The sequence below is a fragment of the Arvicanthis niloticus genome, chromosome 19 (assembly GCF_011762505.2).
Source record: "Arvicanthis niloticus isolate mArvNil1 chromosome 19, mArvNil1.pat.X, whole genome shotgun sequence".
NCBI classification, from domain to species: domain Eukaryota; kingdom Metazoa; phylum Chordata; class Mammalia; order Rodentia; family Muridae; genus Arvicanthis; species Arvicanthis niloticus.
Window position 1 is genome coordinate 15,529,935 of NC_047676.1, and position 1,088,915 is coordinate 16,618,849.

The 1,088,915-nt window shown below is 34.6% G+C and overlaps 1 protein-coding gene and 2 pseudogenes across 6 annotated transcripts; 1 reads left to right on the top strand and 2 right to left on the bottom strand.

Annotated features, from left to right (window-relative positions):
• The first annotated feature begins 39,830 nt into the window (after positions 1–39,830).
• LOC117723718 (G2/mitotic-specific cyclin-B1 pseudogene) lies at positions 39,831–40,839 on the top strand (annotated as a pseudogene).
• A 131,454-nt stretch (positions 40,840–172,293) lies between these two features.
• Positions 172,294–968,832, bottom strand: Cdh18 (cadherin 18). 6 transcript variants are annotated; one of them, XM_076916405.1, is made up of 13 exons: positions 968,460–968,832; positions 752,079–752,163; positions 424,386–424,864; positions 377,722–378,016; positions 356,206–356,325; positions 271,850–272,017; positions 256,805–256,992; positions 237,973–238,226; positions 226,322–226,458; positions 202,783–202,904; positions 194,326–194,443; positions 179,236–179,487; positions 172,294–172,906 (listed from the first exon to the last, which is right to left on the bottom strand). In XM_076916405.1, the coding sequence occupies exons 3-13, from the start codon at positions 424,611–424,613 to the stop codon at positions 172,416–172,418; spliced, it is 2,373 nt and encodes a 790-aa protein (XP_076772520.1). In that variant the 5' UTR covers positions 424,614–424,864; positions 752,079–752,163; positions 968,460–968,832; the 3' UTR covers positions 172,294–172,415. The 6 variants fall into 6 exon arrangements, with proteins under 6 accessions (XP_076772520.1, XP_034379459.1, XP_034379460.1 ...); XM_034523568.2 differs by lacking the exon at positions 968,460–968,832 and adding an exon at positions 775,373–775,451; XM_034523569.2 differs by lacking the exon at positions 968,460–968,832 and having other exon boundaries at positions 752,084–752,163.
• Positions 444,780–444,903, bottom strand: LOC117724087 (small nucleolar RNA SNORA17; annotated as a pseudogene).
• Positions 968,833–1,088,915: the final 120,083 nt, after the last annotated feature.

A 1,088,915-nucleotide genomic window follows, 5' to 3' on the forward strand; every position in this document is an offset into this window, starting at 1 on the left:
GTCTCATCTTCTATGGCATTAGAATTTCCTCATTTCAGATTGCATGTACATGAATAAAAAGTTCAACACAAAAATGATTAGGTAACTATTACAACATGGAGATTACAAGGCAGTAATAAAAGAAGGATTATTGGTGTTTTTAGTGAAGGTTATTGGAAACCATTCAGTTTCTTACAGTAACACATGGACTAAAAGAAGAGACAGGTCAAGCAGGAGCTTCAGAAAAGAAGTATTCAACAAAGGAGTACTTTAAATTAAATACAACTCTATATAGCACATGTATGGGCTAAACTGAGTTTGGTCTATTCCAAAGGAATGGTACCAATTTTTACCTTGTAAGAAAAAAATATTGCATATTGAGATATTCTTATTATGATATTTAAGAATAGAGAAACATTTATAAGAATCTATCACTGAGAAATTATGTGTAGAAGTATACATATTAAAACCTCTTGTAGATTAAAGAATAATGAATACATATATATTTCTTTTAAAAACATGTCCTCCCAACATGAACATAAGTTCTACTAAGGAGCACAGAAGAAAAAAATGAACAAATCAGGTACATTGGCTAATTAAAAAGTAAAAATAACTAAAAATATGCAATGTTTACAAACAATATATTAAAAATGAAGTATTCTAGAAAAAAATAAATGTAATTACTTTCATTTTTATTGAGATAAACTAAATGAGTTTAATCATTTTTATATAATAGATTAAATTAGATCTTAAGAACCAGGTGACTAATTGTGTTTAATCAGAATAAAATATTAATTAATTGTGTTGAACTTTTTATTCATATACATGCAATCTGAAACGAGAAAATTCTAATGCCATAGAGGATGAGACTCTGAAAAAGAGTCATGGAAATCAATCAATTCTTGTGGTGGTGTGTAAATATGATTTTCACTCATGTTTTCCATTTCTATACAAAGACTTTTTTTTTTTTTTTTTTACTATAAAGCCTTCTACACTTTCCCAAACTATTTTTGTGATGAAGTCTAGTCAAGTGACATAAAGCCATCAAGCCAGCAATTCACATTGATTTCATCAACAATGCTGAATGTAGACTACCATTATTGATCAAAAACACTTCATATTTTGAACTTTTATGTCCATTGTGTGATCATGTATTATTCTACCTACTTTTCTCACTGGTTAACCAGAGTTATGTGGGAATTATAGGAATATGACTTTATTATTACTTGGGAAAGTAAAAACATCAGAAAAAGCATAGTAAGTAGATGATTTAATAAAAATATTTACATAGCATTCTATGTGTTAGCAAGTTCAGCAGAATTTTCACACATTAGCCCCACGTCATGTTAGGAATCTATAAAACACAACCGATTCATTTGCCTACAAAATAAAAGCATTAGATGGTACCTTTAAAATAATATGAAACATTAATATGTTCTGTTAAATAAGACTATTATACTCCAGCTACTGGCAGTGCAAGATCCTACTCAGATATTATTTGATATTTTATTCCACTGCTATTCATTCTACATCATTGGATCATCTGCGTCTCTACCTTTATTGCTCTCTTATTGCTTTAGGCTGTATATTCCAATCTCTACCATTTCTCTGCCCCATCTCTGTTACAATTATTTCATTACTAACTCTATCTTCAACAGTCTCAATCTATTTCTATCCATCTTTATACCAGTCACAAGAAAGTTTTGTACTGGACGTTTTGTAGGTGAGGGTGGAACAGAGATCTGCATTTAGAAGAGACTGCTAGTGTAATTTGAATGCATTATTTGAAATAAGTTCTTATATATTAAACATTAATTCTTGTGGTGGTGCCTAAATATATTTTTCACTCATGTTTTCCATTTCTATACGGAGATTTTTTTTTTAACTATAAAGCCTTCTATGCATTCCCAAACTATTTTTGTGAAGTCCAGTCAAGTGACATAAAAGCCATCAAGCCAGCAATTCACATTGATTTCATCAACAATGCTGAATGTAGACCTACCAACATTCTAGTTTAAAATTTCATTAGTGAAAGATCAAAACAATAAATAAATTCAATCTGAGGGAAAAAGATTTTGTAGAAGGAATCACTAGGGAAGCTGTTAACTGAGTCTGTAAGAAAGCATGAAGAAAGAAACAAAGCATGAAAAAAATAAGTCATTTTCTCTCTTTCCTCTAAGTGTTAATATTTCCTTCTTATGTGATAATAGTGTTGGATTTCCCTCATCATATCCTGTTACACATGTCATTCCTTCTGAAACCACATGACAGAAGAAGCCTATTAACTACTTTTCTGAGTGCTCATTACTTTCTCAGCATGATATGGCAAGTACAAAACCTCCCTACCACTTTGACCAATTTTGTACCATTTCCCATATATTTCTGTCTTTCTATATCCTGGGCTTGACCACAGAGCCTCAAATTTTTTCTTACACTAGTGCACATGGTATGAGTATTTTATGGGAAATGTCACATCTCCTTGTCACCTAAGTCTTTGAATGTTCTTTCCCAAAGTACAAGGACCTTGTGAGGAAAACAAGCCTTTGTGTTGGATTGTTGCTCGCCCCCCCCCCCATTCCTTGGATATGAAGGAATGTATATGATTCTCTCTAGAATAAATTCTGGTGAATTTTAATTAGAAGCATTCCAACTTGGACGGTTATGGATTCTGACAGTTTATTTATTTATTTTTTTCCAACAGGAAGGTAGAACTTGCAAAAATAAAAAAACAGCTGTGTAAAGGAGCAAGTGGAATTCAACAGGGTACAGGCTGAAACTCCGCTAATGTGTGGCTATGTAAGACACTGAGCATGTGTTGTTTCACGGGAAAGGTAGTGTCTCAAGCCCATAAATTGTTTGTATGTATGTACTCAATAACTCTGACCAAGCTGACCTTTTTTAAATGCGTTAAGGAAGAAAATATGTGAATGAAAAGACCAGAAAGCAGGAGCAAGACAATACAAGATGTATGGGGTTCTCAGAAATATTTATCTTTTATTTAGCCCATGAACAGCTAAGAAATTATTATCAATGGCATTGCAAGTCCATGCTAATTATATGCTATTGCTTCATAGGAGCTGTGAGTTGAATATTTTCCGTAGGCTCAATTGATTTTCCTATGTTAACAAATTATAAAATATCCCAATATATGTTTGGAAAAGGATAGTTGAACTAAACTTACTTTATAATGTTGGCTATTGCTCAATTATGTTGGTTAGCAATTTTGAAGAAATAATCAGGATGAGTTCATAGGTTCTTTCTTCATATATTATACTTTACATTATTAATGCATCCCTTTATACTACTAATAAATACTTTATAGAAATAGTCATGTATCAATTTACTGAACCTTTCTAATACTAATATTCAAAATGCCTAGAAAATATGTTTTCACATGGAAAGATATAAGTAAATAGCAACTTATATTTCTTTATAATATTTTTGTAATTTATCTGTATAAGTGTTTGCCTGAGGTATACATTTATAGAATGTAAATACCTGTTGCCTGCCGAGGCTAGAAGAGAGTGTCAGATCCCTGCAATTGATGTTTTAGGTAGCTGTAAACTTACATGAAGAGGATTACTTAAACCCAGTTATTTGCAAGAGCATCCACTCATCCTAACTGTTGCACCAACTTTCCACCCTTTTGTCTCTTTCTAAAACATAACAATCACTCCTATTATCATTCAGTTATCATTAATTGAAAAAAATTAATGTTTTGGTTATTAGTAATGTGCTACCATTTTATGAAAGAAGTGTGATATCTAATTATAATCTCCTTAATAAATATTTTTATTCTAACTAGATAAATGAACTGCACCTTAATAATTATATACTAACTTATGATCTTCATTACAGGAGAGTCAATTAGTATATCATCATATATCCTATTATTAAGTACATGAAAGTATAAATACATCATATTTTTCTATTTAAAACTATATTAGTACCTCTACTTTGAGAATATATAGTGTGAACAACTTATGGCAAAGCACAAACAATTAAATGCTGCATTTGTAGAATAACTTACACAACACTGGCATTGGCTGTATGCAGAATTTATAGGGAACTATGTTTGACAACCAGGCATAGATTCTTGGGCTTCCTCAAGTGGCTTGAATCATTTCATTCCTGAGCCAATAACCATCACTAGCTTTACCTAGAACCATCATTAATAACAGAAATATCAGAGCATCACAAAAGTAAAGTATATATTAAAATTAGAAGATATATTTCCTAGAGATGAAGTACTTCTGGCCAAATAAACACAACATGTAAATATTCAGGCATAGACATTTCTCTTTAATATCAAGAAAAACTGACTTTAAAATTAGTAGCCATATGAAGGTGGAAGAAGAGAACATTACAGGAATAACTTACAGTGAAACCACTGTTCCAAAGAAGCATAGACTAAGCACTCCTGACTCTGAATGTAAATGAGTATGTATTTAGCTATTTTATGGGAGAATAACAGGTCAGCTTTACCTCTAAGAAGTGTAACTTAAATAGGACAATAAAATACTTACACATTTTCTCTGCTACTTAAGGTTTCAGTGTCACCTGGCAGCACTGCACTTTGTATTTTCTATTGACAGAATGTACACTTGACAATGGATGTCTGACTTATGAAGCAGCAGACAAAGTAAATATTGTTGCTTCAGAAAGAGAATATTTGGAAATAACCTAACAAACTTAATGGAAAGCTGGGACTACCATCTCAGGAGCTCATTAACTCATATTTGATTCAATGTTAATATAATGATGTTTTCTTTTCCACATTAGATGAGAATAAGTAGTTGAGAACAAAACTCTATTGAGACCAACACACAATACTGTACATAAAAAGATAATACACTTTCAATGTCATGTTCTTAAGGTTTTTCTATTTCATATTTCTCTCCTTGGCTCCATGAGACCTTATATCTCATAGCTACAACAATGTCATGACCAGTAAATGGTCCTTTTTATTGCTATAATAATTGTGAGTATGCCACATGCTTTCTAAAGGATAATATGAAAAAAGTAAAACTAATCATTTAAATTAGTTTCAGTAATACTGTTCTTGGCATAGAATAGACTCCATGAATCTTTTGTAGCTATTTTAACTCAGAGCACACCAGCTTTTGTAGATTTAACTCCAAACCTACCCTATATTTTCTTGACCTTGGACACTTATTAACATTTTATGATTCTGGAACAGTACTTACTCTATAATGACCACACTCTTTTATGATCTATTATAATAACAGATTACACAATTATTTTATGGGATAATATATTAAAATCCTCTGAGCAAAATGTGAATAGGTCTAACGAGGTAAAAGAAATGACCTAATTCTGTTTGCTTAAACTTTGTCTTTTTATATCAAAAGAGATGCCTCGCTTAGCGAAGTCCATGACCATTGGGAGGAATCATCTTCAGCAAGAAAAACGTACATTCTCATCCTACAGTGACACACTAGGAATTAGTATTTCTCTTCACACGCACACACAAATCTGTATTATCATTATCCTTATAGTTAACTACCTAATGTGATTATGTGATTAAATATTAAATTTTCATTTTCTTTACCTGTAAAATTCATCTTATAACAAAAAACAAGATGTCATATATAACTCTAGATAGCCAAATTATAATAGAAAAATAAGCCAATATTGGCATTCAGTAATTCCCAAGAATAAACACAAACAATAGAAGGCATGTATTGTGTGACTGCATTATTTATTTATTTATTTGTTTTCTGAGCTCACAGTTTGGTTTTCAGAACATGAAATGAAGGATTCTCAGAACTATATCTGGAAGACTTGCAACAGTGTGCATCTTAGTCATGCTTGCAGCAAACAGAAATGTAACGCCTCTAAAATTACCGGAAGACTGCCATCGAAATGAGCATAAAGATAAAATAGCCAGAGATGAGCAAAAGATCTCAAGGACATTATCCTCTTATGTGTTCAGTAGGGTTTCAGCTTAATGCATTCTTTATTGCCCAGGAATTCATTTCATTTGCATTTTAACAGGGTTTTAGTCAAGTTAATCCTCTTTCTTCCTTTGATAAGAACTTATTCTGCAGTTAGTGAAAAAATATTTAAAGAAGAGGAAAGAAAAACAAACAACAAACAAACAAACAAAACGAATTTGTCATTTTATAGTTAAAAACTAAATTGGTGGGTCATGGCCCTGTCTCAGAGGATACACAATTGCAGGAGAGAATGAGGATGAGGGTTTGTGTTTTAGAAATTCAAATAAGAGCAAGGTAAATTGGAATGGTGGCAGCTTGGCATCCCAGAACTCTCCAGCCAGAGGCAGAGCATCTGGTAGCACAAGATCCCTAACAAAACAAGAAATAACTGGCAAGCCCAGGTTTCACTAAGAAACACTGACCCAATTACTATGGAGTGGAACACAACTGAGGAAGACACTCACACTTTGAACTTCCTCGCTCATACAAATGGCCATGTGCCCAAAACCACATACACATATATGGGCACAGAAGCACATGCATCCTTAGATTTGTTGCAGCTTATTAAAATGATGCATGTCTTTTCATAGCTCTTTTTAATTCATTTTTATTGCATATTTTATTTACATTTCAGATGTACTTCCCTTTCCCCATTCCCCCCACCCAGGAATCCCTTATCACATCCCCTGACTTCCTGGTTCTATGCGAATGTGCCCCCACCCACCCACCAACTCCCACCTCTCCACCCACGAATTTACCAACACTGGAGAGTCCAGCCTTCACTGGACCAAGGATCTCCTCTCCCACGTATGCCCTGCAAGGCCATCCTCCCCTACATATACAGCTGGAGCCATGGGTCCCTCCCTATCTGCTCCCATGCTGGTGGTTTAGACCCTGAGAGTTCTGGTTGTTTGCTATTGTGGCTCTCCCTATGAGGCCATAAAGGCTTTCAGCTCCTTTTGTCTTCTCTCTTACTCCTCCATTGGGAACCCCATGATCAGTTCAATGGTTAGCTGTGAGCATCCACCTTTGCATATTTCAGATTCTGGAAGACCTCTAAGGAGACAGCTATATCAGGATCCTGTCAGAATGTACTTCCTGGCATCCACATCAGCTTCTACCTTTGGTGACCTCACCTGGGATGGATAGCCTGTTCGAAAAGTCCCCAGACAACCCCTCCTTCAGTTTATGTCCCACAGTTTATCTCCATATTTGATCCCATGAGTATTTTGTTACTCCTTTTAAGAACGACCAAAGTATCCACACTTTGGTCTTTCTTCTTCATGAGCTTCATGTGGTCTGTGAGTTGCATCTTGGATATTGCAAGCTTTGGGGCTAATATCCAATTATCAGTGAGTGTTCTTTTATGATGGGGTTACCTCATTCGGGATGATATTTTCTAGTCCCATCCATTTACCTGATAATTTCTCGAATTCATTGTTTTTAATAGCTGAGTAATACTCCATTGTGTAAATTTACCATATTTTCTGTATCTATTCCTCTGTTGAAGGACATATGAGTTCTTTCTAGCTTCTGGGTATTATTAATAAGGCTGTTATGAACATAGTGAAGCATATGTCCTTGTTATATGTTGGAGCATCTTCTGGGTATATGCCCAGGAGTGGTATAGCTGGGTTCTCAGGTAATGCTATATCCAATTTTCTGAGGAACATCCAGACAGATTTCCAGAGTGGTTGTACCAGTTTGCAATCCCACCAACAATGAAGGAGTGTTCCTTTTTCTCCATATCCTCACCAGTATCTGTTATCACCTGAGTTTTTGATCTTAGCTATTTTGACTGGTGTGAGGTGGAATCTCAGGGTTGTTTTAATTTGCATTTCCCTGATGACCAAAGATACTGAATAATTCTTTATGTGCTTCTTGTCCATTTGAGTTTCCTCAGTTGAGTATTCTTTGCTTCGCTCTCTACCCCATTTTTTAATATGGTTATTTGGTAGTATGTAGTCTACTTTCTTGAGTTCTTTGTATATATTGGATATTAGCTCTCTATCAAATGTAGGGATGGTAAAGATCTTTTCCCAATCTGTTGGTTGCAGTTTTGTCCTATTGACAGTGTCCTTTGCTTTACAGAAGCTTTGCAATTTTATGAGGTCCCATTTGTCAATTCTTGATCTTCGAGCATAAGCCATTGGTGTTCTGTTCAGGAACTTTTCTTCTGTGCCCATATATTAGAGGGTCTTCCCCACTTTTATTAGTTTCAGTGTGTCCGGTTTTATGTGGCTGTTCTTTATCCACTTGGGCTTGAGCTTTGTACAAGAAGATAAGAATGGATCAGTTTGCATTCTTCTACATGCTGACTTCCATCGCTATATAAACAAACTCAAAGAAAAAAAAACCCACATGATCATCTCACTAGATGCTGAGAAAACATTTGACAAAATTCAATATCCCTTCATGGTAAAAGTCTTAGAAAGATCAGGAATTCAAGGCCCATACCTAAACATAGTAAAAGCAATATACAGCAAGCCATTAGCCAAATCAAACTTATTGAAGAGAAACTTGAAGCAATCCCACTAATATCAGGAACTAGCCAAAGCTGTCCACTCTTACCCTACCCATTCAATACAGTACTGGAAGTCCTTGCCAGAGCAATTAGACAACAAAAGGAAGTCAAAGGGATATACATAGGAAAGGAAGAAGTCAAAATTTCACTATTTACAGATGATATGATAGTATAATTAAGTGACCCTAAAATTTCCACAAGAGAACTCCTAAACCTGATAAACAACTTCAGCAAAGTGGCTAGATATAAAATCAATTCAAACAAATCAGTAGCCTTCCTTTCCTCAAAGGATAAATAGGCTGAGAAACAAATTAGGAAAATGACACCCTTCACAATAGTCCCAAATAATATAAAATACCTTGGTATGCATCTAACCAAGCAAGTGAAAAATATGTGCGACAACAACTTCAAGTCTCTGAGAAAAGAAATCAAAGAAGATCTCAGAAGATGGGAAGATCTCCCATGCTCATGGATTGCCAAGTTTAATATAGTAAACATGGCCATCTTGCCAAAAGTAATCTACAGATTTAATGTTATCCTCATCAAAATTCCAAATCAATTTTTCATTGAGATAGAAAGAGCAATTTGCAAATTCATCTGGAATAACAAAAAAAAAAAAAAAAAAAAAAAAAAAAAACCAGGATAGCGATAACTATTCTCAACAATAAAAGAACTTCTGGGGGAATCATAATCCCTGCCTTCAAGTTGTACTACAGAGCAGTAGTGATAAAAACTGCATGGTATTGGTACAGAGACAGACAAGGAGATCAATGGAATAGAACTGAAGACCAAGAAATGAACCCACACACCTACGGCCACTTGATCTTTGACAAAGGACCTAGAACCATCCAGTTGAAAAAGGACAGCATTTTCAGCAAATGGTGCTGGTTCATAGCTCTTTATATCATTTCTCTTTAACAGCAAAAATGTGGTCTATAGTACGCTCTATAACAAGACAAGCACTTTTAGTCACTTAGGCTAAATATTACTTAGGGAAGATGTAGTAAATAATACAAACTAATTTTTGTGACTGTAAACAATGAGTAAATTAGACACTTTTAAGAACAGAATAACTTTTGTTACATACTTAAGCACATAATCATCAGCCTTACATCAACAACAAACCTTTGCACACGCACACACACACTAATGTTAGGAAAGTTTGAAATTTAAAAACTCACATCAGTAGCATGTTAATAAAATAGAAAAATAACATGGTTAATTGAAAGAGACACATTCTTGGTTTTGACTTTAATAGTTGTATTAGTTAGGGTTTTACTGCTGTGAACAGAATCCATGACCAAGGCAACTCTTATAAGGGCAACATTTAATTGGGACTGGCTTATATGTTTAGAGGTTCAGTTCAAAGTCATCAAGGCAGGAATATGGCAGCAACCAGGCAGGCAGGGTGCAGGTGGAGTTTAGAGTTCTACATCTTCATCTGAAGGCTGCTAGTGGAAGACTGACTTCCAAGCAGCTAGTATGACAGTGTGTAAGCCCATGCCCACAGTGACACACCTACTCCAACAAGGCCACAACTTCTAATGGTGCCACTCCCTGGATCAAGTATGTACAAACCATCAAAACAGTTTTAAGAATATTACATCAAGATACAGTAATATAGAATTATGGTGAAGACAATTAGATAGCAGGAGCGAAGCAACAATTCCACTCAGGACCACAAATCCTCAAACAAAAGAAAGGGAGAATGAGGGGATCTGGGAGGAATTCAGAAACAGAGGTGAATATAAAAAATATGTGGTATAAAATTTGTAATGAATTAACAAAAATAATTTAATTAAATGTTTTATATAAAACCCAACACCACATACCATGCATTTATAACAATAAATGAAAAATAAATATCAAGCTAAGAATCTTCACTGTTGGAATATTTTATATGTGATCACAACTTGTTCACATTAAAGACTTGGATGCAATGTAAAATTGTAGACTCCTTGTGTGAAAACCAATGACAGAGCCACTCAGAGTATGAGAGACACACACATGAGGAGCATGAAGTGTTATAAAGGTTGTCAAATGCATGACAACAGAGCAGGAGGGAGAAGTGGAAATTAGGAAAGAAATTCAAAAAAATCCTTTACCCTGTAGTTTCTGGTGATTGATTCCTCAAGAGCAGAAAGATAACTGAGAACATCATCACCAATCCAGTATCCAAGCCAAAATATGAAATACTTACAATACATAAAAATATGAGAAATATGAACCCGAACACCTAAACATACACACATACAAACACACACACGTGTGTCTGTATATGTACATATATATACACATATACATGTACATACATATATATTTATGTATATATACATATATACATATATACATGCATACTTATATATATACATATATAATCGTATATGCAGCAGTAAATGGTCACAGTAGCACAGAAGGTTGCATTTATATATTGTTATATACGTGTGTGTGCGTGTGTGTGTGTTTTGAGAGAGAAAGAAAGAGAAAGCGAAGAACAGTGGGACAGATAGGAGGAAGGAGAGTATTCCAGAAATGTGATTCTTTTTTAATTAAAATATTTCAATAATTTAGAATAATACACCTTAAACTTCTACCCATAGCATTAACCACTATTCTACAACATAATTCAAGTAGATGCATTTATCACATATTTAGTTAATTTCTGATTATGGCACTTTGGGTAGTTAAAATTTTTTTGAAGTACAGTGTGTCACAGAAAGGTCTGTACATTGTGTAGGGAAATCTTTCTGGCTTTTGAACATCTGTAATTTTTTTTTTTTGTGGTTGTAAAAGAGAAACTATTTCAGGGAAGAGCACAAATACAGTATTCACCATCACAGGGTGCAAGCCAATGTTCCTATCTTTGAAGAACTTACAGGGATAAACATACCTAGAACACAGTGGATAAGACTGACCCTGGGAAAAAACACATTCATGATCATGTGATCTCCCTCATGGGGTAAGTGTTCCTCCAGGATCTTTAAAACTAAGGTCTTACTATTGAAGCTCTCTTTACATGTGTGTGCATGAGTGTGTGTGTGTGTGTGTGTGTGTGTGTGTGTGTTCAGGGCTGTCCACCTGGTGTTGAATAAACAATTAGGTAGCTCTTTGAAGTTTAACTGTAAATAAGTTTGAAATTTTTCTGAAATAATAACAATAAAAAGAAAGATAGAAATGATCTATCATATCCAACACAGTAATCAAGACTTTACACGAAATGGAGAAAAAACAAGAGTATTTCAAGTAAACCCTGGAGGAAAGCATTTGTATGCAATATAGTGCTATTCTAAGGCAGGAGGCAGAGACAGCTGAATGACTGAGGTTCAAGGAAAGTTAACAAACTCAGATATGAACAAGAAATACATGGTGATGAATTAGGCCACTGACATTTGATTTTGCATTATAATTTGATCTCTCTAAAGTAATCAAATCAGTCAATGACATGATTTACTTTGCTCTCATAGTTTTCTTGCACAGTTGTGGAGATTCATTTTGTTGAGATTTAATATACTGCAACAGCATTAATTTTCTTGCTTGATACCATATTGTCCAGGCAGAGCTGCCAGGAAGGTCAGTCCTTGTAAAGGACGATGTTTATGACAGAAGCTCCTGAACAAATTACAGTCTAACACAAAGTTGTTTTCAGGTCTGTTGCCGTTCCTTAACTTACTAAACTGTAATATATGCTGAATCCTTGAAAAGAATATCCCTCTCCATTTGTAAATTTGCCATGAGGGTTTCTGATCATTAATCATGAAAGACAGCTAAGAGAACATCAGCTAATATTGGGATTTTAGTGATGTGGAGCTACAATCACCACAGAATATATAACGGTAAACTATTTAAAAGATCCATGTGATACAGGATTTATATAGGTCTGTCTTCTCTCTACCTAATTTGTTCATTTCTTGAAATGTTGCTATGCAACATTTATACCACACTGGACACACGGTTAGGGATTTTTAGCCATTAGTAGAAAAGCACAGAGATCATAATTAAGCCTAAGAAATCAGACTCTACTGTGCCTATTGTTTTAGAAAAATATCAGTAAGTCTTAAACTGGGCTTACAAAATGTCTCAGATAAGGAATATTTATTTCGTAGTGAACACACTTTTAAATTTCTTGGGATTCTACAGGAGATCTCTCTTTTAAAACATGCATATTTAATGAGGACATGAATTAAAACAAATGGGAATGAGGGTACAATAAGCAGGTGTTGGCTCTCTGAAGAATGGATTCTTTATGAAATATCATCCAATCTGGTAAATGTTTCTCTGCATTTTTCCCATACAGACTTATTTGTCATAATTTACATTTCCTGGGGAAAAAGATGTAGAAAGTTGCAGTGTTCTAAATCTCTGGGCTGGCTATCCCCTCAACCATTGCTCAGTAAAGAAGAGAAGCAACAGACTACATTATTCCTAGTAACTCTACCCTGTTTTTAGTATATTTTCAACTTGGGTCTTAACAAGAAAAAGACCATTTTTATTTATTTATTTAATTTTTAGAGATCGTAATATAATTGCCTAATCTTTCCTTTTCCCCTTCCCCCTTCTATCATTCATCATTCCTACATATTTGTCTTTGCTCCCTTTTGAATTCATGACCTCTATTTCCATAAATGATTATTGCAGACATTATATATGTGTTTATATACACATATATAACGTGTGCAATAATCATTGCATATATATATATATATATATATATATATATATATATAAAATGGGGGAGAGAGAGAGAGAGAGAGAGAGAGAGAGAGAGAGAGAGAACCATATTCACATAGGGCAATCAACATTTTCTAATAGGAATCTCTTAAAAGAGCACATGTACTGTAGAATATAGTTCTTTTGTTAAAGGCTTATTATCTAAGCTTTGAAAATATAGATGCAACTCAGAGTGAGTTGCAAGGCAAGTGATGTCAAATGGGATGCAGTAGGGGGCATTTTCACATTCTACTAAAATTGATGAGATTGAATGTTATGTAAAATGTTTATAAACAAACATACAATGTTCATCATAAAACATTAGATATGTTCACAGAACACTGAAATAAATTTAAATCGATATATTCCACAAGTTTGGAGACAGCAGAGTTTGTCTTTTGATAGATACATTAGTAGTTCTGCAATGATTAACATTCAGTGTATAATAAGGAATCCATAATGATTGAAAGGTATCTATAAATTAAGAGTTTTGAAAGTCCATTCAACAGGAAATGGCATACATAATCATGATAATTATGTATTGCAAGTATGATTAAAATTATAAATGTAAAATTTCAACAAGAATCAGAAAAACTGTAAAAACAAAACAGTGGAAAACAAAAGCAAACAGTCACTTTTCAACCTCAAATCTGTGGGAGAAAACAGGTCAAAGTCACTCAAAAAGTAATTATGTCAACTTCAATTTTAAGTGTACTCCTTATTTGTTAATATTTTAATTATCTTATACTTTATTATAAAATATCTTTTACTGTAATAAAATATATAGAGTGTGTATCCTTTTTGCTGTGGTTTCTAATGTTGCTAAAAGATATGATCTCAGAACACATTCCCTGATCATCTCTAAGAGTCAAAGAAATCTGAAAGGGCTGTGTTTAGTTCACTAGTAAACCAGTAGAATGAGGTTGTGAGTTCCAGACATAAATTATTAAAATGAGAAAGGAAGAACAAAAGAAATGAAGAAACACAAAATAAAGTAGGGAAAGAGGAAAAGATAGCTGCAATCATGTCTAGGAAGGCTCAGTAAATAAATATATCTTAGGCCTGGCCGTTCTTGGAAAAATACCAAAAGCTTTATAGTTTGTGCAATTTAGTATATTTGTATAAAATAATAAAATCATTTGCCCTGGGACACTGTGTTATTTAAAACAAAGATTTAGAGGAAATGTCTCACAAGCCTTCAAGTAAACATGCATAATGTAAAAAGTCTGCTAAAAAGATAAATTTTATGATGCATATTAAAAATAAAGTTGCTTTCCTATTTGGGATATTGTAATACTCAGAAGGAATCATACTTCTCAAACAGATCCTGGCTGACCTTAAACATATGGGGTGCTTTTGGTTTGTCCTGAAATCATTTTATGGCATTTTATTTTATTTGCTGAGGCCCTCACAGTTTCCAAAAAGGTAAATTAATGAATGAAAAATAATATATTCTTATCATTCTTGAACAAGAATTAAACAATGAATTATACTCATTGTTAACAGTTAAAATGCACTCATTTGAAAAAAAAAACAAAAACAAACATTGAAATATTGCCAACTTCAGTGACAGACCTTCCTCATGTGATTCTCCCTCAGTGCAATTGATCATAGAATAATCAACTACCTTTAACACACACACACACACACACACACACACACACACACACATGTATATATGTTTTATTGTGAATGCATGTATGATTGCAAGTGTCCATAGAAGCCAGATTCTTCAGATCCCTCTGATCCTGGGGTTACAGTTGATTGTGAGCTGCCCAGTTTGCTCTTTGATAGGCGAACACTGGTCCCCAACAAGAGCAGCATGTTCTATTATCCAATTAGCCACCTCTCCAGCTCCAAAGTTTTCGATTTTGTGTGTGTGTGTGTGTGTGTCCTGTATATTGATATCACAGTCTTCCAAATACTTTTCTTGTCTTCTTCCAAATCCTTTCAGTTATTCTGTCTCAGCCACGAGGAAAGCAACTAATGAAGGTGATAAATTTTCTGAATGTATTTTCCAAAAGGAAGTGTAGTGGTTTGTTTGATGAATGCCCCCTATCCCCACTCTTGGGAACTTTAACACATGGTCCCCAGTTGTTTGTAGTATTTGGAGAGGTTTAGGAAGTAGATTATTGGGGGTTGATTGATGACGATAATGATCAAAAAGTATCCGCTACTTCCAGTTCCCTATCTCTGCTTCATCTTTGCAGTTTAAGATAAAAGCTTTCAGCTTGCTACTCTAGACACCATGCCTGCTGCTTGCTGTCGGGCTTCTCTGTTATCATAGACGCTAACCCTCTGGAACAGTAAATTGAAATCATCTCTGTATTGCACATTGCTTTGGCCCCAATGTTTTATTGCAGCAACGAAGTAGTATATAATGCAAATAGAATACAAAAAGACAAGAAAGTGTATGAAAAGGTGTGATTTCACATCAGCTGGGATAGAGTATAGCAGTTCTACAATAAGATACCACTCCATGAGATCATAATAACAGGTGATAGGTAAATCTGCATCCTGGTCCAGTTCCAATGGTGCCGTAAATTAGAAAACATTCATACCATAAATTAGAAAATCCACATGACTTGTAAACACAAACAATTCTTTTCTGTTTCATTTATTTCCCCATAAAAAGTATATATAATAATAATACATATATATATATATATATATATATATATATATATATATATATACATATATATGATTATATTTGAATAGCAGCATTAATTGATTAATATTTAACAATACTTATCAACATTCAATAATAATTACAGAATAGGTTGTGAATTTGAGTGGAGAGGACAAGAAAAGGTCCAGAAGTAGGAAATAAAGAATAAAGAGGTAGAAATGACGTAAATATAGTACTCATACAGAATTCTCAATTTTTAATTTAAAATCTTATATTATTTCCATATAAACATAATTTTCAAAACTAGTATTTTTATTGGATATTTTATTTACATTTCAGACGCCATCCACTTCCCCATTTCCCCTCCCTGGAAAACCCTTATCCCATACCCCCTTCTCCTTTTTGCTTTTATACAATTTTTTAAATGTTAACCAATGGCTTTATAAATTTGGTAATGCTCAATATCAATCAGAAGTTTAACCTAATACCCAATCTAGATATATCAACTATCTTTGACTGGTGGAGACATGTGAACATCTGCCTCATTGTCTGGCCCCCCTCTCTCTTTCTCTCTCATCACCTAGCTCCTCCTCTCCTTCTCTTCCTCCTCTACTTACTCCTCCTCTCCTTACTCCTCCCACCTGAGCTCCTCCTACATATCACCCTTCCTGTTAAAATAAAACTTTTCTCTCAAAATACATAGTATATATTATACTTAGAGTACATATTATAGTTAGAGCATAACTGTACCAATTTATGTCAGTAAGGTGCAAGATAGACCTAATACCAAGTCCATCATTTTGTTGACTAAGCAGAACCTCTGTCATCTCTCCTAAATAAAAGACTTAGTTCTGAACCTGTTTTTTTTTTTTTTTTTTCTTGGCTTTAGAATGAATGTCAGCTGAAAACCATCCTCTCAAATCTTTTCTCTCAAAGTAAATAGCAAGGATTGGCTATGAGACTATTAGTTTTCAACCACATCAGAAATCCAGAATGACTGAGTTAACTGAAATTATGAGAAGCACAAAGCATAGCTTCTAAGAGGAGTTAACAGACAACAGTCCAGATTGCCTTACATAAATAGTTGGTTTTCAAAACATCAGAAATCCACAGAATTGACATTACAAACATTTCTGTATTAATGTTCATTTTGATTAGAGACCTGTCTGCTCCTGACAGCTTCCTGTCTTGGATTCTAAGAAGAAATTGAACATCTTTGGAGTTATTCCAAAACTAGTATTTTAAAATTAGATCTTTTAGTACAGTCCATAAAAAATATTGTATTTGAACAATGTTAAAACATTTTGTCAGTTATAATACATCTGTAGCATCATATTTATTTTTCAAAATGTTTTAATTAGGAGCATTCCAACAAACATATTTTTGATCTGTTGAATACATAACATTTCAGGCTACTTTAAATTTTAATATAAAATGATTAATGTATATATCACCAATGGCTTTTTAAAAATTATTCTATTTAAAGTGGAATTTTATTAATTTGTTCTTCTTACATTGATGGGAAACAAATATTAAATATCACCATATCCATTACAACATGGTTATTTTTATGAAAAATTTATTAACAAAATACACATTATATATTAATTCTTCTTGAAACTTATATCTTATACCCCAGGAGTTATAAAAATTAATATAACTTGAAATTTCAGGAACAGTTTGACTTATAAAATGAAAATATTGTCCATCAGATTCATCCCTTAAAGCTAGCACTTCGAATTCACATTACATTAATCTACAACCTTAACTTTTCTCAGCCCTTTTATAAGCAACTCTCATTCCAATGAAAATTCTCCTTAAACGTTCACGAATCCCTCCTTGAATTTATCTTCTTAGTAAATATTATAAAATGCCTTTAAAACTACAGTTGAATGACTCATTTCAGAGCATACATATTTTGATACACTCTGCTACTATATTTATGCTTGATTACTAGTTTTGAGGTTTGCAAATATAGTTTAAAATGCTGAAAGTGGTTTTGACTCATATTGCCAACATATGAACAGCTACATAGTGAGCAAATTTCCCTGAGAAGTTGGCAGTGAGCTCAATTTGAAATAAGAAAATATTTTTTAAAAAGCAATTGTAGATATATCTAGTTAAAGTAAAGGTAGCTTTTACTTTGATTATTTTAAGGGTGTGAACTGTATAATCACATGTGGTGTGAATCTTCATTCAGAGTCACAGATCCTTGCTTGTCAGAAGTCTATGGCATATGAGTATTTCTGGAAGCTTCCAGCATCAAAAAGTTTGGAAACAACTAAAAAAAAAATCTTAGAAGTTACCCTGATCACCAACATGACATGTGAGATTTAAACTAAATGCACTCCAGGAATGTTCAGCATCTCAGATGAAGCCTGGGAACCTCCTTAGTCTCAGGTTATAAAAACAGGGTCAGGGGGTAGTTTGCTGCTATGTCAGATAAGTTGTTTTCTTTCTTTTGTTTTTTTGTTTTTTGTTTTTTGTTGTTGTTGTTGTTGTTGTTGTTGTTTTTCGAGATAGGGTTTCTCTGTGTAGTCCTGGCTGTCCTGGAGCTCACTCTGTAGACCAGGCTGGCCTTGAACTCAGAAATCCACCTGCCTCTGCCTCCCAAGTCCTGGGATTAAAGGTGTGCGCCACCACCGCCCGGCTAGTTGTTTGATTCATCACCCCCAACTCCCTTTATTTTCCTCTTCTTCCACTAAACCCTGTTTATCCAAGTCCTCTCCTTACTTTTATTTTTTTTTTTTTTTTTTTTTTTTTTTTTTTTTTTTTTTTCATGATATTACCGTGCTAGAGTTCTTGCAGAAGAGAGCAGCAGTAGTGTGGTGGTTTGTATGTGCTCGTCCCAGGGAGTAGCACTATTAGGAGGTGTGGCTTTGTTGGAGGAAGTGTGTCCCTGTTGGAGGAAGTGTGTCACTATAGGGCTGGGCTTTTAGACCCTCCTAGCCTTGTGGGAGCCAGTCTTCTACTATTCTAGGCTTCATACACAGCTAGCAGCTTTGTGAGTCATTTGCTAAATAGGCCTGAATAACACACCTAAGTGAGGAACGTGCTGTCTCTGGAGTCCAAATAGACCCACTAAATGTGGTGCATCTTTCTTGGTGGTAGGAGGGTCCAAGTATATAACTTATCTCTCACTTTAGAAGGAATATCTCTGCATGCCCCACACCATTGGACTCCTAAGTTTTTCACTGAGGTTGAAGATCTTTGAATTTGAGTTAGATTTATTTCCCATCCTCTGGTAATGCATGTTTTACCAATGACTCCAAAGTGGTTACTATCTGCTGCTCACTTTGTTCAATCAGTGTAATGCCTTCAATATAGTGCAACATTGTGATATTTTATGGAAGGGACAGAGGATTAAGATCACTTCTAAGTAAAGTACGACACAGGGCATAAGACTTAATATATCACGGAGGCACAACTGAAAAAGTATACTGCTGGCCTTGCCAAGTCTAAGCAAATTGCTTCTGGTAGTCCTTATGGACAGGTACTGAGAAAAAGGCATTTGCTACATCAATAGCTGCATTCCAGGTACTAGGAGATGGGACAATTTGCTCAAGTAAGCAACTGGTACAGCAGCTGCAATGGTAGTTATTGCCTGATTTAGTTGTTTATAGTCAACTGCCATTCTCCACAATCCATCTATCTTCTGTACTGGCCAGATAGGAGACTTAAAGTAGTATCTTTCATATTGCTTCTAAGATGGCACATTAATCCCCACTTAAAGCATTCCACCACTTTCCAAATCTTTTATTGATTGTCAAAAGCAGTGTGATAAGGCCTGAAACCTAATATATACAAGTAACAAAAGCAAGAATCATAAGGTTGTATTTATATATTCATTCACTCACAATTGTATGTGTGTGTGTGTAAAGATAATAATCAACACAAAGCCTAGACTTGAGAGAGAGAAGTATTGAGGAAAAGAAAATTATTACATGGAAACACACAATACTATCTCCATATTCATTAGGTTTTCTATGTCCAGCAAATCACTTGGAGGCAATACTATGGGCCTAGAACACAGGTGATTAGCTGCATAGCTGTAGGATCCTAAATTCAGGAAACACTGGGTTTTTATATTAAGATGTTGAAAAAGCTGCTTATCTCTGCCTAGAAAGAATGCTTACTTTATTTAATGAACACATGTGCACTCTGCTTTTGAAAAATCACACTTTTATGATCTTACAAGGTTGATTGTTATACAGAAATACATAAAAAGACAGTCCAGAAAGAGCTATGGCTGTCTCTCCTTACTCAATCTGGAGAAATGCATGAGGCTTATGGTGAATTTCTCACAAATAAAATAATAATACTTTCGCTGTTCACTTTTTATTATGATATGTGTGCCCGTGCATTTATGTTCACGAATCAAACTCAAAAATGATTATTTAATTTAAAAGCAATATAAGTATAGCATAAAGTTGAATGCAACACTAGCAATAAAATGTTTGAAATGATACAGTCATGTCAGAAAAATTATAGTATCAATGTGGTTTTAAAATACATGGTTGTACTAGTTCCCTGGTATGTTTCTAACACATTTCTTATTAGTAGAAAGCTTTTAAAAATTGTGGAGTTTGTATTGTGGCTATGAGCCTAGGCATTAAGGATACATATGAGGATATTAGATTGAAATTTTTGAAGAAATTAAAAAATAATTTTTAGATAGTTATCAAAGCGTACTTGCTGAGACCATTATCAAAAGTGAGTGCTTTTGTTTATTTGCAGAAGTAAAATAATCCTTGCTTTACATTTTGATCTTTAACTTACTTTCTGTTAGATAATCATGTAAAGCTAATATATAGTTTTGAAGACTGTTCTCGAACTTTCTCTCATATATATAGACACGCAAATTTACAACACTTTCTTTTACAGCTTGTCTTTGAACCATTGTTTTCCTGTCAACATATAGACTTAATTCTGGCCTATCTTACAGTCCCTTGCTCTGTGTGCCTGATATTCTATGAAAGTCTTGATGCTTTTCTTACCATGACTTTACAGTAAATTTTAAATAGTGCAATATTTCTGTCTCTACTATTATTCAATATTGCTCCATCCACACAGATCACCTGAGGTGCTCGTTGCTGTATTTATGGATATTTTAGTTAGTTTATATTTGTTCATGAAAATAACCATTTGCAAAAAAGAAAAGACCATATATATGTATGTATATATATATACACATATATATTAATAGCTTGCATTAAATCTCAAATATGTACAATACAATTTAGTTTTTGAAAAACTTTGTCAAAGTGTACACACACTCAAAATTAAATATGATAAAAATAGTTGAAATATTTGAGTGTTTCTACCTAAACTTGATTCTTGTATATACTAGTCTCCAAGTTAGTATGACCATATCATCTGGTGGTAATGTAAAAACAATTTTTTAGATATTCAATGAAGCTGTTAATTATTACATCTTGGCATCTCCAAAATTCAATCCAGTTGAACAAGCAATTGTTGCCCTTCTTACAACTTCAAGTTGTATCATCATTCATACTATGGAATTTTGTTTTCAATGAGCCCACCTTTTTCTGAGCTCTTATTTGAAATATTTAAAAGTATTTTCCTATATTTTATAAAACTTTCAGTGGATACTTGCCAGTATATATTAGACAATTAGGCAGATCCTCTATTTCTTATTTCTTTCTATCCAATGTCACCACAATTACATTCTAATACTCATAATATAAGTCATAAAGTTCTATAATCTGTGCAGTTTTCTGTAACGAGCACTATTCTGTGAGCATATCACCCACTGACTAATATGTCATCACTCCTTACTGTGGTGGATGGTTTATTTATTAACCTTAGTACTTTATAGGTATGAGACAAGGTTAAGGAGGTTGGATGTTATGTACAATGTTTCACAGCCAATACAGAGTGGAGATATGTATTTACTCCAGTCAGTCCCTTCCTATGATATATTTTCAGAAACCACACACTTTTAACTCCTATATGGATGTATTGTTTCACAGTCAGTCTTGATTGTCATTGATGTGGTATAGTTTGGATAGATGATCCATAGACGAGGCACTAATACTATCAGTTTGTTCTCAAAGGACAATTGAAAATTAGTGAGACTCTATTTTCACAAAACTCTTACTGATTAATACAATTCCAAATGATAGATCAGGATGAGCCATGAAGATCTGGAACTATTAATGTTTGACTCCAGTACTTCACACCATTTTCCCCAAGTTCTGTGTTATCATTCTCAGTAAAAGAAAAAAAAATCGCATTTGAACAGTAAGTGTAGAAAATGTAGCCTGCTATAAATGAATACATACTACCCTGGGGAAGGATAAAAGTAGTATCCATCTGAAATCACCCATCAGCTCTCTGCTCCTTCAGTTATACTGATTTATACTTTAATTGCTGGATACCATAAAGCAAAACTGTGAACTCACACAACTGAGTCAGCAAGAGAAGCATTTAATGTATCTGTCTCCTGATAATTAAGGAAGCATCTAAAATGTTAGGGTTTTTTTTTTTTTTTCAGCTTTCAAACACTTGAAAAGAAATTACCAGATCCCAGTCCAGATGTGCTAATGGTCTATGTTTAGAATATCAACATAGGCCTTAATGGGAAAAAATAAGTCTTTAATTTTAAAATCACCCAAAGAGTTGGATTAACTGGCAAGAAGAATAATCATGTTTATGTTCTCAAATTAATGTCTGTTCAAAGTAGGTTCAAAAGAAGATGTGTTTCTTAATCATTTGCCAAAGAGTAATGTAGGTTCAGAAAATTTGCAGACGACATGCTAAAAAAATTCTCCAGAGTATTAGGAATCCTGCTGTGAAACTGTCTCTCCTGGAAATGTCTGTGTGAAAAAGACAAGGGTTATGGCAATATCAATTGCCATGTTAATGTGGAAGTAGACAAAAAATTTCAGACTCTCAACTTCAGGTGAAGAACTAGAGGCAACTAAAGACAACTAAGATGTGAATTATCATCTCTCAGGAATGAGATCCTTTATTGATTGTCAAAAGAAGTGTGATAAGGCCTTATATACACAAGTGACGAAAGCAAGAATCATTGGGTTATATTTATATATATATTCACTTGCAATTGTGTGTGTGTGTGTGTGTGTGTGTATAAAGATAATCAACTCAAAAGCCTATCAACTTGAGAATGGGTCAACAACAATGGAAAGAGTAGAGACAGTATCTGGGATGGACTTGAGTGAGAGAAGGGTTTTGGAAAAGTGATGTAATTCTATTTCAGTTAAATACATTATTTTTTAAGATTAAGCACATTCTATCTTAAATTTTATCAGCTCTATAAAGATAAGAAAGGTGATACAAAGTATCCTTTCTCCAGAAAGTTCATGCTATACTCAGCTCTACATTTGTCTATTTTTAATGTGTGTGTGTGTGTGTGTGTGTGTGTGTGTGTGTGTAGGGGAAGTAAATGGAAATCTGCATGGGTTAATTTTTAAATTTATTATTATTATTATTATTATTATTATTATTATTATTATTAAATCTTTTATTACAGTCCAGTCATTATCCCCCTCTCAGTCCACCCTCTGACCATTCCTCATTCCATTGCTTCTCACCTGTATTTAAGAAGATGTCCCCACCGAGCCCCACACAAAAGACCTTCCTTGGAGGGTCCTTTGAGGGTTAGGTGCTTTTCTCTCACTAAGGCCAGACCAGGCAGTCCTCTGCTGTATATGTGTCAGGGACCTTATATCAGCTGATGTTTACTGCCTGGTTGATGTCTCAGTGTCTAAGGGATCTTGGGCATCCAGGTTAGTTGAAACTACTCGTCTTCTTATAAGGTTGATATCCTACTCAGGTTCTTCCAGCCTTTTCCTAAATCAACCACACGTGTCCCTGGTTTTTGTCTATTGGTTGGGTGTAACTATTTGCATCAAGCTCTTTCAGCTGCTTTCTGTGCCTCTAGGAGAGCCACCATGCTAGACTCCTGTCTGTAAGCACACCATAACATCAGTAATAGTGTCAGGCCTTGGAAAACCCCCTTGAGATGAACCCAATTTGGTCTGTCACTGGACCTCCTTTGTTTCAGTCTTTTCTCCATTTTTATTTCTACAGTTTTTTTTAGACTGGAACAATTCTGGGTCAGAGCAATGGACTGTGGGATGGCAACCCCATCCCTCCACTTGATACCCTGTCTTTCTACTGAAGATTGATTCTACAAGTTTCCCAACTGTTGGGCATTTCATCTTTAGGTTCCTCCCTCTGAGTCCTGACCATCTCTCTTTTTTCCAGATCTCTGGTCCCACCTCATACCTCCTGAGCTTGCTTGTTTCCATTCTTTCTGCTGGCCCTCAGGGCTTCACTACTGATTCTCCAGCCCCAAGAATACCTGTTCATGTTGCCCTTTTCTTCTCCCTGTCCCCTCCTCCTTCTGTACCCCATGATAGCTTTCTTCTTCCTCCCATGTAGGATTGAAGTGTCCTCACTTGGGCCCTTCAGCCTGAGAAAAAATCTTCACTAACCCCTCATCCTATAGAAGGCTAATATCCAAAATATCTGAAGAATTCAAGAAGCTATCCTCCACAAAACCAAGCAACCTAGTCAAAAATGGGGTATAGAACTAAACAGAGAATTCAAAAAAGAGTAATTTCCAATGGCTGAGAAGCACTTAAAGAAATGTTCAAAGTCCTTAGTGATCAGAGAAATGCAAATGAAACTGAAAACAACGTTGAGATTCCACCTCACCCCAGTCAGAATGGCTAAGATCAAAAACTCAGGATCAGCCCATGTTGGCAAGCTTGTGGAGAATGAGGAACACTCTGCCATTGCTGGTGGAGTTTCAAACTGGTAAAACCACTCTGGAAATCAATCTGGAGGTTCCTCAGAAAAATGGTAATAGATCTACCTGAAGACCCAGCTATAACACTCTTGGGCATATACCTAGAATACTCCCCACATGCCACAGTGGCACATGTTCTACGATGTTCATAGTGGCCTTGTTTGTGATAGCCAGAAGCTGGAAACAACCCAGATGTCTCACAACAGAAGAATAGATAAAAAAAATGGGGTTCATTTACACAATGGAATACTATTCAGCTATTAACCATGAGGACATCATGGGTTTTGCAGGAAATGGCTGAAATTAGAAAATATCATCACTGAAGTAACTCAGGCCCCAAAAGACATGCATGGTATGTATTCACTAATAAGTGCACTGGCTAATTTATATTGTCTACTTTACTAGATTTCAAAGTGTTATAGAAAATTTGATTGAGTCTTTAAAGTAGGATCTAGACAGGTTTAACTCAGAAGGGAAGAGACCTACATTTAAAGTGCCATCCCATGAATGGGATCCTAAATTGAAGAAAAACTGAAAGCCAACACAAAGGTGTTGAGTGTGTGTATGAATGAGACCAATACATTAATGTGCCTGATATCTTACCTCAGTCACCATGACAGAATATAGTCTCAAATTGTGAGCCTTCAGAAACTTCTCATTTGTTAGGGTGATTTTAACACCTTATATCACAACCATGAAAAGGTAATTAATAGTGAATCCAAGTTTACAACAGTTTATATAATATGTAACTGTGATTATTTGGTTTATAATAGTGTATAATAATAACTATAGCAGGAGTGAACAAAAAAAATGAGTGAAAAACTATTAGTCTAACCAAAAGAACAATGCATCAAGTGGGACAGACACCTCTTCACTGAGGTACATGTGTTAAGGCAATCACATGTGTAGCCATCAGATAGCTAGAGCAGGCATGTTAGAAGCACTGAATCCAATGATATCAAAAACATGTCAATTACTGTTATTCTTTTAGATGGCCACATAATTTTAATACTTCTTTAGATCACAGCAAGTGCAGATGTATCATTTCCATTTATCCATGACTTTTATCAAGTAAAAGTACAGTTTGAAAATAATTATTCAGTAGTGTCCTTTATACCAAAAAAAAAAAAAAATCATCTCACCTAGTCATAGAATCCTGTGTACACATAAGGTGATAGTCTCTATATTGAAGGCAACAAAATGATTAGACAAAAAGTTGCACAATGATCTCAGTTTTGTTTATTTTAAGATGTCTTAATGCAGATTTCCCTATGGTGGAATAAATAGGAAGATTTGACTTTACAGAAGAGATATAATTTACAAAGCAGTATTTTTTTTAATATATAGAAATGATGTAGGGTTGGTATTTTCCTAACAGATAATATTTTATATAATACATAAAAACAAACAATTTAATAAAAGCTTTACTTATCCATTTTTAATTTTATATTATCTACTATGGGATGTGGTGTGTTTGAAGTGGCAGGGTATATGAATCCCGTGTCAGGGGTGAGCCAGCCTATGAGTATCAGAGGGAAATACCATTTTCTTTCTTTGTCACCTTCTTTCTGTGAGAGAAATAATCAGTCAGGCAAAATTTTACCAATTTTAGTGGGCAGTTGTCCAGAAAGATTTAAAATCAACCTATTTCAACCTCTCTATCCATGGTATCTTAGAACTATCCTGTGTTGCTTAACTTTTGGGATCCAATAATCTAAACTCAGGTTCTCATGTTTGCCCAGGAAGCCTTCTGTACACTGAGCCTGTCCTCCCACTCACTGCAGTCCTTGGTAAGTTTTACAATACTAACAGAGATATTTCTTACTTACTATAATATCTCAGTAAAGAAAATTGTCTGTAATATAATAATTCTTCCAGTAATATATGTAGAATTAATGATATAGTATGATGAGTATCATCAGTTGCAATTAACCTGGTAATTTAAAAGAACCTTGAAAGGACTCTGCTGTGCCCAAGACGCTATAAATTAGTAGGATTTAGATACAGGACAGGTACTTATCTAGAGCTGTAAGTAAATGTGGTTTGGCTGTTTCTTTCTATATCAGTAAATGGACTTTGTTCTGTAGTGAATAAAGAAAGAAAAAAGATACAGAACAAAGAAATTCCACTGCTTTATAATTTCTCAAGCATAGGCAATTTTCAAAATCCTCAATGCCCTAGAAATTGTTTGAATTTGCTGTAATTGATTAAATGGTTTAAGGAACAGAATTGCAACCGCGATTTCATATTTAAAGACAGTAAATCTTTTAGCAAAGAAAAATTGAAAGAATCAATTAAGAAAAAATAGCAAGCTCATTCAGCCATATATCAACTCATTCTTGAATAAAGATATAACAATCACTGGCTGTACTTGAGAAGATATAACTTCAGAGAGACAGATATGAATAAGAGAGCACTTAATCTCTGTCTTTGTGGCAACAGTTGTCTGAAAAGGCAGAGCAATGGTGAGCTAGTGAGATTGAGTCTGGGTGAAAATTATTAAAATTACAGCAAAATGACTTAAGCCTCTCTGAAGATGGAAGAGAGCTAGGCACAGGGATAGAACTCTAGAGAGAAGTCAGCTAGACAAGAGGAAATAAAGGTCTACAAAACACCAACAGTAGCATGGGTGGGACACTTAGGAAGCAAGGTAAGTTAAAAGTGACAAAATCTGTGTGAAAAAAACAAACAGTAAGGGGTAGATTAGAGAAAGTGGCTGATAAAAATTTGGGTATTTTAATAAAATGAAATAAATAATGTTGAAGGACTATGAAATTGGAAGGAAATGAATAATTATAAAGGCAATTGTTAAATCTTATATTAGACACAATATTTTTGAAGCAGGTTCTTTCTAGGTAGTTGAGATTGTCAGAATTCTTCATGGTGAAATAAACAAATTAATGATAGCAAGTTTAGTATAAAAAAGCCAAGATAAAATGCTAAGTAGTAAACTATAACTATTCTGAAAATGATATTAATTTTAAAATGGTAAATGTTTAAGTAGAAAAAAAATTTCCAAACTACCTAGGAAACTGAACGTTAGACCCAACCTGAAAGTTCAAATTATCTTAAATATTTAATATGAAAAATTTTAGAAATAATCATCACCAACTATTCTCCAAAATAAAGAAACAATAGGAATGGAATGAGAAGAGAGAGAGAGGGAGAGAGAGAGAGAGAGAGAGGTAGATGCTGGTCAGTCTCTAAAATTACTTGAAGGAATTAATTGAAATGATGGTCAATAAGTGTTCATGTTGCAATGTTAAACTCAAAGGTTGCAAATTCAGAATTTATTTGCTCCATTTCAGAGACAATGGCAGAATTTATTTTTCTCTCTTCTCTTAAAACTCCCAAGTGAATCAGATTAGTTAGGCATGCCTAAGTTACAGACCTAATATGTTTCCTTAAAACCAGTTTTTAAGAATTTAGTTACAGGACCATCTGAATATGTGTTTGAGCAAATGAGTGTTCCCCATCATCTAGCTTAGTGGATGTTCGAAATTAAGCAGCCCCAAACCATAGGATGATAGATGGCAACAGTATCCTGGCCCATGTCATCCCAAATGATTATCAGAAAAGGAACTAAATAAAACCCTTCAGGTCAAATACTCCAAATAGGAAAAAAGCAATATGTCCTTGACTGAGATGATAATGAACTGGGAACATGAAGATTTACTGCATTTATATTTTGTTATTGGGTTCTGTTGATTAATGCCATTCAAATGAAAAAAAAAAAAAAAAAACATAGCAGGCAGCTAAATGTGGGCCAGCTTGAAATATACAAACATCATCTCTTTTAAGATATCTAGAAGGAATTTTGAAATTAATTAATTCAGACAGAATCATTTTCCAGGGGAAAAATAAAGTTTTTAAAAAGGATAATTAAAACACATTGTGTACATTTAATTAAAATGTGAAAATTAAATTTAATTAAAATGTAACTTGATCATTTTTCTTTCCTTTCCCTTCCCCATCATCACTCAGGTCTCCTCTCTCCAACTGCTTACAGTTTCACTGTCCTCACTCTGAAATTGTTAGTTTTTAAAATTTTATTATTATTGTCATATAATGAGTTATATATGTGTATGCGTAAAGGTAAACAAATCAATAAATGCAACCTGCTGAGTTCATTGCTGTTTTTTGAGTAAGTGGGTTCACAGTGAACCATTTTATATTGGAAAACCACTAAGAGGGCTTATCTTTGCAATAAACAAAACATCTCTTTCCAACAATCATCAGTTGCCTATAACCCCTTATCTAGAGGTGAGACCCTTCAAATACTCTTGTGCTCTGTGTTGATAGGTCTACTGATTTTACCTTTGTTCTCGTGTCTTTTAGGAAGCCATTTATAGACTATTTCTCAGCTGATTTCCTGATATTTCCTCTTATTCAGAGTCTCACACTCTTTCAACAGCCTCTTCCATGATATTCCACAATGCATAGATGGAGATATGGGTGCAGATATAAATTTAGATGTATATCTTGGAGCTGAACATCCCACCATCCATTCATCTCTGGTTTGTGGTTTTCTGTGATGGTATCCATTTTCAGAAAAAAAAAAAATCTCTAACAAAGGGTTTGTGGGGTGAGAAATGAAGGAGTCCAGTAAAGAAAAAGAAAGAGGTATGAGGAATATACAAAACAAAGTTTCTATGATAAAACCTTGAGAAATCATATTATTTTATTTTTACTCAAAATAAATGTAATACATGTAGAAATACACATCAATTTATGGTATACATAGTAAACAAAGATTTGCCACTAGGACTGACAAACTTCCCACAAAGAAAAAATAAACTAAACATAGACTATCAACAATCTCAGTATCAAACATGAGAAAACAACTTTTGAATGATTGATAAGGGTAGTCCAGGTGACGGTTACATCTTAGAAATTGAAGATAATCCACTATTGCTGAAGACAAAAGGAGAGAAGAGTGTAAGATAAAAGAAACTCTGTCTGAGAAATCATAAGGGATATTATTAACTATGTTAAAAACTATAATATATATAATTCTGTCTAAAAAATGTATGTATAGGTTAAATGAAGTGCTCTGATCTGTGCTGACAATACCTCCTTCAGGATACAAATATTTCACAAAAATCTCAACACTGATCATTAGAAGACCTCTTTTTAGTTGTTGGTAGGGCTGTCCAAGTGATAGTCAAAATATAGGCTATTGTTATTGTCCTTGCTTGTCCTTAAAGATAGAAGATAAGTTTTTTATTACTGAACATACCATGTTTTTCAGACAAAAGGCCCAGAGTCCCATGTGCTGGAACCGATTTGAATGCTTTCTCAATGGGAATTAGTTTTCATGGTACCAGAAGTTGTTATGTAAGCTTCCAAAGAAGGGAAGCAACCAACAAAATCCTACCCAGTTATGATACCTATGAATCATAACACACCATTGATACCAAGGGTGCATTAGTGGCATACATACCTTGGCAGCAACCAACATGTTTCTAATTGGTGTTAAGACCAACTCACTCAACAAGAGGAAAAACAATCCTGCACTGTAGACCTAGCCAACTGTCTCAAGATACAGAAATTATGCTTGTTTGAGGAGAACATGGAACTGCCACTTTACTAAGCCAGGATGATTCCTAATGACATTCTAATACATGTCTTTATAACCATAGGGACATGTTATCCTCATCTTTTATCAATACAATCTGATCAGACTGTATCTATGAATTCAGAAATATATGTTTATTCATATACATATATGGTGTACTGGCTGGTTTTGTGTGTCAAACTGACACAAGCTAGAGTTATCACAGAAAAGAGCCTCCCTTGAGGAAATGCCTCCATGAGATCCAACTGTAAGGCATTTTCTCAATTAGTGAACAATGGGGGAGGGACCAGCCCATTGTGGGTGGTGCCATCCCTGGGTTGGTAGTCCTGGGTTCTATAACAAAGCAAGCTGAGCAAGCCAGGGAAACATTCCAGTAAGCAGCACCCTTCCACGGCCTCTGCCTCAGCTCCTGCCTCCAAGTTCCTGCCCTGTGTATGTTCCTGTCCTGACTCCTTTTGGTGATAAACAGCAATGTGGAAGTGTAAGCTGAATAAACCCTTTCCTCCCAAACTTGCTTCTTGGTCATGATATTTTGTGCAGGAATACAAACCCTGACTAATACATATGGATACAAAAGTTACAGAAAAAAAGACACTGTGAATATAAAAGACAGTAAAGAGTGACATACTTGAGGCCTTACATAAAGTAAACAGAAGGCGAGAATGAGTACATTATGATCTTAATAAAATAAATATTTTTAAAAGTTATAAGGAAAAGTATCAATAGAAACCAAAATCTATCTTTTTTTTCAAAGCCTATCTGATAATGCTTGGATTTTGAAAGTTTTGCAAACTGTAAAATCTATGTTCAATAGAAACTCACAGGTTACAATGGCAGTAAATAAAACTTCTAATGTCTTTGAGAAAAGAAGAATGTCAGCAGGTATGGTGGCAAACATCTCTAATCCCCTCTAGAAATTAATGTGGGAGACAGTAAAGAAGCTGAATTGGGCTTGAACTAAATGTGGAGACCATTTATAGCCTACATTTCCTACCAAAAGGCCAGGAAGAACATTTTCTTATTCCACTGGCCCTATAAAAGGATTTAGTATTCTAAAATATTTTAGATATCATTAAATTATTAAATTTACTTAAAATAGGCAATCATTTTGAGAAATGTAAGTAGGAATAAGAGATCATTGCATAGTCTAGTTAAACATGAAAGAGGAATATATGTTCTAGTGAGAGGACCAGGGTAGAGAAAGTAGAGAGACCAGAAGCTTAAAAAGAATGTTCCTCATTGCTTTTCATGAATATGAGAATGGGACCGTTAAGCAAAACAAAAATGGCCTTAAAAAGCTGAGTGTCCTTTGCCTGGGATTATTGAAAATAAATGATACTTAGGAGTCAGACAGATGACCAGGTTTCTGAGTTCTCATTGAGAAACTTGAGGAAGGAAGGTGCCAAGGTCCAATTTTAATTCAGCTAAATGGCTCTCTGACAATACTGTGAGATGTGGAAAACAGATCACTTTGAAGTGTGCAATCTCAGCTGATCAGTTATGTTAGCAATATAAGTTTAATACGTTCATTCTTAGTTTATTTATGTGAAGAGGTATTTATGCATATAATTTTCTTGATGAAAGGCACAGGGAAGTGATATGAACATATTCAATAAATGGAAACAATTTTAAATGTTTTTGACATAACTGTTTTTGCAAAGCAAAAATCCATAGAAATCAAATAAAATCTGCTTTGAGCCCGTACAGTCACCGCTGGGCTATAGAAGAAATTATACTGAAGAATGCGTGTTTGTGTTTGCTATAAAAATCTGAAGAACAACCCAAACTGTTGTCCTGATAGTCAAGATGGCACAATTGTTTATAGTGTCTACTTTATCGTGTCTAACAAACTCTCACTAAAATGAAATAGTGCAGCCAATTCTATTTTCTAGCAATAATAAGTTTTTGTTTTATCCCCGGGGTTCTTGGGCCAATTCACTCAACTGGAGATTGAAATGAACTCTGGGCCCTAAGTTTTTCAGTCTATGCTACTGGAGTCATTTCCTGTGTCTAATATGGTGGGTCTTGTTTCTTTTCTTTTCTCATTTTCTGTACTTCATATTATTTATGCCGTACCTTTTCAAAATATAAAAGGCTGGCTATTTATCTTAGGGACATAAATCATTGCTGGGAAAAAAAACAAGGTGATATCTAGCATGCTTCCTTCATTTTGGATCATTTGTGTGGAATTGTACTGTGAAAAGGAACTGGGAGGAGGTAGATTAGTGGGAGCTGGTCTTCATCACAATAGGCATAGCAGGAGAAAAGGAACCAAATGCTCATCATATTCAAGGCTCAATGTCTTTTGACTGCAGGCTATAAAGCCAAGGTGATTTAGCTTTCACTTCATTTTTAAAGCCTCTAAAAATGTCACAACATTTAAAAGAAATGTGTTTTTCTGAAGTTTATAGAAACAATGATCCTGATATTTCTGTTTTTATAAATTCTATGTTCAGTGCTTTTCTTTCTCATCTCATACTTTCGATGATTTATCTATTTGGACAAGAAAAAGGAGCAGTGTCATTTACCCGTGTTTTATGTTTAGCTTGTGTGAATAGTCTTTGTATAAAATCAGAGGAAGGGAGGAGTGGATACGACCAAAGTGTTGTAGAGGAGTATTAAACTTATCAAGAATAAATAAAAATATATTTTTTTAAGGATGTGTGTGCATACATGTGTGTGTGTATGTGTGTGTATCATAAAAATACCAGAATATTAAGTGTATTTCTGGGATTACAGAGCAAGCATAAAAAGTTTACTTCTTATTTTTGCCCATAATTTCATCAACAATGCAGAGCATTTATTGAGTTCTTTACATAGGAAGTTTTAAAAATAGCTTAATGAATTGAATTGTATTTTAGAATATAAGCTTTATGTATCATGGTGCTTCAAAATGGAAGAAATCATGTTTTGTTTCTTTGAACAAATGTTTACAGTTGATTTTAGTTTAAAAGTATACTGGTAATAAATGTCCTGGCCACAGATCGTGGTCAGTGACTTTAAATGCTAAGAAGCTTTAATTCACTGTTTTATTTGTATGTTACCTTTTAATGTTTTTAACTTTAGAATTAGATATAACTTTGTGTTTCATCTTCTACATTTATTTTTTGAGAGAACAGGAAACCCACATTGTAATTTGCAGCAAGATTGTCATTTGCACATAATTTTATATCTATTTAAGTCAAATGTTATTCTCAGGGAATTCTGATAATGATACTTGGGATTTATGGCACAATTTTACATTAAAACCCAAAAGGAAAAGGAGTAATAATGTCCTGAGCAAAGTATCTCTACTCAAAATACCCACATAGCCCAAAAATATAAAAATTATATAATATTAATTGTTTTAAATTTATAGTATTTATAGATTTTAATGAAAAATTTAATAAAATGAAGTGCATAAGGAATAAATTAAAGAAATGTATTGGTATAAGAATAGACATAATGGTATTATACTGTAACTGTTCACAAAAGACGTGTATAAATGAAATGTGAAAAGATAAATACTCAAGATCCAAGATGTTATAGTAACTAAAGTATATATTTTAATATACTTCTTTCAGAATTGTGCAAATTATGCAAGAAATAACATAAGTAACTATTTCAAAAATCAGATGACATAATTAATCTGATATAATAAAAGTAAACATGAACTTATTAATAAATTCATGGTGATATGTATTTTGCTGATCAAATTATCAACATCATCAAATTAATTCAGTGATTAATTAATAAAATTAATTCAATAGCTCATAAACAATTGCTAATTGTTAAATTTCATCATTAACTGTAAAATAACTACTGAATAATAAAACATACAGGAGAAACTTCTCGAATTTAATGAGTGGGTGTGCATTAACCAACTTTTCTAGATAAATAATGTTTGAGCACCCACAAATCAAATGTTAGTGAATTCACTATATAAATGTAAATTATATAGCTTTCATTTTTATTTTTGACTTGCTCTGTGGACTTTTAATCCTGTTAAGTACCCCAGGCTAGCCATATTCATGATCTTTCTACTCAGGTTCTCAATTGCTAAAATTCCAGTTGTGCACAAAACTGCATCTAACTGTACAAGAATTTTACATATGAAAACCACTTTTGTGAGGACTTTGTTTGCATGATTTTAGAGGATCACAACACCAGAGTCTTCCTTTTGCAATCTCTAAACTCAAGAAAGCAGTGTCATCTAGTTATAGTTCACTCTAGAGAATAAAACGAGCCACTGCTCCAAATGTAACCAAAGGAATAAAAGATTAGTTTTCTAGTTTGCAAACCAGAAAGCTAATTGGCCAGTTCCTTTGTCTGCTGGCTTTTGCTCAATTTTTGTCCAGCTATCTATTCTTTGGTCATGCTAATGTTCCCTGGTGAGTAAAATCAACTCTCTGCAATTCAGTGATTAAAGTTATGACACCACCTGAAAATGTCCTAACAGAAAAAAGTGTTAAAGCTACGTTTGGCTGAGTCAAATTTACATGTAAAATTAAATATCATAATTAGCAGTGGACTTATAATGGACATATAAAATGGTTATAGATCATAAAGGACATAAAAATGACGGTTTTAGCTTGTAATAAAGAATATAAATTATTTCAACAATGAATAGTTGATAGCTTCAAATAGTATTATGATGTATCTATAAAAGGAAAAATCTAAAAGATTACAAGATTTCGTATATAATTTAATATGCAACTTTTAATAAATAGAGATAAAAGCTTACATCATTTACTATCTAAGTTACTACTGTAACTTTATCAAAGACAATCTGACAAGGGAACATTCTCAAGGTTAAATATTGGATATTAATTTTGGCACAGCCATTGTCTCATAAGTCAAAAAAAAAACCAAACCTTTCCTCTATTACTGTTGCTCTTTCTGTTTACTGCTGGAGATCATTGACACTCATTGGCTACTAATCACATTAGATAGTCATGGGGTCTTAAAATTCACCAAGACTTCTCTTTTTGTATTTATCTGTGATTCTCATTTTAATTTATTCACCATATTTGCCTTTTCACTGGTGGCTTCAGAGAAAAAGCAGTTACATGAGGAAAACCATTCATTTTCCAGAACCAAGCAGGTCAAATTCTATCTCTATAGTATTTTGATTTATAATTTTACTGAATTTAGACAGTTTCTGTAAAAGAGAAGCCATGAAGGGAGATAATTTAAGGGGATTATATTTTTTCAAGTGCCAGAGACCAAATTAAAATCAAGTTTTCATACATTTAGTTAATTAACATTTGAAAATAAGCTTAATTTATGTGGAATTTAAAGAGCTCTTAATAGGTTAGATACATGTAATTGCCTTTAGTACCTGTAATCATCTTGGTACATAATTTACATGGATAAGGATGAAGATAAACAATCTTGAAAGTGAAAAGAACTATGATAAAAATTCTTTTTAAATGTTCAACCCTGTGTTTAAGTCATATGAAGAACCTCCAGTCAGTTCCTTCATTTTTAATAAGCATGTAGCTCTTTATCAATAAGACAAAATAAATATCTTTATTTTAACTGATGTCAACACCATATTGAAAAGCAGTAATCTACTTCTAATTCATATAACAAATTATAGAGGTAAAAAATAAATTGCCTTTCAGAAGGTTTAACAGGGTCTTTTTGTGCTCAATAAATCCATAGAGGGGAAAACACAGTTTTTGACTTTAAAAGGTATATATTTAAGATTAATGCCACCTATCTTATCAATACTTGGTTTTTAAAATTTTTTTTGTTTTTTATTGGATATTTTATTTACATTTCAGATGCCATCCCCTTTCCCCATCCCCCCCCCCAGAAAACCCTGATCCCATGCCCCCTTTTCCTTTTTGCTTTTATACACTTTTTAAAAATGGTAATCAAAGGCTTTATAAGTTTGGTAATGCTCAATCAGAAGTGTAACCTAATACCCAGCCTAGATATCAAACTATCTTTGACTGGTGGAAACATATGAACAACTGTCTCCATATCCCACCCCCCCTCTTTCTCTTTCTTTCTCTCATCATCTAGCTTCTCTTCTCCTTCTTCTCCTCTTCTCCTTACTTCTCTTCCTCTCAATATTCCTCCCACCTTGGCTCCTCCTACACATCATCCTTCCTGTTTTAAAAAAATAAAAACTTTTCTCTCAAAATACAATTAGAGCATAATTATGCCAATTTGTACCAGTGAGGTACAAGATAGTCCTAATACCCAGTCCATCATTTTGTTGACTAACCAGAACCTCTGTCATCTCTAACTAAAACACTTAGTTCTGAACCTGGCTTTTTCCTTGGCTTTAGAATGAATGTCAGCTGAAAACCATCCACTCAAGTCTTTTCTCTCAAGCCAGGATTGGCTATGAGACTATAAGTTTTCAACCCTGTCAGAAATCCAGAATGGTTGGGCTAACTAAAATTATGGGAAGCACAAAGCAAATCAATTCTTCATAGAGATAGAGCAATTTGCAAATTCATTTGGAATAACAAAAAACCCAGGATAGCAAGAACCATTCTCAACAATAAAAGAACTTCTGGGGGAATCACCATCCCTGACCTCAAATTGTACTACAGAGAAGTAGTGATAAAAACTGCATGGTATTGGTACAGAGACAGGCAGGAAGATAAATGGAATAGAATTGATGACCCAGAAATGAACCCACACACCTATGGTCACTTGATCTTTGACAAGGGAGCTAAAACCATCCAGTGGAAAAAGGTCAGCATTTTCAACAAATGGTGCTGGCTCAACTGGAGGTCAGCATGTAGAAGAATGCAAATTAATCCATTCTTATCCCCTTGTACAAAGCTCAAGTCCAAGTAGATAAAGGACCGTCACTTAAAACCAGATACACTGAAACTAATAGAAGAGAAAGTGGGGAAGACCCTCGAATACCTAGGCACAGGGGAAAAGTTCCTGAACAGAACACCAATGGCTTATGCGCTAAGATCAAGAATTGACAAATGGGACCTCATAAAATTGCAAAGCTTCTGTAAGGCAAAGAACACTGTCAATAAGACAAAATGGCAACCAACAGATTGGGAAAAGATCATTACCAATTCTAGATCCAATAGCTGGCTAATATCGAATATATACAAAGAACTCAAGAAATTAGATGCCAGACAACAAAATAACCCCATTAAAAATGGGGTACAGAGCTAAACAAAGAATTCTCAACTGAGGAAACTCAAATGGGTGAGAAGCACCTTAAGAAATGCTCAACATCCTTAGTTATCAGAGAAATGCAAATCACAACAACACTGAGATACCACCTCACACCAGTCAGAATGGCTAAGGTCAAAAATTCAGGTGATAGTAGATGCTGGCAAGGATGTGGAGAAAGAGGAATACTCCTCCATTGTTGGTAGGGTTGCAAGCTGCTACAACCACTCTGGAAGTCTGTCTGGCGGTTCCTCAGAAAATTGGACATAGCACTACCTGAGGACCCATCTATACCACTCCTGGGCATATACCCAGAAAATGCTCCAACATATAACAAAGACACATGCTCCTCTATGTTCATAGAAGCCTTATTTATAAGAGCCAGAAGCTGGAAAGAACCCAGATGCCCTTCAACAGAGGAATGAATACAAAAAATGTGGTACATTTACACAATGGAAGCTTCTGTCTTCAGTTGTATACCTCACTCCAGTGGATAGCTATAGGCCCACCACAGCAACAGTGACAGCCCTGGTCAAACCCAACAGGGATACAAATAGAACAAAAAACTAGGATGTGGGAGAAAGATTACTAGTAAAGAGATGAGTGGATAGAAACTAGAGGGAGATCAGAGAAGAGGAACTGAGAGCACACAGACTGTATATATAATATATGCAGACAAAATTGTCAAGGAACAAATGTAATTACACAAAAGAAATCCCGAAAAACAAAAACAGAGTCCTGTTAATGTCATTCTGTATTAATCACATGATCTGTTAAACTCAAACACTTAAATCCCATGTGCACTCTATTGTCTACGATTATGTAGATTTCTGTTCCGCCTCTTTGGGTTTCTCTTTCAGAGATGAGCATACATTTCTTCTTCCAACAAGCAGTCTAAAGTTGAATTGATATTTATTTGGACCCTGATTCTTCACATCTCAAAGTATTCTGCTATACTTGCCACACCATTTAATTTTACCAGGATTAAACTCTTCTTCCACTATGATTTTACAATAAAACTCAACAAACAAATTTTGTATGGCCCCTGATCTATGTAAATGAGCAGAAATGGAAAAATAAAGAGCAGCAATGACATTTTTTTTCTGCAGAAATCATAATACATTTGATTCTTATCTGCATAAAATATTCCAGGAAAAAAAATGCAGTTTACATTCAATGTGATTGGGGTTGAGTTTTCAATCATATTCCTGGTCAGTATTATTGAGCCAACCAGTTTGGTCTAAATAAAACATTCCAGGTCAACCAGAGCTACTTTGTTGCTCGCGCCTCCTGTGTCCTCTTTTCACCTGTGGAAGAGAAACATGAGAGGCAGAATTCGGGTATCACCACAGCGAGGCTTTAATCTGTATCAGCAGACATGAAAGACGCAGCGGAAGGGCCAAAGACAGCTAGAGGCACAGCTTAAATACACCCTAGAGTGACGTGTTCACTTCTGATTGGCTGTTCACTCATCACCCCATATTATGCCCCGGGATGGGCAGTGACTTTTGGAGCGCTTTTGCCTTTTTACACCTGCGCAGTTAATTGTTTACTAGTGGAGAAGACACGATGTCTGCGCCATCTTGGAATGGCGAATATATCACCGCTTACCACGGCTTCCTACACTACTTCAAAAGAACCTGTGTCAAACAAACCTGACAATTAAAATGGAAGAATGGAGAAAGGAGGCTGCAAAGCAGTCTCGAGCAGAATATGGGCTGCTATTTTTGACCTACAATTTGACTTTATATCTTTTGTTTTCACTGAGTCCAGCCATCCCTTCTCTTAGAACACCTCTCCAAGTCCTTGGCAAACCTGCAAAAAAGAAAAAGCTATTGTGCAAGCAACATATATCTTAGGCCATCTATAATATGAGTAGTTTCAAGAACTCTCAGCTCAAGACCAGCTATAATTCTCCTTTTTTTCCTTTCAATTTGAAAAGTTTAAAGTTTATATAATGAAAGATATAATCAGCTATTCTCTTCACTACTATGCTTTGGTTTAATTCACTCTAGCTAACATCCATGCAAAATTGGATTTATGATTTTGATCCTGGAAGTCATTTGTTAATGCAATACATCACTAGATGGCTTTTTAATAACTTGACTATTAGCTCAATAATGCTCATGCTATCAGTTGTTTCCATATAATACATTTACCAATTGGTGGCTGAAATCAAAGATTGGCAAACAATTATGATACAACTTAAGATGAATCAATGACTCATTCATTGATATGTAGAAAATTATTATGGAATCTTGCATTAGGGATTTTATGATTTATGAAAATCAACCATAGAAGTAATAGGGGTGAACATATATATTTGTACACATTAGATTTCTAGATAATTTTTGTTGCTTGTTTTAGGTATTTGTTCAATATTTTGATAAATATTTGAGTTTGTAAATATAAAAGGAATTTTCTGAAAAGTTGAAGAAATTGGACACTAACAGCTCAAACCTATATGACACCAGACATATTTTGGGGGGAGTTTCCTATAACTCCCAGAGATGGAACTTGCTGAGCCTGAGCCTGAACATGTTACAGAAGAGAAGCTTTCTCCTGAACCTATTTTGGTTGATAATCCCTCTCCAAGCCCAATGGAAACATCTGGATGTGCACCTGCAGAAGAATATCTGTGTCAGGCTTTCTCTGACGTAATTCTTGCAATGAGTGATGTAGATGCAGATGATGGAGGTGACCCAAACCTCTGTAGTGAATATGTGAAAGATATCTATGCTTACCTCAGACAACTGGAGGAAGAGCAGTCAGTTAGACCAAAATACCTACTAGGTCGTGAAGTCACTGGAAACATGAGAGCCATCCTAATTGACTGGCTAATACAGGTTCAAATGAAATTTTAGCTGCTGCAGGAGACCATGTACATGACTGTGTCCATTATTGATAGGTTCATGCAGAACAGTTGTGTGCCCAAGAAGATGCTACAGCTGGTCGGTGTGACTGCCATGTTTATTGCAAGCAAATATGAGGAGATGTACCCTCCAGAAGTAGGTGACTTTGCTTTTGTGACTAACAACACTTACACTAAGCACCAGATCAGACATATGGAGATGAAGATTCTGAGAGTTCTAAACTTCAATCTGGGTCGCCCTCTGCCTCTGCACTTCCTCTGTAGAGCATCTAAAATTGGAGAGATTGATGTCTAGCAGCATACTTTGGCCAAATACCTCATGGATCTCTCTGTGCTGGACTATGACATGGTGCACTTTGCTCCTTCTCAAATTGCAGCTGGGGCTTTTTGCTTAGCACTGAAAATTCTTGACAATGGTGAATGCACACCAACTCTGCAGCACACACTCCCTGTCCTACACTGAAGAATCCCTGCTTCCTGTTATGCAGCACCTGGCTAAGAATATAGTCATGGTGAACCGTGGCCTTACAAAGCACATGACTATCAAGAACAAGTATGCAACATCTAAACATGCTAAGATCAGCATGCTGGCACAGCTGAACTGTATGCTAGCTCAGAATTTGTCTAAGGCCGTGACAAAAGCTTAATTCCAATGGACTACTACATCTGCAAATGCAGTGGGCACCATGTGCTGCCTGTACATAGGATACCGTGTTTACTTGCTCTTCAATAAAGGCTGTGACTTTTTACTTTGCATAGCTTAACTCATTTGAATATGATTGCTTCTGACTTTAAGATAACAAACATTGTCAAAGAATTTAGGAGTATATTAAGAACTGCTTCTAGTTTAACAGCTACCAACTAATGTATATATTTGTATCCTATATGTTTATATACTTCCTTCACTGTGTGTCCTTATATCATCATGCAAAGTCTTCTGTCTGGCTCTGGTTTAAACTCTGAGTCTACCAGCTAGTCCTTTGTTCCATTTTCTTAGAGGTGGTTGCCACCTTTAACCATTGTCTCTTGAGCTGCCAACTTTCAGATCTGAAACCAAGTATTTTTGTTATGTAAAATAGGATGTTCAAAATTAAAGGTGTCTTTTAAAAGAATTTGCCCCCAAATCTCAATACCAACAGATAAGGGTATATTCTTGTATATCCTGTGTAGATATGATTATGCATATATTGTCAAGGAGATACTTTTATATGGGTTCATTTTATTAACAGTATTCATTTCAGCATTCCTTTCAATGCCTATACTGATGCATTTCCTAGTGTGAACAAACTGTATGTAATATATTCAATCATTCCCTTAGTGATATTCAAGTGCATTCTCTTGTTGCCCTCCATATAGTGCTTCCTAAATGCTTTTTGATGTCTTGCTGGGCTTCATGTATAGTAGCTTTCCCAGGGGGCGTGTGCATTCAATTCTGACAGCCAGATGAGTGTGGCTGGCACCATACCAAGGTGCCACTTCTCTCTCCTGTCTTGTAACACCAACTGGAAAAGAAATCCTGTCTCATTTGCTGTTTTAGTTTATATAACTGATATCAAGTTGAATAAAATTGTATTGATGGCAGAAAAGAGAGATATAGTTGGAAATCAAAGGACACCTCAGGAGATTCAGGCCTTTCTATCACGTGGGACACAGGAATCAAACTCAGCTTATCGGTCTTCATGGTTGGCAACTTTGTCTACTAACCCATCATGCCTACTGAAAACATCAAGGGATTTCAAAGAAACAGGACTTAATATTTTCTAAACAATAGTTAGATGTCCATAGACAGAAATTACCTAGCACTGCTGTCAGTAATTTATAGTTTTCAGAGTTGCAAAGTATCCCCAAACATGTGAAAGTATAGAATTTGATAATTTGCAGATGTCTGGACAAAATTCCAAATTTGCATTACTTGTTTTTGTTTCTGTCTAAAATTTTAGTGTGAAATTAGAAAATAACCTTTAAAATTCATGAGTTTACCAGGCTGAAGGAGATCTACAAAACAGGTGGACATATGCTCATAAATGTGAAATTCTCATCAACTTAAGATGTCTTCCAAATGAGAGGTCCAATATACTTCCATATCTTAGTCCAATTTAAAATGCAATCAGTAATTTCCATGGAGATAACTGGGAGATTCTGAGGATAGATATGTTTGTAATAACAGAACTTTGAGATCTAGGAGTTAGATTATTGCAGTGCATTTAGTGAGGAACATACACCTATATGTACAGATATGTATTTATAGAGTATAGAAAAAGTTGAATTCTTACTGTAGGAGTTTTGTGACTAACTCAAAATCTATACTCATATAAGTAAATCAAATGTGGCTTAATGTCCTAAGTAGCTTATTTCCACAACAATGGACACATATTTTAAAAAATATTAAAATTAGAAAATTGTACAATATGAAGCTTTTATCTCCATTGTCTATAAAAATATAAAAATATATTTTATAAAAGTCTCTTAGAAGTCATTGTTCAAACTGCTGCAAATCCATATACCAAGAATGAAAATTATTTTCAAGCTGAGTTCAAAATCCAAAAAGGAATGCTTTTCAACCTCTACCCCCCGCCCCCTCATGAGGTTCCAGTTGTGCAAAAGAAAGGATTATAATATTGAATCCAAATCAGACTGAGTGTAAACTAAAATAGGAATCTGTAATACCTATAGAGGAAGACATACACAGAATAATTTTGAGCTTTTTGTATAGACTGAGAATCCACTGAGAAAGTACCTCCCTTAAGATTCTCACAAGCTTTTCTCATAGTTTTTTGTAATTGCATTTTGTTTGACTGGGCAAGCATTTTTTTCTCCTTCTGACATACCACCTCTACCTCCCATGACTCTCTGTTAATAAGGCCCTTGATGGGTGCTATCTTTTTATTCCCCTTTCATGGAGAAGTCAGCTACAGGGGCCATCAGCCCCATGATCACCTTGGTAGACTTGAGGTCTTATCAAGGTTCACCAAGTTTTACGAATCATTCAGAAAGCCTTTCCAAACAGAAAAAGATTCCTACTCATACCCTATCATATATTTCTATTTATTCCTGGGGCTTTAAGTGTGTCTGTCTGTAATTGAAGGTGTCCTGTGGGGTAATGGCAATTGACCACAGAAAGAGTCCCTGATGGCTTGTTCAAATCATCCCATTAGCTCTCCTCATATCACAAAATAACCCTTCCCATAATTCTTGCCTGCCACAAAAATATCCCAATTTAATAGCAACAGAAAAAAAATTTCACAGAAAAAAAGCCCCCAAGAATATTCTGACCCTCTAAGCTAGTTCTGCATGCTTGCTCAGTGCCAAGGTGTGTAAACAATTGTAAGGAAAAGAGAAGAATGCAGAATATTTAGAATATCGGTGTATTTTCTCTTATGTAGAATATACCAAGAAAGAAGTAGCTTTAATATTTCTATATATGACATTTATTTCCTTGTTATAAACAATTGATAAATCTTTGAAGTATATTTTACTTCTTGTTGGAGGAGTGAAAGAGGAATCTTGTTGCTGTTCAGGGTGGTATTGACCTCAAGAGTTCAAGGATCCTTCTGAGTCTCCAGAGTAGGTGAAAGAACTACATTTAGCCATTTCAGTTTTTTTACAATATTTTTTTCCAAAGGCGTATAATTGATATAATAAATCTCTCTATGAAACAGTACATATTACACAGAATGGTAGCATGCTTTTAAAAAGCTGGGATACTCTGCTTCAAAGTAAATTGCAAACACTATTTTTATATATAAAAAAGTTTAGCTTTGTAGCAACTTGATTTTCTGAAAATTCATTGTGGTTCTAACAAAAGTTACTCTAAAATAACAACGAGTTCTTTATTTTTCCAATAATATCATTGGCAGTAAAAATTTATTTATCTTGTGGTGTCTATGTTGAAAGACAAGTAGTTCATCTGTTATTCTGTAAAACTCTGATTAATGAGATGATACCTTGTTTACTCATGGTTGTTGCTTAAGTCTTTGATCTTTGGCTTCCAAAAGAAAGTCATGAATCCGTGCTTCCATGGCATTTTTTTACTTCCTTCATTCCAATATACACAAAAGTATTTTTTCGTAAGTCATTATTGCTAATTTAATTAGGAGATATTTATTTAATCTGTTTTATTACTTTTACAACTCCATTTATATTTTTATTTAATTTTGAAAATGGCTATGAAACATACACAGAAATAGAATCAATAGGACATGAAGAACAACTATATTATGTATCCAGCTAGATGCATAAGTATGTGAAGTAAATGGTTATTCCTCATTTGCTTTTAACAACCATGTTTCACTGTAAGGTCATTCTGTGTTATATGTTTAAAACATAGTAAGTCACTTCATGGGAAACTGTTTAAGTCAGCATCATCTAATGAACATGCTAATGTTCAAGACATAAGCTATATAAAAATAGCCACTGAAAACTTCATTAAAATAAAATTAATCAAACGTGCTTTACACACAGAAATATCAAATATGTGCTATCCCAGATTGTAAAGGTGACTGTCAGGAACTATGTTATTTGGAGGCGGCTTGCCTTCTGAGGCTTTCCAGATAAACAGAAAATACTTGAGAGCAAGGAAAATGAAGATGCTACAAGAGAAGCATGCCCCTAACAAGGAAAACCCAAGCTGCCAGAAAGTCAAGGGAATATAGAAAACAAAGCTCTATTTGCAGCTATACATGTAAACATAAGAAAACAACTGTTTCCTTAAACCTAAAAAAGTGCATACATCACAGACTGCAGCAAATCACCATTGTCTTACTACCAATTTCCCCCTCTATGCTCCAGCATTTGAAGCATGGTGCTCCACTTGACATTTCTACAAGAACCACTTTGTTCTGGCTAGTATAATAAAAAGACTGCTGAACCAGTAAGTGTCAAATGAACAAGAAAAACATCCACTTAAATTGATATCCATACAACTCAATCTGTTTAGCCTAAAGGCCAGCAATATCCATGTTAAAAATAAATGTTATGTTTTCACTTAAGTGGTTGTCTTTGGGGAAAGGAGATTGTTGCTTTCTTTTCACTGGTGACTATTCTCAATGAATAGAAAAAAAAAAAAAAAAAAAAAAAAAAAAAAACCCATGGGGAAGACTGACATAATGGCCTCTGCTGTTTCCTGTACTCTTTGCTCATGGTTGTTGCTTAAGTCTTTGATCTTTGGCTTCCAAAAGAAAGTCATGTATCCATGCTTCCATGGCGTTTTTAGATAGACTCATAATCTGAGAATGTTAGTAATGGATTATTAACCTTCTCTACTACATACAATGTCATTTTAACAATCTATCTATACTGTGACTAAATCAATTATAGGATATTTCTGATATTATTGGTTTTAGGACAGAAATAGGAGTTTGACAATGTACATGCAGTACATAAAAGTTAAAGTAATACTAAAACTGTGTTATTCAGAAAAGATTTATTCTGAATTTCTGCAACTGTGAAGTTTTTCTTCTAGTCTTTATTTTTATGCTTTTCATTACATTGTTTGTAAATTAAGTTAGAAATATTCATAAGCACATAGTTGCTAAGACATCTTAATATTCATTAAATGCTCAAATATTAAAGGTATGTAATTTATATCAAAATAATTTCATGTTTTTATTTTTGCTAACAAAAATATTCTGAAATAGTCCACATTTTTACCTAAAAGACTCTACAAACATATGTTGTTTTAATTTCTAATATTTTCTACAAAATAATGTGAAAGTAACTTAACCAGATTCTTTTACACACACACACACACACACACACATATATATATAATTATATATAAAATGAAGTAATACATATATATAAATATAGATATTATATTATGTTAAGTATATAATATATTATATGTATATATAAAACCATCCTATATATATATACAGTATAGAGAAAGTACTATGTTTTCAAGTTCAAAGATGGAATGATTTTAAATAGTTCAAAATGATCAGAGTTTAATAAAATGACTTTAGTTTGTGGTAAAAAAAACAAAGCTAATATTTTATGCAGACAGTTTTTCTGATTTTTAAAGTACATGGATATTACTTTTAATATGCCAAAAGTTCCATAGACAAAATCAACCAAAATTATATAACATTATTCATAATATTAAGTGCAAGAATGTTATATTGTCCAGTGATGCAAAAACTGAAAGATAAAGAGGAGATAAAATGTTGTTGAATGAACAGTAGAGAATGGGACATTGTCCCATTGATGCTTCATATTTTGGTTCCAGAGTCCACCAATTTTTAGAAGTACAAGCAGAAATAAACTGGCCTTTGGTTATTTATGGTAATAAGGTAAAGTACCCAGCCGGTGATAAACACTTAACACATAACAAAAGGTGTGGTTGATTATAAAATTATAGGTACTGCCTACTGATTGCATGAAATGATGGTTGTGTGGATTTATTCCAATATTGTATTATTTTAACACCTGTATTGTAATAGGATGGCATACTTCATTAACAGATAAAACAATATTTATTTTCATAAAAGTAAATCAGTCGGTCATATGCATATACTTTGTTTTTTTCAGGATGAATTTAAGATATGATTTATATATAATATGTATTATTATCACAACTCTTCAATTTTAAGCGAGTTTATGTAAATAAGTATTTATAAAATAAATGTTATTCCCGCTCTGCCAGAGTCTGACCAATAAAGATGTGGATGCGTGCAGCCAACCATCAGACTCAGCACGAGGACCTCAGTGGAGTAGTTAGGGGAAGGACTGAAAGAGCTGAAGGGGTTTTCAACCTCATAGGAAGAACAACAATACTAACCAACCAGACACCCCAGATCTCTCAATGACTAAACCACCAACCAAAGAGTACACATGGAGGGACGCATGGATCCAGCTGCATATGTGGCAGAGGATGGCTTTATTTGGCATCAATGGGAGGGGAGGTCCTTGGTCTAGTAAAGGCTAGATGCCCCAGTGTAGGGAAATACTAGGGTGGTGAGGAGGTAGTGGGTGGTGGGTTTGGGAGCACCTTCATAGAAACAGGGGGAGAGGGAGATGAATAGTGAGCTTGCTGAGGGGAAACCAGAAAGGGGGAATAACACTTGAAGTGTAAATAAATAAAATAACCAATAATAAATAAAATAAATGTTATCAAGTGAAACATTTTAAATGAGGTCACCAGGAAAATGGATATGACTATGCCACTGTTTCATATTTTATGTGTATGGTGTATTGATAATCTGCCTCTATGCCTGTCTATATACATTATATTCATGACTGGTGTCCATGAGTGCTGGAATAGTGCAGAGATTCCCTGAAACTGGAGTTAACGATGGTGATGAGTTGCCCATGGATGATGAAAAACAGATTCAAGTCTTTTGCAAAGTCATTATCTGCTGTTAAGCACTAAACATTGCCCCAATCCCCAAACACAGTTATCTCTTATGTACAGATCTCATCCTCAACCCTCATATCATGAGCATCAAATTCGAAGGTGAAACTTCTAATGACATAATGTATCATACTGAGTACATAAAGATACTGTTCTTGGTGCAGAATTCAGAATGAAATACACTTCTGGGACCTTCATGTTCTTTTCAGGAATGTTTTAGAATTGACACTATCAATTTTCCCGGCTTATTCACCCATGAAGCCAAGGCATTATTTTAATCATGCATGATTCAAGAGACACTGTACCAGCACTCATTACCAGAGGGAACAGGAACTACAAATGTCCTTGTCTATAGAATCTAAACTCAATTTAGCAGATGCAAGAGGTGAAAAGGAATTATAAAGAAGATTTATACTTAAAGAATGAATCAGGTAACACTGTTGAAGGGCTATTAGATTAGCTGAGACGAAATAGAAATTGTCTCAAAATAAATAAGCTATAATTTGAAATCTAAAACAATCTCTTAGTGAAAGGGCCCAGGAGCTTTCTTATTGTTCTTACACTGAAGATAGTCAAAAGTTAAAGAAACATTGCCTAGGGAAGGAGTCTGAAGCTGGGTGATTGCTGTTATCTTTTCCAATTCCATGACACAATCATGCAAACAAAATTATCTTTGAGAGAAGCTATGATAACTTAGAAATTAGACATTGTTCAAAAGAATGCTACTCTTCTCAACACACCTGTTCAGTTTATAACTGTCATCACGATAGATGTGCTTGGAGTGTTCCCCAGATACGAATGTAAGGACTGTTGTAATCAGGAAATCCCAAGTGGAGATACAAGATGGGAATTACGCTTTTGAGACTGAATATGAGAACCATGCTGTGACAAACTTGTCAATAGTGTCACATTTCTCTAGTGTGTAAAGCTCCCCTCTAAGCCCAAAACCCAGAGGGAAAGAAGAATTTTGAAAATGTCCCATGGATTGAGACCGTGTTTACATTTGCTTTAATCCTTAATTGAGCTCATTTTCAACCCCCATGTCTTTGGCCATAAAAAAAAAAATATGAGATTATCTGGTATCCAACCAGCTACTAGTTTCAATCCCTGGCTTACAAACATTATACTCACATTCAGTGGCATGATCCTACCAATCTATTTCATAAATCTGTAGTGTTTTAACAATTATTATTCATCAAAAGTTTGAATCTTATTTAAATTATACCTTCATAGCTACTGCCCAAACCTTGAAAAATCTGCATAGCACAGCAAAAGTCTGCATATTTATTCACCTTCTTTGATTATGGAGAAATATTATGTAAAATTCATATGTAGAGCATTATGTGTTTAAACACAAGGAGAGCATTTGATACACAAACTGCTGTTTTGATATTTTTAAATATACACTTCGGTAGAGCAAGAGGGAAGTGAGATAAGGCACAAAGATGCAGTCCTCTTTCTACAAGACTGGGGCAAAACAGTCAACACATGGACTAATAAAGATACCTTCCTTTATTGGGTGCATGCTTCTGTATATTTACTGCATGTTTATACACAAAAAATAAAAAACGACACCTTCATTAACTAAAGTGATCATCAAATAAGATGTATAGACATTATTACTTCTTTTTATATTACAAGATTTTTCAAATTAACAGACTATATTCTAAAATATTATGTGTATGCACACACACAAATGCATTCATGCATGTACCCACATGTGCACATATGAGTACCCATGCATGCACATGTGTTCACAAGCACATGTATGTGTACTATAGTCAATAAGGATTAAAATTAATTTTTAATTGATACATAAAAGTGACATTATCCTTTTACATATATAAATATTCTGATGTGAATACACTTAGGGTATTAAAGAGTGTCTTTTCACAGCTAATAGTATATTGAGAAACTTTAAGATTTATTTTTTAGCTCTTCATGGAGGATTACATTTTGGTTTCTGGAACTGTATCCAGTGACTCACAAATGTATCTTCAATTCTAGGAGGATCTGATGATCTCTTCATGACTTAAGTGATTGTGTGTGCCAATTTACAAGCCCACACTCAACTACATGTATATATGCATAACTAAAACAATTAAAAACAATAATGCAGTGGATCACTAGTTCTAGTCACTGTATAAAGCAGTATAAATCCTGAATCGTTCTTGCTACCCATATGAAATGTACAGTCCTTAGCAGCATCCTCCCACTCAATAAATACATGAGTATTGTGTTGCTGTGCCTTATTTATCTTTGTTAACATAAATCTTTCAATTTTAACCATATTGCTTCAAATATAATGGAGATTTGTTTCCCACTATAAGTGGACAAAATGAAACTGTGTAGACATATGAATTGTTTTTATTCTTGGCTGTGGTATATAAAGCAGTCCTCCCTTCAACATATTAACTTTATTTCTTTGGAACATATAAACTTATTAGTCATAGTTCAACCCAGTTACAGGTACAGATTTATATTGAGTGTATGCTGAGCTATGTTCTAAGCACAAGAAAAACAAAATTAAAGGTTAGTATAAACTAACAACCAAACTAATCAGATGAGGAACCATGTGCTAGTGGTGAATATATGACAATTCTGATAAAAGGTCTGATATCACATTTATTCTGAGTAAGGTACTTCTTGTTCCCATCCTTCTCCAAGACCCCTGAGGTCCTCTTTCTTTCACACTCTCACTCTGTGTGAGTGGGAGGGTGTATATGATGTGTGCACTTTTATGTATAAACATGAAATGATCAGAATTTAAAATCAGGTGTCCTTCTCTATCTCTTTTCATATCATTTTCCAGATAAATGTCCTCTTTAAACCTCTTTTCTCTGTTTCCCCCAGCCCTGGTGCTTACATGCATGTGATACTCCACCCAGCTTCTACACATATCTAGGGAATCTGAACTCAGGACATCATGCTTGCAAGAGCAGCAGGTTACTGATAGATCTATCCCTGTAGCGTAGTATGTGTCTCTTTTTGCTATTCAACTTCAGAGGAATTGTAGTCATGTAAATATGCAATCAATAAGATAGAACTAATCACAATGGCTATATAATAACTGCAAAAGAAGGGCAAAAGACAAAGACTGTATATACACATTTAGTTTAGGAACCATACTAAAGTAATTTGCTTAATTATGAAAGTTCATAATATACTACTACACCTTAACACACTGTAAAACAGAACTAAACCTTAAAGGTCTGTTTATTCATCTCTTTATATTTCTACAACAAGGTACCATGATATCATGAAGAATAACCAAAAGAATGTATTTTTAAGTTTTCTTGTGTGGGATACCCAAGCAAAAGTCACTCACTGGAAGGGTCTGTTAAGACTTGCTGCAATGCACATAGATGGTCATTATGTTCAGATGGTCATATATCCAAAGGGACAAGGAAATGTTACACATCTTTTAAGCAGCTGTATCCAGGGCTCTGTTCTCATGACCTAGTCATCTCTCAAAAAGTTCTACCCTTTAATGTCCTCATTTGATGAAAATATGTCTTCATGGTAGGTTTCAAAAAGCAGAAAGTGTTAGTGTAAAGCTATTTCCAAAGAAATTGAAAGCAGGGTTTATATGGAAAACCTAACACAGAAAAGGAATTATAGTAAAAAAAAAAGTGCTATTTGTTAGAGGTTTAATACTGACATATTGTACTTGATTTTTACATTATTTCATAACAGTATTTATTTTTTGCATGGAGCAATAATCACTCAGGAGTCATGACTATGAGTGAGGAATGCCCCCCAAAGTATATATTTTTAAATTAAAGTTTTGGTGCAAAGGTAATGACACTGAGTGGCATACACTGTATAAATTTTTCTATCATTCCTGGAGGCTAGAAGTTTGAGATCAAAGGGACAGCAAAGCTTTATTCTGTGTTATGTTTCTGGTTTGTAGATGGTTGTCTTTTCCCTTTATCTTTGTGTGATCTTTTCTCTGTGTCTCTGTGTGTCTTTGGATAATATAACTCTTGTTGGAAAAAACATCAGTAATATTGTATTATGTCATCATTTTAATTTTAATTGGTCCGTTAATGATGTGATATCCAAATACAATCACATCCTAGGGCTTTGGTATCAAGCTACAGCTGTGGCTATCTTTGTGAAAGATCTTTTACCATGAGGAGAACATGAAATATCATGGCAGTGTCTTTTCATCTCAAGCCAAAAAAAATGGAAATGTTTTGGATATTCCTCAAGATTTGTGGATGTAGAGATTAGTGAACAAATAAAACTTGTTCAGATAAAGTTGACATAGCAGAATCAAAATCCATGGTGAACATTGATGTAAACACCAGCTACTAATATTCAGAGAAGGTTCAGATGACCCTCTTGCACTGTAATTGAGAACCTATTTCTGTCCCACAGGTTTGACAGTAGCATTGAGCTTGGCAGGTGCCTTATTGTTTACAAAGGTTGAGCAAGACAGCAAAAAGAACAAAACTAGAGAACAACAACAAAATGCTACATATCAGATACGATACAAATAAGATACTTGCATTGCTAGCGGATATGGCCAGTTCACTTGTGAAGGCTCTTGATTGCAATTTCCTAGGCATGCCTCACAGAGAATATTGTCATACAATATTCATATATTATTCACTGTAAATTCACTGCCAATCCAATATATGAATATTTTATGGTGGTAAATAACTCAGCCCATAACATATAGCAATATTATATTATATTAGGAATTACCAAATTTTCTCCCCACTGCATACCATGCTGATGCCTATGGAAATGTGATAAGCCACATAGTAAATCATAGACTTTTGGTGCTACTCAGTAAGGTGCCTCAATTTTGAAATTTGCCATAGATTTTTATCGGTGTGTTCCACATCAGGGGCTGTACTACAGGCATTTCAGCAAGAAGTGATGTAAGAAACTGATTGGTAACAACAGAACAACAAAGTAAAACCTAATTGGTTGCCATCACTTAATAAGAATATTAGTAACTTACCTGTTTCCCTAAGTCTTGATGTTAATTGGAGTTATTTCCAGAGCAAGTACTTTTAAAATCCACCTTTGTATAAATAATGGAGACAACACACAGAAAAGAGCTAAGATAAACATCTTGGATTTTGAATGGCAAGTATCGCAAATTAGAGGTTAAAATATTATTTCATTATGTTTTATAAAAACTATAAGTACATGATGTTTCATAAGTTACTGATCATGTAGCTATGTAATCTCAAAAAAGTTTATAAATTTTAGGAATATACACATTTTAATGACTGCCTTCTCAATTATGAAGATAGGACATGTGGAAAAATTCATTGATATAGTCCCCATAACCCTGTTGAAATATGTGATTGGAATGGTACTCAATTAAGTCCTGCAGGATGAAAGAGCACATATGCACACACACATATATATACACACACACATATATATGTATGCATACACACACATCCATATATATATGTATACATACACACATACACATATATATGTGTATACACACACACACACACACACACACACACATATATATATAGTTTTTCACTACCACCAAAGCCTCCAGTCCTTAATTTTTAGGTGATATATCATAATTGTTGCATTTATGTAGCTTTCTCAGCTAAAAAGAAGAGGATAAACATTTCCTGTTCCATCATGATCTACTGTTCTCAGACATTTATGCCTCCAGTTTTATAAAAATTGTTGAAAAATCTGCTCCAACTGCATTGCATCTTTTTTCACTTTTTTATTGGATATTTTATTTATTTACATTTCAAATGTTATCCCCTTTCCCAGTTTACCCTCTGCAAACCCCCATCCTATTCCCCCTCCCTGCTTTTATGAGGGTGCTCCTCCACCCACCCACTCAATCCCACCTCACTACCCTGGCATTTCTCTACACTGAGGCATTGAGCTTCACAGGACCAAGGGCCTCTCCTCCCATTGATGCCAGATAAGGCAATCCTCTGACACATATGCAGCTGGAGCCACAGGTGTTTCCATATAGACCTTGGTGGGTTAATAGTCCCTGAGAACTCTGGGGGTTTTGTTTGGTTGATATTGTTGTTATTTCTATGGGTTTGAAAACCCCTTCAGCTCCTTCAGTCATTTTCCTAACTCCTCCATTGGGGTTGCTGTGCTCAGACAAATGCTGGCTGTGAGCATCTACATCTGTATTGGTCAGGCTCTGGCAGATAGCCTCTCAGGAGACAGCTATATCTGGCTCCCGTCAGCAAGCACTTCTTGGCATCTGCAATAGTGTCTGGGTTTGGTGTAATATATCAGCCCATGTGGTGTGAAAATGTGTAAGGAGTTTTGTCAAAAGGTATTCCTAAATCAGCTTCCACTACTTGTTTAGAATTTCCAGGGAAATCACTTTTGTTTGAATTTGTACAAAGACAATTAGATGCCAAATTTCTTATGAAATGCTTTGGTTGTAAAAACTTGGAAGAACTTTGATACAGATAGCATATCTAAAGGTAAGCCAACCTTGTGCAATTTATGGTAGAAACACTTATATAATGTATTTTTAACTCAGTAGGTAAACATTGGTGATAATTAATACACTCTGTTAGGGGATATGGGTTTGAGATATGCATTGCAAGAATGGACAAAGCAACATGGTTGAGACACAAGAAGAGAATAGAGGAGTGTGGGGTTAATGGAAGACATTGGGTTGACTGCCTGCCACTAAGGGTGTTTTGGAGATATGCCTATATGAGATTACAGACAGATTACAGTTGATGAGGTAATGATATTGAAATTGAGCATCTTTTGGTTTGTTAGCATGTAGAAATCTGCATATCCAAAAGCATTGAACTCATGGGAAATAACAAGATATTACAGTATCTGATAGAAATGATTCTGATATCTTAACCTGAAGCTAAATAGAGCAATACAAACAAGCCATGTATGCCTGATGCAGACTTAAGTATTGCAATTGGAATGAGCTATTTGGCCATAGAATAAAACAAAATAAGAAGTCATAGTACATACATTTCTTTAAAAGTTTGTGAATGTTAGGGTGCCTAACTAGTATGTACAAACAGAAGATACCTTTCCTAGTCTATTATACATGTCTGTTTTTATTAGTTAATATCAATAAATTATATGTTGAAGCATACTATAGGAGTTTTATCTGTCAAAAGAAATTTTAGAAACTCAATTATGTTATCAGAAGATTTCAAAATATTTGTTGTATTGAAACATGGCGATGATCAAACTAGTCACTAGTTTTTATGTATTAAGGCTGCATTTTAATATTCCTAAGAGAGTACCATGAAAATAATAAAACATGAATAATTTAAAATAAAAAATGCCTTTGAATGAGACTTCCTGTAATAAGAAGTTAATATTATTTTTGATATTTTTTGTTAAAATATTTTGCTATCCAGTAGAACTATTAAGCAGCGTTAATCTTTGTAATATGTACAGGCACAGTTGAAATATATATTTTAACTGGATTTATTAAGATATAATTTACATAACACTCACCTGCTAGAAGTTGATAATTTAATGTGTTAAAATTATTTACAGTGTTCTATAATCATTGACATAATCTAATTTAAAACATTTTCTTTAAGCAAAGTGTAGCCGCATATTTATTAATAACTACTTCTTTCTCAACCTACACCAAACCCCTTACAGCTATGAATTTAAATTCAAACTATATAAATTTTCACTTTTGAAATTTTGATTATCTAGAATTAAATAGGGTACAGGGTTTGGTAATTATGCCTTTCATATATATAAAATTTTATAGTTGGAGTATATGCATGTTTTAATTTTTTTATTTTAAAATAGTATGCTAATATATAACATTTATTTTTATGTCTGAAAACATTAAAATTATTTTCACTTAATGAAAATTGAGAATACTGTTGTAAACATTTATGAAAAAAATTAATTAAATATTTGCTTTGTTTATTTTAGACATGCAGAGAGAAATATTTTGCATCTATTTTATTTGAGAAATTATTTTTTATCAAAATAACAGAAAAATAAATCTATGCTTGTCACACTTTGCAGATGAATGCACACACTATAATGTAAACTTTTTAACTTTAGCTAGTAGGAGCTACTTTTGAAATTCAAACACTAAAATACAAAAAGAAATGAACTTGGAGGCTCTGTGATTCAAATTTTAGATGGTAGTTTCTGCCAAGCTCATATTTTTTTGTCAAAATAGGATTTGTACTTACTGCAGGTTCTCTGAAAACCTCTATGACAAAAATGATCACGTAGGTAGTAATTTTGTAATTTTTTGGCTGAGTGGCCTGGAGTCTATTGGCACCCAACAGTGAGGAAAATGATTTCTAAACAGCTACATCATCTGATGTTCTGAAGCTCCTGAGCTCTCAGACTTTAGAAGTACTGCAAAAGTTATCATAGCAAAGATTTTACATATTTGATTGACTCTTACCAAATCATTTTCCAATGACATTTTTAAATCAAAATTATCACTTAATTATGTTAAATTGTTTCATGTGCTCTGCATTTATTTTTTAAGATGTCCATTTCTTAAGAAGTCCAAACTGTCTATCAAAAGTTTATAAATTTAAAGAAAAATATCATTGTTGGAAATTTAAATTATATATACATATGTTATTCTAATTTCTAATAGATTATAGCAGCTCTATTTTCAGTGTCAATAATCTAAAACGTGAGAGATTGACTCTGACTACTTTATTTAGTCTATACTGTTTAATTAATTATTACCTTATTTAATTTATATTAATATTAGAAGGGTCAGAACCAATCTTCAATATATATATATTTTTAAGTTCCAGTAACTGCTGGGGCTCAATGGTCAAATGCTAGCTGGCCCTACTTTCACAGGATTCATATTCATTCCTTGGAAATTGTATTTGCAAAACAGATTTTGTAAATGGTCAAGACACTGATATTAGAAGCACAAGAACATGTTATTCATTTATTTTCACTACAATTTAAATATTATTGATAGCCTAAAATGTGTTGTCCTGATTAGCAATAGTAATTCCATGCAATTATATTTAAGGTTACTTATTTTTTTTTCAAGTCTTGAAAAGATAGTCTCTCTTTCATAGAATGCTCACAGGACTGCTCCATGATGAGTTGAAATTTGAGCCCAAGAATTTGCCAACTCAAAGCACTCATGCGCTTCTGACAAAGGAATTTCTCTTCTTCCAACACATTTATGTGGTCAGTTTGGAATTACCAAGACTACAGTAGGAGAAGTTTACAAATAGAGTACCCTAGAACATCTTCTATGAACAGATTGTAGACAATTTGAGAGGTGGAGACACTTACTTCATTTAATGAGAAGGAAAGTGGTAAAGTAAGGACTTACACATACTATCCTAGTTTGAGTTACTATTACAGTGATGAAACTACTTTGCCCAAATAATTGTTGTAGATAAAGATGAGCTTGGATACCAAAGTGAGGCATCAGTTAAATATTTGATTATGTACAAGTAGGGTCATTTGTGTCTTAGTTTGAGTTTTTAAAGCTGCAACAAAACAGCATGACCCAAAAGCAAGTCCAAGAGGAAAGGTTTTATTTGGTTTATACTTCCTCAAGATTGAAGGCAGTCAGGACAAGAACCCAAACCGGGCATATGACTGGAGACAGGAGCTGATGCAGAGGCTATAGGATGTGTTGGGGCAAGGGTTACTATTTACTAGCTTTGTTTCCATGACTTGTTCATCCTGATTTCTTAAAGAATCCAGGACCATCAGACCATAGATGGCATCAACAAATGAGCTGAATTCTTCCCTATCAGTCACTAAAGTATCCCAGAATCTGATTTTATGGAGGCATTTTATCAACTGAGATCATCACCTTAAGATGACTCAAACTTGCATCAAGGTGTCATATATTGTATGTCATAACACACACACACACACACACACACATACACACACACAGACTAAATACCTATACTCAGAAAAATAAATTAAACAAATAAATAATAAAGTAAGATAAAGAATTCTATGTGTATTGCATAATATCATTAGGAATCAGTTCATTGACATTTTTTTTGTTAGTATTATTTAGTTCTACATGAGGGCTCTGAGCTATCCACCACCCAGATCCTGGCCATCTTGTCATTGCCAGGCATGCGCTGTCTCTCATGATGTAGGATGCAAGTTAGACTAGTCATAGGTCAGTTCCTAGCCTAATTTTCATCAGAGAGGCTGCTTTCAATGAGAGCAGATAGAGAGACCTACATCTATAGAGGGAATCCTGTGGAAGAGAGTGAGGGAGAATTGTAGGAGTCAGGGGTTTTTGAGGACACTAGAAGAACAAGACCCACAGAATCAACTAATCTGGGCTCATAGGGGTGCATAGAGACTGAAGCAGGAACCACAGAGTTTGCATGGGTCTGCACTATGCCCTCTGGCCCTCTGCATACATACTGTAGTTGTTTAGCTTAGGGATTTTTTTGTAACAATGAGGGTTGTTTTGTCCCTGACTCATTGCTGGCTCCTTGAGACTTCTTCCTCCTATTGGATTGCCTTTTCCAGTCTGATATCAGGGTTTATATCTAGTCTTATATCCTATTATGCCAATGTTCAGTTGATATCACTAGAAGGCCTGCTTTTTATTTATTTATTTTTTTTGAAACTAAACGGAGAGTCTGTGGATTTTGGGATGTTGTACTGAAAGAAGGAAAGAGAAGGAATCTTCTAGTCAGGATATATTGTATGACAGAAAAATTAAAAAGTGGAGAATTATATTTTTCAAATAGCAGAAGTAAGTTTAAGTGATTTAAAAAGTGTATGTTTAATGTTGGATGGAAGACAAAAATCCAGTTGGAATGTAGCCAGGGAAGGGCCATGGCAAAGATGGCACTAGTTACTAAGGTGGAGGAGCTAAGGAAAGAAAATTCAATGAGGACTACAGATAAATGTGAAAGGAGTCTTCATGAATCACAAGCATGAGAATAAAATCATCATAGTCACCAATAAAACAGTCTTAAGTGTTCTGTCTAAAGCAATATCTAGTGAGCCTAAAACTCTTCATCTTAAGTATGTGCTTTCCTTCCCTCTGACATGCAAATTACTTAAATTGTGTTGTAGACACAGTTGAATCTTTATCTCTTTCCTTGTTGAATTTTATTTGTATCAAGCATCAAACTTTCAGTGGCATTGATTTGATGAGGTATTATTCAAAGTAATCATGAATCACAAGTCATTTAACATATGCTATAGACTTGACTATGTACAGAATTTTGCTTTCTCCAGGAGCTGAAAAATGAGAATTTCCTATCTGTCTCAAAGCTATTTATCAGCTCAAATTTTTATAATTAGGTAATTTCAACAAAATAGAAATATCAATTTCTATTGCACTATATTTGATTTTTTTTCATTCCTATTTCTTTAAAGTTACATAATAAAAATAAGACCTTGGTCCAAAAAGATAGATTACTTGATAAACTGCTTGCCACGTAAGCTTGACCTCCCCAAGCCTATGCCAAAATGCCAGTTTTGAAGGTACCAATTGTACAGTTGAGAAGTGCAAAGTTGCTCATGAAAACCTGCAGTTTGGAGGCAGAGAGTGGCAGGATCATCCCTGTAGCTCCCAGGGAAGCTAGCCTAGCTGAGCTGAAGAGCTGCAAGTCTAAGAGTGATATTATTTCAAGGGATTTGGCATCAACCATTCTAGTAATATATAACATTGGTCTAGCATTCACATATTTGTGTACACATGTGTACACCAAGCTGATACATTCGTATGCATGCATCAACATAAACATTAAAATAGATGAATTCTTAGGCAAATGGATGGAACTGGAAAATATCCTGAGTGAGGTAACACAATCACAAAAGAACACACATGGTATGCACTCACTGATAAGTGGATATTAGCCTAAATGCTCAGAATAACCAAGGTACAACTCAGACCACATGAAGCTCAAGAAGAAGGAAGACCAAAGTGTGGGTGCTTCAGTCCTTCTTAAAAAGGAGAACAAAATACTCACGGGAGCAAATACAGAGACAGAGAGTAGAGCAGAGACTGAAGGAAAGGCCATCCAAAGATTGCCCCACCTGGGGACCCTTCTCATATACAGTCACCAAACCCAGATACTACTATGGATGCCAAGAAGTTCATGCTGATAGGAACCTTAAATATTTGTCTCCTGAGAAGTTCTGCCAGAGCCTGACAAATACAGAGGTGGATGCTTGCAGCCAATCATTTGACTGAGCATGGGGTCCCCAGTAGGGTCTGCAATGGAGGAGTTAAAGAAAGGACTGAAGGAGCTGAAGAGGTTTACAACACTATAGGAAGAATAATAATATCAACCAACCAGAGCCCTCAGGGCTCTCAGAGACTAAACCACCAACCAAGGAGTATACATGGTACATGGAGTGACCCACAGATCCAGCTGCCTATGTAGCAGAGGATGGCCTTGTTGAGTGAGCATCAATGAGAGGAGAGGCTCTTAGTCCTATGAAGGCTCGATGCCCCAGTGTACGGGAATTTGAGGGTGAGGAGGCAAAGGGGGTGGGTGGGTGGGGGAACAGCCTCATAGAGCAGGTGGAGGAGGGATGAGATAGAGGGTTTTAGGGGAGAACAAGGAAAAGGGTTAACATTTGAAATGTAAATAAAGAAAATATCTAATAAACAAGAATTAGTTCAAAAATATTCTGGCCATATATTTAGATATCCAAATCAAAAATATGATTCCTGGTAGGTTTCTAAAAGCATAGATCAATCTAGAAAATCAATCAGTAAAATTTCAATGATCAAGATTAAGTTCACCCAGCCTTGTTAATGAGATTAATGGAAGAAAATAAGTCCACCCTTGAGTTATTATGGAGTGAGGATATATGGAGTCCCTCGTAGGCTAACTATTTCATAAACATCAGTTTTAGATTTGATGTCAATAGCAAGACTAACTGAAAATGCACTTTAATGGCAAACCATTTTATTTATTTATTTATTTTATTTTTTTATTGGATATTTTATTTACATTTCAGACGTTATTTTTTTACCCCATTCCCCCCCCCACCTAGGTACCCCCTATCCCATCCCCTCTCCTCATGCTTCTATGAGGATGTGCCCCCACCTACCCCACCACTCCCACCTCCCCACCCTCGAATTCCCTCACACTCAGCATCCAGTACAGCCTTCATGGAACCAAGAATCTCTTCTCCCACCTATGCCTGACAAGGCCATCCTCCTCTACATATAAAGCTGGAGCCATGTATCTCTCCCTATGTGCTTCTAGGGTGGTAGCTTAGACCCTGGGGGCTCTGGTTGGTTGGTATTGTTGCTCTCCTTCAGTGCTCTCACTGCTGCAGCCCGGTTCAATTTTGGGTCAGTGAAGCCTTTCTTCTTCTTTTCTGCACCTTCACTTCCCATCTTGCTCCTCTCACCAGTGATCCCATTGATATATTTTGGCTTCCTTTTTTAAAGCAAGCTATAATTAATTATTTTTTTCTTGAGATATTATTGCTCAGCTTAACCCAATTTTTGTTGTACTCTAGTAAACAGCCATGTTTTATATATTCATATCACTTTATCAGACTCTGGCAGACCTCCAAGGAGACAGCCATATCAGGCTTCTGTCAGCATGCACTTCCTGACATTCATAACAGCGTCTATCTTTGGTGACATACCCAGAGGCAGATGCTCACAGCTAACCATTGATCTGATCAAGGGTTGCCAATGGAGAGTTAGAGAGAAGATGGAAGGAGCTGAAAGGGTTGGTGACGACATGAGGAGAGCAACAATACCAACCAACCAGAGCTCCTCAGGGTCTAAACCACCAGCCTGGAAGCACATAGGAAGGGACCCATGACTCCAGCTGTATATGTAGGGGAGGATGGCCTTGTTGGACATAGGTGGAAGAGGAGATCTTTGGTCACATGAAGGCTGAACACTGAGTGGGGGGGAATTCGAGGGTGGGGAAGTGGGAGGAGGGGATAGGTGGGGGCACATCCTCATAGAAGCATGAGGAGGGGGGATGGGATAAGGGGTTCCTGGGTGGTGGGGGGAATGGGGTAAGGGGATAAAATCTGAAATGTAAATATAATATCCAATACAAAAAGAAAAAAATTCATATCAATAGTTATCTATTTGAAATGTTTCATATAAACAGGTTAATAAAAAGGATTCAGTTCTAAAGGTGCTGTTAATTGCTTTGCTATTTTTCTAGCTTCCACAGGGCTAAGTATATTCACAGGATATATTATTCATAGAAATTATTTTCTTATAGTATATAGTAATAAAAATAAAATTAAAAAATCTTCAAAAATGATAAACACTATAATAAATACAAAATATGCATAAATGAGAAGAAATCAAGATGAGTTAATGAGTTCTATCAACTTTCTCCATACAGACAGCATTTACTCAGGAAATGGTGCTTACAAATTATAAGAGAGCTTGTGATACCGACTCAGAGTTGATTTTAAGAAATTCTTAAAGCTGTTTTGGAACATTTATTCATCCACTCAGTTGCATTTCTATGTATTTAGATGACAAATTCCATAAACTGTTTTAAATATAAAAATTGTGTTTTTATTCACAAGTTTTAGTGGTTAATGTTTGCTATTGAGTTGAATGGCTATGAGATCAACTAATGGAACCCCACATGGCATACCTATGAGGAATTTTCTTTTCTCCCTTTTTTCTTTATCGTTTTAAATTCACTTTCCATCCTAATCACAGTCTCTCTCCCTGCTATCTTCCCAGTCCCAAATTTACAAGTCCATTGCTCTTACCCTTACTTTTCAGAGATGAACCCCCCATCCCCTTGGGTAGATTTTGGTTCAATATGGTCTAACGGATTAAAATGTCTCATTGCAGGATTTAAATAATATCTGAATATGTTTAAATATGTTTATAAATAGTTCATATAAATCTTGCTTTTTTAAAATAATAGAGAATTTACTTTATTGGTCACTAAACTTGTTCAGCTTGTCTTTTCTTTCCTTTTCTATTGGAACCTGGAACTTCCACTCCCACGTCATGGACATTACTGCAGGTATTCTTCCTTTATTATAGACCAGCTTTTCTAGGTGACCAGCTCCTTTGACAAGAGTTGAGATTGCAACATCACAGCTGTTGCCATAGAAATTCAGTTATGTCAAAAGGCTCCATTATTATTGGTTTTGATTCTACAAAACATAATAAACTCTGCAAATATTTCTAGTTAGTTTTCCCCTCTTCTCAGAATCTCTCACTGTCATACAGTAGTATGGTTGCAGTTTGACAACGTGCTATTCATTCTTACAACACTAATCCTACGGATTTTATGTGTATACAAAGAATCATTGCTGATTGATTTCATTAGGATTGAGAGCACAGCTGATTGAACACCACAGGCAAAGTTCCCACATTGTTGTCATTGGCAGAGGACATGTTCTCTGAGAACCGTTCTTCATTACCAATTCTCTAATTATTCTCTTGTAACCTATAAACAAATTAGCATAAAATTTCTAAAATCCTATACCTTTTCAAAACCAACCTAGTTTCCAAATTAGCTGTTAGTTTTTGCTTTGTTTTGTTTTGTTTTGTTTTCAGTGCTTAGGATGAAAGCGAACTGGTAAATTGGAGCTATTTTTATGAAGAGGCTCACAAATGACTATCTCTAAACAAAAATACTAGTGGCTGCTTCAAAGCAGATCAGGCCAAACCTACACCAGCTAATGAAGCCAGATTTTGTCATTAGGATTGCTAAATTAATTGAATTGACTTTGTAATTTTCTGGTTATATCCTTCTTAACCACTGACTCAAAACCAATCTATACAGCCTCATTCAATTTCTGACAAGTAGCTATTACTATAGCTAAAGGAACAATTCTGAGTCTATTAAGGAGAGAGTACTTTTAATGTTCTAAATATAGCTTTAACAGAGTATAGTTCCAGAGTAGTATAATGTCAAGTACTGCCAACCCACAATGATATTTCAGTTGACCGTGGACAGTGTAGTCTTCCTGGATCAGGATTGTATTGGGCTATGTTGTGCTTTTGTAAATATATTCTATGGTGTTAGGACAATGACAAAAATGCCTAATGCACATCTTAGGGTGCCTCATCCATTAAGCTACATGTGGCTATATTAGTTTATGTATTAAAAGGAGAGAGTGAAATTACAATGATCTCCTCTTGAAGTGAAAATAGGAGACACAAATAAGTGACACATATTGTTTCCTAGTCCAATTACATTTGAATATAAATCATTTTGACATTAAGAATAAGTACACTTTTAACTCAAGCATTGGGTGATTTTGTGAGGCAATCTTCTCAAATACACTAAGTTCTCCAGGCATGAAAATGAAGGAACATTAGCATTGCCTGAAAGCTTTCTGTAATCTTAGCCCCATTTCTTACTACATATTTGGAATATGTTCTGTTGGGTACAGGAGTCACCCCACAAACCACATAAACACCAATCTCAGACAGTGATGGCCACCCTAATACTAATCAAAAAAGACCGTAGGTTGAGTTGTGGCATTGAACATTTTTCTCTTTCAGCTTATAAATAAAAAAAAAAATACAAGAATCATGAATCACAGTAAGTTCATATGCAGGTGCAGGAACTACAGCTTGGTGCTCATTTCTGACTCCAGTCATTTTAGATGTAACAGTTCATATTGACCTTTAATTTAATGGGTCCTACAAAAGGCTTTGTGGAATTTCATAAAATTAACAAACCTCAGAACATACACAACATAATGTGATATGTGATTAGCATGACCTTGCTCTGAGTCAAGTTATTTTTCTGTGCCAATACCTGGTAGAAAAATTACAGCAACAGTAGAAATTCGTTAGTGGGCATGGAATTTAGGCTAGGGGAGCAGACTTTAACATATATTATTTGCATTATTTCCTTGAACAGTAATAGTTTTATTTACTTGAGATATATATATATATATTCCAATTTCAGCTTAGTTACTTTAAGTCACCTGCATGTTTAAGGGGAGGCTCTTGTATAATACCTCTTTGATTATAGTGGTGGTAGTCAGGAAACTGCAATAAATGGGAAACTTTTTAATGCATATATGGGTGAACTCAAATTACTGGAGTCACAACCTTGACTGGCTTACCAACAGTCCTCATATTACTATTATTGCCCACACCACTATGAATACCATCATTGCCACCAACATGTGTTATGTACACATCTTTTGATAATTGCACTCAATGTTTGAGAACATTTTGGATCTTCTAGTTTTTATTTATACTATTAGTTTTTAAAATCACTTTTATAAAGCTTAAATCTATTTACATAGTAAATTCTTTACTACCTCAAATTGGTAAACTGTGTAACATTACTAAAAGTTAAAATATGTTACATGAAAGTTTAAAAACTTCTCCTTAGAAATTTTGTCCTTGGAATAAAGATTCTAGAATTATCTTGAATTATCTTGTTGGAACAAATGTTATCATAGAGTACTTGACTAGTCTTCAAAAGGCAAAGCTGCAACACTCCTATTGTTGAATACCGCTACCTGAGAACAATAGCCATGTCTGTCTTCATCAGAGTGATTACAATGACCTGAAAGTTGCTCTGATCCCTATCTAAAAGTGTGAAAGTCATAATTAGACCATTACCTGAGATCTACACACTCCTCCCTACTCCTCCCTCCAGACCTATGTAATTATGACTAAGATGCATTAGAGTATCCTGGATTTGAGAGGTGCTAACTTAGATGTTTAATGAAGTTGTCATCAATACTGAAGTGACACGCTATCATGAAAGAGGTTACTTTTGGTGTTATGATACTAAGTATTATCCCAATAATATCATCAGTTTGCAAAGATGTATGTGGATGGCATTATTATTTTGGTTTCTGTTTTGGGTAGTATCCAAGGTGAAACGATGTTTGCATACAACTTACAGGGATCCGTACAGCAATAGCCTCACAAGTAGAAAAATAGCATTTTACAAAGGGAGATGCCATTCTTTAGGACTGGAACATTCTTTAAATTAGAGAGCTATGGACCTTGTTAAAACAGGGTCCATATCCAGCAAACACACTTGAAATCTCATTTCTGCTCATTATACCAGACTACACTACATTCTATACAAGTCATTCCACAACATCCCAGAGGTACAAAGAATATTTATTAAAATTTATTTCAGTTTTTTTTTTGAGAAACTAAAATGAAAGAGAGGATGTTGAGATACTAGGAAACTAACTCTTAACCACTGACTCAAAACCAATCTATACTGCCTCATTCAATTTCTGACAAGTAGCTATTACTATAGCTAAAGGAACAATTCTAAGTCTATTAAGGAGAGAGTACTTTTAATGTTCTAAATATAGCTTTAACAGAGTATAGTTCCAGAGTAGTATAATGTCAAGTACTGCCAACCCACAATGATATTTCAGTTGACCGTGGACAGTGTAGTCTTCCTAGGAGGGGGCCTGGGCTGGCATTGCTCCTGTCTCAGTTGTCATCTGTGAAAGGACTCAGAGAATACAAGTGACATTGAGGGAATGCAGGATCGGATCAGCAGAGCTCAGCAACCATGCACTTGCTCAGCTGACTTTTGTTGTCGTTGTTTATTTTGTGTTAAGAACTTTTTGCATTTTGCATTTTCTTTGACAGTCATGTCAATATTTTCTATGGTATTTTTTGCACCTGAGATTCTCTCTTCTATCTCTTGTATTCTGTTGGTGATGCTTGCATCTATGACTCCTGATTTCTTTCTTAGGTTTTCTATCTCTGGGGTAGTTTACCTTTGTGATTTCTTAATTGTTTCTTCTTCCATTTTTATGTAATTCAGGACTTTCTAGGGTGGGAGAACTAGGTTCTAATGATGCAAAGTATCCTGGGTTGCTGATGCCTATGTTCTTGCACTTGCCTTTCGCCCTCTGGATCTCCTTAGTGCTACCTGCCCTGTCTCTGACTGGAGCCTGTCCTTCCTATTATCTTGGTTGTATCAGAGCTGTGTAGAGTTGGTGTTACTACTAGAGTTAGTTAAAGCTGAGGCCCAAGATCTGCTCAGTGCTCAGGCGCAGACAGGAAGAAACCAGTGCTCCAGGCCAGGAGTGAATTCCTGGGTCTTAGTGGGTCCAAGTTTCTCCCGGTTTGGGGCAGGTGCTGCTGTCTCCTTACCTGAGATACTGCCCAGGTTAGAGCTCCTGGGACGCCTGCTTCCTCTGGGTTTTGTGAGATTGGGGGCAGAGCTGCAGCCCAGGATCTGCTCAGTGCTCGGTTGGGCCCAGACCAGAAAGAGTGTTGTTTATTTTGTAATTGGAGGCCTATTCACCACAAACTAAATGCAGCCTCTGTTCTTACATTGTTTCCTTTGGTAGTTTTGCTTCTTGCTATAATCCATCAAAAGTAGCCCTCTTCTTCTCTTTCTGCTTTTCACCTATACAATATCATCAAAGAGTCATATAGAATCAATTATTATAATACTGATGATGATGAAAAAACAATCACCATTGACATTGATTTAAATCATATGCCTTTTTTCTTTGCTTTCATTATTTATGTATTTCTCAAGAAAGTTACCACCCACACACCATTTGAACTTGTGAATCTGCCATTGATCTTTCTGTCTATCCCTGCCAGAATTCATTTCCTGTCATGTATGTCTTGCTAAATGTGTCATTGAAAGATCAATTACCAGTTCCTCTCACTTCATTTTGTTAAAAGCTAAACAACAATCAATATATTCAAACATTCATGCTTTGTGCAGTAATAATGTACAGTATTCTCCTTCTTTCTCTCTCCTCCTCTCTCCCTCTCTCTCCCTATCTCTCTCCCTTTCCCTCTGCTCCTCCCTTTCTGTTCTCCCTCTTCTTCCCTCTCCCCTCTTTCCCTTCCCCTCTCTCTCTCCCTATCTGTCTCTCTCTCTCCTTCTCACTCCCCGTTTCCCTTTCCCTCTGTCCCTCCCACCCTCTCCTCTTTTGTTTCTTTAATTTCCTTCTGAGTTCCAATCCCATTTAGCTCAATTCCTCCTTGATAACTATGTGTAGATGTTTCTCACGTGTTGTAACATATTCATTTCTAACCTATTCATTTCTCCCCAAATCTGTTCCTCCCTTAAATTACCATGTATCAGGAGAAAAACAAGTGATATTTTATTAACTTTTGAATCAAGAGGATTTGGAGTCACTTTTCAGTCTATATATAAACCAACTGACATATTCATGATTTTCTCCTTACTTATATATTATTTTTTTCACAAGCACCTATTTTGTCTGCTTCCCAAAATTACCATGCTGATTGTTATGTCATATGAGAAGTAATATCTTAATTTCTCCTCTTTTAATTCTCTTGCAAATTTCAATGCATTCATCATAAAATAGTCATGACAATAATATATACAAAATATAACAATCATAATGTCATTTTTAATTTAAGATTTCTATTGTACTCAGACAAAAAATATGAGCTTTTTTCCTTAGGCTGTTAAGTTTTCTGGCCTGTCTTAGATTTTTACTTTTTAGAAATCTTCAATACTCTGCTACCAAGGGTTCTCAGTTTCACTCAAGTGCTAAATATCTTTACATTATTTCATAAATTTCCTTGTTTCTTTTCATAGTCTTTCCAAATATATTGCTTATGATGATTTACTAAATTTAATCTAACATTTGGGATTTCTCTCTCTCCCTGGAAATGAACCTTGGATAAATACTAGTTAAACACTTCAAATAAAGTATTCCATTCTCTAGTAACCGAAAGAGTTGCAAAGTCATCAGACCTCTTAAAAAATAGTTTTTTTTTTTTTTACAAAGGTTTCTCTGTCTTATAATTTAATTCTTTACACAGTTTCCTTCCCACAAATATTTGCACTTTCTTTTAAATTTCATGAAGCCGAAATCTAGCTTGATGGCCAGGATTTCTTTTATATAATTCTAAGAAAGTAACTATTTTAATCAATGACAAAAACTTCTTTTTGTTACCAATCATGTTTTTTTATTTTGGATAAAAAATACTTTAAATATTTTACTTTCCTCTAACATCTATTTACATATGTATGTATATTTTTCCTACTCACTGATCATCTATCATTCCTTTATTATTTATCTAGAAAACCTACACATAGCTATATATTTTTCACAAAGAATTGAATATCTTGAATTTTTTGCATCCAGAGACTCCGTTTTAATGTTTTGTTATGATATTGCTAGTCATCATCCATACATGATTTGTTCTGCATGCTTTTAAGGAAATTGGTAAATACAGAGAAAGCCTGCTCTGAAACCCTTTCCCACACATTGAAGCAAGCATTTGGCACGTATTTTGCAACTTTTGGTATTATCACTTTTCTAATCTCAAAAGATTTGAGACTTCTTTCTACAATCACTGCCAAATGCACTTTATCCTGAAACACCAATGTGTGAGCTTTCTAGGTCGAAACCTAGGAAGAACAGTCAGAGTACCACTTGAGCATGCTGTTTAATTATTCACAATTATTCTGTGCCAAGTACTACTGCATCCTCACTTCTGCAACTTGTAAGACTGAACTATTTGCCTTAAAAAAAAAAAAAAAACTTCAGCTCCTCTTGGTATCTCTTTTTCTTGTATGTAAGTTGAACTAGAATAACTTTTCCCTTACTATGTGTATTTTATTTACATGAGTAGATGCTGATGTGACTGTGAATATTTTTTCCCAAAGGACCAATATGTATTGTCTAAAGAAATGAGTAATTCAACTGCTCTGATGGCCAGTAAACAGCCTCAACCACATGTACGCAGGCAAACAATAATAATTATTTCTACAACAACAAGAAAGATAAAGCCTGGGTTATGACAATAGAAATTTGTGTTAATAATAGGGCAATGTTTAGTGAGGGGAGGTGGGGAGATTGGGAGGAGGTGAATCAGGGAAGGCCATGAATGGCATAAATTGTATGAGAGAAAAATTAATAATAATAATAATAATAATAATAATAATAATAATAATAATAGCAGTTCCAGATTTTCTATCCACAAAAACATAAGCCTCATCTACATCTTATCTATGTCAGATACATGTAAGTTTTGAGCTACAATTATTTCTAGAGCAATGTCTGTTCTAAATTTAAAGTAGTAGCATCAATATTGCTTCTAAAGTAATTGGTGAGACAGCAATAGGATATGGTTCATTCTGAAAACAGATAAGCTTAGAAGAAGGAAGGTTGAGGACTCCAGACTCAGCAACATCTCTGAGATTTTTAATATTAAAGACAATGGTCAGTTGGTCCATGGTTTGCCTTTCAAGGTTTCTAGTGTACAGCTTTCCAGTCCTGTCTGAGAAGCAGCCTTGTCCTGAAGCTCTGATGAGCGGGGTTCCTCCCTGAAGAGATCTGCCAAACAGGGATCAAACATTGTATCTTTGGGTAACGCTGTCACACAGAGACTCATGGCAAAGATATCCATGCTATATAAAGTTCAGTGGTTGGCCCCTCATGGTTATCTCCCTGGCTTTACATTTTATTTATTTATTTATTTGTGTCAGAACTATTTCAAGAGACAGTCTTTCAAATATAAGAATTCTGAGAAGCTTTCTTGACTTCTTACCCTTTGCTTTCTACTGGGGGCAATTGTTGTCATGAGTTTTCCATTTAACTCTACAATTGAATTTATTTGGACACACATACACAATGATCTAATCCTATAATGTATTCTCAATTTTACAGTAACAGATGGGCTTTTTAAAAATTATTTTGCTTTAGTTACATCTTTTTAAATTAAAATTTATAATTGTATGTGCATTCATATAATAAATTATGAGAAGATGTGTCCACAGAGTGTGTGTAGTGTTCAGGGAAAATTTTTGTTGAGTTGCTTCACTCCTATCTTTCCTTGTGGGTTCTGTGGAATAAATTCTGGCTTCAGAATTTGTATGACATTGCAGAAATTGGAGCCTGGAAGTAGAATGTAGTAAGCTGCCATGTGGGTAGAGAGAACGAAAGCTTTATACTTTGTAAAGTCAGCCAATGCTGTTAACTGTGGATCCATTTATTCATCCCATCCTCATGATCAAGCTTACTTCTTATGTGCCCTCACATGTAGGAAAGAAGACAGCTCACTCCTATGGTCTCCTATGAATACAGTAATCTCTGACCATTGTCATGGGCTATATCACTTTGAATATAAAGTTTCAATACATGCATTTTTAAAGAGGGTGACATATTCATTTCATTACAACCATCCAACAAAAATCTGAAACACAATTTAAAATAATATATATTATATTTCTCTCTTCTTGTGTGTGTGAGCATGTGCACATACACATGAGAGAGAGAGAACACATTTGTGAGTAGAATTCAGAGTATTACTTGGAGGATGGGTTTTCTCATGTTAGGCTTAGCACCAAGGGTCTCTATCCACTGAGCCATCTTGCTGACCCTTGACATAGGGGAGTAATCAACTCCTTTCTGACTGGATCTAAAATCCATTCCACAGGATGAGACATATACCTGGCACCAATATCTGGCTAATAACCTGTGGCTAGACAAGTTTGAGGCCATAAAGGAGCAGCTACTAGTATTATGCTTCTAAATGTACATACTATAAACAGACTCATAATAATCATTATATTTACAGGTCAATGTATCTCTCACCTGAGAAATTCCTGATGCTGTAGATCATTATAAAACAGTGACACAAAAATGGTCAAGTTGCAGAGATTAAGACACTATGGAACAATTAGCCCTAAAGGGAACATATACACTACACAAAGCACCCAAGGCCCAAAAATAAATTGAGATGACAGAAAAGTAAAAACATAAAGCTAACTTGAAGGGAAAATATCTTCTGTACACATTAGAGAAGCCATATGCATGAACCCACAGCCATCTTAATAGCATGTGTAAAACCAGTGTAAACCCAAGCCAGAGCAAATATAAGCAAGCAGAGATGGTCTGGGTACACAGTCCCAATCCAAATGCTGATCTATTGACAATTGTTACCTACCAGGAAGATAGATCATTTAAATGTGTAGCAGTAGCACTTTGAAGTTGACTACTTTCCAGTTAATGACCACACATTCAGGAATATTTATTTGTACAGTATCAAACCAAATTCATTTGTACAGTACATTTTTGTGTACACACACACACATATATGTGTGTGTATGAATATATATATACATAAATTATATCACTATATATGTATATATAATCTATCTATATATAATCTATATCTATATATCTATATCTATCTATCTATCAGTAGAAAGACAGATAGATAGATAGATAGATAGATAGATAGATAGATAGATAGATAAGTAAAAATGGGACATGGCTTAGAAAAGATTTGGATGAGGGAAAAATATACTCAAATCATCTCTGAATGTCTAAAACTAATACAAAACAGGAATTCTCATAGTATAGGTAATCTATAGTATTTATAGTGTATTTCTACCTTTCTGATCTTATAAAATATAATCCTCAATTCTACTCTTTAGCATCTGTACTTGAAGAGTTTAGTCAAATTCTATAAGCAAACAAAGATATGTGAAGGTGTATTTTTTTTACTTGGTTTTTTTTTTTTTTTTTTTTAGACAGGGTTTCTCTGTGTAGCTCTGGTTATCCTGGAACTCATTCTGTAGACCAGGGTGGCCTCGAACTCAGAAATCCACCTGCCTCTGCCTCCCAGTGCTGCGATTAAAGGTGTGTGCCACCACTGCCCGCCCATAAAGGTGTATTTTTAAGAAAAGTTTTGTCACTGCTATATTTTTCTTTCTACTTAAAATTCCAGAAGTTTGTAGGCTTTGTTTAAAAAAAAATTGGCAGTTCTAGTTTTACAACCTATGAGGGCTGGTGAATGCTCACATAAGGATGCGTTTTGTTGTGTGCTTAATGATACATCTCTCACCTCACATAAGAGAAACGGCAGGGTTTTACCCTGACAATGTCACAGCTGTTTCAAATTCTCTTCCTTAGTCATTTCCCAGCTTTTATAGCCTATGCAGCTGTCAGCAGCAATGACTCTTTCTTTGTGAGGCAGGGAATATCTAAACTTATAATTAGACCTCAGTTATGAAAATGTAACTAGTTAATCATAGCCTTCATTAGTGCTTTTTGCATTCCAAAGGGATCTGCACACAGCCAGGAATGGTGGAACAAATCAAACAAAAGGGTTCGATTACTTCAGTACAGATTTTCTACTTCACATACAAATACTCGTCTTCAACACATCACCTACAATTATCGTTTGAACTGTAATTTGGCATCCTTAATCATTTAAAATGTTTACAGCACCTGTTACACCTTTATTCAAGTGACATGCCCTCTTCATTCCTGAAATTATTTTTGTTACAAAACTGAAAAATTACATAAACAAAATGATAATAAAGTCCATCAGATCCTTAAAACATTAATGTGCACAAATAAATAGGAATAAAAGCATGAAATGTATAATTTATTTAATGTTTTAACTATTTTTAATTTTTGAGATTAAGTTTAATTACATCATTTTTCCCTTTCTTCTTTCTAACTCCTCACTCTCTTTAAAATTCATGGATACTCTTTTTCCTTAATTATTAGTAGATACTTCTGTGTGAATATATGCATACAAACATATCCCAGTAATTATCCCAAATATATATGAGCAATCTCATCAGTCTAAATAATGTTACAGGCTGTTTGGTTTATGGTGACCAATTGGTATTCGCTTCTCTGTTGAAGACTATTTCTCCTCTTATTGTCATGGATTATTTTCCAGTGATTCTAGTAAAGAGAAGAAACTTTTGAGGCTTTCTCACACTCATTAGTATGTCTATTGTTTGTGGCCTTGTAAAGATCATCATTGAAGTTACTATATGTCATATATTAAAAATAGGTCATTAATAAGTCCTCATTAGATTGAAATTATTGAGCCTGGTCTTAACTGCTCGTCTTAATTTTTGTATGCTTTAACTGTAAAAAGTTTTAAGCTTCAATTACTGTAACAGAACATTGTATAATTTTTAAATTATCATGTCTTTATTTTGAAGAATTTCATATGTGTATTCAATGAAGACTCCACATTTCCTCTTTCTAGTGCAAGTATAACTTCTTCAAAATTTTAGGTCATTTTTTCAAAACAATTTATTAAGTTCAATTAGTGGTGCCATGCATGTACGAATATGGGACAATCCACTGAATCTTGAGCCCCTTTCCCCCAGTGTCCACACATTTTTAAATAAATACTTATCTAGCATGTAGCAACTGCCAATAACCATGCCTCTAACAAGAAACTAAACCCACTCACAAGAAAAAAAAAAGTCTGACCTATGAGCTCTGCTATTTCACAGTATCAACACAAGCTGTATCCTCTTAGCTCTCCTAGAAACTTTAAGTCCATTGACATTCTACTCTCCCTAATGGAACAGGCAGTATTCTCTGTTTTTTTTCCATTTCTAAATTAGATTTTACAGATCATGAACATGCTAATCGTATTGAAGATGCTGTATACTCCCTTGTTATCTCAACTTTTAAAATACTTATTGATAGTTTCCTAACTCTACATTCTATTGTTGCCAACTAAAAGCCTCTTGAGTTTAACAGAGCATTTTTTTTAAAGGGACTAAAAATCCTTGCATGGCTTTTAGTCACACCAAAAGATTCTATTAACTTTATAAAATCTAAATATAGTTTGAAATTTTAAAATTATGCTATCAACCTCAAATAATTCCTCCAAACGTACATTTTAAACAAAGTTAGACAGATCTCCTTAATTATAGATAGCATAGTAACAGTCAAAAGACACAATTAATGTCATGTCTGTCTCACAATATGGAAGCACAAACATAGACCAGTGACTGCAAAAGTGTCAGTCTTAGCTGAGTTGATGCACCTTCACAAAAGCAAGAGTTTAAAACTACAATCCTTGACCTACACAGAGATGGCAGATGCTTATTCCAAACAAAAGCAGAGAGGAAGGGAATGCAGAATAAAGGGAAAAAAGGAATAGAAAGAACACTATTTTTCCATATTTTATTGGTTATTTATTTATTTACACTTCAAATGTTATCCTCCTTCCCAGTTTCCCCTCTGCAAACCCCCTATCTTCTCCCCCTGCCTCCATGATGGTGCTCCCCAACCTGCCCAGCTACTCCAGCCTCAGCTCCCTAGCATTTCTCTTCACTAGGTCATGGAGTCTTCACAGGACCAAGGGGTTCCTCCTCCATTGATGCCAGATAAGGCAATCCTCTGCTACATACCCAGTTAGAGCTATGCATACTTTGATAGTCTCTAGGAGCTTGGGGGGGGGTCGGTTGGTTTGCTCATAGTCTCATAGCAAACTCCTAGATCATTTGTCTCTTAATATCTTTCTGACTTCTCTTTCTCAAAGATTTCTCATCCTTAGATGTGGGAGTATTTTGTGAATATATCCAATAGGACTGGAGTCTGAAACTCTGCATTTTGATTGGCTGTGGTTTTCTGCAGTTGTCTTAGTCTGTTGCAAAGAGAAGTTAACCTTGAATGGTAGACATTACATTTATCTCTCTGTATAAGGGCTAATGTTCATAAAGTATAGTTAGATGTTATGCTGTTGCTGAGTTTCTAAATTGTAGGTCCCTTCTCCCAAAATGATGACTTTATTAACAGTTTTTAGCTAGGTTTCTAGTACCAGAAATAGCTTCTCACCCATTGAACAGAATATCAGTCCAATTGGAGCATTATTGTTTAGCACTAAAGTACGTGTGCTCATAATGCACCATTCAGGTGTCCTACAATGCTCATTGTTGATGTAATTGAGATGCATAATAGCTGGGTAGGATTCTGGATAAAATTTGGCCAACATGATAAAATCATTTACTTATGAATATGCCGATACATAACTAGATTCTGTAGCAAATTCATGTCATAGAATTTTATACTGAATAGTGAACAGAAATCAAAAGCTTGAAGTAGCTAATAATGTATTTCAATTTAATGTGAGAAAATAAAGAATTGCTTTCAATAATATCAATGTATATATTGATGTACGTACTTAATATTCCAGAAGGAGTAAGGATATTTACACAACTATTTTATGCCTATATCTTATTATTGTTATATGCTCATAACCTTAAAAATGCATACATTTTTCTTGTTTTTAATATTTGGTATATGAAGTTTGTATCTGTCATTGTAAGGTTATGACAACTGTATTAATTGACCTGTTATACTTTTCATGTGGACTTTCAAATGGGAGGGCTCTGGTTTTATGTGTCAGTGGCTTCACTAAGTTTTTCAAAGAAATACAGTAGATGTTTCAGTTTCACCATCTATAGATAAAAATTTTTCTTCTATTTTCCATAAAATTAAAGTAGTAGATTTCTAATCTCCACTTATAGTTTTTCTTGCCACTAGTGGACTTCCCAGGTTTAGTTCCTTTTCATTTACATGACAAAGTCTGAAGAGCAGACCTCATTTATAAAGAAATTTAGTGGGCTATCTTTTCAGTAGACACAAAGGCATAGAACTAATAATTCCACAAATATGGATCTCTAGCTACACCACATCATGGTGAATTGCAAAGTGTAACAGGTGATCATGCCATAAAGCATGATCCCAGAGAATGTATGACTTAATAGTCAGACTCACTTTCACAAGTACTTGATCCTGTAGGCACTTGGGAATAATATGAGAACAACATAAAATTCTTCTAACTCTTTTAATGGTACCTTCTTTAAAGATGTAGTTGTGGAACCTGATAATACTTCTTAAATGTATATCCTTAACACATTGGCAATCCAAGAAACATGTCCCTAAAGCAAGATGCTAAAAGGGAGTGCAGGAATCCTGGAAACCACATATAAGCTAGATTTTCTGTTAGTTAACTTATAACCAGCTTGATAGAAAATGAAGCTATCTGTGAAGAAGTATCTCCATCGAGAAATTGCCTTTTCAGACTGCCTCTAGGTGAATCTTGGGACATTTTCTTGTATAATAGTTGATATGGGAAGGCCCATACCAATGTGGGTGGGTCCAGGCTGTAAAGCTGATTCTGAATTGTATAAGAAAACAGGTTGGGAAACCATAGGAATGAAGAAGCTGGTAAGCAGTAGTTATCCATGGTCAATGGTTCAGTTCCTGCCTCCCCATTTCTGGCTTGAATTCTTACCCTGATTTCTTTCAATTATGGACTATGATATAGAAACATAAACAAACAAATATGATCCTTCCCAATGTGCTTTGTTTTATCACAGCAATAGAAATCCTAACTCAGATACAACTCAATCTAACTGTTTGAATTCTGAGAAGTAACAATCAACATATTATTTATAAAAGTAATAGTCCTTTTGCTACACAATCGTGAACTCATGCATTCTACTTATATCAATATTGTTATTCATGTTTATTTGAAACTGGTCCCAAACAGATCTTTCATTGAGGAAAATAACATTCTGCTATATTTGAATTCCATGATACCATGCAGGTAGAAAAAAAAAAAGGCAAAAATTCTTCTTAATCATCTTTAAATTCTTCACTTGCTTTATACTGTGATACTATTGTAAAATTTAAATATGTACTGCAAAGAAAGTTTATTGTTTCCAGCAGCATCTATGATGATAAGTGGACATAACTATGCTGTTTTATTCTCTATGAAGTTAACCATATTTAATTGCTTTTTATTGATCTTTTATTTTTCTGTAGTAAATGTATGTTATACTATTATACCCAAACTAAAATCCATGTTCAGGATGAAACTATTATGTGGTGCTTTGTCAAGTTCTCACTGAGTAGTAGTGAATTGTCATATTATATGATATCTGCATTCCTCCACCCCCAACTTTTCATCATCCTCTTATAAGTTCTAAAAACGTAAGACCTTTGTGTAGTTTTATTCAGAAGGAGAGATGGAATGAACACTTAAGGGAAAAGAACACTCTGTGTCCAAGAACTGTATTTTCCATGTGGCTATGTGGGAAAAATTTAACAATCTTATTTTGAGAAATTCATACATTCATCATATATCTAGAGAAATTTGGTTCCTCCCTTTTGTGCTCAGTTCATCTTGTGCCCCATGTTCATTCCAAACTCATGACCTGTTCTTTCACTTTTACTGTCTCTGTCTTTGTCTCTCTCTGACACTGTCTCTGTCTGTCTCTCTCTGTGTGTGTGTGTATGTGTGTGTATGCACTCATGTGTGTAGATGGATATACAATCAACATAGTCTGTGTAGCATTGATGGTGTACACGTATTCCAGGATGATCACTTAATACCTGAGAACCTATGTAGGAGTTCCTCCCTGAAGAAAATTGATTCTCCCCATATCATCAATCATTGTCCACATATAAAAGTCAATGAAATCCAGTAGGCAGAGGAATCAAGATTCTATCTGGGTTTTTTTCTTCTGGGAATTCTATAAAGACTCAATCTTTCTAATGCCAATGTCTCAGTGTTAGAACTTAAATAGATGAATTTAAATAATATATTTATTCAGATAATGATATGGCAAATATCAGCCTCGACTCGGAGAGGGTTCTAAGAGAAGGAGATCTGGGAGCAGGTAAAACAAACAACTGGAAGCCACATCATTGGTCCAAGCTGATAACCTATGTTCTTCTTGAAACAGCTTTGCATACAGTTTTTTCTCTGTTCTACTTTTTCCGGAGATCTCCAGACTGCTCTCTCTAAATTTTCTTCTCAAGACAGTTCTCCAATCAGTTTTCGGCTGCTATTCTAAAATTTTCTCTGGATAGCTCATCTCTTGCAGATCCTAAGCCCAGCCTTTTATTTTACACATCAGTCCACTCATTTAATCCAGGTTCCTTTTTGATTATCCTGTAAATCAGCATCCTGTGACCCCCAATTCCTTGATTCTTAAGAGACAGTATAGATAACAGGCTAGCTGGTGGAAAGATGGCCTGAAATTACTGGGTGTGACCCCACCCTGAAATTAACCATTCCACCATGCCTGGGCCTAGAAATAAATGCCTGCTGTCTCAGGCTGACCTTAAACTCAGGAATGTGTCTGCTATTGTAAGCAGGAACAAAAAACTTAGCTGGGTGGGTTCTCCTGCAATCACCCCTCCCAAAACGTTTTTACTCTTTCCTTATTATTATTTTTTGCAAGTTGACTAACAGTGCAGCTGCTTTTCTTCTTCTGAATTTACGAAGCACCTCACATAATTCATATTGCATCCTTATATTTTGCATAGTTGAGAAATTATATATTTTTGCACTCATGATTTTAGAGTTTTTTTCTACAGCCTTGATTGTTGTCTTGAAGGTCCCAGTATTTACCATTCTGCTGAGACATTAGCCATACCTTTGCCTCCATGATGACAGCTGTCTCTGATTATCATGGAGTTATTAATGGTCACAGAATGGACATACCTAGTCCTGTTTCAGGGGCTGAAACCATGTCACTTCACCCCCACTATTATTGTGTGGGGTGCAATGTGTGCTTTGAGCTTTAGTAAAGTGTCTTTTGTATATGTGGATGCTCTTGCATTTGGAAAATAGATGTTCAGAATTGAGAGTTCATCTTGGTAGATTTTTTCTTTGATAAGTATGAAGTGTCCTTCCTTATCTTTTTTAATTACTTTTTATTGAAGTCGATTTTATTAGATATTAGAATGGCTACTCTAGCTTGTTTCTTGGGACCTTTTGCTTAGAAAATTGTTTTCTAGCCTTTTACTCTGCGGTAGTTGTTTGTCTTTGTCACTGAAGTGAGTTTCCTGTATGCAGCAAAATTCTGGACCCTCTTTATGTATCCATTCTATTAGTCTATGTCTTTTTCTGGGGAATTGAGTCCATTGATATTAAGAGATAGTAAGGAAAAGTGATTGTTGCTTCTTATTATTTTTGTTATTAGTGGTGAAATTATGTTTGTGTAGCTATCTTCTTTTGGGTTTGTTGGAAGATTACTTTCTTCCTTTTTCTAGGTTGTCGTTTCCTTCTTTGCATTGGACTTTTCATCTATGATCCTTTGTAGGGCTGGATTTTTGGGAAGATATTATGTAAATTTAGTTTGTCATGAAATATCTTTCTTTCTCCATCTATAGTGATTGAGAATTTTACTGGGTATAGTAGTCTGGGCTGGCATTTATTCCTATAGGTCTGCCTTTATATGTTACTTTACCTTTTCCCTTACTGCTTTTAGTATTTTTTCTTTGTTTTGTGCATTTGATGTTTTGATTATTATGTGATGGGAGGAATTTCTTTTCTGGTCTAGTCTATCTTGAGTTCTGTAGGCTTCTTGTATGGACATGGGCATCTCTTTCTTTAGGTTAGGATCATTTTCCTCTATAATTTTGTTGAAGATATGTACTGGCCCTTTAAGTTTTGAATTTTCACATTCATCTATACCTATTATCCTTAGGTTTAGTCTTCTCATTGTGTCCTGGATTTCCTGGATATTTTGGGTTAGGAGCTTTTTGCATTTAGCATTTTCTTTGACAGTTGTGTCAATGTTTTCCATGGTATCTTCTGCACATGAGATTCTCTCTTCTAGCTTTCGTATTCTGTTGTTGATGCTTGCATATATGGCTTCTGATCTCTTTCCTAGGTTTTCCACTAGTCTTCCTTTGAGATTTCCTTATTGTTTCTACTTCCAATTTTAAGTCCTGGATAGTTTTGTTTAATTCCTTCACCTGTTTGGCTGTGTTTTCTTACAATTCTTTAAAGGATTTTTGAGTTTCCTCTTTAAGGGCTTCTATCTGTTTACCTGTGTTCTCCTGTATTTCTTTAAGTCATTTATGTCCTTCTTAAAGTCTTCTATCATCATCATGGGAAGTGATTTTAATTCTGAATCCTGCTTTTCTGGTGTGCTGGGGTGTCCAGGATTTGCTATGATGGGAGAACTGGGTTCTGATGATGCCAGGTAACATTGGTTTCTGTTGCTTATATTCTTGTACTTGCCTTTTGCCATCTGGTTATCTCTAGTGCTACCTACAGTCACTGTCTCTGACTGAAGCCTGTCTTTCCAGTTATCTTGCTTGTGTCAGAACTCCTCAGAGTCCAGTTGTCTCTGTGATCCTGTGATCCTGAGCTCCTGAGTAGAAGAGCTCCTGTGACCCAGACTGCCTCTGGGATTTTATAATCCTGCTGCTATGAGTGCAGTGGTTCCACTGCTGCTGCAACTGCAATGGTTCTTCAGCTGCTGTGAGTGCACTGGTTACACCACTGTTCTAAGATGATTTCAGGAGATGGTGTCTTTCACAGTAGCAGACCAGTCAGGTTTCTGCACCAGCCTAAAGTACCAAAAGAGAGGTGGAAGGGGAGTGGTATTCTGGAGGGACTAAATTTGGGTGTGTTGTAGCTCTGGGACTTTGGTTTGTAGGGGAGGGTTCTTACCTGATGCTCTAGTAAGGTTCAGGATAAGGTGTCTTCATGGGAGCAGACCAGTCAGGTGTCTGCCCCAGCCAAATAGCTATACCCTCTTTTTAAATGCCCGAATGACAGCCTGAATGATAAATCCCCTTCAAGACAGCCATTAAGCCTGTGGAAATGAACTCTAAAAACATGAGTACAAATCTATATAATTTCTCTATGTAAAATATATAGATGCTATATGAATGTTTTCAAAGGCATCTCTACTTATCAAAGGTCTCATGATTTCACTTTGGTCCATTTCATCTATAATCTTCAATTTGAAGATCCTTAAAAAAGATGTAAAAAATATTTAATTTACAATATATCCTAGGATTTTCTTTCAAATATTTTGATCTAGTCATCTCTTATTGTTTAATTTGGAAAATGATTCCATGGATATGTTTGTTTACTACCCATTTTTGTTTATCCAATTATTTCATGTTTCCTGAGCTATCTATATGTCAATGCATACTTCTTCAAGGAAAGGGATTGTTTATGCGGTCTCCTGCCATGAAGCAACTTTCACTTTATATGATACTCTTTTGGTGCTATAAATGTTGTATGTTTTGTCAGAGAGCCTTCACCCTCTCCTCTATTTGGCCAAGAACTATAGAAAATTACTAATGCTGATTAGGAATCAAGCCAGAACATGAAGGGATTGAGTCATTATAATCACTCAAGGACCCCTTAGATTCATTATTCTTATTCATTCAAGGATTCCAGCAGAAATATCAGATGTTTATTTGTGTTAAGCAATATTAAGTTTGTCTCTTCCACATTCTAGACATCATAAAATGTTGCTGTTTTAAGACTTTGTCCTCTTTTGGCCTTTTTTTTTTCACTCAGATGAATAAATTTTCAAAAAACAAAACAAAACAAAACAAAACAAAACCCAATGGTGAGCTTTCATATCTATTTAAAATGTCTTTCTTCTTACTGAAAACTTGACCATCTGGTGCCTTCCCAGACCTGGCACTTGGTGTTGTCTTCCATCCAAGCTGTATCTATCCTTGCTGCTTTTATGCCTCATAGCAGTGGATGTTGGCCCTCACTGTTGATCCTCTTCTTTATGCCAAATCCCACAGATGTCCAGGGAGAATATGAATCTGTAAGAGAATCTCTTTCTGCCATTTCCCTTTTTCTCCAGTCTTTGGTCTCTCATTTGCTGTTTGCCTTGTTAATTTGTGATTTTCATCATTTTTAATTCTTTATTGTTTGTTTTGTTTTATTAATTTTTCTATTGGTACTTAATATAAGCATTGGTTTTCAATCAAACTCACCAACCAAAACTTGTGTGTATATGCATTTCTTAGGGTACCTTTTCCCTGAGGTGAATCTATCAGGAAGAACTTACTTCAAGAAAATAATAATGTATATCAATACATTAAACATTAAATAATAAAGTTCACTGATATACAATTTGTTTAATTCTTGTTAACAAAGATTTTACATAGAGTTATTGACTACCTAAAATATTCTACCTTTTCTGGCATTTTGATGAAAGATTGAAGGTGAACTCCATACTTGAGGAGCTTTCTTTTATAGAAACAAAAGATAAGTAAACAGAAAAATAAGTAATTTGTGTATCTTTGTAGGCGTGGAATAAACTGCATTAGTATTAGAACAAGGTAACATCTGTAGATATTTGTATTACACGTAATTAATCCTGGATATCCATGCCTGAGGTTAAAAGAGCTATTTGTGTTTCAGATATGACTAGGTTAGGGAGTACTGTTGGAGGAAAGCCAGAATTCATACTCTTAGGTCATGCACACTAATGATTGATTCAAGAGTTTGAATGTCTCAGTTCACATTCCTTTAACTGCACTAGCTAAAAGGCTTAGCTCAACATGAAGATGGATCTGGCTGCTTTGCATTCTCTTGGCTTTTCACCTCTTCCTCCTGACATTCTTGTCTTTTAATAGTATTTTTTAATTTCCTCAAAAATACTTCCCTAATTTCATTAAGGAAGCAACATCATTATAGTGAGTCTAGTAAGCCCTGTAAGTATAGTGAGTCTAGTAAGTTTAATATAACTATAATTTAATAATTATATTAAATTATACTAAATTAAAGTATATATTAAATTAGAACATTCTAATGAATCGACCATATTATTATTGCATAATAATACATGTAATTGTGTGTATACACACATATAGATAAGAGATAGATATGATATAGATATAGATGTTATAAAGACAAATTTAGATAGATATAGCGAGAGGGAGAGATAATGATAACCAGGGTAGAAATAAAATAGAGATGGAGGTGGAGGTGGCATTGTATGAGTTGGAGCTGAAGCTGGAGTTGAAGATAGAGATGGAGATTGAGAAGTGAAAACACTTGGGTTTAAAATGTTCCCAATAAGAATCATAGACCAAGAAAACCCCCTTTTAAATGATTGGTCAATATGTTGAAAGTAAACCTCCAAACATTTTACACTATGCATTTTATACATAGGTCACAGTTAACTCTTTGGGCTTGACAAACCCATACTGATGAATTCATAGCAAACTTATGGCACAAGTCTCAGATAATTCATGGTAGATATGATTTGAAAACCAAGACCGGGAAGCACTTAAACCATCTGAACAATTACAAATTCCAGAATAATCATATATCCGCAAATGTGCCAGAAAAGATGTCCTCATGGCAGTGGTAACCAACAACAATTTAATTTATTAAAGATCCACCCAACAGGAAGTAAATCATGATTTGTACTGACAACTTGGAGAGCTTTTGGGGGCTAGTGAGGTCATTACTATCGTCACTGTGCTAAACCAGTACATTTTATAACTTAATATCACAGATACATGTACCTGGCAGCCTTCATCAAAGAAGCACGTCTTTACAACAAATGGAGACCATCACAGAAAAACCCAATGGACAGAAAAAAAAGATATCATGAATAGTGTGTTACTCAACCCCTATGGATATATTTATATCACAGTTTTTATATCTATGCCTCAGGGAATGTCAGGGAAGCAGGAGCAGAAAATTGAAACAATGTCAATTTGAAAAAGTCTGGAAAAAACTCAAATTCTTTAAACAGGTTATCTTCCCCTCATATTTTTACTCTCTGTATCATAAAATATCTCATTCTGGCTATCTCTGGATTGACCTTCAATATTGTTTCCCATTCTTCACTTCAGGTTGGAAGGTAAATTGTTTATTCTTCTCCTTGCCAGTTCTTTTAAGATACCGTGGAGTGATGGAAAAGACTGTCACTGACTTTATGGCTTACTAGCAACAGATGTTCATTTCTCACAGTTTTTAAGACTGGAGGTTTGAAGTCAGAGTGTTATGTTCCTGTGACTACTTCTGAGCAGCAGAATAGAGGAAACTTGTTATGTTCTCACAGATCAAAATGAGAATAAGAAAAGTATTGAATCTTTTGTGAGACTAGGAATCAGCTGTACAAGGATTTGATTCTGTTGTCTAAGAAACTGTCAGAGACAAAAATTCACAATATCAAACAACATCTCGTTCAACTTAAGAATACTTCATATTAATTTCACAGAGAGGTAAACATCAAGGGTACTGATCCTATGCTCAGCAATACACATCTCTATGCAAATCATTGGATTGTCTATTTGATTTACTTTATTCAGTCAAGATTTGGTACAGTCTGTGTATTATGAACCTATACTTGATTTACTTTATTAATTTACTCAATGGAGTGTGTTTGGCATTGGCAGATTTATTTTTTAAGTATAAGGATCTTGATTCAACTCTTTTTGTCATAAACCAATGTTGAACCAATCCATCAGCCTTAATGAAAACACATGCATATAGAACAACAATGTCTATTAAAGCTGAACACAGCCACACATGATACTTAGAACCCAGTATATATAGGCCAAATATTTCAGCCAAATATTTCAAGTTTTATTTTGATTGTAGAGAAACAGCCCTGTGTAATTTATAAAACCAAGACCTGACTAAACAAAAATATTTTTTAGTAGTAGAATTTGGTGGAAATACCAAAATTCCTATATTTATCAAAATGGGACATTAAAAAGCTAATTGATTTGCTACATGATAGGATGCTACCAAAAAACAAGGGTCGAGACTCAAAGAAAATGTCAGACTCGATAGTAAAAAAAGATAAAAACAAAGGCCAGGTACCAGAGATTATGGTGCCATATTAGGAGGAAAAAGGCCAGTTCTCATAAATAATATTTAAAACATTTCAAAACTATGGTTATCTACAAGACCACATTAAGAATTAGAACAATACAGACTCAAGCCAATGAGAAATTTAAAAGAATACATACTGTTCCCCTTGTTTTATACATACTCTGTTAAATTGTTTATCACATTAATGTGGTTTCTCATAATTGATGTAGCAGTATAAAATAATAAGTCCAAAGTTTCATTAAATCAGACACGCAGACTAAACACACATGAAATTATAAGCTAAGCATAGAGTAGTGGGTAAAATTTTACAAAAACAAACAGACAAACAAATGTATTTGATTATTGATATGGAGAAGTGAAAGGAAGAAAAGTTATGGATTACATTTTGTTAATTTTAAAAGACATTGTAAGTCTAAGCAATGCTTTTTCTTTCTCTCTGCAATTAACTGTGTCATTAAATTTACTGTGTGAGCAAAAGTAAAATGCTTATTTTAAATAATATAATTTCTCCACTTTCTAGAGATTATGTCATATCCAAACATCAGTTGTGGCTAGGAAACTGATGGAGAACAGAATCCCTCATCCAAGAGAGGGCCATGAGTCAAAAAGAATGCTCTGCAGAGCTTATGATCTCAGGAAGAATGATGACCTAATAAACAGAAAATTGTTGTCCACATTGGGAACATTGCTAAATGTGCTCAAATTCTCCAATTCCTAATAACCAGTACCTCTTTACTGAACATGTTGTGCTGTGTTGCTGTGCATGTTGTGCTTGATAAGGACTAAGTACCTTGTATCTTTATCTACCTTTGTTAAAAGTGCCTGTGTCTACAGCTAAAAATTACTAAAAGTGTTCATATATTGAGCCTCTATTTATGACAGGATAAAATGGGGATACATTTACTTAGAAGAACAAAATATATTTTTCAGTGATGAAGAAATAGATATGCACATCAAAATATGGTTTCACCGAATTCTCTCTTTTTTCACTAAGAACCATTTCTCTAAGATTCTCTAATCCACTCAAAACTGCTCCAATAATTCTCTTCAAGGACCATTTCTATTCCACCTTTGCTATATTTCATTATGGACTTGACAGTGTCTCCCTTCCCCCTCCCCCAAGAGGATTAGCTGTATATTTCAAGCTTTGATGCACTTCTGTGAATAGAGTGATCCATATATTTCTTTTCTTTTCTTTTCTTTTCTTTTCTTTTCTTTTCTTTTCTTTCTTTTCTTTTCTTTCCTTTTTTTGGCTCTGTCATCAGAACACCATGTACTAGCTTGGGAGGGGGTGCTTCATCTATTGGTACTCAGGATATGAAGACATAATGAGCACAGCCAAATCCATCCACTGCCAAATTGTAAACTCCTGAGTGAGATATAAGTGACTGTGACTAAATCCATAAAATCTCTTGGTTGCAAGAAAAAGGAGTTTTATTAAAGACTCCTGTTGCTTATCTTATTGTGCTGTCATATTTATTACCTTGAATCTTCTTGTTCAGTTGGGGTGTAGTTCTATTTTCATATTTAAAATTGTTTTCTTTCTCTCCTTTCTTTTAGTTCAGCTAACTATAGCATCCATCAGCCTGAATGTGCAAGGTTCCATGCCCAATTTTCTCATTGTATTTCTAAAGCCTATTATACCAAAAACCAATGCACAAAATATGTGCAAATTATTTTTTGAAGGAATAGTTATTTAGAGTACCATTTTTATGTGGATATAACTAATATATAAGCACAGAAGTTGTGCATTCAAACAAATGTAGAGTTTAACAATTTATTAAAAAATACTCATCGAGGTTTAAATTCTATTTGATTTAAAACTGGGCATATTTCCTTCAAAGTATCCAGTGCCAATTTTTTACCAGAAGTGTCTGCATTTCAACTTTTATAAATTAACTTCATATACCCACAAAACATTCTAAAAGTTTAAACGTTTTTTTCATTGCATTTATTCTGGCTGTAAAGATAGTGAACGGCTCCTTTTTCTGTGTGTCTCCAAGTGCTTTCTCAGGATTTATTGTTTTTCGGTTATCAACCCACGAATTTCTGCTGCTATGGAAGGGATGCATCTCACTGAGGTTATTATCCCTTGACATGAAGAAATATTGCATCTATTCTATGCAGTTCTTTCTTCAATGCTCCAAGTGTTTCCTTGTCCTATATCACTCAGTGTCTGTCTCAGTCATTTGGGCTTCCAATCACTCCACTCTGGAATCAGGAGTATTTCTCTCACTCCTATTCTTTATCCTCTGTAGGTTACAAGCTGCAAGGGTGAGAACTGGCTAAACTGTCTTATAACATAAAGAAATCTCGCTTATGGACTGCATGATCTATACCTTGTACATTTCTGCTACAAGAAGACATGTAATTTTTTTTCATAGAATTCAATTCACTATCCCCATATAGTTCAAATTAGCCTTGAGATTTACATATAGATTAATCAATAAATAATTATCTGAATAGTAAAATGTACTACTTAAAAATTATACACACACACACACACCACACACACACACATTCTATCTTCACAGACATTTTTCTCGGGTTATCTTTCTGTCAACTCTCTGAAATGGATCCAAAAACCATAGTTTTAAGAGTAAGAATATCTAAGACCCGAGCTGAAGAGATGGTTCAGTGCATAAAGACTCCAGTCTTACCAGGCTGCTTACCTTAGTTTTATTTCTAAAACCCATTTACAAATCCATATTCAGTGGGGTATGTGTGCAATTCTTGAAAATCTAATGAGAGAAAAAGCCAGTGCATAAATGCTGAGAGGCTCACTAGTCACCTGGCCTATAACAAATAGCATAGAATCAAAACCAAGAAAGGAAAGAACACACCTCAACAATGTGTAAGGCAAGAAACGATTCATAAAATCTTTCCTCTGCAGAATAAACACACACACACACACACACAAATAAATATATAAATAAATGTTATTAATAACACTGACTGTAGAAATATAAATTGAAGAAACATATATGTAAAACCATATTATGTCTTCTGCTATGCATGTATATTCATATTCATCTCATCAATAAATAGTCTTCAAAGTTATTATTTTGGTATCTGTGCGGAAAGGGGAGCTATTTTTTAGAATTAAGTATATGAAATTGAATATTTCTTCAACTGATTTGTCTTTCAGACTCTGCTTCTATTTAAGGTCCGAAAACACTTCTATAAATTCCTCCATAAAGATGTGCATTCTTCCTCATCCCTTAACCATATGTCTTGATTTAGTCAATAACACATGTGTGGTGCTAGATGATACTGCTTTGGTGAAGAAATCTTAACTACCAGCTGTGATTTCCTGTGTCTTCCTCCCACTCGCTGTTACTGGAAGCAGGGTCTACATGCACTCTTCCTGTTCAAATGCTTCACAGGAGTTAGTCATCTGAGTCCTCAGTTGGTCTGCAAGAGATATTACATAAACTTTGGGGATCATCAAGCATTAAGCTAATAGATTTCTTTGTTTTCACACCATAAATGAAAATAACAATGAGCAACGAATATAGTATTTCAACAGGTAGAGTTAAATATATGTGTTAAACTTACAGTCTTCAAAATAAATCTCATTCTTTTAAAATAAAATCTTCATTACATAGCTAGATTTATGGTAGATTTGTTTGAATTTTATATTTCTGGCTCCTTTCTAGAAAGATCAATGGTACTCAAGTGAGGTACTATAGTTTCTTTTTCACATGTTTATATTATCTACATGTGTACAATGTGAAGTAAAGCATTCATGAGAGGTACTATATTTTAGGTATTCAGTTTTTATCTTAATGATTTTGAAATTGTGCCAATTACTAAAAGAGAGAAATTACATTTTTCACACGCATGATACATTTCTGTGAAGACTTTTTAATCATTTGTAAGTTTAGAAAAAATGTATTAATGAAATTAAATACTAATGTATATTAATAAAGTTATTCAATTAATTTCACTTCAAAAAAACATTGGCAGTTATGAAATTTTTGAGAAAAGTTTATATAACCACAAAAAGTGTCCCTACTTAAGCTTGCAACATGAATAGGTGTGCTATTAATTTTAATGAATTAATTAATTTTTATGTCTTCAATAACTATTAATTATGTAGGTTTTTAATTAAAATAAATTAGCACTATTTCAAAAAAAAGCAAAAGATTTCCTTAAACCACAAATCTGCTCTATAAAATATGTATAACTTCTGTTTGTTAAATGTAGTCACATATCTTGCATGCGTATGGGTATAATCAATCACTTTGCCACCTTTTATCTTTGTGAATATTCCAAAATGAGCTTTCCCTATTGAAAACTAATGAGCTGTGTATTTATAAGTGACTCAAATTGACAAAAATCTGTACTGCTTAACAATCTTCAATGAAAATAATTACAAGAGAAGAAACTGAGCTCAAATCAACTACTATACCTCAGTCATTAATATGTAGCTACTAGAAGGAATTCACCACGATTAACATGAGCTATTGACATGAAACTAGAGAAATTTGAAAATGTAAAATTCCTTATTAAGTTGAACTTTAAGTCTAAATATCGGGGCAAATGTTAAATGAGCTTGTGTAAAATGATACTAATTTACCTTTAGTCTCTACATAATTAGAAAGGTAAACTCAGAAAATAAATCTATATTTTAGGCAGTGGTTTTTATAACTATAAAGCACCATTAATAATGGTCATGACCACATTGATTTTAAAGAGATTTAATAACTCAAGTTATCTATTAATTAATTGAGAAATTCTTTGTTAATTTCTATTTTGATCCTTTTTTTATACAAGAATGTAATTTCTCTCCTGGTTGAATCCTTTGTACTTGTGAATGACTACATCTCATTTTGCTCTCTGAGAATCCATTGGGACCTTTATGTCTTTTTTTCCTGTTCTAAATGTAGAAATCTGTATGGTGTTTGTGTGTGCGTGTGTGTGTGTGTGAGGGGGTGTCATTGCGGTGTGTGTGTTTATGTGCATCATTGTGGTGTGTGTATATGTGTGTGTATGTGTATATATATGTGTCTATGTGTGTGTTGTGTGTATGTGCGTGTGCACATATTCTTTTTATAGTATATCAGTTTGAAAAACTCCTGGGAGTTGTAGTACTCAGAAATATCAACCCTTTCCTATAAACATATGCAATCAATTTCAGTGACAACAACATAGGTTTGGATGAAACTTAGATGCAGAGGTTTCTGCTGTTCTGTAGATCTAAGACAGTACATGTATGATATCTAGTCTGAAATTGTATCCAGGTGCAGGGATTCTTGTGATGCCACTAAATGTTTGTGTTTATGATATTTATACAGAAAATTGAGTGAATCAAATGAAAGATGCAATGAAAACTGTCAGGATCATATATTTACCTAATATTCAAAAGTGTTAGGAAAATTGATCATCAGAGATGGAAAGTGCATTCAAGGTAATATTGACAATGACTGTAATGTAGATATTGGTAAACTAAAAATTGAGGAAAACTAAATATGGATTTCCAAAGTGATACAAGGATATGATCTGTACCTTTTGTCAACATGTCTCTCTCTTTATAAATTATTAATGAGATTTTCAAACATCAGAAGGCCATCTAATATACTCCCACCTCTCAATCCATCTGTCTCACTTTCCCTTTCTTTGTTTTTCAGTTTTTCTTTCTCTGTTTCTCTCTACATAAACATACATATGTGTGTGGGGGGTGGGTATTCAAATGCACATAGAAAAAAATGCAGAATGCACTGATTGACCAAGATTGACAATTTACTATCATACATACAACCTATGTGGACGATAATTCCAAAAAAAAATGCCTTTCTCTTTCAGAAGTTATTGATCACTTCTAGATCTTCACTGAGGGGTCTGTGTATAGAGAATTTCCCCCGGCACACGATGGCCTGTCAGCTGATTTCATTGTTTAGATATAATGGATAAATTTTTTTTGTAATGTATACAGGATCCTGTAGAAAACATCAATGACACAGACTCTAATGTCAACAATTGATAAATGGAACCTCTAAAAACTGCATGGCTTCTGGAAAGCAAAGGACACTGCCAATAGGACAAAATGGCAACCTAAATATTGGGAACATATCTTTACTAACTCTGCATCCAATAGAGAGCTAATGTCTAAAATATATAAAGAACTCAAGAAGTTAGACTTCAAAAACCAAGTAACCCAATTTAAAAATGAGGTACAGAGCTAAACAAGAACTCTTACAATTGAAGTTTTCCTTCAGGTTCAGGGATTTAATTCATTGTCATCAGGCTGGGAAGCACTGCATCTCAAAGGAAGTCATCTTACTGTAGATGTACTTAAAAGTTCTACATTTAGATCAGCAGGCAGCAAGACTTGAGAGACACTGGACCAGAGTTGAGCGTTTGAAACCACAAATTGCACTTCTAGAAACACATTTCCTCTAATAAGGTCATATCTAATCCCCCAAGGCCACACCTCCTAATCTCTGTCAAATAATACCACTCTCAAATAACCAAGTGTTCACATCCATGACACTCTGGAACTATTGCTATTCAAATCACCACACATATCATATCATTCTACTTAATGTTATATTTGGTAATTATAGTACATACATACATAATATCATTTATTCAAATCTCATTAATCCGAAAGTCTCCTGTATTATTGAAAGAGATAGGATTGTTTTGATGTAGAAAAATTAAATAAGACTATATTCTTGAAATGTTATCTATGAGTGACAGAGAGTATTTACTACTAGTGATGGATCAAATAAATTTATCTTGGAAGCTAACAAGTGGCACATGATCAAGGTATCTTTAGGCCATCCTTGAAAAGAAATGCAAACTGTAACTGAGTTGGAAATTTAATGAGTAGGCAGGTAGGTTAGGGTATAGAGATTAACATCCATGTTAACAGTCACATCTCAATCTCTTGAGCAAAAAATTTAAAGAAACAAAAATGAGTACTCAGATCTTTTCCTTCTGTTCTTTTGCATTGCTTTAAAATTTTGCTCTGTATCAACAGAGCAAATACTTATTGAAAGGCTTTAAAAAAAAAAAAAAAAACTCAGTGCTGCCCAAGTCAGTGATTAAAATTAAATGAAGCAAATGCAAAAAAATAAAGTCATTTTATTAAGCATTCTCTGGGTTTTCTTGGCTTCTTGGAATCCAAAACTGAGCCCTCAAGATGCCTCTCATATTTTTTTTATCACATTGTTCAGGGATTACTTTGTAACATAATGTGGGAAGACTGTAAGAGCCAGAGCCAGGGCACTTATATATATGAACTCACACAGAGGTAGTGACAGCACACACAAAATATGTGCAAATTAAAAAAAAAGTTTAGTGGGCACAAATTTCCTGCCTTAGCTGAAGCTCTTTTGGCAACTGATAGCTGCTTTGATATGAAGAGTCATATTTCTTTTAGGGTATGGTCTCCAGTAGGTGAACCATGCTCCAGTGGAAGGCCACATTCTGTAAAGTCTGAGCAAAACAAATGCTACTTGACAGATTTTAGGAGAACAAAAAGTACACAATTTTGAGTGAGTATGAAGAGGGAAGAGATGAGTAGGGTAGCCAATAGGATCAAAGCATAATATATGAAATTCTCAAAGAACTAACTAAAAGTTTTATATCAAAGTTTGTCTGTCTTTAACAGTATATCAAAGGAAGCAGTCTGCTATATACCTGAGTGGGAAACCACATGACAGTTTTTAAAAATCTCTAAAAAGTTTGGTTTGGTTTGGTTTGGTTTGGTTTGGTTTGGTTTGGTTTGGTTTGGTTTGGTTAGGCTTTGTTTTCAAAAGACAATGCTTTGGATGAAGAACAGTGTCTTCTTCTTTCAAGGTTCATCTCATTGCACTCGTATCCTTTTGCTTGGCCTTAAGGTGGGAACATGTGTTGTTATTGTTACTGCATTCTGTATTATACTTTCTTTCTATCTTTAATTTAAAGAACGGATGTAATACGTTTTAAATGCCTTACACTCTTTACTGGATGTTTTTGATGCCGTAAGGGACCTACTTATAATAGGTAACATTGTTTATTTTATAAATTTTACACATGAATCTACATGTTTCTTTAGTACTGAGGTAGGGAAATATCTCTTCAGACATTTTCTATAGAGACTTTACAGGGTTTGTGTTCATTTTTAATATGTCTGACAGGTTGCCTGATAATTCATATTATTATTTTTACCTTCTTACAGATCACTTGAAGTGTATTATTTTTGTTTGATAAGTAAAAGATAATTGTATCTTTGGAAAAAATTACATAGAGCACTGTGTACTGTAGCATCCTAGCTAGGTAATTTTCTCTTAGTTTACCCTCATGGACACCAAGTTGCATAGATTACTAACATGTGGATACATAGCAGAGTCGTCCAATCATCAGTTTTTGTAAGGTGTGGCTAGTGGTTAGAATGTATTTACAGGCTCATATGTTTGCATGTGTATTTCCTGAAGAGCTTCAGGAAGGTTTAAGAGGTGTCACCCTGTTGGAGTACATGTTTTCTTTATGGAATTTTGGTGTTATTGGGAGGGTGCTGTGAGGTTTCAATAGCCACTCTCTCTAACTGGGAAACAGAATGTAGCTATTGTTACTTCTCCAGCAAAATGTACCTAGCTGTGATAATACAAGATTAACCCTCTGAAACCATAAGCAAGCCCCCAATTAATTAATTTCTTTATAATAGTTTATATACTCAACATGTCTATTCATAGCAATATAACAGTGACCAAGACAATGTTATTCCAAAATCACCCTTTCTAAAGGTGGATTTTTTGCAGTGAGTCCTTAGTCTATATATGTTACTAAAGTGTTCCAAATATGTATACATTTTTCAGTCTAACTAACCCTCTAGTTAACTCAGCTTTGATAACATGAAGAAATAGAGTAGTCTCACTGCTCTTAGATTCTTGTCCCACAAGTCAGTTTTTATAACATTGATTCTTTTATAAGAACACAAATGATGTCAATACTTACACTGTATAACATCCATCCATGTCCATATGAAGGCAATCAGGTTAGACTCTTGGTCAAAGTAAATACAAGAGACTGCTTCAGAAAATGGCTTGGGCACAGCTTTTTATTTTTTTAATTCTCAACTAAAAGACTAAGACATACTCAAGAAAAGGAAGCCAAGAAGAAAAGAGAAAGCATTTGATGTCTGAGAAATAAAAATGGACATGAACAATCATTCAGTAAGCTCCAAGAGATTGAAATCTTGTCTTTCTTATAGTTTTAATTCACCAGATATGTTTGAAAATATGTTGCATATTTCTGACATCTGATTGTAGTGATCCAATAAGATCAAATGATGATGACATTACAGGCTTTGTTCTTGTCCCTGCTGTACTGGCTAAAGCTCAATTAGAGGTCTAGTTTTCAAGACACATGACTCGTTAGGATGCAATGATATTCTTCCTGTTCCCCTGTGACATCTGTATATTTCTATGACCATTGCCCTTTTTTATATTACTAATAATATTTTGAGAAATCTCATATATATATGAATATATATGAGATTTCTCTAAATAAATAAAATACTCTAATGTTCATTAAACCATTCATATACATAATGTAGTTTCTACTTCATTATTTTCAAAAGCCTATATTACCTGTTTTGTAATTAAACATAAGAAATAGAAACCAAATATCTGTGTAAAAAGGAGAATTTAACATTAATGGCACTAAGAAATATTTATTCTTAATTTGTCCTATTTCCATTTTTCTATAATTCTTGAGAAATTTAGCTTAATATAATGTATATCATTCTAAAAATATATATCTTTCTCATATCTCTAGATAAGATAGCTATATAGAATATAGATGTTACTAACATATTTGATAATAATTTATACAATATGGGTACATACTTACTAAGCCACATTGCTCTTTTTACATAAGAAGACATTAATATGCTGAGACCGTTTAACAATAGTCACCTAGAAATTTCTGGATCTTGTGTTAATACAATGTTCATATGCATGATAAAGAGTTGTTGGATTGACATGGTGTAGTAAGCGAACCTTAGGATGAATAAATGTATCAGTCTCAATTCTGGAGAAAAAGTGCATTTTTCAGCTTAGATATTTGGAAAGCATCTTTAGTTTTATGAAAAGGTGCCAACTTTTCTGAATTTTACTCCAAGCTCTCAAGCTACAGTTTTAAAATCTTTTTTCCTGACATTTGTCACTTTATAAATATATATTATGTGTACAATTTCTGGAGTGAAGTAGGCTAGCAGGAAGATTTTATGTGTTCTGTATCCATGGCCTATCCTAAAATATCAAAAAGACTTTTTTCCCCATGTAAACTGTTTTAGGAACTAAAATTCTTATTCAGGATAAAATGCCTCTGGCTCTAAGTTTTTCTAAATTTAGACTTAGGAGTTTTCAACACACTGTCTTCATTACTTGGAAAACTATAGTGTATTCATTGTCACATTCTGTCACTCTTTACTCCACTTTACCTTTTAGAAACTGAGTCTATTTCCATTGACAAAGGCAAGTTCACATCTAATGTGAATAGGAATATAGGGTGCTTTCTGGTTTTATGGGAATAAGAAACTGTATTATTAAAACCTTTCTGTTCTTACAATGACATAACTGGAACAATAAATGTATGAAGATGATTGGCTTGGTTTTGATCATGTTCTCACAGGCTCCACTCTCTAACCAATCTCCCTAACTACTGGGAACACACAATAAGGCAGCGTATAATAGTAATGGGAACATTGCAGTGCCTGCTGAACTCCTGTGTGGTGGCATGAGCTGTAAGATAAAGAAAGGCAATACCCTGGTCTTAATATGGCTTCAAGATATGGTCTGGATTTATCATTTGTATTATAGTTCAAAGTTACAGATTTCCAGATATAGAATCAATATCCGTTCTCATAGAAACTGGGTATTCATTGGGTTGACCAATGAGAAATCAACAAGCTCACAAGTGGATGTTTTCAAGGCTGCTGAATATTAGATATCCAATTTGTTTTCTTTCAAATATTTTTCTTCAGGATCTGAAAACTGAATTAGTCTGAGAGATTGTAAACATGACCCTTTCTAATAGAATTACTTGACTTCAGGTTCTAGCAGGATTATTTGGAGGATAAAAAGAATGATGCTCTTCTAGCGACTCTTGTGGAAATCTTAACCACCATAAAGTGGACCAGAACTGTCTATAAGTCTAATTTCAAGGGATCCAATATCTTCTTATGTCCTAATCTAGTACCCATATATACATTATATACATATACATGTGTATATATATATATATATATATATATATATATATATATACATGTGCACACATACATATGTGTGTGAGTGTGTGTGTGTGTGTGTGTGTGTGTGTGTGTATGTGTGTGTAAGTGTATGGTCAACACAATGTGTCTAATTTACTAATAGAATTTTGGAAGAAGTATGTTGGGCAGAAATTAGCTCTCAGTCTCAGAACTAGAAAGTATGAATGATGAGAAGGGCAATCCTCACTCAATCATTACTTCATTGAAGGTAAAGGAGGGATAGGTATCTCTTTAGGGTAAGGGAATGGAAAAGATATGATAAGGAACTATGGAGTAGAGGTATTTGTTTAAAATAGGAAAAACCAAGATTTACACTGGGAAGAGTATCTGTGATGTGCCTTGCCTGTGCTATCTTGGACAAGGTCCTAGTAATAGGACAAAACCAGCACTGACTGGCTCATACTTCTCCTTTCCTATGAATATTACACTACTCAGATGAATAGTTTATTCAGGCACAGAAACTTGAATAGTTCTGGAATGATTAACAAGTATCATTCAACGACAAACAACAACAAAAACAAACACAAATGTACAATTATTCACCATTTTGATCATGTGCCATAATATCAGTCAAAATCTCCTATTTAAAAAGGTAATAGTCATCAAGAGGTAATCAAAAAATACAGAAGCAGGATTCTAGCTCATGGATCACAACTTTTGAAATTGTATGACATGCAAAACTCTGATTCCTTCCTGTGCCACAAAATTATATGGAATGTGTACAATGAAAGTTTGCACCTGTAATTATCACACATAGTTTTGAAAATAATTATTATTTAGCAGACTATATTAGAAGTTGAATGTTTTCAAATATATATATATACATACATATATATGTGTGTGTGTATATATAAACTCTATTTAACTATGTCATGAAAAATTGGGATACATTTTTTATACTTTCAAACCACAAATAGAAGAATGTTTTCATTTTTTTTTCTCTGCCCCAGGAATTGAGACAACAGACTGAATTTACAAAGGTGAGCAAAGTAGGCATAGATTTTTGGGGGAATCGCGGTCTAAGAAAGTGGAGTAATATCAAAATGGAGTTATGAATATAGTTAAGTATTGTACATAATGTGAAAGACATCACAATGAATCACACTTCATTTCAATTATTTCCTGAAACCTTCTAGTACAAAATGATCAATGTTAACACATTCATTGTGAAGTAGTAAATATACCTCACATAAAGTCACTAACTATCTGCTAGGAGGCAGGATAAAGCTGGCATTGATTCATAGTCCTCCTGGATCTTTTCAAATAATGGAGAACTTTGAGGTTATATCTGGCTTCCTCAGCATGCAAAGTACAGGATGTGTTCTAAGGACAATAAATGATTAAGCCTACCTCCCTAAACTGAGTTCAGAGACACACTGAGAAGAGACTAGGAGTAATTTATAACTTGTTCTGTACTGCATAGCTGTGAAAAAAAGGTTTGGAAATAAAGTAAGAGAGTCAAGAAAAATATGTGAACAAATAAGAGCAGTAATGTGTATTTCTTTTCAAATTTTTTAATTATTAGCAGGAAAGTAGGATGATTTTACACAAATGATTATCCTTTTAATTGTTGACTAAGTAAATAATGTTAAGAGTGGAAATGAGAACATATTTCAAAAAAGAAAAAATAAGAAACAGAAGAAAACGTTTTTCTGACCAGGAAGTATGTGAATATAATTCATGTTGGATTTCATTTATATTTTGTTAACTTTGCATTTATTATATCTTATGTTAAAATATACAAAAAAGATTTAAATATACTTTAAATAAAATGTTTTAGAAGATTCTTTTTGTTTACATTAGTATAAGCCACTCATTTTTCCAAGTCATTCAACTTCACTGTGATTTTCTAATTAAAATCTTTGTAGTTTTAGAAAAAGCTCCATTTATATAATAGATATAATGCTTAAATTTGAAACTCAATTATTAAAGGTCATGGGAAAAATAATAGAGTGCATAAAATCAACTATATAACCAATATAATGCCTGTATTCCAGCCGATTTGTGTGGGGTGGGGAGAGTTTAATCTCAGTCAATGTGTGAGTTTTCTTTCCATCTCCATGCAGTGCAAATATCACAGGGCTCAAGCATAAAATGTGAATGAAAACACAATAATAACAATCTTGAGGCAGACACGACCTTTGCTGAAAACCCCAATGGTCACCTTTAAGGTTGTCGATGAATTTCAGCTCTCTGTTCCATGGCATGCTTTCCCTTTTACCTTCAAGAGAATTTGCTACAACCCCTTTCCTCAGCTTTATTAATCAACATTCAAGATAATTTAATCTTCAGATTATTGTGCATGTTCTGTTTGCATTTTCTCTGATAGGAAGACATAAATGTGAAATTCTTTCTCTTCCCTCAAAAGAGTTAGCTTGTGATCGTTCATAGATACCAGCAGTTAATTGAGACAGTTTTATCCACTTTGTTTTGAAGTTTTCCTTGAGAAGAAAGACATGGTTGGGGAGCTCACAAACACAATTTAAATCAATATCTAAACAAATTATTCTGCCACAACTGAAAGGCATGGTATCATGTGGAGATAATCAAATACATTTAGCAATGCAAGTATGCCTTGGTGGATACCTGATATTTGTCAAGAAAAATAAATTCCTTCAAACTTGAGAGATTAGATCTATTAAAAACAAATACAAGCGTGGGCTGGAATACATTATGGAGCAGTGTTTACTTGTTAACTGTAAAATCTTTTGGTAGAAATTGTAATACCATGTCTTACTGTTATAAAACACTAGAAACTTTATGCGATAAAATCTATACATTATACATTTCATTACATAACAAAATGTAAATAGGTGAATTTTAATGATGAATTAAGTTTATCTGATACTTTAATTATTGTAATGGAATTATTTAAAATGACTGCCATGTTATTTGTGTCCTGAAGTTCCTCCATTGTGACATAGTCACAGCTTGAGTATAGACAGAAATAATTCAGCTCATATTTGGAGTCTATCTCAAGAAAAAATGATAATTTGATATTAAGGAAATAATTCTTTTTCTTTTTAAACTCTCTCATTTATCTATCAATGGAGAACAGAGAAGAGCAAGAACAAACATATAAAGACATAGGAGCAATTACCTCTAAATTTCAAAAAAGAGAAATGTTTTGGGAAATACACAAATATATTTCACATAAAGACAAGCTTTAACAAAATTTCCACTATATATATGTATATGTGTGTGTGTGTGTGTGTGTGTGTGTGTATGTGTGTGTGTGTGTGTGTTTGTATAGTAACAATTGTAACAATTATGGAATAAGTCACCCACACATATATATTTTATATAATACCATATATATATATGTATGTATGTATGTATATATATATATATGTATATATATGTAAAATGAATACATATATTCCTACAATAAAATCTCTCAGGGAGCATCATAGAAGTGACTAAAGATTTTAAGAGCCAGAGAACCAAGAGAATTGCTATAAGATACTCTTTTCCACGCATGGCCACAATACTACCAGCGTAAATATCACCAATATGGATGACTTAACAAGGCTTGTAATGACCACACAATTCAGTGTACTAAAGAGTGAGGTGGAAATTTCACAAAGCCTTAACCTCACTCAAAGAACCATAGGCAACCTGTGTGTTATGAAACACTTCTCGGATGGGCTATTTGATAGTTTATATAGTCCCAAGTAGTCATCCTTAAACAGATAAGTACAACACTAAATTCACTCAGTAGTGTGCGTGTATATTTATGTATGTATGCAATATATATGTGACCATACATAGTAATGATATCTATAGAAGAGGTCATGAATCTGAAAGGAAGTAAATGTAAACATAGGAAAGAGGGGGAGAGGATATAATAGAAATGATGTAAATGAAGTATAATCATAAAATACTCAAAAAGTTAAAAAGAAAAATAGTTTCTATAAATTATAAAACAATCTAAGATAAGAGTTGACCATGTTAGACAATTATAGGAATTTCTTTTAAATGCCTTTGCTAGGTTTGAGATGAAGCCAACAGATTATATTTAGAAATCCATCATGAATTATTATAGGTACCTGTTTAAGTCTTGTTGAATTAAATTTCTATTCTAAATTCAGTGTTCTTAATTAGATTTTAATCTATCTGTGAACCTGCTGAAAATTTATGTAAGCTTTTGCTTATGTGTATAATTTTATGAGAGACAGATTACATCATTGAATTGACAGTGAGGACTTAATTGCACAAAATATAGGAAAGTACTCCAGTAACATGATAAATATATCAGTGAATTAAATTGGTATAACTGTTTAAAAGGAACTATTGTGTTGAGGAGAGATAAGATGCTGCTCAGGAAAGATAAGATAAATTTAGATCTCTACATGTATGCAAAAGTCTGGGTTTGGTGACACACATCTGTAACTCTAACTGTGAAAGATTAGTCAGAAAATATCTGGGTTTCTTGGCCAGTCTATTTTAATTGGTTAACCAACGTTCAGGTGAAAGTCTGAGTTTGTAAGACAAAATTGATAAAACTGATAAGCAGGAACTATGATCAACCTCTTTACTCTGTAGAAAATGCATGGGCAAGAGGATTCAAACACACACACACACACACACACACACACAAACAGAGAGAGAGAGAGAGAGAGAGAGAGAGAGAGAGAGAGAATTATATATAATATTATATATGTTATATATATATAATATTTAATGTTGCATAGTTATATGCCATCATATGGAAAGAACATAGTATATACAGCCATAATTAAGCAGAAGAATATACTCTATTAACAATGCATAGGATTACACTCTCTTTTTTGTTTTTTAGATTAATTTATTATTAGATATTTTATTTACATTTCAGATGTTATCCCTTTTCCCCATTTCTCCCCAACCCAGAAAGGACCAATTCCATCCTCTCTCCTCCTGCTTCTATGAGGATGTATATATATGTGAATATATCCTACATATTCAGCTAGAGCCATGGGTCCCTCCCTATGTGCTCCCAGGCTCAGTGGTTTAGACCCTGGGAGCTCTGGTTGGTTGGTATTGTTGCTCTCCCCATAGGACCGCAAACCCCTTCAGCTCCTTCAGTCTTCTCTCTCACTCCTCCATTGGGAACCCCATGATCAGTTCAATGGGTAACTCTAAGCATCCATCTCTGTATATGTCAGGCTCTGGCAAACCTCTAAGTTTTTGTCCAACATTTTGTCAACATATTTGCTCCCTTGAGTATTCTGTTACTTCTTCTAAGAAGGACCGAAGCACCCATACTTTGGTCTTCCTTCTTCATGAGCTTCATGTGGTCTGTGAGTTGTACCTTGGGTATTGTGAGCTTTTGGGCTAATAGCCAATTATCAGTGAGTGTATACCATTTGTGTTCTTTTGTGATTGGGTTACCTCACTCAGGATGATATTTTCTAGTTCCTTCCATTTGCCTAAGAATTCCTTGAGTTCATTGTTTTAATAGCTGAGTAATATTCCATTGTGTAAATATACCACATTTTCTATATCTATTCCTCTGTTGAAGGACATCTGGGTTCTTTCCAGCTTCTAGCTTTTATAAATAAGGCTGCTATGAACATAGTAGAGCATGTGTTCTTTTTATATGTTAGAGCATCTTTTGGGTATATGCTCAGGAGTGGTATAGCAGGCTCCTCAGGTAATGCTATGTCCAGTTTTCTAAGGAACCACCAGACTGATTTCCAGAGTCATTGTATCAGCTTGCAACCCCACCAACAATGAAGGAGTGTTCCTCTTTCTCCCCATCCTTGCCAACATCTGCTATCACCTGAATTTTTGATCTTAGCCATTCTGACTGGTGTGAGGTGGAATCTCAGGGTTGTTTTGATTTGCATTCCCCGGATAACTAAGGATGTTGAACATTTCTTTAGGTGCTTCTCGGCCATTCGAGTTTTCTCAGTTGAGAATTCTTTGTTTAGCTCTGTACCCCATTTTAAATAGGGTTATTTGGTTGTCTGAAGTCTAATTTCTTGAGTTCTTTGCATATATTGGATATTAGCTCTCTATCAGATGTAGGATTGGTAAAGATCTTTTCCCAATCTCTTGGTAACCATTTTGTCCTATTGACAATGTCCTTAGCTTTACAGTTTTGCAATTTTATGAGGTCCCATTTGTCAATTCTTGATCTTAGAGCATAAGCCACGGGAGCACTCTCTTATGGACTATTTGAGGATTAGAATGGAGATCTAATATGGTAGGGAATCTTAAAATACATATGTATTGGAAAGAAAGAAATGTAAATTAAATTTCAAATAATGGGAGACACAGAATCTCAACTAGACATCTCTGTCAGCAAATGAATCTTCCAGTTAAAGAATCGTCATTGAATTGTTGGCCATATTCATTCCATTGGAACTCTGAAATACCCCCAAGGTGTTGTCACAACTCTGAGTTGTTCATCACAACCTGATATCAAACTCTGCTGTGAAAAGAACATCTATGCAACTCATTATATTTGGAAAAGTCAACCTGGTGCCTATAGAGAGATTTTGTTCCTATATTCTAGTATCCTTGCTACAGGCAGTGACTCTGCATGCTACCAAAGAATAAAAGTAAAACCAAGCCATTTCAAACTCTTTCAGGTACAATATTGGCTTTCCTGCAAAATATACTACTGCAATGGTGGCATAAAATTTCTGGGAGTAAACAATTAATGTCTGATTTTATTTAAAGCCCAGTCCACAAGATGAACCCTATGCCCAACCCTGCTAGGGAAACCAAAAATAAAACAGAGACTAGATAAGCCAAATACTAATGGGGAAATACACTAATTTTTAGGGTAGGCTGCATACAGAACAGTAGATAGACAAGAGGAAAATGAACTCAATGGAATCTTTAGAGGTTCCTTGTCCCAAAAATTATGTCAGTGCTTTCCTCTTTTTTTATTTCATTCTTTCTTTAAAAGTACTCTATTAGAATTGGAGGAATGGAAGGAGGTGGAGGGAGAAGATTTGAGAATTTTCAGTGAAAAAGAAAAGTGAAAAGTGATATAATTATATTTAAAATAAAAATATATAAACTACAAAAATCTAATATATTAGAATATTTAATATAACACAATAATAACTGAAGAACCAAATACGATGTGTGTGTGTACATGTGTGTGGTACGTGTGTGTTTAGTTATTTATGTGCACATAGTATAACGGTAAGCTAGAGGCTTGTGTGTGAGAGAAAACACAAAGAAAAAGAGGAAGATCAAATTAAAAAATAGTTCTGGTATTAAAAATTTTAAAACTGTACAGAAAGGAAACTTCAGAAAATAATACATAAAAGAGAAAACTAGGAAAGACAATGAGAGTGGAGAGTTACTATGCATGAACAAAATCCCTATAATGTTTAGAAGCTAAGCAAGAAAACACAGTTGAGTCAAGATATTCTGACATTTGGGATGTACAATTGTTCTAAGGATCCACTGAGCTTTTCAATACCATGTGCTGTTGGACTTTATTAGATAACAAATGTAACTTGGAAAGTTTGTTGGATTTCTTAAACTCTATACTTTTTAAAATGGCAGTGATTGAAGGACATAATTAGATTTATATTACACATCTGTAACAGGATATTAAATCGTAGTCACCTTTTTACAATGCAATGTCTACTTTAACAACCATTCTCAGATCTCTTGCAAGCATTTTTACACTACTTACATAATTAGCTTACAAAGGATGCAGTGGTAGAAATAAATTTGCTCAGGTGAGCTTTTTCCTCCAGAATTGAAGCATAATTTACCAGAATTCTAATACATACTGTCTTAGTCAGGGTTTCTATTCCTGCACAAAGATCATGACCAAGATGCAAGTTGGGGAGGAAAGGGTTTATTCAGATTACATTTCCACATTGCTGTTCATCACCAAAAGAATTCAGGACTGGAATTCAAGCAGGTCTGGAAGCAGGAGCTGATGCAGAGGCCATGGAGGGATGTTACTTACTGGCTTGCTTCCCCTGGCTTACTCAGCTTGCTTTCTTACAGAACCCAAGACCAGAAGTACAGAGATGGTGCTGCCCACAATGGGCCCTCCCCCCTTGATCACTAATTGAGAAAATGCCTTACAGATGGATCTCACAATCTCCTTTCTCAGTGATAACTCCAGGTTGGGTCAAGTTGACGCACAAAACCAGCCAGTACACATAACATACACATGGCTTCTCATGTACATACAGCATTTCAGAAACACATACACATGGCTTTTCATGTATAGAATCAATTTCAGTTTGTATATAACTAATCTTTAGATAAATGTTTGTCTTCATATAAATATTATATGTAATGTAATACGTTTTTTACTGTCATTTAGTACTTCTTAGGACAACGTCATTCTTCAGTAGGTTCATCTACTGTTGTTTTTAAATAGAACCTATGCATGCTATTTGTCACTAAGTTTCAAACACTTGGACTGTTTGAATGTTCATTCTTAAATGCTGTAGAGGACACGACATCCTTTCTTCCCACATTCATATGTTGCAGAAATGGTAAAAAAAAAAAAAATAATAAAAACCAATGTCGCTTTACTATATACATTGATGAGTTATACACTTTATAAATTAATTCTAAATTCCAAACAGTAAGATCATCTTTGACAGACTGATTTATTTTAATTCCAAAGATGTTGAAATACTGTCATCTATTTGCCTTTCGAAGCATTCAAAAGGTTGATGCCTGAGCACAGAACCCTCATGAGGACATCTGAGAAGGGAGGACATGAACTTGACCCTACCCATCATGCTTCAGTACATTTCCAGAGTTAACCGGTTTAAATGAGTTATGTAATTCGTTCTCATAATTAAATCTACTTTACTCTCTTCATAAGAAATAAAACAACATCAAAACTTTTGATAAAGCAAAAGAGATATATGTTGGTGCTGACCCCTGTCAGGAGCTGTACCTGTAGATTCTTACCACCATCACTAACTACCCAGGAGCTGAACAAGTAAAAAACAAACAAACAAACAAAAGAACACTTACATAGAAATGGTTTCCATTTAAAATACAAAAAAGTAAACTATACAAAATGAAAGTTAAATATGGCTGTAAAAATTACAGAACACTACACTGCATTGTTAAGCTGAAACAAGCTCTTGCCCTTGCTTAATACCTCCAAGCTTGTTCAATTTTAAATCTGTATTTTAGCATACATGTTGGAGCTTCAGATTCTTTGAAAGCTGGAAGCTCTGCAGATTAACTGTGGTGAAAATGAATTCTTTCCCTTCTTTCAATTGTAGTTCCTTTGGAGCGATTGTTACAGAGAAAAGGTGACAAGAACCTTGAGTGTAGGCTTGAGGAACCACAACAACGTGAGGTGGGAGGTGGGAGCGGGGTTAGAACTGAAAGAACAGAGTGCCACAACACTCTCGCAGTGTGCTACCCCTGAGGTAAACCTTGCTCTAATTTCATTTTTGGCAAAGAAAAAATAAAGCAACGTGTTTTACATAAGGACCCCAGGGTTTTACTATCTATTGTTAAAATAGGAAACAAATCATTATCCATTATTTGAAGTGATAAAGGCAAGTTTAAATCCTCTCTTAAAGAAACAGTACGTTCTGTATATTAACTTTTCCTGGAAAGGAAAATAAAGGGGGGGGGGTGAGGAAATATTTTAAATGTAAAGTAAGTGTCAAAGAACGGAACTCATGAGACAATGCAAGAATAGCGGTTCTTGATACAAACCCGAACAATCTGACTTCTATCCCTTGACATAGCAGAGAGGGAACATAAGTTTTCCTCTGACCTTCATATTATTGCTGTGTTATAGGCACAGGCTGGTGCTCACACAAACACATACAAACATGCAAACACGCACATGCATATTGAACAATTTTTTAAAAATTAAGATCCAAGTAAACATGGTCTTCTTGTAATGAAGACAAGAAAAGACGTAGTGGAATAGATGATGTGATAAATGTATTTATCCAAAAGTAAAGTGTGATACAGGTAGAAAGGCAGAACAATACATACCTAAAAATAAAAATAAAAAACCACCGTATGACCTTCTTCTGTGTCTTTATTTTTAATGAATCTGTGGATGTAGTTGAGATGGGGCACAGAAGTAACAGATGGGGGCTACTGGCAAATGACGTTTCTAGGCAGTACATTCAATAAACTGAACACTGTTAACAATAGTCCTAACTTTTCCCTCCGAAACAACATCATCTTTTTTACTTTCAGGTAATTGCTGTGGGAAATCCATTGGACTTGCGATTGTTAAAGACACTGTGTACTGATTCTCCTTTCTCATCAGTACAACGGGGACTGTGAATAATCACTTCTGACAGTCATCTCTTGATCCTCTAAACTAAAGTCTCAGTCTACCTTCTCAGTACAAGCATTAAGATGGCTACAAAATTAAATTGAGGGAATTAGTATTTAACTAGTAATCCCTAGGGACACATTGAGTCTCCTTTCTAGTACCAATCTCCCGAGCCTGTGTTAGCATTTATGTCTAGCTAATGATACTGCTGAGTTCTGATTATTGGCTTCATTTACTCAAAACTGTTAGTTGGCACTTGCATGCAAGCTAATTAAGTTCTGACATTTACTGCCCATTTTACCTTGCCTTAAATATGATTAGTTTTTAAGAACACATCAAGCCCATGATCCTACTGGTTTCCTTCACACAAGGGTCAGAAACCAAACAGATTATTGAGTACAAAAGTCCTCAAATTTAGCTAGAAAAATAATTTTATTAGCTAATGTGAATAGATCTAATCCTTTTTGTATCTTGAAATTATTGATTTATTTTGATGCCATTCATTGTGTTGACTGTTTTTTGACATTATAATTACAACATGTCCTTATTCCCTTTGCTTTTTCCAAACGCTCCTATATACCACTCCTGACTCTCTTTGAAATGTATGCCTCCCTGTTTTTACTAATTGTTACTGTATGAATATATGTATATGTGTATATATGTATGTATATATTCATAAATATAACCTGCTCAGTTTATATAACGTTACTTGTATATATGTTTTTAGATCTATTAGAGTTTCTTATCTATAATATCTGTGAAACCTCTGGACTTCTTTTTCTTGAGTTTCTCTTTGTAACATCTTAACTTACTCTTTTATAAGTGCCAATCAGCATCACATATCATCTCCATTTTTACCCAGCATCATGACCTTCACACTGATGCTGTGAGGCAAGCAAGACCATGGCCTAAAATTATCTTATTTTTTGACAACTGTCTAAAATAATTCCATCATGAGATTCGATAGTGGACATAAACATAATCTTCCTATTAACTTATTGGTTTTTGACATGTAACAGTTCTGAATTACAACTTTTAGATTACTAGAAGTAAAGGAATAAACAACATACACTAAATATGTGCTTGCCTTTCCATTGTCAAATAAAAACTAACAACTCGGGCAATGCCTGGATATTACTATATATTATTAAAAATGAGAATAGCAATTTTCTGAAACCCTATGCATGGTGTTTATATCTGTGCCCTTATATCAAGATGAATTAAACCAAAGGTAGCTATTTATGTACTCTAGGAAAAACAAACATACAGTACATACTTGGAGATATACTTCTATAGAAACCATTAGGTAAATAAATAATTAATGATTTCCATACACTCATGACAAATGACAAGAAAAGAAAATCCTATAACTTATGCTTTCCTAGGTGTCATATTTTTAAGAATGGCAATATTGGAAAAACAGAGATTTGATAATTTCTGAGTACTTACTTTAATAAAGACTCCTTGAAAAAATAAAACAAACTATGTAAACAAATGACTTGCCAGATCAAAAGTAGAATTAGCTAGGAATGTCTTTAGTTCATGTGATTTTTCTATATCTTCATGATATTTTCTTTATAGCAGGACCAAATGTCCTAAATTTTTCAAGTTAACTTAATTTCTTGTCTTGGCAATTTTATGAGCAATACATACAACATGAAACCAGAGTATATTCAGTTGGATTCTTTTTATGAAAGGTTAATAAATGGCATATAACTAAAACACAATTTTACTAGTTTACTCAAAAGTTAAAGGAAAATTATTTCCCTTCTTAGAAAGGAAGAATTATGCTTTAACTTATTTTTCTCTTTTAAAAAAATTATTTTATTTTTAAATTATTCACTATATATTCTCACTACCTCCATCCCAGTCACCCCCTCACACAATCCTTACCCCATCCCCCATCCCCCATCCCTTTTTCCTCTGAGTGAGCGTGGGGGCCCCTCTGGGTATCCCACTACCCTGGCACTTCAAGTCTCTGAGAGTCTAGGTGCTTCATCTCCCAATGATGCCAGACACAGTAGCCTGCTAGTAGCCTCCCACATACAGGCAACAGCTTTTGGGATAGACCTTGCTCCACTTGTACAGAACCCATATAAAGGTCAAGCTGTACATCTGCTATATATGTGCAGGGAAGTGTAATTTCAGCCCATGTATGTTCTTTGAATGGTGGTTCAGACTTGAGAACCCCAAGGGTCCAGGTTGCTTGATTCTTATTCTCCTGTGGAGTTTCTTTCTCCTTCCGGACCAGCAATTCTTCCTCCTATTTTTCCATAAGAGTCCTAAAGCTCTAGCTACTATTAGGCAATGAGTGTTTCTGTTTGTAGGTGTTTCATAATGTCCTGATTTTTAAAAGCTGAATAGTATTTCATTGTGCAAATGTACCACATTTTCTTTATTCATTCTTAAGTTGAGGGACCAGTTTCTGGCTATTCTGATAAAGCTACTAAGAACATGCATTATTAACAAAGTGTCTTTGTAAGATGTTGAAGCATCTTTTGAGTATATGCCCAGGAGTGGTATAGCTGGGTCATAGGTAGAAGTATTCCCATTTTTTTGAAAAAATGCCAAATTGATTTTTAAAGTTGTCCAAGTTTATATCCCCCTACTAGCAATGAAGGAGTGTTGCCCTTGCTCTAGATCCTTGCCAGCATGTGCTGTCTTGAGTGTTTTATCTTAGCTGTTCTGATAGGTGTAAGATGGAAAATCCTTGTTGTTTTGATATACATTTCCCCGATGATTAAGGACTTTGCACATTTCTGTTAGTGCTTCCTGGCCATTCAAGATTCCTCTGCTGACAATTCTCTGTTTTGCTCTGAACCCCATTTTTTTAAATTGGGCCATCTGGGTTGCTTGTGTCTAACTTACTGAGTTCTTTGTAAATTTTGGATATTAGCCCTCTGACAGATGTAGGATTGCTGAAGATCCTTACCCAATCTGAGGGCTCCTAATCTGCCCTATTGAGAGTGTTCTCTGTGTTACAAAAGCTTTGCAGTTTCTTTAGGTCCCATTCATCAATTATTGACATTAGAGACTGCTTCTCTCTGTGTAGAAGATGGGGAAATGATTATTGAATGGCTGTGGTTAAGATGAGCACAGCTCAGAATATATATTCCTGTACATTCACTATCCATCACAAGATATAATAATGTGATATATGACTAATATAGGAAGTATACAAAAAGCATAAAAATATTAAAAGATGCATATATGTCAAAAGAATTTTTGTCCTTGGACACTAACATTATAATATCAAAATGAGTATTGTAGAACCACAGAAACTAGATTCTAGAGGAGAGATTTTTATACATGAAAAAAATGTCCCCCCACACTGCAAATAATAAATCCTTTTTAATTAAAGACAAGTAACTTTGTCATTATATGTATATTTGTAAATCTATGAGTAAGAATAGACTACATATTTTTAACTATAATAAACATAATAAATATATATTTTTAAATATAAAAATAATGTTACTCTTAAGGGTTTTTTTCTGTGCTGATTCCATTATATTGGTTTACTTATTTTAAATCAAGTTCATTTGATTGACATGTCATAAAATTCCAACTTTACTTAGTAGTGAGCACAGCAACAAGATGCCTACAGTACTCACAATACTGATCCTGTCCAGGCATCATTTACATGGTCTAAAGCTGTCACCAATTCTTGACAAGGCTTTATATGGAAATACCCGGATTCAGAAGTTTCAGAAATTAGTGAGTTTCTTATTCTGGATTCTTCCTTTTGATGCTCATGAAAATCTTGGCAGTTGATCTCTGTTGAACCATTTCCTCTTTGGGGATTCAACAACACAATTCTGGATATGTGAGAGTATGGCAATTTGTTTTCAGTTTCATATGGTGATGTTATTTTATTTCCCCAGTGAATATGGGGAAATATGTTCCTGATAAAGTTGAAATATGATGTGTTAAAGATAGCATTTTTTCACATTAGAGATCATGTTGGTCAGACCTCTTTGATTTTTTTTTTTGTGTTGATCTTTTCTAGTGAAATACTAATTTCACTGTCTGTGAAGCATAGTCGTTTCTTTATTGATGCTTTTGGGGGTAAGGCATGTGTTCTTTTGCATTAAGAAAGGTCTTGTAAACATATCCTTATTATCAAATGAAGAACACACACCTTGTATATAACATTCTCTGTTGTTATTCTGGTGGTTTAATATACACCAAGATGATCAAAGAAAAAATGGATTGGAGTATTTAATAAAATTGAGGTGTTATTTAGTATGAGAATATGAGAATATGATATTCTACTGAAATATGAGTCATTATCAATAAAAATTCTTATGCATCAATATCTCATTGAAATCATTCATCCTTGACATTTCCCAGCAAATTTTCTACATAATAGGTAAGTCACCTGGAGGAAGAATATAAAGAATCATGCAGTCTGATTTTAAGAAGTATTAGCCGGGCAGTGGTGGCGCATGCCTTTACTCCCAGCACTTGGGAGGCAGAGGCAGGCGGATTTCTGAGTTCGAGGCCAGCCTGGTCTACAGAGTGAGTTCCAGGATAGCCAGGACTACACAGAGAAACCCTGTCTTGAAAAACCAAAAAAAAAAAAAAAAAGTATTTATATCCTAACATGAAATTATTGCCTTCTTTTTCATTTTTGTCCATCTCTACTCAGTCATGGCTTGGAATATATTGAAAGTCCTCACCTTATGTTGCTTCTTATGGGTCATGTTTCATAAGGTGATATCAAACCCCAGAAGTAATTTGTCTGTATATTCCAGTATTCTCTTACTTTATCAGAATATATTATTCTAGTTTGCAAGTGGCATGTCTACATCAATAGAGAATAGTACATTTTGAATATTAAAGTTTCTTAAAATTACAACTAAATCCTGGGACCCCCTTCATCACACACCTCATAGGATAATTAAATATATTGTTGATACTATTGGGTACAGCTATGTGATTGGAAGGATACAATGCATCATTGTAGAATACCTGATCTGAAACTTGTGTATTCTTACAATGATGGGGTAGATTATGTTCACAAAGAATAAAAGAGAAAGGCATGTGGAAAATCAGAAAGAGACTAAGAGAGAAGGAGCCCCCTTCATGGTATGCTGAGAAGAACTGAAGACCTGGAGGAAAAATTGACTTTCGGTATTTATTAAATGTTGTCACAATCACCCCTAATTTAAATAAAATAATTATTTTGAAAAAAAGAAAAGAAAACGAATCTGGAAACTTATGTCCTCTGAGAGGCTACCTATGCATTTGCAACAAGTTTCACTCAGTGATACCCTGGAACTGGAACTGAATAAATTTCTGCACTTTTAGAATGTCAAGCTTGTGCTCATTGATTTAATTGACCAGAGCAAGTTACAGACTTTGATATGGCACAAGACATAGAAACTCAGAAAAAAAAGAAATCCATGAAGAGTGTATTTTCATGGAAACCTGGCATAATTATAATAGTTTCATAAAATTAAAATTATATGTTCCATGTTACTAACATCACCAGAGTAGTTGAATAGATCCCACCACTTGCAAAAATTTTGTTTCCAAACCTGAAAATATTGGAAAGGGAAATATATTTACTCCCATGCATGCAATTTAAAGTGGTACTCAAGCATGATGTCACATTTGAGATTAAGGCAATTCCATAACGGAAGGAATCTACTAGTGCTTCTCAGATATCTAAGACCACAGGTCCAGGCTAAAATGGCTGGAATGATTCTGTACTCTGGTCTTGTAAGTGCCATAGAAATATTGAATTAGAGAAGAATTCCCTATAGAAAAACAAACAAACACACAAAGAAACAGCACAGTACAGTGTCTTTCAACTCTATATTTTAATAAACAAGAATAAACAAAAATAAGGCTACCCAAAAAAGAGTTTAATGTTATTGAATGTTTATTTGAAGGTTGACATATTGAATAAGAAACTCAGATTCAGGTGATTTCAAGGAGACGCATGTTACACATTGAACAAAGATTGGGGAAGGATGTGACAACAGTGAGATCAGGTGGCCATGACTTTTCATTGTGACAGACTATGTATCTAGCCAGGATACATGAGCATTGTTCATACAATATATCCCAGTATTCAGCATTTGGGTAAGCAATGTTTTCCACTGTACACTCTCAAAGTATGCTTCATAATATATTATTTTTGGACACTTAGATGCTTAAATTACTACCCTAATAATTCCTTGATGTCTTCAACTCATTTTTGAATCTCATTTTTCCTTTGAATGCTAAGATTGTACTTTCTATTTTTCTTTAAAATTAAATATGAACCTGTGATTTCCCCTATATATAGTGAATTATGAAGACTGAGTATTTGTTATACATGTAAAACTTAGCACATGACTAGCAAATTTTCGTGTGTTTATTTCCTCATATAACATGAAAATTATATATTTATATAACCCAGGCTAACCATGGACACAGAGATTAAAGAGTGGATCCAGACTAGTACATATGAGTATATAAAGAAAACTTGCAACACACAAAAGCACACAGAAATGCACAAATGTAATCTACTGATGATGAGAACATTTACTATAGCCAAAATTAAACACTTTAAACTACTTTTTAAAATACCTTTATCCTATGATTCCTGATATATGAACTATTGTAACTATTGTAACAAAAAATAGTCAAGTAGTTGGTTACAAACAATTCATACTTCATGAAAACTTTTCTTGTAATCACATTATTTTTAACAAAAGTACATTAAAAAGTGCCTCATTTTACAATGTAAAACATCCACTATAAATATGTCAGAGGCACATTTTCAATGTTTACAGAAAATGGAAGGAGAAACTTAGCATCACACCTAGATGAACTCATTTTGACTCACTTCCTATAATAGAAAAAATATTAACTTCATTCAATGCAGTCTGCTTTTATTTGGAGATAAGGGTTTGCTGAAATTACTTTTTATATTATGTGTGATATCATACAAAAAGAAAATCAAAGTCAAAAGTCAATAATCTCTTATCTTCAAATCCCCCCTTCTCTATATTAGTCTCTTCATAAGTAGACTTGACTTCACATGTACAGAAAGACAAGGGTATGTGTTTTTATATGTATCACGGTACCTATACAATTTGTTTAAAAAAAACAGTCATATAGATGAGGTTGACTGTAACCATTATTTATTTTTGCTGTATGGGTTAGTGTTTATAACTGACAGAAAAAAGGGGGGGTGGAAAATGAGAAGACAAAGAAAAGGGAGAAATGCTGGAAGGCCCTAGTTTTTCTAAAAAAAAAAAAAAAATAGTTTGAGTTTCAATAAAGCAGATTCAATTCAGGCAGAGAAGGAAGTCTGGAAATGCTTGCTCTCATGACTTTGTTAGACACACAGACATATTTTTCCCAGAACATCTTAGTACTTTCTTCAAGGTTATTCTGCACTGCTTGGATGCAAATTATTCAGCCTCTTTACTGACATTGAAGTCTCTGAACGGCTGTTTCTGGGGGCCTTTAAATTGGGTTTTATGAATAACTTAATCCTTTCAGATTCTGTCACATTAACACGAGTTTTGAATGAAGAGATATTACTTCTGGAAGGCCACTCTATCAATTTTACCCATGTATCAGTTCAAGTACTAAATCCAAAAGAAACAAAAGAATACATACTGACCAAACACTAAAGAGACTGTTTCAGGACGCTTTGAATCCTTTTGGTCTTCATCATTTTAATGAACAAATAAACATATTAGCAATCTTGGCTTCTTGCTACCATGAATTATAATAAAGAAGTACAAAGATGAACTGTGATAAAATACATACATTTGTATCATTACTTATGCAAGTGTCACATTAAATACCATAATCATTTAAAGAAAGATTTAGGTGGGAGAGAGGAAGAGGAGGGAAATAGCTCTCAGGATCAGGTATGGAGGGAGATAGAAGAGGGCCTGGAGAATTAATGGGGATATATAGTTGCTGGGAGTAGAAAATTGGGGGTAACATCTTAAAATGTTCAGAGACCTGGCATGGGAGAGGTTCTCAGGATTCAATGTGGGTAACCTTAGGTGAAAGACCAACACAGGGTCTATGGAATCTGAAGAAACCATTTACAGTAGCCAGACAAGACCCCCAGTGGAGGGATGGAGACGCCAACCTACCTATAAAACTTTTGACCCAAAATTGGTCCTATCTAAAAGAAATGCAGGGACAAAAATGATGGAGCAGAGGCTGAAGAAGTAACTGGCCTATTTGAGACCCATCCTATGGGCAGGCACCAATCCCTCACACTATTAATGATGCTACATTGTGTATGCAAACAGGAGCCTAGCATAGTATCCCTCTAAGAGGCTCTACCTAGCAGCTGGCTGAGATACATGCAGACACTCATAGAAAAACATTGGACAGAATTCTATTTTCATGTCTTGTTCAAGTTTCTTATTTCATTTAGATATTTCATTTTGTTGTCATTGTGTATATTCATATTCTTGTTGCATTGTTTGGACAGAATTACTTTAGTTATTTTAAATTATTTCTTCATCAGGTTTTCAAGTGATTATCTTGAGGCACTTAATAGAGAATTGGTAGGGGACTTTGTAGGGGACATGTTGCCATGGTTTCTCTTGTGCCTTTTGTTATTGTTCTTTGTCTTGGATGTCTGGAGCCTTTTCTTGGTTTTATTTTTTTCTCCTTTTTTTAAAAAAAAGAATCTTTCCCTTTTCAGTGCAGATTATAGATAGATAGATAGATAAATAGATAGATAGATAGATAGATAGATAATAAACTTATAAATAAATATTATATTATACATAATGTAATATATATTATTCAGGATAGGACTAGCATGTTTGATGGCTGAGCTATTGCTTTCTTTTGTTTTCGTTTTGTTTAAGATTTTCTCATTGTGTTGACATATGTCCTTTGTATTACTAGATTCTCTGGGACTTACGAATGTTGGATTTTGTCAAAGGCTATTCCTGCATCCAATGGGATACATATTCTGCTGATCCACATACAATATCATTAAAACATAAGTTACTATACTGAGTGGTATATGTGCCATGGGAAATCAGAATTATATTATTTTTGCTATTCATTTCATCTAAGGACCACTCAACTTTGAGTCATCCATCATTTTTTATATACTCTCTAAAATAATATAAACATGAAATCAAGAATAAACACACACTCATGCATGTGCGTATACACATACACATGCACATGCAAACACACGAATTTCCTATCACCATAGAAACACACAATAGGTACTGCCTATAGAAACAGAATATAGAAACAGACATAATAAATAAAATTAATGACCACTAAATAGTACTTAGTAACTTAGTAATTTGAGCTCTAACTACATTTTAAATGGGGCTAGCTTGTGAATTGTAGGAGTAGCTGTCAAAAAAAAAAGATGGTATAAGTTTGTTTACTGTTTAAAATAGGGAGGAAAGAAAGATAGATTTCATGCAATTGCTCTGCCTGAAGAAAATGTCAGGGAACTACTTAAACTCAGATCTCTACTTGAAATGGGCAATTAGCAACATTATGCTGACTGGAGACATGCTTTAATCACTGATTTAGACAGTAGCAAGGATTAAGCATTTATAACCAAAATGTCTAATATGATCTTATTACACTATCAATCTGGTTGTGAAATGTGTAATTCATATTATCTGCTACTCCCTATGAGATTTTACAAGTACAAGAAATCCATTCACTTTTGCAATCATCTCTAAGAGGTGAAATGTCGAACGATGACATCCTATTTGAAGATGAAAAGGTAGAGATAAATCGTGAAGGCCATTTTATTTGTAAATTACAGATAAGTGTCATCCTTTGTGGTAAATCATGGGATTATTCCTTCATACTGGAAACATTTGCTTCACAGAAAAGATTCTCATACTTTCAGAAAGATGTACATCAAAATCTAAGTATTGATTCCAAAATATTTATTATACAATCCATACTACAGTCATGTGTTTTACAGAAAATGAACATGTTAAATGAGGAATAAAATAATTTTTATAAATGGAGATGTCTATTCACTGCTGCTGTTGGGAGATAATTCGGGAGTTTCTCTCATGACGAAACATGAGAAACCTCCATTCCAAACATGGAGTGTGCTTCTGAAACAATCAAGATTGAGCACAGATCTGGCCTTCTCAAAAGTACAGATACTTTCAAACTTGGTCAGGTTACTAAGAAAAAAGCCACCTTTCATCCAAGTGAATATTGAAAGATTTGTCATAGCCTCAGAAACTGATTTTTCTCAATTCCAGCATATGAGGTATGATATCACTGTTTGCTTACTACTCAACTGACTACTCCCAAGAGTATTGTATGATACGGCCTGCAATTAATTGTCTTTTGAATATCTAAATGTTTAATACAGAAAATTTACATTTATTTATCAGCATCAAAAGTTTATCAGGTATATCATCCTGTGAATATTCAGGATTTCATGAATTATTATATGCTAAACCAGATTATAATAAATAAAAATCTATTTAATACATTATCACTAAAAGCAAGGGAAATACTCCATATTATTTCCAAGAGTTTTTTGGATTTTTTTAACCAAGTACTTAGAAGTGTTCCATGCCTAGCACTGAGCTTTTGTTAGTTAGTCTAGAGTCTTGGTGGAGTACTCTTACCTCAAGTACCATATACAATTAAACATATATGTACATATATATTATTTATCTCATTTAAGTAAACATAAAATGATATGCTTCTCTGTGACTAGCACAAGGATACCTGATGCAAGAATCTTTTGTGACACAGAGCTACACTAACCAAAAAGATACTGTGTTGCCTAAGTAACATTTGCACAATGACAACTCCAGTTGGTATGCAATCTTTTGTTGTTGTTGTTATTTTTGTTTCTGTTGTTGTGACTATTATGCCCAAAGCAATGTAGGCATAAAAGGTTTATTTCATGCTACAACTCTTAAGTTCCACAACCACTGATATGATCAAGGGTTTCCCAATGGAGGAGTTAGAAAGAAGACTGAAGGAGCTGAAAGGGTTGGTGGCCCCAAGAGGAGAGCTACAATACCAACTAACCAGAGCTCTCCAGGGTCTAAAATACCAGCCTGGGAGCACATAGGGAGGGATCCATGACTTCATCTGTACATGTAGTAAAGGATGGCCTTGTCAGGCATAGGTGGGAGAGGAGATCCTTAGTCCCATGAAGGCTGAACACCAAGTTGGGGGGGGGATTCAAGGGTGAGGATGTGTAGTGGGGGTTAGGTAGAGGCACATCCTCATAAAAGCATGAGGAGGGGGAATGAGATAGGAGGTTCCTGGGTGGTGAGGGGAATGGTGTAAGGGGATAAAATCTGAAATGTAAATACAATATCCAATTAAAATAAATAATAAATAAATACATACATAAATAAATAAAAAGATATGGGGAAGTAATGCTGCTACATGAGAACGAGTCATTTTCCCCCCATGTGTGAACCCTCTGGTATGCTGTCTTTTTCCAGCCTTTCAGCTTTAAATCATTATACATACAAACAGCACTAAATAAATAAGCAAATTATATACACATACATATATACAATGGTGTGTGTGTATGTCTAGCAATTATCATTAATCAAAGTAAGACATGAATTTGAGATGAAGCAGAATAATATGGAAAGAGTTGGAGGGGGTTATGCAAAACATGACTCATGTATGGAACTCTTCAAAAGTCTGTATATATCAAGTACATTCTAAACCTTCATTTTGTACTTTTTAATTCCTTACTTTATTTATTTACATCTCAGACTTTGCCCCTCTCCCAGTGCCCTCTCCAACAGTTCCTCATGCCATTGTGTTGTCACCCTCCTTTTGCCACCATGATGGTCCTCCCCTACCAACCCCCCTTCCCTGGGGCCTCAAATCTCTACAGGATTAGGTGCATCCTCTCCCAATGAGGCCAGACATCCTATGGGGTTAATCCTGCTAAAGATACTTTTTGCAGATTCTTGCATTAGCTATTTTTAACTACTACAGGGATCACATGATTTAAAGGCTAATTGTCAGTATTCTAATTTTTGTCTGACAATTATTTGGAAAATTTGGAAACCTGTATTCAGAAGCAAATATAAAATATTTTAACATTGTCACAACACTATTCTCTCTCTCTCTCTCTCTCTCTCTCTCTCTCTGTACTCTTATGCCTATGTATATGACTATGAACGTACATGTGTGTGGGTGCATGCATGTGAGTTTGTGTCTATTTGTTATGTGTGTATATGTATGTATATGTGGTGTGTGTGTGTGTATGCTCATGCCTGTGTATGTGAGTGTGCTTGTACATGTGCATGGGTACATGCATGTGTGTTTGTGTGTATTTGTCATGTGTGTGTATGTATGTATGTATGGATATGTGTGTGTTGTATGTGTGTATATGCTTATGCCTGTTTATGTGAATGTACTCGTACATGTGCATGGGTATATGCATGTGTGTTTGTGTGTGTGTGTGTGTGTCTCTGTGTGTGTTGTATCGTGCCTGCGCATGTTAGTGTACCTGTACATGTGCATGGGTGCATGCATGTGTGTTTGTGTGTGTGTGTGTGATTTTGCATGTGTGTGCGTGTCTCTGTGTGTGTTGTATCGTGCCTGTGCATGTTAGTGTACCTGTACATGTGCATGGGTGCATGCATGTGTGTTTGTGTGTATTTGTGTGTGTGAGTGTGTGCATATGTGTGTGCATGTGTAGAATACACACATGTGTTGGCAGTTATGAGCCATAGGGGGGATACTCAATTTAGAAATGGGCAAATAAAAGTCAAGCCTCACATCTTTCCTAAGTCCTTCCACCATGGTGCTGCTGATATGACCATTCAAGCAACCTGAAGAGGCTTTTCTCGCAACTCAAATCCTCCCACTTTTCAGAAAGCTTCCTCACAAACTGACATATCTCTCAAGGGCATGGAAACTGTTTTGATTGACTAATAGAATAACTTAGTTATATCTAACTTGGGCCACTTGATATTCATCACCACCATTCCAACTCTAGTAATGCAACTTATTAAAATTGATTAATTAAAAAAATCCTGGGGTAACTACAGAAACTAGGAAATAGAGATAATTTTCAAATGGAGGTTGGAGAGACATAGAGAAAGGACAATAAGAATATTAATGAGATGATCTGGGGAATAAAAAGTAAGAGTGTGGCGTATGATCTGGTTGGGGGAGATAACTATAGAAGTAAAAGGGGAAACTATCTACCTAAATATACCAATAGCTGCTAATAATGTACATAGCTTACATAAAAGTTTTGGAGTTTTGCAAAGGAAAGTTCCACAGAGCCAGCAGAAACATTCCCTCAAACAACTGAAAATGTGAAAACACTATATGAAAGAGAGGAATAGTTTTCTTTCTGTTTGACATAGAGTCACAATCAAGCATTATCTTACCAGTACTTCAGGGTTTCCTTCTAAGTCTGCAACCATATGTAAGATTGGCCACACATATACACTCTGCATTTTGCTTACCATATCTAAGATACAAATGTAGAAATCAAATGTATGTTTTGCTTTTCCTCTGCCATATCTAGAAAATAAGCTATAATGTACCTGAATTTCCCTTAGAAAACAATAGCTGTTTCAAAATTGCCAGGTTGTGAAATCTGGTCATTTTGCACATTCTATAGAAACAGACTGTATAATGTGTGTCTTTTGGCATCTTCTAAAAGATTTAGCAATGGTACTTGTGGTAACTTTCCAAACTGGCCCTCTTTGGTGGCATTTATTTTTCAGAAATTCTTTTTATGTCACAGTTCAATTATCACAAATTACATGTAGAAGTAACAAATGGTTCAGTTATTCTTTTTAATGTGCGAATATAGAGGTATAATTTAGTACAATTCCCTGTGGAGCTGACCCACAATTATTTGCTGAGAAAACCTTTTGAATCTGCTGATAAGCAATCCGTTGGCCCATGTCTGTGATACGGTTGAATAGCAGTCTACTCAGGGAGAAGTGATGGTTAGACCCTCCAGCTCTCCAAAGAGGATTCAATCATTCAGGCAACAAATTTTTATTGAGTGCCAGCCATATGCCAAAAACACAGTCCAGGTCACTTGGATTGTGAATAAAAAATAAACAAAATAATATTTGTCCTTGAGAGGCAGATCAGTATGACCAGAAAACAAACAAAATAAATCAAATCAAAATAAGAACAACAACAAAAAACAGGCCTCACTGGTGCACAATTGTCTTGTAATGCAGAGTTTTCATCTTCAAATATTCCTGAAAGCCAATATTCTCAAAAGCTCAACAACACATATATCAAAATAACGGTGAAGAGAAATCATGTTTGCTTTGATTTGTGCTGGCTGCCTGCACAAATGCCACAATATGAGTGCTTTAACCTGAAGATGTTTATGGCTTCATTCTTCTAAAGCTTTCCATTATATGACTAAAGTACTTGCAAGTTGCAGTATTTCTCGACCTTTATCCTCACTTGGCATTTTCCCTATGTCTTGTCTGAAATTCTTTTTTTCCAATCATATCAAAACCAGTGATAGCATACTATTGCAAACCCTGTGATATTTTAATTTGACTCCCTCTGGAACCACTTTGTTTTGGATAAGAAGTTAGTATTCTGAGAAGGTGAGGATTAGTATACCAATATATTAATGTAGGATGGTCACAAGTAAACCTGTCACAAAGCTTACAGAAAGATGCAGGAATAAAAAGAACATCAGAATGGCTGGTCAATGTACCAGAACCATCTAGATTGTCACTGTCAATCACTTTCTCTGCAACCACAGAGAATATTTTTTAGGAAATGTTTCTAATCTGTAACAATGAGATTCATTGGGCTATAAAACACTCTATCAATCTTTGTCCTATTCACTGTAATAAATTATACATGAGATTGTAATTATAAAATGGTATTTATTGAGTGTCCTTTAGTATCTATTCAAGAAAAGGTTTGAAGTCTTAGCATTAAGAATGTTATGGATTGAGCCATACACAGAGGACTGGACTTAGGTCCCAGCACATATGTATCAGATAGTCATCTCCTTCTTCATGTGGGTCCCCCAGAAATTGGAGTGTGAGCTGTCCCTAAAGCTGTTTCTTGTCTGTGGAATCAGTTCCCCTGGCTGTACTGCTTTGTCTGGCCTCAGTGGGAGAGGATGTACCTAGTCTTGCAGTGACTTGATGTGACAAGGTGGGGGTACACCCAGGGGGTACCTTCACCCTCCCAGAAGAGAAGGGAGGGAGGATTGGGAAGTTACCATGTGAGGGGAGGACTGGGAAGGGATACAGCAATCAGGATGTAAAGTGATGAGTGAGTGAATGAATGAATGGAAAAATAAAATAAAAAGTGATCTTTAAAAAAAAAAAAAACCCAACAACAACAAAAGAATATTACGGACTTAAATTGGGTGTCTAATTAACATTTTCATTTTAAAATATTTACATACTCACCAATAGTGTGATTCTTTAAAGTTTTGTCATTTGGAACCTATAGCCATATAGTGAACTTGATTGTCAATACTTATAAAATATTATAATTTTATACTAAATGTTCTAGAGGTTATTCACATTTTTACTGATGATTACCTCCCTTGAAAACAAATATTGTGGTATACTTGTTTAACCTGTGATGCAGTATTTTTTAAAAAGTGGGCTTTATAAATCCATATTATATGGACACGGTATACTTTATTACAATAAACATGAACATTAGCTTAATGTTCATGTCAAAACCTTCATGGCTGTTAGCCTCTGCAGTGCGTCTTGTCTCCTTTAAGTGTATTTTCACTTGTGTCTAGAAAAAGCTTCAATAAAGTTCTAAATGTGTTCACACTGCAGCTCAAACATTAAGTGAAACTACCAAAATATATATGGGGAAAACACTTTGTAGGGATGTATCAGAACTCCTCAGGCACGTTGTTTAATAGTCTTCACTACATTTGATTCAGTTGAAACCAAGCAACTGCATATAAACTGATTTTCCATATGAATAGTTGATATATATGTAAAAGTGTTCTTGGAAGTACCCTTTTTTGTACCTTTGGTAATAATTCATCAAACACCAGCAAGGACCTAGAATATCACAGAGGGATTCTACTTATGTTCCAACCGAACAGATATCATTACATACCATAGGCATCTGATATTAGATAAAATATACATATCTTAAAATTTTCTAGTTTATCACTTTAAAATTAAAATCTGCCACCCATATGCACATTCAATTTTAATATTAAAAGAGATGCCAATATATGTAAAGCAAAGGAAAACACTATTTCTAGTGTGAGTTTGTATAACTCAGGTTATGGAGCTTCAGTCTTGTATCTATTGATTCAATTAAAGGCTATGATGTTAATTGAAAGTTCAGATGTGAGAATTTCTGTACATGTTTTTGTGACTAATGCTCATAACAAAAAACTGTTTGTTTAAAGTAATAATATAGCATTTTATTTCATTTAAAAATAACTGTTAATCATTTCACAGCTTAATGTACTCATATACTCACCGTCTTCTTGTTTAACAAAGTTTGATTTAAAATACATCTCCTGTGTGTGTCAATTTGTGTGTGTCTGTGTGTGTGCATGTGTGTGTATGTGTGTGTATGTGTGTGTTGTATTGTTCATTACTCTTTGCATATACACTCATGAAGGTGTTTGTAAATAAATGTTAAATGTAATATCAAGTTGAGTCCGTTTTTCTTGAATTTTAATATTTTGGGTGTTTAACAATGACTTTTGAACTTAGAAATCGCCTGCTCTGGTTGAAAGAAAAACCCGTGGAACTCATCTGCTTCTTTATCTCCAGCACTGACATTTCAGACACAGCACCTCCATGCCTAACTTCCATGTAAGTGCTGCACATCAGAGCAAGGTGCTCATGCTTGTACAGAAAGAACTTTACTCACCGAGCCTTCTGTACTGCTTCAACATCTACCTTGATTCTGACTCCTTGTGTTCTTTTACTGTAGTCTAAATAAATCAAAATTCTGTTGTCAGTATCATGGATCTCTCTCTCCCAGTGAATTTCAGACTTAATATTTAATGTATGACTACTACATAATATTCATTAATTACACTTAGTACTCTACATTATTTGTATAATTGATGTCAAATATGTTGTTATTCTACAGTTTCTCCGCTTTTATATAGAAACTTTTTATATATTGTATATTATAATCAAATGTCAAATCATTTCCTAGTTATTTCATTAAAGACAAGACTTTCACCAACTCTTGTTTCATTTCTTCCAAGTTACTTTCTTATATATTTAGGTAGAATAATTAGGTATTTTGTTTCTAAAGTAATGTTTTAATTTGTCTTATTTGTTCTGTTTAGTTAATTTTTAACTTTCAACAAAAATTTGCTTTAATTAATGACTTAAAATTATGAGTCATTTTTATTTTTTTTCCGTTTTTATGCTCTTTTTATGATATTTTCCTGATTTGTTATTAGAAAATTAGACTTTCCCTCATATTTGTGGTTTACTCTAACAAAGTTGCTTATTCATTCTGTTTCAAACATGTTTTTAAATTTCTTTTTTCATTTATCACAAATGGCACTTCTATGCACTGTTTTCCTTAGAAAAATTAAAAGGACAGCTTTTTGAAAGAAATACACTGAATAAAAGGCAGGAAATTATCCATTTGAAAAAACAGGAATTTCCATTAATTAATAGAGCATGCAGAATAGACTGGAAAGTGACCAAAAATGCTTTCACAGCGAATTGATAAGAAAAACAGTACAGAAAAGCATAAAACGACAGGAAATACAGAAGACATGGGCATACTTGATTCCAGCTTTGTACTCTGGCCCACTTCTCTCCCATTTTCAGAGCTGATTAGGAAGTTAAGACTCAGCAATTTTCAGATGAAAACATGTGGGCACTCCGTGTGATTTGATTTCCCATTAATAGAATACCCTCATTTATTCAAATGCATTTTGTACACACTGAAACAAACTGCAGGTGGTCAGTTACTCCAGCTTCAGATATGAAGTGTAGAAATTCAGGAATATTTAACAATGTCTGCAACTACCACACATGAGAGGCAACACAGCTATGCAAAACCACCCTATTTGTAGAAAACTGTTATTCATTATAGTACTGAGCTCTACAATGTCAAATAATGCTGTTTCGAATATCCATTGACTTTCAGTCTATTAGGTAGAACAAAGTTCACATATGAAGGACATTCTCTCATGTCACCCAGTGGCAACATTAACTTTCTTAGGAGCTGGTATTTTTAGAGAAATATTCCAGCTAAGGGCTGTGTATATATATTCTATGTGCCATCAAATAACAGGTAAAGGAGCGAATGAAACAACTCACTTCAAAATGCTGTCACCCAGTGGCAGCATTAACTTTCTCAGGAGCTGGTATTTTTAGAGAAATATTCCAGCTAAGGGCTGTGTATATATATTCTATGTGCCATCAAATAACAGGTAAAGGAGCGAATGAAACAACTCACTTCAAAATGTGAGAGGTCTGTGTGACTAGCCTCTGGATGGAGAACTGCTTGAGGTGACGTGTAATGAACACAGCTATGTTCTCAGCTCCCTTGGTTCCTTACTAAAAGAAAGACTCAACACACTCAAATAGAACGAAAGCTATTAAAGCACAGTTTTCTATCAGAAATTATGGATGCACTTAGATATAGTCCTCTATGCTCATCATCTATTTGCACTCAATGTTGTAGTGTGTGTGTGTGTGTGTGTGTGTGTGTGTGCGTGCACGCACACACACACACACACACATGCATGCATGCACATGTGTGTAACTGACATCATCTTTTGAGGAATGAAGGCTGGGCGTATGACAGAAAAAAGGATTCACATGCCAAGACATTCCTTATTCTAAGATGCTGACCACATCTTACCAGCTCAGTACAATGTAGCATAGGCTCAGGAGTGAGTAAATAAGTCATGTTCATGTCCACATACTCTTTCCTCTTGATCAGCAAGTCTATAGATGCCATCAGTATTAATATTTGACTGTTTTAATTACAAATGTTTTAGTTTCAAATTCTTCTGTAGCTCCATGATATTATGGAAAAGCCAGACACTAAAATTGTGAATTAAGTGACAAGGAATTTGAGTGAAGATTGCTGGAGGAGCGGATCTCACTGTTTCTTTCACCTTTCTTTTAATTGGGTCAGTCCCATCAAGACAATGTATCCATTTCTGCAATGAAAAGAAATAACTCCTTCACTAAAGTTATGAGAATACTGAGTTAAAAAATAATGAGGAATGAAACTTTACAGGAATCACCACAGAAGTAAAATTTTAATTTATTTATTTATTTTCACAAAAGAGCTCTCTGGTTTACAGAACAAGGTATCTTAAATGTCAGGACTCCGATATATAAATCATAAAAAGGCAGTGCTTATACAAACATGTATTGGAAATTTTTAGTGAATGAGGCCTGTGATCCTGACATTAAATTGAAGTGGCCTTTCTACAGGATATCACAACTAGCCAAGAATATTAGAGCCATAAGCTGGTCAAGGTACAAAGGCAGAAAATGGGGGAAAAACATAAATTCATATCAAATTGAATTTGTAGAATGATTTTTTTCTTAGATCTCTGTATTAAGAATTATAAAGTAAAACAAAACAATTTTTATGTGGATAATATATGACTCCTCATGAGTGGGGTGAAGGGGGTGCTTGCATTTACATGCATTATTCCTCTCTGTATTACTCTATAATTTGTCATAATGTTATATTATTAATACAAAGTATTTTTACTTCTTCATTTTATAAGCAATTACTGAACATTTATCCAGAGTCAAAAGTAATGGTAAGTGGCATACAAATTTTCAAACTTATTTCTCACTTTTGTTGAGATCCCAGCTCACAGAGCTGAGAGAGAAAATTCCCAATGTCCTGAGGGGGCTGTGGCTTAAAACAGCATACAATCGTCACCCTTTTAATACAAAAACAAAACAAAACAAAACAAACAAACAAAAACAAAAAAACCTTATAGAGGAGTTTTTCTCTCAAATTAAAGTGTTAAGAATTTAACTAAATTCCAATACCATTCCCCTAGGAGTAGCAATGAATAAACTCTTAATATGCTCTAAATCCCCCTAAATAAGTGCTTGCAAGAAGAGGCTGCCCCATAGTCATCTGAATGAGGCAGTGTCCTCATGGCACTATTTCTTTCTCTTCTAAAATCTTGCATAGGAGAAAATTGTTGCCAAAAGCATAAGAGGAGAAAAATGGTGCTTTATCAACATGTGCTGAGGTTTTAAGCTGAGAAAAACACATTAATCTCTAATATGCAATTTCTCATATTTTCCCCATTAGCGCTCCACAGCCTAAGCTCTAACTAATCTTGTGATAAAAAGCGCATGCGTTTCACCAGGATCAAACAATGTGTTTAAGAATGAACACTATTTTTAAAAATTACTAACCATTTGAATTAGAAGATTCAGAGCAAACAAGTTATTGAAGTGTAAGCCCTGCACATTTAAACTCAAATCAGATGAATTTAAAGTAATAAGGAGCCAAACTCAAGAGTAATAAGGTTGGAATTATTGTTAGAATAGCTTCATGCAAATATAGCTGAGAGAAATGGGTAGCTTCTAAGAATAAAGTTCTGTAGAGGAAGGAAAGAAATGGAGAGTAGATGACAACTGAGATACAAAAGAAGCTATGATTATGGACTTAAGAGAACATTCTGGACTCATAATCCTGATTTTGATTGACATCATTCTTTCCTTGTGGATTAAAGCTTTTCCTCTGAAAGAGGTGAAGTTATGAAAAATATTGATCATTACTGAGTATGCAACACATTAATCTATAGAAGAACAACTATATATATATATTCTGCAGCTAAAATATCTAATAAAAAAGTTGCTGCCATGGATCAGATAAAATCACATCTATCTGCCACTCAACAGTCTGATTGACCCCTAAACATTCTAGGAAATGAGTAGTTCTAAGTAACCTTGGTAAAAATTTACTACATTAACTTAGAAACCTTGATCTCCTCCCATAAGTACCAATTCTAATTGATTTGTTTGTTATACTGAAATGGCAAAAATTTATGCTGGTTTAAGGCTGAGATTGTGTTTAGGTAGGCAAAGGCATTTGCTTCTCAGGCATGAGGATCTCATAGCCTGAGTTTGAATAAACAAGACTCCTGTAAAAATCCGGGAAGAGATGTGTGTAAGTCTAACCACATCACTAGAGGGTGGAGATGGGTGGTATCTCAAGATTTTCGTGGTTTGTGAGATTACCCCAAATTGCAAGATGCTCATTCAGTAAGAGATAGTGTTTTAAGTCAATCAGACAAAGCGATATGCTCAAGTCACTGCATTTACACAGATGGGTGTTTACATTCAAAAAGTCAAGAGCATGCAACACAAACACACATACACACACACATGGACACACACAAACACACATACACAAATGCATACATACACATACACAAACATACTTCATAATAAGACTCCTAAATGTAGTATCTCACTTGTTTATTGTCTTATCAGCTCTACTAGAATACAAGTCATTTTGTAGCAATGGCACCTTGCAGATATGACTACTAAACTCAACACATTTTCTGGAACATATTACCAATTTTTTAAAAGAAAAATTGGTGCAACAATTAGAACTCAGCATTGTAAATATGAATCATTTATGATTCGTGCTAGAATTCTTCTCCCATTAACTTTGTGCAATTGAATATCTTAGATTTTAAGACACCAGGAAACTGCAGATGACTTGAATATAAATTTTTCTTTCCTTATAAATTTTGGAGTCATATATTAAGTATTGTTTCAAATAAAATTGAAATAAGTCTTCATATGCCCACTTGTGGCTGTTTGTTTCAAATCAGTTGCCTATATAAGCTGATTCTTAAATATTACAATATTTAATATACATTCTTTTATAAAAGATAAGATACTCAATGTAAAGTAAGTGTGTGGTTTTATGGAGTTTAAACAGTATCAATGCAGTGAGCATCGAAATGCCTTGGAATACCAATTAAATAATTAGTAACATAATTTTTCCTAATTAAAATATACAACAATATATGGAAATTAATCATATTTATATTATATTTACATATTTATTAGTTTACTTTTTTATCCACAGTCTTCTCACAGACTCCTTGTAACTATATATAGCCAGTTATTGTAGGTTTTACACTACAGTGTGAATTCACTGAAGTCAATAAAACATGACATGTGACTCACTCATTATGACACTACTCTTACGTATGTGTGTTGCCTATAAAATAGTTAACCATAACTTTCTCCTTTCTGGAATGAAAGGAACAGCTGTATTAACAATATAAAGATGAAATCATTTTTTTCAAGATTTTAATCTAAATTTGATTTTTTCATTGTCAAAATAGTTTCTTACTTTTGTAAACTCTTATAGCCCCATGTAATTCTGATAGAAAATGAGAATGATGTGGCTAGTCATGGCAGATGGGCAAAGCAAAGTATACACATGGTTTTATGGAGTTTAAAATGTATCAATGTAGTGAGCATCAAACTGCTTTGAAAATATCAATTAAATAATTAGTAACAAATTTTCCTAATTAAACTATACAGCAAGATATGGAAATTAATCATATTAGTTTTAATTACTCTAAAACTCTAGCACAAAGAACAGGAAAATATGTATACATTGAATATTATGACTCAAAACAAAGTAGAAAATACTTTTAATGTTACTAACAAAACCGGGTTCAGTGACAAAATATGAATGTGCAGTTGATGCAGTACACTAATAAATGTCTATGGTAGTTATGATAACTTTGTAACATACAAATACTCATATTAATAGATTACTTATATTCACTGCTATTAAAAGGCAAATTGAAATGTAGTTAGGATCAGGTAAACACAAACATTTTAAATATATATATATTTTTTTCACCATCTTTCCACTACATATGTTCTTTTAGACATGTGTGTGGGTAAGATGATGATCAAATTACTACTGTTTTGTAGATACACCAGGATCAACAAAAGAATTCAAACCCTTAAATGTTCTTAACATATAAAGTATTTGTTATTCCACATGTACTACTTATAGCAAAATTTTATCTTACTGTAAGTAAAATATGCATCATATTCCATCCATTTTGTTAGGTTTACATTAATCTCTCTTTTGTTAAACTTGATCAAATAAAAATAATAAAGAAAAAATATATATCATTAGACATTGGTCAGTCTATAAAATTGTTATTTAATAACCAAGAGTATATTTCTAAGCCAAGTATTAGTTAAATATATTTAATGGATTAATTATAAAAGATTAATTTATACTGTTAGATATGTGCATTATTAATTTCTCATATTGCATTATCATATAAATAATGGTATAATAAAGTTTGTAAGCAGCATGATTGCAATCAGATGTGATTTTGTCACTAAAACCATTTCAGAGGTAATGAACTCCATATTCAGAAATGGATTAATATTTTATAAATTAGGGCTTAAATAGCTTGAGGGTCAATTTCATAAAAACAAAAACTTTATAGAGGGGGACTTTATTGAGAATTCTTTTCCTAATTTTCAAAAATGAATTTATTTCAAACTATGATATGGGTTGTCATGTCATACATGATGGAAGGCCATTACAAAAACAAGCATTTTGATAGTGGACATTCTATCTTCTGGCTTTCTGATAAGACACTTTATTTACCATGAATACCCTGTGGCATTCTGTTATAGCAGTAGAAAGAATGACACTGACAGAAGTTATAAACAGAGATATGACAAGGTAACTGGAGTACTTAATTATCTCTTTCTTCTTTAAAAAAATCAATTATCTGAACGTCAGCAGAGAACAAGTAATGAGAAAATCATACAGTGAAAATATAATTGGGTTGTATCTTACTTTGGGAGACTTATCCAATTTAATGGCAGCTAGAAGGACAAAAATAAACAAAAAATTGTAACGATAACTCTTACCAATGCTTTCTGAATGCTAATATATTATATCAGAAGTTACTTAAAAAGCCTAAGCCCATCCCATGTAATTTCTATTTTTATTGTTATTGGAAAAATAGAGATTGAGATCATTTAGATAAGACTATAAGTTGACACCTAATTTACTTTTTAGGTATAACAAATTATATATTTTATAAAATATTGCCATATACTTGTTGAATTTCTGTTTGTGGAAGCTTTGCGATCGATAAAATATTCCTCGTGTAAAGAAGCCAAAGTTGTTAGGTCTGGAATCCAATAGGCATTTATATCAACTATGTTTTCTTTTGAGACAATGTGTACACATTTACACTAAAATGGGCACATGGTAAATGTCGATTCCATTTTATAATTATTGATATCCTACTTTGAAAATTATGTATACGACAAAAGGTACAGTTACTTTTGTGATGTCTAAATATTTCTGCAATATCTAATAATGTAATATTAAACAAAACTCTATGGAGAATATCTCTGGAATTCTACATAAATATTGAAATTTTTCTTTTTCCTTTACATGTGTAAACCAAGCAGAACAAATAAATCACATGGAATTTTCATCTTTTTATCCTTTTTCTCGGCCTACAAAGCTGTACCTTTGTGTGTGCAATCTTTTAATACTACTCAAAAATGCTTAATAAATCAACATATCTTTCTATTTCATGTAATATACACTTGAACCATGAACATTCAGGTTCATTTGATAGAACGCATTCTACTTTATCTTCTTTTAGTGGAATTATACAGGGCAACTTTTCTCCCTTCTTTCATTAACTTCTGAATACTCAGTCACAGTAATAATACATTTCTATTATGTTCTATGTTTTACAGATGTATGTTTCAGCAAACTATTCCATTCTTTCTAAAATGGAAAATAATGTATCCACTGCATTGAATATTAAAGTAAAGTCTTCTCAAACCTCCCAGTGCTCCTTGGAGAACTGTTCTGTAAGCTTTTATTAAAATACAAGACCAGTGGAAATTTTCTATCGGCCTGCCCCAAATGCATGGTTGGAGATAACTATCTTTTGGTTTCCTTCTGACCTATTCTGTGTTTTGTACCTATAAAACACTGTAGGTTTACCAGAACTTTTTTATATATATAAAGACCTCTCTATCTAGAAGTTCAAATTGTGTATTGATTCAATTCAGTCAAGGTATGGAGGCCAATGTATCCCTGATTAATAAAGGTATATCTTGCTCTTCTTTAAAGGGCAACATCCATCACTGAGACGTGTATGTCCCAACTACAATGCTCACAAATTAGAATGGGAGCTGTTCATGAGGTACTTGTTCATTTTTTTTATAACCAAAAACCAGGGATTTTAGAAGTACATATTTAGAAAAAGCAAAAGTGGAATACACATACCAAAGACTTTGAGCTCTATGTCTGTTCTTCATCAAGAATTCAAGGAGCTGCTCAAAACCTTTTATTCAAATCTTCCCCATCACTCAAGTAAGGGTTTCTTTTTTATCATTGACTTTCTTATCTAAAACCAAGTAACAAATAGTTTTATTATATCAAATAAACAGTAAAAAAAAAAAAACCACTTTGTTTTACATTGGTGATATACAAAGCTTTGAAAGGAATGAAAATCAATTGTGCTTGAGTGAATTACATCAGATCATATTTTTTTAGTTTAAAATGGAATAAAAAAACTTTTAACTAGCACAATACAGTGCAACAAACAGTATAAAATACTGCTGAACTAGCTATAAAATAACTTGAATTAGAAAATTAATGTTCTCCAATTATTTTAAGATGTACATGAGTGTTTTAATGCAATGCTTTCCATAAAAAGTCTATGCACATTTATGTATGTTTGTGAGTGTGCTGTTACCATCACGTAAAACATCACATGTGTTGTTTTAACACAGAAAACATCACTGAATTGTATTCATTTGCATATATTCTAAAATACATGGTCATCATTGTATAAAAGTATACAATAAATTTAGAAAGGAATATTGAATCTTTGAAACTGGGATTTTAGAGAGTTCGAGTCATCACATGTGTGTTAGTGATCAAACCTGCGTTCTCTGGAAAAGCAGGCAGCTCTAATTACTCAACCTTCTGATTAGTGATCTTAAATGTACTCACTGCACTTCAGTAATATATGGAAAAACACAGCCTAATCTTCAGAGTTCAAAAACAAAGATATATTATACTTTTTTCTTTATGTGAAAACAGCTGTCTACCACTGTATCAAATATTCACTCCTATACTGTAAACAATATATTACTATGATTCTTTTTCAGATGAGAGCACAAGAATTCCTTTAGTTCCATGCATTTTACAGCAGATTGTCTTGCATCAGATCAATGTGCTAGACACTTTTGCTTTTTCTAGATATTGTAGTCCTTTTTTGAAATTCTTTATTAAATACTATTTCAGTTTCAGCACTATTTAGAAGTTAGTATTATCTGATTTCCTACATTTCTAAAGCAAAACATTCTACTAAAGAATTCAACAACATTTGGAAAATCATTCAAAATTATGATCAGTAAATTTATATCTAAAATAAGAAAAAAGAGAAAAATGGAAAGTTAGAGGTAGAAAAAGAATGTAACTGTGATATAGATGTGGGCATTTTTAGATAACTTACACAAAAATGTCAACAGTATATTAATTCATTCTTCATCAGAATTTTCATGAACTATTTAATTTATTTACAATTTACAATTACAATTATTAACTATTGAGGAAATATGTCAATTATTTCTAGTAAGACATAATAGTTAATTCATAAAAGATTGGTAATATTCTCTTTTTATAACAATGTTCTCCCTCATGTCAGTGCAATATACCTATGTATCTCTAAGTCATAGATACATGGGTTTCTAGTGTTTAAACATAATTGTACAAAGCAACATTTAGAAAAAAGTGTCATTCTTGGTAATCAATACTAATTTTGTGTGAGTGTAATAAGTGAATTATCTTTTAAATTGCTTCCTGACTGCATACTGTAGAAGTATTCTGTTGACTTATCAACATAAAATTTTCAGACTAGGTTAGGAATAATTTGTCTTCAGGAATCCTATTTTATTTTATATTTTTTAAAATTTTATAATGAGAGTTCATATACCTAGTTTTCTCTCTGAAACGTTGAGGAATATTCATTCGTATATTTTTCCAATTGATATATGACCACTAACAGAAGATTAAATTGTCTACTTCCTAATGTTATAAAGAAAATTTTATATCCAATTAAATAATTTGTTAAATCCCACTGAAAGAAACATCAAAGAAGTTGAAAATTTCTTTATCAAATATAATTACCTACAGTTTTTGCACAATAACTTCCATAAGTATTTTCAGACAAGTAACATGAAATTAAAAGAAGATATTGGATAAAATGTGTACAATTATCCAGGTATGTATGAAGAAGCATAATTCAGATTAATGTAAAAGACAGTATTACTTTGTCACATTTCCTTCATAAATTCAATTCTGAAACCCTCCTATCATTCTGCTTGGTTAACGTGGATACTCAGAATAGATAGTGTTGACAGAGCATAGATCAAATGAAGACCTTGACCTATCAGTAGTTCATGTTTTGATTCCACGTGAGTAAGCATTGGTTGTTTGGCATTGTGTGAAGCAGGTTACCAGTATGTATCACAGAATTTTATGAAATACAAAATCTATGTTTTATCTAAATTTGTTGTGATGGTGAGAGTGACAATGACCCCTATAGGCACACAAGTCTGTGGTACTCAGAGATTGTTACTGTTTGACCAATTTAAGTGGGTGTAGCCTTGTTGGAGGGCATCTGTTGGTTGAAGTTTTAAAAATACATATGTATGCCCATGCTCTTCTTATTTAGCTTGGTGTTTCTATGGGACTCCTACTGTGGGAGTTGGGGTATCTCTGCTTTCTTTACCAGCTCTTGGGTTGATTTTCTTCCTCCTGGACTGCCTCATTCAGCCCCGATATGAGGGTTTGTTGCTAGTCTTATTGCATCTTATTATACTGTTTTCAGTTGATATCTCCTGGAGGCCAGCTCTTTTTGAAGGGAAACAGAAGAGCAATGGATCTAAGGGAAGTAGAGGACTGGGAGGAGTGGAAGAGGGGATACTGCAGTCAGGATATATTGTATGAGAAAAGGATAAATTTTAAAAAATAAAAAGAGAAAAATCTACGTGTTAATCTCCATGTGCTGTCTGCATCATTCTTATAGACCAAGATATAGGCGTCAAATGCTTCTCTGGCTGCCTATTTTCCTTTCTTTCCTTTGCCATCATCATAAACCGTAACCCTCCATAACTGAAAGACCAGTAAAACACTCTTTCTCTTATAATTTCTATTGGTTATGGAGATTTTTACAGTAGTAGAAAAAATATTTGTACTTGTATAATAAATGTCAGCAATCTTGCTCAATTATTTTTACATCTCTATAAATCCATGTAGAAATCATTAATATAGAATTTATTGTTATCTTGGGACTAAACTGAAAAAAATCTGTAGTGCCCAGGTCTTCATTTTCCCAACTGGAGAACATGCAGATCCCTTGTAACACACTGCATAAAAAACTAATTATTGAAGGTAACAATCTAGTCTAACAACCTTACTCAGTCCATGTATTTTTCCCTTTTTATTCCCTGAAATAACATAGCTTCTTCTGGCCTAAGTAGCCAGAACTGAGCTCCATGGTACAATTTCATTGACTTTATCATTTTTACTTTTAGGTATGACTTATATCTATGTTATTTGACTACTTTCTTATTTAAATGTAGCTATGTAAGACTATCAGTAAGATAAAACAAATAAAATTTAGTATAAAAATACTAGTTATATAAAACTTGTAATATTTTATTATATATATATATATATATATATATATATATATATATATATTGAATTTAACAAATTGAAATGTCCCTTGGAATTAATATTTAAAGATTGTGACTCATGTATATGACAGATGAACTTTAAATGATTTACCCAATAGCTGAATGAAAACTTCCTTAAAAGTCTATATATTTGCCATAATGGTCTAGGGCATGTGGAACTACGCTACCAGACAGGCATTAGAATTGGTAAGGGTGGGTGAACTCAAATCCTGGGAATATCATAATTTTGAGAAGAACAGGAGTAGATCTGCTTCCTGTTCCTGCTCTTTACACCCCACTGAGAGGACCAAGGAGAGTCATTCAGGTAGCATAGCACCCGGAGTTCTTTTAATGAGATATCTATACAGCCTTGATCTTCAGGCCATGATCTTCTCTTCCTGAGTATTTCTTCACCCAAGAGATATGTAAGCCGTCATTCATTCAGAACAATGTGTATGTGTTCACATCTAACCTTCATGAAGCAATATGAATAAGTAAGGATCATCTCAGAGTGCTGCTTCATTATCACCATGGAGAAGGCTTTGTCCTTAAAGAGCCACACCTAAGACTCCAGAACAAAGCCTTTTCTCTCCTCCTGCTCCTATGCTACTTGGCACTTCCTCCCAATCTGACTGGACCCTGCTCCTTTCAAGTTCTGCCTTTCCCTTCTTGCCTTGAATGCAAATGATCTGAAGGGAAATATGGACCTAAGACCATCAATCATGACTTCCTCTCCAGGTAGTACAAGGAGGCACCTGGGTACCCAAGAACCACAGCATTTAATCCAGACCTTGATTCCCTTTCCAGTCTAGCATGTAGCACATCCTAAGCCATCATGGGAAATGTTAGATGAGCTGGTACCATCCAGAGAGCCCCAGCAGAGAGGCAGAATGCAGTACAACACAAATGTAACAAAATAGGTGTGGACATTTCAGGGAACTCCAGGTAACATTTATACCCAAAGATATTCTAGTTGTAGAATACTGAGTGCCTCATTAGTGGAATAATGACAAAGGTAAGCTGATAAAATTTCCAGCTATCTGTGTCTCCTTCATTCAAATTTGTGTCCTGTATTATAATCAATAATTTAGCCTGATGTCATCTTGGAATCATTTTTTATTTTAAGATACAGTATATAGTCATGGTTTTTTTAAATTAATTTTATTGAATATTTTATTTACATTTCAGGTGTTATCCCTCTTCCCCTTTTCATCCAACCCAGACACTTCCTCTCCCATCCTCCCTATTCCTGCTTCTATGAGGATGTGCCTACATCCATCCACCCACTCCCACTTCCCCGCCCTTGAATTCCCCCATACTGCAGCATCCAGCTTTCACAGGACCAAAGATCTCCTCTCCCACCTATGCCCAACAAGGCCATCCTCCCCTACATATAGAGATGGAGCCATGGGTCCCTCCCTATGTGCTCCCAGGCTGGTGGTTTTGACCCTGAGAGCTCTAGTTGGTTGTTATTGTTGCTCTCCCCATGGGGCCGCAAACCCCTTCCGCTTCTTCAGTCTTCTTTCTAATTGCTCCTTTGGAAACCCCATGATCAATGCAATGGTTAGCTGTGAGCAACAGCCTCTGTATATGTCAGGCTCTGGCAGACCTCTAAGAAAACAGCTGTATTAGGCTCCTGTCAGGATGCACTTCCTGGCATCCACATTAGTGTCTGTCTTTGGTGACTGCCCCGGGATGGATACTCAGGTGAAGTAGTCTCTGGACAGCCCCTCCTTCAGTTTCTGTCCCACACTTTGTCACCATATTTGCTCCCATGGGTATTTTGTTACTCCTTCTAAGAAGGACAGAAACACCCACACTTTGGTCTTTCTTCTTCACAAGCTTCATGTGGTCTATTGTCAGGAGCCATAATGGGAAAAGCTAATAATGAGCAGATGATCATCCTGAAATGCTTGACTCGGATTATTATATAATCTGCGACAAGTGTGCCCCATTAGCAAGGCTGTGGTGGACATGATTTTAGGAAAGATTCCTGCTATTAATACGCTTTTCCCATTATTATTATTAGACATATGCAACCCTCACTAAGCAATAGCACATTCCAAATAGCAAATGCTATAAGGGGCATACCTTTTCCTCCATTCTTTGAAAACCAGTTTTTAATATCTAACCCTACTTTCTCCCATGTATCCACATTTACGCTTCCCCTTTCTGGGAACCAGGGGCTGACTGTTTGTACAAACTGAAAAAAGTCAGTCAGCTGGCTAGTGTTAACCTTAATGCCCTTTTTCTTAAGAGTATGTTTAATAACATCTGTAAAGAACTCTCTGTCTGTAGATTCACTTTGTACCATCCTGAAAGATATCCACAAAACTCATACAACCCAGAACTGATGGCTCCTGACCTAAGATGGGTGCTGATAGCTTCTAACAAAACAGCTAGTCACTGATGGCACATAGTATCTGCCTCTGCTGATAACAGTAGGCAACTGAAAGCCAGAGCTGATGGCTCCTGGCCTAATCCAGTTACTGATGGTACCCAACCAGGTGCTGATGGCACCTACTATCCGCCTCTGCTGATGGCAGTAAGCAATTAAACTATTTCTCCCCCTCCATAATCGTGCACTCCCTTCTTTCAGCCTGGAGGAGGGGGTTTACTTTCCTGGTACTCTCTTTCAAATGTGTGGGCACTCTCTCTCAAGTGCAGGGGCACTCTCTTTCAAGTGCGGGGATGCTTTTAAAGCACGCTGGCATTCTCTTTCAAATGTGGGGGCACTTTTCAGTGTGGGGGCACTCTCTTTCAAGTGCAACTTGCCCTCTCTCAGGCCACTCAGATTACTCTCTTGTCCTGAACTAACTTTCACAAATCATCAGGCTAGCTAGGCCCTAGGTGAGACTCCTAGCTCTTCCAAGATACACACAGAATAATTGGGGGGGGGGGGGGTTACCTCAAGAGGTCCCTGTTCCCAGCACCAGAAAGATGTCAGGGGCCAGCCCAGCCCTGGCATGGGGGTGAGAGGGGGAGAGAGAGATGCAGATGCTTCTTCTTTCTTCTCCTCCTCCCACTGTCCAGTTCTCAAGGCAGCCCCTATGCTACTGTAGCTGACCTGCAGTCAGTGAACCTGTGGCCAGAAACTGGCACTTGCATCCCAGCAAGGAGTTAAGTAAGACCAGCAAGGAGTTAAGTAAATAGCCTTGTACTATCCTAAAAACTTCTGAGGGTAAGAGACTGCAGGCTAGGGTGATTAACACCTGTAGCCTAACAGCAAAGGATTAGGCAATGTGGCCTTTGTTCTATCTCAGCAGGAACTGCTGGGCTCTAACTTGCGGCTGGGTCACAGGAAGAAAAGACACTTAGAAAAGTTGCTATAGAGTTTATTAAGTGTAAAAAGTATCCTATGAAAGCTATCTGAGGGTAAATGTGGAAAGGTCTTGAGTGGGGAAGAAGAAAAGATTCTAACAAAGTAAAAATTCTAAGGCAGGGGGAAAGGAAAGGGTAACGGGGTCTTAACTAACTAACTAACTAACTAACTAACTAATTCCTAACTCGCTCCCCCCCACCTCCCCCCCCCTGTCAACTCTTTGTCTTCAGTATTTATATGCCATTCAGAGTACATGATCACATATTACAAAGTTCATCACAAGTTCACACCAAAATTCAAATCAAAAATTGAAATAGAAGTTTACAACACAGAATGTTTACATGAATATCCATTAGGAGTAATTGTCTAACTAGACATTCATCACCTGTCTAGCTCCACAGGTTCGCAGAAAGTTTGAAACTATAAATTAGTGAAGTTTTGAATAGATAACCCCAGCCAATATTTTCTCTTCTGTCCTGGTACCTATAATAAATTGTGAATTCCCTTGGTTAATTGTTTTATGACCTCTTAGAATGTGCTCTAAGCAGGAGAAGGTCTAAGGGCAATTAACTGATAACACTGGGATACTGGCAGAGGTTTTTTTTTTTGTTTTTTTTTTTTTTTTTTTTTTTTTTTTCAGTTTCCACTATGCCTGAGGGACTTAATAGCAGTCCCGATATAAAAGAGCTTAGTAATCACTGATATAATTTTAGGAATTCTTATAGGATCATCATTAAGACTTAAGAAGTCATCTATTTGCCTATATAGTATCATTACAAGACAGTACATCTTCGTGGATCTGCAGAGATCTGCTACAAAGTGGTGTGCTATTGCTTAGTGATAGTTGCATATAATCTAATAATAACGGGAAAAGCATATTAATAGCAGGAATCTTTCCTAAAATCATGTCCACCACAGCCTTGCTAATGGGGCACACTCATCGCAGATTATATAATAATCTGAGACAAGCATTTCAGGATGATCATCTGCTCATTATTAGCTTGTCCCATTATGGCTCCTGACAGTCTATGGGTTGTATGTTGGGTATTTTGAGCTTTTGGGCTAATATCCACATATCAGTGAGGACATACCATGTGTGTTCTTTTGTGATTAGGTTACCTCACTCAGGATATTTTCTAGTTCCATTCATTTGCCTAAGAATTTCATGAATTCGTTGTTTTTAATAGCTGAGTAGTACTCCATTGTGTAAATGTACCACATTTTCTATATCCAATCCTCTATTGAAGGACATCTGGGTTCCTTCCAGTTTTGGGGTATTATAACTAAGGCTGCTATGAACATAGTAGAGGATGCATCCTTGTTATATGTTGTAGCATCTTCTAAATATATGCCCAGGAGTGGTATAGCTGGGTCCTCAGGTAATGCTACGCCCAGTTTTCTGAGGAACCTCCAGACTGATTTCCAGAGTGGTTGATCAGCTTGCAATCACACCAACAATGGAGGAGTGTTCCTCTTTCTCCCCATTCTTGCCAACATCTGCTATCACCTGAGTTTTTTTATCTTAGCCATTCTGACTGATGTTGAACATTTCCTTAGATGCTTTTTTTTTCTTTGTTTAGCTCTGTACCCCATTTTATATTATAAGCCTTTGTTTTTTTTTTTTACTAAGAATTAGAATGTTTTTGACTAACTGTTTTTATTCTGAATAAAAGGTATGTTCTATAGACACCAATACTTGATACTTATAAACAGAATGTATCAACAAATAAGAAGTTATTGACCAATAAAAACTATCAGATGAATTTACAGGTTTACTTCAATTTTAAATGCATCATAGACTGCATCTCAATTCCAATTTTCCTCCCTCCACTCCTCCCATTCCCTCCCATAACCTCCATTCTCCCACAGATCAACTCCTTTTCTGTTTGGCTTCAGAGAAAGAACTCCAAAGGTTGTCAACCTAACATGGGCTACAAAGATTTAATAAGACTGGGTACAAACTCTTATAACACAGCTGGTTGTACCAACCAGTAGGAGGAAAGGTGTCCCAAGCTTAGACAAAGAGAGCCCCTACTCCCTTTGTTGGTAATATCTCAAGAACACCTTGTTGTACAACAAGGTATATGCAGATTCCTACTCCAGACCTAAACATGTTCTGGGATTTTGTTGTTTTTAGATTTGGGGAGTATATTAGCTACTTTTCTTTTTTTTCTTTTTCTTTTTTTAATGGATATTCTATTTATTTACATTTCAGATACCATCCTCTTTCCCCATTTCCCCTCTCTAGAACGCCTTAACCCAAACCCCCTCTTCCTTTTTGCTTTTATACCATTTTAATTTCATGCAAGTATTAAGGTCAGTTCCAGGTTGAGTAGCTAGCAATACAATAGATGCAAATAGTCAAGGAACAAGCAAGTTCTGTTTTTGTCACTTCCTATTCTATGAGACCCTATGAACCCTGTTTCGACTTGCAATCTATCCTGCCCTCAAGTAGTCATGCTGGGAGAGTGGTGGCACAGACCTATTGGGAGTGGCCAACAGATGACAGATCCAACTGAAGCTCATGCCAAGAGAAATAGCCCACACATGACACTGCTTGGAGCACCAGAAACTATAGGCTACACATCCCAGAGACCCATAATTAAACCAAACATACTGTAAAATACTCAGTAAAATGATTTCTAATTCTATTCTGCTAGACTCACAAATTGGTGTGTGAATGTAACTTTTATCTGCAAATGTAATTATCATCTAGGAGGCTTACTGTTAAATAAACTCACCCATTCTAACTCTTTCTCAACTCTGCCTGGTAGGTTTAATTCAGGTATTCCCAGGCTCAAACTCCTCTCAAAGCTCACTGAATCAAATTAGCTTATCTCTGATTCTGACTGAATTGCTGTTTGGCCTCAATGAAACTCTGGCAACTTGTTCTAATCTTCAAGCTTTCTCCTTATCTGGCTCATTCTGTCTTCAGCTGAAACCTGTCTCTGTAAAACTGCCCCAGTTAATATCTCTCTCTCTCTCTCTCTCTCTCTCTCTCTCTCTCTCTCTCTCTCTCTCTCTCTCTCTCTCTCTCTGTCTCTCTCTGTCTCTCTCTCTCTCTGTCTCTCTCTCTGTCTCTCTGTCTCTCTGTCTCTCTCTCTCTCTCTCTCTCTCTCTCTCTCTCTCTCTGTGTGTGTGTCTCTCTGCATCTGCACTGTTCTCTTGTTCTTTTTACTTCTCTCTTTCCTGTACTGTTCTGTTAAATAGCCCCTCTTTCTTTTACTGTTCTTGTGAGAATTGGGCATATCCTATCTCTGACTCATTCTGACAAATCATTTCTCTGATTTGTCACTTTCTCTGCCTCTCAATTAAATATTGCATTCAAACAAGGCTGTTTCCTTCAAAAACCAACTTTACCTTCATTCCTTGGCATTAAAGGTGTGTGCTAGAAGTACTGAAAATTTGTTGGTAATCTAGCCAGAGTGATTGAATGTGTGTGATGTGTTTACATTCCAGCTGAATCACACAGACCTAGAAGGTCTTTGGGTGTGATTGATCCCTTGCCAGAACATCTATGTTGCTGGATTATAATTTCTCTACCTTGATGCCTAGTCCATTCATTATCAGAGGGCACCAACCAACAACGAACAGGAGCAGATGCACAGACAAACACTAGGAGAAACCAGAGAATCCCACAGAAAAGAAGAAGAAAGGATTGTAGGACTCAAAGGGAGGAAGGATAAGGAGCCAGAGGTTTTAAAGATACCATTTGAACACAGCCTACAGAATCAATTACATTTTAAAATGTCCCCCTCCAGGAAAATTATTTTTGTTTCTCTCATTTTGTATAACCTTATCCAAATGCTTATAAACCCCCATCTGTAAAACTTTTCTTTACACAAATAATTTGTCTCATTCTTTGAACTTAAAATGACCAACCCTTTTCTCCCTTTCCTTCATTTGAGACCATTTTTTTTTAAACCAAAAAATTGAACAACTGTGTGGTCAGACCTTAACCAATTGGAAGAAGATACATTCACCACCTGGGTTAAAATAAAAATACATTCACCACCTGGGTTAAAATTTTTAAAAATGTACATTTTTTGTCTCTATGGATTGCCAGTCATACTTCAGTGCAGGAGTTGTCTTACTGGAATATATTTCTGAATTTTTTCTTCTGTGCTTCTACTATTATTGCTAATTTTATTCATTCATTCATTCATTCATTCATTCACTTTTTTCCCTTCATTTTCCACCCACTCACTGGTTAGATAGCCATAGCATAAAAAATCTGTGAAAGAAGTTGGAATTAAGATCTGAGAAAAAAAGAAAGAGGGGGCATGGGATAGGGGTTTTTAAGGGGGGGAATGGGAAAGGGGATGGCATCTGAAGTGTAAATAAAATATCTAATTAAAAAAAAGAAGATCTGAGAAAACTTATGTATTCTCACTGGCACTTAAGGTTTATTTCCCTAAGATCTTCTAATCCATCTAAGATGTTAGATTTGAAACATTTGGCTTATTACTTATTCCTTCAAGACATTCAAGTTTTAAAACTTAGACCTGTGAGTTTATTACAAATCAAAATATAAAGGTAATTACTTTTATCTTAATTAGAGATATTTAAGGGGCCTAGACAATGGAAAATCTCATGAGTTTTCAGGAAAGCTTCATTGATGTCAGGATATATGAATCATACATGAAATGTGATGGATATCAAACACTAAGTTTTAAGCATTACATTTAGAAATAAAATTTGGAGATTTAATAAATATGGGTGTTAATAAAAAATGCTGGCTTCATATAGTGACCAGGAGATCACAAGCTCAAGGAGACTCTGGAATACATGGTCTCACTCCAAGCTGAAGAGCTCTTGTCATTTGGTAGATACTAGAATACTACGTTTTCTTTAGGGTGTGACCCTTGGTAAGTTGAACAATCTCAAGGGCAGGCCCCACATCCAACAAATTTGAGTAATACAAACTAGATACCAGGTACGTGAAAAATATAAAGAAGGAATAAAAACATAGCTATATGGGAAGATGAGGATAGATCTGGGAAGAGTTGGGGAACAGGGATATTTTAATCAAAATATTTTACATGAAATTCTCAAGGAAATAATACAAATGCATAAAAGAAGGAGGTCAGAGTGACACTTTGATCCCAGTACTCTGAACATAGAGATAGGAGCATCCAATTCAAGGCCATTTTCAACTATGTAACAAGTTGTAGACCCTGTCTCTTAATTAATTTTTAAAAAAAGGACTAGAGACTTGCCAAACAGAAAAATAAAAACTGAAAGAGTAGAGAATCAGAAACAAAAACAAAACCTGCCAGGAACTCACCAGAAGCACTTTAATACTCTCAAAATTTGAATACATAAATTTTAAGTGATAATGTACTGTTCAAACCAGATGTGATCCAGTAATTGGCAGGTGGAGATAGATATTCAATATCATCAATCTAAGACCATGTCTCAAACAAAAGAGAAAAAGAAAACCAACTAACCCATTCACTGGTACACACCTGTAACTCCAGCACTCAGGAAACTGAGCAAAAGCTCAAGGTGGAGAGCAACCGAAGTTCTCATAGGTAGCTCGAAACTCAGGAAGGGTCAGGGAGAGGACATGGGAGACAGTTCAATAGTTAAAGCACTTACCACACAAGCCTTGCAAACTAAGTTTAGTTACACAATGGTAAAAGGAGAGAAATGAATCCATAAAGTTGTCCTCTGAATTCCATACATGCCTGTGACATGTGTTTATCCAGACAAGCAAGAATAAATACTTTCAACTGAAAGAAAAATCTAGTCATATTTGAGCACATACAAGAGTAGGGACTTTTTGTAAGCACAAGATTATTAGATTTTGTCTTTTTTTACCTTTGCAACATACCATGATACTTAGATATTATAATATATTGTTATTTAACATGGTATATATGTATATATCTAATTATATATTCAAATATATTTGAAAGAGAAATTATTTTAGTTTAATGCAGTGATACTACAATCAGTATTATATTAAATGAACAATGTACATTTATAATGTATTGTAAGCAAAAAATTTTTCACTCTTTAAAAAATACAGAGCATGTGGACTGTGCCCCCAGAGGACTGGGGCTTGGGACTGGTGAGGTGGATCAAGCTCAAACCCCAGAAATCTCAGTGTGAGAAAGCACTAGTATAGCTAACTCCCTCCTTGCCTCTATGCAAGCTTTGGGGGCACTTAACCATGACACCATACTAGGTGAACACAGGAGGTAAATCATGTTACACAGCACCTGTAATTCTTTCCCATGCAAATAGAACACCATCAGCATCTTAGTCTCAACTAATAATATAACATATTTACCCTCTAAATTCCATCCCACTTCCCAAGGTTCACATAGACTCTGTCCACATGGGATGAAGTGCAAATGTCATTTCACCAAGGAGTACCTGAAACTGGCTGTTTTGACTGAACTATAACATTTGGATGAAGGCTGTCTCCCACCCACTCCCAGGTACCCTATTCTTGGACCTTGGACACACCTGCCTGGCCATCAATGAAGCTGGCATCAGAGTGGTAGCTTCCAATATTGCTGTCATCACAGCTGCTGAAGTATACAGGACTCTGACCACCTGACCCACATTGACCACTCAAGTCTCTTTATTCCTTTTCTAAGAGCTGGGACCCTGTAGACCCTACTGCTTCACCCTCCTCAGTCTGGCATGCAGTAACTTTTGACACTTTTGAAGGAAGAAATGACTGTGAACCCCACCTGTTCAGGACTTTGCTCTGCCTTCTCTGAGCCAGTGTATCTGTAGTGCATATACATCCCACCAGGAGAAGCAGGAAGCAAAAAAGAAAATTCCTGAAAATCTGTAACCTATTAACATAAAAGGTATTTTCAGGTTTTAAGGAGCTAGATTAATGTTAAATGACAGCAGTTGTGTCATTGTAATGATTACAGAATACTACATAAAAATAGATATAATCTAATATATAATAAAGTAGCAGACAGTAGAATCAAATTCAATAATACAAATGAAATAAAAAATAATAAGAATAATTGCAAATATAACATATGCATATATAAATCATATATCTATACAGTATCATCTATGTGAGTCAACATACACCTATTAAAAGTTTGTTGAAGGGAGAACTAAAAGATTTATGCAAATATCACAGGTACTTCTATTATTATTATTTATTATTATTATTATTATTATTATTATTATTATTATTTTATTAATTCCCTTTCACTTACTTTCCTTCCAGTCACGCCCTCCCACAATTCTTCCAGTTTCCTCTACTCTTCTACTCTGAGAGGATGAAGACCCCCCTAGAAATCCCCCCACTCTGGCACATAAAGTCTCTGTGGGGCTAGGTGCATCTTCTCCCACTGAGGCTAGAAAAGGCAGCCCAACTAGAATAGTATATTCCACAGACAAGCAATAGCTTTTCAGCTAGACCTTGCTCCAGTTGTTTAGGAACTACATCAAGACCAAGCTGCACATCTGCTACATGGGGTCAGGGGCTATGTCCCTTTTGGGTTAGTGGCTCAGTCTCTGAGAGCCTCAAGCATCCAAGTTAGTTAACTCAGTTGTTCTTCCTGTGGAGTTCCGATCTTTATCAGGCTCAAATGCTCCTTCCAACTTTTCCATAAGGGCTTCCCAAAGTTTCATTCACTGTTTGACTGTGGGTTTCTGTATCCCTCTGAGTCAGCTACTTCACAAAGCCTCTCAAATGACAGCCATGCTAGACTCCTGTCTACAATCACAATAGAATAGAATATCATTAATAGTGTCAAGGATTGGTGCTTGCACATAGAATGGGTCTCAAGTTGGGCTGGTTATTGGTTTATCATTCCATCTGCTCTATCCCTGTCCTTGCTTTTATTTATTTATTTTTTGGACAGGTTAAATTTTAACTTAAAAGTTTTATGGGTGGTTTGGTATCCCTGTAACTCCACTGGGGTTCCTGCCTGGATACAGGTGGTGGCCTCTTCAGGTTGCATATTCCCAATGGTGGGAGTCACAGCTACGGTTACACCATTGATTCTTGGACATCTTCCCTATCCTATGTCTCTGTCATGTCCTCAAGTTGCCCCTCCCACTGCCCCATCCCAATCTGTTGTAGATTTCCATTTATTTCAAGGCCTTCTGGCTATCTCCCCTGTCTCTTCATACCTGATCCGGAACCACCTATGCCCTTCCCTACTTTATCCCCTTTCTCACTCAGTATTTTTCCTCCATCTGCCCACTATGACTATTTTATTCTCCCTTCTAAGTGAGATTCAAGTACCCTCAAGGCTGTCCTTGTATAGTTTCAATGGGGCTGTGGAGTATGAAATGGTTAACCTGTGTTTTATACCTATTATCCACTTATAAGTGAGTATATACCATGCATATCCTTTTGGCTCTGGGTTACCTCACTCAGGATGATATTCTCATGTTCCATCTGTTTGCCTGCAAAGTTCATTTTGTCTTTATTTCTAATAGCTGAATAGTATCCTATTGTGTATAAGTACCACATTTTTTTATCCATTGTTCAATTGAGGGACATTTATGTTCTTTCCAGTTTTTAGCTATTATTAATAACATATGAATATAGATGAGCAAGTATCTTGGTGGATGTTGGAGCATCTTTTGAGTATATGCCCAGAGTGGTATAGCAGAATCTTGAGGTAGATATTCCCAGTTTTCTGAGAAATTGCCAAATTGATTTCCAAAGCGTTTACATAAGTCTGTACTTCCACTAGCAATGGAAGAGTGTACCTCTTGCTCCACATCCTCACCAGCATGTGCTATCACTTGAGCCATTCTGAGGACACTGCCTTTATTTTGTCCCATAAATTTGGGTACATTGTGCCTTCATTTTCATTGAATTCTAGAAAGTCTTTAAATTCTTTATTTCTTCCCTGACCCATAGACCATTTGTTCAATTTCCATATGTTTGTTGGCTTTCAGATGTTGCTCTTCTGGTAAAGTCTAGCTTTAATCCATGGGTTATGTTAAGACACAAGGTATTATTTCAAATTTTTGTATCTGTGGAGACTTGCTTTGTTAGGGGCTACATGTTCAGTTTTGGAGAATGATTAGTGAGGTGCTACAAAGAACTTATATTCTTTTGTATTTGAGTGAAACATTGTTTGGAATATTTTAATTACATTTCACATGCCATCCCCTTTCCCCATTTCCCCTCCTTAGAAAACCCCTATCCCATGCCCACTTTTCCTTTTTGCTTTCTTAAAATTTTTTAAAAATGTTAATCAAAGGCTTTATAAGTTTGGTAATGCTCAATCAGAAGTGTAACCCAATACCCAACCTAGATATATCAACTATCTTTGACTGATGGAGACACATGAACATCTGCCTCCATGTCCCGCCCTCTCTTTCTTTCTCTTTCTCTCTCTCATCACCTAGCTTCTCCTCTTCTTCTTCTTCTCCTCTCCTTGCTCCTTCTCTTCCTCTCAGTACTCCTCCCACCTTAGCTCCTCCTACATATCACCCTTCCTGTTAAAATAAAACTTTTCTCTCAAAATAAAATTAGAGCATAATTATGCCAATTTGTACCAGTGAAGTACAAGATAGTCCTAATACCCAGTCCATCATTTTGTTGACTAACCAGAACCTCTGTCATCTCTAACTAAAACACTTAGTTCTAAACCTGGCTTTTTTCTTGGCTTTAGAATGAATGTCAGCTGAAAACCATCCACTCAGATCTTTTCTCTCAAAGTAAATAGCCAGGATTGGCTATGAGACTATAAGTTTTCAACCCTGTCAGAAATCCAGAATGACTGAGTTAACTGAAATTATGGGAAGCACAAAGCATAGCTTCTAAAACTTAGCCAATTTATAGAGACCGCTGAACACCTGGACAGTCCCTATACTACAGAACGTTGGAGCATCAAATCTTCAGCCTTCTGGCCCAGGATCATCTGACAAACCTTAGTGATGCAGAATTATTAAGGACTGATTACTTTGTCTAGGCAGATATAATCAGTTAACTATTCTGTAAGTGTGTACTTTTCTGGACAGTAATTTTTCTGTAAATGGAAAGAGGCAATTCTTGCCTAGTGGCTTTCACCACACAACTGGAGTAACTCCAAGGATCCTCAATTTCTTCTTAGAATCCATGACAGGAAGCTGTTAGGAGCAGACAGGTCTCTAATCAAAATTAACATTAATATAAAAATATTTGTAATGTCAATTCTATGGACTTCTGACGTTTTGAAAACCAACTATTCATGTAAGGTAACCTGGACTGTTGTCTGTTAACTCCACTCAGCTATTTCTAAATAAAGTATAGAAAACTCCCTAACAATAAACTCAAAGCCATGAATTTGCTATAGCCCCTTAGCTCACAATCTAACCATCTCAAATCAGTTAAAAAAGTTAAAGAAGGACTGGGTGTAAGCCTTGTATTCCTAAATGTGTTATACAGGCACAATGCCCATGAGAATATCAATATTCATCTCACTTTTATATCAATAAGAAGCTCATACCAATGAAAACCTTAAATTTGAAATCAAAGTAAATTTTGTACCATTTAAGAAATTATAACTTCATCTTGATAATAGTTATACAGATTTCTACCAATAGGTTATGGCTATGCAATAAATCCTAGCTAATCCTCCCTGTTCTAACAAAAACCACTACTTTTCCTTAGAAAGATAGCCCAATATTAACTACCGTAGTCCCCAAGCCCAGGGAATAGGAGCACTGACTCTTCATTAACTTCTTCAAGCTGATTACGTGTGTTGAGATATTAGAAGAGGAGTAGGGGAAGAGTAAATTGATAAGCCCAGACAATGCTGTGTCTTCACTGAATTCAGACTGAATTCCAGGACATCAGAGGTTTGAGCAGGTCTGCTCAGCTTGCTTGATGAGTAGACATAGCAAGGCTGTGTATTCTGCAATATACAATTCTCAGAACAAGTTTTAGTATCAAGAGAATTTTTTTAGAGGGTTGATATTTTATTAAAGATGTTGGCTCTAACAAGTTTTCTTTTCTGAAATGTAAATATAATACCCAATTTAAAAAAAAGAAACAGAAAAATCACACCCTCATGAAAGCACAGGGAGGGGGGATAATATAGGGGGTTCCTGGGTTGTGGGGGAAATGGAGTGAGGGCATAAAGTTTGGAATGTGAATATTATATCTAATTTAAAAAGGGAAAAATGAGTGAAACATTCTATAATTATCCCTCTTAGGTTCATTTCAGCCATAACGTCTGTTACTTTCAATATTTTTCTGTTTAGTCTTTGTCAGGATGATCTGTCAATTGGTTAGAGTGGGGTGTTAAAGTCTCCCACTATTAATATGTGGGGATCAATGTGCATTGTAAACTTTAACAATGCTTCTTTTACAAATATGGGGACCTTTGTGTTTAGGGCATAGATGTTCATAATTAAGATATTGTTGGGAGCCGACTTTAGTAGAAAGCGGCTAGATCAACTTTGCAGCCATCTGGAACCATATACCCTGATGAAAGACTTGGTTTTCAAAAGCCTATAACAGCTGAAGCACACTCTGATAAATATATTGTTTATCCCACATAGCTTGTTTTGCTGTTTAGTGACCTCAGCTGTATGGTGCACGTGGCATGAGTTCATGGGCTCCTGGCAGGGTTTATAAGCTGCACCCGGGAAGGGATCGCGGGCTCGCCATCTTGACTACCAACTGCTAAGCATCCTGAGTAAACTGCTGTGAGAAGGAACCGGTTGTTCCATGTCTTAACTCCTGCTGGTCAGGGTTGGTGCGGTACATTTGGTGGCCCATATGGGGACGTTAAAGTCCAGGGGTTCCAGAACTCTCAGCAGACAGGGCGGTTGACTGGTAAGTGCCCAGTGACTGGGGCCAAAATTCTAAAAAGGTTTTCGGAAGGAGACAAGAGTGAAACCGCTGTAAAGCACAGTAAAGGACAGGAAGCGGGCATCCTCACTCCTGCGCTGGAGAACCAGTCAACTGACTGAGCTGGCTGAATTCAGAAGTGAAACAAAGGTGATTGCATAGTAACAAAAATGGGGCAAGAAATAAGTGAGTAAAAACAGATGAAAAAGACTTTAAAGACGTGAGGAATAAATAGAAGGCTGCTCTTGGCAGAGAGCTAAGCAGAATGAAAATGTTAATTGATTTAACTTTTAAAATGGGTGTGATTCTGAGTTGTATAGTTATATTTTTTCTGGATAAAAACTCAGTGTAAAGGTTTTTCTGGTTACTGGCTTAAGGAAAGGCTGATTTGGAAAAAAAGGTTTTCTATGAGTTTTCTGATGAGATCATTAAGGTAGTAGTTATGTCTTCCAGAATTATATGGATCAGACATGACATAGGTAATCCTCCAGAAGACTAGATTCCAGAGAATCAAACAAAATAATTAATACTAAAATTTGTTTTTGAGATTCGTATATTACAGAATACGCAGCTTTGGTGAATGAATCTTATCACCTGCATGTTCACTGATGCCCTGAACTTCCAGCTGGATGCAGTTAAGACAGACGTCAGAGGCTTATCAATTTACCTTTCCCCTCATCCCTCTTCTAATATCTCAAAGCCCATGTTCAGCTTGAAGAAGTTAATGAAGAGTCGGCATCCCAACTCCTTGGACTTGGGGACTGAGGTGGTTAATATTAGGCTGTCTTAATCTGTACAATTGTTACTAAGCTGATGCAAAATTCAAGGATTTCGTTGGTATAATTTCTTCTATTCAAAATTTGTGGGTACAAGGCTTAGACCTTTTACTTCTCCAACAGGGGAAGTTGTGTGTTGCCTTAAAGAGTGTTGCTTTTATATCAACAATTTAGATATTAAGTCTCTTGTCTCTTGGGTTCATGCTGTTCAACAAACTGATGGCTTTGGTACGGCAACAGATAACAAATGAAACCCATACAGGTCCGCTATTACAGGCAGGGAACTCTGAAACCTCTGTCATCAAGACTGATGAGGATTAACCCCCAACTTACGTGTTAAGCGTGATAGCCAATGATGGGTAAGAGAGCATGTCGAGACCCTTGCCCCTAAAATAAGGGAGGCCTCACCATCTTAAGTGAGGCTGGGGTCCTTTGTTCCAACCTAGGACAGGCACGGTTTCCGTAAGTTTTTCCAGCCTTCCCTTTTGAAAAAATTTAAAAAGGGGGACCTGTTGGGAGCCGACTTTAGTAGAAAGTGGCTAGATCAACTTTGCAGCCATCTGGAACCATATACCCTGATGAAAGACTTGTTTTTCAAAAGCTTATAACAGCTGAAGCACACTCTGATAAATATATTGTTTATCCCACATAGCTTGTTTTGCTGTTTAGTGACCTCAGCTGTATGGTGCACGTGGCGTGAGTTCATGGGCTCCTGGCAGGGTTTATAAGCTGCACCCGGGAAGGGATCGCGGGCTCGCCATCTTGACTACCAACTGCTAAGCATCCTGAGTAAACTGCTGTGAGAAGGAACCGGTTGTTCCGTGTCTTAACTCCTGCTGGTCAGGGTTGGCGCGGCACAAGATATCATCTTCATTGATTTTCTTTCGATGAGTAGGATGTGTCATTCCCTGTCTCTCTTGATTAAGTTTGGATGAAATCCTATTTTATTAGACATTAAAATGAGTACTCCAGCTTGTTTCTTGTATGTATTTTCTTAGAAAACAATTTTCTAGCCCTTTACTCTGAGGTAATGTTGTGGGATCATAAGCAAATCTCATTTCCTTACAGATCCCCTAGAGTGAGAAGGAGTAAGTCCCCTGCGTTGGAGACAGTATCATGGAGTAGGACCAGCTTGATGTTCTGAAAGAACTTAAATTCTATAATTATGATGTCCACATAATAAGGGGGTCTTCAATTCATTGGACATGGATAATAATCTCCTAGCTGCCCCCAAAGGTATTTGATTTGTAAACACATTGGATCTAAAATCTTGTGTGTCTATCAGTGATTTCGCTAATGAACAAAGTCCAGACTTATACCTACTAGTGCATGTAGTTCCTCAAGTCTCATACTATGGGGGAATTCAGGCAAGATCCCTATGCTCCTGTAAGTACAACTCTGGCCCAAAGGGCAGCCCCCATTATAGTGCCCATGCTGGTGGGGATAGAAATGGCTGGGACAGCTGCCACCTTGGTCTCAGGTGAACAAAATTTCAAATATGTGAGCAGAGAAGTTGACAAGGAATGGCCCGGTTTTACTCTACCATCTCATTCTGGGAAAGCCAGGTTGACTCTCTGGCTGAAGTGGTCTTGCATAACCAGAGAAGCCTAGACTTACTCTTCCTTAAAGAAGGCAGCCTGTGTATGGCTTTAGGAGAACAGTGCTGTTTTTATGCTAATACTCTGGGGTCTTTAGAGACTTTAGCAGAAGTCAAGCAAAACATCTTGGATAGGGACAAAGAAAACAATCTATGGATTAATAGGAAAGCTCCGTCCCCTGGTTGACTTTGTTAATAACACTACTTTGCCCCTTAAGCTTCTTCTTGCTGGCTCTCACTTGTGAACCTTGTATAATCAAGGTTCCTTCATTAAAAGGCAGATTTCATCTGTTAACTCATTGGCCCCCGACAATTGCCTAGCTTCAAAACAAGCTTTAGAGCCAATGATTTGACTTTCAGGAACAAAGTGGACACAAGGACTAAAAGGGCAATGTCGTCCCTGCCTTTGTGACCCTACCTTAGCCATTTTGTTTTATGCCTATAACCAGCCATCTTACATTGTTACAGAAGACTGTTCTCATGCCTGATTTAACCATTATCTCTATATCTTGCTCAATTCTATGCTTTGGAATTCTTTGAAATTCCCCAGACCCTCACTCTTACTTAGAGCCCATCACAATAAAGATCAGTTAGAACTCCTTTGTATGGTTAGGTACAATAATCTAGAACCCGAACCAACTGCTTTAACTGCCTGGCCGAACTTCCTACACCTGTAGATTTTTTATGTTCGCTATGAGCTTTTGTGAAATTTGCTCTTATAAGCTGCCTCTGAAGAAACGAGTTGCAGTCTCAGATTCTGAGTCTGAACTGCATCACTAGTGATCAGTCTGGGGTGGGTGCATTCAGTAAATTATCCCTGTTTGAGATTAGTGTCTTAGTTGTTTATGAGGTGATTCCTGGACCCAAAAACACTGCACTCAGGGCAGTCCTTTTCTATGCATCCATGTATTTGTCTATCTTTCTTCAGGAAAGCATATAGTGACACAGGAGATGTTTAATTTTTGTAAAAGTAACTTTTATTTGCCTGATATAATTGTCAATTTGGAGCCTTACTGCTGAACAAGCTCACCCTTTTTATTTTTTTTAGACTCTGGTTAGCTGGCTAAACTCATCTGTTCTGGCCCAAACCTCCTTTCTAAGCTGACTGATTTCAATCTAACTTCTCTTAGTTTCTCAATGAATTGCTCTACTTAGCCTCAAACTAACTGTAGAAACCTGTTCTAATCTCTGGCTCCTTCTCATTCTCTGGCTTGTTCTGTCTTCACCTGCGTCTAGCTTGTTCTCTCCACAACCTGTCTCTATAAAATTGTCACTATTAAAAACTGCTTCAGAACTCCACAAAATGAACTGCCATGAACTAGGCTCCACTTCACTGCCTCTCAACTGAACTCAGTGACTAGAACTCAGAGATCTGCCTGCCTTTCTCTCCTGAGTGCTTGGCTTAAAGGTGTGTACCACCATGCCTGGACCTAAGCTTTTTCTTTATCTTAAACTTGCTCTATCTTAAGCTGGCCTAGATTTATTTGCCTCTTTCTCCTGCTATTAAAGGCTTGTCTGTATTCCAACTGGATCACATAGATCTAGAAGGTAATTAGATGTGGTCCCTTGCAAGAGAAACCATGTTATAGGATTAAAAATTTTCTACAACTTTTTAGGTCAGTAGCCATATTTCTTATTCTTCCAAATTTTTATGCATTATCTTCTATTTTCCACATGCTTTGTAGAGCTGCTTACTGTGGAAGATAAGTAGCCAAATGAACATAATATTGCTATGTGACAGATACGTTACATCTTACAACAACATGTGAAAATTTTGCAGTGATTCTGACTTGAATTGTTAATACTTTATTGGTTGTATTATTTATTGACATTATTTTCAGATAATGATTGACATATATTATTGTACAATATCTTACAATTTAGTTCAATACATTTTTTCGGTAAAACGAATAAAAATGTTGATAGATATTTTGGTTGCTGTCTTTAAGAAGTGGTTTGAAGATATATGCATATCAAAACCTGTCATCCAGAATGGGAGAGATTTAACAGCTCTGTGTATAATGAAGAAATAATATGCACCTAGGTAGAAGGTAAATTTCTATTGATGAAGGAATCTTGAACTTCAGAAAATGAAAAAAATATAAACAAACAAACAAAAAATCCAGAGGTCTTCAAATCGGAGCTGATTGAAATTCGTCCTCTATGCAGAGAAATTTTAGGGTAGCAGAAGGTGCCACAAAAGCATCCAAAGGAGGAGGCAACTAACAGTCCCACCAGCTATAATGTCTATGAACTGCATCCAAAACTAGCATGGTAGGAAAATGAGTAGTAACATGCCTGCCTTGGTGGCATCTAACAGCTCTCTATTTGGACTTCGGACCAGCTTGAAAAAAGAAAAATTATAAACCAAAAACCTAGCTAGCAACTTAGGGATAGTGAATCCTGGACCTTATGGGAGAACATAGAATCATCTCTTTGTTAAACCATAATTAAGTATACCTCGATTCTAAGAATCCTCTACTATACCAATAGATACATAGTCAGCCAAATTCATCAAGGAAACTTTACTTTGCATAGATTGGGGTCATTACAGAACACCACAACAATCCAAAGGCAACTGCTGTGGAGCCCAGATGTAAGGCTGAGGGTATTGCAGAAATTTGGATGGAAGGACTGTGAGAGCCACAGGATCAGTAAAACAATGGTGGACCTGTGTCTTCTACTGATGTCAGAAGCTACACCCACATAGTCTAACCAACATTACTTCTAAGCATGAGCTGGAAAAGGACAATAATAATGAACATGCCAAAGTGTTTGGGGTAACCAATGAGACACCAACATGATACAAGAACCACAAGCCATCCAGGATGCTATAAGTCAAGAACAAGTCTTATCCATGGTAGTGCACATCAATTGGTAACCTACTACAAAATATTCATCCTTGAAAAACATAATCAGTAATATTCTATAGATTGAGCAAGGTATTTTACTTTTTATTAAGTAAATTGCAGATACACTTGTTCCTAGCAAAATTACTAAGCATTTTTATATTAATTGTTTCAAAATTCTCAGATAAGCTAATTGTAAAATAAATTGAATATAACACAGACATTGTTCCAGTTGTGCTATATTTGTCTTTACCTTTGATATTTCAATTTACTAATGACACTATCTACAAGTTGAATTTAAGAATCAGTTGCTAGCATTTAAACTCTTATCCTAATATGTAGAGAAAATTTTGATTCAGTAACATGGCTCCTCTGAGAAAGGATCACATCAAAAGATATAATCTGGCTAAAATGCAGATGTGCCCATAGTACACCACTTAATCCCTAACAATGAAGGTAAGGTTATTTTGTATATGAAAGCAGCCATGTTTGAACATGATATATATTTGAGGGTCAGACAATATGACAGACTCAGAGAAAGATTTGACAAAATGAGTAAGAAGTAGGATATACCCAAATCACATGAAAACAACAGTGAGAAAGAGTCTATTTAAAAAGCAACAAGACAAAAAAAAATGGTGGTATGATACATGGTGGATGGTGTATGCATATAGAAAGTTTTTTTGGCATAGTTTCACAGAAACAGGTTGAAGAGAGAAGAAACTAGACACAAGTGAAGACAGAATGAGCCAGGGAATGAGAAGGAGCCTGAAGATTTAACAATATGACCAAAGTTAATGTGAGACCAGGCAGAGCATTTCAGTCAGATGCTGAGAGAAGGAAGATTGAATCAGTCAGCTTGGAAGATTAGATTGTATGGAAGCTAGAAGCACCCAGGCCCAGGCCTGAGGACAGATAGCACAGAGAAGGTAAATGCTCTGGACTCAGCCTAAGCCATTTACTTGCATAGCTTGGGCAAGACCCTTATCTCAACAGTTTATCTGGAGAAGTAAAAGTGATTCATTATTAAAATATGATTTCACACAGTGATTGTAGGTATGCATACATATGAGGATCTACACTCTCATACTTTGGTTCTATGGTATATTTCCTACATTTCATAATCACTTTATTATTGCATCTAAAATGCTGAAGAGGTAGAAATACAGCGACCATCTGAGTATTTGTTCTAATAACAAAAGGTTGGAAAGACATCCTTATTCTACTCTATTTTCTAAAAACCAAGAATGAGATTTTAAAAAATCAGGAATGCAAAGATATTATCTTTAAAATTACCAATAATTATCATGAAAGAAAAATAAAGCAACATTAAGTGGGGAAAGAGAAAATTCTTCATGCCCGTTTGTAAACTTTTAGCTACATGTACAGAAAATGCTTAAAAAACAACTAAACTGTCAAATGCATGTTTAATGGTATATAGAACAAGATAGAAAACAATAAAAAATCAATTGTATTTCAGTTGGTCAACATTAAGCTAAATAAAGAAATGAAGATGCCATCTGGTTTACAATAACTAAAAATGGTTTAATAAAATTTCTAAGAACAAATTTAACTTAGAAGGTGAGTTAACACAAAACAAAGCAACTTAAAATGCAAATCTATCCCTATTTGACTAGTCACAGTAAATTATTAAGCTAAATGTCCTTTTTATAATCTGTGTACATGTCATTTTGTGGAGAGCTAGCCTCAACGCCCCTAGTTTACTTTCTGCTTTTGCTATTCATTTTAATCATTTGCTGTAGCAAATAAGTTTAGTGTTTGACTGTAGCTTCAATTCACATGCACTGTTAGAAAATATTAAGCTTACACATTCTAGTCCATTCAGAAAAGCAGGCAAAGTATATTGATGTAAAGAAGAAAGAAAATTAACATTGATGAAATTGTTACAGATAATTATAAATTGTTTTATAACTAATAAATGATTATAACAAGCAAAAATAATTTAAGTTTATGATTAATTATTTATTTTTTCTAAATATTAGCAAAATATGGATCCTGAAATTAAATTAATAATGTAAATAAATAAACAACACAGAAACAGGTAGAAATACAATGACATATACGTCATAATATAGTCTCCTTAATATGCTAGAGCAAACTACTTGGAACCATGGTATGCAAGACAGAATGGGCAAAACAGGAATCACACAGATCTGTTTCTCCCACTTATAGGAGAGGTCTGGGCATTATAAGCTCCCACATCTACTGAGGTCTGTGTTCTGGGCATTATAAGACTGCACATCTACTGAGGGCCCATTTCCTAGGTAACAGATAATGTCTTATTGTGTTTTGATGTAGTGGACAACATAGTCCTTTGAGAACTTGTTTCTATTAAATAAAGTTATATTCCATTCATGATAGCTGTCATCATTATGATCTTATTTTTTGTCTATATTTTTATTGAAAATAGATTCTGCTCTCATACATTATATCCCAATCACTGTTTCCCCTCTTTCCTATCCTCCTCAGTTCCCACCAGTACCTGCCCTATCACCCAGATCCAATCCCCTAGAAAAGAGCAGGCTTCCAAGAAATAATAGCCAAACTGAAGAAATCAAGGCACAGTAAGACAAGGCAAAAGTCTCACAAGACTGGACAAAGCAACCCACAGGAAGAAAAGAATCCAAAGAGCTGGCAGAAGAGTAAAAGGCAGACTCACTCCCACTGTTATGGGTCCCTGCCTCCTCAAAAATAAAAGCAAGCATCTATAACATATACACAGAAGATCTTGTGGAGAGCCTTCCAAGCCCTTTCCTTGCTACTTCAGTCTCTGTAAGCTGATAAGACCATATGTCCTGCTTAGTGAATTCAGTAGGCCATGTTTTCCTGGTAGTCTTCCTCCATTCTGACTCCTACAAGCTTTCATCCCCCTTCTCCTCAGACTTCCCCAATCTCCTATGGGAGAGACCGGTAAGAATTCCAATTTAGACTCTCTTTCAGCAAAATGTTTGTCTGTCACTCTGTGTGTCCCCTCCCATCTGCTGCCAGAGGAAGCATATCTGATGATGTCTGGACAAGGGACTGATCAATCAGTAGAACAGAACATCATAAGGAAGCATTTCTCTGATTTTGTCTATTTTAGTTTCTGGTTTGGGTTTTCTTTTGTTTGAAAGTAGTATGTATTACTATTATTATTATTTAATCCTTTTTTAAATCCATTTTTTTACAGTCCAGTCTTCAGCCCAGTTTTGGTTTGTCCCCTTACTGCTCCTCATACCATACCTCCTCCCCCCACGTCTCCAAGAGGATGTCCCTACCCCCCACACCCACTCCACCAGACACCCAACTCCCTGAGGTCTCACGTCTAACAACGGTTAGGTGCATCTTCTCTCACTGAAGCCAAAACAGGCAGTCCTCTGCTGTATGTGTCGGGTGCCTCATATAAGCTGGTGTATGCTGCCAGGTTGGTGGCTCAGTGTCTGAGAGAGCTCAGAGGAGCCAGGGCAGTTGAGACTGCTGGTCTTAAAAGTAGTATTTAATTTTGCTCTAGGTCTCTGGACTATTGAGTCTGGTTCCTGGCCATCCAGACAGTGTAGGGAGTGGGCTCCCTCTAGTGGAGGGGGTCTGAAGTAAAACCAAACTTTGTCAGTCACTCATACATATTATGCCCACCCCCCATTGCTCCAACACATTTTGTGGGTGTCCAGGTTTCTCTTATAAAGTGTATAGAGTATATTCTCATCAGAAAGAGACTAGAATATAGGGATGAAAGCCCCAAGCCCACACTAGCTCAATCTCTATATGTTCAGTAGGGGTGTGTGGATGTTATCCTTAGCAAAGGAACCACACTGTCAGTTATAAGATTTGTATACATAATATATAATATGTAATGTATAATGTATAATGCATAATGCATGATGTATAATTAATATATAACATGTAATATGTAATATATAACATGTAACATATAACATGTAACGTAACTTGTAGCATGTAACATGGGACATGTAATATATAACATGTAATGTGTGACATGTAATATGCAACATATCTAACATATAACATATAATTAATATATAGTCTACATTATATATGATATGTATAATACAATTATATCTAATATAAAAATATATAATATAATATATAATTATCTCAAAAATGTATAGGTATAAATAATATGCATATAATATACACATATACACAATTGAAAGCCAGTCCTTGCTACAAAAGATGGCCAGCTTAGATCGCAGATCCTTTATTACAAAGGTTCCTCCACATTGGATACCCTCGTAGATACCAGCAAGTTTCCACTGCTCCAGTTCCCACACCCTGTTCCAATATTCCCCAATTTCAGCTGACTCTTGAGTACTTTCTTGTTCAGACTGATCTGATCCTTCCCACTCCCACCTGCCCACAGCCCATCCATAAAACGTATTCTATTTGCCTTCTCAGGAAGGTTCATGTAAACCCCATCTACAGTTCTTTCTTTACCTAATCTCTGTATTTTTCAGCTTCTAAAACAAATGACATCATGACAATTTTAGGCAAATAGGTTCAACTAGAAAAAAAAAATAATTCTGAGTGAGGTAACCCAAACCCAGAAAGACAAATATGATATATATTCTTTTATAAAGAGATGTTGGATGTTAATTAAAGGACTGAAGATGCTGAAGGGGATTGCAACCCCACAGGAAGAATAACAATATTAACAAACCAGACCACCCAGAGACCCCAGGGACTAAACCACCAACCAAAGAATATACATGGATGGGTCCATGGCTCCAGTTACATATGTAGCAGAAAATAGCCTTATATGACATCAATGGGAGTGGAGGCCCTTGATCCTGTGGAGGCTCAAACACGCAGCATAGGGGGATGCTAGAGTAGTGAGGGAGAGTGTGTGAGTGGGTGAAGAAGCATCCTCTTAGAGCAAAGGGGAGGGAGGATAGGATGGGGGTTTGCAGAGGGGAGACTGGGAAGGGGGCAAAGATTTGAATTGTTAATAAATAAAATAACCAATAAAAGTGATAAACATGAAAACTCTTTTTTTTGGATACTATTATTCGACTATGTAGTTTATCAAAAAACCTTCTTCACTCTATAGGCTGAGGCTTTGTCTGAATCACTGTGATTTTGCCATGAAAAAGATATTTGAATTTATAAAATTTCATTTACTGATTGTTGATCTTAATTCCTATCCTAACAATATTTTGTTCTGGAGTGCTTTTCTGTAGCAAGGAATTGAAGGCTATTTCTAATTTTCCCTTCAACCAGCTTCAGTGTGTTTGGTTTGGGGTTGAGGTCTTTGATCCATTTCTAGTTCAGTTTTGTTGAGGTTGATAAATATGGGTCTATTTGGAGTGAAATTTATATCTTGAAGAAATATGTATGTAGTTATTTATGTGTATAGCAGTAATGAATTTTTATTACATCAAGAAAATTAATTAAGAAGAACAGACACAGAATAGGATCATTTTAAGATGGTTTTCTATTTATGAACAGCAATAAAGATGATATGATCAAATATATGATAAAACCTGTGATTCTGAATTATATTCCCTTTCATGCACTTCATTTTTCTTAAACAAAATTACATTTTAATATATACTGTATAAATATAAGTAAATGTCTTATAGGAAGACACTTCCTTTGTCTTAAATTTATTTTTTCCTATATACTTTAAAAATTTAAATCATTTTGATGGGTCAATTGTATTTCTTTCTTTGTGAAAAAATCAGTAGAATGTAGGAGGGAAAAGAATATGATAAAAAAAAAAAACATTGTATTACTTTCCCAATGAGCAAATTAAAAAAAAAAATACACAGTCAAATTCATCAGAAATTAAGAAATATGTAATGTCTTTTTATGTTTTTATATTTTGACATGTATCTTCCCTGTTTTACAATGATGACAGATGTTAACATCCCAGTGTCAATAGGCCTCAGCCTTAGATAAAAAATTTACAATAGGCAATTATTTGCTGGGCAGGGAGATTAAATATTCTCCAAGGAAAATACCCCTGATATACAGATTCCCAAATGTTGGGCTCATATGCTTATGAACAAAACCAAGTTGATTCAGCAGGTAGGATATACTCCTATACGTTGAAATGTATTATGATATATCTGTTTATATATATATATATATATATATATATATATATATATATGGAAAGGGTCATTAAGTTGAGACATGCTAATAGAATGAGTTGCAGGCATATAGAGTGTAAGGAGGAAATGATTTAAATATAATACCCATATATAAAACTTTAAAAATATATTAAATATTTTAAAATGTTTATGTAGAGAAGAAGCTTTGGATTTTTTAGATGAAATGTTGATGGTTTCTCACCAAACACAATGACAGGAAATAACTAAGAACAAGGAGTCTGCCTGGTCAGGCTGAGGTATCAATCCTTCTACACAGACCTTCAATAAATACTTCTCTCTACTTAGCCTTGGTGCTCCATCTCAAAAATAGTATACTTTTAGAACTTTATCAAAGGAATATATAAGAATTAAATGAAGTGACATCTGAAAACATTTTATGTAATTATATATACAACACTTTAGATAAGTACATAGCACATTTATATTTTAAATCAACAAATATTCAAATAAAAATCTAACACTTTTCATTGCTAAATTGTTATTCTTTCCTAATCAATATACAAAAGAAACTAAATCAGACTAGGAAGCAAGAAAGAGATAGTTTGATAGATGATAGACATAGATAGATAGATAGATAGATAGATAGATAGATAGATAGACAGACAGACAGGTAGATGATAGATGATAGATGATAGCTATATAGCTCTCTAAATGCATGTATTTTACCAATATTAGTTCACCTCTCAGCCCCTATTCAAGAAGTTTCCATGTGTAATGAATGGTGGACAACAGAGAAACTCAGAACTGGTCATAGTTCAAATAAAAAGTATCTGTGAAGTACTTGGCCATAAATGGGTCATTTTTATCACATATCTTATCGGTATGTTCCAGAAAACATTGCAGAATAAGGGCTGAAAAGATTGTAAAAGACAGAGGTCTATGATAACTGGGGTTAAGAAAATGACATGTGTAGGCATCCAGCACCCATGGGAGAAACTGGGTTTGCCTGAAGGGGGGGCTGGAAATGAAAAGGGTAGAGGGCTAGAGAAGAATGAAGCCAAGACAAAGTTCTGATCAAGGCTCAAAGTTTAGTCATAAGCATATAAAGTATAAGTATATAAAGGGAAAAAACACAAACCCACTCCCTGCTTCAGGTTGGAGTATGTTGTAGAACAAGGTCAGCACAGGAAGACAAAACTACCACATTCTCCTGGGAACCTGCAACTGCAGCCAAGGCAGATGTCTCTGTCGAGGTTGATAAGACCTGGCATGGCAAGTGTTCAGGGTCTGCTTAGCCTGATCAAGGCTGGGAAGGGCCTGCTAGGAAGGCCACAGACATGACCATGAACTCCTAAATTGACAGCAGCTGTGGTTATGTGCAAAAGACTAAGGAGATCAAGGCAATCCATCTTCCAGCTTGTAGATTAGAGGGAATAACTAGGGTTTTATCCACAGAGTTATAACAGTTATAACAGGAGTTACAACAGTTGATAGCTGCTGGGGTAAGAAGCTTCAAGTTTCCTAAGTGGTATTTTTCCTGATGGGTCCATGATACTCTACTGAGTGGTCTCACCAAATGTGCACATGTGCAAAAGTTTTTGGATTAAATGAAATATTAATTTGGCAAAGAGGTGATGAAGTTGAGAGTGGAAATTGGGGCAATCAGTGGGCAGAGTGGGAAGTAAGTATGATCAAAATACATTGCAGGAACTCCTGAAATTATCAAAGAATTAATACATATATCACCTTTAAAAAGAAAGACCTTTGTATGGTAAAAAACATAGAGAAAACAGAATTCCTCATAACATACTTTTATCTCCCCAAATACCTTATTTGGTGCTGTCAAAATCACTGTATATGAAAAAATTCTTGTTAAGTTCTTCAAGGTGTAGCTGTGCTACATGAAAACAAATTGTCTTTTCCTCCATATTAATAAAATATATTACTAAGTAGCAAAAAACATCCACTGAACAGTGACAAATCATTTGTGTTCTGTTCTGTGCTGAGCAAAATGAAGCATTGTTCTTTGATTAAGTTTATGGAATAGACTCTGGTAAAAGCTCACAAGTATACTTCTTATTTATTTATTTATTTAGATCCAGATTTTACCCCACCCATCCACCCTCTGATTGTTCTACATCCCATACCTCCAACCCACCCCTGTCTCCATGAGGATGTCCCCCCTTCTCCTCACTCCACCTGTCCTCTATCCTCCCTGAAGTCTCCTATCTCTTGATAGTTATGTGCATCATCTTGGATTGAGCACAGACCCGGCAGTCCTCTGCTGTATATGTGTTGGGGGCCTCATATCAGTTGGTGTATGCTGAGTTTTTGGTGGTCCAGAGTTTAAGAGATCTCAGGGTTCCAGATTAATTGAGACTGCTGGTTTTCCTACAGGATCACCCTCCTTCTCAGCCTCTTTCAGCCTTTACCTAATTCAACCACAGAGGTTGGCAGCTTCTGTCCATTGGGTGCGAATAATTCCCTCTGTCTCTTCAGATGCTTGATGGTCTTCTGGAGGGCAGTCATGGTAGGTCCCTGTTTGTGAGTGCTCCATAGCTTCAGTAATATTGTCGGACCTTGGGACCTCGGGCCTTGAGCTGGATACCACTCTGGACCTGTTGCTGGACCTTCTTTTCCTCAGGCTCCTCTCCATTTCTGTCCCTGTAGTTCTTTCAGACAGGAACAATTATGGGCCAGAGTTTTGACTGTGGGATGGCAATCCCCTCCCTCATTTGATGCCCTGTTTTTCTGCTGGAGGTGGGCTCTATAATTTCCCTTTCCCTACTGTCAGGTATCGAAACTATTTTATGACTATTCAAATTAACTTTGTTTCTATTGAAGTCAAATATCATTTCTACAGTTTTACTTTTTCCTAGAGAAATGAAAGCATGGAGTTTGTTTTGAAATTATGACATTGGTTACTTAAGGCGATTTTTATATAAAAAAATAAGTTCCAAATAGAGTACAAATGTGAGACGGGTAAGTGTAATTTAAAATACAGTTCTGTGAATGTTAGTCTAATTACATTCAGTTTATGTACTAAAGAAAATCCAACAAATATGTTGTACTAGTGTTCTATAGTAGTAGTCACTTCTCAGGATGATGAAAGAAAAGAATTAAATGAGCCCACTGGAATCTCTCTTGGTCATTTTATTTTATGTTGCAACAGAATATGTTTAGTTTGTGTAGAAATTTTGCAAAGCCTTTGTTACTTACATAGGCTCTAGGTTACAATTTCCTCATATCAGCAACTGGAAACATTAAGAGACATAAAAAATTTATATGAGTAAAACTCTTCAGTATCAAGGAATATTGTCTGTTTTACTAAAGAAAATGTTTTATTTTCCTGTTGGTAATAAATCTGAAAGAGAGAGAAGGGGATACATTGTTTCTATTTAATGAGCTTTACATTGTCATATAAACAAATTATTTCACCCATACAATTCTAGACTTCAAGCTCTGAAGAGGATTCAAACCATCCAATATAATAATTCAAAGATAAATTACTTTTATTAATTTTGTTCAAGATCCATATTCTTATTTGATGTCAATAATTGAGAAACAATGAAATGTGTGCTTTAAGCTGGCATTTTAAAATTGCTTGATGTAGGGAATGACTTTTACATCCATAAATTCACATGTTGTCTCACACTGAAGTTCAGACACACTTGGCTAATTTCAGCTACTCCAGTTGGAAGGAAAGCATTATGTACAGGTGCCTAAGGGGCAAAGTTGAGTGCATATGTCTTTACTTCCCTCAGAAACCATATGCTGAGGGTAATTCTACTAAACTAAGAATACTATTTTGAAAAGATGTATCAAATGTCTCCTCTTAAATTAGAAGATATAGTTAAAACTAGTTCTCAAACTGTTCTATTTTTAAACTAGTTGACATTTATTTTAATGGTGTATCCAAAGTTGTGAAATTATGTTCATTTGGAAACAGATAAAATCACTTAGATGCTGTTTCTTGGATATTTATGCATGTTATCATATCTTCCTGGATAAACAATCTTCTCTGTTACCTTCTTCATATAGAGAATAACATATATAATATTAGGCTTATTTTGAAAATTACAACCATTGATTTAGCTTTTAAAATATAATATTGAAAAATTCTAAGTCAGCTGAAAAGTTCACCCCCTCCTCCCATGGTAAAGCAAGAACACATTAGTGTCTTAATTTAATCTGAGTTATAATTTCAGTGCTATGTGAAATTGATCAACTAAGGCATTTGAAATGAAAAATAAAAGCATCCTTGTAGCTATCATTATAGGAATGAAAAGAAGACATATTCTAGAAGATTGAATATGTACACTATGGACTTGCAAAGAATCAAACCCATCATGATTAGCATAATTGGTGAACTCTAGGCCAGTGAATGACCTTATCTTCATAAACAACCTGTATGACACCAAAAAGACCTACATGCAACGTTGACCTCTGATCTCTGTACATACACATGAACACATGTCTATGCACACAAAAGCATGTATATAAAGTAATAAATGTAGTTATGATAAGGCACAACTTAGGTTATGATGATTTCAGTTAAAATTACGTTTCTTTGCAAAACAGTCATTGTAAAATCATTGTCAGTGAAAAAATAACTTATGCAAATAGTTGTGTTTTTAAAATTATCTCTGCATTTATTGTCACTATAGTAACTATAGTAAATTGTGAAATTATCTGTCCTTCATGATGGGTAATGTTTCATATGTATGATATTTAATGAATATCTTGGGTTTTTATTCATAATACATGTATTTTCCTTTTACAAATAATTAACATAATCTAACAATTTATTTGTATGTATATACATACTGTATTTTCCAGCTGATGGCTCATTAAAAAAAGGCAGGTTTCTAAAAGTTAAGCCCAGCTATGTCCACTCTCTGGGAGTGGGCATAGAGAAAAAAATCAACTAAGAACAAGGTTACAGAAGGAGTTTCATCCAATCATCTGGGGCAGGTTTGGTCCTCTCTTGGTCATTTATAAGGTCTTTATTTCTCTGTCTGTCTCCTCTAGTCCATGTGGAACACTCTACTTTTGGATAATTTCTCCATTGTTCCCTCTTCTTTCTCCTTTTTCTGCAGTCCTCATCGCCACCTGTGTTAATACCCTGCTCCCACAAATCCCAATGTCATAGATCAAACACAGTTTTCCTTTCTTCCTAAGATGCTTCCTAGCTACCCTTGTTTCTCACCCCCAGCACCCCCCCCCAGAGCACCTGTAAAACCTCTTTTGATTTTCAGTTGAAATTACTTTATACATATATACATGTGTGTTTGTGTGTTCTTGAAAGACGCTTTGATAATATTGATGGTAACACATGCCACCAGGATGTAAGTTTTTGAAACATGTTTTTGGTGTTCACAGTGTGACAGTTTATACAATATGAGTGCTAATTATAATAGATTCAATTTTCTCTTTAATTATGATTACATGATCGCTCATGTCTCTTCCCCTCCATATAAAACTTTCTGTGTTCCCCATTGCTCTTTAGTAATTCCATTGCCCTTTTATTTTTAATATTTGCAACATATACAAATATATGATATATCATATTATAATATATGAGATATATATATTATGTATAATAGGTGTAACATATGATGTATAATACAACCTTCTCAGTCCACATGTTACTTGCTAATTAATATATGTTCAGATATATGAATTTCTCTTTGAATTTATTCATTTCATGTAACGCCTTAAAATTCAAATTGATGAATTGGAATTAGAACTTGATTTGTTTGTTGTTTGTTTGTTCAATCTGACCCTAAACTCATAATTTCCTACTTGAGCCTTTTGCTGTTGGGAGTCTAAGAATGAGGGACCATTATCAAGACCATGCTTATGTGTATAATTTCTTCAAAGTATGACTACTAGTATGTCTTATTTTCATTGTTATTACTGTGTATATTTTCTACTTTCCATTGTAATATGTTTTATATTATGGAGTCTTTACAAGTACTCTGGCAAGTTTCCAAATATTTACATTTGAATATTTAATTCTATAGCTTTCTTTTTTTAAATTTATCCTTTGTTATTTATTTCTTATTTAATTCCACTATGGTCAATGGTCTGTAGAATTTAAATCATTTTTTAAAACTTTAATTTTTCTACATCGCATAGCTTCTCATCAGTTTTAGAAAAGTTTCATGAGAATTTCGAGAAAATGAGGTATGGTAATAGAAGAGAATATTGTCCTATTGTGCTCTTTAATTGTTTGTTTTGGTCTTGGTCCCCCCCCCCCCTTGTGCCCTTAAGCACCCAAGTCAGTATTTCTCTGTGTAGTCTTGGCTGTTCTGAAATATTCTTTATAGATCAGGCTGGCCTTGAACCCACAGAGATCTTTTTGATTCTGCCTCCTGAGTCCTCTTATTTAAATAGGGACAGAGCAGGGCAGAAATGATGTAACTGCAGAACTTGCATATAAGAATCTTTAATTCAATTTTAAAATAGGAAGATGAGAAAAAATAAGTTGTGGTGTCTTTGCCATGCTGAAGAACAAAATTTCATCATTTCTCTGAACTCACAGAAGTAGTAGTCATTCTTCAGGATAATACAGTTTTTGTTATTATTTTTCTTCACTAATCATTCAAAAGAACTCTTCTATTCGCCGATTTATTACCCTCTGATTTATTTATTATCAAAAGTAACTGTCCAACATATTCTACTATTCAATAGCTCACGGATGTTTTGAGATAGTAGACTGCATCTGATTTTATATTTTCATCTTAAAATTATATATTTAGAAGATTTGAGTAAAGCTATTGCCTTCTCTGTTCGTCATTTTGAAGTGCTGATGGTCTTCCTTATATATGAAATTTCTAATCTTTTGTTTCAGACAAGATACATTTTTTAACGTGTGGTGGAAAATAAGTGTTAAAATAATATAGTTTCTTTAAGATATTTTTTTTTTTAGATAGGGAGAGTTAATTTGAATCTAAGCCATCATCTTCTCAGCACATATTTTAGTATATTTGTTCTGTTCTTGAAATTGAAATAGAAGTAAGAATAGAACATCAAACCATAATGTTAAGCACAGTTGATCTTAGATCATGGGTCTCTCAACGGTTCAAGAGTGTGAGCACAGGACTTCCAAAGCTGTTCAATTGTACTCTGAAGTACCTGACAAAGCCTGTTCTCATTCACAGATAATAACTTACCCCAGTGTGCAGGATTCAGCATGGCCTTTTCTCTTGATTATTTAACAGATGATTTTTATTGAGTCTGATATAAGTTATGTGAATCTTGGTTTCTTTTTTCTATATTCAGCTGAACTGAGAACCAGACAGCAAATAAATCTATTGGGGTGATGTCTGTAGGAAACAGCCGCAAGTATTTTAGAGTAAGTGTATTATTATTTTCTTTTTTGTGAAAATGGCTGGCTCACTATAAAACTGTCTTGTAAATATATTTCTAGTTAAGGGCCAGTGTACTGGCTATCAAAGCCCTCATTAGAATTCAGTAGCTAGGTTCTGTCCATGAAAACATCAGTGCTAAAATTCTGATTAATACCTATGTGATAATTTATCCACTTTTCTACATGCACAGATTTGCTTTACCATACCTGTAGTCTATCTTCAAACTGACAACAATGAAAGTTGTGTATTGAGCTAGATGAAACCAAATGATTTCATTTTGAATCATCTATCCATAGTGAAGCCTCCACTATGGACTTATATTGGAAACACATTTAGAAGTTAACTTCAAGTGTTTGTTCTTGAGTTATATCTTCAACTCCAAATACTCATCAACAAGATATGAGCGCATGTGTGTGTCGGCAATTGATTTCACAGTCATTTCCTTCTCATGCTATATTGTTGGCAATCACAATTACCTCTGTACGGGGCTTTACCTTGAGCCACAATTTCATCTTTAATCCCGTTGAAATTCATTCAGTGTTCCAACAGATTCATCACAGCATGCATTTCTGACATACCCTTTTTAGTGCTTTCTACAAAAAGAAAAATAGTTTCTCAATCTCTGCCCACTACTAATAAATGCTAAGAAAAACCTAAGGTAAAGAAAAATATTTTCAGTTAGTATTTTCTTTAGTTTTATAAACCTCCATTTGAATAGAATATGTCCACATAGTAAGTGGTACATTGATAGTAAATTGACGCTGTATTAATGTTAATGTATTAATGTTAAGTATCAACTCTGATTTGAAAAACATACTGCAAGGCATCAGTGGTGTGTGAATCAGTAGCTCTTTCTTGCAGTTAAAGAAAGCAAAAAGTACCTGCGTAAAAAGCTATCTTCACTCTGTGGGAGCCTTCCTTTCATATTTATTAAACTACAGGTTTAGAAAAATAACCTATTGAGGGATAAGTGAGTGACCAATTTACAGAGCATAATTTTTAATTGCTATTTTTTTGATTCAGAGAATAGAAATAGAACCACGAAATCTGGTTTGTACTTAAAATAATTAAACAACTTTTTTTACTTTCAGAGATCATATCAAATATAGGACCTGCATTGGCCTTATTAACAAAATTTATGGGAAATAAAAGATAAAAGTACTTCCAAACTAGAAAAGGACCATATTTATCTTTATACTTAGATTTACATCAGAGAGTTAAAAATAATATATCAGTATAATTAATACATATTTAGAATTAGATAGCAGTATAACCCCTAATTCCTAGAAACTATGGAAAGATTTTAATACTCATAACCACATAGTAGACTTTGACTTTGACACAGAGTTGAAAGGATGCACATAGTTTCATCCTGTAAGCACTCATTTGTTAAATAACCTGGTGAATATATTTATATATTTAAAATATTAGTAAATTTTGCAAAATCTCAATTCAAAACTTGAATGGAATGTTAAAACCAGACTCTCCTGGTCCTCTCGGAGTAAAGAATAACATCTAGATGCACTGCACTGGACAAGGAGTACAGTCTCCTCAGGTAAAAGATGCTTCCTTGTTAGCAGAATCAGACCATGAGTAGCCTTAGGCTGTTCCCCCAGCCTCTCTGTGCTTTTTGATTTAGGCATACACAAAACTGCATCCTGTCCTGTTATGGTTTCTAAAGGATAAAGCAGCATTCAGGAAGCTAAGATGTTGTAAAAGGCTTGAATTCCACTTTATTCCTCAGGCTTAGAACACAAACTGAGAGTTATTCAAATTAAACTCAGTTCGCAAACCTCAAAAACTGGAATATGACAGCACAAGGCAGTTTCAAACAGAGGCACAGTCCCAAAATTTGCACAAAGGTGGAATCAGAAAACACCATAGAATGTTTGGGGACATTATGTTATAATAAATTTAAAGATTAAATGAAAAACATATAGTCCTTCAAATAGTTTATATCTTATGTGTTTAAAAATTCCAATTTATGAGGAATACATAGACGAGGTAATTTCAAAGTTTAGTACCTTAATGTTCTATTTCCTTTTTACATAAAGCCCCCAGAACACAGGAACAAAATATTCCTTAAATAAAAGTCTAAAAAGCCCCAAGAGGTTATAAAGAAAATGAGATTTTGGAAAATATTAAAATTATTAATATTTTATATTACATATTCATGTTAACAGTAGCTTCATTGTTGAAGGTTTCATAAAATTTTCTCATCCAATGATCGTTGTCTAGTGAAATGTATATGTCTATATGTTGAAGCTAATAGTATTGGTCATTTAGGTATGTGCAAACCTTCAGGTAGCTGAACACTTTGCGCTTGTCAAAACAGTTCTAAAGTGCCTGCTTTGTCCTCACAACAGCCCTGTGAGGTAGGCAGGGAAACCATTGCTATTTCTATACTGCAGTTGGGGACCCTGAAATACAGAGACCCTTGGGATCTGTTCGGGTGTCATCTGAGTGATTCCTCATTTCTTTGGCCTGCTCCTATGTGTTCTCTTGTAAATACCACACGTGCAAGGACTAATGAGGGTAACTGAGAAGGAGGGAAGATGCTAAAGAGTAAGAGATGCTACAACCTGATCAGGCTATGTGACGTACACATTACAGAAGACTACCTAAGGTGGGGATAGTGAACCATGGCGAAGTATAAACGAGTCAGAGGGGGAAAAAAGTCAACCAGTTTAAGGTATAAATGTACTAACAATGAAAGGGAATAAAAATAGATTGAAAAGGATGTTCTAAACAGGATGAGGTTTATATTTTAAATCGAAACTTCCCTGACTTATCTGATGACCAGAGTCCTTTCATTCTATCAATTTTAAAACTGTGTCTCCTGTTAACATAAGGTATGATGGGTAGGACAGAGAACTTGGTCTCCACGCTGAGAACAGTGCATGTCCGGCGCACTGAAGTTGCATATGTCATAGTGTGGGCAGCAAATCCCCCTGCTCCATCAGCTCTGTGTGGAGAACAGACATGGGGAGGGCTGAGGAAAACGGGATATTCAAGTCCATGTCAGAGTTGCCTAGAATGTAGGGGATACCTTATGGAATTTCAGCAAAGGAACAGGATAGTGAGATCTGTCACAATAACTGACTAGAGGTCTCAAAGTTCCACCCAGAAAATTGTAAAGGAGGCTATGACTACCTCTGTGTGTTTCCATGTCCAGTGTAAGGATCTGACAGTGATTTTTTTAAACCTCCTTTGTTTAATTTTGCTTTGGGAAAAATAAGTCACAACATCATGAAATAAATATTCACTGTTTGGCTTTGTTCTGATATTCTTAATTAAACAGTACCATAGACTTTATTGAGCATTTGAAAATATACACAAGGAACAATAGCTTTTTCTCTGTTATTATTATTTTTTAATATTTTACTTTCTTCCAATTAAATAACCCATTATTTTATCATAAAAAGGGCACTTGTTTCTACAGGAGCCGTGTACAGCTTGCTCAGTTCCAAGTACTGTTTCCGCTCGACTTCCTTGTCATATTGAGGTCATATCTCCACTTGGTCAGGAAGCAAATCCTACATAGCTCCAAAAAAATTAACCCCCTAAGTTGTTCTTTCAGATTCTATTTCTCCATAGAGTTCAGCTAACTTTTTAAACTCGGGCCCCCAGTCTCCAAGGTACTGATAATCCTGGTCCGATTGCGTGGTTGCGGAATCCAGTGAGCTGATAGACCCAGCTTCTGACCTCTGACCCTCGTAGGCATAAGTCTGAAGAGAGTCATAAGGGGGCACGCTGGGGTCCAGGTCTGCTTCTGCGAGTCTTTGCTTAATAAACTCCTGAACGTCTATACTCTCCAGGGTGGACAATGTCTGATGTCTAGGCGTGAGCTTCACTTCGGGCCGAATGTCTCTGCGGTACTTAAACTCCTCCGCAGCAGAAGGATTTCTCAAAGCTGAGATGTCGAAAGCTTCTGTGTCTTCCTCCCCTCCTCCCTCATCATCATAGGTCACCACATTCTCTCGCACATCCTCCTCTGAAATGATCAAGGGCTCTTTTTTGCCGCGTCTCAGGGTGATAAAAAGGACCACAATGGCTGAAGGAAAATGGAAATAGGATGAAGTTAACAGAGAGAAGGACATCGGTTTGGCTATCAGTAGTTTCCAGTTCCTATTTTCTACACCCTGTAGGGTTAGGATCACATAGCAACACCACCTTGCTCTGCACACTACTGAATAATGCTACAAACATTTGGCTATTTCATAGACTGTCTAAACTGATAGCCTCAATGTATCATTGTAGATTTGCTGATCTCTGAAAATTTAATATTCTCATTTGCTAAGTGTTGTGTCTTGACTCTCACTGCATTATAAACAATAACCTTCCATTTCCTACTGTGATGGAAAGAAAACAATGCAAACTTTTGACTGGACAAGAAAATCTGTGTTAATAATCCACACATAATCATTTTATGGAGATTCGCAGAAATCAGGAAATAGTTCTATAAAGTTTTCTAACCTGTTAAGGTTTGGCCCTTTTGTAGAAAATCAGTGCAACGCAGCTTTATTATATATGGTTTCTCTTGTATTTTACGTCTTTGAATTACATTATCAGGCCCTAATATCTGACCCTTTTCTGTAAAGCTGCAGGATACTTTCACTTTATTTATACATAATTTATACTATATAGAAACTGTTCACTTTGTGATAGTCCTCTTATAACTTAGGTCTTCCTCACAGAAGGGCTTAGAGTCTACTCAACTATAAAGGGAAGAATCAGAGACTAACTGGAGGGGACAATAGTCCAACAAGCTCCAGTCTTACTGAAAAGAATACTAGATAGAACTGAGAGCATAAATAACAATGTCAACCCCAGGCTAAAGATATGTGTAGTAGGATTTCCCACTCTATGATGACAACATTGTGTGCATATGCTAGTTCATACACACACACTTTTAAACACATGATCAATGAGACTGTGTTTTAGGATCTTTCACCAACAGTAGTTACTAATGTTGCAATCACTGGATAAAGTCATAGAAATAATTCCTGGTCACTTGGCTTCAGTCATTTCCCAGTGATTTATGCCTTTATACTCAGTCAAATAAAAAAGGATTTTGGTTAAGCTTTGTTATAGAAACGTATGCACATTTTTAAAAGCAAAAATATAAACACAATTACAGACTTAAGAAGATCATTTGTATTCTTTTCTTTGTAAATGCCTAAATACATGGGCGTATCACATTTATATGATTAAATGTGGAGGATAATACTGTGTTTCTTAGGTTGTGACTTATTATGTGTATTTATTATGCAAAAGTTAAGAAAATATTCAAGATGAGTGTGTTTTTTAGATTTACTTAATGTATTTTATGCACACATTTTCTATTCATGCATTATGTAAGTGAATTGCATGCATATCTGGGTCCATGGACACTAGAAAACAGAGCTGGAGCCAATTTATGCTTTAATATGGATACTGGAAAGCACAGGTGTCCTCTTCAAGAAGAACAAGTACTTTTAAGTGCTGGGCCAACTTCTATCTCCTCAAGATAATGTGTTGTTTTAAAATATAAAAGGAGATATTAAACCTTGAATCTAAGGTTTTTCATATAGATATAGGCGTTAATTATTGACAACCAGTGACTCCCATATCTGATACACACATACTATTACTAAAAATACAGATAATTATCCCATTGCATAGTTTTCAGAGTGACATTATATTCATTATGTTCACATGCCATTTATATTCATATGATATATATTGTCTTTCTAAATACAGGCTTATTCAAGTTATAACAGAGAAGAAAATTGAAACAAACAGACTAGATCAGGCCCTAGCTGTTCTGACTCATATTTGACAAACCCATATTCTTGGAGCAGATGACATTAAGTAGATACTCTACACAGAACCTTGATTGATTGTTGAACAAAGACATTTCCATGAAAACAGCATTATGCTAGGTGATTAGTGACTCCTTATGGTACAAATAACATTTCTAAGAACATTATTGTTAAGTGTTTCTAAAAAATAATTTCAGGTTTAGTATTAGTACTATACCTAATTTTTCTTGAGAACATTTTGAGCATTTGAAACTGAAACAGTTATATCCAACCCTATAAACAAAAGCACATCATTTTAAGATCATGAGTAAAGATATTACTTATATGGAACTTTGAAAGAGACAAATAATTTTTTGAAACCCTGGAAATCAAATTAAGGTATTTAAATAATAAACAACTCTTTGAAATTATGAATATAATATGGGTATGGAATTTAATAATATGTCCTTGTGAAATACAATATCAAAGAGTCATGTTTTTATAAAATAAATAAAAGGAGTGAATTTGCCTTCTTTGTTTAGTATTATAAATCATCCTGGGATATTCGAAAGTAGATTTTAGTTGTACAACCTAGCATGGAAACCCAATAATTTGTTGTACTTTTGACATGTTTTAGTTCTTTTTTACTTTTCCTTAGTTGGTGAATTACTTTTATTCTCTTAGCTTGAAAAGTTACAAAGACTTTGAGATTATTTTTGCTATTGTTAACTAAGCAATTTTGAGGTGTATTCTCATGTATTTCAAGCCTCTTCAGCCTTGCTTTATAAAGCAGGATGATCTTGAATTCCTGATTCTCCCCCCTGCTTCTCATGAGTGCTTTGATTCAGATGTGTTCTCCCATGCCTGGTTTGTATTATTCTGAGGATTGAACACCAGACATCCATCCTACACATGCTGTTACATTTTGAAACTAATATTATATATTTTTAAATTACTTATTTAGTATAACTTTGGGTGTATGGATGTTTTCACAGCATGCAAACCTGTGCATCACTTGCACACAGTACCTACAGATGCCACTAGATGATGCTGTATCCTCCAGAATTGGAATTGGCATCACAGATGGAGACAGCAGTAGTGCTGGGAATTGAAGACAGGTTTGATTTTTATTTTTATTTTTGAAAGCAACTACTACTACATGTTAAGATAATTTTCCAGCCACCCTGATTCGATATTTTTATCAACAAAAATTATGTAAATTTGTTCTGCTTCATTTATTAATTTTACTGTCAAGAAAATGCAAATTTGGGTAACTAGACTTTGCACAGGCTTTTTACATTAAATTTCCTATGAATTTTTTTTTTATCATGCTCAAATTTGGACTGTTTGGGGGTTTCCAGATTTATCCATAACCCTTTTGTGGATTGCATTTGTTTTTATTGTATGCTGAATCACAACATACTCTCTGTCAATGGATATGAACACAGATGTGTTTATCGCTAAATGTCTGTTGATTCTTTTATATGCCAAAATATCTTGGTATTAAATGTGGTAGAAATGAAGTAGCAATCACAGTGATTATTTTGATTAGCTCCACAAATGCTATTGGCAGCCTCTGGTCATGGCAGTTTTCACTGAAAAGTTTCCAAGTCAGATACTGAGAGTCTCTTGGGATTATTCAATTGAAAACAGATTGGCAGTAACTGCTCAGACTTCTACTCTCTCACATTCTTCTCTTCCCTTCCCCCTACTTCTGCCTCCCTCTCTATAGCACTCTCAGTTCATTCTCATACCACCTAATCTATGCTAATCTGATTGATTAATATTTATCAATTACATATTAATAATTTATATTTCATAATTATTTATTAATATTTATCAATATTCAAGATTACTGAACAGTATGAGAATGAGTACGCCAAATCCATGTGCTCTTAAGTGATCTTGGAGACACTAATAGTGTGTCAGAATATTTGTCATCTCCTGAATTGGTCACTGTTTGTGAGAAGCTGCTGTCTGTAAGAACTATTTTGGTGCCTCTGGCCAATAAATGAATAATGTTGAAAATCAATGCGAGGCTCCTCAGTGAGAATGGGGATCTCCTAATTTAAGTACTTAACTTTAGTTCTATCACAGAATACAACTCCAAATGGTCCCCCATTCATTACATAAGTTATATCACTTAAAACTGCACCCAATGTGTTTGTATGTGAGGGGGGTTGTATATGGGTGAGAGAAAGACAGAGACAGAGAGAGGATATGAAGTTGCATAGGAAGTGGAGAGCATCTAGGATAAACTTAGAGATAGAAAAGAATGTGATCAACTATATTATATGAAAAATAATGATATTATTTATTTAAAATAATTAAGATTTTTAATCTGCTTGCAACAAAATGACACGACCCACAACCTGAATGTGCATCCTTTAAAGTTGGGCTCTGTGGATATCAAACACAACTGTCTGGTGAACAGTATATATGTAAATAAAATATAAGATGACAAAATATAGATGACAAAACAAGTTTCTTTATAACCCCATAGAAATAAGCATTATGAAATATAAGTGATGTCATTAATATTCTTTTAGTCGATATTTGTGTGTGTGTGTGTGTTTAGGTATAAAGAGAAGAACATCTGAAAGAAAAGCCTTGAGCTCGCAATTAATTGTTGATAAAAAGCAAAACTAGTTTTACATAGCTGCTTATATGTTTGTAATTATAAATGACATAATTTTCCATTTCAGCATATTAATTTTACAATTTGTTTAGGTTTAAAGATTGAATATTAGAATTTCAGGTTGTTGGATGAAATTTCACTTTACTCCAATTTATCTGGAGAATTCAGTGTAATTAGAAATTGTTGTAAATAATAGATGACAAAATTGTGTCTAGTGACTTGTGTTTTCTAAATAGTAACAAATCAATAAAAGATATAAATTAAAACTCATGATTATTTAAATGAAGGCATAAATGATAATTCTATAATATTTTCCAAAATCATTGAAAACATTTTATTTTAAATACAAACATATCAAATAGCTTTATTTCATTCTTTCTGCATTACATGTAATATTTGCAAATGTACAAGTTATCCTAGAGAATAAAATATGTTAATAGAGAGTGATTAAATTTTTTATGAAATGAAAGCTGATACAGAAAAATAAAAATGTAAAAACATAATTTACTTCAAAATTACCTGAATATCAAAATTTTTCAACCACTATAAAGACATTTTTCTTTTTTTTTTTTTCTGTTTTTTTTTGTTGTTGTTGTTTTTTTTTGTTGTTGTTGTTGTTTTTGTTTTTTTTTTGTTTTTTTTGAGACAGGGTTTCTCTGTGTAGTCCTGGCTGTCCTGGAACTTACTCTGTAGACCAGGCTGGCCTCGAACTCAGAAATCCGCCTGCCTCTGCCTCCCAAGTGCTGGGACTAAAGGTGTGCGCCACCATCGCCCAGCAACATTTTTCTTAAAATATAAACAGAGTTAGTTATATGATAATAAAAATGAAAGTAAAAGAACACGTCTCTCCCAGATGAACTTTTTAAACAACAAAATTTTGGAAAACATCAAGATTGCTCATTGGATTCTCTGACATCCTCTAGAGTACTAAATGTTCCATAGCTTCTGTTGCTGCCACTATTGTGTTGGTGTTTGTTTGTTTGGTATTGTTTCACTCCTGTGCATGTGTGTGCATCTGTTTCTCTGTGTGTTTGTGTGTGTATCTGTGTGATTTTTTTTATTTTTTAAAGACAAAAAAATACATTTTTGATGCCTAAAGACATTAGCAAATTTTCAATGAATATACATAGGAAGACAATTTCAAAGGTCTAACTCCTGCTTTCTTCTATTCTATGTCTTACTATAAAAGTCTAAATGAAAACTCTTAATTCAGTGATGAATCAGGTCTTGGTATAATGCAGTAAAACACCAGGTGCCTTGTGGCCGAATGTCACAAATAATTGCTAATAAAGCAATTTAACTTCTAAGTTGCTCCTGGCAGTATCTGTAGATCTGTTGTATAACTCATTTTTTTTTTTTTTTTGTCCTTTGGCCCCATTTTGGTTTTTGATTTTCATACACTCTATATTACTCATTTCCTTCCCTTCCCCTTTTCCCTTCCCCTTTCCCTTTCCCTTCCCCTTTTCCTTCCCCTTCCACTTTTTCCCTTTCCCTTTCCCTTCCTTTTTCTGGATTGTTTTACTGTTCTATGCCTTTATCTACTTGTATTTTTAAAAACAATCTCAATATACCTGCACCCAGGACTGTTCTTGTCTTTCATTTCTGCACATGTTCTCTTGCTATGTCGCTTGTACAAAGTGGTTCTCTGGTATTAACCGCACAAATATTCCGGGTATACTGTACAAGATACAGTATTCCATAGTACGACTGAAACTCACACACACACACACATATAAGCATCAATAGCTATGTGATTTTAACACAACGTATCATGAATTTTTTTGTGGCTCATCTCAAAGTATGCTGATATATACACACCTTACCAAAATATTTATAGCTTCAGCATTGTGAAAGTTCACCACCAGAAAATCTGTGCTGCCATCTTTCTTATCCACATATGCATTGCGTACTCTTCAACTCTCTCATAGACTTGCTATACTTATCACAGTTGTAGTCGCTTACCAAGAAGAATGACAACACAGAGAAGAATAGCGATTAGGGCTCCTGTGCTCAAACCAGCGGAGGACAGGAAGGCTTCTGCATGGCAGGTCCGCACTCGCCCATCTCTCTCGCATGCACAAACCCTGATGGTGAGGGTGCTGCTGCTGCTGAGAGAGGGGATTCCACCATCAGAGATCATAATGGGCAGATAATACACATCCTGCATAGTTCGACTAAATCTCCTCCGCCTTGTCAGAATGTTGGCTGTGTTATCTATGACAGACATAAGCAAAACAAAATATACTTAGTAAATCTGCCATTAAAGATTTACATTTCCTTTCACGGACACAATAGATATAAGTAAATTGTTTAGTTATAAAACGGACAATACAACACAAAGGGGCATTTATTAACAGAATTAGCAAATACTCTCAAATTGAGGGACAGATTTGAAGAGTTAATAGATCCAACTTCAGGAATAGAGTGGAATGAAAGAGCAGAAGCTAAGACAGTAAATGTTTTGGACACGGACATAGTAGCTGAAACAGTTAAAGGGCACAAGGCATGAAGCCAGTAGAGAGCCATGGAAACTTCTGAGACAGAAAGACTCTGGTGAGGAGAGATTGGGGGAGGCATTTCTACTATTTTAGCAGGTTTCTAAGGTCACCTTCTTTCCATTGATCTTGAATACAAAACACAACTAGACAGTAAGACTCTCACTGAACATTGTTTAGAGAGAACACAGAAACCAAGCTGAAATTAAGCTGCAAGCTTCTTTCCCACTCTCCACCACAGCAATGGAAGGGGCTAGGCAGGCTGTAGAGAAAATGTCAGTGATCTTACCTCATTGTGAACCCTGTGTAGCATAACACTGAACCTCCTGATTACAGTTAAATGTGATTAGCAACAAAAGCAGTCAAAACTAGTTTATGGTACTTTGAGTTTTCAAGAAAACTTTTATGAAATGGGGACATAAAGCTGTCTCACTTTTTTTTCAGCTAAAATTCTTACTTTTGGAAAGAAAAGAGAATTTAAAAAACAGTAGCCTTTCACCTTGAGAGGCTTAGAATAGCAGAATAATGAGCCCTGACAATGGATAGCCTTGTTTCACTGGAATCAGAAAAAATATACTTGATGGAACACTCACTAAACTTGAACAAGAAACTTTAGAAAAGAACATTGGAAAATAAACATATAATCTCTCCAACATAAGACAGAAGTAAATGGATATATATATATATATATATATATATATATATGATAGGATGGATAAACTATATGAATAGAGAAATATTGATATAGGCAATATAGAGCTATCACATAAGCTAAAATGATCATAGAAGTATTCTCTCTCTGCATATATATATATCGCAAACATTACATCTACTGTAATAAATCTAGCATTTTAATCCAATAATTGAGTGTAGAGTAATTCCCATGATATGATGATAAAACTAAAGAATATGACTAAGAATTTTAAAATAAGGATACTATCTGTCAAGTACAAAATTTAGATAAGCAAAATGTCTTTAAGTAAATCTGGAAACTGCTAAATTTCTTCCAGAATATATTAAAGTAATTGTGTTTGCAGCAGATGCACTATGATTTAGTGCAGAAATGCCAACAAATCTCTTTTTCTCCTTTAAAAGATGTCTTTATTCATTGTACAAACACATTTCTTATTCGGAAAAGAACATGAAAGCCTATTGGCTGAATAAGTTGGAAGGCCGAGCATGCATTTATTATTTTATGTGGAAATGTTATAATAATACCATGATGTCTTAGCATCAGTGAAATTTAAAGCCTTTTATAAGCAATAATATCAACTATAAAAGTTGATTTATGGAGCTTTGGAGTGAAGAAATATTTTGTAATCAATAATTTTGTCTTATTTTCTAATGAATATATTTATAGTAAAATATATTATGGAATGGGTGTCTATCTTTCAATTTATGTTTCAGTGATGACAGAATGCTATAGAATAAAAGTAGTACAATGGAAAATATTATTGGCCATAGAGTTTGGATATAATTTCTTGAATTAATTTTATGAATACTATGTGTTCATATTTTTTGTAAATCCCACATAGTAGATTCTAATATCTGGTCTTCTTTTAGTAAACTAAATAGAATTAAAATTGAAATAAGACATCCTTTAAATTCATTTTCAATAGGTAATGAGATTCATTTTAAAATTTAACATATCTTAGAATGTACTAAAAGAATTTCTTGAAGAGAAAAGGAATGTATACATATTCCTAGTCATTTTATTGGATTCCTTTTTTTATAATGAAGTCTTAAACGTAAATTTTATATGGAACATAGGCAAACAGACTACAGAGACAATCTTTCCAAACCCAACACAGCAGTAGAAAGATTTGAGATTCTCTGCTGTGTATCTCTAATTAGAACAGAGGCTTATGTTTCGTTTGTTATTTATCTGATGATATCTGAGTATAGCCCAATCCAGATACATGAATAGGCAGAATTTTATGTTCTCAATATTCCCTGGTTCTCAGAGGCAGCTGTAAGAATCATTCTTAAGTTAACAATTAAAGCCTAGACATGACACACATTTATCTCAGTTTCCTGTAAAGCTTTGCTTACATAATAAGTTTTGATATAGACATCAGTAACTTAACTTCTGTTAGTTTCTTATTACATTACCTTGTTTTACAAAATTAAAACTAAAACGAACTAACCAAAAGCAATCCTTCCACAGCACAATCTACTGGGCCCTTTGGAAGAGTCATTCCCTCTTTGTCTCTTGACTTCCCCTTCATAAAACCCAAGAATGACTCTAATTTCAGTGCACCAGCTCTGGACTCTGTTGCTTCATTTAGGTTTGCAAACATCCCGTGGCCTCACTTGTCTGTCTGCCAAAACTCCAACCTACCATCCAACATATCAGAGTGTTCTCATTTGCACCCTGTAAGGACATCCTTTGACCATCTGTCAGTCTTTCCCTTCATAAACCTTTAAATTCCAAATAAACACAACAATCTAATGATTCTTCTTTTAGATACATAATACCTTTGCAAAATTATATACAAGTTACAATACTTAACACACACGTTTTATAGACAGACAAAACTTTCAAATGAGACTAGAAATCTATCAATTAAAATTCATTTTTATCAAATATAGTAAAGTAGCATTTCTGAGTTTCTTTTTTCCCTGTTTGTCACTCTCGTTAAGAAAACATCTATTACTCTCGTTAAGAAAATATCTCTTCTTACAGTGCAGTTAAAGATTTTATCAACATTTAGATAACGATAGTCAAAATATCTTTAGTCTGTTTGACCATTAATTATATAAAAGAGCTATATGCCTGTACAACAATGCACACAAGACACTCAGAAAAAAATACAAATACACATGAACCAAAAATGAATATCATGATATCAAGATATGTTCTCATGAAGAATGTGAGTGTTAATGTAAGAGAAGAATAAAATAAGAAAACATTAGCCAGGTAGGGGAGTCAGGTCAGTTTATAACAGCACTTGAGAGCAGAGGAAGGAATATCACCTCTCACACATGACAAACAAGTTCAGTCAGCTCACAGTCTCCATGATTTTTATTGACAGAATCTCAAAAGAAAAGAAGGAGAATGAAAAGGTGGTGATCAATAAGGAGGCAGTTGGGTCCTAAAACGTAAAACACAAAAATCTAAATACCAATTCATAAATATAGCATAGTGATACAATCTTAGTATAGGGGTTAAAGTAACTCTGTTAAAATTCATGGAATCCCCAATAGAGGAGTTAGAAAAAGAACTGAAGGAACTGAAGGGGGTTGCAACCCCATAGGAAAAACAAAAATATCAAACAACCAAACCCCAGAGCTCCCAGGGACTACACCACCAACCAAAGAGTATACACATGGAGGGACCCATGGCCTCCACTGCATATGTTGCAGAGGATGGCCTTGTAGGGCATCAATAGGAGGAGAGGCCCTTGGTCCTGTGAAAGTTCAATGCCCCAGTGTAGGGGAATGCCAGGGCAGGGAGGCAAGAGTGGGTGGGGCTGGGAGAGCATTTTCATAGAAGCAGAAGGAGGTAGAAGGGGATAAGGGGTTTGAAAAAAAAAGAAGAAAGAAAATAGCTGAAGCAGTGAAAGAAGAAAATACATCTTCAGTCCCTGAAGAAAGTCTTTAGTCATTTGTGGTGAACACGTATTTCTACTCTTTAAATTTGTTCAAATGCTCAACTCTCCTCTATGTAAATGTTGGGCAGGTTACTCCTGCCTTGTTGTGGTTCTTTGCAATGAATATAACAAGGTAAAATAGGGCTGACTGACTATGTCTCCAGGAGCAGAAAGCAAAGACACATGTATGGAATGGTTTTTATATGACTTTTTATAATTTTTTTTCCAGAGAATGAACCAGCTTTCTTTTTGTTCTCATTGTGAGCAGAAGAATAAAAGGTGAGAGACTGTGGGCTGGTAAATCCAGGATTGGAAAGTGGATTAAAACTACTGCACAAAAACAACGCCACATATCACCAATGTCTAAAACATTCCGAGAGAACAAAAGGGTATTTTTCTATTTATACTGAAAGATCTACTAAATCTCCTTGCTGTGGTAGAAATTCACACTTTCCTACTTCAGGGTCAGATGGCCCGCGCAGTGTTTAACTTTGCAGGATTCACGCTCTGAAAGTGTACAGCCAGAGAGCAGCACGATTCTGTCAGGTGAAGCCAGATAAATGTCAGTAGCTGGTGACCCTGAGATTTGACTGGTAGGGGAAAGGAGAGCCTCCGTAGAATAAAAACATGTCCCAGCTCCTCCTTGACAGGAGTTAAGTGACTCAGCAGGGCACTGTAGCTACAGCATCCATTAGAGGATGTTGGATGCTTGGTTTGTAACTTAGGGGCGATTATGTGTGCACTATTTTGTTTAGGAATGGGAGAAATCACTAAATGTTTTCTTGAAACCCTGTGGATAAAAACAGAATTTTAAATGTTTACGCTCGATGGCGAAATTAAGCACATTACAGCACCAGCTGCGAGTTCTTATTTGAAGGCCAAAAATAAAACTATGGGGATATTGACTGCTATGCAGCTGACAATGCTAAAGAAATGAAATAAAAAAAAAAAAAAAAAAAAAAAACCACTAAAAAGCTCCCTAGGGCTTCTAATGTGTCTCAAACAAAATGACTATATTGCAATGCCAATGCTCTGTGAAATTTGAAAGAGCATCAGAAGATACATTAAAAGCTACATAGTCATGATCGAATCAATCCATATGCAATTTCTCCTTACAGTCTTCAATTAATACCATACCAAATATGTCCCCTAAAACCATTATATATATATATATATATATATATATATATATATATATATATATGCAATTCATTATACATTTTGGAAGGAAAAATTGTTACAAAAACAATTTAAAATAATACAATGAAGGCAAAAATAAAAATTTTAAAATAGTAATAAAAAAATTAAAACACAGAAATAGAGCATAATTCTTTAATGACTTCTGAAGCAAGTGTAGTAAAATCTTGGTCACCAGCCTGTGGACACAAGGTATGCAAGACCTATACAAGAGGATGCTGCTGAGAGGAATTTAGGTATGACAGCTGTACCTTTCTTTTCTGCGTTCTTGCTTTCCACCTTGCTTTCCACAGGGTGAGTACTTTTTCTCACCAAGCTTGTCCATGATGCTTTGTCTCACCACAGACTTAGAGCAGCTTGACCAAGTGACCCAAGGCTGAAGCTTCTGAAGCCTTGAATTACTGAATTTTTCTCCCTTTTCTTTAATTACTTCAAGAGTTTTGTGATAGTAGGATTGGGTAAATATGATTAAATAATAATTTTCAATATGTTTATTTTAAAATAATTCATATTCTTTTTAATTTTTGAGATTAAAATATAAATACATTATTTACCCATTCCATTGCTTTTATACTAATTCTCTTACATACTATGTATCAGCTCTCTTACCCTTTCTTTCTGTCAAATTCATGGTTCCTTCTTTTTTAAATTGTTATATATATATATATATATATATATATATATATATATTATGTGTATGGTTTCGTGTGTATGTGTGTATGAGTGTATATATATGCATATATATTACATATATCACAAATATATCTATATTTTAGTATATCTATATGCATCTATATCTAAATACATGAATATACCTGCTCTGTTTGTATAATGCTACTTAAATATATATGTTTTCAGAGCTTACTGTTTGATACTAAAAATCAAATCAGTGTACTCTTTCCTGGTGAAAGATTTATTTTTTAAAATATGATTAAATATATAATGAAGATGTATATCAAATAAAGGCCTGTCACAATATTTACTACCAGGAATCATAAATGGACTAGGAAGCATGCATGTTCTAATCTAAACATTTTTATTACACTAATGAAAGTGAAAATGCAGTGAAAACAATAAAAATTTATACAATGTATCACGGAATATCTATGCACATATACATAAAATGGAATGTTATTTAAATCTTAAAGTGACAATGGATTTTAGTATCCTACAAACTGTGTAGATATCACTGTGCAATGTTATTGAACTATTTCATTGCTAAAATCTGTAGGATTTACAAATACACTTTACAGTTAGAATTAAGCCTAGGATTTAGTCTGTCAAATCTGTTTTCATTATCTAAAGCCTCATCTCTAAAGTCCCAGCAGGAAGTTCCTGAAACGGATCAGACCCACCACAGCTGTAATGCACATGAAGCTGTACATTAGAATGTTAAGTTATTCTGACATATTAGCAAACCCATGTACAATGCTGTCCATAAAAACAGAGCCCTGACCTAATCTATTAATGATGTGCTGGCTGATATTTTGGCTACAGCTCATTTACTAGAGCTCCCAAACTACTAAGCTAAAGTTATTTGGTGGATGAATAATCTTAGTGTTAAAATTAAAATTTTACCAGTTGGCAGTGAAGGTCCTAGAAGGAAAACTTGGATATCAATCAACAAGCATTTCATTTACTTTTTGCCACAGTTTTACACTTACTTTTTTAAAGATGGTTTCGAATTACTTTTTGGATTACTTTCTGTATGTATTTTCACATATATATATATATATATATATATATATATATATATATATATACACCTTAGGCATAACTATGTGCAGAGATATGAAAAGAGGGCATCATATACCATGACCAAGTTTATATATAATTTATATATATCAAAAGAATTATATATGTATATATATATGTATATATATATCAAAAGAATTATCCATTTTATTATCTTAATATATGTGATACATATTTATTTATTGAACTAGGGAAAACAACTTTTTAGATTAATATAGTGAATTTCTGTTTAGAGTAACTCAAATTTTTCTGAGGATAACAAATTGATTATGTCTGCCGAAGTGATGAATGGCAGATTCATTTAGTTATGTCTAAGAATATACAAGTTTATCATATTTATGAATTATGTTTCAAGAAGTAAAATGTGACCAAGGTCATGTAATATTTCACCTCATAGGTTTTTCTAAGCATTGCTTTACATTGATTCATCTGTCACCTGTATAAACCTCCTTGCTCAAAACTGTTCTCTGTCATTCTATCTGGCCAAATCACACTCCTAATACTTTACAAGCTCAATGTTAATGCTCTCTCCGCAGTCAGTTCACTGGCTTGCATTGCAAATCACATCTCATGAGATTCTCGTTTCTTGAACCACACAACAAGGGCTCAGGAAGCAGGAGTGGCAGGCGATTCAACGTTGTGAATTCTAGACAGCTAACACTGCTGTCTGACACACTGCAGAGTACATGCCACTTCAAAGATTAAGTAGCGGGAGCAAAGAGCTGACAGCAGATTTTCTCTTAGGGAACACACACACACACACACACACACACACACACACACACACACACAAACAACAACAACAAAAACCATTCTTTCCAAGCTGGGAAAAGAAGACGGGTGCAGACTAGTGGTGCATTGCAAACTTGATCTGCGCCTGCTGAAGAGCAGTGTGAAATATAAGTCGGAGAGAAAAATAGATGTCTGTGTACACCACCTTACGTTTGAAGACAAGTCGGTGTGGCTTTGAGTCTTTCATTATTGCATGCTCACTGAAAATGTCCTAAGCATACTTATTATTTCACAGATTTTCTATCTTCTGCTATATTATTCTTTATTTGCAGGTGATTATATTCTGTGTGCTCAATCCATTGTTTCTGGGAGTTGAATAATTACATATTGAGTATTTCTTACTTTGCTTTTAAATAAATGAAAGCTTATTTATCTTGTTTGTCTTGATGACACAATATACTTTCTCATAACATAATTTTATGAGAGCTCATAGTAATTGTTGCATTTTCTGAGCATTCAGAGGGTATAAATGGCTTCTTACCATGTAAGAGAGTGACATTTTAGATAGGAAGTTTGTTGTTTTTTTTTCGGGGGGGTGTTGTTTTGTTTTGTTTGAGTCTTACCTCTAAAACTAATACAGATTATTTGCAAAAGACTCTTTTAACACCATGCACTTTTTTAACAATTTAAATTTGTTATCTTTAAATTTGTAAAGTTCTTCTTTATCTGTAAAGTTGGAGGATTTCTCAGCTTATATGGCAATATTTTTATAATCTTACTTCTTTTATATTTTGAAGATATGCATATATACATATATAATGACTTTTTAAATCTGTTTAATTATATATATATGTATATACATATATATATGACATATATACATATATACATATATACATATACACATATACACATATACACATATACACATATACACATATGCATATATATATATATATATATATATTCTCCTTCTCCAGCGATGGCCATTTGGTATTGTTGATATTCTATTCCTTAGGGGAAGATTATTTTTCCTTTTCTTGGCATTTTTTACTTACCCGTGGTTCATTATGTAACATTGAGGCCACTTGGTTTTTCTCTGTCCTCATCTGTCTGTCTATTTTTGTTTTCATTGTCTAAGCTTTTTTTTTTAAAATTTCTAATAGAATATACTCTGTAGTACATACTATTAACTTTAGTGTTTCAACTTACTTGACCCATAGTACACTGGTTACTTTACTGTTACTATGATAAAATATCAAGACCAACAGCAGCTTACGGAAAAAAGAATTTATTTTAGCTTGCATATCTAGAAGCTTAGAGTTCCTCATTGATGGGAGATGAAAGCATGGAAGCAATAGCTAGAAGCCAGATGATTAAAGTATCATCCATTCAAGAGCAGATCAACAGACCCTGAAGCAGGCAGGACATTACACTCTCAAATCCATCTCTAATGAAGTACTGCCTCCCACATGTTCTACAACCTGCTGAAGAGCATTACCAGCTGAGGGCTCTGTTTTCAAATATATGAGCCTATGGAGGAAAATTTCTCATTCAAACTACAAAGCCTATCATGTCCTGTTACAGTCTTCTTAAAGAGATGGATCAGATTCCCAAGAATATTCCTAGCATAATTATGAACCCTAGAGTTGATCCGACACCTAAATATCTTCTTGGAAACTTCCATGAAGGTTTGGATACATCCAAAAGACATTTTTATCTAACCACCCATATTTTCAAGGAATGTTTTTTTAGATGAAATGAGATTGGTATGAAGTTGTGAACTACTATTGCAATTATCTCCAGAACTTTCAGGTACGTACTTCCCTCAAGAAAGTTAGTCTTTGAGTGTAGCCTGTCCATATTTACCTTTGGTTTCAGTATGCCTATTGAGCACATTGTATGATGTAGAGCAGAGAATTTTAGCAGCTTTATAAATGTGACAATAGTAACTGAGCCTTAGAAGCAGAGAACTTTGGGTTTACATTACTGAATGTAGCACAAATGACAAACCACCATAAACTAAAGGTTCTAGAATGAATCTCAAAACTTATAGAATGTTCTACAGTGAAGAAGGTGGAATGTTTTAGGTCCTGAGTCAACCAACTTAAGTTATTTTTAGCACTGTAAAGAACCATTTACTGCTTACCTCTGCATGTGAATTAAAAGCACTCTGATGATGAAGTAATTTCCTTTAGAATGCATGTTGCCTTCACCAAGATGAAAAAGGCTAAATGTATATGAAAGACTCTGAGGCTTTTTGCCCTGAAATTCTGACAGTTCTGTAATACCACAATGTATGTTTACACTAATGTATTTTTAGATATTTATAATCATTTATGTTCTGTTATTCTAAAATGTTCATGACACTGTTACCATACAGGAACATGATTCTTGGGTTAATATAAAACTGTGTTCCTAGACATGGACATTTATATTGGCTCAGTAATGAACTCTTATTTCCATTGATGTGTGTTTAAAAGGACTGTGGCCCATCCTAATTTTCAGATGTTTTGGAGATCTGCATGTTGCTCCAAATTTGTGATAAATTTTGGAGTCAATTATAATTATATTCTAAATATAAAAGATTTTAGTATAGTAGGAGCATACTATAGTTATCATTATAAAGGCAGGTAGGTAATCATTGAATAATGTCTTATTTTTCAAGCTGAGTTAATATCCAGTCTATTTGATAAAACTATACACAAATTTCTTTGGGCTTTTAAAATAAAGCATCACAGAGAGAATCAGAAATGTGTGTTTAAGCCAAACTGTATTTCACTGATTAAAAATGGGAACCTTGGAAATTGGAAAGCAAGTGACTGTTAGTGGGGAAAGAACCAGTACAGCAAGATAATTAGGAAGATTAAGATTCCAGAGAAGAGGAAATCTGAACAGTTGACAGGTAGCAAATAGTGATTTATTTGTTCTACCTCCTGTGGCTTTTCTTAGAGCCTCTAAGGAATCCAGATTACACACTGGAGATGGAGCAACCTTCAGAGCTCTTGAAAGTTTCCAGGGATGGTATTCAACCTGGAAATGGAGGATCTCAGATGGGTGTGACTGATTTTCTCTGAAGAGTTTTTGCTCAAGTGGAAGGATCAATTGAAAATTACTTCTGGGCATCTAACAGAGAGCTGAAGCCCTAAACTAACATTCCTTGAAGATAAGAGAATAGCAAAAAGAGCTCACTATGTCTGTGACGAACAGCCAATGAATCTAGGAGCACAGTCATGGCACAAGTAAACTCTCAGTAAAATTCTCCAGTCTTCTAAGAAACAGAGGGAACAGATACCAATAGAATCTACTCAGCTTGCCTTCTGACTGGATTCTTTGGATGGTTTTTAGAGAAGCAGTGAATCTTGCATGTGGAAAGTAGTCTGGTGTAAGCATCCCTAAGTTCTGCAGTTTGGATGTTTCAATCCTTTCCATGGTGAAGGGAAGAAATTTAATCAACTCTATATTACTGTTGAAAGATAGGGTCCTAATAAGTAGTGAATAGATCTGTTTATCTTGGATGGATTTACGCCACACTGCAAGAGCTCCTATGATTAGATTAGACTGATATCCACAATAGAACTCTTAATATGGACATGTTCAAGAAAATACATGAAAAAATGTCAAGATTCACCAGTGTATAATGTCTATTATAAAAAATGGCCACCAACCAAAGCAGTGAATGTTTGGAACGCATTTTCTCTGACAGACCTCCTGCTTCCCTACCAGATCATTAGCTCCATGCTGGGGTTTTCTTTCAGAGTATTCCCAGCATATGTCACTGTGAGTAATGAGAACCAAGTAAGCCCAGATAACTTTTAGTAATGAAATGAAGCGTTCGTGACAATTTCAGTCCTTCAACTTCCTGATAAATTAGTAGATTCCAAATTAATAAGGAACTAAAATGAGTTATAACACATGGGAAGAAAACATGAGTGCTGTATTAAATCATGTTATTCAGAACGAAGTTCATAAGAAACAGGGGAATCTTATTATGATACAGACAGAAGAAGATCTTTTTATCCTGTACAAGGAGCCTAGTTACTTCTTATTAACTAATCTAAAACCCCAGAGACTATCTGTCTCAGATGATTACACACACACACACACACACACACACACTCACACACATATATACATATATATACATATAAATATAAAATTCTTTATATTAAAGAGTCACAAGTGACTTATATGTTCTTATAGGATTTAGATAAATGACAAACCAGCTACTGTAGAGGAAACTATCTTCATGCTCTTACCCCATGTTAACATGCCATCATGTATAAATGCACAAAGTGCTTCTGAATGAAGACAAACATATATTTTATGTATGTTCCACTAAGCCTTATAAATTCTGATTCACATCATTTCTCCAGGTATTATACCGATAAATAGGAATGATATGAAAGAGATTGGGTAAATGAAGACTATATAGTGCAAAAAGTCCATGAAAGATCATCTTCTGAGACATATATCTTGGGAAGGAGGTAGTATTTAAAGAGTATAGACCTAGTATACGTGATAAAAAATAATATATTATCCCTGAACTTTAAAGTTTTACCTAGTTATTACAAATAAATATATTTTTTCCTTCTCACTCTCCATTTTCTATGGAAAATTTTAAAGCACTCATTCCTAAATCTTACTATGTTACTTGTTTTAAGTTGTTGATTTCTATATCTTCCTTTTTAAGACCAGAAATGAAAATCTAGTTCTGGTACTGTATGAAGATTAAGTCACTTCAATTTACTTTCACGGCTTTTTAAAATATAATTTCTACCTATCTATAGATGCTTACATCATAGGGTTCTTACCCACTTGATTGTCCTCTTTCAGGTTCAGTTGTACCCTTAGGAATATAAGACTCACTTGACTTCCTGTCCAAACCATTTAACCATTCTTCTCTTCTGACACTACACTTTCATCATCTTTAAGTTGGTTTAAATATGTTGAAGACTTGATTCTAACTCCTAACTATGGGACAATAAATATACCTAAGCACATCAACTACTGTCTTTATTCTTACTACCATTTCAGTGATGTTAGCTGTACTGGCTAGTTTTGTGTATCAAGCTGGAGTTATCACAGAGAAAGGAGCCTCCCTTGAGGAAAGCCTCCATGAGATCCAGCTGCATTTTCTTAATTAGTGATCAAGGGGGGAGGGACCATTGTGGGTGGTGTCATACTGGATTGGTTGTCCTGAGTTCTATAAGAAACCAAGCTGAACAAGCCAGGGGAAGCAAGCCTGTAAGTAACATTCCTCCATGGCCTCTGCATCAGCTCCTGCCTCCAGGTTCCTAACCTGTGTGAGTTCCTTTCCTGACTTCCTTTGATGATGAACAGCAATGTTAAAGTGTAAGCTGAATAAACCCTTTCCTCCCCAACTTGCTGCTTGGTCATGATGTTTTGTGCAGGAATAGCAACCCTGACTAAGACAGTAGTGGTAGGTGTTAAAAGGAGCAGGAAATGGATCTTGGATGCACTACTGAAACAAAAACAAAAACAAAAACAAACAAACAAAAAACACCAGACACTGTAGAAACTGTCATGGAACTTTCCCAATTGGCAATTATTGAATATGTTAGATGATTTTCTATATACACTGAAAAACTCTTTAGACTTATATGACATGCTACATCATTAATATGGAATTTAAAAGAAAATATCACTGATGTTCTTTGATGATACTGTTATGTCATTTTGTATATGTATTTATTTTAATTAAGTAAACAGACTATATACGCACTTTCCCGTGCTACTCATCCTATTTCTCAGTTCTGCCTAGAGTTAATTATGTGTTTTATGTTTGTTCCAAGTATGCAGAGAAAGGAATATATGCTCCCTATAAGACTGATGTACTACGGTCAGATATAAGGACTCTGCCAAGTGGTAAATTGTAGACCATGGCACACTCAATCCATAAAAAGATTTGTAGGGGACATTGGTGCTAATTAGAAAATTACATCTACCAATTAATAGTCCCCACAAAGAGCAAATTAGGGCCTTGTGAACAAAGAGAAATCAATGGGCAGAACATGTAAACAAACATTTTCCATAGTTACTAACTTTGCTAGAATTTGTTTCTCCATATAAGACAGAAGATTAAACAAAAATAATTATAAAATAATTCTACAGTTATGTGTATTTTCTGTCCATTTCTTAGAAAATATGTACACTAAGAAGAGGGAGTACAATTTGCACATCACTTCTTTTTTTTAGTGAATATTTTTTATTTTTTAAATACAATAGCTCCCTTAACAAAGTCACGTATGCCATATGGCGAGTATGTGTGATAATATTCTAAGCTTACAAATAGATTTCTGCAGCATGTGATCAACCCCAAACTTAGTACATTCCAATTGAATCCCATTCTACTCCTGCTCAGAGTTTCCAAAGCAATCAGATGCCAACACATTAGACGCTGCAAACACAGAACACTGGCTTATCTTTTTTTCCTGTGACTGTAATAAAATATCCTGTTTGAAACAACTTAAGGGAGAAAAGTCTTATTTTGGAATATAATTTTAGAGAGATACACTCTGTTAAACAGAGAAAACATGGTAGCAATTGGGTGTTAATAATAACCCATCCTCAGGGAGCAGTGAGTGAACAAGAAATGGGACTAGGCTATGAAACCTCAAGGCCACACTAGTGGCCTATTTTCTCAATAAAGTTTTCACATTCTAAAATTTCCATAATCTTCCCAAACAGAGCCAAGTACTATTGACCACATATGCAAATATATGAGCCTATACATGATATTTCACATTCAAGCCGCAAGAAATTACTTGGAATTTAACTTAGGCTCGTAGACAATAATGATTCTTAGGACAGATGTTGCTAGTACAGCATGATTTCACACATGACATCTGGCTTTCTGACCCTCTCTGGGACATATTTTTTTTTTTCACTTTTTCTTATTTATTTATTTATTTATTTATTTATTTATTTATTTTTGCCTTTTAGCAGTTGCAGGGATGATCATAAACAAATTTGTCAGCTATGATTTCTCTTAAAATTTGCCCACGAGCACACTGCATGTGTATCTCTTGTTTTAAGGAATGCTGCTCTGAGCAAATTCAATCACTGTTATTTGTACATATGGCTCAATTTTAAATACAAGATATTCGCAGATCATAACAGATTAACACCACATTGAGCTTGAATGCCAATTTGCAAGCTGTTCCTATGTGTAGAAGACTGAAGCAAAACTAATCATGCTTGTGCTCTCTCAGTCAAAACAAGAAACACATAGATCAAGAAGACATATTGATGTTCACCTTCATTGTCCTTAAGTGTGAAATTTGGGTTCATGGGCAGGCGTTCATCAAGAAAAAAATTAAATCTTGGTCCATTGGCGAAGTCATCTTTATCAGTGGCAGTGATGGTGTGGATAACCTAAAGAAAAGACACACACTAACAGTAAGTTTAATTTGTTTATTCCCTTGATTTTAATTATACTGTCATTTTAGTTGTTGTAATTAACAGATTTTAAAGATCTATTTGGCAAGTCAAGTATTTAAAATTAAACACATCAAAGAACCAATTAACTTGCTTTTTCGTCCAACTGATTTTGGGAAAGACATTTAGTTTAATTTATAAATACCCACGCTTTGTTACATCATGGAACAACATCTATTTTCTTTGTGATACATCGTACCTTGGGGCTTATTTTTATTGTGACTCACAATAGCATGGGGATAATCAGTTATAAAGTTTTGCTCGAACTTTCTTTTTTTGAAAATAGGAAGCATTTTTTACATAAGTATAATATTCCAGTGTCTGGGAAATAGTATCCAGATAGAAGAGTGTTGCTGTAGAGGTTGGGTCTCTGTACATTAAAGTAGGAACAATAGAGTCTCTCATTTTAAGGATCCAAGAGAAGCAAGAAAAAACAGTACAGGCATTAAATTTTATATGAGAGAAGATTGGATAGAATGAACTGCAAAATGTACAGTCTTTCTAACAGTGGTGCAGGCCACCAAAAAACTGTCAGTGATTTGTTGATGCAATTTGTCCTCTGTGGTGCTCAGACACAGGAAGGACACTCAGTTGATATGAATACATGTTCAACAACAAAGTAAGGTAAACTCCATAAAAAAATTCTGGTGGCAAAAGACAGAAGACAAATTCTAATTACTTTGTCTAATAATGCCTTAAAAATAAATACCCAAAATAACAAGAATATATGATTTAAAATATTAGTGTTGAAATCATTCAGGTAGTTCATTTATATCTGTTTTTAAATAAGAAAAAAGCACTAGAATAGCTTCATTTGACAGACTAGTTTATGCAAAATTCAAAAATAATAGGATTTTTCAAATATCAATATGTTTCACAAGAGAGAAAACCATAAAATGAAAAATAATGTTGTCTCTCCTTTATCAAGATGTTTTACAAAACAAAATAACACATTTAAAGTATAACACAGTAAAACTCAAATCTCTCTCTATGTACTGAGACCATTGGCTGGTAAATAAGATAACTTAGAAAAAATGGGAAAAAAATTAAAAAAAAAAAAAACTAAACAAAAACAATAGCAAGCTTTTATGTCCTGAGGCAGTATATAATAGTCCTGAAGTGGCAGATGTCTTCTGGACATACTTAGGCCTGAATACACATCTCTGTCATCAATCACCAACCTCTGCAATCTCTATGGGAAACTATTCCTCAGGCCCCATTCCTGATTTGTAGAGGAAGAAATCTCTATCTTGCTTTCCTAATTTATTTCACTCTAAAGTATTTACTTTAGAGCTGAAAGTTAACTCTGTTGTTTTGCCTTTCCATTCCAAATACAACTACTTCTCCAAATAGATCTCTTCTTCCCTTTTGACATTTGACACCAAGTAGACAAATGTGCTGATAGAGAATCAAAGCAATCTCACCATTTTTCTCAAATGTGCAAAAAGCTTCAAATAGAGTTCAAAATGTTTTGTCAACTGAGTGATATACTTGCATTCTCTGCACATCAGTTCTTAATATAATTTAAGTGAAAATCATGTCTGATTTTCTATTTAAGTTTCAGAGTTAAATATACTCAAATGCTACACCTCATGTATCAATGTCCAACACACACACACACACACACACACACACACACACACACACACACAGAGGGATGCATGCCCCCCACATTTGTACAAACAGGGATAAACATGCACAAATATATTTTGTTCATTATTTTTTCTCAAAACTAAACTTACGATATTCATTTATTATGAATCTTTAGTTTTTAATTGTACTGTCCCTGCAATATTTTTATACCATTATGAGTTATATGCGAATTGCTTCCTAATTCAGAACTTTTGAAGAATTGTTAAAGAACAATTCATCTAGACCAAATCAGAAGTTTATCTTAAGTTTATAGGGAGTATAATAATTTTTTTTACTCATATTAAACTTATAAAAAATAGTTTAATTGTTTGTACATCATACAAACCTGAGCTTCTGTGAGGTAAGTCTGGGGTAATTAATTGTATTATATATTCTGTTGGTTTTTTTGGCTTTATATTTTTAAAGAAACCTTTCCACTTTTGTGAAAGAAATCTCAGAGATCTCATTAACTGCATCTGTTTGCTTCAAACTACCTCCAGTGTCATTCATAGGGCAAATGACAGCTGAATATGACAACATGCTTGTAAGTGTCCTTTGTACCTTGTATTCTAACAATTAAGATGTTCAAGTGCAAGCATATTTAAATTTTTATTACCTTAAATTTATCTTCATGCTTTTCTCTCCTTTGTATTTATTACTCTTATTTTTTTTAATTCTCTGTGTATGTGTTACTTCATCATATCTTTCTTAAAATATATGAATAGTCCTTGGGAGGTATCTTAGAAAATACAAACCTAACACATAACAAGAAAAATGACAGTTCTCCACAGTCAAATTTTTTAAGGTCATTTTATTTGCTGTGTTAGGGACACTTCTGTTTCTGTGACTGTGAGGTGCAGTCTCTAACAACTTTAATTTGATTCTCATTATTTCCTAGTTTCACACAAAGTCATAAAACACAAATACAGACTAATCATAATATGTTTGACAATTCAGATTGATGTGACAGACAGAAAGACAAAAAGATAGTCCACCTTTTAAAAGTGAAGTAGAAATCAACTTGATATTTGCTAGTTACAAGTTAATAAACACTGAGAAAATTTGACAATATCTAAAAATAAATGTTAGTGGTTTTAAAAAATTTATTGAGCATAGTGTATTGATATGAGAGTAGATTATTAGGAATAAATCAACGTAACAAGTTTATGTTAACATGAATTTTCTACTTGGAAACATATCTTTATTTTTATTTCTTTGTTAACTTCATCATTGGTGACAGAACTTTGAATCTGGTCCTTGGTGCAATGCTTATCACAGTCTCCTACTGCAATCTACTACTTAGCAACATGACTGACTGAGCAACATGACTGCCTGCTGTCTTAGCACTTTGACAAGCACACTCTCCTCGGCACTCATATTAAAGCTGAAGTGTTTAGAAACACTCCATATGTTGTTTGAAATAATCAACAATTTTATTCTATTATCAAACCCTATATATGATCACATAAACTTGTTTTATAATAGTACAAACTGTTGTAAGTTAAATGGATTGAATTATGATAGACTATAAACCTATAAAATAAAATGTGTTAGAGTTTTCATACAAAGTTATATAATTGATAAAAATGTATGTGATGTGACAGAGCCTATGTTAAGTAATAAAATAATTATGTTTTGAGATACAGTCTTTTATATAGATTAGTTCATCCTGAAATTCTGCCCTTGGATGTAAAATGACCTGGCATTTCTGATCCTCCTGTCTCCTCCCCTGTAGTCTTGAAGGGATCCTAAGCTTTGACATCATGCCTAATTAATGCTAACCTGTAGATAGAACTCAGGGTTCCACTGATGCTGGACAAGCACTCTACCAACAGATCCATATTCTTAGCTAAGAAATAACCCTTAATTTTATCTGAGTTTACCTTTAATGAATAGTAAAAAGGCCCCGGAATATTTGATATGAATGAAAGAAAACTTTCATGTTTAGACAAATATAAATTCTTATGGATTCACTGTAGTTTAGGAATTGACTCTAAATTTCATGCATACCTGACTTTCTGTTTAATGTGATTTTCAATAAAATTATATACAATATATTTTCAGAAGTATAAATCATATTAACTCGGAGAACCTCTATGCTGCTATTTATAACTGTATTTATTCTTTCTTAACTGCTGCTGTACATGTTTAGAACTTTAAAAAGTGCCATTATATACCATAGCAACATCCTAATATGTTTAGGTGATCAAAACATCAATAGGATTATATTCATCCTTATAAACAAACTATGAATGTAGGTGTTATTTCCTGCAAGGGAAACCTAAACAGACTTCATTAAATTTACATTTTTACAGAACCCAAAGTTTAAATATTATTGTATTTTATTGGATATTTTCTACATTTACATTTCAAATGTTATCCCCGCTCCCAATTTCCCTAGCCCCCAGAAACCCCCTATCCTATTCCCCAACCGCTGCTTCTATGAGGGTGCTCCCTAACCACCAGCCCACTCCTGCGTGCCTGCCCTCAAATTCCCCTACACTGGGGCATCCAGTCTTCACAGGACCAAGGACCTCCTCTCCTCCCACTGATGTCCAACATGGCCATCCTCTGCTACAGATGCTGCTGAAGCCATGGGTCCCTCACAGAATTCGTGAAATTATATCAGAAATCCTACTAGCTTGAGTTCCAGAATGCAACAGGAGAAACAGAAAGATCAAGAAGAGTTTCTTCTGTTAAGAGACAATCACGAAGATCAAAATTGTCAGTGATGCTTTGTTACATAGGTTGGAAATTATACTTAAAGATATTTTTTCTCCAGAATATTAAATTCACTGGAGACTGGAGTAACAGAGTTGAAAACATATTAAACATCTATCTATCTATCTATCTATCTATCTATCTATCTATCTATCTATCTATCTATCTATCTATAATTCCCCAGAAAGTTATGCATCTGGAGAAAATCACATTAAGTGAAGAAAGTCTGTGTCAAAAAGACAAATGCTACATGTGTTTTCTCATTTTGAATTTTACATTATTAAAGATGCTTTAAACGTAGTTTTATTAGTTGGAAATTTGATTTTTGTCATATCCTTCCTTCACCCAGCTCTTCATGAGTTCCAGGTTTAAACAGATGTAAGGAAGTAAACAGTGTACGGTTAACAGTCAAATGGAAGCCATATAGCAGAATTAAGGGAACTTAAGGGTAACAAGAAAAAGAAACAGATTAGTAGCAGCATGTGGAGCATTAAATAAAGCATGTTTCATACTGGTATGAAATTGGCCTTATCAAAGCAATAAGTAAGATAAAGTAAAATACAAGACACAACATCATTACCAAAAGCTAACAGTGTTCCTGGGCTACCTTCGAAAAATCAAAGCAACACAAAACAAAACAAAACAAAACAAAACACACAAAAAAAATCCTCTAAATTTTCAAAGTCTTCCATAAAAGGATTTCCGTTTACTACTAGAATTACATAAAAATATAAGCTATTGATTATTTATCTTCTTCTATTCTTGGTATCATAATTTATTACTTTCTTTTATATTTCCTATCATCTTCTCTTTCTGAATGCCTTTTTTTGTTTTGTTTTGTGGGAGAAGGCCTAGCTCAATTTCATTTATTATTGCTCATTAATAAATTGTTCTTTTCTATCTCACATAGATTAAAACATTCTTTTCTGTTGAATCAAAAACGAATGCTTACTCTACTTTTTACTGTTATATTTTTCTATAATACAAATTTGAAATTAATTTTTTGCATTTATTGTGGAATAATTTCTACATATTTTATATGGTATTTATGCATTCCCATTCTTATTTAATATTATTATTAGTTTTTAGTATTTTTTTTTTTTTTGGTTTTTTGAGACAGGGTTTCTCTGTGTAGCCCTGACTGTCCTGGAACTCACTCTGTAGACCAGGCTGGCCTCGAACTCAAAAATCTGCCTGCCTCTGCCTCCCAAGTGCTGGGATTAAAGGCGTGCGCCACCACTGCCCGGCCTAGTATTATGTTTTGTGAGGAAAAAGAACATTTAATAATATATACTAGATGGTATTTTTGAAACATAATTTTTAGTTTCATAAGAAATTTTATGATGATAATTATGAGAACTATGTTTTCTAATATTTTTCTTTAGTTTAGCCAGTACAAAAATTTAATAAGCATTTTGCAAATAGTTGAAAACATGTATTAATATGACATGACAGTGGATTATTACCCATTACATAAAACATAACAATCGTGATACTTTATTTTCCATATCATTGCCAAATCTGCATATGAATATAGTATCCATTGTTGAGATTTATGCCTTGACTACCATGTGATTTGATTTTTTCTGTTTACAATTTCGTATATATTTCTTATCACATTTAAAACAATGTTTATGGAAATGTAACATTGAGTTCCACTATGTGTAGAAATTTTATAGTGATAAGGAAATAGGCCTCTGTAGATCAAATTTTTTGATAGAGTTTTTTGTGATTTGATATATATATATATTTGTATATATATATATGTATAATATATATATGTACATATATTTGTATGTGTATGTGTAGACATATATACATACTTGTCTATGTTTTGAATTTTTTATAATTTTGCATAATTATTTTAAGGTGGCTTTACGAATCTGTTATATAACAGCTTATTCACTTATTTCAATGGAATTTCTTAGACCACAAAACTCTGTACTTACTGAGCCTAAAATAGATCCTGACATTGAATATTCTATTACTAATAACTTAGTTGGCTTTATATATATGCTAACTATCTCATATTTTTAGAATAGTATGGTTGTTTTTTATTTTATTTTAAACAATTTTGTTTTTTATTTATAATAACAACTTGCATTATATGATGTTATGGAATATACAATTTATGGCTGTTTTCATCGTGTTGTTGATTTGAAAGTTACCTTTTTATTCTTAGTTTTGTATTTTCTCATGAAGCATCAGCTCATAGTATGATTCTTCCGTTGATTCTGTTATGTATACATTGCTACATTTATCTTTAAGAGACTTAGGATCATTTGTAGTCATACAGATTTACACATGAATACTTCATGTATTTCCCTTAGAAGTGACATCTTAGATAACAATGTCACCACACGTTTTAGGATTGATGAAAACCTGACCCGGAACATTTGTACCATCTTAAATGTATTACACAATGCTGCCATGTTTGGATATTTGTCACAAGACTACTGTTCTTACCTCAGTTCTTTATCCTCCAACAAACATTAATATTTTTTCTGGTGCTGTATTCCTGTAGGTCTAAAACTTGTCTGTTTTAGACTAAACACATATCTATACATCCTCTTTTCATTTAAAAATGCATAAACAATATTTAAGTTCAAAAATTACTATTGATCTTCCCTTATATCCACATGGAAGAACAAGTAGCCTGTCTTTATAAGCATCAAAAATGTTAATTAAATATGAGTGATGAACTCTTCTATGAACCCATGTTTGTTTGATGCAGGATCTTGACAAGTTCTCCCTTCCTGTATTTACCTGTGGCAAGCCCCAAGATAGCATATTATTCTCTAATCATTTCTCTTTAAGAGAATGCCTATTATCTGTAACTACCAGCCAAATCTCCTGAAAGTACTGATTTGTCTCAGCTAATTACATTGTGAGATAGCTGTGTTGCTATATGCAGGAGAAGTTCATTTCATCCAATAGATAAAAGTAAGCAGTTGGCTTTGTAGGGAAGTGCCATGTAGTAGGAAGTTAGGTATCTCATCTTATAAGCTCAGGAGGCCATAGTAGATACAAAACTCCTGGAATTCCCCAGTGTAATGCTAACGTGAAATGGAGGCTGTGAATAATTCTGTGAGACTCAGTTGATTTCCATGCTTTGGCTGAGAACAAGAATGCTACCCTATTGACAGTCTTGTAGTCTCTAAGAAGACTCTACTAATCCATACATTAGTTTGGATGAGTCTCAGCAACCAAGGTAATCTCTGCATTTTGGTTTGGCTGTGAGTTACATCTATTTTGTCATAGTGCACTTAAGATGAATGCTCATTCCCCATGCGTTTTGTTGCTTCAGTGACTCCAGGTATCTTTCACTTGTATTTCTAATGAAGGCTACAGTTTATTCAGCCTCTGTCCCTGTCTGTCCTTTACTTACTCTCCCCATCCTGTATTGCATAGAGGTTTTTCACAGTGTAAACACATAGTTTCTCTCTCTCTCTCTCTCTCTCTCTCTCTCTCTCTCTCTCTCTCACACACACACACACACACACACACAAATGCATGCACCTTTCATAACCAATATTTCATCATATGCGTCACTTCTTTAGAGCCCCAAACGTGATAGGATCTGGCTTCTCCTCTCAGATATGATCTCTAAGCTTCCTCAGACCATGAGAGGACCCTGCTTCTTACTGAATGTAGGACTGTACCTAGACTATTCAATACAATTGATGAATGGGTCATATCTAAATAAGCTCATTGTTCTGAATTACACTGTGATTTGGGGGAAAATTCATTTTATAGAATGCTCAAAAGGTATCTATTTTTACTTAAAACCTTATAAAATTAGTGCCACTGAGCATAAAAAAAAATGACCCCGAGGGATTTGGGGGATAACAGCTAACAATAATAGAGGTAAAGCTGCTTATTTTTCTTCTATTCAGATGGTAGGAAGAAAAGAATTAACTTACCTCACCAGGCTTAGCATTCTCACAGACAACAATATCATATTCCCTGGCAAGTTCAGGTGGATTGTCATTGACATCCAGAACTCTAATACCCACGGAGACATGGCTCAGCAAATCAGGATTGTCTGCAAAACACACAGGGATGTATTTAGTATTTCAACACACACTTTAGAGACTTGGCTTACAATAAATCTCCTTAATGCTGTGGCTTGCCTCTAGCACTGAGTGCTATGCAGTAGCAAGACGGTTGGCAAAAGACAACTTTATGAACATTGTCCCTGTTAGAAGTCATTAACTTACAGGAAAAATGAAAAATGAACATCAGGGCTTGACATGAATACCAAAATGATAATTTTTATATCAAGGAAATTACATATTATTCAGAAACTGGAGTGGGAGAAAGCTATCAAATCTCTTGGTAACCTTTCAGAGCCTAAGGGATGAACAATTGGTTTCAACGATACCCCAAGAGCACAACTGCTATCAAACAAAAACAAACAAAAATCCACAAACAAACATAAAACAATCTGGAAAATATTCATGGTCTAAATTATAAGTAAACTCAAATAAAATAGTAGGGGAGTTGTTCTTTGTGGTTATTGTTGTTATATGGGACTCTGTAGTTTGTAATAAATATGTTTAATTTCAATAAAAATTTAGCATGGAATTTTCATGTAACAAATATATTTAAAAACATTCAATTTTATAATTTTTTTAAAGTTAGTCTTTACATTTTTCAAAAAGCTCATTAACCATATGTTGGAGGGTAAAAGAAATTTATTTATTTGCTTTTTTTTTTTCTTTTTCAACTCAAAGCTAAAGTTTCGGAAATCCTTGCAGAAAAGTAAAACCTCACTGTCTTTAGCTGTCTTGTTCTTGATCTGTCTGTATTTCTCATTTTCTGGTTACTACTATGTCTTTATGAGTCCATCAAGAAAATTATACATCAAGAGTTAACTTGTAGGGCTGGAAAGATGGTACAGTGGTTAAGAGCACTGACTGCTCTTCCAAAGATCCTGAGTTCTATTCCCAGCAACCACATGGTGGCTCACTACCATCTGTAATGGGATCCGATGCCCTATTCTGGAGTGTCAGAAGACATCTACAGTGTACTCATACACATAAAATAAATAAAATAAAATAAAAAAAGAGTTTACTTGTTAGAGTATATAAATTTAGGGAAATCTGATGATACATACCATGCAATAGCAGAAAACAAAACAACTCATAACAACAATATATTCTTGTTGTCCGTTTCCTAAGGGGCTAAGATCATGGAATGCTGATTCGTGGAATGATGGAAAAGTAACATAGAGTAAATGACTGTATAAATAAAAGAATGGACTTTTAATCTCCATGAAATGAGCTAACAGAGAGCTACAGCCCTATAGCAGCTATCATCATCATTATTGTAGTTGTTGTTGTTGTTTTAATTTTTGCTGTCAAGAGATCTCTGGAAATCAAGCATAGCTATTTAATAAAATTTTCTAACAGGATTTCTGATGTGGTCAGAATATTCATGGAGAGAAAACTATACTCTTTTAGATTTTTTTCCAACAAAACAAAACAAACTACTCATATTTTACAAATTGTTTGAATGCTTATAAAAGGACCCTAATAATTCTGAAACTTTCAAAGGCAAATCTTGATGTCCAATACCCAACCTTTTTACATTGCCACATGATAAATCATTTTCGATGTCCATGCTCAAGAGAATCGATGCCTTACTACTAAGTAACCAAACAATATTTGTATTGTGTGTTAAGTAAGTTAACAATGCTATGTTGGGTTGCATTTATTGGTCCCATGGCCACATGCAGCTCTCAAGCTGAGCATGTACAAAGAAATGGACAACTTCTATATAAGTATACTATAAACCAAATATATTTTAGGAAAATTTTCAGGATGAGAAAATATTTGGTATACTGTTATCTGTACTTAATGAAACAAGTAAATTCACTCATGTATTAGTCAATGAAAGTCAGGGAAAGAACAGAAGATGGGAACTGAAGCAGAGGCTGTGGATGGTTGCTGCTGCCTATCTTTTTTCCTGATGCTTGCTCAGTCTGTTTTTCATATGCAACCCAGGAACACATTCCCAATGCTGGCACAGTCATGGATGGCTAAGTCCTTTCAAATTAGTCAAAAAAAAAGGTCCTACAAATTTGCCTCCACACCAATCTGAGGGGAACATTTTTTTGTTATGATTTCTCTTTTAAGATAACTGGAGCTTGTTTCATGTTGACAAATCAATAACCAGAACAGTGATGAATATTTACAAAATAAATGGAAGTTTTATCAACATAGAAAATTAATTAAAGAACACATGTAACCACTCAACATAGGAACAGAAACAAGAAATAAATGAATTTTAGTGATATTCTAGTGACAAACTAAATGGAAAAAATTTTCAATGTAAAATATTCTTAATGATGAAAATTAACAAAACCAATTAACCAGAGATAAAGGAGCCAAAGAGTAAGTCTAATAAAGCACTTGGGAGCTCTATATTCAGAAGATTTTATTAAATTTTATTGAAGAAGAACTAACACAATTAATATTAGTATTATGTCTGTGCTTAAGGAGAGAAAACTAACAAAAGCAAAACTTTCCATATTGATGTGTGGATTCTCTCTAATTAAATATAAACCCCTGAAAGCTTCTCATAAAACTAATATTTACTCTAAAATTTTTAAACACAATGGCTATTCATACACGTAGGGGAAAATACCACAAAAGAGACTTGAGGTCTGACTTATTGAAGCTTTTGTATAATATTAAATTAGGTATAATGGCGGTGTCCTGGACACAGACAAAGAGAAACAAACAACAGAGCACAGGGTGACTGAGGACCCTGACAGTTTCTGTAGGAATTCCCCAGGGAGGGGGAAATAGGCATCAAGAAAAGATTTCATTCTAGTTGGTGTCCACATAACAATGAGAAAAATGTGTTAAGTCTGGTATGTATTACAATAAGAAATTAATAATTATTTATGCTGACGAGTTTTACACTGAACCTTAATACATCTTTTGAGGGACAGAAATGTGTAGCCTCAAAGTACACATAAATTTTGAAAAGAATATTAATATGAATATATGACTAAGGTGAAAAATTTCAAAACCAGGAATATAATAGTCATGAATGTAACAATGACAAGCTTGAAGTCTGGGGACTGTATCACCATATCACTTCTTCTTATGTGTGACAAAAGACCTGTTTTTCAAAATCCTCCTGTGGAAAAGGCATTTGCACTACAGAGAGGAACATAACACCAGCACAATACAGAAATGTATTTAACAGTTAAAAAAAATGTGAAAAATCCAAAATCGTTAACTGAATGGAGGTTTGTCAATATACATTAGTATTCTATGCAGACTCCATTGACATACTATCCTACCGTTGACAAGACTTATGCAAGAATAAAGTTGGCCCACACACAATTTTTTTGGTTCTACATTTTTGTAACAAACATCTAGCAATTTTTTTTATGGATTTATGTGGAGAACATTTCTTTTATACAGACACCACCAGGACAACTAATGACCATTTCAAAAGAAAACAACAGGATTCAAACAACAGATGAGTGGAGGTGGTAATGTGTACAGTGTGTTTATATCATAGGAAATGTAACTGAATAGCAACATGTCTGTTTTGTGCAAACCAATATAGAGGTAAGTCATAGACTGAGTCATTTTCTCACAAATGTCAGAACACTATTTCTGCATACAATAAAATTATATAATACAGAAAGCTCAAATAATACAAGGTAAGTAACGGGAAAACCTGAAATATTTTTTTAGGACAATGCCCTTAACTGTAACACTACTCTTTGCTTAAAAAAAAAAAAAAAAAAATTAAAAATACCTAGTGTGTTAAAATATATGTTTCTGTGGTTTCTGTGGATGTGTTCATGTTCACACAAATGTGTTCCACATGTGCTACAGGATATGTGGGGAAGTCAGAGTATACTTAGAGTGGTCGATTCTCTCACTCTGCCATGAAGTTCAAAGTTTGACAGTAGGCATATTTGCCGCTCAAACCTTCAGGTTGATCCTGTCTAATTCTTAAATGAAGATATTTATTTAAAACTTTCTAAAACCTCCGGTCCTTCTCAGAAAGGGGAACAGAATACTCACAGGAGCAAATACGGAGCCAAAGTGTGGAGCAGAGACTGTAGGAAAGGCCATCCAAAGATGGCCCCACCTGGGGATCCTTCCCATATACACTCGCCAAACTCAGACACTATCGTGAATGCCAAGAAGTGCTTGCTGACAGGAGCCTGCTATAGCTGTCTCCTGAAAGGCTCTTCCAGAGCCCGACAAATACAGAGGCGATACTAGCAGTCAACCATTGGACTGAGCACGTGGTCTCCCATGGGATCCCCAATGGAAGAGTTAGAGAAAGGACTGAAGGAGCTGAAGGGGTTTGCAGCAGTAAATATCAACCAACCAGACACCCCAGAGCTCCCAGGGACTAAACCACCAACCAAGGAGTACACATGGAGTGAACCATCATTGCTCTAACTGCATATGTGGCAGAGGATGGCCTTGTTGGGCATCAATGGGAGGAGAGGCCCTAGGTCCTGTGAAGACTCAATGCCCCAGTGTAGGGGAATTCGAGGTCTGGAAGGCAGGAGTACGTGGGTGGGTGAGTGGGTGAGTGAGTGAGTAGGTGGGTGGGTGGGCGAACACCCTTACAGAAACACGGGATGGGGGATGGGTGGGTGGGTGAACACCTTCACAGAAACAAGGGATGGGAGATGAGATATGGGGTTGGGGGGTTGACTGGAAGATAAAAGACATATTCAATAAAAATAAAATAAAATAAATCTATTTGTCATTATTCTATGTAATGTCCTTTTGAAAAATTTGAGATCACAATAAATTTATTAGAACAATATAAAACATATTAAATGCATAGAGCTAATAGTTTCCTACAATTCATGTAATTACCAAGAAGAAATATTTTATTCTCTTTACATAGTGAAAGATAAGTTGATATGTGTATATTATTCTGATAATAAAGATGAAATAAATACATATTTGATTATGTTATTTAAAGGCTGGCTTAATTTTGTATGTTTTTTTGTCTTTGTGCATGTGTGTGTGTGTATGTGTGTGTGTGTGTGTGTGTGTGTTTGGGTGGGATGGAGTCAGGATTTTGTCCTCTAGCCACGCTACCCTGATACTTGTCTTGGAAGCTAGTTTGGCTTTGTACTTAATATTTTTCCTTTTGCCTTCCAAGAATACTCCAGACATGTGCCGTGCCTATTTCATATACTAAATTCTGACACTCAAAGTAAAATGAGGTTACAGCCTTTGTTTGAAACAGATTTGTAGTTTTGCTCTGTGCTGTATTATTTTATTCATGTTTTAAAAATAGTATTTTAATCCTTCTTTTAATATTTTATGTAAAGTGCATCATCATCAGAGATACTTAAACACTAATTCAGGCATTCTACAATGGTGAGAAATTTGCAAATTTGCTATCTTTAGGTTTTAATTGGGTTTTCTTATAAGATGCATTTAGGGCATCATTCATATATTATAGCAATAACCATGGGATAAGACAGAATGGACAGGTTATTCCTGTCAATGCAGAAATTAAAAAAGCATGTCATGCTGCAAATTCTGTGGTTGATCCTATAATATGCACTTATTATATGCAAATGATTCACATTATCAGTGACACCGTTACTCACATACACATCTTCTTAGTATCATACTTTTAGAGATTGTCTAGAACTCACTTTGTGGATCTGAAGAGTCTTGTATTCACAGACATACCTATCACTGCTTCCAAAACTATAGAATTAATGGTTTATGTTACCTTCGCTGGCTTATAGTATAAACTTTAAACTTTAGTAGTTTAGTACAAAGTCTGCATTTTTAGTAAAAAAAAAAAAAAGATAGCATTGCCTATTATGCAAAAACAAATTCAATACATGAATACTTTAAAAATCACAGTCATATTGATCTAATTTCCATAAATGCAATGAGCAGAGAGATGGGCTTATATATTTAAGTTTAGGGTTACGGTTCACAGTTTGTTAATTTATTGACACAGGGTCTCAAGTACTTCAGGTTGGCCTCTGGCATGTAGTAGAGGGTTACTGTGAATTTCTGATAGCCCTGCGACCACCTGCAGATTGTTAATATTACAGGCCAATGCAAACACACTGTGTTTTCCTGTCCTGGAGAATCAAACATAAATCTGAATATGATGGGATGGTCCTACTTGATCTAATTTCCCAGCCTCCAGCTGCATATTGTTTAATTTTTTTTTTCATCAGAGGTAGCCTGGAGTTCAAGGTGTCAAGGTGTAGTCATGCTGATCTGGTAGGCTTTGTGCTTTTGTTGGTACCCTTTCTTATTTTTCTAAGTGTTGGAATAATAATATTATAATAACGGGCATTAGCCAACATGTCTGGCCCCAAAGATTCCATTGTAGATACTAAAGTGTAGGTTGATGGTAGAATATTTTTGAAATACTACAATAATCTTTTAAAGTCCTTTTCAAATAGTCACTGCTTACTAATGGACTCATTACAAAAATATCATGGTGGATAACTGAGTTTACCCTTCAAACAAGACTCCTTTCTACTCTTCTTGGTTGCCAGGACCTTCTCACTCTTCAAAAAATAAAACAAAACAAAAACAAACCCTGTCATTTTCTTCACACTATCTTGCAGAAAAGATAAATTCAGTAGCCTTCAGAGACTTGATGTCTTTTGTAGCAGTGTAGAAGTTTTGAATCTGATCCTCTAATGAGACGATGTCATACTTACTAAGAGATTGAGCAATCAAGAAGTGATGCGTCATAGCAATTTCTGTCTCATTAATTTTGCCAAAGCAATCTTTAGATTTCAGTTTGGGGAATCGCCATGCAATTTATGCTATCATAGTCCTCAGGCAGATAACTGCAGATTCATTGAGCTTAGTGAAGATTCCACTGGATAGCTGACATAGGCAGGGAAGTCAATACTTTCCAGATTCTTGGGCTTAAACCATTGTTAACTTGGATTCTGATGACAAATGCTAATTTGACTTCCGCAGGTCCACAAAAATTTACAGCTTTTCTTTTTTTCCCAGCATCTGAATCCCTGTCCTGATTCCCTGTGACAAGGTTTAGCTTTTTATGAGCTTCCTCCTTGCATTTAGAAACCTATTTGGGCAAACCGTTGCAGGTGTTTTGATTTCAAGTCTGTAAAATTCATTCACTTTTCTTACAGGATCCTGACAGAGCAGGAGCATTCTTTGACTTCTCTGGATTACCCTATAATTCCAGCTTCTTAGAGGAACAGCACTAACTTTTTTTATTAAAAATATTTTCCAAATTTTCCCTTTATTGTATCATTAAAAAATCATTAGGCAGGCAGAATATTCAAACTTTATTTTCTCTGTCACCATTTTGCTTGTTTGGAAATGAAGATAGTTTGGGTGTTTTTAGTTGTAGATTTTTAAAATTAATGTTATGAAAACCACATAATATCACAGCAAAAATTGTGATGTGATGACTAGTAACATGATTCAAATGATCTACAGTATTTTATTTCTACCTACTCTGTGTGTCTGTGTGCATGTGTGTGTGTGTGCGCATGCACGCATGTGCATGTGTGTGTATGTGCATGTGTGTTTATGTGTGTACATGCATGTGTGTGTGGTGTGTGTGGTTGGTGGGTGTATGTGCATGTGTGTGTATGTGTGTGTGTGTCTGTGTTTAAGAATGAAGGCACATGAATGCCATGTGCACTACTGAAAGTCAAGGGACAATTTCTGTCAGTTCTCTCTTCCTGTCTGGTACTCTGGAATTTGAACTCAGGTCTCAGGTCTTTTGGCAAGCTTTTCATCTGCTGACCAGTCCTGTAGACTTGTTTGATTAATGAAACTACCTTTATATTTAGGAGAAGCCAGTTTATGTATATTCCCTCCTTTATTTATTCAGATTTTTGCTAACTTTCATTTTATTTTATCTTGCTTTTATATCAAAAAATAAAATCTCATTTTAAATAATGTATCACTACAGATAATTCATATGATTTTCCTATGTCTGAGAATCCCTTCAAGCTTTGTTTTATAACAGACAAAATTGTTTATAATAAATTATTGAAGCAACTTTAAACGATTGAAAATTAAACTAACTTCACATGTGTAAAATATTGCTATCAAAAAAGGGAAGATAATATTTCACAAACTAAAATATGTGTTGTTTAAAAGTGTAAAAAGGGGGAACGTGGAATTAAACCATCTAAAATACATCTCAAGATTTTTCCAATTTTTGTTCTCAGTGAGGATAATTTCTGTTTATTTATTTTATAGTTATTCTCCAAGTTCCTGGCTGAAATGAATTACTTAAAAGGAACCCATTTTCTTGAAGACATGGATTTGTCCAATTTACACACAAATCCAGCAATTCCCTGTAGGTCTTCAGTTGCTTGACATTAACACCAGTCAGAGGCTGCAAATTTAAGCTGAGCCTTTGATCTTAGAGAAATGAACACTGTCTTTGTTCTGTAAATCATAAGTCTAGAGTCAAAATAATTCACTCTCATGTGAAATTAGAAACTGTAACTCTTCACATTGATTATAAAACAAATTAGAAACTATCCTTTAATGATGCAAAACTGATTCAATAGATCAATCCAGTTAGATCAAGAAAACCTAGCTGAAATGTGTCTCTTGATATTTTTAATATTTATTTTAATCATTTATTTCCTGCAATAGTATTCTTACTCATAATAACTGTGAACAGTTTTTTTAGCTTTCATCATTATAGAACATATAAATTTATGACATGATCAATTCTTATACTGTCATTTCAATTTGCATTTATAATTATGGCTCTGTGCAACCTAAAACATCACCCACAATGGAAGTATATATTTCTGAAAAAGAAAACCAAATACATCAATAACAGGGGGAATTAAATCTTTTCCCTATTTTCATTTTTCTGATGAAAAAATGTAAATATAATACCGTTTTCTTATAACATCATGAATAACAGAAAATTGTTCAGCTAAATTCAAAAAATGAAAATCATAAGAAATGATTTAGGAAACAATGATACCATGCTTAAAATATTTCCAAATTAACTATTTGTAGTGTTTGTCAGTGTGATCATTTCCCAAAAACCAATTTCTCCATGAACTGACAAAGGTTTATATTTTAGAATGCATTTAATTTTTTAGGCTTATGCCAGAAAGCTTATAAAAAAGCCACAAACCGAGTCGTCCTAGAAGCCTACAAGCAACTTAAGAGAAAGAATGGATTGAAAAATATTTAAAGACTTCTAAATATGGCAATGTTTCTGCTTGGTCTAAAATTCTCTGAGATTTTATAATTGCCTCACCTTCTTTTGAATTGTGTCACTAAAAAAAAAAAAAACAAATTTCATTATTAAGCAAACTTTAAACCACACACTACAGGAGTCTACAGACCTTGATTCCACTTTTGTGTGCATCTTACTATTGTAGTATTTAATTTAATTGCCTAAGTACAATAAATTATCTGACTAAGTAGTAGTAGAGCTCAAGAAAACAGCTTTCTGATTCAGGGGAAAAGAACAAGTGTGAATTTTTTATGATGTCTTACTGTGCATCATAAATTATCCTGAAAGTAAGCAAACTCTGAAGATTATCTGGTATATTAGACAGCTGATGATAGAGAAGAAATCTATTTCTTTTTCTTGAGAGAAAAAGACATATTGAGTAGTGGGTTATAACTTAGCAAATAGAGGCTGGTTGTTTAACAATTAAATGAGTTAATTCCAAAGAATCCATGATAAATTTAACAATCTATTATTTTAATTTTTTATGAGCATGTATTTGTGTGTGTGTGTGTGTGTGTGTGTGTGTGTGTGTGTGTGTGTGTGAACTTATTGGCCATGAGAGAGAATGTCTTTCACTAGGTAGAATTTGTGTCAGATCTCATAGGGTTCTCATATGTGAACCCTATGAGAAAAAGTGGTTGTTTGCAGCCAAGTTGGGTGTTCAGAACTGAACCCAGATTCTCTGATATAACAAAAAGGCTTCCCTACGGCTAAGCCATCTTCTAGACCAAAACCTGTGGTGAAAATTTTTTAAAATTACTTTATCTATACAACATCACATCACAAAACAGTTGAGGACAGACCAATTACTGTGGTTGATTTAGACTTCAAGCTGTCTGCTGTGACCTACCACAGCAAGATCAGAACTCAAACTAGATTTTCTCCTAAACATATGACTTTCATCATTACATGGTAAAAAACCTGAGAACTAAATCACTGTACATTTTGGCTACTCTCTACTTTTTCACATGCGCATCTACTCATACAGATGTTTTCATAAACCAAATTAATAAAAAGATCAATTGAATTTAAACAGAAAAAATATACCACAGAAAGAATTGAAAGGAAACTCTGCCCTTGAAAAAAATGTGTGTACCCCAAATGACTGTCAAAATGAGTTGTCATAGAAGCACCACCTATGCTAGATACCAAGGTCTGGCTAATGAAAATGGAAGGGAGAATTGCCAGTCAAGAAACTTAAAATAATCTATAGCATAGCCAGTTGTTGGAGCTATAATTAGTGTTATTGTAAGTTAGTTATCAAATAATATCATGATAAATATTTGATGGAATAAATATATTAGTTTATATGAGATGATGATATTATGTCTACAGTTTATGTTCATATCCTTAAATGTCCATAAGTGCATACAATTATTTTGTGTGAACTGTGAGTAACTCAAAATAAATCTAGGAAACACTTAAGTCTAGCTTGAAACACACACACACACACACACACACACACACACACACACACATTATATATCAAGTAACAACAGTAAAGGTTTCTTTTGTTTAATTTTGTTTTTTGTTTCATGTAATTTTTATCATTATTTATTGCAATAAAGTCTATGTACTTTAATATATTAGAAATCATTTTCTTTCCAGTGAAGTCTTTAAATTACCTTAAAAGGACAGGCATAAATAATATTTAAATTTACAAAATTTGAATAATACTGTTTCCATGTAAATTTGGTCATTACAAGATTTTGGAATTTGAAGAGGTTATGTAACAAAGATATAATGTATTTTCTCATTTTCAACAAACTATTACACTATGGATCACCAATGAATCTTAACATAATACTTTTCACATAGTAAGATAATAAATGTATATGTATATATACTTTATACAGACGGTCTTATGAGCTTTATGTTTCTGTGTATTTGGAGTTTTGAAAGTGTCAAAGATTGAAATAAATGACAAATGGGCAATATGTAGAGAGGATTAGTATTAAAGGGAAAGTGTCTTTGAATTTCTATGGCTGTCATTGTTAATTCCAAAGTGATTGCAAATGGGTGTTAATTTTTTTTTTTTTTTTTTTTTTTTTTTTTTTTGGTTATTCAAGACAAGGTTTCTCTGTGTAGCCCTGGCTGTCTTGGAACTCACTCTGTAGACCAGGCTGGCCTTGAACTCAGAAATCCACCTGCCTCTGCCTCCCAAGTGCTGGGATTAAAGGTGTGTGCCGCCACCGCCTGGCCTGGTGTTAATTTTTAAATCATGGAAATATAGAAACATCTGTCCATTTCATTACATGACATTATCATGTAATTGAAAAAAACTTTAGAAAACTAAAACCAAATCAATATGCCTTCTGATTAAGATCCTAATAGTCACTCTCCAAATTAATACAAGGATTTTTATAGAAAACAAACGTTAAAAGAGTAAGTGTACAATACATATTACATGCGAATTGCTTCAACTATCAAATCATGTCCCTATTTGAGTTTAACTTTTTATTATATATGCACATATATGTACATATATAAGTATATATAAAAATATGCATATATATTGATCTAAAAATTCAGTTCCAATTTTCTATATATATTATATTCTAATTTATTCCAATATGTAATAATATTTTCATTGCATATCTAACAATCATTATTATTAATTTATCATGATTTCCAAGTATGCTTATGGTAGTAATAGGCACTTATATTTATTATGTAACTATGTGCAAAGTATTACATTAAGATTCTTTAGTGATCCTCACAGCAATAATTTCTTGCAGATGAGAAAATTCATCATGTCTTTTGTTATATAACCTCTCCAAATTGCAAAACTTCATAATGACTAGTAGCAAAACTTATATTGAAAAAATATTATTCCAGATTCTGTAAACCACAATTATACATAACTATCTTATTAAGGTAGTTTAAAGAGTTTATTGCAAGATATAAATAGGTAGGTAGATAGATAGACAGATAGAAACAGATATAGATATAGATATAGATGATATAGATAGAGATAGAGATTAGATAGAGAGAGAGATAGATATAGATATAGACATAGATGATATAGAAGATAGAGATAGAGATGAATAACTACATGCATCTCTACAAGAGACCCTGCAATTATGGATACATGCTAGATATTAAATAAGGTTTTAAAGGCAGCAAATATGAATTACCCTAGTAAATAACTCAAAGCAGCAGGATTGCCTACAACAACAAGAAGTGCTTTGTCTTTCTGAGAATGATGATGATATGAATAATGATGCATTTTCTCCATTATGTAATGATACTGTAATGATATTCATGTTACTGTAAATGCATGTAGCAAAGAAATTGGTACAGGTTATTGACTATAAGGCAACAGAACTCAAGGCAATAAACAATACAAAAATGACACGGACTGAAGAAACATTTAAAAACGTGGAAATAGACAAGATCAAATAAAATTTGAAACCTATTTCTCTGAATGCTTTCTAAATTAATAGATTTCTTCTAAATCTAGAGAAAACAGATTCATTTTTAACAAATCAAAATATTCTAAAGAGTTTTGTTAAATACCTCCAAGATGTTACAAACCCTCCAACCCAAAACTCATATTTTACAAAATGCCTTCCTCCATGTGTAAGTCAATCTTTATCATCATCTTCACTGAATTTCAAATTACTAAGAACACACTAATGTATGTATGCCAGAGAGCATTCCTAGAAAGATTCAACTGAGCAGAAAGACAGAAAGACATAGCCCTGTATCTTGTGGTACAGTCTTATGGCCTGAAGTCCTCAACTGAATAAAAAGACATAGCCAAAATACATATAGTCACTTACATCCTGGACTGCTTTGAATCTGAACCACTCACTAAAACTGATCTTGTTTTAGTCATCTAACAAGATGTGTGAATAATATTCCTAACAAGTATTTTAAGTTCTTATTTGGAGTATAAATTTTGCCTGTCACTCCTCAGCATAGACATTGACATATATATGCATGCACAGATTTCCAGATAAGTGTTTTATTTCTCTTGACTATTGGTGAAAGCAATACCAATTTCATTGCTGATATTCCCTTTGTGTGCCAAGGGAAGAAACTGTGCCAATCAGGATCTCTGTGTGTGCTAAGTAAAATTGATAATATGAACACATTTATAAAAGACAGATGACATACATCAAAATATCAGAGTGACAGTAACCAAATGATATGTAGAAGCTCTGGGAACATGAAACCACTCATTCTCTGCTAATAGATTTTTGAATTATTATATGCACCTGCTTAAAAAATAATTTCAGATTAACGGCAACTGGGACTACATTCATAACTTCTAAATTTAATTTGTACCACCTGAAGTTACTAGTCGAGCCGTTGAATTAAATTTAAAACTTGTGGCCTTGGTCTTTAAATATATTTGCATGAGAAGAAAAGAGTCAGTAAATAGAGAATATATAAAAATGGCTTTTTATAGGGAAAAAGGAAGCAAGAGGAAAGGGAAAAAAGAAAAAGAAAGAGGGAGGAATTGGGGTCAAAGAGAGATAATATTGTGGGCCATACATTTTGTAGCGGAAAAATTAGGAAGAGAGACTATTCCTATTTAACAAAATTATACTAATCAAAATAATTGTGTCAATAATTTTAGTAGTTTGAAGTAAGCTGCTTAGCTAAATTAGATTACTTATGTGTGAAATGGTATCAATATAGTAGAAACAATAACTCTTGGCCAAATGTAACATGATATCATCTGCCTATAATTAACCATTACAGAATGTTAGTCTAAAGAGTAAGAAACTGTACATTTTTCTAATAAGTTGAAAAAATTTGTAGCAATTATTATATTTGAATAGTTCTAGAGATAAATAATTATTAAAACACAACAGACAACTAAAAATGTAAATAGTAACAATTGTAAAAACATAGCATAACTGGAAGCTATGAATAAACTCATGGTGTATATACTTCAAAAAAATCCAGTTATACTGCTGCTCCTGGGCATATACCCAAAAAAATGCTTCACCATACCATAAGGACATGTGCTCCACTAAGTTCATAGCAGTCTTATTTGTAATGGCCAGAAACTGGAAACAACCCAGCTGTTCCTTAACCAAATAATGGACACAGAAGCTATTAAAAAAAAAACGAGGACATCATGAGTTTTATAAACAAGTGGATGGACCTAGAAAATATCATCCTGTATGATATCTTCAATATAGTAGAAACAATAACACTTGGCCAAATGTAACATGATATCATCTGGGTTTCAATTTATAGTTATGCTATGTTTTTACAATTGTTACTATTTACATTTTTAGTTGTCGTGTTTTAATAATTATTTATCTCTAGAACTATTCAAATATAATCATTGAAACCCAGACCAAAAAGGACATGAATAGTATATACCCACTGATAAATGGATATTAGCCATAGAGAAAAAACATGATTGTCAAGGACCACCAGCCTTGGCTTGTAGAGTGGTTCTGAGAAAGGGGTATCTGGGAGCAGGTAAAAGAATGACTCAAAGTCACACAGTAGATCCAAGCTGTGTTCTGCTTGATACAGCTTTTCCAGTCAGCTTCTCTCTATGCTCTGCTTTCTCTCCACTGAGCTCTCTGTCTATAGTCTACTTGTATGTTATTCTAAGAGAACTCCCTGTCCATGTTCTGGTTGCTTGTTATTCTTGAGAGGACTGAGACAGGCTAACTCCAGGACAGATTTCAAACTGTCAGGTCAGGAGACTAGGCCTAAATTTCTGTTTCCCAGAACTAGGCAAGTATATGCACTTCAACCATGTCTGGGCCTAATCAGGTTCTGTCATAGGCTGGCCCTGAACTCTGGAATTCATCTGTTTTTGTATGCATAAACAAAACATAGCTAGCTAGATCACCTGGATCACTAAACCCTAAATCTCTTGATTTTCTTCCTTAGTAATTTTCTACCAAGTTGGTTCACAGCCCAGCTATGTTTATTCCTTTAGATTCATGAAGCCCTTTGTATAATTCTTATTGCATCCTTATTTTTGCATAATTGAGAAATTATATATTTTCAAACTCATGTATTTAGAGCTCTTGCCCATAGCCCTAAGGGCTGTCCTGGAGGTCACAGTGTTTACCATTTTACTGAGACATACCCACACCCTCAGCTCCTGGTCATGCTGTTTCTAATCATCTTGGAGTCATTAGCATTAATAGAGAGGACATTCCCTAGAAGGAAGGAGCCCTCCACTGTTAGCACTGGTTCCAGCAAATATGTATATTATTACAAAACAAGCCTTGCACACAACAGCCACTGACAATTGTGGAGCTCACACTGGGGCCCACACTGGGTGGGTCCAAGTGGCCCATTTCACTCTGTCCCCACCAAGCTATGCCACCATGTTACATAATACACCCAACAGACCTCAAAAAGGATACATTATACAAGAAAGAAGGCCCAAGCAAGGGTGCTTGAATCTCATTTAGAAGGGGGAACAAAATAGTCATGGGAGGGGTAGGGAGGGATGGACCTGTTTGTAAGAGGGAACAATAAGGTTAATGGGGGACAGGATCAGGTTTAGGGAAAGGCAGAGAGAATGAATGGAAATCTGTAGCTGAATGGAGATGTTTGGGGAATCTCTAGGAAATCACAGAGATTTGGCATTATGGAGACCCCCAGGAGTCAATGCAGGTGACCTTTTCAGAGATGCCTAACAGTGGGGGTATGGAACATAAAAATGCCACCTATTATAGCCAGGTAGGACTCCCTGTGGGGGGATAAAGACAGGAACCTACCCTCAAATCTTACAATCAAAAATTTGTCCTGTCTTAAAAAAAATGCAACAACCAAGATCCAACTTGAAACATATCACATGTGCAAGCACCAATCCCCAAACACTATTAATGATAATCTGTTATACTTGCAGACAGGAGCCTAGCATAATTGTCCTCTGAAAGGCTAAACCCAGCATCTCACTCAGACAGATGCAGATACCCAGGGTCAAACATTGGATTGGAGTCTGGAACCCTCATGGAAGAGTTGGGGGAAAGATAAAAGCCCCTGAAGGAAAAGTGAATCCCTCAGGAAGACCAACAAAGTCAACTAACCTGAACTCTCGGGAGCTTTCAGACTTTGAGCCACCAACCAAAGAGCTTACGCTGTCTGGAATGAGGACTTAAGCACGTATGTAGCACATGTGAAGCTCATTCTCCATGTGGGTCTGGCAACAATGGGAGTGGAGGCACTACCCTAAAGTCTGACTGTGGTATCCAATCTCCAACAGGGCTACCTTGTCTAAACTCACTGGGAGAGTATGTGCCTAATACTGCAGTGACTTGATGTGCCAGGGTTGGGGGTATCTAGTGGAGACTCATCCTCTCAGAGGAGAAGTGGATAAATGGGGGGAGAGCCTCTCAGAGGGGTGATTGGGAGAGGTGCAGCATTTGGGATTTAAATAAATTAAATTAAGTTAAATTAAATAACACCAGAATTTGAAATGTACAGATATGGAAATAAAACCACAGACAAGAGAATCTCACTATATTGGTGTGGTGAGTGATAAAGTCACTCACTTACAAGATGATTTAAATACAGAGTACATAGGAGCCACAGTATCTGAAGATGGGTTTTGAGGTACCATTTCCTTGGAGAGACATAGCTATTGTAATCAGGATGGAAGAGCAGGAGTAGATGATGTCACTGTGTTTGCATAGGAATAGATCCTACAGTCGGGCATTGAGGGAGGAGGCAAGGATCCTTTAAAGCCAAACTATTAGCTGTTGATAGGTACAGAGAAAGTGGACACACTGCCTTCATTCATATACACACTGATGACTTCATCCTGCTCTAGTGAATATTTCCGTTCCACTGCTCAGATGGTCCTGGGTAAACTAAGTGGGTCCTAAAATGAAACCAAAATTCTGAATCAGGAACAAAGGATCGGTATTACACAAAGATAAGGGTAAGCCTTTTAGGGATGAACAGGAAATAAATGAGAGTGTGGGGGAGAGAAATCAAAATATAAGTGTATATAATTATCAAAGAACACAATCAAAAAAGACGTAAGTAGTCTTGACTGAGATTTAGAAATTTCAAAATACAAACAGTATGAGTGTGAAAGCTTATGTCATGCGGATGAGAATTTTATGAGTCTCCTTTATTTGATCATGGACTCCTAAAATATCCAGTCACATTTTATTCTGTAAGTGTCTATGGAAGTCTTTTAGTTGAGATTAGCATTTAAGTTGACATATCAAACAAAGCAGATTTTTCTTCATGCAGTACTTGAGCACCATTCATAAAGACCTGAACATAGCAGACTGACTCTCAAGGAACAAAGAAATCCCTTCCTGATAGCAATCACCCTGAAGTAGGAGCTTCTGCTTATTCCAAGCCAGCTTGTCTTCCAGCCTGTCTTTATGATCTAACTGCATTTTAGAGCTATAAAGTCCTGTAAAGTGGTGAGTCAATAATGTCTTATGATAAATTCGACTCTCCCAGTTCTCTCTCTCTCTCTCTCTCTCTCTCTCTCTCTCTCTCTCTCTCTCTCTCTCCTCTCTCTCTCTCTCTCTCTCTCTCTCTCTCTCTCTCTCTCTATCCTCTCTCTCTCTCTCTCTCTCTGTCTCTCTCTCTCTCTCTCTATCTCTCTCTCTCTCTCTCTCTCTCTCTCTCTCTCTCCTTCCCTTCCTCATTCCTTCCAGAGATCATATGTAGATTATATTCAAACCCTTTTTGCTTCAATTTCTCAACAGAGCATGTTTTCCACAGATACTATTTTACAAAGTAGTAACTCACCAACATCTGTGATAGATGATGCAATAAATTTTTTCATTGTAGACTTTCAGGGACTTTTTGTATATAGCTTACTGTAGTACCCTCTTTACAAGAATAAAAATATTATCCCACAATTGTAATAGAGACAATTCACAAAACTGAAATCAACGTCAGTAAAATAAACTATGTGACAAATGCTTACTCTTAAAAGTCATTGGATAATCTGATGCACAGAAGTAAACAAAGATGTAATGTCAGTTCAAATATATATTTAGTTATGCTTCAGTATTCTGTCTCTGTGATGGTAATATCTGTTGTCCATGTTTCATTGAAGTATTCGATAAGATAGCATATCAAGTAAAGGATAACATGGAAGAATGAGATGTCCAGTTAATGTGGGAAGTATGGTGGTCCTTGTGCTAACAGAAAAGCATGAAGGGAGATAGGAATGTTAAACACACAGAAATGTCCTTCCAAAGAGAGTGTTCTACAACATGTTTTCTACCTATAAGGCTGGGATTTGACATAGTTTATGCCATTGTGGCCTTTGTGCTATCTGTGTGCCTGAGATCACACTGGCCCCCCTGAGACCCACAGACCCTTACCACAAGCTTGTTTTGCTCAGTCACTCTATAGAATCTCCCTTTGTGACATATGTCCTGTGTACTTTAGAGAGTAGATGTAGTCAAGACTTAAGTTTTTTTTTTTTTTTTTTTTTTTGCTTAAACAAAAAAACTTAATTGAGTTAATAAACACCAGAAAAAAAAAAAAAAAAGGTTGATTTTTTTTTTTTAACCCAACTGTGCCGTGCTAACATATACCTAAAATAAAGAACTCATGGTCAGATGTTGCAAGTTTGAATCAGCACAGGATACTTAGTTATGTTTGACTGAACTACCATCTTCACTTCTGTGGATCATTACTCTGCTGGCCATGGTACTCACAGAGCCCTGCCACCCCCATACCACAGTTCCTTTTGGTCACAGCAGACAATAATATCATAGTCCAGGCACATTGTTGTTGCTTTTATTATGTCCTTATTTAACTGAGGCATCACGAACCTGAACAAGGGCAAAAGGATAGAAGAATCAACTCCTATTCATACTTTAGTCAACATCTCTGTGATTGACTTCAGCTCGTTACTGAATGTACACAGGTTTCTTGATTGAATTCTTCATTGTCATACTATAACATTGCACATATAACATTATCTCTTAGGTGGAGGGAAACTACAGTGTTCTTATTCCCTGGGCAACCTCTTCCTACATAGCCTAGGCTAGCCTCAGTTTCTGTTCTCACATTTGAGTTGCATAGGATGACATATGTCCTATGCACCCCATGCCCAAGTGCGTTTGCATCTCCTAAATTGTCTTTTCTGCCCCAAGAGGGCTCTTCTCTTAGTTGCATAATCCCAACAGTAGAAAAAAAAATAAAATGCTTTAAATATTAACCAGCAAAGGCAATTCTACAGGACAATCTACTCTAGAAAATATTATGTTAAGAAGAGTTTTTAAAATAATCTAAAAAAATAGCAACTGCATTCCTAAGGAGGACATGTTTTGCCCATGTGGCTAATGTTGATGTTACGGCTCGAAATTATGGGAGGTCTTGTGCCAATACTATGGGACAGTTAGGCTTGGCAGTAGGTAGCAGCCTGTGTGCTTCTCAGAAAGCAATCTCCCAACATGGTTATAAAATCTTAACTACTGCTTATTCTTTCTGTATACCTGTTTATGGTTAGGATTAAATTATATTTCAGTAATGCTTATTGAATGGGTCTCTAAAGCTTTTTTATTACCAACTATAAAATGTAGAAAATTACAATTTACTATAATGTTTTACTTAGTAGATATGTATTAAGTCTATTCCCACAAGAAGAAATAGCAAATGGAAAAAAAGTCAAATAAATAATTAAGATTTACCTATAAAAACAAGGTTTTCCTGTAGTAATGACAACAAATGATGCACTTTTTTTTTACATGCATGCCTCTGTCCATTTATAAGGCAGTTTTTCCTAAATGCAAATGTTTTGGGAAATTATGTGATGATTCAGAAGTAAACTGTTCCTTCCTAAATTCCAAATACTGGTTCATTCTTCTGAAAGATTTACTTAATCTTTTCAACATTCCCTTATTATTTAACATATTAATTCAAGTTTATCACCTGATTTTTAAATATTATTCATTACTTATTTAAATGATTTACCAAAAGGATGCAAAACTACACATTTAACCTAAATATTAACAAAATAAAAACTATCCAGAATGATGAAATGAACCCATTCATGTTTTCTTTATAATAGCAATTGAAAGAATCTAGAAAACATCTGATTACCAATATTATGATGAAAATATAATTTCAAGAAACACAGAGGCAGAAGCATTATAAAAGTTAGAGGTTTTGAAGAACTCAGTGGAATAGTGTCTCCTGGAAATCACAGGATCAAGCATTTATGAACTCACAGTAGTGACTGCCAGTACAAGTTCAAGCAGTGCAACATTTCAGCATGGATGCAGAAGAGTTCATGGTACTCCTGTATCCACAACTAAAGGGCTATGGAGAGTCAAAGACTTGGTTAAGGTACATTGAGCATGATCTAGTGAGTGTCCTCCTATTTGTGAGTATGTGGGTGACACAAAATGAATTTCTCAGGTTATGAGAAAAAGAGAGTATATGATGTTGGAAGGAAACAAGAGAGAGTGGTTGTGGATTAGAGAAAAATTAGAGGGAGAAATGGAAGGATTATAATCCAAATAAATTGTATGCCAGTGAGAAATACTCAAAGAATTGATCAAAATTACGATTTTTAAAAAGAACCTAAATAATATGGACAGAGTAAACAAAGGTTGTCATGGATTTGCATGGAATTATAGCAAAGATACAGGACAAGAAACAAGGATATAGCTTTACACCCTTAGCAGAGGGTAAGCAGGGTTGCCAACTGCAATATGCAGAATTTGAAGTGTCATGTGCAGGAATATAGAAGTGGTTCAGCTTTATAGGAAAATATTTGGTTAGTGAAGTGATTAGGCATGGAGTCATCATGTAAAACAACACCTCTACACTGAAGAATATACTGAAGGTAATACACTAAAAACACTCTTACCCTAAAATTTCTGTGCAAATGAAAATGACATCATTAACAATCTAAAAGTAAAACAACAATGAAACCTAGCAGTAAGGGGAGTTAAATGAAATGTGCTAGACACACATCATGGGAATCTGTATTTGGGCATGAGAAGCTATGGAGTCCTGATGGCTCAGTCTACACAATGAATCAACCATGGTTTGTCTACAATGGTTCTGGAGAAACTACTAATAAGAATCCATTCTAGAACCACAGGGATGTATCTGTGACTTCCCTTACTTTCCAGGACAATAAAAATGTTTCAGCATTCATTGTAATAATGAAGAAACAACTGAATTATATACTTTTAAAATAGACACACTCATCAGAATAGCTAAGACCAAAAACTCAAGTGACATCACATGCTGGCAAGGATGTAGAGCAAGGGGAACACTCCCCAACTGCTGACGAGAGTGATAACTTATACAACCACTTTGGAAACCAATTTGTTGGTTTCTCAGAAAACTAAGAATACCCCAAGAACTAGTTACATCAATCTAGGTTATGTTCCCTGAAAGATGCCCCACTATATACAGGGACAATTTAAAAAAAATCTGTTTACAACAGCTTTATTCATAGTAGCCAGACGCTGGAAACAACCTAGGTTTCCCTCAGTTGAAGAATTGATAAAGGAAATGTGGTTCACACAATGGGATACAACTCTGCTATTTAAAACAAGGACATCATGAATTCTATAGGCAAAGAGATGGACCTTGAGTGTATCATCTTGAGTGAGGTAGCCAAGAGCAAGAAAGAAATGTATGATATAGACTCACTTAAAATAAAACATTAGCCATAAAGTGCAGGACAACCATGCGACAGTTCACAGATCCAAAGAAACTGGGTAATAAAATGTCCTAAGGCAGGATGCTTGATTCTCACTCAGAAGGAGAAACTAAATAGTCATCGAGAGTGGATGTGGGGAGGGGGATGGGGTAAAGGGATAACATCTGAAATGTAAATAAAATATCCAATAAAAAAAAGAAAAAAAGAAAGAAAATCTTGGTATTAGAAGGTGTGAGATGTGGTCATGGGGATGGGGATGAGGTGTGAGGAGAAAGAGGGTGGTTGAGGACTGGGATTGAAAATGAAAATCATCAGTCATCATCTCCTGAGACTTGCTAAGGGCCTGGGACAGGGGAGAATATGAGGGTGAAACTATTTGCTATTCATATAGGAGCTTGATCTAAACCACCTAACACATTTAGAGCAAATGTATAGTGTGACCTTCATGTAGATCTCTAAAAAGTGTAGCAGGGCCAGTCCATGTCTCTGTTTCCTGCCATTGGATACCATTCCCCCTACCTGGACTACTTCATTGGGCCTCAGAGGGAGAGGATGTGCCTACTCCTGGATGGGAGTAGATATGCCAGGATGGAGTGGTATCCAAAGGAGGCTCACTCACCTTCTCTGAGAAGAAAGGGAAGGAGTGTGGAGATTTGTAAAGGTGTGACTGTGAAGAGAGAATGAAGGGGGCTGTAAATCAGATGTAAAATGAATAAATGAATGAAAAAATTAAAATGGCAGACATCTACCATACCAATCATAGCTAAATGCGTCTTTTAAAACATTTTTTTAAATTCCTGTACCATCCTCAGGAAAGAGCATGATTTTAGTTGATATAGCAATATTTTTCACTATTAAACACCCCTGTTACTAGATTTATGTTTTGGTCAGAGGTATGTTGAAATATTTCATAAAGACATATGCCATTTTTACCTACAATTTTAAACTGAGGCTAAATAGTAACTTTGTTTATTTCTCAAGACATTAAGACACCATCATCAAAAAAAAACCCAAAGCATTTGATAAGCTTTGTTTTAATTTTATTGACAGTCATATTTTCCTTTTTGAATCCCAACATAATTTTTAAATTAAACATAGGTCTTTATGTAGTGTCCTCAATTGATGTCCAGTTTTTCAGCTTCCCAATGTAAGATTTGCTTAAAAAGAGATTAGATACACTGTTGATAATTTCCAAGTAAGTCCTTCACCTAATTTCTATAAGAGCTAATTCGAGCAAGGGAATTATAGTGATGTCTCAAGGCTGAACTGTCAGATAATAAGTACCCTTATTAAAAAGACTTGGTGGTATAAGTGAAGTATAAGTGCACGAAACAGAAAAGTAGTAAAATTAAGAGGTGAGTCAAGCACTCTTGACTTAAAGATGAGGACTAATTATTCCATAAAGCCAATTTTCTAACTTCATGCTGGGATGAAAGGGAATGAAAGATTCAAAAACTTACTCACTGAAACCAGATATTTGACTGACTTCAACTATACATTCTTTGAGATTCTGACAAACTAAAATTTCAGAGTACCTTGCAGGACACAAATCTCTGCATATGATCTTATGCACAGTAACACTCTCTCCGGGGACACATAAAGCAGTTTACCGATTTCTGAAGCAGTCACTGTGATATTGTACCATGGTGTTTCTTCTCTATCCAGTACTTTTGACGTCTTAATGGTTCCAGTATTTGCATCAATATTGAAAAATCTCTCCTCTTCAGTACTGTGGTTGATGAAATACCTGAAAGTAAAAAAACAGAAGCTTTCTTTGTAAGTAATGTTCACTAAGAACAATATAACACAATAAAGAGAGTTATTAAATCAAGTGAATTAAAATTTAAATATACATTACTGTCTATATTTGACTTAAAAGTCTTTAACAACTAAGTTTTGTCAAACCTATAACAGTTCTTTAATAGTTAAAAACATTTTAATAATACTGCAGAAAAAAAGTAACAAATTCTGTGAATTTTTGTTTTGTGAGACAAACGGCTCAGCAGTTAAGAAAAATCCTGCTCTTGCAGTTAACCCAGGATCATTTTATGTTTTGTTTGTTAGTTTTTATATTGCATATTTTATTTATTTACAATACAGATGTCATCCTCTTCCTCCATTTCCCCTTTCTAAAACCGTCATCGCATCTCCCCTCCTCCTTTATGCTTTTATACCATTTCAATTACATTCAATTAAGGTCAGTTCTAGGTTGAGGGTCTAGCAATACAATAGAAGCAAATAGTCAAGGAACAATCAATACAATAAACACAAATAGTCAAAGAAAAAGCAAGGCCTTAAACCCAATTATGTGAACATTCTCGTGATCACTGTTTTAAAGGGCTTTATCAGGATGACTGAAGTATCTGAGCCTACTTCCCTGTCCTAGCCCAAGGTCACTTTCATGACTGAAGCTTACTTCCAGGATCACTTTGAAACACCCATATCATGTGGATGTCAACTAGATCTAGCCAGTCAACATTGTAACACATAAGAGCCATATTCCAGTTGATGACTCAGACCCATTAATGTATAGTCAGCACAAAGTAAGTTTTCTGTGCTTTTATATGTATCATGAAGTAAAATGGATGGTTTGAGAATCAGGGAGGAGTTAAAATGGGGCAATGATCAAAGCACATTATATACATGTAAGAAAAATTGAAATGATTAATAAAAATTGTATTAAAATGAGTTTTCATCTCATACAGACATGAAAATTGTAATTGACTGAAGAGAAGCTTTAATACATCAACAGTCTTAACTCAAAGATGGGGACTATTAATTCTATAAAGGCAATTGTCTAATTTTATTCTAAGATTAAAGCAACAGAAGAACTATAAAGGTTACTCAATTACATTAGTACATTAGTACACTGATGCTCTCTTGTTACCTGAGCATGTGTTCTGTGTCATGTTATGCTGCTCAAGTGATAAACCCACTTATTGAGATGGATGAAATAGTGAGAGACTGACTCAGTATCACTATGGTGTCAGGCAGATAGATGTAGAGAATAAAAGGAAGGACAAAACATGGTGCAGATTCAGAGTATGCTTTCTAAGCCGGAAATGTAGTCTAAAAGTAAATCACCATAAATTCAACCCATTGGGAGTGTAGCACCCAATATGAAAGGAAATTGAAAGAGAAAAGGAAATAGGACAGAGGCAACATAAATAACCTTTAGAGGTGGAGAGCAGGTGGTAGAAAAATCCCAAATGGGTGTGAAACTAAGTATGAGGGTGGACAAGAACTAAGACTACAGTGTCCCAGGCAAATCTGGACATTGACAAAGAAATGAACATAAACAGTCAATAATCATCCAGGTAAGCATTTAACCTCCTTAGCTATCAGTGCCATGCAATGTAAAACTACCATGAGAGTCTATCCCCTTTCAGTCAAATGACAATCACTAAAAAGTAAAAAATAAATGCTGTTAAATTTTCAGGGAAACCCGAAGTCTTTGCACACTGATACTGTGAATTTAAAATAGCTCCTTTACTGTGAACAGTTACTCTGAAGATTTCACAAGAAGCTAAAACCATCTATATCACTTCTGGGTTTACACTGGGAGATTTGTTGTTTCATATACCACAGAATTACTTGCACAAAATATTTATTGCAGCACTATTTACACTAGTCGTATTAGGGAAATAGCTCAGATGTTTGTCAATAATGACTATATAAGTCAAATGTAGAATACACACAAATAGAATTTCATCCAACCATACTGAAAAAAAATGTGGCTTTCATGAAAACGGATAAAATTAGATATTGCACACATTTGGTCTACTTTAAACTGCACACTGATACACATGTGCATGTGGTAAATGGAGAGTGATGAAGGCCATAATGTAGAAGCAAGATTGTCTGAGAAACAATATGGTGCTTTAGGGAGGTAAGGAGAGAGAGAGAGAGAGGAAAATATAGGAGGTGAATATGGTCAAAGAATAGGAAATTTCTGAATGTGAATGTACTTATGAAACCCATCACTATGTACAATGAACACATGACAATAATTATTATAAACATAAGCAGCTTATAGTACACTGTAACCCTGCTACTCCTGCATTTTTACATATTACATGTGAAATAACGTGAAAATAGTACATCCACATAATGTAAAATTTTCAGTATCAGTGTGACTGCATTAGGAAATGGCTAAGAAATTAGTGGAATACAACTCTGGGTGTGTGTATCGTGATGTCTCATGAGAAAGTTAGACAATAAACCTAATTGTCCAATCTAATCTAATCAGTGGAATAATGCTTTGATGGACTCATAATTCCAATAATGGTACATGGAGAAAAGTGGAAGATGGAAATGAGTTAGAGGAAGTAGTTCACAGGCAGGAGTTTGAGGCTTATCTGTCCTGGCTTTTTCCTGATGCAAATACATTGTTTGATGCTCAGAAGAAGGTTCCTCTGATTCAGGATTCCTTCTTATGGTTCTCCACTGGTTTTCCACTTCATAGTGGGTTGAGAACACTGGGCGAAATCACAAATGGGTGAATCCTTTTAAAACTGTGAAACCAATGACACAATTCTTTCATATTCCTTTTCTGTATGGTAGATACTTGATTACCAATGAAAGCAAAGCTACTGAAAGCTGCTTGAAATATTTAACCATTAGTAAAGTGGGTATTCATACTGTTCTAGACTTAGACTATAGGAAGTATAATGAACTTGCAGCTAATTGCTAATTGCCCAGTAGTCCATAAAAACATTCTAATTGGACGAGTTGCCAATGTAATCCAATTACAATGTTGGCTAATTTATCACTAGCAGGTACATGTTTTTATTTGCACCTTTCCTAGCAAGAAATCTTCTCGAAAACTTTCTTTTTTTCACACAGAATTATGGGTTATAATTATGTAGTTTTACAACTTCTTATTATATTTTAAACACTGTGAAAATAAAAGAACTTCAATTTATCAAAATAAGGAGTACATTTATTATTCAAATTAGATTTCACTTACCAACAGAAAGATAAGCTATGACTATAATAAACAGTCAATATTAGTAATGACTGCCTTTAATCAAGTACTTTTTTCAATAAATATTACTTTTTACAACTCACTGAATTCTTCATTTGCCACTCAATTTTCCCGGGATATTACAGGTATAGCATAATAGTAATTATGTTTCATGTTCAAGAGTATTGGAAAGGTTGTTCTTCATTTCAATAACAAACCTCATTCCTCACAGGTATTTCCTGTATTCATTATATTCTCTCTTTCAACAAAAATTAATTTTCAGCATGTGTCAAAAATATATTTCTATTTGCTCTAAAAGTACTAGTTAGAATATTGTTTTTTCTAACAGTTATTATCATTTATATATTTGTAAATATAACATATATGCAGTAAAGAAAATTCATTGAGAATTCTTTGTGGTAGATGCTTTGTAAAGTAAATTGAATAATTTATTTGATTATTATGAATAATAGTTGAATAAAATTTAGTAAATGCTTGAACCATACAATATCCAGAAAATAATTATTCTAAGTAAATATTCCAAAAGCAACACTTGTCATATGGTACATCAGGTATTATACTTCAGTGACTAATGAAATACCGAACAAACAAAGCATAGATTATGTTACACAGAATATATATTATATACTAGATGCTTGTATTAACTTGAAAGGTGTCTGTATTGTTATCCAAGGAAGGAGTGGGTGGCCATAATGTTTAATCTCTATAATTGACTGATTGTGGTCCCAACATTCAGCACATCTATCTAAAGATGATGTTCACCAATGAAAAACCAGAGTAGCTATTCTAGTCAACTTTGGGCCTTTTAAATCTCAAGTGTCATACATATGTGATGTTATCAACTAAAGCCTTAATCTGTGTGGTTTTATTAGCAATATGTCATTGATTCTAATAAAATACAAGATAAAGGCAATGGACTGTAGTTTTAAATCTTCTCTATATATCTTCATTTCTTATTAAATGATTCTTGTGGATTATCACCATTATATTTAGAGATTGTAGTATTTTGATTAGGGAATAATTAAATTAAACTAAAAGAACAACATAAATTTGTCTATATTGTCAGTAAGCTAAATTTTACATAAATTTGTCAGTTGAAAAATAAAACATTAGGAAATAAATCTTTTAAATTTATTAGTTTCTACCTTATCTTTCCTATAAAAACTACAAGTCAAATATTCAATTTATTTATTCAGTTTATTCCTTTCCAGTTAGCTTCTTTAGTGATGCAAATGTGACCATGTCATTATTTTAAAATCTCACTTTCCCATGAGTTTTTAACATCTACAATTATTGGAACATGCTACATTTGTATTCTATCATAAACCATGAGATTATTACAGAAGAGTGAAAGAAAGTCAGCATTCCAGAAAAGTTGCAGGAAACATGGCTGCAGCAGAGATCTACTCAGGTAACAAACCTCAGAACAAGATATGTAACATTTATATTTTCAGCCACTATTTAGAAAATAAAATGTCATCCTCTGCAAACTTATTTTCAATCTTGCTAACAGTTCAAAATATAATAATGATTACATTTTGTACATTAGCAAACAAATTGTGTCATCAGGATCATGTAAAAATATTCAAAAAGTTTATTGATTCTTTCTGCTCTCTTAAAATCATTCAAGCAAAAAAGTTTGTTTCTTAATATATGTGTAGAAAATTCAGATTATTAAATCACAGTGAAAAAGTAAAGTTATAGACATATGACAATTTATATAAATTTAGCCAATAATGAGAACGCCAATAATATTTCATTTTATTTACTAATTATTTATTTCATGTTATTACTTTTTTTATAGAAAGATTTAAGTATATGAAAAATTTTATTCTTCAGACAGCAAGACCAAATGACAGGACGCTGTCATCCCCACACCACCATCTATGTATATATATCCAAGTATACAACAGACTTCAGTTACAGCCATGAACCATTGGCTTTCTGATCTCTTGAAACATTCCTGCTTTCCTAGCAATTGAAACTGAAGTTTCAAACAGACATTTGTTTTCATTTCATAGTAGAAATACACAAAACGTATTGTATGGTGTATGAAAAAATATTCTTACTTTTCATTGCAAATCTAACATTTTAAAGTTCTTTGTCAAATGTGTTTAAAAAATGCCTTTTAAAATGTAAATTCTAAACATTAGCAAACTTTTTTACAGATTTCCAAAGCTCTGGGGAATAATAACAACCAAAAAAGTGTTTGGTCAACCAATATGTTGACATTTCTTAGATCCTATCCTCGAAACAGGATCTTCTATGTCCCAGTTTCTCAATTTCATCTCTAATAAGTTAGGAAATAAATATAGGTTGTTTAAACCAACAATGATTTGGTGCTTTTAAGCTGACAGCCTCTAATTTTATGTATATTTTAACAAAAGGTGATGAATGTATTTCTGAAAACCACCTGTTATTTTGAGTTAAACAAGAAAATAAAAACAGAAGACAAAACAAAGCAAAAAGCCTTGATATGATTTGTTATAAAAAAAATGTGAGTAATCTGTTGAAAAAGGGTATCCATAAGAATAAAATCAAGCTGATTTTCACAAATTCCTGTAAGGTTGTAAATCTTTTTTTACTATCAGTTCTACAAATGAGAAACTAATTGCATTTCCTGGCACAGGGCCAGGTGCAGTACTTTCCCTTAATTACTATAAACATTGAGCCCTCGGAAAGAAAGACTTAAGGGGCTTGTTTTTAATATTGTTATTGTTTTCTCTTTTTATTTTCATTGTTTGCACCTTGAATCCTATGTGAATGACACATTTTCATTAAAATCGACTACAAATGTTATGTAAATTATACACCAGATCAACAGCTTTAAAGTTTCTAATTATTTCAAGGCAACTGAAGTAAATTCCTTTTACTTTTTGAATCAAAACAAAACATAAAATAATGGTTATGCTAATAAACCTATTAGCATTTGAAGACAATGTATCAATCACCTCTCAAGAGCAACACCTAATGCTGTGAATGTTCAGTTCACTTTCCAATAACAAGATGCAATCACAATTAAAAATATCACAGAGCAATAAATTATTCAAAGAACTAGTTACCTTTTTTACTGATGGATGGGTGAATGTGGGCACATTCACATGACCATGCAACACTTGACTTACAAGGACTGACACTGTATTCCAGAAAGGCCTTTTTAGGTTCTGTTTATGATTGCTGTTCCTATAACTGTTTGCTTATATTCAGATGTATCAGATTCTCAGTCTTAGCCTTATGTGTATTTGGTGCCAGAGAATTCTTTGTGATCTGACTTATTGACTACAGCTGGACATCTTGAACTTTTTTCTGTTTTTTTTTTTTTTTTTTTTTCAGTGTCTCCAGTGTCTAGACACATCTATCTACCAAAATGCATAGTTATAGATAGCGTCTTTGAGAGGTCTAAGCTTGGAAGACTGGAACTCTCCCAGTGCAAGGGATGACATCCCAGAAATAGAATCGATTAGCTTTTTTTTTGAACATCTGAGGGCATGTATTGCTAGTCATAAAGCATGGCAGGCCTCCCCACAACCCAGATCCTATAGATCCTCATATAGAACTAAGAGAAAAAAATAGACATTGTTTATAAGCCAGTTAGTCAAATGACAATCATATCTTGTTATGACAGGTGTTTCTCACCATCTTGCAATCCTAGCTTCCTTTAAAAAGATTATATGACCACCTTGTTATTATTACCTGCTTTACTAACTGTCTTGTTATGACCACCTTGCACTAAGTCTTTGTTTCAGGAGGTCATTTGCATTAACCTGTTATGTTTACATTCTGCTCCTGTAAGATTGCCTATTTTGTCTGCCAAATCCCTCATTTGGTGTTGGGGTCCACACTAGCCCCACGTTAGGCGCCAAAATAATGTTGGGGTCCACACTAGCCCCACGTTGGGGCGGCCAAAATAATGTTGGGGTCCACACTAGCCCCACGTTGGAGCGGCCAAAATAAATGTTGCAGCCCAGGCAAAGTGTTGAGGCCCGGGCTGACCCAAGTTTGGGCAGCCACTGTATCCCGGCCCAAGCTGCCGCTCCGGTCGGTGGGTCGGGGTTCAGCAAGAGCGAGGGTGAGGGCAGACTTGAAGAATGGAGACCAGACAGGGTGTAATTCAATCCCGTTTATTCTTCAGTCTCTCTTCCTCTAAGTGTCTCCTTCTCTGTCTCCTCTGTCTGCTGTGTCTGATTCTGTCTGGAGCCAAGTGTCTTCTACCTAATGTCTGATGTGTCTGATTCTCTGATCTCAGTCTGATTCTGATCTGTTCTGTCTCTGCCTTTTATATCTCTTACTTCAAAGCCACGCCTCTAAGTTACACCTTTAATCATGCCCTTAGGTCTTGTCTCTAACTCTGATCTCTATACTTCTAAGTCATACTCTTAAGTCACACACCTTTAATCTCACGCACCTTTAATCTCAAGGTATCTAAACCAAGATTATCGGAGTGTGCTCAGCTGTTGTAGGCTATTGTAATCCAAGTCTCATGTCAGGGTATATGGCTCAGGATGGCTGCAAAGCTGATAGCCGCTTTCTGCTAAAAGTCGGCCCCCAACAATTTGGAAACTCCCTATACCCAAATTATAAAAACTTTGCCTTCCTCACATCCAAAGATGACCATCCAAACCCTGTCTTAAGGGTTTGCACATGAAGAAAAATTCTTGCTTTAATTTCATTGGCCATGATGATCTATTTTGGTCCTCTTTCTTCATGCATTTTTGTAATTAATATTACAAGAAGAACAAGTTGTCGAACCTACATCTTCATGCACAGAATTTTTTCTTTGTACACATGAATTCTTTAAAATAATGCTGCAATTTCAATAAGCATATAAACTGAAATTAAGTATCTCTACAAATTTAATGTAGTGTCATAACTTACAAGTTGTTGATGACAGGGTGTGGCATCTTTGTTAGCATTCCTTCTAGGCTTCATCTTACACTTACCTGGCAATAGCCAGGTATGTCTGACTCATTATAAAAGGATCTGCTTACTCCCTGCTCACTTTCTTGCTCTCCTATTCTCTTACCCTCTTATTCTCTTCCCTCTCTGACCCTTTTCTGTTCATTCCCCCCGTGCTCTCTCCCCACATGTTCATGGTCAGCCTCTTCTCTCTCCCTCTTCCTCTTTCTTTCTCTCCCTCTTTTACTCTTTTTCTCTCTCTCTACTCCCTCAATTTTTCTCCACATGGCCTAAATAAATTCTCTTCTATACCATGTATATAGTATAAAGTACATAGTAATAGTATAGTATAGTGTAGTACAGAATAGTAATACAGTATCATGTGGCTGGTACCCCAGGGATCAGGGATGTTTCAGCATGGTCTTGCAAGGCACTCTCTTCCACCTCACCATACTATGCCTCTACGAAATTTATCTGTGGTTTCCTTTTTTTATTTTTAATAAAATACAACAATCTCTTTCTTTACCATTGTGATCTCTGATAAATTGTCATTGCTTCAGTAAATATATCCCACCCACAATGTGATATGAAACTGTAAACACTGTGGGACACATAGGAAAATAAAGCTTGAAAGTAGGAGGGTATTTGTTGGAAGAAATTTTTAAGTGTCAAAATAAGGAGCATGAGAGATCAGGTAAAAAAAAAAAAAAAAAAAAAAAAAAAACCTAAAATTTCTCATATCAAGTTGGAAAAATTTCTCATATCAAGGTGGAAAAATGTCAGACAATTAAAGTTTTTGTTTCCATGAATGAAAACTAAATTACAAGAAGAAAACTTTATAGGAAAAAAGTAGATATGTTTAGGATGTGAAACAAATGTTGGAAAAAATATTACTAATGTGGTGAGTATACAAGAAGACTTAGGCATTTGGAGCAACAAACTGATGCTCTTTATCCTATTCAAATTATTGGAAGGAGGTTCAGAGTTTAAGAGTAAGGAGCCATTTCGAGTGTCATGCCATTGGATTCACCTTAGTTCTAAAATTTACATTAGTATTCATTATAATTAGGAAAGTTAAGGATACTTTCAGTGTATTTGACATAATTTTAACACCTCCCTGGATGTTTTAACTTTGCATTGTGAGCTTATATTTTTAAAAGATGCTACTCTGCTGAGCATTGATGCTGCAGATACTGCTGATTAAATTACTCATGACCTGAAGACAGTATTTCTATTTTGATCAAGCTTCAAGAATGGCATATATAGCTTGATATTGCTAGCCCTTTTTGTCCTGAAAACACGTTTTTTCTTGCCCATCATGTTAAACCTTGTTTTTAACAACATTAATATGTTGGCAGCCAAATACATGGCTTGTACCTGAAAATGGACCCCCAGACAGAGTTATTAAATTAACAGGCTGGCAAGGCAAGGACAGGTAAGATTCTGCACAGAGCCTTACCAACCTAATACAGAAGTGCATTGCTTTGGATAATGCATATTCTATGATGGGTAAAGAAGGCATTCTTGTCAAAAGACCTAAGAAAGGCTCAGTCTTGTTTATGAAATAAAAAGGGGGGAGAGGAAGGGAGCTTTTAGCTGCTTGATAAGAATCTGACATTGGCCAAGGACAAAGAAGTGGTCTTCAGGCAGGAATCTGACATTAGGCTATCACAAAGAAATAATATCAAGAAGGAATATAAATTTTAGGTTAGAACAAGGAAGAAGTCTTCAAACTTGAAATGCCTTTGGGGTAGGACAGGAAAGTAGGCTCAGATATTTTGGTCATCCTGATAAGCCCTTAGAAAAAGTGATCATGCGAGTGTTCATGTAGGTGGGTTTAATGCCTTGCTCATTGTTCTTTAACTATTGTCTTGCTTGTTCCTTGACTATTTGCATCTATTGCATTACTAGTTCCTCAACCTAGAACTGACCTTAATACTTGCATGTAATTAAAATGGTATAAAAGCAAAAAGAAGGATGGGGGATGGGATAGGGGGTTTCTAGTGAGGGGAAATGGAAAAAGGAGATGGCATCTGAAATATAAATAAATAAAATTCAATAAAAAGAAAAAGAAAAAAAAAGAAACTTCCTAAAATCTTAGATTTTCAGGTATATAAATATAAACAAAGGTGTCCAAATGTATGTGTTTTTTGTTCCTTTTATCTTGTCATTATCAAGACAAAATCCTTTTTAATATTTAAGAAAATATTAATTATGTTTTATATATCATACTAAAATTTTAAACTACAAAAAGCAATTTTATACTTGGCCTTGTGTTAAACATTTTATTATAATTCTATTGACATCTGTGATATATCTCCTCATATAAATATTATAAACTTGAGGATCACAAAGCATAACAAATAGCATTCATCTGTTATTAAAGAAACATTAGTCTTTGGCCTTTCAAGTGTAGACTCTGAGTTATTGCTCTGTATTTCCTTGAAAATGTTATCATTTGAGTTGCAGCTCTATCAGTGAATTGTACTTTGTAGTATGATTATACTATGACCTTACAATTTTAAGAGATTATATATTTCTTTTACAGAAAAAGATAAATGATGATCTAAGTCACATAGTGTGGAATATGAATAAATCTTCAATTGGGGATCAGGGTTATTTCTCAGAGTTTACCTTTTAAATTTTATACAGACATCTTATCATCAATTAATCAAAGGTTCTCTAATTAATTTTTCCTCAATCATATTGTGTATTTATTAAACTAATGGAAAATTAATTGTTATTTTACAACAGGTATGTAAGGGGATAGATTCTGTCTGTCTATCTGTCTGCCTATCTATCTATCTATCTATCTATCTATCTATCTATCTATCTCATGTGTGTCTATGTCTGTCTTTGTATATGTAGGCTGTGGTATTCATGTATGTGTGCAAGAAGAATCACATGTGTTTATGTCTATGTGTGTGAGTACATAAGTACATGTGTGTGTGTGTGTGTGTGTACGTTTGAGGTCAATATGAGGAATCTTTCTCACTTGACTTTCTTTTTATTGAGGGAAGCATCTTATTGAACACAAAACTAATGTTAAGACATTGTTTACATACTGAGTGGCTTTTCAGGGATCTTTGTTTTTGGACAATCATGATTATAAGCTACAATTTTTATAAGATGCTTAGATAATATACTCTGGTCTTCTTACATAGCAAGCTTTAAATACACTGACCCATTTTCTCAATTCCTCTATATATTAATAATTTAGTCATCTTTAGTCTGCTAATTCATTAAGATAATTACTTATTTGTAATAATTCAAAAACCATTAGAAATAAAATAGCTAACTATACTTTAACTCATTTTAAATTACCTTAAGACATGAACTACATCTTCAAGTACTCATGAGATCAAGAGTATAGCATACCTTACTAAGCTGTTAGCACTGTCTGGATCTTGTGCCAAGACAGTGCCAACAGTTGTCCCAATCTTGGCATTTTCATAGACTTCCATGACATAGGAAGGCATAGAAAAGAGTGGTGGTTCATCTACATCTCCAACAATGATCTTCAGCATAGTAGCATCCTTAAATGGACCCAAGTGAGAGAAGCGGAAATCCAGATGTGTATTTGCTCCTTCAATATTGAGTGTGTAGGACTTCTTTTTCTCATAGTTCAGTGGCTGCAGAGGAAACATGTTGACAGCCAGTGTTAGAACTTCCACATTTATCAAAGATGCAGTTATTTTCTTATGAAAATCATATGAGACATGTCAACTTACTTTTCTTTAAAAATAGCTTTAATATTTTCTTAAATTATGATATTCAAACAGACATAAAGGCAATTCAAGGCTTACTCTATAGAGATTTTGCATATCACCCATATCATGGGGTGATAACTACAGACAGAAATAAATTCCCCTTTGGAAAACCATATTGCTTTTCAGAGATACTTTCTAATCCTTTCCATCCTCCACTGTCCAGAAATTATTAAGTGGTTAATCTAAAAATATCTTCTGGTAACTTGTTTAAAATTTGAAATGAGCCTGCTGGTAGTGTGTCACTTGCCTTTAAACCCAGCATTTGGGAGGCAGAAGCAGGCTGATCTCTGTGAGTTCAAGGCTAGCCTGAATTATAGATCTAGGTCCAGGACAGTAAGGACAATACAAAGAAATCTTGTCTTCAATAACCAAAACCAAACACAACAAATGAACAAAATATAATAAAATAACTTATTACATTTATCTGATTTATGTCACATTATTTTGAAATTATTTTTGTGTATTTTAAATTGAATATTTTGTGATTTTCTATTGCCTTAAGTTTCTTCTAAAATTGTGTTCTTGATCAGGCTGATCTTTTGAATATGTTTTCTTCTCTTCAGTTTATTTTCTTTTCACTCTATTGTGTGTATTCTTTGTGGTGTAGAAAATATGTAGTTTTCTTTCTTACTTTGTACTTACGGTATTATTTCATTTATCATGTTTCTCATTTTCCATGTTAGATTATAATATTTGGAGCAAATTTTTAATACTAGTCCTTTTCTCTTTGCTTGCTTATTCCTATTTTAGGCTTAACCTATGTTAATAGGTTATTAAAATCATTTCAGTTTCTTTTTTATATTGGATATTTTATTTATTTATATTTCAGATGTCATCTTCTTTCCCCATTTCCCCTCACTAGAAACTCCCTATCCCATCATCCTCTCTTTCTTTTTGGTTATACCATTTTATTACATACATGTATTAAGGTCAGTTCTAGGTAGAGAAATTAGAAATACAATAGATGCAAATAGTCAAGGAACAAGCAAGATAATAAACACAAACAGTCAAAGAACAACAAGCAAGGCATTAAACCCAACTGCATTAACACTTCGGTGATCACTGTTTCTGAGGGCTTATCAGGATGACCAAAATATCTGAGCCGATTTTCCTGTCCTAGCCCAAAGTCATTTTCATGTCTGAAGCCTACTTCCTTGGTCTACGTAAAATTTAGATTCCTGTCTGAAATTACGTCTTTGTTTTAGCTTAGTATCTAGATTCCTGCCTAAAATTACTTCTTTGTTCTAGCCTAAGATTTTGGATTCCTACCTGAAATTACTTCTTTGTTCTAGCCTAATGTCAGATTCATGCCTATAGCCTATTTCCTTGTCCTTGGCCAATGTCAAATTCTTGCCAAGTAGCCTCAAAGGCTCTCAGCCTCTCCCCCTTTTGTATTTCATTAACAAGAGCGACACAGTCTTAGGTCATTCTGAGAAGAATGTCTTCATTTCCTCTCATGGAATACGAATTATCCAAAGCAATGCACTTCTGTCTGATAGTCATTATAATTAGGAAGACGTTTAAAAACACTTGCACTGTATTTGGCATAATTCTAACACTTCTCTGGATGTTTTAATGTTACATAGTGAGCTTGTGAATTTCAAGAATGCTGCTCTGCTGAGCATTGATTTGGTATATACTGCAGATAAAATTACCCATGGCCTGAGATCAGTATTTCTATTTTGGTCAAGCTTCAAGAATGACATATACAGCTTGATCATACTAGCCCATTTTGTCCTGGGAATACTTTTATTCCTGCCCATCATTTTAAACCTTATCTTTAACAACATTAATATGTTGGCAGCCAAAGTACATGGCGTATACCTGAAAATGAACACCCAGACAGTGTTATTAAATTAACAGGATAGCAAGCCAAAGACGGATAAGATTCTGCACAGAGCCTTATCAAACTAAGACAGAAGTGCATTGCTTTGGATAATGCATATTCTATGATGGGTAAGAAAAGCATTTTTGTCATTTCTGTTTCTTAATTTAAAAATTTCTAATCGGAGTTTGTGTTGTTGAAGAAAGAAGCCAGGGTCTGATGCATAGGTAACTATTCTATAGTTAAAATACACCACCAGTTCTTCAACTAATACCTACTTTCAATGATGCATATACGTTTATTAGAATTTGAATAAATTAAAATATTATAAATGCCTAAAAATATTTCAAAAATATATATAAATATATATTGAGCATCATGAATTTGACTTTATGTGCAATAATTTTAACCAGTGCTTTGTCCCAAAATGGCCTTCTATTATTATAGTATACAATATAATAAAAATGTTTATTTGTAAGTCATATTGATTGTTATGCATATGATACAATCTGATAAAAACATGTATATGAATAAGTGAATTCATATTTTGAGAAAAACTGAAACTTTGAAAATGCTAACCAAGTATATGTTTATATGTACATGTGGCTCTGTTAAACAAATTGATCTCAGATTTAATTTAATTGCAGAAACTTTGGATAGAGAAGTTAGTACACAGGGCTTGATATGCTTTCTTTCACTTAAGACCTATTGATGTCTTTCATCCCTATTTGGGCTCCTGATATTAAAGTGCACATTATAGCCTTTTATTCTTGGTGGGATCGGCTATTTCCATTCCTTATAGAGGGACTATAATATTTTGCTTTACCCGACAGAACTGTCCAACTCTTACTTAGACTTACTTAGACTTACTTAGACTCTTACTTTGGCTTACTTAGACTGGACAAGACAGATTTGCCATTTACATCAGCAAACTTAATCTTGTAACAGTTCTGAATGTTTGGACATTCTATAACAAAGTGCTTGCAGATCTGCTGTCCTATTAGGCCCATATCTAATTTTGCATATAGAGCCTTTCTGATATTCATTATGGAAATGGCAACCTTATTTATTTCTATTTGTATAAAATACTGCATCCTATTTTTGAATCTGTTACCCAGACATAAATATATCTTATAGACTCTATGCTTAACTGTTATCCTAATGGAGATAAAGCTTCAACATGTGACTTGGGGGAGTATGGTATGCCTCATTCAACATTGTGTGAATAGGTACCTAAAAGATGTCCTTATGGATATCTTGTAAACATAATCTGCAGTATGACTAATGACCATTTTTCCATCCGTTCTTGATTGCATAAGAAGTTGTCTTAGATTGTGAACATTGTATAGACAGGATAACAACTATTTTGTTTCAGATCTGAGGCTAGAACTTGGAAAACTCCTAGAGTCACAGTGACCTGGGCAAAGCTGGGCCACTGGAGATATTTGGCAGTTTTTAAACTTTAAAAAAAACAATCTCAAAAATTCAAATTCTCAAAAGTTGAGCATATGTAATCCACTTATGTACAGTTAGAATAAAAATCTTCTACATTTAGATTTATATGCTTTTAATGATGGGTTAATTAAATATGTAGTCTGTAGTCTACTAATTAGAAAGTGTTTTCTTCAGAAAGAACTAAAACTAAAAACAAATCTCTAAAATAATTTATTCTCTCACTCTTTTCTAAATTCTACTTCCTTTTAAAGAAATAAGAATGTGATTCTGATTGCATTATAAATCTAACACAAATTAAAATAAGGTATCCCCAAACTTATGAATATTTACTGCAGCTTGAGGACCAAACAGGTGCTAGAAAGATGTTCTGTGTTCATGAGCCCTACTTACAGAGGACCACTTTCTGGTTCCCAGTACCCACATGGAAATTCACAACTGCTTGAAACTCTACTCTCAGGGGAGCTAACACCCTTCTGACCACCAGGTATGCCAGACATTTACATGGTTTATACATTATGGCACACATATTGAAATATAAAATAAAAATAATTAAATTAAACAATGACAACAAAGAATTATGGATGGACACCCTCCTCTTTACATCTAGACCAAACTATAAGTATATAGATATGCCACTGATAGAAAGCAGAAGGCAAGGGGCCACATATTTTGGTAAGATCACTATTTATAATATTATATGTGAAACTTACTTTATGTTATACTTTTTGACCAATGTTCTCATCCTTCTAAAATTTGGGTCATATTGCTCTACTAATAGTAAGTAGTATAGGTATTCTCACCACAGCAAATTTTAAAACATTCATCTTCACTCATTCATTGTTACAGATTATTACTTCCTTTGATTGGCGAAAATAGTAAAGGAAACTTTGCCCTCATTTGGTTTATCTTGATGGTACTATCAAGCTGAATATCAGAGAGAATAGAACAGACATTTTCTAGCAGATCTCTTTGACAAAATAATTGTCACATGTCTCAATGCTGCCCAAGTAATGGTAAGGTGCAGGTTGTTTGTATGGACACATGGTTTTATGTTGATGATCATCTAATATAAGTTTAACTACCTCCAGGCAGACATAACCGTCATAGGAGACTTGTTTGCCAAGAATGGCAGATGGATGGATAGGGACCATCTGCAGCCACAAAGGAAAGAGACAATAATTTCAGGTTGTGTCAGAAATTTAAAAAAAGATTGACTACTGTGAATCAGAACATATTAAAAATTTTTGTTCTGAATGCTAACTGGTGTTACTGAATTGCACCAATATAAAAATTGATAGGAAATATAATTATTCATTTAGTCTGTATATTTTAGAATTATTTATTCAGTTCCAAGTAAATTATTTTTGCATTATAATCACAGAATTATATAAATGTGGCAATATGTTACCTATGCTATAACTATGGTAAACATGTACAACTACGCATTGTTTTTAAATTAAAAACTCTGCAAATTCTTAGATATTTTTGAATCTATAGGGCATTCTCTATATATTAAGCTTTCTATGGAGCTGAATATTTTTTAGTTGCAACCACATTTTTTTTAGCCCAAGTTAATCCATCAAACACAGTATGTTACAAACAGTAAACTGAATTTACCAGGCCACATAAATCATAAAGCAAACTGAAAAAAAAATAGAAGTAAAAATTCATCCAGACTATTGAAGTATCATGAAAAGCAGATAACAAGAAACATCTTGGAATTTGTAAACTAAAATCATAGTATATTTTTTTTTCTTAAACAAGAGAAATAACTATTGTCAGGTATGACATGGTAAAGGCAATATCACAGTATTATAAAACCAGTGATCATTCATGATACATTAGGGCTCTAGTGTAACTATGTTTTGTAATGTTAAATACTTATGTTCATAGGTTTTTCTATGTACATACTGAGAGTCATTCCAATTTGATCAACTATGCAGTGCTCAAGCTAAAAGAGGAATTATGTACACAGCGTTGCTCCTTTTAGTGATAAGAGTCTGTATGAAAAGAATGGACTCTGGGCCTTGGCAATTTGTTCATTATTACTTACAGATTCTGTTTCAGTCGTGTATTTGTTGGTGGTTGGGTGTGATTATGTGAATCGTTCTAGTTTACAAGACTGTAAAGCTGGGATAAGTCTCCTGGGTAGAATACTGCAAGTCTGCATCATTAGTTTGTATTTACTGTGCACAGCGGCTAAGCTCATTTTGGTTTTGTGTTGAAATATTATAAACATTGGTTAATGTTTTTGGAGAACAATTCCAGGCTGGAGAGTAAAACATTCCTCTGTAAGTTTGTTTGTTTGTTAGTTTATTGGTTTGTTTTGTTATGTTTATTTTTTGTTTTAATATCACTGGCTTTAAGAACATATTGAAATTCAAACTCTGTGAACTTTGTTTATTCAGTTATCTATTGTGATAATGGCTATTGAACTTAGGGTATTGAATATGCAAAGCAAATTGTCCTCTACTGAGCTATTTGATATATCTAAAAAGAATAAATTAATTATAAATTAAAATGCTACCCCCATTAGCATCTCCTGAAAGAAGCTGTTTTTCTGACAAGAGATGAGTGAGGCACAGATCAATGAGTATAGTATTATATCATCAGGGAAAATTTTATTGGTATATATATTTAGCAGTATCATAATAGTAGATTTCCCCTGGTACTAATATCCTCTCAAGTTTCTGGTTCTTGTAACATTTTTGGAGTCAAATGTGTATTCCTTCTAATGGTGTAGGCTTTAAGTCCAAACAAATACTGGTTGTTCAATTTAATAAAATTTGTAAAAGTATTGTGCAAGAGTATTTTGCAGGCAGGTCCAGTTACCTGTATGTCAGGTATGTAACAGGGTTCATGCTGAGTAAGAGTGACAAGAGACTACATCTCCAGTGACACACAGCACATTTCAGCATTGTATATGCTAATCAGTAGGGGTGAAATTCTAGTTTCTAGTTAGGCACCACAGAATTTTACCATGTTCACTGACATGCACAAGTGGTGTCTTTATCAATACATTACCATCAGGATGTGTATGGTAATCAATAGCATTGTCCATTGCCTATAGTGTTTGTAAGATCATGATACTTCTTTTGGCCAACAAGTCAAAAAGATGGCATCATTCTAGTATTGGGAGTTTTAATTGGTAACATACATATCTAGTTGAGACATTTTGTATCACATTATATAGTAACTTCAAAAATATTATTTTATATATGTATGTAGGTTTAGGAGGTTAATAGATTTTCATATGGCTTTTCAAAAATAATTTGGTGTTAGTTATTTTTTCCCATGCTCCCTACTTTATCCTTCCCTCCCTTTTCTTCCCCATTCAAACTTCTACAACTAGATGGTTTGCAGACAAGAGACTTTAGGTCATCCTGTTAAATGGGATGGCATTATCAAATTATCCCATCAGGACTCAGATTTATATGCATTAGAAGAGGCATAAAGAATATCGCAGGAGCCAATTGTGGAGTATGACTTCCAATGCTGAGCATGGGATGGCCTTGGTGGGGACAGAGTGACATGGTTCCTGCCCCTGGGACAGTGTCCCAGTGTAAGTATCCAGGAAAGACAATGGCTACTGTGGGTGTAAGGGTTGTTTGTGTGATAATGTACAGATTTCCAGGAACCAGTACTAGCAGTGGAGGACTCTGTCCTTCTTAGAAATGTTCTTCCTCTTAATGTTAATGACTTCATGATAATTAGAACAGTATAAGTCCAGCAATTGATGGCTTGGCTGTCTCAACAAAATGGTAAAGGCTGGGACCTTCAGGGCAGCCCTTAATGGAAAAAAATTCTAAATCCATGAGTTTAAAAATACATAATTTCTCAACAAATTGTGCTCTTTCAACTGGAGGTCAACATATAGAAGAATGCAAATAGATCCATTCATATCTCCTTGTACAAATCTCAAGTCCAAGTGGATCAAGGACCTCCTACAAAATAAGATACACTGAAACTAATAAAAAAGAAAGTGGGCACAAACACATGGGCACAAAGGAAGATTTCTGGAAAAAAACAGCAGTGGCTTATGCACTAAGGTCAACAATCAACAAATGGGACCTCATAAAATTGCAAAGCTTCTGTAAGTCACAGGACACTGTCAATAGGACAAAATGGCTACTAACAGATTGGGAAAAGATCTTTAGCAACCCTACATCCAATAGAGGGATAACATCCAATATATTCAAAGAACTCAAAAAGTTAGACTCCAGAGAACCAAATAACCTCATTTAAAAATGGGTTAAAGAGCTAAACAAAGAATTCTCAACTGAGGAAACTTGAATGGCCTTCAAGCACCTACAGAAATAAATGTTCAACATCCTTAATCATCAGGGAAATGCAAATCAAAACAACTCTGAGATTCCACCTTATACCAGTCAGAATGACTAAGATCAAAAACTCAGGTGGCAGTAGATGCTGGCGAGGATGTGGAGAAATAGGAATACTCCTTCATTGTTGGTGGAATTGCAAGCTGGTACAACCACTCTGGAAATCAATTTGGTAGTTCCTCAGAAAATTGGACATAGAACACCCTGAGTACCCAGATACACCACTCCTGTGGATATACCCAAAAGAAACTCCAAAATATAGCAAGGACACATGCTCCACTATTTTCATAGCAGCCATATTTATAGTAGCCAGAAGCTGGAAAGAACCCAGATGTCCATCAACAGAGGAATGGATACAGAAAATATGGTAGATTTACACAATGGAGTATTACTCAGCTTTTAAAAACAATGAATTCATGAAATACTTAGGCAAATGGATGGAATTAGAAAATATAATCCTGAGTGAGATAACCCAGTAACAAAAGAACACACATGGCATGCACTCACTGTTAAGTGGATATTTGCCCCAAAACTTGTAATACCAAGCGTACAATTCACAGACCACATGAAGCTCTAGAAGAAGGAAGATCATAGTGTGAATGGTTCGGTACTTCTTAGAAGGGGGAACAAAATACTCAAGGGAGGAAATACAGAGACAAAGTGTGGAGCAGAGACTGAAGGAAATGCCAACCAGCAACTGCCCCACATAGGGATCAATCCCATACGCAGTTTCCAAACCCAGACACTATTGCAGATGCCAAGAAGTGCTTGCTGACAGAATCCTGATATAGCTGTCTCCTGAGAGGCTCCATCAGAGCCTGACATATACATAGGCAGATGCTCCCAGCCAACCACTGGACTCAGCGCAGGGGCCCCAATGGAGGTGTTAGGGAAAGGTCTAAAAGAGTTGAAGGGGTTTACAACCCATAGGAAGAACAACAATATCAACCAATCAGAACCCCCAGAACTCCCAGGAACTAAACCACCAACCGAAGAAGCAGGGAGAGGGAGAATGGGATAGGGGGTTTCAGAGGGGAAACCTGGAAAAGGGATAACATTGTAAATAAATAAAATATCCAATAAAAAAAGAAAGTAGGGAAACAAAAAAATAAGAATAAAAATGCATAATTTCACAACTATGCAAAAATGTGGATGTGATATGAATTATGAGGGGCTTCAAGAATCTAAAGGAACAAAGGCAGCTACACTATGAGTCAGTTGTCGGAAAGATACAAAGGCAGGGAGATACAAAGGTAGGCAGATTCCTGAGCTTAAAGTCAGCCTGGGACACAGTAAATCAGGGTTCAGGTATGGTAGAAATGGTATTTTCAGGATTGGGTCTCACCAAACTAGTTTATCCTCTGTGCTTAACAGAGACAGGCAGATCTCGGAATTCTTCTGCAGTGTTAAACTGAAATGTGTGCTTACTGTTTCCTAAGAATTGACGCCGAGTGTAGGAAAATTCAAGGGTGGGGAGGTGTGGGCATATCCTCATAGAAGCAGGAGGAGGGGGATGGGATAGAGGGGTTCCTGGGTGTCTGGGGGGAATGGGGTAAGAGGATAACATCTGAAATGTAAATAAAATATCCAATAAAAATTTTAAAAAAACAATTAAAGGACTAGGATCTCCAGATGCTGATTTATAAAGAAATAATACTCAAAAGGAAATCTGAAATAAATGGATGAATAGATGTGTAAATAAAATCTGGGCGTTTGGTGTGCATGAGATGAGTTTGCAGAACTCAATAATAGTTCTGACTGAATTTATGCCAGAGAGAGCTGAGCTCACCGGATGTCTCTGAAGAGTGAAACCAGCTCTTCAAGAAGTTATTTTTTAACTGGATTTCTGACTTGGTTTAAAGATCCAATAATTCTTTATAGCAGCCTTTCTGACTTTGGTCAGAAAACCCATGAGCTATCCAGAGAGCTTTTAGAATTTTTATAAGCAGAGAGAGTTGCCTCAACCAGATAATTTTTTAGAATAGCAAGAAAAAGCTGACTAAAGCAGAGCAGAACACACACTTGTGTACACACACACACACACACACACACACACACGAGCAGTCCAGAAAGACATCTCAGTAGAACCTAGGTCACCAGCTAAGATTCATGAATTGACTTCCAGTTGTTCTCACAGCAACTGGACACACCTTTCTCAGAACCACTCTCCCAGCCAAGACTGATCCTTGGAGTTCTGATAAGTTTGTCCTTTAGTTTCTGTTTTGTTTATTTTTGTTCTCATCATGTTTTGCTTTGTTTTTATTAAGTTCATGAGTAAATGAGAAACACTGGTAGAATTTTTCAAATGTTGTAGCTCTTAGGGCCTTTTATATCCTTCATGATTCTTAATAAACAAATTCATTTATAAATTCTTTATTACAAATTTTCATGTTACTAAAATTTGTTTTCTAAACTTGGGTTGTTATTTAACTAATCTCCGCTAATCTTCAATTTTAGATGTGTATTATTATTAATTTGGTTATGGTCATTAATATATTTAGAAGTTGAATATTCCGAGACATACTTTGTAAACAGTGTTTTGTGCCCTGAATTTGTATGGATATTTTGAATATGTTATGTACTCATAATTAATTGGTGGCTTTAGAATACAACCTTCTTTCTATTCCTGATTATAGTTTTGAAATTATCATGATGTGCATATCTCCTATAGGTTACTTTGTTTCCATTACACTTATATAACTTAAACCACTATATTTCAAATATCTCTGGTTCAGCAAGAGAAGAAGTCTTCTGATATTTGGAAAACATGATGAAATATTTGTTTTGTTGGCTTCTAGTGTCCAACTTTTCATAAAATGCTCAACCAATAGTTTTCACCCACCTATAATAATTCCATAAGGTAGTAGAAGTTCTCCCTATTTTCCTTTATAAATTATTAGTATTACTTATTTTTACTTCCTTTATGTTGACTATTCTTACAGAAAATACAATTGATTTGCTGCCTCTAACTCATGTTCTTTTATGTTGACTTTGTTGTCAGTAAAACAATTGATAAGTGTTTTTCCTTCCTAAACAATTTCTGTATTAGGACGTTACTATTTGTTCAGGTTAGAGTGAATACCCTCCTTATTTTCATCTCCCTCCATTGACCCTGATGGCAATTCTCTTCAGTGTTCTGACAGGTTGACTGTTTAATTCCATAAGTAGTTGTCCCAAAGTAACATATTTCCCAACAGTGTGTATCTCTGTTTTAAACCACTGTATGTATTGTTGTGTGTATCTAAGTGTGAGGACAGGAATGAATTTAAAGTCACACAAAAATGAAATTCAGATGACAAACTTGGGCTTGGCTCTCCGCTTATATATTGTTTAAAGGCAAAATCACTCTTGTTCTCAGGGTTGCATATATTTCTGTGTGTTATGTAAATTCTTTCATACTTGAAAGGTAAGGTTATGAAATATGAAGCATTTTCTCATAGTCAGTTTTCTGAGAATAAGGCTGATACTGCTCCAAAGATATTTTAAATAATCTTTTCAGCCAATTTCTCTGACATTCTCTCACTTCTGAAACAGTTGTTTTTCTAAATAAACTGAGATCTAAACAATTTTACAAGTGAATGTCATTACAATACACTCATGTTTTGACAATACTTCATACCTATGCAGTTTTCCACACAAGAAATCATATTCTCTGACACATATTCATATTTCTCATGTCTAAAATAATTCTTAGTGAGTGGACATGATGAGTAGTTCATTCCTCTCAAATATACTTACTTTAACATGTTACTTCATTGATGCACTCATATTATTTCTGAAATATGAATTGTCAGCAGCTAACCTGTATCCTATGTGTTTAACATAAATTGGTTCATGACTTATAATTAATTGTTCAATTGCTCTTCTCATACCATTGAGGATAAGAAATCATAAAAATTGAGAAATGTCTTAGTGGAAGCAGCTACAAATGAATTGAATGTGTTTTTTTTAATTCAGGCTGTGTACTCTCCCATTTAATGATGAGGTTATACTGTTCAAAATCTAATAGATGAGTAAATAGCTTGAGATAAAGTAGATGAATGAATACAAAGAATTAGACTTTCTGTGCACATATTATCTTCAGTAATAAGTTAGCTCATTCATCTTCTTTTTAACTATGTGTTATTACATGTAAAATAAGTCAATAAGCTCTTATTTCTACCTATAAAATGTCTAAGTAATTTTGTAATATCATTATAATAATTATACAGCTATGAATCTAACAATATTTAGACACTTTTTTTTATCTTCTTGGTTTCTGCAAGCGGTACTTAGGGACAATTTTACTTTCTTTAGGCAATTGGATTTCTCTTACTAATCTTTAGATAATGCTCAATACTGTAATTTAATCCCTCATTATCAATGAGTTCAGTGTGATTTTCATGGAAGATTTTACTCTCTTAATTTTATCTCATTATTCTTTGTAATTATCTTTACATATCATTGCTCTTTCTCATATATAACTCAGCACTTTTGTTCCTTCATATAAATCCATTTCATATTAACATAGATAGTTGCCATCTATCACACCAGACTTGTTCTATCCAGCTTTACATAGTTAGAACATTTTAATTGTCTCTCATTAATTTCTTCTACTGTCCCTTCAAACACCCTTGTGGGTTTTTCCTCTCAAACTATATTACCTTGAACACTACATAAATACTAAAACTATTATGTAGCCAAGGTATACTGGCCAAATTTTCATGGAGTACAAGGTAGCAGGATTATAGGTTCTGGTCTTCTAAGCAATAGGAAAAGCTTTCTTTTGTGTAATTTATGTGTTGTACCTTCATTTAGATTTTTCATTCACATTGCGTTGATAAAGATTCAGTTAAGTTCCCAGTTCCATACATTAAAATTCAAATTTAATGCTGGAAAACAGACAATCCAAAGCAGTATACGATATCAGAACATCATTACTGCTTATATTTCTCTCAAAGTTTGCATTTTCAATTATAATATGTGAACATAAACAAAAAGAATATCAATTTAACTAGTGCTTTTCTGTCTGTACTTTTTTGCTTGGCATGCTTTGTAGTCTTCTATAAATATATATATATATATATATATATATATGTATAAATATATTTTATCTCTATATAGTACATACATAAAAAAATCAAACTTTTTCAGTATCCATGAATCAATGTAACTGAACTAATCAAAACATTTTTATCAGATCACCCATTTCCAATACTATAACATGTAATATGAATTATTACATATTTAAGACAATAATAAACATTTTAGCAATCCAGTTGCTCAAACTGAAATTTGGACTCTTCTCTACATTGCTGCCAGATGAGCACAATAAATTCCCAGATATTAGAACTGTCTAAAATTCAAACAATGCTTGGTTTAATGTTTAAAAGTAGAATAGCAAACAATTGTTCCCAATGAAGAATGTATTAGAGTCACAACGTGAAGATCATCACTCTTTGTGTTTGTATACACATACAAACACAGTTGTTTTTGTCTTATTTGCTTTTCTTTGTTGTCCAACAAACGTTAAAATCCATAGAAAAATAATTAAAAACAGCATACTCCTTAGACTTTCACTCAAAGCAATAACTTTCACTCAAAAGAATAACCATAAGAATCTCAATAAACACAATATTTAAAAGAATAAATGTATGTTATTTGGCACCATACTAATATGATTAAAATAGAAAATATATCATATAACTCTCTTAATTGACTGTAGTGTCTCTGTGTGTTATGTACACATGTGGTAGACAGAATTCTTATATACATGTTATATATCAGATACATAAAAAATAATAACTATTTAAAAATACTTTATATTTTTAAAGAATTGATACTGAGTTTTGACCAAGGGCATCCAATAGTCCCTTTCTCCTAAACATCACATGCTGTCACCAGTGATATCAACCTGACATTTTGCTGAAGATATCACTGAAGTAACTGAACACAGAGAAGTCAAACTGGTTCACAACTAGAATCTTCATCTCTACTGAGAAGCATCCAGGGTGCTGGAATTCATTACAACAGAGGAGAAAGTGATTATCAATATCAATTAACTCCATACCTTATGACTTTGAGCAGCATTGTGTGTGTAAAATAGACTGGTGAGAAATTGACATAAATATTATGGGCTAACCAACCATTTTTAAAAAAAAGAATAAATTTGAGGCTTATTCCATTACATGGATCCCATAGCAGACACTGTCAATCTGGCCAACAAACAAACAAACAAACCCACAGAGACTAGATAGGTAAAACCTACTTTATTATTCTTTTAAAGCAACATAGCAATAAAATTATTCCCTTTGACATATTGCTATACTCAAAGGTCAGAGGATTCATTACCCCCCTATTAGAGAAGCCTCTCATTGTGGTAGATGGGAATTAAGGCAGAGGCCCCCAACTGTACAATCTACAGAGAATGAGAAACATTTGAGTACTCAGTCCTACTTAGATGCCTTGATCATACCCTTTCTGAAGACTCTGGGATCTTTGCAGAAGATGAGATGGGAAAAGGTGAAACCCAGAGGAGGTGAATGACTCCTAGGAAATAGTGCCTTTCTATAACACGCGCCTCCCGTGTCGCCCCATGCCCATGGACGAAAAACACGAGAGACAGTATTCGGGTAGTTACTGCAAACGAGGACTTTACTCTGTAACACAGACAAGGAAAACGCGGAAGGGAGCGGAAGAGCTGAGATGCAGAAGGGGCCTAGCTTAAATACAGCCTAGAGTGACGTATTCACTTATGATTGGCTGTTCGCTCACCACCCAATATTATGCCTTGGGATTGGCCAGTGACTTGGCGGTCTTTCTGCCTAGCAGCTGCGCAGTTAATTGTTTACTTCTGGAGAAGACACGAGGCCAGCGCCATCTTGGGATGGCAGATTATACCACCGTTAACAGCGGCTTCCTACACCTTTCTAAGACTGATTTGCTTATATACTCACAGAATCAGAGACAGCATACTGAAGACTTCATGGTCAATTCAGGCAAAATGACAATGCTCATTAAAAATCTATGTAAAATTGATACCTAAGAAGAGAGTAATCAATTGTTTTCCAATGGAATGACAGTATCAACTACAGTCAAGTGCTGGCCTTATGTTCAGAAGTAATGGGCACCACAAAATGTGCTTCTTATTTTGGGGTTTGTTTTGATGTCTTCTGGTTTGGTTATTTATTTATTATTTTATTGTTTTTATTTGTTTGTTTTACTTATCATTTTGAAAGTCTAAAGAAATAGAAGTTGGAGGAAGTAAGGAAGACCTAGGTAGGAGATGTAAAGATTGAACAGGAATATAATCAAAATATATTACATGAGTTCTTATTTCTGAAGCCAGTATTTGCAACACAATAAAGCTATATACAATAACAACAAAAAATAAGCCTACTATGACCCAGTTGATAGAACAATCAAATTAATCGAGGTTAATGGTGGAGAAGCTTCCATAGGAAGATATAGTCAAGCTAGCTTGAGGTGCATTTACAACAAAATTTTGGCTGTCTGTCTTTTGTAATTTTGGCTGTCTGTCTTTTGTAAACAAAGATAAAATTGAAGTTGTCTTTCATTTATGAAAAAAATTGAATAAAATGCCATATGTTAATTTTAAAAATAGATAAAAACAGGATGTTATGTCTTGCATTAATAAATAATGAAATAAGAGAAAAAAGATACTTAATTTTGAGAAAATTAGTTGATAAATGAATTATGATAGCAACCAAAATTGGAACCTTGAAGTTAGAATGGAAGCTTCTGGAGAAATGACTCAGTTATTCAGAGCAGTGTTTATTGTAGAGGACCTAACTTGCTGCCCAGAATTCACATGGTGCTCCATAACCATACACAGCTCTATTTCCAAGGGATCTTATGTGCTTTTCTCACTTCTACAGGCACTAAACAGGCAAGTGGTAAATATAGACACATTCATGCAAAACGCTCATACACATAACATAAATAAATCCAATAACAACAATAATACCTAGAACACCTTCTCCACAGCGATCTTTTTTATAAAATGACCCAAATAAGAGGTTCTGAAAGCCTACTAGACAGAACCCATCCTCAAGCTTCAGATGTATTTGTGAGAGAAACGAATGAAGGTTACAATTCTTATCTTCGTCACCTTTCCACCTAGTCAGGCTCCATTAAACTATGAGCGAAACTTATCAAAGAGTATTTACAATGTTCCATGCAATGCATCAGTGAATTCAACTTGGCAATTTCCTGATCAAGCGATGATATGGACCGGGATGAGCCAATGTGCCTGCTGCTGATTTATGGAGTAGTACTGATTTTGATCTCTGAGGAGATTAGCTTTTCTGCTTTGCTGACTAAGGTGAGCTGCCTTGGAGATTAAATAAGAAACAGGTTTTCAAGAATTGTTTTATCTGTATCTTGCCACCTGAACCAGTATCTTATGAGGTTTAAAACACACTAGAGAAAAAAAAAAGTCCATTTTAAAATTGCGATTACTTATAAAACACACAGCAATACCTTAACTGAGAAACTGATAATAATTTGAAGATAGAAAATGTTGCCTAAGTGCTAATATTAATTCAACTCTGACAAATAGAAACCTAGGAAAGCAAGCCCAAGTTGAAGGCAATTATAAACACTTATAGGTGATTTTCTTTAAATTGTCACTAACGTTTTGTCAGTTGAAATATTTTTTTAAAAAAAATTCATTGTAGGCATAAAAATACCATGTAGTCAATCAAATATGCAAACATATGAGCATTAATTTGGTTATTTTGGAAAATTAACTATGGTCATGTAGGTGGTAAGAACTCTTCATTACCTTTAATGACATAAAGGCACTTGTACCTTACTGGTAAAGAAGCACTAGCTACTACTGGCTTTACTTCTGAAAATCTAGTTGTGGTGGATTGAATAGCTAGCCCCCATTGGGCTCAAGGATTGTATGTTTGATCCATGGGACGTGACACTCTTAGGATGTGTGGCCTTGTTAGAGTAGGTGTGGCAGTGTTGGAGAAAACGTATCATTATGGAGGCAAGCTCTGAGATCTGACATATGCTCAAGCTTGGCATAGTGTGGAACACAGTCTCCCGTGGATGCCTGGGGATCCAGATGTAGAACTCTGCTCCTTCCTCAGTACCAAGTCCCCGTAGACCTTGTCAGCCTTCCCACCATGATGATAATTAGGAGTAAGTGTCTGAAATGGTAAGTCAGGCCCAACTAAATATTGTCCTTTATAAGAGTTGTCTTTGTCACAGTGTTTCTTCACAGCAATAAAACCGTCACTAAGACACTAATATTATATTAAATTTTAGAAAGATATTAATGGTCAGTACTTGGATCAATACTCAATATCAGCATCCTATAACTATATTTCTGTAAGTATATCTGTAGATATTACTTATTCCCTCTTGTCTTTTGTTTGTCTCAAGAGTATGTGCACCATCATAAACTATTATTTTCTATCATTGTTTCTTTTCTTTCAAGATAATCCTTCCAATGCATCTCTTAAAGTTAATGATTCTCTTTAATTATCTCTTCAATTTATTTTTCTCCTGAGCTTTGTTCTAGTATACAATCAACAGTTTTCATTCTCCCTCCTTCAAATTACAGTATCCCATCCGGTTAATATTCAAGTAACATACATTCCTGACAGAGGATCTAAAAATTCAAACACAAAAATTAAAATTTAATTCCATCTCAGAATTAAAAAAAATTAAAAATGATTGGTAAACGTACAGGAAAGTTTGGGGAAAAGGAATATGACTCAGGTAGGAAAGAACATGGTGAAATAAAGATTCAAGTTTTACGATAGGGGATTGCAAGCTTCCCATGATGATGGATTATCTGCATGGAGAGAGACTGTTCCATACATGAGAATTGTGGGCCAATTGGAACCTTGTCACCAGACAAAAATGGGAGAGCTGAATGGACTCTGAAACCTGTATTCTCATATGCGAGATCGGTAGGCATTTTATCTGCTCCCTACCCAGTTTCCATCCTGGAGGAAGTGACCACAACACCACACATGAGTATCATGACCACTAATCACATAACAGAGTTGTCCATGCTAATGAGGTATCTAGATAGGTCGACCATGATGATTTAATCTCTAGTCTACCCTGAATAATTTGTACGCACCCGTTTTCCACAATGAACAATAAACAAACAGTTTGTACAAGCAAGGACTGTCTCTCTCTCACCAAGAACCACCCTGAAGGTAAGCCTTCACTATAGAGAGCCTTGATGCATAAGTCTGTAGCAGAAGGCTACCGAGCCCATGAAAATGGACACACACCGTTGAGCTGAGCTGGAGTTCCAGCCTGCTTTCCACTGTCCTTCATGACTCCATGAGGATCCCAGCTACAACTGTACTTCTGAGAGTTAGAGAACGCCCTAACTCGGGCCCATCGCCAATATGTACTGGTCCCCTCCATTCTCAACTCCTAGCAGATTCCAGGGGGAACTGGACACCCAAGAGTTTAGGAACCTCTGCCTCCTTGGCCTCAGTCTGCCTCATTTATCACCCAGGCTGGGGCCCCATCTTAGGCTGTTTGTATCCTCCCTTTTTGTCTGCCGAAGCGGAGTTCACATAACCCAGCAGTGAAGGAGAACATGAAACCACAAAGAATCATTGATTTGAAAGGGTATTACCAGGTAAAGATTGTCTTCTATGGAGTCTTTTATACTTAAATAGAAGAAAATATATAATACTATGCTCATTTTCTTTTAATGACCAGAAACATTACACACACACACACACACACACACACACACACACACGTATATATGCCAAATTTGATTTCTGGAAATATTGATGAGTGATGTGAATCAGCATAATTTTTTGTTTGTTTACCTTCTTTAAGGAAAGTATTCCTTCTCTGGTATCCTTGTCAGTGGAGATAGAGAATACTCCGATCCCGTCTCCATTAGTGATGGAGTAAGTCATCTCTGCATTTGAGCCTGTGTCTGCATCATTTGCCTTGATTTTCCCAACAGCTGAACCAACTTGAGCAGACTCAGGAACATATAGCTGGTAGTGTTCTGGAAAACATTTCATATTAAAGTTACATATGATAATATTCATAACATACATATCTCATAAGAAATAATAAGTATCTTATCTGCATTATCAATGAACATAATATAGAATGAAATATCCATAAATATTCTTTTAGCTTGGTTAAATGTTTCAATATATGTAAATATAATATACTTAAATAATAGACTAGTTTTGAACTAGTCTAATCTAATTATCTAATCTAATCATCTAAACTCCATATTATCTTTACATATTATTACCTTTACTAAAAGAAAAGCAAAATAATAAAAAAATTTCATTTATAGTGACTAAAATTGAATCAGTCAAGCATAAGCAATCCCAGTTTTTTCGTTACATTAATGTGAAGTTCAAATATGTATTTATATGTATGTGTGGGTGTGTATGTGTGTGTGTGAGCATGCTTGAAATTTAACAAGGAAAAGGAGAAAAGCTATATCAGAAAATATAGGCTACCATTTTGTGAATAATTTACTGAAATATTTAAGAAATACCATAGAAAATAATGAACATATTTAGATATATATCAAATATTTCCAAACATATCAATGTTTTCAATTAAGTTTGGTAGCTCTGCCTTATGGTCACATGAAAAATTATGTTTTCAAAACTAAAACCACCTGAAGGGTGAAAATCTACACCTTAGGTGATATGTAGTTGTTGTGTAATGGCACTGTTTTTCCTATGTGCAAAATAAACTCATACAAAGGTATCATAATTCAGGATTTGGAAACAAAAATAAGCTGAAATTTTTATTGATACAAAATATTAAGGTAGTGTTCCTTTAATTATTTAAAATTATTTTAAATATATTACTTTAACTATTAAAATTAAAAGCATGTTTATTAGTGTATTTATCACAACATTCAAAAAACAGTGTAAATACTAGGACTCTTGAATTTAAATGTAATTAAATAAATCATTTACCCAATAACAGCAATAATATTAAGCAGATAATATATAAATATCTTGATCTAGAACTTTATACTTACTTTGGTACAAAAGACATAAAAATGGATACTACAAATTCTCCCTCATATGTGGACTAGCTTAAAATCTCCATGCCCTGTAGAGACCAAATATCTAGAAATGAAGTAGCTAACTTAAGGAAAAGAAAATGTTAAAATGTAGGCAATGTTCAAGTAGAAGAGGTGGGGGTTTTGTAAAGCCAGAAAAAGAGAGGATGCTGCCATGAATAAGATAGGCAAAGAAGTGGAGAAGAAAATAAACCACACTGGAAATGCTCTGAAAATGGAAACCTAGTAACTAGTAACTAAACAACAAACAATTTATTAAAAAGGATGGTTGCAAGGGAGTTAATCTGCATGGCTGACAAAAAGCTTCATCTAGAAGCCATTGGTTAATAAACAAAGTCTATCTTGCCAAGTGTGGGGTACGTTCTTATGACTTTTGAGCCAAAGAGGCCATAGATGCTGTTGAGACAGCCCAGATTCTTGTTATTTCTATTGGTTGCCCAATGGAACATGGATAATGGTACCCTATAGATTAAGTCACAACATGTTGGTTGAATCATATAGGGAAAGAAATTTGAATTAAGCAGGTAACTGTCCAGTTTTGTATTGCTAAATAATATCATGTGTTTTACTGCTGAGTAAAAGGTATCAATTACATCACCCGATTTGAATACCACTAAGAAGAATAACAAACCATAAAAATGAGTCCATTGTGAAATAGTGTCATATGCCTGAGTTACTGACTGTTCCCCAAATCTGAGTCTCCAAAGAGTATCATCCACACCAACTGCTGCACATCCATTCAAAAGCCTGTGATGGGAAGGACACTTGAATGAAGGAGCTTAACTCAGTTGTTTATTCAAATTGACATATTATCTGAAAACATTCAAAATATATAAATACATCATAGTCATTTGCTACTCTCAGGCTTAATAGGAGAAACCTCTCTCAGTAGTGAAATGTGGTGGTTGAAAAAATACGGTTGTGCTTGTGTCATGTTGAGAATGTGTAAGCTAAGTTTTCAGCCCCAAATAAGACAGTACGCTGTCTCCTGCTAGGCAAGTGAATATTATGGAAGATGGAGTTGAAAAAATTTAGGAATCATAGGATACAGAAAAAAATTGAAAATATTATCTTTAGGGATATACATAGCAACTTCAATCAGTCACAGACTTCTAGCAAATTCTCAAATGGGTAAGGGTTTAAATGAGAGTAGTCTAGCAATAATCAGAAAAAGACGCATGAAGATTTAATCCACTCTAGTCATAAAACAGAAACTATTTTCTAGTGATAGATTCAAGAAAGGGAATCATTGCCTTCACTAGTGTGTACCTACTGGTAAACCATATAGTGCCAAAGGACAAATCCAATCATTAAATATAAATAATATGCAATATTACACTAAATGATGAAATAGTATTAATAACAGGAGGAAATAAATATGTCCAATTTATTCTGTCTCATTAGATATTGAAAATATATAAGACAATCAGACAAGAGAAAATATTAAACAAAGATAGGAGGAAGTTCAAGTGCCCTGATTGAGTGGAGCCATGTTCTTATATATAAATAATCTAATGATTCTTTATAATCAGAAAATTCTTGTAGTGAAATAACACTTTCAATCTTGTACATCACAATGAACAATTCAAGGAAAGTTTAAGGAGACAGCCAGTACACATCATTCTTAAAACATACCTTGGAGTAAAAGTAGCCTATAAATGCATGGCATCTACCACAAATATTTGAAGACATTAAAGAAAGAAAATGAATAAGACTCTAGTAGATGAAAATACCCTCTATGCTCATGGATAGGCAGAAAAAATAATGTAGAAATGGCTCTTTACTAAAAGCAGGCTATTTATGTAACTCAATCCTGGTCAGATTTACAATATCTATATTACCAGACAGACCATAAAGCCAGAACAAAAATATTCATGTAGAGAAATGAATGCAACACATGATCCAGATACAAACCAATACAGCTAATTAAGCTTTAATGCAGTTGACAAAATTACATGTTAGAGAAAAGACAACATCTTCAACAAACAGTGCTGAACAAACCATGTATCCATATGTGGAGGCGTAAAAATAGATCCTTATTTCTCACTCTGTAAAAATAAAATTCTCAATTCCAAGTGAATAAAAGCCTTTAACATAAACCTGAACTCTGAGAGAGTAAGCGGGTGACATATGGAGCACACTTGAAGAAGCCTGCACAGGGAAAGACTTTTTGCCAACAGCTCAGAAGTGAGAATTCACAAATAATATTAGGCAAAAGTTTCTATGCAGCAATAAAAACAAGCTGCAGGGATAAAAATGAAGAAGAAACTGAGGGAAAGGAGAACCAGGGACCTACCCAACTTGGGATCCATCTCAAGGGGAGCTAAGGCATGACATTATTAGTGGTGTTAAGGTGTGATTACATATAGGAGTATAGCATGGCTTCCCTCTGAGAGGTCCAACAAGCAGCTGAAACAGTCAGATGCAGCTACATACACCCAAGGTATGGACAGAAGCCAGGGACCCTCGTGGTTGAATTAGGGAAAAGCTGGAAGAAGCTGAGAAGGAAGATGACCCCATAGGAAGAACAGCAGTTTCAACTAACTTGGACCCCCATGATCCCTCAGACACTGAGCCACCAACTAAGCAGCATACACCAGCTGATATGAGGTCCCCAACACATATACAGCAGAGGGCTGCTGGATCTGACCTTAGTGAGAGAGGACTTTCCTAGCCCTTGGGAAACTTGAAGCCCCAGGGAGTGGTGAGGTCTGGCACAAGGTGGGATGCAGGTGTAAGTTGGAGGGGCATCTTTATGTAGACAGAGGGAGGAGGAATGGGATGAGGAACTGTGGGAGGGTGGACCAGCAGGTTGTTAATGACTAGACTGTAAAAAAACAAATGTAGTAAAAAAAAAAAAATAAATTAAAAAAATAAAACCACCACCACCAACAACAACATCAACAAAAATAACATTGAGTATATATGTAGTCCATAGAACTGGAGAAAACACTTACTAATAATCCATTGGAGAAGGATGAATATTTAGACTATATGAAGAACTCAGACTGACTATAATTTTTAGCTCTGTCAATCGATGAATCGATTGCACAATCCAATCAGTAAAAATCTAACCCAAATCTCAGAATTTAATGCCCAAAAAAATAACACAATATGTAAATGGAATAGTGAAGAGGTGTTTAATTTAAAAGGAAGTATACATTGGCAACTTGAAAATTTCATTTTTTTATGTTTTATTTTTTTACTTTTTAAAATTTTTTTATTGGATATTTTATTTACATTTCAGATGCTATCCCCTTTCCCCAATTCCCCTCCCTAGAAAACCCATATCCCATGCCCCCCTTTCCTTTTTGCTTTTATACAATTTTTTAAAAATGTTAATCAAAGGATTTATAAGTTTGATAATGCTCGATCAGAAGTGTAACCCAATACCCAACCTAGGTATATCAACCATCTTTGACTGGTGGAGACACGTTGAACATCTGCCTCCATGTCCCCCCACCTCTTTTTCTCTCTTTCTCTCTCTCAACACCTAGTTTCTCCTCTCCTTCTTCTCCTCCTCTCCTTATGCCTTCTCTTCCTCTCACCTTAGCTCCTCCTACATATCACCCTTCCTGTTAAAATAAAACTTTTCTCTCAAAAATAAAATTAGAGCATAATTATACCAATTTGTACCAGTGAGGTACAAGATAGTCCTAATACCCAGTCCTTCATTTTGTTGACTAACCAGAGCCTCTGTCATCTCTCCTAACTAAAACACTTAGTTCTGAACCTGGCTTTTTTCTTGGCTTTAGAGTGAATGTCAGCTGAAAACCATCCACTCAAATCTTTGGGCTTGGGGACTAAGGTGGTTAATATTGGGCTGTCTTTCTAGGGAAAAGTAATGGTTCTGTTGGAACAGCAAGGATTAGCTAGGATTTATTTCATAGACATAACCTAGTGGTAGAAATCTGTATAATTTTTATCAAGATGAAGTTATAATTTCTTAAATGGTACAAAATTTACTTTGATTTCAAATTCAAGGTTTCCATTGGTACAAGCTTCTTATCGATATAAAAATGAGATGAATATTGTTACTCTCATAGGCATTGTGCCTGTATAATACGTTTAGAAATACAAGGCTTAGACCCAGTCCTTTAACGTTCTTAACTAATTTGAGATGGCTAGCCTGTGAGTCAAGGGCCTATAGCAAATTCATGGCTTCGAGTTTATTGCTAGGGTGTTTTCTATATTTTGTTTAGAAATAGCTGAGAGGAGTTAACAGACAACAGTCCAGATTACCTTACATAAATAATTGGTTTTCAAAACGTCAGAAGTCCACAAAATTGACATTACAAACATTTCTGTATTAATGTTCAGTTTGATTAGAGACCTGTCTGCTTCTGACAGCTTCCTGTCATGGATTCTAAGAAGAAATTGAGCATCTTTGGAGTTACTCCAGTTATGGTGAGACAGCCACTCGGCAAGAATTGCCTCTTTCCATCTACAGACAAATTACTGTCCCGAAAAGGTCATACTTGCAGCATAGTCGACTGATTATATCTGCCTAGACGGAGTAATCAGCCCTTAATAAGTCTGCATCACTAAGGTCTGTCAGATGATTCTGGGCCAGAAGGCTGAAGATCAGATGCTCCAAAGTTTTATAGTATAGAGACTGTCCAGGTGTTCAGCGGTATCTATAAATTGGCTAAGTTTTAGAAGCTATGCTTTGTGCTTCCCATAATTTCAGTTAACTCAGTCATTCTGGATTTCTGACAGGGTTGAAAACATATAGTCTCATAGCCAATCGTGGCTATTTACTTTAAGAGAAAATTTCATTTTTAAATTATCTATTTATGTATATATTGTAATTACACCATTTTCTTCTTCCCTTTATTCCCTCTAAATCCTTCCACATACTCCTACAACCTCTCCTTCAAACTTATAGCCTATTTTGTCTTGAATTTTTACATACATATATGTGTATATTTATAAATATATATTACTAAATATGTAAATATACCTGGCTTGGTATGCATAATGTTGCTTCTATCTCTCTTTTTAGTATGAACCTTTGGTATTTGAAAACCAATTGCAGTGTTTAACCCTGGGGAAGACTACTTTTCCTTCAGCTTTCCATAAATGAAAACAAAAAGTTCTCAAAGGAAGAAATAGTGACTAAGAAATAACTACATAAAATGATTACCCTAGCAATTAGGGTGTAATGTAAATAAAGACAATGTTGACATCTTATTTTACACTAGTCAGATCTTTGCAAAGATCAACAAAACAACCAACATCAGATGCTAGAGACATTGAAGGAAATGGAACCCTTTTTCTCTTTAGGTGACATTGCAAACTGTTACAGACACTCTAGACATCAATGTGCAGAATTCTGAGAAAACTAAAAATAAGTATGTCTACCATATGGCCTAGCTACACTACTCCTTGACATATTCCCCAAGGACTTGAAGACTTCCTTTATAGAATTGTTCAAAGGTTATCTAACTAAATGAATGTTGAAGTTTTCAATATCGGTCTGCATTGCATATGTTGTCACCTGTGTTGGAATTCAGAATTATAAGTGTAAAAATGCAGAATTTTAAAAATTTAGGCTAATGTAAAAAAGATTTAAAAATAATTTTTAATAAATTCTGTGTTGTACATGTAAAGTCTTGGCATTTCTGTAGTATAATTTTTTTTACAAAATTTTGTATTATAATTAATTTTATACAAAACAGAATCATAAAAACTAAATAACATGCATAGGTCTGGAATATTTTACAATGTTGTATGAAGCTAGGATTACTGTGCTCAGTGCTCCAAAACTATTTGTATACTTATCTCATTTCTTTACTCATGTCGTGGACTGTTCTCAGGACTCAGTTGAAGATCACAAATTTCACTTAGAGAAATCAATTTTACAAATGGATTTATAAGGACAAGCATGAATTCTTAATAAAAGTTAATTCTTTTGTGTTGAAATTAAGAAAAAATACAAGCCCTCATTTGCTCTTACTTAAATTTATTTCCAAGATATTCTCATTCTTAAGCCCTGTGCTTTTCTCTTTCAAACATACGGAAGTACTTTAAAAGCTGATTAAAGTATTTAAAGTTTTATGCTAACTGTACTAACATCCATTTGTGAGAATAATTCCTACCAAACCAATTCCAATTTGTCATACTAATTCTATTAGAGATTATAAGAACTTTGCTTGTTTCCTTTACATAAATGCCAGTAACTGCTGCTGATGGTTGCAGTTACCCAGCGTTTCTACAGTGAGAAGCAAGTATATTAGATAATTAGGACTTAAATTGTATAAAAATTGAAAATGTCTATCAAAAAAGCAGGATCATAAGGTCATATTTCCAATGAGAAGAATATAAGTTTAACCTCATTAAGGTAAACACTTAAGTACACGAACAGTAATACCTGTAATGTAACACAGCAAATACTCTTTTAAGAAAATAAATCACTTTGAAATTCATAAGCATTTTTGATATTTTTAGTTTAATTAACCATATCTTCAGATTTATTCAATTAATCATATCTTCTGAGCAGAGAAATCTTGTTCTATAACCTAAATCACAAATTTGCTCAATGAAACAAAGTTGAAATACCTTTAGCTAATTTGGTAATGATAACAGAAACCTCATATTTCTACAAATAAGCAAGTTAGGGCCTAATTCTTGATTTTCTGGCAGTTAAAGAATTGTAAGAATGTGGGTCAAAATCTAATATATATATATGTATAAGTGCCTCTGAGTGTGTGTGTATGTGTGTGTGTATATAATAAACAAAGCAGAATCTAAAAAATACTTCACATACAAGACAAATCAGTAAAATGCACAAATATTGTATTTCCCCAAAAAGAAAGCTATGTAAGTGATGATTGCATAGATATTTCAAAGAAATAAAAAAACAAACACAGAAAACAAACAAAAAACCCAAATCCAAACTTGTCTCTAATCCCTTCTATGACATGAGTGTTGTCCTATAGTCAACATCAAACACATAACATGTATACCTTCAGGTATTTTATCATTATTTGTTATTTAATATTTGTAAGTATTAGTAATTCTGTTTCTAAATTCTGTTTCCCATTAAAATGAATATCTCAATAAAGCAAGGCATATTTTTTCTATTGTTATATCATTCATTTTATGGTATTCCATAATCTGTTAGATATACAATTATAACTTGATTTAAAAATCCTTAAAATCTGGTAGAAATCCCGCCAGTATTATTCAAGATCCAGATTGATTTTCTTATACAGGATCTTTTTTGTTATGATGCGAATATTAGATTTTTTCAACTTTAATGAAGCATTGTGTGTGTGTATATAATTTTATTTCCTTCGATTTTTGAAATTTTCATTGCGGAAGTCTTTCATCTTCTCGATATAGGTTTATTCCAAGATAGTCTATTGTCTTTGATGCTATTGTAGATGGAAATGTATTCCTGATACCTTTCTTTGGGTGTTTCTTGTTGATTCAGAAAGGCTGCTGATTTGTAAATTGATTTTCTGCTTTCCATTTGGCTAAAAATTATTAATTGTTTCCAAAAGTTTTCTGATGCAATTTTTAGGATTGCATATGTATAATATGATATCATTTCCAACTAGAAATAATGTATATTATTCTCATATTCGTATCCATTAATTTTCTAGTCCTCCCTTATTGTTACATCTAGGACTTTTAGTTTTGTCCTGAAAAGGAGGGGGATAATGGGCAGCTCTGTGTCATTCTTGATGTCAATGGAATTTCTTCAAGACACTGTGGGATGTGTGTTTCTCATAGGCTGTTTTTAAGTTCTTTCCAGTCACACTTTCTCAAGAATTTTTAATTATGAAATATATTGGATTATTCTGTGTCTACTAAGATGTCCATGTGATCTTTTTCTTTTGAGATGATGACAGCTCTGCTGAAGACAAGACATGCTTAGGACACATGATTCAGACAATTTGAACTGGACATGAGAGAAAAGCCTCTTTCTTCCAGTTTAATTTTCATGGTTCCATGAAATACTATGCAGTCTGCCAAGTGAATAAAGCAATTATATCTATACTCATCTATAAACTAGGGCAGGTAATAATCTTGGCAAGATGCACGTAGGTGTAAAAAGTAGCACACACAATATTTGTCAACCAACAGCTATCTAATTAGACATAGGCCCATTCGAATTATGCCTGTTCTGGGAACTAGTCAGCTTCTTGGTAATAGAGCCATCATATAATCGTAGAAAACCATCCATTCTCAACACTTTACTATGTCATATAAGTTTTTGTTACATTGTTAATATTATATTTATACTCATGGATGATTTCTAATTCTCTTTACAGAAAACAAAAACGATCATAGAAAGAATTATTGGAAACAATGCAGTTATAAATGAACACAATGGCCCAGACCTATTGGGTACATCTACATCACATATCTTATGTCTATGGCAGAGGAAACATCAAAAAAAGATATAGCAGAATGATTGTAAGGGCTAGAATATAGAAAACTGTTAAAAAGTAAGGTATCTTCAAAATTGCTGCAGTAAATACATAAATTTATAATTAATTGTATATGTTAATAATTTATTTATAAATTTTAATAATTTAAATATATATTTATGTTTATATATATTTATTTAACTATATATTTTATATGTATATGTTTGTATATTCTATGTATTTGTATAGGGGTATATGTATTTACATACATACATTTGTGAATATACACATATAGGTGTGTATGCATGTGTGCCTGTGCACATATATGTATGTAACAAATATATTAAAAAGAGATACTATTCATTAAAGAGTGGAAGGGCAAGCAAACTATTCAGTGGAAGGTATCCAGGAGGGATTAGAGGAATGAATGAGAAGAAGTGATACAATTGTGTTGAACTAAAAAAAATCTTTATTGCTATAATCACAGGTATCACATGAGCTTTCGGTGAGCATGAGTGACTTTCCTGATCAAGAGAGGAGCTTTGATGCTCGTGGAAACTCACTTGTATGTGTAGTGGAGTGTGAGGTAGCAAGTTATAACATTTGTTCATTTTTATTTCTTTTCATCTTCTCTTCATTCATTTCTTTCTTCTTCCTTCTGTCTTTCCTTCCTTCTTTCCTTTCTTCTTTCCTTTTTTTCCCTCTCTTCCTTTTTTCTACCTCCTATCTTCATATTTTTCTAATTTTAATTTTTTTTAAGACACAGTCTCATACAGTCAGGACAAGATTTATTTTTCTAAATAGTTGATAATGAATGCCTGAAATTAACTTCTTGTTCCATCTTCCAAGTGTGGTAATTTCACTTCTTTGCCACCACAATCAGCAAGTGACTACTTCTCGATATTACACAATAATGCTATTTACCTGATACAATCACACTCTCTAGGAGAAAAGATATTTACATAGCGTGCTATGGAGAGTAATAACAACTTACTCTTAGTGAAACTCTCAGGACTGGAGTAGAGTCCTTCAAACCTCTGCTTTACATTTTAATTTTATATGTAATTTAATTCCTTGTTTTAAACTCAACAGTGTTAAAACTATCCTACATAGAAATATATTCCAAAAAATGAAATATATTCCAAAAACTACTTTTATTCACATTTTAGAAACACTCTTCATCTGTGTAATTTTTTATCATGAGATTTCAGGAACTTAGTCACATACATTGTTTTTACTAATAAAAATGTTTCTCTGACTATTTATACCATATTCTTGAGTATGTGCCTTGAGTCACAGTCATCTACAAGGGAGAAATCAACTTCTCCTAAATTGCTCTATTGTGTTGGTATTTTGACTATCCTAAGAAACACCAATGTTCTTTAGAAAGTTTTACCTCTACTTTTAAGCCTCAGGAAGTGAACACAACTAGCTCTGACTCTTTCCTCTGTAGCTTCTTCATCAGCTTCCCTGAGAGTATCATGCTCTGCTGGTTTCCTGGCATCAGCTTAAAGGGATAATGAGCATGACTGGGCTGCTTGTTGAGATCATTAAGACTTTCTGCATATCAGCAATGTGCCTTTGTGTGCCTTTGTCACATTCTAATAAATCATAATTTTCTCGGAATAGTTTCTAATTTCCTTTGTGATCCTTTGAATTCACAGGGTAACTGTTCAGTGCTAGAGGCCCCGACTTCCACCTAATCTCAGTGTTTATCAAGTCATCCTAAGTGAACGTAATCACTCATTTTTAACTCAATGTGAGAGTCATATGAATCTTTTTTTTTCTGCCATTGGAGAATTCAGAAGCAATTGTAGTATTATTAATTGTATTAACTTCAGTGTTATCTTCAAGGAAATGTAAAGGCCCAAGGAGAGGGAGAGCTATGATGGAGTGACTAGTCTCTAAGCACTCACAACAGAAAGTGTTTATTGGGTAGGCGCACCATCTTGTGTGGACATGGTTTGTGATAATCCAAAACAATTACAGCTATAACATCAGGATCTGTGGTCTCAGACCACTTTGGCAGATATTGTGATCATGAAACTGTTTGACAACATATGGTGAGGATTAGTGAAATAAGATATAGAAGTCTGTTTCCAGAAAATCATACCCATATAGTTGCTCAAAACATGTTTATCATAGACTATAACTTATTAAAAAAAAAGCATTATCTTCCAACTGCAATGAAATTAAGAGAATATGATGCGTCACACTTATAAAAGAAGATTAAACTAAACAGAACATCTATGAGAGTATTAAATTTCTTCAAAATGGAAAAAAATATGGAGATATATCACAAAGGCAAGGCATTCAAAAGATAAAAAGTGGATCCCTAAAAAGGAGAAACAGAAATATAAAACAATCATTTTTACTAAAATATTAGTTTAGCTGCGGATAAAGCTTAAGCCTTCTGCAATAAGATGCATGGCAATGTACATGTGATTTTAAGAATCATACCATATACATGCACATACATACATACACACATATATACACACCCATACATACACACACAAGCACCCACACATACACACACATACACATACATACATACACACACATGTGCACACATACAAACACATACACACACATATGTATACACACACACATAAGGCATTATTAAAACTCTTATTTCACAATTTGAATATCCATAATAGAGAAATCCATTTGTTAAATTGTACCACATTAGCACATTTTTTCATGTAATGTCTTCAAATGCTGCAAAATTTTAGCAGTGTAGCCAAACCAACCTCATTATTCCCCATTTTTGTTTCTGAATGGGCCATAATTTCATGCACCATATGTAATCTTTTCTCATGATTCCTTTGAATCCACTATGAACTGGTAATACTTTCTAAAGCACACTTCAGAAATAGAAACCTGGTGGGTAATGAAAAGTTATTTAGTTCACTAGCCCTTGACCACCTTAATATAACCATCCCCTCCTATGGCAGTGATAACGTTAATTGATTTTATTTTTTTCAAGAACTAGAAAGAGGGAAAAAGTTCAACACAATGACTTTAAATTAGAAGTATTAGGAAAAGGTTATAAATTATGGGTGCTCATTACATTTAAATAAAAAAGGTGGAGATCTTTATCTTAAACCAAATCTCTGTATTATAAAGAATGCAGTTGAGTGGTTCACTGCTAAATTGTGTGCTTAGTTAGTGTGGAAGAGTAAATTCACTGCAGTATTCAAAGAGCAAAAAAGTAGATTCTTAAGAGAACACAAGTAACATAAAATATCCCACTTTGAGAACACTGATGGAAACAAAAAAATCTGCTAAAGAGAAGGAAATAGACCAACCATGCACATGTGACTGGCATGGTACTGTAATGATTGTCACAGAAATGAGAAATTAGAACAGATTGTGACAGACCCTTCTCACCATTCAGTAGATAACTTTAAAATGTTTACATGGAGAGGGAAGGATAAAATCAGTGCCTACTTGCATTATAATTAAACTGAAGAAAAGAGAAGAGAATATATTACAAAAACCTGTTGAATTTATAATTAATGAAAAACGTATACTATAAATTGCAGTTGGATTTGTCAAATAAAGAGAGGCTCTATTTATTATGATGGAATGATTACTAAGTACATGATAAAATGTCTATGACTTCGTCACACATACTAGATTAATGGAAAAAGAAGACCATTTGAGGACCCAGTTTACAATGTCGTGAAGAAGGCATTCATACAAGATTCATTTGCAATGGTGTGATAGGAAACAACTCAGAGTGTGAAGAAGGATAGGAATCCCAAGTGCATAGATTTAAAGAAAATGCTCACACATCAAGAGAAACAGAATATTAAATTTATCTCAAAACTGGATATGATCAGCATAAACTTTGAATTATTGAGAGATTCATGGACATCCTGATGCTGTGTGAAAATGTCATCTTTTTATCTATCTTTATTTTCAAGCAGTTTATCATGATTTCCCACTATATAAATAGCTACTTGATAGGCAAAAAATGCATCTACATAACTCAGTAGCCTCTTGTAATATATGATATCACAGTATTACCAAATTATTAAAAACATAGCATTATATTTAATTTCAATCAAAGTCAAAACTGACTTTTAGACAAGACAGAGTAAATGATTCTGAGTGCATAATATCTTCATATCAAACTGCTAACCACATTTCTGAGTGTGTTGGGAGCTAAATGTTTTTTACTTTACACAGAATGCTTTAAGTGGAACAAAGCTGCCGTAAGTTCAGTGAAACATACATTTGATGTTCTCTTGTCACAGAAATCAATTGCCTTTTGCTTTTAATAATGTTTAATACCAGCCTTGTAATATGCCCAAATAATAAAATTAGAAATGCACCTTATTTAGATTCAAGAATAAAAGCTATATTTTCACATGTGAGAAAATTTCACTATTATTTAACTCTCTTACAGAATCTCAATTGTTTTGTACATGTAGTAACGTTGTAAGATGGAACTAGAAGTAGAGGTAAAAATATTATAGATGACAGCTGTTGCACTCATCAGCTCACAGCAAAGGTAGTTACCTACATAAGACATTCAAAAGACCATGTACATATGAAGAAACAACTCTTAAGTCCCACCCATGTCTGAGAAGCAGTTTGGCAGCTGAGGACTGACAGCAATTTTTCATGAGAAGTTGCCATTGATAAGTTGTGCATGTTCCATCCCTGTTTGCCATGTGCACATGGACAAAACTAAATGACCAGCCCTTGTAAGATTGATATCTGTGACTACTTGCATATGGGATTGATATAGACATTTATGATTATTTGATTAAAAGCTGACTACAAAATCTGCCATATCAGAAAAGTTTCATTATATTTATGTCATTGACACTCTGAGGTTTGAATAAAACCCAACTCCTTTCACCGCTAACAGCTCATTGCATTATGAGTTGTGTTTTAGATATTCATATTCTTTTCTGAAATCCAACTCTATGAAATCAGTTTTAACAACCTTTAGAAGATATTGTATTTGTGTGCGTGTGTGTGTGTGAGTGTGTGTGTGTATCTTTGTGTAGTGTATGCTTGTGCATGTGTCTGCATGCAGAGGCAGTATACATTTTGTTTTAAAATTTCAATTTCATAAGCTAAATATGAAAAAATATCATGCATGGAACAGCCCCATTAAAATCCACAGTAAATGTATTCATGACTGTCTGAATAAAACATATCTCCTTTGTAACAAGTAAGATTTCATTAGTTTTATAATGTACTAGACATGTCTGAGAATTAGAAGGCAGTAGGTCAATGATACCTTTACACATGACTAATGAAGAGACACAGCACAAGGGCAAGCAGGAGGGATGGGATAAAACACCCTCACTCGATAAGACAGTACTTTATGTATTCAATTATTCCATTTGTTTTGCATAATGAATGGTGATAAATGCAACATGTAGGCAACAGGTACATACTCTGTGGGAACCGTGGAGGGTTGTCATTGACGTCGGTCAAGGTAATATTGACAGTTGTGGATCCTGATAGTCCGCCAACTTGCCCAGCCATGTCTTTGGCTTGGATGACCACTGAGTAATGCTCTCTGGCTTCTCTATCCATGTTGTGTAATGCTGTTCGAATGACTCCTGGGATATGGAAATTCAAAGAAAACAGTCAGTGAAAGCTGGACATTGAACTCATAACATTCTGGAGATGAATGATATTTGTAGTCTTGGTTTTTGAAATAGCAAATTTTAAGTAAGAGCTACACTTAGAAAAAATAAATATATCTCATTATTATTCAAAAACTGAGTTACTGGTACATTTGTTTGCATGCACATATTAAACCAGTTTTTTTTCCTGTCTCAAAATAAGAATCTTTTATTGTATGTTTCCTTGGTTAGATGTCTCCCATGGTAGCCTTCAACCTAGACATGCATGTGGACACTAGAGGACAATTTGTGAATATATTTTCTCTCTTTCTACACTGTGGGATGTGAAGATCAAACTCAGGTCACCAGGCTTGGTAGAGCTATCTTTACTCATTGAGTCACTCCATTGACTTGCCAGACATTTCAAAACATCTTCATTACCATGGCTTAACCCTTGCTCACCCTTGAGACAAATACCAGCAAAGTCCACCAAGCTTACATCCTATTAGTTTTCATTGTATCCTCTTAGAAGTGACCAAATGCAACTTCTTAGTTTTACGTTATCTAAACTATTTTATATAAAATATACTGAAATAAGAAGATTTGGTTGTTAACCGAGGTTAAAGTAACAAGAGAAGGTCTGTAGAAAAGGTCAATGAATCCAGTCACAATGTACAATTCTACTGTACTTCTTTCTTTTTGTCTCTCTTCTTTTGCAACTGAATTGATTAGATTTACAGTGATTTTGGCTGGAAAGCCTTAGGCACTAGAAAAAAAGATATCACAATTTCAAACGTAGCGAAAAAATAATTGAAGCCATTTGGCAAGAGATTTTTCCTGAAGGTAAACAGAGAAAAAAAATTATTGCTATCAAGATAAATTCTAACAGTATGATAATACATGATTCATTTAATTCATGCATATGGAACAGCCTCCACTACTCATCTCGCAAAGCACAGTGCTTCATCACATATGTTAATTACATAAGTGGGACTAGGAATCATGTAGGAATGAGCATGGATAGCATGCATAAAACTATTAGATAAATGGCAAACACAATGGATATTTGTAGTATTTGAAAACTAAAGATAATTTCATTAAGAAAAAAACATAATATAAATGGGGACTTTTATTTTATAAAAGAATAAAAATGTTAATCCTTACCATAAAATTATTAAATTGATATTTTACAAAACACAAATATCAAACAAAACCCACCAACCACTGCACAGTAAATGACAATGTTCTCTTTTGCATACATTTTTTTAAATGTGATTTTGAAGGATCAAGTTAGAAAATATGGAAAGCTTCCTGCTCTAAAAATGCATTGAAGTTACAAGGGTTTTTCTTATGCCCTGTATCTACTTCCTGAACCAACTAGAAAGTAACATGATAGCCAAATTGATTATAGGAAAACCAGGTCATATCCAAGATCAACCTACAAATCTCAAAAGAAAAAATGGTTTTGTGATCATCTAAAGGTACAAATTTCTTTAATGCAGTTTAGTAAGCTGGTGAACTATTAGTTATCATTAGAAGCATGTGAAGCAGTATATTAAAAGTTTGATAGTCTCATCTCATTAAAAACTGACCACTGTTAACAAACTTAGATACATATGACCTGGGGATCCTAGAGGTGGCTAATGGCATTTCTTTTATTGTTTTTATAGATTTTATTAGAGAATCAGATTCTTTGCCCTTTTAAAATAAAACTATAAAGAAAAATGCAGGTAAATCACATATATTTTGTAATTCTACACCGTCACGACATTATAGACAAGCACTGTCTCTCTCATAGTTGGAAATGTTTTTATAAGCCTCATAGGCACCTCATTACCATTTAATATCCAGGGTTAGAGTCAAGGTCACTTTTGGTTTTCAAACTCCTATGAGTTTTGGCAGACATATAATGATGTATATTCACATGTTTCTAGCTGATAAGAATTTTTTTTTCTCCTAGAGGTCTATTTTCCTCTTCTTAATCATCTTTCCTTTTGGCTTTTGCTGGTAAACACTGTATTTTTTTTCTTTTCAAAATGTTTACTATATACAAATATTACATAATTTAAATATACAGCATTTTCTAATGTGGATTGTCTTCTTCATACCTACTTAGGTTTTTTCCCCATGTTTTCCATATCATAGAACTTTTTTTACTTGGTGTGCTAATACTTCATTATCTCTATTTAGCAATATTGGATCTCGATATATTAGTATATCAATACCTCACTATATAGCAATATAACATATCAAAAAGATATTTTGTTTACTGCTATCTTTGATGATTATAGACAATTGCCTCAAATATTTGTGCACTGGATTTTATATTTGTTTGCTTGGCAGGCTGTCTGTTACATTTCTCCATAGAGCTACATTCCCAGTGATTACAGTATAAGTACTTTTTGGAAAATTAAAATCAATATGGTCATAGCATATAACATTTTCTTTATCAAATTTTAAAGAAAAAATATGAAGCATGTCCCTTAATTGTCAGGTTACAGTATACTCTATATGCTGCCAATATAAAAGAAGAAAATTAAGCTATGTATATGTTAGGGGAATGGCTATGTTCCATTGTGAATTGCTGATATGTTTTTCTAAAAATGTTTTCTGTACAAGTTTAACACGAATTATTGCCTTTTCTTCTATGATTCTAGGTAAAATCAACAGGATACTATTGCCTGTGTATTATTTTATTTTGTTCCTTATTATGTTCTTGGATAAATGATTGAAGCCTTGTTTATTCTTGCTCTATCTTTTTTTCCAAGCTTGTCATTCATGTTTTCCAAGTTTCTTGGTAGGGAGGCACTTGTTACTGTGAATTACTTTCTACTGAATATAAGCTCTCAATATTGAGACCTCATCTGTAGTTATGAACATTATTTCTTGAGTTTCATTCATTGGATGATCTTAAGATTTTGTTCCTTAACTGGTGGTATTCATATAAGAAAAATTCTCCAAACTGTCTTCTTGCAGTTTTAGCCAGTAAATCTGAGTGCAAGAGGAAAACAGTACATATATTTCGTTCATTAGTTATCACCACAGAAGATTGCAAAATAAATATGCTTAAATGACAAGAATAAATAAATATGCATATATAATCAGATTGTTACAGAAGCTTCTTATGTTCACAAAGCAACTATACCAAGAACTCGTAAATTTCCCTTCATTGTAAACTAGACATTTTTGAATTTTGCTCAATTGCTGGGAATCTAACACATTTCTCCAGCATAATAGACATTGCAAGAATTACTGAGCTTCTGAGCAAAAGAAGAAAAGCAAGCATTTGAGCATTTGTGGAAGTAAACAATTTTTATGAGATTAAAGACTTGAAATAAGACCTTACTAGAAATATATTTGTAAATGTGCTAGAAAACACATTTCATAGTGTACAGAAAGAACACTTTTGTATATAGGAATATGAAACAATAATTTAGACAAGATTTTCAAGTTGCAGAAAATATAAACAAATACTTATATATGCATTAAATTAGAGCACAGAACATAGTCTCTCTGTGTGTGTCTCTCTCTATATATATTACTTTAAAAATATTTTTAAAAATATATGACAATTATGCAAATAATAATTTTCAGTGTTAAAAGCAAATCACTGCATTATATTTAAATTGAAGACACCTTACAGTATCCAAAAATATAAAACTATTGATAGACATAAGAAATGATAAGTATGACAAGTCATCATAGGAATGCAAATAAAATGTCCAGTAATATTATAATTCTCAAAAGTGAAAAAGTGGGTAAACTTACAAATGTAAAAATAGTAATAATCACAAACATGCAAGGTAAGCAGTGCTGAGAGGGACAAAGAGATCACAAGATATGCAACTGCTGTTCAAAGGAAAGTAACATGTTGGTCAGTATAAAAGAACTTTATGGGAAGTTTCTTCTTTACAAAAAGAAAGAAAAAGAAAATAAATGAATAAGAGAGAGAGAGAGAGAGAGAGAGAGAGAGAGAGAGAGAGAGAATAAAATAAAAAAAATTACATTATACTCCACTCATCTCACTACTGGGCCTATTTCCAATGATCATATAACAATATGCTTAAGAGACATGGGTGCTCTCCTCATTATAGCAGCTATCACAAATAGCCCAGAGGTAGAAACATCTCATATGTAATGCAGTAGTAACTAGCCATCAAAATCAAAATCCTTCTATTTCACACAACACGGATGCAATGATAGTCTTGTGTTAAGTTAATTAAGCTGGTAATCTGGAAATATAAAGATAACTACTCAGTTAAATGTGAAATTTAAAATGTTATGGTGAGGCTTGTGGATGAGGGAGTGGGTGGAGGTTAACACCTTCTTTCTACACAGTGAATCATGAGTTAAATCCCTCGTACTATTCCACCCTCCTCCCCATACACTCTTACACACCGGTGAGATCGAGAACAGAACAATGAATACTAGAAGTCACAAATGTGGTGTATAAAATGGGATGAAAAAGTTTGCAGATCTTTGTAAGGTACCATCTGGTAAATTGGCATTATAGGGAACCATGAAATACTCTATATCAATAAATTTTAATTTCAAAAAGCCAGGAGGAAGAGTGAAGGTCTTCTTCTCCCAGGAAAAAGATAGACATTTGAAGCAGCACAAATGCCTTGTAGAATCTAATTATTATATGGTGTGTTTCTATAGTCATATATCATAATAACCCTTCAATAGTTATAAATATTGTATTCAGATATTTCAGCCAAAATTAGTATTAAATGTTCCAAAATGCAGGTGGAGAAGGCTTGTGATTATCAGTGCTTACTCTTGACGCAGAACTTGACACAAAATCTCTGTAATTCACATGAAGAAGCCAGGCATGGCTATACATGACAGTTGCCAAAGTATTAGGAGGTGGAGACAGGTAGGTACTGGAAGTATTTTTGGGCAGCCTGCATAACTGAAGCAGGACTTTCAGCTGCAGAGTCTCAGACTCAAATAGTAAGGAGGAAAGAAATAAGAGAGCAGCGCCTGGCATCTTTCATTGTACTCTCTATGATCAAATATAAGTGCATGTACCACATACACATGTGAAATCCCACCATCTCTGTCTCCCCCCCCCCCCCCTCTCTCTCTCTCTCTCTCTCTCTCTCTCTCTCTCTCACACACACACACACACACACACACACACACTGACACACAGACACATCAAGAGCAAAGCAAAACAGAATGAAACAGTCAACCAAACAACCAAAAGCCTTATAAATTGTTTTTCTCTTTTATTTTTCCTTAATCTCTCAGAATCCCAACATGATATATATATATATTAGTGATGCTCCCATGAATGTCAAAGTGGTCTAAACCACACACTTGTAGTCATTGTCATAGCTAGAACTGCTAGGAGGCTCATATATCTCATGTGACAAAAGCTCACTTGAAGCTGAAGATCATAGTGCACTGTGAGTTATACTTCAGCTTTTCCTTTTTCTCTTGTATCATGTCTTCAACTAATAAAGATAAATAAACTTAAAATATTACATAAGAGAGTAGTATCACAAACTTTAAAGGCAACTATATTTTTACTTAATGCTATTACTCATAGAGCAAAATGTGTATTGAGACTGATCTAGGTGGTAGAAAATAAATTCAACCTCGCCTGAAAACAGGCTGACAGAAGTCTAACCTGAGTTTGAGAGTGATGGTAACAGATCTCCTCATAGCGGCTGTTCAATGAAACTAATCTTATTTTCCAGCAGATTCGGGGCTCAAATTACCACCTGTTTTTAGATAAACAGAATGCCAGTCTTGGAATTGAAAAAATTGTCCAAAGACAGGGCAGATTAAATAGTACTATAGCTTACATATTATAATCTCAAAATAGATAGATAGATAGATAGATAGATAGATAGATAGATAGGTGATAGATGATATATGGATGATAGATAAGTATATGTAGATAGATGATAGATATTTAGTCAGCATCTGCCTTCACTCTCCAACCTGAAAGCTTTCTACTCATTGTTAGTTAACCATGGAAACCACTATATAATTCAGGTTCATACTCAAAAATAAAATGCTAAACAATACTGTGTGTTAGGGCCTCAATGAATGTTATTTGTCTTTTATTTTATATATGCTGATGAAGAATTATAATAACATTATGACTTCCCATTTTAAATACATACTTATTATACCTGGTGATAAAAACCTATTCACATATTCAATAGTCTGATAGATTTTCTAAACAAATACTGCCTGTCTATATATTTTGGATATATACATAGAGATAGTGTTGTAAATTCATACTTGTTCAACTTTCACAGTTTACATAGCCGTATGATAGGTATGTTTTTATTTATTTATTTTTGAGATTATAATTACATCATAACATATACATACTCAGAAGCATGAAATAATAATTAATGAAGAAAATGGAATCCACTGAATTTAAATAGAAAAAGAAAGAATATGTAAGTACATGAGAAATTTGGAGGTGTGGAAAGGGAGGAAGTAAATTATGTAATTATAATAATAATAATAATAAGAAGAAGAAGAAGAAGAAGAAGAGGAGGAGGAGGAGGAGGAGGAGAAGGAGGAGGAGGAGGAGGAGAAGTTTTTTTTTTTTTTTTAAATATAAAGGAGAATGCTATAAGACAGTCCCAGGTGAAATATCCAGATTTTGGGGAAAAACAAAACAAAACTAAACTAAACTAAAGCCTGAGAAAATATGGAAATGTACCTTTGTGCAAGCATTTGCTAAGACTAAACACTATGTAGGAGCACATGGTTTCACTCTAGTCTTGGATTCCTGTATCAGTGATCTACATGGAGTTGCCAGTATCTTCACTGATTTTAGCACTCAGTGGAATCCCCATAGTGTAGAATCTTACAAAAAAAGCACTCTTCTCATACCTTACACTCATGGTAGAAAAAAAAATGAGGGAAAGATAATTAAAGACATTTTACATAATGATCAGATTGGTGTTAATTCTACAGAAAATGAAGTATTGGAGTTTTGCTCAGAGTCTTTAACAGCAGTGAGCAAGTGCACTGTTTAGAGTGGTGCAGTCATCAAACTGTTGCCTTGTAACATGTAAGTTGTCTTTCTAAAACCTTCAAGAACTTAACCACTCTTTCTTTCTTTCTTTCTTTCTTTCTTTCTTTCTTTCTTTCTTTCTTTCTTTCTTTCTTTCTTTCTTCTTCCTTTCTTCCTTCCTTCCTTTCTTCCTTCCTTCCTTCCTTCCTTTAAGATTAATTTTGTTTTTATTATTTTATTGGTTATTTTATTTATTTACATTTCAAATGTTCCCCTTCCCGGGTTTCACCACTGCAAACCTCCATCCCCCCTCTCCTGCCTCTATGTGGGTGCTTCTCCATCCATCCACCCACTCCCTCCTGAGTCATCACCCTAACATCCCCTACATTGTGGCATTGATCCTTCATAGGATCATGGGTCTCCCTTCTCACTGATGCCAGATAAGCCCATTCTCTGCTATATATGCAACTGGAGCCATGGGTCCCTCCATGTGTACTCTTTGGTTGGTGGTTTAGTCCCTGGAATCTTTGGGGGATCCGGTTAGTTGATATTGTTGTTCTTCCTATGTGGTTACAGTCCCCTTTAGGTCTCTTAGTTCTTCCCTTAACTCTTTGTTGGGGTCCCCGGGCTCAGTCCGATGCTGTGATCATTTTCATCTGTATTGGTCAGGTTCTGGTAGAACCTCTAAAGGAACAGCAATACCAGACTCCTGTCAGCAAGTGCTTCTTTTCATCAGTGGTAGTGTTTGGGTTTTGTGTCTGTAGGTAGTTTTCTGGATGGCCTCATATGAACTTATAGACTATTATAATATCTTAATATCTTACATGGGATATCCTCCAAGATATAATTACTGTGTTTTTACATAGTCTATGTTCTCAAAGAAATCTACGCAGATATTTGTATATATGGTAGACATGTCACAAGATACTATGTTACCATTTATGTTTCTCAACTTCATAGTCACAGTTTCCCATAAAGTTGAAGTATTTTCAACAGGAATACTGAAACAACATTAAACCAGAACTGTATTTACTAATTTGATGGCTTAGAGTCAAGAAAGGAAGACTCAATTAAGTATACTAAAATAACTCAAACTTATAACCATTGCACTATAATCAATAAAAGCTGAAGAAATGCTATTGCAAATAATGGTACCTGTTTCCACATGTCAAGAAAGTAGTTAATATTATTGATGAGTGGCTGGTGTCCAAGTATGCATTAATTGGCTACACTTACATTAGTGAAAACAAAAATTACTATCTACAACCAAGTTAGAATGATTTATATTTGTCAGATAAGAATCAAAATTTATTTAAATGAGGAGATCATCAGTATTATTTGAATTGCAGCTAAGCATTAGATATTAATGATAAACTATGAGAAAAATCAATGCAAGTATGTTGATATTATCAACTGGCTTTATATACTAGAGGTGTTTGCATATTTTGCACTACACAACTTTTATTATTAAAATATGCATAGGCATATAATTAAATATACATACACAAATATCTTTTTGTTCAATAAGATTCCATATTATTGGCAAGGATAAATGCATTCGAGAGAAGTGAGAAAAATATTCCATACAAAAGAAGTCATTTAATACAAAAACATCCTTTCAGGTGATTTTTTTTTTGACAGAGAAAAATCAAAGAGGTCTTCTCACCTAAAAGGGAAAGAAAATCCTGAGATATGATACATTAAATTAAGATCACGAATCAGCTCAGGAGATAAGGGCGTGTGAACTATAATGTTTCTGGGTTTGGCTACAAATAAGATGGACAGTCAATGACATATTTTATGTGAAGAAATATCATTTATGCTTTAGCGCTAGTGAATCATATGGTCTATAGAGAAAAGACAATGTAGAACTAGGCAGGAAGTAGGAAATGACATAAGAGATGTTTACACCAAAAATAAGTAAACTAGAAGTGCAGAGCAGTGTGAGCTGCAGAGCATTTGCTTATGAAGGACATGTATGGTGTGGAAGGGAAACATGAAATAAAGAATGATAAGAAATGTTTGGGCTTAGAGGAGATTGCGAGCAGTATTTGTTTTCTACTTCATGTTTTATACACCAGTCTCTATGGTGTGTGTGTGTGTGTGTGTGTGTGTGTATTATGCTGCAAGCCCAAGTTTGAACTTGTTCAGTACCACTCCTATCAGAAACTCAGAAAAGATATTCTGTGTCATACAGTGTATCAGAGGTTCAGTTAGAACATAATTTTAACCCTCTCATAAAGGTGACACAAGAACCTTTTAACTCAATGACATTAGCAAAGGAACCAGTATATTGTGATGCCCAAATATTGAATCCTGGCCCTGACAGAGCAAAAGATCGTTGAAGACCAAAGAACAGGGACTACAGATAAAAAAAAAAAAAGGAGGTGTGGCATGCTGGACGAAAAGAAGTGTTTCAGAGAATAGAATCTGTTCAAGTGTGTCAAATGCTGCTGCTCTGTCAAGGATGATACAGCCAGAACAAGCTGCAGAGTGAATTGAAGGTGCAGGCATGATAATGGGAAGTGTGGCAGACTGACCTAAATTTTAGCAGTGGGTATGAGGTGAAGAAAATGTTATGTGAGGCATTTTGAAGTGAATTTTTAAAGACAAGTAGACCGGGGCAAGCTGTCTGATTACAAGTGGACTATGAGAAAAGTGCATGATACTAATGGCACTCTGGGATTTGGCTTAAGGGCCCAGGTCAGTGGGGAGCCTCTACAGAATGAGACGTGCAGGCTGAAGATGTCTGAAGAGTGTTAACTCCTGACTATATTAACCTCAGTGCACTCAAGGGGTATCGGTAAGAAAAGAATTCTGGATAGTTGAACGGACTGTGCCATCTAGAAAGGTCTTGGACTGACAAATGAAGGTAGTAATTACAATTTTAAAGAGAAAAGTGAAGCTGATCTCACTCCTGTAACACACCACAGATACGCCAATTATTATAATAAATGCTCAAAATTGCTCTTGATTGAATCCTCATTTCTTGAATTACATATAAAAGTCTACAAGAGTTGTCTTTTAAGGAAAAGTGCATGAGATAAAAAAGAAGCAGTCTATCTGATCTTAAGAAATATGACAGAAAATTAGCTAGTTTGACAGAATTGAGCATTGCTTTATTTTTGATTAATACACACACACACACACACACACACACACACACACACACACAAACTTATATGAGTCAGTTCAGAGTAATCAAGAAAAGGTCATTTTACTTATTTTCCACAATTTAATTTGGAGGATCACTAAACTTACATAGTTTAAACATTTGGAAAAATAGACAAGATATTTCAGTAATGGAGAATGTGGTTAAAGAGAAAAAATATTTACTAATTCGAATATAAGAGAGGTTAATTCTTAAAATGATGCTATCTACATATATATATATATATATATATATATATATATATATATTCTTATTTCTGCTATCTATTCATTTGCTATCTATGTAGGCCTTTTTTGGTATGCTAAATGCTACAATATATGTGCAAGAATAGGTAATATTTTATATAAAATTTTCCATATGGTAGCTTTGTATTTCTTTGTTTACATTGCCTAATGTAACATATAAGTTTAATACAAAGATTTTGTTTTTAATTTATAATCTTTGTGTGTATATACTACTTTGATTTTGTTCCTAAAAATGTTTGTGTTTCGTGAGGTATCCCCAAATGCTGAAGATGTAGGGTGACTGGTCTTGTCTCTCATTTTCATGCAAAAGAATTTCTTCACTTGCTTGCTAGCTGGCTTGTAATTTCCCATGTAGAATTGACAGGAACAGAATTGGGCACTTAAGGCAGCCTATACATCAAGTAGAACAAACGATGCATTAATGAAGCAATGTACCACAAACTGCATGCAAGGTTCTGATTCAGTGCATCTACCTGAGATTTCTTTGCCATGAGTTATTTAAGATTTGAAGAATGATCTCTATTAGAACACAAGAAACTAACTAGGAAAGATTATGAAACAAAGCCAGAACTTGAAAGGCAATTACCATAGCATATAATGGCTGAGGGAGGAAGTAAATGAGGCATTGATTTAGATTTTAGAGACTTTTGTACTAAAACAAACTTAGAAGTCATGGTAATTTGTTGATTTAGCACCCATCACTGTTTATATACACACTATTCATTCTTAAGGTTTCAAACAACGTATGAACATGTTTCTACTGACTCAAGAGCGCCCCTCACAGTTATCCTGAAGTTCTTACCAAGACACTGATTTGGCCTCATCTTCTGTAGCATTTCCTTTCAGAAATATTTATAAAGGGAGTTAGCTAAAGAGAAAACAAATGCAATCAGACAGAAACCACAAGTCCAGGATTTTCACCATATGGATAATTAGGATAGTGTGTAATTGAGGAATATTTCATTTCTACTGTGAATCAGAAGCAGCAGTATAATACACCTGGCATGTGAATTTTTTAGATTTCACTACCTTATACCACTTCAAATTTAGGCTGATTCTCCACCTATTGCATTTTCTTCCTGAGTAAGAACATCTCATTCACTCAAGGCTACAATTTAAGAACTCTATATTTTGCTTCTTTAATGTCCTTTAGTATGTTCATCCCAAAGTCTGTAGACCAGTTATTTCTCAATATCTAAAGGTATTTTGAAAAGTATATGGACTGTGCTGAGAAGTTTCTTATATGCTACATCAATATTCAGAGCTTTGTGGAAGGTAACAGGAGTATATAGAGAATCTAACTACTAGGTTAGGATGTATCTCAGTCAAGAACAATTGACAAGCTCTAGTTAACTCTGGATAACATGAGTTTGAAACCTTGCATTATTAGAGATAAGGGAGACTTATCAAAATTAGTTTATATGAAGTGACATAAGGCATAAAATGTTTGAATTACAGACAAGATACATAATCAGAATCTAATATCATTTAAAATTATTCAAATACAGTATAATTCAAATTGTACAGTGTATGTAAATGTGTGTGTGTGTGTGTGTGTGTGTGTGTGTGTGTGTGTGTGTGTGTGTGTTGCAGGTGTAACCCTGAGCCTTGGATTCTTCTGTTGATCTGGAAACTTCAGACCTTACATTTGTATTTTTAAGAAACCATTTCAATTTATGTTCTATGTTCATACAAAATTTTTGAAGTATTTTTGTCTCTTACTATTGTAACTCTTTGCTTTCATCCTCAGTTGCCTGTTTTAGCAGTTTTGGGTTTTTTTTCTTAGCCATATAGGCATTTGACTGTGCACCTCAAATGGCAATATGGAAAACCTGAGAGGTTAGGAGACCAGGGTGTAATTTCTATGTCACTATTTCCTTGTACGTTTTTCATTTACATATGAGGAGAAGCATCAGTAATGTAGGTTCACTTAGTTAATAAAAAAATGATACTGCCCTATTCACAGATATTTTTAGAAAAGTGAGTGTCACAGGATAAACTCTCCATAGAGTCATTGCACACTCACAAGAGACTTTTGAATCAATTTTTTTCAGATGTAGGCATTGTTTTTCTAAACAGTGAATATTAATAGGTTAGTTTTAAAGATTATATTTACTTTTATTTGTGCTTATATCTGAATGAGTATTTGCCATAGGTATGTTCTACCGTTGAGACCAGAAGAGGGCGCTGCATCCCTAGTGTTAGAGTTAGGAGGAGCTTATGAGCTGCCTGACCCTGGGCTAGGTAGGAAACAATGTGGTCCTTGGGATACACAGCAAATGTTCCTAAGGGCTTAGCTATGACTCTGGATTTATGTTATAATTTTTAGATAGCTGTTTTACAGTTTTCTCCAAACCATCACTGGTATATTTAGAAAAGTTAGAATCTTTTTTTGTTTTTGTTTGTTTGTTTTTGTTTTTGTTTTTAAGTTTTTGGTCTCCAAATGTATTCACAAAGGTGTACACTTTCATTACAATTTCAGTCAGGACTACAATCCCAGACCTGTTTTTCTACCCACAAGTTTTATAATTAAAACATAGTATTTTCCCTTCATTCTTCTGGGTTATTTTTTTCTTTGTTTCGCTATGCCTTGTTGATCATTTTCCCCCAAGGTCTGAGCTTCATTTCCTTCATGATTATTATATTAAATTTGGAACTTTCCCAAGCCCTTATTGAATTTTACCATGGATCCCTTTCTTACCTCAAGGTCCTTAGTTAAAGGAGTACATTTAACATAGCAAGCACTGTGATAAACATAATTCTTGCAATTACTTAATAACAATTTTCTGGTCTGCACTATTTCTTACTAACTCTCAGTAGTATAGAATATTTAAATGCCCAGTGGTGTCCTCCATTTGTACTGTAATTTGGTTACCATGGTCCAGTTGAAGACAACCTTATTACTTGTATTCTCTAGACACGTGCCCTTTACTGAAGCATCACACCAACTCCTTTATGTACAGTCTTCATTTGGCTGGTGTCTTGGCATGAGTCACTGCTGACAACAAAGACTGTACTCAAACTCTCAGAGTCCACTAAGTACAGAACACAGTGTGCTGTCTTCTGCAGGCCAGTGTGCACCATGCATTCAGAGTGTCTCAATTGGCCTCCAATGTGTTTCCTGGTTTCTTGTTGAATATGAAGAAAATAAAATCTCACAGGTCTTGGTGTCTCTGTTGTCTTTTTCTACCTTAACAGTTGCATTTCCACTTTGCCTTCAAACAGAATTCAATCATAAAGCAAATACATCAGCCTAATCTCTTAACAAATGTTAAACACAATCTATGTCTCTCAAATTGCATTTTGTGTATTAAAACTTCAAAGATTTACTAAATTAGAAATCAGAAAACAATCCAGTGGCAACTTAATGAAGTCATTAATTCAGTTGATGTTGATTGCATTATGAGGTCTGAGGTAACTCAGAATAGAAATAATTATGGAAAACATTTTTCAATTTGATTTGCTCACAGATTAGAGAATAATAATTTCATATTTTTAATCAAATTACTCCAAAGTGGAATATCAAAAGTAACCAAACTTTTACTCCCTCCTTTCTTCCTCTTTTTTTAAAAAATTTGTACAGTAGAGTAAGTTATAAGGGGATGGAAGTATTGTCCATTCAAATTTATAATTAATCAACTTCTTTGGATATATTGTGAATATTATGTTTTCTTTCCATTGTCATATAAAATATTTCTACTATAGTGAATGTACTAAAGCAATTAAGGCAATAGACTTGGCAAGTAGAATGATAGGATCTGAAGTCTAGTCTCACTGGTTGCCTCTGTGATTTACTGCAATTATTGATCTCTGGGCTGGTTTCTTTTTTAAAAAATATCTAGTACAAGAATTATAATTTGTAAGTAAGGCTACTATATCAAATAAAGAATAAGCCATGCTGAAAATCCATAGGAAACATTTGTTATACAAAACTGGAATAACAAATAAGAGTAAAAACTGTTCTTTCTGACTCAGTGGTGTCATCAAGAGGACCCCAACCATAGTCCCACAAGACTGAGAGCATAGACAGAGCCTTCACAGGTCAGCATCAGATGAGGTCCTATGTTGCAGGACCTTTCCTGCTTATTGTATTTGCAATGGAGCTCTGTGACTGGGCCGTAGAAGAGGTAGGTGGAGCTAGGAGTTGGGAGGAGAGAGGAGCAGGAGAAGCAAGATGGAGGCAGAAGTGTCTCCAGAAGTCTAGGGTAGTTATTAATGTCAAAAGGTTAGATATTGGGTTAGTAATTCTATTTGTGTGAGCATCTTGTGTATTGAACACTTGCTAATATATAAATCCATTGGATAATCTTTCAGTATTAAGAGTCTTCTTTCTACCAGGTACTAGAAAAATATATCTACCACATGGGGTGGCAGAGTTGGCCCTTGAGCCATGCTTAGAACCATAGACTCCACAGAGCTGACTGTCAGAGACAGCAGTCACACCAACATCTTCTGTAGCTAGGGTCAGTGCTCCTGTGCTGGCCCGCTTCTGTCACAGTTAGTATGGGAACATAGAGTGGCAACATGGCAGTGGTCGGAGAGCTTAGCTGGAGCTAAAAGAATCCCCTGCACCACTGTTTTTCAAATATCTCCCTCTTCAGTCCTAGAGCTGAGAAAAGACACATGCTCTGATCCTTAACCAAGTAGCTGTCTCCAGTTGATAACTACTTGTAAATGAAAAATTAATTTTTTTCAGGTGAATCTCACTGGGGAAGCAAAGCACTTTTTGCTTTGTATAGCCAACAGCAAGAAAATTAGAGCCATTCTTGGGGGTTCTTCATCTTTTCTCTAGAGAGAGCTAACGTCCAAAGAACCTGTTGAATAAATATCACTCTAATAATTTCATCATGTTTTAAATGATATATATGCATTGTATAATCTATGAAGATTATTATTTTCAAGAAATGTTGTTGTTGTATTGCATATGTCTGTTTTTCTCTTTTACAAATTCTGGCTCTCAGTCTTTTGATTTTATGGGATTGCTGTTTGTGCAAATGTGTGTGTCTGCATCTCTATGCCCTTCTTGTGCTTTATTTTTTGGCTCTTTTTTGTTGGACTGTTTTGACATATTCAAGTGTATTTATTTTGATTTTTTATTTTGTTTTATTATTACTTTTTAGATGTTGTCTGTTTATTAAGGAAAGACCGAAAGTGTTTGGATCCAGATGTAATGTTAAATGGGAAGGAACTTGGAGGTATAAAAGAAGGAAAGAAATATTATCATAATATATTGTATGGGGAACAATCTATTTTTTTTATAAAACAAATCCAAAAAGTTTTGATGGCTATATAATAGAGATAATGTCCAAAGAATGTGTTGAATGACTATCACTCTTATAATTTGATTATGTTTTAAATGCTATGCATTGTATAATCTATAAAGATAATTAATTTCAATTTCAAATAGCCCTATAAGATGTACCGTGAGGTCATGTATACACTAGAAGAACAGAAATTTTATTTGGTGGTATTCCACTGATTATTTACTCCAGTCATACTTTTCCAAGAGAAGGAGTAAAAGGCAGCATCCATATTATATGGAATAGTTTTCCCTAATCATAGCTGCACAGGAAGTACTGGTCACCTCTTCAAAACACATATATTTGATATATTAAGTGACATTTTATATTTAGGCAATTTTCCTAATATTGTAGGAAACTAAATTCCCATGGAGTTATTCAGAAAACTCCACATATTGTTCTCCAATTGCTGGATCCTTAGATGAAATGTGCTACTCTCCTGCTGATGAAAATATAATCCCATATGAAAGAGCAGAGAGGAGAGATTTAATCCTTATAACCCCTTAAAAAGAAATCCTCCTATCTCTAGACGTTATGTTAAATCATTAATCTATAGAAAGAAAAAACAAACAAAGGTTATTAATATAAAATTGAACCAGGTGAGTATCTTTCATTTAAATAAACACTTCAACAAGATAAGAATCAAAATCCTGATAGAAAGTTCGGATGTAAGTTATCATCTGTCTTTATCTTCTGCCCATCCTCCATCAACGCTCACCACCTACCCATTCAATCATCTGTTTCACTATTTCTGCATCACCTTGCAACTATCTTTGAAAGTAATTCTGAAAAGAGAATTAAAGGACATATTTATTAAGCTCTAAAGAGTTCTACAGAATATAATTCTCAATGTAATTGCCTTGAAATGGACCATCATTTTATGGGTTTTGGTGGAGGAAAACTAAGACATTGCCATTAATTTTTGTAAAAAAAAATGTATATTTATTACAGGTGATAAAGGTGATGAAAAAGTTTCATGAAAGTAGAGAAGGATTTTCGCTTAGTAAAGTGCCAATGAATTGTGAAATATTACCCAATAAAACCACTATTTGCTGAAACAGGCTTGGCTCAATCGATTTTCAATTACTAAGTTAAAATGTCTTCCCTTGACTTTTATATGGTCTGATTCAGTTAAGACAATAAATTCTATGGAAAAACATTATGAACAGTGGATTTATAAGGATATCTAAGTTTGGAGCTTAATTACCAATAATTAATCGGCTCTTTTATTACTTCTTTTTAAAAATTGCCATAAACTTGTGAGTGTATCATGCAGCCTATGAGCCTCAGGACCATGTGTGTGGCAGAACATTGTCCTCTGAGCATAAATGCCACTACCTTCATTTGAGCAGCTGTGACCACTTGCAAGAGACCATCAGTTAAGGGTTGTTGACACTTCCTCATGAAAGAGAAATCTGTAGACCTTAACCTAAGATCCCAGCCACCCCTGTCTAACCTTCCTCTCAGTTGTTTGTGATTATTCTCAAACTATAGATGCTCTCAGTGCATAGAGTGCAGAAATTTAGCTATAGTAAATTTATGTATTATGAGAGAAGTCATCATCCATGTGGGAGTGAAGCCTGTTCTCGACTCAGCTCTCTTGGGGCTATACAGCCTCATCTAAGTACCCCAATTCACAATCTGCAAGGAGGCCCAATAAATTTAGTTTCAACAGGCCAGGTTTGCATGAGAGCACTACTTTCATCTGTAATTTGTTCTCTATCTAGGAGAATCAAATGTCCTCCCTTCTCCAGCCAATTTTTACACAATGTATGCTATGATATTACTAAACCCAGTTACTTAGAATATGTATTATCTCAATATTTTTGTACGTTTTTCACATACAAACACAACATATTTTTATTCAAATACTATCTTTGTTGTACTGGTATATGCATTTACAAATGTAATGTTCATATGATTTGTCTCAAATGTATTATAAAATATACTTGGGATTTAAATTTTAGTTCTTTACATTTAAAACTTTTACTATTAAATTTCATGGACACTGCTATCACTAAACACAAGAATGTGTAATCAGGAGAGATAAATTTTAAAATATTTCAATCTATAAATTAAAATATTTATATAAATATGTGAAGCTACCATAGTCACTTTAAAATAAATTTATTTTAAAGGTTTACATTTTCTCACACCATGTTTATAGATACTTACAAACTTACAAATTAATAATCATAACATTCAATAGTAAATATGAGAAGATAGTAGCTGAAATGCAATGTATTTTCCTAACCATACCTAAAATCTACAGATATTTTGTAGGTAGAAGATAACATTGATTTTCATAATAAGCAAGTACTATATAAGATTTATAGTACTGTAATTCTTTTTTTCCAGGCAGAAATGACAAAATAAATACTGTCTTCTCTCAGGCAAAACTGAGAGAAATGTTTTGAGTCTAAGCTATCTGTCATTTTCTCTAATGAGTTATTGTTCTTCTGGGGAAAACAAAAGAGGAACTTCAGAAGTCTCCAGATGGCAAGCAGAGGTTTGATTCCCTGGTTTTTTTATCAAGTGTATCTAATGTATTTATTTTATAAATTTGTCCTATAAAGGTTTTGTGCTGATTTTCTACAGCATGTGCTTTTGAACCATAGAGTGTAGAATTGGAAAACAGCTGTATTTCTATTTCTAACAGGTAGATCATGTGCATTTCTGTCCAGTATTTATTTCTTTCATTCAACTCACCACTGCTACTTTCTTTCCAATTCATTATTTGCTTTAACTTTTGTTTCTCTCTCCCTCTCCTCCCTCTCCCTCTCCCTCTCCCTCTCCCTCTCCCTCTCCCTCTCCCTCTCCCTCTCCCTCTCCCTCTCCCTCTCCCTCTCCCTCTCCCTCCCCCTCCCCCTCCCCCTCCCCCTCCCCCTCCCCCTCCCCCTCCCCCTCCCCCTCCCCCTCCCCCTCCCCCTCCCCCTCCCCCTCCCCCTCCCCCTCCCCCTCCCCCTCCCCCTCCCCCTCCCCCTCCCCCTCCCCCTCCCCCTCCCCCTCCCCCTCCCCCTCCCCCTCCCCCTCCCCCTCCCCCTCCCCCTCCCCCTCCCCCTCCCCCTCCCCCTCCCCCTCCCCCTCCCCCTCCCCCTCCCCCTCCCCCTCCCCCTCCCCCTCCCCCTCCCCCTCCCCCTCCCCCTCCCCCTCCCCCTCCCCCTCCCTCCTCTCCCTCTCCCTCTCTCCCCTCTCCGTGTGTGTGTGTGTGTGTGTGTGTGTGTGTGTGTGTGTGTGAGTATGTATTCCTACATCCAGGGATACAACTTTCAACTTTCTCAGGCTGTCTAATATTATGTTATGTACGTTTTTCTGGTTAAGGTATCGGATCAGCAATTGTAATGTTTCATCAAGCTCTCAGCATTCCTCATACCCTATAGTTCTTGTCTATGATTTAGACTCCTGAGCTTTTTCTCCCGTTATTCTCCAGTGTAAAACTCTTCCCTCCTCTTCTATTCTGAGTAAGTTTTTTCACAATTGTTATTCTTGATATCTGTGATCCTCTTGACTTGCCTTTGGCTAATTCCCATTGCTTCTTGTCTTTCTTTGCTTAGTTTCTGGTTGCCACATTTTCCATCTAGCTCTATGTATGTAGCTTCTGTATTATTCTATAGAATTCACTGTGACATCTGTTGTTCTCTCCTCTGCAGTGGTCCATGAACTGTCCATGTTAACAATGATAGAATGTCTTGAATGCACTTTAACACTACTTCAAATTATTTCTTTGTTATATTTCTGTTGCATTGTCCATACTCCCAACACCTCTGACACCAAGACAATAGAACAACTGTTCATAAGCTTATGAATAATATCAAGGAGCTCATATTGTAAATATCTTCATTGAATGGTCAGCATTGAAAAGTTTCTCATAAATATTTCTTTTTATCCATCAATTCATTTATTTATTCAGGCCCCTAAACATCTGTACTATTCTAAATTGTCTACAGATTCAACAAAAGCTCTATCAAAATTTAAAAATCTCTACTTATAATAATATTAAATTAATCCATATGACAAAAAATTACAGGTATGACATTCCATGCTTTTGACATCTATTAAAGTGACAATAATCCAGAGAATAACAATCTTAGTCATATTAAAGATATATGCTAGACAGGAACCCATAAAATAGACAAACTTAATTATTGGGAAATAACTTGCTGACAGTGGTGTCAAGAATAATAAAAAGACATTAAGCATAGAAACAGAGAAATTATATTTTGTCAGAACAGAAAACTTCTGAATAACAAATCAGACAATACATAGAATAAGGGAAATTTAGCATAAATGAAAACAGCGTTTGTTAACCATATATCTGGTAAGCTTGATAATGTTTAAAATATAACAACATACAGAATTGAATGTTAAAATAAACAAACATGCAACATAAAACATGCAAAATTACAAATTAAGAGTGAATAAAAATATCCACTTGAATGATAGAAAAACCATGGACAAACTGTAAATGAAAAGATTTTTAATTTCACTAACCATTCAGACTTGACACTTAAAACCATAATGAAATAAATATCTTTTCACAGTTTCACAATGGTAACTGTGAGAAAATCAAAGACGATTGCTGGTAAACACTGAAAGAAACTATGCCTTTCTGGATTGATAAACATATAAATTAATTGGAGACTATTGAAACTATTGAAGACTGCTCAAAACATTGAAAGTAGATCTGTATTACAAGTATCCTACTCAAGGATTCAAATCCACAAAATTAAATCAGTTTCTTGAAGATATTGTACACTAGGGAATATGTTGTTATGTTTTCCAAAGAGTGTGGATAAGGAAGCACTGAGAGTTGACTGAAAGAGAACTATACATAATTTTCTTAATAACTATTTTATAAAGACATATCTCTCCATATAATAAGTGCATAAGCAGCATTCTTTTTATTACTGTTCTATTTTTTGAGATTATAATATAGTTACAGCATTTCTTCCTTCTTTTTCTTCTTCCAACTTCTCCCATATATGTTTCCTTACTTTCTCTCAAAACCATGGCTCTTTTTACATTATTTGCTATATGAATATATGCATATACAAAATACGTATTTCTAAGTACCTAATACCAAAACACAACATGATTAGTGTGAAAATAAAGCATATATACACATATGTGTATGTATGTGTTTTTGAGATTTTTGATTTTTACAGAAAAACAAAAATGCTTTAGTCTTTTGGACTAAGGCAGATGATCCTGGAGACACTGTGCTGTGTAAAATTAGCCAGATTTAGAAAACACAATAGGAAGACATCTGCTTACATCTGTCATTTAAAAATGTTTCAGATCATATATAAAAATAATAATGGTTCCAATGACTATATGAAGTACAACAGTAGGGAAATTTTAACTCTAACCCAAACTTTTATAATTATAATATATAACAATGTGGCAAATCATAAAATACAAATGACTAACAGAAATCTTTTAAGATAATTTGTACATAATAAGATAATTTTACTCATTCTCATATGCAATAAAACTTAGTAACTGTGAGATTATAAATATATTATCTGTGCTAACTATAACTATTTTATAATGGATACATACTTAAAAGCATTATGTCCCATGATTTAAATTTATAAAACATTGAATTTGTATGTACATTCAAATGAGGTTGTGAAGAATGAAAAGACACAGTATTTGCTTGTAAACTAAGGAACAAGTGACAATTTATTAATACATGTAGCATATTTACCTTTAAACATTACTTTTGGAACAAAAGCTATTGGTCTTAGAAAAAGAGTAATAATTTTGAAAACCATTCATTAGATTCCAAAATCCTGTTCTTATAAAGAATACATGCCCTGCAATCTAAACTTCCTTTCCAATCAGAAGAATTCTCCAGTGATCCAGCTTTGATGAAGATAGAAAATGAAAAAAAAAATTGAGGAGTTAAGAAACAGTATTCCATATCCTTTGTAAATGTTACAGGAGGCATAGTTTCTTATATAATTACACTTTAACAGTATACTCCAAAAACTAAAGACTACAGTGTAGATGAAAGCAAAATGCCAAAGCCTGTCTAAATTATTCTAGAGCAAATATCCAGAAAGCCTAGAGAAGGACTGTTAAGTGGAAAGAGGTCAGAACATGTACACAATTTAGGGTATTCCTTGCTGTACACAGGGTCACAGCTAGGATAAAACTTTGATTAAAAGGTTTAAAGGAAATTGTTATTAAACCATATACTGAAATGAGGGTTCTCCAGGGTGGATGAAATAGATAAATAAGAAAGAGAACATGGTATGTTTTTTCTTTGATTGCTCTGGCTCCTTTAGGATCTCTGGATCTCTGAAATGGTAATACTAGTTTACTTCAAACTAGCTTTCAACTGCACATGTCGAAAACATTCAACAAATTTTATATGAATCACGCATGCTCAAGCTTCAGCTATCCAATATACTTGAGCAGTTTTCATTTGTAAGAATACATTCATTAAAATTAGAATACTCTGATTTAGAGTGGGTTCACTCCTTAGTGAACACAAATGGATGAATTCCCTCATTTCTTTCTTGAGCTGAAAATACAAGTATAACATTAGCAGACTTTTGTTATTCCTGACAAGATAGCATGAGACTGGCAGATTGGTCCAGCTCCTCTCCAGAGCACTCATGCAGGTGTTCATCCTTATTGAATGCCATTAAGGATGTCGACATCAATGATAGATCTTATTATAAGCACAATTTCATGATAGATTGTCTTTCAAATAAATTAAGCATTTTTAGACCATGCCAACTTGAATCTTTGATTCACAGCTAGTAGACTCTTTTCCTCTTATCTGGCTGCTTTGACAGGCCCTGTCAATTAAAGAACCCTTCTCTTGTTTGTTGCTCTAATGCCTCAAGGAATGCACAGTGGACCCATGAGAAGCACAGAAATTTTGCTTTCCAGCACCACAAATACAGTTTGGTATGGCTTTGTGGATCTCCAGAAAACATGTGTTAGATTTGAAACACTTCAGTATGGAGAAGAAAAGTTCTGTGAATGACTAGATATCCCTGGTCAACTATATATACTCAGTTAATCTGATAAGAGGGGTAAGTTACTTTTGCGACTCAACCAAAGCTTCTGATGTGTATAATGTAAAGCCTATAGTTGCTCATTAGGCAAAGTCAGTGATTGGACTCTATGTGGTTAGTAGAATTGAAAGCTGGTGGCAATTGCAAGCTAGCTATATGCCTGCCACAGTCCCTTTTAGTTATATCAACAGACTGTTTTTTTTTTCTTTCAGGTTAGTCTGGCTGACCTGTATTCTATGCTGTCTTCCATTGTAGAAATAATATGCTTTATAAAATGATTCTCCCATTTTCTTTCTAATTTTATCTTTTATTACAAGTAAGGCAGACTAGGTTTCCCATAAGAGTGACACTAGAGTCCTGTGGTTCTAGGCATGAAAGCTACTGAGGGTGAAGTCTCCTGGAGTGTAGATGAGGGCCTTGAAAAGAAAAGCTGTGAGTTGTAATACTAAGAGGTAACAGAGTTTGGGAGACACACAAAAGCATTAAGTTAGAATAAAGAAGTAATTTCAAGTAGAAATCTAAATCTTAGGCAAGAAAAAAAGTAAAAAGAAGTAATTTCAGACAGGAATCTAAATTTTAGCCTAGAACAAAGAAGTAATTTCAAGTAGAAATCTAAATATTAAGGTAAAACAAAGAAGTGATTTGAGACAGGAATCTAAATTTTAGGCTAGAACAAGGAAGTAGGCTTCAAAAATAAAAATGACTTTGGGCTAGGATAGGGAAGTTAGTTCAGATGTTTTGGTCATCCTGATAAACCCTTAGAAACAGTCACAGATTTTTGTTCATTGCTTTGCTTGTTCTTTGACTATTTGTGTTTATTGTCTTGCTTGTTCCTTGACTATTTGGATCTATTGTATTGCTAGTTCCTCAACCTAGAACTGACCTTAATGCTTACATGTAATTAGAATGGTATAAAAGCAAAAGGGAGAAGGGGTATGGGTTGGGGGTTCTAGGGAAGGAAAATGAGGAAAGGGGATGACATCTGAAATATAAATAAATAAAATATCCAATTAAAAAAATCATCAGAACCACTTCCTACAGAGGGCAACAGTTAATACAAGAATTCACAGCTGATCAAGTTGCTGAGAATAAGTGGTTGTTGAGCCCTCAAACCCTATAGAGGGTATTGCTATCACCCACCAAAGCCAAGGGACCATCATAGAGGAAGGAATGGAAAAAAATTAAGGGCCAAAAGCAGGAGAAGGTCACTGTGAAATACCATCTTCTAGATAGGACAAATTCACTGCAATCATGGACACAGCAACAGTGACAACCTTCACACACACATACATACATACATACACACACACACACACACACACACACGAAATATAGGAAAACATTGGGAACAGGAACAGATCATCAGAAGTGGGAGGGAGAAAAGAAAGTATAACAGGATGAAGAGGACCATGACACATTGTACATACACATGAAATCATCAAAAATAAAGTTAACACCATGAGCGCAGCCTAAAATAGTATTAACACTGAGGCTTGAGCAATATTTCTGAGTCTTCTCATTATCACCTTCTGGCCTAACTTGGCTTGAAGACAGGTATACTCAATGCCTAAAGTGGTAGCACTTTTATTTGATAGTGCAATACATTTGGGGCATGAAATTCATCAGGAAAGAAAAGAAAGACTGACTGTGTAAGGTCCTAAAATCTCCATTCTCATTTCAACTATGAAAAGCTCTACTTTATCTGTTTTAACATTGCTACCCAAACTCTTCCCTCCAAAAGAAAATAATAATAAAAAAGTACTTTCACAACACTGAACTTAAAATAATAAATGGATATGAAACACTGAACTTAAAATAATAAATGGAACATTGTGTATTAATGGAAACAAGCATTAAAAAAATAAACTTTCAGTGTATACAAACAGGTGCTAAAGCTTTCTTAAGAGAAAATATTCAAAACAAATAATGGAAGAAGGAAGCCAATGGAAAGTATGTTTGGTTATCTTACAAATGTTAATCAAGTTTTCTTTGACCCAAACTCCAACATAGGCAATGTGGAAAAATGCAAGGTGAAGGAAGACAATAGTAAGCAATATTAAGTGTCCTGAGCATTTTAAAATGAAAACTACAGTAGGATCCAGAAATTTTACTACTTGTGCATGGATGCAAAAATCATGTAATAATTTTGTATATTGATTGTGTACCTAGGTAAATTACTATATTTGTTCATAGTCTCATGATATTTGAAAAGACCCAGAAACACTCTAAGTTTCTATAAGCTGATGAGTAGGTAAAGACAATATGGTTTGTACACAGAATGAAACAATGGTCAAGCACAAAACAGGAACCAGGTCAGCAGGGAAAATACTCATGACACGAGAGTGGTTCACATTCATTGAAATATGATAGTCATAAAAATATAATTAATTGATGATCATCATCATATGTGGACTCTAAACCAATATAGAACTAATATTAAATTAATAGTATTATGGTTACATTTGGTTGTGAATAAATACAGAAATAAGAAATGTTAAAATTTACTAACGAATATAAGATATGGTAAGAAGCAAACAGTTCTTAGTTCTTGTGTGATTTTGAATACTATAGTGAGCATGGCAATGTTTTATACTGTTCATTCAAAACACTGAAAAAAACTTCAGATGGACAAGAAAAAATATATATGAGGAAAATATATATGCCACTATCTTTATATGTTATACTTAAAAAATGTATGAAAAAATCACATGATATATGCTATTTGTAAGCCTTTATAACCCTTTGAATTATATTTAAATTGTTTGCCAGGCAAATACCTGTTATCCCATTAATTGAGAGTCTGAGGCAGGAGGACTACAAATTTGAGTCTAGCCTAGTACACCTGAGAAAATCCTAACTCACAAACTAAACACACACACACACACACACACACACACACACACACACACACACAAAGAGAGAGACAGAGAGGCAGAGACAGAAACAGAGAAAAACAGAAAGAGACAGAGACAGAGACATAGATAGGCAGAGATAGAGTGAGACAGAGACAGAGAGACAGACACAGAGACAGAGACAGTGAGAGACACAGATAGAGACAGAGAGATAATATACTTTTAAAAGCAACCAAAAAAATGTTAGTATTGCTGAAGAAAAATGTTGAATTCTCAAATCATGAAGTCCAGCAATTGTCAAAATTAGTTTACTGAATCCTCAGTAATTAGAAAACTATTCCCTTAAAAAGGACCAGGGAAGTACACTAGCACCTCTGCTAAGATAAACATTAAAAATTGTTGAAGGTCAACATAGCTTATTGCTAATATTGGGAAGAAAACTTAGACCTTCTTTGACTTGGCTTAAGGCCAAAGAAATAGCTTTAAAGTTCTATGAGCATATTTGTGTCAGTATTTCTTTTCTCACACATTTAGGAAAGTAACTCTGCATATTGCCTATACACAGGCAGTGGAGAGTGAACACATTCTACTAATTAAGTGCCACATTGGATATCTCTTCTCAAGTTTCCCTCCTGTATATTTGAAACACACCTTTCAAACTGCAGGAAGAGTGACAACAAACCCCAGTGCAACGCTCTGTATTTGAGAGAACCAGTTATCCTGGTGTCTCAGGCAGCAAAGTCAATTCATGTGCTCTGTCACTCTTAGAAAGAACTCTCTAACATGCTGTCAGCAGTAAATTCTGCAGGATATCCCCAAAGTCAATTGCTTCTTCTATTTGGGATTAAGATAAAAGCAAATTGATCCTTTTCATACATAGAGGGAGCATAAGAGAAGATACAATTTCGGTCTCCTCATTTTTCCCCTGACTGACAGATTTCTTTTTGCCTTGCTAATGTAAAAGTCCTCAGTAATTGAAATTCTTGCTATGACATATACTTAGACATAACCAACAGGAATGCAATTTTCATTTTTAGCTACCATACATGCTAGAAAGAAGAAAATGTATTTACGAGCAACTTATTCTGAGCACAAAATAAGGATTAAGGTAACCCTTTGCAATGTTTTAACTGGCATGTCATCTCAATCATGTTACCACCAACATCTTTAAAAATCTAGAGGTAATATTTTAAAATTTGAACAAATATTTGAATAGTCAGAAGAGGGTGATGCTCACATTCACATGGATGTATTGATTCTTACTATAAAAAGCACATTAACAGTACAGATAAAATTTACATGTTTTTTAAATTTTTCTTCCTTTTATGAGTGGCTGATAGATGCAGTTCATACATATTTTTTGAATAATTTAGAATTTGCCAAATGTGAAGATGGATATAAAATATCAAATGGAGTGATCAAACATTTCCAAAGAAGAAAAGATACGACAGAAGTAAACAGATTCTGATAAATATTACGTAAATTTTTTAAAAAATACTGTTCTGTGTATATGTTATGTCTGTGAGCTTGATGTTTGTGTGGAACTCTTGGCAATCTGAACAGGTGTATCTCCTACATTTTGTCTGTTCTTGAGACTCTTTTTCTCCTATGTAGTTGCCGTTCTAGCTTCACCATGAAAGCTTTGGCATTGTGTGCTTGTATCTTGTTTTGTTCTTTTGTTGTGTCTTGAAGACCTGCTTATTTCTGAAGGGAAGCAGAAGGGGATGTCAGAGAAAGGGGAGGTGAGAGGGTAGCTGGGTGGGGTCAAAAGAGAGGAAACTCTGCCTGGGGTGTATTGTATGAGAGAAGCATCTATTATTGTTGACAAATAGACATTTGGTCATGTTACTTATTTTTAATGTTCATGAATTTAAAATGAAAAGTAATTTATTTTTGTGAGATATTATAAAATGCTTAGTAGATGTTACATCAATGTGTAAATGTCTGGAAAGTGTGTCAGGGAGGCTCACGGAGGGAACATTTGGGACACTACTCCCCACTAGTAATGTGAGCTGGTGTCCAGTCATAAAGAGGCTATAATGAAGATGGACACACAAATAGTTAAGTATACTTTAGGGTTGGTGGAATTTATATTAGTTTTTGGTCTTAATATGATATGTGATCTTTTGTCTGTGAATAGGAGAGCAGAGTCAAATCTTTTATTAAAACCATTACCAAATATTATATTTTTTATGGAAGGGGAAAATAATATAATTATATTTTAATTTCTAAAATATATTAAATTTTCAGTAGTACTCTACTGAAAAAATTTTAAATTTTTTGTTAGATGCAAGCTAGTTAGACCAATCAAATGTGTACTGAAAGATGCTATGTTTAAAATCTGACTATGTCAAAATGTTGTATGGAAATATATCATTCTAAGTAATCATTTGTTGTCAAAATTTTTAAAATTTAAGGAAAATTAGATATCAAGTAATTTAAAGGTAGACACTTTTTAATAACTCCAACATTTCAAATGAAACAAACAACCCAAGAAACAAAAACCCATGATGAAATTTAGGCAAGAAAATGTCTTCATACCAGTATGGTGAGTCATGGAATATGTCTACAAAATGAAACATATTTATAAAATAGTTATTGGACATGGTATTAACTTTATAACAGAATTTATCAAATAACTTTTAATTAATAAGCTTACATATGTGACTTCCAGAAAAGGACAAACTTTGAAAATATTTAACAATTTCAATATTCTGCAAATGTATGTTTGAAAATATTAAATGTGTCTACAGCCATAACACTGTGAACATGCCCAGTGAATCCTGATATCTCAGAAAGAAAATCTCAAGCATTTATTTTTCATTTGGTGACACAGCTTACAGTGAATTTTCTCAAGTGACAAACAAACTAGCATACATTTCAACAGAACATTTTCCCTTCAATAAACTGAGCTTTGAAACAATGTGAAAATGTTTAACTATCTTTGTCACCTGGGACTGCTACTAGATTTTGGAGAAGATGATGAATTATAATTTCCCACAGAGGTGTCTACCTCATCTAATTCTTTAAAGAAACTCAGAAATGTCTGCAAAGGACTGTGTGCAAGCCATATGAGATATTGTGGAGGAACACTGCTTACTGGGAACACCCAGCTTTTGTCATTGGTGAGTCCAATTGGGTAAAAAAAATGCCAATAGGATGAACCAAGAAAGCTTGGTAACTGAACTTTGGTCTATATGCTCTCTAAATAAGTCTTGTATTTAAAATTGCTGCTGCTGCTGATGCAGATCTTCCTTGTCAGTTTTTTTTTTGGGGGGGTGGGGGGAGGGTTTTTCAAGACAGGGTTTCTCTGTGTAGTCCTGGCTGTCCTGGAACTCAGTCTGTCAACCGGGCTGGCCTTGAATTCAGAAATCCTCCTCCTCTGCCTCCCAAGTGCTAGGATTAAAGGCGTGTGCCACCACCGCCTGACTCCTTGTTCAGTTAATATGCACTCATACTTTACATCACAGGAATTTCTTTTCTACTGCGTTATTCAGTTTTAATTCCTGAAAATTTTCAGCTTCATTTGCACAGGAGATATACACAGGTATATATATAATATGTACATATGTGTGTGTTTATATATATACATATGTGTATTGCATGTATATGTGTATACATGTATACACACACATACATACACACATATTGCATTTCATATAAATCCATAAAACCTGTTATCAGCGTTATACTCATGTATCATGAAATGACTTGCACTGCTGAAGCTTTTCCACCTCAGAGGTAGAAAGCTTGCCTCCCACTCACGACAACTTACTTTCATTCTCTCGTACCAGCTAAGGTGGAGACTCAGTAAACAATTGTTTGCTGAGCTAAATTCCTTAAAAACTGTTTGTCATTTTTTGTGTCTCCCTGAAAGGTTCATCACAAGGTTTAAGTGCACAGAATGTGATGTAACTGGAGATCTTTTCTAACTTCTTTCTAATATTTACTTACGTTTGAAAACTGTTTTGAAATTATAAAATACCTAAAGCATCAATATTTAAGTGTTATGAACTTCAGAAATAATTCTGAAATGTTTCAGGATTTTTCGCTTGCTTGGGTTTTGTTGGTTTATGTGTTCATTTCTTTTTCATACTTAAAGTGTTTTATTAATTATGAACGAATAAAACAACACTTAGACAAAATTAGCATCAACATTTTTTATATAAAATAAAATACTGGAGCTGATGCTAAAATTCAGTTATTTTTGCAACTATTCAACATATGTACATATATATATGAACATACACATGTTTATGATATCTTTCTTTTTCTCTCTCCATATGTTTAACCAAGTGTATATTTTCATATACTATCGGACTGTAGTTCAGAGTGTCTTAATGAATAATGAGCAATCATGATCATGTTCAGAGAAAGTACTTTGTTAGCATATCAGGAATAGTTTTCTCAATGATATTTAAAATACAGTAAAATAAAATGGTACTACCTTTTCCATGGTAGGATTTTGAATAAAGCAAATGTTGCAGTATAGAGAATTAGGGAAGTCACACTAAGTGTTAATCACATAGAGAAAGGGCAAAATCAGAAAATTAGCATTAGAGTCAAAGTAGAATTTGAGTGACTCCATATTACCCATTCTAAATATATTAACAACTACTCAAATGCTTCAGTTTTGTGTCTTGCAACTTTTCCTCTTGCACCTCCTATCGTGTGAACACACAGGACCCAGTAGTACTTTGAAATCAGAGAAGCCATTGTCTCACTAGTCCCCAATGTTATTATCACCTACATTTTGGACTTCCTGCAACTATAAAAATTTTTTTCTTGTAATTAATAGAGTTCCATTACTTAGTTCCAAAAGATTTGTGACAGCAATAAACACGAATTAAGTTATGCAACACACTGCTTCTCCTCATTTTTTTCTCACTTCATTGATGCTACTGCAGTTAAGTTACAAATATTCTAGTATGTGTGACTAGCTCATGATTAAAATGTGGTATTTTTACATTCTCTTGCAACATGGATAAACATAAATACGGTTTTCAATCACGTATGTGATTTACATTTTTTTTCAATTTCTGAAAATTGTTAGGGAATGGTCTTGTACACTGTGTATTTTAGATGCTGATTTCTGTGCCCAGAAATCTAGTTATAGTCCAGACATTGGCATGATCATGGTTATTGGAACATCTCCAGTCTCAGTGATGTATAAAGATTGTCTTCAGTCACTTCTGATTGGTTATAAGAGCCAATCAGACTATACATGGGTAGAAAAGGAGGAGGGGCAGGACTTAAAGATGACAAGTCATGTGGCACATGCCTGGGTAGTGAGCAGCAGAGTCAGGTTGGAAGTGATGATCATATGTCCAGCTAAAGTGCTACAGAGTTTAAATAAATATAAGGTTTCTGTGTCATTGTTTCACAGCAAGAGCACGTGCAGGAAAGCCCCAGAACTTTTAGAAATAGTTTTAAAGGAGAGGCAACTTGATACCTCATTAGCTCCAACTGTACATACTTGTACAGTAATGTACAGATCATAGGCAATAAAGTTTCCTCAGAAAGAAACCAGAAAAATAGTATATCAGAACATACAAGTGTTTCTATTTTCCCACAAAAATCAAGAATTGAGTTTACTGGCTCCCATGTAGTTTTAGTAAATTAAAGACACACATGTAACCAAAATAACATATGAAAATTAGGGAAAGAGCTTGGATAAACAACAAAATAATATTTGGAATCAGATAAAAAAGTAGGGGGATGTAGGGTGTAAATTTGCTGGAATATCATACATATAAATGTAAGATACTGTCAACAGTAAATTAAATCATGTAAATTATTATAAATTTAAAAATTGTATATAATTCACAAAATAAATCATGAATGAATTCCAGTTCTGATTCACAATGATTCATCTTGCAGGTTCCTAAGGGAGATAGGATCTCTGTCAGGCAGCACTGATTGTGAGTGGGCACTGAAGCATTGGCTCAGCCACTGCTGACAAGACTTGTTCAGAGATGGTGATGCTTTGTTAAATGCATCCTTTTATCCTGTCTATGGATTTGTCTGAAGTTTGAAAACCATATAAAAATGCTGTAAAAGGATTGTTTAAGAAATTACTTTTGTGAAGATTACAAACATGCAGATAGATAGATAGATAGATAGATAGATAGATAGATAGATAGATAGATAGATGCCATTCTGTGAATTTTCTAAGTATTCTTTTCAATGAAGAAAGTACCTGTTCAGTATTGGCTAAAAGAAGAAAAATAACACAACTACATAAAAACAAGGAAGGGTACTGAATTTTTGGAACTTAAAGTAACCAATGCTCTTTCTGGGTTCCCATGAATTGACAGGTGATTTGCAGAGCTTCTACATGCATAATTGAGGTTTATAATTATTTGGACTTCAGATAGAGAAATTACCCAGGTTAATCTAACCTATTCAAACATCACTGTAAATGCTGTTTCCTTCTTCTGGTAGCTGTAAGTGAATTCATGGAGATTTCAAATGTAGGAAACATGAACCACAAAGAGACGTTCTCCTGTTGGCTTGGAGAAGTGGGGGCCCTTGCCAGGGTGTAAGCCTTCAGAGCAGGATTCCAGAAAAGCACAAGATCTGTGATCAGTTCCAGCACGGTCCTTTGGCACCAGAGCTCTACAACTGTATGGCACTAGCTATAAAGTTAGTGGTTACCAGAAGCTCTCCATGTAAATCCCAGCCAGCCTTACACATGGACTTCCAGAGTATGTGAGGATACATGCAGAACTCAGAATGAGTGCCCTGGTTTTCTGAACTTTGATGTTAGAGGACAAAGTTATTGTTTCCAATAACCTCTAAATTTGAAGAAATCTACTGAACATCACTGAGCTAATAACACTAAGAGGTGTGTGATTCAGCCTGTGTGAAATATCAGCCATGGAAAGGTAGAAATGATCAGATGGGTCTATGTCCTGTCTAGGCTAAACATTGACTCCTGCCTCAGTAAAGAAAATAAGATTACAAAAACGTTGCTAATTTAACAGTGTTGACTACAAAAGCAATGAGAATACTTGGAGAAAAGGAAAGTTATGGGTGAAAAAAATAATTTCCATTCAGAGGGAATGCAGATGTATAAATATAAAGTGTGTATACCCACAAATAAATAAATCATAGTATTTGCAAGAAGTATATTAAATATGTAAAGTACTTGCAAGATGCATATTGAATATATAATTAATGTCTAGGCTTAAAGAGGACAAGTTGTTAGTACATGTATAAATAATTACTTAATTTTTTATATACACAGTTAGCTTCTCTTTACTTATTAGAACCTGATGAAATACCTGAAACAAAAATAGACCCACATTATTTCTAGTTTGTACTAAAATTGGAGGTGTTAAGGTACCAGTGGGTCAATAAAATTGCTCAGCAGGAAGATATGCTTGCCTTCACAGCTGATGACCTGGTTCAATTCCTGAGCCCCACATGGAAGGATAGAATTAACTCCCACATATTTTCTTCTGACTTTGGATTGCATACTGTGACATACATGAATTGCTTAAAAAATGAAATTTGATCCAGTGTGGTATACTGTAGAAGATAGAATTATGCCACAATGACAGATGACCCTTCTGTCATTCAAGTTCAGAAAAAAACAGTGAGCAGGGAGGTTATATTTTTAGTGGTCTGCTTTAATTTGTTGTCCATATAATGTATTATCATAGGTTTATAGGCTGATACTGGTAGACTTCAGGATGCTCAAAAGAGAAACCAAAAAGAAAAAAAGCAGAGTTCTAGCCTTTCTATTTAATTCCTCATGGTAGAAAACTTAAACCAAATAATTACATCTAAACTCAAGTCTAGATCCATCCTTCTTAAGATCCTATACTCATAGGGCTGTCTCAATACAAGACTTGAAATCTAATAACAAACCCATTACTTTGGATTACTGTTTCTCTGTCCTTTGCTCTTTAGAAAGCTTTTGGGAATTGCATAATTTTTCTAAGTATTCAACATATGTATACATTTGGGATGGAGTAAGGGTGTTCAAACCTACCCCTAGAACCTCATACATACTGTACACCTGCCTACCACTGAGTTTTATACTTGACCCTTTTATATATTATAAACCTCATGCAAAGATATTTGCACATTTTCCATTTGTTCATTATCTCTCTCAACTGAAGAATAGGCGTTCATTCTGAAAGGTACAAGATGTGTCTATTATAGCCTTATGATTTATGTTAATATATTTACATTCATTTTAAGCAAGTATGTATTGCCTGGGAAAAGGGAGGCTGATGAAATATCATGTAGATATTTGGAAGGAGAAAAGATCAAATGAATCATCTAGTCTACAGGACTGCTATTTCTTACTTTGAAAATAGGCAAATATTGTCCTATGGTAATGCTTGGTATGACATTATACTACAATGACATACACCTGTACTTTATCATTGAAAAGCACATAATTGGACAATTTGTTATCACTTCCATATTTTAGGTTTATTAGTTTTAGATACCCTATCATTTTAGATATAGTAGTCAACAATGTCTTGTAACTACCATTTCTATCTGCACTACAGCTCTCATAGAAATGATCTGAACAAATAACTCTGTTACATTTTGGCTACATATTCATTAATTATCATTTTTCTTTATTCTTGGTCTGTATAGTATGTGAAGTTACACAAACCATGAAGCCTGAGGCCTAAAACAATAAAGATCTGGATTTACAATTATAAAAATCTGCAAAACAAAAAACTACCCATGTGAAAGTTGTAAGTAGGTAAGTTTATGATTCTGGTATACTTTTAGACACAATCTCAATGGAGTAGGGAAAGCTGTAGAGGTGTTATAAAATGTTTGGCACATATCAATGTGTTTTCTTTTATGTTGGAGCAGAGGGAATATGTCACATAAAATGGAGAAGCAGGAAATTATCCAAAATTAATACTTAACAGGGATGAATATTTATCATATATTTAACTATTGCAAAAAAGCAAGCATGACTTAAAGTTAACAAAAGAAAATACTCAGAATGTGTACTTTATAATACTAATGGCCATTTGTATATTGGATACTTATGAGTGCATGGCCAAATTTGATCAGAGGTTTGTGTCTAAGTTAAAAAAAAAGTCAGAGGTGTTCAAAATCTCTTATAAAATCTTAGGATCCATTTTTTAAAACATAAACGCAGATGCTATTTACAACCATTTCTGAAAATATTGATATCCTATGCTTTCAAATTTACTTGTACTTGCTTTAGAAAGCAATTTATATTCATGAGGGTATCTGCTTTATATGCGTGTCTGGTGTCCTTTTAGGCCAGGAGAGGGTGTTGGATACCTCTGAACTAGAGTTACAGGTAATGGTGGTCTCAATCCCAATTCCCTGAATGAGCATCAAGTGTTCTTATCCACTGTGCTATACCACAGCCTCAACTCCCTACTTTTTAATACCTATGATTGCTCACAATTATGTGTACAGCATAACAATTTAATGCACACATCCATGTGTAGCCAATCAGATTTATTGTCATTTGTTATAATATATGAACTATAGTCTCATACTTTATAGAATAGAAACTGGTTGCAGTAAACTTTACTCTCCCTACAATGCTGTAGAACTTGATGTGATCCCAGCTATTTAGAAGTATTTTGCTAAATTTTATCCAACCCTTTGCTATATTCTTTCTGGTATCCTGTAATCTGTTAGAATCAACTTTTATAATTGAAACATGTGCATGAAAACATACACTATTTGTGTGTCTTTTTCACTTAATTCTCTCTAACTTCTTTAAAATTGCTATAAATGATAAAACTTCACTTATATTTCATCATGTTTTAGAGGACTTACATAATGCTCTGCACTGAAGGAAATGAGACTGAAATTTTGATTGGGTTTTGAATTCTACAACATACATAGTGTTAAGTTTTACTTTGATAAAGACATCTTGGAAACATTGTTAATTTAAAATACTTTTATGACTTTTTAAGGTGGAGTGTAATATTATGACTTTATGACAAATAATCTCTAAAAAACAGAAATTTAGTTTTAGATTTAGGAAGTGAAGTGGAAATTATTTTCAAGTGTACACAATTTGCTACTGAATATATTCAAATGGCTACAGATACTAAAAAGGACTATGTAGAAAAGTAAAATCCTTGTTTTCTTACAACCCTAATTCTAAAGCATAGTTGACCAATAAATATACTTTTACTTCAAGAAATTTATTAGCATTTCACATGCAGTATATTGAGAACAAACTATAACACAGTGCAATTGTTTCTTTTACAAGAATATTTTGTTACTACATGATGTGAAATCAGTATAAAATTGTAAAAATTATTAAGAACAATATAAACAAATTAACCATGTATCTTAGGGAATAATTTTTAATATAGATATTTTAAATAGAAATAATCACATGGAATGGGTTTATGCAATACTGTAGAAAAAACATTCAATATTATGGTGTTTTGGCAAACATTGTAAAGTAACTTAACTTCAAGCATATATCATGGCATGGTAGGTAATCTAATTAAAATTCATAGTCAAATACTTGTAAATCATGACCTTGAATTTAAATATGTATTTAGCAAGGTACTTCATTCATTATACTTATTTTTATCAGTACATGAATATTTTTCTTGAAGAAAAAAATTGAGATGTTGCAAAAACCACTGTATAATCTTCCAAGATCAAAATGTGACAAAGAGACCAGTAATTTTGCAATAAAATATATTTTCTGCTATACAACCTAGATGATCAAAGGAGTATGCATTCAGTTTTATCTTAGTGTAGTAAAATCATTGGGTGAAATATACTAACAAACTTTAACAAGACTAGAACTAAAATGATACATTGAAATTTTATAAGATAAATTTTTTTTAAAAAAAATTGTTGGAAAGCCCTTCTGATAGATGAACGAACAGGAGAGTATCATGTCAGTGGTTTCTCTGAGAGAGTATACAAAATATAGTATCATAAAATAAATAAAGTATATATAAAATAAATTAAGATATACAACCTTAAAAGAGTAATTCTCAATTTCACATGGAAAAACAAAAAAATTTCAGGATAGCCTAAACAATCCTGAACAAAACAAAACAAAACAAAAACAAAAACAATCAAACAAACAAAAGACTTTGGTAGGAATCAGCATCCCTGACCTCAAACTGTACTACAGAGAAATAATGATAAAACTGCATGGTATTGGTTCAGAAGTAGATACCTTTATGGATAGAATTGAATTGAAGCCCTAGAAATAAATCCACACACCTATGGACATTTAATTTTTTAGAAAGAAGCCAAAACCATACAAAGGAAAAATGACAGCATCTGGAACAAATGGTGCAATGCTTTTGCAAGAAAAAGGACACTGCCAAGAGGACAAAACATCCATCTATAAATTGGGAAAATATCTTCACAAACTCTCCAACTGACAGAGGGCTAATATCCAAACTTTACAAAGAACTCAAGAAATTACACACCAACAACCCAAATAACCCAATTAAAAAATGGAGCACAGAACTCAACAGAGAATTTTCAACAGAAGAATTTCAAAAAGATACTTAAAGCACTTAATGTTCAAAGTCCTTAGTTATCAGGGAAATGCAAATCAAAACATCTCTAAGGTTCCATCTTTCACCTTTAGGATGTCTAAGATCAAAAACTTAAGAGATAACACACATGGAGCGAGAGGAACACCTCTTCATTTCTTTTAGGATTACGAATTTGTCCAACCACTTTGGAAATCAAACTAACTCTTTTACAAACAAAGACATCATAAATTTTGCAGCCAAATGGATCAAACATGAGAATATCATCCTGAGTCAGGTAACCAAGATCCACAATGACATTTATAGTACATAGTTACTTATAAGATGACTCTAGGCATAAAATATAGGATACTCCAGAAACTCATACTCCACAGACCCAAAAAGGCTAAACTAGAAGGAATGAAGAGTGGATTCTTGAATTGTACTTAGAAAGGGGGAATAAAATATTCATAGCAGGCAGATGGAGGGAACGAAATGGGTTGGAGAGGGGATATGGAATATGGAATGGCTGGGGTGGATCAGTTATGGAGAGAGATAGGAGGGATGGCCAGAAGAAAATGAATGAAAATCTGCAACTGATGGGGCAGCAGAGGTTGGGGACAGCTTGCAGACATGGTGGAGACTAGAATAGGGGAGGTAACCTTCTTTGAAACTCACTACATTGGGGATACGGAACCTGAAGAGGCCATCTCCTGTAGCCAAGCAGGAACCATAGTGGAGTAATGGAAACACCAACCCACATACAAAACTTTTCACCCAAAATTTATCCTGTCTACAAGAGATGCAGGTACAGGGGGATGGAGAAGAGATTGAGGAAATGAAGTACCATAATTGTTGTGACTTGAGACCTATCACATGAGCAAGCACCAATCCCTAACACTGTAACTAACACAATGGAACTCTATTATGCTTGCAGACAGAAGCATGTTGTCCTCTGAAAGGACCCAGCAGCTGACTGAGACAGATACAGATACACAGATCACCTACAGCCAAACAGTGGATGGAGTTTGGGAACTCCTTTTAAAAAATAATTTATCGACATTCCAAAAGTTGCCTCTCTTCCTGACCCCTTTCCCTGAGTTCTTTATCTCATCCCCCCTACTCTGGCCTCTAAGACGGTCTTTCTCCAGCCACGCATCCCCACCTGACCCAACAGCAGCATCACTCTTCCATGAGGCATCAAGTTTCTTAAGTTTCAAGTGCATCCTTTCCCACTGATGCCAGACAGGGCAATCCTCTGAGAAAGAATAGGAGAAAAGATTTTGGGTCCTGAAGGAGACAGGAACTCCATAGGAACAGCAACAGTGTCAACTAACCTGGACCCCTTTGTGCTCTCAGAGACTCAACCACAAGACAAAGAATATACATAGGGTAGACTTAGGCCTACCTGGACATATGTAGCAGATGCACAGCTTTGTCTTCATGTGTGTCCTAAACAACTGTAGTGGGGGCTATTCCAATAGCTGTTTGTTGTACATGGGATATGTACTTCTAGCTGGGCTGACCTGTCTGGCTTTAGTGGAAGAGAAACACCAAGCCTCACAGAAACTTGAAGTACTCAGGGTCTAGGAATACCCAAGGGGGTAACTACCAGCTCAGAGGAGAACGAGAGTAAGAGGGGGAGGACAGGGAGTAGGGAGAACTGGCAATGGGACAGAGAGTGGGATGTAAAGAGAAATGTTTTGAGCTTCTAAAACCTTTAGCCTACTCACAGTAATACACTTCCCCCAACAAGGCCATGACAACTCCAACAAGGCTACATGGACCAATCCTTTCCAACAATGTCACTTCTTATGATTTTTATGGAGTGGGGGGTGACATTTTCCTTCACTACAACAGGAACATAATATAGCATTAAGAAATGTAATAAAGAATGAGTTCATATACTGTAATAGAAAAAAAAAAAACTAATGCCCTTTTAAAGACAGCTTTCCCTTTATAAACTTGAATCTTCCCTTGGGGTTGAATTTTTTTTTTTTTTTTTTACTTCTACAATAAAATTCAGTCTAACACTTGTTTCATCATCTGATAAAGGAAAATGACTGTATAAATGTCATTAACCATAAGAATTTTCTAACTACGCTCAGCAATGTTCTACTGGTGTGTCTTACTCCCTACCCTTGGGTCATTCCCAATGATTGAAAAATTTTTGCTCATATTCCCAGATACTAACTCCTTCTTATTTTTTCTTAAACAATAGTTGGCATTTAAGCTTATATGACATCAATGCAAATTATTTTTAAATGTAAAAATATCACTAAATCTAAAATGTAACTTAAGATAACTTAAATATATGTTACCTGATATGACCATGTGAATACAGTTCATCCTGGAGTGTATACTTAAGATAACTGAAGTAAAAGTTATCTGATATGATCACATGGATACAGAAAACTAAGTATCTGTTATTTGAAGGTTAATTTTATTTTACCATAAATATTGTGTAAATCAATATTCATTCATATATTCTCATCTGCATATAGGTAGTAATGAGAAGGTCTTATGAAGTAACTTGGATCTGTAATTATCTTATTTTACCTGGACATCAGATGGACATAAAGTCTTCATTAATACTCAGATTTTTTCCATGACTCTCATTAGTATTGAAAATAAGACAAGTAAGATTTTTATCTATCCACTTAATATGTTTCTTTATTCTTTTAGGCCATTTGGGCAATACCCCAAATGAGCTATCAGAGTAATTTAAAATGTAAATTACGTTCATTATGTGAATAGCAGATAAGAGAGTTTCATGAAAGAGGGCAAAGGATTTCAGAGTCAGTGTTCTGTAGGCTAATAAAAATGAGCTTAGCACACTGAGTAAGTGACAGTTAAAGGCTCTCAGTGTGGCTTAAAGGATTTATGAAAGACTTTCTCTTTGGTAATATAAAATAGTCTTGTAATGAATGATGTCTCTTAATTAATTGCCAAAAATAAAAAATGAAGGTGACTGCAAGGTATGCCTCCTGACTGTATGTCATGACAGCACTGAAGTAGATACCCTATGCCAGCCTTTATTTTCTCTTCAGTAGGTGTAAGTGGATTTCACTAACATCAACCAAACAAGCTGCTAACATCATTTGGTTTCATACTAGTCTATTTTATTAAATCAACTCCTATTTTTACACTGCAGTATTTAAATTAATGGTGGAATAATATGCCAGTAAGTAACCTATATCCTATTTTTGTTTTATTTTCTTAGATATATTTTCATACTTGACATTAATCTATATTCTATGTCTATAGATATTCATGTCAAAAACTAGACCAACATTCAGCACATAATTTATATGTATTTAGAGCCATATTTCACAGTCTTTCTTATGATTAAGATCAGTAATCAATAAAGAGAGAGAGAGGATATATGTTTCTTACTGGAAAATTTAGTGGCTTATTAGCAGATCTATATATCTGTCAATCATTCTAAAAGATACATAGATGTATGCCAGGTCTTCTATAATTCTTTCAAAAAAAGTTAATTAACAACAATAATAAAGAATTAAAAGAACAGTACCAAAGGTTTCATCAAATGTATCCATTGCTCTATGAGGAGCTGGAGAGTGATTTTTGTTATCACACTCCTGGGTGATGTGTTGACAAGTGCCCCATTTCACAGAGAAGCTTTATCAGGCATTGAGAAGCAAGCTTGTGCTCATGTAAAATTCACATCAGAAAGCAATCTAAATAGTCAGAAAAATGGATTATTGGCTAAAGGTGGCTACTGCTGAGTCTTTTGAGCTGAGCGCCATCCCTGACACCCAGATAGTGGAAAAAGAATCTACATTTGCAAGCTGTACTTTGACATCTAAAAGTATGCCATGATCCCTAATTACACACAAACACACACACACACACACACATACACACACACACACAGACACACACATACACACAGACACACACACACACACAAATTGTGATGTATAGCAATAGCAACGGAGAAAACAGGAGAATGAGAGAGGTATATTGTCATTGTAATTGAGATCTAGGAAATAAAACTCTAAAGCACATATTCTATGAAAAGACCTATTAGAGAAGAAATAAAAGATTCTCATATGGGAATAATTCATAAAGAAATTACCTAGTTAAATTGACATTTTAAGATAAAAGAAAAGATTCAGTAGAATTTTGTAATTGAGAAATATATAAAAATGAGTTTTCTACAAAGAAATTCTAAGCCATTGCAAATTCTGTAGTGAGTAAGAAAAGCCACATACCTCGAGAAACAATAAGGAACACCCAGGTTTTAAAGGGAAGAAAAATAGTAGTTTGTCTGTAATCTCTCAGGTGAATAATGGACTGTAAATAAGCTTCTTTGTCACAGAGAACAAATTGTACTTTAATTTATGAGGATTGGAGAATATTAAGAAGGCTTCATTTTACAGCCAGTAGAATGCCTAGGATAATAACTCAAATGACAGGCCATGGTGGTAACGATATAGAATAAGGACACTCATCTGTTGCTAGTGGGAGTGAAAACTTGTACTGCCACTACATAAATCTCTGTGGCTGTTACTGAGGAAGGTAGTAATCAATCTACCTCAAATCCTAGCTATATCACTCTTGGCGAAACACCCAAAGTACACTTCATTGTACAACCGGTATACTTCTTCACCAATATTTGTTGTTATGCTGTTTTTAATAGTATATCAGAACATGGAAACAACCTAGATGTTGTTCAACAGATGAGTGGATAAACAAAATGTTGTACATTTGCATACACAATGGAATATTGCTCAGCTGTTAAAAATAAAATTATCAAGAAAATAGGTGCAACTAGAAAATAATCATTCTTAGTGAGGTAACTTGCACACTGAAAGACAAATATGGCATATTTTAGATAATGTGTAAATATGAGTCAATGATAACCAAACTACAACCTGTAGAAGAAACATAGACATTATGCTGAGAAAAGTATGAAGGGAACACATAGTTCTCTATAGGAAACAGAAATAGCATGAATAGTTAAGGATGTGTGGGGTAGAAGAGTGTGGATTAGAACCTGTGGATCAGGGGAGGAGTGGGAGTAAAGAGAGGGACAAGGGAGGGTACATAGTAACAGACAGATAAAATTAAGAGGGAGGCAGTTGAAAGGTAGTATAAAAACCTAATGCATTAGAAACTTCTTAAAATATATACATATGGAAATGTGATCAAAATGAAAGTGGCAAATAATGCAAGAGAGAAAGCCTCAACTGGACATTTCTAGTCATCATATGAAGCTTTCAGTATAGAAATGGGTACTTATAATGAGATGGTAGCCATCATGCTCCTGTGAGAACACACAAGGCTGTTCTCAAGACTACAGGTTGCTGTTTACAAACTGGTGGCAAAATCACATTGCTGAAGACTACACCACACAACTGACTGAACATGGAAAAGTTGGGTTAGTGACTATATAAAGCTTTCTCCCCTGTGAACCTGTGTCTTTGCTTTAGGAAGGTATTCTGTATTCTACCAAAGAAGAAATGTAACCATCAACACAGCTACAAATCCTTTGACCAATGGTGGTGTCCTATCTGCAAGATATACTCTTAAATTAGTGCCATATACCTTGTGGGAGTTCTTAAAGTCCTCTCCATGTGATGGAACTCTATCTGACCCTCCTTGGGTGACCAAGAATCTGAGACTAGGTAGGGCAGGGATATAGGGTAAGAGCAAATACGACTGTTCTGAATGGAATGTAGCTAAAACCACTCCTGGTGACACTGTGTTATTATGCGCATAGACCAGTGTCTTACTCTGTCACCATAAGATTCCTCCAGCAGCAATAAGAAACAAATAGAAAGACATACAAGCAGACATTATAAATAGAGATATTGGAACACTCAGCCATAAATGGGAAGTTAAATTTCTCTACTCTGGCCTCTGAAAACCATGTGGACAGGGATGAAAAAAAAGGTGTAAGAATAAGAAAACATAGCAGCAATAAGAATGCAGGGCCCTCTAAATCAATACAATCAAAATGTCCATAAACTTTGAGACTGAGGCAGCATGCCTCGGTAACAGATGGGGTCCAAGAGCAGACAGTAGACTTGGACAGGAGCACAAATCCCTAATCCAGAAGCTATCCCTAATTTATAAACACTTGCAAATGAAAATTTAGTTATCTCCAAGGGAGTCTCACTGGCAAAATAAGTTACTCTAAAGGGTCGGCTCAATGCCCAGCCATTAATGATCTAAAGAAAATGCACTCAATGGCATCTTTGGGAGTTAATTATCAAAAGTCAAGTCAGGACTTTTTATTCAATTGTTTTTATTTTTATCTTTTTTATTTTATATTTTATATAAAATATATTTATATATATATTATATATATATTTATATATATTTTATATATATTCTTTTAATATATAATATATATTATATATATTATATATTAAATATATATAATATATATATTTAATAATATATATTTAATAATATATATAATTTAATAATATATATAAAATATATAATATATAATATATAATATATAATATATTATATATATTATATATAATATATAATATATTATATATAATATATATAATATATTATATATATTATATATTATATATTATATATATTATATATACATAATATATATATACATATATATGTATGTATGTATATGTATTCCCTCTCTTTCTCCCCCTCTCTAAATCATACCAAGCCCTTTAGATATATATTATGGCTTCCCATTTAGAGCTTTTATGGAATACCTGAGTATGTAAAGATGTGATTCTCTGCATGTGTTTCTTGTGCTTTTTGTTCGACTCTTTTCCTTTGGTTTGTTTTGTCTTTTTTCCAATATATTTCTTTTCATTTTATCTTATTACGGAATATTACGCTTTATTTTATTGGCATCTCTTAGAAGCCTGTTATTCTTCTAATGAAAGAGAAGCTGGAGGGTAGTTGGAGAGGAACAAGACTGAGCCAAAGGAGGAAAAATGTAGTTACAATATATAATGTAACAAAAGATCTAATTTCAATAAAAACAATAAATAAATAAATATGAGTAAATGTAGTTCTTACCCTTCATCAAGGAAACATCTATATGCAACACAGTGAGATTTGAAATCAGAATGAAAAATCATAAACATCTACAAAATAAATGCATTTACGCCTCAGGAAGTATCTTGCAAGAGATGGTAGAAGGATTGTAAGAAACAGGAAATATAGGAGTTTTCTGTGAGAAAGTACACTCAAACGCTTAACAGGACTGCCTATCACTTGAGCTGAGAAGAAGGATTAGGCATGCTAACATTGCTGAGGAAAACCCAGAAGACCTAAACCCTACACAAGAACTACAGGCCTCTTGGGAATGCTGAAAAATAGTCTTTCCAGAGTAAAGCACACCACCTGCCTATTGAATACTCGATGGTCAGCCCTTAAAACAAACATTCAAGTAATAATTTACACGCACATGCATGTGCATGAGCATGTGTGTGTGGAGAACATAGTGTAATAACTCTTAATTTATAAAAGAAGATATGAATTTCAAGGAAAGCAGAGAAAGTTATATGAATGTGTTTGGAAGAAAGTAGGAAGGAGGGAACTACTGTGATTATAGTACAGTATAAAAACCTAAAAGACATAGTTTAAACAGGAGTTGCAAATAGGGCGCTAAGACAATGCATTCAAATTAAAAATGTTCCCCTATGCTAGAACATGAAGAAAATATGAGTTCGGGGAAAAATAATATTTACTCAAGTATCATGGGATTCACATAGATTGTTGCATAAGATAATCCCTCCCAGGAAGTGTTCTTTACCCTTGAATGTCCTATGTAGCTCAGACAAGGCCCTGAATTTATGACCTTCTATCATTGTCCTCTGAGTACTGAAATTAGATTAGTATACCACCATACTAGAGGAAATATATGTATCTTGTGAAATCTATTGCAATGTCTCTGCTCATAAGTTAATGTAGAATTCTGAATCCTACGTAAGGAACAAAAGTCCAAACGGAAATCACAGTTTGATTAAAAAATAAATTTGAAAAAAAGTCCAAATGGGATATTACTACCCTTGCAGAGCAGAATAGCAAAACTACAAACAATAAGTTATAATGAGTAAGAATCAATAAGAATTGCAAAGAATTTGTTTAGATCCTCTGATAGAATAAATGTAACTCAATGAAATAAATAATGTCTAGGTTATCATATATATGTATATTATATTTGTTTATTTGGAAAATAATGTATGAAAAAAGAAGGTGTGATTATTTTTATTTTGCTGTATATACAGATTAATGCATGCTCTTTGTTGTTGAGTTTGTATTATAAAGGTAGAGCTATCAAGTAGGTTTTAGATAAATTCATTTAATCAGAGATTTATAGCCAAATGCTTGTTTTAAAAAATACGTTACTGAAGTATTTCAACAAAGAAAAGAGGAAAAATTCAGAGACAGAGCAGTCATTCTAGAAACAAATGATGATATTTATGGGCTCTCTGATCTCAAACGTCTGTGCTTTTGTTTCATTAAGTATAAGTCTAATTAAAAATTTTATCAAAAGAAAACTATTAAGAAAAATGTGTACAAGTAATTATAATAGTGAAGGATTGATTCATATATTCAAAAATAAATATATAGTTTATTAGCAGGTTATGATGTTTACTTACTGGAGGGTTTGTAATTTGTTCATGTTTTTGAATTTTCTACTTCTATATTCTTTTATCAGTGATTGATTCCTTCATTTTTATCTTCTGAAGCCCCATTCAAGGCCTTGAAATTGAGAGAGGATCCCATTGTGAGAAATGATTGCTTTACAACATAACACTGTTAGATAATTTTGATGTGATCATGTACCAAATATAATTCCAAAATGAGTATCCACTTAAGCATTAGGATGAAACTCAAGGATAGATCACTTGCCTAGCATGTGAGACATCATCTCAGATAACATCACCAAAAGCTGGGGTGGTCAAGTAAATGAAAGAGAAAGGAGAGATGGAAGGAAGGGAAAAAGGAAGGAAGGAAGGAAGGAAGGAAGGAAGGAAGGAAGGAAGGAAGGAAGGAAGGAAGGAAAAAAGGAAAAAAGGAAGGAGAAAAGGAGGAAAGGAGGAAGGAAAAGAAGAAAGTAGAGAAAGAAAAAAAGAAAAGAGAAAGGAAAAAGAAAGAATATAAGAAAAAAAGGAGAATAAAAGAAAAATCCATAACTTGATTTCTAGATTTTAGGTTTTTGATTCATTACACAGCACATCATAAAAATATAATACAGGTCTGGAGAGGTGGCTCAGTGCTTAAGAACACTAGCTGCTCTTCCAGAGTTCCTGGGTTCAATTTCAAGCATCCACATGGCAGCTCACAACTCTGTAACTCTAATTCCAAGTGATCTGATGTCCTCCCACATATATGCAGGCAAAACACAAATCAATATTCAAAAAATGAATTTAAATAAATAAATACATAATCTTAGCCATGGGGGGGGGGGGGGATAAAGGAGACAGCATCAGAAGTAGAAAGCTGTCTTTCAGAACATATAAGTTCCAGGGATACAAGACATATTTTTCCAAATAAACAAACATAAAACTATAAAAGAGAGACATATGTAATTCAGATCATGAATGTATTAAGCTTAATGCCTATAAATAGAACAGGGTATCTATATAGGTCAATTCAAAAATTCAAAGGTAAAGAATATCTCTGGAAATTATAGTAAAGTCTTTATATATGTTTCATTAACAGTTAAACTGATCCGAACCATGACATGCAGAACCATCAATATATTTTAAAATCAAGTTTATGGCAATTGTTTCCTGTTATCTCATGGATTCATCCTGTCATGGTCTCTTTTCTGTTTGCTGTGTTACAATACTCTGACAGAAGCAAATGAATGAAAAAAAAGCTTATTTTACCCCAGTTGAGTTAATGACCCAGTGAACCATGATGGGAAAGTCAAGAAAGCATATATCTGAAGCATCTGGTCACATGACTTTCACAATTAAGAAACAGATGGATGAATACTGGCATACCATTTTGCTCCAGGGACTTTATCCATTTTATATAGTGTGAAATCTCTATTCAGGAAATATCCCAGCCCCATATTACAATGGAACTTCTGACTTTAGTTAACATAATCTAGGTAACTATTCACAAATAAGTAGGCACACCAAGGAACCGTTTTTCTGGGCATTCTAGATTCTATAAATTTGACAACACTAACCAATTATTGACCTAAACTCCCTTCATCGTACAAAAGGGTCTTTGAAAGCTTTAGTAGCATTAAACATCAAGTCAGAATTATTTGATATGAGCTTTGTTCATGATGCCATGGTACATAATCTATGTTGAGTGAGTTATCTTATGCAGAAAGTACATCATTCATGTTCCTGTGTAGAGAAGGACACAAGGCAAGCAGGAAGCTAATCTGTACAGGTTGAACTTCGTATCCACTGGCATTTAGGCAAGTCAGGGTTGGTTACTATTTTCACTCCTTATTCTAGTTAACCATAAAATTAAGATAATTGTATCATAGCAATCTTGAGAATTAAATTTATGGGAAGGCACTTATTAAGTAACTGATAATTACCTTTTTTGTTCAAGTGAGTGTTAGCTCTTTTAAAGTAATCCCAGGTCTGCCTTTTGAACTGAGAAGTCACACCCTTTCAATTTATCCTAACTCCCTTTTTTCTTTTCCTAGAACAAACCACTCTTTTCTCACATTTTTCTATATCACTCAAGAATCAGTTGAATGCTCTGAAATTGTACATAAAAAATCAAATAATTTTATGCATTTTAAAATATACGTCATTGAGTTTGATTTAATAATTCTGTGTAAATCCAAGAAAGTTTTTAAAAAGGTGAATTTTAAAAGAATGCTAACACTATAGGGAAGGGATATATTACAATAATTATGTTATTCCCTGACAGAAATACAAGAAGTTCTAGAAAAAGATCACTTTATACCTGTATTAAAAATAATGCAATAATGTTCATTAATTGTTCAGGGTAATGTTTGATGTCAGTCTTTCATGAACAGGTCAGAAATATCTAAATACTGAATTTTGATCTTTAAAGCCTATTATTTTGAACAATAATGAATGTCTCATCTCACAGTAATTTTCAAAGGAAGTGATCCTTTTGAAATAATTTGGGGTATGATTAAATCAGAAATATCTTTAGCCAATGTACTTCTAAATTTACTTTAAGAGCAGGTCACAGATTATTTCATTCAGCCACTGACACCATCATGACACATTAACGAATCAAGTTTTACTTGTTCACTGAATAAGTGTCACTGAAGAAATGAGGAATAGCCCTGGGAAAGACTTTACCCTGAGTTTGTTTTTTTTTTGTTGTTGTTGTTGTTTTGTTTTTTTTTTTGTTTTTTTTCTCTGTTTAGATTTTGCTTAGATTTTATAGATTTTACAAGAATTACAAAAATGTTGCCCAGAACAGTTTATTTAATAACAATGAATACCTTATAGCTAATGAAATATTGACAAAAATATTTAAACCAATTGTTTATGCATTTTCCAATAATATTAGTAATGAGCTCTACTTTCCTAGTAAGTCTACATATTTGCAGTAAGAACTGATATGTCTGATCTATATTCAATTTTGATAAATCATACCTTTTATCTCATGTCTATATCCTGTAGCCATAATAATAATAAAAAAGATTTTGTTGTCTTAATATGCCATGAACTATTTGACTCAGGGAACACATACTATTATTCACAATAGTAGGAACATGCTGCTGCTCTGTTTTCATTTTTACAAAGAGTGTTATATTGGTTGGTTAGACTGGGTAATGTTCTCAACATAAGCCATAAAGTATGGGACCAGCTGAGGCTCCAGCCCTGAACTTACAAATACTATAGCAATTTCACTTTTATGTAAAAGCAGACGTAAACTGGACAAATTTTGTTGATCTTTACAAGCTAGAATAAAATTAAGAGGGACCAAGCCGAAAACTCTTCTATATCCAGTTTTTCTCTGAATTTATAGGAGAAGCAATATTCAATTGTATGGATGATCACATAACTTCATGGAGAATTTGGATTGGAACACAGACCAACATTCAATCAATGAGAAATAACAAAGGTTTTCTCAGTGACATGCAAGGATGAGCTCATTAAAATTAAGTTTGGCTGCAAAAGAAAGCAAATATATTAAAACTGATTGTGAATTAAGAATTTAATACAAAAATAGAAATCGCCACATTAAAAAACTTAAAAGAGTGTAACAAAACAATTTGGTGTTCACTCAAATTATGCATAAAATCTTGGCTTCTGAAATGTGTGGCTTCTTGCTTTTATTTTTTGAAAGTATTTTAATTTTCCTCAATGTTAGCTAGAGATTTTAAATATGTTTATTTAATAGGTAGCCAGTTCCTGCTCTCTTAATTGTGTTAACTATAAAGTATAACTGGTTGACTACTAACTCAGTATAGATTGTATATCTAGACATATAGATATATAGATACATAGCTCTCAATTCCCCTTCTCTCCCTGCTCTCTACCTCTCTACCTTTTCCCTCTGTATGTGCTTGTGTGTTTCAAAAAAGTAGAAATGATATGAAAATAATTATTATTACTATTACTATTAATATGTAAAATACAGAAAACTTTCTGAATAATGTATTTATCAACAGAAACACACATTTAGGAGAACATACAGTCTTGGGTATTTGGATGTACAAATTGTTAAAATCAGGAGTCATTTGAAGAGTTTTTTGCTATGAGAAAACTGTCTCAATCTACCTTAGTAAGCTTTGTAACTTGTTTCTTTATATGTGTTAAATTCTTTCTTGTTTGTTGTTTTTGTTGTTTTGCAAGGCAAAGACTCATGTATCCCATCCCAGCTTTGAATATCCTTGCATCCAGGCATCACCTCACACTCCTCATCTTCCTAGCGCTAACTGCAGTATGCTGTGATTACATGCATGATCTACTTGCCAGAAGAACTTGCCAGAAAAACGTGCCATTCTAAAAGCAATTAAATACGATTTGCTTTCCAAAATGTTGACATCAGTCACTTGTTAACACCTCAAATGAAGACAAGAAAACGCAATTTCGTAGTTTCAAAAAAAAAAAAAAAAAAAAAAAAAAAGCCGGTTACAATTTTTCTTACAAAAATAAATCGGTAAATAAGCAAATAAATATTAATTAGTTAACAATAACTAAATAACTCACTAGGTAAATAGCAGCTAGAAAGATATTTCACTGAGAAGGAACACACACTGATCTTGAAGGTGACACAGGTTCAGGTCCAAACACTCACACAGTCCACAACCATTCCTAATTCTACTTGCTGGGGATTGTGTTCAGGTCCACAACCATTCCTAATTCTACTTGCTGGGGATTGAATCCTCTTCTCTGACACGTAGAGTCACAGAATTATTCATGCACATGGTGCCTAAACTACTTAAGGTAAAATACTCCTGATACAAAATTTTTAAAAATGTAAGCACTCACACCTTTATTTATATTTTGATTCCTGAGTTTAAGGCTCAGATTCTACCAAAAACGCATCATCTCCTCTCTCAATTTCTCTTCCTTCTGTTCTGTGCCCGGGGACCCAGAATGACAGCAATGATGAGAGAAAAGCATGCTTGAACGATCAGGCTGGCTGTTACAAGGTGCTCAGTGTCTCTGTTTTGTTTATTTGTTTGTTTGCTTGCTTCCTTGCTTGCTTGCTTGCTTTTTCCTCCTTATTTGGCATTCGCAGAAGCAGATTGCCTTGCTCTCAGAGACCACCACACAGCACTGAAGCTCCACTCCTCAGACTATGTGTTACCAATCCATGGCTCATGACTGCAGTTTTCTGAGTCACATTTACCAACAGGACATGCTGATCACTGCGCACTCTCAGAGACTTAGTGCCCCGTGATTGGGTACCATACCTGTTCTCGAAATTATTATCCTTACAGACACATCTTCACATTTGTTCACCAGGACTATGAAGGACACAGGGCAAGGAGCCAAATTGCCACCTTTTCCTTCTTTCTGTTTTAATCAGTGTCTGTATTCTTAGTCCTTACAGTTCCCTAAAACACCTTTGACAAATTTGTTATCTTATTTTTACTGTGTTAAAAGAAGTAACGGGATCACATATTTTTTTCCTGACAAGGTGTTGATTGATCCTATTGAACTCTTAAGAAAGCCAGGACATGAGGTGAGAGTTTTCTCAAGCCTTCTTGAGCAGCTACATGTTAACTCTAGTGACAGAGAAAGAGGTCATAACCGTGCAGGTGAGAAAAAAATTATCACAAAGTAGAAAAACGCCCTTCTAACACTGTTATCTTTACCAGAAATAGTTACCTTTTGTATATTTATTGTTTGTCATATCATCCAATAGTCTACCACTTAGAAAGCCATTTCTCTTTTAGGTATTTAAACTGTGTTAACATGTTTCCTTATTTTTTGTGAAATTTTATTCAGACCTATTTCACTCTTAGGTACATATATTTTATACATCTGGAGTACATACTGTATAGCTGACTAGTAAATTCTTACCTGAGAAGACATAGCAGAATCTCTTCTCACTTTGCTGTTTAGAGAACTTTCTCCTGAGCAGTTATGTCAATATTTAATATAATCAAATATTTCAGTGCAATATGTCAAGTGTTTCCAGATTCACTTTTCCCCACTCTGTGTGGACTATAGGATGTCTGATTGCTCTTGCCACCATGTCACTAGTTCCACAGCTTTGAAGATGAGCACAGCATCTTCATTCTGTAAGACAGTGTCCCTCCCTTCTTGGATTACCAGGTTGTGGCTGTGGTGGAGGCAAGACCTGGAATGTAGAAAGATGAGGCTCCATAGTGGCTAGCAGCATCAACTTCTCAGTGACAAATTGCCCCCAAGTTCCTGTTTAATAACTGTTAGCTTTGAGGTTTTAAACAAAAATCTAAAGTGTATTAAATAGTTGATCAAAGTTTCTAACTCTTGGTATATCTAATGACATACTGTTGATTAACATTATCTTGTGGTGTTTTGTTGAGTGTGCAATGAGATACATAACATCATCAGCCCAGGGTTTACTTGTTTTAGTGGTTTGTTAGTTTAGAAACTTTGAAAATATCATCCATTTTCATTTCACATGGCCCCCAGTTTTGCACTGGAAATGCCATCTTTTGAGAAAAGCTTCCTGGTTCATAATCATTGAAATCATGCTTAGATACAGATCCTGAACTTCCTTGAAAAAGCACCCTTCCTAGTCTCTGCACCCTCTCTCAGCCAGCCAATGTACCTTTTCCTTAGATCACTCTGCACACTACCTGCAGAACCAATGAAATCCTTGAAAGCAATGGGGACTGCCCAGAATCAGTCTGAAGGGAGAGGTCACTTAGTTCCTCTGAGGCATCTTGTATCTATAACAATTTTCTCTATGTCTCTAGGACCCAGTGTATTTACATTTCCTTCCTTTAAACTCTAATACTTTTCAAATAATTGTTTTGCAGATGATAAAAACTTCATAACCTATAAAATCATAAAATGATGGCTCCCTTACATTTGAAAAGCTCAGGAGATATCAGTCTAGAAGTGGGCTGCATTCACGTAGACACCAGCTTAGGATCTATAAAACTATGAAATGCATGGCTATGTTTCAAAATAGCAACTTACTTGCAAACAAATCTGCTTATTAGGGAATTGTGTTGCTGTAAATAGCATGCTTCAGGTTTCATATTAATAAGTAACTTTTAATAATAATTTTCTCCAACATATTGAAGGGAAAAATAAATGTAAATTACAGAGTAATTTATACATTCTAACAGAATTAATTATGTGTCTTTACATAACTAATATTGGTGCTAAAAAATTAAGTATATGATTGTGATGAGACTATACTCTTTTATAAATAATTTAATTTGTTTACATTTCAAGTGTTATCCCACATTTCCAGTCTCCCCTCCATGAATTCTGTACACCATGAACCTCCCCTTTGCTTCTAAGAGGGTGCTCCCCCAACCCCCCACATACTCCTGCCACGCCCCTCTAGCATGTATACTCTTTGGTTGGTGGCATAGTCCATGGGAGCTCTGAGGGGTCTGTTTAATTGATACTGTTGTTGTTCCTATGGTGTTGCAATCCCCTTCAGTTCCTTCAGCCCTTCCCCTAACTCTTCCATTGGAATCTCCTGGAGAATATACTTTTATATGCAATGAATATTGTACTTTCCAGGTTCCCCTAACTATATCAAATTTAAGAGCAGTTTTGCAATGGCTACAACTTTAAATGTACTCATTGTGATGACTCCTTAGCAAGAGATACAGAATGACTTACAGAAAGAAGAAATATTACCTGAAGAGCAGATATTTATTGCATTTCACACACACACACACACACACACACACACACACACACACACACACAGAGAGAGAGAGAGAGAGAGAGAGAGAGAGAGAGAGAGAGAGAGAGAGAGAGAGAGAACATTGAATATAATTTTTGTTGGCCAACTACCTTGGGCATGGACAGTCCTTGGAATGTTATTGATATGTCTAGTACTCAATGACACTTTATTGTGGAAAACTGTCTTTTATTTCTCAGAAAGTACAAGTTGCAAATAGTTTCATAGATAGGGTTGGGACTTTGTGTCCACTTGTCCATCTTAGTGCTGGGATTTTTTTGTTGTTGTTTTGAAGGTATGCTGGTCTCAAGTATCCTGTAACAATCTACATGGTTTCATCTGTGTATTTGCACTGTTGTATCGAGAGGATGCTGGGATAACTCTAACCAAATAAGGGAAAATCTGGCAGAATAATAGTAAACAAATATCTGTAAGGAATTGAAGAAAGAACTGTGGAAGATCTCAGAAGATCTAGAGATGTCTCACACTAATGGATGAGTAGGAATAATATTGTAAAATGGCCATTTTACCAAAAGCAACCTAGAGATTCATTGAAATCCCAATCAAAATACCAATGGAACTCTACATGCACCTTCAAAAATCAACCTTCAGTTTCATATTGGAATGCCCCTATATCTTCTCAAACAGATACACACACACACACACACACATGCACACACACATACACAGACACACATAGAGAGACACAGAGAGAGACACACACAGAGACACACACATGCACACATACACACGCACACACACACATACACAGAGAGAGAGCGACACAGAGATAGATATATATAGAGAGACAGACACACACATACACATGCACACACACATGAGGATAGTTATCAAATCTCTAATAATAATTTTAAAAAACCTGCTGGAAGTAGATGTACTCTAGTTTCTCTTTCTTTCTTCTTTTTTAGTTTTTATTTATCCACTCTCCATTCTTTTAGAGGCTGAGTTATGGCTGTCAAAATGTTTCAGCCTTGATTTTTGTTCCCATTAACAACCGCGTGGAAGAATGTCCTAAGAGCAAATTCAAGATTTTGGTTGTATTTTCTTATGTGACTTGTCCTGCCATGAAACAGCTGATTTTCTTAGATGAATAAACTCCTGTGAATGTCACTATGACTGAATCTTTGTTTACATAGCTGAATTTAAATCAGTGTCATATCTGGAACAGATATTTTACTAGGAGGCAAAATGAAAACTTTGAAGAAAAATAAAAGCATCCTATGAATTAACAATAGCTGCAGCCCTGTGTCTATTCAAATTGCAGTTTTATGGGGCTGAGTCACATTGTTTCCAGTTGTACAGGGATATATATATATATATATATATATATATATACATATATATACACATATATATATGTGTGTATATATGTGTGTATATATATACATATATATATGTATATATATATGTATATATATACACATATATATACATATATATACACATACAAATGTATGTGTATATATGTATGTATATATATATACATATATATATAATTTTATATTTAAATTTCAAATGTCTCCCTTACTGGCTGCCCATCCATGAGCCCCCTCCCCATCACACCTCCTCTGTAATCCCTCCCCTTCACTTCTAAGAGGGTACTTCACTACCCATCCACCCACTCCTACCTCACTCTTCTAACATTCTCCTTCACTGGACCATCAAGCCTCCACAGGACCAAGTGCATCCGTCCCTCCGAAGACAGATAAGGCAGTCCTCTGCTACATACATAGCATGGACCACAGTTCATCTCATGTAAAGTCTTTGGTTGGTGGCTTAGTCCCTAGGAGCTCTGAGGGTTCTAGTTAGTTGATACTGTTATTCTTCCTATGGTGTTATAGTCACTTTCAGCTCCTTCAGTGCTCCCATAACTCTTCTACAGGGCTCCCTGCTTTATCACATAACTTCATCATGAGGATTTAGTCTGCTCAGTGTTGCCTTGCACAGGTAAATTTCTTGCTATCTTCTCAACCATCTACTTTTCTCTGCTGTACTTACATAAAATGAAATAATCATTATGTTCCTTCATATTGTGGTTTGTTGGTATTTTTTTTTTTTACCATAATCCTGATTCTCAAAGTTTTGTGTTCTTTCTTGGTGGTACCGTGCAATTCTACAGTGGGTAGACAGATCTACAGTCAGCAATTTTTGCTTCCAGTTTTCACATCTCTGCCTTAGAGGCGCCAAGAACAAATCTTCTGCCTTGCTGTGGGCTTGATTCATCTTTCTAACATCAGTGCCCTCTAGTTGGCTTTACACTGTTACATAATCTTTGGAATCAGTTTCCTAAGTCCCTACTGCTTGAAGGAAGACATTTACCATCTGGACACTGATCAATATGGAAGCAGAAGTAATGTCTTCAAGAGCACACAGGGAATTTTGAATTCCTTCTCATAGAACATAAATATATCACTTTTATACTTGCTATTTGTAACACAGATAAAAACTGACAAGGAAAGGGGATAAGAAATTTTACACATGCTAGAAAGGGGAAAGTAGAATCCTTAGACAAAAAAAAAATGTTGCAAATAACGGGAAACCTAATTAATAGTTTGAAGTGCAATTATGTATAACTTCGCCCTTATATCAATCATGGTGAGATACATTTATGGTTCAAACATCAGCAGTAGGCCCAAGTGAGGCTGCTTCAATCCCACTTAGAAAGGCAACAAAATAATCACAGGAGGCAGATGGAGGGAGGGATCCGGGTGAGAGAGGATTGAAGGAGGAGAAAGGGGGAACAAAATCAGGTATGTGAGGGAAAAGAAGAGAAGCCCAGTGGGGCAGGTGAATGAATGAAAATATGAAGCTTCTGGGGGTTGGAAGTTGGGAGATCCCCTAGAAAGTACCACAGATCCAGGAGGTAAGAGACTCTCAGGTTTCAGTGGGGGTGACCTTAGCCAAAATGCCCAACTGGGGGAAAAGTAACTTAAAGATCCTACCTCCAGTAGATAGACAGGGGTCCTTGTGGAGGGACAGGGTCACTAACCCACAGTCAAAATGTCTGACCTCAAATTGTTTCCTTCTAAAAGAACTGCAGTGACAAAAATGGAGATAAGACTGAAGGAAAGGCAGACCAGTGACAGGTCCAACTTGGCATCCATCTCATGGGAGGGAGAAGGGCAAGGCCTGACACTCTTACTGCTGCTATGATGTGCTTAAAGACAGGAGGCTAGCATGGCTATCCTTTAAAAGGCCCTCCCAGCAGCAGACTGAGACAGATGCAGATCCTACCATTGGACTGAAGTCAGAGACCCCTATGAAAGAATTGAGAAAAGATTGAAGAAGCTGAAGGGAGTGAGATCCCATAGGAAGACCAGCAGTCTCAACTAACTCTGAACCCTGGGATATCCCAGAGACTGAGCCACCAACCAGGTAGCATACAGGAGCTGGTCCCAGAAACCCCCAAGCCTCCTCCCCTGCACATTGACCATATTTGTGAGTCAAGGGAAGTGCTTGCTAAAAAGAAGAGTTAGGTTCTGTGGGAGGGAGAGAGAGAGAGAGAGAGAGAGAGAGAGAGAGAGAGAGAGAGAGAGAGAGAGAGAGAGCAGTATTTGCACTTAACTCTCGAGCCATCTCTCCACCAGTTTTTTGTTTTTGTTTTTGTTTTTTTTATTTCACTTGGTTGCCTAGGATAAAACATGAAACTTCTTTCCTGGAGCAAGATTAAGACAGTGAGTGAGTGATTCTGTGTGAAAAGGAGAATGAGAAATGCAGTTACAGCTGTAGGCATCTCTGTGTGCACAGACAGGAATGTGGTAATTTGCTGAAAGGATGCAGACTTGCCTTGGATTTCTGTACTGAATTGTCTCCAAGCTAAAGCTCTGTTCAGCGAACACATGCATATTAAGAATGTAAATTGCGATTCTATTGTATGCTTTCTGCAAATAGTGACTTTTTTAAAAAAAAATGCCATGTGGTAAGTATTAAATATAAGAACTCAGTATTCTTAAATTCTAAATATCAACCTACTTCTCAGACAGAAAGTATCTCATTGATGAGTGATGTCGTTGTACAACCAAAATAGCTCTTCTTCTAGACTTAAATTTTAGAAGGTATTAATGCCTTAAAATGTATTTCTTACTATCAAATTCATCATAGTTATAAATTCATAAATATGCTTGCAAAATCCTCTGACAATGGCTTAGTAACCTGTCCCTCACAGGTTTCTGTGGGATAATCAGGTCTGCAATCAGAAACTGCAGAATATATGAGGACACAAGTTGGATAACTTTAGCTCTGACAGTCTACTCAGAATTCCTTGCTATCCCAGTGTACTATTGCCTTTGTTTACATAACAGGGCTCATTACTCTGTTTAGCAACTTTCTAAAAATATAACAGATTCCAATGGTTATTTACTTAGGTATACGTTATACTGCAGCATCTCTTCGTTCTAAGTGTATAAGTACATTAGTTCATATAGAGCTTCATATGTGTTTCTGTGTTTGCGTATTTTCATATTCTGGTCTCCTGGGTACGTTTGTTAATCATTGTAACAGTTTGATTGGTAATTTGGACTGTTGTGTATTTATCTGTGTACTATTTGTTTGTCATTTGGTTTTAAAGATTGTACCACAGGTCTTTCACATGTGCTGCTTCTAAGTAAAAGACATGTATTTCCATTTCATTTAGGCCAGAAATTTGTGAGTTAATTTAGTGGGACTGTGTTAAATTATTTTCCATTCAGAACCAGGAAGAATATAATTGGGTCCACTCAATAAAAACAAAATCCTGTATCCTTTTAATCATGAATTTCTACTTGTCAGAATACACATGCTATCTTACTCATCCTTCTGACTTTCTCTGTTCCCTCACTCCTCTTAGCCTCTTCTCATTCTTTATCTTTTTCTGGCCCAATCTTTCCTTCTTTTTTCTCTCTTTACCTGTATCTCCCTTAAGTTCACATCTGGATTTCAAATAAGGTGTAATTTTATCATGGTTTAAATCTTTAAACTTTTCAGTTTGAAAGCTAGGAATAAATTTAAAGATAAGGCTTTGGCTTTTTGGAATTGTTCTTAACCAATGTACCTTTACAAAGTTCTCAGGGAAGTGAATATTTATCACTCAACAATTCAATAGTGCATTTCAGAGATTGTAATATAGGTCACTCTTGTCTTTAGGGGTCATTATGGTGACTTTATGCCTATGGGTAATTTTATTCATTATAGCATGAAAACATTTGGAGATGCTAAGAATTCTCAGTTCTTCATTTTATTATTATGGTATAAAAATGCTTTATTAGCCTATCATGATCATAGCTTCACAGGATTTAATTAAATTTTAATTGAACCATTGGCTTTAACGTAGATATTTTTAATCCACTAAATTTTTTATGTAGATAAAATTCCCAAACAATATTCTAAACATCTTGGATTCAGAGTGGATTTTAAAAATATACTCATGGTAAATCTTGAAGAAATTGTGTCATGTAGCTTTATTGGCAAGGATGAACTGCAGAGTTTATGAGGATTTTGTCTAATGAACATAAACTTTAGTGGCAGGGAAGGTTGGTTTTTTTACATCAAATCCTCACTAAAAGTATTTTTAGATGGATCTGGTTGTGAGCATGATATATTGTCCAAGTTGATACCATTGCACTGCCCCTGCTGGTATAAATAAAAACTAGATAGACTTGCTGTTTTAAAAGCTATTTCTGATGAGGATCAAGATTTGTTTTGTTTCTTTTCTATTCAAGAAATATAACCATTCTTAATTTCACCAAGGAGATTTTGCTTGGCTGTCCAGTATTTACTATTTGGAAATTTAAAAAGTTCTGAAGAGGAAGATACATCAGAAAAGTAATTGCTGGTTTTATCCTATTAGCAGAAATATTTTAACATTTAGTGCTGAATTGTGTGCATCCTAGGTAAACAACAAATGTTACTTGAATGAAGAAATCAGCTGAGATGATTTTTATATGAATGATTTATACATTACTTATTTTAAAAACTAGAAACAGTAGCTTAAATATAAAATAAACTACTTTTTCTTTAGAAAATTAGAAAATATGTTGAGTATCACAACAAACACTTTCTCATACATAAAACTTATTGTTCCTTTTATACATATGTCTACAGTATTTAGCAGTTGCTACAGGTGGTGTATTGGTGTTTCAAAAGCCAAATGTATCTAAATTACCTCATTTATTTTTAATGACAATTAGCTATAGATCAAATTCAGTTCAGTATTTCATATAATTGATCTTAATTGACCTACATAAAAGAAATGAATTTTTAAAATAATGGTTCTCATTTAGAGTTGTGTATTAATTATTCATTCTTTTTATTTAGTCATATTGCTTGTTACAAGAAGCTTGTGTTTGAACACTTAAAGTATAATTCAAAGTATTCCACATATTATCAAAAACTGTAAAATGTGCATGACTTTATACAAGACTTATTCAGTATCTGGTTAGTATCTTGTCACATTAATATAGTAAATCATTAGAATAATATTTTACTCTGTAGCTTGATTCCATTCTCTAGAAATGGGAATCATGGTTTTGATACAAATAAGATGATCTAAGAATAAAAGTTCAATACTTGTTTATTTCAGAGAGCATCCATATAATTTGAAAGCTTTTTGCTCATTAGTGGGAATAGTGAGACTAGACTAAGATTACTTCGAAAGCCAAACCAGTAGTATAGGCATGGAATTCTAGCTATTCTTCAGGGTAAGGGAGGAGTGTAACAAGTACATAGTCAGTCTGGGTGGTTTAGTGAAATTCTGTCTCAAACTTACAAAATGAAAAAGAAAGAAAGTAAAAGAAAGAAAGAAGGAAGGAAGGAAAGAAAGAAAGAAAGAAAGAAAGAAAGAGGGAGAGATTGAGAAAGAGAAAGAGAGAGAGAGAGAGAGAGAGAGAGAGAGAGAGAGAGAGAGAGTTCAGAGAAAGCATTCACTCCATATGTGTGAGAAGGTAGATACATTCTCAATACAGAAGAAGGAGGAGGAGAAACAGAAGCCAAGTAGGCAACCTTCTTGATTATGTAACTCTGAGCTTCTTAGGGAGAGTATGTAGTATGTCTTCCTGCCTGTTTTCACAGTGGCTTGCCTATGACTTCCCTCTGTTTTCCACAAATAAACATTGACTCCTATTTGAAGAGCTGTTTTATTTACTGTGGCCAATGTCTTCATCAGGTATGTGTCATGTATGTGCACATGGAATCTTCTTTCTGCCCCTGGAAATGTCCAGCAACTTTACATATATGAATGCTGCACTAAATTCCATCTACGTATGTCTTTAGGAGCCTCAGTCATTTTTTCTTTTCTACTTATATCCATATGTATTTTGGGATGCAGAAAATACATTCTGTGTCACAGTCTTCACCATGAGGTTGCAATAATGAAGTGACTGCTACAGTTGCAAGAAATTTTATGATCATTATTATTTTATAACTTCCACATTGTACATAGATGTATATCATTTTCAATAGCATAAATGTAGATTTGTTTAACATATATGCAATGATATATAAAATATATTACATCTATCATAGTAGTCCTTATAATCTATGAGTGTAGTAAAGAGTATCTTTTCTATTTACATTTTTCATATTTTGAGGATAATTGAACCAAAAAGGCAATATCATTTCCTCACAACTGCACAATGATCTTTAAAATAACCCTGCTTGAAATATACAAGAAAGTAAAAATTGTATTAAATCCAAAGTCATGATGTGCATAGGTAGAATTTTGTTCATTGTAAAATACTCTAATATGAATGTGGTGTTACAGGGTATTTTGCATTCATTTACCTTTTCTGTATTTTCACCATTGTTTAAGTACTCCTAGTACACTTATTTGAGAAGAAAATAATAAATGTCAGTTTCATTTTGGAAAAAAAATGAACGAGATATCATGTCCAATCATCAAAAATTGCAGTTTCAATATGCATAACATTAAATTTGATCACACATCTACAAAAATTACAAGTTGAGACAGAAGTGAAGGGAGGTAATGAGACTATCCATTCTAGCCTCAGTCAGTTGACATGTCTTGAAGAATCATGATTGATGATCACACTACTACTTCAGGCTGATCAACATCCTGTCTCTGATTTCAAATTCTCTGGCAACAACATCTTGTCAGTAGGAAATAAAATGATGCTCTTCTTTATCAAAAGTCCTCAAGATTCCCATGTGTATATACTTACTTCACTTCTTCATAGGGCCTCAAACATATTGAGACCTCTTAATCTTTTCAGCAGTAGCAGAACAAAATATTAACTTAAAATGTTATTCTCTGATCTTAAATAGTGCCTGTTTCTTGAAAGTTTTAAAGGAATCAATGTATTTATTAAATAGATTATTTTAAAACTTAATAAACATGCAAGTAAGATCTGGCACACTGAACATCTGGTCATTTTCATCACTCCCAATATTCATTGTTTGGAGTCTATGAAGTATTCAGACAGTATGTATTCTTTTTTTTAATATCAGAGTACAAACTACATATCTATAAACATCATATCTATAAAAATCTATCTATATCTATAAAAACTACATATCTAAATACTACATATCTAAAAACTACATATCAAAAATCTATCTACATCTATAAAAGCTACATATCTTCAAACATCATATCTATAAAAATAAATGACTATTGCTTTATCTATTCAGTCTATTTTTAAGTAGATGTGCAAACTAAGATACTAAAAGGTTTTTGTGCTTTTTTTGACATAGAATTTAATGTACCTTATAAACCAGGTGTATATGTGTGTATATATATGTCTGGGCATGTGTGGATGTCCTATGCCAACGTTGAGTGCCTTTCATGGTTACTTTCTGCCTTGTTTTGTTATCAAGTATGTCTACTGAACCTATAGCTTATTAATTAATTGTGATATTCATTGAGTTCCAACGATGTATATGTCACCATAAAATAAAATGCCAGAATGAAATGAAATGATGCTTTTTTTTTACCAATATTTCTCAGACTCCTTTTTGTGTATATTCTTGTACTAAAAAAGAATGACATTTCTTATGTAACAAACATATGCTCAAGAAATTGTCTTTGTAAGTCATTTCAGACATGAATCTAAATTTTAGGCTAGAACAAGGATGTAGGCTTCAGACATGAAAATGAACTTGAGCTAGGACAGGGAAGTAGGCTCAGATACTTTGGTCATCCTGATAAGCCTTTAGAAACAGTGATCATGGGAGTGTTCACGTAACTGGGTTTAATGCCTTGCTTTTTCTTTGACTATTTATATTTATTGTGTGGTTTGTTCCTTGACTATTTGTATCTATTGTATTGCTAGATCCTCAACCTAGAACTGACCTGAATACATGCATGTAATCAAAATGGTATAAAAGCATAAAGGAGGAGGTGAAATGGGTTGGGGATTCTAGACAGGGGAAATGGGGAAATGGGATGACATCTGTATTGTAAATAAATAAAATATGCAATTTTTTAAAAAAGAAATTTTCTTTGTACTGAAGTACAAGTGTTACAAACACACTGCACTGAGTCAATCTTTACCTGGATCTCGAGAACCCGAACTCGGATCCTCATGTAAGCATTTTGGTGAATAAACCACCACTGTAGACCCATTACTACAGTTCTGTTACATTTTTTCCTAGCCTGTTTTACTTTCTGAAGGAGGAAGATTCAATCATCTATTTAGTCCTTCCTATTGTTCATAATAATAGTTTGTTCTTGATTGAACATAAATCACTCTACTATCTTATGAGCAAGCATATTTCAATGGGTTTTTCATTTTTGTGACAATCCTTCTGATACCATCAACTTTGAAGAATAAAATTTTATTTTCTTTCGCAGTTTCAAAATTGAAGTCTATAACTGAATCATTATCATAGCCTTTGGAAAGGCTGAGTGTCACAGTGTGTAACTTGACAGAGGAGAGCTGCTCACTTCACTGCATCCAGGATGCTGGGCAAGGCAACTTGTAGTAAATCAGTATTTCTTCAAAATTCACTGAGATATTTATCAAGGCACTTCAGAACATTCCTGTTCTGCAGTCATTCCCAAGGAAATTGGAGATTTTCTAAATAAGATCCCAAACACAGAAACTTCCAAGTCAACCCATGCTTATTTTCTGTGGATACTGTGGCTATACCTAGATGGAGTTGAGAGCATCAACATGTTCAGAAGAACATACACACAAACTTGGAGAGTCATTTCAAAGGTAAGCGAAGGTGTGTGGAGGTGAAAAATTTAAATATAAAACATTAAATTTGTTTTATTGGTTGTTTTGATTTGGAGGGAACACATAATATGGCAATAGTTCCTTTTTCCTTTGTAGTCTAGCAGGGTAGACTTCATCCTAGGAAAAGTGAAGGTAAAATAGTCATGTTCTCTCTTCAGAAAAATTCAAATCATTTATGTTGATGATTTAGAGATATAAATGTCAGTCAACATGGATATGTAAATAATGATTGTTGAGCAAATGTCAGATAATATCCTGTCTTAGAAATTTTATATTTAGTCTCCATTATAATCATGTAAAATGATTATTGGTTCTCTCCTTTTATAGGAGAGAGCAAACAAAAAGAATGGATGGTATTGCTTATGTAACAAACATGAACTTTTCTCATGTAAGCCAGGCTTATATACATCAGTTATGGAAGCATATTATTTGAGAGGAGACATAGATAATCTATCAGAATAGTCAAGTGAGATAAGGACAAAGGATGAATTGAATAAAAGTGATAACCTCACTCCTGTATTTGCTGGTCTCAGTCTCCTGTGCTAAGTGTCTAATATACTCACTGCCATTCATAGAGAATCACCAAATTGAAGTTGCTGAGGAGAGTGTGCTGCTAACGAAGATACCAAAATAACTTTAGGCCAGAAAATGTTTCATAACTGTATACGTATAAAATGACATATATTGAAGAATTAAAAAGAGACAACAACTCATTGTAAAATAAAACCTCTGACCAATATCCCTTTCTGCTTCCTTGGATGTAACTGAAAATAGAAACCCTAAACAGTTAAGATATTTGACTGTTCTCCTGTAGCCAGCCAGCCAGGCAAAACAAAACAAACATGTACTTTTGGGTTTGAAACCCCTATCAATCATCCACCCCTGGTCGTCAATCAAACAGTCACCTGGAGAGCAGCACTGAACTGCTTGGCAGGTCTGAGAAGGATGTGTGCAGGAATGAGCCATTTTGACAGTTGTAAGACTGCTGCTCAATTTGTTTTCAAAGGATACTATTAGAGGGAGCAGAGCCTTGTGAATGCGTAGAGGCTGTAACAGTGAAACGGCACCATAAACACTCAGCTCTCAGAGGAAATGCCACCTACAAAGCATCATAAATATGTAGTCAAGGAATAAATGCATGAACGAATGCTTCAAGGGCATAAAGCAAATGTTAACTGCAGTCCATAACTATGTTATAAAGGATCTGTATTCTACAGATCTACATCCACATGAACATGTATATAGATTTTTGACACACAAAATAGTGTACATTAAACATGAGATTTCGGGAGCTTTGAAATGCTTCACTCACCTTTTCTTTGTAATCTTTCATTATATTTTGTGTTTGTTTTGCAGGTACGCCATCTATACAGTGATGCTTTGGGACTGAAATGCCCTCATCTCTTAATACATAAGTTATTCCTGCTTCGGATGAATGCTTCACAAACTAAGAATGACAGTCTCCTGTGGGTGCTTTGAAAGCATAAGAGTGCTGAAAGAAAAACTGGCTTGTCAATAAATTTCAGGAACTCCCAGGCCTGTGCATGATTTTGTGTTCTGAGGATTCCCAATAGTGATTTCATTTTCTCAAAAGACTAGGCCATGGGCATTTGTTGCTATGCTAAAATTTACCTTAAAACTCACATCCAGTGAATACTTTAGTTATCATAACCAAAGGAAATGCTAAATGGGAATGAAGTATTTGTGTATGGTGCAGGAGATAAAACTTAGTGTCTTGCATTTGCTAGATAGGTACTCTACCCTTGAGCTGTATACTAGTTTGATTTATAAAAGTGTGTGTGTGTGCACGTGTATGTGTGTATGAGAGAGAAAGAGACGGAGAGAGAGAGAGAGAGAGAGAGAGAGAGAGAGAGAGAGAGAGAGAGATCTAACTTAATTATAAGATCAAGTTTCCAAATTAGGTACAGTGTAGAAAAAGAAAAAAAACAACATAAGCAAGTAATTTGGAAGAGACCTGAAGCAATTGTGATCAGCACATAAACAGGAACACATGCCTCCATAATCTGAATGGGAACTGGGAAGGGGGGGGCAACATTTGGAATGTAAATGAATGAAATAATTTAATTTAAAATATAAAGATTTATCTTGCAACAGATGATTAACAAAGAAAATCCCAACTGTACAGTTTAAAGGAGAAGTTTCTGATGAGTGTTTAGCGGTAAATGGGCTCTCTAATGTCATGCTCCTTGGCACAAAGCTCAGGGGTCATTGAGAAAGAGAGGGCAGAATGATTATAAGAGCCAGGAGTTGAAAAAACAAAAGGAATTCACTAAATTCACAGGTTAAGGGATGGCACTAGGAAAAAAAAAAAACAACCAAAAAAACAAAACACACACAAAAAAAAATCATCCGGAGTAAGGTAAACCAGAACTAAAAAGACAAATACAGTATGCATTTGTTCAGATACTCTAAAGGGAGGATGAAATGTGGAAAGGGAGGATAAAGAAGTGTGGGCAGGGATCATGGGGAGGACAACCTAAAACTAGAGGTTGCCTGAGGGGTGTATGGAAACTTAACACAGTACAAAGTTCCCAAATGAAGGCCTATATGGTGGTGAGGTAAAGGGACTCTCAATTAATGAGGGAAACAAAACCCTAAATTGACCTATAAAGTCACCAAGTGAAGCATCCAGGTCTGGTAATGGGTTAGAGCCAACTGCATTGACCAACGGAACCCAATGGGAACCCTCTAACATCCCAGTCTATTGCCATGGAAGTTAATGGTTATCCACAATTTCAGGGTAAAGCCTTATTGCTGAAGACAACATTTACAAAGCTCATTGAACATGAAAAAGTTGTGCTGGTGCTAGTTATGCCTACCTAGAGCTTTCATCTCTACTGACTATGGTCAAGGTACTGGAAGGTACTCTGTATGCTACCAGAATAGAAGTGTAAACACGAAGCAGTGACAAACTCTCCATTCCATAATAGTGTCCTGCTACTACAGTGGTGGCACACAGCATGTGATAGCAATGATGTTGGCAAGTTTTAGTCCACTTGACACATCAATAGTCAATTCAAAATTAGAGACTTGTGATGGACGGCCCAGGCAATTGTGGGTTTTCTATATTGTTCTATATTTCTATATTATTGTCCTGATTTTGATTTAAGAAAGACAACTCTAAAAGCTATGAAGAACACGTCAGTAAACAGCATCCCTCTGTAGCCTGATCCTAGCAATGCTAACCATAACTCAGAAAGTAACAAACCAATATGTGACTGGATTGAAGCTGTACACCATGAGTCAGAATCTTTTTCTGAAACAGTTCAATTGACTCATAACCTGAGACCAAAAGACAGTGACTGAGAGGAAATCAAATACTACTGTTCTGCTAAAGAAACAAGCCAGAACATGACTCATATTGACATCCTACTATAGTCATAGATCAGTGCCTTTCTCTGTGGTCCTCAGAGGTGCCTCTTCCTCCTTCTGCAGCATCTGGGAACAAATACAGAGACAATGTGTAGAGCGTATGAGACCTTGGAACACTCAATCCTAAATGAAATGTCTCCATCAACTCCTTTCCCTCAAGGCTTAGAAGAAAACCTTGCCAAAAAGGAAGGAGAAGGAATGTAATAGCTAGAGAAGACGAAGAACAGAAAAGAAACAAGGCCTTCCAAACATAGCAAGGCAAATCCACAGATAAATGAAGAGACTGTGGCAGTATGCACAGGTCCTTCACAGGTCTAGGCCAGATGGTCTACAGGGACATGGACGCTAGCCCTCATCCGTAACCCAGAAGGTATTTCTAATTAATAACCAATCAAATCACAAATGAGTTTTTATTCAATAGAGTATCACTGGGAAAACAATCCACTCTTAAGGGCAGACCCCATCAGCAGCAATAGATGGGTAGCATGAAATTAATCTATGACATTTTGTTTCATACTGCTGAATTGGGGCTTTATATTTTGTTCTTATTTATAGTACAGGTTATTTTTATTATGGTTTCCAGTTATTTTGTTTTTATAGCATTTCTGTGTGAGGATATATATAATGTATGTTTCTTGTATTTTTATCTTTAGCTATTTTTGGCCTTTTTGTTTGTTTGTCCTTGTTTGTTTATTTCTATGTTATCTTATTTATTATGATTATAATTATTATTTTATATGTCTGTTTGTAATCTAATGAGTAAAAGAATGGATGTGGATTTAGGGAATAAAAAGAGTGAATGGTTAGGGTTAGGGACTGTTGAAGGGGAAACTGGAAATATCATAAAATATCTATTTATATATATATATACATATATGTATGTATATATGTATGTATATATATGTATATATAAATATATATGTATGTATGTATATACATATATATGTATATGTACATATATATATGAAAAGGTTAGGCTGTTGGCAACTCTGTAGGGCATTTTCTGAGATAGTGATATAATCAGAGATGGTACAGATCATTGTGCGAGTTGCTACTCGTGGACTGGTGGTTCTCGTTTCTACAAGATAGCAGGCTGAGCAAGTCATGAAGACTATGCCAGTTAGAACACTCTGCTGTGTTCTCTACATCAGCTTTTACCTCTAGAATCCTACCCTGCTTGAGTTTCTGCCTTGGCTACTCTCAATGGACTGTGACTCTAGGTGTGCCAGCCAAATAACCCAACACCCATGCCATCCAGTATTACCTCATGCCCCTCCCTCCCCAAAATAAGCCAGCAGTATTGGATTACTACAAAGCAATAGTGTTTTCCAGCTGTATTTAGGAAACTTGTAAAAATGTGGCACTATGTACATGTTCAAGGCCTACAAAATTGTAGCATAGAATGGAGAGAAAGAGACTTGACGTACTATCCAAGCTGAAGAGTTATTGTTAATTGATTGCTTATAGAAAAAGGGAGAATCAGTTTTCTTTAAGTGTGTGTCTTTTGGTAGGTGAAGTGTGCTCCAGGATTGGCCACATGGCCAGGAGTATTTGAATATATTTGGACACCGCAAATGAGTCTTGCTTGGTTAAGAGAAAGAGGCAAGGAGGAAAAAATGAGGGAGGGGGAAGAGAGAGGGGGGAGGAGGAGGGAAAGAGAAAGGAGAGGTGCCTGGGAATGAAGGCGGTGTTAATCCGGAAGAAGTGGTAGGGATGAATATTATCCAAGTTAACTGGATGAAATTCTGAAATAATTAATAAAAGTACTATTTTGAAAGAGTTGGTGGTGACAGGGATACAGAGGCTTTCATTATATGAATGTTAAGTTCTTTGGGGGAGTGGAAATCTCTAGTTAGAAAGGTGTGAAATGCAATCTTTAAGCAATGTTTGTATTTTATTTAAAAAGAATGATTGCTGTCCTGATAATAAATATACTATGTATCCTTTGAGGTAATGTTAGTGTTCCTGATATTTATCAGTGAATTTGAGGAATCCAAGTAAAATTTGAGTCCAAATAAAATTCTTATATTTGTATACACTCATATCTGAGATTTTCTTTGCTGCCTTTGGAAGAAATTGAGAATCTAAAGACATGAAAATGCAGCCCCAGCCTGAGGGAGATGAGGCATTTATGAAATTTAAGCAGCAGCTCACATCTCTCTGACACCGAGTACAGATCATCTCAAGGTATTTAACTTCTATTCCAAGTTGCTTCTGTTTTGTATACATAAAATCATTTCCAATATTGTTTCAACTTCCAGAAAATCACACAAACGATAACCGCCCATTGGCTATCTTGTTATCAGTGTTTGATGAAATTAAACTAAAGTGACCTATGTCCAGCAGGAAGTTAGTCGAGAGCCCTGAAAACTAAACATAGTGTGTTCAGACTAACATTCAGGCTGAATTCATGCTTCCTTTCAGCAATTCTTTCTAGAATTGAAATATTCAGACACACAGAAAGTGAGCTCATTCTCTCTCTATGTGGTATGCAACAGGAGTCTGAGGAGCCACTTACAATTTTAAATGAAAGTTTTATTTTATAAAAATTGGTAGGGTTGCTTATTTTTTTAAAAAAATGGGAGAAATGAAGATTATGAAACTGAAAAAAAAAGAATGTTTTAGTTATCTGTCCTTAGACATGTGAAAGATCTGAAACATTTTGAAAAATGGTGTAATTATAACATACCTGATTTTGGTCACTAGTATTATAGAGAAGTAGTGTGTTCTACCATCTAGGTTCTATTGTGTTTTACTTGTTAAAAATGTACTAATAATGATGTAAACCATGCAAATGAGTAAGGAAAGCTTTCAGGGAATTTGTAACCTAAGTTTTATTGTTCAGTTAAGGATGTACAAAATATATGGATTTATCAGTAAAATTTTATCTAGCGATTCCATGTCTCAACACTAATTTAATTAATACTGATGTCCAAAATGGCCTAGTTTATTAACATCTTTTCAGCACTAATTTTCTGGCAATCATTAGAAATGTTTTATATCTTAAGCTTATGTTATTAAAAGGAAAGTACAGGTAAATACAGATGTTCACAGCAGACTAGAGAAATAGCAAATATTGTAATATATAGTCAAGATATCATTAAATTTTAAAGAAAAATTTCAAAGGGAATAGGTGACTTTTTGTACGAAACTATGGTTAGTTTCTGTAATTTAAACAAACAATGTGAAATTGAGAATCTTTGTTCTGCACCGCAGCAGTCTTGAAAATGTTCAGTGAGTCCTCGGAAACAGAAAAGATTTCTTTTTATTCATAGGCATGGGCTTGAGAGAAGTAAGTCTAGATTTAGAATGCCTGCCTTGCATTCATCTGAACAGTAAATACTATAGTGAGTGGAAGTCATCAGATAACATCTCAGGGATCAGTTGCATGTAGCTGGATCTACATGTAGAAATAGCACAACAATGTCAATTAACTGAAAAGCAGTTGTTAACGACTATTTGAATTGTATGCACTCCTATGATTGATTTATGGCTGCTCCTCTTTCAGTTACTGAAAATGCGATTAAACACATGTAGTAGTAGTAAGGCCAGAAAGCTGTGCAGGCTCATTTTGGTCAACTTGACACAAACTAGAACCCTTTTGAAAGAGGGAACCACGGTTGAGAGAAAATTCTCCCACCTCATCATATTGGACCACTGACAACACTGTGACTCCTTGTCTTAACTTATATTAGGTGTGGAGGCAGGACAGTTCACAGAGAGAGTTGCCACCCCTGGGCAGTTGGTCCTGGGTGCTGTGTCAAAGCAGGCTAAGCAAGTCAGGAGAAGCAAGCTAATCAGTAGCTCTTCTTGGCAGCCTGAGCATCACCTGTGGCCTCTATGTCTGTGCCTTGCTTGAGTTTCTATGACGATTTCTTTCAACAACGGGCTGTGGTATTATCTACAATAAACCATCAATGGTGGTTTGATGAAACCATCCAGTGGTTGTCAGAAATGTGTCATTGAAGCAACAGGGAAGCTAGAAAGTCGGTTGAATGGAGATTCAGAAAGTAAAACCAGAGCAACAATGGAATCTGCAAAATAAGTCACTGAGAGTGAGCAGAGACCATGGCCGATACGGGTTAAAGGGTGTTATCCTTTCACATCTTAAATACGCTGCAAAATGAACCTCTTCTTATGTTCCTTTGCTGCATACTGTCTCTTACAGCTTAGAAATTACAGTTCTTCAAATATTTTCTGAATAAGACAAAGGGAGACAATATTCTATCAGTAAACGCATGCTGAGGTACACTTCTGATTTACTGTATTTCTGTTATTACAAGAGAAGATAATGTTTCAACTTTGGGGAATATTAAGTGATTTTTCTTACTATGTGTTGTTCTTATTATGTATTTACTGTCATTATATTATTAAAATGTAGTAATTACTATTTTTAAAAAGCAAAAAATGTTATTTTATTAAATATATGGATCTTGTAAAGTAAATATTAGAATCTACAGAACTTTTACAAATATATTATATAACATCCGTAGCAGAATTTTTATATTCTTACTAATTCATTAAATGAAATGAACTTGTATTTGTTAAACAAACAAAAATATCGATGAACCTTATGTGAGTAAGTAAAAATGTTGAGGTTTAGCATTCTTTTTTTTCTAATTGTGCATTTCTCTTATTTATAATTTTTGTAAAGGTTTTATGAAATTGATTGGAAAATATGCAAAGTGATTTTGAGTGAAAAAATCCCCTTTTATAATGTTTAATTAGGTGACTAGCACTGGCTTTTTCTATGGGATTCCCCTACATATTCTATTTCATTTCATACTCCTGAGTTTAATGTTCCTCTCTCCTGCCTCATTTACTCTCTTGAACTTTGTTCTATTGTCTTCCAAGTTGCCTCTTTTCTAGAGTTTTAAGATCCCCCTTCTGGTTTTCTTATCTGTGCCCTTGTTTACTCCCATGTGAATTAACAGTTAAAGGCTAGGCTAGGCTAGGATAGATGAATTGCCTTTTGAAGAGAGTGATTTGAGGCTCAAAGATTTTTTACAGTTCCATTCATTTTCCAGCAAATTTTATTTTTATTTGTGGCTAAACAAAATTCTATTGAATGAATGTACTGTATTTTCATTTTCCATTCATCTGCTTCTGAACATCTGGCCTGATTCTGTTTCTTTCCCGAGAAAGAAGAACCCACTTAAGACGAAAGGCACAGGTGCTCCTATAAAAGGATGTAGATCACATTGCCCAGAAATCACACATCTGAATTTTATGGTACCATACTTTCCATTGTTTGAATACTTTTCATAGTGATTTTCATCTATACTAGATTCCATTCTGTCGAGCAGTGGATACCGTTATTTTCTCATAGCTATACTGATATATGTTGTGATTTGGTTTCTTGATGTTTGCTATTCTGACTGGGTTGTAGTGGACCTGCAAAGTAAATTATTATCTGTTTCTTTAATGGCTAAACACATTGGAAATATAAAAATATTCATAGGTCAATTTTATTGCTTTTTTTAGTGATTCATTTTATTATTTTTAGTTATGTCTCTTTGTAGATACCTTAGTGTGGGTGTGTATAGAGGAATTCAGGGGTTGTCTGTGGCCAGAGACAAAAGACACCGTAGACACTGAAGTTACAAGTGATTGTGAGCCACTAGACATGGTCACTTGATAGAGAAGACTCAGGACTTCTGTAAGAGCAGCATATGCTGTGTTCTTGACTGCTGACCCATCTTTCCAAGTGTCCATTTTTTGTCTATTCTCTATCCATTTATTTTATTCATTGGAAAATACATTCATTAGCAGTTTGAGTCTGTGTGTGTGTGTGTGTGTGTGTGTGTGTGTGTGTGAGAGAGAGAGAGAGAGAGAGAGAGAGAGAGAGAGAGAGAGAGAGAGAGAGTATGTGAGTGTGTATGTTTCTGAGAGAATATGTGTGTTTGTGAGTGCATGTGGATTATTTTTATTGTTTGTAATTCTTTATAGATTCTGTGTATAAAACCCTTGGCTGAAAAACAGCAAGCAAAGATTTACCTTCTTCATGCAACCGATCTCTTCATTTCTTTGATAGTTTTTTTTTTTTTTTTTTTTTTTTTCGTGCAGAAGCTTTTAAGTACATGTAATTCACTTTGTCTGTACTGTCTGTGCCATTGTGGCCTCTATTCAGAAATTGATTGCCTCTGTCTATGTATAAAGAGCTTTCCCTGTATTCCTTTTTGTAATTTAAGTGTTTATAGCTTTAAATGAATATTTTTATGTAAATGAACTTATTCTATTCTTAAAATAGAACACATACTACACTTGAAATTTTCTGGATTTAATACATAGCTTAAGTAAAGTAGCAGGGTACAAAATCAATAAACCCAAATCAGGAGTTTCTTTATGTACTGAAAAATCACATTTCTGATCATGAAATCAAGGAAAATGTTCTGTTCATGGTACCTTCAACATGTGTTGGAATAAAACTGACCAAAGCACTGGAAGATCACCATAAAGGAAAGTTTAAGATGATGAAAGGTAAGTTGAAGAAGACACAAGATAATGAAATTATGTCCTCTGCTTTTGAATTAGCAGGATTTACATAGCCATCATTATCAAACATCCAAGGATATTCTTTATAGAAATATAAACAATAATTCAAGAAATCTTAAGGAAAAAGTCTCACTACGCCAGCTATCTAAAACAATTCTAACAACAAAAAAAATACAGCCCAAACCAATACATTATCTGATTTTCAAATATAATATAGATGACATTTAAAAAGAGACCATGACACTAGCCCAAAAATATACATGAAACCTAATGGCATGCAGAGCTGGAGATAAATTCACACAGCTATAGACAGTTAACTTAAAACATGCATTTAAAAAGTGGGCAGTCTTTTAAATTAATAATGCTAAGTAAAGTGGATACCCACATGCAGAAATTAGATTCCCATTTTTGAAATTATACAAATATTAATTGAAAAAACTATATGCATCTAGACTAAGTACTTCTTTTACATAATGCAATCACATTTTTCCCATTCCAGGTGACAGTATTCCAAAGGCATAAGCACCCATTATTTAAGGTTATTGAAATTTTATTAATCTTATACAGTTAAAGAGGACACAGTACTATCCAATCAGAGCTCCCAAGGTCTAAACAGACAGCTTGGGAACACATATGGAGCGATCCATGGCTCCAGCTATATATTTAGTTGAGGATGGCCTTGTCAGACATCAGTGGTAGAAGAGGGCCTAGGTCCAGGGAAGGCTGGATGCCTCAGTATGAGGAAATTCGAGGTCAGGAATGCAGGAATGGGTGGCTGGGTTGGGGTACACACTCATGGAAGTAGGAAGAGGGGGGTTGAGATAAGGGGTTTGAGGGAGAGATTGGGAAAGGGGATACTATTTAAAAGGTAACTAAATAAAATATCCAATAATAATAATAATAATAATAATAATAATAATAATAATAATAGATAATGGAACTGGCTATTGCAGTAGAGTATTTGAGACTTTTTGTCAACAATTAAATATTACCCATATTACGGAGACACCTTATAATCCTCAAGGGCAAGGTATTGTGGAAGAGGCCCAATGAACTTTAAAACAATATCTTCATAAAACCAAAAAGAGGGATGTATATTCATGCGCACAACAAATTTATTTAAATCATGTTCTGTTTAGTTTAAATTTTTAAAACAATTGGATGCCAAGGAACTTTCTGATGAATGTCAATGGTACCCCACAAATAGGCATACTTATGCTTAGGTGAAAAGGAAGGATACACTTACTGGCATATGGCATGATCCTGATCAGGTATCTAATATGGGGAGGATGGCATGTTTGTGTTTTTTCTGCAAGATGCTGAAGGATCATGGTTGGTGACAGAGTGATTGGTGAGACATGCTGATGCTGGGACAAAGAATAATGCTAACCTGTGAGCTTGCTGAGTGCCCTGACAATGGTGACTGGGAAGCTGTATTGGACATATGGTTTTTGACCCACCTATGTTTTCCTATATCCCAGAAAGGGATGAGCCATTTTGCCTCAAGCTTTTAAACCTTGTGGGACAGAGAATCAAAAAAAGAAGTTATAATGACTCTTATATTTTTTCTTAAATGTGACCAGTTATTGTCAAGTTAAAAGTACTTTTGTTCCTTCTACAGTATTTATTGTAAGCTGCATTGATTGTACACTTTCTAATTGTGTTAGTGTGTTGAAACCTGGCATGTCTGTTACAGGGTGGTCTATTAACCACTTTTGTCTTATTGCCCTGAGTATACAGAACCTTGATTTTTTTTTCTGAAAAAAAAAAAAAAAAGAAAGCTTACAAGTACGGAAAAAGAGGAGTTAGGCTTTAAACAGAAGCAAGAGGGTAGTGGGCTTCATTATTGCAGGTATAACAGCTTTAATTATATTAATTGCTAGCACCACTGCTTCTGCAATTGCTTTGACACGAGAATTTAAGACAGCTAATTTTGTTAATTATTTAGCAAAATATGTTACTAATGTGTTGAATATACAAGAGGATTTAGATAGGCATTTGGAACAACAAATTGATGCTCTTTTTCCTATTCAAATAGTTGGAAGGAGGTTCAGAGTAAGGAGCCATCTCAAGTGTCATGCCAAATACCAGTGGACTTGTGTTACTTCTAAAATTTACAATGATAGTCATTATAATTAGGAACAAGTTTAAAGCCACTTGTAGAGTATTTGGCATAATTCTAACACCTCTCAGGATATTTTAACTTTGCATAGTCAGAATATGAATTTAAAGAATGCTGTTCTGCTTATCTTTGTTGTTGCAAAAAATGCTAAAGAAATAATCTATGGCTTGAAGTTAGTATTTCCATTTTTGTCAAGCATCAAGATTGGCATATATAGCTTGATCATGCTAGCCCTTTTTGTCCTGGGAATACTTTTAATCCTGCCCATCATGTGAAAGCTTGTATTTTATATTATCATATTGGCATCCAAAGTACATGGCTTGAAACTGAAAATGGACCCCAAGACAGTTATACATTTAACAGGCTGGCAAGCCAAGGACCGGTAAGATCTGCACAGAGCCTTACCAACCTAAGACATAAGTGCATTGCTTTTGATAATGCATATTTCATGATGGGTAAGGAAGGCATTCTTGTCAGAACTACCTAAGACAGGCTCAGTCTTGTTTATGAAATAAAAAAGGAAGAGATTGGAGAGCTTTGGGGGCTACGTGGCAGAATATTGGCCAAGGACAAGGAAATGGGCTTCAGGCAGGAATCTGACATTAGGTTAGAACAAAGAAGTAATTTCAAGCAGGAATCTAAATCTTAAGCTAAAACAAGGAAGTAGGCTTCAGGCATAAAATGACTTTGGGCTAGGACAGGGAAGTAGGCTCAGATATTTTGGTCATCCTGATAAGCCCTCAGAAATAGTGATCACGGAAGTGATCATGGAACTTTGTTTATTGCCTTAATTTTTCTTTGACTATTTGTGTTTATTTTCTTGCTTGTTCCTTGACTACTTACATCTATTTTAATGCAAGTTTCGAAACCTGAAACTGACATTAATACTTGTATGTAATTAAAATGGTATAAAAGCAAAAAGGAGGAGGAGGAGGAGGAGGAGGAGGAGGAGGAGGAGGAGGAGGAGGAGGAAGAGGAGGAGGAGGAGGAGGAGGAGGAGGAATGAGATAAGATGTTTAATGGGGGGATGGAGAAATAGGATAATATCTGAAATGTAAATAATATCCAATAATAATAATTAATTAATTAATTAATAAAACAAAAAAGAAAAAAGAAAGCAAGCTGAAGCAAGCCAGTAAGTAACATCCCTCTGTAGGGAAAAGCTGAAGGCCCACAGCATGAGCATGGATATCTGAATCTTGTTGGGCAGTTGGTGATTCCCACTACTCCAAAGAGACTGAAGTGCATGGGGTGCCCCCGGGTGGGGAGTGAACTCAGCCTGATTCCTCAGGGGCAAAGGTCTCTTGAGTGGGGACCCCAGGCCTGGAGGTGACCCTGGGTCGATTGATCTCAATTCTGGGGCTCCGGGAGCTCTGGGGCTCTGGGAGGCCACAGGAGAACAGAGGCAAGGAGTGTGAGCAGGTGCTGTGCTGGCCTGTTTGCCAGAGAGACAAGGGGAAAAGAGAGGGCTCTGGCAGTGCCCTGCAGGAAGTGCTTGCTTGTTCTACTGAACAGCACCTCCCATGGCTGGAATGCAGAGAAGTCCTCCATGACTACAGCAGGACAGTAGGCCCCAATAACCTGAGAAAGTCCAGGGTTCCCAGAGTTTCATTGACATGGAGAGTGATAGATGGTCTGGATATGCACCCCCCACTTAAGCCAAAAGGACCGGACTTAAATAGGGAGGGAGGGGGAGGGACTGGGAAAAATACTTAATTAGTTATGCCTTCTGGCCTTTTGGTATCTCATTAATGTGAAAAGCTCTTGAGGCTGAAGCCTGTAGTCAAGCTCTCTACCTGTGTAGGGTGATACTTCTTTGGGAGGGGCTGCATAGCCTACGTGACTGAATGGCACAGATCAAATGGAGATCTATGCCATGTGTTAAGAGCCTGGATTCTGGGAGTCTGGTGGAATAAATGCCTGTCCTTGCAGGGTCTCCAGGCTATTCCAGCCAGTGCTTCTACCAAAAACCAAGACCCCTTTTATGGCCCCACATCCCTCCATGGCCTCTGCATCAGCTCCTGCTTCCTGACCTGTTTGATTTCCAGTCCTAACTTCCTTTGGTGATGAACAGCAATGTGGAAGTGCAAGCTGAATAAATCTTTTTCTACCCAACTTGCTTCTTGGTCATGATATTTGTGTAGGAATAGTAACACTGACTAACACACTTTGCTAAAAGCATTTCACTAACTTTGTCAAAATATCGAGATAGACATTCTAAATTTATATGTAGTGCAACTGTAATGTAAATATTTCTGGAATATTTATAATTGAATAAATATTAAATTACACATTTGTATCAATGCATAAATTATCCACAAAATTATTTTAAAGTGTATAATTTCTTTTAAGATATTAAAAAATTAAACGTACATTTATGTCATATTGAAATTTTTAAACAAATTAATTGTAAAATGAATCTCTTGAGTGCAAAGTAAAAGCCAAGAGATTTTCATCACTAAATGCATAATAAGCTACAGATCAGTCATTAGTGATACGATATGAGTGTTTGATACTATAGTTTATCACTAAGTAGAAGGCTCATTAATGTACTACGGAGAATCATGAGCAAGATGTAATTTCTGCAAAAGTGTGATATTAACAAGAAATTTGATATTCAGTGTTTGTTTTTATTTAATATCAAACTGCAAACAACATTTAAGTGTTAAAAAACACTATGAGTGGTAAACGCAAGTGTATGTACTGCTCTGTATAAAATTAATATAAAGCATTAAAACTATATTACTTTTATACACTTGAATATTAAACATGATATGTATAAATTCACTATTTTCATCTGCTTACATGTTATAAATAAATATGCTTGCCTAAATTAGGATGTATGTGTATATATATACATACATATATATGTATGTATATATATGTGTATATATATATATATATATATATATAATGAAATGATACAAACAGTTACAATTCAACTTCATAGAATAGAAATAAAGATGGAAACAAAACATTTTGACTATTTTATTTAGTATCAAAAGCCAACTGTATCATGTATGCAAATATATGGATGATATAAATGTAGACTGACAGAATACATACTCAGCATATTTTAATAAAGTGTACATCAATCTCACCTCACATGTGGTAAGCATGTGGTAAAGGGTTCTTACATTATCCTTTATTCCTGACTTCAGTTTGTATTTAGATTTTTAAATTTCCTGAACTGATCATCAGGGAATTGGATGTGTTTGAGGCATAGACATATCTTGAATACCTTCATGAAAAATAACATGGAGTGCCTTCTGTTGCTAGTTGTGAAACATTCAATAAAAAGAACCATTAGGTCACAAACAAATGAAGGTTCATGGATAGAATTCATTGCCATTTAAAAATTGCACACTTCTGCTGGGTCTGATACTTAGATTCTGCTCCTAAGGCACTGGAATGATATCTCTTGATTTCTACTTCTTCGAAGTAGGTAGTGAAACTAGATTCTATGTGAAGCCAATTGATTATTCAGCCATTGCTCTCTGCATCTGATAGGAACACAGATATTTTCAGCATAATTGTTTACTTTTAATGATATTGACACTAAATGACAAGACTGAGATTGAGATCTCTGTTGAGTAAAGACAATGAAACTTCCAGATTCCATTCTAAGATACTCCAACCACAACCATTTTACGCAAATATTTTACTAAAGGATTTCTGCTTGGAATAATGGTAAACATTTCTATTTGCTTATTTCTACATGAATGCTTCATTAATATTAATATATCATAGGTAGTATACTTTTGATATTGTGTTGCAATAAGCTTTCTATTTTTCAAGTGGTAACTAATGTTTATAATATTACTTCAGTAGGTGCTCTTCAGTTGTCTTATGTACTAAGGAACATTATACCAATTATAATAAAGGTACACAGTTTATAAATTATTTATAGGAGTTTTGGTTCATAATACAAAGTAATGGAATTCAATTTAAATTCCTATATATTATTAAAATATGTATGTAATATGTTTAATATATAATATTAAAATATCAATGAATATGTAATTATGACTTATAAGTCATAATTCATATCTTTGGATACAGGTATTAGTCCATGATTTCTAAAACACAAAAACACAGTGTCGTTGAAACTCATTATTATAAAGTCAAAGTGACTATCAAAATGTACCACTTATGTAATGATAACAAGGATATATCAGTACTAATTTTAATGATAAACACTGAAATCTCAGTGTTATTTGGACACAAACGTTATGCATTATTATAATTGCTCTTCAATAAAAGTAATTGGAAATGTGTTCAGATGATCATTCAATTACGAGAACGAAATTAAGTGAACTATTAAAGCACACCTTTGTAAATGACTAGAACTCCCATGCTCCTTATACAACATCCTGCTGTAGCACCTGATTCTCTAATTTTCACTATGTCTGTTTGGATTATATTCCTGCTATTGTGAAGCACAATTACAACTATAGCCATTAGTTCTCAACATGTTTAATTATAAGGTAATAAGGTTTTTAAGGACAAGTACTCCAAAAGTGGAAGCTTTGAAGAGAATAATGGGTATTTATCTTAGAACTCTTCTTAGCATTTTCTACAATAAGTGCCTGACACATCATCTGACCAAATACAACTTTAAACTTACTTTGTTTCATTGCTGACATCTTATGTAGGAAATAGACTCACAGGTCCCATGATGCTTTAACCAGGGAAATACTAATATTAACACAAACCACTATAGAAGCATGCATTTCATTTATTGTATGACATATTTTAAAGAAAAGAAAGTGGTGGAGACCTAATACAATTTTAATCATTAGAAACTCTATTAAGAGTCTATGCATACTTAAAATAAAATTTTGTCTTATTTTCTTGACTAACCTGTTAAGATATATAGCTCTACCCAAATTCTAATGGTGTTTCAATGTTTTGTCACTGAAGGTGTGCTAAGAACTGCTATAAAAACCAAATTAAAGCAGCCTGCAGAGGCATAAAAACATCACCTTCAAAGTCTGCTTTGCCTACACAAGTTCCTACTCACCCTCATTTGCATGTACCCACACATAAACACATGCAACTATTCATACAGTATGATATACACATGGGTTTAACCTTTGTTAACGAATAATAGTCATAATAAGAGCACTAGAGTTTTAAATACAATCAGTTCAGGGTGCCTTTATTTCAATTTATTATTAAGTAAATAATATATTTCTATAAGTAAGCATTTGACCTACAGAAAGTAAATGGTCTGAAGATTTATTTGTGTGTGTATGTATGTGTGTGTACACACAATATAAAACATAGCATTGCTACATTTTATAAAATTATTTCTTCTATCTAGAGACTTCTATCTTTAAAGTAGAAATTTACTTTTCTTCTATTTAACAAAAACATGATGTAGAGGAAACAAGCAAATGAGGACCACTTATAGCAAATAGCAAAGTAGTTCAGATTTTCAGCTGAATAATAATATAAATAACCATACAGGGGCATTTTTCTTGCAACATTTTATAACCAGGTTGATGAGAATTTTTCCCTTATTATTTAGTAATATCTTGAAACTACAATAATTTGAATGTCACATAATTCATGTAATACTAAGGGTGTTTGTTTATAATGTTCATCTTTTAACTTCATTGCTGAAATATTTAACTATAATGAATTTTCCAAAAAATATGCATACATGAATGTTTTCATGTGTATTGATTTTTTTTTTCATGTACACCTGTTTCTTTGAGTACAGGCTTTACATAGTTGCATTTGGGAAAGTAGGAGATAGAGAATGTTTCAAGTCTGCTCCTGGCAGTGAATTCAAATACTGGATCACCTTATGGAAAGGGACGCAGATTACCTAGTCATACCCTCTTATACACAAGATGATAAAATCCAATCACAATAATGTTGTTTCACTAGGTACTGAAAATGTTTTTAAGGACCAGAGTCTCCTTAGTGGTATGCACTTCATTATATATGATTGTTAGAAACCAACATGATTTAAACCTTAAGCTAAAGAAGAATTCCTTTAACAAATAAAACCTCCATTACCAGGCACTAGAAACCTTCCTTTGAATGGTTGGGCAGGGTAGTCCAAGTAACTGTCAAAAAAATATAGACTATTAATATTCCACTTGTTTTTCTCTTGGAGATTTAAGGTAAGCCTTTATTGTTGAAGACATTGAATATTCAAAAGACAGGACCTTAAAAATTACAGCTACATATGATATGAATACCTCCTTCTTGCAATGTCTTTTCCAGGGTTCAAAAATTGCTTATGCAAGCTTTCAAAGGCTGTTCTATCCAACAGCAAAAATTATGAATCACAGAAATGACCAGGCGGGCAAGATATCTACAAGGAAAGTAAGTGACAATCCCTTAATGGTATCTAATAATGGTCTAACTGGACTGAAGCTCAGCCAGCAGTAAGGAATTTAGCATCATGCTTGGTGCTAAAAATATCATCAACTTTCCAGGGATTGACAGGTCATAGACTTTGGAAAGTAATCTGCTTCTACCAATTTGCTACACCATCATAACACCCAATTTTATTCTTAATTTTATCCTTACAAGCATAAAAAAGAGCATCTGTCCTCCTACAATTCAAAAAGGCTTCTCTTTACAGCAAAGAGATATAACCACAGCAACCATAAGTAGACACCATACATAGATCATCAGATCTTGGGAAAACCCAGCCCTAATGAATTCACCTACTATTACAGCTTTTGTATCTATGGTGCAGGAAATGATTCCTTAAAGGGAGCAAATGACTGTTAGAGACTGAATATCAAAAAGCCTGATGTGAAAGACACTGCAAGAAACAACTGCATAAACAATAAACATGCTAAAAGTTTATGTGTTCCTACTCTAAGACGAAAACAACCCACAAAGCAACCAAGCAAGCAATTAACCAAGCAATCCAACAAACAAAAAACCTAGAGACAAATAATGACCAATGGCAGAGGGAGAGGTAAGCCCTCATAAAAATGAACCCATTGCTCTCCATTATGAATGAGTCCTCTTAACCATCAACCAATACAGAGTTGTCAGAGATGAAACACAACATGCACACACACACACACACAGAGAGAGAGAGAGAGAGAGAGAGAGAGAGAGAGAGAGAGAGAGAGAAAGTGAGAGAGAGAGAGGCACAGAGAGGCAGAAACACAGACACAAAGACACAGAGACACAGAAGGGAGAGACAAACTTCAAGAAATTTAGCTAATTATGTTTAGATGTTTGTGCATGCACATACATAAACATACACATGTTTGTAAAAATAATAATGAAGAAAATTTATCAATTTGCTGCAAATTGAGGAAGAAGCACTGGAAGGGTTGGTACAAAGTACCTGGGGGTAACAGGTTGGGGAAAAGAGAAGAGAGAAATGATGTTGTTATGAATTTAATTATAAATGTGTTAAATAGATACATAAATTGATTTCTTATTGGCTATGTAATATAATGTTTTAAAGGAAACATGTATGAATATGCATATCTTCCTTGGTCATACCTACAAGGCTAATTTTCCATAAAGATTCCATGTTAACTGAGTCAGAGTGCATCCATGTCAATCCCATGTTAACTGTGACAGAGTATATCCATGAAGGCTCTATGTTAACTGAGAGTACAACATCGATAAAGGATCCATATTAACTAAGTTATGGTACATACATGAAGATACCATATTAACGATGAGAGAGTGCATCTAGTTTGATCATAATGAACTCAGGGGCCTGCTAGAACCTCGCAGATCTTTTCTTTCACAATGTATTTTGAAATTCTTTAAAATTGGAACCTTTGAGGGTCACATGTTAAATATCAAAACATTTACTTAAGTTAAAAACAGGTAATTAGTTCACTTGTTTTACCATGAAGACATAATTTAGCCAGGACATGTGCTGTTTATGTCTTATGTAGCAGAGTGATAAAACAATAGGCTATGAAGTACTGTTCATTCAAATGGTGGGATGAAATAATGTCAGTATTTACCAGAATTAAAAAAAAGAGGAGAGAATTCATATGTTTACCCGAGTTTTTATATATATAAAAAAAAGATACTTAAGAATGTTGGTTATTATCTTAAATTTCTTTAATTAAACAAACATTAGGTGGCTGGAAAATTTCTAATTCAGAAAAGTAAATCCAAGCCTAAGACATAGAAGTTGCTCATGGAAATGTATATCATATACTTATATTTAGTTTGCATATACATATATACATGCATAATTTCATGTATGCATGAGTAACCAAGCATATATCTAACAACCAAATTCTTAAGAAAGTATTAGAAATTCTAGTAAATATTTTCCCATCTTTGATAGAAAATTAAAAGTAATATATGAATCAAAACATGTTTAGAAATATTATTCTATTAATATAATGTTCCATATGTCTTTTATAAAGAGTGTATTTTAAATGTTACAGTAATATTCAATGGTAAATTTTAATGGGTAGGCATAATAGAAATAAACACACATCGTTATATTTAAACTGCATTAAAATTGAAATTTTAATGGTATTTAATGTCACTAATTATGAGAAAAATAAACAGAAAAGAGAATCATTTTGTTTTACTGATGGAGTCGCTTGCACACCAATGTGCACAAATGCACTAACCTGTTTTAGGATCTACAGAGAAATAAGGTTGTCCTTGCAGGATACTGTAAACAACTCGAGCACTGTTTCCATAGGTCGGGTCATCTGCATCTGTAGCCGTCACCTGTAGAACAGAGGTACCTGTGCATTCAGGAAAACAAATTTTAGTGTGTGATGGCATTTACCATAGAACTCATTTGAACACAATAAAAGGGTTTGATACAATTTCAATACAGTGCTATGTCCTATAAAATGTAATTCTCCTTTTTAAGATTCATTTTCATTTTAAGTTTTATTTATGTGTGTGTGAGAGCATGTGTGTATGTGTGTTTATGTGTTTGTATGTGGAGGTGCCCACAAAGCAGAAGATGGCATTGGATACTTGGGACCTGGAGTCACAGGCTATTTTGAACAAACCAACGTGGGCATTGAAAATTAACCTCTTGGCAACTAAGGCACTTATCCAGGCCCCTGAAAATTACTTCTCAAATTTGTGTAACAAATATATGGTTTATCTTCTCCCCATGCTATCAAGAACATATGACCTCAAATGAAAATAGTTGCTAAATGTTGTATTATAATAGCTTATGTAAAAACAACATTGAGAAAGGTTTTTTGATGTTTGTAGCTAGAATGTGCTTTTGTTGATGCCCATATATTGAGTAATATTGTTTCGTTAAATCAAGAATGCAATGAAGTTATATAATTAATGCTTTATAAAAAATTCTTAAAAGCAAAGATGAGATAGTATGCAATTAAATTCAGTAGATGGACAGATGATATTATCAATGACACTAAACTAACCAATCAACCCATTTTGTAGCAAATACATGCATTTGCATATATATGTATATATTTTTGCATACCTTGCCTGAACTACTGAGTTGCACACTGCAATTATCTATTCAAACTTTGTTTTATTTTGTAGAGTTTATATACTATGAACACAATTGTCTCTCTAAAATAGGTACTATATTTAGTTTTTGAAATGCAGACTCTTTAATGTAATTAATAAATATCACTGTAATATTTGCAATACTATCTCTGTAAATATGTATTATCCTGATTTCTTTTACCTTATACTTTGTGAATAACTTATATCATTATATATACATATGTAGATATACATATATATACACAGAAATTGTTCTTAAATAAAATTTATTTTCAAGTAAATGACAAAAACCTATTAAGGGTTATTCAACTTTATGATTAATGAGTAAATACTCTCTTTATGAATTTAGTTTTACTAATTATCCACTAGAAAAATATGTAATACTTCAAACTGTATGTCAACAAAAAATATTGTCACAACCAAAATAGCCTTTATGAAATTTCATATTGACTCTGTTCTTGAATACACAAGTATAATAATTTTTGGTATTAAATTTTGTAAAGATTTATGTGCTAATATTAGTGCTATTGCGAAATTCTTATTTACATGTTGAAATCCAAACACAAGTTTAAAAAAAGCTTACTCTGGGTCTTTAAAAGATCCTAGAAATCATGAAGGTTTAGTAAAGTTTCACTTACACTGTTTTATTTGCAACATAAGTGCCTATGAATGTCTAATAACATAGTACAATTTTAAGTCACAAAGTTTATTTCCACAGTGAGAATGTGAGAAAAATATAAAAAGATGTAGACTTGGTTATGTCTAAAAATGATCTTAAATTGCATATTATTTCAATACACATGGAGGTAAATCTTGACAGGAGCTCAGTGAAATACATGATACACACAGTTGTGTCAGGAAATATGAGGATATGTTTGTCTTTTCTACAACAAAATTCATGAGTGTATTACGATCCAGCAAATTGTGCATAGGAACTCATGCCAAGTGGTTAATTCCATTATTATATTAAAAAACAATTAATAAACATTTGCAGAACAACTGTTTGTCATAGTTATATCCTAGAATTAGCCCAAGTGTCTTTTCATGCAACAATCATTAAACTATTGGTTCATTATAATGTAGCATTTTTACTCGATAAAGAAAAAAATATAAATTGCCACTAATGTATATGCTTGCTGAATAGACTCAAATTTAAAAAGTAAATCTTATATAACTTTATCTGTTGTATTATTTCATTCATATGATGTTGGAATAACAGAATTTTCAGAATTCACCCAAATCATAAGACCTGAAGATATGGACAATAGGAAGTAGGTTTATATTATAAGAAGGGAAAACTTACAGTGTTGAAAGTGTTAAGTATTTTGATAATCATGATTTAGTGTATGATGTATTTGTATCCTCCACAATAACAAATGCCTAAGAGGCAATACATGGTGAATGAGAACCAGAAATGAAGCAAGTGGTAAAAACTTTGTTCACACTAGACTATTCTTGGGGCTATCATGGCCCTGAAAAATCTCTGTGTCCTATGTCTAGTTTCTGCTGCTGTGAGACAAAAATCCTTCTATTATGTAAGCCACCTATTTACAGAACAATGAAACATTGAATGCAGGCCTTTGCAGTTTCTGGTGAATAAATGGCCCAGTCCTTATTATTGATGGTTGAATTCCTTCAAGACTATAAACTTAAAAACCACGAAGAAAATAATAAATAATTCTCTATGACATTTGATTCCAACTACATTGCTGAGTGAGATCAAATAAAAATGAATGTTGTCATTTGTTGACTGAATTTGATTCAGATTAATAGTTTCAGAGAAAGAGATATTATTAGTGGTCCACTTTTCAATCTTGTAAAAGAAATTAATGGATAAGTTATATTAGTCACTTTAATGAACAACATTGGTTTTCTTTAAATGTTTCTATGAAAAAAATCAAGTTTTTTTTTAAAAAAATCTTACTGTTGTTGTATTCATTTTATGCATGTGTTAGACAGCAAGTGAGTGGAGATGAGAGCATCAGTGGGAGAAATGCTTCCCTCAGCACTTCTTGCTGTCAATAATCATTCTCTTGCAGTGGACTCAGCAATCCCGTCACTCAAAGTTTGTACCATTGTGTCCATGGTAAAATGGAGAGAATTTTCAGATATCCGATGGAAAGATATGTAGAATAAGGTCTAAAATTGAACTAATCTGTCAGAATATTGACTAGGGAATCCAACATTCTCTGAGAGTTATTTTGCTCTGACTAATACCTATTAAGACTACCTCACATCCCCTGCCACACTTATTTTTCCTTAAAGAAATCCTGCCTAAGTTTATGGAAACATGTTCCATTTGCAGAGCTCTTCTATTGAAAACAGCAACTCAGGAGACACTGTACTCTGAAGTACATAAGCCATTTCTCACACAGGGTTTTATTCTCAGCCTTTCCTGTGGCACATTCTTGCGGTTCACAGTCTAGGGATTAGTTCCTCTCAGCTGATGTTTTATACAAATCTGAACCGATTTAAATACATAGGGGAAAAAAAGCTTTCAAAATACCTTCTTTACAATAAAACTTAAGTCCTTTTCTTCCTCTGGGGAATCAGCTGTGTCACTCCCAGTACTTGGCTTCTCTTTGTTCTGGTGCTTTTTAAATAGCACACATTTTATCAACTTGCATATTAATGAGAAGCGATTGAGTGTACCTTTTTGAAAGTCCCTAAAGACCAATTTAACATATTTAATAAGGCATTTGAATACTAAGCAAATACTCTCTGAAATTGCCAACTGCTACACATGACATGTCAGAGTTCACAACTCTGTTATAATCCCAAGTGAATTGATGCTGAGAAAATACTTTGGATAAAAATAAGTATAAGATTTCTGGAGGCTGAAATCACTTCTCTGGAGGAAGCTCTTAAGGCTTACATTTTAGAAGACTGGCCCAGGCTTTTGGAGAATGCAAAAACCTTTAAGACTCAGCGTAAATTTAGTGCTAAACAGGAATACTAGAATTTCAGCAACAAACTAATGGCAGTGACCTTTAGCCATTGTGTAGTAAGGCCACACTTTATTCATCTAACAGTTATAATTTATATATATATATATATATATATATATATATATATATGATAAAAGTTATGACACATCTGTGGTGAGTAACAACCAACCAAAAAGATAAATCACTATTTTTGGATCTGGCAGATGGACATCTTGCTTACTTACTGCAGAGCTTAATGACCTGAAATATATTCTCTAAACCCATGTGGCGGAAAGAGAATCAAGTCCTGTAAATTTTCCTGTTTCTTTCTTATGATGCTCCATGTTCACATTCATGTTACACACATACACACACACACACACACACACACACACACACACACACACACATTTTATTCTACCTATATGCTTAAGTAATTAATGGCCACTCTTTTGTTGTTATTATTTTAATTTACATGATTATTGAACTATCTAATATAATATTTCTCATTAGATAATTCAACAATTTGACAATTTGATAATTCAGTTTTATATTCTCTTCTTTAAATAAAAAAGTTACTCAATAATATTATATGTATTATGTTAATGGGATGTGAAAAGGCCATTCCTGTAAGCCACTTAATTTAATAATTCAATCAATATGTAGTGAATGTGGTATCTAATTTTTAAAAAGATACAATGTTGAGATTTTAAAACGCTATACCATTCAAACATATCTATTCTGAAAATCTTCTATTTTATCAATGGCCCTACACAGGCATAATTTCCTGCCTCTCTTTAAACTCTTTCATTTTGTTTCTGACATTTTCTGCAATATATATCTTAATGAAACTTAATCACATTTCAGTTGCATATATCTGAATAAAGGCAAGTATATTATTCTACTCTTTAGGCAAAATGCAACACCATACATATACTTTTACAAATGAATCTCTGGAGTTGGATATCAAGATAAAGTATGTGCTAAATATATGGCTCAGTACTTCTTGTCCTACTTGAGGACCTGGGTTCAATTCCCAGTACCAAGGTCAGGCAACACACAGCCTCTTTTAACTCCAGATTCAAAGCGATCTGATATTTCTACCTTTGCCTCTCAGAATACTTGCAATCACATGCACAACCTACACACAGACAAATACAAGCACACATATAACATAAAAAAGTGTGTCTTTATAATAGAGGTAGATAACATTAAACTTTTCCTGCAACTTCGTACAATGCATATGATTTTCTTTTTCCTACAGAGGAACTTACTGTAGTAGAAGTAATGAGATCAATCATATGCTCGTCATTCTCACTGATTCTATCAGTAACATTTTCATATGCTGAAAGATAAGTTAATTTGTTGGTCCTTGACTCTCTTTCCCATAATGTAACTCCTGTCATTGGTGTCCATTGGCATTCAGGAGCAACTGAAAAGGGGAAAATTATAAAGCAAGAGATTGTCCCCACACATACTCTGAAAGCCCCTCTCACCATTTCCCGCTTCTCCCTTTCTTCATGGATTATTGTAGTAATTACTTAAAAAATGGCTTCAGGCAAGCCAACTGTCTAGGCTGCGATGGCTTTGCCTAGCTCAGCCACCAGGTTGCATGGCCAGACACCACATGTGCGCTGCAGCTAGAAACAAGTCAGAAACACCAGCCCTGCCACCCACAAGATGCCAGTGTGGGGGGAGATGGCTCAATCTCCCACTCTGTCTCCTCAAGGCTGGGCAGTTCCTGGGCCATCCCGCCAACCACATGGGCTCGGTACAGATGAGACTCTAATGCTTAGATTACCCTAAGGCTTATATATTTAGTAATGATCAATAACAAGATACCCTTACAATCAGAGGTGTAACCCAATACCCAACCTAGATATACATTTGACTGCTACAGACAACCTAACACCAGCCTCCATGACCCCGTCTCTCATGTTTCTGTCTTAGCTCTTCCTCTTTCTTTTCCTCTTCCTCCCTTACTCTTTCTCTTCCTCCCTTACTCCTCCCACCCTAGCTCCTCCTACAATGGATAGCCTTTGGAGCAGGGCTTGTTAACATTCCTTCTAGACTCTGCCCCACAATTACCTGGCAATATCCAGGTATGCCTGACTCAATATACAAGGGACTGTTTAGTAGGTGGTTTAGTCTTTTGACCTAAGAGTATAAATGTAGAGACCCAGGGTTCCAACTGCATATGTAGCAGAGGATTGCCTTATCTGGCATCAATGGGAGGGGAGGCCCTTGGTCCTATGGAGGATTGATGACCCATTGTAGGGGAATGTTAGGGTACTGAGGAGATAGTGGGTGGTTGGATGGGGAGCACCTTCATAGAAGTGGGGAAAACAGGGGAGGTGATGGAGGTTTGTGGAGGGGAAACTGGGAAGAGGGATAACATTTCAAAAATAAAAATAATAAAAATTGAAAAAGAAAAAAGAAAAATTCATTCTACTTCTGCCATGCTGTTGAAGTAAATATTTTTCAAGATTATATAGATGAATTGAGAATCTTTCTCATTCAGTTTTAGATTTCTTGATTAGAATTGTTAGGGTCCGTGAATCTTTGAAGAATGATATCCCAGATTCAAATAGTATGCAAAAGCAAATAACATTTATTCTTGCATGTAGCTTCCCAATTCCGTTGTGATGGAAAGATCCCAACTGAATTCTTAGATTCAGTTTTAGAGACAAAATGAGGATCATTAGAGAGGGATTATGGTGGAAGATGGCTGCACTTAGAAATGAATGCTGAAATGTTCTCTAAAGGCATGGAAGTTTATCAAGAATTAGGTCATCTTTAACAATATATATATACATTGAATAGTTTTTGGTTCTCTATCAAAAAGAGAGGGGTCCTTAGCCCCTCCTCACTCTTATTCCCCTGCCCTCTTACTCTCCTACCCTCCTACACTTATTGTCTCTTTCCCTTCTCTCTCCATTGCCCCCACTTTCCTTTGCGCTCTCTCTCTCTCTCTCTCTCTCTCTCTCTCTCTCTCTCTCTCTCTCTCTGTATGTGTGTGTGTTCCTGTACTCCCTCAACTCCCCCATGCCCTAAACAAACTCCATCCCATACTATATCACTCATATGGGTGGTATCTCAGGGAGAAGAGATGATTCAGCATGCCCTGAGAGGCACCTCCTTCACCTCATCATACCCCGCCTCTACAAAACATATTCTGGCTCTTTCTTTTTTAGGAAACACAACAGTGATGGTATTTTTCAATTGTTATATGTCCTTCACAATCTTTTTTTTCCTATTTTTCACTCTATATGTCTCATCTGTTTGGTCATAGTGTAGTACAGCCTCGAGATCCACAATCACTGTACAGAGATTATTTTCACTGGTCTCACATTATACTACTTTTCCATTAAACGTTTTACATATTTTTCCATTCTCTGTATTATATTGTTGTAACTGGTCATAAATATATGTTTTATTGAGCATTGATTGGTGAAGAAAATATTAGCATATCACTTCCTAAAATTTACCAACCACCTACCAATATGAATGTGTATACTCTGATAACTGTGTACTCACAGAACACAGGCAATATAAAACTGATATTCTATAATCTACCATAATATGAAGCCTAATTTAGCATATAAATCTTATGCTTTCCACATTCAAATTATTAAATTGTTCTGTGTATTAGAATCTGGCAGATATTTTGTGACCATATCAGTATATAAATATAAATAATTAACTTTATAGAAAGATACTGTATGATATGGAGAAAGCAAATTCCCTCACATATTTGAAGTTGAAAAAATAAAGTTGCCCATAAAATATTGACAGTTTTAGAAAATTGGAATGCTTTAGAATTTACTTTTGAAAGAATGTTTTTGTTAAATTAATAAGGGCAGAATCAATAACCCAAGTGTCAAAACGAATTTATTGCTTATTTAGTGAGTAAATCATGATAAAGCAGTGTGATAGGAACAAATTAGCTGCTCTCCAAGCCATTATGAAAGAAGTCTTTAATGATATTGTCCATTGGTGAACGCCTACTGCAACAATATCCTGAATATCTTTCTTATCATTATGATGATAAGTAAAAACATTTTGATAGTCCCTTTGGACCCTCTGCTAGAAGGAAAGCAAAGTTTGTAATGTAATCTGGTCAATAACCCAGGTCTCTGAAGTTCATAGGCCTGAGTAGAGAACTGCCTACTTCTGTCTTGATAAATCAACATATTGTCAAACTGCCTTTTCAATATTTATGTTCACACTTATATGTTAGTGCTGTTCTCAGCTACAGTCTGAGAATTTGCTTTCTGCATTGGGAGCAACAATAATTCACCCAAATTTTCACCCTCACAATTATTTCTATAAACATCTGTCACACTGTAATATATGCTATATTGCTATTCTTTTACAGAGTAATAAATTATTTTGTCTAAGGTTAAATTAGAGATGGAGTATACAAAGGATAATGGGTAGAAAATAGTTACATATAAAATAAAGAAGCATAATGCATAGTAATTAGCACAGGTAACTGTTTCATTATCTTTTATTATCTACTGGAGCAAATCCATGAACCAGATCCATCTGTGAATCAGACTCAAAAGGCATTGAGTAAAAACAAAATAACATGTCAGCTCCTAAAATACAAATTCCATTGTAATAGCCAGTATTGAAAATAATTTGGACAAACTTAATGACAATTCAAAATAATGATTATAACAATGGTGATTAAATGATGAAAAACAAAAACAAAAAAAAATCAAAATAAGAACAGAAAAGTTCAACACATAAAAATAGGGTTTGATTATTTTAAAGAAAACCTAAATCGGAACAATGCTGTAAATGAAAAATTCAAGAAATCAATTACAAACCTCAGTGGAAAGTCTCACTCACAGAATGGATATGCTGAAAACAGAACATGAGATGGAATGCTTATTACTGGAGTTAGATCACTCAATAAAAGTCGATATAAATTGAATGTAACTTGGAGAAGTATTGGTATTTTCAAAAAACAGAAGATATAAGATGAATTACAGAAATAGGATAAAACCATAGGAAGGCACAAAAAATACCTTCAATAAAATCATAAAACCAATTTTCCATACCTGGAAAAAACAGATGCCTATCTTGGCACAAGATATTGACAGACATAAAGTAGACAAAAAAAGAAAGAATGAAAGAAAGAAAAGCAAAAGGGAAGAAAGGAAGGGAAAAGGGGAAACTGAAATTCTCCTTGACTTATTATAATGACTTATTATAGTTGAAACATTAAAATAGAGAATAGTCAATGGTAACAAAATCTGCAAGTGAGAATAGTTGACTAACATATAAAGAAAGGAATACTAGAAAAAATACTGTAGTTACTAATTCACAGAAAAACCTTAAAGCCAGAGAGAATGTAAATGTTTTCTCTATGTCATGAGAGACCACAGTTGTTAACTCACGTATTTCTACCCAGAAAAAAATTAATTAGTGAATTTGAATAAAAATAAAATCTATGATAAAACAAAGTAATTTAGGAGAACAAAACCAACTCTACAAAGAATTCAAGAATGATTACTTCAATCACAAGAGAAAAGCATACCCAACTGGCCATAGAGGAGAAGTTTATATTTATTATAATTATTCACAAAAGACCTGAAAACACAAGAAAATTTTCAATATTTCAAAAATTAATACATACATTTCACTGCCTCTGAATAAAAAATAAAAAAACACAAGGTAACATATTGGATGAGAACACAGGATTTATTTTTTAAAAGTCGTTTCTGGAGACCATGAGACTTTTCTAATATTGAACACAAAATTGCCCATAAAACAGCATTTAACATCTATACATCTGTAGAATTGAAATCACACTCTGCATTTCAACTTAACACAATGAACTAAATCAAATAGATTAAATTATTTGTAATATAAGCAACAGAAAATCTTAACAGAAACAACAAAAAGAAATAGAAACAGAATCCAGAACACTAAACAAGAAATTACTAAAGATAGTTGAGTCAGGGATAAAAACAAGAAGAAAATTTTAAAATTCCCAGAACTAAATGAAAATGAAAACAGAACATACTAAACTGTATGAGACACAACAAAGACAGTCGTCAGAGAAGTTTATGACACTAAGTGGTAACATTAACATGAAATATATCTAATTAACAACTTGATGTTTCAACTGAACATATGGGGAAAGCAAGTGCCAATAACATCCAAAATCATATATGAGAAGAGATAGTCAAATCAAGAGCTGGAATTAAAAAAAATAAAAATAAAAGTCTCAAAATTAAGAGGTACTTTATTGAATGGATGAGCAAAATTGACAAGGTTGACTCTGGCTCAACTACACATTCTCAGACTTCAACTGAGAGACACATGAAGACCTGAAGACTTGCACTTGTTGCTCCGTAGGACTTACTCACAGTATTTAAAACTTTGGTCACTGTCTATATCTATATATCTTCTTATCTATCTGCCTGTGTATCTGTCTGTCATCCATTTATATATTTGATCTACAGGGTAAGATGAAAATTGGTTTTAATTCGATTTACCTAAGTAAACATTGCAAGTATAAAACCACACACTCATCCGGGTGATACTTTTTTGTTTAGAGTACTTCAAATATTCACGATCATACATTTAAATAACTGGATATCAGGTGGGAATTGTTATCACATTCAACACAGGACAAAAAAGGACATCACATGTAGTTTATACAAACAATAAGTAATGCAAATCTCAGATGTTTTAAAATCATAACAAAGAACATGACCTCAAATCTTTTTCAATATTTTTAATTCAATGCATTGACAATGAAACACTATAGTCATATTGCCATTGAGGCAGGAGTTTACACAGTATCCTGTGACCCTGAGGAATATTTGCTGGCAGCAGAATTGTACCAACCACATGGACATGTGAAGGAGAATTCAAGTTCTGCTGTTTATAGCTTCTCAAACATAGAAGTGTTGCTTGTGTTTGAAACATAAAATACAGTATGTATCTATGTATGTATGTATCTATGTATGTATGCATGTGTATATGTAATTTGGAGACGTCTAAGATGATATTCCAAAAGGAATATTTATTATAAATGTGTGAAAACAAAATGAAATAAGAAGGTAGTATACTTATTGTTGATACCGTAACATGAAATTAGAGAAGCACCAAAAGCAGTAAAAAAGAACAAAGATGGTAAAAGAATGTGTGTGTGTGTGTGTGTGTGTGTGTGTGTGTATGTGTCTGTGTGTGTGTGTGAGAGAGAGAGAGAGAGAGAGAGAGAGAGAGAGACAGAGACAGAGACAGAGACAGAGACAGAGAGAAAGAGAGAGAAAGAGTGTGTGTGTGTAATAATGGTGAGTGTTCTTCTCAGAGAGCCTTGTAAACACAAGTAAAGGTAAAGGGCTTTCATTGGTAAAGAGCTGTTGGAAACTTTAAGTTAATTGTCAAAATAAGAAAGGATTTATAACATATCCCCTGAAAACAAGTTAACATGTTTTCATTCTATCATAGTGTCTCTAATGTTTCTTAGAGTTATTAACTTTAAAAAAAGAATTCTCCATATTATGAGTATTGGTAAATAAGGTTAAATCAAATTATTTTAGCAACCAAGAGGTCCTTTATCATAAGAATAAAGAATTACACAGTTGTTTATCACTAGACAAATCTTCTCAAGTCCTGTATTACTCTAGGTAAATATGAGATTAAATTTGAAAATCACTAAATTTGAATGAAGTATGAAATTATTTTAATATGAAAACTAAACATTGGGCTAGAGATATGTCCCATGTGCAACAGTTCTTAATGAACCAGAATAAAGGCCAGAGTCCTCTGCACCCATGTAAATGGCTGGGCATGGCTCCATATACAAATATAACTCTGACACTTTGAGATATAGGGTAGAAGCAGGAGGAATTCTGGGGCTTCCTAAATTTCAATAAGCTCCAGGTTCAATAAGAAATGTATCCAAGAGTTAGTATGCTAAATAAAAATATTGCATACATCTTTTGAATACCATCAAATATGTGTTCAGCTTGCCTTGGTTTATTGCATTCATATTTTTGTTATATGTGTTTTTAAATTTTCTACAAAGGAGTGTGTGCATATGGCAGCAATCCTTTATCACACATAAAAATATTACATATGGGTTTAATTTGAGTGAGGTATGGTCCACAAAATGCAGAACAGAATTTTTTTTTGTTTCACCCATCTGTTTTTATGAGCTGTTCAATTTTATCAAAGCATTCTAAGAGTTTTCCAAAAAGGTAAAAGAAACACCAAAAATTCACTATACATTGAAATGCAAACCACTGGTTCAGCTCAAGCTTTTAGTGACAGTGAGAGGTTAGCTTGAGTTATTCCTTCTTCAATTTAGAATTTAAAAATGGAATCACACATAGGAAAAGTTTAGATGTACCATTACCTAATTCAATTACAACAAAATTTAGCCAGATAGACAAACAACATGTTGCATATATTAAGAGTTTGTATTTCTTAAAAAATCATTTTCATCATGGAAATATTTGTAAAAGTGTATAAGACAAGTATTGAGAGAATGTTTTTCATTAACTCAGAAGGTTAAAAAAATTATCAGACTAAAATGAACTAGTTGCAGGAACCCTGAGGTTCCTCTTCAAATATTTTCTTCTGTTCTTGGCTTAGCCTTTGCTTTCTGTCAGAAACATCTTTCAATATCAACATTTTAAATTAAAAACAAAATCCCTGAAGCTTCTCCCTCAGGCTGTGGAAACACTACCTCAGGAACAGAGTGATGGAAGACTCACGGATTCTTTTCCTAGTGGAGCCAAACATCAGAGTTCTTGTCAGGGCAGGAGCTGAGACCTCAAACAAGACAACTGAGTCAAAAAGCAGTATTCACAAGGGATGTGTCAATTTGGGCTTTGAGAAAAATAAAAGCAAATTCTATTTGAGCACTTAGAGTAATATTCTGGCTACTAAGCAGTAAACATAAAAAATGAATATTGCTTTGGGCCACATTTTTGTTTGGTTTTGTTTTGGGGATGTGAAACATCACCATATAAGCCCATGTGCTTCAGAACTTGATACCTCAATGGTGCTGCTGCATTAGATGCTGTGGAATCTTGGAAATAATGTAAAAGCTATGTTTGGCTAAGTGAGCTACTAAGGTCTAGCCTTGAAGAATGATACCAAAGCTCAGATTCCCATCGAAGCCAAGTCTACTTCCTGATGGTGAATATAGTGTAGTTACCTCACTTCCTGTCATGATGGCATGCCCTCTTTTCCATAACAGACTGTATCCCCTCAAACTTTGAGCCAAAAGAAATTGTCCTTTAAGTTTCTGGTAGGCTACTTGGTCACAGCAAAAGTAATGAACTCAGTCACTTTTATATTTGATGAAAGCAAACTAACATTTAAGAAAAGTTATTAGAAGAAAGATACAAGGGAAAAATGGTAGTGACATAAATTCGAAAATTTTTGTTCAGTTAATAAGTGGTTCTTCAGGTCTACCTTGTAAACCCTCAAGTACAAGACATCTACCAAATGAACTGTAATTCAAGCCTCCTATTAATAATATCATGTCATCCCTAAGATTATATCCCTAGTGTTCTTATCTGAATATGACTGCTTGGATTCTGGCAGGTGTCCAGAATAAAGCTCCCAGGATGTTTCAGTAGATCTAATTCAAGGTCTGAACAAGCAGTGCAATAAAGTCACAACAGCTGCTGTCTAGTGTTGCCGGGCAACAAGGAACACACAAAAGAGGCTCTGTGCCTTTAAGATTTGAGGGGAAACATGAAGGCAGGAAGAGAAATAAGGTAAATACATCAGCCATCATAAGGAACACAACGGATTTAAGAATTATAAGCAAAGTCTTTTTAATACCCAAAAACGTTTCAGTGTTCCATAGAACCTAAAGTTGGTAAATGATATACTGATAATTCTTTTTATTGTGTATAACAGATTAATAACATCGATTTCTATAACCTCTTCTAATAACTACATATCTTAATCATTTAAGAAGTATTTTATGAGAATGCTAACATCATTTAAATGCTGTTTAATATTCATCCTCTTTTTTATTCTTCAGCTAAGATATTTTCACTTACCCCTAACCCCCCAAACAGGTACTATTCTATACAATGGTGACTATTTATTTTGACTCTATTTTACTGTATTATTGAATATGTCACATTTTAGTGTCAGTAGTAAAATGGCTAAACAGTTTATAAAAGTATACAGATAATTTGGACTATTATAAAAATGTACCTTCTTAGATATGGAAATGAAAAAAAAATCCATTAATGACAGTGAGAGACAGAAAAGTTCAAGGTTGCCATGATTCTGCTCCGGGTAGAGGACAACCTCCAGAGGCTCTTGTGCTGCAAGCTTGGTCCCCAGTGCAATGATGCTGAGACATGAGGGGACTTACAGGAATAGAGGTCTAGTGAGAAGGCACTAAGTCACTGGGGTAGCCACTGTCTTTAAGGAACTGAAGTCTCTCTTGTGAGATCATAGTTAGTTTCCAGGAGACTTGATGTTTAAAAATATGCTCATTCCTCAGTCCCTCCACCTCTCCACCCCTGGACTACTACTTATGTCTCATATTCACCAGAGCCATCACATGTGAGATCCAAAGGATTCTGTGAATTCTGCGTTGTAAGGTCATTATTTTTACATATTACTCAGGTTCATGCATGAATGCGACAACAGAAATGGATAAAGATGGTCATCAGCACCAGCTAAATGATGTCTTGCAATAACAAAGGAAAAGAGTCCTAAATTTCAACTGATAAAATGTATATGTGCTATAATATATTTTTCAAACATTTTACTCCACCAACACTTATTAAATATATATAGATGCAAATATAATAATATGCACTTAGTATATGTATTCAGCCATATGGCCATCACGAGACCATTTTATGTACTGTATATAATCTAAATAAATGTTACAAAGCTGAACTTCTTTGAATCTTTTGAGTCATAAGTCTCAACTACTCAAACCACTGCTCTCGGTTCTACTGCCAAAATAGTCTCATTTTATTCACCATTTTGTTTCTATTATATGCCAATGTGTATTTTAAAATGATGATTAATATTTTAACATGAAATTTTTATGTAAAATAACTTTGGCTATAAAATAGATGACTTGAGCATTTTAGCACTATGGAATTCACTTTGTATGGAGTTATAAATATTTCAATATATTCTTTTATTCATGCTTCTACATTTTGTCATTTCCTCATCTTGCATATTCTCAGGGCTAATAATTCTCAGCTAGTAATTGTAAATGACTTGAAAATTCTTTTTAAGAGTATTTAGCAATATCTGGAAATATCAACTTTGGGTATAGTATGAGGGTTGCTACTGCTATTATAGATTAGTAGCCAGAATGAATGCTAACAAATCCTACTTTGAGGAGTGTATCTGCAAAAGATCAAGACTTGTAACTGCACTGACCTCAAATATGATAACAGGAGAAACTGTAGTGTGTAAATCACACAATTGAGAAGGAGCATTACCTAAGATTATGTTACAAAAACAATTCAATTTATGTTTGTATGTGTATTAAACAATCCATGAGGCAATAGATATGAATGCCGGATACTGGCAAAGCTTTATGGTTGAGAAGGTATTCGCCCCTACAGTGCATGTCCTACTATTGTGAAGACAAATTCACATGGATCCAAATGTAAATACAATATTTGTTTCTGTATGTCTACCTAAAGGGTACTCAGACTTCAGCAGAGCTTTCTTTGGAATCAGAATTGGTGAACCCAGAGATGCATGGCTTCTCTAGATACAAAGGATAAGAAATGATTTAAATTTTCCCTATGTAGGGAGATGAGGATAACGGCTGTTAAACAGTGACCCTGTAGTCATAACATTATTGCTTGGATCAGGTTTTTTGTTCTTCACTGTAGGGCGAATGCATACATTCTCAATATCCAAAATCCACTCCTGATTTTACGCAGTGTGACTTTTTTCCCCACTTGAAAGTGACTTCACTATTCATTGGCCTGTTCATTATATTTCAAAATTATTAGAATTCACTACCTGTAAAAATAATATTTTATAACATTTTAAGTTGAAAACTAGTATGTTAGTGTTACATAGTGAGATATATATATATATATATATATATATATATATATATATATTAGTGTTATACAATGATATATATGTCTTAGTGTTATATAGTAATATAATTAATTTTTTCAACGGGGGCCAGGCCAGCAAGAGGGGTTCTTCTTTTTTGTTGGTTCTTCTTGAGGCAGCAGAGGGAGAAGAGCATCATCAGAGGCTGAGACTTGGTCTAACAAGATTTGGGGGTAGGACTTTGTCTTAGGAGATATTTAGGGTTGCTGTAATAATAAAAAGTTTACTTATCTAAGCCTAAGTTATTATGCTACTACAGCTGACCTGCCTTCTGTAATCCTCTGACACCAGAAAGTACAGTTTCTAGCACTTAGCACCTCATTCTAAAAATAGCAAAGGCTTAAGTAAATAGCCTTTGTACTATCTTTCAGATTATATAATAATCCAAGGCAGTCCATTTCAGGATGATCACCTGCTAGACATTAGCTTGTCCCATTGTGGCTTCTGACACATATCCCCATATGACTGCATTATTATTAGATTCAAGATTTTTCTCTCTTTTTTGTCCCTGGGTTAGGTTTAGCTTTTAACAGAAAACAGACAAACAAACAAACAAACCAAAATAATTCTGTCTTCCCAATATTTGGCAGGATATTCAGTAGTATATAATAGTAGTAAATAAATCCAGTTTGGCGAGTCATATAGTTGATCTTCCAACATCTCCTTTTTTATGTTACTACCACTGTGCTTCTAGAATTTTTCTACAAATAACATGCATTCACTTTTTAATTTTTTTTTTTTAAATAGGAGAATAAGACCTAAAGATATACCTAACTTAGAAATTTTTTTCATGCATTTCTTAATAACCATGTTATTTTAGACAAATAATGCTATTCTATATTTGATTTCTATCTCTGGTAAACCGAGAATAATCATTGTGTTGACACTGTGATAACATTTATGACAAATACACAGTATTATTGTAAACATAGGAGATTCCTGACACTTAGGAAGTGTTTAACAAGTGTTCCTTGTAGTTGTCTGTTTGATCATTCTCACGGTTGCTATGGTGACCTACACTCACAGACTCTGGCAAATTTTTGCCCAATTTGTGATGAAGCATTCTAGATATCTTGTGGAGCAGAAAGCCTACATCCAAAAGAGCAAATCTCATTAATATACTAATTAGAACTTCCGTGAGTACAAATAAATTTTTATCACAAGCATGATTCGAATATGTGGAATATGCTGTTAGCTGCACTCAAGCAGAAAGAAAATTTTCTGTCATAGCAAATTATCTGAGATTATAATTAATCTGTGGGTAAGAGAAAGGAAAAGGAAGTTAGAAGTTCACGTTTCAACAACAAATCAAGATTCTTGAAAGTGAGCAACATCTCTTCTTCTAATCAGAAGTGAGGGTCATTCTGCATATTCATCTGGATTCAGAGTTATATTTAATGCTTTAACTAATGTCTCTCCATAAAACCTTGAAAATATTTATTTTACATGGTTGGGAGTTACTGCAGTCAGTAAACCACCTGATGTGAAAGCACAAAAGCCTGAGTTCTATCTTAGCAGCTACATGAATTTAGCAGAGTGCCACATGTGTGTAACACCAATCCTGGAAAAGCAGAAACAGACAGATCCCTGGGACTTTCTGGATAGCAATATTGGTGTAATTGGCAAGCACTGTGCTAATGAGAGACCTGAACTCAAGTTAACATTTGAATGGTACTTCAGTAGCACTGAGAGAAAGCTTTCCACTGGTTAGAAAACAGGCAGAGTGTGTCAAGAAGAAAGACGAATGACATTTGTTTATAGTGAAGGCTGCCCTTCTGTGAAGTGCCAAGTACTAAGACACAGCTTGCAATGAACTTTCTGGCTCACTGAGCAGAGAGCTTGATACTCAGAGCTACAACACAATTCACTAGTTGTTCAGCATCAGGTTTCATTCCCTGGGATCTCTCACAATGCAACTGACAAACTTCGTTCTGAAAATATCCAATCTTTTAGGCTTTGAGAGCCACATAGCTTACCTCCAAACAGTTCAAATTTTTCTATTTAATGTTTAAATTATCACAGATATTTTTATGTGAATGATTGAATGTCTCTCAATAAACCATGATCTACAAAGTCAGCAAAAAGGGAGCTGTCTTTCTGGCTGTTTGATGCTCCCTTGTCTACAGTATATTACCATTATATTTCTGCAATCATAGTTGACAGATTCTCTTCCCTATTTCCTTAGGTTTTGTTTTCATTTACTTAACATCCTAATTGATATGCCTCATCTTTTCTCACCTCCCAGTCCTACCCTCACATCCCACTTCCCCTATTCCCATCCCATTCTCCTCAGAGAAGGGGACACCTCTCATGAATATCAGCCAGTACTGGCACATCAATTTGCAATAGGATTAGGTACATCCTCTCCCACTGAGGCCAAACAAGACAGCCCAGCTTGGGAAAGGTATCAAAGGCAGTCAAAGAGTCAGAGACAGCTCCCTCTGCAATTGTTAGGGGACCCACAGAAAGACCAAGCTGCACATCTGCTATATATAAGTAGGTACTAGGTCTAGCTCATGCATACCCTTTGGTTGGTGATTCAGTCTATGTGTGCCCCATGAACTCATGGTAGTTGACTCTATGCGTCTTCTTGTGGTGTCCTTGACCCCTCCACTTCCCTACATCCTCCTTTTCACTCTTCACAATAGTCCCAAGCTGTGCCTAATGTTTGGCTGTGGGTATATGCATCCAGTTCTATCAGCTGTGCTAGGCTTTTGTCTGCAAGCACAGAAGAATATTATTAACAACATCTGGGGTTGGCTCTGTTCCATAGGCTAGGGCTCAAGATGGGCCAGACTTTGGCTGGCCATTCCCTCGTCTTCCAATGTCTTCCATTGTTACATGTAATATAAAACAAAAGTTACACACATACAGACATATGCATACACTAATGTTCACGTCAGCCTTCATATAGTCAAAGTACAATCTGAATTGCTTGTTATGAAGATTACAAACACACACATTCTCTCTCTCTCTCTCTCTCTCACACACACACACACACACACACACACAAACACACACACACACACACACGTCACTATAATGAAATCCTGCTTATAAAAAAGAATAATAAAATATCATTTTTACTATTTGGCATCTGGCCTCCGATAAGTTACTATCATAAAAAAATATCCTTGATGAAACCATCTAGTATGGAGACAGCATTTAACTGTCCTGGTTATTTTGCTACTTTCAAAAAATTAAAGATTTGACCTACAACCACATTCTTGTCTCTCTGAGAACTTAAGAATATAAGCTGTTCCTTATTCTACCAATACTTCTAATTGTAGGAAATATCTTGGAAATATTTTTCTTTCTAAATTTTAATGCACAGCCTTAACTATGGTATTTCCATTATACTTTCTGGCCTTGATTTAGATTGCCCAGGATAATTTCTTATACTCAAAAGGACTAATTTGCATGTAAGGATTTATACACACACATATATATATACATAAATATATATTTATATATAATATATAAATATATAATATATTATATATATATTATATATTATATATAAATGTATAATATATAATATATATAAATATATACATAAATATATATGTATATATTATATAATATATATCAATATATAATATATATGTATATATATACATATATATATATATGTTGCTGGGTTCACCATTATTGTTCTTTTATCCCATTAATTTACTGATTTGTCTCATATCTCTGTTTTTATTCAGTCATTTACAGTTTCTCCCTTTCCCTATTAGCTATCAAAGTTCTGATTTTATATTCGGGCTTTTGAGCAGTACCAATATTTTCCGAACCTCTATTGAACAATGTTTCCCTCAAAATTAGAATTTTCATTGCAGTTGTAAATCATGCATCTCATCTGAAATGGGAAAATATCATTTTTTCCTCCTCTATGCACATTTTCTTTTTAGTTCTTGGAGATATACCTTGTTTCTATGGAATGTCTAAATAATATGATATCTATAGGTTGCTTATTCTTTAAGAACTTGCTATGTTTTCTCATACCAGGATGGCAATCAAGCCAAATTAGTGGCCATTTATTATTTGAGGACATATGTTGATTTTTGTTCTGATTTATTTTTAATAGAAACATAATAACCCTACTTTCCCAGTATCTCTGATGTATTCCCTAAACATCTCCAGGTTTTTTTTTTTTATTACTGTTCACTAGAAACTGCCTTGAACTGATGTCGATTTTGTCTACTTTCTTGTCTCTAGAGTTATCTCCATATGACTCTGGTGGTTTCATATTTGCTCTTATCCTCTATCAGACACTAGAATGCTACCAGCAAATTTCTTATAAATGATGGTGTATAAAAGCATGTCATGTTTGTAAAATAAAAGAGACTCAGGCAATGTGATGTTGGCCTATGGGCCTTTGGCAAGGAATGGAAAATTATTTTCAAGTTTTTGCTCACAGACTCTTATCCATTTTTTCTTTAAATGTCCTTAGAGACTAATAAGCATGAATATATTCTAAGCATCTGCCAAGAATTGCTAATGCTAGTCCCTGAATTCTGGTGCAGAGGGAAAAGGTTGGGAAATTGTTTTCTCCCTAGAGACTCTGGCTGAAAACATCTTGCTCTTGATTTCTCCCCTCTCTCTATCAGCTAAAGAGCTACCTGGCTCTCAGGAGACCGAAAATGGGCTGCAATCCGAAAAGGGAACAAAAGCTCTCTTCTTTCAGTCAGAAAGCTTCATGTGAACATTCACAGACAGACATGATCAGTGACTGCAATATCCTAATTCAGAATAAATTGTCACATATATTTAAAGGAAATGCAAAAACTAACACCCCAAAAATGTCTCCAGAAAAGTAGAGTCTCACAAAGACAGCAAAATATTAATGTGACTATTTAACTTCCTTTTAATTATTTTCAGGAAATTGATCTGTGCAATAAAAATAAAGAAAAATAGATGAGCCAGTAAAATCAGTGAGTAAATGAAGTGTTCCTCAAACTCAAAGAACTGGAGAACAGAATGAGTTTTCAATTACAGTACAGCCATGCATTGAGGTGAATCTTAGATTAATTTCTTGTTTATTTCCTAAAACTGAGGGGCTGAAATGTGTACTTTATGCTGTCTGCACATTTAAAATAATCTCAAAATGAGTAACATGGTTTTGTACATTTTGAAATAAATATGTAAATGCTAGAATATGAATAATTTATGAGGTAATGAAAAATAACTTCTAATACTTTTATTATAATTAATAAGGATGTATTATGACTATAAAGGATGTAGCAAGAAGTAAAAAGACATTTTGTCTTCAATGCAGTTCCTGTTGAATGTGTAGGAATCCATATTATTCAATAATATGAAAAATTTGCATAATCAAAAATAATGCCAATAAATAAGAATTACAAATGATGCCTAATTATGATTTTTACCTTGAGATGTTAGAACTATTTCTATACATCCATATTAAGATTATTTTTATATATAATGTATGGCTCAATAATAGATAAGTTTTTACTGCAATACATATATTATAACATTTTAGAACTTTCTCAAAATCTGAAAAAAATACATTTGAAGTAATTCTTTAAAAGATATGTTTGTTACCAATAATGTGAATAAATTTTTGTACTAGAAAAATAATTTCCTTACCCATATCTGACATTTCAGGCACAGTAACGATGTATGGTCCATCTGTGAACTTTGGAGCATTGTCATTGATATCTTGCACTTTGATGATGAACTCAGACTCAGGTTCAAGAGGCTTGTTTGTCCGTCTGTCAATAGCCTGGGCATGAAGCACATAGTGAGTCTTCTGCTCTCTGTCCAGACTTTTGGTTGAGTGGATGTCACCTGTGGTGTCATCAATAATAAATATAGTCCCAGCCCCTTCTCCAGTCAGGATGTACTTGACAGAGCCATCACCTTTGTCGGAGTTGGAGTGCAGCTGGAAAATACACATGGAGGAACTCAGTATGAGTGTATTTTGATGACATTATAATCTGAATATTATCAAGAGATGAAGAATTTTAGTTTTTTCTATACTGTGAACTCCATGTTACAGCAATTTCATTTCTTACTGTTTTCTCTAGTTGGCATTAAGTGAACATTGTTTCTTGATTTTTCTGAGATTCAATTATCTTTTAAAGAAATAAGTAAATGTATGTTTGTATGGTTTGTATTTTTAATATTCTTAATAATCACCTTTATCTTCTGAATCAATACTATATTATGTAATATGAAGAAATCAATATGACATTGTGTAATATGAAAAAATCGATATTACTTTATGTAATAAAGAGAAAAAGATACTTCCACTAAATCATTATTATTCTCTATGCCTGGGGAATAATATTGTCATAAAGAAATTCTTATGAAAATTAACCAACATTGATTTTAATATTATATCTTGCAAAAGTGAGTAAGCGAAACAAAAGTTAAAATTACTTATCAATTTTTCAAATAAGCAATTTTATCCCCAAGGTACTAATTTCATAATTTGTAGAATATAAAGTGTCATATCATTTTGCATAAATTTTTCAAGTTAAAAATTATACATTTTGTTGTTATTTTTACTAAGGGTTTTGAAAATATTATGACAAATTATAGTTAGTAGTGCAATAGTTAATAAGTAGTACTGACAAATGAATACATTTTATTTTTAAAAGAACTAATATATAATATCCATTTAGAAATAATTCAGTAAACTTACAATTTTAAATTTCAAATAAAAAATCTGAAACACATATGAAGAGAATATATTGGCTCTAGGTCTGTTAAGTCTAAGTGAATTATTTTAATTTGCACATACTTCACAATTAAGATTCTATTTTAATTTCTACCACCACAAAGAAGATAAACAGCCAAATGATTTACAGCTAAGGAAAGACAAGTATGTTTGTGAAAACAAAACTGTACATCTTTAAAGAATTGTATCTCCACCCCAAAAGTCCATAGTTGATTGCTCTGTATGGAAACTTCTATTGTATAAGCTCAAGTACTCACGTTTTGCTTATTTCTGATCTTGGGAAGAGCAAAAAATATAACCTTATTTGCATAGCACTTTACTGTATTTTCCATAGTAAAGTAAATTCATGAAGCTTAGTTTTGAAGTATCTGACAACTTATGAGACTCTTTAAAAATAAATTGTAGAAAAGAATGATAAGAAGTAAGGAAAAACGATTTATTTTTGTATAGATGATAAGAACAGAATGTATTTATTGTTATGTGGTTCACAATTTTTATGTTGTTTTTCATCAACAGAAAGCATGAAGCAAATATATTCCTGATGGGGAAGCACTTAGATTCAACACACAAAATCATTTCAAAAAATTTTATTTTGATGTATCCTAAAACTCAACGATCAACAACTCTGGAACACACCGTTTTCAACCATTGCCAATTATCATCAAATATTAGTGACTGTACTCTAGAAGAGAGCTGCAGGGAGAAATGTGTGGAGACATTGTGTGCATGTATGGAAGTGTACTTATTTGTTTCTACTTGTGTCTTGACAAATCATTTCATCATCATAAAATACTTATTTATGAAGTAGACAGTGAAAATCATTGAGATAGCAACCCATTTAAGCCATTCTCAATCTCTAACACATAGCCAAGAGTCAAAGTTATGAAAGGACTTCTAAGATGAAGCAAAAAAAATGACAGTCATGATTTTGGCTTTTTAGGCATGAATCTGAAACAAAACTCATGATATTTTGTAATTAGCAGACTACTCATCATATAGGTCTCACAAGTTATGATTAATTTGAACCTAATTTATCACTGATAATCTAGAAATATTTATAAAATTGGATAACATTACTAATAGTTACACCAAAATATTACAAAATATATTGAGATCTTTGCATCAGACATTCATAATACTTAGCCTGAGTATTTACATAATGGAGATGATTATTTTATAATGATGGATAAATCTTTTAGCAAACTTGATTGAATCTTGAAACCATCTTTTTCTATAGCAATTATGGAAACTATCCCATTAGCATTTAGTCCATTGATTAATAATTTATATCATTTTGATGGTAACTGTTTGTGAAGGAGCAAAGTGATTCACTCAGGATTTCCTTTCCTTGATCCATCCTTTCTCAATTATTATTTTGATTGCCAAATTCACTCTGCACTAACACTTGAGCCTAAGACAACTATACTCACTATTCTATAGATTTTTGTTTATTGTGTGATTTTTACGTACCAAGAGGAACCACAGCATGTTTATTAGGTTTTAGGAAAGAAAAGATAACAAAAGGAGGAATGTATGAGAGAAATAGAACAAAGAGGATAGAATCGACATACACAGAATGAGGGTTGATTTGAATGATGACACATAAAACATAGAAAGTTTTGTAAACTGTAATGACAAGAGAATTCTTTTACTTCATATGTGGTTCTCCATCAGATATTAATTACAAAGAAATAGTGGTAGAGCGTAAAACTTTTGAATATTCAATATAGAGATTGACTACTGACTTAATAGCTACTAGGATGTTATTAATTTACATGAAAAATTTATAACTAAACTAGAATATTTGGCAAATACAATTAATTAGTTCTACTTATTCTGACATAAATTTTTCTTAAATTATGTCTTGATTCCACAATCACTAAACTTTTGCTGGACCCTGCAACAAAGTTAAGTGCCTTGAGAATATTATAGTGAATATGATATCCATTGTGTACTCAGTTAAGTAATGTTTAATAAGCCTTTAAGAAAAAAAATAAACAAAGTAAGCAACCTTGTAGTCCTTGGGATTCCCATGCAAGTATCTTTCAGAACTTCAACTAAAATCCTAATTTTTATATGTCTATGTATTCTACCTGAACTAGACCTAGAATGACTGGTATGCCTTGACCCAGAATTGTCTGTTTGTCTGTTTCTCTCTCTCTCTCTCTCTCTCTCTCTCTCTCTCTCTCTCTCTCTCTCTCTCTCTATCTCTGTGTGTGTGTGTGTGTGTATGTGTGTGTGTGTAAGTGTGTAATAGTAGTCATTTGCTAAAAATATCAAATATGTTGAAAACAACCTTAATAAAGCACATATGCCAAATGTATGAAGTAACATGTAATTATTGTGAAGCTTCAAGGGTTACTCTGGATGAGTTGGGTTCTGGAAAGTAACTTTTTTCTTTTATAATGCTGTTAAAGGTTTATGTAAAAAAATTATTAATTCCTTTCCAAAGCCATGTTATATATTATTAAATGAATATAGATTACACAAAGGTTTACACATAGTCAACAGAGACAGACAATCAGACGTACATGATAAACAGGTCACAGACAGAATTTTCTACAAAATAGAGAGAAATGGAAAACATAAGTGGAAAAAGTAGAGAATTCAAATTTGGACCCATTGTTGGTCCAGTTAATCCAAGAGAATATCTCTGTCATATTCTTTAATATGAAACTGATACATTTTGGTGCTTTCTCTAATGTTCCTTTACTACATCTATCAATCCATCTGTTAGAAGATTGATAAGAGGCTGATATGAAATTCAGGAAGGGGAATAAATGTTTAGATTTCGAGATAAGAGGCTGATATGAAATTCAGGAAGGGGAATAAATGTTTAGATTTCTGTAATTTTGTGAAAGAGGTTATACTGTCATTTTTGTGTGCCACCAGACACACAGAAACCCCTTGTGTGTGTAGTGGTCATCCAATAAAGCATTTCTAACAAGTTTCACTTTAGCAGACAATAAAAAAGGGAGGGGAGAAGAAAAACAGAAATGTATCCACCCAAGAAAGTAACATGAACAATTTCTTGCATTGCATGCATGAAATGTCTTCTTGTTGGTGTTAAATGGAAACATATGGCATTCTCATAGCTAATGTGACACACATGAATTCACTCCATAAAACTATTTATGTACCCTCGACCACATTAGGATCATGACCTAAAAATTTATAGCTTTCACTCCAATGCACAGTTGCTAGCCAGGATAATATGTGATTCCTTGTAGACAAATAATTTTAAAAGGTTAAGGACACAGTGGCAAAGTCATTAATTTTGAAAGTTACTTTCAGTTAGGACTTCAAGCTCCATTACAAAGGTGGGTCACAGAGTTAAAAATGTAATAAAGTATTGTATATAATATTTGTGTAAGGGAAATGCTCTTCTTTATATTTCAATGGAAGAAGGAAATAAGTGTAGATATGCAATGTTAGCAATCTGCCATCAAACCAACACTGTTGTTTCATAAAACTATTGGTAAAGCAATGTGAGATACAAAAATCATAGTAGTTTATGTTACAGATAACTATTAAATGTAGCATTAGAATGTTACATTTTAATTAAAGTATAAACATGTGCAGTAATAAATCATTGATATACTAACTAATTCATATTGCAGAAAACATCAAATACTAGCAGTAGCCTGGTACCTACAAACCCATTTCTTTGTGAAAAACAAAAATCTGGACCTAAAATTTCTTTTCAATAAATTTTCAGAATTTATTAAAAAATATTATAAGTGAGACCCAGGAGGATCCCAGGACCCAACAGTGATGACATTAGGTGAAATACCCAACAAAGGGGAGAGAAAATCTCTAAATACCATATCCAGTGGATAGGCATGGCCCCTGGTTGAGGGATAAGGTCACCCACCCATCTCAAAAATATTAATCCAGAATTTCAACTGTCTAAAGGAAATGCAGGGAGAAAAAAATGGAGTAGAGACTGAAGGAAAGACCATCCAGAGACTGCCCCCCACCTAGGCATTTATTCCATCTGCAGACACCAAATCCAGACACTATTGCATTTGCCAAGAAGCGCTTATTAACAGGAGCCTGGTAGAGCTGTTTCCTGAGAAGCTGTGTCAGAGCCTGACCAACACAGATGCAGATGCTCACAGTCAACAATCGGACTAAGGACCTCAACCAAAATGGAGGAGTTGGGAATGATTGAAGGAGCTGAAGGTGTTTGCAACACCATAGGAAGAATAAAAATATCAACCAACTAGATCCCCCAAAGCTCCCAGGGACTAAGCTATCAATCAAAGAGTAGACAAGGAGGGACACATGGCTCCAGTTGCATATGTAGCAGAGGATTACCTTATCTGGCATCAATGGAAGGGGAGGCCCTTGGGCCTATGGATTCTCGATGACCCAGGGTCGGGGAATGGTAGAGCACTTAGGCAGGAGGGGATGAATGGTTGGAGGAGCACCCTCATAGAATCAGGTGGGACAAAGGAGGGGTTAAAAGGATTAACAGGGAAGAGAGATAACATTTGAAATGTAAATAAATAAAATAACCAATAAAATTTTAAGAAAGCTAAAAATATGTTATAAGGTATTTATGTAGTAAGACGAAACAAGACTGTATTTTGAAAAGTATGGATGGATAAACAATTTGCAAACCTCCGTATAATATACATCTTGATAAGAATTTATTACTTAAATTTTATCAGGATTACACTTACTCCTGGAGAAGTAAACTAATAAACGAGAAATAGGAGGACAAAAACTCAAAAGCATCTTTAAACTTAATATTGGCATAATTCCAAGTTGGAGATTTTCATGCACACTATTAGAAGCCTTGTGTCTCTATAGTTTGAAACAGTCTTAATATCATCACTGCAACTTTGGAGTGCTCTAGTCATGCATGGTTTGTACAAAAGAACAAATTAAAAATTGAGAAAATTTTAACACTTCCTTCTGTACTGGAAGTATATGAAACTTCACACAGGAATCAAAGGTCTCTTGAAACTAACAACCTAAACCACAACGACAACAATAATAACAACAACAAAAAAAATTAATGATTTTTTTCTTGATACTATAAAAATGATAGAAATTCATCCAAAATTATTTTTTTAACTCAGTAAGAACTATCTAGATCCTATGCCCAATTAAAGTTATTGGAAATGTACATTCATGCTTTTAAATGATCAATTTTAGAGGATTTTTTGTAGAGCATGGAAGAGTCTAACTTAGAATTCTGAAAAGGCACACTAAGGAATTCCATGGCAGCACATTACAGAGAGGTAATAATGCTTAATGAGTGTGTATCTAAGGGGAAAGTTTACAGAATAAAAGAAAAATTCTAGAAATATTAGAGGAATTCACTAAACTAAGATGCTAGTGTGATCAGAAGATCATGGAGAAAATGAGGGGTGCAAAAATATCAGAGCCTCATACAGACGTAAGTTCACAAATGGGATTGCATGAATTGGGGGGGGGGAGTTATAAAGGAACACTGTGGTTTCAAACTAAGAAGAGACGATAAGGAGATTGAAGTGACAGCAAAGGTAATTGTAGAAGTTAATAGGAGGAAAACTGATAAAAAATAACATCTATCAAAGTATTACTCAATGACAGAAGTAAGATATGTTCCTAACATGTATATTTCTGAAAATGAACTTTCTACTAGGAATCTGTATTGTAAATGGAAAGCAAGATGAAGCAAAACATAATGTTTGACCATGAGTACTGACAAAAGAATGAACTTACAATTGTTCAGTTGATGGGTTAAGTAAGATGCAGAAATCTTGAGGGATTCTGTGACACTTCTTGGACATATTAATTGAAATATCTCCATGTGAATTCTCAGGGAGATAAAAAGGATATTTCAATATAGAGTCTGGCATTCATAATAATGGACTTGATTCATTTTATTTTATAAACACAAAAAAGATATCAGCGCAAAAGTGATAACTACAGAAATAAAGTTAGATGATGCTATCTGTGAACTAAGATAAAGAACAAAGAATGGACTGAGTTCCAAAGCTTGAACTGCAATGTTCAAGTGAAACTGTTCCTGGTCCCACCTGCTTAGATTTGTTCTTATTTAATGATGCATGAATGTTTGATGATTTTGAAGCCATTATTTCTAAGTGCTGTGCTAAGGTCCCAGACTTTTTCATCAAATTTCCCAGGTATTTCTTCTCAGTACTTACTAATTCACACTTTCCTGGATTTCTAAGATTTTTAAAAATACATTTCTCTTTCTCATCTCTGACATAAACCCTGTCATTTCTATTTCTGTTCATAGTGATAGATCTGACCTGAATTAACACATCTCATATAATTATCAACTAATAATATCAATTCAATGTAACTGAAGAAAAAAACTAAATATAACTTTTCAATATACCAGGAAACATTCCAATTTGAATTCAAGAGTTCCGTGTCTTCATGATTTTTAATTGTTAGAGAACAAGGAGCAACAGACCCATATTTGGGAAATGTTACCCAGGGGATCATAAAGTAAAGCTTCCTTTCCCTTTAGAAAAGTTTTTCAGATGGCAGAAGAAGAATCCAAATCCCCAGCCCTACTTCTCTTCCTTAAAATGACTCGAGGTACTAAATTTTATTTTTAAAGTTTTCTTCACAGTTTTCTTTTAAACATTCATCTTTTTGAGTAATTTATTTCACTGGACATAATAGATCTATTATCACCAATAATATTATTAATAGTTATTAGATAACATAGATTTTAAAGAGAGGGGGTAATCTAACAAACAGATTAAGCTAATCAATACAAAGGCACAAAAGAGGAAATTCCAACAACATAACTAGTTTTCACTCTGGGAAGGTGAGTATTACCAAGATGGGAAAATTTTGTGAACTAAACAACAAAAAAGGGTGTCCTCAGGTTCCCTCCGTAATTCTCCCAGCCTTGCAGGAATGATTCGATTCAGGTTGGGTTCTCATGAGTATGCATGTTTAAATTAAAACTCTAAAACTTCTGCTATTGTGTATTTTTCTTACTTCTAGAAAGGAGGGATGAAGTATTTTAGAAGCCAGAGGGGTCAAGGAAAACACAAGAAACCCACAGAATCAAATAACCTGGCCCTATAAGGGCTGACTGCACCTGAACAAATAATCACAGTGCCTGCATGGGTCTGACCTGTGCCCTCTGCATATATGTTACGGTTGGGTATCTTGCTCTTCTTGGAGGAATCCTAACAGTGGTATTGGAAGCTAACTCTGACTATGTTGCCTGCTTTTGAGACCCTTTTCCTGTTACTGGGTTATCTCATCCAGCCTTAGTATGAGGGGAGGTACTTAGTCTTATTGCAACTAGATATGGCATATTTGGTTGATATCTTTGGGAGGCCGATCCATTTCTGAAAAGGCAGAGGAGAGAATGAGAGGAGGTAGGGGGAACGGACTGGGAGGTGAGAAAGAAGTGGTAATTGAGGTTGTGATACCATTTATGAGAGAAGAATAAATAAAAATAAAAAAATGAAAGCCAAGTTTTCAGTTCGAAGCTTGATTTTATTCTGTTTCCCTTCCGTTTAGTTTTTTTCTCATGTGTGTGTATGTGTTGGTGGAGGGGTGCATGTGTGTTTGACTCAGAGTAACATTAAATATCCAGACCTTTCTGGTGATCTTTCTTCTTCATTGAGATAAATATTTTGAATTTTGATGTAAATCTGTCTCCCAGATTTTTACTTACATTTTTTCAATTATTTTCCGATTCTCCCTTCTTTAGAAAATCCAGAAAACCTGCTCCTTCTTTTGCCGGTTGCCTCTGACCTCCATCATTCCTCAGACTTGTCCCCTCAAACTATTTAGTGCCTCCTAGGCTGTTATATTAACTCTGTTGTTCTTCCCATGTCAGGACATTCACCCAAACTTCAGTAAGCTTTCAAAAACTGAATCTGATTATATTCCAGATTAAATACTTAAAATGTCCCCAGGACTACAAATATATATCACCTCATGTTTTCTTATCTCAGCTTATGTTTTCATCTTTGGATGTTCATCATTCATGCTAAATTAAAATAAGAGCACAATAAACTGTTTCCTAAATTGGTAATAATTTAACACTAATTATTTAAAATTGTGTTTTCTGTTTACCTGCCCGAATTCAAGAGATTTTCTTTTGATTTTAGTTAATTTTGAATCAGCCAATTATAATCATTATTAGAAGCAATTTGACTGCATCTAGAGTTAACTGGAAGAAAAGACACTCTGCATAGTAGACCATGTAAATATTATGCTGCTCCATGAAGGATTCATAGAACTCCATCATAGCATAACAATTACCACCGTCTGTGTCTTACATCATCATCTGTACTGTGGCCCGTCTTACCATGGTTATTTTACTCTCATGGAGGAAAGAACCAAAGTTCCATTCACCTTTTCCCACTCACCTATTTTTCAACTGCATGAATAATTTTGATGAGCAATAAGTACTGTTTTAAAATAATGTATGATTCAAATTTTCATAAAGAATTATATTGCCACTGTTAGCTATCTTAAAAAAAATCAATACATGCAGTCCTTTTGTTCAAGAGACCCCTGAAACATTACAGTTTATTGCTATTTCTCCTAGAACTCTGCCCACAGGTAGAAAGTAGATGTCTACTGCTGAGAGCATGGCGTACTTCATAAACAAATCCCAGGGTTTGCTGAAGTGAAACTGATGCCACTAAATTCCCCTTTGCTTATGGTAGTGTGGTATCAGTTTGGGAAATGATCTTCATCCAAAAGAGGGATGTACATTTCTAAAGAAAAGAGGAAAGTAACTAATCAGCTTATGATGCTTATGAACCACATCAGTAAACTGTAAGCCATAATCACCCTAAAGGTACAGTAGTGGGATGCACAGTTGGTAGCCAACATACTTCTACATGGACTTAACCTGATCTTAAACAGACAAATCCTGCCTGGTCTGGAGACTAGCCAACTTCTCAGCAAGTCAGCAATAGTGCAGTCACAGACTTTGGAGGAGAATCTACAAAGCAATACTTTAAAACAATCGCATAATGTCGAACTATATTCTAAATATTTGTGTTTATGCCCACAAATATATGCATTTATCATTTTTCTTCAACAAAATTTCACTTTACAACAGACCAAGAACATTACAGTATACAACATTTAATTAAAATGCAGTTTTATAGCTGGGTCTTCAGGTAGAACTATTTCCAAAATTTGAGAACCCACCAGATTGATGTCCAGAGTGACTTTACAAGTTTGCAATCCCACTAGCAGTAGAAGAGTGGTCCCCTTTCTCCACATCCTCTACAGGATGTGCTACTGCTTGAATATTTGATCTTAGTCATTCTGATTGTTGTGAGTTGGAATCTGAGGTTTGTTTTGATTTTCAATTCCCTGCTGCCTAAGGAAGTTGAGTATTTCTTTAAGTGCTTATTGGCTATTCCTCTGTGGATTATCTCGAGTTAGCTTTGTACACCAGTTTTTAATTTACTTATTTGGTTTATTGGAATATAATTTACAAAAGAATACAAAATTAAATGGCACATTTAAAAAATATTATTGATTAAAGAAGAAATCACAAAGATAACACAGAAATTATTTTAAATTTTATGGACTATAAGCATACAATAAGATTTATAGGACTTTTGAAGCTTTAAAGCAATAAGTAAAAAAGAGATAAAGCTGATTGTGAAAGATAATGAAATAAATGACAATTTTAAACATTGAGTATTTTGTACATCAAAAATATCAATAAATTGAAAAATGAGCCGAGAAGTAGATAAACAGCAAGAAAACATATATTTGATAACTACTCAGTTTCTAAAATTTAGATAAAAAAACACTGAATTAAAAAAAAGAGAAATACCAATCCAAAAAAACCAAAGGGATTTATGCACATTTTAGAAGAATATATGAAAATAACCATAAGTATGTGAGAAAGTATTTGTCACCCATAGTCATTAGGAAAGTATAAATTAAAACCCAGAAAGATACTATTGAACACCCACTAAGAAAGCTGAAGTTTCAAAAGAGACAGAGAATAAACAAGTGCTGGCACAGTTGTGGAGAAACTAGACCACTGTACCCTGCAGATGGAGTTGTGACAAATTATCGTCATTTAAAAAATATGATAATTCTTAAATTGTTACACATATAAGTAGTGTCTGCAGCAACAGCTATAGCTTCAGTTATCAAAGAGAGAAAATGTGCTACAATGCCATGTACTCAGTGTACTGAGGAGTGAGGGACTCAGAATGAGTGGGATTGTCTACTAATGTGGAGAAGGATTCATTTAGCAGGAGGAATACAAAAGCTTTCTGTAGGAGAAGCTAAGGTGGGAAGAGTAAGTAGAGGAAGAGGAGAAGGAAGAGAAGGAGCTGGGGAGGAGGGACAGGAGAGAGGGGAACGTGGAAGTGGATGTGTGCATGTCTCTAGCAGTCAAAGGTAGTTGATATATCTAGGATAGGTAGTGGGCTACACCTCTGATTGTACGGGCATCTTGTTATTGAGCATTATCAAACATATAAAGCCTTTGGATAATCTAAGCCTTAAAGTCTCATTTGTACTGAGCCCATGTAGATGCTGGGATGGTATGGGCTCAGCCAAGCATTGTGGAGACAGCGTGGTAGATTGGCAGAACCATCTTCCAGGCTGGTTCTCATGGGTAGCAGGGCTGGTGTCTATCACCGCCTGAGTGGATGGCCAGAGTTGAGCAGCAGCAGTATGGCCGCAGCCATTCCTGACTACAGGCCTAGTCTAGTCAGAAACATGGTGGCTGATTAAGAAAAGCCAGATTGAATGCCACCATTTAAAAAATCTCTTGTAATAGCTTTCTGCACTTGGTTTTATGACATCACATTTTGAATAGATTGAAAATTATAAATCATAAACATGCAAATATATAGGCTATATTTCGATATATTCTGTTGCATGTTATTTAATTTTGAATCTCTTCAGTCTCTATTTTAATTTAACAAATTTAATTTCCAGTTTTTACACCCCTTCTTGTCTGCCTTCTTACTTTTCCTCATCTCATACCTCCTCCCGGTCTCCCCAACTCATCTTCATAAGGATGGCCCTACCTCCCACCTATACTCCATCATACCTCCTGTGGTGCAGAGGTCTGTGAAAAGACAGCTTGGTTCCTGGTCAAGCATGGACCTTGAACTCTGGACCCTAATGGGATGACAGTAGGTGTTCAGTCTCACTCCCAGACCCCAGGCTCCTGACACAAGGCCAAAGACCTCCATTGATCCACACTTTTCAGTCACTTAGGGCAATACAGCCCCTCCCAAAGAGGTTTGTGTCACCTAGCACAGGTAGAGGGCATGATTATAGGCATCAGCCTCAAGAGATTTCCATATTAATAAGATACCTGAAGGCTAGAGGGTGTAGCCAATTAAGTATTCCTTCCTAGACCCTCCTCCCTCCTACCTCCCTATTTAACTCAGGTCTGCCCAGAGTTCCTCAGGTACAGCCAGATTCTACCATCTGCTATAACAATAAAGCTTGTAAAACCATGGACGTCCTGGTGTCTTTGGAGCCTGCCATAGAGAACCATGGAGGGACCCTCTAAGTATAGAGCCACTGTCTAATCTCCTGTGGAAAGCTTCTCTGTGTTCCAGCCACAGAGGCCTACTATTCAAGCAAGATAGCCCAGCCAGCCAAACAAAGAGTCTTTTTCCCACAGGAAGCTATCAGGGCTTCCTTCTCCACCCCCCCTTTTTTTTTTACTTATTTTAATGGATATTTTACTTATTTACATTTCAGATGTCATCCCTTTTCCCCAATTCCCCTCTCTAGAACCCCTGTATCCCATCCCCCCTCATCCTCTTTGCTTTTATACCATTTTAATTATAATGTAAGTACTAAGGTCAGTTCTAGGTTGAGGAACTAGCAATACAATAGATGCAAATAGTTGAGGAACAAGCAAGACACTACACAAATAGTCAAAGAACAACCAAGGCAATAAACAAAATTCCATGAACATTCCAGGAATCACTGTTTCTACGGCCTATGATGACCAAAATATCTGATCCAACTTCCCTGTCCTAGCCCAAAGTCATTTTCATATCTGAAGCCTACTTTTTTGTTCTAGCCTAAAATTTAGAGTCCTGTCTGAATTATCAACCTAAGACATAAGTGTATTTCTTTTGATAATGCATATTCCATGATGGGTAAGGAAGTCATTCTTGTTAGAACAACCTAAGACAGTCTCAGTCTTGTTAATGAAATAAAAATTGGGGAGAGGTGGAGAGCCTTTAGGGCTGCTTGGCAAGAACCTGACATGGGTCAAGGACAAGGAAGTAGCCTTTAGGCAGGAATCTAACATTAGTCTATTGCCCCCCTCTGGGACCTTTTCCTATACTAGTCTCCCTCTTCTAGTTTCAATAGGAAAAGATGTTCCTAGTCTTTCTGTAAATTAATGTTCCAAGGCTAGTTGATATCCATGGGAGGACTCTCATTTTCTGAAAAGAAAGGGAGAAAGAGTTTATTAGAAGAGGGCAAGGACTAGGAAGAAAGGAAAAAAGGGAAACTACAGTATGGATATAAACTAAAAAAATTCAATTAGTTAATCAATTAAAAGTATGGTAACAAAATATAAATCATGGTCAAAACACCATGAGACACAGATAGAATAACTATGTACAAAAAGTTAAGCTATAGGTCTTCTAAGCTACATTCAGAAAAATTCAAAACTGAACTCAAACTTTCTCATAAAGAATTGTGTAGATCATGAGTAAGGCATACCTAGTAATTTATTGGGATGAGGTGTGAGTGTGGGCGTGGGCCCTGTGGGTTGAGTTGTGGGTTCCCTGCCCTGTGTCTGCTGCCCCAAGGGCCTGGGATGGTGGTTTATGGAAGAAGAGGCACGGAATTCAATTGAATTCACTCTATACCTTACCAGGGTGGACGTCAGGCTGTGAGAAGCCACAGGGTTCCACTCCAGGGGTGGGAAGAACACAGTATAGGGTCCTGCAAGGCTGGAGCTCAAGCCCTTGGTATCTCAGGTGCCTCTGAGAGGCTGTGGAAGAATGGAGACAGGGCATACGAGCTGGATCGAAGGAGAGAGTGAGAAGATGAGCTCCACTGGTGTTTTGCGGGGAGGGGGCTCTTGGTAACAGCAACTCACTTGGCTAGGTAATGGGTGGTTTGGCTAGCTAGCTTGAGTTGGTGGTCTTCATGCAGGAGGGTAAAAGGTGGCTTGGTAGTTGGAGACCTTCTCCAGAGGCGAGGTAATCCAGGTCTTAAGATGTTTATTGTCATGGTGGAAAATGGACGAAGCTATACCCTGTGTTCTCAGCATAGGCCTGAGGTTAAATACCTTTTGCAAGGTTGAGAGTCTGCAAAGGAATGTTTAATAGGCTACACCCTCTGGTCTTTATATATGTCATGAATATGGAGATGTCTTGAGGCTCTATGTCCTGTAGTCACACCCTCTACATGTGCTAAGTGACCAATGGCCACAAACTTCTCTTTGGGAAAAGTTATAGAGGGTTGTGGCTTTGTGAAAGGAACCAGAGGACCCAGGAGCAAGGCCAACTCCTACTGTCCCTGAGGGTCTCCGGGCTTCAAGGCCTACTCGACCAGGAACCCAGTTGCCTCTCACAGCCCACCACCCCACAGTTATTATTCAAAATAGAAACAAATATCTGATACATTCCATGAGACTGCAAATTAAATTATTAGAAGCAATGGCATTCATAGCACTAACAGAAAAAGAAGAAAGAAAACATCTCTTTTTTGAAGAAATTATAAGATATCTTGAAATGCAAAGCAATATGCATACAATACACTTGAAATTCTATGTAGATAAACTTCCACAGTCTCAGTGAATAAGTTACAAGAGGAATCTAAAAATAATTGAAATGCAAATGACATAAATAACTTCAGGGTTAATGAACACTGGCAGACACAGTTCTTTATTAATGTCTCATAAGAAAACTCTAGTGGTAGAAATGTAAACAAACTGATCAAGTAGACATAATGGAGACTGAAATACAGCACCAATAAGCATAAGAATTTCTGTTACTATCTAACTAAGTGTAGTAAACCCATTTGTGTTATCCAGAGCAAAGAGTCAAGAAAACTTATTTCTCTACTTTGTTATGACAAATGCATATTTGGGTGGATGAATTTCAGAATTGTTATGGAACAAGAATCCCTTAGTATAACACTTTAAACATTTTGAAAAAAAAATTCTATTAGTTTTCTTATGCTTCATTTACCCAACATGTTTTGTGTTTGATGGCAAATAATGCATCTCTTAGAAAACAATCAGAGAAAATATTATTATGTAGATCTCTAAACACCATAGATATAATGTATACCTGGATTTAAGTTATATAAAACTGACAACTTTAGGCTAAGAAAATAATAAGATTATATCATTCAGAACTTTGGATAAAAATTATTTTACTCTGGAGAGATACAGGCATCACAAGAATTTTAAAGAGCAGCCTATGTTAATATCTGTTTTGACCTAAAATGATGTTTCATCCCTGACATATTTACATGGTCATTGTGCTCCTTTCCTTTTGATGGTTGAGACTCATGGAGATCATGTAACAAGGTGACCATGACAGCATGCAATTTAAAAAATTTGTTTCAAAATTTGTTCCACTTTAATCAAAGAGAACTGCAAGTATTGAGCCATACAGAGAGGCTGACATGGAAAACAATACCTTCGGCCACCAGCCAGCACAAACCAAGAGCCTGACAAGAAGCACGTGAGTGAGCATCAAAGATTTTTCTGCAAAATTGGGCCTTAAGATAACAGATGTTCCAGTGAAAACCTTGATCCTTGTGTTGTGAGAAACTTGCTAAGTCATGCCTGGATTTCTGTTTCTTAGAAACTAGGATGGCAAACTTTACACATGGAGCCAGAATCATAACATTTTCTTTAGGACTTATTTGAAGGGTATGCCTGATGGCTTTATTATCTGAAATAAGTTAAATCCATATCTCAACATATTTGCAAGTTTTGGTGTTGTGTGTACTTTATTCAGATGGTTGCTTCTGTGTGCTGTAACTAGAGATTTTCCCTCCACTGAAAAACAAATGGGTTGTGGTTTTTCATATACTTTCTGTTCTATCATAAAGTATTTGTTATGTGAGTAACAGACACGGATTTGAGGAAAATAATGTGCTGAATAAAGAAATTAGTCCTTACAGAACATCTGTTGTTTGGTTTCAAGTACATGAAACAAATACTCAAAACTAAATCACTGTTGCTAATGTCAAATCAAACTGGTAGTTGTCAGGAGATAGAATGAAAACTTTGAATTGTAATATGATTTAAGCCTGCCCTGAATGGTTTATGTATTATCAAATATCTTCAAATTCTATATGTTCTATATATTTAATATAGAGTATCTGAATAGTAAATCTATCAATTTGGCCTTTACTTTTATGTTATATGATTTTCTATGAAAGGAATTTCAACTGAAAAATTACATAGAACAGAGTGGCCTGTGGCCATGTTTGTCTGTGTGAATGTGTTTCTCATCGATTTAGAAAGGTCAAGTCTCCATATAAGTAAGGTTTGTGTAGATTACTAGAAAATGTACAAATTGTATTTATTATACAATGATAGACATTTCTGTTTGAAATGTTAGAATACATTTACTTTCTAATATCCAAAACCCCAATTTTGTCCTCCATGAAACTTAAAAACATGCATCCTAAAATTCATATACTAAGGTACAAAAAAGTATAAGAAAAATAATCCTTAATAGAAAATAAATGTTGGAATGTTCATAGAACCCTATCTCAAATTATATTATAAAACCACAGTAATAAAAGTAGCATGGTATTGACACAAACTAAGAGAAGTACATGGATTTAATAAAGCAGAGAGTTGAGAATTAACTCCACAGATTTCTGACATAATGTCAGACAAAGAGTGTCTAACATACACATTGAAATCAATATGGCATATTTAACAGATGTTGAGATAGCTGGATTTCTCCATGGAGAGGGATAAAACTAGTTTCACATCCTTTACTTTATATAGAAAGCAAATAAAAATGTATTAAAGCCTCTAATGTAAGAGCTAAATTTTTGAAAATTACAAAAGAATACCATTAATCCAACTTCATGATACGGATGTAGGCAAGGTCTTAAAACAATTCTAATAGCACAATACATAAAGTCATAAACTAACAAAAACTCATATGAAATCAGAAAGCTATTGTTCAACAAATGAAACAATCATAAGAGTAAAGAGATGTTCTTCAGAAAGAGAAATAATTCTTTCTAGGATACATCTATCACAATTAATTTTGATGATCAATTTTAATTTTAACAATTTAGAGTCACCTATGAAAGAATTTTAATTGAAAAATTACCTAGAACAGAGTGGCCTGTGGTAGTGTCATTTCTTTTTCTTTTTTTTTTTTTTTTTTTTTTTTTTTTTTTTTTTTTTTTGGTTTTTCGAGATAGGGTTTCTCTGTATAGCCCTGGCTGTTGTGGAACTCACTTTGGAAACCAAGCTGGCCTCAAACTCAGAAATCCGCCTGCCTCTGCCTCCCAAGTGCTGGGATTAAAGGTGAGCGCCACCACCGCCCGACAATGTGTTTCTCATCAATATATAAAGGTCAGTCCTCCAGTGGGTAGCACAACAGCTATGTGAGACTGGACTATCTAGCTGATCTAGCTAAGCTTGATCCTGCGAGTAACCACTACTCAGAATTGTTTTATAGTTCCTGTTGAGGGTTTACTATGACTTCCCTCAAAAATGGACTATGAACTGAAATCATAAACCAAATAAGCTCTTATTTCTAAGTTTCTTTTGACTAAACTGTTTTATTGTAAGAACACAAAGGATATTAAGATAACTTTAGAGAAGAGGTTCATATAAAAAGCATATAAGGACAGTGGAGAGAATTGAACACCCAAGAAAACAAAACACCTTATCTATCAATGGCCTAAAAAACTAAAGAAGTATCCACAAGAAATACAAATACAAGCAGCTAATGAATTGTTGAAAAACTGTTAAATATTTAACCTCTTTCACAGTCAGAAAAACACAAATTAAAGCTTTATTTTTGGCTCTAGTCCCTTCTAGACAGAATAGCTATATATACAAGAAAACAAATAAGAACAAAAGCTGGTAATGGGCATTAAGAAAAGGAAATCATTATTAACAACTTGTATAAATGTAAACTTTTGTAGCACCTGGATGAAGAATTAGAAAACCTTGGAAAAAATAAGAAAAAAAGAAAAATATTAAAGAAATAGTACTACTGTATTACTCATCTATAAAACTTGTGAATACGCTTTTGCAGAACAGAAAGTTAACATATTATAGACACAAAATCACCCATGATTATTGCTGCTCTAGTCACTGTAGAGAATTAAAACAGCCTGAACATTCCCTTATTGGTAACTTTAGGAAGAGCATATAATGAATACATTATACAACTGGAAAAAAATAAAATCATAAGATTTGCAAGAAAACCAATTGCAATGAAATTTATAATGTCAAGTGAAAAAATAAAAAATGAGAAGAAACATGAAAAAAGATACCAGCTTGCTTTCACACTTGCATGCAGAAAAAAATCTACAGGTATAACTATCACCAACCTATGCCACAGTGCTTGAATTTCTGAGTTTACTACCTAGGGTTCTATAATCTCAGTTTGGACAAAATATCTGAGTGTTGGTAAAGCCATGTTGAAGTTTAAATCTTTGTGTTTCTAATTTATATGTTTAAATACTGAAGCCCGATATGATTGTACTAAAGGCTAACTCTTGAGAAATGATTCAGGAGTGGAATATACATGTCTCTTACAGCCACCCGGAATGATCACTGCCTCTCTTTTCTATGAGAAAATAAAAGAGACCAATTTAAAGCTAGACTATGTTGGCAGCATGATCTAAGACTTCCAGCCTATAAAACTATAAGAGAAGTCCCTGTCTGCTCCCTGACCATGAAAGGCCAAGTGAAGAGGAGGAGCTACAATATAGACCCATACCAGCTTAATTTTCTTCCACAATAATCGTGCACAGAGTTAACATGAATCAGAAATAAGATTTTATTCTATTACCATCTGAGGCAGATGCATACCCATGATAGATGAATATGAGGCTTACATATGAAAAATAACCATATGTTCACAATAAAACATTATGAAACATGAAAAAGTATGCCTTCAAAAGTAGAACTTCAGACGCACACTGAGATTAAGAAATCGTTAGACTGCACACAAATGAAGGGAAGCTACAATTGCAGAAATGCTTAAACAATAAGAAGCCATCAAGGAATGAGGAACCAACTGAAAAAATACCATCTGGAACAGCAAAATATGAAAATCAAAATGTTAGTGGGTGTATTAAGCAGTGGATATGACAGAATAAATATAAGCAAGAGAAGATTTGGTAAGGCTCAGAAGGAGTGGTATCGTGGAACAGTAAACTCATAAAGCCTTTGTTATAGTTTTGTGTAAGTGTGCTATATAGTCATCTTCCCATTTATGTGTACGTTCATGTGTACACATATGCCCACAAGCACATATATATCTCTGTGTGAACATGGGGATCAGAAATCAATATCCAATGTTTTCTTTGGTTGTTTTTCATATTGTTGTCTGATATATGCTCTCCCACTAAATGGGGTGCTGATCAAAGATTCAGATAAAATGGCTTGTTAATGGATACCAGGGATCCATTAGCTCATATCCTTTCACTGGTATGGTTGCATATAAATTATCTGCCACTTCAACAATAGGTAACTTTGTATTTAAAATTTTTGAACATACTTAGACCCATAATAAAGATTTGGACAAACGACTTAAAAATATAGAGGCCAGCAACTATTAGTGAAGAAGAACAGGCCATGCAAAATCATACTAGGGGGCCAGGTACCTCCTGTTCATCCTGAAATTCCTGTTTTCCCCACCAGGAACCCCAATGAACTGTTCCTTCCTTACACTATTTATTGTAAGATATTTTGTCATAGCTTAAGTTCTTCCATGTAACACTTGCTATTTAGGAGTTCAGTTTAATGCTAAGACATTGACCGTTTATAACTCAATGCTTTTAAAGATGTGGGAAGCTTTTAATGCCCTGTCTTAGGCAACACTCTTATTATTATGTCTTTTTCTGAGAAATGGGCAGCGTCTTATTTTTATCATTCCTGATGATCTTTCCAAAACAAAAGAATGAGTACTAGACTGCTACTGTTTAAGAGTAAGATGGACGTAGACCAAGCTGACCTGAAAATCACAGAGATCGCTCTGCCTCTGCCTTCTGAGACTAAAGGTGTGGGATATTATAATGAAACACAACCCTTTAAAATTCATCTAATTTCTGGGTCAAAGAGTGAGCTCTTGTCCCAGTATCAGAGTGAACAAGACAGGGAAGAAATGTAAGAGCTTACTGCAGATTTTGTATGTTTATCGTTCTGAAGCCTGGATCTGTCACTAGTTTCTCTAGGCAACTCTTCTGACCCATGGGGAGGTGGGAAGGTGAGATTTGCTCATCTGCAAAGTCACCTTCAATGCTAAAATTATATGTTGATTATGAAAATGAACCCCAAGAACAAAATAATCACAGGAGGTAGAGGGAGAGAGGAACCTGGGAGGGAGAAAGGAGGGGAGAAAAAAAGGGGGGCAGGATCAGGTATAGGAAGAGATGGGGGTAAAAAAAAAAGAAAAAAAGTACTATTTAGGAGTTGGCTAAATCTCTATGTTTCATCCGTCTCTTCCTTGTATAGAGCACAGTGATCAAGCTTTGTCTACTCCTATTCCCATCAACAAATAATGTTGACACAGAACACTGGGAATATGGATCTTATAATAAACTCCATATATGAATCACTGTGAACTGAAACTCGTGTCTTCTAATTGTCAGCCTATAGGTTATGGTGACCAAAGGAGCTAAAGGATGGTACATAGTGTCATGTGACTAACTCTACTCTAGCTCCTCAGCTTTATCTCTCTCATTACTCACTCTCTCACACCCTCTTTCATCTTCATTTCTAACTCTCCTTACATAAGTGATGACTTCCATTCTCCTCTGACTAGAACCAGAACCCTGCATGCGTGCATCTTGCTTTGATATTCTTACACATCCTCATCTTCATTCAGAAATGTTAAGATTGAATTTCATTTCATTATAGATTGTCTAATATCCAACATTCTCTTATACCATCACAAAGTAGACTAAACTAATAGTATCTTCTCATTGTTAACTGAGAAGTAACAAAGGTAAAGCAGGCTTACACATAAGTAGTAATAATGGAGACTGTATGTGTATGTGTGCGTGTGTGTGTGTGTGTGTGTGTGTAAAGAAGCATCTGGTACATATGAAAATTGCAGAGATATTCCAGAGTCATATAAGTGATAATACCTGTGATCTGCTCCAATTCTGTGTTGTGTTTTTGCTATTTTAATTGTCAAATTTTACTATACTTGTTTTTAATTTAGTACTGCAATTTTGTATTATTTTAAACTACATATTGATATTTATAATCATGCAAAACTGTCAAAATTACTCAAATATATTCCTGTAAAATATTATAATTGCAATGCATTTATGTGGTAACATAATTAAGGCTACACTACAAATTTTCATTCAAACTAATTTCAGCTTTATTTAGCCATTTTAAATGCATGTGCTAAGCTACAAATAACTCCCTATATTTAAGCATTTCTGATAGGATATTATTTGCCACTATTTTACCTTAATTCAAGGCAGCAAAACAATACATTCCAGAGTAAAAATATTGTTACAAACATGTTTGAAATATCATTGGCATTTAATAATTATATTTAATTACATTATGTGTAATCACCACTTTATATTTCATAATTCTGTAATTTGCCTTTCATTTGATAACTATTTAAAGTAATGGTTTTAAGGCAACTGATATAGATGGATAAATGATAGATTGATAGGTAGATAGACAGACAGATAGAGACAGTGAAGAAAGAAAGAAACAGAGAGGGAGTAAAAGAAAAAGATTATGTGCAAAGACAATAAAGTAGTATAGCATTACTCATTATTTTCCTTGCTTACATTACAGTAACATAATTTATTCTTCCCTATGTTTTTCAAATTCCATTGACATTGTGCAGTAACAATTTTAACCAAAATAATAAATAATATTAGTTTATAGCAATTTGAAAATGTATGATGAGTAATATGTATATTATATTACATCATTGTATGCTGTTATGCATAACAAATGTCCTATGAATTATATATAGTTTAGGGAGTATACTATCGTATACATTATACAATGTTTATATAATATATTCAATTATTTATCAAAGTTGAATGAAGTTTTATCCTTAATTGCTAACACCCAGTCTCTATGAATGAATATCTGTTTAAATGAATGAACGTAAGTGAGTGTTCAAGGTACCTATGCTGGTGCACTGCTTGACATTTTTATTATGCTTTTGGTTCATTGATGGGTTGATTATGCTCTGAATACCCTTGCTTACTCTTGAATCATTATACATTTTGAATCCTTTATGATTTAAAAGCCTCTAATTTAACCTACTACATTTAGTGTAGTATAAATAATGAAATTACAAGCAATATACAAGAAATTGCTCTCAAGTGTTTTATATATATATATATAAATTATATGTGTTTTTCTTTCATTTCCCTTCCCAGCACCCCTTACTAACTTCCTCATCTCTCTTCTTAATTCTAATGATAATGCACTTGGAAAATATTTTATTCACACGGTCAAACTTGTCTCTGTTACAGATTAGTATGGGTGCTGTATGAAGTGGAATATATAAATTACAAAAGGTGAAAATTTATTCCAATTTGTTTGCTACTGCAATACATTAAATGAAACTTAACAAATGACGACAAGTCTACAGTATATCTAGACATGGATCAAAGAGAACTAGATGAAGTTGAGATACAATCCAACTGAAGCACTGACCAGGAAGAGAGAAAAGTGAACTGAAGAACATGTCAAGAATGATCTCAGGTAAGTGGCTTGGCTGTCTGCATGAATGGTGGTCTGCCTACTAAAAAGACGAAGCAGTAGAAAACCAGCATGTAGAGCAAAGGAACTTTTTTAAACTGTTGGACCGTTCTATAAATTCAACTTATTGTGAGTGCTAAGCAATCACTTAGTTGCATGTGAAGATCTCCACTTTGAAATTTTCCTTTTGAAAGTGTGCCACTAAATGGCCTGACTATACATAGATTAGTGGTCCTCCAGTTTTAGCATCCCAAGCAGTTAGATTCTAGATCTATAGCACAAAGACTCACCTTGGGTTTTATAATAACTATTTTTTAAACAACTGATATCCACAATGTTTTTTGAACTGTTTATCACCTCAAGTTACTCAGTTTCAATTATTCAATTAACTTGCAATTATTAAAGGAGGCTCAGACCCCATATTTTCCTTTGCTAATTTTGAGATGGTAATAAATAATTTAAAACTACACATTAACACTATATTGCCTAGAGAAAACTGAAACTCAAAAGTTTTGGGTTAGAAATATAAACATAAATTACCACTAAACAGAATATGGCTAAAGAGTCACTTTCCCTATTTCAAATTAAAGTAAACACTGTATGTGGTAAGAAATGTGAGAAATTCTCTGCACAAAATACTGAGCAGGTGTTTTTCAAAATGTGTATAACATAGGAAGCCTGAAATGTTGTAATACTTCCAAATACAAACACACACACACACACACACACACCTAAACACTATGTATTTACCCAATGATTTCCTGAAATATATTTCTGTTAATAATTGCTGAATATGTGTTTCTATATTCAAATCAGAAATGAGTTAGACATATAATATTCGTCTTTTCTGAGGACAACTTAATTTTTGGAAATTATATTTACTTTAATATTTCTCCTATCATGCATAACTGGGTGAGTTTGCTACTCATTTTTCCCAAGTGGATTGGTAACTTCCATCAGTATCTATCAGATCTTGTAACCACACTTTACAGAATTTCTGTTTCCAAGTAACACCAACAGCATCTATCCCAATTTGCTTCCAGTTACAGAATTCTGAAAGTAATTATCTGACACAGCGGAGGCCAAACACTGCTCTACTTTTATTTTTCATCTCAGACTCCAGATGTGAATCAAATTTTCACAACAAAAGTGACAGAAGTTAGAGAAAATAGATGCAGTTATTTATTTACATTAGCCAAAAAGCATCTGTACTCCAAAACATTCCGGAGGTTACTATTCAACTACTGATCTCATTTTTACTCATTTTATACTGTTCCACAATGTTTTTTTGAACAGTAGTACATTTTGTTAAGATTATTTTTTTCCACTATATGCTCAAGTTGCTGTAACATATCTGCTTCCCATGTTTTAGTCACAGTGTGTTTACAAATTTTACATGTCAATTTTTTTTTGGCTTCCTGCATGTCCAACAAGCTGAAAACATAATATTCTGTGGCATGTTTGTCAGGGATTACTGATGGGACTAGCATCGAGTTAAGGGACTGAGTTAGAAATTTCACTGTGTATCCTATAGACCGCCAGCATCCTCTCCTGTGTCACCTTAGTTAGAATATTGCTGCAGAAGGGTAGTGGATTTATTCATCAAGAGCTAACATGTATGTCTCTTCTGCCTCAGGTTGGCACGTTTAAGAATAGTACATCTGGATATAGACAATAAGGAAAAAAATCTCAGAATTACATCATAAGTTTTATTGTTTGTTTCTGGGTTGAAGACAGCAGGTAGTTTGACTTCTCATATTTTTTATTCATATAAGTAAGTCTCTGACCTTGTGTGTGTGTGTGCTTGTGTGTGTGTGTGTGTGTGTACCTCTGTGTCTATGTAAATATCAAACTAAATCAATTGACATAATGTAGTTAATTTTTCACAACAGGTCTTTTACAAATAAATCCATGTATCAATCACATCTTGAAATCAAGTGAATGATAGAAGGCAGTATTATTTTTTAAAGACTTATGAAAATACAAATCTCAACATTTAAATATAAACTCACAAATTAAGACAAAACTCTGAATGCAAATATCAAGCAATCAAAGTAATCACTTTTTTTCTACCACTGTAGCTATCAACCTGCAATGCATCAAATGTTTCTCCTGGAGAATTTCATATTTTTATCATATTGATATAATGGCTCCATAAAACCCTTTTGCAGGAACTCCCATCCAACCATAACAGGCTTTGACTGTTCTCCATTACCAGTCAGGTTTATATATTTGACACTGAACGTATTTATCCTGTGACCAACACTAATCAATGCCACCAGTTTTGGATGGAGCCAGGACTACCTCTAAGCCACAGATCCATCAGCTTCTTGGGTGACAGAGGGGAAAGAAACACTTTCCCATATTGTTGCTTTGGAAGATCTGGGAGCCTTTCATTCTTGAACTTTCCTCCTTTGAGTATACCTTACTTTTCAGAAAATGGGTGATCTGTGGCATGAGATTTAGTCTTCAGGAACCTTCCTTGTTATTTTAGTTCAGTGTAGGCATTTCCTCTTCAGTAGTTATGATCTCAGTAATAAGCACGCCTGCTTCCTCAGTACCCATGTGAATATTTCCATGACAAGAAGTTTCCTGTGCCACAAAAGCTAATCTGTTATCTCTAACTTGAACTTACTCAACTTCTTGGAACATGAAGTTAGATTCTTAGCCAGAGTATCATAGTAATGCTTTCTAGTTTAATTCCTTTATAAAGTCCATGTTTCCTTCAGAAAACTCTAGATTGAAGTTCCATTGTCTACATTTCTCTTAGTCTTCCTGTCTTCTCATGATCAGAATAATGGCCCATTAAACCCTGACTCCAGCATTCTATTGCTTTTCTAGCCAAAAATTTCAAGACCTTTCACACACACACACACACACACACACACACACACACACACACACACACACGGTTCAATATGCAAAGGCATTTTTATTACCAAGTTTGACAACCTGAATTCTGTCCTTAGTTTGGGTTGTATAATTGCGGAAAGTAACCATTATAAAGGAGACAGTTAATTAGAACTGGTTTACAGTTTCAGAGGTTAACTTCACTATCATCATAATAGGAAGTATGGCATCACATAGGTAGACATTATGGGAGGAACAAAGAGTTCTGCATCTTGATCTGAAGGCAGCCAAGAGACTAGTTTCTGAAAGTCCCCAGGATGTGGGTCTCTTTCCACATTGATGGATAGTGAACATAGAGACCTCAGTGAACACCCTCACTGTGGCACACTTTCTCTAACAAGGCCACATTTTCTCCAACAAGGTCACATTTTCTCATTTTCTAATAAAAACACTCCCAGTGGGCCAAGCTTTAAATACATGTTTCAATGTGGTAAAAACCTATTTAAACCAATATATATCTCAAGGACCAATATACCCATAGAGTAAAAAATTAAGTCCTATAAATTTTTCTCTGGCATCCACCCTTAACCAAGCATCATGCACACACATGCACACACACACACATAAACACACACACACACACACACATAGGCATATGTATGTATGTAAATGCATGTATGCATGCATGTACTTGCTAATACACACACAGTCAGAGATATAGATGACATATAGATATATAGATACATAGATAAAATGATAGTTACATATATAGAGAGACATACAATAAAGTATTTTAAATAAAATTTTACAATATCTTAAAGCACACATTGTCAGATTTTTAGCATACCAGCACTTCTGGTACTAATTTTAGTCTTTTATTCTTTTTCTTGTTTCATTTTTATGGTAAAATACTCCCAAAAAAGCAACTTAAAGATAAATTTTTCTTAACTCAGTGTTAGGTTATAGTTCATTGTGATAAAGAAACCACAGTGCATAATTTTTGAGAAAGCTGGTCTCATTATGTCCCCAGCCAGAGGCAAAGAACAATTAAAGCATGCTTGCTAGTGTTCAGCTAATTTTTTCTACTCTATACAGCCCAAGGTCCTCTTCCTGAGGAATAGTGCAATTCACACTGAATGAGTCTTCCAAAATCAATTAATTCTATCTAGATAATGCCCTACAGACATTCCCAAAGGACCATCACCAGGTGATTTTAGTATTTCTCAGGTTAAAATTGGTACTAGTCAGCACAACAACAAGGGCACATTAGGTGATTTGAGGACAAAACCATATTAACCCACTCAAATTGAAAAGAATGGAGAAATATGTCAACAATGTCAAAATTTAAGGAACAACATGATATGTACAAAATTTGGTTTGCTAAAGTTCAGCAAGGAATGTAAAAGATGTGAGGGTAATAGCATTGTGAATAAAGAATATCATAAAACAATATCAACTTTCTTGATTTAGTCAAAGAAAAAAAATATAGATATCCTAGAATCTTATGGAAGTTAAAACATATAAAACAACCAACATCTTCACCAATATTTTTCATGTGGCTATATTGAAATAACAAGATCTGATCTGATCTAAAAATGATTAGGAAATAAATTATTCACTAACCAAAGGTAAATAACTAATGAAATAACAAATGATTTTTAACATGAAACCAAGAAATCTGGGAGGAAGTGCAAAGATAGTTTATAAAAGTGTGGATGGGTGGGGGAGCACCCTCATACAGGCAAAGGGGAAGGCCGAGGGCAGATGGGGGATGGGGCATTGGTGGAGGGGTAACTGGGAAGTGGGATATCATTTGTGATGTAAATGAATGGAATGATCAATAAAAAAAGAAAGAATGGTAATATTCAATATTCATTGTATATTTGCCAAAATGTTTGCCCCACAGTGGTGGAAAATAAGTCCCTATTGATGACATTACCATGCACTTCTAACACAATGCCCAGAGGTCTCTAAGTTGGCAGTAAACTGAATTCCTCCTTTCTGAGTACTAACTTTCATGGGAACAGAACAGAGCTTGTGCTCAAGCTTCCCAAGAAGGAAAATGACTAACAGTTCTACCTAGCTGTGTACTATAACTACCAGCTTGGCTCAATACCTCCATGGGTAAAATAACGGCATATGTCAGTGGTAGAGAATTGCTCTCTATAACACAGAGAGTTTGAGCTGGTGCATACATGGAGCCCTTACCCCTATGTTCGAGTCTTTTTGGAATGGGAAGATACTCTAAAGGCTACAAATAGAGAACCCTGTTACCAACCCAGCCACAAAACCTTGCACCTTCAGTCTGTCCTGCTTGCAAGATGTGCTGGGACAATGGTACAACACTTTTGGTATCTGGTTTAACTTGCACTCCACAACAAAACAGGAAGAACCTGCTCTACAGTTCCTGGATGGCTAGGAACCAGAGATGAGATATATGCCTGAGAGGTACGGGAGAACCAAACATTACTGGCCCAAACCAAACCAACCCAAAACACAAAAACAAAAACAAGCAAACACATAAACAAAGCAAAGCAATTAACCTGCCCCCAATAACAAGGAAATCATTTCTACATGTTTTTCCCTCAATTGTAATACTAAATAAATTAATAAATAAATGAGGAAGGGCCACAGATAATGAAAGAAAATGGAGTAGGGATGACACCTACAACTAAGCTGTAAGGAGAATAAGGAAGGATAATGTGGTTGAAAATATGATTAAAAATATAAAAAATTTAATATAAATGTATTAAGATGACATAATGGACATAAGTAGAGTTTATAAATCATATACAATAAAATAAAATAAAACCTGTGATTTACATTTTCAGATTTCTTATTATAATCTGGTATGTAGTTATACATCCAACAAATTAAAACTATATACTCTAGGTTTGGTTTTCATGAGATTTTTACAATAATAATGCACACATTTAAAACTTTAACTGCAATAAAACTCCCCTTCTGTAGCATATCTCTATATTGTTGAGTCAATATTTCTTATAGACACTAAGAAAACTAAAGCTATAAAGAATAGATAAAAAAGGAAGTCCTGTTCAATTAATGGCTCTCCAGAATCTTTTGTATTCCATATCTGATTTGCATGTTGACACACTTTTTCGCACAGACATAAATATTTACTTGACTTTAAACAAATAATGTGTAACTATACTTTATGTAATACTTTCTAAAGATGATTATAAAAATAGGAATAAAATTGAAAAGTTTTCATGGTCAATTTAATTCCAAGTAAGAATAATGATGCTCAAAACCATGAATAATAGTAGGTTATTCAACCCTAGGTTAAAAAACAAAACAACATTGATACTTAATATAAGTCATACATAAGAGAAAAATGTGATTCTATGCAAAATATATATCTTTCTTATAGCACACATTTATGTTTAGTGTTCTTTTATTTTAATTAAAAACACTTTACACTGTCCTGAGTACTATTAATATGTTTAATATTTCTCATAATTTGATATAAATGTAAAAAGAACTCATGCATACAAAGTAGCTAATGAACTGAACAAGCAATTAGCAAGGAGATATATGTTCTGAACACATACACGCACACTACACACACACACATCTATATCTATATCTATACCTATACCTCTATCTATATCATCTATATCTATCAATGTCATCTATACATTCATTAGCAGTGCTATTATATTGTATTTGACTTTATATCTATATCTAATTATATATCTATCTAGATGCTAAAATCATGCATTTTAGAGAACAAAATGTCTTTAACAACTGTTTGATTCTTTTGAAGAGAAATTTTAAGCCAGGAGCATGCTGCTCTGGCAAATAGTCACATCCCAATGCCTTCTAGGTCTGTGTGATGTTGCGGGAATCTATAATCTCTCTGGCTGGAATACAAGCATTCTCATAGTACACACACCGTTAATCCCAAACAATGATATCTACTTTAGGGGATGGTTCAGAGAAAGATTTGACAGAATGAATCACAGAAAGGACACACTCAACTCTCAGAAGAGACAGGGAAGAGAGACTACTTAAAAGACAGAGTTCAGTTTGGTGCTGTTCATTTGAGTGCAGTTGCATTGATTCTCATGAATGCAGTTGAGACTTGTGGAGATTGTGCAGCTCTCTTCAGTTCCATTTGATTCCTGCAGTCAGTGCAGTTCAGTTTCTGGAATTCAGAGGCAGTTTTTCCAAGCAGAGCAATTCAGTTGGAAACAGAGAGAAGCCAATTTGTAACAGTCATTTTAAAAAGAAGTTTCAGCTGGAACAGCTGAGTTGAACCAGCCAGTTAGAGTGCAGAAAAAGCAAGGAAGGGTGAGTTTCTTCAGCACTAAGTCTTGAATACAGAAACATTCTAGGCCTAGCTTAATAGTCAGAGGGTCTGAGTCGAAGCCTTTGAAATCCAGAATTACAGAAGATTATATTGCATGAAGGCTGGAAGCTTCCAACCCTAGGGATAATGATATCCCTATATCCTCTGGACTCAGCCAAAGTCGCGTACTGTTAAAGCTTGCGTATGGCTCTCATCTCATCCCTTCTTCTGAGGAAATAAAACCAACAATTGCACTCTGTCTCTAGTGTACCAGAGTGGTAGAATTTGCGGTTACCCAGACTGCTTTTATTATTCCCATATTTTAACCCTCATTATTTTTTCTATTTATTTAAAAATCTGTGCTACCTCTGTGTTTGTTTGATTGGTTTTATTAATAAATAAGCTCAAATTCTATTACCATTAATAATGTGTTCTATTGTCAGGTCTTAGACCATAAGGCCTCATAGATTTTTCGTGTGTATAAAAATGAGGTGGACAGCAATGTATAATTCATTATATTTTTTATAATTCTCTATAATTCAATTACATATTTTAAGTAAGCTTCAGGTTTAAGTTTTAACTTATTCTCTCTATATATATGTGTGTGTTTATATTATTATAATTGGGTCATGGTTTAAAAATATTTTTCAGATGTGTTTATAGTCACCCTTTGTTTAGTCTTGTTGTGTACTATCCAGTATGGGTGGTTCCTGTAAGCAGTAGCTACGTAAGTTTAAATTACTAAGATGAAAATATGTTTAGTAAGCAATATAACAAATTATTCTCTATTGACTAGTAAAATAGTTTGACATAGTCCCTTCAATGGGCAATTAGTAGCTACTATATAACCAAAATAGTGTATAAATTATTAAAGCAGAAGAATTTGGAATTTGTAGCCTGGTAAAGGAACATGCAAACACACACACACACACACACACGTGTTTTTATTTGCACTAAGCATATCACAAATGTCCAGTAAATATATGCACCTAGTAAATATTATACAAGACAGTGAACAAGGTCATTTGTATGGTGTGTGTGTGTGTATCACATGTTCATTGGCACTCAAAGATACTAGAAGAGGAGGGCAGAGCCCCTGAAGGTGAAGTTATAGGCAGTAAGCATCCTGGGCTCTTGGAATCACAAGCAAGAGTGGTCTTAACTGTTAAATCATTTAATCAGCCTGAGAACATAACATGTACACACTATCATAAAGTGCTGTTAACCATCTATAGCCTTATCCACTGCAAGAATTGAGTCACCTTGTCAGTAATTAATTCAGAATTCCGAATATGAAACTTATCATACTGTAACAATGACTCATTCCGGTTTTGGCTTGAAGAGTAGTTGAATAACACTAAGGACATGTCTTTCAAAACTATGAGCATTTCTATATATGTTATATAATCAGATAAACCATTATAACCAAAGGATTCCTATGGACAAATAAAATCAAGATTGGGATACGTCTTAACATACAAGCAGGCACAAAATTTGAAGTTACTTATGTAAACATTCTTGTATTCCTAGCTTCCAATGCTTATGTTTTTTTTTTTTTTTTTTTTTTTGTTTTGTTTTTTTGCTTAATAACAGCATAAAAATTTACTGAACAGTTTCATGGAAATCTTGAGGCATGTGCCTCACAGCCTTTGTACTCTTTCACCATTAGATATGTTCAGAATCATAAATCTTTTATTTGCATCCTTTATTCTACTGATGCCTTAAGATGGCTATACATGTTAGGTGTGCAATGTTATAACTTACTTCTGTTAAAAATTTAGTTTGAGACAGTCCCTTCAAAGGCCAACAGGAGATTACTAGACAATAAAAGAATAGTATAAATCATTAAAGCAAGGAAAATAATTTAGAATATGTAGCAAGTTATGGAATATATACATGCATGTATATTCTTGATTATTGATGATGAAGACATATGCATGCTTAAAATAGTTAAAAGAATATGGGTTATTACAAACAAGCAAGAGATGCCTAGATTTATGTAATTTCTTTTTCTATGCACTGTTCCTGAAAACAGCTGTTTGTTATCAGTTATAAAGTTAAGAAGTGAATAATTTCCTGGGTTTAAAATTAATTGTTCCAATATAATTTGTATATTTTCTCACAAGTAGATATTGTAGTTCATGTTCTCTTCCTTCACAGCCTCTCATTCATTATATTTACCAATCTCATATTGTCTATCTCTTATTTTAACTCAGTAAGTGTCCCAGCCTTATTTCTCCTGATTATTTGGAAATTTCACATTATGAACCTTGATAAGACTTCTCAGTTCACCGGGGTTCATCCCTCTACTATTATGACCTGTGCCCCATTGGCAAAAAGTCTAAAATAAAATAAAATATAATTAAAATAGAATTTTTAAAAAAACATAAATAAGGAAAAAATAAGCAATTCTAATTTGTGTTGTTCATTGCTCAGTGAAGCATGGTCAAACTCTCAATAGCCAGCTTCTAAGGAAAGCTTCTTTCCTCACTTGTATTCCTGCCAGAGCCATTAATTCTAGAGAATTATACATAACCAATTTTTACCATTCTTATTGCAACTTTTTAAGAGTTGTCTTCCAGGGTTTACTATCTCGGTTGCTTCTCTTGGAGTGGGGTGGGGCTAGCAGTTGTCACAATGCTGTCTATGGCCTTATTTCTCAACTGTATTTGCAGTCATTGGCACCACATTAAAAGTAGATTAGTTGCCCTTTAGAGTCAGAAGAAGCATGGATCACAGACTTCTATATGCCTTCTATTTTCTATCAATGAAAATGCTTTGAAGTTCTTGTCATACAGATCTTTCACTTGCTTTGTTAGATTCATATGAAAGTATTTTACGTTATTTGTGACTATTATGAAGGGTGTCATTTCCCTAATTTCTTTCTCAGCCTGTTTATCCTTCAAGTACAGTAAGGCCACTGATTTGTTTGAATTAATTTTATATCCAACCACTTTGCTGAAGTTGTTTATTAGGTTCAGGAGTTCTCTGGTGTAAGTTTTAGGGTCACTTAAGTATACTATCATATCATCTACAAATAGTGAGATTTTGACTTCTTCCTTTCCTATTTCTATCACTTTAACTTCCTTTTGCTATCTAATTGCTCTGGCTAGGATATCCAGTCCAGTATTGAATAAATAGAAAAAGAGTTGGCAGCCTTGTCGAGTATCCTGATTTTAGTGAAATTGCTTCAAGTTTCTCTCCATTTATTTGATGTTGGCTACTGGCATACTGTATATTGCTTTTACTATGCTAAGGTATGGGCTTTGAATTCCTGATTTTTCCAGGACATGTACCATGAAATGATGCTGAATTTTGTCAAATGTTTTCTCAGCATCCAGTGAGATTTTCATGTGTTTTTTTTTTTTCTTTGAGTTTGTTTATATAGTGGATTACATTGATGGATTCCCCTATATTGAACCATCCCTGCATTCCTTTAATAAAGCCTACTTGATCATGATGGATGATTGTTTTGATGTGGTTTTGGATTTGGTTTGTGCAAATTTTATTGAGTATTTTTGCATCAATATTCTTAAGGGTGATTTGTTGTGTTTTTGTGTGGTTTAGGTATGAGCACAATTGTGGCTTCAGAGAACAAAGTGGGTAGTGTTCCTTCTTTTTTTTTTTTTTTTTGGTTTTTCGAGACAGGGTTTCTCTGTATAGCTCTGGCTGTCCAGGAACTCACTCTGTAGACCAGGCTGGCGTCGAACTCAGAAATCCACCTGCCTCTGCCTCCCAAGTGCTGGGATTAAAGGCGTGCGCCACCACCGCCTGGCTTGTTCCTTCTATTTCTATTTTGTGAAATAGTGTATAGAGAATTGGTATTATGTCTTCCTTGAAGGTCTGATAGAATTCTGCACTAAAACCATCTGTTACTGGGCTTTTTTTTTTTTTTTTGGTGGGAAGACTTTTAATGATTGCTGGTATTTCTTTAGGGGTTATGGGACTGTTTAGATGGTTTATCCGCTTCTGATTTAACTTTGGAACCCGGTATCTGTCTAGAAGTCTCTGAAGAAAGAAATTGAAGATCCCAGAAGATGGAAAAATCTCCCATGCTCATGGATTAGCAGGATTAATATAGTAAAAATGACCATAGTGCTGAAAGCAATCTACAGATTTGATGAAATCTCCATCAAAATTCCCACTCAATTCTTCATAGAGATAGAAAGCAATTCTCAAATTCATTTGGAATAACATAAAACACAGGGTAGTGAGAACTATTCTCAACAATAAAAGAACTTCTGAGAAAATCATCATCCATGACTTCACGTTATACTACAGAACAATAGTGATAAAACCTGCATGGTATTGGTACAGAGACAGGCAGGAAGACAAATGGAATAGAATTGAAGACCCAGAAAAGAACCCACACACCTATGGTCACTTGGTCTTTCATAAAGAAGTTAAAACTGTCCAGTGGAAAAATGACAGCATTTTTAACAAATGGTGCTGGTTCAACTGGAGGTCAGCATATAGAATGATGCAAATCAATCCATTCTTACCACCTTGTAAAAGCTCAAGTCCAAGTGGATAAAAACCTTCACATAAAACCAGATACACTGAACTAATAGAAGAGAAAGTGGGGAAGAGCCTCAAATACTTGGGCACAGGGGAAAGTTTCTGAATAGAGCACCAATGGCTTATGCTCTAAGATCAAGCATTGACAAATGGGACCTCATAAAATTGCGAAGCTTCTGAAAAGCAAAGGACAGTGTCAATAGGACAAAATGTCAACCAACAGATTGGGAAACAGTCTTTACCAATCCTACATTGATAGAGGGCTAATATCCAATATATACAAAGAACTCAAGAAATTAGACTCCAGACAATCAAATAACCCTATTAAAAATGGGGTGCAGAGCTAAACAAAGAATTCTCAGCTGAAGAAACTGGAATGGCCAAGAAGCACCTAAAGAAATGTTCAACATCCTTAATCACCAGGAAAATGCAAATCATAACAACCCTGAGATGCCATCTCACACTAGTCAGAATGGCTAAGATAAAAACACTCAGGTGATAGCAGGTGCTGGAGAGGATGTGGAGAAAGAAGAACACTTCTCCATTGTTGGTGGGATTGCAAGCTGATACAACCACTCTGGAAATCAGTCTGGCGGTTCCTCAGAACATTGGATATAGCATTATCTGACGATACAAGTATACTACTCCCGGAAACATCCTCACAGAAGCAAAAAGTGGGGGTGTGTGGGATAGGAGGCTTCTGGGGGGGTGGGGAAATGGAATAACATCTGAAATGTAAATAAAATATTCAATAATAATTATTCTGAAAAATGCTACTTTGAGTTCAAAGATTTATCCTTCATTTTTAATAGAAAGTGTTGAAAAAATAATCTTAGCAATCACTGTTCTGATATACCTTTACATTTTTCCATAATGAATTCTGTTCATCAAAGTAACAAAATCCTACATCTTAAGCACTAGAGAAAACAAGAATGCTTAGCTACATTTCTACTTCAGTCTTTTTCCAACCATAATGGAAACATGAATTTGTATTATAAATAGGTCTGAGGATGTCATTCTAACTCAAATTATAACATATATTTATAAATAAACATAAAACAATTTTCTCGTAAATTTATCTTACAAATGAAATGTCTTTATTACACATGACCCAATTCATTTAATATTCAAACATCCCTGGATCAAAATGAGTAAAATAAACTAAATGTGAGTTTATTTCTAAAATATCAGCTTTTGAGAGCTAGAGGCAGTAGGTATAATATCTTCTTAGTTTGACAGCCATCTCCAACAAAATAGAAAACTTGAAGCCATTCTGAGCTGCATGAGACTGTGTCTTTACAAAAAAATATAAAATTGGTAAAGAGTTTGATTAGACCTTCTGGGAAGATATGATTCCTGGATAAATAAGCATTTACATATTGTGTGTCTGTTTGATAAGAGGTTCCTGGCAAGTATTACAGCTGGCAGGAAAACAAACCACAGAAAAGAAAGAAGGAAACTAGAAGTCTCAGTTCAAGATGACTTGTTTGGTGATGGTTCCAACTTCTAGAGAGTCTGACACTAGGCAGTTCATTGTAAGCAAATTTAAACCCAGTACAATTTAGGATAAAAGCTTTCTGTGCAGTAAAAACCTAAGTGCAATGAAAGACATTAATGACATTGATACAAAAGTATATGTGATCTTGAAGAAGGTGTCTATAGCTTAAGGACATAGGATCTGGTGTGCTCTCTTACCAAGATAACATAGATATCAACAGGTTGTAAAGTATATATGATATCTCCCCTATGGATAGGTTCTGTTGATTCCGAAACAAATATGAAAATAAATGTCTATAAAGAGAAAGTCTGGGATAAACATTCTGAGGAATTTATGTGGGACTTGTTGTACAGATAACAAAAATAATGAGGTTATTAACAACACCCATTCCAAACATTCTGAGTGGAAAACAGGTATTCATTGGCTCCTTTGAGAAGACAAAACTTGTTTCACAGGTGATTGTGGGTGTCATGACCTTTGTGCTCCCAACAGTTTGATACAATATTGAATGAATCCCAGGCTTGTCAAATTCAATATATAGATGACAAGGGCCTTGAACTGCTAACCTCCTATCTCCACATGCCAGGTGTTGGATTTAAAACATGTTCGTATGCTTTCTGAACAGTATTTTGGCACAAGTTTTATTTTTGGCAGTAGCTTGCATTTTCATCTCCATATCATTATGAAACTATTAAATCCCAGTAAAAGAATTCTACATAGAAAAAGAATATATATTTTAAAAAACCCCTAAGGCAAGTCGTGACCATTAAAATAGCAGAAAAACCTGATAGAGACAAAAAATGACACTTTGACTATGAATATTAAAAATGGTTTTGAATTTGAGAATATTTCATGAGTTGGCTAAAATTCATAGTACCTGATTTCCATAGCAAACAAATAAAATATAGGATACCTTCTATATTTTAAATAATGATCATAATGGAATTGACTTATTTGTAATTTGGGTGGTTAATTAATATCTCATAAAGAATATAACCAGAGCTTTCATCTCTGTTGCATAATCTATTCATTTTATTTTTAGTAGTGTTGATTTTTATACTACATTTTATAATTCAATGCATTGTAAATAAAAATGTTTTTTCATATGAAAAAAACAAGTTTAATTAATAAAATAATAAGTTTTCTTTGCATTTCTCAGAAAACCAACCCACATATGACCTTAAAAATAGTACAGTTATCAAATGAAGGAAAAGGAATAATGATATATAACGAATATGATGTGACTATAAAGAAAAATAAATAATTTTGAAAAATCAAACTTGATAATCTAATGCATGATTTACAACAATTCAAATAATAAATAAATCAAAAGTATTAAAAATATATATGCCATATGTTATCATGGATAAAGGAGAAAAGAAACAAAAACATATAATATTTTAAAAATATATTTTCCTGTGTTTTACCCAGGTAAATAAAAGCAATATTTTTACTTAAGAGTTCATTATGAAACTAGAAATAAATCTGCTGTCTTCTGAGAGCCTCTATCAGCAACTGACTGAGACAGATTCAGAAACTTAGAGCCAAGCATTGGGTTGAGGTCTGGGACACATATGGAAGAGCTAGAGGAAGGACTAAATGGGATTGTAACCCCATAGGAAGAACAAGAGTGTCAACTAGTCCGAACTCCTCAGAGCACACAGGGACTAAGTCAAAATCAAGGAGAATATATGGGGTAGTTTGTGACACCAAGCACATGTGTAGGAGAGGAAGACCTTGTCTGGCCTCAGTGGGAGAGGATGCAATTAATCCTGTGGAAAATTGATGCCCCAGGGAAGAGCAATGCTAGTGTGGGTGAGGTGGGTGAGGGTGGATGGGGGAACACCCTCTCATTGGTGGTAAGGGAAAGGGGGTGAAAAAATGGGGAATGGGAACCAGGAAGGGGGCAACTTTTGTAATGTAAATAAATAAAATAATTTAATAAAAAAGAAAAGAAAGAATTGTTCCAAATAAAGAAACAAGCAAATTAAAACCAAACTGAATGCATCAACAAATGACATTGTATTTATGTAATTGTTTCAATAGTGCAAATAGTAGTTAAATGAAACTCAATATACAAAGTGTAGTACTTCCAGAATGCCAAGGCATAAATGTGCATCTATGTGTTGAAGTCTTTGTCCCAGAACTTCTAAATGTAATAGTATTCAGGAGACTCTTTGCAGCCCTTAACAAGTCAATGTTAAAAAGTTAAGGCGGATTATAATTTAATATGATATCGTTGCAAAAATGAAAGTTGTGTGTGGCATCATTTTCTTTGCTGGTTTGATTTTCCGTATCCCCTTTTTCTTCTTTGTGGAGAGTAATAACATGGATAAATAGATAAAATGACTATGAAGAAAAATTCACCATTCATTGTAAGGTAGTTAACATCAAATTCTCCAGTGGAGGCTAAGCTCATTGACACATGCCTGCATGCACGTTCTCACACACAGACACATACACACACACACACACACACACACACACACACACACACATTTACACACATACACACACATATACACACACATATACACAAACACACACATATACACACACATATACACACATACCTACATGGTCACACACTCATACACATAGACAGACAGACACAAACACTGACATACAAACACTCACATACACTCACACACATACACACATATACACATACACACACACTCACAAATGCATTTATAGTTGCAGATAATTTGCAATGAAATATTTTAATTATACTATTATACTTGAAACATGCACTGTTTCACACTGGTAATTTTAAAAAATGAACTTCGGCAGTAAAAATTGGAAATACGCTATTAATTTAGGCCTCCAGTTACTTGAATAAAGTATAAATTATTCTCAAAAAATGTAATTAACCTTCTAAATAGGATATTTTTAACATACAAGCCAAAGTTACTTAAAGTAAATGAGATATCCATTAAATCAAATTTCCCTTTGTTGCCCTTAGTTCCTTCTGATCTAAATTCACAGAGTTAGGCTTTGAAAGGAGTAAATACACAAATAAATGTGATCCATAACTCTGAATTCATATGGCTCTATGAATCCATGCTGTCATTCATGTGAATTTTAAATATCATATTTTAAAACATGAACTTATCAATTTCAAAAATTACTAACTTGAAGATACAACATTATTACCAGGTCTACTTTTGGCTATGCACTTAAATTTTAATTCAGAGTTTTTGACACTAAAGCTGCTAATATTTTTTCTGAAAAGCTGAATATTTTAGTCTTGTATGATATATTCTTTGTTTAATCTTAGCCTTGTATATTTCGTATGAAAATTTGGTATTTCATATTAAAAGAGATTTAATAGGTTTATTCTTTGTAAACAGAAGTGCAGCAAATAGAAGCTATCATAAAAAGCTCTCGGTAATTTTACACTTTTAAATATAGAAAGCATTTTAATTAAAGAATTGAATTTATTATTTGTTCTCTGACACTGAACTAACAAATCCCACAAACATCAAGCAGTCATCTAGCTGTTCTCAACATGAATCCCATTGTTTCAGATGTGTGACAAAACAGTGAGTAAATTTCTGTAGATTCTTAGACTTCATTTTTATCATCTGCATGTTTCAGTTGTTTAATAAATCAACATAAGTGTGATTCTCTTCAATCTATGGACACAGGAGAGTAAAAATGACACACACACACACACACACACACACACACACACACAGATTCTGACCAACTTCTTAATGTTAATGTAATATTTTCAATGTATTCTGGTTTAAATTTTATGAAAATTATGACAGTGTTATAAAATATTAGAATACTAAAATCATGGGGATTTTATTTTATAAGAAAATATAAGCATTTATTAACTTTTATGATCATACCTTGATATCAACATAAGCAAACTGAAGGTAAAGAAAAATAGATATATTATTCTACCCTAAAATACATAAACCATTATTTAAATATGTACATGTACCATGTATACAATAGTCATATACAAATATTAAAAAATAAACTTGTTTGCTTTTTTCACTAAAAGAAAATATAAAAGAGAAATAAAAACATCACATGGTCCCTATCATATTTAGATACTAGAGTCAAATGTTTTGTTTGTTTAATGTGGATTAAAACCAGAAACAAGCAGAGTGCTAGACATTAAAACTAAGGATAATAGATTATAGAAAAAAATGAAAGTAGGAAGGTAAAATATTGGAGGTACTAAGGTTTAAGCAGAAAGTGGCATGGAAAAATTATACCCAATAAGGAAAAATGTATAGCTTAGAGGAGAGAATCATAATGAGTTATGTAGAAGCCTCCTATCATTCAATATAGTGAAAAAAACATGGTGCTGGGCATGGTAGCACACACCTTTAAGCCCAGCACTTAGGAGGCAGAGGCAGACAAATATCTGTGAGTGTGTGGTCAGCTTAGTCTACAAAGCTTCTCCAGGACATCTTGAGCTATTACACAGAGAGTAACCCTATCTCAAAAAACCAAACCAAACCAAACTAAAGAAAACAAAAATCAAAACAACCGCCACCACAACCAAAAATATTGCAGGACACATAGAAGAGTCCATGTGACATGAAAGAAGAAGAGAGAATACTGAACATTCATATGAATGAATGACATATGAATGAATATGTCATATGAATGATGAGACAGGTTAGAAGAGAAGAAAGATTAGTCAGTCTTAATCAAAATTTATTAAAATTATGTGTCAAGGAGTACTGTGTAAAGTCACTATTTAGTAATAGAACTTTAAAATAAATCGTAAAAAGGAGTTTGAACACAATTTTTCTACATCCATGAACAATTATCCTCTCAAAAGACATGAAATTTCAGTGCACCTCATGGAATACCTCCTATGAGTTTGTGGTTACTTATAGTCCAGAAGTCTCCAAAACAACACAGGCTATTGGCAATGGTTTTGGTTATCAACCATTACATGGTAAGATGCTATTGCTGAAGATACAGCTTCTATTGAGTGTATGACTTAGAGATAAAATTTCCAAACTGATCAGGAAAATCCCCCTGAGACCTAGCTCTAACAGTACTAGAAGGTGCTAAACAGGCTGCTGGGAAGGAAAACAAACCAAACAAAGTAATCTGATCTCAAGCTGGACCCTCCATACTACACACTGACCAGCCTGGCAAGGTCTGCTCACTTGTGAAATAATGGCAGGATGGTTACAGGAAAGAGCTCCCTCATTGTATTTCATGGCTATGCAACAAAATAAATTTCATGCCTAGCACTATAATAATGATAAACTACAGGACAGATTGTCACAAACCCTATGGTATTCTGTGCCATTTTTTTTTTTATTTTGCTAAATGGTGATGTTGTCAAACTGTCTTCTAAATATTAATACATACACCCATCGACCTGTTCTTCAGCCAGATAAGCTTCTTTTTGCAAGGAGCAGCAGTCCAGGAGAGATGCTATCTTCTCAAGGTCCTAAGAATCAAAGACCAAGTGACCAGCACTCCATTTTCTAGTCCAGACCTCTACTCCATTCCAAAGCCATAGCTCTGCCTGCATCCCCAGAGGACTGCTGCCACCAGGGACTACCATCTCTACCTGCAATCACAGAAGCCTGAAGCCATCAGGAACTACCAAGCCAGCCTATATCAGGAACAACCAGAGAGCTAAGATCAGTGTAAGACCACAATCAACAAAAGCCAGGAAAATACAGCACCATCAGAACCCAGCTATCCTACTACTGCAAACCCTGGCATTGTAACATACCTGAAGAGGAAAAAAAAAAAAAGGCCTTAAATCTAATTGTATGAAGATGATGAAGATGATAGGGTACTTTGAAGAGGAAAAAATAAAATGAAAAGAGGAAATTTCCATTTTCTGAAAATGGAAATAAAAGTAACAAAGAAAACACTAACTGAGGCAATCCTGAGGATTGAAAACCTAGGCAGGAGAACAGGAAGTACAGACACAAGCATCACCAACAGAATACTAGAGACGAAAAAAAAAATCCGTCTTAGAAGATAAGATAAAAGAAATTGATACATCAGTTAAAGAAAATATTGACTCAAAGAAGTTCATCCAGGAAATCTGAATTACTATGAAAAGACAGGCCATAAGAACATTAGGAATGGAAGAAGGAGAAGATTGCCATCTCAAAGACCCAAAATATTAAAAAAAAAAAAAAGAAAGAAAGAAAGAAAAAAATGTCTCCAACCTACAGAAAGACATGCCTACAAAATTATAAAAAGCTTACAGAACATGAAATCGATTGGACCAAAAAAGAATATTCTCCTGCCACATAATAATCAAAACATGAAATGTACAGACCAAAAAGGAATATTAAATGGTGCAAGGGAAAAGAGACAAGTAACATACAAAGGAAGACCAATTAGAATTATACCTTACTTTTCATCAGAGACTAAAAAAGCCAGAAAGGCCTCATGCAAACCATATGAGACAACAGATATCAAGGCTAAGACATCTTGAATTTTGCAGGCAACTATATGGAACTTTAGTATATCATCTTGAGTGAGGTGCCTCAGAGACAGAAAGACCTGTATAACATGTACTCAATTACAATTGGAAATTAGTCATAAAATGAAGGGGAAAAAAAACCTACAATCCACAGACCCTAATGAACTGGTTAAAAAAGATGTCCCAAGGAAGAATATGCAAATCTAACTTAGAAGGAAAAACTAGAGTCATAAAAGGTAGGTACCTAGATGGATCTGGGGAGGAGCAGTAAGGAAGGGAATTCTAGGGGATACTCAGGTGTTGGGGAAAAAAGTGGGAGAAGGCTGGGAGTGAGAATGGAAATCAGTGCGGAGGAACATGTCTGGGTCTAGCTGGAGGTCTGGGACAAGGGAGGATACAAGGATTCTATAGGAGTGACCATAGGTGAGATTCCGACCATGGGGATATAGAGACTGCACCTCCTGTGGCCAAGTGGGATTTCCAGAGGAGGGAGCAGGACATTAGTCACTCAAAAAAAAAATTGAACTCAAAATTGATCTTGCCTACAAGATGTGCAGGAATAAAATTTGCAGACAGAAACCTAGCATCCTGGGAGTTTTCATCCAGCAGCGGATAAAGTCTTATTCAAAGACCCACAGCCTAACATCTGGAGGAACTTGGGGAGTGTTGAAGAGTGTAGCATAGAATTGAGCAAAACAGAGTGGTCAAGGACACTACAAGAAGACCTAAAGAGTCAACAAACCTGGGACCCTGGAGGCTCACAGTGGCTGGCCCACCAAACAGGAAGCATGCAGGGGCTAGACCTTGGCCTCCTACACATTTGTAGCAAATATGCAGCTTGTTCTTCACATGGGTCCTCTAACAAGTGGAGTGGTGGTTGTATTGGTCTCTGTTCCCTACCACTGAATCCCCATCCCCTACCTGGATGGCATTGTTGGGACTCAGTGAAAGAGGATATCCCAAGGTGGATGGTATCCCAGTGGGGGATCCTCTTTCTCTGAGGAGAAGGGGAGGGGCAATGGAAGATGGATTTGTAAGGGTGAGACTAGGAGACAAGGACAGAGAAGGGCTGTTACTAGGATGTAAAGTGATTAAATAAATTTTTGAAAGACCTTGTGCACAGAATTACATTCTACATCTTTATCATACAAGCATGGATCAGAAAACTTTAAAATAATATGAGCAGCAAAAGAATGAGAAATCCTCAGAAACATGGTCTCCAGACTTGACATGGATATCACAAACATGAAGTCGCGGTCTCTTTTGTTGCCTGCATAAGACCTAAACAAGATGAAGATAATAAAATTCCATTTAGACTTTATGCCCCAATAATAACTAAAAAAGCAAAAGAAGACACTGGAAGGTAATACCTGCTCATGGAGGAAGATTTTTTCCCCAGTGGGTAGCTATATTTATCATGATCATATGTATGGTCTCATGCATATGTATACCCCAACTACTATTATCATAACTATTACCACTGATAAAACATCATGAGATAGATGCCCACACATGGGTGGTAGTTAGTCTCAGAGGGTCATAAAGACAAGAAAAGAAAACTCTGAAAAAGAGGAAAAGAAATAAAATTTGTAGGAGGACTTCGTGAGGGAGAAGTGGATGAAGTATATTTCAATGTAAGGATGTATAAAATTTATTAAAAATGTTATTTTAAAATAAAAGGCATCAAAATATTGTGTAGAAGATAACATGTAATGGACTTAATTATCATCTTTGATTTATTTTATTACATTTTATTTTTATTATTCATTAGAAGTCTCTTTTTTTCTAATGATTGACAGAGAGAGGATTGATCAGGATGGGAGGGTATCTGAGGAGGAATTAGAAGTAGAGCTATGCTAAAGCCTAGTCCAGATACATTATGTTAAAATGATTTAATTTCAATAAAGAGGAGAAAAAGAAAACACCAAAAAATTCAAAATAAAGAAATCAAGTAATTAAAAAAAGAATGGAATCATCAAAACATAATAAAATATTATCGACTTTATTTCCAACAAATAAAATGTTGTTTAAAAGATACACAAAATCTTCATTGAAAAATAATACCATATTTTCAAAATTCCACACTTTGAAACCCTATCTGTTCATTCCTGTCCAGACAGACACTTCACTTTTGCTATTAATAATACTATACCACTCAAAGGGGGAAGATCTAAAGATGTATATGAAATTTCTATAATTAATAAATTAGAATCCTATTTTAGAAAGATATTTTGTGTATATTAATTAAATTGTGTCTTCATTATATCATTCCACCCAACAGTGGCGAAACATAGACAACTTCAGTTGCTCAGCACTTACCAAACTAATATGGAAATTATGAGGACAGTAAACAATGTCTACCTCTCAAGCCTCTCCTGTTGAAGAATACACCCCTTCACTAGTGATAATTTTGTTCTAAGTGCTTTCATTAGTTACTTCAACTATTTAGCAATGCTAAAAACCCTGTCACAGATTCTATGACCATTGCATCCAAACTGCCAGGGATCATATGCAACTGAAGAAATGTTGTTGATTCTGTAAGTGGCCACATCTTTGAGGATAATCCTTTATCCATGAAACTTTTCCTGTGAAACACAAGCCACTGAAGGATAACTCCACAAGCTGAGCACTGTGTCCCAAAGTACTTAGGACTAATTCTTTCATTGAGGCATCATCTTTGTTTACCTAGTTATGCCAAAAAGGAAATGAAAAGTCGTCACATCTTTTCTTGAAAATTATATTATTTTCACATTTATTTAAATTAACATTAGATATGCATATTTAAAAAACAAGATATATTTATTGTTTGACCCCAAAAGACAAAATTTTTGTTTCTTCTGTTTTGCCTCTATTTCAAAAATTAGAAGAATATTTAAAAATGGAATAGAAGTTTATAACCAACCATTTGAATTTCATCATGCTATGTTTTAATATTCCTATGCTTATAATTGCATGGAACACATCGCAAAGCAAAAGCACACAATAAAAGTGAGCCATTTGTTTCATTTTGATACGCATATGTGTATACCATAAAATTGGTTCATGTCTTTTTCTATGCTTTGTACATGGATCGTTCAGCCTCTGTGGACAACAAACACCACAGCTGCACTGCAGCTTCTGAATGGCATGCTATAGAACAGATTGCTTATGACCCTGCACAGCCAGCATGCACGGAGGGTACTGTGCTCTGGATCAAGGACTATTGTTTTAATAAGGAGTGATAAAACAAAAATAAATAGTCATCAGGGAGAAGAAAGGAGCTGAGCCTGCAGTCAGTGATCCAAGTTGTGTACAAGCTGTTTCCTCTGACAGAGTTAAACAGACTTATGTGCAGCTGCTGCCACAAATCAAGAAATAATCAGTACTAAGCTTTTCCACTTCGTTTTCTCCTTTAGATAGAAGGTGATGTATCAAGATGTCTGACAAGTCACCATTTTTAAAGGAATGTAACTTGATCTCATATTATTAATAATATGCTAACTACAATCTTTTCTGATTTTTATCACTGTCATGCATATTAAGCCTATGTTGACCATAAAGCAATATAAATGTTAAAATTCTTATTAGATGTAAGACAATGATCTCCATGTACTTTAAAAGGTGACTTAAGTATATATCTTAACAAATGAAATAAATATTAAACATTAGGAAATAGATTGGTACTTTAACTTTTTTTTCCATGAGCCAGTAAAACACAAAGTATAGAACAACAACAGTGGAACAATCTGAAAAAATGGTAAATTTTAATATAAATGTATGGTAATAAGACAAATGTATCTAATTGTATGTAGAATTAAATCTACCTTCATTAAAAGAAAAAATGGCAACATTGGTAGGAATATAATTCAGTGTGTGTACATCACTTTTTAACAGATGTATTCTGCAGGACAATGCTTGTTTTCTATAATTAGTTTGGGTTTTCCAAGCTAAGGAACAGCTTCCTATAATGTGCTGCATGTTTCTTATTTCTTTATTCATTTTCCAGCTCCTTCATCTCACCCCATGATTCCTCAAGAGAAGAAAAAAAAACTAACAAGTCCAAAGAAATCAAAACAAACTTACTTTTCCAACATACTGTGGATCTGGTCCCATATGCTCTTCTAAAACAAAGAACTGGTTCCATACCCATCCTCTCTTAGGACGATGGTGTACTTCAGTTTCCCCATCAGTGTGTTTGGTTTGGTTTCTGGTCACCTTAATGGAGTTGTGATGAGCAGTTCCATAACACCTCTGCACAAAACAGAGACACACGAGGACTGGACAGATGCAAGATGTGCTCGTAATTCTCATTGTAAGATCACTTCCTGTTCACAGTCCTTTTTGTCTTCGTGGCCTACAGGAGCTCAGTATGCACTCAAGAGAGAAGACAAAGCATGTTTTGGAAGGACAGTCCAAAGTAAGTCATTTAGTCTGTCCATGATTTAGTTGTCCATCAGGGAAAGGTCAGACCATATTTACATCTTATTCGTCGGTGGAAACACAGGGGCAGCCATTGCATCCAAAGTTGTCAGTGTAGATTAGCACAGGTCATCATTTTCTACCTATAAGGAAGAGAGAATTTGTACACATTAGTAAACATGTGAATTTTAGCTACTTGTTCTGAATACAAATTATATTTCTTCACAACATGCAGATAATTAGTATGGACTTGCCTAGAAGACACACCTCTGTGATTGCTTAGAGTTTTTTTTTTAGGGATTTTACTGAGAGAAAAATAATTCTGAATGTGGATATTCACACCACATAGGACAATCAGTATTCCAGATAGAATAAAAAAGAAGAAGTCAATGAAAATATAATGTGAGCACATGCCTTCATCACTATGGCAAATTAGACCCATGGAAACTGAGTTAAAACAAATCCTTTATCCCTTAAGTTAATGTGGTATCTGGTACAATCAATGAGAAACTTAACTAATAAAGTGGTTTTTAAAAAAACCCTGCAATTATTTTCAAAAATTCACCTAAAGTTGTGAGCTGGCTTGGATGAACTTACATGTAGTCCCTACCCTACAATTAACATTAATTAATAATTGCACACACACTTATATATGTAATGTTGTACTTAAATTTTGGTGAGACTTAACAAGAATTGACATGTCTATTAAAAATTAATACTAAAAGAAAATCAACAACCACTCATTTATTATCAACAATGTATAAACTTTGGTTATTATATACACAGATAAGTGTAGCCTCAACCCCATTAAGGAAATTTCTTGCAACAGATAAAAGCCACTACAAAAAAAAAACCCACAAAACCACAACCAATAAAAATCTAGAGCCCAGTCCCAATGGATACATTACAATACACTCCCTCACATAACCAGGGATCATTGTGAATGACTGGGTGGAAAGACTGTAAAAGCCAGAGAAGTAGGGGGATTTCTGTGAGATTGAACTTCCTGGTAACATACAAAGCTATAGCCATGAATTCTCACCAACATGGCCACCTAAAAGTGAGCTGAACAAGGTAACATCAGCAAACATACCAAGTTGAGATGGGGGTAAAGTTCATGAGGGAACAACTCTGCACTAAATGAAAGTTATTAAATCTGGAAAAGGAAGAAGAGGTCCTTTTCAGGAAAAAGTATATCAAATGGCTGCATTGTGGCTATTGGACAACCTTGAAAATATACAGGAAAGTAACATTATATGGACTTAAGTTATAGTTAATAGTATATGGGTATACAGAAAGCCACATATGCATTCAATAACAATTAACAGAATGAACCATGAAATTAAATTTTAGAAGGAAAGAAACTTTGTAATTAAATTGCAATATCAAAAATAGACAAAAAAAAACCAAAAAATAATTTCTTACATATTGTGCATTTAACTTTTTAAAATATCATATTTTCTATTAGTACCATCAGAAAAATCAAAAAGGCATATAAAATACTTAGTTATTAAAAATAAAATGGAATAAAAAATATGAATCTCATTAGAAAATTAAATGCAGCTGAAATCACCCCAGGATTAGGACACAGGTTGGCCCAAACAAACGTGAGTGGCAATGCCATTTGACTAGTCTTCGGCTTTGTACTTTTTATGAGGTTCTTTTCATAATTATTTAAGGTGTAGAATTTATATCAAAGCAAGACATATTTTTCAAGGCTCGGGAAATGACTTCAATAAATATATTTAATTTGGGGACACAATTATAGTAACTGTTTCAAGAAAAGCTTGAAGGAAAAGCAGTGTTAAAATTATAGTAATATGATATGTATGTATATATGTGTATATACATGTATATACATATATATGTATGTCCATATTCATCAATAGAAGACATATTGAGGGTCTCAATTTACATTGTGTTATAGGTAAAAAGAGTGTGACTTGTTTGTATTATAAGAAAGATGAATTTTTTTTACTTACTTTCTTATTAAATGTCCTCCCTGCAGATAAGCATGATGTAGTGTTAAATGTAGTGCATTCAGAGGGCCATAAAGGTATACTTAATTATTTGAAAACAAAATAAATCATTACTAATCACCTGATTTTTTATATATAATTGTAAAAGTGCCATTATGGAGGAATAACAAAGTACTCAAGGGAGCAAATATGAGGACAAAGTGTGGGACAGATACTGAAGGAGGGACTGTCTGGAGACCATTCCATCTGGGTATCCATCCCATGTGCAATCACCAAAGGCAGATGCTGATGAGGATGCTAAGAAGTGCATGCTGACAGGAGCCTGATATAGCTGTCTCCTGAGAGGTCTGCCAGAGCCTGACATATTTAGAAGTGGATGCTCACAGTTAACCACTGAACTGATCAAGGGCTTCCCAATAGAGGAGTTAGAGAGAAGACTGAAGGAGCTGAAAAAGTTTGTGGCCTCCTGAGAAGAGCAGCAATACCAACCAACCAGAGCTCCCCAGGGTCTAAACCACCAGCCTGGGAGTACATAGGGATAGACCCATGGCTCCCACTGTATAGGTAGGGGAGGATGGCCTTGTTGGGCATAGGTGGGAGAAGAGATCCTTGGTCCCAGAAGGCTAGATGCTGAGTGTGGGGTAATTCAAGGGTGGGGAGGTAGGAGTTGGGAGTAGGTGGTGGCACATCCTCATAGAAAAAGGAGGAGGGGGATGGGATAGGGGGTTCCTGGATGGTGGGAGGTATGGGGTAAAGGGATAACATCTGAAATGCAAATAAAATATCCAATAAAAAAAGGAGAAATAAAGTGCCATTATGTAGTTAGGGGCAAGAATGTTTAAGACCACCATTAGGGATTTTTTATTATATGAACAACTTTTCTGATAAACTAGAGATAATGATAATGGAATCTTATTGGTGGTACAAGAATTGTGTAGGAAGGAATATTTCAAACATAGCAAATGCGCTATTCAAATGTTACACTATAGCCAGGCGGTGGTGGTGCACGCCTTTAATCCCAGCACTTGAGAGGCAGAGGCAGGCGGATTTCTGAGTTCGAGGCCAGCCTGGTCTACAGAGTAAGTAACAGGACAGCCAGGGCTACACAGAGAAACCCTGTATCGGAAAAAAAAAGTTATACTATTATGTGAGAAATTCAATATTCTCTGAAGTTTATAAGAAAGATGGGTATTTTTCTAGGCCCAAAGTTATACAAGCACTGGAAAGAGAATGAAAACCCACAAAATTTATTATGATTGTTTTCTAAATTCACATTTGGATAAGCTAAATTATTCAAGTCACAATATTGACATCTACTAAAACATTTGGCTGAATTAATTGCCTTCTTTCTTTCTATTATTTTTTTTTAGTGCCAATTTTATTTTGGCGATATATTTTTTTAATTTCACACAGATTTTTGTCAACTCATAGACTTAAAAGACAATGATTATTGTAATGCTTCTTAGAAGCCGATATGACAAATATATAGAAAGTGTTATTATCTTAATGGTTTCTCACAATTTGGTGTGATGCTCAAATGAAATTAACATCTCTGCCATTTATGTTAAGTTACTTAACAAAGCGTAATTCATAAGTACAGGGTGAAGGAAGTGACTTTTGAAATGTATTACAGAAATGTTGAATGAGTGACTTTCTTTACACTGTTGATCTTGTATATCATTGAAAAAATATATAAGTATCATTTCAACTACATGCACTTATAATCTTTATAAAGATTATAAAACTTTAACTTCATAAATGAGAGAGAAGCAAAACCATTGCACTTTTGGAGATAATCTCATGGTTCATCAGCTATGTCATAGTCCATAAGTGGCCACATGCATTGAAACCATCAGCTATTCCCCTCCAGTGCTAAGTATATGATCTTTCCTCTCTCCTACCCACAAAATTCCTACTTATTTTAGTGAATTTCTTAAGGAGTCTCATCAATTTTGACAGTTATAAAATATTCTTTTCAATAACTGTGTTTGTTGCTTTTTAAAGAGAAACTGGCTTTGTGTTTGAAACCAGAGTTTCTGCTATTTGTGTTACTGTAATAATCCTCAAAAAATGTAATTTCCCAAGAATAGATTATGTGATCTGGTATAAAAGAAGGTCCTCTCCTTTCTGATTTGTGCTCTGCCTGAGCTGTCTGACAGTGCTTGTGGGGTTTCATCTCTAGTACATGGAATGAATCACTTTTTTTTTTTTCTGTAGACCAGGCTGGCCTCAAACTCAGAAATCCTCCTGCCTCTGCCTCCCAAGTGCTGGGATTAAAGGCGTGCACCACCACCACCCAGCTGGAATGAATCATTTTTGAAAAAGTGAGTAAATAATAAAACCTACTTCAGGGTGTGTGGCTTCTAATGATCCTTTTTAATAATAATATTCAATTTATATTGTTATGTTTTCTAAGATTTGAATTTTTCCTACACACTTCAAATACTACTTCTTATAAATAAGGCCTTTGACTGGAACCACTTTTTTAAATTCATAAATCTTAGATTAAGAACAAAGTCTGAAATATTTTCTATTTCAAAGAAATATTTCTTTAGCCACAAAGGTGTAACTCAAGCCGGTCTTGAACTCATAATCCTTTTAACTCTCCTTCTTCAGTATATCCTACCACTGTGTGCCTTCACTAATGACAATTGAAAGTTTGGCATGGAATGGACTAAACTGATTCCTCAAAAGAAGAAGTACAAATAAATAAGAAATGTTCTTAAAGGTGTTTTGTATCTTTAGCTGTTATAAAATGTAAATTGAAACTATTCCCCTCAATCACAATGCCTAACATCAAGAAAACAAATGACAAGGAATTCTGGTAAGGATGTGGAGAAAATGGCCTTTGTACCATTGCAAGGAGTATAAACTCTTGCAGATACTGTGGAAATCAGTGCAGAGGTTTCACAGACTATTCATTTAGATCTACCATATAACCTATGGCAACACTCCAATGATATATTCAAATGTTACTTCCAACTACAAAGATAAATGCCAATTCATGATTATTTTCTCCCTTCACAATAGATAAGCCATGGACCCAGTGATTACTCTGTTAGCTAATAAATGTAAAATGAAATTACGGTGCCCACGTATGATGAAATTTTATTTAGCGGAGAAGGAAAATGAAATTGTGAAACTTGCAAGCAAACATACAGGAGAAGAGAAAAATGTACTGGGTAAGGTAATACACATTCAGAAATAGAAATGTCAAATGGTTTAACTCACATACATATCTTACAATAGAAACATTAGATTATGTGTTTAACTTAGACTGCTCATTTTAAAAAGCCACACAAAACAACAGAGACTATTAGACTGCTTTTGATTGTCTCCCAGACTTGATAGCAAGACCCCACTACTGTAGTCATCAAAATCTTGGTAAGAAAAAAATGGGGAAATCAAGTTGGTACTAACAAGAAATTTCTCCCCTCCCTTCTAGCTTTTATGGTACTGAAACATGCTACCACATTATGGGGGTGAACATTCTGGAATGTTCTGGAATTCATGTTTCCAGAATGTTCACCCCCACATGCTTAATGGCAATCATGATTTGCTTGGCAAGATATGACCATGGGTGTATTAGGAACATATGTGTTATTGGAGTAATTAACTTCATTCTTCATGGATTTAAGGGATGATTCACAGGAGGAAACACATGCATAGTACTGCAAATCTAGCCAAGTAGCCATGACTGAGGGGCTCAGAGGCCACAGGGCAAGACACTTCTATTAATATTTTGCCAAATGTATACACTATCAAATAGCCTTTTCATCCTTATCAGAAGCTTTTTGTTCAGTTAACTATAATTTTTTGTTCAGTGAACTATAATTAACATATAAAAATATTCAGAAATAATTCAAGTGCAGAGAGTGTCTGGTTATTGTTCAGCCTTAAAAGAAACATTTATATTAAGTTCCATTCCTGCATGGTTTAGACTTAAGGAATATGGAAAGAGACAGGGAGGGAAAGGAATATTGAAAGAGTTAGATGTTGAGGATGAAGGAGTTAAATGACGTCTACACGTGATTGAATTTTGATGACCTCAGAGCAGCAGTAGTTAATGGCAAGAGACCTGCATACTGCCAAGACACTTTACATTGTAGCATGAAGAATGGGACCAAGCTTACATTCCTAGCTACTGAGATATAGGCACTTGATGGTAGTGGGAGATATGGCTTGTAATTAGTTGATGTTTCCCCAGTGAATGGGCCATATCCATGTGTATATGAGCAGCACAATTTGGACTCTGTGGGTAGTTAAAACAACAACAACAAGAAAAACCATGAGTTGGGAAGGCAGATGGCATGAATCTGGAGGAAGAGCTAGGGATACCAATGTTGAGTAAATATAATCAAATTGCATTGTATGCATATTTTAAATCTTTAAAGAAATAGTAAGCAGTACATTTAACTCAGTTCCCTTTCTATTTCATCTGTTATGAAAATTATCTTCATAAAACCTTGATCTTTATTTCTTAAATGTTCTTTCTAATGTCTGTATAAATGGCAAGACACATGATAGTACATATGTTCATAAAACAGAATCAAAATTACTATGAACTTCTTAAGGCAGAGATTAATATGTATTATATATTATTATTATTATATTTATTATAATATATAACATATATTAATCATTAGTAGGGTTTTATTCATCTTATGTAAAGCAACTGTACCTTAAATGTATATTCTAGATAAGAATGCCATTTATTTAGAAACTGCTTTATTTGTGGATATATATGAAGACATCTTTTCTGAATAAAGCAACAGGGGCACTGAGGTCAGTACTGAGAATGGAGAGGAGCTTCCTTCAAAACAACAGCCTCATAGAGCAAGTCCTAATGTATATTCTAATTGTATATACTTAAATGCATATCCACTCATAGCAAGGATAACTTATAATGACCAATACTATGAAAATCTGGAAGAAATAAGACTATGCTGATACAGTTAAAGTGTAATTTCACTGTAGCTATCAGAACTAAACTCGAATAAAATCTTGAAACATAACTCTGAAATTCAGCCTGTCTGATGAACAAGCTTCTTTTTGACAATGAATCATTCTGAGAGGCATACAGCCTTACTCTTTCCTAGACAAACCCTTTAGAGACCATGGTACTGTCAGGCATATTATACAAAGTGGTTGCATTTGAATATTAATTTTAATAATTGACAATGAAAATTACAGATACTGAAAAGGATCATCTTTTCTTTAATTTTGATTTATTGCATATTGTAAATTATTCTATACATTGCACACCTAGGATTTTAGTCAATTTTCCTTTCATCAAAAACCGTAAAGATTTCCATTGGTCTGGAGACATAGGCATATCTTCCTTTACTAGTTAAGATACACTTTCTTTACACACTTTCAGATACAGTCTTCACTGTTTTGTGGATCCACTCATTACTATGTGTATATAATTATTATTTTAAATCTGCTTCTTCATTCTATAATGATGTCTTCTTCTGAGTTTTTATTACGTATTTCATTCCTTAGAATTCCAGTTAACTCTTTTCTCCATAACTTTGCAGAATATTTTATATCTAGTATATAATTTTTGAGTTAAATAATTGAATTCACACCTTCATTTGCCAATTGATATTAATAGCATTTGCTTAAAGTCCGATTCCAAATTTGTGTACATAACATAGAATCTTTGGGAGTTTTACCAAACCGTTGTCTGTGACTCAGAGTATTTCAACTTCTCTGTACTAATTATGCCAGGCCAAGTTGTTTGCATGCAGGAAGGTTAAAATTGCATCCTCCTGCTTTACATGGTGGCACATGTATGTAATGACAGCCTTGGAAGGACTAATTCAAGATGAATATGATTATGAAGCAAGCTGAGACTTCACATGGAGATCTAGGCTGACCTGTATTATATAAAAGACATTTTCTCAAAAAAAACAAACAAACAAACAAACAATAACAACAATTTGTTACAATTCTCTAACCCTTCACTTAAAATCTAGATGTTGAAATTCCTTGTTATGGCCTTTTTTTCTCTGAATTTTTATATCCTTGATCCAATTCTTGCTAAAGAAGTCTACTATGAGACTGGTGTTTGTTGTTTTCTGTCAAAATAGTTGACAAAAATCCATCTAAGGATGTAAATGTTTGTATTGAATCACACTTTAGATAAATCCTTAATAGGAGGGAATTAAGAGGAGACTCATGCAGCTGACCACATTGGATACACAGGTACACAGCAGAAAGTAACCATGAGCATGCTGAGCTCACTCTGTCTCTAATTTAGTGTAGAACCAGAAAGCAAGAACAGCTCCATTCAGAATTAAACTGAATCTTCCTAACTCCATTGACCTAATTTGTGTAATCTCTAATAAGAGTGCCCAGAATGTTATCAATTTAAATTCTAGATCTTGTGAAGTAGACAATTTTAGCCACCACATCTTGACATTAGAGTTCTATTAGTTTCTTCACCCTTAATATATTTTCCATTTCCACACTAACTGCTTTCGTTTATTTCAATATTGTAGACCATAAGTAAACATTTGTTGAGAGAAACCAAAAATAAATGGAAAGTAAGTAAATTAATACTTGGCTCTGGAGGTGCTTATGTTATTAAAAGAGTTAAGCTGGATTTGTGACATGTAAAACTGTAGAATCAAAACTTAAAAACATGCTTTAACTCAGTTAAGATACCCCATCTTTGGCTTAAAGTTGAGTGGCAATCATGTTTAAATTATCAGATAAACTCCATTTTACAGATAAAATTCTGCTTTTTTTTCCCAATGTTCTTTCATATTAGAGAAAATTAAGTAATTCAGGATCAAGACAAAATCAATCTTGGATTCATAATGCTGTTCTTGGATTGCCCTTGGTCTCTGGTCTATGAGTTTTTAACACTGAGTGGTTTCTAAGCCCTGGTTGATGAATGAAGATGCCTTAGTATAGGTTAGACTTATAATTATGTGAAAAAAATGAAAACAGTATGACTAAGGACTCTGCCTGTTTTTATAGCATGAATCCTGGTGAGCAATATTAAAATGTCTTCAGAAATGAGAGCAGGCTTCCAAGAGACAACAACTGAACATGACAAAATAGGATACTATAAGGCAAAGAAAAACCCTTCATATTAGAGCAGAAGACACAATACTATAGGAAGATAGGAGGGAAGGAAAGTGGATCTGGAGGAGAGGGTAGGTTAGAGGGAGCTGGGAAGCTGGAGGAGGGGAAACTGTGGTCTGGATGTATTGTATGATAGAAAAACTATTTTTAATAGAGAAAATAAACTTTTAAAAACTCTTCAAAACTGAGCTCATTATTTTTTTTCTTATTTTATAGTTGGCTTTTTTTTTTTTTTGCATTTGCTCATGGGTGTGGGTACAGAAGATAGTGTACGTGCACATATATGTGTGCCTTTACATATATGTGAGTGTATGAGACAAGAGAGCGAGACTCAGTATTCCTCAGGAGTTAGTACCTTCTTTAGATTTTGTTAGCAGTGGTCATTTTGTTGTTCAAAATGAATCTATTATGAGGACTCGAGTTACAAATTAAGCTAAGACAGATGGCTTCCCAGTGCTGGGATTGCAAAGCTGTACCACCTCACCAGGCTTGCAAATGGGTAATTTAGATTGGCTCTGGTACATATGTTTACATGGTAAAAGGTTGCTCACTGACCTAACTGCAAGCTACCATATTCTCATCACACACTAGAATTTTTATATTTTATTTTTATATATTTATTTATGTATTTATGTATATGTGTATATATGAATGAATGAGTGCAGGTTCCATCAGAAGAGGGTACTACATGATTGAAGATACATTCAGGGGATTGTGAGGTTTGTTATGTAGGTATGATGATTTAAACTTGGGCTTTCTGCAGCAGCACTGCGTGAGCTAAGTTGAACTATCTCTGGAGCCCACATACTGCTTTTTTATATTTACACATAGTTTAAAAGTATATATACATTTTTATAACGTGGAGTAACATACTATATTTTTAATTGGATATTTAATAATAATATACTATGAATCATTTGGACAGGAGATTTTATTATCTTTTTTTTACCAGCTTAGAGAAGTCAGCCATGCATTCTTTTAAAAAAATTTAAATGTGAGAATAACTTTACACATTATAAATAGGTTAAAATTCACAGTGTCAGAAAACTAATTTAGAATAAAAATTAATTTCCACATAAGTGGAATAGTATTAAATAGCAGACAAATTTTGTTTGACTGTGTGGATTAGTGTAAAACAATACACAGGAAGATAGTTAAACACTGATGCCTCTTTGGTTCATTCACTCAGACCTATTTTTAAAAAATTACCAAACGTTTTTAAGGAGTTCCTAAATTTTGTGGAACTAGTAATACAATATGCATTAAATATCTCATTTATGGAAGGAACACTGAAAATCACAGATTTCTGCTTTTACTGTTGGGAAAAATAATTGAGATTTTGTTTGCAATTTGGTGTGCACATCTCCAGCTTTTGTATTATCGTATTTATATAGCTTTAGAGCTTATGCAATTAGGAAATAAAATAGGGGAAATGCTGTGTAATAAAATCATTCAAAAGACTGAATATAAGGAATGGAATCCTAGTTGTGTTACCATCCTGTCAACACTACAATTAACTTGTTTTGGCCACTGAACTATAAATTTTTAAGTCTCGAAGAAAAAATGCACTATAAAATCTAAATCTTATCAAAACTATATACTATCCTCTAGAGTATTATTAGATACCATGAAGATATGCTTTCCTTAGGGAATCTAAAGCATTTTAAATATAATTGCTCCTCTGTAGTCTTATAAAAATAAAGTTAATGTCTTCACTGGGAATATTTCAAAGACTTTTGTAATATTACAAAATTACCACCCCCTCAGTTGAAAGTACAAACTAAAAGCTACAATTTTTATCATGAAAATATTTATGGTTTTTATGGTTCTGTTATTTGATCTAATAACTTTTGTCTACTGTGTGAGAAAAATCAATCAATAACAACAATGTAATTGGTCATCTATTGGATTTAAAAAAAAAAAAAAACCTTTTCCTTGGATCGATCATCTACTTATAAAAGACACAGCCAGTTTTACAGAAAATGAAAAAACTCAGCAACTATATCAAGAGAGGGTAAATGGAGAAAAGAAACTAAATGGATAATTTTGTATTGATTCCTTCTACTTTTGTTATTTTAATTATTTTGGTTTTTATTTAGCTATTTAATTATTTTGTCACCATAATTTATATTTTATGCACATTACAATTCCCTTGTTGTGGCAGGGAAGGTAGCAGATGAGCTGGTTGGTCCCCAGCAACAGGAGCAGGGGGCTTTCCATGAATCTGTTGCCTGCCTGTGGATCTCATTCCCCCAATGCAGTCACTGCCTTGTCTGGCCTTGATGGGAGAGAATGTTCCTAGTTCTGCAGTGACTGGGGGTTATGCTGGGGGAGTGGGTAGGGGGTGGTGTTAGGGTAATACCTAGAGGAGGGCTCCCTCTTCTCAATGGAGAAGAGGAGAGAGGAATGTAGGTAAGTTCTACATTAGAGGGGATGGAGAGGAGACAGGGAGCTGATACTGGGATGGAAATTGAATACGAAAAAAATATATTTTTAAAAATCCCTTATTGTTTTTTCAAAAGTTTGTATGTTTTTGAAAACCCTTCTTGTGAGCCATAAATCTCCATCACTCTTCCTACTCCGACAATCTTCTCATTCTTCCATTCCCATTCACTGTTTGTTCTATAATTATCCTTATACACATTTACAGTACACACACACACATACATGCACACACATACACATGGACACACACGACTATTATGTGTATTAGTACATATATATTCATTCTACTGAGCACATTTAGCATGATTCTTATGTATAAGACCTTTTTAAAATATTTATTTATTTATTTATTTATTTATTTATTTATTTACATACCAAATGCTGGCCTCCACTCAATTCCCCCTCACAGTGACCCTCCACCAACTTTCTTTTCCTTTGAAAGGGTAGGACCCCACCTGAGTATCTCCTTACTCAGTTGCGTCAAGTCTACATCAGAATAGGCACATACTCTCCTGCTAGACAAGGCAGCCCTGTTGGGGAATGGATTCCACAGTCTGCTCCAGTCGTTGGGGGCCCACATGGAGACTGAGTTGCATATGTGCCAGAGGCTTGTTCTAGCCCGTGTGTATTCACTGGTTGGTGTCTCAGTCTCTGAGAACTTCCAGAGATCTAATTAGTTGACTCTCTTGGTCACGGTGAGGTATGGAGCAAAACACTAAATGATATGCTAACATTGAAGGGAAATCTCATGGACTAAGAACACTAATCGTAGGACTTCCAGTGAGATGGATGGTGAGAGTGGAAGTCCTCTCCAGGATAGATCTGCTAAAGTTGTTATACAACACCAAGTGTTCTACCTTCTGATCTTATACATGCAGCAATTTCACATAGACAAGACAGGTAGACAGTTTGTGTGTGTTTGTGTGTGTGTGTGTGTCTGTGTGTGTGTGTATGTGTCTGTGTGTGTGTCTGTGTGTGTGTGAGTGTGTGTCATAAAATAAGAACATGCAAGGAGGTGGCTTTTGTTATGTAAGAATATAATCATTTCACTGGTAACAATAAACATGAAAATTAAACTATTTTAAGATCTAGTTTTTCATCTACCACATTATTAAAAATATTTCAACTATCTGCTAATTGATTTACCAAGGAACATCTGTTTATTTCTCTTAAGTCAGGAAGTTGATATTTACTTGCTAATATACCCTACTTATAAAATTTGAGATACAGATATTTAAAATGTGACGTGTATTTGAAAACAAAAGAACACTTTATAATATATGATATTTAGTGAGAGAAGATAGCACATATTAAAATAGATGCACCTCATATTCTGGATTGGGATTTGTTTACACAAGCTAGAATTATATGAAATATAACTCAGCTGAGAAAATGACTCCATCTGATTGCCTGGATGCAATTTTATGGGGAATTTTCTTAATTAATGGTATACACACTGTAGAGTATCTCATGGGCACATTATAATTTCAAGGCAGCTTGTACTGGTTGGTATAAGGGAGTTGCCACTGAAAGCAGTTCAGTAAGCACTGTTCCTTCTCCATTGCTCCTGCCTCCAGATTCCTTAAGTTTTTTCTCTGACATCTCATCAAGGAAGATAGGAAACTATAAGATCTAGTAAACCCTTCCTTGCTCAAATTCCTTTGTTCATGATGTTTATCATAGCAACAGAAACTTAATTAATATTGTATTCACCAGGACTATTATGATAAGCACACGTTTACATGCTAATGTTCAACTGTAGATAAGTGTTTGAAAGGCTGTTATGCTTATGCAGTAGATTTCTCCAAATAGATAGTAGTATAATCTCTGAGATACCCAGAAGCTTCAGAATAACACAAGAAGTTGCTACCAAGTTATGTTAAAATGGGACGAAGCTAGCTAATATTTATATAATAGTATATTGTTATATAAATGTTTCTTTAAAAAATGTTTTACAAAGTTACACTTATTCTCATCTGTAAATGTAGAATACTGACAGAGAAGCATGGTTCAAGTAAGAAATGTCCCCAGAGGTCTCAGACATTTGGATATGTAGTCCCCAGTTGATTGTGATGTGTGGAGAGATTTAGGAGGTGTGTCTTGTACAAGAGATGTGATACTAGCAGTGGGATTTGATTATTAAAAGCCTCACCTATGTCCAGTCTGTTCTCTGCTCAATGCTTTTCACTTAAAATGCAAGTTCTTAACTTTCTGTTCTTGCCATTGTGACTGCCACCTTTTTTTGAAAAGCCCCAGTACTGTCATAAAACACTCTTATCCTTCTTAAGTGTAAGTCCAAATAAGCCTGCCCTTAGACAAATTTCCTTCATCATGGGTTTCATCGTAGCAACAGAAGAGTAACTAATACAAGTTCATTTGATAGGAGTTTGTCTTTTTCCTTTTTACAGTTTAGTTTAAATTCTTCATGTTATGTTTTTGTTATTTATTAAAAGTTAACAATAAGAGTTAACAGTAATCATGCCTGGTACTGGAAATCTATACAACTACACATAGCTAGTGAAGCCATGAATCATAAAAAAGAATAACTACCACTCTATTAAACCAGCCCAATCCCTAACTGCAATCTAAGTATTTGTCCTTAAGCACAGATAAGTGTAGTCCTCACCCCTCATCAAGGAATCTTTTCTATGCAACAGATGGAGAACATTGTAGAAGACCATGACCAATTAAAATAAATAGTTGTGGAGACCAGTTGCAATGAATACAGCCCAAACCCAACTTTTGCACTCAAGGCTCAGGAAACATGGAAGAAGTACTATGAAGGCTACAAAGTCAGGAATTGTCTAATGTGAGATTGTATTACCTAATAATTCCAGGAGTTATATTCAGAAATCCTCATTACATGAATATCTAAACATGATCTGGGAAGGTCAAAAACAAGAATCATGTCAACATGGACAGTGGATAAATCCTGAGTCCCTGACCCTACACACAAAACTACAGGCATGTTAACAACTCTCAGAGTAAAAGAAGTAGTTATCCTCACGGAAGAACACACTAAGTGTATTCTAATATCAAATGATAATCTCTGGAAACAATATGAATAACATTATACAGACTGAGTATATTTTTTGAATATATGTTTAAATACATATATGAGGATGTCAATAATTTGTGAGAAGGGAACCATACCTTTGAAAGAGACCAAGGAGAATTAGATGAGAGGGTTGGGAGGGAGGAACAGAAAAGGAAGAAAGTATGCAAATGCAAATATAGTATAATCTCAAAAAATTAAAGAAGTAAAAATGATTAATAAAAGAAAAAATTTAACAAATTTTAAATAAAAGACTGCTTGGCACCTCCTTATCCTTCTGCTCATTCATGTTTATGTTTAAATAAATCTAAACAAATGATGGACATGGAGCATCTGGTGCTTGAGGTAGCGTGTATCTTCCAGCTGTGCTTGATCCTCAAAACACAATATGTTTCTCAATAGTAATAGCTTAATAATTACAATCCTGTTTAGTTAAAACAGCTAAAACTACATGTTGATTTAATACAACTAAAACAAATAGGATTTTATCATCCCTTATGTAGGCTAAGAACATTTTGTATTTGGAGAGTTATGCTTGCAATAAAAGAAAAACATCGCTTTTGAAGTGATAATACGTTTTTGATATTTTCATGCTGTTTGGGAAAAAGGATCCATTGTGTAATGGCAGAATAAAAAAACCATTATGTTCTTTATGCAGAGAAATTGCATTTATTTAAAGTTTAAGTGTATATTCATAGAAAAAGTCTTTCCTCCACTATTGCTGAGGCCTCCTTTTTATCTCAATAAGGATTTTAAATTAAATTAATGTATTTTCAGAGGAAAAGGCAATAAAGCACAGTTTAAGTTGATGTATATACTTTTGAACCACATTAGTTAATATCAGGCACTATAACCTAGCATCTTAAACTGGAACTCTCTTTAGGTGGAAATTCCCAGGCCAACCTACACAGAGTAAGTCTCTTCCCATATTGCCGTGTGTGAACATATTAGAAAATAAACCTCTAAGTGATTATGTGCTAACATTTGTGGATTAGGGTCCTATAATATTTGTCTGAAATGGCAACATATCATTTATTCAGACAGAGTCTAAATATGGCCTCAGCTTGTCTGAAACTCTCTATACAGACAAATCTGGCCATGGACTCACAGAATTCTATCTCTCCCACCATGTGCCTGAATAAAAAGGATAAGCATAGAAAAGCTTTTTCTAAATTGTTGGTCAGATGAGCCCTAAGATACTCCAAAACATTCACCATTGCTGTCTTTGTTTGAAGATATACATTCTTTTGCTGAAGGTATAACCTACTTTGGAAAGAAGATGTATGTGAATCAAACTGGAACATTCCTGGGACCCTTCTTTCTTTGGACAAGATATCATAGTATCTGATAGAGCTATGCAAGTTGCATAGGGAGAATAGTCTTTTCTAGCCGTGATGTCTAGAAACTAGAAAATATACAGAAATCATGAAAATATTGTAAAAGGAACAATAGAAGTGGTTATATCCTGGCAGTAACCAACAGTACTGACTTGAACTTTTGACCTTCAAAACTGAAGAGAACTCATGATTGGCACTTTAGCCAACTTCCTATGGCAAGTTATGCCATGCAATCTAAAGAAAAATCTATCCCTGCCTTTTTCTTAACTGATATTATTTCTCACTTCATTCTAAAAACTTTGCAGATGCCTGTAGCTTTGCTCCTCATTGAAGAAACATTTTTCATTTCAGAAAAGTCCAGTCATTCAAAGTGTGAAGAAGAAAGGTTTGTGGGGTCATGTATCCCCAACTAATAATAAATATATACTTGAAGCCCTAAACCTATGGTTTAAGGCAGAAACATGGGCTGAATAATGATAAGAAGCAGAGGACAAGGACATCTGCTGTAAGATAGTCTCATTTTATAATAGAAATTAGGATGTAAAAGGTGAGGATCAAAGTGGAAAGGGAAGAGAGGAGAAAGTGAATCCATGAAGAGTTGGAGTAAATACGATCAAAATACACTGTGTGGAAGTTTAAAGGACTTATCAAAATATGTTGGTTATATAAAATCATATTACATATTTAAAAATGTCTCTCAGGTTGGCTTATTATTCTTGGAGAAAAACAAAATTCCATTAAATCAGTTCCCACAAGCATGTGGGTACAAAACTAAAACAATAAATAAAAATCATTACTTAATCATTTGACAATAATTATTATGCACTATCCTACATAGTCTTAGCAAAACTTCTAAAAAAAAACCCACCTAGATTGTTTGCAATTGCATATAAGAATTCTCTGTAGTTTTTCACAAACTCACTTGTACAAGGGGCAAGGGATCAATTTTCATCTGTCAGAGATGCTTCTGATATACATTAAACACTAGGCTTCATATTAGTTAACTTCTAGTTACAAAAAATTTGTTGGGCTATGTCTTTGCGACTTCCCTGGTCATATATGTCTGAAGCCAGGCCTGGACTCACAAGGCTATTTTTATCCCATATCCTACCATCTTTAAGACAATATTTGATAAATTTTTATGCTAATGAGCTGTATTCAAATGAGCAATTGCTTTTGATTGCTTGGTGGTTCTTACCACGTGGAGACAGACCCTCCACAGCAGATGTCAGATAGCCCCCACATCAGATATTTACATTAGAATTCGTAACGGTAGCAAAATTATAGTTATGAGATAGCAACAAAATAATTTTACGATTAGGGGTATTCACAACATGACAAACGGTATCAAAGGGTCGCATCATTAAAAAAGATTGAGAACCACTGCCTTAGTGATCATTCTAATGTGTACCTTATGACCTTCTGCCACTCATACTTGTAATCCCGTGGAAATCAGTTTAGGCATACTGAATACAGCAGAAATTCAGAAACGTGAATGTGATAGAGGAGCCAACGAATGGACAATGAAGGCCTGTTGGCTTTGGGAAATCAGTCCTTTCTTAGGGATTCAGGATGGACAAATGAATGGTATTCCCTGCACATATCTACTGCTAGATGAAGCAACAGCTTCCCGAAGGACCACCTGTACAACCCACAGACTGTCTTCTGTATCCTGGCTCTTTCTAGTTTCTCACCCTTAGACATCACTTAAGATTATTTCACAGACAAAAGTATCTTCCTGTGTGTATGAATAAACCTACCCTTAGCAAGAACCCTACAAAGTCCTGCAAATCTGTCATTCGAAAAGAGGATGAAACAATAAAAAAAAAAACCCAGCTACTTCCAGATCTGTACACATCAGAAATCAGGTGCACATGGGTGTGCTTATTTTTATTTTATTAAAGTCAAATATTTAGAATTATAGCTTTTTTTTCAACCTTTTTATTTGTGCTTGTTGAACTTCACATCATGCACACTAAGCCTACTCATCCACTCATCTCCCTCTCCCTTCATGCCTGCCTTCCGTAAATGCAGCCTGCGCAAAGTCAGAGAAAGAAAACAATCTTGTGGAAGCTGTACCTTATCACAGTGTATATCACTGTATTTTGTTTTGTCCACACTTCTTTGCGTGCAAATGTTTACTGCAATGATGTCATTCGATGGTTTGAGGCCTCTGGCTTCTGCTAGTCTATCAGTACTTGATCCTCACTGGGACTCCTCATATATTCTGTTGTTTCCCTGTGCCTCTGAGTCCTTTCATTTTGGATCTGTAGGATCAGACCCTTCATTCATTCCCATTCATTGATGGGTTAGATGATGGGTGAGCCTATTGAAAGCACTAGTTCTAGGCCTGAGAGGAATCAGAGATGGTCAGATCTCTAGCTCTCACACCTTCAGGCCTATCTGACCAGGGCCACGTCTACCCTGCCGCCCAGGCAAGATGCAAGCCTTGATTTCCTCAGTGCTACAGCCAGTGAAGAACATGGCCACTTCTCCCACTCATAATCCTGGGGAATTCCAGGAATTCCATGTGCCACAGATGATGAAGGAAAAGGGTGGGAGAGTGGGTGTCTCTCCCTCATCGTACCATGCTCAGCAAACAAGAGGCAGGGCCAGATCTCATATGCAGTCCAGGAAAGGTGTGGAGTCTGCTCCTGAGTGCTGCAGCATGTGGTGGGCAGGACTAGCTCTACTGTTCTCATGCCCCCAGTGCCAACTCTCCTAAAGAGAGCCAAGCTGGCAAGGGGCAAAGGTAGGGGACACTGCTGCATGGCAGACAAGAGGCAGTGACAGCTTTTGCATGTTCACACCCTCCTGACTGCTCACCCACATTACTAACATCATGGTCATTTCTACTGTACTGTCTCCGTGAGGTGCAGGGCCTGCTCTCCCAAGCACTGTAGGATATGAGGGACAGGGACAGGTCTCCTGCTCTCATGACAGCATCCCGAACCAACTCTACCACTTGCCTCCTTTTGTGTAGAGGACAAAATGAAGTGGAACAAGTTTCTTTCTGCCAGCAAACAGGAAGCAAACAGGAAGCAAGCAAACAGGAAGCAAACAGGAAGCAAGGCTGGCTCTCACACACTCACCCTTTCAGTCCAGTTCACCCATAATCCTCACATCTAAAACCAGCTCGATTCTTGCTAAGCAGGTGAGGTGTGGAGCCTGCAATTGGTGAAGAGCAGGGAGGTCTCTCCTCCTCTTGTGACTCCAGGGCCAGGTCTCCTGCCTGCTGCAGGTGGTGAGGGATCAGGAGAGTATCTCTCTCCCTTGTCCATGCCACCAGAGGGAGTTCAGTGGTAAAGGCAGCTCCCCAGTGCTGTTTGGGCTAACTAACCCACAATTCCACCAATGTGCTCTTCCAAGTACTACTATCACTGGCTATGGGTAGAGTCAGCTTTTGGGCTCTCATTCTGTATGGCAAGTACTTTCATGATGACCAGGTGAGTGGTAGGGTCTCTTCTGCACAGCCCTCAGAAGTCAACATGTCCCCAGTGGCTAGTTTTTTGATAATAGTCCCCTGATGCTGCACAGCCACCGACCCATATGTGGTCTCCATTGTCAGTACAGACAAGGGCTCCACTATTGTCCAAGGTGGCATTACCAGCTACTCATAGTAGGCTTTTCTTCACAACCCAAGAGCCTATAGTTTTGTCTCTTTTTGTTGTTCCCACATCCTTCTGTTTCTCTTTCTTTTCCATTTCTCCACCATTTTCTTGCACCTCTTAGTGGTGCTGGGGATCCCTGGGTTCTCTCAGAAGGACTAATCTCAGGAGTGCTATGCCCAGCTCATACACTATGGTGCCACCAGGCTGGGGGCATCCCAAGCATGGTCTGAACCACCACCAACAGGTCTAAGGGACAGCAGAGTGGTGTTCATCTCAGGCTCGCTCCCCTGTATATGCCTCTTGGCACCAGTCTGGTGTTTTTTTCAAGCTCACTCCTTCTAGACCACCCAAGTGGCCATTTGTTTTGGGCTTACTGTTGCCTAAAGACTGTGGTTCCAGGCAGGCTTGCTTCCCGCCCTATGGCGCGCCTATCCAGATCGACCTGGACTGGAGTGGTAGTAGTCCCAAACTAGGTCCCTATCCAAGCTCTCTTGTGCCAGACTGGTGGTGTCACTGGCTGACATTTTTCATGAAATGTTAGGATATTGATCATTCAGATGTTACCTGGGTCAGAACACTGAACATAGTCTGTCCTCTCTGCCACCTATTGACTCACATGTGACAAAGCAGTCACACCTGCAATGCCTCAGGGGCCTGGAGAAGTTAGTACAGGTTTTGCTACTACAAAGAAATCAAATTCTATTTCAATATTGGATTTTAATAAGATATATGTAAAGTCTGTTTTAAAACTACAATAGTCACTTTCTTATTTTACCTTTGCATATTGACATGTAGAGGGATAGAGAAATTGCATATCTGGTACATGGGGATTCATTTTTCCCAGGGCAGATAAAAACATTACTGTTTATTCCAAGTGGCCTCTCTCATTCCCAGTCTATTGTTGTACATGTCTCTTTGCATAATATTTGGTATGTCTGTGTGTCTCTATTCATTATCATGAAGATTTCTGTTTAGCCCTTTCATGAGATGCAATGGTTTTTTGATCTCTGCTTACTCTCAACTACAAGAAATCGAAGGGAGAAGAAATTTGGCTTCAACTTTGTAATTGTTTGTGGGATGTGATGATTATCATTCTCCTGACACAGTGGAATGACAGTGTGTCATGAAAGGTACTTTTTTTACAGTGTGTCATGAAGTGAACTTTTTTAACCAGAGTACAATTAGGAAGTTCACTGAGCCACTCTACTGTTGGTTCATTGCATGTATTACATATTTCCGATTCATTCACAAAGAATATATTTAGTATAAGAGACAGGGACCATATTTTCAGAAATTATGATTTCAAACTTTATGTTTCTCTTTTCTATCCTGTTCCTCAGTTAGTGACTTCTTTGGCAAATAGGCAGTGTGTTAAAAATTCAGAAACAAAACAAAAGCCTCCACAAAATAAAGTCTTTCTCATTACTTAAAGCATAAACTTGTGGATTAGAGGTCTTCACTACTGCATTTTAACACAGAAACCAAATCTCTTAAAGACATAAAACATTTTCTCTCTACAGAACTAACCATGCCTTGAGGCGTTTCTATAATAAAACTGAGAGCAATCAGCCTGGAATGGAGATTGTGCCTGGAGAACACATAATCAGTATAATCAAATTATTATCCTGTCAAGAAAGAAATGTGTCCTTACAAAACCCAGCATCTAGGAATACCCAGCAGGCTTCTTGTGACCGTCCAACTTAAAGTTAGTACTCAATGACAGTTTCTCAGATGTGTACATAGGAAGGGAACAAATCAAAGAAGGGATTTGACAACAGAAAACATTTATTATTGAGTGGTGGGAAAGAAAGAGACAATCTATGGTATAACAAGTGCAGGACTAATATAAAGAAAAAAGGAACTCACCCTCAGGCTGGATTTCACTGGAAGGAACTAACACACTGCTTTCCAACAGTCCCGTCTACCATGTTTGAACCTTGACTCATTTCTACCTTTTCCACCTTTAAAACAATCTGTATTTTGTCAATACACTTCTACTCAAAAGTCATAAGTATTGACTTACTATTCTTTAGTTTGATGATCCTTATTATTAAGTTAGAACGTTGCAAATAATGCAAACATTATACACAAAAGCCAAACCCAAAGGTAAGCCATATGTTTATGTTTATGAATTTATTCATATTAGCACTAATAAGTTCTTAGGGTATGAAACTATGACCCTTTATCTAGTACCACCTCAGCCCCCAATGACAATACTTTGAAAATATATGTTGACATTTAGTGATTATAAAACAGGCTTGAGACATGACTTGCTGTCTAAGAGCACTTGCTGCTCTTGCAGAAGAAATTAGTTGGTTTCCAGCAACCAATTGGTGAACCCAAAACCCAGTACCGCAACCCCAGTTTGAGAGGGATAATTCCTTTTGGCCTTGTCAGACACCAGGCACGCACATGATGTATATATAGGTATGTGTGTATATGCATGTATATATTATATATATCATATATTTACTGTATATATAAATATATATTATATACATATGTATATTATATATATGCAGAAGTAAGGTTCATACACAGAATAGATAAATAAATAATTATTTACAAATGATTATAAAAGATGTGAACATTGATATCATGAGAAAAACTGTTTAACTTCCTGTTACATGGCATATTTTTAAAAATAAAAGTTGGATTTAGTTGGGAGAAATGCAAGTATTTCACTTTCATTATCTCAGTCACCTCAACCATCTTCCCTTTCCATGTTCTTATTTAACATAACATCTGTAATTTTAGTTTTACACCACTGTCATTAAGCTTAGCTTAGGTTAGCCTGTCACTATGCTGGCAGATAAGTACTTAATTTGTATGACTTCTCATCTTTATTACTATGCTTTGACACAAAAACAATATTACAACTAGGAAATGTATATTAACATTCCAAATATTTGTGAATAGTATTATCTGTTATTCTACTTCAGGATCATGGTTTTATGAAATTAGCATCATTAATTTTTTTCTCTATTCACTATAGCAATGAGTTGGAATTGCTAAAATTGTCAATCAGTGGAAAATTAAATGTATGAACACACACACACACACACACACATATATATGAATAATATATAGTATTCAACAGCTCTAAAACAGAATTTAAAAATTGGCAGAAAATTGGGTTGTCTTAGAATGTGTCCTATTGAGTTAGGCCATACAATCTCAGAAAAAAAATTCATGTTCTCTCTAATATGTGGAACCTCATCATAAATATATATATGTTTGTAGCAAAAGAACATGTGGATACATAAAAACATGAATAAAGGTACAGGAAAAAGACTATATCTGAAGAAATGAGGAAGGACTGACAAAGGTAATAGACATGAGCTGTGATACAGAATACAAAGCTAATTCAATTTCTAATTCTAATTCTATCATGTTTGTGTGTGTATGTGTGTGTTGTGGTAGAATCATAAAGCTATTGAATATTACAAGTATAAAAGTTAATGTATAATTTCAAATGGCTATTCTAAGTGTATAAAATTTCATTAAGTTGCATATACATTGAGTTTGGCTTTTGTGTCTGATGTTTGTATTATTGGCAGTTTTATTTTAATAATAAAGATCATAAAACTAAAATAAGTCTCTAAAATAAGACTTACTAGGAGCAAGTCTAGTTAATATTCATGAATTTATTATATTAGCACTTATTTACAAAAACATTTTTATTATGTAATTCATATTCTTTAGTTAGACAACATAGCACAATGAGAGCACACACATTGGTTTAAAGAAGTGCTCATCATATTTTCATAGACAGTAAACTCTTAGTGGCATATCTTACTAGTACTCAAACCTTTTAGTAATCTCTGTACAACAGTGTGTACAAATGGATAAAGAATTATCTGGAGTCAGGATGATAGCTTATAAGCCTGAGTCAAAAGTTGAGGCTACACCAAGACTATAAAACTATTGGGAAATAAGATAAATGTCCTATAGTCTTTGGAGAAATGCAGTACTATACCGGACATATTCTTTTAGGAGAATTAAGAATTCCTCTGTAGCACATAGGGAAGAATGCCTTGGTATGACTCTGCATTTTTCTACTTTTCTTAACTCTAGCTGTATGTGCTGCTAGTGATAATTCATACAGAAAATTTTGTCCTAGGCCCTTTTTGTGAAAAGCCAGTTAATGGTACAGAACTATGAAAAATCCATAAGAAGTTTATAATTCTATTCTCTCTGAAATAAAAAACTATTTTTCAAGTTATGGATTTAACTTTTATAATCGTTGAGTCTATAAAAATATTCTATATATAATTACCAAACTTAGACGATGGAGGAATGTTTTAGTTAGATCTACCATAAAGACTGTTTTGACAATACTGAAAAACAATGATTGGGGAAAGTTAATGTGGTTTAGGGAAGAGACTGAAACCCAACGGTCACATCGAAATGGAGTCATTAATGGCTTACATATCACTTCATAGTTGATCAAACCTCAGAGACAAAGTTTGAAACTTTTCAATTCTAGATTTGAAAAGGGTGCATTGTCGTGTGTGTGTTTACATAAACATTTTTATTATGTCATTCATATTCTTCTTTATGTAGACAACATAGCACAATGAGAACACACACAAACACATTGGTTTAAAGAAGTGCTCATCATGTTTTTATAGACAGTAAATACCTGGTGATCTATATTACTACTATTCAAACCTTTTAATAATCTCTGTACAAAAGTAAGTACAAGTGTATGTACATATAAAATATACTATACACATACACACACACACACTCATATATATGTGTGTGTGTGTATGTGTATAGTATATTTTATATGTTCATTTCGGACGAGAATAAATATATAATACACATAAAGAGGAAGGAAAATATTGTATAACCTACTTGTTCTTTATTACATTTAATTTTTCAGCAAATATCCACTAGACATTCTCTACTGTTATTTATTTAAGGAAGGGACACTTGAATTTATAATATTCATTGGATATATGTAATTAAATGAAATATAATATGCATAAATATTATTATAAATTTAGCAGTACTCGTGTATGAGTAAGGATAGGGATAGGCACATCTACTCACATGTAGGCTCTGAGAGTTTATTTTTGGTCAGGTGATCATGACCTTAACTTGCATAAGAATATCAAGGATTATTTTTAAAAAATACATATCTTGAACTTTTCCATGTTAAATAGGTTCAAAGATTATAATGATTTTATGTATTTGAAACATGATTTCTTACTCATTCCATTCAATTTTAATCCTTTTACTCTTAGGTATCAGTTTTATTTATTTGAATTCTCATTATATTTCACTGGTTCACAGAGGACAAATGCTTAGCACATAACTATGGAAAGGTCAATAAAGGGCTTCATATTTTCACATATGAGTGTTTAATGAACTCTTTAATGAGGTACAAGTTAATTTTAAAAAGGTCTAGAAAAGAAGTGAAATGCTTAATTTCATTTTCAACTTTGCCCTTTATATGACTGGGGAATCTAAATTTTCCATGAAATGTTGATTTTCCTCCACAGTTACATTTTTTTAACTTATAAAAACATATATAAAACAGGATGTTTTCTTTGTAAAATACAACTAACTTCCAATGCAATTCTACTTTTTTCAAAATTTTAAATAAAGTAAATAATTCTTTCTTTTCAGTTAATATGCTTTTTGTAATTAGACATCATATTCTTATATTTTTAAATATCTTCAATTGACTAGTAAGTTAATTTTAGTAAAACTAATTCATTAAGTTAAAATTTTCCATGGATACTTTAATAAAAGTTATTTTTGAAAAGAATAAAATTTTACCATTTTCTTTCCTTTCATATAAGCCTTATACTTTAACAATGCTATGGAGACAAACTGTGGAGCAGAGACTGAAGGAGAGGCCATCCAAAGACTGCCCCACCTGGGGTATACATCCAGTCTGCAGTCACCAAAGTCAGTTGCTGATGTGGATGACAGGAAGTAAATGCTGAGAGGAGCTTAATATAGCTATTGCCTGAGACACTTTGCTAGAGCCTGACATACACAGAGGTGGATGCTTACAGCTAACCATTGAACTGTTAATGGAGTTCCCAATGGAGGAGTTGGAGAGAAGACTGAAGGAGCTGAAGGGGTTTGAGGCCTCATGGGAGAGCAACAACACCAATCAACCAGAGCTCTCAGGGTCTAAACCACCAGCCTGGGATCACACAGGGAGGGACTTATGGCTCCAGATGCATATGTAGGGGAGGATGGCCTTGTTGGGCATAAGTGGGAGAGGAAGTCCTTGGTCCAGTGAAGGCTAAATGCCCAGTGTGAAGGAATTGGTGGGCAAGGAGGTAGGAGTGGGTGGGTGGGTGGAGCACATCCTCATAGAAGCAGGAGGAGGCGGGATGGGATAGGGGGTTTCTGGGGCAGAATGGGTAAAGGGGATAACATCTGAAATGAAAATAAATAAAATATCCAATAAAAAATTATCAAAAGCTTTCTTGCATGCTAAGTTTATTTTCCTTCCATAAACATAGCTACACAGGAATGGTAGTTGCTATAATTTTTCTTTTCCATCTCGATTATCTGTTATAGGGGCTGTTCTTCCTTGTAGACTGGCTGTAACCATTGAGTTCCTCACGAGTATACTTGTCTGAAATGGAAAAATATTACCTTGTTCTATTATGTATAAAAGTCAGCTAAACATCTTGGATCTAATTTTCCCATTTACAGGTACTATGTGGAAGATTTTTGAGCCTTTGATCTGGGCAAGGAAAGAGAGTATGTAAGAATCACCTTTGAACAAGGACAGGAATCAGAATTCTCATCACTTCCAAAAAGCTTTGATTAGAAAATAAACTAAAATTGTGCTGTTTGTCGAGTGTGCCTTCTAGTATTCCTCCAACCCAGATTTAAATTACAGCCTTGAAAGAGAACCCTATCATCATATTCTGAGATCTTAAATCTTTGATGCTATAATCATCTCTTGCAGTCATTTAGAATGCAGAAAAGGTAGATGACTTGCTGACTGACACTGAAGACCAGAAGACTCAATCCCAGGGTCAACTAGGTGCAAAGGCTCTTTGTGTTACCTTCAAGAGAGTCTATAGATAATGAGTGCTTTTCAGTAACTATCTACAGTTGTTTAACTAGAGATTAAAATTATAGAGTCCATGACTTTTGTTTATAGAAGCAAACTAGTGTGAAGTCCAATAAGAGAAGAGAAAACCTTTAAAATTTCAAAAAGAAGTCTTACAATGTGTCAGTATAACAAAGTTTATTATCTAAAAAATTTAAAAAATAAAAATAAGTATCTTAGGAGCTAGTGAGATGGCTCAGATGGTATCTCAAAACCATCTGTAACTGCTGTACCAGAAAAACAAACACCCTTCTCTAAATAAATATACACCATGCAAAATATCAATGCACACTTTAAAGGGATATATATATATATATATATATATATATATATATATATATATCCAGAATACCTAAATAGCCCAGATTTGTCAGATTAAAAAATTGACATAAAGATAATATATAAGAACACAAACAGTAGTAGACTTAGTCTCTGTTGAGAGGACTAGGTGTCATTATTGCCATATTGAACTATAAAAAATAAGTGAGAATTTATCGGCTTCTGGCACAATCTGCCCTACCTTCATCTACCTGTAAATCATAAACCTTTATCATTACCCCTATTACCCAACACCATAAACAGACTTCTCACAGACTCCTTCAGGATCTGTCTTTATATTAAATAGAGTCTTTTCCAACTAATTATGGTAATTCCTACATGTAACAGTTGAAGGTTACAACAGAAGCCACCATCCATCTTCAGAGTCATGGAGCCCCGTCCCACGGTATACATCTACAAAGTATTCCTGCACCTAAGGCTGAGGGGACTTTGCAGAAGAGGGGACAGAAAGATGGCAAGAGGAAGAAGATCAAGGAGTTTGCTATAAGACTTGTCACCTGGTGAGAAGCTGTCCCTATAATACCTCATGTTCATGCCTGCCCAAAAGTAAATGAACAAAAATAAAACAAGCAGCCATGACCAACTGAGTAAGAAAAGGTTATAAGGTCTCAACCTTACCCAGAGGACTACAGATAACTGAATAAAGCTTGGCGATGGGGAGGTGACCCTCAGAGCTGAAGTGTATGCCCATTGGTTGTTCAGTACAGATGATTAGCCCTGAAAAAATACTTACAACTAACAATACGCAGATTCAGCAGGCTGTATTTAGGAATAGTTATTACACACAGTAATAAAAAGAGAGTTCATGAATTAAGAGAAGAGTTTGTATGGAGGAAAAGAAAGGGAAACTATTTTAATTCAATTAAAATCTCAAATGTAAACAACAAATTCAAAAAGAAGACAAATTATTTTTGAAAAAAAATATTCTAAGCAAAGAAACAAGAACTCCAAACTTAGAATATGTGGAAATTTGTGTAACTTTAGACAACTTTTGCTTTATAATGCTTGAATATATAGATGATACAGTAGCTGGCTTTCAGAAAGTTTTGGGGAAAAAGAGTCCATGATAAATAAATGTAATTTTCTCAGACACCTTGTAATGAAAATTAGACTAGAGTCAAAGGGAAAATTAAAAGTTAATATGACTAAGTCATGCACACTGAAGTAGATGACTAAGAGGCTTTTAGTAGGAGTTACAATAATCTAAGTGACCAAATAGGAGGACAGCAACATCAGGCCAACTGCCCCACCTCATAGAAGCCTTATAACAGTGGTTTTCAACTTGGGAGTCATATGTCATATATCCTGCATGTCAAGCACTTCCATTATGGTATATAAAAGTATCAAAATTATAGTTATGAATTATCATCATAATAATTTTGTCATTGGGGGTGACTATAATATGAGGAACTCTATTAAAGAGTCTCAGCATAAGGAAGTTTGAGAATCACTGCCTTAAAGAAACATATATAAGGCAAGATTGTCATTTTATATTTTCTTGCTTCTAATGGGGCTATTTTTTTCCAGACCAGACTGTGAGGATGGCTTCTAATAAGAATACTCTTTTATCTATTTCAGGAAAGAGATGCCATGACATCCCATAAAAAAAGGTGCTAACTGAGGACAAAGGCAGCTTCTTGATAGTTGTGGAAATAAAGGCAGTTCATCATCATTAACAGTACTAGTGATAGCTACAAGATGGGAGAGTACTAGTGATGATAAAGGATAACAGGCATCTGACAGGCAAGGTCAATAGCTAGCATATACACAGTCAGAGATGGACAGAAGGGAGCTTCAGTATTCTGTAAATGGGTGGGCAGTATATGAGTAGTGCACTGTTCGCTCCTTGAATGGAAAATGGAAAAACTTAAAGAATGTATGCCCTGTCTCGGATCAGGTCTGGATACTCAAGTAACTAACTATTCCTATAGAGATTATACCAGCTTCTTTCCCATTTTTACCACAGCTTTATAAAATCCATAGACAAGGAATTTCCAATACTTTCCCCTCTCTTGAATGTCCTTCTTTTTATCTGGAATTCCTCTCAAATTTCATTAATTTCTTACTCTTCTTATAAAGTTTGAATAGCCTTTGCATAGTTACAAATGACTATGGCTTAAATACCCTGGAGTTCCTCCCAAATTTCATTAATTTCTTACTCTTCTTATAAAATTTGAATAGCCTTTGCATAGTTACAAATGACTATGGCTTAAATACCCACAGGTGTGAGACAAGAAGCTTAGAGCAAATGACTATATGTGATCTTTAGAGACAAAAAAACAAAACAAAACAAAACAAAACAACAACAACAACAAAACAAACAAACAAACAAAAAAACCAAAAAGACGTGTATATTGCCCTCAGTCTTTGAGTCTTGAACAACTAGGCTTTGAAAGGCACCACCCATTCTAAGAAAATCCCTGCTCCAAGGATCTAAGTCATAAATCAGTTAAATCATTATTTTCAACTAAAGAGCTAGCTACTTAAGAAGCAGATAATGAAAACATCACCTCTAACATTCTTTATGCTTTATACATATAGAAAATATGAATTTCCTCTCATTGTGCCATATCAATGTTACATGTTCTGGAGTGCTAAATACTGGCAAGAACTGAAAACTTGGTATTTCCTCCCAATGTTGTAGTGAGAGATATTTATCTGTGCCTACCTCATCCTTGACTTTGGATGTGTAAATGTTTCAATGAGATTTCCTTTTAAATCATTTTTTTTTCTTATGAGATTGTAATGCGAAATCTTGGATATTTCACATATTACCATACTCTCTTTTACCGGGGTGTAGTTATGTTTTAAGTGAATGATGATGTTGAAACTGTCATTTGATGGCTGGAAGAACAAAGTGTGTTCATTGCTCAGTTCATTGCTCAGTAAAATTACCAGGAACTTCCTTGAGTAAAAGGAGACAATGTCACTAATTTTGGAACACCAAAGTCTAGGTGGAAATGTTCAAATAACTTCTAGTCATGACAGTTAAAATCTTATTTTATGAATTCAGCTCCATTCATTCTACCCATCTGCAAGACAGCAGAGAGAAAAAAATAACCCTCAGCTCTTAGAAAAAGCAGCAAGAGTTATGGAAAGATACATAGGAGATGGTAGATGTTCTGTAAGAAACTTGAATAAGTAATATATAAGTCATGAGTGTTAAACTTCTGAGATCCAGAAGATTATCTCAGTAATGCATTAAACTGTACATGTATATAACACTACCATAAATTTTATGTGCTCCCATTCTGATAGGATGCTGTTTTAGTCAATAATTTTGATGCATAAAGAATACTACAGTACATTTTTAAAAATAGAGGAACTTGTATACTTTCATCTCTAGTATGAAAACAATATGGATGTGATTTTATTATTCCCCTGTCTTGTCTTGTGTGATATGAACATATACAATCTGTATGTGAGTGTATGTATGAGTTGACATACACCATAATACATGTAGAAGTCAGAGGACAAACTTAGGTATCAGTCATTTCCTGACAACTTGTTTGAGAAGGACCAATATTTAATCATCAAGACCCACATAAAAGTGGATTCTTCTAATTAAATATGGGTCCTATTTCTTGCATAGCAAGTGCCTTAACAACATGGTCCCCTCCCCAACACCCTGGGAGGGTCTTCCAAGTGATAGTATTGCACTGGAGTATGCTTCAAGATACCAGGTGGATATATGTTTTAACTTAGCAATTCTCATCTGGAAACAGATGCTAAAGAACAAACTGAGCAAGAGTTTAATGGTGTTTATGAAAATGAACAGCGTGAATTAAAGTAGAAGTACCTGAATGTTTTGTAAGTGCACATACAGGAACACAGTGCAGCCGTTAAAGGACTGCATATTTTTAAATGGCTTTTCCAGAGCTGACTATGTATGAGTACCTATGTTTGGACTAATGAAAATGGTAAGAAAAAACATGGCATCAGTTTCTGCTTAAATGGGTAAGAGAAACCTAAAACACATGCCTTGTAGTTCCTTCCTGCTATACCTCTTACAATATGCTGGACAATTTATTTCCATTCTATCCTCTAAGTGATTCAATTGTACAAAGGGATAAAAGAATTTATTATGTCCATGAAAAAAGTCAGAGCTGATAAGAATATTATACATCTTAACCACAATCACCTTATTTGTAAGTTATACAGTCAAGGTAATAAATAATAGCTTATTTATTGGTTTAATTCTAGGTTAATGTTGTCTTTTACTCAAAAGAAGATTGCATCTTGTCACACAAGATAAGAATTGAAATTTGGTGTATTTTGTTTTCATACACTCAGAACTAGCAAATTTTCTAAGCTTTTAAACAATCAACATCCAAAGGTCAAACAGCAGAAACAAAATAAAACAAAAATAGAATGTGCTTTTAATGTTATTCAAGTTCTCCCACTGTTTATATCTTAAAACACACATTATTTGTATTTTTCTTCTTGAGCAACTAATGAAATATATACGTTAATATAGCATTAGATTTTCCTTTAGATCTAATGGATGGTGTGGTGCTTTGAATAAGAATGAACCTCCATAGGCACATAGATTTAAATACTTAGTCACCAGGCAATGGCACTATGCTGTTGTTGGAGAAAGTGTGTCACTAAGAGTGGGCTTTGAAGTTTCAAAAGCTGCATCAGGGTTCCAAGTCTCTCTTTTGCTGCTGTCTGTGGATCTAGACGTTAAAATCTAAGCTCCCATGTCTATGTGTGTGCTGACATGCTTCCTGCCATGACAATAATAGATTAAACCCCCGAAATTATATGCAAACCTTAGTTAAATTCTCGGAGAGTGGCTGTGGTCATGGTGTCTGTTTTACAGCAAGAGAACACTGGTAGAGAAATGGTATTCTAGCCTATTTCTTTTCATTAAAATTAAATTGATCAATATAGCTATTGATTTAATCTAAGCAAGATTAGCTAGCAAAAACAAATGTGATGTTGTGAAAAAGGAAGTTTTAAAGGGGTAGTAATAATACTTCAAGTGGATAGAAAACTTGTGTTACATTTTAAGGGAATAGCAAAGAGGAGAACAGTTTAAAAAGTAACCATTGACTGCTGACAAAGACACAGTTGAGCCTTTGAACATAGGCTGACCTTAGAATTCTTCTATTTGTAAGGAAAGGTGAAAATGGCTGGAAAGTGGGACAAACGTTTAAAATGATGTTTAACATTTGCTTCTGACATCACATATAATACTGGATAAATTTCCTGTAATGAGTTCCTAATTATCATGATGGAGATAAAGTAAACATAAATATGAAAATTGGTTTACTATGAGCCTAATGCAAAGAACATATACAAAACAGCCACGGAAGTGCCATGAAGAATGTTTCCATGATATAAACAGTGGCACCATTAGGAAAATACAGAAATACTGAAACACTGAGCCTCAATATAAAGAAAGGGAGAGGGTTTAAAGGTATTCAATCTGGATATTTGATTTGTTGGATTAGTTCCCTTTTAAAGACAGAGATAGATCTTCTGGAGTTGAGTCTCTCAATTTTAAAGTTTTTTCACCAAGGCCTCTTTTCAGTGCTTCATTTCATGTCCTGCCTATGTTTATCTCACAGAGGGTTTGATATCTTCTAAAAGTGGGAGCAAATTGTTTTTGTTTAAATATATATTTCTCAACTGGATTTGGGAGAGATTACAATTCATATTATCATGAGTCCTCATGGATTGCTTTTGAGAAGCATTAAATGACTAAGAGTGTATTCATATATGTGGGATAGAAAAAACATGTTTTTACAATGTAGCATGAGCTAGAATCCAGCCTGTTTTGCAAATATGACCATACAAATCTTCATCTTATTTCCCCCCTCTCTCCCTCCATCCCATCCTTCTTTCTCTCTCTTTCCTCTCTCCCTTTCTGTTTGATCCTCCAATTGTATCCATTAGCTACATAATTAAACACAATTAGGTGGGAACAAGAAATGAAATAAGTCTAAAGTTGCACCTTGGAATCTTGGCTGTGTTCGACACTAAAGTATATTAAATTAGGTTTTATTTAAATTATGCTTCTGAACAACAAATACAATCCACACATACTGAGGTGAATGCAAATTGGGTAATTTGAAACAAGAAGAAGCATTTTTAGAAGCCTTAAAATGAAGAGTAATTACACTCATTTAGATTACCATCAAATCTATAGGATTCAAATTTCAAGCGAATTAAGCATTAAAGAAGGATGGATTTATCTGACAGCTTTTGAAGAGCTCCTCTGATTTGCAATATTTTTGGTTGATATGCATGTATACAAGACCAACTACTTTGAAAATGAAGTGCAGGGAATAATGTCAAGAGATCAATTTGGTGCAATCACTGTTCTGGACTTAGCATTGCGCAATGAGCTACAGTAAATTACTGAAGTGCCTCATTTTGAAGGGCACATTAAATAGCATTTAATTATATCTGTTCAAAACATGAAGGGATTTTAATGCAAAACCCAAAATATCTAAAATTAGATTGAAGAATATGTTGGAAACATTTCCACGCTCACAGGGAACTGCAAAAACACTTGCTGTTGATAAAGATGCCATTTATTCTCAAAAAGTATATCCAGGGGGGTTAGTGACTTATCTATTGCTAATCTTACTCTGAGCTCCTATTGACTCTCTTTGCTCTAATTGTTGACATCTCAAACAATTTCTATTTACTCTTGCTTAGCGTGATGCCTATAGCTCTACAGGGAGCCCCTTTGAATTCACACACTTAATTACTTCCATCTCTCTAGGGAAGTGTTAACTCTGGCAGAAGGAGAGGGGAAAGAGTTTATTAAATGGTGCCATAAAATAGACAGTGATATTGAAAGGGGCTGTGTATGAAAGGACAAGTCAGAAGAGGCATTCTTTGGAAAAATATTCTGGAGGGGAAGATAGCATGTCCCCTTAATACCTTATTTTCACACCAGGTGAAGGTTATCTAGATATCTAGACAAACACTGTATCATTTTATGTCTTATCTAGCTAGTATTGATTAAAGGTCAATACACAAGATATAAACTTTTTTTTAAAAGGTCAGGTCAAGTACAAAGGGATCTAATATGTATAAAGATGACATCAGATGCTCCGATTATACTAGTTTGGTTTTGATTCAACAATCTTACTCAAAAGCAAATTAAGTCTTCTGTCCATGTTCTCCAAATCCCTTTAATTCCTCTGCTGTCATCTACTCTGATGAATGCAACATTCCATACATGCTTATGCTCTCCTGTATTAAAGTCATAATAGATTTCACCCTGGCAAGCAGAGGTAAGTGATCTAGAAACATAGAGTCATTTAGATGATTTTCAGGTGTGATTTCTTTTCATTACTTTTGCATGATCAACACTTGTTTCTGCACATCACATGGCATAGGTCTTACAATACCAATTTCCTCACCATTGAGAAAAGCATTTCATATGCAAAAGCATAATCTTCCTAATGTTTTCTATTAGTTTTGGTTCTTTTTGAAACTCTGCCTCATGATTTCTCTGACAAAATACTCTGAATATAGGGATATTCTATTATTTTATTTTTAAGTTCTGTGGATTTATTATGGCTATAAAGGTTCAATTATATGTGTACCAGGAGTCCTTTTGCAATGATAGCATTATTAATATTTTATGTCTTTAACTATTTAACAGAAATATGTAGAAAAATGTTTTGATTTCTCAAGACCATCTAAATATTAATGTTAGAAATAAACTGTCAAAGACTAACTCTACTTACTGAACTGTGGATGGAACAAGATAAATTTCTACATCAACACTCCCCTCACAAAAAAACCCTTAACATTATTCAAAAAAACTTATTTAAAATAATTTGCATGATTTTATTATTGTGTTATGACATTTGGACTCATTAAATTGATGGTCTCAAGGCACAAAAATAAGACTGATAGCAATGTCTGAAAGGTCTGCTTCCTATTACCTTAAAACTAAATAACAGACATATAAGTCCCATCACAGTGACTACCAATTGATGATATCCTAGAAGATTTCGTTTCTTTATCAGCATTCATAGTTTTCCTATAATTACAGGTTTGTTTCATTTCAAAGAATGAAGAAGAAAATGAATTGTATTTTTTTCTTATCTAGTACTGGGTTTTCAGAGTTGTTTCATTTTTCAAAAGCATATAAATGTAATAATTATAATGAGAAAAGAAGTCTGAGTTGGTGGAGACAGGACAATTCCATTTATTATGCAGAACAGATTTGGATTTGGTCATTTTGAGATGTTCAGAATTCTCAATGGTTAAAAGATGACATTCTGTGTGTTCAGTACCATGTCTTAACTAAAAATATTGTATTTTTATAATAACAATGGTTTAAAATTACATATAAACTAGAGACCAGAAAAATAGAAGGTTTAATGTTCTGTTCTTAGTGTCAAATATATTTTCTAGTTGAGCTGTATCGTACATGCAAAAATATATCTCAACTTATGAGTTCATAAGAATAGACATGGTTTTGCTGAAATGTTTATTTTTATAAATATTAAACTAATGCCATTGCTTCATGCTATGCCACATTATTATACTTCACAATAGTCAGCTACTATTCATGGCATTTTTGTTTAAATTTCATTTGACTGTTTGAAACATGACTTAAGGAACCAAATTTGCATCATGTACTTTATGGACCATAAAGCGTTTATTTCTTTTCAAGGTATGCTTCATTTTATGTGTGGTAAAGCATGGGTTGTCAGCTGAATATATCAAAATGTATAATCTTTAAACCTTTTATGGAGAATTCTGCAAATAGCACATCTTTTCCTATATATTTTCATCTGACAGTCAATGGGAAACTGAAATTACTGCTACTCTTGGAACCTATATTCTGCTACAAATGTGAAAATAAATTTTTCATCAAGGTTGTTGGCTTGAGATCATCCTCTGTTATAAAAGAATGTTAACAGAATTATTCTCCCTCATGTTTTGACAATTTTGACAGGTGAACTTTTTAGGTCACTTAAACTCTGTTAATTCAAAGGGATGGAAAGAATGGAATAGGAGCTAAACAATCCTGAATAAAATAAGAGGTTTGAAAAAGTCAAGGAACACTGCCTAACACAGCAGAATTTCACCCTGGAGGCAAGTTCTCATATCAACTTGAAATCTATCGTTTATTTTGATGCTAATAGAAGTTATAGAAAATAGTTACATATTCTTTAAAAATCATCTAAATGTAATAATTATAATTTGTCTCATTATTATGAGTACATAAAATATAAAATGAAAAAAAGATCAAAATTTTAAAATCTATAATAAATATTTATAGAGTTTTGAAAGAATATATGATTCAAAAACAAAAGTATTTAGGGGTTCTTTAATTTCTTCTTGTTCTTCTTCTGTCATGGACTGCTCTGCCCCACGCTTGGGGGCCAAAAACATCACAGATTGCTCTTTCAACATTGGAACCCGCATCATCAAAAGCCTTGGGGGCTAATTAGCTAGAGCCCACACTGCCCCAAGCTGCTCCTGTCCACGGGTCAAGGTTCAGCAAGAGAGAGAGAGTGAGAAGGGACATGAAGAATGGAAACCAGATAGAGTATGATTCAATCTTGTTTATTCCTCAGTCTCTCTTATTCTCTCCAAGTCCCTAGTTCCTAGCACCAAGTCTCAAGTCTCGAGTTCCTAGTCCCTAGTGCCTCCAAGTTCCAGGTTTCCAGCTGTAATACGTCTCAAGTCCATGTCCAGGTTCCAGCTGCTAGTCTCTTTCCCAGTTCCAAGTTTTCTCCAAGTCCTAAGTCTCAAGTTCTAATCTCCAGCACCTTTCTTCTGTCTGCCTCTTGCCTTTTATATGTCTCACTTCTAAGTCAAGCCTTTAAGTCATGCCTTTAATTCTTGTCTATAAATCACACCTTTAAGTCATGCCCTTCATTCTCACACCTTTAAGTCTCACACACCCAAGGGAAAATCCTGGGTATCTAAAACAAGATGTTATCAGAGTGTTCTCAGCTGCTGTAGGCTGTTGTAAACAAGTCTCTTGTCAGGGTATATGGCTCAAGATGGCTGCAAGGATGATAGCCGCCTTCTGTAGGCTCCCCAAATTCTTCTTGTTCTTCTTGTTCTTGTTCTTCTTGTTCTTGTTCTTCTTGTTCTTGTTCTTCTTGTTCTTCTTGTTCTTCTTGTTCTTCTTCTTCTTGTTCTTCTTCTTGTTCTTCTTGTTCTTCTTGTTCTTCTTCTTGTTCTTGTTCTTCTTGTTCTTCTTGTTCTTCTTGTTCTTCTTGTTCTTCTTGTTCTTGTTCTTGTTCTTCTTGTTCTTCTTGTTCTTGTTCTTCTTCTTCTTCTTCTTCTTCTTCTTGTTCTTCTTGTTCTTCTTCTTCTTCTCCTCCTCCTCCTCCTCCTCCTCCTCCTCCTCCTCCTCCTCCTCCTCCTCCTCCTCCTCCTCCTCCTCCTCCTCCTCCTTCTTCTTCTTCTTCTTCTTCTTCTTCTTCTTCTTCTTCTTCTTCTTCTTCTACTTTTTCACTATAATCTATAGTGAGCCAACATAACCAAAAGGAGTTTACAGAAGAAAAAATAGACTTTGTCTCATAATTCTACAGAAACAGTCAATAATGCTGAGGACAGTGTAGGGCATGGTAGGAGACAACTAGAACTCCAGAGAGCTATCTATACTTATAAGCAAGAAGCAGAGAGAGCAAACTGAAAGTCAGTCAAGATTCTCAAAAATCAATCCCCCAAAGACAGATTTCATCCAACAAGTCTCATGCCTTCAGAGTCCATAGCTCTACAAATACCACTACCAAGTGCTTGATACCTAAACCTATGAGGGACATTTCTCACTCAAAGCATGAGACAGAAGGAGTGGCTCAGTGATTAGGAAAACAAGGAACACATATAAACAAATTATGTTATTTATAAGAAAATAGATACCAAAAGACTAGTAGTGTCTTTCTAATCTCCTGAGATATTGAGGTTGGTAAGCACCTTGGGCACCATTCTTTATACACAATCAATAAAATGTTCAGTTTTAGTAGTTAGGTAGAGAGAGTCATAGAAAGTTATTGATGAATGAGCATGCAATTTTAGCTTTGCAAACAGATAAATATTCTGAAGTTTAATATAAAACAATATGATTGTATTTAACACAGAGAGGTAAACTATTAAAGTTGGCTTAGATTTAAAAAGAAAACTTGCCTTTCTTATAGAGGAGGGGACTCCGTTCCCCAGTACCACATCATAGGTCACAGTTGCTGAAACTCTAGCCACAGGGGACTTGGTGCCTGCTTCACACCTCATAAGCAACACACACCCATGCAATATACATATGTAAATGTAGGAAAAAATCTCAAATGCATAAATAATAAATAAAATTCTTTTAAAAATAGTATTTGTTGTATATCCTTTAATGTTCTTTCTTATTTTTTTTTTTAAATTTTATTGTGTATAGCAGGTATGGTGTATGTCAGGGCTCATGTATAGAGATCACATGAAAACTTATGGGAGTGTGTTCTCTTTCTACCATGTTAGCTCTGGTATAAAACCTGAGTTATTATGCTTGGCAACAAGGAATTTTAACCATTCAGGCATCTCACTTGTACAGTTATTTGTTTGGGTTTATTTGTGTGTCTGTGTAGTATATGTCTCAGTGTATGGTGTATTGCATGACTTTCTGTCTACAGTCACTTGTTTCACTGTGTGTATAGGGCAAAGTTTGACACTGGGTATCTTTATCTATCACTTTCTGCCATGTTTGATACAAAGTGTTTCTCTGATTCTAAAGATTGACATTTTGACTAGGTTTACTGGCCAACAAGTTCCTGGTGTTTTTTCTGTGTCCACTCACTCAGAGATGAGTGTATTATCCTCCTGTTCTGCGGTATTAGAGATTTGAACCATGGTCCTCAGGTTTACATGGCATACACTTTATCCACAGATCCATCTTTCTATCCCCCTTCTAGGTTCTTACATTACCTTATTGCCATTTTTAAAAAGATAATAATTTCTAATAACTTTACACATTCCATATTTTTATGTTCTTAAAAAAATCAAAGTTCCCATCCGCCCTAAGGATTTCATCAAACCAAATCCACATGATCAAAATATCCATCACAGCCATTTTTTTCAAAATAATCACTGAAAAAAGTTATTATTGATGCAGAGTGCAGATTTCAGACATTATAATATATTAGCTTATGATAGCTAATATTTAAGAGTTTCAATACATAATAGATTTTGTTGTCCTATTTAGGCAAGTTTGAGATAAAATAGCAGGTAAAATAAAATATCAAATTATCACTGCAAGGGTATGAATTCATCCTGTCCATGTCATTTTTTATTCTCTAACTCATTACATATGACCAAAGGATATTTCAGAATCATGACTATCTGGTTAAGAGAATGTATTTCTGTGCAAAACAAAATCTAAATCCTGATGCAGATCTACTCTGTAAGACATCCCATGATATGGAAAAGTGTCACTTCTTCACCCTCTTCCATTTCATAAACAAAATGTATATTAAAACCATGGGATCAGACTGTTGTTTATGAACCCTTACAGCATTAAAAGCACACTCCAATCTGTTTAGTATTAGATGCTAGTTTGTATAAAGTAAATCAGATTGTCATAGGTCATGATTCCTTTATAAAAGGTGGTTAAACTGCCAAAGACATCCTTTCTAAGAGAAAAAAATAAAATAAAATAAAATAAAATAAAATAAAATAAAATAAAATGTTCTTAGTAAGATTAAAAATGTCAACTAAAAAATCCATCAGTATTTATTATTCTATAAAGATAGCATGCTTTAACCAAGAACATTGTAGTGGCCAAGTTTAAACATCAACACTCCAGGCTTCAGGACCTTCTGTGGTGGTAGGAGACACTAGTGAGACAAATACCCTTTCAGTGAGTGAAATCAATGCTCTATTACTTGAGCATGAGGGATCTTTGTAAACTTTTCCATTTCTAAAATAAAAAGACTACAGTTTTTGTGCTTGTTGTGAGTTAATTGGTACAAAACATACACAACTCACCCGGAGCAGTGGGAACTGTTCAGAAAGCACAGTCATAGGTGTTGTTAATGAACAATGTACTGCTGTTAACTTCTCTTCAGATCAGTCTTAACAAATAATTTTATGTGTTATTTATAGAATCATTTAACACATGAAATAAATGTGATATAGAAATACAACAAAAGTCTATTCCACTAAAGAGGTATATATCCTCTTTATACTGTTCTGTCCCCAGAGTAGTTCACGGTGTTTCACATCAGTGGGTTTGAAAGAATCATGTGGGCATTGTGTGGGGACCTTTTCATTGAATCTGAAAAATCAAAGCTATTTTGGTAGAACTCTAAGACATTTAGTTTCTTTTTGCTTTCTGATTGTTTTCTGGAGTTTCCAGTCCTCAAAATCGGAAGTGCTGAGATCTTACAATTAATATTTAAGTATCTGTGTTATTCTGGAAATCTACTGTTACATTAATTTTTTATTAAGTAAATAACACACAATACACTGGTAAATATTAGACTTTAATTATGCATATCCACCAATTTGTATAAAGTCAAAGAGCAGTCATCAGCTCAGAACTTAGCTATTTATAATGCTTCAGATGTCACTAATGTGCACCATAAAATCATAGTTTCCATGTCAATGTAAAAGTGCCAATGTATGACTTTATTTTTAATCTGCCTACTTTCCAAGCCAAGGAGAAACTGTATAACTGGTTACATCTATCTTAGATTCCAGTTTTTCTACTTCATAATTTTTAAGTGAATCCCTAGACTTCCACCAACACATTTACTATGTGGTCAATATCAGTTATTTCTGGTAGGTGAAAGATCTCAGTCAAAAGACATTCTTGTACCCTGGCAGAGACCTCAGATCAACTTCAAAACCCACATCAGGCAACTAATACCCATAGTAACTCTAGATCCTGAGAGATCTGGCACCTCTGGACTTTTACCCATCCACATAATTAAAAACAAATATTAGTTGTTAAAATAGTTTAGATATTGTTACTACTCCCAGAACATTTTTATCACTGAGATTTGTTTCCTTCTCCTAGGGTACTCAGTCTTCACATACATTTCAAATTAGAGTGTCAGTATATTGCAATAAAATATTAATGCATCTTGTCAAATTATTTGAAAATGGTACTCTACAGTTTTAAAATAGACAGTAAACACCAAGTTGAAAGCACTTTTTTCTTTATCACCTCTAGTACCTGAATATAATCCCTATTTCTATTTACAGGAATATTTGTTTGTATCTAGTAAATGTATGAGATATTTCCTGCAAAAGTATGAACTTTTAGAGAACTTTTCTAAGTAATAATGTCCTCTGATATAGACATTAGTGATATTCTTACTTCAAATTTCTCATTTTGAGCTGGTTTGCAGCAGAGTTGTGTTGCTACTATAATATTTAATAATAATACATTTTAATTAGCATAAGGGCATTTTGAATTATGTGAATCTTTAACCGTATATGCTTCTTTTTGATCTCTGTGGTAATCAGTAAAAGAAGTTTCATTATTTGGGACGATAGAGTTTTTCCTGTATATTTTTAAGTATCAGTAATGTTTATTTCAAACTACTTCCTAATTTCTAGAGAAATATATATTTTTATATTTCATCACCAAATATCTTAATTTGAATATTTTTTATTTGATAAGATAAACTGATATTGTATATAGACTTGGTTACAAATATTAATTTATATAAATTTTCTAGAGTATTGCCTTACTTCTTGAAAACTGCTCAATTTTATTTATTCTATTATATTTTAAACATGTTCAAAGTGTTACTGCTGCAAACAACCATATTTTCTGAAATTATGTCAATTTTTTTACTTTATGGTGAATGTAAACACTGGATTCTTCCTTTTTCTATCTAGCATCTATCTATATCAACCAATTTATCACCTATGATTGTATCTATTATCTATTAATCTTCCTACCTCACTTTATCTCCCCAGTTTAGTTATATTACTTTATATATGTATTATACAGTTGTTATTATTTAATTATATTCCATTTAATACTCTTTATATATTAAATATTACATCATTTAGTTATAACACTTTGTATATTTACTATATAATTATGTTAGTGACTCAATAGTCTATTTTTAGTTTTCTGTTTACATTATATAGATGAATTTCTCTAAAAGTATTTTAATTGCATGTTTGAATATTTACATGATGACACAGTACATACAACTTAATGCTAAGCTTTATTTCAGTATCAGAGCACATTTAACCTTTTGGAGGCCACACCATTTATTAAAAGAAGCTTCTGCTTCTTCACAATGGAATAATCAGCTATCAGCAACTCAGGTGAGCCCCTCCTGGAATTTTCACAAGCTTCATCTTGGAAGGGTCCTCTCACAGAACACAGCTAGTGAAGTTTAAGTGTGCAGCTGCCCTGTATTGTTCAGAAAGCAATGTTTCATTCAAGTCCTCTCTTGCCACTTCCTCTTAAAATCTTTCCCCTCACTTCCAGATTGGTCGTTGAGCCTAGGTGAGAAAGGATGTAATATGTATGTCCCATGAGTAGGACGACACTCCACAGATAATTATGTTCAGTATTTATGAGTTTCTGTTAATGCTACAAAACAGAAAAAAATGTGTATTGAGATCTGAGAGATGAACTAATCAATATGCACACATACACAGATACAGGGTAAATTTTAAATATATATATATATATATATATATATATATATATTCCCTTCAAGAAATGCCTCTGTCCCCTAAAAGGATTTTTTAAAAAATCACACAGAAAACATATATTATTGTAGGTATTTGGAAAAACATGGACAGAAACTGTTGCAGTGGCACTATTCATTTGTCCCACTGAGCAGTGGACAATAATGAAATTTCTTGATATAAATAAGATTTATTGCAGTTACTTCTGTCTTTTAAAGCATGCTAGTGTTCATATGGCTCAGAGAAGTTTTCTATGGCTGAGCTGTTACTGTTAGAAGACATAAAGGGGCCTCAAGGTTAAGTAAATTTAGCCTCTTTATACTTTACATTCCATACATTACCTCAGATTGGAGACCTTATATTGCAAAATTCAAGAAAAGAAACAGCAATAAACACGTTTTACTATATTTTCCAGCAGTAAATATAGTAGTTGAGAACATTTTCATGATTATTATACATATAATCATTTTGGTTTGTCTCCAATTTGAAAAGTATATGTCTACTGTGAATGAATAATTGTATTGATTATAAATTTAGAGATGTGGACATGATATACATTATTGTTTATACTACACATATTCTTAATACTACATATTAAGTAGTATGATTATCAAGTGGTATTTAATATAGTAAATATTCATATCAATTAAGGTCATGATGAATGACAAAAATGTCAAGTAACTATATCCCATGTCTGGGAAATTCAAGGAAACAGAGAAAACTTGAAATTTAGAATGATTCTAATTACTAAAATATGCATCTTCTCATGGTTCCATAATGCTAAGTTATTGTCGCCCCCTATGCAGATGCCATTTATTATTAGGAAACCTTAAGAAATTGTTACATACTGTGAGCTGAAGAAAACCGTGATTGGCATTTATCTTTTGTTGCCCTACCACTTTCTCTCTAAGCAAATCCTCATTTATCTTCACAGTTGTTTTTATAGCATTTGGAGGCTTGAATGTTAGCAACATTTGACCCTTGAACATTTCTATCTTCTCTCAGACTTGTCCAATATTAGCCAAGAACACCGGGTCATCCGTCACTATGTCACACTTGCCTGGAGAATTTCTTAAGGGCTTAAGAAGAATGATGTGGTTAGTCTTTCAGCCCTGAGATTCCTGAAGATGGATTCTCAGTTTTTTGGAACAGAGATCATTCTGTCATTGGAGAAAGTGTGCTGTGTACCTGATTCAACTAGTTAATGTTCTTCTGCTAAGAGAACATGAGCAATTATCTCTTTGGATGATGGTTCAGCAGAAGGCTAGATTATGCTCACTGCTACATAGAATTAAATATGCTGGACTGGTGGGAAATGTCCAAAGGAAACATGACATTGTAGTAGTGGTAGTGGTAGCAGAGGCAAATGTGTATTGTTGTTTGTTTGTTGTTGTTGTTTGTTTGCATTTTGTGCAGGATTTAGAGCTGAGATGTGAAGATCTATTTATGTGATGCCTCAAAATCAAAATGGCATCCCTGAAACTCTGCAAAGATTTTGGAAAGAAGCCACAAGATGAGCAGGACCTTATGTCAACCTGTAATTTTTATAAAGGATTAGACATGCTATAATTTGTCTTTGTTCTGAAATCCTGAGTCCTGAAGAGCAACATGCTCTGGACTTAAAACTGACATTGCTTTGGACTTAAAAATGACAGAGTTCTAAACCTTCCAGCACTTCCAAATGACCCAGCAATTACATTCCTGGGCACTGATCTCAGAGGAATGAAAACTTATGTTCACACCAATACTTGTACACAATTGTTGATGACAAAGGTATTTGTTAAAGCCTCAATGTGGAAATAACTCATGCTATTTCTCTGGTACAAAGTTAAACAAACCATGGTTTGCTCTTGTCACAGGTCACTGCTCAGTAATGGGAATTTAGATTATTGATAATTAGAACAATGGAATAAATCTCAAGGTAAGTACACCACATTAAAAAGGCCCAAATAAGCAATAAATATTAATTCATTAAATATATTATAATATATTATGGTATATATGTATATATATGTAACTTAAATGATAGAATTTACAGAGAAACATTGAGATGATAAATATGACAATTAAAAATATTATGTGGAGATATAAGGAAGCTTGAACTTACAGGAGGAAGAAATTTAACTATGGAGGGAGGTAGGCATGGGATACTGCATATATAAGAAATAAAGAATCATTTCATATTGTACCCAGTGAGCATGTAAGTATAATTAGGTTATGTTTGTTAATGTTCAAGAATTTGTTAGGATAATCCATAGTGTAATACTTTGTCCTAAAAATATTGGCCTTAAAAAGACAACAATGGCAAATATTGCATTATGTGACCAAAATTATCTTGCACATTCTTCAGGTTCAGGTTACTGATTTTTGAAAAAATGCATTTGAAAAATATTTAGTCATATGTAAAAATTCCAATTAATTACACACCTTTATGATTAAATCACAAAATTCAAAGTTATATATCTAAATATATATTTTGTACATATGTTTAGAACCTCAATTTTTATAATTGTAATTTTTTTAAAAATTCGAATAATATAATAAAATGAGTAAATATGTACACACAACAACAGTATCTAGGACAGTAATAATAAAGTAGTCATATTTATAGGTACAATCATAAAGAAATCACTTTTAAAAATACAAAATAAAATGAGGTAAAGACAAATAATTCACAGTGAAAATTTTAATTTATTTAAAGTCCAAATGTTATTAGTCTGTGGATGTAGAATTTTGTTATTATATTGCATGCTAGACACAGATTTGTAGAGCCTTTACACACTTAACATTTTTGTGTAATTCTTTTCGTTTATCTAGGTGAAAATAACATGAATGTACAATCTACATTTCACGTATATTTGTAGTACATTTCTGATTTGGATTCTCCATGTGCAGCATGCATGGGTTAAATGGATATCTTACTCATTATAGCAGAAATAAAATAGGGATTTTACTACGCTTCTAGACTCTGTGATTGCATTGCATTTGCTGATTTGCATTTCAATAACCAGTCCTCTTCACCCTTTCATTATTCACTCACATATAAAAGGAACAGTTTTCTTCTCACTCAATAGATCAAAAAAGGTAGGATGAGTACTGAAAAATATTTGGTACATTTCTAGAGGACTGGAATTCTATTCCCAGCACCTATGTCAGAGGGCTCACAAGTACCAATATTTCCACGTTAAATAAATCTAGGTCCTCTAGCCTTTAAGGGTTCCTGTGTTCACACGCAAATACACATATGCAGACGCACATATGCATATAAATAATGGTAATAGAAACAAGTATTTAAAAGTCTTTCATAAACATAAAAATATAACTTAAATAGTTCATAAAAGACTTACGGGGTGCCCTGCTGTGGGGAGAGGGACCTTGTAGAGTCCACCTCCAGTGTAGGAACAGGACATCAAGTGGAGGGATGGGGGTACCATCTGACAGTCAAAAGCTCTGACCCAGAATTTTTTCTGTTTGAAAGAACTGCAGGAACAAAAATAGAGAAGAGCCTGAGAAAAAGGAGATTGAGTGACAGGCTCAAACTGGGATCCTGCTCAGGAAGAGGCCCCAAGGCCTGACACTACTGCTGATGCTATGGTGTGCTTAAAAACAGGGGCCTATCATGACTGCCCTTCAAGGGGCCCAGCAAGAAGCTGAGGGAGTCAGATGCAGATATTTGCACCCAGCCAATGGACAGAGGCTGGTGAACCCTGTGATTGAAGTGGAACAGGGGCTTGAGAAAGCTTGGGGAGGAGGGCGACCCTATGGAAGGACTACCAGTCTCAGCTTTCCTAGACACCACACCCCGACACATACCAGGGAACTCTTGGACACTGGGCATCAACCAGGCAGTGTACTCCAGCTCATGTTGTGCCCCGACACATATGCAGCGGAGGACTGCCATGGTCTGAAATTAGAGCGGATACACCTTGCCCCAGTTGAGGCACCGGGGAGTGGGCTGGTAGGATGGGTCATCCTCTTGGAGACTGGGGAAGAGGGGGGAGGTGTGGATATGGAACAGCTGGAGGGTGGACTGGGAGGGATATAGAGTCTGTAAGAAAAGAGACTGAAGAAAGAAAGAAACAACAAAGAAAGACACAAAGAAACAAAGAAAGAAAGAAAGAAAGAAAGAAAGAAAGAAAGAACAAAAGAAAGAAAGAGAGAAAGAGAGAGAGAGAGAGAGAGAGAGAGAGAGAGAGAGAGAGACTGAAGAATTTTAAAAAAGATTTATGACAACAAATTTTTTATTAGAATAACAATTGTCCTGCAAAGAGGTACTTTCTGCATTTTTAATCAATTAATAATTAGGGAATCAATTCTAAGTTTCAGAATGCATTCTAATTATATAATACTGGAGATGCATGAATAAACGGCTCTACAGAGGTTCAAATTGTTCTGCCTATTAGAAATCTGTTAATTAAGCATCAATAATAATCTATTAGGTAAGATGGCTTTATTGATATAAATAATGTAGAGTCAATAGGTAAGTTAATGACCATTCAACTACACAGAAATTGAAGACAACACATTGCAAGTGAAGTGACATAATGTAAGTGAATAAGAAAATACATTAAATGAAATGTTTAGCTGTTACTTTAGCAGTGATTTCTTGGATATGACAACATCACAACAAGAAAATCAAACTTAGACAAGCAGAAGTAAGTCACTGTAAATTGTGCATATGAAGGAAATGAGCTCACAGACTTAAACACTCCATGAGAACATAGAGAAATTTTTTATATAGCATAAATCACATAAAGAGTAATACCAAAATATATCAGAAGCTCATAATTCAGTAGCAAATCCACATATTTCTTGATAAACCAATGTGTAAAAGACTTAAATATGCACTTAACAAAAGCTTTTTTTCTTTAAAAGTTTCATAGTTGTACCTTAACATTTATAAAACACCTCTAAGGCTGTCCCAAATATATAACCCTTACAGACTGAAGTCAGTTCATTTTATTTTTTCTTAATATTGTTTAATTATTTTCCCAATGAGTTAAATCAATGTTTCATATAAAATCCACTAGGACACTGAATGCAACCCTTTCAAATATATAAAAAGCTAACTGATATAGAAATATGTACTCTGCCAACACTAATCTCTAATGATACGTAAAGCAACATGATTGTGATATGTACTACAATAGTGTATTAGCAACTCCCGCAGTATAGAAATATCAAAGATAAATATTTAAAAGGAAGGGTCAGGAGGTTTAATGCATCTGAGCACTTCCTGTAATTCTGGATGACCTGATTTCAGTCTCTGGATTCTGTATGGTAGAAAGAGACTCAACTTCTGTAAGGTATATTCTGACATCACATGTGTGCTGTAGCCCACACAGACATACACACTCATGCAATAAGTAGATGGATGGCAGATAGGTAGATAAATTGATGATAGATAGATAGATAGATAGATAGATAGATGTAACTTTTAAATCATACAAAAAATAATTTTGTGTTTACAGTTAAAATGTACAACATTAAGGTTGTGAAAGTCATTTGTTTCAAAAGCTAAATGCACAGAGTGAGATGTATGGATAGTGATCAAATATAATCAGGCAGGTCCCAGAAAAAAATTTTTTGCTAGATGCAACAAAATGAGCATGAGATTGTAATGCTAAGAAGATGAGCCCAAAATGCAAAAATATATGAAGCATGCTTATAAATATACATGTATACGTATATATGATTTTAAATACTACATATGTGTGTACATGGTTATTAAAACAAAATACATAGTAATGAAGAGAAAAATGATGGATCAAGGATCTGGGAAAAGTCTACAAGTTTACTCTTTGATGAGTATTAAACTTCAGTTATTTGATGAGCATTAAACCTTCAGGTCAACGATAAAATATCACGAAAACATTTAAAATCTTGTAATAAGTAGACAAAACTAGCACAGCTGTTACAATTTCTGAAATAAGAAATGATGAATCAGACAGAGCCAAGCTCCAAAAATCTTATAATCATCTGAGTCCATTATGACTGAAAAAAGATGGTAACGCACATGTTGGTTTTTAACAATTCTCAAACTTTAGTGTTTTATCTGTGATTACATTTGCTTTATTCTTTTGTATTGTCTGTTCTCTTGAGCGTTAAAAGAATTTTAGTAAGATCATTCAAATCATTATATCTATAGTAAATCAGCATTCTTCTTTTTCAGAAAAGAAAAAACACATAAAAACATAAAATATCTTTCTGTCACTTTATAAGAGGAGCCTTGAAAAAAATACCATGTACACTGAGAAATCAACAAAAGACTCTGGATGGAAACAGAGTGTATGAAAATACTTGTTTGGTTGTTAGAGTCTCCTCTCTGACAAATATAATTAAAATTTGTGGCATCAATTATTTCTATAAAATGTAGAAAATAAGTATATATTATACCCTGTTGTCTGTTCTTATAAAAATCATAATACTTCATTCTGCTGCTATCTTTATTATCCTTACTGTGAATCCTTTAGAGATTTTTACTCTAGTTATTACTATCCTCTCTTAATGCAAGCAAATACTTTGTATTTTAAAAGTAGAACCTTAAGTTTGGTTTTAAACACTGATCATTTTAAAGAGAAATGTGTGCTTCAATAACTTATTTTTTTTAAATTAACAGCAATAACTGAAGTAAACACATAATGAAGTATTTTCAATTTTTGTTCGTTATCTTCTTGTTTGCTATTTCTAATACATAATTCTTCATCTTGGAATGAATCAAGCTAATTATCCTCCCATTTATCTACTAATATTTGAATCTCCTACTTTAATTGTATTGGAAACAAAGAATGCTCTTCCGAATGAGTATCAATCCTGTTAGAGAGAATTTCAAGGTTCTGAATTCCCCAACTTATCATGAAAATTTAAAAGACACAGTATTATAATCTGATATGATCTTGATATATATATATATATATATGTATATATATATATATATCATACTATATTGTCACTATTTCCACCTTCTCATTATCCCTCCAACTTCACTCATAGTCTCTCCTTTAAAGTCAGATGTCTTTTCTTATAATTGCAATTATCACATATATGTGCACATGTATATAAGTATGCATAGACCAGCATATATATATATATATATATATATATATATATATATATATATACAACTTACTGAGTACATTTAGAATTGTTATTATGTATGTGTCATTTGTGCTAAGTCTGTATAAGCTATTAGGGGCCTCATCCCTGGGGGAACAAAAATTTTCCCTCTTTCCCTAGCCACTGATTTGAATCTAGGGGTTCCACTTGTAAAACTTTAGCCATTCACTTTGTCTTGTCCTCAGGTCAGTATCATCATGCAGTTCTGATTTAGGTATCCTTATTGTTTGATTAAATTTTAATGACAATATCTTATTTAAGACCTAATGAATGAGTATGTGCAATGAAGATTATTTTAATAAAATGAATACTTAATTCCCTTGTTTCAGAATACAATTGGGATATCTGAAATTTCTATCAAATGCATTGTTCCCTTAAATGATTCGAATGCTTTTCAATGAAAAACATGCACAGTAAACTTCCAGTGTCACTTCTACTCTGTTTCTTCTGTAAGTGCGTGTGCATAGTCTAAAAAAAAAACATCTAGAAATTGGTTCAATTTTAAGGAATCAGTAGTTATTGTGTGTAGTTTCTATGCTTCTGATAAAATCACAAATTCACACATGGTTATCATTATCCCATTAAGATAATAGACAATCAATCCTTGTTCCTCAGAATGGGCCACAGTTTTCTTACTTTTATAAAAGCGAAGGCACATTTAATGACAACTTTTTTTTTAAATGTTTTAAAAAAGTATTAGCTTCTGGTCTTGGTCCCTGCTTTTGTAAATTCCCTCTTGCATTACTAATTGTCAGAAAGAATAGGTGTCATTTCCTCTGTAGTTTCCAGAATGGAGCTCATGTTATGTAGACATTGGTAATTGGGGAGGAATTTGTATTAGAAGCATGGAGGGAGACCTGAATTTGACCCTCAGAAACTACTAATCACTTTACAGTGTAAAATTTTATGATTCCACCACCAGAGAGACAAAACAGGGTGATGACTGAGTAACAATGCCCAACTAATCTACTATAATTGACATTATTGAGGCCAGTTAGATGTACACACACACACACACACACACACACACACACACACACACACACGACATACAATGAACACCAACTCCACAAAGAAGCTTATGCATGTGCTGACTCCCCAACACACATGGTGTTCCTCTAATACACACACTAAACAAACATCAAAAACGAACTTCAAAACAAATCACATGGTGTCCCTCAAATACTCACACTCAACAGAAAACAAAAACAAACTGCAAAACATAACAAGAAGATATGTGACTAAAGTGTGGGAGCTCAGTTCATAGCACCCAGGTACTGAGAACTGAGCATTACACTGTGCAAGATTAATGCTAAGTCCCCACTAAGCTACAGAATTGGGGGCAGCTTCAACATGCAGCCAGATGCAATCCTGTGATTTACACCTTGCCCAGGTAAGCCGTTCATAATGCTGACCCATAGAATATGTGTGAGGCCACAGTCATTGTTTCACCTTGTCATGCTTAAGGAAAACTACTATAAGCAGAAAAAAATATAAAATTGGCATCAAAGCATTGATTGGCTAGTTGCTGCTTTGCTTGCTTCTTCACCTTCCAGGAGTTTCCTATTCTCTAGACTCTGTCAAGTAAGTGCATTTGTACTGGGTGATTTCAGTGATAAGCTCTAGTAAGTGTTTCCTGTTACTGTATCAAGCATTAATAAGACCAATCTCTAAACCATCAGTACATTTGTCCTTGTTGCTAGTTTTATTATGAAATATAATGTCCACTATTTTTGAGGTCAAAATTTCAAAATAGATAAAATAAAAAATTTAAGTGAAAAATTCATTCATCAGCAGTTTTATCCCAATCACATTCGGTTTTGCAGTATATATATTAAAAAAATGAAATGCTATTAGAACTTAGACAAACCAAAAATAATGAAATGCATGAGTCAGTTCACACAAAGCTCCACCACTCCAACCCATTGTAAAGTATAAGGGCTAACAGAATTACTCAGAGGGTAAATGGTTTTGGTTCCAAGCTTCTCAACCTGTGCAATGTCTGGGACTCTTGTGGTGGAAGGAAAGAACAGATTCTCATAATTTAGTCTTTATCTAATCTGTACATCTACATTTAAATGTGTGTGTGTGTGTGTGTGTGTGTGTGTGTGTGTGTGTGTGTAAATAAACCAATTTTAAAAGTATACCTCAAAAAATAGTTTGATATATTTCTATACTGAAACTTTAAGGAGGTAGGTAATTCTAGATTGAGATGCACTTAGATCTAGGCAGTTTCCTCATTGGCTGATGAAATATTACTCTTTCTCTGTATTTCTAGCAGAAAATGTTTTGAAGAGTTTCCATTTTGTTATTCTCTCACTTTTGAAAAAATGTAAAAGAAGAAATGTGTTCAATGTAAATAAAGCAACATATACAACACTGTGGTACTTCACATTCAGATAATCTAAGTGAAATATGTATGCATCACCTGCTCTGGATCCTTCAAATTCTCTTTGCCAGAATTGAAATAATGTGTCTCTTGAGCCACATCTTAAAGTATGTGGACAGAACTTTATCAAGCATTTGGAGAGACAAGGGGAAAAGTCCCCTTCCTTCTCAGTGACAAGGACACATGGGTTTGTGCCTGAATCTGTGCTGACAAAATAAACTGTGCTCTGAAAATAGTCCCAATCTTCTCGAGCATCTTTTTTTGGGTCTCTGCTGAATAAGACAATTGAAACCAATGACACTGGAATTCTGCTTGATGATTTAATGAGTCCACCTTATAAGAAGGGAGAGCCAAGAAAAGCATGGAACATAACAGCACAAGAAAGTAAAAGGATTTATATATGGAAAACACAAGTTCCGAAATTGTATAAGGGCTAGAAGTCAGCATAGATACTGGAGCACCATAAGATTGTACATGCTTCTAAACTAGGAATGTACTGTGGAAAAAAATCAGGACCCCAAGAATTTTTTCACATGTAAATATTTCAAACCATGCGAGACTTTGGAAGGATCATATTGTTCCATTTCATTACATTTGATCTAGGGAGAATTGCACAGGTTTCCTCAACAAATTAATTACAAAGATTGTACAGAGAAATAAGTTGCAGACTGTAATCGGGGCATACAAAAGTGACATTGCCTTCATTTCTTTGTTTTCATAGGTATTACTGTATAACATCAGAGAGTGATTAATGACTTAAAATTTCTTTAATATCCATCGAATTTATTCAAAATACAACTGATTTTCTAAGCATGTTCATGATTTGTAGTTACAGTCTTTCCGTTTATCTTTCTTCTCATGTTCATTCAGGACTATGAGTGGATGAATACTAACTACAGGTAAACTAAGAGTGAGCATATCTGCAACTTTATATTGTTTTCTTTTGTACTAACATCTGTAGGCAAAGGGTAATATCAGTTGGGAATAAGAGCACAGAAACACTGAGTCATAGGTCATGAAACAATTGTTTAAAATAAATACTCCTTTAGAATTTTCTAAAATGACTACTAGCAAGTAAAAGAAAACCCAGCAATCTGCAGCTATATTTTGAAACTATATCTTAACTGAAAGTATTCAGAAATGTTTGGTAGTTGGCAAAATAATCTCCCGTAAGCCTTCAGAGTACATAAGACAATTGCTTTCTCCAGATACTAGGATTTAAGAATTAGTAACCCACATCTTCTTCTGGGCTTTAACATACGCTACAACCACATGTGTCTAAGTAAAATGCAAGCTAACTGAGTTATCCTTAGAGCTCATGCAAGGGAGCAAATATCCATTAATGATCAGTTAACCACATAACTAGATGTTGGTAATTCTTGTATTTAGTAACAGGACTCATAAAAATTCATGAAGGCTGGTGTAAACTTGCTGAGAGCAAGGAGATCACAGGATTAGTAAATGTAATTTATAGGCATTAATAGCATAGTTATCATATTTTAGAAGCATTTAAATAAATATTTTCAATCCTTTGATCATGGCATTAATACTAATTTGAAATGCATAATATGCTAAAAAGTTCCATGTCAAAATTAATTTTAGTTCATAATTTATTAATGTAAATACATTTGTATTAAGAATTACATCATTTGGTCAAATGCAAAAATAATGTACTATAAATTTATAATTTTATCTATAAATTTATAATTTTATAAATTTATAAATGTATTATAAATTTCCCTCATTAGCCCAAACAGTACCAAACTGCCAGACATGAGTTTATGATTAAATACTCACATCAGCCATTTTATTTCAAGGGGCTGTCAACTGCACCCAGCCAAACCAAAGTGAAGACTCCAAATTTTCATGAAAGATAGGTTGACTCAAATATGGCAAATCTTAAAAATGTTGACAAACCAAATCAGTTTATCTCCTCTTTAAGACCTTATGGGATGTTCTTAATAATGTTACAACATTGCTGTGGATGTTTGTTGGCAATAATTTTGGAAGAATAAATAGACAAATATGGATCTAGATAACAAACCAAGACCATTTACTACCAAAGAGAATTCAAATAATCACCCAGTTCTATACCATGCTCTTTCTGTCAAAGATATCACAATCAACAGTGCAGGATACTAGAGTAAATGTATTCATGCACCACTTTATCCATGATTATGCCCATGAGGCCATGTCCACTGATTGATAAATAATATGGTTTTCAATTTGGTTCTAAATTAGACTATCAGAAATCTATAAAATAATATCATTAATTCACAAAAGTCATTATTACATCATTATATACATATATGTACACATACATATACACATATACATAGTATTTTATTTTAGTTTCCAACAGTCTTATTAATTTCTGTTTTCTTTCTCAAGTTTTGGTTTTGAGCATTACATTTGTTTTTTATCATTTTTCATTAATATCTCCTACAAACATTAAAAAGCTAATTTGTAAAAACTGCATAGTACTCTCGTTTTAAAGAAAAAAAAAACTCTATTTTAGAAGACTTATATACGCTCATAAAAATTATCTGGAATATCTACTCACTCATTTAACACATTTGAATTAGAGGAAAAGCAAATAGAACTAATATAACTAAATATTCAATGAAAGTGACTTTGAGATTTCAAACAATATTATTTTGATGATACCATACTACTCAACATGACAACTTCAATATAGATCGAGATATCTTATTTAATTAAAATTATATTAGGAAATAACTGTTTTCTCCAATCTGTGTTATATAATTATGAATAAAATAAAACAAAGGCTAGAATTAAAAACATATAAATAGATAGGTGTATAACATTAAAATGTATCCCCAAAGATTATTCTTATGTGGATAATTTCCATATATTTATTAATTTTATTTAAGAAAGTTGAAGATGTTAGAATGCTTAAGAGCTTCAAGAACTGAGTCTCCTGTTTCCTGCCTGGATAGCTCTTTTTCTACAGAATGTACTCTCTATGAATACAAAAGATATTGATGCGCAATGATCAGACAGATGGTCTCTTTTATCTGAGCCTTGGTTTGTGTTTCTTCCAAGTACACAGTGGTGAAAGGGTGATCATTTGTAGTGTTTTTTTTTATTTAACTATATTTTACCAGGGATGAATGTTAGCATGAATTCTAATCTTGAAATATGGCTGTTAATGTTCTTATTTCCCTAAATCCAAATTCAATAAAATTGTTGTCTGATTAAGAGTTTGACCATTTACACAGGGCACCAGTCCAGTGTGAAAAACAAGAGCCAAGCATTGGATCAGGTTGTCAGACATGTGCTATAACCTGGTTCAATCTTGTATGAGCTGCACATGGCCTAGTTATTTATAGAACATCTGCCATCCTCAGATGTATCATCTTTATCAATAAAACAAAGATAGAAATACAAGAATAGGGCTTTTTCTGCATTCTTTGATGAAGGAAGTAGATCATGACAAAGCCTTTTCTTGTGAACTGGGATTCCAATTATCCACAAATTCTAAAAACATTATTTCTAAATATTCCATCTCCAAAATATTAATAATGATAAAGAAAAAGAACTCTGTATAGAAAGCCACTGAAGCAATGTATTTCAAGTATATGTTTTTTTTTTTTTTTTCATCTCTGTTTCAAGGGAATTCTCTGCTTAATAAGATAGGTATGTTTTTATGTACTAGTTTGTTTTTGGTTTTGTTTTGTTTTGTTTTGAGAAAAGGTCTCTTTATTAGATATACCTGTCCGGAACCTCAGTATGTAGAACCTGATGGCCTTGAACTCATCTGTCTACCTCTGCCTCTCAAGTGCTTGGATGAAAGGTATCTGCCACTACACCCAACCCAACTGTTATCACTGTGATGGTAGGCAGGATTGCATGAGTGATTTGATAGATCTGTCTACTAGGTGAAACACAAAGAAAACAGGCACATGGATTTGTCTACGATAATTAGCTTTTTTATGCAGCAGCGTTCATAGAAGAAAAATGCTAAAGGGAAGTTTGAAGTTATTTGGCACAATGTTTTTGCTTTACCTTCAGCCAACCTATTATTATTTACATACTCCCTCTTATACATTATATAAGTAACCATATAATTGAATTCAGTAAGCTAAATAAATCACACATGTCAACAGTACAGTTTAAACATCAAAATATGTGTGCTGTTTTATTTTCTTCTTCCCTCCTGACACATGCGCATGGGGTGATTTCAGATTCGTGAAGTACTTCTTCTTTTGTCACACCAAGCATCCTCCGGGGCCCAACTAAGTAGATTTTCTCTTGGCTAATGTATCACTTAACCTTCACAATATGGATGGATTATTTTCTACTCAGGAAATAAATCAGCCCCACAATCATTCAATAACTGTGGCCAAATAGGGTATAAAAATGGGGAAAATGTAAAATGTGTTGCTTGGAAATTGGCGTTATTTACAATTATTGGGGAATTATGCCCTGTTGTGAAATCCATCCTAGTGAACTGAAAAGCAAATTAGTCAGCAATGCCACAATGATTCTTGTAAAGTGCCTCTGCTCCCTAAATAAACACAGCTCTGTACAGTTTTAGATCACCCCAGAGTGTGTCCAGGAGCATTTTCCTTAAGGGCATGGCAGTAGTGGCATGTATACCGCTAGACTCTGTATTATTAATTCCTGTGGGGTTTATGTGTTTTCTATCTTCAGAAATTGATTCTTCAGTTACACCCTTTATATGAGTTCCCTTTTGATGGATTCACAAATGGATATGGTCAGAGGAATTTCTAGGCAATCAAATCAATATTTCTTTCTTATGTTAATAATGAATGAAGTTTATAGGCCCTATGTGAGAGGAACTGAGAAACAAAATGAGTACTTCAAGGAAATATTATAGTGCAAGAGTCAAACATGGACACAATGATTTCTGAAAGTAATGTGTGGTATACACAGATATTCCTTGGCTTCTTTGTTCATGGCCAAGTGTTAACCTAGATATTGGTGATGAAAACTGTTACTACTAGAGAAAGACCTTGCTTCTTTGCATCATGTAATCTAAAACTGCAATGATGATAGATGCTAATTCAGTAGCCATTAAATTATTTTAAATTAGTCTAAATTGTATAAAAGGATGTGGCATTTATAAAAGAGAAGTTGCTCTCCCTGTGAGGAGGTAAACGTCCCAAGTTGACACCAGATCTGAAATAGGAATGGAAAGCTCATTCCTAGAGACTGACTGGGGACCTGGGACAATTCCACACAGAAGACAAAGAACCATGAAAGGTCTGTGGGAAATAGCTAAGACCAGTACTACTCAAGTAGCAAAACATAGGCAGATGTCACTTAAATAGAAGCTGAAGATCTAAGTGGATACCCGCATATGGATGTCAATTGTGTTTTTAATTTTTAAACAGTTAAGAAGTGGTGGTATGTGGTGCCTAATGCTATTATTACAGCACTACCATGCGGTTCTAATTCAACATCACTCTTGTTCTTCTGTAAGAAGCCAAAGTGTGTGTTTGAGTGTGTGTGTGTGTGTGTGTGTGTGTGTGTGTGTGTGTGTGTGTGTTGGGGGACACGGGGATGTCTGAGGAATACAGATGAAAGGGAAGAGATTGAAAGATCTTGGTCACAATGTATTAACACAGAAACAGAACAGGATAGAATAGGGAAGATTCCCAACACAGGAAATTAGGTTAACAAATCTGGTGTGGACTGACTGTATTCCACCACTCACTAATTTTGGTTTTAAAGCTATAAATGACTCATTCGTGACATTTGGGGTTGAGTCCCTTGGAAGGCGATACTGGTTTGATGAGTCCTGACAGGAATGGCTTAATGATATTAACATATATATTACACAGGTACACACACACACACGTGTGTGTGTGTGTGTGTACTATATATATGAAGTATATATAATCTGCTAGCATTGTTCACATAGATTCCAGCCAGGAGGACTACAGAAAAATAAATGGTTGAATGTTGTCTAAGACAGCGCTGAGTCAGTTATATCTGTAGATGAAGTGAACTGAATACAGAAGTTGAGTTGCCAAAGATCAGTTTAATGATCTTTCTGGAGTCATGCTGAGTCACAGATGTCACATGGAAGGAAGAAGAGCCTAAGAGCCTGCCCCTGTCTGGTGGGCGGGGTGCCTAATCACAGATCAACAAGTGCTCAAGAGAATCTAGTGCCTCAGGAGAGATTTTAAATAAGGATGTCAGCATAGTGGCTGGATTTACAACTCTGGAAATTAGAGCAGGCATCTGAGTTAAAGCCGTTCTTTGAGAAAGATCGATTCTAGATAATAATTAAAGACAAGTGTGAGAGTGCTGAGGAAGAAAGCAGCGAGGGAGAGAAGAGTTTGGGATTGTCTAGCTATTACTGGCTAACAGCATACAATTTAACAAGCTTTGCTAAAACACTGGGAAAGGGGCACAGTAGCCTGGGGGTATGGGGGAGCCATTGAGTTAATAAGTAACCCAGGGCTAGCTTTCTTCTAGAAAATACCTTAGGTGCCTGAGGCGCCAAGAGAACCCGGGAGATAACTCTGAAAAGAGCTCTGGATTCTGTGGTTCTGGGAACATTGCCATCTGAAATAATAGTTGTATTCTAGCAATGTGGCCTAATATTAGACTAGAGAGAGGAGCGTTGCCATACTTCCAATCAAACAATTTTCTAACACAAAGTAAATGCAGAGGCGATCATTTGGCATTTTCTGCATGCTAAATGGATAATATAACCCATGATTATTACTTGACTTGCATGTGATTAAGAAGAGGTGGACTATTTTACTGAAAATCAATGATTAATAATCAATGATGGCTTATGAATTGATCGGCCGGCAGCAGTTGCCATAAAACGAGATGGTATTCGAGAAAAATGAAAAATTGCTGGGCAAAGAAACACCTGTGGTCAGCCTGAAGATAGAACGCATCCTGTGAAAGATACGGAGTCATTGCTAAAAGCGCAGGACATAAGCCGTGGGCGGTAAAATACTGAAAGGAAACACAGGAAGAGTTAGGATAATGAAGTTGGCAGTCAGAAGTCTTGATTTTCCCTGGGTCTTGATAGCTAAATAAGGGAAGCAGTAATTTCTGGACGAGTATGAAGATTTTCTGAGTTATTTAGAAACTCAGGCCATTTAACAACTTACTGTGAGAAATAAGAAAGTTATAAGAAATTGTACCTTTTTAAACATAGTAATTATAAAAATTTGCGTGCAAGAATATTTCTAACTTGAGAATTTGGTTCCCTTATACTTGGTAAGTGATTTAAGTGAGATAATGAGGTACTTTTTTTTTTAAGAGTAGAATTTATCAGCTTCTCTTATTGCATATCTAGTTCAAGAAATAAGTTATACAACTTAACTACATCTGTGGGCTAAGTGCCTGCATTTGTACTTTTGAGAATTTGTAGGACAGGTAGATGAAGGAGTAAGAAATATTAAACATATGAACGGAAAGAAATATAAAAACTTAAACATATTCTTACAATATAGGTAATAATGGATTTCCAGAAATCAAAATTATCTTCACCTTGCTATTTAGTGATCCCATTTTGTAAAACTCGTGCAACCAACTGATCGGAACCTACTGAACTACCATAGTTACAATTACAAGGCTGAAATTAGACAATCTAGATCAATGGATACACATCGAGAGATCCAGCCTCATACAAGCAAGCCTCATACAAGCAAGCCCCACTTATTCAGAAGGAAGGCTCCCTAGGGTGTTTTTGTAAATGGGTGAGCCAAAGGAATGAGCAATGAATGAGTAATGCTGAGAAAACATATTAATCCCAGGAGTAAAAAATGAAAAGATTGCACTGAGTCACCACAGAAAAATTCCCTACTCAGTACAAAGCGTTCATGACGGTACTGGAGTCCATGTCCCTCTGTGATCAGTAAGAATATACTTGAGAGATGAAGAAAGAATGAGAGTTATTGCTACAAACACACACACAAACACACACACGTACTCACAAACACACACATGCACACTCACACCCAGGCACATACACACATGCATACACACTGTCACGCATGCATAGACACATGAAAACACACATACAAACACACACATGCACACTCAAACACAGGCACATATATACATGCATACACACACTGACACACATGCACACGCACACACACACACACACACACACACACACACACACAGTACTTTCTTGTGGAATGAATTAAACCTGCTACACTGGTTTAATGGCCAGATGAAAAATGACATCAGGGAAAGGCATCCAGGCATCCCTTTGCTGTTCTCATGTATCATTTCCAAAATACTCAGAATACTACTATCTGATAGTTAACAGCCAGCTTCTAAATTTTATTTAATCCTTCAGGAGTAATCCAAGCAATACATCAGCTGGATCAAGCTATAAGGAAGAATGACCTGGTATTGCAAAATCCTGAGGGAACATGAAAGTCATATATGTATGTTTTGTTAGGTGCAAAATCTGGTTGGGTTTTACATGAATAAACTGAAAAGAGCATAATTTTGTAATTCTTTTATGGTAGACACAAAAGCAAAACAAAAAGAAAATAAAAGTTTGTCATTACATCTATTTTATAGTAACATAAAATGCCTGTACCCAAATTATTTATATAAAATCACGTATACCCTTGAAATGAGTGTGGTCTCCTAAGATAAAATTGCTATTAACAGGTTAAATAATCACATGTCTTCTGATTTTGTTATGAAGACTGACACAAACACACACACACAGGCTCACACACACACAAACACATATACATGCCAATGTAAGTATTAAAACATGACTGAACTAAATTCTGCATGTATATATTTATGCTAAATATGTTTGTTCATATATGTATGATACATAATTTGTTTTATATATGTACCTACAAATATCATTTATGTGATACACATACACTGATAAATATAATATACACATACATTTCATTAATTTAGTTTGGTTTTTATTGTATAAGTATTGTAGACAAAAGTAGTTTCAGAAATGAATAAATAGAATTATAAAGGCAAAGTCAGTGATTATAAAACAAATGGATTTTATATCCTTTCAGCAGTTAATAGTACAAAGTCATTTTTCTATCCCCTCAAATAGCTAGTTTTTGTTTTCACAACTGGGACAATATCCAGGCAAGTATATGTGCTAAGTCATGCTATAAGATATGTATTAGCTGTATGTAATAATTTGTAATTTTATATACAATACAGATACATATAAACATACACACCTATATGCGTTAAACTGACAACAGTGAGTTATGCTGGTAGCCATAAGAAACTCATGTCACAGTTGTTCATGGTTGTATAGTTACATCTCTAAGGAGTCAGTTTAATTTATTTCTCACTGATGGAGTATCTTCTATCAAGCCGTTATGGGATGTAGCTCCTTAGTAGAGAGGTTACCTGGATTCCTAAGGCCTTGGCTTTAGTCCTCATAGCCAGAAAAGTCAAAACAAAAAGCAACCACTACTATTAATTGTCCATCACAAGGGAATTGTGGCAACCTCTGTGTGACTGACGTGACAGCATCCTTTAAGCAAAAATGTATTTGTCCTTAGTAGAAAAACAGTAAATGACTTCTTAGCAAGTAAGTGGCAGGAGAGAGCTTTGATGTCCTATAGCACACTGATTTCTTTTAAGGAGTATATAAAAGTGGTATTTTGTGTGAGTCTGCCTTTGATTTCCTATCCCTTTTACAGACTCCTCTGGTCATTTTCTTTTTGCAAGATCCCGTGTCTTGAGATGGTTTTCTGGGTCATTTCTCGGTTATTTTTTCTTCAAGTCTTTCCCTCATCAGTATTTTCAGTTCGTACTCCTGCTTACAGATCTGACATCTCAGATTTTCTATCAGTATCCTGTGCCCGTGATAAAATCAAGTTGCTCTCTTTTTCTTTTTATCTATCAGTAACTGACATTTTTGGATACTCAAGGGTCCAAAATTTTGTATTGATATCATTCCTGTTAATTCATCCAAATTTTGCTCTTCAGTATCTCAAATGGTAAACCTTTCAGGCATTGTAACCTATTAAAATCATCTGTCCAAATTAAATTTCAAAAGTTTTTCCTCAATTTGCTACAGGTTTTATGTAGGGACACCAGCAAAAATAGGTAAATAAATAAACTGTCACTCATGTGATGGTTGTTATCACTGGTGAAATGCAAAGTGCCCTGGCCTTCTGGCATTGCACACAAGAAGCACATTGTTCATATTTCCCAAATATAGAAGGAGAAAGCAAATAGTTTAAGGTGGGCTGTATAGACTGAAACTTGGTTTTCAAAGGAATGTTGTCACTTCCTTACAACCTTAGGTTTTAAAAGACAACCTCCATAGAACCTACGTTTGCACACTTTCATGCTCCTAACTCAAGAGTACTGCATGTGAGTTTGTTCTTGTTATGATAAACATATCCTTAAAAAATGTAAATATAAGATGCACAGGGTCTTATAAAAATGAATATTCCCAATAAATGTTTGCTACAACATATGAATATTGATTGACAAATAATGAAGTTAGTAGTAGTATGTTTTGTATGGGCAAGTTGGGTTCAGTGGCTTGATAATTTATAAATCTCTTTTACTCCTTATTTTTTAATGAAAGATATATGAGGGACACACAGACACATACATAGACACAGGTACAGACGTTCACAAGACACTATTAAGGCAAGCACAAATTCAGATTCATACACCAGATAGGTAGGCACAAAGCAGTGGAAAGCATGAGGAAAGAGATGTAGAGACTACAAATCTGAGATCATTGTAGGTAAAATTGCACGAAGGGAAAGTGTTTTCTTAATATCTTTTCTTTATGTGGCACCTATACTTGTGGTGACTCTACATTTATTATAAATGTATTCATTCAGACACATCACATAAATACTTTAATAGCAATGGTGAATATAACCTTCTAAACTACACACACATACACACACACACACACACACACACACACACACACACACAAATACTTTCATACAACATCACCATATGACATTCCAGGGACTAGACCTTGTATTTGATTGAGCCACACATATTTTTACAACTTGCTAATAAAGATTCAGTCTTTCTATTGGTACTGTAGTTTTCACAAACCTCCATGATCTGCTTTTTTATAATGAATACTGTGGTCGAGAAAGTACTGTTTTAAAACAGATTGAACCATTTATAGTTTTTACATTATTGTGTTACCTATTCACTTGTAGACCAGTTCCAAAGTAAAAGGAGAAAGTGAAGGGAATGAGGTAGGGGGAGGGAGGGAGGGAAGGAGGGAGAAAGGGAGGGAGGGAGAGAGAGGGAGAGAGAGAGAGAGAGAGAGAGAGAGAGAGAGAGAGAGAGAGAGAGAGATTGAGAGAGAGAGAGATAGATAGAGAGAGAGAGAGAGAGAGAGAGAGAGAGAGAGAGAGAGAGAGAGAGAGAGAGAGAGAGAGACATCATCAACAGCTACTCATTCTGGTTTCTGATTATACATAGTGTTTCATACTGCTTCCACGGAGCCTCCATTCCCCTGCAAAGATGGACTTATACTGTGTGCTAGAGTTAAACTCCTCTCCCTCAGGTTGCTTTTGTCAGCAGAGGGCACTGAGACTCAAGATTGTTGCCAATAAATATCTGTGATGTGGTTCTAGTTCTTAAATCAGTTTTACTTCAACTTGGAGGCATTTTTGGTAAGTTGTGGCAAGCTTCATTGGTTTATGAAGGGCCTTTATCTTTAAGATTGTCATTTAACCTACAAAATAAATCTAGTTATTAGGTAATGTGTCTGCGAGAGACAGCAGCATCAGGTTTTTTTTTTTTTTTTTTTTTTGAGATTATAATTATTTCCTTTTACCTTCCCCATTCCTCCATTGCAACCTTCCCTAAAACTTTCTTTGCTCGCTATAGAAATCCTGACTTCTTTTTCTCCGTGATTTTGGACTGATGCATTGATGCATATATGTATATACAAATACATACTGAAACATATATGTGTGTGTGTGTGTGTGTGTGTCTGTGTGTGTGTATGTGTGTGTGTAGAAACACACACACATACACACACACAATATATGCGTACATATGTTTTCAGAGCTGGATAATTTGTTTTAAAGGACGAATTGGTGTGTTCCTCCTGGAGAAGACAATTTCTCATGCTTTCAGTGTTCTTAATTTCATGAAGCTCCTTGTGTATGGGTAAGGCCTGTTTGTCTTTTTACAACCCAATTCTGAATGTTTCTTATTCTTGCCCTTCTTCAGTTCATGGTTAGGCAGTAAAGTTAGTGAAGATGGGTCTAGCTTCTAATAGGCTTCCGCAGATATGATGAAGAGAAAACTGTTTTTGATAGACAAGCCCCCAAATATTTTGTTTCATTCATATATGAGTCATCCTCTGCTACATATGCAGCTGGAGCCATGGGTCCCTCTATGTGTACTCCTTGGTTGGTGGTTTAGTCCCTGGGAGCTGTGGAGCATCTGGTTGGCTGATATTATTGTTCTTCTTATGGGGTTGCAAACCCTTCAGTCCTTTCTCTAGCTCCTCCATTGGGGACCGTATTGGAGACCCCATGCTCAGTCTAATGGTTGGATGTGAGCATCACCTCTCTATTTGTGGGGCTCTGGCAGAGCATCTCAGGAGACAGCTATATCAGGCTCCTGTTAGCATACACTTCTTGGCATCCACAGTAGTGTGTTTGTTGGTGACTGTATATAGGACGGATCTCTAGGTGGACCAGTCTCTGCATGGCCTTCCTTCAGTCTCTGCTCCACACTTTGACTATGTATTTGCTCCCATGAGTATTTTGTTCCCCTTTCTAAGAAGAACCGAAGTACCCACACTTTGGTCTTCCTTCTTCTTGATCTTCATGTGGACTTTGAATTGTATCTTGGGTATTCAGAATATTTGGGCTAATATTCACTTATCAGTGAGTGCATACCATGTGTGTTCTTTTGTGATTGGGTTACCTCACTCAGGATGATATTTTCTAGTTTCATCCATTTGCCTAAGAATTTTTTGAAGCCATTGTTTTTAATAGCTGAGTTAATTGTGTAAATGTACCACATTTTCTGTATCCACCTAGACTACTATACCCAGAAAAACTCTCAAAAAGATTCCCCAACATCCAGCAAGGACACATCCTCCACTATGTTTATAGCAGCCTTATATATATAATAGTCAGAAGCTGGAAAGAACCCAGATGTCCTTCAACAGAGGAATGAATGTAGATTGTTTTGAAAAAGTAAATCTACCAAATATTTGTCAAATACAGTATATGTGTACAAAAATTATCCAAAAGGAAATTCCTTTTAATTTTAGTAGTTCCTTGGCATGAGTAAAATTAGGACTAGACAAATGAAGGAAAGAAAAGTAGAGTTATGTTATTTTAATCTGTCTTATGGTCCAGATGGTAGCCAATAAGTAGGCACATAAAGGAGACCAAGGATTCAGAGAAAGAGATTCGCAAGTATTAGAAGAAATATCTAAAGTTTTAAGGAAAGTATGCATAGAAAAGCCTCAGTAAGAAAAAAAAGACCTTTCTGAGTTATTCAGAAGGGGAAAGGACATATTAGATCCTACTTCACTGTGGTGTGTAAGTTTCTACATCAGAAACATGGATTTAGGCAAAAAGCAAGACAGAACCAAAGAAACAAACTTGGTGTCTTATTAAACAACTAAATATTCAACATATTATTTTACCATAGTTAAAGGATGCCTATTTTCCTAGAGTCGTCCTTAGCCATCATGATTGCTCAAGCCTTGGGAAAATGTCTCCACCTGGGCGGGGAATTCCATTCTCTTTACAATGAGTTTCTTCAACAATAAAAACTGCATACTTTCAAGTAAGCTCATTTGGAGACAATTTTCCCACGATGAAGTCTAAAGCATGTTGTTTCTTTGCAGAACTCCAGAAATTGAGTACAGATTCAATTTTTTGTTACATATTAATTATATTCCATGTCAGTATACAGTTTAATATTTCTTCATATTTTTATTCTGTATCTTTCCATATTATCTTCCTTCTAGATTTTCCCTATATTCTTGATATTTGTACATTATTTTTACATTGTTATACTAAAGAGTAATGTTATTTTTAGGATTCTCAAAGCCTCAGTTTCTTGAGACCTTACATTTATAAATCAGGCATTACTTTGAGATTAAAGATACCTGATTGTTCATTCCCGTGCTCTCATTTAATAGCCTTGAGGCTTGGTGAATGTTGCTTTCTCTATTTGTGGTTGAACCTCATCTGTATAAATGCAGCATATGATATCTATTCACTTAAAGTCTCCTAGAGCACAAGAGGTAATGGATGGACGTACATTCACATTAATACACATCATGTCCAGGCATGGCATTATGGCAAGTCTTTAAAAGGAAGGAATAGTACATTATTTATTGTCCTAATCATAAGTACCTAAGGCAGTGTTTTACAAGTTAATATGCTGGAAATATGTGCTGAATTGGATTTTGCCACATAATGTTGTCAAAAATTCCATTTATATTATCCATGATATGATTCTGCTCTATTATTTAGATCTTTGAGGCAATTCAACTGTTTTAAATTAAGCCTCTAAAATGGGCTCATTCTAATAAATACCTTCTGGACAAGTCTCATTAATTTTCTAGATCATGTAAAGGGAGAATTGAAATGTGGAGAGAAGTTCGAAAAGGCAGCCCCTGTCTTCATGAACACATGATCCTAAGGGAATATGAGCAATGTTAGAATATTCTAAAATATGTGTGGTTTAATGTTCTATCATTTCTCAAGGCAATTCTACTTTGCATGCTAGTTAAAAGTTACACATGTGTTAAGGCAGAGATATACTCTGTCAAGTTATGTGTGCATCAGCCTTAACATCTATCTTTAAATTATGAAAGTTAATTAACTCCCAATTTGACAGTAACTGTGTTGCTGGACACTAATATTCTCCATGACAGCATGAATGCATTTTTTAAAGGATTGGTTGCAAAATATATTTTATTGAACTTTTGCATTATCATTAATATATTTTCACATAGACAACATTAGAGTTTAAACAAAAACTCTACACTCTCACATAGAATTTAGGGAAACTAAGCAATATATATCATGCCACAATGTTTTTTCTGAAAATTACTGAATAGAATTTGTTATGACATTGTGGCATTGCTCTCTCTCTCTCTCTCTCTCTCTCTCTCTCTCTCTCTCTCTCTCTCTCTCTCTCTGTCTTTCTCTCTCTGTCTCTGTCTCTCTCTCTTGCACACACACACACATTATGGCTTCTGTTTTGAGATATAAAGCATTTGTGTGTGAAAGACTGTGTGTGTGTGTGTGTGTCTTAGTCTATATGTTTTTCTAGTGCTTTTTCTTTGGCCATTTTTATCTTTGCTTTGTCCTATTTTGGTTTGTTTCTATTTATTTTATTTTTTTTTTATTATTATTCATTAGATGCCTGTTTTGTTCTCTAATGAGAGACAGAAACTGTGTGATTCTGGATGGGAAGGGAGATGTGGGAGAAACTGGAAAATGTTGCAGTGAAAGAAACCATAATCAGAATATAAAGTATGAAAATAAATCTATTTTCAATAACAAGGGCAGAAGAAGTGTTTTTATCCCCAGTGAGAATTACTTGAAGAGAACTAATATTTCATTTCTGAATGATTATTAGTTAGAAATAACTCACTGGTTGGAGATAGGGACATATGTCCACTTCTACATTTAGCGTTGAGACTCTTCAGGCACAGACTCATGGGGGGGGGGGCTATACACACTGTGACATCCTCTATTAGTTCATACTTAGATCATTCTTGCTGTGTTACAGAGCCTGATTTCTGTGGTGTCTGCCATTGCCTCTGCCTCCTCTTCTACAGGAATCTTTGATCCCTAATACAAGGGATTTGATGTAAATGACTGTTCCAAGTGTTCTAGCTCCTGCATTTTTTCTATCTATGGACTATTTTTATGAATCATTTTATTGCTACCGTTCTTTAACAGAAGAGAAGTATTTGGTTTTCTTCCAGTTTCCTGGCTTATGTCCTCTCATACTCTCGGAAGAACAGTCTTGGGGATGAATTCCAACTCAGGGAATGGGCTTTAAGTTTAATCAGATACTGATTGGATATTTCCACAAACGCTGTGCCACTATTACACACACACACACACATACAAACAAAAAACAAAAAAAACAAACAAACAAACAAAACAAAACAAAAAAACATGTAGGCACATCACTACTGTGGACAAAAGAGTTTAGACTGGTTTAGTGTTTACCCTTGATAGCTTACAGACTGTCTGCAGTACCACAAACACTATCAATAGTGGTAAAAGCTCTAGTTTTATAGTCAGTTTTAAATTTAAACTCTTTGCTGTTACTAATACAACTTTCTCTATAATCAGAAATCTGTTCTCTGAAATAATAAAGATTACAAAAGAAAAGTCACTTCCTTTGTTCATCTGTGTAGGTAAGGAATAGAAAAATATAATAAACACCTACATGTTTATGTCACACAAAGTTACACACATATACTCAACTGACAAAACCACAGACGATATTAATATAAGGTTAGCATTAGTTCAATCATGGAGAAAAACAAATCATTTCACAAATATTGTTATGACAGTTGGTTAATCACATAGAAAGATATAAAATTTGATTATTTCTTGATGAGTGATTCAAAAATTACTTCAAAGTAGAACAAATATAAACAAATACAAAACCACAAATAAAAGAGGAGAATTATTTTGTGATATGAAGTCTGAAAGTGCATTATAATTATCAACTGAAAGTGACAAGTGAAAAATCCAACTATATCACTTAAAAATGTTTGCACCAAAACAGCATTATATAAAAATATATTTAATTGGTTTTGAAGCAGTAAAGCTCTAAAATCAAGGAAGAATAAAAAGTCAATAAAATAATTTGTCATATATATATATATTTCAGCCAAGAAAAATTTATATAGTTATTACTAAATCACACATAGTTAGAAATAATGAAATTTATTTACCTGATAAGCAATGACTTTCTGTAAGATAGGTTTATAATGATTTTCTCTACATTAATTTCTTATACACTAAATATCAATAAACATGATGATAGCAATAAATATTTTTTGTATTTACATTCTTAACTTTTAAGTAGATCAATGGATTTTAAACATTTGGTACTACTAAAGGCTATAGTGAGGTCTGTGATATTTCCTTGGGGCTTTGAGAGAAAATTATCTCCAGGTCAGGTTATTTTTCTGCTTAATTCTGATGAATTAACAGTTTTAGAATAATTTTTATTTCAGTAAACTGTCAGATCCAATCATTGAAAAGATATTTTTTTTTCCATTTAAGGCAATTGATCCTTTCCATCCAGCATAAAATAAGCTTCCAGTGGGAAAAGTTTAATAAGGGAGGATAAACATAAATACATTTCTTGCTCAAAGAATATACAGTGATATAGCTAGGTCAGCTGTAGCATGATCATATTTCTTTTCATCAGTTTGTGATATGATTACAAAAGCTTGAAATTACTGCAAAATGTGAGTCTTCACAGAATGATCGAGATGTTCACAAATGGTAAATATAGAAACATGATTTTTTTTTTGGCGGGGGGAGGGAAGGATTTTGTAGATATCAGAGGAGAACAACCCTGTCATATAAGCATCAGATGCTGTCATGCAACTTAACAATATATCTGTGATCCTGCCAGGTCTGTTTTTGACACAATAATCCACTCAATCCTCCTCTCTCTGTTGTTAACAAGATCCTTGTTGGCTGTGACAGAGGCATTTAAATCACTGAGCTGCTGGATCCTCTGCTGAATTTATTTATAATCTTCTCTTTTACCTGGGAATTGTGCTCTCATATTTAGAAATTTGTTTGAACTAGTGTTTTATCATGTTAGCCTTTGAGACATTTATTTTGCCATTATACCCCAAATGAATATATAAAAAATAAACAGTTACGTAAGAATTCAATAAAGAGTCACACAAATTCAAAGTAACATTCCTGAGGTATTGCTGAATGTTGAGCACATCTTTAAACAAAATATGTGCCAAAATAGATAGATAGATGATAGATAGATAGATAGATAGACTGATAGATAGATAGATAGATAGATAGATAGATAGATAGATAGATAGATAATTTTTACATATTATATCTTTTCTCCTTTTAAAAAATATTTTATTTGTTGGCCAGTACGATGTCTTAATTGGATGCAGATGAAACACAATGTCTGCAGTTTATTTCTCAAAATCTGCACTGTGAAATCAGTGAACTGATTACCACATTTCACCTCCCTCGAAGTTCACATCTGCTCTCTAAAGCACAAATATAGGAAAAGAAGTAAAAAACAAAAAGCCCACTTCCCATAGTTCCTTATTAACTTCTGATTAGAGCAGGCCATTCTTGTGGGAAAAATGGAGTCCAATAGAAATAATTCTAGCTTGCAAGACTAAAATTCATAGACCAATGTAACTTGATTTCTCTACTTGATTTTATCCAGAGAGCCAAGAAGTTGCTTTGGAGAGGCCAAATATACTCCATCATGAGACTAACATCTAGCTTAAAGAAAAGAAGAGGAAGGAGGAAGAGAAGGAGGAGGAGAAAGAGAAGGAGGAGGAGAAGTGAAGAGGAAGAGAAAGAGGAAAAGGAAGAAGAAGAAGAAGAAGAAGAAGAAGAAGAAGAAGAAGAAGAAGAAGAAGAAGAAGAAGAAGAAGAAGAAGAAGAAGAAGAAGAAGAGGAAGAAGAAGAAGAAGAATCTGAGAACTTGATCCACAGCTGAACCCAAGCTACACCCAAGTACCAGGAAGTACCACTCAGCTTGTCTTTGGCCAGAGTTACTTCCTATCTACTTCCTAGCAACAGTTAAAGATTAGTCTGTTTCATATGTACTTTCAGACCATCTGTGATTGTATAAGGTCTTGCTTTAGGACACCCACCTGTTGGCTAAAATAAACATTCAGTTAGATGCTGCCAGGCTGAACATTCTCTCACTTGGTCCTATTCTCCTATACAACCTTGACACTATGAGAGTTTGGGGCTGCTGCACCAAACCGCTCTGTGGGTCAGTGGTGAGTCACTCCAAACTCAAGTTTGTAATAAAGAAGCCGTAATATGATTGCATTGGAAACAGCTCCTTGGTGGTCTTTTGGAGTTCACAAATGCTTCCTGGCACAACACATTCTTTCTGATCTTTGAGCTCTGAGAAACCATGGAAATCCAGGGACCAACAGTGTACTTGGAGACCCAAGTAACAGTTGAGGGCAATGCAAACATTCTAATTGAAAAGTACAGTGAAGCAGCCTTCAGATTAATCCAATTTGAACCTCACATGCATGTGCTTGACAAAACACCAAGACACATTTAGTTGTCAATCAATTATTTAGTTTTTGCCTTCCCTTATAGGCTTTTGAACAACACAAAAGAAATTATTCTTTCTTCATGCTAGAAGATTTCTGAGAGACAGTTAACTTCCAGAGAAGGCAATTATTTCTAAACAATTCCTTCTTTATTATGTTGGCCGATTTCCATTTCCTAGTATTTCTCTAACTTCATATATGTAACAGAAATACAAAGAAAAAATGTAATTATAAACATTGAACTTTATGAACTATTATGAAGATATTCTCATGGAGAAGTTACAGAATAGCCAGAAAGACATTATTCCCTCTATGTCTTAGCCCTGTGTGACAACTCAAGCCAAAGAGCTGAACTGGATGATATAAAAACTGACAGTGCAGTTATTTATAAAATCTAAATATCAAGCTCAAAGGTCTTTAAAACATCTGCAGCCATACTTAAAGGCATTTCTACTATATCACTATGTAATCTTCTAAAAAGGAGAGTATTTGAAGGCTCATATTTAAGCTGTAGATTCTGACAACTGCCTAAAGCTGTTGTTCACCTCTAGTTGAAAAAAAAGTAAAGCTTCAGATCAAGTACTATGCTATCCTCCACTGAGAAAATGTATTTACAGGAATGCTATTGTTAGCCAGAGATACAAAGAAAGTATACCCTGCAGAAAAATTATTACATAAAAACTATTTCTTTGTTCTCCGAATGCTGGATTAGATTTTGTTTGATCTAATATAATGTCCCTACAATTAAAAGCACCAAAAATATAATAGCTTTCAATTAGGAATTTGTTATATTGATTGATATTGCATATGTATCTACATGTATGTATGTTCATATACACATACATATATATTTGTGTATATATATATATATATATATATATATATGTGTGTGTGTGTGTGTAAACAGTTGAATCATTATAGTAGAGAGGAAGTTTATGAAGTGTGTTTCTACTTCAAACCTGTGCTTCAGAAGACACTATTTTACAGTATGTGGACATTTTGACTCTATATATTTACATACACATACATAATATATGAATAGGTCCATTATACTATTTTCATGTCTCTTTCTGTAAACAAAACAGCCTAAATTTGGAACAAACAGCTCTGTAGAGCTTAGGGTTTATTTTTATATTATGTAGTCAAAGCTAATGCTTGATTAATTAACATGTGGTCAAAGGCTGGAGATTTTAGCCTTCTTCTGGGCTAATCAAATTTCTCACAGGTTTTATATAAAGAGTAGCATAAAATTAAGATATCTCCTGGATGAAAGCGATCATGTTGATCACAGCACATCACATGGTATCAGTTGCTTAAATCTTTGCATGAGATGTGACCACTTCACCTGCATGATATCTTATGATTCACTTTTGTGTCTTATATTCATGTGAGACATGAGAATAAAAACTCTAGTCAAAAATTTGAAACAGTGACTTCCCTTTTATCACATGGGCCTCCACCTCCAGAGTGTAAGTTATGAATTACTAAGTTGTATTGACTCTATAATACATATATGCAGGCTAGCCATTGTTGCCCCAAATTTGTAATATCAGTTCCAGGAAGGCTGAGGCAGGAAGATCCAAGTTGATAAGCTGCTTAAACTGCATCATAGGATTTTATCTCAAGACAACAAAACTCTCTAAATATAGGCAGAAAACTCTTAGAAATTATTATTTAAAATATTTTCTTCAATACTACAGACACTTCATTTTTAAATACACTATGACAACTTACATGAAAGCAAAACGATGTATCTTATTTTAAGATAACTATAATTTCATTAATCTCACATAAAGTTACATTGTTGGTTTCTTCAAAGACAGAAATTCAATTTTAGAGGAATATTTTTGGGCTAAAATATTGGCTCCATGGTTCAAAGCAGTGATTAGTATGGCAGAGGATATAGTTTCAATTCCCAGCACCTGCTTTGTGACCAACATCAATCTGTAACTATAATTCAAAGAGATCAGACTCACTCTTCTGACCTCTGTGTACAACAGGCATGCATGTGGTACTCATTCATACACATAAAATAAAACAAATACATATTCAAGAAAAGGCAGTGCTATTTATTACTTTTTTATGTTGTCATACTCAAATGCCTTCCAAGATATAACTTGGGAGAAAACGTTTGTTTTGTCTTTTGTTTTGTCTTGTCATTAAAAGGAATAGTGCCAATATTAGCAGGCAAAGTATTGGGGCAGAAAGGTGAGCCAGCTGGGATCAGACTTCAATCAGAAGCCCAGAGGACACTCAAGTGAGGTCAGGCCTTTACATTTCAAAACCTGCTGCCACTGCTGCATTCCTCCTGAGTAGCTGTACCTTCTAAGGGTTTCACAATCTTTAAAACCAGGCAGCCCAGTGTGAAACAACTGTTCAGAAAGGAAAACAAAATATTCTGATTCTACTGGCTATAACAATTTGAGAAATAGAGTCTTCATTTATAACTACTGAACAGAACAATATAGATGGTGTATTTAGTCACTGAACTTCCTCAGAAAATGTATGTATTCTGTTTTGGTTGAGGAGATACCATGTTCTCTTACAACGCTGGTTTATTGTGAGTTCAGGTTTTTAAACCAAACATCTGGCTAGGAAATATATGAGAGATTTGGGGTCTATTAAATCCATTCCATCATGTTGTGCTTATTTTAGAGATGCTTATTTATTTGCTCCATTTGTTCATTGATCATGCAGAGTTCCTAAAAACACAAAGTGCCAAGCATGTTCCTGGATGATTCATTTCCACCAATGACTAAAGAAAAACAAGTATTGCTTGCATTCTATCTAGTTGCTTCCAGTGGTTGCTGTGCAGTGAGATTAATCTTTATTGAATTGTACCCAAATATATAAAGCACCCGTTTTTGAAATTAGAATCAATTCATTAAGCTGATTGTCAATGTGTCATTTGCTCTTTCATTACAAAAAATAATAAGTGGATATTTGCTAACCCTAAAAACTTTGCCTGACATAAAAAGTAATTACAGAAATGCTATGTAAAATGTTATTTAAGAGCGGCAGGCTTATGAGGTAACAAGAAAAGGTGTTCATATACTGGACATGAACACCTGAATTTTCATCTCAGGACTCATATGGTAGAAGGAGAGAACAGATTTCTGTGCATGATGGCAACTGCACCAGCCACCAAGCACAAAATACATAGTGTAAAAAATTTTAAAACGCTACTAAATCACCAAAGAATGCAATCCAATCTATATAGTCAAGATTACAACATTTCCATATTGTGTTTAGAAAATTTAAAACACCTCTAGTAAAAGGTAAAAATCATGAAAGCTTTGTAAATTCTTAATGTGTTAGATTTTGTTTCTGATATGTTTAAGAAATGATCAGTGGCTAAAGGTAACAAAGCAATAAGAACCAAAGCATAAATTGGTGTTTAAGAGCCTAGTGTGACATTGAAAGCAAACACTTAAGAGGTTTATTATGTTGACTGGGCATGAATTTAAATCATGATCTTTCTACTCCAGTGTTTAGCACTAAACTCATGCTATCTCTATCTTTCCAGATAATCGTCACATAAGGGTATTTTAATAAAGGGTATGTTTCCTATATAAATTCTGAAAAGTAAGTGAAAAAATATAAATTTGTAAGAGATAATTGAGCATCCATGTAAAACTGCAAGAAAGCATCACCTTTAGATGCCACCAACAGAAAGTAGAGATGAGATATTATGAACTCCACTAAGTCATTTCTGATCATTTCTCATCTGTCTTCTGAATAACATTTGGTTTTCAGCATGTATGGTATCTCTCCATTAGCAGGTATGAACTAGATTGCAAGGAACATGATTTTTCTAATTATGTAGTGTTGGCATGTTTGGGTTATTAACTGGAAGGGTAAATATATGAACGAATTATTTGTGTAATTTTTATTCATTTATATTGGTTATTTTATTTATTTACAATCCAAATGTTGCTCTCCTCCTGGTTGACCCTCTGAACCCCCCAACCCCATTTTCTCTCCCCTGCCTCTATGAGGGATATTCTGCCTCACCATCCCTAGCATTCCCCTACTCTAGGGCATTGAACTTCCAAAGAACCAAGGGCATCCCCTCTCATTGATGCCAGATAAGTTCATCCTCTGCTACATATGCAGCTGGAGCCATGGGTACCTTCATGTGTACTCTTTGCTGGTGATTTAGTCCCCGGAAATTCTAGGTGGTCTGACTATTTTATATTGTCCTTCTTATTGGTTTGCAATCCCCTTCAACTCCTTTATTCCTTTTCTTAAGTCTTCCATTGGTGTCCCCCTGCTCAGCCCGATAGTTAGCTGCAAGCATCTACATCTGTATTTGTCAGGCTATGGCAGATCCTCTCAGGGGACAGCTATATCAAGCTCCTGTCAACAAGTGATTCTTGGCATTAGCAATAGTGTCTGGGTTTGGTGTATGCAGATGGGATGGATCCCTAGGTGGATGGTCTCTGGATGGCCTTTCTTTCAGTCTCTGCTCCTCTGTTTGTCCCTGCATTTCTTTTAGAATGAACCATTCTGGGTTAAAATTTTTGAAATGAGTGGGTGGCTCCATCCCTCAACTAGGGGCCGTGCCTATCCACTGGATAGGGTCTCCACAGGTCCTATGACCCCTTTGTTGGGTATTTCAGGTAAAGTAATCCCCGTTGGTTCCTGAGAACCTCTTGCTTCCTGGGCTTCTGGGGCTTTCTAGTGGCTACCTCCAGTTCCCCTAGAATCCAGAGAAACAAATAATCCAATTAAAAAACGGGGTGCAGAGCTAAACAAATTCTCAACTGAGGAATATCAAATGGCCCAGAAGCAACCAAAGAACTGTTCAAAATCCTTAATCATCCTTAATCATCAGAGAAATGCATATCAAAAGAACCCTGAGATTCCACCTGACATATGTTAGAATGGCCAAAATCAAAAACTCAGGTGACAGCAAATGCTGGGTGAGGATGTGGAGAAAGAGTAACGCTCCTCCATTGCTGGTAGGACAGCAAGCTGTTACGGCCACTCTAGAAATCAGTCTCAAAAAATTGGAAATAGTTCTACTGAGGACCCACCTATTCCAATCCTGGGCATATACCCAAAAGGTGCTCCAACATATTACAGGGACACATGATCTACTATGTTCATATTAGTCTTATTTATAATAACCAGAAGCTGGAAACACCCCAGATGTTCCTCACCAGAAGAATAGATACCAAAAATATGGTACATTTACACAATGGAATACTACTCAGCAATGACTTCATGAAATTTGCAGACAAATGGACTGAACTAGAAAATATCATCTTCAGTAAGGTAACCCAGTCAGAAAAGAACACACATGGTATGTATTCACTGAAAAGTGGATATTTGCCTGGAATAACCACGATACAAGTCACAGACCATATGAACCTCAAGAAGAAAGACCAAAGTGTCGATCTTCAGTCCTGCTTAGAAATTGAAACAAAATAACCATGAGAGGTAGATTAAGGGAGGAACCTGGGCAGCAGAAGGAGCAGCGAAAGGGAGGCAGGATCAAGGCAAAAGCATAGGAGATGGAGGAGAAGTAGAGGGAAATTGAATGGAGGTGTGCGTTTGTGTATTTTTAAAATTTTCTCTAAACCTGACATTCAGAAGTTGATGATATTTCTAATGATGTTAAACCCAAGACCTTCAACTATTTCTTACTCAAGAAAAGATCAATTCTACTAGAATTTAAAATAGTTCATTAATGTGCTATGAGGTTTTATAATATAGACTTTTCATTTACTCTCTTTCCAGGTAGACAGAATCAGATCATTTTACTCTCAAACATTTATCAAATCTCCCTATGCTTATTGCAAGATAACCATACTTAGCTTTTGTTTCAAAAAAATCATAATTTTTTGTGACAAGACTGTCATTCAAATGTGAGTTGAACAAAGATAAGATAAACACACTTAGATGTGTAATGAAACTAGGAAGTAAAAAACAAGAGAGACTACTGCAGTGCACTAAGAAGATTTAACATAAACCACTCTGCACTCCACTGAAAACCCCTCCAAGGATGAGCTTGTTCAATTTTCAAATAATCACATCACACCCCAAATTCATCTACAGCACACAGAATGAAGAAATTTAAATATAAAGGGTTTATGTAACTTATTGGTAGTCACATGTATGTAGCCCTGAAAACTGTGTGGGTTCTATTACATATTAGAAAATATGATAGCAAATTTATCATCACATTTATTGATACAAAACATTGCATGCAGAACATAGTAACACAGGGTATAAAGAAAAGCAGACATTGGATTGTTGAAAAACAGATATAAGGATATGTGAAAAAGACATTCTTTATTGGTATTTTTAAATACCATTATTTAAAATCCAAAACAGACAAGCTTTTATCTTACAAACTGTGGACAATGATAAAGGAGTCTTTTCTACCTTTTAAACAACAGCGTTTGCATTTCATCATGATTCCATTCAAATTGGAAACATTGATCAGATGGTTAGTACCTGAGAGCCAACATAAATCTCTCATGGATAGTTATCCATGAGAAAAGAAAGAGGAGTAACATTGTAAATGGGAAGATTTCAGATCGGCTCAGTGAAGAGGCATAAGATGCCAGATAGGAACAGGTCACCTTGAAGCTTACAACATACCCTTGCTTACATTATGTAGACATGTGATATTTCCAGAAGATCATGAGCCTCACCTTTAATGGTACAAGTTCAATGGCCACAGCTGCATTCATACTTTAACCATAGACAGGTAATTCAAATATAATACAGGGCTGGGGAAGGAGATGGCTCAGCACAAGCTACCTGACTTGCAACATAAGATGGAGACAAATAGATTCTAAGACGCAGGCTAGCTACCAAGGAATCAAGATTAGTGAGATTTTTGAATACAAGTTCAGTGAGATTGTGTCTTTAAGAGTAGAAAGTAATAGCGGAAGACATGTCAATCTGTCTTCCACATATAAAAGCAATGCTCTACTTATCCTATATGCAACTAGACAAAGTGCACACACACACACACACACACACACACACACACACACACACACACACACACACACAGAGTCAATCATTCTTAAAATTAGGGGCTAGAGAAACTGCCCAATGACTAAAGGATTCGCCTTGAATAACGAGACCTGACTTTGAATTTTCTAAACCCATGTACAAACTGAATGCTCTAGCAGTCAATAAACCCAGTATTGTTATGTCTATTTGGTATTAAAAATAATGTACAACAATAAGACCTTGTCTCAGTATGGGCTCCTCCAACCCTACATGCAGAATGACACATGGGCACCCCTACCACACACAAATGACTATATACTAACATTTAGGAACATACACATATAAACACAAATACCTACAAAGATATTTATAACATACTGTTCTAGATCCATGGTCTTATTACTCCTGTAAATCTTAAAATGAAATAAAATGGCTTAGTCTCAGTTGTTCATCAGATCTCGGCAGGTATACTTTAGATATAGTTATTTTTTTAATGAATCTCTTACAATAGTGAACTCAAATCAGAAAATAATGAGGCAAGTCTTCCACCTCACATCATGCATACCATTTCAATAAATTATATCACAACTTGGTCATAGCTAAAGATTGTTCAGTAATATCATAGTCCAACTTTATATTTAATTAACAAAATGATTACTCTTGGTTAAAATTCCACATTCTTCAATAATCATTTTATGTCTTTCCAACCTAATCTCAGTTTTGATTTCACATGTCAAAATAATGTCAGCTTAGCTGCAATTCTAACATATCATGGCTCATTTTCTCTGTTTTATAGTTCTCAAACAGAGAATTCATTTGTGATTCCAACAATGAAATCTCATTTTCTTGAATTACCATAAATTTGAAATTTTGGAATGAATATATTTCTCCTAAATAGATTTTCTTTTTAAATGGTAGATATCTGTGAAACCCCTGCTACCTTATTCTGTTATTGTTCTTTCTTAAGTGCAAATAATAGCACCCTTAATTTATGAGACTATCATCACTTGAGTAGAAGTCCTAAAACATGATGGTGTTGTCAGCTACAAATTAGATATACAAGTTGCCACTCTAATGTCAAATAATTTTCAATTATTGTACATGTGGAAACCTCACCAGATTACCATTTTTGCCTTCACCCATTATTAATAATTTTTGTCTAAATAGTTTTTCATTCTGTAAATCTTTAACACTTCTTCATTTCACATTTACATCTGCTTCTTTTTACTTTGCATAAGTATCCCTGCTATCTGCCAACATGCTCGACTACACTTTGTTCATCTCCTCCCTTTCCTTCATTTGTGATGTAGCTATGACATTTTTCTGCTATTTCAACAGAGTTGGCTCCAATTTCATGTGTCGGTCATTTTTATTCATGATATCTTTGGAGATGCGAGGTGATAGCTGAAGAATGTGCGCAGAAAGAAAAGCTAGCATGTTCAGTTTTGAGCCAGGAGCACCCCAAGTTCTTCATAGAGGGTCCCTAGTGTTTCCAAGAAGGGTGAGTTGACCCTCAGGAAAGATATCTAGATCCTGACAGTCCAACACAAAGAAAATGTCATTTCCCAGTCATCATGGTGACTTCTCCTTTCCTGTACTTCAGAGTTCTAGACTCAAACAACATTCTTGGATGAATGATATCAATAAAATAGTCTCCTATTTCACTTTCCCTAAAAGTTTCTTACACATTCATACACCAAACTTTACTTTCTAACAGATGTGTAAAGACCCCTGTACTAAAAATGAAGGCAGGACAGTAAGTAGAGTAGAGCGTGAAATGAGGAGCATTTATAGATAATTAAAGATGCGTCTCAGCATCTTGGGAGAAATTCATTAGAACAAGATAAAAGGTGCCTTTAATGTGAGCACACAGCAATGTCTGGCAGCAAAGCCTACATAACTGTGTGATTGCACACATGCTTCCTTTTATTTAATGGTGTATTATTTGTGAAAGTGCTCAGATTAGGATTTTGTTTTATTACTATATTTTTAATCTTTTACAAAGCAATAGGTGATTTCACAAAGCTTTTTTTGTTTCTTCAGAGTAACATTAGCTCAGAAACTTTCTACTCTATTACATCAGAAGCCCAATATTGTTTTTATGAAAATTATCATTATCAAATTTGTCGGGTGCAGATAAATTTGACAAAAATATTTATCCATCATAATGAATGAAAACTTAAAAGTAGTATAATTTTTTTTCCTAGACTATCATTATGGTTTTAGTCTGTAAGATGTTTTTGAGTTTTCAGAGAGGAAAAAAAAAAACTAAAATGTCATTATGTGTGTTTGTTTTGTACCCTGCACTTATGGAAGGAAAAGCACTTAAGATAGTTTAAAAACTGTAACGTCTCATTCATTTATGGCTGGTAATGGCCAACCTATGATCTCTTGAGGGCAGCTTTACACTTAGGGGATCCAATATGAAAAAAAAAAAAAAATAGTGAGTGTTGGGAGATTCTGCTGTGCTTCCCATTTTCCTTCTCATTTCATTTGTAAATAAGCTAAGATTTTGAAAAAGGTAACTATCACAGGTACCTAACACTAGGAAACAATTTTGTTTGTCTATGTATCTCTCTGTCTCTCTCTTTCTCTTTCTCTCTATCTGTCTCATCTGTCTCTATCTCTGTGCATGTGTGAGGAAGAGAGTTTGTGTATATGTCTGCTTTTCTGCCTCTCTGTGTATGTCTCTCCCCATTTTTCTCTTTCCCTCCTTTCCTCTCTTGCCTTTTTATTTTTTACCATCTTTCTTCCTTTTATACTCTCATTTTTCCCAAGGCTTTCCACTTTTCAGTTTCTGAGTATTTGTTTTCTAATGGATAATCAATTGTTTATCTCCTAACGTTTTCTACTCAGTCTTAGCTATGTGTGTTACCATTCTCGATTAAAGCAGCATGGTTGGTATGGCTGCTGTTTTCAGGTTCCTGGAACTCACTAAGAGACACTTTATATTATTATGAATAGAAATACGTGTTTGGACAATCTACATGTATCTAATCTAGAATTTACAGATTGCTAACACAGTTGTACCCTTCTGGTTTAAGAACAGAGGACTTTTAATAAATCCTAAGTGCTGTGGTACTCCATGTCAGACACTTGGTTAAAAGGTAACCTAGAGCCGGGCAGTGATGGTGCATGCCTTTAATCCCAGCACTTGGGAGGCGAAGACAGGTAGAATTCTGAGTTTGAGGCCAGCCTGGTCTACAGCATGAGTTCCAGGATAGCCAGGGCTACACAGAGAAACCCTGTCTTGAAAAGCAAAAACAAAAAAATGTAACCTAGAAAATGTTCACTTGTTAGTTATCAAGCATTCCCCCTAGTAAAAACAAAAAAACTAAACAAAACAACAAAACAGATCTTTTTGGGGTTGTCTTTGGATTTTAACGATATCCAAGTGAGAGGGATAAGGCATTTCTTTCTTTTAAAGTATTGGATTATAAATGACATTTCTTTTTCTAGCTAAACATCTGTACAATTTATGGAAGAATTCAAAATAATAAAAATGTTTGCACAAATCCTTATTACAAATATCCCTGGATTTTAGGTTTTTAAACTCCTGATACTACGTGTCTGAAAGCCCGACCATAACCAATAATAATGTTGAATTTTTGTTAAAATCACTGACAATCAGTTGCATTAAAGGTTTTAATAGAATTGCACTTAAAATGTTATAATTTGATTTGAGAATATTTTCTTTTCGCTTTTGAGGAAAACATTAAAAGGAGAAGCTAAATTTTGAATTTTGGTATATTTTTAAAGTGATTACTACACTCTTTGTAGATTAAATAAGACAATATTAACACAAGGTTTGATAGGTCTCCTGTAATACATCTGTAGAAACGTGACATTGATACATTGAGTATTCATATATAAAATCACTATCATGTTAAAAAAATTTAAAAATTAATTGTTAAAACTGTCAAATACGTTAGATAAAGTAGCCTGCTAACCATAGAGGTAGAATAATGACACAGTGATACTGTGACTACTGTGGAGAGTTTTATTAGTTTTAAATTAATTTTATTGGGGAGTAATGTGTATTTATCATGTTCATGCCCACTCAAATCTCCCTAGACCTAACTCAGCATCCTTTGTTTCTGTTTTAAGACCAAAGTGTATCCGAAGACTCTTAGATGCATCGCCTTCCATTGAATATAGTGGACTTACCAGTGGGAATCCTCTTAAAGAAAACTGATTTGTGACCTTCGTTTCTCCCCTCAGAGAAGACTTTTGAGATATTTGTAAATGTGATTTTTTTTGATTTTTGCTAAATGTTATACAATAGTTTAAAAAAATAAGGGGGAAGAGCTCTCTGATAATATCATTCAATGTGTATTTATCATTTCTATGCCTATCTGTAACTCTTATTAGATCCAGCCTTTTGTATGCTAATTTTATCCCTCTACTGCTTATTATGTCAAGAGATGTCACAATTGGAGATAAGGCTATGTCTGTGTCCTCTTCAACCATTTACTGAGTTTGACGGATTTTCTTTGTGTGATATGATAGCTATGACATATTAACAGATATTTTTATTTTAGTATATTAGTGTAGTGTGTGTGTGTGTGTGTGTGTGTGTGTGTGTGTGTGTGTGTGTGTGTGTTCATGTGTGTGAGAGTACTAAGGGAGAGGTGCTGGAAGAAAGTGATTGGTACCCCTGCAGCTGGAGTTATCAGGTGGTTTTCAGTTGCCTTACATAGGTGCTGAAAAGAGAACTCTGCCATCTGTAAGAGGAACTAGGTTTTCTCTCTCCAGTTCCTGAACTGGCATTTGTTACAGAAAACGTACACCTAACTGGTCTCTAATACCATCAACATCCTACCAGAGTCCTCCCAAATTATTTTTAAAGATTCATACATTTTATATTTTGTTTGGTGAGCTAATGAGTAACCATCAGTAAGAACTGTTTATTAGTGTCCTTTGAGCTCACTGATCGGGGTAAGTAGACACAGAAAAGCAATGATTCTCTACCCCCAAGCTTTTAAAAACAGCCATTCATTGCTTGTTTATGATTCCATATCTAATCCAGGTTCAAGAATATAGTTATTGGTATTTTAACTTTTTAAAAAGGGGGCTGAAACAATATTTAAAGAGGTTATAAGGATAGCCTTCAAGATATCTCAGTGGGTTAAGAAACTAAATTTGGTCTCAGGGAAACACATGATAGAAAGAAAGAAGAAACTCCTCGAAGGTATTCTCTGATATCTACCAGAGTATCATGGAATGCACATGTGTGGAGAGCTTTTGGTGTAGCTTCTAGGAATGTGGCATCTGTCACTGGGCTTGGACAAGGAAGTAAGCTCAGAGAGAATATTAGACACAGTGACCATGGGTCTTTGCTTACTACTTTCCTTCATTATTACCTTCTGTGACCCCTTTGCTTACTGCTTTACTTAATTACTATCGTATGTGATCTTCTTGTTTACTACTTTCCTTGATTACTTTGTCTTTGACCTAAGATCTGACCATGTTGTTTTCATGTACCTAGAATGATATAAAAGCAGGCTGGAGACAAATAAAGCTGCTTCAGCTGGAGTCATGTTATAATTTTGTCTGCTGTTCTTTTTCAATCCTCCCTCCCTTGAGACCCTGTTGACTGACTGAGCTGGCTTGGCCACACATGCATACACACATACACGTACACATGTACACAAGTAAATACTACCCAAAAGGAAATATTAAATTTTACCACTCTTCCCAATGTGACAATACGTGGGAGTGAGTTCTCTGGGAGACCATGTTGTGAGATAGCACTCTCATGCAATGGGATCAATGATCTTATCAGGAGCCCCCACACAGATTTTTGATCTCTTCTATTTTTCATAAATCATTGAACAGTTTATGACACATAATTTTGTACTCCCCTGATACAAATTATATGGGCATTTTGTTTTCAAATTTCTAGTCATGATCTGTGAGGAATAAATGTATCTTGTTAATAAGCTATCCACTCTATCACATGTTGTCATAGAAGCCTACATAGATTTATTTTGTAATGTTCATACAGCATGTGGCACATATCTAAGTGAGAAAATGGTTAATACTTGTACTCTAATTTTACTGTCAATACATTTCAAGCATGCTCTGGATAGTCCCCTAGTTAGGTTAAAGAATTTCCAGTGCCTTCCTACATTCTTACACAGTGAAAGAAACAAGTTGAGTCATAAGCACATGTTTATTGAATTTATCTGTGGAACTTTGTAAGAATTGGAGATTAATATGAATGGCTCATCAACTCTGCACAGACTCCTTTCCTTTCGCCTTGCTCTTTTCTTTCTGTACCAATTCTGGGTGTTTCATAGAGGCCTAAAGTTTTCTGTTTAGTTCCAGGGTAGGATGTTATGATCAAAAACTTGGATTTCAAACAAGAAATAAGGCATGGATGCAATTAGATAACCATTCAGCATCAAAAAATCCATTAAATCTCAGACCCAAATCATTAACTCTCTTTTCAAGGGCTGAGCTTCTATGTTTTGCCATGTCAAGAGGATACAAACAGCCATCTGCAGGAAGAATTTAGAAACTTATTTCAGGTGACTTCCTTTGAATGGACGCAGATGTGATTACCTTTCAACAGGTTTTCCTTGCCTCCTGGAGTATGATATATGAGCACCAACCTGGATAAAGTCAAGGCCCTTGCAATGTATAATCTACTTCAGTCACTGCTTGGCTGACAATTTAATAAATGATGCTGCCAGTGTGAACTGATTCTCTGGCCTCAAGTTCATGAGCAAATGAAATATGTTCTTTCATTTTGTCTAGAGTGCAATACTACAAGAAATATTCAGATTTTCTGAAGGAAATGTGCATAATCAAACTTCATAGAAAACAGCATTGATCTCTGTATTTTCATTCTAATCTTGAATTGTACTTTTTTTTTTCATGATAAAAGTACACTGACAGGGTGAATCCTTCTGAATAAATTCTCTAGGCTGACAGATGTTATCTTTCTGGTCTTATTTTGACCTGTTTCTAGGGCTGCTTCCTGGAGACAGATTGGGGAAAGAAAATGATTTGACATCAGTATGAAAGGCAAAGCAATGTCAACAAAATATAGGGGTCAAAAAGAAGCTGTCGGCAAGCCTCAGGTGAATAGCTATGTCAAGATATGCTCTGACCTTCCAGGAGAGCTAACCAAGGAGGCAGCTGGGCCGGGAAACCTGACCCTGACAGTTTGATTAACAGCACACAGCAAATCCAGCACTTAGTTATGGACAAGAGTATTATTGAGTACTCTCTGTGGTTGACCCTTATGCTTCACAATAGAATGATATCTCTTTTATGTTTACCATTTGCTGAGTTCATTGTCAAGAGATGATGCTAGAAACAAACATCATGAAGACCAATGATTTGCAAAATGTTTTGTGTCACAACATCTTATCTCGACTCTCTCAAGCAGAATGTGAGACTCACAGAATAAAATAACTTCAACAATCATTTTTTACCAGTAAAAAATGGAAGAATCAGAGGAGTTAAAATATTTGACAAGCATATAGAATTGTTATATGGTGAAGTTTGAATTCAAAGGTGGTCTCCTGGAATGAAATGCTATTTTCATTCCACTCGACCGTATCAATCTAAGTAATTCAGTTCTCAAAGTGAATTGGGAGGAAACATGAAACTAAATGGAATATTTCAAGGAGATAGAGAATGCATCTAAATATATGAATCCTGAGATAGAGCTTGTGTTGTAAATAATCAAGCTTGTCAAGATACGAAAACCACTCCATACTCTAAGCTGAGATGAGATTTAAATGCCATATTTGAATAACTGTCCTCTAATCCATCACCTGTCATAAATTTAAGATCTAATTTCAAAGAAAATGAAAGCAAACAAGTTGATCTTTTTTTTACCCCAACTTATATAAGAAAAAAACACACATAAGCTTAAGACTTGATTTTAACCAAACTAGTCATTGACTAAATAACTTTCGAACCATTTTAATATTATTACATCTGAGCTTTGAGACAGTAATTGTTTGTAATTGCATTTAAATATTATGAGGAATTAAATATTAATATTTTTCTTAATAAATTTACACAAGGCTGATATATATGTAGGAATTGTATTGCTTCTGACTTTATAGCAGCAATGTCTATAAGAATCCTAAGCAAGAAAAGACTTTACTCCAATTGCCACTCTGAATTTTTAACAAGTGGTAGTTGTCTGAATTCATTCTGAAAACAAACACTCCAACTTCCAGGATGTTAAAAGTTGGGGAACTAATTCAACCAGTAAAATACAACAAAATGCTATTCACTTCTAAAGTCCTGAGAGAACTGAGGAAAGTACCTGGTTTACATTTTGCTTTTACTTTTAGTTATGTAATGTATGTATACTATAATTCTGCAAATAATTATTACTGTTTTTATAATACCATACCACTCCCAATAAAGAATATAATATTAACCAACATGTGTTTTTTTAATCAAGTTTGTTTAAACATACAACATTACTTTATGATGAAGCATATGATGAAGACTACAAAATATGCCTGTAGTAGATCTATCGTATTTAAAAGTCACGTTAATGGTCTGAAGAAATGGAATACTTACTTAACAGTTAACCTGAATCTCGATAGAATTATACTTAAAGAGTTTCTACATTACTAAAGGTTCTAGTTTAAACATTTCTGTGACTAGGGTTTTGCTTTATTGTTGAATACTCAGTGCAACTGGGCTAGAAAATAGAAAATATACTTTCTAGTAGTAATTTCTGTACAGTTCCAGTAATGACTGTGAGGTTTCTCTTTGGGCTCTTCTTATATCAGCACCATTGTTGGAACCATTGTTCCTCTATCTCAAGAGGAACTCTAAATTGCCCTAGTCTGTTTTTTAAACATTGGTATACATATATTGTGTACATGTTCTTTAAGAATCATATATTCTGAGGTGAGATGTTAAAGAAATTTTCTTGTTCTTTTCCCCATGGACAGTATCTTAGTCAGGGTTTCTATTCCTGAACAAACATCATGACCAAGAAGCAAGCTGGGGAGAAAAGGGTTTATGCAGCTTACACATTCACATTGCTGTTCATCACGAAAAGAAGTCATGATTGAAACTCATGCAGGTCAGTAAGCAGGAGCAGATGCAGAGACTATGGAGGGATGTTACTTACTGGCTTGTTCAGCTTGCTTCCTTATAGATCCCAAGACTACAAGCCCAGGGATGGCACCATCCATAATGGGTTGGGTCCTCCCCACTTGATCACTAGTTCAGAAAATGGCTTACAGCTGGGCCTCATGGAGGCATTTTCTCAACCGAGGCTCCTTTCTCTGTGATAACTTTAGCTTGTGTCAAATCAACACATAAAAACAGCCAGCACAGACAGGTATCAAAGATTATAAAAACTTAAATCCTGATTAGGTGGCTGAAGGCTTCAGGACTCAGGGCAAACTCTTAAAATTATTACTTGAGTATCATTTAAAATTAACAAAGTTCTGTGCAACAGAAAGAACTATATCCTGGAATGATCAATATCAGTATAAGAATAGGCTATTTGTCTAAGCAAATACGTCAGGAATTAGAAGCTGTGATAGTAAGAAGAGGCCTCAATGTCAGCTCTACAGCTAGATTGGTGGTTTCCACAGAATCAGAAAGATCTTAGTGTCTACAAGCTTCCATTGGGAAGAATTTTTGGATTAAAGCTAAAGTTCTTTAAATCTTTAATTGGGAATTGAAGAGAAGCCTACTAGCTTATCCATGTACATTCTTATGTGGGTGGTCACCCATTAAGTACCTAATATTTCATTGAATGAATATACCTAATATTTCATTCAGTGAATAACCTGAAGCCAGTACTGAAACTTGGGATTGTAGAGGGAGTCACAAGAGTGCCAGAAAACTGAAACAGACTAGAAAAACAATCTAAGAAGCAGGACACTCAAGTTAATTTGTAAATGAAGGCAACTAATTATACATTCGGGCTTTTAAAAAGACAACCAGTCGCTTACATAAAAGATTGAAGTATAATCACTGTCTCTTAACATAATATTCAAAAGTCCAGAACACACAAAGGCATTGTCACACTAAGTATGAAGCTCTTCATAATGTGATGAGTAAGGAAATTAATGTAGATTAAGTATTAGATTTTAGTAGTGTTTGACAGTCATCTAAGCAGCTCTCAAAATTTCAAGTTAAATGTTCACTCAAAGCTAAGAAAATAAATGCTAGATCATAAAAATACATATAGAAGTGGTTTTTTGTCTTTTATTTATTTAGTTTTTTAAACTCCAGATTTTATTCCCCCCTCCCAGTTTGCTCTCCAGAAACTGCATTATATGTGACATAGTAAGAAAGACAAGAAAAATAACTGAACTTGATGGATATTTATGTAAAAAATGAAAAACAGATGAGTCTTTAGGCTTATGGTAAGTCAAAATTATTTTACCTGCAATAAATACAGATACTCTGTAAATTTTTGCAGGGCTTCAGGATTATGGGGTAATTTAGCAGATCTACCCATCATTCCTCTACTGAAAATTTCAAATCAGAGGAACAGTAGCTGTTAATGTTACACTTCTGCAATCTTTGAAAAAATGAATGTAACCCACACAGGGTAAATCCACAGACAAAGGCAAAGCATCATTTGAATGAAACAACAAACATGTAAAACAAACAACAGAACAAAAAAACAAACAGTCAAACAACAATAAAAAAAAACCATAAAAGCAGAAAAAGACTTGTCTGTGGAGAATACCAGAGTCCTGAAGACCCGATATCTTATCTGTAACCCCAGAGACATGAAGGAAATCCCACAATACTTTGCAAGATATAACGTGAAAGCACTGTCAACTTTGAATTCCGTATGGCAGAGAAATTATTCTTACAAAGCAAAAGAAAAAAGCCACAACCTCCCACAGGAAATACACCAGGAGAATTGTCAGCCGACCTACCACTGAATTACAGGAGTGTGGAGATCACCGAAGAAAAATAACTTGATAATAGAAGAGTAAAAGAAATTCAACACTATGGGTAAAAATTACAAATGTGTGTAATACTCTACCTTCCCTTAGAGAATCAAAATAATAGTACTGTCTTATGCAGTGCTTTAGAGTGAAAGCAATGCTTGACAAAAATCAGCCCTCAATACAAATAACAAGTATATTCAAGTAATTTGTCCAAACTGAGCAGGTTATATTTACACATTTATGAACACACACAGAGAGACAAATATATAGTAGTTTCACTCTGTCTCAATGAAACTTTAGAGGAATAACTATCAGGATCATAAACATGAATAAAATATTTCAAAGTTAGATCCCATAATGTATAAATAGTTGTATTCAGCAGTCAGGTAACAATGAATTCAAGCAAATCCAGGAGAGTTAATTATGTTTAAAATCTTAGCTTTCGCCCTTGAGTTTTAAAGGTCTCAAAAATGTATCTGTTAGATGTGTAATCATAGAGTTCTTTCTTTATCAGTTGGCTGTTGCATTTAAACTTCAGGTTTTAGTAACATATCTCTGGTTTATACAGTAAATATAAGCATGATAATTCTTCATTTCAAAACCTTATGTTTTAGACAAGTAAATAAACTATGAATACTCAGTATATATTTTTAGACAATACATTTTTGTTTGTGTAATTGAATACATGAGCTCCATTATTTTTAATAGTAATAGATTATGAAAATCCTCATCTAAATAAAAAAACAAAATTTTCCAATATTTACATAATATTCTCTATGGGTGTGGATATGGGTGGATATGAGGGTGGGGTGTTACAAGTGCGGAAGTTGGAGGACAACCTCTGGTGTCCTATTAAGGTTAGGCAGGTGTGTCTGGTAAGAACTAAGATATAGTTGGTTCCTTTGTAGCATCTGCTCTCATCAGTTTTCTGAAGTACCCTTGAGCAGATGTGAGAAAGGAGAAAGTCATAGCTCAGTTGGACACACTAGAGAAGTCTGCACCTGTGTGAAACCTACTATGTCATGATGCATTGAAACCTCATTTCCCTCTTCTTAAATCCTGCAAAGATAAATGAAAATTATAGCCTGCATGTCTGCATAATTTTATTTTACTCATACATTAAATTTAGTAAGTATGTAACTGAAAGCATGCAATATTTTTTAATGGTTTATTAATCCATTAGCTTATATTGTCATATACTCTCTAATATATGATCTTTTATTTTTTAGGGATATATGTTTGTCACTATCACTAGTAACTCTAAATGAACATATTTTCAGAATTTAGAGACTGTTAGGAGATGTCTGTCATTTTGTGTTTGCTTAAGTGAGCTTTTATAATTTACCTGGAGTCGTCATAATGCCTTACTTTATAGTGAATATAATCCTGAAAGCAATACTTTTACATGTTTTGAAAATGAAAATACCATTTAATTTTTAAAATTCTAGACACTTTTCAAAACACTGCACATTCTCATTTTAGGCGACTCAGTTTCTCATCTGTGTGGATGGTGGGGGTTGTCCAGCTGTTTATTGTGATTGCTCTATTTTGCTTTGTCTTCTCACCATTCAGAGGTAGCCAGATGGTTATAAATATTTAGTAATCTGAAGACATTTGAAAATTATCAAATCTGTTACTTTGCAAATAAGAAAGCAACATACTAATTTTCAACTCACTGATTTGAAAATCCAGAAGTGGGGAAACATTAAAAGAAAGCAAATTTGAAGAATCTCTTACTCTCCTTTACAGCTGCCTTGATTATCATGCAACAATTACAAGTTACAAGAAAGGCAGAGACATAATCAAGCATCTTTCCATCCTAAGGTTGTATGTTTCAGAACTCCTGATTAATGGACAGTTTTATATGTCTATACTATTCTTGAATCTAAAACACTCAAGATGCACAAACCACAGTTACTTTTTCTACAAAACTTGACTTTCTGAATAGTCCTCTTCATTCACTAGCATTACACATAACCTATTATAGTTAAAAAAAAAAAAAACAATAACCAACCAACCAAAAAAAAAACCAATAAACAAAAACATACATCTCCATAGATAGATCAGGATGGAAGCATTACATAAGAGCATATCTGTAAGCTATTCTTCATGCTATTATTAATGGATTAGAGGTTTTGGCTACTACATAGTAAAGTACAAAGTGTTAGGTCACAAGAGTCAAAGGGTAGTCAAACTCCATGCATAATTTGCCAACATGGACAAAATTTGGGGGAATATCTGAGGTAGAGAAGTAAAGAATTCACATTAGTGAAGTATATAATTATTTGCTGTTTTAATGATTCAGATAAGCTGTAAAACATAAAATAGACAAGTCTATAAAATATTGTCTCAGTGTGTTTGTTAATTCATTCATTTGATCTGTTTCACTTTTTAGACAAAGAAACACTATTTACTGCAAAACACACATGTGCCTATATTGTTAGGAATTTCTTGTGTCATTTTAAAAGATATTTAAGATTTTGATTAAGATATGCCAATTCTTCTCTTTCTCCATCCATACCTTCCATGTGCCAAGGGCCCCTCGCCTCTTCTCATCTTTTAAGTATGCATGAGAGATTTGAAAGCTGAAAAGACCTATTGTTGAATTCCAAGGCAGAAAGGAACATACCTGCCTTAAAAGCCACAGTAAAATAATATAAATCTCAGCTGTATTCTAGACTATTAGAACACCTGTTAACAAATTCCTAGATTGCTTTCGGTTATATAGAACAAATACATAGTAAACTATAAGACCAATACATGAAGTCTGTGCACACAACTGAATATGTTTGAGACATAGACAAAATTAGGTTAGTTGCCAAACAAAGAAGGGTGCATTGTTCAATTACTGTGTTGAAGTTCTGTTTAGTTTATTGGCTCATACTATTGTGGCAGTACATAGTAGATAGTAACAATGAATAATCTTTAGAAAATCCTGAGTACACTGATTATGGTTGTATGTTTTAATTCTTTTCTGATAGTTATTATTGACTGTAAGAAAAGAGTATTTCAAATGAAAACACTAAAAATTCCATTCTAATTTCTATGCCAGTTGTTACTGTAGCTCACTATGAAAGCTAGGAAAATTGGTGATTATATATTTGTTATGGTAATTTGTTCTGGTCATAGCATCTTTGAGCATTAATAAAGCTAGCCAAAGCTAACCACAGGCCAAACATGATGGCACATGCCTTTAATCTCAGCACTCAGGAGGCAAAGGCAGACAACTCTTTGAGTTCAAGGACAGGCAAATCTACAAAGCAAGTTCCAGGACTGTAAAAAGGCAGCCAGGACTTGCAAAATAAGGCCCTATCTGAAAAACAAAACGAAACGAAACGAAACGAAACAACCAACCAAAAATATCAACAACAACAAAAATATTGTAATTCTTGAGCTACAAGAACAGATTTCAGTGGTTTTAAATCATCATCAGTCCAAGCCAAATGTGTTTACTAGTAGTTGTTCTCTGGTCCTTTATGTCAACTAAACACAAGCTAGAGAGTTTGAGATGAATCAATCTCAACTGAGAAACTGATAAAAGGAAATATTTGTCCTTTAGACAATCCTTTTGGCTACTTCCATAATGAATGATTATCATGAGGAAGCCCAAGTACCTATATGTGCTTTCACTCTCCTACCTTCTCTTAGTGATGGTTTGTGATATAGAACTGTAAGCAAAATATTCTCCATTGCCCAAATTGCCTTTGAATTTGATGTTTTTAATCATGTCAATAAAAGTCTAACACAGAAATCAATATATTTTGATAAGCAACATTTAAAATATATAGTCTAAATAGAAGTACTTTGGCTATGTCTTGCTTCAGGATATATAAATACTTAAAACTCAGAATAAGGCAGATAATATTATGGAGCTATAGTTTTCCATACAATTTTCTTACAATGTACTTTGATCATCTCTTACTTTTCTTCAACTCTTCCCAGTCTGCCTTCCTTACTTGCCAATACAAACCAAACTCAATGACTATGGTTTACTTTTCACCCTCTTTTCATAATGTAAATGTTTTATAAAATGCTCATATATGTACACGTAAGACACATAAATGTAATAAAATATAAAATTCTACACCTACATATTTAGAAAACTAACATACAAATTTCCCAGTATAGCTATATCTATTTGTATGTAAAATGAAATATGTGTTAAATCTATCTAAGTAATTTGAATCTTTCATACTAATATTAAATAATTCTCAGTATCTTTTTGTTTGTGGCTTCTTAAATTAAATATGTATTTTCAATTCCTCATGCTGATATCATTTTTACATGGCCAGTGAAGTGGCTCAAAGATAGCCAGTTGCGTAATAGGGAAATCTTAAATAGACATTTCATGTTACTATCAAATTTTGGAACAGATTTTATTTTTCTCCCAAAATATATCCAGCACCTATTGAGCAGACAAATATGCTAATTAAAAGGGATGATGAATCTAAAAATAGATAACTGTAATGAAGATATAAATTTATAAATAAGTCAGATTGTTTTCTTCCTTTCTTGTTTGAGAATTTACTGAAGTACTTACTCACAGATTTCTGCTCTTGCAATTCGTACATGAATTATGTATGACAACTGAAAAAATGAGAAGAATTGAAGTGTGAAAATCTCTGAAAAGGATTAACACCCATGAATAGTCTAGGGATAAAGTTGCATCAGATTCTCGGCTCTCCATCAATATTTATCCTCTTTGCTGAGGTTATAAAACTGTAATATTTAATGACAAATGTGCTTCATTTGAAAATGTACCAGGTATATAGAGAAGTGCCTTGATAGCATTTCACAGCTGATCACCATTACAGTAAAACTGAAATACTAGGAACATATAACATGCTCCTGGCAAGGTTCACATCCCTCTGACAAAGGTCCCAGTGCAGAGTACACTGCAAGTACACCAAGACACAAGATGCTAATCTCAGGAAGAATAAATATAAAATACAAATGTAGATGTAGCTCCCATCTTTCAAAGCAGTCCACATACCATTCTAACTAAAAGCCTACCAATGTGAAACTATAGACACCATATTCTTGAATGTTGTATTTGAAACACCAAATTCTGCTGTATACTAAATGAATATCTGTAATTTTGGATAGTTATAAGCAACAATTGAGACATGACCATGCATGATGTTGGCTATGTTGTCATAGTATTTGCTTATAATTTTTAGGTAAATATACTCCAGGTATTCAATCACACTCCCTGAGGTCATGGACAGTGATGAAGTCCAGAGGATCAAGAGAATGATTTGGACATGAGCAGCCTCAGGTGGTGGGAAGTAGAGGGGCCCTCTAGAAATTACCAGAGACCCAGGATGTTAGAGTCTCTAAGGACTCAGTGGGGGTGACCTTAGCCAAAATGCCCAATACTAGAAAGAGGGAACTCAAAGTGTCCACCTACAGTAGATAGACAGAGCCTCAAGTGGAGGGATTGCGTTAGTAAAGCACAATCAAACTTTTTGACCCAGAACTATTCCTGTCTAAAAGAACTGCAGGGAAAAAAAATGGAGAAGAGACTGAAGGAAAGGTGGTCCAATGATAGCCCAACTTGCCATCCATATCATGGGGGGTGGGGGGAGAGGCACTGAGGCCTGATACTACTACAGATGTTTACAGACAGGATCTTAACATGGCTGCCCTCTGAGAGGCACTAGCAGCAGCTAAATGAGACAGATGCAGATACTTACACCCAACCATTGAACTGAATTTAGAGACCCCTATAGTTGAATTAGGAGAAGGATTGAAGAAGCTCATGGAGAGAGAGAGAGAGAGAGAGAGAGAGAGAGAGAGAGAGAGAGAGAGAGAGAGAGAGAAGGAAGACCAGCAATCTCAACTAATTCATAACCCAGGAAGCTCCTAGAGACTAAGCCACCAACCAAGAGCATACATGGACCTGTCTGAGGCCCCTGCCACATATGTAGCAGAGGTTGACCTGGTCTGGCCTCAGGGAGAGGAGAGACCAGGGAAGGGCAGGCCTGTTGTTGGTGGAGCACCCTCTCAGAGGCAAAGGGGAGGAGCAATGGGATGAGGAACTGTGGAAGGTTAGCAATCCACAGTCAAAGTTTCTGATCTTGAAATGTTCTTGTCAGGCAATAGTGGCACATGACTGGAATGTAAATAAATAAAATAATTAAAATAAAAAGAGAATGTTGTTTCAAACTTTCTTCTAAACTATCATTTTTTCATTAATTATGCCAAGTAATGCCTGACTTTGTTTTTGTTTTACTTTTTTTAAAATTATGACTTTTTTAACATATAGAGGGAGCAAGAATAGGTATGAATAAAATGAAAAGAAAGAAGTAAAAAGTGAAAAAACATTTGAGAGTCTAAAGGTTAAAAAACACCAAAATGAACAAATAAATGGAGGAAAAGAAACAACGTTTTCCTGTGAAACATTTTAAATTTTTAACCATTTTCTATGGGTACTGTAAGACACATGCTTGTAGACAAATAAGTATTTGCATATAATGAGTGAATGTGTAAAAAAATTTATTATAATGCATTTTATTTTTACTTAAGAAACATTTTGACATAATTATTAAGATTATTTTTCATAAACTAATTTATTTATTGACTTTAAATCTCAATTGCATCCCACTTCCTTCTGGTAACCCCCTCACACATTCTCCCACCCCCTTTTCCTCACACTACAAGGTATTAGACACATCCTTTCCCACTGTGACTAGACAAGGCAGCCCAGTTGGGGAAACAGGATCTATAGGTAAGCCACAGAGTCAGAGTAATCTCCAACTCCAAGTGTTTGGGAACCCACATGAAAACCAAGCTGCACATCTGGTACATATGTATGGGTGGGCTTATCCCCAATCCAGATGTACTCTTTGCTTGGTGGTTCAGTCTATGAAAGCTTTCAAGGGTCCAGGTTAGTTGACTCTCTTGGTCTTCTTCTAGAGTCCTTATCTCCTCCAGATCCTTCAATCCTTCCTCCAACTCTTTCACAAGACTCCCTGAGCTCTATCTAAAGTTTGGCAGTGAGTCTCTGTATATTTTTCCATGGGCTGCTGGGTGGAACTCTCAGAAGACAGTTATTTTAGGCTTCTGTCTACAAGCATAACAAGGAATCATTAATAGTGTCAAGGATTGGTTCGTGCCCATGGCATGGGTCTCAATCAGGGCCAGTCACTGGTTGGCCATTTCCTCTGTCTCTGCTCCATCTTTATACCTGCACATCTTGTAGGCAAGACACATTTTAGGTTGAGGGTATTGTGCGTGGGTTGATGCCCTTATCCCTCCACTGGGAGTCCTGCCTGGCTGCAGGTGGTCACCACTTCAGGTTCCATATTCCCCAATGCAAATGATCTCAGCAAGAGTTACTACATAGACTCCCTGGGTCCTCCTCTCATTCTGTGTCCCAGGTATCTCCCTCCATCTGTCCCCAATTCACCCAGATCCCCATTACCTCTCTTAAGATGGTACTTTCTAGTTCCATTCATTTGCCCGCAAAATATGTGGTGCCTTTTTTTTTAATAGCTGAATAGTATTTCATTGAATGAATGACCCACATTTTATTTATGCATTCTTTGATTGAAAGACAACTGAGTTGTTTCCACTTGCTGGCTATTTTGAATGAAGCTCCTATGAACATAATCAAGCAAATATCCTTATGGTATAATGAAGCATCTTTTGGATATATGCCCAGAAGCTTGGTTTTGTAGTAGATAATACTGGATCAACTAAAGCTCCCAGGAACTAATACACAATACAAAGAGAACACATAGAGGGACCCATGGCTCCAGCTGCATATGTAGCAGAGGATGGCCTTAATTGATATCAATGGGAGGTGATGCCTTTGGTCCCGTGGAGGCTTGATGACCCAGCATAGGGGGATGTTAGAACAGTGAGGAAGGAGTATGTAAGTGGGTGGAAGAGCACTCTCATAGAGGCAAAGGGGAGGGGGGGAGATGGTTGATAGGATGGGGAATTTGTGGAGAGCTAACTGGGAAGGAAGACACCATGTAAGATGTAAGCAAACAAAATGAGAGAGAGAGAGAGAGAGAGAGAGAGAGAGAGAGAGAGAGAGAGAGAGAGAACATCATGAATTTTGCAAGCTAATGGATGGAACTAGAAAATATTATCCTGAGTGAGGTAACCCAGACCCAAAAGGACATGCATGATATGAGCTCACTGATAACTGGACATTACCTAAAAAATTCAGAATACCCATGATATAACTCACAGACAGTAGGAAGCTTAACAAGAAGAAGGCCCAGTTTGGATACCTGAAGCTCACTTTGAAGGGAAACAAAATAATCATGGGAGTCAGAGAGAGGGAGAAAACTGGGTGTAGGAGAAGAGGAAGAGGGGGAAAAGGAGTGGCAGGATTAAGTATGGGGAGAGACCTGAGGGATGCCCAGAGGACCAGGAGAATGAGTTGAAATATGAAGAAGTGGAGGTTAGAGAGCAAGGTGAACTTGAAGAAAGTCTCAAAGTCCTGGGATGTAAGAGGCTACTAGGACTCAATGGGGATGATATTAACCAAAAAGTTCAACAGTTGGAAGATGGAACAGGAAGAGACACCTCCAGTAGGTAGATATGGCTCCAGGTTGAGGTAGGTGGCCACCCACCCATCTTCAAAGCTTTTAACTCAAAAATTGTTCCTGTCTAAAGGAAATGTAGATACAAAAATGGAGCAGAGACTGAAAGAAAGGCCACACAGTGACCAGCCCAACTTGGAATCCATGTGTGCACACCATATCCTGCCACTATTACTGAGGCCATGTTGTGCATTCAAACAGGAACCTTGCATGACTGTCCTTTGAGAGGCTCTATTAACTGACCGAGACAAATACAGATGCTTTCAGCCAACCATTGGATTCATGTCTGGCAGAGTTAGAGGAAAGACTGAAGAAGCTGGTAGGGATTGCAACCCCATAGTTAGAGCAAGAGTGTCAAGTAACTCGGACCCCTCAGAGTTCCCAGAGACTAAGTCAACAACTTTAGACATTTTTTAAAGTGTTTCTCAGCCATTCTAGATTTCTTTGTTGAGAACTCTATATTTAGCTTTGTACCATGTGGTATTTTTTATTAATGACAATTTTTAATATAGAAATAAAATGGACACATTTTAAAGACAGTTTTGTGCATGTAGGTACATATAAATTTGATCCAACTGAGTTGAAATATATTACTACTCAATGACCCTAATTTTTAAGTACACTTAGAAAATTTATTCTTCGACTTATGATGCTGATATTTTATGTATTACAAATGGTTTAATAATGTGGAGTCTTGATTCTCATTGTCACCATACCAAGTTTTCAGGTTTAATAACTGTAGCCAACTGAAGCCTTTACCTTTCTTCATTAGGAATTTTTATGTAAATACACTTTCGATTGAAATCAGAGTAAAAGCATATGTGTGTTATGAAACCTTCCAAATCTGTTAATCCAATCAGCTGCGATTGCCACAGTAAAGGCGAGAAGACTACTTCATGATGCAATCAGCATTACAATTTCTATTGTCTCAATAGAAATTCAGTTGTCTAAATCTAAAATTAAGAAAGACAGAGAGAGAGTCTGATTTGATGAAGACAAGCCAAACTAAACCGATGCTGGGAATAATAGCCTCATTATTTAAATTAGAAATTTCAGTGAAAACTTATTCACTGGAATTCATCATGTGGATCTGAGCACAAGAGAAGGTTGGGCTTTGGAGATTGGGAGGAGGAGAATGAGGGGAAGCTGAACCTGAGATTTATTGTATGAGATGAGAATAGAAAAGTAAAATTAAAATTACAAATAATGTATTATGTGAAAAACAGCATTAAAGCAAGAAGGAAAAAAATTAGAGGAACTGGGTCATTCAGTAAATTTCAATGATAATATATGTATGCACACATATTAGTAGGAATGAAATGTGTGAGATTCTTTGAACACCAAAAAAAATTCCTAATGTTTGAAGTATAAACATAGAAAAATATTATAAGCAGGGCATAAATAATACTTTAAACAGTACAGTATATTTTGAGAGCCTAGGAAAATAGATACACATGCATGTCCAGGAGGCCTACGGAACACCAAATAGAATTATAAACAGCAGACTCCCAGAGGAGTTTATTTGCTATTATATAGACGCTCACTCACTTATTTCTATTTTCACTCTAAATGAAATGGCATGGAAATAAAAATAGCCCAGCTGTTTATCAACTGATGGAAGTATAATGAAAATTTAGTATAGATACAAGTAGAAAGATTTTGAGCTTTAATGAAATTATGAGGATTTTAAATATATGCCTGGATATGGGTATAATCATTCTTCTAATTCACAAATTTCCGATGTGTAAATACAAATGTTGCATGTTCTCTCTCATGTAATCATACGAGCTTTAAATGTTTACATATGAGCCTGAAGTTGGTGTACTTGCAGGGGTCAAGATACAGTATAGAAATAGTTAAGGAGCATTGAGGTTGACTTCAAGAGAAGAGTATAGAACACAGATGTTATGAAGGTCGAAAAAAAGTATAATGAAACCGGAAGCATTATGTGAAGTGAGAGATCAGAGGACAGTTTATAGGATGTGTGTTGGAATGTTTAATTAGACTTAAAACCATATGGAAACCTTTTACTACTCTAGAATACCCCCACACACATATGCATATTATATATATATATATATATATATATATATATATATATATATGTAAATTAAATGCACTTAGCCTCTAGCAAGAGGAAACTGCCCCTTCCCTACAGCATAGGTTATCAAAAAAATTCTAGGCTAGGTTTGAGTTACTTTTTTTAGAACTGTATCAGTGGGTTCTCATAAATTCTTCACTCAAATATATTGTTGGGAATGCTCTTAATTCCCATTTAGAATGTTACGGAATATCATTTTCTTGAAGAAATCTGATACCTAATACATAGGAAAATGAAGAAATCAAGCTCAAGTAAGTAGTCATACTCTACCTACTAGCATCTACAATGCTAGAAGGTACTATGGCACATGACCAGGTAGACATTAGTCAGTGATTTTTACCTGAATATCAAGCCTTTCATCTGAGGTAAGAGTCTGATCTGATATGCCCAATGGTATAACTGGAGCACAAATATTATGGGGTAAACAGCCACTCTCTTTCTGAATTATTGCTTGGTCCACAAGATGGAACTTGTGTGTGACACTGTTAACAGGGCCCCAGATTCCATGGTTGTCTTGGTCATAGGGAAAATTCAAACTATTATGATGCTAAACAGATACAGTAATAAACTATCGACTGAGTACTAATATCCTTATCCATAGATAATACCTCTCTCAAACATCATTGAGAAACCTTCTTCAATGGTGAGTCACAACAGGTTAGCATGTAGAGCCTGTTGCGTGATCATCTATAAACAGGATAGCTATACCACAATCTCCACTTTTAACATTTATGTATCAGGAGCATTATAAAAATACTTTATTTGTTGAGAATGTATATAGGTATGTATATATATATGTATGTATTCATATATATATATATATATATATATATATATTCATATGCTCTTTTATGCACTTTTCCTACTCAACTTTTCACTTCAAAGCCCAATGCTATTGTGCTGCAGGAAGGTGATATTAGTGGCATGAAAGACAATGGTGATACCTGAAAGAACATTCTTTCAAAGCGATGAAGTTTATCTATCGTTTGCATGAGAATATGGAAAATAGAACAGAACTAACATCAAGAAAACAGAAAAATATCTTCATATCTTTTTATCTCAGCTGAAGAGTTAGTTGTCCATGACCATTAAAGAAAGACAGGGCAGTCCTGAAGGCAGCATATGAAGAATGAATGTAAAGTATATTATAAAACTATTTCTGAAAAACCTTAGAACAACTTATGTGTGCTTGTTGTAATTCTGTACAATGTAGCAAACTAATAAGATATTTAAAAACCATCAGCAGAATTGAGTAAAGCAAAGTTGACAGTGGCAATAACATTACAAAGCTGCATACAATCATACTGATAAAAGCATTTAAGAACCTTGAAGAAATATGAAACTGGGAAATGACTCATTCACTAGAATGTTTTCCCAGAAAGCATGAAAAGATGAATTTGGAATCCTAAAACCTACAGAAGGGGAAAGATTTAATAGGCTCTGTCTGTAATCTTAACACTGGGGAAGATGAGATTATAGGATCGCTAGGGTTGCTAGAGAGTAATTGAGCTGCATCAATGAGGTTTAGGATTAGCAAGATACACAGTCTCAGAAAATAAGGTGGACGGCTAACTTAAGGCACTGGCATCTATCTTTGGCTTTCATGTACACAGATACACACAAGTACAAACACACACACACACACACTCAGAGACAGACTTACATAAGCATACACACACACACACACATACACAGAAACAAACACACATAGGGAGATAGAGGAGGGAATTGTTTCACTTAATATATATACCTAACACACACATGCTATAAGGAAAAATAAAACTGTAAAATCAAAGATATCAGAATTAGAATTTTAATTGATGCACTTTATATATGGAACAAACAAATTTAAAACAGGCATTTTTCTAAAATGCAAAGGGATGTCAATAAATTTACTTTATGTATTTACAATATTATTCCCCAGTGTTTATAGAGATTGTCTTGGAATTGAGAGGTTTTTATAGCTTTATTTTATGCTTTATGTATTTTCTAATCTGACTATAAACATAATAGATCTGTATTATCATATGTAAGGTAAATGAGAACTTAACCTGTTGATGCTGTATTGTTATTTCTTACTATATTATGGAAATGCAAGCTTTACCAATCCCCTGGGACTTTCACACAAATGATTAAAAAAATAAAGTGAGTAGAAAACTTGTTGGTTTATAAAAGAACCAAGATGATGGATTTTTGACAGAATTCAGACTACCCAGGCAAACACTGAATCTGACCCATGATTTGAACACTATTTTATACATTCTAGCTGAGATCATTTAGAAGCTAAATGTGTTAAAATTTCAGTCGTGTCAGAGAGTGCTGTGTCTTCAAGGATGTTTGAATTTCTGGGTTGTGAACCTGAAGAAAATCGGACCCCTTGCTTCCTTTCTCATGATTTAAATGCATTTTGGTTCATCGACTTTTTCTCCAGTCATAAAATGGTGCCTCAAATAAACTTAAAGCCACAGTCCACAAGTCAGATGTGATAGCCTGGGATGAATCAGCCAGAGAACTACACCTTGGCTTCTTTGATATTTTCACCTGCTAATTGGTGAACAGAAAGTTATAGATACTAGCTTTAACCAATTCCATTGTCCTGTCAGTCCTTGTTTTTTTTTTTTTTTTTTTTTTTTTTTTTTTTTTTTTTTTTTTTTTTTTTCAATGCGATTGAAGTTAAGGACCTATGTGTAAAGGCAGACAGAGAGGAGTGTTAGGGTGTTGTGTTGTGAGAGGGAGAGAGTTATTGGAGAGAGGTACAAATACCCCAAGGCATTGTCTCTTCTTGTCAGTAGAGAGCTGCCTATGTTCAATAAATGCAGCCATGGTTGATGAAATGTATATGTGCACCAGTGGAATCCTTTTAGATTCTAGATCCATCATGGAATTCAAGAAGTAAAGTCTCATCAGGGGGCATGCTGTACTCATAAAAATAACAAAGCCTTGCTTTCAGAGAAAAAAATGAATTAACTGTATTTTGTGATTTTTAAGTAGTTATTTTCTTGTGTTTTGATTTCATGCATGTGTGTGTGCAGTTTTGCACACGTGAGTGTCAATGCTCGAAGAGGTCAGAGTTGTTGGATTCTTTCTGAAGCTGAGGACACAGATGAGATTTGACCTGATTGACATGAGTGCTGAGCAGCAAACTCCTCTGTAAGAGCAAGTGCTCTTAAATACCGAGCCCTCTCTGCCTCTATGGTGTGACTTTAATCTTTCTGACCAGGAGTCTAAATTCATTTATTTATTAGAAGGAATATGATTTTTCGGATAATGCAAAGCTACAGTAGAAAGATCAATTTTAGAAATTTGGTACATTAGTGGAGTCTGCTAATCCTTAAATATATTGTATGTATATTTCTGTACAGTGGTTCAGTAGAGGTTATTTATTCAATTCTGTTAATAATACATCCAATAATGCCTTTGCTCCAAAATGAATATATCATAATTTCACAGATACTAGATAGCTTCTTATCTTTAATAACTAAAATTATGAAAATCTGACAGGAGATTAAAGAAGTGTGAAGCTGGATAAAATTTTTTAAGTGTTAATTATATTTTAATGTTATTGCCAGTATAATTTTATAGACTAGAATTCCTTCATATTATAGCTAAAGCATAAGTAATGATGTATTGGAAAATTTTTTTATATCAGTCAGAAGTAATAATATATTTGTGCTACTGAATAATAAAATGTAGAGGTTTCAGCAAAAAAGATTCTAATAAACAAACTGACCATTGGAAATGACATGAAACTCTTAGATATTTCAAACAGACTCTTCTTTCCTTTAGTAAACTGAAGGTTATAAGTCCTAGAGTTATTTATAAACTAGCATATAACAAATAATAATATAACAAACATTAGAAACAAATAAATAATATAATTCATCTAATTATTACTTGTCGTGAGCCTTTTTAAGTTGTTTCAGAGTATTTTATCTTAAAATGAAACACAGTAAAAAAAACATACATTGCCCAAAATTAAAAACCTTTTGATTATATATTACACCAAACTTCAAATCATGGTGAAAAGGTGTTCTGATAACAAAGTAATTACTTAAAATATATATTGTCTTTATAATACATCCACTAAAGCAACAATACCTATTTGTCACAAAAGTTCAGAATATTATAATCTCCTAAAATATAATGTAGTTCAAGAAATAATACTAACAGGCAAATGTGAGAATAAACACTACAGAAGTATTGCAAGCCAACTAGAAAATACTATATTTATTAAATTAGAAGTTATTATCACACATATGGTTTCTATTTACAAAATACTTTGATGGGAGTTATAGATTTAAAAAAGTTCAGAAGAGAAATATTAAATACTGTCTTAGCATTCCATTATACATGGAATCATGCTGGTCTTGATAGTATTGTTAAAATCTGAATACAACTAAATCCATTGTCTAGAATATACAAATTAAGATTGGTTTGGTTTTACTCTGTGTTTTTTCTTCATTTTAAATTGAATTTTATACTTGAAAATAAAACTTTCTATCATTTCTATCTATTTTTAAATATATGTTGCTGAAAAAATGAAATAACTTGTCTATGAATATGTAACTATTGATAGCCATCAAACGATTTTGTAGTTATTCTAAATTTTATACTTCTGCAAAAGATCCTGCTGGTTTAAGAAACATTTTTTTTTTCAGTGCATAAAAGAGAAAATATAAGGATATATATTTATCCTTAGAAAAGAACTTAGAAATAGCCATGAAGAAATTTAATAATTCATAAGCTTCCTAATTAATGGAGTTACTCTATACAATGAAGTAATGCTTATTTTAGACACCATAGGCTAACACATGAAAAGCACTGTGGAAAGTGTGAATTACTTTCCTTTGCTCCACCAAACCTACAAAGGTTATTGTTGTCGCTCTTGGTTAACTTCCAGAATGTGTCAGTAAGATCCAATTTTTACAGACACCACTTATTTGAGTCTTAGAACATGAAGAAATTTTCTAAGACAATGTTCAACTGGATCTGACTTGCAAGGTTTATACCTGTTGGCTAGTTTTCTTAGTGCTGAAATGTGTTATGCATAGTGGTTGGGGAAATATGTAATTGAAATTTTTAAAACAATAAAAAGCAATGACATACTGGCAAGCATCCATTGGTGCTATAATGACATGTATGCTGTGGGGGCAACCAACTGCTTTCTAGTTTGAATTAAGGCATAGAGCACTACCTTGTATTCATGACTGTTATTGTTAACTGGGAAAAAAATCCATTGCCTGGGTACATAGTAGGCCCTAGCAGAGAATCTCCTACTATTATTCTCTGAAGGGATTTAGAAATAAACTGCCCTCTGAATACTTACCCTTATACCTATTGATCAGTGAAGCTTAAAACCCTCATCATATAACCTTCCTTTGCAGTCGATGAAGACCAATATAGACTAAATATTTTAAAGTGTAGAGAATCAGTGTCTGTGGAACATTCAAAAATAAACAGAACATCTAATTTCACCTTTGCCCTGCCACAAGGCTTAGGATCATTCTTCAAGGTTTTAAATATCAGAGGTTATTGAATACTGCAATAATACAGTGATTTCTGGACATGGCAGGGTAGTTGTGTACAAAAACTCGCCTTGGATATGACTGCAAACACAAGACCTGTACAAGAGCCATTGAAGGTGGAGGGCTCACGATACTTCCCTCCTAGCTGAGGACAGGTTGGCAATAATAGTTGCTATGGGGGGAGGAAAATACATGAGAATTGGAATGAGATTAACACCTTGGAGAGCTGAAGAGCAGTCATCCTGGAAGCAAAACTTCTTTAACAGGAAGTTATATTTTTCCCTTGAAATAACAATATTATTATTATTTATTATTATTATCATTATTTAATCTTTTGTTTTACAGTGTAGTCATTATCACCCTCTGACAGTTTTAAACAGATTTCTTAAATTAATTTTTCTTTTTTTTTGAGATTATAACATTTCTACCTTCCACCTCATCCCTACAATCTCTCTCATACACACCTTCTTATTCTCTTTCAAACTCGTGGCTTCTGTTTCAAAAAAACAGTAGGCGTTAACAAGGGTCACTGTCTATTCATGTACATTATAATGGAACAACTATAATATGTAAGTATAAAATTGGATAGATGGATACATTTAAATCTGAGTGTTCTATGTATCAATCTTACAATTACAAACATAATTATTTATCTCTGTTGTTGTCATTATATCGTATCATCATAAAAGAACAGAAAAAAAACATGTACAACATTAGTTTCTTGTCAAAAATATTAATGTTTTATACAGTATGATTTTCTCAGCATCTTTTTATGAATTCAGTAAGAATGGATTCTGTTGGGAAAAGATCATTTATTGATGAAAACCAGTTTGTGGAGTATGTCAGATGGTCGTGCTTCAGGACAAGCATCTGTTTGTATTTTCCACAGTGTAAGTTCTGGGTTGAACACACAGCAGGGCAGAAGGATCAATACCAATTAAAGACAACATTATTTGAAGCAATTCTTATTTAAGCATTTTTAGAAAGTCAAATTTTTTTACAAACAATATTTTCTCAAGGCTGGTAATAAGCTGGCACATAAAATCTATTATCTAAGAATTACCCATTCTTACAAAGTTTATTGATTGGGACGATGCAGCCTTTTCATTGAGCTAATGTGTTTCTTTTTACTATAAATGTTTGGCATTTCCTACAGCGAAAGAATGGGCATCACTTCCAGGATGCTGACAGGGTGTCCTAGTTTACTTCTGTCTGAAAGCCACAATTTTACACTCGTAAGAGTCAGCACTTCCATGATGGTAACACTAAATGTGAGTGTTAAAAATACCTTTCAGCATGCACATGACATCTGCCTGCAAAGCTTCCTCTGAGAAACAAGCTATGCCTGATGCACATTTTCGTCAGTAACTCAAGGGCTGCCTTTGAAGCCATTGAGCTTAGATGACCCAAAAGCTGGTTATGTCATACTGCCTTGGCACACCATGAATATCCACAGATATCTGAGTCTTCTAGTTTTAAAACAGCCTCTTTTTAGTTTCTTTGTGTGCTCATTCGGTGACTCAAAGTTAATTTGTCTTAATGGAACTTTCAAAATTTCTGCTAAAAATATTGAAGGAAATAATTTTGTATCATGAATGTAAATGACCACTTACTGGGGGAAAAAAAAACAAAGGTTTTAGATAGCATGGAGAACATAAAATTCCCCAAGATCAGTCAGGTATATTATCGCAGAGTCTTATAGGATATTATAGGTCAGGAGGAAGAAAGTTTATGATGATCAAAGAAGATTAGGAAGAACAGAAATTTTGTGAGAAAGATGAATGCCAGAGAAGAGAAACACACTGTTAAGAAACAACTATAATATACAGTAAGCAAGAAAGGCATCGAAATAAGTGTGCATACACCCAGAGGTACTAGTTTGAGAAGATGCTGGCACGGAGACAAAAGATAATCATAAAATGAACTGAGGAAAGATTAAAGCACCAGACTGATATATTGTTTTGGGGGCATCAGTCATTTAATTTTTATTAAAGATTTTATTTATTTATTTTATGTATATGAGTACACTGTAGCTGTCTTCAGACACAGCAGAAGAGGGCATCAGATTCAGTTACAGATGGTTGTGAGCCACAGTGTGTTCACTGGGAATTTAACTAAGGACCCCTGGAAGAACAGCCAGTGCTCCTAACCACTGAGCCATCTCTTTAGCCCCCAACTCTTTTAATTAACATTACAAAAAAGGCACATTCTGTAGAATTGAAACAAACAAAGTCCACTTATTGTTAGTAAATTAAAGTTGAATGGAACTTTTGCAATTACATCTGTCAATGTGCACCTGTATGAATATTTCTTATATACACACACACACACACACAAATATGTAACATTTTATGTAACACACACACACACAATACTTTATCACAAATTCTAGGAAAAAAAGGAACAATATGTAGATATTTTAGCTAAGTAGATAATTTTAAAAAGGAGGTTAGGCTAATTGATAATTTTAAAAAGGAGGTTAGGCTAATTTTTGGAAGATACATGTTTGTTCTGTGTTGGACACTTGAAACATATCAGCTTACCACGACACCTGTTTTACTGCAAGTAATCCCAAATAAACTCCCTTGCACAACTTGAATAAAAATACTACTTTGGTCTCTCTGGGCAAACATTTCAGTATATTACCCAAGAAAAGCAACAGCAACATTATTTAATCTGTTACAATGAACACTTGTCACACAAGGAACTAATACAATGAAACCCTAGATCAGAAAAGTAAGTAGTAGAAAAAATTAACAGCTGGCTCTGGTATGGTAGAGCTCGCAGCATCAGCATGTGGAGACAAACAGATGCTCGTATAATCATTACTGCCTGTTGCTTCCACAGGTTCTGCATGTGGCAGAAGCGACTACCCAAAGTCTTGAACCATTTGTACAGCTTCTGTGATTTGTGTTTCAGCTTTTGAATGAGCACTTTGATGTGTCCACACAGCCTCAGTTGTGTATTTATTCCCATTCCTTGCAAGAGCACCTAGAACCAGCATAGAGAAGACTGACATTTTCCCCTTTATTTGCTTTCTCTGTCATTGCTGGAATTTGCTATTGCACAGGATAGTCAGTCACACTGCTGTTTTAACAATATAAATATTCAACAAGTAAATTTACATTAGGCAGAATAAATTATTTTCTTTCCTTGATGAAAATTAAGTTTTATTTTATTTGAGAAGTGTGCTATTTTTCAAGGTGCCAATGTTCTTTATGTCGGCATAGTGACTTTCCATCAATTTATTCTGCCACAATAATACAAGTGTGGGTTACTGTATTCATTACATGTTACAAATTCATTACAGATTCTCTTTTTCTCATTATATTTATGGGAGCTATTCTTTAATATAGCTGGCAGGTAATGTATATCACACTAATATTTCCCTGTTGCTATGTGAAAATGGAAACTTATAGGTCCAGATTAACTGATGGTTATTTATTAATTGTTGACATGAGGTCTAACTTAGCTGACATCAATGCTAGTGTATTTGTGCCACTGCACAGATCAGACCTGCAAGTCCTCCTCCTCCTTCTCTTCCTCTTCCTCCTCCTCTTTCTCCTCCTCCTCCTTCTATTCCTCCTCCTTCTCTTTTTTTTTTTTTCATTTTAAAAAGTATACCCTAGGTGACTGGTGATTGGCCCTCTTTTTCCATTCTCCAAATTAAGCACAGCTGATCCACAACTTCCTACATGGCCTCTTTCTGACTTCATGGTTTACCACTGAAGACGCTTGTGACCACATCACACTTACTGACTTCACTCCACATCACTCACTGCTTTTTTTCCCTCTAATTAATGAACATATTCCTCCTTTTCTAAACCAATATAATTACAGGGCTCAATTGTCTCCTACCACATTGAACATCCACATAGTCATACAAAACACATAATATTTACTGTTAAAAGTATTGCTGTGTTTCATTTAATAATTCTCAATTTCAGAAACAGCATCACTTAAATGGCTGTTTGTCTGTAATCTTGTCACAGAAAAGCAGCAAAAGCCTAGCTGAACCAGCCAGTTTCAGGGTCATTGAGAGGTCCTGTCTCAAAATATAAGGAATAGTAAGTGAGGAAAATACCTGTTAAACTTGCTTCCATGTACATAAGGCCAGCACATAAACACACACACACAAACACACAAACAGACCATCACAAAACAAACAAAAAAAAAAGATAAAAGAAATGAGTAAGATTATGATATACTATGATGTTTGATGAGGAGGTTGGAGTTTATGTGTATATAATACATTATGAAAGAATCTTTTAATTTGCTATGAGTGTCATTGAATATTCTTGTAGTCTAGTATCCTTGTGAATTTGCATAAATATCCCTTTTACAACTACAGTCATTTTTCCCCCCTTGCTGCTGAAACTGCAAATTTACATCTCAGTTCTTAATGGTTTCTCCAGCTTTTCAATGTCTAGGCATAAATCATACGTAGAATTGGGAAATTAAATGTTCACCATCTTAATCAGAATATTAAGGCAGGAAAGTTTTCATAACTGATGCGAATGTTTTCATTATGTTCATTGTTGAATTCAAAATTTCAAATAGTTAACACTAAGTAAGATAAATGTCATGGCATATCCTAGTCATATACAAACTTAAAAAATTAAGAAGCACCACTCTATGTATATTAGAAGACAAACCCTACATTAAATAAACATCCACAGTAAGTTACAGTTTTGTGGACTTCTGTGTTTTATTTTACATCAAAAAAAAAAAAAAAAAAAAAAAAAACTTTCCGGAGCTATGCATGTCACATGTTTGTCATCCAATCACTTGAGAGACTGAGACTATAGAACTATCAATTCAAGGCCTACATACTCAAAAAAAAAAAAAAATACAAGTATGTCTCAAAACTATTCCTTTGTGTCAGGATGAGGGCAAAGGCTTTTAATGCCAGCATTAAGGTGGCAGAGGCAGTCAGATCTCTATGATTTCCAGGCTGGCCTGATATAAATATATCCATTTCTGTATAATAAAAGTATTTATATTTAATTGAGAAGATCACTAATATAGTTAATTAAATAAAAACTGTACTAAGTCATTTGAGTGATTTCTTTTTCAATTAAAACAATGAGTTCTCCATTCAAAGTAAAATGTACGTAACACCTTTTTGCACTTACTCTGTGCTGCTCTGACAGGTTACATAAGAATAGAAAATCTGCAGAGGGCAGGGATTAAGGTTCTCTCTGTTCTGGACACTGGTATAAGTTCAAGATTCAGGTGCTGGGTTTGATAAGGGCTTTCTGGATCTGGACCATCGAAGAGAAGAGCAGTAGACTGAATTTACTCTTGCAAGCTCATTTTGGAGTATATTTAATTTATTCATGAGAACAGAAACCCTCCTTTGCTGTTTGAACAATTTCACAATAGACTCAACTTTTGTCTGTGCATGTAAATGTATCTGAATGTCTCAGGATGACTATATTTACGGTGGTCCGAGAACAACCTTACTGTCATTTCTTGGACAGCATTCTACTATAGTCCTCATGTTTAGATGGAGGTCTCTAACTGGTATGAAATCTAGTAAATAGACAAGACTGGCTGACCATCAAGCCCCTGGTTCATGGTTTATGTCTCTCCAGTATCTGCACTTATTACAGATGCATTCTAGCTATATAACTCTCTCTCTCTCTCTCTCTCTCTCTCTCTCTCTCTCTCTCTCTCTCTCTCTCTCTGTGTGTGTGTGTGTGTGTGTGTGTGTGTGTGTGTGTGTGTGTGTGTGTGTGTGATGGTTCTGGAATTCAAACTCATGTTCTAACAATTCAAAGCAAGTACTTTCCTGACTGTAGATTCCACCATCCAACAATGTCCACTGATGATTAAGCTCTAGAATAGAACATTGAAAAATACAAAAATAAATAAATAAATAAATAAAATAAAAAAGAGAGAGAGAAAGAAAAACTGATAAATAACTGATAAATGTCACTGTTGAATATATGTTTTCATTTATATGGAAATTCCTTTTTCAAAGATTCAGGATTTTCTTTAAGAATCTCTTCATGAAAAACATCTTCTCTACCCAGAATATAATTGAATGGTTTGAAACTACACAGTTTAGCAGTTTGTCCTGTAGTTGCTCTGAAAGCTAGGAATAATGGACACCATATGTCCTGGCTTCTCTACTGTCTTCTTTGCCTACTTTCCATACGTGATTCTTTTATTGAGATGAGTGAGAGTTATTGAATTCATGTTACATTTTTTTCAGAAGTTGACTTTTTATTTGCTTTCTAACATATGAAGGTATAGCATCTAAACTGAAAAATAAAAATTACTTTTTTGTGAAATGCATATCTACATAAAAATTTTAAAAGCTAAAACAATAATCTTAAAAAAATATGAGTGGCCTGTACTGCCACCTGAGACCATGGTGTTGTCTGGGTCTGTGGTCCAACTGCATCTGTGTTCTGTGGTAATGTCTGTGGCTCCTGTTGCCACCTAGTGTCATACAAATGTCCACATTTTGTACTGCCACTTGAATCCACAGTGATATCCATGGGCATTTCGATCCATGATCTGAGTGGCCTGCCCTACCACCTGAGGCTATGGTGATGCCTTATGTCTGTGAGGTTCTGTGAGACCTGTGATGGTGTCCATGCACCCTGTAGCAACAGATAGTCATTTAGGATGGCCACTGGAAGACCTTACTTAGGTCCATGGCACATGCTGATCCTGGAGACCGTAGATTTCCATGGTCTGTGCTGTCTTCAGATACCATGTGTAAGTCCATGGCCCATGCTCCTGCTGACTGCAAAGGACAAGGAAGCTACATTTTCCATGGTATTTATGACTGTACACTCACAGTTGTTAATACACAGATAAGAGCCTTCTGTGACAAACCCTGTGCCAGCCCCTTCCCCAAATAGTAACAGCCTAAACTAAAAGCTATAAAAGAGAACTCATAAAAATTGTAATAAGGATGCCGAAGTGCAGCTCTCCACAGTTGATGGCTTCTGCTGGGAGTACATGTGGAATCCCACTCACTATTTATTTTTAAGGGCTGGAGTTTGACCTTGATCCTATGAGTATATGGGCAACACAATTAGACTTGCTTTTTTTCCTTCCTTCCTTCTTTCCTTCCTTCTTTTCTTCCTTCCTTCCTTCTTTCCTTCCTTTTCTTCCTTTCTTCCTTCTTTTCTTCCTTCCTTCCTTCTTTCCTCCCTCTCTCCTTTCATCCCACTCTCCCTCCCTCTTTTTCTCCCTTCCTCCTCCTCCTCTTCCTTCTTTGTCTTACTGTGAGGAAGGCAGGGAGGGCAGATCCAGAGACGACTGGGAAGTGCAGTGCTCAGAGTTCATGGTGTGAAATTTCCACAAGTCTCTATACCCTAAGGACACATCGTCCTACTTGATTAATTTCCTGACTCTCTCCCTGCATTCTGAGTGCTCATTTCCCCGGGTTTCTTTCTTTGTCCCCCATGTTTGACCTTGTGCTTTACGTTTTTCTCTTCAACATTTCCATTCTTCCTTTTAGCTGCGTTCTCCTACCCATGACTTCCCATTCAGTGCGTGTGCATACAACTCTTCTGTGCTCAGAGAACACACAGGATGCCATCTTGAACATTTTACACTTTAATTTATAAAGTAGTCAGATTTGGCTTTCTCCTTTCTCTTCTCAATGTAAAAGTTGAATGTCCTCGATATTATATTAGCTGCATTTTTCTTGCTCTTTTATTTTTCTTGTTAGTCTCTTCTCCAACTTCACTTGTATATCCCCTTTTATACATCAAATCAAGCCAGCTATGTTATTTGTATGAATAGAGAATCCAACCTTTCTCTGTTTTTACATTGTCACTGGACTGTTAGGTATCATCATTTCATCTCAGAAATCACCGTGTATCTGTCACTTGCTCCTTGTTTTTGTCCTTGTCCCTCTACAGGCTAACTTTGGCAGAATCTTCAGAGTTTATTGTTGAAATGTATGACAGATAATGTCACTTTTCTGTTCCAAACCTTCCTTTCACTGCTATCCTAACTGCCCTAAGAAAAGTCCAAAATTCTCACACTTATCTTCTATACCAGCACTTGTGGCTTCTGTGACTGTTTAACTGTGTTTCATTTTATGATCTGACGTTCTTTCCTTCATCTTTAACAAAATGTCTCAATGGGGAAAAGAAGAAACACATTTCATCTAAGTTAAGAGATGTGAGCATCTAAGATTTGGCTCCAGGAAAAGAGAGAGAGAGAAACCAATTACTGAATGTTTGCTTTGTTTTGATTTCATTTTTCTTGTTTAGATTTGTTTATTTTATCTGTTCTCTTTGAGACAAGATTTCAGTACATAGTCCAGGCTGGCCTCTAACACACTGTCCTATCTCACGCTTCCAGTTTTGAAATTATAAGTTTGTGCCATGATACCATATAAATCTCAAATGAGGAACTTAATATATTCATAAACGTGGCCCATGGGACCTAAAATCCTCACATCCCATCCTGCTTCTCCATGTTTTTTCTTCTTTAGGGGTTAAGGTTTTAATGCATTAGCTTTGATGAAACTTTCTATCTTTATATCTGTGGCTGTATCATCAGTCTCTGCTGTCCGGTCTGAACTTTCTGTATAGCAGGTGTTCTTTCCCCAGAGGAATTTTGCATTTCTTACTCTCCCTGGACTGTTGCTCTGTAAAGATTACCATTATTCATAGTCACAGTTCTCCGTAGACTTTTTAAAAAGTATTATTTTCAACAGAGGCTTCTTAGCCATAGTAGTTAAAATATCAAACCACCATCTACCTCTTTAAACATGTGTTCCCATATCACTCTTATACCTTGCTCTTAATATATTTTTACTAGATACTCTGCAAAATTCTCATTATACTCTTCTTTACAACAACTTTCATTTAGACCTCACCATATTTAACAAGGGATACACTTTTATAACTTAGTATGTAGTAAAATAAAATATAAGTCAATATATACTAGAATTAGCTTTGTTTCTGGAAACATAATTTCTTCAGGATGAAATTAGTCAACAAAATAGAAAATTGTAAGTGTTTGGAATCTGGTTTTCTTGTCAATCTTCATCTTACAGAATTCTTCAACTATGCACAATTTAAAAGAAGCAACCACTCAAGAACAAAATATTCAGTAAAAAAAATACAAATGATCAAGTTGTCATTGTGTATACTGTCATTATACCTTAAAATTTTATCACATTTACTGGAGCAAGCACAGTTGATTGCATATGCTCAAAATGTAAAACTAATTAATAAAGTTGGATTGAGAGAAACATAATTGTTTTCATTCATTTATTAGCCCAACATATTTTGTTGACATGCTATTTAGATCACAATAAATAAAATATGTATTAATTGTAAATTACTAGTTTAAATTTTTATATATTTATCATTAATGATGTTTATTCAAACTATTAAATTAGCTTCGTTCATGTTGTCACCTCTTTTTTTATATTTTGGCTTGCTTTTCAATTTTTTTTGTAGGGGTGTTTGGTTGTTTCTTAGGTTTTGATGTTTTATTAGAGATTTTGAGTTTTATTTTGTGTTTTATAAAGGGCATCACTCTGTAATTGAGATTCACACTGATTTTACAACAATCCACCTGTATAAGGCTCCAGGATGCTCTGATTTACAAGAATGAGGCAGCATGGCTGGCTCCAGAACCTGCATATAAGGGAAGGTAGTTTTCCTTCCATGGAAAGATATAGTACATTATGTTTTTTTTTTTAAGCTAGTAAAACAATTCCATTTCTACCGATAATAAAATGTTAATAATAATTTTATCATACCCATTCTACTTTGTGTTCAGTGTTCATCAATAGCAAGTCAAATGGTTAAATAGCATCAATATTTATGAGAAATTGATGTTTTTGTGTTCAAGCTTTGATAACTATATTTATTTAAAATAACGTTGTATCAGGTAGATTGAGAACAATTGTATTGAGTAAACTTTCACCATCTTCAAATTCAATTCCATAAGAGAGACATATCATCATACATTAGTTCAAACTTTCAAAAGTGATTTGAAATTACTTCCATTAATAAGTGAAATGATTGTACTTTGGTAAAGATTAATAGTATAAGTATCCAATAATATGCAGAAATAAAAATATCTGATAATAAAGGTATTAGATATATCCACCAATCTAAAGCTACTCTAACAATGAGAAAACAAAACTGTTAGCTACTATATGTCTCCAAATTTGAACCAAAATTGTATATATTTGGGTGTAAGCCCTCTTTTGATTTGTTGGCCAGGGATGGCCAAATATACTCTCAATATACAAACTATCGCTGTTGCACTTCTTTACCCATCAGCGATAAAAGTTAAATCTTCGTTGCTGAAGACACCATGAACATCAGAAACACCTAGCTCAGAGACTCCTGAGCTAGAACTCATATGAATGCCCCTGCCAGAGGACTAATTTCATGAAATCTGAAAGCATCATAAAATCTCTCAAAAGAGGTAGCCAAACAACAGTTCTACCAACTTATAAAGCCCTTGAGCTACATTAACGATCAGCATGGCAAGATAACCCTTCAGTGTACAGTAGTGTCAAATATACATTTGCAGTAAGCAAGAGCTTTTTTTTCTTCTTTTGGGTATTATATTTACATTTCAGGTTTTATCCCTTTACCCCACTTCCCCCCACCACCCAGAAACCTCCTATCCCATCCCCCCTCTTCATGCTTCTATGAGGCTGTGTCCCCACCTACCTCCCACCCCCACTGCCCCCTCCCCATCCTCACATTCCCCCCCCCATTTTGTGTTCATCCTTCATGGGACCAAGAATCTCCTCTGCCACCTATGCCCAAAAAAGCCATCCTCCCCTACATATGCAGTGGGAGTCATGGGTTCCTCCCTATGTGCTCCCAGGCTGTTGGTTTAGACCCTGGGGAGCTCTGGTTGATTGGTATTGTTGCTCTCCTCATGGAGTCACAAACCCTTTCTGCTCCTTTAGTCTTCTCTCTAACTTCTCCATTGGGAATCCCTCGATCATATCATATCAGTGGTTAGGAGTAACAAAAATACTCAAGTGAGCAAATATGGAAACAAAACGTGGGACAGAAACTGAAGGAGGGGCCATCTGGAGACCATTCCACCTGGGTATCCATCCCATGTACAGTCACCTAAGCTAGACTGTGGATGTGGATGTCTAGCTAGACTAGAATGTGGATGTCTAGCTAGACTAGAATGTGGATGGCTGGAAGTGCATGCTGACAAGCAAGAGCTTTTTAATTGGTCCTAAGAACTTCTCAACAAGAGGGAAAATATTCCTGGTACTAGAAACATAACTATGTAATGTATCATAAAGTCATGGTAATTGGCAAGAAATTTGAAACCATCCATTTATTAAACCAGCATATACCTTAACAAATAAAAATATTTGTCCTTGATTCTAAAAGTAACTGCAGCCTTGACCTCTCATCAAGGAAACGCCATTTTGCAACAGACGAAGACTAATATAGAAAACCATACAAATCAATATACAGAATTGTGGAGCTCTGAACCAATAGATACATCTATAAAACATTACTGCTTCAGGGAACATTGCAGGGAGGAAGAAAAAAGATTGTAAGAGACAGTAGATCATGAATTTTCTGTGAGTTCATGCCCTCTAGTAATGTTATAAGCTATACCGATAAGTCATAGCATCATAATGCACAAACATGCAAAGAAAGATCACCCCAATGATCATGACAAATTGGATGAAGAAAGTCCATAAGCTTCAATCCTAAACAAAGAACTATAGGCAGCTTTAAATTTTGGAAAAGAGTGGTGTTTTTCCCAAGGGAAGAGCACAATAACTCTTTGTCCAGTAACAAATGGTTAGCCCTGAAGATATACATACAGTTATATTATATGGACTATATGCATATAATATTAATATACATATGCAATATGCATGCAACAGCATTGTATAAAGAAGCCATGCATTTGTAAGTGAGTGTTGGTGAAGTATATATGATTTCTTGAGTCAAGCAAGGGCAGGGAAAATTTTAATTATATTATAAACTCAAAAGTAAAAAAAAATTAAATAAAATAGCCATATATAATGTCTATTTTTATAAAAGAACTCAGGGCTTTCAGTAATTAATGTATGTATATTTTACTTAAATCTATAATTATTTATGTATAGCCATATTAATCTATCCTTTCAAGAATAATCCAGAGAATATCTGATTTTGCAATGGAAGCTTCTTTTCCTGTGTGTGTGTAGTATAGTTGAATGTGTATGTGCAATTTGTCTGTATATGGGGACATATATGTGTGCAAGTGTGCAAGCATGTGCACACTCATGGATGAGGAGGCCTGAAAGTTGATACTAGGTGTTTTCCTCATTTCCTCTCCAATTCACACATTGGGAAAGGGTCTCTCACTAGACCTGCATCTTGCAAATTTTGGATAGATTAACTATATTCTACATCTTTATGCCTAAGAGCTAATATTAAAAACAGCCTCTACACTGGCTACACATATTCATAAGCCTTTTTGAGACCCAAATCCAAACATTCATTCTTAAACAGTGATCTTTCTCCCAAGTGTTCAACAGTTTCCTTTGAGGAGTAAATGTCATATCATCTATGGATATTTTATAATTCTTCATAGCCCGTTTTAAATGTGATTTATAAGAGAGCACAAATACAAAACAAGTGGCAACGTATCTGCAACTCCAACTTACGATTTCATATTAAAGTTGTGCTTTATGAGCTACATTTGAAGAGAAACTACTAACCTTACTTGTGCATGACTTTTACCAATCATAGAGCTTGAAGACAGCATCCTGAGTCAATATAAAGCACACAAATCACAAAAGTCACTGATTCTATGATAATTTAGCAACAATTGATCTTTACAAATACAACCAACCATATCATTTAGTATGTTTGACTTGTGCTTTAAAACTGCTCCTGTTGCAAATGGAATGAATACATGTTGAAAAAAGAATTTGTTTGCACTACAGTGCTTCCTGGTTGCACCCAAGCTCTCCCCCAACCCCTTCAAATCTTGGGACTCAGTACTATCCTAGCAACCAAGAAAAAAAAAAACTTCTTATTTTAAATAAAAGTGCTATCTTATTATCTCCAGTAGTTACAATGTCAAAAGTATACTAGTCATCTAGAACTACTAGACTTTGCATTTTCTAAAGGCACACATACTTCCCAAACAATGAAAATGTAAAACAGAAAAACTCAGTTCCATGTATATATTATTTTGTTAATGGGTCATTGTTAAAATGCAGGTAGTAGTAACAGTTAGTGTAAGCCTAACATATGAACTGTTTTGTTGGTGTTCTTCTCCACTTCCATTGTATTTTGGCATATATTTTATAATGTGAGATTTTCAATTCATAGAAAAAATAATGATGGTGTCATTACAGTGTTTTGCAATAACGGGGTAAGACCTATTGAAAATGTACAGTTGAAATTCATTCACTTTCAAAGCAATAAGAGAATTTATGGGCAGAGCACAGAAAGTGATACCCACAGATAGTTGTCTACTTCATTGGCATACTTATGCCCATTTTGTAAACATGCCCTTCACTATTTGTAAATGCAGTAGTCTACCATGAGAGAGTGATGTTTTCCACCATGTCCCAGCGTAAAGTTAACAACATAAGGAGCTGCTACTTTTGGTTGCCTAACTTTTAGCAAAATGATCCTTGAATTTAATGTTTAGAGATCAAAGACATTGCTACACTGACTGAAAAGCTCATGGCATCTACCTTAGCAAGAAATAACATCCAGAAGCCCTAACCCAAAATACAGTCTTTAGGCATGAACACCTGAATGAAGATACAGACTTAAGCAATCTCAAAAGTTTGCTGTGGTATTATCTTTAGGAAGTAAAAATAATAAATATAATACTCACTATGTTTATATCTAAATCCTGGTAGTTCTCAAAGGACTATACTGCTTCAATCAACTTATTCAGCATAAACGAATGTTTATCTTCAATATTTTCAATGTGCTAATGTGTACATGCATGTTTACATGTCACAACTCAGAGTTTAGAAAAAAAAAATGTAAGGGATAATTTTAACTCTTAGCCAGACATACGTCAATTCAGAAGGGATACAAATACTTTTAAAAATGCAGTTTACATTCATTGTGTCCGCAAGACAGTTGCCAAGCCTAATAATGGTATCCTTATGATCCAATGAAAGCAAACACACTATTTTTAGTAAATAGAACACACTTTGTTTAAAATTTCATACTATTGTGAACTAAGTCTCATCCTCCCATATCCATTTCAAGAAAAGTCATAGGAGGAAGGATGATAACCAAATTCTACAATTTGAATCCTATCCAGGTATCAGATGCTGTTGCCTCTGCTGGCGACTTCTACAGCTAATTATATTCAGGGTGCACCACAGTTTTAAGTAGAGTTCCCTATCACGTTCCATCTACTTCCTTATTCTGCTTTGCTATTGGTTTATCTTCCGCTGGACCTTTCTGCTGCATTTGAAACAGCTTACTCTCATTTTGTTTTCGAATCCCTGTTTTCAGGCCAACAATCAATATTAGCTATTAGTATAATTTTTCTATGTGCTTTCTTAAGTTAGCTATCTGTGTTGAAAAAAAAAAACAGTAGAACTACAGTGCATAAAGTAATTATTGACCAAAGTCCATTAAGTGAATTCCTTGTCGGGTGAATGAATTGGGTGACGGACACTAGGTTAATTCACTGGCTGTAAATATAGAATCAAACATAGAGCCGGGAGCTTGAAAACAAAACTGCAATAATAATGGGTGCTCGACCAAAATGCTACAGAATAGACTCTCTTCTTGTTAAATTCCTATTTCTCCTCCCACACATCACAAGGTATGCCCAAGATTACTCTGCATTTCAAACTCTTAATTCAGGACTGAATATGCTCTCTGAGGAGATCATATCCTCAGACAGAGAGTGGTTATTGCAGAAGGACAGCCTCCTGCTTTTAACATCTGTGGGTGATCTCAGAGAGGTAGAAAAATATCGGAAAATGCAAGGAGTGCATATAGTTAGGGTTTTTTTTTTTTTTGTCTGCATCACAAAAATTTTCTCTGATCTGTGTCTGGACTCATAGCAGGTATGCCATCCCCTGAGCAAACCAAAAAGCACAATTGTTTTTTTTTTTTTTTTTCTCTAAGATTTTTATTTTCCTCAAATTCTGATTGAGAAACCACCAGAATCACTTAAGTTGACAACGTGTCTAACCTGAAGTAAGGATATTTTAATAACCCTAACTAATAAAATTCTGTTTTCACCTGTTACATAGAAAAGCTTTGCTTGGCTACATATCTACATGCATGGCACACTCACATACAAGGAAGGAAGCGATTTACCTTGATTTTCAGATGTGGAAACAAAGCCAAAATTAGATGAATGTACACTCAGAACAGACCAAGGTTGGGAAGTTAAGGCTCTGACTGAGAGTTAACAAACACACAGAGACACTAAATAAACTAGCTAGTGCTCCAGCAGCCTGCGGGCTTCTCTTTCTCCATCATTACTATGCCTTTGGTAAAACATAAAAGTTTCACCTTAGGTTTTCATAAGCATCTATGAAAGCCCTTTGTGAAGAAAAAAATGATTTATAAAAAAGAAAAAAAACCAAATTTCTCAAAACCCAATAGAGCAAAAGCAAAACAAGACAAAATTGTTCATCTTGCAGCAGTTTCAGTGCGCAGCTACCTCTTAATTTTACAGGATACCAAAGAGACCGTAATTTAAAAAGCACCATGGAAAATCCAGTTGCAACATCCCTGTTTGAGGCTGACCACCAAGCTCATCTCACTTTCACAGTCTGGCATAAATGCCTCTTAATCGGATGCCCTCAGTATTCAAATGTGCCTGGCAGAGTCCCCTTCCAACTTCTTCAGGAACAGAGCAGTTAACCGCACATCCACAGAACCGCACATCCACAGAACACACAAAACCAGCTAGATTGGAAGCCCCACATTCCATAGGCTCTAGAGCAGCATTCCGGCATGAGAAATACAAATTTATACTAGCGGCAAGGCTGCCGGCTGCAACTTTCCCATTAGCACACAGCACCCTGTGAAAAGCATCCAGGAGGAAGATTTCACCAATGCTGTTTCACTCCGAACTGGGTAAGCAGCCCCATTGTATAAAAATATTAATGTCACGACAGAGTAAAGTGTGATGTATTGAAACCTTACCTTGGCTGACTTGCCCTAACTGGTGGAAAAGAACTTAATTTATGAGAAGCAGATGGGGGACTTTCTCGGAGCTCTGGGCACTGCTGCTCGCGGTCCTCAGGAGAGCCCAGGCTCGGCTCCGCGCACCTCCAGCCCGAGGCTCCCAGCCTGGGTCTCTGCAGCTCCCGAGCGCGTCTCTGATTGGCTGCCAGCTCGTGTCGGCCTGAAGCTCGGCTCTCGCAGTCTCTCCTCCTTCCTCCCTGACTCTCCCTCTACTCCCTTTCCCTTTTGCTTCCTTCTCCCCCACCCCAGCGTACATACTTTTGGGGCTGCACAAATACCCTTTTTGTCCCATAGACAAGGTCACACAGAAAGCAATAAGGTTAATAAGAATCATACACACACACATAAACAAAACAAAAATCCTGTGTTCTTCAAAAATGACAGCCAGGACAGGAGGTGGTGACAATTTAGACCAGCAGTACTCTGCGGGGGATGGGAAAGTAGGGGACAGAGCAAGGAATGACTGTCAGATGGAGTGGGAGTAGACATCAGAAGGGAAAGAGCAAAGGCAGGCAGGGCAAGCGCCGATGTGGCAAGCTGATAATAAATTTTCATATTTCCGTGCAAAGTCGTCACAGCCTGCTAAACATCCAACTGCTGGCTCATTCATCAGCGATTCCTAGTATAGAGGAAGTCCAGCGATTTAGCTTGAGAGATGCCCTTTCACACCGTACCCCAAGTACTCAAGTCGTGTAGGGTTTATATTAGATGGAGCTTCCTCTTGGAGGTCAGCATTGTATTCCTGAAGATGAATGGTACTGCAGTGCCTTCCCTGTCTCTTGCTAGTGCCAGAACTAAGGCACTAAGGCACTAAGGCAAGCGTGAACTTCTCACCTCTTCTGACTCCTGAATAAATTACAACGTTTTGTAATGTACACAGCTTATGATAACAGGGATTTCAGGCTTGACTGGCTGTTTTCAAAATTGATGTGAGCAGCTGAGGCAGCTTCAGTACTTTCTCCCAGCAGGAAGTCACGCACACTCACCCATCAATATCATCCTGCATCTCACTTGAAGCAACATAGTAAACAAGTGTGGGTGTTTTTCTAAATGAAATGACTATTCCAGGGGTCTCATGGCAGGGATATCAACCCTCGGAAGGGATTCTCAGTCATTATCAATACCAAGAAAATAGCATTCCTTTGGAGACATAGTTGCTAAAACTACCAAAGCCCTGTTTGAATGCTTTGCCAGAGGAAAATCACTCAGGTTGAATCCTGTGAGCAGGATGCAGAATTGCTAATGTGCAAAACAAATGGGAGTATTAGCATCAAGTTTGTGATTCTCCTCATGATGCTGATGTGGATGAATAGAGCATACAGTATAACTCACCCTCAAGAGATTTCTTCAAATTTAGAAAATAGTCGTGTCTCCAAAACTTGTGTGTGTGTGTGTGTGTGTGTGTGTGTGTGAGTATGTATGTCTCTCTGTGTGTGTCTTTGTGTATCTGTGTATGTGTGTAAAAAATCGGTAAAATACTCAGGCAATTATTCATAGACCATGGTAAAAGTTTGACAAAGGTTACTTAACTTGTAACATTACCTTCTTATTGGGTCTTTTTCTACTTTGAGAAAGGTCATTTGAGAAGATAAGGTAAGTGGTTTTTCTTTTAAAGTGCAGCAAAGGGAATGTGTAGAATCATCTCCTTATATCTGCCTGTCTTTATTTCATGGGAGTACTGAAGAGTAGAGCTATTTCAGTTGGTTTGGGGGTTGATAACTTGAAAGAAACAAACAGAAACATTGCTGGAATTGAATTACCTCCTGTGAAAGAGCTGCATGTTGAAGTGCTTAGTTGCATTACAAAACATGTAAGAAGTCAATTAAAATTTGGAAGTCACCAACATTTAAACTGTTGGGGAAAAGTGGAACAGGAAGAACAGTGTCAGAATAATGAGCCAATGTTCTCTCAGGCTTTATTTTTTCTCTCCCGTGTGGCTCCCAAATACAAATGAGGGATTTCTTTACATGGTGTCCTAATTTACTTTAAAATAATATTTCAAAAATTTTAAGATTATAATATAATTACATTATTCTACTCTTACATGCCCTCCATTAATACATTCCTAGTATATCTTCTTGCTCTCAAATTTGTGGCCTCTTTTTCCCAACTAATTGTTGATACACAAACTCACACACAAACACACACACACACACATACACAAACACACACACATATGTCATGTAGATGTGTCTTGTATACATAAATATATAAATAGGCTCTGATCAGTCTGTATAATGTTTACTTTAATATCTGATAAACCTACAAATACACATAAAAGTAGAATTATATGTCAAGCCATTTTTCTCATTTAAAGGAATATTGAAAACAGTATGCACTTCCTATCTTGCTCTGTAAGGAGGCACTGATGAATGAGGGAGAGGTAGTTCTGATTAGTAAAAAGGATACAAAGGTGAGCCTTTGGTCTCAAAAAAGTCTTGTAGTCTAGTTTTAGTATTGTATACTATAGTATCCTCGGGAGAAGACCAACTCTGCTTATTACATCATTTCTAGTTGATTGAAATAGAATGTTTGTTTGCCACCTGGCTGCAACTGTGTTTTCTCAGACATCAGCCCTGAGAATTTCAGGGACGTAGTGGAAAAGTAAACAAGGTTTTATTGACCTCCCTTTGGAGTTTTCCACTATTAAGTTTACAATAACTGAATGGATCTGAGACACATCATATGGGTCAACAGGCACTTGTGAAAAACTGCAAAACATGCAATCCATTCCTAAAATATAATCTATTTATCAAAAGAGGATGTATGTAGATGACTCTGCTCTCCAATTAAGGGCTGTTGATGCTCTCTCAACTCCACAATACCACGTACAGTGTACCTAAGTGACTTTCAAAGTTTGATGTTCATTACCTGTGCCATCTTACCCAGCAATCTGAAGGTGAGTCTGTTGGGCACCTAGTACAGGAAGACAGCAAATGGATTAACAGGGAACACGGTGCTTGGGAGAAGGGCAGGTAGTAAGGAGGCCATCCTTTTGTTTTTATGTCAACGATTAGTTTAAAAGACTGGACCATGTATCAGTCAACAGAATTTACTATGGAGCTAACGTCAGAAACTGAAAACCCGGGAGATTATGCCATGAGCTCTTTCTGTGTTACCTTGGGAGGGTTGTGAGAAATACTTTAGCTGGTGAAAGAGTGGCATTTAACTCAGGATTGGTGTTGGTCAGCCTATGAAGACTGGAAAGATTAAAATGTATTCCTAAATGGTGAATATTTTGAAAGAGAAACTCAGAAAATTGTCACTTTAGATGCCATTACATGCTCAATTTTACTGTGAAAATTTAGGAATCATGTTTTTAAATACAAGTGAAACAAGAATGTAATATATATATATATATTCCTTCTTGTCACTCAATAGTGGGGTGGGGAGTCAAGAGAGCAGGATGACAAGTTAGTTCATCCTTGAGTGTCTTTATTGAGTTACCACATGAACCAATGCATATGTTTGAGGTGTATAGCTTTTTGTGTTGATATGTGTTATGAAAAGATGATCATTTCCAGCTATGTAGCATATCAATCATCTCAAATAGTTGCATTTTGTTTTCAAATAATATGTAGTAAAGGATTTGATTTTTATGTGAGAAAAATCTGAAAAAATTACAGTTTATATTGACCTAAGTTTTATTTTGTACATCTTTGGTAGAAAGAATATGAGAAAATTTCTGTACTGATGAAAAATATAACATTACCTCTTCCCAAGGCTCAGAGAACATCACTGGAGATGGACAGCAGGTCTGTAAATGGGCCTTTGTTAGATGGTCTTCTGTGGGTAGGACAGGGTTTGTGGTACTCAGGATTTCAGAAGAACTCTGGTCATGTGCAGAAGTACTACATATTCTCAAGCCAGTCAACCTTACAACATGGATGGGAGACTGACCTCACCCCTAACTGAGGAACCATTGAAAATTGATAGGTGCTGGTCTCTGGCCATTGGTAAGAGTTCTCTATTCAGAATCAGTGGGATAATTCTTTTTTTAAAATAGAGGTAAACTGAGAGGCATTTTGAAAGGAGGAGTCTGCAATGAGAAGGCACAAAGAGTGAGACATGACTATTATTAAAATACATTATATTCTTGTGTGAAATTATCAAACATAAATAAAATTTGACCTTTGGTTTTATTATTACAATTTATCTAATAAAGCTGATCTTTACTCATTGTACCACTTCATATTAAAATAGGTCAATAATAGCACAAGAAAACAAAAGAAAGATATCTATGAAGAGCCATGCAAGTCTTATGATACCAATTATGCCTAAAACACAGTGTTTCTCTTCCACATAACAAGAAAAATTAATAAGCATAGTTTAATATATTCAGTGTATGTAAATAAAAAAACAACCACAAGGATTTTTTTGATAGAATGTCATAGTATTATTAATCTATAAATCAAAAGGCCAAATTCTACATTTATTGATGTCTATCTATCTATCTATCTATCTATCTATCTATCTATCTTCAGCTATTTATTTTATATATCAGCTATTTATCATCTGTACGTAGCATTTTATTCTATCAAGTTCAATAATTATTTAAATATAAAATAAGGGATAAGTATATTGTTTTCTGGAAATTAAAAATATATCACTATTTGGTCCTGTGTTTTAGTAATTAAATATATATATAATTTATATGCCATACTTTTAAAATTCAGTAAATAAATGGAGAATTTGGTGAAATAATGAATTCCAGCTTTACCCTGCAATGACAGCTGCTCATTGATATTTTGGTTTGTTTGTTTTTGTATTTATATTTAGCTTTTCCATTTCTTAATGGTCAAGACAAAATATTCTCCTGATTAGTAAAATGATACTTGAATGAATTTTGCTAGTTCACATGTTTTGAGTCAAAAAATAGTTTTTAATACGTGTGGATATATCACTTAAGAGTGGATACTTAGAAGAAGCCTTGTAGAGTAGTGAGAACATAACATCTGAGTTCAAACAACGTGCTTAATTATATAGCTTTATATACTACATGTCTTTAGAAGTGAAATCGTTATGACAATATTATTTATTGTATTAGTCAGGGTTATCTGGAGAGACAGACAAAAGTGGAATAGATTAAGTGAATGGATGGATGTAAATGGTTAACCATCCAGGAAATATCCTGAGCCCAGAATTAAATATTTATAGAACAACAGGGATACTTAAAATTAGTTTTGATAACCTCAGTTCACATAGGTTATATTTTACTTTTATTAATATCTAATTAATTAGGTCTTCTAGATGACTAAACACTGACCTTTCAGGAAATACATTAAAGTAGTTATTGTGAGCCTTTGGGTAATAAAAAATGGTCAGTAGCACACAGTAGCATATAGCAAACAAATTTGTCATTGTTTTCCATAGGAACTTCAAAAACCTATGCATATTCCTTGCCATTAAGGATTTGTATCAGAGTTTCTGTGTAAATAAAACACTGTGATGAACACGTTCCATCAGTTCACAACACTCTTTCTATAGTATGTGCATAATATAATTGATCTAATCCTTTCCATGTCACTGAATCCTAATGTTGCTGACAATGTTTTGAAATATGTGCTTTAATGAAAACATGGTTTATGGATCTATACACAGAATGCTGCCTACTGTACTTGTATAGTTTATGAACAATAATTGTAACTACAGTTAAACATCTATGAACAATTCTTAAAACCATGATTACTCTCTTTCTCCCCAACACCATTAGGAAAGAATAAGTAAAATACTAATTATTTCTTTGCTAAGCCCGAGTAATAACATTTTTTTCAACTTGCATATGCAATAGCTGAAAGTTAATGTTTCATGCTGTCCATTTTACTAATGTGATTACGATCATAATTATTGACCATTTCTTGCTTTTTTTTTTACAATATTCCTTTCACATCCATTTCCCTATCATGTTATTGTTAATTGAGAACTATAATGGACTTAAATTATCTTAATAGTCAGTCAAGTAGGAACATTAGAACCTCATCAGAAATTTCTGCAGCTTTTCCTGCTCATAGTCAGCAAAAACTGCATTTCTTTGCTGGTGAATGAGCTTGCAAACGTGCAAGCAGTACATGAACACACAGATTTCCCTTAAAAGGATGCAATCTCCATTGACCGTGTTGAAGGAAGTTCAGTGAAGATCAAAGAGAGCAAGGAAATGCCCTGCTTTCAGAAAACAAATAGAAAATTGGTAAAAATGCGAGAGGTGGAATTATGTTTGGGTTGTTCTCTTCTTTTGGATTTGTTGTAAAAATATTATTTTCTTGCTTTTTCTTTGGTGTAGTTTCCCTCCTTGTGTTGGAGTTTTCCTTCTATTATCCTCTGTAGGACTGGATTAGTGGAAGTGAGGTGAATGTAGGTGGGTGAATGGGTGGATGAGCACCCTCATAGAGGCAGGGGGAAGGAGGAGGGGAGAGAGGGTTTGTGAAGGGGAAATTGAGAAGGGAGGTAACATTTGAAATGTAAATAAATCAAATAACCAAGAAAAATCATAGGAGATGATGGCATTATTCTATAAGCCACCTGTGGTCAAAGATCTTTATATAATAAAATAAATATAAATTACTTCCAAAGAACTGATAATAAAGCACATTAGAAAGGTAAGATTTCAAGACAATCATAAAACATATTGTTTGTGAATTTATGTATTCATTCAATTTACATCCAGATTGCAGACCTGTCTGCCCTCACAGTCCCCTCTCCCACACAGCCCTTTTCCTGTGCCCTATTCTTCTTCACTTCTGAGAAGTGGAAGGTTCCCTTAAGTACCAACTCATCTAAGCTCCCCATGTCACTGCAAGGATAGGCACATCTCCCACTTGGGCTAGATAAGGCAGCCCAGTTAGGTGTAAAGGATCCACAGGCAGGCAATAGAGTCAAAGTAAACCCTTAGTCCAGTTGTATATTAACGAATATAAAAAAATTAAACAAAATATATATTCTCCAAGTAAATATTTAAAGTGATCTAGTATATAAAGAATTATTCTAAACCTGTTAGTTGAATTTTAAAATACTTCCACATAATATATAATAGACACTGATCCATAATTTATCACATTTGTGGGATGTATCACATTTTTGGGGGCTATCTGAAGACAAACACAAATAGCATTCATTCCTTTTATTTCTAGGCTTCTGATGTCATTCTATCATATACCTGCAGTGACACGCTCAATACTTCACAGTACAATAAATTAGCTATCATGCCATTATACAAATAGCAAATCAAACTTATGGCAATCATCCAAAATAATATATTTAAATTTACTGGTTCAATTTCACATAGGTCAGCCTAGTTGCCATCTTTATCAAGTAAAATCATGGAAAGGTATGATTCATAAATCAGTGTTAACATACAACAGAGGAATTTTAAAAATCAACACATCATCTTAATAGGTCACTATAATAGAGGCACATGCCGAGTGTTATGAAATCACATAGATGCTCTTCTCACTCATCTTAACCATATAGGAAAGCTTTTTGCAAAGTCTGAGTTGAATGGTGTAGATTACCCAGGATTGACCAGAAGAACAGGAAATAAAGAAAACCAAGATATCTATAAAATCCAGTTAAGAAAAAAAAAATCAGGTAAGAGAATGAAAATTAGAACTAAAAGGGAGGTGTGGTTTACTTCATTGAATTGATGCTCTTATTGCAATGTCGGATGTGATTAAATGGAAGGCATGGTGGATAATGACATGTCGTCACTTGTTCTCACAATGGAATTTATCATCAAGTAACAGCATGATCTGGTAAGCGTGAGTATACCCACATGGATAAATGTAAGAGTTTAATGGCTTGAAAAGTTTTTGCTTATAAAAGGAGGATGAAAATTGGTACCCAAATATTTTTAAATTAGAAAGAAAAGTAGGATGACATTAAACAGAATAGATATGATGGGTAATCAAAAGTGTAAGGCTGTTCTATTTATTCTGGTCAGTAGAGACAGATAGCTAAAATATAAAATGATAGAAGACACAAGCTGAAGACGAAAACTATAATTCATGTTTCCCAGAAATATAAAAAGACACTCTAAAATATCCTAAACCCATTTTATGAATGTTTGATAGTGGTTCTGTTGTCTGTGAAAGGACTCTTATCCACAAACACAAATATGCTCAAGCACACACACACACACACACACACACACACACACACATGCACACACATACACACATATACACACACCAACACTTTGAAAGTGCCAATACAAAAGTCTGTACATTGACTTTGGCATTTTCTTTTCCTTAGAAGCAGAGCCAGCTCTATTATTGTGACTATATTGTAGAGTGGAAGAAGTGCACTCTGTCTGTTAGGTTAGTAATCTCTCTTGATAATAAAAAGTAAAGCTGTAACCTTAGGATAAGGCCTTTCTGGAAAGCACCATTAGACATCAATGGTGCTACTTATACTAATTCTTGACTAGTTTCCTTCACGTTGTTCCTTGAACATTATTCTCAAATCCATATTCTATTCTTAAGAGTTGCTTAAGTATATGTTAAGAATTTTTAGAAAGGCCAGAAGGGGGTTGAGCTGATACACTGATGCATGACTTACATTGTACTGTGATACTGACAATCTGTGTAGTGAATGTCAGGGCATATGGGGAAAGTGAAATTTTTAAATGTTTATGAAAGACAGAGATGTTTGGAAGGTTAATCAGAAAAAAAAAACTCAGTATAAGAGCAAAGCACATTTGCAAATGAATGAGCATGAACAGTTCTAATGTGCCGCAGGTTGGTTATTTCCGGTTTCCAGCTTCATCTACATACCTGTAAATTTTATTGTTGCATTTTATCTATTTGAAAATTAGAGGATAACTAAGTCATTTCACTCGTTTCTTTTCTCCTTCCAAACCCTCACATATATAGTCTTCTTCACTACCTTTAAATCTCATTGTCTCAGTTTTCACTACTTATTGTCATATAGATGCTATAAACATGATAAATATTAATATAATAACATTTACTGTACCTTACTTTCCATATACAGCCCCCACATAGATCTGTATCTATCAATCTAATTATATAAATATATGTAGATTGATAGAGATGATAGATACAACCTTCTCAGTATAATTATTTTTATATACATATTTTAGTGCTGAATATTTGGTCTTAGTTAACCAACTGGTGTGATCTTCATTTCTCATTATAGGTATATATTTCATTCACTATCTATTCATCAGTAGATAGACATGTCAACAGCTTATTTTCTAGCTGATGTGAATAGAGCACCAATGAACATAGATAAGCAAGTATATCTATAGTAACATATAGAAACCTTGGGGAATATGCCCAGGCATTGTAAAACTGGATCATATGGTGGAACTATTTCTATCTTTTGAGGAACCTCCACAGTGATTTCTCTCGTGACTGTACCAGTTGTCCTCCCACCGGCCGAGCATGAGTAGTCCCTTTTCCTCACATCCTCACTAGCATTTGTTGTCATTTTAAGAATTTGTATCCATTTTGACTACAAGTTGAAACTCAAAGTATATTTAATTCGCAATCCCGGTTGTCAAAAGATTCTGAACATTAAAACAAAATGTTTCTCTGGGTATGAAAACATGACCTGAACAATGATAGTCCCAACTGACATGCTAAAGAGGAGAGAAGCTCATGAGGTCTTAACTCAAGGGAAAATAAGTCAAATAAAATAAAATAGAGACAATTTAGGAATACTAAGACTCGGAGAAAGAGACTTTTCCTGGGTAGCTCACACACACACACACACACACACACACACACACACACACACACACACATAAAATCATATCGTGGATTTGAGAGAGAGCAAGAGGTGTACATGGAAAGAGTTGGCGGATGGAAATGAATGGTAGAAATGATACAAGTGTTTTATACTTTAACAATACAAAAATATTTTAAAATTCCAAATTCTGCATCTCCATGTCTGATGACAAAAGCCTCTTCAGGTCAAATACTCCTTTTCATCTTCGTTAACTGCAACACTTATTTCACTTGGGCTAGTTCCACTCCCTGTTACTAGCTTTCCACAATAAGAATCCCAGGACTCTGGCATCTTCAAGATCTCAGGGTCTTCAATCTAATCCAGGCTTCACTTTCAGAGCTTTACCCAATGGCATCTCTGAGCCTCCTGTAGGGATACCTCTGACACATCTGACCTCAGAAACTGTCCTTAGTCATGAGAGAGAGATAACCCTTTGCTTCTGTCCTTGACCCCAAGGCACTTGGCTGAAACGTAGCTGAATCTGCCAGTTTCTGCTGCTTGCTTGGGCTGGCACATGGGGCTCTCATTCAATTACGTCTTCACTAGCTTTCTGTTTTCAGGGGTTTCCTTCACTGCCTAACCTTGGCTGTCCTGGAACTTGTTCTGTAGACCAGGCTGACCTTGAACTCAGAGATCTCATGTCTCTGTCTCCTGAGTGCTGGGTTTGATGGTGTGTCCCATCACACCTGGACCTAAACTGTTCTTTAATTCCTTTGCACAAGAGTGAAACTTAGCTGGGTGGGGTCTTCCCCCAAGGTCACCACTCCTTCATTCCATTTCTTAATCTGTTTATCTCCTTGTACATAGGCTTTAGCTTCATTCACATTTTGTATTTTTCCTTGTTCATGTTCAAAACAGTACAGCCTATACTAGAGGGTTTTGCTGGGCTTGGTTTTGTTTTGGTCCAGTATTTCCTCAATGTGCTCCCTTTCCTTTGTTTTGATACTGTAATGTATATTCTATGCCATGTGTGATTACAGTTGACTAAACCTTTGAAACTGTAAGCCAGCCCTAGTTAGAACAGCAGGAGATTTTCCCACCCATGGAAAAATTCTAGATTGCTTAAAAGTAGAGAAAGCAAGCTAAGCTAAGTGCAAGCATGCATACATTTATCTCTCCCCCCCTTCCGTACTCTCTCTCTTTTTCTTGACTGTCAATGTGACTAGCAACTTCAAATTACTTCTACCTTACCTTTTGCTTTCATGAACTGTGACCTAGTGATGTGAGCAAAACAAACCTTTCTTCCAAAAAACAAACAACAAAGCATATATATATATATATATATATATATATATATATATATATATATATAATTTACATATTTATGAATATATATAAATTAAAAAGAAAATGTATTATTCATCATTTGTATTTTTTCCATTGATGTCACTCTCTTAATCCTGTACCTTACTTTAAGTTAGATGTTTGTTTTATTGGTGCTTAGGTATGATTAGTTATTTGTATTTCTACACATTACCTTTATGTCAGACATGTCAGCAGTAATGATCATTTCTCATTCTATAAGATACTTCTCTATTCAGTTGATTTTTTTTTCATGCTGTACATAAGCTCTTGAGTTTCATGATATCCAATTTGTCAATTATTGTTCTGAATGTCTGGCCTATAGTGGTCCTGAACAGAAAATTTTCATATATCTCTAAATTGAAATAGATTCTCCACTTTCTCCAAGAAGAGATTCAAGTTATTGATTTTTAGGTTGAATTACTACATTCACATAGAGTTGAGTTTGAACAGCATGACAGATAGAGATTTAATTTCTTTTTTCTCCTTGTCCTATCCATTGTGTTCAACATTGTCTTTTGAAGATGCTACCTGTCCTTTTCTGTACAGTTTTCTTTGTTTTGTATTTTTCTTTTCCCTTGTTTTTATTTTTTTCTTATTGAGATCTAACACTATCCAAAAGGAATTAAGGTAGGAACTGGATTGTTTGTCCTAAAGGTTTATTACTGAGGAAACTCAAGACAGAAAACTGGAGGCAGGAAGTGAAGAGGAGAACATGGAGGAATGCTGCTTACTTGATTGTTTCCTGCTTCTGCACTCAAGCTTCCTTTGGCAATATATAGAGTCAGCTGCCCTCAGTGGCACTGCCTGAGGTAGGCTAGTCCCTCCTCTATGAACTAAAGATCCGAAAAACATTCAACAGGTACACCAGTAGGCGAATCTGAATCAGCGTGTTTTTTACTTTTGGTCTTTACTTCCCTGTCACATCTAATTGTCTACTAAGACTTACCATCACAGATACTCCAGAAAGTATATTCTGAATGAAAGTATCCCAGATTCTGCTAAGGTATATTTTAGTTTCCTCTAACATGTTTATATTTAAGTTTTCAGATTAATTTTTCAATTTTTGCAAAGAAATACATTGGAAATTTTGTGGTAATTTCATGCAAACATGTTCTATCTACGTGTGAATGCTTCCTTTGAATCTTAAAATAATTGTGTTGAACTGAAGTTTTATAAAGGTCAGAAAAGTAGTATAATGTCATAGGGGACATTTCTAGGGAATAGTATTAGAACACAAAATAAATGAAGAAAAAAGGGTAATAATGCAAAACAAAGAATAAGCAAGTGATATATTAAAAGCAGAGGAGAGTGCAGGAAGAAATAAGGAATGGAAGACAATTAAAAAGTTATATGGATAATTACTACTATAGCCATTTCTTACAATATATAATAAGTATACAAGAAAGAATTTAAATGGCTTACCCAGTAACAGACACTCAGACCCTATCTTTAGATTCCACCTATTGTCAATGAATAAGACTAATGTAGGATATTGGTTTTTTCATTTTTAAGTTGTCAGTAGTATTTTAGAGACCTCTGAAACATTATTGGGTATTGTCATTGTTCTTAAATGTCCTCCAGAACTTGATAGAATGACTATATTTCTGAAAATACCACATTTGTGTGACATGAGGCATAGATAAATCAAAGTGCTACAGAAATGAAGGTTCTGACTTCTTTTATATACTGCTGGAAGGTTCTATGCTCACTACTGTGAGAGAAAAGTAATCCAGAAGTCTCACGCTGATGCTAACACGATGATACCTAACCATGTCTGTCTGGAAGATAGTGCCGTAAATGGCAATTCCCAAAAACTTGCTAATTGGGCTTAATATGGAATCCACTTCTGATACTGCTAACCGGTAAGTTTAGAATCTTGAGGGAAAGAATGTACTATTATATTAGAAAGCAGATATAATAAAATCCTGGTATCCATTTAAAGGAGGCTTTTCCTTGCTGATGATTAATAAAGACACTGACAACTGGACAGTTTGCAATAACTTGAGACTGTGGCGAGCCTGGCTATAAATTGGGACATTTGGATTAAATCCCCTTAACCCAAGGCTCAGGAATTACTAAGGAAGAAAGGCAGATAGATTGTAAGGGCCAGATGTGAAAGAGAGCTGCAGCAAAGCATCACTTGCTGGACATGACATCACCATTGAACACAGGAACTTATATAAGATGGAAATATGTAACCAAATCCTGTACAAAACCAAGAAAGCCCAAATCCCATCATACATGGGGCCTAGAGGGAGGCTCATGAAATCTTATTTGAGGAGAATTTAGTAGTTCATTCAGTTTGTTTCAGAGGCACCACTCCTGCTCCACTGAATTGTCTTTCATGCATGCACACCCTGGGCACTCTAAGTTACATCTGTAGATAAAAATAAAAGAGCACATGAATTTGAAAGATAAAAGTGGTAATGTAGGGTTAAGGAAATAATTGGAAATAATTGGAAGGGAGACAAAAAACTGATCTGATCAAGAACATTATATCTGTATCTATCTATATGTCTATGATAAGATTATAATATACTAAACAAAGAAATTAGCATGGTATAAAATTAGTTGATACCTGCTGTGAAGAGGAAACTCAGTTTTCTTCAGTGGAACCTCACTGTTTCTATCAATAACACCCCAGGGAAGTTTGAAAAATAATTACTCTATGGTGTTTGTTTGTTTGTTTTTTCTTCCTTCCTTCCATTCATTCATTCTTTCTTTCTTTTTTTCTTTCTTTCTTTCTTTCTTTCTTTCTTTCTTTCTTTCTCTCTCTCTTTCTTTCTTCCTTTCTTTCTTTTTTCTTTTCTTTCTTCTTTCTTTTGTAAATTTGTCTTATTAAAATTTTAAAATTATCTTTTGTTTATTTGTTTAGAGGGAGGGAGAGAAGAGAGGGAGGAGAGATCATGAAGTTAGAAAAATATGGATGTGAGAAAATTTGGGAAAATTTGTTCAAAATATATTGTATGGAAAACTGAATTAATAGAAACAGTCATTTTTCTGTTTCCTAATAAAACGCAGCCTAAAGTGGGGGATAAAAGATGAACATAGCAGCAAGGGAACTATTTCTACAACTTGGAGGAGAATGCATTGCATCTATTTTGACCAAATACAAACTCATAGATTATTGTTCTTTATTGAGGTTTTGAGCTATTTTTTTTTTTTTTTTGCTATCATAAAATTAAAAGACTGGTGAATTAGAGATATAATGTGGAAGAATATAGTACCTATATTCTAAATGGTATATAAATACAAACAAAAAGGTAAAAAAAAAATCCAGCTATAATTAGCGAGAGAATTAGGCAAAATACTGATGAATGGGTTAGAAGAGAAAGGTTTGTAAGTGATTATCAAATACACACTGGTAAGGATTGAGTTCATATGCATAAAGTTAGCATTATACAGACTGAAAAGATTACATTCAGGTATTTAGAAATAAATCAATATTTAAAGAAAAAGAAGCTATAAATTTTAGAAAGTGCAAGAGGGTACAAATGAGAATTGAGAGCAGAAAATCAGAAGGAGCAAATGATTTAATCATGTTGTTTTAATAATTTCTTAGAGTGAATTTAGCAGCATTTACAAAGCCTTTGTAACTGGAATGATAAGAGAACAAGGGATATGATCTTCAAATAGAAGAAAGAAAACTGTAGTCACCATAAGTGAGCATAATGGTGTTAGATTGGATCATGTAGACTTTGTACTTTTAGCTGCATGTTCAAGAAGCATGTAGTAATCAGGTGAAAATAAAGGCTGAATTTTGAAGAACATGGAACATATGACAAAATTTTACATTGTATTAACAAGCTTTAGCATTTATGGTAATATTAGCAATGTTAATTAATAGATGGCTTCATGAATGATAATGAGTAAGAGAGATCTTTCTCTGGGATCACAAAGACAAGTAGCTGAATAGAGAGGAGGTAAGGGAATTTTAGTTAACTCAGTCATTCTAGATTTCTGATAGGGTTGAAAACTTACAGTCTCATAGCCAATCCTGGCTATTTACCTTGAGAGAAAAGATTTGAGTGGATGGTTTTCAGCTGACATTCATTCTAAAGCCAAGGAAAAAGCCAGGTTCAGAACTAAGGGTTTTAGTTAGGAGAGATGACAGAGGTTCTGGTTAGCCAACAAAATGATGGACTGGTTATTAGGACTATCTTGTACCTCACTGGTACAAATTGGCATAATTATGCTTTAATTGTATTTTGAGAGAAAAGTTTTATTTTAACAGGAAGGGTGATATGTAGAAGGAGCTAAGGTGGGAGGAGTACTGAGAGGAAGAGAAGTTGTAAGGAGAGGAGGAGAAGAAGGAGAGGAGAAGCTAGGTGATGAGAGAGAGAAAGAAGGGAGAGACAGGGAGGCAGATGTTAACATGTCTTCACCAGTCAAAGATAGTTGATATATCTAGGTTGGGTAGTGGGTTACACCTCTGATTGAGCATTACCAAACTTATAAAGCCTTTGATTAACATTTTTAAAAAGTGTATAAATGCAAAAAGGAAAAGGGTGCATGGGATAGAGGTTTTCTAAGGGAGGGATGGGAAAAGGGGATGGCATCTGAAGTGTAAATAAAATATCCAATAAAAAAATAAGTTACAGAATAAAAACAAAGAGAGGAGGTAAGGGGAGGATGAAGAGAGAAGCAGAGAGAGCAGAAGGGGAGAGAGTGAAAGAGATTATGGCAGCCCCTGTGAATAAACCTTATTCTATGACTAGAAAAACTGTCTCTTAAACGGATAGGATTTTACAGGTCATTTTAGTTATTTGAAACTATGTATATTACTGATTAGTAAACAAATTTCTCATGCTTCTAAGGCAGTGCAAAGTAGAAATGTACAAACTACTTTGGAAGGGTTGGTCAGTATGGGGCTTGGGGAGGGAATAGAACAGCTAAAAATAGATCAAATTAGCTCTGAGTATAAGATGAATTTGCATATTCTACAGCATGCAAAATTGTCAAATGAAGTCTCATAATTTCCTTTTATTTTAATGCATGAGAAGCTTGATCTGCATTCAGGAGCGTGTGATTAGCTGTACATTACCATTTCCTTCCTCATTCAATGTGGCTTTACGAAAGAATTGCCAAGGAGTAAGTATGTGTAATTATTCATAGAGGAAATTAAACTTGTATGGAAGGCATGAAGTTGAAATGTGAACTGTACCACATTGCCTTACTTTTACATAAAAGATAAATACGTGTCTCAGAGTCATGGTAAAGTCATAGCTGCTGCACGCTAAAAGTTAATTTTATCACTCTAGAGAACACTTAAGAAACGTATACATAACTTTAACAAGTGATAAGTGTCATCAAGTCTGATAGTTTTTAACTCACAGAAAAATATAGAAGTTGTTAAGCCCATAAAGAATAGAGTAAGTTGAAAAGAGGGAAGTATGGAAACATTAACCAGAAATTCTGATAAAAATAAATTGGACATTTCTAATGTTAACTTGAGATTATAAGATCATTATTATTTTTTTTTTGGTAAAAAACAACTATATCTACCTTTCTTTTAGGATTAACATCATTTATTCCTTCTCTTTTATCCTTCAAGTCTATTTACTATGCTGAAATAATTAATCCACTAAACCCAGTAATTGCTAAATCAACTTATTCGTATCCTTTTAAATCATTAAAACCGTAAGAATTAAATGTAAGGATCAGGATAACACTGAACATGCAGGCATTAAATAGCCTACTCTGATTTGGCCTTTAAATATCCATATAAGGATGGGATACTGTTATTCCCATAATGCTATAGTCACACTCAAGCTTTTATTTATTTGGGCTCTCAGTCACTGCCTAAGTGAAATTGTCATTGCAATTCAGTGCCGATCTAAAGTTTCCTCAAGCCACCAATATTCATTTGTTAGAGTTGGCAGCTTCAAACATATTGTCCCCAACCATATGTTCTTCCCATTACTACTAACTAGTCATTACAGGCATGGATTATTTCCTCATCCCAGTCTTCAAGCCACAATGCCATCTTTCAAAACTTCTAAATCTAGCAGGGGCATGTCTACCATGCTTTACGTTTTCCTCTACTCATTACAGTTATCCCAGTGCTAGCTATAACATTCTGTATTGTTTCGATTTAATTAAAACATTGTGATCTTTTCTGACGACTATATAGAATACATAGTAAAATGTGAGGTTGCTTTTTTTTCCATGTTCAACTCGTCTCTATTCTCACTTTTTTTTTAACTCTAAAACATTAATCGGCAAAGCCTGTGTAAAATTTTAATCAAGGAATTAAGAATTTGGTTGAATTTACTCTTAGCTATGTAATTTATGTATTGCCTTTCCTAAATTTGTGCTCTCAGTACACGTGTTTTGAACGGTGTAATGCTACATTTCTAGAAGAGAACTCATAGTGAATTTGTTGACGGAGATGATTGATGCAATCATCTTGTATGTGTTATGAGACCTTGGAGATAGTATACTCAGGAGGAATAATCAATACAATGTGATTAAGCCAACAATCAATTCTATTTTGAATGTACATGTACATATATTTATTGGTTATTATACTTGCACATAAAATCATCTTGTAAGACACAGCTAAGTGTGAGGGACTGTGTTAAAGTAGCACTTGCAAAATCAAAATACTGTGTGATTTGTGTCAGTAGCAATACGGTCTGTTTGTTGAGATAGCATGCTATTAAGATCACCTGCTTCTCTGAAAACTGAAAGTCAAGAATAAAGGGAGGATCGGCTTCCCTTCACAATCTTCTCAGGAGAGATATAGATTTGTCTCTATTTCAGAGTTCTAGAGGAAAAGCTTAAGGGACAAGAGATAAAAAACGATTGGCTTGTCAGTCACAGAACCTTTCGACCACAACGGTGAGTATGAGAAACAGAGAGGAAAACCTTAAAACCAACAATAAAGAAACAATTTTTCTTTTGGATATGTTTTCAGTAATGAGCTAGTTCTAACATACAAATTAGTTATGTGAACTCATTTAATCAATTTGAACCATTTTCTGTGTAGCCTGTCTTAACTTCAATTGATTATGTTAATATATGTTAGACTACATATGTGAGGGTGTACAATGATAGGAGGAGTGTGAAGTGATGATTTCTGTACTAAAAATGTTGAAGAGACACATCACAGATCACGTTTATGCAAATCTGAGGGTTCTTTTCCCTTCTTGTTTTTGCACTCTGCATTAAGAGTGAGTATGTGTTAGTATGAGTTTTGAAAAGTTGTAGGTTGAAGACTAATTTAGTTCTTTCACAATTCAAGTTATTTGAGGATACGCCATTCCGTCTGCCTTTAAATCAAGAGATCTCAGTTGACAAACAGTTCTTCCGAGTAATTGAACTGTACTTTTCAGTATGTGTATTTATTTTGTAAGATGACAAAACCTTCTATTTTATCTTTTGTAATTGTACATGATCATGTATTTAATTTATAAAATTGAGATAAATGAACAAAACAAGAAATAGATTCAAGGAAAAATACATCTATGGTTTTATGCAGTTGACCTTCAACTAATGACAAAGTCACTTCTCAAATAGGTTCATCATGGGTTGAAAATAGTGGATTTATAATCTATATACCAAAACATCACATCTGAGCAGTAGAACACATCCTAGAGCCTTTGTTTTCTATGTTGTCCTTGTTGCTTATATGCAGTTCTTTCTAGCTATTACCTGAAAAACATCAAAATTCAAAGTTCATTTTCAACTAAGAATGTATTGTTTACATAATATTTTCGAATGGACTTTGTGTTGGCCCACCATAAGTCAGAAATCGTGTCATAGGCTCTGCTCATGGTATTATGATAGACATGTGTTTGTCAGAATACGACCCCTTCACTTTTGCATGTCAGCTTGTCATCTGTGCATTGACCTTGAAAATTAATTTTCCATCTCATAATCAATAGCAGATTCATAGACATTTCCACTTTATTCATTAATCCACTAAGCATGTCTCCTCTTTCCTATAACATAAAATAATTATCTAGCCATATTAAATCATCCTATCCTAGCAACTCCCTTGTTTTCCCCACATGAAAATCAAAAGGTGATCTAAATATTGTATTGGCAATGATTGCTAGGCAAAAGTAAAACTTTTATCATAGAACTATAAATAAGTTGAGCTGGGTGGTGGTGGCGCACACCTTTAATCCCAGCACTTGGGAGGCAGAGGCAGGCAGATTTCTGAGTTTGAGGCCAGCCTGGTCTACAGAGTGAGTTCCAGGACAGCCAGGACACAGAGAAACCCTGTCTTGAAAAAACCTAAATAAATAAATAAATAAATAAATAAATAAGTAAATTGAGAAATTGAGGTGGTAAAAATAAGAAAGTCCCCTGTAGGCTCTCATCCTTCAGTGCTTGATCCTTACTCAATGGAGCTACTTGGGAGGTTTAGGAGATGGCCTTGCATCACCATTAGATGATGGTCCCACATCACTCGAGACAGGATTTCAGAAGCAAAGGCCTCTAGCTAATTTTATCTTGCTCTTTGTGCTTTGGTGCTTACAGTTCAAAATGTGAGCTCTCAGGTTTCTTTCATGCCACCATGCCTCATGCAGGCTGCCATTGCTCTATTCTGCCATTATGAACATGTATTCCTCTGAAACTATAAGTCAGCACAATCTATTTTCTCCATAAGCTGCCTTCCCATGCTGTTTTATGTCCACAATAGAAAAATAATATGAAAAGAGGCTGGTAAATGTCTTCATTATGAGTTTATAATAAGCAGTTAGAAAAAACCTTGGTAGACAGGCTGGATAAGAGAAGAGAAATACTATCCAATGCATTGTTACTACAACTGAATATAAATGGTTGTCCTGCCTATAAGATGTACAGGGATAAAGATAACAGGGATACAAGGATAACAGGGATAAAAGGGAAAAGAGACTGAGGGAACAACCAACCAATGACTGGCCCAACTTGAGTCCCATCCTACAGGACCGAGCCAATCCCAAAACTATTAGTGACACTAGGCTATACTTGAACACAGTAACTTAGTATAACTGTCTCCTGAGAGGTTTCATCCAACAGTCGATGGAAACAGATGCATAGACCCATATCCAAGCATTGGGTAAATCTCCAGAGCCTTGTGGAAGGGTGGGAGCTATAATTGAGGAAGCTGAACAAGAATATCTACAGAGTAAACTAAACTGGGCTCACGGGCCTCACAGATTCTGAAACACCAACGAAAGAGTATGAAGGGGCTGTACCTAAGCATACCCACCTCAACATTTGTAACAGATATACAGTTTGCTTTTCATGTGGGCCCTTGAACAATTGGAGCAAGATCTGTTTCTAATTATGTTGCCTGCCTTTGGATCCCCTTCCCGTACCTGGACTGCCTGGTTTGGCCTTAGTAGAAAAAGAGCTGCTTAGTCTTGCTGGGACTAGAAATATCAGGGTAGGATGGTACCCAAGGTAGCCTCTCAGGAGACAGTTATGCTAAATTCTTGTCCACAAGCATAACAGAGTATCATGAATCATGTTGGGGTGGCTCTGTCCTGTAGGGTGGGACTCAATTTGGGACAGCCATTGGTTGGCTGTTCCCTCAGTCTCTGTTCATTTTATCATTGTTGGTATCATTTTCTATACTTAAAAACTAGAATAAATCCATAAAAATCTAATAATAGTTATTAGATATGTAGATTCCTTCATACTTACACATAATATTTGGCTTTCCAGGGAGGCTGGAATTAATAAATTGTATTAAACTTCATACTCAGAAATAATTGACCTAATTAATGTTTTATTGGACTCTTTTCAATAACTAGCATTTAGTTTTACCATGATATCTTTTTATTACTCCACCTCAACTAACTATAGATTTGCATTTGCATCCATAATGTTTGCCTGACAACATGGCCACACTCAAATTCAATGTGGTTTGAATTTGATAGTAAAGGACAGAGACTGCAGTGAGATTCCAGAGGTCCTTCTATGCACTTATATCATAAGAATCAATTAAGGGAAGTTTATAAAATGTGTATTACATTTAGAATTTCCATCGCTTCCTGGTCCAACTATACTTCCTTAAAGATTTCTAAATTCAGCACCACTTAGATGAGGTTGTTCTATCGCCAGCATTTAACAATTACTCTCACCTTACAATGAGACAAAAATGGAGCAGAGACTGAAAGAAAAGCCATTGACCAGCCCAACTTGGGATCCATCCCATTCACTCACACCAAACCCTGACACTATTACTGGTGTCGTATTGTCCTTGTAGATAGGAGCCCAGTGTGACTGTCCTCTGAGAGGCTCCACCAGCAACCGACTGTGACAAATGAAGATACTTACAGCCAGTTATTAGATTGAGGTTGGGTACCTCTATGGAAAAGTTAGGGGAATGACTGAAAGAACTGAGGTTGGGGGCGGGGGGATTGCAACCCCATAGGAAGAACAGCAGTGTCATCTAACCTGTAGCCATCAGAGTTCCCAGAAACTAGGCCACTACCCAAGTAGTATACAAGGGCTGGTCCATAGCCCCTGGTGCTTGTGTAGCAGAAGCCTGACCTTTCTGAATTCTGTGGGAGAGGATAAGCTTAGCCCTGTGGAAACTTGATGCCTCAGGGAAGAAGGATACTGGGGGTGGGGGTGAGGAGGAGGTGGACAGGTGAAGGAGCATCCTCTCAGAGACAGGGGAAGGTGAAGAACTCAGCTAGGAGGGGGACCAGAAATAGGGGGCAACTTTTGGAATGCAAATAAAATCATTTATTAAAAGCTATAAACAGAATATTTAAGAGCCGTGTGATCTTTTAAAATGTTGAAAACATCCACACTATGTCCTAGGTCTTTATATTATGAACTTTACAACAACAACAACAACAAAAAAATAATGGAAACGTTTAAATTGTCTAATTCTGTCCATATCATTTTGCCCCAAAGAACTATGGGTACCAAGACAATTACAATTAGAGAGAGAGAGAGAGAGAGAGAGATACATTTAAAACTATAAGACTTTGGTGTATTATAAAGTTGTTATAATATTTAAATTTCAGTCTCTATAAATAAAGACTCAGCATACTAGCATACTCCTGTCTATTTTGTAAAGCCCTGGTGCTTCAAAATTACCAGAAAAGGGTTGAATAGTTTTTCACAGGACCACATGGCTCCCAAGGTTAAGCACATCACTCTATATTTAAAGGCATAAGTAGCTGACCACTAATACTTTCTTAACCTCTATGAGTTTCCCAGTCCTTACAGCATCACAGCAATTTGTAAAATGAACAGCTATGCCTCATATAGAGTATGAACATAGATCTTCGACAAGAATGTAGTGGCAATGTAGTTTTTATGAATTGTGTAATATATGTGTGTAATTATATCTGAGTGTTATAAAAATGAACACATACTGAGAACCAGTGGTATATGATTTTGAGACACATAATCTCTTATGTTTTCTATTTGGGGGGATGGTGGTGAATTTCCAAGAACAAGCTTTTATTTTCCATTTTAATTAAACTAAACATTTAATTACATTTCCACTACTCTGTCAGCAGAAATGAATCTATAAATGTGGAGTGAAAAATTATGAGTGTTGGTCTTTAATATCCCATCACAAGCAGAGCATGTTATGGGCAATCTGTTCTTGGAAGGTACATAGCAGCCGTGTTTCCCATGAATGCTAATTTTGCCGGAGCATCCAACTACAGTATAGAACTTTTATATTCTTAACTCATATATACCAGTTGAATTGCAAGCTCTTGAAAGTACATGTTATATTTACAATCATACCTTTGCCCCTAAGGGTTTTAATTTTCAGCACAAGAGAATTGAATAACTGGACAGACTTTGCATATCAAGTACAACTCTGCTGCATAGCAGAGTATGCATTGCCTATGTTCAAATCAAATCAATAAAATTATATGAACACTTTGGTTTTTTATTTTACTTTCTGGGGCCAATATGTCTACAGCAATTTGCTAGCAAAAACTAAATGGTATCATCACACAAAGTGTTTATAACAATACATGAAGAAAGGCTTCTAAATGTGGATGGCAATAAGAAACCAAGAGAGATTCTGCAGGGGGATTCATACCACTTACTGTTTTACTCATATTTTTCTTTTGTTTGTTTGTTTATTTTTTTTCTACTATCGGAGTTCTTAAAGGGTCATGCTTCAGTATTTTTTTTAGATTCTGGAATCCATTCTATGACTTTCAAAAATCAGAATCTATTATGGATCAAAAGTTTACTCTAATTGTTTTAGACTAATATAAATCTGTATTTGCCAAGATTATAAGATTGATATATAACACCAACGTGGTTATATGTTAATGTAAATTGTGGGGATGGAACATGAAATTAGACCAAAATAGCAGGCTTTGGTTCAGTTGTGTCTTCTACATAAACAAAAAGTAGTATCACATAAGCAAAGAGTTTGGTGAGTAAAAACAGAGATCTCTTAGTAAGAACCTTAGGACATTTATGCTAACAGACTAAGAAAATGCAATTCTTTTTTCTTCTTGAGCTTTTGCTAATAACATATGAGAGTGCAACCCTTTTGAGAAATAAAAATTCTAATATTTCTTGTTTGCTACAGTAATTGTACCATTCATTTTGGAAAGACATGATTCTTTACAAATTTAATAACTGCATCATGCTTTGGCTAACTTTATTTTGTTTCTACGTTTGATTCACGCAGGACAATTGGCTCACAGCTGTCTGTAACTTCAGCTCCAGGGGTTCCAGCTGTTCTTTGCTTTAAAGCTACTGCACTCAGGTGAAACATACTTACATGGGTCTCAGACATCAATTGGGTCCATAGCTGTATCAGTACCACTGATCCACATGCCTTTCAGCAACATAATGGGCCATGGTCATCTTTCAAAGAGGTCCAAACCAGAAAGTGAACTGCTCCTCATTTTGGAACTCCATCGTTGCTAGAGCCCAGGGCCACTCGGCAGCCAGGTGGGGTATTCTGGGGCTGAATCGGCATCTGCTTCAGCTGCACGTTGCTGCATACCACCTCACCAAACCCACTTGACAATGATCTGATCCATCGTGCACCTCAGCTCTCTCTCACACAAGTCATCACTATCACGTGTCCAGTTCCACCTCTCTACAGCACACTCATTGTTTCTCTCTTCCATCTTCCCCACGTCTCCATGTTTTTACTGTTCCTAGTAGTGGTGTCTGAGGTGGAGGCACTATAGCACTCAGGGTGCAGGACTAAAAGGTAGATATTTAATACATGTAACATTCTTAAGATTATATTTTGTTATTTGAGAATGATCATATCCATTTACTTCTGTTTGCTCATATTTTTTTGGCTATGTTGGCAATGTTTTTAAACTATGAACGTAGAACTTTATACACTTTCTTTTTCTTAGGACAGAAAAAGACCTAGCAGAGACCAAGGTGTTTGCATAATTATGAGATGGGACTGTGTAGTTCTTTTCATTTAAGATACAGAATATTGACAAATTTTGTATGTAACTTTAACTTTCTACTTTTTGGTTATTTTTTTATTTGGCTTTTATCCCTTTGCTCCAACAAAAGTTTTCATTAAATCTATTTTATCAATCCATCTTGGGGATACATTTAAGTATAGAGATAAAGATATTTTCTATTTTTAATCCCCACCTCTCTGGTTATGCCTTTCCAATTCTGCCCCTTCCTTACAGTATCTGTTACTGAATTGTTCAACACAGGCAATATTTTCAAACACCAATCAGTATGGGTTTCCACCTATGTTCCTGTCTCTCACGTCTGTGTCACTCATTAATAACACTCCTGTGACTGTAACTGTCTATTCAAATAAATATCCATGTTTCTTTTCCACATCACAAATCTAACTTTTCAAAAATAGAAACAATAATTGCTTATTTCCAAAATACAGATTTCTATTCATGATTCCTGTTTTAATAATCAATGGAACTACCAATGCTGTCTCCCATTTTAAGAATCAGGGGCAAGGTTATATTTCTACTACACCATAACCTCCCATATACTCATCTAGCAATTATTATTGTCATTTGACCTCCCTAATAGCCTTTTCAATGCCAGCGACTTTCTCCTATCTCAACTGACATATTTTTATCCAATTTATTATCATCGTTCTCTTACCAAAAAGAACTAGTCTAATTAGTCTCTCTAAAAACATTACATGAGAGCTGCTTTTAAACACAGCACTGATCCTTTCTTGTTGCTTCATTAGCATTGTGAAAATAACACAATTTATTTCATAGGGGGAAAGGGGGTTGTTATTTGGACATAGAGGTGATACATCTGTATTTAGTTATTGTCTTATAAATATCTAGGCTGGGCTTGAGACAGGAGTTTATAAATATTTATCATAGTTTGTAGAATATTAAAATATATCTGAGTGATATGATTTTCAGCATTATCTATGTTGCTATGTGCAAAACAATAGTTCAACAATAATGGAATCCAAGATTCCTTCAAAGAACAGATGAAATAGGAAGGATAAATGAGGGCCTATCATGAAAAGGAGAAGAAGGATGCCTTTCTTGAAGAAAATGAATCACGAAGATAATGCAGAGTTCACATTATGACGTGATTTTGTGTAGAGTGTGAGAAAGATCAGAACTGAGCATGAAACTGTTATGGCCACATTTGTGGTGTTCATCCTTCTCAACAAAGTATTTCTTGAAACATTATGTTTTTCCTGCTTTATAATGATATTTGGATCCCCAAAGAATAGGCAAAATGAACAGAGAGTTTATTTTATTTTCTTACCTGGAAGACATATCAAGTGGCTTCCTAGTGAGAAAAAAAAATGATTCTGAAGTTTCAATACATGTGTAGACATGTAAGAATATCCACCATTGTCCATTAAAATGAATGAGGTGCTAGTACAAAATGCTGAAAAGAAAGAGTGTCAAAAACACCTCAAGCTTTGGGTAAGTTTAAGAAACACTCTCACATTCAATGAATATATGTTATATAAAACCACTATATGTATACATTACTTACATATATATTATATACATCAATGAAATAATACTACCTAATATCAGTGATAAGCTATTACCTCCAAAGACTTGGAAGTGTTGAGTAGCATATATATGTTTTATAGTTCAGCCATTTGTCACCTTTTTTTTTTTTTCAGTGAAAATGAAAGCAAGTTCAACATAGACTTTTCAGCTTTACTTAAGCTATGCAGCTTGTTTTGACATGTCAAGGTACAGCTTTCCCAATCAAATATGATGATTAGGTTTTGGGTTTTTCTATTTTTCAGACACCAAACTGGCTGGTGTCACAACTAGTATTATTTTCAACTGGACAGACCTGAGAAGAAAGAAATTCAGCTGAGGATTTGCCTCTGTCAGATCATTATGTGACCATCTCTGAGGGATTTTTCTTAACTGAACTTTCATGAAGGAAGGTGTATAAATGGTGCCATCCCTGGATGGGCAGGTGATCCTGAGCTATATGATACAAGTAGCTGACCTTGAGCCTGGCAGCAATCCAGCAACTGCATCTCTCCTATATCCTTGCTTCAGTTCCTAATAGGTCTTTCTTGGTTGATGGACTGTAACTTGTAAGCCAAATAAATTCTTTCTTCCCCCAAATTATGTTTGGTCAGTGTTTTGTCACAGCAGCAGAATAGCAAGCCAGAACTCCTGTCAGTAATACAAATTTAGGGTAAAGTCACATGAATTAAAATTACTTTAAAACAATTCTACAAGCAGTCTCCCCAGCGATATATTCTAATCCACAATTCTGTTTATTTTTTTGGAGAGAGGATTTTTTTACATATTTGATACATAGCATTTTTCAAAAATAAGGTATTTAGAACTAGACTCAAAGGTTATCCCCATTATGTCAAACAATACTTAGGTAAAATTAATTTTTCCTTTTTTTTTTTTTTTTTTTTTTTACTAAGTAACCTTCAACTCTTGATTTATTTCCCACCCTAACACCTTGTAATTCAAATGTATTTTTCACAAGTAGAAAACAGTAATAATTTGGCATTATTTCTGTAGTTGCATAGCTTCTAAAAATCCAAGATTACCAGAAAATAGCTAAGCTTTTAAGTATTAAGAAGGCATTATTTTAACAATGTAGAAAAGTTTGAATTTTATAACATTTGCTACAATGTAAATGTAATTACATAGCGCTTTAAGCTTTATTTAGCATGTATATATGAGAGTGTGTATGTGTGTGTGCACACCCATATGCATGCCCACATATTGTAGCTTGTGGCACAGGAGTATTGGTCAGAGGAAGATAATGTGAAGTAAGTTCACCTTCCTCCTTTCTATGTAGCTGCTACAGACCAAGCTCAGGGTTGTCAAGCTTAAACTTCAAGTGTTTTCTCCAGGTGAGCAATCAACCTTGCCCCTTGTAATTACCTATGATTTGTAAATGCATCCCATATTGAAAATAGTGGAATCTAGCCTCCTTTCTAAAAAAAATAAGTTTTGCTATCCTGGTCATCATTTTCATGTGCAAACACAATTCCTAAGTGAGCTTTCTTTTACATTACAAAGTCATGGCTGTATTTCCCTTGCAGTGACATTGTGTGTGGTGTTTAGAGTCCTTGCATAGATCCTATGTGTCACAATATTGTCTGGATCAGTACAGCAATCTTTTAGCTATGTCTTCATTTCACGGAGCCCTTCTCTCAAAAAGGACCTGTAGAAATGTGATCATTCAGTAGTTATGACAGTAGTTTAGTCTTAGCATCATCACCTCTAAGAGTTCTTTTTTATTGGCTCAAAACATGTTAAACTTATTAGACTAGTGACCAATTTAGAATGACTTTGGACTCCCCCACCCCAGTCTAGGACAGCAGAAAAGTCAAAGATTTTTTGAAATACTTCCTTGTATCTTACTATGTTTATTTATGAGTTCTATTGATTAATTAATGCTAGGATGGATTTTATTTATAGGAGCTATCCATTTTAAAAAGAGTTAAGTGTTCAATGTCACCAGTTCCTCAGTTTAGAGTTACACATTTTCTGTTTAGATATTAAAAGCAAGGCTAACAGCAGAACATATGTACTTATATTTGCAGCTACTGGGGCTGAAGAGATGGCTCAGTAGTTATTACTTGCTTTTCTTTAAATACGACCAGGATTCATCTCTCGACAGCTACATAACATTGCAGAAACATTGTAATTTCTCTTACAGGGGACAAAACACCCTCTTCTTCACTCCACAGGTACCAGCCTATGATGCACAGAAATACATGCAGAAAAGCACTTGTATGCATAAAATAAAATAAAATAAAATATAAATCTCAAGTGCAAATCCATCAAATAATATTTAGGTAGAAAATCTCAGGGTGAAGCAAACAACACCTTTTAAAATATACTATTTTAACTGTTCTTTCAGTACCAAAATTAAAATACCACGTTGGTTTACACAGTTAGCTGTATTTTTGATATGCTTCCCCAAAAGCCGTTAAGAGCAAGGAAAATTGTCTATGGTGAAATCAAAAACATTTTTAGATAGCTTATGTAAGTCAACAGTTACCCTGCTGTTTAATAAACCATTTTAGAGAAGGTACACCACCATAGTTATACAAAATTGCCAATGGCAAAATATTCACACTTCTCTGAATTTATATGAAGTGAGGATGAGAGTTCACTGGTTAGGCCACAGAGGCGTAGAGCTACTGTCCTTCAGAAGCAATGTCAGACAAGTCAGGAGTAAACACTGACCTCAACTTCAAAGCAACGGATAATGAATGGTTCTTGACTAGGTACTGTCTATATATTTCACATCCAGAGGAATCAATCCAATCACTGCTTTAAATATACACTAATGTTGTGGTTTGAATGAGAGTTTCCTAGGAGCACATACAGGTGAATACTTTTTTCTCATTTGCTGGTAGTTTAGGAAGAATTATTAGGCATGGCCTTGAAGAAGATGTGCCATTTCAATTGGGTTTCCAAAACCAATGATAGGCCCAATGTTACCTTTTCTGCCTCCATCCTGTGAATAAGGTATAAGCTTTAGGTAAATACACCAGCAGCATACCTGCATGCCTGCCACCATTATTTCCACCATGATGACCATATAACTATATGGAAACTATAACCATACCCTGATTAAATGTTTTATTTTCTAAACATCTCTGGGTGGATGTCTCTTCACAGCAAGAGAATAGTAAGACAAGATTTTAATGAAAAAGAAAGAGAAACAAAAGCACAATATCTGTAATGAGATTGCTATGGTAGGGTAAGGTCCAGATAAGAACTTTCACTCTTCTATGTAATTTAATCAAAACACTATATGAAATCTTCAAGGACAAGGCACCACAACTAAAGGATGAGACGATATAACCACAGTCAGAGAGCCTGGGCTGACTGAAGCAACTGACCAGATTCAAATTCAAGTATCAATCGTATCAATCTCTGTAATGTGTACATCTGTCTATTTATCTATCTATCTATCTATCTATCTATCTATCTATCTATCTATGTACATAGCCTATAATTTTAAATAAAACCCATGCTTGTTCCAACTAGGTACCAGAAACAGAGGTCTCAGCCATCCCCCACGGCTAGCTCCCAGCAGCCTTCTGGCCCTTCCATGGCTGGCCTATAGAATGTCAACAATCATTCATGTCTCACTCAGCTCCCTTTAGCCCCATGAAAGGAAAATACTAGAGATTTATATTTATACCAGCCAAATTGATAACTCCAATCCCAATATGCCTGTGCAAAGAACACATAACTCAATATATTTACAAGCTGAACACCTCAAAGGCCCGGAACATACATATTCCTCTAGAGCAGAGCTTCTGTGGTAGAAGCCTCTGGAGCTTTAGAGATATTTTTCCATTTATTTATTTATTTATTTATTTATTTATTTATATCATTTTATTTGTTTACATTTCAAAATTTCAAATGGCATCCCCCTACCTGGTTACAACTTCACAAAACCCCCTGTTCCCCCTCCCCCCCGCCTCTGTGAGGGAGCTTTAGAGTTTGAAGAAACCTTTCATCGGTGTCACCTAATACCATCAGAAAATGCAGATATTACATTATGATTCATAACAGTAGCAGAGTTACAGCTAGGAAATAGCAAGTACAATAATTTTATGGGTGGGCTTACCACAACAGGAGAAACTGAATTAATGGGTCAAGGCACTGGATGATTGAGAACCACTGCTCAAGACTGAGAAGAGCAGCTTTGGACTATAATACTGTTGACAAAAGGATGGGATCTCCCTTGATTAGCGACAACAACAAAAAGACATCCATTATGAGAATAAAAGTACCCCAAAGAGCTTGGGAAATCTGAGATAGGAACAGAAAGAACTAAGTTATTATGGGACTACCATACATCTTTTAGAATGATTGATTTGCATGTCATATTAATACAAATGCTTGTTCAGGAATAGAGCAATGGGACATTTTTAGCTGTGAGAGAATGGACTGGAGCATCCAGATCAAGTTTCTTATAGGTCCAAATTTCTTTGAAAGTGATTCAATATTTATTATGTATCTATATCTAGCCAAGTAAGAAAAGCAGATCTGGCAAACATCCTGGAACTCTGAGTAACTGAGCACAGACTATGCATCAGAAAATCTCACAGACATCTTGCGAATATAGAACAACAATATTTTGGAGCATTAAAAAATCAAGATAGAAGATTTGGTTCATAATAATATTGGATAACAGGCAAGAACTACATTATCAATGTCATATAAGTATTCATGAATAAGAAAAAAATAGGTTTTTGACTTTAATATATTACTTTGACTTGTATGAAATATGTAAATATTCATTCTGTCATAGTTAAATTTGAGGATACTAACAGATCAGCTACTACTTAGTTACAGTGAACAGTGTAAAAGTACAAATTGGTAATGAGAGAACTGAATGATGTGATCCTCAAAGGTTCGTAGGCATTACTAATCATTTCTAGAATGTATGGGTGAAAAAACACATTTGTATTCATACCATAGAAAATGACCAGCAGTTTAAATACAAAATGCATAACTACTCTTCACAGGATTGTGCTTATTTGTTTGTTTGCTTGGCTTTGGGTTTTGATTTTTTTAAAAGTCAGAGAAAAATTGATGTGAACAAGAGGGAAAAAATACAGTGAAGTCTTTATAGAAATAGAGCACAGGTTAAATGGTTTAATCAGGCAATTTAGACTTCTGAAAAGACAAAAGTATACTCGTAAGATAAATAGGGGTAAAAGAAGAAACACAAAATTCAACCTTAAATGTAGCAGAAATTGTAGGAAAGATACATTTTGTCTTCTCAAGAAAAGGTCAACATGATATGGCCATGGTATGGGTGTTTAAAGCATAAGAAAGGGTAATGAGTAGAACAGATTTTAAATTTTCCAACTGTGTGTGTGTGTGTGTGTGTGTGTGTGTGTGTGTGTGTGTGTGTGTGTGTTTGCATGCCTATGATAGGAAAGAAGTTAAGGCCTATGCAATGAGGCAGGATCACAATCTGTATTTTGTACTCCAGTATATGTATTTTTAAAGGAATACATATGTATTTTTCTTAATATTGAAAACACCATTTAGTATTGGTTTCCAGGTTCCTCTCTATAGTTTAGCCCAAACATACATTGTCTCATAGGTCACTTATATTCCAAAAGTTTCCAAGTCATTAATAGTGCCAGATAATAAATAAAGCAGTGATTAATTGGTATAATCATTATAAACATACATTTTAAATAATACTTCAACTCCATCTAATTGCTTTTATCATGGATCATTGTCTTTTTAAAATGCAAGTAAATATCGTTATCAAAGTAAGGTTACATTAAATCAAAATCTTTAAATCAAATATATTTCCAAAATATTTTTTAAAAAATATCTCATAGAATTTGATATACTCATTTCTCATTTTAATATAATTTTAAAAAACAATCAATATATTACTCAGGCAATACCATTAGTTATGAAGGACTAAATAAAATGTTGAGATATTCTCAGGTATTTAAAGAAGTATATTCTTTAGATATTTGTCTTGAGATAAATAAGAGAGATTTTTGGTTTGTTAAAGTCAAGTTCACCTCATGTCAATACGATGGCATTATATAATAATGATTGAATTTCAGCTTCTAATGACTTTTTCTTTCCAACTGAAATGTCAGGTTCTTTATTTTTGGATGAATATACTCTCTTAGGTCCTTTTACCATTGAGAAAAGAAATGCTATTATCATGGATAATAGTTTACTCAAGTCTGAGAAAACCACTTACCAAGTCATTAAAACTTCATTGATTAGAAGGGAAAATGAAGTCACAAAAATAAAATTGGCAAAAGCAACATAATAAAATAAAAAAAAATAACCCCTTACATAAAAAAATTTACCTTATTGCACAGGCTGATTTCTATTTAGTGAGTGGATGATTTTATATTTATCTGATGACTGTAGGCTGAATATTGTGGTCATATCTTTTATTTTTGGTACCTGAGAGAAGAAGTGAGTTTCATCTCTAGGATTTATAAAGATAGAACACTGTGGTAGGGCAGGATTCCAAGGCATAAGAATTATTTTTAATATCCAACCTGCTCAGGGTTATCAACCTCTGCCACGATTAAGGCCATGCATTGGTCTCCCATCACCTAATGTTAGCTACAGAAAGTTATATGCTAAACGAATAAGCAACCTTCTACACGTTATTGGACTTCAGTTTCCCTTTTAATTTTCCCATCATCTATGCAGCTTAATTAGTTACAGTTGATAAATATTCAACTATAGTTAAAGAATACATTTCAAAATTTGTAGAAATGAACATGTTCTTTTATGAAATCTAACGATTTTTATAGTATTTCTTCTTGATAGCTCTCTGATTTTTTTTTTGTAACACATGAGGTAGAATGGTGCACTTTTCTCCTAAATTGATGACATTTTAATCTTTAGAAATTTTTATATCACCCATTTCAGTTTTTAATTTCATTAAATTTTGAATTATACATTTGTTTGGATATACATTTGTTTTGAATTTGGATTTGTTTGGATTCCGAATTTTAAATCAATATTCATGTTTGAATTCATCCACTTCTCAGATTTTTACTATTATTCTCTCAATTTTTATTTATCAATTTGACAGCCTAGACTCACTTGTGAAGAAGGAAACACAATTGCCAAATATAGTCTATCAAGTAGGCCTGTGGCATGTCTGTGAAAAAAAAGTATCTTGGTTTATGATTCCTGTACACCCCTAGGCAGGGGGGCAGTGGATATGTCAGAAATCTAGCTATTCATGAGCTGAAGATCTAGCCAATAAGGAACATTTTTCTGTGGTGTCTGCTTTAAATACCTGCTTTATATTTCTGTCCTGAATTCTTTACAGAATGAACTATAAACTGGCGGTACAAGATGAAAAAAACACTTTCTTCCTTAGTTTCTTTTTGTCCTGCTGTTTATCACAACAAAAGAAAGCAAACCAGGACATCTCTGCTCAGACTATCATTTGCATGTATGCCTGATGTCTCTTTTCTCCTCTCTTATCCTTAAAATGTTTGAACTTTGCATTAGCCAGGTAGCTATCTCATTTACAGAATAAATGCATTCAATCACAATAGAGAGGAAAAGAATTATTAAATTGGACAGAGAGCCCACGGAATATCCAGTGACACCAATACACTAGAGGAAATCATACTACAACGCCAGTGCCCTCAAATGACCTATTCTAATCACAGTCACAAGTGTTGCTCTAAAATTGTGTTACCTGTTAACTATTACAAGCAAAACAACACTTAATCCCAGTTCTGCAGTTGGTATATTGATTAGATAAACTTAAATTCCATCTATAACTAATGCTTCAGTAGAATTACAGAAAAATGCTCTTTAGATTTACAACCAAGTTAATAAAGGAAACTACTTCATCAGAATAAGTGTTGAATAAATAAATTCATAACATACAGCACATATTGTGATTAGAATCATATTTCTAAAACAAAAAAACAAATAAACAAAAAATCCCATGGAACAAGTATTCTTTGTCAAAAGACCTTAATCATTGTGTAAAGGCAAACTAAAATGTAACTTTCATTCATATGTCTGAACCCCTTGTTTCTTCAAAAATGGTCTGTAGTTCATTTTGATTTACAATTGTTTAAAACTATCATTTCATAAAATAACATTTCAGGTATTAAAATTATATAATATTGAATGCATGATGTTATGTAAGATACATGATAAAGAAAATGATAAAAGGTGATAAAATGTTGTATAAATATGTTCTATAATGGCTGAAAGCCAATTGTAAGTGTAAGTCATAGGTAATCATGATATTCAAAAATATGTTGTTTCTGTTTAATAATATACAAGCATCAGTACGTTTGGAAAAATGAAACTTATCAATTATTTGATCTAAAGTCCAGACTTAAATCTACAAACAGTTGAGGGTTATTGAGGGATTCTCTATAAAGACAGAAATGTTTATTTTTTTCAAGTTGAGAGTACTGGGGAGCTTGCACAGGAAAACACTAATTCTATAACCATGCAAAGCACTTATAAAGCAGTATCCTAGTATTGGATCTTAGTTCTGGAGCTGGCTACAAATGTCGAATAAAGCAAATACGTTACAAGTAAATGAAGATGTGATTTTGTCTCTAGTTGATTTACATGGTCTTTGATAAGGGGGTCAGATCCTTCAACAATGGCCCCCAAAGAGCTCTGCTGACTGAAGTATTCTTTTATCTAAGGTGGTGTCATTTGCTTCATGACTTCATACTTTTTGTTCTTCCTCAAATGAATACCCACTTACAGTTTTCTCTCAATCTTTCTACAAAGATGCATCCAAAAAGACCTCTGATTTATAAGTCTTTACACGCTGAGGCAGAGACAGACAACCTCTCCTTCTATGTGTACTATTCAGACTTTTATTTCTAAGTAAAATACACACCTCTATGTACTGTAAAAACTTCACTTTATGCTTTCATGTGATTTGCTAAAGGGTAGAGGCTTCATTTTTACCACTGCACTATGAGAGAAAAGCCACACGAATTTGTGCAGAGTAGAAGAATTTTACTAGGATGCAAGGAAAAACCTTGGGATTGTGTTAAAATATTTCCCAGTTTTTAATTCTCGTATAAGTAATTGATCATATCTATATCTACATTAGTAATGATGATGTACAACATATAAAATATATTGATATACTTTTAAACTAGTTGGTAGAAAAATATTAACAGTATAATTATTTTGTTAATTAGGGAAAGAAGTTCAAAGGTTTTATTTTAATCCTTCTTTCTAAAGTTGACCAGTGTTTGTTGCACAAATATAATTTTCATTCTTTTTCAATAAAACAATGTTTGGTAAAGGCCAGGGTCACTTTTAACTGTTGTCATTTTCTCATAATCATCTCTCTTGTCTGCATCTCCATTCTCCCTTAATCAATTCAGACATTGCCTATTGTTAGGACTATTCAAAATTATAATGCTCACACTTCTTTCTTGGGCTAGCCACCTAGCAACTTATTTCACTACTCTCAATAACTCTTTCTGGCATCACATATTTGCCACATGTTTTATTTCTTTGATTCTGAATTTTACTGTGAAATATATTTTATCGAGTATGCAATTACTCTAAAAAAAAAAGGTAACCACAATGTATTATAAAATATTACTGTTTACCTCCTATACACATTTACATAAAGGTATGCAGCATTTTCTATCTTAAGTAATATCTGGATTTGGATGTTAGACAACTGACTTGAGTGTTTTCTTAGATAAATATAGTAAGAACAGCTTGCTTTTCTTTTGCATGATAAAATAATGAATGAGGTGTTGGATGAGAACACGTGAGGTTCTCGTGTGTGGTTGGGCAGATCCCGTGTACAATAAAATCATGAATTGGTTGCTATACAGACACTGAGAAGAATTTCACAGTCTCTCACATTCATATTTTAGGAAGTGCAATAAAAAAGTTAATGTGATTCTCATTGAATTTCTGTAAAGTTAAGTAACAACCTACAGGACAAGCCTCCAAACTTTATTTAGTCTGAGGTTATTGATTGAACATAAATTTATATCACACACACTATATGAGTCTATGGAAATAACACTGTAATACTATAGATTATCTACCAAACAGCAAAATACAAAATGTTCAGTTTAGTGTCTGGAGCACTTCAGATACATATCCATACTATACCTGATTCAAATGTATTGGCACTGTTAAACAGGAGTTCAACTCTGAGAAATAAGGCTAATGTAAACTGTCAAAAAGAAGGACGATTTAGAAGCTGCACCACAACTGGGCAGTGGTGGCACACACCTTTAATCCCAGCACTTGGGAGGCAGAGGCAGGCGGATTTCTGAGTTCGAGACCAGCCTGGTCTACAGAGTGAGTTCCAGGACAGCCAGGGCTACACAGAGAACCCCTGTCTCAAAAAAACAAAAAAACAAAAAACAAAAAAAAAAAAGCTGCATCATTAGAATACATTAAAACAAACATCCTTGTATAAAACAATGCTTCCAATTTTAAGTAGGTTTAATAGATAGCTCAGCATTTTATGTAGAATTGTATAATTTTATGTATTCATGTATAATCATTTAAATGCAAAAATATTACCCTAAAATGTATATATAGTGTATATAATTGATTTAGACTAATGTCCGATGGAGCAGGCTTAGTAATTTAAAACAAACATATGTTTGATTATAGTTTAATAATAAATTTAATAAATGATTCTGTAGATACTAGAAAAGAGATATTCTAAGATACTGTAAAATTATTGTACTTTAAAATTGTAAATTTACATATATATTACCCTCAAATATGTAAATCAGAATTGTTATATCAATTATCAAGAAAACAATAATTTTTTGTCTCTTTTAAAGGCATTACTTCCTTTCTCTTTGTGAAAGTATTATGTTAGCTTCTTTCCAGAGTCCTCTCCATTTTCCAATATATTAGAATTATGAAAACATCTGTACATGTATGTGACCATAGACTCTACTATGACTGGGTGAAATAAATATCTCTTTTTTAAGTAACTTGAGAGAATTCAGCATATTTACATTTAGCATCTCAATGACCATTCAGTGAGTAGCAAATGCTAGTTCTCTTGAATCTTAAAATGAGACTTAAAAGGGAGAAAATAATATAAGGTCAGAACAAAATGAAGTTCTGATTTATATTTCATCAAATATCATCTTTGAAAACAAAGAAACCATTATTTTTGTTAGTCACATATTATTGTAAAAATTATGAATTGAAATTCTAATCCTCTTACCTTGAATTTTTAGATGTTTTGATTATACTATTATTATAGTATATGTTGTATGTGAAGCACACACATGCACACATACACATAAATATATCCTATCAGTTTATAATTGAATTGATCAGAAAATGTGTGAGGATGTTCTACACCCTCCTTTACATTCAGCATCAGACCATGCTTAAGGTACACCCAAAGCAGGGCCAAAGATGCTCTAACTATGCCTTATGGGGAGTTGAATTTTAATGCGTCTTTTATAACTCAACAAATAAATATCCCTTTTTAAATTATAAGCTCATTGGGATATATAAAATATCTGACCAACCTCCAAGAAAATCTACCGCATTTGTGAATATTGTCTTTAATTTAAGCTATGTTCAACTTCTAGAGTTTATATTTATTTTAAAATTATTGAAGTTCCACTTGATACTGAAAAGAATTCCTTTGTTGTTATAAGGTTATCTGTGAGAACTATTTATTGGAAAATGATTAATGACTAATTTTTAAAATGAGTTTTGTATGAAACACAATAGAGAATGTAAAAGTTTATTACTGGTTTTTGTCAAAAAGGTATCTTATGTTAATTATATTACTTCCAAACATGAATGATTATGACTACATTAGTTTCTATTACCATGTAACAAAGTACACAAACTTAAGTAAGTCAACACAGTTATGTAATAAAAAAGATAGAGAACCTGAATTCTCCACTCACAGCTTCATAAAGTAGAACCTAAGGCGTGTTACTCTCAGTTTTCATATGAATGCTTGGGGAAAAGTTTGCTGTAAGCTCCATTCTGTCTTCTGTCAGAGTTTACTTGGAAATAAAATCAGTGTGCTACAGAGATTTCTACAACCCTATATTTATTGTAGCAATATTCACAGTAGCTAAGTTGCAGAATCAGTCTGTGTATCCAGCAACTAATAAATGTGTAAAGAAATGTAGTTGACTTAAATAATGTCATGGCAATCAGATAGGCATCTTGTTGTCAGTAATAATATGGATTGTTCCAAAACCACTCTGTTGGTGAGATAAACCAAGCAATAAGAAATACCATGTGTTATTATTTGTAGGCAATCTAATGTGTAAGAACCAAATGTAGAAGGGTTTTAACAGAAGCTAGGTAGGGTTAAGAAAATGAGGCATAGGAGGAGACTAACCAGCATAATCCAATATATATATATATATATATATATATATATATATATATATATATATATATTGACACTTCTAATTCACTGTCAGGTAGCTGGTTAACAACAAACTGAATACTTCAAAAATACTATGAAAAGAACATTTTGTATTTAAATGCCCTCCAACCAAAGAATGAGTAATGAGAATGTGTTATACCACATGGTAGAATACTGTTCAACCATAAAGAGATATGAAATCCTGAAATTTGGAGATAAATGGATGGAATAGTAGGACATAGGGTAAAATGGGGAAAACAAGGATGATGTGTGTGGAGGTTGGGATGGCTTGGTGGGGGAGAGATAATGATTCATGCTGAGGAAGAGGAAGATAAGACATAGAGTATTAAAAATGATAGTCCATGAAGTAATAACATTTTATATTGTTCAAACACATATACTATATGTATATGTTTATGTGTATGTGTATGTGCATGTGTGTGTGCATGTGCATGTTTAAATAATGTAAAATACTATTATATGTTATTTTATAATACAAATGTATATTATATAAATACATGTTCATATTTATATGCATTTTACATATACATTTACATATACACATATATTTATATACATACATATATACATGTATATATCATACATATATTTACATATATATATATATATATATACATATATATAATTTAAATGAGGTTTCATCCCTTAATATGATAATGGTCCCCTGGAAAGCCATAATTGATTGACCCAATGGAGTAAAAGCCTCTATCTGCATATTGTTTGGTATTCTGTTAAATTGAATTTTGATGGGACAATTTAGAATATTGGCCATTGAAATTAATTTTTAGATTATATATAAATGTTTAATTTAATGAGAATCCATTTCTTTAAAAAATCTAGTTATGTTATGTGAATAAATGTTTTTTTAATACCATGTATGGAATAAGAGGCTACTTTACTGCAGATAATTTTGATTTGCCTACTGCTCTAACAGGGGTGTGCTTTTTCCAGCTGCAGATATTTTCTCCCATTGTATACATTTGGAATTTTGTGAACCTTTGAGACAGTATAAATACAGCTAGGATTTCATGATCTCTTCACAAAATACGATCTTTAAAGTTGTAGTTTAAAATTTTGTGTCAGTAACAAGATTTAGGAATGCCTGTGTCCTGACAGATTTGTGTGAATGGTACCACAAACTTTGCATTGGGAAGTTCAAAGTGACATGTGACTGAGGATCCAGAATTTTCTAGTGTGGGCTTACAATTTTTGAGAGCACTGGGAAGTTGGAGAATTGCTTCTCTTGCATGACACTAATTGAGACTTTAATTCCACTCATGTTTGTGTCTAAGCACCTGGTTATTTTTTTTTCTTTATAGAGGAAATTTCAATAGTAAAACTGAAATTTGAGAGAATTTGAAATAGTTGGTACTAAACTATATGTGTTCAAGCATCTGAACAACAAATAAATAAATAATTTAAAGGAGAAATGTTCATACTGGTCTTCAATCTTTACTAGATACCCTTATAGTTGTAAGATTGAGATGATTATAGTAGAAAATATCTCAGAGTCCATGATTCACAAAGAACTCTGCACAGATTTGATTGACAAAGGTCAATTTGAAGAATGCATTTCTAAGATCTGTCAGTGGGAAGTAGAATAAATAGAAGCTTCAGTAAAAACTTAGATAGCTGGGGCTGTGGAGTGATGAAGAATATGCAATGTGCAGTGCCCAGCGAGTAGAAAAAGGCAAGATTCCATCAGGAGAGTATGGCTGCTCCAACCAACAACCAGAGTAAGGGGTGGGAAAAGCCAGCCTTATGATCACATATCAGAAGCATATATTTACATGGGATCTTGGAAATATGCGTCTTATATTTTTCTGAGATTATTTCATATAAGACTGTAATAGCTGGACCTTTCAGAAAAAAATATTCGTGTGAAATACACCATATAATTAGATGAATGAGTATATTCAATGATATAGTTGAGAGGTAGAATTGGTGTCTAGCATGTATGAGTGTATATAAAGTTCACAGTACTGACAAAATGTTAGTACTAGTAATAGTAGTAGTGGTGGTTGTTGTAGTAGTAGTAATTGTACTAGTAGTAGTAGTATTGATAAGCTGATACAGGAAGAGGAATAGTTCCTATAAATCATCTCATCAATGAAAATGGATGCATATACACAAGTAAAAGCAGTATTCAGTAGAAAGAAGCACTCAGAAGATCAATGAACCATGGCCTATACAGGAGTCCTTGTGAAACAGTTTTCCAGCAGATTGGATGGGGGGAATGGTTTCTCATCTTTCAAAGGAAAGTAAATCTCCAGCTTCTACCAAAAGAAAAGTAATAATAATAAAGTAAAACAATCCAAGAGTACAGTGTAGGGAGGTTGTATTCTTAGCTGAATAATGATTACCCTGCTCCAGCCTAGGAGAAAATTTCTCTGTAAGCCACTGGCTGTCATCCTTCTTAATGCTGCAAGCCTTTAACTTAGGTCCTCCTGTTGTGACTCCCATACTGAGAATTATTCTTGTCACTATTTCCTAACTATAGTTTTGCTACTGTTATGAGTTGTAATATAAATATTTTTGGAGATAGAAGTTTGCCATAGGGGTTGGGCCCCACACATTGAGAAGCACTGCCCTAAGTAATGTACCTGTGGGATCCAAGGCACCCTGAAGTACTATGATTAACCCTAGTTATCTGGGGTCAGTATGCTGAGCTCTTGAAGAGATTGCAAGGAAAGGGGAGTATTTCAGGATTTGTCCTTATTTAAGATCCTAGAGAATAAATTTGCCATGAAAGCTTTAACATATCTTTATTAAGCATATAACACATATGTTAGGAGACCAGAATAATAAATTTACTCTTTACTATGTAGTGACTAATATGATTTTGCTTTTCTTTTTAAAAAACAGTTGTTGTCTCATTATAATTCTGTTGTTTGTCCATGAAGTGTTTGTACATGTGCATGCAGGCAAATGTAAACAGGCCATGGTACATGTGTGGCTGCTATACTGTTTGAGACAGGATCACTCTTCTGATTGCTGCTGGCTGCACCAGGGGAGTGTACTCTACATTGGCAGATATTGTCCTGACTCTGATGCACTGTTTATAGTAGCTGCACTGGAATTAATCTACACACATGTCCATGTCCAGGTATAGATGGGTGACAGGAAGTAAATGAACATTCTCCCATCTGTAGGACAAGCACTTTACCTACTAAGTCTCTCCTTTCTCTAATGACTATTTTGCTTGAATGAAATATGTGATAAAGTTGTGATAGTTCTGTACAAATAATATACTGAATGACTAAGTCAATTAACTTTCATTAACTTCCATTTAAATATTTGAAATAAATTGATCTACCTGTATAAATAATTGAATATATCCATAAGGTACATTGTTGTAGGAGAACTTCAATCCAGAAATATGACTGCTCTGTCAAGAGATCACATCTAAATACCTCCTAGAGCTACATCATTAGACTGTAATATAGACATGCCTTTAGTACACACCTTTAATCCCTAACAATATATGTAGGGTTAGTTTGTAGAAGGAAGGAGCCATGTTTGAATGTTATGTCTAATTGAGGGACAAATAGACAAATAAGAGAAAGATCTGACATAGAGTCAGATATAGGATATGACCAGCTCCCACAAGGACTGCACAGGAAAAGGAAGACAAATGAAGAGAACAGTGGAGAGAGAGAAAGAGAGGGAGGGAGAGAGGGAGAGAGAGAGAGAGAGAGAGAGAGAGAGAGAGAGAGAGAGAGAGAGAGAGAGAACACAGAGGATGTGAAGTTCTACATGGACAGTTTTACAAAGACGGGATGCAGGATGCCAATGAAGACAGAACCAGCCAGAGAATAAGGAGGAGCCAGAAGATTAGAAAACATTGCCAGAGTGAGTTTGCTGCCAAGCATATCAATTCAGTCAGAATCCAAGAGAAGCCATTTTACTTTTAGAGGGGTTTGTGCGAGAATAGCTGAGGTTAACAGGACATCCAGAGTTTAAAAAGAGCCTAAAAGGATGAACTTATTCAGCAGTAAACTTCTGTTCAAGAAAGCAATTAGATATGTCAAAAGAAAATCACTTTTACACATTGTAGTGTCAATACATTAATACAGTATGAACAGGTCAGAGTAGGTCATTCATGTTTCTTACCATTTATGGATCTTTGCAAATACTTCTTTCACTTGGTTTTTCAACTAATATTTAAGACATGCTGTAACTTGAACTACAACAACCATATGCCATGGCTTGGTTTATGTTGTTTTGCTGATTAATATTTTTTTTTGTCAACTTGATGGAAGTTGGAGTCATTGAAGAGGAGGGAGCCTTGACTGAAAAAAAAAATGCCTCCTAGAATCAGGCTATAGTAAAGACTATGGATTTTCTTAATTAGCGTTTGGTTTGGGAAGGACCAGCTCATTGTTTGTGAAGCCAACACTGAGTTGATGGTTCTAGTTTCTAAAAGAAAGTAGGGTGAGCAAGCAGTGTAGATGAAGCAAGGCCAATCCATGGTCTCTGCATGGCTTTTGCCTCAAGGTTCCTGCCTTGTTTGAGTTTCTGCCCTGACTTCTTTCAGGAATGAACTATGATGTGGAAGCACAATACAAACCCTTCCTTCTATGACTTGCTTTTGATTATAGTGTTTTATCAAAACAATATCAACCCTATCTAAGACAGTTAATCATTATCTATCCTGATACTTCCATTTCATTATTACTCTAATAATTACACCACTGTATTCACACCAACTTTTACCTCTCTTTCAGATCTGAAAGAGAACTCAAGGCTGCATTTATTAATCTCACATTTTAACTAAATACAATGTCTTCATGTTCATCTATTTTGTTGTACACACTATGATGTTAGATTAAATAATGTCACACCATGTTACTACTCCACATTCTCTTCATTTACCCATTCATGTGTGATGTTGGACCCTAAGATCCCATCCGGGGGATGCACTCCCACAGAAACACTCATGGACAGTGGATTTGATGCAATAACAAGAGGTTTATTAATAACCAGTACACTGGGGTTCTCTTGCATGCAGGCAAGAGGAACCCCAAGCTAAAGCTAAGAGCAGTTTTTATACCATTTTCAGAGTTCATGAAGGCAGTTTTACAAACACCTCTTAAACAATAACCACAAAGGCTGATCTCAAACAGCCATTCTCAGGCCCGGTTTCTAGGTAACTAAAATTTGGACATTATCTGTATAACAATGAGGGTTAGCTAAGTAGCTCCTGTTTACCCGGGTATATTACACTAAGGACCCAGCTTCCTGATTACCTCTTATCTTAGGCCCTTCTCCTGGAATGTGTGTGTAAGTCTTTGAAATGTGCTCTTCCCAGGATGTGTTTCTGGGGCAGTTAATTTTTAAAGTTTAACCTGAGATTCTTCCTATTTTGAGTTTAAACTGAGACCTGAAATTCCTTCATTACCTAAAATTCCTTGAGTGGGACCTTGAAAGGATAGCTTGGTTTCTGGTGGAGCACTGGCTAGAGATGGCCGGAGACCCAACAGGTATCCCTGCAAGTGACAGCATGCATATAGACATGCTCTTAGACTCCAGGCTCCTGAGATGAGGCCAAAGACCTCCATTGATCAGAACCTTTCAGTCACATAGGGCAACACCCCACCAGTCCCTTCACAGGTACAGGGCATGACTACAGGCCGCAGAGCCTAAAGAGATCTCCAAATTAATGAGATACCTAAAGGCCAGAGGGCATAGCCAACTAAGCATTCCTTCCCAGACCCTCCTCCTTACAAACAGTATTTAACCACAGGCCCTTCCTGAAGGTACAGGGTAGAGCTTCATCCACGTTCTGCCATGACAATAAACCTTTTAAAGCCATGGACTTCCTCATGTCTTTGGGGGCCCACTGTAGGGACTAGGCCACTGTTGCCTAGTCTGCTGCTAGAAGACTTCTCTATGTTCCCACAGAGGTCGCCAACTCAAGCAAGCTAGATGAGCCAGCTATTACCCAGACAAGTGAGTGCTGTAACCAAGAGTCTCTTACTTGCTGGGTGCTCCTGGAGCTCTCTCTCTCTCTCTCTCTCTCTCTCTCTCTCTCTCTCTCTCTCTCTCTCTCTCTCTCTCTCTCTCTCTCCCTCCCTCCCTCCGTCGCCCCTCTCAGCTGTGGGCCAGTCCAGTCCTTATGCTCACTCCCTCTTGGTCCTTCTACAGTCTCCAGAGGCGTCTGGGTGACCAAAGGTTGAGACCACCAGTCTCCCTATCTAGCCACTTTGCCCAGAGACTCCCACTCAGGAGCTCTGTCCCGGGGGGACTTCAGGCTGAGACCTCTCCATGCCCGCGGCTTCTCATAGCCCAGAGTCTGCCCAGTGCTGTGTGAACTCATTTAAATTCCTGAGATTCTACCTCCGTGAGCCACCACAGACACACAGGATCCACAACTTAGCCCAACAAGACCCAAGCACGCTCGAGCTACAGCCCCACATTCATTGATATCTAACTTGAGTCCATATCTTACATACTGAGAATCTGCAAATAAAGTAGGGATTTAGCTATTCCTTTGATATGCTAATTTCATGTCTTTTAAATATAAAGCCAGAAATGGGACAGTTGGGTAATATGATTGATCTAATTTTGGTTTAATTAGGAGACTCCACGCTGTTTTCTATAATGCCTCTACTATTTTACATTCTTGTTAACACTATCCAAGAGCTCCTCCATAGCTATTGTTCAGAGAGGTATAAAAATACAGGTAAATATTGAGACAAAAAATAATCTAGTTGCAATGGGCTTCCTTATATGAGGAGACATTTTCAATGGAGGAAAGTTAAATGCCAGCCAATATGTATGAAACTTCCTCTTTATTATTAGCTATGAAAATATGTGAATGTCAAATTGTCAGTGAAGTGCATAGCATCTCACCCCAACACAATTGGTGTTATTAGAAAAAATGATTCTGGAACTTATCTGTTCTTTAAAATATAAATAAACAAAACTTCCTCCCCTACAAAATGGCAAGGCTTAGCTCGATAACCCCTAAGACCACCTTATTGTTTTAAAAAATGTCTTTGTTCTCTGGACCACAAAATATCATAGAATATTGAAATTAAGGTTCGATTTTATCAGACAGACTAGTAAGCAGGTTCCATACACTGCTACACAGACACACATCACTGCAAACAGATGTAGGAATAGCAAATTAAATGGAATGACTAGCTCACCAGAAGGGAACAGACTGTCTGGAAGTTGGAGTCTGTGTTCCATGCTTCTGAACATAAAAGGGCAAAAAACTTAGATTCTAGACTTAGGTATGTGTAGCAAGGTTGCAATCTTTCTTTTCTCTGGCTAGTTTTAAAATGCAAAGTCTTTATTTTGGAAAGGTAGAACCAAATATTACATCATAAAGCTATCTGTCTGTTTCCCTTGGCAACAATTCCCTTTATCTTCTGCTGTGCTTTTAGTAAGGAAGGTATACAAGTATTGTTTAATGTATACAGTGATGCATTCTACTAACATTAATAATGATTATACATTGAAATACAGTCTTATGTGTTGTCCAAGTTTATATTTTCCTGAGTTTATATGAGTGAATTTTCATGTAATTCCTAGCTCTTTTGGATGACTAAATGTTGTTGTAGTAAAAATATAAATATAGACTTGTGCTATATTTTATGTGTATATGTTTATGAAAATCACGGATCCTGACGTAGCTCAGCACGCAGAGAAGAAAAACCTCATACAAGAGCGGCACAGTTCTCTGAAATTACACGAAATTGAAAAGGATTGACTTACAAAAAAGCAGATGGCACTGGAAGCAGCTGCACACAATCTATTCTGAAGTGCCATACACACATATGTGCAAGGGGATATGGAATGTGGAAAAAACTCTGATTATACAGGAAAATGAGAAACTAATAAGTTTAGATTTTTGATCATGAAACTCAACATAAAGGGCAGAGATGACTTTTCTCTTAAATCCATTCCTATCTAACCAAGGGACCATGAAATAACAACAGAAATGAAAGAATATCTCCTCTATTAGTTTCAAAATTAATCTTGTTTATTTTAAACATGTCATATTGTTGTATAAGCATTGTTTTGGATTATTTCTGTAATGAGTCAAGAAGGCAACCCTTTGTAGTAAGGGTGGGGCACATCAGAACCATTGTACATATGTACATACTAAAAGTTGGAAAAATGGCTTTTCCTTAGTGCCTAGGCTATGAGTGTTCTCTTCAGCAGGTTGTCTCCTATGCCAATACGTTGAAGGCTGTTCCCCTCCTTCTCCTCTATCAGGATCAGTGTGTCTAATTTTATGCTTAGGTCTTTGATCTACCTGGACTTGAGTTTTGTTCAGGGTAATAAAAATGAGTTTATTTGTGTCCATCTATATGCAGACATCAAGTTTGATGATTAGCATTTGTTGACAATGGTTTATTTTTTTCCAATATCTATTTCTGGCTTGTTTCAATCCATTTCACTGATCAATGGGTGTGTTTTTAGTTTTATAGCTCTGTAGTGGAGCTTGGAAAAAAGGGTGGCGATACCTCCAGAAATTCTTTCATTCTCCTAGCTAGATTTTTTTTTGTTTTTCCATATGATGTTGAGAAACATCTATTTAAACTCTGTTACAAATTTTGTTGGTCCTATGAAGGATTGATGCCTCAATGTAGGGGAATACTAAGATGGTGAGGTGGGAGTGGGTGGGTGTGTGGTGGATCACCCTCATAGAAGACATGGGGGATGGGATAAGGGGTTTGCAGAGGGAAAACTGGGAAAGGGGAAAAATAACAGTTGAAATGTAAATAAATAAAATATTTAAATAAATAAATAAATAAATAAGAATTTTGTTGCAATTTTGTTGGAGATTTGTTTAAATATGTAGTTTACTTTTGGTGGATTACCATTTTTACCATGATCACTAATAAACACGGGGGAGCTTTCCACCTTCTTATATCTTCTTCAATTTGAAGTTTTCATCATATGACCATAAGAAAATAGGGGAGAAAAAATTATAGGAGGCAGAGGAGAAGGGGGACACCAGAAGAACATGGCTCACTAAATCTGCCAAGCAGGACTCACTTGCATTCACAGGGACTGAAATGACAAGCATGGGGCCTGTATGAATCTGCATCAAGTCTTTCCTGTGTATGCTAGGGCTATTAACTTGTTGATTGTATATGATTCTGAGCAGTGGATGTGGTTATGTCTCCGAGTCTTTTCCCTAGATGGTTACTCTTTGCCTCCTACTGGGTTGCTTAGACTAGGCTCCATATGAGGGCTTTTCTTCTGTCTTATTTTGTCTTGATTTGTATTATTTGGGTGTTGTCTCTAGAAGGTCTGCCTTTTTCTGAAGGAAAATGGACAGGCAGTGTATTTGGGAAAGAGGGAGGTGAGAAGGGAGTAAGTAGGAGTAAAGGGAGAGAAAACTGCTCCCAATGTCTGAGTGAAGAATCTATTTTCAATAAAAATAATAAAAATTATCATTTTATTAAGATAGAAGAAAAAACATCCTTGCTTGATTTTTGTGGTTTCTGGGTGTCATAATTCTACCATATTTGTTCCTAGATTCAATCTGTATCTTAAACGGTTTAATCTGATTACACATTCTTTAGGTCTTCAGTTTCTAATTGAAAGAACATCTGCTTCTGTTTTTCTGGGTCTCAGCTTTCTAGTCTCCTCAGCTGTCTGAACCACGTCACTATTTTTAAAAAGGTCTATATAACTCTATGTATTTGTCTGTGCATGTATATATAGATTATATTTCTACAATCTTTATTCATATTGGTACACGGTATACACACACACACATACACACACACACACACACACACACACACACACACACACACACACTTGCTTCAATTCCAGAGAACCAAGGGTAAGTTTCAATGTAATGCCTTTCTGTGTGTTCTTCTTTCAGAAGACTTTTTGGTAAGCAGTATAAACCTGATTGGCCCAGCCAATAATTACCATGTACTAATTGCTTCTTCACAAAAATAGAAAAATCTATTATATGATTAAATATGTGTCTTTCTTTCATTTTTACAGAGCAATATTGAACCCCTTAGAGGAAACTCTGCCATCCTTGCCACTTTGGTGTTTATGCCAGTAGCCTGTCACCATATTAAGCATTAATGTTAGTAAGAGATGATATTTCAACATTTGTCGATTTTCACACTTTGTAGTGTAGCCTATAATAATTACAGTTCTGACATCTCATGCAATGAAATATTTCCTGGATTTTATTATTGTTCACCAGAAGAGTAAAGGGCCAGGTACCATAGTTTTACAAGTGTTGCAGCTATTAGAATATAGATGCTAAAATAAAAATTGTCTTGGATACAGTAAGAAACTTCCTGAGGCAAAAAGCCCAGGAGTCCTTCTAATGTCCTTCCTAAGTTTTATTTTAGTTTCTTTAGCCTGTTGATTTCACATTTTTTATTATCATTTCATCCCTTTACCTTTCAAGTATTATTCTATTTCCCGTTTACCCCTCAACCAACCTCCTATCCCAGATCTGCCCTCCCCCATCCTTCATTTGTATGAGGGTCCTCCCCAACCCATCCACCCTCTCCCTCCCCACCTCTCCAGCATCCCCCTATGATGGAGCATCAAACTTCACTGGGAACAAGGGTCTCCCATCCCATTGCTGTCAGACAAGGCCATCCTCTGCTACATATGTATCTGGAGCCATGGATCACTCCAGGCACACACGTTGGTTGCTGGTCTAGTCTCTGGGAGAAGCTTTTTATCCTCATTTCATTTTATGACTCCACTTTAAACAACCATGATTAATGTACTTAGACTATTTATTCTTTTTTTTATTGAAATTTCAGTTAATTTTTTATTGATGTTTAGGAGGGAAACAATATTTCTAGCAATTTGTTCCTCAAGACTTCATATTAAAAACATACCCTATTGACAGTTATTCATAAAATAAACTTAAGTTTTGTAAGGATCATGTACCAAATGTTGAAAAGAACGTATGGATGTTTATTAAGAAAATAACACTCCGAAAGGTTGATCACCCTCAGATATCCGGCAGGAGCTTGTGATCCTTAGGGTTTGGTAAGGACAAGTAATCAAGGAATACTGACCACTTCTGGGTTCAACAGTCTTTCTATTTACAATGGAAAAATTAAAATTTCCAGCCTGACAAATGATGTCGAGACAAAAGTAGAGATTGTAGGTTGTAGAGAAGAGAAAAATATGTATGAAAGCATATCGATAAAAAAAGGCAGTGAGAAAAAACAACAAATAATATATTAGCAATAGGTCTACTTCTGGAACCTGTCATAATTTAAGATTTTCAATAACTACATAAGAATTTAAAGATGGCTCTGCCCGGCCAGCTTGTGAGTGCACCCCAGATACCACCAGACACATTCTGGGGGATCCATAGAACCCATAGCCAGTGCTAACACTCCCCTTCTGCAGCTCGCCCCTCTTCCGATCTGAGGCCTGCTGGTGAGTGCATCCCGGTTACCGCCTCCAGACACATTCTGGGGGCTCCACAGATCCCACAACCAGCTTTAGGTAGGAAAACCCACATACTACCCTGAGCTCATAGCTGGGTGCCCTGAGTGCTCAGAATCCAGCAGATACCACCCCCCCGCCCCTGCCAGCTAGCACCCCCCTTCTGCCCATCTCCCGGGTCTGAGGCCTGGACCAGACCTCTGCCAGATCTGCAGTTGTTTGGACCCCGGATTCTGCCTGTGACATACTGGAAGGTCCACTCAACCCAGAGCCACAGAGGAACAACTGAACTCAGAGTGTCAGACAACATATCCTGAGATATCCAAGAGGAGACACTGCACCCAGAACAGCAGACAACTAGCTGGACTGCTACCTTGGAGGCACCATATCCTGAGGCATCCTAGAGATACCACCGTAATCAGTGCAGTTAGAAAAAAATCACAGAGACATCTGGACCCCTTGAAGACCAAACACAAGCGAGACAACTGGAAAGGCAGGCTTCAATCAGAGACAGAAGTACAGGTAGCACTAGATTTAACCAGATGGCAAAAGGCAGGTGCAAGAAGGTAAGCAACAGAAACCAAAGTTACATGGCATCATCAGAACGCAGTTCTCCCATCATAGCAAGCCCTGAACACCCCATCACACCAGAAAAGCAGGATTCAGAATTAAAATCACTTCTCATGATGATGATAGAGGACTTCAAGAAAGACATAAATAACACTCTCAAAGAACAGATAGAAACCCTTAGAGAGGAAACACAAAAATCCCTTAAGGAATTGCAAGAAAATGCAACCAAACGGGAGAAGGAATTAAACAAAACCATGCAGGATTTAAAAATGGAAGTAGAAACAATAAAGAAATCACAAAGGGAGAATACCCTGGAGATAGAAATCTTAAAAAAACGATCAGGAGTCATAGACACAAGTATAACCAACAGAATACAAGAAATGGAAGAGAGAATCTCATGTGCAGAAGATACCATGGAAAACATTGACACAACTGTCAAAGAAAATGCAAAATACAAAAAGCTACTAACCCAAAACATACAAGAAATCCAAGACACAATGAGAAGGCCAAACCTAAGGATAATAGGAATAGATGAGGGGGAAGACTCCCAACTTAAAGGACCAGTAAATATCCTCAACAAAATTATAGAGGAAAACTTCCCTAACTTAAAGAAAGAGATGTCCATAAATATACAAGAAGCCTACAGAACTCCAAATAGTTTAGACCAGAAAAGAAATACTTCCCACCACATAATAGTCAAAACATCAAATGTACAAAACAAAGAAAAAATACTAAAAGCAGTAAGGGAAAAAGGCAAAGTAACATATAAAGGCAGACCTATAAGAATTACACCAGACTTCTCACCAGAGACCATAAAAGCCAGAAGATCCTGGACCGATATCATACAGACCCTAAAAGAACATAAATGTCAGCCCAGACTACTATACCCAGCAAAACTCTCAGTCATTATTGATGGAGAAACCAAAATATTCCATGACAAATCCAAATTTACACAGTATCTCAGCACAAACCCAGCACTTCAAAGGATAATTGGTGGAAAACTTCATCACAAGGAAGGAAACTACAACCTAGAAAAAGCAGGAAAGTAATCTTCCAAAAACCGTAAAAGAAGGTAGCTACACAAACATATCTCCACTGCCAATAACAAAAATAACAGGAAACAACACTCATTTTTCCTTAATATCTCTTAATATCAATGGACTCAATTCTCCAGTAAAAAGACATAGACTATCAGACTGGATACGTAAACAGGACCCAACATTTTGCTGCATTCAGGAAACGCACCTCTGTGGAAAGATCAGACACTACCTCAGAGTAAAAGGTTGGAAAACAATCTTCCAAGCAAATGGTCCCAAGAAACAAGCTGGAGTAGCGATTCTAATATCAAATAAAATCAGTTTTCAACCAGAAGTAATCAAAAAAGATAAAAAAGGACACTTCATATTCATCAAAGGAAAAATGTACCAAGAGGAACTCGAAATTGTCAACATCTATGCCCCAAATGTAAGGGCACCCACATATATAAAAGACACTTTACTAAAACTTAAAGCATACATTGCACCCTACACAATAATAGTGGGAGATTTCAACACCCCACTCTCAGCTATGGACAGATCATGGAAACAGAAACTAAATCAAGACACAATGAAACTAACAGAAGTTATGAACCAATTGGACTTAACTGACATCTATAGAACATTTCATCCTAAAAAAAAAAAAAAAAAAAAAAAAAAAAAAAAAAGAATATACCTTCTTCTCAGCACCTCATGGTACCTTCTCGAAAATAGACCATGTAATTGGCCACAAAACAGGCCTCAACAGATACAAAAAGATTGAAATAATCCCTAGTACTTTACCAGACCACCATGGATTAAGACTTGTCTTTGACATGGAAAATAACAACAGAAAGCCCACATACACTTGGCAACTGGACAATGCTCTACTCAATAATAACTTGGTCAAGGAAGAAATTAGGAAAGAAATTAAAGACTTTTTAGATTTAAATGAAAATGAGGACACATCATATCAAAACATGTGGGACTCATTGAAAGCAGTACTAAGAGGAAAAATCATAGCTCTAAGTGCCCACAAAAAGAAAGTGGAAAGAGCATACATTAACAACTTGACAGCAAACCTGAAAGCATTAGAACAAAAAGAAGCTAATATACCCAAGAGGAATAGACAGCAGGAAATAATGAAACTCAGGGCTGAAATCAACCAAGTTGAAACAAAAAGAACTATACAAAATATCAACAAAACCAGGAGCTGGTTCTTTGAGAAAATCAACAAGATAGACAAACCCTTAGCCAGACTAACCAAAGGGCGCAGAGACAGCATTCAAATTAACAAAATCAGAACTGAAAAGGGAGACATAACAACAGAAACAGAGGAAATTAAAAAAATTATCAGATCCTACTACAAAGGCCTATACTCCACAAAATTGGAAAATCTGGAGGAAATGGATAATTTTCTAGATAGATACCAGGTACCAAAGTTAAACGAGGAGCAGATAAACCATCTAAACAGTCCCATAACGCCTAAAGAAATAGACACAGTCATTAAAAATCTTCCCACCAAAAACATGTCCGGGGCCAGATGGTTTCAGTGCAGAATTCTTTCAGACCTTCAAGGAAGACCTAATATCAATCCTCTTCAAGTTATTCCATCGAATAGAAACAGAAGGAACAGTACCCAATTTGTTCTATGAAGCTACAATTACGCTCATACCTAAGCCTCACAAAGACCCAACAAAGAAAGAGAACTACAGACCAATCTCTCTTATGAATATTGATGCAAAAGTACTCAATAAAATTCTAGCAAACCGAATCCAACAAAACATCAAAACAATTATCCATCAAGATCAAGTAGGCTTTATCCTAGGAATGCAGGGATGGTTCACTATTCGGAAATCCATCAAATCCACTACATAAATAAACTCAAAGAGAAAAACCACATGGTCATCTCACTAGATGCTGAGAAAGCATTTGACAAAATTCAACATCCCTTCATGTTAAAAGTCTTGGAAAGATCAGGATTCAAGGCCCATATCTAAACATAGTAAAAGCAATATACAGCAAGCCAGTAGCCAACATCAAACTAGATGGAGAGAAACTTGAAGCAATCCCACTAAGATCAGGGACTAGGGAAGGCTGCCCACTCTCACCTTACCTATTCAATATAGTACTGGAAGTCTTAGCTAGAGCAATTAGACAACAAAAGGAAGTCAAAGGGATACAGATAGGAAAGGAAGAAGTCAAAATTTCACTATTTGCAGATGATATGATAGTATACTTAAGTGAACCTAAAACCTCCACCAGAGAACTCCTAAACCTGATAAACAACTTTAGCAATGTGGCTGGATATAAAATCAACTCAAACAAATCAGTAGCCTTCCTCTATTCAAAGGATAAACAGGCAGAGAAAGAAATTAGGGAAATCACACCCTTCACAATAGCCAAAAATAAAATAAATTATCTTGGAGTGAATCTAACAAAGCAAGTGAAAGATCTGTATGACAAGAACTTCAAGTCTCTGAAGAAAGAAATTGAAGAAGATCTCAGGAGATGGAAAGATCTCCCATGCTGCTGGATTGGCAGGATTAACTTAGTAAAAATGGCTATCCTGCCAAAAGCAATCTACAGATTCAATGCAATACTCATCAAAATTCCAAATCAGTTCTTCATAGAGATAGAAAGAGCAATTTACAAATTCATTTGCAATAACAAAAAACCTAGGATAGCGAGAACTATTCTCAACAATAAAAGAACCTCTGGGGGAATCAACATTCAGGACCTCAAACTGTACTACAGAGCAGTAGTGATAAAAACTGCATGGTATTGGTACAGAGACAGACAGGATGATCAATGGAATAGAATTAAAGACCCAGAAATGAACCCGCACACCTATGGTCACTTGATCTTTGACAAGGGAGCTAAATCCATCCAGTGGAAAAAGGACAGCATTTACAACAAGTGGTGCTGGCTCAACTGGAGGTCAACATGTAGAAGAATGCAAATTAATTCATTGTTATCCCCTTGCACAAAGCTCAACTCCAAGTGGATAAAGGACCTTCACATAAAGCCAGATACACTGAAACTATTAGAAGAGAAGTTGGGGAAGACCCTCGAATACCTAGGCATAGGGGAAAAGTTCCTGAACAGAACACCAATGGTTTATGCTCTAAGATCAAGAATCGACAAATGGGACCTCATCAAACTGCAAAGCTTCTGTAAGGCAAAGGACACTGTCAACAAGACAAAAGGCAACCAACAGATTGGGAAAAGATCATTACCAATCCTACATCCGGTAGGGGGCTAATATCGAATATTTACAAAGAACTCAAGAAATTAGACATCAAACAACAAAAGAACCCCATTAAAAATGGGGTACAGAGCTAAACAAAAAATTCTCAATTGAGGAAACTCGAATGGCCGAGAAGCACCTTAAGAAATGCTCAACATCCTTAGTCATCAGGGAAATGCAAATCAAAACAACACTGAGATACCACCTCACACCAATCAGAATGGCTAAGATCAAAAACTCAGGTGATAGTAGGTGCTGGCGAGGAAGTAAAGAAAGAGGAACACTCCTGCATTGTTGGTGGGGTTGCAAGCTGGTACAACCACTTTGGAAGTCAGTCTGGTGGTTCCTCAGACAATTGGACATAGCACTACCTGAGGACCCAGCTATACCACTCCTGGGCATATACCCAGAAAATGCCCCAAGAAATAACAAAGACATATGCTCCACTATGTTCATAGCAGCCTTATTTATAATAGCCAGAAGCTGGAAAGAACCCAGATGCCCTTCAACAGAGGAATGGATAAAAAAAAAAAATGTGGTATATTTACACAATGGAATATTACTCAGCTATTAAAAATAATGAATTCGAGAAATTCTTAGGTAAATGGATGGAACTAGAAAATATCATCCTGAGTGAGGTAACCCAATCACAAAAGAACACACATGGTATTTACTCACTGATAAGCGGAGATTAGCCCAAAAATTTGAAACAACAATGATTCAACTACCAGACGACATGAAGCTCATGAAGAAGAAAGAACAAGTGAGGATGCCTAGATCTTTCTTAGAAGGAATAACTAAATACCCAAGGGAGCAAATATGGACACAAAGTGTGGGACAGAATCTGAAGGGGGGTGTTGTATGGAGACCATTCCATCTGGGTATTCATTCCATGGGCAGTCACCAAAAATAGACGCTGATAGGGATGTCAGGATGGGAAAGCTGACAGCAGCCTGATAAGGCTGTCTCCTTAGAGGTCCCCAGAGTTGGACATACCCAGAGACAGATACCCACAGCTATCCATTAATCTGATCAAAGGTTCCCAATGGAGGAGTTAGAGAGTAAATTGAAGGAACCTTAAGGGCTGGTGGCCCCATGAGGAGAGCAACAATACCAACCAGCCAGAGCTCCCTAGGCTCTAAACCACCAGCCTAGGAGCACATATGAAGAGACACATGACTCCAGCTGTATATGTAGGGGAGGATGGCCTTGTTGTGCATAGGTGGGAGACAAGGTCATTGGTACCCTGAAAGCTGAGCACTGAGGGGGGGAATTCTGAGGGTGGGGAGGGGGGCTGGGGGTAGGTGGGTAAACACCTTCATAGAAGCAGGAGGAGGGGGGATGGGATAAGGGGTTCCTGGGTGGTGGGGGAAATATGGTAAGGGGATAAAATTTGAAATGTAAATATTATATCCAATAAAAGAGGGGAAAAAATAGAAAAGCAGTTAGAACCAACATTCTTAATAAAATGTCCGCCCTCTTAAAAAAAAAAACTATCTTGATACTAAAATTTGTTTTGAGAATTGTATAATTGCAGAATGATCAGCCTTGGTGTATCTACTCAACAAGCAAGCTGGGCAGACCTGCTCAAACCTCTGAGGTCCGGGAATTCCATCTGGAGACAGTGAAGACACAGCATCAGAGGATTGTCAATTTGCTCTCCCCCCCACTCCTCTACTAATATCTCAACGCCCATAATCAGCTTGAAGAAGCTAATGATGAGTCAGCGCCCCTATTCCCTGGGCATGGGGACTAAGGTGGTAAATGTTGTCCAGGTGTTCAGAGGTCTCTATAAATTGGCTAAGTTTTAGAAACTATGATTTGTGCTTCCCACAATTATAGTTAACTCAGTCATTCTGGATTTCTGATGGGGTTGAAAACATATAGCTATTGACCTTAAGAGAAAAGATTTGAGTGGTTGGTCGTCAGCTGACATTCATCCTAAAGCCAGGTTCAGAACTAAATGTTTTAGTTAGAATAGATGACAGAGGAGCTGGTTAGTCAACAAAAGGATGGACTGGGTATTAGGACTATCCTGTACCTCACTGGTACTAATTGGCATAATTATGCTCTAATTGTATTTTGAGAGAAAAGTTTCATTTTAACAGGAAGGGTGATGTGTAGGAGGAGCTAAGGTAGGAGGAGTACTGAGAGGAAGAAAAGGAGTAAGAAGAGGAGAAGAAGAAAGAGAGGAGAAGCTAGGTGAAGAAAGAGAGAAAGAGGGGGGAGACAGGGAGGCAGAGGTTCAAGTATCTCCACCAGTCAAAGATAGTTGTTATATCTAGGTTGGTCAGTTGGTTACACCTCTGATTGAACAATTCCAAACTTATAAAGCCTATGATTAACATTATTTTAAAAAAATGTATAAATGCAAAAAGGAAAAGGGGGCATGGTATAGGGGTTTCCTAAGAGGGGCGGGGGGGGGGGGGGATGGGGATAGGGTACATCTGAAGTGTAAATAAAATATCTAATAAAAAAAAATAAGAACAACAACAACAAAAAGAAATCTGGCATGTCTGAGGTGATCTATCAACCAGATTTTTTTACTGCCTGTTAATATGAAAGGACCATGGTATTCTAAAAAGGGCTTACAAATAATAAAAGAAGTGAATCAGGCTTTAAGCAGAAGCAAAAGTGTAGTGTGTTTGATTTTTGCTGGTATAGCAGCTTTTATTACTTTACTTGCTAGCACCACTGTTTCTGCAATTGTTTTGATGCAAGAAGTTCAGACAGCCATTTTGTTAATCATTTAGCAAAAAAAAAAAGTTACTAATGGTCTGAGTATTTAACAAGATTTAGATAGGCATTTAGAACAACAAATTGATGCTCTTTATAATACTATTCAAATTATGGAGAGGATGTTCAGAGTTTAAGAGTAAGAAACCATTTCAAGTGTCATGCTAAATACCAATGGATTTGTGTCATGTCTAAAATTTTCAATGACAGTCACTATAATTAAAAGAAAATTCAAAGATATTTGCAGTGTATTAGGCATAATTCAAACACCTCTCTGGATATTTTAACTTTTCATATCAAGATTATCAAATAAAAGAATGCTGCTACTGTAAAAAAAAAGAAAAGAATTTAAAGATGTATTGCCATCCACTCTAATAATATATACATCTTCTCATAAGCAATATTTTCTTTTGCAATTATTTAGAAATGCATAGTTGGTATCAGTCTGGAAATATGTTTTCAAAAACAAGCTGACAAAAGGAAAGGCACAAACAGAAGTGAAGTAGAAATTTCTTTTTTTTTTTTTAACTCAGTTATGTCATATGTTATTTTGCTGGGGCAGACAGGTGAGAGGATGTTTTGCTGAAGCAGACATATGAGATGATGAGATGATCCATGATGTTTAAAAAGAATATAAATATGACTCCACAGACAGTGGAAAGAAGCTTGGTCATTGGTTTGCTTTCTCTGCCTAGCTAATCATCTTTGAAGATGCTAGGGCAATGGTTTACCTTGTAAGGCATTGCTGATCTTCATTTGTCATGACTTCAAAGAGAGTAAGTAACTCGCCAAAGAACTTGTGAGAATGATATTCTGGTGGCTTCTTGCTGCTTCTGAAGACTCGGGCCCATTGGCAGGGCTCTTCAGTTTTTTCAGGATCAAACTGCCATTGCTGATTCATGAATGGCAATTGCCAAGTGGTCTGGAGTGTTTTGCTGATTCATGTTGGTGTTTTGTTAGTGAACTGGACTGCTGAATATTCCCAAAATTCTATTTCTAACAGATCCCCAATCCTCATTTCCTAATAACATTTCTTTTCCACTACCTCTGGTGGGTAATGGGCTATAAGGGAAGTTGAATATTTAAGAACCCTTATTAAAGTGGGTTTTGAATAATAAATACCTACCCAAAAGAATTGTATTGGCATTGGACTCTTATCTAACAGAATGAACTTTACAGCTGGGGAGAATCTCTACCACAAGGCTTCTGACAGAATAAATAGAATATTGTGTAAACTAAGAGGAACAAGATTTCAAGAGGCCTTTTAACTCAAAAAAAAAAAAAAAAAAAGCAAGGCATGTAATGTATTTGGAAGTCTGGTGAAATAGAAATCAATGTGTTTAATTGCAGAGAAAAGTGAAGCTGTTGATTGGATATGAATGTGAAGTTTCATATGTAAGCAGCATCATGGGTAAGCTTCTGTTTCTGGTTTTAACAAGCAAAAACTCCTAATGAATCTGGGATTATTTCTCACCAAAGGAAAAAGCTTTCAAGGCATATAAAGCCAGAGAGTAGCAAGAATCCTACCTGCCTGAAAAAAAACAATAACTTCTCAATTGTCTGAGATCTCTAAAAACATGCTCAGAAAATTCCCCCATGAAAATTAAATCCTGCAGCAATCCCTTCTTTATAGATGCCAATTCAAGCAACTCTTCTATGGTCTTGAAGCACAAAAACTGAGGTAGAGAGGGTTGGGTGTTATTCAGTAGAAATGTGAATTTTAAGGCCTATTGCTAAAGGTCCTTGAGAGCATGAGAAAATTTATATTTCTACATACCTCTTTTTAAATCTCCTAAGAAACCCATCAAGTCTGTAAACATTTTGTATTATAACCAAGGCTTTTTGAATGAGTTTATCTATCACATCCCTGAAAGTCAAGATAGATAATGTGTTTTCTGTAACTAAAAATAACTTAAATAGTATGCTAATGGTGACTTAAATAAAACTAGTGAAGATGTTTCATAATTCCTAACAAACTGGTTCTAGGATTGGAATTCTTAAACATGTTACCTATAAAAAAAAATCTTTTCAATTCCCCATAGTATAATTGTGATGTTTTCTCAGTATATTTCATTTAATTTTCTTAAATGAAATAGCATCAGGATATAAAAATCAAGTAAGATTTACTTAGTTCTAAACAGCCTTTGCCATTCCCTTTTCATTCTGAGATCAAGATCTAAAGTTTGATTTACTAATCTAACAGAGTTTAGAATATTTCATTTTAAATATTGTCACTAGCAGATTGCTAACATTACATGATCTCTGCTCAGTGAGATAAAGCAATATTATGGAACTTTCAAGTTGAAAATACTAAGCACAGAAGTGGGTGGTTTTCTTTCTTCTTCCCCTGAAAATTCAATCTCCTGGTTTATGTGATAAAACAATGCAGACAGGAGTTACACAGAAAAGGATGAGAAAGTAGTCAGGGTGATGACTAAATAGCTAGACGGATTATCTTGTTAGTTTCTCAACTGTCTAAGTTTAGGAAAATCTATTATTTTGTTTTAAAGGGCAAATTGTTCTTATGCTTTTATAATACTCATGTCTTTGTAGTGAGTCAGCATTCGTCATGACAGAACACTGCACATTATGTTTCAGGTGAAAAAATTCCACCATAATAATTGCAGAATTGAATAGAACTAAGTAAAGAACATCACCTTTGTCAACACAGTACGACTATTTATAAGTAATATGCATACATATATACTACCTCTGTACTAGAGATATGAGAAAGATCAATCATAGTTCAAGGCATGTGAGCTCTTCTTATACCTCCTGATCCTAGCATTAACTATCCTTTTCTTGAGACCATCTTATCATTTTAGTTCAATGTGGGTACTGATAAACATTCTCATCATATAGATGAATGGAATTTAGAATCAAGCTGAAACAATTAAGTTCATTTTCCACATAGAGCTTTCAATGCCTGTTTTAGATAATTCATTAGGATTACAAATTAGGCAAGGGGGTGCACACTAGGATTCATATCAATTGAGAGAGTAAAGAAGAAAGACCACAAATTCAAGGCTTTTCTGGGCTTTGAAGCAAGGCCATGTCTCTATAAATTAAATGTACAACAACACACACAAAAAAAGAAGAAACAGTAGCTAGAATTCTCTGCAGATAACACTCTCCTAATTTTCCTATATTTAAATTCAGGCCTTTGTTATATGTTTGTATCTCAAATCAAACAATCTATACATTTTGAAAGATTAAAAGAATATTACTATGAAAGAGATACTTGAAATATACAATTTCTACATTTTTTAGAAATGTAGGAATTTCATACTTAACTTTCAATGTGTTCAATAATATGAAAAAATGGCTACATTAGTAAAGTACTTATCAAGAAATATACTCAGCAGGCATGATTTAATTTGAGTGCCAACTTTTGTCACTACATCATCATTTCTGTCAATCTACCTTCCTTTAACCACTGCATATGTTCATCTGGGATTTGGCTTTGCCAAGTTCAACAATGCTGATACTTTGAATAGGAAATTTATTTGATGACAGTTTTAGCTAGGAGTATCTAACATAGATGTGCTGCAAGCTCTATCTTCCTCTCTCCCGACAGTTAAGATTTTCTGACTTTTTTTTCTGCTAACATTCATTTATAAATTTTGTCTCAGTTATAAGTTAAGCATAACCATTTACTGGTACTGTTAAATGTGGTTCTCTATTCATGGTATCAAATGTTAACTTCTCTGCCTCCTGTTGCTGAGGTGTTCTATATCAGGGTATAGAAGCTGAGGATAGGACTAGAGGCTGATCTTCCATAGATCATCCCTTTACATTCACCTTCATACAGTACAAGAATTATTACATCTTGTAAGGTGCTCTCTTCATACTATTGAAAACTGCCCTGAGTAATTGGATGCCTTGTACTTGGAAATTAATGTATCCATAGTGACATGATAATAGGGAGTATTCCCAGGCTAGTCTTCAAAAGCCCATTGACCTATTAATCATTTGAAGACTGTAATTGTAATCCCATGACTTTTGAAGCCTGGTAATAGGGGTCCAGCTTTAAAGGAAAGGATAAAATAGATGGCTGAGTTTTAAAAATATGTTTTACTTTAATGCAATTTGGCAAATAATCTAAACCTAACTTATTTAGCTTCTGTACTAGTCCTGATAGATTTATTTCCAAACCTTTCACATGGGTTTCTAAATTACATAACTGGAGCTGGGGATATGGTTCAGTCTGACAAGTTCATGGTGCAAGCATGAATACTTGAGCTCAGATACCCCAATCCAAGAAAACATTTGCATTCAATGACACGGCCATACCTCAAGCACTAGGAGAAAATGCTGGACTCAGGGAGTATCCTAAGCTCAATGGCCAGCAAGCCTACCCAAAATGATAGGCTTCTGATTAACTAGGAAACTGTCTCAAAACACAGAGGTAACAGGCTTTGAGGAATACCAACCATTATATGTCTCTGCTGTTAGAACACAAATGTATGTATACTTACGTTAATAAGTGCATGAGTCACATATGCACAGTTTCACACACAAAATTACTTCATTGTTATTACATATGAAAACCATTTTCTTTGAGAAATGATTCCATTGTTATTTATTACATGTGAAAACCGTTTTCCTTGAGAAAGGCTGAATCAGCTAGATTTCAGATAGAAGGTAAAGGGCGGAAATACATAGTTACTGCCTATGTAATTTACCAAATAAAGTAATAAGTAAATGTTTATTATTGAGTCCTTCACCATTATTTTCTTTTAGAAGTAATTTCTGTAATTTTCAGTGCATTTTATTATTTTTTATAAGGAAGAAAATATTAAGTCTATTAAAAACATGCCAGTTGCCCAGCCATTCTAATGCTGCATGGTAATGAAGACATATTTCATGACTTCAGAAAAACTCTATATTTGGAGAAAGATTGACAGACGTAACTGCAGCAGTAAGGTGAAGTATTTGGTTAGGCTTCTCGTGTTGCACCCTGAAAATCAGAGTAAGAAACATAAGCAGCGTTGCAAGTATTATCACCTCCCAAAGGGATGCTAACTTTCACTAAGTAATTATGTTCTAGTCAGTCATGTATTTACCTCTATGCTAATAGTTTTAAAAATGCACAGAGAAGATTAATTTAACCAAAAATAAGTAAAGTGGGTGTTACATGACATGGTAAGCATTTTCATAAAACAGTCCTGGGAATTATTGTAGTGAAGATGTATTATTTCATTTTTATTCTTTTTGGAACTTCTTATGATTGGGTCAAAAGAACACTACAGCACCTCAGTAAATTGATAATGTCTCTTTTTCTACACATTTTGAGAGAAGGTAATTGTAATAAAATTAAAGTTATTTTTCTCTCAAAAGTACAAAGTCACATTTAACTCACCAAACCATGCTATTTCTATTAATTTAGGAAATGCCATTCATGATGTCAAGTTTATTTTCTTGTTAGAAAATTATGTGCATGATGAAGACCGTGAGTTTGCCTGAAACCTTCTTCCACAGTTCTCAAATGCCCTGTCATTCCATCCCTTGTCCATTTTTCTTTCCTTTATTCCATGTTCTCATTACTTCCCTCCTACTCCTTCTTTGCCCTTTTTTATTTTATGAGACACATTCATCAGAAAAGTATATCATATTTTCTGCATTCTTCTAACAGCAAGGACAGCAGAAGATGAACTACTTTTGCAGCCCTGAGGGCTGGAACACAAACCACTGCTATTGCACCATCTCTGTAAGTTGGTCCATGGTGATAAACCACAATCTGGAAATAGAAACATAACTCCAGAATGCACCAGGTCCTGCCATACAAGCTCCAGATTGAAGAACACACTACTATTGTATAATTGTTATGAGTACTTTATCTGGTTATTTACAGAATAGAAATATGGAGCTGGTAGACATCTCAACTCTAAGACCTACATGTTCATCAGGTGGTAAAGATGGCTGTATAGAGGGAAGGCTGGTAGGTGGAAAAGCAAGCTGTGAATGACACAAGACTGACTCTATTTATTAAATCTTGTGTTTCATGTTACATATGTCATAACATTATTAAACTTTTCAAGCTTATACCTGTTAAGAGTAGATGCCAAAAGTTAATTTCCTGGGGTAGATAAGTTAGCTCTTATACTCATACATCCTTCAACTTGAGTAAAATGGTCTTAATGTTATAGGTTAATGGATTTCTTGATGTATTTTAGTAGGGGTTATCCAATGATGACATATAGTATTCATCAATCGGCTTCGACCTTTCCTCTCTGCCAGCCATCAAAATGTACTTTTATCATTAATATTCTGTAACTCATATATGTCACCATCATATGTATAAAAGTTGTGATGTCTGCTTAATAAAGGAATAAATTTTGTTTTGGAAAAGGGAATCACTTTGAACAGCTAGGAGGCTGAACAATACATAACGCTAACTATGTCATTCTGCAATCTTCAACTCTCCTTTAATCCTCTTCCTCCTTCATCTTTCCATTATTCCCCATTATTCATCCCGCTCCACCAAGATTATAAACACTGTTTGATCTCCATTATTCCTGTAATATTATATATATATAGCATAAATGCTGAACAGCTGACATCTCTGTAGTGAAGAATGTCCATTTTATCTATCAGAACCACACTTCCTACCTACAACAGTTATTTTCCCAAGTTTCTTCAATATGGTCCTGTGTTTTAACTCTATACTGCCAAGCTGCTACTTGATTCATGTTAATGTAATAAAATACACTGACATTTTAAAGGAAAAATTCCATTTTTGTTTCTTTTTTCTGAAACTCAAGTGAGTTGAGCAATGTCCGTCATAAAGTCTGGTCACTAATGTTGTTAAAAAGTAGTGGTTCGCCTTATGGGTAAGAACTATATTGATGGTCACATATCAGATATCATGAATATTAGATGTTTATATTCTGATTCTGAAGTTTAGCAAAATTATAGTTACGAAGTAGCAATTAAATAATTTTATGGTTGGGGCACACCACAATATGAGGAACTGTATTAAAAGCACAGCATTAAGAAGGTTGATGACTGCTATTTTAGAGCATCTAGTTAATATACTTGCACTTTTCTGCACTCATCATTGATGTCATATCATGGCCCTTCCTGTCTCTTATGATCTCATTATAGAGATCAAAAATAAGTAGAGTTAGTATAAACAATCCCTGAGATAGACCATCAACTTCCTCTTTAAATGCTGACAATTCTGACATCTTATTCACATAAGATCTAGGATCTAGATCTATGTGATGTGAGCCAACTCATACTTAAAGAAGTGAAGCTCATGCAGATATCAGATCCTCTGACATTATAACAACAACAACAACAACAAAAAGGCTTGCAAACCTTCTTAACACAAATTCAAAGCAATTGAAAGGAGAACTGAAGCACTCCACCGAGCAAGCCTTTGCTTTCAGCAAATCTATTGTTAAAGTCTGAAAAGTACAAAGCCATCCAACTATTGCAGAGACTGCTGCTCAAGAGAGAAGAGCAATTAGGAAGCTGAGTATTAGCAAGTATCACTCAGAAATAAATATTTACTGTCGTCCTTACAGATGTGAGAAGTCCTGTTTCCACATATAGTTCTAATTGGATATAAACTGCTTCCTAAGTATTCTAGTAAATCTTGGATTCTCTTCTAACAGACGGCATCACATTAGCTTGCTAAACTTTAACAATTGTTAAACACATCAAAGTGCAGTAATTGTCTAAAATTAACCAAGAGTATTTGGTGAGCTGTTTTTTTTTTTTTTTTTTTTTTTTTGGGGGGGGGAGTGGTTCTTGCCAACTATTAAGTGATTCAATGCATTAGTTAAGAAATATTTCTGAAAGGTGGATGCTTTGGTTTTACAGCTGCATGACTCCATTTGCACCGATTTCATTGTTTTCCCTCTCATTATTGATCAACTCTAATTTAACTTCTATTAAATGTTTTCCTTGATTTTTCTTTAAATTAAGAAGCTAAGGATGATAAAACTCAGCAACAAGGAATGACTGCATACGACTTCATTTACTGTAGCTGCGCAGTATTTTTACTCCATTCCTTGCAAAGAGCGAGCCAATCATATAAATTAGTGCTTCTTTCCTGATGACTTCCGGGTGGTTGGAATGTGCTTGACCCAGGAAGTAGCGTTATTAGGTGGTGTGGCCTTGTTGGGGTAGGTGTGGCCTTGTTGGAGGAAGTGTGTTATTTTGGGCGTGGTTTTTTAAAAGACTTCTAGCTGCCTGAGGAAAGTCTTCTAGTTCCCTTCAGAACAAGATGGAGAAGTTTCAGCTCCATTTCCAGTGCCATGCCTGCTTAGATACTGCCATGCTTCCTACCTAGATGACGGTGAACTGTACCTTTGAACCCGTAAGCCAGGCCCAATTAAAAGTTGACTTTTGTAAGAGTAGCCTTGGTCATGGTGTCTGGTCACAGCAGTAAAATCATAACTATGACAGTATTCCTTTGACAGTAGCCAGAGGAATAAAGTTGTATAAAAAATGCCAGCTTCAGAAAAATATTTGCTAGGATATTGAGATCAACACTGCCCCTTCTATGCATGCCCAGGTTGAGTTACATATCCCTTGCTTCTTAGACTGTGTGCACATGTGATCTGTAAAGATTTCAGTATAAGGAAGATAGGTATGGCCATTCACATTTTAGGCCTAATAGAATAACTTTGCCAAATGGTTGCACAGGGTTTGCAATAAATGGCTCCTCAAACCAGTGATATTAGATGTCAATTATTCTCTAATAAATATACCCATTTATAAAATTTATCATACTTTCAGTTATATCTGTACAAACTAAACAAAACTAACCTGTCAGAAAATGCTTACTAATTCCTTTGAACACAAAGTATTTGGAACATTGTTATATTATAGACTTTTATATTTTTATTTCTCTATTACTAGCGCCTTTTAAATATAATATAGATAGTATAGATGTCAATAGAACATTTTAAAGTGACTTGATTTTTAAATAATGTCTTCTACAAATCCACCTTTTCTTCAAAGTAATGAATTTTTTGAAGAATATAATACAAATAGTTTTTATCCTTCTAATGTATCAGATATTTAAAGTGTTTTTCAAAGTACTTATTGCATGGTTCTCATCAATGTAAGCTAATGATGTTTCACTGACATATACAGGTTAAATGACAGAGGATGAGAAGAAAATGTGGTACATTATTTAGTTTATTAATAAAAAGAAAATGAAATAATAGATTATTTTAAAAGGAATTCACAAATACAACAGAGAGAAAGTTTCACATGGAGAGTCTGGAACATAAGAATCAGAAAGGTAATGAATATTTAAACTTGCCATAGAGTTTCAATAATTCAATAAAGATTATAAGATGCTCTAAGAATAGTTAAAATAATAAACACAAATAAATGGATCTGTACAACAAATGCTAAAATGTACTGTCCTACAGTAATGAATGTATTATGGTAGTAAATAAGTAAATAACAGAACAATGTAGACACATGTTAGCGTAAGTATACACTCTTTTATTTTTATCTTTTTAGATAAGCACAATTATGCCAAATCATCCCATCCTTTACTTCCTCCAAACCTTTCCATGTATCCTTTTTGCTCTATTTCAAAGTCATGGCTTCTTTATTAATTTATGAGTGTTCACAGCTATACATGCATATATGTAAATGTTTATCTATAAATATGTATTCTTAAATATTCTGTTAGTCAGAACAATAATAGTCCCATAGTCGTAAACTAATTGCCATGGATTTAAAAATTATACCTCTACAATGCAAATATGATAAGCTAGCTAAGGATAGAATCAAACTTGACAAAGGAAAGCACATCTTGCAAGGTTACTGAAAACTAGCATGCAAACAATTACGACAGACTCTGGAAAATACTAACACGCTCAATTTACAAGTTGAAAAAGAGAGCTTCAACAAGCTAAAAAACAACAACAACAAGCACTTAATTATGCCTACTAGAGTTGACAGTGCAATGAGAAATGTAAGAACTAGGACAACGATTAAAAAGTAATTTAAAGAAAATTAAGAGAGGAGTGTAAGCTAAATTCTCATCTACAATACTAAGTAATGAGAAAAGTTCACTTGTCCAGTGAGTTTCAGATTTGGACCAGAGAGGTGGCTCAGGGGTAAGAGTACTTGCTCTTGTAAAAGACCTGGCTCAGCTCCCAGCACTGACATGGGCACCCACGATCACTTTTAACTGCAGTTTCAAGAGCTCTAACTCATGTTTCTGGCCTCTGATGCATCCTGTATATCCTGTGGTGCAACATAAACAAATTACCAAATAAATGCTTTTAAAGCAACTAGTAATTTGCTCTTTGTAGGTATAAATTTGCCTTCCTCCAATTCCAAAATGGATTAAACATATTAGTGAAAATTTTGTCTTTAAACAAGTTGAGTTTAAGAATATTTTTTGTTAAAGGAGATTTGACTATGCTGCTTTTAATACATGTTAGTTGTGTTCCTAAAGCCTGCCAGCTTTTATGAGGTAAAGCTCTTGATTGCATCAGGCAGGCGAATGCTAAACAGCTGGGATCCTTATTTCAGTTTTAACTATGAGGGCATAGATACCAAAACAGGAAGGCTGAAAACCAGTTGTGGTTTCTTCCAATTCTAGGCATGCCCTGAAATTTCAAACACATACCAGTAGTCACTGTATTACTAAGACTGAGAACGCCTAAGATGCAACTCACAGACCACACGAAGCTCATGAAGAAAGAAGACCGAAGTGTGGATGCTTTATTCCTTCTTAGAAAGAGTAACAGAATACTCATGGGAGCAAATATGGAGACAAAACGTGGGACAGAAACTCAGAGGTATGCCAAAGCCTGATATATACAGAGGTGGATGCTTACAGCTAACCATTGAACTGATCAAGGGGTTCCCAATGGAGGAGTGAGACAGAAGACTGAAGGAGCTGAAGAAGTTTGCGGCTCCATGGGAAGAGCAACAATACCAAACAACCAGAGCTCCTGGAGTCTAAACCACCAGCCTGGGAGCACATAGGAAGGGACTCATGGTTCTTGCTGTATATGTAGGGGAGGATGGCCTTGTCTGGCATAGGTAGGAGAGGAGATCCTTGGTTCCATGGAGGCTGGATGCTCCAGTGTGGGGGAATTTGAGGGCTAGTATGTGGGAGTGGGTGGGTGTGTGGGGACACATCCTCATAGAAGCAGGAGGAGGGGGGATGAGATAGAGTGTGTGTGTGGGGGAATGGAGAAAGAGGATAACATCTGAAATGTAAATAAAAGAGCCAAAAAAAGATTGAGAACACCACGATTTACACAAGTTTTCACATTTATTTTAATTTTTATGCAAATGGCTACATTGAATACTCAAACATCAAAAAACTTGTAGTAGCTTACATATTGAAATATAGCTTAATTAAGAAAATCTTGAAAAAGTGAAGCACTGGAAGACATAAAAACTTATTTTATTTTTTTACATATTCAGTAAGAAAGAAAAGCTTACTGATTGCAGGATTTGGTATTTAATTGAAAATGACAGGGAAGAGACTTGGAGCATCACAATGCTATTTTTACCCATAACTTTTTTTTCAATTTACACTAAAATTATGAATATCAGTGAGATGACAAGGAAGGCCACAGCAATGTGGAGGTTCCTGAGATCTAGGCAATGTTCCTTCTTCTCTAACTTTCTGCCTTGAGGGTATTAGGTCTGTGGGTCTGATTCCTCCCCACTTCATTGTGGTGAGTCCTTCTCTCTCCTTATCTATCTCTCTGTCTGTTGCCATAATGTCTTCTTTTCTTCATAGCTCTGTCTCTCTATCTCTTATCTTCCTGTCTCTTTGTTATCTTCCATCTGACCTCTGCTTCTATGACCTCTCTCAGAAACAGCAGGGGATATGTAGGAATGACTAAATAACCTGCAGATTTCCAAGTTAGTTAAACCACTCAGGGAACAAACGACAGAGCATGTACAGTCTTGTATTTTAATATGTTATTAATCATCCCACAGGAAATTAGATCCATTCCTTCATGTATGCCAGGTGGATCTGACTTTTGATACAAGCATGACTGTTACTCATGACATAAGGCAGAATCCCTAATTACAGGCTGCAGAGGCTGAGGTCCTGTCAGCAGAGGTGTGTAATGATGCCATCTCAGAGCAACACCCATTTTTTTTCAGCTTCTGTAAAAGGCCATCCACAAAAGAATCAATTTGCTTTATTGTTCCTGGGAATTTTAACAGAATTATGTTTTTATTGTTTTTTACTTATTAAAATGTGTTAGGGAGTACTCATTGTAGATACATCAATAACCACTAAGAACTACTTCTAACTTATTATCAATGGATTTAACTTTATGTAATTCTTTTGATAGTTTAAATCCATTAAAAAAGTAATCCTCTTTAGTCGTGAAGTATTCTCTCATGTTCAAGGTTGGCAGCCAAACAAGCCAAGCTCTCGGGTCTCAAGTGCTGAATTATAAAACACCTTTTCTTTCAGTTGGATACATATTTTTAAATCGTGGAATTATCTTATAACTGTAAGCCAAGTAGGATGTGTGTCTAGGAAGAATGCTGTGTGTTGTTGTTCATAAGCCAGAGAGATAATTTCTTCAAGGATGCTTGGAATGTGTCCCTTGCAGGAAAGCATGTGGTAAATTTAGCTGTGGTATTTGTATTCTGTACCCATGCTCAGAAGGACAAGCTAAATGCGGATTTATAAAGTAAATAAATAAACTCAGCCCACAATTGACTCTTAGGAGGGCCTGCTTTCTCTGAGCAGCCGCTCCTTCTGGATGATGCTTCTTTTGAATGAAAGAAATGAAGTGTGGGAGAGAATCACACCCCACTGAGTTAACACACAGGTTCTTCCTTTTGAAGCATGTGAGAAGCATTGGAGTAGACATTTACACTTCCATTTTGTCACCTGGCCTGAAAGGGAAGCTTCTTCATACAGATGACAGAAATCCATGAGCACCCGCTTCTGAGATCAGTGTGAGAAATGGCTCTTGCTATCTAGGGAAAGATGCAATTGGCTTTCCCCAGCAACATTAAATAGGGATTGTACCTCGAAGGTTTCATTTCATTTCTAAAGTTAGGCTCTAAAATATATGATGTGTTCTAAATTTACAACAATGCATTTTCACAGGCAAGAGTGGGCAGGTTACTTCCTTAGAATAAATCTTCTCTGTCTTCAATACAGATTTTCTTGTAAAGGGAGGTGTGTTGCAGCTCACTTTGTCTATGTAAATTGGCACCAGCTTCTAAGTACATTGTCCCATGCCAATTTGAAGAACATAAGAAAAGGTTTCTTCCACCCAGAAATGCTGAGACAAAATAGGAAGCTAGAAAGAATTGTTGAGGTCCACATCTTCAAAGCAAGGGAAAAAGTAGTTATATTTCTGAAAACAGCTTCTTCACTACTGTGTCAGATGTTCCATGGCACAAATGAGAAAGCCGAGAGACCTAAAGAATGGCAACATCATGTGAATAAACGCATAGTTTGTGTACTTACATACTCTGTTCCTGTTGTTCAGAAGTATCAAACATAATAATAGCAACAGAAAAGTATTTGCTCATTATGTAACTTATTTAAACATGTCTCTCAACAACCTGCTTCAAGAATATTTGATTTAAATAAGAAAATAAAGATTTATTTCAGGATTTCTAATATTCCCTCATTAAACTGCTTTCCTCTAAACTAATTTTCTGATTTCTGTTCTAAATAATACACAGAAATATCTTATTCTCTACTTCAGACCTACTTCACTTTCATCCTGTGGTATAAAAATCATTAGCCAATGTAAGAATAATAGAGACCACAAACTATTAACTTAGTAAAATATTCCTACTGGCTAACTTACCAATTTTTTTTTAGAATTTGTCCAGTATTACTTAGACAATATTTCATTCACTGAGCTTACAAATATTTGAATATGTTCTCTGTTTGGCTACTCACTGAAAAATATAGCTGTGAATAAATTTAATTAATTTCTGTATATTGTTGTCATTGATTTTGAATGAAATAGTGACACATTGGAGTAATTGTGATTCTGATCTCATTATGAGAAAGCAGAACTCCATCTTTCTAATTAGCCCGCTTTTCTGAAAAGAGAAAGTTATTTTTTCTCTCTTTTAAAATAATAAATTAATTCAATATGAAAGGCATTTTCAGAATATTGTGGACTAAATGTACACTTATTTAGAAAAATACCTTTTAAAGATGAAATTATTAAATTACAAGATTTTTAAAAATGAATCTTGCCTCTCAAATCTTGCATTGGATTCAGTTTTGTTTTTTTTCTGGTAGCATACGTTATTTTATTGTATGAGAAATTCTTAAAAGTATACAATGTGTTTTAATCAAATTGGACCTCCTCTCTTTCCTTTCAAACTTTTTCTATATTCCTCCACATATACATATGTGTTTATATAACATATATCATACATATTACACAAACATATGCATAATATATATGATAATATATATGATAATATATATATAATTTTACACATACATATATACACAGATACACACACATACATATATATATATACATATATATGTATATATATGTATGTATAAATGACACATAAAATCTTGCTAGCATTTCTACAGGCCTTTCCTACTTTGAGGTTTTCTTTTCCCAGATGACTCTACTTTGAAGATTACAGCAACTAACCAGCATACTCTTCAATTATTAGCACATAACACCATTAAATATCACTTTTGACAGTAGGAACTAAATATCTTTAATACGTATCTTTACGTAAAGCCTTTTTGTGGAGGGAAGTTCAGTTCTCTCTCAGGTGAAGGTGTTATTGAGGCCTATTTGGTTTAATTTAGACATTTGGGCTACATACATTGAAGATAGGACTCAAATATATTCCCTACATTGTAACATCATTTTGTAGTATTGCATTCAAATTTTAAAGGCCATCCAAAGGAGCCAGCAAGAGAATTAAAAGTAATTAAGTCAAAACACAGCTATGAAGAATAGATTACAAGTAAATAAAAAAATAAATTTTACTTATGTAAATATTCACTATTTTCAGTTTTAAATTCTTCAAGCATTTAGCTATGTACTAACACTATTTACATTAAAAGGAATGTATATAGTAAGTTTTCATTTCTACTGACTAGCGTGTCCTAAAATAACTATTATATGTGCAATTGCTTGCAAGTTAGCCCACGTGGAAATGAGAACATTATGATTCCAGATGTGAAAAATCATACATAAAATGACATAAATTATGACATCAGTTTACTGTCAAAATTTATTAAAATGAAATTGTTTAAAATGAAAACAGCATGCCTCTACAAAAAAGGTATCTTTCTTGTATCAAGTAAAAGATACATTAATCTGCTTTAATTAACCATGAATCACTTAAGGAATGGCATTTAGTTAGTACAATTCTGTTTAGAAGAAGCCTTCCAAGAGTTACTCATTCCTTATTTTGAAATGCATAAAAACTGGATCTAAAATAAAACATTTCTGAATTTTAAAAATTCATGAATCTAAGTGAGTGAGGTTTATTTTCCTAAAGTTAATTTGGCTTTAGAACTGCAATGTAAAAACAGTTATTTTGAAATGGAAAATAAGTTTAGATTTGTAATAAAATCAAAACTTATAAAAATAATTCATACTTTTTTAATAAGTTCTCTTAATCCTAGGATCTCTGGTGTGATATTTACTATGTGGATGACTGCTTTGTTTTAGCAGTTTTAATGAAGTTTCCTGATGTATCTATCTCAGGGATTGGGTTAGTTCAAAGTCAAGTGCTTGTAACTGTTTTTTGTTTGTTTGTTTATTTGTTTGTAATAATTTTCAATTTATGAAAATATTAATTTAAAGAAGAATCATTGTTTTCTAAAATAAATTTCATGTAACAGGGTATACATCCTGGAAAATAGAGGTACACTAAATGGTATCCTTCTTTACACTTAGCAACTTTGGTTGTGCAATTGTCTATTGTATGAAAACTGTTCAAAGGAATATGTTGGAGATTACACTCAATTCCAAATTATGTTAGTCAAAAATACCAGGATGAGTTATTTACTCTAATTTACTTTTATAGCCTATTCATTTCATCATATAAAATTGATACATTTTTATATCCGTATTTTATAGCAATATTTTATAGCAATAGTTTCAGTAGACTAGTTTTGGGATTTTCTTAATAATATGACTTGGTGTAGTTTAGTACTTAGCTCTACAGTGCTTATCCAATAAGAGTGAAGGGCTCTTCACTTTACATAGGTCAGATTATGGCTACATTTGTTTCCGCTTTAGTTTTTTTTTTTTGATGCTGAAGACAAACATCTTTATTAAAGATACTACCAAAATTTTGGCAAACATTTCAAAACAGATTTGTAAACATAATGCTTCCCTTTTCAACCAGCAGCACTCTGAGAAGATGATCTAAGGCAACCTGAATCAACTGTAGTTCAAATCCTTATGTTTGAGGTTATGTTCCCACATGATAAGACAAGTGATAGTTTAAATCAACGTTAACAGATAAACTCCCTGAAATGTACTATTTGATGAATCACAGTATGTTATGGTTAAATATATCTACTCTTTTTTATATTCCTGGTATCCAGGATGAAAAACAAATCTTTAAATATACATCTGATGTAGGTAATAGCTTCTTTTCTTATCTTCTTCAAAAAAGACTTTATAGCAGTATATAAATAGGTTACCTATATATTTATTTTTGTCATTTTGCCCCAAAACTGTAAGATCTGTTTCATTTTTTCCCAACATTAATAAAGCTGACAGACTGTTGAAATGGAAATGCTTTTGCCTTCCACAATAGAAGTAGAAATCTGACAGAAACAAACAAACAACAAACAAACAAACAAACAAACAAACGCACACCAACAAGATGCTGCAACACTCATGAAAATGGTAAAGTAGAGCTCTTATGATAAGAATGAAAATGGGCAGGACACTATAGCTAAAGTTGTAAGTGGTTAGGAAGACATGGTAGTAAAGAAAAGAATAGATAGGAAGTGGATTAAGTAAAACTTTAGCAGATCTGCAGACATACAAGCAAGCATACAAGCAGACATACAAGCAGGCATACAAGCAGGCATACAAGCAGACATACAAGCAGACATACAAGCAGGCATACAAGCAGACATACAAGCAGGCATACAAGCAACTCCGCTTTAGTTTTACTTAATCCACTTCCTATCTATTCTTTTCTTTACTACCATGTTTTCCTAACCACCTAAAACTTTAGCGATAGTGTCCTGCCCACTTTCATTCTTATCATATGGGCTCTACTTACCATTTTCATGTGTATAATTGTATTATAAGATTATAAGTAAAGGGAAGGGAAAACATGCAACAAAAATGGAAAAATAACAATTTCTTCAGTCAGTTCTGACAAGTAACTTTCTTATGTTTTGTCATGTATAATTGTCAGCCTGAGAAATGTTTTCAATATTATCTCTTATAAACTAATAAGAAGAGCATGGATCTGGTTTTAGATTTAATGAATGAGATCTCTATTGATTTAGAGACATTAAAAAGGAGATAAAAGTTCAAGACAACTTGTTATTCTAATAGGAAAAAAATGAAGCTGATATCGGAAGATAGAAAGATTGCCAGCAGTTATGGATTGGTAGGATTAACAGAGTGAGATGGCCATCCTACCAAAAGCAATCTACAAATTCAACACTGTCCCCACTAAAATTCCAACAATTCCTTACAGATCTTGAAAAGAGAATTCTCAGTGTCATATGTAAAAAAACAAACATGATTGTTAAAACACTCCTGATTATAAGAGTACTACTGGAGATATCACTATCCTTGATTTCAATTTGCACAACAGAGCTGTAATAATAAAGACAGCACAATCTTCACATAAAAACAACATATTTATCAATGGAATTGAGTCAAAGTGCCAGACATAAATCCACATATCTGTGAACACCTGATTTTTTCTTTATACTAAGCCAGAAATATACACTGAAAAAAAAAATAAAGCATCTTCAACAAATGGTTCTTGTCATACTGAATGTATGCATGTAGAAGAACATATATTGATTCATTTTTATTACCCTGCACAAACTCAAGACCAATTGGATTGAATACCTCAGCATAAAAACAGACACACTGAACCTTATAGAAAGGAAAGTGCCAAAACAACCTTGAGTGCATTGGAGTACAGGAGACAAAAACACCAATAGTGCAGGAACTAAGATTGAAAACTAACAAATGAGACTCCATGAAATTGACAATATTCTTTAAAGCAAAGGACACCTTCAATTAAACAAAGAGGCAGCCCTACAGAATGGGGAAAGTTATTTACCACTTCACATCTGAATGAGAAGTAATATGCAAACTATATAAGGACCTCAAAAAATGAGATATCAAAAATCAAATAAGTAAATAATAAGGTACAAATCTCAACAGAAAATTCTCAACAGACAAGTCTCAAATGTCTGAGAAACACAGAAATGTTCAATATCATGAGTAACGGTGGAAATGCAAATCAAAACTATGTTGAGATTCCATCTTACACATTTCAGAATGGTTAACATGAACACGACAAATGACAGTGCTTGCTGGCAAGGATGTGGAGCACAGGGAAATTCAGTGATGACAGAAGTGCAAACATGCACAGCCGTTATGGAAGTCAGTGGTCCAGTTTCTCAGAAAATTAGGAACCGTTATACCTCAAGACGCTGCTACGCTACTCATACACCCAAAGAACCCTCCGTCTTACCACAAGCACACTTGCTCAGCTATGTTCACTGGAGATTTATTCATAGTATATAGCCACTGAAAAACAATTTGATATTCTTAAATTGAATAAGAGATGAACAAAATGTGGTACTTTTACACAGTGGAGTATTACTCAGGTGCTAAAAAATAATTTAAAATATGATATCATTCAATTTGCAGGCAAATGGATGGAACTAGATAAAATCACCCTGAGTGAAGTAATCCATACTCAGAAACACAAATATGATATGTATTTGCTTGTAAGTGGATATTAGCAGTTAATTAAATGATATTCAAGCTAAAATCCACAGACCCAGAGAGGTTAGTTAAACAGGAGAGCTCTCGGTTACACCCCTGGAAATGTGAAATAAAAGAAATTTTATAGGAGGACTATGTGCATGTAGTCACAGGGGAAAGATCAAGTAGGTGGGTGAGGGAGGAGAAAAATATGAGGTGAGGCAGCTGAGGTTAGGGGACTTTTGCAAGGTGTGAAAACGTAGTTAAGTAGAAATTTTCCTAATGAGGATTTCTTCTATTGGAGGATAATGGAGTCTGAACTGGCCATCAAGCCTTGCAAGAGTAGGATGGGGTTGACTTTGGTTGAGTTATTGGTGAAGGGGTTCTCCTGGGGACCTCTAAATAAAACAGACTGATGCTGGGGCAGAATGTTGCACTCTGAAAATTGACAGTGGAGCCCAAATGCCGCGGAGGACATCAACAACAGAGCTCACTGACTCGGAACTGATGCTTGCATGGAAGCTTCATCCCTATGTTCTAGCCTTTTGGGTAAGAAAAGGAATTCTGTAGACCAGTAAAAGAGAAACCTGAACACCAACCTAGCCACAAACCATCCACTTACAATCTGGTTTGACTGTTAGATATGCTGGAGCAATGGTAGTTCAGAACTTGTAGGAATAGAAAACCAGTGTTTCATTTAACTTGAGGTCCACCCCAGGAAGCAGAGTCCATTATCTTCACTGCCTGCATGGCCAAAAACCAAAGACTGAATAGGCCAGGGTCTGAAGGTAGATCCAGACAAGAATGGAAATTAAATCAATGAAATGATTTAATTTCAGTTCCCCTGTGCAGTCATCATCAGAGAGGCTTTCTCAGGAAACAAATAGGTGCAGGTGCAGAGACACACAGTCAGATATAAGAGAAAGAGAGTCTAAGTTGAATGTCCCCATAGTGTCTCTCCCCGTGGTGGTGCATGCCTTTAATCCCAGCACTTGGGAGGCAGAGGCAGGCAGATTTCTGAGTTCAAGGCCAGTTTTGTCTACAGAGTGAGTTCCAGGACAGCCAGGGCTATAAAACAAACAAACAAACAAACAAACAAAACAATCAAACAAAGACTTGAAATGTCCATGGAAGAGGGGAAGGAAATGTTGTAGGAGTCAGAGGTGATGGGGTACACCAGAAAGAACCCACCAAATTAACTAAGCCGTGCTCACATTGGGCTCACAGAGACTGACATAGAAACCATGGGGGCTCCATATTTCTATTCCAGGTCCTATGCATACATGCTATATTAGCTTGATAGTCTTGTAAGCCTCTTAACAGTGGGGGTGAGTCTGTCTTTGACTCTTTTTGCCTGCTCTTAAGGCTCTTTTCCTTCTGTTTGCTGACTTTTTAAAGCTTCCATATGAGGGCTTTTGCCTTGTTGTCCTGTATCTTGTTTTGTTCTTTTGGCTGTTGCTGTTCATTGGATGCTTGTTCTTTTCTGAAGTGGAATTGGAAGGGGCATGGATTTGAAGAAGAGGAAGTTGTGGGTAATCTGGGAGGAGAAGATAGAGGGGAAATTGTGGTGAGGCTGTACTGTATGAAAGACAATCTACTTTTAGAAAAAAACCAAAAAACCAAAAACAAAAACAAAAATACTTAAGTGTTCAATATTTCTTCAAACTTGTTGAAATGAACATTGAATGACTACATCAGTTCCTTCTGCCATTAAATGATAGCTTAGTCCATCTCAGTACAGAAAATGAACAAACTAATGCATGCTCTGAATTGCTTCTTGAAATGCATCCCTTGTTTTTTATTAATATTTTATACATTATTATTTGATAATAGTCTATCCTCAGGCTCTACTCATCTCCTTTCAGGCTTCCAAACCACTTAATGTTGTTTGTGCCTCCCACTCTCTTTTCTTTTACTCTCTTTTTCTCTGCCCCTCTTTCCCTCTCTCTCTTTATCTCCATCACTTCTTTCGCTCTTTTAATCTTTCTGTCTGTCTGTGTTTATGTATTGCCTTCTCTTTTTCTCTCTCCCCTTCTCTTTTTCTCTCCAATCTTTATTTTTTCTCTCTCAAACACATAAGACATGAGAATCAAAACAAAGAAACAAATACTTTAAGAAAACTTTTTTGTGTAATAAGAAAATAACAAAAGCTACCAATGAAGAAAACAGACAGACAAACAAACAAACAAAAACCACTGAATTTGTGTCCTGTTAGCCAAATCCACCTGGGCTTGAGCACTTCCCTAGAGTGTATTTGATATACACAGTGACAATCCACAAGAGAAAACTGATTTTCCTATTATAGAAGGGATCTATTGAGATAGCTTCTTGGTTAGCCTTAGCATCTTACAATTACTTTCCCTTTCCACAGCTGGAAATTGGTTTGATTTCAAGCTGTGTGTACTTATATGCACTGCTACTTTCTCTGAATTCATATACATTTCAGAATTGTTGTCTATAAGTTGCTGGATTTTTGGAATCACCCATCATCCTTGGCTATTACAGTCTTTCTTTGGCCTCCTATTCATAAACACCTAATACTTGAGCAGAGGATTTTTGATAAAGACATCCCAATTAGGTCTGAGCATTCAAAAGTCTCAGTTTTTGCAAATTGTCCAATTATGAGTCTGTGTTAGATATTATCTACTGCAAGAAGATGCTTCTCTGATAAGAGTTAACTTATTTTCTGACCTATAATATAACAATATGTCATTAGGACTCACTCATTCATACCTTTCTTTGTCTGAGTAATCATAGCAGTTATCTCCTAGGACCTTATCCAGCTATGTATGAGATAGGTCCCAGCCCATGGAGTGAGTCTTAAATCTAATCAAAGATTGAGTTGTTGTTTCTATAATATTTATACAATTAGTGTAGCAGTAAATCTTACAAAAAGGTTGCTTGCTTAGACCACAGGTTATATATCTGATTAGTAGTAATAATTATTTTTCCCTTTTTGGAAAGTATGAGGTATTTGCTAGCACCATGAACAACAGTAGGTACAGATGAAGTTTCTACTTGGGCACCAGCTTCACTTTGCCCCTTTGATGACATAAACAATTGTGTACTAAGTAATAGGCCCTTGCCATTAGATTGTGAAGTGTAACCAATAGTCCTGGAAATATTATAGGCAGCAAGAAGTCATTAGATCATTTTAGTCAACAACTTAAAAAAAATGCAACCCAGATAAGGAATTGTTTCCCTCCTATATGGTTATTCCATTTAAATTCATTTCTTTTATCTATATATTTTAGGAACCTTCTACAATATTAAACTTCCATATGATTTTGCAAAAAGGATTTTAGTGTTTGATATTCTTCCCCATTTCCCTCTTTACACATCCTTTCCATTTCATCTTATTTAATTTTTGTATTCTAGTATCTTGATTATATATTATATTATATTATATTATACTTTTTCTTTATTAGAACTCCTTCCTTCATATATTTCTAGCTACCTAACATCTCTGATTATTTCTCTTGAAGTGTACATAAACTTTAAACACTTAACACTCACATATGAGAGAAAACTAGAAATATTTTTCCTTTGAATTTTGTGTTACTTCATTCTGAATAATTTGTATAGCTTCATTCATTTACCTACTAAATTTGTATTTCATTTCTTAACAGATGAATAATGTTTCACTATGTAAATATACCACAGTTTTTTACTTATTTATTAGCTAAGGGATATCTAGGCATTTTTAACCCCTTTCTACTTTGAAAAGAACAACAATGAACAAAGATAATAATTATCTTTCTAGTAAAATTTACTGTGATTTGGGCATACACTTCTAATTGCAATTGCTAGATCTTGTCATGGATCAATTTTCAGGATTTTGATAAGATCCTATACTCCTTCATGATGAAAGTTCCACAGAAGCTAGAGGTATATGGATATACCTCAATACAATAAAAGCAGTTTATAGCAAATCTATAGCTAACAGCATCCTACATGGAGAGAATTAGTACTTTTTCACTAAAATTTTCAATAGTTACAATCTCCATATCAATGTAGTACTTGAAATCTTAACTCAAGCAATAAACAAGTGAAAGAGGTTAACATACTAATAGGAAAGAAAGAGATCAAAGTATCATCACCTGTGAATGATTTAATCTTACATAGAAAGACCATGAAGATGCCATGAATATAATTCTAAAACTGATAAAAAAAAATCCGTTCAGCAAATAGGAAAATGTAAAAAATAACACACACACACAGAGAGAGAGAGAGAGAGAGAGAGAGAGAGAGAGAGAGAGAGAGAGAAAGAGAGAGAGCCAAAACAACAACAACAACATCAACAAAATCTGTAATATCCTTCCTATATGTAAGTGACAAAAATCATGAGGAAGAAGATGAATGGTAACAAAGAAATCAGGAAAAGAATGCCTTTCAAAAGAACCTCAAAATATTCTGGTATAAAGATATCCAAGCACATCAAAGTTTGCATCCTACAAATTTTAAGATGTTGATGAAATGGAAGAAGACACCAGAAGACAGAAAGATTTCCCATCACTAGAGATCACTAGGATTAATACTGAAAAGAAATTTTATTCAGCACCATTGCTGCTCTGGCAAGAAATCACATTCAAAACACCTAGGTTTGTGTGACCCAGTTGGAATGCATACCTGGCATACATCCTTAATTCAAACAGTGAAGGTAACATTAGTTTTTGGGACAGAGCAGCTGATTTGAACACCCAGTTAGAGTTCAGAAAAAGCTAGAAAAGGTCAATTTATTCAGCAGTAAGTCCCTAAGACGACAGTTACATGTTAAATATGGCAAAAAAATCATCCTAATAAAAATAATGTACAAATTCAACCCGATCTTCATAAAAAATTGAAAAAGAGAACTTCCAAATTCATATGTAAACACAAATATATTTATCTATATTTATGACGGCCTAAACAATTCAAAAGAAGTGTGGGAGGTATCATCATCCCAGGATAAAGCTGAAATGTAGACTCCTAGTTATAAACAGCATACATGGTACTGACATAAAAAAAAAAAGGTTGGTCAGTAGAATACAAGAAATGACAAATGGTGACCCAGATATATTTACACTCATATACAGGTATTTAATTTTTGACAAAAAAAAAAACAAAAAACAAAACGTACTCATTGGAATTAAGAGAGCATCTTCTACAAATGGAGCTATTCCAACTGGATACTCATATTTAGTATTGCTTATTTAAATATCTCCATTTATAACTCTTACAATATGACAAATAGTTTATATTTGAATTATGTACAAAGAGCTGGCTCAGTGTCTCACAGTTATAAAATAGTATGTTTCCTTAAATTCTTTTAAATTAATGGTTGATATATTTATCAAATTTTTTTGAATTCTCAGCTTTATTTAAACACATTTTCACTCCTGACTTTTTTCTAACATATCAGTGATTTATGTGAATTTCATGAGATAGTACTTCATGAAGCACTTACTCAATTGTATCAGAATAAATAGTATTTTCAATATGTCACACTAGTAAAATAAATTCAGAAGTGTCTATGCTTCACAATTTATGGGGATTTTTTTATTTTAGAAATAATTACATAAACATTTTATTTAAATTTTCATCTGCAAAAGAAAGCATTCAAATCGATCCATGTGGATTAACTGCTGCAGAGCTGAAAAATCTGAAGTGGATATTCACTGGGCATGCATTAATTTACTGTGTTGACCTGTCCAAATAATACACAATTATAGGTATCATAAATAATCAAAATTCTCATGTATTTTCACAAAGATTCTTGACTGAGCCCTAGTGTATTGGCAGATGCCATATTTTGCTAGTCATTAGTCGACCTCAGATATTTTGAACAGCCAATCAGTTTGAACATCAGTCATTGTGGCAGGTGTTTTAATGTTAACCAATTTCTTTTTTTCTGATAATTAAATTCCATTAATTTGATTCATTGTTTAAATATCTGTTTGGGGGACATATATCAAACCAAAATAATAAATCTATAATTTCAACTCAATTGAATTCAATTTCCTAATATCACACACATACACACACACACATACATACACACACACACACACACATATATATATAAATAAATAAATATATATATACACACATTATATATACACACATATGTGTATATATATACATATATATATATATAGCCATCTTGAGCCATAAACCCTGACATGAGATTTGGATTACAATAGCCTACAACAGCTGAGCACACTCCGATAATCTTGGTTTAGATACCTTGAGATTAAAGGTGCGTGAGATTAAAGGTATGTGAGATTAAAGGTGTGTGAGATTAAAGGTGTGTGACTTAAGAGTATGACTTAGAAGTATAGAGATCAGAGTTAGAGTCAAGACCTAAGGGCATGATTAAAGGTGTAACTTAGAGGCGTGGCTTAGAAGTAAGATATATAAAGGCAGAGACAGAACAGATCAGAATTAGACTATAGAGAAGACGAATCAGAAACATCAGACATTAGGTAGAGTCTGCCCTCACCCTCGCTCTTGCTGAACCCTGACCCGTGGACCGGAGCGGCAGCTTGGGCTGGGATACAGTGGCCGCCCAAACGTGGGTCAGCCCGGGCCTCAACATTTTGCCTGGGCTGCGACGTTTTTTGGCTGCCCCAAATGTGTGGCTAGTGTGGACCCCAACATTATTTTGCTGCCCAAACAGGGGCTAGTGTGGACCCCAACATTTGTCTATTTTTAATCATACAGCATGCTCATCATAGATAATACTTTTGTAAAGTGTGGTGCTCAAATTCTAAGACACAGAATCATAGTTAAAAAACGTCAATAAATAACAAATGTTTTATGTTGTTTTTTTAAGTTCTTATAAAATATACAGTATTTCAAAACCAAAGCAAAAAACCAGAAGGTATTCACATTTATAACCTAAAGATATATTTACAACTTAATATGCCTCTTCAATACTGTTCTGTGAAAATCTAACTGCCTGTCAACACAAGGAGCTTTGTGTGAAATCTCAGCAGCCACCCTGCATAGGTTACCACAGGTGACAAATCCTCCCAGGACAATGGACCTGAAGTTCTTATACTTGAATCTTACTGATTTAATATACAATGTCATGTAAAAGCTTGATGACATTGCTTACTATTTCATGTACAGGCAGAAGAGCAAAAGAATGAATTGCCTTTATCAGGAAAAACTGGCAAATAAAACATCTAGCCACATCTATTTGTCCTGAATCTTGCCTCTTGCCGTTAATCTAGAGCTGTTGTAGGGAAGGTGTTTACAGCCTATGAATTGCTCCAGATGACAAGAAATGATTTCATCCATTATGGCAAAGGAATACTCATTACAGTTCTTTTACGTGTCTTTTATTTCATATGTACTCTGACAGATTTTACATGGGTGAGATTACTTTACATTTTGTATCTTTTTGCTTGATTTTTCTAATACCTAAAACTTTTCCACACCCAACTGGCACCCTTGATTCTTCTGATCACTGGAAAGGAAAGAATAAGTGACAGGATGTTAATTATTTATTTTCTATTCCCCAATCTTTTCAAAACTCCTCCATGGATGGTGATATTGAATACACAGACATAGAAAAGTGTTTCTTTTGAAAATATATGTTAGAGCTTGTACCTGACACTCAATTGGTATCCTCACACTTATGAGCAAAGCAATATTTTATATTTTATATTTAAATAGGTATGCTCAGATTATAATAAATATATGTTGGTGCAATTTGTCTTGTAATTGTTTTTATATTTTCTTTTGTCCTTGTTACCTGGAAATATGATTTACCACATTAATTTTGAGGCACACTTTTCACTTTTATCTACATTCTTTCATTATGTTCCTGTCCATATTTCTGCCTTTTTCCAGCTCCTTGATCCCCACAATGCCAGGTAAGTTGTCTAGCTTTAATTCTTCTGTTGTTCATTCATTTTTCAAATTCATTGGTTTCATCAGAGCATTGAGAAAAATTATGAACTTGGTTTTACATTATATATTGATTTCCCTTTTGTATTAAACTAATTATACATTGAATTTAAGATGTTTTATTTAACATATTTTGTTATTCATTTAAAAACACCACCTATATTACAACATTTTGAGACATGTAATTTTTAAGAAATGAGAAAAAAATTAATCTGTTGAAAGCAAAGGCCATATTAAAATTGTAATTAATTTACTTATAAAATTAAAATGTCATTTCACATAATAGCTTTAAAATATAGCATGTTTATTAAAACAGTTTGGACAGCAATTTATACTTTTAGTAGACTAAAAATTAACAAATCTGGGAAATTAATTAAAATTCTATAGAATTTCCATGAAACTTAAAAGTAGGAGATTAATTTGTCTACACGGTACTTTAAATGTAAATTTGTTTATTTCTTAAAGTCTAATTTGATGGCAACAAGGGATTTTGTTTGTTTTTTGTCTTTTTTGTTTGATTGATTTTGTTGTTGTTGTTGTCATTGTTTGTTTTTGGGAGACAGGGTTTTTCTCTGTAGCTTTGGCTGTCTTGGAACTTGCTCTGTAGATCACACTAGCCTTCAACTCACAGAGATTTTACTGTTTCTGCCTTCTGAGTGCCAGGATTAAAGGCCAGTTCTACCACTGAATGTCTAATGAAAAGGGAATTAAAAGACTCAAATTTAATCTTTATCAAATACTTTCAAAATAGATTCACATATTCTTATCATATGCATATGCAATGATTTCTTCTAGAAAACACATGCAACAAAGAAAATTACAAATACAGTTTGTGTACTCAAGAGTGACTCAAAGGCCACAATGAGGCAGGGGATGTAACGTAGTTTGCTAAAGTCTGCCTCACCTCCACTGCCTGTCTTTTGGCCACTATGCACTACATTCTTTGATACATTAAATGATAATGATCTAAAAGCAGAGAATTATCACCTTTCAAAATTATTTAGTTGCCTTAGTAAAATAACCTTGGCATGTGTAATTTCAAGTATATATATTTTTCTTTATGCAAAGATGAATTTTCACTTCTTCTTCAGAATTGTACTGACTGCTATTTGTTTGAGGTGGGACAAACTCAAATCAGATACTTGTGCTCAACTGAGTTACACCTAGAAAATTTTATTGAGGAATTTGAGAAGTACAGTCTCTATAAAAGAGCAGAAAATATTCCTTTGTGCTATTTAAATTTTATCTAACATGACCTATTTCCTATTTTTAAAGGTAAATTATGTGCAGTGAGCAAGACTTGGTGATGCCATCTTCACGTTTTATTAGAAAACAACAAAAAGTAATGAATATAAGGTGAACAACAACATTTCAGATGCCCAATAAAAGTGTTTCATTCTCCAATTCCAAGGATCTCAAATTTAATTCTGACATTCTCAGTAGTAAATGCGACTTCCAAATAACAAACTCTATGATATTGGCAATGGAAGATGACCATAACATATTTGTATGTTCTTATAGTAATACATTCAGTGATTTTTGTTAGTTATTTCTATTTTGAAGCTTTTGTTGAAATGTCAGAAGCAAAATAAATAAATACATACCTACTGAGAGCTCTGTGATATTTACCTAATATCTCACTGACTACTAGATTTTAGACAATCGAGATTCTGACAGATAAGTATTTGAACTTTTGATGCTTTACACATCCAGGAGGTAAAGATAAAAGTCTTAACAACAGTGCTGAGTTCTTTTGAGTGGCTAAAATTATGCCCGTTATATGACCAGATATATGACCTCAGCACACACCCAAGGAGAAATGGGGAATGGGTTGGGGAGTCACTAGAAACACAGAAAGAGGGAGAAGGGATAAATGACACTGAGGATTAACACACACATGAACACACACACACAATTAATATGTTTTTAATATATTAATACATAAGATTAATATATAATATATACATATACACATATATGCATAAACACACACACACACACACACACACACACACACACATATATATATATATATATATATATATATATATATATATATATATATATAATGAAGTGGTGCCACTTGGTTGACAGGATCCATAGATTATATAAAAAAAAAAGCATGAATACGAGTCATGGGAGTCCTCATTTCAAGCCATTGATCAGCGTAACTCAAGTGATTCCCAGAATAGTGTAGGATAATATTACCATTGGTTGTCTTTCATAGGTTGAAGTTAAATTCCTTTTGCTGAAGAGACCTTAAATTTCAGACCCAAGACTCCAATGTTTGTGCTGTTTCTAAACTGAAAGTCTCTTTTGTGGGTTCTGGTTTGTATAGTAACAGAAGATCAATGAATGTGATAAAGAGAGGGAAACAATCAATAATCATACCCAAGTGTGAGGCCTATATATCACAATAAATGCAGTATAATAGGAATCCCCTAATTACATCATAGTGGCATGCTTATTTCGGTGTTAACCAAAAGTTTTCTAACTCAATGTTTCTCAGCCTTTCTAATTCTGCAGTTTCTTATACTGAGGTGAAGCCCCAACCATAACATTTTATTCCTACTTCATAACTTTGATTTTTATAAGTTGGGGATTGTAATGTAAATATAGTATATGCAGTATCTACCCTGTGAAAGGGTAGTTCAAACTACTAAGGGGATGTGACCCAATGGTTGAGAGCATGGTCTAACTGGACACAAGGCCCACTTAACCAGAGAAAAATCTTTCCTGTACTGAAAAAACAGCCACTATCTGGAATTTCTGAGGTCACAGATTTGAGAGAAGAACCTACTTCTAACACTATTTTATTTAGCATTAATTTAAGTGCACTATAAAACTTCTATCTACAGATTAGCACAGTCCATACTGCTCTCCAAAGTATCAACTCTCAGCACCTGACAGAAACCTCAGAGAACACTAAAGGGACAAAAGGGAGAGGTCAACTGATCCTGTTGTCCAACAGACAAAGCTATAATATCTAGAGCTTAGCGAACATCCTAAGAGATGGAGGAGGAATATTTTAAGAGCTGAAAAACTAGGACTTCTTGTGAGGTTTTTCCTCAATAAATGACACCCAAGATGCATCTTGATACTTCCAACAAGTTGGCTGCCAGAGAATGCTCAATTAATGACAACAGGTTACTATGGAAATAGGAAATCTCAGTGTCTCCCACATGCAAATACTATAGGTCACTAAGGCAGGAGTGGGGTGGGAAAAAGTGGCTAGGGAAAGAAATGAAAACTGAATGGTGTAATTTTACTCTAAGTAAGAAAACAAAGTAGTAAGGGTAGAGATAGCAAGGTGGATAAAGAAAATTGGCAGTAAGCCTGATGAACTGGCCTAGATCCTAACTCATGTAGTGGAGAAATGACTTCAATACATTGTCTACTGACCTCTGCCATGTGCTGTCCACACCCGCAATAAGTAAACAAACAAACAAAAAGTAAATAAATACGTAGCTAAATGTACAAGTGATTAGCAGTATAAATAAAATAATGTTTAATGAAAGTGTGGAACCTCTATTTTCATCCATGCAGTATAATTCATTAAAAACAGCCCCTGCTATCATGCCAATTAGTTAATCATTTCTCTCCTTTACTTAGGTTGTGGCTAATTCGAGAATTTTATTGACTTATTTTCAGACTCAAATTAATCATGAATTAAGACCCACATTTCTCTGTAATACATATAACTACTCAAGCCATTTGTTTGTTATAATTATGTGAAAATTCTCTAGTAGTTGATGGCTAATTAATTTTAGCCCAGCTATAAATTAAGGAAAGGTTTCTCATTAATAATTAATATTATGCATTTCATTACCTTATATGTGAATATATATACTTATGAATCATTTATTTGCTTTCAAGGAAACAAAGGGTAAAACTCCATGTGAGATACCATTCTGGCATGACTTTTATCTTTTTTGTAAGTGTATATAGTTTGTTATGTCTCCTTACTAGGACCCAACCTTTCATAAATATATTGTAAGTTTTAACCATGACTATATCCTCAGTGTAAAAACATAGAAGTTTTGTTTGTTCCCATTGGTTTATCTGGTTTGACTATTTGTATTATTATATTAACTTCTGTACCACACAAAGTCTCAGGCAAGTTTATACTTCATATAATTATAAATTTTTGGTAAAGTAAATCCAAAAATTAAAGCATTTCTAATATTAGGTTTATGTTTCTCATTGCCATTAAACACTGCTTTTAGGATTATCATTAGTTTTCCCTAAAGATGTCATCCTGCACTATGAGTTATATAAATAGGAGTGCATGTATTAAGTGGAAGGTGATTTGAAGACTCTTAGGTAAGGCAAAGGCAAAACGCAAACTTCACACACAGTTTGCATGTGTGAATGCAAGCAAATACACACACACATATACACACACAAATATCTGTGTATGTTATAAACCACATGACTTCTATGAAAAATAGCTAACACTTTAGGGCCAAGAACATAGTGAATGACAAGCCTCAGCTATAGTAATCTTATCCATGATTCATTTTTTTCCAAGCGGTTAACTTAAAGGAGAACCGAAAAATTCTTAATATCTTCATTTTCAAAGAATTGACTTTTAGTCGTTGATTATATTATTTACAAATACTTAATATAGCTTATACCTAACAACAAGAGCAACAGGAAAAAAGCAACAACATATTTTGTGTATCAGTTGTGAAAGGTGATATTGTTCTGCAGAAACCACTGTGGCACCCACATCAAGTTGCCGAATACCAAATCATTTTTTGAATCACTAAAGTTTTGATGGAGCACATAATTAAAACAGTCAAAATATTCAGGCACAAATGGATTATTTTTGTCATTTTAATAACCCATTAGTAATACTAGTTCATTGATTTGATTGATAGCTTAGTGCTTAATCACAGTAATGAGAAAATAAATCCAAATTCACTAAAATAATTTCATCAACCTGATTAACTCAGTTTTCAAATGTCTATTGATGCTCATTTAAGCTCAAATCTCCCAACTTTATGCACATTACAAAATGCTCTGAGTTAGCAAAGAAGGGATGCTTTCTTGATCGAATCAGACCATAGCTTAATGACTGTAAAATTCCTTGATTGTAGGAGTTATACAAACAATCATCTTGACATTATTCCAATTCAACAACAGAGAAGCTTTTATAAGCATGAAGCCAGCAGTGACTGCTGAAAACACAGGAAATAGTTGTCAAGGTGTGATCTTCAGCTAATTAAAACTATAGGATATTGGGCAGTAGAATGGCACCAAATATTTGATACGAGGTGTCTAAAGGTCCTAGGAATAAATATAACAAAGGGAGTCTAGTGAATGACAGTGTAACACTTGTTTAACTTTTGTATTTAGTACAAAAAATTACCAACCAAGCAAAATGTGCAGTAAGTTAAAAGAATCAATCCTTTCAGAGCAAATATGGGAGACCATTGGTCCTGTGAAAGCTCATTGCCCCAGTACAGGGGAATACCAGGATAGTGAGGTGGGAGGGGTGAATGGGGGAGCACCCTCATAGAAGCAGAGTGAGGGGGGATAGGTTAGGGGTATATAGATGGGAAACTGGGAAAGGGGATAACATTAATAAATAACATATCCAATAAAATAATAATAATTAAAAAAGAAAGAGCAAAAATACTAATCTGGAATTTGAGTATTATATTTTGATTTGCTTTCAATAAAAGTACTGGAAGAGTCAATATTGAAGAAGAGAGTGAAATAACAATGTGGGGCAGGAAACAATTACATCTCAACAGAAAACATTCTTTCATCATCTCTTTAGCAAGTAACAGTGTTTTCCAATAGAAATCTCGCTTACCATCTATCTCAAGCTTTCTCACTATGCTAAACCTTCAGGTAAATTCAATGAACGTATTCAAATTGATAATTGTAGAAAATAAAGATAAGATAAAAATCTCTGGAGGTAAAGTTAGTACATCTGTAGTTCAACTGAGTTGGAAAATTAACATACAACTCATGATCTCATATATCAGAATATTATAGAAGAGACTGGGTTTTTAGGAAAGAAAATGATGATTGGGAAACAGCTGACTCAGCACAGTGCTCCTGTTCAAGCTTGAGACAGTGAGTTCAATCTTGAAATTCCTTTGCTACTCTGTTATGCTTGCAGGCAGAAACCTAGCGTAACTGTCCATTGAGGGGCTCCATCCAGCAATCAATGGTAAGAGATGCAGAGACTCACACCTAAACATTAGGTGGAGCTTGGGAGTCTTACAAAAGAATTGGGAGACAGATTGAGATAGCCTAAGAGGACAGAAACAGGACAGGAAGACCAACAGAATCAACTAACCTGGACCCTTGGGAGATCATAGAGACTGAATAACCAACCAAAGGGTAAGCATGGCCTGGACTGGTTTTCCACATGGCTTGAATCAGAGTGTTTTGCTGATTGCATACTCCAGCCAATTGCCAACAAGCTCCTAGGAATTTTCTTGTTTCTGCTTCCCATCTCACTGAAAATTGCTGGTATTATAAGTCCTTGTTTGTTTTTATATTCAATGTCTAAACCAGTTGGGAATCCAAAATCAGGTCACCATAATTGGATGTACCCAGTGGCTATTGCCATAGCCCTTAGATTTCTCATATAATGATTTAAACCAACCAATAATAATGATTTCCACCTGGGCACCACAGTTTGCATCTGTCTGTCTGTCTGTCTGTCTGTCTGTCTGTAACACATACAAACCTTGTTGGTAGTATCTTATAAGTAAATTCCTGGATAATATCAATCTTTGTTCTTAAAATACCAGCTTAAAATTCTCTTAATATTCTATATTTTTCAACCAGTTCTATATTCCATCCCAGCTCCCAATGTGAATTTCCGGATCAGAAAGCAAAGACACTATACTCATGGAAAATGCAATCAACAGAACTTGATTGTGAACACATTATTTGAAGAAAAGAAAAAAACTCAGCTGTGTATGGTTCTCCCGTCCAAATCCTCTTGAATGGGAGTCAAGAGGATGAGGAGTAGTTCAAGGCAAGAATGGAAAGAAAAATTTCCAAAACCTAAACCACAATGTCAACAAAAGCTCAAACAATGATATGGGGCTCACTCTAAGAATGTTTCTGGACACCTATTATCCAGTTACAGGAGAAGTTTCCACTGTACTTTCCATTTGAGATTAAAGCTGTTCATAAACCCAGTTCACTGAAGGTACCAGAGGAGGGAACTGCAGGAATCTTTCAACAGAAGATTCAAGAGTCATACCTATGAAACACTGCTAAAGAGAAACTCAGTTTCAATGTTAGTGACATTTGAATTGGAGTTATCAAGAATCCAGAGATCTGAGAAATCTCAGGAAAAGACACTGGCATTTGAGCAGTGTGTGTAATGCACTCAGCGAATCAGCCACGATTAGACAAATAAATATTCCATATAAATTCTATCCTGGAATTCATTTCTAACTCTTCACAACAGTTTTGGGGAGACATGAAACGTCACAGATTCAAAGTATTTGTGGTCCCTATGCTCTTAATACTTCAGTGGTATCACATTGCCCTGAAAGTAATTTAATTAATTAGTCTCCAATGACTGGTTTTAATTTCATTTAGTGTTTGCTTTGAATGTACACTTCTGTGAAATTTTGATAGAAAGCTTAACATGCTTTTCATGTAGTAGTATGAGGAAAGAGGTGTTAAGAATGGTTTAGGTATGTTTTTTACAGATGATATATCAGAAAATTATATTTACATTAACAATAAAGATGACAGAAGTTGAGTCATTATTTACAGAGATTATATTTTAGTGTTTCCACATTGACGAATTCATTGAAATATGTACTCATACATAAAACTTTAGCCAGTAGTTATAGACCTCAGAAATAATCTAGAGTTAGGGAAAATAAAGTTATGATTTATTTAAATTAAGAGTTTTTCTAAGGGACTGGACAGACAGAGATGACTGACAGACGCCCAGTACCCTTTCAGAGGACCTCAATCTAGTTTCCTCAACCACATGATGTGGTGGGGCAATAGGATGGTTGTCAAGACTAAGAAGGTGGAGAGAGCTCACACAAGTACCTATAATTATAGCGCCAAGTGAGCCCATCACCTCCTCAAATACCTGCACTCTGACAAGCACACACACACCAAGAAGAATGTAAAGAAAACAATAAGAGAGTGGTCATGGACACCAGACCACTCCTGTTCATAACTTTTAGCAAACCTCTGAGGTGGGTTTCCAGAATATGGGGGTACATAGTGCACTGTTGTCTTTAATGCCCCTGTGATGCCAAGGAAACTCCACATGAGAGTTCGCAAGCAATAATGAGAACAATACCTGAAATTCTTGCTAAATACAAAACATTTTTAGACTGAATATGCAGTTTCTTGTTTCTCTGAAAAGCTGTTTTTACTCGTCATTGGTCTTCCTTTGTTTCTAAGCAGAATGCAGTGGTGCAGCATATCTTGCTATGTATGCCATCAAAAACCAAAACAACAACAACAACAACAATAATAATTTTATTATTAATAAAAAATTTAAAAATGCATTTTCAATTAGATTTTGCTTTAAGAGCGTTTCTCCTGAGGACAATTAATGTCATCTGTAGAAACTCAGCTCTTTTCCAGATAAGTGACTATTTCCTTCTAATCCAATATGTGTGGCAATCTTCTAGGAATATGAATTCCAGTCAATGTAAATAATGTGCTCCATTTTTAAAGTGTTTACGTAAATGTTTATATTCACACACAAGTCATAAAGCAAGAAATTTACTGAACTTTTTAGTAAATCCCTTAGGTTGGTAGTTTATGACATACTTCGACAGTTTTCAAATGCATTGTGTAGTAACACACCAAGCTTCTAACTTCATGGAAGCAACAGACATGTTAATACATGCCCAGAGTTTTGGCAGACAGGTTACAAGATATTAGCTCAGACACAGAGGTACTCAGTGATAGTTATTAAGGAAACAAAGAATACTTTAAGACAATGTGATTCTGTAAATGCAGCATTCCAATACTCCATGATCATAAAGTTATGACCAGATTTATGGAATACTGTGGCTTTATTTTTTTTCTGGAAAATACAGTTCAGGAAACCACTTGTGAAGTTACAGTGTATTGCTACTCATATATTCTGAAAAATAAAGGAGACTTATTTTTGCTGGCCATTTCAGCAATGGAATGTTTGATTTTCCTTATTAAAATAAACATTGGAAAGTAGAGAAGATAAGAGAAATTGCATATATAATGGTTTAAGGTAGCTTTTATAACTTACTGGAATTAGAACAATTTTCTGTATTATGTGAATCAAGTTTTGTGTATATAATATTTCTTAATTTTTAAAGAAGTCAACCCAAGACCAGTATTCATTTCCAAAAACAAATCCTTGAAAATGCTGTGTCATTTATGGAGGAATATATATATTCCTCCAGAAGTATCTTTGAAACATTAGCAGCATGCTTTTCCAGGCTCCCTCTGAATCTGTGGGCCCTCTTTCATTGTTCTTAGACAGGCTTCTTGTGGCTCACAATTTTGAGTATTTTGCTGCACAGTTTAAAGTGTATACCTTAAAGACTCTAGTAGAAACTTTTCATTGCAACAGTTTGGATACGACTACTTGGCTAATGTAGTCAAACCTGGTTCACATATATGATGGCAGTCTCATAAGATTGTCTTGCTGGCTGATGTCAACTAATTTATATAAGTATACTCAATTATAAACTCACAGTGACAACATCTCCTAATCCCCTTTTGATATATAGCTATTAGATCAGGAGATCTCTCCCTTCTTGCATGATTCTGTCTTCACCCATGATTAGGCTGTAATTTGAATGAAAACATCTCAAAGCTGCTATTTAAGATTGCAGTTCAGTATAAATACTCCCCATGAGAGAGGAAAAGGGCTTAACCTTTTATTGTAGTCTAACACTTATTCAGTCATATTGTCTCTTCTATCTATATTCATTAATATTCAGAATTCTCAATACAAAAGAGGGAATGAATCAACTCATTTCTGCTTTCAGGTTTTTTTTTTATTAATCATGAAACAAGGAGAACAACTACATAGGACCTCAGTCTTCAACTTGCGGAGAACAGAAGCATGCCCCAGTGAATTTCTGTCCAGTCAAAATTATTCAGTCTATGTTAATCTACTACATCAACTGAAAAGAAGGAGGACAACCATTTAGCTTCCCTTCTTATATGGAATATTTCTTGCAATTATATAAGGAAAAATTAAGAGAAACTCCAAAGTCTTCAAGAAAAGAAGGTGGGGGTGTTGAGACAACAGAAGACTCCAAGAAAGAAGTGACATTCCTCTGAATTTGATTATTTTAAAACCTCAGGCTTGTCTAGGAGCCTAAAAATGGCCCTTAGATTCACAGTGACTGGGAATGCATGCAGCTAACACCACAGAGCTATTTTTAAAAAAAAAAAAAAATAAAAAGGATGTTTTTTTTTTTTCTCCATAGCTGGCACATCATTTTGAAGGATCTATTTTCTGAAATGATTATTGATGTTGGGCTGTCTTGACTTTTAATACTCAGAAATGTCACACAAACCCTGGTTCAAATAATAGAGGTATTTTACTGATTCCATGAAACTATATTAAAATACTCAGTTATAATAATTGGTTTTAGGTCTATCATTCCAGTTGACTTTATTATGGATAAAATATGGATATAATTATAGCAATGATAGGATTTTAGATCACTCATTTTAATGTTTGGTGATGTATACCTTAATTCCTGTATTCATAGCATCATATCTCATCTCTTTAAATTAACTTTGAACACTTTCACAAATTTTAAATGGCTCATTATGACACATATGCAAAATTCAGTATTTAAACTGAGAATTGACTCACTATTGACTACTTGTTGAAAAGAATACCTTGCATATAGATTTGAAATATATAATTGCTTTGGGTTTTTGGTACAAAGTAACTAAATGAAATACCTAAACACTCATTGAAATAAGTAAGTCAAATGTTGAAGTAACTTCCTAAAATAAAAAATACAAAGTGACATATTAGTAGTTAAAATGGATCTGAAATGACAGCAGAATACTGCAGAATCCATACTATAAAGATGGTCACTTCCATAACTGTGCATACCAGAGTTATCCACATATTTACACTTTTACAATTATGTAGAAATACAAATATCCATTTCATTAAAATAACAAAAAAACAACTCAATGGGAACATATAAATGCCTTTAATACTGAAAATTTGATGAGTTCTTATTATTTCAAATATAAATTCTACAGGTAAACATTTTACAGGTAAAGGTTGTGAGCATTTGAAATTGAAGAGTCGTTCCAATTGTATAGGTAAACTCCTTAAAATACTATTTCATTTAACTCACTATGCAAATTCTCTAATTTGGAGTAAACTAAAAATAGGCAATATTGTATAATTATTGACATCATCAGTAAAACAGTTCCATGATTTTGATCGTTATATTTGTTTACATTCACATCTACATGGGAAGTAGGATGGGAGGGATCCTTTGTGGGAGCCTGCCTAAGATGCAATTTCTACTGGACTGTATTGATTATGATTTGTGGTTAGAGAGAAGGCAGACACTATGTGTGGGCTTCCTTTAACCTCACTGAGTGGAAGTGCCAATCATGAGGAACTTTATGACAACAAGGTGAGGAGGAGCGAAGATGAAGGACCTGTGGGATAATAAAGACACTTTCAGGACTTCTAGAAAAAATTGAATCTCCTATAATTCATATATGAAGATTAAGTGATTCCTTCAACATTCATAACAAACTCTGATAAACAGAAAAAACTAGTCTCTGAATTTCAGGCCTATAGTTTAGTAAAAATTTTCCATGTTAATAGCAATGTAGTTTGAGTCATAGAAGGAAAATTCTTTATTGAAGTGTTTTTTTAAAATATTGATTTTAATTTTTATTACTTTCTAAGGTCTTTCTGCATGTATATGTGTGCCATGTTTAGGAATATTTAGGTAAGAGGCTGGAAGAAGATAGCACATTGCTTTGAACTGAGTTTTAGGTGCATATGACCCACAATGTGGATTCTGGGAACAAAATCTGAGTACTCTGAAAGATCTGAAGATCTGAAAGATCTGAAGAAGCAATTAATTATTGAACCATCTCTCCATTCTATACAACAAGAATTTATATTAAATTTCTGAGATTTCATTTTGTCACTAGAAAATATGAAAATAATAAAGGTATTATTTTTTAAATAGTACTTGACTTTTGTTTTATTGTTTTTGTGTGGGAGAAGTTGTGTTGTTGTTTGTTTATTTTGAGAAAGGTTTTGCTATGTTCCTGATCCTGTCCTGGGAGTCATTACCTTCTTCCCTCAGTCCATGTAGAAGTAAAATTACAAAAATATAGCACCATAGTCACATAAGAATTCTAATGGCTTTGTTCCTTATCACTCTGTGAAATAAAAAGCAGTCTACTGAGAACTAGGGGGAAAGAGAGGGAGACGGGAGGAAGCAGTAGTATCAAAGTACAAATACATCGTATAAATGTGATAGAATAGGATAGAAATCACTATGCTGTACAAATAACAAATGTAAATAATAAAAACTTTGGAGGGCAAAGTACCTTGCTGAACAATCAAAAAGAAGTTTGCATTCCTGTACTCATGTGAATTCTTGTCATTTTTAGCCACCTTGCTTGGGAAGCATGATAGGCAGATTCCTATAGCCAGCCTAGCTATATTATTTAGCTCCAAGTTCAAGAAGAGGGAATTTGTCTTTAAAAAATAGGCAAAAAGAGGCAGAGTTATAAGAAAAAACAAGAAATGTCAACCTAATGCTTTCATAATAATGAACACACATATTCACATGCATCCCTGCACATGTGAATATACTGATATAAACATTTATAAACATATATAGCCCTCACAGAGAGAGAGAAATGCTATTTATATCTGTGTTTCTGCTCCTCTATTCCTCTCTCTCATTCTATCTCTCTCTCTCTCTCTCTCTCTCTCTCTCTCTCTCTCTCTCTCTCTCTCTCTCTCTCTCTCTTTCCCCTCTGTCTCTCCTCTCTCCTTTCTCTCTTCTACTCTATCTCTCCTTTCTCGCTTCCACTTTGTCTCTCCTCTCTCTGTCTCTCTCTCTTTTTCTCTCTATCTCTTTCTCTCTGTCAAAAGTAAACAAGGAAGATAGAAACAAAAATATAAGCAGTCTGTTACCAGAGATTCAGTATCTATTCATGAAGGGTACTTAATTCTATACAAATGTTAGCAACAGAGAAACACCATATCATACACTTCCTACATTTGTTCTTGTATGTCTAGATTTACTACAGGATTTTCATTTGGAGTGAGTAGATATAATTTTCATATATATGTATATACATGTATATGTATATATATACATATATGTACACTCAATTATTTCTTTATACGTTAATTTGAAATAAAATGTTATCAATGGGCATTAGATAAATGAATTACAAAATTTATTGCAAAAGAAATGAATAAGACAAAGCTATAAACTCTAACACAATAAGCATCATGAATAAAGACAGAACTGTCATACAGACATTGGAAGCAATTAATGCTTATTCAGTTACAAACACAAATATTTCATCTTCCACTGGATTTTCACAAACCTCTCGTTTCCATTTTTGTTTCACACTCACTTTCTAAAGGAGACACATTTTGAGAAGCCTCAATAATATTCACATATGTCAATGTAAGGCAGAGGAAGCAAAGGTTTATATCAAGTCGGATATAAATTGATTTTGTAATTATCAACATTTGTAAAATTAGTATGAGATAATGAAAATAATAAGGAAGGAGATTTTTGGTTTATTGCAATGCTTTCACATGTTGATTTATTTTTATATATTATGTGGCTGTTTTGGATGAGATAAGAGAGGCAAGTGAGTGAAGTGAGTGAGAAAAAGAGATACAGAAACAGAGACAGGGAGAGAGGGAGAGAGGAGAGAGAGAGAGAGAGAGAGAGAAGACTGTGCATCAGCATAGATATACACATATCACAGAATGAATGTGTAGGTAGAGAACATATATAAGAGTCAGTCTTGCAGTCCCCTGAAATTTGTGCTTTAAACTCAGGTTTGTAAAGAAATTATTTTACTTTCTGGGCCATCTAGAAGACATCATAACCATTTTTTTCTCTTTAAATTGATTCCATAAATTAAAATATGGAGCTTTCATCCATTTAAAATTCATTTGCTCTGTTGTAGAAAGAATGCCCAATATTTCAGATTCCAATTGGACTGAGTTGAGCTAGGTACTTGTTTCTAAGCATAATGTGGCAATACTCCTAAGTGTTTGGCATGAGTGTTGGCATTAACTCGTCCTTGCATCCCACATTGCAGTATAATTATGTTTGAAGACTTTATAAAAGCACTTATGTGTGGACTAGTTTTACTTCAGATTGTGTCTCTAAGAAATGTAAAAACACAATTCACTGATAGATAGAAGAAAACATTATGCAGCAAATCTCAAGTTTGAGTGTGTTTTGGTCTCATCCAAGCCCTGGCATATTGTTGTTGTCAGAAAACTTCGTAACCTAACAATAACCTTTTGCTATCCTTTATGTAGTCTTGTCCAGATAAATTGTCTTGCTGCACAGCTGAGCAAGATTGATGACACAGCAAAGCTCCAGTGTGATGCATAAGAGAATATACCCCTTCAGTGACCCCTGCAACATTCCAAATCACTACTCTGTGCTGCGATGGCACTAGTCCCTCAAGGATTTTGATTTACAGGCTCTGAAATGACAAAAATACGACTACAAACATAAAAGAATATCTTTAAGAAATGAAGCAATAAACCTTTCCTACTAGATATAGTTCATGAGGCTGTTTGTTGGTAGGAACAGAGTTTGTTGGTAGGTTCAAATTTTTAGATGAGACTTTGACAGGCATGTTGGGGGAAAGAAAGTCTGATTTCTTAAGGGAATGACACTCTTGAAAAGCTAAATATCCCCAGTTTATGGCCCCAAACTTATGAACATACTAGCAGCAATAAATGAACTGTGTCTATTTAGAAAAAAATCAAAGGAATCTTTAGAGTAATGACAAAGTTGTTAAGAAAACATACTGCACTTACAGAGGATCCCATATCAGTTCCCAGAACATACATAAAGACTCACAGACCCATGTTACCAGATGTCCTCTTCTGTTGCCCATGAACAATAAAAATGCATGTAGCTCACATGCTTTTAGACATCTAAGCACTCATACATATAAAATGAAAGTTAATAAAACTTACAAATGCTCAGCAGAAAAATGAGACACAGGGAAGTTTTTTTCAGTGAAGAAAAGTGAAAGTATGCTTACAAAGAATCTATTGAAATTGAAATGTGACATTTTAAGTACAATATGTATACACACGTATAATTAGTCATATATATGTGTATACATACATACACAGATACACATACACACACACACACACACACATATATATGTGTGTATACACTTGCATGTGTATCTGTACATTAAGGGCATACCCAGAGAACAATGAAAAATGTTAAAAGATATCAGATTATCAGATATCCTGGAACAGAGATACAGATGGTTGCAAGCCACAATGTAAGTATGTGGGATCAAACCCAGATCTTCTTCAAGAGCATTCAGTACTCTTTTCATTTCAGGCTGATACATTTCTCCTGGCCATTTTAGTTTTTTCAATAATACTTTCTTTGTTAACTTCATACATGTGCATCCTATGTATACACTCTTTCCTCCCTCCTTCAACTCATCACTTGTCCTCATTCTCCCTCCAGAATTCCTTTCTCTTCCTTATTATTTTTACATATGTATAAATATGTGTATGCATGTATCTATATGTATACATGTATCTATACATCCAGGAAGCTGTGGTGAAGAGACTGTAAGAATCAGAAGCCCAGGACATCTGCTGGTAGATAGTGTCCTTTGGCAACATAGTTGACAAAGTAAAACTGCCTTAATGGCATTATCAATTGATATGACAATGTGGACATAAAAAAATTTCACATAGTCCCACCCCTAGCTGAAGATAGTAAATGACTGAAAGAATTTCCACAGATTGTTTCATTCCAAGTGGACAGCTTTGACATTGAACATATAAATACTTAAATGGACTCAGTAAGTTTTACTGTGTTAAAAACAAACAAACAAACAAAAACAAAACAGAATAACAATATTTGAGACTGTGACATCCTATCCAGACACTAGTCATGGAATCTGGGTATTTTTATGAAGAAAATTGGCTCTACATGCCTGAAAATGTCATACAATCTAGAGCCGCCATTATGGAATTCTTTCTTACAAGGGCCTAATGTTGAGTTTAATTTCGATACTGTCTTTCATTTCAAGTGAGTTGTCAACTGCTTTGCTTATGAAAGTATTTCCAATAAGTTTTAGTTATGATCTCCACAGTTAAAAGTATGTCAGACATGAAGAACATGTAGTATTATTTTCCTTTTCTTCCTTTTTTTTTGTTGGGGACATAAAGTTGAAAAGATAACACTTTGTGTTTTGTCAAATTTTGAGGGCTCAACATAATTGTGTCTGTAATCGCTGCTTCCTCATCATCTTTACTTCTTTGCTTAGGAAGGTGCAGACGTAGGGGAGATGAGTTAGGAAGCGGGATCAGTAAACTTTTGTGCTGATTGCAAACATAATGTGGTCAAAATGCAGTCTACTCTGTACTGAACATATTTACATAGGAGGAATTTGCCATGAGAAATGAGCTTGTCAGTGGCAGAAAAGAGAACATTCACTGTTGTCAATGTTCTTGTCCAACCAGCAATTAAGAAGACTGTCTTGATTTTGATGGCTACAGCTGATTGCCATATTCCTGAACTGCTTCAACAGCATTTCTTGGTTTCCAGGGTACCATGAAGGTACCAGAAAGATTTTTGTCAATGAAGGCAAATTTCCTACTTCTAGATTCCAGATAGTACTTCCAAATAGTTATTACAGTGGGGTTGTAGTCTCCAGTGTGTTGATTTTGGAAAGACATTTACACTTTAGAGCACATATTTATATGGTTTTCAATCAGATAATCAAATATAACTTTAAATTACCAAAGAAATCAAGGCCTGTATTATATTTTCTTTACAATAAAACAATGTTTTCATTTTAGCAACAATTTTAGGTTCTGTTATGTCTTTGAATTTTCTTAAGATATCCAAGTTCAAAGTATAGTTAAAATCTTTTTTTTTTCATTGACCAAACGAAGCACCACATGGTTAACAATGGGACAATATAATTTAGCAGTAGAATATAGAATCTTATTAAAATAACTCATTAGAAACTAATCACCAGTGTAGCCTTCGTTGTTTCAGAAAAGCTGCCAACTGAGATGAACATTAGAACAGCAGTATATAAGAATATGCTGCTCAAAGAAAGAGGGTAGTCCAAAATATCCTAACATGGTGATGGTAGACCTAAAGTGTTAATATATGGTTTAAATGTGATAAAGTGTAAGATATATAATCAATTTATATGAATATTTGTTTATATTGTCAATACATCAGTATTTATTCAGATTTGAAGGAAAGTTTTCCAAACATATCATTTGTAAAAAGAAAAAAAAATGACCACACCTCCATCTGCAATTGCAGATTGACACAACTTCTCTCCACCCTACAACCTCAACTGCCTCCCAAGAGGCCTGCTCCAACCCAGGACACACATCTGAGTATGTCCTGTTGGGACTCCAGCAAGGCCAGTAGCTCTACCCATCCTTAACACACAACATTTGTAATCCAAGTGACAGGGAGAAAGAAATATGACAATTCTGAATTCAACTGCCAATCAGCCTAGCACAAAATGTAAGCTGAAGATTCGCGTTACAGTCTATATATCTCAGAACATAAGCTGTTGAGTATTTAAGTATGGTTACTTTTTGTTTGTTTTTTTGTGAATTTATAATAAATAATAGTGAAGCTTTGACTGAGTCTTCAGTATAATGCATTGTATTTTCATTTTGAAAATTTCATACACGTATACAGTATCAGTTACTTATATCTATTATCTATCATATTCCCTATGATGTTTGTTCTTCCAATGTCTGAATGCACCAATTTATCTCTGATTTTCCTGCCCTTTTAAAACTAACCAAGAGAGTCTAATCAGTGCTCTCAATATGGCCATACATGTGGGGTCATTCATAGAATAGAGATTTTGTTCCTTTCAAAAATATGTTAACATCTACCACTAATTCCACAGAATAAGTATTTATTTGAATGTAGAGTTACTTGGTCATGAAAAAGTTTTAACATATGTAACGTATTTGCTAAGTGAGGAAAGAAAAGAGTGATTCACAGGTGAATTATACTTAAATTAGAAATAGAGGCCTTTTAATCATTGGATACCTTAGAATCAAGAATTATGCCCAAGTAGTGGATAGTGATTCACTTCACTAAACTTCAGAGTTAACATATCATGAACAGAATCACAAAGAGTGAGTGCAAAAGTTCAGAATCTATTATAAGATTCCAGTGAACTTTGCTTTGGGCTACATTACTGTTGTCAAAATCAGTTTGTTCTTATGCCATGTTGCTAATAAGGTAAATATTATACAGGTAAAGTTATAAAGGTTTTGAAACAAACTGATGATAAAATTACAGCTAAAAAAAATGTTCAAACACCACACAATCTGAGTGCCACTTCCTTCTACCCACTGTGTGAAGGAATTTCCTCTTGTTACATGCATTTATGCTTGGGAATTTACAAATGTTATTTCACTTAAGCCTAAAACAATGAGATAATCGTCTGTGTCAGTTGACATTGAGTTTCCTATTGTTTTGTTGAGGAACTGAGAGACAGATCTGGTGTATCTATTGAAATTCTAGTCACTGAAAACAATTGTTCTGGAATGCTCACAGAATATTACAGGTCTAGCTTAAAATCATCAGGGGCATGTTGGCTAGAGCTTTCTGATGAAAGTGTCTCTTATTCTATAGGGAATAGAGGCATATTGAGTGTTGTTTTTTCCTTCATGTACAATGGGAAAAGATCTCTGGCAGGTGACTTCTGTTAACAAGGGAAGCTAGGCTGTGTGCACTGCCACCATATGGAGCAGCATACAGGCAGGCAGAAAAAGAAAAGCCCCTAGAACAGAGTAGGACAACCCTGGGCAGGGTGACAAAGCGTCCCTGGACTGACTCTGTGAGTTAAGGAAGTTACCTGTCATAAACAACCTTTCCCAAGTGGCTTTTCTATACTGACAGCATGGCAGCAAATTGAATTATTCCATTTTTATGGATATAAAAAAATTCATATACTGAGTTGAATTGCCCATGAGTACCATGCAGGTAGCTTGTCCATTATCTTTAGTCTTAGCTCTCTGTGAGTCACTACCATCAAAATATCTCTAAAAGAATCCAAGAATAGTCCTGACTCCTATAAAGAGAGCTCTTGATTTATTGAAATCCATGGCTTTGTGTGGCATTTGATTTTAAGAAAATAAGAAAATCATGACTAATATATTTTTCTATTGCCTTAATAAAATAACAATATAAAAATATGTATTTTTAAATATAATACAGTTATTTTAAGGATTCCTTTAGTCCTGTTTTTATTTTTTAAAACTATTACTTTTTTCTCTTCCATCACATGAAAAGTATTTATCCTTACTGAGGCACATTATATATTTTAAGTTGAGATTTGTAATGGGTGATAAATATTTTCAGAAAATCATCCAATTTGATCAGTATCCTTTGTTAAAGATGCTGTCTTTTTAGTTTTTTAACTAGGTAATTTTTGCTTGTTTGTCAAAATCAAATGTCCATAGGTATATGTATTTATGTCTGTGCCTTCAAGTTGATTTGATTGATCAATGTGCCTCTTTTTACTTCAATATTGTTGGGAGCCAATAGAAGGCAGCTATCATCCTTGCAGGCATCTTGAGCCATATACCCTGATAAAAGACTTGCTTACAATAGCCTACAACAGCTGATCACACTCTGATAACATCTTGGTTTAGATACCCAGGATTTTCCCTTGGGTGTGTAAGACTTAAAGGTGCCTGACTTAAGGGCATGACTTAGAGATCAGATTTAGAGACAAGACCTAATGGCATGACTTAAAGGTGTGACTTAAAGGCTTGGCTTAGAAGTGAGACATATAAAAGGTGAGAGGCAGACAGAAGAAATTACTATTAGGTATTAGGCACTTAGCACTTGGAAGAAGTAACTTGGAACTTGGAGGCACTAGGGACGAGGAACTAGGGACTAGGAACTCAAGACTTGGGACTTAGACTAGGAAGAGAGACTGAAGAATAAACGGGATTGAATCACACTCTGTCTGGTCTCCATTCCTTGTGTCCATCCTCACTCTCTCTCTTGCTGAACCCTGACCCATGGACCGGAGCAGCTTGGGGCAGTGCAGGCTCTAACAACTTAGCCCCCAAGGCTTTTGGCAGTGCAGGTTCCAACACTGACAGAGTGGTCCCAAACATTTTTGGCACCCAAGGTGGGGCAGCTGGGGCTGCAACACAATACAATACTGGATTTATTATTATATGTCATAACACAACTTAAAATTGAGGATGTTTATACCTCTAGAAGTACTTTTATTATTTAGGACTGCCTGCACAGTATAATTCTACAATAATGGCCCAAAGATTGTAGCAGTAACCAACCACTCTCTGGTTGTATATAGAATACATTTCCTGAGATGGAGCACAGGCCTGATAGTGCTGATGTGGCTGAGAGCACGAGGCTAGATAGGTCATGATCCTGTGGGAAAAATCAAAGACTATTGATCTGTTAGAGAAACTCCACAAAAATATGATTCCAAAGATCTTGTTCCCCACCCCTTTTTGAATAAAAAGCATGTCATCATCTCTTATTTCAGGATAGATATTGAATTCAATCTGAGTATATCTGGTAAGCAAATGCAAAACTGATGACTTTGCTGATTGTCCTTCTAAATATTACATGTTAATTTTCATTTTGAACTGATTTGAACCTACATTATGAAATTATATATGTATATACATATATACACAGAGAGAGAGAAGGGAAAATTATTTTCATTTACTATGAAACATTAGAAATTACCTCATATATTTTCAGCCACTTTGATTGGCTATGCTGACACTTAAAATAAATCCATTTTAGTGTCCTTGAAATCTTTTAAAGAGTTAACACATTTCTGGTACTGGCTTATTTGCTGTACTTAATGTCTAGAAGAGACATTGTCAGCCATTACAATGTAACAATATTTCTATCCTTCTTATGTATGCATATGTAGGAATTTTAAGAAGTTTCTACTGCATTTGTTTTTCATATGATATTTTCAAAAATTTAATATTAGTAATCCCTTGATGATTTTCTTCTTGTACTGAGATTGGCTACCCCAAGTCAGTTAACTCTTACTTCTCCATTTTTCCATTTCCTCCCTTTATAACACTGTATTTCATTTCCTGTCCATTGGCAGGCCCGATCTCATAGCCCCTTACTAATCACTTGACTCAGTGAATTTTCTAATAAAAATCAACATATCTAAAGATTCAAAGCTGTATCCACAAGGGAAAGAAACTTGTCCCATTTATATGTCTGAATTGGGATTTCTTCACTTCAACAATTATTGCCAGCTCTGACAAAAAAAAACCTGTAAATTTCATAATTTTATTATTTCTACTAGTTGAATTGTATTTTATTATTGAAATATACCACATTTTCATTACTCTTCAACAGGTTGATGGAAAATTATGCTGTTGTCCTTCCCTAATGTGAATAGAGCCGCAATGAACATTGATCAACAAGTATCTCTGAGGCAGGAAATAATGTCTTTGGGTATATTTGTGATGGCAGAGTTACATTGAAAAAAAAATAAAGCTGACTTTATTCTTTTTCATTTTAATCTGGATCTTATTTGAAGTCAATTGCCATTCTGGCAAAACATGCATATGAAGGATCCTAATCTGGTATTATGTTATTTTATGATTATGTTAATGTAACTATTAACTTTCTTTGTTCAGGAAAAGGGTTAATGCTTTGTATATGTTCTATTGATTACAGGCTGATAAAACTTCCCTGCTGGTGAAACACTGTTAGTCCATTTAAGAATAGTTTACAGGAGATGAGGGAGTGAGGAAGGGACCTGCCTGGGAAAGGCAAAAAGGAGGGGAAGAGGGGAACATGGTCAAGTATTGGGGGAAACAGAACTGAAGACCTGGGGGCCAGTAGAAAGAATGGAAATAGGCAAACTCAGGAGGTAGGAGGTGGGAGGACCATCTAGAAGAAAAATTTAGTTTGGTTATAGAGTTTGTGACCACTTTTGCCATGATATTTTTAAATTCTTCAGTTTAGTTTCAGTTAAAATTTAACACATACTGTTTTCTAGCGTTCCTATTTACATCTGTTATAAATTGAAAATAAAACAAACTTTTCCTTGAAATTTACAATGGGCTCATTACTTTATACAAATACATTACATTTTATGTGTATTAGTGGGGGGCATGCAAGCACATTAACCTTGTAAAATTATTTTAAAATGTGAACTCTGGGCTTAATATATTCTTAGACTTGAATATTTTCGATCCTTACAAACAGAGAGAGGTCAATCTAAGCATGTTGAAACATCTTTATAATCCTAATATGTATCTGAAAGAGGCAAAATGATGGTGAATTTAAATTGTAATGGGCAAGAGCTACATATTAGACTTCATCTGAGAACAAACTGCAACAGAAATATATCATGTGATTGTCTTGGTTGCTTACTAGCTGTAGTAGGGGCTCTTGGGTTAGTCACTCACTCCATAAGGATTTTAAACAATGAGGAAGATGAGTTTAGTTGTCTTAATTGCATAATCATCATGGAATCTGGGAGGCACAAGGGATAATGAAATTTTCCAGTGACACAGTGCAGTAAATAGTTTTGATTTTGGAAACAGTCTGATGCTAATAAATTCACAAAAACCAATGAGCAGCAGCTAAAATAAGTGTCGTGTTTTTAAACCATTATTGAAACATAATTGTTTGCTCTGGTGATGAGCACTCCTCCCATGTAAGCTTTCATGAAAATAGTTTTGTATATACTTCAAAAAGTGTGTTTCATTTTTCACATGGTCATGGATTCTCTTTGCTGTTTGTAATATGAGATATTTACTTGCAAACAATGTAGGTAGTTTCATTTTTTAGATCTCCCCCAAGCACAGTATTGAAACTATGATATTTTCTCTTCTAGTTCTTTTTTTTCTCTTTTTTTACTTGATATTTTATTTACATTTCAAATGTTATCCCCTTACCCAATTCGTCCCCCACCCCCACCCAGGGACTCCCTATCCCATCCTCCCTCCTCCTGCTTCTATGAGGATGTTTCCCCACCTACCCTCCTCACTCCCACCTCCCCACCCTTGAATTCCACCCCCACTGGGTGTCCAGCCTTCATGGGACCAAGGATCTCCTTTCTCACCTATGCCCAACCAGGCCATTATCCTCTAAATATACAGATGGAGTCATGGGTCCCTTCCTATGTGCTCCTAGGCTGGTGGACCACATAGGGTGGGACCCTGGAAGCTCTGGTTGTTGGTATTGTTGCTCTCCTCATGGGGCCAACAACCCTTTCAGCTCCTTCAGTCTTCTCTCTAACTCTTCCTTTGGGAAACCCTTGACCAGATTAGTGGTTAGCTGTGAGCATCTGCCTCTGAATGTGTCAGACTCTGGCAGACCTCTAAGGAGACAACTATATCAGGCTCTTGTCAGCATGCACTTCCTGACATCCACATCAGCATCTACCTTTGGTAACTTCACATGGGATGGATACCAAGGTTAAACAGTCTCCAGATGGCCCCTCCTTCAGTTTCTGTCCCACACTTTGTCTCCATATTTGCTCCCTTGAGTATTTTGTTAGCCCTTCTAAGAAGGACTGAAGCTCCCATACTTGGCCTTCCTTCTTCATGAACTTCATGTGGTCTGTGAGTTGTATCTTGGGTATTGCAAGCTTCTGGGTTAATATCCAATCATTAGTGAGTGAATACTATGTGTGTTCTTTTGTGATTATGTTACCTCACTCAGGATGATATTTTCTAGTTCCATCTATTTACGTAAGAATTTTTTTGAATTCATTATTTTTAATAGCTGAGTAATATTCCATTGTGTAAATGTACCACATTTTCTGTATTCATTCTTCTGTTGAAGGACATCTGGGTTCTTTCCAGCTTCTGGCTATTATAAATAAAGCTGCTATGAACATAGTGAAATTTTACTTACACATATGTTACATACAATATTTAAGGAGCAAGAGATTGACAAAAGTATAAAATTCAATAATGTGAAATATTACAAAATATAATCAACCTCCAAATCAGAGGACTATTATTACATTTCCTTTTTTTATGTAGTGTTGAAATTCTTATTTCTCAGTACCATAATGTATAAAGGGAATATGTGTATAAATTTACCATTTGAAAGAGAAAATGACTAGTAAACATGTTCACAGATATTACATTCTAATGTACATCAAAGTGACATTTTCTTACATTGTGATGGACTGTATAAAAAATTCATTAATAATTCAGAGAAACAAAGTATACTTTATTCACCTTTCTCATTAACTTTGACTTTGAAAAATTTTTAAATGCTCTATTAAAAATAAACACAATATGTATCTAAGAAATCTAATGTGATTCTTTGATATGTCTACATTATGCAATGTCTGTTATCATAGAACTAAGAGTAGTGATATACATAGATCATTTAAATTTTTTGTTTTTTTTTTTAACAATGTAACTGAAATTTGTTAATCTTGAGGCAACTTTTTGCTTCTGCCCAATTTTAGAGACGACAATCAGTACTCTACATTCTGGCGTTCACACTTAAATGTCATAAAAATATGCTTCTAAATGTGTTTTATTGGGAATACAGGGTAAATTACATTTTTTATAAAAGAGTTTTATTTCACCTTTTTCCTCCACTGTTTTATTTTTTTCTACCCACTGCAAAATTTTAATGAATATACTACACAGCAATGACACTACCCCAGAATTTCTTATCTAATTCCTCAATTTAAATATAAGTACTCAGCTTGCAGAAATATTCTCTTGAGGAGAAAGTCATGACAATTTAGTATATAAAACAAATGCTTTCCACACTTACCCACAAATGTCATATGGCTAGAAAGACACACAGTTTTTATACCTGAAATTATTGTAGATTGAAACTGATCAAAAATTTCCAGTCCCTTCCATTCCTAAAATTATGTTCTTTTCACTCACATTCTATTTTATGATTGTAAGGATAGAATAAAATAGATTAAAAGATAATAATGATGCAGCATAAAGTTTGTGGATAGAACTAATTTAATCAAAGATTTACACTGAAACATAAATCCAACTACCATTTAGATTTTTGTAAAGATGTTGCTAGCTTGCCCAATTTTTTTTTAATCCAGATGTTTGCCAGATTGCAAGGAAAACAAGCATTTAGGGAATAAACATAAGCTCAATTACCTCAAAATGTCATTTAATATTGATTTCCAATTTTATTTGTAAGAGAAGGAATAATCATGAGTTTGGATGGCTGGAGAGATTAAGTCTTGTCTGTGCGAGCTGAATAATACCATGTGTGTGAGCCTGCTCAATGCCGTTTTGTCAGATTAAATTAGGTGCCCATGAAGGTTTCAGGCTTGCAGGGTTTATGTATTCTTTTTGATAAGATCAAAAATGCATCAGAAGATAATTTGCTCTAGGATTCATGTCAGAACATAACATTACAAGATCTGAAACTAGCCTTGTGTGACTGTTTTCCCAAAAAACAGACTCCACTTTCTAATCCTTTATCTCTGGATTTTAACTCTTTAGGTTCAAATGTAGTTAAAACTACATTGTGTTTTTAACATTTTTTTTACATTGTATTTTTAACCAGCACCATGTACTACTGTTAATATAGTCACTAAAAACAAACTGTGTGTTTGCAGCTTCTAAAGTTCCCCAATCCCATAAGACTTAAGTCAGTTTAGATGATGTTTTTTCAGGTTGGACAAGTTGCCTTTTGAGCACTTTTTTTGTGTAACATTTTGCGACAGTTAAATCAGTGGTTTTGTTTTCCTACCATGTAGATTGGTGTTATCAAAGTTTTATGATTTTCTTTGCCTTAATTTTAAAAACCAGTCCACCTGTAGGAAGACAGGGCATCAAGTGAGGGAGGGGGTTACCATCCCATAGTCAAAAACTATGACCCAAAATTGTTCCTGTCTGAAAGAACTGCAGGGATGGAAATGGAGAGGAGCCTGAGGAAAAGAAGGTCCAGCAACAGGGATCCATCTCAAGGGGAGGCCACAAAGACTAACACTGTTAGTGATACTTTATTTGTAATAGCCAGACTCAACCTAGATGTTTCTCAACCAAAGGGTGGATAAAGAAAATATAGTACGTTTGCGCAATAGAGTATTACTCAGCCATTAAAACACAGTATCTTGAAATTTGCAGGCAAATGGATAAAACTAGAAAAGGTCATCCTGAGCATCCTCCACCACCTGCAGGGCTGTGGTGCCCACGCTCGCAAGTGGGTGGGTGTGCGTCCTGTGGAGCGGGAGTTGTGGTTCCTGCGTGTCTGCTGCCCCAGGCAGCTGGAACTGCGGCTCTGGGGAGCAGAAACATAGGAATTTGACTGAGTTCCTTCCACACAGTGCCACTGGGTGGATGCTGCTGTGCTCTTCCCCTGGCGTGGAGAGGTCTCATTCTGAAGGTTCGCAGGGGCAGGGCTACTGAGTGGACCTGGAGGCTGGTGGTCTTTGTCCTTGGGCTCCCAGATGCCTCTGGAGTGTGGGAGCAGAAGAACAGATATTCGAGGGCATAGGTACTGGACCGGCCTGCAGCCAAGAGAAACAAGAGGGAGAGGGAAGCCCTGATAATGCCTTGTGGGAAGGAGACTCTTGCTTAGGGCACTTTCTTGGCTCGGTCTGGGGCTCAGCTAGCTTGCTTGAATCTATGCCTCAGTGGCTCAAATGAAGATAAGTCTTCTGCCGGGAGACTAAACAGTGGCTCAGTAGTCAAAGGCCTTCTCCATGGAAGTCCATGGTTTTACAAGGTTTATTATCATGGCAGAAAGTGGATGAATCTGGCTGTACTCCCATACCTCCAGGGCTGGCCTTTGGTTAAATACTGTTTGTAAGAAGGAGGGTCTGGGAAAGAATGCTTAATTGGCTATGCCTTCTGGCCTTAATTATCTCATTATATGGAAATCTCTTGAGGCTGAGGCCTGCAGTCACGCCCTCTCCCTTTGCTGGGTGACACAAACCTCTCTTTAGGAGGGGCTGTAACTAAGTGAAAGGAACCAGGGGTCTAGGAACAAAGCCAAACACCTTCCATCCCATTAGGGTCCAGGGTTTGAGGCCTGTGCTCGACCAGGTGCCCAGCTGCCTCTCACAGGCCACCACCCACCGTTACCCAGACCAAGAAAAAAAAATATCTTATGTACTCAGTTAGAAGTACATATTGACTGTAAAGTAAAGGATAGCCTTGCTACAATCCCCAGACTGAAAGAAACTAAGTAAGAAGGAGGGCTCAAGTAGAAAAATGCAAATCCCACTAAGAAGAGGAGATAGAATAGACATAGTAGATGGATATAAGGAAGGGACTGGGAAAGGAGGTGGGAATTGGAGAAAGGAGAGATTGGGTTGGTGAAGAAGGAATTTGTATTGGAATGGACAACTGGAAGAGGAACAAGGAATGGCATCTATGGGACAAGCTAGAAACCTAGAGAAATGGAAACTTATAGGAATATGTGAGGTTCACCCTGTCCAAGACTCCCAACAATAGGGATATGGAGCCCAATCCTATCAGATACTGTAACCAGGTGAGAATTCTTCAAAGGAGGAGGCCCACCTTGGGTAGCAACACACCCAGGCACCTCAAGTCACTTAAGAAATATCCTGCCCCACTGAAGTTAGGCAAGGTGGGCCCAGTTAGAGGAACAGGATCCACAGATGTGCATCAGAGGATAAGTCCCTGCTTCAGCTGTTGGGAAGACCAAACTGCACATCTGCTACATATGTGCAGGGAGTCTAGGTCCAGTCCATGTAACTCTTTGCTTGGCCTTTCTGTCTCTGGGAGCTCCAGTGTTCCATGTTAGTTGAATTTGTGGTCTTTTTTGAAGAGTTCCTTTCCCCTACAGGTTCCTCACACCTTCACTCAATTCTCTCACAAAACTTCCTGAGCTCCATATTTCTCTAATATTTGACTGTGGATCTCCACATCTTTCAATCAGCTGCGAAGTGGAGCCTCTCAGAGGACAGTTATGCTAAGCTCTAAGAGTATCATTAATAGTTGCCAGGGATTAGTTCTTTTCTATGGCATGGATCTCAAGTTGGGCCAGTTATTGCTTGGCCATTTCCTCAGTCTTTCCTCTATCTTGACCTCTCTGCACTTCTTTTAGGCAAATTTTGAGTCAAATGTTTTGTGGGTGAGTTATTGTTTTTAATCTCCTTACTGAGAGTCCTGATTGGCTACAGTCAGTAGATGGTCAGTTTAGGTTCCATATACTAAAATCAGCTAGCTTCCCCCATCTAGTGTCTCTGGCATGTCCTAGAGATGACTCCATCCTACTCTACACCACACCTACCACTGACTCCTGTTTACACTTCTGAACTTCTTTCTGGCTCTCCTCAAGTGTCATATTCCCTTCCTGATTCTCTTTCTATCCCTTCTCCCACAGTTTCCTCTCTCTATCCACATCAGATGACTATTTTATTTCCCCTTCTAAGAGTCAAGCATCTTCCCTTCTTTTTGAGTGTACATGTATATTACATAAACCACGAAGAAGAGCAGGAAATGCATTTAAAAGAGATGGAGGCATGGATACCTGGTACTGGTGTAATTTAGTCTCTCTCTCTCTCTCTCTCTCTCTCTCTCTCTCTCTCTCTCTCTCTCTCTCTCTCTCTGTGTGTGTGTGTGTGTGTGTGTGTGTGTTTGCCTGTGTGTATATTGATGTATGTGTTGCTTTCCTTTTTTTTAATTTTGAAAAAAATTCACTATAAAGCTAAATAATTAGAGAACTGTAAAACGAGTGATTGTATTGAAATGCCAAGTACAACTGTGGCAAATTGTTAAATTAGTGCATTGAAATTACATGGTTAGCAGTGAACATTAAAAGAGAAACAGTGATTTTTTTATAATACAGATTATTCATATCTTATATTTCTCAACATACATATATGCACGGTTTCTCTTGGTACTGGCTGAAGTTTTGATTTTCAAATTGTACTTGTGGAAGAATTTCACACTGAATTTTTGAGCAGCCACTGAATGTATTATTTTTAGCAAAATTTGAAATTTTGTCCCAAGACTGAAAGCTCATCTTGGCATCAAATTCACATGAAAAGTAGGCAAAGATTGCTGCCTTTTAATAAATCAGCACCACCACTGGGCACTCCCCTCTCTCTCAATAGACAAACAGTTTCCATATTCTGCTAAAAAGGATGGACTAAGATGTTTCAAATATGCTAATAAAATCTTCATGTGTTCTTGATTTTATGTACAAAATTGTGATATTTTTAAACACGTCTTGGATATAAAGAATAGTAATTTTCCATATTGCACTATTACAAGATAAAGGTTTGAGGTGTGATTTTCAGTTTCAGCATGCCACTGTCTTCTAATTTGTCAAAAGAATAATTACAGACATCTTTTTCCAACTAGGTCTCACTAATCATTAACTAGTAAATTAATCTTAACTTGTTTTGTGTTCTATATGTGGGAAACTGCAATTTCAACGTGAATAGTATTGAAATAACAACATATTCAAGGCTTGCAATATTTGTTACCTCCTTAAAAAGTAAAAATAGCACCCCACTTGTCATATTTGTGTCTTTCATATTACGTTCTATTTCCAGTGGGCTGGTTTTAGTGTATAGCATTGATCCGTAAAGAACAGCAACACAGTCATGAAAATCATTTTCTTATGTAATGTTTTGTCAACATACTACAATATCAAATGTTTCAAAATGTCATTAACAAAGGTAGACTCATGGGTAATCTAGAAAATAATAAGGTAAAAGAGACCTTACTGTGTCTTGTCTGTAAAACAGCAGAATAAGAAGCTCTAGATAAAATGTTCAAGTTCATTAACAGTAGGTCATGAGAAAAATGTTGAAGGAAACAAAGGATCAGTTACCAAATCCAGAAAGAAGTTGGGAACACACAGAGTAATGAAATGACTGGGAGGAAGCTGAGAAGATTAAACCTTTTTTTTTTAATCTTTTGAAAGTTTTTTTTATTGAATATTTTATTTACATTTCAGATGTTATACCCTTACCCTATTTCTTCCCCCAACCCAGGAACCACCTATCTCCTGCTTCTATGAGGATGTGCCCCCAACTACTTCCCCCACTCTCATCTCCCCACCTTCAAATTCCCCCACATTCAGCAAAGATTAAACTTCTAAGAAATGGCATTTAAGCTCTTTTATAAATGCTCATACTTGCTTCTTTTCACTCCATAATTGTTTCTAAATTGACACTGTGATAATATCCACTGTACCATTGTACATTTGTCATTGCTAATTGCCTTTAGAGACATTTATATGATGAGCATGTGTCTATAAAGAGATGTTTTAACTCAAAATGAATCATACATTCAAAATACTTGGTTGACTTAACAATTTTAAGCAAAGAGCAGATAAGTTTCTTAAAAATTCTTATTTTTTGGGGGGGTGATTTTTCAATTTTTAGTTTGTTTCTTTTTTCAGGCAAGGTTTGTCTATATATCCTTGGCCATACTGAAACTTGATCTGTAGACAAGGCTGGCCTTAAACTCAAAGATTTGCTTGCTTGCTTCTGCCTCCCAAGTGCTGGGGTTAAAATCAAACATCATGTATATTCAATCATAAACACCTATAAACTTTTGTGAATGTTGAGAATAGAAAATTCCCTGTTTTGCATTGAAAGCTCAATAATATAATAGCCTTGTGACAAGATTAATCAGTTATCATATTTTCTTCTGAGAAAATACAATTTTACGGAACACAGGGAGCAGATGGGAGACCTTGGCCAGGCTGAATACAGAGAAAATTCCATTTATCAAGGCTGTGAATCAAGCCTCGGGTTGTTGTTAATAGTCACTAGAGCTAAAATTAATGAATCTGTGGGCCAGAGTTTATCTCTTCACCGAGAGGCATGTGGAGATGTAGAGGGAATTGATGGAGACATATAGAGAGAGGGCTAGAGGGGGAGAATGAGAGGCATAGAGAGAGGGGCAGAAAGAGAGGAACATGAGGTTAGAGGACCTAACTCTCTAAGGGTTAGATCATTTTCAGGTTGACCAACCTCCAATGGAAGGGTACCTATCTAATATTATGTATACAGCACAAACTTTTCTTAATTACATAAAAAATAATAAAAGAAATGAATTTGGAAGATTTGGATACAGGGTTGTGTCTGGAAGAAGTTGGGAATGGAGATTAAGATGAAACATTATTTTACAAGATTCTCAGAGCTCTAATATAGACTCTTGAAAAATCACAAATGTGATAGAGAATTAATGACGTGATACAAGGAGGTCAAGACTAAGTTCCTTGCTAGAAGCAGAAGCCCTTCTAAGGAGAAGCAAGCAACTAACGTATCTTTCCAGGAATATACAGATACTTACTTCTATGGGTCTAATTTAAGGCAGTTGATAAATAATTTTGCTAAGAGGAGGGAAATGGATGCTGGAAAATAAAATATGCTCTCTCATATGAGATTGGGTTCTAAGATTACCAAAGCAGATGCTCATCCCAGATGGCAAGCTGTGTCATCTTGGACATATTTCAGGAGAAGAGCAACAGTCATAACTGAAAATGAGAACAGAGCTCAACGTGGTTTCCACATCTTTGTATGATGCCCTCTCCTTATAGAGAGCATTAAGTTATTCTTATCTTAAGTCATAAAGAAACCTAAAACTATGACAAAATCATTTTTACAAACCTTGAGTGGCAGATTCCAAACGAAGAAAGGTGCTTGATTTTTCTAAATAATTTTTCAGACTCTCGCCTTTTGGATGAGGATTCACTTGACAAAAAGTGGTGAAGAGATCTCTAGTCTCTACCCTTGTCAGGAAACAAGTGCTGCTTCCACCCTGTGCTCTATTTTCTCATGACTTCATCTGCAACTAATTGCTTCATATACCATTTCCTAAAATCGCCACAATGAGGGACATAATGTCACAGTGGAAGTTTTGGGAGAGCAGAATTAGTTCAAAGCTAGGAATACTGTAAGTCTGAGGAGCCAATATATTGGTCAGACCCATACTGTGCAAATACACAAGTGCTTCCATTAACTTGCACTCTTCAAAAGCATCATCAATTATTGGGCTTGACCAGGGAAAATGTATATTCATGCATAATAAACTGTTACCTATTCAAACCAACATTGATCATGCTTATCTGTCTGTACACTTACTATGGGACTCTTAACAGCACCATACCTATACCTTCAAGCGTGGCACCATTCTATGCCTTTCTGCCTTCTTACTATTGCAGTAAAATCCAGTGTTATAAACTTCTGCATCCAGTTTTCCAGTGAATATTGTTGTTGTTGTTGTCATCAACAGCTCACATATGCATTTTCTCCAGAACAAACTGCCAGTCTTTAGTGGAATTTTATTAATAAAATTGAAAGCACTGAAACCTTTATATTTTCTAATATATGCTGACTTAAATATTACTTTTACCAATTTAATAAAGTTATATTTTTTCCTTAGGAAATTCATGATGGCATGAACTTTAGAACTGGTGTAGCAGTTGACAAATATTCAATCATTATGTCATGATGAAAAAATAAGAGAGTAAAATTATGTCTCTATTTAATAAACAATGAAGTTGGGAATCCATAGTAACCAAAGGAAATAATATATGTAGGCTGGAAATGTCACACACATACACACACACACACATATATATATATATATATATACATACATATATACATATATATGTATGTAGTATATATGTATATGTAATATATACATACATATTATGTTGTGTGTCTATGTGTGTGTAAGCATTTGACAAGGATATGGCAAAATGTTTTAGAAATTTAAATTTAAAATTAAATTTAAATTTATAATTTAATTTTATAATTTAAAAAAAAATTTATAATTTATAATTAAATTTCTAATTTAAAATTATAACAACATTTTCTAACCTTTTATCACAGTTAAAAATAAAACCTATGACTACTTGGGTTTTTATTAGGTTTATATCTCACATTTAATGCACATATTTGTATATATAGTATACATTATATATACTTATAGAAACACTAGCCTATTTTTAATAGTTTCTTTGGTAAGTTTAAGAAAATTTACATACTTTTCAATTTTATACTCTCATGAGATGTGTTTCATATTTGAATTCATATTTACAACTTTCATCATTGGTATTTGTAATTATGTATACCTTTAAGGTCATCATTTAATAATTTCTCCTGAAAGTTGTGCAAGATCAATTACAGAAATATGAAAATGTGTTTGTATTCTGTACAAGTGAAATATAACTTATTTTGACCTGATTCTAAAATGAATTTCATATAGATAAATGTTGTCTAGAGAAATGAACACACCTAATTTCTCTGCATTTACTTCTGAAGTGCAACTTGTCTTAGCACCTGAAGAAGGGAAATAGACTTAGGCTTAATGAGATTAGTCTGGGATTACTTGTTTACATGTGGCAATCAGCTCTGCCCTTTCTAAAAGAGTATTTGTTTAAATCTCATGGAAATAAATTGAGTGCACTGATTCTAAGTTGAAGATCTATTAAGTAATAAGTACAATGTATTTACAGCCACCTCTGGGTTACAAACAACATTTACAACAAGAAAACACAATTGACTTAGTAACTGCAAATTGAAAAGAGGGAGATTTTAGTAATTCAGTCATCATAATCACAAGATGTGATGCTAGTTAAATTTTTTTTAGTAATATTAATCTGTTTTAATTGAATGGTGATTGTGCTTTGAAACAATAATTATAGAATAATTTTGCTACTCTTCACGTAATGTGTAAAGGATTATTAGGCCAATTGTGAAGAATATGGAAATCACAAGTGTTCCAATTTCATGAAGAAATAGTTGGATTAATCACACTTTCCATGGTTCTTTCATTTACTAATTTGCTATTAGAAGCTAAGGAAAAAAAATTAACTCTTTTCAAGTCTCCTCTAAAGGCACAGAAGATGGGTCATATGGGCCAGGAAGAATGGTAGTACAATAAAACATTTCTGTTTATTCTTCTGTAATTATACTTCATTATCACAACAAATTATTTCCAGGAAGGGTCAGCTTATTACAAGTGAATGCTATTGGCATTAGATACTATGTAAGAAGTACAAAATATTTTCTATATTAAAGATGGGGTCATAGAAAAGTTTCACAAAATCTTTTTACTATGATAACAAATTTCAACAAATTTTTGAGGTACAAACTGTTTATGCATCACAGTCAGTGTTTGCTCAATACACTAAAACATAAACTGTTCACCTGCAATTTATACAAGGGTCTGATTATACACGTAACTTTTCAAGAAGCCTTCTGAATATATCACCAATTTTGAAATCATGCAAAATATTTGCAGATTCTTTGTAAGCATTGCAGTGTAACTTTAAAAGCAGTATCTTTGAAATATTTACTAAGTTTTTATATTATAATAATGCAGTGATATTTGAAAATCTAAGGTCATTTTGTGATCTAAGGTTTTAGAATATACAAATAAAATGTCTTTTAATCTCCCTGTGCTCCTCAAGGCTTCTAACTAACTGTATTATTTAAATGTCCTTTGGGCATGACTTTACCACCATATCAGCAAGTTGACTTGTTATGCTGATGCACAGAAGAGCTTATGCAGCAGTCAATCAACAAAACTGACAGAATGCTGGCGCTGAAAGTTACACACCGCAATGAGACTATGCAACCCTTATGTAATCAGGGATGTCAAGAAGCTATCATATGAGATATAGGCACTACTCTCTGCTTCAGCAGTAGTTTGGTGGGGGTGGGGGTTCAAACCACCAGTTCAAAGGTTAGGTTGGAATTTATTTTTTCAGTAGGATAGTAGTCTGTGAGAATCACACAGAATTCCTGTACACATAGTATTTCAATATACTATGTAAAGATTATCCTTGTATTTCTCAAATGCTAATTTCTCTATCCACATATCTTGTTTCAATTTAGAGATAGTTTTCTTATGTTTATCCTTAGAAGCTCCAGTCTTAAGTTTGTATTAACATGGCCCCTCATTCATTTCTGCCTTCCCAATAAAAGCCAGTGGGACAATATAGAGCTTTATAAAGAGAAAACGTGGGATTTGCAATTATAAGAGGATTGGAAAAAGAGGGAGGAAGATGCTGGTAAGATAAAACATTGTGAGAAAGAGCAGAATCAGGAAAGGATGAAACATTTCAAGTAAGAAGGGAATGTGGTCTGGGAGGAAGCCTGACTAGATTGGAGATTTAGAATGGAGTAATAAATTCATAGTATTTGCCTGAAGGAAATTTTAATAAACCTTAGTCTTTCTGTGTTGTTATTGGGGAATTAGCTGGTTAAGAAATACAACCCCCAGATTAATGCACTACATATACTTATATTAAAATTAATTTATTTTTAAAAAAATCCAATAAACTCACATGTTCTCCGAGCAAGACCTAGAATCTTAACTTTGATCGGTTCGTCATCTCTTTGGTGTCTAAGGATGCTATTCTTCCAGGAAAGGCTCAGACCATACAATATGCAACTAGTATGGTAATGTTAATTGTGATTTAAAAAGTGTAAGTGAAAAAAAAAAACTTTCCTGTGTCACTCTGTAAACACTCATTAAGCCTGACAAAACACATTATCCCCTATCCCTTTAGTGTTCATATAGTGGTCTGTCCTTAAAAATAACAAGTTATCTATGAACTCACCAGCACTCTTCAGTTTAAACACACATACACTCTGTTATTAGACATTCAGTAAGTATTCCTGTATCTCATACCATTCAGGGCTCGAGACCATACAAGATCAGTAGGTCATGTAACATAAGAAAAAGAATCTGAGCCATAATTATGCATGCTCCAAGCATATAATAGATTTTATTATATTTTTCATTGCTTCAGCATAATGGCTTCATGTAATTACAATATTTTATTAAAACTTATATTAAGCAATATATTTTATCTACAAAATATTAAAATCAAAATAAATCTAAATTTCATCACTATAATCACAGTTTCTTCAAAGAAGTAGAAACAATACTCAATACTCTGGTGCAACCTATTTAAGATGAATGGCAATTTCAGTACACTGGGATCAGAATAATAGGAAGTGATAGGAACAGAAGAATAACCGTATTCTCTATGCATTTGTTTGTCTTCTTTACATGAAATTTAATTAGATGATACAAAAGATCAACTAGCAAATGTTGCCATGTGCTAAATTCTTAGATGTAAATAAAAATTGATTATGACAGGCTGATTGATGAAGAAAATTAAATCTGCCAATAGTGCCAAAGGTTGATAATAATAACAGCACTTCCACTGAAATCCATCACGAGTAAAATGAAATCTCTACTGGCTATTCTCAGTTTTAAAAAACTTATGAGTGAAAGTACATAAGGACAAGAGCTATTTAAAGCACATTATTATTTCCATTTTAAAGACATGGAAAGTGAAATTGTGTTAAAAATATTTTGTTCAATAATGTATATATGTGTTTGTGTGTGTTGATATATTCTTGCACATATGTGTACATTGGCAAGTGTGTGGAGATAAACATGTATGTGCATGCATGTAGAGACAAGAGGTCAACATCACACACCTAACATAATCATTTTAACCTTTATTGCTTAACAATGTACTCTGCTGCTTACTAGATTCTAGCCAAGAAAATAAGTATCTTCCTAATGCCACCTTCCAGCATTGAAATTACAGAGACAAGATACCATTTGGGGCTCTAAGCTTCAGTGCTGGAATCTGAACTCAGCAGTTGAGCTGTGAATTCTGAATTATTCTCATAAATTATATGAGCTGGGGTCATATATAAACAACACCATTAATCAATGGCATTTTTCTTAACAATGGCTATCTGTGGATTTTACCTTTAACCTAGTCCAGTAGTTACATGCCATATGGAATGTGCTATGGAATGGTAATTCATGAGTTACCTTTGAGTTTTGTTATATAAAATGACGGATATTTCAATTAGATTTATATAATTTTCCATCAGAAATTAACTCAGCTGAAATAGAGTCACATTCTCTATTGCAGTATTTATTACTTTGTCTATTAACACACCAAAATTCTTATTTACTGTCTTTATCATTTGTATAAGTCTAAAATCTAAGGCCAATTTTATTCATTTTTCACCTTTTAGCTGTGCAAAGCACACCAGTCATATGAGAAAGAAACTACTTTTCTTAAAGATGTTTTATGATTTCCTCCAAAATTTCTATCCTACTTTCAATGGCAGCTCTTTGCAAGAAATTTTATCACAACTTGATTTGATTTCTAAGTTAAAAGTAAACATTTTTAAGAGTTCCCCAGTGGCTGAGTCTTCAGTTAGAATTAAATAAAAGCTTCTCACAACGTTATTCATATTTGTTTTGTATTTCAAAGGAAAAATAGGCACAGATTCATGACTTCAGCTGCATTTTAATTAAAAGTTGGTTTTGCTGAAAAATGTGTGAGCCCACAGTGTTTGCTACTATTTGTGTTAGTAACAAGGGTAGACTCTAACCGCTTCTGAAGGAAATAACAGAAGTTTGCCGCTCAAAGGGAAAGATGGGAATAAGAGAATAGAGCAGGTGCAGAAACCAGCAGAAGGAATTACTACCCATTAGCTGGCAATCAGTGTCCTAGAAGAGAAGCATTTAAAACCATGAAATGCCACAGCTTTCCTCCTGCTCCGCTAGGCTAATAGTGTCCTCCCGCACTTACACGCGCATCTCAGGAGGTCGGCCTCCCTGTAAGACAAATCGTGATGATCTTAAGGAAAACAGTACAGGGTGTGCTCTGAAGATGGAGCTGAATTTCTGCATTAGCCTGCTGGTAAGCTAAAACCAAATGTTCTGGGAGCTGAGGTAGGCTGAAATACCAGTGATCAGAGAATAATAACAAAGATGCAAATATTCTTTGCTCGAATCACGTTATCATACTATAAAGTATTTTTATAAACCCTAAATCTAAACCATGGAAGCATCATAATCATCGCTGAAGCTCTGCTGTTGGCAGGTCTAGCTGAGTGACGAAACTGTTTACCCTCTTCCCAGCCCTTCAGGAAGCATGTGGAGAAATACATTTTATTAGAGAAAAGCACAGATGCAGTGGGAAAAATAAAGCTTTGTACTTCTCCGTGTGTTGTTGTAAGAATCTCAAAGTACTTCTGCTCCTCACGCTCCTCATTTTATAGCTTCAGGGATCACAGTCCATAAATACACAGCATTGCCACCGTCAGACACCACACATATACTCTGGAGCTCACACCGAGTCGTTAGATGGCTGCCTTCAGATGTTAAAGGATACTTTTTCTTCAGCCTGTCTGTTTGTTACCATGTAGCACTTTTGTCAAATTTTGGAGGACAATATGCGGATGCTGTTCTTGTGATAATAGGTATTTCTTAGTAATGGACAATAAAACATCAATAGAACAGTATGAAATCTTTTAGGAAAGCCCAAACATTTACAAGAGTTTTGAGTTTAAAAAAGCGAGATTTTCATATATTTATTTTCCTATCTATGGGTGATTAATATTGAATTTGTATTTTGTAAATACTAACTATTACAAATGCTTCCATTCACAATATGTTTTGTTAATTAATATATAAAGGTTTTGTGTTTCCTCTGGCTTAGAGGACCCAAATGACAGGAACAAACCAGGGAGGGGGGGAATGAGCCTTGCCTGTGAATATTGGCAATTTTAAAATTAGACTATGTCTCATGACAGTGTCTTATAGGATGAGAAGATGCTTGCTCACTGTAATACATCTGAAACATGTATTCCAATGAGGCACTTATTTATGAAATCAACTACATGTAGTTATGTCTCCTCATAAAAATGTTTTTCTCCATCTTTGCCATGATCCCTGAGACTTAAACATAATTTCACTTTTGTGAAATTAGAATCAATGTTCATGTATTTAAACATATAAACAGTATTTCATAGAATATAAAGTCAGTTCTGTGCTCCTAAACATAATTTAAATTTCGTGATATTTGAATCAATGTTAGTGTATTTAAATATATAAACTTCATCTTATAGAATATAAAGTCAACTCTATGTTCTTAAACAATGTTAATTGTTTTATTTTACAACCTATATAGACATGCCCGTCAATTGTACCATAATACTTAAATAAAGCCTACATCAGGGATGGTAAGATGGAAAAAAATAGTTTTTAATCCTATGTTTGTCTACATAACATGCCACTCAAGGCTCAAAGGTACAGATGTCATTTAGCCATTGATAAGTCTTGTTGATGCTTTCAGTCTAAAACATCTGTCCCCTCGCAGAAAATTTAGTTACACGTTTTAGAGTGAAGACTCTCCCATGTTCCTCTCACTTCTGAACTCCTAAAAAGCCAGGGTGCATGTAACTGAGAATGCCATTGGCTACAAATAAGATATCACCTTTAATCACATGTTCGTGGTAACTATTAGATGAGACAGGAATGAGTATAAAACTGGACTCTAATTTAATGAACTTTTTTTGTGAAGCCATAAAGCGTGGAGATTGGAAAACTGCAGACAGGAGACATTGGGTTTATTTTTTTTTTCAGCCAAGAATGAATAGAGACAACCTAACGTGATATGCAGCAAGAAGACAGAGAGAAACATGAATTGAGGGGAAGGAACCACTCATAATGAGGAATTTTTATTCTTGGGCAAAGCGTGTTGTGATGTCTGTAATTTTGTTACAGTTCCCAGAGGAAATGTATGAGACATTATTATACAGTGTCACAGAAAAGTAGATCAATATCTTTGAGGGACTTATTTGTATTCTAAAGCAAATAATTGTGCTACAAACAAGCATAGTGTGTGCTTCCATCTGAGAAAAGTAGATTTAACTATGAAAACAGAGGCTGTGTCTCCAGTACATCAAGTACAAGCTGTGCAGTCACCTTGACTATCAGTCTCCTCCTTGCTGAGAGACAGGATGCTGTGAGGATTAAGAAGGATCCTATGCAGGAAAGTGTTGAAACAACAGGGTTTTAAAATGTCAAGATAGATTAATATTCTCTTTACTAAAGCATGTTTTACTCCATCCAAAATTTACAAGAAGATCGTGGAAAGCAGGTACTTCTGGGGAAAAGGGGAACAAATTCAGTTGCGTTTCGGTGAAAGTATATTGGAATGTTTGCTTTGGAAGAGTTTTGGACACTGTTTACACAATTTAGTTATTTTTGTTGTTGTTGTTGTTTTGTTTTTTGTTTTTACTTTAAATGTAACCCAAGGACAGTCCCAGCTGAGAGAATGTTCAATGCCTATGTGTTGCATTTGTAAAAGAAAATAAATAAAATAAAACAAGTAATAACAATAAAATAAAACTAGATGTTTTGAGAAAACATTCTTTCTAGCAATATCTGGTACAGGACCTAGGGAGGAAATTGGATTAACTTTGTATGAAACGTGAGCAGAGGTTTTATGTGTAGTGGTCCCTGGGTATATTTCATGCCCAGTGTTCATAGTTGTAAGCTATGGATTTTTCCAACAAAAACTTCTATTAGAGACTGAGTTATCAGACAACAACAATGTTGGATACTTTACTGTTGTTTTTCTGATCTTGAAAAAAATGTCAGAAGTGCAGTGTTACTGATAATAGCACTAAAATTTATGTAATATAAATAAATAAGTATTATCCCCATTCTCACAAATGTATAAAAATGAAAGTTTGTATGATGATGAAAAAACAAACAAACAATTATTAATTGACTTAAAGTGGGAATCAGAAATACTGTAAATGTGAACATAAATATACATAACCTGCTGGCATACCTCTATTCTCTCTCTCTCTCTCTCTCTCTCTCTCTCTCTCTCTCTCTGTGTGTATGTGTGTGTGTGTATGTGTGAGTGTGTGTTGTTATTCTGAATCATATAGGAGAGAAATTTTTTTGTGTGGTTTTCAGTTTCTTCATTATGTTTTCTGCCATGACAAAGTTTTTTATACTGCAATATTATCATCATATATGTGTTCTAGAAGCTTGATCCTCATTTTGGTTACTTGTTTCCAGATATATGCCTTTTAAATGTTCATATTTTATTTGGGGGAATAAACTACTTGTCAAACCTATAGCAATGAACCTTCCTAAAGAAAATTACATTCTACGATGTCTCTGTCTCATTTTGTATTTAAAGGCTTTTAATTCAAAAATGTCCATCTTGAATATTTTAAATGAGAGAGGCTGCTTCATAAATACATATAACACAGTAGAGTGTTGAAACTCATTTATTGAAATTCCATTTCATTTGTATTTTGGTGGAAATGTGAAACTTTATACTTATTCCATTTCACAAAATGGCTCCCATTGACATTTTCTCTGTACCTAGGGACTCTTGACACTCATTCTTCACAGTATAGTCACACCAGGCTTCTAAATCTACACTGTTGTCTTTCCAACGTGATTTAAAAGGTCACAAAAGTCCTTTAAGTCTTACTGAACACACTCTAGAAACAGAAATTGATACCAAGCAATAATGTGGAGTCATAACATACTCCAAATAGTCAAAATAGTTTTTTGAGAATGAGGACAATATTGAAGCCTTCCCTCAGTTTTTAAACACCACTTGTTTCAGTAATTATCCATCATGTTATTGACATAATGTCAAAATTTCATCAAATCAGTGAAAGACTTCTTAGTCATATATTCAAAATGTCACCTTATTTTTGACAATTCAACAATTCTTTGAAAAAACTCAATGGGAAAAGAGGGAAAACTCATTAACAAATGGTGTCAGACGATTCTAATCACCTGTGGATATGGATATGCACTTATTGATCTATAAGAATTCCATTTCTATAGCAAAACTTTATATGAATGTAGACTTCCTTTTGATCTTACAAATGCATATATATATTCATATGTGTATATAATTGTATATCTATGTATATGTATGTATCATTTTAGATACCTCCTCTACTTATAATAATATTATATGATACAGTATATGTATGCTGAGATTTAGTGAGTAGAATGAAGCAACATGTGCTATCTTGACCACTAAAGAGTCCCTTCAACACAAGAGCAGTAATAACAATGGGGAAGTCAAAACTGAAACTGTTGCTAAGAGGATAATGAGTAGAATCTGCAGGCAAAACGCTGTGCTGTGCAAAAGGATATTAGCAGCCTAGGTCTGATGAACAATGGCTCAGAATTTTAATCTAATTCCCAACAATTAAAAACTTATAAATTATTCTGGAGTTTTTCCATAAATATTTTCAGAATATGCAAGACTGTGGGTTATAAAACAATGAGAAGAAATACTGGCTACAGCCGACAATTGTATGAGGTATCTAAAGTAATAACACCATAGAAATAGAAATGCAGGTAGCTGTCAAAATCCAGGAGAAAGGATAGCAGGTGTTCAGTGCATATAAAAATGGATTGGCAGTAAATGTATAATGAACACTCTATTATCTACTTGAAGTTTCCTGTACATACTTGAAGCACTTGTCACATTATGTATATGTGTTATGTGCTTTAGCCTCAAAAAATAAACAGCATCCATCATAGGACAGTTTTTAAACTAGTGTGTGTACCACCTGGGTAAAAAAGTCTCTTGGCACAGCTGAAGAAGTGATTTATGGATGTTTAGTCTTCCCCTGGGAAGAAGTATTGCTTTTCCTGCCTGTGTTGATCACTGTCCCCTTCAACCACTTCTAGATCATATCAGTTTAGATTTTCTCTTCAGAGTAGATTCCTACAAGAAAAGATTCCTACAACAGCATTTCAGCTACTATAGAAAAAAGTCCTTTTAGAGACAAGGCACTCCTCACTCTCTGGTCTAAAATATATCATTAATCTTTGTTTCATTACTCTTCATTCTTAATGACAAAGACACTCATACTCTTCTTACAGATCCATTCTTAAAGTACAAATAAAAACGATATGGAGAAATGTCTTTGAAAATTTGCACAAAGACATGATGCAACTGCTTTTAAGTAAAGATGGTTAAAATATTTCTAAGTTACAAAGGAATTCTATCAGGAGAGAATAATTAGAGAAGCTTAAAACTAGTTTGCCTGTGATATGTAAAATGCTACACCTTTGACCAGCCAAAGGCAGAGTACAAGGACCAGGTTTGTCTGTACTGTGCTTGTGTCTTCTCACTGGTGTCCTTGGTATGAGTTGGAGACACATCTCTACATAGTGGTAAATCAGCTCCTTTAAAATACCTAAAGGAACCATTCATCTCCCACATGTTTCCATAGGCAACACAAATATAAATCTTCGCCTTCTAGGAATAACTTAGTTTCAGCTTATCATTTTACAATATTTTAAAAACAAAATTGTCAGTAGGAAAGAGATGATTTATCAGAAAATGTATTAGTAAGCCTATTAGTAATTGCTCTTATATTAATGGATCCACTTCAAGAAAAAAAATAAGGAAATATCACATCTTAGAAAAATAAATGTTTAGGCTATTTGAGAGATTTATTTAATACATCACAGCTTTGTTCCCAGACCATTATGTTAAATGAAAATATAACTGATGATTTTGGGTATATCTTCCTGATTCATAGCCATTAGGTTCTGATTTAGACTTGATCTTTTCTGGTGGACAAGGATCAGTGATCATATATCACAACACCTACCCAAGGTACACTTGGCTATAGGCAGACTCTTGAGAAAAGTATAAGTAGTAATATTTCAATTCCAGTGTCTGAAAAAGTCTGTAGATAGAGTGTAAGGTTTATGTATCATGGGCAATTTTGAAGTCTCTTTTCATTACATTGAGCGTAGATCAGAAGATGTTGGTAGTAGGGTGTCTGGGCTTGGAGGGAAGGAATGAGAAAAGAAAAGGAAGGGGGAGAAGGGAGATTGACTGTTTATGTGATTATGAATTTCAGGAAAAATTGTGAGTTTCCAAATGTCTCACTGACTCTAACAGCACAGCACACTGTTGAGTATTAGCTCTATTCTCGTAGGGTGGTAAAATTTATCCACATTCTATTTTCTTTATAACTATTATTAGTTTCCCTTGCATTTTCACATTTTCATACTTCTGCATGGTTTTATTTCACAATATATTTAACTTGGTATGAAGTTATGAAAAAGCACAGGCAGTATCCACAGGCATTGCTTTCTTCTTTTACCTGAATTTTTTTTATGATTATCAACCAAAAAATCAGTGCTGAAATTCTAACATTAACACAATCTATAAGAGTTCTATATGTCCTTCATATTTAAAATATCCTTTCAAACATATACTACCTCTTGCTGAGAAGAGCATTCCAAACCTTCTCCCTGACCTCTGTTGAATGTCTGCCATCAAACATTCTCAACTGTGTTCAACTTTCCATGTGAGACCACCTGTTCATCATCTCTGGATAGGACAATCCAGCTGCTAACCTGATCTCTGTTATGTCTTCGCCTAAACTCCTCACTTTGTCATGACTATGCCACTCTCTACTTGTCTCCTGATGTCACTGACTGCTACTTTCTTCTTCCATACAGCCAGACCCCAACATTGCCATAATGGTTCAAACAAGCTATTATTGGAAATAAAATAAGATTTAGGGTCAAAATGTTACATTCGCTTTCTTAATTTTGTTTCCCTTGAACAATTTTTATTTTCTACATGCAAATTTTTACTTTTCTATCTGGAGAATGTTATGTTTCTGTTAATATGTTATATAGGTAAATTATGTTCTGATAAGAAAAGTTCCTTTACTTCCTGTATTAATATTCTTTCTGGAGACATTTCAATGAGATAAAAAAATCATATTGTTGTCATTTTTAAATGTTTGTATACTTTACTCCTTTCTGATAAGAAGCCTGTTTTAATTATCAGTTTTACCTGTTCCATAAAATGGTTCTGCCAATCTATCCAATCTTCCTAACACTTGTGTATGTGTGTGTGTGTTTTACTGCCTGACACTGGATATGATACACCATATATGTTTCTTATAAAGAAATATTAATTTTTATCATATTCTCTGCTTCATATGTTTCATTACTCTTCTGTAAGTTTCCATTACTGATTTTATCTTTATGTTTCAGCTTGGAATGTTTCAAGATCCATGGCATTTTCATTTGCATGGTCTTCATTTCAAGGGCTCTTCAGTGGGTTCTTAACTTAGCATTCATTGTAACTCAGTTTCAGTGTCACTGACTATAGTTTCAACCCCACTCCCAAAATTCCACTTCTTTGCCACTGGAGTCTTTAGCATGTTAATCATAATTTTTTGTATACCTATTCGATTTTACACCTTTTCATTTCCCAGTGATGCTAGAATCTCTTTTACTTTTAATGCATTGTTAGGAAAAGGTTTAATTGTAGAAATACAAATTTTCTATATTTTTTCTAATGATTATTATGCCCCTCCCCCTTTATTTGAGTTTTCTGGTATATTGCGCTTTAGAAAATCTGCGTCTTGCATTATTTCATACAAATGCATGGGTATTGTATTAGAGCTATTCAAATGTATCCCTTCGTTATTATAGTGTCTCAGTGCATTAGTAAAGCTATGCCTAAGGGTTGTGTCTTACACAAGTACACAATATTCTCCCAGATCTTCTGTTTCTTTTTCTGCCTGCTGACATCTTTGATCTTTTTCCTTAGAACTCAGTTAACTAGGTTTGCGTTTGCCCATGTGAAGGAAATATGTTGAAAAATAATTATAATGATTTAATTACACACACACACACACACACACACACACACACACATACACACAAACACACACACTACACCCCTAAATGTACATTATCCTGGTTAGCTAGTAAATGTGCTTATGATAAAAACAGCTTGGTGTATAATTCAGAATGATAACAATTCCTCTCCTTGGCCTTCCCACAAGAGATTTATCCTCTATCTAGACTAAGAAAACATGAAGCTTCTTAGGATAACACTTAGGAATAATGTGGTTCTTTTATCTTTAGCCTCCAAGTATTATCATGCTTATGCTTTGCTAGATATGGACACCAGAAATTCAAGATACTATAATAGCACTGACGTAGTTCAGCCAGTATAAGGCTGCATCAGACCCAGTTCCTTAAAATCAGATTTCAGCTGTGCATCTCCGAGCAGGAATGGTGGTCTCCAAGCTCAATTCCCTGACGGGTCTGCCAAGTTATTATTTTTCAGTGCGTTCAGCTCTTTCTGGTTGTGTATTTATGATGGTGGCTTGCAACTTCTTTGTGTGTCAGAGTTGAAACTGAAAATAACCCTGTGGGAATGCATTAAGTTAACTAGATTACCTTCTGCTCTCCCTCGACTCATCTCTCAGAGCTATGAAATACCTTTCTATCAAACTTTCAGAAAACTGGAGATCTTCTCTAATGCAGGCTGGTTTTCCTTTGAGCCATGACAACCTCCTGCCACTCACTGAATTTCCGTGTATTTGGATGCCACACTTCAGTGTCACCAGACTTTTTTTTTTTTTTTTTGTGCTTGACATGTGTTCTCCCAGCAGCCAGACTCCCACTCAGCTTCCATTTGCAACTGCACCATGTAATTTACTCTGAATCTCCAGGAAGAAATCTTGAATTGCCTTGATGCTAATCTCACTGTGCATAGTTTTCAGCACTTGTGAGTAACATTATACCTATTTTTATGACCATGTCTCTTAAATAGAACTTGCTCCTTGAAAACAAAACAAAAAAAAATTAGATCTCTGCATCCAACAGACATTTTAATAATTTGCAGTGATGGCTGATTAAATTGACTTGGCAGCACTACTAGGAATGATATAGAATAATACCACGGAGATAAGTAAAGAGAACACACTAAAGTGGGATTTTATTTGTGAGTGTGCAGATGATGTTTACACATGCCTTATGAAGAAGAGTCAATTGTTATTGCAGAAAAATTAAAATCAAACAAATAGAGACCCAGTGAAGCCCCTTAAAAATTGAAGGCTGAGAGGACATTGGGCACCAGGTTTCAATCACATCTGCCTCCAAAAAAGCATTAGAGCCAACTTAAATGTACTGTTTATTCGGTGAATAATTGAATCCTCCCAAGCACAAGCTTACCAAACACTGATGCTTGCACAATGAGCGGTTACTCTCTTTACACCTCAGTGTTCCAGTCCTGCAGCTCCTTTTGTGAGGATGTCTTTTTTCTTAGATTTTCCTCCCTCATGTTCTGAGAATTTTGTACAGATTCTTTGAGATACCTAATGCCTTTCTTCTTCCAGCATTTAGTATAGTTCCTGCATCAATATTTGACTACTGGCACAGGCCTCCTTTCCATATGTGACTTTACCTTTGTATGTATACCTTTGTATGTATGACGTCTATAGAACTCCAAAGCACATAGAACCTTGATTCTCTATGAAGGGCTTTATCAATGTCATAGCTCTTCTAAGTTATTTATATCTACATCTACATCTATATCATCTGTCATATATATGTTAAATTCAGTTTACAGGTTTCAATAATCAATAACTTTCAATCACTGCTGTGGCATTATTAATATTAAACTTACCTAAGGATGTAATAGAACATCTCCTAAATCATGGCTTTTGTTTATTTTCTGACTGTAAGGAATTGCCTTGCCACATTCTACAGCTGGGACTATGTGACCTCGAGGTTATGTCTTAGTTTATTCCTCACTGTTATGTATAGTCCCGGTCATACATAGTGATCCTCAGTTATTGATTTTTTATCATATCATGTGATATTTTTTATTGTACTTAGCAGAAAGGAGAAATGATCTACTCTTTATCCATACCTACAAAAGGAAAAGGAAATATTGAAGTGAGAGACTCTTTTTATAAATCACTAATATAAATATCACTAATATAAATATCACTAATATAAATATCACTAATATAAAACATCACTTATGTGATGTTCAATAAATAAAAGATCTTTCATTCTTCAATCTACATGCCCATTTAACTTTATTAGAAAGGACATAATGTCTCATTGTTAACTTTGTCTATTTTATACTCATTTCTGACTTTTATCATTTCAGCTACTTGAAGTAGCAAATACAATTTTGTATGAGGCTTAATTTGCCCATTTTTGTGCCAAGAATTCTTAATAAAAAAGTGACCATATATTGTACCTACAGTTGCTTTGCCTTGAATGTACCATCATGTCACTTCTATTAAAGCATCTCTTCTCCACAGTAGAGTGTTTTTTTGTTTTGTTTTCCGTATATAATAACCTAGTCTCTGTTTTGACTTGGTCACATATTCTGTAGTATTTTCATTGGTCTGCCCTCTTCATAACCAACATTTGAGGCTATGTTCCCCTTTCCATGTTGGATCTCTGTATATGTCATCTTGGATGCTTACTGCTGAGAAATTTCACACTGCTTGGTTCAACTCAGCTGTTAGGGCTGTCATTCATTCTATCTGGTTGTTCTCAACTTCTCACTGAATTGCTCTGATTGGCCTTAAATTAACTCTAGCAATTTTTTGTAATCTACTGGCTCTTTCTAATACTTTGGCTTCAACTCGCTCCACTGATCTACACTGAACTACATGAACTCACAAAAGAACTCACCTCCATTGCACTCACTGCGCTGATTCCTAAATGATTCTCTCCCTTAGCTCCTTAGCTGCTCTTAACATTTTTTTTTTTTTTTTTTGCTTCCTATCTGTTCTCATCAGAATGGGCATATGTTACTCTGATTCACTGTTTTGCCTGCCCCTCCATTAGATTCCACTTTCAAACATGCTAGTTTCTTCTACGAACTAATTTTACATCAAAGGTGTATGCTAAGCATATGTCTGTGTTTCCGCCAGAAGGATTAAAGGTGTGTGTCATGTCTGAATTTCAACAGGATTACACAGACCTAAATCTTTGGATATGACTGATGCCTTGCCAGCTCAGCCATGTTGCTAGATTAAAATTCTTCTACAGGGCTCAACCAGTTGATGGCCTCAAATCTTTCTTCCTAGAGCTGACTCTTCAGAGCCTTAGGTGTGTCAACCTGACAGGTTATCTAACATCTCTATTTAGGTTTGTAACAGGCATCTGAAACTTGATGTAGTGAAACAAAAATGTTAATACTAAATGAGAAATCCCACACTGTGTCTACAAAGTGTGGATGATCATTTCTCATTCAAATGTAAGATAGGTACTGTTTTGATCACATCTTTTAGCCTAGAGATGAAATATCAAATGGATGTGTACCCGTGTAGCAAGATGTGATCCTGTCATTGTTCTCATTGCCTAACCCCCCCCCCTTTTTTGAGAAAAATACCATTAGCATTTTAGCTTTTTAGGGTTCTTTTAGAGTTTTTAGCCTTTTAGGATCCTTTTGTGATATCATCCACAGGGCAATAGCTCCATTTTAAAAATTCAGTCACTTGCCATTTGCCCATTTGAAAATTAGAACATTCTTATTGTATCATTTTCTTGTTATCTGTTTCTTTATTTTAATGCTAACCACTAAAAGTGAAGCTTCCTTTCTTCATTGGATATTTTATTTATTTACAGTACAGATGTCATCCCCTTTCTTCATTTTCCCTCCCTAGAACTCCCTGTGTTATACCCTGTCCTTCTTTATGCTTTTATACCATTTTGATTACATGCATGTAATAAGGTCAGTTCTAGGTTGAGGGTCTAGCAATACAATAGATGCAAATAGTCCAGGAACAAGCAATACAATAAACACAAATAGTCAAATAAATAGCAAGGCATTAAACCCATTTACGTGAACACTCCAGTGATCACTGTTTCTAAAAGCTTATCAGGATGACCAAAGTGTCTGAGCCTACTTCCCTATGCTAGCCCAAGATCATTTTCATGTCTGAAGCCTACTTCCTTATTCTAGCCTAAAATTTAGAATCCTGTCTGAAATTGCTTCTTTATTCTGGCCTAATATTTATATTCCTGCCTGAAATTACTTCTTTGTTCTAATCTAATGTCAGATTCCTGCTTGAAGCCTTCTTCCTTGTCCTTGGTCAATGTCATATTCCTGTCAAGCAGCCCCTTTCCTTGTCCTTAGACCATGTCAGCTTCTTGCCAAGCAGCCCCAAGGCTCTCCACTTCTCCCTATTTTTTTATTTTGTTAACAAAACTGAGCCTGTCTTAAGTTGTTCTGACAAGAATGCCTTCCTTACCCTTCATGGAATATGCATTATCAAAAGCAATGCATTTATGTCTTAGGTTGGTAAGGCTCTATGCAGAATCTTACCAGTCCTTGGCTTGCCAGCCTGTTAATTTAATAACTTTGTCTGGGGGTTCATTTTCAGGTTTAAGCCATGTACTTTGACTGCCAACATGTTGATGTTGTTAAAGATAAGCTTTAACATGATGGGGAGGAAAAAAATGTTTTCCCAAAACAAGAATGGCTAGCCTGATCAAGCTATGTATGCCATTCCTGAGGTTTGTCCAAAATGGAAATACTGAGCTCAGGCCATGGATGATTTTATTGGGATTATCTGCAGCATCAAAGATCAACAGAGCAGCATTTTTTAATTTCATAATCTCATTACACAAAGTTAACATACCCAGAGGCAAAGTTCATATACCCAGAGAGGTGTTAGCCTCATGCCAAATATCTTGCAGGTGTCTTTAAACTTTTTTACTAATTATAATGATAATCATTGTGAATTTCAAAAGTAATACTACTCCAATAATATTTGTCATGATACTTGGGATGGCTCCTAACTTTTGAACCCTGAACCTCTTTCAGATAATTTAAATGGGTTATAGAGCATCATTCATTGTTCCAGATACCTACATAAATTCCTTTGTATACTCAATACATTAGTAACATTTTTTTCTAAATGGTTAACAAAAAATAGTTGTCTTAACTCCTTGTATCAATGCTATTTCAGAAACATTGGTGCTAGCAAATAATGGAATTAAAGCTGTTACACCAGCAATAATCAAGCCTGCTGCCCTCTTGCTTCTGCTCAAAGCCTAACTCACTTCTTCCAGCACTTTCAAGCTTTTTTTCAGAGAATCAAGGTTTTTCTAATATTCATGGCAGTGAGACAAAGTAAAGCTTCTTGAAGACAAGTTTTACAATATATTTTTCCTCCATCTACTTTTCTTTATCAATATTTAGTATAAAACAACTACTAATAACAATTTTGAATAAAGTAAATATATGTTTATATAAATAGATACATGTTTATAGTAGTCAAATAAATTTAGCATGGTAATTAATAAAATATAAATTGGACATTCTTCTGAAATGTTGGTTGTAAATAATATTATAACCTCAAAGTATTTTAATTTGATAACTTGTTAGTATTCCTTTAGAAAATAATATAATCAAGTAATTTTTATGGTTTTTATGTGGACACATTTCTACATCTTAGTGTTTGAAATGTTTTTATTACCTAGTTGATAAAGTTAAAATTATTGTTCTAATACTTCATTTCTAAAAGAATGAATTCTCTTTTTGTGGTATATATTTCTGACAGAGTACTTTCATTGGAGACTATAACAATGTTTAAGGTTTATTTAGCTAAAGAAAAACGTGACTTTGGAAACAGTGCCAAAGGGCTAATTCTACTCATCCATTTTTAAATTTAAGAGATCTGCTTACAATATGTTTTCAAAATTCATCATTTGAGTTTAATTTCCATATGTTGCATATTTAGTACTTAGAGATTTGGTATTACAGCCTATCTTTATTTTCTGCTTTGAATTTTTATTGTTTGCATGCAAATAACTAAAAGCATCCCATACACAGAGGCTTCACACAGTTACCGAGCAGAAGAATCTTGATTGCATTTTTGCCCTCCAGCTTTGCAAAAATTGGGATTAGCTCGTTATTAAGAATAAGAAAAAACTTAATATAAAATAAAAATATTAACAATTAAATGAGTATAAAATGAGTTTAATACTCTTTATAGATATTTTAAGTTTACATATAATATTTTTCTAAGCTTTTATTTACATCTTTAATATGCGAATACTCCTGACATAGAAAATTTTCATTTTATTTGAATCATAAAAATGTAATATTTGTTAAACTTAGTCTCTTTTAGTTTCTCCTCTTCTCAATATTCATACAAGCTGTTCTTTTTCTTGTATCTAGCTTCAGAAATCAATGTCCTTTAAAAATTATTAATTATTAGTTTTTTTTTTATGAGATGTGTTTTCTATGTGAGAATGCTGTTACACATGTGGTATGACGTGTGTGGAAGTCAGAATAAAACTCTGTAAAGTAAGTTCTCTCCTTCCATGTTTACTGACTTCTGGGATCTAATTCGGGTCATCAGACCTGCTTTGGCATCGCTCTTTCCCACTGTTTTAGTAACTTGTTATGGGAACTTCCATTGTAAAAACATACAGACCAGAAGTATATTTTGAAGGGAAAATATATAATATGTGTCTTGTCTCTAAAATATGTAGTAATTACAGCAATAAGGTCTTTGCTTCAAGCTATGGTGGATGATCAAGAACACCAATAACAGCCTATATTGTTTGGAAACTCTCTATCAACCCTTTGTGACCAAAAGAGTAAAACGTAGCTCTGATTTTTCATCATTGTTCTAACCATTGCTATTCTTGAGTTTTCATGGGTCATGTCCTAAGAAAACAAAAAATAAAAATACAAACAAAGAAACATGATGCCTTAAATGAGAAAAGTATAAACCAGCGAGTAAAATGTAACTCAATTTTTTCCATGTTTTCCTCTTTGTAGCTCTTTAATCTCACTTTCATTCCCTTAGGAGATAATTACCAAGGTTATTTCTAACCAAAGTTGTTGAATCTAGATAAACCTTGAGAAACTCACTCTAAAACCCCAGTTATTGAAAGAGAAATTATTTTACTACATAAACCAATAAACCAGTTTTCATTCCATACTATACTTGGTTTTCAGGCTGTGTTTAAAAATGTGTTTTATTATTTTTTTTAAAAAAGAAGAACATATTAAAGAAACTAAGAATGCATTTTGCTCAATATTTTGTTTCAAATTCACAGAAGCTTATTTAAATAATTCAGACTCTACATCTGTTCATCTGATTGGTCTTTTTCTCTATAGCAATGCTGACCAGCAGCAGTCATGACGCAGGGCAGGGAATTGGAACTGTGGATATAAACTGAATTCTTAAAGCAACTTTCAAGTGGAAATGCCTCAGTCCTACTTAGAAGGAGTAACAAAAATATTCAAGGGAGCAAATATGGAAACAAAACGTGGGACAGAAACTGAAGGAGGGGCCATCTGGAGACCATTCCGCTTGGGTATCCATCCCATGTACAGTCACCTAAGCTAAACACTAATGTGGATGGCTGGAAGTGCATGCTGACAAGAACCTGATATAGCTCTCTCCTTAGACATCTACCAGAGACTGACACATTCAGAGGAAGATACTCACAGCTATCTACTGATCTGATCAAGGGTTTCCCAATGGAGAAGTTAGAGAAATGACTGAAGGAGCAGAAAGGGTTTGTGACCCCATGAGGAGAGCAACAATACCAACCAACCAGAGCTCCCCAGGGTTTAAACCACCAGCCTGGGAGCACATAGGGAGGAACCCATGACTCCAGCTGTACATGAAGGGAAGGATGGCCTTGTAGGGCATAGGTGGGAGAGGAGATTCTTGGTCCCATGAAGGATGAACACCAAGTGGGGGGAATGTGAGGGTGGGGAGGTAGGAGTGGGGGGTAGGTGGGGACACAGCCTCACAGAAGCATGAGGAGGTGGAATGGGATAGTATTGTTTCTGGGTGGCTGGGGGAAGTGGGGTAAAGGGATAAAATCTAAAATGTAAATATAATACCCAATTTAAAAAAAAAGCAACTTCCGTACAGAGTCTAAGGACACTCTCCATTCTAGAAAAAACTTCCAAATTTCTCTCTGCTCTTTAAATTATTTTTCTAATAATCTTCTCATTTATTACACACACACACACTACCTATATTATTTAAAATATTACAGAAATAAACAATACCTTAACTTGGAAAGATACTTGTTTTTGCCTATTCCTAAACTAAATATAATTCTTATGTTCTCACTATATTTTTTTTCTATATGAGAATACCTATGGAAACCTTAACATAAATTTAACCTTTATGGAAATCTTAACATAAAATTTTAACATTAATTTAGTAATTATAGGCTAAAGCACTATAACTTTAATGAAATTGAATTCACTCTATTTCAGAATTCAAATAGCATTTACAGTGGTAACATTCAATATTTTTTCAAACAAAATTTGTTTCTCATGGACTTTTTCATCCTCTTCATCATTATCCTTGATTCATCGTCCTTTGCGTCACTCTGCCTCCCACTCACATTTCTGTTTCATTTCTGATTTTCAATCACAGATGCCCTAGTACCACTGAAAATGTCTTTCCCTGCCTAAACCTTCTTTCTTCTTTAACAGCTTACTCTAGCAAGTAACGCCTACTTTATGTTTGTAAACACAGACAATGAAAGCCAGGATCCTCATACAGAGATAATATGATATTTTTTTGTCTTTCTCTGTCTAGCTTACCTTGCTTAGAATAAAGCTTTCCAGAATATTTTTCTTAAAAGCTTCATGGTTTCATGTTTCTTTATAGCTGAATAAAACTCAATTGTGCTTATATGCTACAATTTCATTATCCATCTGTTGATGGATGTCTAGCCTGGTTCAATTTCCTCACTATTGTGAATAAAGCAGCAATAAAACATGAATATGCAAGAATATCTATGTTAGGATATAAAGTTCTTTGGGTATATGCCAAGGAATTGAGATAGCTATAACTTTATCTTTCAGTGATGTCTATTCTATTGAAGCACACTTGAACTTAGATTGAAAAGTCTCAGCTGCAAATTCATCTTGTATTCATTTATCAATTTTTGAATGTGCTGCTTTCTCTTCCTACTAGATACAAGCAATGCTTAACGAATGTATTTGGCCTAGACACCCTTAATTTTTAACTAGACTCAGCGTAGAATCAGCTGTGTAAGGAGCATCAGTTAGATTCCAAAGATCACTTTGGAATCTGGGCGTGGCTATGGGGATTGTGGTGGTTGTTAGTTGATGGAGAACAGAGTGCCATTTCATGGGCAGGTGGTCCTATGATATATAAGGAAACTTGAAAAGTATGACCTTCTAAATGCCATCAGATGACTTCTTGGCAGTGAAGTAAGGTTTCTGGTCAGAGCTGACGAAGTTTCAAATAGAAAACAAGTCTACTTGATGTCTTCAGTGCTCAACTAACCCTTTAGTACTTTCATTTAGAATATTTTCTCACAACAGAAAAGACGAATTTAAGACAGAAAATGCAGTTTTGCTATGATGAACATGGCCATGTGGCTTTGCATGCCTGGAAAGTATTTAGTGGGAGGATTGTGAATTTTGTTAGGAACTTTAAGCTGGAAAAGTCACAGAGTAATCAGCAGCTTAATGAGCCATTCTTGTGAGAGCTTCGATAAAGTCACTCTGGGAGAAGTGAGGCCTGTGGAGACATGATTTGTGAGGCGTCAGGGGTGAGAGGATGGCAGGAATGTAAGTAAGAATGGCTGCTAACAGAATATCTAACAAAAGCTTGTCTGATATGAGAAACCCAGTTGTACATTGCTTAAGGAGGCCAAAAAACCCTCAAAACAATACAGGCTAAGAATGTTGGACTTGGTTGCCTCCCAGATGTTGAAGTAAAGTCCTTATTATAGAAGACACCATGCATTTTACTTGCATGTACTTTAAGTTGCATTCTAAATTAAAGTACCATGTCTTTAATTGAATTCTAAGTCTTTATCTTTATTCCCAAAGACAAATGTAGTGTTAACTTTTCCTGAAGGAAAATTGTTTTGAAATATATGCAGATGGCCAAAGAATACTACCACAGGTCAAAAGGCGGAGAAACTGAATGTGGCATGCCTACCCTAGTGTAAAATATACAATTCAATTCCTGACCATTAAGCTAAAGAAAAACTAAAGAAGTTGGAGTGAAAAGACTGTAAGCCTGAAGACCAGGACCCCTTCTGTAACATTGCATTTTGTGTAATGCTATCCCCTGAAAACGAAAGGGAAACTACATATTATGTCTCAATAACATGGCTGTGTTAAATATGACCTACACAAGAATGACACCAATAAAAATGTTGAAACAGAAAAAGAAGTAGTATTGCAAGGTTCCACCTCTAGACAAGGAACCATGGGAAACTAAGGAACTGTCAAAGTGAGAGAAATATCTTTCCTCAGAGCACATCTTCTAATCTTCTAATGATCCAAGGTGGTCAGCCTTGAAATTATATATATACAAATACCAACAAAGGAAAGAATCAAGTTGCATTTCTGTATTTAGGTTATGATGGGGGTAAAGATCTTTGTGTGCTTTAAAATGGAACTGAAGAGTCAGATGTCATTAATAACAGATCAGCACACTGGAATGATATCTTCCATGCTTCAGTACAACAATAAGGAAATATTTACCTAGGATTAGGACATCTAGATATAGTCCAAAGAGGGCACTTTTGTTCTCACAGCAATCTTGACTATTAGTTCCTAAGTATCACCTACATGTGTTGATCTGTACAATTGAGAGAGTCATGGAGTTTGGCTTAGAAATGGTTCTTTGTGAATGGCTCAGAGACTTCTCGCAGAAAGGCCTTAAGTAGTCATTGGTTATGATGAAGTCTCAGTTGCAGTGGAGACACCAGGATATTGAAGAGTCTAGCACCATAATACATCTGCCTGAGAACAACATATTCAGCACCGAAGTGTCCTGGGCTTGCAAAATAAGCTATATGCTTTGAACAAAGTAGCTGAAGAATTTGGACTATTACACGCATTGGACAAGAATGGCAGCATCCTAGTTAACATTACCTGTTAAATTAAGAAAACTTTGTCTCACATGAAAAGTACTCTTAACTGAGAGATTGTCCAGATGAGAGTAGTTTGTGGTCTCATCTATGCAGGGTTATCTTGACAGTGAATTAGAGGAGGTTATATGCCACTGTGGATGAAACCATTTCTTCTTCAGGTGTTCCTGAGATATATGAGAATGCTAACACCCTGAGCTATAGTGCAAAGATATTAGTCAGGATTCCTCATAAGTTTTCTGCTTCAAATTTCTGCATAAGTTTTTATCATGGATGCTTTCAATGGTGAAGTTATAAGTCAAATAAACCCTTTCCTCACTAAATTGCTTTGGGTACCATAAAGAGAATAGAGCTATGACAGCATTTAAATTATTTTTAAAACTACTTCTTTTACGTAAATTTTTTAGTATTATCTGATATTCCATTTGTGGTAATATCAGATTCCAATATGGGATTCCAAGAACTGAAGTTGTTTGACACTATTCTCTCTTGGTATTATATATCATCCAGTGCTTCCTAAGATTGTAAGAAAGTGGGTAGTGTGCAAATTCTGTGATGACTGACAAATCTTATAGATATCCTTTTCAAGAAATACAAGGCTTATGTGACTGAAGTAATGACCAATTAGTGATGTTTCTACTTAGACATATACAGCATTGTCCAAAACATCCTTCAATTTCATTTTAAGTGTTAAACGTGAGGACACATATTTTGGTGGGTATGCAGCAATCATCAAAACATTTTGAAGGAGTTAAAAAGGCACTGTGTAAACTTGGCCAGGATTATGGTATATCATACGTATACATCTTTTCAGAAACATATATTGGTTTTGTGGTAAAATTTGTCTACAGATACTATCAAATTTTACCCAAAGAGAAAAGAATAAAAAAAAAAAAAACACTTAAAATTAGATATAAGATGAAAAAGAGTATGGTTGGTATCTAAATATATTTTACTTTCTTTCTTTCTACTTTTTATATAACCTACATTTTCTATGCATTGGATTTTAGACAAACAACCATGCTTTATAACCACCCATGAAAGTGTATGAATGGGATATTTTTTGTTTTATCTTTCAAAATTTTTAATATGGAAGATTTGGGGTTGATCTTAGTATATGCATTTTAAAACTGATTGTAAATGTTTTTAATATATTTTTGTTGTATTCACAATTGTAATATAAATATTCCTTTTCTCTCTAGAAATTCATTATTCTCAATCATGATTGTAAATAATGTTCTATACATGAAAACATTTACATAGAATTTGTCAATAACTTCTAAAGATACAAACAAGCATCTGACAGTAAGACAACATTGTGGATAAGCAAAAAGCCTATTTCAGATTTAAAGTTTTACTTGTATTTTAATTGAGTCATGAAATGTAATTTTAATTTGGTCATTCTATAAATTTTGGTATGATTTCTTATGTTTCATGAACTTTCAATTTATCTTTGACTTTTTAATGATCCTTTCTTAACTTCAAATAAGCAGGTTCTACACCTCAGTATGCAAAATGTCTTTGTATATTTTCATAATGATTTAATATATAAAGAAAATTTATTTCCATTAATAAAAATATAATAGTACTATTAAAAGTTTCAAGGTGAACATTCTCTTTAAATACAATAGATACAGGTAAATGTCAATGGTTAATTAATATCTATGAGGATTAATTATTAATAGATACATTAATAGACACTGAGCTTATATACAGATTAGTATGCACTTTGGGATCTGATGTGAAAAGACAGAAGTGATTTTATTACATGTGTATGACTATTGAATATTAGAAATAAATAAACTTTAATGAAACAGAACACTGGAACAAGTATGAAATTTTACACATAAGAATGATATCAAGACACTAGGAAGAGATAAATACTACTTAGACATTCAACTGTCAATATTGGCATTTTAGGACCCCTCTATTTTGTATTATATTGCACATGTGTTTACAGAGTCTAATATTAGAAATGGATTAAATTGCTTGGAGTTTTGGGACACTTTCTTTGCACACATAAAGATTAAATTTCTCTCTCATAGAGGAAGACTGCATGTGCAGCTGCTTAATCCCCATAATCTATTATCCAATCACAATTCCCACTAAAATTAAAAAGCTTGTTAAAAGGAGATAAGGCATTATCTCCTCACAAAGGGCTACTTCTACGTCTCTCAAAAAAATACTCCAGTGAAATTTTCTTGTAAATTAAATTAAATGTAAAATATTCTTAATAAAGGCAAGACAGTATTATACATTAATGATGAACTGGGAAACGAGGATGTCTCTGTTAGCTCAGTTGGAGACCTCTGTTTGCAAGCCTATGATCGTATGTAGTTATTGCTCCCTAAGGCCTCATTAATTTTACAGAGAGAAAAGTTTCCTTTTCACTGATGTATGAAACTCTGTCAGTTACATACATATGAGTTCTTTATTGAAAACAGGAGGCAATAATTCCTGAAACAAGTTTTTTTTAATAAATAGGTATCTAACGAATTATTTCAGATGTCATTTGTGTTCTGAAAAAAGTTTTGATCCTCTGGTTAACAAATTAGCTTTATCTGTGAGGAGATGGACCATTTCTTTAATCCCAGTACCCCAGAGACAGATGAAGGCAGATCTTTGTGAGGATGAGTCCACTATGTTCTACCCAAGACAGACAGGAATGTTACACAAAGAAACCTTGTCTTGGAAAAATAAAAAATTATAAACAAACAAGAAATGAATTAGCATATATGAAGTATTATATATATGTATATATATATATATAATATGAATATATATTTATATATAAATATTTATTCATATATAAAAGTATTTATATATGTGTGTATATACACATACACACATATGTATATGTATGTGTATAGATATACATTTATGTTAATATATATAATATTAATAATGTTAATATTTATTATATATTTAAATAAATAATAAATAAATAAATATATAATATTTATATATAATATTAATAATGCTAATATTATATAATAATAATGTTAATATAATTTATGTTAATATAACATATGTTTATGTTAACATAACATACATTTATGTTAATAATAACATAATATAAATACAAATACATATATATGTGTGTGTGTATACATATATGAATGAAGATGAAGCTGACCAAGGGCTTGGTATAAATATTGATACACAAAAGCTCAGTGGAACTGACCATGGCTGAGAGCTTGAAACTAGAGTAGATGGTGACATTTACAATGCCCAAAGCAGTTTCTCTTTAATAATCAATTTTATGCTTCTAAAGTGGAAGATAAATATGTTAATAATAACATAAAATTTTCTTCACACTTTCAGAGTACCATTCTTTATGAAAATATTCAAACTCAGACTGTATTGCTAGATTTTCTTGGATCTTTACTTTAGATTTTTCTCTTTCAACTTATGTTCTGTTTTTTTTTTTTTTTTTTTGTTGTTGTTGTTGGTTGGGTTTTTTGTTGTTATTCTTGTTGTTGTTTTGAATTTTAAATATCTGAGTACACTGAATAAATATCACCAGATTATAGTTCAGGAAGCAATCTCTTCTAATAACGGAGTGGGTGAGGTGATAGTGGTGAAGTATAATCCTGTATTTAACTACTCTGTTTTGAACATTACATTTACAAACTGTATACAGTTCACAAGGTGGGAATTAAAAGCAATTTGATAATATCTGTGAATCAGTTTTTGATTTTGTGTTGTAAAAGGAACTCATACAAATCACCCTCATTGGTGAACTGACCCTAGACACTTTCTCAAATATTCATATACAGCAACTTGCATAGGTCTACAATAAGGTAAAAGATGTCTTTAACAATAATTAACATTCAACAACTACAAGTTTAATTGAGTTCAATTTGATATCTTCAAAAAACACAAAGGTAATAGAATTCATTGTGCCTAAATCACAATACTATTATTTTTTTATTTATGTGAGAAGATTATGCATCACCTTGTAAAGATACCACATTGTATTCTGTATAAAATTATCTATATTGACAAGGGATTACATCTTACAAACATTATAAAAGAAAGCATGTTTCTTTTTTTATCATTTTTACAAACAATGTTATTAAATTTTTATTATCTTAAGAAAAAATTCTGAACTGTTTTAATAAATAGAAAGATTGTCCAGGCCGGGCAGTGGTGGCACATGCCTTTAATCCCAGCATTTGGGAGGCAGAGGCAGGTGGATTTCTGAGTTTGAGGCCAGCCTGGTCTACAGAATGAGTTCTAGGACAGCCAGGGCTACACAGAAAAACCCTGTCTCAAAAACCAAAACCAAAACCAAAACAGATTGCCCAAATAGAACTGACTATGATATAAAGTATTAATTGCCTGATCTTGGACAAGTAATGCCATTTACAGCAGGTCAACCTTTCCATTCACAATTTTTGTTCCATTTATTTGTTGAAAATTAACCATATTATTCAAATTTAATGTCTTACCATAGTGAGCAGAATATATAGATTGTAGTACCAATTACGACACCTTTTGGCACTACTTTCAGCTAAAGATGGCATCCACGTTATAAAATGTTTTTAAGAAAGAGTATTTTCTGTGATACGAAGATGGCATTTAGTTTACTATTTAGTTTCTATATCTCGTTCATGAACAGAAGTCTTCACCATTTTAAAATGTACACGGTGATTTTGATCTTATTAGAGAGCTGAGTTTTCGTGAGCAAATGATAACAAACCACACAAAGTAATGAGTACTTACAAAGAAAAATCATATGATTGTTTAAGTTGTCACTATTAATAGTTAGGATACAGTGTGTAGATTAGATATAGTTCTGCATGAACTCTGAAGTTGTACATCTGCTCATGGCTGAGCAGATGATGTCTACATGCTCTTGGTTCATTGTATGCTGTTTGTGATGATTTGGGGTTCTAACATAAGCCATTTTGTACTTGAGTAGTTATTTTAAAACACATACCTACAGGATGACCACCAATGTGCACATGGTCATCATAAATCTACCACACAGACACACAGAAATCCCTGTCTCTATGAAGTAATTGAGCAAAGTCTGGGCCTAAGAGACATGGTTCTTTGAGGTGAAACAAGAATGTGTAGATTGAGGTGAAATAGGACCAGTGTGTGTCCATTAAGCATAAGTTGCTTTCTGTTGTCAATATTCATGTCATCTTTATAAAATACCTTTTACCAGTTTTAAATCAATTAAACAATTTTGCATCTGAATTCATTTATTTTTTCTACTTCCCTGTTTTATTTATTGTGAGAAATGATTCATGTGTTTCTTTTTTATTTTACTGTAACTTATTTTTTACATGGAATATATACAGAAGCGTTTATGAGGCATGTCGCTATTTCATCATCATCTCTATTCACATTTGTCAAGTGGGCATTTTATCCGTTCAGTTTCAGAATATTCGGAAGCAATGCATCATCTGCGCTTAAAGCAGAAATTATATTAAAAGTGTGATTCACATGCTAATTCAAAACCTTTTCCTTTATGCCTATCCCTTTGTATCAGGCAATATGACTCTCCTTGGCCCAACACGGGTTGTAGGAAAACTGCTCTTTCATTTAATGCCTTCTTATATTGAAGTTACTGTCATTCGGCATCTCAAAAGTATCTGGAATGTCTACCACAAGGCTTGACACCTAGGATGAGTACTGAAAGTTTCTGAAAATCAGAGTTCACTTCTCCAAGTCTAGTTTTCCATTACCTAGAGGAACACAGGGTCGTTTCACCTTACTGTCATTTATTATACTTTTTCCTAGCTTTAAATTATTTTCTTCTCATGACTCCTTGTTTTAATGACCATTCATTGATACAATCACAGTGTCAGTTTTGTCTGTTTAATTTTTAAATATTTTTAATAGCTTTCAGCAGGAGGATGGTAATGCTGTCTACTTTACTATCATGGTGGAATCAGATAGATTGCATCATCATTTAAAATGTTATTCAAAAATTTCAATGTTTTAAATGTTTAGAAGAATATCCAAGAGATATACACCATCCATGCTTAAATATAATTATTATGGTCAAGAGAGAAATAATCCATTCATATTTAGAATAATTATTCTGAGGATTTTATTTTTATTATGTCACCACTATATTTTTGTAGTTTAGCAATAATCTCTGCATTTATTTTTGTTTTATCCTATATATTTCTAAATATTAAAAGTATGCAGGCATTTTTCCATTGCTACTATTCACTTTCTATTCGTAAGAATACTAAAATTATCCCACAGCATAATTCATGTTACCATTTCTTCATGGCATTTAAATTATATTTTAGATTTTCAAATTAGTGTTTATATCTACACAAATTCATGTTATGTTTCTAGATTTACTTTTATCCTATAACTGATTTACTCAATATTCTTATTAAATAATAAGTGATATTTTTCATGGAAACTTTACAACTGTTGCCCATATACTTTTAGGCATTTTTAAATGTGTTTTTACAATCCTTCCTCCTTGTCTTACTCAGGATTTCCAGAGCTCTGCCTAATATTTGGCTGCATGTCTCTGTATCTGCTACCAATAGTTGATAGATGAAATCTCTCTGGTGATGATTGTGCTAGGCTCTGGTATATAAGTATTATTTAAAACATTTTATTGACTTTTTGTTTGTTTGTTTGTTTCATTGGTTGGTTGGTTCTGAACTATCTGGACTCTGGTTCCTGCCCCTAAAAGAAGTATCAGGCATGGGGTCACTCCAGTGACATGAACCACAGTTGTCCTCTCCAAGGCTCACTGGTGAATAAACTCACCCTTTCCAGCTCTTCCTGAACTCTGGTTGACTGGTTCAATAAAACTGTTCTGGCCCAAACTCCTCTCCAAGATGACTGATTCAAACTGGCTATTCTGAGATTCTTTCTGAATTGCTCTGCTTAGCCTAAGACTAACTATGGAAATTTTTCTTTGACTTTTTGGCTCCTTATTCTCTGGCTTCAACTACCTCTGCTGACCTTCACTGCATGAGCCATATAAACTGAACTCGACTGAACTCAACCACATTGCATTATTTGAACTGCACTCAACTGAAATTCTCTCCCTGACTCACTCTGCTCTGCTCTTAAGTAGCCCTTTGTTCCTGCCTGTTCTTAGGAGAGTTGGGTGTATTCTATTTCCGACTCATTCTGTCAAAGCTTTCTCTGATTTGTCACTTTGTATCTCAATTAGACATAGTTGTTTGAAATTAAAGGTGTCTACTAAAGGTGTGTTGTATTCTAGTCTTAATGGATTAAAGATATGTACTCCATCCAGAGAGATTAAAAAAGTATCATTCTGGCCAGGTTTCTTAGAAGTAGAAGGTCTTTGGATGTGATCCATTGCCAGAACAACCTTGTTGCTGGATAAAAACTCTTCTACAGGCTGGTCACTCCCACAGTTCTACACATCTTCATCCCAGTACATCTTTCATGGAAGATACATTGTAGGTTGAAGGTTTTGTGGCTGCTTTGGTGTCCCAGTCCCTCCACTGAGGGAGACAAATGAAATTGTTGGGGCAATGAAAACCCTAAGGAATCTATGAGGGCGATCTTACCAAAATGTTGATGAATTTAAAGAGAAATATGCAAATACAATGAGAGGAATTAAATTGAAAAGTAACAAAATGAGCATGTTATCAGAAAACAATATGGGGAGAGGGAACTTGTAGAGTCCACCTCCAGTAGAAAGACAGGACATCAAGTGGAGTGATGGCGCTGCCATGCCACAGTCAAATACTCTGACCCAGAATTTTTCCTGTCTGAAAGCATTAAAGGGACAAAAATGGAGAAGATCCTGAGGAAAAGGAATTGCAGTGACAGGCCCAAATTGGGATCAAGCAGAAAGGGCCCCATGGCCTGACACTATTATTGAGTCTATGGTGTGCTTACAAACAGTAGCCTATTAAGACTGCCCTCCAAAAAGCTCAACAGGCAGCTGAGAGAGCCAGATGTAAGTACTTAAACCCAACCAATGGACAGAAGATGGTGATTCCTGTGGGTGAATTAGGGAATAACTGGAAGAAGCTGAGGAGGAAGATGACCCTGTAAGAGGACCAGATGTATCAATTAACCTGGCCACCTGTGTTCCCTCAGGCACTGAACCACCAACCAGACAGCATACCCCAGCTAATATGAGGCCCCCAACACATATACAGCAGAGGACTTCCTGGTATGGACATAGTGAGAAAAGATGCACCTAACTCTCATGAGATTTGAGGCCCCAGAGAGTGAGGACATCTGGTGGGGCGGGGACATCTTGAAAACACGAGGTGGGGAGGAGGTACGGGATGAGGAACAGTCAGAAGGCGGACCTAGAAGTGAATAAAGACTGGACTTTTTACAGTCCAGATGAAAAGATTAAAATAATAATAATAATAATAATAATAATAATAATAATAATAATAATAATAATAATAATAATAAAAAATAAAACAATAAGTTTTGAAAATATCTTCATGAATGATGTAGTGTTCCTCCAATATTTATCAAAAATATAACTTTCATAATTTTCTCTTTCAGTATGCTTCATGTCTAGTGGGAAAATCTATTTAGAATTATTAAGTACATTGTTTAAGAATAGAATAATTCTTAAAGAATGCAGCAAGAATTCCCAATTTATCTCTAACTTGATTCTCTCATATATTTAAGAATAATTATTACAGAAACAAGGGCAAATGATTTCTCTTTTTCATAAAATATGATTTCTTTAAAGTTGAACTTTTATACAAGAAGAATATTTCCATACGTTATCTGATAGTTTTACTGACTTCAGAAATAAAAAAATAAAATATACTGGTCTCAATTACATCTGTTCACTCATTCCTTCATTATTAAAAAAAATTAGCCCAGTGAAAATTTAATTGTAATTTAACTCTATATCATGTAGCGCAAACAACATTAAAAGTAAAGAATGTTTTAGAAAATTTAAATCCATACTTAGATCAACATGTTTACTAGAAGAAATTGCCTTAGGGGAATATCAAGGAGGTGAAAGGAGTGACATGAGAAATTATTATTAGGCATTATATTGTTTATAATTTTCATTAATATGAGAAAGTATTAGACGATATCCAAAAGATAGGAACTTGAAGGAATGCAGGATATTTATTTTGTCTTACACCTTAAGGGAATATAGTCCATGGTAGCGAGGAAGGCATGGTATCAAAGTGATAAGAGGACTGGAAACATTACTTCAATAGCCAAGAATTTGGGAAAGGTAGACAATGGTTCAGCTAATACTTAACTTCTTTTCTGCTCTTAATTCTAACTAATGTCTATATAGACATATGCTGATATATATGTATGTATATTTTATATACTCATTGTGTATATATATATATATATATATATATATATATATATATATACCTGAAATGTATAGATTACAGAATAAGTCATACATATATTTTACTTTCTATTCTTTTTATTTGTTGGTTGTTCAACCAAATTTTATTCTTGAAACATAGTTTCAAAATTGTTTTATTAACCAAGCAATTTTATCATAAAATTGCTAATTAAGGATAGTATTTTTAATGGTACTCTTGAATAAACTTGGGATTCCCTTTTTTCTTTTCTTTCCTTTCCCTTTCTTTCTGTCTGTCTGTCTGTCTGTCTGTCTGTCTGTCTTTCTTTCTTTTTCTTCTCATCAGGACCATCAAGTTTAATCCCCTCCCAATGCCTACTACAATAGGAACATTCAGGAACCAAAGCCATCCAGATGGCTACAGGTACTCCAATGAACATAATTAACAAAAGTCAGGGCAATATGACACCTCCAAAGCACAGCTATCCTTCTACAAAAATCCCTAGATATTCTATCACAATGGAAGAACAAGAAAATTACCTTAAATCTAATCTTTTGTTTTTTTTATGTGACCATATTATTCTATTCAGCTTTGGTAAAACAGGTACATGTGCCCCCACACCATGAATGCTTACCAGAACACTTCAGTAAACCACATATTCTTAGGCTGCTCTTCTTAAATCTATAAGCAGCACTTTGAAATGATAGGCCTATTAAACTATTTAGTCTCCATAGACAGAACAGATCATTTAAATTGTGTCTTAGTATCTCAAATAGGTTCTGACTTCTTTTTTTATTAGTAACTTTTTAAAAATGTTAATAAAATGCTTTATACATTTGGTAATGCTCAATAACAAGATGCCTATACAATCAGAGGTATAATCCAATACCCAACCTAGATATACCAACTATCTTTGTCTGGTGGAGACATGTGAACATCCACCTACATATCACCCTTGCTGTTAAAATAAAAATTTTCTCTCAAAATACAATTAGAACATAGTTATTCGAATCAGTATCAGTAAGGTACAAGATAGACCTAATACCCAGTCCATCATTGTGTTGACTAACCAGAACCTCTGTCATCTCTCCTAAATAAAAGACTTAATTCTGAATCTGGCTTTTTTCTTGGCTTTAGAATGAATGTCAGCTGAAAACCATCCTCTCAAATCTTTTCTCTCAAAGCAAATAGCCAAGATTGGCTATAAGACTATAAGTCTTCAACCCCATCAGAAATCCAGGATGATTGAATTAACTGAAATTATGGGAAGCACAAAGCATAGCTTCTAAAACTTAGCCAATTTATAGAGATTGCTGAACACCTGAATAGTCCCTATACTACAAAACGTTGGAACATCTGATCTTCAGCCTTCTGGCCCAGGATCATCTGTCAGACCTAGTGATGCAGAATTATTAAGGAATGATTGCTATGTCTTGGCAAATATGATAAGTCGACTATTCCACAAGTGTGTCCTTTTCTGGACAGTAATTTGTCTGCAGATGAAAAGAGGCAGTTCTTGCCTAGTGGCTGCCTCATCACACCTGGAGTAACTCCAAAGATGCTCAATTTCTTCTTAGAATCCAAGACAGAATTTTTTTTTAACTGTTAACTGGATTTTTTTTTCCCCCAATTGTGCCTACAGGTGGATGAAGTTGTTTTTGTTTGAAAACTAGTCACAGTGAGTTGCCATGCTTATAGGAGGCTCTCCATTTTGACTGGAAAAGCAAAGAAAGAGGATAGGTATTTAATGTCTATATAAAATAGAACAGGATGCATTTTATAAAATCCTCAGACATCAGTAAAGTATTATATTGGGAAAAAAGAAAAGGTAAGTCAGGAAACACTAAGTTCTTTGTTTAAAGGCTTATGTCTTAGAAGATACAAAAAAACTGATGCCTAACCCTGATCAAATTACCTCCTTAGTAAAATAATCTTAAAGTCATTATAAAAGAATTTAGAGCATACATGGGAAACTCTAATATCCAGGGGTAAAATGCAAATTTAACATATATAATGCAAGGAACACCTGAAAGATTAAGAATCAAAGGAAAAGTCAAGAGACACTCATCTCTAACTGACCCAACAAAGTTTATACAATTTAGGTAGAAAAACAAAAAAGTATTTTGTGAGCTTGAAGATAGATGAAGTGAGGTCATCCAAAGTCTGGACAAATGAAAGTAAAACCTTGAATGGAACAGTGGTGAAATGCAGTACAAATTTAAAAGCTACAACATGCAACATAGAGAATATCGAAGGTAAAGCGAGCATATAGTGGGACAAAATACTTCACAGAAAGGACATTTTCCTAAGTGAAGATACATTTCAGGAAAAGGTGTTCTAGAGTGTCAAGAAATATTGAACCAAATATTGCATAATCATATTGCCTAACCAAAATGACAAAGTCAAAATCTTCAGATGGGCTTGTAAATAAATCATATTGCAAAGAAAGATAAAATCACCTTAATTTTTTTTAAGTTAATAGCACTGGGAGGCCTAGAACCTTCTATGTAGATCAAGGTAGACTCAAACTCACAAATATACTTCTGCCATGGTCTATAGAGGATTAATGCCAGGTACCACTACTCTGGCAGGATAATTGGGTTTATAGTTATATAGAAATCAATAATAATCAAGTAATACAAATGATGGATTTGTACAGGAACGTAACATGCCACCAGAAAACCAACAAAAGAAAATACAAATTGTTATAGTATAATGGAGTGCTTTAAGACTTAAGGTTTAGCGCATCTGGGTTGTAGCATATGAAGCTGAGTGACTTGCTGATAGATAAGCAAACAAATAAAATTGGGATTCTTAAAATTAAAAATTAATGCTGTATTTTTACATACATATAAATATTATTTAACTGTATCTTGGTTGGGCCTATCAATACTGATTCACCTTGCCTAATTATTGTATCACTAGTATGTTTTAGAATAGATAATTATAGTCATGCTTTGAACAAAGCCTAAAAGGGGCAAGTGAATGAAATAAACGTGTTTGTGAGATGTTCAAAATTTTATCCATCTCTTTAAAAGTGTGTAAAGTTTTGCTTAACAAAAACATGCTTTCGTATATATATTCCTATTTATCTGTGAGAGGCAGATGTAAAATCACTTCCATGTACATAAGTCAAATCCCTGCAAAATATTCAATTCCAAGACCTACAATCAATTTTAAAGAACTGCATTGTGTACAAATTACACTTGATTAGTTTCACCTTGGTACATGACTTTCTTCATGCTATTAACAAAAAGAAAGGTATTCTAGCTGACACTTTCAAATGATGGAGTTATTAACTAACACAAAAGGCTATTGAAATGTTTAGTGACTATTTCCGAAGCAACATTAATTGGGATAACATTCTGATAATTAGATAAAAATATTTCCATAATCTGTATTCTAGTCAACAGAATAGCATTTCAAGTGGCAATAATAACAATTATCTTTCCAACCTCCTCTTGATGCTACTTTATACTTTGAATTAGACAAACAAAGTAAAGCTAAATGTCGTTCTGCCCACACACAATATTTTGTGTTAGTTTACATCTTGGCTCTTCATAGAGCTTAGTTGCCTGAAGCATTTATAAAGTCAATCCTATTAAATAGTGAACACTATAAAAGTAACTCAGATAACGTATTTTATCCTGTTTTTCTGAATGATCAATTTCAGATTTAGCATGGTTTTTAATTGGAGAAAGAAAATGTACAGATTGCAGAATAAGTTGGCATTGTAAAATCTAAAAGAATTGAGTGAGAGGTGTTAATATTACTCTTCCTGTTTCCTCTCAATGTTTTCGTGACATCACTTTAGATTTTGATTATAAAATCATGTACCTAACATTATGTACCTTTATAATTACATTTTAATTGAGTGACACAAATCAGCAAATTATCAATTAACTTTGAATCATCTTATTAAATTGAATTTTAGTGGTACATTTGATATTTGGTAAAATTATTATTGATGATTTGAGACTGTTCAGTTTTTCAAGAAAAAAATTAAATTATTACATTTCTTAAAGTGTTTCTAAAGAATCAACTGAGATTTAGTATCCACAAAGCAGAAGTCTTTGATAACTATTGTATATTAACAGAACATGATGACTACACAATGATATGTTCTGTCTGACACTGAATATATGTGAAACACTTTGATCCAAATGACAATGAAAAATCCCCCCCAAACACAATTGCATCTCTTTTTAGTAAACTTTCTTTAGCAAAGAACACTGATAGTATTAATTTTTGACCTGAGATACTAACCCTGTTTAATTGTTTATTTGAAATTTTTGATTGTTACCTTTATATGTTACACTAACTATTGAAATGCTTTTATATTTGATATTCTAAACAGTCTTGGTGTCTTTTAATTAATGAGACAAACTCATAAATGTGGATTCCATGTAAACTCAGCAGTAAGGATAGTTATAGATACAAAGCAATAGGAAATGATATATGAAAAAAAGTCATGTAAGAACAACAGGGAGAAGGTTCTCTTAAAGATGTATTCATTGTCAGGAAGCAAAGACAAAGACTACAGAAATTGTCAGAATAAAACTTGCTTCTCGTGACACACTTCTCTGAAATAGAGAACCAGGTAATTTAGAAAACCCCTAACTGTGGCCATCACAAAGCTTAGGGTTAATGTACGTCATACATATTTATAACCAATACACATAACATAACTTTTGGTGAATTCTCAAATCCAGAATTATGGGTAAGAATGTTTAAAAGTAAGATTAAGTGTTGAAGAATTTTCTCAGAAAGTGATGTAATACTTATGTTCTCATGAGTGTCCTGAGGTTAACTACTGAAATGATTGTGAGATTTCTTGAGTAGAAAGGACTAAAACCTAGGCAAGAACCACTGAGGCTGGAGGACTGAAACTGGATATTAGAGAGAGTGATGATGTAGAGGTAGGAAAAGGATAGAGGGTGGATTTTAAAGACTTTTGCCAATTAAGCAAAAAGGGGGTGGAGTGGGTAGGGGGTAACCACTGTGTCTTTTCAGCACTACCAGAATATATAAACCTTATGACTGGAAATGAGAAGAGACCTGAATTTTGAAAAGAAAAAAAAAAAAGTTGGCCAACCACTACTCCTGGGAATCGGTCTAACATGAACTGTTGTTGATAGAGTCAATTACTCCATGGGAGAAAACCAATTTTCTCTTTACTACCGGATATCAATTGAAAATATTTTCTTGGTTAGTAGTGGTAGTGGGATTTGACAATTTCTTCTTCTCAACCCTGAGATTATTTCTTGTTTGAACCTGTACAAGTCTTGGGTATGCCACCAATAATTATGATCTCCTGATTAATGTTAATTATTACATGTCCATTCACTGATTATATCCACTAATATCCACTAATGTTAGATTATGTTTGGACATCTTAGCATACATCATAAAGTACAAATAAATGCCATTCCAAAATAACAACCTTAAGAGTCCTTGCAACCTTGAGTAGAGCCTGAAAACCTGTCAAATAACTATCAAATACCACACTACAGACCAGTTATTTAATACTATTTCTCTAAAGGAAAAATGACTATATACCTTTTGTCTCTCAGTTTAATAGACAGGTCAAATTATCTAAAAATAAATTTAAAAGCTCATTTAAAAGTTTTATTTCACATTTCTCATTTGTGATCAACATAGCTTTCAAATATGTTTCTTCAACTGCAGAGTTTTCCTGTTCCGTGCTGTGTCTAATACTGCATGCTTTCAAAAGTAGATCAATGATAGTTTTCAGGGGTTGATTTTAGAGAAAATCATTTTTTCTTTCTTTTGTTTTCAACAACATCGAAACCGTGGGATTCAACTTGCTGAGGCTCACATCCTTGCATCCGCCCTTGCTTTCATCTTTTCTCGTTATCTTACCCAGCTCATTAAGAGTCTCCTCATGCTTTTGACTTGGGAGTGCATGTTGGTTTATGAGTCTCCAGGGTTCATAACCCAGAAACTTGGACAGCTTCACTGCCATTGACCTTCCTGTATCCTGTTGCATGTGTTTGATAATTGGGGTCTTTAATTTCAACTAACTCCCATGACGGCCAATTTCAGAGACTTCATCAGGGTGGTTGCTAAGTTTTCCACTGTACACATGTTGATGGGTCTCAGTGCTATGTTTCATAAGGCCATCACATGGCTTCCTCTAACATTTTTGATGTGATAATGTCTCATAGATCTTAAAGTTTAATGCAATTTATTTATGTTTTGAGACTCAAGAGAATGTCTTGCTCTCTAGTGTTTTAGAGGTGTTAGTCTGTTTCCTGTCTTATTTTCTTTTAAACGCTTCCAAACTGCTTTTTAAGTAAGAATTTTTGTAAAAAAATATTAGTGCAATCTTCCTGAAGTAGTTTTTAAAATAATACTTAATTTTAAAAGCACATTGCAATATCTCAGAGGGTTACAAATGAAATTATTATAATATAAAATAATATACCAGTCATGTATGCTCAGTACTAGGTCAACAAACAGGACTGCAGTTCTATAGTATGCTGTGAAATGAAGTACAGCAAGGCACTCTCAAAGGTGCTTCAAGTTCCAAGAGGGAAATAAGCACAATTATAACTCTCATCATTCAATAAATAAACATGGCTCAGTCATTCAGTTTATGTATCATATATGTTGATGCAGTACAAGAGGGTTGAAGACTTTTGATAAAGTTAAATTAAAAACAATAAATCATAGTCCATGTTAAAAAATAATACTATATTTATAAAATTGTAAATACTACCTATTTAACAAAAATGTACATATAGTGAAAATACAAACAGACATTAACAAAACAATTAAATAACAATCTGAGTGTTGAGTTTAAAGTCTCTGCTTATACTATGTGTGTTCTAATATGCATTGCTATATCTTTTTAATTAAACTGTGATAGTCATGCATAATGAATATAACAAATATAGACTTTTCAAGATTTTACGAATCATTACACTATAGGTTAGCAGTACATGTTCCCCCTCTGATCTAAAGAATCATTTTTTATGAAGAAAAGATCTGCTGCAGATTCATAAGAATATGCTCTAGACTCAGTCATGACATAAGAAGGCTGCAATATGAATTAAAGAAATAAGACTGTATGTGTGTAAAGAAAGTAGAGTGCAGAGGAGAAAGAGGAGCATGAGAAGAATATGCGAAAGAAGGAGAGAAGAAGAAGATGGCAAAGAAGAGGAGAAAATTGTAGAAGATGAGTACCATATGAAAAGCATGAGAAATATGCTCCATTGCCATGACACAGCAATGTGGAACTATACATACTGTCTAACAGAATGAGGTCTAAAGAAGTAGTTATAAATACACAATAAAAGGTTTTTTACTCATCATTGAAGAAGAAGAAAGTTAGTTTTGGCAGAAAAAAAGGTTTGCAAAATTTATTCTCTTTGTAGATTAACGTTTTTATATAGCTACATGTGTATGTAGAAGTGTGTGTGTGTGTGTCTGTGTGTGTGACAAAAATTAGAAGAAAATGTGTAGGGGAATAAAAAGATCTAATGGGAGGGTTGAAGAAATAGAAAGCAGAGTTTTATGAGAACGAGGAGAATATGCTGACCATACATAGCTTTTATGCTTGTGTCAAAATATCTGTATGTAATTTAGGGTTATGAAAAATGAGTACATAGATTATCACGTATGTTTAAAAATATCTGAGTGTATTATATAGACATGAACAACTACATGTGGAGATTAATTAAACAGCTTGGGTAGTAACCTCAAAAGCTGTCTGGGCTTCCAGATTGTTACAATATGCTTTAAACTCATTCAGTACAAGGCAATTGTTTTTATCACTCAGTTCTGACAACTTCAAAATATCTGTCCCCTAGCTCACACAGCTACTCCTTTCTGCCATAATGCTAGTCACCGAGATAACCTAAGGGCTAACCTCAAAGTTTTAAGAGCACAGAATCTGTATAGCACAAGTTGTTAATATAACCTCCTCAAGGACTGTTACAAATTGGAGAAATATATAGCAATTGCCTAAAGTTCGTAAGCTTTGAAAGTTTGTTTCTGATCAAACAATTAGACTGACCAACACACAAGTTTTCAAAAATAGTAACTTTGTTAATAATTTGTTACAGTGTCTTATGTTTAATGATACATTATTTCATTGATTTCATCTTAATCGGCATTGTTGTCTGTCATTGATCATCCTAATTATTCCTCCTTTGGTCAATCTTGGTTCTGAGGAGTGCCTGGTACGAATAAATGGAACATTTTGTTTTTAATACACTTTTCTTGTTTGTTCCTGAGAATTCCTGAGGAACTGTGGATTTGTACATTATGAGTTTCTCACAATTTCTGTGCATATATTTCAAGCAGTGTGATGAAAGAAAGCTGGATGAGAGAGAAAGTTCAGCTAAAGTCTCTTTATCACATTACATTAAGGAAGCTGCTTTCTTTCCAGAATGGTAATCCTGGATCTAGTGTCCTTTTTGCACTGGTCATGAAACCCAAACAAATTTCTCTGTGATCCAAATCCTGCTGAAATTCAGTAAGGAGTTAATGCAATGGGACTTCCAACCTCTCTGTTTGTCATATTTGGAGATGTTCAGCAGTTATCATCACAAGATGTTCAACAGTTATGATCACAAGCTCCCCAGAAATCTATCCAAACTCTTGTTTCTGAGAGCCCAGATTCAAACCCCATTGTTCCTTATCCTCAGCATTGTTTCCCCTTTCTCTGCTATAGGATTGAAGATAAACTAACTAGGTCCTTTTACGTTCTAATTAAGACAGCCATTTTTTTAAAAAAAAAAAAATAGCTAGAACAGGTGTGAGACAAAACCTTTCTCAATAATTAGTGTAAATAGACTTTCTCCATTTTTTCTAAAGCATTAAGTGTCCTGCTTTTCTCACACAGCAGGTGGCAAATGGCTACTGGGAAATTTGTAACAGCAGGGTGTACAGGCAATGATAATGCCTGCCTCTGCATTCTGAGTCCCATTCCCAAAGCATTTCTTTATGGATTTGAGTCACAACATAACTAGAGGGCTGATAGAACAGATACTGCCACCCTTCCCAGATGAGAAGATGCATCACAGAAAGAAAGGAAATCTCAGAATAAAATCTCAACAAGAGTGTTTGGGAGAGGAGTCGACCTGTTTTGCAATTTCATGGCTCTGTTTGGACACAGAGGTTGCTAATGAAATCGTTCAGTAAGAAATTGATCGTCCTGCAAAACAGATAGACAAAACAAATCTAGCAGGTATCTATATCTCAAGACTAGCTAGGATGCTTCAATTTTAAACAAGTAACATGAAATACAGGGTAGAGTGGTGTGGAGATTGTTATAGAGAGGTCCTGGATGTATGTATTTGTAAAGGAAATTTGCATTTCAGCAAATGTTTAAGTGAAAATGTTAACAAAGCAGAACCAATGATCTATAACTACAAATCACCTGATTTCTGTAAAGAAACTTCCAGAAATTTTAGAAATTTCCTAAAATGTTTGGCAAGAAACTGCAGTAGCTCAGTTCAACAGTGTTTGTGATAGTGAGACGGAGAGGAAATACATTTTAAATTTTCTTTTACTTTTCGATTATTTTATGAGTATTGTATTATATTTACATATTGCCACCCCTTACTCTTTCCATGCTAATTGCTTCTATGCTTCTTTTAGTCCCTCTCAAATAATTTATCTCTTATTAAATTATTGCTGTTATATAACACACAGGCAAATATATATATATATTTACAAAAATCATTTTTGAATCAAAGAAAGAATAGTACTGGTGGCTTTGCCTTTTCATGTGTGGTCAAATCTTCTAAAGCTATTGTAGTAAGGACACTAAGGCACTGCAATAAACACAGGTATGTCTAAGAAATTAATTTAATCTAGGAGTGAATGTTATTTGATAAAAATTGATCTGAATATATGTATAACCAAAAATGCTCTTAATTTAAGGATTGATATCAAAATCATGGAAAGTAACCAAATGTTTTTGGTAGATTTGGGGGTAAATTGCACTTTTTATTAAGTTAAATTTTTCCAGTGTGAAACTACGAACATGTAGTTTCCTTGTTGTTGTGATGTGGATGTCTCTGTGGGGTATGTGAGTGAGCAACCTACTTATAAAATTGTGACAGACATTATGCCTTGGGCCAGGGAAAAGTGTTGGAACCCTGTCTTCTGCCAAGGCTACTAAGAGCTTAGGCCCTTTCTAATTCTTCTAAACTTCCTTCAGATAAGGCTGCCAGAGGCCTTCAGGGGGCACCAGGGATCAACTTGTCTTGGAATGTCTTTAGAACTGAGAAAATAGGTGTACTGCCAAAGGTGTCAGTTATGTCTCCATGACAGCAAGAAAAGAAAGAAACACTCAGAGTAACATGATGGTACATTATAGGAAGAGAGCACAAGCAATACTCTGGCCATGTTGCCAGAAGAATCCCAAGTCTTCTCAACATAGGTCTGTCTGCCTTCTTAGACAGAACATCAGAATAATGAGAGTAATCTTATTAACTGAATTCTTATTGCTATTCCCCACTAAAGCAAGATATTTTTACTTCTGGAAATTAAAACAGTTACCATAAAAAAGAGTTCCAAATAATGCCAAACATAGAACTGTGAGTTTTAGGTGCTGTTACCATAGTTGTTGTTGCTACCGAAGAGCATGATATCTAATTAGCAGTCAAAATAACCTTGATTCACATACACAGACCCCAGAGAATCTGATCACAAAGTGTGTTTCCATATATGTTTTATGTGGAATGACTGCAATAATTTTGTTAAAATAAGTGGTTGTGTCATTCAAGCAGACAATGATATAGATAATTAAATATTATTAATAGACTTTGAAGAAATAGTATCTTGTATTTATCTCAATTTATTTCATCTCATCTGTGAAGACATGTGAAAAAGAACTTGTTAATAGAGTAGAAAAGAGAAATGTTAAAAAAATAGTGATAATTAAAAATTTAAAACTTTGCTCTCTCTCTCTGTGCGTGCGTGTGTGTGTGTGCTTTGTATGTATGTGTGTTTGGCTTTAGGTACAGATACACCTATATGTAAATAGGTCTGGATCCCAGAGATCTATGCTGTATATCTTCATCATTTGTGAATCACCTTGTCATTTGATCAATTATCTCCCACTGAACTTGGAACTCACTGTTTTCGCTATGTTTTCTAAGCACCAAGATCCATGGATTTATTTTTCTCCTCTTGGGAATACAAGTGTATACAGCTATGCTCTTTTGATAATGTATTTTTCGAATGCTATCATATGATATAGGTGACAAGTACCATTTTCTTTTATGGTTTCAAAAGCTCTATTATTTTAAAGATAGTACATTTTATACAGAGTCATTTGCATATACTATTCTTTTAAACCAGAATTTTGGATCTTGGATATAAAAAACAAAACAAACCAAAATTAGTTTCATTACTTACATACTCACTGCCATCTCTATAACAAATTAGAAATAGATTGGCAAATAAAACTGTAAGCTATAGGATTCATTCCATGTTAGACATATGATTGTTTTGGGTAATATTGATTTTATCTAATAAATTGTTTTCAGAATATTCAATGTCAATGGTAGCTCTGGGAGATAATAAAAATGACATATTGAGGTATATATACTCGATTCCAAATGTTTTCCATCTTCAGTGACATTTAGAAACAGAAGTTGCTTTAAATTTGTAAGCCAAAATTAACTGAAATATAAAACCCAGAACTAGTGGAATGCTCACAAATGTACTTGCTTTCCAAATAATTCTATCTTATAGGAATATGTGAATTTTTACCTTATGTAGTCATAAAAGTTACTTTTATAAATTCAGTTTCATGAAATTACTTTAGTGAACAGTCACAAACAGCTAATTCATAGAGCACACTTATTATGACTTCTTCCTTGGCTCTAGTCTTGATCACCGGAGTGATGTGTTTGGTCTACAAGACCTCCCTGGTATGAAAGATGAAATGAGATACTTCTTATTGTCTTAGATTACACTCTTATATAACAGAGTTGTATAATCATGTCCCTGTTTTATTTTTGTGCCTTGTTACAATTGTCTATTCACATGAAAATACTGCCTTTTAACCTAAGATAAAAATACTAATAGCTAAAACTCTCTCTCTTCCTGTATACATTTTCTGTTTCTGTCATAACAAATAGTAAAAATACTCTATTTTTTGTACCAGCATGTTGTATTTCACTAAGTAACATGTCTAAACTCATAGAGAAAATATTTTTTATGTTTCAACTGAAATAAGTATATATAGATATAAATATGTTTGTGTGTATACAAATACAGCAATCATTATGTGAATTCTATATTTTATTAGCTACTGGGTCTGTTGATTATTTTTTGTCAGCACCTTTTCATTGTTGAAGCAGTCAGTGAAATAAATCTGTTTATTCCCTCTGGAGAGCACAATGTTAGGCATACTTGTTGAGTGGAAATGGATTCTCTAGTGCTTGAGTTCCTCCGTCAATTTCTTGTCCAATTTTTATAAAAGTGTGACCTCCTAAGACATATTAGTCCTTATGTTCATCAGTGGACTTTATGAAGAAATGCTTTCCTTTTATGAAACCAAAGAATCAGTGTTAAATTTCAAATTTCTACTAGATTCCAACTTGACTTTTGTGAACGACATTGATTGAGTTTGCTAACATTATTGTCCATAATTGAACTCATAATTGCTACATTTATAGGATTTCTACCTCAGGTATTTATCTATCTACCTTCTATCCATCTGTCTGTCTGTCTATATATTTATCTATCATCTATCTCATTATTGGTAAACATTAATTCAGCTTTCAGTCACCAAATCTAGTAGTGCTTTTAGATTTGTTTCTTCATGTTCATATCTAATTTGAAAGAATTGTTTTTCAAAGCACATAAAACTGGATAATTACTTTCCATCATATCTATCAGCACATCTGTATAAAGTCTGTCATGTTTGGTTTGCAAGACTGTCAAAACACTTTCTGTGGTCACTTTACCTTTGCTCCCAGGCTCTAGTATATTTACAATGTAGCACTCACACTCATTTTCCTGAAATGCAATAAATATTGAACATATATATATATATATATATATATATATATGATAAAAGAAAGCACATACTTTCAGCTCTCATCCCATTATCCTCTAGTTTGAAGACTCACTGTAGTAATAAAATGTCTTGATGTTCTATTTTATACCTAGTGCTTGAACTTGTACCCAATGCTCTTTTGTCAGGCAGTAAGTAATTGTCAAAGAAAAGATAAATAAACAAACAAATAATTAAAATCAGCTGATGAGATGAAGGGTATGAGAAGAAAACAGGATGCAGATAAAAATGATAAAAAACAAATTATTTAAGGCATATTATTGGGAATCTTGATATCAATATGCAAAAAGGAAAGTGAAAAACTCTTGTGATTTACCAAGTCACTTTAGTTTCAAGGGCTCAATCTTACCAGTTAAAACCAAAAGACTCTTAGAAACACACAGAGAGGACAGCTCAATACATTGTATGTGACAGTGCTATTTTGCATAAAACAAAAATAAAAAATGCAAGAAATAATACAGAAAGTAAATTTCATTACTGTTCACACACATTGCACACCATTAATATTCTAAAATGGAAAACCTCTGGATGGCAGAATGTATTTTCAAATACTATGCTGACAGGACTGTATTTCCAGAGTGCTTGTCACAGGCCTTCAATGTCAGTCCCAGCACTACAAAAAAATGAGAAAATTAACAACAACAAAAATAACTTATAATCTGATACTGACCAGAAAAACATGACTCAATAATCAAGGTAATGACTTTAACACATATTTATGCAAAATATTAAAATAGCCAATGAATATATAAATATGCTGAATATTACCATAATAGAAAAGTAAAAATCAAAACTGTAAGATGATAACATATTTCCTCTGTTAATCTAGATATCAGAAAAAAAATCTGAAAATGAATGTTGAGATAATTTCAGTTTCCCAATTGGAAAATGGAAAACGCAAACCATGCGAAAGAATATACTAACAGCACAAGAAATAACCCTCACATATACAAGAAGTAACCTTAATTGTCTAATGGTGCTTAAGGCTGAATAATCAGAAAAGAAATCATGCCTGGTACTGACAATGTAACAATCTCCAGCTAGCAGCATCATGGAACTTAAAAAATAGTTTATTATATGTAGTTTTCCAGACTAGCAAAATTCTTACTTCAAACATTACTTTATTAAACCCACAGAGAATTTGTACCTACAACATCTCCTCAAAGAAGATTACACTTACAGCATTTGCAGATCATCACAGAAAACTCTAACTGGGCTAAATATAAAAATCAAGAGAATGTGGCAGTCCAACTTTAACAGATACATCTACATCACAGTTCCTGTATCTATGGCTAAAGGAACTCAAGAAAGTTGGGGTAGAAAGATTGTAAGAGACAGAACACCATGAAGTCAGCTGTTAAACAGTTAATTCTAGAAATTCCTGCCAGTAAATTAAACCAGAACATTATCAATATTCATGAATTTGTTAATGTTGAAGGAAAAACTTTTACAGGGTTCCTTAGACAAAGAATTGCAGGAAACTATTGATTACAGAGAAAGGGGGAACTGGCCTCTTCCTGAAACTAGACCATTATCGTTCAGTGCATAGTGGTCAGTCTTGAAGCCATGTACATGGATCAACAACAACAACAACAACAAAAAGACTCAGCAGGTTCTATACTGATTTATCTGTATGAAATCACAGAGAGAGTCCACAGAGAGGAAATGGGAGGAGCTAGAAGTAAAAAGGAAGGGCAACTAGATATGATTACTCATAAGATGTTTTTACAGTTCTATTCACCTAAATAAAACATATAGTAAATTAAGTAAATTAAGTAAATTAAGTAAAATTTACTATAGTAAATTAAGTAATGTGTTCTGGGTGCTAATTTTTTAAAAGTCTTTCCGATTGGAGGCTGTAGATGAAGAGATACAGCTAAGACATTTTTTCATGCTTTGTTGTCAGACATGCTAGGGAATGATTGATATAATAAAATATCCCTTGTCACATTGATCAATCCAAGTATTTATTATGAATCTGTCTAACCTTGGGCATTCTTTCCCTAGCGGAAATGATAGCTAAGACTGACCATGTTTCCATCATCATCATCATCATCACCATTATCATTATCATCATCATCACCATCTCCATCAACCTCATCTCGAGCTCCTCATTACGTGTGTCAAGATCTCTACTAAATATTTTATGTGCTTCTACGAGAAAGACGCAATTATCCCGTACTTTTGTTGTCACAGCAAGCATAAATGGTTTCTTCAAAATTAAGCAGATGGTAAATAGTAGAGCTGACATTTCAAACCTGTTTTGTCTGCTTGATTACAGTGTCCTCAGAACCTTGTATCTATTTGCTTCCTCACTTATGGACCTGTTCCAAATCCACTTTATTTCAGCCCCATGCTTTTCCAATCTTATTTTATACAAAAGATACCATTTATTTGCATATGTCATACACACATTTCCACTGAGAAGCTAATGTAGTAATGCAAGATATTTCTTAGACTTCTTCACCTCTAATGTGTCAGTAATATTCTCCCCTCTCCATCCCACTTTTTGCCTTATCAACTGCCTCCTTTTGTTGGTATCTCTTTTTAGCTTCCAGAGAAAGCAAGTTTCTTAACTCTTCTCCTAGTCATTCCTCAATCAACCAATCACAAAGATACACATTACCCCGCCCCCATTAATTTATTTATTCACTTTACAACCAGATCGCTGGCCCTCCCTGATTTCCAAGGCCTTCCCTTACACAGCTCCTCCCCTCTCCCCTTCCCATCTGTCATACCCTGGGACATCAAGTCTCTGCAAAAATAGACTCATCCTCTCCCACTGAGGCCAGACAATGCAGCATAATTGGAGGAACAGGTACCACACAGGAAGACAACAGTCTAGGACAGCCCTGCTTTTGTAATTATGGGACCCAAAAGAAGACCAAGCTGCACACCTACTTCATATATGATGGGGTAGGCTGAGTCCAGCCCTTGTATGTTCTTTGGTTGGTGGTTCAGTCTCTGGGAACCCCCAAGGGTCCAGGTTCGTTTGATGAATGTACCAGTCTGCCAAGACTCACTAGAGGTCTATGTGTGGACAGCAGAAACTACTATTATGAGTTCTTGCATAATGGATTTACAGGGACACACTCAGAGACTTTGATTCCTCTTAGTTGGTCAGAGCCTTGTCACAAAGACACATCTTTAATAGATTTACCCAAGTGTAATCCTCATTTCCCAATTTTAATCTCATTACCTGATTTTCTTCACATGGTACCGTAACCTATGAGCTAGCTGTGGCTTCTGTGAATTTCATGAAATATTTCACAAATTTATGCGATTTCCTATCTTAACAAGCTTATAAATCCAGAGACTACTTTAAATAATCAAATAGATTTATTCAACAAATCAATGATGCTAATGATTTTTAGCTATTCATTTAAAAACAGAAAGAAAAGATTGAGAATAATTGCAATACATTTGTTTGATTTTTGCATTCTATTTTAACTATTTCTTTTATACACTGCCTAAAAATGAATAACCATTGTTACCTAAAAATCCAAAATTGGGTATTATTCTACTCAAGAGATTCTATTTGTTAATTTACTGTTTTCAGCTACAGCTTTGGTTCCCCTCAAGAACCTGGATCTAGAAATTAAATTCTTCCTCTTCTTCTAACCCACCCAATTTTTGAAAGATAATCCCTCACCCTGACTTACTCTGAGAATCACACCAATTTAATTCAGGATTAATATAACTAGAATGGCATTTTAAATTTATAACACTATAGAGTGATTCAGAGATCAGGCAGCTTAGCTCATACATACACAACGATTTTAATTGTTGATTGGTGAAATCGCCAGGGATCTTTAACTGCACATGGGATTAAGATGGAAGCAGAAAACCAAGGTGATAAGGAGGGAAGGTGCAGATTTTCTGTAAAATTGAGCATGTCTCTGAGTAGCAGAGTTGATTCATCTGACCTGGTTGCTAAGAGGGATTTAAGTTTTCCTCCCTCACCACTTTTACCTGGATTTCTTCTCCTGAGAGACCAAAAGGCAATTTCAGATTTGCATTTCATCACCATAACTTCAAGCCTGATTTAGTTTCTTCCCTCTAGGCTTGTTGTCCTTAGATATAATTGTCAGATTTAGCTTCAAAATTTTATTCTTCTCTGACTCTTTTCAAAGTGTGTGTATGTTTGGGTAATAAGTCAAGTGTTTCCATTTTTAAACTATTGTGTGGTATAGTAGAAAGAAATAGATTCAATAGTGTAGCCAAAAGGAAAATCTAAAATAATACACATAACTAAACAAATAATCATGACTTAATCAGAAGTCACTGAGTTTGTGTATATATAATTATCAACACCATAAACTCATATTTTTGAGGAGTTAAGCACTCATTGAACCAGAAATTTCAGTTATTTTTAATTGTTTATTTACTATTATTATTTAAAAAATATTAGAGCCCTTTAAAAACATGTATCCACACATTATTTTAGTGCATTCATTTTCTAAATATTTATTTATAATTTGTAACAATGACATCTCTAGTCATCATTTCTAAACTGCTATTTACTACATAGTAATAGCAATATATTATTACATTGCCCTGATTTACAATTAATTCACTTATTTTTTCAAAAATTTTAAGCTGTTTTTTAACTGTGCGTGATAGTTTTGTGTACATTTATGCATTGCATTACATGTATGCCTTGCCTGAACGAGCCATAAAGGATAATGATCACCTGATACTGGAATTACAGACAGTTGTAAACTGTCATAGGACTTCTGGGCATCAAACCTGGTTTCTTTTCAAGAACGTCAAGTGATCTTAATTGCAGACCTATGTTTTCAACCTCGATCAAATTTATTTTAAATTTACAAAATTATTATTTAATTAAGTTCATCAGGATATATATGTAGATGGTATACTTATATCTATATCTCTATATTTATATCTATATCTAATCTATATCTATATATATGTATACCATCTAATAGTTATCTTTTGTTAATTAAAATCTTACATCTAAAAATAATTCTCAGGAAATTATTTTTATAATTACACCTTATATAGAAAAATAATACAGCACAGAGTTTATGAAATAGAATAGTATAAATAATTCAATTATATAAAATTACATAAAATTACAAGACAAAAGTCTTTGTATATACATATAGACTCCATGCCATATCTATGATTGAGCATATTAAAATATTTTTAAAATATTTTAGATATTAAAACATCATGTTTGCTTAAGATAATATTTATGTCCTCCAACATTACAGAATAATAAAATATATTTTATAGTCTGATTTACAATAAGATAAGCATATATATTTAGGCTTCTCTATTTTGGCAGCTTAACAGGGCATATCCTCAGGCGGTTCATACTCAGATGATATTCTTTAATATTAAATGTCACCGGATCTTATCAGCATTAAATCAGTTCTACATAGCTCAGAGAACAGCTTATAAATACCTATTATTGACATGTGGAAAGGACTCTATTCTTCTGATTTTATGAATCCAAAGCATCTAGAATAAGATAGGAATATGTGGAAGTCTGGATAATACCTGCATTGTGGAAAGAGCCTCGAAAAGTGCTATCTTCCTTTAAGTAATGGACATCTGTTGAGCCTATAAGTCAGTGAACAACAGATGACTCTACATCTGTTTGTTTACAAAGTGAGAGACTGACAAGCAGGGTGTTGTTTAAAATGTTCTTTTAGTTGCTTGTTTTTCATTAAAATGTTTGTCATGAAACCCACTCAAACGGCATTGTTTTGCCAGACCTCTGAAGTTCTTGTCATGCCTGGTCATACTTGTAACACTCACTGATTTGCCAGGCAGTATTTTGAAAGCTGTGAATCTGTTAACATCCTTAATCAGTACTGGAAGTAACTGGAAGACAGCAAACTCTGTCTCTATTTTAGAAAGAAAGAACATAGGTGTCAAGCATTATTCCAGGTCACACAGCTTACATAGATCAAATTCCAAAATTACATCCTGGGAATGTCTTGCTTGACTCTCTGCAACTCTCTTACACTGGTCTATCTCTCAACTCTTCCAAGTTAGTCTATCTTTTAATCCAGGAAAAATGACATAATTATTTCCATTTGGGGGGTATTCCTAATAATGTCACTTTACTGGTAAACAGACATTAATTTCAACCCTTTTCGTGTGTCTTAGTTCACACAAGCTGTTTTGAAAGGGTGACAGCACTGCTCCAAGAATGCATCCTGTGTGGATAAATTCTGTGTTTGATGTTAACTTTAATATAGGAAGCTGGCTTTCCAAGGTTTCATGTTCTGAGACATGGTTGGTTGGTTATTGTATTTAAAGGTATCTCTGTGTTCTAGTTCTATTTCTGGTACTTTGATAAAACACTGATGATAAGACATGTAAGGGAGGACCCAGGTCTAATGGTTTTTACTTTCTGAGAATAATCCATCATTGAAGAAGTCAGGCATGAATCTGAAAACGAGAACCATGGAGGAAAGTCTTTTGCAATCTTGTTCTCCAACTTCTTCAGGCTCACAGCTTGTTAGCTTTCCTTGTTAGTTTCCATGGCAAGGTACCCTCCACAGTGTTCTGTATTCTTCTGCATCAGTTACGAGTCAAGACAGTCTGTCACTGACTGGCTCACAGACCATCCTCACAAATAAAATTAGTTTTTTTTAACAGGTGACTTACTGCTGTGTGAGGTCACAATTAATGAATTCTCTCTCTCTCTCTCTCTCTCTCTCTCTCTCTCTCTCTCTCTCTCTCTCTCTCTCTCTCTCTCATGTGTGTGTTTGTGCATGGGACCTGTAAACCTGTAAGTATATCCATTACATGTTTGTGAATCTGTCTGGAAGTGTGTTTGGTCTTAATGGGTTTTTACCAGTTTGTAAGAATGTCTTTTTGTCTCACATGTGCTCACTAGGATCTTGAAAGCTATTGGATCATCAGCTTAATTATATTTAATCAGTTTTTATAATTTATTGATTTTTTTAGCTGTACTTTTCTGAGTTATTACTTTTTTATTTGTTTGCTATTCCTTTGGCATAGAAGACATTTTTCTTCTGAAAAACCACTTTCTGAGTGATGTCTAGTTTTTAAGTTTGACTTCTTAGAGTATGAGACTTCCTCTGAGGATGGGAAATCTCATGCTAATGGATACTTGCATTTACCTGTTAGCAAGACTTTTAATGGTAAATTTCATGACACCACAACTTTTTTTTTTTGCATTTCCAAATAGCATCAAATTGATTTTGTGTTCCTTATCTTCAATAGCAATCTAGGTGAGGGTCTCCAATACCTTGTTTAAATTGTATCAACATTTTAATTTAACTCTATTAAAATATATGTACTTTGATATTTGATATGTATACATATATATCAAAGTACATATATAAATATAAAGTACATATATATAAAATGTACAAAGTATATATATATATATATATATATATATATATATATATACAGTCAGTTCTAAAAGCATGAAAGTCTTGTGCTTGTATATAATGTATTGATCAATTACACCCCTGTCCTCTCTCCTCCTATTCTCTCTTACTTTCTATCCTCTTTCCCTCCCAAATTCATGTGCTTATCTCTTCACTCCCATAGACTCCTAAATGCTGCCTAAATGCACTGGATGTAGCATAATCTACTGGAACATGGGCAACCTCTTAATTAACAAATTCATCGAGAAAACTACCTTCCCTTCCTAGCAGTCAGCAATTACAAACACAATTTCAGCTACAGGTGGGGTTTCATGAGCTCCTCCCAACCCAAAGTGGTATGCTTTTCCTGGCTTGCTCTTGTACAGATACTGTACATAGATTTAATACTGCCTATGAGGTCATGTGTGCAACAATCTTGTCATGCCTGACATGTAGTGTTCAGTGCAAATATCCCCTTATCAGTGTTTTTTGCAGTTTAGAAAATTTTATAATTATTCTTTCCTTGAGTTGCCTCTGTGTTTTTAATATTCATTTTTATGAAAACTTCAAGGTTATGCATTATTTTAAATTGAACTGTAACAATTACTCCTTTTTCTGAACCATTCACATGGATGTGAAATTGAAGGGATGAATGGTCAAATAGATTTTATTTATGATATTAAGGAGTGTTGTTACCTAACAACTTTGAAAATTCTGTTATTTTTTAAATAACTGAGTCAACTTAGTCTACATACATAAAGACATGAAAATATAATCCTATTTTTGAGATCACTACATGACTACATACATTATCATCAGCGAATAAATAACAGCTTTCATATCAGACATTTACCCTCTCAGAACCCATACTTGGTTGAAAAATTATGGTTTTATCCTTAGATTTAAGATATTTTATTTCCTCCTATTACTTGCTGACTTTCCATGTATTAGATTCCTAATATATCCATAAAGTTCTGTAATAGTTTCTATTGAGCTTCTTCATTTTGTTTTAGTGAATGCCCCAGAGATACTCCTGAGGATGTGTGCCTGCTCTGCAATAGAAAATGACTCCAGCAGCTCCAACAGAAGCCTTAAGAGCCAACAGCAAAATAACAGAAGTCTGTAACTCCCTTTTATAGTTTTGCTCCAACTGAATCTAATTGAATTTCCCCAGATCTTTCACACATATCGAGCTCAAATGGAAATCTAGTTGAAGTCATTTTCTTCCTGTGCAGGTGTATGCCAGGTAACTCTGTCTCACACACCCCCTATTTCTGACATATTCTCCACTCCCTGGCCCATCAATACACAAGGAAATGTTTCTTTGCCAATACTCATTGCCAAAGTACAGAGAGTTTCCGAAGAAACTATGCCATACCTACTCCGATGAGGTACTAAGGGGATATTGGAGGATGGATTAAGAGACACAAGCAAAACCTAATTTTTGACCAGATTAAAGTAATTCTCTGCTTAATGTAACTTTGTCTTCACTAAGTGAAAGAGATGAACAATAAATATGTTTACAACGTGCATAAGAACAATGCTTAGTACCTTTGCAGAAAAGTGACTCTCCCTTAATCAGTAATCATTAACTGCCAACAACTTCTCAACTGGGGCGGGGTTAATGATCATTTCATAAACATCTTTCATATATCTTCTCTCCTGTTCACTTAATAATCAAATTACTTTTTAACTCACATTTGAAAATATGCTAATTAATCTAAATATCAGGTACAAACATTCAAATTTCACTAAAATATTAACCATGTTTGTCCTATTTATTCTTATAAGTAATTCCTTTGATAAAAGTAGCTTCTATTAAAATTCCGTTGACAGTATCACACTTAATAAAGGCCATAAATAGAATAATATAAATATTTTGCATGTTATGTGTGATTTTTTTTAAAAAACATAGTTATCAAAAATTATTTAAATGATAAACATCATAATCCCCTAGGGAAAAAACTTGCATTTCATATTTCATTAATATTTAGCACACGATGCCTGTTCAATACCTACTTTCTACCAAAACTGCAGAAGTTGCAAATGCTACAAGAGATAAATTAAGGTGTCTTTTAACAATGCCCCATGACATTCAGATGCTCTGAAATCTAAGTCTTATTTTGAACATATGAAATTACTTTGGCAGAGAGTTTCTGCTGTCTTGTTTCAAGAAATATTGGTCAAGAATTTAATCATCAAACAACTATATTTAACAGGATCATTCTTTGCATGATTATGGATAGCTATGGTGCTGCTTTCTCACAGAAGACCTTATCAGCTTTCTAATAGAAGTCAATGTGAAATATTACCACACTCTGGATATTTGGGGATCTTTTGTTAGAGAGATTTGTATCAATAATACTAACATTGATTTTTACATTTTGGATATTTCACAAAGTTTGTAAAATGAATATGTTAAATAATGGCTATGTTAGTCAATACCTCTAAAATAGCCTGAATTTTGGCAAGGCAATGGTCTAAATTGTACTTTCTCAATTTTTGCTAAAATTGTATTTATTTCAAAATCAATTTGGACTGCATAATCTCTCATAAATTTTTTTTGCTATTTTCAGCTAATTTAATATTATTCACAAGCCTTTTGGTTGAAGCATTTGCTGATAAGATAAAATGCATTATTTTAATTAAAGAAGAAACAAAATTTATTTTTATAGATTTGATGAATCCTTAAAATTATAATAGAAAAGCTTGCTAGAAAAGACTCATGGTAAGTTTATTATTTCCAAATTATAGCATTTGATTTTCAAATGATTATATATTTACTCAGAAAAAGCTAATCTCTTGAGTATTAAATTGAGCCATAAATATTCACCCTATTACATGAACAGAGTCCCATATATACATGTATGTGAAGATACCCTTGATCTTTCTCTTTCCTCCTTGTTCCCCTCTAAGAATTCTGCAGTGAATCCAGCTACTACTGGTAAACATGGCAGTTAAGAAGATATTCTCCTTCTTTGACTGGTTAACACCATTCTTTGATTGAACTGGTAAGTACAGTTCAAATTACCCTGTAAGGGCAATCACTGAAGATTCTGTACTATATGCTCATGAAAGTGCTAGCTCAAGTTGGAGTCTGCATTTTCTACTATCTTTTATGCTTATTTCTATCAATAAGAAGGTAATTTCTGTTGTACTGTGTCAATACTGACTAAGGTTTCTGAATGGATTGTGTCCTTCAGTTGAGAACAGATGCCTAAGTAAAGAAGAATCTGCTTAATATTTGCCAATTGAATGAATAAAAAATATAAGAACACTCAACTTTCAATGTTAACAGCATGGTAGATAAAAAATGATACCATTTCCATTTTCAGAATGTCTCAGCTACTGTCTGGAAATACAACTCACATATCACACACACACACACACACACACACACACACACACACATACACACACACACACACACACAAGCATACACACACAATACTAGCTATACTTCAGAAACTCCTAGACATTGGTATGAATAATGACACAGAAAAGATATTGAAAGTCAGTTTGCAAGAGTGTTGCATAAAGAACACTGAGAAGGCAGAGATGTAGTATTAAATAGAAGCTTGATATCTTAGGTACATTGGAATCACCAGTGATACAAAATATCAAACAAGCACAAGACCATTGTGGGCAATGAATGCCATCCCTCAGGGCAGAGTGGACTCATTAGAGATGCTATGTCATTAACTAACTTTTCAAGAAATTTTGGACTGCATGTGAAATGGAAAGTCATGGGGTATAATACGGAGGGCTCATGAGTACTTAAGTACATAGTTCAATATAAAGTAATCTGATAGTAAGTGAATGAAACTGTTCACATCCCAGTAGAAGGGCAATTCATTGGTGGTAGCAAATTGTTTGAAGGAAATGATGGGTGGAAATAAAGAAATTTTGTCCCTATGGGTACATTTATTCTTATATTTATATTCTTATATTCTTATACTAAGATTCAATATTAACTGAGTTCTAATTTCAAAGGGGAAAGTAAAACATGTGAAAAGGCAAGATATACCTATACACATCCATAAAGGTAAACTGACCTTTGCTAAGTCAAATGTATAGCTTAAAATTATGCATTTAGATGGCATGGCTCAGGGAGCATGGCTGTACACATATGAAGACCTATGTTCATATTTTTAGTACCCAGGTCAAATAAATGCACATGCTTTTGTATGCAGAGCTAGTATAAAGACGAGTGGATCATGGATGCTCACTGGAAGCCAGCCGGCTACAAGAGGAAGTTACAAATGAATGAGAACCAGAGCATGTCTCCAAAACATGGTAAGAGTACCTTAGGAATACAAGGGATACTGACATCTGGCCTGGACATTCATAGTCATGGGATTGTGCATTCACATATATACTAGTGTACACATACAAGAAACTGGAGAGGAAAGAAGTATTTAAGCCAAAGTTTATAAATGAAAAGTTAGAAAGAGGTGTTGTTTCCATGATTAAGAACCAAACTGTATTTGACAAGTAAAGTGTCAACTGAAAAGTGATCTAGTATAATTATTATAATTAAAAGTAAAAGAGCATGCTAACTTTACTAATTTACTGTTCGAGATAATAAATCATGTCTATGGAGCTAACCCTTATATCACATATAAACTGCCACTTGAAAATTTATCTCCTGAAAAAGCAGGTGAAGCCACTTTAATATTGATAAAAATCATAGTTAAAGGGAATTGTCACTTTAACAATAAAACAAAATAAGTAACTTCTATATGGGTACATTAAATCACTTATTAAAAGATTAGATATTGTTTTATTTCTTAAATAAAACTATTTAGAAAATGAGAAATTATTATATTATATATAATTGTTTAAAATTCCTTAAACTCAGAATGGCTAAGATCAAAACCTCAGGTGACAACACATGTTGGCAAGGATGTGGAAAAAGAAGAACACTCCTCCATTGCTGGTGGGATTGCGAACTGGTACAACCACTCTGGAAATCAATCTGGAGGTTCCTCAGAATATTGGAAATAGATCTACCTGGAGACCCAGAAATACCATTCTTGAGAATATACCCAAAAGATGCCCCACCATGCTACAGAGGCACGTGTTTCACTATGTTCATAGTGGCCTTGTTTGTGATAGCCAGAAGCTGGAAACAACCCAGATAGCCCACGGCAGAAGAGTGGATACTGAAAATGTGGTTTATTTACACAATAGAATACTACTCAGCTATTAAGAATGAGGACATCTTGCGCTTTTCATGCAAATGGATGGAACTAGAAAATATCATTCTGAGTGAGGTAAATCAGACCCAAAAGGACACGCATAGTAAGTACTCACTAATTAGGGGATATTAGCCACACAAAAAAGTATAAAATACCCAAGATGCCGTCCACAGAACTCAAAATGTCAACAAGTAAGGATACTTCAGTCCCACTTGAGAGGGAGAAAAAAGCAACCATAAGGGAAGGGGGAGGGATCTGAGAAGGAAAAAGGACAAGGTGGAGAAGAGGGGACCCTGATCTGGTATTGGATGGGGGGGAAAAGACTGAAGCCCCAAGTGACAGCAGAAAGAATGGAAACCCTTAACCTCGGAAGGTAGGAGGTTGAAGGGACCCTCCAGAATGGACTAGAGACCTGGGAGATGAGAGACTCTCAGGACTCAAACGGACCTTAAATGAAATGCCCTACAGTGGGCAGAGGGAACTTGTAAAGCCTAGCTCCAGAAGAAAGAAAGGACATCGAGTGAGGAATGGGGTTGCTATCCCACAGTCAAAACTCTGACCCATAATTGTTCCTGTCTGAAAGGGATGGAAATGGAGAAGACCCTGAAGAAAAGAAGGTCCAATGACAGGCCCAAAGTGGGCTCTAGCTCAAAGGGAGGTCCCAAGGCCTGACACTATTACTGAGGCTATGGTGCAATCACAAATAGGGACCTATCATGACCGATCTCTGAAAGACCCAACAAGCAGCTGAAAGAGTCAGATGCAGATATTTGCACCCAACCAATGGACAGAAACTGCTGATCCCTGTGTCTGAATTAGGGAAAGACTGGAAGAAGCTGAGGAGGAGTGTGATCCTGTAGGAGGGCAAGCAGTCTCAATTAACCTGGATCCCTGAGACCCTCTCAGATGCTGAATCACCAACTAGGCAGCATAAACCAGCTAATATGAGGCCCCCAACACATACGCAACAGAGGACTGCCTCGTCTGGGTTTAGTCTGAACAGACACACCTCAACCTCAAGAGACAGGAGGCCCTAGGGAGTTTAGAGGTATGCTGGGGTGGAATGGGGTGGGAACATATTTGTGGAGGCAAGGGGCTGGGCGGAGGTATGGGATGCGAAACATTTGGAAGGTGGACTGGAAGTGGAATAAAATTTGGAGTGTAAAAAAAAAAGAGAGAGACAGAAAATATAATTAAAAAAAAGAAAAAGCATGAATAGTTGAACTGTTTTTTCCTACATTTAAATTATGCATTTGTGAAAAAATACTCTAATGTTACCAAAACAGTGAATGGTTGTTAAGAGATGATTTTTTTAATGAGTTTGTTGATTCGCTAGTATATAGTTGGCTAATTTTTTCTTTCATTTACTTATTTTTATAGTATAAGAGAAGAATGAAGAAAAAAGAAGAATATTTCCTTTATGATATAGTAAGAATATATTGAGATTAATTGAGAAAGTTTACCAAAAATTGATTCTTAGGTTCCTGCCTGCTTGCCTATACTTTAAATTTTCCAACTGTTCTTACCATTTGTAAATAGATTTTACTTGTTTGTGTTATTCTGAGTTAAATACTTACATGTTTGTCATATGAAAATATGTGATCGATTCCCTAAAGGAGTACCATAACAATGTGTGGGCAGCCTATATATAGAAAAGAAACACATATCTCACCATGACACTTCTTTGGAAGGACATACTATCTCCTTTAAATAGGACACTGTTTCCCAAGACTCTTCTGGTCTCAATCAACTACTACTTGTATAATATTAAATAATATAAATTAGATATTCAAAATGTCTTTTTATGATTTTTACTGAGTCAGAGACTCTCACAAACAAGAAAATAATCATATGCAAATAATTATAATTGTGCCCTTTTAAACATCCATAAAATATTTAACAACAAATAATTTTGTTTTATATATGTAACTAAGTATTAGCTAGATATTAATAGATATAATTAGATGTTCCTTGCTTCACAATTAAGTGGGAACACCTCATATAAATTTACCACTTAGTCAGACATGCTATATCTTGATTTTTCTGTCTCTCCTTTTTGATACATTATTCCTGACTATAGTTTTATTTAATCAAGGTTTTTTCATTTCTAGTATGTAATTAATCATTGACCCAACACCTTCTCACATTCTACCTTTTTATGCTCCTCTAGTTGTTAGAATTTAAGATTATTACAATAACATTACTGTCTGAACAGAAATATTATCAGTCTCCATGTTCATCTCAGGACAATGTTCCCATTTCAAATTTTTCTATCTTGATAGAACTGCATCTTCCAAGATGCCAGACTCTTCCATGCCAACACATTTTTATTCTTTTCCATGTCAAATCTCAGTGTTGGTGAGATACTAAATCAATCCCAAATTGCTATTTCCTTGACCAAATTATGAACAATCCTTTACACAGTGTATTTAGGCACTTTCCAGATCTGCTCTCATCCCACTGGGGTTCCGACATGACCAGTCCATAGTTGTGTTTATATACTTCATAGAAACGCTGAAATCATCAACATACATGATTGATCCTTTCTTTATTTTAATAATGTCTATTCTGATCGTTGTTTTATCTTGACAACACCTTCTAATGTCTAACATTTTACTTTACATAAGATAATTTTCTTTTGCATCTCCACAATTAAAAAGTAGGTAATTTTTCCCTTTTTACCATTTTCTGTATTCTCTTATCTTTTATATCTATAGTGATTAAGTGTGCACTGATTAGTTCTATCTAATGTAACTAGAAATAGCAAATATGTTTCCTTTCAATAGTTCTGATTTTTAATGGGAGTAATGAAGCCTTCGATCTGTTGTTTTTTTGTGTTGACTCCACAGTCAACAAGGTAGAATTTTTCCTTTTTGTGTGTCATATAGTATTCGTTCATAAAAACTCATCAAATAATAACTGTTTTAATCAGTGTGTGCCAGTCACATTTTTTTGTACTCTTTGATCAGTGGAAAACCTTTCTCTAAAATGTATAGTTAAGGAAGCTTATGTTGGGGTTAGTATGCAATTTTTGCTAAATATTTTTGATTGACAACTGATCAAACTCTGCTTAAAACATGTCTTTGCTACTTCAATTTTATGCTACAGTAGAAAGCCAATGTGATGGTGACAGGAAATAAATATTGATCATATTAAACAAGTGGCTAGGTTTTGATTCATAAATTCTTCCAGAAACAGCTAGCACTAGATTATTTATTGGGATGTTAGCTTAGTAACTTGATTCCTGTACTTAATAGACTCAGCAATGTAAATTATGATTAAACTGTGAACTTGAGATAAAAATCATTTAAGCATTTTAATGTTATTTTAGTTAAAATTCTTAGTTATCTCACCCACAAACCCTACAGTGAAATGGTCCTGATTAACAAATATAGGTGGTATGTTTCTAGGACTCTTCCAAATGAGTGAACTTTCACCTAGAAGACAATGCCAGAAGTTATACAGTACCTGGTGTACTACTAACAGATTTTGGTATCCTGTAAAAATCTTTTATTTTCTTTCCACTGAACAGTGATCTTACAATTATTATCTTCCTATGAGTTATTTCCCTTTCTCACTTTCCATGTGTGTTTCCTGTTGACAATATAGTAATATGGTCTATTAGCTTTGGTAACATGTTTAAATTTGGCATTATTTTCGTTTTGAATTCAGTATACTTATCATTTCTTTATTTTTTCCGAGATTCCAACTGTCTTTTCTATGGAATACATCATTTTTCTTCTTATTTATATATTTTCATGTGCTTTTACTTCTGGGCTTGGAGCCCAGATTCTCCCAGGCTTTGTTCATTCTTCACATTTTGTCCCAGATCATTTTTGGTGAGTGTTTAAATTAACAATGTGATCACCATGTTACTTCTGCTGTTTTTTTTTTTTCTGTAGAATTCCACACATTATGTTTTATTACTCACTGTAATTATCTGTAAATTAGGATAGTGTCTACTTAGTTTCTAAGCATTTATTTCTTCTTATTTTTTGCCATTTTACTGCTTTTATTTGGTAGTTTTCTTTTTTTAATTTTTCAAAATGTATTTATACATTTACATTATATCTCAATTGTAGGCCCCTCCTTTCTTCCTAGTCCCACCTAACAAGCCCCTATCTCTATTACTCCAACCCTTTCTCCTCAAAGAAGGCAAAGACCCCAATGTGTAGGTACCACCCTGCAAAGGGACATCAAGTCACAACAGGACTATCCTCTCCTACTGAGGCTCAACAAGGTAGTTCAGTTAGGGGAAGGGGATCCAATAGCAGGTGCCACAGTCAGAATAGCCTTCTCTCTAAATTTTATGGGACTCACATGAAGATCAAGCTGCATACGTGCTATAAATATGTAGTGGGCCTAGGTTCAGTTCCTGCATACTCTTTGTAGTTGGAAGTTCAGTCTCTGTTATTTGACACTGTAGGTCTTCTTGTGGTGTCCTTGACCCCTCCTGATTGTTCATTCAGGGCATAGAGAGGGGAGTTGAGAGGGTAGTAAGAACAGAAAAAGGAGAGAGAGAGAGAGAGAGAGAGAGAGAGAGAGAGAGAGAGAGAGAGAGAGAGAGTAGAGGAGTAGAGGCTGTCCCTGAGCATGTGAAAAGAGGGTGGGGAAGTGGGAAGAGAGGCAGAGCAGGAAGGAAAGGACAGAGCAAGAGCAAGAAAGCAAGAGGTCATTAGGTTTCTTAACTATGAGAAATGAAATGGATGAGTTTTTTGAAGTTCATTAAATAATAAATTGCTGTATGAGCCACATGATGTCATGTACTTCTGAAGAGAATCTACTTTCCTTATATGCCTCACCTATTGAAGTATGTGAACATGAGAAATCCTATATCACCCAGCATGGAACACTGAGCTGTCCATTGAATTGAAACCAGAGTGTTTGTTTAGAGTACTCATTGTCTTATGAGTACATTCATAGCCTAGAGATGGAGAATCTGCCCAGATGGGCCTATAGACATCATGGATACCAATTTAAAATACATTCACAAATCATATTTGTCCTTTGAATTTAACATTAACCAGAATTTGATTCAGTATCTCAATTTCAGTTACTGGGATTCTGGGCTTCTTAATCTGAATATGTCTGCTTAATTCTCCATAGCTGAGTTATGATATAGCCTTGTTAATTATTTTCCATGTTTGCTGTCACAGTTTGAATCTGAAATGACTGTTATGTACTCATGTGTTTGACCACCTGGTATCGGTATTGTAGCACAATTTGGAATGTCATAGAACTTTTAGGAGATGGGGCTTTCTTTATATAGTCTCTTATGAGTAACAGGCCTTGGCATTTTATAGCTGTACTGTACTTCCTGTCTGTTATCTGTTTTTTGACTGTGTATACATGTGACTAGTCAACCTACTGTTTTTGCTGCCATGTCTTCTGAAGAATTATGAACTGTTTTTCCAAAACTGTAAAGGAAAATATTATCTTCCTTCCTGGTAGTGCCTCTTATGAAGTCATAGCAACAGGAGATATGAATAATCTATGCATACACATGATGTCATTTTTATATATGCACAGTATTCCTTATTGATATGTTTCTTATAGTTATTATTAATTTGCAGAAAAAATATATTAACCTGGACTCTGCTAGTCTTTATTTAATTAGGTGACTTTGATTTTTTCTAAATATTTCAAGTCAGTTCTGTTACTGCTTGTTATATATGATCTTCAACTGAAATAGAGTACAACTATTAAATATTCATCATAGTTCTCTTTAAGAAACAGAGAAAATAGAAATAATTAGACAGTACAAGTACAGCACAAAGTTTTGCTGAGGACTTCTCTTAATGATTTACACATTATTTTAAAAACACTCACTGGGCTCTAGGAAGATAAGTCTGTAAGGGAAAGGGCCTTCCATCAGCCTCATAATTGGGGTCTAAGCCACCCTTAGGACAATCCTGGTATAAAGAGAGAAATTCTCGTAGGTGGACACAGATAATCAAAATGGGAAATAATAATTGAAAAAATAGAAAATAGATTAATTATAGTAGTAGTAGTAGTAGTCTCCAAGAGACTAAGCAACCAACCAAAGAGCATACGTTGGCTAGTGTGCTAGTCTGCACCCTGTCCTCTCCCCCCACCCCCCACATATAGAGCAGAGAACTGCTTTGTCTGGCCTCAGTGAGAGAGGATGCGCCTAATTCTGTAGAGACTTGAAGTCCCAGGGAAGGGGATGTTGGAGGGGTGCAGTGAGGTGAATCAGGGATTGGGTGTTAGTTGGGTGGGGGTGGGTTGCTGGATATGGGAACACCTTCTCAGAGGCAAAGGGGAGGGGAGATGGGTTAAAGAATACTGGGAAGAGAGACAGGGAGGAGTGACATCATTTTGAATTTAAAAGAAAGAAGAAAGGAAGGAAGGAAAGAAGGAGGGAAGGGAGGAAAGACGAAAGGAAGGAAGGAAGGAAGGAAGGAAGGAAGGAAGGAAGGAAGGAAGGAAGGAAGGAGGAAGGGATTCTGTCCTTATGTGAAATGATAGTAAAATGTTCTCAGTAAAGTAAAGCAGGACCAAAAATTTATTTGGAATGTATTTATCTTGTTAAGCACAAAATATGTTGTTTTAATCCTACTACTGTCATTGTCAAAGCTTTCTTTTATATACAGAATAACTTTATTTTCCAAATTTGGGGGGGTGGGGAAGATTACATAGTAAGTAATGAATTTTATATCTGGGTAAATTTTTATAAAATACCAATTTCAAACTTTAGTGGGTTTAGTTCCCCCTAGTGGCAATTGGTTGAGATTCTACAAAATTCATGAAGCACTAAGACAAGCACTTAATTTATATTTGCAAAATGATCTCCATTTCTCACATTTTTCAATAGATCATACTCATCCTCTGCATAGAATACAAAGTCATGTTAGAAGGAAAGATTGGTTTTTTTTTATTTCTAGGTCAATGATTGCTGATCATGGTGAAATTATTCTCCTTTGTTTTCAACAACAGATTAAAATAGTCATAAATTTCAGTTTATTAATTTTAACATATTTAATGTCATTATTAAAAACTAAAATTATACTGATGTGAAAACTTACTAGTAGCCTTAAAACACTGTTGCTACTTCTTTTTTTTAATTTATTTTTTTATTGGATATTTTATTTACATTTCAGATCCCATCCCCTTTCCTCATTTCCCCTCCCTAGAAAATCCCCATCCCATGCCCCCTTTTCCTTTTTGCACTTATACATTTTTTTTTAAATGTTAATCAAAGGCTTTATAAGCTTGGTAATGCTCAATCAGAAGTGTAACCCAATACCCAACCTAGATATATCAACTATCTTTGACTGGTGGAGACACATGAACATCTGCCTCCATGTCCCCCCCTACCTTCTTTCTCTTTCTTTTGCTCTCTCATCACCTAGTTTCTCCTCTCCTTCTTCTCCTCCTCTCCTTACTCCTTCTCTTCCTCTTCCTTCTCCTCCCACCTTAGCTCCTCCTACATATCACCCTTCTGGTTAAAGTTAAAATTTTCTCTCAAAATACAATTAGAGCATAATTATACCAATTTGTACCAGTGAGGTACAAGATAGTCCTAATACCCAGTCCATTATTTTGTTAACTAACCAGAACCTCTGTCATCTCTCCTAACTAAAACACTTAGTTCTGAACCTGGCTTTTTTTTTCTTGGCTTTAGAATGAATATCAGCTGAAAACCACCCACTCAAGTCTTTTCTCTCAAAGTAAATAGCCAGGATTGGCTATGAGACTATAAGTTTTCAACCCTGTCGGAAATCCAGAATGACTGAGTTAACTGAAATTATGGGAAGCACAAAGCATAGCTTCTAAAACTTCTTAATGAGTAATAGCAACCATATGTTATTTTAATACAGGAACCAAATATACAAGACTCTGTTTTACCAAACATGAATATCAATATTTCACTGTTTTAATATATTTAGTGAAATTCTAAATTGATATAAAAATGTTTGCTTCCTCTTGTATATACTTAACACTCTATACACCCCACACAGGCATACAGAAACACATACAAAGAAGTGGCTTTGCTTGAAGACTTGCTAGAAAAAGAAGACATTTCAGAATTTATTTTTATAATTATTTTACTGTCATAAATGATCCATATGTTTCATTACTTTGTGAACTTAAATCCTCAGGCAAAGCATTCTGGAATAGAGTACAAACTAAAAATATTTATTTGAAATAACTACAACTATGATGCACACAGCTATGTTATGTTGGGGAAAAGAAAAAAGAAAAAAATTCACCCTGTAATTAGCATTAAATTACAGTTATTAGGGTTTGACAAAGTGCTGTCTAAAGTATTTTTTTGATTATGTTTAGAAAGTGCATCACATTTTCTAGGAAGCCGTCTTCATTCCAAGCATCTCCAGTCCTTATCCTCTTCTCTTCTCCTCTGTAGGTGTCATTTCTCCTTTGTAGCTTTCGCTTTGTCAACTGTGATATAGTTTGCTTCTGCCCTATGTCTATGAGTTATATAAGACATGTTGCATCCATGAATATTACAAGGATGAGAAGACAGATATTTTTAGATAAAAAACTTTAGTGTGAAATATGTTCTATTGTTTTGTTAGAGCTACAATGTGCTGTGTAGAGCCCAGCTATTTTGTAAATACCATTTTATATTCTTCTGATTTTTCGTTACTTCTTGATGCTAAATTACAACATATTGAATACAATATCTATATTTTACTTTGTTTGTTCTTCTTACTATTTGGTTTTGGTCTATTTGCTGCTTTGTTTTGTAGTACATCATCTTTCTGTAGTCCAAGAATGATTTTTGGCCTTAAAAGCCATGTAACATAGGTTAGTCTTAAACTCATGGTGATTATTCTGACCCAGATACGACTCTTCACATTCTGTCCAACATCTTCTTTTCCACTCCCAACCATTAATGTCTAAACTTAACAATGTTTCCTGTCTATTTACTTAAATGCAATTACACAATATTACTTATTTATTTACATTAGGAACTGTTCAATCTATGTTTCCCATGATGAGTTAATATAAACTGGGCCTGGATCTTCAAAGAAGACACATGATTAAGAGGACTTTCTTTTCTACCATGTGAATGTCTAATACTAAACGGGCATCTATAAACCAGTATTCACTACTTAATCAGAAATCATACTTGAAGAACTTATCTTAGGCTTCTTGGCTCCAAGGATGCTGAGAAAGAAACCTGTTTACTTTTGTTTGAAGTTTCCCAACTATTTTAAGTTCTTATAGTAACCTAAAAACATTAGAATAACTAAAGAAACTAAAAACAAAAGCAACATGTTTTAAAGTACATGTGTAGAAGAAGTATACAAAAACTCTTCTCCAAGTAGAAAAAAAAGAAACAATAGCAGAAGGGACAGAGAGAATTGTAGCGACTGAAGATGCAAAAATAATAGAAGGGCTCTTAAAGCAATAAAAATGGTTAAATCAGAAATGAACAATGATGCCTTAAAGCACAGACAAAATGAATATTAAGAACATAACACTTTAGTAGAACTTTTGGAGTACATTATGTTGTTAGAAGTCAGGACAGAAGACCAGCCTGTATAGTATGTGCTGGAAGTGGCCCCCAAAGAAATTACATGATAAAGGTGACTTTTAAGGGACTGAAACAAAGCATATGAGGCATTTAAGTGTAAGGATAGCAATCAGCTTCTTACAAACCAGACCATTAGACACTTAAAATTCTTACCCAGTTGATGCTATTCTTTCAGAAGTTAAACTGAGTCAAGGTTAATTTGATATCTAAGAGTCCAACTAATCAGAGAGAGATTACTTTATAAATTGGGAAATGTCCAGAGTATTTAAGAAGTTAACATTGGTCAAGTTATTCATAGATAACACAGTCAAATAAGAGAACATTTATATAAATGAACAATGTATTCAAAACAGAGACTTTTTCACAAAATGCACAAAGTTTCAAAGGACACTGAAAAAGAAAATCATTCATCCCAGCAGCCATAAAACCGTTGGAATTTGTACTATAAGAAAATCTAAGAACAGATGTTTTCAGTGGTAAATTATGAATTCAAGGAGAAATTAAATTAACTTTACAGAACACCAGTGAAATGGATAAAGGCTAACATTTTCCTTTTGTAATATTTAGTTAGATAGTTACTGAAAATGAACATAATATTGTAAAATAGACATCATAATCCCAAACATGTACTAAAGTCTAGTCCTACTTGGTATATTTTTATAAGATAATTTATGATAAGCTGAAGATTTTATGTAATGAATTGGAAATCTCACCAAAATCTAGTCACCTTCTTAGGTATCTAAAATACATTGTTTCTTTTTATTCTAATAGAACAAAATTATGAAACACAACATTAAGCAGTGTTTCAGTCTTGCAAAAGAGATGTATGCTCACTGAGTATATGAGAAAAACAAAGGAATATGAAATTAAATATAAGTCATGGTGTATTCAGATTTTCTTTGGGTAAAATGATTCTCTATGAGGAAAACCAAAAGATACCAAGAGAAATTAATACTACATAATTTGTTTAAAAATATTGCAAGATGCAATAAAATAAACCAGTTTATCTATATAGTTCCAACAAATATCAGAAAGTTTAATAAAATTATTTCTATTTTAAGAAAAATAAAATAGAAACACTGAAGTCTATTTATGAAAAATTACAAATACAATCCTGTAAGCACAGAAGCTCATTGCAGGTTTTCAACTGTCTCTCTGCTCCTCCAAATTCAATCACCCATTTTCATTCCCATACCTGCATCAGAACACCTGCTGCAGCTGACATTTCAGCTGCTCACCAACTCGAATGTATCAGAAAGATCTTCCCCTCCTAGCCTTCTCCCTGCCACTAATTGCTTTTAGCAATCAACTCCATTGGGCAATTCATGGGAACCCACAGAAGAGTTTGGCCATAGAAGAAAGTTGGCTACCTACAGATCTGCATCTCTTCCTCCATTTCTCCAAGTCCACCATCCAGTCTCATACTCAGCTTTGTAGCAAACCATCTATTGTTGTCTCTAGTCGATTTATTTTCCTGTTGTGAGGAGACTAAGCAGAATCTGCTGAACAAGCTGGCTTTTCTCCCTCTTGTGGATCCTTCAGAACCCCTCTCCTAGCCCACCCTATTTCTAAGAGTCAGCTCACTATATCAAAAACATAGAACTTATATGGTATTAAACTTCCAGTGTTTCTACTTATCAGGACCCTAGGAGAATTTCCTCCCAGACAACACACTGCCACCACAATATTCTTAGAACCAGAAGGACAACAGAAATCAAAAGCAAAAGCACACTTCCATCAAAAAGAAGAAAAGATATTAGCACCGGCAAAATCAATCTTCCCAATACCAGATGCATAGACACTAGCATAAAAATATAATCAACAGCCAGCACAATAAGACTCCACTGAAGCCAATCACTCCTTCTGACTTCCCTCCCATGAGTCATTGCTTTATGCCATACTCCAATTCCAGCTGGCATTTCCCAGGAAAACACAAGGTAGTTGGGCCAACAGGTAGGCTAATTGGAAAAGCATTTTTAAAATTGTTCAGCATCTTTAGCAATCAGGGAATCACAAATACAAACTCCTGAGATTTCATCTAATACCCTTCAATAAAGGCTAATATCAATAAAGGAAGTGCCAGCTCCTCCTGGCAAGGATGTGAAGGAAAGAGAACACTCATGCATTGCAGCTCAGACTAGAACCTTGTACAGCCATTATGGAAAACAGCGTAGTTTTTCTTCAGTAAGATGGAACTCTATCTACTTCAAGATACAACAATATCACTTTTTACTAATGCTATGATAAAGCATTATGACCAGAGCAATTTGGGGAGAAAAGAGTTTATTTGCTTTACACTTCCAAAAGTACAGTTCATTATCAAAAAACAGGAAGTCAAACAAGACAAGAACCAAGAGGCAAGAACTGATCCAGGGGCTATGGAGGGGTACTGCTTACTGGCTTGCTCATCGTGGCTTGCTTAGCCTGGTTTCTTGTAGAACCCAAGACCACCAGTCTAGCAATGGCACTACCCACAATAAGCTGGCACTTCCCTTATTAATTAATAGTAAAGAAAAAAACCCTACAGCTGGATCATATTAAGGTATTTTCCCAATTGAAGTTATTTCCATTCAGATGACTCTGCTTTGTGTCCAGTTGATGCAAAACTAGCTAGGACAAGCACTTTTCAACATATGCCCAAAAGACACTTCAGCCTTCTACATATACATTTGTTTAACTCTATTCATTGCTACTCCTCTATACATAATATCCAGAAGGTGGAAACAATCTAGATTCCCCCAACAGAAGAATGGATATAAAAATGTGGTACATTTAAACAATGAGTTCATTTCCCAATATGGGAGTCAAGCATCTAATAACCTTCTGTAGCTGCCTACAGGAGCCTAGCATGCCTGTCCTCTGAGAGGCTCCATCCAGCAGCTGACTGAAATAAAAGCAATTACACATAGCCAAACACTGGATGACAATTGGTGACTCTTATGGAATAGTTGGGGGAAGGGGGGGGGGAGGATTGAAGTTGTTACTGAAGGGATAAGAACCTCACCAGAGAACTGACAAGAGTCAACTAACCCGGACCTCTGGGAACTCTCAAGGTCTGAAAACCAACAAAAGAACACACATGAACTGGAATCCCCCCCCCCCCCCCAGTGCATACATAGTATACATGTAGCTCTGTCTTTATATGGACCTCCAACAACTGGATTCAGAGGCTCTCCTTAAAGCTGTAGGTTGACTGTGGTATCTATACCCTCAAAGGGTAGACTTGTGTGGACTCAGTAGCAGACACTTGGTGTGCCAGTGTGGAGGGATATGCAGGAGGTGGACACTCTCCTGGAAGAGAACAAAAGGAGTGGAGGAGTATCTTTGTGGTGGGCCCAGGAAGGGGAAGCATTTGGGTTGTAAATAAATAAATAAATAAATAAATAACAATGAAAAAGAATGAATACCCAACTGGGCATCATTTCTTTTTCAGCAAATAGAGTTTCCAGTACTGCAATTTAGTTACATTTAGCTGAGTTGCTGGCCATAGGAATCGCCATGAGAATTTCCAAACAGTGAAGGCTGTTGCTGCTTTTATATGTTGCTGTCCACGAACTGACATTGCTACTGATCAAAACATAAAGGAGTGATTAAATGATTCCGAATGACATTCTGTTTTACTCATAAAACAATGCCTTGTCAAGACATCACCAGCATAGCCTTCTCCTGCAGCAGGTGGAAACAAATTCAGAGACCGACAGGGAAAGATTATGCAGTTAGAGGTCTAGGAACACTCAGCCCTAAATGAGACTTTTCTACTAAATCCTTCCCCTCAGAGGCAAGAGAAAAGAAGACAGAAAGTAAGAGCCAGGGGAATTGAAGGATGAACTTTGAATGGATATGAACAGAGGTCATATGAACTCACGGGGACTGAGGGAGCATGAAGAAGGAAAGTACAGATATACACTAGGTCCTCTGCATGTATACTGGAGCTTCAGTTCACTGTTTGCATGGATTTCCTGTATGAATAAGTGAAGGGATTCCTGATCGGCAGGACTTCTCTTGGGTTGTTTTCCATCTGTTTGTCTTGTCCAACTTTGACGTGCTAGTTTTGTTTTATCTTATATTTTTGTTATAATTGCCTAGAATCCTGTCCTTTTCTAATGAGGGACAAAAAACAGAGTGAATTTAGAAGTGAGGAGAAATGGTGAGAGGTTGGGAGAAGTCGAGCGAAGGGAACTGTAATCAGGATATATTATGTTAGAAAATCATTTTCAATAAAAGGGAAATAAGTAAAAGTACATATTCATGAATTAAGAAAACTATAAATCCATATGAAGTATGAAACAAAGAGAAAATATGAAAATATCTTTCTCATGTGTCAACAAAACAAATATATTCAAACAAACAAAGCCAGAAACTGTCAAAAATTCCTGCCAAATTATCTATGTGTTCAACATGATTCTTGGTGAAACATAACTAAAACTTGTTTTTTTTTAAAACTGATATACAGAATCTAAAATTAGCTCAAAAATATTAGCTATAGTCATAATTAAAAATAATAAATGCTATATTATCCTAAAGTACTGAATACTGTACACTCTGAGGATTTAAAGTAAAAGTGATTTTTTTATATATAAAAGTTAAGATTTGTGATTCTTTTAAGATTTTTTTATAAGACTAATTTTAGGATAAATGATATGATTGATCCTTTCTTTGTAACTACAAGAGAAATAGCTGAAAAATAAATATTCTGCTTATTTAAACTTTAATCTATAAAAAGTTGTTTAGACACAAATGTATGTGGGTTTGGGGGAACAATTTGACTTTCATCTGTGTTATGTTTATTCATATAAGGGTATTGCAAACATACTGCTTGTTTTTTGTTTTTAAACATATACTAATTGGAATCATTCACTTGAAAAAAATAGAATGTAACCACATTGTAATTTTTGTATCTCTTGAAAGACTTTGCTGGGATGTATAAGTGGTAAAAGAAAAATATAAAGTTGGTGGAACTTTGTTTCATCCACCAAGTGTGTGTGTGTGTGTGTGTGTGTGTGTGTGTGTGTGTGTGTGTGTGCATACATGGATGGTTTTTCCTCTTTTCACTGGTCCCAGAGAGCTTTTCACCGGCTCTTACCTTTCACTGCTAGCCCCAGATAACAAAGTTTTGCTCCTTCAGAGAAAAGTCAGCTGAGTGATTAACTACCCACTCCATGCCTCTTCTCTGTAAGCCTGACTTGTAGAAGCTGGCCTTCAGCAAAAAGCAATCATAAACTTAAAATTTAAAATGCCAACATAAATACCCTTATGAGGAAATAATCATGAACTTATTCAAAGCAAATATTTGTGATATTTAGCATCAAAGGTCATGCTATCTTTTATATCCATCTTTCTGTCCATCTAACTAAAGATAAACAATAGGATAAGAAAATTGGTAATGACGAATTGGGATAAACTCCTTGCCAGATACTTTATCTTAAATTTACTGGCAGTACACATGTTGATTCTTTAAGTCTTTAACATATTTGTTCTTAATTTAATATATAAGTGGGATGTCGAATATTTGTTTGAGTAAAGGAGCCCATGAAAGCTAGAAAATGGTTTGAAATCCCCTCATGGCTGGTTGTGAGTCAGCTAGCATTGTTGCTGAGAGCAGGACGCAGGTTCTATCTAGTAGATGAAATTGTTGTCACTCACTAAATCATCTGTCCAGATTTATACATCAACTTGTCCTGCTCCATTAACAAACAGCCCAGTAAAGGTTAGTGAAAACTTTGAATAGAAACTTAACTACATAAAGTATCTGATGGAAAATAAGCACAGGAAAAAAATATATGCAGCACTTGAATCATTTGAGAAATATATACTACAACAACAATGAGATATGTCACTAGGATGTTCAAATTGGACAAATATGCTGAGTATCTACCAGAGGAAGCACTTGCAAATCTGTGGAGGATACAACCCCTATACATTACCAAGTACATTGTAAGACTAAAATATCCACACTGAAAGTAGCTAAGCCATTTGGAACCAAGGTGCTATTAATTTATCCCATGATTTTTATTAAACTAAAGTATTTACAGAGATTTGTATGAATGTTTGTAGGAATTCCATATGTGCTATACAACTCTGGAATGTACCTTACCAAGTGACCGACAAGAACAGAAAAATTTAACCTTTAGTTATAGGGATTATTATTTACTTATATGGATTGTTGTTAACAAATCAACTGGTGAAACTGTTATTTTATATTACTCCATTTATGAAAATTTTACTAATTCCATATTTATCTACAATATCTAGAATAAATAAAGGGCAGATAGAAATGGTTAGTATGAGAAATGTTATAACATGGGAGGAAGCTTTCCAGACACCAGACATGCCTACTGTCTTTATTGCCTAGATACTCTCTGAGAATTTATTTCAAGTCCTATCAAAATGTAACCTTCAATATGTGCAGGTTTATTATATAAATCATTCCTCAATGGTCAAATAAAATGTGTGGTCTTTAGATGTTATATAATTTTGTCTTCTCTCAACCACTAATGTATACATTGATTAAAAGCAGACATATACCCAAATCACAAGAGTTACAGAAGTGAGTGCATGATTCCAAAGAGCCAAGATTAATATATATTGAAGAAAAAATTATAAAGAAGCTGAAATTAGAAGCTTAAGTGTAGTAGGCTGTGGTAAAGGAAAAGAAAAATGTATATAGGCATGTAAATATACTGATTCCCAGTGTTTCAGAACAAAAAAAGAGAACATGCCTTTTTCCCTTATTTACAATTATCTACTCTCATTTCTATTATTTACAACTATAATTTAATTGAAAGTTCCAAATAATAACAAATAACAGTGTGTCTATAACTGAAGATTCTATATGTTAGTGTTTCATTATACTGTATTAGGATTATTTTTTCATGAAAATGGGGGTTGGGAGAAGGGAGATAGTTCTATGTTATATTCCTCGGTCCTAGATTTTAAAGTCTAGAAGCCAATGAAAATGAATGGAAATTCACTGGAAATGCGAAAATCAAAAAATCAATTGTGTGTGTACTCATTATAGGTTTGGTATTGTATGTATGAGATAGATTCTTGAAACTGAAGACTGTTTTACACATACATATATGAATGTTCGAATCATGTATGCTTGAAATTCTACCATTTTCAATACTGATGCAGGAGAATCTTAAGGTGCAGTCAGAGTGAGTTTCACAAAGAGACCTTATCTCAGAAACAGAACAGCCAGCCAGCAGTAACTCAGGAATAATGTGCTTGCCTAGCCTGCAATGCCTTGGGTTCTGTTCTCAGGACCATAAAAAGAACAAAACTCTAATTAATGATTTGACCTTTTACAACTCCCATTCTGTACACAATTTTATGATTTATTTTACTTCTCTATTTTAAATAAATTGCTTGAAGATTTTCAATGTCACAATATTTGAATGCATTCTTACAAATTCAAATGTAATTTAAAATATATTAGTTCTGAAGCAAACTACTCACAATAGCATCTAATTAGACTCTTTTATACTTGGAATCATTTTAACATCTGTATGTGAAGCATCATTAAATCCATATTACTTTTCATTTGTAAAGTCTTTATCTAATGTGAGCTAAGGTTGGAAGTTTAGTCTCAACCTTTGACTTCTATTTTGGGCTGCTTATTTTTGATAAAGTAAAGACAAGAGACTTTGTTTCTTTTTTTCTTTACTTAAGTAACCCTCCATCAAGTTAGAATAAGTTGAAACTATTTTGAAATATGAGAAAACAAAGGTTATTGCATTCACACTCTTATTTTTGATAACATATTACAAAAAAAACTTTAAAAATTTTCCTTTGTCGCTGACTCTCTCTCTCTCTCTCTCTCTCTCTATATATATATATATATATATATATATATATATATATATATATATGACTATAATGTATGTGTTGTAGGGTTTTTTGTTATTGTTTGACCTGTCTCTGAACCTACTCATCCCCCATTAGATAGTTATATGCTTTATAACTCATCAAATTGCAAAGCTTCTGTAAGGCAAAGGACACTATCAATAAGACAAAATGGCAACCAACAGATTGGGAAAAGATCATTACCAATCCTAGATCTGATAGAGGGCTAATATCGAATGTACACAAAGAACTCAAGAAATTAGATGCCAAACAACAAAATAACCCCATTAAAAATGGGGTACAGAGATAAACAAAGAATTCTCAACTGAGGAAACATGAATGGCTGAGAAGCACCTTAAGAAATGCTCAACATCATTAGTCATCAGGGAAATGCAAATCAAAACAACAAATCAAAATACAACCTCACACCAGTTAGAATGGCTAAGATCAAAAATTCAGGTGATATTAGATGCTGGCGAGGATGTGAAGAAAGAGGAACACTCCTTCATTGTTGGTGGGGTTGCAAGCTGGTACAAACACTCTGGAAGTCAGTCTGGCAGTTCCTCAGAAAATTGAACATAGCACTACCTGAGGACCCAGCTATACCACTCCTGGGCATATACACAGAAAATGCTGCAACATATAACAAGAACATATGCTCCACTATGTTCATAGCAGCCTTTATTTATAATAGTCAGAAGCTGGAAAGAACCCAGATGTCCTTCAACAGAGGAATGGATACAAAAAATGTGGTGCATTTACACAATGGAATATTACACAGCTTTTAAAAATAATGAATTCGAGAAATTCTTGGGTAAATGGATGGAACTAGAAAATATCATCCTAAGGGAAGTAACCCAATCACCAAAGAACACACATGGTATTTATTCACTGATAAGGGGATATTAGCCCAAAAGTTTGAAACAACAAAGATTCAATTAACAGACCTCATGAAGGTCATGAAGAAGGAAGTGTATATGCTTAGGTCTTACTTAGAAGGAGTAACAAAATACCCAAGGGAGCAAATATGGAGACAAAGTGTGGGACAGAAACTGAAGGAGAGGTTGTATGGAGACCATTCCATGTGGGTATTCATCCCATGTGCAGTCACCAAAAATAGACGCTGATATGGATGACAGAAAGTGCATGCTGACAGCAGCCTGATAAGGCTGTCTAATTAGAGGTCCCCCAGAGTCTGACATACCCAGAGGCAGATACTCACAGCTAATCATTAATCAGATCAAGGGTTTCCAGTGGAGAAGTTAGAGAGAAGACTGAAGGAGCTGAAAAGGTTTGTGGTCCCACTAGGAGAGCAAAAATACCAACCAACCAGAGCCCCTCATGGTCTAAACCACTAGCCTAGAAGCACATAGGGAGGGACCCATGACTCTAGCTGTATATGTAGGGAAGGATGGCCTTGTTGGGCATAGGTGGGAGAGGAGATCTTTGGTGACATGAAGGCTGAACACTGAGTAGGGGGGAATCTGTGGATGGGGAGGTGGGAGAGGGGGGTAGGTCTGGGTACACCCTCATAGAAGCAGGAGGGGGGTGGGATAAGGGGTTCCTGGGTGGTGGGAGGAATGAGGTCAGGGGATAAAATTCTAAATGTAAATATTATATTCAAAAAAGGAGGGGGAAAATCTGTTAGAACCAACATCTTTAATAAAATGTCAGCCTTCTTAAAAAATTATCTTGGTACCAAAATTTGTAATGAGAATTGTACATTGCAGAATACACAGCCTTGGTCTATCTACTCATCAAGCAAGCTATGCAGAACTGCTCAAACCTCTGAGGTCCTCAAATTCCAGCTGGCTGCAGTGAATACACAGTGTCAGAGGCTTATCAATTTACTCCTCCCCCAACGCCTCTTCTAATATCTTAATGCCCATAATCAGCTTGAAGAAGTTAATGAAGAGTCAGCACCCCTATTCCCAGGGCTTGGGGACTAAGGTGGTTAATACTGTTCTGTCTTTCTAGGGAAAATTAACAGCTTTTGTGGGAATAGGGAGGATTAGCTAGGATTTATTGCATAGCCATAACCTATTGGTAGAAATCTGTATAATTATTATCAAGATGAAGTTATAACTTCTTAAATGGTACAAAATTTACTTTGATTTCAAATTGAAGGTTTCTTTGGTACGAGCTTCTTATTGACATAAAAGTGAGATGACTATTGATACTCTCATAGGCATTATACCTGTATAACACATTTAGTAATACAAGGCCTACACCCAGTCCTTTAACTTTTTCAACTGATTTGAGATGGCTAGCCTGTGAGTTAAGGGATTATAGCAAATTTGTGGCTTGGAGTTTATTGTTAGGGTGTTTTCTATATTTTATTTAGAAATAGCTGAGTGGAGTTAACAGACAACAGTCCAGATTACCTTACATGGATAGTTGGTTTTCAAAATGTCAGAAGTCCACAGAATTGACTTTACAAACATTTCTGTATTAATGTTCATTTTGATTAGAGACCTGTCTGCTCCTGACAACTTCCTGTATTGGATTCTAAGAAGAAATTGAGCATCCTTGGAGTTACTCCAGTTGTGGTGAGACACCCAACTAGGCAAGAATTGCCTCTTTTCATCTACAGGCAAATTACTGTCCAGAAAAGGATACACTTGCAGAATAGTTGACTGATTATATCTGACTAGACAAAGTAATCAGCCCTTAATAATTCTGCATCACTAGGTCTGTCAGATGATCCTGGGCCAGAAGGCTGAAGATCAGATGCTCCAACGTTTTGTAGTATAGGGAGTGTCCAGGTATTCAGTGGTCTCTATAAATTGGTAAGTTTTATAAGCTATGCTTTGTGCTTCCCACAATTATAGTTAACTCAGTCATTCTGGATTTCTGACAGGGTTGAAAACTTATAGTCTCATAGCCAATCCTGGCTATTTACCTTGAGAGAAAAGACTTGAGTGTATGGTTTTCAGCTGACATTCATTTTAAAGTCAAGAAAAAAGCCAGATTCAGAACTAAGTGTTTTAGTTAGGGGAGATGACAGAGGTTCTGGTTGGTCAACAAAATGATGGATTTTCTAAAAATCTATAAACACCGTTACTCCCTCACAATATATGCATATAAATACCAGAGCTGGGATCTTAGCATTGTCTACTGAAAATTTAAATGTGTTGTGTAGTGCATTATTAATTTTTGTTTTTGTTTTGTTTTTCTAAAAACAAACAAAAATGGCACAGATGGCAATATAAAGCTATGACTTTGGGAATTTTGTCACCACTAAACAACAAAAATGTGCTTTAATTGTTTGACTTCTGCCTCTAACATCAATGGGAAAATCAATGATGTCATTTGTCAGACCAGATGAGAAAATCTATAGGATGACAAAACAGAAGCGGTGTGTGTGTGTGTGTGTGTGTGTGTGTGTGTGTGTGTTTTCTTTTGCATAAGCAGCTGTCAGAGATTAAGGTGTGATACAAGAAAGATACTCTTTCAAAATTAAATCATAACCACCTCTGAATAAATGAGCATTGAACCTCAGTCCAGATACAAGTTCACAAAATTTGAGGAATGTTTAAGTCCTATTTAGCTTAAGGCATTATTCACAGTCAGAGTATATTAAGATTAGCTTAATCATACTTGTGAAAAATTAAACAAAAATTGTAACAATGAGTACTGTGTTAATCACATAGAGGAAGTATAAAGAAAATTGAAAGCAATAACTTTCTTAGTCTGATGTTTTAGCTTTAATTTTGTCTAAGGAACTAAAGATGTAATTTAATAAGAAAAATCATTAAGTTTGTTTAATATTTGATCATGAATTTTATTGGAAACAGTATTGGCTATAAACAAAAATGTCATGAAATAATTACTGATCTGTTGTTTTATTAATCATTTCATAAAAGATATATATTTTATCAAAGTTACATTTTATCTAAACTAGAGTGAATGTAAAAACTCAAAGAATTTAGGCAAAGAATCAAACTAACAAATATATATAAACATTATTTATGTCTTGCCTTTCTGCTTTCAAACTCAAACTGACCCATGACCCTCTGTATTGAATTTCTCATTGAAACCAATAACTGAAATGAACAAACATCCCTATTTTTCTAGTGACTATGGTTTCTAATTAAATCTATATCTTAGAAGAGACTGAAAATACAATTCACATTCAAGTCTTGCTCACATGGAAGTATGAGGTAATGTTGTAGGACCTAGGGAGGCCCTTTTCTTGTAGCAACTCAGAACTCCATCACGGTAACAATTGTGTTTTAGGACGTGATACCAAGGTCTCCATGGTTGGTATCTCCATCGGATCCACACTGAAGACAGTACATGCAAAAAGAATGAGCCAAAAAAGGAGAAATGTCCATGCAGGGTTGTGAGGAAAAAGTTTATTTTTACTCACTCTCCGTGTCTTAGGACTATTTGCCTACAAAGTTACCTACCATGTGATGCAAAGTCAACTCTCAGCATTTGTACATGACTCTATATTGGTAGACAGTCACATAGTCTTCATCATTTCTGAGTAAAAATTTGTATTTTGTCATTTTCTTGAAATTAATTTCTTATTGGATATTTTATTTACATTTTAGATGTTATGCCCCATTTACCCCTACCCAGAAACCCCCTACTCCATCCTCCCTCCTCCTGCTTCTATGAGGATGTGCCCCAATCCACCACCCACTCCCACTTCCTCAATCTCAAATTCCCCTACACTGAGGAATCCAGCCTTCACAGGACCAAGGACCTCCTCTCTCACTTATGCCCAACAAGGCCATCCTCCCCTACATATACAGATGGAGCCATGGGTCCTTCCGTATGTGTTCCCAGACTGGTGGTTTAGAACCTGGGAGCTCTGGTTGGTTCGTATTCTATTTTATCTTAATCTTGATTGCTTTGTAATAAATTATAAATCTCAAGATATTTACTTCTACATATTTTAACAATGACAAGTGATCATCACTAGAAAAATCAACACCTTTGGTTATTATCAGACTATCTTAAATAGAAATATTTCAATGAAATATGTGATGAGTTTTGTTGAAAACAGAATTATAAGCCTACTCATTGAATTTAATTACTATTATTTCTCAAAATAATAATTCAGTTGAATGCCTTAAAACATTGAAATGAAGCAGAATTCATAAATTAGGAATACTTAAATAATATTGCTATAAGTTTATAATGGAAAAGCATTGTGGAGTCAGTCTATTTGTGGTTATCAGATCACATAAGGTAGGTTCGGAAAGGATGTACTAATTATCTAAGGTCATGAAGGAAGTAAGCATTGAAGACAGACCTGCCAATCATGCCTGGAACTCTCGACTCACAGTTGAACATTTGACATAGTTCAATTAAAAATTTATTACAGCTTACTGAAATATTGAGCACCATGCAGTATTTACATATTTTCATTCCAACTACTGCTGTTTCAGCAGAGCAATTGAAAAAAACAAAAAAATAATATTACCATAAAAATGTCACCTGCAAACTATCCAGTAACAACATACTGACATTAATTCCTACATGAAAAATTTCTAATCTAATCTAATACCCAATCTAATCTAATTAAGGGAATTCCACAATCAATGTAAAAACCAAAGAAATAATTCACAAATGCCAACCCCACATTTTGTTCACCTGTTAATGAGTTTGACTCGTGGTCTGTCAAACCTGCATAGCGCACTCCCTCTCAGTTTTCATGCATGACCACATTAGACTGAGTCTTCAAGACAACAGAACAATATCCACACATATAAAAGCAGAGTCCATTCCATTAAAAAATTATCAGAGAAACCCAAATTTTGAGAGCATTCAAGGAATTTCAGGAAATGATTTGAGCTTAAAGAATTGCTGTGATTTGATAATTTGGATGGGAGTAGAAAAATGTACTTTTTGTGATAAATACATGAAGAAATTTCATATTTTCTAAATACTTTGTGATTTTAAGTCTTTATTCTAAGAAAAGGGGTTGTTTTTTTTTAAATTTGTTCATAGTTTTACTATCAAAATGTATTTTCAACTAGATTTTCTCTAAGAATATTTACAAATAATATGTTAGCATGACTAAAGAAGAATGAAGGAATAATCTCTTAAATAAGTGGGGAGAAGGAGAGCCAAAAAAACAAAGGGGAGGAGAAAGAGAAAGAGAGAAATTGAGAGACCTAAAGACAGAGGAGAAGAAGAAATAGAATATGTATTTTCCTTTAGTATATTCAGCCTTTATGCAATAGACTTAATATCTTATCCTGCATAAACTAATATTTGGAGAAAGAAAACTTCATAACAAGATTTATGCTTTGATTTTCAATCTCATATGATTTATTGGTGCCTAGGGATTATACTAAATCAAAACTTAATGTCATTTTGTTAGTAGATATTTCTGAAATTCTGCACAATGGCTTTCATTACCTTTACAGAACAGGCATAATAACTAAAACACTTTCTTGCTCAGACAGTATTCAGACATTGTTTTAAATGACATATAACATTGAGCATACATATTTTTCTGATGACATTGAGGTACATGGCAGTGTATTAAAATATATTCTGCTTTGAAACTTGTAGAATGCAATATATTAAAATATATTCCATTTTGAAGCTATATCAAAGAGGTTCTTACACATAAATATGCCTGGATTTGAATCTAAGAACAAATGTTGCTAAGTACAATTTATTTTTCAGAGACAGAATAGAAAAGAAAACACTAGTGAACATAATAAAAATAGATGCCCTTGGGGCAGCTGAAAGATAACACATATACACGCATTTATGGGCAGCATAAACTAATGAGCCATGGAAATTTTACAAAAATGACATGAAGTTGGCAGTGGGGACACTGGAAAATAAGGGACAAATTGAAGAGGATAATTTTGCAGCAGAAATGATTGTATTATTCTGTATACATATATGAAATTCTTAAAACAAAAAATAAAAAAACTAAAAAAGTAGTAAGATAGCAGGGTCTTAGTATGGATGCTGACTTGATCTAGATAGATTTGCTCATGATTTTTTTTCCTCTGTGACAAAGCTGGTGTGGTTGAAGTCATGTTAGATTACTGAGAGCCTTTGTGTAACCATCATCCTCATGTAGAAGGGCCCATCACAATGCCTAACACTACAGTTACTCAGAAGCATTTATGAGAATGACTAATACCATGAAGCCATGTAGCTGTGCCCTATTGAAATAATGCATACCATTCATTAACACAATTAGACAGGTGAGCAATGAAGAGATGGCTCACTTGTGAAAGGTACTCAGCTGCTTTAATTGTTACCTGTGCAAATTGGTTTACCTAGTTTCATTCTCCCAGTCACTCTTACATCATCTGAACAAGACTGATAATTGTAGGGTGCTATAACAGAGAAGGTACTTAGCATTGCATCTAATGTAGAGTCAAAGAAAAGATGTAATTTGATTCTTAACACCTACAACAGGTGGCTCACATCTTCCTTTAACTCTTTAACATCTGATGCCCCTGGCCTCCATGGACACCAATACTCATATGCACAAACCTACACATAAAGACACACCTATATGCATCATCATAAATAACAATAAACATTAAAAATAACACAAACTAGCAAGATATAATAGTACTAAGGAGGTGAGAGAAAACTGTGTGTCAAAAGACTACTTGGACTGAATAGTAAGTTACTGGTCAGGTTGAGCAACTCAGAAAAATCAACCCATCCCCTTAACAACACCAAAAGAAAGAAGAAAAACATCACTATATAAAGCACAATGAAAAATTTTAATAAACCTACTGTGTATTCCCTGAAACAACAGTGTTTTATGTTCATGCTTGGAAATCGCTAAATAGCTTTGAAATTTACATGAAATAACACAGATTATCAGAATGTATGAATAAAGGCACAGCTAATTGCACTGATATGTTTTGCATATAGTAGTTTAAGTAACATATAGCACAATGGTATTTTAATACCATGGTGTTTCTCATCCTGATATAGCAAAGGGCTTAGATGTTTAAAGCTAAGAACGACCTTTTAACTTCTGGTAAGTGGAACAATACTTTATGTATAAGGAGAATAAACATGCATAGATTTTTATAAACAGTACAAAATGCAATATTGATATTGGATTAAGCAAGTGTTTACTATACACTGTTGCCTGTAATTATTTTGGTAGATTATTCATTTAAGTATGGAACACAACACAGCACATATGTGATAGTAAAGTACCGTTTTCTAAAATTGATAGAAAAATCCCCTAGTGGGTGCTGCAGATTAGCCAATGACACAGTGGTTGCCTTACATGTACAAAGTCTGGGGTTCACCTTGGCATTTGAAAATACAGAGATGAACAATAAACTAATAAATTTGAAACTACCTCTTTAAGGGTAGATAGAGCAGTTATACAGTAGATAAGGTGCTTGACTCTAAATCCAAGAACTGTATTTCAGTCCAGAAAGTCTGCATTGTGGAAAATGCACACTGCCTTCTATAAATCACACTGCTATATCCCAATGTGTAACATTGTGTGTGTGCACATACAGATGCAGATAAGCACACATACAGACACACACACAAACACACAAACACAAACACACAAACACACACATATACTACACTTGTAGTGAATGGGCATTGATGTTTCATTGTAAAGAAAAAACTTTATTTTATTAATATTTATGCTTTAGAAAGCTGAAATTTTGGTGATATTGCAAACAAAGGGTTAAGACTTACTGCATGCTGGATGACAGTTATTTCTTTAATGAGACATGTTTCAAACTGCTGTCACTACTGAATAAGAGAAAGGAATAAATGTTTGACTCTCTGTAGCATGAGTAACGGTGGCCATCAAGAAATGTGCAAAAAGCTTGATAGTCCATAATCATATTCTTTCTCATAAACTGTCTGTTTGATTCTGTCCCTCAGAGGAGAAGACATACTTATAAATCTTCAGCTCATGATGAGAGAAAAATATTCTCAGAGATTCAAGCAAAACCCTCTACACCCCAGAATCTGGTAGCCAGACAAGTGTCAGCATCAACAAGGAAATGTAGAAAGACACTTATTTGTAAGGAGGAAGAACCTGCTGTCATTACAAAATTTCTACAAGAAATAGGGCATGCACAACTCAGCAAGTGACTATAGAAACCAGGTAAAGTCAAAAGAAACACAGAGAGGCTGCCAATTCTTTGAGCAGGCAAAACCCATGATTCCTTTCATGTCAAATATAAAGAGTATTTCAAGAAAATAAACACAACTAATGCAGACCATTATATAAGATTTCAGTCTCTATAAAATCTCAGGAATCCCTTTTATTTCCTCTGTAGTCACAGGTCTTGTAAAGCAATAACTTGCACATAGCACATGATGATTTGAGTGGTAAATCCGTGGACCAACTACAAGCACTAGATGCACAAGTATGTTAGTGGCTATCGATTTAATTGATTTCATTTGACAAATTGGTTTAATGATTTAAATTTACTCAGCTTGTTATGAAAGAGCTTTAATGGTACTGTGGTTGTTTTATAAAATGTACTTGTGGATTTAAAGACATGGAAAGGTAAACTAGAACTTCAGTCCAGAATACATTTGGATAAATATTAAGAATGAAATGTGCATTTTTATAACACATAGGAGTACTGGCATTTTTGAGACAGGAAAATCTAAATATTAAATAGTATATTCAATCAAACATACTGAATGCAATTTACAGAAAACTAAAAATAATTCAGCAAACAATATCTGAGATAAATTAGAAGTAAATAAATGTACGTATCATTTACTAAAATTAATTCATTTAAAATATAAACTGTCTGTTTTGTGTGCCAAATTATGGATTTAAAAAAGATATATTATTGTACCAAAATCACAATATTCAAGCAACTAGATTAAGGTACCCACTTGATTAAATGTGTTCTTAGTCACAAACTATATAGGGTGAATAACCATTATGTAATGAGAGTGCTTCTCTAGGGTTTTAGTATTTCAGTGTCATTTCCAATTCTATGAATTTAATCACCACAAAAAAGATAACTTTGACAGATTTGAAACCAGAAAATCAATCCATTTTATGTCTTTATGAATCCTGTATCCTTTGCCCGCAGTTCAACCCTTCTTCATTATCTAAAATTACCCTTTCTTAATCTTAATGTATTTAATACACTTCCCACCCATATAGCTGTTCACACACACACACACACACACACACACACACACACACTTCTAGGCTTTGATTCACATATGAGAACAAACATTAATTTTATTCTCTTTGAGTTTAGGCAAACTTTTCTAATATAATACTTTAACTTTTATTTAATAAAAAGAAAATTTAAAATTAACCAACTATTGCTTGTTACTTCAGTTTTTAGATTTGTAAATTAAAATTTTGTAGATATATTTTGTAATCTGTGTAAAGACCTCATTAATTTAAAATAGAAACATAGCTGTGTTGAAAACCTCTTTGTAAAGTTAATTGAAGATGAATTTATTTTTTTTTTTTACTGAAACATAAGCCTATTCTTTACTTAGGAAACTTCTGACTAAACCACATATAATTTGTTACTGAGGATAAATTTATCAACTATTTACAAACATTACTAACATAATGAAAAATTTCTTTTTGAAATAATTACTGTCATATCTATCATGCTTTTTAAAAATCACCTAATATTTAACTTTATTATAAAAGTTCATGAGTACCTGAGAAGAACCAGAGATAAAGTAGAATTTAATATGAAATAAACAAGAAATAAGACCTTACCCCAGTGTCTAACTACAATAACTAGAATAAAATTTCCCTCTCAGATTCATTTTCTTCCATTGTTTTCAATTATGAAGTCTAACAGCTATTGATTGACTTTAATACATAAACAGTATAATAATCTTTCTCCATTTGTCAAAACCCCATTTCTTCAAAGGAAAACATGGAGTCCATGTTAAATTTGTGACATATCCTTTCTGTGAAGATGAAAATTCTGAGTCAAATATAATCATCCTGGAATTAAGCCAAGAACATAGTTTCAACAAAAAGGATATTTTTAACATCACTCTAGGTGACCTCTTGTACAAAGGGTATGTCTCTAAAATATAAACACAGTAAACTATTTGTCACAAAATATGATATAATGGTTTAACTTTTAAACTTATTATGTTGAATTTGTATTGCAGGATATAAAAACATCTATAAGTTTTCACATTAAATGTTCTTTAAAAACAAATGAACAAATCAAAACTTGTGTCTATGGTATACTCACAATGGTAGGTAAAAAAATGCAAACTGTACTTACTAGTAATAATGGGATTTTCTTTTTGTTGTGTTACATTTTATAATGCAAAACTCGCTCACAATATATGTTTTATGTTAGTTTTAAACTGATGTTATCTGATATCTTAAGAGACATGTAAAATTTTTTGCAATATATATGAACTCTAAAATATTTGATAACAAAAAAAGTTTTTAAAAAAGTACTTTGCTTAAAATTTCCAACTAGGCCAATGTTGTATTACCACAAGTGGTTCTAAAGGATTGCTTTTGTAGGTATGATATAAATAAAGTGAAAGAGAACATCAAACTGGTGTCTGCCCTTGCATCTTGTCTCAGAACTGAATACAATGTTTTTTTGATTTTATCACAAAGCAAGTTTGTATTTATTACAGATGTTGAAAAATAACAGATACACCAAATCAAATAACTTACTACACTATATTGATGTTTGAAATGAGAGTATTTAACTTGAATTTTACTTATTTTTACTTCTGTTCTTTTGAGACTGAGTTTCAATGTATAGGTCAGGGTAGGCTTGACTCACTATGTAGCTTAGTATAGTCACAGTTCATCAAATTTTTCTTGTTTCAACACCCTTCCCCAGTAATAGATTAGAGATATATACAGTAATATCTCATTTACTATATCATCTTTTCAATTTTTACAAATGAAAGAAATGATTATGACATATTAGTAATCTAAACATTCAGGTACTGTATAGAATATGTGGTAAAAATGCAATTTATAGAAAAATATTAGAGACTGAATTTTATCTCATGCTTATTTCATTACACACACATACACACAAACACATATATATGTTTTGAAGAGAGAGTTTAGTGCTCAACAAAAAGTACTATTATATACATTAATAATTAAAACAGAAACAGCTATACTATAATCTGCTAACAATAATTGTTCAGACCCATATGATGGTGCAGTGCTATACTCTGCTATAATCTCACTGCTCAGAAGCCTTCAGTAGAAAGGTTAAGAGTTCAAAGCTAACCTGGTGTATATTACATTACAAGCTGGTGTCATAAGACCTTATTTCCGAGATCAAATAAGAAAGAGGGAGAAAGGGAAAGGGAGAAAAGTAAAATAATTGATTAATGTTAGTAAGTAAAAAATAGATTTGTGAAGTGAAATTGAAATGCAAATGAAACCTGGTCCTGCCATATCTCTACATATCTCATCATTTTCATAAAAAATATTTGTGACTAATTGCATGCCAACAACCTGACATTTGTGTAAAATTTTCATATAGGAAACAGTACAAATTTTACCTTACAATTCAGTCTATGAATGTTTGGTGGGAGATTTCTTCTTAGGTATTGAAGTTGTTGAACATTAAGTATTAGTGGCTGAGTCCTACATGGAAAAGAAAAATGAAAAACAAAAAGGACACATGAAACACCTTAGGAGTAGAAAACTAAGCTAACTCTCTACGTGTACTTACATATTCTCTGTTAAAATGAAACAGTATTTTACAAATGATAGATGAGTGGCTTTAGGTAATAAACATTTAGAAGTAATTTAAATATATAGTTTGATTGATTTATTTCAGTATTGGAAAGTGACCCAAAAGCTGCATGTATGTAAGAAATTGTAGAGCTGAGGTATAGCTTAACTTAATACATTTTTAAGGAATAATTTTTTAAAAGATACAATGGAAAGGAAAAAGAGGACCAATGGGAGAATGAGATCATGTATAAAAAGACTTAAACTTGTAGACTTTTGCTTAGATTATGTACTATGCAATGGCAAGACAGAATCTCAGCTGCTTCAGTTATTACCTGTTCAGATTTATTTACTTAGTTTCATGCTTATATGTAGTGTTGCTTTATCTGATGGAGACTTTGTAGTGTAGCAAATGGGGACAGCATATGGCATTGCATCTAATATGGAGTCAATTTAATGATATCATTCTCATAACAGACTTTAAAATAGTGTTTAGTATAAATATCACAAGGATCATAGTTTTAGAAGCATTTTAATCCAGCCACACAGCAGCTCTGGCAAGGGATCATATCCAAAGACCTCCTGGGTATGTGTGATCTAGCCGGAATGCAGACACATCACACACTTTTAATCAATCCCTCTAGCTGGAATACAGACCCGCCCTTAGTTCACACCTGTAATCCCAAACACTGAGAGTAAAGTTGGCTTGTAAAAGAGAGCAGCCATGTTTGAAAGTAATGTCTAATTGATCCGGCCAGACAAAGTAACAAATCAGAGAAAAACTTAAAATAAGCCAGAGATAGGATACGACCAACACTCACAAGAAAAAAAAATCAGGAAGAATAGGCTACTTTAGAGAAACACAGAGTGAAAGGGTGTGTGTATGTGTGTGTGTGTGTGTGTGAGAGAGAGAGAGAGAGAGAGAGAGAGAGAGAGAGAGAGAGAGAGAGAGAGAGAGGGCAGTTTTAAAAAGACACATAGTCATTGGTGAAGACATAAGGAGATAGAAAATGAGAATAAGCCAGAATATTAGAACATATTGTCAAAATTATTATGAAGCCACACAGAGCAATTCAGTGAGAAGCTGAAGGAAGCATGTCATGAGGGAATCAGTTGGCTGGAAAAGGAGTTTGAGACAGAACATGTGAGTTCAACTAGCCAGCTAGAGTTCAGAAAGAACTAGAAAGGTTCAGCACATCCAGCAGTAAGCTTCTGACATGACAATTTTATCCGATGAATAAAAGTTACATTTGCACATAATTTGCTTTAAAAATTCAGTTATCTTTCACTCTGAAGCCAATGGAATATTAAATGCTGGAATAAAATTCCAGAAACAGACTCTACATGACTGCCAGAGAAGCAGGTAAGCTGACAGCAGATTTTTATCTCTCTGCTCCAAATCCAATCATGCAGTCCAACAAGCAACTCTGGAGCAGAACACCTGCTGCTGCCTCCATTTCTTCTCTGAGCTTAACATCTGAGGATCACAAAGATCTCCTCCAACCTTCCTTCCCTCCAACTCATCCGATTATTCCAGGTTCCAACATCTGCAGACATTCTATGGGAACATCCATCTGAGCAGGTCAAGGAAACAAACAAGCTAGTTGAAGATCATTAGCACCTTCATGTAATCACAAAAGCCTATTGCCCAGGGCTATTTCTAGGTCAGCTACAGAACCCCTTATGCCCTTATTTTCTTCCCTTATGCCCACATTGGTTATGTATGCCACATGTATGTATGTATGTATGTATGTATGTATGTATGTATGCCATGTATACCATGTATGCCATGTATACATGTATGTATGTATGCCATATGTATGTATGTGGTTTCTTCCCTTATGCCCACATTGGTTATGTATGCCACAATTCTTCCCCTACTAAACTCCCTATCTCCACTCTTTGCTTTATCCCAGCCACAGGTATCATCAGGGCCACTGTGCTAACCCAGTTTTTCACCTTAATCCAGATTGTCACTTCTCAAGTGACCAACAACCAGAGACTAGATGGATCAAAGGCCTAGAGTAAACCCAAACACTACTTTTCTTAAAAAATAAAGTAAAAAAAAAAAAAAAAGATTCCTAACGATACCTGCTGTACTCATAGATCAATGCATTGTTCAGCGACCATCAGTGGTGCTTCCTACAACTGCAGATGGGAGTGAATACAGAGACCCACAGTCAAAAATTAGACAGAAATAAAGAGAGCCCTTGAGCACTTAGACTAAATAGCATGCCTCTGTCACATCCCTGCCTTCAGAGATCAGGGAATCCTGACAAATAGGAGTCAGAAAGAAAGTAAGAGGTGTAAAGAATTGACAGCATCATGAGAAAAAGGCTCTCTAAATCAATGGAATTCATGAATTCAGAGACACTGAAGCAAGCCTAGGTCCTGCATGTGTCTGTACCAGGTCCTCCGTGTATGAATTGTGGCTGCCAGTTTAATTTATTTACAGGATTCCTCGGTGAGTGAATGAGTTGGTCTCTAACTTTTTTCATTACATTGGGAATTTTCTTTCTCATGGTTTGCCCTGTTCAACTTCTATGCTGTGGTTTTGTTTTATATTCTTTTATGTTATTTTGCTCTTTTTTGTTGTTATTTCTTAGAAGCCTGTTATTTTCTAATGAGCCACAGAAAGGGAGTGGATCCAGATGGGAGTGAGGTGGGAAGGAACTGGGAGGAGTAGAGGGAGGCAAACTGTAATTAGGTTATATTGTACGAGAAGAGAAACTATTTTCAATAGAAGGGGAAATTTTTGAGAAACCATGTAATATAAATAAAACATTTTTATAACTATAGTGTATTGTAAATCAATACATATATCAGCCTGAGAATAGATGATTTAAAAATGAAGAAAACCTATTCAATATTTCATAATGTATACAACATAATTTCAGATAGACTACATTATGAGTGCTGAAAAACCAATATTGAGAGATCACTGAGATGTGTGACCTCAAAGGATAATGAATATTTTAGAGATTCTAAGGGTGCCACAATTATAAGTATACCTTGATCTGAGGGAAAAAATCATTTTAACTTGTTCCTAGTTGACAATGCAATACCCTTTGTGATTTCTTTTCCAAAATTATAACTATTTTATGTGTAGTCCTCAGAAGTACCTCAAATATTCTCATAATATCCTAACAAGAAAAATTTCATTCACTAATCCTTCAGTGTCTACAAGGTGTAAACACCATATATTTTGTAGATTCAACAGTGTAAGGAAACAAAACAAAGTGCCTGCTATCATGATATTTAATCTTGATAAATTAAGTGGTGATAGTTAAGTGGTGAAAGAAACAAAAACCAGACCAGTCACTTAGACAAATACATATTGCATATAGGGCTATATGTATTTGTAAGCTCTAGAAAATGTAAAGATACTTCGGGCGGTCACAAAGCAGGGAATTTCATTCAGTAAAGTGTCAAAACAGGTAACATGTTAGGTCAGACAAGTGGAACATAGGGAAACTGCTAAAGCACTGTGAGTTTGAAGTTCTAAATAAGGGTTCAGAGCCATGTTTGAGTTATTTCAAGTCTAGGAAGTGAAACACAGAAGTCACTAAGATAAGAATAGTAGAATATGTCATATAATGTACTGTGTAAAGAAAGAAACTTTTAATGGTTGATTGTCTGCCTATCTGTTTGTCTGTCTACATATCACCACTATAAACAGAAAAGTATCTCAGTTTTCAGGAACACTCTCTTTGAAGTGTCATGGTCCCTATGGCAATCATACGTACTTGTAATGCCATTTTACCAATAATAAATATGAAAAATTGTATGACTATTTAAACTCCAGCAACTATGATAAAACAAAGTATTGGTCTCTCTGTCAATTAAATCTTACAGTTAACTGTTTACTACTAGTTCATGGTGCACAAACAACTCTTAGACAACTGATCTGGCGTGAGAAGCAGCAAAAATGACTAAGCAATACCATAAAAATTGTAGTATTCTCAATATTCTATAGAATAGAAACCTGTGCACTCAGGAGAATATATTCATGGGTAGCACATATCTTCTGCTGGGCTTAACATAAACCCATTGGAAACAAGGCAAATAGCAGGTGCCTTTTCTTCTGTGCTCCATACACATGTGCTACCATACAGGATTTAGCACCCACAGACCTTCAACATAATGTACATCTTAACTGAATGGAACTGAAACTTGTCAAGAGAAACTAATTTGCAAATATTCTTTATTTACTAGAAAATGCTTACCCTGAAGCTATCACCAAGAAACAAGTCTGTTTGCCTTATTAACATATTTATTTGAATGTAATAAATAACCCTGTTATAACAAACCTAAAGAAAGAATTTGTAATACTGGTTTTCTTTTATTAAGAACATATTTCACTTTCATTTTATTTTTAATTTTAATTTTAGAGTTGTTCATGTTTATGGTAATGGGAGTCCAATGCCTTAGCTTTTATATGCTAGGAAGTAAAGTGAGGTAATGTAGTTACACTGTCATCTCTTTTTATCTTAAGTCATATGATCTTGTCATCACATCCATAATTTTTGAATATCTAATGTCTTAAAATGCAAAAATTACTTAAAGAAAATGACAACTGTATTCATTTTGAGTGAGTTGTTTACTAAATAACAATGTAAATTCTTAGTAAAAAAGAATTTAGTAACACACATATAGTGTTACATAAAAATGTATTTCTGATTATTATATAGGTCACCGTCTCAAAGCTATTAAAGTAATGCTAAATTCCACTCCAATTCATTCTTCAATTTACAGTCTTATTAGGTATTCATAAAATCAGAGGCTCCGTGAGTTGTTCCGAAAAACATGAGTGACTGCATAAAAATACAACATTTTTTAAAAATGCTTTGCTGTTATTTCTAATAGTGTTTACAAGAACCAGGTCAATTCAACAAGAACTCTAAGCTTGACTCTCAGTAAGAATGCCAATAAGAAAATAAATAGATCCACTTAGTTTTGAGATTTTAATTGAAGGCAGTCCTTCTTCCAACATAATATTTTCTCCTCAGGAAACTCGGATCCAAAGGCAATTCTTTCACCAGCTATTCCTTTTTTAATATTTTAGCCATTTTCATCCAAAACCTTTAAAAATACCACTAAGTCCATTTTAATAGATATAAATTTTGCCTATCATGTTTTTATCAAGTGTTGAAAATCCTTTAATCCCATCACTTATGAAGCAGAAGCAGGCAGATTTCTGAATTCAAGGCCAGCCTGGTAAACAGAGGAAGTTTTAGGAAAAGCAGGTCTACACAGAGAAACCTTGCCTCATAAAACAAACAAAAACAAGCCCACAACAACAAAAAGTTACTGACTTTTCCAGGCCTTTAACCCAATGAATAACATACAAGTTTCAGAACCATCTCCTGCCATTTCCCAATCCTTAGTTTTACCTTTGTGTTTCAGAAGCCTGAAGTTTGTAACTATTTAGCTTTATTTCCTAGTCATGGTGAACTGAGTTTTTTTGCATTCTGATAAACTTGTTCCTACTTGAGATTTCCCATAGAACACTGAGTTACTGAAGTTCTAATTAGTGAGTTACATCAGGCATGTGCTTAGCATTTTAGGACATAAAAGCAGCAACTGACTAAAATCCATTGGTTTCAACTTTCCAGTCCAACACAATATAGTTTTAATGAGATTGGTTCTAAGCTGATACACAAATGAAGAGAGGCTCTCTCAAACCCTAAAGATAATGAATGTGGTTCACTTTTACATAGACTAAATAGTGAAGCAGAATGTGTCAGGTCTCCACCTTCTACTTCATAAGTCCTGTAACAAATATGTGCCCTTGAAGGTGGTCTAGACTTAAGCATGGACAGTCAATCTGTGATTGGGTTGTGTTAGATCAGGCTCTTATATAGCAGATTCATTCCCCTCCTGGCTTTGCAGAAGTAAGGTGTCATAGTCCTGCCTTATTAAAAGAATAGGATAATTTAAGATATGCATGATTAAACAGTTGTTATGCAAACACAAAACCTGGTTCTCTGGTGGCAATTAACAATAGGGAAATAAAATGAAACAAATGCAACTGCAGAGAACTAACCTTCCCCAATAGAGAGAGTTGAAGAATAAAAGCCTCTGAAGAAGCCAATGATAATTAATGAAGAGATATTAAGATCACCTGCTATATAGAAACTGATATCTAATATATTCTGTCCAAAGTGCCTTTGGAGTCCATGTATTCTTGACCCATGTACCTGTTATAAAAGGATATAAAAACATTATTTTGGTAATCGCCTATATTCCCACCAGTAATGGGTATTTTTTAAAATGTTAAAAATTATAAGAATTTCTCTGATTATCTCATATATACTTAGATATATTTGTATTTAAAAATGGGAAATTAAGTTTTAGGAACATTAGAGAAGGATTTTGCTTTTCTGATCAATTTACATAAACTGGAAAAGAATGATCATTATTCTTTCATTACTAGTCACTTGTCGTGTAGTAATTAACTATGTAACATTCCATAATTTATGATCACTAAATCAAAACATTAATATTTATAGTCATTTTCAATGTAGTATGATTTCTATTGTGGCAATAGCACAAAATTTTTTGATTAATTTTCATTGAAAATTTACCAGCTACCCCACTCCACCTCACAGTATAATGAAGAATGCTGTGAATAATAATCATTGGTCTTTGATATAAGGTAATGATCTCTCATTATTGTAAGGGTCATTTGTAAGATAACATTGCTATTACCCTCTGACAACATTGTTGTTAAACTGTGATAAAGGAGAAACCATAAATTGGGACAGAATTGTAATGGTCATTATCTTCATTAGCTAATGAGATTGCTAATTATGTTTTTAAATGACAATGATTTAGTAGCCCTGGCATAAAAGGCTCACAGAGAAATAACCAGAAGAACTCTCATCCGTATTTGTTCACAATGGTGAAAGAAAGGTGTGAGGCTGAGTAGTATAATTATTTTATGTATAAATTTGTTCATTGAAAAATTGTCTCTTAGTTGTATAGTTAGTTCAGATTTTATTTTGTTTATCCATATACAATATACTTGCACAAAATCTAAAATATGTACAATGTTGCATATGAAATTTCTTTCATGAGAAACTTCTACAGTCCTTCAACCCTGGAGATACCTGCTTCTGTCAGGAGATGATGACAATATATTTTAACAATAAAAGTGTATCTTGGCTCTGTTTAGCAGCAGTGTAGAGGGCAAAAATAATGGTAAAGAAAAGATACGGGTTTCAATTTTCCATTTTACTACTGGTATTTTTAACAAAAAGATCATGCAGAATATCATTAACGTATGCAGTTTTAAATGTTACAAAAAATAATGAATTTAAAATGTTAGTTCTATATGATAAATCAGCCAGTCAATGCTAAACCTAACTTTCAAAATTTAGAATTTTATCACAGAAAGAAAAAATTCAAGATAAAAAGAAAATTAAAATAAATAATAATAGAATTCAAGTTCTGTGTCTGCTTGGGCATACAGTCCTTCCACATTCTGTAAGGAAAACTTGAAAATGTAAATAGAGCTCTTATGCTCTTCCAGGATTCCTCATGGCCATTTCCAGGAAAAGCAAATGACTGTGTGATGTGTAGAGAAGAAAACTATGACTTGATTTATCTGGTGTTGCAGTGTGCATTACTATCTTGACAAGGTCTCACAGCAAAAAAAAAAGTAATAGTATGCAAATATATAATAAATATTATAAATATTTTCATTAAAAGATGATGAAAATGTAGAAGTATATAGGAGAAATATAAGGTGTCTGTATATTGCGTGTCATGTAATAGGTCCACCATTTTAGATATACTAAATGATCACTGTCATACAAAACTAAATAGATTATATTTATATATTTGAAATATGTTCAATTTTCAAGTTGTACAGGAATTTTAATCCAGCAACCTGGCTTCTTTGGCAAGGTATCATATTCAAAGATATGATCTCCCTGGAATATAGACACACCCTTAACACACACCTTTGATCCTTTTAGCTGTAATACATACCTTTAATCCCAAACAATAACATCTAGTGGAGAGGCTGACAAAGTGACAAATCAGAGAAAGATTTGACTGAATGAATCAGAGAAAGGGTACATCCAACTCTCATGAGAACAGCTAGGGAAAAGAAGCAACTTAAAAAACAGTGAGTCATTGGGAACTCAAGGAATTCAGTTCAGTTCAGTTGTATTCAATTCGGTGCACTCCAAAATACTTTGTACAAAGTGACTCATTTTTTTCAGTGAAAAAATGAAGAAATTAAAATAATCAATTTTCAATTGGACACATTTTATGCCATTATGGGAGAAATGTGTTGGTGATATTCACATGAAAACATTCTTATGTTTTCAGACTATCAGAGGAAAAGATGCCAAAATCATGTACTGCAGAAAAGACATTGTCTTCAACAAATGTTGCTGGTAAACACAACATCATGTGGAAAAGAATGAAATTACATCTGAATCTAACACCCTGACAAGAATTCATGTCAAATACATCAAAGAGCCCACTATATAATGCTGAAACCACTAGAAAAAAAATGCAAAATTCTACAAGGCATTGAAACAGGAAAGGCCTTTACATTTTTCCAAAAATTAAGGCCATGAATGGACAGGAGAGACCTCATTGTATAGCTTCTATCCAGCAGGAAAGAATCAATTGCCTGAAGATGAAGCCCAGAATAGAAAGGGTCATATATATCAGATAGAAGATTAACATTCAGTTTACATAAAATATTTTAAAATGTGTTTAAGATTCTGAAAAAAAATGGGGTTTCAAATTGCAATGACTTTAAACATCATAGTCTGTAGTTCAAGTAGTGGATAGCAAAACAATTGCCAGCAAATGCTACAGAGGTGTGTGAGAGGAAAAAAAAAGTTATTTACTGTTAATGGGAGTGTAAACTGGTGTAGCCACTTTTGAAATTTACATAGAGAACCCTCAAAGAGCTAAAAATGTATCTGCCCTATGACCCAGGTAAACCACTGCTCCACACATGCCTAAAGTCCACAACATCACACTGCACAGATATGTACATTGTTATGTCCATTATCACTCTAATTACACTAGCTAAAAATGGAAACAACCTAAGTATCTTTCAACAAATGAATGTATAATGAAAAATGTGACATATACATTGTAGAATATTTGACTCTATAGAAAATGTAATTTGCAGGTTACTGAATGCATTATATTGAATAAAGGAACCTAAACCCATGTGCTTCATGCTGTGACTCGTCTATGGCTCATAACTTCAAATCTTCAGATTGACTGTATAACCTGGAATAATCACAGAAACAAGGAAAAGCAAATGGAAATTGGGGAGGGGAGGAAATGGAAATTATAGGATACATAGTCAGTGACAGCTGGGATATGGAAAGCATGGTCATTAGTCGAGAAGAGAGTAGACAGGGCAATACTGATGGAGAAGTATAGATGAATACCTAAACCAATGATGTTTTAAAAATCTACAAGTAAATATATTACTTCATGTTTACCTAAACTTAGAAGTAAAACAAATAAGTATCTAGATATTTAGACATCTATATATAGCAATTGATATTCTACCTAAGACAGATATGAACTACAATGAGAAACATGATGAGATATCCCCAAAGGTGGAATAGTGGCAAATATCTTTGCAGCAATGAACAGCAGTCTCGTGGGACATAATGTCCACTCAATCGGAGGGCATTTATGGGTACTATAAAACTAACCACCCATGTCTGGTGAGACTAGGGATCTTAGAAGAAAATTTACTACAGCCATGTTACCAAAAAAATATAAGCATATATATATATATATATATATATATATATATATATATATATATATATTTGTGTGTGTGTGTGTGTATACATACATATATATATATATATTATATATATATATATATATATATAATATAAACATGAGGTTATATTTACATCATTTTCTTCCCAATCCCTCCAATGACCTCTTTGCTCCCTCACAAATCTGCAACCTTTTTTAAAATTTAATCATGATTGTTACAGACACACAAAGTAGTAACTGTATAACACATTTATTATTATTATTCACTTAAGGGACTAACCATCTCTTTTTAAGATTTAATTTTGGTATATTCCTTATATTTATGTATGAGTGTCTGTGTGGGGAAATATGCACATGAGTGCACATACCCTTTGAGGTGAGAGGCAGCTCAAGGATTCCCTGAGGCACACTAGCTGTGAGTTCTGTCAACTAAACTCAGACATTTAAGAGGAGCCATAACAACCAATTCATATATCTGGGTGCTTTATACTTAGCATCATTACTCACAGATGAATGCAGCTTTGATTCCTCATAAAAGAAGCTTGTTTTGTAGTAGGTGGAGACTATTACAGTTACTTTATGACACTTTTATGTTACTATTGTGACAAAATACCATGACTAAAACAACTTGAAGAAAGGAGTGTTTGTTGGACTTTCAGCTCAACAGATATAAGATTCTATTACTATCCCGCAGTGAACCATAGCAATATGCATTACAGATATCTTATGATGGCTGAGAACACACATCCTGAAGCAAAAGCATGAACAGAGAGCAAACATGTAATTGTGAGTTGTTTTAAAAGTTCAAAGCCCACCCCCTGGGAAATAGTTCCTCCATCAAATTCACACTTTCTAAGCCTATATAAATAGTGCCACCAACTGGGGAACAAGTATTCAAATGTTAGAGTCTCTGGAGGACATTCTCATTCAAAATTCTACATCCAAATCCATGGCTCTATAGGCTGCAGGGCACAGCACATCATAACACAAAATACATTTAGCCTCACTTCAAAAGTCCCCGTCATCTTTTACAGTGTCAACACTATTTAAAATGCAGTCTCTGCTGAGCTGCAAAGGGATATCTTTTGTACCTGTAAAATCTAAAAGTAAAATTACATAGTCCCAACATGGAGTGGTATAAAATAACCAGTACTATTTTGAAATGGTAATGGAGGTCATCCTGAGGAAATACTGGAACAAAGCAAGACAGTATGAACACCAAATCCTATAGTTCTATGTATGGTGTCGAAGCTCTTAGATGCTTCTGTCTTTCTGACTATGCATCTTGCAATATGCAGCTCTCCTTCCAACTGGTACAATTATCTTTGTGCAGCTCTCTTTGGCAGATATTCTATAGCGTTGGCATCTCCAGTGTCTAGAAGTCTCCAGTACAATTCAGGCTTCACTTTCACAGTTTCGTGTAATTGCCTCGCAGTCTTTCCACACAGAAACTGGCACAAGCTTGGCCTCATGAGATCTCTGAGACTGTGCAGGGGCATTCCAGAATCCCTTTATTTACATACGGCATAGCTTTAATGCCACCACCATGTGGACAACAGTGTCATGTTCAGCCACCAACATGTGACATACATTGTTCTCCTTGACTCATATGTATATCAGCTCCTGATAGTTGTTCCTGTCTAGAAGCAGAAAAACCCTTAATTATTTTATGTTTGGAAAGATATAAGTTTAGCTGTGTGGGGTGATTCCCTGAAGGCACCTTTCCTTTTATTACAATGCCTTGTGAGCACCTTGAATTTGCTATTTTAATTTCAAGTAATAGTTAAAATAAGCCATCAAATTCCAATTAAATAATGAGTGAATATGCAGAATGTTCATTTTTCTGCTTGACATAAGTGTTTCAGGGATGGGTTTATATTAGAAGTTTTCAATATAAGAACGTTAAATATGTACAATTTATAATGTACTTAATATAATTCAAAACAACTAAAATTAAAAAGAAGAGTTAATAACTGCTATCTATGTGTCAGAATGGAAAACTAGGAATTTTAATAATTATAAAATCTCAAATGAACTTCAGGTATTTACAAGAACACCCTAATATTATTTTTATTATTTTATTATATTTATTGTTTTATTATTTTGATTATACTCATTGTATTATTTCTATATATTATACAACATTGCTTTGAAATTCATGAGTATTGATTATTTAATGCTCTTTTATACTGACTGTCAAAAAATGGCAGGAAGTACAAGATTCCTGAAACATTACATAATAAATTATTGCTTCTCATTTTGCTTGTTGCCCTATACCCCAAGACCACTGTTTTTGTAGATTTTTGGACATTAAATTAGTAGTATAACAGAATTTCGTGAAAAGCCAGGTTACAAATTAATAACAGCAGGTTTTAAATAAAATTATTTTTTAAATGTAGGTTTCAATACACTTTGCAGAATTCATCATGTTCAAAGTAAATAATGTACTTTGCAATTGAAATCATATAATACATACTCAGAACTTTTTCTGTAGGATTAGTTATTTTCCTTGTGTTACATCTATTAGAAGTTAATGAGATTATAATCTAATTTTATCACCCTGATTTTCTACCAGGAAATAAACATGTATCATGATAACTTTGTATAATTTTATCTTACATTTTATGATTCCAGTTATCAAATAATTGTTATAAGAACTTGCCAGCCAATTTTAGAATTGACCTTCAAATTGAGCATCAAACCAGTTTTAAGATATGTATATAGTGATAATGCACTCAATTCTCATGTAAAACATAAAGTTATAATCTATACAATTATGTAATTTTCTGTTTTGCTTTAAAATTCTCATAGATTAAAAAAAAAGAAAAATGAATAGTGAAACAGTATTTTGAAAGAGATAGCGCTCATATTCCAGGGTCCTCCATTCTCCAGTCACCTCTTCCCTACTGTCATTAGATTTACACATCCTGAACTGTACAGGTAAGTTTACCTTCCCCCACTCATCTTCCCTGCTTTCTGAGCCCTCATGGCCAAGACCAGCTGCTTTGAGTAGCCTGCTATATACCAAGGGGACCTCCATTCTCCCACCACCTCTCTTCCACTTTCATTAGACCAGTGAATCCTGAACCATCCAGGTAAGCTTCCCTTCTCCAACATATCTTTCCTGCTCTGTAAGTCCTCTGAGCCAAGCCAAGCTACGTTGAGCAGCCTGCTACTTCAGGAGCACCTCCATTCTCCTGCTCCATCTCTGCCCACCTTCATGTGACCTGTGGCTCCTAAAACATACAGCCCTGCAGGTCCAGAACCATAAACACTTGCCAGTCTTGAACCATACAATCCAAAGATACTCATCAGAGGCCTGCCACATCAGGACCATAGAGATTCATCCCCCTATCAACTGCCAACAAGAACATTGAGAGATCAAAACCATCTCCATACAGCTAAAGACCCTGGAAAGAACATAATCAACAAAAGCCAGGGCATTGTGACAATTCCAGAGCTCAGCAACCCTACTACAATAAGCCCAAGATAGCCTAACACAACTGAAACCCAAGAAAATATTATAATAAATTTTATAAATATAATAGAGGCCTTTAAATATAAAATGAATAAAGACCTTATAGAAATAAAGAAAAATATAGGCAACCAAATATGTCATTTTATATTTTATTGGTTATTTTAATACATTTCAAATGTTGTCTCACTTCCCAGTTTCCCTTCCAAAGATAAAACAAACAAATCCCTAAAAGACATATAGGAAAAATACAATTAAACAGATGAAGAAAATAAATAAAAGTGCATAAGACCTGAAAGTAGAAATAGAAGAAATAAAGAAACACAAACTGAGAAAATCCTGGACATGGAAAAGCTAGAGAAGAGAACAGGATCAACAGATGCGAGCACCACCAACAGAATACAAAAACTGAACGAGAAAATATCAGGCATAGAAGATAAAATAGAAGAAACTGATACATCAAAGAAAATGTTAAATCTAAAAATTATTTGAAATGAAATGTCCAGAAAAATTTGGTATACCATGAAAAGACCTAACCGAAGATATTTGGAATAGAAGAAGGTGAAGGGTCCCAGGTCCAAGTCCCAGAAAATATTCTCAACAAAATCTTAGAAGAAAACATTCCTAACCTGAAGAAAGAGATGTCTATAAACCTACAAGAAGCTTATAAAACAATAATTAGACTGGACCAGAAAAGAAAATCTTGTCACATAATAATCAAAACACAAAATTTACAAAACAAAGAAAAATATTAAAAATGAAAAGGGAAAAAAAGATAGGTAACATACAAAGGCAGACCTAACAGAATTACACCCAACTTCACAACACAGACAATAAAGGCTAGAAAGACCTGGACAGATATTTTGCAAACTCTGAAAAACCACAGGTGCCAACCAGGACTACTATACCCAGGATAGCTTTAAATTAACACAGATAAAGAACAAGATATTCCAAGAAAAATGCAAATTCAAACAATATTTATCCACAAATCCAGCCCTACATAAGTAAAACTCTAACCCAAGCAGAATAACTATATCAAAGAAAACACAAGCCATAAGAAATTTCATCAAAAACAAAAAAAGCACACACACACACACACACACACACACAACCAACATCAATATAACGGGAAATAACAATCACTATTCATTAATATCTCTCACTTCCCCCCAAAAGACACCAACTAACCAAATGTATATAAAAAGAGGGTCGACCCTTCTGAGGCATAAAAGAAATACCCTGAGCAATAAAGATAGCATTGCATCACAGTTAAGGGCTGGAAAAAAATGTTTTCCAAGCAAAGGGACTCAAGAAACAAGCTGGAATAGCCATTCTAATATCTAATAAAATAGACTTCCAACTAAATTCAAACAAAATAGACAGGAAAGGATAGTTCATACTTGTACACTGAGAAGTCTACCAAGATGACATCTCAATTCTGAACATCTATGCCCCAAACACAAGGGTATTCACATTTGAAAAAAAAATGCTTAAGCTTAAATTGCACATCAGACTTTAACATTCTACTCTCACTATTGACAGGGCATCCAGACAAATAGTAAACATGAAAACAATGAAACTAACAGTCATAATGAATCAAATGGGCCTAACCAATATTCAATATCAATAGAATATTTCACCCAAACACAAAAGTATGTACCTCCTTCTCATAGCTTTACAAATTCTTCTCCAAAATTGACATAATCTGTCATAAAAAGCCTCAACAGACACAAGAGAATTGAAATAATGCCATGCAGACCACTATGAATGAAAGCTGGATTTCACCAACAACAGAAAGACTAGAAATCAAACACTCTCAAGGAAAATGAACAACTCTCTACTCAATGGTCTCTGGGTCAGAGAAGGAAAAAGGAAAAGAAAAAAAAAAAAAGAAAATTAAAGACTTTCTAAAAATCAAATCAATGAAAATGAAGACAAAACATACCCAAATTTGGGGGACACAATGAAAGCAGTGCTGAGAAGAAATTTCATAATACTAAGTGACTCCATAAATAAATTAAAAAGTTCTCATACAAGCGATTTAAATGTACACCTGAAAGCTCTAAAAAGATAATAAAAATAAAAACAAACAAACAAACAAACACTCTAAAGAGGAATAGAAGGGAGGAAACACTCAAATTCAGGGCTAAAACCGATCAGTTAGAAACAAAGAAACAGTGCAAAGTATCAATGAAACAAAGAACTGATTCTTTGAGAAAAACAGCTTAGACAAACCCATAGCCAAACTAACCAAAAGACAAAGAGACAGTATCAGAATAAAGAAAATCGAAAGTGAAAAGGAAGACAAACACTGAAAAAATTAAAAAAAAAAAATAGGTCTTACTTCAAAAGCTTGTACTCCAAAGATTTGAAAATCTTCATGAAATGGATGATTTTCTAGTCATATAACATTTACCAAAGTTAAATCAAGATCAGGTAAATTATTAAACAGTCCTATAAAATCTAAAGACATAGAAGCAGTCATTGAAAGTCTCCCAGTGATTTAATGCAGAATTCTACCAAACTTTGAAAGAAAATTAATACTTATACTCCTCAAACAAGTTCACAAAACAGAAATATAAGAAACTCTGCTAGATTCATTGGATGAAGCCACAGTCACCCTGGTACCTAGACCACACAAAAACTCAACAAAGAAAACCTAGATCAATTTCTCTTATGAGCATAGGTGCAAAAATACTCAATAAAATACTTCGAATCTTAATCCAGAAACAAATCAAAGACATTATTTATCAATATCAAATTGGTTTCATCCCAGGGGAATTGGGATGATTTAAAATATGCAAATCCATCAACATAATCTGCCACATAAACAAAAGGAAAGAAAATAATCACATGATACTACTAGTTGCTGAAAAATCTTTTGATAAAATGTATAACCCCTTCATCTTAAAGCTATTAGAGAAGCTTGGGCACATACCTAAACATAATTAAAGGAATATAGAACAAGCTAACAATGAGCATCAAACTAAATGGAGAGAAAATTAAAGCAATTGTACTAAAACAGGGACAAGAAAAGGCTGCTGATTTTCACTGTGTCTATATAGTACTTGAATTTCTAGTCAGAGCAATAAGACAATTAAAAGAGATCAAGGGGATACAAATTGGAAAAAAGAAGACAAATGATCACTCTTTGCCAATGATATGATAATATACATAAGTGACCCTTAAAATTTTACCATACAACTCCTACAGCTTATAAACAACTTCAGCACAGTGGCTAGAGATAAATTAACTCTAAGAAATCAGTAGCCCTCTTTATATGAATGATAAATTAAGGAAACAACACCCTTTACAATAGCTTTAATTAACATAAAATATCTTTGTGTAATCTTAACCAAGCAAGTGAAAGATCTGTATGACAAGAACTTTAAGTCCCTGAAGAAAAAAAAAATTGAAGAAGATAACAGAAGATAGAAAGATCTTCCATGCTCATGGATAGGTATGATTAATAGAATACATATGCCCATCTTACAAAAAGCAATCTATAGATTTAATGCCCCATCAAATTCCAACATATTTTTATAAATCTTGAAACAGCAATATTCAATACATATGAAAAATAAGAAAAACAAGGTAGCCAAAATTATCTTGAACAATAAAAAAAAAAAATTCAGAAGGAATCACCATCTCTGACATCAAGAGGTTCTACAGATCAATAGTACTAAAAACTGCATTTTATTGGTACAGAAAAAGACTTATTGATCAAGGGTATCTAAACAAACATACCTATGGACACCTGATTTTTGTCAAAGAAGGCAAAACCATACAATGGAATAAGAAAGCATGTTCAACAAATGGTGCTGGTCTAACTGGATGTCTATCTGCATGTAGAAGAATGAAACAAAACTCATGTCCAAGTGGATCAAGGACATCCACAAAAAAACAGATACACTAAATCTCATAGAAGAGAAAGTGGAAAATATCCTTTAACATTGGTACAAGAGCCAATTTCCTGAACAGAACACCAGTGGCTCAGGCTCACACCAACAATTGATAAATGGGACCTCAGGAAAATGAAAAGCTTCTGTAAGGAAAAAAAAAAAAAAAACCTGTCAATATTATAAAATGGTAACCTATAGATTGTGAAAGGATCTTCACCAATCCTACCTCTGACAAAGGGATAATATCTAAAATTCACAGAGAACTCAAGAAGTTAGACATCACCCACCCAAATAATCGAATTAAAAATGTGGTACAGAGATAAATAGAGAGTTCTCAACAGAGAAATGTAGAATGGCCAAGAAGCACATAAAGAAGTGTTCAAAGTCCTTAGTCATCAGGGAAATGAAAATCAGAACAGCTCTGAGGCTCAGTCTTGCACCCAGTAGAACCGCTAAGATCAAAGATTCAAGAGATAGAACGTGCTGGTAAGACTGTAAAACAAGGGTAACACTTGATCATTGATGATGAGTGTAAAAATTTTACAACCATGTCAGAGATTAACTTGTCAGATTCTTAGAAACTGGTAATAGTTCTACCTGAAGACTCAGGTATACCACTCCTGGGCATATACCCAAAAGATGCTCTAACATCCCAAAAAGACACTTGTGCATTATATTCTTGGCAGCTTTATTCATAATGGCTAGTAACTGGAAACAACCTAGATGTCCCTCAATTGAAGAATGAATAAAAAAAAATATGGTACCTCTACTCAATGGACTATGAATCAGCTATTAAATACAAACACATCATGAAGTTTTTAGGAAAGTGAAAGTAACTTGACAATATCTTCCTGACTGAGGTAACCCAGCCCCAAAAAGCCAAGTAGGATGTCCTCACTTATAAGTCGATATTAGCCATAAAACACAGGATATTCATGGTACACTCCACAAACTGAAAGAAGCTAAACAAGAAGGGAGGCACAAGCTAGGATGCTTGAATCCTACTTAGAATATGAATTAAAATTGTCACAAGATGAAAATGAATGGAGGGACCTGGGAGGGGAAGAAGGTAGGGAGAGTGATGTGGGCATTCAGGATCAGGTGTGGGGAAGGAGAGTAGACATGGCTAGATGGCAATGAAAATGTTGGAAATCTACAACTGATGGGAGCGTAGGTAAGAGATTATCTCCAAGAAGAGACAGAGGCCTGGAGTAACGGAGGCACACAAGAATCAATGTAGGGTGACCTTAGATGTGACTTACAACACTGGGGATATGGAACCTGAAAAGGCTATCTTCTGTAGCCAGGCATGACTCTCTCTGGAGTGATAGATACACCAACCCTCCCACAAAACTGATCCTGTCTACAGGAAATGGAAGCATGAGGGATGGAGCAGAGACTGATGGAATGGCCAACCAAAAACTAACCCAACTTGAGACCAATCCCATGGGCAAGCACTAATTCTTGACGCTTTTAATGATACTCTGTTATGCTTGCACACGGAAGGATGTTGTCCTTTGAGAGGTCCACCCCAACAACTGTCTCAGAAAGATTCAGACACTCATGCCCTAACAGTGGATTAAGTCTGGGGACTCTTAAGGAAGAATTGTGGGCATGGAAAGGGATAGGTACGCCTCAGATAGACAAACAGAGTTAACTAACCTGGACTCTTAGGGCTCTCAGATTCTCAACCTCCAACTAAAGAACATTCATAGGCTGGACCAAGGGCTTCCTGCACATATGTAGTAGATATGAAGCTTGACGTTCATGTAGGTCCTGAACTACTTAGAGCAGGGAATATCTCAAAAGCTGTGGCCTGTACATGGAATTTGTTCTTCTAGCTAGGCTGCCTTGTCTGCTTTCATTGGGAGAGATAGCACCAAGCCCTGCAGAGTGCCAGGGTGGGGGATATCGGGTGTGGGGGAGACACCTTCTCAGAGGAGAAGAAAAGGGCATGGGGGAAGGATTGTGAGAAGGGAAAAATGTACAAAGTGTTTTAAACTGTAAGTTTGTTTATAAGAGACAAATCTAAAAAATTTCTACAAATCAATATACACAGAGATATAAAATAATTACTCTTCATTTTTCATTATTGTTTGTGGGGGGTTTGTTATGTTTTTTTGTTTTGTGTGTTTGTTTGTTTTTGAGAACACTTAGAGTCACAAAGTTGTTCCTGAAAAGAAGCTGATTATATCATCATAATACTGTGTTATGAGAAAATATATTTTAAAACAACAGCAGACGTGGTAGACCTTATTTGTGATCATGGCTTTCTGGAGGATAAGATGTGATATTTCTAAGTTTAGTGTCACCCTGAGCTATCCAGATTTTTTTTTAATTAATAGCTAGATCCCTGTGAGAGGTGACTACTTCTTTATGCTCTTTGAATTATTACAAACAGTTAATCATAACTCTCAAATAAAAAGAATATCAATACAAGATGGTAAACTTGTATAAAGATGCATAAATGATATTTTTATTTTATATGTGTTAAATAATTTAACTCAACAATATCTATCAAGTAGGATGATATTGTTTCTCACAAGGTACAATGTATTCTTCAATAACAGTAGTATATTTGGTAGTTTTCTGAGTTACCATTCTACTTTTATGTAATATATATATATACATATATATATATGCACATATATGTATACATGCATACCTATATATGTACACTATGTATACACAAATACACACACACACACATATATATATAGTATATATACGTATATATATATGTGTATATATATACATATATATATATGTGTGTGTATACTGCAATATGTTTTCTATATGTTGGATAATACCTTCCAAGTCTATCTCAATTTTCTCATTTTCAAATTATTATGTTTTAATCAACAAAAATTTGACACAGGTTTGTACTTTTAAGAAAAATGATCATTCAATATGAAAACAAGTAGATATTTTATGACTGGATAATTTTTGTTCTCATTATTACATGATCTCTTCATTTATTTGTTAATGTAGCAAGAGAATTACTTGAATTGTATATAAATAGATGTATCATTATTTTCCCTTCTAAATAGCTATATTCATACCCACAGTGAATACTGTTCTCAGATAAAATCAGAATAGCAACACTTTCCAGTGAACTCAGACACTAAAAGTTGTCCTAAAGTGATGAGAATATATGATTATATGAGTGTTGATGTCATGAGTTAAGCATGGCATATACAGTACACTTAAAACCATGGCATAGGAAAAAGCAAGAAGTAGGTAAGAGCTGGAAGATAAAGAGTAAAGCGACTCTTGCCAGTCTGAGCCTAGCAAATCTGGTTGTGGCAGACCATGTTCTTCTCTCCCATTCTCTCTACCTTGTCAAAAATCATTAGATTATATTCCTAAAGCTAGTCCCCAAGTATATTCCTTATTTGTCCACTTTCTTCTCGTAAGACTGACTGACAGTGTTCAGCTATCAAAGTACTGTTGTTCAGCAGTTAGAAAACCTCTTTTGGATGCTGTAATTAGCATACCCAAACAAAACAAATCAACTCATTCTAACATGGAGTGTTGCTTTGTACATTTATAAATTGCCATTTACCTATGGGCTAAGTTTGCCTCCTCTCTATCCAGAGGCAGTCCTTTTTCCTTCTGGGGCAAATATGCCTTGTCCCTCTTTATTGCTTTCTCCATTACCCTCGTTCTCTAGCCCCTGTCTTTATCTTTTATTCCCTGCCCTTTTTCCTTCTCAGACAAATATATCAGTTTTGTGCTGAGAACTTGGTATTGGGTTATCTTGTGATGAATACTAGTCCCTTTGGGAAGATGTACTTGGAAATGCCATGCCCTAGGCAGAACACAAACCTTACAATAAAGACCTTATAATTTCTGCAGTTATTTGTATTGTGCCTGGAATACACTGGGCCTGTCATCAGTTAGTCAAGAGTTGAGGAAGAGAGTTCACAGTGCACTAACATTTTAATACTAAACTAAACTATTGATAGATTATAGATGAAGAAAGTCCCCCTTTTTTTACATGCCCAACAATGAGTCTCCCAGGCTCCAAAGAATAGTTCTAAACCTATAATTACACACATAATCCTTGATAAACTCACAAGTATAAGAAGGGAAATTTTAATGACAAGTGTGTGGAAAAGTCTGGAAGGGATATTCAAGAAGATGTAAATGAGTGTCATCAGGATGTTCTGTATTTCATTAACACAGTTTTAAATTAAAAGAATAAAACTAAGTAACTACTGTGTAAAGCGAAGCATAACCTCTCAGAATTTAGCTCAAATCAATTCATTATTGTTAGCTAGTTTATAATGAGATTTACATTAGCTACTGTTTAGTGACATTATAAACACCATTCTTTTGATTATAAAGCTTGGACTTTAGTGGCTCAGCATTATGTCTTGCCTAATGACAACTTTACAAATGTTCCTAAATTAGAAGTGTTTACTTGTATTGTGATAAAAAAGAACAAAATAGTATTATATAGAATTGTCATAGTTCATATTATAATTAAAGAATTATATGTAATTAAAATTGAAGCAACTGATACATTAACTATACCCTTTACTGTTTGACTATATTTTCTGTGACTTGAGGATTCTAAATGAACATAAAATGTCCCAAGTCATGGTTCAAGTTTTCCTTTGCTTAAAGAGCCCGTGTGAACATAATTGGTCTGACCAATGGCATTCTCTTCCAAAGAATGTTAACTGCCTTAAGATTTAAGGAAGAGAGTGACTCAGCAGACAGCTGGAGCAGGAATTCTTTATTTACCGTCTTTATCCCTGGTGACCAAGTTTGTGATCCAGCCCACTGAAGCCCTTAAGAGGGGATTGTACATACCCTGAGAAGATCTTGCAGCAGCTGGGCAATGTAAACAGTGATTGAATGAAATAAAAACCATTTATCTGCATCATATCAGAAGTTCCTGCCCACTGTGAATCCTTTATAGTTTCTTCAATATAAAAAATTAGTGATTTCAGTACATTTATTACTCCATGCAGATTGATTCTGTTTTTTTTTCAGAACTAAATGGCAAAAAAAAAAAAACAAAAAAAAAAAAAAAAAACAAAAAAAAAAAACAAAAAAAAAAACAAAAAAAAAAAAAAAAAAAAAAAAAAAAAAAAAAAACAGCATACAATTTGTGGACATGAGCCTCATTTCCACTCAGCTCATTTTCTCTTTTGAAAAATTTGGCTTAGCTCTTTGTGCATGAATTCTGTTTGTGTGCTTAGGCTGATCAATACTATTTGAAATAAAGAAGTAATTTAAAGTAATAAACTTTTATTGTTATAAAATTTACTAAGCATTCTACAGAATAATTCTTAAAAATAAAGCATACATGTATCATAGGCCATACACAAGTCAGAAATAATCAATAACTGATTTAACAGATCACATGATTATGATCATAAGCCAGATAACTTAAAAGTTAGATACATTTTGAGGATACATTTAAAGACGTAATGAAGCCACTTGTCACATACATCAAGTTCAGATTTTTCATTAATATTGGTTTTATAGTAAGATTTAAAACTAAACATTTTCTGCATCTTTTTGATTTCCATATTTTTCCCGATTAAGAATTACATAAATATCACAATGATATATATACAGAAAAAACCTTGTAGCTTTAGAATTGTGGCTATTTTTATTCTATTTTCAACTCACATACAACAGCAAACAAGACAGACAGGCAAGCACACAAATACACACAGAGAGATACACACACACACACACATACACTGAATGGTGATGAGCTGATTAAAGTTATAAATAATATTCCATAATCTATAAATCCTTTGGAAATATCAGCTGATTTGAGAGTTAGATTGAATTTTCCTTACCATTGTAGATCAACAAGCATTCACGTGAAACAAATCACTGTGTGACTTCTCTGTGTGTCATTAAAATGCAATAAAATATATCATGCAGTCTCATGCCATAGAATAAAAGGAAGAAAAATGGCTTTGATGAAACTGACCTGAACAACATTTGTTTTCTGAAACGTATCCATATGCAAGCAGCCAAAGCTTTCGCGGCAGTTTGTGTGTTTGATATACAAAGCGTTGCATAAGCAAAGAAGCATTGCACAAGGTCAGAAATGAAACGCATCTGAGCCCACTGTTAGCATTCAGCAGAATTTACTGCAGATATTCTGGGATCCTAGGTTTTTTTCTTTCTGTCATCATGGATAAGATGACACGCAACCTACATAGTAGAGGCGAAGGCATAGATTTTTTTACTGAAGGAATATACTTTGCAATATGAGAAGAACGGCAGTCAGGCTCTCTGAGCCACATCCTCTCAGACAACTGAAATATTTGACCGTAACAGAAATCATTCATGAGGATGTGAGTATGTCTCTGAGACCAAGGGTGCCAGCTGAAAACCTAGGAAAGTATGTTGATTTGTGATCAAACTCCACCACTAAATACAAATATTTTTTTTTCTTATCTGTGGCATAACAAGTGTGACTCGCAAAACAACACACATGCAAAGTGAACATTCTGCTTCTTTTAACTGCTGCTCATCAGAGCAGTTGTAGGTCAGGGTACATCTGGCCTTGCTCACCTCTAATGTCATGGAATCTAAGAAGGTAAATCATGACATCTTGATATCAGGAAGGACGTTCATGAACAAAAGGAATAACTTTAAAAAGTCATTTATGTCTGTAATAAGCTAAAATTGTGTTTATGTTTTAAGATTTCATAAATGATGCATAAAACACAGAATTATTTATATTGACAAGGTGTGTATCTTGTTACGTGTTTCCAAGTGTACTCATTTTGTATCAAGTCAAATATATTATCTTCACAAATAGTGGTAAGTCCTTTCATTTACTGTATTTATTATGGAAAATATATTCAAAATCTTTTACTGTATCTTTTAAAAATATATAGCAGACTTTGATATGGGTTTCATGATGTTTAGCACACTAAATCTTTCAGGCTTGTATCTACGTTCAACTCTAGGTTCGGGAGTTAACCTTCTCTAGCCTCTTGGTCTTGATTGCTTTCTCTAATTACTAGTGTTAACAATTATAGCTTTGGCTTTTGTAGGTTCATTTTTTTTTTTAATTTCTCATGTGAGAACCTGAAACATTTGCTGCTTACTGTCTGACACATGTCACCAAGCATTATTATCTGTATTTCAATCCATGTTGTCAGGAAATCTCGTTGATTTTTCAGGAATATGTAGTAGTTGGTTATGTATAAATATCACGTTTTCTTTATTCATTCATCTTGGACAGATGCATACAATATTTAATTTTCTTGGCTATTGTGAATATTAATGCAGAGATCATTAGTTGTCCATTTTCATATGCTTTGTAATTTTACATTACTAGGATGTACCAAATGGAATAAAATTGCTGGATCTCATGTCATATATATTCTCAAAATTTTAAGGAACTAGTAGATTGTTTCCCTTAATGGCTGCACTAATTAAGAATCCACAACAGTGTGCCACGAGGCTCCTTTTGCTTGCTATCTTCATCCATCCTCTTTGCTGTTATTCTTGCTGGTGCCAAATGGGCTCTCCTTGCGGATTTGACTTTTGTTCTTAGACAGATTAGTAATAGCACCATTTATTATACCAGTCAGAAATTTCCATCAACAGAATAGTTGATAAATGTCTGTTTACACACGTTGCCTATTTTTAAAAGGTTATTTGCTTTGGCTATTAAAATTAGAGTGTTCTGTGTATAGTGTAAATTATAATTTTGGGTCCTAATAAGGTTATTCATAGATATAAAAAACACAGAGAAGCACTCATACATGTTGCGCCATACACACATACACAACACAGAAATACATATATATTGGATATTGATTTGTGCTCAAAAGACTAGTGTGTATATTTTGTGCTCAAAAGACTAGTGTGTATAGTCTCAAAAGACTAGTGTGTAATTTCAGTGAATTCAAAATATACATAAATTATTTTACACACCTTCCACTTTCCCTTCATGAGCTTATGACTTACTACAGTAACTAGAGAATAATCAGATCCCACTATAAAAGATCAAATGACCAAGGATCAAAGTAAGGAGACCTTTATGGCTGGGAAGTGGGCAAGATTGCTATTTATGAATTATGATAGAAGTTTTTTAATGGGCAAGGTAAGAGGGTTAAATGGGAATACCTTCTTCTGAGACATACTAAAGAAAATAATTCACATTTCTAAATATAAATTTAGTTCCTCTTAAATTCTATGCTCATTTATTGTTCATTTTGAAATACTCGTGGTTCTGTTTTTGAATATTGATACTATTTCTAATAATATAGCAGAATTCTTTTATCTCTTCATGATACTTGTGTATCCTCTCAGGTTTTCATTAATTTTTATCTAATGAATGGTGCAGGATCAAGACCCCCAGTGAAGACACACGTCTTTCTTTCACTAACTTATTTTTTGTAGGCTCTATTTACAACTGCAACTATTTTTCATATCAAATATAGGATTTGATATGAAAATGTTCAAATACTACTCTGTGTATCTAATGCAGTTAAATTTAATGAACATTTTATTTTCACTTAAAAAATAGTAATTTTCATCCTTCTGGCCCAGGATCATCTGACAGACCTAGTGAAGCAGAATTATTAAGGGCTGATAACTATGTCTTGGCAGATATAATCAGTCAACTAAGAAGGCTTAAGTTTGGATGCTCCAATGATCTGTAGCATAGGGACTGTCCAGGTGTTCAGCGGTCTCTATAAATTGGCTAAGTTTTAGAAGCTATGGTTTGTGCTTCCCATAATTTCCGTTAACTCAGTCATTCTGGATTTCTGACAGGGTTGAAATCTTATAGTCTCATAGCCAATTCTTGCTATTTACTTTGAGAGAAAAGATTTGAGAGGATGGTTTTCAGCTGACATTAATTCTAAAGCCAAGAAAAAAAAAAAAAAAGAGCCAGGTTCAGAACTAAGTCTTTTATTTAGGAGAGATGACAGAGGTTCTGCTTAGTCAACAAAATGATGGACTGGGTATTAGGTCTATCTTGCACCTTACTGACATAAATTGGTATAGTTATGCTCTAAATGTATTTTGAGGGAAAAGTTTTATTTTAACAGGAAGGGTGATATGTAGGAAGAGCTAAAGTGGGGGGAGTAAGGAAAGGAGGAGGAGAAGGAGAGGAGGAGCTAGGTGATGAGAGAGAAAGAAGAGGGGGTCCAGACATGGAGGCAGATGTTCACATGTCTCCTCCAGTCAAAGATAAGTTGATATATCTAGGTTGGGTATTAGGTTACACTTCTGATTGATATTGAGCATTACCAAACTTATAAAGCCTTTGGTTAACATTAAAAAAATTGTATAAAAGCAAAAAGGAGAAGGGGGCATAGGATAGGGGTTTTCTAGGGAGGGGAAATGGAGAAAGGGGATGGCATCTGAAATTTAAATAAAATATCCAATAAAACATAAATTAAAAAATAGTAATTTTTAACTCGTGAATTTTACTTAATTAGGATATGTTAAGCTATTGCCAAATCACATGCAATTAGTAAGAAAACCATTGAAAGCAGGAATTAAAGAAGTTCAGGTATAAATGTATATTAGTTGGAGATACAAGTGGTATCCTCAGTAGACTATGATACAAAGACATTCTGTGTTCAAGCCCTTGTTCTGAGATGCTATGGACCAGACGGCCAATTACACTAGGTTGCAGCAACAATGAGTCTTCTTAATGACAGCAACACAATAAAATAAATGTCTCTGTGATTCATGTTCACACATTTGAAATAAGCCTAAAATCCCTAACTCATTAAATTTATTTTTATTGAAATCAAATGAGATCATAGAAGAATATATACTTTAAATCTATTTAAAATTGTTACTCTTTAAAGATGTTGAAGCAGTAGTAAAATATCAGCAATGCACACCGTAGATTAACCTTTATATTTATATGTTTTATTTATAGATTCAATGTAGTCCTAACAATGGGAAAAGGCACAAGGGTGGGATGTGATAGTCAGTGTTTAAGTAGACTTGGCAGGTGAGCACAGGAACCTGTGAACATTCATTAATACACACAGAGAAGACATGTGTGGACACTCATCCCTATGGCAGCACCCAGTGTCCAGTTAAATGAGGGAAGCTAGTTACAAGGGAATTAGGCAGAATCTGAGTAGAACATTCAGTATCATTTTCTACTAACCATGGTGTGAGAATCCACTCACTCTGCCAGCCAAACAGACAAACAAACAAAAATACTTCACTGGTCAAACAACAGAGCTAAAGGTGGAATAAATTGATAAAAATAGGTAGAAAGAAGTCCTCAAATGTGTATGAAGATAGTTATTTGTGTTTTCATAATCTAATTATAAGTTCATTTAAAAAACATGTTACTCTACTCATGAGAATTTTGGAATATATAAATGTAATTCTCAAAATGGGAAGATTATAAACATAACATATATTTTTTTGTTAATTTATCACCTAAACAAAAGAATTATACTTTATCATGCACAGGCATCATTGTACTTTGCTCATATTGTTAGCCATAAATTCTCATCTGCACAGTTTTCTTTATAGAAAAATATAGTTCATCTTTATAGTCTCATATCATGTGCAGGACACTAACACATATACTACACAACCAACCATGTCTTAATGTCACGAATCCTTAGTTTGTGAAGTAAGTATAAAATTATTGTGTTTTAGAACCATACTCAGACATGAAGTCATTCTCGTAGTAATAAATATATCAAAGAGGAGAGTGAAAATCAGAAATAGTGCAGCCTACATATTCAGCAGGGGCTTGTCAATAAAAAGAAATCAGAGAAATACATAATTGTACAAATACCTGTGTGTTTTGTGTGTGTGTGTGTGTGTGTATGTATTCTTTAAATTGAGGTTTTGTGTATCACATACTTCATATAGTATGTGGTTTTTTTGAATTTGATTATTTAACTGAAAATGATGGTGTACAGTCTCTCATTTTCTTACAAGCAACATACTGTCTTTTCTTGAAGAATACATCTGTATGACATACTACATTTTATATATTCATTGATTTTTTTGGTGGCCATCTAGTTATTTCTGCCTGACTCTTTTCTAAATGGATAGGAAATACACTTCTTTCTCCTGGTAGTGTATCTTATGTTTGAGCCAGAAGAAGCTGGGTATGTGGAGTAGGGTCACTAGAGTGTTTCCAGCCATATTTATGAGATTGTACTTGATTCTCTAATGCTGAAGGAAACGCTGAAAATTTTAAAACAGACTGGGCATGTGGTATGACTATAACAGTGTGAACAGAATGTGGGAAGGATTAGAAGAACAAGATTAGACACACAGGATCCAATTTTGAAAATATTAAGGTGACAAAAAAGGATGCTCCAAATATGATGATGTTGGTATGGATAAAAGAAATATGACATTCATCAGTATATATTCATTTTATAAGTAATTTATTGAATAGAAAAGAAATCATATTCTTAAACTACACATATTCAGTCCTGGGAATGTTAACTTTACAATTAATTGGGAAATGATGAACAATGGTTAATGAGTTTTGGGTAAATTCTGAATTAGCAATATTAATTTGAAAGCTATTAACTAATGTTGCCTAGCTGATGGATCCTGTGGCAATGCAACACTCTCAAAGAGATCAGCTGTCCAAAGCAAAGACTGAACATTTCTGACTGAGAAGAAAAGAATAAAGACTGTGTGTGTGTGTGTGTGTGTGTGTGTGTGTGTGTGTGTGAGAGAGAGAGAGAGAGAGAGAGAGAGAGAGAGAGAGAGAGAGAGAGAGAGAGAAGATGAAGTACAATCTTAAAGGTGGTGATGAGGAACCAAGCATAGGAAGACTTGACATAGCTAAGAAAACGTAAGAACCAAAACTAACATAACATAAAACAACACAAAGGCCAGTGCAGCATCAAGAGAAAATCACAGCAGCCAGGCAGCAAATATAGAACAAATATTTCAAAGTTTGTGAAATAAAAATAAAAAAAGATAAAAAAAAATCCAAAACATCAGACTGTATAAAAAGCACAGTCTATACAGAGCTTGGTGAACAGCAATCATGGGATTTACTTCAACTTATTGTTTCCTGTGAGGAATCATTTTTAGAAGAGTGAGATATTTTAAAATGCAGTTTGTCGATATCAAAAAGAGCTAAGAGAAATAAAGTTTGGTTTTCAGAAAGAAGAAATAATTAAGAATAAAGCATCCCAACATCCAGCTTTGATTTTCCTTTCTATTGCTCTCCAGTGGACAATGGTACAAGCCAATTTAACCTGGCTCCATTGATCCTAAATTGTCTTTGTTTTGTTTATTTTTCAATGGGGAAAATTCTTAAGTTCATGAGCTCTCCCTTGGCCATACTGATATTTCCAGTCTTTATGGCTTATTTTGATTTACCTCCATTGTTGGGTCTTACTCTCACTCCCTTTTATGTGAGAATTTTTTTTAAGCCTTCCAATGGCCTCTGCATTTTAAATGAGTGCATGAAAAAAACATATCAATTTTTTTTTTTTTTTTTTTTTAGGAAATATTGATTAGAGGCCATACATGAGATAAAACGTCAATTTATTATCAATGAGATTTGAAATATCTACTTATATGTACTAATTATATATAATAAAGCTATAATTTAATAATGTTATTTGGCTTAGCCAGTCTTTGAGTAATATATTTTTAAAACTATTTTTACTGAAGAATTTTCTACTTAACCAACATACAAAAGCCCACTAGAAATATCAAAGGTTAAAATCATCATAAGTAGAAATGTACTGGTATACTGTTGGCTGGCTTATAGGATACTGATGTATTTTCAATTCATTAAAACATTTTTATGTACCTCTTTTCAATAAAATTACCTCAACTACTTGTCAATAAATAAATCATGAATGTACATGGTAAATTTATATGTACTTTTAGATTTAGAGTCTATCAATGGATTTGAAGGGATAGCACATACTTTCTTTAATCATATTTTATGCATGTTTGTGTATAGTAAATTATATAAACTCTATTATTGAGGTAGCACTTGAATGCACATTTAGTACTGTGCATATCTAACAAAAACAGCTAAAATTTAAAAATTAAGCAATTTTGCAATCAACATATCATAAGAACTTATTATCAAGTAGTTTTTTATTTCCTTGTAAAGCACAGTCTCCAATCTGTGATAGTAGATCCTGTTAATTGATGACAGAAAAGACATACTGTATATGAACCCAGAACGATACATCACAAATACAAGCAGTTTCTTTTTTATGAATGTTTGGTTTGGTCTTTTTATAAATGAAAATATGGCCATTAAGTAATAGATTCCTGTCATGGCACAGTAGTGCACTCCTTTAATCCCAAAACTCAGTGGGTAGACACAGGCAGAAATATGTGCATTTAAAGCCATCCTGGTTTTCATAGTGAGTTGCAGGACAGGTAGAGTGATATAGTGAGATACTGTCTAAGAAATAATCAAACAAACAAACCAAAAAAGTAATAAATTCCTCAAATTCAACTTAATCTTATGGTAAATATTAAAAGAAAAAAGAAAGTTATTATTTATTAAAATAAATAAACTTTATTTATTCTAACAAAATAAAGAATATACTGTTTGGTTTCTTTAAAAAATAATATTAATGTATCAGATGACTTCATTTTGTATCCTGTGATTACTTTTAATGTCTCTCATGTATATTTTGTCTTAAGTATCAATAAAACATACTGTTATTATTAGTATAACAGTCTTTAAAATGAAAGCAAGAAGACAAAATTTTGTTTAAATACTCTTACAGTTGTATTATATATGTTTACCTAGATTATACATCATATAATATTGACACAATATTTTTAAAAAGCATCTTATAGAAAAACACTTGTAGGAACTACGATGTATCAAGGATTATAATTTCTGTTTGAATATTATATGTTATTAATATGAAGATATTAATATTTAAATTAAATCTTATTTATGTATTAGTATTCATGTAATTTTACTAATAACAATTTCTTATAATGAATAAATTTGGAAAGAATAAAATAATTCTCATGCCCATATCCACAAGGAATATTTTACTATTTGAAGAGTGTACCTTACAGAAGCATACATTGTCATGTACCCCATAGTTTATATATAATTAGTCTCAATCAAGAAGCAACACCATTGCTAAACTCATAAGATATTGAGGAGTTTATCATATTCTAAGACTGTGGATTTTCAGATACAATAACAATTTTATGGAAATAAATATGATTTTTTATTGGAATTAGGAAAATAGGTAACATAAAATGAAGAAAATAGAAAAACACTTAAAAACCCTTTTATATATTGTTATCAATTAAATGAAGATATTAAGCAAATGTGAGTTTTATGGATTCACCAAATCCTCAGAAAATAAACATTCAGTGAATTGTGTCCTGAGACTATTCATTTCAGAGAAACAAGAACAGTGTCAATTAAAACAAACAAACAAACAAAGTTCTTATAATCTCAGAATTACATAAAAAGTAAATTTTGTTCTCTATATTTACTGTCATTCTTGACAAGAGAAATCAATGTTTACAAATTTCTTCTGTTTGTAATGCCACTAAATTCATCCTTCTTACTATTTATAATATATTATGGTTACTATGTTAGTAGAGAGTAAATCCATTTTTGTGAATGTAATACTAATAATTAACTAATTTATAATTTGTTGTATATAAAATATGTTACTTTTATACAATATACTGCAGTTACCTAATGAAATTACACATATTTTAAATATTTTGAATCCAAGATATGTTTCCAAAATTACAGCCATTGTCTCTAAGTTTGTTTATGGTACAAGAATAAAGAAAATTTTCAGATTATTAATATTAGTTCACATACTTGTTATATTGTATATAAATTCTACTAATTTAGGTGTGTGTGTGTGTGTGTGTGTAAGATGTCAGGTATTGTCATCTATCTCTCTCCATCCTATTGCTTTGAGACAGAGCCTCTCTCTGAACCAGAAGTGTGTGAATATCACTTCTTTGTTTGATGGTGTACCCAAAAGATCTTCCTGTAACTTCCCTCCATGTTGAGGATAGAGGTAACCACTATTTCGCTTGGTATATTACTTGATGCTAGAAATTCAAATTCATATCACTATGCTTTCAAAGAAAATACCTACAAAGTCCTCTCTCCCGCATGGGTAATTTTCATTTTAGTATTTAAATTAGTAACTATGTGATAACAGTTATCTGACAGGTGAGCATTAAACCATTTAATTTTGAGAAGTCTCTATATCTCATGTTATACCTGAAACAACTTTGGCCAATATCTAAGTTTTAAATGTATCATATGACAAAGAAGTTTAATGTTAGTACAAAACAGGTCACTGTTTAAATAGATTGGTTATAATTCAGTAAATTCAAATTATTACTAAGGTCAGTGCATACACTTACAGATATTTTTAATGTTTAAATAATTTCCTCTGAGAGAACAATCATTATTAAACATGAGGAAACTGATGTGCAGCCGGTTTAAGACATAAAAATATGTCGTGTCGCCAGGAGAGTTAACTGTTTTCTTTCAAATTCACCAAATTTGAATCCTGAGTTTGAACTTGTCCAGCACTATTATTTCAAAGTTGTCCTAAACATACGGCCCTGGGTCTAATTCTCTCACAGCCTTTCCAACTGAAGAAATCTGCTTGCTCAGACCACACTTCCCTGTCATATAAACAACACTCTCTCTAGAGACTCAAGAATATTGAAGGCTATCTTCTGAAGATCCATAAACTATGTGCTACTTGCTCTGGTAATTTTAATGGTTTTCTTGCAAGAAATGGCTAATACTGAAGCACTTCTTAGAATATTATGTGATATAAGCAAGGACAAATCATTATTCTCAAAAAAATAGAGAATATGAGAAAAATTAGAGAGAGTTTTTAGTTATATGGTAGTGATGAATTACTGGGGTCCTAACATGTCTGATACTGTTCTTGAAAGCAAGAAAATGTATATATGTGTGCAGATGATCATGCCCAAATGGGGGACATAAATACGGATGTCATAAGAACTCTGTCCTTCCTCGGGTACTACTCGTGATTTTGTTTGTATTTTTTTCCTATAATATTACTAATAATATTACTAAGTGGTTCACTAAGTACTTGGGTAATGATACCAAGGGACCAAGGGATCTCATCAAGGAGCAATTTTTTTTTCAATCCAATACTTGAAGATTACCATAAAACAATGGCACGGAGATTATTGTCTTTGCACAATGTCTGTATTGCCATTATTTTGATTAGACAGTCTAAAGCATCTATTTTGACAACTTATTATATTCATCTATTATATTTATATTAATCTGAGCTATAACACTTAAAAGAGCCATAACTATTAAAAGAGCTATAACTCTTTTGTACAGTTTACCTTTGTATAAAGATGTTTCTAGACAGAGGAATGTCCTACTTTGTAATGATTTTAAACTATTATACAAATGAGTAATAACTCAATTCAATGGGAGTCAAAGATTAATCTCCATTTTTCAAAATTTAAAATATTCATGAAAGAGTTATTTAGTATAGGAAAATAAAATGTTGTTCTTCAATATTCTATCAAACATTTCAATAAAATGATAACTTAAAGAACTGATAGAACTATGAAGATTAAGCTGTGCAAAGCAAACCTTAGTGACTATGCACAAGGTCTAAAAGCACTCACTGATCATCTGTCTTTCATATTAGTCATTTAAGGAAATGAAGTACCTCATCTTTGACAATTAAGACATCAAGCATTGCAAAAGGTATTAAACTTTAAAGACCTCAGGTTGAGTTAACACTCTCTAACTTGACTTTAAAAAGTTCTAGAAAGCAAAAGAGAAGCAGGAGGGAAGAAGAAGGAGGAGAAGGAGGAGGGGGAGGAGGAGGAGGAGGAGGAGGAGGAGGAGGAGGAGGAGGAGGAGGAGGAGGAGGAAGAAGGAGGAGAAGAAGAAGAAGAAGAAGAAGAAGAAGAAGAAGAAGAAGAAGAAGAAGAAGAAGAAGAAGAAGAAGAAGAAGAAGAAAAGAAAGAAAGAAAGAAAGAAAGAAAGAAAGAAAGAAAGAAAGAAAGAAGGAAAGAAAGAACAAAAGGGAAAGAAAAAAGAAAAGTAAAGGAAAAGGAATTAACTAATTAATCAGATGCCCTTCATAGCCTACACATGATGATGGGCACTACATCTGATATACAGTGACAGCTATAACCTGTTCTGTCTCATGAATTACTGTAAGAATGGCACTAAACATTTATTAATAGTGTAATAGGATTCAATGATCCTAAGTGCAAGCATGTGAGAAACGCTGGATTCTGAAGGAGCAGAGGAATAGTTTTTGCATGAATGTAAAACATCAGGACATCTCTGCCTTTCTAAAGAAAAAAAGGTTGGAGAGAAATAGAGAATAAATCCAGAAAATAGTACAACAGGTTGAGTTAACAGAATGTCAAAAATAATGAATCATTTCACAGATATTTAAATTTGTTCTGATATGGAAATTTTGGTGTATTTGAAAGTCATTGCAGTGTTTATTTGAAGTAATTCAACACCACTTCTTAATATTGTCTTTTGACAATGTAAGACAGCATGCCAGGGCTCCAGTCTCAGCAGAGAACAGGTTCTAGAGAGGATGTAAGGATCAGGAAGGTTGAGTCAGACAATAAAATGGGTATACTTTGCAACTCTGACTGACTAGAAATCAGAAATATTATATATATATATATATATATATATATATATATATAGAGAGAGAGAGAGAGAGAGAGAGAGAGAGAGAGAGAGAGAGAGGCAGAGAGAGAGAGAGACAGAGACAGAGAGACAGAGAGACAGAGAGAGAGATTCAAAATCATTCATGATTTCAAGATATATCGATCATATCATTTTATTCTGGGGCATATATTTGAAATACGCCTAGGGTTACAAGTTAAGCACAGGTAGAAAGATTTTATTAACTTCAATCTCATAACCTTATTCCTAAAATTCGACAAATCATTTCAGCTTAAGCTAGCAAGCAAGCATACAGCATCCTGTTTTCAGACTGGTGGCACACTGTGATTTTTAAGATGCTCAGATACAGAATAGGTAGTATGCAATTCAGTCAAGGTGAATCATCCTGCTTTAAGAAGTATATTATTAACTTCTAATGGTCAATCACATTACTTGCAAACTATCCTAGAAATTATTGTAGCTGTTATTTCTATTTATAATCTTATAAGTATTTATAAAGTAAAAGAATTCTTTTATTTCTGAATTAATTAACACTACAACAACCTGGCGTAAACTAATATTACCAAGAATGACAACTCATAATAGGTTATTTTTCTTAAACTCTTTCTCAGGTCATCTACACATGATGTTATGTTATCTTAGTCATGCACCTTTTTTGCAGGCTTTGTTCTTACAAGGGTCCACTTCTAAGAAATTCTAAATACACTTGTAGTAGGTATTTTGTGCTCTTATCTGCTGTCATTTCTTCTATCCTACCAAACCTTATTTTCCTCCCCTGAATTTAGAATCCTCCAATTATTTTGTTTCACGAATTTGTGTGTTGGCAGAAGACAATCTTCAAGTTACAGGAAGGGGTTCCAGGTAGGGTCACCTGAGGTTACTTCCTTGAAATCAAGTGGTTGTACATTCAGAGCATTCTCTGATGAATACAGAAAGAAATTTTTTTTAGAGGAGACATGGCTGAATCATTATGCTAATAGCCCTCCCAAAAGTGTATCACGCAGAAATTCAAACTTAAAGTAAAGACCATCAGGTCAACAATTGCAACATGTGGCTCAGCTATGCTGGGACTTTGTCAAAGAACTGGGCTATCTTCATAATTCTTAGTATTCTCCGAGAAAATGGCTGTGCCAAGTGCACAACACAGAATGAGTCATTCCTTTAGGATTTCTTTTTTACAAATGTTTTGAGGTCTAGAATAAAGTACTATAACACCTTGCATGTAACTCAACATGTTACATGCATGTGCCTCTTAAACAATACTTAAAAATCATATTTCACAAGACCAAGAACAAAATAAATGTATATTGTAATTAAAGAGTATATGGGTTAGTATATCCTTATTTGGTCATGTGGTCTGCATTTCTAATTGAGACTTTGCAGATGAAACCAAACTATCTGAATTAGTAAAATCTAATATTTGGAAGCATAAAGGTTCATAGTGAATAAGAAGGAACATACTTAAAGCATTTGAGATTTAAAATTCTATCATGGGTATTTTTCTTGCTAAAAGGAATGAAACCTAGTATTTTTAGACCAAGAAGTATGAATTCTCAAGTACTCAACAAAGCTGCAAATCTCTTCTTTTTTATCAGTAAAATATGTTAACAGGATGAGAGAACCACAATAATAGACATTTTGGTGGATTATGTCTTGCTTATATGTGTGGCTTCGTGCTAATAATAAGGTAACTGACCATCAATTTTTTGTTGTTTTCTGTTTCTGTTATCTCTTCACATTAGGAAAATAAAAGTATGATTTTTATCTAGTCAGAACTGCATGTTCTACTGCATTTCAGAAGGCAGCTTTGAAAATACTCTGTATGGCAGGTACACAAGGAAATTGCTTTCAATATTCAGCTGTGGATAAGAGATTAGAGAGAGAACTTCATGTGTCCTCTAGTTCCTGAAACTGTATCTATTCTTAAGACTCAATCAGCCAATCATCAAGTGAATATGAAACCTTCTTAAGTCATTTTCATTTTCAGAACATTCTGTTATTCTTGAGATATACATAAAACATTGACTCAATAAGATTCAATAAGTTTTTGACCAGATCTTGCCAAAACAATAGGTCTTAATTTTATCAACAGGCCTCAACTGCTTCCACAGGCTCCCCTCATTCAATAAGACTCTTAATGCTTTTTCCTTATATTCGACTTATTAGCATTTAGTCTATAATTAGCATTTCCACTGCATAAATAGAAGGAAATTAAATTTAAAAATATAAATGTATATAATCATGTTCTATTCATCCTAATAAATAAAGCTGATACAAACATATCAGAAAAACTTAAGGAATCAGAAAAGAATAGAGTTATCAGAATTAGGTATATATTTTTATTAAATGTTCTGTTATTTTTAAGATTATAATATATTTACATAATTTCTGCTTTCCAATTATTGTCTTCAAACTTTCTCATGCATGCTCCCTTTGCTCTGTTCTATAACCACTTTTTCTTTTCCTAAAAAGGCCATCCTCTGCTACATATGTGGCTGGAGCCATGGGTCTCTCCATGTGTACTCTTTGGTTGCTGCTTTATTTAGTCCCTGGGAGTCTATGGGTTTTGGTTGGTTGATATTGTTGTTCCTATGGGATTGCAAAGCCCTTCCACTCCTTCAGTCCTTTCCCTAACTCCTCCATTGGGGACCCTGTTCTCAGTTTAATTGTTGGGTGCCAGCATCTATCTCTGGATTTGTCAGGCTCTGGCAGTATATCCACATTTTTTAAATTTATATATGCACATGCAATATGTTAGTTACTATATACTTTAGCCCAATATGAAAAAAAGTGAATATCAGACTTCAAGGTGTCTTCAAGTGACACTTCATGTGTACATTTTAAAAACCATGACTCTTATCATATAAGTGTCTGTAGTGAGAGAATTTTTATTTGGAAAAAGATAAAATAAATTAATTATTGATTTATTGAGCCAGGTCTAAAAGAACTGGTAGAATAGACATATAGGTTTATTATATAAAGGAAAGGCATGTGTTGCCTATGCCAAGTCTTTTCTTTTCAAAATACTTATATTTTTTAATTTGTCATCTTAAGAATAAAGCAAAAAAAAATTAAAATATTTATTGCCAGGCCAAAAAAAAAAAAAACAATAAAGTTTGAGTCCCAAAAGTTACACTCATTCTTTACAAATTCACATGAATTGGATGAAAATCCTGTAGAACTATGCATCTATTTAAGCTTCATCAATTTGTGAAAGGTCTTTTAGCCTAAGTCATTGTGCTTCTTAATTCAGGGAATAAAAGATCATAAAAGAAGATCATTTTACTCAATGTCCTTTCATCCTAATTGGGAAAACATTTTCATTTCCCAAATATTAATTTTACTCTGTACGATGGCTATAAAGTGTGAGAAAAATGCAGTGTCTTTCTAGAAATTTCCAAGATGTGCTGTAGATATGAGGGGAAAGAACAGCTTCCTGATGTGTTGACTTTCATGTTGCATGTTACATAAAAGAATGATTGTAATGCATGTCATCCACACAACCTACAAGGAAGTAAGTGACTGAGTCTGGCATAGATGGAGTGGAAGTTTAGAGAGAGTGGGGGTAACAAGATGTCTTCAACCTCAAGACCAATGGACTTCTACGGCAAATATTTTGTTAATAGAGGAAAAAGCATGGCTTTGGGTTTTGAAATAACCTTTGAGGACCTGTGAAGAAGTTATGTTAGCCACCTAGTGAGTAAAATCAGATGAGAAATGGTATTTGCTCGGTTTCAGATAGTTTTTCAACGAGACGAGACATCTAATTGTAATGCCTTTCCGTACATTTTCTTTTGTATCAAAGGAAATCATACTCTGGACTGTAATAAGCATTAGAGAGGCGCTAGAGAAGACATTTAAAACACGTTAAAACAAGGAAGCAGCACTTACTTAGAACATGAAAATGAGCCTCATCCATTGTGTATCACAGGCGTTCATTTCCTTACTGAGAGCTTAGAAATCTCTTGGGAAAAACAGGCAAGCAGCAATTACAAAACTGCTCCTTGCCTTGGTATTATTCATCTCACGTTAAGCACAAATATTCCAAGCCACAAACAAGATCTATGGCAATCTTGTCATTGAAAAGCTTCTTAATCTGTCCCTGGTTCACATAAAATATTCATCATATTGCAAGCAGGGAAGTTCAATATCACTTGGTTTTTTGCTTTGTGTTTCTTTTCACAACAGTCAGGTTCAGTCCCACATTAACCTTCAACATCCATATTTTCTACATATGTCAGATGAATATGGACCATTTGTATGAAAGGGCTGTATCTTTAAAGCACAACACATAAAACCATGACACTCTCTGGTTTATTTATTTCTTTGAACACTACTGATATTGTTGGCTGTTGTAAAAACAATATATCAGAGAACAGTGTTGATGGAGCTTAAGTTCTTTACATAGATCTGATTAAACAATGAAAGTGTTTAATCAAAGTGAAGATTCCCTTTCTGTTTATGAAGAGCATTTTTATTGTAGAAATATAAACAAAGAGAGGAAGTGTTTGCACAGAACACTAATAAGGTTAAATGACAATAATTCCTAAAGTAATTAACTACTACAGAGAAGCTACAGTACATGTCCAAATTATACTTTCCTCATTTATTTTAAAAAAAGCATAAAGGCCTACAAATGGATACAATGACCTGAGTCATTCTATGTGAACACTGTGAACAGTTGTATTCAGATAACAGAATTTCATGCTTCCAGATTTAGGATTTTCCCTGTGTGGTCTATTGTTCTAGTTTTCTAGTATGTGAAGCATGAAGGTCTAGTAGTGTTCACTGATAGTCCATTAATAATAGTAGGTTTGAGTTTTCACACATAAGAAAAATAAAATGCAATGAAATATTGCTTTAACTTATTAAGAGTGAACAAAGGGTTGTCTCTTATTAGAAGAATAGACATCCAAATAAATTAAAATAAATACATATGCAAACACCTCCATATATTTCCATACACATAGGCACATACAGATGTATAGGTGTTCAGGAAAAATTTGTTAAAGATTTTCTGAAACACTGATTTCCTGGGTATTATTCTGTTAAATAATTTATAAAACAATTACTTTATTTAAAAATCACTAGGACAAAGATCATAAAAGGTACATATAGAATCGGGTTGGGACACTATAGGTCCTGTCTCTTTGCTGTCACTTCAGCCTCTTTACCCACTTGATAAAAAATATTAATTGCCTCTCTAAATAGTATTTCTTTCTTTTCTGTTTCCTTTTCCTTTTTTTCTCCATCTGCCTCTCCCTCTCCTTCCCTTGCCCCCTTTCCCTCCTCTTTCTCAAGGTTTTCTTTAGATAAAAATGTTACATTCTATAGTCCTCCCTGTCCTGTCCTGAAACTCACTATGTAAAATTATAAGCCATTCCTAGCACTAATATGATATAAACAGTATAATATTTAAAAAGAAAACATTTATATTCAAAGTACATGATTGATATGATGATTATAATGGTGATTCTTAAATAGGCCTTCTTTACTATTAAAAAACAGAAAGTACAATATTTGATGCTCAACTTATAAAAGAAAATGTAAATAATTTATTACCACCTATATGATACATAAGAAAAATAAGGATAATAATTGTTCTGAATACATACTTGGTATTGATGTCACATAACTCCAGTGAAGGGTTTCTCGTTTACTGTGAGAATATGTAGGTAAATAACAAGGGTTTTGGAATGTTTAAGTGTTAGTTATGATAGTAATACTGTTTATTTAACTTATGTTTTCTATGTACCTATTGCATTTGTTATCATAAGTTTCATATTCTCAAAAGCTTTTATTTAAGTTTCAGAATGAATACAGGAACCCCAAATATATGTTTTATTTCCTTGAATTCTTACTTTTTATTTCTTCCTTGTATATCCTATTCTTACTTTTTATTTCTTCCTTGTATATCCTATGTAGGTCCTTTATTTCACATACATACTAAGAAAACTATTCATGCATCCAAGCCCACTAATAGATAATGAGTCCATGTCAAAATAATAGAAGATAGAACACACAATTCTTTATTTACCTGTTTGATATATAAAGATGTTAATTAACTACATTAACTCTTTCTCATTATATCCTTTGAGGTGTCATAGTAAAATAAATAAATGTTGTTATTTTATTCAATATAGAACAAGCTGTTTTCATGCTGTCAATCATTCTGTACACTGAGGACAATAGTCCGCCTACCAATGACTTTAACAAAGTAACACATATGAATACAGGATGAAATAAATTTCTGTTCGTCATAGTATACAAGATTCACTTTTTTTCATTTTGCTTAGTTGTCTTATAGCTTAAAAATAAATGAGGTAAAAAATGTGAACCTTGCCTTACTCTTGATTCTGGTGAGTAGTCGAAAACGTCTTGTGTTATTTTGTCTTGAAACTCCACAAGCACATATTCTTTACTTGTTTTTTTCATGCCCCATTTACCATTATTATTAGGTTTCAATAAGCATTTTATTCCTCTGCTTTATTTGACAAAAGTGGTTAACAACTCACATAATAATATAAAGTCATTCCAGGGCAGAGGAAGATGTTTTCCACCAGAAGGCCAAGTACTACTTTTAGCCCTGGAATATACTGATCACAAGAAGTTAGTGCTTTTACCCCAGTCATTGTTTCTAGGTGTGGTAAAGGTTGTAGGGATGAGTTTGTACACACATGAACATGTATAAACACACTCACACATCCACACACGTGTGTGCACATGCATACTTGCAGATGCAGATATACTCACACACGTGTGTGTGCACATAAATATGTCCACATGTGCATGCAACACTTGCAGATATACACACATATGTGTGCACATGCATGCATGTGCGCACGCACACACACACACACACTTTGAACAATATCTGACTTATAGTAATTTTGTTGCACTTCAGATACCAATTCCTATAACACTGACTACATTGCTCTCTTTGGTTTAGTATTTGGCTAATTTTACTGTATGTTATTTGATACAGATCTCATCACAGCACACTGAATAAGTTTGTTTGTGTCTTCTCTTTCTGCTTCATTAGCTGCATATATTTTACCACAATATTAATAACTAATAATTTGTTTTCACACTGGTTTACCTCTGCAGACATTTATGTTTCTATAAATTTGATAAAATGTTTGTTTTATAAATTATATATTAAGTTTTCCAAACTTCTCAACATTTTATATAACCCAAGGCCAGTATTAGTGTTGTTATTGAAAACTACCATATCTCCTTGTTGTAGAGGTTACTAAATTCTTTACTCATCTCAATAATTTTTACCTTGCTTCAAAAAGCAAAATAGAAAATCCTTTCTATGTTTCATTTACATTTCAAGAATTCATACTGAATCTTGTAGAAACCTATAAGCCAGAACCCTATAATCAAATATCAACTTTTGATCAGGGAACCACTCAAAATGTTTATTATTGAAATGTATATATTATTCCAATAATATATTGGTATATTAAAATTATTACTATGTGATTGAAGTATTTTATTACTTAAAATAAGTTTAAAGTTATCCTTTCAGTTATGTGTTATTGCTCAATACCAAAAGTAAATACTACTGTACTGATGCAACTTTCCTCTATGCAGAGGACACAGTTTGAAGTAAATGTAGCCAGAACAGTTATTTAATCTCAGGTTTCTGATCAGCTATGTATTTTTTGTTGTTGTTGAAAGCTACTACTACTACCTCAACCTGCATGTGTTACTTTACTAATTCAAAGAGTATCTTCATATTATTATTTTTCTTTTATTAAAATCTGTTTATTTGTATATAACATACCACAAATGCTATTACTTTTTTCACAGTTTTTTCTCCCCTTTCTTCCACCAGTTCTCCTCACCAAGCCTCCCTCCTGGATCTGTCTTTCATTAGAAAAAAGGCAACTGTGACCAAAGAAACAGGCAAACTACCAGTACACTAACACTTCTTCAGCTCCATCAAATTCAATCCTCTAATCTTATTCCCAGCTGTACAGCAGAACACCTACTTCAGACTCTTACTGGATCACATAGATCTATCTCCCTCCCCAAAGTCATTGCTTTATCCCAACCCCGGATCCAGCAGGCCATCCCTGGGAATCCATAAGCCACTTTGATCAGGGAAAAAGGTAAGTGAACAGCAAATGTTAACCTCTGCCTCCATTCCTCCATGTCCAATCACCAGTCTCAGCACCAGTCCTGTAGTAGACCTTTTGCTATCTCCTCTTCACTCCCTATCGTAAGTCATTTTATTTAGTCTGTCATTCAATCATGCCATAGCATTGTGTGGCTGGTGATCCAGGTCACTGAACAGACATCTCAAAACCAAAAATCAGTGGGCTCTTCAGCCATTCACTCTTTTCTACCAGTTTTCTTTTTCAGCCTAATGAGATCTATATCCAAGTGGGAGATAGCCATTGCACATTATAGTGGAGGATTTCTTATTGTGTTAATTGAGGTGGGATTATTAACCCATTGTGGATGGCACCATTCCCTAGGTTGACTCTTGGGCTGAGCTGAGAACAAGTACTCATCTACCATCTACGTCTGTCTTCTGAATTTACATGGGTTATGACCAGGTGCTTCACCCCCCTGCTGTCTTTCTATTGCTGCGATGATGGATGGGTTGCATCCTTGAAATCTGAGCTTCTTTTTGAATCCTGAGTTCTTTTTGAGTAAGAACCTCAGAGGAAAGGCACACTGATAGCTTTTTGTCATGCAGCCTTTCTTATAATTTCCCAGTATCTAAAATCTGTCTTTTCACTGAAACATTTTTTAAACATATTAAATTTCTTGTCTGTTGATGGTTTCCATTAAATAAAAACCTGAAAATGTTTTTTTTTTTCTCTTTTGTTTTGACTTACAGCACTCAGTGTTGACAGTACATTTAACCACTTACTATTGTCATTATTTCATAAATGCCTGAAATAGTATGCTACTTCCTATAGAACTGGAAGCCAGCTCTCACGGAAAACCTGCCCAGTCCTGGGTATTCTGTCTCCTTCTTCCTGTCCTGAATACATTCTCAAGTCGGCCTGTAGCTTAATAAACTGTTTATGAAAACTTTTGTTGTTTTGATTTGCAAAATTAGGCCAAAATCACTACAGCTTTGTGAATCTTGTTCTTGCAATTATACATGATTTTAAAAGTCATTGCTGTTTTAGAGAGAAGGTTCACAGTTTCAGAAGAGTGTTTGCTCTTTCAGAGGACTCAGGATCTGCTTCACGTCTCAGCACCCACTTCATGGCTTCTAACCATTTCTAACTCTAATCCTAGAGGTTTCAATGCCTAGTTTTGGTCATCATGGGCTCCAGGCACACACATGGTACACAGACTTGCATCTACTCCAAATATGCATTCACATATAAATAAATAAATGAGTAAGACAGAATACTCATTTACTTGGATATTTTATGGCCTTTAGGGTTTCTATAAGGATATAGTGGTAGAGTATATTTGAAGGTCTGAGAAGCCAGCCAAACTCCAACACAACCACCATCAATTTGAAGATTTGTCCAACAACCAGCGTTATATGATGCACTTTCTTATTTCTAGACTTCAGAAACTAGTGATAACACATAGACCTCACTCTTTGAAACCACTAGTGATAAAGCATTGAAGTAAAAGAGTAACAAGAATAATTTTGTAATTAGAACATGGTTTGTTTCAAGTATTCGTTACAGTGAAAGAGCTGACAGCCACCTTTTGTGGGCCTAGATCCTACTTGTTTATAGAGGCTATATTAGTTGCCAATAAGTCTGGAACATAGCTATCCTGTACGACTCTCTTCATGGGTTTGAACGTATCACTTGCAGTTCTAAACATCTTTCTCTTGTTTCTCTTGTTTAATTCCTGTTTTTCTTTTGACAATGTGTGTCTCTGCTTTTGAGATGACTTTGGTGCACACTTTTTGTTTACATGATTGTATTTTTAGAGATAAAACTGCCTTATGATTATAACTGCCAACATTCCCCAGAGACACAATCTCACAGGAGAACTTGCTGATCTTGGTTTTCTTATTATCTTCCCACCCTGTCTTTTACCCTATTCCATAAGCATAGGCAAGAGAATGTTTTGTCTATGGAGGCATGGAGACTGGGCTCCACAACTCTGCATTTTGATTGGTTCTGGTTTTTAGAAGTGGTGCTTCTAAATGCTGATGAATGCACTTCTTTATTTTAAAATACACATATTTAGAAGTTCATTTTAAAAAGATGTAAGAATTCTGTATACCATGGATGAAGAATCAGCCAATATTTTAGAAGAGTAAAGCAAATGTAAAACAGCATGATTCACTTAAAAACAAAATTGCAGTAGAGGATAAAATTCGCTCTGACCCTGCTGACTGACCCTCCAGGGCTTCATCTTCTGTCATAACTGAGATAGACACTTAAGCATTTAACAGTCCTCCTATCTTAATGTTTTTCTCAAAATTATTTAGTTCATTTGCTTTACTTTTTCTTTTCTTTTGGCTATAACGTTTTTATTATTGGATATTTTATTTATTTATCTTTCAAATGTCATCCACTTTCCACATTCCCCTTCCTAGAAACTCCCTATCCTATACCCCTCTTCCATTTTGCTTTTATATCATTTTAATTACATGCAAGTATTAAGGTCAGTTCTAGGTTGAGGAACTAGCAATACAATAGATGCAAATAGTCAAGGAACAAGCAAGACAATAAACACAAATAATCAAAGAACAAGCAAGGCAATAAACAAAGTTCCGAGAACATTCCCATGATCACTGTTTCTCTTTGTTATTGATTTGATTTAAAATTTAAATGTCTGCACATGTAATATCATTATGATGGAAAAAGACAAAATGTATTCTGGATATAGAAAAAAGAGCCTTACTAAGCTTCTGGATTCTCAAATTATTTATATTTAAATGGGTATATTATTAAAAATAAATATTGTTATTCTATAGTATCATATTATTCCAATGCTGGTTCATTTTGCATGATTAAAAAGGCAAATTTTGTTTTATATTTTGCAAAACATACATAATTACATCTCGTGAAAAACATACAGATAATTTGGAGGTGCTTCTCTGTCTCTGAGTAGAAACTTTCTTAAGTGTATTAATTTTGAATTAATTGTTATTTCTTTGTTTTGTAATGAGATAAGGCACTAATTAAAGCTTTATATTTAATTTGATATGAAATGTATTTTGACCTAGGATAAAATGCACAAAAATACTTATGATAAGACAGAACCAAAATACGATAGCAAATGGTGAAATGGGAAGGAAAAAAAAGAGAGTTACTTAGCTGGAGCCTTTTAATGTGTTTTATATCTATATGCATTATTTTGTATTTTGTGGTTTAATACTTTTATAGTCGATTGGATTGCTGGATTTTTGTTTCTCTTATATAATATTTGATGATAACTTTAACTTCAAAAATATAAAAGCTTTAGGAGGACAAACATATTGGGAATTAGAAGGATTCCGCAGCTTTAATAAAGATTCAAAAAACTGCTGTTTCTACAGAAATATAAACTTTGTATTAATGATGCAAAGAATAATGAATTTTCAGCTTTCTGGCTTTTTTTTTCTCTGCGACATGGTATTCTAAGTCAACTAAACATTGGATGTTGCTTTCAGAATTCCATTATCTCTGCTGAGAAGCATGAAATCACACTGTAAATATCTATAACATCTTCAAATTTCAACAAATGTCAGGTCAGAATAAAGTCCAGGTAAATTTGTATGTCCCAGCTTGCAGCTGCATGAAAAAGCATTTATTCAAATGCAATTTCATATCCTTTCACTTGGAAGCACAATTGAAGGCATGTCAAATATGAAACACATTTATCTAAAAATTTACATTAGAATATAAATTTATTTGTTCCTGTTCCACTGTCTAAAATGACCTTCTTAGTTTTATGTTTCCCATTTTAAACACATGGTTTAAAATTATAAATTAATTTTTAAGTATTTAATATTTTTATTGATACAAATATCTGTAGTTACAATGTCATCTTTATTGCTTGTGAATTTATGAATCAAAGTGAAAATGATGTAATTAATTTGGATAGGCAAGTACTTTTTATAACTTACTTCATTTTAGTGAAAATGATATTGTAATAATTCTTGGAAAGTAAGGCTATTATATCTTTTGGGCACCTATCAAAATGATACTATTAGATAACAAGGATACATGTAAATACAAATATATTTTATTGTTGCTTAAGGTATGATGTGAGTTTTAGAGTGAGCAAGTTTCTGTGTGGCTCACATATGTCAACATTCTTCCATAAAGAGGCCATGTGGACAGACCCACACATCCCTATTTCTTCAGGGTAGTGTCATAATGTTGATAAACTAAACCTTCAACTCTGTTCAAATAATCTTCAGAACTTATGGATATTGCATTCTTTTTGGTGGGGTAGGGGGTAAAATACAAAATTCTTTGTGAAGGACATATGAATGTTGGCAGTAATAGAAACTAATTTTACTGCTTTTTAAACCTACTATTTTTATAACTCTATTTATCATGGAAGTGCTACTATTGTCTTTTGTTTGATTTGTGTCATTGTGTTGAACTCTGGTAGTGCAATAGAGGGACAAAGAGAAATGCTGTATTATGAGGGACACTAGAATTCTCAAGATTCTCACGCACACAAGTGCAATGTAAGAAGATGTGCAGGGTCACTTTTCTTTCTCTTTTTTCTTTTGCTAACTCATCCATGTCAGGCTACCCACCCTGAAGGATTCCATCAAAAAGTATTCATAAAGCACCAGTAGTTCTTGGATACAATTTTTCATCCTGACATTATTGGTCTGATTGTCTCTGAGTTTTTTTTCCACTCACAGCCTTTAAGTTATCAGAAACTGTCTTCTGAGCTGGGTTCTTGAGATATTTGTGGCCTGTACTTTGGACTCTGTATTCTTGTTTATATCAGAAAACCACTTTTCTCTGTTTACCTACCTCTTCCTGACCCTGAGTCCCTCCCCTCAACCCACAGTTTATAGCCATCCTATTTACTCCCCCCTTTATCAAAACATATTGTACTTAGTAATTCAGTCCTGTGCTAGAGATGCCTAAATGAGTCCCATTGCCAAGACGACGTACATATCTTAAGACAACACTTGAAATCCTTCACATTCTGCCATTGTCTGCTGTTGTAAATTTGGGATTTTCTGATTGAATTACTGAGTATATATTTTCCATCCATGTATATTGACACACATATATAATATTTTCATTTATTCTCAGAATTTTGTAGATGTACACGATATATCTGGATTATAGCAACATTTTACACCTTCCCTTCATCTCTTCCTAAACCATGCTGCCAGCTTCATATTCATTTCTTCTATTTTTCAATCTGGTGAGAGCTGCTATATGCACATGGAGCTGGTGTCAGCAAGTAGAGCTTGGGTTACCTTACAGGGCAACCATTCCTTGAGAAAAATGGCTCCCCTTAAACCAGGAAATGGTCGAAGAGATTATACACAAGTTTTTTTAATTGAATCTATTTTGGGGGAATCGTCAGGATTCCAGAACACTTGCATTTTTGAACACACAAATCAAATGCTTGCTTCTCGAGAACTTCCCAGTTTCACTACATTTCACTTTGAAATCTATATTTCAAAAATATTTTAAGATGTTTAATTTTTATTTTTAAATAAGTAAAACAGTATGCTTAATGTGTTAGAAACCTTGTACTTTAAATTCTCGCATGAAAAAAGGCCCCAAAATAAGCTTTTCATGAACTCCTGTCCACTACACAAGAAAGAATAAGGTTTAAATGTATATAACAATTCAGAATCTCTAAAGCTCTGCTATGTGAGCCTTTTTACAGATGTCATGATGTCATAAATTATTTATAATAGTGCATATCACTATGCAATGCATACATAAAAATTATGTAGTTAGGTCAGATATGGTGGTGCACACCTTTAATTTCTGTACATGGGAGACTGAGGCTGGTGGATCTCTGAGTTTGAGACTAGCATTGTTTATAAAAAGAGTTCCAGTACAGGCAGGGCTACACAGAGAAACTCTTAAAAATAACAACAACAACAATAGTAATAATAATAGCAATAATAATAATGATAGTGATGATGGTGATAATGAAGATAATAAAAAAAGGGAAAAAGAAAACCTAACAAGCTAACAACTAATAAAACAAAAACAGAATGCCACAAATAACAAGTAAGTTAATAAATTTATGTTACTCTGAAAAAAAAAAACTATATAGGAAAACATTAGAGAACAAGTCATTTATGATGCTAGTGAATATATTTTCTGCTACTTTCTAGTACTCTATTTATCTAGTTGTATATGCCAATTTAGTGTTTTTACTAATAAATTATTATCATGTTTTGAAATTGCATGTGTATGTACATTTTGTCTGTGTATGTGCATTGTGTGTGTGTGTGTGTGTGTGTGTGTGTGTGTGTGTGTGTTCCCCTGCAAGCTACCTTTATCTACTCATTGAGATTTTTTTTTCTTGGACCAAATTTAAAACAAAAGAAAAAAAACAAAAATCCAAGAAGAAAGTTGAGAATGAACCTTTCTTTTAAGATTAGAGTGTTCTGTTCTAACACTGAATAAATTGTCTTCAGTTGTGTTCCTATGAATATTAAATGTAATCGTTTATGACTTCTTGTTATGACAAAACAATTTTGTTCATTTCTTCTTTCACCATATTTCTTTCTCACTCTCTTTGATTTTCGTAGTAGACCATCTAATAAAGAAGCGCTTTAAAGAATGTACACTAATGGTCTAATAACAAAGCTGGAAGATACATTCAAACTGTGGCATAGGACAGGCACAGAGACACATGTTGACAATTTTCTTCTAATCATGCAATCTCTAACCCTCTTTCCATGGCCAATTCCCAACCTGGCTACACAAAAATCACTCTTTTGAGCAATTTGAAGCCTACTCCCTGCCAACTCACTTTTCAAAACTTACTTTGTATAAATTCCATTTTTTCACATAAGTATGGAGGTTTTTGACTTATGGAAAATCATCTATACCCATATGATTTAATTAAAATAAAAACCGATGAAAGAACCCATGGCACTTTCCCTTTGGAAGTGAGTGCCAGCTTCACGTTATTAACCATGAACAACTCAAAAAATATCCACTGAATGCACACCATTGATTTTAGAGCTGAGCCCACCTGAATAAGAAAAACCGAAATGTTGACTATTCAAACTAACTATTTGTAATTACAATTATTCCTACTCAATGTAAAATAGAAAGAATCAAATAAAGTTTTCCTAAATTTCTGCAAAGCAAATGTAAATTCCTTTCTTACCATTACACATAATTTACAGAGAAACAGAAATATTATCTACAAAATGTGAGGGAAACAAAGATCTTAAACTTCATAGTTGTATAGCTTGGGAAATAACTTAAGTGCTAGGGTCTCATTTCATAAGATTAAAAATTGACAATACATCCAAGAGTCGTGATCACAATTTAGTGGGATTGAAAATACAGAGCAAAACCAGTGTCCAACATAAAAAAGCCTAGCAACAAATGTCATGTGTGTTAAACTAGTTTCCTTTGTAAAATTAGATTTGATTTATTAATTAGAAGATTCCAGACTAAGTCAGAGGAAATATAAATCTTCAAAGAACTCATGAATTGATAAAATACAGCCTGACAAAATGATTCTAACTGCTAGGTTTTGGTTCTCCCAGCAACACTTTGAAATTACAGGCTTCATAAAGAAACATATTATGCTAACTATCTAAAGAAAGCAGAGTAAGCGAGAAAATGTGCAAGATATTTGACCGTGACTTTGATTCCTTTTGTAATACCACATATTAAAACTTTAAAAATAAGCCTTTAGTCTAACGCATATAAAAATCTAGAGAGAATATTCTTTAGTTTATGAAGAGTAACAGTGAAGGATTATATTTTCATAAAAACAAGCCAAAATGATGACTTGGGAATCTTTCTTATACAGTCTGCATCCAATTTAGATGTGAATAAATGTTTAAATATTCTTTTTTTTTTCCTATGGTTAAAAAAGAAAGATCAAACCCTTGAAGAAAAGCTAAGCATGAGCAAAATGAGCATACTGGCTTGCTAAAGTCGTTTCAATGGTCTGCCTTAAATTATGCATTTTCAGTGCAATGTAACATATATGTATACATAGCCATTGCTGCATAGTACTGGTATTAAATGGATCCATTGACTTGTGGCTTAGGAAATAATGTAAAAGGTAAGAAACTCAGCAAGGTATTTTCTTCTCTCCTCATTTCAATCTTTTGTTTAAAATTCATGTGAATAGAACAGCATTTGCCTTCAAAGAACAGATTTTTTTAAATGCAAGAAAATCCAGTGTGTTTCAAGAGAATGTACTTCATATTGAACAATGCATAGAGTGTTTTTATCACTTTAATGGTTTGCTTGCACAAAGTGCTTGAAATTGAGGAGAGTGCAAAGATGCCAAACATACTTTTCAAGTCATTTTAAATAATAATAATAATGATAATAATCACAATAATTAGACTAAACTACCTCAGTTTTAATTGTCCCAGTATAACAGAATTCACGAGATTTGTTTATTTATAAATAATAGTGAATTTTCCTACTTATGAAATTTGAGCAGCCCATGGTAGAGTGATCTGGTGAGAGTCAGCTTGCTATGTCATACCACAGGGAAAGGTAATGAGAAATTATGTTTATCTCAAAGCAAAGGAAAGGACAGCATTCACTTTATCAGTAAACCCTCATAAGTAACAAATTCAGACTCTCCTCATTAACTCATCCTTGAGACAGATTATAACCTACCAATGACCTGATGCTCCTCAGTTCTTCACAGTGCTGCATTGTGGGTTAAAGTCTTAGAGCTTGACCCTTAGAATACATTGATCACAGTACAGAGTAAGGAAGTGTTTACCTCTGGATGTTTGTTATACACAGTAAAGAGAAAATCTTTATTTATTCTCTGTACAGTGGGTACTATTATGGTAAATTATCTAAATTCATCTAAACATAAGCACTTTGAAATATGACCTTTATTTTTCCTAAATAATTATTGTTTTAAATAATTCTTCTTACGATTTTTAGTCCCAGGTGCAATATAAAAAAATTATAACACATACATAAACATTCATTTAGATTTACAATATCCTTATGTTGGAAGCACTATAAATGAATTCACTTCCAAAATCATAACAGACCACTTAATTAAAATGCTGATATAACTCAACTTACAGAGAATAGATCAACAAGTGTAACATATTAACTTTATTAAGGTGGTAGCCCTCATCCTCCTTTGGATATTTATTATAGAAGAACCAAAAAATTCAATGACTAGAACATAAAATGTTTTCTTTCCTTTTTATTATTACTTAATGAAAATTTCCATGCATTTTGCACAACCATAGACTGTGTCTTCTTTCTTTAGGTTTATGTTGCATTCTGTTACTGAGAAATAGATCACATTCATTGAAGATTTCTAAGTATAAACTGCTTAGTATTGACATGCTCAAATAAAAAAGCCAGTGATGCAAACAAACAAACAAACAAACTCTCCTGAGCACTTCTGTGTGGATTTGAAATGGAATGTGGTGAAGGGGATGTGTCCGAGAGGCTATGTATACAGAAGTCTGTGTAACCAGAACAAGGGAACGAACAAAGGCATGGGAAAACAGATGATTCTTGATATATTTTTTTTTAAGTTTCATTGAAGTTTAGATAGTTCCAATATTTGCAGTTAAAAGGTTCAACAAATGAAGGTTTCTGTTTGTTTAAACTAGGTGTATGTACAACTATACAAAGAACATGAGGGAAGAGAAAGTGGAATGGAATAAAGTAGATGTTATATGAAGATTTCCATAAAATAATACATAGGAAATATTGCTTATGTCAAATAGACACTTGTTCTATAATTTTTCCCCACCATTTAAAACAATGACAACAACAACAGATCACAAAACCTATGCATCTGACATTAAAATTATAATTAATTCAAAATTGATGCTTAAGAAAGAAACCTTTAGACACCCTCCCATAGGAGGGAACCTTCCCAGATGGTATAAATAATATTCTGCTATACTTGCAAATAGGGGTCTAACATAACTCTCATCAGAGAGGCTTCGCCCAGCAGCTGATGAAGCCAGAGAGGCTAAGCAAAAGGGGAAGTTTAAGAGGAACACATGGTTCTTCTTGGGAAAGAGAAGTAGAATAGATTTCCTAGTTAGACTGGGGACAGGCAGGGATGGAAAGAGGAGGGAGCAGGTGGTGAGGGAGAGATTACTGGGACAAAACTGGTATTGAGGGGTGGGTATTTCAGGAAGGAGTTAGAGACCTAGTACAATGGAAACTCTGTGGAATCTACAAGGGTGACCGTAGCTAAGGCTTCTAGCAATGGAGGATTCCTAATGGTGGGAGTGGGTGCCATCTCTGCATCTTTTGCCTGATTTCGGCACTGTTTTCCTTCTTCTTGGTTGTCTAATACACCCTTGATCTGAGAATATGATCATGGGTTTTAGTAGCTTGTTATGCCCTATTTGGTTTATGTCCCTGGAAAGCCTCCTCTTTTCTGAGGGGAGGTGAAAGGTGGGTGAATGCAAGGAACAGGAGATGTGAGGGAAAGACTAGAGGAAGGGGGGGGAATGCCTTCAGATTGTAATATATGAGTGAAGAATAAATTTAAAAAGATGTGTGATTAGTGTACTTCTTCTTATAGGAAAACAAAACATAACAACAACACACTGGAATACAGTACTAATAGCAACTTACCCGAGAGACAGTGTTTCTACAATATGCATGTGTGTGTTTGTGGGCATGTGTATTAAAATTACCATAATGAGTAAATTTCAACATTATCTACTATTTTCTTCAAGAAAGACAAATTATTCAGTGATAAAAAGGGCCCTTTACACAGGTGGTTTTGATCTTCTAATAAATGTGTGTTAGCAAGCAACTTACAAGATATCTTTATTCTTCATCTACCTTTCCTGACAAGCATGTTTCAGTATGAATTGGGATCACTAACCAAGGAACAATAAACTCATTAACAACAAAAGAAGTCAACTAATTGCTTAATCCCAATATTCAAAGGTGGACATGCTCGCAAATTAAGCCTCCTTGACAATTATAACATAAGAGAAAATGCTGTTCAATATGTGGGTGAACAGGAAAACACCCAAATAAAAGCATCAAACAGATTAATAAGATACCAGTCAGCGAAGGTCTTAGTGCCTTTTAGAAACAAGACTATATGTTGTTTTTCTTTATTATGTTTAGAGTTTTTGGTCATGGTACAGCTTGGCAGGGTATGAGGGGTACTGATATGTTTCAGTGTCACATAAAAGAACAACAGCCAGTGAAGTCTATTGAAATAGAAACTGAAAAGCTGATGCATACTGTAGGAAAAGACAATGAGAAGGTTGTACTGAGAAAAATGTATAAAAGAAAGAGAAAAAAAGTACAAAAATGACAATTTGAAATCACATTGCTTATCAAAGTGAGAAAAAAAAACTGAAATGGCCAAAAGTTGCAATGTTAAATCACATATGTTTTATTTGCTCCCTTTTTCCCAACATTCAGAAATATTAGTAGTATATAGAAAGCATACCCTTTAAGTCTTCATCATCAAAACAGTAAACAAATCAAAAAATCAAGAAGACATGACTTGCCTACACTTTGATTCATCTGTGTATGTGTGTGTGTGTGCGTGCGTGCACGTGAGCGTGCACATGCACACATGCACACATGCACACATGCACACATGCACACATGTACACACTTATGCATGGTGTTCCTTAGCTGCACACATACAAAATTTATAAAAGTGGTGTTTTCATGAGCTAAAACATAACTCCATTTGCTATAAAAAATTTAAAAAAAAAAGAAGGGTTAGTGAAGATATTTTCCCAATCTGTAGGCTGCGATTTTGTACTACTGATAGTGTCCTTTGCATTACGGAAGGCTTTCAGTTTCATGAGGCCAAAGTTATTAAATCTTGACATTAGTCCCTGAGTCACTGGGTTCTGGTAAGAAAAATTTCTCCTGTGCAAATGCATTCAAGGCTGTTTCCCACTTTCTTTTCTATTAGACTCAAGGTGTCTGGTTTTACAATGAGAACTTTGATCCATTTGGACTTGAATTTCGTGATGAGTGATAAATATGGATCCATTGACATTCGTCTACATGCAGACATCCAGCTAGACTAGCACCAATTGTTGAGCATGCTTTCTTCTTTGCACTGTATGGTTTTGGCTTCTTTGTCAAAAATCAAGTGTCCATGGGTGTTTAGGTCTTTTTTTTCTGGGTGTTAGTTTCAATTCCGTTGATCCACCTATCTGTGTCTATGCCAATACCATGCAGTTTGTATTTCTCTTGCTTTGTAACACAACTTTAGGCCAAAAATGATGGTACATCCAGAAATTCTTTTACTGTTCAGGATCATTTTGGCTCTCCTGGATTACTTGAATTTTTGTATGAAGTTGAGAATTGTTCTTTTGGAATTGTGTTGGAATTTTGATTGGGATTGTATTGAATCTGAAGATTGCTTTTGGTCCGATGGCCATTTTCACTATGTTAATTCTACCCATCTATAAGCAAAAAAATCTTCACTAACTCTTCACCTGACAATGGGCACATATACAAAATATAAAACAAACTCAAGAAGTTACACTACAAAAAACTAAATAACCCAATCAAAAATGGGGTACAGAACTAAACAGAATTCTCACATAGGAATCTCAATTTGCAGAGAAGCACTTAAAGAAGTGTTAAACATCCTTAGTTATCAGGAACATGCAAGTCAAAAATGACCATGAGATTCCACCTTACATCAATCAGAATCACTAACATAAAAAACTCAAGCAAAAGCACATGCTGATGAGGATGTGGAGAAAGATGAATATTCCTCTATTGCTGTTGGAATTGAAAACTTGGAAAACCACTTTGGTAATCAAACTGACTGTTTCTCAGAAAATTGCAAATAGTACTACCTGAAGACCCAGCTGTATCACTCCTGGACATATACCCAAAAGATGTTTCACCATATCGCAAGGACACATGTGCCACAATGTTCATAACAACTTTACTCTTAATAGTCAGAAACTGGAAGCAACCCAGATGTCCTTCAAATGGAGAAAGGATACAGAAAGCGCAGTTCACTTACACTCTGGAATTCTATTCAGCAATTAAAGCCAAGATCAACACAAATTTTTCAGGCAAATGGATGGAACTAGAAAATATCATCCTGAGGGAGGTCACCCAGTTTCAAAAGGACATGCATGGTACGTATTCATTGATAAGTGTATCTTAGCCAAAAATTTCAGAATATTCATGATACACCCCACAGACCCAAAGATGTTAAACAAGAAGGACCCATTGACAACATGTAAATCCCACTTAGAAGGGGAAATGAAGTAATCATGTGAGACATAAGGAGTGAGAGTTCTGGGTAAGTGAGGAGAGGGATAGGGGAATAGGGGAACAGGATCGGGCATGGGGAGAGACAGGAGAGAGTTCAAGAGGGCCAGAAGACTAAAAGGAAATATGCAGCTGCCAGGGATTGTGGCTGTGGGGGTTCTTTAGGAAGACTCAGAGACCCAGGAGTCAATGCAGTTTACCCTAGCAGAAATGCCCAATAGTTGTGATATAAAAGCTGAGGAGACCACCTCCAGTAGCCAGACAGAACACCCACATAGAGGGATAGGAACAGCAACCCACTTACAATACTATTGACCCAAAATTGATCCTGTCTATAAGAAATGCAGGGACAAAGATGAAGAAGAGACTGAATGAATGGCTGAATAGAGACCAGCTCATTTTGGGACCCAGCACACATGCAGGCACCAACCCCTCACACTATTAATGATGCCATGTTCTGGTTGGAGACAGGAGCCTAGCATAGAAGACCTCTGAGAGGCTCTACCCAGCAGATGACTGAGACAGATGCAGATATCCAAAGAAAAACATTTGATGGAATAGTTAGAAGGATTGAAGGTCCTTAAGGGCATGGTAACCCCACCATAAGACCAACAGTATCAACTAACCTGAATCCCTGGAAGCTACTAGAGACTGATTCACAAACCAAATAGCATACACAAGCTGGTCCAAGGCCCCAGATATTATATATATGTGAGAGGGCTACTATCTCTGGCCTCAGTGGGCGAGGCTGCACCTAATCCTGCAGAGACTTGTTGCACCAGGTAGGAGAGTACAGTGGCTGGAGTGCTGCCCTCTCAGAGGCAAAGTGGGGATGGAGGAAGAAAGTTTGAGAAGGTGGGACAACATATAGGATGTAACTAACTATATAAAATAAATGAAGGTAAAGTTTTAATTGTGTCATTAAACACCAAAAGACACAGGGCAAAGTCATTTTTGACCAAAAGACTACACAAGCACTGCCTAGTGATAGTCCTCTGATTATGAGGTTTTATTATGATCTTAAATCTAACCTTGTCTTTCTTAATACAAAAGATCAGGTTTCTATGTAATGTGACTCAAGTTTACATAGAATATGCACCTTTAACAAATATTCAGAACTCAGTTAACGCTCTGATTTCTGCTCTCCTTTTGGTCTCTAATCTTCAGAATGAACTGGTTTATTTTTAAAATGAGAATAACACATGAGAAACCTTTTCATCTTATTGATAAAAGAAAGTGTTTGATCCAGCCAGCATTAGAGTTCAAATACACAGATAAAAGATGGAATAGGAGATTATTGAACAGAAGTTCCTGGCTATGTGTTCAGAGCAAAAAGAAACAAGAAAAAAAAGATTTTATTATTAGCTTATCAGGCATTGGGAATGCAAAAAGATTATAAGATACAATGCTTGAGCTTCTTGTTTATTAACCTGAGACATGCAACACATCCACTGCACTGTGCATGCTCAATTTTCAGAAGGTAAGTCTGTATGTATTGTTTCAAAGCTATAAAAAAATTCATTATCAACTAAAGAAAAAAAACTAGGACACAATTTCATGTCAATTCTTGATGCTTTAGGAAGAAATTTGTTAGAGTCAATAAAGGAAGAATTGTGGTTTTGGTATACAAAATCTCATTTTTTTTTCACCATAAAAATACATTGAGTGGCTTCAAAGATGTAGCAAAGTTGATCCATGTCTAGTAAGTATAAATGGCAAAACTTTTCTGTTGTTTACCCCACCAGGAATATAAAAGTCAAGTTTCAAAGTAAATAAGGTCAACGGTGTAGATTTTTCCATATGATTAGAAAAGAATTTTTCAAAGTTCAAAATAAGAAAAACAGGAATCTGTTTGCTGCTTACCTACCTTTAAGATAATTTTTGCTATTAGACATGTTTACAACATTAAGGCTAAGAAAGGTGACCAAGCAAGACTCTTCAAAGACATTTTCTATATAGAAATCTCCAGAAAAAACAACATTCTGTTAAAAAGATGTTTTAAGGAGATCTAAGAAAAGCAGGTACATATCATATTACTCATTATTAGTATATTAATAAGAAAGCCTCCTCCTCTCCCTATTTTCTTTGTCCTTCTCCCTGTGGTTTCTCTAGAGACCCCTTGATTGATTATCTGGTCCAGCCTTTATCTCTCTCCTACCCAACATGTTCTAGCCTTTTATTAAGCAATTTTTTTAAAATTGGGGAGCAAGGTGTACACAACAAAAGCCAGCTCAGCTGTCTAGATGACAACCAGATCTTGGATCTCAGAATTAAGAATTTTTCTACAACCCCCCAGCATTTCTCCCTAACTACATTTTCTTTACAATGTTAAAACACCCTGGCAGAAGCAATTTACAGAATAAAGAGCTCATTTTGACTTGGGCTTCCCTAGGAAAGACTTGGGAGCAAGGAGGAGAAACGTGGGCAGGGCAGAATGCTGGCTGGTTACACTGCATCTCCACTCACACAATTGTTAGTAGAAAATGGAGCCTCAAGGCCCACTAGTAGTGACACACTTCATTGGTGTGTGCTATGTAAAGCCAGGACATGTTACAATATCATCTCACTAAGAAATGGGAATTCACATACTATGCACTAATAAAATTGTAAATCCAGGCATTATGAAAACCTGTATCTAGACTACAATGGAAGAAAGGACTTTTGTTGCGGCTTGTCTATTGTTAGGTACTGTAATGTTGTAATGTTAAATTCCATGCTGGAAGATCTAGGCCAATGAGTGACCTCTCTTGTTTACAAAGTTTTATTGTGCAAACCTTGGTCCTTGATTTAAAAGTATTGGTTAAATAAAATTGTCTACAGCCAGTTACTGGAGGAAACAGAAGTTGGTGCATTTGGAGTGATCTAGTTGGAGAAAGAGAGAACAGGGGGAAGAGGGAGAACTCTGGAATAAGGGGAAGGTGCCCTGGGGGGAGATGGATGTAGCTAGGCCAGCAGTTACAAGAGTAGATTAGAGATTATCCCCCTGTAATTGTTAAAACCAAATAAGCTAACCATAGTCAGAGTCTCACTTATTTGTAAACTAGTTGGAAATTAGCTTAAATTGGTTTACTAAAGATATCAATAGTCTTACTTGGAACTGGGCTGTACATGCTATAATAACTGTTTAAACAGTCATGACACTATTGCTGCTGTGCCAACTGCAGCAATAGCAGGAACATTTTTAAAAAATTATTATTAATATTTTATGGAAACCAAATAGTCTCTTGTTTGGGTTTAAGACTTTCTTAACAGAAGATTTTTTTGGTTTGGTTTGGTTTGGTTTTTTTTTTTTTATGTTGCACTAGTTGTGGTTGAAGCCCTCTGATGGAACTACCACCTAAGCGAGAATACATTACTATTATTTTTCTATAAGGTTGGCTTGTGTAAGTGTCTTCTAAATACTTATGTTTGCATCCATAGACTTTTTTCTTTCTGCTTCCAACCGTGGTCAGAGAAGCTTCCTTTTGGAATGGATAGTGGATAATGCAGAAAGCAATTATTCTTCAAAGTGTTCAGAAAAAGCAATTGTGAATGTTTAGCCATAGATGGATCATTTATATGCACTTCCCCCTCCCAAGACTCAGGAAGCTCATGGGATGGGAGAATAAAGAATTGATGAGATAGAGCAAGAGTGGTTTGAAATAATGTCCTCTGGACATGACCTGTCTGTTGTATCTGTCAATTTATAGCAGCAATGGTTACCCCTTCAAGACCTGGACAAGATAATGAGATTAAAATATTCCATCAGACAGTATGGAGGGATTACTGACTCACTACAAGCCAAGGAACTATTAGCGATTGATGACAGCTGAGGGAGGGAAAGTTGCTTTTCATTGTGAATGATGCCACTGATGCATTTCCTATACCGGAGTGAGAAACCCATGTCCATAACCATATGGGAAGCTCAGTGTCTTAAAATAATAAATAAATAATTTATTAAAAGGAAGCCATAAGATTGGAAGAGTTATAATATGGAGTACATTGAATAGTGTTGAAAGAGGAAATCACAGGTGAATATCATAAAGACACAATGTATACATGTCTGAATTTCAAATGATAAAACAGTTAGGCACAAATGACAGTAATGAAATTGTTTAAAAGTTTACACATCAGGAAAGAGAAGGCTTTGTTGGTGTGTGTGTGTGTATGTGTGTGTTTGTGTGTGTGTGTTTCTTGATCAGGATTTTTCAAGGGACTCCCAAAACATTTGTTTTTCTTATTGTTATTGTCCTTGGTTGATCTGAGATGTAGAAGGTAAGTCCCAATACTTCTGATGTAGGTCCTAAAGAGTAATAAGCTGGATCTGAGCCTAGTGGACTAGCTTTCATTATACTAGAAGGTGTCATGTAAACTTCTAGAGGAGGGAAGCAACCAAAGTTCCTACTCGGCTGTGATGCCTGTGAATCACAATAACAACTGCAAGGCATGATAACCCTAAGAGTAGTGCAGTGGCATGTGTACTTTGGTGGTAACCAACAGCAATCTACTTGGCCTTAAGACCCACTAAACATGAAAGAAACCATGCCTGGTACTAGAAATCTACCCTACTACACAGGACTGTTGACGTCATGGTTCTTGGAGAACTTAAAGCAGCACAAGAAATAACTACACACAAAATATTTTACTCTCAGATAATTACAGTCCTCATCCCTGATCATGGAAGCTTGTCTTTGCAACTGACAGAAAGAAGTGGAGATAAGTAAAACCAATAAAAAACTATGAAGTTTTATTGATATATGATACACTGTTGCTTATGTACCTAGAAGAAATTAAGTGAAGAGCTATTAAGTGATTATATATATTGCAGGTTTATTCACATTAGGGAAGATATGTAATAAATGCCCATCAATGTAAAAATGGGTAAAGATATATTTCATAAAATACAGAATAGAATGTTACTAAGCCAGAAAGATGTCTCTCTTGTGTTATTGTAAAGAAAACACACAAAAATAATTACAAAAAAATGTTATATTTTTTGATAATCATTGTAGCATAAGCTTAGTAATAGACTAAACTCAATCAGCATACAATTTAATAAAATCACAAAAACATTCTATTCAGCAAATGCATGGAAATGTATGGTGATATAAAAATTTAAATGAAAACTCAAATTTAACAAATTACAAAATCTAATTTTTTATGAAGCTGAAACAGAAAAAAAGAAAATGTTCTCAATGTCGACCAATAAAAGGAAGCACTGATATCTCATTTTAATATGTACAAGGAAAAACAAATTAGTCCTGAGAACATGTTTCCTTGGGTAATTGCTTTTCATACAGGTGTAAGCACTTGACTTTGAATCTCCTCCAAAACTCATAAAGTCAGATGATGTTTCATGAAATTATGTAGTCCCAGTCTTTCTAATGGATGGGTAGATTAGATATATAGACAGAAAACTGATTGGACGCTTCTGAGCCAGCTAGATTGACATTTGCTTTTGAAAAAACAAAAAAGATCAAACCATGTCTCAAACAATGTAGAAGGTGAAGATTCACAAAGGAATTCACCCTCTCACCATTACATGTGTATTATGACACAGATATGCTCCCATTCTTTCATGTATATGTGCAAGGACACTTAAAATCACACTATGGACATAAACAGAGTAAACATAAACATAAAACCTTAATTAAATGCAAATAAAATAAGATATATGGTGATATTTGATATATTCTCTTATATATTTCTTCTGCGGGAAAGAAAAAATTCTATATTTTTATAGCCAATAGTCACTAGTAAATACCTGGAAGAAACAAAACTAAATTTCACAAGTGTAAAACTTACTCCAATTTCTGGTTTTCGCATAACAGAGATGTTCCCCAAAACATAAGCCCAGAAAGGTATTCATGTTTCATTTTAAACTCCACCATCTGATGCCTGTGAATAAAATGGCAGTTATGGGAAAGCTTTTAAGAAGTCTTCACTTACAGATAAGCCCCCTGCATCTGTGAATCAATTCTGCTTTCCCTGGTCAAGCTTATTCTAGGCCTTTGTCATGAAAATTCTGAGATGACTCAGCTGTTTCTCTCTGGCTGACATTTCTGAAATGTGTGAGAGAATAGACTGTAAGATGATGCCTTAAAACTTACACATCAAAAGTGCAGGAAGCAGTTATCAAAAGTAAGGTTAGTACCTGAGTCACTGAGAATATTATTCATCTTTGAGGCATCTTTTCACAAAAATTTTAATGAAATTTAATGAAAGTGGATATACGAACAGAAAGAAACTGGATCTGATTCATGCATACATTAGAGGAAGTTTAAAAGGATTTTAATATTCATCAAAACTAGGCTTTTATATCACTTTAGCAAAGATGTTTCACATAACCATTTCTTTTAATATTACTAGACACCTTAGGCCCACTCTTCCTCAGCTTGCTAGCATCAGGATTATCTAAATATGTTACACAAATTCTTTATGTACATTTACATGTCTCACATTTATCATTGAATATTTTCTGTTTCTTTCTATTAGCATATGAATGCTTTAATAAGAGACATTGCATCCACTAATGTATCAAATTCCTATTCTCAGTAAATACTATTTTCTGAACATCATGAAAATATGTTTATAATGCCTTAAAAAATACGTTTTCAGTATAAATAAGATCAATCTGAGCTTAAACATTTAAGTCGTAAAGTGGCCCAAACCACATACAATTACTTTTTCTGAGGTTTTCCTTAACTGTGTGAATAATTTATATAATAGCTTGTATTCCAGGAAAGTTCTTAACTGCTTGACTTAACTGAGGAATTGAAAGCAGACAATCAATTATGGAGATCTGTGGGTTTTATCTTATCAAACTGAGTATATAATATTATGTAAACAAATAGTTTTCCACTGTTTCTTTTATTATTACTTTTAGTTCAAATTCCTACTTTCCTTCCCAAGTGTGACTACCTTACAACATGTGAAAAATTTGCCCTGGCAGGTAATTGAATAGGTATGAGTGTTTTCTGTACAAGCCTAATCTCCTAGCTCTATTTCTGAACCTGGAACCCATAGTAGAAAGAAAGAGTTGAATCCGGAAAGATGTTATCTGCCTTCTACTTAGGTACAGTAAGTAGCATGTGTATAAATCTACACATGTATAATTATAATAATTGTGATGTTAATAAATATAATTTGAATGTAAAAAATAAAAATTTCAACTTGAAATAGGATAAAGTGTAGCTTTTATTATATATATATTCAACTATTCTGCTTTTTTACCCATATGCTTGCTTTTTGATTAGTTATTCCTGTCTCTCTTAGTCATTAAAGCAGGGTCACTTCGTATGACCTTTTTAATTGACTTATCATCTGTAAATTATTCTAACAGTCAATGAATTGTTTTTGCCTTTTCTTTCCATTCCCCTTGCTCCCAGGATTTCCATTTCATGTTCCCAAGTGTGTATATATTCCAGTGTTCCAGTTTGTAAGTAAATACATGCTTATCAACCATAAAAATGTACACAGGTTCTCCAAGAGAGTCTCACTGGAGAAATAGAACCATCTCAAGAGTAGCCCCTATGTCTAATAGTAGATGGGCCAAATAAAACAAGCCCAATGACATTTTTGGAGTTTATTTATGTTTTAATGGTGTAGTGAGCCTTTTCTTTCTCTTTCTTTCTTTTCTTTCTTTCTGTCTTTCTTTCTGCTTTTTATTTTAAGGTAACTTGCGTATATATTATTTTATATTATAGCTTTTGCTTTTGTGTTGTAATGGGATTCCTGTTTGAGAACCTGTGTGTTTTTGCATTTATATGTGATTTTTAGGCTTTTTAATTTCTATCATTTTCTTCTGTTAGTATTTTTGAGTCCTAGTGCAAATTGATTATTTTGTATTATTATTAATTATTGTCTTGTTGTTTTCTAAGGATAGATAGACAGAATCTGGATTCTAATAGGAGGACGAGCAAAGAGGAAGTTGGAAGATCTGGGAAAGGAGAATCAATAATCAGAATATATTGTATGGAAAAAGTCTTTCCAGTCAAAGAAAAAAAAACTAAAAAGCACAAAATTGAAAATTTCTGCAATATTTCTTAAAATATGTATATGGCTTTATAATATGCTATTAGTAGAGTATTATTGACCAAATTTTGTATTCTTCTTAAAATTATTTTCAGTAATTAAGTAAACTCAAATAAGGAGGAGAAAAAAAAAAGACTGCAATTTCTTTATAAAAAGTTGTTAACCAGAGTTTAAAATCAGTCTACTAACTTAAATCCTGTTTGATTAATCACCTTGAAATAGCACAGCCAAGTGCTAGAATTGTTGATTTCTCCAGGAATGTTTTCTTCTGACTCACTGAGAGTTCAGCCTGTTAGTCACAGCTTCCTGAGGATTTGTCCTCAACCTTCAGGCTGCTGGCAGCAGTCTCCCTGGGTTTGCTTATCTTTCAGCCATCACTATTATCACCTGAACAAGGCTGATTCATTTTGTGACTATTTCCCAATGCTTTAAAGCTATAATTTGTCTTTTCTGGCACTTTGAGTCAGCTGAGTCCCAAGAGCATCTACATCCTTTCATCCTCTCCCAGGGTTGAAGATTGAATGAAACTAGGGAAGTATCTCTTTCCCATCATGATTAGAACTTAGAAATTCTAAAAGACCCTTGAACAAGTCGATTTGCTTCCAAAAAATAAATAAATAAATAAATAAATAAATAAATAAGCTTTTAAAGCCTTGATATGATCAGATATAAAGTTAAATTCTTCTTTAAAAGGGACACCCTTACTGCATTATATTTATCAGAAGTCTAATAAGCTTACTGACATTGGACATTGAATTTCTACTGTGATTTTGAGATAGTTTCAAATCCTCAGCACAGAACAAAACATTATAAATGATACATTAAATAGAAGCATTTTAAAGTGTAACACGAAAACGAGAGTGGCACTCTTCTATCCAGTTATTTAATGAGCTTTTAGTTTTAAATTTCACATTAGCTGATTTAAATAGAGGGAATCTTGCCTAGTAGGAAGGAAAATATACTTATATTCAGTTCATCCAAACTAGTTTATTCAGAAAAAGAACAAGTATCTTAATATAATATTGCAAATGTGTTCTCTTACTTAAATCCATTATTTTGATAAATCTATTATAGGAAAATATATATAGAAGTTGTGGTTTGGGAAGATTTATTGTTAGCAAATGAGAGGAAATACAATGAGAGATATAATGAGTCAGTAACTATGAAATTTGTTATATCTCTTACTGTTATGGACATAGTAGACAGGGAATCTCAGGGGCTGTATGAGGAAGTCCTTAAATCAGTCTCAGGAATTAGATATTCCAAAACTGTTCCCAGGAAATCACAAGAGAAAAGTAAGTTTGCTACCCTAAGTAATTTCTGGCTAATACTCCTCTGAAAGACGTTCTTGTTTCAAGGACTTTTCCTACTGCCATGCTAAAGTTTCCATAGGACCAAACTGCACTCCTTTCTCATCCTTCCAGGGGAGAATGATCTGATGCTCTAAATATCCTTGCAGATATCACTGGTGCTTTCCCTATATCCCAGGAATAAGCTCTCCTTTTAATAAAAGTTCGTGTACATTTAACTGCATGATTTGTTACTAACTAAATAAAATGCATTGAAGACTGGGAGAAGACTGTCTTGCTCTACAGCATCTTCAAGGAAACTTCAAGGAATCTGCTTGTGAAAATGATAACACACATTGTGTATTTCAGTTCAACTCTCTGGATTTCCCCAAACCATATGCATCTATGTCTAATGTTTCTCACATCAGTTCTACAGAGCCAGTAGAACAGTGATGCTATTTACCCTCTAAAGTTGTACCAGGCTTGTTTTAAAGCACAGAGGAGCCAGATTTCAGGCTTATTTCAGTCTATTTAATTTTTTAAAAAAGAATTTCTAGCATAAGATTGGTATAGTATTGAGAAAGTGAATGCTATTCATTAGTTTTAAGATTACTTAAACTGTGTAAAGGAAAGTGTGTGTGTGTGTGTGTGTGTGTGTGTGTGTGTGTGTGTAGAAATAATTCAGGGTAAGAAAAAACTATTTTGAGATATGTGAAGCCAGTTATTTTTGCAATTGGTAATGTATCTGTGGCTAATTTGCAAAGCTCATAACACTTGTCACAAATTATATTTTCTTAAACTATACCCAGAGAATATTTATGAGAAGAGTAAATACAAATATTGTTCACAATAATTCAAAGTTCAAAAAAATAAACAAAATAAACTTAAGCAATAATATGGGTATCTATATAATATATCAGTGTTTTTTATTTAAAACCTTTAAAGTAACCTTTCTCTCCTCAATACCTGATATGCAATATTTGCAAAGTATACAAATCTAATTTAAAATGGGAGTTTCAGTATATTAATTTTCTAACTAAAATGTATATTAATTTCAAAACTACTAAGCTCTCAAAAACATATCTCCAAAATATCTAAATTACATATAAAAGGCAATTTAGCTCCATCAAGTCCAGGCTCCTTGTATAAAGAGTCACTGTATACTTTTTATGAACAGATAATTAATATGCATTTTTAATAACTTTCACAATCTATAAGTAACTTTAAAGTGAAGAACATTTTTCTTCATGAGGTATAATAAGGCAAAATCAATGAAGTACCTTCCTTGTTACAGTGAAAGAAAAATAAACAACAATAAAACCCCCCCAATTACATCAACAGACCAGAGCAGAATCTAGAAGTAGAGAGATAGCACATGGAAACTCTTGGCATGACTAACAGTTAGAAGATGTATTAAGGACAAGTTATAAATCACTGAGTGGAAAGTGAGAAGCAAGAGTTCATACACATTTCTTTATCACAAGTATTGGCATTTCTAAGTGAAAGAGTCTTGTGTCAAGGCTGTCACTAAACTCTTGGTGTTTGGGCAAGCATCCTGAGCACTATGAAACTGGATCTGTGATAATGACTCCAGTTTTGCTGAGAATATTGGGAACTAAATTTAGGGTTTTGTTCATATGAGGTAAACACTGTCCCAACTGAACTACAAGCCAAGCACTTCTTATAATTATTGTCAGATTAAAATAAGCCTAACAAAAAAGAAAAATGTTATGAATTGTCAAATACCACAAATAGAAAAGGATTACTATTACAGACAAATAACTAACAATTCTACATTCAAAACTAGAGAGAGAGGAGGAGGCGAGGGAAAAGAGGGGTAGGATCATGTGTGGGAGGAGACTCAGGAGAAGTACAGAGGGTCAGGAATTGAACAGACCTTCTGCCCCTGGCCTGGATATTTGTGGCTGGAGCAGTCTCCCAGGAGATCTGCTCCCTCCTGGAAACAGAGTCCAGAGGCACACTAGGGAGGTCACGGTCTGCAGAGCTGCAGAAGTACCCAAGAGAGGTCAAGGACCGCAGAGCTATAGGCATCCTAGAGAGGACACAGCCTACAGAGCTGCAGAGAAGAGGACACCATGACCTGAGGCATCCTAGAGGAGCAACTATATTCAGAGCAACAAACACCTAGCTGGTCTACTACCATGGAGACTCCATATCCTGAAATATCCTAGAGGAGCCACTGTACCCAGAGCAGCTGGAGCTCAGGTTCAATAGATTCATCCATACCCTGAGGAGATCTAACACAACCAAGATAACTGGAAGGGCAGACTCCATTCAGAACCAGTGAGTGCAAGTAGCACTACAGCTAACCAAATGGCAAAAAGCAAGCATAAGAATGTAAACAAAAGAAATCAAAGTTACCTGACATCGCCAGAACCCAGTTCCCCCACCATAGCAAGTCCTGAACACCACATCACACCAGAAAAGCAGGACTCAGAATTAAAACCACTCCTCATGATGATGATGGAGGACTTTTAAAAGGACATAAACAAGACTCTCAAAGAATTTGAGGAGAATGCAGGTAAACAGGTAGACGCCCTTAAAGAAATGCAAGAAAACACAAACAAATAGGTGAAGGAATTACACAAAACCATCCAGGATCTAAATAATTGAAGTAGAAACAATAAAGAAATCTCAAAGGGAGACTACCCTGGAGATAGAAAACCCTAGGAAAATGATCAGGAGTCATAGACGGAAGCATAACCAACAGAATACAAGAGATAGAAGAGAGAATTTCATGTGCAGAAGAAACCATGGAAAACATAGACACAACAGTCAAAGAAAATGTGAAATGTAAAAAGTTCCTAACACAAAACATCCAGGAAATCCAGGACACAATGAGAAGACCAAACCTAAGGATAATAGGTATATATGAAGGTGAAGACTCCAAACTTAAAGGGCCAGTAAATATCTTCAACAAAATTATAGAGGAAAACTTCCCTAACGTAAAGAAAGAGATGTCCTTAAATATACAAGATGCGTACAGAACCCCAAATAGACTAGACCAAAAAAGAAACACCTCCAGTCACATAATAATCAAAACATCAACTATACAAAACAAAGAGAAGATACTAAAAGCAGTAAGGGAAAAAGACAAAGTAACATATAAAAGCAGACCTATAAGAATTACACCAGATTTCTCACCAGAGATTATAAAAGCCAGAAGATCCTGGACTGATATCATACAGACCCTAAGAGAACACAAATGCCAGCCCAGACTACTATATCCAGCAAAACTCTCAATCAATATTGATGGAGAAACCAAAAAATTCCATGACAAATCCAAATTTACACAATATCTAACCACAAATCCAAACTTCAAAGGATAATTGATAGAAAACTCCAACACAAGGAGGGAAACTACAACCAAGAAAAAGCAAGAAAGTAATCTTCCAACAACCCTAAAAGAAGGTAGCTATACAAACATAACTCCACTGCCAATAACAAAAATAACAGAAAACAACATTCATTTTTCCTTAATATCTCTTAATATCAATGGACTCAATTCTCCAATAAAAAGACACAGACTATCAGATTGGATACATAAACAGGACCCAACATTTTGCTGCATACAGAAACACACCTTTGTGAAATAGACAGACACTACCTCAGAGTAAAAGGATGGAAAACAATCTTCCAAGCAAATGGCCCCAAGAAACAAGCTGGAGTAGCGATTCTAATATCAAATAAAATCGTTTTTCAACCAAAAGTAATCAAAAAAGATAAAGAAGGACACTTCATATTCATCAAAGGAAAAATGTAACAAAAGAAACTTACAATTCTGAACATCTATGCCCCAAATCTTTCATAAAAGAAACTTTACTAAAGCTTAAAGCATACATTGCACTCTACACAATAATAGTGGGAGATTTCAACACCCCACTCTCAGCTATGGACAGATCGTGGAAACAGAAACTAAACAGAAACACAATGAAACTAACAGAGATTTATGAACCAATTGGACTTAACTGACATTTATAGAACATTTTATCCTTAAAAAAAGAATATTTCTTTTTCTTAGCAACTCATGGTACCTTCTCCAAAATAGATGATATAATTGGTCACAAAAAAAGGCCTCAACAGATACAAAAAGACTGAAATAATCCCTTGTACCCTATTAGACCACCATGGAGTAAGACTCATCTTTGACATGGACAAAAACAACGGGAAGCCCACATACACATAGAAACTGAACAATGCTCTACTCAATGATAACTTGGTCAAGGAAGAAATAAAGGAAGAAATTAAAGACTTTTTAGATTTAAATGAAAATGAGGACACATCATATCAAAATTTGGGGGATTCCATAAAAGCAGTACTAAGAGGAAATATCATAGCTCTAAGTGCCCACAAAAAGAAAATGGAAAGAGTATACATTAATAACTTGACAGCACACCTGAAAGCGTTAGAACAAAAAGAAGCAAATGTACCCAAGAGGAGTAGACGGCAGGAAATAATCAAACTCAGGGCTGAAATCAACCAAGTTGAAACAGAAAGAACTATACAAAATATCAACAAAACCAGAAGCTGGTTCCTTGAGAAAATCAACAAGATAGACAAACCCTTAGCCAGACTAACCAAAGGGTGCAGAAACAGTACTCAAATTAATAAAATCAGAACTGAAAAGGGAGACATAAAAACAGAAACTGAGGAAATTTAAAAAAAATCATCAGATCCTACTACAGAGGCCTATACTCAACAAATTAGGAAATTCTGGATGAAATGAACAATTTTCTAGATAGATACTAGGTACCAAAGTTAAAGGAGGAGCAGATAAACCATCTAAACAGTTGCATAACCCCTAAAGAAATAGAAGCAGTCATTAAAAATGTCCCCCCAAAAAAAGTCCTGGGCCAGATGATTTTAGTGCAGAATTCTATCAGATCTTCCAGGAAGACCTAATACCAATTCTCTTCAAACAATTCCACAGAATAGAAACAGAAGGAACAATACCCAATTCGTGCTATGAAGCTCCAATTATGCACATACCTAAGCCTCACAAAGACCCAACAAAGAAAAAGAAGTACAGACCAATCTCTCTTATGAATATTGATGCAAAAATACTCAACAAAATTCTCGAAAACCAAATCCAAGAACACATCAAAACAATCATCCATCATGATAAAGTAGGCTTTATCCCAGGAATGCAGGGATGGATCAATATTCGGAAATCCATCAATGTAATCCACTACATAAATAAACTCTAAGAAAAAACCCACATGATCATCTCACTAGATGCTGAGAAAGCATTTGACAAAATTCAACATCCTTTCATGTTAAAAGTCTTGGAAATATTAGGAATTCAAGGTCCATAACTAAACATAGTGAAATCAATATACAGCAAGCTAGTAGCCAACATGAAACTAAATGGAGAGAACCTTGAAGCAATCTCACTAAGATCAGGGACTAGACAAGGCTGTCCACTCTCATTCTACAAAATCAGTATAATACTGGAAGTCCTAGCTAGAGCGATTAGACAAAAGGAAGTCAAAAGGATACAAATAGGAAAGGAAGAAGCAAAATTTCACTATTTTTAGATGATATGATAGTATACTTAAGTGACCCTAAAACTTCCACTAGAGAACTTCTAAACCTGATAAACAACTTCAATAAAGTGGCTGGGTATAAAATCAACTCTAACAAATCAGTAGCCTTCCTATACTCAAAAGATAAACAGGCTGAGAAAAAAATTAGGGAAACAACACCCTTCACAATAGTTACAAATAATATAAAATATCTTGGAGTGAATCTAACCAAACAAGTGAAAGGTCTGTATGACAAGAACTTCAAGTCTCTGAAGAAAGAAATCGAAGAAGATCTCAGAAGATGGAAAGATGTCCCATGCTCCTGGATTGGCATGATTAATTTAGTAAAAATGGCCATCTTGCTAAAAGCAATCTATAGATTCAATGCAATCCCCATAAAAATTCCAAATTAATTCTTCATAGAGATAGAAATAGCAATTTGCATATTTATTTGGAACAACAAAAAACCCAGGATAGCAAGAACTATTCTCAACAATAAAAGAACTTCTGGGGGAACCACTGTCCCTGACCTCAAACTATACTACAGGGCAATAGTAATAAAAACTGCATGGTATTGGTACAGATCTTCTGAAGATCCAGAAATGAGTCCGCATACCTATGGTCACTTGATCTTTGAAAAAGGAGCTAAAACCATCCTGTGGAAAAAGGACAGCATTTTCAGCAAATGGTGCTGGTTCAAATGGAGGTCAACATCTAGAAGGATGCAAATCAACCCATTCTTATCTCCTTGTACAAAGCTCAAATCCAAGTGGATAAAAGACCTTCACTGAAAACCAGATACACTGAAACTAATAGAAGAGAAGGTGGGAAACACCCTCAAATACCTAGGCACAGGGGAAAAGTTCCTGAACAGAACACCAATGGCTTATGCTCTAAGATCAAGAATTGACAAGTGGGACCTCATAAAATTGCAAAGCTTCTGTAAGGCAAAGGACATTGTCAATAAGACAAAACAGCAACCAACAGATTCAGAAAAATCTTAACCAATCCTACATCGGATAGAGGGCTAATATCCAAGATATACAAAGAACTCAAGAAATTAAACTCCAGACACCCATATAACCCTATTTAAAAATGGGGTACAGAGCTGAACAAAGAATTCTGAACAGAGGAAACTCGAATGGCTGAGAAGCACCTTAAGAAATGCTCAACATCCTTAGTCATCAGGGAAATGCAAATCAAAACAACCCTGAGATACCACCTCACAACAGTCAGAATGGCTAAGATCAAAAACTCAGGTGATAGTAGATGCTGGCGAGGATGCAGGAGAAAGAGAAAGAGGAACACTTCTCCATTGTTGGTGTTGTTGCAAGCTGGTACAACAACTCTGGAAATTAGTCTGGCGGTTCCTCTGAAAACTAGATGTAGCATTACCTGAGCATCCAGCTATACCACTCCTGGGCATATACCCAGAAGATGCTCCAACATATAATAAGAACATATGCTCTACTATGTTCATAGCAGCCTTATTTATAATAGCCAGAAGCTGGAAAGAACCAAGATGTGCCTCAACAGAAGAATGGATACAAAAAATGTGGTACATGTACACAATGGTGTATTACTCAGCTATTAAAACTAATGAATTCGAGAAATTTTTAGGTAAATGGATGGATCTAGAAATTATCATCCTGAGTGAGTTAACCCAATCACAAAAAAACACACATGGTATTTACTCACTGTTATGTGGATGTTAGCCCAAAAGCTTGAAATAGGGAAGACTCAACCCACAGACCATATGAAGCTCATGAAGAAGGAAGACCAAGAGGGGATGCCTCAGTTCTACTTAGAACAAGTAACAAAAATACTCAGGGGTGCAAATATAGAAACAAAACATGGGACAGAAACTGAAGGAGGGGCCATCGGGATACCATTCTACCTGGGTATTCATTCCATGTACAGTCACGTAATCTAGACACTGAGTCACTTAAGCTAGACACTGATGTGGATGGCTGGAAGTGCATGCTGTCAAGAATATGATATAGCTGTCTACTTAGAGGTCTGCCAAAGACTAACATATTCAGAGGACAATGCTCAGAGATAATCACTGATATGATCAAGGTTTTCCCAATGGAGAACTTAGAGAGAAGACTGAAAGAGCAGAAAGTGTTTGTGACCCCAGGAGGAAATCAACAATACCAAACAACCAGAGCCCCCCGCCCCCAGGGTCTAAACCACCAGCCTGGGAGCATATAGGGAGGGACCCATGTCTCCAGCAGTATATGTAGGGGAAGATGGCCTTGTAGGGCATAGGTGGGAGAGGAGTTTCTTGGTCCCATAAAAAACGAACACAGAGTGTGTGAGTGTGGGGAGGTGATGTTAGGGTGGAGAGGGGGTAGTGTGGGGGTAGGTACGGGCATTGCCTCATAGAAGCATGAGGCAGGGGGATGGAACAGGAGGTTTCTGTGTGTTGAGAGGAAGTGGGGTAAGGGGATAAAATCTGAAAGATAAATATAATACCCAATTTTGAAAAAAGAGATGAAAAAAAGGGGAAAAAGGAAAAAAAAGAAAAATAGGAGATTTAATAACACAAAGGGAAGGATTTAGACATTTCAGAGGCAATTTATGTTAATGGAAAAAGCATCATAGAAGCTGGAAATCACACCCTCATAGAAGCACAAGGAGGGGGGATGAGATAAGGGGTTCCTGTGTGGTGAGGGGAATGGCATAAGGGAATAAAATTTGAAATGTAAATATTACAACCAATTTTAAAAAGGGAAAAAAAAAGAAAAGTTGTTAGAACCAACATCTTTAAAAAAATGTCAGCCCTCTAGGAAAAAAAAATTTTTCTTGATACTAAAACTTGTTCTGAGAATTGTATATTGCAGAATACACAGCCTTGGTGTATCTACTCATCAAGCATACTGAGCAGACCTGCTTAAACCTCGGATGTTCTGTAATTCCATCTGGATGCAGTGAAGACACAGCATCAGAGGCTTATCAATTTACTCTTCTCCCCACCCCTCTTCTAATATCTCAACGCACTTAACCACCTTGAAGAGGTTAAAGAAGAGTCAGCGCCCCTATTCCCTGGGTTTGGGGACTAATGTGGTTAATATTGGTCTATCTTTCTAGGAAAAAGTAGTGGTTTTGTTGGAACAGGGAGGATCAGATAGGACTTATTGCATAGCCATAACCTATTGGTAGAAATCTGTATAATTAATATCAAGTTGAAGAAGTTATAATTTCTTTTCTTTTTTTTTTCTTTTTTTTTCTTTCTTTTTTTTTTTTTTGGTTTTGGTTTTTTGAGACAGGGTTTTTCTGTATAGCCTTGGCTGTCCTGGAACTCACTCAGTAGACCAGGCTGTCCTCGAACTCAGAAATCCGCCTGCTTCTGCCTCCCAAGTGGTGGGTGGGATTAAAAGCATGTGCCACCACTCCCTGGCATAATTTCTTAAATGATATAAAATTTATTTTGATTTCAAATTTAAGGTTTTCATTGGTATGAGCTTATTATTGATATAAAAGTGAGATGAATATTGATACTCTCATGGGCATTGTGCCTGTATAACACATTTAGGAATACAAGGCTTAGACCCAGTCCTTCTTTAACTTTTTTAACTGATTTGAGATGGTTAGCCTGCGAGTTAAGGACCTATAGCAAATTCATGGCTTTGAGTTTATTGTTAGAGTGTTTTCCATATTTTATTTAGAAATAGCTGAGAGGAGTTAACAGACAACAGTCCAGGTTGCCTTACATGGATAGTTGGTTTTCAAACGTCAGAAGTCCATAGAATTGACATTACAAATATTTCTATATTAAAGTTCACTTTGATTAGAGACCTGTCTGCTCCTGACAGCTTCCTGTTGTGGATTCTAAGAAGAAACTGAGCATCCTTGGAGTTACTCCAGTTGTGTGGTGACAGCCACTAGGCAAGAATTGCCTCTTTTCATCTACAGACAAATTACTGTCCAGAAAAGGACACACATGCAGAATAGTCGACTGATTATATGTGTCTAGACAGAGTAATCAGCCCTTAATAATTCTGCATCACTAAGGTCTGTCAGATGATTCTGGGCCAGAAGGCTGAAGATTTGATGCTCCAATGTTCGGTAGTATAGGGGCTTTCCAGGTGTTCAGCAGTCTCTATAAATTGGCTAATTTTAGAAGCTATGCTTAGTGCTTCCCATAATTTCAGTTAACTCAGTCATTCTGGATTTCTGACGGGGTTGAAGACCTATAGCCTTATAGCCAATCCTGGCTATTTATTTTGATAGAAATGATCTGAGTGGATGGTTTTCAGCTGATATTCATTCTAAAGCCAAGAATAAAAGTCAGGTTCAAAACTAAGTGTTTTAGTTAGGAGAGATGACAGAGGTTCTGGTTAGTCAACAAAATGTTGGACTGGGTATTAGGACTATCTTGTACCTCACTGGTACAATTAGGAATAATTATGCTCTGATTGCATTTTGAGAGAAAAGTTTTATTTTAACAGAAAGGGGGAAGCTAGGTGATGAGAGAGAGAAGTGGGGGCATGGAGGCAGATGTTCACGTGTCTCCACCAGTCAAAGATAGTTGATATATCTAGGTTGGGTATTGGGTTACACTTCTGATTGAGCATTACCAAACTTATAAAGCCTTTGATTAACATTTTAAAAAATGTATGAAAGCAAAAAGGAAAAGGGGGCATAGGATAGGGTTTTCCTAGAGAGGGGAAATGGGGAAAGAGGATGGCATCTGAAATGTAAATAATACATATATATATATATATATATATATATATATATATATATATATGAAATTGAACAGAGGTATATAGCAATGGGGGATGGGAAACTGCAGGTAGCTACTAGATAGTCCCAGATACCTGACACCCAAAAGGTTCCCAGGACTCAACAGGGATGACATTAGCCGAAATACACAACAAATGGGAGAGAGAACCTATAGAGACCATATCTAGTGAATAGGCACAGCCCCTGTTTGTGGGATGGGGTCACCCACTCATCTCAAAAATATTAATCCAAAATTCCTCCTGTCAAATAAAAAATTGCAGGGACAGACAAAGAGTGGAGCAGAGACTGAAGGAAAGGCTTCTAGAGACTTCCCCACCTAGGAATCCATCCCATCAGCAGACCAAATCCAGACAGTATTTCTGATGCCAAGAAGCTCTTGCTGACAAGAGCCTGGTGTGGCTTTCCCCTAAGAGGCTTTGCCAGAGCCTGACCAATATAGATGTAGATGCTCACAGCCAATCATTGGAATAAGCGCAAAGACCTCAATGGAAGAGTTAGGGGGTAAGACTGAAGGAGCTGAAGGGGTTAGCAACCCCACTGAAAGAACAACAATATCAAGCAAACACCCCAAAGCTACCAGGGACTAAACTACCAACCAAAGAGTACACATGGAGGAACCCATGGCTCCAGCTGCATATGTAGCAGAGGATGGCCTTATCTGGCATCAGTGAAAAGGTAGCCCCTTGGTCCTGTGGAGGCTTGATGACCCAGTGTAGGGGATTGCTAGGGCACTGAGGCTTGGGGGGTGGGGGAACACCCTCATAGAAGCTGGGGCATGGAGGAGGGTATAGGGGGTTTAACTGGGATGGGAGATAACATTCGAAGTGTAAATAAATAAAATAACCAATAAAATAAAAAATGTTGAAAAAATTGTCAGAAAACTATATACATATGCTGAAAGCTATAAGAAAAAAAGTATAAAGATAAAAATCATTAAAACTGATAATTTATCAAAATATTACAACTACATATCTCTTATAAAATTGTTCTAGGTTACAAAGAAAACTTAAACAAAAGTAAAGAGAAATGAGCACAAAACAGTAATAAACTGCCCTTGTACTTCAAAGGGAAATGAAATGCACATTTTGTCAATGAAATCTATGTGAAATAATTCTGTAATCTGTAAAACACAGAAACAGATATGGAAGGTGGCATTCTATTTCTTGCCACATAATAAATAATAAAAAACATTTCTGACTGTAGCCAATAAGTTGGGGAAGGATTAAAAAAATACACTTTTCAGCATAGTGTAGGTGAGGTGTTAATTCCACTAGAAAGTATTTTCAAATTCTAAAATACAAACAGATAAAAGAAAATGAACTGTTTGCAGTTGACCATAATGATGTCATGTACTGTTAGAACCGTGAAAACAATCAAGACGGCCATTAATCTGTTTTTAATTTTCTTAAGTTACACAGATTTCCTGTGTTTCTATACTGCACCAATGTACATCTGTATATGTGTGTATGCAAGTTTGTTTGTGGGATATACAAGATGCACATACTGCAGTGCACCAGTGTAAGTCGTAGGATATCCTTGTGTGGCATTCTTCACAGTACACCATCTCTCAGAGCAGATAACTCTCCTAGTAGCTACTTTCAGACCAGTTGGCATTTTAGCATTCAAAGGCACTCCATTTTCTGTCCCTTGTATTTCTGTAGGAACTTCTGGTTTGTAACCATTCCTGCTATGTCTTAGATTTTATTTGAGTTCTGGGCAAGATTTTTCAACTTTGTTCCAAAGACTTGTGATGAAATTTCTTTTACTCACTAAAGCCGTCTCCCAAGATATTCTATCCGTTTGTGTGTTCATTTGTATGTTTGTGTGCTTGATTTTATGATCCAAACTTTCAAGGTAAAATGCTCTAAAATATACTCTTTATTTGAGAGGAACACGGTAAGTAAACCGTGTTGGAAAGCAGATAGTAGAGTATAGTCAAGGAGAAAATTTGAATTTTGATGCTAGGTTTTCAGGTAACTTTATTTTAATATATGCACACTTACACACATATATACATTGAGACGTGAATTTGATTTAAAGAGCTTTGTTTGCTATTTCTCTTGTGCACAATTTTTATTTGAAATATATTTTTATACATTGTATTTTTATTATAGTTTCTATTCGCATCTCCTGAATTTTGTTATCTATAAATAATTAAAGCCGGGTGGTGGTGGCACACGCCTTTAATCCCAGCACTTGGGAGGCAGAGGCAGGTGGATTTCTGAGTTTGAGGCCAGCCTGGTCTACAGAGTGAGTTCCAGGACAGCCAGGGATACACAAAGAAACCCTGTCTCAAAAAAAAAAAAAATAATTAAATAAATTAAATCTATAAATAATGTTTTATTTGATAACATGGAAATATTTTTGCAGAAAATGATAATAATATTAAGGTAAACTAGCCCAAAACAAATAGGCTTATAACCTGGCCTTCATTTTAGAATGAAAGTATTTAGAAATAATTTTTATAGCCTCTTTTGCCCTTGAAGAGTCCATGTTATCTATAAAACTGAAGCTGCTGAATGATCAACCTGTCTATAGACAAGAATTTCTGTGAATCTTAACGTGATTTTTCGTTCTTAGTGTTCTTTGAACATCAGTGCCCTTGCAATTAGTAAATTACGGAAGAACATTGGCTGGGAGGATTTTTAATTGTGTGTGTGAAGCACCCTCAGTCTCAGCAGGCTTTTTTATGTATAGAAAACTTCAACTAGAAATATGCATTCTACCTTTCTCACAAACAACATCATTCTACAAGAGGTTTTCCTGATGAAAGTCCTAGTCACAATATTATTTCAAATCCACTTCGAAATAAAATAATAATGACACTATTGAAATATTTCAAGTTCAGGTTTTACAATTATCCTCATGATAACTTCAGGCAAAGTGCCCTAAGAAAATGTTAATTTTAATATTTTGTAAAGATAAAGCTGCAAACTATTAGTCACATCCTTACCACATCTTGTGGAAGATAATAGAAAGGTATTTGAGAACTCTTCTATAATATCTTTTAAAGTTCCATTCAGCAAGTTACTTCATATGTATTATGAATGCCATTAATGCAATATCCTATATGGTAGTGTTTATATAAGTATTATAAAATTACTATATGAACCAATATAGATGTAGTTATTAAAGGCTTAAATAACATCTACCTTTTCTTCCTTCAGGTTAAAATAACACAGGGTTGCGGCTAAGTTACATCTCTAAATGTAAACTCAAGGTTAATGCTTGTTCAAGTGCATTAAACAAGAGGCAACGTCTTCATGCTGGCACAGTTTTGTTGAACATGTTTGAAGATTTATTACTGGGAATCCTGCCCTAGGTAAACACATTTGATATGTGAGCATGGCCTATTGGCTTTGACATGCTCCGCTCATCTGTTATGTTGGCATGGTTCCTACTTACAATTTTGTTGGAAGTGTGCCCCAAGGTTTAAGTGCCAAAATGCAAAATTTAAATAAGACAGTGCATATAGGTTCACCTGCTCTGGGCCAGATATCACAGCAACATGTTAGTGATTCTGAGCAATGGCATAAAATTAGGCTTTATGATTCAACACAAAAGTCGGGCATGAGGCCTGGCGGTGGTGGTGCACACCTTTAATCCCAGCACTTGGGAGGCAGAGGCAGGTGGATTTCTGAGTTCGAGGCCAGCCTGGTCTACAGAGTGAGTTCCAGCAGGACAGCCAGGTCTACACAGAGAAAACCTTTCAAAAAAAAAAAAAAAAAAAAGTCGGGCATGTGTTCAAGATGATACAATTAGCTGATTCATTATGCTCACTACATACATTCTGTGATAGTAGATTTTGTCCTTTAATGAAGAAAATTACTTTGAAAGTCATATATAGGTTTTAAGTTTCATAAAGTGTTAGTTTCTATATTGTCATGTGTATGATTTCTGTTTTCAAATACGAATATAACCCTTAAAAATGACATAGATTGGATACCTGCCTGAACTCTGCAACCTGTGTGTTTCCCAGGAGGTTCAGTGACCAAGGACACAGGTTAGAATTTCATCCAAATACTCACGACAGGTGGGACATCTACAAAGCCCAGCAGACACAAGATCTAGACCTTCCCCCCCCACCCCTGCTCAAGCTCCACCTTCCTTCTGGGCCACTTCCCTACCTGGGCCAGATTAGTGGCCCAATACAAGTCAAAATGCTACAGCCTGCAAGTCTCCCAGTATTCCCACAATAACCAAGGGCACAGGAGGTTCACAGTAACCAGGATAACAGGAGGCCTGCTCTAACCAGAGACACAAGACGCTCACATTTACAAGAGACAATACTACGTGCCCCCAAGGAGACCAGCTTTAACTCAGATCACCAGGCTCTACAGACTTGTTCTAGTCAAAGACACCCAGGCCAGTCAACACCACAGAGAACTTGGCCAGAATCAAGTACAAGATCATAAACAATAAAACCCAATGCAATTTGGTACGATCAGAACCCAATTTTCCCACCACAGCAAGTCCTGGCTACCCTAACATACATGAAAAGCAAGATAATGACGTAAAAACTCATATCATGAAGATGATAGAGTCCTTTAAGTAGGATATAAAGAATTCCCTTAAAGAAATACAGGAAAACATAGGCAAACGGGTAAACAGCCCTTGGAGAAGAAACAAATCCCTTAAAGAAATACAGGAAAATAAAATCAAGTAGGTGAAGGAATTGAACAGAATGGTCTAAGAGACAACTTAGGAAAGAGAACAGAAGCTCAAAAGAAGAGAGAATTGCAGGCATAGAAGATGCCATAAAATATATAGACACATCAGTCAAAGAAAATACAAAGTGTAAAAAGCTCCTAACCCAAACTATCCAAGAAATTCAGGACACAGTGAAAATACCAAACCTAAGAATGATAGGAATAGAAGAGGGTGAAGAATCCCAGCTCAAATGTCCAGAAAACGTCTTCAACAAAATCATAGAAGAAAACGTTCCTAACCTAAAGAAAGAGATGGCCATACATGTACAAAAAACCTACACATCACCAAATAGATTGGACCAGAAAAGAAAATTCTCTCATTACATACTAATGAAAACACTAAATATGCATAACAAAAATATTAAAAGCCTTCAGGAAAAAAGGCCAAGTAACATATAAAGGTAGACCTATCAGAATTACACCAGACTTCTCAACAGAGACAATAAAAGCTGAAGAGCTTGCTCGGAGAACACAAATACCAGCCCAGGATACCATACCCAACAAAACTCTCATCATACATGGAGAAACCAATATATTCTATGACAAAACAAAATTTAAACAATATCTTTCTCCTAGCCCAGTCTTACAGAGAATAATGAAAAGAAATCTCCAACACAAGGACAGTAACTACAGCCTAAACAAAACAAACAGACAAACAAACAACAAAAAACCAGAAGAAACTAAATGAGTGACAACAAATCCAAAAGAAGAGAATCATATACACATAATACCACATCCAGCAACAAAATAACAGAAACTAATAATCATCTGTCTTTAATGTCTTTTAACACCAATGGATTCAATTCCTCATTTAAAGGACACACACTAACAGGCTGGATATGTAAGCAGGATCCAGCGTTTTGCTGCATACAAGAAAGACTCCTCAGTGACAAAGATAGATACTACTTCAGAGTAAAAGGCTAGAAAAGTGCTTTCCAACCAAATGGTCCCAAGATTCAAGTTGGAGTTGCCATCCTCATATCCAACAAGATAGAATGTCAACCAAAATTTATCAAATGAGATGGAAAAGAACGCTTTATATTTACCAAAGGATAAATCCACCAAGAGGAAGATAGATGTCAATCCTGACACCTATGCCTCAAATGCATGGGCACTCACATTCATAACAGAAACCTTACTAAGGCTCAAAACATACATTCAACCTCACACAATATTAGTGGGAGTCTTCAACATCCTTTTTTCACGAATAGACAGGTCATTTCAACAGAAACTCAACAGAGACACAGTGAAACTAACAGAAGTTATGAACCAAATGGATTTAACAGATATCTACAGACCATTTCACCCTAAAAGAATATACCTTATTCTAACACCTCATGGTTCTTTTAAGAAAATAAGATCTAAATAAACTTAGGTCTTTGTTTTATTTTCCAATATTACTACAGACTTGCTAGCTGTTTGAAGTTAACATAAAATTTGACCAAATTTGTTTTCTATTTTTAGTGCAAAAATGATAAATAAATCCAAATTAAACCAGGCTCTTATAGAAAGTTGGTATTATCACTATACTCTGTTAATATTTTATATTTCTAATTAAAACTCACAGAAAAACTTTGATAATCAGTTTAATATCCTAAAAGTTATAGAAATTAGCTCATTGAGATCATTCCAGTTGGTTTTTTCATATTTAATTTAGGACAGAAACATAGTCCAATAGTTTTTCCTCTCATCAGCTCACAGGCAACAGTGGTCTTCCAGCTCTATCCATTAGTTCTCCCTACCCTAAAATGGAAGTTGCCTCTGTCTTCAGCCTTGAGCCTATTTAAAACTGGGAGATGTAGATTACCATCCTCTCATCCTTCTCAAACTTGAACTCTTTTAAGATCATCCTTCTGGTTTGATGATTGTTGTCCTTAGAAAACACAAAGGAAAGCAGACATTACAGCCGTGTCTCCCTTCTGGTTGTTGTCTGGTACCCTCCACAGTCTGTACTGGCTTAATTTAGTGTAGCACTGCACAGCATTTTTTTTTAATTTAAAAATATTTGTATTATATCTCTTTATTAAATAATTGTTATAAAAAATTTTCAGTCCTGATCTTGGTCCACAAATAATTATCTTCTGCTTTTCTAGCTGATAGATATACATGATGTTAAATTTCCTTTGTTTCTTGGTGTAGTTTTTCCTTTCAGTGGCCACCATCCATGTTGAAGTCATTAGTTTATGGAACACTGAAAAAATGATTAACTTTTCATACAACACAAACATTTGCCAAATTAAAATGTGGGACATTCCCTCTCTTCTCTTAGTACTGATTATCCTTTCTTCAATTGTAACATTTGTCTATATGTGCACATTAAATATCTCAATATTTAGTCGTATGCTAATATAAAAATAGTCATACGGCAAGTCTATTGAAATACATAAAAGAAGAATCTGGTCTTTGCATAGACATAGATATAGATACAGATACAGATACAGATACAGATACAGATACAGATACAGATACAGATATAGATGTATAGATATAATTTCAAATTATTGCTGGGGATGGTTTATGTAATCTAATCCATTTTAAAATTTTCTTTTTTAAAAAATTATTATATTTATGTTGCAATTATCGCCGTCTCCCCAGTCACCACTCCCCCAGTTCCTCTTCCCATTCTCTTTCCTGTTGCCTACATCAGGTCTTCTTCGATTTCTTTTCTCAGGGATTTGAAGTTCTTGTTGTATAAACCTTTCACTTGCTTGGTAGGTGTTACACCAAGATATTTTATCTATTTGTGGCTATTGTGAAGGCACTTGTTTCCTTAATTGCTTTCTTAGCCCGTTTATCATTTATATAAAGGAAGGCTACTGATTTATCCTGACACTTTGCTGAAGTTTTTTTTTTTATCAGCTGTAGTAGTTCTCTGGTGGAATTTTGGCAAATAATGAATTTAAGGATAAAAATATTGCACGAAATGAGGAAGCCCCATCTTACAAAAACTGATATCCATGCTCTCCCTCACATGTGCACCTTGGCATAAAATCTCTTAGATGCTTTTAATGTGGACTTCCTAAGGAATTCAGTATAGTAGAAAGGGGCCATGATTCCGAAGTTAGATAAAGATCTTTTGGGAGAGGAGATAGTAAAACAAGATTATATGAAGAAAGAAGGGGACTAAGAAAGAAAGTGGTTGATGTGGAGAAAGGATGGGAGAGTCAAATAAATATTGTGGTTTGAATTGGATAATAAACACTAAGTATACTTAAACAGGCCATTTGGGATTACAGTATTTTATATGCTTCCTAAATAAGCATAGATATTTTTTCATATCAAAGAGCTTAAATGAGGTTACACTATGTAGCCTTGATCTCATTTCTAACTTGATTATTTCCCCTCTAATATACACTGTGCCATTACGTAAATGACAAAGTCATAGTAGGATTAAAATGGGGTTACATAAACAGGATGATAAATGAAAAAACATATATGACAGAAAATCTGAACTTTTAGTATTTTATAAGAATAAATCACTAGCTTTTTAATAAGCCATGAATGATTTATATGAATGTGCAAGGTAAATATTTAGAAACTCTCTAAAACTTAATAGGATTTATAAAATTTATTCAGTATTATCTGTTGAAATGTGATTTGGACTGATGGTTAACATAATTTAGTGATGTCTCTCCTACTTCTCTAAGCCCTGCTCCTCTCTTCTTAGGTGGCCTAAACAATGGAAACTTAAAAATTAACTCTATGGATGTGGACAATTTAGTGATTGAGCTTCTATGTTTTGAACAATTAATATGGAGGAGAAGTAGGGATAGAGAGAAAGAGAGACGCAAACTACAAAGGAAGGGGAATGAAACAGAAAAAAAAAAAACTCTTTGATATCTTGATGCCACAGACTCTATTCACATTACTAAGTTTGCACCAGTGACTTCATTTAATACTGGTTAACATCTCAAAGACTTCATCCTCAAACACCATTTCATTGGGCTGGTTGCTTTATTATAATTTACCTTATAAAACCTGCTCCCCCACCAGACTATCATAATGATAGACTACTACATATTCTATCATTGCCAGCATAATTTAACATATTTTAGAAAAGCAAATATTTAAATTTTATATTCTACTTTGACCTATCAAAAGTACAAGAACATGTATTCAACCAGAATCTATGCTTATTTTTATATGTTTACCTGCCAAAATATTTATTCATTTATTTGTAGTCATTTTCAGTTACTTTCATTGATCAGTAAAAGAAATTATACTCACTACTACCAAGGATTAGTTCAAGAATTCCTTTCCCCAAATTTCAAAATCAACTCAGAATTGCTGCCACATCTATACTCTAAAGAAATGTAAGAGGCATGTTTGCAGTTTTAGTAGTATTGGCTTCTCTGCTTGGATGGGAAGATATCCGGGAACCCAGAAGCCCAGGAATCTTACAGTCGTTGGGAAGAAGTTATCCCAAGGGAAGGGTATCTTGAGACAAGGAAGCCCAGCAAAGACTAAGCTCTGTCTTCTCAGCAGAGGTGTTGGTGTTCCCAGAGGAGAGTATCCTCACTGAGTTGAGGAGTCAGGAGGCTCAGCCCTGCTTCTCTCTTCTTAGATTCATGTCTTCTTCTGATGAGATCGATATATCAGGCATCAAATTTAATTAGAGATATTTATTGGAGAGTCCAGGAAGGAAAGGAATAAATCCCTGAATGGCTGTACTCTGCTCCCAAGAGAAGACCTGAAGGAATTGGATAAAGGATAGTGCTTAAATGGGGATTGTGTGGTGGAGCTTTCTAGGGCTGAGATTTCCAGGGTGAGAATGCATGGGATTTCAAACCCTCAACCTAGGGATTGGTGAAATTTTTTTTCCCTCAGGGATTTTTGGGTTTTCTTGCCTAGGGATTACTGGTTTTCTATGGGATGTTCAGGGATCAGAGGGCTTTTCTACTCAGGAATGGGGGCCTCTTCAAATTTTTCACCCAAATTAACATAATCTGTGAGGGTCCTGTTGAAGTGCTGGAGACAGCCTTTATGACAGTTACAGAGGCTGGAAACGTTATTATGACAGTAAGGGAGGTTCAGTGCAGGAGCCAGGCTGCTGGAGTTCCAGAAAGGGGCCCTGGACACTTTGTCTTGAGCGTTTACAAAGTTTACAATAGTTACATAGTATACCAAGTTTTCAAAGGCAGTCCAAGGCAGGAAGACCTTCCTGAAGTTTGATTGTTGGAAATAGTGTCTACCAAACACCTCCTAACCACCACACTTTGTTCCTTTACTTCATTTCTATTCACATTTTACTGAAGAATATTTTTTCCTTCCTTTCCATCTCATTTAGACCAAATAGTCACAGAATCCTGGCCACATTTACCTTCTGATGCCTGTAGTTTCACTAGAATTAATCAAGTCCTGCTTTCCATTCTCTGATGTATCTTTCAACTTGTCTACTTTTGTTTGATTCAATTTTATTTCTTTTCGTATGTCCTAATGATGTGTCATTGGGTAATGCATACTATTTGCTGAAGGACTAGATTTCAAGCTTTCATTTGAGATATATACATATATACATATATATGTATATATATGTATATATGTGTATTGCAACTCATTAATTTGAAAACTTGAAATTGGCTGTCTTCCTTGCGCTAAACTGAAGAATTTGGGATTAATTGCTTTGGTAGAGCAAATTTCAAAACTCCCAAGCATTGACTGACTCTTGTGTGGCTATTAGTTACTGGTAACTAATATAGATCTCATACAGATCTATAATGAAAAGGAACAAGCTGAATAAGATAAAATACAAAATGTTCATTTGGAGCACTAGGAAGTATAAATAGATTAATAAAAATTATGATGCTAAAAGAAATAAAGGAAGTGATGACCTCAGAGAAAGACCCTGCCCAGCTAAATGTCCAACCTGTGTAAAGGAATTAAAGAAACATTATGAAGAATTTAAAATTAAATCTTAAAACTGGGTCTGTGTGATGTTCCTTAGCTTTAGTTTTAGGACTCATAAGGCAGAAGCTGGTGGATCTCTAAATTGAGGCCAGCCTGGGCTATAGAGGCAGTTCTAACAGTCAACTCTAGGTCATGACGGTAACCATTGAAACCAGAAAGCTGATAGCTGCTAAGGAAGTGAATGAAGGAGGGAGCCATGTTCAAGTCCCAGCAAGCAATAGAACTTGGAAGCTTCAACCAGGTATTTCTGGCATTACAGTCAAGGCTAGAAGAAACAAATGGTGGAATCTCTCTCAATTTCTAAGGAAAGCTGCTGAGACCAGGTGTGTGTGAGGAGTGTCCCATAATAGAAGCCTAGAGAGGCCATTGTATGTGTGATGGTGAAGCCTGGATTTCCTTGAGACCTCAAGATGCTGGTAATGCCAGAGTTGTGGGATACCTGCATAGGAAAGCAGCTCCCAATTTCATAGGTTTAGTCTCTCATCCTTATGATATTCATGGTGTCATGCAGGCAGACTTGGTGCTGGGAAAAGAACTGAGAGTCTCAAATTTTAATCCACAGGCAGAAGAAGAGAATGCCCCACTAGGAATAGCTTCATCATTTAAGACCTCTAAGCCCACTTCCATAGTGACATATTTCTTCCAACATGGCCATACCTGTTTCAACAATGTCATACATTCTAATAGTGCCACTACCTATAGGACAAGCATTCAAATACATGAGTCTATCAGACCATTGCTATTAGAACACCACAGCATCTTTAATGGCTATTATTATGGTTGTTTGTAATGCCAGGTTTTCACCAATTTGAGTGGTCTGGGAAGGAATTCTCAATAGAATAAGTATTTCCGGGCTTCCATTATGATATAAGGACCAGCAGCTATCCAAGAAGTTTCTAGAGTTTAGGAAACAGATCGGGACCACTGAGGCACTGATTCTTATAGACTTAGTATTCAATGGGCTCTCAGTCTTCCAGGAGTGATCCTGATGTCATTGCACTTTTAATGTAAGCCAACAATACATCCATATACAAAAATGAATGTATACATATATTCACAAACATATATGTATTCCATTGGTTTCTGTTGCAAAAAGTGTCCTGATTAATACAAGTTGTAGTATCTGGAGTTATTCTGGAACAAAATCCAAAACCAACCAAACAAAAATAAGCAAAAACCAAACAAACAAACAAAGAAAAACAACAACTTTAAATTGAGAATTGTAAGGATGAATGTCTCTGGTGGTCTTGTCGGTATCTGGAGCTGGTGTTTTTCAACCTGAATGAAACCCTTTGATCAGTAAAGTCTCTTCTCTATCTCTGTCTGTCTGTCTGTCTGTCTGTCTGTCTGTCTGTCTCTCTCTCTCTCTCTCTCTCTCTCTCTCTCTCTCTCTCTCACACACACACACACACACACACAAATACACACACTAGAGCTAAGTGATAAAACTATCTTGCTTCCTACGTGCATGTCATTTCTAAGTCTGATCTGGAAGATGATTCTTTTGCTAACAGCCACAGAGCTCAAGTTGCAGATAAACAAAGGTAAGTCCTCATTATTCAGCTAGCTGAGTCATGAGGCAAACTTGAAAATTTAGATAGGCAAAAACTCTTTAGAATTAGTTAAAATAATAACACTAAAATTATAATGCTTTCTACTTGATTTTTTTTTAAGCAAAATGAATTTATTTTATGAGGTAGCTTTGTTTCTCAGTGAAAGAAATGTATTTTTTTTAAACTGTCATTTGGCTTTGAAGAGACAGTACTAACACTTGATAAATTTAAACTTTCAGTTTTGAGCATCCAATGTTGGCATCGAAAGTAGAGTGATAACTTGCACTACTGAGCCCCATCTCTGATGCCAGCATCAAGTGCACATTCCCAGCCCTATCCTTTCAGTTGGCTGGTAGTTTGGTACATCTTTTGCCCTCCATCTGTGTATTGTCGCTCAGCTCCCTAGTCAAGCATTAGGTACAGTTTCAATGACACAGATAATGTCCTGTATTCTCATGTAATTTATTACTCTTTGAGGTTGGAGAACAAAAGCCATATTCAGTTCAGGCCTATCCAGCAATTTGATTTCTTTTGAGTTTCCCTTCATTTTATTATGCTTGACTTTTTCTTTTATCCTGGGATTTAGCTTTTGCTTAGACCTAGAAATAAATCTTTCTCCTGCTCCTTTTCTACTTGCCCTTGACTGCTATGGAAACCAAACAGAGCTATACAAATACAGGGAAATGGTTTTATTCCCTGGGTGGAAGGTTGGGAAATTATTCAAGATCTTTTGAATATGATGTAGTATTAAATGGCTAACATAAAGAAAGAAAGAAAGAAAGAAAGAAAGAAAGAAAGAAAGAAAGAAAACCAATATTGCAAGTATTATTAAATTGAATATAAATTGTCTTGGCTGTCAAACACAAAACAATAAGGATAAGGGTATCCTACCTCATTTGTCTCTCAACTGACATTATAAATATGGTAGACTAATTGGAACCAGAAAAGACAAAAAATTAGAAATATAAGTGATGTTATTTCAATAAAACGATATGAGAACAATTCACTTGACAACATTCCAGGGTATGGGTAAAATATCTGTGTTTTTGTTTTTCCAGAGAGTGATAGCTTATAACGTCAGACCCCAGTTTTTTCTTTTTCTTCTTCTTCTTCTTCTTCTTCTTCTTCTTCTTCTTCTTCTTCTTCTTCTTCTTCTTCTTCTTCTTCTTCTTCTTCTTCTTTTTATTATTATTATTATTATTATTATTATTGACATTTTACTAAATTGTCATTTATGATAGTTACTATTGCCTCAATTAATCCATAATTATAGTTTGAAAAATAATCAGAATGGAGGCATTTTGGGGAAAGATTGATAAAAACAGCCTTGCAGTCTCCTGTTTTGAAAATGTGAGCGCCTTCTTACTAAGCCAACTTTCAATGTCTTGCCTCAGTGGTAGATATCACCAGGCTCATTTGCTTTTATTAGCAGTTAATGAACCACGCGACTACTATAATTAATATAGAAATCAGAAGAAACAGAAATCCAAGGTACCATTTTATGAAATTTAAACTTTAGTTATGGTTTACATAAAACACAATGTGAAGTTCTGTAGAGAGAAACTTTTATAAGTATCCCTTGTCAATAAAAAAGCTTTTGGTCAATAAGCTAAACAAGGAAATAGGAAACTGGACTTATGGCAGGAATTCTGGGAAATAGCCAGAAGCCCTGGATATTTGTCCCACAAGGATAAGGTGACAGACATAAGAAAAGAAGAGGAAAACAGTCATGTAGCTGAACTCGAGTTGAAATAAAAGGGATAATTAAGTTGTAAGCTAGGCAGAGAAGAAGCTGAAGCTTACAACCTAAACATTTATTAATAATTAATTAATCTTACAGTCCTTTTTGCAGGATAAGAGAGAAGTCCTGGATGAAAAAGCCAGAAGTAACAAAGTTCCACAGTACCTATGTTAACTGCATAGAAGTTCATAAAATTACATAGTCTTTGGGTCTGGTAAAATTTGGTGAGCATTTTCTATCGATCTATAATGTGTTATTTTTCCTTTTAATTGTGCCTTCCCCCCATCCTTGAGCAGGTCTGAAAGACCTTGTTTCCTACAATAGACCAAATAATAGGACCTAGGTGAAGTTACCCATTTTGGCTGCATGTTCAGCCTGCTACAGGAATTTAGAAGAGTAAACTGCCCACTGAGCTTGCTTTGAGACATCTCCCGCTGTGTTTAAGGATGTTTTCTCCCACCCATCTCCATCAGTGACCAAGGATGGGTTCTCCCACCCATCTCTGGATGAAACAAGAAGTGGTTCCATGGGGCTTTCCCTTTAAGAGCTGAATATTAACCTTGGAGCCTTAATCAGAAAACTTTTTCTTGGCTTCATCTTTCTCTCACCCTCTGTCCCTTTCTTCATTTCCAGCCCTCCTTTCAGGAGAATGCAGTTGGTTCGTGGCCGCAGATGGCTACATTTAATTTAAAAAGCTTTTTTATACTCACATAATATATCCTGATTATAGTTTCCTCTCCCTCTCCTTTTCTCAGTTTCTGCACACATCCCCATCTACTCTGATCCTCTTCCTCTTTGTCTCTAATTTAGAAAACAAACAGGAACCAACCAAGCAAGAATGCAAATAAATAAACAAAAAGCCAATGAAATGATTCCTGATTATATTCTACTATAATCACGAATTGGTGCTTAGGCCACACTCATCAAAGAGGCTTCATTTGCTGGGCAGTGGTGGCGCATGCCTTTAATCCCAGCACTTGGGAGGCAGAGGCAGGCAGATTTCTGAGTTCGAGGCCAGCCTGGTCTACAGAGTGAGTTCGAGGCCAGCCTGGTCTACAGAGTGAGTTCCAGGATAGCCAGGGATACACAGAGAAACCCTGTCTCGAAAAACAAAACAACAACAACAACAACAACAAAAATAACAAAACAAAAGAGGCTTCATTCAGCAACTGATGAGAGCAGATACAGAGACCCACAATATTAGGCAGAGTCCAAGAACACTGCAGAAGTGTGAGAGGAAGAATTGTAGGAGCCAGAGGGGTTTAAGACAACAGGAGAACACACCACACAGAATCAACTAAGTCAAGCTAATAGGGACTCATTGATGGCGGCAACTATTATACAGCCTGTATGAGTCTGAAGTAATTCCTCTGTACATATGTGTGTGAATGTAGATTGGTTTCCTTGTGGGACACCTATCTGTGAGAGTCGGGGTGTCTCACTCTTTTGGCTGCTCTTGGGCTCCCTTTTCTCCTACTGTGTAGCCTTTCTCAGCCTTGATATGGATGGGTTGTGACTATTATTTTAACTTGTTATGCCATGTTTGGTTGATATCCCTGGTAGGCATACTCTTTCCTGAAGGAGAGTGGATCTTGGAGAGTGAGAGAGAAGATAAAGAAGAGTGGAGAGAGGAAAAGTGTGGTGGAAATATAATGTGTTAAAGAAGAATAAATATTAAGTAACAAAAATGAAAAGATGTAAAAAAAAGTTTTCTAAGGTATACCAATAAACTAAAAAAGGCATAATATAATAAAATATATCTTAATATAAAAGAAAAACCAGCATGTCAGAGTTTGCCATTTTAGTCATAAAGCACTTAAAGATTAAATAAATGAATAACTGGCATTCATTTACATCATTCTTGGATTACTCTGCCTTACAACTTCCTGTAAAACATATTTGAAAATATTCACAAATTTTCTCAAGTTCTGTTTCTTAATACCTCATTGTGTGTTGTGCATGTAGGATGTATGCTAACTTAAATATGAATTCGTGTGTGAGGTTGCACCTTTACAGGCATGGTACACATTCTTTGAGCACAGGAAACACTCTCATGTTCGTCTTTTTACCTTTTTTGAGATGGGATTTGTGTTGTTCTGAAAGAGTTAAAAATCTTTTAACAAAATAAGTAAGATAAGAGTTCAGAGCTGGGAGTTTAGGTCAGTGTGACTAGAGTGCTATGGATACCAGGAGAGTTTGAGTTGGGAGGCCCGTGCACCCTGGATACCAGGAGAGTTTGAGTTGAGAGTTCTCAGCGTGCCTGTACATCCTGGATACTAGGAACTTGGCTGATTACGTATAGGCTCTTAGAGAATAGCCTGTTCCTTGTGCTCTGTCACAAACTGAATAATGGGCTGGGAATTTCCACAAGTGCACTCCAATAGCCCTCCCTTACTCCCCCTGGGTTGTGGTTCCTCCCCTGAGTTGTGGTTTTGGGCTTTAAATTCTCTCTGTCTCCAAAGTTCCAGGGTCAGACCCCATTGCCCCTGCGTGGGCTACAGGTCTTGACTTCAGTATACTGATTAAAATATGCCTCTTGCTGATTACATCAAGTTTGGTGTCTTGCTGTTATTGGGGTGGCCGCGAATTCCCGAGGCTTGGGTGAGGTCTTCCATTCATGGGGGCCTTACATTTTACCACAGCATCACCAGGTTAGTGAAACTTCCAAGAATTCTCTTATCTCTGCTTTCCTCGTTCTGTAGAAACACTATAATTATGGTCAAGAACTACTGTACTCAACACTGTGTGGAGTCTGGAGGATTCAATCTCATGGTCTCACGCTTGGGAGAATCCCTCTTCCACTAGTCATCTCCTTAGCCCTCATTTACACAAGCCCTTGCAATGTACACTTTCTAAATACTGAGTATACGATGTTAAATGACCCATGGGAAATAAACGTGCAGTAATCCATTGCTATTGTAAAAGGTGAAGACTTGTGTCAAGCTCATTTCTAATCTGGTGCTAATGAGTTTTGTGAACCGTGCTTTATCTATGGTAGATTCCTGGGAAACTTGTTGTAAATGAATAAAAATGATAAGAATGACCAGAATAATCAAATGATATATGTAAATCATTAGCATTGTAATTGATGACTCTATTACAAAATTCAAAGTGTTATGTAACTATTGCCTATTAAAACATGTGCTCTTGGGGGCAGGTGTAGTGAAGTACTTCAGATTCCAGAAGCAAACAAACCTTATGACGCTCAGACAGCTTTTGAAACTACACAGGAAACCTTAGCCCTCCACCATGGAATAAAAGCAACAAACAATTGTTAGAGCCTTGAGGATCTCCAATCTGCTAGTGGAAAATCACTTGGTGAACTCCAGGGATGAAGGCTTTCGGGGTCATCATCCATGCTGGAAAAGGCATTCCCTGATACAGCTGTTGTTGAGTCTCCCATGTTTCTGTAAATGACTACTCAGCCATGTATAAGCAACCACAATAGTCCCAGTGGTCACTAGGCTAAAGTTCTGTGGATCAGTTTATTTGGTTTTGTCTTTGCCGTGCTATCTGGAGTGAACATGTGATTATTCACACTTTCTCAGGAAGAGCAACAGGATAAAAAGTATTTAAACAAGTCCCCAAGTGGTGGTTTGGTATCTAAGAATCACTTTGACAAAAGTCTTTTCAAATAGAACAAGATATATGAGACTAAATAATTACTTTGATTCAGAGATTTTTTTAAAATTTATTTTTATTGGCTGTTTTATTTATTTACATTTCATACGTTATCCCGTTTCCCAGTTTCCCCTACACAAGTCCGCTATCCCTCTTCCTGTCCACTGCCTCTATAAGGGTGCTCCCCCACTGCCCACCCACTCCTGCCTCAGCGGCCCAGTGTTCCCCTCTCTTGGGTCAACAAGCCTCCACTGGACCAAGGGGCTTTCCTCCCAGTGATACCAGATAAAGCAACCCTTTGCTACATATACAGCTGGAGCCATGGGTGACCCCCTGTGTACTCTTTGGTTGGTGGTTTTGTCTCTGGGAGCTCTGGAGTATCTAGTTGGTTAATATTCTTCATAAGAGGTTGCTAACCCCTTCAGCTTCTAGGGTCATGAAAACCTATTGTCATTTTAGCAATCTCATGCATGCACTTTTATTCACAAATACCTTTGTTTCATTAACTACCTAAGACCAAAAAAGGTTTACTGTTTTGAAATTAGCATGAAGCAGGTATAACTTGGTTATTTACATTTATTTGCATCTATATTAGGCTTTAGGACTAAATTTGGGCCAAGAGCCTTACTCTGTGATACCATTCATCAAATGAGTATTTACACCTGATAAATTGCAAACTATTTAATTCTGTTAGAAAATGACAAAATCGTCTTTAGCACTTCTGAGATTTCCTCCTCTCGGTTATTCTGGCCTGAGAATGCTGTGCATTTATTTTCTTATGTCTGCTCTTTTACAGTCTCTATTATATTTCTAAAACATGCCTGCTAGGTAGGAAATACTTGGTTGCAGAGACAGCATTCATTTACCTCATGGGGTAAAATATGAGGATTAATCACACGCTGTGTGGAAAGCGGAGTTGCGGAGAGACTCGCAATAAAACTCAAGACTGATAGCAGCAAGCAAAAGTCAGATCCCATGAACTCATCAGTCTCCTCCAGGAACATCACTTAAATCATGAAAAAAATTGTTTCTGACACAACAGAGACGACTACAAAAACAAACAATATCTCCTAAGAGTTTCCCAGGACGTACTGTTCTCTGAACATGAATTTTCATTGTAAATAGAATCGCTTTGACTTTCACTAGAGACTGCAGAGTTCCTGAAATGTAACCGAAGTGTGACTATTAACATATTATTTAAGAAACGTGTCTCTTACATTTCATTTATATAGCCCACAGAGCATATTTTCTTCTCTATTAGACATAGTTGTATATAATTACCCTTAATCCCCTCCCCCATTTTTTGTCTGAATATTTTAAGACATTGAAGGAAGCAGAAACCCAAAGAATTATTCAGCTCTGAAAAGTGTGCTGTCTTCTGCATGGGGGATGAACTGCTTTCTGAAATGATTTCAGTGGGCCATTCAAAGAAGTGTGCATTTCTACAGCCACACACAGAAGGATTTATGTGATGTGAATATTTAATTATTCTTTCAGTAAATAAAACCTCAATATTTACTGAGACTATAAGATAAGGACAAATTTATATCCAAATCTATGCACATACCAAGCTATCTAAAAGAAACAATTTTCCATAGAAAATGTCCATGAAATTATCTTTTATTCCTCCTTTTTTAAAAAATTCTTTTGCCATTCTCTTAGCCTGACTTCATATCTATCTACCTTTCCCTTCTTCCCACTCTTCTGGGTTTGAATTTATGATTTCTTAAAATTGTTTTCTTTTATTTTTGATATCCATTTACATCTATTTACACCTTTTCTCTCCTCCCTCCATTGGAGGGAGGAGAGAAATCCTTCCTTTTCTACTTTTCAAATTCATAAAATATGTTAATACAGTGACCATATACATTAATATACATTGTATATAATAATATATACACTTTATAAACATATACTATATTATGATATTACATATTATAATAATGTTAATATATTATATATTAATATATGTATGTCATATATTAATTCATTAATATAACATTATTTGTCTATATCTGTACCTATATTTGTATTTTAAATAATTGAAGTAAAGATATTAACTAAGATGGCAAGATGTATTGCTAATATATGCCATTACTAACTCCAGTATTTATAAATTTGCTGGTATCAATATTACAGCAAGAAGCATTGATGGAGTGTATTCAGTACTGACTTATAGAGGAAACCACCACAAATTCTCTCTCAGATAAAACATAGAAGACAGAAGTTTTTTGCCATGAAGCGTTGACTGATTCTTGAGAATGAAGAGAAGATTTAACTCATATTAGGACTACATAATGGACATATTTATGATACATTAAGAGGAAATATATATATATATATATATATATATATATAGTCTATATTGTGTGACAGTTAAAGTTAGTCTAATTAAAAAGTAAATATGCTAAAATATACATTGTGTCCATTATATGTCACTTTACATAACTGGCACCACGGGGCACACCATGGTTGTAAACAGAACAGGAAAGACAGCACTATGAAATGTCTTGATGCCTCCATTATCTTTATAAATGGTGTGCCATGGAATTCCTAGAAGTGGCTGTCAGGATCTAAAAATTCAGTCTTAACACTGTACTGGGAAGAAAAACAGAATTTTTAAATTTTTAAATATTTATATCATCATTAACCTTAGAGAAAAACTTCCTAACTGGGTCCCTTTCTAATTTCTAAATTCTAGAAATTTCTAATTTTATCTATGTATGATTATATATATGATATATCATATATAGTATATATATTCTATTTATGATATATACAATGTTATATATATTATGCTACAATATTTTCTATTTTTTGTTTATTTCTTTGTTTCTTTCTTCCCTATTTATTATTTTCCCTCACTGGATACATTTGAAACACAGTTTCCCTTCTCACCAATCTGTCCAGTATTCTTTCTGGCTGTCCCTCCATTCCTCCTTCTCCTGCATTTACCTCCCCAGAGGTAAGCCTCCGAGGGATATCAACTGAATATCTGAATATAGCCTAACAAGTCACAATTAGATTAGACAAAAAATGTAAATACTCCTCCCCCCCCCAAAAAAAAAAAAAACCACCATCACCACAACCAAAATAAACAACTACACATTAGAAGAAAAGGGTCCCATGCACAGGATAATTCCTAATGAAATATTGTATGAATCCTTTTACATTAATATAATTTTTACATTAATTTTCATCATGGTCTTAACACATCCTAGATGTCAAACTGTACAGATGATTTTGTTTACTAGATGGTTATTTGTAAATGTTATCAACTATTCAAGTGAATGTGCAAAATGCAAAATCATTGTCATTTCAGAAATATGTAATAACAATGTAAGGTCAATAACTACTAACCATGTAGTCAATATGCAGTGAGATATGGCAGTTGTCTGACATGAGTTAGATGGTATAGGAAAGTATCCAATGTGCATAAGACACAACTTCTTTTTCAAAACCTTAAATAAAGAGAAGAGCCAAAACTTAAAATTAAATTTTAAAAGGCACTCATATTTTATACTGTTCTGAGTATGTAGCCTTAGAAGTTGTCATGTTACTAAAGAAGCAATAAAGATTAGTCAAAATTCACAAAACTAACCACTGCTTCATGTTAGGTTCATAAATTTATTTTTAAACTTCTATGCCAGAAAATATTCATTTTTCTTTGGTCATAATCTCGCTTTAGAAAGTTTTAATGTCACAAAATACTTCATTTTTTCAACAAGCATGTGTTCTTTTTAGGTTTGTTCAGCAATAACTATCATATTTTAAGGATACATACTCTAGGACAAAGAATCAAGAAAGACATCTTTGACATAAAAGCAAAGTATTTAATAATCAATGAACCAGTGACAATTCATAAACATGCTTATACTATTTTCATTGTGATTTATAAATTAATGGACCAATGTAACTGAGCTACATCCCTGGATGAAAACAAGAAGCTAAACCCAAGCTAGAAATCCCAAATACCCTCATGACTTGAATTATTATCCCAAGTACATATGCTATAAAATATTATTCCAAGAAGTCTATTGTAGTTTAAATAAATGAAATAATAAAGAGTTATGATTTCTTAAACTTTTCCAGATGTGTGTTTTCTCCAAATGTAAGTCACTTTCAGTGCCTCTGTTGTCTGCTTTAAGTCCTATGATCCTTTTCTAATTAAAAAACAACAGTAATACACAAACAAGCAAACAAACACTGTATTGAAATTACTTTTCAATACAGAGAATAACATAAAGATATCTAAAATTAATCCTTCATTTCTAGAAGTACTGTTCTATGTTGGGAACCGCACTAGCCCCACATTGGGGGCCAAAAAATGTCACGGCCCGGGCTGCCCCGCGTTTGGCGGCCATTGTATCCCCGGTCCACGGGTCGGGGTTCAGCAAGAGAGAGGGTGAGGGTGGACTCAGGAAACCAGACAGAATGCGATTCAATCCTGTTTATTCTTCAGTCTCTCTTCCTCTAAGTGTCTCAAGTCCTAAGTTCCTAGTCCCTAGTTCCTAGTCCCTAGTGCCTCCAAGTTCCAAGTTACTTCTAAGTTCTCTTTCAAGTGCCTGCTACCTAATGCCTAATAACTAACTCCAAGTTGTACTGTCTAACCTAATTCCTAGTTCCAAGTTGTACTCTCTGCAGTGTCTTCCTAAAAGTGTCTCCTAAAAGTGTCTCATTCTCTGTCTGCCTCTGCCTTTTATATGTCTCACTTCTAAACCATGCCTTTTGGTCACACCTTTAATCATGCCCTTAGGTCTTGTCTCTAAATCTGATCTCTACACTTCTAGGTCATACTCTTAAATTACACACCTTTAATCTCACACACCTTTAATCTCACACACCCAAGGTATCTAAACCAAGATTATCGGAGTGTGCTCAGTTGTTGTAGGCTATTGTAATCCAAGTCTCATGTCAGGGTATATGGCTCAAGATGGCTGCAAAGCTGATAGCTGCTTTCTGCTAAAAGCCGGCCCCCAACAGTTCTACTTAAGTTTTATGGGGAAGATTATAATTAACACCTCTGTGAGTGTCAACAGTGGTTCAGGCAGGCAGATGCCTCTTCTTAGACCCCTTGTTTTCTAGTCTATATAACTAGTTATGATAAAATCAAGTTGAGTCATGTACTCTGTCCCACCATTTAGCTTGAAAAATAAAGTAGCTGTAGTTTTGTTGAACACATCATCTCTAAAGAAAAAGATACTATGAATACTGCTTATTGTGACCAGTCAATTAATTTCTCTCTCTCTCTCTCTCTCTCTCTCTCTCTCTCTCTCTCTCTCTCTCTCTAAAGAGAGAAAATATATATATTCAATCTTTTTAACAGTTTAGTCTTTTTCCCTCTCTCAGGCAGCCCACTCACTGTTCCATATTCCATATATTAAACTTAAATATTTATTATTTAATAGATGATATACAATTTATTGCAAGTCCATATTTAGTCTATATTGTGCATAATTATATCAATCATATCAACTTCAGATTCTGATGAATATTGTCTATATTGTCAATATGAAAATTTTTTGATTATAATTATAGATAAAGAGGAAAGCTTGAGGAACATTCACTTTAATTCAGATAATGTCATATAACTAGGCAGGAGGGAGACACTGAGTGATAACATGAGAGCATGTATTCAGTTTATATTGAATTAGAAATTCATAACTGACGCATAACCAATGAGAATATGTGGTGAAAGAATATTACCTAAAACCCTTTACATGTCTCAGGACAGGAATTTTGTCCAAAGATACAATTCATTATGTAGCCATAAGTATTAGACATCAAAAAACTTTATACTTGGATTAGGAATAGTGTTTATTAAAGGTAAATATAAGGCAATGGGAACTATGTTATTCTTGATCATTGAAGAATCAGTACAAGAAAGGACAAAATGAAGCAATCCAGATATCTGTAAGTTTGTGACCCCAATCACAAAAGCTAAATTGATCTCCTAGATGGATACTGAAAATCAGACAAACTTATTTGATGGTGCAGGTGCAAAATGTTCCAATATCTGAATTCCATAAAGTACATCAAGTGCTTTTTTATTGTTTTCTTTCAGCAAAAGATGGACTGTGCTTTCTGATGATTGATGCCTAAAGGCACAAGTGGCTATCTTTGCAAAATGAGGGAAGAAATAGCCCAAAGGAAATAGTAATTTCTAAACTGTACCACCTTTTAAAATATATTTGTCAATTTAAAAGCATTTTGATTGATGGATTGAAGATATTTTAGAATTAATATTGATCTCATTGTGCACCACTGCTAAGTACAATCATGTTGAAGAAAGATGTATCTAGATTTAAGTTCAATGTCAAGAAGTTAAAGTTATTAACTGTGAAGAGGTATTTAAATCTGCTGATACTATTTTCTTATGTAAGTTTGAATAATACATTCATACTTAGGTACTTGACAAACAATTTGATATTAAATAAAGGAATATATGTGATTCTGTTAAATTTTGGGGGTTATTTTTGTTGGGTTTTGATTTTGTCTAAATGTTGTAATTTTAAATACTTTGTGTAAGTGAGATCATGTGTTCTGGAAAAAGCATGACATGCATTTCTTTAAAGGGAGAGTGAACCTTTGTTGTTTACAGGTTCTGACAACCCAGATTCACCATATGTGGAATATGACCATTTGTCCTTCCTTTTGAAGGATAAATACCATCCATCCCACTAGCTGGTAGCTGATGACCTTTGACTTAAAATGAAAACACTTTTTCAACATTTTGGCATGCATCCAGGAAGGTCTGTTCTGTCAGCATTGGATATGATGTTTCCATGGCCTAACTGCTGTAACACTCTTTCCTTGAGGACCTTGTCCGCTACAGGGACATGAAGATAAACATTTTTCCCATATATTGTAATGTATTCCCTGACTATTATGATACTTGAACAGTAATTCATTTTTATTTACAATATTTTCAAGTAATGATGGCTTTTCAAGAACATAACCCTGAGATAAGTCAAGATAGGTGACTTCACCACAGTTTCCTTCTATTTGCTTCATCTATTAATAAACATTTAGGTGTTTCTATCTTGTTACTCTTTTGAACAATGGTGAAAGAAATATGAGAATGTAGATATACTTTTAAGATTCAGGTTTCAATAATTTGGGTTAAAAACTTAGATATGAATACTGAGAATATGTGATATTTATACATTTGTTTGATGTGAAAAGTATAGACTTTATTATCAGGGGCTTTATGCTTCAAAGTTTTTCTTTAAGAATTGTAATACTAAGACTGGTCAGACGGTGCAAATATCTGTGAGGAATTTGTGTTGCTCATTTAATTAAGCAAATCTATAATTTTCAGCAATTGCTTTAACATTATTCTCTTAGTGATTTTTTTTTAATTTTTAGATTATAAGTAAGTCATGACATCCAGACATGGACCACATACTTCTGGCATAAGCTTGAAAATGCCTTTGTATCAGTGTGATCTGCATAAACTCAGGATAAAGAGGAAATACCAAGAGCCTTTGACACAAATCTAAGAAGCCATCCTTTGTTACACTGAGCAGTCTTGATCTAAATGTTCTGAGCCTCCAAAGCAAGCCACTCTCTCTGAAGAGAATGATGTGGAATGAGAATGTAAACCTTCTTGACAAGCACCATGTCAGCATGAGAGGCATGGGATTTCTTTAGGCTAAGCTGGCAGGCTTCAGAGAATCCTGATGCTAACTGGGATCCTGGGATTTGCAGAGTAAGCAACTAAGCATTTATGTTTTGAATGCCCTTGCTTATACAGAAAGAAAAAATAATGTGGTTTGTAGAGTATTGCAAATTTTTGGCTTGCTGACAATCACTTGATAAATCTAGTGAGGCATGAAAGATCAAGAGAGAGATGAGAAATTTAGACATGGGGATATAACAGTACTTTCAATCCCCCGACTCGTGTGTGTGTATGTGTATGTTTAGTGGTATTACTTCCCATAGAATAAAATAAAGAAGTGAATATAGTACAACTACTACTATAAGCAAAGCCACAAAATGTGTAATGATAGCGCTAATGCTTTACACAACTGGTTCAGACCCATCATTCCAAAGTGGAAATTGATTTACTTTCAATAATAGAGAAGGCTTATTAAATATAAAAATATTAAGAGAAAAATAAAAATGTCGCAAATCCCTCAATATGTTATTTTAAACACATAATTTAGACATCATTTTATATATCTGTATGGGAGCGTGGTTTTTTATTCATTATTAAAAGAGAGAGAGAAACTTGTCAGCTGTCCTGTGGGTTTAAGGATGAATGATCTGTTTTCAGAAGAAAGATGTGATTTACCACTAAAGTTCTCCAAATTCCAAATGGAAACAGTATATGCATTTGACTACAGGAATAAACCATACAATGCATGCAATGCAATGTTAACTATTACAGCAATAAAACTATATATATATATATATATTCTGTAAACAGTTTTCAAAACAAGTAGGGACATATTTCAGTTCACAGAAGCATGTGATGAAGTTACAAACACACTCACATGTTTCTCTTTACAGATGACAAGACTGAATCACTTAGAGTTTCAACACTGTCTGAACATATACGGGCAATAAGTATTAAAATTTGAATTACTTCTTTAAGACCATAACTTACTACACATAATCAGCAATATATTACATGAATAGCTATGCATACAGTAATTCCTGGATAATTTAATGTAAACCATTATTTAAGTTACATTTTAAATACTGCTAAATGATATTTTGCCATCCTAAAGTGTTTTCAACTTATACAAAACATTTTAAAATTTTACTGCATGTCAGTATACGCCATGAATACATGTTGAAATACACATATGCACACACATGTATATTCACATGCACCAATAGTATTTATGTGCTGTTTTTATTATTTTGTTTTTTCCACATCTGCTTCATAAGATAAACATATAGTTTTTTTCACCTTGAACTTGTAAATACAAGTCAGCAAACTTCTGTAAATGGCACAGAGAAAATGTTTTCAGCCAAAAGCAATATTTTCTCATTCACAAATATTCAAATTCCTAAAATTTTTGGTTTCCAAAACCACAACTGATCACAACTGATTGAATACAAGAGGATGGAAATCCTTCAGTTATTGCCATATACTTCTGTCTACCAACTTTGATCTGTCCTCACAATAAAAACACATCATATAGACTGTATTGAAAATTATGCATTTGTTATCAGAAAGACTGGTTTGGGTTTCTTTTGTCTCCCTTTAACTTATGGCCTAGGGCATAAAACAGTAATTTTCATAATTTAGTTATGATGACAAACAACTAAATTTGTAATATAGTGCTCAGGTTTAGCTATTATATTGCAAAAATATAAAAATGTTAAAATAAAATATTATTTTATATAAAATCACAATCTACCTCTTGATTTTAAATTTATATCATATTAAGCAAATTATGATATATAAAAAGCAAAATTCAACCTAGTTGATATGACAATAAAACTATTTTTATAGACATTATTTGTAATTTGATTATAGAATTATATTTTTAAACCACAAATTCCATCTGTAATTTGGAACTACTTAAAATATAACTTATGAGTTGTTTTTCATGCTAATGTTGAGTACGAAAATTCAGCTGAGGTAACTTTATAGGTATGTTACTATATCAGTCTTGTCAGAAAGAAAGAAAATGGAAGTCACATTGCAAAGTTAACTTTCTAGGAGAAAAATCACAAAATATTCTAATTCACTTTATAAATTATGGATAAAACATTCACATATCCTTTCATATTAATATGCTATGGTTCTTGATCAGCAGGCATCAATCTGTGTGTCCTGACGTACTTGGGGTTGAGTGACCCCGTGAAGGGTCACATATCAGATATTTACATTATGATTTATAACAATAGCAACATTGAAGTTTTAAAGTATTGATGAAATAATTTTGTGGTTGGGGACACCACAATATGAAGAAACCAGTTTGAATGGTCTAGGATTAGGAAAGTTGAGCATTACTGGTTTAGATAGAACTCTCCGTGGGAAAGAGAACATTCTGTTCTTGCTTAGAAAGAAGACTAAGTATAATTCCATTCACCCTTGTAGAGAGCCTAAAACTTCCCAAAATTCCAGGACAAGGTATTTTGTTTCTGGTTTCCAGAATCGTGTACTCACTTGCACCTAATTACCCAAAGACATAAAAATAAAAAATGAAAAATAAAAAAAGTAAAAATAAAAAATAAATTAAAAGCATATACATATACATATGCACATACACATACAGTGTATTAATGAAGTGACATACATTCTGTTACCCATTTAAAGTATTCAGAATTCGTGTATGTTTTTCAGGAAGGTCCAATGCAGTCAAAATGAAACCTAAAAACTGGTATTTAAACTTGACACAGCAAATGCCATATTACTTTAGTGTAGATATTAAAACTAAAGTAAAATGATTTCAAACAGTCAGATCCTCAGTAATTAATACATCTCTTGGGTGCAATAGAAAGTTATATCACCTAGCTACTGAAATTTGAGTGCATTTCAGAAAAAAAAATTTAGATAAATTAAAGACATAAATAGAACATTGCTTATTTTAACTACCAAGTCTCTGAAAACTATATTATTCCAAGTTATATTTGGAATGCATTAATATTCAACTCAAACAATAACAGTAATCACATGATAACAATGTGACCGTTCAGTTTGTTCAAAAAGGTAACCAAATACATGATTGCCAATTTTGATGTGGAACTCTCGCTGAATAACTTTAGCTTAAATTCTGTTATGACATTATTCAGGAACGCAATCTAGAAAACGGTCACGTTTGACAAACACCAAAACACAAATTCAATACTGTTCTGTGACCAGAGCAAAAATAACACACTGCAAGGTTTGTTCTGTATTCCAGCAAGATTAACAGATTCTCAGAAGGGATAGGCAGAGCAAGAGCAGGAGAAAAGCAATTAAACATACAAAAAGAAGAAAACACCCTGTCACTCACCCTTCCATCACTCAAACAACACATCTATCTGATAAGACCATTCTTCTTGAAGGTGGAGGTAATGCAAATACCAATAAAACAGATTATAAATTAAACAGCTGAATATTAAATATGCTTACACATAGCTAACTGTTTTTTTCTGGATTCCCTTTACCAGCGGACTCGAAATGTGCAATAAAATATAAAACTAACTTATGTTTACATCTGAAGAGAAATGGGAGGTGTGGAAATACTGGATGGTCAGTGGCAGAGGGAGAATTGAAGTTTGCAGACATAATGGGAATAGATGACTTTTGATAATACAGGAATGTACAGGTATGTTTAGCCACCATCAAGAAACTGACACAGAAGAAATAATAATTATTTGGTGAAATAAATGCTTAAACTTAATAACAGTGTTTCTGATGAAAGGCTACTCCTCATGGATGAACATTTTATTCTCTTAAGGAGTTAATTAGATATAGTAAAATAGGTCAAATGAGAGTCCCTGCTCCCAAGCCTGAGGACCAGTGATTTTCCCTTTAGGTTTACATGAAGGCAGGAGAGAACCAACGCCTGTAATTTCTATTCAGAGCTCCAAATGTGCTATGGGATGCCCCCGCATAAACAAAGAGATAACTATGTATATTATATGTTTAAAATAGTGATAATTAGAGGTTGAGCTTCTTGAAAGATAAGATGATCTAGTGTCTAACATTCAGAGATATACAGGACTCCTCAAGGCTCATCTTTTTATCTGTAGATGAAGATTTCTGAAGAATCATCAGAGAAGCATCTTTGCAGTAGATGATGATTTAAATGGAGATTCATAATTAGACAAGATTCTGAGAGATAGAGATTGCACAGATGTTAGCCCTAAAGTGAGTACTTAGATCTATAGCAGTAATGCCGTCCTAAAGGTTCAAAATCATTTACTGCAGACTGGGCAGAAAGAGAAAAAGTGAGAGGTTCTGAAGGAAAACAAAGAAACAGTCCTCAGGACACAGCAGGACAGTTGCCCAAATGAACATACGGAGATCAGGTAACTCATATTCCTCATATTTGTTAATTGCACAAAACCATGAAAATATAGGCACTCTGCTTATTTCACTTCCATAGAAAGCTTTCTACTATTAATTCAATGTCTATATTTCTAAAAAAAAAAAAAATCTACTTGTACTCAGAAGAAAAAGTTTATTTATTTGACTTGCTAAGCCTCACCAAGTGCCTTGAAATGGTTTCTTGGGGGAATTCGCACAAATTAATGTTTTGTCATTTACACAATTTAAATTGTCATGCAATAACAATGCATTGGAAAAGCACAGCTCAGTCATTAAGTTAAGAAATTAATTCCAATTTGGTAAAGTTCTAAAAATATTAAAAAAAGTTTGTATACTAGAATTATGTTGAATTGCACGCAGCTGATAATTGTGGTACAAATGTGATTTCAATGTTATATATTTTAATGCATATGTATAGTCATTTTACTACCTAAGATAAAACTAATTGCTATTTATTTTATTCCATTGTTTTTAGAAAATATTAATGTGATAAATACATCCCTTCTTACATGTACAATCAAAAATGAGTATAAATAGCTGTACTATTTGTACAGCAAAATATATTTATTAATAAATTATTTTATTAATATAATTAATAAAACATATTTATTGCCATTCAATGACTTGAATTAAGCATAATGGAATCTCACTTATGACACATCAGTAAAATTAATTTCTGAGTTTTGTTCAGTATTGCTTATAATATATCATGAGGTGATAATTAGAACTGTAAATCTGACAAGCAGAACCCTAGTGCACTGGAAATTCCCTGGACTTCACTAGAATGAGCCAAATAATGCCTCCTAGTGTTGTGGGTTACAGAGCCTGAACTGGCCATCATTTATAACCAGGAAACCCTCTTAGCAGCATGACTGGGACATAAACCCAGCCACAAAACCTTCTACTATAATCTTCCTGCCTGTAAGATATGCTGGGAGAGAGACAGCACAAAAATTGTGCGAATGGCCAAGCAGTGACTGGTCCAGAAGCCCAGAGACAAGAGAGTCAGTATTGAACCAAATAAGACTGGAAAGATAATTAATAATAATAATAATAATAATAATAGAAATAATAGAAATAAGCCCTAGCGCCTAGAATATTTTTTTTTCAGAATGGCATCATTCAGCAAATGTTGGGAACATATTCATAAACCCACAGGAAAATGCTAGACAGAAGCAGGAAAATTTCACAGAAGAGGGGGAAAAAGAATTGTAGGAGACAGAGGTGTTGAGAACCAGAAGAATGCAACCTACCCACAGAATAAACTAAGCAGGGCTCATAGGTGCTCAAAGAAACTAAAGCAACTAACACAAATTCTGAGTCTGAGCCAGATCTTCTCTTTATACCTTAAGGCTGTAGGACTCCAAATAATGGGAATCCATATTGTCCCTGGCTTTTTTTGTCTACTCTTGGCCTCCTTTTCCAACCAGTGGGTTGCTTTTCCAGACTCGATATGAGAGTTTGCACCTAGTTTCATTGTTGCTGTGTTTATTTGATATCCCTGTGAGGCCTACTCTAATTTTTGAAACTACCAAAGAGGGGTGGATGGTGGAGAGGAGGGGACTTCGTGGGCAGGAATGGGAAGAGTTTAGGGAGGAGAAACTTCAGTTGGAATATAATGTATGAGAGAGAAAAAAAGAATACCCGTTGCCAAAAAAATAATTATATATAACATATAAGAACTATAAAGAAAGTATCAAATTATTTTTGTAAGAAATTCAGTGAAGTTAATCAGTAATATATATTGAAATAATATGAAGATTTGGGGCAATCTCTCATAGGCACTCAAAATGATAGATGTAAATTTAATGTAAGAAATCGAGACGATTCTTAGCACTACCACACATAGAAAGATATGATGGTGTTTAATGTAATTCCAGTACTGGACAGGTTGAGACAGGTAAGTTTCCTGAACACGATTGGTCTGTTATCCTAACCTAACCATTAATCCCAGCTTCCAGGAAAATTCTCCTTTACATTAATGGAAGAAGCCAGCTGCTGCGGCATAAGCCACAAAGTTGAACTGTGGTCTCCACACTCAGGCTCAAACATGTCCAGAAGCACTTAGATATATTAAAAACAACTTAAATGAAGAAGTATGATTTCATTTCAAATGATTGCTTGCTCAACTGCTTTTGTCTAAATGTTAGAAAAATTAAGAGTAAACCATTTAAAAACTTAAGAGGCCAGAGGAAAAAACTCATGGAAATCCATTATTTCACAACATAAGCATATCAAGTCTTGAAGAAGGAAATTGTATTGCATTGTATACAGGCTAATGTATCTTAGGAATGATCACATGTATAGGATTTGGTGACATGGGTAGGAGTGTTCAACCAAAAAAAAACTTATTTCTGCTTCGTTGACACATTGTAAAAACATTATAGATGAATTTCTTCTGTGGGAAAGACAAAAGCCAGAAGAGACATCAGCTACAGGTAGTGTACAAAACCAGCCACATAAAAATGGGAAGAAAACACTGACTTACTTCTCAGGATTGTTCAGTCACTCCAGATGTTGCTTTATAATAGCGAGGTATTATTAAAACTGAATAAATTACTATGCATGAACAAATGGATATAAAAGAAGCTTACTAGGCTTTTGAAAAGAAAATTACTATACAATACAGAAAATTATTTTATGAAACTTGGGGACATAGGCAAGTCAAAAAGGGATACAGAAAACAATAAATAATTTCATCTTTTTTGATAAAAGAACATGATTTTGAATTTTCATGAATGTAATAAAAATCTTAAGAATAGAAACAGAGGGAGAAAAAACTGATGAGAATTCATAAAGAGTTATTTAATAAAAAGTTCCTATATTCAGATAGAAGGTAGTACTTATGTGGGAATGAAGGAGAGATTAAAATTTTACTTAGGTGGTATAAATTTTAAAGTAAGTTGAAGAGTCAGATTTTAACTTCACTTCTACAGAATTGTTCATGAAGAAAAGGCTGCCTCAGCAAAACTAGACAGTAGAATACCAGAACACCTTGTCAAATATTCACTAAGAAAAGTATAGTTTTAAAAATTGTCCTGATTTCAATCTATATAGATAGTATAAAACTAATCATAATATTAGAAAACTCGGTTTTTAGAGTTATCCTCTGAAACTTGGATAATTTAATCTCAGTTAATATAATTTACATTGCTTTCTCACAGGTACAAGAAAAAAAAGTAAATTAATATTTCTTTCCAACTGAAACATCATATTAGATGTTACACTAGGGAGAAATAGTAAACTTAAGAAAAATTTTCTATTCAAATTAGTAAGCCAATTAGTATAGCAGAAATCCTAGATTTTTGAGTTGGGGGCAAGAAAACCAGAAGCACAATGGTAACTTCATCTCCAAAGGAAGTCTGAGGCAGAATCTAGGATACATGAAAATTATTTAAGGTTTTAAAGGAGCGAAACAAATATTAAAATCAAGCAATATAAAGATGCATATTCTCATAAGAGCCTCAGAATTATATATTAAGTTCCCCAAAATAATATGGAAAATTACAATATAATTTTTAATATCCAGAAGCTAAATTAACACTGAAGTAGCTAACCTGAAAATAGAAAGAAGTATTAAATTACATTCTTATAAAAATTTATTGGCTACTTTAGAATTTAAAGATAACTTTTAATTTATGATAGATACTTTAAATTATGCTGTTCTTTTTAATCAAAATATTTATTGTAAATATAGATAGCCCCACCAGTAATACAGTGGTTCGTGTTCCTTTGAGGAAACCAACAATCACTGAATTGTACTTAGGTCTGCTCTATAAAAGGAATTAATCTCTGGTAACTTTAGACCTAGCCAGTTACCTGTACCTGGTGAGAAGGCACTAGGGCAGAATATATTATTGCTTCTTTTCTAAATCAATATAATTTCTAACAACAATCAAATTACTTAGCCTTATGACAACAGAAAGTGTAATTCTCACCACTCCTCAAAGAGGCTTTCTTTTGCAGCAAGTGAAAACTATTACCACAATTTACATCTGATTGGAATAGAGAACATTTGAGTATGTAGGGACAAACTATATTGACATCTCTATGACCCACTCCCTCCATGGATGGCTCAGTGAATATTTTAGAAAAGAGGCAGAATGGTTGCCAGAACCAGAAGACAAGAAAATCTCCTGCAAAATAGTGCCTTCTGTGTATGTTAGGGCAAGCTTACCAATATGGGCAAGTAAACAAGAAAATAGCATCAGTTGAATTTACTACACGTATAGAGTGATCACCATAACATACCCTTAGATGGGAAGCTATAGCCAAGTTAGTGGCTGCTGATAAAAGAAAAATTCCTGTGTGTGTTATTATATATCAATATATAATATAATTATATAATTAACTATTATACAATATGTATAATATAATATATAATATTTAGTTATGGTTTAAATTTTGAACCTCTGGCTGTGTTCCTATACAAATGAGTAAACACTGAATATAATATTAAAAGATTTATTTTGCCCAATAATTATAACATTATAATCATTTTACATATTTCATTTTGACTAACTTAATATTCTAAAATTGAATTGAAATTTTATATAAAGTTATCTCCTTTTCCTCACAAACTTACTTGAGCTAAAATTATATAGTAAGGAAGTAATTTCATAATAAATTATGGAAGGGCTATAATCCATGTTAAGAAAGAGTGAGATAATGATATGAAGTTCTATGAGTTCACAAAATAAACATTTCGTGGATAATGAAATACATAATTGGGTCTGACGCATTGCATCAGATTGCTGTCAAATAATATCTTGATTAAGTATGGCTTTGTCTTGTACCACAAAAACATCAGAGTTAGGATTTGATTCAGCTATTAAAATATTTACTATATAGTATAAGAATGTATGCTCAATGGTCATCATACCTATAAACTAGAGCAGGGTATCAAGTGCCTATAGTCCTAGTACTGAACAGATGAAGACAGAAAGATCAATCTTGCTGGCCTCTTGCGAGACAGATGAGAGAGAAAGAGAGAAAGAGAGAGAGAGAGAGAGAGAGAGAGAGAGAGAGAGAGAGAGAGAGAGAGAACGAGAGAACATGTCCTAACATAATTTGTGTTTATTATTTCTCTTAAAATTTTCTTATTTTTAACTTTCCCTGGGAATGTGAAGTATATTTAACCCAAGAGCAACAAAAAGAGACTAAAGAAAGCACTTCACTAGGTCTAGCTTGGTAAACAGTAAGTTTTAGTTATGGAACACAGATGATGTGCATTTCTTATGAAGCAGGAACAAATGAGAAACAGCAAATTCATTGAAGAAACTAAAAATCTTTCCTCATCAGGGACACGTAGGCTGCTTTACATCCCCTGGAAGCCCTTTCCCTTGTGAGATCCTCCCTTCCACAGCTATTCTTAACTCACTCCAAGTACTTTGGAAAAAGTAGGGCCTGTGATCTCTTTCTGGTATTATTATAAGTTAATGGGTCCAACCCTCCTTATGTCATCACAGGTAAGGAGAATTTAAGTATGTACTGATCATGCAATGCCTGGATGGTGGCATCCCATTGTACTGTTCTTGCTGACAAGGACCCAACTCCAAGAAACATAGTATTAGTTTCTAGAAGAGCAAGATTTCACATAGATCTCTCTTAAACTAATGCATTAGAACCAAGAAGATTCATACACACTATATGAATATAAGTTTAAAATAGCCAGTTGATAATATACTTGATGCTAACTTGGAAAATGATATACTGTATTCACTATGATTTTATAGAGTGCATATGTATGCATAATGTATTACAAAATTGCTATCACTTAGTCCTTATGATTTATCTTATATTTCTCAGCTATTGAGGAAAATATAGAGTGGGAAAGGGATACGAAAGAGAATGCAAAGTGTAGTTTTCACATGACCTATATGATAACCAGAAATTCCTCACAGGGAGCTGTGCACATGCACACTTTTAATCAGTGAAGGCAGATTTTTTTTCTTCATTTCCCGAGGGACAAATCTATAAAATATTGATGCTATACTGGGGAATGTAAAAGAGCATGGTTGTTTATTCTCTCATCCCTTTACTGATTGCAGTATTTCTTCTTTTTAAACATGTTATCATCCAGTATCTCTCCTCTAGGGAGTCTTGGAGAGTCTTCTTCTCAGTTTGTAACTCATTTCATTCTCTTCATAAGATACACGTGCAAGCCAGTCTCTGTTTAAAGTGGGTATACTGTTCTGCTAGTCCCCAATAACTTTTCTACTTGGAGTCTACAATTTCTGCAGAATGAGAGAAAATATATCAAATAAGCTAAGTATTTTAAAATTTACAGTACCAGACAAAAGGATTACAAACAACTAATTAATTTTAAAATTGTGAAAACATTTGACAATAAAATTTCACAAACTGTAAGAGGATAGTTTATGTCGAAAGTCACTAATGGGACCAAGTAAAGTATTAAACCTGTAAACATCTGTAATATACAATGGTGACATTAATTATGTGTAGTTAGCCATGAGCCAAATAACTTGAGGTCTATTTTTAACAAGTTTCTTTTTCTTCTTTGCTCTTGTAACTTTGTTGGGATTTTGTACATAAATACAAATGGAAGATAAAAGAAGAATATCATTGCATGTTTTTCCATCACAATGATGTTCTGAAGACTGGAAGATTCAGAAACTTGAGAAACAAAGCTGTGTGTTCATTAAATTCAGCATGACCTATTTCTGTAGCAACAACAATGCACCTCAAAACACCAAAGTAAAATGGCAAGCAAGATTACTATATGAGAGATGACCATGATCCAAAGTCAAGACTAACATGAGGAAATTATTAGGATACTAAAGTCATTTATTTAAAAAGGTCACTTAGTGGTAATTAAGGCTCATTAACAATGTTAGAAAATTGATATAAAGATTTCTCAGGTATCTTTACTTGTATAATTTCATTCTAATATTCATTGAATTAATAATTTCCTTCATATTTAGTGTTTGAATAAAGGATTTGATGACTTAGTAGCACAGGTGTTGAAAGATCTTTTACCAGTTACTGTAAAAGGGTTATATACAGTCAAGTTAATGAATAGTAATTAAAGTCAAAATAGTTGCTTTTAAATTTTATACAAGTGTCTAGGACAAAATTAAACAAAAATAAAATAACTACATTTAAAATATAACCCCTAATATTCCTTGAAAGATTTTCTTTATTGTCCATTCCTCACATACCACACATGAACAACATTTGTAGCATGTTCTATTTCTATAGTGGGAACTGTGAAGTATCATACCATTTAGACTTGAGTAAACTGAAGTTTACAGGGTTCAAGCTGAGTTGGTGGAATCAGCCCCATCTCAAAGACATATATTGTCAACATAGCATGATAATTATATTTCCATCATCTATAGTAGTTGCTACATATGTGTATCTCTCAGTTCTTATAACTTGTCTATGTAATGCATATTTTAAACCCATGAACCTATTAAAATGATTCCAATTCTTTCTTAATATAGTTGCAATATATATATATATATATATATATATATATATATATATATATATATATGTGTGTGTGTGTGTGTGTGTGTGTGTGTTTTCATATTTCCTTTAGAGAATCAAAAACTAAATACATGACAAGCATGAAATCAATATAAAACTGATTTATGTTGATAGCATACATTAAGATTATGCATTTCAGTCTCTACTAATATGTCAAGTAGCTTGGTTTTTGCTATCTATTTTTAAAATTTAAACTTTATGTTTTGTAACTTAAGGCAATCATCTACTGGAGTGAGGAAAACTTTCACAAATTCAAAACTATATAAAGAAACACCTCATGTCCTGAATGTTTTTATTCAATTTATTTTATTTTCTATATATGGGTGTTAGACTGGATTTATGTATATGATCTATGTCCAGAGAAGAGAGAAGAAGGTGTTGGATCACCTTAAACTGGAGTTGAGCATCATGTGGCTGTTGAGAAAGAAACCCTGGTCTACTTCAAGAGCAGTAACTGTTTTCAATTGCAAAGTCATCTTTCATGCCCATAAATTTTTTAACTTAGATTTAAAAAATCATTTTTGAGAGTTTCATATGGAGGATGGAGTTTGTATCATTTCTATCCTTCCCTTTCCTGTTCCAATTCCTCCCATGTCTTCCTAAGATCAAAATGTTTTCTATAATTAATGTTGTTAGATATATCTTTATTTGTAGCTAAATGCACACACACACACACATTTACATGCATATATATATATATATATATATATATATATATATATATATATACCCATACATGCATACATACATATATAACTTATGCTACTTAATCTATTTAGTTTTGCTTATATAAACCTTTTTTTACATATGAAGACATGCTACTGGATGCTACTGGATAACTTAACAGGAAGCATGCCACTGTAGCTTTTCCTCTAGGGGTGGTGCCTTGTGAAACTTACCCCTATAGACATATTACACAGCACAACTATACCAACCCTCTGCATATACCAAAAGAAATTTAATCTCAATATAGAGATATTGTCTTTAGCATGATATTTGCTGCTCTATTTACAATAAGTAAGAAATGGAAATAGCTTAGAGGTCCCTCAAATTATGAAAATACAATTAAAATATCATACATACAGAAAATGGAATTCAATTTAGGTATAAAGTCATTAAGCTTTCATGTAAATTGATGAAATTAGAAACTCTCATATTTTATGAAATAAATAAGATCCAGAAAGAGAAATGCCCCAAGGTGTATTTGTGGATTCTAGATCAGAATATTTAGATCTTAGTATATCACTTGAACCAACTTCAGAGAATAGGAAAATTAAAAAAGTCATGGGTGAATGAAGAAGAAACTTTGTACATGTGGAGAATAGACAAAGGTGTCCTAAATGGGGTAAGGGACAATCAGAAGTGAGTTTAAGTGTAATTGATAAAGACCAGTATTTCAGGAAAATAGGGAAGAAAGCTACAAACTATGATGAGTTATTTTATAAATTACTTAAATGTACATATGTATGTACAAATGTGCATATATATAGTTTAAAATGGTTTTAGAGAATAAGAAATTTCTATATCTGTATTTGTTAATATCTTTGTATTTATGAACAAAACCTCTTGACAAAACATTCATGATTTGTTAGTTTCTATGTTGTGTGTACCTGTTGTGTTCCTGTGTTTTATAATAAAATCTACCAATAAGGAACTCAACAAAAATAGAAGTGATAAGAATTGAGTGATTTTTTTATGCAAAATTGTTCAGAAAAAGAGACTGGAATCTCATTTAGGAAAATTATTATAATTTATTTAAAACAATGAACCTCACCTATTCATCAACAATAAACCAACTGTCACATATATTAGTTATGTTTGACTATGAAAATATACCAAAATATGACACATGTATAAGCACATGGTCTGAACCAGGTAAAGTGGTCACCTAGCTGTAGACAATCAAGATGATTTTTTTACTTTCTTGGGATGTCCTTCTGGTAAATACTCTTAGTTCCACTTGTTGGGCAAAGCCTCCAGTATCATAATCTGCTTGTAACAAAGAAGAAGCAGCTATCATACTTGCAGCCATCTTGAGCCATAGACCTTGACAAGAGACTTGTTTACAATAGCCTACAATAGCTGAGCACACTCTGATAACATCTTGTTTTAGATACCCAGGATTTTCCCTTGGGTGTGTGAGACTTAAAGGTGTGATTTAGAGATAAGACCTAATTGCTTGACTTTAGGGTGTGACTTAGAGGCGTGGCTTAGAAGTGAGACATATAAGTGGCAAGAGGCAGACAGAAGAAATTATTATTATTAGGTATTAGGCACTTGGCACTTTGAGGAAGAACTTGGAAGTAGTAGTAGGCACTTGATACTCGAGACAGGCAACTAGGAAATACACACTTGTACTTGAGTCTAGAAACTTGGAAGAAAAACTTGGAACTAGGCACTAAGAACTAGGGACTAGAAACTCAAGACTTGGGACTTGGAATAGGAAGAGAGACTGAAGAATGAACAGGATTGAATCACACTCTGGTCTCCATTCCTCGAATCCTTCCTCACTCTCTCTCTTGCTGAACCCCGACCTACAGACCTGAGCAGCTTGGGGCAGTGCAGGTTCTAACAGTTTAATCCCCAAGGCTTTTGGCAGAGTGGGTTCCAACATTGACAGAGTGGTCCGCTACATTTTGGCCCCCAAACATGGGGTAGTGCGGTTTTCAACATATTATTTAATCGTTATAACACTGATTACTTTTCTCTCCTACATCTACCTAGGTGACATCTGTACATGCTTTCAAATTTTAAATACAATTTTTGTAAATGTGCAGTCATCAAAATATGAAACATTTGTAAACTAGACATAGTTAAAGAAAAATGATCTGTGATACCACAATGTTTTGAAATGCATCCATATTGTGTTACAGATCCACGATTATCAGGAAGAGGTTCTGCAACACAAGAAAAAGCACCAGCTGGAGAGATGGAGAGGTAATTTGTTAAGGTGTGAACAAATTAACAACTAGCTCTCATTCCCCCAAAGCTACTATTGGCTTTATAACTTTTAGAAATCTCATTCATATTCTAATTTCAATTTGACATTCAGACAGAGAAATAATATCCTGAGCAAAGAGGCAGATTTGAGTAATTAGAAACAGTAAATCCAATGGTTATACAAGGTACTTACTTTAAATTCAGCAATTGGAGTAAGCTTTGTTAAACTCTTGATAAGTGCCTTCCTTGTCTAATTTAGTTTGCATCCCTGTAATAAATTCTACACACAATAGGTTATTTTGAAAATGGATATATGTTCTCAAAGCTCAGGAGTGTTAGCTTCACTCTGAAGTCTGAATCTTTTGCATGAAGAGAGCAGTTTTCTCACTTTGTCCACAAGTTGTCTTTTCTGCCTATCTGTGTCCGTGATGTTTTTTTTTTTTTTTTTTTATATTTTCCATATAATCATTTGTCAGATTATGGCTGAATCATAATTATATCAGATTGTGATTTAATTTTTGAATATTGTCATACTGTAAAATGTAGTATTACTTTCAGTTAATTTTTCACTACTTTAAAACTTTATGGGGGCAGGTATATTATAAAGGAGTTATTAATTTATAGTTTCAGAAACTCAAGTTCTGAAACTTGAAACTGACTACATGCAATGTCTGCTACCTATACCATAGCATCTTGATAGGATCACATTCATGAGGGAAATGCATGTTTAATTGGAAAACCAGAGAGAAAGTGAGAGAGCAAGCTGCAGAGATGGTAAGTATAGCTCTTCAAAAAAAAAAAAAAAACCATCAATTAATGAAAAAGGAGGTCATGAATTTGAAAGAGAGCAGGGAGTCTTATGTAAGAATGTTTGGAGGCAGAAGATAAAAAGCAAAAATGCTGTAGTAATATTATAATCTCAAAATATAAAAGAAGTAATAAAAACAAAATATTGCTGGGCTCTGGAAGGATTTGCATACAGTAAGATGTATTAGGATTGGCCCGCATCATTCTCTCCTGGGATTTTCCAAGCAGAAGTCCTTCAAATAATTTTCTGGCTTAAGCTGGAATAGATCAGCATTATTGCATACAAAATCGTTATTCCAATGAGAAAAGGGAATTCATAAATAATATTCTGGTGATTCCTTCACACAAAAATGATAATCACCATGACAGCAATTCAAACATAAATGCCACTTGGGCCTTTTAAACATCATTAAAATGGCTGAATGTGATGGTAACTGTAGACATGCCATCCCCGACTTTATTCAGCTGCTTTCAACTAAATACAATAATGTCACCCTACTTTCCATAGTCAGTGCTGTGTGTCAAGCTAAGAAAGATACCAAATCAGTTTAGAAGTATGCTATTGCCTTACAACATGTAGGATGTGTTAATTAATAATTTTAGAAAACACACATTTCTTTTAGAAACAACCTTAAAGAATCTCATAATAAAATTATTATCAATTCTAACCCCACTCTCAGATCTATAAGCAAATGTCTCCAGCATGATCAGACCTGTTATTCATCTAGTACTGTTGCAACAACAAATGTTAAATACACTTTGTAGTAGAGACCCCTTGTGTACATCCTACTGAGAACAATACTGCTCTCTGCCTAATTTGCCTGCCTGCTACCAAATAATGAAAATGGAATGTCAAGACTAAAAGATCAAGCGGAGAAGTAGTCACCGTTTTTTCTTTCTTTCTTTCTTTCTTTCTTTCTTTCTTTCTTTCTTTCTTCTTTCTTTCTTTCTTTCTTTCTTTCTTTCTTTTTTCCTGAGATACTTAAGTGTAAAATGCCTGTGAGGAAAGAAACAAAACATAAAAAATGAAAACTTTCTCAGTATTAAATACTATTTGGCTTTGAAAATTTAGCAAGTTACGCCTTTTAATAGTTTTTATCACTATCTCTATTTTCTTTCCTATTGTCAATTAATACTTTCGTTAACTTAAACTGAGTATAAGCTCTGCCAGCTTTGACAGGATTTAAAGGAATTATGTCTAGAAACTCCTGTTTCATGGATATCAAAATATTTTAGTACTATAACTGAAATCTGATTGATCTATTGATTCTTTCATTAGGCCTTAAAAACAATATCAGAAGCATATAAAACTGATATCGAATACATGTTAAGTAAAGTATGTCTATACATATAGTTTACCAATGTATATGCATATGTAACAGAGGATGGCATTATCGGGCATCAATTGGAAGGGAGATCTTTGGCTATGTGAAGGCTTGATGTCCCAGTTTAAGTGATTTGAGGGCAGGGAGGCGGGAGTGGGTGAGTGAGTAGGGAAACATCTTTATAGAATTGGGGGGAGGAAGTGGGATAGAGGATTTCTGGGGAAGGGAGGAAACCATAAAAGGAAATAACATTTGAAATGTAAATAAAGAAAATATCCAAATTTTAAAAAATGAAAAAATGTATAAACATATATGCAGAAAGAGATAGGCTTATTTGATATTTGTTTCTTTTAAATCAACTCACTTTGATAGCATAAACTGTTAAAGATTCTTGATTTCTAGAAATTGAGATAACCTAAAGAAGGAAAGATTCCAAATATGCAAATTTTTCTATATCCTCATATTAGCCATAATAAATTGATATTCCAAAGTAAGGTTGAAATTCACATTTGAAAAAAAATTTACTGCATCATGACACTATGTTCATGATTTAAATAATAAAACAAATTACTAAATAAAGAAAAAAAGTACATTTAGAAAATTAAAAATTTTTAAAAGATACATAATATTTTTTTAATCAAATGATGTTAAATTTGTAGATGGACTGTGAAAGGGAAGTGTTTATATGTAATGTTAAATCAAGAGAGTTTTATTGTAAGTTAATTAGAAAAATAAATGAACCAGAGCCAAAGATGGCTTTGACAATTCATGGGTTTGGGTTCAATCTGCAGAATATACTAAGGAGCAAGAGAATTAGCTCCTAAAATCATATTCTGACCTGTATGGTTAGATTGGATGCATGTGTCAAATCCACCTCTCTCTCTCTCTCTCTCTCTCTCTCTCTCTCTCTCTCTCTCTCTCTCTCTCTCCCTCTCTCTCTTGCTCTCTCTCTCTCTCTCTCGCTCTTGCTCTCTCTCTCGCTCTCTCTCTCTCGCTCTCTCTTGCTCTCTCTCTCTTGCTCTCTCTCTCTCACTCTCTGTCTCTCTGTCTCTCTCTCTGTCTCTCTCTCTCTCTCACACACACACACACACACAAACACAATACAAGAATAATAATTTAAAATTTAAATGCAGTTCAAGGTTAAATGGCTGAGCTAAAGAATTTTTTATTAAGATATGAATTAATGTTACAGTAAGCACCTCTTGTGTGTAACCTAAGAAGCGTTAGTTCTTCCTCATGAAATGTGGCATGATGAATTTTGTTAAAAAATGAAGCATATAATTTATAACAATATTAACAATAAAAATTATTTTGTACTACATTAAAAGAAATTTATGATCTAAGAGAGAAAGTAGTAACTGGCTTAATAATTTAAAGGTAGAATAAGTAATGTTCTTCTGTGAAGGTAGGAAAATTTTGTACTGCAGATGCACTAGAAGAATTAATTCCTAGTAGTTATTGTGATGAAATTAAATTATGCAACCTGATAGTGCCAATTTTGTATTGAACTAATTTTAAATGTAATCATATAAAGTAAATATTCTACATGTGAATGTTTATATATGTAAATAAATTAAATAATAATGTTTTCAGATGGATCAAGGACAGAAAATGTTTACAGTTATACATTGCTGGTCTGAAAACTTATGATTTGAATATTCTGTGTATGAAACCATATATTTCTAATACAGAAGAACTGATTCACAAAGGTACAAATGTGGTAACTCCCCAACAGCTCATATATATGGGAGAAACATCTTTAAAGATGGCACCACATCCCTTGGCCTGCAAAACTGAGGCTCTTAATCTCTCAGTTTGACAGCATTCACTCCTTACTATTCAACTTCAACCTGCCTTAGCAAAGGGCAAAATGATAGTGGATACTTTTATACACTGTGAGTAAGTTGACATCATAAAAAGCAGGAGATCATAAATGTGTATAAAATCTACCTTGAAACAATGTTGGATCTTTGTATGATCATTAGTAAGAGTGGAGAGAATATAGGTCATGTCTCGTAAGTTAGTAATTATTATGAATCTCTTGAATATTTGTAGTAGCTTCTTCTCTGGATGACATGTTACATAAGTAATATTATTTTGTTCTTTTGTTTTGCTCCAGTTATCTAGCTGTTTATTCTTTTCTTACACCAGACGCTATTTGTTTGGTTCTCGCACACAAATTTCCTAGAGATGTCTGATTTTTTTTAATAAAGATCTTCTCCGAATTATATTAATTGAGACATGGAAATCAAAATACAAATAAGGTAGTATGGTGATTATCAAGAAATATATGATTATAAATTTTCACTAAATTTTGTTTACATTTTTCAATTTGTCCAACTATCTGCTGGGAAAAAAAAACCACAGAGGTCTTGACTGATTAAATTTTTAACTGGCTTCTATATCTGATGAGACATAACCCTCCACCATCTGTAGTATCTGTCATTGACAGTAGCAACATATGACATAGTAACATATAACATAGTAATAGGAAAGTTTAAAATAAGATTACATTGATAGATTAGTAAATTATTAACACTTTCATTTCATCTTAACACATTACTGAAACAAATACCACATTCACAATACATAGAGTAATGAATCTCTTGAGGACAGGTTTTTAGCAAGTAACTATAAGCTGTTTTAATGGTTTTATTTTAATCACATGTTGCACTATTCTGTATTAGAATTTCAAAATTTCCTTATAAGAGACAAGACAGGGTATATTTCTGAAGTCTACTTATTCACACTTGTAAACTTATTTCTTCTCAGAACTGATATTATCAACATGTAATACCATACATATATGCTTATTTAATCTACACACTAAAAAATAAATTTATATTAACAAGATCTTTTCTTTGTTCTTTAAGACATTTTTTCAGAGACAAAATATAAGGTTCAAACATGTATATAATACCTTTAAAAATGTCTCACTGTTTTTACCTAATTGTCCCTGACCAACAACAATTAATAGCAGTTTTCATATTAGACTCATCTAAATCATGTTTGAGTTCTTAAGCATTTTTTCTCTTCTTTACTGCTCAATGGAACTTCATTTGCTATGAACAAAAGAAATCTCAAAATAGAAAAAATGCTAGTCAAGCAGTCAAGTGGAAACCTGAATTATTCCACTTATTTGATCACAAATATTTTAGCTGAAATGTAAAATTGGCTGTAAAATAATATACTTACTCAATTATATATAAAGATCATTTGTGGATATAATTACAAAGATTAAGATTTGTTGAACATCTGTAGCTTTCTCTTCAAGGCAAATCAAAGTTACATAACTCTGGTACTTTTATGCACTGCTTATGGGCAGTATCTTATTTTATTTTTTCATTCCCAGTTGGTGCTTTCTTCTAAGACACTATTCTAAATATAGTCTAGAATTAAAGTAATGGAGAAAATGGCTCTGGGTTATGGAGATACTTGCTACTAAGACTAAACATTAGAACATCCTTTAGAGTTTATTTCCTTAATTTGCACACAGTTCTAACAACTTTGATTATCTGTTTTCTTAAACACTGCAGATTAGAAAAAAAAGGAAATTAAATGCAGGGGTTTGGAAAGAACTTGCCAATAACTACATTTGTGACAGATACAAACAGACAGCACACCATGGGCATCACACTAAAGAACTTGGGTCTCCATAACACTTCTCAGGGTAAATGAAAATTATTCTGACACAAGTTAAAATGGCAAGGAAAATTTACTCAAAATTGTTTCAGATGGGTCAAATCTATTGTAATTTAGGGAGAGAAAAAGGGAGAGAGAGAGAGAGAGAGAGAGAGAGAGAGAGAGAGAGAGAGAGAGAGAGAGAGAGAGAGAGAGAGAGAGAGAGAGGATCAACTCTGACTAAAATAGATAAAAATGGGGATGTGTATTTTATTGCCTTGGGAACAATGATTTAGAAAATGTACTGAGAGCTACTTGGAGGGGGCAGAAAAGCATGGCTAGGTTTCAAAAATGCAAGGATCTCAATAAAATTGATTTAAGATTATATAGTGTCCATGAACTTAACTCAGGATGAAGGTAATATAGCATGTGCAGAAGAAAGCACAGGGGCCAGGGGCCGGGAATACATCTAGTTGGCAGAGTGTTTGCTCAGAATGTATAAATCTTTGTACTTCTGCAAAGACATGATATGTGACACAAAATATAATCTCAGTGCTTGCGAAATGCAGTCAGACGGTTGAGAGATCACTCTCATCCTCAGGTATACAGTGAGTTCAAAACTTGCCTTGTATACATGACCTCCTGTCTCAAAACCAGAAACCACAATATTCACCATATCAGTAGGTCTAATGGGAGCTTCAAGGAAAGAATCACTTCTCTAGAATGTGAGAAAATAATGTGCAGTATTGGATAAAATGACTTTCATTGAAAAGGCTCATTCCCACCAATTACGTCTCCTAAATATCAGTTTCTCATTATCAAGAATCACAGCGATTCAAACTGCTGACTCCCTAATGATGCTTTGCCTGATTTATTAGCATATCAAATGAAATAAATCGCTTTAACTTTTCGCAAATTGAAAATGAACATCTGTAGATTAGCACTATTTGTGGTAATCATGTAATAAGAGTTGTCTGTCCTATGACTTAGATTCTTTATTACTTGGTAAAGTTTTAAGTGGAGTGAAAGGAAATTAACAACTGGGAAGCAAACAAATATTACTTTAGAATGTGAAGGAGTAGTCATATACCAAATTCAAAAGCAGAATTGCTAGCGTCAATTGGTAAGATGCCTCTTCCTCTGCTTTTCATTGCAATACCCTTTCCAGAAGCCTCAAACGTTTCTAGGATTATGTCTCTTTCAACCACCCCTGTCCCATACACTGATGTGTTGGTCTTAGGTATTTGGCTCTCTTGGGTTTGGAAGTTTGTATGAGCTCCCACTCAGTTAAGAGCCTCCTCTGCTTGGCTTCTGACATCAACTAGCAAAGCCATCTTTCTCATTTTAGCTTTAATGTAACCAGGTCCTTCTACCTGCAGCTCGTTCCATCCCACAGACCTTTGCTCTTCGGCTGAATGTATACCTGCAGTGGCCAGGACTCCTGAGCTCATGTTCCTTAGCACAGAGGAGGAGACCTGGATAGGAAGATGATGGGGTCAGGCAAGTCTATGGTTTTCTGAATTTTAGAGATTCTTCTGGAGAAGAGGGTGGGCTTATTGTTGCTCAGAGCAAACCTGAGGGAGTCTCCAGGAAAGGTAGAGTGATGTGCAGACAGGGCCATGCATCATGGGAAGGCTTCTTGACTTTGCATGTATAGCTGCTGTCTTCGTGATTGGAAATGGAGAATAAGTCATGTTTGAAGAATTCATAGTATGGGGGCTGCCTGAACTTTTTAGTCATTAAGTTCCCTATATGATATATGGGAAGGATGATCTTAAAGAAATACTTTTAAGTACATTCAAGTAAATTAGTTGTATATATCTTGGAGGATTCATCTTTTCTAGGACCAACACTATGGGTTCTATGACTTGGATAGCTATGCCATGTCCCAGAATATTGCAGGTAATTGTTCTGGTTTTGTCATTTTTTATTATTTCATCATCGTAGAGGTAGGCCAAGGTAGCCTGTCTCTATCTGATATGCTTTCTCTTTTTCACCATCCTTTTTTGCTTCCAAACAAGACATCCTATCTTTCACTGGCATTTTCCTTTAGGGCTTTTCCCACTCACATTATTTTATTCTTCCCAGGCCAATAGAAGAAGGGACTGACCTTACTCCACTATGGTATGGAAAAGAACACAGGGTGCTGAATCTATACCATGCAAGACTGAAGCAATGATCTGTGTTTAAGCTGATTGCCCATGTCCTCAGCCTAGCACTTAAAACAGGAGGAAAACATAGCAAGAGGTCAACTTACGTTAACATTTCCTCCTTGCAAACTGTTTGCAATTGGTATATTTATGAGCTGAGTAAATCACAGATCAACTATTAAATAATGCACCCACTATTCTGTATTAGTAGCTTAAATTTTTACGTCTATTTATTTTTTATATCAAATATAGCCTTTCTGAACACTATTCTTCTTGTTCAACCACTACTATCAATTTCAGTAATACTTGTAAAAATTATATAAGGTTAAAACGTAATGTTAAAGTTGATTTTTATTTACATCCTTAGTGATTTCTTGTTCTTCACTAAGCTTCACTTGAGAACTTTTGACTGATGGAAGTACATTTAAATCATATTAAATTTTAATGTTGCTGAAAAATTATGCAAATAAAATCTCAAAGGCATATACCTAATTTTGCATAGTTCAGTGGCTATTTGAAAACATGTGCTGAGGGAACATAATAGGCTAAATCAAATAAGTCCTTCAAACTATTTGTATGTGATGACAATTCAGACTTCTCACAGAAACCCAAAGATCTGATTCCTAAGATAAACAATATCATTCAGAAACTATTAAATTATTTTACACTACAATTTAGAGGTAAAACCTTAAATTAGACTTGGTGATATCAGATGGACTGTCCTCTAAAATGAGCATGGCTGTAGCCTTTATCCCCAATGAATCTTTAATGAAAGTCTTTGAAAGCCCATGAATACTTGATGCATCTTCTGACCTAGTAGTCCATAACTGTAGGAAGGGGCCAATTAAGGCCATTTTACTCCTGATATGCTCATGTTGTTGTGCAGGAAGATGAAAATAGACATTTTAAAACAACATTTTTCTTAAAATCTGTTTTTCTGAAAGTGAGTCATATTACACATGGTTCGTTTTTTTTCTCCCTTTGGAAGTTATTGTGCACATATTTCCAAACATCAGGTTACAGAACCATTTTAAGAAAGCTGTAGCAGACAGAACTCTTCTGTTTATTTAAGATCTAGCCTCAAAAATCTAATATATTGATCATAAAATCTATAGATATTACTGGGATTTACTAAGTTTGGGATAATATTTTTAAAATATACTAACTTTGTTCTTTGACACGATCATACAAATATATAATTAGCAATTCAATTTATTGATCTTGAAATATATAGAAATTACTGAGATTTACATAGTTTTAGGGTAATGTTTTTTTAAAAGAAATATTATATTTGTTCTTTAACAAGTTTGTCCAAAAATATAATATTTTTTTCTTTTATAGCTGTCTTCAGACACCCCATAAGAAGGCATCAGATCTCAAGGATGGTTGTAAACCACCATGTGGTTGCTGGGAGTTCATGCTGAACTCATGATCTCCAGAAGAGCAGTTAGTGCTCTTAACCGCTAAGCCATCTCACCAGCCCCCAAAATATAATATAGACAGATTATTCTAGTCTCATGCTTTCACTGACCTCCTTCCTATCTCCTATTATCCCCTTTCTCTTTGGTGGAGTTTCTTCACTAGATCTTTGTTTACTGTCACACTGTTGTATACATTTTAATTCTAAAACTAGAGTTTAATGTCAAGTCTATTCCTTAGTAGTAAATGTGTCCATTGCCAATTGACAACTCATACACACAAAGTGAAAGGAGAATAATGATATTTATCAGTTGTCCTCTGATATCTATGTGTGTGCTGTAGAATAGTTATGTAAAATCTCCCCTCTCTCTCTTTCTTTCTTTCTCTTTCTCTTTCTCTTTCTCTTTCTCTTTCTCTTTCTCTTTCTCTTTCTCTCTCTTTCTCTTTCTCTCTCTCTTTCTCATTCTCTCTCTCTCTCTCTCTCTCTCTCTCTCTCTCTCTCTCTCTCTTCCTTACAAACACACACACAGGCACGCAGGCATGCACACACTCACACATATACACACAGACATACACATAAACATACACACAGACATACACACAGTCACACACACACACACACACACACACACACACACACACACAAAGTAACCTCTCTCCATACGTTTTCAATATTGTACTTGAAGTCTTATTTAGGACAATAGGACAGCAGAAGGAGATGAAGGGGATACGATTTAGAAAGGAAAAAGTCAGAGTATCTTTTTTTGCAGGTAATATGACATACAAAATTGACACTCCAAAAAATACACCAGAAGTCTATAGCTGACTATAGCTGATAAACACTTTCAGCTAACAAACTAGCTATACTATCTCACAAAAAAAATACCCAATAGCCTTCCTATATACAAATGCAAACATACTGAAAAATATGGAATAATATTTTTTTGAGGCAGAGTTTCTCTGTGTAGCCCTGGCTTTCCTGGAACTCACTGACTTTTTAAATGACCATGAAGTACTGCATTTTTCTCTTCCTTTTCACCCTCCAGACCCTCTCAGATATCATTCCCTACTCTCTTTCAAATCTTGTTCATTTTTTCACTAATTATTGATGCATTCACTGTGTGTGTGTGTGTGTGTGTATGAATGTGTGTTTGTGTTGCTAAGTATAGCCTGTTTAGTCCACATAATGTTATGTGTTTATGGTTGAGTATTTCAGTTTGTCAGAATATGATCACAGTTGCAAATCCATCACCATGGAGAGGGCTTACAAACACTGAATACTTAGAGTGTTAGAAGACTGCACAGCAAGTATCTGAATGGCAGTATAGTGCCATATAAATAAAAGCTGCTCAAATGTGTTGGGAACTGCACTAGCCCCACATTCGGGCGGCCAAAAATGTCGTGTCCCGAGCAAAATGTTGAGGCCCGGACTGCCCTGCGTTTGGCGGTCACTGTATTCCGGCCCAAGCTGCAGCTCTCGTCCTCGGGTCGGGGTTCAGCAAGAGAGAGAGAGTGAGGACGGACTTGAAGAATGGAGACCAAACAGAGTGTGATTCAATCCCATTTATTCTTCAGTCTCTCTTCTTCTCTCCAAGTCCCAAGTCTTGAGTTCCTAGTCCCTAGTTCCTAGTCCCTAGTGCCTCCAAGTTCTTTCTCCAAGTTACTTCTTCCAAGTGCCCTGCTACCTAATGCCTAATAACTAACTCCAAGTTGTACTGTCTAACCTAATTCCTAGTTCCAAGTTGTATTCTCTGAAGTGTCTCCCTAAAGAGTATATCTAAAGAGCCCGATTCTCTACTATCTGCCTCTGCCTTTTATATGTCTCACTTCTAAGCCATGCCTTTTGGTCACACCTTTAATCATGCCCTTAGGCCTTGTCTCTAAATCTGATATCTACACTTCTAAGTCATACTCTTAAGTTACACACCTTTAATCTCACACACCTTTAATCTCACACACCCAAGGTATTTAAACCAAGATTATCGGAGTGTGCTCAGCTGTTGTAGGCTATTGTAATCCAAGTCTCATGTCAGGGTATATGGCTCAAGATGGCTGCAAAGCTGATAGCCGCTTTCTGCTAAAAGTTGGCCCCCAACACAAATGTTTTCCCATTAAAGCTTCAGAATGACTAGGGATTTGTATTAAAGCTCCTTCTCGATAACAGATTCTTGCATAGGTGTGGCCACTTTGACAGGAGTAAACCGCTTTGAGAAACAGAGAGGGTGTGCTTAACTTAGTATACCTTGCCATGATTAATAAACAAGTCTTTGGACTTTATGAGTATTTCAAACTCCTTTGGCCAAGCACGGCTGAAACTGAAAAGGAATGAATACCATTGATGTTATCTGTACAGAGCATGCTCAAAGGTCAGAGGACAGAGAGGTGTCATAGAAAGTGTGCCTAGATTATCTTGTTCAAATGGATCAACTGGAAGTCAGCAGAGGAAAGCAAATGTGCAAATATACAAGTGATGTTGTTTCACATGTTTTCAAAACCTGCCCAAGCAAATAAAATTACAGTTTATTCTTTCCTATACTAAAAGCTTAACATTTAGAGTATTAAAATGTCAAAAGTAATCTGGAAGTGCGTTTGTAATATCCTATTAAAATATTGTCTATTATATATAAACAGGTTTATTAGACACACAGATATACAAGGACACACAGATACAAGCACACACACACACACACACACACACACACACAAACTATTTGGGAAGATTTTCCAAACATGATAAAAGATCATCTACTAATTCAGCCTCCTAAACATTTATCAAATTGTGCTATAGAAATACTTGCTATTTCCTAAAATAAAGGAGTTTTTGCTATGTTGAACCATTGCAATCTTACCTCTCCTGATATGCAAAAGTTCCTTAACCTCTTCCATGTTTTTTGTTATAAGCTATATAAATGCATGACACTGTGATGAGAGGCTTCAAAAAATTAACTTGACAGAGAACTCTGAAATTCAGTACCTTTATTAAGAAGAAAAATATTACAGAGACTGTTTAATGATAAATTATGAATCCATCATTTCTTATTTTATTGTTAAAAATACTTTGAAACCTACATATCAACACTTAAGACAATTCATCGTAAACATGAGCAAAATGACATTGATACCACAGTATTTTAGAATTGTATTTCTGGAAACAGTATTTCTGCCATGCTAAGTTGAATGTCTAATGCAAACGTCTAAAAATCTGATTGATTTGAATGGCAGGAAAGGCAGTAAGTGGAAATGCTGTAGACGTGTAATTAATTGGAGGACACTTCTCTATGAGAGAACTGAGCTTCATGAATGTCGCCCTGACATTTTCGAAATTGATTTGTCTTGACATTTCGAAGTGTTCTACAGAATTATGTGTACATGTTATAACATTATGCAAACTACAATACATCTGTACTGTTTAAAGCTTTTAAAATAAGATGATTGTTCTACATGGCACAGAACAAGTCTACGTTTATAAGAAAGCAGTTTGCAGACTTGGAGAGTGAAACAGTGACATCTGACTCTACTGAAAGCACTTAACACAAAACAGCCAATAACTCAATGTATGGAAGGAATGGTAGAGCACTAGTTTTATTAAAGAATATATCACACATTTACAAGGTAAAAGGAAGATACTATAAAATAATTTTTTTAAATAAAGGTAAGAAAAGTCAAGGTAGGGTATATAAAATGAATACCCACCTAAATTTTACTTATCGAATAAACAACTTCAAATGATATAAAGGGATGGCTGGTATTACCTGAGTGATGTATAAAATAAGCAGCTGAGTACTTAGCTAATTTTACACAACTCTGGAAAACTTGTGTTTTCATAGATGAAGAAAATATTTCAAGGAAACTCAACAACAAATGTTGTAAGACTACCAAGAAAAACATTTAAATGAATTTGAACTAAATAATTGCATTCTTTATGGGTCCTTAAATTAACAATAAAGGAATATATATAAATGTTTTACTTTGCTGTAAAAAATATTAAATGACAGATGTCCTAACATAAAGAAGAGGATGTGAATGCTTGATTATACTTGAAAATGCTAAATTTTGTTAGGAAATTCTCATGTCAGCATAGTGAGATACTATGAGCTAAATTAAAAGTAAGAACAGCACACAATGTCCTGAGATGTAGAATAAGTTTGTGAGTGTGTGTGTTTGTGTATGTAAATATATATATATATATATATAACATGTAAGAAAACAATTTTATACAACTCTTGATAAAATTAAAAATTTTCAACATTATACACGATCATGAATTTGTTTTTCATCAGACCATTCCAAGATTTACATGTATTTGAAACTTTATTACTGTACATTTTGTTGATTATTTTTATATTGTATTTTGATTATAACATTTATTCCTTCCCCTTCCTCTTTATAAACTATTCCATATACTCCTCATCACTCTCCTTTATTTCAGTGTCTCCTTTAATATCAGTTGTTATTGTGTGCATGTATATTTGTTAGTATTACCTGTCAAGTTCATATAATTTTTTTTAATGTATGTTTTCAGAGGTGATTGTTTGACACCAGAAAACAAGTTGGTGTTCTTTTTTTCTAGGGAAGGCCACATCTCCTGTGCTCAATTTTAAACATTTGTCTACAGTTCTTAATGTATAAAGCACTGTTAACTAAGGTGAGCTGTTTAAGCTGTAATTATGGGAGAATAATCTATGACTAGTAACTTACTCAACATGCATAATCTTTAACAGCAACTTGCAAACATTTGTCTTTATACACACTGATAAGTACATGAACTTCTGATCATTTGCTACTCTTATTTAAAGGGAGAACATTGAGATGGTTGTGGACTTGCTAAGATTACTGGATGTGTGAACTCAAACTAGTGACCTGGCTCTTTTTAAGACTTTGAAAGATAAATTAATATAAGAATATGCTAATAAATTACTAATTCATCATTACATTGTAAGGAGTAAATAAAGATAATATACACAATAATATACAAAGTAATATAAATGGTAAATAAAAGTAATATACATACATATTCCAGAATCAATGCCTGAAAACATGACTCACCACCAATTGAGGGCATCTACTGGCTGCTATTCCTAGGACTAGGCTTTGATTCTCAGCATCATCATAGTGGTACAAGACCATTTCTAACTCCATTTCCAGGGAGTTTAACATTCTCCTCCAGCCCTTGTATATAATGCATGCATGTGGTAGACAAACATAAGAGAAAGTACCACACAACATGTAAAGAAGCAAAGTAAAATAAAAGTACTATAGCAGATTTAACACAGTATATCTCAGGAATAAAAACTGGAAGCCAATAAATAGTATATTCACCAGTCTTTAGAAATCATGTCCCTACTGAGTACACTGGCACAGGAAAATGTGAACGGTGCTTCTAGAGTTGAATTGTTGTTTTCTTCAGTAACATTTACAGTAGGCTTGTATATATGTGTGGCATGTACTAAGATTTAATACAGAAACGATATTTTATAGATAGAAATTGGTTTTCTTGGTTATTCTGGATATCATTAATTATGTTCCTAAGATGATTGCCAAGGATAGATGTGGATCAGATCCCAGATACATACTCTTAAAATTCACATTAAAAAAAAGAATATGCCAAAGTTGTAATGCTAGTTACTTGACTTGGAGTTTTGAGACATACTGTTAAATTGAGATTCTGTTAGTGCTATTTAGGAATAAAATAATTCCGATAAGTGTCTTTAAGATAAGTTTTCATAAGTGGATATAAAGTACAGAAAAGCAATGCTATAGTTCACAGACCCAAAGAAACAAAGTAGCAAACTGGGACCAAGGGAGGATGCTTGAATCTTTCCCAAAAGGGGAAAAATAGATATGGTAGGTGGATGGAGGGAAGGAACTTGGCATGGAGGAAGAGAGGAGGGGAGCAAAACACAACTGGGGGTTCAGGTGCAGAGAGAGCAGGGGAGAGAGAAAGGAAATCTGGGGTGGGCAGGCTTAGGAGAGGCACCTCTGGGACATGCCAGAGATCTGGCTGGAAGATGCCCCAGGGTGTATTTGGAGGTGATTTTAATTGAGACTTCTAGCAATGGTAAATATGGTGCCTGAAGTAGCCATTTCGGTACCTAGGCAGGACTCCCATTGGAGGGATAAGGACACCAACCTACCTACAAACACCTTTGATCCAAAAATATGTCCTGCCTACAAGACAGGGACAAAGGCAGAACAAAGAACAGAGATGGAGGGAATGCCAACCAATGTTTGTCCCAAACTGAGACCCATTCCATGGGCAAAAACCAATCCCTGACACTACTAATGATAGTCTGTTCTGCTCGCAGACAGGAGCCTAGCATAACCATACTCTGAGAGGCTTCAGCCAGCAGCCAATGGGAACATTTGCAGAAACTCGCAGCCAAACATTAGATAGAGCTCTTGTGGAAGAGTTGGGAGGATAATTGTGGGACCTGAAGAGGAAGAGAACTCCACAGGAAGACCAACAAAGAGTGGGGATGATATGGATATAAGCCTCCATTTATATGTAGCAGATGTGAAGCTTGGTTTTTATATGGTCTGGTAAAAACTGGACAGGGGGCTGTCTGTGCATCCCGTTCCCCTTACTGGGCAACCTTTTCTGGCCTTAGTGAAAAAGGATGTGCTTAGTCCTGTAGTGACTTGCATAGGTGGGAGCCCGGGTGGATGTTACCCAAGGTATGATAATAAGGTGTGGCTCCCCCTTCTCAAAGGAGAAGAGTGAATGGGTAGAAGGTCTGTGTGAGGGCTACTGGAAAGAGAAAGGGGCTGATATTGGAACGCAATTCGTATAAGCAACTAATTAAAAAATAAGTTCATTCTTCTCACTTCTCAAAAGAGCAGAGAGCTAAACCTCAGGCTTCCTTTTTCAAATCCTTGATTTTAAAGAACCATTGTGTCATTCTGCATAATATTAATCTTAAATGAAAGCTTAATATGCAAGTCATGATATAAAGTAAATGAACATGAACATTGATGCATGAAAGAACACACGTGGTGTGATATAATGTGTGAAGATATTTGGGCACTTTGATTGGGACAGGTAACAAAGATGGGACTTATCCATGTGAATAGTTGTGGCTGGAGCTTTCTTTGAATCATTCATTGGAGGAGCATCTGTTTCTGTAGGGCAGTGGGCTGTGAGAAGCAGCTGGTATTTGGTTGAACATGAGTTTCGAACCCCAGAACCGTTATCGGACGGCAGGAGTTCAGCTCTGCTCCCAGGCCCTGGTTCTTTTCACTTAACTTCAGTCCTCCAACAACCCCTCCCACAGAGAGGTTTATGACCATCAGTCACGAGGAATGGTCCCTCACGCTCTCCCACATGCAGATGAGGTATCTCCAAGCTCTCAGGGCAAGCCAATAGACATTATCTGCTGCCAGATCCTAACCCACCCCAAAACTGTATATAAGGGCTCTATTTAGGGGAAGTAAAGCGCACTCAAGAATCATCCTGGTGTCCAAGAGTTTTTATCACAAGAGCTGTAACACTTGGGGAGAGCTCTGCTCTCCTGGAACCTGCCTGGGACACCGAGCTGCCTTCTTGCCAGCTAGCTGGCTCCTTATAGGCCCAGTCCAGGACTGAACTGGCTCAGTGCGGAGACACAGGTGCAGCACCTGGGAGAGACCAGTCAGCTACAGCAGAGCAAGCAGAGGCAGCACTGGAGGCAGGCAATCTCCCCTCCTGCTTGCACTCTGTGTCCTTTGACCTCTACCTCCTGCATTAGGCCTGCCAGAGATCTACAGACAGTGGAGACCCAGGCCTGAGGCAGTGCAGAGACAGTAGTGAGCCCTCCCTGCTCTCATCCTGTCCCCAGTCAGGAAATCCGTCGTGGGACACCCTCCAGAACAAGGGACCCACATGTTTCTTTCTTTACATGGAAAGGAATGAAGATAGATGATGGGTCATAGACATATGGATAAATGACTAGATGGTAATAGACTATCAGAAGACTATCAGAGTATATAATATTTAAATCTTACATTTATATAAGTCGACCTATATTTGAGAACGTTAGAAATTAGTGATTGCAAATTTCACTAAGAAAACAAATAATACATTTAATATGGAGATGTACTGTTTGAAATCTATTGTCTTAGAACATAGACTTCATAGTAAAAAAAATCACAAAATATTACTTGATATTAAATAAAATATTGCTTGAATTTTACTTTTCAAATAGAAACTTTACAAATTCCCATGATCTCCCATGTAAATTTGCTAAATATTGCTATTCCATTCTTCTTTAAAGAAGTAATTGCTATTACTTATTTAAAATTCCAATTGCCATTAGCAGTACAAGAAATCAGATGATGACGTACATCGTGCTGAACACTAAACAGTCAAGTACATATGTGCTTATAGGAGACATAATGGATACTTCTACACAGGGTACTTGGAACACTTTGGACGCCATAATCTCCAGATGGTATGTCTTGGGAAAAGAGTTCTGAAATTACAGTAAAACATCTTAGCTTCATCACACCTGTGATTGTGACTTTTTTTTAGGGGGGCCATAGGAGGGACAGTTTAGAGAGAATATTCTATTTATTTTATGCATGTATCATCTATCAATTTAAAAGCCTATGGCTTATGGCTTAGTCAGAAAATAGAAGGGGGAACATCCAGGAGGAGAAAGAATTCTGGGAGAGAGCCAGGCAGGGGAAGATCCACAGGGGAAGATGTGAGAATACAAACATACAATACCCAAGCACAGGTAACTAGCTATGTAGCAGAATGTAGTTTAAAATAACTGGTTATCTTATGTTATGATTCTAGTCTAAGAAGAGACTGGCTATATGGCCATGGTATTTGTGAATATATGTTGAGTCTGAGTCTTATTTCTTGGAGCATGGTACTGGAAGGCAGAACCAGGCTTAACTTTACAGGATAGGCTTTTAAAACACCTATACTCTCTAGTGCTTTTTTAGGACTCTGCATTTTCTTTGCTGGGTATGTTATTTATTTTTTAATAAGTGAAATGTTATTAACCATAGTATATAATGCCCTTTACAGTTCTTGTCTATATTTAGTTGTCTAGATGTATTTTTAATATTTAAATATCAGTTTTTGGAATTCAAGGAAGACTTGTATCCCTCAATATAATGGCATAAATCAATTAACCATAGAGTTTAGAGTTATACCTGTTTGAGAGTATAATAATTGTAATATTAATCATATTTGATGTGGATGATTACCATATGTCTGCCACTTAAATATTCTTTACATGACCTAATATCAAAATAATCTCCCATAGTTTTTTCTATATATTAATCCATATTGCACAAATGAGAGGATTTGGACAGATGGAAGGACAGTATCTTGCCCCAATAAATGAGTATCCCAAAGGCTAGCTGTATTATCAGGTTCGATGTAACTAGTATTAGAATTATGACAACCACTTATGCTTCAGTTTTTAGTTTTAAAAGTAGCATTGTTCTCCATTTAATTTCTGAGACATGAGTTTATTACATAGTCACAAGTTTGAAGAGAAAAGAGAAAGCTACTGGAGTAAATAAAGATTTTTCCTTAATGATTAATAACAAAAGAAAAAGAAAAGGTATGTGGATTCCTTGTGCCTAAATATTTTTCAACATTACTGATGTTGCTTAAATATTCATTCATGGCCAAATACATACTGCCTTAGAATGACAGCTGTGTGATACAGCCAACAGAGAAATATTACTTTCCAGATTACATGATTATATTATGAAAAAATTATAGTAACTCACACATTAACATTAAATTACATACAATTTCATAAATTCATAGAAAAGCAAATATATTATGGGACAATGGCATGATAGATCTTGAAGAATTGATCATTTGAGTCAGGAATGAGACATGTGAGATCGAACCATGGAGATGCAGCCTTAAATGTATTTGTATTGTGAACAAGAGGAAAGGAAAGTAAAACTGGAAGAAAAGACTGGAAAAAAACAAAACTGACAAATACAAGAAGCAAATACAATTGAGAGATTTGAACATCTGTGCATGGGAGAGCACACACACAATAAAATATGAGAATAGGTAAGATAAGTTTTTCTTCATTAGCTAATGTTGGTGAGTATGTCCCAACACTTTCCACAAGTCAATACATTAGTAACAAAACTCTAAATGCACACCACGTGAAATAATAGTGAGAAGGGGGCACTGGTGGCAAGTGCAATGCCGGTTTATGTGGAATTATGATTTACAATAAGTCCAGACATTGAGGAGGCTGACAGTAGCTTCCACAAGCACTAGCAGACACAGAAGAGATGTTGACTCGAATACATGCAAGAATCAACGAAGAGGAGGTGATGTTAAAGGGAGACATCTAATCTACACTTAATAGAAAAGTAAAGTGATGTACAAAAAATTTAGAAAAAGAAGAAATCGCTATTTACAATAACAACATGATAGTCAACTGTGAAGCTAACAATGTTGATAAATCAAAAAGTAGACAGTATAAGGCTTATTTTGAAAGCATATATTCAAGAAAAATACACATGTACACTTTAGAAAAATTTTAAAAGACTACAAAAAGTAGTTTTATGTTAATGTGTCTCCTGAGTCTATATTGTTATGATGGATATATTAGCAAAAGCTGTATATAAATATAATATCCATTAAAATTCTAATGATAGGACTCATAAAAAATAGAAAAAGCAATCCTAACATATATATAAATCTATAAAAGATCCAAATACTCAAACAATCCTTAACAAAATGAGCAATGTTGAAGATAGCACAAAATAAGGTTTTAAATTTTACAGTAAAAAAGATTATTAGAAATGTATTGCATTGGTATGAAAACAGATACAATGAATGAAAAAGAAGACCCAGAACTAAATTCATTACAGGCACATTCATCAGATTTTTTTTATGAAAGCACTAAAAATATGTATTGAAGAACAGATTATTTCTGAGAAAATAATGGAGAGAAAATTGGATATGCACAAGAAAAAGCCTGATATTAGATCTGTGTATATAAATACAATTTACATCTGTGTATATAAACTGTGTATACAAGCCTGAAATTAGAGCTATTCTATTTAAAAGTTAATTTAAAATGGATTAAAAACTTTAATATTTTACCTGTCCAACTATAAGCATAACCCTAAGGGAAATTTCTACAAGTATAGGAATAGAGAATGACTTTCCAAATAGTACGCCAATGACTCGAGAAATACTGCCAAGAATTGATTAACTGAATTTTGTGAAATATTGAAATCTATGCACAGAAAAGTGATTAGCAGTGATTGAGAAAAAAATGGGAGGAAATATTTGCGAGTTCTTTACCAACAATGGGTAAATATTCAGAATTTATAGAAAAAACTGTAAAAGGTAACCAAGGAATAAGTACTAGAATCCCTGAATTAGTGAGTTAATTAAAGAGATAAATTTGAAAAGAAGTAAAAAAGTAATTAAATACATAAAAATCTATGCAACATTTCTGCCTGCAAGGAGAATCTAAATCTCACTTGTGTTTTATTTAGCATCAGTCAAAATGATGATGATCACAAATATTTGAAATAGAATCAAATGATGATAGGAATTTTGAGATTGTTCTTGCAGGCAGGCAAATAACTTAATATAGCCACAATGGAAATATCATAGTGAGTCCTAAAAGTTTAAAACATTGAGTTTATATATGTTAGTTTTAGATATATACTTAATAAAATAAAAGTCATGACATCAAAGAGATAGAAAAGTATTCATGATTATTTGAAACAATCTCTTTGTAATAGTCATTAAATAGAATCAATATATGTCCCAAACAAATGAGTCATGATGAAAGATTGGCATATCAAGATGGATATGTATAATACACACACACACACACATAAACACACACACACTCACACACACCAGAGTATTCTTCAATTTTTAAAAGCCCACAAATACATTTATCTATGGGAGAATACGTAGATATTAATAATAATGAATAATAAAATAATATCCACAGAACATTTAAACTGAAGACTATTGTTACAACTGAAATACCCAGGCACAGTAAAATTAAGGGTTGTGTATTTTCTCCCATACACAAAAATCCAGATTTGAAATCAATTTGTGGAATGGCTCTAACTCAGTAATAAGGAATTTGTTCAGCTCATATGATGCACTGAGTTTGGTTCTAAATACTATATTAAGTGAAAAATAAAGTTATCCTTAAAGAAGGGAGAGATTTGCAAAATAGCATGTGAAGAAATGTGTCCATGATATTATAGCTAGTGTTGTTGATCATTAATATAAACAGGTACTCTGCCTGAATGGAAGGAACTTTTACAATAGTTATTCTCTTTCCTAGAAGTATTGTACTTTATTTAAAAATGGCACTCACAAACAACTGACATCACTCAAGTCAACTATTATGTTTGCTTTTTTCTTTCCATCAGAGCATAGCATAAATTTGAGTAATGAGTGATAAACTATTTTAATTCAATAACTGTTTAAAAAGAAAGAGCAGCTATGGTAAAAAAAAATCCAGAGAATGAATTAATTTGTAATGACTATATTTTATGTGTGTGAATGATGATAATATTTGGGTGTATGAGCCAAAACTCACATGTAAGGAAATCTCTCTTAAGTTGACTCTCACATTTTACATTTCCATGTTACTTGGAAATAGAATTTTAGTCATCAAACTTTTGTGGCAGACCTCTTTACCCACTGAGCCATCATAAATGCTTCCAAATTTTATATATATATATATATATATATATATATATATATATATATGATTTTTTTAGATCATATATTTTTCTTTTCTATTTTATTGAATATTGTCTTTATTTACATTTCAAATGGTATCCCCTTTCCTGGGTCTCCTCTCTCTAAAACCCCCTATCTCATCTCCCCTCCCCCTGCTTCTATGGGGACATACACCCACCCAGTCCCACCTTCCTGACCTCGCATTCCCCTTCACTGGGGCATTGAGCCTTCACAGGACCGAGTGCCTTGCCTCCTATTGATGCCAGACAATGCCATCCTCTGCTTCATATGTGGCTGCAGCCATGGTTCCCTCCATGTATACTATTTGGTTGGTGGTTTATTCCCTGGGAGCTCTGGGGGTTCTGATTTGTTGATATTGTTGTTCTTCCTTTGGGATCACAAACCCCTTCAGCTCCTTCAGTCCCTTCTCTAACTCCTCCACCTGGGAGCCCGTGCTCAGTCCAATGGTTGGCTGTGAGCATCCAACTCTGTATTTGTCAGGCTCTGGCAGAGCCTCTTTATTTATTTTTTTTTGAGGAGACAATTATATCCGGCTCCTGTCAGCATAAAGAGCATCTTTCAAACATTAGGGAAGGCCTCAGTAAAATGACGGCTTTCTGAGCAGAGAAGTCTCTCATGAAGCATGGGTAGCTTTTCATGAGCAATTACTATTAGTATAATAGGCATGTTACATATTTTTAAAAAATTACTATGTAACACATAATCAAATTACACATAGTAGAATTAACCACATTGCATAATCATGTGACTTTTATAAATATTTTATGTATAATGTATACTCATTCCCTAATTTCAATATATTAAAATATTTATTAATTTAAAATTTTCCAGATAGCTAATTAATTTTATATCTGATAACAAACAAATATGATTATATTTCATATAGAGTATTATTTAGTATAGTATATTATTTTTAAATATATCTTTATTACAATATCCCATAATCCTTATCATGAAAGCAAATAGAATATTCTTAATTTTCATATATACCCTTCTTTTAATTTACTATGCCATTGTCAGAGTTGAGCATAAGTCAGTGTGGGATGCAATGATAGTTCTGCAAGACCTTTGTGGATACCTTTGTCAATAGCATGGTTCTAAATACTGATTGGCTGTCCTTTCTGTCATTTCCATGAACTCTATTTCTTTCTGTGCAAGTTGTACTTCTGAAAATGTCATACATTTTATTTCTGAGCACAGAGATTATTTTTATCCTTTTCAATTCTCAGCACGAAAGAGCAATTTCAAAAGATTTCACCTGAAGCTACAAAATATATTAAAGGAATCCTAAACATATGCTATCAATAGAAAGCTTTTTTTCCTTGCATTTTAAGTAAATATGCATACCTTAAGAATTTGAAGTCTGTACTTAATACCTGGGTGAGCTCTACATGTATATATATGAGGTAGCACCTTCAGGTTCAAAATGCTTTCTTGCCAGGAGGTGCACTTGAAGCATTTCTGAATGTGCTTAAGACATTTCTTCTGACAAGGTGAGCCAGCTTTTCACTGGGCGCCACATGCTAGTGCATGCATGGAATACAGATCCCAGAAATTGTGCTTCTTAATTGCAGCCTTTGGAATTTAGAGAAAATGGGCACTTTAAAATCACTTTAAGGGAACAATGGTTGACTTATCAGTAAGCTATTTTTCTCCAATATACTCAAAATAAATTATATTGTTCTGGAAGTGTTTTATCACTTGGGGTTCTATCTTTATACACACAGGGTCTGTATATAACATCTATATGTTATGTGTACATATAGATGAGTAATCTTATGCTTTATTTGTTCCAATATACTTTAACAAATTCAACTTAAATTACTTTAGGAAAAAATAGGAATTAGCTGTTTTAATTTTCTATATATTTATGTGAGCCAAAATCTTTATGTTACAGGCAAGATGGTAATTTAAAATAAGCCTTGGACATGAAGAGATAAATTCTATTGGCTTTGGTTCTGGTGGTGGTATTAGGGGTGGTGTTTTGTTTCCTTTGGTTTTGTTTTCCAGAACAGAACAATGAGAAAACATCAAGGCTTCCTTGCATCTTCATTATACACTTGTTTAAGTTAAAAAACAAAATAAAACAACCACCCCCCCCAAAAACAAAACCTTTTATTTTTATTTTATTTGTATGATTGTTTTGTTTGCATGTGTATCTATATAACCCATTTCTACAGTGCCTACAGAAGCCATAACCAATTGTAGAATGAACTGTAACTGCAGTTACAGATTGTTTTGAGCTGCTCAAAGATTGCTGAGAATGGAAACCTTTTGGGAAATCTTCCTAACTGAAGTTGCAGTATACCATGTCCAGTTATCCAGTTAGTTCCCCTGAGTTCTGAAAACAAACAAAAACAACAACAAAAAACCCAAAACAACAACAACAAAAACTCTCTAAGACTCTCTCCAGCAAGGTGTCTTCTTCTCTAGTCTTGTCTAGTGATTCCAATCTTTTCAAACCTCTACCTAAGGAAGGTCATGTAGCCCTTGGCAAACCTACAAGTACAACTTCCCTTTTTTTTCCATTTAAAAACATGGCCAGCAAGTACCTGAGATTCCTGGACTTCCTCTCCATATAAATGAGTCATTCTCAGTACTTTATACTCTAGTCAATGTTTTTATATTCACCCTGAAGACTCTTTGTCACTCTTCAAAGTTTATATATAGTCCTTCATCGCCTCAAATATAGTGTATGTGCACAAGTCAAATTCTAAGATTCTGCAAGAGAGCTGTTTCACTAAAATACTCAAAGGAGGCCTCCCTTTTCTCCCCCTTCACCACTCACTCCCAGCTGGATCCTGAGACCTCACCCATTCCAGACTCTGCTTCATCCTTTCAGCTTGGTATGCAATGGTCTCTGGAAATCCTGAGGGAGGAAACAGAGGTTGTGGAACTGCAACTGGACCCCAACATGCATACCAAAGAACCCAAGTATTCTGAATGACCTGTGAATATTTACCTGCAAAGACTGATGAACCATCTTTGCAAGCTTTTCCAGCCTCAGTTTTAACATTCATGTTGGGTATAGAGACCTGTGTAGTGAGTAAACAACAAACTTGTATTTTAACCTATAATAGGCTGAAAACAAATAACACAGCTACAAATACATAATCTACAGTGATGATATCTCTGCAAAAAGTGCTAATGCAATAGTGGCACAAAGTTTATGGGGTCAGATATAAAGACCACTATTGAGACAGAACCCATTGCTAACACTATTCAAGTGGGTTAGAACATGAGACCAGACATAACAAGGACTTAGGAGAAAGTAAAATACTACTGTTCTGCTGTGGGACCATGAAAGGATAGCTTGGTTTCTGGTGGAGCACTGGCTAGAGATGGCCAGAGACCCAACAGGTATCCATACCTTCAAGGGACAGCATACATTTTGACACACTCCAAGACTCCAGGCTCCTGACACGTGGCCAAGACTTCCATTGATCCATGCCTTTCAGCCACATAGGGCAATGCCCGTACAGTGCCTCCCAAAAAGAGGTTTGTGTCACCCAGCACAGGTAGAGGGCATGACTAGAGGTCTCAGCTTCAAGAGATCTCCATTATTAATGAGTTACCTAAAGGCCAGAGGGTATAGCCAATTAAGCATTCCTTCCCAGACCCTCTTCCCTTCTCCCTCCCTATTTAACTCAGGTCTGCCTTGAGATACTGGGGGGGGGGGGTGCAGCCACATTCACTTTCTGCTATGATAATAAACCATTTAAAACCATGGACTTCCTCTTGTCTTTGGGGTCTGCCATGGAGATCCATGGAGGGGGCCTTAGACTACTGAGCTGCTGCTTAATCTCCTGCTGAGGACTTCTCTATGTTTCTGCATAGGCTGGCAACACAACCAAGATAGCAGACCCAGCCAAGTGAGTGCCATAACCAAGAGTCTCTACCCATGGGACACCACCAGAGCTCTCTCTCGTCCCTCTCGACTGCAGGCCTGCCCAGCCTGTATGTCCTCCATCTCAGTTCTTCCACAGCACCCAGTGGTCAGTGTCTGGGAGCCCAAGGACAGAGACCACTGGCCTCCCGGTCAGCTGCCTCCTTGGCCCAGAGACCCCCACTCAGGAGCCCTGCCCCCCACCCCCGGGACTTCAGGCTAAGACCTCTCCATGCCTGAGCAGAGCTCCAATGGCTTCTCATAGCCCAGCGTATGCCCGGCACTGCATGGAGTGAACTCAGTCAAATTCCCTTGCTTCTGCTCCCCAGAGCCATGGTTCCAGCTGCCTGGGGTGACATACATGCTAGAATCACAATACAGCCCAACAGGACCCATGCCCACATCCCTCCATTCTGCTAAAATGTGTAATGACTCTAAGACATTCTGCCTTATCCATAGATCAGTGCCTTGTTTAGCCTTCAGCAGACAAGCTTCTTCTTGCTGACAGGAGCCTGATATACTTGTCTCCTGAGAGGCTCTGCTAGATCCTGACATATATAGAGGCAGATGCTCACAGAAAACTATTGAACTGATCATAGGGTCCCCAATGAAGGAGTTAGAGAGAAGACTGAAGAGTCTGGTGGCCCCATGGGGAGAGTGACAATATCAATCAACCAGAGCTCCCAGGGTCTAAGCCACCATCCTCAGAACACAATGGAGGAACCCATGGCTCCGGCTGTATATGTAGTGGAGAATGGCCTTGTCTGCATCAGTGGGAGAGGAGGGACCTTGGTCCCAGAAAGGTTGGATGCCCCAGTGTGGCAGAGAGGCTAGAATGGGTGGATGGGTGGGAGCACACCCTCATAGAAGTAGGAGGAGGAGGAATGGTATAAGGGGTATGGGGGGTGAAATAGGGAAAGGGAATAACATCTGAATGGTAATAAATAAAATATCAATTTAAAAGCAGATAATGGAACTAGCTATTGCAATTGAGCATTTGAGACTTTTGGTCAACAATTTAATATTACCCATATTACTAGGATTCCTTATAATCCTCAAGGAAAAGGTACAGTAGAAGGGACCATGGGACTTTAAAACAGTATCTTCATAAAATAAAAAAGGGGGAGGTATAAACTTTTACACCACAAATCTAGTTGAATTATGTTTCTTATTATAAATTAAAAAAGAATAGATGTCAAGAAACTTTCTTCTGAGTGTCTATGGCACCCTACAACTAGGCATACTTATGCCTAGGTGAAAAGGAAGGATCCACTTACTGGCATATTGCATGATCCCCCTCAGTTATCTAATATGGAGAAGAGGGCTTTTTTTTTTTTTTTCTGCAAGATGCTGAAGGATCTGCCAGAGTGATTGGTGAGACATGCTGATGCCAGGATAAGGAATGATGCTAACCTGTGAGCTTGCTGAGTGCCCTGACTGGGAAGCTGTATTGGACATATGTTCCTGACCCACCTCTACTTCCCTATATCCTAGATGGGACAAGATACCTTGCCTGAAGATTTTTTTAGACCTTGTGGAACAGAGAAGCAAATGAGAACTTATAGTGACTCTTGTATTTTTCTTAAAGGTGACCAGTTATTCAGACTCAATCATGTACTGGTCTAGAAATCAATCCAATATTGACAATAGCAGGCTTCATTTGGAAGTCTGGTTCTGGACATTCTCAGAGACATATTTGGAAGTTAGCTGCAGTTCTCTATGATATTATGTTAGAGAGAGCTAAAATTGGGATAGGATTTGGATTTCAAACAAGTTTTAGTGCATGGGTTAACTATTTTTTTTAATTAAGTTAAAATTACTTTTGTTTCTTCCACAGTATTTATTATAAGTTGCATTGATAGTACACTTTCTAATTGTCTTAGTGTGTTGAAACCTGGCATGTTTGTTACAGGTGGTCTATCAACCAGCTTTTGTTTTATTGCCCTGAGTATTACAGAACCTTGGTTTTCTGAAAAAAGCTTGCAAGCGCTAGAAGTGAGTCGGGCTTTAAGCAGAAGCAAGAGGGTAGTGGGCTTGATTATTTCTGGTATAACAGATTTATTTACATTAATTGCTAGCACCACGGCTTCTGCAATTGTTTTGATACAAGATGTTAAGACAGCTACTTTTGTTAATCACTTAGCAAAAAATATTACTAATGTGTAGAGTATACAAGAGGATTTAGATTGTTATTTGGAACATTGGCTGTATTCTCTTTACCCTGTTCAAATTATTGGAAAGAGGTTCAGAGTTTATGAGTAAGGAGGCATCTTGAGTGTAATGCCAAATACCAATGGAGTTGTGTTACTTCTAAAATTTACAATGATAATCATTATAATTAGAAGAAAGATTAAAGACACTTGCAGGGTATTTGACATAATTCTAATATCTCTCTGGATGTTTTAATTTTGCATAGTGAGATTATGAATTTAAAGAATGCGACTCTGCCAAGCTTTGATGCTGCAGATAATGCTGATAAAAATTCCATGGCTCAAGATCAGTATTTCCATTTTGATCAAGTGTCAAGAATGGCATATATAGTTTGATCATGTTAGCCCTTATTGTCCTGAGAATACTTTTATTCCTGCCCATCATGGGAAAGCTTGCTTTTAACAACATCAACATGTTGGCAGTCATAGTACATGACTTGAAACTGAAAATAGGCCCCCAGACAGAGTTATTAATTTAACATGCTGGCAAGCCAAGGAAGGATAAGATTCTGCACAGAGCCTTATTATCCTAAGCTAGAAGTGCATTGCTTTTGATAATTCATATTCCATAATGAGTAAGGAAGGCATTCTTGTCAGAACAAGTCTTGTTTATGAAATAAGAAAGTGAGAGATGTGGAGAGATTTTGGGGATGCATGGAAGGAATCTGACATTGGCCATGGACAAGGAAATAGGATTCAGACAGAAATCTGACATTAGGCTAGAACAAAGAAGTAAGTTCAGGCAGGAATCTAAATCTTAGTCTAGAACAACGAAATAATTTCAGGCAGAAATCTAAATCTTTTTTTTAAATTTGATATTTTATTTATATTTCAAATGTGATCTCCTTTTTTCATTTCTCCCCCACCCAGGAACTCTCTATCCCATCCCGCCTCCTCCTGCTTCTATGAAGATGTACCCCCACCCACACTCCCACTCTTATCTCCCCACCCTCGAATTCCTCCACACTGGAGCATCCAGCCTTCATAGAACCAAGGACCTCCTCTCCCAACTATGCCTTACAATGCCATCCTCCCCTACATATACAGCTGGATCCATGGGAAGCTCTGGAGTGAGAGAGAAGACTGATGGAGCTGAAAGTGTTTGTGGCTCCATAGAGAGAGCAACAATACCAAACAACCAGGAATCTAAATCTTAGGCTAGAACAAAAAAATGAATTTCAGGCAGGAATCTAAATCTTAGATTAGAACAAAGAAGTAAGCTTCAGACATGCAAATGACTTTGGGCTAGGATAGGGAATTTTGTTTCAGATATTTTGGTCATCCTGAGAAGCCTTTAGAAACAATAATCATGGAACAGTTCAAGGAACTTTGTTTATTGTCGTGCTTGTTCTTTGACTATTTGTGTTTATTTTCTTGCTTGTTCCTAGACTATTTGCATCTATTGAATTGCTAGTTCCTCAACCTAGAACTGACCTTAATACTGGCATGTAATTAGAATGGTACAAAAGCAAAAAGGAGAAGGAGGGATGGGATGCTGGATTTTTATGGGGGCATGGGAAAAGGAGATAACATCTAAAATGTAAATACATAGAATATCCAATAAAATAAAGAAGGAAAAAATGAAATAAATAGGATCAAATATAGAGGCCCATACAGACATTATGAAGATGTAACAGACCTTGCAACACTTAACCATAAATTTCTTCATCAAGGACCCCACCCCCACCCCTGCCACCACAGGTCTCATGTGATCCTTTGTAAGAGGAGGCACAAAGAGCCAGAGAGGATGAAGGACAACAAACAAACAAAGCTGTCCAGTCACAGTCAAGGGGACATATGTATGAATTCACAAAAGAATGTGGCAGCATGCACAGGGTCTGCAGGAGTCTGCCTCAGGTAAGGTCCCAGTGCTGGAAGAAGTGAACATAAAACCCCATCTCTAACACAGAAAACATTCTCAAATTGATAACCACATGCAAAAAAAATCTCTACAAGGAGTATCTCTGAGAATATAAACCACACTTAAAGGCCATCCACCTGAAGAGGAGTAGATGTCCAACACAAAACAAGTTCCACGCCATTGATATGTTTGGAAGTCCTTTGTCTCATAATGTTTTGTCAGCACTTTTCCCACTTAATACCTCCTTTATAAATATCTTATGTTTTAGAGGAATTCCTGAGTGTATGAACAAGTGTGTCTCTCTGTCTATCTGTGCTTTTTGTGATTATTTTCCCTTTGTCTGCATTCCCCAGTTCTTTGTTTTGTCCTCTTCCAGTTTATATATTTTTTGTTTGGTTTATTCTGTTCTATTCGTTTCTCATTCTTAGTCTTTATGTGCTTGCTTGTTTTCTAATGGGAGGCAGAAAGAGTGTAGATTCAGACAGGAGGGGATTTGGGGAGTTGGGAACCATAATCAGAGTATATTGTATAAAAAAAAGATTTTTCAATAATGGAATAAAAGGAAATAAAAAGTGAGACAAAGATAGGCTACTTCATTAAACCAGCATACAGATAATAATTTAGCTAATATTATAATTTCTATGAAACTGTATAGATTTAATTTGCTTCTACATTTTTTCAAAGCCATCCTAGAAAAATTGTTACAACAACAAAAAAAGGTTGTTCAGGAGAACAACTAGTCTCTTGCTTCATGACATTCCAAAGGTTACTAATGAAATATCATTGGAAAAATTCCAGGTTTAGATTTTTTTAAAATAAGTTTGCCTTTAAATTTGACAGGAAAAAATCTTGGCAAAAAAATCTCAGCAATAAGTAAATGTCATAATCAGAGAATAAAAATGTTATGATATATAAAAAATACTTCTAGTACATACCATGTTGTGAAAAGTAACATTAATATTAGTGTATAAGCAAATGTTAAAGTTTTGAAAAATGCATTCAGTATCTGTCTACTTCAATTTTATTTATTTTTTATTACTCAGGATTTTGATACACATTTTCCTTATGCAGCTTATGTTATTCCTGACTTATAGCAATATTTTGCCTTAGTTTCTCAAATGCTTGGAGCACATGTAAGAGCAACCTACCATACCTAGTTCTGTCAGTTTTCGCTTAATGTCGTTTCAAATGCATGCCTTTTGATATCATTCTTTGATCTCCACTGAGCATAATGTTTTTATGTAAAAGACTAAACTTTTAACAGAACAAATATATGTGACAGTACATCAAAAGCTTAGTAAACCTGAGATTAAAAGAGTTAAGTAGACAATGATAAGGTAAAAGAATAGGTATATATCATATTTATGAGGACTATTTCCTTGCCAGAAAACTATGGGTATTTTCTTTTTCTTTTTATTCACATCTAGTTTTATTTGGATACGAACAACCATTCAAATCAATGGAAGCAGTCAGTCACTTTAATATAGCTCATTACATTTTTGGTGATGAGCCTAGTGTTTAACACCCTAGCTATCGTTCTAGCCCAAATACAGCTTATTATAACATGGAATTTAGTCAACAACATACACAAGTGATAGACTCAAAGGCAGACGGGTAAGGTTTTCAATTGAAAAGTGGGAATCTTAGTACTCCAAATGGTAGGTGATGAGCCTAGTGTTTAACACCCCAGCTATCGTTCTAGCCCAAATACAGCTTATTATAACATGGAATTTAGTCAACAACATACACAAGTGATAGACTCAAAGGCAGACAGGTAAGGTTTTCAATTGAAAAGTGGGAATCTTAGTACTCCAAATGGTAGGAATTAATAGATGAAACAGTATAAATGCCACCAGCCATTTTTAGGCAATATGCTTAGAACAATGACAATCAAACGTATGTTTAGGTTGAGAAGAACAAAATAGATCCAGGGGTAGCATAGAGCAGTGACATGGACGGTGCTTCATGCCAACTTCTTGACTTTAAGGTCTCTATCTATTTTTGTCATATAACCCAAAGCAAAAAAATAATCTACCAACAAATATAGATATGTTTGACAAAATCCTGTATTTATAACATTGCTTTTTGCATCATTTATACTGGCCTCCCACTTGTTCACCTTAATGTCCACCATCTTTGTCCACATCACCTCTGTCTGCTCATTCATTAGCACTAACCCTTCAATCTCTTTCAAGGTGAAAATCTCCTGTATAAATCCTCAGTAAAAGGTGAAGTTCTCCTTCTTTCCCATTTCTCTATTTTATGTCTAGGGTGGTGTTTGAAATACAGATGATTACTCTATGAAATTAAATCTCCTAGTTAGAGAGCTGAAATATGTCTACCTACAAGCATCAAGTGTCATTGATACAGGGAGGAAGCTGAGTAAAATAACCCAAATAATACTTTAAACATGGACTCAAGATTTTGCTAATGTCTCCTTCAGAAAAAAAAAAAAGGAGGCTATTACAATGGCAGACCATTTGACAACAACTCTGGATTAATGTTGAAGAGCATTTGTTCAATTATTCATTTCCATTGATGACTGTATGTTTTTCAAACTGAAGAGCTGTCTGATCTGCCTACACAAACAGTGCATAACAAAGCCAAAAATAATTATCCAGGAAACAAATTATTACATCACTTATTTCTTTTTCCCTTCCATTTCTTTCTTCTTTCCCTCTTTTCTTCTCCTAGTGATCAATTGTATGACCTTGGACATGCTAAGCATGTACGTTACCATCGAATAAATACCCCTAATAAAAGATCTTTAAAAAGTTAATGCAAGAATGGTATTCAGTACTGCAGTATATATCTTGTGAACAGAAAGACAGGACTGGAGTCAATCCCCAGTACATTGGGTAAAGAAAGAATAGACGGAGGAGACAAAGAAAGAGAGAGAGAGAGAGAGAAACTGAAAGGGATTCAGTTACAACATGAAGATTTTATTTTTCTTTTTATTCTAATTTTAATATTTTGAGAATTTATTTTAATTTTAGCATATTGAGAATTTAGATTACAAAATAAAAAATAAATGTCATTTTTATACTTACTTCATACTTCACGTTCAACCTTTTTTTTTTATTTTACCTGTCCCACTTTCCCAATTTAAGCTGTCCTCCCATTTTTCCATTGTACCACTTTGTTTCCTGACTCTTCCTTCTCTTTTTCTTCACTTCATCACCAGTGGAATGTAAGTAAAGAGCAGGAAACATGAAGTAGAAGAAGCGAAGCACCAATATAATTGTTCCCAGACTTCTATGTGTACTTCAGTTTAAACAGTATTCACATCTGAGAGAAACTATACAGATGTATTTTACCAAGTCCTATTTAAAAATAGTTATTAATATCTCTATCCATTTATTAGCTCCTGAAGCAAGGAAGCCACTCTGGATTTCACTACATAGGCCTGCTGATTCTGCTCTGGGATGTCCTGTACCAGGATCATAGTCTGCAAGATCTCTTCAACTACAATTCCCTCATTCAGGCCTGCACACACATCCCAGAAACTAAGGTCCAACAACATTTTGTTACTACATATGGTTTCACATGGGCTGGAATAAAGAGCTCAGCTCTTCCAACTAGGTCTTGTTCTTGAATGGAAACCGATTTGGGTTTCCATCACTTATGTCAGGTGAATCACAAGCTCCTGCATGATCCAAGGCTTTTAGACTTCTGTATTCCACAGGTACTAAATCAACAAGTGCGTGCACACACACACACACACACACACACACACACTTAAAATGGTACAATTTTACATATTATTTTATATGTGACAATGATAACATCTTTGAAGATTCAAAATTTGCTTACTTTATTCTGGAATGACCTTTAGAACATTTCAAAACTGGAGTTATCTTGGATAACTTGGAATTAGTTTCCTGCACACCACAAAGATTAATACAAAAAATATACACAAATATCATGCTCAATATGACCACCCTGAACAAGAGAAATTCTGATATGGTGGCTAAGGTTAAGGTTTATCACCAGTAACCAAAAGTATCTCTATGACTTCCTTCACACTGACCTGTTGTTTAGTTCCTCACAAAAAAAAAAAAAAAAAAAAAAAAAAAATCAGTATTTTTGAAATTGAAAGTGATTTTGTCATACTGAATGATTTCTTGGTTAATTAATATTAATGTAATTGTTATTGAAGTGAAGCATTGAAAAATATGTTTGGAGAATCAGTACAAAGTTTTGCTTATGATGATGAACTTAATTTCACTCCCGAATCTTAGTTCAAAGAGTTTTTTAAAACTTATCTTCGCTTAACTATTAGTTTAAAAAAGCAAATACATGTGGTATATTCAAAGGCCAGTGGAAAATGAGATCATTAGTTTGATTGTAGAAAAAAAAAAATACACCATATGCTAGAACAGAGAAACAGTTGAAACAGTTCCTGAGAAATGATCGAAGAAGGTCTGGAGAAAAGGTTCGATAAATTACCAAAGAAATAGATGAACAGTCAGAGTAAGTACATTTATAAAGGGGAATTGGGCGTTTTGATGGGTTGACATTTTTCCATGACAGGTTCAGCACCTTAAGTGATTCTAGAAATGTCAGAGAGGCGCTTAATAGGCACCTCAATGAAAACATTAACTACACAATTAAACTTAATGAGAATAAATTCTCCTTTTATGAGAAAAAGGTCAATGTTAACTTGATCTTAGAGGGGGAAAAGAAGAGCATTTTCACACATGCAGGAAGAAAGCCAATTAGTAGTGAAGTTAGTGCACTGCAGCACAGAGAGGCCTTACCAGCCTTCTCATGTCACACTGTCATATACAGACCTTTACCATCATCCTGAATTCAAGTTTGAGGTATGAGGATAACCAGAATAACACTATCTGTTACTTTTTGTACGGGCCACACAGACTCAAAAATAATTTTCAAAATTCTAAATGTATGATAACTTAGCTATTCATTTTGCTTTTTCTTCATATCACATAGTACTGCAACTTAAAGCATAAACTGAAATTATTTTATTTTACTCTTTCTTCAGTCATTTCTTAATTCTTTGAATGATAAATGTAAATATGAATTATTAAGAGGCTGTAACAATATTTTTAAAACTTATAAATATTTCACATGAATTCTGTAGAATTTTTTATATAAGCCATTAATTTTAGTTTCCAGAAATGCTCTAAATAACCAGTCAGGCAGGACACACACACAAAAGGACTAGATTCTATTTTCTAATGATTTCACAGAAGTTTCACTATTTTCTTTGCTTATTGCAATCTTATTGAGGAAAAATCAAAACAAACTTTACAGGGTTTGTGCAATATTGAGTAGCATCTAATGAAGTCACTTTTATTCATATGTACATATGTTTGTATTTTCAAATATCAACCAACAAAGTTACCTCATGAGATGAATTTAAGATATATATATATATATATATATATATATATATATATAAAATTTTTAAAGTAATTTGAATCATTTCCTTGAATAAGAGTTTGGTACAAACTCTATGAAAGAGTTTATAAGAACAAACTTCAAATTTGGTAATATAAATATATCAGAAAATTATTATCATATGTGTATAATTAATATTTGAGTAATATTGGAAACTTTAGCAAAGCTTCAGGGGATTTAGGTACCAAAAAATATACAGAAATAAAAAAAGTTTTGGTAGAAAACTTTTACATTAAATGAGAGGTTTTAGCATGTGGGAAAAGAAAGGTAGAAAATGGAATTTTAATCAAAATCACCAAGTAAATCAATTTATAGAAGGAATTTTAGAAAAAAGCATAAAATGATATTTTAGAGTCAACATGTAGGTAAATACTGTTAGAAAAACACATGTGTGTTTCTAAGAGCATTTCACGGGAAAATTCTAGTGCTAACATTCCATTATAGTATTCACTTTCTTAAATTATCATTTAAAATAAATTTTAAAAATGGTACAGATTTAGAAAAGACCGCTTATGAAAGAGATTTGTTTTTTGTTTTTTTTTTTTGTTTTTGGCTTGGTTTTTTTTTTTTTTTTTTTTTTTTTTTTCAGTTTCAACATGCTGTTTAATCTAGCATGTTGCCTAGAAAGGCTTGTAGCAGGAAGGGGACAAATACTTCTTCCAGCATGTCTCCTAAAGACCATTTCACCCACTGCTCTGTTTGACCACTAGCCTCTTGTGTCTCTCTTCAGCAATGGTGAAGTGGATTCCTTTCCCTTGGGGAAGAGAGATCCATGGTTTGTTGCCCTTGCCAATAACAAAAATGTTGGAAAGCTGAGTGGCAAGGCTGCTACCATTGGCATCTTTTACATGAAGCACATCAAAAGAGCCAGGATGTCTCTCTGTGTTGGTGATTACACCAATTCTTCCCAAGTTAGCACCTCCAGTCACCATACACAGGTTCCCAGTGTCGAACTTGATGAAGTCAGTTATTTTGCCTGTCTCCAAATCAATCTGAATGCTGTCATTAACCTTGGTGAGGGGATCAGGGTATCAAATAGTATGAGTTTTTTATATTATGTAATATAATACATTTATATGGATAAGTAATATATATTTATTGACAGATGCGAACTCACTAAGTTCTTGCATCTCTATTTCTCCCATTGCCTTATTTCCTTATATAGCATTGTTATATATTATAAGTTTAATGATTACAAAATAATTTTAAAGAATAAAAAATGAAAAGGTATTCAAAAATTGTGTATTTTGCTCTTACTCAGTTTTATGCCAACATTATATATATTTATAAAATCCTTAAAATTTAAGAATTTTATTTTGTACACATATGTTCAAGTTTTCTGAACATAACAGAGAACAGACTGAAGGAGTAGACTGGAAATATTTTCATCTGAGATCATAGTTGTAGATTTTAAGGCAAATCTAACCTGAAGAAGCATTTCACCTATGTTATTTAACAACATTTGGGATTTCCAATGAAAACAATCTTACCTGCCAGCATTAAACAATATTAGCAGTAAACTGGCCAATGAGGGTTTCAGGGACACCACAAAGTTCCCTGGATAAGAGGTTTCTGGGGGATGGGGGGGAATGGGGAAAGGCGATAACATCTGAAATGTAAATAAATAAAATATCCAATAAAAATAAATTTAAAAAAAAACAAAAAATAATAAGAAGGAAATACTCCATATCTCCTTGTAACTTAATATTTAGGACCACCATTGTGTAAATGCTTTCTCTGGTACCTGTTGTCTTTTGAGTTGTAGGACTTAAAACATAGTCAAGTCAATATAAAGGATTTAAGAGTAAAAACGAGAAGTTAGACATGATCTTATAGATTTAATTCATTTGGACACAATGATTTACGATATTGAAAGGCTCGAGTACAGAGACCTACAGCCAGACATTACATGAGGAATTTAAAGTTCTCCATCATGTCCCTTTCTTAGGAGACTGGAGAACTCCTCGAGAGGAGAAGGAAAGATTGTAGGAGTTAGAGGGGATAGAAGACATCAGGAGAACATGACTCAGGGAGCCAACTAAGCAAGGCTCACATTGGTTAACAGAGATTGAAGTAGAAAGCACAAGGTCTACATGAGTCTGTACCAAGTCATATGTATCAATATGTGTTTATGGTACAGTGATGTTTCTCTGACTCTTGCCTATTCTGAGACTCTTCCTATTCAGTTGCCTTTTCCAGCCTTGGAATGATGGCATTGCCTGGTCTTGTTTTGTCATGTTTGGTTCTTGTAGGCCTGCTTTTATTCTTAAAGAAAATGGAGGGAAAGTGGATGTGGAGAAGAAAACTGGGGGTATACAAGAGTTAGAGGGAAGAAACACTGGTCAGAATGTATCTATGAGAGAAGACTCTATTATTAAAAAGTAATATTTCTGCTGAAAAGGTGATTTGGCTTCTTACTGAGTGTCACATGTCAAGTCATGCAGGAAATTCAGATCCTAGAAACTGTTTAACGAAAAAAATGAAAGAAAATAAGAAAGACTTTTGACATTTTAGAGCCATTACCTAATTTCTATTTAATGCTGCAGGCTCACAGAATGACTCTTATTATGGCTACCTGCCATCTTTATGTGGAAACTATGGTTCACTTCTAACTTGTAAATACAGTGAACATCAGCTATATGTGAAAGTGCATTTGTTCTTATGCAGTGTCACTATACATGATCACACTGATTAACTATTTTTGCAAGAGCTGTTCCACATCATCCTTACATGATGGTTCACGTCCTTATGCTGGACTCTCCGTGTGGCAAGTACCATTCAAAGAAGTTTGCATGTCTGAAAGCAATCTCCAGCTCACATAGCAAGGGAATGTAGCACCATTTCTAGGGCCTCAAATAACTCAATGATACACTTGCCTTATATTTGTCCACATTTTATTTGAAAATATTTATTTTTTTCATTGTATTTTCTGCTAATAGAGAACAAAAGTAAGTGCTCCCTCACACATACTAGGCAAATGCTTTATTACTGAACTACATGTCCTAGTTAAACATTTTATATGTTCCTGCTTGTGTTCATTAGAATTTCTTCTGCAGATTACACACTTAACCAAACTCAGTTGACTTATATTAATGTGATAGCTATCTTCTAACTGTATTATATTGTGGTTTCTAAAAGGCTTAAAGAAAAATCTGACTTATGTTCTCTCTACAACACCTGGGACTGGTCTGCTTCATGATTGTATTTTGAGCCTTGACTGACCTCTCCTTTGCAATGACTCATCGCATACTAAATCTTCCCAACATGGTTTTTATTTCTTTTTGTCAATTTTTTTTGTTTTGATTTGATTTGTACAGCACAATTGCACACAGAAAATTTTATTTTAAATAGGACCTGAAAACCCTATATTTCATGTTGTGCATGGGAGAAAAGAAATGGAAGGTTCCTTGGTTTTATTCCATACACAACTTAAAAAAAAAGAAAATTACCAGTAGCCCCACTGAAGTGGGCAGGACAAAGCTGTAGTAGCTTGCACTCTACATCAAACATGGCAGGCCATCAAGGAACTCTGAGGGGATGAGAAATAGTCTTCCTCACAGAAGTTCACACCTATTACTTATCCATTATCAAATAGTCAGCCCTAAAATCATGCATAGATGTGATATTATATACACTGAGTGGGTTATAATGTACTTGTCTATACATATGTGCATGCAACACCAATGAAATAAATGTTCTGAAATCAACAGTTTGAAATATTTCTTTCTGTGTGTCTATTTACAGATTTTCTTAATCCTGGGCCTAAGGACATTCCATCCTCAACCAGATTGCTTTTGGCATGTATTTCCTCAATTTTAATACTTTAATCAATGTTATTTTTCTATAAATAATTCTCAAATTGATTTTGCATGAATGAGATAATGCACACTGAGTTACATTTGAAGCTCAGTTGGCAGTGGATGATTGAGCTTATGTGCTCCTGTGTGCATCTGCCCTTGTGATCTCTTCTTTTATGTCTCCTTTACTATTACATAAAATTGTAGTCTTCACTTATACATGATGACACACATGCTACAGCAACAAAATCTTTTATTACTCTATAAGATCTTGGATTAGCAATTCTAAGTTAAAATTAAGTGCAAAGAATGACATATTGCTTGATTAGATTTTATTTTTCATCTTTCTGAAAATTTTCTGTCTAACCTGTAAACTGTGAAATTTTAAAGAGACCTACAGATGAAATTACTTTCTTATAGTTACTTCTATTTTATGAATATTTTTTTCCTGAATAGTATTCATGGTGTTAGATACCAATGACAGAGTGGTATTCATAAAATTAAAAGAAATGGAAAGAAAATATGAATCTAAGTAAGAAAAGGAACAGAAATAAAAATAGTAAATCTGAATTATTTTATATTTGTGGAAAAATATTGCCATATTCTTGTGATATGAGCATGAACAGGAGCAAAATACTTCTTTTGAAATTAATAGATACTTCTTGAAATTATAAATGATTGGATTGTCCATTAGACTTTTCAATAATATTAAGTAGTGCTAAAATGTAATATTATCAATGGCAGTACTTAATCAAGAGTGGATAAAATGATACACAGAAAAATGTAAGATGAAAAAGTAAGTATATTTATGAGTTTTTCAGGCCCAGAGTGTGACAGTCTTTCATCAAGCTAGAATCCATAAACATTCTGACATTTATGCAGTGTTTTCCAATGATCTATTTATATTTTCTTGATCATTAGAATAAGCAATGCAATCATATGAAGAAAGCCTTATTTGTATGTCCATTTTATGTTAATGTTTTACAGAGAAGATCCAGCCATATTCAATCCAACAGCTTTTGATGATAATGATGATGATGGTGATGATATACACTTAATTACATTTAGGTAATTTTGCTGAGTCAATACATCTGTTACTTATGGCTGGCTGAAAGTGTGTCTTTGAACTCCTATTTATAATCTGTTTAAAGAAAAAGTTAGAAAATTCCTAAAATGAGTTAAAAATTCTGACTTAGAAAACAAAGTTAATGTTTTGTTCTCTTTATACCAATACTGGCAGACTTCTTAATTTCTCAACTATACACATTTTACAATTGTATCATCAGCAGAGACAGAAAATATATGAGGTTAGACTGCTTAAATAATTGACTGACATTAACTTAATTAAACATATTAATGTCTCGTTTGATAGCCACTGTGTGAATTTGATGACTAGCATGCTCATTTGTTAGTAGGCATTTAATGTAATACACTCAGTAGAATTTAAAATTGTTATTTTGAAATTTTTGACATATTCAATATTGATATTATTGTCACTGCAAATTGCATACTTAACAATGAATGATAATTTTTATGTTTAAAGTGTTTACAATGTTAACTGCATTATGAGGTAATTTTTTAACATTGTGGTTCATTTATAAAAAGTGGAAATACATGGAGAAGAAATTCACCAATGCTGTATTCATTAATACAGTGATATACTTTTAGAATGACTTTTATAACACAGTACTACAACAAGCTTAGAGAAGCACTGGTAAATTGAAAAGTAAAATGGTTTGGGAATGTTGCTATAACTTTAAAAATGGAAAAAATGTGTCTGTAAATCAAATGGAAAATACAATAAGAAATTTCTTCAAACAATCTACAATGTTGGGACAGAAAAATAAGCCCATATGAAAGCATAACTGGGACATTACAGAGGATTGATTCAGGTAAGGCAACTGTATAACATATTTCAAAATGACCTAGGGAGTTGTGGGTAAACTCAGGTTAAGACAGCCATATCAATATATTACACAAGGCAAAGTAACTTTGTATTAAGAACCAAGCATGTATTAGCTACTTTTTTCATTACTGAGAAAAATGTAGTTGAGAATAAACATCTTCTGGAAGGAAAACTTATTTTGGATCACGGTCTGAGATGTAGTCCATTTCATTAGGAAGTCTTGTTGGCAGAATGTAGGTAGACCAGTTAGTTGTTCTGGTTTGGCCTACATTCGAAAAACAAGAAAGTTGAAAAATGGGTGCTCAGCTTGCTTTTCCTTATAATTTAATACCCAAGACAATAAAATGCTCTGTCCCATATTTATGGCACTATCCAACCTCAATTCAGTGTAAAAAACAAACAAACTTCATAGATGTGAACAAACGATGTTTCCTGAGTGATTCAAGATCTATAGAGTTAATTTTCACTATTGAATACCACAGGCATAAATGATGACTTCTTTCTACTTTTTCATTTATGTTTATATTTTCTTATATTCTTACAAAATAGACCTGATTCGCCATATAATATTTTATGTCTAATTAAAATACACTATATCTACTGATGCATAATTTTTTCTTCTATTACTTGAAAGATTTTTAAGTTTGTAGAGGTAGATACCATAAAGTATATGTTCATTAATTGTAAAAGGATTGGTTATTTGCTTCAAAGTAACAACTGTACAGCAACAGTTATTAACTATGCTTTATATAAAAAGTTACAAATGAGATTTTACTAGTATGGTAAGATAATATACATAAAGGGAAATTAATAACACAATGCATTCTTTAATCCTTGGCCACTTTGTAGCACGATGGATAGAACATTGGACTTCTACCATAACTGAGAGAGATGAAAATTTAACATACATTTCTTTAGACCTTGGAGGGAACTGTATATAATCCCAATTGTGTTCTATCATTTCTTTGATTACTTTGGCATGTTTATAAATACAAATAAGTTTAGAAATTTCTACATCCTTCTACCTAATTTTATTGTTAATATTAGTTTTATATAAATTATTAGGCATTGAATCACAGACACAAAAAGAAAACATAACACTTGAAATTAATAATTTGTTGTGTGTGACTGTATTTTTATACAAGGTATCATATATTAAGGGGCAAACTCAGTACAGCACATTATGAAAGATGATATTTCAAAGAGCTGAATTCCTAAAGGCAGATACAGTGGGAATGGAATGAATCTACATAACTTACATTTTAAGAGAGGTTGTTAATATTTCTTTTAACAAATAATACAATTTTTAATGAAAGCATAATTCTTTTTACAAGTGATTTTCTCAGCAAATAATTTCACGTGCAAAGACCAATAACTTTGACTCATGTTATAGATACTGAGACTGTTTGAACAAATCACAGTTTGGTTTTTTTTTTTTTACTAATTTTACATAAATTCTTTTTAAAAAGTACATAAGACAACAAGAGTTTTCAAAAAGCTATTTCATATAAATTATGGAATATCCTATTTCATGATAAGAACTAAGTGGTTATAATTTGGTGTGAAGGAGAACATAATTTGAACATTGTATGTCTAAGCACAGTTGAGTACATTAAATGGACTTCAAAAAGTGAACTTGAGAAAACTGTGGTCATTTTTTTTTTCTGAAAAAAATGTTAGAGGATTTGTAGAGTGGTGAGAGAATAGTGGGTGCAGAGAGAATTGATGTCAAATCTTTTATAAAAATCTATAAATTAGATTTTTTTTGTTTGTCACTGGAAAATTGGTTATACTATACTGAAAAATAACATTGTCCACAAATGTTTTATATAAATTTCATTTAGTTCATATAACCTATATTTGTAAGCAATAGCCTTGTAAGTAAGTTCTTCTCAGGTTGGAAGAAAATTTGTAAAGTCTACCTCTCCCTTAGAGCAGGTAAGTGGTGATCCTGCATTTCTTGATTTCTTAAATTTGGGTTATAATACTTCAATCATATTAAAATAAAAGAGTCTTTAGGGTATTCTCTAAGAACTGTTTTCCTGGCAGGATATTTGTTTCTAATACATAATGTTTCAATTGATTAATCATTGTTTCTAATGTTTCAATGGATTGATTTTTTTTCTATCTTTATTTTATTATCAAATCATAATTTTTACTTTTTAAACACAGGGGTTATAAACACAAAAATGCAGGATGTGGGGAAGGGTATGACACAGAAGCATAGGTGTTCAGGGGGAGTACAAATATCTTTCAGAACAGGGTATCAGCTGTGTGAAGGTTCAGGGGTCAGGTCACTATGACTCTGCCTATGATTCATTTGTCCTTATCTAAATTGGTACTATCCACCAAGGCTGCCTATTTACAAGGTCTATGACTACTCAGGCTGGTAGATTTCCACAAAAGCTACCTGTTTACAATAGAATATAGCCATCTGTTTCAGTGTTTTTCCATAGAGACCCAAGACTTCATGTTAGCAGGCATATATGTCAGGCCTCTTGATGATTTTAGGCTTATGGCTGATTTTAGGCCTTCAGTGTATAAGCAGGGCTGCCGCTGACATCTCCTCCCTTCTCTAAGTATAAAACCAGGGTGTTCCCAAGTCCCATCTCCACCCAACCTAAAAGAGGGCTCTTCTGCCCCTAGACCAAGCAGAGGGGCCACCCCGAATCCCCTCTGACTGGCGATCAGAATTCGTGCTTAGGCTGCGAGGCTAAGCACTGCAAGGGAATATAAATAAAAGTTAAAAATATGTTTCTGGGTTCCCTGAGGGACAAGCCTGACTGAATAGGGGTTGATGTCAAAAGTATCCCCTCTCCAGGAAAAAGACATAGCGATGGGTATGGCCCTCATGCCTCACTGGACAACGACAGGAGGACCGGAGCCATTACAAGGTCCCCTTTATTACTGGAGGTCAGGCTTCTATTCCTGCCTTGGCAAGATTAGAATTGCCACGGCCCTTCTATACTTGGAGAAGGGATTGATCATTTTTACCTGATTGTTTTGTTTTCTTTTTTGTTGTTGTTGTTTTTTTTTTTCCTTTCTACTATAAATTTCAACAGTTTCTTATATGATCCAAAGAACTAAAGGAATATATGGTTCAAATGATTAAATACTACCTCCCCCAGCATTAATGAAACTTCTTTTTGCAGTGGATATGGAGAATGTCAGAATCTACACTGTACAAAATAAAGAAAACAACTGATTATAGTGCCCAACCCCAATTGATATATCTACATAAGAGACCCTACACCTAAGGTTCAGTGAATAATATTGAAAAAGAAATGAAACATGGTCAAGCTTAGAGGGTCAAGAAGTCTTATGTGAGATTATATGTTCTAGATGCAACAATGAAGCTATACCAATAAAATCTCAACAGTGCCACACGTCACAAAAATACCTAGACAATAATAACATTATTTGGCATGATATCATACCTAGAGTAAATTAAGTATTTATGAGAAAGCAAAAATTAGTTTTCCCTTAATATGAGGCCCCTTACTCATAGTCTAATAATGATTATACCTCCTCTCTCTCTCTCTCTCTCTCTCTCTCTCTCTCTCTCTCTCTCTCTCTTTCTTCCCCCCTCTTCCTCTCTCTCTCTCTCTATCATTCATATATATCTGTGAGGCCAGGGTTGTACTGCTAGCAACATGATATCTCATATAAGTCTTTAAATCTATTTTTACGGTATTTAAAACTCACTATTGGTCTTTTCAGGAACAAAGCATATACATGGTATACACTCAAAGATGCAAGCAAAATATTTGTACACATAAAATAAAAATAACAAAAGTCAAAATAAAAATACCTTTTAAAAGAATGATTCTGAACGGTAATGTACCAAACCTAAGTCAGGAGAATGAAGAGATACTCCATGTATGTACCAGTTGGACTTCTCCATGTTCAATGAATTGTGTGGGTGTTTTCCTCTACAATGGGGCCCCCACTCTCAGTTTGCAGAGAGTTAACTCATTGTCATATCAACAGCTTGATTTGTTTTGGAATTTCCATGGGACCCCTTGACCAACTACTTTTTAAAGGCAACACAGGCCTGCTATTTTAAGCCTAGGTTGATAACAAGAGATAGCCAGTTGAGACTTCATATCTGCCATCATTAGGAGACCTCATTAGGTTCCATAAAGTACCCTAAATATCTCTTAGTTCCAGCTGTGGCCCCTACTATTCTCTCCCTCTACTCTATCTCCCTCCTCTCTCTCCACTTAAGCCTTTCATTTATACTCCCACCTGCCCCAGGTCACCCATAATATGTGTTCTTTTTCAACTTTCCAGGGAGATTCATGTGTGCAACCCTAGACCCCTCCTCTATAGTTAATATTTTGGGTCAACATATTGTAGCTTCATTATCATTCAGGTGATGGTTAACTAATGTCCACTCATAGGCAAACACAAACCATATTTCTTTCTGGGTCATCACTCCAGATGATTTTCTACCATTTGCCTGCAAATATTTTATAGAAAGAGAAATGTTAACACCAACATAACCACAACTCAGCCTTTGACCCAAAAATCTTCCCTGCCTGCAAAATATGCTAAGGCAAATGGTGGCACAGAACTTATGGGAGTAACCAACCAAAGTCTGCTTTGACTTAAGGCCCACTACACAAAATGAAACCTACACCATACATTGCTTGGGTAACTGAGATTCAGATACTAGATAGCCCAGATGCCTAGGACAAAATGAAATACTTATAGTCAAATTAAAAGTATCAATGAAATGATTCTTAATGATATTCTACCATGCTGTTAGATCAATGCATTATTCAGACATTATCAGATGTTTCAGTTTTCACAGAAAGCAATTGGAAACAAATGCATAGATTCACAGTAAGACATTATGCAGAAAGTGAGTCCTTGTAACACACAGCTCTAAATGGGATGTCTCCATTACATCCCTCACCTCTGAGCTCAGGTAACCCCACGGAAAAGGAAGTAGAAGAACTTTATAGGTCAGAGGTATAAATGTAAGCTTTCCCACTTGTATATAACTTTCCTGGAAATAATGACTCTGAGACTCAAAGTATATTTACAAACGAGTTGACCATAAGCTTTGGCTTGTTCTCCTACTGACTTATACATTAATATTCCATTTATTCTATTTTAAGTTCTACTCAGATGCATGCTTCTCCTCCTTGGTTTCCTGGGGGTCAAATGCTTTTCTTCCTTGCTCTATCCCAACATCTAATCTGCTTACAGGATATTTCACCTTCTATTTTATAATTTCCGATAGGCCATAGATATTCACATGTGATTCATCTCTGCAATATATAAGATATTCTTTTAATACAGAGGAGATGAAGGAAACCAGTAGAAAAGCCTACTGAATCAACTAAATAAAGTACATATGAGCCCACAGAGACTCAAACAATAAGCTGTAGAGAAATTTTAATCCAGCAACATGGTTTCTCTAGCAAAAGATCAAATACAAAGACCTTCTTTTAGGTCTGTGTTATCCTGTTGGAATGACACGCTTTTAATCCTTTTGCCTAGAATACAGATACACATTTAGTATATACCTTTAATTCCAGACAATGTAGGTAAGTTTAGTTTGTGAAGGAAGCAGCCATGTTTGAAAGGGGCATCTAAATCAAAAAGTTCAGACTACACATGATACAACTCATAGACCATATGAAGCTTAAAAAGAAGGAAGACTCAATTGTGAATGCTTCAATCTCACTTAGAAGGGGGAACAAAATAATCACAGGAGGTACAGTGAGGGAGGGACCTGGGTGAGAGAGGAAAGGCTGGTGAAAATAAAGAGACAGCACTGTCAGGTGAGGTAGGGAGGCAAGAGAAAAGCTCAGGGGCCAAGAGAATAAACAGAATAATGCATCAGTGTGGGATGGGGAAAAGGCAGAACCACTAGAAAGTCCCAAACTCCAGGAATGTGGGAGGCTCCTAGGACTCAATGGGGATGACATTAGCTGAAATGACCAACAGTGGGGAGAAGGAACCTGAAGATACCACCTCCAGTAGATAGACATTGCCCCCAGTTGAGAGATGGGGTCACTTATCCATCTCAAAACTTTTAACCAAGAATTGTTCCTGTCTAAAGATATGCAGGGACAAAAATTTGAAGCAGACACTGGAGGAGACCCATCCAGAGATTGCCTGCCTTGGGATCCATCCCATCTGCAGACACCAAACCCTGACACTATTGCTGATCACAAGATATGCTTGAAAATAGGAGACTCGTATGGATGTCCTCTGAGAGGCTCTGTCAGCACCTGACTGAGACAAATGCATATACTTACAGCCAACCATTACCTGAGCCCTGGGACTCCTATGGAAGAGTTAGGGGAAGGACTGAAGGAGCTGAAGAGAATTGTACCCCGATAGAAAGAACAATATCAACTAACCAGACCCCTCAGAGCCCTTAACCAAAAAGCATACAGGGGCTGGTTCATGACCCCTACTTCATATGTAGCAGAGGACTGCCTTACATGGTCATGTGGTGGCTTGATGCCTCAGAGAATGGAAGTGCTAGAGGGGTGAGGTGGGATTGGGTGGGTACGCAGTGGAGCCCCTTCTTAGAGGCAAAGGGGAGGGGGGATGGAATGGAGGGTTTATGGAGGGGTAACTTGGAAAAGGGATAATATTTGAAATGTAATAAACAAAACAATTTATTTATTTATTTAGTTAGTTAGTTCAAATTTTTATTGGATATTTTATTTATTTACACTTCAGATGTCATCTCTTTTCTCCATTTCCCCTCCCTAGATCCCTCTATCCCATACCTTTTTGCTTTTATATCATTTTAATTACATGCATGTATTAAGGTCAGTTCTAGGTTGAGGGTCTAGCAATATAATAGATACAAATAGTCAAGGAACAAGCAAGACAATAAACACAAATAGTAAAAGAACAAGCAAGGTATTAAACACAATTCTGTAAACACCACCCCCCCCCCCATGATCACTGTTTCTAAGGGCTTATCAGGATGAACAAAATATCTCAGCCTACTTTCCTGTTCTAGCCCAAAGTCATTTTTATGTTTGAAGCCTACTTTTTTGTTGTAATCTAAGATTTATATTCCTGCCTGAAATTACTTCTTTGTTCTAGCCTAATGTCAGATTCCTGCCTGAAGCCTACTTCCTTGTCTTTGCACAATGTCATATTCCTGCCAAGCAGCCCATTTCCTTGTCCTTGGCCCATGTCAGCTTCTTGCCAAGCAGCCCCAAATGCTTTCTACCCCCGCCACTCCTTTTTAAATTTTTGTATTGATTATTTTATTTACATTTCAGATGTTATCCCCTTACCTTATTTTTCACCCCTGCACAGGAATCCCCTATCCCATCCCCTTTCTGCTTCTATGAGGATGTGAACCCACCTACCTCCCCCCACTCCAACCTCCCACCCTCAAATTTCCCCACACTCGGTGTCCAGTCTTCATAGGACCAAGGATCTCTTCTCACACCTATGCCTGACAAGACCATCCTCCCTGACATGTACAGCTGGAGCCATGGGTCTCTCCCTATGTTCCTCAGGCTGGTGATTTAGACTCTGGGAGTTCTGGTTGGTTGGAATTGTTGCTTTCCTTTAAAAATAAAAAACAAAACAAAACCAAAAAACTGATATCTAACTGAGAGTCAGATAAAATGATGTTTCAGAGAAAGATATGACAGAATGAGTCAGAGATAGGATATGTCCAACTCTCATGCAAACATACAAGAAAGAGAGGCAACTTGAGTGTAACATGTGTGCATGCCCCCCCTCCCATAAACACATATGAACTGGGGAGGGCAGATATACTGCAATAGTTTTACAGAGACCTGTTGCAGGTGAGTGAGGCAGAGCATGCTATAGAAGCTACAGAATGAGAAGGATCCAGAAGATTACAACATATTGTCAATGTTAGTTTGAAGCCTAGCAGAACAATTCAATTAGAAGGCAAGAGAAGCCAATTGGATTAGTGAGCTTCTAGAGGAGTTTTGAGTCAGAACAACTGAATTGAACCAACCAGCCAGAGTTCAAAAGAACTAGAAAAGGTGGGCTACTCAAGAGTAAGCCTCCAAGATGACGATTACCTTATGTGGATAAAAGTTACTTTTCCAATAAGCACGGGGGCTACATGGATCCAACCCAGGTCCCCTGCATATATATTCTAGCCTTTAGCTTATTATTCTTATATAATTCCTGAGTGAGAGAATGAATCTTGTGTCTGCTCTTGGGACTCTTTTTCTTCTGTCAGATTGCCTTGACCAAGTTTGATGTGATAAATTTGCTCTATTTTTAATGTCATGTTTGGTTGTTATTTCCTAAAATCCTGTTCTTTTTTTAATGATAGCATTGTGACTGGATCCTGAGTAGAGGAGAGGAGAGAAGGAACTGGGAAAAGTAGAGGGAGGAAAAATTATATATATTGTATGAGAAAAAAACCTCCATTTTCAATAAAGAAAAAAAGCAAAAATGAATACAAAAATAAGAGAATGATTTTAAGTTCTGTAGAATAGAGGAAAAGAAACCAAACATTAGATTAACAAGTTTATGCTTAACCCAAATTATAAAATACTTTGAGTGAGAAATTTAGATTTTAGGATACATATGTGAGATGTTTAATGATATCTTGAATACCAATGTAAAGAAGGAAATAAATTGCAGTTGGTTATCTAAAATTCATAAGGAAAATCTAAGGAAAGTTTGTAAATATTAAAATCTTTAGTGAGTAGAGGAGGTCATCAAGTGTCATGAGCTCATCATACAAAAGTATATTAATGAGCAAAGTCCTGACTGGCTGTACTGAGTGTGTTTTGAAAATAACATGCAGCTAAAAGGAGGAAAGAAATAAGTCCCACTTCAATGAAGATATGTGTTCTAAAGTGGTATATCTAGACAAAAAAATTGCCAGTTTGTAAAATTATTACCTTGAAGGAATCCCAAAAGAGATTAAATCCCAAAGGGCACAACAGGTTTTAAAAATGGAAAAGGGTGTTTTCCCAAGAGTGGTATAGCTGGGTCTTTAAGTAAATCTATTTCCAGTTTTCTGAGGGACCTTCAGATTTATTTTGAGAGTGGTTTTACCAATTTGCAATCCCACCAGCAATGGAAGAGTGTTCCTCTTTTTTCACATCCTAGTCTTCATATGTTGTTACCTGCGGTTTTGATCTTAGCCATTCTGAGTGTTATAAGGTGGAATCTCAGGGTCATTTCAATTTGCATTTCTTTGACGACTAAGGACTTTGAACATTTCTTTAAGTGCTTCTCAGCCATTTGAGATTTCTCTGTTGTGAATTCTCTGTTTAGTCCTATTTCCTATTTTTTGATGGGGTTGTATGGTTTCTTGATGCAGATATTTACACCCAATCAATGGACAGAAGCTGGTTACTCTGTGGTTAAATTAGGGAAAAGCTTGAAGAAGCAAAGTAAAAGAGTTATTGTCTTAGTTAGGGTTTCTATTCCTGCGCAAACATCATGACCAAGAAGTAAGTTGGAGATAAAAATGGTTTATTCAGCTTACACTTCCACATTGGTGTTCATCACCAGAGGAAGTCAGGACTGGAACTCAAGCAGGTCAGGAAACAGGAGCTTATGTAGAGCCCAAGGAGGGATGTTACTTACTGGCTTGCTTTCCCTGGCTTACTCAGCTAGTTTTGTTATAGATCTCATGACTACCTGCTCAGAAATGGCACCACCCATAATGGGCCCTCCAACCTTTGATCACTAATTTAGAAAATGCCGTAGAGCTGGATCTCATGGAGGCCTTTTCCCAACTGAAGGTCCTTTCTCTGTGATAACTCTAGCTTGTGTCAAGTTGACACACAACCAGCCAGTAAAGTGACCCTATAGGAAGACTAGCATTCTGAACTACCCTGGTCCCTGGGATCTCTCAGACACTGAGCCACAAACCAGATAGCATACACCAGCTGATATGAGGCCTCCAACACATACAGCAGAGAACTGCTGGGTCTGAACTCAGTCAGAGATGATGACCTAACCCTTGAGAGATTTGGGGGTCCCAGGAATTGGGGAGGTGTGGTAGGGTGGAGGTGGGTGGGGGCATCCTCTTAGAGATGGTGGGGGGAGGAGATGTGGTATATGGAACAGTGAGAGGGTGGACCAGGAGGGGGATTAAAGAGTAAATCTGGACTTATAAAAAGATTAAGGGATAAATTTTTTAAAAAGAAAAAAAGAAGAATGGAAAAGTTAAGTGTTTGAAAGAAATGTGGTTGGAGCGGTAAGTGGTATTAACTGGAAAGCAATGTGAGATTATTTTATAATATGTGCATCAGTGAATAAATTAATATAGAAAAATGGAAATCTGGAATTCTCAGACAAATCTAGAAGTGGGTCTGGAAAGATTGAAATGAAAACAACCAAAAGAGTCCCTGAGGATTCCTGCCATGTTAGCTGCAGTGTTTGAGAGACAGAGAAGAACTGCAGGAAGGACTTACATTAACTGCTCCATTAACAAATGATCCTTTATTGTTCACCGTGACTTACATTTGGATTAATTGCATTTATTTGAGATTATGTGAATAAATATAAATATGAGGGTATACACAGAAACTTAATATTTTGAGGTACCATTTAAACTGTAGTTCATGTTGGTTTATTTGTTTTGGTTTTTTCTGGTTTTAGTTTTTCCTACAATGTACCAAGACTGAACTTGAATTCATGTCAGTCAGTACTGCTACTGAAACTTCTCAGTCAGTTCTGAAATTACAGGTATGAAAAATATTTTATTTTAAAATAATACATAATGCATAATCAGGGTATCTAGTCCTGCACAAACATCATGACCAAAAAGCAAGTTGTGGAGAAAAGAATTTATTCAGCTACATTTCTACATTGTTGTTCATCACCAAAAGAAGTTAGGACTAGAACTCAAGCAGGTCAGGAAGCAGGAGCTGGTGCAGAGGCCATTGAGGAATGTTACTGGCTTGTTTCTCCTGGCTTGTTGCTCAGCTTGCTTGCTTGCTTGCTTGCTTGCTTGCTTGCTTGCTTGCTTGCTTGATTTTTTGTTTGTTTGTTTGTTTGTTTGTTTGTTTGTTTTTTGAGACAGGGTTTCTCTGTGTAGCCTTGGCTGTCCTGGAACTCACTCTGTAGACCAGGCTGGCCTCAAACTCAGAAATCCACCTCCCTCTGCCTCCCAAGTGCTGGCATTAAAGGCGTGCTCCACCACTGCCCGGCTCAGCTTGCCTTCTTATAGAACCCATGACTACCAGCCCAGGGATGGCACTGCCCAAAATGGGCCATACCCTCCCACCTGATCATTAATTGAGAAAATAACTTACCTCTGAATCTCACGTAGGCATTTCCTCAAGGGAGGCTCCTTTCTCTGTGATAACTCCAGCTTGTGTCAAGTTGACACACAAAACCAGTCAGTACAATTGACCACGTATCAACATGACCCACAAATAATATCTCATGTCCACATGAAACAATAACAAGGTCATGCATATGCCTAAAATTTAACTATTCCTTGTACAATTGAAAACACATTTGTAAATGTACAATGGGGCTATGTCCCTCGGAAACACTCTTAGTATCTCAACTTAAATACCAATTGATGTTATAGAAATTGGAAGAAAGCAAAAATAGCTATACTAATGTGTTCTTAACAAAATAAAACAAACGCATTCATATTACTTTATAATCCTTGTTTCTGAAAGTGTTTACATGGACTTAGATGGTATTTATAACTACCTTCCTCTATTGCCCATTCTGTATTTCCTCCACCTTTAGCAAGTAGCTCAGAAGGTCTTGGCCCTTTTCCTGAAGGAATGACCCATACCTTCATTCCTTATGAGTTTGCATCCTTTGTCATCATTCTTGGATTAGATTGTTGAAGTTTCCCATTGACTTTAATCACAGGACATGGTAGTACTAAGAGATCTCCTGCACTCTAGATATAATTCTTCTTACTTCCATTGTGGAGAGGCAATACAACTTTCTCTTGGTAATCTGGATCTATCATCCCTCCTACCACTGTTATTCCTTTCTTAGCCTGTTGGTTTAAGGGCATTAGAATCCCAAAATGACCAGGTGGAAGTCTGAGCTTCTCATTCAATGGAATCTTTGTTGTGGTTCCTGGTTAGAGCACTCCCTACTGTGAAACCAAAATTTCTAGGCTAGCAGAACCTAGAGTTGTGGGGACAGGAAGTAAAACTATTCTTAGAAGGTCACTGGGTGTGATAGTGAGTGGAACTATTCCCTTTTCCACCCCTTGATTCCTGGACCCATTTGAAAAAGAGGCATGAGTCCCCATGCACAGATACCACTGATACACTCACAGAAGGAATGCAAGCTCTTATTATAATAGAAAGATTAATGAGCATGCGTGGTCACAAAGAGAATGTTTTATGTCTTAACCAATGAAGGACAACTTAGGAGAAGCATGAATGAATTCTCCTTAAAATTCTTACTTCAAGAACTATGAAGGAAACATTTGTTCCTTCACCCATTTGGACTGCATTTTTTCTGGCAATCGTAGCAAATTAAAACAATACAAAAGGGATTTGATCACAGCTAATGGAAGTGTTATTGAACAATTAATATCAAGGCTACTAAATGAGCACATGATGATTTAAGTGCAAGAGATAAAAATGAATCCAAATGTTTGGCAAAACTCTGGCTTATATGTAACATGTTCTTATAATTCACTCTTTCTAAACTATTCTAATCTAAAAACATACTTACATATTAATGTTAAAGTGGATACTATGTGTATTCTATAATGGATGGAGTTTATGTTCAATTGAATGTCTAATAATATTATATTGAACTATAATAAGAAATACTGTATCTTTCCTTGAAATCACAAAGCACATTCAAACACTAGTTTTATGCAATATTAGAATTAATAAATAGATGTTTAGAAATACCTCTGGATAGTCTAGTCTAAAACCTTTCATATTATAGAGATAATTTGTGGTTTAAATTTTTTTGATTTATATCCATATATTTATAAGTGCACTTTTCAGCCTATTTATCAATCTTACTATGCATAGGAACAAAAATTCATTTAAGGTAATTTCAGTATGCCCATTGAGTATGACTTCTAATTCAATAGTGATTAATATACATGATATCAATCTAACTGCATTTTACCTCTACTAACTTCCTAATTTACCTTGTTAGGATATTCAGGAAACCACATGACATAGAACCTTCATCTTATAATTTCTCAAAGTATCTCATTGTTATATAGTGCAATTTGTATTTCCACAATGACTCTATGGGTGAATATTTATTTGCAAAAGTCAGAACTCAGTGTTTCTAATCTCATTCCCATCATTAAGTGAGGCTGAAAACTTTCATTTTAACTAATGCTAAGAAATGTTGCTGAAAGCAGATTTGCTCATGCGTTCACTTTGCAAATGCTTTCTTATTCTCTGCCATCAGCTGAGTTGACATTTTACTGCTCTTATACGATTGTGAAGAATGCTGGCAAAGGGATGTGCATGTTCCAAGGCATTCCCCCCTGTGGTAATAGTCTGTGCACTGACCCCAAGCAAATCTGAATTTAGCTGAATCTGTGTTTAAATTCCTTACATGATAATTTTGAATTTTGTTGAGCATGGTAGGAGAGGAACGAAGATTGCTGCAGCCTCATCTTTCACCTGGCTATGTAGTAACATTTTGTCTCATTCCTTAACCACAAGACAACAGTGATAATAAAGATGTATGCTGAAGACTTGTATCATAGAATAAAATATGTTAGCTGAAAACAATATTATACATCTCAATTGCTGAGTGTTCATATAACTTAATAAAATCTTTAAATTAAAAGTCTATGGAAAAACAATCACAAGTGTGGAAAGTCAGAGAGATAAAAGAGGAAGAGGGGGAGGCCAGAGGAGTAGAGAGAGAAGTAAATAAGCACAGAGTAACTTCAAGATATATATGTGCGTATTACAATGCAAAGTTGCCTTCTGGGTATTCCAGTTGGATAAGTGATAATTACATTCTATTTATATAATATGAAATCATTTTATTTTCCTAGAGGACTTAACCAAAACCACTAAAGTTTCATTTAACTAAATAACATATTATTCATTATTATTGCACTTGATTATGTGAATGGGTAGACTCTGAAAAGTCAACTTTATATTGAAGATCTACTAGACTGCCTAAGGAAAGCATGATGAATTTAGAGACAATAAGTTTTCAGCCTCAGAGACAAAATTATATGAGTTAATCTATTGTTCCATTTAATATTTATTTATAGCAGATTGTCTGAAGTAATAGCCATATGCAACTATGAGATGTATCCTTTGAAAATTACTGCTAAGTTTAGCTAAATTCTAGCTCCTATTAAATTTAAAAATCAGAATATTTTGAATAAATGAATGATGAAAAGGAGAATGAATGAATAGATAGATAATAAATAAATAAATAAACAAATTAATAAATAAATGATTTTGCTTGGCTTATCCTAACAACCTAACTTATTGATGTTTTAAGACCATATTTGGTGAATACATTTATTTCTTAGATGCTTTTGTTTTGTGACAGTAAAAGTTCATATGATATTGTCATTGTTCAGGGAAATATGAAATTCATGATTTCTTTTATAGTCACCGACTCCACAAGTGTCAGTATAAGGTATCTTTTATTTTCAATGATGTAAAAACAGGGGATTGCTTGTAGTGTGTTATTAAAACCCAGTTAGTTCAAATTTAATTACGATGTCTTTATGAACAAGAAGTATTCCAAGTGGAAAGTAATTTTATGTGTTTTCTCTCAGGTAAATATATATTGACTAGTAAATGTATTGGCAAATATTAAATTATTTTAAAAATTCACTTCAGTATTTCATATTGTTTCCTAAAAAGAGAGTTGTATTGACAGCACCAGTTGTCATGCCAAAGTAGCCAAGAAAAATTCTATAAGGTTCTACCCCTTGGTGATGAGCTGGTCAGTGGTTGTTGGGAAGAGGACTGTTGCATAACTGAACTCACAGAGCTTGAGGCAGCATACACAAGGTGTGTAGAGGCTCAAGCTAGACAACATTCTAGTATGGAAAGAGGGAGATGGGTACTAAGTTCCACCCCTAGCTAAGGATTGATTAGTAATTGTTAGCAGTTGAGAGAGACACACACAGAGAGAGACAGACATAGAGACAGACATAGAGATACAAACAGATAGAGACACAGAGAAACACACAAAAACACAGAAAGAGAGAAAGATACAGAGGGAGATAGACACACACACACACACACAGAGAGAGAGAGAGAGAGAGAGAGAGAGAGTCAGAGACAGAGAAACAGAGAGAGACAGAGACACAGAGATACAGAAACACAGAGAGAGACAGAGAAAGTGACAGAGAAGCAAAGAGACACAAACACAGAGAGAAAGAGAAACAGAGACAGAGAGAAAGATCCAGTTACAAAGGTGTAGATCCTGGTTTATGAACCTCACTCCACCAAAAAAGCCATTGGTCAAATCCATATGGCAGCTCAAAAAGTATTTGATTTTTGTTTCGTTTGGATTTTTAATAGGAAACAAAGTTGTGTGAGCAGGGTGGTGGGGAGGAATAAATCAAATTACTTTGTGTAGAATTCTCAAAGAACTAGTGAAAATGAGAAAGACATTATCATACAATAAAATAAAAATTTTAGGGGTAAAAATCACAGGGACACATTCAAATTAGTAAATTTAACCTCAAGAAAAGTGCTTCAAAACAGAGAAGAAAATTATATTTAAATTAGTAACTTCAGTCTTTTATAAAATACCACCTTAAAGGTAGCAAAAACATATATATATATATATATATATATATATATATATATATATATATATATATATATATGCAATGCTATAGCTCATTCATTCATGTAGAGCGAATAGATGTTTATTGGTAAGAATACCAGCCAAGGATTGCTGTGCAATGGTATAAAGTGTAGTAAGAATAAGAAAGGCCAAACTGATGGAAAAATATAACTGCATTGTAGAAGTAGAAAGCTCCATAATGTACAAGGCCTTATGTAAGCTTCCTAAAAATTGTTAAAGTCAATCCAAACACATTTTTTATTCACTTCTTTGTACAAATTTTAAGCTTCCTACTATGCTTTTTGGTTTTCAGGTAGAAAGTTTTGGGGGTTGGGAATAACACGAATGCCGTTAATGGAGGAAAAGAGGTGACTTCAAATGGTAATAGCCATTGCAGAGTATTTACAGACAAATGCAGTAATGACTAAGCTACATATTATGTATTAAATAAATTGAGCTTTTTTCTTTAAAAATGAAATGTATACAGCTATAATGTTTTATAAAGCTCAGGTCAATCCATTTAAAGGAAACAACCACATAGCACTCTGAACTACAGAAGTCCTGCTGTGTCTGCAGGAGGAGGCTGAAGGGAGCTCAGGACCCAGTAGGAGGCACCTCCTCCTCTAGAGCACACTTTGAAATGATGAGCCACGGAAGAAGTTCCCAGTCTTGGTCCAGTCAAATAAGATACTAGTTTCTCTAATAATTGTAAGATAAAATGGCAATCAAAATAAGTTTGAGTCGTTCTCTTCTCATAACTGAATCAATTCACAAAGATAATGCTGAGAATAGCAAAGCATGTGCTTCTAATATTTTTAAATGCATTTGTGGTGCTAGTTTAAGTTGTAAAGTTAGAAATCCTTTGCAATTTTTTTTCTTTTAAAACAGAAGGAGCCATGCTACTAATCTATTTCTAAATAAAAGCCAAAAAAAAAAAATATGCTGTAGTAGGTGAGTAAAATAAATCCCACTTACAGGGGACTTTTTTTCACGAACCAGCTATGTGCTTTGTTAGGAATATTGAAAATGACAGTTGGGTAGCAGGATAGCAGAGGATCATGGGTTTCAAAAGGTGCAGTCAGGGATCATCAATACTGTGGCATTTAAAATGTGGATGAATCCTCGTTCTTTAACTAAAATAAATCGCTTTTCTTGTTTTGACATATTATAATTCTAAAAGATTACATTTTTAATTTTTTATTGAAAAAGAGATTTCTTCTCATACACAATAAATCCTGATTACTCTTTCCACTTTCTCTACACAATCCAGTTCTTTTCCAGCTCCTCTAGTACCAGGGTCCACCTTATTTTTGTTTTGTCTTCCATTAGAATATAAACAGAAACTGGAAACAATCCCCTAGTCACACAAGCAAAGAATAGATACAGAAAATGTGATCTATGACTCAGCTGTTTAAATCAGCTAAGTATCATGAATTTTTTTTTCAGGCAAATGGATGGAACTAGAAAATATTCTGAGTGAGGTAACATAGATACATAAGGACGTATATGGTATATACTCACTTATAAGTGGATATTAGCCATAAAGTACAGGATACCCGTGTTACAATCCACTGACCCAAAGAAGCTAAATAAGAAGGAAGGCCCAAGCAAGGATGTTTGAATCTCATTTAGAAAGTGTAATAAAGCAGCCATAGGAGCGAGATGAAGGGAAAGAACTATGTGGGAGAGAGGATAAGAAGGAGAATTGGATGGGGTTCAGGATCAGCTGTGGGGACAGACAGGAGGGAGGGCCAGATGGTCAGGAGAACAAATGGGAATCAGCAGCTGGCAGAGTTAGGCATTTGTGGGAACATTTCTAGGATGTGCCAGAGACCTGAGATGGAGGACGATCACAGGAGTCTATGGAGGTTACTTTAGTTGAAACTCCTAGCAGTGAGGATAAAAACTCTGATGTGGCCACTTTTTATAAACAGGCAGGACCCCAGTGGGAAACTTTCAGCACAAAATTTGTCCTGTTCACAAGAAATTCAAGGACAAAAAGACAGCAAAGACTGAGGGATTGGCCAACCAATAACTGGTCAAATTTGATATGCATCCTGTGGGTAAGCCCCCATCACTGACACTATTCATGATACTGTGTTACACTTACAGATAGGAGCTTCTTTCATAACTATCCTCTGAGAGGCTCCACCCAACAGCTGAAAGAAACAAATGCAGAGTCCCACAGCCTTACATTGGGCTGAGCTTTGGGAATCTTATGAAAGAGTTGAGGGACGGATTGAGGGACCTGGAAGGAATAAAAAGCCCACAGGAATACCAGCCAAGTCATACTAACCTGGACTTTGCGGGCTCTCGGAGACTGAACCACGAACTAAAGAGCAAACATGGGCTAGACATTGGTTCCTATCATTTATGTAATAAATGTACCACTTGGTCTCCTTGCTGGTCCCCCCAAAACTGGAGCAAGGACTATCCCTAATTCTGTTGCCTGCCTTTTACCTTGTCTGGCCTCAGTGGAAGAAGACATGCTTATCTCAGCAAAGGCTTTATTTGGCAAGGTTGAGGAGGGTGGCATCCAGGAGAATCTCTGCCTTCTCAGAGGAGAGGGGGAGGTGAGATTTTGGTAGGGAGGAACTGTGTGAAGGGAGAACCAGGGAGAGGAGTTTGCACCGATCAGAATGTAAAGTGAATTAATGACAAAAAAGAAAACAAAAAAAAACTTTGAAGGAATTATGATGTAGTATGATATGATAAAACAAAACTAACACATCAATATAAAAGAAAACAGAACATAAAGGGTCTAAGATAGTGCAAAGGAAACAGAAATTCTGAGGATTAAAAAAATAGAGTGGAAATAATTGTTTAAGATCACTTAGCAGTAACCATTAGATATGTTAACCTTTCTCATTCCAGTGTTCTTTTTTTTCCTGTAATTATGTGTCAATTACTATGGTAAAATAATCTTTCTATAGTCCATAAGTATCAATTAACTTATACACACACAATTGAATGTATGACATACAAACTGTGTGCTGTTTCTGTGTAAGGTGTTCAAATACATAACTAATGATAATTTACTCCTTCCCATATGTTTAAAAATATCTCAAAAGTACCTTAGAAAATTCAACTTCTTGAGCTAGCAGACAAAAACTGACTCCTTTATACTTCTTTGGTTTAACAAATAATCAAATGAATATAACATAATTTCATCTGTGATTTTTGTATTTGTTTTTATTATATAACATTTTTATGATTGTATTTTAATGTAGCATATTATAGCAAGCTATAACATGAATATTTCAATTGTCACATAATACTACATATATATTCATATGGCAGATATGCAAATATATGTATGTACACACACAAATATATATATATATATATACACACACACACACGAATACATATATATATATATATGGTGGATAGAATGAAGTCACAATTAAGCATCAAATAAAAATGATCAGCAAGCCAGCGGTGGCGCAGGGCTTAGGCGGCTGCCTGCAGAGGGCGAGCCTGCGCCCTTTCCTCTCTCTCTCCTGGTTCGAATCCCGCTTTCCCCGCTTTCCCCGCTTTCCCCGCTTTCCCCGCTTTCCCCGCTTTCCCCGCTTTCCCCGCTTTCCCCGCTTTCCCCGCTTTCCCCGTGTGACTCTGCCCGAGTCTCATGGGGAAAAAAAAAAAAAAGAAAAAGAAAAAAGTTCCGGGCTGTGGTGGCGCATGCTTTTAATCGCAGCACTTGGGAGGCAGAGGCAGGCGGATTTCTGAGTTCGAGGCCAGAGGCCAGCCTGGTCTACAGAATGAGTTCCAGGACTGCCAAGTCTATACAGAGAACCCTTCCCTGTCTCGAAAAACAAAAAAAAAAAAAAAAAAAAAAAAAAAAAGTCACTCTAGCATTTCATCGCTAATATCCTTTCCAGCCCTTATAACTAAGTATTTAAACAAAGTAGAAACAATGTGTCCTTGTGTTAAGTAGTGGAATACAGTAACTAAAATTTTTGACCATATGTATAATGAGTGTGTACATATACAATGTATACTATGCCAAAATCAAGAAAAAGAAAACTGGAACACAGGTTTTAAAAACTTAAATACTATATGTGTGTGTGTATGACAAATACGTTTCTTGAATTCTATGTTTTACAGATATTATATGTACCTATATATAATTAAATTTTACACGTTTATAATATAATATAAAGTATTTGAAATGATTTTCCTTTTTATTCTTCTGTCGTATAGGATTTTCCTTAGCTTTTCATAGACAGGAAAGAATGGTATGTCTGGGACTTTCTATAATTCCCAAGAGTAACTTTCAGCTTTAATAAGAAATGAAGAATTTGACAGCAAGGATACTAGGTTTTCGAAACAGATATTATTGAGTCTGTAGGGATTTTCCAGGTGATTTTATCATTTTCACAGCTGTCAAAAGGCAAGGCTGAAGTTTTCTTGTCTATATTTATGTGAAAAGTTGAACACAAATTCCTTTGTCAGTCAGCTAAGGCTTGCTCATCGAAGTTTGTGAAAGGATAAAGGGCTTCAAGAATGATGAGAAAGAGTAAAAGAATAAACTAAAGAAAATGGCATGATCGTAGAAAACACAATGTATATGCCTTCGCCATGCTCCTCACTGGATTACACATAGCCATGGTCATGAGATGGTTGATGACTTCCTGAAAGTGGTATTTTTCAAGAATCCTATTTTTTCTCTTTGGAAATTTAAAGGCAGTGCTCTGAACTGCATCAAAATCACAGAGACATTGTAGACAATGCAGTCATGTATTGTTTCTTTCAGGAAGCATACCTCCCTAAGACATTGTATTCCAGTGAAAAGCTCAGATGTAGCTGAGACACTGCTGCAAAATCTCCCAGATAGTGTTACTACAGGAGAGAGGAGATACCATTTTTGGAAATACTGCTAAGTGAACCACATTATTGTTACTTAATGTTCATCTAAAACACCAGAGGTTGAACACAGAGACAGACATTGCTAGAAGTTGTTAATGGAGTTCATATCACACTAAAGAAGCCAACAATCTGGGCGTGAATCACAGAGCTTAACCATCAATCTCTGTAGGGACATGTATCTCTAAAAACATTCTAGAAATTAGAAAGAATTGGTAACCCTTATTTCTATACCCTAGTCCTCCAGATACCAGTGGGGGAAAAAAATCCTCTCCTTCAATGTGTTTCAAATTTACAAGTAAATGGAAAAAGGGGAAAAGATGGTGTGGCATGCAATTATGCCTAAGCAGGATTATCTAAATTAGTTGGTCTTACCAAACATAAGCTTGTGGCAGTCAATTCTCACAGTCACATGCCTTCTGTTATCACCCTCTACCTTCCTTTTTCAGACAGGATCTTTTCCCTAACATGGAGCTTATCAATATAGGTAAGCTGGATGGCTTTTGAATATCTGTCTCCACTACTAAAGTCCAAGTACAGGGTTAAAAGACATGGCAATTATGCCTAAAATTATGGCTTTGCAGATGTTATCTTATTTGTAAAATCCTGTAGAAACTAACCTTTGTAACTAGAATCTGAAATCTAAAAATATATATTGGTTAAATAATTTTTTATCTATTTTCACACACATGTTTCTGTATCAAATCAACTAACAATTTGAATAATGTGATTACCACTCAGTCGACTTGATGTTTGGATTGTAAAATTGTAAGTATTGAGACAGAGTCTGGGCTTAATTGTTTCAACAATACTTGAACAAAATGAAAGTCACACTTTCAATGTTCTCTGTATTGTTTGTGCAAGAAGAGGTGGTGAGACTCTCTATGTCAAGGAAGGATATCAAAAATTTGTAATGCTAGAGAGAAATAAAAAAAAAACTTTCTCAATGTTGTGAATAAGGACAATATTTGCTCAATTGATGGATATGCACGTAATATAAAGCTTTTAAAATATACACTTGCAGCTTCAAAAACTCTAATTGAAATTCTGTTTTAAAAAAGAGTAAATAATGTGAGGTTGGATAACTGGGTACCTAATTCCAGGGAGACTACTGTTTTCGCCAAATGAGACAGATTCTTGCGTAGGAAAATGTTGTTAATATATGAAGTTTCAAAAAAAGCATTATTGTTTTACACATTAGTAATAGAGTGTCAAGGTTTATAAAGAAAAATCTCTGACCTATATTTTTATATGTATATTTCTGTTCTTCATAGATTATGAACTGACTTACAAATTATCTTACTTGAGAATTTAATTTATTCATAAGTAATTTCTAATTACTGTAACATTTAATATGACTCATCAAGGATAATTTGTAATTTGAGAAAAGATAGAGAGCTAACCATTCATTTCTTATAATGAGGCTTTGCAGGAATCACTCATAAAAAGACTATGTTTTGTAGTGGTTTTGGCTTTTGTTTGTTTGGCTGGTTGTTTTAGACCACAATGATATTTAATAGTAGCATATCAAAATTATCAGTAAAACCTAAGAATATACTGAATCTAATCAAAAAATATAAAAATAATTGCTACAAAATGATAATTCAAGACTGACATTAAAAAATTGCTTCTCAAGAGGTGCCAGAATCTCTAGACAGTGACGTTGAGAACCCATATCCTTTTTGGCTCTATTCAAGTTATTGAAACTTCTATTTTCCTAACAATGTTTGGTGGTATTGTGTCATATCATTATATGTACTCTTGACATTAACAGACCAGAAGCCACAGACCTACTGGGTCATAGATAGGAACCTCCAGAGGTATGTGTAAAAATTAACTGTTCCTTACTTTAAGTTGATTTTTAGTGAGTAATTGTTAGAACATCAGAGGGTTGTAAGTAGTTGCTATTGTGATTTTCAATTCTTTTTTCATTTTTTATGCCTGGAGTCTTTGTTTCCTTTCTTATATTGTTTTGTTTGATTTTTATTTTTCTTTGTTTTTTGTTTGTTTGTCTGTTTTGTTTTGTTGCTTTTTTAGTTTGTTTTGGTTTAGTTTTTCTTTTGTATATTACATCTTCATTGCAGATGGAAATATTTCTGAACCATGAGCCAAATAAAAATTTCCTCCCATTTAGCTGTCTCAGCAGTCTCAGGAATTTGTCACAGCAGCAAAAGCTCTCACAGAAACATTGGAAGTGTATATTGTACCAAAAGAAATTCCCCATTGCTAACATGGACAGCCCCATGTTGCAAGGATCCTAGCAGAGTCACTGGCAACAATAAAGGGCTTCAATCTTACAGCTGCAAGAAACCAAAATATGATAACAATGAGAAAGAGATCAGAGGAAAGACAGAGCTCTAAATAAAAATGGAGCTGGCCAGCTCTTGTTTGAAGCCTTTGGAGAGAATTCTGCCTTGCTGTGCTGGATATCTCTTCTACTGAAGCATGAGCTAATACACCAGCCCTTAAATAAGTAGAAAAATATCACTTGTTTGAAAAGGAGTGAGCTTATAAAACTAGCAATGTAAAAATCAATATCCAAATGCAAAAGTATGTGTAAGATTTATGTATCTAAGGCAAGGTGGTTCTACAAATTCTCAGTGACTTGGGAATTAGTAAAATGTATGTATACACATATGAATACATGTAGATGAATATGTATGTGTGTATAGTATATATATATATGTATATGAATATGTATACCTGTAATTATATCATTTAAGTAAAATAGAGAATATCTGTACTTTCCTTTCTTAATCCTAATGTGATTTGATAAAATGCTATGTGTCTGACTTCATTTTATTGATGATATGTTTTGATAATAGACAATAAATGCTTTGTTCAGACTCTCTCAACAGTTTTCATAGCACAAAAATATTCCTGAACATAAATTGCTTTAAGATTTAATTGACTACAGAAAAAAATCAACTACCTAAAAAATGTATTCTTCTTTACAACATATTAAACAAAATTTTACTGATTATTTTTTAATCACTAAAGAAAAACTAAAATAATTTTCATTAAATTATTTACAAAGATTAATCAATGTTGTCTTTTCTCTGAACTATTCACAGGTGACATCAACAAAATCCTTCTACCTTCTACAAACATTCTCTTTGTGGTTATTTAAAGCAGTTTGCAATTCAGAGCATACGAATAAGCAACAGCCTATATAATGAGTGTAGAAGTGTTTGCAAATAATCTATTCTAATGCAACCAACTATGCAGTTCTGATAGGTGCCTGAGGGTGAATTCTAGTATTCTTAACAACCATGAGCAGAGAGGAAATGGTTCAGATACACTTAAATCAGTGACTCCAAGAAGCTAGTGTGACCATGTGGCTCTCTATTTCATAGTCTTTGAAGTCTGAGATTTGAAGGAATGTGTAATGGCGAGAAAACAACTGGAATTATTTTAATGAGCATTTAGGAAAAGATGTGAAACAAAGCCACAGAAAATCTAACTTCAGTTTGCCTCAAACGTGTATGGAGCTTTTGATTCAGGGAAGATATTGAAGTGGGATACAGAGATGAAAACATGGTGTTTAGCATGTGCTATTGTCCATTAGCAGATAGGTGAAATCTTGCATGGTCTAACTCTGAAAATCCATGTGATTAAGACATTCAGTGTTATAGCCCACATGCTATCTTGGAAGAAAGGGCTCCTGTTCTCTTCCCAGACTTTGTTCCATTCTCTTTTGTTTGAAAGTATAAATCTCCAGGCTTTAATGCCTGTCATATACTTGTAATTATAACTCTGGCTTTATTTTTATATAATTATGGAATCTATACTGGTATAAAATAAGCACACATTAAGAATATCTCTTCTATAATCCATATTGAATCTCTGTACCATTAATTATGTGCATTGTGGTTCCATTTATGTTAACAAGTGAGTTGTGTTACAATGTGAGTTCTAGTCTAACACAAAATTCTACAATGTGTGATAGTTTACAAGGCTAGGGCATATTCCCCATGTGAGTTATTCAAGTTTTAATCACTTAATGTTTTAGAGAATTCTACTCAAAACCTGAACTTTAACCACCACTGTGTTGTCTTACTCCCTGTTCTGAACTCTGTTTTCCATTCCAGCAGATTTTAGGAGTACTGGAAAAAAAGAGACAGTTTTATTCTTTAATTTCAAAATAAATTTAGGTTAAATTTAAATAAAATATCATTTTTACAGAAATTGTGAAAACCCAAATTATTTTATAAATGACTGTAGTTACAAAGTGACCAAGATGAGGTTAATAGGGAACAATATAGCCAGAGACTAACAATATAAAAATAATCAGTGGAGCAATAAACTATTGATTAATTCATTCCATAAATATAATTCAGTGTAATACTAGAAATATTACTTGTGATATACGATAAGCTCTGTTTTTGAATCAATGTTTTTAAAGATAATAAAGCAAAACTAAAGTTTACTTATTTAGGAAGATATTGTTTTAATTACTTTTAACACTGTTGCAACAAAGAACCTTATCCCAAGGTTTCGTATTCAAACATCAATAGCAGAGTTGGACTTTTTTGAGTTCAGAAGCCTTAAAATTACACACACACACACACACACACACACACACACACACACACACAAACACACACATACCACATATACATGGACCCACTCTCACACAGAAATACACCCACACAAAAAACAGAAATGCACTCGCATGTATCCATACAAAAATAAAAACAGTCACATGTGTGCATGCATACACACACATACTCACACATGAACACATAATGCTCCCCTACTCCTTTGTAAGTTTAACCCAGCACCAAGACCTCTAGAATAGAGCAAATGAATTAACAGCTAGTTTTGAGGCAGAAGGACACTTTCTAAAAAAATGAAATATAAATATGAAAATGTCAAAATATTTGATAAAAGTTTACAGCTTGGGTAAATATCTAATCATTTACCTTTTGGGCTAAAACTAGGGCTCCATTAGGCTAGAACAAGTACGTATTTTTTCCTTCAAATCTCCATATATCTGAGCATAATGGAGCCCTATATATAAGAATTATCGTCAGCGAACTAGTGTTTTCCCAGAGCATCAAATTAACCTCTTTCTAATATATAGGACATGCCTTGAGATCTTTTTCATTTTGTGATAACAAACAAACATCGTCTGACTTAAAGACATTTATAAGTGACAATTTTCTTGCCAGCAGAAAGGCAAGAGACATTGATGTGCTAAATGTTTTATTTGCTTATAAGGCAAAACAAATAAGAGTGAATGCAAAACTTAGAAAGTCAAATCCACAATTCATAAAATAGAATGCTCTAAAATGAAAATGGGGTGAGCAGAGTTGAAAGCTGATTCCAAAACTACTTCTAATTAAATTGATCAAAGCTAATTGTCCAGTGCATTCACCAGATGGGTATGCTGGTTACTTTAAAGGAACTGGTATTTCATCTCTTGACTTTGGGCTATTACTGTTCACAATAGACTAGACTGCATAACCCAATATATCCATGTTAGCCCTCTAATTATGTAATTGTAGTGGCTTTTGCTATAAGCACAAATGCCAGATTGAAGGAATATCATGCTGTTAAAGTACCTTGACCTTTTGGACTTGTCTGGATTTGTAGCTAAAAGCATCTGGTGCCTTGGTGGCATCTCATGCAGAATAATGACAGAATAATCACTGGGGCATGAAACCACAACCTGTGGGGAGTAGCTGATGACCATTAATCTCTGCCACATTCTTTCATTCCTTTAGGAGGGGAGAAGTGACAGAAATAAATTTCAGTGTCTATATTTAGTGAATATTAATAAATCTCAAATCAGCTTCACAGCTCTTTGGAAAATCTGAAGAGGAAAAATATCACAATGATTTGAATTTTGGTATTGTGTGAAATTAATAATAAGTTCTGTTTTAAGAACTGATGCTTTTGTTGGGTATTTGTAAGGAATAGATGCATATATGCATTTGCAATGTATTATGTTAAAGTTTTCAGACATATATACTATACAAAATATATACAAAATAACTTCTATTATATTTCTTAATTTAACATAACAATCACTCATCAACTAAAAGAAAACTGTTTGCCTATTTTGAATTCTTACTGTCTTTCTTAACAATGTCTCAAATCTTAAAAAAAAAATACCCAAATTTCTGTATTATTTTTAGAAGCAGATATTTCTAAGATGCTACTCTCAAAAATCAAAAAACAATTATTAACAAATTAGTAAGCAAAATAATTTCTAATATTTTTTTCCTCTAGAAAGTCAATACAAAAGTTTAGTTTTTTTTTTTTTGAAAGCATTAGATGTCAATGAATAGTACTTTTTCAGTATTGGAGAAAATTAACATTTTAAATCAGTTAAAGTTTTATTAATGCTGTTTAGATGAAAATTGTAAGACAGTTTTGAAAAATGTTATGTCTTAAATGTTCACTTCTCTCTCTCTCTCTCTCTCTCTCTCTCTCTCTCTCTCTCTCTCTCTCTCTATCCCTCTCTCTCTATTTCACACACACACACACACACACAAATATATACACACTCCTGAAGAAAGTGCTGTGAAAAGACTTAGTTTAGTCTGAAATTGAAATTTTATGTGTTGAAGAAGCTACATAGTTCTTTCAGAGAAATCATATCAATGTTTTCTATATGTGAAACCTAAAGGATACATTTTTCAGATATTTAATAAAACTAAAAATCAACATCACTTATTAATATTCAGGTTTGGAAGCCCACGTTAGTGATTTTCATACTGATCAATATCATAAATACTGTTAAGCACAATCACTAATGTTTGTTGCTGTATCACATGGTGGATATACTCAACTAATTGATGGTCTAGGTTTTTTTGGAAAATACATAAGAGTGCTGTTTGGGAACAAATAATCCTGAGACTCATAGTAATTAGTGTTTTCCTTGTTATTAAAACAGTAATAACTATGACTATGAATGCTGGCTCTAGTAGAATAGTTTCCTAATATGAGTTTGATCTCCAGCAAGAGAGAGAAAAATAAAGATTATAAAACATAAAATGGAAGGTAGCACTAAAGAGAGAATTGAAGGGATGGAAGGAGGTAACTGAGAAATGGAAACGAGGATAAAATTGGATGGGAAAGGACGTTGGTTTAGAATATATTTACCTAATTCCAGTCAGAACTAAAGCAACAAATACATTTATAAAATAAATATTAGTATCTCGGCTCATTCCAAATGTAATTTAACTGGCAAAGTATGTCATTGTAATCAGTATAAATTATAAAAATAGCAATAACAATAGCTAATACCTGAAATTGATTGTGATGGTTTAAATAGGTTTGGCTTCCAAAGATTCATGTGTTTCCATGCTTGGCCATAGGAAGTGTACTATTAGGAGATGTGGCCTTATAGGCACAGGTGTGGCCTTGTTGGAGAAAGTCATCACTATGTAGGTGATCTTTGAGGTTATCCTATGCTCAGTGTGAAATCAGAGTCCCCTTCGGCTGCCTAGGATCAAGATGTAGAATTCTGGAATTCAACACCAAATTTGCCTGTACACTGCCGTGCTTCCTGACATGGTGACAATGGTCTGAACTTCTGAAACTGTAAGCCAGCCCCAACTAAATGTTTGCCTTTATAAGAGTTCCTTTGGTCATGCTGTCTTCACAGAAATAGAACCCTAACTAAAGGTATTTATAAACCAGGTTCAGTTTTAAAACTTATAGATCACATATTTATGCTGCCATGTAATTCTGCCTTAGCCCAAGGCATATGATATATTTGTCCAAAGAATGATAAAAATTTGAAATTATATACATTTTTAGAACAACCAAAAAAAGAGGAAAATAGAAAAGCCTTGCTTTCTCTAATGCATAGGGGCTCACATAGTGCCGACCTGATTATTCTATTGAAATTTTGAAAGTACAAAAACCATTCTTCCAAGGAGCTAGTGAGCAATCCTTCATTCCAGATGGAGAGTTATGAGTATTTTAAATGGACACATTTGTTATTTGCTCTTTTTTTTGGTAGGTTGTAATATCTCTACTGGATTTAAATTTAGTGAAATTAAAGCACCTAAAGAATTTTCATACATTCTAGTTTAATTTGATATTTAAAGACATTATGAACGTCTTGTTAGAATCCATCAATTCACTTAGTTCAAATTCAGGTTATATTTGTTTCACATTAAATATGATTTCATTCTGTAATGTCATAATTGTGAAGACCTACTAGTAGTATACGTTTTCAGAAAAAATTGAAGATAATGGTAAAAATTATAATACATAAAATTATACAATGTTTTATATAAAACAAAAACCTAAGAAAACAGATAAATCTAATAAATTACTTTAAAAGAAACAAAAGTCCTAAGTGAAATGAATTTAGTGGGTGGAATACTGGCTTTTGAAATATGTCATTCTTTGAAAATCTGGAAAATGAAGGTTCATTCCTAAAGCACATGGACCAACAGATAAAATATGGTTGTATAGTTCCTTAACCCTAACACTCGGGTCTGGGAGTGCAAAGATGTGTAGATCCTTAGAACTTCCAAGCATTGGTACAACCAAATTGTGAATGTCAACTTCCGTGAGCATTCCTGTCTCAAAACATAAGACAGAAAGTGATAAAGGACTGCTCAGTGTTCACATCAGAAATATCACACACACACACACACACACACACACACACACACATACATACAGAAGCACATGCCCAATGTGCATAGAGAAACACACACAAACAGACATACAATACATGTGTACAGAAAATTTTATATACACATATATTTAGGATCAAGGAAAGGACTATTTGAAATAGGCAAACATGGGCTCCTGCTAGTTTCATTATTAAGTTCATATTAATTGAATCACTGTCAAATTCTCTGATATTCTAGATATTTCTTTTTAAATAAGATGAGTAATGTGCATAATATTGGCAATAAATTTAAGTAGTTTCTATTTGACCTGATTCTTAAAGGATCCTGAGGATTATATGTCACATACCAAGGTAATAATGTAGGTTTTTGTTGGTTTTGTATTGTTTTGTTTATCTTTAATAAGTACCATTTAGCAGGCTGTTGTTACAAGGTTTCATAAAGGAAAATCTTTTGAGAGATAATTGTGTTCAATGATTGAGTGAAGAATCAATACTTTAGCTATGCCCCCAAGATTTAACAATAATTAGATTTGTATCCCTTGTCATGTTATTGGATGCATCTATATGAATTTCATGTGTAGAGAAAAATATCAAATCAATTCTAGTTAAATCATTATCATTACTATTATTTTAAGAAGAGAAGTGGCAAAATGAATACGATAGAAATAAATTTCAATATTACTTTTGTAACTGATGAATAGCGACAAAGGAAAACTTAGTGAATCTACACATGGTCTTATTATAATGATGTTATATGGGTGTCATAGTTTATATAACTACCACTTGTGTATATCCATTCTTATATATATCGAATATATATAATATCTATATAGTATGTACAAGTTGAGTATGGAAAATTCTTAGAATTCAGTCTTATTTATATGCAGGGTATGCATTCACTTATTAAATATCCATTCAGGGACAATTGTTTTTCTACTTGTTCTGTAAAATTCATGTTCATTCCATGAATTATGACACTGTGTATATGCTATTGTGATTCCATATTATCAAAGCTCCATTTTCCTAAGCTCTCTGTTTGTCAGGGTAATTGTATATATTCTTGTGCAAATTTAACAGTCTGTTTAATAGTGAAAACTTGGACTCAGAAAGTGATAAGGAAATAAATACCTTTTCATTTAAACACATTCCTTAGTTACAATATGTTTGTGGAATTTATTTTAGATAATGCAAAGATATTCTTCAAAAGCCAACCACATTGCTTTGGCCTTTAAATAATCAAATAAAACTTTACATTTTGACACATAGCTGTAGATTAGAAATATTCATCATATTTTGGATTTAATAGCTGCAAAGTTGTCCAGAGCAGATATATTTATTTTAAATAATATAGAAATTTGATAAGACTTCTGGAATATATAAGTTCACATTTTACTACAGCTGAATTCCAGCCCCATGTTTCTTGCTAATAGTTGCATATATACAAGACCATTCAAAAGCTACTCTCAAATGAATTAAATATTAACAGAAATATTTCCCATGGAATTTTCTGTATCATTAACTTGACCTTTATAACCTTTAAGGTCAAGCTGTTTGTTGTCAAATAAAATAAATAAGTTCTGGATGTTATATATACACCAAAACAGTTGCTGATTTTTAAAATAATTTTTTATAGGTTTAACATGTTTATGGTGCCTGAACAACAACAGAAACTAAATATGGAGCCTGAATATAACATTTCAGAGCAATCTGTTCTTACATTTGGAGTCTCATCTTTAACTTATTACCCTGTAAACACTGTAGATGTATTCAATATGTACTCTCATTATGTCTTCTTTGTTTTTTAAGGTATTCTTTATAATTTACATTTAATAATCAATAGCAAGTATGTACCACATTTTGTACAAATGTGATTAGCTTTAGTACTGAATTTATTTCCCTCTAGTTCTGACAAAGTAGAATATGGTGAAATGAATCAAAAGAAAATAATTAAAAGAGGCATTTACAAATTAGAAATCTATTTACAAACATGTATCTCAATTGTGTGTCCACAGGTAAAAAGTTAAAAGTAGAATTCATGTACAAAATATGCTTCTTTGCTATTGTAGTATATATACTTTGTTCTGGACAAAAATGCGACTGAGATATATAAATATTTGGTCAATGTAAGCTTATATTCATTGTCATGGAGTCTATCAGTGAATAAGTTGTACATTACTAGTGAAAATCATGATTATATATTAAATGTCAAGCCATAATGAGTAAAAGAAGATGAATACCAAGCCTGGGATACTTAATCATCTCAGAGCTGCCAAAACTATTTACCCAGGTATAAAGAAATAAAAAAAAAAAAAGAAAGAAAGAAAGAAAGAAATGATACAAACTGTTTAAAAAGTCCATATGTTTACTGGTGACCACTACAATGTAAAGATCAACTAGAACAAATACTTGGAAGCAAAGATGACTAAAGGAACAAAATATGAATCAAAATGTAGTGCCTTAAAAAAAGGCAGAAATGCTGACTTTCTGTCACAACTGTTGGCTGCACTTCAGTATAGAGAACAGGTACACCACACAGTTCCTACCTCATGTTAAATTGTTGACTGACGGGCTTATCCTCCTGTAGTCAAACACAACTGCTGAGAGGTCTCAAGTGTCATAACCAGAGCATGTCCAGAGGATACCACTTTGCTCTGGTTCTTTCTTCCCTTAGTCTCTTCCCCTAGATTCTGTCCAAACCCTCTCTTCTGAGAGTTCCCAAGCCTTGGGAAGAACTATGGCTTAATTGCTCCATTTAATTAATTAATTTAATTCCATTTGCAATTAAACCTTCGATGGCCATGTATTGTCTTAACTTTTACCATGTTTCTATATTGACCAGGGTCTTCTGCAAAAAGAAACATCTCTGATGAGGTCTGAGAGTTCATGAAAGTTCACATATAGAAGTACAATATTAGAAGGCAATTTGATTCTCTGTACAGTTAGCAAAGTAAGCATAGGTTCACCTGTGAATGTTGCCACATGGGTTTTGTGTAGCTCCTAATAAGTCTATCACATCCCAGTGGATGACTGGTCTTACTGCAGAAGTATATGGCCAGCACAAACAGGAGTAAATGGGTTACGGACTTTACAAAACAAAGATATGAAGGTAGGAGCATATAGAGGTAAAGTGAATTCAAGGAAGAATTAAAGACAGCTGGAGTCAATATGATGTAAACTGAATTGTATAAAACAAGTTCTCCAACTGAGATGCATATCTTCCCAGTGTTTAGGGAAAAATCACATTAAAATATGACTATTAAAAAGAAGTAATTTTATATACGTAGAGACTTAGTGTAGCTTATTGAATTTGTTTAGGTTTTTTTTTTTTGTTTTTTTTATTTTTTTTTTTTTTTTTTTTTTTTTGCTTTTGCTTTGATAGGGTTTCATGTACCCTGATTTGGTCTTCCAATCACTACATAAGCCTGATTGACACTGAGTCATTCTATCTCCATATCCTAAATGCTTGGATGATTGATATGAGCCAGCACTTCCAGGGTTTGGTGATTCTAGGGATAAAATCCAAAACTTCATGAAAGTCAAACTGTACTCACTATTATTATCATTTGTGTGTATGCATTCTTATATATGTCATATAAAACTGTATATGACTATTCACTGAGGTATATTCACAACTGCTTAATGTTTAATAATAAATTTTTCATTATGGGAATCTTAATATGTGGAAAGAATTAACATTTGAATTTGCAAAAGTGGGTTGTACATAATTTCTAATTTCCATTTACTTCTGTAGTAAGGACTATAAAAATATCTACATAAGACTAAATAAACAGGTTTATAGATAGAACTCCATGAGTCATTCTAAAAGAAAGTACTTATTACATTACATGAAAAGTCATTAGTTAAATAATAGAGGAGTGTGGGATTGTTAGCTCGCTTGTGAGCGTGGGCGCAGGTTCTGTTGGGCTGAGTTCCTTCCACACAGCACTGGGCTCTGCCCAGGTATGGAGTGATCTCAGCCAGAAGTTCCATGGTCCCTGTTCTCTGTCCTGCGGCTTGAGAGTCAATGAGGAACTGAGACACAATGAGTGGGGGAGAAGGGCCCGACAGTGGGCCCACAGGAAAGAGACTCTCTGTCACTTGTACTTGCTTGGCTGGATTATTGCTGACTGGGCACTTGCTTGGCTGGGTTGATGGGTCAGCTAGCTTGCTTGAGTTGGCAGGGCTCCTCAGTGGGAGATTAGGCTGCAGCTGCAGCAGCAATGGCTCACTAGTAAAGGCCTTCTCCACGGTTCCCCAAGGCGGAGCCCCAAAGACACAAGGAAGTTCATGGTTTCACAAGCTTTATTGTCATGGTAGATGGTAGATGAATCTGGCTGCATCCCCCAGAAACTCACAACAGACCTGAATTAAGTAGGGAGGGAGGAGGGTGGAGTGTCTATGCCCTCTTGTCTTCAGGTATCTCATTAATATGGAAATCTCTTGAAGCTGAGGACTATAGTCATGCCCTCTACCTGTGCTGGGTGAAGCAAACTTCTCTTTTGGAGGGGTTGTATTGCCCTATGTAACTGAAAAGCATGGGTCAATGGAGGTCTTAGATGGTGTGTCAGGAGCCTGAAGTCTGGGGGCATGACTGAACATCTATGGTTGTCCCATTAGGGTCCGGGTTTCAAGGCCTGTGCTCAACCAGGAACCAAGCTATTCTTTCATGGTCCCAAAGACTATAGTTACATATAATAAATAAAATTACCTAAAATACAGGATAAAACCTTAGAGAATATTCTATAAGAATGTAAGAAGGATCAATGTGTTTGTGTGTGTGTGTGAAAGAGAAAGCTGAAGACGAGAGAGAGAGCAAGAGCGAGAGCGAGAGCGAGAGAGAGAGAGAGAGAGAGAGAGAGAGAGAAGAAATGTGCTGTAGGAGCCAATGAGCCAATGAAACACAGGTATATATCACCAAGAAGCTCTGGAATAATAGAATCATAAGCAAAACAGCCACTGGGAGCAATTGTCAATGTCTTTTTGATATGAAACTTCTGCCATGAGATAAATCTTACTTGAAGAATTTTTTTTTTATTTGGACTCTATTCCCTGATTCTTCCTTAATGATGAGCCTTTTATTTTCTTTAAGAGATCTGTGTTACCAGGAAATGTGTCCAAAGGGGATGATGGTAAATCAGCTCTCAACTTTCAGACAATTGTAAAAATCCAATACTTTTAAAACTCTTTTAAAGGCAATGTTTTGAGTGTTTTCTTACCTAACATCTAGCTTTGTTAAGGAAATGATACATTAAATTACTTCAGTTTAAATTTATGTTTGTCCTTCTGCATTTTGGGTCATGGGCCATTGTCTGCTTTCCACTTAGTGTTAATAAAAACAAAGAAAATATACATAAATACACCCTGTTTTAATCACGAACTTCCTCCAGGGATGGCCTTTGCTTCTTAATGAGCGTCTGTGCTTTGCTACTGACATGAGTGGGTTTTTACGGGGTTATCTTTCATGTTTTACATCGTGTATACTGCTCAGAGCAAACTGTTGTCAACAAATCACCAAATTTCTACTTGTTTTTTCTTTCCCATAGAGCCAGACTTTCTCAAATGGAAAAAAAAATATGTGCAACTCTATACATAGTGACATTAAAAGAAAGTGAAATTAAATATCTTAGTAAATTAGCAAGGAATACATGACAGTAGCTAACATGTTTGCCAAATATTTACAAGAAAAATGTAAAGGAAATTTTATATGCTCATACATGTGAACACATGTATGAATATGGATATATGTGTGTACCAAGCAAACCAATTTGCCATTTTCTGTAGTTAAAATTTTATATTCAGTATTTTTAAGTGTTTAAAAAGGTGATAGTTTAATTATAAAATTTGATTATCCAGGGATTTGCATGCTTCAAAAGAAGATATAAATTCATATTACAGATACATTAAAAATAACTAAGAAAATATCCTAAAGTAATATATTTCACTTTTTGCATATAATTTTAACCTATACAAAATTGTTTTGCTATAGCACTGATGTTATTTGAAGATTGTCCTGATAATAAAATCTTTCTTATAGTTTGTGTTCTTGCCAAAAGAGCTAGATTTCCTCACACAAAGAGCATCAATAGAAACAATGGCTAGTGTTTATTGACTGATTTATAAAATTGTATAAACTTATTCCAGGAATATATGTCAAATAACAAATCTATATTTCAGATGAGGAATCCTGATGGAATACTATTTTATCCATTTTGGTAGGCCACATTCAAAGTAATAAAATATTGGTGTCTTGAAGCGGCAAATCTTTAAATTGCTCTGAGCTCCAGGCTGGTGGTCACCTGCTTCAGTTTGTCTGCCCCAGATGCTCTAGATCTTGAATGGAAACACACACACACACACACACACACACACACACACAGAGAGAGAGAGAGAGAGAGAGAGAGAGAGAGAGAGAGAGAGAGAGATTTTATATTTTAATATGCCTTATCTAGCTCAATGGTTGGCCCACCCCTGAACTTCCACGTGGCTAACATACTCCCTTTCTATATTCCTGAGTTAATAATTGCTAAATCTGTATTTTATCTCTGCTACCCCAGACCCAATCTGGAGACTGGCCCATGATGCCACTTCCCTGACTCCTTTCATGGCTTTATGTTCTCTCTTTTTTAGCTCTTAAGTCTAATCTCTTTCTTCCCTGTCAAGACAATTCTCCCCTCTATCCTTTGCATTTCTTGTCCAGGATATCCTTTGCATTTCTTGTCCAGGAATCCTAAAAGTCCTGTCTCTCTCTATCTGCTCAACTACTGGCCTCTGGCTCTTTACTTACTAGTCAAAAACAAAACAAAACAAAACAAAACAAAACAAACAAACAAACAAAAACCCAACTGCTGGCAGGGATCTACAGCAGAAGTGCACATTGCTATGTAGGTACAAATAAAATCCCCAACAGTGTCCTAACAAATACCTTTTGTTGGATCTTACAAGAAAAGTGTGATGGTTTAAAGAGAAGGATCTTGGAGCTGGAGAGATGGCTCAGTGGTTAAGAGCACAGGCTGCCCTTCCAGAGGTCCTGAGTTTGATTCCCAGCAACCACATGGTTGCTTACAACCATCTGTAATGGTATCTGATGCCCTCTTCTGACAGGCAGGTGTACATACAGATAGAGCAATGATAAAAAGTTAAATCTCAAAAACAAAAACAAAAACAAAAAAAAAAGAGAGCGAGAGAAAGATCTTATTAAATTAATATTCCTTAATTAATTCCTAATTAATATTAATAATGATACAAAGATGAAGTCCTAAAGTTCATTTAATAACCCAATAAAACAAAGAGACTAATCTCTCTTCTCCCTCTCCCTCCCTGTATCCCCCCACATGTGTGTAACTTTCTTTCTCTTACCCATACATACTGTTCTGCATATTGTCTCTGTGCAAAATTTTTATTTTTATACATAATTTTTTAAAAAGCGATATTCTTCTTGAATCTGCCCACATATAATTCTAGCCAATATGACTAGTTGTTCTATTATATGTAATTGCCAGCTGATTCCTGCCAAATTTCTTCTACAATTTCAGATTGCATATATCTGTGCCCTATTTCTCCAACCCAGTCCCACTCTGGACAAGAACAATGTGCATTCTTTTTGCAAATCGATCTTTCTTCATGTAAAATTTCTGTATATAGGTCTATTCATCCATTCCTCTGTACCAAAAATAGAATATCATCTTGTCATTTTAATTCACATCAGTAGCACATAGTACAAGCAGACATTGAATCCTTGTGATTTCCTGAAGGCATTCTTCACTGAAAGGTGTTCTATGTACAGGGGAGTATTTCCTTTTCCACAGAATACATAATATTCTCATGTTCTGTATAAGAATTAGGAGTGTATTTTAAGAGCAATTAAATTTGCTTCATACAGTCCTGACAGATTGAAGGCTAAGAGTACTTATAGTCAGTTACACATCAAAAAGTTAAGCAGAGCTAAAAGAACTTCATTTAATCAGGTGCTATATATACTTAGCAGCAGATATGCTCAAGGCAGCTTTGATACCTTAACAGGACTCAGAAAGTCTTTCTACTATTCATAGGCTCTGTTTACATTCAGAACACCAATACTTCATTCACCTACACTCATCTCTACATATCTTGTGGACAAATTTAGCTTGAAACTTAGAAGGTATTAAAAATAAATGGTCTTGAACAATGAATAAAATGGGAGATTGGTGTATTTTTGTGCTTTTTTTCTTGACGGAATCTTGTTGATGTTCTGTAAGACTTTTTTTTTTTTTTTTTTCACAGTCAGGCATCTCTCTCTATGGTTTTGAGAAGTTTCCTTCTGTTAGTTTATTGAAAATTTTCTCTATGTGGACCTATAGGACAGGATGTGCACCTAGATAATAGCATAAGTTAGGAAATCTAAGAGGAACCCTGCAGAACTTTGAGATGAAGACAGCATCTAGCTTGAAGTTTAGTGAATGTGACTCCGTAAGGAGCTGGGTGCACATTTGTAATAGGAAAAAGTAGACCTATTTGACAGTGCCAAAAAGAAATTATGCAGAGCAACTGGGTAGACCTCACAAGAAGGAACTGACCTTCCACAAGCTCCTTGGAAGCCAAGACACATGTGCTAAAAAAGTTTTGTATTCAATGATGTCAGGATATTTTTGACCTGAAATTTGGGAGGGAGTTGTTCAGCCATTAAAATGATATAGTTCTGTTCCTGATTTTCAATGAAAAAGACATGAACACAATGAAATATTTAATAAATTTAGAAAACTATCATGAAGGCTGGATGATGTCCCAGGAATCTATATAACACATAGTATAGACTTGGATCTCCCATTGTGTAAACACTGAAAAAGGAGATAATTTAAATTAATCAAATGCAGCAGAGTGGAATGTCTCATTGGTCATTTTCTTTCCAAATATCCTAGAGAGTCCCATTAGTTAGAGCCTGTGGGACCACCTTTATCCAAGGAATCCATTAATTCTGTGAATTGTAAAGATTTCAAATGCAGCATTCACTATTTTGACTACATGTTACAGTCTTAAACACCTATTTAATTAGGATTTTATGATAGACAACTGCATGTGCCAAGGTGCTGTTTTACATAAAATGATAATTTTATAAAACATCTATAGCAGTGGCTTAGCAAAGTAGGTGCTGATAAAATATCTGTTAACTTGTTAGGTTTCATTAGACCCTAATCACTCTTTAAGATCAATGTATATTAAATACCAAAATGATCCAAAAGTATCAACTTTCTTATATCACCAATATAAAGTTTTAAAATAATACAAATAAAAAAATTCTATAAAATGTTCAAGCTAAAAAGTTATATTATAAAATTCTGATTGTATATATCTTCATCCAAATTAGATATGTAGATATGACTACTATCTATCAAATAACATGTTAATAACATTTGAACCTGGAATACATATGATTATGTAAGAATACTGATATCAGTTTTTGCTGTGTTACCATACTGCCTGAGACTCAAAAACAGGTCATTTTGCTGTTTGTAAATCTTTGATAAATATGAGTATGACAAACCATTATATTTATATTTGACAATTGTGGCCTATCATGCAATTTCAATTTAAAAAAAATAAATTATATTAAAGTTTTAACAGATAAATGTTAATTTATAAATAATTTCTAAATGATATAATTAGTTGAAAATAAAATGATTATGTATATTTGAAACACTGTTCTTGGTTTCCAAATACCATGTTCATATGAGCTCTCTATAATGAACTTCTAAATATGTTTATTAAACAAATGCAGTAAAGCACAAAATATTAATTATGGTTTATTATTAAGAGTATTAAACTAAATATATCATGAAAATGTGTGTATAGATCATGATATTTAGTATGCATTCAAAAGTAATTATTATGATTTTTATTGAAGTGTTAAAACCTCTTTTTAGGACCACTAACAGAAGAGTAAACATGGAGGGACCCATGGCTCAGGCCCCATATGTGGCAGAGGATGGCCTTGTAGGACATCAGTGAGAGGAGCGGATCTTAGACCTGAGGGTGTTTGATGCCACAGTATAGGGGAATGCCAGGATGGGAAGAAAGGTGTTGGTGGGGGGGGGGGAAGGGAGGGGGAGGAGCACCCTCATAGAGACAGGCCCTGGAAGCAGGGATGGGATAGGGGATTTCCAAAGGGGAGACCTGGAAAGGGGAAAACAATTGAAATGTAAATAAAGAAAATACCTAATAAGAAAAAGTATTACAAAATAATACTTTGCAAACTAATAAAAATACTGCTGAGAAGGAAAAGGAATATGAAAACTTATTAATGGATAAAGGCCTTAATATACAAAACTAAAAAAAAAATCACTCTGTAAGTCCTTAAAAGGCCAGGGTTTAAAGGTTGTCTACATAGTTTGATATCAAAGCACTAACATCACTAGTGAAGGAAAAAAGGAAGCATACAGTTTGTTTCATGCCTCCCCAAAGGTAGTAAAATTAATTAGGTAGATATGCAGGCTGCTGACTCATTTGATTATATGTTACTACCTAAAGTGCAAAATTTCCCCTCAGCCCAGAAGACTTTTGGTTGACTCATCACCTCTCTCCCAGGGTTGATCTTTGCAAATGGCTTTATTGACCTGTGGCTCAGCTCAGCATCCCATGCTTCAGTGAACCAAGCAATAAACAGCTGCTAAGTGCAGGTGAGAACTTGACACAGAAAACTCAAGGACTGAATCAGCACTTCTCAGACATCAGGCCCCACGCTGTCACAGATTTCTAAACTTCATCAGAGACATGGTGTTTTTTTAAGGGACTTGTCCTAAAATAAAATATGCTCCAGGTCTTTTTTGACTTTTAGAAATTCATAGAGGACAATCTATTCTCAGACTCTTTACATAGGCTGATATGAATAGCCACACTTATAATTAATTTTAAGTGCTTTATTATGTGAGAATAAAAATCTCCACCCAAGTATATTTTAAGAAACCAAAAAAATTTTTTTTCAAGGATTAAGCAATCAATCACAGACAAATCCAGTGATACAATGTCTAAACAACACAGCAAGAAAACTAAACTAATATCTATTAAAAATCAAAACAAATTCAGTATCATTGCAAACTAGGAGACATCTCAGGATAATAAGCATCCAAGTGTCCTTTTATGAGTCCCTGTGAGAAGTGCTCTCTCTGTGTCACTAAAATAGATCAGCAGATATTTGAGATACTGTAAATAATAGGTTTTCAGCTTATGGTTCCTCAGTCTGGAAAATCTAAAGCTATAGGACATATACCTGCTAAGGTTCTGTTAGCTGTGTAGTAATTCATCCTGAGAGCAAGTACACACAAAGCAAAGAGGGAACAGAAACTCATTGCATTTATTCCTTTCTCCCCCCCCTCTCTCATGTGTGTGTATGTGTGTTTTTGTGTGTGCATATAGACACACAACACAGCCAGAATATAAAGGTCAGAGGACAATCTCAGGACAAACTCTTACTTGGCACCCGGTCAGAAATGGAGTCTCTGTTTTTCCACCAACTATGCCAAACTATAAAGCCCACACCCTTATGTGTACTTCTTCATCCAAGGGAGAAAAAAATATAGAGAAGTGCAGAAGAAAAAAATTCTGGGAATTAAAATAATTTCACTTTAATGATTAAACAGAACTTTGCATGCAACTGTTTACTAAAGCAAGTCTAATGGTATTTAAACTACTGATTTATATCCATGTTTTTAAAAGGAGTGTTAGGCTTTTCACAAAAAGTTCAAAGCATAATTCTATCCTGGGAATTTTATTTGAAAATTTGAGTTTCTAGGGAAGAATTTTTAGATCTATAGACTGCATCTCATTTAAATGGTTAGTTATGAACAAAAGGACATGCTATAGTTTTTCATAAATACTCAAATGTATGATAAAATTATAAATTATTTTCTCCCTAAAGAGTTAATGTGTGATATATTCTTGAAAAGTGAAAAAAATTGATATTAATAAAATTGTTTGCCAAATACAGAGAAATATTAACTTCTTATAACCAAAGAATATTACATAATATTTACTGAGTAAAACACTTAGAATATGACTAGAAATAAAATATGGTAACAACTGATTGTTTCTCTGGTAAGTGAAGAGATCTGTATTTATATACGGCTATAAGAATAATTTAAATGATAGTTTAATAGTGAGTTTATTTTGCAAAAAGATAACATATGGTTATCCCATAAGGCATAGCCGGTCATGGTTTTTGGCTCTGTTAATATTATCAGGTACATATTCTACTTGTAACATCCATGAGTAATTACTCCTAAAGCATTCATACAAATCTGGATGCCATGGTCAGTGATTACTATAGTTTTCAGTGTTCAAAAATGCAGAAGACTAACAATTTACTTTTCTCCCCATTGGTATACATAGAACTTTAAGTAATAAGATGACAGGAATCAAGTTATCAGATCACAAGCAGCTTCATATCTCTGAATGACTCAAGTATGTGGCTTAGTTCTGGTTTACAGAAGTCTTACATCTGGTTTACAGGATATCCAATAACAATGACAATATCCTGTAATGTTATAGATTAAATAAAATATTCTATATAATTTACAATTCCTTTGTAAAGATATTGAAAGTATGAAAAACCTAGTGATATTACCTAATAAGAATGAAATAATTAGGTTTGAAATAGTAGAAAACAATTTATTTACAACTTTATAATTTCCAAAAGGAGCTAAATCACCTATGGTTGTTACTGAATTTTAAATAGTAATTCAGCAGATCAATGATTTATGTTTACTTTATTAATTTCATTGTTGCTTATGTGCCATACGTGTACTTTTCCCTTCCCTTCCATCAATATCTACTGTTAGCTCCTGGTTAATGACAGTCGTCCTGGGACATAAGTCATACATTAAGTAGAAATGAATTTTATATTATATGCTCACTACCCACATCTTGTTTCTTTTCATGTTTGTTTGTCTCTCTATCACATGGAGAACAACATCTGAACTTGTCGCTAGCTGGCTGACAGTGTGTGTGCCATTAGGAGTTATATATGCTAGAACAGAAACTCACAATGGCTTTTTGCACAAACACTCTTGGTCTTTGTTTACTTGTTTTTATAACTTACTTGTTCTTTACAAACTTTATCCCTAGTATTTTGATTGTATTTACCTTTAACATCCTCTCATCCTTCACCCCTATTCCATACAAAGCCAACATTTTGTGCTCATATTTTAAGAAACCCATTGCTTCAAATTCGTACTGTACTAAATAAGATACAGTTAGAAACAGGAGTCAGTATGGCATAAAATACATCCCACTGGTGTTGACAAAAAGTGTTTTCTAATGGTAAATGTCTGGGAGCTCAGGTATAAAGATATTTAAACAGGAACAAAACCTGCCACTTTCATGCCAGCATGTAAGCTACACAAACAACTTTACACACATGACAGGCACATTAAACTCATCTGCTTCAGTCTAAATGATATATCCATCTTCTCCTTTTTGCACACCTCAGACACATGATTTGGACTAGAATATCATCCTTATATTTCCGATTCATTGATGACGATGTGGTCTATTTTTCTTTGTTTCAAGAAAGAATGTAAGAAGGAAAAATGGAATTGAGTGAAAGAACAGGGTATTATGGTAGATTGTTTTCATCAATATTCCTTGGGCTTGAAAAATGTGTGCTGATATGTTTAAGGTTCTTATTCACAGGTTCAAGTTAAGCAACTTGTTGTTAGACAGCCAGAGTGTATTTCACATCTGAGAAGGGAGTTCTACTACCTCAGGCAACTCACTTTTTTGACAATTGATCCTGTAAAGTAGCTATTCCAACATGGTTCTTGAAACTCTTGTCATTAATTGAATTCTATTATAGTCTTCAGGCAAACACTTAAATAATCTAGAAGTATGTTGAAAATATACGCTATGATATCCTCCAGTATTAGAAATGAACAAATTTGAGCTTCTATTATGATTTTCACACACATTATAAATTATGGAAAAATTAGATCATACGTCATCATTAATTTTTTTGAAAATCAAGTGTACATAATTTTCTTATTCTTTGAACAATGCATCAAATTCTTTAGTAATATGTTCAGGGGTCTTTCTCTCAGTAGAATAAAGCCACAACATCCTCTTTGAGGCTCACTCTCCATATCTTCTGCACTAGAGGTATTTTCCTCAACTCTCCACAGTCACTGTAAATGTTTTCACTCTCTTCTTGATAGCTTCTTGCTTATTTGTCAGTATTTCAGAGGCAACTCATGGATCAAGGCCTGTGGACTTGCTTTGCAGTTTGAACAAAGAAAACAGGTAATCTTTTTATCTTTTTTTTTTTTTTTTTTACAATTTCTCCTAGCTCTCAAAATATCTTTCCTTTAAATATAATCACTAAATTATATCATATTAGTTTGCAAATTTAGAGGATAGGATAAAACTCAGAAATCATATACACAACTGACACCAAACAATTTAAATTATAATAATTATGCTTTCAGAAATTAGGGAAGGAACAACAGAGTAGATTAACAAAACAACTTTTCTCAATGTGAGTTGACTATTCTTTTAAATTTATTTATGACCCCATCACCTCCATGCCCAATTTTGGAAGCTCAAATACTTTGGCTAATAAGAAATGTATATTAAATGATACTCAGGAATAAATTTTCAAGACTGTTATTTTCTTCTCTATTTGATCACTCTAGCAGGTGGCTTGAAAGAAATCTTAGAAAGGTCCTTTGTCACAGCGTGGTCACTATTTATAGAAAGAATTCAGCCATGGCACTCAACTAATTTATTGAGTCTTTTTTAGTTGAGTACATTGTAGTAAGATAGTGTGATTAATTGGTGACACAAATATTCTCTCATGTAAAAACAGTCCTACTAGTGTTTTGCTCCTATTATTTACTTAGTACCTGGTTTCTCTCAGCTCTGGCATTTGGCTTCTATGTCTCAAATGTTGGGTAGCAACAGTAGTAGTAGTCACACAATCTTGACAAGAAATGTAACAAACACGGTGTCCCATGGCTAAGTAATATAGTAGATTTATTAAATACCTTATAACATATAGTTTTTTGCTTATAAGTTTTTTTTAATTTGTTAAAATTTTTAAATAAATAACTCATAAATTAAAAAAAAATACATCCGGCAGCAAACCATAGTAGAGGTTAATTTTCTTGTGATTGCATTATTCGAATACAAGGACACTAAATGAAATTTGTACATATTTTAGGCACTAACTAACTATAAAATTATTTGGAGTTATTTTCTGGAATGGAAGCCAATCTATTGAACTAAAATTCCTGGTATATTATTCAGGTAACAAAATTAATTCAAATCTAGTATTATATTTTTTTCAACTTCTACCTAATTCTTTTAGAATCTACTAATATATTACCTGGCTATTTAGGAATATTAATTAATAAACTTTTAAATTGTTTTAGAGGATGCTATTCATTTTAGATAAGATGTGATGAGGTATGTTGCCAGGGTGTAGAAAGCTCAAGGTATAATTAGTGAGGTCAGGAAATAATTAGGGGAAGGGCAAATATGAAGGAAATTAGGAGACTTCGCAGGCCTAGTCCCTCAAGTGATTTTCTACTTTATTTACAAGCCAGGTCAGCTTAATCTCCTCAGGCAATGAAGGAAAGATGTCAAGAGAGGCTTATGGAAACTCAGTGTTTTAAGCTTCTCAGCTTAACCCTAAACCACTCAGCTGCCCTAAGAAGCTTTCTGACTTTCTTGAAACAATCTGATCTAATGATTTATAGCCATGTTTTTATACTTGTGCTTTTTTTTTTTTGGCTTGTTTTCTTGCTTACCTCTAAGCTCTCAAATACAGTGAAAAAGACGAATCCTCCTCACAATCCTAGTAAACACTTTAAGTAAACAGTTAAGAGGATGCTGGGTTCTTCATCAGCACCGGTAGACATAATTGACTACTTGAATGATTGGAAACATTGCATGCTAACGAGGCTCCCCACTCCATTTAACTAACAGCAAATACCTCCCTCGCTCAAGGGCAAGGGAATGATCATACAAATAACTTGGAGACATTATGAATAAGCCATTTAGGTTTTGATTCTTCTGTTATCAAATTCCAGTCTCAATTAGATTTGATCACTGCTGAGTCAAAAATTCACATAGCAGAATGGTTAATTTCACCAGAAATTTTGGTACATGTCTTAGTGGACTGAACATACAACAAGTAAAGAGTAAGGTACTAAAGACCACAACCATAGGAATGGAAGAATAACAGAAGCTTCCCTCACATTTTTTTCTCTCCCTTTAGGTAACAATAAATTCTTTTAAGGTAGTGGTATAAATTCTTCTTTCTGTTTTGAAATGTTTCTTATTTGTTACACAAAGTATTTTGAAATATTTAATTTTCACAGCGAGAATTTCTTGAAAGCATGTAAATACCCAAAAGATAGAGGCGTGGGGAGGATGGAAACAAAGACTCACATTCTATCTTTCCTGGTCCCTGTGATCTGATTCTTGAGAGTTCCAGAAGCAGCAAAAAAAAAGGGAAGCAAAGGTTTTGGAGGAATTGTGTAAGTTGAAGAGAATTCTAAAATAACAAAAGCAACCTACAGCAAAGAAAACGAAGGTTCCTTTATTCAGCTTGCCTTCAAGCTCTATAGTATTCTTGGCAGAATCTAAAGAAAGGAATTCAAAAAAGGAATAAATGTTCTGTGTGATTCTAAGCCTAGACTCTCAGAAGAGAACATGGAAGGATATCAAAGAGAATAGATGAATGAGTGATACAATTTTCTATCTTGTTATGTAGATGGAGGATCTTAGCCTATTTTTATTCATTGTCATGGCTACTTGAATTGCACAGAACAAAATGCATAAATTGCATAGAACAAAACACAGTTTCAAAAACAGAAAGGCCTTGATATTGTTACATATTTACAAAATTTTTAGATTTTACATATACACACAATTATCCATATATATGGATATGGATATCTGCATACATATATGCTCTAATTTGTTATATTTAAGCAATATTGAGAAATCATTTCAAGTTTGATAGATTTCTCTTTGTGGCACCAGAATTAATAAACAGCACACACACATGTACCTCAAATCTAAAAAACATTATCCCTTGTCTGTTCTTTCTGGGAACATCTTACTCTGTTACTCAGAGAGAGATATGTAATACTCTAACTATGTCATGCATTCCACCTATATGCAATGTGTCTTGGTCAGTTGTAAAGTTGTAGATTTGAATGAATAAATCCTGCTCTACTTCTTACAAATGTATTGCAAAATAGGGCTTTAAAATTTGATTTAAAAAAATATCATTATTACTCCCAGAAATAATTTTGTTACTGTAGTTTAAAATGTTCTTCTCTCAGTAGATTTTAGGTATAATTTGTCAGAAAATACTCTTGACAATCAATTTACCTTTCTATAATTCCAGCCAAAACAAAAAATGATATAGATGATATAGATGTAAGTCAGAAGTAAGTCTACAGCTCGATTGTAGGAATTAGGTCTTAGGTATACTTCTCAGTCAACAAGTTCATGAAAAGAAATATTTACAACCAAATGTACATTATTTAATGATATCTAAGAGAACAGTTCAGAATATTTATACTTACTGGGGATAAATGCACTAATAAATACACTTATGTAAATACTTAGAAGAACACATGAGTAGACAGAATAGATCATGAGACATTATCTCCTGTGTGTTTATTGCTTTATGATGCTTTAAATTTTTAACTAGTAAAAAAAGGAATCAGATCCAAATATTTGGCTCCAAGATTAACTTCTTGTCAATTGAGAGAAAATAGAGGAAGAGAGAGGAAAAGAGAGAGAAAGAGAGAAAGAGAGAGAGAGACAGACAGATAGAGACAGAGACAGAGAGACAGAGATAGAGACAAAGAGAGACACGGACAGAAAGACAGAGATGGAGAAGGAGGGACAGAGAGATAGAAAGTTTTTTTTATTTATTTCTGAGAAATATATGCAATTTACTACATAAGAACTTCATGTTTATTTATAGCACTTTTTATTTTAAGGGCATTATTCATTACATTTAATTTTATAATAGATACCATAGCATGTTATATTTAATGAGTCGACAGAGAAGTTGATTGGTGTACTTCCCATTTATATGTTCCACAAGTGCACACAAGGATTTGAACACAAGACTGTTCAACAGAATAAACTGTCTGTTCTCTCCAATGATATAAGGAAGGAGAGAAAAAAAATGTGGAACATGAGACCAGAGTGAAAAGTTAGTTGTGTCTTTTCTTTTACTAAGGACCTCAGTTTCTGTTAAGGGTTGGTCTATTGCTATATATTGTAAAGCTAAAGCTAAAATCTATAGCTCATGTTCTAGGACTAAGAGTGACTTCTCATGTTCACAAGATTTTGTTTTGCAAACCTTGTACCTTGATTTAAAACCATTGGTTAAATAAAATTGTCTTTGTCCAGTTACTAGAGTGATTAGATATAGGTAGTTTTGGCATTTTAGATTAGATATTGGTAGTTTTGAGGGAAAGAGGAGAAATGAGAAAAGGGAGAAAGCTACCATGAGGGGAAAGAAACCATGAGCATGTGGCAGGGGAAAGAGAAATTATCTGGGGTACACCAATAGGGAGGTAGCCAGGCCTGCAGTTACTGTATTAGTTTGTAGGTGACCCCCAGCAATTGACAAAGCCAAATAAAATAGCCATAGTCTGAGTCTTATTCATTTGTAAGATAGTCAGGGATAAGCTTAACTTGTTTGTACTACAAGTTTCAATGTATTTCTTCCACTTAATACATTAATATACTAATATATTCGATGGATATTGTATTTTTCAGCTTTAAAAGAGGATCAATTTTCCATATAATAGTATCACAATATCAATATAAGGACATGATGAACTCATAATACATGTTTAGTTAACAATGCAAGATTATTTTTAAAAGCATAAAAATTCTCAAGACATGGATTTTTATAATGGTCTTCATCTATTGAAAACAGCAGTTTCCCTAATGAGAAGAGTCAGTAGTATATTTATAAATAGGGTGCTGTATAACCCAGTCCCAATGGATGCATTTGCAATAAAATTTCTGCACCTAAGGCTTAAGGATCATTGAAGAAGAGGTAGCAGAAAGGTTTTAACAGCCAGAGAGACAGGGAGGTGCTATGAGGTTGTATCTCCTAGGAATGTCAGAAGCTATACTCATAAAGTCTAATTAACATGATTTCCTAAATATAAGATGAACAAGGACTATGATAGATTTGCTAAAATGTACAGAGAAAATAAAAGAAGCCTCCAACCTACTCTAACAGTTATGAGCATCTAAAAATTCTGAGGATTGGAGAAATTATCTAAGCTAGGGAAAAGTATGCCAGTTGGTTTTGTAGTATCAATTGGTCAACCCTGAAAAAAAATATAAGAGTGACATTATACAGATTAAGAAGGCTCCATGTATATAGAGTGTATATGTATAAATATAAACATATATATGCTTAATGTGTACAATATATGTATAATAATGTGTTAATATATGTAGAAGTATATGTGTATAACAACAAATATTGTAATGGGACCATAAATTTGAAAGAGAGCGAGAGGTTTTGGTGAGAGAAAAGAGAAGGAAAATGATGCAATTATATTATAATCTCAAAAAAGTGATAAGTCATTTTAACAATATATCTGGCAAGTAAAAATGTATCTTTTTAATTCTGTTACTCTATTTTTACTTCCAATTATAAATTACAAATAATTTCAGTTAATAGAGAACTAAAGTAATCCCCAGGTTTTAAACTTCTGCATTCCTACATTTGCTTAGCAAATATAAAAATAATTTGTCCAAAATGACACTGCCAGTTGGCTATAGATATATATTTTGAAGATTAAAATTTGTTGGATATCTTTCACAACAATGAATGAGTTAGGATAAACAATCAGTACTATATGTTAAAAGCAACAAGAAATAGAACGCATCAATTAATCCATGAATTTGAAAGTGAGCCAGGAGGGATATATAGAAGGGTTTTAATTGAAAAAGAGAAAAGTACAGTTACATTATAATCTCAAAAATTAAAGCAATTTTTAATAACATGAAAATCTAGAAACACCAAAATCTGATAAATATGTAGAAGAATAACTTTCATTATTTAGTTTTGGAAACACATCCCTAGCACAAACTTAAGAGGACAAGTTATAGTTTTTTATTGGATTAAACTGCAGATAGCACACAGTCAGGCAATCATAATCATAAAAATTTTCCTTCATTAGTTGAAACTTACAATCAAATACTGTCTAAAAAAAGTTCACTGACCCTTGATCAATGATTCCCCCAAATTATAAAGAACCAAGGCACATTGTTGTCACTGCATGGATGAAAAGAAAACTGTTCCAAACGTTTAGTAGGATATTATTTGGCAATAAAAAGGAAATAAGCTATCAAACAATGGAAATACATAAACAATTTGAAATTCATATTACTCTATGAAGAGGGCCATTCTAAACACATTATATTGCCTTACATGGGTTGTAAAATTATGGAAGTCTATTAAAGGTGAAGCTACAGACAAAATAATAAAATGACAGAACTCCCCCAGAAAGAACTGTATAAGCAGAGACATGTCAGGCAAAGGATAGCACTAGGCAATAAAAGTATGAACAGAATATTATTTTGGCAGATACCTGATACTCAGAGTGGATAAAGCCTCTCAAATACATGATGTGAAGGGTAGATCTTAGCAAAACCTAAAGAATGTAAAAACATAATGGTTCAATTGCTTCAGTACATTTCCTGAGCTATCAGCTACAGTATCAGCCACACTAAGGCAAGATCTTCCTAACAGGAAAGCAGTATAGATAGTGATGTGTCAGGAGCCATACTAGGACAAGCTAATAACTAGCAGGTGATCTTCCTGAGATTGGTGGCTTCGGATTACAATATAATCTGTGACAGATTCATTCGTATTACTCAAGGTTGTAAGAAAATTCATTTTAGGAAAGATTCTTTCTATTAATATGCTTTTTCTGTTATTATTAAATATATATAATAATTACTAGGTATTAGCCCACCCCTTTTGAGCAGATCTCTGCAGATCTATGAAGGAAGATGTACTGTCTTGTAGTGATGTTATATAGACAGATAGATGACATACTAAGTCTTAATAATGATCTTATAAGAATTCATGAAATTATATCAATGATGATTAAGCACTTTTATAGTGGAACTGCTATTAGATCCTTTTCTGATAGTCAGAACTACAATGTGAACTCTGTTAGTCACCAGTTAATTGTACTTAGATAGTAACCAGACTTTCTCCTATTCAGAGCACATTCTAAGAGGTTGTAAAACAATTAACCAAAAGTCATAGAAAGGGAATTGACAATTTATTATAGATGCTGGGACAAAAGATAAAATATTGACTGGGTTTATCTATACAAAACATCAACTTAGTTATGGTTTTAAACCTTCAGTGAATCTGTGGAGCTGTAACAGGTGATGGATATTTAGCCAGATAATTGCTCCCAATGGATATGATTGTAAACATTCTCTGTTGTAAACTTCTATTTCAATTTATAATTTGATGTTTTGTGTGAACTTGTGATGAACTTTTAAACATGTGATTATGTATTCTGAAAGATGTGTAAGGACAATGAGATGAGAAAAGATAGAATACTTTCCCCCTGCCCTGCTTAGGATCTTTCTGCTTTTCCCCCTTTTCCTAAGTAGCTTTAATAAAAAGTTTTACAACTTAGTAATAAATGCTTTAATCACTTTTCAAAGTGTCCCTTTTTCTTCTTAGAGCCTCACAATTCCTGCTGAGATAGAACAAAGGCCACATTACTTAATTCTTGGCTGTTACACTACAGCCTTTTACCATCAAAAAGAGCAAGAAAAGTTTTTCCGGATCTTTTTTTAGAAGTTATCACCAGCATTTCAATACAGTTACAGAGCTAGAATGTCGCCCCTTACCACTCCAGGCTGGGAGGCTCTCAGCAGTGATGTAAAGTGGGGATAAGAGGACATAATAAAATACCAATCACTAGTTAGTTCTCTCTCTCTCTCTCTCTCTCTCTCTCTCTCTCTCTCTCTCTCTCTCCCCTATGGAGGGGATGTGGAGAAAGGAAAGGTTTGATTTAGCTTACACTCTTCCACTTTGCTGTTCATCACCAAAAGAAGTCAGGACAAGGACTCAAAAAAAAAAAAAAAAAAAAAAAAAAAAAAAAAAAAAAAAACCAAAAAACCAAAAAACCAGGAACCTGGAGTCAGAAGCTGATGCAGAAATCAGGGAGGAGTGCTGCTTATTTCCTATGGCTTGCTGAGACAGCTTTCTTATAGGATTCAGGACCCCAGATAAGGGATGCCACCACCCACAAGGTGTTGGGCTCTCCCCCAACTGATCCCTAATTGAGAAAATGCCTTACAGCTAGGTCTCACCAATGCATTTCCTTAACTGAGGCACCTTTCTCTCTGGTAACTCTAGCTCTTGTCAAGTTGACATACAAAAATAGCAAGTATAACAGCATCCATCCCTACGGCCTTCGGCTAGCTTATTAAAATTTGTTTTCACACACACACACACACACACACACACACACACGAGCAAGGAATCAGATCCCCTAAACTGGAGTTAAAGAAAATTGGGAGCCACCATGTGGAAACCTGGGTCTTCTGAAGAGCAATAAGTGCTCTTTTTAAAAAATGATCTTTAATCATTTTTAGATCCCAGTTATAATCACCCTCCCAACAGTTCCTCATTCCATTCCTCCTCCTCCATCTCCAGGAGGATTCCCTCACCCCCACTATCCCATCCACTCATCCCACCCTGCTAGGCTTCCCCATTCCCTGAGGCCTCAAGTCTCTCAAGCACGAGGTGCTTCTTCTTTCACTGAGGCCAGAATGGACAGTCTTCTGCTGTATGTGTATTTGCATAGAACTCCAGTGCTCAGACTGAAAGATCAAGAATTGATAAATGGGAACTCAAGAAACTGAAAAACTTCTTTACGGCAAAGGATATACTTACTAGTACAAATCAGCATCCCACAGATTAGAAAAAGTCTTAACTAACCCCACATCTAATAGAGGGATAATATCCAAAATATATAAAGAACTCAAGAAGCTAACCTCCAATAAACCAAACAACCTAATCAAAAATAGGGTAAAGAACTAAACAGAGAATTCAGAACAAAGGAATCTCGAATGGCTGAGAAGCCGTTAAAGAAATGTTCAAAGTCCTTAGTGATCAAGGAAATGCAAATCAAAATGAACCTGAGATTCCACCTTACACCAATCAGAATGGCTAAGATTAAAAATTCGGGTAACAGCACATGTTGGCGAGAATGTGGAAAAAGAGAACACTTTTTCAATGCTGGTGGAATTACAGATTACAACCACTCTGGAAATCAATCTGGACTTTTCCTCAGAAAATCGGAAATAGAGCTACCCGAAGACCCAGCTATACCACTCTTGAGCTTATAACCAAAAGATACTCTACCATGCCACAGGGGCACATGTTCCACTATGTTCATAGCAGCCTTATTTGTGATAGCCAGAAGCTGGAAACAACCCAGATGTCCCTCAACAGAAGAATGGATACAGAAAATGAGGTTCATTCATACAATGGAATACTATTCAGCTATTAAGAACAAGGACATCATGAGTTTTGCAGGCAAATGGATGGAACTAGAAAATATCATCCTGAGTGAGGCAATTCTGACGCAAAAGGACATGCATGTTATATACTCACTAATAAGTGGATATTAGCCAAAACATTACAGAATACCCAGGATACAATCCATAGACCTCAAGAAGTTTAAGAAGCAGAAGGGCCCAAGTGAGAGTGCTTCAATCCCACTTGGAAGGGAGAAGAAAGCAATTGGGGGTGGGGGGGGAAGGGAGGGAGGAATATAGGTGGGAAAGGGAAGGGGGAGAAAAAAACATGATCATGTATTAAGGTGGAGGAAACAGGATTGAAGCCCTGAGAACCAGCAGAATGATTGGAAATATACAAACTCAGGAGGTGAGAAGTGGGTGGTGGGGGGACCCTCTAGAATGTACCAGAGACCTGGGATGTTATAGTATCTATTAAGACTCAATGGAAGGGACCTTTGATGAAATTCATAACAGTGGGCAGAGGAAACTTGTAGAATCTACCTCCAGTAGAAAGACAGGGCATAAAGTGGAGGTATGGGGTTGCCATCTCATAGTCAAAAACTCTGAATCTGAGTTAATCCTGTCTAAAAGAACTGTAGGGACAAAAATAGAGAAGAGACTGAGGGAAAGGAAGTCCAGGGACCTGCCCAAATTGGGACCCATTTCGAGGGGAGGCTCCAAGGTCTGACACTGTTACTGATGTTATGGTGTGCTTACAGATAGGAGCCTAGCATGGCTGCCCTCAGAGAGGCCCAATATGCAGCTGACTGAGACAGATGCAGATACTTCCACCCAACCATTGGCCAGAAGCTAGGGATTCCTGTGGTTGAATTCAAAGGAGGCTGGAAGAAGCTGAGGAGGAGGGCAACCTTGTAGGAAGACCAGCAGTCTCAGCTATTCTGGACGCCCAAGATCTATCAGACACTGAGCGACCAAACAGGCAGCTACAAGAGCAGATATGAGGCCTTCAACACATAAACTTATTTTTCTTTACATGTAAAATCATTCCAAAATTTTCCTATTCCTAAAGCAACTATATGTAAATCATTCCTGAATCACATCTGACATGCTGAAACCAAACCTATTATATAGGACTGTTAACTTCTGGAAAATCTCAATGTTTTTTTCTGTTTAAAAAGGTGCGAGTTGGTTCTTTCTGCCTATGATTTGCATTGATACATATGGAAACCCTGTGATAACACTTAAATCTACCTTAACCATATTACGATTACTAAAAAGAGTACCATGCTCCAATTATTATCTTCTATTAGTCTAAGAAACTCAGTGCCAAAATTCTCTCATTTGTATTTCATTTTATGAAGAATAGTACTCAAATATTAACTTTCATGACTCAAAGAAGTATTCAAATTAGCTAAAAACAACATACCAGAGAAATTTCATGTACACATCTAAGGTCATATACAAAGTTTGATATAAAATAACAAAAGCTGATCGTAGGAATACCAGCTTTTGCGCTAAAATGAAAGGAAATATTGAACATAGAAAAATCATTTGTTGAAATTAAAAAACAACTATGATATAAAACAAATCTCAAGCTGGAGAGATTGCTCAGTGGTTAACTGCACTGGGCCCTAATACAGAGGATGGGTTTGGTTCTCAGTATATACTTGATTGTTCATAAACTTCCCAAACTTTATTTCTTGGAGATCAAATACCTTCTTCAGGTATCTACAGTGATTGTACTAATATGGTACAAGACATAATTCCCATGAATACATCAAAAATAAATAAATCTTTTAAAATGACAACACTGAAAAATAATCTCATAGCACATACAAATCAGTTCATTGGAACGTGCAACAATAAAAGACAAACACTTCTGCTCATGCAGTATTATCAAACTCAGTTCATTGCACTGAGCTTAGTAAGACAGAACCTTCTTACTTCCTCTTTACATCTGACGCTGGCCTATTGTAGAATGCACCCATGTCTCTATTCTACAAATTAGGAGGATAAAAGTACATGTTGCACAAACATTTAGGTTCAAATCCCCAACATCCATTTAAAATTCTAGATATCCCAAGTACAGGCATTTTTTTTGGGGGGGGGGGTGTGGATAACATTCTTTCCAGTATTTCAGGAACCACAGGAAGACAAAGCTACACATCTATGTCAGATGACTGGGGAGGCCTATGTCCAGCCAGTGTATATTCTTTGGTAGTGGTTCAAACTCTGAGAACCCCAAAGGGAGGCACGAGGGAAGGACTGTGGGAGGTGTGACTGTGACAAGGGCAGTGAGCAGGATATATAATGAATAAGTAAAAATATAAAATTAAGTTTAAAAATTGCTAGGTAAATTGGTCAAGATTCTCTGGCCAGATCTAGGAATGGGATCCAGATTAAAATGAACACTGGTGCTTACTGGTTACCAGTCTAGGTCAAGGTTCAATCCAAGAATTCCTGTATGAAAGTAAGGTAGAGAATGATAGACCTTGTCAGCTGATACTCTCTTTACACTTCCCACATATGGAGAGAAGGTTATATCCACATACACATGTATGCATATACTGCACACACATCAAGACACACATGATCATATTCTCTTTCTCTCACATACACTCATACACTCATACACACTGACAGACTCTCACAGACATACACAAATACACACACAAACACACATTTTGAAAAGCTTTACTTCCATATTAGGTGACATAAGACATACTATACTTCAGTGGTATTTTCACTTACTTACTATTGAATAATAAATGAATATATTATTCTTTTGTTCTAAGCAAAACTTGACCTACAAACAAATTTAAATGCAAATTTTGCAGTTTTATTCATTGATTATATTTAAGTTTAGCCCTTATCTCCAACCTTGTATTTATTTAATGTAAAAGACTATGTTGTGGAAAAAAATATCGTTACCAAAGCCTCTTCATAGTCTTTGACAATAAAATTTCAGCAAGAGAATTCTCATCCATAATCCTGTCAATAAGTAACATTATATTGTTTTTATTAAAACCAATAATGTCAAGATCGGTGGCTCTCAACATTCCTAATGCTAAAACATTTTAATATAGTTAGTACTGTTAATCCAGTTACTCATGTGATGATGCTCAACCACAAAATTATTTTTGTTGCTACATTACTGGGATTTGCTATTATTATGAATTATTATGTAAATTTATGGGAGATTTGTCAAAGAGATCACAACCCACAGGTTGAGAATAGCTGATCAAGATTGATTTAAGATATCTTGTAATATACTAGATAGTTCTAATATCCATTCCTTTCAGCAAATATAAATGTACTTGTACAGATCAATTATATAAGCCTTGCATCAATCCACCAAATAGAATGCATGCATTTGTCTCATATAGTCTTCTTGAGTATCAAAACAAGTTTTGCACTAAGTAATCATCTTCAGGCTGCAACAGAGAAGGAAAGCCGGTTGGTTACCTTCCTGGAAGAAAGGCAAGAGCGCAGCTCAATAACAATTGTGTCTGAAAGTGATATGAGGACCAGCATTCGGCCCTATAAGCAGCCATTGTATCACATATTGTTTATGCCTATGACAGTTCACAGTTACAAAAGGGGGAAAGAAGAATGTGTCAGAATTCAAAATGCACTCCCAACATGTAGATCCAAACTAATTCTATCATTTTACTTTCTGCTCTCCTGTAATTTTTTATACAGATAATAGCTAATCCTCTCTCTTAGCTTGGTTCTGTTTGCTCTTTCTGAGACTACTTGAAAAGCAGCACTTAGGGAGAGTCTTTGTCTTGAACACAGATATTTGAGAATAATGCCAAAATAAGTTTGTTAGATTATTTATGATGATCTCTCCTTAGCACACAACCTTTAAATTTCACTAAATAACCATGGTTATATTTTAGCTATCAAAGGCTAAGTATTTATATACATTAATAAATTCAAAGAATGAGAAGCAGAGGATACGTTTATTTTCCTTTGGAAATAGATTTCCTACAGACATTAAAAGTTTCTGTTTTGTGGGTGGCACTAGAAAAACCTCTGAAGCAGTATTCATGCCTTCCAAACAGGAACAAATGCAGCATGAAGGCAGCATCATCTTGCTGTGCTTCACGGACTATAACACAGGGAGAAAGAGCCCCCTAATGGTTCAGAGAGCTACAGAAACAGAGGCAATCGTCCTTTCTCAAATTTTGTTTCAGCATGGTTAAAATGAGTAATCAGGAGAGACATCTGATACTATGGGAGTTAATGAGAAGGTGAATAAAAGGTCAAGACGACCTCTCTCACAAACACAAAGAGAGAAGAGAAACTGAAGATGGACTGATTGAGTAAACTGTACATTTCAGATTCCAAGTGACCCTTTAGATGTCTCACTCCCAAGACACTAGTTTTCCTTGTTCTAGTTTGAAAAAAAAAATACAGAATGCAGGGGGCATGTTAATTAAATAGATGGAAATTGAAGTGCTGATTTAATAAGAACTCTCTTGCTCCAATCATTGACTATTTCCTGCTAACTACACGGGGCATCAAATATTCTAATATAAATTGCAAATTTATAAGAAATAATAGAAGAATAAAAGTAACATTGAGAGTGCTAGAGTAACATGTCCACAGTGAGAGGTACAGGGGTTAGGATGTAATTTCAAAATGCATTTAAAAGAAGAATGTGCTTCTTATAGAAAAATACTATAAATATTTACATATACTAAAATTTAAATGAATGTAGGAAAACATACAATGTAATTGAGGATTAGTCTCTTTTATAGAATAATACAACATAACCTGTAATGAAGCAAGAAAACTGTACTATAAAAACGGATTTGCACATTGTTGTGAGAAAATTAAGTTTAAATAAACATATAATATTGCAAAAAAGAATAAATCATTTAGTTGAAACTAAGTTATGCTTTCTTAAAAGATAAACCAAATAATTTAAATAAAACAAAGTAATACTACTGACATACTTCACAGACAGCATAATTAACACCGGATGTTGATTGCAGTAATGGATATAGCAAATTTAAAACAAGCATTGTGGTTCTGTTACAGCTAACCCTATTACATCAATAAAAGTATGTGTCAGCATGCCTTCGGTTCCCAGTTTGGTAATAGATTCTTCATCATACTATTCAAAAGAAAACATACAAATTTGTTCAAGTGACTCAATTTAAAATAACAAACAATATCGCATAGCCTCATAATATAAATATAGAAATAGACATAGAGAGATAGAAATAAAGATAAAGTGATAGAGTTATATAGCACTAGCCATGCCATATTTTATGTAATCTCTATTCACATTAATTCTCTTATGTATTGCCCTGACCAACAGCAACATCCAAGCATCTAGAAGTATAACTGAAACACAATGTGAAATAATGACAACATATTTTTTGCATATATGATTTTTTAAATAAATCTGAAGTGTGATAAAACCCGCAAATATAATAGTCAGACTATGTTAGGTTCTTAACTTCAAATATTTTATTCCCAAGAGTCCAATTTTGCAATTATTTTAAAAATGAAATAACATACTACAAAGTTTTTGATCACATAACACATATTCTCTGATAAAAGGAGCAACCTAGAGAACCTAACTCCAAATAGAGAGAAACTCTCACCATATATTAGCTTTTCATTGATCAAAATGTAAATACCTTTACATGTTAATATCGCAAATCATTTTACTTCCCACAAGCAAGAAAGAAACCCCTTTCATCACTCTGTTATCTCTTTGCAGTTGATATTTTGACCCGCACCCTAAGGTCAGTCATCTTTATCAATACTGCATTCCTCCAGCTATTATGTCTGTTCCATTTCAACAATTTCTCGAGATTTCATTTTGTAAAACCCTGCTTCCAGAAGAGAATTTCATATTGGAAAGACCACAAGTTTTCACAGGCCCTTTGCCTGCACAAACCATCTCTGACACTTTAAATATTAATGTATAGGACTGCAGCTCAGCAGTGAACTCCAGAATGCCTAAGCACCTCAAGAATCAAATTTCCTTCCCTGGCACAGGACTCTTTCAAGAACAAACACAACATACACAGCCATAATATAAGGACAGTCTAATGTCACATTGTTGGGACACAGCTTGCTTACTCTCAAAAGTTAAAGCTCAACTGAGAAGATAGATTTCAGAAAGAATAACCAACTGAAAAGCAGACAGTAGCTTCTATGTCTGCATCAAATTTAACCTTACAGTTCATGCAGTCTTTTTTTGATATGTTTCCATTATCAAAGTTACTTCACACCAAAAAAAAGGGAATATTTCTGAACATGTTTTAATACTGGCATGAGAATGTCCTTACTATTTTATGGATAGATTTGACTTAATTCTTTTCTATCTGTGGAGAATGTTCTGCATAAACATGTCATGTGATGATTGTATTAAAAAGTGCATGTACTTGTGAAAAACCTGGAAATATATTCATTTAAACATATGCCATTATACTTTACAGATTTGACTCTAATGCTCTACTGCAAATTCAGTTTTGAAAGCAAGCTTAGCTACTATATATCATACTGTGGCTGTCTAAAAGGAAACACATGGAAAAAAATTGGTAATAATTTCCTTACCTGGAGCATGAAACTGTTCTCTTTGCAATGTAGAAATGAAGAGGTGCTGGGTTAGGGCTTGATTTTTGTTTTCTCTTGAAATCTGCTTTAACGCTGCTGCACGAGCAGTGTTGAGCTATTCCAAGGTGAAGTCTGTTATTCCTCGCTGGCTCTCAGAGCTGACATCCTTTTGTAAAAGAAAAAAGCAGTCAGTAAGTTGTTGACTGAGGCAGCTGGGAAGCAGGATTATCCGGCAACAGCAGCAACAGAGCAATTCTCTCTCTCTCTCTCTCTCTCTCTCTCTCTCTCTCTCTCTCTCTCTCTCTCTCTCTCTCTCTCTCTCTCTCTCTCTTGCTCACTCAGCTCTAAGTCTTTGCTCCTGCTGCTGCTATGTAATCAATCTAGCCTGTCTGAAGCTAATAGTCCCCTATTTAACCAGCCAATCAATAGCAAGGATCCCACTGCTAGTCCCAGGAGCCTTTTCCAAGAGTGGTACAAACAATAAGAGTTTTGCCAGCAGTTTAGCCAAGTATTTTTCATTATTTTATCTCCCTTAGCGATAGGATTTGAGAGAAGAGAGGCTCAAAGCAAGCTTAGTGTTATTACAGAATTTTTGCATTTAAAACTTTAACCCTTCCTTTCCAAGTGATAGAAATTTATTATTAAGCATATTCACGATGTCTTTCATTATTTGAGACATGCTTCAGAATATCAATGAGTACATATAATCTTTTGAATTCTTGTATGTACAATCAGTAGCACAGCTAGCTACAGTGGAATCTGCTTTGGGCTACAAACAACAATGCCTCCAGCAACTTGTGTTTCAGATCAGTTAAAGAACACCCAAGTATGTTAAATGATGTGAGTTATTCATTTTGTTCTTGAAAAACTGTGATCAATATTTTTGTTTCTCATAAAAATGACAGATGATATGTGTAGATATTTTTGAAACAAGATATGAGTCAGATGGCAGTGTATAAAATATTTTTGAGAGTATAAATCTACAAATAGATCTCAGAGGGAATCAAACAGAACATCTCACACATAGTTCAAATCTTCAAGGTTAAGAAGATTTTCTCCTTAAAGTGACACTTTTCTTGCTCAGCGGCTGTGACTGGCCATAATAAAGAAATAAAAAATAAACCTTTGGAGAACAGACTGTACATTCATTTTCCACATGCTGCCAGAAAATGGGAGAAGATCGAAAGAAAATATGACAGGAGAACATAGGCTCTTAGTTCAACCCAATTCTTTCTCAGTTTCAGATACAAGAGTCACCACTTTTCTCACTGTTATCATTCTCGATCAGCCAGGCCATTAGTGGCTTTTTAATTTCTTATAATCAACTACTATATATGTCAAGAAAATTGTAGAATACTGTACTATATATATACTTTACTATAATTTGATTCCCAGCAGGTACTAATTTCCAAACAGTAGGTTCTAACATCAATGTCAACAAATACAGATAAAGTATTCAGTGCTTGCATAATTGACTTGAGGATTAAGAAGGAAGAGGACATAAGACATGTCTGAATATGTATTTAGACTTATTTGTATTTAGACAACTTATATACTAATGTAACATCTACTTAAAAAATGGTTTCTAGATTTACTTGACTCAATTCAGCAACTAGTAGGCAATTCTTTCCAAAATTTGCTTTTACTAACAAGTAATGAACGAGTGTATGAAGAGTCATCATTTGTGACCTTGGTAATTTTGGTGTCCTGTGCTCTAATTAATCAGATAGGAGCGTAGAGGCTGGTGTGTAGTAAGGAATTATCTAGTTATCAAATACAAGGGAGAAAGATTGCCTTCATTAAGAAGTAATTTAAAAAGCAACAAGTACCCAAGGAAGAGATGATTACTCCTCATAACAGAAGAAAATGTCCTATCATACATAATGTAGCATTTTAAAAAGAAGAAAAAGAGCGTAAATTCTCTTCAATAATTCTTCTACCAAAGTTTAGAAAATACTTAACAAGTGGAAGAAAATATGATGGGGAAAGAAGAACCAAAGCAGGATGACAAGGTTAGAAGATGTTGTATTGGGGAGGGAATTTAGTGGGAGAATGACAGCTGTAACATTTAGGACAAGGAGAGCAAAAGAAGGAAAGGACTGAAACTATGGAGTAATTCCAATGCTCAGTGAAAGAGTGATTGGGTCATTGGTGTGATCTTAACACACAGCTCAACAGGAATCCTGGCAAAACAAAATGGTTTGTTTCACTCACTTGAGGTCTACATCACTGAGGTAAACAGACTATTTACCAGGTGTACCAAATAGTACAACTTCTAACCCTGGGGTGTGCATGAGCAGAGTTGAAACTAGAAAATCTGAAGAAATAATGTAGATGACTTTGCAACGTGGTATGGACCGGCTGCCACCTGGAGAAATTTCATATTTCCATATGGTGATCGGTATCTGATATAAAGTGGGTGGTAAATGTCACATGCACATGTATTTTATGTTTCTGTATCAAAATGTATTTCAGTGTGATTATATTTAGTTTAACTCTCTTTTTTGTTAGCCTCATTTCCTACTCTATTATTAACTGAATGATAGAAACAATTATCTTCCAATGAGTTTTCTGAAAAGTATGCTTCTTTTAAAAACTGATTAAGCAATATAGCAGTGACTTGAAATATATTTATTCAATGTAAAATGCATGAATAATTACTGTTTAGAGTAATGAGATGACCATGGCATGATAGTTTTCAAGTGAAGTGGTACACAAGGTTTTCAGTTGTTACCTAGATATTGCAGGCTTCAATGTCACTGGGGATGGAACATTGTCTTAATTAGCTTTAGTCCTGCAGCGACCAGGCTGGCCCCACTCTAACTGACTATGTATTCTCTAAAACTATGTAAAGCTGGAGGCTCCCAGTGTCTGCATTTTATGAAGCAGAATTTGGCTGTATTTTTTAGTGCAAATGCAGAGGCATGCTGACTCTGAATCATATTGTCATTTAGAAAAAAAAAAAAAAACTAGTCTCCAGTACCAAACATGAGGACCTTGAACTTATTCCTAAGGATAAGAAAATGACACTGGATGAACATGTCAAAAATATTGAAAGTATTGAAGCAAATAAATATACTAATATCATAACAGAGAGAATGACCAGCTCCCTGCAGAGAACTTGGAAAGATTATTTTTATTTCAATGTCTGCATAGAGTGTTTCACAGCCCCTGTTCCTTTCATTTGGTACTGATGTGCACATACAAACCCTGCCCCTCACACACAATTAAAAATAAAATAAATCTTTAAAAAATAAAATAAACATATAAGGAAGATAAGATATGAGAATTAACTTTACACACAGAGTGACAAAGAATGGAAGAACCAGGTGCAGGCTCCTTTAAAAGAAAGGTAGCCAGCCAACCCTGTGCCTGAGATTGCTGTGCCACTGACCACACAGGTTTGTCATCTCATCGTTCAGCTTGAGTATGAAGCCGATCAGGGAAAGAACTGATGAAAGAACCCAGGGCTTCAACTCATCTTCTTTCATAAAGATTGGTGTGTCCCACTAAAATGTCTCTTTGTCCTTTTATTGAGTTATTCATGTAGATCCACACAGTATCTCACTGCTGAGATGCTGTACACCATTCCTCCTAAGCTCTTCTCAATCAGGCACACAGTTGAAGCAGGCAAGACTGCAACTCAGTTCCAAATGCTACCAGCATCTCAACACTGGGTTTGTATTAGTTGATCCAATTGCATCAGTTACTCTTGGTATCTCTGCCTCTGCCATCTTGAGGACTGTTTGAAACCTGAATGCTCTTCAACAGTTTTGAAGTCACTCTGTAACATATATGTATATACATATGTGTGTATACTTAATATATTTACATATGTATATTAATTCTGAACATATAATATATTTCAAAGTTTAAACAATTGCATCTAGTATATTGTCTGAGTATTAACACTAGTAATTACCACTGCAGTAAAATATTACCATTATACATTAAGCAATGAAAGTTGTTTTCAGATTCACTGTATATATTTTCTAGTATAGATTTCAAGTGAAATATACTTTAGTAATGCAGTCAAATGCATACGAAGAAATTAAAATAGGCTACCCCTAGAAGAAAGAAAATTATTTTTAGATACTTCTAAGAGTAAGGGTCTATGAGTTCGTGACATTAATAGCAGAGGGAAAAAATTCAAGAGTTTAATTAGATTGAAATTTATTAAATGTTAGTCTTGAAGGAATTAATGTCCATTTCTTTGTTTTTCAGATTCTTGGTGTTCTAGATAAATAATTTAAAAAATAAACAAAGAAAAACTCAAAGACAACTGGTTGGAATCCACAAGACAGACTTGTACTCTTGCTTAGAGTAGACACTGAGGAAGGATAAGAAAATAAGAGGGAATAGGAAAGTTGTAGTATTAGAGGTAAAAAGTAGCTAAGCTAATTTGTAAAAATGGGAAAACAACTCTGTGGTGATTTGAAGAATAGCCCCCAAAAGCTCATATGTTATAATGTTCAATGACTAGTAAATGGCACATTGAAAGGACTAGAAGGATTAGAAAGTATGACCTTGTTGAAGGAAGTCACTGAGGGTGGCTTTTGAGATTTTAAAACCTTATTCTTGGCTCAGTCTTCCCATGCCTCTGGCAATATATAGATCAGGATGTTGCTCTCAACTACTGCTCCAGTGCCTGACTGCAGGCTACCATGCTTCTAATCCTGCTCTCTTTATCTTATGCTCCGAAACTGTAAGCGAGCCCTCCAAATAAACGCTTTCTTTAATAAGTGTGGTCCTAGTCACACTGTTATATTTTTAAAGCAATAGAACAATGATTATGACAAACTGCTACAGGGATTTGGGGGTACACAAATACAAATTTCATTAATCAGAGTTAGTTTTCCTGTTTGTTGATTTTATCTCTCATCTAGGGCTGGTCATCCTTATCCGCAAACACGGTTTCTTTTTAAAGGGTGGATCTATATTTAGATATGCCCCTTCAGTTTGTCAGAACATGGAAGTGCTCTCTAGTTCTATACATCAATACAGTATTATGCTTCCTTATCTACAAAAAGATACAGGTAGGTCTAAATAGTACCAGTGAAGTAGATGGTTGCAGAAGGGATTTCTTATTCTTCGTATCCCTGTCTGAGTACACTTTTCACAAGTGACGTGTCATGTTTAAGATCCAATGCCAATATTCTTTGTAAGTGTTTATGTTTAGGAATCAGAAGCTAATATAAGAATATAATCTAGATATTGATTTGGAGATTGTTGTAATGGTTCATGTAATTTTGTCAATTTATGACAAGCTAGTGTCATCTAAGAAAAGGGAAACTCAATTGATAAATAAGAAGTCTGCACATGATTTGTTTTTATGTAACTCTGTGGACATTTTTTTTAATTAATGATTAATGTAAATGAACATATTCCAGTGTGGGCAGTGCCATCCCTGGACAGTTGAAACCCAGGAAGCAACTGAACAAGCCATGGAGAACAGGTTAATAAACAAAACTCCTCCATGGCCTTGATTTTAGCTCCTACCTTTGGATTCCTAATGTGAGTTCTACCCTAACTTCTCTTCACGAAGGACTCTAAAGTGTAAGCTAAAGTAAACCCTTTTCCATGTTGCTTTTGATAATTTTCTTTATTACAACAATAGAAAGCAAACTAAGGTGCTTTTGTAAAGAAGCGAGTACAAAGATTAAAATCAATGGCTTTGATTCTGGGAAAGCAGCAGAAATGGGAACACTACAAATCTGTACTCCAGACATCATTTACACAATAGACAATAATTGCAAGTGAAAAAGCTGATCACTTAATGGCTTTGGAAATTTCAAGTCTATTGATAGTTTACAACTTCCAGCAAAATATTGGATGGTAAATTTCATTTGATCCATTTAAAGTCCTGCCACAGTCAAAACTATGATTGCACAACCATTAGCCCTTTGGCAGGCAGACATTCACTTGTTGCTGGGACAGCTTATACACAGCCTATGTGGCCAGTGCTGAGAAAGAAATTATTAATCAAATTAATAAATTAAATTAAATCGATTATTTAAATATTAAATTAAATTATTAATTAATTAAATTAATTTAATTTAATAATTAAATTATTAGATTTCAATGCTCAGGTTTAGAAAAAATGGACAGACAAATTTAAAAAAGTAATAGATACTAAAAAAAGAGCATTATGGCTCATTTAAAAGGAAAAAAAAGAACAGTTAAAACCAGATTATGCTCAAGAGAGAGATAGCAGATCTAATAAGTAGGACAAATTTCCTGAAGCCCTAAAGATAATAGGTGACATGGGCAACATATATTTGAAAACATGTAAATATGCAGAAAGATATAGTAAGAAACTTAAAATAATCCAAACAAATCAAATAATATTAATTGTAGGAGAAAAGATGTAGAAACTCTGGCAGACCAAACAAAGAAATAATCAATTAGAAGATAAGACAAGCAAAGCTATTAAAAACGAAAAACAAAAACAAAATGTAATAAAGTGAAATGAGGGGCATGGTCCAGGAGAAAATAACATGACACATACAACATAAAGAGTTTTAAAGTATGCTACAAATAACTTTCTTAGATTTTTCCAGGTTTGATCAAAGACATGTACATAAACCTCACACTTAACTTCAATATAACTATCTAACTTAACTTCAATAAAACTATATAACAGGCCAGGGAATCTATAAAAGGTTAAAGCTTTAAAGGCTTTAGACCCAAGACAAGTACAATCAAGAAGGCAATGCAGATTTGAGTAGAACAAATAAAGCCAGTGATTAAAAAGAAGAAAAAATATCAATTCAGTAATAATTTGCTCTTTAATAAAATCATCAAACTTAGCAATTATTACATTGAGTAAGAAGGAAATACAGGATACTTAAAAAATAAACAAAGGTTTCCTAATAGAATGCCATGAGAAATGAGGCAAATAAGAGGAGAGTACTGAATGACCTCTTCCTAAAAACTCAATTCTGCCTAGAGACACTGCTGAATATAAACTGCAAAGAGACACTGCTGAATATAAATGTGACCAGTAAAGTAACTGGATGTGGAGTTATACATGGACACCAGATCTACACAACCGTTGAGTCTATAAAGGCTACATGTCAGTGAAGCAATACCTATCAATCTGTCTTAATTTTTCTTCAGACAAATAAGTACCAGCAGCTACATGAATCAAAGAGAATAACCCTAACTCATTCAGTGAGACAAGACTGAGATTTAATCAGTAAAGGTTACTGCAAAGAAGTACAGCAACAAAATGGTTCATGTGAATTTTTTTGTGTAAGATTATTTTCAATATGATATTTGGAAACTAAATTAGACAGAATGTCACCATGATCATATATTAAGACCCAGCTTAATTTATTTGTAGAAAGTGAAGATGTTTAAACATATAAAAACTGATTACTATAATACCCCATATTAGTATAATTAAAGAAAAAAGTCATTACATATTCATTTCCTGTAAGATAAAGAATGTACTCGACAAAGAGTAAGCAAGAAAAATGAATTAAATATACTATATATAAAATACTTTGTATGTATTGAAAGTCTGACAGTATTCCATTTAAGGTATCAGAAAGAGAAGGTGAATGTTATAATTTTCCCTATAATTCAAGTCATTAATATTTAATAAAAGTATGTCAATAACAGAATTTTGCAATGCATAGTACTTCATTATAAAAACAATACTTCCAACAGAATTATAGAAAGGGAGACCTCAATAACAATGTCAAAGATCTGATTTCAATTAAAATTGTACCACCCTCCATTTATATATGCACTATAGTACTGGAAACTTTAGCCTGTGAAAGCAAGCACTCAAAAAGTAAATACCACCTAAATAATAATGAAATACATTATTTCTGATTCTATACTATACATTTATATATTCCAAAAATCTGCTAAAATTGGGAAGAAAATGTATTTATCTACTACTACTACTATTTATTATTATTGCTATTTGTCTTCGTGAGTGTGGGTATGAACATGTAACAACATACATGTAGAGGACATATGGTGACTGACAGGGACAGGAGGAATTTGCTATCTGTCAGTGTCTAGAGCTTCAAAACATCTCCAAGACTACTGAATTCACTAAAATGTGTTCTGCATCCAAGAAATCTGAATGAATAAAAAGAATAACAAAGTAAAATATGTTTGCTCATAAATTAGGGCCATATATTTTGTGACAAATACGATACAGACAGGTAGAAAAAGGTTGTGATATAAATATTGTGTATGTGAAAATGTCATGCTGAAACTTGTTAGTCTGTGTGCTAATTAAAAAAACAACTAATCTACACGGTTTAAAACTAATATAATAAAGGTAGAAGAAAAACAATTTGAAAAGAGAAAGATGACCCCAGTATTGGGTTGGGAAGCTTAGAGATATAAAGAAGAAAGATAGCCAAGTGATGACATGCTTTAGGAAAAAAAAAAAACCACTATGTAGCCAATCATTTTACAAAGTGAATGTACAGTAATAGCATTTCTATAAGTTGAACAAAGAAATAAGTATTATAGAGAAATTGTTAGGTGAATTATTTTAAATAATTCAAATTATTATTGTGTATCTTATAGTATATTCTATCTGTATATTTGGCATTTAATAGTACAAGTAGACGTTTTCTGGCATTTTTCCCCAAAATAATGGAAAAACCAAAGTGTTTTAATTACAAAAGCCTTTCATGTGTTTAATCATTAATATGCAATTACTATGATTGTTATGTAGAAACTTGATAAGAATGCAAAAGATTACAATTGCAAACTTACATATGAATGTTTTGAAAAGGGGATAAGAAATAGTAATAAAAAAAATGGGGATATGTCAGAATTAGTTCTGTGGCTGAGACTACTGACTGCTCTTGCAGGGAGTAGAGTTTGGTACCTTCCATCCATTTTGAGCAGGTAACAAATACCTTTTCCTTCAGGCCCAGGACATCTGATGACATTTTCAGGCCTCTAGAGGGACTTGAATTTATGTTCACATAACTACACATAGAAACATAGACAGGCAAACAATTTATATAATAAAGATAAGTCTTTGAATATTAATCAATAAAAATTGAAAATAAGCCAGCAGTTACAACAGACATCTTTAATCCCAGCACAACCAAGCAGTTGCAGGTAGTTCCCTACATGTTCAAGGTCTGCCTGGTCTACATAGCAACTCCTAAGTCAGCTCAGTTAAATAGTGAGACCCTGTTTCAAACATAAAGAAACAAGTAAACAATAAATTAAATAATATAAAAGTAAAATGAGAGTATGTACCTGAGCCTAGTATTAAGTTCATAGGCTTATAAGGAAGATCATGTCACTAAAGCAAAAACTAAACTCAAATCACAAAATAGAATAATAAAGCACAAGGAAATAGGCATGCAGCTAAATAAATGGAAATGATAAAAACTGGTAAGGGAATTTTTATATTGTCTAAACCCTGTCTAATTGATCAAGATATCATGAAAAGAGTTAAGACACCCAAAACTAGCATATCACGAAATTTTTTGATACACTGTATTAATTCTAGATCAGCTTAGTTATGTTAAACACTCAGAATACAGGGTGAAATATGAGCTGTTAATCTCTGAGTATTGATTATTTAATGGGAACAGAATATCAAGTAATATGCAAGAAAACTGGAAGCACTTGGAATTTGCAACTTGCTGGAAAATCATTGGGTTTTATAGTTTTAAGGGAAAAACTGAAATTAGAATTTTAAAACAGAAATCTCAGTTCCTGTTTCATAAAAGATCCATATGAATTTTTGGCCAATTTGAGCTCTCAAAATAATTGAGGATATTGCTATTATTCTTTGTGCTCACCAGAACTAGATTGCTAGCTCCTTGTTGAAAACACCACAGTTTTGGATAGAAAACTTACACACACATGCATGCACACACACACACACACACACACACACACACACACATCACACACATGCACACACACGTACATACAAACAAAGCTGAAATAACCTGTGAGAGCTAATTTTTAGTTTCCCAGAGGGTGACATACACAATGCTTAAGAAGATGATACATCTGTAGTCTTATCAGATTTTGCCAATTTTTGCTACATACAATTCCAACATGCCAGACAGGATATACACATCAATGAAGTTATAACTTAACTGTATGGGGAGGTAACCAATTGTTTCTTACTGGGTCTCAGGCCAATTCCACAGTACCACATGCATGCCTAGAATCATACACCTCATCAGAAGCTTGTGTCATAGGCCCTAGAGGAAGGTAACTATGCATATTTTGGTAAGTGGACATGTAGTTGAACAGGCTTCCTAATGTACATGTTTATATTTATAGACTAATCCTACTTTCAGCATTAATCTAAGCAGCTACTATGTGTATTTGTGTGTGTATGTGTGTTTGTGTGTGTGTGTGTGTGTGTGTGTGTGTGTGTAGTGTGTGTGTGTACCTGTGGTGTATGTGTGGTGTGTGTATGTGTGCAGATGATATTAATGCAGAAACTCACAACTGCTGAATGTGCTGAGAATAAATGGTTACTTAGTCCTCTGACCTGAATCAAAAATCTACAATGCACCAATGGGAATATAATGCTAAAATAATGACCAGATAATATTAAGGAAGACTCTTTAGATTATCATCTAATTTAGGCTTAAACAGAGGCTGGTTTTAAATAAGAAATATGGTAGAAATTTGTAGAATAGTGTTAAGTTGTGTGTTACTGAAATATCATAGCTTCATCTCTTTTTAGATCTTTTCATCACCTAGCTGGTTTCCAGTTCCTAGACAGAGAGGAGAAAAGCCATGTGCGTCTGAGAAGCTTATGGTGCTAAGAGGAACAGTGGCATTAGACCAGATTCCTCCAGACAGAAGAGAAATGTATGCAGATGCCGTGTCTACCGCATGCTTTCAATGCAGGAAAGCTTCCTGTTATTGATTTGAGAGTTTTTCAGTAAATTTCATCTATTGCACAGCTTCAAATACATTTGACTGTGATCTGTGTTGTCATTGAATTACTTTAACAGATACTTCTTGCACTGGCCAGACAATCTACTGAAAGAAGTAACATGATGTTTTGAAGGATCAATGTATAGTATTCCATACAGACATTAGAAACATCATAGAAGTCAGAAGCAATTGCATATCTATGGTAATGCTTGTTTATTGACGGGTGACATTTTATTAAAAGGATATACCATGTTATCTTTTTGAAAAGTTTATAATCATGCCCCATAAGATATATTTACCCAGATGCTTTACTGTACTTTGATTTCTGGATGAGATTATAGTAATTCTGGAATAATCAGAGCTTAGAAAGTTTTATAGCATTTAGATATACTTTATACTATATACTTTAGATATACTTTAGCTTGCTATTGCCATTTATGTTTGAATTATACATATGAAGGGGAAGATATAACACCTTTCAAGATGTAAACGTGGTAAAAGTGAGACCAGAGGCTCAAAGTGGTAGTTTGAAGATGTGAGAGAAATGAGAATAAAAGAGAAAAAAATCAATATCCTTACAGAATAGAGAGAACAGCAGTAAAGTGAGCATCGCTGTCTATCAAATGAAAAGCAAAACAATAAATCCAATCCGGATTTCACAATTATTTTAAGGTGCTGGCAAAAAAATGCCTGAGGAGAAAGGCACTCTTAGATAATACCAAGGCAGTCTTGTTGTAGCTTCATAGCTTGTGGACAGATCAAGGACCATGCATAAAGGAAAAATCATTGTGAGTTATTATATACATATAAACAGACATGCATGTGTATAGAAAGATATGTGCAAACATACAGATACATACATGCACACATAAATGGAGATGGATTAAATCATTATGTTGTGTAAATATGTCACTTAAAAGGAAGAAAGAACTCGAAAGTTACTAAAAGTAGGTATCTCTCTCAAATTTAGAATATAGATTTATTCAACTTGCTTGCGTGAATCAAAGGAGTATACAGTAAGATCATAGAAGTACAAGGGTTATCTGTGAAAATATGAGATAAAACCAGTATAGCTTAAAAAGCTGCCTGTAATGAGCATGGTGATCCTGCCAAAGTGTTTACTGAGATGCTCACTGTATGAATCAACTCTAGTACATGAACATTTGCTGTCACTTTGAACTTGACATTTCATTAGTAAAGAATGTTAATGAAGGTTGAACTTGTTTTAATCAGAAACTGCACAACCAAAGGATTACAATTGAGGTGCCTGAAGTGAACAGGATCAGACACACTTTGAGAACTAGAATAAGCAACCTGATACAGAAGCAAATGAAAACAATTAATTGTCATGACTTTACTAAAATCTTAATGGGACATAGAATATCATGAATGCACACTAGAAAATATTAGGTATATTTCAGAAACACATTTATAATTAAAATGACAGATAAAAACTGAGATATATAAAATTATCCACTACAACTTTGATTCATATCTGCCAAAATATTTTGCATGCGTATGTCATTGAAAAAGACAGTGAAGCTTTATAGTTGTACGAGGAAAAATGCAATTTAAAATAAGGATATTTTCACAACAATCTTTACACTTCAATAATTTTATCTCTGAAGAGCAAGAATAATTCGAAACAGAAGATATACAGAAATATTTATGCTAGACTCAGAATATAATAAGATTACATTCATTGTTGTTAATTTGTTGTGCAAATCAATTGTTACCATTTATCATTAAATGTTTATTCAAAATAAATATTAGATAACATTGAAAACAATTAAGGATTATGTCCAGTTACATGTCCTCTCATAGATGTCTTTATATTTGTTACCAAAAAGTTTAGGCTTTCAGCAATGAAGGAAGATGTGTGTATGTATATATATATATGTATATATATGTATACATATGTATATATATGTATACATATGTATATATATGTATACATATATATGTATGTATATATATACATACACACATCTTCCTTCATTGCTGAATATGTCTATGTATACATCATATACATAGACATAGATGACATAGACATGTGTGTATGTATATGTGTACACATATACACACACATATATGTATATATATATACATACATACATATATATATACACATATACACACACACATATATGTATATATATATACATACATACATATATTTATACATATATATATATGTATATATATACATATGTATACATATATATGTACATATATACATATATATGCATATATATATATATACATATATGTGTGTGTGTATATGTGTACACATATACATACACACATGTCTATGTCATCTATGTCTATGTATATGATGTATATGTATATATATATATGAATACATATAAATACATAATATATGTATGTATTTTCAGTGTTACTTGTGGCCAATGATTTAATTGGTTTTATTTTTGTTCGTTATCATATGGCTCTAGTACTTCAGTTAGAATGTCCTCAGTCCACACACAATCCTTTCTTTGACTACCTAACCATTGAAGTCTGTTTCTAATTGCACTACTACGTGTCCCACATTGTAAAGATCATCCTAAATTCATATAAAATTGCTTCTGGGAGAAGCTGAGGAAACTATTCTGACCCAATTTTATGCTCTTCATAAAAATTAAAAAAAAAAAGTCTTTTGTTACCTCACAAGTCATTGCCCTATCTTTTCTTGATAGAAACTGTTACAGAGAACATCGGGAGTCACTTAGTTCCAGTTTAAACATATTCGTTTTTAAGAGCTGTTGCTGGGACAGAGAACTCAGTGGAAATGAAGGATCTGGGGGATTACAGTGAAAGAGACAGAAAAGGGGCATTCCAGTTACATCAACAGATGCATAATGATACAGAAAGACAGGCTGTCCAGGTCTCTGTCCAGATTGCTTAGTCTCTTCTGCAATCTTCCTTCCACTAGATCTTCATACATTGAAATAAAAGACATGACTTGTAAAGACAGTGAGAAGGGATGGAAAAGGACATGATATTATTTCTTCATGTGTGCACCTTGTGTTGTCATCTTCCGCAGATAAACTGAGCAATCATGCTTCTATTTCTCAGAAATTATCAAGTTGATTCTCTCTGGATTCTGGCTAGCTGGCTCTCTTCTGCCTTGCTTCCACAGGAGACCAGTACCAGCTTCTGCTGTGCTGCTTCATAACTGCTTAGTCATCTCGTGTTTGTCTCTTTACATTACATGTACACATTTGCAATGCGTCTGTTTTAAAATCAAACTTTTCTGATAGCACTATGTTTTCTCTTTATGGTAGGTATTATGGATCTTACATGTTATAGGTATAAATAATACTATCTCTAATTTTAAAAAGCAAGCATTTTTTAAAATATTAGTAAACTATCCAGATTTTGTGAATGATCCAACAACAAAAACAAACGAAGTATTCTTGCAAATTGCTTACAGATTCACTGTTAATTTGTCAAATTTGAAGTTTAGTGCTTGAACTCTCCCTTGTGATTCATATTTTTTTGTTTTATGAATCTTTTTATATGTGTTGTCTTTCTGATATTTTCTCGTGATTTTTTGATTTGACAACTAATTACATATTGTTAAAAATTGTAAAACTAAAAATTGTCTTATAGGTGCATGTGTAAAGTACTTATTCCTTGGTTTTGACCTTACTGAAATGTGGTTGAAAAAAAATGTGACTCCGTAAAGAGATGGGTACTTGTGGGAGCTCTGTATACATTTGGAACATGTTCTAGAAAGAGAATAAGGAACCTCGGTTTCTCTATCTTACATCTCATGACGTAATGATGCTCCCCAGTCTCACCATCTGAGGGCTTTAGCAGGGTCAAAGATCTGTGGTTGCTTGAGTTTCTCTGTGAGTGACCTCAGGTAATTGGCTATGACAACACAAATGAGACTAAGAAATGAAGTAGATCTGTTAACATTTAAACCAACAGCTTCATGTTAGAAAGTGAATTTCTGTACAGAGCTTATTGCTTGATCCTTCTTTTAAATTAGAACGTATAACTTTGTTCCTTGTTAAATAATTGCTACTGTGACTGAAGTTGGATCTACTATGTCACAAGTGGCTTGCCTTATCTGTAAGCTTGACTCTTGCTTTAGTTTGAATAGCTGTGTGGTATTTTGCATGTTTTTTTTTTCTTCTCCATTCTTTAAGTATATACTATTTGAGAGAATGCTATCTACTCAAATATCCACTAAATTAAAATAAGGATAATGTTCCTTCAGGAAGAATATCACATGCAATCACTCTTTACACACTCAATACTAATATAGAAATTAAAATAGAAATATTCAATTCTTTTATCACATTATACAGATGATTTATGATAAATCATAATCTTAACTCTGAGTGTAAGAACCTCAGGGAATGGAGGACACCAGGAGAACAATTCCCCCTAGGTCAACTAAGCAAATTTCATATGAACTCACAGAGACTGAAGCAGAAAACATGCCACCTACAGGGGTGTGCTACAAGTACTCTGTATATTGTTCCTTCAGGTCTGGTGTTTTTATGGGACTCTTAAGTGTGTGAATGAGTGGGTTTCTGATTCTTGGGCCTGCTCTTGGGATATTTTCCTTTGGAAGGTTTGCATTGTCTAATTTCAATATGATGGGTTTTTTAAAATTTTATCTGATTATATTTTATTTTGTTAGGTTTTTTGTTATCTCTTAGAATCCAATCCAGTTCTTTTTCAATCAGAGACAGAACGGAAGAGGATCTGGATGGGAATGGGTTGGGGAGGAATTGGGTGTAGTAGAGGGAGGGAAACTGTGATAAGGATAGATTGTACACAAAAGAAAAACATTTTCATTAGAAGTGAGAAGATAAAGATGTCAGGACATTGCTTATGTGTCAGATGATACGATAATAGATACTTGACTTTGAAACCTCAGTTCCATAATTCTGTGACAAAATAACATAAAAATTATGGATTTAATTAAAATTTAGATGTCAAATGTTAAAAATTCCATTTTATGCAGATTATAACACTGCTAAATTAAAAGGTAAAATAGAAGGTTATAATAAATTATTTTTGAAAGTAAGCAAAAAATCCCTTTTTTTCTTCTGGTCCAAGTGTAGAAAAGAAACAAGACAAAATATTGGCAAAGAGAATTTTATGTATGAAGTCACAAGCAAAAAAAATGCAAGCATTTTGTAAAACATCCCAGCATTATCTTCTAAAATCAAGTATACTTTTATACTATAATACAGACTCTGTAGTTTGTACAGGATATATGAATATTTGTGTTTACTAACCAGGTACATAAGAATATTGTAATATCTCTATGTGCAAAGGCACAAGCTGAAAAAAATTAAAATACCCATCAGCAAGGCAAATGCAGTGATAAATTCACTCTCTGGAATGAGACACAATAATATAAATGACCTACCATAGATTGTGGTAATGAAACTAAAATAATAGAATAAGAATATAAGAATAAATTTAAATAACATTCTCTCTTATATAAAAAGTTACATATATATATTTGTATATATAAGTGTATATGCATATATATGCACATATATATATGTGTGTGTGTGTATATATGTGTGTGTGTGTATGTGTGTTGAGTGTCAGATGCTGAACATCCCTCAATAGTGCATGATTGCCTTAGCAACTCCTCTGACAATCTTCCGATTCAGAGAAGCTCTCTCAAATATGGCACCATAGATGCCCACACAGGAGTGCACAGATGTTCAGTTGTCATACCTGCCATCTTTTCAGTTTATTCTAGCCATCGTTCTTCCTGGAGCTGGTCTTTGCTCCTAAGCCAATCCATTTTGTATCTGGGTTTGACATTTATGAAAGGATTGGACCAGGAATTATACATCATTTTCCATCTGGCTCTGAAATATAAATGCTAGAAAAATCAATGCTAACTAAAGGGTTACCTAACTTAGCAATAGAGAAGGAAAGGCTCAAACACAGTGGCAAAAAGTATAGAACAAGTTTGCAGGGGAAATAATCCCATATTTAAAGTTTAAAATAGCTAAAGAGATTGCTTTCCATTTTTTCTTTATTCCATAGAAAACCTGAAGGAGAGATGCTGAGGCTGGTACAGTGATGTACTTTTCCCCACCTTTAATGTGCCATTTTAAAATGGAATTGGGGAAGCCAGTTAATTAGGGAGAAAATAAACTTATTACTGACAGTTGGGCTCAATTTTGGATATAGTTCTTCGGATTAATTTGTGTTATGCATTCCCTGTGCCCATCTGTTGAAACTCAGGTAACTGACAATGGATTTAAATACTCAGGACTCTTTGCTAATTTGAGCTCAAATGAAGTCACTTCTGTATTTAGTCTTGCAACTTATCTCTTATGCCTTCCATACTTTCATATGTTTTCTGTCTTCTTCACACAGAAGGAACTGCTGAGGAAAATCAGAGAATCTTCTTGTAACACCCAAAACAGGACCACAACTAGAGAATCTCCCTGCGATTGTCTCCCAATTCTGTTGATATACTTTTATATCTTGCATCAGAGAAAAAAATTTTTTTGCAGTAAATGTATACACTATGGTATATCATATATATAATGTGCTGGTTGATGGTCTGAAATTTTTTTTACATAAAAATTTTATTTTAAAAAATATGAACTTGTTCAAAAGAGGGAGAATTCGTAGATTTTTTTTGAGGAATACAGTAAAAGTATCTGTGAATTGAAAAACAACATGAACAGTGCATACAGTATCCTGACATGACAGGCAAGAGTAGAGCATACATACACAAGTTACTTTTGCTCTTTCTCTGATACATTAGCAAAAACAAGGCAAAATAGTTAGCCAATAACTTAACATTTATTCAACTATGGTAGTAGACGTTTGTTGTTACATTTGAAGAACATGTTTCATTGTGATTACAAATTACTAAAAGAAAAAATTGATAAGGGGAGAGGGGGAGAGAAGGTCCACAGGGAGAGTCCTTAGTTGGTGGTCGGGTGGCTAGGCTTGGTCGCAGGCGGCTTGCTTGGGTTGGTGGTCTCTGTGGCTGGGAACACAGAGGTCTCTTGCGGGAGATTAGACATGGCTCTTTAGAGGATCCTGATGAAAAGAAACAGTCCATGGTCCTGAGGCCTTTTTTTGTCAAGGTGGAAAGTAGATGAGAAACCCGAACCTCAGTTTCTCAGGGTGGGCCTGAGGTTAAATAACTTTTGCAGAGACGAGTGTCTGGGAAGGAATGTTTAATTGCTCAAGGCCTCTGGCCTTTAGGTACCTCATTAATACTTTAGGTTACATGGTCTGTAGTCACGCCGCCCTCAACCTGTGGAGGGGCTAGGGAGCATCGCCCTTCATGACTGAAGGAAGGACACAAATCTATGCAGGGCTGTGTCCTCCTATCAGGAGCCTGGATTCTGGGGGCATGGCGAACCCTTGCCATCCTTTAGGGTCACCTAGGACCCCTCAGGATCACCTGGGGTCACTGTGGTTTCTAGCCTGTGCTCAACCAGAAAACAGGCTGCCTACAATGATAAAATACTATTATGCAGTTAGTTGCAAATGTTTCAGGATAAAGTCACTAGAAATGTAGAAAAATGGATGAGACTGAAAATAAACAGGAATTGAGAGTCATTCTCTAAACATTGTTTGTCAAAATGAAAGAAATACTTTTCCTGCAAACCTGTGTTGAAAGAGAAAGTTCAGCTTTTGATATATATATATATTTGGAAAAACATATTTCTAAATATTGCTTTGAATAATAAAACATTAGTTTTGTGAATTCATTTCACGATTATTTTATTTTTATTTTATTTATTTATTTTATTAGATATTTTATGTATTTACTTTTTAAATGTTATCCCCTTTCCCTGTTTCACCTCCATAAAACCCCGTCCCATCTCCCCTTCCCCTGCTTCTATGAGAGTGCTCACCCGCCCACATTCTCTGACTTCATTTCACAATTTTATTATGTTTTTTGCTCTGGCTACTGTACAATGGCAGCCTACATAAATGATGAATAAGAAGGCAGTTTTTTCTCTGTCTGCTTTCTTTCAGTTCCCTGGTTAAATCGTTTGTTCACTGTCATTACAACCTATTTCTTTGGGATTCCAGTGTACATTGATGATCAGCTTAGAAATCTAGCACTGTGGACAGAACAACTACTGAATTCTTGCCTTTTCTCTTGGTAGACATGTTGTTTTATCCAGACCACAGTCTACAATCCAGTGTATAACATACATTCCAGTTTGGAGTGGTGGCACATTCTTCTAATCCCAGCCTTCTAAAGGGAAAGGCAGGCAGATCTATGTAACTGCAAGGCCAGACTTGTCTACAAAGTAAGTTCCCGAACATCCAAGGCATAGAAACCCTATCTCAAAACAAACAAACAAACAAACAAACAAATAGTTAAATTTTAAGTATTGATCTTTTAGAGATAGCCACTCTTTCCAAACTATGTTTTTCTGTAAATTTTATACATCAGTAGTATGTATACATAATTTCTCTTCTCCTTCTCTTCCCTTCAACACCTATACAGTCCCTAACTCCCTCACAAACTGATGGCACACACAGATGCACAAAAGACCTTAGTTAAGGAAAGGTTATTTAAAATGACGTTTTATGTAGAACCTAATTCTATTGCAGCCAAGAGGATACCATGAAGTACATGGATAACATATCTTAACCAACCAGACCCCCTAGAGCTCCCAGGAACTAAACCACTAACCAAAAAGTACATATGGAGTAACCCATGACTCCAGCCACATATGTAGCAGAGAATGGCCATGTCAGGCATCAATGGGAGGAGAGATTATTGGTCCTGTGAAGGTTTGATGTCCCAGTGTAGGGGAATGGCAGAGTGGAGAGGATGGAGTGGGTAGGTGGGTGGGGGAGCACGCTCATAGAAGCAGAGAAATGGGATTGGTTTAGTGGGGAGGGCAGGGAACTGAAAAAGTGGATAACATTTGAAATGTAAATAAAGAAAATATCCAATAAAAAACATTAAACAGTATAGGAATTTTTCATTGAATATTCATTGCTATTAATCACAAAATACTCTGAATGTTCAACTAACAAATTTACATTATAAGGTTACAAGGTAGAAATGGAAGAAAAGTGGGGATGAAGGATTTAGTAGACGGACTTACAATTTGTGGTAATCCATGCAGTTCAACAATGGTTGTCTCAATAACAAAGTGCCAGAAACTGTACTTGCTCAGTTCATGAGTCTGGAATTATTTGCAGTTCAAAAGTGATATGGAAGCTCTGGGCAATTCCTGGAGCGGTATCTTCAGTTTATGTCGGAAGCCTCAAAGATTGTTCTAATATCACTAAATGACATTGTAGCATCAAGACAGAAAAACTGCCAGTAAGTGTGGGGAAAAATAGAATAAAGAAAAGTTTCTTTCTTCCATGTACATTTTATTTTCTGATACTAAAAAATTGGTCCTTCTGCTTTAAGAATCTCATCTAAATAATCCTGCTCAGAAGTTCTTTTTATTTTGTGCATTAGTTGATTATACATACAATCTAGTTGCTTACAAGATTAGTTACCATTTACATATTTAATCACCATTATGAGAAAACTTAATTACATATACTGTTGTAACAATTTTTAAATCTTATTCATAATAACTGTCTTTTATTTATACTAAATTTCATTATACTGAACTTATACTCCAATTGTACAAAATTTTATGTTCAATTTTTAATAAGTGATAAATGTATATATATGACAGGGTGCCTAAATTTTTCTACTCATGTTATATGGTTTTGACATAAAACATTGGATCACAACCACATCCTTCTTGGGAAGATAGTTTATTAGTAATAAATATTCAATAAATATATAAAATTAAGGGACAGATGTAATGGAAAGTAATAATTACTAAGAAGTACACTGAATGGAAAGGAGTTAATGTGCTTGCTATGATTGATTAAAAGATGATCATGAATTCACAGATGCAATAAAAACAATAAAAGATGATCCCAACTGCAATACCACCAACTAAGCACAAAGGTAAGTTAAACAAATTCACAGATTCTAGGCATCAGAATACAATCAACAGGAAGAATATTCAGGCATTGCATGTAACTGTAAGATATGTGTTAAAGCCCCACAGAGACGAAGCATTAGCACCATATTATGTCCCCTATCCATTTTTTGGAAGTGATATGACTTTTCTTCTTAAGTCTCTATATACATCGTATTTTGTAAGTGTGTTTTGGTGGAATGACTATTTTATTCCAGGAGACAGCCCTATGAAGAATTAATTGTTCATATGAAAAGAATAATAGCTAATGTAAAGATTAAAGCACCAGGGAGAAAGTATGTTAATTGAAATGTAGATCTACACTCAAATGGCAAAATACTGGCGAGATTAATAAAACAAAGAAAGGGAATTGAGTAGCAATTAAGGAATATGTGCTATGAAATCAACGATTAAAATAGCAACATTAATAAAATTCAATATTCAAACAAGCAGAAACAAATTTAATAAGCCACAATGAAAACCTCAAGAAATTTAAGAAGTAATGGTCTACATTTTTTATGCATCTATTATTGTATTAGCATGATTTATAAATCTATAATTAATGTATTAGAAGTTTATCATAAAAGCTGGAAACATAAATACCTTTATAAACATGCACACAAATACTTTCAATATATTAGTATTTTCAAAAATATACCTAAGTTACCATTTAAAGAGTTACTGTGGGGTTATAAAAATTTTAGATATATACCTCCAAATTTGTGAGAAACATGTATTATATGTGGGAAAAAAGCAATTTTTTTTTAAAAATGACTTTGGTGTACTTGAATATTATGAATATTATTAATTATAATTAGTTTATTCCCACTCTATTCACAAAGAAGAAAATGAACAAGAAAAAGAAGCAAATCTATAGTAAGCTATGAGGACATTATTTATAGAAAAGAACATATTATAAATGACACACCATAACATAGACAGCTAATTTAATGTAGTATGAACGTATATGTGTGTGTGTGTGCATGTAATTCGCCCATGTGTGCGCACACACATATATGCTTCAAAAATATAATTTTTCCAAAGTTTATTGCTTAAAATAACTATATATTATAAAATAAATGATGTTCTTACAGCTGACAGAACATGACTTTATTGAAATATTTGTTATGGACAAACCCAGCCTCAACACCACAGATAGAATCTGCACTTCTTTTGCAGAAACAGAGAACATGCAAGTTAGAGAGATTGGATTGAACATTGTGTGAACTTAGAGATAACAAGCACTATGAAGTGATTTAGACACTAAGCTGACAGAAAGATTAATTAAAATGCTAACACATTTTCTTGCTAAATCTCTAAAATGCTTGTAGCCAGGCTTATTTGAAATACAGGTACAAGACAAAAAATTTACTTTCTGAGGAAGTTAAATAACTTTCAGTCTAAAAATGTTTTATCCACTCTCCCTATAATCACAGTATATGTTACCTTGCAAAGTAGAAAGAAAAGGGGAAAAATGCCAGGATATTCCTCTGACTTTATTTTGAATTCATTCAAATCATATGCCATCAAAGAAGAACATTTGGGACTGCAGACATATGTGTATGGTTAAAGTGTTTGCTGATCTTCTAGAGGATCAAAGTTCATGTACCAGAACCCATCCATGTCTGGCCATAGAAAATTGTCTGTAACTTCAACTACAAAGTCTCCAATATCTGTTTGTCATCTCAGTAATAACTCCTGGACAAAAATTCTCAAGCACTCACAAAGCAAATCATAAAGAATAGAGACGTACTATCCAGAAAGCACAAAATCCATAACAGGCAGGAAAGATGAAAATCATAGAGAACTTCGAATTAAAATATGTTGAACCAAATCATTGAAAATGATCCAATGAAAGTTAGGTTAAAAAAAATTTATGATTTCATGATAGGCAAAAATGTTATGGTGAATCTTCATTATCAAGTTAGTGGAATTTAGAATCATTGCAGGAAACACATATCTTTGACATATTTTCAGAAACATTCAACTGAAAAGAAAAGTTCTGACTTGAATATCTGTGAAACTATCTCTTAGTAAGCTACTCAAAGAGGAAAAAAACCCACCTAAACAAAAACTAACAATTTAAACAACAAAGAATGAAAGGCAAGACAAGAAATAAAATCATGCTCCCCTACTTCCTGACTGCAGATGCAGCATAGTCAATTATGCCATGCTCCTGGCATCCTGACCTTCCTTTCATCATGGAAAGTTTCATCAGAACATGACTCAAACCTTTCATTCTTTAATTTGCTTTTGTTACATATTTTAATATATTTTACACATATATGTATATGCACATATAAGTATAATATAATATATAATAGCTAGCACTGAGATATTATATATATACTATATATATACTATATATATAATATATATATAATATATATATATATATATTATAATAACACTGAGAAAAGTGCTTAATATAGAAAAATGGTACTAAGTTATAGGGCCAACATTGGTCACCATGACCATGTAGTTATGCTTGCTTTAGAAACTAAATTGCAGAACTTGGAACTTTGGGCACACAACCCCTTGAATGTTATGAACTGCATAGGCTGAGCCACTCTAATGGAAGTTTATAGAATCAGAACATCAACAATAATATGAACAGGGAAACACATGACTCATGTGGTTTTATAGGACAACAAGAGACTCATCTCCCTGGGACAGAGACTATTCACTTTAAATTCTGATCAAGAATATGGCTTCATTCTGCCTGAGTACTGATGCATGGCTGAACAGAAAAGTAATTGACTAATGCTTGGATATGGGTGTCTGTATCTGCTCTCATCAGTTGCTGCAGGAAGTTTTTCTGATGATGGTTGTGCTAGGCACAGATCCATGAGTATAGCAGGATGTCATTAGAATCCATTTTTTTCTTCACTTTGTTTTGTTGTGGTGGTTCTTGTTAATCATGTTTTGATCTACTCTAAGCCTCTGAGCCATCCTGCTAAAAAACAACAACAACAAAACAAAAACAAAACAAAACAACAAACTTCTATTTATTATTATTCACTTTATATCACAATCACAGCCTACCTTCCTCCTCTCTTCATTGTCCCACTCATACAAATAGATCCTCATATTAACCACGCCCTTTCTCCTCAGAGGAGTGGAGTCCCACTCTTTGGGTGCCACTCAACCCTGGGGCATTTAGTTCCAGCACATCTAGACACATCTTCTCCTAGTGAGGTCTAAGCAGGCATTCCAAGTAGGATGGAAGGGAGCCCAAAGACAAGGAACAGACAGCCTCACTCCTACCATTAGAAGTTTAACAAAAATCTCAAGTTAAATAACCCCAGAATGTATGCAGAGAGCCTACTGCAAACCCATGAAGGTACAGCAATTACCATTGAGTTCCACCTGCTTCTTTTTTATGGCCATCCAGGCAGTACCTGGCATGGGCTCCATCAAGTAGCTCGAGTCTCAAGTTAGCTAAGGAAACCCCACAGAAGAGGAAGAGGAAATATTTTAGAGCCAGAGGGGGTCTAGGACACCAGGAGATCAAGGCCTAAAGAATCAACTAAGCTAAGCAAAGCTAATAGGGACCCACAGAGACTGAAGTGATAATTGCTGTGCCTTCATGGGTTTGCAGTAGGCCCTCTATACACGCTGTGGTTGTTTAACTTCAGGGTTTTTTTTTTTTTTTTTTTTTTTTTGGACACCTAACATTGGGAGTGAGAGTGTCTCTGACTCTATTGCCTATTCCTTGAAACCTTTTTCTCCTACTGGGTTCCTTTATTCAACCTTGATATGAGGATTAATGCCGAGTCTTAGTGCATCTTGTTATAATGTATTTGGTTGATATCATTGGGAAGCCTGGTCTTTTTTGAGGAGAAATGGAAAAGAAATGGATCTAGCAGAGCAGGGGTGTGGGGTGGTCTGGGAGGTGGAGATGCAGGAGAGACTGCAGTTGGGGTATATTAGATGAGAGAAGAATAAATATTAAAAATAATAAATAAATAATAAATAAATTATCATTTTTATATAATTTATTTTATAATTTATAATTTATAATTTATATTATTAATTATATATAATTTATATTATTAATTATTATTAATAAATAATAAATAAATTTTGGAGTGGAATAATTTTTTGCAAATAATGTATTTTGCCATAGCATTTGGGCTATGCTATTGTTATTGCTCATTCCTTTTTATCTGGAGCTAGTCTGAGAGATTACAAAAGTTTAGCAGAATTATTAGAAATATATATTATTTAATTTAGAGGGAAACATGAATGACCTTAATCCTGTTAAACTTAGAACCCAGATGATATTCTAAACAATTCTTTTCATATTCTGTATGCTTGAGAGAATAATCTACCACTGCCTTAGTTTAAGTTTTGAATGGGTGAATCAAACACATAACAAGCAAAGCAAAAGTTTATATAGAAAGTGGAGAATAAGGACAGAAGATAAATAACAAGTACTCATCAGAAGTGACTGGGAGATTTTGATTTGATAAACAAACACAGGTCAACAACATAATCAAATTGTGGACTTAGAAACATCTAGTACCAACTAGAAAGTTACAGCAGTAATCTAAAATTCTCTTTGGAACTCTCTCTCCATGAGAAAGCTTGTTTCTTTCTCTCATACAATAAATACTTGTATTAGAAAGACTATATAGTAAAGCCTGCCAGGAATCATTTTCCCGCTATTTGTTTTCAAGAATCTGAGGTTTCCCCCATGGTGTTATTTTGTTCCTCTTCTCTGTTTCTGTTTAACAGTAATCAGAAATAGCTCATTCCCCATAAGTGGATCTTGCAAAAAACATTGAGAAAGTAATGTTTAAGTCAGAAATTGAGAAGGGTTACTCCTGTTCTACATCTCATGTCTCAGTAAGCTTAAATGGTGAATGGTAATGTACCACTATGTTGTATGTTACATCCTATTCCTGATACAACTGACATTGTGTAATTAACTAGGGCAAGAAATGTTACTGGACAGGAAGACCTCAGATATTGAAGATGGGCCACATAAAACTATTCAAATGCAGCTAAAACAGAAAGAAAGTAGCAAAGAAAGAGAGAAAGAAAATTAAAACTGTAAAGGCCACTAAAAGGGTTCACTTCTTGAAGCAAAAGCAAGAGTGAAGACCAGAAGAAGCATGCAGAAGTATCTGCAAATATGTTCTAAGGCAGTCAGGCTTCATCTCCATGTGGTTGCAAAATTTGGCAGTTATCATGAGCAGGGATCTGGTTCTGTAGACTTGAAAATAATAAGAGAACTAGGATTTTACATAGGTCAGCACGAATGTTTCTAAAGGTCAATGTGGCCAGTCCAAATACATATATGGTATATCACATGCACTTTACATTAGTAGATAAACATGCCATTCTAGGGACCAGGGGTGAAAAGTATTTCAAATTGGCAAGGAGTGGATTTATGATGCTTGTTATTCATCATAAATATGTATACATATATACATATATTTATTTCCACTGTATATTTCCTATAAGGATGCTAAGAAAGGCTACTAGTTGAAGCTACTAAGGTTAACGTGGTACAATAACAAATCTAAAATGATTAAAATATTGAAACTATTTCTTTTTTATGTCCTAAATTAGTGCATTTAAAGTATTTAGTTTATTTATATAATCTTCCACAGTTAAATGATTGTCTTTAGTCTTCAAATAGACTAAACTTTTAAACAACTATTGGTAGTATTAAAGCCTTTGGGGATGTTTAGAGACAGACCACATGTGCTCAGCATTACTAGATGAATCTGATATTCTAGGGACTGGGCATAAAAATGTAATGATTACAGTCAAATGCATTTTGGAAATTGGTAAGGAATGACGTTAGGGTACTTACCACTCATCAATGATTGTAGCTCATTCAAAATAATATAGGGATATATAATTAGGTATATCACGGAGACTGTTTCTATAAATTCAGGAGGACCTACAAAGAATGTCAATGGCACCACAGATGGACTGGAAATTCAGGCTGAACACAAAGGAGAAAGAAAACTGAATGACAGCATTCATGTCCCGGGTTTCTGACAGGGCATGTAGTGTCTTCCTCTCCCCATTCCTCTGCTACTGTGTTTCCCCAACAGAATGAACTGTACCCTCGATCATGCTTCCAAATATTCCTGTCTTTACGTTGTCATGATCAGGTACTTTGTAACTGCCATGAGAAGAGACAATAGCACCACAGGATTCTACAGTCTGGTATCTAGCTCAAAAAATTGTTTTTTGTTTCTTCTCTAAATTTTAAAATCAAATTTAGTGAGTTATAACTTACCTTCTCCATACAATAAAGTTAACAATAGGAATCTAGGGCACAGAGTCACATGTTTGACTTTAACAGGAGCTACTTAAAAGAACCGGTTTTGTGGGGGAGGTTTGTTTAAGTGGAGTTATATATTTTTTTATTATACTCACAGACTTAAATAATAGTTACAAAAATAAAATTGTCAAAAATTTCATGTATCAACTTCCAGAAATGGCTACAACATTCTCATTTTCAGTTTTATAAGTGATGAAAAAACAATCCAGTTTCTTCCCCAAATCTTCATTTTACACCTCTTTTAAAAATGATTTAAATGTGATGTGATGGGGAAAGGGGATCACATCTGAAACATAAATGAGTAAAATATCCAATAAAAATTATTTAAATGGGCTTGAAATGCTGTGTCATTAGGCAAGGGGACATTGACCCGTCAGTAGATATGTTATGGTGACCACAACAGAATGTGTTTAAGAATTAGTTACATAAGTGTGACCTCATAAACTGAAAATCTTCTGTAAGGCAAAGAATACTATCAATAGAACAAAACAGCAGACTACAGATTGAGTAAGAATCTTAACTAGCCCTCAATCTCATAGTGGTCTGATATCTTAAATTTGTAAAGAATTAAAGAAATTAGACACTGAAAATTCAAATAACCAATTAAAACTGGCATATAGAACTATACAGAGCATTCTCAAAAGAAAAATCTCAAATGCACGGAAGGAAACCTTCAATGTCCTTGGTTATCAGGGAAATGCAAATCAAAACAACACTAAGATTCCATCTTACATCTGTCAGAGTTGCTAAGATGATAAGCTCAAGTGACAGCACATATGGCAAAAATGTGGAACACGGGGAACACTCTTCAATTGTTGCTGGGAGTAGAAACTTGTACAAATGCTTTGGATAATAATTCGGCGGTTTCTCAGAAAACTGGGAATTGTTCTACCTCAAAACACAGCTGTACCACTCCTGATCATATACCCAAATGATGCCCCACTGTACCACATAGACACTCTCTCAACTATGTTCATAGCAGCTTTACTTGTGATAGCCAGAAACTGGAAACAACCTAGATTTCTCTCAACTGAAATATAGATAAAGAAAACATTGTAGTATTTAGCTATTAAAACCACAGATATCATAAATTTGTAAGGAAAATGGATGGAATTTGAGAATATCATCCCAAGTGAGAACCAGAAAGACATGTATGGTATGTACTCATTTAGATGTGGACATTAGCCATAAAGTGTAGGATAACCATGCTATAATATACAGATCCAAAGAATCTGGATAATAGTGAGGTCCCAAGGGAGGATGCGCAAATCTCACTCAGAAGGTAAAACTAAATAGTCATTTAGAGGTGGGTAGAGAGAGTTAACTGGATAGGAGAGGAGTGGAGAAGGGGAATGGAAATGGTGACCAGGGGTGAAAAGGGGGTACATGAGAGTAGCCTGCAAGTTAGAATGGAAATCAGCTGTGGAAGAGCATTTGTGGTGACTAGCTTGAGGCATGGAAGAGGAGAAGATATATGGAGTCTATGGGGGTGATATAGCTTAGATTTCTACAAGAGGGAGAAATAGAAACTGAAATGGCCAACTCCTGCAAATAGGCAGGACTTCTAAAAGGAGGGACTGGAGCATTAATTCACCCATAAAACCTTCTGTGCAAAATTTGTCTTGGCTACAAGAAGTGCAGGAATAAAGATGAGACAGAGACTGATGGAACAGCCAGCCAGTGACTGCCCCATCTTGAGACCCATCCCAGGTGAGAGAACCAACCCCTGACACTATTATTCATACTCTGCTATATTTGCAGACAGAAACCTGGCATAATTATCTCCTGAGAGGCTTCATCCAGCAGCCAATAGTACATGCAGAGACCCATAGTCAAACACTAGACAGAGCCTGGGGAGTCTTGTGGAAGAGTTGGGGATATAAGTGAGCAAATTAGATAGTACAACAACACTATAAAAGAAGGCCCACAGAGTCAAATAACATGGGACCTGAAGGGCTCACAGAGCCTAGGCCACCAACCCAGGAGCACATAGGAGCAGCACCTAGACCCGTTACACATATACAACAATGTTCAGCATGGGCCAGGCAGTGGTGACGCATGCCATTAATCCCAGCACTTGGGAGGCAGAGGCAGGTGTATTTCTGAGTTTGAGGCTAGCCTGGTCTACAGAGTGAGTTCCAGGACAGCCAGGGCTACACAGAGAAACCCTCTCTCAAAAAACCAAAACAAACAAACAAACAAACAAAAACCCAATGTTCAGCATGGCGTTTATGTGGTTTCCCCTAATAAACAGAAAAGGGACTGTCTGTTTATGTTCCTTGTTATTGGGTCCACTTCTGCCCTACTTGGACTGCCAGGTTGGGCCTCACTGGGAGAGAATGTGCCTAGACCTAGGTGTCTAAATGTCCCAGGTAGGTGGTACTCAAGGGGTCTTCTCTTCTCTGAGAAAAAGCGGGGGCAATAGGGGAAGAGACTTGTAAGGATGAGACTGGGAAAAGAGAAGGGAAAGGAATTGTGATCAGGATGTGAGGTCAATAACGATGATGATGATGATAATGATAATAATAATAATAAAAGAATTAGTATGGAAGAAAGTAAAACACAACTGTGATCTATAATTTTTTAAAACAACTATGTTGACCCAAAGAAATAGGAAATATTATTATCTAGAGTTAGTTGACACATTACTTCTTTAAAATATTACCATAAGACACTAAGTTCAATAAAGGCATTTATGAAATTTGCAGTAATAAAAAATGTTTAAGACACACACACACACACTTTCATATACAAGTACATAATAATAATAATAATAATAATAATAATAATAATAATAATATACATATATGTCAAAATTTTTCAGTATTCTATATAAACTGAAGATTCACAGTAAAACACAAGATTATTTTATAATTGTAACAGCACTTGCTTTTCAATTCCTAGTGATTCCAAGATGTTAAACCTTCATTATTAAGTTTTGATCAATTTTGTCTCTCAAGCCATGGTCTATTTATGGTACAAGTTTTGCTACTGACAGTTATAGTGATTTTTTTAAATACTAATTAACAAAGCATAAAGCAGTACACATTAAATGGTAAAAATTGTATCCACTTGTTGAACCTAATTTGGTGGATTCTTGGCTTTATCTGAGTCACAGTTTTCTGAAGCCAACAGCTATCTGTTTCTGGACCTCCTGCAATGATTTATGTATATGCTAAAACTAATTCATCTCCAAGAGTGACAATCTATATGGCTACAATGATGCTGATGTGGGTGATTATACTAGAGTGATTAAATATGAAGTTGATTACACCATGGCTGGTACCAATAAGTCAAACACAATTTTGTACAACTGATAAAAATGTCCTTGACTGTTTCTGGCATATGTTTTAATGATCATCAAGGAATTACATATTTAATTAGTACCATTCAAGAAAATTATGTTTTTCTTCTTTTGACCTGGGTATTCTGAGGTCTTCTTTTTCACTTGATATATTCCTTGTCCTATCTTCTTCACATTGGGGGGGAATGCTTAATGTTTGTACTCATAAGAAATATAAACTAGGTCAGAGTTGTACATGTAAGATAGATTTTCAGTTATAGCAACCAGTTTAAAAATAATAGTAGCAATTGGAAAACCCTTATCTTTTAAAATTAAATATCTTTAAATCGATATAGAGGAAATATATCTTTTTATATTAGTGAAATATGATGGTGTTTTGATACATGAATACATTGTATATTTTCATCAGGTAAATGTGTCTATCCCTTAAAACATCACTTCTACATTGTAAACACTTTTAAACTCTTTTCTTCTTTCTATAACCTGTCTACTTTACACTTTCTTCACCAGAACTCATTGCCCTATCTAAAAGTTAGCACCATTGAATGAATTCTACCTCGTCCTGATATTCACAATCCAGGATTGTGGTAATGGTTATTCTCTTTTATATTGCTTTCAGAAACTTTTTTAGATTCTACTTGTGAGTGGTACAACACAACATTTGTCTTTTTGTGCTTAGAATATTTCAACAGAATATTTTCAGTCCTATGCATGTTGTTGGAAATGACAGAATTTCACTCCATTGGTGCAAATCCCATGCTTTTTCATCTATTAGTTGAAAAACAAAAAGGTTACTTGTATTTCCTGTTGATGTGAATTAACTGTAGTAAAAAACAAGGTCGTGCAGATGTCTCTTTAAAATGTTGATTTCTCATTGGGTCACAAAACAAAAAAGACATAATGGTGAGGAAGTGATTAGCAGGATGGAGAGAGTTTGAGAAATGAGATAATTAGAATGCATTTTTTCCATGTTTGAAAATGTCTAAGAATACATTTTGCATATAATGTACCGTGTTGATTTTATTTTCTTTGGATATATATCAGTGAGTCTGGTCGATTGTGTGATATCTCTAATATTTTTTTTTATCTTAGCAAGCTACTTATCTCAGATATAACATATTTGAGGCCCAAAAAATACTTTGCCAAGAAATAATATTTTCTGAAGCCATAACTGTATGATTGGCCAAGTATTGTAGTAGGCTATCAATATAGCCATCACCTTCCTATTCCTGACAGACGTAACTGTAACTTAACTTTAAACATAAACAGACGTGTTTGTCAGTTCTATGATTATGTTATGTTCTCAAATACACTATTTACCAGACCTAGTAAAAAATATCCCTGCAGAGGAAATACCTTTCTTTGGTTCACACAGTGAGGGAATAGGATAGTGTGACTGTGGAAACTGGGAACCTCTCGGACAATAGAGAAAAAACTGGAATCCTTAGTACTGTGTAGCCAGAGAAAAGTGAATGCTTCAAATGTCTTGTGATAGAACAAATGCATACTTTTAAAACAATTTTCTATAATAGATGTTATTCAACACTAAAAAAACTAGTCAAATGGACTGCCATTTAACAAATATTGTTCTTTTGCATCTTCTCTTCTTCCCTCCCTTATTCCTTCCGACTTCCGACTTCCCTTCTCTTCCTTCCTTGTCTCTTTCTCCCTCTACCTCCCCCTCTCTCCTTCCTTCCTTTCTTCCTATTTTCTCCATAATTATTTTCTTTAAATTTTCTTGTTTCCCAGGATGGTTTCAGACTTCACACAGCCAAGAATCTACTTAAACTTCCCAACCTCTGAAACTGCAGCTAAATTTACCCCAGTGCTGTGTTGATAAATCAAGAACCAGTACATCTAGCTTATCCACGGTATTGAATCTATGGCTTTGTGGATGCCAGGAGTAACTCTAAGAAGAGAGCAACATCTCAGCTCTACTCATGATATATGTAAAATTAATGTTTTTCACTGTCAAAAATTTAGAGACTAACATGTTTTCTTAGATACAAGTTTGGGACAAGTGGCATTCTAAATGAATATATGGAAAGATTGCATTTAAAGTTAGACATCACAAATGTATATTAGAAGAACACATGCAGTAAAACAACAGATTTCACAGATTTTATAATAATATTTTGGCATCATTGATCAAAATATTTTATTGAATCCTGCTATAAAATAATTCACATGTTTTACTTGATTTAAAGTTACATAAAAGCAATACATTGATGCTTAAAATTCTGTTCAATGTTATTTTTGATTTGCAAGAGAATACATGTAGTCAATGAATACATGCACTTATTCTTAACTGAATAAAAATACTTTTTCATCGAAAAAAATGTTTTCTTTTAATTATAAGAGGAATAACAGAAGCCTTCATTTAAAATGCAACATAAATCAAGGCATAAATTTAAAATGTCTATGACTTAAATTTTGTTTTTCAAAATACCTCTTGAATGCATCATTCATGGAGTAAGTATTACTTAAATATTCATAAGTAATACTAGTATTACAATATTTATAAAGAGGGAAAAAGAAAGGATGGACAAGATGGCTCAGTGGCTAAAATGCTTGTGGCTAAGAGTAACTGTGTTGATCCCCAAAATTCACGTGGAAGAAAGGGTGGATTTAAAAGTCCTAAATGTTGTCCTCTGACCATTAGAAGAGAATAATGATGTGTATGAGAATCCATGTACACACACGCGAACACACACACACAGGTGCACATATATACACATGCTTTAAAGTAAACTAAAATAAAATAGAAGACACTGTGTACCAGGCTTGCCAAATAGCTAATCTTTTTTTTTAATTGTATATTTTATTTATTTACATTTCAAATGTTATCCCCTTTCTGGGTTTCCCTTCCACAAACCCCCTCTCTTATGCCTACACCCCCTGCTTCTATATAGGTTTTCCCCAATTGACCCACCTACTCCAACCTCACCGCCCTGGCATTTCCCTACACTGGGGCAATGAGCCTTCATGGGACCAATGACTGCTTCTGCTACTGAGGCTCTACAAGGATATCCTCCGCTACATATGCAGCTGGAGCCATGGGTCCCTCCATGTGTACTCTTTAGTTGGTGGTTTAATCCCTGGGAGGTCTTGGGGGGTTATGGTTGGTTGGTTGATAGTGTTGTTCTTCCTACGGTGTTGCAAACCCCTTCAGCTCCTTCGATACTTTCTCTAACTCCTTAATTGGGGTCCCAGGGCTCAGTCCAATGGTTTGCTACAAGCATCTGCCTCTGTATTTGTCAGGCTTCGGCAGAACCTCTAAGGAGACAGCTATATCAGGCTCCTGACAGCAAGCACTTCTTTGCATAAGCAATAATGTCTAGCTTTGGTGTCTGTATATGGGATAGATCCCTAGGTGGGCAGTCTCCAGATGGCCTTTCCTTCAGTCTCTGCTCCCCACTTTGTCCCCGTATTTCTTTTAGACAGGAGCAATTATGGGTTAAATATTTGGGGATGAGAGGGTGGCACCATCCCCCATCCAGGGGCCTTGCATAACCTCTAGATATGGTCTCTACAGGTTCTTCTTCTCCACTGTTGGGCATTTCAGCTAATCTCATCCTTGTTGGGTCCTGGGAGCCTCTTGATTTCCTGGCATCTGGGAGTTTCTGGTGGCTAACACCAGTTCCCAATTCCCCCATTTCTACACACCTATGTTTAATTTTGTGACCCTCTGCATTTCATCTCTATCTCCTCTTGTATCTGATCTTGTTCCCATTTTTCCTCTGACCCTCTTCTCTTCCTCCCAAGTCCCTCCAACCTATCTCCTGTGAGCATTTTGTTTCCCCTTCTAAAAATGCCTGAAGCACCCACACTTTGGTCTTCCATCTTCCTGAGCTTCATGTGGTCTGTGTATTATATCGCGGGTATTCAGAGCCTTATCAGTGAGTACATACCATGTGTGTTCTTTTGTGACTGGCTTACCTCACTCAGGATGACATTTTCTAACTAATCTTTAGGTGTGTGCTTCCATAAAATTTATTCTTAGAGAGTAAATTACTATTGCAGAAAGCACCACAGATTTATAGTAATACATAAGGAAATCTAGCTTGAGTTAATCTAGATGATTCATTCCATTGGATATTTATTCTCTATTACAAAGGGTCAGAAAACAATGTTCCACAACATCCTGATACATTACAGTGCTATAGGACACCAAGTAAATAGCAGAGTGACCAGTGTCCTCAACAGTCTTTAACATCTGTTGACCCTGCTGACAACGCTAAATGTCTCAGGAAAGATGTGACCAAGTGTCCACTAGTAGTATGATGCTTATGATTTAGCTAGCAAATTTTGATTATATTTATTGAACACTACAAGAAGAAATTAATGTCTGTTCTTCTAGACTATTTCCAAAACCCCATTGCTTGGGAGCTCATGTAGCCTAGTAGAGAAGCTATGGTAGAGTTTTGTGGAATGTTATATTTTGGGCATGATTTGGCTGTTGCACTGATGAATTTTCATCAGCTTTGATTAGCTGGGAAAGCTACTTTCAAGATTATATTGGGAAATGGAAGGTACTTACAAGACCTCTTTCAAGTCTAAAAATTTATAATCTATTGATGGATAATAAAATAAAATGGCTCATGAAGAATTATTCTTCATTGATATTGTACATAGTGTTAGTGGAAGCTGGGACTAGAGAGACATTTTATTCATTAGCATTGCACCAGGAACTTGTTGACTTTGTTGCAAATAAATCCTACAAATGTTTCAGTAAGTTGTCATAAATAAAATCATTGATTTAAAAAAGAGAGATTAAAGCAGAAGCTGGAACATTTAGGATGAGTGAGAGAGTCAGTCAGTTGGGTGTGTGTGGTGGAGAGGAGAGTGGGCAGAGAGAGTATGAGCAAAGTATAGTTCACCTATATGTGATAATACCATAAGGGGACCTGATATCATTTATAATTAATGTATGATAATAAAGAGGTTAAGACTTGCATCCTGTATGGTCTAATAGACCCATAAAATAACAAAGCAAAGATGATCTTCAAATAACTTTTGTTGAAAACTACAATACAGCTGTTCACAAAGCATTCCAGTTCCATAAACTCCAATTTCATCTGAGTAATCTGAGAGTTTGCTGGTACCATCTTATAAGCTAGAGCTCTTTAAAATGATTATTGATGAATAAGAACATATTGCATCATCTTTAATGTATATATGAAGCTTAACTGTAATATGAGCAACTCTCAACTGCAAGGGAGGGCTGAGACCAATAAACACCAGAAGCTTTATCAGCTTCATGCCACTCAGATGTACAAAGCAAGCATGAGCGATTACCTTCTCTAATCTACTCCCAATAGAGACTGTACATAGTTATTTTTCATGGAGATCTCAAATACGGACTATAATTTTTATAATTCTCCACTAATAATAGATTTTCTTTTAACTTGGCAAATTAATGAAAATAAACTGAAATAGCCAGTTGTTTATTTCATCTTTCTTTGTTTTAGGCTATTCAATGTTATGGCTGGACTCTAGTAAAAGCAACCACTGTCAGATATAAATTGGTTTCATATATTCATGCACATTAAGATTTCATATTAATTTTCCTTTTTGGTTCATAAGGATGGATCTCTTTCAGCCTTTTCAAATGTATTTCAATGGCTAAATTTTTTATAATGTTGAATGATATTTCTGGCTTCTTGACAACTCTGAAATATCCTGAATACAATGATAATCCCTACCCAGCAGGTATTTCTAAATGAGTACAAACAAAATTATCTGCATGCAAATGTTCCTCTAATTATGGTTTGACATGAAGAGAGATACTTCATTTTCCTTATTATCAATGGACAGATTGAAGCCCAATTTTCTGTTTTAAAATTGCCTAAGGCAAGTAAACAACTCACTTAATATTGTAGTTATATATCATGGAAAGAACTCTTTATATTTGCATTCTTATTCTGCTTTCCAGTGAACATAATATTATATTGCCATCATCTCTTCTTTTATAATAATATATTTTATAATCAATGACATAGGAATCTACTTATTTGAGAATAATTATTACTTCCTGTATAAATTTGTGTTACATAATATACATAGCACATTGTAGAGACAGAACTTGATACATAATATAGATGCATATTCCTTTTTAAATGTCCTTCCTCATAGAGTACAATTAAAATAAAATACAATGAGATTCTTTCAATATTTAAATTTGTAAATTGCAAAGCCCCTCAAACTTATCAGTTCTAAGAATGAGTAAATACAGAATATTAAAATCTAGTGGCTCCATGTCCCAATAAACCTAGGAGTGACCATCTGTTACATGTAGCTTGAGGATTTTAGCATAAGGTCTCTATGTACTAGATGCTTGTGTTTCATAAAATAAATGGTAGAAACTACACGGAAATGCTAATGCAAATCCGTTAGACTCTCGTCTCTGCCATTGAAAAATGAGCTTCATTTCCCCTTTCTCACTGCAAATAACGAAGCATTCTCTGGAGAGTTGGTTAAGTACTGCCTGTAGTCACTAGTCACCGGCTGCTTTTGTGTGCAGAGATAAACTACAGTGAGGCAGCATTATTATGTGTAGGGCTTATTTAATGTTTTTAAATAATTTATTTATTTTTAATGCAATTTGGGTTACACAGAAACTGAAATATAGACCTCCAACATTAATCAGAATTGTGAGGATTAAAAGCAAGATATATTGTAATTCCTTCATGTAAAAAGTATTTTTCCCTTTTAGGATTTAGAGTAACACAAAAGAATGAACGTTTGATTTTTAATAATAATTTCTTTATAAACATGATAGAGAACATTTGTTTGATTGATATAACCTAAGGGAATGGAGATGATTATGACTAGACCTCTTCTCTAAAGGTCTAAATGACAAGGTCTGAGTGTGTCAATTAGGGATCTCTATAAAAATGTTTTACTTTCAAAATAGAATGGGGGACCATCATCATAAACATGCCTGATATAATCAATGAGTAAACTGATACACACTTTGCAATAAACTGCCTATAGTCAATTAGTTGAAATATGTTAGACACTTGTAAATTCATACATATGTAATTCAAATCTAATATTATGTAACATGAACATGCACACTTCTGTGTATTATTACTATACAATTTACGGGACTATATTTTTTTCCTACTGACATAGCCTGAGAATCATTCAGACAGAATACAGTTTAGTATAAAGAATCTCTCCATCTTTCAGCCCCTAACTCTTCTAAACTTCCAGTGTATGCTCTTCCAGGTGCTGTGCTGACCCCCGAGCCCATGAGAGAATGTGTTAAACCTTTAGCACAGTGATCCTTGTTCTTAATTTTGGAAGTGTCATACCTTTACAATTTCTAGAATGTTCACTGTATAAAGCATGAGTTACCCATGTCTCTTTGTCTTCATCTGGCACTTTCTGTCTTTTTGGTACTGAATAAATTCATTAAGTGCAGGGTTATTAATTTATGACTCTTGTCATATAAAGAAATTGTTTAAATACTCCATAAATGACATTGTTTTTCTGGTGGGCAAATCCACCTGACTTTAAAATGAAAAGAACAGTGGCAGGCAAGCTGGCTGTGGCCCCACACAGAAGAACTAGTAAGGTTGAGTGCACTCAGATGCTGGGAATCCCAGAGATTTGAATTCGGAAGGAGTCAAGCCACTTCCTACCCAATTCTGTACCTGCTCTCGAATATGTAACCAAGACAAGCCACTAAAAAAGGCCATGGGCAGTCAGTCGTGTATTGTAACTCCTGGAGTCTTTCACCACGTAAATACAACATCACTAACATCTCAAATAGAGCGAATAAGAAGCACCTACCCTAAAATCCCACCTTACTTCTCAATGTTCTTATAGTTCCTGTCCACGTCAAATAAAGCACACAAGTTTCTTTGCCAAGGATCCTCTCAGTGTGGCTGTCTTTACTGAGCTGTAATACATGGTGGAGACTTCTCTATCCTGAACCATTCACTGGATCTTGGACCCGCTGTGCTGGCCATGCTTGCTTTGCCACCTCTGCTGCTGGTGCTGCGGGGTAGCTGACAAGAGATAGCCCAGGCCATCCAAATCTCCTCACTTAGAACTTCTAACAGCTGTAACACTTCTGCCATTCCTGGCTACACCAGAGTCCCAAGGAACCTATTTGTCCCTGGCTCCACTTCACCCTCCTCCGTCTAGTTTGGCATAGAGGTGTCTCAACCCCAGACAAAAGTGAGTAAACAACAGACAACAGAACTAGATCATTTTTATGAGGTTCTATCTCCTACTAGCTTATAACATCCACCAACAAGAAGAAAAAACATATTTGGTGAACGTACTCTCATTTTATATAAATATTCATCTTCTTGTAAGCAAATGAAAATGCATACCTACATGGTTATTTTATATTAAAACATAATACAAATTTTAATATTATGAGTCTTTAAAGGCAGAATTTTAAAGCATAAATTTGCTTAATTATTACTCACAACTTGTATTGTTAATGAGAATAATGCTTTTAATTTTCTTTATTTCACAGAATAACAAGGTAAGTGTTGAAGTGTGACCACTTAAATTTGCTCAGGAAATATACTTAGGAAACATAGGAATTGCATGAAATAAAATAGTATTTATTATTCAATACTATTATTAGGCCTTTAGAGATTTAAGTGTATATATGTCTCCTGCAGAGGGATCAAGTTTGGTCTCCAGCACAATCTACTGCTCATACCCAGTGTAATTCCATCTCCGGGGACATCTGATGCTTTCTTCTGTCTTGCTCCAACACTGTGGCACAAGCTCATCTTTCCAGACATATGTAAACAAATAGTTATCAATCTAAATCTTAAAAAAAGTCCTGTTACAAAATGCAACATAAAGAAAACATATCCATAGGAAATTAGAATAGTAAAGTTTATGTTGAGAACAACACATGAGATTAGCAATATCCACATGTATTGAATGTCTAATATGATCTGATTTATATGATATCCTTTATTTATTGTTTTAATATTTTCATACTAATCTAACTTATTTCTCAACTAATAAAGCTATTGTTTGGCAAATGTTTAAGAGTCTGAATTAAAGTCTGAATTTTCAAATTCATTTCCTTAGGAATCACAAAACGCATAAACTGAGGCCCCTAAAATATAGTATTAATCCTACATGACTGATACATTTAAAATAGAGGAAAGACTGGAGATAGATACGTAAGGGGAAAAGGTCATAAAACAGTGCAGATTTATGCAACTCAAGCAGAGATACCTTGAGCACATCAACTCTTACAGCAGCTTCATTTTGGATTTCAGGTTTAAGAAAGAGACATGATTAATTTCTGTCATGTGAATCACACCAGTGATTCTATTTTGTTGTACGAGCAATCATACATCTTACAAGAAGTAAATTAATTTCTTCCAAGGTACCATAATAATGACTATCAGCATTCCTACCAGGAGTGGTGAATGTGAGGTTGACTTAGTTATTTTTATTTCTATGTTCTTGTATCTTGCACTTGTTTTAGAGGATTTATTCTATATGAAGAAAGAATGTTGTTATAATATATAAATCAGCATCACAGGATAATGTAGTAAACTTTCTTCATTCATATTTAAGCAAGTTTTAAATAAAAAGGGAAGAAAGACTGGTGACGTAACAGTTTAATCAAATAGGATGGTCTTCACTTATTTTTCTTAAATATTCACAGATAGGTTCTTCCTAGATTTTATATTTTTCTAAAATTATGTGAGATATACATGATAATCTTTTCACCATTCTAATAAAACCAGCAGTGTTGTTATGAGCCCATCAAAAATAATGCACCTTTACCATTATATGCTTGTTATTCATAAAATAATATCAAATACCATTAGCATGTTTTGGAATAGTTCTCATCTCAATGGTAATATGATGTAACTCCTAGATATTACTGACTATTACAAATGGAAAAATAAAATTATCTTTGGATATCTCGTGTAATATGTTCACAATGATGGCCTCCATTCTCGAGTCTAACATATAACTTTACAATGAATACTAATTTTAGAGAAAGCTAGAGGTTTTCCATCTTTCTTCCTATGTAGCAAGTATTGCCATACATATGAATATATATATATAACTTGTTGCTCTTTATGCTCACATTTAGAAAAGTTTGTGTTGTAAAGTATAATGTGAATGAAATACAAGGAATGTAAGATTTTCACATGGGAAAAATATTTTAAATATAGATTTTAATATTTTTCTTATTAATAAAAGTATGCTGTATTTCTATTGCTAGTTTGACATTTGTAAATCTTGGATGTCACAGTTTGTCATTGCTGATCTTACAATTTTTCTCATAGTATTTCATTTTTATGATTTGATTGTCTGAAATTTTTTAGATGTTTGGATCATTCCACAGGGAAATGGCATATCTATCATGAGAAAATAACAAGGTATTTGGTAAACAAATGGATGAAAGTTTACAGAAAAAATAAAAATCCTGAGATCTGAAAAAGGTTATTGATGTTATGTCATATATGGTTCCTAATATCAAGTCGACAAATTTTACATAAAAATATAAAGCTAAAAATTCTGCTTGTGTTATTTTTGCTGTGATACAATGTGCAATAACTATAAGATTCTATAACATTAACATCTGTTCATGTTTACTTCCAAATAGGAGCATTGGCTTTATAAAATTCTAAAAACTAATTAATTCATTAAACTATGTTCTTTTAAATATTTGTTCATTTATTTAATTTTTGAGTGAGAGAGATGAAGAGAGAGAGCAAAGGAAAGGAAGAGAGAGAGTGAGAGAGAAAGAATGAGAGAATGCCATAGTATTAGTTTGGATGTCAGAGATCAGCTTTTCTACTAGTCCTCGATATCAAACTCAGTTTATCAGGTATTGCAGCAACTGTCTTTACTTGCTAAGCCATTTTCTTAGGAGTTCTATGGCTGTGATAAAAATCCCAAGTCAGAAGTAATTTTTATAGTAAATGGTTTATTTCAGCTTCAAATCCCACATTACATTTCTCAACAAGGGAAACCAGGGCAAGAACACAAGTTAGGAATCTGTATTCATGAATCGAGGTTCTTCATTGCTTTCTCAGTCTTCTTTCTTAGATAACTCAAAACCACCTGGTCAAGGGTAGAATTGCCCTCCTGTGACAGGTCTACCCACATCAATCACCAATTGTAAAATGCACCGCAAATATTCTTACATGATGATCTAAGGAACATATTTCCTTAGTTAAGATTATTGCTTCATAGTAATGCCTAACCACCATGATGCAAAACTGACCAGTGCAGCCATGTTGTCAGCATACATAAATACTCTAAATCTAAAAGAGAGTTATCCCTTTATTTTTATTATTATATTATTTTATATGTGTGAGTATTTTTGTCTACAAATAAGTTCGTGTTATGTGTACCCATGTCTCTAGAGGTCAGAAGAGGGATCTCTAGGAACAGGAGTTACATATGGTTGTAAGTCATCATATTCATGTTATCTTGAAAGAAAATCCAGTGTTCTTACTTGATGAGCTATCTCAACATCTCTCCTTTCTTATTGATTTCATTGAGAACATGTAAGCATTAGTAAAGCTCATACTAATTTTTGTGGTATATTGACACTTTCTAAACTACTCAAAAGAAAAGGAAGTACAGAAAAACTAGAGAAAGTGGCAGAGAGAGAAGAGAAAATGGCACATGGAAAATATTTTTATGAAGAAAAACAAGGCAATATGTGATTTAATTTTTATTTGTTTCTTTTCTTATCTTATTGATGATTTTATTTATTTACACCTAAATTGTTGCTTCCTTTAGGTTCTCCCCTCCCAGATTTCCATACCCCATCCCCACTCCCTTTGCTTTTGAAAGGGTGCCCCACCTGCCTCCAGCACTCTCAATCACTGTAGCATCCAGTCTTTACAGGCTTAGGTGTATCCTCTTCCACTGAAGCCAGATAGGGCAGTCCTCTGTTACATATGCTTGGGGCCTTGGACTAGCTGATGTATGCTCTTTAGTTGGTGGCTCAGTCTCTGGAGCTTCTAGGGGTCCAGGTTAGTTGGCACTGTTGGTCTTTTTATGGGGTTGCTACCCCCTTCAGTTCCTTCATTCCTTTACCTAACCCTTCAATAGGGGTCCCAGACCTCAGTTCAATGGCTGACTGTAAGTATCTGCATCTGTCTTTAGTCAGTAGTTGACAAAGGCTCTCGGAGAACAGCCATGATAGGCTCCTGTTAGCAAGCACAACATGGTATAAGTAATAGTGTTAGGCCTTGGTGCCTACCCATGGGATGGATCCCAAGTGGGGCTGGTCACTGGTCAGCCATTCTTTCAGCCTCTGCTCAATTTTGTCCCTCCATTTCTTTTTGACAGAAACAATTGGAGTCAAAACTTTTGAAGGTGTGTTGGAAACATCCCATTGTAGTATTTGTATTGAGAATGATATTATTCTTGAAATCCACATTGTCCATCATTAATAATGGTTTGATCACTTCATACATTGTTTTCTAACAGATTCAGTTTTTCTGTTTTGGTTTCGTTCAATTACTAGATAAAAACCTTGCCATGTATGACACCTTATCTATTAGATAAAATTTGTCCTATAACCACTGACTTCTGGTCTATATCAAATATTCTCTGTGCATTCATATATGAAATGAATTAATGTATATCATTCAAGTAAAAATAACAAATTTTGTGTAGAATTCAAAGTCATCTATGATATTAAGATTGAAAGTATAATCAGTAATTTTTAATGAACTGTTGCTAGTTTATAATGGTGTTGTGCTTCTGTATTAGTAGTAGTATTTCATTATTATTCTTCTATTCACAAAAATCCCAAATATAAGCATATTTATATGTCTTCTAGAAGTGTCTGACATCTCCATTAGTCAACCAGGCTATAATTTATATTAGCATTATAGCGTAGATGTAGATACATATACAGGATAAGTATAGTTATACACAATTTGTATATTTTGATTATTTATTACAAACCATATTAATGAGTCTATTTATAAACTTAAGTCAATCAGTGGAGGCATGAAGATATTGCCCTGTTTTACAGATCTCATTTTTAGATTAGTAAAAATAAAAAAACAAGTAGGGAAAGGCTTTGTTATAATCTTGTTCTTCTCATTAATGCACACTCACAATATAATTAGTGCTCTGTGCATTTCTCATTAGCTAGGTTGTGCACATTATTTAAATTCAGATTTAAGTAAAATTGAGAGGAGAAAGTAACGTTACAAATAATGGTTTTAAATAGTTTTTTGAAATAAAATCTTTATTAATGTTTTTATTAATGTATTCATCCATATCACATGGACATTCATTTTATTAAGACTTGTCTCAATGATCATTTCCTTATGGAGCAAAGGATTAATCTTTATGTGTTGTATTTCTACCACAATGGTAAGACCAATTCCTTTAAGAATGAGCCAGGACAAAACATAAACCCTCGTGTATCAAGTACTTCCTTAAAGTAATCAGAAAGAAGATTTTTAGCTACTTAAACTTTGTCTACTTTACATCTCGAAAAGCTTATTCTGTATTTACTGGACAATGAAATAAGTGGCTATAAAATTCTATGTCAATATTGGAGCTCTCCGATTGAGCTCCAAAATTGTCACTGCATGTTGCATACTTAACAGAATAACTGTTTATGCATAACTTAAGAAACCGTTCACTCTCCTAGTAATATTTTACATATATATATATATAAACTTTGCATAACATTACTATTTTATCAAGGTTATTCTAGCAAACCATCACATATTGAGAATTCAATGTAAGATAAGTATTCCATATGTATGTGTTCTGGAAATGCATATTCAGGCCACCTAGGGAATAGTGCTTTCCTTGTTATGTTGGCAACATTGTCCCCCTTTTGACTTCAAGTGGAGCCCTAATCTTTAAGAAGTATCAGTTCTATCTGTCTCTATTGTTACTTATAAACACATATAAATACTTATAATGTCAACTTACATTACTAATTACATCTGAAACAAATATAAAGTTTCAAATGAAGATGAATTATAAATCTCCAAATATACAGTTAGTAATATATTTTCACTGTGGAATAATAATTTAAACTCCAGCAAGCCTTTATGCTTATTCTCAAGTATCTAATTAATAGTCCTATACTTGGTGTACAGTTTATGTAGTACATCGATTAGATTTTAAATTGCTCCTTTGAGTTTGGACATAAATGTATTTATAGTTACAGTTTCAGAAAATGACCCTAAAATTTAGACATAATTTTCATAATTTAAGTTGCCAAATCATCTTGCATACTTAAATCTATACACAGAAAATCTGAGGGCCATAATTTTATCTGCAGTTACTATAATATCCATGAAGTTTCTAAAGCTTATTCAACATGTAGTTTTGTTTGTACCTTTTGCTTTTATAATTTTATCAAATTTATAATTTTAAAAATTTAGTAACTATTGTTCATCACTGTGCTTTAGTGTGCTGTACTTTATATTGTTCCACATATGACTGAGATCAAGAAGACTTTTTCTAGGCAATCTCCAGCAGAATGCTGTTCTTTGGTTCTATTCCTATTTCAGAATCAGCAGTATACCCTCCAGGTATATGTCATGTAATATTACTTCACCTCTAGTTATTAGCATTTAATAATTGCTTAATGTTTTATTTTTCATTAATCCATTTGTGAATAACTCAGTCATTTCACTATTTTACATTTTTATTCCAAGATAGGTTTTCTTTGTATAGTTCTCACTGTCCTGAAACTCACTCTGTAGACCAGACTGGCCTTGTATTCAGAAATCAGCCTGCCTTTGTCTCCCCAGTGCTAGACATAAAGGCATGCAATGCCATGACCCAGCCTCAAGAAAGATCCTTATGAAAATATCAGGAGGGCAATATCCTTTGATATTTTAATTTTATTTTCATTTACCAAAGAGGCAATAGAGAGTTTGCACAAACATTGTATATTACTTTGAAAATAATTTGAAGAAGTTCTATATTATTGTAAAAACTAGTCATATCCTTATAAATTTCTTTTTTTTCATTTTTATTGGATATTTTATTTACACTTCAGATGCCATCCCCTTTCCCCATCCTCCTCCCTTAGAAAACCCCTATCCCATGCCCTCTTTTCCTTTTTGCATTTATACACTTTTTAAAAAATGTTAATCAAAGGCTTTATAGGTTTGGTAATGCTCAATCAGAGGTGTAACCCACTACCCAACCTAGATATACCAACTGTCTTTGACTGGTGGAGATACGTGAATATCTGCCTCCCTGTCTCCTCCCTCTTTCTCTCTCTCATCACCTAGCTTCTCCTCTCCTTCTTCTCCTCATCTCCTTACTCCTTCTCCTCCTCTCCTTACGCCTTCTCTTCCTCTCAGTACTCCTCCCACCTTAGCTCCTCCTACATATCACCCTTCCTGTTAAAATAAAACTTTTCTCTCAAAACACATTTAGAGCATAATGATACCTATTTGTACCAGTGAAGTACAAGGTAGTTCTAATACCCTTCTATCAATTGCATAATAGCTTGCTATTGTTTGTGTCCCTTTTGAATTTCAGGTTCTACTAAATTGATAATTGTGATATGTAGCACACTAGTCCATGATGACATCTTTCCAATGATGGGGATCATCTGAATAGTGAAGACTGAGCTGACATTTGCTGACATTAAGAAGGGCACAATCAGGCAATGTCAATTCTCTGCCAGGGTAGGTATTTCCTCTCTCAGTGAGGCTCATACAAAGAAGTCTTACAAAGACTTACAAAGTCATACAAAGAACTACAAAGTTTTATTCAACATCAGCATGCTGTCATCTAGGAAACTTCGGTCTTTAGAGTAATGAAAAGTACATTTCTGTTGTTTATAAAATCCAATACATTTTTACTACCTTTGTTTATAGGAGCCTTTGTATCTGGATAAAAGTGATATTTCAATGATACTTGAAATATTTGATAACCCCTAATTATGATCTACATTACCACATTCTGTATAAATGAAATATAATAAACTTTCAAGTTTATTATGAGTAGAATGTTTCATCTTTTGATCCTTTAAATTTTCTTTCATTAATGTTTTACAGTTTTTTGGTATGAGATAATTTTCACTGATTTCATAATGCATGCAGTATATTGCAGTCAAATGCAAAATGAGCATAGTCATTAAAATAATTCAATAAATTATAATTTTAATCTAGTAATGAATGTATCATTAGTAAAATTTTATGTCATAAACTTATTTATCTTCCAATCAAATAAACTAGTTCTGAATGCTATAATACTCCAAAACTAGTATCTTTATTCATAATGAGTTCTGTAATTGAAAATTTGACAAATAAAAGGATGTATATTTTCTAGTAAGAAATTTTTTGATTGTGTAGAATATTCCCTGGTTATATAGTAAAACATAGCTTTTTATCTATTTGTATAAAATTTGATATTTGACTATCATACTCCTTAGCAAAAATGGCTATCATCTTTATTCACAGGCAGGTTTGGAACTCAGTAGTAGACCAGAGGAAAGAAGTATTTAATTGTTTCACAGAAAACTGCTTATGTAACTCAGATGTTCCAAACAATGAAATGTATCTAATGTAAATGTATCTACCATGAAAAAGTAAACATACCAGGGTTCTTTATAGAAATTTATGAATTATGAAGTTGAGAAGATATTAATATTCTTCAAAACAGAACCATTGTCTAAAAATACCCAAACAGATTAGGATAGAGAAACATGGTGAATACAAAGGGATTTCCATATAACGCAATAAATATTGTTCCTGAATTTAAAATATTAAAAGAAAAATATTGGTAAGGAAACATAAGAAAGAAAAATAATAAAATGTACTCTTAGGTATTAGAGTATCTACATATGAAATAACATATTTGCAATGAATATGTAATAAGTGTTGGAATGGCTTTCCAAATGTTAATATCACATTTTTACATCAATGACATCAATCCTATTATATAACCATAACTTATGTTCCAGCAAAGAAAAATTGATCATGATGTTTATTAAGACACCTACTCTATTCATAATGGAAAGAGTAGTTTAAAGTAGGATAATCTTACACAAAAATATATACTGGAAACTCCAGGCAAATACAAAAAATATTGTTGGTACACTAAGATAGCCAAAAAAAAAAAAATCGAGAATGGAAGTTAGGCAACTTCAGCCTACCCCATCCTGTTCAGCAAGCCCTGTAATATGAAGGATGATCAACCTGTAAGATAAACATGAGCCAAAAAAATGAACCCAGCCACTTCCTGACAAGGCCACTGGCCTATGGATGGGTCTTTGAATTGTGAGACTCCCTCAATAATCAGACTGTCAAATTATAGCCAGTTACCGAGGAATATTATAGAACATTATGTGTATGGTTGATGAAAAAAAAAAAAACATATCTCATGATAAAATAAAAGTCATGTGTAGATATGTTTAATATACACAGAGAGATAAACATCTTTAATGAATTATTAAACTTGAATTTCAATTTCTGTAGAAAGAGTTATCTTCTCTAGGTAAATTGTACTGATCTCAAGAATGACACAAACCAGATAGAAATTCAAATATTCAATTAGCATCTTATTCCGTATGTAAGCTGATAATAAAAGTGTGTGACCACAGGGAATGCAGAAAATGCACTTGACAAATCCAGGACATGCTCTTTCCATGTCTCTTGACAAGCATAGCATGGAGAAAAATTCCTTTTATTACTCAAAGAATTCTGGTGGGACTGGAGAGAGCTCAATGCTTCAGAAAACTTTTGCTTTTTCAGAGAGCTGGCATTCAATCTCTAGCATCTAAAGAAAACAGTAAGCTAGAATCGTCAAACTTGGTGATGAAAAAATATATAGTTTTAAAGGTTTTTAAATAGAAAAATTTACATCTTTTACCATTCTACTCGAGAAAACATTGGCAACCCTCTTGGGCACAGCAAGACATCTAGTCCATATTACTCTCTCAATAGATACTGCAAAACTTCACCTTGTAGTAACCAGTATCCTTCTTCTACACTGTGCCTTATTTGTATCATTTAAATTCTTTTCATAGTTATGCAAAAGGTCAGCTAGCTAATGGTATTCTGGAGAGAGATACACCGAAAACTGTGGTGGTGCTGTTATGTCTCTGGGAGTTCACATTTCATATGAGAACACTCTTCTCTAGATGCATTATATGGCTCTTCAAAATTTATCAGCCAAGTGATAATTTTCAAGACTTTTGCTGTTATGACTCTATAGAAATACTTGAGAAATATCCAACAACATTTACATATTTAAATTACAGACCGAAATCTAAATACTTGTCAAATCAATGGTCTCAACATAAACCACATGGAACTTAGGCATGATACTCAGAAAACAGATGCAAAATTTTAAATTTTATAGCTTTTGAGATTATTACCAGCACTGTTTCAGCATCTGTCATTGTTCTGTGTCTCATATTTGCTGCAACACCATTGTCATATGTGTAATTATTTTAAAATTTTCATCATACAAAGTTTTGCCATTGGAAATAGATTTCTAATAATGATATTCATACTATCTGTTTTCAGTTGAGCGGATTAACTGTAGAAAATGCCATGACTAATCACATTTTAAAATATGAGAGGATATACATGCTTCTAGGTGGGGAAGATAATAGGACATGGTTCTTATTTTAACATATTTATGAACCTGTACTTTTTACTATGCATGACTACATTGAAATCTGAAATGGAATATGTGAATAAATATGAATAAAATCATGTCTACAGGGAAATCATTGTCTGAAGTATGCATAACAAAGGGTGCTATGTCAGAACATGTAAAATATCACAGTGTGCTTCAAAGATTTTATCTACTTAATATTCAAAACAGAAATCTTGAGCTTATTTGATTTTTTTGTTTGAAGGTGCTCATGTTTAATCAATACATTAAAAAAATCCTTTCTTGAATATGTAGAGTATCTTTTCAAACATTAATATTTTATATTTTGGTGCTGCTTGTTTGGTATTTTTGAAAACACATTGTTTTTCTAGTTAATATAATAAATTTCAACAAGTTTCAACTGACAAAATTATTCCCGACAAAGAGAAATGCGAGATACTCATTAGAGCTTACAACAGATAAATTCTTAAGATCAGTTTCAAGAAGATGACATTTTATTTCTCCGTAAAAAGGGGCAGTCTCAATAGAAATGAAGAAATAATTAAACAGACAAAAATTCAACAGCTTTCAAAGTGTTCTAATAGTAACTGGTAGCATGCAAACACCTTACATTTATTTTGTGTTACATGTTATTGCTGATCCTGCAATACTGTTAAGGATTACTTGACAATATAGCTTATTTTTGAAGGTCATTCCTCATGTACAAGCTAGGGATACTATCATTCCCTTGAAGTATTATTGGACGTACTGTAAACAAGGTAAGTGAAATGGCTATTATGCATGGTATTATTTAATAATGGATATTATTTTATTAGTTTTGTGGGAGAAATGATATATATAATTAGATTATCTATGGTTTCCTTAACTTTTAAATATTTATTTTTTATATTATGTCTTTCATTTTAAATGTGTGTGTAGTGGAGTTGTTTGTATAGGTAGGTGTGTCTGTGTGTGTGTTTCTGTGTGTGTGTGTGTATACATGCCAGAGTAGCTGGAGAGTGATAGTCAGTTGATTGACACCTATCATCCTGACAAGGGTGATTGAAACAACACTGATTTCTTTCCAAAGAAGTCTATTGTTTTTAATTGATTAGCCATTTTCTGGTCCCTATTAAACATAGGGTACAGATCTCCATAAAGTATTTTCATCTGAGGAATATCGAATGGCCGAGAAGCACCTAAAGAAAAGGTCAACATCTTTAGTCATCAGGGAAATGCAAATAAAAACAACCCTGAGACTTCTCACACTAGTCAGAATGGCTAAGATTAAAAACTCAGATTAAAAACTCCAGATGCTGGCTAAGATGTGGAGAAAGAGGAACACTCCTCCATTGTTGGTGGGATTGTAAACTGGTACAACTCTGAAAATCAGTCTGGTGGTTCCTCAGAAAATTGGACATAGTATTATCTGAAGGTTCAACAATACCACTCCTGGGCATATACCCAAAAGATGCTCCAGCATATAGCAAGAACACATGCTCCACTATGTTCATAGCAGATTTATTTATAATAGACAAAAGCTGGAAAGAACCTAGATGTTCTTCAACAGAGGAATGGATACAGAAAATGTGGTACATTTACAAAATGGAGTACTATTCAGCTATTAAAAACAACAAATTCATGAAATTCTTAGGCAAATAGATGGAATTTTAAAAAATTATCCTGAGTGAGGTAACACAATTACAAAAGAACACACATAGTATGAACTCATTGATGAGTGGATATTAGCCCAAAAGCTCACAATACCCAAGATATAGCTCACAGACCACCTGAAGCCCAAGAAGAATGACCAAAGTGTGGATGCTTCAGTCCTTCTTAGAGAGTAATGGAATACAGGAGGAAATATGAGACAATGTGTGGGGCAGAGACTGGAGGAGGAACTGTCCATAGAGTACCCCAGGTTCCATCACCACATACAAACACTGTTGTGGAAGTGCATGCTGACAGGAGCCTGATATACCTATCTCCTGAGAAGCTCTGCTAGAGCCTGACATATACAGAGGTGAATGCTCACAGCTAACAATCAAAGTAATCACAGGGTCCCCAATGGAGGAGTTAGAGAGAAGATTGAAGGAGTTGAAGGGGCTTGTGGCCCTATGGGAAGAGTAACAATATCAACAAACCAGAGCTTCCTAGGTCTAAACAGCTAGCTTGGGACCACACATGGAGGAATCCATGTATCCAGCTGTATATGTAATGGAGGATGGCCTTGTCAGGCATCAGTGGGAGAGGAGTTCCTTGGTCCCTTGAAGGCTGGATGCCACAGTGAGGGAGAATTCAAGAGCAGGGAGGTCAGAGTGGGTGGATGGATGGGGGCACACCCTCATAGAAATAGGAGGAGGGATGATTGGATAAGAGGATTTGGCGGGGGGGGGGAGAGTAGGGAAAAGGGATAACATCTGAAATGTAGATAAATAAATTATCCAATAACAAAAAAGAAAAACAAACAAACCAAAGAAAATGAACAAAAAACAAAAATAAAAAACAAATAATGGTACTAGCTATTGCAGTCGAGCATTTGAGACTTTTTGGCAACAATTCAATATTACCTATATTACTGGGATTCCTTATAATTTTCAATGGCAAGGACCTGTGGCAGGGGTCCACAAAACTTTAAAACAATATTGTCATAAAATAAGAAAAGGGGAGGTTTATTCCTGTACATCACAAATTTATTTAAATCATTTTTCATGTTAAATTTTTTTTAAAATATTGGATGCTGAATGTCCACGGCACTCTACAACTAGGGATACTTATGCATAGGTGAAAGGGAAGGATTCACTTACTGGCATATGGCATGAATTAGATCAGGTATTAAATATGGGGAAGAGGTCATGTTTGTGTTTTATTTGCAGAATGCTGAGGGAGCATGGTGGCCGCCAGAGCAACAGGTGAGAGATGCTGATGCCTAGACAAAGAAGATGCTGACCTGTGAGCTTGCTGAGTGACCTGACAATGGTGACTTGAAAGCTATATTGGACATATGTTCCTGACCCACCTTTGCTTACCTATACCTCTGATGGGACAAAATGCAGTGCCTCAAGATTTTAGAACTTGTGGAACAGAGAATCAAAAAGAGAAGTTATAATGACTCTTGTATTTTTCTTAAATGTGACCAGTTATTTGGACTCAATCATGGACTGGTCTAGAAATCAATGCAAAATAAGTCTTCATTTGGAAGTTTGGTTCTGGACATTTTCAGAGACATATTTGGAAATTAGCTGCAGTTCTCTATGATGTTATCTTATCAAGAGATAAAGTTAGAGTAGGATCTGGATTTCAAACAAGTGTTAGTACATGTGTTAAGGTTCTTTTGTCAAGTTAGGATTACTTTAGTTTCTTCTACAGTATTTCATGAAACTTGCATTGATTGTATACTTGCTAATAGTGTTAGTATGTTGAAATCTGGCATGTCAGTTACAGAGATCTATCAACCAGCTTTGGTTTTATTATCCTGAGTATCACAGAACCTTGGTATTCTGAAAAAAAGCTTGCTAGTACTGGAAGAAGTGAGTCAGGCTTTAAGAAGAAGCAAGAGGGTAGTGGCTTGAGTATTGCTGGTTATAATAGTTTTAATTTCATTAATTTCTAGCACCACTGCTTCTGCAATTGCTTTGACAGAAGTTAAGGCAGCTTCTTTTGTTAATCATTTAGCAAAAAAAAAAATGTTACTAATGTGTAGAATATACAAGAGGATTTAGATAGGCATTTGGAACAATGGATTGATGCTCTTTATCCTATTCTAATTATTGGAAGGAGATTCAGAGTTAAAAAGCCATCTTGTGTGTCATGCCAAAAAACAGTGGATTCATGTTAGTTCTAAAATTTACAGTGGTAGTCATTATAATTAAGAAAAAGTTTAAAGACACTTGCAGTGTATTTGGCATAATTCTAACACCTCTCTTGATGTTTTAACTTTGCATAGTGAGCTTATGAATTCAAACAATTCTGCTCTGCTGAGCATTGATAAGGCCTATACTGCAGACAAAATTACCCATGGCCTGAGGTCAGTATTTCTTTTTTGTTCAAGCTTCAAGAATGACATATATAGCTTGATCAGGCTAGCCCTTTTTGTCCTGGGAAAACTTTTATTCCCGCCCATTCTACTAAAGCTTGTCTTTAACAACATCATCATGTTGGCAGCCAAAATACATGGCTTGAACCTGAAAATGGGCCCCCAGACAGAGTTATTAAATTAACAAGCTGGCAAGCCAAGGACAGGTAACTCTCTGCACAGAGCCTTACTAACCTAAGACATAAGTGCATTGGTTTTGATAATGCATATTCCATGATGTGTAAGGAATGCATTCTTGGGAGAACGACCCAAGACAGGCTCAGTCTCTTTTATGAAATAAAAAAGGGGAAGAGGCAGAGAGCTTTGGGGCTACTTAGCAAGGATCTGGTGACATGGGCCAAGGATAAGGAAATGGGCTGCTTGGCAAGAATATGACATTGGACAAGGACAAGAACAAGGAAGTGGACTTCAGATAGGAATCTGATATTAGGCTAGAACAAAAAAGTAATTTCAGGCAAGAATCTAAGTCTTAGGCTAAAACAAGGAAATGACTTTGGGCTAGGACAAAGAATTTGTCTCATATATTTTGGTCATCCTGATAAGCCCCTAGAAACAATGATCATGGAGTGTTCATGGAATTGTTTATTGTCTTGCTTGCTCTCTGACCATTTGTGTTTATTGTCTTTCTTGTTCCTTGACTATTTTCACTTATTGTATTGCTAGTTCCATAACCTAGGTCTGACCTTAATACTTGCATGCAATAAAAATGGTATAAAAGCAAAAAGCAGTAGGGTGGAAGGCAGAGGAGGTTTCTAGGAACGGGAAATGGGGAAGGGGAAGGCATCTGAAATGTAAATAATAAAATATACAATAAAATATATAAACTTGCATTTTAATTACTGTAATATCAAATTTAAAATGTGTATGAGATGGGTTACTTCTGTTTTATTGAAAAACAATTTAAAATACTTTAAAAAACAATGTTAATATTTCTGACTATTTGTTGATACATATTAAATTTACATGAATTATTATTACATTCTTCTGTTTGTATAAGAGGTGTGTCTTATCCTCATAGAGAAAGGTTAATGTTTCTAGGCTCTTGAACACTAGTCTTTCCATCATTGTTTTTACAGAGAAGTTTGATTACTGAAAGAGATAAATTACCAAAAAAAAAAAAATGAAATTATGGACACAATTTGATCTAAAAGTAGTAAGATAAACCTTTCTCAATCTAAAAGCTTGATATCATCAAACCCTGGAGGTCAATATCAAGTGGATCAGGTGAATACATCCTGTTGCATCTCAGAGTTTTCATAGTTGAAAGTAGGACATTGGAGGGCATATTTTTGCAGATTCAAACTGCTTTCTGCAGGAACTTTTTTTTTTTTCAAAATTGAAGGGTTAGCAACATGTTGGACAGGGTGTTTTGTACCCTCCCATTCCAGGGAATATGATGGGTATCAGCTGCTTTCTGGAATCGCATAGACAGCAGGTGTCTTGAAAACATAGACCTGTTTGCTGGTTTAGCTTCACATTTGAGGTGGCCTATATTTCCCAATCTCTTGTCTCATTAATCCAACATATGGTAGCTGAGAAAGATCAATGTTTTGAACACATTCTTTCCTGAAGCCAATGTGTGATTCCAGTAAGCATCCTCAAGACAGTTTAGATAAATATAAATTTTGTTATTATTTAATAAAACAGTCATATTTTTATTTTTTTATTATTAATTAATTTTCTATAATAGTAAGCATTTGCATAAAGAAACTTCTTTACCACACAGAATTTATTAAAAACATAAACCATTGCCTTAAAAATCATGATAATAATAATGAAAATACTAGGTGAAATAAAATAAAATCTTAAATCATTTTTATTATATTTATTTTTTAGATTATAATTCCCTTTTTTTCTATTTTCATTTCCCCTTTCCTTCCTTCCTTCCTTCCTTCCTTCCTTCCTTCCTTCCTTCCTTCCTTCCTTCCTTCCTTCCTTCCAAACCTTCCCATATACCGTTCCTTGCTCTTTTTTTTAATTTTGTGGCTTCTTTTATATTAAACGTGGTGGCATGCATCTATGCATATACATATACATGCCTAATATAACCCGCTCAGTTTGTGTAATGATATATATATATATATATATATATATATATATATATACATCAATTCATATATATATATATATATCTCCCAACCTGACAATTTGGGATTCGTTAACTATTGGTATGCTTTGCTGGGAGGAGAGCAAGGAAGAAAACTGTTTCTACCACTCCTCTATTCCTTGGATTTTTTTGTGTAGGGTTGAGGCCTTTTGTACTCTCCACCCCAACTTCCTCCTTCCTCTTCCTACCCTTCTACTTTGTCCACTTTGGCATGTCTGAGATGGTCATCATCATTAACCTTAATTTCAGGCTGTAGTATTGTTGAGTCAATATGGCTTTGCCTCTGACACTCCTGGCAGACACACTCTCACCACAAGTGCTCTCATCCTCTTGTTTTTACATTTTTTGCCTTCGCTTCAACCATGTTTCCTGAGCTTTTATTAAAGGAACCGTCTTATTCTGAACAAAGTCATGCCACTTAATGCAAAAGTAAGATAGATCTACAAAGAGTCATGATTGTTATTTCTGCTGTATTGATTTTTTTTGTCAAGATAGATGATAACACTTTAAATGAAACTTAACAAAGGATAAGCTGTGTCAATGACTTCATTTGCTAGCTGACGCTTTTGCATGCAGGAGGTCACTTAACACTTATAACCACGTGATGTATTGTTTTCAATAACTCATTTTACAAGTGGAAATGTAGAGACTCTCACAGATAAGATGAATTGTTTTAGATAATTCTTAAGATCCCAGCACTACCATGACGGTGTGATTTGAAGTAGGAACCCTATATAACATTTTGTCACAGAGCTTGGGGATTTGTGGGGTAGCAAAATCATCAACGCCCCCCCCAAATAAAACATATACTCCATCTGGACTTATTAGTAAGTAAAGCATTTTATTTACAAGACTGCTAACTTGAGTTCCCTCTCTAGACTACATAAGAGAAGGAGAGAACTGATTTTCACCTTCTGTGCTCTACACTTAATACTCATGATTGCACCTTGGTGTCCACGTTCACACATGTATCATCATCCCACTCACAATAATGACAATAGATAAAATGAAGAGAAATACAAAGGTAACATTAAACAGACTGGGGAAAATACACTTGTAAGATGACAGTGACAATAAGAAATCGAGTTGCCACCGTGGTGGACCCAAGTTGGAGAATGCTTTTATATGTACTCAGGTTTATTACCAGTATGTTCATGGACTCAGATATAAGGGAAGCATTGTTTTGATGTTAATATGGAAAAAAGGAAAGAGAGAGAAAGAGAAAGAGAGAGAGAGAGAGAGAAAGAGAGAGAGAGAGAGAGAGAGAGAGAGAGAGAGAGGCAGAGACAGACAAAGACAAAGACAGAGAGAGAATGAGAGAGCCACAAGAGTGATAGAGACAGGCTAAACTGTGAATTTATGATATAAAGTCTACAAATAGTAAAGATTAAGGGGTTTTGGAGGTCCTGACTGATAAGCTGGCAATGCAATGGAAGATCCTGCAAATCTAAGTCTGTAAAGATGTATTGACTTACTAGAGCTGCAGTGATGTGAATAAGTCATAATGGCACAGGTCCATAAATCAAGAGATTTTTTTTTTAAAGTACATCTTGGTTACTGTTAAGTTTCAAACCCAGGACAAACTGCTGAGGTTCCTTTTTAACAAATCAAAGCTGACCTGGCCACCACATTCTCCAAGCATCCCTCAGTCTCTACTTGTTACAGATTTATGGCTTTTTCATTCTGTCATTATAAAACAAAACAACAACAACAAAATCATTGTCTTAGGTAGGGTTTCCATTGCTGTGAAGAGACACTATGACCAAAGCAACTCTTATAAATGACATTAACTTGGGGCTAGCTTACAGATTCAGAGGTTTAGCCCATAATCACTAAGACAGGAAGCATGGCAGCATTCAGGCAGTCATAATGCTGGAGAAAGTGAAAGTTCTATATCTTCTTCTGACAGCAAACAGAAGACTCGCATGTGGTTAGGAGGAGGGTCTCAAAGCCCAAGTCCCTAGTGACATACTTCTGGCAACAAGGCCACATCTACTCCAAAAAGGCTCCACTTCCCAAAAGTGCCACTCTCCTGGGTCAGGCATATTCAAACAACCACAATGATGTAAGTGATAACTCAGTTTTGGAACTTGGCATTTAGCAAAATCCAAATCTATATCCCCAGACTATAGCCATTTATAATTGTCTCTAAAATAAACTATCTTGTATCCCTTTAAACACAGGCTTTGTGTTTTTATGTCAACAGCATTATTGTTGATGGATACCACATAAAGTATAAAGTTCCACAGTTATCATTACTATGAATGATGCAGCTTGGAGTTTAAGTTCCTTTGGTTTCCATAGAGTGTCAAGGACTTGCTCATCAGCATTCTCTTTAGTGGTTTACAATGAATTTTTGACATCTGTATTTTGCATGCTGAAGAAAGATTAATTTAATGATCTCAGACTTCATTTGTTGAGGATTATTTGTCAAATGCTTTCATTATAGTAATATGTATGTGCTTAGATTGTGTGTGTTTACTGCAATTTTCCAGTCATTAGGCATTAGACATTTATATATTACAATTCAAATGTGACCTCATATTGTGTGCACTAACAATTTAATAGTCATGTGTTTTCTTGAATGAGGTTATTTTAACAACTAACAAATTACTTACCAAAGCAATTACACAAAATTGATGGGTTACAGAACATTCTTTTCCAAATACACAATCAAAGGCACATGGTCAACATTTTACATAGTAAATATGTGTCACATGCCATGCAACTGACATATTTCCAATGACTTTATTTCTTTCTCACACTAATTCTTGAATTGCTCTAACAAAAAAGAAGGGAAATTTAGTCAGCCTAACATATGTACTGCTTATTACCAGAGTCTTCTAAGATCCCACCAACAAAAATACAATTAACTTAGTTTGTAAATCCATTGATTTCTCCCAAAAGGACTGAATTGGTTTCTTTTGCTTCACTGTTGATTTCTGTTCTAATTTAAAAGTATTTCGGTTCATTGTAATAAGGAGGACATGTTCATACCAGAGGAAGCATATGGAGAGAATCCTTCTATCACACTAGAATAGGATTAGAGAGGGAGGCTAGAATGTACAAGTAGGCTGTAACCTGTATTTAGTGACCTAGATCCAACTCACTCCACTCATTCCTGAAACAGCTCCATAGGCCAAAGAATACATATCATATCAATGTATGAGTGTCTAAGGTGTCTTTATAGCATGTTAACATGTGGATGAATGACCAAGGTACTGATTAGTCATGGCCTCCCTCTCCCTCCCCCTCCCCCTCCCCTCTCCCTCTCCCTCCCTCTCCCTCTTCCTCTCCCTCTCCCTCCCCTCTCCCTCCCTCTCCCCCACCACCTCCCTTCCCCCTCCCTTCCCCTCCCATCCCCCTCTCCCTGTCCTCCTCCCCCTCTCCCTCCCCCTCTCACTGTCTCTCTCCCTCTCTCTGTCTCTCCCTCTCCCTCTCTCTTTTCCTTTCCCTCTCCGTCTACCATTTTGTCTCTCTCTGTCTCTGTCTTTCTCTCTTTGTTACTTTAACTAAAGGTTTGTACATCTTGTTAATCTGTTCAAAGATTCATTGCAGAGATTCATTAATTCATTTTTATTTTGTTGCTTTTATTGTTTTTTTTTTTTTTGCTGTTTCATCAATTTTAGCCTTGATCTTTTTTTTTATCTCTTCCTGTTTAATATATCTGATTACTGATTTTTCCTGATTTCCTAAGGCCATCAAAGGCATCCTTTATTAAATTGACATCCTAAAGTTATTTTGTTTACTTAACATATTTATTCACTTTGCAATCCAACATCAGCCCTTCTTCTCCCAGAACTGCCTCACTCAAGTCCCTATCTCGCCACCAACCTCCTCACATCAAGTCCTTATCCTTTCTTAGTGAGGCCAGACAAGGTTTTCCATTTAGGGGTGAGGGTTCCCCAGGCTGGCAGGTAGGCACCAGGCTCAGGGACAACTCTTAATCCAGTTGTTGGGAGACCCACATGAAGACTAAGCAGCTCGTCTGCTCTGTATGTGTAGGGAGCCAGAGTCCACCCTGTGATCATTCTCTGTTGGTTTTCCTGTGGAGCTCCTGTGCTATCTAGGTCCCTCAATCTTTCTTCTTACTCTAACATGAGACTCCCTGAGCTCCACTTAATTTGGGTGTCTCTGTACATTTTTCCAATGACTGCTGGGTAGAGCCTCACAGAGGACAGTTACATTAGGTTTGTGTCTGGAAGCAGAGTTTTGTTAACAGTGTTAAGGATTGGTTCTTGACCACAGGATACATCTCAATTTGGGACAGTCACTGGTTGGCCATTTCCTTAGTCTCTGTTCTATCTTTGTTCCTGCTCATTTTGAAGTCCAGATACATTTTGAGTTAAAGGTTTTGTGAGTGTGATGCTGTTTTTATCCTTCCACTAGGAGTTCTGCCTGGCTACAGGAAGTGGCCACTTTAACATCCATACCCCCCACTGCAAGGAATCTCAGCTAGAGTTGCTCAGATAGACTCTTTGGTGCTTCTACCCATTCCAGGTCTCTGGCACCTTCTAGAGATTGCCCCACTACAACCTGAGCTCTCATCTTTCTCTCCTGCTATGCCTACATATGATCTTCCCCCAACCCCACCCTGCTCTCACCATTCCCTCTTATATCCAGTTCCCTTCTTCCATTGACATCTGATATCTCTTATATTTCTTCTTTCTCAGAGAGAAAGATTTAACTCCTTTGGGCCCTCCTTGTTATTTGGCTCCTTTGTGTCTCTTAATTATACTTCTTATCCGGTACTTTATGGCTAATATCCACTTATAAGTGAGTCCACACCAAGTATGTAGTTTTGGATCTGGGCTACTTCGCTCAGGATGATATTTTCTAGTTCCATTCATTTGCCTATTAAATTCACTATGCCCTTGTTTTAGTGGCTCACTAGTATTTCATTAGGTAGATATACCACATTTTCTGATTTCATTCTGTAGTTGAGGGTCATCTAGGTTGTTTCCTGTTTTGTTTGAGAATAAAGCTACAATGAACATAGTTGAGCAAATGTCCTCTGGGGATGATATGGCATCTTTTGAGTATATCCCCAGGAGTGGTATAGCAGGGTCTTGAGATAGAACTATTCTCAATCTTCTGAGAAACTGCAATATTGATTTCCAGAATTGTACAATTTTGCTTTCCAAACAGCAATGAAGTGTTAAAGTTCTTTTAAGATAGCACTTATTGATATACTTAGTCATTGTATGAGTCTATTTATTAAGTCCCATTTTAGTATACTACATTTTCATTTCCATGCATACATACAATATACATGTAGTATAGATGTAGATATTGGGGCATGGGGAAGCAGATCATGCATGGAATAGCAGAGGAGAGAGAAGAGTTTGTGTATGTATTTCATATATCACATATATGGATATAATGTATATTTACTGATTTTTTCCTTAGCCAAATTATCATTCAGTTGTGTGCTGTTTATTATCAATAAATTTTTCTGAACTTCTATTTTTGTCCTTCTCTATCCAGGAGAAACAAAAATAAAATCAAAGGGTTCCTTATACTTATCTCCCTCCACTGGCTTTTACTTCCTCTTCTTACTATGCTTATTTTGGGTAAAGCATTAAGACAAATGCTTTGGTCTTTATAGTAACACACAGTATATTAGATAAACTATTATAAATATGCAAAACAAGACATGGTTCACTGGATAAATATGTTTGCATTCAAGTCTGATGACCATGTTTGATCCTCAGAATACACACGGTAGATAGAGTATTGACACTACAAGTTGCTGTTTGACCTCCTGTCAATAAAATTCTCCCCTGTGTGAAACATAAACAATGCCATCTCTCAGGTCCTGCTGACAAAACATGGTAAGATGCCATCAAATGTCATCCTGGGAACAACAGTGAGTTTATTAAAATTACTTACACAGCATAAGAAAGTAGATACAGGAATTTGAGGTTTTGCCATGCACACACAGACACACACACACACACACACACACACACACACACACACACACACATCCTTCACTGGATATATTTAAAATTTATCCAGTAGGGTGATGACTTTTCAGTAGCACAGATACAATTCCCAGTCCCTATTTTGTCCCCATCTAAATAATCTATCTCCATCCTGAATCCCTGAAGCCATGTACAAGTAGGGCTGCATTGCATGCAATTTTTTTTTTGGTGGGGGGTAAGCACTGACTAATCAGAAGAGTCCCATGAATTCCCCTGGCTCACATTTCTATGAGGGAATCAACAATTAACAGACATCTGCGACTGTAAATAGGTCCAGTCAAACTCTTGAAGAAAGGGTGTGTTTAGCTCAGAGAATAGTCTTATATATCACTTGTATGTGGGGAACTTCACACATACACACAGAAAGAGAGAGAGAGAGAATAAATAAATTGAATAAAAAATCAAATAGTTGAATCTGTATTAGCTTATTTTGAAGTATTGTATCTATAATAATGGTTTGCAAAACTACTTTTATGCGTATATAAGGTGTTTATTTTTATATGACTCTAGAGTATCTATCATATAAAATTTGGTAACAGTATGTTGGCTACGTATGTATAGAAGCTCCTTTTTTTGAGTCCTAGCACTTGGAATGCAATCATTCTGCTGATTTCAATTTTAGTCTTCTGATTCTTAGCTGTTGATTTTACAGCCTGCTATTTTACTAAAAGTATTTGTAGGACCTAAAAGACCATTGAAGAAGTCTCTAATGTCTTTTAAGTATAGGAACATTCTGTTTGGGAAGGGGTTTAAATTAACTGTTTTCTTTCCTGTATGAATCCCCATTTGTAAAGAGAAACTACTGTTATGTCATTCTTGATATTAAAGTTACTAACATTTATCACATTTAATTTTCATTGTTTTCAAATACAATAGTTTCACTCCCCACATTCTTATTATAAAATAAGATTTTGAAGTTTTCCAAAGTCCTTATCTATACATGTTGAAATAATGTTTGTGAAATTATTGTCTGCATGTGTTGATTCATATATGTTTAATTCCCTATAAGTAGTGGTTCATATAAGAATGTTTGCCAGAGGCTCAGTGTTTGAATACATGGATTTATTTGACACTATCTGTGAGGGTTTAGGAGATCTGGCTTTGCAGGAAGAACAACATTGGGGAGTGCTTTGAGATTTATGACCTCACAGCTCATCTAGCTTGTTCACTCTACTGTGTTCATTTATTTGAAACGATGACCTCTCAGCATCCTATTCTTATTGGCATCCCAACCTGCTGCAATGTTTCCCTACCTTGATGAATTTTCTCCCTCTGGAACTGTAAGCTCAATAAACCTTTCTAAATTTCATTTTTCCTCCATGTATGCAAACTAATAAATATTTCAAAACTTAAATTTACAGTACCTATGTTCTAATCCATCTTATATGTGCTTTTCTTAGTCATATATAATTCACTAATAAAATTTTTGGAAGGAATCTTATTAAGTTGATGTGTATGTGCATAATTATGCATGTGTACATGTGTGTTTGTGTGTGTGTTTGTATGTGTGTGTTTGTGTGTGTGTGTGTGTGTGTGTGTGTGTGTTACTGAATAGAAATGTCTGGCTCATCAGTACTTTGGAGATCTTTCTGATTTCATCTTCTGACCACTGACAATGCGAAGATGTATAATGATACCTGGTCTATTTTTATGTCTTCTGGGCATCTAGCTCAAGTGGTCCTGATTGTCTAGGTAAGCATTTTACCAACTGAACTGAATAATTTGTCCTGTATACCTCATTTAAAAATATAAATTCAAAGTCTCATATTTAGGCCATACCTATTAATAACTCAAATGAAATGACAAAACCACAGCTAATCCCAGGTAAATAGTTTTTATTTCAGTATCTTAAGGAACACCTAATATATACCAAGTCATAAAGAAGCAAAGTTGACTCTGAAGGTGTGATTCCTGATTATTTTTAGCTACATGCCCCATCAATTGTGATAAGCTAGTAAATTCATTGCCACTACTTCAGCATTAGTGACAGCCCATCACTTTTTTCATGATGCTCAATTGCTCTCAAATAGTCTGTAAGATTAACTACTGTTGCAATCTTTTCTGGAATTATAGATTTGTCAAGCTTGCTGTTTCAGTTAACTATAAGTGGGAAGAAAAATGTGTGTGTGTGTGTGTGTGTGTGTGTGTGTGTATGTTCGTACTAGTTCACAAAGTTGACACTTCATGTATTTCAGTTTTCTTTCTATTTCACGAAGATCTGTGTGAGTTTCAAACCAGGTGAAAAATTATTTCATTATATCTCAGCAGGGATATAAAATAATTTCCCTGAGGCCCAGCTGGTTTGAAAATACAATGACTGAAAATTGGGTAGGTTTTACTTGTTGGCAGTTTTAGAAATCAAAGCTTTACACACTTCTGATTACATTTAAATTAGTGTTCACAGTAAAGATTATACGCTATATCCAATTATAATAATTCTACTATGACATGAAAAGTGTCTCAGACTTGGTACTGGACCACTACTTCACAGGCTTGTGCTCTGTCACACATCAGATGGAGGTGGTAAGGGTGTGCATACGACTTGCCTATCAGGAGCAATGTACCATATAATAGAGCATTCATCCTGCCACCTAGCAAATTCACCTAGAGCAGAAATCAAATATTTTGATGCTTGAAAGCCCCAAAGACATTAGCAGCTATGGTAACAAATTTTCCTCCCTTTACTACATATCAGGCAATGAAAATTAGAAGAATACAACCTTTATGTACATAAATGCAATATATATATATATATATATATATATATATATATATATGTACTAAATGAGAACAAGGTGAATAAATTATATTTACTTATACATTATCATTACCTAATTTGACCTACTTCTCCTTTAATGAGTGTGCTTGCTATGAACACACATCAATGTTCTACATATTTGATGAAACATTGAACATATCAACTATATCCAAATATGGTAAATAGAATGCATTATTGTAATAAATCATGAAAGAGACATGCTGTTTGTATGTAGTTATATCAGCAAGCTGTGTTTTAATATATTTTCCTCCCTGTTGTGCTTAAACTTTAATTGTTATGTGAATTCTTCTTTAATATTATCTTATATAGTAAATTTAACTGGTTTAACTTGCCAGAGCTTGAGAAATATAGATGCAGATGCTTGAAGTCAACCATCGGACTGAGCACGGCGACCCCAAAGGATGAGTTAAAGAAATGACTGAAAGAGCTAAAGGGGTTTGCAACCCCATAGGAAGAACAACAACATCAACCAACCAGACCCCCCCAGAGCTCCCAGGAACTAAATTACCAACCAAAGAGTACACATGGAGGGACCTTTGGCTTCAGATGCATATGTAGCAGAGGATAGCCTTGTCAGGCATCAATGGGAGAAGAGACTCTTGATCCTGTGAAGGCTCAATGCTCCAGTATAGGAAAATGCGAGAGTGGTGAGGTGGGAGTGGGTGGGTGGGTGGATGAGCACCCTCATAGAAGCAGGGGGAGGGGGATTGGATCGGGGGTTGTGTAGGTGAAACTGGGAAAGGGGATAAGATTTGAAATGTAAATAAATTAAATATTCAATAAAACAATAATAATAAAAACATTTAAATGCTTTTAAGAGTAATTTTATTTTAAATCAGCTCTGTGAAAGGCAAAATGAATCAGCAGGTAAAGGTACCTTCTGTAAAGCTTGTTTGGTTCCATGAAACCATGGGTGAAAGAATAACACTGGAAAGTTTTTCTCTGAGCTCCACACATGCATGCTGTGTAATACATGGCTTCATAAACATACATGCACAGAAAAAAATAAAATAAAATAAAATAAAACCATGCTAAAATAAATATGATTTTTTTTAATCTTTTGACATAAAAGTCTGCCTTGTATTTACTCCCTAGTCATTTCTTTTCATGGCCTACTGTGTGCTAAAATCATTATAAAACCTTGTGAAGGGCTGAGTGAAATTTACCATCAATTAGAAAGATTTTGGAACCTGTAGATTGAAACTTGCCTGAAGAGGTTTACTGATAGAGGTACTTCAAGTCTATACAATTGCCTTCATATCTCATCTTTCTCTGTCTCTGTCTGTGTCTATTTCTGCCTGTGTCTGTCTCTGTCTCTGTCTATCTCTCTTTCTCTCTTTCTCTATGTCTGTCTAGGTCTCTGTATCTCTGTCTCTCTGTCTCTCTGTCTCTCTCTCTCTGTCCCTCTCTCTCTCTCTCTCTCTCTCTCTCTCTCTCTATCTCTCTATCTCTCTCTCTTTCTCTCTCATCTTCCTGCCTATGTTATCATTGCCATGGTTCCCCCATCATGAGTGACTCAGTGCTCATAAAACTGCGAGCCAAAATAAATGCCTTCCCTCAATTGTCTTTGGATATATTTTATCAAAGCAACAGAAAAGTGAATGATATAACGGTAAAAATATTTTGACAAATTTCTATTGTTTAAAACTTAGAATGAATATAATAAAAAAATCTGATTAGCTTCTACAGTTTGAACCAACAGATAAAATATCACTGATTATCTCACATGGCAAGAAAGAACTATGGATGCTGGCTTCATATTGATAAAATTTCTACAGCTGGCAAAAAAAAAAAAAACCTAACAAAACAAAAATACTGTACTGTCTTCAGTGGTAACAGTCTTATTTGCTAAATGAACTTCCTTTCAAGCAAAGATATCTGAGTGACCAGTCCTTCATAATTAACCCATTCAGGTACTTGCTCTTTCTGAGAAAATGTCAGCATTTTAAATTTTGACATTTTAAAGGAACCAGAGCATTTTGACACCAAATCAAATAAAAGCTAATTAAAATTAGTCAGTAAATGTCACAAAGATAAGTGAGACAAAAGAATCTATCATTTTCTTTACAGTTACAACAAATTATTTAACAAATAAAAATAGATAAATAATTGTCTGGGAAAGGTTTTTGGTTACTGCCTTCCATTTTGTTAAGGAGAAATATTCACATGCAAATATTGTTCAGGTTTCTTAACTGTCCTGAGCAGTATAGTATGTTTAATGCCAGGAATATGACATGAAATCAGGGTTACTTTTAAGTGGTAAGAACACAATGAATTATCATAACAAACCCCAAACACTCAAATAAATAATAGTCTGAAAATCAACCTGAATTCTAAAAGGAAACAAGAATAGGGGCATCCTGGAATACTAACTGAATTTTAGAAATTATATACATTCATTTTTTTATACATGTAGTATTTTTTCATTTTCCTGTAATCGAGTAAAAATACACTTAAAACTGAGCATCTGTAGGGGACTGGGGATAGAGTTGCACTTCTGTTGGCCATCAGAAACTCTGTAACAGAGGGAGGAAAGAGGTGAATGGAGAATTATGGAAACCTCATTGCCTACTGTGCTGCAGAAACCCAAAAATTTCTGTTTCTCTGTATGAGAGTTTTCTTTTGTATTTCCAACTATAACTTCTCGTTTGTTTAGCATAGTAGGTTTGTCCATTTACCTCCTGTTATAGACACACACAGACATACACATAAACACATGTACACACTGCTTGTTATTTTAAAGAAGCTGAATTTTTAAAGGATTTGACTATTTTAACGTGTTTGAGTTTTTAAAGACTGTTAGACTTCTAAAAGATTATATATATATTATAGAATATATATAAATATATATAGAATAAATATAAATATATATTTATATATAAATATATTTAGAATATATAATTTATATATTCTAAAAGATTATATATATATATATAATCTTATATATAGAAGTACATATATATTTAAATGTTGACCACAACCTCATGGTAGAGAATCTTCCCAGGCACAGTATAATAAAATGATATCCAATTTCTACCTGGGAACAAGTACTGTCTACACTAGAAATACATTTTTTAAAATTTGATGTTAAAATAGGACAACATTAACTAATATTTAGCTTATTAAAAATCCTCTGAATTTTTTTTACTAGCATATGTATTTCAAATATTCAGACTCTAAAATAGTTCAGTACTTTCTTTGGGATCACGTTTTCAGAGATGGGGACATTCATTGGTCAAGACTTCACTAGAAACAAGGGCTCAAAAAAATGTAAAGCAAAATGGTAGTCCTCTATAAAGGTAATATCATAGGGTAAAGTAGCAAAAATGAAGTTAAATTGCTTTTGTCATACATGAATTAATAAAATGTATAGTTGCTGCTTAACATGAAAAGATACAGGACTCATTTTCCTGAGAGATGATGTTTTTTGCTACCACTATTTTCAATACTTTTATGATGTTATCCAGTGAAATATACATTGTTTCATCCCATTTCTATAGTATAGTCATGCAGAATGTCTAATAATTCTACAGATATTCCATTTAACACTGACAAATGCCCCCTCTATATCACTGATCTTATAAAAACACAGCTTATATATCAATAAATTATTTCATGGTGCAGAAAAAATGTTTACTGTCACAATGAATTTTACAAAAGTGCTTTCAATGGGGGGAAAGTACAGCATGGAATTTAGCCTTGTTAGATCAGAGTTATGTATGAGTTAAAGCCACTACATATTTATGTATTAAATGGATATATATATATATATATATATATATATATATATATATATTGTTGTGTACTTCAATTTAATTTAATGACATTGTTAGCATCTAACAATTCTATAGAACTCAATCACTGTGATATCTCTCTGTTATTTTTCTCCTGCTTTTGGTTCCCAATATGTTTATTTTTCATACCACCATCTATTCTTCACTCTCATTGTCAAGTCTACACCTCCACTGGCCTGATAGCTTACTCCTTTAGAATTCGGATACATACTGAAGACATATGGAGACAACAAGCATTGGCGACTGAACATCTACTGGATTCTTCACGTTTTTATTTGTATAGAGATGACAGTGTGCTATTCGATTAAATCCCTTGTAAATACATATATATGCATACATATATAGAGAGATAATAAATGCATAATATATAGATGGATGATAGGTAGGTATATAGATAGTTGATAGGTAGAGACTGATAAATATTGGTTCATTTTATCAGCTGTGTTACTCTTAATTAATACAGAGACCAGATATTGTAAATAAACTTTCCAATTTTAGAGTAACTTTGGAGTTTTAAAGAAACTGGCTATTTTAAAGAGGCTGACTTTTTAAAGGATTTGACTATTTTAAACATTCTGAACTTTTAAAATATTTGAGTTTTTAAAGACTGTTAGACTTCTAAAAGATAAAATTGTTTACACTGTCATAGTAATCATTGCATGACATCTTGGGGAGAACATAAAAGATGAAACTATGCTTTAATAATGTGTTTGTCATACTTACAAAATGTCAGAGGTACTATTTAATTTTATATCATTTTGACATAGAGTAGAATCACTTGGGAAGAGAAAGACTCAATTGAGAAAATACCCTCAACAAATTGGCCTGTGGACAAGTGTATGGGGCAATTTCTTGACTGAGGATTAAGGTCGGTGCTACTCCTAGGCTGGATATCTTACCTGTGATTAGAAAGCAGACTAAACAATTAAGTAAGCAGTACTCCTCCATGGCCCCTGCATTAGTTTCTGCCTTTAGCTCTTGTCATGTATAAGTTCCTGTGCTGAATTCCCTCAGTGATAGACCTGTGAGCTGAAATAAATTATTTTTCTTCTCTAAGTTGTTTTTGTTATGGTGTTTTCTCAAAGCAAGATAACTCATATTTAAGAGAACATGTTTATGGATGTTGCCATTGATCAGGTCTTCTTTAGGCAGCCACAGATACTGAGGTATCATTTATATATAATTGATATAGCTTCATTATCATATCTGTGAGGCCCAATCTCAGTTTTCCTTTTCTTCTGACTCTGACAATTTTCTCCCCTCCTCTTTCACCATGTTCTCTGTCCCTTAGGAACATGAGTCATGGAGAAGTTTTCACCAGGGCTGAGTACCCGATGATCAGTTTACCTCTGAGTTTTGACCAGTTGTGGTTTTCTGCAACAATTGTCATCTGCTGCAAAAGAGAAGGTCCATTGATGAGGGCCTAAGAGGTATACATCTCAGTAACTATAAGGATAAGTATATAGCATTCATTTAAGTGTTATGCTGGTTTAGTAAAGTGGCTGTAGTTGGCTCTACAGTGAGATCCATCACCTCTTGAACAGTTCAAAATCTTGTAACGTGACTTTTTATAAAATGAAAAGCAAGACAAATGCTTCTTATCCCAAAAGGAATGAACCAAAAGGAATGAACAAGGATGCTGAAAAGCAAAACCAAAATGTGACAGTGTAGTTCAATGAAAAAAAAAAAACAAAACAAAACTGGGCACTCACACATAATCTCATTGTTCTGAAAGGATTGGGCTCTACCATCTTTTCATCTTTGCCACCCACAGCATACATATCTTGTCTTAATGTTCATGATGACTCTACAGATCTGCTTGGACCCTTGGTAGACATCCCATTTATTGACATCTTAGATATTTTGGGGTTTCTAATGTAATAGAGGCTGAATCTTCACTAATGGAGTCTCTTTCCCTCTCTTCATCCACATAGTGGCAATGTCTGAGCTTCTCCTATGACAATTGTGACCATACGGCATCCACAGCCAATGAAGATTTGTCTTTACCAAGAGAGGTCTCTCAAGGCCACCCTTCAAGGTATCCAACTATGCAACATTATGCCAAGCTTCAACTGTTCCACATAACCTCTTTTATACCTTCAAAATCAGTACTATTTGGGAGACTCTTACACATTACATCCCAAGGTCTACTAGCAGCTTGATTTGTAGCCTTGACTCTCTTAGGTGATAAATTATTTGTGCTGACACTGACTGAGCAAAAATATCCTAAAACTTTTTAATCTCAAAAGTGCTGATCGTTTACACATGGAGCTGTTTCCACATCAGTGAACAGTGAACCAGCAAGCATTTTCCCAGGGAAACAAAGCTTTTCCTTCCATAGATTCTTAGTGCAGAATTTTATATGAATAGCCCTTTAGAAGTTTTGCTTCTCTGTGAAAATTCAAAAGCAAGGCCTTCACCACTTCTGTTTCTTTCCTCATTCTCATTGTCTAAACTTCCTTCACAATGGCTCATTATGCTCTTACCACAGATACCTTCTATAGCCTAATTCTAATGACTTCTAAATCCTCCATAAAACCCACATGATCAGTTTTGTCAGAACACCCTTCTTGCCTGGTCCCAATTTCCATTCTAATTTGTTTTCTGTTTCTTTGACAAAGCATTCTAACAGAAAACAACATAGAGAGGAATGGGTGTGTTTCTGCTTACTTTTACTGCTTATTTTAGCTTGACATCTCACCATTAAAATCTATGGAAACCAGAGGAGTGATAGGAAAGAGAGACAGAGAACAGGGAGAATAAATGAAAATCTGAAGCAGCTGATGGCATGGGGCTTGGGGGAATCTCTAAGAAGTATGAGACCTGGAATAGAGGAGTCATTGAATGTGACCTACACTGAAAGGCATAAGAGTGGGGATATGGAACCTAATGAAGTCACCTCTTCTAGTCACACAGGATCCCCAGTGGAGGGATAAGAACCCCAACCCATCAACAAAACTTTTGACCCAAAATTTGTCCTGTCTAAAAAAATGCAAAGACAAAGATGAATCAAAGATTGAGAGAATGGCTAACCAATAACCAACCCAACTTGAGATATAATACCTTTAGGGCAAGCACCGGTCCCTGACACTATTAATGTTACTGTTATGCTTGCAGAGAGAAGCCTAGCATAACTGACCTTTGAGAGACTCTATGCAGCAGCTGACAGAAACAGATGCAGACACCCATACCCTATCAATAAAGGAAACTTTGGGACTCATATGAAAGAGTTGGGAGAAGGATTAAAGGTCTTGAAGGAGTTAGGAACTTCAAAGAAAGAGCAACAGAGTCAACTAACATGGAGTCAACTAACATGGACTCTTGGGGACTATCAGAGATGTAGTTACCAAGCAAAGAGCACACACAGGCTGGACTTAGGCCCCCTACACATATGCAGCATATATGAAGCATAGTCTTCATGCGCGCTCCCTAAGAGCTGTAGCAGCTGATGTTTCTAAAGCTGTTGCCTGTCTGTGGAATCCTTTCTCCACCTGGACTGACTTATCTGTCCTCAGTGAGAGAGGATGTGCCTATCCCTGCAGAAACTCTACATACCAGGGTGCGGGGATACTCAGGGAGGGCCCACCCTCTCAGAGGAGAAGGTGACAGGGATGGAGTGAGGGATCTTCATGAGAAAGAGATCTGCAGGTTAGGCAGCGATTTGGATGTATAATAAAAAAGTAAGTAAAATAATTAAGGAAAAAATTAAAACAAATACATGGAAGAAAGACAAGGCAAGCATCTCGAACAGAAATTATTGTGGGATGGAACTTTCTAGTTTGCTTTCATGTTCATGTTTACTTCAGTTCATGTTTACTTAGCTTTCCTGTACATCCCAGGTTTACCTGACTGTGGAGTCACAGAAAGTGAGGCCATTCCAAGTCAATCATAGTTGAAGACAATTTCTCACACACATGCTACTCAACAAAATATTTAAGGCACGATTTCCACAGAGACTTTCTCAAATAAATCTGGGCTGAGTCAATATCACACCTGAAGTTCACTAGGACAGATCCCTTCTATAATTGAGAGAACGTAGATGTTTCAGGATCTGCACCTCCAGTTATTTCTTCTGCAGGTGTCTTATGTTAACTCTTATTTTGATGATTACTTTCTGTAAGACTCTGCCTTTCTGTACAAGCAGCATCTACTGACTCGTGATGTTTTGTCAGATGCTGAAGTCTTTCCCACATCACCATTCTAAGTCTTGTTGGATAATGAGTATAGATCATCACTGGCCACAGTAGTCTCAAAGAAGTAAGCTCCATGTTGAGAATAGTATTAGTTTTGTCAGAAAAATTGAACGGTCCCAGAATCGGAAGATATTTCTTACGTGATGAATCTGACTTTTTAAAATAATGAAAAATTCCCATATTTCTTTATATAATTTTCTAAGATCAGCAAACATCTAGATTTATGTTGGGTAAATATTCATAACCGTCTTTATTCTTCATGTACTCTGACTTCAGAGCGACTTTAGAAGGTACTGTGAAGAAGGTAAATGACCAATTATGACCATCTTACTCAGGGTATCTATTACTGTGAAGAGACACCATAACCCACTATGACATAACCACAGCAACTCTGATAATGGAAAGCATTTATTTGTGGAGGCTGGCTTACAATTCAGAACCCTAGTACACTGTCATCATTTCAAGAAGCACGGGCCCAAGTAAACATGTTACTGGAGAGATAACACAGAGTTCTACATCTGGATTAACAGGCAGCAGGAAGTGAAAGAGAGAAGAGAGAGAGAGGGGTTGGAGAGGGAGAGGGATATAAAGCCAGAGCAAGCCAGAGAGAGAACCCATCTTGAGCAGGTGGAACCCCAAAGCCCATTCCCAGTGATAATCTTTCTAAAATAAAGCCATACTTACCCACAAAAGCCCACCTAACAGTCCTAATAATCCACTCCATAAAGACTAAGCATTGAAATATATGAGCCTGTGATTCTATTCAAATTACTATATGCTTAAGTGTAACTAACAGGCTATATACAATATTGACTTGTAGAAAACTATGAAATTTTTAAAGAATTATTTTTTATTTTTTTAAAATATAAAATCACGTTCAGTAAGAATAACCATCTACCTAACTAAATAAGATTGGATAGTTTCAATACTACTTAAACTCACAGAAAATGTTCACACCATGGTAATTATGATTTGTTAATGCATAAAATTCATATAATCTTATTTCAACATCTAAAGAAAATACTGATTAACCTCTCACAGTTTTGTTAAATTCTAACCTAAACATGAGCTTCTTCAAGTAGATTTATTACTCCTGCATATTTAGTACTTACATGATTATTTTATTCCTTATAATTTTCTCCATGATCACATTAAAAACTGACAGACCTCTAGAGATGACACTAGTTTGACCTGAGACTGACCCAGGAAGTAATTGCCTCATTGGCATCTTGTCTATTTTCACTTCACTGTGCTAGATTGGATTTCCTGGTTTATTTGTTGTTTTCTCATATCCATTTCTCTATCCCTTTAGGGGGTATTTATTTTCATTGATTCCTATGAAGTAATTTTCCCATTTTCTAATACTGTGAGGTTTTATTTCCTAAAACAAGCAGTGTTTGCTCTTGTTACTTCAATATTAAGTGTCTTGGGCCAATTCCAATCTCACATAACCTCAAAATAAGATTTTACTCAAGAGTAATCATAGCAAACCAAGACTTGTTGTGAAGACATTATAGAAGACAAGAGCTTGGGATATATAGCTCCCTAAGATATGTTCAATTTCTTTTTAAGATCTGTAAAAAATATTTTGTGAAAACAAATTTATTTGTGTAGCAGTTCATTGGTGTAAACATATTGACTCACAATGTGGCTTTGGCAGTGATTTCCACAATTTGACAAAACAGTTGGACTTTCTAGAAACTGGCACACCAATTTTTTCACTCCAGTCAGATGAATAGTTTGGCAGTGAAATCAAAAAATTATTTTATTTTGCAGTTCAACAGGATAAAAAAAAAAATAACTTTCATAAAAGAAAAAGACATCTAGAAAGCCCGGGGTTTTATTCCTTATAGTTTGTCAGAACAGGGTCCAGAAATGGAGTCATATGAGGAGAATTCTGAGTGCTTCTGAGAATAGTCTGAGTAAGCAAGTCTTGTGACCTCACAAGACTCACAGTCTTCAAAACATGGAATTGTTTGTGGAATGTGTTTTCAGGCTCCTCCCAGCTGTAGTGGCTAGGAGTGTTTACTTCAAGTTACTCATTATGTCTTGCTAATGGCATTCAATAAAATGTTTACATTTTCTTTTATAGGCCTGTATTGAAAAACACATTTTTGTATGAACAGCTGACCCTTGTAATGGTCTACAACATGAACTCATGAGAAAAGATAACATTATTATTATTGTTGTTGTTGCTGCTGTTGCTGTTTGTTTGTTTGTTCATTTATTTATTGGTTTTTCGAGACAGGGTTTCTCTGTATAGCCCTGGCTGTCCTGGAACTCACTCTGTAGACCAGGCTGGCCTCAAACTCAGAAATCAGCCTGCCTCTGCCTCCCAAGTGCTGGGATTAAAGGCGTGTACCACCACTGCCCGGCACTGTTGTTGTTATTATTTAATCTTTTTTTTTACAGTACAGTTGTTATCCTCCTCCTGGTCGACCCTCCCACAGTTCCCCATCTTATTCCTCCTACCCCATCTCCAAGAAGATGTTCCAACCCTACCAAACCTCCCCATTCCCTGGATTAAGTCCTGCTTTTCTCACTGAGGCCAGACCAGGCAGTCTTTTGCTGTAAATGTGTTGGGAGGCTCATATCAGCTAGTGTATGCTGCATGGTTGGTGGCTCAGTGTCTGAGAGATTTCAGGGGTCCTGGTGAGTTGAGATTACTGATCTTCCTATTGGGTAGCTCTCCTTCTAAACTTCTTCCATCCTTTTCCTAATTCAACCACAGGGGTCCCAGCTTCTGTCCATTGGTCAGTATCTGCATCTGAGTCTTTCAGCTATTTGTCGAGCCTCTCAGAGGGCAGTCACGTAAGGCTGCTGTCTATAAGCACACCATAGCATCAGTAATAGTGTTAGGCCTTGGAGCCTCCAAGAAAAGTTAACTTTTTTAACTCTCAGAGTATAAATTGTCTGATGTTATGTATAAAGTTGGCTATTGTGTGATATTTTATTCTACAGTATTTACCATCTCTGTTCTCCCGTGTCTCATTGCCTCGAGAATGGTAGCTGTAGTCAAATGCAGATTTAATACAACATGGATATTCTGTAGAAGTAAGATTTTTACTAACAGATATTTATATTTAGCTTTCATGGAAAGATAAATGAGGTTGTTATGCATTATTCTGATAATCTCTCAGTTTCTCAATCTATTTCAGTGGATTTTGTTTTATATATCACATATCATTTTTAATCCCTAATATGTTCTGATAAATTCCTAATATGCTTTGATTGAAAGACACACAAAATCATATCTGATATAACTAAAGAGTATTCATCATAAATATGTTTTAAAAAGTAGATATTTTACCAAGTTAATCAAATTTTCATTTGTGAACAAGTATTTAAAGATTGCTTCTTATGTGTGAAATTGTTTTTTATGCAATGTGATAAAGATATATAAAGAGAACAATAAATCACTCTGGCCATGATAAAATATTTAGTAGTGATATACCCCAGGTCCAATGAAAGCAAAAATATATATATATTTATTAATGTCTTCAAAATGTTTCTGAGTAGAAAGTAACCACTTTTGGCAAATTGAAGTAAAGCTGAACTTGTATTTAAAGACAGTATAAGAGATTTTGAAAGAATATGTATTAAAATGAGTCAAATAATAATGTGAACATTTACATATCAGAAACCTTAAGTAATAATTAGGGTTTGATATAAAACATCTTAAGAGAAGTTTTGTTGAAAAATAAATATAGAAAAGGCTCCTCTATTCTTTAACATTTTGTGATAAAGAATTTGCATTTTGAAAAAGTAAATTTTATTTATTGTTGTTTTTATTTTATTTTTTGAAGAAGGATGCTGTTCTTTAATAGTAACTCATTAACACATGACCAGTTCATTCATTCCTCACCCCACTCCCTATTTAGTTGATCAGCCCTCAGAAGACAGCACAGGACAGTGTTCAAATGACCTGGCTAGAAACAGGCTGCAAGGGTTGAGTCTGACTTCTGCCACTTAGTATCTGTGGGTCTTCACTCAAATTACTTAACCTCTCCCTATAGGAGTAAGACCTGGGATAAGAACACCCCCTGCCTTCCAGGATTGCTTTGGGAGCTTAATAAGACAATGCACATAACAACATTAATAACTCATTTAGTAATTCAGGTAGTGCATAATCTCTGGGGTTTTTCTTTTTCTTTAAAAGTTCAATGTGAAATCTACTAATAGCACCATAAATCATGGCTTCTAAAACAACTCTTTCTCTCTCTCTCTCTCTCTCTCTCTCTCTCTCTCTCTCTCTCTCTCTCTCTCACACACACACACACACACACACACACACACACACACACACACACACATTTTTTCCCTTGTAAGGGCCAATGACATGGAGTACAGTTGAATAACCCAGGATGAATTCTCCATTTTAAAGTCAGTTATTTAGAATCTTAATTTATGTTAGCATGTAATTGTCAAAATTTTTCCTGTGCTTTCCAATACTTTGAGCACGAAAGAGTGTTGGATCTTATCAAAGACTTTTTCAGAATCTAGTGAGATATTCGTGTGAATTATTTTCTTTCAGTTTGTTTATATGACAGATTACTCAGATAGATTTTCATATACTAAACCACTCCTGCATTGCTGGGATGTAGCCTACTTGATGAGGGTGAATGTTGTCTTTGACATGTTCTTGGATTTGGTGAGAAGAGATTATTCAGTATTTTTGCATCAATGTTCATAAGGGAAATTGACCTGAAATTCTCATTCTTTACTGAGTGCTTCAGTAGTTTAGGTATCAGTGTGACTGTGGCCTCATAGAATGAGTTCGAGTGTGCCTTCTGTTTGTGTTTTGTGGAAGTGTTTGAGGAGTATTTGCATTAACTCTTCCTTGAAATTCTGCTGACAACCATATGACCCACAGCTTTTTTGGTTGGAAAACTTTGAATGAGTGCTATTTCCTTTGGGGTTCTCGGACTATTTACATAGTTCACCTGATCTCGATTATCTTTGGCAATTGGCATCTACCTAGGAAATCATCCATTTCATTTAAATTTTCTAATATTGTGCTCTTGAAGTAAAGCATAATGATTCTTTTAATTTCTGCAGTGTCTTTTGCTCTGTTTTCCTTTTCATTTCTGAATTAGTCGAGGTACTGTCTCTCTACCTTTTAGTGCGTTTGGCTGAGTTTTTTGATTTTCTTAAAGAACCAGCTGTTGGCTTCATTGATTGTTTTTTGTATTGTTCTCTTTGTTTATAATTGATTGATTTTAGCTCTGAACTTGATAATTTTCTGCCTTCTACTTCTCCTGTGTGTGTGTGTGTGTGTGTGTGAGTGTGTGTGTGTTTCTAGAGCATCATATGTACTTTTAATTCATTAGTATGAGAATTCTTCAATTTTTCTATGCAGTCATTTTTTGAAATGATATTTCTTCTTATCACTACTTTCATAGTGTTCCAAAAGTTTAGGCATTTTGTGCTCTCATTTTCATTTAATTCTAGAAAGTCTTTAAATTCTTTCTTTATTTCATCTTTGACCCAGTGGTCATTGAGTAGAGAGTTACTCAGTTTCCCTGCGTATGTAGGCTTTCTATTGTTTCTGTCGCTGAAGTCCATCTTTAATCCACAATAATCTGATAAGATGCCTGGGGTTATGTCAAACTTCTTATATCTATTGAAGTTTGCTTTGTGACTGACTGATTATATTGTCAATTTTGGAGAAGGTTCAGTGAAATGCTAAGAAGGTAGATTCTTTTGTGTTTTGGTAAAATGCTGTATGGATATCTGTTAGATATTTTTGAATCATAACTTCTGTAAGTTTTATTACTTCTCTGTTTAGTTTCTGCCTGAATGACAAGTCCGTTGGTAAGAGTGGAGTGTTCAGGTCTCCCAATGTTAATGTTGGGGTTTGTTGTGTGATTTAAGCTTTAGAAATATTTGTTTTACAAATGTAGGTGCTCTTACATTTGGGGCAAAGATGTTCAGAATTGAGATGTCTTCTTGGATTTTCTTCTACCCAAACATGTGACTGGAGGTGGCAGATAGCTTAGGTCATCCTTGCACTAGCTATAGGGTTAGGGCACACCAAATTTCTGTAAGTAGGGCCAGAGATATCTAACAGTCTAGGAGACCTTTTCTCTATCTATATGTCCCACAGCCTCCCATAACCAGGAGTGTCTATTAGCTCAGATATCTTCTACAGTAATTGTATGAGTGAAACAACACCTTCCCCAGGTTGTTATGATAACACATTACCAATCTTTTGAACCCATCTTTATGAAAAACGTGAAATATACTTTGAGAAGGGTTTTGATATAATTATACCTCATTGTGAAGGAAGCATACTCTTATGCCTGGAAACTACTTTTCCAAATGGTACTGTACTTAAATATGCCTAAAATATACATGATGTCACACTTTAAAAGTTAGAATGAATCCTGGCCTCTGAGTCATGTTGAATCAATTTCTGTCTTTACTCACAGGTAAAGACTCTACTGGCCTCGTGTTTGCAAAGATTTCCACATGTGAATATTTAGGAAAATTGAGTACAAACAATTCCTCCAGTACAGATTTCATGGTGTAGAATACTGACTATTGCATTTGAGATGACAATAATATGAACATCTATATAACTCTTTCTTACCTCCAAATCCTCTGATGGAGTCTTCCTATCTTTTTCAAATTCTTGGCATCTTTTTCTTTAATTATTATGATATATGTTTATGTGTGTAAGCATATATATATGTTATATTATATGTTTATTATGATGCATGTTACATTAGAAGTTAGGTGAAAATTGTCATTAAACAAATTTAATTAGGAAAACTGAAAAATTTTTTTTTGAAAATTCTCTACATTGATTGGCAAAATGCTTCTACAGTTTGAAATTTCTCCCAAAGAGGAGAAGGCCCATTTCCCCACATTTTCACCAGTATTCAATTTATTTTTTTGTTCTAGCCATTCTGACTTAATATAATAATATTATAGTAAAATATCAAACTAATTTAATTTTTATTTGCAGTTTTCTACTTGATAAGAATGTTGTATACCTTTAGAGGTAATTCTTTGCTGCTTTGGTTTTAAGACCTCTGTATTGAGATTTATAGCCTATTTTTAATTAATTTGTTTTCCTAAATCTTTGATTTAAGGGGGTGGGGTTTATTTATTTATTTTGGTTATTAATCCTTAGACATATAACTATATGGGATTATTTTATCTCACCTGCAGGCTTCATTTATACTCAGTTGCCTATAGCACATGCTGTCCTAAAACATTGCGATTTTAGGACATCTTCTTTGTCAATTTTCCTTAATTTCTCAAATGCAAATCTTATTTAGAAAGTTCTTTCTTATATATACATTTTGTAGGGTCATCTCTATGTTTCTTTCTAACAGTTTTAATGATTCAGGTTATATTTTAAACTCTTTGGGTTATTTTGATCAAGTTAACTTTCACCCAGGGTCAGTCTTACTTGTCTAACTTCCTGTATCTGCCTATCTATATCCAATATTTTTCATACAATTTCTTGAAGATGCTGTCTTTTCTTGTGTGGCTGTTTGCTATCTTTGTCAAATATCAGGTGACTTATGTTCAGTTCTTGTTTTTTTCTTTCTATGCTCTCCATGCCTACTGTTGTGTTAATTCCATGCTTTATCAGTAGAACTGTGTAATAAATATTGAGATCTGGAAAGGTAAACCTTCTAGCATGATTCTTGTTTGCTTGGCATCTCATTGGTGATCTGGGGGTTCCTTGTGATCTAAATGAATACATGGATTTCTTTTTTTCATTTCCATAAAGACTGCCATGTGAATTTTAATTTGTATTGCTTTGATTCTATATATTGCTTTCATTAAGGTGGTCATTTTCACAGTGTTAATTCTAACAATCCATAAACAAAAGTGTGATATTCTTTTTTATCTTCTAGTGTCTTTCTCAGATTTATTTTTGAGATATTTAAATAAATAGTTTAACAATGTGGGGAAAACACTATTAAACAAAAATAGGCCTTGGAGGAAATTGAATACAATTGAAACAATTCAAACAATGTGACAAAAAAAATATTTATAAATGTTGTAGAGGTCATTGATGTAACTTTAATTATATAAAAGGCTTAAATTTTAGTGAAACTGAGAGTTCAGGAGTTTTAAATATAAGGCTGTTGCTGTTTGTTTTTTCTAACAGTTGATAAGAAAACTATCACTGGGTTATAATATAAAATGTTTCGATCCATTTAATTCTAAATATACTTTAAAATCTGTCATTAAAATTATGAAAGGAAACATAAACACACACCATTCAAATAGCAATTTTCAGTGATTAGTTAAACACTTTTGTTTATATTTTGGTCCCAAATTTAAAATTAAATTTAATAAATGTGCTTTGAAATAGAAAACTTTATGTATATAATATTTCCTTGCATTTTGAGGTATGACCGATTGCCTAGATTATGAAAGAGATGAAATATGCTATATTAAGACCTTCTACTGCCAAGGGCCAGTCTCTATTAGCAGAGAGGTTTCTGTCAAAGGGATGCTTGGAAGTAGCAAAAGACAGACTCAAAGTCAATCATGGGTACAAAATGACAGGTCTGTGTTCTGCACAATCTAGCTCTCTAGACATCTGAGTAGATAGCTCACCTCTTGAAGACCAAAGCCCAATCTTTTATTTACATATAAATTCAGGGATTTTCCTTAGATTCCCATTTGATTATTCCATAAATCAGCATTTTTTGACTTTAGCCCCTTGATTCTTATAAAGAGACAGCAAGTGCACATTTTTTAAAACATAGCCAAAGAATTCAGTGATTGGTCTGCTTTTGTATGCGTAAACAATAAGTTTAGCTGGGTGGGATCAGGTCCTGAGATTGCCATGCCCACCGCATCTGGACTTAAATTTGCTCTATCCCAGGCAGACATTGAACTCAGGAATCTGTCTGCCTGTATATCTTTCTGATAAGCTGTCTTATTAGTACAGTGGCCTATGATCTTTAGGTCTATGAAGCCCCTCATATGTTTAATAGTGCATCATTTTATTTTTCATATTTGAGAAATTGTGCATTATTGGACTCATATTTTCAGAGTTCTTTCCAACACCTTTAAGGGCTGTCTTGAAGGTCACCTCAATTACCATTTTGCTCAGAACATTAGACTCACCATCACCTCCTTTTAATTATCATGTAGTCATTAACCTTGGCAAGGAGAACACTCCAAACAACCTTGGCAGATAGAATATCTCACAAAGTATGTACATTATTATACAAACAAGCCTTACTTCTAGCAACTGTTGACACTCGGGGAGGACCACTTCCTGCTTACTCTACTCCAGGGGGTGGAAATTTGATCTTGCTGTACCTTTCTCAGTGGCCATGCAACATTCAGCATTCCACAATTGTAATTGTAATTGCAAATGTAAGCAAATAATATTGCACTTGTACAAAACAAAGTTTGAAAATCTGTCCTTTTCTTTATTTTATGTTTTTTTTTTTTGGTTTGTTTCATAAATCACAGTAATCATAGATCTTCTCCATTTTTTTGAATTAGAGCAATAGTTTCTGATGGTCCAGAGAGAGTCTATTTGAGAATCTCTCACACCATTACAGAGAGACGTGTTAAAGATCAGTGGCCATGACAAATGCTACCGTAACACCAGCACTTTTAGTTGTGAAACCATCTTTGCACAGAACATTACAAGGAAATATTGGAAAGATATTTTTTAAAACATTTTATTGGAAAGTTTATATTTTCATGGATAAAAAAAAAACATTGCCATGGAATCTTGAAAATAGATTGGAAACACAAGAAGTGTGGCACAATACTTAGGTATTATTTGAAGATTCTAGAATACTTCATAAGCCTGCTTATATTATATCAAGAAAACTTTTCTAGTATTTGAACAAGAAATGTGTCAATATTTTAATCTGAGAAAGGTATAGTATGCTATTCTACATAGTTCAAGAGACCTGATAATACAAGAAACTCTATATTCTTTTCCATAAACATGAAATCTGTTATCACTAATCACTTTATAAAATACACAAACATAAATGTTAATGAAAAATTGAATATATGCTTATATCTGTTTACATGGAATCACACTTCTGATCTCATATGATTAGTAAAAGTATTATGAGATACATTTTTGTGAAATGTACTATATAAAACACACAAAGTACTTCATTTCATGATTAGAGATCTATTTTTGAATAAAAATAAATTGATTTAACACAAAATGAGAAGAGTTATCAACAATGATGTGTGTAGTAACTCAATGTTAATTGTTTATACCATTCGCTATAGTCAGCATTTTCCATATTTTAACTGTTTTTACAGAGTATATATGGGTGCATACACACTGAGTAAGTGACAGAGAGAGAACAGTTTTGTCAGAGAAACAGAGGATAGACAGAGATTGTGCGATTGAAAGAGAATTTATGGGAAATGGCACATTTGACCGTGGCAGCTGAGAAAGCCTGTGACAGGCAGTCTGGAAAATGGAGAAAAATAATAAGTAACCAAATATCTGAATTCCCAAATCTCAAAATTATAGAAATGAGTTTAAATCTATGATTATAGTCTCAAAGCAAAATATTCCAGAGAGCTGTTTCAAGGCAGTAAGAAAATCCAAGTCTAAAGATCCTAGTGTCATGATACCTAATGATAGAAAAGGTAAAAAGAACAGTGTTCTGGGTAAATGGCTAGAGTTCTGTTTATCCCATCCTTTAAACATTTGTGCCTATCTGAACCTCAGATTCCTCCTCATTAAAGGTCAGGAGTCCTCTTTCACTCCACTGAGTATATGCCAGTTATACAAGAAAATTCTTTAAGAATAATTTTAAGACATACCCAATAATAACTAATAAAATATTCATTAATTAAATCATATTTTAGCTTAATGTATATCAGCAATCAAAGCAATTTTGTAAATCGTATTGCAATTACATATTATTATATATTTTGAAGTTTTCAAGATAAAATAATATGTATTCTTCAGTGTTGTTAAATTGAAATGGCGTAAAAATGATATAATATCTACTACAAGTCTCCTCTCTCACATGATCTTTTTTTTTATTTGCCAGTAGTAGGAGACACATTCCCCCTCCCCCCATCCTCCCTCTCTCCATCCCTCCCTCCCTCCTCCCCCTCTATCTGGAAACCTTCTGACCAAACAGGCCTGAGAATCCAGTGGGTGATCTTTAATCTCTTTTCTGTCCTTTATTTCCAATTCTCCCATATCACATCCAGTCCTGTAGCACACCACATGCAAGAGCTGTATCATCTCTCTTTTTTCATTCACTGGGATCCTACATATCCTCTTTGGAGAACCACCTTTCCTCTCTTCTGTGGAGGCTCTCATGTCCACACGTTATAGCATATACCCACTCCTGTCTTTCCAGTTCCAACCAAGAAACATTTTTTTACCTGAGACCTCCAACAATGACCCACAAGTAAAACAAGGTGAACCAGTGCCAGAATTGTCTATTGTCTGTTGGCTTATATTTATATTCTTTTTAAACATCATGTGTCCTCTCAAATATCTGCCCTGGCAAAACATCACATACCTATTTTCTAGGCAGCTTCCTGAAAAGCATCATGCATTTGTATTCTTAGCAAAACATCCTCTTATGTGTCTTCTTCACCAACATCCTCTCACATGTCTACCTCAGCAACACCTCCTCTCTTAAAACAGTTTCCAGTAAAAAAAAAAAAAAAAAAAAAAAAAAGATACAACTGAGTCTCCACCAAAAGCAGAAATGTCCACTTCAGGTCACATATGAGAGGGACTAAGAAATACTTCCTACTAGGCAACACACCATCACCACACTCTCCTAAGATGTACTGTGTGCAACTGAAACCAGGAATGGAAAACCCACCCAACAAATGTAAGACCAAACGTCCCAACACCTAGAGTAATAAACATCCTAAACCGAAATGGATAGATCTTAGTATAAAAACAGAAAAAAAAAAAACAAAAAAGAAAAAAAACAGAAAAAGACATCCGGTTTTTTGAACTAGCATATAAAAATTGTTACATAATAGAGCATTAAAAATGTAAAATAATCTGGTTTTATTTTTTTGTTTCCATGAATCAACTGGATTTTTTCTTTTTCTTCTTAAGTTAATAACCTTTTGCTTATATATTAGCATTTTTCTGTTTGTTTGTTTTTAGGGGATTCCTGTAAGTGCTTGTGTGTGCGCATGTGTATGTCTGTCTCTGTCGTCTTTTATTGGCCCTTTGTTTTTCTGTTCATTTGTTTATTGAAAGGTTTGTTCATTTAAAAGTAAGTCATTTTAGGCTTACATGTTTTTTACTTTATCTTATTTTTTTCTTTCAGTCATTTTAAACATCTGTTTATTTTCTAGTGAAAGAAGGAATGTAATTTGGGGTTAGTAGGTGTTATTTCCTGTTGAGGTTGGGTCTGCTGCTATGTACTCTAATGCTAAATATTGGCCCTGGGTACCTTAGGAACAAAGATATCCTCACATACAACAAGTTATGCTGTATAACCTTGACTCTTAATTTAAAACTATTTGTAGAATAAAGAAGCTGACAGCCAATAGCTTGGCAGAGGAAATAGGATGGTTTGGAGTTGCTAGGCTTGGGGTCTGGAACAGAGAGCAGAGAGGTGAAAAAAGGAGAAGACAACATATTATAGGTGAATCATTGTTGCGAAAATGTTGAAGACCTCTCTGACCCATGTTTGGGGGCCAAAAATGTTGCAGCCCAAGCTGCCCCACTGTTAGGGGCCAAAATACCGGGAACCGCTCTGTCAGCGTTGGAACCCGAACTAACAAAAGACTTGGGGGCTAAATTGTCAGAGCCCGCACTGCCCCAAGCTGCTTCAGTCTGCTGGTAAGGTTCAGCAAGAGAGAGAGTGAGGACAGACACAAAGGAAGAATGGAGACCAGACAGTGTGATTCAATCCATTTATTCTTCAGTATCTCTTCCTAGTCCAAGTCTCAAGTCTTGAGTTCCTAGTCCCTAGTTCCTAGTCCCTAGTTCCTAGCACCTAATCCTAGTTCCAGTTGCTAGTCTCTTTCCCAGTTCCAAGCTTGTTTCCAACCTCCTTTCCAAGTGTCCTTTCCAAGTGTCTAATCCTTAATAAAAATTTCTTCTGTCTGCCTCTTGCCTTTTATGTCTCACTTCTAAGCCACGCCTTTAAGTCATGCCTTTGGTGGGGGGTATTATATTTACAGTTCAAGTTTTATCCCCTTACCCCGCTTCGTCCCACCACCCAGAAACCTCCTATCCCATGCCCCCTCCTTATGCTTCTATGAGGCTGTGCCCCCACCTACCCCCCCGCCCCCACTACCCCTTTGCCACCATCATGGAACCAAGAATCTTCTCTCCCACCTGTGCCCAACAAGGCCATCCTCCCCTACATATACCACTGGAGTCATGGGTCCCTCCCTATGTGCTCCCAAGCTGGTGGTTTAGACCCTGGGGGGCTCTGGTTAGTTGGTATTGTTGCTTTCCTCATGGGGTCATAAACACTTTCTGCTCCTTCAGTCTTCTCTCTAACTTCTCCATTGGGAAACCCCTGATCATATCAGTGGTTAGCTGTGAGCATCTTCCTTTGAATGTATCAGTCTCTGGCAGACCTCTAAGGAGGCAGCTACATCATGTTCTTGACAGCATGCACTTCCAGCCATCCACATCAGTGTCTAGCTTAGGTGTACATGGGATGGATAACCAGGTGGAATGGTCTCCAGATGGCCCCTCTTTCAGCTTCTGTCCCATATTTTGTTTCCATATTTGCTCCCTTGAGTATTTTTGTTACTCGTTCTAAGTAGAACTGAGGCATCCCCTCTTGGTTTTCCTTCTTCATGAGCTTCATGTAGTCTATGAGTTGAGTCTTCGCTATTCCAAGCTTTTGGGCTAACATCTGCTTATCAGTGAGTAAATACCATGTGTGTTCTTTTGTGATTGGGTTAACTCACTCAGGATGATAATTTCTAGATCCATCCATTTACCTAAAAATTTCTCAAATTCATTGTTTTTAATAGCTGAGTAATACTCCATTGTGTAAATGTACCACATTTTTGTATCCATTCCTCTGTTGAGGGACATCTTGGTTCTTTCCAGCTTCTGGCTATTATAAATCAGGCTGCGATGAACGTAGTGGAGCATATGTCCTTGTTATATGTTGGAGCATCTTCTGGGTATATGCCCAGGAGTGGTATTGCTGGATCCTCAGGTAATGTTATGTTCAGTTTTCCGAACAAATCAGTAGCCTTCCTATACTTAGAAGATAAACAGGCTGAGAAAGAAATCAGGGAAATGACACCTTTCATAATAGCCACAAATAATATAAAATATCTTGGAGTGAATCTAACCACTCAAGTGAAAGATCTGTATGACAAGAATTTCAAGTCTCTGAAGAAAGAAATATAAGAAGATCTCAGAAGATGGAAACATCTCCCATGCTCCTGGATTGACAGGATTAATTTAGTAAAACTGGCCATCTTGCCAAAAAGCAATCTCAAGATTCAATGCAATCCTCATCAAAATTCCAAATCAATTCTTCATAGAGATAGAAAGAGCAATTTGCAAATTTATTTGGAATAACAAAAAAACCAGGGTAGAAAGAACTATTCTCAACAATAAAAGAACTTCTGGGGGAATCACCATCCCTGATGTCAAACTGTACTACAGGGCAATAGTAATAGAAACTGCATGGTATTGGTACAGAGACAGGCAGGAAGATCAATGGAATAGAATTGAAGATCCAGAAATGAGCCCACACACCTATGATCATTTGATCTTTGACAAAGAAGCTAAAACCATCAAGTGGAAAAAGGACAGCATTTTCAGCAAATTGTGCTGGTTCAAATGGAGGTCAACATGTAGAAGGATGTAAATCAATCCATTCTTATCTCCTTGTACAAAGCTCAAATCCAAGTAGATAAAAAACCTTCACTTAAAACCAGATACACTGAAACTAATAGAAGAGAAGGTGGGAAAGACCTTAGGCTACCTAGGCACAGGGGAAAAGTTCCTGAACAGAACACCAATGGCTTATGCTCTAAGATCAAGAATTGACAAATGGGACCTCATAAAATTGCAAAGCTTCTGTAAGGCAAAAGACATTGTCAATAAGACAAAATGGCAACCAAGAGATTGGGAAAAGATCTTAACCAATCCTACATCTGATAGAGGGTAATATCCAAGATATTCAAAGAACTCAAGAAATTATACTCCAGACAACCAAATAACCCTATTAAAAATGGGGTACAGAACTAAACAAAGAATTCTCAACAGAGGAAACTCGAATGGCTGAGAAGCACCTTAAGAAATGTTCAACATCCTTAGTCATCAGGGAAATGAAAATTAAAACAACCCTGAGATACCACCTCACACCAGTCAGAATGGCTAAGATCAAAAACTCAAGTGATAGTAGATGCTGGTGAGGATGCTGAGAAAGAGGAACACTCCTCCATTGTTGGTAGGATTGCAAGCTGGTACAACCACTCTGGAAATAAGTTTGGGTGTTCCTCAGAAAACTGGACATAAGTCATGCCCTTAGATCTTGTCTCTAAAAGCTGATCTCTAAGTCAAGCCCTTAAGTCACACACCTTTAAGTCTCATACTCCCAAGGGAAAATCCTGGGTACCTAAAAGAAGATGTTGTCAGAGTGTGCTCAGCTGTTGTAGGCTATTGTAATCAAGTCTCTTTTCAGGGTATATGGCTCAAGATGGCTGCAAGGATGATTGCCACCTTCTGTGGGCCCCTCAGAAATCATGAGAACTTGACCATGAAGGTTGACCAGCTGGATTAAGAGTGGCAGAAGCAGGCTAGAGAGATGGCTCAGTGGTTAAGAGTACTGACTGCTCTTCCAGAGGTCCTGAGTTCAATTCCCAGCAACCACGTGGTGGCTCACAACCATCTGTAATGTGGTCTGATGCTCTCTTTTGTTGTGTGTGAAGAGTGCAATTGTGTACTCATATACATAAAAGAAATAAATAATAGAAAGATGTATTCATTTAAAGCAGTAGACAAAATAGAGTGCTAATATTGGCCCAGCTCTAGGTGCTATGAAGGCCAATTATAAATTAAAAGGTTTTGTGGTTTTCATTTGGGAACTGAATGATCAAACATGGGATAGAAACCCCCAGTTAATTTCAACTACGATTTCCAAGTTATTCAATGCTTGAATAAATGAATATATAATAAATATGTTAATAATTAGGATTTGATGTAGATACTAAAATATTATCATTAATAATCTGAGAGGACACATCACTACATTGTACTAAACATCTGAAAGGACACTTCATATATTTAGGAAGGAGTGCAGATTACCAATGAAAGATGTTGTAATGTTAACTGTGTTAAAGAATGAACAAAATAATCTAACAAAAGTAAACAATTTATTTAGTATTTAGTATGTTAGAGGGAGAGAGAGAGAAAGAGAGAGACGTGCCTTCCATTCCATTGTTGCAGTAAAGTCTATTTAACTTCCTTTCTGATGACTCTGTTTTCTTACTCAATACAGGTGGTTTCAGAACAAGAGAGTAACATTGTTTTCCATTTTTATATCTTGTGAAGGTTTCAGAGATTGCCCTAAAACGCTAGAGATACTAGTCCTTCTGTCAAGCATCAGCACCTACTTTAATTGATGAAGCATGTGGAGTGTTTTTGTGTGTTGGCTGTACTAGCAGGCATTGCTAAGCCTTGAATCACTCTCAACCTAGAACTCTCCTTGAGCTCTTCCCTCTTTCTCTAAGTGCCTCTTGGTAACAGGAAACACTTTGTTGCCGAACTGGAATAAAAAATTTTTTTTTCCTCCTTCTTAATTTAACTACTGAGCATCTTTCCAATAAGAGATTTTGTAGTCCATTTCCTCACCATTACATTCCCAACATCAGGCTGGACCACTTCATTCCCAGCATCAGTCTCGACCACTTCATTCCCAACATCAGGCTACTTCCCCAGGGTCTTAGCAGTTTCCTAAACCACATGTCAAAACAACTAACTGGCGCCAATTGTAATTCATCAGCATCAAATTTTCCCCTTTTATAAAACATTTGAGATTATAATTACACTTATGTCTTCCCTTTCCTTCCAACAAAACTTTCCCATAAATCACTTTCCTCTCTACTTCAAATTCACGGCCTCTGTTTTTCATTATATGTTTATAGTGTGCATATTTGTATATGTGTATATACATATATATTAGTACCTATAACCTACTCAATATATAAAATATTACTTGTTTGTATATTTTAAGGACTGACCATTTGGCACTGAACAACCAATAATTAGCAACATGTAATATTCAAATATTACTTCCGTGAACAGCAAAAATTATTGTTGTTTCATATTGGTAGCCACATATTTATGGCTTATATTAAAGTATCATTCTTAAAATTTAAAGCAGTTTTTTAAATTAATAAGTCATGATATATTAAACCATGTCTATGATGTTTATTGGATACATTTAATAAATTTGAGAAAAAAAATAAAATTTATGAACTTCTTCTCCAGAACCTTCTTCAGCAATATATCTATAACAAAAATATTACTAATAAGGTAGGTCAAAATGTAACTATGAAAATAATGATAATGAATAAATATAAAAATAAATAATAATAATAAATAATAATAAATAAACAACCAAAAGTTAAAATTAAATATCATCCAGATTGTAATTAAACAAAACTGAAATTTCTAGCTTTGAAAGTGTTTTACTGTTTTTAACTGAAAAATTCTCCTGGTAACATTTGAGGCAAACTCATAAACTTAATTATGAATATTTGTCACTATAGATAGAGGTATAAATGATATATATATATAGGGATATATATATGTATATATATGTATATATATATATGTGTGTGTATAAATTTACATTTATACATAAATGTATATATATATGTATACACATATATAAATGGATACATGCATATATACAAATATGTACATTTTTATTGTTTGGCTTGATTTTTTTAGCTATGGTACCTCACATATACCAAGTTGGATTTACCCTCTGTGTAGCTGAAGATAGTTTTCAGTTTATAACCTCTTTTCTCTAATACCCAATAGCTTTGATTATAGCTTTGCACTACATGCCCAGATTATGTGGTATTGCCAACCAAACTCAAAACTTCCTACATAGTAGGCAAGCATTCAACCAATTGAGCTATATCTTTGGCCCCTAGAAATCTTTGACACTATGACACCATCATAATAATTATATAAAGGCTATTGTTTTCTTAGTTTAGATGTTTTTAAACACTGTAGAATGACTGTGGAAAGGAAAAGATGCTAAATGAGCTATGTGCAACTGGGCACATAGACATGTAAAAGGCAGTACAGAATCAAAGTGTAGTACTATTGCTTCACTTTTACCCTATATAGAACTGGAATGGTAGCTATGAAGATAGAGTAAGAATAGTAATAATATTAATTTTACCAATTAAATTAATCCCAAAGTAAAACAGAATGCAAAGTTGAGAAACAGTTTATAACCCCAAATATTTATATTTTATTTCAAATTCTGTTGAATTTTAGGTTTATATTATTGGTTAATGATTGTCCTGAAATTTATTGTGACAAACTTTATAAGCATTAATTTATCATATAATTGAAAATAAAATTTTCTATTGCCTTGAGTTATATTTATGGGCATCAAAATTAAAAAGCTTAACTATATTACAGGTGCAGATGAATTTAATGTTCTCTATACTTTGTTTAAATTAAAAATAATATAATGCCATATCTAACAGTTCAATCATGGACCAATCAATTTGCTTATGTAAACTCTGGGAAATATTGAACAGAACAAATCAACCCAATGTATCTCTAACATAGTATAGGGAATATGCAGAAGGAACTAATGAAATAATGATTGCATATAAATAACATTGAAAAATACTAAAATGCTGTCAAAAGTTTTGCTGAGTAAAAGAAAAAATACTAACTTTGACAGCACAATTTCATTAACTAGGTCTTATATTAAATAATAAAGAAAGTAATTGAGAAGTTCAATTATCTTTTCATATCTTTTTAATGATTACATCCAAATCTTTGCACAATACATATTATATTCTCAATATATCTTGCTCATTTCAAACACTTTATAGAATACTTTAATCACCAGGGCTTATTTTAATAAGCTCCAATAGAAAGCCAAAAATCATTGTGTATGAAAAAAAATCCAACTAGCTCACATTATACAAAGTAGAATATCTAAATAAAATGAAAGATTATATACATAATAAAAAAATTTATGAACATACTATTCAAATATAAATTGTAAAGTTTTATGTTAAATTTTAATAACAAGAATATAAATGATTTATTTTTCAAATTAAATAGTGAATTGACTCAGAAAACAAATATTATGCACATTATAAATAAATAAGTAGACTTCCTCAAAGAAGAGTACATAAGTGGGTTATTTAGTATCAAATGCTCAGTCATGAAGACATTATATGCCAAGCACCATCCTAAGTTTGAAGAAGGGGTGTCTGATAGCAGCGAAACAAATGAGTTGAAGTCAAATCTTAGGTTCAAGCTGATGGCCTGTGCTCTGCTCCTGATGGCTTTCTCGGTTGTTCTCTCTATCTCTGTGTGTGTTCTGTTTCAGAGACAGCTTTCTTTTGCTTTTCTAAAAACTCTCTAGATCTCTTGCAGATAAAAACCCAAACTTTTATTTACAAAATTTACATATCATTTCTGTCATTAACCCAGGTTTGTTTTGATTATACAATGAATCAGTTCCCTCTGACATGAGCTTCTAGATTCTTAGAAAGAAACCTCAAGCACAAGCACAGACAATAAGATAGCTGGATGGGGTCTTACCCTGAAATTACCATTTCTTCTATGCCTGGACCTGGAACTAAACTCCCTTTGACCCAGACTGACCTTCACCTCAGGAATATACCTGCCTTTGTAAGCATAAAGAAAAAATTAGCTAGGTGGTATCTTGCTCTGTGATCACCCCTCCCTAAATATCTTAATCTCTTTTCTTAGTACCTTTCTGACAAGCTGGTTCATAGCACAACTGCCTCTGTTCCTTTAAATCTGTGAAACTTCTTATATAATTCATAATTCATATTGGATTCTTATATTTTGCATACTTGAGAAATTACATATCTTTGAAGTCTTATTTTCGGAGTGATTTGTATAGCCTTAAGGGCTGTCCTGAAGGTCATAGAGTTCTACCATTTTGTGGAGACTCAGACAGACTCTCACTTCCTTAAGACACAACCTCACCCACCTGGACTAATGATATCTCTGTTTCTTATGGAGTCATTAACCTTGGCAGAAAGGACATTCCTCAATGAAAGAACATTAAAATATGCACACTATTACATGAACATACCTTATTCCCAAAGCAACCATCAATTCTCATGGAGACACTGTGGCTCTATTCCATAGGCAAGAAACCATGTAATACTGTCCCTGACATGGCCAAGCCTGATTCGGCCACATATGTACAAGTAGCACACTTTCGAATCAGGTTGTGCTATGTATAGTATTAAGAATACACAGACAGACACATAGATAAAAATACACAGGCACAAATTTACACAGGTATTTGCAAAACACTAAACAAGTAGTTCATGATGTGAAAAGGATCAAGAAGGGATATATATATATATATATATATATATATATATATATGAATTTGGAAGTTAGAAAATGTTAGAAAAGTAAGAAATGATGAAATTTTGGTATTATCTCATAAATAAAAGTGAGACTAAAGACACACATATTTAAAATATTTAAAGACATAACACTTTTATAATGATGAATCATCATATCACCACAAACATGATTGTAACGAATAATAAAAACACTTTACAGTTTTATACAATCAATATCTGACATGAATGGACGTCATTGATGTATACCTAATGTATTTTATTATATATAAAGCACTCCTATTTTTATAACTTAAAAAGAATCTTTTGCTTTTCTCCTCATTATTTAATACTACCAGCAAATCTTGAATATTAGTTTCTGTTCATTATCAATGGCATCAAGGTTACTTCCCTGATGTACTTTCTGTCTCCCTTTCTGACTGTACTTAGTACAGGTTCTCCACCTTTATTAGCTCATGTAAATAGATTGAAAAGACAGTATTCACATTTTGCAAGTGTTTTTACATATCTAGAAACTTCTTGATGACACGAAAGACAGCAAACATATCAATAGATTTTGACATGTGTTTGTACATTCATCATTCTTCCTATTACATGTAAAATATCAATAATTAAGTCACAAGATCATAATTTTTCAGTAATATTTTTACATTACTGCATATTCTAGAAGAGAACACCATAAAGACAGAGACAGACAATTTGGTTATAAAATAAAATAGTCATGATTATATCATAGCCAGACATGGAATTTGGATCCAGTTAACAAGTCTTAGGTATTTCTCCATCTAATAGAATGTAATTAAGTAAATTCTTAATGTGGTTATTTATTCCTATAATGTTTGTGCAACTATTCCAGTGGTGGTCACATCTTGATATCTTTCCAGGCCAGTAGTTATTGTAGCTCGAAAGGTACATAGCTGAATAAGATTACTGATGACTTTATATCTCTCATAACACTGAAAGAACATTCGAGTAGCAGGTGCAGATGAAGCTTCCATACAGATTCTAGTTTGAATTATTTACATTCATATCCTATGACTCAGATGTGTTGTTTCTTCTTATTGAAGTAAATCATGTTTAGTACAGAATCAAATAACAAAAACAAAAAAACAAGTCTACCTGTAGGAAAAAAAAAAGACTGTTGGAGTGCTAATCTCTAAATGGGACATGAATATATCACTCTACAACAATGACTTAGAAATCACTGGAACAACATGGTGCAATAAATCTAAGATTCATAAGAAATACATATCTATAGGGAGTAAATACTTGGTGAAGATGACATTACAGCCATGATGAACTCAGTAACTGAGACAGTAACAAGATCAAGTCACCTAGAATAGGTTCTCATAAAGTCTAAATCTTTTCTTAAAAAGACAGCATTTTCAAAAAACAGTGCTGCTTCAATTGGTGGTCAGCATGTAGAAGAATGCAAATGGATCCATTCTTATCTCCTTGTACAAAGCTCAAGTCCAAGTGGATCAAGGTCCTCCAAATAAAACCAGATACACTGAAACTAGTAAAAGTGAAAGTGGAGAAGAGTCCTGAACACATTGGCACTGGGAAAATTTTCCTGAACATAATACCAATTGCTTATGTTCTAAGATCAAGAATTTACAAATGGGACCTCATAAGTTTGGAAATCTTCTGTAAGGCAAAGGACAGTGTCAATAAGACAAAATGGCAACCAACAGATTGGGAAAAGACCTTTACTAATTCTACATCCAATAGAGGGTTAATATCCAATATATACAAACAACTCTAGAAGTTAGACTCTGGAGAGCCAAATAACCTTATTAAAAATGTGGTAGAGAGAGATACAAAAAATTCTCAACTAAAAAATATTGAACGGCTGAGAAGCACCTAAAGAAATGTTCAGCATTCTTAGTCATCAAGGAAATGCAAACCAAAACAACCTTGAGATCCCACCTCACACCAGTCAGAATGGCTATGATCAAAAACTCAGGGGACAGCAAATGCTAGAGAGAATGTGGAGAAAGAAGAAGAAGATGGGGTCCCCAATGGAAGAGTTAGAGAATGGACTGAAGGAGCTGAAAGGGTTTGCAACTCCATAGGAAAAACAGTATCAACAACCAGATCCCAAATAGTTCCCAGGGATTAAACCACCAACCAAATAGTACACATGGAGCGACTCATGGCTCCAGTTGCATATGTAGCAGAGGATGGCCTTGTCGGGCAACAATGGAAGGAGAGGTCCTTGGTCCTGTGAAGGCTCGATGTCTCAGTGTAGGGGAATTGTAGGACATGGAGTTGGGAATGGGTAGGGGGGTGGGTGAACACCCTCATAGAAGCAGGGGATGGAATAAGGTGATTCCAGGGAGGAAATTGGGAAATGGAATAACATTTGAAATGTAAATAGAGAAAATATCTAATTATAAACAAACAAATAAACAAACAAACATTGTCAATTGATGGCTGTTGAGGGGAGAGGATATATTTTCCTCGAGCGTGTGGGCTTGGGAAGTGACCTATGCTCTAGGATACATTCTTCATAAATTTATGCACAGGGAACTCTAAATTGTTTTAGTGGACAGTAAAGAGAAAATAGTAAATTATTACAGGAAGCACTTGTGAGGGAGTAATTTGAAAAAGGATCTGACATAGATTAGGTTCAGGCATGTTAAAGTTTATACATGAATATAAAATATAAACTTTTAAAAAGAGACTTTTAAAAAGAGATTTTAAAAGTTTAAAATATAAACTTTTAAAAAGAGAGAACATAAAATATGTTAATGTAGTGGAGACATAAAAATAAAATTGAAGGGAAGACATGAAAATTTTTATATATATACTTATATACATTAATGAATATTAAATGTTTTGAAATAGTTGAACACAGTATTAATCCTAAAGAGTATTCACTAGATTTATTAAGAAGGCTAAAAACAGATAATTTTGGAAAAAATTACAAGTCAAATACACAATAGTGCAATAAAGTCATCAAACAGAAAATCTAAAATTTTTATGATCTTATAGGAAACTAAAAATTAGGGAAATTAAGCTTACCAATATTAAAGCAAATTGGATAATTAAAATTAATTTTATTATTCATTTAGCAATATTTTAGCATGTATATATTCTCTCCCTATGATATATTCATATTTTATTTATTTATTCCCTTAGTTATTCAGGTAAAGTGTAGACTGGCTTCAAACTCACAGTGATCCTCCTGCCTCTGACTCTGAGTGCTGAGATTTCAGATTAAGACAGTTTCCTCTGCTTCAAATTCATCTCATTTTAATGTCACTTTAATTTCATATTTATTTTATATCATAGTTTGGACTTTATCCTATTGCATTATAATAATCAAAATTTAGAGTATCAGATTTTATTACTTCTTTAATAAGTTGATGTGAAAATTTAAGCCTACTTTATTGTGTTAGAGAAAATATTTCTTAGAAGCCTTTTATAACCTCCCTGTGGATTATTTAGAATTTCCTTTCCAATCAAGTAAAGTGATATTCTGGCTGTTTTGCTGGCCTTTTAAAAAACTAACCTTTCTACTGGGAATTTACAGCAGTCAATAGAGTTTTTAAAAGGATTTGTATTAATCCTTCCACAGACATAAGGATATTAAACCAGGTTGGAGGAAACAGGTCTGTACTGTGTTGTTAATACCGGATGTAATTGTAAATATTTCCAGCTGCATAATCCAATTTGTTTCCAACTGTAGCATAGCTATGAAGGTCACAAGTTTCTTGACAATATGGTTTTGGTTTAGGCGTACTTGCAAATTACTGACTCTTGAGAAGTACTTTAATGTTTAATTTAGAGCATGTTATTCTTTAGAAATTCCCTTGATAAGGATCATGAACCCTCTGTTCTCATTTCTTGTCTCCACACAACAGGCTAATGTTGTATAGTACAGTAGAGAACAAAATGGAACTGAAATCGTTGTATTCCATTGCATTCCTGACACTGATTAGAAATGAGTTTTGTCATTTTAAATAAGTGTCACAATTGTAACTTCAGAAGCAATTTTAATTATTCTAATTTCAATGTAAAGGTGATGTTAAAAGTCACCATTTGCTGCAGAGTTAATCATAATGTCTAAGCTGGATGAGTTTACTGGCAGTTACAAAATATGTAGTTACATTCACTAGTACTACTAGGTCCACAAGTTCTTACCTTTCAGTCAGAAAAACCTAGAAAGAATCTTAAAAATATCTACCTCTAACCACATCTCTCCTCTATGACACAACACGGAGCTAAAGTTAAACAGAACTCATCATGGTGAGAAAATGATAGGAAAAAACATTATGAAATATTTCAGCAGCACAAAAAAGCCAAAGGCTGATAGATTTGACTGAAAATTGTTTTTAAATACTTTAGAAGAACTATGCTAAAGTATTGTAAGGCAAGGTGGCATTTTCAGACAACAAAGAGGAATCATTTAATTAATACAAAAATGTAGCTGGGTGCTAAGGAGTATTGCTCATGAACAATATTTCATGAGCTGGATGGTTCTCAGCTTAAGGTCAAATTCAAAACTAGCATGGCCAAATAACAGTAACTTTTCTTAAAAAAATAATAAACAAAATGGTAAAGATAATTTTAGAAAATTAAATGTTCATTATTACAGCTATTTTAAATGGACAAAGATAAAGTGTTCATTAAATTTGTAAGATTCTGTGTATATCAAATATCACCAACCTCAAGTATGAGATGCCTCTTATTATTTCTGTTAAATATAACTTTCTTTAGTAATCTTTGCTTCTGTTGAAGTGTTGATGATTGCCAAATGTATAGTTTATGGTATCTCACCTAGTGATACACTTTTATAAAAGGATAACTTAAATTATAAAAACTGCAGCTTTGGCTGGGTCTCTCAATTAACAATGTACCCTGAGAACACTTGTCCTGATATCCTGTCCTCCCAGCAAGGTGCTGTGTGGTATTGATGGATCAGAGGTTGTGGAAGTGGCCAACTACTCAGGTCTAACCTGAAAGCCAAACTGTTAGAGGGATTCCATCTCCAACACTGAGCTAGGTGCTCAGAATCTACCCTGTGGTAGAACCAAACAAACCTGACCAAAAAGAGTTAGTGAAACACTCTCTAATGATATTATGCTATACTCAGGGATTCATACCTAATCCAATCATCATAAGTGAGGATTCATTCAGCAGTTGATGGAAGCAGATGCAGAAACTTACATCCAAACATTAGGTCTGCCTTACTAGGAACCCCACAGAAGAATGAAAAGGACTGTGGGAGCCAGAGGCGTAGAGGACACTAGGATAACATGATTCACACAATCAACAGAGGAGGGTTCATAGGAGCTTACAGAAACTGAAGCAGCAACCATGGAGCTTGCATGGGTATGCACCAGGCACTCTGCATACATGCTGTGGTACTTTAGCTTTGGTATTTTGTAGGAGAGGCTGTGGTTGGGATGTATTATATCAGAAAACAATGAATAATTAAAGTGCATAATATTTTCTGGTATATGGATAATGCCAGAAAAAAAAATCCTATGTGACTTATCCCAAACTCAGGCAAATATGATAGGTACTCACTTATAAGTAGATGTTACTGTTAATGTATTGATGAACCAAATATGATGCATAGAATCACAGAGGTCAGGTAGAGAGTATGGGATCTCACTTGGAAGAGAAAATAGCTTAGAAAGTTATGGATGAATGGGGTGAGGATTCTGGAATTGGATGATCTAATGGGAGGGGAGAAGAGAGGAGCATGGGAGAAACTACTAGGTGGCAATTCTAAAGCTAAGGGGACTCTGAGGGATTTTATAGCAATTTAGTGTAGTTGAAACTTCCTAACATGCATACAAACATTAAGACAATCTAAATAGTCAAAAAGCATTCATGTCTCTTCATCTTTTCTTGTGCTTTTTCTTTGACTACCTTTTTAAAAAAAATCCTGCTTGTTTTCTAAGATAAGACAGAAGGGAAGAGAATATGTGGAAGAACTCGAAAGATGGTGGGGGTGGAACCATAATTGGAATATATGTAAAAAAAAAATCTGTTGTCAATTAAAAGAATTGTCTGCAGTCTTTTTTTCAGTACAGAATGCAGTATTATTCACAATGACAAATGTATAGGAAAAAAGAAGAAGAAGAAAAAAAAAAACAAACCCTAATTGCCCACTGATGGATGAGGAAAAGAAACATACCAAGTGAGCTAAGCCAAATTAAATAAGCTTAATTCAATAAGATGAGCACACTTCATACGTCATATGTTCAATTGGATTTGTAATGCTTGAATCTACAACATGCATATTTTTGTGAAACAATGTCTAATGTAAAAACCTCATAGAGACAAAAACTAAAAATAAAATACAAAGAATCAATGGGAAATTCTTAGCATTAATTTTTTTAAAAAAATGTCTCCTTCGTGAGTGTGTAGGTAAGTGTTTATGATACAACTCATAGGAGGTTGAATCAGTTGGATAATCTGTTTAAGATAAGATTAAGCTAAAAAGAAAGAAACTGCCTCAAAAACTTGGTTTCTACTAATAATTATGATTTAAAAAGTGAAAAACAATCCATTAGATGTCCAGTGCACCTTATATCTAAAATATGAGAAGTATAACCTAACTGCATGTCTCATTGTAAAGTATCAAAAATCATGAAATAAAGCAACTGGGCATCTTCATTCAAGCAACTTCCAAGATACTGGTGGGAATCTGTTATACACAGAATTTGAAGATTTATTTTTGAGATATGGACTGGTGAGGAAGATGTGGAATGGCATGATAAAGTCATCTAGAAACAGTGGAACTAAAAACTGATAACAAAAATTGTCTTGTGTGGTATGGTGAACTTGACTAATCTTTAAGTTCCTTTCCTGGTTGTTTTCCTGGTTGTTGCTTTTTTCTGAGACATAAAATGAAGGCAGGAACTACTACTTGCCTTTCATATCACCTTTTATTTCAGAAGCATATATATATATATATATATATATATATATATATATATATATATATGTATATATATACATATATATAAATTTAAATTTATAGGGCAACACATTAGTGCAAATGAGTTTAATGTGCATTTATTTTCACAATGAAATGTTTCAAACTTTGTTCTAATTCTCTATGAGTGGAATAAAAGCCTGGAAATACACCAAAGCCAAACACTTGAAAGGCAAATCTACAAGGAAACAGGAGGGGAATGAAGGAATTGCTGGCAAGGATTACCCTCTTGAAGCTGGACTCACATCTGGACCACTTAGGGTTAGAGAGGTGTGGCCATTCATGGTAGGATGGGGTAGTTTGATTCTATCTTCTCTAAGAGATCACAGGTGGCAGCCACCATAAGTACAGCAGAACAAGGAAATGGTACATGACACATAGACCAACAGAAGTTGGATATCATGAAGCTTTTGCCTGGGGCTGGAGTCTTTCAGGAATCTGAGGAATAAAGCTGCCCCAGGGTCCCTCTCAGCTTTTAACTTAAGAACAAAATCATTGCTTAGCAAACCTGTGATCGGCTTGATATTATCAAATGTTAAACAGCATACAAAAAATGCATGGTTTGAAAAGGAAAATCTAAGATTTCCAGGAAATACTTACATATGAAGAATCTACTATACTTCATGTCTCCAAGGGGAGGTCTGCCTGTGGCTATTTCTTCCAAGGAATCACAAAGAAGTGAAATGATCTGATTTCCTACAATTCCAGATTGTGCTGGAAGAAAAAAAAATATTGCTACATTTTACAATTAAAAGTCTGAGGTGGCAGAGGTAAAACTTACAGGTTAGAACTCATTAAATAGCACATGCTGATTGATTCTGAACAAGTAGCCAGATATTTTTACAAGATACAACTAATCTGACTACAAAGGAAGTTTTATCTCCATGAATTTCTTTAGTCTTCAAATTTGCTGCTTTTGATACTTATCAAATATATAAATCACAAAGAGAGAAATACAAGACTGAAGATATGCAAAGCATGTCCAATGCCACAGTGAAACTTAGAAGTCTAATATTGTAGCAACCTGCAATCATTATTGTTTCTTTGTGTGGAAACTTTTGATTACTGAGTAGATGGCTTTTCATAGACATGTGTCTCATGTTTCTATCTTTTCTACAATGAATTAACATGAATGCTAACAGTTTCTGAGTTCCAATCACTCTCCTTTTTGAAGACACTTGATGTTTTACACATTCTTTGGTTTGAATAGGTTCTCAAAATGCATGCATTTGATAAATACTACAGGAATATTTGACCACAAAGAGGTTTACATCATAAAGGGAATTCCATAAACCAATATAAAAATAAAGGCACACAATTCCATCACCATGTGCTTGGACTCTCCAGCCTCCAGAAATGTTAAGCAAACAAATATCTACTATTTACAATTCACCCAGGCTATCACATTTTTGGTACAACAGCAAGAGATGGAGTTGTCCTCGATATGATTCTTGCCAACACTAGCCTAGATTTAATGAATTTTGCAAAAATACCTAAAAGCGTTTGCAAGAACTTCTCAGTCTAGACTCTTCAACCTTTAATCATGTAATAAAGCACTTATTTTCCCTCCAAAGTATTCATCTCTCAATTCACATTCTAGCAGAAATAACCTGCTTGATCCCCTACAGGGATATGGATGTCTTGTACTTAGTCCACGGTGGCACAAAAGGCCTTTGATCTCATACTTGGCCACTTTAATACTCTTACCTCTCTAAATAGGTGAATGGAAGGAAACTGCAAGGGTTTATTTGGATTACTCATTTTAGTTGTTTCCAAAACTGAGTAATGTCTTTATGAATAACAACACTCAAGAAAAATAAATAAAATCATCCATTTCCAAGACTCTGTTTTCATTTAAGGAAGAAAATATGTTTTTCTGTCTAAGCATCAGCCATGTGTTTGGTCTTACCTTATCTATACCATTTTATAATATTGAATTAAATTTTTTTATTCCAAAGGTGAAAATGATACATTGTTTTCACATATATTTTACTTTAACTTCTAAAATGTATTTTGTAGAAATAATAGGTTTTGTAATGGCCCTTGTCTATTGGGATGATATGAAAGGGGCAAAACTCAGAGACCCCAACCCAGACAAAGAAATGTAAGCAAGTAGGAATCACATAAAATAGAATTCCTCAAGGATAAGAAAACCTATGTTTGATACCAAATGGCCCAGCTTGAAAATACATTAATGCAATTAACATATGGACTATATATGTAGTATTTATGTATGTAGGAATATAAATATATGTAATTAATAAATATATATAAATGTATATATAAGCAATATTTGAAGAAAAAGATTATGAAGAAGGGGGTAAGGTTTGGAGAAAGAAGGGTAAAAGGGAACATGATAAATTATATTAAAATCTCAAAAAATAAGAAAAATAATAGTAAATATTATGTTCAATGAATTTACTAACATATTAATTACATTCACATCTCCTTTATCTACTTCTTTTTTTTTATTTATTCCTTGTATGTGATTTACTTCTTAAACAATCTATATTCCATGAATGAAATAAATCATACAGTGTTTGTGTTTCTGAGTAGCATAATTTGCCTAACATCTTAATCATCAGTTCTTTTAAGTTTCCTGTAAATGGAGTGACTTTTAGTCTTCCTGGTTAAATAATAAACCATTGTGTGTGCTGATCAGATTTCTTTTCATCATATCTTGAGAGACACCAAGGCTACTTTCATGTCTTGTTAGGAATAATACAAAACTAAATACCCTGACTTATATCCTTGTGGGCACAAAACCATGAATCATATTGTTAAATCCCGTGGTAACTTTAGTTTGACTCTTTGGAGGAGGAACCTGCACAGTGATTTATATCTAACTAACTTGCACTCCTAGAAGCAGAATAAACAGAATCCCTTTTCTTTGCTATCACCCTCAATTTTTTGGTTTGCTGTTTTTCATAGCAATTGATGTTTCATGACTATTGAATCTCAGTACAATTTTGATGTTAGTTTCTCTAGTGTTCAGACATTTATTTCTTGGCTGTTTTCACTGCTTATTTTGACAACTCAGTTCACTTCTCTCTTTAGTAATTTGCCTTTTTTTCTGTTTATATAAATTGTTAGAATTTGTTTATATGTTCCTCATGGATATATGTTTGAGGATTTCTTTTTCTTCTATAAAATAGATTATCACTTCTTTCTGCTTTCTGTGATATTGAAAAAGTTTTCAATTAAATTCAAGTCCAGGTAAAAGTTGTTGCTTTTATTTCCTGCACTCCTAGAATCATATTGAGAAAACCATGTCTATGCATGTTGTCACTCCCCTCTTGTTTTGTTCCTCTCATCAGAGTGCATGATATTTACAGCTAGTTTAAAAAAAGTCATAGATGCTATAGTTTGATCTACATTCTCATCCAATCATATATTAAATTATCTACCTCAAAATCTGACTGTAGTTATTGGTAGTGTTTTTTATGGAAGTAATACAGTAAAATAGTGTCATTAAAATTGTTTTTTAAATTTATTTAAATGAGTTCCTTAGAACAAATCCAGAAAAATAAAGAGGGCATATAGTAGGAAGAGTCTTGAATGCTAAGTTAAATATTCCAGTGATGCTTTTGTAAGACAAAAAGTATTAAAAATTCCCACCATGACAATGGAAGTTATGGGAGAAGCAAGTAACATATTCTGCTTAATATTTCTCATCTGGTACCACTCCTGTTATAGCTTTCATGCTGGGCTTTTATACCTCTGGAATTATGAGACAGTAAATTTATATTTCTTAAGTCATTCACTTAAACATTGCATACAGAATATGCAATTAATATATTTATTGATTTTATTTATTTTTTTCTCTTTATCATAAATACCTCATATATTCATGTATTTGTAGCATATATACAGACCTATAGATATCATAGGTACATTATCACTGACGGAATTATATTTTAAACCAGGCAACATATTGTTTTTTTTTTTTTTTTTTTACTTTTCTTTAAGGTAAACCCTTACTATTTTTACTAATCTACAAACCTTCAGTTTCTGAAATTAGTCAAGTCTTTATTAATATTGGTTTTTGGAATTACATATATGAATAATAGATTTGCATTATTAATACCCTTCATTTTATCTTTTCCAACTCCTCCTAGGTTCACACCATACACTCTTTCAAATATAAGACATCTTTGAGCAATACTAATTGTTGAAGGATATTTGATTATGTTGTGAAATTGGAGATTGTGAGCTAGAAAATCTTGTTTCTTATGCTATGTTGCAGCCTTAGAGCACACCATTAACCCAAGAGCTTTCTGTAAACCAGAGCTAAATGAAATCAACTGCAGGTCATGAGGTGGAACAAGCAATTAGTTGTCAAGGAATAAACATAAGAAACCCCAAGAAAGAGAAAGGAGGGTCTTTAAGTTCAAGGGTCTTCAAGCCTGCATGGAGAAATAAGGGGACTTTTTATTTCCTGGAATATCTGTGTTGTAGGAAGGTCTGCTGTGTGTATACCCTGCCTATGTGAGCTAGCAGGCTTTATCCATAGTATCTTGCTCCTGAGTCTTAATTTGGTAAATCAGTTGTTTGGGATTTTGTTTCAAAAACAATAAAATAGACCCAGATAGTCATATATGTTACATGTATCACACATATTTCAGTCTTTTTTAAATTTGAGGTATCTCCACCTGTACTTGATCCATAAATTTCAAACACTTTGTTAAATGCATGGTTTCAAATATCTGCTTGATAATTTTGGTTTATAAAAAACTGACTAAAATGAAACTCTAAACTAAACAGTTTCATTTTTTTCTTCTTTGCTACCCACTCAAAAATGCAGATTTACTAAAATTGGCAAGGAGTTAGAAGGAATACCATGTAAAGTTGTTCATACTCAGTGTACTGTATTTTAATAAAGAAAAGCAAAGTATTACCTATTGTATAATACCCAATACTCTGCTATGCAAATAGAAGTTTTTCTCAAAGTATTGTTCAAATCCCATTCTTAACATAGTGAGTAATGTTAAATTTAGAATAAATATTTTCATATTTTTGAGTGAAAACCATAATACTACTTCTACTTTTTCCTCTCTCTAAAGTCTTACAACCTATCTGATTTATTTTCAATTCATTATTATTCCTAAGGAAAACCAAAATTATCATATACCTGATCCAGATTCAATCCACTGCACTCATAAATAGTATTAACAGATTTCTGGTAAAGTCTTCTGATCCCAGTTTTCCAGCCTTAGTGATACTGTCATATTTTGTTTTCTTTAGGTGATATGCCTCTCATCAAGATACTATTCAAGATATAAATTCTCATCTGTGTTATACAATTGGTTGACCATTTCTATGGGTATTATCTTATAAAGGGATGGTATGCTGTAGTTTGTTAATGAAGATGTGCTTAGACCCTGATAATAAAGTAAAATGAAGTGTCCTGAGTTTGGTTGTTAAGATGTATCTAAGACTGAATTTTTGATTTCTGAATTCTGTCCTAATAAATTTAGGTGTCAGATTTGTTCTATGCATCCAAATAAATCAATTTAAGATTTTATGTGATCTGTCAATGATCAGATCAATAATCATTACAGATAAACACATATTAATTTACTGATTATAAATATTAATCCCAGTATATGGAAAAGTTATATTTTTCCAACTTCTTAAAATGTTTGTGTTTTATCTCACAATTATTGAAAAGCAAAACTATTGGAAACATTGATTTTTGAATTTAATGAAATAGTTATATCATTTAATTTCTATTTTCATAGAGATTTTTATTAACTGTATTTGTCAAAATTATTTAATTTCTATTATTTTTAACAATGTGGAATGATTTCCCCCAAGATCTGTATAGGATTATATCAAAAATATACACAGATTTTTTATGTTTATAAACTACAATTCTTTTTTAAAAGGTATGTTATTTCTTTGAGTACATATAGAAACCTTAAGAACAGTTTTATTATTTTAGTAAGTTTGACATGAGAAAATATTGCTATACAAAGCTGTTATTGTATATTATTCTTCAGTACCTAAATTGCTCAAACTATGTCATACTTACCAAGATAAATATTTCAGTTCATTTTTCAACACACTAAAATATGTGAACGTTGAGATAAGTATGCATGTAAAAATATGCCTGCCCATATACATATATGTAAACAATGTCAAGATTTATATGTTTATTCATGTAGACTTACACAGGATTTATAATAAGGGAGTCTGCCTTTAAAAAGTTTTTTCTTTGATTGAACAATGATTAGAAGCATATGCTTAAAATATGGCTGTCAATAATAGTGTTTTAATGAGTAGTAGTCATGTAACACTAGACATAACGTCTAAATTTCTAAACACTATTTACCACATCAAAAAACTGTGGATTAATAGCTATATTAGCTATTACTATTGTTTTAACACCCTCCAAGGTCATTGGAGACTTGGACTAAATATATAATTTTTTTCATCTTATGCTTAATTATTTAGTTTACATTCATAGAATATGTGACAGGATCAAAAAAGTCTTTGTCACTTTTTAGAAATTAGTTACAACATGTCTGAAGCATCATTTTAAAATCTGTAATGCAACTAGCATTTAAAGTGCCATGAAAGCAAATACTATTTCTATATTATAACCTTCTGAATTACTATGTAAAAAAATATATTACCAATACTTATTTCCATTACAATTTATAATAGTCTTAATTATACTATCTTTCTTTAACAGTGATTATTTCACTGAAAAAATTCCACATACATGCATGTTTATTTATATACACGTTAACAGTCTACTTACCAGGTACTAGAATAATCATGTTAATGATTATACCAGCATGCTTATTTGCAATGAAATTGCAATTAAATTCTGTTTATTGTTATCAGTGTATTGTTTGACAAGATCTACAATGAGCAGAACTACTCTATGATCCTGAAACAACTCATTTCCCACAGATCTGTCAGCTTGAAACCCAACCTCGAGGTGTTAGATTTAGCGTCTCCTGCCTACAGCACAGCCTTGTGTTGCCCATGGCCATTCTTCTGACACAGCTGCTCCTCTGTACTTGCCTGTGTCTGCAGGCCTCTCTGGGTCCTAATTGCCATTTATGAAGACACCAGGGAAGGATTAAGGATTTGGATGAGGATCAATTTTACATAAAGACCCACTTTTATCTTTTTTATCTTTTAAGAATCCTTATCCCCAAATTCAACCACACTCTAAACTACTAAGATCTAACCCATAGGCAAGTGAATTTTAACAACATAATTGGGATACAATCGCTTGTTCCTATGCTTAAAACAGAACTAATTTTCCTAAGTTTTACTTTAATAGCTGGATAAAATAAACTTGTCTTTATGCAATTCAAAAGACTGCTTTTTCATTTATACAACTTTAGAATGATTTCTTTCCTCTTGTATGTCTTGATTGGTTATAATGTGCATCTATGAAAACAGAGAAATTTGATTATTAAACATCTGAGCATATGTGTTCTTGTATAATTCCAGAATGTTATCAATGTTTTAGAAGATATGTTTATATAGAAATTGATGCCATATGCAGTATTTCTTTTATCCTAAAACTCATTATTATACTCATTGGAAAATCTTATAACACCATCATCCTACCTTGGAGAACACTCAGCAAGTTTAAGAGTACTGTGGTACCTCAATCAATAGTCATGTTGTTTTCTTTAATTTGAAATAATGATGAATGCGTAAATTTGAAGTAAGAGAATTCTATTTTCATGGTGAATATTTGAGAATGATTTTGGGAAAAACAATATTGGGAACTGAAAATTCTGAGTTAAAAGAAAGCTCCTTCCCCAACTTGATGGATTATAATTGAGGAGACCACAAACATGTGAAGATGTTTGGGGATCCAGATATTTGTCTTGGACTTTTGAACTGTACAAACAATCACATCTGTTATCAAGGGACTTTATGTTTTCATTGCCCATTGCTTATTTCTTAAGCCATTGGAAAAGTTGTATTAGATACTTCATCCAATTATTTGCTAAGCTTTTTAAACTTTGCTTTGCATGGACATGAGGTATCATCTCATGAAATGACTTGTATTTGTATCCAAATCTGATGAAATTTAGTGTTGAACAACAAAACTAATTGTGCATCTCTGTGGTGGTTGTATCCTGACTCAGGAGCTTAAAACAGAAAGGGAACAAAGTTTTGGCAGATTCAACTAGAGAGCTGGGCAATAGCTGTAACCGACATAGGAAATGATCCAAAAGAAAATACTTTAAATAAGATAAAATACTCAATTACACATATGATTCCCCTTGTTGTGATTTGAAAATTAAACAGATTTACATTACGTGAAAGTCAAACATTTGCCAGCAACTGGACAATTTCTAAATTAAAGGTAAAAAACCCGGTAAAATTCTTTTATATAAATTTTAACAAGAATACCTAAAATATGTTAATATTTATAATAACTTTTACATACACTTTTAATATTTTCACAATCAACTCACAGGTCAAAGAGAATAGTACAACATAGTTTTCTAAATATAGTGTACTCCTGCCTAAGCACATGTTCATATATTAGTACCTACATCTAAATATTTCTTATATGTCTCTATCTCTATCCCTATATTTCTTCCTTAAAGTATTTATTTTTATGAATGTACCTCATATTACCATTCATTATATTCAAACAGTAAATATTCCTCTAGACATAAAAACTTACCTCCATATTAATTTCCTTGTTCACATTATTTCAAGTTCTTTAAACAAAACAGAAAAATCAAGGTGGTAATGAAGAAAGGAATGAAGGAAAGTTGAGAAGTGACAAAGTGACAGAAACACAGGAAAAGAAGGGTGAAGCTTTTATTTGTAATAAATCTTTACCAGTTGAATGACTGCCTCTATGGGATTAATGTTTCTATGTTAGGAGAATACTATATATATATATATATATATATATATATATATATATAATTTTAGCAAATATAAAATATTAAATTATCTTAGCTTATATACAAGTTCTTTTACACTGTTTAAACAGAAACTACAATGCCAGTCACACTAAAATATTTGTAATCAGCCTACAAGTGTACATCGACAAGTTCTCATTCAAATCATACAATCAAATGCATTACAGAAGAGGAGACAATACAGATGCTCCTTAATTTTGACAAATCTTTAAGCTTTGTATTTTTCCTTCTCATGCATGCTATTATATTCCAATATCATGAGACAATAATCCATAACAATTCTGTCTTTTGTGTCATTTGTAGTCTGCAAAAAAGTGACTCGATTCATTTTCACAAATAAGTTAGATTCTAATCATATTCTAAGATAAAAGAAAATATTAAGTAAGTATTCAAAGCATTGCTGTGCTAATGTGTTTGATTTCTAAATTCTTTTATTGTCGTATTGACATGGTGTCAGAAACGTATGATAATAGCCATCAGCTGTTTCTTTATTTCTACTTAGTAAATAATGACTCATTCCCTGAGAGACACTAAAAAATCCAACGCTCTTTTTCTAATGTGTTAGTTGCTCTATTAGAATACAATAGCAATTCAGCCATTTTCTCTGCAGAATTTGGGGCACTGCTGCTTCACGAAATTTTTCTCTAAAGTAACCTTTCAAAGCCAGCCACAACAGTTTTTATTCTGGATCATACTGACATCTGACCTTTGTAAACTTACACATAAGAAAAAAAAGAAGATGCTAAGGGAGACACAGTTATCTGTTTCAAAATTCAGCTATCCCCACAAGGTACAGAGATATCATGACCTATAAAGTTCACAGCCATGTTGGTTCTTTCTAACAATTACCCACAGCTATTATGCTTCTCTCCCATCACTAAAAATGTCATAGCTAAGATAACTGCTCCAGTTTGAGAAGGTAGGAAGGTACAGGATTTAACACAGAGCTGCTGTGTGATGGGTGGGTTTGATTTGATTCCTGCCATTTCAAGCTGTTAATGCACCATGTGATATAATGCCTCATTCTCTCTGAACTATGTTAGTAACCCAGAATTTCTCAAAAGGGATTCTATGCTCATAAATTTCCTTGAGATAAAATATATTCATTTCAGTTATATTTGCTCTGAGATGACCTATGTTCATTCTAATGGTGTAATTATAAGTGTTAATGACAGTATTATCAGATAATAACCGAGCTTCTTTAATTAGTCTCTTTAAAACAGTCCTTTGTGGACAGTTAAGACTGAAAGACTCGTGTATACCAGTTTAACATAGAAACTGAAGATATATAGAGAAAGGAAGACATCTTGTTTCTGAAACTCTTCTTCAGGTTTTACTTCTCAACCCATAGTCTTTACCAAAGGATTTGTAAAATTCACCAGGCATCTTTGAGTTACTGAAAAAGACACTGATTTGATAAACAACATACAACATTTAAGTGAAATGAACTTGGTAGAAATATATAAACATTTTTGCTGGGTAGTTTTATTTAAACAACAAAAATGGAAGGAATCTCAATTAAGAAAGTGCCTCTTTAAGATTGGACTGCAGAAAAGCCTGTAGGGCATATTATATATAGTGATTTATCAGAGAGCACTCCATTGTGGGAGGTGCCATCATTGGCCAGGTGATCTCAGGCTCTATAAGGAAGCAGGCTGAGCAAGCCATCTGGAACAACTCAATAAGCAGCATCCCTCCATGACTTCGGTATGGGTTCCTGAATTCCTGATCTCTCCAAGATTTAACATGAAGGGGTGTTATATTTTATCAAAAGGGTTTTCAGCATCTAATGAAACTGGTTGGCCAGATGGGGGAGCACTCTTTCAGAGGTGTGGGGAATGGGTGAAGAACACAGGGATGGGGGGACCAGGAATATAAATAAATAAAATAATATAATAGTTAAAAAAGAGATAATTAACTATTAAATGAACATGTGAGTAAAGTATTTTCTTACCCAAGTTGATTTGGTCATGGTGTTTCATCACAGCAATAATAACACTAAATTTATAATAAAATTTATATTTAAAATATAATTTTATTCAAAATATTTAGAGAAATATACATTTCTCAAGGATTTGCCCCTTTCAGATGGTGGTCAGCCTCCCTGCTAATCAGCACTCAAAAAAGACTATGATGTTATCACTCAGATTCCATTTAATAATTGGCTCATCTAGGAGCTTTTCCATGTCGTTACAGTTTACATTTGAAATAGGTATGTGTATGTTTGAACACTGGTGTGTAGCTACTATATAATATGAATCCATCAAATTAAAAAAGGTTATACATTAAATACAACTAATCCTACACTTGTAAGCAATAATGTGGCTTGTTAAAATAGTCTATAATTTTTAAATTATAAGATGGTTCTTTCATTACTTTCACACCTAAGCAATTTTTAGAGTTAAAATATTGATGTAAAACCAGAATCCTATGGGAATAAATGATCTTTGTCACAATGACAATGGTAACTGAATCTGCAAATATGTCATCCAAACATCATTGTCAGCACAGACTAAATGATTTATAAGGCTTTACTCATATTTCACTTTACCAAGAAATTGATTTTGTTCACATTGCCTAAAGAAATAATTTTATTTCAGTCAATAATATTCTTCAGCTCACAAGCTTCCATTCCATGGAGTAATGTTTCCATGAATATTTTATTCACAGTAGGTTATCCATGCTTAGTTGTGATTATTTTAAATGAACTCAAGCTATAAGTTGCCTCTCACTAGGTATTTGGCAACAACAAATAAAAGTATCTAGAAGACACAATTGGTATCAAGGGTGTTTTGTAGGAAGAACTTGGGCGAATTTGAGCTTTGGCTAAAGAAGCCCTGAGAGAGCTTATTCTTTCTGTCTGTCAGGATTGATTAAGGTCAAATTATAGAAACGCAGACGGCGAAGACACATATTATGAGGTTTCAAAGGGAAATAATAACACTCTCAGGAGCTGGGTTAAATACCATTCATATTACATTCCATTAAATAATCTGACCTCACTCAGCCCTGGTAATGAGGAACTGAGGGCAAAGTTCTTTGGTAGAACTGTGTTCTTTGGTAGAGAAAATGTTAGCATAGAAGCACAATTGATTTGTTCAGTACTCATATGGAGCTTACACTGAGAGATAAGAAAATAGAAGAGATAAATTTGAAAATTACGATGTATGCATCAGGAAGGATTTTGAACAATTTTAAAGTTATGGACAAGGCTGGTACAGAGAAGCATCTCTAATTGTAAAAACTGTTAGCAAAATTAAACTTACATTTCACACTTTACCTTGGGACATACGGAATGGTATCTTGAGCCTAGAGACCTAACATCAAAGGCTCCATATTCATAGTTTGAAAAAATAGTGCCTGAACACAACTGCATGCTCTACAATTACACTCTTGGGAAATCTTTTTCTAGGTTCAGGTGACAAGACCAACAGATCCTTGTGCAACTAGGAAAAATTGGGAGCAGGCTCTATACCAAGCTAGCAGTGGAATATGACATCATTAGCCAAATGGTACTATTTTTATTATAATAAAAGTTATAACTTAAACTTATATGCTTTTCTTTGTTATTTTTCAAGGCAGGGTCTCACTGTGTACTGCTGTCTGGCCTAGGGGTCTATGTAAACAAGGGTGGTCTGGAACACACTGATGAGCAGGCTTAAACCCAAAGCATGGAGCTTCACACAAAGCTGATGCTTTATAGTTCTGAAATAATGCTCTGGTTACAACTCTTGATTCTTTTCTTCATCCTTAAGGGTTTCCTTTGACTCCTTTCAGTAACTGTATATGGTGAGAGCCTCTGATTCATTTCCATTATTTATTTATCACTGGGAGTTTCGGCATTATGCAGAACTTATCACTGACTTCATGGTGCGAAAGATTAAGCTGTTGTCTTCCTTGCCTGGAGTTTGGATTTGTAGTATGGATAGCATATTTGTTGGCAATATTGAGTTGTGTAGACAGTACCATGAGATATATTTAGCAGTTTCTCCTGGGTTCAAATAACTTTTTTTCATTCTCATTTGTTGTTAAGGTAATGAAGTCCCCACCCCCACCGCAGGTGTTGCAGAACAACTCCAAGACAAAAACATTGTCACATTTTTTTTTTTTTTGCTCTTCTTTGTCTTTTCCTATCATTGTTCAATTTTCAAAATCTACAGAGTAGGAAGAAAGCTTTTTATCTACCCTCCCCTTCTCCATTCTTTGCAATAGAAACAAAAGCTCTGAAAGTATTTTTAGGAGACACCAAATGTCCACAGCATATAAATGCATGTTGGCTTCATAAAACTATGACAGGCTAGAAAGGAATAAATCATCTTTATTAAATAATTTTTTTATTTCCCAAAATAGGTCAGGTTAGGAAGCTAATTAAGTTAGCCCTCATTTTGTCTTGAAAATGAAGACTACTTAAAATAGATTAACACATTCACGTGGCAAGGTTTTGGTTATGATAATAAGTAAAAATGGAATCGAATTTGTCACAAGTCTTACAAAAGGATATCAATCTCTATATGATAGACTACAAAATTACTTAATCAATAACAGTATGTTTGATCATAAAAAAAAGTTTCAATGCCTGTGTGGGAGTTCCCTCACCTACCAGTAAGTCTTTTTTTTAATGTGGCGCATGTTCTTTTCTGACTTGACATTAAAGTACCTGGGCTGTGATAAAAGTGCTTTGACCTTTAGAGATTTGCTATGATTACAGATATTTTAAACTGATTTAGTTTTAAAAAAAGAAGAACCTAGGGATTTTCAGAGTTTTAGAAACAGGTAAGTGACTTCTAAAGAATGTAATTCCATTCTCATAGTAAACAATTAACACATACATAAGCCATAAACTTTAATTTGGAAAAAAAAAACCACAAACAGATCCAACACTTAAAAGAATTATGTCATGTCTTGGATTCCTAGCTTGCTGCTAGATAGAGATAAGATTTTGTGAAATGAAACAGATCAAAGCAAACCAGGAAGAAAGCAAGCAAACAGCAAAACCTACTAAGAAGTACATTACTACCTGCCCTTGAATTCACTTTTCTAGTAGGTGTTATCCTACCCCCTCCCCATGACTACTTGTTATAGATAGGCTTTTAATGTGGAATGGTAAACCACACTTTTTAAATGAAATTCTTTAAAATATTGCACAGCCTTCCATCACAATAGTCGTGTTATTGCCCATCAGACACAATGAAGAATGCGAAATAGTTTATTTTAATCCTTGCAGAAGTTTTTCTAGTGCACCCATTACACGTAAAAGTGGAGAAATTGTGACCTCAAAAACGTGACAGCATATAGGATACAAAACATGCTATAAGGCACAAAAAAACCACAACATGTTGCTCATATCTGTGCCTGTGCCAATTGTAATCAGAGGAGTGCCAAGCAGCCACTGATTAAAGCAGATGCAGAGAACCACAGCGAAACACTAGGCAGAGGCATAGGAATCCCGTGGCAGTGGAAGAGAGAATGATTGTAGGAGTGAAAGGGATGAAGGACACCATCAGAACATGCAAGAATCTAGTAGGTAGGGCTCATAGAACCCAAATAGAGGTTGTATGGGTTTGAGTTAGGTCCTCCAAGTATGGACCTCTTTATATGCAACCTTATGGTTGTGTAGCATGGTGTTCTTGTGGGACTCCCAAAAATGGGATTAGAGGGTGTTTCTGACTTTTTTTTTTTAATTATTGGCTATTTTATCTATTTATATTTCAAATGTTATCCCCCTTCCCGATTTCTGCTCCACAAACCCCCATTCCACCCTTTTCCCTTCTGCTCCTTCCCCCACCCATCCACTACTGCCTTCCCGCCATAACATTCCTCTACCCTGGGGCATCAAGCCTTCACAGGACCAAGGGTCTCCCCTCTCATTGTTGCCAGATAAGGCCATTCTCTGCTATATATGCAACTGGAGCCATGGGGCCCTCCATGTGTACTCTTTGGTTGGTGGTTTAGTCCCTCAGTGCTCTGGGGTGTCTGGTTGGTTGATATTGTTGTTCTTTCTATGGGGTTGTAAACCCCTTAAGCTCCTTCAGTCCTTTTCCTAACTCCTCCCTTGGGGTTTCCGAGCTCAGTCTGATGTTTGGCTACAAGCATCCTCATCTGTATTGGAAGGTCTGTGGCAGAGCCTCTCATGAAACAGCTATAGCAGGCTCCTCTCAGCAAGCACTTCTTGCCATCAGCAATAGTGACTGGGTCTGGTGACTGTTTATAAGGATGGATCCCCAGGTGGAAGAGTTTCTGAATGGCCTTTCTTTCAGTCTCTGTTCCACTCTTTGCTCCTGTATTTCCTTTAGACCGGAGCAATTCTGAGTTAAAATTTTTGAGAAGAGAGGCTGGCCCCATCCCTCAGCAAGGGGCCATGCCTAACCTCTGGATTGGTCTCTACAGATTCTCTATCTGCTTTGTTGAGTATTTCAGCTAATGCCATCCCTGTTGGGTCCTGGGTGCCTCTTGATATCCTGGCATTTGGGACATCTGAAACTTTCTTTTGGCTACCCCCCAGTTCTTTTGCCTTCACTTGGAATCCTTTAACCTCCTACTAAGTTGTAATTTCTAGTGGTGATATGATGGTCTGTGCCTGTCTTATTGTGTGTTGTTGTGATATGTGGGGTGGATATCCCTAGGAGGTCTCCTTTTTTCTTTCTCTCTCTCTTTCTTTCTTTCTTTCTTTCTTTCTTTCTTTCTTTCTTTCTTTCTTTCTTTCTTTCTTTCTCTCGATCTTCCTCTCTCCTTCTTTCCTTCTTTTCTTCTGAAGGAAAACAAGAGGAGTTAATCTGGAGGAGATGGGGTTTGTGTTGATAGGTGGAGAGCTGGGAAAATCAGAGACAGGAAACCGCAGTGAATGTAATATATGAAAAAAGAATAAAAGTTTAACACAGACAACCATTGTCTCATCACAAGACTGCTAGGGGATGCCTTTATATAAAACAATAATATTTTGTTTCTTTGGATCATCCTTGAACTAATAAAATATGGAATTTGGAAAAAAACATACAATAGCTATTAGGATAAAGTGTGTAGTCTCAGAAACTACAACAAAACTACAGAGAGAAAAATACGTCAATATGGAAAATAAGTAATTCGTTTAAGTATTTCTTGATTTGTGGAGAAAATTGTACCTTTTTCTTATAAATGACAAAAAAGTTTTCCTCAGTTTCTGGAAAGATGTTGGACTCTCCAGATAGTGTTATAGATGTAAATATTTTATAAATCTCTGAAGCCAAAACAGAAAAAAATTAATCTTGTTTAAAGTGAATACTAACACTCATTTATTACATATGTTTTAATGCTTTTTTAAACAATATATAAGCTTTTGCTCTCTTTTAAAAATGAACATTTTAAAAATCTGACTCCTATATTTATTGAATAATTCAAACACAATATATTTAAGAAGTCTCTGATTTTGTGTTTCATGCATATCATTTTTATCAAGTAAGCTAAAAAAATAAAATAAAATAGAAGAGTTCCAAAAGGTTACACACTGTTACAACATGCCCTGGTAGGTAACTAAGGCAATATAATTGAGTGGGAGACGCTGCCATTTTGCATTTGTCTTCCCCCGTAATGATTATATTGCATAATATTTAATGGGCTATGAGTAGAGTACAAGGCAAAAAGCAGTCAGAAAAATAAATCTCTAACAGAAATGAGTGTGTGTTTTTTCACATTTTTAGGGAGGGCACAGGGTTGAGGGTGGAATGGGAGGAATGGAAGGAATGTGAACATTTCAAGGAGATCAGTTCTTTAAAAGCCTATTGGCAGTGAGTAAACTCAGTGAAATGATTTCATTTCCATTGGCTTAATATTTTTTTTTCCTCAGTGCATCTATCTTAGTGGGTTGCAGTTGCTGTAACCAAATACTACAGTCTAATTAAGACATTCAGGGTAAAATTTTCTTTGGCTGATAGTTTTGAAGTTTCTATAAGTTAAGCTCTGATAACTTCATGAGAACAATTTTCATACAGTCCTACCTCAGTGTAGGGTACCTCTGTGTGAGCATTCAGACTCAGGTCAACTCTTCTCTTATGTAAGCACAGCCCTCTGGATTATGGGTCATATCTTTTTTTATTTATTTAAAGTTAATTATGTCCCAAGTACCATATATACAAATATTGTACTTAGATAAAAATTCCAATCATCTTAATTATAGGGGAATTCAAATCTAGCAACATGGATGCTCTCTCAAAGGATTGCATCCAAAGACCTCGGGGTGTGTAAACTGGCTTGAATTCAAACACAACACACACTTTTAATCCCTCTGGCACACCTTTAGTAGACACCTTTAATCCCAAACAATAAAGTTCCTTTGTAGAAGGAAGCAGCCATGTTCGAATATGACATCTAATTGAGGGGCAGGCAAAGTAACAAATCATTGAAATATTTGGCAGAATGAGTTAGAGATAGGATACACTCAACTATCATGAGAACATCACAGGGAAGAGAGGTGACAAGAGAGTGGCAAAGAAAGAGTGGGAGAGAAAGACAGAGAAACACACACGGGGTAGAGAGAGACAGAGAGAGAGAGAGAGAGAGAGAGAGAGAGAGAGAGAGAGAGAGAGAGAGAGGAGGTAATTTGATGATGACTGTTTTACAGAGAGAGGTTGCAGGTGAAAACAGAATAAGCCAGAATATGTGAAAGAACCAGAAATCTGTTGCAGATTATCAGAGCTAATTTGAGCCCAACTAGAGAAATTAAGTGAGAAACTAGGAGGAGCCAGTTTGAATCAGTCAGCACGAAGAGAGTTTGAGCCATAAGTGCTGAGTTGAACCATTCAATCAGAGTTCAAATGAAATGAGAGTGAGCTCATTCAACAGTAAGCCTCCAAGACAACAATTATACCTATCAAATAAAAGTTATTTTTATGCTTAATACCTCATAATGTGAATTATATTTCAATATGAGTTATAGTGTGCATATTCAAAGTGGAGCAATACTTGATCCATTTTCTTTAAGATATCTAAGAAACAATATGCATAGTTTATGTTTGGCATATAATAATCACTCAACAAATACATAATAAAATTATAATTACAAATAAAGTAATGTGTAGCTAATAGATTATGTACACTTAATCAAGAAAATAGGAAATATGTATAAAAGATAAGACAAGGTAGTTACTTTTCATAGAGTGTATTTGACATTTATGTTATTCTGAAAATATATTTTAAATTTCCTCAGAGTTATGTCAAATAGTTCTCACATTAAGTAAAAGTCTTGTCTTCCCATTAACATACCTAATTTTCAAGCAGTTATTCTTGCTATTACTCAGTGGTCTAATTATAAGGAAATTTTAGAAAAAGACTTTCAAAATAATACTCCACATATTCTACCTCTCTCTCTCTCTCTCTCTCTCTCTCTCTCTCTCTCTCTCTCTCTCCACAAAGTAAAATAAAATGGAGATAGACATAGACATAGAACTATAGAGCCAATTAACCAAGGAAACATATTGTAAGCAAACAGTAACATTTTGTTTAAGTATGTTAACAATAGTAACTAATATTACTTTAAATAAACAGCCAAGAAAAGCACACATTTATTTTTCTGATCTAATATACAAAATTAACTTCACTATGAAAATAGATATATATTCTTGAAGTATTATGAAAGATCACTATACAATTTGCAATGCTGAAAATTTTTCCATATACAAGTGTTCAACATTTTTATACAGTTAACACCATTGCCACTAATGTTAAATGTACTTTGTCAGTTTTGTAATTAAGATATTAATAATATTCATTAACTATTAGAGGTAGTTATCATTATTAGCATTATCACATCATCCATATTACTTTTATCCTAATGGTATAATGATTCCTCAACAATAAAAGTAAATGGTATTTAAATTAAATTATAAGGAAATAACTTACATTGAATTAAATTACTGTTTCAATTATTAGTCTTATGTATGTTATTATTATTTGGCTGAAAATTGTGAAATTGCACTTGTAATCTAGGGATGAAATAAAGCCTTTTCCTTGACATTTGAGCCAACCAAATAGCTAGCAGAATGAGGAAGACTTCTAGGTTCTCTTTATAAAAGACACATTCCCATTCCTAAAACATTTTTTTCTTGTCTTCTTAATGCATAGGCGTCTACATCTTAATGTTATCATCATGGAGCTTAGATTTCTCATAGTAGGGGAGGGCACAAATACCCAGACTGCAATTTTGACCACTGGTTTGCTGAAATGCATGTTCTTACAGGTGAAATTGATTATTTTCTTTCCTGAGAGCCTCAGATTCTGAATTCATCCTAAGGTCAATTTCAAATGCTAAAGACTAAAATGCTATCTAATTTATTATTAATTTTATAAGGTTAAGGTTATGCATCATTTTGAAGAAAATTCCCTTGACTGTGTAAAACCAGGCAAGACATGCTATTCTGAAAAATGGATTCAGAAAAGATTGCTATCCCAGAAAAGGAAAAATTACAAGAAAACTAGAGTGATGACTTCAGAGCAAGTCATATCCCAGCATGGTTAACTATTTGAAATATTCACAATGTACAATAATCTTCTTAGGTAGATTAATTTGTCTACTATGCCTTTTGAGGAAGTGTCTGATCCTCAAATTTTCCCTGCTTTCCCAACTACAAAGAGCCCATTGCTTTGTTGAACAATCTATACTGTAGAAACCGCAGGGCACCAGAGCATAACTGAAGCTTACACACTGCCTTAAAGATGCTTTGACTTCCCTAATGTGGATCACAGTGGTGTCCTTGCCCACGTTGCCACCATGGCCACTGCCCTAGCAAAGAGTTTTCTGTGCATTTACTTGGAGAAGATCTTTCAGTAGATTTTTCTCTGGTGGTTCTTGGTCTGGTTTCAGAAGTCCTCTGTGGCATCTGTTGAAGGCTATATGGAGGTACCCATAAGTTTGGTTAATGAAGTGGCTACATTGTCAAAGAATGTCGGAATCACACCTGAATACTGCAGAATGCAAATAATAGAGATTACATTGAGAGGTTGAAAAGAACCTCCCATGAAAATTGATTTTCTTATTCTTTCAAATACAAGTAGCATAATGTTTCAGATTTTAAGTTCTGCCTCTTTTGTCATTACAAATTTGATTTCTCATTATTTTTCACACTTTACTATGATTATTCCAAATGAACTGTCTATGGTTTCAATTACTAATTTTTAAATCATATATATACATTATATATATATATATATATATATATATATATATATATATATTTGAAATTGTTTATAAATTGCCGGTGTTCTCAAGTAGAATTTGTGTTGCTTATGTGTACTGTTATATCATCCAAAATAGTGATACCATGTCTTCTTAATTTGCAAATTATATCCCTGTAATCTCCTTTTGTTTTATTGCTACAGCTAGAAATTCAAGTACTGTATTGAGTATATAGGGAAATTGTCAGAATCTTTGTCCCTGAAGTGAGATTGCTTCAAGTTTTTTTCCATTTAATTTGAGGTTGGCTAGTGCATTGCTTTTATGTTTAGTTATGTGCCTTGAATTCCTGATCTCTCCAAGATTTTTAACATGAAGAGGTGATAGATTTTTATCAAAGGCTTTTTCTGCATGATCATGTGATTTGATTAAGTTTGTTTATAAAGCAGATTATATTGATGGATTGTCCTATTTTGAAACATCCTTTCATCCCTGGGATGAACTCTAGTTGATCATGCTGAATCATGTTTTTGACGTGCTCTTGAATTTGGTTTGTGAGAATTTTATTGAGTCATTTTCTTGCCAATGTTCTTACATGAAATTGGTTCTCTCAAAAAACCAAAAACAAGAAGAAAGAAAGAAAGAAAGAAAGGAAGAAAGAAAAGAAAAGAAAAGAAAAGAAAGTTTAAGAAATAAAAACTGTATACAAACCTTGTAAAGCTGCCCTTTCTGGCTTCAGTGGGAGAGGAAGCTGCCTAATTCTTCATAGATTTGACATGCCATAGTGGGGGGATACAGACAGGGTGATACTCTCTCACAGGAGAAGTGGAAAGGACATGGGTGTAGGGATTCTGTGAGGGAG

Excerpts from the sequence above, each read along its gene's own strand:
- Cdh18 (XM_076916405.1), bottom strand. The coding sequence starts at position 424,613 with ATGAGAATTACGAGCACATCTTGCATCTGTCCAGTCCTCGTGTGTCTC. Across the intron at positions 378,017-424,385 it reads ATCCACAGTATGTTGGAAAA|CTGCACTCCAACTCCGACAA; the intron begins GTAAGTTTGTTT and ends TGTATTTTCCAG. Across the intron at positions 356,326-377,721 it reads GCCTGAAATGTCAGATATGG|GTACCTCTGTTCTACAGGTG; the intron begins GTAAGGAAATTA and ends CTGAATGCACAG.